The 1,153,433-nt window shown below is 39.1% G+C and overlaps 2 protein-coding genes, 5 long non-coding RNA genes and 4 pseudogenes across 51 annotated transcripts in view, besides 10 other annotated features; 6 read left to right on the top strand and 5 right to left on the bottom strand.

Annotated features, from left to right (window-relative positions):
• FMN2 (formin 2) overlaps positions 1-354,940 on the bottom strand; it is a 383,305-nt gene extending 28,365 nt beyond the window's left edge. The window contains exons 1-17 of one of the 9 annotated variants that reach the window (NM_001305424.2): positions 353,099-354,940; positions 323,478-323,644; positions 268,755-268,902; positions 266,643-266,654; positions 258,561-258,616; positions 238,091-240,024; positions 235,588-235,732; positions 188,791-188,878; positions 151,940-152,001; positions 117,656-117,747; positions 117,355-117,484; positions 116,074-116,220; positions 112,877-112,936; positions 112,594-112,714; positions 90,915-91,007; positions 54,261-54,312; positions 8,613-8,762 (exon numbers count right to left, since the gene is read on the bottom strand). In NM_001305424.2, coding sequence (NP_001292353.1) covers positions 8,613-8,762; positions 54,261-54,312; positions 90,915-91,007; positions 112,594-112,714; positions 112,877-112,936; positions 116,074-116,220; positions 117,355-117,484; positions 117,656-117,747; positions 151,940-152,001; positions 188,791-188,878; positions 235,588-235,732; positions 238,091-240,024; positions 258,561-258,616; positions 266,643-266,654; positions 268,755-268,902; positions 323,478-323,644; positions 353,099-354,713 — 5,072 coding nt within the window. In that variant the 5' untranslated portion in view covers positions 354,714-354,940. Of the gene's footprint in view, positions 1-8,612; positions 8,763-54,260; positions 54,313-90,914; positions 91,008-112,593; positions 112,715-112,876; positions 112,937-116,073; positions 116,221-117,354; positions 117,485-117,655; positions 117,748-151,914; positions 152,002-188,790; positions 188,879-205,650; positions 207,185-212,409; positions 212,573-235,587; positions 235,733-238,090; positions 240,025-258,560; positions 258,617-266,642; positions 266,655-268,754; positions 268,903-281,072; positions 281,320-306,326; positions 307,032-323,477; positions 323,645-353,098 lie in introns of those variants that run through there. The other 8 variants (NM_020066.5, XM_017001841.3, XM_017001840.3 and 5 more) reach the window with 8 other exon arrangements.
• Positions 187,851-189,050: an enhancer, noted in NCBI's record as "CDK7 strongly-dependent group 2 enhancer chr1:240421073-240422272 (GRCh37/hg19 assembly coordinates)". NCBI's record gives its function as "activates an origin of replication core promoter dependent on BRD2, BRD4, P300/CBP, MED14 and CDK7 cofactors, with strong dependence on CDK7, by STARR-seq in HCT116 cells {active_cell/tissue: HCT116}" and the evidence as "EXISTENCE:reporter gene assay evidence [ECO:0000049][PMID:35650434]".
• On the bottom strand, positions 275,293-276,680 carry ADH5P3 (ADH5 pseudogene 3; annotated as a pseudogene).
• PSMD2P1 (proteasome 26S subunit, non-ATPase, 2 pseudogene 1) lies at positions 301,804-304,313 on the top strand (annotated as a pseudogene).
• On the bottom strand, positions 433,563-439,299 carry RPS7P5 (ribosomal protein S7 pseudogene 5; annotated as a pseudogene). Its single transcript, NR_036695.2, has 2 exons — positions 438,986-439,299; positions 433,563-434,201 (listed from the first exon to the last, which is right to left on the bottom strand). The product of NR_036695.2 is annotated as a ribosomal protein S7 pseudogene 5 (transcript).
• Positions 439,300-472,378: 33,079 nt separating this feature from the next.
• Positions 472,379-474,035, bottom strand: LOC128136 (3-hydroxy-3-methylglutaryl-Coenzyme A synthase 1 (soluble) pseudogene; annotated as a pseudogene).
• LOC105373224 (uncharacterized) lies at positions 493,817-532,223 on the top strand. 2 transcript variants are annotated; one of them, XR_949315.4, is made up of 3 exons: positions 493,817-494,358; positions 529,693-529,918; positions 530,993-532,223. It is a non-coding gene; the product is annotated as an uncharacterized LOC105373224 (long non-coding RNA). The 2 variants fall into 2 exon arrangements; XR_001738559.3 differs by lacking the exon at positions 493,817-494,358 and adding an exon at positions 527,868-528,246.
• Positions 531,373-1,060,255, bottom strand: CHRM3 (cholinergic receptor muscarinic 3). 33 transcript variants are annotated; one of them, XM_011544043.3, is made up of 9 exons: positions 1,059,596-1,060,255; positions 954,016-954,114; positions 901,074-901,182; positions 814,537-814,599; positions 768,535-768,637; positions 727,924-728,027; positions 619,742-619,970; positions 619,445-619,571; positions 531,373-539,390 (listed from the first exon to the last, which is right to left on the bottom strand). In XM_011544043.3, exon 9 carries the CDS (start codon positions 539,369-539,371, stop codon positions 537,599-537,601), a length of 1,773 nt encoding a protein of 590 aa, XP_011542345.1. In that variant the 5' UTR covers positions 539,372-539,390; positions 619,445-619,571; positions 619,742-619,970; positions 727,924-728,027; positions 768,535-768,637; positions 814,537-814,599; positions 901,074-901,182; positions 954,016-954,114; positions 1,059,596-1,060,255; the 3' UTR covers positions 531,373-537,598. The 33 variants fall into 33 exon arrangements, 32 of the variants coding, with proteins under 32 accessions (XP_011542345.1, XP_047299071.1, XP_011542346.1 ...); NR_164748.1 differs by lacking the exon at positions 531,373-539,390 and adding an exon at positions 560,225-560,734; XM_047443115.1 differs by lacking the exon at positions 619,742-619,970 and having other exon boundaries at positions 901,070-901,182.
• Positions 546,951-548,804, top strand: CHRM3-AS1 (CHRM3 antisense RNA 1). Its single transcript, NR_046582.1, has 2 exons — positions 546,951-547,059; positions 548,431-548,804. It is a non-coding gene; the product is annotated as a CHRM3 antisense RNA 1 (long non-coding RNA).
• Positions 604,350-606,849, top strand: LOC124904567 (uncharacterized). 2 transcript variants are annotated; one of them, XR_007066971.1, is made up of 3 exons: positions 604,350-604,389; positions 604,980-605,147; positions 605,368-606,849. It is a non-coding gene; the product is annotated as an uncharacterized LOC124904567 (long non-coding RNA). The 2 variants fall into 2 exon arrangements; XR_007066970.1 differs by lacking the exon at positions 604,350-604,389 and having other exon boundaries at positions 604,732-605,147.
• Positions 612,625-613,168: an enhancer, noted in NCBI's record as "NANOG hESC enhancer chr1:239996955-239997498 (GRCh37/hg19 assembly coordinates)". NCBI's record gives its function as "activates a minimal SCP1, AML or CMV promoter by ChIP-STARR-seq in primed H9 embryonic stem cells {active_cell/tissue: H9 hESC(primed)}" and the evidence as "EXISTENCE:reporter gene assay evidence [ECO:0000049][PMID:30033119]".
• Positions 631,925-632,466: an enhancer, noted in NCBI's record as "OCT4-NANOG-H3K27ac hESC enhancer chr1:239977657-239978198 (GRCh37/hg19 assembly coordinates)". NCBI's record gives its function as "activates a minimal SCP1, AML or CMV promoter by ChIP-STARR-seq in naive H9 embryonic stem cells {active_cell/tissue: H9 hESC(naive)}" and the evidence as "EXISTENCE:reporter gene assay evidence [ECO:0000049][PMID:30033119]".
• Positions 635,010-635,510: an enhancer, noted in NCBI's record as "OCT4-NANOG-H3K27ac hESC enhancer chr1:239974613-239975113 (GRCh37/hg19 assembly coordinates)". NCBI's record gives its function as "activates a minimal SCP1, AML or CMV promoter by ChIP-STARR-seq in naive and primed H9 embryonic stem cells {active_cell/tissue: H9 hESC(naive and primed)}" and the evidence as "EXISTENCE:reporter gene assay evidence [ECO:0000049][PMID:30033119]".
• Positions 635,511-636,012: an enhancer, noted in NCBI's record as "OCT4-NANOG-H3K27ac hESC enhancer chr1:239974111-239974612 (GRCh37/hg19 assembly coordinates)". NCBI's record gives its function as "activates a minimal SCP1, AML or CMV promoter by ChIP-STARR-seq in naive and primed H9 embryonic stem cells {active_cell/tissue: H9 hESC(naive and primed)}" and the evidence as "EXISTENCE:reporter gene assay evidence [ECO:0000049][PMID:30033119]".
• Positions 636,013-636,514: an enhancer, noted in NCBI's record as "NANOG-H3K27ac hESC enhancer chr1:239973609-239974110 (GRCh37/hg19 assembly coordinates)". NCBI's record gives its function as "activates a minimal SCP1, AML or CMV promoter by ChIP-STARR-seq in naive H9 embryonic stem cells {active_cell/tissue: H9 hESC(naive)}" and the evidence as "EXISTENCE:reporter gene assay evidence [ECO:0000049][PMID:30033119]".
• Positions 636,515-637,016: an enhancer, noted in NCBI's record as "NANOG-H3K27ac hESC enhancer chr1:239973107-239973608 (GRCh37/hg19 assembly coordinates)". NCBI's record gives its function as "activates a minimal SCP1, AML or CMV promoter by ChIP-STARR-seq in naive H9 embryonic stem cells {active_cell/tissue: H9 hESC(naive)}" and the evidence as "EXISTENCE:reporter gene assay evidence [ECO:0000049][PMID:30033119]".
• CHRM3-AS2 (CHRM3 antisense RNA 2) lies at positions 727,704-739,697 on the top strand. Its single transcript, NR_103776.1, has 3 exons — positions 727,704-727,873; positions 732,559-732,646; positions 739,063-739,697. It is a non-coding gene; the product is annotated as a CHRM3 antisense RNA 2 (long non-coding RNA).
• Positions 740,129-740,658: an enhancer, noted in NCBI's record as "H3K27ac-H3K4me1 hESC enhancer chr1:239869465-239869994 (GRCh37/hg19 assembly coordinates)". NCBI's record gives its function as "activates a minimal SCP1, AML or CMV promoter by ChIP-STARR-seq in primed H9 embryonic stem cells {active_cell/tissue: H9 hESC(primed)}" and the evidence as "EXISTENCE:reporter gene assay evidence [ECO:0000049][PMID:30033119]".
• Positions 813,252-856,143, top strand: LOC105373225 (uncharacterized). 2 transcript variants are annotated; one of them, XR_007066968.1, is made up of 4 exons: positions 813,252-813,337; positions 814,853-814,949; positions 815,381-815,452; positions 856,064-856,143. It is a non-coding gene; the product is annotated as an uncharacterized LOC105373225 (long non-coding RNA). The 2 variants fall into 2 exon arrangements; XR_007066969.1 differs by lacking the exon at positions 856,064-856,143 and adding an exon at positions 855,787-855,866.
• Positions 1,058,532-1,059,032: an enhancer, noted in NCBI's record as "H3K4me1 hESC enhancer chr1:239551091-239551591 (GRCh37/hg19 assembly coordinates)". NCBI's record gives its function as "activates a minimal SCP1, AML or CMV promoter by ChIP-STARR-seq in naive and primed H9 embryonic stem cells {active_cell/tissue: H9 hESC(naive and primed)}" and the evidence as "EXISTENCE:reporter gene assay evidence [ECO:0000049][PMID:30033119]".
• Positions 1,059,033-1,059,533: an enhancer, noted in NCBI's record as "H3K4me1 hESC enhancer chr1:239550590-239551090 (GRCh37/hg19 assembly coordinates)". NCBI's record gives its function as "activates a minimal SCP1, AML or CMV promoter by ChIP-STARR-seq in naive H9 embryonic stem cells {active_cell/tissue: H9 hESC(naive)}" and the evidence as "EXISTENCE:reporter gene assay evidence [ECO:0000049][PMID:30033119]".

The following is a 1,153,433-nucleotide window of genomic DNA, read 5'->3' as shown; positions in this document are numbered from 1 at the left end:
ATGTCATGGTGGGACTGAGCCATGGGGAAGCCTTTGGCTCCTTACGTTTTTGATTATCTTAAAAATCCAGGCTCTAGCAGAAGTCCACGCAAACCTAACAATTTGTTAATTTGATATTATTCAAATTCAACAGGTCTGTACTTCCTCTAGCAAATTATAACCATTTGAAAGTATCCTAAAGAAATTAAAAATTGCCCCTGAAAAAATAACGTCATCTAGCTTGAATAGGATCTTGTTTTCGGCCCACATAAGCCACATGATGTTATTTTTTAAAAGAGTAACTTTAAATATCTTCACTCCAGGAAGTATATTTTGATCCAGGATAGTTCTACTGCAAACTTTGCTATGACATCAAAAAACCCTTTTAGCAAATGCTAAAGGGGAATTAAAAACTGCTCAGATACCTTACAAGTGTCTACACACTCATTAAAAGATGCTACAATGTTCAAATCCTTACCAAACTAAAAACATCTTTGGACAAGCCACGTTCTTAGCTCTTGGTCCGGATTCTCTAGAACTACCTACTGAGAGTTTCTTCAGTTTTTGAATTGAGGATTTTGAAGATTTCCCAAAGTTTTAAAAACACCTCTTGGAACACGGCAAGATAAAGAAGCAAATGCAAAGCCCTTTCCCAGCTAATCTTCACGTTAGGGCTTTCCATTTTTTAAAAAGAACTAAATTTTACAAAGTAAATATCTTAATATCCTGGTTTTCATATCTTTCCTCAGCTCTTTTTCTACAGCATTTTAGAAGAAAGGAGAAATCTGTTTTCTTGTTTTCTTGATCTCTAGCATCCTAGTGAATATTAGCTTTTCAGTATCTGAGCTGACATTTACAATTTTCTGATTCCAAAAACTGGTTCATCCAGGAGCCTGTGAACAGCAAATCTATGTAGATTTTCCTCCAAAATATATCTCAAATTCACCTATTTTCCACAATCTTTACTGCCTTCACCCCAGTCTGCAGAGTCCTAGCTCTCAATTAGGTCACTAAAATAACTTCCTAACTTGCTTTTTACTAGCACTCTCCACTCTCCAATTTACTACCCATTTGGCAGCCAATAATCTTCTCATTACATGTATCATATAAGGTTATTTTCTCTCCAGAAAAAAAAAAAAAACCCTTTGATGGCTTCCTATTGAATGCACAATAAAAGTCAATGTTTACCATGACTTACCAGGGCCTGAATGCTCAGGACTCAGCTTGCTTTATCAAATTCATTGCATGGCCCCCATCTTTCTTGGAAAGTGCTTAATCTTTCCTGCCACATTGCCGTGAACATCCTTACCATCTACCCGGAATGCTCATACAGCACATTACACCCTCCCCACTGTGCCCCTTCATGGGGCTGTTCCCTTGAATTCTTTAGGTGTCCACAGCAATGCTGCCTCTTCAGAAAGGCCTCCTCTGACCAACCTCTCTAAATGAACCTCCTCCCGTTGGATTCTGCAAGATGACTCCCTGTTTATTTTCCTCATAGCACTGATTTCAGCTTGTAACTTAAATATGCGCTTACTTTTTGTTGTCTGTTTCTCTCATGAGAAGAGAAAAGATCCACATGGCCAGGAATGTTGCCTGGCATATAGTAGGGCATACATATCATAAAAAATTGTTGAATGCATTACTTACTGTCTTAATGTGTATGCGTTACTCCAATTCATGAATACAGCTAAATCTTCTCACACCCTCGGCCTCCATTGGCCACTATTTTGACTGTCCTGTTTGTCGACTCTTCTGCCAAACCTTTGGTTACAGAAAGTTGGCACTGAGAAGAGGATTTCTTTATGGGTCATTTTTCTAAAAATTGATGCCTGAATGAAAAGAGTGAATGGTTGGCCAAATTCATTTATCATGCAATGCAAGAATGCTACCTTGCAGTCCAAGAGGCAGTTTCACTTACGTATCCAGCAAGTACGTTATTCCATAAGAGTAAACTTTCCTTATCTCCATTCTTCAGATGTATTTTCAATTTCTTTGAAAATGGTCTCTTCCTTCTTAAACTTACTCCAATAATATCATACATAAATCTGAACATGTAGTTCACTTGAATACAAATCACTTGAATACAAATTACGGAAAAAGAAATGTTAACAAGGCACGAGGGGCTCGCCAATGTAACGCATAACCTTCTAAGGATAAACATTCAAATTATTTTCCTCTAATTACAGGTTTCAGCTGGGCTGAAACAAGACGTGACTGCCACATGCTTGTGCAATTAGAGAAGTAGCTATCCTTTCTCTTGGATCATCAAAGACTACCTGTCTCAAAGTAAAATAAACCAGTAAATTAAGTTAGACAATACTTTAAACATAACCCTTACTAATGTCATGATTTATTAAATTAAAATGTCTCAGGCCAACTAAAAATGAAATAATGATAGGCCACAATACACACTATGAGGCTGGGGGCCCAGTGGCCAGAGCCAGATCTTCTTGCCTAAAAGCCCTTAGCTCTCTGGACTGTCTGTGAAAATCCTACACTTGCTCCACGTTCTAGGTCAAAAGTCCTCTGGGCAGAATTCCTTAGTCCCTGCTCCTGGTTCCTCCCACTGCATGATACACCAACCAGTGCTATACTGCTAGCTCAAAGAAGAGGAGACCTTCATTTAACATACTTGAACGTCTCAGTGTCCAGTACGACTCCATATGGAATGAGTGAATAATCACAGGTAGCTTCACATGGTTATATAGCTGAACACTCATCCTGAAAACTGAGCGCAACTTACAACAGAGAAGTGATGTTGTTCTGGAAGCCTAACCCTCCTTTCCCAGGACCTAGACCATAGCCTCTCAATCAGGGTAAAAAAAAGACACACATTCTTAGTCAATCTGTATCTCTTTCTTTTAATTAATACAGCTCTTGTTATCCTAGCTCCACAGAGCCTCATTAGTGGCTAGGTGACAGTCATGCCAATGCCTTCCTGAAAATAAGAGATGAAGATTGCCTATTTCCTTACCCACTACAACTGTGCTCTGTGAGACCTTAGGGAGATGCTTGGTAGAATAAATGTTAGTCTCCCTTCCCATCTTCTGGTGAATACAGACAAATTGAAAAAAAAATTTTTTTTTTTGAGACTGAGTCTTGCTCTGTCACCCAGGCTGGAGTGCAGTGGCGTGATCTCAGCTCACTGCACCCTACGCCTCCCAGGTTCAAGCAATTCTTCTGCCTCAGCCTCCAGAGTAGCTGGGATTACAGGCATGCACCAACACGCCTGGCTAATTTTTGTATTTTTAGTGGAGACAGGGTTTCACCATGTTGGCCAGGCTGGTCTCGAACTCCTGACCTTGTGATCCACCCACCTTGGCCTCCCAAAGTGCTTGGCCTCCCAAAGTGCTGGCCTCCCAAAGTGCTCATTACAGGTATGAGCCACCATGCCTGGCCTACAAATTGAAATTTTAAAAAATGCATACTTGCACATGTTTTGTGTTGCTCAGTGATGACAAGTCTAGATTGTTTTTTCAAAAAAGGAGGATTTCTTATTAACAATTGTACATGTCTAGTTCCAAGTAGATGAAAAAATAATTTTTCTGATTCGTGACAAGATCACTTGATCTGTGTCTATTGTATCACCTAGTGTAGATATGGAGGGGTAGGTTACATGAACATTTTCAAACAAAAGTTCATCCTTGGACTCACAACCAAGATATTTTGTCTAACCAAGAATGTAACTGAGTCACAATAATACTTTGTGTTTACAGACTATGTTCTTAAGATGGTCAGTGTGCCTTAGCAATGTTATGTCACCTTGTAGGGAGCCATGACCAGGATACCATTTTTATTAAATGATGGAAAAACAGTATAGGCATTCAGAAGGTAGATACTGTGCTATATACTTCAAATACGTTATGTCATTTAGTCTACATGATAACACTGCAAGACTGTATTATCATTTCTCTTTTACAGATTAGGAAACTGACTCTTGAAAACTAATTGATTTTCTACGATTCTGGAGCCAGTAAGTGGCAGAGCTTAAAAATCCAAACACATTGACTAGAAAGACAGAAGCCCTATCCGACACGGATGTGTAGAAATTCACTATTTTGAGAAATATATCAACCAAATCACATGCGTCATCAGGATGAAGCAAGAAAATAGAGTTATTATTATCACTCTGTAATCAGACGCAAATTAGAAATAGTGGCATAAGAAAGATTAATACAGGATTTAAAACCTTAACGATATTTTTCAATCTATATACACCAAACTATTCCAAGGAAAATTCTATCAGAAAAATTTCAAGGACACCATTAACACCATCTTTCAGGTTATTTCTACCATGCTAAGACATTTTGCTAATCACATGGGTGATTTTAAAGGCTTAATAAATTAGGCCAGATTATTGTTTACTTTTTTGGGGAAACTGTTCTTCCTTCAAAAACACTGCTCTGAAGGGAACTGTTGATCATGGTAACACTCTTCTCTTGCTTCAGGATCAGGTTTGTGAACTGCTAAGCTAACCACGGTACCACCAGGGCTGATCCAGAGATGGACACAATTCATTTGGAGTTCCTCCCTGGTATTTTTGCAGATGGATATGGAAACTGCTCTGTCCTCCTGGGTTATGAGAATATAAGCCATGGCAGTGGCTGACAGCTAAGAAACAGCCTAGCTGGGAAGTTAAAGCTAAGCTACAGAGGGGTGGTGGGTTGGGAAGAAAGGGTGAGAGAAAGAAGAGGAAAAAGGAGGAGAAAGAATAGAGAGAGGACATTTGAAAAGACACATGGATCACGGAAGGGACAGGTACAGACACATGTGGCTGACTAACCACACTCACAGCAGGTAGAATTCTGCATTCAGGACTTCCACAAGTAAGTTCCACTCTTGCCCTTCTGAGGTTTGACTGTCTAAACAAATAAAATTTCTCTCTCTCTCTCTGTCTCTCTCTTTTTGCTTTGAGGTATTCAGAGCGGGGTTTTATTACCTACAATGATCAACTCAAGTTATGCAAGAAAACATGTTTATTACTTTACTAGGCTAAGTTCTTATTTCCATGTCTGTTCCAAAGGTAATGATGCAACAAGTCAGCAAATACTTATGGAGACACAAAGAGGGGAAAGGCAGTGTGGCTTGCTGAAAGTGAGAGCTATACCAGATATGAGGACACTAATCCCATATGAGGACCATACCAGATATGAGAGCTATACCATATATGAGGACACTAATCCAGATATGAGGACCAACACCGAGTGGTTAACTAAAAAAAAAAAAAAAAAAGACCAATATGCAAATATCAAAAAATTAATGGTATAAAATAGACGTATTGTTAGGCAGTATAAGATTAGCCATTGAAGAAAATAGGTTGATAGTAAATAGGATAGGAGTACAGAGGTGAGAAACAGGTTGGAGAACAGTATCCCATTTTAAGTATTTGTAATTCCACTTGAGGTTCTACTCACACTGATAGTAACTGTACAAGAAGTTTCACACTCTTAAATGACCACACTGGCATTTCCTATCCATGTCCCAGGGCATTCAAAACATTTTGGAAATACTTTTCCATTTAACTATAGAAAATATAAAGTTTACACCAGGCCAGGTGTGGTGGCTCACGCCTGTAATCCCAGCACATTGGGAGACTCAGGTGGGTGGATCATGAGGTCAAGAGATGGAGACCATCCTGGCCAACATGGTGAAACCCCATCTCTACTAAAAATACAAAAATTAGCCGGGCATGGAGGCGGGCACCTGTAGTCTCAGCTACTCAGGAGGCTGAGGCAGGAGAATCGCTTGAACCTGGGAGGCAGAGGTTGCAGTGAGCCAAGATCGCGCCACCGCACTCCAGTGTGGCGACAGAGTGAGACTATGTCTCAAAAAAAAAAAAAAAAAAAGTTTACACCAAAGCAGGGCATAGGTGTGCATTTGGGCAGTCAGATGTCAGATGGGGCGCCACCCTTAGAAGGGCTCTGTGGTTGCTTTAATGCTTTGCTGTCTTGAAATAATTTTTATACAAGAAATTGTGCATTTTCATTTTTCACTGTTTCCTAAGAAGTACATAGCTGGTCCCTCACTAAGGAAAGGAACAGAGTTGTTCTTCAAACAACTCCAACCAATGGTTTTCCTTTTCAAGCAAACTGGTTATCAATTGCCAAGAGGGTAATAGATTTTGCAAGTCAATGGGCAAAGCAGCGTTCTCATCTGCCACGTGTTCTTCCTTAGCCCTTTATTAAAAGCAAATGATTTAGAAAACTGAGAAGTCTGAAGTCAAGAGCACTTGTAAACTGCCAATTCGCAACACTGCTAACATGAATGTAAGTTCACCAAGTGTGAACCCAAAGCCCATCACATAGTTCTAGGACATGACAAGCACAGGATAAAGAACCAAAAAAAATGGATCTAGCTGATTTTATGAGATACTTAGAGAGTGAAGGAAAGCTCATTCTGGGCATGTCAGATGCACATAATGCCACCAAACAGTGGGTTGTTATTGATAATGTCATCTAGAAACAATTCTATCTCATGGAGCATGTGTTAGATGGGACTCTGAGGAGGCTGTCATGGGGCATGTATTAGATGGGGCTGTGAGGATGCTTAGGGAGCAAAGCATCTGAATTAGTCCATCTCAACATTTTCTCTGAGGAAGCATCTCACCAGCTTATATTCTGGTCTATGCTAGCAGAAGAAAGCGACAGGGAGGGTGTCCAGCATCCTGGCCTGGGACCTCCACGACAGGACCAAGCCATTCTCCGACAGCGATGCACTTGCTTACCTGATGTGCATCGGACCAGCTACTCCAAAGTGACAACGTCATCAGTCCCATCTTGCTGATGTCTAAAATCACACCATCTACACTCCATTGAGGACTCTAATCCTAGACATGATGAAAATAATCGCGCAAGGGGAAACACGACTCTTTTCATTTTGAACCTTAGTGTAAATAAGTTTCAAACCCTTTTCTAGGGGACCAGGTTTAGATTAGAGGTAAAAGGAGGAATGTAGGGACTTAGGGAAGGGCATGAAGGGAAGTTCTGTGTGACGTGCTAAAGTTAAAAAAAGAGTTTCCTCTTTACAATCTTCCAAACTGAGCAAGCCTGTTTTTGGTAAATATCACTTAATATATGACTTAGTCTGAAGGAAAAGAACAGTGATTCGCATACGCTTATTTTTAAGCAATTATCTCTTCTACCCCACCTGCATATAATGTAACTGAAAGCTCTCATATTTTACGTTACTGATGCATTTGGAAGCAGAATAAGCTCATTATCTTTAGCAGGCATGTTTAAAGGGTTTTCCTTCTGTTCAAACCATTTTCTTTTTCCACCTACTATTCACTGAGGATAGTTTCTTCTATGACAGACCTATGGAATCTAAGTAATTATTATAGGAGTAAGCGCAAGTCTGGCATGGTTTACAGGCTCTATAAATGTAACCAATTAATTCATCTAATTTAAGGAGGTATCAAAATTGAATTACAACTGAAAACCAGGTGGACAACCATGGTATCATGTGTAAGCAGACCAAAATGAAGACAATAAGCAGAAAACAGTGGAATTTTGTGAACAAAGTTTCTCAGGATGTAACTCTTTCTTTCTTTCTTTCTTTCTTTTTTTTTTTTGAGACAGCCTTGCTCTGTTGTCCAGGCTGAAGTTCAGTGGCATGATCTCGGCTCACTGCAACCTCCGCCTCCCAGGTTCAAGCGATTCTCCTGCCTCAGTCTCGCAAGTAGCTGGGATTACAGGTGCCCACCACAATGCCCGGCTAATTTTTGTACTTTTAGTACAGACAGGGTTTTGCCAAGTTTGCCAGGCTGGTCTTGAACTCCTGACCTCAAGTGATCTGCCTGCCTTGGCCTCTCAAAGTGCTGGGATTACAGGTGTGAGCCACTGATCCTGGCTCACAGGATGTAAGTTTTCTAAAGATCTAAAGCAAAGTTACTGTTAGTGATGTTAGGAAGTATACTAGTTAGTTTGGCATTATGGCTTGCTTTATAGTATAGATTACGTTTCCCTTTAGTTTCCCACTAGACGCAGCTATTTGGGGATGGCGCCCTGGGAGGGCTAGCCTTCTTCATTACTTAATATGTAATATGCCTCTATGGAATTTCATAATCACAGAGACTTTATTCCATATACTGAAGAGGGGACATTTCCCTTCCTGAAAAGATTTATTTTAGAAGGTATCACATAATTCTACAAGAATCTTGAAAGGTCTTTTAAAAAATTTTGACATCTGTGTTTCTTGGTGATATCTGGATGAACTTTTGATATGAGTGGTAAACTGACAATATCCCATGAATTGAGCAAACTATTCCTTTTACCCTTCTAGCCTTTGCTATCTGTTCTTTGAAGTGCGTGGGTCTGCCATTGCAGCAGGGTTGTTCCAGCCTTCTTACGTGGTCACTTTTACGTGGTTTCCTCATGATAGAAGTTGATTTACCCGACAGTGGTCCTGGCAAGCCAGCACCCTAGTTACTCTCTGTAGCATCCCAGCTTCTGTGCTGACTCTTCTTATTAAAACTCCAAATTTTGCCAAATGTCAGCATCCTCTTCAACTTGCTACCCCGGGTTGAGGGCCATCTAATTTTTTCTTCAGGCTACGAAAATTGGCAACCCAGTGGTGCCACACCTAATAAAACACCAGTTTTAAAATGCCATTGTGCAAATGAAAATACCTACCTCTCTTGTAGAAGAAGTTTGTTCTCTTTCTTCCAGAAGTCTTTAAAGTCAGAGCTGAATTCATGCCAGATACTGAAGAAAGCATTTGGGGACACCTCCTTCTCTCCAAGTTTTGGTTTCATGAAGAAATATGCCGTGGTCTCCAAAAAGCTGTCAAATCATACACACACAAAAGCATAAAAGCCATGATTACTTTCCAATATGGGATATTCTTTCTCTATCCAAATGCTGATTTTATTCATGCACAATTATTATTACCAAGAGGACTCAAGCTCTTCAAGCACCAACAGTAGCTCTCTTATGGTTTAAGGTTAAGAGTTTTGGATACAGACAGCAGCAACTGACGAGAATCCTCCACATACTAATAACTACCCCTTGACCAATTCTATTTCAAAATTAATCACTCTGTGTTGGACATACTCCAGAAATGAACTTGTCATCAAGATGAGACATATTGAAAGTGGCGGGCCTATACTTTCTTTCTAAACCCTAAACAAATGAAATATTAACCATGTGTCCCCAAACTAGTATGTAGTCCATATCTATATTATATTGCTTATACACTATTTGCCTTCCTACATTGTTAGAAGGAATAAAAGCAAGAGTCCCAGCCCGGCGCGGTGGCTCACGCCTGTAATCCCAGCACTTTGGGAGGCCAAGGTGGGTGGATCACGAGGTCAGGAGATCGAGACCATCCTGGCTAACACGGTGAAACCCTGTCTCTACTAAAATTACAAAGAAAAAAAAATTAGCCGGGCATGGTGGTGGGCACCTGTAGTCCCAGCTACTTGGGAGGCTGAGAGGCAGGAGAATGGCATGAACCCAGGAGGCACAGCTTGCAGTGAGCCGAGATTGCACCACTGCACTCCAGCCGGGGCAACAGAGCCAGACTCCGTCTCAAAAAAAAAAAAAAAAAAAGCAAGAGATGCTGACAAAGTCTCCTATCAGAGACTACAGTGCTATCATTGAGTAGAGACCAATATGGCAGCCAGGACTTTGACGGTAGATTGCTCAGGGCCAGTTTTCAGAAGGTGCCACTCAGAGGCTGCTTCATATTACAGCTATATGGAGCTCAGAAGAGTTTCAAAGTGGTTATTTGACAAAGAACATACCACTAGTAAATGGTAGGTTTCTGACTTCACAAAAGTCTTCCAGTCCCATGAGTGATGCCCTGAGAAGAATCCTGACCAATACAGTCGATAACGCGTGGCAAGAGAACTGGTTAGAGAAAGGTCAGAGATGCTGCAAAGGAGTGGCATGCAAATAAGCTTGTCTTTTCTTTCTTTCTCTGGCCTGGGGCCAGCACTATTTCTGCTCCACAAAAACTCAAGTTTGATCTACTCTGAAGTAGAAATATCAAAGGCAACTTGATTTTGCTCAGTGACAAAAGTATATATATACATATATAAACATACATACCCTAACATATACACTTACACATATCTCTGTGTGTATTCAGCTTGCCATAGCTGATTTGAAATGTCTATTATGAAAAACAGTTTGAGCATTAAAATATTGAGTTTTTTTTTTTTTTGAGACGGAGTCTCACACTGTCACCCAGGCTAGAGTGCAACAGCATGGTCTCAGCTCACTGCAACCTCCACTTCCCGGGTACAAGCGATTCTCCTGCCTCAGCCTCCCAAATAGCTGGGATTACAGGTGCCTGCCACCATGCCCGGCTAATTTTTTAAAATACTGAGATCTTTAAGGTGAGTTTGCTCAGGAGATAAAAGAGTCAGAGCATTCACACGTAAAAACAAACATTCACAGCTACTCTTGACTGTGGGTTACCAATGTATGACTAATCTGCTCTGTGTTTAAACTTGCCTATGGCTGTCTCTGAGCAGCAAGATTCCCAGGATATCAGCTTTTTAAGCTCTAGGCAGAGACGACAAGACTGATTTAATCAAATGTGTGGATCTCAGGTATTATGTTTTTCTCCTTAGTTAGCCTACTAGAAAAATGACAGAGTACAGTCAATTAAACCTGAGAAAGAGTCAGGCTGTGAAGTGCATACGCTATGTGAGGATCTGGCTGCCACGGGCTATGGTAATGACGTTAGAATGCACCTGGCGGAATGTGTTGATGGCATCAGAACTGCCCGGAGAGTAGATGGCAGAGAACACACAGAGTCTAAGACATATCTGGGTCATATTTTATTAAAACTGATAACATAAACACATACATGCCTTCTCGGAAAACTGGTCATTTTCCTTATATACCTAAAAAGAATGTATGACCTGTTAGGCTGAAGTTAGGTCTCAAGTCTTTTCTATCCATTTATTCATTTTCATCATTGCTCTGGTCTTTGAACTTCATAAAACTGATTATTTCAGAGCAAGCCCACCTGTTTGGGTAGCCATATGTAAGTCGCAATAGCTAGTTCACCCAGTCAGTTATCTTGCAACATTTTGAAAGTTTTATCACGAGGTAGTATGGTATCAAAAGCAAAGAATGTAAGATTTAGAATGAGAAGACATGGAATATTGAATCCTGCCTCTATGACCAGCTATATGAGCAAACCATTTAACATCATTGTGCCTCAGCTTTTCTACTGTAAAACAGAGATTATCATCAACAGTTGTTCTGAAGTCCAATGGGTAAAAATGAATTGCCAAAGTGTCTGTTGAATGTGTCAACACAAAACAAATGTATTTTATATTACATATGTTATATTACATATGCTATATATTTTATATTGCATATTAAATAAATATAAATATATATTTCCTAAAAGTATTCTCTAAATTATAACTAATTCAATTGGGGCTGATTTATTAACAGATTCTCATGTGATCATGTTCTCTGAAGATTTTTTTTTTTTTAGTTACCAGTAGGCACAAAAGCTTCTGATACTAGTGATAATTATTCTGATTATTCAATAATTTCTTCTTGGCTCTGTTATATAAAGCACATAGATTTAGGCAGTTAATTTAACTTCTGAGCCTCAGTTTTTTTCATCTGTAAGTGGTTGCTTTTCAAGGTTGTCATGAAGATTAAATAAAAGTACCTTGCAAGTTATAAACTGAAGTAGTAATATATGTATTCACTTTATAAGAGGCAAAAATTTTTCAATAAAAATGTTCTTTGCATAAAACTTTATGAACCTGTGAGCCAAATGAGTATCCAACAATTGATTTAAAGTCAAATGTGAACCTTATTATTGGCATGAGTCACAATAAAAAGAAACTTTCGCTGGTAGCTATTTCTTTGGATGTGGCCATGGTGAAAGAATAAGTGTACTTGAGTATGTGACGTAGAGTGTCCAGAAGAATTATCTGAGGATCACGAGTGCTGTCTCAGCTGTACACTAGTACTCCCTGAAAGAAAGTGTAAATACTTTAAAAAAAAAAACAAGCAGCCTGTAATCCCAGCATTTTGGGAGGCTGAGGCAGCGGATCACGAGGTCAGGAGATCGAGACCATCCTGGCTAACATGGTGAAACCCCGTCTCTACTAAAAATACAAAAAAAAAAAAAAAAATTAGCAGGGTGTGGTTGTGGGTGCCTGTAATCCCAGTTACTTGGGAGGCTGAGGCAGGAGAATGGCATGAACCCGGGAGGCGGAGCTTGCAGTGAGCTGAGATAGCGTCACTGCACTCCAGCCTGGGTGACAGAGCGAGACTCCATCTCAAAAAAACAAAAAACAAAAAAAAACAAAAAACAAAAAACAAAACAAAAAAAAACAAGCAAATAACAGGACAATAATTTCTACAGATTATCAAGGTATCTTTTATGCCAGAGGCATTTTTGGTTATGTAATCCTGTCCGGCATTAGGTAGCCCTCAGTGAATTCAAACTTGCATAACACGAAAGAGACCCACTTGGGTGGTGGGTGGGAGGGGTAAATTCCATCTTTTCTGAATTATTTCCTTCTTTTAAATCTGAAATCTGGAGGATCCCAGCCACCATATACCAATACAGGATTCACTACAAAAAGACAGACATCTTACCTAGGACCTTCCTTACTACACAGGCTTTTCTGTGAGACTCCCTCGAAATGACCCTGGCACATGAAGAGGTAGTAGTTAAAAGATGTTCAGTTATTTAAAAAAATGCATGATTATAATAACAGATAACTCCAGATGTCACTGAACAATCAACATCCCTGTGGTCTGGATTCTTAAATGGTCCTTTTTTGAAAAGATCAACACCACACGTCTTTTGTTACAAACATTAGACAGTACAAATATACTTCTCTGCAATGGAATCGAGGTACCTGCAGAGCTCTAAAATGATAGCTACAGAAGCAGGACCATTTCGGAATTTCTCTGAATCCCACACAAAAATGGAAAGAGCAACTAATATTAAAAATCAAAGCTAACAGACCTACAAAGACCTAGGTATCTAACGTCCCCAACGAAACTCAAAATTACAGCTAAGGACAAACTCCTCACGACATAAAACCCACCTGGTAACATCATCTGTATAGGAGGAAGCAGAGGGAAGCAACAGGAAATCTCTCCTAAAAGCAGGAAGAACCCTCAAATTACAAAAAGGTATTCCTGAAAAGGGTCAGGGCTAACCTGAGAACTGTGCTGAAACTGGAAGATGTTTTACACAATTGAATGCATGGAACAGAAGAAAGGATGTATAGTAACTTCTGAAAGGACTGGAAGCAGTCTGAGCTGTATGAACTCTTAGTACTGACCCAAGAGAAAACTCCCTTTTAGGGCTAAGCTCTGCGTTGAGAGAAAATGCTGAGAGTGGAATTCAAATTGTGCAGGAAAAACTCAAGAACAAAGAAAATAGAAAATGCAAGTAAAATGCACTTATCATTGTGCAAAAGAAACAAAAGAGGAAACTCTAGAGCACTAAAGTTAGAAATGTTTTCCTCGCGCATCTATTTCTCCTAACATTTCAGTAAAATTAATTCCAAATAAAAATAAGCAAGATGAAAATACTGCAGTGGAAAAAGCTACGTAAAAACACTAACCATAGCAAAGTTGGCCTGGTTTTATTATCTGAGTAGACTTCCAAGACAAAGAACATAACCAGGGTGTTATTTCATAATTATAAAAGCATCCACATTATCAAGAAGACATAACAATCATAAAGATACGCATCTAATGAAACAGTTTCAAAATTCATGAAGCAAAAATTGCAGGACTAAAAGGAAAAAGAGGAAAAATCATCATCGAATTGGATATTTTAACACCTCTTTCTCAGTAGTCAAGAGAACTAGATTAAAATATCACTAACGACACAGAAGAGTTGAATATTATTATCAAAAACTGACCCAGTTGGCATCTGTAGAACATTATGACCAATGGTAGAATATACACGAGAACATGAAATATTCAACATAGACCATATGCTGAGTCATAAAACAAGTCTCAGTAAATTTCAAACTGAAATTATACAGAGTAAGTTCCCTGAGCACAGTGGTATTAAATTATGAAGGAACAAAAATAATATCTAGGTAACATCCAATTTGGCAATTAAGCAAACCTGTGATAAATAACCCATGGATCAAAAAGAAATCCTAAAAGAAATGAAAAAACATTCCAAACTAAATAAAAATAAAAACAAAAAATATCAAAATATACGGGATACAAATAAAGCAAGTACTTAGAGAGAAATTGAACTTTAAAATGAATGTATTAAAAAGAAATGTGTAAAATCAGTTATTTAGACATCAAACTCAAGAAACTGTAAAGGAGCAAATTAAACCCAACTTAGTAGAAGAATAGAAATAATAAAAAAGAACACAAAACAAAGAAATAAAAACTAAATCTTACAGAAAATCAACTCAGTCAGAAGTTGGTTTATTGAAAAGCTTAATAAAATTGATAAACCCCTACCCAGACTGATGAAGAAAAAAAGAGAGAAAATACAAAATATCAATACTAGGGATGAAAGCAGTCATCTTTATAGATCATACTGGCTTAAAATGATAATGTGATGATGTTGTAAACAATTTTATGCCTGTAGATTTGACACCTTAAGTGAAATAAGCAAATTACTTAAACAACAGAACTTTCTAAAACTGACAAAAGAAACAGAAAATATAAGTACCCCTAAATCTAAGACAATTCAATTATTTTCCATAAATAGAAAATTATTTTTTATAAACTGGTAATCAAATTTATCTCCACACTCCAAATAATTCTGACCCTATTTGTTTCACAAGTGAATTAACAAACATTTGATGAAGAAATAAAGCCAATCTTACACTAACTCATCCAGAAAATAGAAGAGGGTATACTTCCCAACTCATTTTATGAAGCCAGCTTTACCCTGATGTTGATATGGAAAACTAAAAAAGATATTATGAAAGAAAAAAAATAAATGTATAGACAAATATCCCTCATGAGCATAAGCAAAAAAAAAAACCTTAATAAAACATCATCAAATCAAATGCAGCAATTTCTAAAGTGGATAATACATAACAAATTAGGGTTTACCCCCATAATACAATTTGGTGTTAACAGTGAAAGCAATCAGTGTAATTTGCCACATTTATAGAATAAAGAAAAATAAATATAATTTTAGTAAGTATAAAAAACATGGAAAAAAATCAACACCAGTTTATTATTACAAAAAGGAAAAACTCTTTGCAGGCTAATCCTAGAAGTAAACTTACACAATTTGATAAATACTATCTATGAAAAACCTACAGTTAACATACGCAATGGTATTTGATATTTTCTTTTTAGTTCAGAAATAAAACAAGGATGTCTGCTCTTCCCAATTCTATTCAACATTGTACTGAAATCTCTAGCCAGTCAATAGAGGAAAAAATTGGAAAGGAAGAAATAAAACATATATATGTGTGTATATATATGTATATATATATATATATATATAAAACATGGTTGTATACCCAGAAAACACTATGGAGTTTACAAACATAACAAAACCTGTTAGAACCAATAAGTGAATTTACTCAGAACTAAATAAGTGAACTTAATATTGATCCCATAAGATACAAGGTAGATATTTAAAAATCAATTGTATTTTTATACACCCTGGAAAAGACCACTGGGGAAAGACATGTTTTAAAGCAATATAATTTGTATTACTATTATAAAACATCAACTATCTAACAATAAATCAAATAAAAGTGTGAAAACTACAAACATTGTTGAGAGAATTTAAAGAAAGCTGAAATAACTGTAAAGGTATAATATATTCTTGGGCTGAAAGATTCAGTAATGTTAACATCCATTTGCCCCAAATTGTTCTATGGATTCAAGGCAATCCCAATCAAGAGTTTTTTTTTTTTTTAAAGGGACTGATATGCTGATTCTAAAATTTATGTAAAAATGTAAAGCATATGAAATAGCAAAAAAGAAATACATTTTTAAAAAAAAGAACATAGGTGAAGGACTTACATTGTCTGATTTCAAGAGTTATTATAAAGCTACATTAATAGAGTATGGTATTGGTATAAGGACCTGGAAGGAGATTTGCACATACAAGGTCATCTGAATTTTTACAAAAGGTGGCGAGCCAATTCAATGCGGGGGTAGGAAAGTTTTTTTTTTTTTTTTTTAATCAAATGGTGCTAGAACAATGGGGTATCTGTTTGGAAAAAAAATCCTTACTCCAATAAAAAAAAATAAGTATTTAGATGTAGAAGACAGAAACATAAGGCTTCTAAAAGAAAACATTAAAAAAGTCTTTACATCTTTGGGCCAAACAAAATTTATTACATAAGACACAAAAAGGACTAATCAAAAGAGAAAAAAAGTTGATAAATCAGACTTTAGCAAAGTAAAAATTCCTTTCATTTAAATATACCATTATGCCATTTCATACTCATAAGAGTTGGCTTAAATCAAAAAGACTTGATAAAGTCTCACATGTTGGGGAGAATGTAGAACAATTAAAATTTTCACACAGTGCTTTTGAGAGTGTAAAATGGCAAACCACTTTGGAGAAGTGTTTGACAATTCCTTATACATTTATACATATATGTATAAATTTATATATGTATAACATGACTCAGAAAACCTACCCTCGCCTATTAATTCCAAGGGAAATGAAACATGAATACAAACAGACTCATACAAGAATGTTCAGGCCGGGTGCAGTGGCTCACGCCTGTAATCCCAGCACTTTGGGAGGCCGAGGCGGGCGGATCATGAGGTCAGGAGATCCAGACCATCCTGACTAACATGGTGGAATCCCAACTCTACTAAAAAACACAAAACGTTAGCAGGGCACGGTGGTGGGCGCCTGTAGTCCCAGCTACTTGGGAGGCTGAGGCAGGAGAATGGCGTGGACCCGGGAGGCAGAGCTTGCAGTGAGCTGAGATCGCACCACTGCACTCCAGCCTGGGCGGCAGAGCGAGACTCTGCCTCAAAAAAAACAAAAAAAAAACAAAAAAAAACAAAAAAGGAATGTTCACAGCAGCCCTGCTAATAATAACCCCAAATTGGAAACCCAAATGTCCATGAACAGGGGAATGGATACACTGTGATCTATAAATATGATGAAATGCTACTTAACAATAAAAAGGAAGAAGTTGCTGATATATCAATATGAAGTTCCTCTAAAAAAATAAGTGACAAAAGCAGAGCCAAAATTATACACGCCATATGATTCCACTTATAAAAGTCCATGCATACACAAAATTAATCTATGTTGACTAATCAGAACAATGATCACCTCTTCAGAGAAGTGTGAAGTAAATACATTGGGAAACACAACTGTTTTAATATTTTGGTTTAAAAGAAACCACTGAAAGGAACACTTAAGATTTGTGCATTTTTAATGTTTACAAATTACGCCTCAACTAACCAAGAAAGGAGGAAGAAAAACAGAGAGAGAGAGAAAGAGAAGTGGGAAAGAAAGAACAATAAGGAGATGAAAAGACGGAATACAGGAGATTGCAAATGGTTCCTAAACAAACTTATTGAAAGAAAACAGGAGCAAAATAATGGCTCTGCAGACCAATGAGAGAAAGACATGTCTATCAAACAAACATGCCAGGAAGACGACATGTCTACTGAACAGATAAAGACTGTTGCCTAGTGTTTTAAAACAGGCTAAAAGATATTAATAAAATGATAAAGGCTATGAAAACAAAACTCAAAATTTTAAAAACTCAGACATAAGGTACAAGAACTTAGTAAAGAATCTGAAATTTAAAATGATCATCTCACACATGAAAACTGAATTAGAAGTAACACAAGAGTTAATAAGTACAACAGCTAATGTCTTAATGAAAACAGAAATAAAATAAGGAAAAGTTTTTAAATCAAAGAGAAATTTTAAAAAAAGATTTAAGAGAAAGTTGTAAGTATGGAAGACAAGAAATTCCTATATGTGTATTATAAAAGCCTCCTGTACTGAAGACAATCAAGGCAATGGAACAGAAACATCATAACAAAAATGATTCAAAATGTTAGTTTGACAGGAAAGATAAGTTCAAGAGCTCTATTATACAACACAGTAATAATAGTTAACAATATGTTGTATTCTTGTAAATTAATACAGTAGATTTAAAGTGTTCTCACTACAAAAGCTGGTAAGTATGTAAGGTAATGCATATGTTAACTAGCTCAATTTAGCCATTCCACAATGTATTAAAGATCCAGAGCTGCCTGGAGAAATGGCTCAATCCAGGTCTCGAGGAAAAAAACTGTTCAAAATGAACCTGGAGTGTCATATCCAAGAAGATAGCAGAGAAGGTCATGTCAAAAGGACTCAAGGTGAACTTAAAGATGGAACATTTTAGCCAGGTGCAGTGGCTCATGTCTGCAGTTGCAACACTTAAGGATGCCAAGGCAAGAGGATCACTTCAAGCCAGGAGTTTGAGACCAGCCTGAGCAACATAGCAAGACCTCATCTCTACACAAAATACAAAATTTGCCAGGTGTGGTGGTGTGCACCTGCCCAGCTACTTGGGAGGGTGGGGTGGGAGGATTGCTTGAGCCCAGGGGGTTAAGGTTGCAGTAAGCCATGATCTTACCATTGTACTCTCTAGCCTGGGCAACAGAGTGAAACTCTGTATTTAAAAAAAAAAAAAGGCGAAATGTTTTGGAGATCAGTAACAATAATAATTGCAAAAGAGTAAAACACATCAAATATGTTTAATTCTATGAGTTCATTACAACGCTTAAGGAAAAAAGAAGATTTCTTCATTTTTGGTGGAAGGTGCTAGCGACACCGCTCATTATTTTGAAAATTGGTAAACTAAAGGAAAGAATCCTGCATTTCCTGTATAAGAAACACACAATTGAATAACTCTATGCCAAATAAGGAAAAGTTTTTCTTTAAAGAAAAAGTATTTCACGGAATAACTGAGAACAAAATAAAAAGTCACCATTTTACAAATTATAAGGAGTTAAAACATATAGACACTGATTCCCAAAGGCTGGTGACATCACAAAAATGGACAACTGAATATGTCAGGCTTCCTCTTGGTAGAACACACCATACCACCTATAAAGTAATTTTGCCAAAATATTCAAACCTGAAGCTGATCGAGTATCTAGAGCTAACTACCTATCTAAAAGAAATACAAGACAGAGGATCGTGTGAAACTACAACACTGAGATAGAATCAGGAAAATCCATACTGTAGAGAAACTCTATAGAACAAATGATCTCATTTCTTCAACGAATCAATTTTAAGTAGAAAAAAGTGTCATAGGGGCACCTATTGTGAAAATGTAAGAGATATCATCTACTTATAATGGTTGGCGTTTCTCTATATCCTGCTCAAAACAAACTGTAACCAAAATAAAATCAGTTGTGGCCAGGTGCGGTGGCTCATGCCTGTAATCCCAGCACTTTGGGAGGCCGAGGCGGGCAGATCACAAGGTCAGGAGATGGAGACCATCCTGGCTAACACGGTGAAACCCCGTCTCTACTAAAAACACAAAAAATTAGCTGGGCGCGGTGGCGGGCGCCTGTAGTCCAAGCTACTCAGGAGGCTGAGGCAGGAGAATGGCGTGAACCCAGGAGGCGGAGCTTGCAGTGAGCCGAGATAGCACTACTGCACTCCAGCCTGGGAGACAGGCGAGACTCTGTCTCAAAAAAACAAAAACAAAAACAAAAAAAAAACCATATATATATATATATATATAAAATCAGTTGTAACATACATGAACTAATTGAATTTTTGAACAATGACTTGGTATTTGGTGATATTAGGGCCTAATCATTTTTTAGGAGTGAAACTGGTGGTGAATATGCTTTCTTTTAACAAGGGTATCTTGGGCCTGGCACGGTAGCTCACGCTTGCGATCCCAAGCACTTCGGGAGGCCAAGGCGGGTGGATCACCAGAGGTCAGGAGTTCAAGACCAGCCTGGCCAAGATAGTGAAACCCCATCTCTACTAAAAATATAAAAATTAGCCGGGCATGGTGGTGCGCACCTGTAATCCCAGCTACCTGGGAGGCTGAGGCAGGAGGAGAATTGCTTGAACCCGGGAGGCGGAGGATGCAGTGAGCCAAGATCATGCCATTGTACTCCATCCTGGGTGACAGAGCAAGACTGCATCTTAAAAATAAATAAATAAAATAAAAGGGTATCTTTTAGAGAAACATACTAAAATATATATGGATGAAATTATATCTGTTGGGGATTTCCTTCAAAAACAATATGGGAGGAGGCAAGCGGGTAGGGTTATAGAGGAAACCAAATTGACTACAAATTGATAGTTGTTGAAGTTGAGTGATGGATAAAATGGAGGGTCACTGTACTATTCTGTTCACCTTTGCACATATTTTAACTTTTCCATAATAGAGTAATATTTTTAAAAATCACAAGTGCATATACACACAACATTGGTACCACAAAGTAATAGCTATACACATCTTTTAAAATGGCATTCTAGAAATATTTTTAAGAGGGTAGAATATTGCTTTAAAGACTTCTACTGGATATTGTTTTTGACGATGACTTATGTTCCACAGATAATAAAAATAGACAGCTTTGATTTTTTTTACTTGAAAAGAGGCCATACCACAAACCGAGAACTATTTTATATTCTTTTCAACTTCTCATCTGTTTTTAAGGCAATTCTCTGTCTGGGAATTGTGCACATAAAGAATGACTCAAAATTTGGTTTTTATTACAACCAAAAGAGGTGCTAGTAATTATCCTAAAATAGCATTTTCTTGCCACAAGTTATGATCTCTTTGGAGAAGCATATTCTCTGCAAATGAAACACTATTTAAATAGCATACTGTGGTATTACCAATAGTTATTTCCCATCTATGAGCAGGATTTACTCTCGTTCAAGTATTATTTAAAATCTTGAATTAAAGTCCAGTAATTTTAGTGGTGTTTACTCTGTTGTAGTCTTAGAAGAGGGCACTACAGCTTTGCCCTTATTCATCAGGGAGCAGGTAGTAACTATATGCCAGGCACTACTCATGGCAGAGTGAAGACAAAGAAAAGTGTAAGCTCTGGTTGATGACTTTCTTGAAAAACATTCCTAATGGGTCAACAAATCAAAGAGTCAAGGTACAGAACAAAGCCATTCACCACGTTCTCCCTCAGGTTCACGTGCTGGCAGACATTACCATATGCTCTCAATCTTGGATCTCCTTCTCAACAGTTTCTCTGCTTACCAAATATATGCTTCAAGAAGGAGAAACCCTTTCCTGATCAGGGTAAACCCTTTCATGATCCTGTTCAGAAAATGATAAGCACTGTCTCATGTTTATTCTACGACAACCAGAAGCATATCTAAACAACCTAAGAGAGCACCTTTTGATGTGTGGCAGGTAGCTCCGGAAATGATTCTGAGTATAGAAAAAAAGAATGGATCCACAAAAGCAACTGGGGTGGGGGGAGTAAGCTAAAGATGAGCTGACTTTCAGAATCATAAGTGTTTTTACTTTACTTTTGGCTAGCTGATGCCAGAGAGGCTTCCCATTCCAACTAGAGCAGTAATATCCCATCTTTACCTACCGAGTTTTCGCTTCTGTCATTCTGGCCTCACAGAGCATGACGTTTTGATGCCATACTTGTTTTTCATCTGCCTGGAATGCTCTTCACCCAAGTGTCTCACGGCTCTCTCTCTCTCTCTCTCTCTCTCTCTCTCACCTCATTCAAATCCTTGCTTAGTGAGATCCTCATGAGAAGCCAAAGTAAAAGCTGAACACTTGGCCCAACCTTCCACAACAGCCACCCCTGAATATTCCTTCCTTTTCTCTACAGCACTGACCGCCATCAGAAACACAAGATATTTTCTATGTGTGATAACTATGGCTCTCCCTCCACTAGGATTTAACCTCTTTAAGGAATTTTTAGCATTTATGTTCATGGCTTTATTCTCAGGCACCTGAACAATGCTTGGCACACAGGAGTTGTTTGAAGAATGTTTACTTAAAGAATGACTGTCTCCTGAACAAGGGGCCTAGACATTTCTGGAGGCAAATTTTTTGACTACGTATTAGAAGCAGTCTATTAACCTCAAGCCATGTCTTCTGTGGACTTTGAATATGGATAACTAAGATTTAGTTCTGTCTCTAACCCAGAGTGGTGGAGCTTTGTCGACATAACTTTTTTGAGCTTTGTTCCCCATTTATAAAAGAATGACAGTACTTCCTACCCAATCAGACACCTGTGAGCATCCTTATGGGGATGCCAGGTCCACAGTAAGGTCTACGAGTGAAGGTTCTGTTATCAGTGTGGCAGCCAGAAATAAAAGAGCCTTCTTTAGCCATCCTGGTGTATTTGGAGTGTGATAAGACAAGGAATCTATTCTTCATACAGAGAAGTTAAGGAAAGCAATTCCTTTCCCTCATTCCCATATCCCCACATAATTATGAGATAACTCATGGCATTTATATAAATTAAAACTGATGTCAATATGTCTGGTTTCCAAGAGTACAGCAAGCCAGTGCCACAGTGACTTGATCACCCTTACCCATTTCTCCTTACTTATCTATAGAGTCTATCTCACTTGGCTCAGAAGAAAGTCTGCAGTAGCTACTGCCAAGAGAATTTCTCATTTTATTTATATGGAAATAAAAATATAATCTTTTTCCCTGGAATCACATAAAAGATGGACAATCAGAAATTATATCCTTTAGTTTTGACTCTTTCATATGACTCTATTTCATATTTCATGACATGTTGCTCATGTACACCTATGTATGTATACACAGACACAGAGCTTCCTGCCACCTGTTTAACAGACGTATCAGAATCAACAGTTAAGCAAAGAGACATGCTGAAAGAAATAAATTTGTTTAATTCAACCTCCCTTTCCTCCCACCACAAACATACCTGTAGTTATCAGTAAAACTAACATCACGATTCAGATCTGAGTTGTTTTTATGTTCTGTTGGGGTGTCCAAGCTTTGTGTAGACAGGAACAGATCATTTATTAATTTCCTCTCCCTCTATTGTGAATGCCAACCAGCCTTGGGACCAATGTCCTCCCTCCCTATCTCAACTGTCAATGCAGCAGTTCTGGCTATTTTGAGACACTGTGATGTTTATGTTGAAGGGTAGACATGAAGGGACTCGTGAGGTCTTTTCTTATGCACACATCTATGATTGGACTGGCCTTTTGGCGAGTCAGCAATTCAGTTCTGGCCCAATCTAAATACACCCTGGGGGTCTCTGCCTTTCTCTCTGGTTCTTCTGTGATGTTTTCCTCTACTTTCTTCTCCCAATATCATTGTCCTTTGGGAGTACAGCAAAAAAGGCTGAGTACCAAATGAGACTTTACAGGCAGAATGAGAATTGCACATGTATAACTTAATTTAATCCATATAGGCAGAACCAAGATCATAAAGCCTCTCAGTATGACAGACGAGGCCAAGAGAGCATACCAGTTTAAACGAACTGCAAAGGAACATCATCATAAATCTTCCATTGCTTTTGCGTTTTTTATTGTGCAGTGTTGGATTTTGTAATATTATTCTTCAGAACAAACTAAAATCTCAAGAGGAAGATCTATTTTCAGTTAAAGCCTTCCACAAGTAACTTTAATTTTTGGAATCCTAAATCATCGTCTTCATTTCCACCTCCTTCCCCCACCCTCCATAGGAACTTACATAAAGTGTAACAAATTTTATTACTCCAATAAGGAAGAATAAATCCCCTTTCACTTATTATTAAAAAAGCCTTTGAGGGATCCTCCATGTCTTCTAAAAAGCACAAAGATATTTTTATGCCAACACTCAGTTTGTTGCAGGCAATGAAAAAATCAGAGGAATTCAGAATGGTAAGAGGATAAACTGGCATTTCTTTTATCTTGAAATGAAGAACTGTGGTACTTACACCTTCAGGGTAATTGTGACCTCAGAGCAGCCAACTGCTCTTAGAAAAAAAGGTAATTCAACCCAAGAACAAGTATTAGTTCATACAAAAGGTGGAAGAGAAGTTTGAAAATCTAAGTGACACATTTTCAGGTACTGACTGGCCTTGAGGGACAATGTAAGCTGAGACCCATGCTGATCCCAAAGATCAAGTAACTAAGAAAAGTTCCTAAAATTAGGAATCAGACCATTATAGTCAGCGTATATTTGTCTTATATTTATTGCAATAAGACAAAAAAGGAAATAAAAGATATACACATTGGAAAGAAAGAAATACAACTGTCCCTATTTGAAGACTAATACGTCTATGTAGAAAATGCCAAGGAATCTACAAAATAACTCCCGGAGCTAATACACAAATATAGCAAGGTTGCAGGACACAAGTCAATATACAAAACTCAACTGCTTTCCCATATACCAGCACTGAATAATTAAAACTTGAAATAAAAATTATATAACTTACAGTATCACCAAAAAATAAAATACTAAGGTATAAACCTAACAAAATGTGTACAAGATCTATATGAGGAAAACCACAAAACTCAGATGAAAGAAATCAATTTTTGGAAAGAAGAACTAAATAAAGAGATACTCCATGTTCATGAATAGGTAGACTCAGTAGTCAAGACGTCAGTTCTTCCCAACTTGATTTATTGACTCATTTCAATCCCAATCACTTTCCTAATGAGTTATTTTGTAGATATCAACAATTGATTCTAAAATTTATATGGAAAAGCAAAAGATCTGGAATAGCCAACACCATACTGCAAAATGATGTTGGAGGACTGATACTATCTGACTTCAAGAGTTACTATAAAGCTATAGTAATCAAGACAGCATGGTACTGGCAAAAGAACAGACAGACAGATCAATGAAACTGTAGAACAGAGTGCCCAGTAGACTCATAAAAATATAGCCAACTGCAGGAGGAGTAGGTGGCTCTCTCCTCTCTCCCCATGCAGGTCCAGTTCTCACTCTCTGCCTCTTCAAACCAGGAAGCTGGTGCTCAGGAGCCATGACCTGGTGTCTCCTGCCCATCCTGGTCCCAGGTAAATGTGGAAACAGGTATGAGAGCCTGTCCTTGTCCTTGATTTCCCCCACCCCCACCACAGGCCTCACAACACTGCTACCTAAGAAAATGTTCTCCCATCCCCTGCTAGCCTGGTCAGTGGTCATCAAATTGGAAGAGGATCTGACAGGAGTGTAAATATGAGATAAAATGTCTTGGTTGTACCTGCTTGTGGTTTAGATTTGTATTTAAACAAACAAGGAAATAAACTTGAAAATTATTGGTCATAATAAAAAATGAAACAAGAAAAATTAAAATATTTATTGCCAGGCCAAACCCACACCCCCCACAAAACAAATATAGTCAACTATTTTTTGACAAAGGAACAAAGGCAACTCAATGGAGAAAGAATAGTTTTTTCAACAAACGGTGTTGGAAAATTTGATGTCCATTCTAAGAAAAAATGAACATAAACATAGACATCCGATCTCCCATCTTTCACAAAAATAAAACAGACAGACCTAAATTATTGGTCAACAATTTGTAGAATGGTGGCAATAAAAATTAGGTAATTTGAACGTGTTATATTATCTGGAAAAGGGACAAAGATGTTAAATAAATATTGTTAATTTAAAGGTAGACATTAAAATTAAACGAAATGAAATGTATCATTTCCATAGCATCAGATGTGTACCATCTGAAAGGTACACACCTTTCAGATCTTCCACATTTCCAATTGCAGGAAAAAAAAGTTGGCCAAGGGCCTTGGCTGCCATGCTCTGAAACCAATCACTTCATTTGCACGGAGGTCTAGGTTTGTTTCAGGGTAGTGAGTGAGCTGCAAGAATACTGATACAAGTGCAATCCTACAGACACAAGACTCCTCTAAAGGGGACTTTGGCTCAAGGACTCCCCATTGGCTTCGACAAAACTTTCTTATAATTGCACTGCAGTCCAAGACTTTTCTCACCCAGCCTTCCTTCCTTCCCTCTCCTCCATGGAGGTTGGACCTGCATCAGGTCTAACAGCTGTCCCAGCTTCCTCTGGCTCCCTTCCTGTTTTTCCAAATAAATCCAATCTTGGCACTTGCTTTTTGTAGAACCTGAACTAACAGCAGGAGCACAAGTAGTCTGCGAGAACCGGGACTGAGATGGAGTTCTGGGACAGGTTCTCTTACCGGCCCCCTGTCCTGTGTGGGAATGTGGGGCATGGGCAGTCTCTGGCACACGGTGGCTATGTGATTGCTGAAGACATCACTAGAGCTAATCTGATAAAATATCCTGGTGTCCACACCAGCTGTGACGGCATCCACACCAGCACATTTTATCAGGTTAGCTCAGGTGATATCTTTAGTAAAAATGTCCTGGTGTGAACACCATCACACCTTGCAACAAATGGCCCGCCCCCTCAGAAGCTACCAGCTCTTCTCTTGGCTGCAGGACAATAGGACAACAATTAAGGAGACATCCCTGGAAGACCCAGCTAGGGAAGTGCTAGGCCTGAAAAGGGGTAAGAGATCATATATGGAAGGTGATGCAAGAATTAGCTACCATGTAGTGGAGCGATTCAGGAAGAGGCTCTTCTCTTATAGGTCTCTTCTGAGTGATAGCCAATTTAAAGAGGAGTAGGTGTGCTGGGGTTGCCCTGGCAGATGGAAGAGGAAGGAATGTGGAAGCTGAGAGAAGTAGGCACACCAGCATGCATTGTGTGAGTCCAGAAAAACTGAGCAAAGGATTATCCATGGAAGTTCCCAGAGGCCCCACCCAGAGGCCATAAAGAATGCATCAGGAAGAGGGGTATCAGCATCACTGAACAGTGCAGTTGGAGCTCTTCTCTGTAGGAAGAGGTTGCAGAGCTGGGCTCATTAAAATCCACTGGGATGATAGGATCCTAAATAATAGGGTCCAAGTGGTAAAGCTCAATGACCAGAAGCCCGGGTACCACAATTACCATAATAACCAAAAAGCCAAGGGGCAGCCAAGGAGGCCTGACTCTCAGCGGATTGTGGAGATGGTTAGTGGAGCATAGCATCCTTAGGGGCAAATGACAAGTGTGCTGCTCAACCTCTATGACCACAGAAAAGGGCAAGAGTGGGAAAACAGGAGGCTACAGGTGGCTGCTCTATAGAAAATCATGATTCCTTGATCAGTTCCCAGAACTGAGCCAATTTCAGATCCAGGACCCCCTGACCAAAGGAATTGCATCCCTGTGAGGAAGGACCCTGAAACATGGTAGCAAGGATACACTGTAATGTTTCCCCTAGTCCTTCTACAAAGAAACCTGCAGCCATCACTCAGTAGACTGTATAGTGCAAAAGGGAAATACTCAGATGTCTCGAGGGCCACAGGACACAGGGTCTGAGGAGACACTGATTTCCAGAGACCCACAGCTTCCACATGGCCACTTCCATTACTGCGGGAGCTTACACGGTCAGAAGTAATGGAATCCTGGCAAAAGTACAGCTTGTAGTGGTCAATCACCCACTCTGGGTACACAACTGGGATTGATGCCCTCAGGTGTTTGAGGAATAACCCTCACACTTTTTTTTTTGCCCATAAGGACACAGAAAGGTTGAAAGTAAAATTGTGGAGGTGCTATGACAAATGCGAACCAAAAAGAGCTGATATGTACCAATATTAACATAAGGCAAAGTACAAATTTAGGCAAAAAGCATTACCAGAAAAGAGATAGCACTGAAAACAAGATTAGGTTAACCAGGAAGATGAAAAACTCTAGATATGTAGGCATAAAACGAAAGCATTTGAAAATACACAGGGTAAAAATGTCAGAAGTGTAAGGAGTAACTGACATATCTGCCTGTAAGTCTTTTTATTTATATTTATATTTTTTATTTTTTGAGATGGAGTTTTGCTCTTGTTGCCCAGGCTGGAGTGCAGTGGCACGATCTCGGCTCACTGCAACCTCCGCCTCGCGGGATCAAGCAGTTCTCCTGCCTCAGCCTCCCAAGTAGCTGGGATTACAGGCGCCCACCACCATGTCCAGCTAATTTTTTGTATTTTTAGTAGAGACGGGGTTTCATGATGTTGGCCAGGCTGGTCTCGAACTCCTGACCTCAGGTGATCCACCTGCCTCGGCCTCCCAAAGTGCTGGAATTACAGGCGTGAGCCACCATGCACAGCTATAAGTCTTTACTATACACTCTTGGTAACTGACAGAGAGAAGCTGACAAAATCAGGAAAGATACTGAATATTTAAGAGTCAGTTTAAAATAATAAAATAGAACACTACATCCAACACTGGAACACTGTGTATACTTATACACGTTGGCCATCTTTTGGACCATACAGCAAATCTCAAAAAATGCAAAGAATTATTCTTATGCAGACAGTCTTCTTTTATGTAACCTTTATGTAATTAAGAAAGAAATGGAACTTCGAAAATCCCTTAAGTTTGGAAACTTAAAAACACACTACTAAGTTAATAGCAATAAATAAAAATACATCAACAATAGGCTGGGCGTGGTGGCTCACGCCTGTAATCCCTGCACTTTGGGAGGCTGAGGTGAGGGGATCACGAGGTCAGGAGTTCGAGACCAGCCTGGCCAATATGGTGAAATCCCGTCTCTACTAAAAATACAAAAATTAGCCGGGCGTGGTGGTGGGCGCCTGTAGTCCCAGCTACTTGGGAGGCTGAGGCAGAATCACTTGAACCCGGGAGGTGGAGGTTGCAGTGAGCTGAGATTGTGCCACTGCATTCCAGCCTGGGCGACAGAGTGAGACTCCATCTCAAAAAAAAAAAAAAAATCATAATAAATATAAAAGAATTTAAAACAACTATTAAACAAAGTCTATCAGATTGAATATCAAAATAAAAATTCAGATAAAATAAATACTGCTTACAAATGACATGTCTTAATCACTATAGCCCAGAAAAGTAAAAATAAATAGATGGACAATATATGCCAGGAAAATGTGAAAAGAAAGCGTGATGAAGCATTAATCAATAGAGGATTATAAGGTGAAGTGTATTAATGACAATAAAAAAGGACATTGTATAATGATTAAAAAAGAACATTCCATCAGGATGATAAGAACCATATAGAGTATATTGTCTGAAAACGTCATGGAATTGAAAGATGAAACAAACATTCACAATTATAGCAGAAGATTCTACAAATTAGTAATGATGTAGATGTGAAATTTACGATAAATAAATTTTATTTTAAAATATGCTGTATTTCACTTATTTAGCAGGTCATGGATTTTAAAAATAATATTTTATGTACCACTAAGAAAGACAAATAGTCCAATATGAAGAGTCTTAATAGAGGAGTTGCTCCCATATGCAAACCATAAACTGAGATACCAAAGGACTCACGTAAAAGAAAATGAGAAAGAAATTCCCATGCTGAAAGGGACAGTAAGGAAACTTGTTTCAACTCTGGCACTGGGCAAACAGATGACACCAAAAAAAGTTCCCTTGCAAATATGACTCATAAGCCAGACAGAAATCATGCAGGTTTTCCATCTGAATTCACAGTACCAGGCCCTATAAAAACAAAACAAAACAAAACCCTCTCAAGCTAAAGCAGGGAATTTAATTAAAGTAGCTTCACATTGATAGTGTCCTCAGTTGAATGGCACACACAAATCCAAATCCTCTCTGGAAGAAGCTGACTTTAAATCGAGCCCACATCGATTATAAGATGCCATCCACTGTAAGACGTACCCCAGTCTCAGAGATGTTAAAGGGTGAGAAAATATGCGGATGAGAATATATATCATAGAATCACACACAGGGCAAACTGATTCTTCTCAAGGACATACAAATATTTACTAAGACAGGTTCCATACTAGATCCCAAACTAAGTGTAATACAATTTACTGTAAATCAATAGGAAAATAATTACCAGCAAAGCAAACACACAAAACCCATGCATTTGAAACAGACACAACGAATATACACATAAGTAACTCATCAGCTAAAGAGAAAATAACAAAGTTATAACTGAACAACAATAAAATCTATTCTACATTTAAAAACTAGTGGGATATTGTTAAAGTGAACTTAATGGCAAAGCTAGAGCTCTGAGTATATGATTTTAAAAAAAGAAAAATTAAAAATAAATGAACTATTCATACAACGGACAAAGCCAGGAGAGACAGGATGCAGAAATAAGAGAATATTAAAGAGCAGAAATTTGTGAAATAGAAAGCCAATTAAAAAAACAACTTAAAAAAAAAAAGAAGAGAGAGATAATCAACAAATCAAAATTTCTGGTTCTTTCAAAGACCAATAAAATAGAGAAACATCCTAAAAGACTGGCTACAAAATCAGAAAATGAGGCAAGATTAAATAACATAAATATCAACAAGGGACATAAGTACAGATGGAATGAGGAGGAGAAGATTGGCTACAAAGAATGGAAAGGGAGGCTGGGCGCATGGTGGCTCACGCCTGTAATCCCAGCACTTTGGGAGGCTGAGGTGGGAGGATCACTTGAAGCCAGGAGTTTGAGACTAGCCGGGCCAACATGGCGAAACCCCGTCTCTACTAAAAATATAAAAATTAGCCAGTGTCTAATTTTTGGTGGTGGCACGTCTGTAGTCCCAGTTACTTGGGAGGCTGAGGCACGAGAATCGCTTGAACCCAGGAGGTGGAGGTTGCAGTGAGCTAAGATTGCACCACTGCACTGCAGTCTGGGTGACAGAGCAAGACTCCGTCTCAAAAAAAAAAAAAAAAGAGTGGAAAGGGAATGTACAGGCAAGGAATTGCTTTTTGTTTCTTTCTTAAGTCGTTATTTTATGATAATAAAGTAAATGTATTAATGGCTAGAAGGGAGAAGTTGAAATCAGGAGAGAGAAGTATCCAGATGAGATACTGATGGGAGGAGTTACTTCCCCCAGGCTGGTGGTAGAAAAGGAGACTGATGTGTGCAGGAGTAGTTTCACATACAGAAAGAGGAAGGGGCTCTGGTCTGGTGGATTTACTCTGTGAATTTAGGGCTGGGCAGGAAAATTGAGACAGAAAAGCAAAGAGGGAGAATAGAAGCTGAAGGAGGCTGGAGAAGCTGTGAAATGAAAATAACTGGGGGAAAGGTATCTTCCAAAACGAATATATCTAACATTGTTGTATTCTCATCGAAGCTGGCAGTGTTTCCAGGACAGGGATGTATCTTAATAAACTTTGCAGCTCTTATAGCAGCTATCACATCCTTACTCATATGAATCACTCGGTAAATACTTACTGCATTGCACTGCAAACTTCAGGCCTACTTCTAATTAAATGCTTATCATTACTACCTTCTAGGTGTATTATGACTAATGCTTTCCTCAGAAGCTGAGTCTCTAAGATGCTAACAGTATTGTTTTTACACCGAGTGCAGGTGCTGCATAATCTAGATATTACAAGAATCATTATACACATGTGATAGATTACCAACATCAGGTGGAGACTTCAATTTTTTTTTTTTTTATTATACTTAAAGTTCTGGGGTACATGTGCAGAACATGCAGGTTACATAGGTATACATGTGCCATGGTGGTTTGCTGTACCCATCAACCGGTCATCTACATTAGGTATTTCTCCTAATGCTATCCCTCCCCCAGGCCCCCACCCTCTGACAGGTCCTGGTGTGTGATGTTCCCCTCCCTGTGTCCATGAGTTCTCACTGTTCAACTCCCACTTATGAGTGAGGACATGTGGTGTTTGGTTTTCTGTTCTTGTGTTATTTTGCTGAGAATGATGGTTTCCAGCTTCATCCATGTCCCTGCAAAGGACATGAAATCATCCTTTTTATGGCTGCATAGTATTCCGTGGTGTAAATGTGCCACATTTTCTTTATCCAGTCTATCATTGATGGGCATTTGGGTTGGTTCCAAGACTTTGCTATTCAACATATTTTTAAAAAAGTTTTCCAGCCATTTCTTTTCAGAATAGGATGCTTTGTGGTCAATGCTATGTAAGTTCTGCTAAGCTGCATCAATGCTAAGGGTGTTTCTTGGGGAGATGATGGCATTTCTAATGTCAGACATTTATTCTCAAATGCAATTTTCAGAAAGATGTATAAAGTTATCCTAGACAAGCAAGTTCTTCTGATATATGACCTATTTCCCACTTGTCTTAAAAAACAAACTTTACTATTACAGTTGGGTTCCACTTCTAGATATAAAACTCTGCCACCACAGGGTCAAAATAGTAGATTTTTATAAGCTTACAAGTACCATTTGTGTTGTTTTCATCTGTTTACATTTTCACTGATATAATTAAAGGCAACAAAACACATATACTTGTAAATAATACCAGTGTGAATATCTCCTATTTACATGTTGCCATACAGTTTACAAAGTATTTTAACATCTGTTGCTAGTTTTATCCTTAGAAGGTTATTAGATGGTAGGCAGGGCAGAAACACGATAAGAAAAAAGGGACAAATTATTATTTGGCAGAACTGAATAGCAGCAAAACATCCCTACAAATGCCAATATTTTATTAATTATTTTGGCTTTAAAATTTCGTAATTGAATTCCAGGATTGCAGAGCAGACTATTACTCACAAAGCATTCAGCTTTCACGAAGGCCTGAATTCCATTCTCGGCTCTGTGCTACCGCACTCCACAATACTGGTGAAGTCATTTAACAGACGTGAAGTTCTCTCTCTTCATTTCCTCACCTGCAAAATGGGTACTAAGAATGACCCTACCCATTCATCACCAGAACATGGGGAGAGCCAGCTGGCTAAGGCCTCCAAAGCCCTGCAGCCCCTCCTCATCTTAGATATAGATACAAAAGGCACAGACGATCCAACCTTAGCTTCGGTGACATTGACAATCAGAACTATGACAGAACTCCCTTTCTCACGTAGGAGGCACTCACCACAACCAAGTCCACACAAACCTAAATTTCACCCTGGGGTAAATTCAGAGATTGTGAAGCTAAAAAAAGAAAATAATAATCATCACATACTATTTGGCATTTTAAAAATGTTCCTTCAGTGCTTGGATAAATCTCTGTTTCACTAGCCCAACGATATTTGTAAGATATTCCTGGCATGTTGAAAACCGCATAGCATTGCCACACTGAGTGGAATATCTTTCTTATAAGAGTGAGCAAGGAGCCTCACGGCAGTTGTTAAGGCAGAGAACAAGCACTACCATAGAAGTATTTGCAAGCTAATTAGATTCTTTGGCATCCTAACATTTTTGAAGGCACGAATGCAGTTTATAACATAAAGAAAAATTCTTTGGCTTCTAGTCCGAATCTACAGGGCCCATCTCCTATGATGTCCAAACATGAAAAGACAATGTCACCAAGAAGACACCATTGTAAGCTACTGGGGCACTTTGACTGAGTTTCTATGTTCTCTGGTCCAGCCTGACAATGCCCCTCTATTTCTTTAACTGTGTGTACTCATATTCTCTCTCACCCAAAGGAAACAAGCCCTTCTCTCAGTGTAAATGTAAGTCAGGATCTCTATTAGCCTTTCCTAAGCCAATTAAGGCCAACATATCTCAGAGGTCAAGATGCAGAAGCTGAGCTACAACATTTCATGATGAGTTGGTCCACCTACTGGCACTAGCCACTAAAATAATTCTGCCCAGGATGCTCTTCAGTTCTCATGTCACTCCTATGAGCCTTTAACCCACCCTTCCTCACCGATAAGTATATAACTCCTTCCCAAGCCCAACTCCCCTTCTTCTCCTTGCAATGACACCCCCATGGATCGGGTTCCATAAAAACCACCCACTGACTAGCTCTACCAACTTCATTCTGAAGCCCTCTGGATCCTGATTATTTGGTTGGGGTCAAGGACATTTATACCCCTACTTTCCTTCTCTATTATGTTTATTTGCTGCTTTTTTTTTTTTTTTTTTTTTTTTTTTTTGACAGAGTCTCGCTTTGTCGCCCAGGCTGGAGTGCAGTGGCACCATCTCGGCTCACTGCAAGCTCTACCTCCCAGGTTCACACCATTCTCCTACCTCATTCTCCCGAGTAGCTGAGACTACAGGCGCCCACCACTACACCCGGCTAATTTTTTGTATTTTTTAGTAGAGACGGGGTTTCACCGTGTTAGCCAGGATGGTCTCGATCTCCTGACCTCGTGATCCACCCGCCTCGGCCTCCCAAAGCGCTGGGATTTACAGGCATGAGCCACCGCACCAGGCCTACTGTTTCTTAATCAAAGCATGGCTTTCACCAGACACACTCATATCATCCATAATGATCTTCTCCGGAAGCATTGCATTTCCCATCTCCTACCCTCCCAAATTCAGGAATCAAGAAAGGGAGCCTCCCTATGTCTGGTCTTCCAGTGCTGTTCCCAACCACTGTATTCCTATAATTCTGTCACACTTTTTTTTTTAAAGTTTCTGGCATCACTTACACTTTACTCAACTGCTTCACTGCCTCACTGCTGCTAGTTAGCTACATCATCATTTTCTTGTGTTTTGTGACTACAATAATTGTCTACCCTACAAGGCAGATTTTCTCTCCAGTTATGGCCTTCAGTATATCTGGATCTTCATGTGTAGCAACCAAAAGTGGTTTTAAAAAATGGACCACCCGTCTCCCTCTACATTCCATCCAATCTCTCTTCTTCCTTCCCTCTCCAAATATCTAATAAAAGTAGCTTATCCTCAGTTTCCATTTCCTTATTTTCTTCAGTCCGTTGCAATACAGCTCCTGACCCAATTACTCAAAGTGCGTCAAAATTCAAATAAAACAATTTTTGTTAAGGGTGCATATGATCTCCCATTAATATCACAAATTAATATTTTGTCTTTAGGCATACATTGTAATTATTCTTGAGCTTTTCTGCTACCCTTGTTTACCTAGACCTCTGTAATGTAACACTCTCCTATTTCTCCCCTTTTCACTTTGAATTGGCATCCCTCTTCAATTATGTGATCCTTTTCCACTAGCAGCAACTCAAATATGGTATTTCTCATGGCTTCGGTCTTAGGCCGCTGATCATCTGTGGACACCATCTCCTAAGGTGATCACGTGGACTCTCTCTTTCTGCTCCTATCTGTTTATATTGAGGATGTACAAAGTTCAGCCGCCTGCCACATCACTCCTGAGCTTCGGACTTGAACACTGAACCAAATACTCAGCATTTCTACACGGCTGGCTTATTACCCATCTCAAACTTCTCATTTTATCCTCATTTCAATTTTAGAAATGCTATGTTAATCATCCACATCAGAAACCTAAGGATCATTTGTGACCAACCCTAAAACAGAAGGACATGGAACTCCAACCAGAAAAAACTTTCCAGCAGAGTAAACAAAAAGGCACACACCAAGCAATCCCTAAGTTCTATGTTTTCACGCCAACAGAGAGAACATGAAATGCTTCTCAGAGAAAAAAAAAAAACAACAGATCAAACACAAGGAAATGTCAATAAGAATGTAGTTAGACTTTTTTTTTTTTTTTGAGATGGAGTCTCACTCTGTCACCCAGGCTGGAGTACAATGGCACCATCTCTGCTCACTACAACCTCCGCCTCCCAGGTTCAAGCGATTCTCCTGCCTCAGCCTCCTGAGTAGCTGGGATTACAGGCATGTGACAGCATGCCTGGCTCATTTCTGTATTTTTAGTAGAGATGGGGTTTCACCCTGTTGGTCAGGCAGGTCTCGAACTCCTAACCTCGTGATCCGCCTGTCTCAGCCTCCCAAAGTGCTGGGATTATGGGCGTGAAACACCGCGCCCGGCCGAATGTAGTTAGACTTCTTAAAAGCAACCCTGAAGACTAAAAGACAATGAAGTAATTCCTTCAATTATTTAAAGGAAAATAATTTTCAAGTAGGAGTCTATGTCTAGACAAACTATCAAATAAGTGTGAGGGAAGTGTTTTGAGAACTTGCGTGTCTGAAAATTTATATTGTATATCTTCTAGACAACCTTCCTGACTAAAAATTGTAATACAAGAAGAAGTAGGATGGGGACTAAGAAAGAGTAAGATAAAAATTACATCAACCATTATCATAAATTAACAGAAAATGCCTTAATTGATAAATAATGATACATCAGCACAAGTATGTTACTGAAAACCATGGTAGAAAGTATCAGAGAAAACAGCTGAGAAAAATATAAGAGAGGGTAGGGTTGGCTAGGGCAGGAGGCTGCTGCTTTTTGTTATCAGCCTTGTGGTACTAATTGACTTTTGCAACTATGTCTACACTTACAACTTTGAGAGAAATAAAAATGAATAAAAAGGGAAATGAACTGAAGAAGCAATATACATGTGTAAAAACACGACGATAACAATAAGCTCAGAAAAGCAGACAATTTATCACTTAGAAATAAGTAGCAGAAATAGAAACAAATGTTAATATTCTGTGGCTATGATGCTGACAAAAATCCCAATTTCTAAATCCCAAAAAATTTCTCAATATTTTCTTCTAGTTAAAGTTGAAATTTTAACATTTACTTCCTTAATCCTTTTGGAATTTATTTGGTTGATGATCTGAGGAAAAAAATCTAGAAATCTAGATCTTCGTCTAGATTCTGGAAATCCAGAAATCCAGATCTTACTTCTAGCAGAACCTTATAATCCTAAGGCTGAGTTTGCCCCTATGGATTTTAAAAGTTTGCTTCAATTATTGCAAATTGTCTCAATTTTGCAGCTGTCACTGATTTTCAATTTTTCAGATCGTTAGATCCACTCAGAGAGGAATTTCAAACAGAAAAGCTTACCAATAGTGTTTGCTTCTGATCTGGGACTTGAATATATATTTTTGGATGGAATTAAAAATTACAAAAGAAGAAACACTTGTATTTTTCTACATTTAAGATGTTTTTTAAATATCCACTAGCTATAAACCTTCTATTTTTTTTTTTTCAGATTTATGTACTGTTATCTGGGAGACAGTATATTTCATCTTTTACTAACTTTGCTGTACATCTTTTAATTAACTTCACTAAATTTATTTTGCATCAAATGTTCAGCTTATTATACCTTAAGTAAGCTACCAAGTGTTGAATTTTGACATTTTCTTTAAAAACTAGCTTTTTTGGTCAAAAGAGTACTAAAGTGTGTAATTATTTATGGCTACTGATTTTTAAAACATTTTAATATAAAAATTACTTAGATATACATGTCCTCACACTGCTAGTACATTTTGACCCTGAAATACATAATAGGTTATTTTTAAAATGCCATTGTCTGATTCCATGTAATATTTGCTGACTATAGATTTAGTAAACCAATAAAGACAATAAAGATTTATCACTATTTAACATCTTGCTATTTTCCTTATTGTTTGGGCATTATTTAGTCTATTAAAATACTACAATACTACAATACAGGATAATTTATGGAGTCTACACAAATATTACAATGCTGAATAATTGTGCCTGTATATGTTACTGGAAAGGACAGAAAAGACATTTGACCCCACTTACTTACATTGGGAATTCATATCTTGTAATCTATTAAAAAATAATTTCACATTTTCTACAGTATTATTTACAAATAGCACTTTTAACAATACAGAAATGCAAAATGTCTTATGCAAACGTACACCCTAAGTATAGAGGTAGCTTTTAAAATGAAGTTGATACCAGGCACAGTGGCTCACACCTGTAATCCCTGCACTTTGGGAGGCTGAGGTGGGAGGATCCTTTGAAGTCAGGAGTTTGAGACCAGCTTGGCCAACACGGTGAAACCCCATCTCTACTAAAAACACAAAAAAATTAACTGGGCGTGGTGGTGTACGCCTGCGGTCCCAGCTACTTGGTGGCTGAGGCAGGAGAATCGCTTGAACCCAAGAGGCGAGGGTTGCAGGGAGCTGAAATCCCACCACCACACTCCAGCCTGGGCAGCAAAGTGATACTATGTCTCAAAAAAATAAAAAGTAAAAAAATAAGAGAAAAGGAAGTTGAAACTCTACAATCTCATATCTGAGACCACGGCTTAGCCACTTAAATAGGGCACCGGACAAAACAAATATTTCAAATACAGTTGAGAGATTTGGGATGTTATGTTAATTTATGCATGTCTAACCAGGAGCATATGGGATGTGAAAGGGGAAAAGGAAGGCTAAGCTGCACGAGTTTTGAAAACACTCACAACAACAGAAATTAGAAAGCCCTGAATATAGATTTTGAAAATACGCTTGTCAACCTATAAGGCACTGGTGTTTTGTTTTGTTTTGTTTTGCCTAAGACACCACTGGAGAATCTGAGAGGCTTCAGGAGAAACTCAAGAATCTAAGTTTTTTTCGTGTAAACTAATCATAGTTTATTGATTCATAAACTATGAATCAATCAGCACCTCGATTCATAGATTGAATATTAAAAAAATAATTTTATGGTTATTTTAATGCATCCATACTTTAATTTCTCTAAATAAATGACTACAAAGTACCTATATTACCAATATTAAACTATACTTTCAACCATCATTGAATGCTTGAAATAAAAATCAACTTTAAAATGGTAAAGTCTAACTTGCAGTTCAGAAAAAAAACATGGGATATGATACTTTGGATATTCAGCTGCAAAAACCTAGAATAAAACAAGGTGAACAAGTAGCTATCACAATGTCTTTATTATGTCCTCTTTCTAATTTCCTCTTTTTTTCCCGTTTATTGAAATTATTTTCTAATCTCTGTTGTTCTTATTGCCTTTTTCATTCTACCTTTTCTTTCTGGTAGAGTCTTAGACTTAAGAATCTACTTAAGACTTAGAATAAATCAAGAATGTTTGGCCTAGTTGCTCAAATATTTCTTAGACCAATTTTGAAAACTATGTCAAATATCCCTATTCTCTTTAACTTACGTGCAATATCCTCAAATCAGATAATTTTGATCAATTCATCAATTTTTCCCCGAAAAACTCATGATTCATTGCTAACAATGTCAAGACTACAAACAAAAACAACAAAAAAGATTTTGTAAATTATTTTGTAAGAATATATTTTCATACCATTTAAAAATAACCCCTAGTCAACTTTGGGAGCTGTTTTAGTGGGTTAAATAATATACAATAGAGTTTGGCAATTTTCTGGAAGTAGGATGCGAAATCTACATTTATTCATGCTCATCTAGGGTTTCATGTGCCAGTAATACCCTTTCTCTGTCAAAAATCAGTATAGATGCAACTTTCCATGCCACAGTATTACTAGAGGGATTAAAACATATTTTCATTGCAAATATGCTAACATTTCTCCTTAAGAGACTTTGTGACCAGGAATGGGAGTGTGACCTTGGTCTCACCCAAATGGGCTAACATTTGGAGGAGGAGCAGGCAGGAGAGGAACTGTGGAAAACCTTGGACCTTTGAAATAAATTGCTGTTTGAAAGGTAGAAGAATGCACACTCTTTAGGGGAACAAATCTGCATTTATTATATGCTTACTGCATGGTTAGTTATGGTATTAAGTAAAATATCATGTGATCACATTGAATTCTCACAACAAATGAAGGAAGAATTAATTAATCTCCTATAGATCTTGCTATCTCCCTCCTTGACACTCTCTGCAGATGCAGGACTTCAACGGTGCTGGAATCAGTCATTTCCCTTCTCCAACCCCGATTACAACTTTGCAAGAAAAGTGTAGCTGTGGCCGGGCACGGTGGCTCACGCCTGTAATCCTAGCACTCTGGGGGGCCGAGGCGGGCAGATTACCTGACGTTGGGAGTTCGAGAACAGCCTGGCCAACATGGTGAAACCCTGTCTCTACTAAAAATACAAAAAATTAGCCTGGTGCAGTGGCGCGCGCCTGTAATCGCAGCTACTCTGGAGGCTGAGGCAGGAGAATCTCTTGAACCCGGGCAGCGGAGGTTGCGGTAAGCCGAGATCGCACCACTGAACTCCAGCCTGGGCTACAGAGCGAGACTTGGTCTTAAAAAAAAAAAAAAAGTATTGTAGCTGTAATTTCTACAATTCCAAACCCATACCTACATCATCTTTCAAGACAAATGGTAGGGAAATCAGCCAAAACATTTCTTCATGCTACTTTTAAAGTTTACCCACATGTGATGCATGCCGGAGTAGACAACAAAAAATGAGACGACGAACGTTTCTCGAGGTAACGCTCTCACAATGAAAAAACTTCAATTTAAACAAGTTCACTCAATATACTCCAAATTTTCTCTTTTCAGGATGGTTATATCTGTAAGCTTGATTGTTTCACTAGCCCTTCCCATCTCCCCAAAAAGTTAATGTTCCATTTTCCTTCCTTACATTGATTTTAGAAAACTTGTCTCAACTATAGACCGGGCTGGGGGAGCTGGTATCCTTCATGAGCTTATATTACCTATCTAGGAACCAACCACATTCACCCTTTTGAGAATTTGCATTAACACCCATGAAGAAAATTCAAACTAGAGCCATGAGTGGCAGGTCACTACAATAAACATCAGGTAACAATGATATCAAGTAATTATAATATGCTAACTCTAGCCACGCACCGTTCCATTGCCCTCATTTTAGAAACAAGAAAATGGAGATACAGAAGTTTCAATAACTTCCCCAAAGTCAGAAAACTGAAAAAGAAAATAAAAGGGGCTATACCTGGATTTGAATGCCAGCGTTGTTTCTCAGAGCGCGATCTTAACAGAGGCACTAGACGCCGCCATGGGGGAGATTCTGTGCTTGCATCTGACCCATTCCCCCACTCCCGAGGCTGCTTCCCTTCGCTCCCCCCACTCCCGAGGCTGCTTCCCTTCGCTCCCCCCACTCCCGAGGCTGCTTCCCTTCGCTCCCCCCACTCCCGAGGCTGCTTCCCTTCGCTCCCCCGACTCCCGAGGCTGCTTCCCTTCGCTTCCCCCACTCCCGAGGCTGCTTCCCTTCGCTCCCCCGACTCCCGAGGCTGCTTCCCTTCGCTCCCCCCACTCCCGAGGCTGATTCCCTTCGCTCCCCCCACTCCCGAGGCTGATTCCCTTCGCTTCCCCCACTCCCGAGGCTGATTCCCTTCGCTCCCCCCACTCCTGAGGCTGATTCCCTTCGCTTCCCCGACTCCTGACGCTGCTTCCCTTCGCTTCCCCCACTCCTGAGGCTGCTTCCCTTCGCTTCCCCCACTCCTGAGGCTGCTTCCCTTTGCATGGGATTCTGGAGGCCTCTGAGAAATGCCTTTGGGCGTGTAATGTAATTGAATTGATCCTTTGTAACTTGTAGGCAAATGAGCCCTTCTAATGACAATCTTCTAAAGCTGATTTCTGATTTGCCTTATAAAACGTAGATATAAATCACTAACTCATGCTTTCATTCTCCTTAGAAAAAAATTTTTTTCTTCCTCTGAACAATGATTGTAGACTCAATTTATTTAACTATTGAGTTCTGGAATCTCTGCGGTGCTTGAAGCGTATTTTCTCAAGATGGACAATCCTAATGGATCTGGAACATGATACTACAGTTAAACACATTCTTTTTTTTTTTTTTTGAGACGGAGTTTTGCTCTTGTCGCCCAGGCTGGAGTGCAGTGGCGCAACCTCAGCTTACCGCAACATCCGCCTCCCGGGTTCAAGCCCTTCTCCTGCCTCAGCCTCCTGAGTAGCTGGGATTACAGGCATGTGCCACCAAGCCCTGCTAATTTTGTATTTTTAGTAGAGACAGGGTTTCTCCATGTTGGCCAGGCTGGTCTCGAACTCCTGAGCTCAGGTGATCCACCTTCCTTGGCCTCCCAAAGTGCTGGGATTACAGGCGTGAGGCACCGCGCCCGGCCTAAAGACACTTCATAACCTCATTTGCTAGCCCTTATCCTTTCTACTTTCTATTTTTTTAAAAAACAAAACTGTAGACAAAATAGTATATCCTTCCTTTCTGGTATTATCTTCGCCCTCTCCAGCCCTTGCCCTACTTGCATTTCAAGAGCACGGTGATTAGAATCCCCGGCAAACACACAGTGATTTCATTACTCTTCCTTTAGGTTTTAGGGCACAAAAGTTTAAGAGTTCTAACCTCTGTTAACTTGGAGAACATAGCTTCTGGAGACAGTTTAGTCTGTTCTAGGCCAACAAATATTTTTAAATATTGGGGTGGGAAGGATCTCAAGTTTATACAAAGGAAAGCTTCCATTTTTACAACATAACTTTTCCAAAGGGCAGGAATTCTTTGATGTTTCTCTTATAATTATCAACCAAGACTGGAAAAAAACATTAAAATTCTCATAATCAGAAAATCCTGAAATCCTTCTACTTGAAAAGCGCTAACGCTAACAAACAAACTTCAGGAGCGATCTCCACCTCAGATTTTGTATAACTTTCCAAGGCCAGAAAATCTGCAAAGGGTGTCATGGGCTCCCCTACTGTTGAAAGTCAATGGATTTTATAAAAGTTGGATAATGTAGCCACAGAAGAAAATCCATTTGTACAAAGAAAAGTTGCTGTATCTAAAACTTACCACACGGCCCGAAAATAAAAGGCATGAAACAACAGCTTTCCACCTGGGAAGCCTTGCTCTGCTGGGCCTCCAGACAGTAAATCTTCTGCCAGGATTAGAAGTAGTTAACTAAGAAATCCAAATTGGGAAATAACAAACTCTAACTTTGTTCTACATTATCAATATTATTAAGGGAATGATGTCATTGTTTGGGGCTTTTGCAAAGACATTCCATGTCACTTCAGTTTTAATACCAGGCTGGAGCCTGCCTGGTCGGCCAGCCTAAGCCAGATAAACACAGACCTGTAGTCTTTCTATTCATCTCCGGATAGTTACTCAGAAAGATTCTGGAAAATATGCCTATTATGAACTAAACATTTCACTTTTCATTTTATCCATGTGCCAGAAGTCCATTCCTTGGATAAACATTTTACAAACTGACACTCTAAAAGTCACTAAACATGATAAAGTATGTGTGCATCAGTTCAGAACCGATTAAATATTTTCTCTCCTGTGACAAATGAATAGTTACATACTGTATGAAACTAGTGGAACCCACATTCCGCTTTCTTTCTTTCCCCTTTTTTGTCTTTATTTTGCATGAAAGATTAATTTTCCATTTCAACTCATTTGTTATACAATCTTGGCTTTGCTAAAATACCACTTAAGCAATATTACATGCAGAAATAGTATTTATTTTTTAAAATGTGTGATTTAAAGTTCTTCTACAAATATGCGTTCTTCCATTACAATTTCTTGCCTTTTATTACTGGTTGTTTCCAATTGCCTTGCTATTATTTAAGTAGGAGAGGGAATGTAGTGTATTCTCTTTAAGAATATTTTTTAAAAGATCCTATGAGATCCATTGAGTACATTTTTAAACTATACAGTCCAATCTTTATCACATAATAATGTCCAAATAAAGCACATTACTTATTAATTCTCTAAGTTTAATTGTGCTATTTGCTTCCTTATTAAACAAATTCACTATCATCTTACGGTCTCATCAGAAGATTAGTTATATATAATCTTTCTAGATATCTTTAGCTCCTGGAGGAAAAAAAAAGACTTCTATTTTGAAACATGTGGCATGATCTTGGCTTACTGCAACCTCTGCTCCCTGGGTTCAAGCAATTCTCTTGCCTCAACCTCTCGAGTAGCTGGGATTACAGGCGCCTGTCACCACATCAGGCTAATTTTTGTATTTTTAGTAGAGATGAGGTTTTGCCATGTTGTTCAGGCTGGTCTTGAATTCCTGACCTCAGGTGACCTGCCTGCCTCAGCTTCCCAAAGTGCTAGGATCACAAGTGTGAGCCACTGCACCTAGGCATTTTTAAAGTTTTATATAAAAATTTCAATAGCATGTATGTCTTGTAGAAAAATATAAACATCTTAAACTAAATGTTTTAATCTGTAGGAAAAGTCACAAACTTCCTAGAAAACAATTGCTTTAAAATGATAGGAGTAGTTCATACACATTACTTTGTTTGTCATTACTCACAGAGGGTGTACACCTTTCTCACCCTGATTTCCTTTGTCCAGAATGTCACCTTCAACTGACTAACAAGGGTAAGCTATCTAACTGAATAGTTGCAATAGAATTCAAACTTTACATTCAGTCATTTCTACTAGCTTTATTGATGCCAGAATTAAATTAGTGAAATCAATGCAACTGATAGCTGGAACAAACTGTGTTTCTAAAACCTTTTCTTTTTCTACGTCAAAAGTCAATTTCACCTGAAAATATAGTTTTTACCTGTAGAATTTAAAGAAATAGAAGAAAAAAGTCTGAAGAAAAATTTCAAGTTAGCCTTAGTTCATTAAGTAATAAAGCAGATTTTATCATTCCCAGTCTCATTATTTTTTAAATTTAAATATAAAGGAATGGACATTTATTAGACAAATTCAAAATTTCTACATTCTCTGCCTATGAGCTGACATAGACATTAAGTGACTCTGTAGGAAATAAAAACAATCATATTTGGTCTGGTGATACTTTTCCATAATTGAAGAAAGCCGTGTATGCTAATTAAAAATAAAATAGAAGCAGAAGCTGACATAAACACACACAATGGGGATGAAGCCAACCTTAACAATATTCTGCCGAAATCCATCTTGTAATACAATATGATGGCTTGGCTTGCCCAGTGAAATCATCTGAAGATGAGAATATATTCATCTGCTTTGCATTTGCATTTTGGGTATGGTTCAAGACTCATCTGCCCAGCCGCCTTACTTTCCAGGAGAACTGCAGAGTTCAGTTAAACCATTTATTCGAAAGCTATACAGTTTTGCTCATGTGAAAAAGGAGCTCAAAGTTCCACTTTCTAGATTAATAGCAAAAATGCATGAATAAACAGAATTAGCACATTTAAAACTATTATGCTAACAAATGGAATATGAAAAATGATCTGGCTTGATTTAAAAAATATACTCACCATTGTTTGTTTTTAATACTATTTATAGAAGACAATTCTAATTATTTTCTTGATAAAAGTTCAGCTTATCCATTTTAAATGGGCTAAGAGTCAAGATGTTTTAAAAAATGTACTAGAATGTAAAGACAAATGAGTATAATTCCTTTCAAAGCAAGCTGATAATGTGTGTGTGAGGTTTACAAAATGTTTTCACATGAATAAGCCTTCAAGAAAGGCCTCTTAGGAGCCACACTTGAAGAAGCTTTGCAAAGAACAAGGTACTCCATATTCCTACAGCCCTGGAGGATGAAAGAAAGGGTGAGGTTATATTCCTTTTTACATATGACGAAGTGGAGGCCCGGGAACTTGGGGAACTTTCTGTGGTTTACTCACTTGTAATTCTGGAGTGGCAGAGCTAGGCTAAGAGGAAATGTCAGCGTCCTGTCCACCACGCAGCCCTGCCTTCTTTCATGATAACCTTGGTGAGCATATGGAATGCCAAATTGCCTCAAAAGCTCTGGGAAACTTCTCTTTTGGTACAGAAAAGGCTGTTCAGTTATTATATGATCCTTCTTTGATCCTTAAGGCATCTGATAGCCCAACTCAGCTATCACAATTATCTGTAAATAACTCTCAACCATTTTTAAAAATCAAGCACAAAAATTTGTCACCAATTTGTCAGTGGATCTCCTGCCACAGGGTGTAAAGTAAAACTAAATTGTGTCTGGCTGTTACAGCATCACTGAGATAAAAACAGAATCTCACCAGCCAATTCCATGGATTAGGAACCTTTTGATATATTCATAGAAATGAAACTTCCCCGTGTATTTTCTGTCTCAACGTCAAAGGGCTAAATGGAAGGCTGGAAAATGAAGAACAACTTTTTGAGTACCTCCAAATCTTGCCTCCAAAGTGAATTTCATCTGGTTTGTGATAATATGATACATGGAACATGATAAGAATAATCTATAATAAAAATAAAAGGAGAAATGGAAGACAGGAAAAATGTATGCCTAAATTCATACTCCTAGCTCTCCTCTCCCTCTAGGCTTTGCCAAGACAACTGAAATATTTAGAGATAAAATACAGTGAGGATCTGTATATGTGTATGTGCATGTCTATGTTTTTTTTTTTTTTTTTAGATGGGGTGTCACTCTGTCATCCATGCTGGAGTGCAGTGGCTCCATCTCAGCTCACTGAAACCTCTGACCCCCGGGTTCAAGCGATTCTTCTGCCTCAGCCTCCGGAGTAGCTGGGATTACAGGTGCATGCCACCATACCTGGCTAATTTTTTTATATTATTAGTAGAGATGGGATTTCACCATGTTGGCCAGGCTGTTGTTGAACTCCTGACCTCAGGTGATCTGCCTGCCTCGGCCTCCAAAAGTGCTGAGATTAAAGGTGTGAGCCACCGCCCCCGGCCTGTGTATGTATTTTGTTTCAATTGTGTGTGTGTGTGGTGGTCGGGGGGAAGTAAAGAAAGTCTTGGCCAATTCAAGCAAAAGAAGAACTCCATAAAAAACTGAGGCTTTGGGTTCTAAAGAAATTTACATGGGGAGAGAGTACATATGGTGAGCCACTGTTGAGATTGGGGTGGCAGATAAAATATTCAAGGCCTCAAAGCTGGGAAGGAGACCTGGGACTCTAGAATCTGGGTCAAAGTCCACCATTCCCTCAAAGGCCTGAGAGGAGGCAGCCTACCAGCCAGCCGGGCAGGTGGAAGCCCACAGTACACCAGGCAGAAATGTTTCTGCCTGCTTACATACAAGGTCCTAGAAGCAGTTAACTCGGCTGATGCTGGTGTGCTTATTTTGTGGCTATTAGACAGACTATATGAAGGAATATAGGTGATTTTATTTTTTAGCCTGGCTTCCCATGAGTTGCCCCTGGGTTACATATCTTATTGTTCTGCCAGTGGTGGCCAGCGGTTGCGCTGAGTTCCCTGCTGCCAGTGAGGCTTACAGCATATATTCATGGATCCCTACACAGCTTGGGGATTGTTTCCACGTCAGCCTGACCTCCTGATCTGATGCTCATTAGTGGGTGCAGCCTAGTAAGCTTATGCACAGCCTTCCAACCTCTGGGATTGATTATGATCCCAAAAGGATCCTTCTTGGCTATCTTCTTCCCTTGATCTCTCTGTTAAACTTCTGATTGCTTAGCCATTTTGCTTGTTGCTGCTGTATCATGGAGCTGCGAACGCCCTCTCAACTGCTCTCCATCTAGACCTCTATTCTTTCAGACGAAGCTCTTAGGTATGAAATTCTTCATGTTCTGTTCCAAACAAAATCTGCCTTCTCAAGCAGATCTGTAGAGCTCTGGGCAGGACTTCTGTGCACCTGCACAATGGTTAAAGCTAGGATTAGGACAGTGGTCCACTTCTTCCAAAGCAACACTCCTGCTGTGTAAGAAGGAGCTGAGGTGGGGGGCCCCTAGTCTTCATGTATTCTCCCTCCTGGTGTAGAATCTCTGCCCTAAAATCAGCTAGAGTGGAAGCACTGGGGCCCAGCATTCTCGGTTGGCTACACCTGAGCTGGAGCATCTGCCCTTTAAGTAAGGAAGTGTTGAGAAAGGGAGCCCCCTCTTATCTGCATTGTTAGTCTGGAACAGAACGTCTGCAATAAGCTGGAGGTGGTGGAATGAGTAATTCTGGCAGCCTGCTGACTCAGTGAGAAGCCATAACCTCAGCGTAGGAGCTTGGGAGAGTGGAAGCTCCTATCTTCATTACCATAAGTGTCTGGATTAGAGCTCCTGCAGCGGCTCCCATAAGACGTAATAGGACACAACAGGGAGTGATTCGAATGCCTTAGACTCTCACTGTTCTTACCATGATTTAGATTTTCTTGGACAAATGATTCCTCATTTGCTGCAAGTCCATAGAACAATTTCTAGACATGTTAAATAACTGTTTTATATTGTTTTTTCCAGTTTAATGGTTGCTATGAAGATAGTTCATGCTAAAAGTCAGTCTCCCAAGCTCAGGTATTATGGTAAATGGAAGAAAAGGAAATTGTGAAGAGCTCTTATGAAGTTGATACTCGACATACATATTTTACTCATTTAACCTACTTAATCAGTTAAGTAATGAACTGATCACCACATTTATAATGTGGACATTGTTTTTCTTTTTCTCACAGATAAGGACATGGATTCAAAACCTGAGATAAATCCTCGGAGCCATGGTGCCAGCAGTTTGGTGCAGGTACCAAAATACAGAGCTGATTCCAAAATCTATGCTCCATAACCATCCGAGACTGCCCAGGGCTGCAATCCATGGAGACAGCGAGAAACATGACAACAAACAAATACATTGCCCGAGTCTGAAATCTGACTCTGGTTTCTAATTCTACCACTAAACTTTTTATAATTTCTGATTATAAAAATAATGTGAAAATAACATAGCAATTAACATCTATTGATCACTTGGGACTAAGCATCTGCCAGAGATCATTTAATTCTCACCTACAAAGTAGATACTATTTTCCTGGGGTGAAGGGATTGGTCTAAGGTCATAGAGCTATCATGTGTAAGAGGCAAGATAAGATTCAGACTCAAAAGGCCAGAGGATCAGAGTTACACTGCTTTCCTGCACAGAATTACTACTGATTGTTGCCCCGGTTACATAGGACTGCTGAGAAAATGGCACACAGACTTATTTCTTCGGAGAAACGTCAAATGTTTCATATGATTCATTATTCTTATTTTTACTTTTGAATTTTGGGGTTCATTGTTTAATTATAAAAGATGGCTCTTTTACTAACGATTTTGTCATTTGCTAGTAATTTTTTCATGCAACTCACTGAAATTTCTGATTTTATAATTTCAGGCCTTTGACCTCAGCTTTTGCTTTTCACAGAAACTGGAGAATTCTGTTTACTAGTTTGCTAAGACAATATTTTATATCAAGCCAAGAACTACTAAATATGTGATATCTGTTCAGTGAATATAAAAGATGTCGCCGGCCAGGCACGGTGGCTCATCCCTGTAATCCCAGCTCTTTGGGAGGCCAAGGCGGGCAGACCACTTGAGGCCAAGAGTTTGAGACCAGCCTGGCCAACATGGCAAAACCCCATCTATACTAAAAATACAAGAAAAAAAAAGTTAGCTGGGTATGGCAGTGCACGCTTGTAATTCTAGCTACTGGGGAGGCTGAGGAATGAGAATTGTCTGAATCTGGCAGATGGAGGTTGCAGTGAGCTGAGATGGTGCCACTGTCCTCCAGTCTGGGTGACAGAGCAAGATTATGTCTCAAAAAAAAAAAAAAAGATCTTGCCTACTGAATTAATGGCAGAGAACTTCTTTAATACATTTTTTCCTCAAGGCTAATAAGGTTTCTCTTTAGAAATTGTGATAGTTAATTTTATGTGTCAACTTGGCCAGGTCATAGTGCCCATTTTGGGGTCAAACACCAGTCTAGATGGTATTGTGAAAGCAGTTTTTAGGTGTGGTTAACTTTTTTTTTTTTTTTTTTTTTTTTTGAGAAGGAGTCTATGTTGCCTGGGCTGGAGTGCAGCAGTGCGATCTTGGCTCACTGCAACCTCCGCCTCCCAGGTTCAAGCGATTCTCATGCCTCAGCCTTCTGAATAGCTGGGATTACAGGCCCCTACCACCACGCCTGGCTAATTTTTTGTATTTTTAGTAGAGACAGGGTTTTGCCATGTTGGCCAGGCTGGTTGACCAGGCTGGTCTCAAACTCCTGACCTCAAGTAATCTGCCTGTCTCGGCCTCCCAAAGTGCTGGGATTACAGGCATGAGCCACCGTGCCTGGCCTAGGTGTGGTTAACACTTAAATTACTAGGCATTGAAAAAAGTAGATTTCCCTTTAAAACATGCTGGGTTTCCTCCAATCAGTTGAAGACCTTAAGACTCAGCTTCCTGAATATGAAAGAATTCTGTCTCTAGACTGCTTCAGACTCAAGATTGCAATACTACAAGGAACTTAAACAAATCAACAAGCAAAAACAATCCAATTAAAAAATAGGCAGAGGACATAAATAGACACTTCTCAAAAGAAGACATGTAAGTGGCCAACAAACATGGAAAAATGCTCAACATCGCTAATCATCAGAGAAATACAAATCAAAATCACCATGGGATACTATCTCACACCAGTCAGAATGGCAATTATTAAAGTCAAAACGTAACAGATGTTGGCGAGGCTGTGCAGGAAAGGGAATGTTTGTACACTGTTGGTGGGAATGCAAAGTTGTTCAGCCACTGTGGAAAGCAGTTTGGAGATTTCTCAAAGAACTGAAAACAGAACTATAATACCATTTGACTCAGCAATCCCACTACTGGATATACACCCAAAGGAAAATAATGCGTTCTATCAAAAACACACACACTCGTATGTTCATCACAGCACTATTCACAATAGCAAAGACATGGAATCAACCCAGGTGCCCATCAGCAGTGGACTGCATAAAGAAAATGTGGTACACATACATCATGGAATACTATGCAACTATAAAATGAATGAAATCATGTCCTTTGCAGGAACGCAGATGGAGCTGGAGACCATTATCCTAAGAGAATTAACGCAAGAACGGAAAACCAAATACTGCCTATTCTCACTTATAAGTGGGAGCTAAACACTGACCACACATAGACATAAGCATGGGAACAGCAGACACTGGGGCTACTCAACAATGCAGGGGGATCACGGGCTCAAAAACCACCCACTGAGTACTACGCTCAATACCTGGATGACAGAACCATTTAGATTCTAAGCCTCAGTGTCGTGCAATGTACCCATGTAACAAACCTGCACGTGTACCCCTTAATCTAAAAGTTAAAATTTATAAAGAGAAAAAAAAAAAAGATTGCAACATCAACTCCTACCAGAATTGTCAGCTTGCCCTGCTAATTTTAGACTTGCCAATTTTACAATCGCATGAGTCAATTCTCTATCTTTCTTTACACACACACACACACACACACACACACACACACACACACACGAAAACCTCGGAGATATTGTGGGTTTGGTTCCAGACCACTGCAATAAAGTGAATGAATATTGTAATAGAGTTACACGAATTTTCTGGTTTCCTAGTGCATATAAAAGTTATGTTTACATTATACTATAGTCTATTAAGTATGCAACAGAATTACATCTGAAAAACAAAATGCATACTTTATTAGCAAATACTTTATTACTAAAAAGTGTTAACAATTATCTGAGTCTTCAGTGACTTAATATCTTTTTGATGTTGATGACTACTGATTGATTGGAATGGTGGTTGCTGAAGGCTGGGGTGGCTAATAAGACAACAATGAAATCTGCCACATCAATTCAGTCTTTCACAAAAGATTTCTCTGTAGTATATGATGCCATTTGGTAGCACTTTACTCACAGTAGAGCTTCTTTCAAAATTGGAGTAAATCCTCTCAAACCCTGCTGCTGCTTTGTCAACTAAGTTGATGTAGTATTCTAAATTCTTTGTTGTGATTTCAACAACGTTCATAGCATCTTAACCACGAGTAGATTCCACCTCAAGAAACTACTTTCTTTGCTCATTCATAAGAAGCAACTCCTCATCTGTTCAAATTTTATTATGAGATTGGAGCAACTCAGTCACATCTTCAGACTCTACCTCTAATTCTCTTTCTATTTCTACCACATTTGCAGTTACTTTCTCCACTGATGTCTTGGAATCCTCAAAACCATCTGTGAGGGTTACAATTAACTTCTTCCAAACTCCTGTTAACGCTGATATTTTGACCTGCTTCCAGGAATTATGAATGTTATTGATGGCATCTAGAATGGTGAATCCTTTCCAGAAGGTTTCAATTTACTTCACCCAGATCTCTTAAAGGAATCACTACCTATGGCAGCTATAGCCTTACCAAATGTATTTCTTAACTAATAAGACTTGAAAGTCAAAATTACTCCTTGATCCATGAGCTACAAAATGAATGCTGTGTTAGCAGGCATCGAAACGTGATTCTCTTTGTACATCTCCAGCAGAGCTCCTGGGTGACCAAGTGCATGGTCCATGAGATGTGATATTTTGAAGGCAATCTTTTCTTTTTTTCCTGAGCAATGGGTCTCAGCAATGGGTTTAAAATATTCAGTAAGCTATGCTGTAAACAGATGTGCAGGCTTTGTTGTTCCATTTATACAGCACAGGCAGAGGAGATTTGGCATAATTCCTATGGGCCCTAGCATTTTCAGAATGGTGAATGTGCACTGGCTTCAACTGAAAGTTACCAGCTGCATTATCCCCTAACAAGACAGTCATCCTGTTTTCTGAAGCTTCACTTTTTAAAAAATTTATTTATTTACTTATTTTTGAGAATGAGTCTCACTCTGTCACCCAGGCTGGAGTGCAGTGGCGCGATCTCAGCTCGCTGCAACCTCTGCCTCCTGGGTTCAAGCGATTCTCCTGCCTCAGCCTTCTGAGTAGCTGGCATTACAGGCATGCACCACCATGCCTGGCTAATTTTTGTATTTTTAGTAGAGACGGGGTTTCACCGTGTTGGCCAGGCTGGGCTCAAGGTCCTGACCTCAGGTGATTCACCCGTCTTGGGCTCCGAAAGTGCTAGGATTACAGGCTTGAGCCACCACGCCCGACCCTGTTCTCTGAAGCTTTAAAGTCAGGCATTGACTTCTCTCTAGCTATGAAAATCCTAGATGGCATCTTCTTCCAACAGAAGATGTTTCATCTACATTGGAAATATGTTGTTTAGCTACTTCCATGAATTATCTTAGATCTTCTGGATAGCTTGTAGCTTGTCCATCAGCACTTGTTGCTTCACCTTGCACTCTTTTGTTACAGAGGTTTCTTACCTTAAACTTCATGACCCCACTTCTACTGGCCTCAAACTTTTCCTCTCCAGTTTCCTCACCTATTTCAGCCTTCACAGAATTGAATAGAGTTAGGGCCCTGCTCTGGATTAGGCTTTGGTTTAAGGGAATTGAAACAGGCTCAATGGTCCCATAGAACTGATGTTTATGATTTAATTTGAATAAACATAGAAACTGACCCTTCTGGTCTTGAAACTTGAGAAAGTTACATTTGTCTTTTTTGAGTTCCTTTCTCCAGAAACCAACCATCAGGCTTCCAAGACAGTATCAAGGAACTGAAACTCACCAGATCATTGCATCTGGACAATGAGAGGCCAGACCCTTCACCCATTGTGACTGCCTAACCCACCAGCTGCTTGCTGCTGAGTACCTCCTCTTCCTTACCCCTCCCTAATTCCTGTTCTCCCACACATGGTTACATTTCTTCCCTGCTATATAAATCCCTAATTTTAGTTAGTCAGGGAGATGGATTTGAGACTGAGCTCCCATCGCCTCGGCTGCAGCACCCAATTAAAGCCTTCTTCCCTGGCAATACTCATCTCAGTGATTGGCTTTCTGTGTGGCAAGTAGCTGTGCTAAACCAAACCCCTGGCAACAGACTATTGTGTAACAGACTATTGTGGCTGGTTTGATCTTCTATTAAGACCACTTAAACTTTCCCCATAGCAGCAAGAATGCTGTTTTGCTTTCTTATCATTCATGTGTTCATTGAAATAGACTTTTAATTTCCTTCAAGAACTTTTTCTTTGCATTCATAACTTGGCTAACTGTTTGGCACTAGACGTCTAGCTTTGGGCATATCTTGGCTTTGGATATACCTTCCTCATTAAGGTTAACCATTTCTAGCTTTTGTTTTAAAGTGAGAGATGTGTGACTCTTTCTTTCACTTGAATACTTAGAGGCCACTGTTGGGTAATTAATTGGCCTAATTTCAATATTGTTGTGTCTCAGGGAATACGGGGAGGCCTGAGGAGAGGGGAGACGCAAGGGAACAGATGGTTGGTGGAACAGTTAGAACATACAATATTTTTCTATTACGTTTGCCATCTTATATGGGTCAGGTCATGGTGTCCCAGAACAATTACAATAGTAACATAAAAGATCACTGATCACAGATCACCTGTGGTGATAGATAATAAAAATAAAATGTTTGAAATATTACAGGAATTACCAAAATGTAACACAGAGACATGAGGTGTGCACATGCTGTTGGAAACATGGCACCGATAGACTTGCTAGAAGCAGAGTTGCCACAAACCTTCAATTTGTGAAAAAAAAAAAATACACTTATCTGCAAAGCACAGCAAAGAGAAGTGCAATAAAATGAGGTATGCCTGTGTGTGTGTGTTTATATCTGTATCGCCAGTTTGTTCTTTTTTTCTACAGAACCCTGACGTATATAGAGAGATGCGAGAAGAAGAGAAAATGGAGGCAGAAAAGCAGGGAGATTTCTGAGATATTTTCTATGTTTACCCATAATTGCAAGTCTCCATTCTGGAAATGAAGGTGCATCCAAGGGAAGCTCATCGCTTCCTACCTAGACTTCACTTTTGAATATGGAAATCACATAGTTTTTTTTTGATAACCCAAACTCTGAAACAGGTTCTTGCTATCTTCCTTCTTTTGTGTATTTCCATAGTTCTAAATCCCAGGTAAAAGAGAAGATGCTAAGCTATTCACAATAATTTGGTATTTAACAGAATTATATGTTACCCAGAATAACAAAAATAAAATTCAGAAATTCATTGTAGATTTAGAGCACACCATTTTATTAGATTTATTTTTGTTTTATGCTTGAAAATTAAAATTGAACTAAAAATTGGTTCCTTAAGATGAAATACACTTAGCATGTTATAACGCTATTCTGGGAGGAAATAAAGTAATTTCTCACCATTTATGAGTCTCTGTCAGTGAATTTTCCTCTGCCTCTTGGTCAATTTTGGCTGAAAGTGCAAGAAAATAAAAGTACATGAGATAAATGATAAGTTGTTACACTATTTCAAGCAACATCTGCCCTACATAACGTAACTTATTTTAATTATTAATTCTATTGTACTACAACCAGAAGCTTATTTCAAATCTATGGATGTCATAGATACATGATTTAAATGATTCTACTTAATTTTAATTAAGTTGATCTTATTATATTGACACAGACAAGATATATTATCTAATCAAAAATTTCAGATTCTGAAAAAATTTCTTTAACTCAGTCACATTAACCTGAGAAAAGAAAACACTAGTTTCATATTTACATCAGATGTGTCAGTGTTTAAATGCCAACAATTAGTGGAAATAATTCCCTCAAGCAAAGGTGTAAACACGTCAAAAAAAAAAACCCTAAACAGAAATGGTATGTGACATTTCTCAGTTATGTTAAGAATTTTGAACTCATTTCAATAGTTCATATCAGACCACAGGTGAACAGATCATGGTCTGTTCTGAAAAGGGGGAATGTGATAATATACCCATTTACTTGCTATCATTTTTATTTAAAAATAAAGAATTGTGATCTGCTACAAACCCAAAGGTCAAATTTAAGGAGATTAAATCAGTATTTCGAACTGCTTAAAATAACATAAGAACTCCATCACTTAAAGTATGGCTGTGACTTCATTTTTTTTTTTTGACAAGTAAGCATTCTAGGAATTATGTACTACTTCACCTTCACCCATTTCCCCATACCTCCATACATATTAATATATGTTTGACCTGAAAGTTTTGAAGATACTCTTATTTCATGCAATGCTCTCTGATATTTTTAGCCTATCTATCAGATTTTAAAACATTAGTTGGGACCTGCTAAACTGATTTCATGACTCACTAATGGTTTGTGACCCACAGTTTGAAAATCACTGAGTAACAGGACAAAAAAAAAGTAAAATGTAAAAAATAAATCCTGGGACTAGTTAAAGAAGAAGTTGTCTTTTTATTATCATTCCTCTTTGGGTCACATGTGGGGCCATTTGGAGAACTTAGGAGACACAGTGGAGCAGGGCAAATTGATTATAAAAAAAATGGGAACTGTGCATGAAATAAAACCCATGGTCACTCGAGAACTGTCAGTGTCTTTATCACTACTTACAACACAATAGTACGGCTTAGGCTAGTTCATGTTTTACAGCCTCAAGACAGTGTTCTTTCAAAGGTTTGCATGGTATCTGCAAAGTCATAACCCAGTGTCACGTTGCCACTCTTTGCCAGGATTTTCAGGATTTCACAGGGATCATTTCAGGTGGCAGCAGATACTTTTTTCTTTCTTTTCTTTCCCTTTTTGTATGTCAGATTGTTTGTATAAACTTACAGGTCAATTGTTAACTATATTAAAAAAAGAATGAATATCCTATGATTTTACTTTGAAAAGGCTCCAGCACGAACATATTGTTTTATACAAAATCTGCTCTGAGTTGCCTAGCATAAAAGATGATTTGCTTCCAGAAACAATTCTAGGAACACATAAAGTTTGTTTAGGCAAAATAACAAAAGCACTACAATGCATACTATTTTCAGGAAGGTTATTTTTTCAGTTGCCCTCACATATCTTTGCTTTTTCTTTGCAAAGTACAGAGATTCAGGCAGATTAGAAGAAGGAATTTCTAGACTATTTTAGAAGATTAAAGTAAATGATTTATGAAACTTAAAAACACACCACAGTAGAACAAGATGCCAGAGATCTGTATTCGATTCCTGATTTTGCCACTTAAATTAGCTCTGTGACTTTAGGCAGATTCATCTGTTAACATGTACAAAATACTTAGCACGGTGCCTCCAATAATCAGTAGAAACTTAATAGATAAATATCCTTGGAAAATTCTGGACCTGAAGATCTCAAAATTCTTAAAGTGATATCATACATAATGTTTAACTGAGTAAGTCAACTAATAATTATATTCCAATGTTATATTCAATAAAGAAAACACATACAGCTTTTCAAAAAGCATAAGCTCCTAAATTGTGTTTAGTGGAATAAAGTAAGTTTCATTTGTTCATAATGACTTCTTTTGATGTTCACCGAAACAGCTGTTGCTTAGTTGCGTGAGCAAGTTTGGCCGAAACAAAAACTTTAATCCAATTTGGCAGAAGACTGATTCTTATCGAGGGAACAAAATATAAAACCAAAGCTTCTTACCAAACCTAATAGCCATATCACAATCATAAAGACAAACTGGAATAAGAAAAAAATCTCTTAAAATGCTCTATTATACATTATTTTACATAGTTTTGAAGCTAACGGGATTTGGGTATTCAAACTGTAATCAGCTTTGATAAACAGTCAAATGAGAGATCAAAGCAAGAACATTAGAGTACACATTTCAATTCCTGATGTAGAGTCAACAATTCAAAGAACTGAACAGATTTCCTTTGTATACCAATCTCAGGAAAAACTTTCTGAAAAATTGGGGTGCAATTCCATTTTATGGAAAAACAGAGATACCCTTTTTCCAAGATGGTGTTTGCATAAATGCATCATCACTATTTTATTGTCACAATTTTATTTTTTTGAGACAGGGTCTCACTTTGTCACCCAGGCTGCAGTGCAGTGGTACAACGATGGCTCACTGCAAGCTGCAATTCCTCCTGTCATCCTCCTGCTTCAGCCTTCCAAGTAGCTGGGATTACAGGGTATGCCAACACACCTGGCTAAATTTTTCAATCTATTTTTTGTAGAGATGGAGGTCTCGCTATGTTGCCCAGGGTGGTCTCAGACTCCGAGGCTCAAGCAATCCTTCCGTCTCGGTCTCTCAAAGTGTTGAGATTACAGGCATAAGCCACCATGCTTGGCCAACAATTCTTTTAAACATACTTATGGTGTTAACTTAGTGACAACTGCAGGATGTGGTTGCTTTACATAGTGAGGGTGAACCTTCCAAACCAAAATAAAATGTAATTTAATCGGTGAAAATTAAGATATCATTTGGAATAAAACAAATCTGCCATTCATTTATGGAGCAAGCAAGCTAATTACATGCAGTGACCCCAATCAGACCAGCTATGCTTTTCAGTTTGAGAAACAACTTTTATAGGCTGTGTACCACCACTGTTATAAGCACAGACTTTCAAACATGACTTTGCTGAAGGTAACACAGAAAATAAGGTGATTTTCTATTTGCAACAACTTATTGTTATTTATATATATTTATACATGTATTGTTTTCTAGAAGTACAAAAAATATTTTCAGATAATCTCTAATGGCATAAATGGTTTTGCAGAGTTTTGAAAGCCAGTGTAACTTTTAGTAGCAGTTTCTTATGTACAGATAATCAACTATTAATAAACTTCATTTAAATAAAGTATGCCGAGTGAATTGCATACAAGAGATAAAAAAGATTTCAATTTTCTACTACAAGATTAACTTCCCAACTCTTTAGAGTAGACACCTCATTTCTTTTTGACATGATTCAAATGATCAGGATGGCAGATTTCCAGTCATTCATAATCAAGATAATTATAGGGTAGCAAAAGCAGCATTCAAAATAGACAAATAGGCACAAGGCTTGGCTGGTGATCTTCACATTGTCATCAAATCACCGGGCTTTCTGTGCTACTGTCGCCCAGCAATGCTTGACCCCCCCCCTTTTTTTTTTTTTTTGAGATGGAGTTTTGCTCTTGTTGCCCAGGATAGAGTCCAATGGCGAGATCTCGGCTCACTGCAACCTCCGCCTCCCAGGTTCAAGTGATTCTCCTGTCTCAGCCTCCCGAGTAGTTGGGATTACAGGCGCATGCCACAACACCCAGCTAATTTTTGTAGTTTTAGTAGAGATGGGGTTTCATCATATTGGTCAGGCTGGTCTCGAACTCCTGACCTGAGGTGATCCACCTGCCTCAGCCTCCCAAAGACCACTTTTGACAGAAACATTTTTATGACGCCTAATGGACATCACTGGCCAAGGGCATCCCAGATCTCTGAGAGCAATCACCTCTCCTCCACCTCGGACCATAAAAGCTACACTTTTTTGTAAATGCTTATACTTTGCAAGGTCTTTCTCACACTCTGCCTCTCATCTTCAGATCCCACAAGGTCCAGTGTTGGGAGCTAGAACATGAGCTTTAGTCAGGCAAACCTGGGTTTGAATTGTAATGCAGCCACTGAATTGCAGTAGATTTTAATAACTTTGAATAATCGCTTCTTTGATGTAATAACTTTTATTCATCATTAAAGCAGGGTAATAATTTCTTTTTCATTGAGTTGTTTCATGATTTTTTTTTTTTTTTTTTTTTTTTTTTGCTTTGAGCACCACGTTTTTTTCCTAGTCTTTTTTTTTTTTTTTTTTTTGAGATGGGAGTCTTGCTCTGTCGCCCAGGCTGGAGTGCAGTGACCCGCTCTCAGCTCACTGCAAGCTCCACCTCCTGGGTTCACGCCATTCTCCTGCCTCAGCCTCCTGAGTAGCTGGGACTACAGGCACCCGCCACCACGCCTGGCTTAATTTTTTGTATTTTTAGTAGAAACGGGGTTTCACCGTGTTAGCCAGGATGGTCTCGATCTCCTGACCTCGTGATCCACCCGCCTCGGCCTCCCAAAGTGCTGGGATTACAGGCATGAGCCACCGTGCCTGGCCGAGCTGTTTCATGATTTAATAAGATAATGTATAAATCACCTGGTGTCTAGTCATCCTCTTCCTGTCTTTCCTTTATGCCCACATCAGTATTACTACAAAGTAGGATGGAGATGCATTGCTTGCAATATGTGAAAAGTCTTCCATTGTAGGAATCTCACATATTTCCTTGTTAATTTTTCTATACAGAATCCAGATGTTGAATTAAAAATATACTTTGCTAAAATAAGGTTGCCTCTTTACAGCAACAGAGAAATTATGGCCCAAGACCTTTATAAAACCACGGGATTGCTTTAAAATATATTTAATAGATTTTATTTCTACTTAATTTGTGTGTGAAGTTGTTTTAATTGGCATAGAATGGAGAAGTCCAATGCCTACAGGATAAACACAGAGGCTAATAGCTCCTTAGTCCCCTCCCCACTTTTTAAAGACATAGCAGTAAATAAAATTGCTACAAGGGATAAGATAATACTTCATGTGAATTTAGTGAGAACCTGATGAAATCTAAAAGAATGATTTTTAAAAAATGCTTAATCCTCTTCTAAAGCTCACCTTTTTATTCCAAACATACTGTGGGTAATTATTCATAGCTTGGAGTTTGAGATCCACTGCCAAGGAAAATGTTCCGAGATAGAGTCTACTGAAAATAGAAGTAGTAGCGGAGTAGAGTGATAGTAAAATAAAGCAATCAATTCTCTACTGACACTGGAGGAAAGGAACAGGATGATGTAGTTTAAGAAAAAAGGCAACAATGAAAAGTGGTTTATAATGACAATATTCAGAGAATACCAGTAACTCTTATTTGAATAGACCTAAAATTGCAGCTCCTTAGGGAAGTTGATCAATTGCTGCACCTATTATTTTAGCAATGATGTTTCCCCTTTTGCCCACCCCGCAAATCTCAAATGCTAGAGATCTGCAGTTTGAGGCAAAGAAAGCCTGTACTTGGAACCATACAATAAAAGAAACACCAAATGTTTTAGGAGGCAGCCTTTATTTATTTGGTTAATTCTCTTTCCATCTATTTATTCTAGAGTTAAGGGCATAAGATTACCTTTTAGGTCTGATCCTACCAAAGAGACCATCGGCTCAGACAGTCCTGTGCCACTGAACATGAAACTGATTACAAATAGTGATTTAATGGTTCTGTTACAGCATTTTTGCATTTGGTGATATCTTCTCCAACGGCACTAATATATCCGACTCCACATTTCTACCTCCACAAATACTTTCTGGTGGTTGCTGTCCTACTAAGTTACTATTTTGACCCAGTGATTAGTGTCTGTAGTCGCTGTCTGGCTCCAGACTCTTTCGCAATGTGAAATACTTCTGCTGAACTTGTTCCAAATGGCTATGAGTAAGCAAAGACACGAAATGGACGCCCTTTCTGATCTTGAGCTTTCATGAGGGAATACCACATATTCCCAGGTAATTGGAGACAGAGTTGCATTTGAGTAATATCAGATGGAAGGCAACTCAGAACCCTTTCATCTGTTTGTCTAGGCTCTAAATCTTTTTGCTATTTTTCCTTTTTATTTAAAGTGTTAACTAGTTTTTGTTTATAATTAGCTATGAATGTGCATTCCAGTTGCTTTTAAGTGCAGCCAGTATGGGATATTTTTTAGACAGATGCAGTGCCTTTCTTCTGACTCATTTAAAGTTGTCATTTAACTGAAGATATATTGCCTTAGTTTTGAGATTTTTGACACACTCTTCCTTTTGACAATGAACTAAAAGTCAGGTAAATTTAAGTAGTTCATACATGTCACAGTGCATGACTTTCAGAATATCTTTCCTTAGACTGCAAGAGAAATAACTAAGTCCCAATGCATCTTCCTTCTCTATGCTGTGCATGTTCTTAGGACAATAAAACAATGTTGTGGAATACTCCTAGGAGGAAGAAAGAGAGCATTTGAGGCATAAAATGTCAACCTGACTTTTGCAATAATTTACAGCTACCTTTTATTTAATACTGAGGGTTATTTCAACTTTGTACATAAATATATATATATATCATTGTGCCTCTAGAAATATAGGTGTATATAAACATATGGGGGCTAGTTATTAAAAACTCAAGAAACATATACATAATAGAAAATGACACATACTTTAAAAATTCTATATGTGGCTTCCAGCCAAACATAAAATACAGGAAAGCCGTGTGCTATTATCACCCAGCCTGATGTACGTATTGAAGTGGTCCTCAGTGAAATTCCTCTCCAAATCTTCGTTTTAAACCCAAAGTAGAGAAGACATGGGAAAACATAATACGCATCCACGAGCTAGACAGTACAGTAGACAGTACAGTCTAAAGGAGCTGGAACAATTTTCCAACTAGAAAATTGCTAACTCAAACTAAATTTTTATATCAAATCATACCCAAATCTATATATTACTCTACCTACAGGCTAAGCAAATCTCTCCTGGACTTTCACTAATGTAGCATAGAAATAAAGACATGCCTTGGGCCAATTCCTTTCCTTTTTCTTTGCTAAGAGACAACTACCCTATTGAAGAATATAAATGAAGCATACATACTTACTAATACCAGGCTGAACTTAAATAAAAATCCTTCGGATAAAACGAAAACCTCGTTGAGCCTTTAACTAAAAATAAGTAAATACACGCATTAGGGCTGAGCTTTCCATATTGAAAGCAATACCAATTAATTTCAATTTAGGGATTCAAACTATCAAAACACAAAACTGCTGGAAACAAAAATAAGAAAGCCAAAAAAACTTCTGATGTGTTTCTTTTCTTCCTAATCTTACTTGCCAAAACAATGCTTAAAGCCTAGGTCATTCCAATCCTACAGACAAAAGCCACATAATTTAACATTACAATATTTCAGTCAACATTTGAATGTCTAGCTTTGTTGGGGACTCATATGCAGGTAAATATTACATAGTTTTTTCCTTTAAGAAAATGGTAGATGGAGAGAGAGACAAATAATCATACATGTAGATGTTTTAGAGATGTTTAAATGGGAATGTTAATATGGAATGATGTTGATATTACTATTCTAATTCTTTACATATAATAACCCAAGATAATAAAACCCTGTAAGAAAGGGTTTATAATTATTCCCACTTAAAATCAGGAAATTAGCAATTAAAAAACTTGATTTAGATTCCAGAAACACTAAATAAATGAGACAGGATTCCAACTCATGGAGTCTGACTCCAAAGCCTTAACACTGGCAAATTAGTTATGAGTACAGTTAAGTGAAACATCCATTTGCCTATCGAGAGAGAAGTCAATAAGGAAAAGACAAAGGCAATGCAGGGTGAGTTGGGACTAAAATGATGAACAAGTCTTAGTCAAGTAGAAAAAGGAGCAGAGACCGGAGAGGGTAAACAATGAACAGTGGGAAAAAAGACACAGAAGCAAAGGTGCACCATAGTTCGAGATGTCAAGAAGAAAGATAAAGGAGACAAAACTGGAAATACAATGGAAAAGAGCTGGCAAAAATGCTGTGCAGAGGCAGCACCAGCCTCTCATGGTGTGATCATACAACAGGCAAAGCAAAAGAGGCTGAACTGTGTTCATTTTATTTATTTTTGCCTAGAATATATTTCTTTCTTTTAAATATTATTATTTTAGATTCTGGGGTACATATGCAGGTTTGTTACATAGATATATTACATAATGCTGAGGTTTGGGCTTCTATTGAATCCATCACCCAAATAATAAACATGGTACTCAATAGGTAGTTTTTTGACCCTTCCCTCCTCTTCCTCTTCCCACCTTTGGAGACTCCAGGTCTATTGTTTCCATCTTTATGTCCATGTGTAGCCATTATTTAGCTCCCACTTGAAAGTGAGAACATGTAGCATTTAATTTTCACTTTCTGTGTTAATACGCTTAGGATAATAGCCTTCAGCTGCATCCATGTTGCTGTAAAGGACACAATTTTATTCTTTTTATGACTGAGTGGTATTCCATATATATATGGTAGTACACATAGTATAGTAGTATTCCATATATAAAGAATATATATATATATATTTTTTTTCTTTCTCCAGTCATCTGTTGTGATGCTGTTGATGGATACAGGTTGATTCCATGACTTTGCCACTGAGAATAGTGCTGTAATAAACATATGAATGCAGGTGTCTTTCCTACACAATGATTTCTTCTCTTTTGGGTAGATACCAAGCAATGGGGTTGATTGCTGGGTCGAATGGTAGTTCTCCTTTTAGTTCTTTGAGGAATCCCCAAACTGTTTTTTGTAGAGGTTGTACTAATATACCTACCAACAGTATATAACTATTCCCTTTTCTGCACATCCATGTCTACCTCTGCTGTTTTTGGCTTGCTAATAATAGCCATTCTAACTGTTGAAAGATGGTATCCCATTGTGATTTTAATTTGCATTTCACTGATGACTAATAATGTTCAGCAGTTTCTCATAAATTTGTTGACTACTTATATGTCTTCTTTAAGAAATGTCAACTTTTTAATGGGATTGTCTTCTTCTTGTTGAGTTGTTTGAGTTCCTTGTGGATTCTTGATACTAATTCTTTTTCAGGAGCATAATTTGCAAGTATTTTATCCCATTCTATAGGTTGTCTGTTTACTCTGTCAATTATCTCTTCTGCTGTGCAGAAGCGTTTTCATTTAACTAAGTCCCATTTATCTATTTTTTATTCTGTTGCATTTGCTTTTGAGGTCTTTGTCATAAATTCTTTGCCTAGGCCAATGTCCAGAAGAATTTTTCCTAGGTTTTCTTCTAGCATTTTTACAGTTTCAGGTATTACATTTAAGTCTTTAGCCCATTTTGAGTAAAATTTTGTATATGGTGAGAGACTGGGGTCCAGTTCCATTGTTTTACATATGGCTATCCAATTGTCCTAGCACCATTTATTGAATACAGTGTCCTTTACTCATTGTTTATTTCTGTCAGCTTTGTTTAAGATTGGTTGGTTGTACATATGTGGCTTTGTTTCTTGGTGCTCTATTCTGTTCTACTGATCTATTGTGCCTAATTTTGTACCAGTACCATGCAGTTTGGGTTACTATAGTCTTGTGGTACAATTTGAAGCTACAAAACGTGATGCCTGTTTTTTTTTCTTTTTATTTAAGATTACTTGGTTATTCAGGCTCAGTTTTGGCTCCATATGAATTTTAGGATTGTTTTTTCTGTGAAAAATGATGTCGGTAATTTGATAGGAATTGCACTTCTGCAATTTTGTAGATTGCTTTGAACAGTATGGTCATTTTTTTTTTCTTTTTGAGAGGGAGTCTCACTCTGTCACCCAGGCTGGAGTGCAGTGGCACGATCTCGGTTCACTGCAACCCCCGCCTCCTGGGTTCAAGGAATTCTCCTGCCTCGGCCTCCTGAGTAGCTTAGATTACAGGCAGCCACCACCACACCTGGCTAATTTTTGTATTTTTAGTAGAGGTGGGGTTTCACCATGTTGGCCAGGCTGGTCTCGAACTCCTGACCTCAGGTGATCCGCCCTCCTTGACCTCCCAAAGTGCTGGGATTACAGGCCCAGCCGGTATTTTAATGATGTTGATTCTTCTGATCCATGAGTCAGAATGTTTTTTCATTTATTTGTGCCATCTACACAATTTCTTTCATCAGTGTTTTGTAGTTCTCCTTGCAGAGATCTTTTACTTCCTTAGTTAAATATTCCTAGGTGTTTTACTTCTGTGTATATGGCCATTGTAAATGGGACTAAGTTCTTGATTTGGTCTCAGTTTGAATGTTAATCGTGTACAGAAATGATATTTATTTTTATACATTTATTTTGTAACCTGAAACTTTGCTGAAGTCATTTATTAGGTCTAGTTATCTTTTGGAGGGATCTTTAGGGTTTTCTAGGTTTAAAAGATCATGTCATCAGTGAGGAGAGATAATCTGACTTCTTCTTTTCCAATTTGAATGTCTTTAATTTCTTTTTCTTGCTTGATTGCTTTGGCTACAACTTCCAGCACTATGTTGATTAGGAGTGGTGAGAGTAGACATCCTTGTCTTGTTCCAGTTCTCAGGGAAAATGCTTTAATCTTTTCCCCATTCCATATAATGTTGCCTGGGAGTCTGTTGTAAATGGTTCCTATTTTGAGATATGTTCCTTCAATGTCTACTTTGTTGAGGGTTTTTATCATGAAGCAATGTTGGATTTTACTGAATGCCTTTTCTGCAGCTGTTAAGATGATTGGCCAGGCAGGGTGGCTCATGCCAGTAATCCCAACACTTTGGGAGACCCAGGCAGGCAGATCACCTGAGGTCAGGAGTTCAAGACCAGCCTGGAAAACATGGAGAAGTCCCGTATCTACTAAAAATACAAAAATTAGTTGGGCATGGTGGCGTGTTTCTGTAATCCCAGCTACTCAGAAGGCTGAGGCAGGAGAACCGCTTGAACCTGTGAGGCAGGGGCTGCAGTGAGCCAAGACCTCGCCACTGCACTCCAGCCTGGGTGACAGAGCGAGAATCTGTCTAAAAAAAAGAAAAAGGATGATCATATGGTTTTTTAAATCTCTTTGTGTGGTAAATTATTATTTATTGACATGTGTATGTTAAACCATCCTTGCATTCCTAAAATAGAACCCACTTGATGGTGATGTATAATATTATCTTTTTGATGTGCTGTTGGATTTGGTTTGCTAGTATTTTCTTGAGAATTTCTGCATCTATGCTCATCAGAGATATACCCCTGTGTGTTTTGTTTTCTGTTGTTTCTGTTGTTGTGTTCTAGCCTGATTTTGGTACCAGGGTCATACTGTTTTCATGAATGAGTTACAAAGGAACACCTCCTCCTTGATTTTTTTGAATAGTTTTAATATGCTTGGTTCCAACTCTTTGTATATCTGGTAAAATTTGGCTGTTCATCTGTCTGGTTCTGGGCTTATTTTTGTTTAGAGATTTTTTTAAAAAAATTACTGACTCAATTTCATTACTTGTTACTAAGTTTTCTAGTTTGTGGGCATAGAGATGCTCATAATAGTCTCTGATGATTTTTGTATTTCTTTGGTATCAGTTTGTATTGTTACCTTTATCATTTCTGATTGTGCTTATTTTAATCTTTTTTTCCTTGGTTAATCTAGCTAGTGGTCTATTTTGTTTATCGTTTCAAAGAGGTAACTTTTTGTTTTGTTGATCCTTTATCATTTTTTTTGGTCTCAATCTCATTTAGTTCTGCTCTGATCTTTGCCATTTCTTTTTTTTTTTTTTAACTAGTTTTGAGTTTGGTTTGTTCATGCTTTTCTAGCTCCTTGAGATGCAATGTTACATTGTTAATTTGAGATCATTCTGTGTTTTTTATGTAGGCATTTAATGCTATAAACGTTCCTCTTAGCACTGTTTTGCTGCATCCCAGAGGTTTTGGTATTGACCAAGGGAAAAAAGTGGAAATATTTTCCCACTAGTTTAAATTTAACACAATTTATCAGTTCAACAGGATTTAATTATCCAAAATATATATGTACCCAGTAGCAGTTGTATCTAGTTTCATTCATTTCAAAAAACCTTTTGATTTCTACCTTAATTTTGTTGTTTACCCAAAGGTTTTGTAGGAGCAAGTTGTTGAATTTCCACATGCTTGTGTAGTTTTTTGAGAGTTCCTCTTGGTATTGATTTTCAATTTTATTTTACTGTGGTCTGAGAAGACACTTAATATTATTTTCATTTAAAAAATTCATTGAAACTTGCTTTTTGGCTAAGCACATGGTCAATTTTGGAAAATGTTTCATGGACAGATGAGAAAAAATATATGTTCTGTTGATGTGAAGTAGAATATTCTATAAATGTTTTTCCATTTGGTCTAGAGTCCAGTTTAAGCCCAGAGTTCCTTTGTTGATTTTCTGCCTTTATAATCTGACTAATGTTGCCAATGGTGTATTGAAGTGTCCCCAAATTACTCTATTGCTGTCTATCTCTTGTCTTAGGTCCACCAATATGTTTTTTTAAATGAATCTGGGTGCTCTGCTATTGGGTGCATATATATTTTGGATAGTGAAATCCTGTTGACCTGATGAATTGTGTTAAATTTAAACCAGTGGAAAAATATTTCCACTTTTTTTCCTTGGTTAATCTAGCTAGTGGTCTATCTATTTTGTTTATCATTTCAAGAAACCAACGTTTTGTTTTGTTGATCCTTTATCAACTTAATTGAAGTGGAACTTCCACTTAATTGAACTTAATTCCGGACTTAATTGAAAAGAACCAAACTTACCCTCCTGCTGTAATTAACTAGAAAAATGTATTTAATATATGAAACTGTTTTCATATACTGAAAAATAAGCAGTATAGGAGTCTGATCTGTGTAGTGCCCTTCAATCTTCCTAGATTTCTGTCTAAAAGCAATTTTAAAATCATAGATGCTAGAAAGGAGACCCCAAATAAGCCAACCAGTTTTGCTGAGTTGAGGAAATACAGATAGAAGTCTAGGTAGGCTGACATGACTAAAAGATGAGGAACAGAGTTCCAGAGAGGAAATACTTTGCAGAAAAGAAGGATCAAAAATCTGCATTAAGCTTTCTGACTTTTAGCTGGGTATTAAGTGGCACCTGTATACAGTAAAATTATACAAGTACAAGCAAAGAACCACCAAGAAAATATAAGCTTAACAATTCCCAAAGCTTTTACAGGGCCAAAAGATGTTCGATGTCTAAAGAGCCAGAGTGGAGAGCTGTCACTGATCACAAGAGACAGGATGGTCTTGGAGACCTCAGTGGGGTAGGTAAATTATTAGTAAAACCAAATTATCACTGGCATGAAGGATGCCCCAGACTAGCCTAAGCAAAGCTTAAAAACAAGCCTTAAAGGGATCAACTGAGTCACATGTTGTTTAAATTATCTGCCTAAAGAAAGCCAAATATTCTAAAGAAATGCACAAAACCTACACACCCAACAACATAATGTGCATAGTGTCTAGCACTTAATAAGAAAATTACTAGACCAACCAAGTATCAGGAAAGCGCAATCACATTCTTTAAGTCAATAGACACAGACCCAGGAATGACAGGAGATGAACCAGCAAATAAGGATATTAATACGAATGTAGTTTTTTAGTAACCACCCTCAAATATTAAAGAAAAACATGAACATAATGAGAAGAAAATGGATGATATAAACAAAAGAACTCAGTGGAACTTGTAAAGTTAAAAATACAGTATCCGAAATAAAAAGTCCACTGAATGGAAATCACGTAAGATTAGACACTGCAGAGGAAAATAACAATAAACTTTAAGATGTAAAATTTGGATCTATTCCAACTGAAGCACATAAAGGAAAAGATTGAAAGGAGAGCAGAATATTGATGAACTGTGACATTAGTAAACATTCTAGCATAATGTATCATTTTAGTCCCAGAACAAACCGAGAGATGGAGACAGAAAAATCACTGAGGGGATAAGGTTCAAAAGTTTTCCCAATTTGATACACACAATAAACACCTAAATCCAAAAGCCCAATTAACCTCAAGAAAGAGAAAAACACAGCCAGACATGGTGGCTCCCACCTGTAATCCCAGTACTTTGGGAGGCCGAGGTGGGTGGATCACCTGAGGTCAGGAGTTCAAGACCAGCCTGGCCAACATGGTGAAACCCCATCTCTACTAAAAATACAAAAATTAGCTGGGTGTGGTGGTGGGCACCTGTAATCCCAGCTACTTGGGAGGCTGAGGCAGGAGAATCGTTTGTTCTTGGGAGGCGGAGGTTGCAGTGAGCCAAGATCATGCCATTGTACTCTAGCCTGGGCAACAAGAGTGAAACCCTGTCTAAAAAAATAATAATAATAAAAAATAAAAAAAAGAAACAAAAAAGAAAGAGAAAAACACATATACACATATACCAATGCACATCATAATAAAAATCCTATAAACTAGCAATAGAGGTAAAATTTAAAAACAACCAGAGTTTAGATGGGGAAGGAGTGGGGAAACACATTTTATAACAAGTAACAAAAATATAAATTCCCAAGACTTTGTGGTAGGCAGAATAATGGCCCTCTAAAAATGTCCATGTCCCAATCCCCAGCTATGAATATGTTATATTACATGGGAATATAATATAATAAATTATGGGGGAATTAATTTATTAATCCCCAGCTGTAAATATATTACATGGGAATATAATATAATAAATTAAGGGGGAATTAAATTGCATATGGAATTAAGGTTGCTAATCAGCTGACCTTAAGATGAGAAGCTCATCTTGTATTATACCTCGTTGTCCCAGTGCAATCACTGGGTCCTTGTAAGTGAAAGAGAAAGGTAGGAGAGTTAGCGACAGAGTGATACATCACAAGAAAACCTCAACCAGCCATGGCTAGCTTGGAAGATAGCTAGAAGCCATAAACCAAGGAATGTGGGCAGCTTCTAGAGTCTAAAAAAAGGCAAAGAAATGTATCCCCTAGATACTCCAGAAGGAACACAGCACTGCTAATATAATTTTTGTCCATTTTGAGTTTCTGACCTGAAGAAATTACAAATTTATTATTTGTATTGTTTTAAGCTATGAAGTTTGTGGTAATTTGTTACAGCACTAACGGAAAACTAATATAGATTCCTTGTCAGAAACTATGCAAACACAAGACAAAAGAACAATATCTTAACTGCAGAAAGAAAAAAAAAAAACCTGTTAACTGAGAATTCTACATTCTGTAAGAATATCTCTCAAAAATGGGAAATAAATAATTTCAAGAAAGCAATGGCTAAATAAATTTTCCACCTGTAAATCTACATAATGAGAAATGTTAAGGAAGTTATTCAGGTAGAATAAAAATGATACCTAATGAAAAGCTGGATCTATGCAAATGAGTGAAATAAACTGGAAATGCTAATTATGAGGATGAATATAAAATACAATTTTGTCATTTAAAATTTTTTTAAGATAATGACTTAAATGCAAGTAGGAGCAATATATTGTTTTGGTTATAACATATGTAGATGTAAAATATATGACAACAATAGCACAAACAACAGAAGGGAGAATGACAGTATACTGTTGTAGAGTTCTGACATCACCTGTGAAGTTGTGTAATACTATTTGAAGATAGACTGTGATAAATTAAAGGGGCACACCACTAGAGTGACCACTGAAAATATTAAACAAAGATGTATAACATATAAGCCAATGGTGGAAATAAGATGAAATATAGTTGTCCCTCAATATCCATGGGAGACTAGTTCATCTATGGTATCCCACAGATACCAAAATCCATGGATGCTAAAGTCCCTTATATAAAATGATGCAGTATTTGCATATAACCTACACACATCCTCATATATACTTTAAATTATCTCTGTAATAATGTAAATATCATGTAATATAATATAAATACTATGTAAACAGTTGTTATGCTGTATTGTTTGGAGAAGAATGACAAGAAAATAAGTCTATACACATTCTATAGGTACGAACATCCCTTTTTTGTTGAAGTTTTTTGATCTGCAGTTGACTGAATCCACACATGCAGAACCCACAGATATGAAGGGCCGATTATATTAAAAAATACTAATTAATAAGAAAAAAGGGAAAGAAAAAAAGAAGGAAAACAATAGATGAAACAAATAGTAGACAAATATAAAGATCATAAATTAAACTCAACTCTATCATTACTACATTAAATGTAAATGTTCTAAATGTCCCCAATTAAAAGCCAGAGATTGTTTGGCAGGATAAGAAAAATAAGACTCAACTTTATGCTCTCTAGGAAAAGAAATTCACTTAAAATATAAATACACAATTAGGTTTAAAGTAAAAGATAAAAGGGTATATTATGTAAACACTAGCCATAATAAAGCTGAAGTAGCTGTATTAAAAATAGGCAAATCAGACCTCAGAACAAGATATAGTACCAGGAAAAAAGGAGAATCAATACATAATGATAAAGGGATCAATTCAAAAAGAAGATATAACAATTCTACCTATGTTTGCCTCCAAAAAAGTATTATGAACTTCAAAATACATAATGCAAAAACTAAGAAAAATAAAATGAAAGAAAGACAAAATTCCCCAACTGACAAAACAGAAAGAAAAAATAGACAATCAAAAGTTGTAACTAGAGATTACAGCCTTCTTACTAACTGATAAATAAATTAGAAAGAAAATCAGTAAAGACATATTAAACAACACTGTCAAAGCAATGGAGACATTTATACAATACCCTGAAAACCTGACAGGTCACCCTTGCAGCTGGGGAATGAACTGCAGGGAATGGAGGCTGGAGACAGACATATCAATTGAGAAACTATTATGATAATGTGGATAGAAAGTAGAAAGCCATGTGAGAGACAATCTAGAGTTAAGAATGCCTCTGAAGTTTCATGCCGGGAAATGGATGGGAATAGGAAAGTTCAAAAGGGTAAATATTTCATTTGATGGTTAGAGCAACAAATATTCCTAAATGCATTGCTTTATTAATAAAAACACTTCCATGAATTGTATGAGATCCATTAGGTATGCCTTCTAACCATCTTCTGTGTTGCAGCTATAACATCTCATTGCAGGTATACCTGCTTTTATTGTGCTTTGCTTTACTGTGCTTTGTAGGTATTAATTTTTGTTTTATTTTTATTTTTTATTTTTTACATATTGAAGATCGGCAGCAACTGTAGTCGAATGACTATTGGCACCATTTTTACAACATCATGTGCTCACTTTGTGTCATATCACTTTGGTAATTCTCGCCGTATTTCAAACTTTCCCATTATTATCTTGTCTGTTATGGTGATCTGTGATCAGTGATCTTTGATGTATTTATTAAAATTGTTCTGGGGCACCACAAACTATGCCCACATAAGATGGCAAACAATCAATAAATACTGTTCGTGTTCTCACTTCTCCACCAAAAGGCTGTTTATCATCTCTTTTCCTCTTCTCAGCCTCCATATTCCCTGAGACACAACAGTGTCGAAATTAGGCCAATTAATAACCCTACAATGTTGAAATTAGGCCAATTAATAACCATACAGTTAATAACCCTACAATTAAAAACTGTACAGGCCTCTAAGTGCTCAGGTGAAAAAAGAGTTACAAATCAAAAGTCAGAAATAATTAAGCTTAGTGACTTAGGCATGTCCAAAGTGGAGAGAGAATGAAAGCTAGTTCTCTTGCGTGAGACAGACAAGTTGTTAATGCAAAGGAAAAGTTATTAAGGGAAATTTAAAGTGCTACTTCAGTGAAGAAATGAAGGACAAGAAAGCAAAAACAACATTATTGCTGATGGAAAAATTTTTAGTGGTCCGATTAGATCATACTAGCCACAACATTCTCTTAAGCCAATGCCTCATCCAGAGCAAGGCCCTAGTTCTCTTCAATTGTATGAAGACTAAGAGAGGCGAGGAAGCTATAGAAGAAAAGTTTGAAGCCAATAGAGGTCAGTTCATGAAATTTAAAGAAAGAATCTGTCTCCATAGCATAAAAGTGCAAGGTGAAGTACCAAGTGCTGATGGAGAAGCTGCGGCAAGTTATCCAGAAGATCTAGATAAGATAATCGACGAAGGTGGCTACACTACAACAGATTTTCAGTGTAGATAAAACAAGAAGCAGATGCCATCTAGGAGTTTCATAGCTAGAGAGAAGTCAATGCCTGCTTCAAAACTTCAAAGGACAGGCTGAATTTCTTTGTAGGGGCTAATGCAGCTGGTGACTTTCAGTTGAAGTGAGTGCTGATTGATCATTTCAAAAATCCTGCAGCCTATAAGAATTATGCTAAATCTACTATGCCTGTGATCTATAAATGGAAGAACAAAGCCTGGATGACAGCACATCTGCTTACAGCATGGTTTATTGAGTGTTTTAGGCCCACTGCTGAGACCTACTACTCAGAAAAAAAGATTCTTTTCAAAATATTACAGCACATTGACCATGAACCTGGTCACCCAAAAGCTCTGATGGAGATGTTTTTAATACAAGGAGATTCATTTTGCTTTCATGCCTGCTAATACAACATCTATTTAGATCAAGGGGTCATTTTAACTTTGAAGTCTTACTATTTAAGAAATATATTTGGTAAGGCTATAGCTGCTGTAGGTAGTGATTGATTCCTCTGGTGGATCCAAGCAAAATCAATTGAAAACTATCTAAAAGGATTCATCATTCTAGATGCCATTAAGAACATTCTTGACTCATGAGAAGGGTTCAAAATATCAACATTAACAGAAGTTTGGAAGAAGTGAGTTCCAAACCTCACAGATGACTTGCAGGGGCTCAAGTCTTCCGCAGAGGAAAGAACTGAAGAAATGGTGGAAACAGCAAGAAAACTAGAATGAGAAGTGGAGCCTGAGGATGTGACCAAATCGCAGCAAATCGCTCATGATGAAATTTGAACGGATGAGGAGTTGCTTCTTATGAATGACCAAAGGAAGTCATTTCTTGAGATGGAGTCTATTCCTGTTAAAGATGCTGTGAACATTGTTGAAATGACAAGAAAAGATTTAGAAAGTCAAATTTAGTTGATAAAGCAGCAGCAGGGTTTGAGAGGACTGATTCAAATTTTGAAAGAAGTTCTACTGTGGGTAAAATACTACCAAATAGCATCTCATGCTATATAGAAATATTTAGTGAAAGAAGAATCAATTGATTCAGCACACTTCATTTTTGACTTATTTTCAGAAACTGCCACAGCTACCCCAATATTCAGCAACCACCACCCTGACCTGTCAGCGAGCAGCTGTCAACATGGAAGCAAGACCCTCCACCAGAAAAAAGATCACAACTTGCTGAAGGCTAAGATGATTGTTAGCAATTATTTATTTATTTGAGATGGACTCTTGCTCTGTCGCCCAGGCTGGAGTGCAGTGGTGAGATCTCGGCTCACTGCAAACTCCACCTCCTGGGTTCAAGCGATTCTCCTGCCTCAGCCTCCTGAGTAGCTGGGATTACAGGTGTGCACCACCACGCGCGCTACTTTTTGTGTTTTTAGTAGAGGTGAGGTTTCACCGTGTTGGTCAGGCTGGTCTCGTATACCTGACCTCATGATTTGTCCGCCTCAGCCTCCCAGAGTGCTGGGATTACAGGCATGAGCCACGGCGCCCAGCCGATTGTTAGCATTTTTAAATATATTTTAAATTAAGGTATGTACGTAGTTTTTAAATGTATAATGCTACTGCACACTTAATAGAGTACAGTATAGCATAAATGTAACTGTTATATGCACTGGGAACCCCCAAAATGCATGTGACTTGCTTTATTGCTTTACTGTGGTGGTCTGGAACCAATATTGCTTTACTGTGGTGGTCTGTAATATCTCCCAGGGATGCCTGTATACAAGCTTTCAAAACAGCCTTAAAAAAAAAAAAAAAAAGAAATTCTTCCTCCAAAAGTGATTTAGGTTTGGTTTTCCTTTAACATACAATAAATCTCTATAGATTTTATACCTATTTCTTACATATAAACATAGCATATATAATATATACAAAATATATAATATATTCCATCTATAAAAATATAAGCATAAACTTTATGAAGAAAAAAATAAGAAATCATTGGAGGAAAAATACTTGCTACTACTCAATTCTTCCCTATCATATTTCAGAAATCACTAATTACTCATGCTACTCTTTCAAACCCAAGAATTCAGGTAAGACCTAAGATTTATCCTCAAAACACACTTCCATTAAGCCAGTATCAATCTGTCAGATTTGGCACATGATATGAGACCATTTGCCATATGAGTTAGATGACTTTTCTCATAAGTTTTTGTTTTTTGAGATGGAGTCTCTCTCTGTTGCCCAGGCTAGAGTGCAATGACGTGATCTCGGCTTACTGAAACCTCTGCCTCCCAGGTTCAAGCAATTCTTCTACCTCAGCCTCCCAAGTAGCTGTGATTACAGGTGCCTACCACCATGCCCAGCTAATTTTTGTATTTTTAATACAGACGGGGTTTCACCACGTTGACCTGGCTGGTCTCAAACTCCTGACCTCAGGTGATCCACCCGCCTCGGCCTCCCAAAATGCTGGGATTACAGGCATGAGCCACCATGCCCAGCTGACCCTTCTCATAAGTTAACATGGTTTAGCAGTGTTTCACTTAGATTTTATTCATGCACAACAGAGAGCGGTAATTACACCAAAGCCCTCCACTGTGTGACACATCTGTCTCACAAGTGTTGCTTATCTTCAGAGGAGACTTAGGAAACCATAGACAACGTACAACAAACACACTCAACTCTTATTTCCCTAATGATCCAAATGCCCAAGTAACATGTAGTTAGAACATGTGTCAAGCAGAAAATTAATAAACTGGCAGATTTTAGACATTAACCAGAAAATATCATAATTTTAAATGGTGCAATTTAATATGTTATGACGATTTACTTCTGAATCAACACGTTGGTATTTCTTAGGTAACTATACAAATGGACCCTTGGGTTTTATTATACCAGAATTGCTTTAACAAAAAAGGTTTAAAATTTTAAAAGTGCTAGTCTTGAACTCAGTTTCTGGCTGACTTTTCTTCAAAAAAAACTGGAAGATTCACGTCAGTCACTAAAGAATGTAATTGAGGTTCAGCTACAAGAACACAACCATTTATTTGGTCAGGATTCTTCTTCATGGCAGAGCATATCCAAGTACCCAGAACCTAAGGAAGGAAAGCTTAGACTTAACCATGAAAAAATATGCAATTAATTTTGTATTATCTAACATGAAGGGCAAATAAGGTATATTTTAAAAATACATTTCAGGTCAGGCGCAGTGGCTCATGACTGTAATCTCAACACTTTGGGAGGCCAAGGTGGGGGTATCACTTGAGGCCAGGAGTTCAAGACCAGCTTGGCCAATATGGTGAAACCTCGTCTCTACCAAAAAAAAACCAAAAAACAAAAAATAAAAAAAAATCAGCTGGGCATGGTGGCATGTGCCTGTAATCCCAGCTACTCAGGAGGCTGAGGCAGGAGAATTGCCTGAACCCAGGAGGCGGAGGTTGCAGTGAGTTGAGATCCCGCCACTGTATTCCAGCCTGGGCAATAGAGCAAGGACTCCTTCTCCCAAAAATAAATAAACACACATTTTTGATATTTTACATAGTTTAAAATATATTAGCTCTATATTTTAAACATAAATTTTAATGAGTAGTCGCACACTTTAATAATTTATTATACTAACATTATTCAATCTTTTCCAGAAGACTGAAGGTTACTATCAGGTTATTGGTGATTATACGGTAACAGAATGGCGGTGATGAGGAAAAGTGAGACCTGTTAGGAAACGGTCAGCCTAAGGAAAAAAAGTGATAATTTGGGTCTGAGATAGGTTGATGCAATGGGATTAGAGTGGAGTGGACACATGTGAGCAAAGCCACAGGACTTAACAACGATGAGGTAAGGAAAGCAAGGATGGCAAGGGTATGGGAGAAAAGGAGGCATCAAGAATAAGGCTAATACTGCTTTTGACCCAGCAGCTCAACATTTCGGGCTGTACAGTACCAAATGTGAATTGTGAGACATACACACATGTTTTTACCATAATCTTTTGCTTTTGAAAACAATGTTTTAGAAAAAAGGTGGGTAAGTAGAGAAATGAGCAAGTAAGTTTGGGTGCATTTTTATAGTGAAATACTATGAAGTCATTAAGAAGAACGTACTAATGTAAAATTATTTAAATATATTTTCATTGAAAAAAACAAGATAGACTTCTAATTTCAACAAGACTATAGATATCAAAAAGTTTCAGAACAAAGAACACAAAAAAGCTGGGGTAAAGTAATATTGAATGCATGGCTGAGTTGGATAGAAAATAAGGAAAATTCTCTGAGGCCATAAAAACAAACAGGAGCAGGATTCCAAAGAGGTGCAAGCCAGAACTTCCTCAGGACATCGCTAAACCTAGCAACCTAGAACTTTAGTTTTTAAGGCCATATGGGAAATTTTTGAACAGGCCTCAAATCGTCCGACATAACCACAGAGACATCTTAAAAGAAGAAATTGAAAAGAATCACCCCACTAAATCAGGCATTAAGGAAATGCATCCACCTCACCAGTAGCTTTGGGGGAAGGGGAAACTCTCTCACATAGGAATCCCTTACCCATCATGGGCAACCACACTGCATTAGGCCCCAAACGCCCAATGTGTGATCCTAACATGCAAGGCAAGGATTTATTTTAAAATAGTTTGGGTTGGTAGTGCCTCCTGATGATTAGCCAAAACAAACATATGGAGAAACAGAAAAACATAAAAGATCCTGAGGGAAAATTTAGATTAGAAACAAAGAAGCAAAAATTGGACCCGAGTAGAGTTGTCAATGCAACAAGGGAATAGAGAAAGCAGAGGCCTCCAGGCGGCTGAAAGGAATTTACTTTGAACCTAGAATTTTATAATTAGCAAATCTATTGCTAAAAAACAGGCTTGATATAAAGATATGTTCACACAGACAAAAACAGAATTTACAATCCGGAGTTCACACCAAAGCAACTTTTCAAGGGTGTACTTGAGAAAGAAGAAAAATAATCTTAGAAGGCGGCATAATATGAAGGAATAGTGAGCCAAGACAATGGTATTGGTTAAATGTAAACCAAAAATGAATACATAAAATAATAATTCTATATTTTAGGGGTAACAGACAATATAAAATGAAACTAAAACACTGGAAAGGAATGGCATTCAAATGGTAAGATTAGCATTAAAACATGCTAAGAATTTGTTTAGAGGGAAGTAAAAACAGCAACTTTAGACTTTGCTAAATAATTGTGTTAACAGAAAAATATTGCTTGATCTCACTTATATGTGAAATCTCAACTAAAAACAAAACCAAAAAACTTGCATGCCTAGAAACAAAGAGTAGAAAAGGCAGGAGGTGGAGGGAAGTGGGGAGATGGAGGTGAAAGTGTACAAAATCGCAGCTATGTAGCATAAATATGTCCAGAGATCTGTCTATTCAGCAGTACACAGGGTGCGTGCGCGTGCACACACGGTACCTATGTGAAATGATAAAATATGTTAATTTGCTTGACGAATAATTTTACTCTGTGTTTATATATATATATATATAAACATTGTGTTGTACACTTTAAATATACACAATAAAAAGAACTGTGTCAATATATCCAAGATAGGCACTAAAAGAATAAAGATACAGAATATCACTTGAAAAGTAGTAGAGGGGAAAATTAAATGATATGAAAACCTCCAATCAATTTGTGTTAATTTGTTTACAAAGATGGCCAAAATATTTATTTGTATTCCTCTAATTATGCCCCTTTGTGAAATGACATTTCTACTCTTTCTGTCCATATTATACTAAAGGTACAACACAGTGCAAAATGACCAGAAAAAAGGAAGAAAAAAGAAACTACATAGCAAATAAATACATACATACATAAAACTGTCATTATTCGCAGTGATATCGCCAGAGAAATTTTTTAATATCTCAAATTGTTAAATTAATAAGAGGGCTTAACAAGTTTGTAAGATGTAAGCTATTTGAATTTTACATATCTTCAAAATAGAGTAAATGCAGTTTACAAAATACAAACAAAAATGAGGTCTTTAGAAATATTTGTACAAAAACATATGGAAATCTTAATGAAATTTTAAACTTTTTGGGCAGATATTAAAGGAAACATAAATAAACACTAGTCTGTACCATGTTCATAGATAGAAAGCCTTGATATCATAAAGATGTCAGTTCTACCCAGTCTGATCTATAGCCTGTGTAATTGTGTCAGAATCCTAATAGTTTTGTTTTGGTGGAACTTAACAACTTAATTCTTAAATTATATAGCAGAATAAACTACCAAGAGGAGGCATAAATCTAAAGAAGGTAGGAATCTAGCCTTTTCACATTTCAAGACTTATTAGAAGTCTACAGTAAATAGAATAGTAACAGGTTTTGTTATAAGGATAAATAATGGAAATAGGCTAATGGAATAGTATAGAGAAAACCCAAGAAAGCCTCATACATATATGGAAAGTTCCTACATGATAGAAATGGTACAGCATATTAGAGAGAAAACGGCTTATTCCTTACATGGCACTAAACAACTAAAACAGCATTATCCATATGACGTAAAATTAAATGTGATTCCTATTGCAGATCATAGATAAAAATGAATTTCAAATAGACTGAAGGATTAAATGTGAAAGCAAAACTATAAAATTTTCTTGGGAAAATAAAGGACATTATCTTTACCAACTTAGAGAAGGGAAGGATTTCTTTTTTTTTTTTTTTTTTTTTTTTGAGACTGAGTCTCGCTCTGTCACCCAGGCTAGAGTGCAGTGGCGTGATCTCGGCTCACTGCAACCTCTGCCTCCCAGGTTCACGCCATTCTTTTGCCTCAGCCTCCCGAGTAGCTGGGACTACAGGAGCCCACCACCACTCCCGGCTTATTTTTTATATTTTTAGTAGAGATGGGGTTTCACCGTGTTAGCCAGGATGGTCTCGATCTCCTGACCTCGTGATCCACCCACCTTGGCCTCCAAAGTGCTGGGATTACAGGCGTGAGCCACTGCCCCCCGCCGGATTTCTTAAATAAGGCAAAAAAATTATGCACCATCAAGAAAAAGGTTGATAGATATCACTACATAGAAATAAAGAACTTTTAAAATCAATAGTCAGCAAAAGAAAAATGAAAAGACAAGCTCCAAAGTGGGAGCAGGGCTTGGGAAAATTTATCTGACCACATTTTAATGTCCTCAATATATAAAGATGTCCTAATAACTCAATAAGTAAAAGACAAGTCATTAAAAAACAGCCAAAAGACTCACAATGGCATTACAGAGAAAAGGAAACAACTATAAATGTGTGAAAACACATGATTTCTCAAAAATAATCAGGAAAATGCAAGTGAAAACCTCAACGAAATACCACTTTAAAGAGTCAATTGGGTCAAAAACAACTAAAAAAAATAAAATCAAAGAACTCGGTGCTGGTAAGGATTTAACACAATTGGAACTCTGCCGATAGAAGTGCAGATGAGAACTAATCATTTTTAAAAACACTTTGACTTTACCTCCGAGGCAGAAGATTCACTTGTCCCACACCTCAGCAAACCTCCTAGGTTTGCAACACAAAAAGGGAGTATGGATGTGGATCAGGAATTGTGAACACAAATGTTCATATAAGTATTGTCCATAATCAATAAAACAGGGATAGAGGGCCGGGCGCGGTGGCTCACGCCTGTAATCCCAGCTCTTTGGGAGGTCGAGGCGGGCAGATCACCTGAGGTGGGGAGTTTGAGACCAGCCTGACCAACGTGGAGAAACCCCCCCTCTACTAAAAATGCAAAATTAGCCAGGTGTGGTGACTCATGCCTGTAATCCCAGCTACTTGGAAGGCTGAACTTGGAAGGCTGAGGCAGAGGAATCGCTTTAAACAGAGGCGGAGGTTGCGGTGAGCCGAGATCGTGCCATTGTACTCCAACCTGGGCAACAAGAGCGAAACTCCATCTCAAATTTAAAAAAAAAAAAAAGGATAGAATAGGATAGACAATCTGTGCTATTATAGTCCTACAATAGAATAAAAATTAATGAAATAGAACCACATGCAAAAACATGAAAGAATTTCAAAAACCACGTTCAGTGGAGAAAAAACTAAGTTGCAGCAGGGTATGCTTATATTTCCAGTCACACAAAGTTCCTAAAATTGTAAACAATACGTTGGTTATGATTTACATTTTTGGCAAAACTATAAAGAATAAACATCGGAATGATAAATAGAAAATTCAGGATAGTGGTTGTTTCTGAAGGGGACACAGGTATAAGATTGGAGAAAGATAAATGGAAGAGCTGACTGACCGGTATTGATCATGTTCTATTCTGTGAGCTGGGTGTATATGGCTATTGGGATACATCTTTATACCTCATTTAGGTTATAAGATATGCATATAGATCTATAATATAACCTTATTTTTGTTATATAAACTAGCATGTTTCCAGCTGAGGTTTTGCAAGGTAACACTCTGCCTTCTTGTTTCAGCTCTTACACTGTGAAAAGTGCCCTTGTCACCATCTATTTTGTGCCACATTTTCCACATCTTTATGGGATTTTTGGTAATTTCACTGTTTTAAATGGCCCCCAAGCAGAGTGCTCAGTTGTTAGCTAGTGTTCCTATGTGCAAGATGGCTGTGATATACCTTATGGAGAAAATACATGTGTTAAGTAAAGTTCATTAAGGCATGAGTAACAGTGTTGCCAGCCATGAGTTCAACATTAATGAATGAACAATGTATATTATTAGCTAAGGTGTCATTAAACATAAACACACATAAGACAAAGTTATGAGTGAATTAGTTGACAAGAATATGACCACAGGCTTGCAGGCACCTAAACTTGTATTTCCCCATAGAAGAATAGTTCCATATTCACTAATTCAGTGTTCGCAGTGACTCTATAAAACCTAACTATAGAAAATGAGGAGAATTGGCTGTCTCACATAAATAGTGTATGAATAATAAAATGTTTTATTTTTGTGTTCAACATAAAATGAATATAGTACAAAATTTTATGTTGTATGTATGTGTGTATCTAAAACATATACACTTGCATATAGTTATCTCTATATAGAAAATATAAAACAAAGAAATATAAAATATTTCATAATGGAAATGAAAAGGCAAAAGGCAGAAAGACATATAGAGCATGTAACCACTAGTAAAAACTATATAAATACAAATGTGTGTGTGTGTATATATATGTGTGTCTGTGTGTATATATATACACACACATATGTATGTATATATATGCACACGTATGTATGTATGTATATGTGTATATATATGTGTGTCTGTGTGTATATATATACACACACATATGTATGTATATATATGCACACGTATGTATGTATGTATATGTGTATATATCTATATCTATATATGCACATACATGCTTATCCATGCAAATTATCTCTGGAAGGCTAGAAATGAAATACAACATTGGTTAAAGTAGAGAACAGTAATAGTGAGAAGACTTACATTCCATTATGGTCCTGTATTTTATAATAGATACATGCATTATTTAAACATTCCCAGCACTCATTCATAGAGAAATGAAGAATGAGGCCAAGCTTTCTGTCTTAGACAATCACATGGGTGGTAGCACTACTTACAGTGTTAGAGAACACAAGCGGAGCAGAAGAACTGAGATGCTTGTGTTGAATTGACAGTCATTCCTTCATTCATTCATCTGTGAAGTAAATGTTTATTGGGAGTCTGCGACGTACTAGGTGCTGAAGACACAGCATGGAACACATTATGGAGATATTTAGTGTGAGGTGCCAGTGGGAGCATCCGACTGGAAATATGCAGGAGGCGGTGGTTAGGGACTCCCATATGGAATCGATTCCCTGTCACTCCTCAGAGGCTCTTTGATCAAGTCTCATCTACGGTTGTGGAATGAATGATTGTGGCTGCTGGAAATCTAACCCTCAGAGAGAAGTGGTGATATAAACTATTTTTGTTTCCAGAAGAATCACTTCAAATTCATGCTTCTCAAATGTTAAGAGTGGCAAGAAAGGTACCTTTAAAATGGAATCATCATTTGTCACTACAAGAGAGGAAAGAGTTTTGTCCGTCTGGTTCACGGTGTCCGCATGAATGTTGCACTAATACAAAAGCGTATTCATTTTGCAGTCCAGTTATTGGTGACTTTTGAGTTTAATTGATTATCTTACATGGGATTTCATCTGTATTTATGGTTTCTACCACCTGACACCACAAAACGGCCCTATCTGGGTCTCTTACTATATTACAATGATTTTTAAATTAAAATACTGCTCCAGCCTCCTTTAAAAGATCTTGGTTCCAGCCTGACTTTGCCATCTATTGTATTTCAGTCAAGCAATGAGCCCTCTGAGAATTTGTTTCCTCATCGTAAAATGAGGATAATAATGGCTGCTCAGACTGACCTAAAGAGTCACGAAAGTAAAATTGCCTGGAGTATAAATGGCTTTGCTTCATTCTTCAGCACAGCAGAAATAGCATTAAGGTTTAATAATTGTTATCCTATGACCTTTTTTTTCCCACTAGTGCACCAGAAATTTACTGAACCCCCCACTTTCCCCTAAAGCACAATTACCCACACAAAGTGGCAGAGGCAGGGAAGTCTCCCAGGCTTGCTCCTGCAGCCTGAGCCAGCATGACCAGCATGGGGACACCTGAGCCATCAGGCAGGAAGCAGGCTGGGGGGCAGAGGGGACAAAGGGGTTGGGGACAAGGTAGTACAAGGGCAGTGGCTTCTGGCTGGAAGTTCTGAACCCCTAGTATAAAGGGAGGGGAGAAACAGAGTTGGGGACGTGTAGAGCTGGCAGGACCTTGAGAGCTTCACAGGCAGGTGGGGGAGGACATACAGAATGAAAAGAGGGTAAAACCAGCCCTTAGGATGCAGCCTCTGTCCTGGGTCTCAGGGAACATTTGCACATGCATGCACACGCACGCACACGAGACAAGATGCTCCTGCTGCAAGGGGCAGGGTCCCAGAGACCTGCCCTCATTCAAGCTTAAAACTGGGAGGGGCCAAGCAAGGGCTTGGACGAAGTCCCATGATTTACCAGCAGGGCAAGTGTTTTGGTTTTTCTCTCCAAAAGGGAAATTTAAAAATCTACAGAAAATCACACCAAATTCATTAAAATTTAAAAATCTACAACAAATCACACCAAATTCACAATGGTAAAAAGCGGTTTGCTTAAAAGACAATTTGCTTCTTTTTCAACATTAAATGGTCAATGAAGGGAGATTACACCAAAAAATCAAACATACCTGTTTTCATTACTGGAAAAAGTGTCTTTATCATATTTTCAGAAAAACACAGAAGTACAACATGAAACATGCTCACCCTGCATAAAGAATATTCCTTTCTGAGAAAGATATTCTCTTCTACTAGGCTCTTCAGTCTTTGGCACAGTCAACAGCCACTGCTTTCAGCATCTCTTTGTTCTCAAGTATAGCATTACCAATACTACAGACTGTATATTTAAGAGCTGAGGTTTCATCATTCTTTTAATTATAAGCATGTGATTACAGATTTATGCATTTTCATTTTGGTTCTATTCCCCTAGTTCAGCCACAATTTACTATGCTTAAAGAAGAAATGTTTGGGAAAAGCGGGGAGGCGGGTAGAAGTATGAAGAGCAAGGTCAGTGAAAAATCCCATTAGCTATTTTTGATTTATAAAATCATGGTAGGGACTTTATGTAAAAGCATGGAGAGAGCCCCCACTCCTTTTTTTAAAGAAATTGCCATTCATCCAAAAAAACAGTTGAGCTTAAGTTTTAAAATACACACTTATCAAAATGTACCATATGACTAAGGGAGCACTGAAGGCCAACAAAGGAGAACCAGGCTTGTATTTCTCTCCCAGTGACTTCAACATGAGCAGATCCATATATAAAGGTCATCCATTCCACCTAAGGTTCTTTATAGTTCAGCGATAATATGTTTTTTGTGTGTATACTTTGTCCAAACTACAAATTAGATTCAAAAATAAAGAGAGAGAAAAAAGGAAGGAGTGTACTGAGTTCTGAGAGATATATTAGGAAAACATGAGTCCCCAGTGATCACATTTATCTCATCTTTCTATATCCCACATTTTCTGCTATTAAAAAAATAGAAAATTTAACACCAAATTGTAAATAAATGCTGAATGACCATCTGGAGATTAAGAATTAGTTGTCTTCATCTCACATGCACAAAAACAAAACCATCACATATGTTGGTTTTGCGACAGAAAAATCCTATGTCACATATGGTTTCTTGTCACATATGTGACAGAAAATAGAGATAAGCTAAGTTATAGTAACTCTGATTCAAGAGTTCAGTCCAACACGTATGCATCAGTTACAGTTGTCCCGCAATAAGAGCTGTGCACACTAGTTCTTCACTTCTATGTTAAAAGCTCAGAAAATCAGCGTCTGCTTATGCCAATCCCAGAAACATGTTCCGTCCACTGACCCCCACCTTCATATCCACAAGCCTAGCTGTTGTTCAGTCCTCATTTACCCAGTCCATTTGAACATGTGCTGCTATGAGTATTCGCATTTGCCCTTTTCTGAAACTCTTCCCAATTCTGGCTTCCGTAACAAATTCATCTGCCAATTTTCTTCCTATCTACCTGACTACTAACACCTGGTTTTCCTCTGTCCATCCTAAAAATGCTATTCTCCTCCAGAATACTATCCCTGGATCTAATTTTTCTTAACCTCCTAGGTGACCACATCCATGCAAGAATCACCTTGCTTATGATGTCCAATCCTCAATCTCAGATCTCTATGCCAAGTTCAGCTCATATACCCACATGTCCACTGGGCATGCCCACTTGCGTGTTTACATATGGGTAACCATGCCAACCATTCAAATCTTTCCGTCTATGCATATTCTCTATCTCAGTGATTAGTACCCCCACTCACCCAGATACTCAAACCTAAAATCTAGACACCTATCCATCATCTCCTCGTCCATTTGGTTCTGTCTTATTATTATCCCTCACAGCTATTCTGTCTTCAGTACCATCACTGCTATTCTCTCTTCAGCACCATCCCCACTTCCTTAGTCCAAGGCTTTCTCATTTCTTTACCAGCGTACCATAACGATCTTATAAGTGGTCTCCTGCTTCCAAGTCCAATCTGCCTCCACCGATCCCTTGATCACTGGGAAACTGTTGCTCCCCAAGAGCAACTTCTGCTCCCCAAGACTTCTGGATGAAGCCTAAGTCCCTCAGCCAGGAATACACGTTCGGCCTCATCACATGCTACTCCCTCCCACGACGCAACTACCAATTTGCTTGTGTCCATTTCTTCGTGTCGTGTTTTTTTCCTTCTTTAAACTCTTTTATATATATATATATATATATATATATATATATATATATATATACACATATATTTATTTATTATTATTATACTTTAAGTTCTAGGGTACATGTGCACAATGTGCAGGTTTGTTACATATGTATACATGTGCCATGTTGGTGTGCTGCACCCATTAACTTGTCATTTACATAAGGTATATCTCCTAATGCTATCCCTCCCCCCTCTCCCGACCCCACAACAGGCCCTGGTGTGTGATGTTCCCCTTCCTGTGTCCAAGAGTTCTCATTGTTCAATTTCCACCTATGAGTGAGAACATGCAGTGTTTGGTTTTTTGTCCTTGCGATAGTTTGCTGAGAATGATGGTTTCCAGCTTCATCCACGTCCCTACGAAGAACATGAACTCATCCTTTTTTATGGCTGCATAGTATTCCATGGTGTATATGTGCCACATTTTCTTAATCCAGTCTATCATTGTTGGACATTTGGGTTGGTTCCAAGTCTTTACTATTGTGAATAGTGCCGCAATAAACATACGTAAACTCTCTCACCCCCCAATCATTCCTCTAATAATCAAGTATTAACAGTCACTAAAAAGACTTGTCCTCGCCATAGGTGTATATTTAGCACCCTTCTTATGGTTTCACACTCTGTAAGATAGAGTACATCTGAGTGCTGTTGAAGGAATCAAGCCCAGAAGGAAAACGTACAACTGAAGTTGAGAGAGAAGGGGAGGTAACTCTAGGAGTGGATTCCTGGATAAAAATAGAAGTATCAGGTCCAGAGCATGTGGGTAAAGATCTGCCTTTAATGAGAGCAGGGTTTTCCTTCTCTTGCAGTGAAAGATGCACAGAAAATACAGATTCAGATGCTGTTGGTTTGCAGATGTGATGGTGGGTAAGTGTGGGAGCTTCTGTATAATCATGTAACTGTTTCTCATCGAGGTATAAGGTGAGGTTATCATTAGAGTCATCGGTAAATGGAACAGGAAGATTGCAAAGGTTTGAGAAGGGATGATATAAACAAATCTCAGAAATAGAGAAAGCTAAATTTGCAAGGGAAATCTAGTAACATTGTTGAGGAAAAAAACTGAGTTGTCAGTGGGTTTATGAATTTAACGTGATACTAGTCGGTGTCCTTTTAAGGACCTTCCTGCATACAAAAATGATCAGCTGCTCAATATTGTGGTGCAAATATGGAGAAAGCAAAGAGATGAGCTTAACAAGGGTTGCTAGACCTATGCCTGGTGAGCAAGACAGTGTATGCTATACTGTGCATTGTTCTAGGTACAGGGGTACGGCAAGAAGCAAAGCAAAACTGCCTTCTTAATGAAGCTTATACTATTGATGGACAAATAAATGATGCAGTTGCAGACAGTGATAAGTGTTATGAAGAATATAAAGCCAGGTGGCCGTCAGAACAATTTTTGAGTGAGTATATTCTCAATTCTCTCAAGGAGGGTACATATCTAGCACCTTTACAAACAATGAATGCCTTATGACAGTAGGGCTAAATTCTCTAAATCTGCCTATTTTAGGGCAGAGGTGAGAGATGTTCCCAGTGAGGAGGTGTTTAAACATAGACCATGAAATCTTGGCTTCAGTAGAACTAGGAAGATAGGGAGGGAAAATTGAATGGGTTGCAGGGCTAGATGAATTCCGTAAGACTCTTAGAGTGTGGACCACAGACCACACAATAGCTGAATTACAGGGATAAGAGATGTTTCTATTATACAGAGGGAGCTAATGCAATAAAGACATTTGGGCAGTGTTGGGCATAGCTTCTTGAATTGTTCAAGAGATTTTATATTTTGAGGATGAGGCACATTAAAAAAGACCTTGCTTGTATATACAAAAATATAATCATACCCATATAAATGAATCTAAGCACAGAGGCTGATGTAAGAATACTATTATTGATGAAAGCCTAATTATAAGCAAAGATTTGGCATTTATTTGTGCTAAGATGGCATTTTCTTTAGTTTATAATTTTAATTTTAGAATCATGTCCTGATAAACTAGAAGAAACATGGGGGCAAAGGAATTGGCTATCTTCTTAAAAATTTACCTTTATTTTAAATTTTTGAGACAGAGTCTTGCTCTGTTGCCCAGGCTGGAGTGCAGTGGCACAATCTCGGCTCACTGCAACCTCTGCCTCCCGGGTGCAAGTGATTCTCATGCCTCAGTCTCCTGAGTAGCTGGGATTACAGGTGTGCACCACCACACCCGGCTAACTTTTGTATTTTTAGTAGAGATGGGGTTTCAGGCTGGTCTCGAACTCCTGGCCTCATGTGACCTGCGCACCTCAGCCTCCCAAAGTGCCGGGATTATGGGAGTGAGCCACTGGGCCTGGCCTTAAAAATGTATTTTAAGGGAAATAATATGGCTAGGCTTTGTGTCCCCACCCAAATCTCATCTTGAACTGTAATCCCCATAATCCATGTGTCATGGGAGAGACGAGGTGGAGGTAATTGAATCATGGGGGCCATTTCTCCATGCCGTTCTTATGATAGGGAGTGAGTTCTCACGAGATCTAATGGTTTCATAAGGGGCTCTTCCCCCTTCCCTCAGCACTTCTCCTGCCTGCCACCTTGTAAAGAAGATGCCTTGCTTCCCCTTCGCCTTCTGCCATGATTGTAAGTTTCCTGAGGCCTCCCCAGACGTGCTGAAGTGTGAGTCAATTAAAGATCTTTTCTTTATAAATTACCCAGTCTCAGGCAATTCTTTATAGCAGTGTGAAAATGGACTAGAACAGGAAACATATTCGGAACTCCACTGTTTCCCTACATGTTCTTGAAAACAGCTTTGAGAGTGACTATGTTTAAAGTGAGACTTCTATTCTTTCATATTGTTGACACACTTGATCTACATACATTTGATGTACATAGGTTTTTTTCCAAAAAATTTTCTGTTGTTTATGTTGTTTTTATCACCTGTCTTCCAGGTAATGCAGAATGTAAGGTCCATTAAGACGCATACATTTTCTTATTCACTGCTGTAAGTCATACCCAACAGAATAGCTGGGCATACTGAAAGCATTAAAAGAATTTTTAAATGAACAAAGAAACAGAAAACTCGAACAGATGCAAAGAAGAAATAAAAAGGCAACTGAAAGTAGTGGAAGAGGTGCCATGAAGACTCATCATGTTTAACTTAATGGCAAAAAGGTGAAGCATTTCCTACTTCTAAGAATACAGTATATAGGTTAGTATCCTTACAACATTGTTTTCATTTAACATGGAGAAGTATTAAAAAAAAAGTTAATATCTGAGTTTCATAACAAGGAGGTTAAAAGATCTTCCTGGCTGGGCTCGGTGGCCCACGCCTGTAATCCCAGCACTTTGGGAGGCCGAAGAGGCTGGATCACAAGCTCAGGAGTTCAAGACCAGCCTGGCCAACAGAGTGAAAACCCGTCTCTACTAAAAATACAAAAAATTAGCCGGGCGTGGTGGCGGGTGCCTGTAATTGCAGCTACTCGGGAGGCTGAGGCAGGAGAATCACTTGAACCTGGGAGGTGGAGGTTGCAGCCAGCTGAGATCACACCACTGGACATCAGCCCGGTAACAGTGCGAGACTCCGTCTCAAAAAAAAAAAAAAAACCCGTAAGGTTGTTAAAATCTGAAGAGATACTTACTTACACAGTTAGTATGACTGGGCAATCCCGTCTTTCCTACCAGGGAACTACTAGACAAATCCTAAACACCTCTAACTGCCTTTCAAATCATTATAAATGACTACCAGAGATATCATATTCGGCTGATCATCTGTGTTTTGAAAGCACAATTCCTAAATTCCAAATGTGTTGCAAAACATAATTTCACTATTCAGTATGGAAAACACTAGTCTCAATGCCTGGTCTATAAATTGCAGATTCAAAATATTATATAATAAATCACATATAATGTGACCAAGAATAAGAGTGACATTTGTTTATATTTTGGATGTGAAATCCAGCAAATTGCTTGATTGCTTTTTTGAATAAATCCTCCTAGGATTAAGGATTCCTTTCTTCTTATAAGACAAAAATGAATATTCTATGCTTTTACCTATATTATTTCCTGTTACATTTTTAAAAAATGTGCTACATATTCTTGATTCCACAACCCCACTAGATGGAAAAAGCATGATTCACTTTTATTCACTACTAAGAGTGGGATGAGTTTACAATGTTCCCTAATATTTACTACAGGACTAATGATTTCGGTTAAGAATCAATGAGTAGATTTTCCACTCTAAGTTATGAAGACCTCAGAATTTGAAAATGACATTCAACGTGATTTATGAATTTCACCAGAGTTCTGTTTCAATCTTCACAATTATCTTAAATGATTAAATAGTATTTTCCCATCTTAAAAAAGCTGTGCCTAACATTTAATCAAATTGTAGTATGACTAATTCATTGTTAAATCATCATTAATGACACTTGAACAACCTATAACAAAATAAAGTATGGAGCCAATCTTCAGAGTGTTCTTGGCCTCAGTCTCAAGCCATGTCAGCCTCTAGGAGAATTCCTGAAACAGCAAGAACTTTCCCAGAGCATGGCATGATATAAATCTGATCTTTAGAAGAGATGGAACATTCCAAAGTTGAAATATTTTGAGTAGTAAATGCTTTGATATAATTATAAGTTTCAGTGATTTCAAACATCAAGACTTAATAGATGCTTTCTTTTCCTGTTAAATTTTTTTCTTTATTATCTTCTAAAATTTTCCATCCCTGCCTATCTCCTAGAAATGCAGGAAGAGTCCATGAGATAATATTTATAATGTTTTTAAGCTCCCTGGAAGACAGGTGTTGAATATCCAGAGGTATTGGCGTATCCCATTAAAAAAACTGCAAATAATGCTCTGAAGATCCGAACAACATCAATATAGTTTGTTCCCTGGGTACAATGTTTTGACAAGCCAAATAAATACCAGGTTGAAATGAGCTCATCAGTACAATTAAAATGTAAAATAATACTATCTAATTTTCTATCACAAAAAGCACAGAATTGTTAATGTCTTTTAAAAGATGAGCTATTTTAACTAATATCTAGTGTATATACTGTCATGCAAGCAAACAAACATTAATAATGAGCATTATCCACAAATAGCATGTTTATCAAATTGCTAGCCTCTTACAACCCTGTGACTCATAATTCAACTTAATCTGTTTTTCTGTAATGTCAAAATAAGCCCTTTTAAAGCAATATGTATTTTTTAAACAATGCCTTGTAGCTTTTTTTTTTTTTTTTTTTTTTTTTTTTTTTTTTTGCTGAAAGGGGAGAAAAACATAACACATCTCTTTGGAATTTACCTTGAATAATAAATTGTTCCATGTTTTCCTTGAAAGGCTGCATATGCTCTTTTGAGGAGACCTGGTATACTTTCCCTGCTTCAACTTCACAGGCTGAAATTAGACAGAACATTATTTAGAGTGTCACACTGTTAGTGGAGCATTAAGGCAATTTTGAAAACATCTTAGCTAATGTTAGAAAATTCTGTTAACTCCCCTAATCAGCATATGTTCTGCACACATTTTGGAAACATCCAAATACGGACATGAGAAGCCGATGATCAAGGCTTCCTTTTAGAGGGCTGTAAAAAGAAATTATGCAGAATTTATAATCTCAGTTTGATTATTCCCAAACCAATCAGTTGGGCATGTTATATAACCTCTAAATCTCAGTCTCTTCATCTGTAAAATGGGCATGATAGCAGAGCCTGCCTCACTGTGCAGTTATAAGGATCAGATCTGTGAAGAGACGTGAAGTGTTAGAATAATGCCCGGCACAGAGTAAAGCAATATGTAACTATTTTCTATCATCATCACCATCATCATCAGTATCAACTGACTTATAATAAAAGTTTATTCCTAAAGACCAGATTTCTGAAAAATAATAAATAATAACATGGGTGGTAATGTTAGTATAGCATCCAATAATTGTAGAGCATCTATTACATGTCAGATGCATTTTATCCATTATTTAACATAATCCTTAGAATGAAGCCCATAAAGTAGACTTATTACCTCCTTTTATAGCTGAGGAAGTTAAGGCTCAAATAAGGCACTAATTTGCCCAAGAGTCCACAGATAATATGCAGCAAATTCATAACTGAAATCCTGATCTAACACCAAAGTTTATCCTCTTTTCATGCCTGTGGCATCATAAATGTCTTAGGTAGTCTACAGATTCCATTTGGGTTAATATTGAGAAGTACCTCTAAGAAGATTCTGAAGAAATGTCTGCCATTTTGGTAATAGCAAGAAACCGGAGCCAGTAAGGAAGTAATTCAACAATGAAAAGTACATATTTAAACACAAAACTTTGGATAGAACACATCTGATGCAAAAAAAAACAACAACGACAACAACAAAAAAATCCCCAAAACCTCTCACTACAGTTCTTAAGGTAAGGTTGCCATTTCTCCCAGGAGACTTTGTCATTGCATTTCTAATATATTTTCTTTCTTTTATAAAGCTACAGTGTCCTCTTTTTTCCCTTCCAGGTCATTAGTTTATCTAAGCATGGGAATCTAGGAAGGCTGTATTATTAGTGCACATCCTTCCCAGCAAATGTGGATGACTTTGGGCTTAGTAAAATCTAAGATCAGCGTAGGCAGATCCAGGGTTCTCTCTGCCCGTCTGCTTCTCATCCCTCACCTGTGCCCAGGTAGCCTCTTGCAGGCTGGATGCTGGAGAATTTCTAACCTGTATCTATAGCCCATGTATTTCATAGCTCCAGACTCAACATATGAAACTTCCACCAGTACAGAATTCCTCACAGACTTCTCTAAACCTGCCACCTCCCTTATTCTCCCTTCATTGGTGGTGCCACCACCTGACCTACATAACTTGAGCCAAAACAGGAGACTTATTCTCAACCCCCTCTCTTTATTCCAACATCCTGTTGTTTTTGCCTCCATTCTTCAGTTGGCCCTATCCTCTCCATTCCTGTTCTATGCTGGTACAAATGCCTTCATTTTTCCTACTGAGGCTACTGTGAAAACCTCTTACCCTTGGCTTCTCATCTCCAGTCTTCCACAGATCCATGCTCCTCCTCACAGCCTTAAAAAGCCATCCAGAAGAGACCCAACCGCTTAACCTGAAACTGTTCAGTGACCTCTGCCCTCTCAGCTACACCCTGAATACAGGAAGAATTGCAAAGCCTACACCATGATTTGTAGCACTCGCTACAATGTAGACCTTGCCAACTTTTAAACCATCCATCTCCCTCTAGTCCTGATATCTTCTGCAGACTCAATGCAAATGTTAATCTCCAGATGTAACTGCCCCTGAACAGCATTCCCTGACCTCCCCACAGGGCCTGCTTTTCTCCATTCCCTGCCACTTGTCTCCAAGCAGGATGAGGCGTCCTTCTTTGGTGATTCCAGGGCATCTTGTGCATACAGAGTTAAGGCTGTCATGTACTGAGTACTTTTTATGTGCCAGGGAGCACATTAAGCATGTTACCTGTACTGTCCCATTCAATCCTCATAAAACCCTTTGAAGTAGATGATTAATATGCTTACTTTACATCAGCGAAAAATGAACTACAAAGAGATTGCCCACATTTCTATAGTTCACAAGTTGAGGAGGTGGGATTCAATATCAACTACCACACTATATTAAAGTTATTTGTAACTATGTGTCTTCTGCCCCACTAGACTGAGCTACTTGAAAGGAAATCCATCTTATTTCCATTTGTGCCTGACTTAGGCAATAAATTGCTGTTGGATGGGTTAGTTGCTGTATAAATAGTTACTTAAGTGGAAATAACATTCTAGATGTTGGAATCTAGCAGACAGGGTTTAAATTCCAGGTCACCCATCCACTGAATGTGCCTTACGATTTGGGGCTAATTACCTAACATTTTTGGATCTTAGTTGCATTATATGGTAGTGAGTTTAATGAATTCTCTAACGTTAGTGTGATGATCAGCCACTATGAGTGTAAAATGCCTGAAACTGACTTTGTGCTGGCTAAGTACATGCACAAAAAACAGTAGCTATTGCTGCTATTGTTTTTATAAGACCAAGTGGAGTTCAGCCTAAGGAAGTGTAAGATAAAATACAGTAGCTGTTTTCAAAGAGCTGAAGTGTGGTCTCATGAATGACCGGGTGTTGACATTCTCTGTGTTGATCTCAAGGAAGGAGGAAGTTGCATGAGTAGAAGTTAGAGAGAGATGTTAGTTCTACCTAACAGGGATGGCTAGTGTTTACAGAACTCCTACAGTGACGTAACCTGCCTTCTGAGGGGGTGAGCCCTTTGTCACTGGGATTATTCAGAAAGTAGCTGACTGCTTGTCAGAAATGTAGAAAGGGATGGGTCAGATGACAAGACATCCGTAGTCAACTTCCTGTGGGCTGTATCATTTACGACAGCCTCACGTGGCTGGAAATTCTGCTCTTTAACAATGTTTCCAGATGCATATTAAGGATATACTTAAATCATGTCATAAATTTGAGAGTTTCCTAAAACTGTGTAAGGATACTGAATATATGGAAGACAAGTTACATCACTTAAAAGAAATGAGGCCGAGATTTAACAGCCCTTATCATTTCAGTGGGTTATTTCTAGCAACGTCAGGTGACACAGTGTTCCCAAAAGTCTCTGAGCAGTTTGTTTTTTTTAAATTTTTTTTGAGACAAAGTCTTGCTCTGTTGCCCAGCCTGGAGTGCAGTGGCACGATCTTGACTCACTGCAACCTCCATCTCCCGGTTCAAGCGATTCTTGTGCCTTGGCCTCCCGAGTAGCTGGGATTACAGGCGCCTGCCACCACGCCCTGTTAATTTTTGTATTTTTAGTAGAGAGAGGGTTTCATCACATTGGCCAGGGTGTTCTTGAACTCCTGACCTCAGGTGATCCACCTGCTTTGGCCTCCCAAAGTGCTGAGATTACTACCGGCCTCTGAGCAGTTTCTAACGTACACATGACACAGATATCGATCAACTATCTACTGATTCAAGGGACTGCTCTAGGTGCTGAAGACTGCCACGAACAGAACTGACAAAACCCCTGTCCTCAGCGAGCTTGTCTTCTACTACATTACAGTCTTCAAGTAGTGACTTTTCAATCCCAATGAGGAAAGTAAAATCCTATTAGCCTCATGTTTAATAACGTAGGCTAGCAGGGAAAAAAAAATCTAATCTCTCACCTTGACTGATTTGCAAAACCTAAAAGCCAGAGGCAAGGAAGGCTAATATTTTCATTACTGGTCACAATTATTTCATTTTCCATTTTTAAGTTAAAAAGTAGAAGTAATAACTGTCCTTTTATTCATGACATCATACACATCCATGATATCATACACATCCATGATATCATACACATCCATGACATCATACACACCCATGACATCATACAGTGTCTTGGGGTCTAGGATCCTGTATGAACACGCTAACACTAGAAACTTCCAGAATCATCTACTGGGTCTGGTGACTTAAAGGAGGACTTCATTAGCTGGGGAAGTAGAGAAAGATCACAGACTGGCTGTGACAAAGTCTTCTACATGGTGACAACCATCCTCTGGGTCTTCATTTTTACTCTAATGTTGAAACAATAGAACATTCAACAGATAAGAAAATGCATGCTATAATAATTTTCCTTATTTTAAATTAATTTTCACTTAATTTTATCGATGTCCTTGGGCCATTCATATGAACTGTATTTGTAACATCAATGCATGCAAAAACTATTTTTTCTATTTCTTCTACCTTTTCCCCCTAATTTATAGAATTTCCTGTGCACACTGGGAAACATGTAGAATTTCAGCTCTAGAAAAACTGTAAAGTCATTTACTGGCAGCCTCACCTCATCTACAGTCCTCCTTCTAGAAGGTCATGAAACGCACCTGTCCAGTGTCTGGGTGTTTCAAGTCATGTGCATTCTTATTGCTTCTGGGCAGCTTTTTCCTTACTAAGCAGCTCAAAATATTAGAATTCCCAACTGTATACTGAGTAAATATCTCTCTACAGTGCACCCCCTGCGGAATGACATGTCTGGAGGTTGCTTTAAAATATGCTGGATATAGTCACACAAATACTTGTGCCATTACAAAGTAAAAAGATGTTTTTAAAAGTCCACCACTGATAGTTCAGGTATTTAATGAGTCACAGAACAAGTCTGCTTGTTTTGAGGATAGATTTCTTCTCTACTCTCATCTCCTATGAGACAGTCTCCATTTACTCACTTTGCTGTATTACCAGTACTTAGAATAATCTCCCACAGGCAATATGCACTCAACAGTTCTTTGTGGAATGAATAAATAATTTCATTGTATCTTCCTGTCATAGTGAGCTTCTTGTTTATCTGCAAAATGTCTTGCTTATGCACATTTCTCCAACCCTTCCCCATGCTATTCACCCACCAGACATACTCTCACCACTTAATGACCAGTTTTGAACTTCTACTTATCCATTCCCAGAGTCTGGTTCAACTGTTACCTCAAGACAAGAGGGTCAATCTCCCCTCAACTTTGCATCTCCCTTTTCTACAGAACACGTACAAATGATATAGGATAGAATCAAAGCACTGGTTAAACGGATCTGGATGCAAGTCCAGTTCTTCTATTAGCTCTGTAATCTTGGGCTAGCTACTTAAATTATCTCAGCCTCAACTGGAAGTTGAACTTAAAGTGCTAAGCTGGCTGTTAGAAAACTCTTTTAAAAATAAAAAAGCTGTTAATTATATTATTTCATTGAATGTATTTGTTTGTGTATCTTTGTTTCTGATTATAATTTGCATTCCTTGAAGCCAAGGGCTATCCTATTCACCTCTGTGTGTCAAGTGTCTGAAATGCAGAGGAAGTACTAAGACCCTGTATGAAAGAAAGTGCTTTCAATGATGCCCATAATCAAGGCCAAGGCTTTCCTTAATAGGGATATTAAGTCTCCAGTGGTCACTGAGGTAAACCACCAAAACTCACATCCAAATTTCCAAAGCTCAGTGTGATATAAAACCTGTACAGTTATTTCTTGGTAATTGTTGCTTTACTTATTCACTATATTAAGAAGGAAGAGCCTGTTGGATAAATGTAAAAATAGAATGTCACGTTCTAGAGTTTCTACATTCATAACTCTCATATATTTTGTACATACACAATGCCACATATAAATATGCTCAATGTGCTTACATATAAGGAATATATTTAGAAGACTGGACACCATTCTTCTCTTAACTGTAGCACATCAAGTTGCACAACATATCATCTTGGCTATTACTTATCATCCTCAAAATTGGTATGTGACTATGTAAATAAAAAAAAAAAATACCGAACACTACAATCTCACAAACTTGAAGGGTCATTTAGAAACATTATTAAAAACAGAACAAAGATAGAGTTCCTGGAAAACTTGCATTGCAGTCAAATCCAAATATTAAAAAACATTTGTTAGGAGACTGTTGGCATAACCGAGTAATTCCAATCATCTCAACTTTTGTTTAATTTAAAGACTTCTCTGAGTCAAAAAGATTTTATATCATGTTGAAGGGCTAGTATCAGAAAGCATGCATTAGGTTTCCAAATACAAAGAATAACCCAGCCAGAGGAAAGAAAGAAAAATGTCAGACATTCCCACCAGACAATGGGTTCCAATACATCCATGCCATCCACAGAGTGGCACGTTGTGGGGCAAACACCAGTTTATCACTGTCAGATTAAAGCAAGGACATGACATGCCACTCCCTGGAATGAACCATGATCATGAAGAGTCTGGCTATTTTTTTTTTGAGTAGGGAATTGGAATAATTTATACAAGTCTACAAGTTCAATCAATGTTAATCACAGCTTAGAGTTGCTGCTTTTCTGTGAGCTTCCAGAAAGTTTCATTGGCATCTACAAACCAGCCTCAGCAAGTAGGAAGGAAGTCACATAACAGATACAAAGGAAAAGAAATAACTGTAATCAGATCAGAAAGCTTTCTTCTAAAATCCAACTGTTTCCCACGTAAGCCTGGTTTGTACATTATTCTGGGTTCAGTTTTAGGAAACAGACACCATTGTAGCCACTTAAAGCAGATCAATGTAGGCAGCAAGATGCTTGCAAAGTAGGTGTAAGTGCACAGACATTGGGCTCTACACTTGGTCTCCAAAAATGACTCCCAGAACAAAAACTATAAAATCAGCCCACCAGGGGCATGCTATATATGGCACAGTCAGGACCTATGCTGTGTGGTAGGTACCACAGGCTCGACTTTTGGTTTTAGACTCAAACCTTACTTGTTAAGTCTGCACCATCAAATCAGTCATTGCCCTGTGCACCAACTCTGCCTCTCAATATCCACAGAGCTAGTGACCGGACACTGGGAAAATAATTTGAGAAAACCCAGTCACTCCATGTAGTGAGGCAAACAAACAAGCAAAACAAAACAAACAAAAAACATAGAAACAGTAAAAACATTGATGTCTGGCCTCACTACCTTTCACAAGTACTGTATATGTACTGACAAAAGCGAGAGTTAAATTCAGACAAGGGAAGATACAGACACAAGAAATATTTAGGGGGTAAAATTTGCAGAGCTTGGTAATTGAACGGAAGGTCAGTGCTCCTTCATGAAGATGTAAACTTCAGAATCAACTGGGGACTCTTTTCAGAATGTACCTGACAGGGCTCCAACCTAAGTCATTTTGAAAAGTGATCTCTTTCCATCTCACGCCAGTCAGAATGGCTTTTCTTAAAAAGTCAAAAAAAAAAAAAAAATAGGCTGGGCGCGGTGGCTCATGCCTGTAATCCCAGAACTTTGGGAGGCCAAGGTGGGCGGATAACCTGAGGTCAGGAGTTCGAGACCAACCTGGTCAACATGGCGAAACCCTGTATCTACTAAAAATACAAAATATTAGCTGGGCATGGTGGCGGGTGCCTGTAATCCCAGCTATTTGAGAGGCTGAGTCACGAGAATCACTTGAACCCGGGAGGCAGAGGTTGCAGTGAGCCGAGACCATGCCATTGCACTCTAGCCTGGGTGACAGAGTGAGACTCTATCTCCAAAAAAAAAAAAAAAGTAAAAAAAACAACATATACTGGCAAGGCTGTAGAGGAAATGAAATGCTTATACATTGTTGATGAGGATGTAAATTAGTCCAGCCACTGTGGAGAGTAGCTTGAAGACTTCTTAAACAACTAAGAGTTGAACTAGCATTCGATCCAGCAATCCAATTACTGCGTATATATGCCCAAAGGAAAATAAATTGTTCTACCAAAAGAACACATGCATTTGTATGTTCATTGTTGTGCTAGTCAGAATAGCAAAAACATGGAAGCAACCAGGGTGCCTGCCCATCAACAGTGGAATGAATAAAGAAAATATGGTACATATACACCATGGAATACTATGCAGCCATGAAACAGAACAAAATCATGTCCTTTGCAACAACATGGATGCAGCTAGAGGCCATTATCCTAAATGAACTAATGCAGAAACAGAAAACCAAATACCACATGTTCTCACTTACAAGTGGGAGCTAAACATTGGGTATACACAGACATAAAGATGAGCGCGATCAACGCTGGGGTCTATTAGAGTGGGGAGAGACAGAGGGGGAAAGAGCTGAAAAACTACCTGTTGGGTACTATGCTTACTACCTGAGTGAGGGGATCATTCCTACCCCAAACCTTAGCATCTTTGTAACAAAAAGGCACATGTACCCCCGATTCTAAAATAAAAGTTGAAGAAAACCCCAAGATATAAAGTAAAAAAGAAAAGTAATCTCCACGACAAGGCTCATAGAAAGCTCACATGGAGATTCTAATGTGCGTTGATGAGTGCTGTCGGGAGGAGAACAGAGGATTCCGAATGGATATAGAGTCTGGGTGGCTTTGAGATGGAGATGGAGGAAGAAGAGTAGGTTTCAGAGGAATGAAAATGCATTTGGTTTTGAACTCACTAGGTTTCAGATGTCAGTGGAACGTCCAGCTGTAGTTTTCAGGTAGTTACATGATTCTTTGCTAACCCCAACATTTTCACTTTATTCCCCTGGCCGTACGGATGGTATACGCTTTCCACATTTTCCTCAGCATCCTCTTTCTGCATTTAACATCCTTCAACGTGTGTTTAACTTCATTCTCTATGTTAAATTACTGCTATTAAAATAGTAAATGTGGTTTTTGTTTCCCCAACTTCACACAGAAATAGTAGAAGCAGTAACCAAAATTAATGGGTTATGTTTCTCTAAGTACTCAACAGCTTTCTGACACTGGAAATTATTTCTAATTTATTAATTGCTTATACATAATATCTGTTTGAATTGTTGACCATAAAATATGCCAGTTTCTCAGATTGTTTTTCCCAAATAAGTTTTATATTATTAGCACCATCATGCGCAAATATATAAAGTCTTAAACATAGTTTGTTCTTTAAATTTCTTATGTTCTTTAATGATGCTTATTTTTGAATATGCTGTTATATAATTTCTTCATAAAGTATAGGAAAGGCTGAGCAGTCACATATTTTAAATTTGTGGGACTAAATATCAACTCAAATTCAAACATATTCCTGACTGGTTGCCTATTTTTCTTTCCTCTTGTATACGATTATTAAAGAAGTACTACGGAGCATACATAACATGTACGTTACATGTAAAGACTAAATGAATATTCACCTACTACATTTCCAGTTTAAGAAGCAGAACATAGCCAATGCTTTGGAAAAATTCAGTGTGTTTCTCTCTGTCCCTCTCTCAGGCCCAGAGGTAACTACAACCTTTAACTTTGTGTTTCTCATCCCCCGGCTATCCCTAAACAAGTGAAGTTGCCCTCCCTTATCCATGGGTTCGCTTCCTGTGGTTTCAGTTACCAATGGTTAAGCACAGTCGGAAAATATTACCGCATTTTAAGAGGGAGAGAGAGAGAGATACCACATTTGTATAACTTTTGTATACAAATAATATTTGTATACAACATTTGTATAACTGTTATTACAGTATATTGTTATAATTATTTTTATTATTATTATTAATTTCTTACTGAACCTAATTTATAAATTAAGTTTTATCATAGGTATGTATGCATAAGAAAAACATAGTACATATAGAGTTTGGTACTATCCGTGGCTTGAGGCATTCATTGGGGGTCTTACTCCCCACAGATAAGGGGAGACTACTGTACTTGTCTATATATTTGAACTTTAAAAACTGAAATCATACTGTTCATATTTTTCCTACAACTTGCTTTTCCTCAAGCTTGTGTTAATAAGATTTACCCATTTTTAATGCAGGTAAATACAGTTCAATCAGTTTGACAGTTCAACCGATGTCCTTTGAAAGAAGATACCATAATTCACTCAGCTATTATTTTGTTGAAAAATATCTGAGGGTTTTGGTGCTGTTGCTATCAATATGAATGCCATTTTTATTTCACCTGGTCACCTGTGCACTGGAGTATATATCTAGGGGCCAAGTGCTGGGTCAGAGTATAGACATTTTTGACTTAATAAGACAGTGCCATAGCCAGGTGTGGTGGCTCACGCCTGTAATCCCAGCACTTTGGGAGGCCGAGGCAGGTGGATCACTTGAGGCCAGGAGTTCGAGTCCAGCCTGGCCAACACAGCGAAACCCTGTCTCTACTAAAAATACAAAAATTAGCCGGTCATGGTGGTGCATGCTGTAATCAGCACCTGTAATCCCAGCTACTTGGGAGGATAAGACAAGAGAATTGCTTCAACCCAGGAGGCAGAGGTTGCAGTGAGTCGAGATCAGGCCACTGCACTCCAGCCTGGGCGACAGAGCAAGACTCTGTCTCAAAAACAAAAACAACAAAAAAAGATATTGCCAGATGGTTTCTCATGGGATCGAATCAATTTTCATTTCTATCATCAGTGTAAAAGCGTTCTCACCAATCTACATCTTTGCCAATATTTCACATTCTCTGACTTTTAACAGTTTTAAAAAGAATACCAATCACCAGACATACTGACCAAGATGAAATTCTCAGCATGATTTGAAAAGTTATTGACATTTACACTCTCATATTTAACATGTTGTCAGGCACTGCTGCAAATCACTGTTTATGTGGCTATCAGTGAATCTTTGTCAAGGTTCTCCTGTAGGGCAAGTTCATCAGACAGCCTTGCTGAAGAAGAATTATTTTAGCTAAGTATATTCATTTTAGCTGAATCATCTAGAAGAATGAGCAGTTTGCCAATTAAAAATGGAAAAAGAAATGACTCAGTTATGAGAATGAAACATTCTCATGAAAACTATTGTAAATGACTATAATCTCATGGTAAACTTGTATCACATATGTGTAGACCATGTTTTTATGTGATAATTTGTTTATACCAGGTCCCTGAAAGAAACAGAATCTCATGGCTTTGCATTAAACTAAGTTGACTATTGCTTTAAAAGCAAACATTTGTGCAAAGTATGCAAAGTACACACTGTAACACAATCACAGATAATTTATAAAATAAAATGTACTTTAACTCAAAATGACAGGGAAGTAATCACCTTTAATTAGCTGCAGTTTTCACCAGACAGCTGGGTCAGAACAGCAGGCAATCAGTAAAAAGGAGAAAATACAATTTTGTTATTTTTTCTAATATATATAAATGGCATCAAATCTTAGAATTCAACGACTAATGACTTGAATGATTTGAAAAATTTTCTTCTCATTAATTCTCCTGTCCAATGGCAAAATCACCACTGAAAGTAATGTATATTTTGAGACTAATAGTTTAAAAAAGTCAAAGAATACTGAAAAATGTTGATTTAAATAGAGTACACATACATGTTAGTGTGGAGGAAGGAGTGAGGAGAAAGAGAAATACTTGAGGCTTATCAACTTTGGGAAAAAAATCACAAATGAAAATGTTTCTTTCAAAGCTTCTGGAAAGAAATGCAGACATCTCAAACAGCAAAACATCACAGTAACCTACATACTATTGACTTGAAGGAAATCATGGAATGACACAATTTTATTAAGAAGCATTTATACATAGATTACAGAAAATTCTAAACAGTTACTATCTAGAACACTGACTGTCCCTAAAAATAGAAAGATTTGTTTAGCTCTTCCCAGCTCCTCTGTCTCCCTCCTTTGTCAAAATCACAATTGTTTCCAAACTGGTCTCACAAATTCTCCTCTTGCCAGAGCAGTACTTTCAAGACATAAATCATGTCACTCCATTTCCCTGAATAGACTATTTCAATGGCTGGATATTGCATTTAGAGTAAAATGAAAATTCCTTATAAAGTATAGAAGTTTGTTGAGTTTCTATAATCAGAAAACATTTTCTATCATCTCATGGTCACTGTGTTCTAAGAATGCTGGGGCATTGGGACATTTCCTCTACCTGAAATGCCTCTCTCTCTCCTCCTCCATTTCCTTCCAAATACTCCCCGCCGACCCAATCAAACACACACCCCTTGTCCACTCAGAATCTTCCTGCCTGTCTATGTGAGATTGATCTGCTCACTACGTACGTCTATGTCTTTATTGCTTTCTACTTCTCTGTACTCAGCCAGTATTTGAATCATGTCAGATTGCTGCAAATTCCAAGATGCATTAATTTCATCTCATTGAACTTGGTGGCTCATCTATTCAAATTTTCTTGCATAAATTTGTTCACCTGGTAAAGTATTTATATTCATGGCTCAGTTCTCATGGTACTACCTAACTCAAGCCTGTTCTAACCAATTAGATAGAATCAGGCTCACTTTCCACTCTGCTCCCTGCTCCTATTTTATCACGGTTGTTACTATACTTCAGTGCAATTATATCTGTATGTTCGGCTTATCAACCTTCCCTGAAGGGTTCTGCGCAGTGAACCCCAAAAGGAGGCGGTGTTTGTGTTGGGGTTAAAAGGGTGAGCTCTGGATCAGCTTCCTCAGGCCCAGATCCAGCCTCAGCTTGCACTATGTGACTTTTTGTAGAGCATTTACTATCTCTAACTTGCAGTTATGCAATCACTAAAGAGAGGATTAATGATCCTATCTATGGCATAGGGATTAAATGAGCTAATGCATGTAAAACAGTGACACAGAGTAGTCATAGCAAGCTACTTTGAAAGACATATCAGAATTACTGGCTGGGAGGCTTTTTCAAACCACATATGCGCACAGTCTTCACCCTGGTTGTGAATTCCACTGCAATGAGCCCCGTCTCAGGTTTGAATATTTTATATCTGTTAGATATATACCTGATATGAATTGAGAGACTTCTGGGATCAGGAACCAGTAAATAATCAAAGTCCAAATGGTCACAGGATAGGTAACTTTGCTCATGCTCTTTCCCATGCTTGAAATACTATTTTTTTTTTCCTCTTGGGAGAATTTTACAGATCTTTCGAAGTCCAATTTAAATATAATTTTCCAAGTATACCTAATAACTACTACTTCTGTGTTTCCATATAATGAAAAAAAATTGTATACTGTATAGTGGTTATTCATATCATCAACAGTCCTCTTTTTAGTCTATGAGCTATGAGGAAAGAATCTACTTTTTATTTTCTGTTAATTTAATAAACATTTGTTAAATGATTAAGGTATGAGACCACAATGTCTCTAAGATTCTTTACTAATCTAAATTTCATAAATTTTATTATTCTGTTTTACTTTAAGAAACAACTCACCCATAAAATTCATCAGTTTTCCTCTAGAAAGTATTTTTATAACATTTGGTAATATCGAGAACTTGAAAAAATGTTCATTACCTTTGATCCAGTAATTATAAATCTGAATCTATATTATGGAAACAACCAGAGATACAACTTTTAAAAGGGCTATAAATAAGAATGCTCAACATGATATACTTAAGAGCAGTGAAAACTGGGAGGAGTCTAATTTCCTACAAGAATCAAATTACTCACTAAACTACAGCACATTCATGAGACGAATTATGAAACCATCCTAAGCAGTTTTTGAAGTATATGAAATAGTATGGAAAAATGTTTCTGCTATAATTTTCAGTGAGGAAAAACGTAAGATATAAAAGTGAATACAGAATTCCAGTCAAACAGAACTTATAATCAATTTATAGCCTGAGCTTTCCCTCTGTTGAAAACACAGAGCAGTGAACGGTAACATATAAAGAGGAAACTAAGCAGACATAGTATGCTTTTAAAAAATGTAAATATCTCCTTGGACCAGAAATAGTAGAGAAGCCAAAGTTAATAAACAGGGCGGAAGTAGAAGTCATCGAACTATGATCGTGGAGGAATAGATAAAGATCTTGGCTTATGTGAGGACTGGGGATGGGAGAGAACAGACAGGAGGGAAAGGAACCAGTCTCTCTACTGGAAACCCAGAGTGGTAACTGGTCTCCCAAACTCATGCAAAGAGGATGAAAACACCTACAATTCACTGCTTCCTAGGGCTGTAGCCCACATGCAACTCTATGCCTGGGGCAGCAAGAGTAAGTAGCCACAGCTTCCCAGCCCAGACCCCAGCCAAGTCATTCACTAGTGTGGAGACTGGATCTACAATAAACCTAATATGCCCACAGGGCAGGAGCTCTATGCTGCTGCTAGAAGCTTTGATTGTGACTTGGGTACCAAAGGCAGGCCAAGTTAAAGCAATTGAAAAAAAATCAAAAGACAGTGAATGATTTTGGGGGTCAGAAGAAGGGAGTCAGGGAGGGACACATTCACTGATAGAAGGTCTCTATCACAATTCTTCAACTCTGCAGTTGTAACACAAACACAGTCATAGCTAATGTGTATATGATTGGGCGTGGCTGTGTTCCAACTGAATTTTATTTACAAAAGAGGACAGGTTTAGCCCATAGGCCATAATTTCCTGACTTTTTTTTTTTTAAAGACTAGTCAAGTGCAGTAGTGAGAAGGGGGTAAAGAATAGAACGAGCAGTTCAATCTGTAACTGTGAACTTGACACCTTTATAAAAATCATCATTCTAACACCACATAGGAAACTAGTGACTCTGAAGGACAACTTATAAAATCACTGAGTGGAAGATGAATTCATTTCAGATGAAACAACAGCTGAAAAGGACTTTAATATATTTTTACAAATATCAATGACATAAAAGGAAGATAAATATCCAAAACAAGAATAAGAAATTAGAGGGAAAATGAATATGATAAAAACATTAGATATCTTGGAAACAAGAATTATTATGATTTACTGCATTGATAACATAAACATTAGAATTAACAGAGTCAAGAGAGAATGAATGAATTAGAAGATAATGTTGAGGAATGCATGAAGATAATAGCAAAAGGTGGAAGGTGATTTTAAACACATGAAAGAGATGTTAGAGACATGGGGATTAGATTAAGGGGCTAACAGGGATTAGACCAATGTACATCTAAAAGGAGTTTCAGGAAAAAAGAGAAAAGTGAAGTAATACTTGGGCAGACAGTGGCTGAGAAATTTTTCTACACATTAAGGAAGCCATCAGTATTTTAATAGGAAGTTCTAAGTACAGAGCAATACAAAAAATTTTAAAAGAATATATTCATACCATACTTATCCAAGGAAAGCCAAAAATGAATAAGGACAATGAGAAAATTATACAAGTCATCAGAGATAAGACAGCTTATCTACAAAAGAATGAAAATTATTGAAAATAAGAGGTACCAGAAGAAAACAAAAATATCTTCAAAATACTGATGAAAAGTCAGTCAGTCTAGAACTCTATTTCTGGTGAAACTATCATTCCAAAACAAGGGGGAACAATTTTTTTCAGTTTGAGATGGAGTCTCGCTCTGTCATCCAGGCTGGAGTGCAGTGGTACAATCTTCACTCACTGCAAACTCTGCCTTCCAGGTTCAAGCAATTCTCCTGCCTCAGCCTCCCGAGTAGCTGGGATTACAGGCGCCCACCACCATGCCCGGTTCATTTTTATATTTTTAGTAGAGATGGGGTTTCACCATGTTGGTCAGGCTGGTCTTGAACTCCTGACCTCAAGCAATCCACCTGCCTCGGCCTCCCAAAGTGCTGGGATTACAGGTGTGAGCCACTGCACCCGGCCCGGACTAAGAGTTTAACACCCATTCACTCACACTGAAAGAACATCAAATGTGGAGGGGGGAGGAATATAAGATGCAACAATGATAGCACAGTAATTATTTAAATATATTCATAAATGTTATTACCTAATAATTATTAAACAGCAGTAATGTTTTTAAGAAAAATGACAGTACCCAAAGTCTGGAAAAAAACTGAAAAGAAAGTAGAAGGAGTTCAATTGTTAGTTAGAATGTTCTAAAACATTCATCTTATTTAGAAGAATAAATATACTACATAAATTTATAGCATGTTATAAAATTGTATAGTATACAAAATATGTTAGCATTTAGGATTACCCAGTAAATTAACAGGAATACTATGTACATCTTCTTAAATGTTATTGGAGGTGTTAGGAAGAGATATTTAAAAATTTATCAAATAGACAACCAGAAAGAAAATATTAATAGAATATATATGTAAATAAATAAAATTAAATTATCCTAGTATAGACCAGAAACTGAGTGGACAAAAATTGCAAAAATTATGTGCATCATAATCCCAGTTGCATAATTCATGTATGTATGCACATGCAATAAACACCTACCTACCAGATAGAACAAAAGATAAACATTATTTATCATGGAACTGTGGAAATACAAATGTTTTCTTCTCTACATTTTTCAAGGTTGTCTAAAGTTCCTATGCTAAACAGATATTAATTTTAAAATATAACTTAAAAATGGTAAAGATGGTAAATTTTGTATGTATATTTTACCTCAATAAATTTTTTTTAAATTTTTTTTAAAAATCATAAAACAGTAGTGTTCCCTTATCCATGGAGAATACCTTCCTAGATCCCCAGTGGATGCTTGGAGCAGCAGATGGTACTGAAACCTATATATACTATGCTTTTTCCTATATACACATACCTATGCTATAGCTTAATTTATAAACTAGGCACAGTAAGAGATTAAAAAAAAATAATAAAATAGAACAATTATAACAATATACTGTAAAAGTTCTGTGAATATGGTCTCTCTGTCTCAAAACATCTTATCATACTATACTCACCCTTTTTGTGATCTGTTGATCTGATAACCAAGATGGCTCCTAAGTCAGGGGTCCTCAACCCCTGGGCCACAGATGGGTGCTGGTCTGCGGCCTGTTAGGAGCCGGGACACCCAGCAGGAGGTGAGTGGCCAGCAAGCAAGCAAAGCTTCATCTGTATTTATAGCCGCTCCTCATCGCAAGCATTACCGCCTGAGCTCCGCCTCCTGTCAGATCAGCTGCAGCATTAGACTCTCATAGGAGCCAGGACCCTACCGTGAACTGCGCATGTGCAGGATCTCGGTTGAATGCTCCTTAGGAGAATCTAATGTCTGATGATCTGTCACTGTCTCCCATCACCCCCAGATGGGACTCTCTAGTTGCAGAAAAACAAGTTTAGGGCTTCCACTGATTCTTCATTATGATGAGTTGTTTAATTACTTCATTATATATTACAATGTAATTATAATAGAAGTAAAGCGCACAATAAATGTAATGCCCTCGAATCATCCTGAAACCATCCCCCACTGGCTTGTCCACGGAAAAACTGTCTTCCATGAAACTGGTCCCTATTGCCAAAAAGCTGGGGACCACTGTCCTAAGTGATGAACAGGTGGGCAGTATATACAGCATGAATACGCTGAACTAAGTGAGGATCCACGTGCCGGAAGGGATGAAGGTAGACGGCAGGAGGTTTCATCATACCACTCAGAACAGTGCCCAGCATAAAACATATGAATTGTTTATTTTTGAAATTTTCCACTTAATATTTTTGGATCAAGGTTGACTGTGGGTAACTGAAACCAAGGAAAGTAAAACCTTGGATAGGTGGGAAGGACCACTGTAAAATGTTATTTTTAAAAAAGCTTATTTGTTTCCTGTCCTCAAACATAAGGGGAAAAAAGGAAATATCAGAAATGAACAATTTAAATGTAATAGTTACAAACTAGTAGTTGTAAGCCAAAATAAACCCTAAACTAGTTTGAGGGCTGGTTTTTCCTATAAATCTCTGGAAAATGGACATTGCTTCAACTTGAAGGTATAGTTGATGAATTTTAAACTTGTTTTCAACTCAGATATTGAAAAGAGAGAGAGTGTGTGAGTACAGGGAGGAAGAACAGAAAGAAAGAGGATACAGAGAAGAATTTGCATGAGAACATTCTCATCCAGTTCCGGTAACTTAATTACTCAATGCTCCGTGCATGTTGAGTTGATTTAAGTCATGTGGCAAATGCTACAATTCCTATTCAAGAAAGGCACTGGAACAGAGTCATCATTTGGCATGACTACATCAAGAAAAGCTGCTGACAGCCAGAAGAGATCAAAAGCAGATCAGGTTGCTTAACGAACTACAAGTCGCTGAGCTCAGAAAGCCAGGGAAGCACCCTGAGGAAATATGGAAATCTTGGGAGTGAGCAGAGAAACTAAACACAGTGGATGTTATTATAAAATGCTAAAATGAGATTCAGTCGTCTCATTAAAATGTCTGAGCCATAACACATTATTTTTCAGCCTTTCCTTAGAAATAAAAATCAAGTCTCTAAGCAGAAACAGAAGTGCTAGAGCCAGCAGATGAGCTACTATGATTATTGCTTAACTGTCTTTATCAAACTAATCCCACTGCTTATTCTATGTTTACCTTATTATGAATGGCCAAGATTTATTGGATATTTATTGTATGAAAGGTATTGAGATAAATGCTTTCTATACGTTATCCTATTTTCTAAACCTTGTTATAACAACTTGCCTCTGGGAAACAAAATGTGGCCATATGAATCTTCTTAAATGAATTCCCTCACTTGATCACTTAGAAGGAATCATTTTTGTCAGGAGTTCGAGACCAGCCTGGCCAACATGGCAAAACCCTGTCTCTACTAGAAATACAAAAAATTAGCTGGAAGTGGTGGCATGTGCCTGTAATCCCAGCTACTCAGGAGGCTGAGGCAAGAGAATTGCTTGAACCCAGGAGATGGGGAGGCAGAGGCTGCAGTGAGCCGAGATTGTGCCACTGCACTCCAGCCTGGGTGACAGAGCAAGACTGTCTTAAAAAAAAAAAAAAAAAAAAAAAAAGAAAAGGAATAATTTTTAATAGGCTACTTTGATCAAAGTAGACATTATTTCAAAGTAATTGTTCCTAAAATAACATAATCCAATAATTTTCCGTTTGACTCCCATTTAGTCAGATAGACGTACATATCTATTTATATCCCTCTCGTTCCTAAAAAGGACATGAGGCAGATTTCATGCGTTGTTGATACGAAATTCTACATTTGGGTATATCTTTTTTTCCCAGTAACTGAATTTATATTTCAGTCCATAAGATTTCCTTCCTCAAGTCATAAAACATCTTGTTTTTCATGGAAAACCCCAAATTGAGAAAAGCAAAAAAAAAATGAGGTAAATTATGATTTGTCAGTTTTTAATCCTCAGAGTTTGACAGCTTTGTAAATAGCTCTTCAAGCTGATTCCATTTTTTAAGAAGAGTAATATATAATTACATTATTTCATCAACTATAGCATCATTTCTCCAACCTTCCCTGTAAGTTCCTCAAAGGTAAATGCCATTCTTCTGTTACTAACACAGTACACCAGCCTTGCATTTCTCAAAATATGTTTCAGTGACTACAGAACACACCAGAGATTCTGTGAAAAAAGTTCTCTGTAATAAATGGGAAAACAATTGCAACCACCTTTTTTTTTTTTTTTTTTTTTTTTTTTTTGGAGAATACCATGAAGTCCTTTTAACTTTAACTTAACATTCATTTGGTCATGAAACTCCCCATTTCAACAATTCTATCAAATTGTAACAGGCTGTGTTCAGATTGGGGAAAATACTGTGCCAGACAAATGTGATCATTGTTGGCCAAGGGCACAGGTCTGATGATATCTGAAAAATAAGTTCATCTTTCCCTGACATAAAGTGTAAACCTTCAGGGTTAAAATCCTCTCTTTAAACTCTGAGGTACTCAAAAATTGCTAAGATGCTCCTTCAATATCTAATCTTCTGTGCTACCAAATGTAGGCACCTAGCACTTGTAGGTGGCAAATGCAGATGCGGAAATAGTATTCAGAGGCGCTGGCTGCTTGTCTTTTTCTTTCTTTATTTTTACTTATTTATTTATTTATTTTTGAGATGGAGTTTCGCTCTTGTTGCTCAGGCTGGAGTGCAATAGCACAATCTTGGCTCACTGCAACCTCTGCCTCCCAGGTTCAAGTGATTCTCCTGCCTCAGGCTCCCAAGTAGCTGGGATTACAGATATGTGCCACCATGCCTGGCTAATTTTGTATTTTTAGTAGAGATGGGGTTTCTTCATATTGGTCAGGCTGGTCTCGAACTCCTGACCTCAGGTGATCTGCCTGTCTCGGCCTCCCAAAGTGCTGGGATTACAGGTGTGAGCCACCATGCCTGGCCGGCTGCTTGTCCTTTTCAAACCCACTATCTGGTGTTAGCTAGGTCTTTCTTTTTAGCTCCAAGTCTTGCAAGAACTTGCCATTTTCATAATTACATGTATGTTTAATGCCTATAGTAAGAAGTTGTGTATTTATCATAAGAAAATGGGATCACATTCCGAAGTGATGCAACTCCAGAAAGCAAACATAAATCCTGATATCCTGATAATAGGGTCACCCATTCCGCTCCTTTATCAAATCACCTGTAAACTATGAAATCCTACTTTACAAGACTGAACTATTGATTGAAGTGGGAAGTATTTTCCAGATCCCCTAGAAATGCCTCTAGCATTTACACATCATAGTGTGTGTAAATTTCATAAGCAAACCAAGATGCCTGTCATCAGGTTGAAGTATAATACTATAGCATGAGTGGGTTTTTTTGTTGCTTTAAGAATTCATTCTTAGCTTAAAATACACAGTACCACAATATTATACAAATGTAACATAGTTTTATTTATTATTATTGTATGAAAAACAGAGCAAGTCAAGGCAGTCTTTCTTGGCCTCAGTCAATGAGCACCAACTTGTAAGGCTCCAACAGGGTACATGTAATGACAGAATTTCAGCCCTCTTCAACAGCGGTTACTGTAACCTTTGTGGATCCACAGCACCTAGCAACTGTCTGCCATGAACCAGGTCCGTAATAAATGTTGTTGAATACATAAGAACTATAACCACACTACATAATGTCCCTATGCTCACTGAAATCCATTTTAAAACACCTGTAACTAGAATATAACAACTCTATGAATTTGATTACAGATCAGTATCTTTGGATAAACACATCTCAAAATTGGGAGTCTCTTAAAAAGTTCTATCTTTTTGGTTTCTGGACAGGGGTAACCAGGCCTTTTCTTCTCATATAGTAACACAATATCAAATCAAAAGCTCGGGTAAATGTATTTACTTCTCATCTGTATGTAATACAGCAAGAAAGAAGCTGAAATAGACAGCTGAGGTGTTCGCAACTCAATAAGAATATCAAGAAAAGGGGATAGCAGGAATTTTACTTACAAAATAAAAAAATCTGCAAACTATTTGCTTTTTTGTAAATGCTACTTTTAATTTAGAAATTTGAAAAATTTCGGCCTATTATTCTTCAAAATAATTTTATGTAAAGCTTGACTGGTAATAAAACAATATACATGTATGTGGTTTTTAAGTAGAAGATATTTTGTTCCCAGGAAAGTTCATAAGCCAGAAAATCCTGGGCAAGTACACCAAGGGAAAATGGGGAAGGACTATTTATCTTCTATTACAACAATGACATAATTTGTATCCAACCATGACATGACCAATACCAAAATGTTCTTGGTTATAAAATGAAAACAAAATGTAAACTTATTCCTGACAAGACAGATTGTTAATTGAAATAACCAAGATATTACTTAATAACCAAATTTTTGATACACATAACTTTTTAAACAACCAAAGAATAAGAATATAGGCAAAATTGTTCTTTCGCCACACACACACAAATTTAGTTCTATAAAGATAAAAAAGATTACTTTTCTCTAAAAACATTGAAAAGTCTGCCTTCTCTCATTAAAAAAGCATAAACAGAAAACATGAGTTCAGGATTTTAAGTTACCTTTCAAGTCTTTCTTCAGTTTTCTGAGATCTTTTTGAAAATCTTCAAACTTCATCTGTGAGGCCTGAAAAAGGTCCTGGGGTTCTGGCAGTGGAAAGAGGCACTGTTCTTTTCCAGCATCCTAATGAACAAAAAACCCCATCATATTTAAAGAAATTGGTTATCAATATAAAAAAGAATAATAGCAGGTATGTCCAAAACAAAAACAACAACAAAAAGTACTGCCAAATCATCCAACGAATAAAGAATAATGGAATATGACTATATGTAAAAATTGTCTTACCTCATCAAAATTTCGGAGATAATACGAAACAATATATGACAAAAGGCTTCTGCTATTGTCCTAGGCAGAAAGACCAAAGTCAGTGACAATATATTTTTTAACTAATTAAATATAAAGTGTTACCAAAAAAGATTCTAGTGAATTCATGTATATACATGAGAACATTTGGAATGAAATGTGAAATTTTACATTTTGGATTGTCTTGGCCATTGTGTCTAAGGAGTTTGGTGGCTTAAAAGATTTTTCTCCCCAGTGTTCCAATCTTAGCACAGCTATTTAGGGGCAAAGTCTGAACTGTAAATACTTTCCAACTGTTACCCCCCTCAATTAGAAATTTAGCTCATGTCTTGTATATTTTATTATTTTGTGTTTTTATTGTTTTTGTTTGATAATTTTTTATGTTTTAAAACTACTATATTAAAAGAAATAATTTAGCATTGATATATAGCTGGACTAACAGATACCACTCCAACAGTAAGTTTGATTGAGGCTCATTAGCATATAGATTAGGGAAATAAAAAAGCTAAGTATCATTTTAAGTAAAGCGGAGCTTTTAACCATTCCAATACTAAGTAAAGGGGAGCTTTTAACAATTCCAATATTATAATTTGTTATATCAGCAATTGAGATTTGAGGAGTTAACACTCATGTGGTTATAAATAAGACAATGTGGATATTTCTATTTAAAAAAAGGTAAAATTGTTTCATATCTAACACACTTCAAAAATACCTTTTCACCTCCTTTCTGGTTTATTTAGGCGCATTAATTTTTATTTTACTCTTTTTTTGTATTGTTCCAAAGTAGTAGTAGATAATCTGAATTTGAGAGCTCAAGTATATATTTTACTTTAAAAACAAACCCTATGATACAAACTACATTCTCTGGAATGTTTAATATAACCACGATTTTTTCTATATTTGTAAAAAGAGCAAAACCTCTTTATAATCAAGTTTGACATGAGTCAGTAATGTAGCTATTAGAGATATCCCTCATTAGACAGGATTTGCTTGTAAAATGATTTAAGCAACTTGACTTCCTTTCTCTCTCCCAACTTGTAATTCAATGAAACGGTTGGCAGCACCTGAATCAATTAACAAAACTAGGCATGCTGAGAGAAAATTCTAAGTGATCAAAGTAACAGCTCTGTCCATGGAGGTCTATAAATAGTACTAAGGAATAAATATAGTTACATTTGTTTTACAGAGAAAGAACCAATTCAGGAAGACTTTGTATAGCTCTTCTGAGTACAAGTGAAACTATTTTAAAAACGTATTTCTTGATTACATATTTAAATTTTTATTTTAGATTACCTCTTGATTATTTAAATTAATGAAATTTAACCTAACAGAGGATTGAATAAGATATATAAACTGATACCAAAAAAGTCCCACAAATAATCTCTTATTTATATATGATCACTAGAATCTATTTCCAGTTCATTTCTATAATTTAAATATGATATTGATGCTATAGATTTCAATGTTATTTGCAAAAGTTGTTTCACTCCAACAAGCAGTTGCTGAGTATTGAAGAATTACCATAGGTTAAGAAAAGGGCTTTTCTTTCTTTTTTTTTTTGAGAAGGGCTCTCACTGTATTGCCCAGGTTGGCCTTGAAAAGTCCTCCCAAGTAGCTGGGATTACGGGCTCATGCTATTGCACTCGGCTTCAGCATTTTTTTTTTAACAAATGTAATTTATCAGCTCTCTATAGTAGATACTTCTATGAAAATGTGTATCATACACATGAGCATTTGAACAATTATAAAAATAAAAAAATCATATGCTGCTGGTGTACCAAGGAAGGACTATGAATTATTCGATTTTGGAAGAGCAGTGTCCACATTCCATAGATGCTCAATGAAAGAATATTGCATGAATATCTGTATTAATTTGACAACACACACACACGTACACAGAGACACAGTCTCCGACTCCCGATGCTTCATCTTACAATTTTTTGACTTTACAATGGTACAAAAGTGATACGCATTCAGTAGAAACTGTACTGCGAGTACCCATACAACCATTCTGTTTTTCACTTGCAGCACAGTATTCAATAAATTACATGAGATATTCAGCACTTTATTATAAAATAGGCTTTGTGTTAGATGATTTGCCCAACTGTAGGCTGAGGTAAGTGTTCTGAGCATGTTTGAGGCAGGCTAGGCTAAGCTTTGATGTTTACTAGGTTAGATGTATTGAATGACTTTTCACTTATGGTATTTTCAACTTAGGATGGGTTTATCAGGCCATAACTCCATTTTATGTTGAGAAGCATCTGTATATAAAACAATAAACAAATTGTTGGCTGGCAGAAAAGATTTTTAAAAGTCTCTCTCTCCCCCATGAAGGAAATTATTTCATTATCTAGGAAGGACAGTCCTACATATTTTTATTTCTACAAGCCAATTATTAAACTTAATATTTCAAAAACATGTCCAGAATTTCCTTTATCCTACTTTTTTGTGTGATGATTTTTTTATCAGAGAAATGTAACTCTTTTATTTTTTAAGTTTACCGTCTCAGACTTGAGTCTGTGACTCTAACCATCATTCCTAACCTCATATTTCTACTGGCACTCTCACAATTGCTTAGACATTAATTTCAAACAAACACAACTGCAGAAGTAGTACCAAAAAATGATTAGGTCTGCAAGAGAGCTTAGACATCCCCCTACACACCAGTATCAAGGAGAAAATCATATGCAGCAGAGTAGAATCACCTTTTATATTTTGTTTACAAGCCATTTTACTCATCATTGTGTTATTTTCAAAATATGGACCTATTGGCCTTCATTGCTTAACATGACAAAGAAAAAAAGATATACTGTCTAATTCATAGAAAATAATTAGCCTTCAGATTCCAAAAGGATAAATATTAGCAGACATGGGAAAGATATGGTAAAAGAAATTATTGTTTTATATTAAAACAATATAAAAAGTTATTTTGTATTGTTTTTATATTAAAAAGTTGTAATTATACATTAGACATAAGAATGAAAATTATTCACTTTAGGAAACATTAATCACAAAATCACAAATATCTGATGGACATTACTTTTTTCTAGCTCAGAACATAAAGAAGCATTTGACCTAGGAACATAAATATTTTTTACAACTGCTTTACATTCAAACCCATTACTAAACAAAACCTTGACTCCTCAATGTGCTTACGTCCACTCATGCAAAATACTTACACTGCTCTTGACATCTTTCAGTTTTGGAAGAATGTCTAATCCAAAGCCATCTGCCTGTCCTCGAGTCTTATTTCCTCCATTCATGTAGTTGCCAAAGGCAAGAACCAAACCTAGAACCTGCATAACCCCTGGGCCATTTTTTAATGTCTGTAAAACAGAATAACAACAAAAAACAACTTTTATCTTATACCAGGTTTTGTTTGAATCATCGAGTTGATGCCAGCTATTTATATTATATTAGGAGTTTTGGGTCACAACCGAACTTTATCATTCCTAATTATTAGGTATATTTTAAGAGCAGTATCCTGAAAGTTAGTAAAAGTTGCACCACCCACAAACATTCAGGTATGCCTTTGTAAGCTGGGGGATGCTATGTTAGGCCATTTCTGTGATGTAACTGCAAGGAAAACAAGCCTGTGTGAGAACTATTAAGGCTATATGGGAACAAAGGCTATATGATAACTATTAGATAAGGCCAAATGAGAACTATTACAAAATAACATCACTAATATCACTGCCATTGTCTTAATGGTGCCTACGTCTGGAACAATACCAATGTTTGGCATCAGCAGAGGAAACCAAAAAGCAGATTCAGAGATTAATTTCTAAATTTAGGTTTACCCCCAAAGAGCTCACACTCATTTCTTTCAAAACACTGTGTTTAACTTGACTTTGCATGTCACTTCTTCTGAAAATGTGAGCCTTTAAAAACATCTTTTCACTTTTCAAAATGATTTACCGCAACTAGAACAAATGGTATTACTGATATTTGACAAATTGTTTTAAATGTTAACATTGGTCGTTTCTGCCAAGCATTTATTTTTTGTTTTCGGAAGAATATTTGTCTTCTGTTGAGTCATATGGCTGTTCCTAAATTATTTGGCTGGAATAATTATTAACAGTTTGTGGAGAGGTCCTTCCAGATAACGAAAGAAAGTAAAAAAAAAAGCCTTCAAATTACATTCCTTTGGAAGTCTGATGTCTGAGAGGACCGTGAAAACTGAAGATTTTGTTTTGGCAAAAGGAGAGGGCAGAGAAATCTCTGGAGGCCAACATGTATTGGCCACATTCTAGCAATGTGGTCCTGTAGCCCTGGGCGCCCGCCGGAACATTTACTTTGATCTTGAAGGTCAATCATAAAATGTTCCCTTCTGTGGGACTGCGATCCTTCAAATTTGGTGAGTACTTAGAGTAAATAAAAGAATGCTTTTCTGAAATAAGAACATGGCTGAGCACAATTAAATGAGACTCAAGTTCAGCTCTCTTTGGACCAGAACTCACCTCACACAATTTCTGTAGTAATTCCAGTTTGCGACGAATTGAGCAAATGCTTTCTGAAAATGTGGACTGGAACAGGATGCAAAAGACTCGCTCTGAAAAGTTGGGGATTAGTGACAGTTCATAAAGGAACCTAAGGAAATAAAGCCAAGTTAAGAAGAAAAATATAATTCACATAAACAGATGTTTATCCTCATCTCATTCACAACAAGTATGCACTGAAGACACCGCATTTGCATTTTCCAAACAAAACGGGCCCACCCATAGCCTGGACGCCCTCTACGTGGTTATAAGACATGCTTACTGTTCAGGTTTGTCCAGAGACTTGGCATTTTCCTTGTCTTTGGAAGATCGGCCATGCTTTTCTATTTTTTCGAGTTCGTCTGACTGTGCTCTCTAGAAAAACAAAAACCAAATAGTTTTTCAAAGTCTGGCCAACTGAATCCCTTAGATAATAATCTAATTATCTTGATAAATTTGCTGATCTGAATACAGCGAAACGCTATATATTTTCATGTTTCTTAGCATCTGTATATAGTAAAGCTTGACTTAATTCATGAGGCATTTTAAAGTGTAAATATGGCCGGGTGTGGTGGCTCATGCCTGTAATCCCAGCACTTTGGGAGGCCAAGGCGGGCGGATCACCTGAGGTCAGGAGTTTGAGGACTGGCTTGGCCAACATGGTGAAACCCCATCTCTACTAAAAATACAAAAATTAGCGGGGCATGGTGGCAGGTGCCTGTAATCCCAGCTACTTGAGAGGCTGAGGCAGGAGAATCACCTGAACCTGGGAGGAGGAGGTTGCAGTGAGCCTAGATTGCACCACTGAACTCCAGCCTGGGTGACAGAGCAAGACTCTTGTCTCAAATAAATAAATAAATAAATAAATAAATAAATAAATAAATAAATAAAATAAAGTGTAAATATGTTTAATGCAAACCAGATTATCCCCAAATCTTCCAAATAATGTTATTGACCATTAGTGATCTGAGAAATGTTTATTCATTCAAGCATGCTTTAAAACAATAGTTTTCCTTTGTTATTTTGCCTGTCTATAATACTTTCTAGAACACAGGCATTTCATTTTATAAAGTAGTATTTCTTATTCAGAAGTCAAGTTGAATTTGGAAGTAATTTGATACTAAAGGTTTCATAACATTTTTAAAGAAAAAAAGTATTTATTTAACTATGGAAATCATTGTTTATTGATTTTTGTACTTGGGGGAAAATATAATTAAATGATTTAAGTCATGGAACAAAAATAAAAGGTTTTGATCCTTTTGCTGGATTTTCTTTTTCTTTTTTTTTTTTTTTTTTTTTTTTTGAGATGGGGTCTTGCTCCGTCACCCAGGTGGGAGTACAATGGCGCCACATCTGCTCACTACAACCTGCGCCTCCCGGGTTCAAGCCATTCTCCTGCCTCAGCCTCCTAAGTAGCTGGGATTACAGGCACCTGCCACCACGCCTGGCTCATTTTTTGTATTTTTAGTAGAGACAGGGTTTCACCATGTTGGCCAGGCTAATCTTGAACTCCTGACCTCAGGTGATCCACCCATCTCGGCCTCCCAAACTGCTGGGATTACAGGCATGAGCCACTGCGCCTGGCCTGGATTTTCTTTTTGATACAAAAATGACTCCATGCTTATTTTCTTCTTAAGTGTCTTCTGTTACCCTTTATAATCGCAAACTAAAAATTTGTCATTCTAAATGTGTTTCCTTATGAGAGAAGATCCTGTACATTTTAATATTAATATAGGGTAGGAGATTTTATAGACTTCAAGAAGCACAAATCTGTCTTTATTTTATAGAGTATTTGGATTATTTTTATTTGTAGTCCTGTCTTTATTATTTTACAACTCACAAAGGTGTATTAAAAGAGCCAAAATATCACATTTTCTTCATGCATTAAGAATAGACCACTATATTATGATTTCTGAGTCGTCTTCAGAAGTTAATATTCTTTCAATATTATTTTTGTTTAAATAGACGAGCAGCTCAGCCGAGAACTGCTATAGAAGCTACAGCCTGATAAATTTCAAGAGAATTGATAGATACTACCTAAACAAAGCTAGGTTCTGCTTTGTATTTACTGATTGTTTTGAGATGCAGGTTTTCAGTTGATAGGATTAACTAACAAAGACGTGTCTCAAAAGAAGTTTCTTTTAACGAGAGAAGAATTGATGAGAGATCTGCCAGAGAAGCTGATCCTCTGACAGTTTCATAAATTTTGCATTTGGAATGTGATGCGTCAAAAGAATACAAAGAAGTAACGGAGGTACATTTCACTGCAAATATCCCAAGCTACTCAAAAAATTAAAACTCTTCTTCTAGAATTTCAATTGCACAGTAATCTTACTTTTATCTCCAGTTAATTGTGGCTTTGCTCAAGAATTTTACTACTTGAGCAAATACTACTTCATTCGTCAGTTACCTATGAGAGTCAGCCTCATAAATAATATCATAAGACCATGTAAAGCCATATTACAAGACAGACTTTTAAAAATGACAATACCCATCTTTCTGGCAAATGAGAGACTCAGGTAATATTCTAAAAGAACATTAAAGCTAAGAATACAGACAAGGCAAGGGTTGTTTTAAGACACACAAGTCCCCACCAAAGTATAACACATAAAGGTCTCCAATCCCTATAACCTCTTTATTGTCTTAAAGGAAAGAGTTTCTACCAGAGCAGTTGGTTAGTCAACTATCTCCGAGCCTAACCCCTTTCTATACCCAAAACCTCATATAAAAAAAAAAAATCCAGCTTGCTACAGTTTGGTGACATAATTAGGTTTCTTAGTTTGATTTTGTTTAGACACCTTAATATACACTCAATCTAGCTGTTGAATAGACTCAACGTGGGGTTGAATGACCAGAATCCTACTCCATGGACACAGTAAATTTCCCTGGGTCTTAAACAACACAAAAACAAATCAAAAGGCAGCTGTAAGCGCAAAAAGATGGCTAAAGTAAATCAGAGTAATAATTAAAGATACAAGAGAAGGATGAAATTCATCAATGTCTTCAGAACAAAGTGACTTTCTACTAGTACTCTAGAGGCACTCCCCAAACTATTCAGCACATATGAATTACTAATTGCACAGTCCTTTATACCTTGTACTCTATTAGACCATTTCTGCTCACTTCAGAAAGAAATAAAGCTGCCCTGGGCTGACAGTAAACTTTTTGGCAAGTCAAGGGAACTGTCACTTTATCTATGCCCCATAAACTCCTTTCTTGTTATCCACAACTATGGGTACATAGTTTCTCTTTTTCTCTCTGGGGCTTAGTTAACTCCACCTCAGGTAATCTCTGGCCCTCTCACTCTCATATACACATGTGCACAAATATATACATACATGTGTACACACACACGGTCAATTCTTGCTATTTATGGACTGGGCACTGAATCAGCATATACTGAACTATTACTTCTAGAAAAAATATAGGGCTCCTGTGAGCCTCTGGGGTCACAACATTTTCATTGACTCACCAATATGTAACATTGTTTGATGTTTAAAGACATTTAATATATTCTGTTGATTCATTAATACTCAAGGCCAGCAGCACCATAGCTCACGCCTCAACAAAGCTTGTCCAGCACACAGATTTTTCCCCATCAGGTACATCACAGCCGTCTTGTGCTCAGAAACACTAGCCAGCACTTTAACACTGTGCTTGGGGCCCTCTTAGACTCCAAAATCACTAACAAAAGCACAACAGTGCAAAAAACATGGTACTAAATGGACTGCAAAAGGGATGCCTTACTGCACGAGAGCTGAAACAAAAAGGCAGAACATTGCCTTGTTCGATTTCAGTAAGAACATGTATGTGTGTTGGGAGACTCAAATTTTTCACCACTCAGTACATGTCTGCAAATAACTATAAAAGCCCCATGTGTGTCAGTTTTGGAGTTAACTGACACTAGGCAAGTTAGCAAATATAGAATCTGCAAATAATGAAGATCAAATCTGTATGTGTGTGTTTGTATGCATATATACACATGTGCATTTATATGAGAAAGTATACACTCTAATAAGTATACACTCTTTTTTTAACCTATGTTACTTTTGGAGGAATATGGCCAAATGAAGCCTTCCTTATCCTTCTCTTTTTTTTTTTTTTTTTGGAGACAGGGTCTCACCGTGTCACCCAGGCTGAAGTGCAGTGGCGCGATCTCAGCTTACTGCAGCCTTGACCTCTTGGGCTCAATAGGTCCTCCCACCTCAGCCTCTCAAGAAGTTGGGACTACCCTCCAGCTAAGTTTTGTTTTTTTTGTAGAGACGGGGTTTTGCCATGTTGCCCAGGCTGGTCTCAAACTCCTGGGCTCAAGCTGTTTGCCTGCCTCAGCCTAGATATACAGTATGAATCCCCTTCATTTTCCCCCTTCAACCGATTACTTCAAAAACATATCCCTTTTCATTCTACAACCACAGCGATGATTGACATGCACAAAGATGGTAGTGGTACACCTGAATCCATGCATTTTGAAACATTAATCATCTTAAAGAAACACATAAGCCAATCCCTAAAGCTTTTGACGCATCTTAGAATTCCCCTCATAGTTTGTAAACACCCCAACAAATTACAGACATGCAGTGAATATTCATTATTTAAGTAAATACCCCCACAACTATAACGTAGTACAGCTACAGTTTTGTTTTCAATTTTTTTTTTTGATGCAAGGTTTAAAATAGTCATTTGTGGACTAGTCCAAGAGCTAAACCTGTTTTTGTTTTCTTTTTCTCTTTCTTTCTTCCCTCCCTCCCTCCCTCCCTCTCTCTCTCTCTCTCTTTCCTTCTTTCGACAGGGTCTCACTCTGTCACTCTGTTGCCCGGGCTGTAGTGCAGTGATATGATCTCGGCTCACTACAACCTCTGCCTCCCAGGTTTAAGCAATTCTCATGCCTCAGCCACTTAGGTAGCTGGGATTACAGGTGTGTGCCAGCCACCATGCATGCCCAGGTAATTTTTGTAGTTTTAGTAGAGACAGGGCTTCGCCATGTTAGCCAGGCTGGTCTCGATAGCCTCAAGTGATCCGCCTTCCTGGAGCTCCCGAAGTGCTGGGATTACAGGCATGAGCCTCTGCGCCTGGCCTTAAACCATTTCTTGTAGCACAGTTTGTATTTTTTAAAAATCGTTTTCATCAAGTGCCAATTTTCAAATAATGCCCTCTCCTATTCAATCCGACAGTGCTCTGGAAAAGGTAACTTCACCAGAATAGTGTATAAATCAATAGCAAATGAAAAATTACCCAGTTGGAATGTCCAGATGGGGAGATCTCTAAAGTGTTAGGAATGTAAAGCAGGCTTGAAATTGGTGCTTTCAATTCATCAAATAAGTATCACTCGCGGACCACAACTCACTATTATGGTAAGGGGGAAAACAAGGGCTAGCAAATCCCAACTCTTGCCTTCAGGCAGCCCAAACAGGAGGCAGACAAAAGAATAAACTGCCATGAAACAGTGTGACAGGTGTTCCTTTTGTGGTACTAAGTAATGGTAGCATGACAGTGAGGCTTGAGAGAACTTGGAACATTCGGAGAGCTGCGAGGGCAAAAGATACCATTGGGAATCAGCTGTCCTTAAGTCAGACATGAAGAGAACCCTGAGGAGGAAGCTTCAGAGGAAAGACAGAAGTCAGCCAAGGACAGATCCTGGGGGAGGCTCACCTATCAAGAAACAGGCAAGAGGAGGAAGAACAGGAAGGAGGATGAGGAGAAGCCAGCAGAGATGTGAGAGAAGAGGTCAGAGACAGAAAATGTAGGAAAGTAGACATTTTTATCCTCACAAATGGGAACAACAACGGAAGGGAAGAACAAGGACACAGAGGATTTTGATACAGAAAAGAATATTAGAAAGATCTTTCACGTGGATGATCTCAACTTTGTTACTAAATTTGGAAGTGAGGTTACTGCCCATAAATAAGGAAGGTCAGGTTGAAGAGGATGACACAGAGTGAAAAAGGTCAAAGGTCTGGGCCAGGGGCATGGCTCACGCCTGTAATCTCAGCACTTTGGGAGCCCGAGGTGAGCAGATTGCCTGAGTTCTGGAGTTCGATATCAGCCTGGCCAACATGGCGAAACCCTGTCTCTACTAAAAATACAAAAAATTAGCCGGGCGTGGTGGCAGATGCCTGTATTCCCAGCTACTCGGGAGTCTGAGGCACAAGAAATGCTTGGACCTGGGAGGTGCAGGTTGCAGTGAGCCGAGATTGGGCCACTGCACTCCAGCCTGGGTGAGAGAGTGAGAGAGAGTGAGAGTGTGAGAGAGAGAGAGAAAGAAAGAAAAGAAAAGAGAGAGAAAGAGAGAAAGAGAAAGAGAAAGGAAAGGAAAAGGAAGGAAGGAAAGAAAAAGAAAAAAGAAAAGAAAAAGGTCTGAAGAGTCAATGTGTGAGGAATGCAAACAAGGGGAGAGAAGAAAAGGAACTAAAATTCAACAATGATGAACCAGCCACGGAAAATAAAGAGGAGGGGGGTTCTTGGGGATGGCGGAAGATCAGGAAGGGAAATCAAGTTATTATGAAATGAACTTGAGGAACAATGAAGATAAAGAACAGGTTTAGAGAAGTTATGACATAGACAAAAAAATTAACCTCCTAAATATCTTGCAAAGGATAAATGGCAACATGCTTGCCATGGAACACCAAGGGGACCACAGTTCAGCTTCACTCTTTTCCAGGAACGTGTGTGCCAGCCACAAGCCCTCTCTCATGGTGACACGGAACAACAGTGCTTTCCATCCCCCACAGTGCCCTTCCACGTGTGGATTCCTCGGTCTGAAAGGCTCATTACGTATACATGCTCAGTCACTTCATGGGGGAACTGTTTCTTGAGGAAAGACCCTCTTCCAACTACTTTTCCTCTCTAGCATACCGCCACTGTAATTTTATTTATTTTTGTGAATTTTGGGTTTATATCTTCCACACAGAGACTGGAAGTTCTGTGAGGACAGGGACAACACCTGTCTGTTTCTCGTCTCTAAATCCTCTCTCTGTCGTAGCAAAGCCTGAGTGTTGGCACGCCTGGCAAGGAAGAGAGAAATTCCTTTGCGTGGACACTTTCAGCAAGCACTGAATTAGTATAATATCATAGAATCATAAAAATCTCAGGGATGGAAAGAAGCACAGGCCATCAACTATAGCAATTCTCAAGCATTTTAGACCGAAGATTCTTTACTCTCCTAAAAATTATAGAAGATGCCAAGGAGCTTTAGTTTTTGAGGATTACAGAGGGTCCTCAACTTACTATGGTTTGATTTATGATTTTTTTTTAAACCATAGTAAGTTGGGGTGGGAAAAGCAATAGACTTTCAGTAAAAATCATATTTTGAATTTTGACTCAAAATTTTTATATTAGCTTTATATAAAATCGGCTTTTTGTGACATGATTTTGTCCAACTGTAGGCTAAGGGTGGCTAGGGAAAGCTGTGATATTTGATAGATAAGCTAGGTGTATTAAATGCACTGTTTATTAAAGATATTTTCAACTTATAATGGGTTTACTGGGACATAACCCCATCATAAGTTGAGGAGTATCTGTATAGCTACTGATATTTACCATATTAGGTATTAAACCAAGAAGTGTTTCAAATATGTATTCATTCAATCAAAATTATCATAAAAGTCCATTAATGTAAAAATAATTTGATTTTTTTCTTTAAATTAGAGGAGTCGCAATGTTTAACATTTTTGAAGTTCTGTTTATTGTCTGGCTTATAGCTGGAATCTGTATCTGCTTTTGCATTCAATCTAATGTGATTTGCTGCTTTGGATGAAGTATAGGAAAAGAATCTAGCTTCATACAGATAGGTAGTTGGGAAAGTGAGGAATATTTTAATAGCTTTTTCAGATAAGTGTAGATAATCTTTAGTACTACACCAAGTTAGTGAAAACCATATCAATTTACTTTTTGTACTATGTTACATAAAAATTTATTTTCTATCTTGCAATGAGAATGGTCATTTAAAAATTATTGATTCACTGATTTACACAGAGCTCCCAGATTCTGGGATATGTCATTTTGGATTACTAAAAATAAAGTCAATTCTTTAAAAATACCATCTGTAATCCTATCAGAAAAAAGTATTTAAGTATAGGTGAAACTTTCAAGCTTATGCTGGTGGATAAAAGACTTCCAACATTCTAATTTTTGCTTTAGAGCTTAGACTTTATCCTTGGTAACAAATACTCTGAGTGGTTTTCCTTGACGTAACTGGCTTACTTTGTTCAAGAAAATGTCTAGCAAATATCAAGGTATGAATAACCACGGTTTGCAGTCTGGTTTTCAGGTAGAAATGGTGTTCAATGAAAAAAAAAAAACAAGTTCAATTCACAATTTAAATAATCACACAAGTATTTTTCATCAAAATAACGACATACTTTGCCATGCAGTAGACTTTATGTTTACTTCCCACCTCATCACACAGAAGATTCAGACACATATTAAATAGCTGAGTTTTAATAGAATAGATCATTTTTATTGCTCTATCAAAGGAAATGACTTTTTCCCCCTGTGAGAGCATAGTGGTGAAGAATTACAGCAACAACTTAGTTTGGTGTCACTGCCTTGGTTCTTGCTGAGGCACCAGCGTTTTTACCTACCGCTGCTTTTGCTTAATCAGCACAGCTGTTTACACAAGGAGGCAAATACCATCTTAGCGGTATCAGGAAAATAGTTTTGACCTTGCAGATCCCCTCAAAAAGAATGGCAGGAATCCCTGGGCATCCACGGAGCAGACACTGAGAACTAATGTTCGGTAAAACCTTCCTATCTAGCTGATCATTAAATTCTCAACCACCCACCCCCATACTTAAGCACTTTGAGTGACAAAATTCACTGTCGTCCTAAATTGGTCATCACATCTTTAAAGAACAGTGTTCAGAAACACCAAAACTATGGGCTTCTTTATACTAAACAAAACATTTCCTCTACTTTTAGCTATCGGTCCCAGGTCCACTCTCTAGGGTCATTTCAAAATCTCTTTCAGATATGTGAGGAAGCTACAATTTTCCTCATTTGTCTTCTGTGCTAAGTACCTGGTTCTTTGCCATTTACATGGAACAAACACGAGCCATTGTTGAAACAGGCTCATTCTTCCTTATGGCCAAATACATGAGCAAAGTGGCTACACACTTACACATTAATTAATCACATAAAAGAATTTCCAGGTTCCAAACTTTCAACTAACAAACCTTCCCTCTCCCCCAGTCTTTTTCACTTCCATTAGGGAAAGTCCCTTCCAAGATGACATCGTTTCAGTCTACAAGTACTGTCTTTTTGCTCCTTCCTTTCACCCCTTCCCAATCTCACCCTGATCATTTGCAGATCTGTAGCAGAATATTCCTTTCTCAAGATTTACTGTGTTTGCCTATAAATGAAACACACCCCAGTTGCTGCTAACCTGGATGCTTTCACCAGTCACCACCAGCCAGCGCAGATTCAGATTCCTAGATGTCATCGCAGATTTCACCAAATACTTCAACCTCCACCACCCTAGACTCATATACCTTCTGCAACCGAATTGTACTATTTCAACTCCTGGGGAAAAAAATCATTAACGCTATAGGCAGGAAGATGTTTCATTTGCGGGGGAGGGGAAACAGGCGGCTATGATATTGAATTGATACCCATTTCTGCTGAGTTTATGAATGGTGCTAAGCAACTATTTCTCGAATGCTGAAATAGGCTCATTCTTCCTTATGGCCAAATACACGAACAAAGTGGCTCCACACTTATACATTAGTTAATCACATCAAAGAATTTCCAGGTTCTGAACATTCAACTAACAAACCTTCCCTCGCCCAGTCTTTTTCACTTCCATAAGGGAAAGTCCCTTCCAAGACGACATCGTTTCAGTCTACAAGAACTAACTCCCAGAGGACACTAACTTAAATCCCTGAGATGTCTTAGGAATTGTTGTATACCACATCTGTTGTGAAGACTCACGATGCTAAACACTCTTTGAAATTATGCTGTTGGAAATACTAGTTTTGTTTAAGAGCATTCCTTATACTTAATTTCTCACAAAACGTGTGCATTTGTGTGTGTCTAAGACAGACAGACAGAAAGATATCCCCCAAGGAACCAGTGTTCTAAGGGATATAATGTAGAAATATTGGGCTGGCCAAACTTCTACGAGTTCCTTTATTCATTTTCTCTCCAATTTCATAATGTAGCTAAATGCTAAGCCCTTTGCCTCTCTCCACAAACGCCATCACTCCTGATACTTTTATGTTGACTAGGCAACCTTACATCCTAATATTGCTCCCTTTGATTACATTACATCTTCTTCTTGTGAATCTCTTCCCTCCCTCTGCTGAACCCACTCCATCCCCACTGCCAGGTCTTCATCCACTATACCTCACCACACTATATAATAAATACATTTAGCTCTGGTTTCCCTTCTAAGCCTGTATTTTCATTCCACGTCCAGACAGACCATTACTTTCTCAACTTTTTCACCTGCATACTTCAGAAGCATCTTAGATGAAACATATTTCAAAATCAAGTCAGGTTTTCTTCCTCTAAATCTTCAGTGATCCTCATTCCAGTAAACTGGAAAACTCGTCACCCACCCAGAAAGCTGGGGGTTATCCTAAACATCTACTCATATTTCACTTCCACATCCAGTGAATCACTGAGTCTCAGATCCACCTCCACTGCCACCATCCTTGTCCAAACCGCCATCTCTCAACTCAACTATTCTAATATCCTGATTGGTCTCCCCTAAATCATCCCTGACTCTCTCTAACACATGTTCTATGAAGTACTTAATGTGATTGTTTTTAAAAGGTGCAAATCAGAGCATGTATATCCTATTCAAAACTTTTTACTGATTAACAATTATTTTTAGAATAATACCTGGACATAATGGTACAAACAAACATAGGGAAGCAATGAAGGGTGGAAAGAAGGCAGACTGGCCAACGACCTCACAGTATCATTAACAGCATGGTGATGAACTTCCTGAGTTTTCTATTTTCTTCCCATTTATCCCAGAGTGGGTGCTAAAGAAGCTTAGAACCTGGAACCACCAGCAGATACATGGAAAAAAAAAAGAAAAAGAAAAAGAAAAGCCAGTTTCCTTCCTCCAGACAAAGGACTAGGAAAAAAGTGGTCTGCCAGAGCAGAAAACCTTTCTCTTAATACCTGCCCTAGGCCAAACACCAAATGAAAAACTGTCCCATTGAGGTGTTAAGTGAAGAGCTGAACTGTCACTCCAGCGCTATGAAGTGGAGCAAGTGGGTATGAGGCAGTGCTACTTAATACAAGGCCTACTCCAACTTCCCATCAACCTGGTATCTGGGGGCCCAGTGGGCAGCCAAACTTCCACCCAGCAGCAACAAGGAAGAAAGAGGTGATCTGAGGTGGCGCAAATGAGCAACTCAATCTAACTAGAAAGCGGGAAAAAGACATAAACAGACATATCGCCAGAGAGAATACATGGATGACAAGTTAGCACATGAAATGATGTTCAGCCTCATTGACCATTAAGGAAATGCAAATTAAAATCATGATGGACTATCACTACAAATCTATTGTAACAGCTAGAATAAAAATTAGTAACCATACCAGGGATGCAGCAAAATTGGACCTCTCATATATTGCTGCTGAGAATGGAAAATGGTACTACCATTCTGGAAAACAGTTTGTCAGTTTCTTAAAACGTAAATATACACAACTTGTAACACAACAATTGCAGTCCTGGGCATTTATCACACAAAAAAAGAAAACTTAAGTCGACATGCAAAAAATTATGTACATACATGTTCATAACAGTTTTGTGTGTAATACCCAAAAACTCAAAACACCCCAAATGCCTTTCAGTAGGTGAAAGATTAAACAAATGTTAGTATGTTCATACCATGAAATACTACTCAACAATAAAATGAAATGAACTACTGAGGCACTCAACACTTGAGTGGATCTCATGGAAATTATACTGAGTGGAAAAAAGCTAATCTTAAAAGGTTATATACCGTATGATTCCATTTATGTCACATTCTCAAAATGACAAAATTATAGCGATGGAAACAGATTATTAACTACCAGGGGTTAGGGATGGAGAAAGAGATGGTGTAATTACAAGGGGGTAGCACAAGGGATCTTTTGGGTCATGGTTTTGGGTGATGGAATCATTTTACATCTTTCTTTTCTTTTTCTTTTTAGATGGAGTCTCCCCAGGCTGGAGTGCAGTGGCATGATATCGGCTCACTGCAACCTCTGCCTCCTGGGTTCAAGCAATTCTCCTGCCTTAGCCTCCTGAGCAGCTAGGACTACAGGTGCGTGCCACCACACCAAGCTAATTTTTTACTTTTAGTAGAGACAGGGTTTCACCATGTTGGCCAGGATGGTCTCAATCTCTTGACCTTGTGATAGACCTCGTGATCAGCCCGCCTCAGCCTCCCAAAGTACTGGGATTACAGGCATGAGCCACCCACTCGTCCTGTTTTACATCTTGATTGTGCTGATAATTATAGGAATCAACATGTGACACGAGTGCATAGAACTGTACATGCATATGTGTGTACATGATGCCCACACCCAGTAGGAGTGCATGCAAAATTGGTGAAATCTAAAAAAGGTCCACGGATCATACCAATGTAATTTTCCAGGTTTTGATGTTATACTATAGTTTTATAAGATGCTATCATTGGGGAAAACTGGGTATATGGGACACAGTGTACTATTTTTACAAAGTCCTCTGAATCTATAATGAGTCTAAAATAAAAACTTGAAAGAAAAAAAACAAAATGAGCCATTGATCATCCGTTCTATTTTGTCCCCAAATCTGTTCATCATTTTGAACATCCAATCCCAGCTATGGTGATCCAAATACCCAAGAAAGAAGCCTGTGTATGGTCTCCTGTCTCCCACATCCTGTTACCAACATTTCCTGTTGAGTCTTCCCCTGAAAAACATCTTAGAAACAGACTTCTCCCTCTCACTCTCATTGCTACCCCACAGCAACCTGTCCACATCCATCCCTGCCAGTCTCAATCCCTGCCCCTCCTCTGACTCCCATTTCCCTAGGCACTACTTGTCAGCAACACAAAATTCCTCACCTAAAACACATTATAGATTTTTACATCCATGCCTTTGATCATACTGCTCCATCTGCTGGGTCTTTATCTCTTCTCTGCAGCATATTATTGACCAACATTTAAGAACAATCCCAGATACTGCCTCTCTATGAACATCCTTCTACCTCCCCGAAGATCAAGTCCTTGTTGCCTTTTCAGCAACTGCCCCACTCTTTCCAAAGAACTCTATCTAGCACTTAAGAACAATAGGTTTTAATTATTTGGTTTCATGTTTGTCATCCACATTACATCCAAAGCTCTTCAAAGAGGTGAATATAAGATTCATTTTTGTAATACCAACACCTAGAACAGTGCCTGGCACACAGTAGGTTCACTCTAAATATTTATTGGAGGGGAAAAAAGATCTCGTGGTTTGGTTCTCTCATTTTATTTGAGTATGTAAAAACCCTATATATATGTTATGCATGAAATGGCCTTTTGTGTGTTGGACTGGGGACTTCCCAGCACATTTAAGGGAAAATACTTTTGCATTATTAAAGGGCCACTTAAATACATTTTTACACATTCCACATTCAAGAGTTTATGGGTGGTCTATATACTACTTGTTGATCTCGTCTCATCTTGAAAACTAGCTTTTCAAGAGATCTACATTTTATGGTCCACTGACTCACACACTACAGCTCCACAGATCTTTCTTCTCCGGGTTACATTAAATAATTTTCATATTTTAAAATGCCAAGGACTGAGGAGAACTTTCAAAAGAATGATCAAATATACCATAGCAACCTAAAGTTGTATATCCAATGGCTGAACAGCTCCTCAGGGACCTGAAAGTCTTGAACACTTGTATGTTGGCAAATGTGAGAAAACAAGAAATTCAGAGCCAAATACTCATGTAATACCATCTGGAATCACTCAAGTTCCTAAATAAGTTCAGTGAAGAAAAACATGATAGGAGTTCTACATCCTTATTAAGAGAGTTGACTATTTATTCCTTTAATAAATTTATTGCCCAGTTAAATTTCAGTTGTTGCAATCATGGGAAGTAAGAAGGGAAGGTTGATGACCCTATCAAACATAATACATCAAAACCATCAAATGTTTTTACTGTTCATGCATAATTTTAAGTTAGGATCCAGCTTTAGTCATAACCAAGGTTTTTAGCAGGCATGAGAACAATTATGTTTGCTACCATTCAAAAACCTCTACCTTATATGACCACACAGGCCAAACCTGAAAGTCTTATATATAAACTACAATATGCTTAGTCTTAAGTCCATTCCTGTAACATCAGCAGAATAAAGGAATTTGAAGACAGCCTAGTGAACATTTATGGCATCAGGTTGGCAAAATTTACTGGGGTTGCTAGCCAACTGCACCATTTCCCTAATGCTTGCCTGCCATCAAGGAAAATTACTGGAAAATGTTTACTCTATGTGTGTCAGAAGAAACTGTCCTCCCAGAAGAGCTGAATAGTTATTAAAGAGTGAATGCGCAGGAAACACTTTTGTATTCCACTAAGCTAAAAGGCTTGTTAATGTTCTCAAAGAGACAAACGAGGCAGATCACAGAAGAACAGAATTTATGTAAAAACAATGGCTGGTAGAGGCAGACAGGGAACTTACAAACAATTCAACACCACACACAAGGATGTGCAATTCATGTTCTCCTGAGCAAAGACCTCCTGAGAAACCAAAAAAAGTCATAATAAAAGGAGAAGCAAACAAGGGTTTCCATTATCAAACAGGTTTACATTTAGAACTGAAAACATGAGGAAAAATAGCGGCAAGGATCAAAGCTAGGATGAAACGAACATGAAAGTATTCCAAAATTTTTACATTTATTAAGGATTTATTCTCCAGCTATTTTTATAAAGAACTTGAGGAGGACAACAATAACAGTGATCCTTTTGCTTCTCCTCTTTCCTCTCTCTTTTTAAAAAGTAGAAATTTGGACTATTTTTTCATTTCAGGTCAGTACATATTGAAGACAGGCCTGTGATTTAAAATAGGTCAGTAGTTGAACCTAGCATTTCTGAGGGAAATGTGAATCTGGCATAGACGTAATACAGCAACCCTCCCTTTCTCCCTTTCTCTCCTTTCAATTCAAGCAATATTTGCACTCCTTGCTACAGATGGATGCCATATTTCCCCTCCCAAAACACCACAGTCTTTATGATCTACTCCCCCTTTTTTAAGGTTGGTACTTAAAGTGCCTTATGATGTGTTTTCTGTTAAACTACTATTCATAGAATGCTAGCAGTGGAATTCTTATATGATAATTAAAATTGTATGCATATTGTAGCTCCCCAACAAAATTACTTTTTCCTTGCAGAGGACAGTAATAGATACCAGCATCTTCCTTAGTAGCTTTTTATGTACAAAAGCATAATTTGAAAAAAAATGTACACGTTAAATATTTTTCAGGATGTTAACATACACTATTTTTTTTCTGAGACAGAGTCTTGCTCTGTTGCCCAGGCTGAAGTGTGCAGTGGCTCAATCTTGGCTCACTGCAACCTCCACCTCTTGGGTTCAAGCAATTCTCCTGCCTCAGTCTCCTGAGTAGCTGGGACTACAGGCACACATCGCCACGCCCAGCTAATTTTTGTATTTGTATTTCTAGTAGAGACGGGGTTTCACCAGGTTGGCCAGGCTGGTTTCGAACTCCTGACCTCAAGTGATCCACCTGCCTCAGCCTCCCAAAGTGCTGGGATTACAGGTATGAGCCACCGTGCCCGGGCAGTATACACTATTTTATATACATTATTTTAATATTAATTAAATATCTTATATCATATTTTAAGGTACACAGAGCTGTCCAGGAATAAAACCATGCTGCAGTATCTAAGAAAAACTCTACTTCAAATTTACTGTTGACTATTTTGGAAAATCTCATTAATGGTGATAAAACCATTGTTAGATATTGTATTCAAGGTGATTATAAATACCTTAACAAATATGTACTTCCTTATATCTTCTGGTTCAATCACACATAAGCATTCACATACTTAAATACATCATATAATATTATACATTACTGCACTACTTTATATTAAGTGTCAGACATTAGGTGACTTAAGTTATGTATATAGATTTATTATCCATACATTTCTTTTCAGAATAGTGAAAAGGGCGTTATGCATATTTGTTAGAAAAAGGAAGCATCAGTGGTTCCCACTTGGATGGGAGAAAAAGGAAGCATCGGATGGGTAGAATGGAGAACTAATGGCCTGCTCTAACAACACCCATCCAGGACGACTCATCGTTTTGTAGACAGCTCACTTAGTAAAGACCTCCCAAAAGAAAGGGTAAGTGGTAACTGGTCATCTAAAAAGCAAATGTTGCAATAGGAAGTGACATAGCAAATTCCAAGGGATTAATTTCTGTATTGAGCCTTGTACTTCAGAACAAGATGCATGGGTGGGTAAGGAGAAGGAAAAGGTCAGGAACAGGAAGAAGTGCTGGGGAGTTCTAAAAATAATCTCTTAAGTCTTTTGCATTGACATATAAGGAAAACACTAATCTTGATGTGCAAATTGATAAGTGTGGAGGTAAAGTGTGTAGGGCAGCGATCTGATCAGTTCGAGAAGTGCATTTTCCTTGGGCTAACAGATTCTATAATACATTGTTACTCTGCTTTCTGTTACAATGACCAAGAAAGCAATAGTCTTTATTTCAAATGTAAAAGTAAACACTGATAATCAAATGTACTTTGTGGAACATCTGATCACAGAATTACTCTTTCTTCCAAGAAACAATGCCATCATTAAAATCATGATCAAAGCCCTGGTATTTTAAAAGAAATTCTATTTAAGAGAACTTGTCAAGGGTAGCGTTCTAACTGCCATAAACAATTATTTGCATTCATCTGGTAAATGTTTTTTGTAGTGCTTACTATGTGCCAAGGAGATACAATACTAAGGAAAAACAACAGAACTTTCATCAGATCAGAGAGAATGGGAGTAAAGAAAAGTGAATATGCGTACAATGTCTAGGTTTACAAGCATTCTAAAGACAAGGTGCATGTTGCTGTATGAGCCTGAAATGGAAGGATTTGATACAAAGAATTCCTAAGGAAGAAAAGAATGACAACTGAAGATTCAGGAGACTTTTACTAGAAGGAGATGGTAAGTGGAAATCTCCTGCCTGAAGGAACACCTTTTGTCAGTGCTGTTCTAGTGGTAGGATCTGCATGGTTTTGAGAAACTAAAAGGGGGTGGGTGGCTGGAGAGCAGAGGGCTACAAGATGGTAAAGTGGACGGACCATGCAAAACTAAAAACAAATGTGAAGGAGAAGTGCTCAGAGAACCTACCCGCCTACAAAAAGTAAATGGCCATAAATTCCACAATGTGAACATGAAACTGCTCTCTGCTCTACAATGTCAGCCTTTTGGATGTCAACTAATAAAAGAAAAATATCATATTAAAATAAGAGAAAGCCAGCATGGTGATGCATGCCTGTAGTTCCAGCTATTTGAGAGGGTGAGGCAAGAGGATCACTTGAGTTCAGCAGTTCAAGGCTGTAGTGAGCTATGATCACACCACTGCACTCCAGCCTGGCCAAGAGAGCGAGACCTTGTCTCTTAATAAAATAAAGTAAAATAACAGGAACGACATATAAGAACAATCCCGGATCATTTATTTCCACATATTTCCAATGCAGCTGTGTTAATCTTTTAATTTTCATTTTCCAGGAATTTATGCAATATAGTTGGTTTATCCAAAAGAAGCATAACTATCAAAAAATCAGTCAATAATTTTATGATGTGACAGGCAGTGTCACACCTTAGATTAACAAGAAAGAAATATAATTTCTGATTTTTTATTAAGTTTATAGAGTCAATCTGTAAGTGATTCAAGATCCAAAGCTTTTCTTTTTTTTTAATTCTGAAATTCACCTTAAGCACGTTTATGGTTGAAAATGAGCATACTTGCAGGGATTCCATGAACCAACTCAATAAAACAATGAAATTTGAGAGTATGGTTTTAAAACAGCTATGTGGGGAAAGTCAATACTCCTCTCATTTTTGTTTGAAGAAACTGATGATTAAATGTTGCTTAAAACATGAATCAATTAAATTCCTCTAGGAAGTTATGGGAACACAGAACAGTTAATCCAATTCATTTTCACTAATGTAATATGGTATACACTTTTGAGGATGCTGTATCATGTGGCATGCATGATACCCTTCTTCCAGATTCAAGTTTATGGTATGTCAACTACTACCCTAGTAATCTTTAAGCAAAGATTGCTAAAACTATAAAGTATGCCTGTGAAATCCAATCCTGAGAAGTGTAAATTTAGATCTCTAATTCTTTCTACTTTACCTGCTTTTTTTTCTTCCTTCTAATTGGATTAGAACTGTTTAATGACAAAGGGGGTGTTGAATTTTTTCCCTTCCTATCTTTTTTCATGTATTTTTCTTCAGTTGAACTGCTAATAGTATTCATGTCCAGGTTTTGGTCTGGTTGAATACTTAAGATTTTTTGTTTATTTGTTTCTTAAATATGAAAGAAAGAAAAAAATGATTTTCAGAAAAACACAATGCAACTGATAGTTATACATGAATATTTTAACAGACACATTTTTGAATTGAAGTTAGTCATTCAACACACTTAAAAAAATGAGTAATTTTCCTCATCTGCTCCCTCATTCCCCACACCACAGTCTACTGCTTCCTATCCACCTCACAAGCTCACTTTGCCATATAAGGAGTATATTTCAAGATTCAGAAGCAATAGATATAGTTAACCAACTGTAAATATTATATACTGCTTAGGAAAAGATCTTACTCTCTGAACTTAATGACAGTCAATAACCCTAAATAAACTGTAATGATTTTTGTTTTTAAAAACTCACTAGGTTGTACTGCATTTAGTAACTATGTGGTTTCTCTAGGTTTTAATTCCTCAGTAAACAGGAATTGAGTCCTCAGGATTGTGGTTTTTGAAATTAGGGTGTGTTTAGATTTGGAGGCTAACCAAGATTCATTCACATCTAGAAGAGAAAGCTCACTGCCAAACATATGCAATCAGGAGAGAAAAAAAGATTACATTCTAAATAAGGTTTGTATAACAAATACTTCCATCTGTTTCACAGAGATCAAATAGAATTACTTTAAAACAGACCAATGACATTTAAGCATCTGGCAAAAAGAAAGTGTGTTGTATTTATGGGAAAGGATTTAGGTTAGCGATATTTTTTTCTTCAAGGATAAGAAGTGGAATGCCAAATAAGATTATTACCCATATATTTAATTTAAAAATTGAGTTTAAATATGTTTATTTTTTCTAGATAAAATTCACATGTACCCTCAAATGTTATTATTAAACTATTAAGGCAAAATTAAGACTATTCAGCTATCTTTCAAACACTGTGTCAGACCTGAAGTTAATAATTACCATTACACCAACATGATAAAGTTGGAAAGATTTCCAAAGAGGACTCAAGCCAAGTCTAAGCCCGTGCATGTCACTTTTTGTTTCTAGAGACACTTTCATATGAGCATGACACCTACCATATTAAGTCACAAACACACGTGACTGTCATGCCAGATGAGACCATACCTCCTAAAACCTCAACCCTCCCTACCATCTGTGCCAGTTACTGCCTCTCATCCCTCAGTTTGCCTTCTAGAACTGAATCCGAGATAACGGACTGGACTCAGCAGCTCCCGGTCCCCCTTTACAGTGAATATGAGGTTATGCTTTGCCAGTAGGAGGTGATGGAGGGGCACTGCTAGAGGAAGGGGGTCCTCTTCCTGACTCTGGTATGCAGTTTGCCTTTTCTGCAGCACAATTGGTCAGCGGTGTGGGTGTATAATGACATCTGGGGGTGCTCTGCCACACCCCAGCAGCATACCCGGAGTGCAGAGCCCTTTGGCAACCTTGCAGTCCTGACCTAGACTCAGTGACCAGTTTGCCTCCAATGCAGACACCACGCACTGTGCACCTGCACCAGCCAAGGCTTGCCTGTGCCCTGAGGTTTGTTTCCTGGGCCCTCCCTACATAGATACTGTACACTCTGGGCTTCACGTTCACTGTAGCATCCTAACTCCTGCATGCCTGCCCACTAGCTAGAGTTCACCTGCCCCCAGAAGTGTGTTTTCTTGCTTGCCCAGAGACGTGACCAGCTATGGCCCAGGCAAACCAGTGGGCTGCAAACACACCTTCTCCAATGAAATCTGCACCCCAGTCTTAGAGAGGGGACCCCCTTCCAAGCTTATCCGAACTTGGGTATGCTTACTCATCCCTAGGGTGCTGTTAAAGTTATCACTATATTCTTGTACTCTTCCATCATAGGTTAATCATTCATTATAATAAACTCTTCTGCTTATATTAGTCTGTGGTTTATGTCCCAATTGAACCCATACTGTTAGACTTTCTAACACTCATACCCTCACTCTCCACCTTCTGCCTTGAGACTACTAGACCCCTGTGTCTGCATATCAATTATGAAGGAACAGACCACTCAAACCTAACATAACCACAGAATTCTCATTGCCCCATTTTCTACCAAGCTGCTTCCACTTATCAGCTAATGGCAATCCCTTCCTATTGCCCAGGCCAAAAATTGTGGGATCACTCTCAATTTCTTGTTTTCTCTCACAGTCCATACCCAGCCCGCTGGCAAATTCTACTGGCATATTCTTCAAAATAGTTCCAGAATCTGACCACTTCTCAGCAGCTCCACTGTGTACACTGAGGTCCAAGCCACTATCATCTCTTAACTGAGGTCCAAGCCACTATCATCTCTTAACTCTGAAAGGTCTCTGACACTCCACCTTGCTTCTCACAGTCTATTCCTAGTTGTCAGAACTTCTTACAGGGGTGTCCAAGGGACAGAATACAGTCGTGGGTTCTTAGTTTCTGTTTCTGGTTGGGCCAGTAAAGCCCCGTCCTCGTCCCTCTTTTCTGCTTATCACTAGACACGAAACTAAACACCATGGCTTCAGGCTGCTAAAAGCCTGAAACAAAACAAAACAGAATGACAACAACAAAATAAAGCGAGTTGGACAAGCTTTGAAACATGAATCCTCTAGCCAAAACTGTGTGTTAACTTCCCATTTTACTCAGAGAAAAAGTTCAAGTCTTACAAAGTTCTACAAGTCCCTAGAGGGGCTAGTCCCCACCAATTTATCTCTAAGTAACTTCTACAATGTTCCCCTCCCTTGTGCCATTTCAGCTGTGTGGGCTTCCAGCTGTTCCCTGAATATATCAGACTTGCTCACACTTCAGGCATGATATGGTCTCTTAGATTTACACATGGCTTCTCTTCCTCATCTCCCGCAATTCCTAGTTCAAATGTCATCTTTCAAATAACAACCATATTTAAAATTGTACCCACCATCCTGGGCAACATCCTTTCCCTCACATTGACTTTTTTTCTCTTTAACACAGAATATTTTAAAAACTATAATGTACCTAATAGCCACAATAATTAATTAATTAATTAAATACCTAGGAATACCAAGAAGGTGAATGATCTCTATAAGGAGAACTACAAAACACTGCTGAAAGAAATCATAGACGACACAAACAAATGGAAAAGCATTCCATGCTCATGGGTTGGAAGAATATCATTAAAATATCCATACTGCCTGAAGCAATCTACTGATTCAATGCTATTCCTATCAAATTACAAACATCATTTTTCACAGAATTAGGAAAAACTATTCTAAAATTCAAATGAAACAAAAAAGAGCCCCAATAGCCAAGGCAATCCTAAGTAAAAAGAACAAAGCCAGAGGCATCATATTACTGGGCTTCTAACTATACTTCAAGGCTACAGTTACCAAAACAGCATGGTACAAAAATAGACATACAGATCAATGGATCAGAACAGAGATCCTTGAAATAAAGTTGCATACCTACAACCAACTCATCTTTGACAAAGTTAGCAGAAATAAACAATGGAGAAAGGACACCCTGTTCAATCAATGGTGTTGTGAAAACTGGCTAACCATATGCAGAAGAATGAAACCGGACCACTACCTCTTACCACACATAAAAATTAACTCAAGATGCATTAAAAACTTAAAAGTAAGACCTCAAACTATAAAAACTCTGGGAGAAAAGCTAGGAAATACTCTTTTAGACATTGGTCTAGGCAAACATTTATGATGAAACCCTAAAAACAAATGCAACAAAACCAAAAATAGAGAAATGGCACAATTAAACCAAAGAGAGCTTCTGCACAACAGAAGAAACTCTTGACAAGAATAAACAGATAACCAACAGAATGGGAGAAAATATTTGCAAACTATGCATCTGACAAAGGACTAATATCCAGAATCTATAAGGGATTTAAATGAATCAACAAGAAAAAAGGAAACAACCTCATTAAAAAGTGGCAAAGGACAATAAAAGACATTTCTCAAAAGATGATAACAAGCAGCTAAACTTAAGAAAAAGTACTCAGCATGACTAAACACCAGAGAGATACAAATCAAAACCACAATGAGATGCCATCTCACACCAGTGAGAATGGCTATTACTAAAATGTCAAAAAATAACAGGTGTTACAGAGGTTGTGAAGACAAGGAAATGCTTATACACTGTTGGTGGGAATGCAAACTAGTCCAGCCACTGTGGACAGCAGTTTGGAGATTTCCCAATGAACTAAAAATAGAAATACCATTCAATCCAGCAATCCCATTAGTGGGTATATATTCAAAGGAAAATAAATCATTCTACCAAAAAGACACAGGCACTCGTATGTTCATCACAGCACTATTTGCAATAGCAAAGACGTGGAATAAACCTAGATGTCCATCAACAGTGGACTGGATAAAGAAAATGTGGTACATATACCCCACGGAATGCTACAACACCATGAAAAGAATGAAGTCATGTTCTTTGCAGAAACATGGATGCAGCTAGAGACTGTTATTCCATATGCAGAAACATATCACATGTTCTCACTTACAAGTAGGAGTTAAATTTTGGGTTCACATAAAGATGGGAACACTAGAAACTGGGGACTCCAAAAGGAGGGAGGGAGAGGAACAAGGGCTGAAACATGTCCTGTTGGATACTATGTTCAGCTTCTGGGTTATGGGATTAACGGAAGCCCAAACCTCAGCCCCACTCAATATGCCCTTGTAACAAACCTGCACATGTATCCCTTGAATCTAAAATTAAAATGGATTTTAAAAAAAGAAAATAAAAACTATAAGCAGCCGGGTGCGGTGGCTCACGCCTGTAATCCCAGCACTTTGGGAAGCCGAGGTGGGTGGACCATGAGGTCAGGAGTCCGAGACCAGCCTGGCCAACATAGTGAAACACCATCTCTACTAAAAATACAAAAATTAGCTGGGCATGGTGGTACATGCCTGTAATCCCAGCTACTCAGGAGGTTGAGGCAGGAGAATCACTTGAACCCAGGAGGTGGAGGTTGCAGTGAGCCGAGATCACGTCACCGCACTCCAGCCTGGGTGACAGAGCAAGATTTCACCTCAAAAAAAAAAAAAAAACTTACAAGCATATCTAGTCTAGAAAACTGTATGACTAATGACTTTAAAACAATTATGCTGACCTTATAATGGTTTATATCCTATTACAATAATGATGCTACACTACTAAGATGACCTTTTCATGTAATAATTCTTATGACAAGAAGTATAAGTGGAAGAGATACATAAAAGGGATATACATGTAATTATTTGGTAATAAGTAAAATAGTAACTATGTTAAATTAAAAATACACAATAGACACATTCCTTGGCATTATACAATAGCTACGTTTCTGCAAGTCTGGATTTATTTAGACTGCACTATAGTAGCATTTTCCAAACCACGTAATACTATTGTTTTCACTAGATTAATAATTTAATTGAAGGAAGAATATAGTTTAAAATGTCCTCCACTTGGAAACTACCACTTTATTAGGCATACATTATGGCTCTGCACAGTTTTATTTTTAACTTTAACTTATTTGATTAACTTATTTTTAACCTGTTTGATTATGCAACATGTTTTTTACTATAGACTACAAAACAATAGTGTTTCACTGAACCCAGTTTGAAAAACACAATACTGGGAAACGCATGCTTTCAAAAATGAATGAGTTTCTTTCTCAGCAAAACCTAGATTGAATATATCTTGTATTACAGAGAGTAATAAGCTCATTTAAATGTTAAATGAAAAGAAATGATTAAATACAGTTACACAGACTATGTTGTCCAAGATACAAAATTATCCAATGTGCCAAAATAGAGGAAAATCTGACTAAATCTCAAAGGAAAATACAATCAACAGATGCCAACCTCAAGATGACCCAGATGTTCATATTATCAGACAACGTCTTTAGAAAAGCAGCTATTATAACTATGCTCCATGATATGAACAAAAATATATTAAGAATGAATGAAAAAATTAGAAACCCCAGAAAGGATTCTGGGAAGATAGCAGAGTAGAAAGTGCCAGGGATCTATTTCCCCATCTAGACAATTGTACTAGCAGAATCTGTTGGAAACTTTGGGGTCTACTGTTGGTCTTACAACTTCCAAAGAAAGGCTTGGAGCTTAAATTACAGTTAATTTTAGTCAATGTCAGCTCTTAGCAGATCAGCAGCTACCTATCCCCCACTCCCGGCCCTGTGGCAGGCAGCTGTGCACGCGCTTCTGGAGCAACCTGCACACAGCCTGCAGGAGCCAAAGTGAGCCAACCTCCCAATGTCCTCACCTTCCAAATATAAAGGATCTGTGCTCTGATCCCTGATTACTGCTTCTGATCACTCAGGTGCAAACAAAGAAGCAGGAGGCCATTGTTGAGCCTCTGTCCCCCCACTGTAGTTGCCCCTCCTTATCTGGTTGAAGTGACAGCTGGGGGATTAAACGGCCAGAGCCCTCTTTTTTCCATGATTCCTTTTAATCTTTCCCACCTTTTGGGAGCCAGACATTAAAGATTAGGACATTTAAAAGCAACTGTATATATATCGGGAAAATTAGAAAGTGACCACTTGTGCCCAGGGAAAGGTGCAGGCTGAAAAATGCCCTGAGAAGACCTTAAGTTTACACTTCAGGCTTATCCTTGGCACAAAGATAAACTACAAAAATCAAAAAACAACAAATAAAAACAATTAATAAAAACCCAGCAAACCCTTGGGAAGAGGGAGAATGTGATTTCCAGAATTACATTGTTAAATTCAAATGTCCACTTTTCAAAATAAAAAAGAAAGAAAATCACAAGACATACAAAGAAACAAAAGTATGCACCATTCAAAGGATAAAGATAAATCAATACAAATTATCCCTGAAAAAGACCTGATGGCAGAGTAAAGACAAAGGCTTTTTAAATTTTGTTTTAAATATGCTCAAAGAACTAAAGAAAGCAAGCCAAGAAAACAATGTACAGACAAAATGGCAATATTAATAAAGAGATAGAAAACCTGAAAATAAATCAAAAAGAAGGTGAAAAATACAATAACTGAAAAGAACTGAAAAATACAATAACTAACATAAAATAATGCACAAAGAGAATTTAAAGACGGATTTGAGGAAGCAAAAGAATGAATCCATGAACTTGAAGATGGATCAGAAAGTATCAACTCTAAAGAACAGAAAAAGAAAAATGGAAGAAAAGTGAAGACAGCCTCAGGAAGCCGTGAAACACCACCAAGCAGACCAAATATGCATTATGGAAGTCCTAGAAGAAAAAGAGAGAAAGGAACAGAGAGGATATTTTTAAAAAATAATGGCTGAAAACTTGTCCAATTTGATGAAAGATGTGAACATAAACATCCAAGAAGCTTAATGAACTCAAAATGATGTTAATCCAAAGAGCCCTACATCGAGATACATTATAAACAAACTTTTGAAAGACAAAGTCAAAGAGAGAATATTAACACTAGCAAGAAAGAAGTAACTGGTCACACACAAGAAATGCTCAATAAGAATCTCTGCAGATTTCTTGTCACAAATTTGGGAGACCAGAAGGCAGTGGTCTGATATATTCAAAGTACTGAAACAAAATAAAGTTTCAACCAATAATTCTATATCCAGTAAAACTATCCTTTGACTATGAGGGAAAAATTATGACATTCCAGATATACTAAAGCTGGAAAAGTTTATTATCACTCGATCTGTACCACAAGAAATGCTCAAGGGAGTCCTGCAGGATGAAATGACAGGACACTAGACCATAACTCAAAGCTGTATGAAGAAATACAGATGTGAGCACGTCAGCTACTTTAACTATTATAATCAGTCTCTCTCACTTGACGAAGACAAAGCAAATTCTCTTTGTGATCAAGAAAAACCAAGGTCCCCAAAGATCATCTGAGGCAGGAGAGCGCAGCCTCAGGGTACAAAAGGCTCAGTTACTTTCCTGGAATAAGAAGGGAAATATACTTCTTTTTACTTAATTTTCTGATTTTTTTTTTTTAGTCATAGAGACAATAACAAAAACAAATATCTTGCTCTACATAGAAATTATCTTTCTATATTATTGTATAATGGTAATATAACCCTATTTTTATTTTCACTATATTTATATCCATATAGGGCATAAAAATGTATGGGAAAAGTGTCAGCTAACATTTTTATGTGAAAGAAATTAAACTTTAGTAGCTTGAAACTCTAATTATTAATTTTCATAATCTTTTGGCCTAGGTTGATTTGTCTGATAGTTATACTTAGATATCAGGCAAATCTGACTAGACCCAAGTGTTGGACCCATTAATGTGTCTGATGGTTGGAAAACTGGTTTTGAAAGAGTTTCTCTAGAATGTATGACTAAGGGTGTAATTACTGGACTAATTATATTAGATATTGCAAATTGCTTCCCATTGAGATTATACCAAATTATATTAATATAGTATATAATAGTTACTAATTTTTCAAATGCTCTTCAACATTTGATACTGTCAAACTTTTTCACTGGAGATGAAGAAGTATCTTACTGATGTCTTATTTCCATTTTCTTGCTTTCTATTGAGAATACACACTTTTTCTTGTATTTATTGGACATACCAGTTTACTTTTTTTGAGTTGCCTTGTTATCTCTTTTATTCATTTTTCTTTGGACTTGTCCCTTGATAAGTGTAAGAATTTTTCAATATTCTGGGTCCCGATTTTCTGAGGGCCCAGGTATTGCAAATTTCTTTTTCTAGCTTCTGGTTTATCTTTTAAATGTGTGTAGGTGCCTTTTAAAAAACTGAACATAACTATTCAATTTGTAACAAAAATTATCAATGTTAACAAAGATAAGGAGTCTCAAAAAAAGAACTATTAATGAAAATTCTAGGAAAATTATAGCATTAGAAATAAAATGTTTTCATTTGAGAGGTTGAATAAAAGAATAAAGACAGCAAAAGAAAGAATCAGTGAAAGTACACAATATGATGAACAGAAAGAAAAAAATGATGGAAAATCTAATGAACAGAATCTCAGGGACTTGTGAAAAAGTACTCAAGATGTAACATGTATGTCATTAGTAAGCCAGAGAGGAGAGAAACTGGGAGAACAGAGTACAAAAGAATAGTTTCAGGTTGAAGGACGAGAGATGGAAACTGTCAAATGTGGTGAAAAATCACAATTATAATCAGGAAGTCCATCAAACTCAATCAGAATACAAGAAAACCATGCCTACTTATATTACAATAAAACTGATTAAAACCCAATAAAAAGAAAAACCTAAAGGCAGTAGAAGGGGAAAAAAATGACAATTTATGTATTAATACAAAGTAACAATGATGGCAGACTTATCATCAGAGACAAGGTAGATCGGAGGTAATTGGGATATCTTTATTATGCTGAAAGAAAAAAACTGTCAACCCAGACTTCTATATCCAATTTTAAAATGTCCTTCAAAAAAAAGGAAGGTGAGATAAAAAAAATTCTAAGATGAAAGAAAATTAAGAAAATTCATCACTGAAAAGATGTGTTTTCAAAATACACTACAGATACTTCCTTAGGCTAAAGAAAAACGATATAAAATGATACTGGAGGGAAACTTGGTCTTAACAAAGGAAGAGCTTCAGAAATGGGGGAAATGTAGCTAAATATAAAAAAACTATATTTAAATATGTTTAATTATTTAAAAATACAATCACATACAGATGCTACTCACGTCACAACAAAATAAGTTAAATGGAGCAGGAGAGGCAGCAAAAAGCCCTATATGGAGTCAAGGTTTCTATATTTTATATGAAAATTCTATCTAAGTAGAGTATAAAAGGTTAGGAATATACATTGTGATTCCTAGCATAACTGAAAAATATGTGACACAAAGAGGTGAAGCTAAAAAAAAAAAATAGAAATAAAAGTTAAAACAAAACAGCAAAAAATACCATGTAAATAATAAGGTAGGAAAGAAGAATTAGAGGGACAAAAAATGACAGACCTAAATCCAACTATAACAACAATTACAATAAATGTTGACAATCTAAATGCTCCAAGAAAGTAAAGATTATCACAATGAATAAAAAACACAGACCCAAATGCATGCTGTCTATGAGAGATGCAATTCAAACACAGAGACACAGGGAAGTTGAAAGTACACAGATGGAGTTGGAAAAAAAAAAAACATGCACACAGTAAGTATCAAAAGAATAGAATAGCTATTTAAATATCAGTTTAAAAAAACGTCAAGACAAAGAGTATTACTAAACTGAAGAAGAATATTTCATACTGATAAAAAGCAACATCCAAGAGAAAAAACGATTCCAAATATGCATGTGCCTAATATACTACCTAGCACTGATCTTAGCAAACTGCATGACAGTTAGTTAGCTTTCTAGAAATAGTTTTCAATGAAAGAAACAATGAGTAAAAGAAGGTAAGTTATATATGTCTCTTTATTTTGTTTTCATTTCGGTTTGATGGGCATCTGAGCATGCTATAACAAAGGAGAGATAGGAGAAAGAAACTAGTACAAAGTGAGAAGAGCTCTTTGATTGGAACATCAGAGGGGGGTACAAAGATTGTCATAGAATTTTTTAGACAAAGAGAAAACAGTAGTGACAAATGAGGAAACAATGGTAAATACAAATCAGATGGCTTAATGTTCCTATATTTGTAAGTTGGGAATCTAGGAAAATGCATGGAAAAGAAGCTGGCATCACATGTTGCCTAAACGTTCTACCATGCTGAGCTCCCGTTTCAAAGGGTTCATTCATTCAACAGTCATTTAATGGGATTAAATAGCATAGAGATCATATGAAACTTCTATTATAGTTACACTGGGTTCCTAGCCTTCCCTTACCTGATACAGCATGAATGAAAAGAGGTAGTTAGAATCCCAGTCCCCTTAGTAATAGCAACCATATTGGTTTCATGCAGTTGGAACTACAACTTCTGGTATACCCTTGTGTGATTTGGGGTGATAGAGGAGGGATGGAACATGTAAGCACATATTCATGTCACATGGAGATGAAATAGTGGCCTATTTTAATCTAGCTATTACATAGCTGTAAAGTTTGGGGAGAGTCTGCAGGAAGTAGGAAGGCCTCCAGCCAAGGTACACCACAAATGTGCCTTCATACAGCGCGCCACCTTATTCCTACTAGTCTTGCGTAAAAATGCAGTCTATTAGCAACTGAAAACATGGAAAAACTTGTTCCGCTTTGTGCACCAAAAAATAAACTACTACTAGTTCTGTAATCTTAGGTCCATCTTGGGTTCATCGCAGTATGCATTATCTAGTATAAACTGAGAAAAGGAAGCTCAAGCTTCTTTTCAGTCCAGCGGACACTCAAAAGATCTAAGGTAACATGGGAAATGGAAAGAGCTTCCTTAGCAATTCCAGGGGCTCCTGAGGCAATCACGTCTGAAATTACATCAACAAGAAGGAAGCAAATCTACTCAGTTTGCCCTAAAATAGAATGTCACCGTTTGAATTTAAACCATTGTTTGAAAAATTACACATAACGGGATCAGATTATTGCTGGGATAGCAATGGTTAGCTTTATCCATGGTAAAGGTATCACTTCTGAGTCTCTGCAGAAATATTTCTGAAATTACCTTATTTTTAAGAAAGCCAGATTTCCTTTTATACTGATGTTTAAAAAAAGCAGAGCATTTGAAATGTAAATAATGACATTAACCATTTTCATTTCTGTCAATTATAAAATAATACCAAAAGGAAAACATTACTATTCTCAGGTCATTGTTTAAGTAGTAATTATTATGAATATTTTATACAAACCATATTGTTCAATATGGAATATAAAAACTCAGGCCATGTGTGGTGGCTCACGCCTGTAATCCCAGCACTTTGTAAGGTCGAGGCGGGTGGATCACCTGAGGTCAGGAGTTCGAGACCAGCCTAGCCAACATGGCAAAACCCAGTCTCTCCTAAAAATACAAAAATTAGCCCGGTGTGGCGGTGGGTGCCTGTAATCCCAGCTACCCTGGAAGCTGGGGTAGGAGAACTTGAACCTGGGAGGCAGAGGTTGCAGTGGGCCAAGACTGCGCCACTGCACTCCAGCTTGGGTGACAGAGTGAGACTCCACCTCAAAAAAAAAAAATTCAACTAATAAGGAATTTGTAGTTAAGTGAGAAGATAAGACATATGCATACATAAAGATAACATAAAGCAAAAAGTGGAAAATTCCCAGGAAAGGAAGAAAGGAGTACTATAAGATTTCAACAATGTCTTACATAGACAGCAGCGGTCCCCAACCTTTTTGGCACCAGGGACCAGTTTTGTGGAAGACAATTCTTCCACAGACCTGGCATTATGGGGATGGTTTGGTGATGAAATTGTTCTACCTCAGATCATCAGGCATTAGGTTCTCATAAAGAGCAGGCAACCTAGATCCCGTGCATACGCAGTTCACAAAAGGGTTTGTACTCCTAGCTCCTATGATAAGCTAATGCCACCACAGATCCAACAGGAAGTGGAGCTCAGGCAGTAATGCTTGCTCACCAGTGGCTCACCTTCTGCTGTGTGGCCCAGTTCCTAACAGGCCACAGAATGGTACTGGTCCTTGGCCTGAGGGTTGAGGACCCCTGATATACAGGACGTTTAGGGAAGAACTGTTCCAAATACTACTTAACTCTAGGTTCTGGAGCTATTGCTGTGGATAAAACAACTATTTTTGCCTTCCCAAGACTTATTTTTTAATAGATATTAATCAGGAATTTGCATATATGTATTATTGGCATATAAAATACGCACAATGACCTGTTATTGTTCATAACGGATCCTTCAAGTTCCTGTACTGCAGAGGGCTAACCTGGTACTACCTAAACTAATAATTGTGAATCACCCTCTCACAAAATAATTGTTTTCCTGAAACAATGAAAGTCTGAACCTTAAAGTTTGAGAACAGCAGCAATAAAAATTGTAATTAAGTTTAACCAGTGCCAGCTAGTATACTATACGCTGAATGTTTACGCCCCACCCTCAGTTCCATAGGTTGAAACCTTATCCCCAGGATGATGGTATCAAGGTAGGGCCTTTTGGAAGCAATTAGGCCATGAGAGCAGAGCCCTCTTGAATGAGATCAGTGCCCTTGTAGAAGAGACCCCAAGCAGCTCCCTTGTCCCTTCTACCATGTGAGGTTACAGCAAGAACACCGCAGTCTGTGAACCTGGAAGAGGGCCCTCACCAGATCCCAAATCTGCCAGTGCCTTCATCTTGGAAATCTCAGTCTCCAAAACTGGGAGAAATAACACTTCATAAGCCATTTAGGCTATGGTATTCTATTATAGCAGCCCAAACAGACTAAGACACAGTACTTTTTCTACTTTCATGAAGTAAGATAAGATTCTGGGTAGCTATCCAGTTTGTCCTGAGTCATAAATTTATATTTTGTGAAATTACTTTACTTTGAAAGGCTAAACACTCCCAAATAAAATATTCTTTTTTTTTTTTTTTTTTTTTTGAGATGGAGTCTCACTCTGTCACCAGGCTGGAGTGCAGTGATGCAATCTCGGCTCACAGCAACCTCCGCCTCCCAGATTCAAGTAATTCTCCTGCCTTAGCCTCCCGAGTAGCTGGGATTACACGTGCCCGGGCCACCATGCCTGGCTTATGTTTGTATTTTTAGTAGAGACGGGGTTTCACCATGTTGGCCAGGCTGTTCTCGAACTCCCGACCTCGTGATCCTCCCGCCTTGGCCTCCCAAAGTGCTAGGATTACAGGCATGAGCCACCACACCCAGCCCAAATAAAATATTCTAAACCATCATAAAATAAACATTCAATGTTCTGTATTTTCTGGGTATATTTCTACACATAAATACATCAAGTGTAAATAAGACATTCATTCCTAGATACACATACACACATATAGATACACACACACACCATGTATACACCAAATGTATATATGTAATATATATGTGCAAGATAGATAGATACACACACACCAACATCTTAAATCATTATGACCTGCTGAAGAAATTACTTTCCTCTAGTATTTCCTCCTTTCTTCCATATGGCCCTCCTGGTTGGAAGAGGGTTAGTATGAAAGACTCAAGAGAAATGAAAACTCTCTGTACCTCCCAATGGTTATATTTTAAATACCAATTTCATTGGAATGTGAATATACTAAACACACGATTTACTTTTTCCAGTTTTCCCTTTGCATAGTGACAACTGTATAATAAATCACTGAAAGCTTCCCTCTCAATCTTTGTTTCTGACTCAGTTTCACTGAATGCTTATGCTCACCATGCTTAATGGGTACCAATTCTACACTTGGCCCACAGATTCTGTACAATGCACCATGAGACATATTTTGTCTTACATCGGTCTCAATCTCACAGATGAGACCACCATATAACATATGTTAAAAAAAAAAAACCAAACTCAAGAGTGGATGAGCAGGTTGAATACACAGTCCTCAAGGGAGTGATCAAGGAACAGAGTCTGCATCCTGCCCACCACATGGGTCTCCCCAGAGCCAAGAATTATTTGACTTGAGACAGAAAAGTTAAGGACCAACTAAGGCCATGCCCCAAAGAGCAGAGGCTTAAATACCAGGCAGATCAAAGGCAAGAACAGAAATAAAGTAAAAAAAAAAAAAAAAAAAAAAAAGCACTCAAAGATATTAGACCCAAAATAGGACCACACTGAGACTTTACCTTAAATATAATCAAAAGCACTGAAAACAACCTGCTTTATTACTACTTGAATCAATATTATTTAATGTCACATTCTAGCTAAAGACATCTCTCATATCACACTTCCCAATAGCACTGACTATATCGTGCTATGGTTATTCTCCTTCAATACCTTACTCCCTTTCTCTACCACCTTTGTTAAAAAAAAAAAAAAAAAAAGTACTACATAACAAAAGCTAAATGTCCTGCCACCTAGTGAAATAAACTGTAGCAGTATAGAGAAACAGGCAGAATGAACTAAACCCCAGCTATATCACAACACTAGCTATGTGACCCTGAGTAAGTCATCTAACCTCTCTAACTTTCCTCATGTAAAACAGGGGTGATAATAATAGCATTTGATCACAGTTCATCAGAGAAATGCAAATCAAAACCACAGTGAGCTATGACTTCACATCTGTTGGCAAGGCTATTAGGAGAGAGATAACAGGTGTTGGTGAAGATGCGAAGAAAAGGGAACCCTGGCACACTGTCGATGGGAATGTAAATTGGTACAGCCATAATAGAAAGCAGTGTAGGTGTTGCTCAAAATATTAAAGACAGAACTACCATATGATCCAGCAATTCTACTTCTGGGAATACATCCAAAGGAAATGAAAAGTATGTTGAAGAGATATCTGTACTTTCATGTTCACTGCAGCACTACTCATAAGAGACAAGATATAAAACCAACCAGTGTCCATCAACAGATGAATGGATAAAGAAAATGTGGTACATATACACCATGGAATATTATTCACCCATAAAAAAGAAAGCAATCCTGCCATTTGCAACATCATGGATGAACCTGGAGGGCATAATGCTAAGTGAAATAAGCTAGACACAGAAAGACAAATAAGGAATCTAAAAAACTTGAACTCATAGAAACAGAAAGCATAACGGTGGTTGCCCAGGGGTGGGAGGTAGGAAAATAGGGAGATATTGGTCAAAAGGTACAAACTTTCAGTTATAAGATGAATAACTTCTAGAGATCTTATATATAAGTGTGGGTGGTGATGGATGTGTTAATCTGATTGTGGTAATCAATGTGTATATCAACTCAGCATGAATATGTTCAATACATACACCTGGAATGAATGTATTCAATCTTTTTCAGTTACATATTTTAAAATTTTAAGTGTGTGTGAGTGTGTGTGTGTGTGTGTGTGTGTGTGTGTGTGTGTATGAAGTGCACAGAACAATGCTTGGCTCAAGTTAGCCCCCACATCAGTACTATTATTTAAATTTAAAAAAATAATGAATGACCTCATATGCAATATGATTTGATTCACAATTTTTCAAACCATGAGACCACACATTTGTTTGATATGTTCCTAGAAAGTATTGTAACAAACACCTACTTAGGCAAATTCACTACACTCGGATCAAATTTCTTTAGAGGACCTTAAAACAAAGAGCCTATATGTGCACATAGACATGTACTGTGTACATATTATATACTCACACATAAAATTCCTTCTATTACTCACATTCTCATAGAGAGCTTGAAGGGTCTCCAGGTCAACCACAGAATTATCCAAGTTCACAACAGCTGTGGAAAAAAAAGAAGAATATAAATTGCCATAAGCCACCTGTGAAAAGATGTTTGACCATCTCAGGCAGCAGGCTCACGGCTCAGCAGCCAGAGGGAGCAGGGGCTTTAACTTCAATGTTTCCCCTTGCCCCCACTGCAAAGCCTGCACCAGGAATTTCGCTGGGCCAGGTGTCAAGTGTTAAAGCTTTCACTTGCTCCGCAAATACTAAATCCCATGAAAATGGCCCAGGCAAAGGTCAGAGAGAAACTGTGAGGTCTGTTTTTCACAGCCGAACTGAATGAATTTGAAAAATCTGCTTCATACCAGCAAAATAAGCAAATCACTCCAGTGAATGCTACATCCCAGTTTTATATCAATAAATGCTTAAATTCACCAGTATATCTAGGACCTTTGACAAAGGTGAAATTTAATCATTAAACAGATGGACTTAGTATAAAAATGATGGGGGCATTTCCTATTATAATTCCTCAAAATATTATAATCAAAGGATGAATCTTTTATATTGGTAGTGGTATTAGCACAGATCCTACCTTAAAAATCCATCCTTCAAATATATACTACCCATGGTTATACAAGGAAGAAGCAGGATAGATAATAGAAAAATCAGCAATATTTTCTTTACGCATTTGTTGCCTGGGGAAATTTGTATTGTATTTTGGAGTAGGTGTGCTTTATTACTTGCTTTAGGCATAGGTTAATACAAATCATTCTGTGTTTTCTACATGGATATTTGGTAGAAACAAGGTGAATTTGCCTTGATAGAATTTGTGCCAAGTAGCCAGTGAAGCTCTTGGGGAGTTAAAAATTTCCGGGACAAAAATCACCAAGTGAATAATCACAAACTGGATATATTTATTTTGATAAGAGGCATTTTACAATGTCTCTTCTCTCAAAGTTTCACATGAGACATTTTCTAGTTGACTCTGGCAAAATCCCAAGAAAGAATTTAAAAAGACAAGTGGGAAATCGAAGCACAGGATGGATAAGAAATCTAAACAAGGTAATTTAGCATTTGTATTTGGAGCTGGGAAGGGAGCCCAGATTCACCAAAAAATATTGTACCAAGTAGAATATGATACTTCCACCCTAATAATAATCCACTATCTCAATTTCCAAAAAAATTAGGTGTGAAATACATATCTAAGAGTAAGAGTCTCAGACAAATCTTATTCATTAGACCATATAAGGCAAAAATATCGTGAACTTTAATGTTTCAAAGTAGTAAAGGCACAGTCCAAATACCTTTGACTATATTTCAAAAATTAATTAAAAAGGATTAGCTAATAATTTTGCTGTGATAATATGTAAGAAAAGGCACAAAACCCAAGTAAAAACAGTAAATTTATGTATGGAATTATCTTCTTTCAATTTGTGCAGAGTCTAGCTCTTCAAGAATATCTTACAGTGAATCCAAAGGTTTCTGATTTTGGAATTCATCAGCTAGCTAATAATCCAGTAATTCTCTACATGATAAGAAAACTATAAAGGAAATGCAAGGGGTCAACTTGGTGTCAGATTTCATCCCCAGAACAAGGCAAAGAAACACAATAAAATCATTCATGATCAATTCAAAGCTCATAAAGTACACAGTTGTCCTTTGACTTTATCCATCATTTTAAACCATACTATTATACCCACAAGTTTTCCCCACATAAAACTTGTGAATATCCTGAGGTTTCTCATCTTTCTATCTCATGCAATGTCATATACATGAGATCGAAAGAATATTCTTAATAATGAATATCTTAATACATGTTATGTGCTCCTAAACAAGTTCTCAAAGGGTCCTAACCCATGAAATCTCATTTTTTACTCATCCACAGAAAATCTCACTGGAAAGCAGCACTGTTACTGTTTCTCCATATAACTTCCCCCTAGTTGACCTGAGAGAAATTAACACAATTCAAATGGGAACGAGCAGTTTTCAGGGCAAAATCTAATCATGCTTTTGTAGCCAAAAAGAAAGAAAGATTAAATACTGACAGATGAATGGATGCAGTGATAGAAATTCTAGACAGGAAATAAAGGTAAAAGAAGCAATTTGGGAAAGATTACAATTATCGAAGTGCCATACTTCCTCCCCAGTTTAAAAAGCATATGCTAACATTTCAGAAATCAGGACTTAGATCAAAATGTCTATGTTACTAGACGTTTAGTAGCATCTTCCATTTCTCCCTTCCTTAAAATCTGTGATTTGGTCAATGGTACATTTTCAATGGATGGAATTCTAAAATCAAGGAAATAAGCATTCCCAAATGTATTCAACAAATGTGAGGTGTTTCCTATACATCAGGGATTACACTAGTATACTAGAAGTGTTAACAGTTACTTGAGTAATAATGATTTGAAGTTGGAGCTATTTGGGTGGGAATATGCTGAATAGCCCAGCCTTGAAAGTCTGCAGACAACTGGTAATGCACAGAGAAGAGAATACCATGATCAGAGTTCTAGATCATGCTAAGAATGACTGAATGCATTTTTTATTTTTTACTTATTTACTTATGTACTTACCTACTTACTTATTTATGTATTTATTTATTTCGGTGGCAAAAAGATTCAAAGAAAAAACTCCTCAGAAATTTCTTGGTTCCAAGTCCAAAATTTCAGCCTTGTTTCGGAGGAAAGAACCTGAGTATTGAAATTATATCAAGGTGACAGTTCCTCCAAAGGGAATATTATTTTTACAAGATGCTGTTTCCTGATGTGGAACAAACATAGAACATGGAATCGAACTAAACTAAGTTTAAATTTAAATTTTTATTTGCTGCTGCATTACTTCAAGTAAGTTACTTTTTATAAGTTTCAGTTCCTTTATGGGGCAGGGGCAAGGAAATAATGGAAAATATTAGCCAAGTTTTGGTTTGGGGTTTTTGTGGGGCTTAGAGGCAATAACAAGTAAAAGGGTCTGACATGTAGTTGGTTAATGTTACCTCCCCATGCCAACTTTTCACATAAATTCAACTATTAGAACATCCTTCCTGCTCAAGTGAGCCTTGCTATGAAGCCCAAGGTTAAACGAGTTGACTTTTTTTCAATTTGTGTTTTAGCTTCCCCGTGTATCCAAAAAAAAGAAAAACAAAAAATCCATTCCAACTGCATCTACTGAGGGATGGAACCTTTACCTGAATGATAAACCATTAGAGTGAAACAAGAGAGCCTGGTACAGAACTACCTGGGCTTCTTCATTATACTCTGTCTTGTTTATTAGCATTTAAATGATTAAGCAGAAGACTAGATTTCAGATAAATCCAAAATTTAAAAGAATATTCAGTGATAAATGTTTAGTTCAGATTACTTTATTCTCTAATATTCAGCAAGGTGTTAATGTGATTACATTTCAGATTGGAGGTCAGATATCTCACACTCATTTCCTCCTTGCTGCTTTAAGATGCTGAGTAACACCCATCCTTGTCTGCGACTCTTTACAATTCCCACCCCCACCCACCCCCTGCAGGTCTACAATGCAGTTTTAATCACTTTCTCAAAAATATATATAAATCAATTTAACCAGGAAGCATCTGTTCTGTTTTTATGTGAGTGGGTTCAAGGAGAAAGGTGTTGAGAGGAACTATAGACCTTTTTTGCACATTAAAAGATTATTCACTTATTTGTCAAATATGCTACATTTCCAGGATTAAAACAACGGAGATATTTACCACTTCCTTTAAACAACCTACAAATGACCACGTGTTACTAATCACTCCAGCTGGATGTGGTGGCTCACGCCTGTAATTCCAGCACTCTGGGAGGCCAAGGCAGGCGGATCACCTGAGGCCCAGAATTCGAGACCAGCCTGGACAACATGGTGAAATCCTGTCTCTACTAAAAATACAAAAATTAGCCAGGTGTGGTGGTGCATGCCTGTAATCCCAGCTACTCGGGAGGCTAAGGCAGGATAATCACTTGAACCCGGGAGGTAGAGGGCCTAGATCTACCTAGGCCAAGATCTACGTGAGCCAAGATCATGCCTCTGTACTCCAGCCTGGGTGACAGAGCCAGACTCTGTCTCAAAAAAAAAAAAAAACAAAAAAAAAAAACCAAACAAACAGACATCACTCCAGACCAAAATAGACAACAATTCTTGTCTACGATTTTATCAAATGCCAATGTCTAGATAGAGAGTAGAACATAGTAATCTTTCAGGCTTTCATACCAAATGGCTGTGTGTCTTTGATCAAGACACTAAACTTCTCTGAGACTTTATCAAGTGGGATAACTTTCGTTTATAGCATATGCTTATCATGTGGGGAAAATAAGTAATTATATAGTAGAAAAATAATTCAGAAAGGCTTGGAATAATGGGTGTGATTAATTTTAAGGTGTATGTTACCTGTAAACACATTGGTTCAGAAATTAGATTAAAACTAGGTGCTAAATTAAAACTAGGTTCAGGACTAAACATTTGCGTTCAATAGTTAAAAGTTAATTTCACAATAGCTATTCTCATCATGAACTCCTCCGGTACGAACTTGCTCCACCGGTATGAGCTCGCTAAGATCCAATGTCATTGTTGTTAAAGCATGCTGTTAAAAAATGAAAAATGAAATGGCCTGTTTTGGAAGTCCAATCGTCAATTTAACCTAAGATATTTAAAATGTCTCAAAATGTCCAAACAGAAAAAGAAATCTGTTTTCTTTTGATTTTAAGATTTTGATCGATGACTGCATTACATTAAAAAAATAAAAGAATAAAGCAATTCAAAACAACCAAGCATTATAGACTCAACATAAGAAACAGTCCCACTCTTGACTGTGCGCAGGCAGGTGTCTATCCTTGGACACTTGGTCTTTGCTATTAACGTGTTCTCCTCCGTGGCTGCCTTTGTCAGCACCAGAAATGTGGTACATGCTTCTTATTCTAACTTACTACAAATGTTGAATTACCCACAGGCTAGAGAGCAAAGTAATCTATCTGTATGAATGTTTACATGATAAAATGAATCCTGTCTCTATACTTTCAAAGAACTGCACAGAAGGGAAAGGACTTATTTTAAATGTGCCTTAAAAGGAACTCATTTAAAACAAAGCACTTCAACAAAACATTATTAGACAAATTTGTTGATCTTTCACATATTTTGAATAGCCAGATTAAGTAGTTCACTTTATTTGTGTAATCCCTTTTTTTTAGAGAGAGACAGAGTGACAGGGTCTCACTCTGTCACCCATGCTAGGGTGCAGTGGTATGATCATAGCTCACTGCAGCCTCAGACTCCTGGGTTCAAGCAATCTTCTCATCTCAGCCTCTCCATGTGGCGGGGACAACAGGTACATGCCACCATGCCCAGATAATATTTCTATTTTTTTAATTTTTTTGTAGAGAAAAAGGTCTTGCTATGTTGCCCAGGCCGGTCTTGAACTCCTGGCCTCAAGTGATCCTCCCACCTCAGGCTTCCAAAGTGCTGAGATTGCAGGCATGAGCCACGGTGCCCAACCTATTTGTATAATTCAATATGATAGGATTACTCTTGTTGAATGCAACATTTTAAGCTATGGAACAGTGTTAGTACATGCCTTACATTGATATTTTTTAAAATCAGGGATCTGTTGGATGAGACAGGACTGGAGCAGTCTCTCAGGGCTGTGCTTGATGGCCCCTTCCTTTCATAAGCCATGAACACTTATCCCAGCCACTGCAGTCACCTACTTTAATCTTTCCTGTGTGACCTGCTAAACTGGTGGTAAAGATGCCCCAAACTAGAAAATCTCACAGTGTTTATTACCAAGTGTGTTATTCATTTCTGCAGGGCAAGTTACACCAAAGCTTAGGGGCTTACAGAGCACACATGGATTATCTCACACGTTCTGTGGGTCACAAATCCAGGTGCAGCTCAGCTAGGGGCCTTTGCCTCAAGGTCTCCCATAAGACTGCAATCACAGTGTTGGCGGGGGCTACGGTCTCATCTGAAGGCTCTGCAGGAAGATCTGTTTCCAGCCTTACTCACAGGCTGTTGGCAGGATTCAGTTCCTCAGGCTGAGGGCCTCAGCATCTCACTACTGGTTGGCTGGAAGTCTGACTCAGTTTCTTGCCAGATGGGCTTCTTCATAGACAACTCTCAAGGTAGTTGGCTTCCCTTAGAGTGAGACAGAAAGGGCATACGAGACAGGGCCTCCTTCTCTTTGTAACCTTATTTTGGAAGTGACATCCCATCACCCCTGTTCTGTTCTATTCTATTCAGTGTGAGTCGTGAGTGTAGCCCACATATAAGGGCTAGGGAATATCACAGGGCCGTGAGTCTCAGAAGGTGGGGATCTCCAGGGACCATCTGAGGGGCTGCCCATCACAACACATTGCTAACCCATGGCTCTCTGTTCCTTGGACTTCAGCTTCCAACTTGTGTTGCTCTATGGGTCTCTACCTTGTGTTAATTTCATTAATTCGAATGTTTTTATTCTCCTATTAGGCTCTAGGTTGACAAAAGACATGGAGAAGCATCATGATTCAGTGGAAAGAAAAAGTGCACTAGTCAGGAAGGCTGGCTTCTGGTTTAGGCATAACCTATCAAATCAGCTAAACCTCATCATTTCTATAAATAGAGATCATATGAGATACGTTCTGTAGATATACAGAGACGTGTGAGACAATATGGACAGACCCTTCCCTCCATAATTACATGGTCATGCTTCATTCACTGTTGTATCCTTTCTCTATCTAGAAGAACCCAGTACACAAAAGACTTGGAAAAACATCTTTCTCGAATGCTGAAAGGCTAAAACAGGCTGAGGTTAGCAATTCCTGAAAATCAACTCTGCCTTTAATTTTACTGGATAAACTGACCTTTCTTTGAGATCACTCTGATTGTCCTTTCATAAATAACTAACTTCACTCTAGCTGACATCATAGCTCAAAAATACAGAACACAAAGATAATATGTCATGTCACATTGCCACCTGATGGCACTGGAAGGCAGTGGGGCACAGTGACCACACAACTTATTATCTGCATAACCCAGAGAGTCTCAAGTTCCTCATCTGCAGAATGGACCTAATAAGAAGAGGACCTGCCCTACAGAGTTCTTGCAGGAGATTAAATAATAAAAGTCAAATGCAGTGCCACGCACAAAGCAAACACTCAGAAAATGTTGGTTGTTGTGATTATTATTACGGCCCATTTCACATTCCTATAATGGAAAATGTTTTTTTTAATCTCTCTCCAAATCAGTATCTTAGATTGAGAGGTTTCAGATGAACCAGGTTGAAAACATTCTCAGCAAAAAGAAAAATGACAGTTTCAGTTGTACTGATAGTAACATAGAAGACTAAACAAGTAACCAGAGGGAAGCCATTAACACTAATTTGGGTTAAAGTACATGGAAAGAGAAGTAGAGTCAGCAGAAGCTTAAACACAAAATGAGTACAAATCAGCCCATATTTACGGTTCATGCCCTCTTTTCACTGGCAGAGTATAAGGGCTTGAAGAAAGCATCTTTACCCCATTTAAAATACAGAAGCCACAGGAAAAGCTTTGATGAAGTTAGCTTTGCAAGCTGCTGAGAAGCAAAGACCTTTGTTTGAGCAGACACTCATCTTATGTAGCAGAGATCAGAAGCATCCTCTCATTTAAGAGTCAGGTTTGTCATCTTACTCTAGCTACCAGGAAACTACATTTTGTAAGAGATCTCTCTGAGGAACTGCAGGGAGCATGTCATTTCGACTTTAAAATCAGGACGACGAGGACATGTAAGCAGTTAATTTTTGTTTCACTGTATATTTCAGTGAAATAGAAACTTTTACATTTTGGGGATGCGTAATTGAAATGTATCTGACAGTATTTGTTATCTCTTTTGTAAATGTCCTACAAAACATTTTGGGAATCTGGAGTTATACACACTCCCCCATCTAGAAGAGCTGACAGTATAGTGAAGTAGAAAGACACATCGACAAATAACTACACAACAATTACACCACAATAAAAGCACAAGGTAGAGCTTGTGCAAACAGCAGAAAGAACTGCGTTGTCAGGTGTAAAAGATCCTCAAAGTGACAGAGTTTGAAAGTGAACGACTACTAAATAGATGGTCTAAATCTTAATAGCATCACCTAACATTCAGATTGCTTCATTCCATTTGCACTGTGATATGTATTAATACGTACTGCTGGGAAGCATCTCTGATTAAGATGGCACAGGAAGTACACACATTTGATTTTGTTCTCTCCTGAAGTTTCACTAAAGCTATAGTAAAAACATATTTAAAAAAGTAAACCCATAAGGACTGGAAGAAAGAAGATGAGATGACAGCAACAAAATGTGGAAGCCAGCTCTACTCAGTTTCGTAGACCTTAAAATGATAAAACCATAACTTTCACTGAGAAAACTGAGCACCAACCCTGAAGGCCAAGGAACTGGCAACAGGCACTTGTCCAACTGAGGGTAAAGCAAGGAATATCAGAAACAAGGAGCACTGGATGAATGCTGCCAGTCAGTCAGTTACATGCTCATTCTGAAAAAGTCCTTCCCAACTTCATCAGGTTGATTTTCTTGAGAAATTAAATCTAAGTCTCTGGACAAAGACACAGCAATCACAATTGTAGGATAGGTTGCTATGCTGAATACACAGGGACCATGTGGAGTACTGCATGTTGAATACAAAAGCCTCCATACCTCCATTCAGCCCTCCTCCCCCAATTTAGGGTCCAGAACACTGCCAGACAGGCCTTTACACCCCAAGCCAGAAATGGGAAGTCTCCAGGAAATCTCTCCATCCCAGGAAAAAAGACCAAAAGATAAAGACATGGGTGAATACCCGACAAAAAACCCACACCGAAAATGCTACACTGAACTCAAAGTCCAAGAGCCCAACATGAAGACTCAGGGCTTCTCATCACCTTTTAGACTTAAGCAAGAACAGACAGCCAAGGATCAAATCATCTATGGGAAGCCTCTACAAGGGATGTTAGAAACCAGAGCGGGGGAAAAAAAGGAAAAAAAAATAAAGCAGTAAAACTCTTCCAACTCCTACAAAGTGTCGTCAATACTTGTTGTCCCCACCTTCTTCTCTGCCCATCACTTCCTAAACCCACTCATCAAGTCTTTGCTCTGATTACTGAGTCACCAGTGTTTTAGATCTTGTGAAATCCAAATGCACATTTCTCAACCCTTGGCAGCATGTGACACAGTTATAAATTCCTTCCGATACACGTGCTAAACATTTATCCTAGCTTCCAGGATACCACTCTCTCTTCCTCTTCCTCCTACTTCTAATGTTCCCCATTCCTCAGTCTCCCCTGCTGGCTCTTTCTCTCCCTAACCTCTCATTTTTGGAATGTCCTAGGGCTCACTACTGCCACCCTTTCTTACCTCTATCTACACTCACCGCCTTGGTGGTCTCGCCCAGTCTCACGGTGGGCTTGAAATACTCCAGCACTTTCATCTCCAGCTTCCGACCTCCTTCCTGAACTCCTCACTTATAGAACCAACAGCCTTCTCAGCATCACCACTTGGGTGTCTAACAGACAGCACACTCTATACATGTTCTTCTGTCTTACATGACGGAGCCTCCATCTGCTTGGTGTTCAGAGGAACTGTCCTTAATTCCTCCCTTCCCCTCACCTTCCACATCCAACACATCATGAATCGTGTTGGCTTCACATTCCAAACACATCCAGAATATGACTTCACCTCACCACACCCACCCCTACCACCCCATTCTCAGACATTCCCGATTATTGCCTGCAATTCTTGCAACACCCTCCTAATTGAACAAAATGTTTCTTCAAACAAAAAACAGGGTAACAGAAAAACCCAATAGAAGATTTGGGAAATACATGTGAGAATTTCCCAAAAGTAGATCAAAAAGGAAACGAAGAGGAAAAAGCCAAGAAATTTAGACAAATTTAGGAAGGCCAACATCCAAATAACAGGAAAGAAAAGGTTGACCAGTTCCTGAGAGTAGATCCCAGCGAGTTAAGATTAACAAAAACCATAGAATCACGTACTCCCTCTGACCATATGCCTGCCAGATATAAAGCACTTGGTTCACACTCTAGCCCAGCCAGAAGCTGTGTCCCTGGTGATCCTTCTGTTCACAGAACTTACTCACTACATTGCCTATTAGTTTTTACGTTTTTAAGGACCCAGAAAAGGTCCTTAAAAATTTGAGGGACTCTGAAGCTAGAAGACAGATTACAACTTAGAAAGTTTCTCTGCCTTTCTTTTATAATCCTTCATCTAATAGTAGAAATATTTCCCTCTTCTTACCTAGCTAAGTTTGTGTTTGTCTTTAGGTGTTAAAAGACAAAACAATATAAAGTTGAGGAAAAGTTGTGTAGATGGACAAAGAATTCCAAGAGTGGACAGCTGGGGAAGGGAAAGTGCTTTTATAGAAGCTATCATCTGTATTCTAGTGGAATTAAAGAGAAATAAAAACTGAATTCCAATATCTTTGAGTTTATTAGGAAGTAAAATGAAAACACAGGGTCTAGATGAGGGGGAAAATGTCAGTCATTCCTGACTGTTTGTTTCTAACTCAATCCTCCCCCCCAGCTTAAAAGATTGGCTCATATTAGGGAGTGATATGGGCATCTAGTTAGAATATAGTGATGAAGATTATTTGAAATATGAATGAAATCCTGACAATTACCCACATGACAATATGGCCAAAGTGCTAAATACATTTGAATCAGTTAAAAAATTGTTTTCAGCAGTAAGTAAAAGAATATCTGAGTAGATAGAGACTTGAACAAAGCTAAGGTAGGTTGCCATTGATTCAGGGGATAAAATATGTTAGGGCCCAAAATTTTTAAGTGGTCTTCACATGCCTTTTCCTTTTCCTCACTTGGAACAATTGCTGCTACTGTACCAGCCATCACTTTCACATTCCAGGCCAGACGAAGGAGGAAAGAGGAAAGCAACAAGAAGAAATGCACAATGCCGATGGATCATAAATTTTTAGGAGACTTCTACTTACATCTCACTGACCGGATCAGTTTCCTATGGTCACCTGGAAGGAAAGGGAAACTGGAAAGTATGGCTCTAAATGTGGACGAACTGCTGTTTCTAACAAAATAGCAATTTCAAGCTCCAGTCTAAGTAATCTCCAAAACACTCCATAAATACCAAGGCTCATGACTTTCCCTACCTTTGGATTCCACCCTTTAACATTAATAAAAGCCATCTGATACACTCCAGCTACTCCCTCTATTGTATAAAAGTATGTGGTTGGTCGCTCCAAGAAGATTTTTAAGAGCCTAATAGCAGGGATCTTGTCTTAGACATTATTGTATCATGCCAGAGTGTCCTGCATATAGCAGACAACTGAAGAAGTGTGTAATGTGAAAAACAAAAGTCATTGCTGAACCTCCAGGGAAAAGTCATAATAGGTAACCTTAAGAAAGGATGCCACCACTCACACATTTGCCTTATTGGCTCCAGAAATGCACAAAGGCCGAAATGCCTGAGAAAGTGAAAGCCAAATAAATACTGGCATAGGCAAAAATCCCTGCTGCAAATGGTAATACAAGCATGAGCCTCTAAATAGTAATGAGGAGAGGAACTGCAAAGAAAAGAGCAACAGACAGACATTACTAGGGGAAGAAGCCTCCTTTTCCTCCTCTGCATCTATAATCTGTGGTGGATACAAAAGGCTCATTTTTATTTTCAGGGCTGCCTTAATTTTTATTTATTTCAATTACTGTTCTAATTAATCTGCTGAGAAGATGTAAGAAGGAAGAAGAAAAAAAAGAAAAACACAGCTTGGCAGAAATGCCTAGAACTATCATCCCTCAATCTTTATTTGAAACTCAATAAAGCATAGAAACCTTCGGGAGGTGCATGTCACTGTGCAACTGGATGTGAAAGGAGTCAAGAGTCACACCCAGCATTGTTTTCTAAGGAATAGAATGCTGATGCATCAATCTCCAGCTGAAAATCTGCACACCTGGGCAGTTACATTAAAAACTTCCAAAATGTATATTACATAACAAAAATTTTCTAAAGAGGTAGCCAAGCAACTTTTAAATTTGTGTTGGATTTTGCTTGGCTTAGTTACGTGAGCATATCCAACAGCTGATGAAAACTCATATTTCAAAGGAAGGAAGACACTTGCTACCATATTCATCGGAACATTTTACACTCGATGATAAGATGAAAGGAAATACTACTTGCATTCTTTCTGCATCTCACCACTAAGATGCTTGGGCACCTGGAAACCTGGGGCCTTTGAGTATGCACACAAACGTGGGCATCTTGCCAGAAGACGTGCTGCCAGGCATTCTTAACATACACCTGAAACCCTGCACACACGCTCGTGAGTAATATTTCAAGTAATTCTGGATTATCTAAAGACCATGATAAAGGCCAGTTAAATGGCACATATACCAACAGCATTCTTCTTTTGATCCCAAATTTAAATAGTGGCGTTCTATTCCTTGTATTTGTAAGACTTCTAAATTTTATTACTCTCTTCTGATTAAAAGCTCTAGTTTAAACAGTAACATGTTTACTGAGAAGTCTTAACTCACCAATATAATAACTCAAAAGTTGTGGTTTTCTCCAGAATTACATGAGACTTAGACCTTGTGTTTTGGATTTAGATAGACCTGAACTAAAAACAGGGCTCTGTGACTAACCAGCTGTGCATCTCTTGGAGAGACTTGGTAAGCTCTATGAGCTTTGGTTTATTCACATGGGAAATAGACATATCAGTGGTAATGTTATTATCCCCTTAAATGGATATTATAAAGATTAGAGGTAACTCCTCTATTGTGTGGAAAACAGTCCTTGTTATAGCAGGCACTCTAAAATGAAAGGTTCTTCAGTTTTCGGTCAATGTCTAAATAGCACATATACCTTTGTAGATATATTTGCTCTCATAAAGCAAAATATAAATTAGAAAATAAGACTATAAGTTTCGTATTATTGTTTGGACCTTAAAAATAAAAGGACAGTATATTCAAATCACGCATCTATATACAACTGGGCTAATTCCCAATTTCATGAACCAAAGTAAATGAAGATCTGCTTAAAGAATAATGGAAAAATGGGTTATTTTCAAACCAGCAGTCAGTGTATAAATTGCTCTACAGTAAGAAATGCACAAATACAGTACCTTAGAGATATTACCAAAAAATGAGTGATATTGTGTCATTTGTCCTTCCTTTATTGCGTATTTTAAATTTTGCTAATTAAATGGTACGACATTGAAAGGAGACCATTTATTAAAAACTGTAAGACAAAAATGTACTCTCGAGAGACATGCTTTTAAATATCAGAAATTAATGTAATAATTACAAAATATTTTTATTCATCCACAGAGAAGACAGAATATCTTCTGGAAAACATCATTGATTCATTGAACAAATATTCAGAATTCTAATTCTGAGCTAGGTACTCTTGTCCGCCCTGAGGATACAGCATAAACCAGACAGACACGGTTCCTGCCCTAGTAGAGTTTACACCTTGTTATCAAACAGTTAAAATACCATATGTCCTAGGAAGGAAGAAAACTGCATTTTTTATAATATCCTATAATTTAGAAATCACTTTAATTTGTACTATCTTCTCTTTTTGAACAGTTTAGCATGATGGAGCTTTACTGTAAGATACAGACAATAAAATCCCAGAATGCCATAGACTTTGCACTCAGGCTACATAAAGAAAGGCTTTCCTGCAAGAAAAAACTAAATCCCATACACAATCCAACACTGGTACATCTCAAGCATACTTGCTTATACAAGGTTAACGACATAAGTTACTGATTAAGTCGGTAGGCTTCATACACCTATGGGCCTTGTTTATAAGAGCTGTACAAGTTAAATTGTTAGAGAACAAATGCATTTTGTTTGAGTCAGTATGTCGCCGTCTTGTCTAGGCAGGAGGGAAAAAAATGGATACCAAGACTGTGATCCTTTTGGAATAAAATCTTTAAATGCAAACATGATTACCATTGTAGACTGTTTAATCTAGCGATATTGTATTTCATTTCTGTTTTTGGAGAGGTTTGTTGATTTGACCACACTGGGTACGACTCGGCGCTTATCTCAACTGTTTAGATAAGATTTATTTGACTTTGGCAGGTGACAAAATCTAGGGTGTGGAATAAGGGAGGTAGAAAAAAGACGGGTATATTCCCAGATAGTGTTTATTTTAAGCATAGTGTATAGATGAGCAAAGAGTTTCAAACAACGCACTGTACTTTATGTAAAACATCCACTGTCTGTTGAATGTTTTCCGTAAACCAGCACTGCAAAATGTCCTTTATTGGGCATAACAGATTTCACCTTCTTGCTTAGGTAAACATTTATGCTCTTGTAAAAGAGGGCTTAGTGAGTTCCCCTGGAAATAGAACCCTAACTCTGGGATCACATTTTGCCACTGTTTTCTAACACATGCTCTAAAAGGGGCACAGTGATAAACTTTATTTTGAATGTAAGCATATATATTGCTCCATAAGTCCAGAATCTATCAGAAATCTAAAATGTCTTATGCCAAAATAACTTTCATACCAATAAGAATCATCTTTTTTCAGTGTAGTGCTACACAAACATGTCTCACTGAAAGAAACCTAAAACAGAAAAGCTTGAATTATAAACACAATGATTATAATCACAATTTTAAGGGAAAAAATTTTCCTTTTTAAAATAGTTCACCTAAAACTTCATTTAAATATTCAACTTCTTTAGTATATGTAAACATTTATATATTGGCAGACATGCTGAGGTAGGGGGAAGAACTAAGAAGTTTGGTCACTAAAAATTAAAAATTCATAAAAAAAAGAAAACTCAGTTGTGAATTTGTAACATATGACTGAGAAGATCAGAGCTCACATACCAAAATTAGACATGTTAGGGTAATACCTTCCACTGTACTACAGAGATCACCTTAATCAACTTGTATTTCATTACATTTCCAATATGTTTAAAAACATGAAAAATCTAAAACCCACATATTTATCACCCTCCCTTTGGAATAATTTTGTTCCTATTTACATCAACATGTAGTTAATATATGCAAAAATATGATACACTGGTTTTTGTGTATGTTGAGTCATATTTTGTTATTTGTTCAGTTAATGAAGGTTTCTTTTTTCTCTTCTGAAGTATATGTTGATGTGTAAAAATTACTTTAATGTTTCCTTGTCTAGAAGAATGAGGAATTAGTTAAATATGGGGAGGTGTTTCAAATATTAGGATTTATCTGATGTGCTTTTAATTAATAAAAAGTTGCTTCTAAGTAAAATAAATACTTTTCAAATATAAGATAGAAAGGCCTCTGTTCTAATTCCTCCACTCACATTTTTGAGTTCTAATTAAAGTTCCAGAGGTGACTGGTGCCTGGAAAGTGGACTGCTAAGGGAATTTTCCTTCTATTTACTGTGCTGTCCTCACACTTTCCATTCTCTCCAGAGTTCAGTAAGTACCACCTGCTTCTTACAGTGATGTCTTCACAAAGGAGATTATCAGTTTTGCTTTTCCCAACCCCAACCTCTTCCTCCTTCATTGCTTTAAGTATCCAGTGACTTTCAGCATTTCTGCAACTGCAGAAATGAGGTGTCCCACACATTTTGATTTAATTGAGCAAGATGTATCTGTCCTCTTCTCACGGTATCAGAATTTTTTTTTCATTAAAGAAAACCATTTTTATTGTCAGAGCTTCCTAACATCCTTCAATCGCTCGTAATATGTGCAAATAGTAAAAATATAGGATAGGCATCACTGTGTTAAAAAGCTTGCATGGAAACCATTGGTTGGAGGAAGGTTTAACCTACCTCAGGCACCGTGAATTTTCAGCACTGACGTGTCCATCATATAACACTAGTTTCAAGTCTCTTCTCTTCCCCCACTGCCCAACTAGAACAAAATTACAGTTCGAGCTCAGGTTGCTCTATGAATAGTAAATGTCTCTTCAAGATTCCATTCAAATAACTGGACTAAAATTTAGGAACTTTCTCCATAGTCCCACACCTACTGGCTTGACAGGCCAGGAATCTCATTCCATCATTACAAAAATCTGCTATGGTCTTTTCCTTGGCTGCTCCTATACATAAATAATCCCATGAAAACTGAACCAATAAGAAGTAATGCAGACTTCAAATTTCACAACTTATACATATAAAGATACTCTGGTATTTTCATTTGTTTCTTATTTTCAAGATGTGCAAAGTCAATCTAAATGTATCTGTGTAAGGGAAATCGTTGCTAGTGGCTAAAACAGTTTAATAAAGCCCTTAAAAGTTAATCTCAGCTGAAGTTATGATCCTCATTGTTAAAGAAGAAGCAATTTCCTATTAATAAAATTCCTAAGGAATATCAAATCTCCTTCCATTCCTCGTCTCTTCTAGCTGAGGAAAGAGGAGAGTAAGTGGATTTGTCCTCACCTGCCAGGCTACCACAAAGGAAAACTCAACCTCTCCCCCAAATTCCTCTTTGGCACAGAATAAATGAGTTAAAGTCGAGGCTAAAAGTTAACTCCCCAGACTTCATCGTATTTCAACACTTCGAGCCTTTCACTAAGTATTCTGAAATTACTACTCAAGAGTATCACAGATGCTAGAAGAGTCACGTCATGTCTTTGTGACACCCAGACCTTGTGCTATGTGCAGCAGGTGATGGGAATACAGCACTCCAAAGATCGTGACCAAGATAATGACAACTGACCCTACAAATGCTCATTCCAGACACTCTGCAGCAGTGAGGCCAGGAGCCCCAAATGCCTGTTTATATAGTTATGAAATAAACTTTTAAAAGTGGGCACTTAGCAAGAAGCATTAATATATGCACAGTGTAATAGGAATCGGGGTTCATTGGACCACTGATAAGTACATTTGAATTAGAAATAATTCATCTCAAAAGTGTAAAGTATGCATGTTGGTAACTATTCTAAACATTTCAAATATTTCAAAAAACAGTAAAGCCTCTTAGAATTTAAATAAACATTTGAGTTCCATTTTTAACGAACTCAATATTTTTAAGTTTATTGTTTACCAGACATCTAAATATTTCAAAAGCCTTCACTCTGGTAAATAAGGCAATGTTAGAAGATGTAGGTACGGGCCAGGCGCTGTGGCTCACACCTGTAATCCTAGCACTTTGGGAGGCCAAGACGGGCGGATCACTTGAGGTCGGGAGTTCAAAACCAGGCTGGCCAACATGGTGAAACCTCGTCTCTACTAAAAATACAAAAAAATTAGCCGGGCATGGTGGCAGGTGCCTGTAATCCCAGTTACTTGGGAGGCTGAGGCAAGAGAATCACTTGAACCTGGGAGGCAGAGGTTGCAGCAAGCCAAGATTGTGCCACTGCACTCCAGCCTGGGCGACAGAGTGCAACTCTGTCTCAAAAAAAAAAAAAAAAAAAAAAAAAGAAGAAGATGCAGGTACTTAAAGTTGGGTAAGGCATAATCTTCATAAAACACATCCTTCTCCCTCCATTTATTTGAAAAAAAAAAAAAGAAAAGGCAGAAAGGTTCAATATAACTGTATTCAAACATGGCAGTCCTAGAGTCCGGGAGAGTTTAGACCTGCTGGTCTTAAACGGATTGATCATACCAGATTTTAAAATAAAAAATTCTAAGAATTAGAAGAAATATATTTTTCTAATGAAATAATTAATGTCAACTTGGATCCCATCAATAACTCAATCTGTATTCTCTTCCAAATGGCTACTGTGACAAATATTCAATGTTATTATCCAACAATCCACCAAAATGGTAATTGAATTTTCTGTTTACATTTAATTACAGTATTTTACGTTTATTAAATATAATATTTCCAACTTATCTTTACATGAATGTTAGGAAATCAAGAAAGCCGCTATTGTTTATGTTCCTCTGTATGGAAGAAACATTTAACAGGATCAAGGATTAAGTGGCAACAGTGCAAACACAAACACACAGCCTGATTTTAAAACAACTTCCTGATTTAAAACAACTTGGAAATGCAATTTCCCCAGTGAACTAGTGTCAAGTTTGATGAGAAAATGAGGCAACACTGAGCATTCTGTCCCCTTTCCAGGCAGAGCCTCGAAAAATAGAAAATATGCTCAATATAGAATACATCTCTCTTCGTCCTTGCCACTTGATCTGATTCTTACCCATCTAGAAATACTCTACATGCAACATAGTAGATTCAAGCAGTATATAATCTTGAGGATATTTTACAAACTTACATGATTGTGGAAAATTGAGCAGCCTGTGTAGTCTGCACCATGAGGGTCATGGTGGCAAATGGGGTGTCATTTGGAAAAGGATGGAAAACACTGACACACACCCCAATAGATAACTGCATCTTCCACTAACAATATGAATTGTGCATTTTCCTTTTGCTTTGGTGCAACTAAGTGTTCACATGATTATTTCAGATGATTGACTCATCTCAAGTGCATTGTTATCCTCTACTTAACCCCCAAGGTAGGGTCAAAGTGTTCTCATCAGTTTCACCAGGACACATGAAGCTTCTCCTCAAATTATATTGTCCCTCACACTCTTCCCTTACATCCTAACACACATTCTTAACCACGCACCATTATTCATGCCTTCCAGGGTCATATACACCCTTTAATTCCTCTATAATAAAATATCATATGCAAATGACAAGACCTCAACCCTTGTTAAAACCACCTCTTCACCTATTCTAATGCCTGTGTCCTGAACAGCTGAACATTGCAGAGAGAAATGCAAACCACCCTTAAAATCATGGCCACTAACCTCAGGTGGGCCCTTCACTGCTGCCCAGCATTCATACTATACTTCCCTTGCAGAAATGATAGGGATTGCCCAGGCTAGTCTCAAACTTCTCAAGCAATCCTTTGGCCTTAGCCTCCCTAAGTGCTGAGATTATAGGTGTGAGCCACCATATTTGGTTTGATCCCTCTTATACGCTGGATTCTTCCATTCCTTAGAGGTCATTTGCATGGATAACAAACAGGCTATACTTTCTACTTAAGAATACCCTTTCCCATCAAAAAGTGGGCAAAGGATATGAACAGACACTTCTCAAAAGAAGACATGTATGCAGCCAACAGACATAGGGAAAAAAGCTCATCATTACTGGTCATTGGAGAAATGCAAATCAAAACCACAGTGAGACACTATCTCACACCAGTTAGAATGGCGAGCATTAAAAAGTCAGGAAACAACAGATGCTGGAGAGGATGTGGAGAAAAGGAATGCTTTTACACTGTTGGTGAGAGTGTAAATTAGTTCAACCATTGTGGAGGACAGTGTGGCAATTTCTCAAGGACCCAGAACCAGAAATACCATTTGACCCAGCAATCCCATTACTGGGTATATACCCAAAAGATTATAAATCATTCTACTATAAACACACATGCACAGGTATGTTTATTGCAGCACTGTTCACAATAGCAAAGACTTGGAACCAACCCAAATGCCCATCAATGATAGACTAGATAAAAAAAAAATGTGGCACATATACACCATGGAATACTATGCAGCCATAAAAAAGGATGAGTTCATGTCCTTTGCAGGGACATGGATGAAGCTGGAAACCATCATTCTCAGCAAACTACCACAGGAACAGAAAACCAAGCACCACATGTTCTCACTTATAAGTGGGAGCTGAACAATGAGAACACATGGACACAGAGAGGGGAACATCACACACTGGGGCCTGTTTGGGGTTGGGGGGCTAGGGGAGGGATAGCATTAGGAGAAATACCTAATGTAGGTGACGGGTTGATGCATGCAGCAAAACACCATGGCACGTGTATACCTATGTAACAAACCTGCACGTTCTGCACATGTATCCCAGAACTTAAAGTATAATAAAAGACAAAAAAAAAAAAAAACTTAAAAAAAAGAACACCCTTTCTTGACCCCAATTTCCCCTACCAGCTATAGGTATACCACCAGGTTCATGCACTTTGTCTCAGCAAAAAGTCTACACCTGTAGTCTCCAAATCACTGTCTTTCCATTCTCTCTCAAGCAAACAAAGTCTGACCTGGAATTGCTGATCTTCCGCTCCCAAACCTGCTCTTTCTGCAGTTTTCCCTATCTCAGTAAATGCAATGACAACCTTTCATTAACTTAGGCCAATAATCCTAGAGTCCTATCTTTTTCTCACAGTCTACATCACCAAAACCTGTTGCCTCCTCCCTCGAAACATATTAGGAATCTGATATCTCACACGTCTCCACTGCTCCCACTCTGGTCCTGGCCGCCAGCATCTCACATCTGTTGCTGTGATAGTCTCCTCACTGCTCTTCTTGCCTACCTCCCTTCTTCTTGATATTCTGCACTCAGCAGAGCATCCCTTGGAAGACAAATCAGACCAATCGTTCCTCTACCTAAACCCTCTGTTAGTATTTCCTCTTTCTTAGAGTAAAAGCCAAACTTCTTAAAAAGTCAGCAAAGCCCTACATGATCTCCCTCCCCCGCAGACCCCATTGTTTATCCAAATCACGTCTCCAATTCTCTCCCCGCTGAGTGCTCTCTCCAGGCACTCTCACATCGTGCTGATCCTTCAGTCACCCCAGGATCCTTGCAGTTGCCTGGTTGTTTTCCCTCACATGCTCTTTCCTCAGATATTTACAAGGTTCCTTCTGTCATGGCCTTCAGCTATCACCTTCCAATTGGGCTTTCCCTGACTCCTCCCTCTCCTCTCATGATGTGCTCCTTATTTCCACTCTCTCTTTTTTTTTTTTTTTCGTTTCCCCCATGGTACATATTAAAATTGTTTTTCTTCTATGGGAACACAGACATGGATTTTTGTCTCTCTGTCTTTATTTCTGTATCCCACTGCCAGGAGTGGAGCTTGGCAGAGAGTAGGCAAACAGTTAATGTTGAGTGAATGCTGAAGCATTGGAAGAAATCAAGGAAGGAAAGAAAGCAGTAGGAGTGAACGAATTATGGCCTCCCTGATGTTAATGTCAATGCTGGCATCTTTCTTTGTGGAAACAACAGGGACTAGTAAGTACAACAATAAAATCAGTCACTCTCATACACCCTAACATTCATATGAAAGTACTTCACTAAGGCAATCATAGTCTTTCCATGCATTCTCTTTATCTCTCTACTTGGCACAGAAGTTGGCATAGAGAGATCCCCCAACACCTGAGAGTCACCTGAATCACAGAACTCACCTGATTCAGAGTCACCTGAATCACAGAGAGAAGATACAGCAAGTGGTAATAATAGAAGGAATAAAGCAAATTCTCAAGTTATCCATCACATCTTTTTCCTCCCTGTGTGTGTGTCTCTGCCCCCTCTGCCTTTCCCCTCATGCCACTCCCATACACAGAACATGAATGTGTACTCTAGCGAGACAGTACAACACTAAAGCACTGCACACAGCAACCATAGCCTCTAACCAGTAGACTAGCTCTATAGCTAAGAACCACACAGGAAAAAAACAAATCATGCACTGTTTTTCCAGCTTAAGCCACTGATAGAATAAGTAACATTGAGAGTTCTCAGCAAGTACAGCAGAGGTTCAGAGCATGGACCTGGACCCAGAATGCCTGTGTTTAGATCATAGCCCCACCACCTGCTAATTAAGTTTCTTTTACTACTCTATGCCTCAGTTCTTTCATCCTGAAGATGGAGATAAAAACACCTGCCTCATACAGTTGTTGCAAGTCTTTGCATAGTAATGTCTGTAAGTGTTCCCTATTATGATCAGCTATTGTCTATCTTAAATTTGGAACCATAAAAATAGCATTAATCGGAATCTTGCAGACAATCTATTTCAATGTCTTCCTCAATTCAGAAATTCTCTTTACAACTTAATTCATAAGAATTTCATGCTGTTTTTGACAATGATAGAGAACCCTCCTCTTAAGTTCCACCATTTCCTCAAATGAGCCTGCTATTATGCTCTAGTGGCTAAAGCAAGGGAACAATTCTTTCCTTTATAATCTATCGGAGAAGTGACAAAGTTCTTACGGAGATTTGGAAACTGTGCTTTTTCCATTATAGGCCTTTCTATACAACTTATTTTCTTAATCACGTGCATATAATTATCTGATTTAAATTGTTTAATGTAAAAATGTAGTCAGAGGTATTTGGCTGAGAAAATAAAGATCTCGCTGTATTCATGTTTGACCGTGAAAGAAGATGCAAGATAGTCAACAGCACGAAATGTCATTGCTTCAGCCATGCCAAAAGATAACATGTCATCACATGACTTTGATGTTTTAGCTGATGTCTCGGCACACTGAGCTGAGAGGAAGGACTATGATTATATTTGTAGAATATACCTCACAAGAATAGGACACATGCGGCTCCATAAGGGAAAGGTGAAAAGTGTCAATTATTGCATCTTCTCCAGAACTCTCAGAATCCTCACTTCATCCAACTGGATAAAGGTGGCCAGGGAGCATCCTGAGAGTATCCACTTAGGGATGCTGGAGAAGTGCTTGTCAAAACACAAAGAACTTTCAATCAGCCAATTTTGAAATACAAACATAACTCTACTTATGAAAGGGGCTTCCCCTTGCCCCAAAATAACAGTGCCAATCCGACCCCTCTCAAGGATTATGCCAAAGGAATCTTTTTGCAAAAACCACACCTTTTACACAAAGTAGTTCAAGGGTCAAAGTTGATGTGATTAATTATGGGCTCACACTAAGTGCTCTGTGGTCAAACTTGGGCTCTACCTCCATGCATGCTCCATGTGGTCCTGGACAATTCCATTCGCAGTCACCCACTGATCTTAAAGAACAGATGCAACATTATGGGGAGGAAGGCCTTGAGCTGCAGTGGGCTGTCTTCAGGCTCACAGAGTCACCCTCCTAGTGAGGGTCAAGAGGTTGGCCAAAACAAACAAACAAATAAACAAATACATGATTCTCAATTCAGACAGTAAGTACAATGAGGGAAAAGAATAACCATATGCAAAGCTCATGGCTTTGGTACAACCCCAAGTATTGCATTCTTTCTTCCCATAGAAGTATAATCAAAAAGTCCAACTATGGAACAATGTCATTAAAAATATAATCTAAGCTCAACCCAAGTTTTTTGCTGAACTTGTAGTAAAAGACATTATAATTCATTTGACCTTGATCTAATAATTTATGTGTGATTTCAAAAGACATATGAGGTATTTCTTTTTATAAAAAGCTCTAGGTAATGAACTTATATTTTAAATTAAAACAAATTCTCATATTAAATTTCTGAGAGTAGGTTTTTATGAAAGCCTAGTATCTCACATGTACTTTTCTCCACTACAAGGCTACAATTGATGAAAAGGTTACACAGGCTCACTGGAGCCTACTTTCTTCTCAAATTTCTAATTCTCAATGACTTTACATTTCAATGAAAACCATTCACTAAACCTCCCAACAGCATTTAGTACATTTTTAATGTCTCAATAAATATAATAAACAGGTCTTAAAATTCTATATCCCATGTGAGGAAAACACTTTAAAAAAAAAGGTTTAAAAAAATGGGGGCATGAAGCAATTTCTAAGCAAGCCTTATAAGCTTGAGTTTCATTAAAAAAAAAAAAAAATCAGACACTGAAAAGCCTAGTGGGGAAAAACAACATTGCTCACACTGAGCCTAATTTTTGAGACTATTACAAAAATAAACAAATGATGATGAATGAACTTTCTTATGGTAATTAATAGGGAAGCGAAAAAGCCTGTGTCTCCAAGAATGAAGCCAGACTCTATGAAAAGGACCTGGAGTTTGTAATGTACAACTTGTTCCATAGGAAATTTCATAAGAAAACCATGATTCAGTGGCAACCCCAACAGGATAAAAGAAGTGCAAATGTGTAGGCTATCCAAATACATGCAAACAGAGTCACAAAAAAAAAAAAAAAAAAACCATCGTGGAAAGTTCCTAGGGGGGTCAAAGGGTTATTTGCAGATTTTTAAAGAAGTGTTCTTGTGCTTTAATTATTTATTTAACATATCCATCATCTCAAATATTTTAAACCCTCTTGTTTAGCTATTTTGAAATATACAATACATTATTATTAACCATAGTCACCATGCTGTGCAATAGACCAGCAGGACTTATTCCTCCTATCTAAATGAGACTTTGTACCCACTGACCAAGTCTCCCCTTTCCCCATCCATCCTGTCCCCTCAGCCTCTAGTAACCACCACTCTACTTTCTACCTCTATTACTTTGACTTTTTTAGATTCCACATATAAATGTGATCGTAGAGATTTTGTCTCTCTGTCCCTGGCTTATTTCACTTAACATAATGTCTTCTAGGTTTGTCCATGTTGTTACAAATGACAGAATTACCTAGTTTTTTAATTGTATTTCATTGTGTATATATATATTATATATTTTAATGCAATCATCTGTTGATGGACACTTAGGTTGTTTCCATTTCATGGCTCTTGTGAATAATAATACAATTAGCTTTGTGCTGTGGCAGTTATCAAAGCCAATGAGGTGCTGTTGCAGTACTACTGAAGCCAATGAGGTTTATCCGAGGTGTGATTATTGGTAATAATGCTGCAATGAACATAGAAGTATAGACATCTCTTAGACATACTGAAGTCATTCCCTTTGGGTATATACCCAGTAGTGAAATTGCTGGATGATGTGGAAATTCTATTGTTATTTTTTGAGAAATCTTCACACTGTTTTCCACAATGGCTATATTAACTTACATTCCACCAACAGTATGGAAGAGTTCTCTTTTCCCCACATCCTTGGCAAACTCGTTTCATGATAAAAACTCCCAACAAATTGGGTATAGACAGAATGTTTCTTAATATGATAAAGGCCATATATGATAAGCCAAGAGCTAACAGGATACTCAATGGTGAAAAGTTGAAAGCTTTTCTTCTAAGATCAGAAACAAGACAAGGACGCCTACTCTCACCACATCTGTTCAACATAGTACTGGACATCCTAGCCAGAGCAATTAGGCAAGAAAAATAAATAAAAGGCATTCAGATAGAAAAGGATGAAATGAAATTGCCTCTGCTTGCTGATGACATAATCTTGTATATAGAAAATCCTACAGACTCTATCAAAAAACTGTTAGAACTGATAAATTCAATTAAGTTGCAGGATACAAAAGTCGACCTATAAAAATCAGAAGCATTTCTATACACTAACAACAGTCTGAAAAAGAAAAAAGAAAACAGTTCCATTTATAATAGCATCAAAAAATACTTAGGAGAAAATTTAACCAAGGAAATGAAAAATCTGTACACTGAAAACAATAAAACATTGATGAAAAAAATTGAAGACGACATAAATAAATGGAAAGATATGCTGTGTTTATGGATTGGAAGACTCAATATTGTTAAAATGGCCATACTACCTAAAGCAATCTACAGATTCAATGTAATCCCAATCAAAATTCCAGTGTCATTCTTCACAGAAATAGAAAAAATAATCCTAAAATTTATTTGAAACCACAAAAAAAACCAAATAGCCAAAGTAATCTTGATCAAAAAGGACAAAACCAGAGAAATCACACAACCAGATTTGAAAATATATTACAAAGCTATAGTAATCAAAACAGTATGGTGGTGGCATAAAAATAGACACATCGTCCAGTGGAATAGAATGGAGTGTCCAGAAATAAACCCAGCTAACTACAGTCAATTGATTTGCAACAAAGGTGTCAAGAACACAGAATGGGGAAAGGACAGCCTATTTAATAAAAGGTGTTATTAAAACTGTACATCTATATATACACAAAAATGAAAATAGATCCTTATTTCATCCTTCATAAAAGAATAAACTCAAAAGGAATTAAAGACTTAAAACTATAAAACTACTCGAAGAAAACACAGGGGTTAGGAAAGGTTCCATGACATTGGTCAGGGCAATTATTTCTCGGATATGACCCAAAAGCACAGGCAATGAAAGTAGAAAATAGACAAATGGGATGGCATCAAATCAAAATGCTTCTGCACACAAACAAAACAATAGAGTGCAGAGACAACCACAAATTGGGAGAAAATATTTGCAAATCATGCACTGAATAGGGGCTAATATCTAATATATTTATATGTCTAAATATATAACAAACTACTCAATAACAGAAAGGCAAATAACCCTATTGAAAATGGGCAAAGGATCTGAACAGACATTTCTCAGAAGAAGACATACAAATGGCCAACTGATAAATGAAAAAATGCTCTACATCACTAATCAGAGAAATGTAAATTAAAACCAAAATGAGATACTATCTCACACCTGTTAGAATGGCCATCAGCAAAAAAAGATGAAAGTGTTCTTATACTTTATATTCATAGCTAGAAACTAGTTTAACTATCAGGAAAAATAAAATGTCAAAGCAAGAAATAAAAGCATCTGTCTATGTCTCTACTTAGATTCTACTCATGGCCCACACCAATATTCATTTCCCCAACAAAGCTAAACTTCTTCCCCCACTACCTTCACATGCTTTACAGAGCCAACAGTAATTAATATAGAATATGGCTGACTCTCACAGCACAGAGACAATGTTTAAGAAGCCACACAGTTAGGGGAGATTTTAGCCTTTCAAGTTTCCAAAACAAGTTGTCCTCCTTGCAGATAAAACAGTCCAAACATGTAGTCATGCTCAACTTCTAAGAGCTGTTAGATAATTCTCATACTTATCTGTACTCAAAAATCAGAAATGGGTACAGCCCAGTATTAAAAAGCATTTCAGCTAGTTTACTGAAAACTGACGGAAAAATAAAAGCCAAACTACAAAACAATCAAATCTGCCTCAGACATGTTCCCCTTGAACTTAACTCCCATTTCTTCCCTCTTATCTCACTCCCAACTCAATCAGAAGTAACAGTTCCTTTTAGATATATACCCAGTAATGAGATCACTGGGTCTAATGAGAGTTGTGTTTTACGTTTTTTTCAGAAATCCCCACACTGTTCTCCACAGTGGCTGAACTAATTTATACCCCTGCCAACAGTATATAAGTGTTCCCTCTTCTCACAGCCTCGCTAGTATCTGTTGCTCTGACTGGTGTAAAATGGTATCTCATAATGATTTGGATTTGCATTTCTCTGATGATTAGTGGTGTAGAACATTTTTTCGTATGTTTGTTGGCCACTTGTATGTCTTCTTTTGAGAAGTGTGTGTTCACACCTTTTACCCATCTTTAAAAATTAGTCTTTATTAAATGTATGTATAGCTCACATTTACTTCAGTGTTTAATATTATAAGTGTTTGGGGTCTTTATTTAAAAGTGACCAGAAATATGCCATATGAACTTAACTCTTGTTTATATCAATTAGCCTATAGCAAAATTCATTTTGTTATATGTTGTTTTAATTAAAGTTGCAGGTCTCTTTTTTTTTTTTTTTTAAGTTCAGGGGTACAAGTGCAGGTTTGCTACATAGGTAAACTTGTGTCATGAGGGTTTGTTGTGCAGATTATTTCATCACCCAGGTATTAAGCCTAGTACCCATTAGTTATTTTTCCCGATCCTCTCCCTCCTCTCACCCTCCACTCTCTGAAAGACCCCAGTGTGTTTTGTTCTCCTCTATGTGTCCACGTGTTCTCGTCATTAAGCTCCCACTTTTAAGTGAGAACATGCGGTATTTGGTTTTCTTTTCCTGTGTTAGTTTGCTAAGGATAATGGCCTCCAGCTCCATTCATGTCCCTGCAAAGGACATGATCTCATTTTTTTTTATGGCTTCATCTTTTGACCATTTTTTTCATGAGGCTATTTATTTTTTGCTTGTTGAATTGTTTAAGTTTCTTGTATTAGTAGGTGCTGGATAAAAGACCTTTGTGGAATGTATAGTTTGCAAATATTTTCTCCCATCCTGTAGGTTGTCCGTTTACTCTGTGGAGAGTTTCTCGTGCTGTGCAGAAGCTCTTTAGTTTAATTAGGTTCCACTTGTCAATTTTTGTTCCTGCTGCAATTACTTTTGAGGACTTAGTCATAAATTATTTGCCAAAGCCAATATCCCGAATGGTATTTCCTAGGTTTTCTTGTACGACTCTTACAGTTTGAGGTCTTACATTTAACTCTTTAATCCATCTTGAGTTAATTTTTATATGTGATGAAGGTTTTTTGGGGGTCCAGTTTCATTCTTCTACAAATGGTTGGCCATCTAGCACCATTTATTAAATAGGGAGTCCTTTCCCCATTGCTTATTTTTATTGATTTTATTGAAGATTGGATGACTGTAGATGTGTGGCTTTATTTTTGGATTCTCTATTCTTCTCCATAGGTCTATGTGTCTTTTTGTACCAGTACCATGCTGTTTTGGTCTCTGTAATAATAAATTGTTCTACCAAAAAGACACATGCACTCATATGTTCATCACAGCACTATACACAATAGCAAAGATTTAGAATCAACCTAGGTGTGCATCAATGGTGGCCTGGATAAGGAAAACATGGTACATATATACCACGGAACATTACACAGCCAAAAAACAAACAAAATCATGTCCTTTGCAGTAACATGGATGCAGCTGGAGGCTATGTAAGTGAATTAAGGCAGGAACAGAAAAGCAAACACCACATGGAAAAGACCTATGGAAAAGAATAGAGAATCCAAAAATAAAAATAAAGCCACACATCTACCGTCATCCAATCTTCAATAAAAATAAGCAATGGGGAAAGGACTCCCTATTTAATAAATGGTGCTAGGTGGCTACCCATTTGTAGAAGAATGAAACTGGACCCCCCCAAAAACCTTCACCACTAGCTCTAACTTATAACTGGGAGCTAAACATTGGGTACACATGGACATAAAGATGGCAACAATAGACACTGGGGACTCCTAGATGGGGGAGAAAGGGACAAAGATTGAAAAACTAACTATTGAGTACTCTTCTTAGTACCTGGGTGAGAGGATCAATCAAACCCAAAACCTTAGCATCATGCAATATACCCAGATAACAAACCTACACATGTACCCCTGAATCAAAAATAATAGTTGATTTATTAAAAAAAAAAAAAAGGAAGTAACAGATTCTGGATTCTACACCCTCCTTTTGTCCCATGGACAAAGACTTATCACAGAGTCTGTTCAGGGCAATGAAAAAAGGAAAAAAAAAAAAAAACAAACCCCTTTAAGTTATCTCTCTTACTGGTTGCCCTAAGTTTCAAACACCTCCAAAGCCTACAGACATAGGTCATTTCCTAAGAAACACACGAAGGAAACTAACATTGATTAAGTGCTTAATATGGGTGCAGGTGTGTGTACAATCAGAACTCAATAGCCTTTTGAACTAATGAGAAAACTGAGGACTAGAGATATAAAGTAATTTGCCCAGGTTTATTCAGCCAGCCAGTGGCAGAGCTGAGATTCAAATCTGTCTTGGACAGCTTGGGCTGCCATAGCAAAATATGACAAACTGGGGTGCTTAAACAGAAATATATTTTCTCATAATTCTGAAAGCTGGGAAGTCTAAGATCAAGGTGCCAGCTGACTCAGTCACTGGTGAGAACTCTCTTACAATAATAAGCATTTGTGTATTGAAACATATCTAAACCTAGAAAAAGTAATGTGATACACTACAAACTAGCTTGGTGATAGCAATTTTTCAACCCCATTATAATGTTATGGGACCACCATCACATACATGGTCTGTTGTTGACCAAAATGTTGTTATGTGGCATATAAGTGTATTTCATTCTTTGCTTGGTTCAATCAAGAGCAAGGAACTCTGTTAATAATTTTGTTAAAAGAATTTTATCCTCATTTAATTCACAGATGTGAAAAAATTTCATAGTCAATATGCAAACTGCAAAATTTGTATTATATGACACATAATAAATGAAGTCTGATAAATTTATTTTCAACTGTAAAAATGAAACAACTGGTAGCCAAAAGTAGTATGCCTGTTTGCCAGTTTTATTTTTGCATATGTTGCGCATTCTGATTTTATTAGGTAACACATGCTTCATTCAGTAACAAGCTAACACACTGCCCAGAGCAGAGAGCCCTGAGCTAGGACTCAAAAAAATTGGATGCCCATTCTGGCCCTATGGAGATAAAGAACTAGGCAGACTCCATCTATAAACCTGAATTCCCCCTACTATAAAGTGGGAATTAACTCCCCTCTTCTGGACAATTTTACACAACTATCACCAATAATATCAGAGGGAAGGAGGCGGAAGAAGCAAAGTTCAAACCAATAGCTAATTCCATCTCTTCAAATACTAATAAAAAGATATGATTATAAAAGATCTTAGAACAGGTAACCTGTTAAAGAAAACGTGGCACATATACACCATGGAATACTATGCAGCCATAAAAAAGAATAAGTTCATGTCATTTGCAGGGATATAGGTGAAACTGGAAACCATCATTCTCAGCAAACTAACACAGGAACAGACAACTGAACACCACATGTTCTCACTCATAAGTGGGAGTTGAACAATGAGAACATATGGATACAAGGAGGGGAACATCACACACCAAGACCTGTCAGGGGGTAGGGGGCAAAGGGAGGGATAGTATTAGGAGAAACAGCTAATGTAGATGACAGATTGATGGGTGCAACAAACCACCATGGCATGTATATACCTATGTAGCAAATCTGCACATTCTGCACATGTACCCTAGAACTTAAAGTATAATAAAAAAATAAAAATAAATAAACAAATTTAAAAAAGAATATGTATCCTGTATGCCAATACCGGTTCTCTTTTTGGTACCTGCTACATTAGGACAATTTCTTCCCAAACAATTATCAGAATAAGGCTTCTCAGCTTTGGACCCTTTTGAGGGAGGACAATGGCAGACCAAAACAGCAGCAACATGACATGATTCCAATGAGAAGTCATAATTAACACTGAGATCTCACTGGCATTTCTAATTGAAATCTAAGAGCCTGTGCATTGTCCTTGTAAGGTACCCTTAACTATATAATTTAAATAAACTGTTTGGGAAAGCAATCATTAGGCTCAGAAATTAAAACATAAAAATAACTACAATTTTATTGACTGTATCAACTGTACTTCTGATGGAATGCTAGGTAGTTTACATTATTATCTCATTAAATTTTAAGATATATGATTTTCATAAATCATGTTTAAACAGGATAGAAATTTCAGCAAGGAGGTAACATAGCATTTACTGCCAAGGGCCCATAATTCCAGTTAGCTTTAGACAGGACATATATAAAAGACAGGAAGGAATCAGAGCCATTCATACCCTGGGCTGGGTATCCCTGCAGTATATTGAAACGTGTTTCCGTAAGTTTAACGTGTCAGACTACTAAATAGATATTAGGTATTCCTTGTGATGAGATCTGTAATCTATTTTCAAATATTTTTGCAGAGGGAGTGTCTAAGAGACCACACCTCAGGGATGGCTGACCAGCACTACGCAAGAAAGGCCATTCTCCAGAGGCAGTTAACGCAAGCTGCTCAGCTATCTCTATCTAAATCAACAACCGAGGCTTTAATACGCATACTAATGTCTGAAATGGGCTTTCAATGGTGAAATTAAAGTCATTCTGGATGTGTGGATTAGTTGCAATCTCTTAGAGATGCTCCACTCCTACCTCTTCCATAGCTAGAATAAGAGTCTACTGGGGGCTAATAGCTTTGTTCTTTAAGGAGGCTGCCTGAGGCCTAGGACCTAAACAGTACTGGGTGCAGCCACTGGCTGAGTTGACTTTCTAGATGTCTCGTGCAGACTATGAGGGTAGCAGATTCCTACATCTGTGCCAAGCTTATATCTGTCTGAAGCAAACCTTTCAGATAGATCACAGTGAGAGCCCCTATAAAGACAGAGAGGTAAACAACCTCAAGTTTATGAAGCAGGGTTTTCAAACTATTTTGCTTGAGATGGCCAGGAAATACCAGTGTAATATATATCTGTGTGTGGGGGAGGGTTCAGTCTGAAACTTGCTTCAGTTCGATCTGGTAGTAGGGTGACAATACTACTAGCTTATCTGAAAAGTTCTTGGGGATGGGTGAGGTGGCTCACGCCTGTAATCCCAGCACTTTGGGAGGCTGAGGCGGGTGGATCACTTGAGGTCAGGAGTTTGAGACTAGCCTGGCCAACATGGTGAAACCCTGTCTCTACTAAAAACACAAATTAGCTGGGCGTGGTGGCAGGTGGCTGTAATCCCAGCTACTCGGGGGGCTGAGGGATAAGAATTGCTTGAACCTGGGAGGCGGAGATTGTAGTGAGCTGAGATTGCGCCACTGAACTATGCCTGGATGACAGAGTGAGACTCTGTCTCAAAAAAAAAAAAAAAAAAAAGTAAAAGTTTTCACTTTACATTTGTTATCCAGGCAATATTATCAATGACATCCCCTTCTACTCTTAAAGCATCCCAGTTAGTATTTCTATCTAACCGTGACATTGTTGGGGGATAAAGCTGAAGCTTATGGAATTGCAAATTCTTTTGCAGCTACTGTTATCTATGAAAATGGACCTAAGATCTGTGAAGAGCACACTGACCCCTGAAATACAGACCAAACATTGTATAAAATATTTAATCAATTTTCACAGAAGTGAACTACCACTATGAAGCTGTAGGATACTCTTATAATATCAATTTATGGGAATAACAGGCCAAAATTATTTGAAATCAATCCCCCCACTAACAACAACTAAAAATGCTGAGTAAAACATGTTTGTAAAATATCATAAGGACGTCAAAGAGCTGACAAGATATAATTACCATGCTAAACAAAATGAAGAGCGAACTCAGAGAAGTGATCCAGCTCACAAACTGCTTTTGCCCTGAGTGTATTTGCCTATCCTAACAAATGTCAACTTTCTCTTGACAGTTTCACGGTGGGAGGGGCCAAATATCAAAGCCCAGAACCCACTCATCATAGAGATCCTAGACATACCCCACAATGAAATGGGACTCAAAGGACTATACTGGTTGTGCACATGTACCCTAGAACTTAAAGTATAATAATAATTAAAAAAAAGGGCTATACTGGCAGGGGAACCAACCCATTCAGTGGACAAACAGCACTGGCTGAAGGGACCCTCCTACAGCCCCCAGAGTGTGATTCAAGGTGTTCCTAAATCCACAGGGCCCCCAGACCCTAGCACACACACAAAAAGGGTAAATCTTCTCTGGAAGGCACTTTCATCTCAGACTTCAAATTACTATAAACCACAGGGTGAGATTTTTTCAGAGGTATTATAACTGTAGGCCAGTTTGAACATTACCAAATAGCCAGCAGCTCAGGCCTTCATTATAACTTTTATATACTAACACACACACAGGTAATTATTTGGGGATGCCCCCTTATATTTGCCGCATTAATAAACTTAGGAACCTGACCTCTTCTCTCCTCTCTGCCTTTTGAATGTATGTGTTGCTGAGAATGCTCCACATCTATTATTGTGGGAAATAACCTGTATTCAAATAACAGACTGAGCAAGTGGTGCTCAGCAGGACCAGGGTTAGAACTTTGATACCTAGAATCCAAACCTTACACACTAATTACTCTAATGGAGCACTTTGAAATATAAACATTACAAAGTAAATGAAAACCTAGAGTACTGACAGCAAAGAAGGAGAGAAAATGATTCTTGCTGTTTATTACAATATTACATATACTTTGTTTTAGATAAACCAATGCTGGTGGTAAAAAAAAAAAGCACAATCTTGGAGAAGCAGCATGTCTGAATGAAAAAAAAAAAAGTACTGGTTAATGAAGGGGCCTGAGTGCAAGTTCAATCCATTTCATTAATGAGCTGCGTGATACTGAGAGGGTAACTGGACCACTCACAGGTCTTATTTTGCCTATCGATAAAAATGCCACATAGCCAAAGAAAGACTAAGCAAAAAGAACAGATCTGGAAGCATCACATTATCTGACTTCAAACTATACTATAAGGCCATAGTCACCAAAACAGCATGGTACTGGTATAAAAATAGACACACAGAACAATGAAACAGAACAGACAACCCAGAAATAAAGTGAAATACTTACAGCCAACTGATCTTTGACAAAGCAAACAAAAACATAAAGTGAGGAAGGGACACTTTATTCAACAAATGCTGCTGGGATAATTGGCAAGACACTGTAGGAGAATGAAACTGGATCCTCATCTCTCACATTATACAAAAATCAATTCAAGATGGGTCAAGGACTTAAACCTAAGACCTGAAACTATAAAAATTCTAGAAGATAACTTTGGGAAAACCCTTCTAGACATTGGCTTAAGCAAAGACTTCATGACCAAGAACCCAAAGCAAATGCTACGAAAACAAAGATAAATAGCTGGGACTTAATTAAACTAAAGAGCTTCCGCGTGTCAAAAGGAATAGTCAGCAGAGTAAACAGACAACCCACAGAGTGGGAGAAAGTCTTCACAATCTATACATCTGACAGAGGACCAATATCCAGAATCTACAAGGAACACAAACAAATTAGCAAGAAGAAAACAAACAATTCCATCAAAAAGTGGGCTAAGGATATAAATAGACAATTCTCAAAAGAAGATATACAAATGGCCAACAAACATGAAAAAATGCTCAGCATCACTAATGATCAGGGAAATGCAAATCAAAACCACAATGTGATACCACCTTACTCCTGCAAGAATGGCCACATTAAAAAAAAATAAAAAAATAATAGATGTTGGCATGGATGCAGTGAAACGGGAACATTTCTACACTGCTGGTGGGAATGTAAACCAGTACAACCACTATGGAAAACAGTGTGGAGATTCCTTAAATAACTAAAAGTAGAACTGCCATTGGATCCAGCAATCCCACTACTGGATATCTACCCAGAGGAAAAGAAGCCATTGTACGAAAAAGATACTTGTACGTGCATGTTTATAGCAGCACAATTCACAATTGCAAAAATATGGAACCAGCCTAAATGCCCATCAATCAACGAGTAGATAAAGAATTGTGGCATATTCCATATGATGAAATAATACTCAGCTATAAAAAGGAACGAATTAATGGCATTCACAGCAACCTAGATGGAACTGGGGACTATTATTCTAAGTGAAGTAACTCAGGAATGGAAAACCAAACATTGTATGTTCTCACATTCATAAGTGAGAGCTAAGCTATGAGGATGCAAAGGCATAAAAAGTGATACAATGGACTTTGGGGACTTGGTGGAAGGGTGGGAGGGGGTGAGGAATAAAAGACTACAAATTGGGTTCAGTGTATACTGCTTGGGTGATGTGTGCACCAAAATCTCAGATCACCACTAAAGAACTTACTCATGTAACCAAATACCACCTGTTCCCCAAAAACCTATGGAAATAAAAAGTATTTTTTAAAAATGACGCTGGAGGTCTAGATAAATTCTGTGGCCACTTCTATATCCAAAATCAATGATGTTTATGCTTCTGTGGACTTCTCAGTGGAGGCATATCCTGAGAGAAGTCAAGTTTGCTCTAGAGGACACAAGCGATTCACACATGTAAATCCTGTTTGCAGACAATACACCAAGGCAGAATAGGACTTTACCTGCAGGAGGGCACAACCTCTTGCTGCTTTAGACTTGGAAGGCCACCATATTAAAAAAAAAAAAAAAAAAGTGTACAGGGTTTCAAAGGGACTAAAGCAATCACTTCACATCCTAATGGGATAAAGTTTCTGCATGATTCTGTATGACCCTTCAACTACTGCCTTTCATGCCATGTTATTGCTAGCGTTGCATGTTAAAGCAAGCAAATTTTCAATGAACTCTCACTGGCTTTACCACAGACACAGATGTCAGGCGGACTCTTGTTCATAAGGTTCTCATTATCAACTCAACCCGAGTTGAATATTTGACTGAAGGAAAGAACCATATCATTATTTTCAGATTTCATCCTATGACTTAACTGGGCTACATCTGCCAGCTTTAGAAACACCAAGTACTGCCTGGCGCCAGCCTTGGCTTTCTCTTCTATGACTATTACCCCAAATGTTTCAGCTTGAGGAAGTCTCCTCCCCATCAAAACAATTTAATAAAAACTTAAATTGTGATTAAGAGTTACTCATCAATTGACAGGGCATACCAAGCTTGTGCTATTTATGAATTATCCCACACAAGATTTTAAGCCCAACAAATAGAATCCACATTCATAAAGGGGTAAGCTAGAAAGCCAGTTAAATGCTTTTGTGATTATAAGGTCTGTGTTATTCTTGAAACCATATTTCTTTAATAGGTAAACTGGCATTCCATTGGATAATTCAATCTGCTTTAAATCTATTCTTAGGTTCTAGTCAGCTTAAGGGACACTCTGAATTTACACTTCATTACTCTATTCACCTTTGGGCAGTATCTCTCAGCATAAATATCATAGGAGGATATGGCATAAGAATGGCCGTCAATTGTACAGTAGAATCCAAGTATTAAAATATTGACACTAAAGCCATTTATAAAATGTTAAGAACCACTCTAATTCCAAACAGAAAATATTTCTGTTCATATGTTGCAAACCTCACTCCCATGTGAAGGTACAAGGAGACAGGATCCTAGGTGGTGGTCACTAGGTCGCGTGGTCATTAGGTCACAAGGGTAGAATTCTCGTGCGTGGGATCAGTCCCCTTATAAAACAGACACAAGAGAGCTCTCTTTCCTTCTTTCTGCCAATTGAGGATACATGGAGAAGATGGCAGTCTGCAACCTGAAAGACGGCCCTCACCAGAACCGAATATGCTGGCACCCTGATCTCGAACTTTCAGCCTCCTAGAACTGTGAGAAATAAATTTCTCTTATTTATCACCCACCAGTCTGGGGTACTTGGTTATAGTAGCCTGAACTAAGATAATAATGTCACATGATAATTAGACTGTTAGTAAGGTATATAAATAACACCACAGGCAAATTAATAGTAATCCTTCCAGAAACAATCATGGGAGATAGCTTGATCACACTTACGGGATATATACTAACCTCGGTTTACACAGAAACTCTAAGTTTGAAATAACATTACCAACAAACATCATATCCCTCAGCCCAAATTTTAATATTCAGAAGCTAAATTTTCATTTTGACACTTACCATGTTGTATGTCTTTCATATCTAAATGAAGGCTAGACATTAGTATTCCAACTGCTTGTGATCTTTTGTTGCTTAATAACTTGACAACCTGCTCGAGAAAGAAAGTAAAAGGGGAAAATGTTAATTTGAACTCCAATATGCTTACTAGCATTTTAAAAAATCCTAAATGAAGAACAAATTCAGAGAAAAGATCTCACGTCATTACCTAAAGTATTCAAAACAGTGTTTTTTTTAATGTTTGAAGAGAGCTTTTGGGTTTTATATCATAAATCTTCAAAATCCACCATTTTCCCCCATTATTCACCATCAGCCTCAAAGACATGTTTTTTAACCAGTCTTTTGAGAGCCTGATCTGTCAACAAGTAAAATTTCTAATGGTCTAGGAAATTAGTCTGGTCTCTGTAAAATCACAATTACACATATGATCATTTGCAGCCTGAGATTTGAAGTGTTCTTTTTTCTTTCAATGTGGAGCCTTGACACACTGAAACTTCAAACACGTCAGCAAGTGAAGCGCAAAATAAAAGTACACACATAGAGAATCTGCTAGATTAGTTTGGTTGTGTCATGAAAAATTTTTTTAAAAAAGTGCTTTCACTTGGGTCACATAGAAAGCTCACTATTTTACTGGAAGTTCCTCTCATTCTGCATTTGACCCACATTTTGGGGAGAACTTTCCTACTAATTAACAGAGGGATACAAGCATCAAATTAAAAGGGCTGCATCAGCACAATCTCAAGTCTGGATTTCCAGCAAGTCTTAAAGAATCAGGGCACACGATCCCATGCGAAGGGTTCCTAAAACAGAGGTGGGAAGGCTGTTACAGAACAGATAGATATTTTTTGACCATGTTTTCCAGACAACAGCATCACCAGGAAATTCTGCTTATGAAACTTATCCCAGGCCTGATCGTGTGAGGGGCAGCATTTTCTATTTACTCCCAGTGTTTTGTTTTAAATCTGCTTAGAAAAACACTGGAGGAAAAGGAAAGAAAGTGGTTATAGTCAAATTACCAGAAGTGACAGCTGCTCTAACAGCTATTGCATCTTTGTACCCTGTCTTCCCTTATGGTTTAAGTTGGGTCAATCAGGATAGTAATAAAATAATCATACCCAACTGTTACACAAAGTCACAGAGTAAAACAATATTCTTAATAGCAATAATAGCACTCTGGGTGCCCCAGCACGGATGGGGGTGAGGAATAAAACATAACACTTTCAGAAGGACCAACCACGAAAACCACTCTGATCTTTTTTGTTGTCGTTGTTTGTTTGTTTGTTTTGAGATGGAGTCTCACTCTGTCACCCAGGAAGGAGTGCAGTGGCACGATCTCGGCTCACTGCAGCCTCCGCCTCCTGAGTTCAAGTGAGTCTCGTGACTCAGCCTCCTGAGTAGCTGGGATTACAGGTGCATGCCACCATGCCCAGCTATTTTTTTTTTTTTTTTTTGTATTTTTAGTGGAGACCGAGTTTCACCATGTTGGCCAGGAAGGTCTCGAACTCCTGACCTCAGGTGATCCACCCACCTCGGCCTCCCAAAGTGTTGAAATAACAGGCATAAACCACTGCTGCCTGGCCCTGCCCTGATCATTTCTGAAAGCCTCTTGGTAAGGCACGATATCTCCCAAAAGGCGCTGCTTTTGCAAAAGAAAAAGCAACATATACATTTTGATTCTAAATGTTAACTAAACATTTTTCTAAATTCCACCTAGAAAGATGAGGTTAAAACTAGAATATGGGCCTATTAGTACAGCAAAGTATTTCTATCCATAGCATTGTCCTCTTAAGAGCTTAAAAAGTAGGAATTTAATATCAGAGAAGCAGAAGGTGTATACTCTGTCCTGAAAACCAGTTTGTAACCACAAGTCAGTGCAATCCGGGCTGAATCATGCTGCTTGATGAAAATGCTTTTATCAAGGTTTTCTATCATCTTCTGGTTTCTCAATGCAATAGGCATGTTTCAATCCATCTATCATTCGACCTCCCTATAGTATTGACATGTTGATCACACCCTTGTAGTAACTTCTCTTCCAGGGCTCCTAACATTTCTTCTCAGTTCTTTTGAAGATGAATTATTCTGATTTCACCTTAAATATTTGCGTATCCTAGAGTTCTGTTCTCTATATCTTATTTTCGTCGCATTATAACCTATTCTCATCACATTATAACCTATAATTTCTCCTGTAGAGACATACATGTCTGCATCTTCAACTTGGCAGTCTCCTACTTCGTGAAAAGACATCTCTATTTAAATTGTCCCCATAATCTCCATTTGACATGTCTAAAATGACACACATATCAGTTCCACCCCAACACCACCAGCCAGCTTCTTCTCCTTTATGCTATATATTGAGATAAAGGTACCACTATTCTTCATCCACCTACCAATGTTAGGAATCTAGAAACCAGTCAAGACTCCTACCTCCCCTTCACCTGCATACTCTGGTCTGGTATCAAGTCCTGCCAATTACAGCTGCTCTGTATTTGCGGAAACCACCCCTCCTCCTTAACTCTATTTTCAGCATTTAGTTCTATACTTTATCTTACATAGATAAATGCAAAAGATTTCTGATTGATCTCCCAAACTCTAGTCCAGTGGTTCTCAAAGTGTGTTCCTTGGACAAATGGGCACCATCATCACCTGGGAAGTTATCAAAAATCCAAGGAAAAGTTAGAGGGGAGTTTCAAGATGGCTGACTAGAGGCACCTGGTACTCGCCTCCTCCACAAACAAGAACTGAAATAGTGAGTAGATATCACAGGTCAAACAGATCACATAAGAGAGAACATTGGAATTCAAGAAATAAGTGACAGGTAACATGGGAGGCAAAGAAGAAGAGGGAAGTGGGGCAGTCTGCTCAGCCAGGATCGGCTGGGAGCTAGAGAGGTTCTCTAATGTGATTAAGGTTCTCCAGGCTCCCTCATGTGGTAAAGTTAAGTGAGCGACCCCAGCAGCCCACATTTCCACCACAGACTCCTGCAATCGTAGCCATGGGAGAACCCCGCGGCCTGCACAGGCCCTGAGGCTAACATTGGGAGCCACCCGGAGATCAGGCAGCGGCACCCCTCCAGAGGGAGCGCGCACTGAGTTCCACTCACCTGCTGTGTCACAAGCAGTTACAGGAGGGCACTGTTTTGAAATGTCAGCCCCCACCAGACTGCATCCTGGCCTGGGGCCCAATAGCCCCTGCATCTCCACATCCCCGGGGCTCCCCTGATATCCTCCAACCGCAGCCAGGGCCAAAGCACAAGCCTTTGCCAACGACCCTGCTGCCCCTAGCAACAAGGCCTCTGTGCATTTAAGAGCACCCTGAGGATGGGGCACCCCTCTTGCAGCCGCCATATGGAGCCACAGCACAAGCTCCCCCAGTCACCTGTTTACAACTGCTGCCATGGTAACTCCACCCTCCCCAGCAGCAGGGCCTCAGGGCCACCACACAGTCGCTGCCACCCCCATCCAGCTATTCTGCCAGGGGTAGGGGGGACCTGGGGTCCACCCCTATCCTACTTACCACAGCCAGCACCCACACGTACCACCTAGGGGCCAGAGAACAGGACCATTTAACCATGTTAAAACCCATCCCACTCCCCCAGAGCCCAAGACCACCACCCAGAGGCTTGGGAATGGCCCTGCCCCATTCACCACCATTGACACCTGAGCACTCCTTCTGAGGGCCTGAGGACAAACCCACCCAACCTACTGCTAACACCACAGCTAGCACCCACCCACCCACACCATCCACTCACCCATGCCACCTGCAAGCCTTGAGACTGCCCCGCGTGGCCTGTCATAGCCACTGCAACACCAGCGCAAACCACTTGGGAGCCTAAGGCTTGTCTCACCACTACTACTGCGTCCCTCAGCACGATGCCCACTGCCTAGGAGCCTAAGGACCCTCCCAGCCACCCAGCCCACTTCTTCCACTGCTGGCACCCAAGCAAGCCACCTGGAGGTCCAACTGGCCTGACTGAACCTGCTAATATCAGGGCCAGCATACACCACCCTAAGACCAAAGGACAGGCATGCTCAGCCTGCCACTGCCACCTCAAGCACCTGCCAGTGATTGAGGACTGGCCCACCTAGCATCCTCATCACCAGCAAAACTTTACCATGACCTCCACTAACAACCACACCCTAAGCCACTGAGGAAATTACAAGCACTACTGACACTTACAGATGAAAAAAATCATACAGAGACTACACTGCTGTATTCATCCAGAATCAAAGGCAAAATGCTACATCAAACCAACACCACAGATACATCTTCAGGAAAAAGTCCTCCCCTATAAAAGCAAATTCAAAAAAGTTGGAATAAGTGACTGTTATACCAGATGCACAAATATCAATGTAAATAAACAATAAACATAAAACAAAGAGATATTACACCTCCAAATGAACATAATAATTCTCCAGCAACAAATTCCAATGAAAAAGACATTCATGAAGTTCCAGAAAAAGAATTCAAGATAATGATATTAAAGAATCTCAGTGATATACAAGAAAATTCATATAAACAATACAAAGAGATTAGAAAAACAATTTAGGATATGAATGAGAAATTTATCAAAAAGATAGATATCGTAAAAAAGAACCAAACAGAAATTCTGGGATGGAAGACTTCATTGAATAAAATACAAAATACATTTGAAAGCTTCAGCAATAAACTAGATTAAGCAGAAGAAAGAATTTTAGAACTTGAAGACAGGTCTTTTGAAATAACCTAGTCAGATAAAAATAAAGAATAAAGAATAAAAATGAATGAACAGGCCAGGCGTAGTGTCTCACGTCTGTAATCCTAGCACTTTGGGAGGCTGAGGCAGGCAGATAATGAGGTCAGGAGATTGAGATCATCCTGGCCAACATGGTAAAACCCCATCTCTACTTAAAAAAGTAAAATAAAATAAAATACAAAAATTAGCTGGGTGTGGTGGTGCATGCCTGTAATCCCAGCTACTCAGGAGGCTGACGCAGGAGAATCGCTTGAACCAGGGAGTCAGAGGTTGCAATGAGCCAAGATTGCACCACTGCACTCCAGCCTGGTGACAGAGTGAGACTCTGTCTCCAAAAAAAAAAAAAAAAAGTGAACAAGACTACATCACACATGGGACACCATAAAGCAAACAAATATTTGAATTTTCAGTGTCCCAGAAGATGAAGAATAAATGAAAGGGATCAAAAACCTACTTAGTGGAACAATAGCTAAAAAAAATTCCCAAGTCTAGTAAGAGATTTAGACATACAGATACAGGAAGGTCAGAAATCCCCAAATAGATACAATTCAAAAAGGTTTTCTCTGCGGCACATTAGAGTCAAACTGTCAAAAGTGAGAGGCAAAGAACAAATTCTAAAAACAGCAAGAGATAAGCATCTAGTCACTTATAAGAGAACCACCCCCCCCGTCAGAATAACAGCTGATTTCTCAGCAAAAACCTTACTGGCCAGGAGAGAACTGAATGATATATTCAAAGAGCTGAAAAAAAAAAAACTGCCAGCCCAAGATACTCTTCCCAGCAAAGTTACCCTCCATAAATGATGGAGAAATACAGTCTTTCCTAGACAAGCAAAAGTTGAAGGTACTAATCACCAAAAGACTGGGCCTACAATAAAAGCTTATGGTAGTCCTACACCTGCAAGCAAAAGAATGATATCCACCATCATGAAAGCATGCAAAAGTATAAAACCTACTGGTAGAGCAAATGCACAAATAAGGAAGAGGAAGGATCCAAATGTTGCCACTATAGAAAACTACAAAACCACAATGATGAACAATAAGAGAAAAAGAAAGGAAGAAAGGATATACAAAGCAATCAGAAATCAGTTAAGGAGGCCGGAAATAGTGGCTCACACCTGTAATCCTAGCACTTTGGGAGGGTGAGGCAGGTGGATCACCTGAGGTCAGGAGTTTGAGACCAACCTGGCCGAAATGGTGAAATCTCGTCTCTACTAAAAATACAAAAATCAGCCAGGTGAGATGGCGGGCGTCTGTAATCCCAGCTACTTGGAAGGCTGAGGCAGGAGAACTGCTTTAACCCGGGAGGCGGAGGTTGCACTGAGCCGAGATAGCGTCACTGCCCTCCAGCCTAGGCAACAGAGTGAGACTTCGTCTCAAAAATAAATAAATAAAACAAAATAAAATACAGAAATCAATTAAGGAAATGACTTGAATTTGCCCTTACATATCAATAATAACCTTGAATGTAAACAGATTAAACTTTCCGCTTATAAAGAAGATGATAACATGATAAAAGTTTCAATTCAGCAAGAGGATGATTGTACCCAACAACGGAGCACACAGATATATAAAACATATTATTAGATCTAAAGGGAGAGACAGACTCAAATACAATAATAGTAGGAGACATCAACATCACACTCTCAGCAACAGTAGGATCATCTAGACAGAAAATTAACAAAGAAATCTAGGATTTAAACTGAACTTTAGACCAAATGGACCTAACAGACATTTACAGAACATTGCATTCAACAGCTAGAGAACACACATTCTTCTCATCATCACATGGAACATTCTTCAGAGTAGATAATGTGTTAGGACACAAAAATATCAACACATTTTAAATATCGAAATCATATCAAGTATCTTCTCAGATCTCAATGAAATAAAAGTAGAAATCAGCAACAAGAGGAACTTTAGAAACTGCACAAATACATGGAAATTAAACAACCTGCTCCTCAATGACTACTGAGACCAGGAAGAAATTAAGGAAGAAATAAAAAAAATCCTAGAAGCAAATGAAATTGGAAACACAAAACACCAAAACCTATGAGATACAACAAAACTAGTACTAAAAGGAAAGCTTAAAATAATAAACGCCTACATCAAAAAAGTAGAAAGATCTCAAATAAACAATCTAACAGTGTATATCAAGGAACCAGAAAAGCAAGAACAAAATCAGTAGGAAGAAATAAGTAATGAAGATTAGAACAGAACTAAACAAAATAAAGACTAAAAAAACCCACAAAGAATCAACAAAATAAAGTTAGTTTTATGAAAAAATAAACAAAATTGATAAACTGCTAGCTAGACTAACCAAGAAAATGAGAGAAGACCCAAATGAACAAAATCAGAAATTAAAAATGAGACATTACAACTGATACCACAGAAATATAAAAGATCATCAGAGACTATTATGAACAACTATACAATAATATACTGGAAAATCTAGAGGAAATGAATAAATTCCTGGACACATACAATCTACCAAGATTGAATCAGGAAGAAATAGCAAACCTGAACAGACTAACAATGAGTTGTGAGATTGAATCAGTAATAAAAAGTCTCCCAACAAAGAAAAGTCCAGGACCAGATGGTGTCACTGCCAAATTCTACAAAACGTACAAAGAACACTAATTTTCCTCAAACTCTTCCCACCCCCCAAAAAAAATAGAAGAGAAGGGAATGCTCCCTAACTTATTCCACCAGGTCAGCATTACCCTGATACCAAAACCAGACAAGAATACAACAAAAAAGAAAACTACAGGCCAATATCCTGATGAACAGAGATGCAAAAATCCTTAACAAAACACTAACAAGTTAAGTTCAACAGCACATCTAAAGAAAATACCATAATCAAGTGGGATTTATCCCAGGGATGCAAAAATGGTTGTACATATGCAAATCAATAAATGTGATATATCAAATCAAGAGTGAAAAACAAAAGCCATATGATCATCTCAATGGACACAGAAAAAGCATTTGATAAAATTCAACATCCCTTCACGATAAAAATTCTCAATAATCTAGGTATAGTAGGAACATACCTCAACTTAATAAAGGCATATATGGCAAACCCACAGCTAACATCATACTGAATGGGGAAAAGATGAAAGCCTTTCCTCTAATAATTGGAACAAGACAAGGATGCTCACTTTCACCACTCCTACTTAACATAACATAGTGCTAGAATTCCTAGCCAGAGAAATCAGGCAAGAGAAAGAAATAAAAGGATTCCAAACTGAAAGACAGGAAGTCAAACTGTTTCTCTTTACAAATGACATAAGCTTTTATCTAGAAAATATAAGATGCCACCAAAAAACCATTAGTTCTGATGAACTCAGTAAAGTTGCAGTATACAAAATCAACATACAAAAATCACTAGTTCCTACAGAACAATAATGAACTAGCTGAGAAAGAAATGAAGGCAATCCAATCTCAAATAGCTACAAAAAATAAATAACTTAGGAATAAATTTAACCAAGAAGACAGAAGACCTCTGTAAGAAAAACTACAACACATTGATGAAAGAAATTGAAGAGGACAGAAACGAATAGACATTCCATGCTCATGGACAGGAAGAATAAATATTGTTGAAGTGACCCTACTCCCCAAAACAATCTCCAGATCCAGTGCAATCCTTATCAAAACAATGACATTTTTCACAGAAATACAAAAGCAACCGTAAAATTCTTATGGAGCCAAAAACAAACCTGAATAGACAAAGCAATCCGGAGCAAAACGAATAAACAAACAAAGCTGGAGGTATCACACTGCCTGACCTCAAAATATATTACAAGGTTATAGTAATCAAAACTGTATGGTATTGATATAAAAACAAACACATAGACCAATGGAAAAGAATAGAGAACCCAGATATAAATCCACATATTTACAGGCAACTGATTTTCAACAAAGACACCAAGAACATACATGAGGGAAAAGACACCCTCTTCAATAAATTGTGCTGGAAAAATTGGATATCTATATGCAGAACAATGAAACTTGACCCTTATCTCTCACCATATACAAAATCAGTGCAAGACGGATTAACAACTTAAAGGCAAGACTCGAAACTATAAATCTACTAGAAGTAAACAGAGGGAAAATACTTCAGGAAATTGGTCTAGGCAAAGATTTTATGGCTAAGACCTCAAAAGCACAGACAACTAAAACAAAAATAGACAAATGGGACTATTTTGAGCTAAAAAGCTTCTGGACAGCAAAAAAACAATCAACAGAGTAAAGACATTGCCTGTTTAATGGGAGAAAATATTTGTAAACTATTCATTCAACATGGGACTAATATCCATATATGAGGAACTCAAACAACTCAACAGTACATAAAAAAATGAATAAGTAAGTAAATAAATAAATAAATAATTCATCTCCTTTGCCCACTTTTTAAGGAGGATATGAGTAGACATTTCTCAAAAGACAACATACGAATGGCCAACAGGTATATGAAAAAAACTGCTCAACATCACTAACCATCAGGAAAATGCAAATCAAACACAATGAGATATTATCTTACCCAGTTAAAATGACTATTATTTAAAAAAATAGATTCTGGCAAGGATGTGAATAAAAGGGGATTTAAATTAGTACAGTCACTATGGAAAACAATATGGAAATATTTCAAAAAACTAAAAATAGAACTACCATGTGATCCAGCAATCCCACTCCTGGGTATGTACCCAAAGGGAAAATAAATATTAAAAGGATATCTTCACCCTACGTTTACTGCAGTACTGTTCACAATAGCAAAGATATGAAATCAACCTGTGTCCATCAATGGACAAATAAAGAAAAAATATTTTTAAATATATATAACATGTATGTTATATATATATATATATATATATATATCCAATCACATGTATGTACTATAATGTATCCAATAACATGTATGTTATATATATATATATAATCCATAAAACATATACATACATACACAACAGAATATTATCCAGGCATAAAAAAAGAATAAAATCATGTCATTTGCAGCAACACGGATAGAACAGGAGGTTCTAAGTGAGATAAGCCAGGTAAAGAAAGTGAGAAAAGCCTTAAGTGAGATAAGCCAGGTAAAGAAAGACAAGTATTGTACACTCTCACTCATATGTGGGAGTGAAAAATGTTAATCTCATGGAGGTAGAAAGTAGAACAAAAGATATCAGAGGCTGCGTAGGGTGGGTGGTGGAGGGGGAGGTGATGAGGAGAGATTGATTAATGGGTACAAGCATTAGATAGAAGAAATACGTTCTAATGATAGAGGAGGGTGAGCATAGTTAACAACAATGTATTATATATTACAACATAGCTAGAAGAAAGGACTTGAAATGTTCCTAACTCACAGAAATGATATATGCTCAAAATGATGGATACTAAATATCCAGACTTCATCACCACGCATTCTATGCATGTAACATCATAAATATGTATAAATATGATGTATCATAAATATGTATAAATATTATGTATCAATAATAAACATTGAACATGCAAGTTCTCAGGCCTCATCACAAACCTACTAATCAGAACATGAGAGTAGGAACCATCACTCTGAATTTTGAAAGCCTTCCAAGTAATTCCAAAGCCACCCGTTTCATCTCATCCCTTCCTGTCCATTCTCCAAACTGATACCCAAGTACCCTCTCTAAAAATGCTGATATCTGCATGTTGCTTTTTAATCATAGGTTTTAAACCCAATTGGCTCATGTTTAAGGGTTAGTCCTTTAAAAAGTCTTATAGAATCTTTCACATTTCATATATGGAATTTGCTTTTTTTTTTTTTTTGAAATGGAGTTTTGCTCTTGTTGCCCAGGCTGGAGTGCAATGGCACGATCTCAGCTCACTGCAATCTCCGCCTCCCAGGTTCAAGCGATTCTCCTGCCTCAGCCTCCTGAGGAGCTGAGGTTACAGGCATGCGGGACCATGCCCAGCCAATTTTGTATTTACAGCAGAGATGGGGTTTCTCCATGTTGGTCAGGCTGGTCTCAAACTCCCAACCTCAGGTGATCTGCCTGCCTGGGCCTCCCACAGTGATGAGATTACAAGCTTGAGCCACCACTCCCAGCCTGCTTTTTCTATTATAATTCAAACACACTTGATCACAAACTGGATTTTACATTTAAATGCCTAAGATTTTACATAGGAACAATAATCATCTACCACCTTTCAGAAGGCAGACATTCAGAAGAGGACAGATGTCTAAAAGGATGGATTCCACAGTGTCCTTAAGTAACCCAAACTTTGCATTACGAACCACTGCTATGATCTGACCTTTTTTTCCAACACCTTGGAGAAGAAGAACCTAAAGTTAGAACATTCTTAGAATTCAGTGACCACAATACAATGAAGAGGAGAGTACACTCTTCTAAGATGATCTCAGAACTGAGGCAAAACGCAGAAAATGCAGAATTAACACATTTGAAATCTATAAAATTAGAACTTATAATCAGAAAAAAGAATTATCTTGAATCTGCTTTAATGTCACGTCTCTTAATAATTCTCTTAATAAAGTTATCATCTCAGGCTTCCCTAGAAGGCAGGACTGTGTAGAGATTATGAACACGGTCTCTGTAAAATAAAGCAGTATTTCTCAAACTTCATGTGTACTTGAATCATCTGGGATCCTTTAAAATGCAGATTCTGATCCCTAAATCTGGGTGGGACTGAGGTTCTTTGTTTCTAACGAGCTTTCGGGTGATGCCAGTTCTTCTGGTGCACAGATTGTGAGGTTCTCCTACTTGCTTTCTAATGTGTTGGAGAAAAGCTACCCCAACATCCTAAAGCCTCAGTTACCTCCCCTAGAAAAATGATTAAAACAGTATCAAATTCCAAAGACTGCAGTGGATATTCAGTGAGGTACTCTTAGTGGCATGGTTATAGCTGATTGTAGCCTCTAACTCCCAGGCTCAAGTGATCCCTCCCACCTCAGCCTCCTAAGTGGCTGGGATTACAGCCATGTTCCACAGCGCCAGCCTACATCCTACTTTTATCCAGGGATAGCCATATGACTAAGTTACGGACAACAGAATGCGGAGAGCGATAAAAGCGCAGCCTTCAAAAGGCTGGCTGGCCCTCTACTTTTTTTATTTATTTTTATTTTTATTTTTTGAGAGGGAGTCTCGCTCTGTCGCCCAGGCTGGAGTGCAGTGGTGCGATCTCAGCTCACTGCAACCTCCGCCTCCTGGGTTCACGTGATTCTCCTGCCTCAGTCTCCCGAGTAGCTGGGACTACAGGCATCCGCCACCATGCCCGGCTAATTTTTTGTATTTTTAGTAGAGACAGGGTTTCACCATGTTAGCCAGGATGGTCTCGATCCCCTGACCTCGTGATCCGCCCGCCACGGCCTCCCCAAGTGCCTGGATTACAGGCGTAAGCCACTGTGCCTGGCTGGCCCTCTACTTTCTCTATCCTTTTCCTCTCAGGCTGAGGCAGAATTATGGAAGTGAGCCATCATCAGTTATACTATGCCCTGAGGGTGAAGCAACAGAAGGCCTGGGGAATGAATCTCTGGACAACCTGATGGAACACAGGCACTGCACCTCCCTGGGCACTTACCTGCCTAGATTTCTCCATGAGAAAGATAAAATTAACTTTTCATCTTTTACAAGTCACAACAGAGACCACCAAACCAGTATTTTAACTAATACCCCTACTACACATCAGGCATTGTGCTAGGCAGTAGGGTAAATGCACGGAAAACCATAAAAAAACCAGACACTTACCATCCTCTGCCTAATGAGCTCTATTTCACAACCCCTAGAGCTCAGTCAGTGATACCATGATCTCCAGTCATCAGGACGGGAACCTTTGACTAACTTCCTCTGCATTTCTGGTATCCAGCCACACATCAAGTTCCACTGATGCTTCCTTGTCTTTCATTCTTCTCTTTCACTACCACCACCCTGCTGCAAGTTCTCATCACTTCCTCCCAGAGAGTACGGGTAGACTGGGATTCTGCCTCTAGGATCTCAGTCCTGCTCTCAGCCCAGCATTCTGTACTGCCTTCATCCTGTCAGTCCCCTTTTAACAGATATTTAGTGGCCCCTGATAATGTATTTCTCTTCTATTTTCTATTTTCAAAATGACAAACTCTGACTATTCAGTGGACAGGAATGTTCAAGTCTCATTCCACTGTGATGCTTCTCCTGAACATCCCTGTACTTCCCACAGAACTCTTACAGGAGCTGACTTAGGAGCCACTTCTTTACTCTTTTGAGACTATATACTCTCCTACTGCAACATATACATGATAAAGTGATTTGGGGGCAATTTTCACTAAAGTATAATTACCTCTAGACAAACTCTGTGTCATATTGCTTACTGTAGTACTCAGCACAATGATTGATATATTGTAAGCATCCAAAAATGTCCGCTGAATAAGTAAACCTTGTTTAAACTGCTATGCCCAGCTTAGATGTCCCACAATAAACTTGGAAAAATGGTTAGACAACCAACCTTGGCTAGACATCAGAATTACTTAGGTACCTTCTTAAATAAAGGATCCTGCTCAACCTTCTGAAAAGTCAATTTTCTCTAGAGTAGGGCCCTGGAATATGTATGTTTTAAAAAAATACCACAGCTGATGCTGGTGCAGATTTGGGAACCACTGAATACTTCTTTTGAAAAGGAAGTATTTGAATAATGGTTGAACTGTGATTCTACTATTAAATTCAAGAACTGCAAGATAATATCTTCTGTAACTTAGAATCATATCAAGACATAGTAGAAAGTTTATGTGAACTATATTTATTACACAAGTAGCCAAAACCACATTTAAATAATTATTTGATCAGTCAACATGGTGTTTATTGCTAATTCGGAAGTTTAAACATAGTATGCATTTTATATGTGTCACATGGAATATTAGCTAATTAAGATGACATCAAAGAGCTCCACATTAAATATCCAATAGAGATAACTTGAAGTTTCTTGCAATTTCTTACAAGCTAGTAAAATCTTACAATTTCTTATAAGCTAGTAAAATCTCACAATTTTTTACAAGCTAGTAAATAATTTGCACACAGTCTAAATGTAGAGCCACAACAAAAGTTTTAGTTTCCTGATTCCTAGTTAAAAGAGCATATTGCTTTCTTCTGAAATGGCATGTCATGACCTTGCTGAAAAGTGGACATTAAATAAGGGATAAATGGCCAGATCCAATAAGGCAAATCTTTCTCTGAAGAGAAAAAGATAAGATTACTCAACGATAGAGATGAATTAAGGTAAATTTCAAAGCAGAACCTCAGAATGTGAAAACTGTTGTTTCTCAAACGACATTAGAGCACAAGGTGGTATATCCAGAGGTATGCAATGTATTCAAGGAATAAGAGCTATCAAATGCACCCAAGAATACCCTAATGACCAGGAGAATATAAGTAAATATGAAATAGTAAATCCAAAGTGAACAAGAGATGTAAGAATAGAAGGAAAGGCAAAGAGAACAATTCCCAAACTCAAGATTTCCAATGATTTGATCTGTATCAGAGTAGGAGATCCATATTTCAGGACATGTCTTTGCCTAAATTAGCATCCATGTAACTTTGGACAAGCTCCTTGGCCTCAAGATCTAAATTTTCCTACCTGTAGAATACAGTTAATAATCCATATGCAATATTCCCATAACTTGAGATAAACAAATTCGGTAAAGTATAAAATATTTTCAAAGCATAAAATGTCTTGCAAATGCCAGGTGCTAGTGTTTTATTTTGTAATCCAATAACCGGCAGTTATATTTATGATGTTGTAAAATCACTTGAGTTTATTCCAACAAGAGGAACAGCAGAGACAATAGAAGGCGATAAGAAATAAACATCTAAAATTAAGAAGGAGAACAACCCATACATTGGCCAACTCCTGCCCCTTGGGAATTTACAAAGTGTGATTTCTCCAAGAACTCTTTAGACATACTGTTGTTGGCTATCTCATAACCTTGATTTGGATTCAGTTTTCTTACTTTGGAAAGATAAATTCATCTCTAGATTTTTGACCCAATGAGAATCAGGAACCATGAGCCTTTTCTGAACTGTCTGATACTATTTCATGAAAACAGCAGTCATTTTAAATCTTAACTAGTCTACACTCAAAAGTGAAGAATGCTTGCATGAGATTTTGCAGAGCAAGAGGTTATCAGGGTTTTTTGTTTTTTGGTTTTTTTTTTCGGTCTACTCCCGCAACCAAGGAAGACTGCAGTCTTACTTACACTACCGTATTCTCCTACTCAGATTAATGGTAAGCCTCAGGGGAGGGTGGCTGATCTCACAGGCATCCAACAGCATTCCAAGGCACTGCAGACCACAGAAGGCACTGACACTGACCATGCCCACAAGTGGTATCTCCAGACTATCTGGTTGGCACCAGACAATCCTCTTTACTCGGGCAGCCTAGATTCAATCTCAGAAGCAAAGCAGAATTACAGTTTGCTAATTGGTGAGGTGACATTTGACACCTCTCACTGATTAAGAATCTAGAAGCCTGCTTCTGAACTTGGTCCCAGATGTGCCTCTTGGCAGAGGATCAAGCTATAGTGTGGGTGAAAGCGTCTTGCTTTGTTTGTCCTGCCTTTGGGTCTGAGTCAGCCTCAGAAGGAGACTGACAGCTGTGGAATTTGGTAAGGTTACCAAGAAGAGCCTCTTGTGCTCTCCTAGCCTGTCTCTCTCATTTGGTTGTCTTGATGTATATTTTAGACTTCAGTTTGGAGAGCTGTGTCTCCTGGTTGTAACATCATCTGGATGTTGTTCCTCAACTGAGTAGGTTGTTTCAATCTCTCCTGACACCATCTTCTTGGTTCCTGCTTTCATTCTTATTTAGTCTATGATCCTGATACCGGTCTCCTGGTCCCATCCCTCGGGTTGTTCTAACAAACTAGAAGCGAGAATTTCAAATATGTGCAAGTAAGTCTGCAGGACATCTTCCCACCAAGTAAAAACTAGTGTCCATCTGACTTCTCCATTGTTTCTTGATAACAATATCTCCCTCGACTATCTTTTGCCATTCAATATACCATTATAAATCACTGTTAAACCAGAAATCAAGTCAGACATGAAAGATGTGTCATTTTAAAAAGAAGCAAATGCATGTTATATAAAAGCGATTTGGTAAACTCTAAGACATACGTGTTCCAGTTGATTTTAAGAAAGGCACACTAGCCGGGCGCGGTGGCTCACGCCTGTCATCCCAGCACTTTGGGAGGCCGAGGCAGGCGGATCACGAGGTCAGGAGATCGAGACCATCCTGGCTAACACGGTGAAACCCCGTCTCTACTAAAAATACAAAAAATTAGCCGGGCGTGGTGGCGGGCACCTGTAGTCCCAGTTACTCGGGAGGCTGAGGCAGGAGAATGGCGTGAACCCGGGAGGCGGAGCTTGCAGTGAGCCGAGATCGGAGCTTGCAGTGAGGCGAGATCCAGCCTGGGCGACAGAGCGAGACTCCGTCTCAAAAAAAAAAAAAAAAAAAAAAAAAAAAAGCAAGGCACACTAAAATAAAGAAAATGATACCTACCTAGCCTACAAGATTAGCCACACTTATGATCCAACCCAATCAATGGTTAGATTCTTCTCTTAGAATAGAAGCTGTTAAACAAGAGGAGTAGCGCCATAGCCTTTTCTAAATACAGTCAAGTTGAATAGAGTAATTAAATGTCCCAGCAGCGTGACACGCATAAATCACATCTGTAAAAATAATAACTATTATGTATTGAGTCACAGAAATGAATGATGTTCAGTATGAAAAATGGCTGAAAGACCAAAGCCAGAGAGGCAGGCTGGGATTTCCTGTCAGCTAAGTCCGACTCCAAAGTTCACTTGTCCTCTGCTGTAGGCAGTCCCTGAGAGCCATGTGCACACACACCTCTGCCATAACACAACACTAAATACAGCACAGGAATTTGCTAACAAAAAACCAAGGGAACTTCTTAGGCTTTTTGATATTTTTCTTTAAAGGGATAAGTTTAAAAGAATTAGAAACTCAATTTCTTATTTATATTAACTTTTCCTTTCTTAGAAAAAGCTGAAACATTTAGGATGACCTTGACAAAAAAAAAAAAAATACAATTAAAAAAAAAATCCAGAGTTGAAAATACACCAAAGTGATTCCAAACAAACCGATGAAGAAACAAAATGGCATTAGGTATATATTTTATTAAAGTTTTTATTCTAGCAGGTTGCATTTCTAAATTTCACAGTTTGTTTAAAAATATCACAGTAACATGCACTATAATGCTGCAGTATCAGCAGGCTCTTAAAACAAAATGCCTTTCTAATTTAAACCAACTATCCTAAGTCTCCACTCTTTAAAGCAAAAAGAAAATATGCACAGATGTTTAAACTCCTTGAAATTAAAATAACATTACAATCTTTTATTCTTTGAACATATCTTTTTGCCAGTCTAGCCAATTTTGGCATGAAAAACATTTGCAAGATATAATTTGGACCTTTGCTATTTCAAATATCTTGGAAAGGAGAAAACAATGTTTCACCTATCTGGTTGCATACAAGTCTGCTGAGCTATATTTTTCCCTTCAGAATTCCCTCTAAAAATCTGGTTTTAGATATGTATCCTATCTATAATTTTCATATTATGTTTTCAGCACTTAGAATTCAGTTAGAAGCATCAAAGTTTACAATAAAAATTAAAATATAAGAAAACCAATACATTGTGAGTACCATATCTAAATGTTTCATGATATTGCCAAAAATATTTGGATATCAAGTATGTGTCTACAAAATACAGGCATCAGCATCTCACTTTGTACTTCGTTACCTCAATGAGAGATATTAATCATCACAAATAAAAGACGTGATGCAGATAATAAGGTTAATGACAACCACAAAGGAATAAAAGACTCTTATTGAGACCATGTGCATATTTATTATTATGTTGTAGCAAGTATGTATTCAGAGAACATTATTTGGTGCATAATAAAGGGCTTTAGTTTATTCTTCCTTGTAATCACTGCCAAAATCCAGTGAAACAGGTACCACTACGGTCCACATTTTACAGCAGAAGTGGCTGTTCAAGGTCACATATCCATAAAGTGGCAGAGCTAGGAAATGAGCCAGGCAGTCTGGTTCCAGGCTCTACCCCCTTGACCACTATTCCACACTACCCCTCAGCCATATGGAGAGCACACTCCTACCAAGGAATGAGACACACGATGCCTCATTTTCCCCACTATTTCCTTAACGCCCTGTGTTATCAAATATAATTAATATGGGCAGACGGAACATAAAGAGAATAAATTAGTTTTCAAATTGTTAACTAGAAAGCAAACCTTAGACGGTAAGGTCCATCTGAATATTCTGTCTTATGTATTGCTCAATTTCAGGGAAATTATGAAAAACAAATAACAACCAAAATAGTTCCCTTCCTTTGTAGTTATAACAACAACAAAATGCCTATGAGAAATTTAGATGAAAAGTTTGATAGAGAAAATGTTAAATATTCAGAAAACAAATGAATCACTGAGCATATGTTTATTGACTAGAATCACATAATAAACTTTTAATGATTTAGTAAATGGTCATTCGGTATTCAGGCGTTTTGCTTCACTTCCTGCTCTTTGGCCAATGGCATGATGTTTCTTTCTGGCCCTTTTATAGGGACAAGATTTGATTTCTTGCTCCATCCATAGAGTATGCTGGTGCTTTTAGCACTGTGAAGACACAAAGATGAAAACTGGATTTGACCCTATCCTATGGAGGAAGACATGTCCAGCTTCCTTGAAAGTCTACAATCTTTATTCCTAGAAATGACATACTGAATAAGCAAGTGGCTGATTCTTCAAAGACCTCCTAGAGTTTGGAAGTTAAAGAGAGATAAACAGTGGCATGTCAGTGAGTTAATTTATGATGCTCATTTTCAGAGAATAAAAATTTCAACATGTGATTTTAAGCCTTTACAGACCAAATAGTCTTCTTTCTGATGGCATCATTTTCAGAGATCATATATTTAGCATTTTTCCTTTCTTTAACAAATCCATTTGAAGAAATTTATCATATTGTGTCAAACAATTCTATCACATCCTCGTCCAACAATAGCCAAATCATTCATTATTCCTATCCCTGAAGACATCTTCAACTCTATTGTCCCAGAGTCTCAAATTAGCGTTTTGCTGTTCAATAAAAAGTTTTTCTAAAGTGGCCACTATTAAGAAATTTTAGTTTTTAAAATATTGTTATTCTATAGTAAAGTGAACGAAACTCAAGTATAGAGTTCATTTAATTATTGCTTACAAATGCATCATTGTAACTATCACTCAGATCATTGTATAGGACATTATCAGCACTCCTGAAGGCTCCATTTATACCTCCTTCAATACTCCCCCACACAAAAGTCTCCTTCTAACTTCTATCGTCACAGATAACTTCTGCCTGTTCTTGAGCATCATAAATGGAAACACTTTGTTTATAATGGCTTTTGCCTGTAAAATCCATATTGTTGTTGAGTATAACAGATTGCTATTTTTCATTGTTACTATTCCACCGTGTATCTAATATTGATAGATATTTAGAAGGTTTGCAGTTTAGGGTTTTTCAAGTAATGCTACTCCTATGACTACTGGGTCCTAGGGTAAATGTATTTGAACCTGAGTATTTACTATGAAGTAGATTTCCAACGTAATTGTACTTGTTTGTAACTCTAGCAGAGCAACTAATGAAATGAACAAATAAAAACTTCATACTTTCCAATAATTTTCTTAAAAATTTATCTTGTTATGATAAAATTATTAGCTACCTCAGAACAAAATCACAAGATTAAATAAGTCACGCAGGAGCCTATAAACTAGTTAAATATCTTGAAAAGTCATTATATGTGTCAGTGGTTTCTAATACCACATCTACAGATACATACACATGATGAAGAGATACACTGTTAGGTATTCACCAAATAAGTTTTAATGTCTTTACCCAAGATCACTGGCTGAACATTCAGAAGCAGTGGTTATAAGGATACACAATGTTAAACATATTTCAAGTTTTCATAAATATCTCTATTGAATATCTAATAGATAGCTAAATGATGTCATTCTAACTCCTAAATGTTCCTCGAATCAGTCCTTTCTTCTCAATCATCATTACCTTATTTTAACACCATTATCTTCCCCAAAGCACTACAGTCAGCTGCATAAAGGTATTTAGTTAAAAGTAAATTTGAATTTTCGATAAGTATACAAGCATTTGCTGGAAATGACTACAGGTGAATGTTTATTTCTGGGTTGGATTTTTCCAGCTAGTTCATTCTGCTTAATGCCTAGAATCTGTAGACAATGTGTTCATAGAAACAAACACAGCCAGATCAAAACCCTGAGGAAGGAAATCATCTTTTAAAAGACTCATTGAGAAGTCAAATAAAAGCAATTTTAGAATCAGATGCTATTTGGGATTATGAAAGTTTGTTTTCCCAAGCCTAGTGTAATTCTCTTAAATTTAAGGCAGCAAGTAGGCAAAGAAACTCAAGTATCCTCTAGAATTCTGCATGTATAACTCAACTCCAATCTCTCTCAAAGCCCAGTCTTATTCTGCAATTTGCCCCCTACCCTGCCCACCCCTCCCAAGATAAAGTACTAAGCCCAGTGCTTGGCACACAGTTATTCTTCAATAAACAGTAATGGAGTGAATTAATGCCACATGGAGTCTCTGATTATCTTAATGCTCCAATGAAATTCCCTTCTGTCACCACACCATGACTCAATCTGAGAGGAAGACGTGTCCCATTCTGTAAGTGATTCCATCCCAAGATAAAAAGACCAGCTGCGGTATTTAATTAGTCTATTTCGAAAAATCCAGAGAAGGGAAAGATACTGAAAATGCATATCAGTAAACAAAATGCATAACAGCAGTTCTACAGGGTAGGAAACTGATAACGGACAAGACCTTGACACTTAAAATCACATGGTCTGTGCAAAGGGGCAAGCTGGGGTCACCAGCAGCTGGTATGCAGAGCTGAGTCAAGGCTGACTTGAACAACTGTAAGCAGCTCTTAAAAAAAGATCCCTGACTGTTTTCTAAGTTGGTGGCAACTTATCCGACTATACCTGTTAATTATCCGCACAAGAACCATCAACAGGGACAGTCAGCAATCAAACAAACTCTTAGAAAGACAGAACTGTTAGCCCAGTCTTTAAATCATTGTTTTGTTTCATGAGATAAGAGGTAGAAATGTGGCTTAAGAAACTAAGATCCAAATCCTAGCCTACTCCATGACTATTCCCAGCTATGTGAAAAACAACAACAAAAACTCACATCCTTCCTGTCCTTAGCTACCATTAGTGGAAGCAATATTGACTTTGCTGAAGACATAAAGAATAAGTCACTTAACTTTGTAAAGGCACTTCCATAAAAAGTTAAACCCAAAGTAGCAAAAAGGAAAACAAAATCCCTGAAAGAAATCCCTGGAAGAGTTTAATTTTTATATGGCTGATATAGTTTGGATGTTTGTCCCCTCCAAATCTCACACTGAAATGTGATTCTCCACTGTTAAAGGTGAGTCCTAGCGAGAGGTGACTGGGTCATGGGAGAGGATCGCTCATGAATGGCTTTGTGCCCTCCTCATGGGAATGAGTGAGTTATCACTCTATTAGTTCCCACGAGATGTGATTGTTAAAAAGAGGCTGGCACTTCCTCCTCTTTCTCTTGCTTCCTCTCTCACCATGTGACATCCCTGCTCCCCTCTTCACCTTCTGCCGTGAGTAAAACCTTCATGGCAGAAGGTGATGAGGCCTCCTCAGAAGCTGAGCAGATGTGGGTGCCTTGCTTGTGTGGTCTACAGAACCATGAGCCAAATAAACCTCTTTTCTTTGTAAAATACCCAGTCCCAGGTATTTCTTTATAACAGTGCAAAACTAACACAGGGGTCTTTTCAAAAAGTCTAATGATTCTGGAACACATAATCTTTAATGCTGGCGACGAGGAAATACCATGGGGTGTCCCACTGTATTAGGGGCCTGAAGTATGTAGTTAAAGGCATGGCGAGAGTGAGAGTCACTAAAGCTAAAAGCTTCCATTCTGAACAGTATGGATGGTGCTAGGGAGATGAGAAAAAATTCCATTTTCAGGTCACACCTGAAAGGAAATCACCTTTCTACCAATAGAACTGAATGAGTGCAAAGAGCTGAAGTCATGCAAAAAACGCCATAATGATCAGCAGAATCCTAGGCTTCAACTTTCACCGCAGATCATGCATGGAGTAAATTTGCTCAAGCATGAATCACACACCCACCTCCTTTGTGTCTATCTCCAAACGGGTACAAGGTAATTCCACACCAAAAACACTCTCCTGGGGAAGAAGAAACCCTCACACATGATACAATAGACATGAATAACCTAAGATATTAAAAAACTAGAAACTTAAAAAAGAAACATCTGAATGATCAGGAGTGACTAATGAATACATTACCAGACATTCTGGGTGGGATTTTTTTCTGCCAGGCCAACTTTGATATGGGGCAGAGGAAGAAGAGGGGAGATGGCTCCTTATTCTCAAAGGTACTGGTTGACTTCACCAGAAGACAGGAAAAGCTTGAGGTTTATGCCCTTCACTGATGCAAGATTACACAACTAACTAATCTGGGGTCTGGACACAGTGGCTCATGCCTGTAATGCCAGCAACTTGGGAGGCCGAGGTGGGTGGATCACTTGAGCCCAGGATTTTGAAACCAGCCTGGGCAACATAGTGAGAACCCATTTCTAAAAAAAATAATAAAAAATTTTTAATTAGCCAGGCATGGTGTCATGCACCTATAATCCCAGATACTTGGGAGGCTGAGGCAGAAGAATCACCTAAGCCCAGGAGTTTGAAGCTGTCGTGAGCGATGATCACACCACTGCACTCCAGCCTGGAAAACAGAGAGAGACCCTCATCTCTGAAAAAAAAAACAAAAAATTAATTAAATTATTTAAAAATCAAAATCTGATCCAAATAAAAGGAGCGTTTAAAATGAAAAGCAAATGAATATCATAGCAATATTAACTTCACCATAGACTGATATCTTGGCTTAGAAGTCTTTCTATTTAATCGTGCAAAGATGACGTCCATGCACTCTTTCTCAACTTGTATATGAGGATACCCTGGACAGAAAGAAGTCACTCTTGATTTATCGCAATATCTTAGACTTCATCTTTTCCCCCTTTCTCATTTTTGAATTAGAAGCCAAAAAACTAAAGTAGAGGCAGGAAAGAGAATAATTTTAGTTTGTATAAATACCAAATTACTCTTTAGTATGAGTCATGTGTTATAGATTCTTTGAAGAATTTTGCATGCAATACTGGTTGCCATACACAGGATGCTAATTGTAGCTCAACATGGAATACAGAAAAGAATACAGATCCTTGAACAATCTGAAATTGTAAGTGTAGTTAAGAGGGATGTACTCATTCCTCTTACAAACATTAGAAGCTGACATGGCCAGGATTTTTAAAAGTTTATAAGTATATGAAAAAAATATTTTTATATAATTGCTTTGCTAAAACATAACTGGAGAAATAAAGTAAGGAAACTAGCTTGTCATGAAGAGAATAAACCTTAGTTTCCTCAGGGATACAGGGAATACAGGAAGTTATCCTCATCTGACTCAACGTGATTCAACATGGTTTTCTAATTATAGCTAATCTGTGGGGAGGCTGATACACACATTTGTAGTGGGGGGGTTGGTGGTGATGACAGAAAGTTTTTTACACATCTCCTAAAGCAGAAATCATGTGGTTATTGTCCAACATCACAATTATGGCAAGCAAGATATATGTCTCTTTGTGGTGGAAAAGATACAGACATGCAAACTCAGACTGGATTTGGGCTAAAGAGACAAATCAGCATCTTCACATACAATGCTCAGGTGCACTCACCCTTCCAAGGCCTGTTTCCCTTTCTTCTACAATGGGTTTTCCCTTTTCTGGAAGATCTCTACACCCTTGATATCTTCTCCGACAGAAGTTCTGCCCATTGTGTAAAATTTCTTTGGCCCTTCTCACCTTTTTCTCCTCTTTTCAGGGGTCATCGGGAAGAAGGTAAGAATCATGGCGAGGGTAGGGGGGATGAGTGTCACCTGAGGAGGTTGTTAATGCAAAAAAATTCAATAATTTCTTCGAATTTTTTCTGCCTCTTTTTCTTTTCCGCTTTGTCCCCCTAGAAAAACCAGCTGGCACTATGAGCTCAAGGGAAGTCTGACTGGAATAGATGGAAAGGAATGAATTTAAACTCACGGCTGTCTATGAGTTTAAAATACCTTATCAGTTAAAAAGATCCAAGAAATAATGAATTCATGCCCTGCAAAAATTCTATCCTTCCAACATCCCTTTCATCCATCTGAAAGGCTGAATCACATCTGCCTGGGACTTTAAAGTAACTATGAAATATAGACCATCATTGCCAGTGGGTATCGTCAATAGTTGTAAAGAATCCATTTCCAGGGTTTCTGGATCACTAAAATGGGCTATTTTGCTTGTTAAGGAGGGAGGGGGCCAATGTGCAATGTGTGAGTCCGCCTGCCTCTTGCTTCTAGTTCTTTTTATGCGCATACAGAAAGAGGAGGAATATCATAGGCTGGTTTTATCCCTAATGAATTAATGAGGTGGTCCTATTCTTTGTAAGGTCCTACTAATTAATTAATGAAGTGGTCCTATTCTTTGTAAGGTCCTACTAATTAATTAATGAGGTGGTCCTATTCTTTGTAAGATTTATATATTGAGTTTTTCAGAATAAGCAACATCTTTCAAATGTGAATTTTTCTCTTAAACTCAGCATGAGTCTTCAGAACAATAGTATGTCACTTCCTCTAGATGACTTCTGTGGAATTAAATTTAAAACTCAGTAGAATAGTCTTAGCAAGAGAGATGGTTTTACATGCTTTGAGAAAGAAATTTAAAAGGAAGATAGACCCATACACAGTCTTTTTTTTTTTTTTTCTTTTTTGAGATGAAGTCTCGCTCTGTCACCCAGGCTGGAGTGCAGTGGTGCGATCTCGGCTCACTGCAACTTCTGTTCACCTCCAGGGTTTGAGCGATTCTCCTGCCTCAGCCTCCTGAGTAGCTGGGATTACAGGTGCCCGCCACCAAGCCCGGATAATTTTTGTCTTTTTAGTAAAGACGGGGTTTCACCATGTTGGTCAGGCTGGTATTGAACTCCTGAGCTCAGGTGATCCACCTGCCTTGGCCTCCCAAAGTGCTGGGATTACAGGAGTGAGCCACCAAGCCCGGCCATCATACACAGTAGTTTTCTAATAATCTGAATTTATTAAGTGGCTGTTACAGTGAATGAATGAATTTTTTAAAAGCGTGGGCAACAATAAACCACTAGAAATTTACAACAGCTTACATTTTAAAACTACGATGTTGATGTGAGTAAACACACAGAAAAGATAAAATAAATATCTGAGCAAAACAGCAAGGCCACAGTAAGATGAGTAAGAAAAACAGTAAGGATGTGACAGATTCAACAAAGTCCTGGGTGGCCTAGCGGGGAAAAAAAATGTATAGTAGACTATTATAAGGAAGGAATGCCGTGGTTATTAAAACAGGGTACTGAAATCTGTGAAACCATATTAGTAACCTCAAGAATGGCAAACATGACTTATTAAGTTGGATTAAGAAAAAAAGAGGGCAAACTGAAAACAAACAAATTACTGTTTGGTATGAGTCATATGTTATAGATTCTTTCTAGAATTTTGCATGCAATCCTGGTTGCCATACATGAGATGCTAATTGTATCTCAACATGAATACAGAAAAGAGTAGAGATTCTTGAACAATCTAAAATGTTAAGTGTAGTTAAGAGGGATGTATTCTTTCCTGTTAGAAACATCAGAAGCTGACATGGTCTGGATTTGTTAAAGTATACGTGTATGAAAAAGATATTTTTAAGTAGGTTTTCAACTCCATAGTGTTGCATAATTTCAAATTAAGAAAAAGAGGCTGAGTGCAGTGGCTCACGCCTGTAATGCCAGCACTTTGGGAGGCCAATGTGGGTGGATCACGAGGTCAGGAGATCGAGACCATCCTGGCCAACATTGTGAAACCCTGTCTCTACTTAAAAAAAAAAAAAAAAAAAAAGATTAGCTGGGCCTGGTGGTTGGTGTGTGCCTGGTGCCTGTAGTTCCAGCTACTTGGGAGGCTGAGGCAGGAGAATCCCTTGAACCCAGGAGGCGGAGGTTGCAGTGAGCTGAGATCGCATCATTGCACTCCAGCCTGGTGACAGAGCAAGACTCCATCTCAAAAAAAATTAAAAAAGAAAAAGAAAAAGAATGAGCAAATGGAAGAGATTCAACAACATAAATGTTAAGATGCTCATGGTAGAGAATATAAGTAATACTCTTATCTGAAAAAGTGAAGAAAACATATGGAAGATGTTACCAGGAAGGAAACCAAGCAATGAGGATCAATGAATTCAAGAAGTGCCTACAAACGCTTTGGAGAACAGAGGGATTTTTAAAAGGGATAAACTCAGAGGATGATAAGACCGGATAGATGTGACAAGAGGACTTCTTCAAAACCACTATTTCTAGTGCTTGAAGACATTTATTAAATAACATAAACCCAAAGAAGCTTGCCTTACATAAGCTCTTTATGCTGTTTGGGTAGAAAAAATCTCGCAAACTAAATCCAAGTTTGAAAATGCAAAACTACTGAATCAGTTCAAACCTAATTATTATTTCAAGTCACCACTGTACCTACTACAAGCCCCTCACAAATCATGCCAGATTAAACACCTCAGGCCCTCAAATTTCTATGCCTTCAAATCACTATTCAGAAGCTGTGCTTTTCCTCCTAGTTAAATAAATGATTCTAATTTAGCCGATGGTATAATTTGCTTTTAAACTGTGTATTTTACACTAACACCTGTTTCCTTCCTGTTCAACTTTCTGTCACTAAAATATTCAGAATAAACTGAAACCACCTTGCCATTTGATCTTCTTCATCTGCATTTTATAATGATCAGATTTTTTAATACAGTCAAGCTTTGTTCACATTGGTAGAAACATAGCGAAATACATTTTCAATCATTTTAAAAAGAAAAAGCTTTGTTTTGGTCTTATATTTGGCAAGTTTGTATTGTTTTATTTTTTGGAAGGCTTAATGTGGAACGCAAAGAGATGGTCAAATTAGAGAGTTTTTTGTTTTGTTTTCTTGTTTTTGGAATAGCTGTGTGTCTACCTGCTTCGTGTGTGGCAGTATTGAGAAGAAGGCTGGCATTACTGGAATAGGAAAGTTTTTACTTACAACACAACAGCCAAGTCAGTCTGGCATCACTGGGGGAATACTGCAATCTAGCTTTCAAAACAAAACAAGTTACTGTGTCTTTCCTTGCCAGTTCAAAGGATGGAGACCAACTCAAAGCCAATTTCTATGGAGCCTTGTGCCGATCTAGGCCATTGAAGAAAAGCTGATCATTTAAAAAGCACTCAGCTGCAAGTGGATTTCAACTCAGATTCTAGCTTCTAGCATGAAGAACATGCTAGTTTCTTTTGTTGGCACTAGAAAAAAGCAGGCAAAATTCCATCCTAATTATGAAAAGCTTTACTTACAGGGGTAATTAAGTACACAAAATGTTAGTAAAAGGAGCTGCAAGTAAAAACACCAACAACATTATACAGGAGAGTATTAAAAGAGAAAAGGAGTCATTCTGTACTATATTTACAGCTAAGGAAATTTAAAGAGTGACCTATACATGTTTTGTAAAAAGTTTTAATGGCAACATTACAATCCATATAGAAAAATACACAGAACTATACATAAAGATTAACACATGGATCAATTAAAGAAAAGCCTTGCCTACATTCCTACTAATACACACCTCAAAACAAAATTTTTTTATGGCTCTCTGAGAAAAAATAGGAAAAAACAGAAATACTTTAGGTGGCATCAAAGCTTTAGGGGACGTCAGCTCTTCCTGCTCTCATTTTAACTTCATTTACACTATTCTCTTTCTTTTCTATAAGCTATTGGGTTAGTTTTTTTGTTGTTGTTGTTGTTTTTCAGACAGGGTCTGACTCTCTTGCCCAGGCTGGAGTGCAGTGGCTTGATCTCGGCTCACTGCAGCCTTGACCTCCTGGGCTTAAGCGATCCTCCTGCCTCAGCCTCTCAAGCAGCTGGGAGTAGGTGGGGCTACAGGCACATGCCACCATGCCCAACTAATTTTTGTATTTTTTTGTAGAGACGTGGTCTCATTGTGTTTCCCAGGCTGGTCTCAAACTTCTGGGTTCAAGTGATCCTGCCACCTCAGCCTCCCAAAAGGCTGGGATTATAGGCATGAACCACTGCGCCGGCCTCTCTTCTATAAATTTTTGGTTAGCAAGGTTTATACTACAGTTTCTTAAAATGTGTTTACTAAAACTTGATATTTCAAAGATACTTTTCTGCTGGGCACGGTGGCTCATACCTGTAATCCTAGCACTTTGGGAGGCTGAGGTGAGTGGATTACCTGAGGTCAGCAGTTCGAGACCAGCCTGACCAACATGGTGAAACCCTGTCTCTACTAAAATACAAAAATTAGCTGGGCATGGTGGTGCATGCCTGTAATCCCAGCTACCCAGGAGGCTGAGGCAGGAGAATCGCTGGAACCGGGGAGGCAGAGGCTGCAGTGAGCTGAGATCATGCCACTGGCACTCCAGTCTGAGACTCTGTCTCTTAAAAAAATAAAAATAAAAAAAAAGTCAGCTATGGAAGGATAGCACAGACATTTCATTCACTTTTAAACCTGGCGCATCATCACATGAAACAATTCCACAGAACCACCAAACATAGTCATTTTTTATAAACAGTACATTGGTACTATCATAGCAGCATATTAAGTCCTGACTCTTCTAGGGAGGCATCATTAACTGTCACCAATAAATCAATACTTTTTGATCTTCACTCTGTATATGAGCATAAAGGGTAAGGTATGTTGATTACCAAGAGAAGATCAAACATCACAGCACGTGAAAGAAAGAGAGAGGGAGGGAGATGGATAAGGTGAGGAAGAGGGGGAAGAATGGTGGGGTATGGGCTAATTTTAATTTGTGCATTCAAATTTAGGTTCAATAATGCAAATCTCTATTTCCACATAGGTCTGTTCAACGTGTAAGTTAAAAACACAGAAGTCTTTAGATTTTGCTTTCAATCCTCCTTCCTCCATGAAGACTTGATGGAAGAAAGAGTCTTCAAAACTTTTATGAAAATAGGCAATAAAACCAGTTTACTGTCAAATATTAAAACAACAGTGGAGGTAATCTTCATAAACACAGCAAATCTGTCTCTGGGGGATTCTGGTGACTGTGTCCGAAAGTCACCAGAATCCCCCAGAAGGCCAGAAAGGATTTTCCAAAGGGGTTTTAATTATATTCCCAGAGCCCAGACTCCTCAAGAGAAAAATCACAGTCCATATATCTTTAGTCTCTTCATCAAAAGCAAAGAAAAAAGTTATAAATTTCTCCTTCTGAGATTAATGAACTCTTGCCTATAAAACTATATTATGCTTTAAGTTAAAAACAGCTTAAACTTTTGACCATTTATTTTTAGGGAAAAAAAAGTTTATCTTAAGGTTTTTTGAGGTTGAAAAATATATTATTTATCCAGAAAATTATAGTCTGATATCATGATCATTCTATGGGTAACAAGTGCTACCAGCAAAATTATTTACCTTCTCATAAAAAATACTTACTAGCAAATACTTGCATAAATAGGCTAAGACTTGAAATTCTTATTGAAATTCAAATGGCTGCACCTTTTTTCATTTCCACCAGCGGTGTATGAGGGTTCCAGTTTCTCCGCATCCTTATCATGCTAGCTATGGCCTTTCTCTTTGATTATAGCCATCCTTGCACATGTGAGGTGGTGTTGCATTGTGGTTTTGATTTTCATTTCCCTAATGCTAATAGTGTTGAATAGTATCCTTTTATGTGCTTATTTGAGAGTGGTATACTTTTCTGGAGAAATCCCTACTGAAACCTTTTGCCCATTTTTTTTCTTTCTTTTTCTTTTTCTTTTTCTTTTTTTTTTTTTTTTTTTTTTTTTTTTTGAGACAGAGTTTCACTCTTGTTGCCCAGGCTGGAGTGCAATGGCACAGTCTCGGCTCACCACAACCTCTGCCTCCTGGGTTCAAGCGATTCTCCTGCTTCAGACTCCCGAGTAGCTGGGATTATAGGCATGTGCCACCACACCTAGCTAATTTTGTATTTTTAGTAGAGATGGGGTTTCTCCATGTTGGTCAGGCTGGTCTCAAACTCCCGACCTCAGGTGATCCACCCGCCTCGGCCTCCCAAAGTGCTGGGATTACAGGTGTGAGTCACTGCGCTCGGCCTTGCCCATTTTGAAATTAGATTTTTTTAAAATTATTGTTGTTATTGAGTTGTAGGAGTTATTTAGATATTCAGGATGTTAACCACTTATCAGATTTGTGACTTGCAAACATTTCCTCCCATTTTGTGGGTTGGTTGTCTTTTTAAGTTTTTTGATGGTATTGTTTGTAGATTCAAAATTGTTAACTTTGATGTAGAATAATCTATTTTTTCTTTTGTCATATGTGCTTTTAGAGTCATAGATCTAAGAAACCATTGCCTAATCTCATTCTTTTGCATGTGGATATACAGTTGTCCCAACACCATTTGTTGAAAAGACCATTCTTTCACCCTTGAAATGTCTTAGTACCATTGTCAAAAATCAACAGACCATAAATGTAAGAACTGATTTCTGGACTCTCAAATATATTCCATTGACCAATATGTGTATTAGTATGCCAGTACTATATTGTCTTAATTACTATAGTTTTGTAATAACTTTTGAAATCAGGAGGCTTCCAACTTTGTTCTTTTGCTAGATTGTTTTGGCTATTCTGAGATCCTTCATTTTTCACGTGAATTTTTAAATTAGCTTGTCTATTTTGCTAAAAAAAAATGAGTTTGGAGAAATGGTTGGGATGTTGCTAGACACTGTGTTGAATCTGTAGGACAACTTGGCAAGTATCATCATCTTAACAATATCAAGTCTTCCCATCCATAACCATGGCATGTTCCCTTTATTTAGATCCTCCTTAACTTCTTTCAACAATGCTTTCTAGATTCAGTGTAAAATTCTTTTTTAAAATCCATACTTCAGTATCTTATTCTTTTTAATAATACTGCAAAGGGAGTTGTTTTCCTAATTACATTTTCACAATGATAATTGCTAATGTCTAGAAATACAATTAGATTCCTTGTTACGTCTAATAGTTTCTTCTAATGAATTCCTTAGGACTTCTTACATACAAGATCATGTCATCTGCAAAATGTTTTGCTGCTTCCATTCCAATCAGGAGACCATTTATTTCTTTCCCTTGCCTAATTGCCTTGACTAGAACTTCTAGCACATTGCTAAACAGAAGTAACAAGAATGAACATCCTTGTCTTTTTCCTGAAAAACATCCAGTCTTCAATGTGAGCCCTGGGTTTTTCACAGATGCTATCAGGCTGAGGAAGTTCCCTTCTAGTCCCATTTGTGTGTGTGTGTGTATGTGTGTGTGTGTGTGTGTGTGTGTCACTAAAGTGTATACGATTTGGTAACTGCGGATTCTACAGCTATTGAGATGTTCACGGACTTTTGTCTTTTTTCTTTTTTAGAGACAAGGTCTCATTCTACCACCCAGGCAGGAGTACAGTGGCACGATCATAGCTCACTGCAGCCACAAACTATCACTTAAGAGAACTATGTAATTATACTATGTTTTGTGCAGATAAAAAATGTTTACCAGTGCTCCTTGTTTTTGTATATGTGATCTCAAATTACCATATCATTTTCGTTCAACTTGAACTTTCTTTACTGTTTCTTGAAAGCCAGGTCTTTTAGCAACAAATTCTCTCAGTTTTTGTTTATCTGGAAATGTCTGTCTTTTGTCTCCATTTTAGAAAAACTCTCACTGGATGTAAGATGACTGGTTGAACATTTCGCTTTCAGTACTTTGAATGTCATCCTACTGCCTTCTGGTCTTCATTAATTCTGATAAGTCTGCTGTTAGTATTATTGGGGTTCCCTTGTATGAGATGTGTTGTTTTTCTTTCACTGCATTCATACTTTTTAATTGTTAGCTTTCAACAATTTGACTATGATATAGGGGGTGTGGATCTCTTTATGTTTATCTATGAGGAATTCATTGAACTTCTTGGATGTGTGTATTAATGTTTTTCATAAAGTTGAGAAGTTTTCAGCCACATACATTCAATTATTTTTCTGCCCCTTTTCTCTCTCCTCTCCTTTGGATATAGTTCACATACACTGGTCCCTTAGTGGTGTACCCCCATTTTTCTGAGGCTGTCAGTTTTTTTCATTCTTTTCTGTGTATGTTCTTCAGATTGTGCCATCTCTATTGATCTATGTTCAAGTCTGCTGATTATTTTCTTCTGTCACCACTAATCGATCGTTAAATCATCTAGTAATTTTTTCCCATTTTGGTTATTGTACTTTTAACTCTAGAATTATTTTATAATGTCAATCTATTTATTGATATTCCCTACTTGACAGTGTCCCCATACCTTCTTTGATTTCTTACAAATAGTTGCCTGGAGTTCTTTGAAGATATTTTTAATGGGTGCGTTGAGTTCTTTGTTAAGTCTAACATCTGGGTCCTTTTGAATAATGTTTCTGTTGCCTGTTTGTTTTCCTGTGTATAGGCCACTCTTTCCTGTTCTTTACATGACTTGAATTTGTTGTTGAAAACTAGACATTTCACGCATTATATTTTATCAATTCCAGATATTGATTTTTCCCTTCCCTGCCCCAGAGCTTCTTGTGTTTCTGGTTTGCCTATTTATTTACTTGGTTACTTCACTAGGCTCATTCAGTGAAATCTGTTTCTGGCTCAGTGAGCAGCCTGACATTCCTGCACACATTTTTCCTTCACGTTTTTAATCTTTCAGCCTGGCTACCTATGGGTCACCCCTGAATGGGCATGAGCCATTTATCAGTGAAAGATTATTCTTAAGGCCCCTGGGCCCTTAGGGTTTTACCCTTAACCACTGGGGCTGAGGGGTGCCTTGGAGTCTGCTATCACATTCAGGGAATTTACCAATTTTTTCTACCATGTTCATCTGGAAACTAGCCACTGGGCTTTTCCCTCTCCAGTTGCTCCTGTGAGGGTACAGCCTTGGGTATGTACACAGCTTTCAGACTGCCAGAGATGACTGCAATATTATTTTTAAGCCTCGTTTCTTAGGAATTGCCCCTGTGTCAGAATAGCTTATTGTTTGCTCAGTGTTTTAACAGAGGTATTGAAACTGACCCAATAGTCCCATAGACAGATCTTTTTGATGAACATAGAAATTGATCATTTGGTCTTAATGCTTGAAACTTATATTTGTTTTATCTGAGTTCCTTCCTCCAAAAAGCACCTTCAGGCCTCTAAATAAGTATCAAAGAACTAAAACTCACCAGCTCACCACACCAGACCCCTCATTCACCATGATTGACTCCTTGCTGCATGCTAGTTCTTGTTTTCTTACACATTGCTACATTTCTCCCCCACTATATAGACCTCTAATTTTAGTCAGCCAGGGAGATGGATTTGAGACTGAGCTCCCATCTCCTTGGCTGCAGCAAATGATTAAAGCCTTCTTCCTTGGCAATACTTGTCATCTCAGTGATTGGCTTTCTGTGCGGCGAGCAGCACGAACTAGACTGAACCCCTGGTGTTTCAGTAAGAGTATGTTTAAGACTCATGCCAAGACTTAGACTCCCACACAATAATAGTGGGAGATTTTAACACCCCACTGTCAACATTTGACAGATCAACGAGACAGAAAATTAACAAGGATATTCAGAACTTGAAATCTTTGGTCCTATTAGGACCAAGTGGACCTAATAGACATCTACAGAACTCTCCACCCCAAATCAACAGAATATACATTCTTCTCAGCACCACATCGCACTTATTCTAAAATTGAACACATAACTGGAAGTAAAACACTCCTCAGCAAATGCAAAAGAATGGAAATCATAACAAACAGTCTCTCAGACCACAGTACAATCAAATTACAACTCAGGATTAAGAATCTCAGTCAAAGCCACATAACTACATAGAAACTGAACAACCTGCTCCTGAACGACTACTGGGTAAATAACGAAATCAAGCCAGAAATAAATAAGTTCTTTGAAACCAATGAGAACAAAGATACAACGTACCAGAATCTCTGGGACACAGCTAAAGCAGTAATTAAGAGGGAAATTTATAGCACTAAATGTCTACAGGAGAAAGCAGGAAAGATCTAAAATCAACACTCTAACATCAAAATTAAAAGAACTAGAGAAGCAAGAGCCAACAAACCCAAAAGCTAGCAGAAGATAAGAAATAACTAAGATCAGAGCAGAACTGAAGGAGATAGAGACATGGAAAGCCCTTCAAAAAAATCAACGAATCCAGGAGCTGGTGTTTTTTAAAAGATTAACAAAATAGACCACTAGCCAGACTAATAAAGAAGAAAAGAGATAAGAAACAAATAGACACAATAAAAAATGATAAAGGGGATATCACCACTGATCCCACAGAAATACAAACTACCATCAGAGAATACTATAAACACCTCTACCCAAATAAACTAGAAAATCTAGAAGAAATGGATAAATTCTTGGACACATACACCCTCTCAAGTCCAAACAAGGAAGAAGTCATATCCCTGAATAAACCAATAACAAGTTCTGAAAACGAGGCAGTAATTGCTAGCCTACCAACCAAAAAAAGCCCAGGACTAGACAGATTCACAGCCGAATTTTACCAGAGGTACAAAGACCAGCTGGTACCATTCCTTCCGAAACGGTTCCAAACAGTAGAAAAAGAGGGACTCTGCCCTAACTCATTTTGTGAGGCCAGCATCATCCTGATACCAAAACCTGGCAGAGACAAAACAAAACAAAAAAATTTCAGGCCAATATCCCTAATGAACATCGATGCGAAAATCCTCAATAAAATAATGGCAAACCGAATCCAGCAGCAAATCAAAAAGCTTATCCACCATGATCAAATTTGCTTAATCCCTGGGATGCAAGGCTGGTTCAACATACATAAATCAAAAACGTAACCCATCACATAAACAGAACCAGTGCAAAAAACCAGATGATTATCTCAACAGATGCAGAAAAGGCCTTCAATAAAATTCAGCACCGCTTTATGCTAAAAGCTCTCAATAAACTAGGTATTGATGGAATGTATCTCAAAATAATAAAAGCTATTTATGACAAACCCACAGCCAATATCATACTGAATGGGCAGAAGATGGAAGCATTCCTTTTGAAAACTGGCACAAGACAAGGATGCCCTCTCTCACCACTCCTATTCAACACAGTATTAAAAGTTCTGGCCAGGGCAATCAGGCAAAAGAAAGAAATAAAGGGTATTCAAATAGGAAGTCAAATTGTCTCCGTTTGCAGATGACATGATTGTATATTTAGAAAATCCCATCGTCTCAGCCCCAAATCTCCTTAAGCTGATAAGCAACTTCAGCAAAGTCTCAGGATACAAAATCAATGTGCAAAAATCACAAACATTCCTATACACCAATAATAGACAAACAGAGAGCCAAATCATGAGTGAACTCCCATTCACAATTGCTACAAAGAGAATAAAATACCTAGGAATAAAACTTACAAGGGATGTGAAGAACCTCTTCAAGGAGAACTGCAAACCACTGCTCAAGGAAACAAGAGAGGTCACAAACAAATGGAAAAACATTCCATGCTCATGGATAGGAAGAATCAATATTGTGAAAATGGCCATAGTGCACAAAGTAATTTATAGGTTCAATGCTACCCCCATCAAGCTACCATTGACTTCCTTCACAGAATTTAAAAAAAAAACTACTTTAAATTTCATATAGAACCATAAAAGAGCCCATATAGCCAAGTCATCCTAAGCAAAAAGAACAAAGCTGGAAGCATCACACCACCTGACTTCAAACTCTACTACAAGGCTACAGTAACCAAAACAGCATGGTACTGGTACCAAAACAGATATATAGACCAATGGAACAGAGCAGAGGCCTCAGAAATAATGTTACACATCTACAACCATCTGACCTTTGACAAACCTGACAAAAACAAGCAATGGGGAAAGGAGTCCCTATTTAATAAATGGTGTTGGGAAAACTGGCAGCCATATGCAGAAAACTGAAACTGAACCCCTTTCCTTACATCCTATATGAAAATTAACTCAAGATGGATTAAAGACTTAAACACAAGACCTAAAACCTGCCGAGGCAGGTGGGTGACTTGAGGCCAGGAGTTCGAGACCAGCCTGGCCATCATAGTGAAACCCCATCTCTACTAAAAATACAAAAAAAAAAAAAAAATTAGCTGGGTGTGTTGGTGGGCACCTATAATCCCAGCTACTTGGGAAGTTGAGGCAGGAGAATTGCTTGAACCCAGGAGGCAGAGCTTGTAGTGAGCTGAGATTGCGCCACTGCACTCCAACCTGGGTGACAGAGCAAGACTTCATTAAAAAAAAAAAAAAAAAAGTCCCTAGAAGAAAACCTAGGCAATACCATTCAGGACATAGGCATGGGCAAAGTCTTCATGATTAAAACACCAAAAGCAATGGCAACAAAAGCCAAAATTGACAAACGGGATCTAATTAAAGAGCATCTGCACAGCAAAACAAACTATCATCAGAGTGAACAGGCAACCGACAGAATGGGAGAAAATTTTTGCAATCTATCCATCTGACAAAAGGGCTAATATCCAGAATCTACCAGAATCTACAAAGAACTTAAACAAATTTACAAGAAAAAAAACAAACAAACAATCCCATCAAAAAGTGGGCAAAGGATATGAACAGACACTTCTCAAAAGAAGACATTTATGTGGCCAATAAACATATGAAAAAAAGCTCATCATCACTGGTCATTAGAGAAATGCAAATCAAAAACACAATGAGATACCATCTCATGCCAGTCAGAATGGCGATCATTAAAAAGTTGGGAAATAACAGATGCTGGAGAGGATGTGGAGAAATAGGAACACTTTTACACTGTTGGTGGGAGTGTAAATTAGTTCAACCATTGTGGAAGACAGTGTGGTGATTCCTCAAGGATCTAGAACCAGAAATACCATTTGACCCAGCAATCCCATTACTGGGTATATACTCAAAGGATTATAAATCATTCTACTATAAAGACGCATGCACACATATGTTTATTGCAGCACTATTCACAATAGCAAAGACTTGGAACCACCCAAAATGCCCATCAATGATAGGCTGGATAAAGAAAATGTGGCACATATACACCATGGAATACAATGCAGCCATAAAAAAGGATGAGTTCGTGTCCTTTGCAGAGACATGGATGAAGCTGGAAACCATCATTCTCAGCAAACTAACACACAAACAGAAAACCAAATACTGCATGTTCTCACTCATAAGTGAGAGTTGAACAATGAGAACACATGGACACATGGAGCAGAACATCACACACCGGGGCCTGTCGTGGGGTGGGGGGGCTGGAGGAGGGATAGCATTAGGAGAAATACCTCATGTAGATGACGGGTTGATGGGTGCAGCAAACCACCATGGCACGTGTATACCTATGTAACAAACCTGCATGTTCTGCACATGTATCCCAGAACTTAAAGTATAATAAAAGAAAATAAATAAATAAAATGGGATTAATAACACACACACACACACACACACACACACAAACACAGACTCATGCCAGTGAAGCTTCCGCTTGGTTTTGGTGGGTCTGTATGAGGTTAGCGAATGCTTTCCTGGGGACACCACATCTTGCTCTGATTGCTCTTGCTTGGATGGCTGCAGCCTGGCAGGTGTGTATTCACACCCTCCCTACTTCCATCGATGATGGTGATCCTTAAAGGGCCCTTCTCAAAGGTCTCCCGTGGTTCTCCATGCTTGCCTGTTATAAAGCTTCTCTAACAGGAGACTGAAGAAATTAGAAATGCCAGCATCCTGCCTCTCCCAGACCAAAATCATAGCCATAGACATAGTTGTAGAGAAAGACAGAGAACTATGGTCTTCTTGGCCACACATGTCTAGAGTAGAGCAGAGCTGGGGGTGGCTGGTAACAGAGTGGGTTGTGGCTCAACTGTCAGAGACTCTTGCTGTTATGAGTTTTAGGAGATTTTCTTGAATGACTGTTTCTCCGTTTCCTGTGTGCCCTTAGGACAATTTTCAGAGATTTTACACAATTTTTTGTTATAATTCTCACCAGTTAAGTTGTTGTTTTACTGGGGAGAGGATTCACCAAGTTCCTCACTATCTCGAGAAGACTCTCCTCCAGACAGCTTGCTAAAGTAATACTTCAGACAGTTTCAGGTCCCAAAGTAATTTTAAAGATTCATAAATTAACAAAAACTAAAGGTGAAATACTAAACATCTTCCATTTCGTTGTCTGGGCATGGTGGCTCACGCTTCTAATCCCAGCACTTTGGGAAGCGGAGGCAGGAAGATTGCCTGAGCCCAGGAGTACAAGACCAGCATGGGCAACATGGCGACTCCCCGTCCCTACAAAATAAAAATTAAAAAGTTAGCCAGGCTCGGTGGCCCACACCTAGAGTCCCAGCTACGTGGGAGGCTGAGGTGAGAGGATTGCTCGAGCCAGGGAAGTCGAGGCTGCAGTGAGCCATGATCATACCACAGTACTCCAGCCTGGGAGACAGAGTGAGACCCCGTCTCAAAAAAAAATAAATACAAAAAATTTTAAAACCTCCATTTTGCAAATGGTTATGGCTTTAAAAAAGAAACAGTTTATTTTCCATTTATAAAAAGTTTTAAATTAAAGAAACTAAAGACACAAATAAGAACTTTATTATTTTTTTTCTAAATCTTAAACTTATGCCCTCAAATAACAGGAACTCTTTTTCGGTTTAGGTCACACGAAGTTTGGTTGTGAATAATCTGACTAGTGTCATCACCAGCATCCCTTCTGGTAGACAAAAGGTAGGACCTATCATAATTGTGACTATGTAGGTCAAATGACGAATAAAATCCTCCTTTGCCCTGAGATCATCCCAAATCCTGTTGCTGTCCATGGTAAAGAAGGATACATCCTGCTGTTTCATACCGTGACACCAAAATAAGCTTCAGGTCCAATTAATCTAAATTCAGTCCTCACACTTATTTCTAGTATGACAAACCCGAGGCTGGGTAGAAGGATGAGAAGGAAACACATTCAGCTAAGAGAAATGAATATAAATGATCTACATTCACATTCCTAAAACTCCCAGACAGAAGCACGCAAGCCAGGTCTGCTAAATGAGCTGCACGGAAACCTTTGCTTGTGGTGCTATTCTCAAAAATCATCCCTTAATCCTCTCTACATATTTAAACCAAATAAATTCTTCAAGGCCCATTTCAAATCATATCTCCTCCACACAGCCTTTATCCCAAGTCCAGCCTATATACTCTGTTCTACTTCTGACCACCCACAGTTTGCACTATCTTTAGTATATAGCATGGAACCTGAAGGATAATTCAAGTATAGTCACTTGAATTACTCAAAACTGTCTCTCTTGGGTTGTTCCACAATAAATTAGCCCTCCAGAGAACCTCTGTGCCCTTTCTGGTATTTTAGCTCATTTCCTCTGCTGCAGTCCCTGCTGAAATGGATCAACTGTGCTGTCATCGGATCAAAAAAGGGGGCAACAGTGAAAGTGTTCACTGTTTAGTTTTTCCAGTGAAACTAAAGAGGGCTCTCCGCAATAGTGGCTCCACTCTAAATTGGCTGTGCTGAGAAAACACTCTCCCATCATCTGCTCCAGATAGAAATAAAATTTTTTTTTTTTTAGAGATGAGATGGGGTCTCACTATGTTGCCTAGGCTGGAGGGCAGTGGGTATCACAGGCAAAATCACAGCACACTACAGCCCACAACAGCCCACCTTGTAGGTGGGTCTACAGGTACATGCCACTGCGTCTGGCATTCCAAAGAGCACTTATACTCTATTCTATAATCTTTCTTCAATTCCTATGAATTATACACAGAACATTCTAGCCATTAAAAATTAATACCCCTTTCTTGTACATTTAGTCCAACAGAATCTTTTTTTTTTTTTTTTTTTTTTTTTTGAGACAGAGTCTCGCTCTGTCGCCAGGCTGGAGTGCAATGGTGCAATCTTGACTCACTGCAACATCCACCTCCTGGGTTCAAGCAATCCTCCTGCATCAGCCTCCTGAGTATCTGGGACTACAGGCGCATGCCATCACGCCCAGCTAATTTTTGTATTTTTAGTAGAGATGGGGTTTCACCATGTTGGCCAGGATGGTCTCGATCTCTTGACCTTGTGATCCGCCCACCTAGGCCTCCCAAAGTGCTGGGATTACAGGCGTGAGCCACTGCGCCCAGCCCAGAATCTTAATACCGTGGTATATAAATATAAAATCCAAAAGAATTAACTATCTACACTATGATTAAATTGTATGCAATTCCAAAGCACGATTACCTAAATATAATTTCCCTAATATATAATCTAGCAAGGTGAAGGATAATTAGCTTCATTACATTTCCTTTATATTATGCTGGTGTATTCGTGTTTTTTTTTTTATTTTTAGCCATTTACTTAGAAGTATAAAAACAATCTTACTGGCTAAAAGAAAATTTAAAAGCAGAGGTTAATATTATTGCATTCCTTGAATTGATTGGGTATGCTCTACAAATAGTTATAGGAATAGCATCTTCAAAAAAAAAATAAATCTTTCAACATCTTAAACAAATCCAGATTCCACAAAACCTATGCTTGTCTAATTATAGTTTTGAATTTTGATGTGGTTTTCTATGTAAATACATTTTTAAGGCTTGCAATAGGAATGTATTCTATTAAAAGCAGATGTTAAAAGTTACAAAGTACCAAATGTTTATTATGTATCCCCAAAACAAATTTAAATTGTTTTATTATAAGATATTTAGTGTTTCAGACATTATTTTATGTCTTTGGTCAAAAGACAAATATAACTGTCCAAATCAACCAAAACACACCCTTGCCAACTACAACTGGAACAATTAACACCAATACAAAACATGTCTTCTATAACACAAATTATCATTCAGTCTGTCACTCTGCAAGCACTGAAATATCTACTAATTACAATAAAACATAGTTTTCAATCTAAAAATGAATATCTGCAATAAATAAAACTGCAGCAAAGATCAAAGATAAAATATGTAATCTCTTTTTCCTTTTCATAGCAGCCAATAATACAGTGGCAGGCAATACCTGAAGTGTGCCACTCTTGTTCTCCCAGATTCCTCAACATAGTAAGAAGCAGCCTTTTATTGGCAATTACTGCTTCCCGTAAGAACACTTACAGGTATTACGTTATGTACTCCCATATAAGAGCAGCTGAATGATGAATACTTCTTTTCCTGTCGTTATTACACATTTTTATAACTTTTTTTTTTTTTGAGACGGAGTCTCGCTCTGTTGCCCAGGCTGGAGTGTAGTGGCGCGATCTCGGCTCACTGCAACCTCCGCCTCCCGGGTTCAAGCAATTCTCCTGCCTCAGCCTCCTGAGTAGCTGGGATTACAGGCATCCACCACTACTCCCGGCTAATTTTTTTGTATTTTTAGTAGAGACAGGGTTTCACCATGTTGTCAGGCTGGTCTCAAACTCCTGACCTCGAACATTTTTAAAAAGTCTTTTTTAGGGATTAGGTCATCAAGCACAGCGGAAAGACTAAACATGATACCAAATATCTAATCCTTAAAGTTAGTATCTGTAATAAATGTGAATTCTAACAAATCCTTTTATTACCTGCCCTTATAATAAGTAGCACATTTAACTATGTATTTTTTTTCTGATCAGATTTCCAGAGGCTAAAGTCCAACAAATATTTAACTGTCATACTTTTTCTCCCATTCTCTGGGCAAAGAATTTTAATCTGATAGATTACATAGAAGAAACCCACAAAGAGATTCATTGTGTTGCATTAAATGGTTAGACCAATGTCAAGTTATGTACTTTTTAAAAAATATCAGATTCTTCTTTTACACTCTTGCTGACTTCTATGTGCAAATTTACATTCTGGGTATCATGTTCCTTTACAGATCCTTTAAACATGATTAGACATTATTTACCTATGGCTTATTTTACAAAGATGATTCTTTTTTTTACCATGGGATAAATGAAATGTAGCATCATTTCACATTTGGCAAGGTTTAACCACAATGGCTGTCTGCCTCTAACCACTATTTATATGCCACACAAGCAAGTGGCTCTTACTTTTACTGCTTACGGAAGCTTATGTATTTAAATCTCATACCACTCAAACTTTTATTTAACTGTGCAAATGTCATGTTGGTGAAACCACAGTTTATATACTTGTCAAAATCTGCTAAAATATTGGCCAGGCGCAGTGGTTCATGCCTGTAATCCCAGCACTTTGGGAGGCCAAGGTAGACGGATCACCTGAGGTCAGGAGTTTGAGACCAGCCTGATCAACATGGCGAAACCACGTCTCTACTAAAAATACAAAAATTAGCTGGTCACGGTGGCCCGCACCTGTAATCCCAGCTACTTGGGAGGCTGAGGCAGGAGAATCGCTTGAACCCGGGAGGGGGAGGTTGCAGTGAGCCAAGATCATGCCACTGCACACCAACTTGGGCAACAGAGTGAGACTCCATTTAAAAAAAAGAAAGAAAGAAATCTGCTAAAACATGGTAAAGGTTTTAAAAGTGTCTCACATACAATTTTATTTATAACCACAGTCATTTAAATACCAAACATATATGAAAAACCAATACACATTCAAATTCTTTTTTTAAAGTATTTAATTCATTTTTAAAAGTATATATTCTGGTCTCCATATAAAATACTGTACTTACACTCATATAAAATATTCCACATCCATAATTATCACTTAATTAGGAAGAGCAGAGGCTTTGAAGCCAGAAGGCTGGAGTCTGAACCCGAGCTCAGCCCCTTACCAGCTTGGAAACATTGAATTCCGCTATATCTCTGTACCTGAGGTTTCTGTACTATGAACTGAGGCTAACGGTGCCTGTCTCACAGGGGTAGGAGCATTATATGAGCTGATATAAGTGCTAAGAACAGTAACTGGTACATGGTAAATAATGGACACAATATGACTTGTGGTTTCCATGGTTATTATTGCTGTAATAATTACTACTATTACTACTACTACTGCACTTACCAAAATATATTTCCTTATGACATTATTTGATAGAAGATTAACCAAAAACTATGCAACCCTTATTATCAAAATCACTCCCAAGTAAATTCTCTCACTTTCCTGCTAATGAGTGCGGATGAATTTTTTTTTCCCTGAGAGAGGGTCTTAATCTGTCACCCTGGCTGGAGTGCAGTGGTACTCTCACAACTCACTGCAGCCTCAACCTCCCTGGGCTCAGATGATCTTCCCATCTCAGCTTCCCAAGTAGCTGGGATGACAGACATGCACCACTGCACCCAGCTAATTTTTATATTTTTTATAGATTCAGAATTTCCCCATGTTCCCCAGGCTGGTCTCGAAATCCTGGGCTCAAGCCATCCACCTGCCTTGGCCTCCCAAAGTGCTAGGATTACAGGTGTGAGCCACCATACCCAGTGGGTTAAACTTTTTAATCCTTATTTGATCACCAAAGATCCTGAGGTGACTTAGGGTCATTACAAACATTAAAAATCACTGAACTACCCTGGAATTAGGGAGGAGATTGGACTAAACACTTACTGGCTCTAAAGCCTTCCTTAAAATTGGGCAAGTGTGAATGTGTGTGAATGCTAAAGCATGAACATCATAAGAGATCACTTTTTCTTTTTCTTTTTCTTTTTTTTTTTTTTTTGAGATGGAGTCTCACTCTATTGCCCAGGCTGGAGTGCAGTGGTGCGATCTCGGCTCACTGCAACCTCTGCTTCCCGGGTTCACGCCATTCTCCTGCCTCAGCCTCCCGAGTAGCTGAGACTACGGGCACCTGCTGCCACGCCCGGCTAATTTTTTGTATTTTTAGTAGAGACGGGGTTTCTACATGTTAGCCAGGATGGTCTCCATCTCCTGACCTCGTGATCCGCCCGCCTCGGCCTCTGAAAGTGCTGGGATTACAGGCGTGAGCCACCACACCCGGCCAAGATCACTTTTTCTATTTTCCTCTTTATTCCTTAAGAGACGGGGTTCTACATCAGACAATTCTAATGTCAAAGTGTCACACTCATTTGGTTATGAAAAACTATGTCAAACTATATTCTGATAAACTTCTATGTACCTTCTCAGCTAATCTTTTGTGTAATGCTTCAAAGTAAAGAAGGAGAAATGAAGAAATCATCATAGAACAAACTTAAATCCATGCTCCATGAGAAAAGTATAAAATGCTTTGTCTTAAGCTCTTTGGAGAAAAAAGGATTTGGAAATACAAGATATTCTTCATTTCTATCAGTCTGAGCATCCAGAGAAAATAACCCTCTTTCTCCTTATGCCAAACGGCAATGTGCCCAGCTGAGGAATCTTCTATTATCACACTGAAAACGTCTCTGCCATGACGGTAAAAACAGCACAGGCACCTCGTTAAACACCAGTGCATTCAACCACAGTCTTACTTTCAAGGAGAACAGAGATCACAGAAAAATTATTTGGCTATTTTTAAATATTTAAACAAAAACAGAACTTCCAGCTTCCATTGTATATAAGAAGAATTGCTTGAAATACCTCCATAAACATATGCCACGGCATTAAAGGCTATTAATTTTACTGGAAATGAATCATAAGGTACCAAAATGTCTGCACATACAATCAGTGCACATTTCCCATAAAAAGGGGAACAATTTGCATGCATCCTGAAAATACACTTTCCTTAAACAAAATTTTAAATGTCTCAAGTAAATGGAATGGACAGATTTTTCTTCCAAATACAATGAAGTTAAATAAAACTATGTTTCTTCAGCAATCCATCACTTTGTAGTGATTTTTCTCTAACATACATTTAAAAAAATCTTTTGTCCCTCCAAAAACAGATCTGAAGTGCAGAGCTCAGCACCAAGACCCAGGCCAAGGAGTTGCTGAATAGGTTTATCTGGAGTCATGATGGAGACTGTCCCATAAACCCTGTTTGAAGCTGAAGGTCAACAGTAGCGTCACTATCAATAAACACAAATGAGGATATTGGCAAAGTCTCTTACCGACAATTTATGAAATGCCTTAATGACAGAATGAGGAGATTATCTTAAGATGATGATGCTCAACACAGAGGCACTGTTTATATGCTGAGACCCCTTCATGCCAACTAGTTTAATGTGAAGTTTGATGATTTACATGTAAATCATATTTCAGTAAGCTAAAACTTAATACTATGTCAAACAGAGAATGAAATCCTACAGTCTTGGGCAACCTGGGAGACTTCTTCCTTATCTGTATTCCCTTAGCCAAAAAAACAAACAAACAAAAACAAACAAACAAAAAAACACAAAAAAACAAAAGGGGTGCTGGAAGTAAGGAGAGCATGGCTCAATTTTCTGAGTATTTGGTCCCTGGACGAGAGAGGCTCCATGCCACATCTACACGTTTGTCATGTGACAGTTCCGGCTGCCTGACTCTTCTCAATGTAAGCCCCACCCATATTCCTCGCCCAGACAGATTTTACATCTCTGACACAACCCAAAAGAGGAGATACGATGATTCAGCCTCAGTGTACTATATGCAAATATACCAAGGATTTTTTAAATATTTATCTCTGCCAGAGAAAATATGATTTTCCATTACTCCTTTTAACATTGTCACCCTGGACTTACTGATTATTATGAAATGAGTAACCTTCTGGTTTTTAATCACTACTGGACATAGCCACTGATATTTATAAAGTCTTCATCCCTTAGTCAGCTGATTAATTTAATAAATATTTATTGAGTGCCTACAATGTGCCAGGTGCCATCTCATTTACTATGTTACTGACCTGAGGTCACCAGCAACCAGTGATAATGCAACAAGCATTTCTAAAAGAATTCAACTGCATAATGTTTGGGTTTACATTATTCTCAGATTAATAAAATGCCTGGGGTGAGCCTGCTCACCCAGCCAACTACGGGTCACAGGGGTCTAGCTGTCCCATTGAAATCCATCTTCTCCTGGCTGGATTTGGCAATGTCCATCTAATGAAAATTGTCTGCTCTGAAATAAATATCAATGGAAACAACTCCAGGTCATGTGCCTAGCTATTACTTCCAGGTCAGAGGCACAAATTCGAGGAATCACCCCATTAGCTGGAACTCCTATGGGGCTACTGGGCAAGGAGAACACTGGGGATATCAGCCTCATTTTTCCCTCTTTGCTTCCCAAGACTGAGCTGCTTGCCATTCCTTTGCTTCCAAGACCTCTTTCCTGCCACCCTGCAAAAGTTAAGAAATGTAGCCACTCTCCATTTCAGGGTAAAGACGGGCACCATTAGCAATTCTTTCTATCTGGAGTTCATTATCATGAGGTTTTACTCTACTTTCCAAATGACACCCCTGAGAAATTTATAACAATATCCCTTTATGACAAGTCCAATGGATATATCAGTAGAAAAAAATTGCTTGGAAATGTTTTTCTTGAAATGCACCAATCTTTCTTTTTATGACTCAAAAATGTCACAGGTTAGATCAAAGGATCTAACATAAAATAGAGAGGTTAGAAATGGATACAAGATTTCTCTTCCACATTTCAAGTACAGTGTGACTGTTTAACTGGATTCTAATGGCATCCACTTCAGATATAATGCAACAAAATACCAAACACATTATCAGTTACTAAGGATTGGATTTCTTGATTGTTTTCCTTTGCCCACTCTTTCCTTTCTTTCCATCCATAGGAGCACTCAGATGGACATAAATCAAATGAAAATTTATTTCTAGGCAACTAATTCTGGAAAGAAACAATGGCGGATATTTTGGAAATATGTATTATGATGTTACAAATAAAAGTTGGGACATTATCACTGGATGGAGATAATTATGTGTTGTTCTATTTGGGCTAGTCTTACTTAACCACATGTTCTAAAGTTCTAACCCTTGCTGTCTGCCTAAGATCCATGGAGGTTTACACAGCCCAAAAACTATTTCAAAGTTTTCTCTAATGACAGTTCACACTTATGCCAGAAACACTGTCCAATTTCATAAAGCACAAAAATACTCACTTGTTTAGCCTTCGTCTTTGAGATAGTATCAGAGATAGGTTTCTTTCTCTCCTTTACAGCAGTTTTAGAAAATAATTCCTCAAATTCATGACAATCTATGGATGGCTCTTCAATTTTTTCCCAAATAAGTGAAGTACTGGAGTCTCTAAAATTAAGCAAAAGAACAATAAAACAGCCATCAAACTGAACTTACATCACAGCAAGCATAAATAGAAAGGAAGAAGGGGAGGGAGGAAGGCCAGCAGGAGGGAAGGAGGGAAAAAGAAGAGAGATAAGAAGGAAAAAATATTCTTTTTCTTTAAGACCACCATTTGTTTGATCAACTTAATGGGAAAGTTGAAATACCATCCATGAATGAAATTTTTCCCCAGAAATAATTTCCAGGAAGCCTCAGTCATCAGGCCACTGTATAAAAATGTAAAAAGAAAACTTATCTCAGTGTGGGCTAGGGAGGCAAGAAATGTCTGATCTCTCAAAATCCCAACTTGACTTAACAACTTTGCAGATTATTCATGGGTTAAAAAATACATATTTACAGGATGGCATCCTCTCCCTCCTACTGCCTCCCATCACCCCATTGTTATTTGTCTTCTCAGTGACTGCAGATTCGTGTAGTACCACCTAAAAAGGGTAAACACATCTTTTTAAAAAGCAAACCAACAACAAAACACAAGAACTTCCCCTGTCATATCTAGAGAAAATGACTTTGGGGCACAGTTTAAAATGAATCACCCACATACATAAGTGGCGTGGTAACAACACAGAAGATGAACTGAAAAATTAAAAGTCATCAGAATATACAGATTCTTGCCCCCGATATGGTGTAGTGAGTAGAAAAATCCATATAAGAAATGAAAACGAACCTGGCAAATACCCTGTTTCTAAATGCATGCCACATCACACAAAGGAAATTCACACAAAGGAAATTCAAGGAATCATGAAACATTAGAACAAGGAAGCCCCAGTGAGGTTTACAGTGTGCGTTTTTCCCTGCCACCTACACATTCCACAGCCAAGTATCACAGCATTGTCTCAATGACTAGGCAACACGGGCTATAGATGACACATAAATGTATAAAGTACCACCAGAATACCTGGTGGAAAGTATTCTTTTATGATGATCAGTCCCAGCTATGATTGTATGACTTTGTGCTGTGTTGCCAATGAGGGACAGAAGTGCCATGAAATTTTCAAAACTAAATTATTTCACACTTGGGGTATGGATATGTGTATTTTTGTGAAGCATGTTTCTGAAGAAAGCCCACAAGATGGGACTGTAAACCAGGGCTGTGCATTTTATTTATTTATTTATTTACTTACTTACTTATTTTTGAGACGGACTCTCGCTCTGTCGCCCAGGCTGGAGTGCAGTGGCGCGATCTCGGCTCACTGCAAGCTCCGCCTCCCGGGTTCATGCCATTCTCCTGCCTCAGCCTCCCGAGTAGCTGGAACTACCGGCGCCCGCCACCTCGCCCGGCTAATTTTTTGTATTTTTAGTAGAGACGAGGTTTCACCGTGTTAGCCAGGATGGTCTCAATCTCCTGACCTTGTGATCCACCCGCCTCGGCCTCCCAAAGTGCTGGGATGACAGGCGTGAGCCACCGCACCCGGACAGGGCTGTGCATTTTAAAGTGTGCACTAAATCATGCTCCAGAGTCAGTTTACCTAAGAATTTGATTTGCGGCCGTGCCCGGTGGCTCACGCCTGTCATCCCAGCATTTTGGGAAGCCGAGGCGGGCGGATCACGAGGTCAGGAGATGGGAAACCATCCTGGCTAACACGGTGAAACCCCGTCTCTACTGAAAATACAAAAAAAAATTAACCGGGCGTGGTGGCGGGCGCCTGTAGTCCCAGCTACTCGGGAGGCTGAGGCAGGAGAATGGGGTGAACCCGGGAGGCGGAGCTTGCAGTGGGCCGAGGCTGCACCGCTGCACTCCAGCCTGGGTGACAGAGCGAGACTCCGTCCCCCCTCCAAAAAAAAAAAAAAGGATTTAAGAATTTGATTTACATTTTTAAGCTGTTTGTCAGAAATGGAAACTTGAAGTAGTAAAAGCAAAGAGTAGATTCTTACATGGAAAATAATTTCGCTACAAATGTCTCTGCTTACCTGCCCTCATTCATTTTCCAAAGGGCATATAAGCATACTTTCACTGGAATTTAGGCATAAATAAGTAGCAGTCTTACAACTAGATAACAGAGCATGTATTTTAAGAAAAATATATCCCTCAATCTTTAAGAGATATATCAATAACTACATAGATGGGTATACCTACATCTTATACATTGATACGTATATGTATTTATTTTACATCTTTGGTACTTCTGGAGAAAAGCTTAAAGCTTTAAATAGCAAACTGCTGCACTATATATTGATGTAAAAATCTAGACGAGTTTTAGAGTTGTGCTTAAAAATACATTCAACAGTAATTTTCCCGAGTTTGAAGGTAAACACTTCCCTAATACTGACACACACTGTGCAAAGACGAGCTCACTTTCATGTTACCTTTTACTATGTAGTTGAATCCTGGTCCAGTAAAGAGGCTTCATTGGTCGACAAGGCTCTATGGGCTGCTTCCTACTCCCTTTGTCCTGATTCATCCCTAATCCAAACAAGCCACTTGGCAATGGAGGAGGAAGAAATCCACACACCTGTGGGGTTGGTAAAGTGCTACTCCCAACTTGTGGGAGGAGTGGAGGGCCTGATACAGGAAGCAGAGGGGGCGGTGGGATTCCTGTCCCAGGTGGAGGGAGTGGGGGAGCTGGAGCAGGTGGAATCCCCATACCTGGCAAGGGAGGAGGTGGGGGAATCCCAGCACCAGGTAGAGGGGGCGGAGGAGGTATTCCCACTCCAGGTAGAGGGGGCGGAGGAGGTATTCCCACTCCAGGTAGAGGGGGCGGAGGGGGTATGCCCGCTCCGGGTAGAGGGGGAGGTGGGGGTATGCCCGCTCCGGGAAGTGGGGGCGGAGGGGGTATGCCCACTCTGGGTAGAGGGGGTGGAGGAGGTATGCCCGCTCCGGGAAGAGGGGGAGGAGGGGGTATGCCCGCTCCGGGTAGAGGGGGAGGAGGGGGTATGCCCGCTCCGGGTAGAGGGGGCGGAGGAGGTATGCCCACTCCGGGTAGAGGGGGCGGAGGGGGTATGCCCGCTCCGGGTAGAGGGGGAGGTGGGGGTATGCCCGCTCCGGGAAGTGGGGGCGGAGGGGGTATGCCCGCTCCGGGTAGAGGGGGTGGAGGAGGTATGCCCGCTCCGGGAAGAGGGGGAGGAGGGGGTATGCCCGCTCCGGGAAGTGGGGGCGGAGGGGGTATGCCCGCTCCGGGAAGTGGGGGCGGAGGGGGTATGCCCGCTCCGGGTAGAGGGGGTGGAGGAGGTATGCCCGCTCCGGGAAGAGGGGGAGGAGGGGGTATGCCCGCTCCGGGAAGTGGGGGCGGAGGGGGTATGCCCGCTCCGGGAAGTGGGGGAGGAGGGGGTATGCCCGCTCCGGGTAGAGGGGGTGGAGGAGGTATTCCTGCTCCGGGAAGAGGGGGAGGAAGGGGTATGCCTGCCCCGGGAAGAGGGGGCGGAGGGGGTATTGCCGCTCCGGGTAGAGGGGGCGGAGGAGGTATTCCCGCTCCGGGTAGAGGGGGCAGAGGGAGTATGCCTGCTCCGGGTAGAGGCGGCGGAGGAGGTATGCCCGCTCCGGGAAGAGGAGGGGGAGGGGGTGGCAGCATTTCTGTACCCTGCAGAGGAGGAGGTTGGGGAATGGCTGTACTGGGCAGAGTAGGCACTGTCATGCCAGGGAGAGGGGGAGGTGGGGGAGGCACCATGCCCAGGCCAGGCATGGAGCTGGAGGACTCTGTGCAAGGCAGAGGTGGTGGAGATGGGATGTTACAGCTGTTTTTAAAGGCAGAGGAAACAGAGTGTTCGTGGCTGGTTTGAAACTCGGTAGAAATAGAATGGGGCGGCTGTGACCCAGGCTGTCCTTGCCCAGCAGACCACAGAAGGGATGGAGGTGGTGGAGGCTGTGAGATGCTCTGTGTGGGCTGATGGCTGTCGAGCTGGACTGATATTCGCCTTGGAGACACAATCAAAGAAATCTCTGAACAGAACTTTGTCTGAGGTCCACTTTCAGCCCCAGGGGGGCATGGAGGACGCCCTGGCAGCCCATCCACAGGAGGCAGTGTCAGCACCCCGCCCTCTTCCGTGGGGGAAGTCTGTATCGATTTCGCCTCTAAAATCCTATGATGCCGTACTTCCTTTTCTTCTAACCTGAGAGCTTCGAGACAGACATCGCCTGAGGCTGTCACTCCATTCTCAAGCCCTTGATGACCACTGGCCACCTCTGTGTCCAGGGCAGGATACTGCCTCTCTAGTTCAGCTATTTTGGTTCTCAGATCCTCAATAGTCTGTTCCAGCTGCTGAATTACAGTGGCCTGTCCCTCAGACTTCATGTCAACAACTTCCTGAAGGGCGACAAGGACAGACACAGTTAGTTATGAAATAAGGAAAAATGCAAATAGCAAAAAATTAAGCAAAATTATATCTGTTTGTTGTCATACTTCCAGAAGGACTCCTTGACAGAAAGATGGTATTAATATTTCTATGTGTCCCCTGGCTTGCACCCTGAGATTTCAAAGTGGTTAACACACGTGACTTACCACAGAATCTTAAGTCCACATCTGTCTCATTTTCAAATGATACCATTGAGGACAAATAGACCACTGAGAACAGGGAAGAAAGCTCTGAGTGATAAACCAGTTTATTTCTAAGATAGCCTTCTTTCCAGCCTAGGAACACTGGTTTTTAGGATGTTCCCTGAAAACATTTTAAAGGTAATCCCGAATTTTAAAGGTAGTCACTGCTTTTTAAAAGTGATCACTGAATGAGTGTTCAATAATAATATATAAAATATTTTTGATATCCATATGGGCAAGACAAATGCATTATGAGCATGTGCCATACCGCTTATATCATGTTTACTAGAACTTTAATATTTTACCTAGGGTATTTCAGAAAGTGATAACTGACAGTTCTCCACAATTTATAAAGACGGCTGATGGCCAGACATGGTGGTTCACACCTGTAATCCCAGCACTTTGGGAGGCTGAGGTGGGAGGATCACTTGAGATCAGGAGTTCAAGACCAGCCTGAGCAACATAGCAAGACTGCATCTCTCCTAAAAATTAAAAAAATTAGCTGAGCACGGTGGCACACGCCTGTAGTCCCAGCTACTTGGGAGGCTGAGGCGGAAGGACAGCTTGAGCCCTGGAGTTTGAGGTTGCAGCAATCTATGATCACAGGCCACTGCACTGCACTCCCGCCTGGGAAACAGAGTGAGACACTGTCTCAAAAAAAAAAAAAAAAAAAAAAGATGGCTGATAACAACTGGCCAACATATGGGGCACTCTGACATATAAGTGGTGTCTTCCTTTCCTAAAACTCACAATCAACCAGGAACCCTTCAAGAAAAAAAAAACGTTTTGAGTAGAAAGAAGGGCATTGGCCGGGCGTGGTGGCTCATGCCTGTAATCCCAGCACTTTGGGAGGCCGAGGCGGGTGGATCACGAGGTCAGGAGATCGAGGCAATCCTGGCTAACACAGTGAAACCCCGTCTCTACTAAAAATACAAAAAATTAGCCGGGCGTGGTGGCGGGTGCCTGTAGTCCCAGCTACTCAGGAGGCTGAGGCAGGAGAATGGCATGAACCTGGGAGGCGGAGCTTGCAGTGAGCTGAGATTGCGCCACTGCACTCCAGCCTGGGTGACAGAGCGAGACTCCGTCTCAAAAAAAAAAAAAAAAAAAAAAAGGAAAGAGCATTGCCTTCTTAAGGGTAAATTATTTAATATGAATAACAGATGAAAAGAGAGGAAGAAGGAATTGATAGAGAGAAAGGAAGACAAACAAACATAGGAAGACAACTCCCACTTTTGTGGAAACTGCAGTGTCAATCGTACTTTAATTACTGCTCATACAGATGTGGATTTGCTCACTAAAGGCTGGAATAAAAGGGAAAGAGAGGATGAGAGACTTCTTGTGTTGAGAACTATTTCTTCAGTGTTCCAGGGTTTCCTGCAACACTACAGAGTGTTCCAGAGTGTTCCAGATGATCCCCATAGGCCACGGTAAACAGCCATAGGTCCACATGCACACGCTTCTTACCCACCTGGGAGGCTGACACTTATACTCCAGACTTGATTTTTACATATTGTGGAAGAATAATTAACAGGTAATATAAAGATAATATTAAGTATAAAACTAAACTCTTACCCTGCTTGCTAAGGTTAAACTCTGGATCCAAGAAATATCTCCACAAAGTGAAAAGCAAACATCTTCTTTATTAAATCTGAACAGACATCCAACCCATTTGCAGTGGAAAAAATGCAGATGGACAAGACAGAAAGGGTATTTACTACAAATGAGGCATTTTTGGGTGCTATGATAGATGTGATAAAAATCTTTAGGGCACCTTTTTCCCCCCATCTCTATGAAGGAAATGTAAACTTTTTTTTTTGCGACGGAGTTTCGCTCTTGTCGCCCAGGCTGGAGTGCAATAGCGTGATCTGAGCTCACTGCAACCTCTGCCTCGCGGGTTCATGCAATTCTACTGCCTCAGCCTCCTGCGTAGCTGGGGCTACAGGCATGTGCCACCACGCCCGGCTAATTTTTGTATTTTTAGTAAAGACAGGGTTTCAGCACGTTGGCCAGGCTGGCCTCAAACTCCTGACCTCAGGTGATCCACGCACCTCGGCCTCCCAAAGTGCTGGGATTACAGGCGTGAGCCACCGCACATGGTCTAGAAATGTAAACTTAATAGTCCTTCCTTTTTTCCACAACAGAGTCTTGCTACATTGCCCAGGCTGGCCTCGAACTCCTGGGCTTAAGCCACCCTCCCAGCTCAGCAACCCAAGTAGCTAGGACTATAGGCACACACCACTGCACCCTGCTAAATTTAGTAGTCTTAATCCTAACCTCTGTTACTTCTTCCCTGGAAACTATATCTTTTGCTACAACATTTAACTTGCTGAAGGTCAATCATGATGTTTGCTGACAGCTGAAGACAACCAGTAATTTAGAAACACAACCCCTACAAAGGGTTGATTTCCTTAATTTTCTATTGTTAAAAAAAAAAGAAGTAGCCCTTACTATGAAAGGAAACTGAAAAATAATTGACTTTTCAACTAATAAAGGAATGTAACACACTTTCATAGGCAAGATTTTTGAGAATTTATATGTTATTCAGGCATATATACACACACATACACACTCTCCCCTTAAAAGCTCATTATTTTTCACCAACATCTACACAAAAGACTAAAGTATTTGTAATGCACAGTTTGTATTTTGTGTATTTTGTGTTATGTATTTTGTGGGGAAAAACTATATTGCCATGTAGTTTTTAAGTAGCCCATAGTGGGAAAAAAAATAACCTTTTTTTATTATTTAATTTTATTTTAAGTCCTGGGATACATGTGCAGGACATGCAGGTTTGTTCCATAGGTCAACGTGGGCCATGGTGGTTTGCTGCACCCATCAACCCATCACCTAGGTATTATGCCCAGCATGCATTAGCTGCTTATCCTGATGCTCTCCCTCCCCATACTCCTCCTAAAAGGCCCCAGTGTGCCTTGTTCCCCACCTGTGTCTATGTGTTCTCACTGTTCAGCTTCCACTTATAAGTGAGAACATGTGGTGTTTGATTTTCTGTTCCTGTGTTAGTTTGCTGAGGATAACGGCTTCCAGCTCCATCCATGTCGCTGCAAAGGACATGATCGCATTCCTTTTTGTGTCTGCATAGTATTCCATGGTGTATATATCCACATTTTCCTTATCCAGTTTATCATTGATGGGCAACTGGGTTGACTCCACGTCTTTGCTATTATGACTAGTGCTGCAATGAACATATGTGTGAATGTATCTTTGTAACAGAATGATGTATACTCCTTTGGGTACATATCCAGTAATGGGGTTGCTGGGTCAAATGCTATTTCTGTTCCTAGGTCTAGGAATTGCCACACTGTCTTTCACAATGGAACATAACCATTTTTAACATCCTGTATGGCCACTATACATAATTCCATTCTCCAATTGTATGATGATAGTGAGTACAAGAAGAAACCAGAAGCCAAAAAACCAGCACCCAAATTTATCTTAATAAGGAGTACAATTAGTATTTCTGACTGGATTAGTAAAATGCACAGATCATTTTCGTTTTTCCAGCATACTCTTAAAGGTGACCTTTAATCATTAAAAGGTATTTCTTGAGTTATGCTGGTACATAACTAGGGTTTTCTTTTTTCATGAACTATGATTATATAAAAAGGTTAGTTGATAAATAGCATGTAAGAAGTAGATTCTGGAGGAGTTTTCCAAAACTCAGTTTGTAAATGTTATTGCCTATGCCAGCTCTGTTTCATCATAAATTTGAATATAATGAAAATAGCATAAAATTAAAGGATATTATTATATAAACACATACACACACAGAGGAAAAAGTGATTCTGATGAGGCACAGTGGTCATGCCTGTAATCCCAGCACTTTCCGAGGCTGAAGTGGGAGGATCACTTGAAGCCAGGAGTTCGAGACCAGCATGGGCAACATAACAAGACTTCATCTCAACAAAAATGGAAAATAAATAGCCAGGTGTGGTGGTGTGTGCCTGTAGTCCTAGCTACTTGAGAGGCTGAGACTGGAGGAGCACTTGAGCCCAGGAGTCCAGCCTGGGAGACAGAGTGAGACTCTGCCTCTAAAAATATAAAAAACAACAATAGTAATAAAAAGAAAATGATCCTAATAATGGCCTAGCATAGTAACAATTATTACACCTCTTTCTACATGGATTTCTGCCCCACATCACAGGCCAGCTAGTTCCACATGGCACCCAAGTTAGTGGTAACAGAGGTCATAATACTAGTGACTGTGAAGATTCCTGGGATTTTTTTTAACCTTTCTAATTTACATAGCCAGTCAAAAATGTAACTGCATCATTACACATGATACCCAGTACCAGAAAAAGATCTCTTAAGTAGAATCCACTTAAATTTTCTTTTGGTTACCTTGGATTGGCTCTCGCAATCTCCATCCTCCCCTTCCCGTTTACAGAAATACAAAGAAAAACTACATTTGCAGACTCCCTTGCAGCTAGATTCATCCAATTAGATGCAACCACACAAAGATTTAGAAAGTCGAATGAGGTAAGGATCATATTCCCGTGTCTGGACTGCTCTGTTAGCAGTTAAGGTCTGAAAACAAAGCTTCTCTACAACAACATTCAAATGTCCACTCTACAAATTGCAATGGTGGCCTCAAAAGTTTTAACTCCCCTGATAATCCAGTTGTATTTGATTTCTTTGAAAAGTGTCACCTTAGACACAGATGCTTCAAACCTTCCAAACTTCCCATAAAACACCTGATTTTATAGTAAACACTTCTGTTTCATGCACCTAGCATAGTTTCCAGTTCCTGCAAAAGGTCTGACTGATATACCCAGGTACCAATACTTCAGAATAAATTATGAAAAAAAGATTCACTTTTTTTCCATAAAAAAGAAATTAAAAATTAAGTAAGGGTGTCATTTTAATTTAAAACAATTTTTATCATAATGGAAAGATGCACAAATTATTAAAATTAAAATTATTTTCAGTGCTAATTTTTAACAAAAATATATGGTGCCATGATATATGACATCATATCACCTTTTATGAAAAGATGGTCCTTTTTTGTAGTATTTGAGAACCTCATTAATTTCCCCAAAGGCCTCTGACAATCCTAATATGCAAATTCATTTTTTAAATACATCTGTCACATCATCATTCTTACTGTATTAGCTAACTCCACGAGGTGCTCACAAATCAATTACAGTTCATGCAATTCAAGTTCTCCACCATCACCTTCTCTGACTTCAAGAAACCCTCCAACTTCTGCATGATTAACAAGTTCACTTTATGCTGCATTTGTGTCATGTGGTTTAAAACATCCAAAAATCATTGATAAACTGACCCTGCCAAACTAAAGGATGGTGGATAATAACAGATGGTCTGTGTTAAAAGGAGAGGGATTTGGGGTTGGATCTACTTTTATAAATGATCAATTTATTAGTGCGTAACAGAACAATTTCTGTTATGTATTTTATTTATTTTTTAAACAACTTGATAATTGAGGGTACTTAGATAATAAAAAGTTGAGAAAATAAAGAATTGATATACCCCATAAGCTTCAAAGGTTTTCAAATGTAAGATACAATAAGAACCAGAGCTAACAAATGGCAGAGGAAGTAGTGATAAGAGGACAAAATTCCAAATCTGAATCTTTAATAAATATAGCAATGCTAGCCTTGTGGTGCCAGGAAGGTGGAAGAGTCAAAAAATTCATAAAGATGATAACAGACTGCAAAGATGAAAGACTAAAATTTTTATAAACAGAACTTTTTTGTACAGATCATTTTGATAGAAGAGAACATGGAAAAAGAGTTGGGGGCAACAAACTATCTGCTTCTTACATTATTCCCACTGTAGAGAGAACAAAAAACCAACCTGCTAGAATCTTCATTCTCCCTATGACCTATCCTTACCTGCACCCTAAAATCCCGACCGGCCCTGTATTAATGTTACAATCCCCCTTTTCTATTCCACACAAGCAGAGCAACTAAGCGCATCTCAAACCTTAACTGACTAGCCTGTAAAATAAGGCCACCAATCCACTACTACAGAGTAGCCAAATGTATGTAGGATTTGGGGCTCTGAATTTAGCTGAGAGTCTTCAAAGAATCTTATCTGGCCTTCCTTATCCAGGGCTATCAGTCAAGGGCCGGCTGGCTCTCAGAGAGTACCAGTTCAGAAAGTCAGCTGAGATATTTCCTGTAAAGCGCTCTAGAGAAAGCTCCATTGCTTGTCAGAAGTAAGAGCTGATTTCTAATATAGGTTGTTTTCTTTCAGGGATTTATAAAGAAATTTACATGGCAGATATTAGTAATTATCAGGAAAAAGGGCCATTTTCTTGCCATTTAAGCAAACACCCTACTCTCAGGACCCACACAAAGTGGAATGAAGCTCTGGGGGGCCCACCCTCCCACACAGCCTAGATTTAATCTCGAAGAGACTGCCAGGCGCTCTGTTGTCCGTGGAAAGCCCTCCAGTTAGGAGCCTGTTCCTCTGTGTCCAGCGCCTGGAACTTAATCTTGTCTCTTCAGGGTGCAGCTAGATAGAGCCTATCAGATTCTCAAAGGACTTGACAATGAAGAGATACACTTTTCATTATCTTTAGCCTTCTACAGTTTTCAGAAAGACTCTCACTCAGCATTTCCAGTGATTGTGCAACAGTTTACGGAAAGCTAATGGCTTTTCCTATCAAAAAATTTAAATACATTTTGTTGTAAAAAAAGAAAAAGAGAAAAGTAAGCTTGGCAATTTTGTACAGAACCTATATAATGGATGCATCCTTATAAATGGAGGAAGGTTAAATCTATTTTTAGTTCGTCAATACAATAATTAATATGCTTTATAGATTACCAATTTTGAGATTATTTGTACTTTAAAATACTGTTTCAAAACCCTAAATCATAAGTGGTAGAGTCTGCCATCTACGTTGGCTCAATAATTATATACAGTAAGTCAGCCAAAATTCCTCCATTCCTGTATAATCTTATATGTGGGTGGTGATGGTTAGCTCTTATAAATTGTTTGAACACTTGCGTATCACATAATACAAGTTTCCATTAAAAAATAAAATGTTCACCAAAAATATTTTTCCAAACAGAAGATTATCTGATTCCCAGAAAAAGAAAACATTACTGTAACATTAAGGTTACAACTGTCAAAAAAGAAGCCAAGATACACTCAAGTAAAGCTTTTGCTGAAAAGTTAATTTGCTCATCTTTGAAACTTTATTATGTTTATTATGTAAGCAGGATACTTTTAAAGCCTAGAATTTAAAAGCTGCTTATTGGTAAGTTAACGCTGTAATAATTTATTTTATAAATTTTAACATGAGATATATAATTAATTTTCTACCATATTTAGATTTTTCAAATTCTGCTAAATTCTAAAGCAACATTACTGGCAGGTTAGGATACCTCTAGACATCTGTAAAATAGGAATTCTGTTCTTCACAGAAGCATATAAATTCTCTATTTGTCATATTGTTTTTTGTTTGTTTGTTTTTTGAGACGGAGTCTCCCTCTGTCACCCAGGCTGGAGTCCAATGGCACGGTCTCGGCTCATTGCAACCTCTGCCTCCTGGGTTCAAGCGATTCTCCCTCATCAGCCTCCCGAGTAGCTGGGACTACAGGCACAAGCCACCATGCCGGGCTAATTTTTGTATTTTTAGTAGAGATGGGGTTTCACTATGTTGGCCAGGCTGGTCTCAAACTCCTGACATCGTGATACGCCCACCTCGGCCTCCCAAAGTGCTGGGATTACAGGTGTGAGCCACCGCGCCAGGCTGTCATGTTCTAAATTAAGAAACATCCTAGTTTTGGAACAACCAATGGCATTCCAGTTTATAATATGTTAACATCTGCTACACATGATCCCATAGGGAAAGAGATCGAGGTGTTATATAGATATAATTTTGCACAAAACTAAAATACAAGCAATTTTAAGTTTGAAAGGGAAATTTCAAGAAAGAATATTAGAACAGATGGCAAATGGTAAATAACTTGCCTAGGGCTTTTTAAAATAGAACATATTATGGGAAAGAGCCTCACACAGGGAGCTGAGATGGCATCTCTAGAATCCTTAGTATAAAATACATGATGAATTATGGAAATTATAATATTTCTGAACTGGAATGGACATGGCAAATCTCTTTCCATTCCTTCACGGATGACTGAGAAATGTGATATGGAAGGAAGAGGCGTACGTTAGAAATCATACTTGGCTGTATTACTTTTAACATCTCTTTAGAATGGGAGCTGATACGATGGGAAGGTTAAAGTAATGATCTTTAGTGAACAAACACAGTGGAAGCAATAAACATTTAGGGAAAAAAGGGAGATAAACAGCAAAAAGAACCAGCCTTTTTGGTTCCTGCTCACATATTGAGAAGTTTCTTTCTACTTATTTGAGCTAGAGTTGCAGGAGGTACTGGACCATACTTTAAAGCAATCTATCCCTTAATTGTCTCAAGTAATGCAAGGAAGGAAAGCACTATTTTATTCCAGCTTCACTTTCCTTGAATGATCTATGGATGGAAAGTGCAGCTCAGTTTTTTACCTCCTAATCGCCTCCCTTGCATTAACACCCAACTGTTCTCAAATATCTTTTTTTTGGTGTTTGTTTTTTCAAGAAAAATCTTCCTGGCCAGGCACAGTGGCTCACGCCTATAATCCCAGCACTTTGGGAGGCTGAGGTGGGTGGATCACCTGAGGTCAGGAGTTTGAGACCAGCCTGGCCAACATGGTGAAACCCTGTCTCTACTAATAATACAAAAATTAGCCAGGCGTGGTGGTGCATACCTGTAATCCCAGCTACTCTGGAGGCTGAGGCAGAATTGCTTGAACCTGGGAGGTACCCAGGTTCCTTAAAGTGCATCTGAGGGTACAGGAAAAAACCTAACCACAATGCTTTCCCTATTCTCTCACTCAACAATGAAAACAGAGGACTTCTGTGACCTCTATCATCAAAATGTGCAAAGATTTCGTCCCTCCAGCAAGCAATCAATTCTATTATAGACACCAGATGAGTGTCCTCTAATTCAAATCAATTCTAACACTATCTACCTGGAGGTAGCATCAGGTCCCACAGGTTGAGGGCTCAGTCCTCAAAACTGCCCCCACTTCATATGCAAGCCACAGGTCCAGGCCTCTAGGAACTTCTGACCAACTGGCTATAAATCCAGGATCCCTCCACCCCCTCCGCAGGTTCAATGTGTTAGACCAGCCCACAGAACTCAGGGAAACACATAACTTTTGCTGACTTACTAGAAGGGATGTTACAAAGGATGCAGATGAAGAGATGGATGGGGAGAGGCTTGGGAAAAGGGGAGCACCACCCTCCGGGAAAACCATGTGTTCATCAGCTATCTGGAAGCTCTCCAAATCCCATCAATTTTGGGGGTTTTAATGGAGGTTTCATGATGTAGGTGCGATTAACTACATCACTGGGCACTGGTGACCAACTTAACCTTCAGCCCCTCCCAGTTCCCGAGGCTGGGGGGTGGGGCAGAAAGTCCCAACCCTATTACTATGCTTTGGTCTTTCTGTGGACCAGCCCCATCCTGAAGTTACCAGACAACAAACAGTAGCATATAAAAAGACACTTAACCTCTTCGAAGATTCCAAGGATTTTAGGAGTTGTATGCCAGGAGATGGCAATTAAGACCAAATGTATGTTTCATAATATCAAGCATCTTATCCTCCAACAAAATACTCCTTTGCCTGTCCTGTAGTTTACCTAGGCTTGGGAACATCTTTCGATCATTTCTCTAATTCATTGTCTCTTAAGCTCAATGTGCACCAGAATCGCCTAGAGGGTTTGTTAAAACACAGATTATTTGGGAGGTCGAGGCCGGCGGTTCGCCTGAGGTCAGGAGTTTGAGACCAGCCTGGCCAACACAGCAAAATATTGTCTCTACTAAAAATACAAAAACTTAGCTGGGCATGGTGGCAGGTGCCTGTAATCCCAGCTACTAGGGAGGCTGAGGAAGGAGAATTGCTTGAACCTGGGAGGCGGAGGTTGCAGTGAGCCGAGATCATGCCATTGCACTCCAGCCTGGGCAACAAGAGCAAAACTCTGTATCAAAACAAAAACAAACAAACCAAAAAACACACACAGATTGCTGGGCCCCACCTCCACAGTTTCCAGTTCAGTAGGTCTGGGTAGGGCCTGAGAATCTGCATATCTAACCAGCTCCCAGTTGATACTGAAGTCTGCAAACCACACAGCCTAATTTATACCCTAGACATGGTTACCAAACCCATCATTTCAATTCTTGGTTGCCACTTTTCCTGTATCACATCAGCACCTTAGCTGAGAAGTAATGGAATTACTTTGAGAGTTTAATAGCTGGTCCTAACTGGCTCCACTCTCCCTCTTCCTATCATTCTACATTCCCTTGCCAGGTAATTGTTCCTTAAACTGTCTTGCTCATTCCTCAAAAACTCATGGCTCCCGACTACTGAGCATAAAACGTTTTAAATCCTCTATTAGGCTCATAAGACCTTGAATAGTCCATAAAATGTGGAGACTCCATCACTCACTCTGCCTACTGCAAAAGGATATTGTGAGAATGTTGGGTTTTTGTCTTGTTTTGGTTTTTTCAAGACAGGGTCTCATTCTGTTGTACCAGCTGGAGTGCAGTGGCACAATCATAGCTCACTGCAGCCTTGACCTCCTGGGCTCAGGTGATCCTCTTGTCTCAGCCTCCCAAGTAGCTCATGCCACCATGGCCAGCTGTTTTTTTTATTATTATTGGTAGAGACAGGGTCTCCCTATGTTGCCAATGCTAGTCTCAGACTCCTGGGCTCAAGTGATCCTCCCACCTCAGCCTCCCAAAGTGCTAGAATTTCAGGCATGAGCTACCACACCCAGCCTTATTGTGAGAATTTAAAAAGATACAGTCAATTCTTGTTATTCACAGTAGTTTTGTCCTATAAAGTCTTTGTGAACATCAAATTAGTGAATACTGAATATTGCTTCTAGAAAAAATACAGGTTTAGATTCCTGCAAGCCCCTGGTCACATTTTTGTCAACCAATCAATGCATTACCTTTTTTAAATGTGTGTTCCTGCTGAAAGACACTTTATTTAATATATATTGCTGATTTACTATGGCCAACAGCAGCATCACTGAAGCCTGAACAAAGCTTATCTGACATGTGTTTTTGCCACAAGGCACATCACAGCCTTCTTGCACGTAGGAACATTAGACAACACGGCAGCTCTATGCCTGGAGGCAATTTCGAACAGTAAAACCAACAAGAAAAAGCACAAAAACATGAAAAAACAGCCACAAAAACACTCTTATTTACAGAATGAGAGCTGAAAGAAGAAAGCAGAGCTTCACCTCATTCAACATCAGCTGGGAAAGTCCACGTCAAGCAACTCAAATTTCTTGCCACTTGGAGCGTGTTTGTGATTGGCCGTGAAAGCACCATATGAATATGATTTGGGGGCTCCAAATAAATGTTAGCAAGTAGGTGAGTTCGCAAATACATGCAAATCCAAGAATAATGAGGACCACCTATGCAATGAAAGCAACTTTCAAAACCAGAGTATTGCTCAACTATAACAACAATAATGATAAAGAGCTAACATTTTGAGTGCCAGGAACTCCTCCAAAGCATTTTACATAAATATATTTAAAACTCACAAAAAAAAAATGTAGAGATAGGAATTCTTATTATACCCATTTTATAGATGAGAAAACTAAGGCACACAGAGTAAAATGCTATTCTTAAATTCTAACAAAGATTCTCTTCTTGATCAAGCTCTAGCCAGGCTCCTCTGAGCCCTCTTCTCAACTAGGCCTTAGCCTTGGCCTGTAAAGGCTTGAGCAAACATTAACATAGTTTCTACCAACTAAAGGCTGCATCCCAAAGATAATCCTACCGCTCTTTAAATTACTGCCTAAGAAAACTCAAGGCTGCCAAAACAACTTACTGTTTCAGCCTTCACCTGAGGATGGGGCCTCTTTCCTAGTCTCTGGCGGAGGACAGACTCCTAACTTATAACTGCCAGTTAGTAGACACAGCTGGCCTAATCTCATTTACACTAATGAACCCTTGCAGTTTTTCACTTCTGAGTCTCCTGAGCCTCCACTCACCCTTCTCCCTATTCCTTTATTCTCCCTTTAAAATGCTTGGTCACCTCTGTACAAATCAAAGTTGAGTTTAGTTCACGCTGGACTCTTCCCTAGCGCAATAGTTGCCACTGATATAAAATCTGTCCTTACCATTTTAACTAATGTCTGACTTTGTTCATCTTTGACAGTTCCCCAGTTAAAAGTGGAATAACTGGGATTTGTGCCCAGGAAAACTGGTCCAAAGCCCAGATCCTCAACCACTATGGTATGAATATAAGCAAATGTTCTACCACTCCTGAAATGCACCCTAGACTGAGTCTTCTCAAGTCCAGTGTCTAGAACAAAATCAAGTTTAGACAAATTTAGATTAAAAAATAGAAGTAGATTTTTAAAAAGAGGAGTGCAGAAGAAACATGTATAAGACAGATATGAAGGATCCTAAAGATTAAAAAAACAACAACAACAACAAAAAACAAACAAAAACAAAACAAAACAAAAAAACTAGTGTATTTTTTAGGGTTGGAACAAGCCAGCCAATCATACAGGAAATAGTGAGTGATAACGCTGAAGACTGAGGATGGCAAGGGAAAACCCCATGTGTCAAACTCAGGAGTCTGAACATTTTCTCAAATGCTATGAGCAGTCACTGGATGAGTCTAAGCAGATATCAGACATCAGCAAATTTGGATTTTAGAAAGATAACTCTGGAGGCATTGTGGAGGAGAGATTAGAAGGGTTAAGACTGGAAGCAGAGAGACCCATCGGGAGAATACTGCAGTAATCCAGATAAGACTGGGCTCTGGGTTAAGGCACTGTCAGGCTGCAGGCCAAGGAGGCCCGGGAGAAGGAAAGCAAAACCTGGGTCTCCAGGGCAGCTGCCAGCTGAGCTGCCTCTCAGGTCACCTGGACTATTGCGCTTCTCCCTGGCCCCACACCCAGTGCCATGTTCACTTCCAATTTTCTACCTTTACTCTCTTCTCTGATCTGAAATACTCACTCTTCTTCCCTCCATCTATCCAAAAATGACGATTTGATCTAAATTTCACCCTTCCTAAGAAATTGCCCTTAATTGTAGTCTCTCAACAACCTTCACCCTTTTTGTTAAGTTTATCTTGGCAGAATTACATTGCATCTCGCAAATCATTTCATGTACGTGAAAGAGGTATGTTCTTCTAACTGTCTGCTTCTTAATACCCAAGATTTTGTCTTATAATTCTTCGTATTTCCTTCAATATCTACCACAAATACCTTGCACACAGTAGGTCAGCAGATGTTCAATAAAGGACAAGCCTCCTTTATAAGCAGAGAACTTTTATCAGCTCCACGACCCCCATTGGATTAGCTGCTTGGACTGTTTGCCTTTCTCCACAGGCCATTAATAATGTTGCATAGTGCAAACTAGTTTTACACCATCTAAAACTCAATAGAGCAAAGATATTACTTCATTTCACCCCCAAGCCTGACCACCCCAAGGAAAAACAAAAACAATCTGTGACATCCAATTATTTCTTCACATTCTCATCTCAAGTTCTAACTGCTTTCCAGATGTTAGCTGGTTTTCATTCTTAAAACTCATAGAAGAGTTTCTTTTGTGATTATTTCTAAGCTAAAACGTCTATATTTTTCTCTGAGCTCCTTGGAGTTTCTACAGAATAAAAATTATTCCCACACCAAAAAAAAAAAAATCCTTTCTTTCTCTTAACATAGTATGGTGAATACCTTTCAAAATGTTACCTATCTTCAATGTCAGCACTGCCCTAAGGGTATCCTGTCTTCTCTTCCCTTCCTAACCATCTCTCGCTTGCCCCTTCCCAGACTCATTAGGTCAGAGTATTTAGTGGTTAAACTATTTATTGAGGACCTAAGAATGATTAGACACTGAGGAAGACTTCAAGGATGACTAACTCATGGTTTCAGACCCAAGTATCTCTCTCTCTATCTCCTTTAAGACTTGTATTTCTTACTCCGCCTTATTTTAGTTATTTACTTGTCTTGTGGGTTATTGTTTTGTTGGTTTCCAATTACTTTGCAAATTCATATTACCTTTTGCCTTGGAGTTGAGAAAGACCTCATACTCAACAATGTTTCTTTAGAAACTTTCTATATGTCTAAGACATTCTACCCCAATTCAAATGGCTTGTTTTATTAAGTCTCCAGCATTATTTCTTCAGAATCACTTTTACTCCACTTTCTTTTGATCTGACCAATGCTTCTTTTGCTCTTCAAACTTTGTTTCTGAGTAACCAAGACCATCCACAAGGCTACTCCACATTACTCCATCTGTTTCCTTGACTTGTTCCTAAATTATTTCTGAAACTAATGGAACTGAGTGGCCACTGCATAAAGAGTACTATAACAGATACTTTAAGGAGATCCAGTAAAAAAATATTTACTTCTTCAAATAAATTTGCAGTTAGATTGGGCAATGAGGGGACTCGGTAGGGCTGATCAGAGCAAAGCGTTTTTCTGACACTTGAGAATTTATTTGCATATAGATCATACAACATATGGGGGAAGACAGTGCTGATATCGTCTAATTCCTTTTTATTGTCTAGCACTTTGTAATAGATGTGACTATTGATAAATGATAAATATTATAATGTTCAAAGACCTGACTTTCAATTACCTGTTATTTTCAATTCTTACCCAAAGCTAGAGTTTTTAAAAATCAAAATGTTATTCTATTTCCCTTCCAGCTAGTCCATGTATATTAGAAAGATACCAAGAGTTTTAGAAAAATGCTTTGAAACAAAAATTGTATATATAATTTCAAAAGCAAAAAGTTAGAAACTAGGTGGCTACCAGGTGAAGCATGTTACCATACACCAATCTTTAACTTAGAAGCAAATGTTCTTAGATAAAATAATTGACACTAAGCTATTATATACTACAGAGTATAAAAGGCTTTACAGTTTAAATATTTCAAATGGCAAAGATTTTAATAAACAGAATCAAAAGACAGTCGCATTTCAGTTTTATGACATAATTCTTCAGATAGAGCAGATTTTCAGAGCATATTACTTGAAATTAAAATAATCAGTAAGTGAGGTCTCAAGAATGTAATTTTATTTGAAAACCTAATTCCACAGGGTCATCAATAAAAGCATTCAAGGAGTAGCTACAGTCCGTTCTTTTCACTTGAGTGCCAGCTGTATTTGCTTTAAGCATCAGACTCTCTGGCAACACCACAGCCTTCTACTCCTGTGAGTTGAGGAAAGGCTTTATGAGTCATGTGTTTTTTCTAGGGATATCGCACTCTCAGAATTATTAACTACAGAAAGAGTAAAAGTCAAAACTCATTCAATAAATTCCAATGTGCTCAGATTGAGAGAACAGGTGTCTGAACACACATCTGAAGAATAACTTAGAGAGGATGCTTTCCAACTCGGCTGCAAGCCTCTGACTAAGCAGTCCTGGGGATCTCACATTACGACCACAGAAGAACGCAGGCAACGCTGATGGACCAGAAAAATCTCTTAGGTTCATCATTCATACTGAGAAAACTGCCTTCAAACCTCTCATTTCCAGCTGCATTTAGAGATACAGAACTGCCATCTAGTGACTAAGAAGGAAAAAGCAAGGACTTTCCATGAAAAATAATTTTTTTTACATAATAACAAAGCACTAAAGTTAGTAAAATTAACACAACTTAGCACATCAAAGTTCTAGTAAAACTTCAAAATGTATAAGTGAACTAATATACCTATTTGCCTCTATAATGTATCTGGACATCCAACTGATACATGGTAGAGTTTACATATAATAAAATAAATTTAGAATCTCATCTCATTCATCTGACGATTTTGGCATCGGGTGATTACCCATGTAAAAGTATAATTTTTATCATAGTATAAGTATAAAATCAAACAGATCTGTACTCAAATAGCGAGCCTACCCTTTATCAAGTTTGTGATCTGATGCAAGTTATTTTAACTCATATAATCATTTTCTTTAGCAGTTAAATGCGCATTATAATAGTTACTTTAAAGGATTATTGTGAGGATTTCTTAAGGTAATAGAGTAAAAGAACAGGTATACAGTAGGTTGACAATTAATTTGAGTTTTCCCTATCCCCTTTACGGCCAGTTACTTTAGCCTGTCATGAAACATATCCATATCATCTAAGAAAAGAATCAGCCCGTAAAATAAATGTATGACAAAGAGTTAATGATTCCAAAAGTAAGTGATGTCATTGTCGGGTGCTTAAAATCGATTGCTTCCAAATATTGTTCCCTCTCAATTAATTTTCCTGACTTCCAGACACTTCACTGTCAACAAGGATAAGATGTAACATTTATTCAATCTATTTCACCCTTGAGTCTTCAAGTTGTAAAATCAAGTGTTTTTAAATAACCTACTCCATTAGGTTTTCTGCTTATTGCAATATATTTTACCATGGTCCATCGCTCAGGAAAAACACTATAATGTTACACACATGAATATGTATCTTGAAATAGCATAATATAGAAAGCAATGCTGTACATGTTTTATCATTGTTGATATTATCAAATACTTCCTGTTCAGGTTCTCTTTGACATTATCGTATGTAACAATTGATTCATATACGTCCTGAACATAAGAATTTAGAAAAACTTAATGTATCCCTTTAAATCACAATTTAGCCATGCTTTCCACACCAAAAAAAAGGCTTAAAAAGTGAGGGAAGATTTGAGGGTACTATCTTTCTTAATAACTGCTGACTTTACTATTTCTTTTTACCTTTTTATCTTTCTTTCTCTTATTCGCTGTGGGCTAATCATTGCAGATAATTAAGGAACCATCAGTTGAGCCCACCGTGCCTCTCCAAGTGCCACCAAGTTGATGTAGCCCTCTGCTCCCATAACAATAAGCTGGAAAAACTTGCTTTTTCAATGAACTGTCCTTAAGGATAGCTAACCTAGCCGCATTTTTGAAAAGCACCCAGGTGCTGTTTTCAACCAATGTTGTACCCCAATTTCTCCTCCAGGGGGAGCACAACTTTCATGTATAACACAGGGATTCTTTTCTAAAGGGAAGTTACTTTATTTGATGAGTTATCAGAGATCAGCAATAATTTAATTTTACAGAGAAGAACCCTATGTCCCAGGTAATCTAAGCTTGTTGTCATCACACTAATCAGAAATAGATCCGGGTGTAAAACCCAAGTATGTGTCTCCTCATTTTCTCCTAGACCACCAACAGAACAGAACACATCTTTTTACTGTTCATTTCTAATACTAAGTTACTGACAAAAGCATAGTTGGGTGAAAATGTAAATTGGTTTGTAAGCAATGGTTTTATATCCAAAAGAGCAATTGCTATCCACAATTACTATTCCATACACGTTTCCTTTCTTGCAGTTTTTTTTTTTTAATAAGAAATCCATTTTAGCATAGCTTGCATTTTAGCGTAAGAAAAAAAAACCCACAAAATTTGGCTTCTTTGGTAACTGATATGGTTTGGCTCTGTGTCCCCAGCCAAATCTCATCTTGTAGCTCCCATAATTCCCACATGTTGTGGGAGGGACCTGGTGGGAGATGACTGAATCATGGGGGCTGATCTTTCCCATGCTCTTCTCATGATAGTGAATGGGTCTCACGAGATCTAATGGTTTTAAAAATGGGAGTTTCTCTGCACAAGCTCTTTTTTGCCTTCTGCCATCCACATAAGATGTGATTTGCTTCTCCTTGCCTTCCACCATGAACTTGTGAGGCCTCCCCAGCCATGTGGAAGTGTAAGTCCAATAAGCCTCTTTCTTTTGTAAATTGCCCATTCTTGGGTACACCCTTATCAGCAGTGTGAAAACGGACTAATACAGTAACAGAAAAAAAATAGTTTCCTGGAAATTAAACAGATACTAATTAATGTTTCATCCACCAAAGTAATAAGAACCTTATTTGACTTTAGCAAAGCTCTGACAGATTTCTTTTTAAAGATCATAGCCATGGGACTGTTTGAGCAGGCACATCTCGCAGACTTCTCCCTGGAGTGGCCACCGTTTCCTGCTGGAGCCCGCTGTTATTGGGCCCAACTCTTTGGCTGGATATAGAATAAAACAGCTTCTGAAAAGCTTGTACTCAGTTCCATTTCAAGGCTGATTTTGTATGCAAAAAATAAATGGAAGAAAACATCCCCTTCTGCCTGACTGGATTCCACTGCAGGCTTAGGGAAAACAAGGGCATCCTAGCCAGCCGGGCAGATGGAAAGATAAATCGCAGAGTCTGTCACAATCTTAAGACAAATAAGACAGATGGGAATCTGACATCCTAATAAGATCATCTTACCTTCTGGACAGCATCTGAGCGTTTTTGGGGAGTTTCTGAAACAGCAGATTGAGATTCTAGATTGGAAAGGAAGCAGACAGTCAGTATCTTAAAGGACAATTTTCCTATTTCTTCAATCAGAAAATAAAACTTTCACTAAAATATATCATTAACCATAAGTACCAAAAAATATCCAGTCTCTCTTCCAATTATATAACTGGGTTATTAGGATATGACTACTTTTCAATATATATAATACATACAATGAGAATGCTCATGTCATTTTTAAAAATTGGGATATTCCTATGCCCTTCTCTATATATCAACTATCCTTATTTGTCTCGATTGCTAGTTTCTAAATTGTGCCAGAAAGTCCTTCTAAGACTTTCACAGATTATATTATTCACTTAGCTGAAGTCTGTATCACGATAGAAGCCACTTCACCAAGGTTGAAGGATGGGAGCTCAAAAGCCTCATCTAACTGTTGTCAAATTGCCCCTTGATTTCAACAAGAGATAACGAACACTGTCACCAAGAGACACTGAGTAAGAAGGGATTCTGAAGCAGTTTTTCTCTTTTAGTCCTCATGTCATCTGAGATTCTATGAGACTGCAAATTCATCATTCTAAAAAGACCTAAGGCATAACCAAGTCAGGGATTTCTTTTCGTAAGCGAGAGGGCACTTTCTTCTAAGTGAAGCTTGTGTGCAAATTTAAAAATAAAAGGGCCTTTAGGATAAAAATAAAAATGAAAGGGCCTTCAAGGAATTCCTCATGCTCCATGAATCAGAGCCTGAAAAACCACTAATCTCATCCATCCTCTGCACCTTTCAGATGAGAAATTCAAAGCCCATAATGCAAGTGGTTGTTGGCAAGGTGAAGACGAGAGTTTATATCTCCTGACTGTCGCGTTGCACCCCTGACTGGCATGCAGACCAGACCCTGGACACAAGGTACAGCAGTCACTGTTTTTGGTTTTGTTTTTTTCTTTTCTTTTTTTTTTTTTTTTTTTTTTGAGATGGAGTTTCGCTCTTTCACCCAGGCTGGAGTGCAACGGCGCGATCTTGGCTCACTGCAACCTCCGCCTCCTGGGTTCAAGCGATTCTCCTGCCTCAGCCTCCCGAATAGCTGGGATTATAGGCACCCGCCACCACACCCAGCTAATTTTTTTTTTTTTTTTTTGGTACAGACGGGGTTTCACCATGTTGGCCAGGCTGGTCTCGAACTCCTGACCTCGTGATCCGCCCGCCTTGGCCTCCCAAAGTGCTGGGATGACAGGCATGAGCCACCGTGCTCGGCCAGCAGTCACTCTTTATGGTCATTTTGACATTTCCAATTTAGCCACATGGTAGCTGATATATGTGACAATGCTACAGAAAAATAAAAGGCATTTAGTATTTAAACAGCTTAACATACTGTTAAGCTACAATGAAAGTTTTCATTTCACTCAGATGAGAATCTGTCTCCACAGGGACCCACAAGGCCTGGTTTCAACTACTGTTACTCCCTAGCCTCTCTACCCACCTCCATCTGTCCCAACTTGCTCACCAGGCCAGCCACCCTGGCCAGCTTACTTGTCTTGTCACACACCAGTCATGCTTCTTCCATAGGGCCGCCAAAGCCACAGTGGCTACTGCCTCTGCCCAGAGCACTGCACTCACTCTTCTTCCCAAAATCTGCAAGCCCCACTCTGTGGCTGCTTCCTTCGGGGCTTTGCTCAAGCAGCGACCCCACCCACTCCTTGGCACTCAGCACACACTCACCCTTACTTTCTTCGTAACCTGGATCATCACACCATATACTCCATAATGCATTTGGTTGCCTACTTATTTATACCTCTTATTCCACTAGAACATAAACTCTGTGAAAGCAAGAATTTTTGTCAGTTTTTCCTCTTGTTGTGTCCCCCACATCCAAATAGTGCCTGGTACTTAGTAGGTGCTTAAAATATTTGTTGAGTAATTGTAGGAGTGAATGAAAGAATAAATGAAAGATCAAAACAATGATAAGAACATGAAAGTGGGTTCCACCAGGAAAAGTGGGGTATCCTGGGCAGAGAAAGAGAGAGTAAGGATTTTACAAGAGACAATATAGATATTGCCTTGCCTTTAGCTATTTTCTGAATCTCAGCTAGGAGTATATATTTTAAAACAAAACTCACTGAGAATAGCATGATGCAGTCACTTACCAGTAAGTGTCACAGTGGCAATAAACAACTGGCCTTAAAATACAACCATTTTCCCAGATAAATATAGCATATCATTGAGCTAATCAAAAATGGATTCTTTTCTCTTATATTGACAAATCTCTACTCTGAACTTAACACCAGAGTTAGCCAAATTTTAATAAAGATCTTTAACAGCAAAGCTAGTTAACAGTTAATATTAAAGCAAATCCAAACTCCGGAACGCTCTCATTTTCTATTGTTTTTCGTCACTTCCAAATCCTCCCAAACACAATAGACTCAAGACAAGTCTTGGCTTTGTACCAGTGGGGAAAAGTCTCTCTTCCTCTTCTATTTAGATCGTGCCACAAGAGCCTAAAGGCTCTCCTGGTGGTACACAAAGAGTTCTTTACATTAGAAATGCATAAAATGCTTTCTAGCTTTGTTCTATAGTCCTTGACCCGGTAACTGGACCCAAAAAGTAAACTTCTGGGCTCTGATGGTAAAGAACAAGTGCAGTTTATCAGAAAAACGTACTTAGAAAACCACATTAGAAAGATGCATCAGCAAAATATTCTGCACACCTACACCCAAACTTTCAGCTCCTCTCTGTCTAATTCAATGGCTACCTGAACTGAATTCATTCTCCCAATCCCATCCCTTTCATTATAGTTTTTATTTGTTTGAATCTGTGTGTTAAAACACAGAAGAGAAATTTGCAGGTTGAAATGCTGTCTTCAAAATCATAAGCTGGAAAATAGGAGTTCTAGAGGGTCAAGATTTTAACATGAAAGAGATGTACAGAATAACTTCACTGAAAAATAAAGGGAAAATAAATGAGAACCACTGGGAGAGAAGAGAAAAATACATGATAAGGAAAAAGAAAACAATACAGAATAAAAGAAAGAGAAGGAAAAAGGTATAGGAGGGAGAAAGAGAAGGGGAAAGGTGTAGGAGGGAGAAAGAGAAGGGGAAGGTATAGGAGGGAGAAAGAGAAGGGGGAAGGTATAGGAGGGAGAAAGAGAAGGGGGAAGGTATAGGAGGGAGAAAGAGAAGGGGAAGGTATAGGAGGGAGAAAGAGAAGGGGGAAGGTATAGGAGGGAGAAAGAGAAGGGGAAGGTATAGGAGGGAGAAAGAGAAGGGGAAGGTATAGGAGGGAGAAAGAGAAGGGGAAGGTATAGGAGGGAGAAAGTAAAGGGAACATGAAAAATGGCGAAAGTGTCCTTTAGGGAGCGGAGAGAAATTGATGTACCAGTAATGGCTGAAGAGTGGAGTCACTAGATAGGTGAATCTGAGATATCAGCCTAGTTCCAACTTTCATAGAGCTCCCTAAATGAAAGTGATCACTCCCGGAACTCCCGACTCCCACGTTCCCAACACTCTCCTCCTCCCAGGATCCAGGGCACTTTCAGGAATTGCCTTAAACCCAGCTCTAGGACAGACTGATCATCTCCATCGAATATTCATCACTAGAATGGTTATTATTTTCAAAGACTAACCTGGTGAGAGAGCTCTCAAGGGTACATTTAAAATGGCCACCTCCTTCACCCATCCTTAAAATTAAGAAACCAGAATGTTCTTAAAAAAAAAAAAAAAAAAAAAACAGGCCGGGCGCAATGGCTCACATCTGTAATCCCAGCACTTCGGGAGGCCGAGGCGGGCAGATCACAAGGTCAGGCCAATACGGTGAAACCCCGTCTCTACTAAAAATACAAAAATGAGCCGGCCTGGTGGTGGGCACCTGCAGTCCCAGCTACTCGGGAGGCTGACGCAGGAGAATCGCTTGAACCCGGGAGGCGGAGCTTGCAGTGAGCCGAGATCGCGCCACTGCACTCCAGCCTGGGCGACAGAGCAAGTCTCAAAAAAAAAAAAAAAAAAAAAAAAGGTTAAATATTCCATTTTAAAAAGTTACCTCAAAATTCCGAGCATAATCTAAAATTCTGGACTCCCTATGGACTCCAAATGTTTCAGGACTGACCTCTTTACCATCACAAAATAAGCCTTTCACTCACGAAACAAAACATACTTGGATGAGCTGTGTATTTACAGAGAGAAGACAGTAAGACAATGAGCGGGATATGCCTCTCAGCTAAGAATGGAAAATAAACCTCCCTTTAAAATATACATACAAAATATGCCTTCTAAAAATGAATGAAGTAGTCTCTAAACAGACATTTTAAGTTAAAATGCAGCTATATAAAATTATTATATTATAGCTTCTTTAATGGTATATACCAGTTTGATTCAAATCCAGTCAATTTAACTGAAACAGAATTCATTAAACTTCATTTAAATAGCATGACTTATGATTGGCTGCCTAATAAATGCAAGATGTTTTTAATTCTGATATACCATGTCTTTCCACAAATGAAGATGAGGTTAAATACCTGAATTTTCCTAAATGAGGCCAATTCCATGATCTGCTTATTTGATTATTTAATAGTACTGAGGCTCTGCCTCTCATTGTCAACAAAATACAGCCACACCTAGGCTCTAGTTAGCGCAGGAGAAAATCAAGGCCAATTTTATGAAAACTATATGTAGGCATGTGTGTGTGTATATATACATGTATGTATACACATACATGCATGCACATACTATGTAATATATAATATTCAATATATTATCTAATTCAATATATAATATATATTCAATTTATATATATTATATTATATAATCATAACCTAATCATATAATATATATATTATATTATATATTTACATGTTGAAAATATGTAATTATTTTTGGGAGACACAGTCAGTCTATTCCAGTACATTTTATTCCTTGATTAAGTGAGGGGCTCAGAGAGATAGAATACTACCAAGTCTCCCCTGGTCCCTTATAGAATTTCTGCATTATCTCAACCGAACTTATGTTAAAACATTTGAACAAAACACAGAAATGGACCAGGCATGGTGGCTCATGTCTGTAATCCCAGCACTTTGGGAGGCCAAGGTGGGAGGATCACTTAAGCCCAGAGTTCAACACCAGCCTGAGCTACATGACAAAACCTCATATCTACAAAAAATTTTAAAAATTAGCTGGGAGTGGTAGCTCACACCTGTAATCCCAGCACTTTGGGAGGCTGAGGTGGAAGGATCACTTGAGCTCGGGTGACGAAGGCTACAGTGAGCCGGGATCATGCCACCATACACCAGCCTGGGTGACAGAGTTAAACCCTGTCTCAAAAAAAAAAAAAAAGAAAAGAAAAGAAATGAGTTGTATTGACATTGCACGGCACAGAATTTCTTCTCTTAGGAACCATTAGAGACACTTCTTTGGGATATTAGTTGTGCTTCTGTGAGTGACTGTGTTTTCAATCTCATGGACACTGAGGAAGACACTCACATTCCCCTTTCTGCTTTGCACCTGAGGGCTAAATTTCCAATTACCTTTAAAAATGGCAGATCCTTATGAGATACATTTCACTTGGCTGTCTTATCTCAGCTTCATTTTATTGTTCCATCCTAAATTCCTTTTCGTTTGATCTATATTCCTTTATGATCCTTTTGTACATTTTACATATTTATAAGCTGCTCAAATCTTTTTTTGGAACAAAGGTGAATTACAATGTATTCAGCCAGTGCACAACTGCATTTTAAAGGATTTTCACATGAAAATCTTCTGCCATGGTTCTTTGTTTCTTTCTTTTCTTTTATTCCTTGCAGTAGGAAGTCAGCTACCATATTTCTACCAGATCCTCTTCCATATATTTTCTTCTAGGATTTTCTGTGCCTTGATTGCCTTTCTAAAAAGTCAGTTCTCTGTTTCCTCTCAGCCATTCACATTTTCAAAGAAAGGGAAGGGATTTAATTTTCCACAGAGGAAACGACAATGATCAAGTCCCTATTCACATCTACACACCTTGCTCCTGCTCCAGGTTCTCCATGAATTTGAAAACTCAAGTTAATTATTTGATGTTGTTCAAATCTATTGAATGACCTTTGAAACTTGGTATTGAGCCCCTAAATTGGTCCAAGAACTGTTTTAGCCCATACAAAACTCTCCCTCAAATCTTGCATTAATGTGCTAAGTAGATGTTTATTTAGATCTTTTCCAGCAAAAGAATTTCATCATTCACTCAAATATTTAAGTACATACTATGTGCCAGAAAGTCTTGAAATTCTGAAAGCTGATGGGGAAGACATGTATATGTATAAACAGAAAAATTCAATACGTAAAGCATTCAGATGACAGAGAGATGAATAGGATGTCATGGGACTCCAGAAAAGGGTCCATGAGTGGGAAACAGCCATGGATGGGTGGGAGACTGCTGTGTATAGCCAAGGGAAACTGAGGGAGAAGATAAAGAGAAAATGATAAATAGAAAGGGTTTCTTTGTATCAATGTTTTTGCCACCAACTGGTTTGGGTTTTTTATTTGTTTAATGCCACCAACATGGGAAGCACATTACTTCCTTTTTTCCCAGCCAGTCTTATCCTTCAGGGGTGTTCTGCAGACTTCAAAAGGTCAATGTTAACACTTTAGGCCCATCTGTGGAGACAATGCCAACTGCAGAGGGAGCCAGGATGAGAACAAAGGACTGCCAGGAATCTGCAACTCACTGGTGAGAAGAGGCACCAAGACCTCACCATGGCCTCAGCCCTTCCAATTCATACAAAGAAGGGTCAGTTCCTTCACCAATCCATAAAGGAGGAAAACACCATCTTTCACAGAACAGATCGTGAAAAAGTTAAAGTGAGATGCTCCCTATGCAGTTAAAGTGAGATACATGAAAAAGGCAGAAGACAGAGTACCACAAATCTGAACTAGCTGGACATGTGAATTGGGTAACCAATTTTAAGAGCTGGAAAAAAGGCCCAGTGCAGTGGCTCACGCCTGTAATCCCAGCACTTTGGGAGGCCGAGGGGAGTGGATCACCTGAGGTCAGGAGTTCAAGACCAGCTGGGCCAACATGGTGAAACCCCGTTTCTACAAAAATACAAAAATTAGCTGGGCATGATGGTGGGTGCCTGTAATCCCATCCCTTTGGGAGGCTGAGGAGGGAAAATCACTTGAACCCGGGAGACGGTGGTTGCAGTGAGCAGAGATCATGCCATTGCACTCCAGCCTGGGCGACAGAGTGAGACTCCAAAAACAAACAAACAACAACAAAAAATGAGCTGAAAAAAACAACGAACGAAGCACGCAGGAAAAAAAAAAGTCCTCAATTTTCTAAGCTAGACCTGCAAGTCTTTCTTCTTCAGAAAATGTCACTGAACTCTTTCACTTTGAATTAAAATAGAAAGGGGTCACCCGGGCACAGTGGCTCATGCCTGTAATCCCAGCACTTTGGGAGGCAGAGGCGGGCAGATCACTTGAGGTCAGGAATTCGAGAGCAGCTTAGCTAACATGGTGAAACCCTGTCTCTACTAAAAATACAAAAATTAGCTTGGCATGGTGTTGGGCGCATGTAATCCCAGCTACTCCGGAGGCTGAGGCAGGAGAATCACTTGAACTCAGGAGGCGGAGGTTGCAGTGAGCCGAGATGGCGCCATTACACTGTAGCCTGGGTGACAGAGTAAGAATCCATTAAAAAAAAAAAAAAAAAAAAGGGGTCATGTGTTATATACAGTGGATTTAACCAAGATGTCACTACAGAAGAATGTGCACCTATCAGTTAACTACAAATAGATCATTACTATTAATAATTATATTATCAAACTTTGTGATTGATGTAAAACATGAGACTGTAGGCAAAGGTTACCTATGATACTGACATGCCCACTCTTACAACTGACTGATTAGAAGAGAGTGTGGTATGGTTCTGGGAACGAGGCTGTCTCATGGAAGTGTCTCTCCAAATTTACGTCAGGGAGTCACAACAGAAGAAGTTTAGAAAGACCCATTAGATCACTCTGATGAAAAAATGCTATATGACTGCTGGGGTTTATAGATCAACAAGAGAAAAATAAGTCACTAAGTTAAATTACTTCTTACCTCCATCATCCTCTTCAAGAATGCATTTTTAAAAAGGAGACAAGTTATTTCATTAAAAATCACTTGCTCTAGCATTTTGCAAGCTACATCAAATCATGAAGCAAAAACCAGGTGACAAACTTCCTGGTATCAATTCCAACTATCATCTTTTACCAAACTAAAATTCAGGTTATCACATTCAATTAACTTCGAGTCAAGTGCTCCACCAGTATATATACCAGCAACATAAAATGTTTCATAATGTTTTATAAAGTTCCCTAAAATTTAAGAATATCATATAAATGTTTCAGTTAGAAAAGTTGAGAATGATACAGTAGGGAACAGAAAACATGAAAATATCACCCAATCAATGATGCAAAACATGGGATAAAAGGGCTCTCCATGCAACTGATTAATTCAACTATATCTACCCCTAAGTATTTTGTATCAATAAATGTTATCATAAATAGAGTAGTGTAGAAAATGGGATCAATACTTTTAATTGTGTGTTTTCCTTTGAAAACGAAAAGTCCTTTTACTTGCTTGATTTTCAGGTGCTATCATGTTAGAGGTCTCTGATCTCTGAAGATCTTTGCTTAAAGGAAGTCTGCCTTGGCCTTTGAGAAACTGCTCTCTGTAAGTGTTACGATAAACTCAGTAACCTGGAACAACACTTCCTGGAACAACACTTCCTACACCCTCTCTCTCATTTGTTGTTCATTTCAGGGAGTACAGCCCACCTAGTGAATATCAAACAGTGTTTCAAAAGCACTGGACATCTCAAAAGGGAGATTCAAGGTCAAGTGTGGGCCCTCATTTCAGTGCATCAGTGGAAAGAAAAAAGGCGCAAATTCATTCCTCCAGAGACTGGGATGCAAATGGGAGGCAAGTGCAGAACTTTGGGTGGGGGACTGGAATAAAACCTTTTACATTGTTGGTCATTGTCGGTTGAAAGGGACCTCATGAATAAGGCAATGACATGAAACAATGATAATAATTGTAATAAATAATATTAAATACACGGAGCTAGGCACTGCATTCTACATTCTAATGCTTCATATAAATGCCTATAATTCTCATAACAGCCCTACACAGTACATGCTATGCTCATCACCATTTTACAGATGAGAAAACTGAATACAGTTGTTAGGAAATTTGCCTAAGATTACAAAGCTAATAAGTTGGCAGAGCCCAAGCTCCATGCTTTTAAGTTATGCTCTTCTACTATGCATCCAAAATAAGTTTCTAATGACTGTCTTCCTCTCTATGAGCCAATGAGAAAAAAAAAATCAAAATTCTTAACTCTAATATCTATGTTACCATTTAGGAAAATCGGGTGGAGGAGAAATCTATGAATAGCAATGATGTTCTTCTATTTACTCCTCACTCATGCTTCAGAAATCAATATTTATGCCTGGTCAGTCCACCAGGAGGAAGTTGGGAATTTATTACAACAAAATGAAGAAAAGCCCAGGTGCGGTGGCTCATGCCTGTAATTCCAGCACTTTAGGAGACCGAGGTAGGAGAACTGCTTGAGCCCAGGAGTCTGGATCAGCCTAGGCAACAGAGTGAGACTCTGGCTCTACAAAAAAATTAGCTGGACGTGGTGGTGTATGGCTGGAGTCCCAGCTACTTGGTAGGCTCAGTTGGGAGAATCGCTTGAGCCAGGGAAGTTGAGACTGCAGCGAGTCATGCTCCACTGCACTCTAGCCTGGGTGACAGAGAAAGACCTTGTCCAGAAAAAAAAAAAAAAAGAAGAAGAAGAAGAAGGGGGGAAAAAAGGACAAAACAACCATATTCCATAAAGCATTGATTGTTACACAAATATGGTTCTCAGTTCTGTATGACAAATATAAAGTGTTTTCTTAAAACCAGGCTTGGGGTCATCATCCTGCTGAACTCCTCCAAATAAACCTGAGGCTGATCTCACGCTATCTTCCCAGCCAATAACACAAAATAAGACAACAAAAGGAACAAAGAGAGAAAAGACCCCAAAGTAAAAACTTTTTGAAGATTATATCTGAATGCCATGCAATTAAAAATAAAAGATTACTTAAAACTAAGATTTAATAAAACTTCTCTCTCTCTATCTTGCCTCTTCCAGTTATCTCTGAAGACAAAGGAAAGGGTTACCTGTTTCAGCATCCTCGAGCCTGTGTTCCTCATCGGGAGGTTTGGATGGTGGCCCCATGGATGGAACTCGCCTAGGAAACTGCCCTTCTGAATAGTCCAATGAGTGTGTGGGTTGACTAACTGCAGCCCAGGTATAAAGTTGATCTTGCTATATTTAAAAATAAAAAATGTTGAAATGCTATTAATTCAGTTACAAAAAAATAAGCCATGACTAATACATTGCAAAATCATTTCTATGTAAATTACTTATATATGCATACATATATGAAACATTAAAACAGCATTTTTATACTATTCAGTGTAGATTCCTAAGATACACATTTTTTTCACGCAGTCATTTTATCTTTATAACCACATTTGCCTCAACTTCATTTCTATAGTAAAACCTACGCCTCTTTCTTTGGAGGGAGAGATGCTATGTAGCCCTGCAGGGAATTATAAAATCAGATAGTCCAGACAGTCAATCAGAGAACTCCCTGAACTAGCATCTTTAATTCATCTGAATATGATATCCCTTTTAAAATTGTTTATATACTTGTGGGAATGTCAAAGGACAGGCTGTACTTGGGCACCACAGGACAATAATAGCTCCCGTGCCTTCAACCACAAAAGGCCCAGGAAACCGACTTATCTGGGGTCCAGGTTGGAAACTGGGAGAGAAACCATGAAACAGTGAATGAACCTGCTAAGAAAAAAAAAAAAAAAAAGAATTGAATAGGGATCTTCTGGCCAAGAAAGACCTCGCCAGCTACAGACCAACAGAATCTGGACAGAATGAGAAAGCAGCTAGTACTATACCTAGGGCCAGGAGACAAACTACAAATCTCACAGGGAAGCCTGCTCCATGGCCTATAAACACCTTGGAAAACTGCTCATTAGGATTTCAGAATAACAATGTGTTCAACCATTTTAGGATGCATATGCTCAATATATGCATGCCCTATATTTGTGACATTTTTCTTAACTGGTTGTATTTCCCTAATACCTTTGATCCACATCAAGTAAAGCAAAGAGAAGAACAGTATGGTGGAAGTGAAAAACAAAAAACCACTGTAATCACTGGGTCGAGACTACAAAGTAAATGAGTTATCGGATGGATGTTGCTATTTCTGTATTTAACAAATTAAGAAATTCATAAAATAATCTCCAGCATGAACAGGAAGATACAATGTATAGACCAGTTAGTTTAAGCTTTACATTTAGGGACAGTCATTGGTCCTAACTGAGAATTCAGATTCCTGGGGTTAGCCTCAGCGTTGGATCAGAAAGGACCACATTTCAGACCTGGCTAAGCATTTGAGCTACTCATGTATCTTCCAGCTATCCTATCTCGACCAACACCAGAAACTGCGCTATTTAGCATACTGAATATCAGAAATAGTTTTTCATTGGTGAAATTAGTGGCTTTAATTAACATAATGAATGTTAGACAATGAGCTATCATTGGAGAACCTGAAGGAATTCAATGTAAGTAGATTGAGTACAACATCAGAGAACATCCCCACACTTAAAAAGGATAAAACTCAGGCAAGGGATGATGTCAAGGTGTGACAGCCGGAGAGTGCTACCTCCCACCTCTAGTTTAGGAGGATGTCTCTTTGCCTGTTGCCAACAGTCGGTCACAGAATCCTATTCCTTGGTGTTTGTATCACATGGACCTTTCACACAAGGTGAGGTCAAGCACCTACCAGAGTGGCAAGCTGGCCACGCTCTGACTCTCAAGTCAGCTTGGATAGGCTCTTGTGCAAACTAATGTTGTATGTTTAATAAATGTTTACATGTTGGGCAAAACTTCATTTGAGATTTGCTTTCATTAAAACCCAGTAAATTCTTACCCCATATACAAAAATTCAAAATGGAACAAAGACTGAAACATAAGACCTAAAACTACAAAACTCTTAGACGAAAACATACAGGAAAAACTTGGTAACACTGTTTTTGGCAATGAGTTCTTGAATATGACAACAAAAGCACAAGGAACAAAAATTTTTTTAAAAATCAATGAACTGAACTATATCATAATTTAAAACTTCCGTGCATCAAAGGACACAATCAGAGTGAAAAGGCAACCTACAAAATGGGAGGAAGTATTTGCAAATCAACCCTGATAAGGATTTAACATCCTGAATATAGAAAGAACTCCTAACAAGTCAACAACAAAAAGCAAATAACCTGATTTTAAAATGGGCAAAGGACTTGAATAGACATTGTTTCAAAGAAGATACACAAAATAGTCAACAAGCACATGAAAAGATGCTCAATATCACTAATCATTATGGAAACGCAAATCAAAACCACAATGAAATCACCTCACACCCAAGAGAATGGCTATTTAAAAAACAAACAAACAACAACAACAACAAAATAAAGCACCAGCCTGGGCAACATGGCAAAACCTCATCTCTACAAAAATATAAAAATTAGCCAGGTATAGTGGCACACACCTGTAGTCCTAGCTACTTGGGAGGATCACTTGAGCCCCGGAAGTCAAGGCTGCAGTGAGCCATGATCACGCCACTACACTCCAGCTCAGCAAAAGAGCAAGGCCCTATCCAAAACAACAACAACAAGATAGAACATAAGTGCTGGCAAGGATTGGAGAAATTGAAAGCATTGTGTACTATTAGTGATACCGTAAAATGATACTGTTGCTATGGAAAATATATGGCAGTTCCTCAAAAAATTAAAAATAGAATTACTATATGATCCAGCAATTACACTTCTGGATATATATGCCACAGAATTAAAAACAGGATCTCAAAGAAACATCTGTACACCTATGTTCATAACAGCATGTTCACAACAGCCGAAAGGTGGAAGCAACCCAAGTGACCATCCATGAATGAACAGATAAACAAAATGTGATATATATACAAACTGGGAAATTATTTAGCCTTTAAATAGAAGGAAACTCTGATACATGCTACCACATGGATGAACCTGGAGGACATTTGGCTAAATGAAATAAGCCTGCTACAAACAGACGAATACCGTATGATTCTACCCATATGAGGTACATAACATTGTCAAATTCATATTGTCAGAAAGTCAAATGGTGGTTGCCCGGATTGGAGAGATGGGGGATAGGAAGTTGTTGCAATGTAACGGGTACAGACTTTCAGTTTTGCAAGAAGAAAAAATTCTGGAGGTTGATTGCACAACAATGTGAATATACATAACAACACTGAATTGGACACTTAAAATGGTTAAGGTGGTAAATTAATGTTCTGTGTATTTTGCAACAGTTAAAATTTTTTTAATAATTTTTTTAAAAACAGTAAATGCAAGGCTGTTGGGGATAGCTAAGATGCACTTATTCAAGAGCAGCACATGATAAAATTGACAAGTCAGTTCTTAAGAGGTAACATGGATACTGTGATGGCTTAAGAAAACAACTGAACTGTAGCCAGGCATGTGGCTCCCGCCTATAATCCCAGCACTTTGGGAGGCAAAGTCAGGTAAATTGCTTGAGCCCAGGAGCTCAAGACCAGCCTGGGCAACACAGTGAGACCCCACCTCTACAGAATATTTAAAAATTTTTAAAAAATTAGCCAGGGATGGTGGCACACACTTTTATTCCTAGCTACTCAGGAGGCTGAAGTGAAAGGATCACTTGAGCCTGGGAGTTTGAGGCTGTAATGAATGATGACTATGCTTCTGCACTCTAGCCTGGACAACAGAGCAAGACCTTGTCTCAAAAAAACAGAAAGAAAAGAAGTTTCTGAAATGTAATGCCCTCTCCACTCTATCCTTCACCGCCCTCCAGTTAGTGGTAATGATACCTATTTTAGCTACAGTTAGCTACAGTTCTTCTACACAGCCCCAGAAAACAGCCTATCTTAAATCTTTGCAGCCATTGCCCTCCTAATATTTTCCAGAGTAGCAGAACCAAATTGGCCACAACAGCATGCTTCTAAGCCTGAGCTTCGGTTCCTCATGTGTAAAATATGCTATCTATAGCATGCTTAGAAAAATGCTTGGCCTACCAGCTCCTCTGGGAGTTGGTGGAGAGAAGCAGGGCTGGAGTGACTGAGAGGCTCCAGACCTGGCATCATGATCAACCACAAAAAGACTTTTGCCTAGAGAGCCATCATCCTACTAACAGCCTCAGACATAGTTTTTTCCATATAAAAGAGGTAGCACCAACAACCAAGGGGATAAACTATCTCACTGAGTTTCATCATTCACCAAAATACAAAGCATGCTAAAAGCACTCTATAAAACCTCATATAAACAAACAAAAGTATCTGGTCAGTCCCCCTGTCTTTGAACCACACCTCAGAACTGTAATGTATTACTGGGCTGTAACAGTAATCTCAAAGCCTCCCATTCATCACGTAGCTCCACTAGCAGAAAATAAGCAAAACAGATTTCTTCCATGGTTCCTCCGTGTCTGCAGAATCAAATCCCAACTCTTCAACTTAAATATCATTTCAACGTTCCTATATTCCCACCATCTTCCTTCCCAGATTCATTTCTTGTTTCCTAAACCAAGCTTCATGCCACTAGAATGCCTTCTCCAGCTCTACCCACTCAAGGAGTCTAATCAATCATTAAAAAATCTAGTTGAAGTCCCATTTCACCTGAATCAGACCCACCTCTGCTGAAAGGCCACTCCTGAATGGGACAGCTAACTCAGCACACCTGTCACCCCACATTTCAACACTTAATGGTGTACTATCCAAAACAGTGGCTTGTCCCCTAGTCCTGAGTGTATATCATGTTTCCTCAAATTGACTGCAAACGACTTCAGGATGAGAAGGGTGGACACAGGTCTTGTAAATCTCCCCTAGCTCTGGACAGTGCTATGATGACTACATAAAAGCCACTTGAGGCCGGGCGTGGTGGCTCACACCTGTAATCCCAGCACTTTGGGAGGCCAAGCCGGGCAGATCACCTGAGATCAGGAGTTCGAGACCAGCCTGGCCAACATGTTGAAACCCCTTTTCTACTAAAAATACAAAAATTAGCTGAGCGTGGTGGCAGGCGCCTGTAGTCCCAGCTACTCGGAAAGCTGAGGCGGGAGAATTGTTTGAACCTGGGAGGCAGAGGTTGCAGTGAGCCAAGATCAGGCCACTGTGCTCCAGCCTGGACGACAGAGCAAGACTCCATCTAAAAAAAAACAAAAAACAAAAAACAAAAAAAAGGGCCACTGGCTGCCTACTGAATTAACACATTTATCAAGTAAAAATAAATAAAAGAGATGGCTGGTCAATATAGGCAGAGGCTGTAGCTGCTAATCTCATTTTCTTCATTTGTTTACCAAGGAACCAAAAGGAAACTTTGTGGGTATCATATGGAAAAAGGAAGGTATCAGGTTATCTGGTATGTCTAAACCTATTGGTAATTAACTATTTAAAGAAAAAACATGGAATAGATAAAATTCCTAAGATATATTCATTGCTCCCCCCTAAGCAAACCTCATCACCTTTTGGAGCCTCAATATTCTCATCAGTAAATCAGGAAAAATGTGTCCCTTGTCTTTTTGGGGGAGCTTGCATGAGGGAAGAGTAAATGATATGTGAAAAGAACTATGAAAATTACATGGTGATATTCAAATGTAATATGCCATGAATACTATTTGTTTTGAATTTTAAAAATCTATGTTTGATTACAATAGTCACACTTTATTTCTTTAAAAAAATCCTTTTCAGAGGAATTGAAAATCATTATCTCACCTACACATCATCTCTACTTAACCAGCACTAAATCTTTCTGTGCTCTTTGCATGACTATAAGTAGTTGAGCAAACTGAGTTTTCTTGGCATTTGTGCTGTTTGTCAACCAGTTTTGCATTCAATTAACAATTGCCCTGTGATATTTCCTCAACCATCCATAAATGTCTTTTTCTGTGTGTGTGTGTGTGTATGTGTATGTGTAATATTTCACAAATGTGTTATTTTCCCGAATAGGGTATATGAGTTTCTAGCTACCAGTTACCAAATCCTACATTCCCTTGTTTTCTCAGGAATGTCAAGTATAAATAATCAACATACTGTGAGTATTAAGGACAAGGTCAGGATGGATAAGAATTGTTTAACAGAGCAAATCACAGTTTTATTTTTGGGTTAAAGCAGGGATGCATTTTCATGACTCCACTCCACATCCTTAAATTCTTCAGATCTGTTTTGGCTTTTGCGGAATGACATTGTATCTTCCTATTAAAGAAAACAAACTTTCTACCATAGGCATATGAGAAACTTTAAAAACACAACCTAAAAGTGGCGTAAAGTAGGCTACAGGCCTGCTAGCTTAAGAAAGAGAAAAGTTACTTTTAGCAGCTATTTCCCCATCTTTTCACTAGGTTATAAATAACAACACCTAAAATAACTCAGAGCTATAATCCACAAATAATTTATCATAGTGTGTCCACCAGAAAATAACAATGCTCAAAGGTAGGCATTCTAAGAGTGCTTCGCTGAGATTTTTACAGGTAAGATGAGGGTTTGGTTCCCACCTTAAAATATTTCAGATCAACATTTTTTCTGGTTCTTCCATATGCAAGAAAATTTCATTGTCCAATAGTCTGTATTTTTTTTGTAGAAATTACTTTTATTATGTTAAAATATTCCTTAATGAGCTAGCAATTATTTATGTGGAGGAGAGTCCAGTCCATGACTGAATTATCCTTGCCTTGATTACAGAGATTCATGAATGACGCACATCACACCATTCTCTGGAGTAGCTGCTGAAGGTCTAGGAGGCGCTTCTCTCTGCCTGTTAGGCTGCTCCCATCACATCACGACAGGATGGACGCTGGTTTTCTCTTTTGAATTAAATCTTCACAACAGTTCGAATGCTTTTTCCAGAATGCAACAGTTCAAAGGCTTTGTTAATTTCATCAAAAGACAGATTGTGAGTCACAAATTCATCAACTTTTATCTTTTTAGACACATATTCAGATACCAACTTTGGGACACTTTCTACACTCTTTCACCCTCCAAAGGCAGTGCCTTTCCATGTGCGACCTGTTACCAGCTGGAATGGATGAGTGGCAATTTCTTGACCTGAAGCAGCTACTCCAACCACCACACTGACGCCCCAGCCCTGCTGACATGCCTCAAGTGCTGCTCTCACGACCTTGACATTCCTAATACATTCAAAGGAGTAGTCCACTCCTCCATCAGTCCGCTCAATGAGCACTTCCTGGATGGGTTGACTAAAATCCTGACGGTTCATACATTCAGTGGCTCCAAACTCTTTAGCCCTTGGAAATTTATCTTGATGGATGTCCACACCAATGATCCGGGATGCACCAGCCACTTTACCGCCCACGATAACTGTCAATCCAACTCCTCCCAGGCCAAAGACGGCCCAAACAGAGCCAGGCCCCACCTTGACAGTGTTCACAGCAGCACCATAACCAGCTGAAATGCCACAACCTAGAAGGCAGACTTTATCCAAAGGTGCTAAAGAATCTATTTTAGCAACAGAGATATCAGCCACAACTGTGCATTCAGAAAATGTGCTGGTTCCCATGTAATGTAAAATTGTCTTTCCTTTGCAAGTAAATCTGCTGGTACCATCTGGCACTAATCCTTTCCCTTGAGTGACTCTTATATTCTGGCAAGGTTAGTTTTAGGATTTAGACAAAATTTGCATTCTCCACACTGTGGGATGTAAAATGGGATGACAGTTATCACCCGCCTTCAGCTTAGCAACTCCCTCACCAACACTTCCCACAATTCCAGCACCTTCATGTCCCAAGATCACTGGAAAACAACCCTCAGGATCAGCTCTGCTCAGGGTATAGGCATTGGTATGGCAAACTGCAGTGGCAATGATCTTGATTCAAACTTCACGAGCCTTTAGGGGTGCCACCTCTATCTCCTCTACGGAGAGAGGCTTTCCAGCCTCCCAGGCAACTGCAGCCTTGCACTTGATAACCTGGTTCACCATGTCCACGGGTTCTGGTCGGCGCCAGGGATGGACTGTATATTAATGCAGAACCTAGATTATTACTGTCTGAGAGGAACTGTTGCTATTCTCATTCCATGATTGGCTTATCTGTGAGTAGAGACAGAATGTCCATCTGTGTGGGAATTAATCTGAGTTTAAGTTCCTCTCTTAATAAGAAACTATCAGCACTGCCCCAGCTCAATTGTCTATCAAGGCCAGCAGACCCATATTAAAGTAGCAAAATATGGTAACTATATCCCAGATATTCCATAAAGTACTATCTCCCACCTGATGCCACAGTTTGCATGAAGGGGAAAAAAATATTAAAAATAAAAATTGCCTCGAAGTATGCAGCTCACTGATTTCTTTATAACCACTCTAAAATCTGTCCTGGTCAGGTGTGCTGGTGGCTCACGCCTATAATTCCAGCACTTCAGAAGGCCGAGGCAGGAGTATTACTTGAGCCCAGGAGATGGAGACCAGCCAGGACGAGATAGCAAGACTATCTCTACAGAAAAAAAAATTTTACATAAAAAAATTAGCCAAGTGTGGTGGCACACTCCTGTGGTCCCAGCTACTTGAGGCTGAGGCGGAAGGAATGCATGAGCCCGGGGGGAGGTCGAGGCTGCAGTGAGCTGTGATCGCACCACTGTACTCCAGCCTGGGCGACACAGTGAAACCGTCTCAAAAACAAAACAAAACAATATCAAATCAAATCAAATAAAATCTATCCCTAGATTATGTAGATAAATCTATCTCAGGCCAGCAGAGGGCTCTACACCTTGTCCTACTGACCTCAAAAAGAATTGCCTCAACTGAATTGGGCTTGGGTGTGATATCTGAGACAAGACTGCCAAGTCCACAGAAGACTACTGAAAATGCCCATCCCATTACAGAATATCTCGTGTAGGAGGGCTCTGAAGACACATTTATTCCTGATCTTATAATTTCACAGCTCTGTCTAAAGAACTAAATAGTTGGATGGTATTTTGAGTTTGTGTTTGTTTGAGACGGAGATGGAGTCTCTGCATCCCGGGTTCAAGCGATTCTCCTGCCTCAGCCTCCAGATTAGCTGGGACTACAGGCATGTGCCACCACGCCCAGCTAATTTTTGTATTTTTAGTAAAGACGGGGTTTCACCATATCGGCTAGGATGATCTCGATCTCTTGACCTCATGATCCACCTGCCTGGCCCTCTCAAAGTGTTGGGATTACAGGCATGAGCCACCACACCTGGCCATTTGTGTTTTCTTTTTTTTAATCTCAGGGACAATATAAATTGTGTTGATCAGATGTGCTTTTCATTTTTGTTATTTAAAAAAACAGTGAAATTCACATATGGCCCACCTGCCACATGTTTGGAGATTCTGGAATATGTGTTTTTGATTAGTCTCATTCCTGGTTCCACTTCAGTATTGTTTTTTCTTTTCTTTAATCTTTTCACTAAAATAGCACCTTTTTATTTTCTTACTATATCTTTTTTTCCTAATCATTGTAAATACTTTTTGGACTAGGTAGCAATAAACACATTATTACTATTGGGGAAATAACAAAAAGGCCGTATTTATTTAATTACCTAAAGAGATGGGGTCTCATTCTGTGGCCCAGGCTGAAGTGCAGTAGTGTGATCACAGGTCACTGTAGCCTTCAATTCCTGAGTTCAAGCCATCCTCCCACCTCAGCCTCCCAAGTGGCCAGGACTACAGGTGAGTACCATGATGCCTAGCTTTTTTGTTTTTGTTTTTTGGAGAGATGGAGTCTTGCTATGTTGCCCAGGCTGGTCTCAAACTCTTGAGCTCAAGTGATCCTCCACCTCAGCCTCCCAAAATGTTGGTATTCCAGGCGTGAGCCACTGTGCCCAGCTGAGATGTCCATTTATTTTAACTCATTTGAACCATTTATAAGATGACTGACTGGCTGGATAAAAGGTAGATCTACTGACAGTAGCCTGAATTGAACTCACAATATCTGGGTTTGCGTTAATCATTTAATTATTAAAAAATAATAGCACAACCCTATAGAATTGTTTTGAGAGGGGAAGATAAGAAAAACAATAACTAATCAGTATCATAATACCACAGCATCCACTGTGTATATTTTCTAAATTTTATTTTCTTTTGAGACAGAGTCTCACTCTGTCACCCAGGCTAGAGTGCGGTGGCGCAATCTTGGCTCATTCAAAGGATTCTTCTGCCTCAGCTTCCTCAGGAGCTGGGATTACAGGAGTGTGCCACCATGCCTGGCCAATTATTTATAGTAGAGACAGGGTTTCACCATGTTGTCCAGGCTGGTCTCGAACTCCTGACCTCAAGCGATCCACTCGCCTCGGCCTCCCAAAGTGCTGGGATTACAGGTGTGAGCCACCGTGCCCAGCCTATTTTCTAAATTTTCTTTGAATGTTTTATGTAGCTGTAATCATAGTGCACATGGTTTTATAAATAATACAGATTTTTTAAATAATTGCATGATCTTCACACTTATAATTTCTATTTCTGCCACAATCTTCACACAGCACTATAACATAGCCATTAAAACAGCTCTACATGGAACACATAAATGTGATTGCCCAAAGCATCTATGGTTGGCTTTTAAATAAAAGGGCTTATTTAAAAATGGAAATGTAAAATGACAAATGTAAAATGACAAATGTAAAAGAATAATAAGATAACATCAAAAGATTAAACCCCAGGATGAACTGAGATCTCTGACATGTTTACAAATAGGCCAGGCACTATGGCTCCCACCTATAATCCAAGCACTTTGGGAGGACAAAGTGGGAAATTCACTTGAGCCCAGGAGTTTGAGGCTGCAGTGAGCTGTGATCACTGTACTTCAGCCTGGGTGTCAGAGCAAAATTCTGTCCCCCCCACCCAAAATAAAATAAAAATGACAAAGGAGTGTTTTCTTAGCTGTGCTTAAAAGAAGCACTAACATTACTACCAGTGAGATACAAATTGGCACAAATTTTCTACAGAAAAATTTAATATCAAAATAATTTAAAAACCTATCCCTTTTGGTTTTTTTTGTTTTTTGTTATTGTTGTTGTTTGAGATGGAGTCCTGCTCTGCCACCCAGGCTCAAGTGCAATGGCACAATCTTGGCTCACTGCAACTTCTGCCTCCCAAGTTGGTTTGATTCTCCTGCCTCAGCCTCCCAAGTAGCTGGGATTACAGGCATGCACCACCATACCCAGCTAATTTTTGTATTTTTGGTAGAGATTGGGTTTCATCATGTTGGCCAGGCTGGTCTTGAACTCCTGACCTCAGGTTATCCGCCTGCCTCGGCCTCCCAAAGTTCTGGGATTACAGGCGTGAGCCGCTGCGCCCAGTCAACCCATCTGTTTTGAACCACCAATTCCACTCATAGAAGTCTTCTCTAAGGGGAGAATATATCAGTGATATGCAAAAATATTTATGTACTAGAATATATTTATTCCAATGTTACTTGCATTTTTACAAAAGAAAAAAAGTAGAGTTTCCAAAAATAGCAGTAAGAATAAAAAATTTAATTTGTACATATAGTGGGACAATCAAGAGCTATTAAAATCACATCTCATTGAATGCCATGTAAAATCTGTTTATGGTATGTTGCCAAGTGAAAGTATTTGGCTATAAATTTATATTGTAAATATAATACACGAGGCTGGGTGCAGTGGCTCACATCTGTAATGCCAGCACTTTGAGAGGCTGAGGCAGGTGGATCGCCTGAGGTCAGAAGTTGAAGACCAGCCTGGCCAATGTGGTGAAACCCCATCTCTACTATAAATACAAAAATTAGCTGGGCTTGGTGGCTGGCACCTGCAATCTCACTTACTCGGGAGGTTCAAGCAGGAGAATCGCTTGAACCCGGGAGGCAGAGTTTGCAGTGAGCCAAGATCGTGCCATTGCACTCCAGCCTGGGCAACAAGAGCGAAACTCTGTCTCCAAAAAAAAATTAATAATAATAATACATGAGCTAATGGCTACATAACGTATAATTATATAATGAGGTAACGTTTATTTATATATATATATTTTATATTTATATACATATATATAAAAAACATGGAACACATAAATGTGAGTTTATATATATCTTGAAGGGAAGAGGAAAGGGAATATTAAATTAAGAAAAAATTAGCAAGCCAGGATTCAAGGGAGAACACAGACCTAGTGAGCGGAGGTTGGCTCATGGGGGATCCTTTTGCCCCCACCCCTCAACACCCTACAGGATTCCTGTGAGAGTTTGTGGACACATTATCCGGGGAAAGGGACTGGAGGACCCTGACCTCTAAGAGAGACTGGCCCTACCAACACCTCTCACTTGGGGTTAGAATCTAAAATTCCATCACACTAGTAACAAAGATTAACTAGAAGAAGGCAGGTCGAACATTTTCAGGGCTAAAATTCAACTTCAAAGCATCTAAATCTTTGAACATACCTCAAGGTGATCTTGGAATATTAGTGCCCCAGGTCCCCGGCAAAAGCAAACATAAATCCTATCTGGGAAAAGATGAGATCAAACTAAGCATTTGCACAGCATAAAATAAAAAAAAAAAATAGAAAAATGGAGACATAAATAAAAAATAAACAAAAATCAATAGGAAAACAGACAACAGAAAAAGACACACAGGGATCCTAGATTGTTATCAGACTCACATTTTAAAATAGCTATGTTAAATCTCTCCAAGAAGATAAAAGACAAAATAGACTTCAGCAAAGAGTGGTGGCTCATGCCAGTCATGCCAACACTTTTGGGAGGTCGAGTTGGGAGGATTGCTTGAGTCCAGCAGTTTGAGACCAGCCTAGATAACACAGAGAGACCCCGTCCCTACAAAAAATTTTAAAATCTAGCCAGGTGTGGTGTCCATACCTGTAGTCCCAGCTACTTGGGAGGCTGAGGCTAGAGGATCACTTGAGCCCAGGAGGTTGAGGCTGCAGTGAGCTATGATCGCACCACAGCACTTCAGCCTGGGAAACAACATGAGACCCTGATTTAAATTTTTAAACAGAAAGAAAAAATGCCAACAGATAACTAGAAATAATTTTAAAAACTGAGCAATTCTAGAACTGACAAATAGCCAAATTAAAACCTCAACAGATCTACTTAATGGTAGATTAGAAGCAGCTGAATAAAAAATTAGTGCATTCAAAGAAGGATAAAAAGAAACAATCCAGAATGAAGAAATGGAGTCAAAAGGATGGGAAATATTGCAGAAAAAATAAGAGGATAAAAGATACAGTGAAGAACTCTAACTTATGTATAATTGGAGTCCCAGAAAAAAAGATATCATAAAGAGAATAACTTAGAAGCATTATCTATAGAAAGATCATTCCTGAAAACATAAAATGAAAGAAAGTATCAAACTACTACTGATTTCAAAGCCCTATAAATGCTATAAGTGGGTGAATACAGTAAAACTGCTATAAAAAAGCTAAAAATAACATCTTTAAAGCAGCCACAAATAGATGACCTTCAATGAATGAATAAACAGATTATTTTTGTTAAGAAGTTAGTGTCATTGAAAGCTAGAAGATAGTGTAATGATCTTTTTTAAACTGCCTACTAGAATTCTACACCTTGTAAAAATATTTTTCAAGAAGAAAATGAAAGAAACCTATTTTAAGACCAAAAACACTAAAGAATTTGTCACCTAGCAGGCTTGCACTAAAGGAAATACAAAAAGATGCTCTTTAGGCTGAAAGAAAATAATCCCAAACAGATTCCTGAAGATGCAGAAAGAAAGAACAAAGAAAAAAGATTAAATGAATACTAAACATATAAACAGTATTAATGTCCTGTGGAGATAATATAGAAAGAATTAAAATAAAATAACAATGTGTAACTTGGAAGTGAAATTTATTAAGTTAGGGAATCTCAAGGTTGCTTAATTTGTCTGGAAACAGGTCTTAAGGTTGCTTAATTTGTCAGGAAATAGGTGAAAGTACCAAAAAACAAAAAAGGCAAAAATGTATGCAGTTTTAAAAGATAAGCTTAGGTGTAGTGGCTCAGGTCTGTAATCTCAGCACTTTGGGAGGCCAAGGCGGAAAGACTGCTGGAGCCCAGGAGTTCAAGACCAGCCTGGACAAGATAGTAAAATCTTGCCTTTACAAAAAAATTTAGAAATTTAAAAATAAACATAAAAATTATCTTGGGGTGGTGACGCACCCCTGTAGTGTAGTCCTAGCTACTTGAGAGGCTGAGGTGGGAGGATGGCTTAAGCCCAGGAGTTCAAGGCTGCAGTGAGCTATGATTATGCCACCGCACTCCACCATGGGTGACAGAGGGAGACCTTGTCTTAATAATAAAAATAAAAATAATAATAATAAAAGATAGTTGGTAAAATTACAGTTTTTAAAATACCAGAGAGAACAATTAAATAGTAAAGAGTAATTGATAAATCCAAAAGACACAAAAGGAAAAGGACTATAGAACAGATAAGACAAATAGAAAATATACAATAAAATAGTACTTTAAATCCAAGCATTTAAACAATTGTATTAAATGTAAATGGACTTAGTTATACTTCAGTAAAAAACAAAAGACTGTCAAGATAAAAAATGAGCTCCAAACCTACGCTCTTTATTGAAGATACAAATGAAAAGGTATAAAAATGATTAAGATTACTAGAAAGTAAAAAGATATAACATGTAAATTTTAAACTAAAGAAGGCAAGTATAGCTATATTAATAACAGATAATGATTTACAGCAAAAAGCATCATAAGAAACAAAGTGAGAGTCTTCTATTGATAAAAATGTAATTCATAAGGAAAATAAATAATTCTAAATATGCGTGCTTCAAATAACAAGGCTTCAAAGCACACATAGCAAAAATTGGCAGAGCTCTAAGGAAAAACACATGTCCACAAACATAGTAGCAATAACTTTCTCAATAGCTGCTACAATGAAAAGAAAAAGTAAGGATATGGAAGATCTGAACAACATAATCAGCAATTTACCTAATGGACTGAAGCAAAACATTTAACCTAAAACATTCTTTTCAAGCATACACAGCACACTGATGAAAGCTGATCACATCTTCGGTAAATCTCAATAAATGGCAACATACTGAAATGAAGAGTATGTTTTCTCTTAATATAATGAATTAAATTAGAAATCAATAATAAAAGAAGATAAAACAAAGTCTCCATGTTTGGAAATCAAGCAATACAATTCTAAATCACACATTATTGAAAAAGACAACAGAGTCAGCATTTTAAAATATTTTTTAAATGAAGGATAATATAAATATTTGCCATAACTTTAGAGATACAGTTAGTCATGTTTAGAGAGAAATCTGTAGGTTTAAATGCATATATTAAAAAGATAGAAGGTTACAAAAATCAGTATGTTAAATATCCATCTAAAGAATTTAGGAGAGAAAAAGATCCAGCAATTTAGCCCAAAGAAGGGAGAAAGAAGGAAACAGATTTAAGTGTTAATAAATAGCCTCCAAAGAAGTCTTCTGGAAAAGCTAATAATATTAAAAACCTCTGGCAAGTATAATCAAGTATTGATACAAATAACTAATGTCAGAAATAAAAAAGGAAACATAACATTGATCCTACAGGCTTTAAAGTAGTAAGATATTAGAATAACTTTACACCAAAATTTAAAAATATTAGATAAAACATAATTTTTAAGGAAAAAAATGCAATTTACCAAAATCAACATACAAAAAAGAAAATGTGAATCGTTTCATAACTAGCTTTTGCTTTCTTTTTTTGAGACGGAGTCTTGCTCTGTCACCCAGGCTAGAGTGCAGTGGTGCGATCTCGGTTCACAGCAACTTCTGCCTCCCAGGTTCAAGCTATTCTCCTGCCTCAGCCTCCTGAGTAGCTGGGACTACAGGCAACTGCCACCACGCCCGGCTAATTTTTCTATTTTTAGTAGAGATGGGGTTTCACCATATTGGTCAGGCTGGTCTCGAACTCCTGACCCTGTGATCCACCTGCCTCGGCCTCCCAAAGTGCTGGGATTACAGGCATGAGCCACCATGCCCAGCTGCTTTTGCTTTCTTCATAATTTCTTTTGACAATTTTTTGTTTTTTTTTTTTTGAAACAAGGTCTTGCTCTGTCACCCAGGCTTGAGTGCTAGAGTACAATCACAGTTCACTGCAGCCTCAACCTCCTGAGCTCAGGAGATCCTTCCATCTCAGCCCCCTAAAGCGCTGGGATTACATGTGTGAGCCACAACACCCAGCCCATTTACTTTCAATATACTCCAAATTATCAGTCTTTTCCTCTATAGCCAGGGTATTGTCCTGTTTAAGAAGTTTTTGCCTACTCCATAAGCAACAAGATACCTCCCATATTATCTTCCAGAAGGTTTGTTATTTTATCTTTCACATTAACATTTATAATCATCCTAGAAAGTTTTGTATTTGTGAGATGGATATCAACTTTCATTATCTTTTTCATATGATTACCCAGTTGACCCCATCTCATTTATTTAAAAGGCTGTATTAAGCTGCTTTTCAGTGCCACTTTTGTCAGTCATTAACTGTCTATATACATGAGAGTCTGTTAGGTGACTCTGTTCCACTGTGTGTTTCTATGTCCTTGCACAAATACTAGAATGCTTAATTACTGTTGCATTATAATAAGTCTTGATACCTGGAATATTAACTCTTTCCACTTGTATTTTTTTTTTTTTTCAGGTGGAGTCTCCCTCTGTCGCCCAGGCTGGAGTGCAGTGGCACAATGTCGCCTCACTGCACGTTCCGCCTCCCAGGTTCACGCCATTCTCCTGTGTCAGCCTCCTGAGTAGCTGGGACTACAGGCACCCACCACCACGCCTGGCTAATTGTTTTCTATTTTTAGTAGAGACAGGGTTTCACCTTGTTAGCCAGGATGGTCTCTTATCTCCTGACCTCGTATTCCGCCTGCCTCGGCCTCCCACTTTGATTTTTTTAAAGATCATCTTCCTTATTCTAGGCCCTTCCAACATAAAGTTTAGGGGTAGTTTGTCACATCCCACTAAAGCACACAAGCACGCATTCACGCACACCCTTGAGACATTGATTAGAATTGCATCTAATCTATTAGTTTGGAGAGAAATGAAATAAAAAAATTCAAAACCATAAACATGATAAATCTGTTCATATACTTGTCATTTCTGATTTTTCTCAATGAAGTTTATTAGGCTTCTGCATACAGGCCATGCACATGTCTGTTCAGTGTCTTCTTAGATTATTTGATGTTTTTAATACTGTCTTAAATGTATTATTTTTTAAGTATTTTTAAAATTTTTGTTTGCTGATACAGAAATGGCATTGGTTTTACATATTGATTTTGTGTTCAGTAATTATGTAAATTTTATTTCTAATTATTTATCTGTAAATGTATTTGAAATTTTTACATATACAATCACATCATCATAAATAATGGCAGTTTTATTTCTTCTCCAATTTCTTATTTATCTTCTAGACCATATAGGAATAATTGTTCAGTACAAGACAGAGTGGTAATAGTGGCATTGTTTTCTCATTCCCAAACTTAAAAGAACAAACCTTCAATATTTCACCATCTAATGATATTTGCTGTAGATTTCTTATAATTGTCCTTTATCAGGGTAAGCAAGTTTTCTATTTCTAAGTTTCCTAAGAGTTTCTGTCATGAATGGTGATACAGTTTATCAAACACTTTTCTGATAATCTCTAGGGAGAATCATTATATATATACACATTATATACATATATTATATACATTATATATAATGTATATATACATACAATGTATATAATGAAAAATATGTGGCTTTTAAATGTGAAGCTGACCTTACTTTCCTGGAATCAACCTAACCTGGTTTTGATATGTCATTTGGTTTTCAAATATTAAACCAGCCTTGCATTCCTTTATATACATTGCTGGATTAAATTTGCAAATATTTCATTAATAAATATTTACATTTATCAGGGATAGTAGCTATAGTTTTCTAATGACTGTATCTGGTTCTAGTATCAGGGAAATTTTGGCCTCATAAAATAAGCTGGGCAGTGTTCATTCCTCCTCTGTTTTCTGAAAGAGTTTATACTAAGACTGGTTTTATTTCTTCTTTAAATGTTTGGTAGAATTCACCAATGAAACTACCTGAGTCCAGAGGTTTTGTTAACACTCTTATTTTATTAATAACAAAAAAAAAATTCTAAGATGAGGAACAAACTGAAGACCAAAAGAATATGTGTGTATGTGTGTGTGTGTGTGTGTGTGTGTATATATATATATACACAGATATAGATATATATATATACACAAATATATATATATATATATATATATATACACAGATATATATATATATCTCTCCATGTATGCAAATAATTCATATGCTCCAAGAGGGATTGAAAATCTAAGCACTCAAGAGAGAGCAAAAACATTCATACCACCATGACTTGGGCTTTTTAAAATAAACTTTCAAACCCTCTCAGTGAGCATGCATTATTTGTAATTAGAATTAAAAGTAATAAATGGCAGTCAGGGCTGGCTCCCCACAAACAGGTTAGGTTAAATAGAATAGGTTCTCCCCACACTCTGTTCTGAGCTTGTAATGATAGTGTGGACAGGCTTTCCGACATGGCTACAAGTTGGATATGGTCTGTTTCACTTTGAAGATCCTATTAGTTCATTTCACTAGCCTTCCACTTCTCACACAGCAAGAACAAAGTAATACCTGACTCTTAGATGGGTGAGGAACCCCATTTTGAACTCCATAACCAAAAGAGAGAGATGTGACGGCTCAGGTTTGCTGGGAGTGGGGCTACTACTGTCAAATACAGAAGCCACAGAATACAGGAGTTAGAAGAGCAGGGAAAAAATAGAGTGTCAAGCCTACAAAAATGGAGAATATCTCTCAAATTACTAAAGGTCATCTAGAAGACATTAACACGATACCTTTTATTTCTAATGAGGCTAAAGCAGCTCACTTTAAACCCCAGCGTATCAGAGAAAAGACAGACATAAAGATAAGTTTCATAGGGTGGATTTAAAAAAAAAACACAGAAAAAGGCAGTCTTTATAATTTTGTAGCAGTTGGACAAGCAAACCAATTAAAATTTCTTGTTAGTCTTTTACTTTATGGTACCATGAGACTATTCTATCATCAATTAGATAATGCAAATGATGGAAAATCCCAGAATTAAGGGAAACAAAGCAGTCAGGTTGAACGGGAAACAGTTTTTATAATGTTTTATAGCAGTTTTATAACTTTTCTCAAATCTTCTTATTGGTTCCAGATAAAAGACTATATATAAATATTATGTAGAAGGGTAATCATTAAGCTACCAAAGAATAATAAATACAATATGAAACATAAAAACATGGTATTAATTAGCTCAATCTTTAAGAGATGTTACATCTGAATTGAAATATTACATTAGCAATATTCAGCCTGTCATTTTTATCAACTAGAGTCTTTATGAGAGTGTGGACAAAATAGGGGATGCATTAGGGGTTCAGAAGAAAATTATTAATCAGTTCGACACAAAATGCAGGACTGGTGCACTTGGTCAGTAACATACTAACAATAGAAACTAAGTAGTAGCTTGGGAGAGCTTATTGGGAGATGGATCAAATTCAGGCGTGGTGGGGGGGAGATGCAGTTATGTGATTTTTATAAAAGTATTTGACCTATATTTAGAAGCTCATTTCCATTCAACTTGATGTCTGAATTATTGGTTGACCTTGAAGAAAATAAAATTAACTGAAGTCTAAATGACTCTTTCCTAATCATACATTAGAGAGGAAACATATCTAGCCAACCTTGTGGCATTGATAAGAATAAATTATATAACATCAATAATGCTCTGAACATCACCCAGGGAGGTCAGTTGACTTACCCAAGGTCATAGCAAATTCAGAAAAAGACAGAAAGGTTCTCCTACCTCCAGCCAAGCATAGAAGCTTTCCTGTAATACACAAAGCTTATGCTCTGAGGCCTTGAAAACCAGTGGTTTTCTTTTTGGTTTGGTTTTGTTTTTCAAATCCAAGCTGAATCTAACTTGGCATTCCGGCTGGATTAAATATTTAACACATCTTCTAACATTATCCAGCTGCAAGAAAAAAAAATGAGAGAGGTAGGATCTTATGGGGATTAGGGGATGCTCTTAGAATTTAAAAAATTAATTTTAAATCCTGGAAGGCCTCAGCCTTCCAAGTAGCTGGGACTATAGGTGTGTACCACTGTGCCTGGCTGACTTTTTTTTTTTTTTTTTTTTAGTAGAGACAGAGTCTGACTATGTTGCCTCAGCTGGTTTCAAACTCCTAGGCTCAAGTGATTCTCCTGCCTCAGGCTCCTAAAGTGCTAGGATTACAGGAGTGAGCCACCACGTCTGGCCCTTTTCAGTGATATATATTTATAAAAATTCCAAGTTTTAGTCATTTTTTTAAAAAAAGTATCTAATTTTGAAGTGCCAGTCTTGAATAGTTAATCTCCCTGAACCTCAATTTTCCCTCTGTAAAATGGGGATATTATGAGATAATTTTTGCAAATCATAATGCCTGAAATATCAAGTGTTCCATAAATAGTACCAACTACAGTTACTATAGTTAATATTGCTTCTTTCCTTCCTTCATTCCTTCCTTTCCCCCACTTCATTACTTCCTTTTCTCCCCTTCCTTCCTTTATTTCCCTTCTAAATTAAAAAAGAAGTTATTATAATCATTGACTGGTTTCACCTTCAGATAACCCAGACATGGAGGCAACTTTTCTAATACTTCTGAAAAGTGAAAACAAAATCTTTCAGTACAGCTGTGCAGAGCCATAACAGAAGCTATTATTTCTCTCAGTGACTGATATTTCAAGGAAAGCGTTAAACTAATAGCAATGACTAGGAAAGCACGGTTTTAATGAACTCACATACTCCCACAGATTTCTACCACAGACATACACGAAGCTCAGTTCTTGAGTAATTAATTGTGAGCAACTACTTTATACCAGATAAACTAGGATCAACTAAATGTCAGCATGAAACGTTAAAGTTATAAGCCTCTCTACAGCTTCAGAAGGTAGCTATATAAAGTATTAGCTATTAACACAGCACTGTAGAGGAAACAATAATTTGTCATATTAAATAATGTAAGCTGTGCGGTAGACTTTTTAAAGTCAATAGTTAAATGCCTTTTATTGCTAAGAAATAAAGTTTTTTTCTTAACTTTCATTTTCTAGATATCAGCAAGTACAATTAAGAGTAAATCCATTTAAATTGAATAATTCTATTATTCTGTCCACTCTTCCTAAAGCTTTCAAAAGCTTGCTCAAATAGCAACGTAAATCCTCTTTGTTTCTAGATCTTATTTTTCTTTCTTCTTGTCTTTCCTGTATATTATAATTCAGGCGATTAATGAATTGCATCTATTAATCTAACATATCCCACTTCCTCAGTGATTCCTACTAACCTGTAGATGTTCAAATTCCATCTTCTTGGTCAATGCATTCTGCTTGATCCTTTCTGGAGACAGGTCCTGACAAACCTTTTCTACTTTGCATAATTCCGTCCCATCACAAGAGTGGATGCTTTCTCTTACCATCCTAGGGCCAACTAGGATTTCAGCCCACCACCTTAGCCTGCTCTAACTCAGCTGTTGGAGAGAAAAAATCCCTCTTGTGAAGCAAGTGCACAGTCTATTTCAGAGACTAAACCCTGCCCTCACTCCCTTCACAGCGTTACTGGAACCAGTTTCCTGACTCTGCATTACCTCTGTAGCACTTCCTTTGGAAATGTAACAAGAGCAACATGGATGAATTAAAAGGAAATGCCTCTGCCGAGACATCTTAAGAGAAGGCAATCAATAAATTTTAAGTATCCTAAAATAAATTTTCGGAAGTAGTGAATGGTTTGGAGTTTAAACAAATGGATTTTTTTTATCTGCCTCAAACCCAGCTGAACATTTCCCTCTGCATGAGGCTGTTTTCAATGACATACTTCTTGCTGTTGTTGTTGTTGACAGGGTCTTACTCTGTTGCTCAGGCTAGAGTGCAGTGGTGCAATCATAGCACACTTCGGCCTCCTACTCCTGGCTCAAGTGATCCTCCCGCTTCAGCCTTCCTAGTAGCTGGGACTATAGGTATGCACCACTGTGCCTGGCTGACTTTTTGTTGTTGTTGTTGTTGTTTAGTAGAGACAGAGTCTGACTATGTTGCCTCAGGTGGTTTCAAACTCCTAGGCTCAAGGGATTCTCCTGCCTCAGGCTCCTAAAGTGCTAGGATTACAGGAGTGAGCCACCACGTCTGTCCCTTTACGGTGATATATATTTATAAAAATTCCAAGTTTTAGTCATTATTAAAAAAAAAAAAAAGTATCTAATTTTGAAGTGCCAGTCCAGATGGTCAGTTTTTTTTTTAATGATATAGCTAAAGAGTCCTTTTATATACTAACAAATTGTGCATTGCTCATCAAAAATTAAGAGCATGAATTATTAAAAAACATTACTCAATAAAGAATTGCCCATCTAATCTGCAAAACTAGAAACCTTGATCTTTGACAACCTCACACCTTCTAAATCTAGTAAGTCACCAAAATGAATTATTTCCATCTCAGATATGTCTGTAGAATGTGTTTCTTATTCATCTCAATCACTTTGGGCTCTCAAATCTAGTTTAAAAACATTTTGATAGGCCAGGCACAGTGGCTCACATAATCCCAGCACTTTGAGAGGCCAAGGCAGGAGGAACACTTGAGGCCAGGAGTTTGAGACCAACCTGGCAACATAGCTAGACCCTGTCTCTACAAAATATTTAAAAATAGCTAGGCATGGCAGTGCACATCTAATCCCAGCTATTCCAGAGATGGAGGTGGAAGTGGGAGAATCACTCGAGGCTAGGAGTTAGAAGCTACAGTAAGCCATGATTGCACCACTGTACTCCAGCCTGGGCAGCAGAATGAGATTGGTTAAAAAAATAAAAATTAAAACAAGATTTATAGTCTCTTTCATGATTACCACATCCTGGTAGCTAGCTCTCCACTATGCAGAAAATCATCTTCATCGAAAGCAAAGATTAGTGGCCAGGTGTGGTTGCTCACACCTGTAATCCCAGCATTTTGGCAGCCAAGGTGGGTGGATTGCTTGAGCTCAGGAGTTTGAGACTAGCCTGGGCAACATGATGAAACCCTGTCTTTACAAGAAATACAAAAATTAGCAGGGTGTGGTGGTGTGCAACTCTAGTCCTAGCTACTCAGGAGGTCAAGGTCGGGGGGGGGATTGCTTAAGTCTGAAAGGTTGAGGCTGCAGTGAGCCATGATCACAACACTGCACTCCAGCCTGGACGACAGCACAAGGCCCTGTTGAAAAGAAAAGGAGGGGAGGGGAAGGGAGGGGAGGGAAGAAAGAAAGAGGGAGGGAGGGAGGGAAGGAAGGAAGGAAGGAAGGAAGGAAAAAATTAGCATATTCCTTTCTTGCTACTACAAATCTGAGATCTCTGGTTGGTCCAAGGGTAGTGAGTTATTTCAATTGATTTCAATTGATTGTTCAGAATCAGTTACAGATCAAATTCCTTGTTCTACTCTTTCCTTCTTCTCACTACTACACTTGACTAGCCTTTAAAAATGAGTAAATACAAATATTTGAGACCTCTAATGATTCTGAGATGGAATTGGGATTGCGGATGTGCCTATGAAGATGCCCTTAGTAACAGGTATCACCCATCCCTGTCTCCGCCCATCCTTCACAGCCCACCTTGGTTTCTGCCAACTGGAATTGCTCACCATTTCTTCAATGTGTCAGGATCTTTCACAGCCAACCGTATCTCTGAGGCAGAAACCAGGTTTTCCGCCAAGAACAACCTGTCTTTTCCACCTTGAAAACTCCTACTTAACCTTCATGTGCCACTTCAAATGCCACCTTTCTAGAATGGGGCCTTCCTCCACTTACACGGGTGTTTATTGCTTCATCTGTGTTCCCAGAGCACTCTGTACTATCTGTGTCAGCATTGACTGTGTTTGAACTGAGAATTCTCTTTGATGCATTGTCTGTCTGCTCCCTCTCTCCAGTGAGAACGTACGTTCTCCTAAGACACGGACATGAATTATTCTTAACTGGGTAGGCCTTGTAGGTAGTAACACTTTTTTTTTTTTTTTTTTTTTTTTGATGGAATCTCACTTTGTCGCCCAGGCTGGAGTGCAGTGGCCTGATCTCGGCTCACTGCAACCTCCGCCTCCTGGGTTCAAGAGATTCTCCTGCCTCCGGAGTAGCTGTGATTACAGGCATGCACCACCACACCTGGCTGATTTTTGTATTTTCAGTAGAGGCAGGGTTGTGCCATGTTGGCCAGGCTGGTCTCGAACCCCTGAACTCAGGTGATCCACCCTCCTTGGCCTCCCAAATGCTAGGATTACATGTGTGAGCCACAGCGCCCGGCTGGTGTTCACACTTCTTGAACCCCTTACTGCATGTTAGCTTTATCATAATCCAACAAAAAGTTCATGAAATTTAAATGAGGCAACTTCTGGGCTTAAATCATAACTCCATCTTTTTCTAGAAATTTACCTGTGAGAACCTTTAGTCCCTGGCCTATAAAATAGCATCATACAGGCTGGGAGCAGTGGCTCACACTTGTAATCCCAACACTTTGGGAATTCGAGCTGAGAGGATCACTTGAGCCCTGAGTTCAAGGCCAGCCTGGACAACATAGTGAGACCTCGTCTCTACAAAAAAATAAATAAATAAATTTGCCAAGCATGGTGGCATGCACCTGTGGTACCAGCTACTAGAGAGGTTTAGGTGGGAGATCACTTCAGCCCAGGAGGTTAAGGCTGCAGTGAGCTATGATCGTACAACTGCAAGCCTGTCAAAAAAAAAAAAAAAAAAACTGTAAATACAACCAGCTCAATGGGTACTTTTTGAGAACCGAGTGAGATTAAATGAGATGATATAAGAATTTTGCCCGAAAAAGTCCTGCCATGAATATAACAACAAAAATGATGATAAAATGGCTCTAGCATCTACTCAGCCCTCGTTCTATGCTGGGCATTGCCATAGCCCCTTTACAGCCCACGTTGTAAATATCACTAACCCTCCATCTTAACAACTAGGAACCAAGCCCACGGAGGACAAATGAGCCAGCCAGTGCCACACAGCAATCACTCAGCAAAGCCATGACTCAGACCCGCCTGGGGATTCCACCACACTTACTCTATAATGTTCTCTTACATAAGTGCCTGATATTTTATCTGATCCTCACCAAAACTCTTCTATTTTCCTCATCTTACAGATGAAAACACTAAGTCTCAAATAAGTAACTCACCCAAAATCACAGGGCTACAGGGTGAACAACTCAGACTGGGCCTCTGGAAAGTTTAGTGGATTTTATTGCCACTGTTTTGTAGCTGTCTCCAATAATCACTGATGGCTCTGAGTAAGGGAGAAGGAGGTGGTGACTTGCAAAATAGACACTCCACAGGGTTGAAAGGCTGAGAAATGCCAAGACAGTGGCAGGCTTCTCTCTGCATGGATCTGCTTAGTAGAGCAGCAAAGGTTCCAGAAATAGAATTTCATAGATTGGTATTCTAGCATGACATTAGTTTCTCGGGATGTTGTCTCTGCTTAGTCCTAGCTCATCCCAGAAGTAGGCACAGGCAACAGGGCCACTGTGCTGAGGTTCTCCAGCAATTATGGGAACAAGCGTAAGAAGAAGAGAGCGTGGTATGTATGAGTCTACCGCATGATGCTACTGCTAGGACAAATTTGGAAACGGAAACAAAAGGTTAAGCATATGGAACCCACCCCCACATACACACACATCCTCCTCCTGGCTCTATGAGAGCAGAAGATCCAAAGGAAGGAATTAGAGTGGGGTGAATTTCAAAAACTATAGCCTTATAAAAGGAAACCAATTTTGAGTTAAGGGAAGGAATAAAAGGAATGTAAGGCTTTTTCTTTTTTTTTTTTAAATGAGCTCGGAGTATCAAAAGGGTCCAGTGAAGAGCACACAGATTCTAGACAGGGCCTAGAGAAGACAGAGGATCAGGACTGGATTAGACAGAGAGGAGAATTATGTGTATTCTGTAAATGCCAGAGCCCATGGTGGTACCTACCCTCAAGAAGGAATAAGAAAAGGGAATATGAAAAGTGCTGATAGCAGGGTTTAATTTAGAACAGTGACATGCATTAAAAAGTCCATTGGAGGCCGGGCATGGTGGTTCACGCCTGTAATCCCAGCACTTTGGGAGGCCAGCTGAAGCAGGAGGATTGCTTGAGCCCAGGAGTTCGAGAGCAGCCTGGGCAACATGGCAAAACCCCATCTCTATTTAAAGAAAAAAAATTAGATTGGCTAGGTGGTGCACATCTGCAGTCCCAGCTACTAGGGAGGTTAAGGTGGGAGGATCGCTTGAACCTAGGAGTTTGTGGCTGCAGTGAGCTATGATCGCAGCATTGCACTCCAGTCTGGACAACAGAGCAAGACCCTATCTCAAAAAAATAAAATAAAGAAAAAGTCCATTGGCCCCTCTGCTTTGCCACACAGAGAGTTCTGCTCCTTCAGAGGTAGACTTACACTTTTCAGTGATTCAGTCTTAAAATTAGACAGCAAGTCTCAAGCTGAGTGGGGCAACATCTAAATGCCTATCATAAAGATTTTCTTAAGCAAAAAGAAATACTGTACGAAACTGCATTCACAATTTTCTAAGACTCCTGTCTCTCAGAATCCAGACTTCGCCCACACCGGAGCTTACATTTTCTCAAAGGTGTTAGCTGAAGGTGAGGTTTGAACAATTCGCCCCAGGAAAGCGCATACCAAGCAGAAGTAGCACATATATGAAAGCTGCCTGTTGGGTCTCTTTTCACAGAAAGAAAAGCTAAAATAAGGGCTCAGCCTTAAGATCTGTCACCAACCACGGATAGCACAGGAAACAGGCTGGAACTGAGATTAAGATCTGTGACATGCTCTGCTACTTATAGACTAGGGTGACTTGTTGGTGCTTAGAATGGGCACTGACTCACCCATTAGTAGACTATATAGCCATTATGGCTACAGTTATTATTATCATCATTTAAAAATGAGGTAGGCCTTCACGTGCAGTGCTTTGATCTACTGAGCCCAAATATACTTCAATAGAATAAAGTAGAGAATTTGAACAAGTCATTTCTAAAGACCGTGCCCTTAAATCAACATAACAATTGGGACTTAGAAACCAGGATATTTATCCATAATATCCATGTATAGACCCATAGAAGGATGGTTAATTTCTACCATATATTTCTTATTTTCTGAAGCTATGGATATAGGGAAGGTTACTGTGAAAACCTATCATCTCTTTGCCTTTGAACATACCTGTGAAATGCTAACATGTGTGGATGTAGAGCCTGTAATGATTATTCCAAAATACATTTAGGGACTTCTGCATAATAGACACAGCAGTTAAGAGCAGGCATTTCAGAGTTTATCATACCTAGATCTCAATGCTTCTCTACTAATTATTATGGCCAGTCTCTTTATAAAAAATACACCTAACAAAACCTCCAAGGGGTGTTAAAGATCAAATGACATGTGTAAAACCCTCAGCAAAGCTCAAAAAGTGGTGACTATTAGCATTAAACGGGTCACTAGAGGGATTTAGTTTGACTTTTACTGGTGAGGCCACACCGTTGGTAAGAGTTGAGAAACAAAACCAATTTTCATCACCTAGCTCAGTACTCTTTAGCTGGACTTTAGTCTCAAATTATTATTAAATATCAGCTTGACCTTAATTAAAGCCTTGATCTAACAAGGCTGTGAGCAAGATATGCCTTCCCTGTTTTTCTTGGTCTCGCGTTGTAAAAACTTTCCTTGTGTTTACAGACATTGTTTCTTGTTCATAATTAATGAGCACATGGGATGGATGTCTTGTTTCATCAATAATCATTTTCCTTCTGTACACAGAAGAGACTACCCAGTTTCCACCCGCGTGATTTGTTGACTATGTCTGATGGCTGGCTGACCTCAATTTTCATTTGCAGTTCATCGTATCTATAAGCATCCATGATCTTTGTATCTTGATGTAAGCTTCTGTACAAAATTTTTGTTCAAATCCTTAAAAGTGAAAACATATTTCAATAAGGGTTAATCATTTAGCTAAAGGAGCATATAACCTTTAGCAAATACAACTTAATTAAAAATCTGTTTTATCTGAAAAGGAAGTTGTGTTATTTTAACCAATCAAGAGACTTTAATGGAGTAAGTGCTGTATCAGAAGAGGACAAAAAATACTTAATCAACATTAGCATTTATACATATCAGATTGTTTTCTCTAATGTTATTGATACCTTAACTATAACCATATTTGTTTTCACCTGTACTCAGGGGAAAAAAAACACAAATGCTATTTTCTTGAAAAATCTATAAAGCTTTCGCTACTCTCTAATTTCAAAAATTTACCTCAAAGAATTTTTGATTTTAAAATGTAAAGCTATTACAATTAATCTTCCTGTGAATATATTTTGCAGTGGTGAAATTTTAAGACGCCTTCCTGTAACTCCTTATATTTGGAAATGAATACTGTTCTGAGAATTCTTCTGCATAATTTGAAATGACCAGCAGAGGGCAGAGCTAAAAATTTGACACTAGAATCCCTGTGCATGAATGAGAAGAAATTTCCAAAATGAGGCTGAGGAGTTCTATTTTTGACTGAAATTTAGCACCTCGGTTGCTATATTTGCTGAGCTTAGAAACATGCCAAAAAGAAATGTCAACCTTATATTCTCTTCAGTGCAAATGGGGAAAATAAAAATCAACACTGCAATAAAATAATTTAATGCAGTACAAATGCTAGAATTAACCAACAACAAAGAACTGAAATGGATGTGACATGAATAGTACCTTGTTCATTTTATGCACACATATGAGGTGCACCTAAACAACTTACAAATCAAATACTTGGTGATAAAGGCAGATAAAAATATCTGTAAAAATTAATCTGTGAAAAGTAATTTTATCTGTATCTGTATGTGCATTACATAATAACTTCTTAATATAGAATATAAACCTTACAGACAAGATTCTTGCAAAAGTTTTCCAAATTTTTCTAGGGTTGTTTGAAACTTTGATAAGTACAAAAATGGTTACTTTATTGTCCACATTCTGCAGGTTCAATGTTTTACAACCCCTTGTATTTCAAAAGCACATTTCAAAACACATGTTAATATATAAAGGAAGAAAAACCCTGGGGTTTAGGCTTATGAGTACAGTATATATTGAATAAGATTACATTTAATATACGAGTTTTTTATTTATTTATTTATTTTTTTTTGAGACGGAGTCTCGCTCTGTCACCCAGGCTGGAGTGCAGTGGCGCGATCTAGACTCACTGCAAGCTCCGCCTCCCGGGTTCACGCCATTCTCCTGCCTCAGCCTCCTGAGTAGCTGGGACTACAGGCACTCGTCACCATGCCCGGCTAATTTTTTGTATTTTTAGGGGTTTCACCATGTTAGCCAGGATGGTCTCGATCTCCTGACCTCGTGATCCGCCCGCCTCGGCCTCCCAAAGTGCTGGGATTACAGGCGCGAGCCACTGCACCTGGCCAATATACAGAGTTTTTATTCAGCAACATACCTGGGTATGAACATCTGCATTTTACATCTCAAGTTTTTTCAAATAGAGAAAATTAAATAGAGAAAGTTCTTGTAAGAAATAAAAAGTGGTGTTAATTCCACCAAAAATTCTGTTAACCCCAATTGGAGACAAACTCAGTCTCAGTCTCTCTCTCTCCTTCTCTCTCTCCTCTCTTTCTCTCTCTCTTTTTCTTTCTCTCCCTGTCTCTCTCTCTTTCTCTCTCTCTGTCTCTCTCTTTCTGTATCTTTCCTGTCTGTCTCTGTCTCTCTGTCTTTCTCTCTGTCTTTCTCTCTCTCTCTCTGTCTCTGTCTCTCTGTCTTTCTCTCTTTATCTGTCTGTCTCTCTGTTTCTGTCTGTCTCTCTCTCTCTGTCTCTGTCTGTCTCTGTCTCTGTCTATCTCTGTCTCTCTGTCTATCTCTGTTTGTCTCTCTCGGTCTCTGTCTCTCTGTCTCTGTCTCTCTCTCTCTGTCTCTGTCCCTGTCTCTGTCTCTCTCCGTGTGTCTCTCCGTCTCTCTTGGCTGAGCAGTTTCTCAGTTACACACAAGAAGTTAACCAAAGCCATAATGATCAATCCAGGGAAAACGTTTTGTTGACAAGGCTTAGCTCTGGCACAGCATCTCTCATGAGCAGAGCTGTAACTCTTGAGAATTCAAAGGTGAGTGAAAGAACAAAAGACAAGAGCAGCTTCCATGGCGAAGTAGCAACTAATATTCACAGAACACACTTTCTAGAGCAAGACTTTCCCGAATCTGGCTTATCAAAAATTCATATTCCCAGAGCCCAGTCTCAGATCTAGTCAATCAGACTTTCCAGAAGCAGAGCCCAAGAATTTGCATTTTATAAATATTCCCAGGCAGCACAGTAACACAGAATAGCATAAGATGAAGCTGCCGACCTAGCCAGCAGGTAGCTAAGGGAGGTCCCTGTAGGTCATAAATAAGAGCTACAGTATGACCCTAGGGTAAAGCATCTCCAAGTGTAACAAGATTGGACTTGGTTTTTAAAAATCAAGGCCAGGTGCAATGGCTCACACCTGTATTCCTAGCACTTTGGGGGGCCCAGGTGGGAGGATCACTTGAGTGCAGGGATTCCAGGCTGCAGTGAGCTATGATTGTTCCATTGCACTCCAGCCTGGGTGACAGAGAGAAATCCTATCTTTTAAAAAGAAAAAAAAAATCACTCTTTTGTGGAGAAGGAACTAAAGAGAGCAGAGTGGACCCATGGAGACTAATTAGGGGACTACCACTTGAGACCAGCCTCAACACTAAGGCGGCTTAGACCAGAGTGATGGCAACAGAAAGAGAAAAAAGGCCAACAGATTGGCTATGGAGGGTGGAGAAAGGGCACAAGATGTAGAGTCAGCCTTCGTGGGTTGGAATTCCATCTTCTGCCGCTTACAAAACAACTGACTCTGGGCAAATTACCCTAAGTCTCAGTTTTCACATCAGAAAATGGAAGTCAGATTAACTGAGTTATTTAAGTTAAGACCAACTAATTGAAGAGATCATGTTAAGTACTTAGCACAGTGCTTGACCCTCAGTCAGTACTGAATGGCATGGCATGAAGAAACAAGAAAAAAAAGCCCCAATTTTCTATGACTTGCTCCTCCACTCCGGCCAACTAAACTGAAAAAACCAAATAGACTCACTTAGATTCATTAATCTGCATTCACCACGGGGTCTAATTGCCCCGTCTTCCACCTTACCCTGAGGAGAACATCATCCACCATTAGTTCTTTACAGCTTATCTCCAAAATGAGTCTGAAATTCCCATTCTATCAAGATTCCACTTTAAAGAACAGACTCTGTAACAACTGTCAAGTGAAATGGTACAATAATGATACTAGATTGGTGTTCACTTATTTGGGGGCAAGTTCCTAAATAAATTCAAAACAGTCTATAAGGAAAGTGAATGTTTTATTACTAAATAGTAAATCAGGCACTCTACTCTTCACTATATACTATTTTTTAAATTTTTATTATTTATTCATTTATTTATTTATTGAGACAAAGTCTCAGCTCACTGCAACATCCACCTCCTGGGTTCAAGCAATTCTCCCATCTCAGCCTCTCAAGTAACTGGGACTAGAGTTGCATGCCACCACGCCCGGCTAATTTTTTGTATTTTTAGTAGAGATGGGGTTTCACCATGTTGGCCAGCCTGGTCTTGAACTCCTGACCTCAAGTGATCTGCCCGCCTTGGCCTCCCAAAGTGCTGGGATTACAAGTGTGAGCCACTGTGCCTGGCCATACTATTTTTTTTTTTTTTTTTTTTTGAGACAGAGTCTTGCTCTGTCGCCCAGGCTGGAGTGCAGTGGCACAATCTCAGCTCACTGCAACCTCCGCCTCCTGGGTTCAAGCAATTCTCCTGCCTCAGCCTCCCAAGTAACTGGGACTATAGGCACATACCACCAAGTCTGGCTAATTTTTTGTATTTTTTTTTTTTTTTTAGTAGAGACGGGGTTTCTCCATGTTAGCCAGGATGGTCTCGATCTCCTGACCTCGTGATCTGCCCACCTTGGCCTCCCAAAGTACTGGGATTACAGGTGTGATCCACTGATCCACTGAGCCCAGCCATACTATTTTTTTAAATCACTTTGAACGTGGCATATGTAGACCCTATCCTTCAGTTACACAATCTACACCTGGGAAGAAGAGTGATTATATGTACCAACAGATGTCACCCTCAAAGACCAGCTAATTGATGCATGAAGCTCAAAACCTGTCTCCTGAGCACCCCTGTCTGCAGGCTATTGTGTCAAATGTTGTAGCATTCTAACACACATAATGCAAGATTTCTGCCTCGACCCTTGGCCTGGCTTTGGCTGCCATCTATTTTGAATATGAAAATCGCCTCATTGTCCCAGCACCCTCACTCATACCTGTGATTCCAGCACTTTGGGAGGCTGAGGCAGGAGGATCACTTGAGGCCAAGAGTTCAAGACCAGCCTGTGCAACATAGCCAGAACCTGTCTCTACAAAAAATATAAAAATTAGCAGAGTGTGGTGGTACGTGCCTGTGGTCCTCGCTACTCGACAGTCTGAAGCTGCAGTGTCATATAATTGCACCATTGTACTCCAGCCTGGGTCACAGAGCAAGACCCTGTCTCAAAAAAAAAAAAAAAAAAAAAAAAAAAAATAGAAAAAGAAAAAGAAAAATTGCCTCATTGTAGTAAAAACATTAAGTGCATGTCAAATACAATACTAAAGAAAAAGTTTTTCCCCTATAATATATACATATATATATTACTATGTATCCATGAAAATTAAAAAATAAAGGGCAGTGGCAGCGGAGATGGAGGAGGGAGGATGGGACAAGACGCTGGTGCAGTCCCAGCAGCCCCCAGCGGCGGCCCTCAGCGGCATGGATGAGAAGCCAAGCGGCAAGGAGCGGCGGGATGCCGGGGACAAGGACAAAGAACAGGAGCTGTCTGAGGAAGATAAACAGCTTCAAGATGAACTGGAGATGCTTGTGGAATGACTCGGGGAGAAGGACACATCCCTGTATCGACCAGCGCTGGAGGAAATGCGAAGGCAGATTCGTTCTTCTACAACTTCCATGACTTTGGTGACCAAGTCTCTCAAATGTCTGCGTCCACACTATGGCAAACTGAAGGAAATGTATGAGAACATGGCCCCTGGGGAGAATGAGCATTTTGCTGCTGACATCATCTCTGTTTTGGCCATGACCATGAGTGGGGAGTGCGAGTGCCTCAAGTATCGGCTAGTAGGCTCCCAGAAGGAATTGGCATCATGGAGTCATGAGTATATCAGGCACCTGGCAGGAGAAGTGGCTAAGGAGTGGCAGGAGCTGGATGATGCAAAGAAGGTCCAGCAGGAGCCACTGCTCACTCTGGTGAAGGAAATCGTCCCCTACAACATGGTCCACGACGCAGAGCATGAGGCCTGTGACCTTATGGAAATTGAGCAGGTGGACATGCTGGAGAAGGACATTGATGAGAATGCATACACAAAGGTCTGCCTTTATCTCACCAGTTGTGTGAATTATGTGTCTGAGCCTGAGAACTCAGTCCTACTGCGTTGTGCCCTGGGTGTGTTCTGAAAGTTTAGCCGCTTTCCTAAAGCTCTGAGATTGGCACTGATGCGCAATGACATGGAGCTGGTAGAAGACATCTTCACATCCTGCGAGGATGTGGTAGTACAGAAACAGATGGCATTCATGCTAGGCTGGCATGGGGTGTTCCTGGAGCTGAGTGAAGATGTCAAGGAGTATGAGCACCTGACAGAGATCATGTCCAATGTACAGCTCAACAGCAACTTCTTGGCCTTAGCTCGGGAGCTGGACATCATGGAGCCCAAGGTGCCTGATGACATCTACAAAACCCACCTAGAGAACAACAGGTTTGGGGGCAGTGGCTCTCAGGTGGACTCTGCCCGCATGAACCTGGCCTCCTCTTTTGTGAGTGGCTTTGTGAATGCAGCTTTTGTTTAAGACAAGCTGCTAACGATGATGGCAACAAATGGCTTTACAAGAACAAGGACCACGGAATGTTGAGTGCAGCTGCATCTGTTGGGATGCTGCTGCTGTGGGATGTGGATGGTGGCCTCATTCAGATTGAGAAGTAACCTGTACTCCTTTGAGGACTACATTAAGTCAGGAATTCTTCTTGCCTGTGGCATAGTGAACTCTGGGGTCTGGAATGAGTGTGTCCCTGCTCTGGGACTGCTTTCAGACTATGTTCTCCACAACAGCAACACCATGAGACTTGGTTCCATCTTTGGGCTAGGCTTGGCCTACGCTGGCTCAAATCATGAAGATGTCCTAACACTGCTGCTGCCTGTGATGGGAGATTCAAAGTCCAGCATGGAGGTGGCAGGTGTGACAGCTCTAGCCTGTGGAATGATAGCAGTGGGGTCCTGCAATGGAGATGTAACTTCCACTATCCTTCAGACCATCAGGGAGAAGTACTGAGCTCAAGGACTCTTATGCTCGTTGGCTTCCTCTTGGACTGGGTCTCAATCACCTGGGGAAGGGTGAGGCCATCGAGGCAATCCTGGCTGCACTGGAGGTTGCATCAGAGCCATTCCGCAGTTTTGCCAACACACTGGTAGATGTGTGTGCATAGGCAGGCTCTGGGAATGTGCTGAAGGTGCAGCAGCTGCTCCACGTTTGCAGCGAACACTTTGACTCCAAAGAGAAGGAGGAAGACAAAGGCAAGAAGGAAAAGAAGGACAAGGACAAAAAGGAAACCCCTGCTGACATGGGAGCACATCAGGGAGTGGCTGTTCTGGGGATTGCCCTTATTGCTGTGGGGGAGATTGGTGCAGAGACGGCACTATGAACCTTTGGCCACTTGCTGAGATATGGGGAGCCTGCACTCCGGAGGGCTGTACCTTTAGCACTGGCCCTCATCTCTGTTTCAAATCAACATCCTGGATACCCTAAGCAAATTATCTCATGATGCTGATCCAGAAGTTTCCTATAACTCCATTTTTGCCATGGGCATGGTGGGCAGTGGTACCAATAATGCCCGTCTGGCTGCAATGTTGCGCCAGTTAGCTCAATATCATGCCAAGGACCCCAACGACCTCTTCATGGTGCACTTGGCACAGGGCCTGACACATTTAGGGAAGGGTACACTTACCCTCTGCCCCTACCACAGTGACTGGCAGCTTATGAGTCCAGTGGCCATGGCTGGGCTGCTCACCGTGCCTCTCTCTTTCCTGGATGTTCGAAACATTATTCTAGGCAAATCACACTATGTATTGTATGGGCTGGTGGCTGCCATGCGGCCCCGAATGCTGGTTACGTTTGATGAGGAGCTGAGGCCATTGCCAGTGTCTGTCCATGTAGGCCAGGCAGTGGATGTGGTGGGCCAGGCTGGCAAGCCTAAGACCATCACAGGGTTCCAGACACATACAACCCCAGTGTCGTTGGCCCACGGGGAACGGGCAGAATTGGCCACTGAGGAGTTTCTTCCTGTTACCCCCATTCTGGAAAGTTTTGTTATCCTTCGGAAGAACCCCAATTATGATCTCTAAGTGACCACCAGGGGCTCTGAACTGCAGCTGATGTATCAGTGGGCCATGCATCCTGCTGCCAAGGGTGGACACAGCTGCAGACTTCCGGGGGAATTGTTGCCTCCTGCTCTTTTGTTACTGAGTGAGATAAGGTTGTTCAATAAAGACCTTTATCCCCCCCCAAAAAATATAAATAAATAAATAAATAAATATGAAAAGGTTTTCTCCACTTGTCCTATGACCCTGGGACCATGGCTCAGAAGTCTTCTTGTCCATCCATCTTCAGTAAATATAATCAAAATACAATTAATATTTACCAAAACCTGAGGTAACTTTCAGATTCAAAATAGCTCGGTTCATTACAGTCTTTAATCTCAGTTATATTTTGGCTTTGCACTAGCAGCTTTATTTTTTTCAAAGACACCCTCTTTTCATGCTCCTGACTGGGTCAGCAGGAGCCTCAATATAGCCTAACTGGGACCATGAGAAGCTCAATATCAGAAAACACTGATGACAATGAAGCCGCCGTACTCCTACCTACAGGCTTAAATGCAGCACCCTTGTAACTTCAAAGCTACAGGGAGACTCTGATATATTTCTGATCTGCATCCAAAGTGCATTCCATCAGTCTGTGATCAAAACTGTCCTCCTCTCATGTAGCGACTTCAGAATGAATCAGTGTTGCCAAGTTTTTCACACATAGCATCATGGGAACTAAGTCTAAATTACCTTAGAAATTGTGGTTCCAATTCAGATTTGGCTTTGAGCATCTGGTTCCCCCAGGCCGAATGTCCCAACTCAACCACCCAACTTCTGAGGACTTCCCTCAGAAGCACCATGTGAGCCCTGTCCAACGTGCCACATAGACACATTCTCTCCTGTCCTAAGAGTAAATAGTGAAATCCAGTCTCAGCAACTATCCTGTCCCCTTCATTTCATTGCACAAAATGCAAACATAGGAGACACTTAAAATTCTTGTTTTCAAAGTTCTCATTTCACCATGATGTTTAAAGTATATGGCTGGGCGTGGTGGCTCACGCCTGTAATCCCAGCACTTCGGGAGGTCAAGGTGGGCAGATTACCTGAGGTCAGGAGTTCAAGACCATCCTGGCCAACATGGTGAAACCCCATCTCTACTAAAAATATAAAAAAAGTAGCTGTGTGTGGTGGCGGGCACCTGTAATCCCAGCTACTCGGGAGGCTGAGGTAGGAGAATCACTAGAACCGTGGGGGCAGAGTTTGCAGGGGGAGGAGTTTGCAGTGAGCCGAGATCGTGCCATTGCACTCCAAACTGGATGACAGAGTGAGACTCCATCCCAAAAATAAATAAATAAATAAATAAAATACCGTTGCCTGTTATTTTTCATGCAGATTTTTCATGCAGATTACTCATGCTAAGCTTCACTCTTGTCTTAGGCTGTCTTCCATCTTTGAATCCCTAGTATTTTCTTAAAAGTATCCCTGACATCTTTTTCAAAGATCTCTAAAAATGTCCAGGATTCTTCATAACACATTCACCTGACCCAGAAGTCAGGTAATTAGTTTGTTAAAGAAATACTTGTTACCCAACTACATTTAACAAATGTACAGGGCCATTAACTACCAATAGTATGAGGAAAGTTAGACTCTGTTGTAAATGAAAGAAATTTTCCTTTTCTAATAGAAGTCAGTGCAGCATGGGGAAAAAGCAAACTGCCCTGAACAGCAGGAGACTAAGATTCTGGCTCTGTCAAAGCTATTTTGGACAGAAAAGTCACTTCACCTTTTCAGCTCAAATGTCTTCACTTGCCAATTTAAGAGAACTGGGCTATATTAAATACTTGTCTTCTTCAGTTTTGGTGTTTTTATTATTCCCTCATAAAACAGCAAATTAGTCAAGTATGTACACTGTACAGACACATGGCTTGAAATAATTAAAAGAGGAAAATTCTTCCCATATCCTGGGATAGGCTATGTTTGATAGGCAAATCAGGAAATACCTTGAAAACTTCTGCAAAATGGAAGAGACTTCCCACCCACCCCCCACAGAATTTAACCTGGACATGAGCTGTTCTACATATAAAATCCTGTAAATATCATGAAGTAAAATTACAAAGCACAGAAAGAGAAGTCACTCTCAGGAAAACAGCAGGCCCCAGCAGTCATTTTACAGACTATATATCCAAAGGAGGAAACAGTTTTGTGTTCCAACCTGCGTGGATCTGTGTTGTGGCAAGTTAGGGTCAGAGATAGCCAGAAATGCAAAAATGCAGTTGAAGGTTTTGTGTTGGTAATGGAACTTCAAAGCAAGGAAGAAAATGAACGTAATTTTCTTGTGCTTCAGTGTATTCTGCAAAAGGAAAATAAAAACTATCTCACCAGGCTTGTAATGAAGATTAAAACAGTTAATAATTGTAAAGTGCTTAAAACAGAGCCTGGTACATAGAAAGCTTAATGTGTTTTTAAATACTGAAAACAGTTTGTTTGTTTTTTAAAGCACCAGTACAAAAAAAACTGACAATGACCTGCAAACTGGTTACACACTGGAATGGGAACCATGATTAGCAAATCATTCACACCCAGAGGAAGAAAGAAAGTGAGAGTAAGCCAATGCAAGCACTCACCTTCACGCAATCTTAGCCAGCAGACCACTCACCAGGCCACACCCTCCAGCAGCTTACCAACTGAAACCAATTTATCTACCCAATAATACCTGTAGGCATCCTATCCGAACCCCCTCAGCCTCCAGACCTTGAGAATCTTGGCTCCCCTCCTTTCTACCATTCACCCTCTCTGGTCTTCTGACTTTGTAGCCTACTCTTTAAACCACCCCTTTAGGCTGATACCTTCAATTCCCACCCTCACTAACCTTCCGATACATCTACCTGAGCAAAAAGCCCAAGTGCACAGAGCTAATCACACACGTGGACTGACTTCACCTCCCATCTTCCCACCACACCCTACACCCCTCGTCTCCAAACCTCAGCCTGCTGAAATCTGGGCAGCGCTCTCAGCGCTCCACTGGAATTCCTCTCTACTAGGGTATTATCAGTAGCTTTCAGTCTTTATCTTGATTTCTTGGCAACACTGAATATCACTTAACACTCCTTCTTTCTTTTTAAAAAATATCTTGTTTTTTTGTCTTTATCATTCTCTTTGTAGCTTTTTTCCCCTTATTGGGTAAGTATTTATCTATACGTCAGTCTCTTCTTGCTTCCCATTCTACTGGCACTTTCCAGAGCATAATGGCTTCAAGTATCATCTACACACTGAAGAGTCGTCAATCTCTCTTCTCCTAGGCTCTCTCTCCTGACCTCAGATACAAAAAACTAATGGCCTTTTTGTATATATTTAAAGAGGTATCCTCAAATTCAGTAGGATTTTAATTGAACCAATCATCCCCACAACCTGCTCCTCATTGTGAATTTTACACACAGTGTGAATTGCATCACCCTCTATCTACCCTAGTGCTCAGACCAGAAACCTGGACATTCTCCTTGTCTCTGCCCACTCCCTTACCTTTACATGAGCAACCAAATCCCCAAGGCTTCTCACGTCTACCCTCTAAGGCAGCACTTCTTAAAGTGTGGTCCCCGACCGGCATCATTGGCATCACCTGGGAAGTTGTTAGAAATGCAAATGCTCTGATCTCAACTCAGACCAGCTGAATCAGAAACTTGGGGGTGGGGCCAGCAATCTGTGTTGTAACAAGCCCTTCGGGGGATTCTGACTCTTGGAGTTTGAGATTAGTAGGAGTAACAATATTAATCCAAGTATAATTAGAATCTGCCTTTTATTTAATCCCAAATTTCTTTCCCAAATATAAGTAAGATTATTTTATTAATTAACTATTGTGGTATTATGAGAAGAAAATTAAGATGTATGATTTGTTAAAGGAAAAGCTCCAATTCTTGTACTAGTGCAACTCCCTGGATACTTGGAAGTCCTTTAAAAGGGGGAAAAACAAATTGTGTGACCACATGCAATTTTTTTTTGTTTTTTGAGACAGAGTCTCGCTCTGTTGCCCAGGCTGGAGTACAGTGACATAATCTTGGCTCACTGCAACCGCCAGCTCCTTGGTTCAAGCGATTCTCTTGCCTCAGCCTCCCAAGTAGCTGGGACTACAGGCATGCACCACCATGCCTGACTAATGTTTGTATTTTTTTTTTTTAGTAGAGATGAGGTTTCACCAATTTGGCCAGGCTGGTCTTGAACTCCTGACCTTAAGTGATCCGCCCGCCTCAGCCTCCCAAAGTGCTGGGATTACAGCCATGAGCCACCGTGCTCGGCCCACATGTAATACTTTTTAAAAATAAAAGGATTTTCTACTACCTAACTCCTTCATAGTTGAGGGCACTGTTCTCTCCTGGATTGCTGCAACGGTTTCCTCAGGGTCTTCCAGCATCCTAACCACAAACACAGCACACCCCTCAGTCCCTACTCCTCTAACACCCAGAATGCTCTCTCTAAAACACGCGACTGACCACGTCATACTCCTCCACCTAACACCCTCCACCGGCTTCCTACTGCTCCTGAGAATAGGGTTCACTTCTTAAACGTTTCTTCCAGAAGCCTTCACAAATGCCTCTGGGTCCCAGGCAGCATTTCTCTTTTCTTTTTACTTTTTTTTTTTTTTTTTTTTTTGAGATGGAGTCTTGCTCTATCACCCAGGCTGGAGTGCAGTGGTGTGATCTCAGCTCACTGCAACCTCTGCCTCCCGGATTCAAGGGATTCTCCTGCCTCAGCGCACACGACTGCACCCGGCTAATTTTTGTATTTGTAGTAGAGACAAGGTTTCACCATGTTGGCCAGGCTGGTCTCAAACTTCTGACCTCAAGTGATCTGCCCCTTGGCCTCCCAAAGTGTTGGGATTACAGGTGTGAGCTACCGCCCCTGGCCACAGTACCATTTGTTAAGACGCCTCTTCTGTTCCTCCTCCTGTACACTGGGCTCCAGGCTCCGGGCATCCTCGACCACTCAAAACCTGAAAACTCTTCTATCACCCTTTATCAACTACTGTACCACCGTGTCTGTTCACCCAGTAGCCCCTTTCCACAGTAAGCTACACAAGAACAAGAAAAGGCCCTATATTTTTCATAGAAAAATTCCATAAATATTGTGTGACTGGCTGGTGAGCACACATGGTAAGAGACAGAAAGAAAAGCTCAGAGAATAAATTTACTATCTATGTATTACATGAGTATAGAGCAGGGGCTAGCCAACCACAGCCTGCCAGCCAAATATGGCCAGGTGCTCTGTTTTGTAATACAAAGTTTTATTAGGAAACACAGCCGTGCTTATTAGTGGCGTATTGTCCGTGGCTGCTTTTACACCACAACAGTGGACTTGAGTAGTTGTGACAGGCACTGTAAAATATTTACTAAAGCCTAAAATATTTTCTATCTGGCCCTTTACAGAAAAACTTGCCAACCCCTGATCTAGACAATAAAGGTAATAACAGGAGAATAAATCTTCTTTCAGATTTCCAAAGTCCAGTACAAATTGGGAGGACCTAAAAAAAAACAAAAAACAAGAAACAAAAAAACCCTTTAAGCTCCTGAATTAAGTCATGTTTTCTCTGTACAGGGTCCTTCACTTTGCCATAGAGTCCCAATTTTTTTTTTTTTTTTTTTTTTTTTGAGACGGAGTTTCACTCTGTCACCCAGGCTGGAGTGCAGTAGCGCGATCTCGGCTCACTGCAATGTCCGCCTCTTGGGTTCAAGCGATTCTCTTCCCTCAGCCTCCCTAGTAGCTGGGATTAGAGGCACCCACACCACGCCCAGCTAATTTTTGTATTTGTAGTAGAGACAGGGTTTCACCATGTGGGTCAGGCTGATCTCAAACTCCTGACCTTGTGCTCCGCCCACCTTGGCCTCCCAAAGTGCTGGGATTACAGGTGTGAGCCACCGCACCAGGCCAGATTCCCAATTTTATACTCCTCCTGGCTCTTGAGAAAAGGAAAAGGAGGTCAGAAGAAATACAAGTCACATCAATAGAACTAATTAATATTCAGTGCATCTACAGGAGAAAGACAAGAAAAGAAAATCATGACAGAAAAGTCGAGCTGAGTCACCCCTTTTAATAAAAGTCCATCATACAAATTCAAAATGAATTCTGAGTCACCCAACACTGTTTGCCAAATGGGTGATTAAAAAAAAGTACCAGTTGTGAAAGTCAAAATGGATATCTAAAACAGCATAATCCTCTTAAAGGAGGAAAAAACAATCATGAAGAAAGTATGTCATTGTCTTAAAAAGTCTGATTGCCACGAGTGTGTTTTTTAAAAATCTATTTTTCTAAGCTTCAATTAACTTTACTGTTGGGAAGCATTCTAAAATCTATGAAACTACTGACTGGTAGCACTTCCTCTGAGCTCAGAAAACTTCATGATCGGGGGAATAACAATAACTATCATTACTACTTTTGCAACGATGCACTTGAATTGAGCATAACGGGGGAAAAACATCACCCGTTTTGCCCTCTGAAATAAGATACATAAATGGCAACACATATTAGAAATTTATTAAATCACGTACCGGATCAGAAAAATAAAATAATCTCAAAATAGGCTTAAACATAATAATCTCCAACTATGCTTAAAAATACATATGCTTAAACACATATGTATAAAAACTTGGTTACTGATTACTACAAGATCCAGTCATACAAACATTCACTGAGTAGTAACTGGGGACAAATTACTATAAATTGATTAAAAAAAAAAAAACATGACTAGGCATGGTGGCTCATGCCTGTAATCCCAGCACTTTGGGAGGCCGGGGTGGGCAGATCACCTAAGGTCAGGAGTTCAAGGCCCTCTGGCCAACATGGTAAAACCCCATCTCTACTAAAAATACAAAAATTAGCTGTGCATGGTGGCATGTACCTGTAGTCCCAGCTACTCGGAAGGCTGAGACACGAGAATCGCTTGAACCCAGGAGGCGGAGGCTGCAGTGAGCCGAGATCGCACCACTGCACTCCAACTGGGTGACAGAGTGAGACTCTGTCTCAAAAAAAAAAAAAAAAGAAACATGACAAAGTCCTTTCGAAAATGATAGATTCCAGAGAATTAACAATTTTTAAAATATATATTGAAAGCCTTCTACTTCACACTGAACTATCTGACTACAAACAGAGGGGACATAATTTAACTCACTATACAATCAATATTGTGGTAAAGAAAAGTTCCCCATACGAGGCAATTTTTTTCAAACCATATAACAAGTGCATAGCCTTCAAAGAAAGAAATCGAGTAGGAACTTCTGGATACATATCCACTTATTATATTCTTTATGAAATAAATTGACTTCATAAGAAAAAAGTAATATTGGATTGGAAAATATCCCTTACAGAAAACTCAGTAAGCAGATTTCTTCCTATTTATATGTATTGACTGTTCCCATCCATGATTTTACCCCACAAGAAATTATCCAATCAAGAAAATAAAATGAACTCTTTGAAAGAGAAGAGCAATGTTGTGTAGCAAAACAATCTCCAGCCCTCTCTGGTTCCTCCCTGTCTTAGGAATTCTAGATGAAATGGAGGTCCCTATTCTTTGGTGAGGTGCTAGGGAAAGCAAAACGATTCATTCTTCCATGCCACGTTATCTGTCAAGTATGCCAGACACTTGCACACATACACACAGAGAGCTAAATAAGCACAACGCATGTCAATATTCAAGTGCAATACTTCCACAGACTGACCTAGGGAAAGCATGGAGTCACTACGGGATGGTCATGAACATAACACCAAGTGGGCATGACAGATTTCCCTTCACAATTTGCAGTTACCTCCCCGTAGCTTTCCCTACTCTTTCCATTTCCCTTCCACTCCATCCAGAAAGATGTGGGGGCATGAGGGTTGGTGAAGGAATGTGGTAATTATAGCAGTAAAATTAAGTAAAATGGATTGAGAAAGGAGGATGGCAATAAGCCCAGAAGAAGAGATCCAATACAGAGTCAACTCCCAGACTAATAAATTAATTCCAGAACACAGCCAGATCCCATCCCTTCTCCCATCTTCTCCCTCTTCAAGTGTTTTCTTTTTTCTCTCTGTCTCTCTTTATTTGTTGTTTTTGTTTGTTTTTTGGTGGGACAGGGTCTCACTCTATTGCCCAGGTGGAAGTGCAGTGGTGCAATCACAGCTCATTGCAACCTCAACCTCCCAGGCTCAAGTGATCCTCCCACCTCTCCAATAGCTGGGACTACAGGTGTGCACCACCACACCTGGCTAATTTTTTAAATTTTTTGTAAAGACAGAGTCTCCCTATATGGCCCAGGCTGGTCTCATACTCCTGGGCTCAAGCGATCCTCCTGCCTCAGCTTCCCAATCCCAAAGTGCTGGGATTACAGGTGTGAGCCACCACACCCAGTCCAAGTGTTTTCAAGATTATCAAACATAGGCAACCTTTGATCATTCAAGACAATTCACTGAATAGATTCTCCAGTTCCTCCTCACTGCAGTCATCATGGCTTTCCTACAGCTCTCTTCTTTACAAAATCAAGGCATATTTATTAAACAGTTATGCCTGATTCTGTAATAAGAACTTGAAAGGCAATAATATTAAATACCAATCACTAATAATTACCTAGCATTGATGATGTGCTAGACATTGTGCTAAATGCCTAATAAATTAATCTCATTTAATCTTCAAAACAACTCCAGAGATTATTAGACATGAAAAATTTTAATGTGACCTTGGGTAAATGTTTTCACCTCTTAAGTGGGTGGAGAAGATGGGATTAGAATCCAGTCTAGGACTAGAGACCACTCCTAACTACTCTGGGGAGATCTGTCAGGTAAACACAAGGACACAGCATTACATTGTTCAAGGAACCTTCACACAATATTTAATTTGCATTCAGGTGTTACAGGGTAAATAGGCAATTATAATATGTGTAATATATCCTTTGAGAGAGAAAATGCAGACTGAGATGGCTAAAGAAGATGTCTGGGAAGGAATGGCATCTAACTCTGAATAGCATCCTATGAGAAAGAGTGGAGGCTAACTGGGAAATAATAGTGGGGAGCAGAAGTAGAGGTGCCCACAGAGCCCCACAAGTGAGAGAAGACATGGACAATTAGGAAAATCAATAACACTTCAGCGTGGCAAAAGAGTTTGGAAAGGAAAGTGGGTCAGGAGAGGTAGAAGTGGGAAAGTATTGAAAGGCAGAAGGAAGACCATGGAGATCCAAAGAAGCTGGAGTTTATTCTGATAGAGAAACAATTAAAATGACATGGCCAGGTGCGGTGTTTCATGCCTGTAATCCCGTCACTTTGGGAGGCCAAGGCAGTAGGCTCACTTGAGCCCAGGAGATCAAGACCAGCCTTGGCCACATAAGGAGACCCCACCTCTATTAAAAAAATTTTTTTTAATTAGCTGGTCATGGTGGCATTTGCATTTAGTCCCAGCTATTTGGGAGGCTGAGGTGAGAGGAACGGTTGAGCCCAGGAGGTTAAGGCAGGCAGTGAGCTGTGATCACCCAACTGCACACCAGCCTGGATGACAGAGCAAGATGCTGTCTCAAAAAATAAAATAAAACAACATGATCAGACATATATCACTAGATTTCTCAACCTTGGCACTACTGACATTTTGCACATTTTGTAATTCTTTGTTAGGGGAAAGAAGGAGATGTCCTGTGCATTTAGAATGCTTGGCAGTGCCCCAGTCTCTACCCACTAGAAGCTAGTTGCACCCCTCTCCCTACTGTGAGAACCCCAAATGTCTTTGGACATTGTCAAATGTCCTCTGCAGGGCAACATAACCCTGGAATGAGAACCACTAGACAAGGCTGAGGAGACTGGACTGGAAACCAGTAACAGGCAAACCCAAGAAGGTAATGAAAAGGCCAATGTGATCATCCAAGCCAAACGATGACTGAACCTGAAAGGTGATTTTTCCAATCCTCCCTCATACCGCGACCCTCTAATCTAGCCCTCCATGATCATCTAGAGAGTATTCCACGTCCATCCTGAGCGTAACCCACTCCACTTCCAAAGCCCGTATCACCCAGGGGTATCAGCATCTACCCCTCCTCATCACAGACCCTGACAAACCTCCTTGGTATAGCCTTCACATGTCAAGGACTTTACCACATGGTCCTCTCTCTGCTTCTCAAGGTTGACTCTTCTACATTCTATGGGACATTAAGTCCCAGCCAACACCCTGAGCTTCTCAATTCTAATCACAACGAGCCTACCTCTCCACCATGGACTGGTCTTTGGAATGAGTAGAACACCTCCACCTCTGAAGTCTTAAACACCAATATCCTTCCCTCTGGCCACAACCACCAATGAATTCATTCTCTCTATATTCTCACTACATCTAATTATTCTCCACTGTCCTTAAGAACTTTAATCTTTTGATTGGTCAACTTTCTCTTAATTTACGAGATTTATTTGCTCATGATTTTACCATACAACCTATGGTCTATGCCAGCAATATCAGTTCCCTTGCCCTTGAGGTATAGCCTCCATAAAGTCCCAAATAATCACAAATTCTAGATGTCAAAAGAGAATGATCATTCTCTCTGAAATCTGTTCCGTCTTTAGTATTCTAACTCTTTAGTACAGTATCCCAGAAATGTGAACCAGAAACTCAAAGAAATCATCTACTCCACTTCCTCACATCCAATCAAATGGCAAGTCCTGTCGGTTCTAAATCCTAAAGATTCCCTATAGCTGGCTCTTTCCAATCCCACTGCCTCTGTTTCAGTTCAGACACTCTTCTGATCACTCAGATGCTAATTTTAGTTTTCTTCAATCCATTCTCCAATCTGCCACCACAGTGATATTTTACAAATGCCAATCTGTTTATGGCTTAACTACTCAAAATTATTCAAAAGCACCCCCAGGTTGTCTTTGTTTACATCCCTGGTCTCCTTTCTACGCATCATTCTCCCAATTTATACTCCGGAAATACTTAGAAACTGTGCTCACATGCACCCCTGTGCCTTTCTATGTGCTGCCCAGTATACAGACTTTTTTTTTTTCTTTTTGAGACAGAGTCTCGCTCTGCTGCCCAGGCTGGAGTGCAATAGTGCGATCTTGGCTCACTGCAACCTCCGCCTCCTGGGTTCAAGCGATTCTCATGCCTCAGTCTCCTGAGTAGCTGGGATTACAGCCATGTGTCAAGACACCTGGCTAATTTTGTATTTTTAGTAGAGGCGGGGGTTTCACCATGTTGGTCAGGCTAGTCTCGAACTCCTGACCTCAGGTGATCTGCCCACCTCAGCCTCCCAAAGTGCTGGGATTACAGGCGTGTGAGCCACCGCACCCGACCTATAGACTTCTTTCATGGCTGTTCCCCACAGCAAACTCCTACGCATGCCTCAGGTCTTGCCCCAGGTGTTATCTCCTGAGTTATCAAGGAGACCCAGTTAAAAACCTTCCCCTTTGCTCCTTGTACTATAAATATCTCCACTTGGAGCCTAAACACGATTGTGACCCATGGTAACAGGCAAAGGGCATTGAACACTTACTATATGCCTGTAGTGTGCAAAATGCTTTATTCGTATCCATACTTTCCTCTCACTCAGAAACTACTATATTTATTCCTCATTTTACCCAAGAAGAAATAAACTTTCAGAAATCCAGCCATTTACCTAAGCTTGCAGCATAGTTGAGAAATCCTGGACACTTTGACTGTGGAGCCCACTTCAACCACTAAGCTCCAATAATTTACTTCCATGTGTTTATTTCTTTAAAGTGAATCGTAAGCCAGTTCAGGATAGAACCTTTCTTTTCATCTTTGTGTTCCTAATAACAGGGCAGGGGCTTGGGGGACAGGTGTTGTAAGGGAAAGAGGGAGCTGAGAAGTACAAGCGGAAGTCATAATTAAATACGAAGAACCTGACCTAAATTAGAAGAGAAAGAATTTAAGAATTCCATGAAATGGCAAGAATGAGCTGAAAAATAAAAAATATTGAGAATACAGGGGGAAAAGCTATGTTTCTTCACCCAAAAAAGAAAATAAGAGGCAGTCGAAAACTTTGTTGTGCTGGATGGGAGTTCCCTGTATAAGAAAAGGATAAGCCAAATGTAAACTAAACTAAATATGGGATACTTTTGAGCAAGTGATTGTTTACTAAAAACACAGAATTCAGCTGGGCGTGGTGGCTCACGCCTGTAATCCCAGCATTTTGGAAGGCTGAGGCAGGTGGATCTCTTGAGGTCACGAGTAAGAGACCAGCCTGGCCAACACAGTGAAACCCTGTTTCTACTAAAAATACAAAAAATTAGCCGGGCGTGGTAGCATCCACCTGTAATCCCAGCTACTCAGTAGGGTGAGGCAGGAGAATAGCCTGAAACCAGGAGGCAAAGTTTGCAGTGAGCTGAGATTATGCCATTGCCCTCCAGCCTGGGTGACTGAGTGAGACTCTGTCTCAAAATAAATAAATAAATAAATAAAACCACAAAATTCTTTTGAACTTGACCCAGGAAAATCCTTGTTTGAGTGGCCTGGGGGTTGTGATATTGGAATACTGAAAAGGAAGCAAAATCAGAATATATCTGCCTCTGCAGTGCAATATTCACACAGCATCCATATGTCTTTCAACTTATAGATAAACTATTAACCTTAAAAGTATGCCCTAAACATAAAAGTGTATCTGGTAGAAGCTGGGAGGTAAACAGGGCTCAGACTAAATGAAGGCAAAAGTAGAGACACTAATAGTGTAACTATTACACGGTGAGTGGGGTGGCAAGAGATACGATCTGAATTTGATGAAACAATATCAAAAAATCATAAGCATATTATTTAAAATTCAAAGAAGTATTATGAAAGAAAACTCAAAATAGCAATATTAATTATATTAGAAGGAAGAAGGAGAGACAAGGAAGGAGTATAAAGGAGCTAAATCCTCATGCATGACCGCCAGAAGGCAAGAGCAATGTCAATAATGGTGGCTGGGCGTGATGGCTCATGCCTGTAATTCCAGCACTTTGGGAGGCTGAGGGGGTGGATCACTTGAGGTCAGGAGTTCGAGACCAGCTTGGGCAACATGGCCAAACCCCATCTCTACTAAAAATACAAAAATTAGCTGGCCATGGTGGTATGTGCCTATAGTCCCAGCTACTCAGGAGGCTGAGGCAGGAGAATCGCATGAACCTGGGAGGCGGAGGTTGCAGTGAGTTGAGATCACGCCACTGTACTCCAGCCTGGGTGACAGAGACTCCATCTCAAAAAAAAAAAAAAAAAAAGGCATCAGCAGGCATTAACATACAGCAAGTCCACATAGCTTATATAAATTTTGGTAAACAAAATCATCAGCTAAAATAATTGTTAAAGTTGGTCTGAAAAAATTAAGTATCATCTTAATACCATCTTTAAAATAAAAACAACTTTGAAAGTTGATACTGTACACAACGTTTCAAAAATAAATATACAGCAAAAAATATATACGTATATCTATATTCTCTTAGAGCTGAAAGATGTGGCAAGGCTTTTGTTGCTTCTCAGGAAAAGATCTGTGTGGGCTTGACTAAATAGCATTAAAATGTTTTTCCTGCTCTGGAAAAAAAAATGAATTCAAGGCTGGGCTAGGTGGCTCACACCTATAATCCCAGCACTTTGGGAGGCCAAAGCAGGTGGATCACCTGAGGTCAGGAGTTCAAGACCAGGGTGGCCAACATGGTAAAACCTCGTCACTACTAAAAATACAAAAATTAGCTCGGCGTCGTGGTGCCTGCCTATAATCCCAGCTACTTAGGAGGCTGAGGCAGGTGAATCCCTTGAACCCAAGAGGCGGAGGTTGCAGTAAGCCAAGATCGCGCCACTGCACTCCATCCTGGGCAGCATAATGAGATTCTGTCTCAAAAAAGAAAAAAAAATGAATTCAAATGCACATAATAATTTCTGTTTGTCCACTTAAGTCTTCTTTTTGTCTACGGTAACAATGAGTAGAGCATATTTCATTAGTTTTCCGGGACTGGCTGCTGTTGGTTTTGATTAACAGCTTCATCTTTCAACAGGTTCAAGATCTTATTTCTTGGGTTTCTTTTTAACCTGAATTGTTATGTCTTCCTTGTCTTTAATTTTAGCTTCGCTCACATATTCATCCAAACCGATGTCCATTTACATACATATCAAGGAGCTCTTGCCCATCTGGTGAGCAAGGGATCACCACATGTTTAGCAAAATCAGCAGATCTGCCAAACCCAAACAAGTCCAGCAACCAAAAACATGCATCCAAAAATATCCTGCTAGGCAGACATTTAAAGATAAGCTCATGAAGGATTAAGTAGATTTAGAATCACCTACCCCTGCAAAAATGGTTGGGTCAAGTAAACTTGCTTAACTCTTGGTGATGTAAGTAGATCATATAATATATGCCACAGTTAGGATTAAAGAAATCCTAGAAGAGCTTGTTAATGAATAATCAACAATTATGTAAGATAAGTGTGGTTGGCTGGAAAATATGCATATGACCCAAAAAAAGGGATCTCATTTGGAAAAAGGCATGAGAGAAATGACTAGAGTAGGTTCCAAATACACAAAGAAGCCTAGCTTCAGACCACTGAAATATACCATGATCTACAAGTCAACAATATAATCTGCCAAGTAGCAAGCATTAGTATGATCCCTGTTTTCTCTTGCTAGCAGTTCTATCCTTATATCCTCCTCCCAAAATGCAGCTGTCTTCTCTACCTCAGTGAATGGCACAACCATCTACCCAGCTGCTTCAAACCAAGAAGTCATCCTTGATTTCCTTGTGTTCTCTTGTCGCCATGTCTGCCCCACCAGAAGTCCCATCAGCCATACCTCCAGAATCCACCCCAACCTACTAACTGGTCTTCATCTCCCCTGTCACCGTCCTGCCCCAACCTACAGCCACCATCTAGAACTAAACTACTGCCATATCCCACCTGCCTTCCTGCTTCTACTTCTGTGCCTGCCTACACTCAATCATTCAAAGAGCAGGCTGGGGGCCGGGCATGGTGGCTTATGTCTATAATCCCAGCATTTTGGGAGGCCAAGGCAGGAGGACTGCTTGACCCCAGGAGTTCAAGACCAACTTGGGACATCACAGTGAGACCCTGTCTATAACAACAACTTAAAAAATTAGCTGGGCATGGTGGCTCATGCCTATAGTTCCAGCTACTTGGAAGGGTGAGGTGGAAGGATCGCTTGAGCCCAGGAGATCGAGACTGCGGTGAGCCATGATTGTGCTACTGCTCTCCAACCTGGGCAACAGAGCAAGACCCTGTCTCAAAAACAACCACCACCACAACAAGCAAACCAAGACCAGGCCAGGTGATCCACATGAAATATAAGACAAATATGTTCTTCCCCTGCATAAAACCTCCCAAAAGCTCCCATTTAAAAAAAAAAAAAAGCCAGGTATGGTGGCTCATGCCTGTAATCCTAGCACTTTGAGAGGCCGACGTGGCAGATCACTGGAGGTCAGGAGTTCAAGACCAGCCTGGCCAACATGGCGAAACCCTGTCTCTATTAAAAATACAAAAATTAGCTAGAAATTGCTTGAACCCAGGAGGCGGAGGATGCAGTGAGCCAAGATCATGCCTCTGATCTTGCTCCAGCCTAGGCAATAGAGCGAGACTCCGTTTCAAAAAAAAAAAAAAAAGCCATATTCCTTCCACGGCTTTCCAGACCCTGCCTGTGCTGTGGCCTGAGCCCTTGCTGTCCTCATCTCCTGAAGCCCCAGCTTCCTCTGAGTCATGTCTGTGCTCCTCCAAGGCCCTTTGGACTTGCCCTGGGAGCTGCCTGGAATGGCCTTCCCACAGACCTCATCTCACAGGCTCCCCTCTGCGCTCATCCTACCCCCACGCCATTCACTCCATCCTGTTGGTCCTGTGTTCCTTCATATCACTTATTAGAATCTGAGAGCAATTAATTAGCCTATGCATTCTGAAAAAAAATCTGTCTCTCTCCATTTTGAATAGGAAACACATTTCAACAGAACACATTCTCTTGCTCACTAACACATCTCCAGAGCCTAAAACACTGCCTGGCTTCTAGAATGAATATATTTGGTAAAAATCTGTGAATGAATTAACAGCATCCCTCAAAGCCATCTTTGTCTTTTAAAGTTCTTGACATCTTAATCATATTAAAATGTAAGAGAAAATGTGAAGTCTTTTCATACTTTCTATAACACTCGATAAAGCAAAATGTTAGGCCCTAAAATTGTATAAAATAACATAAAACAAAATCAGAAGGGTTGAGTCAAGTAGGCTAATACATAAACTACATCAGTGAAGAGCCCCAAACTGAAGATCTTTATTGCTGTAATTGCATACATAAGTGCAAAGATGAGAACGGAGAGGATAAGGAGGTGGGGGAGAGGAACCCATCAGGGAAGGGAACAAAGTGGGGGGGGGTAGGTAGGAAGGGTACCAGTTATGACATTATTCCCACAGCATGTTCTGTCTCGAAGGGCAACTGACCTCAAGAGGATTGTTAGTTAGAAATGTCCCCAACAGCCATTTTCTGGAAATCAGCAGAGATACTAATTATCGAAAATTTCTCTCCCCATAGATAAGCACATTCTTCCTCATCCCTCATTGACACCCCAGTCCTCAGAACCCCCTGTATCATTATATCGTCGCCCTCTCCAGTTTTCAAGAAACTCCTTGACTGCGCATCCAATGAACGCATAGTTCTGTTACTGAGCTGCTATTTAAGTATAGGGCATAACATTTCATACAAGAGTATCTTTAATTTTCTTCTTTGTTTTATGTTCACTTTGATGGGGGAGTAGAGAGGTCGTACAGAGCCAATGAATAAAGGAAGACAAAATGCAATCACATCAAGTTGAAGGAAAGAAATTCCCAATTCTGAGGAAATGCCTTCACACAACATTAAGGGATTTTATACCTTTGTTGTTTGTTTTTCACGCTCGATGCCACACCCAGCTGCCCTCCAAAATAAGATGATGGGGAAGAGTTACTAGTCTCTAACACAAGGATGGAGTGAGGTGAGTATAAGAAACAACCAGGTTAGTTGATTTTAAAAAAGAGAGAGAGAAAGAAATAGGATTACCCTATTCTTTTCTGTTTATCCAATTCTACATTTATCGACTGGCAAGACTGTTCACTTCTGGGCTTTAAAGGAGGAAAATGCCGTTAACTTGGGAACAGTTTGAATCAAAAAGCAAGTGCTAGACATGGCTAGTGTTTGCCTTTGCCTGCACTATACTAATTATAGTTCCAACTTGCCAAATCAATATATCTTCTAGAACTGAGCTCTATAACATTTAACACACCATCATTCTAGCGTTCTGCCTCTACAATAACACAGACCTGTCATACAAGAGAAGGGAGGAAAACATTTAAGTTATATATTTTTTCCCATAAGAGAAAGAGATCTACCTAGCAGCGATTAGCTGCAATGTCATTTTAAAAAATTGCAGCAGGAAAAATGTAAACAAATCTCAGGAAGGAAACTTCACAAGTCACAGCACAACATGGGGAATTTTCTTTCAAATGGGAAGCATCAAGAATCAAGAAGCTCTCTGAATATTTTATGTGATTTATTTTCTTAATACTAAAGGAAGATTGAGGAAGACTGCAGGCTGTAATGGGTAAAGAAGAGGAAGCAAAGTGAACAGGCAGATATAGACACTTTATTATTTATTATCGTATCTTGACCTCAGCTGGGGCTTTGTCATTGTCTTTAAAGCTCATCATTATTTTATTCCTATATATTGAAGAAGGCTGATAAGAGAGCACTGTTGGCAGCAACAAAACAAAGTAACTAACCCATATGATGAAAAACCACGGCCAGGCGCAGTGGCTCACGCCTGTAATCCCAGCACTTTGGGAGGCCGGGGCGGGTGGATCACGAGGTCAGGAGTTCAAGAACAGCCTGAACAACATGGTGAAACCCCGTCTCTACTAAAAATACAAAAATTAGCCAGGCATAGTGGTGCGCACCTGTAATCCCAGTTACTCAAGAGGCTGAGGCAGGAGAATCGCTTGAACTCGGGAGGTGGAGGTTGCAGTGTGTCAAGATAGTGCCACTGCACTCCAGCCTGGGGAACAGAGTGAGACTACGTCTCAAAAAAAAAAGAAAAATCATTATCCTCAACTAAAAATCCTGGGCTCTGCACAAGTGAGCCAACCTTCAATTTTGTTATGAGAATTTCATCCACGAGAATTCTTACACATCTGGGTTTTAGAGGCGTACTCATCCCAACCAATGCCACACACATACCACATACCTGAGAACGACTGGCAATACTCTGCCTTGACAATGAGAATCCAGCTGTGTTCATATTCATTATGAATTGTGAATATGCCTGGTGAATTACTGTTGTACAGTATTAACTCTCTTGGTGAATGGGAGCTGGGGATGAAGCAGACAATGCTGCTTCACGTCCGTACTTCACACAAACATGAGTTAGGAACGCACAAAATAGCATCGTAGGGCCCATGGAAACCTCCGGCCCACTGGGAAGAATAACTGTGCCCCGTGGAGCTGCTTCTGAAGGAATGCCTACGACCAGCCAAGTCATACATATGGACTTACAGCCACTTTAGAATCATCGCTGATTACAGGGTCTTGAAGAGGTATTTGTACCTCATGTTCATAGCGGCATTATTCACTCATTATGAACCCATATTCATAGCAGCATTACAGCAAAAGGTGGAAACAACCCACATGTCCATTGATGGATGAACGTATAAACAAAATGCAACATATACATACAATGGAATATGATTCAGCCTTAAAAGGGAAGGACATTCTGACACATGCTCCAACATGGATGAATCTCAAGGACATCATGCTAAGTGAAATAAGTCAGCCACAAACAGGACAAATACTGTATAATTCCACTTATATGAGCTACCTAGCATAGTCAGATTCATAGAGACAGAAAGAGAATGGTTGTTGCCAGGGGCTTGGGGAAAGAGGAGGATGGGGAGTTATTGTTTAATGGGTACAGGGTTTATTTTGGATGATAAAAAAGAGTTCTAAAGATGGATGGTGGTGGTGGATGCACAACCACGTCAATGTATTTGATGCCACTAAACGGTACATTTAAAAATGGTTACAGAGGTAAATTTTATGTTGTCTGTATTTTACCACAATTAAAAATAATTTAGAAATCAATTTTTAAAATCATCGTTGATTAAAGCAGGCTAGAGAACTCTTGAGTGACCATCTGTCAAGAAAAGGAGGTTTGGCAAATGTACTTAATACGCTAGTTTTTTTTCTTTCTTTTTTTTTTTTTTTTTGTGTACAAACAGACATACCGAGCTGTTGAGCAGCTAAGGAAAAAAAATGCTTGAATCACATGTTGTTTTTAAATTATAGGGTGACTGGGCAGATACACATCGTAGCTGCTATTTCCACAGCAAATCTGCCTCACGGACAGAAGTGAATTCTCCTACTTACATCAAACGAAGCTGCATTCGTCTGGGCATTCTGATTACACGGTTCCCTGAAGCAATCACTAAAAGGAAGGAGAAGACCCATGGCAATGATCCGGGAGCAAAACTTCTCTGCTTCTTCTGGAGGCCCGTTCTCCTGCTGGCTGAACAGCTTCTCCAACAGCGTTCGCCCTGCAGATGAAACACAGTCATTAAGAGCGAGCACTGCCGATCACCTGGCTCTGAACTCGCCAGGGGACAGCGGCTGGGTAAACACTGCCAGGGAACAACACCGTTTCCAAGGCTACTGACAGCGCAGAAAGGAGCCTCTCAAGCTAGGAGAAAGCTCTGTAGTCTGAGGCCAGAGTTACCACATAAAAAACTGCAGAACTGGTTTGCTCTCTCATCCCCCTAAATACCTCCTGCCTCAAAAGACAACAGGCGAAGTTATGGGCTATACAGCTTCCATCTAAGATTTTTAATTCAGATAGGGTCTTGCTATGTTGCCCAGGCTGGCCTTGAACTCTTGGGCTCAAGCAATCCCCCCACCTAAGCCTCCTGAGTGGCTAGATTTATAGGTGTGAGCCACCACGCCCAGCTCAGATTTTTTTTCTTTAATAGACATGAGGTCTCACTACGTTGCTGAAGCTTACCTCAAACTCCTGGGCTTAAGCCATCCTCCTGCCTCAGCCTCCCAAGTAGCTAGAGCTACTGGCACACACCACCTCACTCAGCTCCCTTTTGGATTTAATTGGTAAATCCAATTTTGGATTTAAATTTGGATCCAAGGCCAGACATGGTGGCTCACACCTGTAATCCCAGCACTTTGGGAGGCTGAGGCAGGTGGATCACCTGAGGTCAGGAGTTCAAGACCAGCCTGGCCAACATGGCAAAACCCCGTCTCTATTAAAAATACAAAAAATAGCCAGGCGTGGTGGCGGGCTCCTTAATCCCAGTTACTTGGGAGGCTGAGGCAAGAGAATTGCTTGAACCTGGGTGGCGGAGCTTGAAGCTGGGTGGCGGAGGTTGCAGTGAGCCGAGATCGCACCACTGCACTCTAGCCTGGGAGACAAGAGCGAAACTCCATCTCAAATAAATAAATAAATAAATAAATAAATAACCAGCCGTGGTGGTGGGTGCCTATAATCCCAGCTACTCAGGAGGCTGAGACAGGAGAATCGCTTGAACCCAGGAGGCAGAGGTTGCAGTGAGCCGCGATCACGCCATTGCACTCCGGCCTGGGCAACAAGAGTGTTGCCTGTCTCAAAAAATAATTCATAAATAAATAAATAAATTAATTAATTAATTTTGGATCCAAAAGGCTAAACCGCTTGAATTTAATTGCAGATGGTTCTCGAAGGAAGCAGTTCGTAACGCATCATGCCGCCATTTAGACTCAGAAATATCAGTGACTGACATTCACAGTGTCCATCATGGCGGGGACAGAGAATGAAGAGACGAAGAGGCAGGCAAAGGCACCAACCCACAAGAAGAGAGCTGGCCAGCAAAATAAAAATAAGTCACCCAGAAAAGGGATAAAAATTCACATTTCTCTCAGATGCTCCTCAGAAATATAACTCTAGCATAGGTCTGAACTTAAGGACTTTTTTTTTTTTTTTTTTTTTTTTTTTTTTTACTATTTCCCTAAAAAAAGGCAAGAGAGGCATAATAAGAAGACACTGGGCCAGGCGCGGTGGCTCACCCCTGTAATCCCAGCACTTTGGGAGGCCGAGGCTGGCGGATCACGAGGTCAGGAGATCAAGACCATCCTGGTTAACACGGTGAAACCCCGTCTCTACTAAAAATACAAAAAACAAAACAAAAAAAATTAGCCAGGCTTGGTGGCCAGCGCCTGTAGTCCCAGCTACTTGGGAGGCTGAGGCAAGAGAATCACTTGAACCCGGGAGACGGAGCTTGCAGTGAGCCGAGATCGCGCCACTGCACTCCAGCCTAGCGACAGAGCAAGACTCCGTCTCAAAAAAAAAAAAATAAAAATAAAAAAAATAAGACACTGGCTGAGGATCCTAGAGGGCCTGGGTCCACCTAGCCCAGGGGTTCTCAATCTTGGCTGAAACTGAGGATCACCTGGGGAGAACAGAATTGCTGGAAGCCGGGCTCAGGCATCAGTTTTCTACTGGTTGTCAGTTGGTTCTAATGTTAGCGAGAGTGCAGAGTCATAGCTATAGGCCTTAATTTTTTCTGACACATTTTTTTTTTTTTGAGATAGACTTTCGCTGTCACCCGCGCAGTGGCGCGGTCTCGGCTCACTGCAACCTCCGCCTCCCGGGTTCAAGCGATTCTCCTGCCTCAGCCTCCCAAGTAGCTGGGACTACAGGCATGCACCACTATGTCCAGCTAATTTTTTTTGTAGCTTTAGTAGAAATGGGGTTTCACCATATTGGTCAGACTGGTCTTGAACTCCTGACCTCAAATGATCTGCCTACCTCAGCCTCCCGAAGTGCTGGGATTACGGGCGTAAAACACCGTGCCTGGCCTAGCTCTTTAACTTTCAAACATTTATGTAGCTTGTTTTGCATTCACAAACTTTCATCAGAGGAAATGGAAAATCTCTAGGGTCCCTTCCAGGGCCACAATTTCTCCTCCTTCTAATTAGCAGATTCTTTCTTCAAATTTAGATCAACTGTTATCCAGAAAAGTCTTCAGTAATCCCCTTCCATGCTCTTTTGGAACCCTTCATAGTTTCTTTGTGTAATTAATTATTTTATCTAATTAGTTATGCAATCATTTGTTTAAAGTTGACCTTCCTCACTGACATATAAACTTGCTGATGGCCAGCATCTACCTTGCAAACTTGGTCACTTGCACATAAAAAGCATCAATAAATATTTTCAGGATTTCTGAATAAATACAATGCTATGATTCTGTGATAGATTCATTCATATCATAGTCAGAACTGGAAATGATTTATCAGTCTATACCATCAAACTTTTTATGTAAAGGGCCAAATAGTAAGTATCTTAGGCTTTATGAGCCACACGTAAGGTCTCTGTCGCATATTTTTCACTGGTTTAATTTTGTTTTGAGCAACTTTGAACATGTAAAAACCATTCTTAGCTCCAGGCTTTGCAAAACCAGGCCAAGTCTATACTTCAGTTACAATAACTACATTTCAAATGTCTAAATGTTCCATTCTACCAGGATACTAGTCATGCAGTTGTTATGCCTCTTTGTATTTCTGTCTATAAAACAAAACTAATCTCAAAAGCTGCCTTTGATATTTCGAGTGACAAAGCAGGACACAAGAGATCTCTCTATTTTCTCCATTTCTTCTGGTCATTAGAGAACATTCTTTGGTCTCCCAGGATTTTTTGGAGGGGAAATAACAAATTTTTCCCCTACAGAACTTCAGTTTGCCTGCATCTAACTGGAACTAAATATCTAGGAAATGGCATCCCTCAATTCTCAAGTGATTAATTATCATAACAGTAGATTGTTGTATTCATGTTACCGAATTACTGAAAATAGCCCTAAGACTAATTCTTTCCTACCGCTCAGATAATGTATATGACAAAAAATAAGGTCAGCAGGATCTTGCATGTGTGTGACTGAAGGTAAATGTGTACGTGCACATCCAGCCAAAAATTATCAAAGGAGTTCCAGAACAGTGTGGAGGAGAGAAAATGATGACCTGCTGGAACTCTACTTCCATGAAAGCATATGCCCCGAAATCCTTAATCAAGGGTCTCTGTACCACAACCCTATCATCACCCTGGGCCTGGTATTTCCGTGTTTAGCGGTAGTGGGGGAAATTATCCTGTGCTTTTAGCAGCATCCTTGGCCATTACTACTGGATGGCGGTGGCACAGCCACCTCGCCCCCAGCTGTAACAGCCCAAAATGTCTCCAGACATTGCCAAGTGTCTCCTGGGGCAGGGGGCAAAAATAACCCCAGGCTGAGAACCCCAGGCCTAACCTCTCTCTAAAGAAACTTCACCTCCTTCTTTAGTGATAACTAGGCTTTCCCTTGAGGATATCCTCGCCCTGCAATCGTCTCAGGTGGAGGCACTTTTTTTTTTTTTTTTGAGATGGAGTCTCGCCCTGTCGCCTAGGCTGGAGTGCAATGGCATGATCTTGGCTCACTGCAACCTCCGCCTCCCAGGTTCAAGCAATTCTCCTGCCTCAGCCTCCTGAGTAGCCGGGATTACAGGCATGCGCCACCACACCCGGCTAATTTTTTGTATCTTTAGTAGAGAGGAGATTTCACCATGTTGGCCAGGCTGGTCTCGAACTCCTGACCTCGTGATCCGCCCACCTCAGCCTCCCAAAGTGCTGGGACTCCAGGTGTGAGCCACCACGCCCGGCCAGGTGGAGGCATTTTAAGTCAAATCCTTCACATCTGAGGCAAAAAACGTGGGTAACATCCTTGTTCCCCATGAACACTTCCAGATGATTTATTCTCCTTCAAAACCATGAGCTTTTCTGAAAATTCCTGCCACTGGCTAGACCCTACTATCCCTCCTCCTTTCTGCCATCCACTAACCTCTAGTTATTCCCTCCCTTCGTCATTCACTAAATAACTCACCTCCTGCCTCACTGCCCCACGTTCCACCTCTGCTCCTATCATTCTTAGTGATTTGGACATCCACATGGAGAGCAAACCATTGCTCAGGAGGATACCTCGCCCGAGACCTTGATCCCCTTGCCTCCAGCTAACATTTTCTCCACCACAAAACAGCCACCCATTCCCATCTCACAGCCTCATATTGGTCACTATCAGGAACCGTACAACCTCCAGAAGATCAATTCCAAAGTTTACTCCAAACTCTCCAGTGGGTTCCCATCACCCTCAGAGTAAAATCAAATCCCTCACTGTGCAGTCCTGATAGGTAAGTTAGCAACAACGAGGAAGGGGGGTCCCAGGTGGGGGAGAACAATTGTTCTGAGTGACTGCTAACCACAAACAACCTGCTTGCACACTATCCTGTTCCCAGACACCTCACTCTGCATGCAGCCCCAGCAGCGTCATTTTATTTGCACAGTGGCCCCACAAGCAGGACCCTATCAAACTTTCCCCCAGCCCCTGTCTCTTGGCAGACAGCCCCTTCTCTGCTGTGCTACCCGTTGCCCTTTGCAACGTACTTACTCTCTAATAAACTTGCATTCTTCACCTCACTACTGTTTCAGTAAATTATTTTATAACCCAAGGCAACAGCCCCAATCAGTCACAACCCCCGCAACACTCACCAGATGCAAGAGCCACCTCCCTACCTCCCACCTCTCACCACTCTTGCCTACTGGCCTTCTCCTCCTCAAACACACTGAGCTCACTCTCACCATGAAGACTTTTGCACTAGAACACTCTTCTTCTGCATACATCAATGACTCCCTCACTCCTTCATCTCATTCAGGTCTCTGGTCAGTGGTCACTTTCACTGAGAGAACTTCCTAATACCCTTTCTGAAGGAGCACACCCCATTACTCTTGTTCCCATTATCCACTTTATTCTTCAGAGAGCTTAGCCCTTGAATTTATGTAAGTCTGTGATCTGTCTCCTACTCCTGGAGCGTAAACTCCATTTCAGCAGTCCCTGCTGTGTGTTTACCACCTTCTACTCAGGACCTCAAGGAGTGGCTGGCAAAGACGGGATAATCAATTAATTTTTCGATCATCAATGAATCTATGTACAAATGCCTGAATGCAGCATCTAACTCCTGAGAACTACCTTCTACTTTTAGGCTCTTACTCTAGAACCCCTTCTACTGCTCCATCCAGCATGCTGACCTTGAATCAGTTGTCCCTACTACTGTTGCACAATCCATCACTCGTGCTGTGTCACTTCCTTCCGCAGCGGCTTAAATTCCATGTTCTATCACTATAATTACATACTTCAAACACTTCAGCTTTCTTATCCCTCTCTCCCTCCACCACGCTTGTCAGGTGAAACCACGACCTGTTTCGGCGCAGCCATCCACTTTCTCTTTGCCTGCACCTGAACAACTGAACATTGTAAAAGAAAGCCACACAGGTGTTGTCTGTCTTGACTTTCAGTGCACAGCTATATACCTCAAGGAGGCCAACACTGCTGTGGGTTCTCATGTAAGCTTCCACTCCAATACAATGTTTAAACAATCTTCTCCCCACCTGACCCGTTCTTCCCAATGATGAGATGATATTGTCAAATGATTTACTGAGACAATGGAAGAATCTGAGACAAATTCCAAATATGCAAAAATGCTCACACTTGTCTTCCTCACAATGGAAAGAGGCCCTGTGACAAACAAGAGCAAGTTCTTTCCCTTGTGTTCTGAGCTGAATTCCTTATTGCGTGCCAAGATCTCACTTCTTTGGCTATCCCTTCTCTCCTGAAACACAAACACCTCCCTCTTTGCTGGACATTCCCAGTATCACACAAACATGCTTTAAAAAAAAAACCGAAAGAACAAATCCTCCCTTGAGCCACATCACTCTCCGCTCCCAGCTACGATTCCATTTCTTGGCTTCCCTTCACATCAAAACTACTAACCGGAATTAACTACGTTTGCTACCTCTCCCTCCTTGCTCAGTCTGCTCTAATTTGATTTCCATGCCCATGATGTGCCAGAAGCTGCTGGGCAGCATGGTATCAATAACTTTTTGTTTCCATTTTTTTTTTTTAAAGATAAGGTCTCCCTCTGTCACCCAGGCCGGAATGCAGTGGCCCTATCATAACTCACTGCAGCCTCAGACTTCTGGACAAAAGCAATCCTCCTGCTTCAACCTCCCAAAGTGCTGGGACTACATGGGTGAGCCACCACACCCAGCCAACATTTCTGTCTTCATCCTACTTAGTTTATCTTTCAGAAAAATTTCACTGTTGATTTACTCCTACTCCTTAAAGCATTTTACTCTCAGCTCATGATATTCCCTTCCCCTATTTTCTCTAACTCGCTAGCCATTTTCTCCCAAGTCCCTTTTAATGGCTTCTCTACCCAACACGGCAATGTCGGAGTGCTTCCTGGCTCACCCCACAGCTTATTCTCTCAACTCTTTCTATATTCTCTCCCATAATCTCGCCCAGTCTCTAAATACCCCATTCTTTGAAACCGGGCAGACCTTTGTGAACGCACTAACAGAGTATGGAAGAAGGGGCCCCATACCTGGACGGAATGCATGGGGCAGTTGGGGCAGCTACGTGAAGCCTCTGAAGACAGAGCGGAGCTCCACAAGACTGCTTTCCTGAGATACAGGTCACAAAGACCCACTGATAACACAGAATGTGAAAAAGAAGCTAGCCAAAACCCACCAAAACCAAGATGGTGATGAAAGCGACCTCTGGTTGTCCTCACTGCTCATTATATGCCAAAGATAATCATTAGCATACTAAAGGAATCGTTAGCATGGACCCGCCAGCGCCAGGACAGTTTACAAATACAATGGCAACCTCAGGAAGTTGCCCTGTATGTTCTTTAAGGGGGAGGGGCCCTCAATTCTGGGAATCTCCTGTCATTTTCCAAAAAAACTCACGAGTAATCCACCCCTTGTTTAGCATATGATCAAGAAATAGCCATAAAAATAGCCAGTCAGAAGCCCTCAGGGCTGCTCCGCCTATGGGGTAGCCACCCTTTTATTCTTTTACTTTCTTAATAAACTTGCTTTCCCTTTGCTCTGTGGTTCCCTCTTGAATTGCTTCCTGAGGGAAGCCAAGAACCCATGTTTTCTCCCAGGCAGAACCCCAGTTTTGGGGTTGGCTCTGTGACAAGACTGTATTGTAATAGCAGGAGGACTGGGGAAAAAGATGAGAATTCAAAGAACCACCAAACCAGCAGGTTTACCAGTTTTGTTCCTCCAGTGTCCCTCAACCTGAACTCAAGGTATCCCAAAACCCAGAAGTGGGCATCAGCACCGACAAGGAAAGCTTTAAGGGGCAATTTGGCAATGTGTGTCAGTGATCTTTAAAAATTCACCCCTTTGACCCAGAAATTCAACTTTATAAAAGCTATTCTAGGTAAATATTCAGAGGTATCCTCAGAGTGATGCATCATGGGAGTATTATGATGACTAAATGAGATAATGCATGTCAAGTATTTATCACAGTTCCTGGTACTATAACAAATAGATTATTAATAGTACCAAAATTCAAAGGAACTAAAATGTCCAACAATACAGACATAAATAAAAAAAGATAGCTTTATACACATGACTGCTAACTATACAGCCATTAAAAGCCATGCTATTACAGAAAGAATAATCACTTAATTGATTTAAACATATTAAATATATTTAAAGAAACCAGAAAAATAAAACATCAGCTATCACTGAAGAATGCTAGGGCACTGATAACAGAATAGGAAATAATGAGGCATTTATGCTGCCTTTCTAGAAAGAACTGTATTTCAGGGTAACAACCATACCTAGTGAATAAAGTCTTCAATACAGAAAAATTCCAGCCAAAATGTGCAAAAGGAATGATAGAATTGGCCGGGCGCGGTGGCTCACGCCTGTAATCCCAGCACTTTGGGAGGCCGAGGTGGGCAGATCACAAGGTCAAGAGATCGAGACCATCCTGGCCAACATGGTGAAACCCCATCTCTACTAAAAATACAAAAATTAGCTGGGCATGGTGGAGCATGCCTGTAGTTCCAGCTGCTCTGGAAGTTGAGGCAGGAGAATCACCTGAACTTGGGAAGCGGAGGTTGCAGTGAGCTGAAATCTCGCCATTGCACTCCAGTCTGGCGACAGAGTGTGAGACTCTGTCTCAAAAAAAAAAAAAAAAAAGAAATGATATAATTAGAAAATCACCATTTTGCAATCCCTAATGAAATAATGGGTTCACTTAAAGAACAGCAAGTGGATGGAAAATCCATTAGAGAAAAGGTCAATTGAAACTCTTGCAAAGAAAGGATCAAGCTGTCAGCCCCAAACCCAGGGATCATTCACAGCTTCAGGACAACTGAGAAAGCCAGACATGGTGGGCCCCTGCTGGGGGTGATCATAAAGTACACAGCATCCCCCATCGAGCTTTCCTGCTGTCCCCCAGCCTCTGGAACAAAAGAAAGGAGAACTCAGCATGAACCAATTCAACTGTCAGATTGCACCTAGCATCCATTCTAGAGTATCAGAGAGTTCTGAGGATGGACTAGTTACCAGGTAATATTGAACAACTTACTCTATTTGCTTTCAATATAAAGAATGACATTGTAGCATACTTTAAAAGTCCATTTTTGAGATACATATTTGATATTAAAATAACATGATGTCTGGAGCTTGTTTTAAATTATTTCACAAAAAAGTAGGTGGCATGGGGTAGAAGTGGAAAAAAAGGGTTGATAAAACTATTATGGCATTGAAAATATTGATGATTACTGAAGCTGAGTAATGGATTCATGGGAATTCATTGTAATTCTCTGAGTGTGTATATTCCACTTTCACAATAAAATATCTTAAATCACACTATTAAAAACATTTACTTACACAGAAATATGTGACACAAAAATCATGTGAAAATTCAAGATCACAAAACTAAACAAAGCATGTTCCTGATTTTGCAAAACCAAGAGATACGAACACAGTTTATTAAAGAGTCAAAATCGCTGTGGTGGGAAGGCAAACAGTTTTTGTTATTTCCAGGACACACACTCCAGCTGGACTATACTGAACTCCTTTTCTGTTCAAGGAATGTAATTTGACCAACCAGGTCAGGGGGAGTGGACAGAGACATGAACTTTTATTTCTCTTCCTGCATTTGATAATTGAGAATTTAATCAGGAGACACTCACCTACTAAATAGGATTAGGATGCCTTGAATCTAAACTAGGGAGAATGGACTGCCCTGAAGCCTTAAACACAACCTTATTTTTTTTTTTTTTTTTTTTTTGAGACGGAGTCTTGCTCTGTCCCCCAGGCTGGAGTGCAGTGTCGTGATCTCGGCTCACTGCGACCTCTGCCTCCCCGGTTCAAGCGATTCTCCTGCCTCCCGAGTAGCTGGGACCATAGGCGTGTGCCACTATGCCTGGCCAATTTTTGTATTTTTAGTAGAGATGGGGTTTCACCATGTTAGCCAGGATGGTCTCGATCTCCTGACCTCAGGCAATCCGCCCACCTCGGCCTCCCAAAGTGCTGGGATTACAGGTGCGCACCACCGTGCCCGGCCACAATCTTACTTCTTAACTGTGCAAACTGGCTGGCTGGGGCCAGGAACCAGAGGCTTCCCGGTTCCCTCTGACACGGGCTTTCACACCCCATGACCACAGTATCCCCCAGTCAAGGTATCCCCCAGTCCCCTCACTCTACTCCTTGGTCAAATCACTGTTCCTAGACAGACATGTCAACCACACCAATAAATGAAAATCATTGGCCCTAGAGTAATTTTAACTTTTTCAAGTGTCCAGCTATTCAAGCCTGCATTTTACTTCATATTTGCTTACGTTTATTTATTCAACCATATTTCCTGAGCTCCTACTCTTTGCAAAACAGCACTAAGTCAATTTGCCAAAAATCTATCTGCTGAATGAACAGCTCACAAAACACTGCCTGTGGGCAGCAGCCATTTCACAGCAGGAGCTGGTGCCAGCTAGAAGGTCAGTCCCTAGGGCCCGGACCACAGGGTCAGCCAGGGAGGCCTTCAGAAGCACACACTGTCCCAGGGTCACTTATCAGGAAAACGCAAGTGCAATCCCCATAAAGGAAGAGTTAGGCTCTGACACTGCCTAGAGAACACACCCCCAGCAGGTGCAGCAACACTGCAAGTGGAGAAAATTCTCAAAAGCTGATAAAATCATCTCTATAGCACAGATTGCTATAAACTTTATAAGTATATAAATGCTAGTTTCTGAGAAATTTATAACTCTATAAAGATAAGGGCAGGAGACGGGCAAAGTTTCTTGGGCTCTTTCTGCTCCCTTTCCTCCCTCCACCCAAATAAAAGACTCAGTGGGAGGGGCCATCTTCCTGTCCTTCAAACCCAGCCTCTAATATCATTTTCTGAACTAGAAAATGCAGGCCTGTCCAGATGCAGTGGCTCACGCCTGTAATCCCAGCACTTTGGGAGGCCGAGGCAGGCAGATCATGAGGTCAAGAGATCGAGACCAACCTGGCCAACAGGGTGAAACCCGGTCTCTACTAAAAATACAAAAATTAGCTGGGTGTGGTGGTGCGTGCCTGTAGTCCCAGCTACTCGGGAGGCTGAGGCAGGAGGCGCACTTGAACCCAGGAGGTGGAGGTTGCAGTGAGCCGAGATCACACCACTGCACTCTAGCTGGTGACAGAGTGAGACTCCGTCTCAAAAAAAAAAAAAAAAGAAAATGCAGGCCTAAGGATGTTAGGTGTCTTGTCAAAGGTCACGTTATCTTTATCTAGGAAAGGCCCATGTCATTGATCACACATATTACATATTATATACCTAATTATGCAGAACTGAAGAAATCTAGAATAGTATAACCATGAAGAATTCTCTCATTCTTTTATAGGATGGAAAGTGTTCCTTATTTTCTGCCTATTCCTTTCCCCTGAAAACACGTGGACTCTGTACCTTGACTTCATGAAGTACACCCATGTGGGGAGGCATGGGATTGCAGCCATAGCTTAAGCAACAGAAGCTACTTCCTGGATCTCAATCCCGATGTCAGAGGCGTTTGAACCAGAGTGACTCCATCTTGAATAGAGGCTGGGTAAAATGAGACCGAGACCTACTGGGATGCATTCCCAGGAGGTTAAGAAATTCTTAGTCACAGGATGAGTAGGAGGTCAGCACAAGATACAGGTCATAAAGACCTTGCTGATAAGGCTGATAAGACAGATTGCAGTAAAGAAGCCGGCTAAAACCCACTAAAACCAAGACGGTGACCAGAGTGACCTCTGGTCATCCTCATGTTACACTCCCACCAGTGCCATGACAGTTTACAGATGCCATGGCAACATCAGGGAGTTCCCCTATATGGTCAAAGAAGGGGAGGCATGGATAATTCACCCCTTGTTTAGCATATCATCAAGAAATAACCATAAAAATGGGCAACCAGCAGCCCTCGGGGCTGCTCTGTCTATGGAGTAGCCTTTCTTTATTCCTTTACTTTCTTAATAAAGTTGCTTTCACTTTACTCTAAGGACTTGCCCTGAATTCTTTCTCGTACAAGATCCAAGAACCCTCTCTTAGGGTCTGGATTGGGACCCCTTTCCGATAACACTGATGCCTCCATTATGCTAGGTATGGCCTTAGACAGGTTACATAACCCCTGGTAATCCTGTTTCCTCATCTAGAAATTGGAAATAATCATCCTCATTACCTCCGAGGATTACTGTGAAAATTAAATGAAACAATTTTTGTAACAGGCTTAACAGTACCCAATAAATGTTACCTGTTATTATTATGATCAAGATATACTTCAAATACTCTCTACTTGTAAATGTGATTAAAAATGTTGGTTCAACTTAAAAGAAGGAAATCATAAGTTGGATCTAAAAGCATTTGAAATAGTACGGTAATAGGCAAGGTAATCACAGATTCAAATATCTTCATCCACCAAGTTTTGGGTTTTTTTCCTTAAATTTAGTAGATTTTAACAACAAGGTAATATTTAAGACACTGCTTGCTAGAATTCCTAGCCTCAATTTTTTTTAAAAAAAAGGGCTTGCATATTTGTTTTACTATATTTATTAAATTCACATCAAAAATAATATTCATTAAATGAGAGTCGGGGACTTATTAATCATTAATGTTCTCCAATTATTGCTGTACTAATCCCCTCACGCTCTTCCCACATATTCTTCCACACTGTAGCTAATCAAAAGTGAAGCTTGTAGAATCAGCTTTGCAGTCATACACTAGCTATAAATACTCCTCTTACCTTGAGAAGCAAAACTCACAAGCCTAGATAAACATGGACACCGCAGTTAGGGGGTAAGTTTTTATTCACCATCAGAACAAATGTTGCAATCCTCTTGCACAATGAAGAAGTAAAATCAACTCTCCTTGCACTAGGGTTTTATTGGGCCTGTGACCATTGACACTATAAAAAGTAAAAAGTATTTTATTTGAACAGGGCTATACAATGTAAAAGGCATTTCTGCATCTACTGTCAGCTCTGTGAAGTAGGCAGAGCAGGATTTATCATCACAACTTCAAAGAAACTGAGGAATGAAAAGGTTCTAGAGTCTGCCCGAAGTCATAAGATTAGAAAGTGGCAGTGCCAAAACTGGAGGCACACTCTGCTCTCCTCATTTTTATTCCAGGGATCTTCTACTTCTGACTCAGCCAGCAACTCTGGGAAAAGCTTCTGACCAACTTTCTGCATTCGGATATAAAAGAAACAGACCATGCGGTCTGTGCCCTGCAGGGGCTAACAACCTACTTACAACAACCAAAGCCCAAGAAGGAACATTTTAAAAGCAGTCTGTGTAGAACACACTGCCTTAATTAAACATCCTTAGTGGAACTGGGAGGTTGGGGAGGAGCAAAGATAAGATATAACCAAGCACTTAGGAGTCCGTCATATCCCAAAGAATGTCCTAGGCCTACTAGAGGAAGACAAGCTGAAGAAAACATGCTCCCTGCCCTTAACTAATAATAATAATAGTAATAATAATACAATAAGATGATGTAGCTGGCATACTCTTGTAGAAGAGATGCAGAGTACAGGCTGGTTGCTAACTGCTGACAACATACCGCAGGGAGAGTCAGTGTCTCAGGATGATGTATTTGCTATAATTGATGTGGAACACATCTTTTAATACCCTTCTCAATATTTCTAGTGTCAAGTAATACGAATGCATCAAATGTGCGTCTCAGTTCACCACAGAGAACAGCCAACTTCTTCAAAACAATATTAAAGACACACTGTAGGCACTTTTTCTTGAAGACTGAGAGGATCTTCCTGCAAGAGTATCTAAATGAAGGGTGTACATAGGTTCAGTGAGTTCAACATAGAGCAGGGAGAGTCTCCCATTTTACTGAGACAAGAAAGTGTCCAAACAGGAATAGAAGCTTTGATGACAGACAGTAGGAGATGCTCTTCTCCCAATACCCTTGATGGTGCATGTAACCTTTCTGGTTTTACTCATTCCAAAGACTAATCATTGTCATGAGGACGATCAAGTGACTCAGTGACAATCCACTTCAGTATGTTCATCTTCAGTATGTTAGAGCCAGAAGAAATCTTAGAGATCATTTCGTTCAAACCACTAATTCCACTGTAAAGAAATCAAGGCCCAAATACTTGAGTCATATGTCTAAGGTTATATACATGAGAGGGCTAAGTGTAAGTTTTGTACTGAGTTTTATGTCCTATGATAGCATTCAATTTTAATCATCTGTTTGAAACTTATATTTTAATAGCCTACAAATATGTCACTGATATTTTTTCCTTGTGTGCATGTGGGTTTTTTGGGTTTTTTGGGGTGTTTTTGAGACAGAGTCTCGCTCTGTTGCCCAGGCTGGAGTGCAATGGCAGGATCTCGGCTCACTGCAACCTCCATCTCCTGGGTTCAAGTGATTCTCCTGCCTCAGCCTCCTGAGTAGCTGGGATTACAGGCTCTCGCCACCACGCCAGGCTAATTTTTGTATTGGTAGTAGAGACAGGGTTTCACCATGTTGGCCAGGCTGATCTTGAACTCCTGACCTCAGATGATCCATCTGCCTCGGCCTCCCAAAGTGCTGGGATTACAGGTGTAAGTCACTGCACCAGGCCCCTTCTGTGCATTTTTTAATGGTAGAAGGATGAACAAGACAGTTGCTGTATTTTAAAAGGTGTCAACACAGGTTTCTGTTTCTTCCAGGCCACTATATCTTATGCAAAATGAGAATTAAAACAGATGTCTTGTCACGTTAAATTTTTCTCTGACCTTATAGCTCAGACATAACTATCTAATAAACTTCCCTGATATCCCATGTTATCTATCAATTGAAATATTAGGAGGAAATAAGGATGTTGACAAGCAAATCTATTATAAGACATTAATGATAATTGCTTAAGTTTATGATGTCACTGAATACAGAGATATCACATATTCTGTATCTCACATACTAACGGCTTATACTTGCCAAATAAGAAAAAAAATAAGGAGGGCCATTTATGATCAAATAGAAATTACCATGTCTAGTTTTAGGTCCAAAATGCTGCAGGTTTTATAGTAAAAAGAAGACTGCTACAAGGATAAATATCTAGGGTTGTCTCAAAGAAAGAAAACAAACGTGAAATCCAATAGCTAGACAAACCATTAAGGAAAACAAGTCACAAAACACACAAGGATGATGAACTCCCTGCCCTCATCTGCAAAGATGACCATGGCTAATAAAGGGATTTGGACCAACATAAAGCAGAGTGAAACTCTACTACCCCTGGAGGAATCAAAATTCACTGAATCCAGGTACACCTTTGATTTAGACACTCTTACAGGAAGATCCTCTTAGTCTTCAAGAACAAGTGCCTACAATGTGTCTTCATAATTGTTTTGAAGAAGTTGACTGTTCTCTGTGGTGAACTGAGGTGCACGTTTGATGCATTTATGTTACTTGACACTAGGGATATTGAGAAGGGTATTAAAAGATGTGTTCCACATCAATTATAGCAAAAACATCATACTGAGAGTATTCAAAAAGTGACTTTGTTATAGAGAGTTCTCGGTACTACATGTCTATTAAAATTTATATAAAGTTCAATTTGACTAGCATCAAGGGATTTTTTTTCCTGGGGAAGAGAGAAAAAGACACTATCCAACTTCAATTTACCAAAGGCTGAAAATGACAAAAATAAATAGAGAAATTTAATCTAATAAATCTAATGAAGTTGAAAAAAGAATATCATAGAACACATATGATGATAACTACCAACCACTTTTCAGGACCTATGACAGGTTATGAATTTCCTGGTATTTTTTTAAAAGGTCATGAAATAAATCAAGATTAAAAGGGAAAAACTATAGAAAGACAAAAGAAAAATGTTTTTTTAATTTAATTGTTGTATCTATTAAGTTAAATCCATAAAAGTGACTCTAATAAATGGCAGCTTCTAAAATCACTTGGTTGAAGAGTTTTAAATAAATATTTAAAGCAGTCTCAAATAAAAGGAATGAGTCACACAGACCACAGCTGCTGCTCTTACTTTTCAAGTCATACATCATTGACTCTCCGAGCTGGAAAGAATATCAGTGGTCAAATTCAGCCTCTCCAGGGCTACGACCACCCCATTTGATCTTCACTCAGTCTCTATTTTAACATCTCCAGTGATGATGAAATTGCTCTTCTCAAGACCACGCATGCCAACACTGGACATTCTGTAAGGGATGGCTTCCCTTATGCTGACTTGAATCATACAAACTGCTATCACATCTAGCTCCTTCATCCTGAACACATTCAGTCTTCTGCTTGAATATAAATCTGAGGTTTCAATTGTGTTCCTACAGTCAATGGAAAGCTACTGGAAAATTTGGAGAGTGGCATTAAAAATCCTCCTGGAAAAGGCCGGGCATGGTGGCTCATGCCTGTAAAACCGGCACTTTGGGAGGCTGAGGCGGGCAGATCACCTTAGGTCAGGAGTTAGAGACCAGCCTGGCCAACATGGTGAAACCTCGTCTCTACTAAAAACACAAAAATTAGCTGGGCGTGGTGGTGGGCGCCTGAAATCCTAGCTACTTGGAAGGCTGAGGCAGGAGAATTGCTTGAACCCAGGAGGCGGAGGTTGCAGTGAGCAAGATCGCGCCATTGCACTCCAGCCTAGCAACAAGAGCAAAAACTCTGTCTCAAAAAAAAAGAAAAAAAAATCCTCCTGGAAAGGAGGGGATGAGTATTTAAAAACATATTTTTGGAGGTATATTTTAACAGGATGTAGAGACTAATTAAATATAAGGAGGAGGAAGAGTGGCATAGCTTGGCTAACTTGCACTTCCAAATTTCTGGCTTAAGAAACTGGGTAAAGAGCTTTGTTAGATGGTATTATCTACCAGGAATCCAATAATACATAAGGGAGCAGGTTGGGTTTGGAGAAAAGATGAGTTCAGTTTGAAACTATTCCCGTATCTATATAAAGATGTTTAAAAGACAATATGAAATTGGCACCTGAAATTCACAAGAGAGATCTGAGCTAGAAATATGATTTATCAACATGCAGGGAAATGTTGGATGTTTCATAGACTACTCAGGGTGGATGTTAACACAGACTACATATGAAGCCTGGGGAGAAAGCATCATTTAATTAGGAAGAGTTATAGGTGGAAGAAGATCATATGAAGGTGTCTAAAAGGCATCCCAAAAGGCAGAAGGCAATCTAAGAAAAAGTATGCAATGGATACTCGGGGATGAATGGTGTTCTGATTGGATAAAATACTATAGAGTTGTTTAAATTATGCTTTTGAAGTATTTTAAATAATTAGTGAGATTTTTATTAATGTTCAATGTAAGACACAACGTACTAAATTAAAACGTTAATAATGTTTCTGGGTTTTAGGAATATGGCTCCCCAAAAAGTGTATGGAAATCCACAAAAACTTACCATATTTAATGCTAAAAGGAAAGCCACAATAATTCCAAAAGAATCTACACAATGTATACTGTTCTATGATTATATTTCAATTATTTGCTGTAAAAAAAAGCACTACCTTTAAAATCTCATATAACTGTAAGCTATAGATTTTACTAAATAAACTTTACATTTAAATAACGTTCATAAAGGAAATCATACAGTATTTATACCTGATAGATACTGAAAACATTTCTTTACCTTAACAATAATCAACTAGAAATAAAACTAAAGTAAGATCCCATTCCCATTAGTAATAAAATATATGAAGCATCAGGAAATAGTTCAGCAAAGGAAACACAAACTCTTTATGGAGAAAAGTCTAAACTCTATTAAAATGAATAAAAGATGATCTGAATAAATGAAGAGATCTTTCACATTCTCAGATAAAATGATATTACAAAAGTGGAAACAGTCCTCAATTTAATCTATGAATTGACTAAAATCTCAATCAAACAACTTCAGGATTTTTTAAGAAACTCAACAACCTATTCTAATTTTATTCTAAATTTATATGGAGGCCGGGTGCAGTGGCTCACACCTGTAACTCCCACACTCTGGGAGGCCGAGGTGAGTGGATCACTTGAGGCCAGGAGTTCAAGACCAGCCTGGCCAATATGGTGAAACCCAATCTCTACCAAAGATACAAAAATTAGCCGGGCATGGTGGTGGGCGCCTGTAATCCCAGCTACTCAGGAGGCTGAGGTAGGAGGATCACTTGAACCCAGGAGGTTGAGGCTGTAGTCAGCCGAGATCACGCCACGGCACTCCAGCCTGGGCGACAGAGTGAGACTCGGTCTCAAAAAAAAAAAAAAAAAAAAAAAAAAGAAGCATAAACTAGGAAAGCATTCTGGAAACTAATCTGACAGTACCTACTCAAATAAAACCTTTTATTTAATGACCTGACAATTCCACTTCCAAATGTATATCCCAGAGAAGTTCTCCCATAGCTCCCTGTATGGAAATATTCATCAGACTGTTTTCTCTGGTGGCCGAGAAGTACAGGAATCTAGATGTTTATCACCATGCTCATGTTTAAATAAAATCTAGGGAATGTGCCCAGAGACACCACATTGAACAGCTCTAGGGGAACATTACTCACACACAATAAAAGGTGAATGGTGACCCTGGTGTTGAACAACCCAGCAGGACTTTCATTCTTAGGAATAGTATATAACAGTGGGAAGCAAAAAACAAGGTGGAAATTCACCCAGAAAAGTTCGTAGATTTTTTTCCAAAGGTGGTTGAGTTTTGTTTTGTTCTTTTTAAGAAACAGAATGAGGTCTGCAACTCAGAGTATTTGTATAAACCAAACATAAACAGAAATACTATATACTTTAGAAAAATGCAGACTAATTCAAAGAGAGCAATAGATAAAAGCAGTTCTGTATGTCTACTAGAGGCTTCGGAATGGGAAGTGAAAATGCAGGGAGTATGATAAGGACAAAACGAGTTTTGCCTGGACTGATGATGCGAGTGTGTCACAGACTGGATTCTCATGAATACAACTACATGGATTCTTTTTTTCTCTGAGGACCAGGAAGAAAAAGTGTTAATAATACCTAAAATTACCAGAGAGAGCATGAGCTATCTGAAAAATGACTGAAGCACTTAGGACGAGGTGAGGAATAGTAGATCCTGAACAATGAGGTGACAAAACTACAGAGATTAAATATTAATACATATTAAAATATATATAATGTCTATTATATATAATATATAGCTTATATATGCTATATAACATAATGTCGGCTGGGCACGGTGGCTCACGCCTGTAATCCCAGCTCTTTGGGAGGCTGAGGCGGGCGGATCACGAGGTCAGGAGATCGAGACCATCCTGGCTAACACGGTGAAACCTCGTCTCTACTAAAAATACAAAAAAGATTAGCCAGGCGAGGTGGCGGGCGCCTGTAGTCCCAGCTACTCGGGAGGCTGAGGCAGGAGAATGGCGTGAACCTGGGAGGCGGAGCTTGCAGTGAGCCGAGATCGCACCACTGCACTCCAGCCTGGGGATAGAGCAAGACTCCGTCACAAAAAAAAATAATAATAATGTCTATATTAATATATTTAATATGTACATAGTAAAGAATTTAAACTCAATAGCCTCAGGGTGATAGGGGACCAATGACATGTTTCTATACCGGAACCCATTCAAGTTTGTATGTTAAGTCATTTACTCTCTTGCTTCATGCAGAATGGAGTGGAGAAACGCAGGTTGTGGACAAAAGAATGTTGAGGAGGCTGTTGATAGGGATTTAAACTAGGAAGGGTAGAGATAATGGAAACAGAAATTGGAAGACATTTTAAAGAGATACTTAGGAAAAGAAAAGAGAAAATGGAAAGATTAACTGGGTGTGAAGTATGAGAAGGATGGAGGAATCCAAGAATATGGCAAAGCTAGACGGCAATGCCTTGTTTGGGAAACCCAGAAGGAGGGTGTTAAGAGGGTGGGTAAAATAGTAAGTATAGTTTTAGACACGGTGAATATCCTAGGCTTGTGATGTCTAAGTGAGATATGTCTGAGGTCCAGAGAAACACAGAAACTGCAGACACAACTCTAGCAGTCTATTGGTAACTGACAAAGACAAAAGCACACATACAAAAGGAAATCAGGGGCTCAACCTTAAGGGCTTAGCCTCAAGCTAAAGCTAAAGCCACATGCCTAGCTTTTATTATCCAAAAGCAGATGATATGAAAATGATCTGTGAATTTAGAGTCAAATGAGTCTCCTTAGAGAAATAATCCAAGTTATTAAAGGCATTGGCCAGGAGCAGTGGCTCATGCCTGAAATCCCAGCATTTTGGGAGGCCGAGACAGGCGGGTCACCTGAGGTCAGGAGTTCGAGATCAACCTGGCCAACATGGTGAAACCCCGTCTCTACAAAAAAATGCAAAAATCGGCCGGGTGTGGTGGCATGTGCCTATAGTCCCAGCTACTCGGGAGGCTGAGGTGAAAGAATCTCTTGAACCTGGGAGGCAGAGGTTGCAGTAAGCCAAGATGGCGCCACTGTATTCCAGCCTGGGTGACAGAGTGAGACCCTGTCTCAAAAAAAAAAAAAAAAAATTAAAGGATCACCTTTTTACTGATATCACGTTGTCAGCCCAGTCAAATGTCTCTCCACTTTCTCCACTTAAATCACTGCAGTTCTTATACAACCCTCTCTGCCTATCCCCAAAATATTGAATCCAACAGAGTCAACATACTTCTGGATTTTTCTAAAAATTGAACAGAGACAGATCAATCCCTATACCCTGAAAGAAACTGCAAGGATACCATCCACACATTTTATATCCCCAAAGCCATTTAACCAAAATAGCACCAAAAGGACAGAAGATATAATTGGCTTATAGAAGAACATTTTGGTTAGCTGCAAAATGTAACACTTCCCACAGAGAGCTCACATAACTTACCCTCTCCAAACAGGCAAGTATTGGTCTATAAGAAAAAGAAGCCAATTATCTACAAGTATATAGGTTAAAAAATGAGTTTCAAAGATTATCCCTATTGTTACCTCATTTCTTTTATTATACTTTTAAAAGATAAACCTTGTATCTCAATAATGAAGAGCATCCTTACAAAACTCTCCACAGAGTATTCAAATGCATTTATTTGGGATCCTGAAATAGTTCTATTCTAGTCCTTAATGGGCTCAAACAAGCTGTACTTGTTTAAGGCCAATGGAACTTTTTTCTTTTTAAAGTAAAAAACCTAGGACCTCTCAACACCTTTTAACCTTCTAGTTTCTAAGAAATTTTTAATATCAATGCACACTTCTAAATGGAATACCACAGACTCATAAAAAGTATTTCAGTAAGCATATTCAATAGTAGGAAAAACTGAAAACATAACAAAAACCAATATATTAAAGTATATTGAAGTAAGAGAATTAATAGTACTGCTTTTATTGAGCAGTTTAAACTATAATGAAAAATTCAAAGCCTACAATCCATCCAAGAACAAGAGATGACTTACATTGCAGATAATGAAACTAAAAGTAATGACTCAGTATATTTTGTGCCAATATTAGAAAGCCTTCATATATTCTAAATCTTCGAGCCATACATTATATAACATAGCTTTCCATTTCATACATTTTCATAACACACGATCAACCATCATACATAATCATTATATCAGTGTTCAAAAACACAAGGCCCTATCGAGACCAGCCTGGGTAACATAGTGAGACCCTGTCTCTCCAAAAAAAAAAAAAAAAAATTAGCCAGGCATAGTGGCTCACGCCTGTGGTCCCAGCTATTCTGGAAGCTGAGGTGCTGAGGTGGGAGGATTGCTTGGGACCAGGAGTTTGAGGCTGCAGTGAGCCATGAGCACACCACTGCGCTCCCGCTTGGGTGGCAGAGCATGACCCTGTCTCAAACACACACACACACAACACAGACACACAGGCACACACACACATACACACACACACACACGGTCCTATTGTCAGATAATGACAGTCTAACCAATGCAAATCTCCTTCAGCATGAATCAAAAATTGATCAAAACTATCAAAGTCAAAACATCACCACTCTCACCATCAATTACTCCGTGGTATAAACGGGTCTTCCGGCATAGGAATTTTCTTCAGCTCTACCAATAAAGGAAAGCTCTAAATACACAGAGCATCCCTATTAGGGAGAAAAGGTACCTGCTGGAATCACCATATCTATAGAACCACAGTGCTGAAATTGACTTGAAGGAAGACGCTTCCCAGCAAGATTGCATTCACTCTTCCAATCTGGGAAGCCAGGGTATTAACAAGAGGCAAGAAATGATTGCCTTGTGCCCTAATAGGAAGCTGGTGGTAAAACGGAAAAGGGAAATAGATTGTTCTCAGCCTGCACTCTTCCCATAGTGCTGACACTAGCTTACTGAAACACATTCTTTCCCCTCCTGCGTACCTAAAACAACCATTTAAATGACACAGAATTTCTTCCTGTATGTGTCCACTCTATCACCAGGTACTACAACAAAGAACCCTTCTGCATGAAGTACAAAAAAAGACTCAACTGAGTAGTGCCTAAGCCTTTTTAAGCATAATTTTGAAACATAATATAGGCTTGATTTTCTCAAGAAAGTATTCCATTCCTCCTGAAAACAATAGGACTGTTTTCAGTCCATTGCAGCTCTAGGGTAACAGATAATAAAGCTTCCAGTGGGTTCCTGGTAGGTTGGAGCCTGACTGGATCACAGAATAGAGGCAGTAATTTTCCTATCCAATCAACACTTCCAAGTACATCTTTACAAAGGAAGAAGACATAAATTCTTCCCTCCTTCTCACCCATAGTGGAGCAGTAGGTATCAAAAGGATAATAAATCTCTAGTGTGGTTAGCATCTTATTATAGCATCCAGAAATAATTGTTACTCATTCTTAGAATTTTGATGTTATGACTACCTTGCTTTACTACCATTCCGAACTGACTGAGGTCATATTTTCCATATATTTTAAGATAAAAAAGCCTTAGAAAGTTTCTACTGTCACTAAAATGATATCTAATAACTATCAAGTCACAGGCAGTACATTTTTGTTTCTTCCTAATGGTTCCTTAATGCTAACTTTTATTAGCATTAGGTTAGTACTTAGAATACAAAACAGGAATGAACAGAGGAATACAATTTTCTCTATTCCCTTTACCTCTTCTTTCATTACAATAACATTTATATTTGGAAGGTCAGTTGCTGTAATGTCATTACTATTTTAACATTAACCTGCAGAAACAAGAATAGCTATTCTTCTATCAACATAAGTTCTATAAAGTATCATTGATTCAATCACACCTCATTGAAAATAATTAATTTTGACTGCCCAGAAAGGTTAGCAATTTTCCAGCTTCAATTCAACTAGTTTTAATTGCCAGTAGGAAGCCTGGATACTCAACTTGTCTATATCACTGCCAAAAATGGTGAATGAGCAAGTATTCATCAAGACCTCAGTACAGTCGGTGCTTTACACATATTGACAGGCACAGAGCAAGGCACGGAAGAGATATCTGTGGACAGATTAGTAGGAGAGGAGATGATGGATGGATGGAATCGGGTGAACAGGCAAGGAGGAAGGAAAGGCAGAGGGTGGCAAGAAAGAAGACCAGAAGAATCCCTAAATCCAAGAAGCATATATAATATGATCTAGACAGTAAAGTACAGAGAAAGTGAGATGACAGCCAGTAAGGTCTGGCTGGAAAAGATACAAAGAGGAAACGGAATTCAATCAGCACTTTTCAAATGCTAAAGCAAAAGAGACGAATCATGTATTCCAAGAGGGTAAAGCTGCAAGACAAAGGCACAAAGTCGGGAAAATGAAATGCATGTTCATAAAACAGTGTAAAGTAGAGCATTTATGAAGGAGACCGTGGGAAGGTAAAGCTGCAAAGTCAGGGGTTTGCAGCCAGATGCTGTGCAGAGCAGAAACACTGAGGGTGTCAGCTACCGCCTCCTCTTCCCACCCCTTCTTTGGAAAGCAGCACCCTCCCCCAAATCTTACAGCCACACCCCATCATATGCTTTTCTTATCCAACCCCCCACCACAGAATATCTGATAAGTGACAAAATGCTTACAATTCCAGAAAAAAAAAAGAAAAAATAATACATAAACAATTTGCAAAAAAAAACAAAACAAAACAAAACTGGGGCTCAACTAGTATCTGGTCAGTTCATATCCTGCTAAGTTTTGTATACAATTTCAGGGTTGTTTTAACAAATTTGGCTCTGATCACTTTGAACAATGACTTTTTTTTTAAGATAATAAATCCAGTCAGGAGAGCAAATAGCCCCAGTTAAGTGCCTCTCATGTACCAGGCAGAATTGTAGGGGCTTTATGTATGCTATTTCATTTCATCTTAATAGTATTAATTTGAAATTATTCTTCTACCTTCATAGATATGAGGAAAAATTACTGGAGACTCACTTAGCTAAACAGCAAAACTAGGATTGCAAATATACCTAGAATAAACGTAGTTAGAATAACTACTGCTACCTTCATCCAACTGTATATTTTCTGTATCTTTTCAGAAGAATCAGAAGGAAAAGCACTAAAAGTACCTGCTCCATTTCAAATACGCATGGCTTATATCCAAACGCCTAAAGCTCTTAAAACTAGGCCCATCCTCAACTCATAAAGCAGTCATTAAAACCCATCCCTGAAGCTACTGGTGCACTTGACTTCAATCCAAACCACAGGCCTAAAGAAACCATGAGAAAGGATGTTTCAGACCCATCTAAAATGATTGAAGATCAGTGTTCTGGTCCCCGCTTACATCGCCAAATTCTTCTCTGATATATGGAACCCAGTAAGGCAGTATTTAGGGGAAAGCATAGCATTCATATAAACCCCTTTCCTTTTATAATAAGACATTTTATACGTATCAGGCAGATTCTGACCTTCATTCGTCAGACATTAACTGGACATCTATACTCTGTCAGGGGCTCTGCTGGAAATCAAACTACTCCTGGCCTTAAAAAAATCCAATGTAGCAATTTACCAAGCCGTATGAGAAAATGTGTACTCCTAGAGTGGGTTCTTCCCTCTACTGATATAAAAATCAAGATAGGCCTCCTAGCACTTGGGGAGGCCAAGGCAGATAGAACACCTGAGGTCAGGAGTTCAAGACCAGCCTGGCCTACATGGTGAAATCCTGTCTCTACTAAAAATACAAAAATTAGCTGGGTGTGGTCATGGGCGCCTATAATCCCAGCTACTCTGGAAGCTGAGGCAGGAGAATTGCTTGAACCCAGTGGGCGGAGGTTGCAGTGAGCCAAGATCACGCCACTTCATTCCAGCCTTGGCGACAAGAGTGAAATCTGTCTCCAAAAAAAAAAAAAAAAAAAAATTCAAGATAACCTTTAGAAAGGCCAAAATCAGAGTTGCACAATCCAAGTTCTAGAGCCTATGCACTTTATTAATTAGCTAGTCCTCCAAAAGCTCAATGATCTACTTGGTTTCATCTTATACATATTAACAACAGATTTGGTTTTCTAAGGACATATCCTGGATGGGCCACTTACTAGCTTAATGCCCTTAGACAAGAAGTTACTTTACTGTCTGAGCCTGGGTTTTTTCATTCGAAAAATGAGGATAAACAGCTACACCTCAAGACTGTTGTTAAGGATTACAGATAGTTATGTAATGCACCAACAGAGTCTGGCACTTAGAAGTACAATAAGTGTAACCAATATCATAATTACAGGAATTGTAAGCCAATTGCAAATTGATCAGAAAAGTCAAATTACAAAAAAATTGAGGGACAGGAGCAAAGAGACTAAAGACAGCTATAGCCGGGCGCGGTGGCTCACGCCTGTAATCCCAGCACTTTGGGCGGCCGAGGCGGGCGGATCACGAGGTCAGGAGATCAAGACCATCCTGGCTAACACGGTGAAACCCCGTCTGTACTAAAAATACAAAAAATTAGCTGGGCATGGTGGTGGGCGCCTGTAGTCCCAGCTACTCAGGAGGCTGAGGCAGGAGAATGGCGTGAACTCAGGAGGCGGAGCTTGCAGTGAGCAGAAGTCGTGCCACTGCACTCCAGCCTGGGCAACAGAGCGAGACTCTGTCTCAAAAAAAAAAAAAAAAGGCAGCTATAACAATAAATAGCTGGCAGCAAGAAAACAATCAAGAAACTACACAGACACAAAAACTCAGAAACTACAGACTGAAGCCAACAGCCCACACACTTCAATAGCTGTTGAGGACATCACTAATGTTTTTATAAGATGTAACAATGATGTGCCTGAAGATGACATTAAGCCCTTTAAAACAGATTAAACTTTTATTCCATGTGTTTAAAAAAAAAGATAAGCACATAATTGACTTGGGAAAGATTCCTATCAAAAGCGATTTAGCATCACAAATTTAACACGTTGGATATCTAAACTTTAATTAACTGCAAAACTCCAGTACCAAGCTTCTGTTATACTTAATATGTAAAGGAACCTCCCGAATTTCAGACGCCATTTTTTCTACTAAACACTGAAAAAGATGTATTTCAAACACATTAATTATGAAATACTTAAATGCAATGGCCTAAGGCATCATCAGTTTCTTAATAGCTAAAACAAGATAAAGTTTGGTCTCCCTCATTGCTAAATGTTTTTAGATCTACCAAAGAGACACAGACATGTGCCATAGAAATCCCTTTTCACTTGTATTTTCTCCCTACATTTGGAAGGCGGTAAAAAGCGAAAAACATCTGTTTCTTCCTGTAATGCTGACAACCCTCATTCTATGGTTTAAAAATAAAAGATGCTTATGGAAGCTTATAGATATAATGATCACCTGCTTCAAAGGCAGCTGGCAATTAATTGATCCAAATACATGCAAAATTAAGGCCAAAAAGAAATTTCCCTAAGGACAATGCCAGTGTTCCCCAAGCCTCTGGTAATTTCCAAGACACCCGTAAAAAAATAGCAGAGGAGAGTAAAGAAGCAAACGTAGTGGCAGATGACATGAAGAGTTGACAGCTGAGACACAAGGGCCTGTGTCAATCTGGATTCATTTGACCACCATAAGAACAGTTTCCATGAGAGCTGCTTAGAGAAAATCTGGTTCACTCTGGCCAACAATCACCCTTCATCCAGCTCAAGGAAGGCCAGATGTTCAACCATTAAAGGAGGACACCTTATTAAAAACAGGAACTGGAAAATCTAATTAAAGAAAGGCCCTAAATCTGATCACATTTTTTATAAACAGTTTTTACTCTCTATATGGCCTTAAAACATTGTATATCCAAACAGAAATAATAATGACATTAGACTTGATTCATTGACTCAGTTTCTATTTCTGGATCTGCCTCTGAATGAATCACAGTGTGACCTTGAGAAAGTTATTTCACCTCTTTCTCTATCTACATTTTCCCACCAGTTACAAAGTTAGGTAAAACCTACTGATCCTCTTTTCCTGAACAATGCTGAGTGAATGACATAAACATACGGAAGCTGCTACACAAAAATATATTTGCTGATTACCAACCAGCTGTATCCAACCATCAAATACAAAATAGGTGATGTCCTTATAAAAACGACTAGCTCTGCAATTTTACTTTGCACAATTTAAAAAACAAATCACCTGGAGAGGTCAACAAAACCCAGGTGGTTCCTATACAGGACTCTTTTAAGAGTCCCAAATTTCAAATTTGGGAATACTTAGCAAATTAAACTAAAATGCAAGTTCCAAGAAGACACTTGTTTTTTTAAAGGAAAACAAACATTCAACCTATTTAGGGTCTTGTGATCTTCCAGGACTCTGTTCAATCCTCCTCTCTCAAGTCCTCTTCCCTCACCCCTTGCCACCAAGCAGATAAGCCACTGCATCCGTGATGTTCCCAGCAGTGATTTGCATGTCTATATCTATACAGATATTTCTGTGCACTGCACTTATGTCATGTCTCCTCCTCACTAGTCAGCGAGCCTTAGAAAGGCAAAATCATGATTTAATGGTCTATGTATCACCTACATCTAGAATACTGCCTAGCACAGTGTGCTACTATTTAGAATACTGCCTAGCACAATGTGGCTGCTCAATGTGTGTGTGTGTGTGTGTGTGTGTATGCACATATATGCTTACAAATGTATATACATATATATATTTGCTAAATGAATGAAATAAATAAATTTCCAAAGTCTTATGCTAGTAGGAATAGCTATCATTAATATTAATGATTGATAATCATTATGGTGAATTATTTTCACTTTTCAAAAACTATATACGTGAATGTCACTTAGATAAAGAGAAAATATGTGATTTCTTACCAACATTAAATTCACAAAAATTAATGCAAAAACTTTCCAATCTTCTTCTATCAAAAGTGATCTTTCTTTTTTATTTGTTTTGCATTTTGTTTTTGTTTTTTTACAATTTATCTAGTGGGTATAAAACTACAAACATTCTTTTTAACAATCTACACAATAAAGAGAAGGTGGAAAAGAAGAAAAATAAGAGTATGTGAAATGAATGGAAGAAGCTACTTTTAAGGGTAAGACCCTATAAGGGCAAAATAAAAGGTGGCCCACAGATGAAAATTAAAATGTGGTCAATAAAAGTAGCTACCCCAATATTACCAGCATTTAGTCAACTAAGAAGTCGCTGTCTGTGCCGAGAAATTTCATCTAAGCAATGTTTTACAGATAATGTATTTATTAAAATAATAGAACATAAGATTTTAAAATTTTCAGATTGCATTTGAAATGTTTAATCCTTCAAATATTTATCATAAACCTATCAGTAGTCATGTAACTTTTCATATTTTTCGATTCATTAAATTCTAACACTCTATTTCATTTAATAATTAAGAATAGAGGTTAGGTAAACATGTTGGGCTCTTAAGGTAAGGCCTTGGGCCCTGTAAGCCTGTAAGCTAGGATAAACTCATTGGACTGCTTGACACTGACCAGAGCAAACATACTCTGGCTGTGCTTTATGCCGCCCTGGGTATGAGTCTATAACATATGCTAGGGAGGGGAGGTACCAGTTGGACTAGACGTGCTTTTGACCTTTCCACCTTCACTGTCTCCAAACTACAGGCTGTTCTGGGCTGGACCATGAAACTGAATGAAAATTATCCCTACTATTCTATTTATTTATTAATTTTCTAATAGCATGTATCGGATTTTCTTGCAGCAGCAAACAGCAGTGAGTGACCGCTTAACTTCACTAAGCAGCGGAACCCAGACTGCTGCAAGATAGAAACTACATATCACATACATACCAAACGTGGACAAATACACACAGCTATGAGAGCGGTCAGAGACTGCCTTTGGATCGTACCGGAATAAATGATTTGTGCCTCCAAAACCGACTCTTGCGAAAGAACCATGAACAATTTTTTTTCTTTTTAATGCTGTGGTGATGAAAAATGAAAGAGAAGAATGATGGTTTAGCTAACGAGACGAAAAAGGAGTTTATCTCCCTGGCGTGACCCGAAACTTTGTGAATAGCAGGTATTTTGGTGAAATGGGCAGAGCAACTTAGGACAGACACAACTAAGTTGTTCCCTTTAAGATCTTGTAAGAACACAGAAAACCAACAAGTATGTCCAAGTCATTTCACCGTGGGGGGTGAGCTCGCTGGGCGGAAAAGGATTCCCTACGGAGAAGAGATGTGCCACTACCAGGTCACCGCCTTCCAGAGCCCAGGGAGGGCGGGTGGCAGGGGAAGGCCCTGACTGACAGGCGACTTGAGACCCGGAGGCCAGCAGCAGGGCGCGCTCACCTGTGAACACGTTCTGGAAGCCATCCGCAGCCGCGGGGGCCCCAGACGCCTTGGCGGCCAGTGCTGGGGACACCCCACCGCCGCTGTCACTCGCCACCCCGCGCTCCAGCAGGTGCGCGGAGCCTCCCACCCGGGGCGTGCGGGCGCCTAGCTCCTCCGTCCAGTCAGCCGAGCGGCTCAGGCCGGCCGCAAGGCCGCCGTCGGCCCGGTGCTTCTTGGCCGGGGCGGCTACGGAGGCCAGGGCAGTTCTGGACCCTCGGCTCAGGGAGGGTTCCGGCCGCCTCTTGATCCTGGGGCTCTGATTAGGGGACTGAGACGGGGAGTGATTGGGCGAGCTGAGCTGCCGGGTGGTGGTCTTGATGTAGCAGGGGGTGATGAGCGGGTAGGGCTTGAAACAGCGCTGGCTAGGCGCGGGGCTGCCGGGCAGGGAAGCGGCCGCGGGGGCGTCAGGTCCTTGCGCCTCCTCCTCCGGCTCTTCCCCCAGCCTCTGCGGGGCGTCCTCTCCCACCTCCGGGGCCCACTCCTCCCCCGGAGAGCCCCGGGGCGCATCCTCAAAAGCATCCTCCTCACCCTCCTCATCCGTGTCCCCAGCCCCTCGCACGGGGGCTCCGGCCGCTTCCTCCCCCGGCCCGGCCTCGGGAAATGGGAAAGCCGTGGAGGAGGGCGAGTCTTTGGCCGCGGGTTGCGCTGCCGGGAGACTGGGCGCCTCGGAGACCGGGAGGCCGCCGGGGGACGGCGGTTGCTGGGGCTCCCGGGGCTCGGCGGCCAGGCTCTCGGGCAGGTCGGAGAGCGCGGACAGCGCCTGCTCGGTGTCCGGACTGCCCGGGGCCTCCCCAGCCCCGCCGCTCGGCCCCAGCAGGAACCGGTCCAGGCCCAGGAAGGCCCCGGGCTGAGGGGAGACGGCAGTGGGGGGCGCTGCAGGCTCCTCGGCGCCCTGGAGCTGCTGCTGCTGCTGCTGTTGCTGGAGCTGGAGCTGGAGCTGCTGCTGCTGCTGCTGCTGCAGGCGGATCGCCTGCTGGATGTCTGAAAGCAAATCCTCTTGCTCCGTAGCCGAATGGAAGCTATAGATGTCCGTGTCCGAGCCCGAGCTGGTCCTTTGTCCATCCTGCGCCCCTGCTGCAGTTTCCACATCCTCGGCGATCGGCCGGCCCCCGACCCTAGCCTCGGCAGGCCCAGGACCCCCTGGACCGGTCACCTCAAAAGGGTCCGCACACTCGGTATCCGACAGGCCGGCCTCGTCCGCCGAGAGGCTGAGGTCTGGAGTCTTGGTGAGCAGGGAGTGAGCGCTGTCCAGCTCCCCGGTCTGCAGGGCCTGGGAATCCAGTACATCTTCGCGGGAGCCGCCGGCGCCTTTCCCCTTGGACAGATTCTTCCTGATCCGCAGGTTGGAAAACACCGAGGCTCTGGAGTCGGACTTGCTCTTCTTCTTGCCCGACTCCCCGCCGCCGCCGCCGCCCCCTCCCCCCTTGCCGTGCTTGCCTAGCGCCTTCTTGCCCCCGCTCCCCTTCTTTGTGGCTTCCACATCCCTGGGCCCCAGCGCATCCTCGGCGCCACCGCCGCCTTCGTGCAAAGCATCACCTGCGCTCCTCTTCAGCTTCCCATCCTGGTTCCCCATGGTGCAATCCCGCTGCTGCGCCGCCGCGCCGCGGGCACTCAGGCCATCCCGGCCCTCCTCGGCCCCAGGTCCGGGCCTAGGGAGTCTCCCGGGAGAGTCAGGCGGCGGCGGGGGGAGCCGCTGGGAGGGGAGGCCGACGCGCGCCCGGCTGGCCCCGCTCGCATCTGCCGCCGCTTTGCATAATGCGCGGCGGCTCCCGTGGCTGCCGTCGCTGCGGCTGCGGCTGCGGCTAGGGGCCGGCGGGGCGCGAACATGCTCAGTGCAGAGCGCGGCGCCCACCAATGGCTGCGCAGAACGCAGCTCGGGCCTGGCTCCCCGCCCGCCGCCGCCGCCCCCTCTGCCCCCGCGCGGCTCCTCGCTGAACCTGGGCGCGAAAAACGTTTCCTCTATCTCGGGGACTTTAATCTCCACCGTGCGAATCGAATGCATTGTCCCCGACCGAAGAGATCGTCAGCTGGAAGATGCACTCTGATCTTCAAAGCTGCTGGACCTGCCAAGAGAAAAGTTAAATAAAAAAGAAGAAATTTTTACACGGAGAAAAACTGAAGCCCAATTCCAGTTTAGAGGTGCCATCGGGTCACAGCCACATACACAACCCCCTGTCTGCCTCTGCATGGCTGTTCAATAAATATTTGTTGAATGAATGGATTGTTCTGTTTCTTGAATAATTGATCATCTAATTGAACACTGTTAATGTGCTTGAGCATATGGTTTAGGAGAGGTTACTACACATGGTGCTGCTTTTATGTTTCACACACAGACCCTGCTTCTCCAGGAGAGGACATTAGCTGTCATTTATAAAATTGGTTTGTGATTTTTTTGTTGTTGTTGACAGAAGGAGAGGTAGGAGAAGTAGAAAATACTGAGATTAGTGTTGATTAAAATGCTAGTCTCCAAATTCTATGTGTTTACCATATAAATTAAACAGCATTTGTATTCAAAAAGGGTGCATATACGATAACTCCCAGGAGGTCAAACTCATCAATATTAAACATGTCACTATTGTGGCTGCCTATAAAAAGGAAAAAGACAGAAAGGAAACACCCTTGGCACAAACACACAAAATCAGATGTTATGCTATAAACTACCACTTTCCCAAGCAAACCCTTCCAGGCAGACTTCGTCCTGTAAAAGTTTCTTAACGTTCTGGCCACAATATGGGGATAAACATTTTTCCTCATTGAATATTTTGTCATTGTTTTCATTATTTATTAAATTTAGTTACCTATTTTTTAAGAATAGTTTTTTTAAAAAAATATGGATATCTAAAGCTTTAAGCAGTAAACTGAGATTAAAGTGGCATTAATAAGTTTTACAAGTATTTAAGTAAAAGTCATTGATAACCACTTTGAAAATATGGAATAGACATCCAACTTATTAATATTTTCAAAATAACCCAGAGGAGGGAGAAAAGCTATATATTATACTGTGCAACTTAAATGTAGCAAGCAAATGTGTAGTCTTCCTTTGCATATTATGAACCAGCCTTTAAAATTCTTTTTTAAAAAAGGTTGGTCTTGTAAGTCTTTGGTTACTAACCTTTTTCAAACTATGTTTTTAAAAATAAATGTAATTTAAGGGCAGTTAGCCAGTTATCCTTAGGTGGCCCTTTCGAGTAAATGCTTTAGAGAAATCAACTTTAATAACTTTGCCAGGGTTATATCCCAGTCTCCAAGCAATTCCGGAGTACATGAAAAGCCTTTGTTTCACCTCTTTCACAAGACTGCTCTCTCCTTTTTTCTAGAATCTAGGCTCCTCAGAGGGCACAATTTGCCTGCAGCTATTAGAATTTTCTGCTTCTTTGAGTGCTGAGGTACTTTGAATCTTGATTTTTGCTCTTTCTTTAGCAGAACGTCTTTGATTCTGAACTACTGATTTCCTTATTGTTTTCTTCTGTGCTATATTCTAGACGTTCAGAAGACAAAAGAAGGGAAAGAAGGAGGGAGGGAAAGAATTGATGATTTTTTTTCACAGTGACAGTTGTGCAGCAGGTCACAGCTGACAAATCTCTATTGCATGCAAAGGCTCATTTGAAATTCACAAGTGTGGGTATCAAATACACATAGGTGCTCTTAACTCAAGGATAATTGAAGCATGAGCTCAGGCTCAGAGAGGCTAAGAGATTTGTCCAAGATCACATAGCAGCAGAAAGAATACTGGAACCTGCAAATTTAGACCACAATTTTTTTATAACATAAAACACTGCATAGTTTACTCTTGGGGGACCGGTAAGGATATCATAAAGGCAAACTACAAAGCTTTGCCAAAGGGTTCTTGTTATTTAATAGCTATTTAGTATTCCTAAGGATGCCTGAAACATGGCCTAACCTTAATTCCATTTGATCAGGTAAGAATATCATATCTGTGGTTGCAAAACTAGATTTAACAGATAATTAGAGATATTACCTCACGCCTGGCCACATCCTGGTAGCAAGACACAGACGAGAAACAGCAAAAGTGACCAGCCTCTATATTGATGTATCTAGAGTAATTCTAGTGTAATTATCAATAAAAGTCTTCAGTGTTAGCATTCCAAAATGGTCACAAAAACTATTTTTATAAAATAAAGTACCACCCATTTTCCCACAAAGGAAATTGGATATGGGCTTTAAAAATTCAATTAGTAAAAGTAGGTTAGAAAACTCTAAACAAATATTGAACTCTAGCTGAGAATATGTATGCTGATGTAGTTGGCTTAAGTGTACTGATTTTGGCAACTTATTCTAAACTGCATCAAAAAATAAGATACTTTAACAGATGCATGGACAGATATGTGATAAAACAAATATAATAAAATGTTAATTATATAATTTACATGGTAGATATATGGGTGTTCACTGGGAGCTGCCTTCAACTTTACTGTATGTTTGAAACTTTCTCTTTTTTTTGAGACGGTCTCATTCTGTCACAGACTGCTGTAATATGATCACAGCTCATGCAGCCTAGAGCTCCTGGGCTCAAGTGATCCTCCCACCTCAGCCTCCTGAATAGCCAGGACTACAGGCATTTACCACCATACCCAGCCAATTTTTCAATTTGTTTTGTGGAGATGAGGTTTCCCTTTGTTGCCCAGGCTGGGCTTAAACTCCTGGGCTCGGGAGATCCTCCTGCCTTTGCCTCCCAAATTGCTAGGATTATAGGCATAAGCTACTACACCTGGACTGTTTGAAACTTTTCATGCTCAAATGTTGAAGAAGAAAGTGGGTTACAAGAATAGATGCGTGGCTGGGCACGGTGGCTCACGCCTGTAATCCCAGCACTTTGGGAGGCCGAGGCGGGCGGATCACAAGGTCAGGAGATCGAGACCATCCTGGCTAACACGGTGAAACCCCGTCTCTACTAAAAATACAAAAAAAAAACTAGCCGGGCGTGGTGGCGGGCGCCTGTAGTCCCAGCTTCTCCGGAGGCTGCGGCAGGAGAATGGCATGAACCATGGAGGCAGAGCTTTCCAGTGAGCCAAGATCATGCCACTGCACTCCAGCCTGGGCGACAGAGCAAGACTCCATCTCAAAAAAAAAAAAAAGAATACATGCATTTCCCAGATTTTTTGAAATTAAATTATGTAATGGTTGATAGCAATTAATAAATACTAAATGGCCAGGCGTGGTGGCTCACACCTGTAATCCCAGCACTTTGGGAGGCCGAAGCGGGCAGATCACAAGGTCAGGAGATCGAGACCATCCTGGCTAACACGGTGAAACCCCGTCTCTACTAAAAGTACAAAAAATTAGCCTCGCGTGGTGGCGGGCACCTGTAGTCCCAGCTACTAGGGAGGCTGAGGCAGGAGAATCGCTTGAACCTGGGAAGCAGAGCTTGCAGTGAGCGGAGATCGCACCACTGTACTCCAACCTGGGTGACAGAGTGAGATTCTGTCTCAAAGAAATAAAAATAAAAAAGATACTAAATGAATCTTCCTCTCCTTCACGATTACCTGTCTGTCAGAATTCCATTTCATTTCCTTTTCTCTCTTCTTCCAGCTCTCTTCCTCCTCATTTACCCTCTTAATTGACTATAAGATACACTGAAATGTTTCTGATACTTGGTGTTTTGCTCTGTTTTGTTAGTTTTTATTTCTGCTTAACCTTGGTGGAATGCTTTAGAATCTCTAATAGAACAATTAGTTTGCATCTTAATTATCCAACTCATCCATTTCTCTAGCAGGTGAATGACACTTTTTTGCCCTAGTGTCAATTACTAATCTTTTGCCCTCCAAAATCCACCTCTCAGTCCTGACTTCACTCCAACACACTCGACTCCTGAACCTACTTCCTAGAGAACACCATGCCTCCAGTCAAATCCAATGTCTCTGCAACTGAACTCATATTTTCTTTCATATCTGTTCTTCTTTTGTTTTTTCTTTGAGTAAGAGCGCTACAATCCCTCCAGTTTCCCAAACCAGTGTTGTTGCTTACTCCTTCCTCTTCCCCAGTCCCTATAATTTACCAGTCACGAAGACTTCTCTATTCTTTTTTCGTAATGTCTCTTAAATGCATTCATGTGTCCCACCCCAAGTGCCACTTCTCTTGCCTCCTTCCCACCCCCACCTCCAACTCTCATCTGCTCCTTCCCATTATCACCAATGCTTCTGGACTGGGGTGATGATTTTGCTCCCCAGGGAACATATGACACTGTCTGGAGACATTTTTGGTTGTCACAGTGGGGTAGGGGGATAATGTTACTGGCATCAAGGATGCTGCTCAACAGCCTCCCCCGACCACCGCGCCCCATAAGCAAGAATGATTCAGCCCATAATATCAGTAATCCCGTGGTGCAGACACTTGCTTTAGCATGAAGACTCTCACAGCTGACAGTCAATAAATGTTTACTGAAGGAGTGAAATAAATAAGAAATTAAAATTACATTTCTCAGTTAACTGAATTAAATCAGGAACTTAAAGGGAGAACCAGTTAACTGAATTAAATCAGGAACTTAAAGGGAGAACCAGTTAACTGAATTAAATCAGGAACTTAAAGGGAGAACCTAATGGAACAAATCAGATTTTAAATAGTCTATCTACAGTACCAAATATCTTAAATAGAGAATTAACTCTTCTCTAACGCACTCTAAGTTCTAAAAACTACACAATCTATATAAATATTTCAATTCCCAACATACTTGGTAACATTATAAAAAGTCCTTGCTCATACCAGAGATTTCCTGGTCACTAGAATGGAATTCCCAGAGCTCATTTTGCAGTGATGATTATGTGTATGACAAACAATTAGTTATATAGCTTTCCATTTGTACCACCATTATTCATTTTATCACCAATGCAGAACTTAAAGTGTTTATACAACAGAGAAAAAGTGAAATATTCCTCTCCCCAAGCAATACAGAATGCACTACAAGTTTGTTTCTACACTGGAAAAAATTTAAAGGTAAAAAATTCTAGGTCACTTAAGTTCCTCCCTGCTACAAATGAAACATAAAAGCCATTGTCTCCTAACCTCTGGAAAACTCACTAGCTTCCTCTGAAAAATTCCCTCTTCATTATATAGGCATACTTTCGCATTCAACGCGTATTAGCCAAAACGTTTATGGATAATTGGCAACCGAGAAACAAAAGAAGACATAAAAATATTTATTTTGTTCTTATGTCACAGAGAAATTCCTATGAAGCTAAAGAATTCTGGTATTGAATTTCTAGACATATATACCCTTTCTAAGTGAAGACATACCATTTCTGCCACTGTGCCCGGCTTTGATTCTCACTTTTTTCTGTGCCCAAATATTTTTCTTATCTATTTTGCTTGCCTTAATCCTTCTCACCTCCTTTTCATTTATTTTTATTTTTATTTTTTGAGATGGAGTCTCACCCTGTCGCCCAGGCTGGAGTGCAGTGGCGTGATCTTGGCTCACTGCAACCTCTGCCTCCCAGATTCAAGCGATTCTCCTGCCCCAGCCTCCCGAGTAGCTGGGATTACAGGCACCCGCCACCACGCCCGGCTAATTTTTGTATTTTTAGTAGAGATGGGATTTTACCACGTTGGTCAGCCTGGTCTCAAACTCCTGACCTCCTCCTGACCTCGTGAGCCGCCTACCTCGGCCTCCCAAAGTGCTGGGATTACAGGCGTGAGCCACCGCGCCCTGCCTTTCACCTCCATTTTTATCATGAATTTCAGCTTCTCCAAGAGGCCTCCTTTAAAGTAGGTTATTTCCCTGTCTTAGAGCATCTGTCTTAACCTTCAAATTCTTGATCACAATTGTAATTATATGTTTGATTATTGACTTGTTCATTGTCTGTCTTGGCTCTTACCCATTACAATGCAAGTTCCCTGAGGGCGGGAAGCAAGTGTGCTTTATCACCACCATCACCTGCTGGCAAAGCGCTTAGAACTCAAATATTCTCAATGAATCACGAACAAAATCAGGAGTAAAACAAATAGGTCAGGCTTCAAGCAATGCTTTTGAAGCCCTCTTTCTATTTTTTTTTTTTTGAGACGGAGTCTCGTTCTGTCACCCAGACTGGAGTGCAGTGGCGCCATCTTGGCTCACTGCAACCTCTGCCTCCCGGGTTCATGCAATTCTCCTGCCTCAGCCTCCCGTGTAGCTGGGATTACAGGCACACACCACCACGCCTGGCTGATTTTTTTTTTTTGTATTTTTAGTAGAGACAGGGTTTCACTATATTGGCCACACTGGTCTCGAACTCCTGACCTCGTGATCCTCCCACCTTGGCCTCCCAAAGTGCTAGGAGCCACCCAGGCGTGAGCCACCGTGCCCGGCCTCTAAGCCCTCTTTCAAGTTATTTTGTTTTGTTTTGTTTTGGAGACGGAGTTTCACTCTGTCACCGAGGCTGGAGTGAAGTGGCATGATCTCGGCTCACTGCAAGCTCTGCCCGCTGGGTTCAAGTGATTCTCCTGCCTCAGCCTCCTGAATAGCTGGGATTATAGGCACCCCCTCCATCACACTTGGCTAGCTTTTGTATTTATTTTTAGTAGAGATGGTATTTCATCATTTTGGCTAGGCTGGTCTCGAACTCCTGACCTCGGGTGATCCACCTGCCTCGGCCTCCCAAAGTGCTGAGATTACAGGTGTGAGCCACTGTGCTTGGCCTCAGGTTCTTTAAATATTGAAGGGAGTTGGCACTTTGTGGGAGTTAAGATAACATATCTTAGAGACTAGCGGGCTGCTTTGTACCAAGGGCTTGAGCTGTACCCACCCACCCACTTCCATCCCTACAGCTGAGATTGATTAGTTGGACGCTCTCTAAGCCATTGTTGCCTGAGGCCCATAAAACTATTGCCTCGATGAAGGCAAGTTAGCCGACCCTGAGCCTTTCTCCCCAGGAATCCCGGAATCAACAACTCTAGGATGTCTAAAGACAGGAAATTTTAAATTGTAAAAAAGACAACCCAATTGCTCAATTGCTCTTTTTATTTTTATTGTCATTTAAAAATCTTATATTTAATTGTTTTTTATCTGCCATAAATGAAGTCCCAGGAGCTTTAGTGGAGCAGAGGAAGAAACAGCTAGAAGATGTTTCCTTGGCTAGGAAGTGCCTGAAAGACTAGATGAGCACTAAAGCACTAAAGAGTTGCAGCAACCTTTCATGTGTTGTCTGAGCAAGGAGAGGCAGACTTCCAAATTAGTTTTCTTATCCTCCCCTCCTAATCTCTGAGTGAAAGATTTAAAGTGTTGTCATAGGTACTGATAAATTAATCCCAGTAAGCAAGTAATACAATCACCTTTCCCTTAGACTCTGGTGACAGATTTTGTTTGTTTGTTTGTTTGTTTGTTTTGAGACGGAGTCTGGCTCTGTCTCCCAGGCTGGAGTGCAGTGGCACGATATTGGCTCCCTGCAACCTCTGCCTCCTGGGTTTTAGCGATTCTCCTGCCTCAGCCTCATGAGTAGCTGGGATTACAGGCGCACACCTCCACACCTAGCTAATTTTTCTATTTTTAGTAGAGACCGGGTTTTGCCATGTTGGCCAGGCTGGTCTCAAACTCTTGACATCTGCCCGCCACAGCTGCCCAAAGCGCTGGGATTATAGGTGTGAGCCAGCCAGCATGGCAGACAGATGTTTCTATACCACTACGAGAAACACTAGCTATGTTATGGATGGTAAAATTGTCTGGCCGGGCATGGGTGGCTCACGCCTGTAAAACCAACACTTTGGGAGGCTGAGTTCGAGACCAGCCATGGCGAAACCCTGTCTTTACTAAAAGTACAAAAATCAGCCTGGAGTAGTGGTGGGCGCCTGTAATCCCAGCTGCTTGGGAGGCTGAGGCAGGAGAATTGCTTGAACCCAAGAGGTGGAGGTTGCAGTGAGCCGAGATCACGCCATTGCACTCCAGCCTAGACGACAGAACGAGACTCCCTCTCAAAAAAAAAAAATTCCCTTCCTAGTGATCACCTTTATACAAATGAAGCTCCAATAAAGATGTGTGAAATCAAATTTCCCACTAGCCTTCTCCTGCTCTTCTGAGGAAAATGAAGCTGATGCAAAGCTCCTCTTTGAAGGTACCGCTTTGCATTGCACAAAAACCCAACAACCAGCCATTTCCTAGTGAAGTCTACATTATCTGAGGGCAGTTCCCTGGAAAGATCTGCAGTGAGAGATGTGAGTTTAAAACTCCCTTTCTGATCAGAACAAGTTTCCCCTAATGCCTGTGCAGAAGTGCAAAGGATGAAGGCATTTGTTTTATAGTGAGCAAGCAAGCCATTGCCCCTAACTGAAACATTTGTATTTTCTACTTCACCTTTTTCTGGCCTTTTTCCATATGGTGATAACTGCATTGGCTCTTACATTCTAAGAGAAAGTGCTGATGCTTAGAATTCAAAGTGTGTGTGTGTGTGTGTGTGTGTGTGTGTGTATATATACTTTTATATGTATATACTTTTATATATATACTTTATATATATGCTTTATATATATACTTTATATATATATACTTTATATATATATACTTTATATATATATACTTTATATATATATACTTTATATATATATACTTTATATATATATACTTTATATGTATATACTTTATATATATATACTTTATATGTATATACTTTATATATATATACTTTATATGTATATATTTTATATATATATACTTTATATGTATATATTTTATATATATATACTTTATATATATATATTTTATATATATATATACTTTATATATATATATATTATATATATATATATATATATATATATATATATATATATATATATACACACTCTTTCTCTCGCTGTCTGAGGTTTCAGTGAGCCGAGATCGTGCCACTTCACTCCAGCCTGGGTGAAAGAGCGAAACTCCATCTCTAAAAACCAGAAGATTTTAGGGAGCAGTGTGATTTAAATCAATATTAAGAGCGTCTTCATCATGCATTAAAATATGCATGGACAAACTAATGTCTATTAGGAAAAATGTGTAGGCCAGTTGTTATTGGTGTTATTCTCAGCTTACTGAAAAATCCATGTATTTGGCCAGCTTTTTGTGGGGAGCCTTTATTTTACTAGTTAAGGCAGAAAAAAAGATTACTGAGCCCAGAATGCTCACCAGAATATGCTTGCCTCTCTTCTGTACATATTTATACCGTCAGAGGCATTTGAACCACAGCAACTCCATCTTGAGTGGGGGCTGGGTAAAATAAGACTGAGACCTACTGGGCTGCATTCCCAGCCAGTTAGGCATTCTAAGTCACAGGATGAGATAGGCTGGCACAAGATACAGGTCATAAAGATCTTGATGCTAAAACAAGTTGCAGTAAAGAAGCTGGCCAAATCCCACCAAACCCAAGATGGCGACAAGAGTGACCTCTGGGCATCCTCACTCCAAACTCCCACCAGCGCCATGGCAACGTCAGGAAGTTGTCCTATGGTCTACAAAGGGAAGATATGAATAATTCCCCCTCTTGTTTAGCATATAATCAGGAAATAACCATAAAAATGTGCAACCTGCAGCCCTCGGTAGTGCTTTGCCTATGGGGTAGCCTTTCTTTATTCCTTTACTTTCTTTACAAACTTGCTTTCACTTTACTCCATGGACTAGCACCAAATTCTTTCTTGCCCGAGAACCCACTTTTGGGGGCTGGATCAGGACCCCTTTCTGGTAACAATACAACAATCAGCTTTTCTCCTTCCCTTCCCATGGTCCTTTCTGTTGTGTAAATTTTTCTTTTTTCTTTTTCTTTTATTTATTTTATTTTTTTGAGGTGGGAGTCTAACTCTGTTACCCAGGCTGGAGTGCAGTGGTGCAATCTCAGCTTGCTGCAACCTCTGCCTTTGAGTAGCTGGGACCACAGTTATGCACCACCACACCTGACTAATTTTTTATATTTTGGTACAGACAGGGTTTTATTACGTTGCCCAGTCTGGCCTCAAACTCCTGAGCTCAAGTGATCTGCCCACCTCAGCCTCCCAAAGTGCTGGGATTACAGGTGTGAGCCACCATGCCCTGCCCTGTTGGAACGTAAATTCTTTATTTTAGTGGTGGCAAGCTCTGTCAAAAGCAAAGACTTAGTTCTGCTAAATCTCTATTAAACTGAATAACTGAAAAAAGTTTTGGAAATTTTTTTCCACAGTGTATTGTTAAATAAGAAATTTTGTGCCTGCATGTGAAAACCTATGGTGCTTTTGTATGTATTTACATATAACTTTCATTTTAAGTGCATCAAAACACATAATACTGTTTTAGAACTCAATAACATAGTTGGGATCAGTCATTGCAGGTTCTAAGTGTTGCTCAAGAAGCTTTGAAAAATCTAAGGCTAAAGTTCCAGGGTCCAAAGCAGTAGTCGTTAGCCGTATGTGGTCATCAAGCAATAGATGAGCTTTAGATGAGCACTAAAGCGTTAAAGAAATAGGGCCAATCCGGCCGGGCTCGGTGGCTCACGCCTGTAATCCCAGCACTTTGGGAGCCCGAGGCAGGCAGATCACCTGAGGTCAGGAGTTCGAGACCAGCCTGGCCAACACGGTGAAACCCCGTCTCTACTAAAATATACAAAAATTAGCCGGGCGTGTTGGCAGGTGACTTAATCCCCGCTACTTGGGAGGCAGAGGCAGGAGAATCATTTGAACCCAGGAGGCAGAGGTTGGTTGTAGTGAGCCGATATCAAGCAATTGCACTCAAACCTGGGGGATAAGAGTGAGACTTCTCTCAAAAAAAAAAAAAAAAAAAAAAAGGGCCAATCTGAATGGAAATGTTGCTGTTAGTGTAAAATATATACCAATCTCAAACACTTAGGACAAAAGCATGTAATGTATCTCAATAATTTTTATCGATTTTTCAAATAAAAATACTTTGCATATTTTGGGTTAAATATAGTATTAAACTTAATTATATTCGTTTCTTTGTCCCTTTTTAAATATGGCTACTAGAAAATCTTGAATTATGCATGAGGTTCATATTATATAGCATTTCTGTTGCAGAGCACTTCTCTAAGGCCAAGGATAGCCTTCCTCAACCTTAATTTCTTATTGATTTTGTCTTTAGAACTCCTCTTGCAACTTCTTGCCACTGGAAAAGGTTATTATGGGTTGAGTCAATTTCAGTGGCCTTCTATAGGTAATCCTGAATATTTTTCACAACTCACTTAAGAGATCCTGAGGGTATGGTAACATACAGTCACAACTGTAAGCAGGAGGATGGCTTGAGCCCAGGAGTTGAGACCAACCTGGGTAACATGGTGAGACCGAGTCTCTACTGGGGGGTGGAGGTGAGGGGAGGGGGGTGGGAGGGGGTTGGGGAATGGGTGGCAAAAGCCTGTGGTCCCAGCTACTCAGGAGGCTGAGGCAGGAGGATCACTTGAGCCTGGGAGGTCAAGGTTGTAGTAAGCTGGGATCAAGCCACTGCACTCCAGCCTAGGCAACAGGGTGAAATCCTGTCTCAAAAACAACAACAAAGCAAAACACCAAACAAACAAAAAAATAGGAAGCCATGTAGTTTATTGATAAGGGCAAATGGTAACATAGTTTTATGCATTAGAATCTATCATCCTACTTTCACACCATCTACAATCCTGGGAAGTCTGTTAATATTTTTATACTTCCATTTATCACCAATTTTCAATATAACAGAATGGAGCATTATATAATATCTTTTAAGAACTATTTGATTCTTGCAATTATTTATGTAGCTAGGGTGTGAGCCAAGCAGTGGTGTGGAATGCGGAAACAGAGGTTAATGGATCACCTTGGGAGCATCTTCACACTGAACAGGTGGGGCTCTTGTTCTCTTCACACTTCCCCTGCCACCATGTTTCTGATAGGTATCCAGCTTCCATTCTTTTTCTGTCCCCCAAAATCACTATAAAAATGTCTATTTAAACCATTTGCTACTTCTTCTCTCATCATTCTACCATAATAAATTAAATCCCCCCCACCTACCTTTTTTTTGAGACAGGGTCTCACTCTGTCACCCAGACTGGAATGCAGTGGCATGATCACAGCTGACTGCAGCTTCTACCTCCTGGGCTCAAGTGACTCTCTCACCTCAGCCTACTTAGTAGCTAGGAGTACAGGTGCAGGCCACCACGCCTGGCTAATTTTTTTGCTTTTTGTAGAGATGAGTATCTCAATATGTTGGCCAGGCTGGTCTTGAACTCATGGCCTCAAGCAATCCTCTTGCCTCAGCCTCACAAAGTGCAGCATGAGCCACTGCTCCCATCTGCCTTTTTTAGTGATACTTTTTAAAAGTAGCTTGGAAGAGTGTAGGGAGAATTGGCCTCAGAGAAAGTGAGTTCAAATCTTGACTTTGCCATTTATTGCCTGAGTGATTTTGAACAAATCACTTAATCTCTGCAAGGTTCAATTTCCTCATCTGTGAAAGAAGTATAATGGCAGTGTATTAGTCCATTTTCATGCTGCTGATAAAGACATACCCAAGACTGGGCAATTTACAAAAGAAAGAAGTTTAAAGGACTTACAGTTCTATGTGGCTGGGGAGGCCTCACAATCATGCTGGAAGGTGAAAGTCACATCTCACATGGTGGCAGACAAGAGAAGAGAACTTGTGCAGGGAAACTCCCCTTTTAAAACCACCAGATCATGTGAGACTTATTCACTGTCACAAGAACAGCAGGGGAAAAATCTGACCCCATGATTCAATTACCTCCCACCGGGTTCCTCTCACAACATGTGGGAATTTAAGATGAGATTTGGGTGGGGAACGCAGCCAAACCATATAATTTTGCCCCTTGCCCCTCCCAAATCTCATATCCTCACATTTCAAAACCAATCATGCCTTCCCAATAGTCCCCCAGGGTCTTAACTCATTTCAGCATTAACTCACAAGTCCACAGTCCAAAGTCTCATCTGAGACAAAGCAAGTCCCTTCTGCCTATGAGCTTATAAAATCAAGAGCAAGTTAGTTACTTTCTAGATACAATGGGGGTACAGGCACTGGGTAAATACAGCCATTCCAAATGGGAGAAATTGGCCAAAACAAAGGGGCTACAGGCCCCAGGTAAGTCCAAAATCCAGCAGGGCAGTCAAATCTTAAAGCTCCAAAATTATCTCCTTTGACTGCATGTCTCACATCCGGGTCATGCTGATGCAAGAGGTGGGTTCCCATGGTCTTGGGCAGCTCCACCCCGTGGCTTTGCAGGGTACAGCCTCCCTCCTGGCTGCTTTCATGGGCTGGCTTTGAGTGTCTGTGACATTTCCAGGCACATGGTGCAAGCTGTCAGTGGATCTACCACGCTGGGGTCTGGAGGACAGTGGCCCTCTTCTCACAGCTCCACTAGGCAGTGCCCCAGTAGGGACTCTGTGTGGGGGCTCCGACCCCACATTTCCCTTCCACACTACCCTAGCAGAGGTTTTCCATGAGGGCCTCGCCCCTGCAGCAAACTTCTGCCTGGTCATCCAGGCATTTCCATACATCCTCTGAAATCTAGGCAGACGTTCTCAAACCCCAATTCTTGACTTCGGTGCACTCGCAGGCTCAACACCACGTGGAAGCTGCCAAGGCTTGGGGCTTGCACCCTCTGAAACCATGGCTCGACCTCTGCATTGGCCCCTTTCAGCCGTGGCTGGAGCAGGGCACCAAGTCCCTAGGCTGCACACAGCACGGGGACCTGGGGCCTGACCCATGAAACCATTTTTCCTTTCCAAGGCCTCCAGGCCTGTGATGGGAGGGGCTGCTATGAAGACCTCTGAAACACCCTGGAAACATTTTCACCATTGTCTTGGGGATAACATTTGACTTCTTGTTACTTATGCAAATTTCTGCAGCCTGCTTGAATTCTCCCCAGAAAATGGGATTTTCTTTTCTACCTCATTGTCAGGCTGTAAATTTTCCAAACTTTTATGCTCTGCTTTCCTTTTAAAACTGAATGCCTTTAACAGCACCCAAGTCGCCTCTTGAATGCTTTGCTGCTTAGAAATTTCTTCTGCCAGATACCCTAAACCATCTCTCTCAAGTTCAAAGTTCCACAAATCTCTAGAGCAAGGCAAAATGCCACCAGTCTCTTTGCTAAAACAGAGTAAAAGTCACCTTTGCTGCGGTTGCTAACAAGTTCCTCATCTCCACCTGAGACCACCTCAGCCTTGATTTCATTGTCCATATCATTATCAGCATTTTAAGCAAAGCCATTCAACAAGTTTCTAGGGAGTTCCAAACTTTCCCACATTTTTCTGTCTTCTTCTGAGCCCTCCAAACTGTTTTTTTTTTCTTTTCTTTTTGAGATACAGTTTCACTCTTATTGCCCAGGCTGGAGTGCAATGGTGCGATCTCAGCTCACCGCAATCTCTGCTTTCCGGGTTCAAGCAATTCTTCTGCCACAGCCTCCTGAGTATCTGGGATTACAGGTATGCACCACCACACCCAGCTAATTTTTGTATTTTTAGTAGAGACAGGGTTTCTCCATGTTGGTCCGGCTGGTCTCGAACTCCTGATCTCAGGTGATCTGCCTGCCTCAGCCTCCCAAAGTGCTGGGATTACAGGCATGAGCCACCATGCCTGGCCTCCAAACTGTTTTAAACTCTGCCTGTCACCCAGTTCCAAAGTCACTTCCACATTTTCAGGTATCTTTTCGGCAGTGCCCCACTCTACTGGTACCAATTTACTGTATTAATCTGTTTTCATGCTGCTGATAAAGATATACCTGAGACTGGGCAATTTACAAAAGAAAGAAGTTTAATGGACTTACATTCCACATGGCTGGGGAGGCCTCACAATCATGGTGGAAGGTGAAAGGCACATCTCACATGGCATCAGACAAGAGAAGAGAATTTGTGCGGGAAACTCCCCTCTGAAACCCTCAGATCTTGTGAGACTTATTCACTATCACACAAGAACAGTATGGGAAAAACCTGCCTCCATGATTAAATTACCTCCCACTGGATCCCCCCAACAACATGTGGGAATTTAAGATGATATTTGAGTGGCAACACAGCCAAACCATATCAGGCAGCTACTTTATAAGATCATTGCAAGGATTTAATTAGACAATGTATGCAAATGACCTCACACATATTAAATGCTCAATAAATGTTAAACAACGGAAATAAGAGCCAGTTATGTAACCGAAATATCTCAAGGCCTCTATAGCCAAAGCACCTGGAAAGACAGAAAGGCAGAATCGTTAATTCATCAAGACTGAGGAAGCTTGCCAGGTGTGAGAAGCTAGACATTCTCAAGCTTTGTTGCTAAGTGTACTGAACTGTCATCTTTTCTACCAAGACCCTCTACTTATGCCATCCTCATATGAGTGCCAAGGAGTAAGTGTTTTTCTGATTGATCCGGGGTTTTCCTGCCTCTACATGCTGATTTCATCCACCACAGCCTTCAAGATGTGGGCTAGGAAACATTGAGCCCAAGCCAGTGTGCCTAGGACTTCTAACCATGAATGGAAGAGGCCTATAGACCTCACCAGAAGCAGATGCCAGCAGCATGCTTTTTGTATAGCCTACAGAACAGTGAGCCAAATAAACCCCTTCTCTTTATAAATTACCAAGCCTTGGCTGGGTGCAGTGGTGCACGCCTGTAATCCCAGCACTTTGGGAGGCCAAGGCCAGTGGATCACTTGAGGTCAGGAATTCTCGACCAGCCTGACTAATATGGTGAAACCCCGTCTGTACTAAATACAAAAAAAATTAGCCAGGTGTGATGGCACATGCCTATAATCTGAGCTACATGGGAGGCTGAGACGGGAAAATCACTTGTACCTGGGAGGTGGAGGTTGCGGTGAGCCGAGATTGGGCCATTGCACTCCAGCCTGGGCAACAAGAGCGAAAGTCCGTCTCAAAATAAATAAATAAATAAAATAAAAATAAATAAATTACTGAGCCTCAGGTATTCCTTTATAGCAACACAAAACAGATTAAGACACCTGATACCCCTGACCAGACTACATCTGGCAGGTTCCTCAGACTACATTTTCTGACCATGATCTAGTGGTAAAAAATCAATAGTTTTAGTGAATGGATAAGCAAAATGTGGACTAGCCATGCAACAGAATACTCTTTATTGATTTAAAAAAAAGTACTGATACATGCTGCCACATAAATAAACCTCAAAGACATTATGGTAAGTTAAGAAGTAGGAAAAAAATACCATATCTTACATGATTTCATTTATATTAAATGACCAGGAAAGGCAAATCTGTAGAGACAGAAAGTAAACTCACGTTGCCTAGGGCTGGGCGCAGGAATGGGGCATGACTTTCATGTGGCGGGAATGGAAATATTCTAAAATGAGATTGTGGTGATGGTTATGTCAGAGGTGTTAGAACCAGAGTGACTCCATCTTTAACAGGGGCTGGGTAAAGTGAGGCTGAGACCTGCCGGGCTGCATTCACAGGAGGGAAGGCATTCTTGGTCACAGGATTAGATAGAAATGTAGCATAAGACACAGGTCACGAAGCCCACTAATAAAACAGGATGCAGTAAAGAAGCCAGCCCAAACCTACCAAAACCAAGATGCCAAAAAACAGTGGTCTCTGGTCATCCTCACTGCTCGTTTTACACTAATTATAATGCATTAGCATGCTAAGAGACATTCCTGCCAGCACCATGACAATTTACAAATGCCACGGCAATGTCTGGAAGCTACCCTATGTGGTCTAAAAGGAAGAGGAACCCTCAGTTCTGGGAAATCCCCTTTCTCAGAAAACTCATGAATATCTGCCACTTGTTTAGCATATGATTGAGAAATAATCACAAAAATGGATAACCAGCAGCCCTTGAGGCTGCTCTGCCTATGGAGTAGCCATTCTTTTATTCCTTTACTTTCTCAATAAATCTGCTTTCGGTTTACTCTGTGGACTCACCCCAAATTATTTCTTGCATGAGTTCCAAGACCCCATTTCCAGTAACAACTGAATTAGAACAGGTGAAGTTATGATATGTAAATTATACCTCCCCAAAATTGTTAATAAAAAAAGTATTTAAAAAATCAATAGTGCTCACTTTGGGCCTGGTTTAGAGGCAGTAATTTCCTAATGAGAAATGGCCTGAACCCTGTTGCTGTTCAGCCTTGGCCTGATGTCCAAATTCAGCTCAGCTCTTGGGTCCAAAAAGAAACCCGAAATGGATTCCAGGGATGACTATTTCAAAGTCATATTGGCCGGGACTGCTTAGGAATGAGCTTGTCTCACTAAACAAGATAAGCAAGGAAAGGGCCTCGCTTCTGAATTTAATTGTCATATTTTATTGACAGGAACTGGTCAGCTGTTGTATACATTACGAATTTCGTATCCTCAGCTCCCCAAAACCTTAATATTTATTTTTAAGAAGGGATGAGCTAAAGAGAATAAAAATGTTTTTCAAAATTGCTAAGCTGCATAATAGACCACAAATGTACTAAGTGCCAGTAGGAGTGGCAGGAACCATCAAACATCTCAGTATCCAGCAAGGAAACTTTTCTTAATTGGTTATTTACCTCTCTTCTTTACTGGTCTGAAATATATACTGGAAAGAAAATAGCGGAGTGGGAAACTAAATCCGAACCCAGTTTTTACTATTTTCTAATTCAGTTTAGAAAATCCATTTTCCAATTCAAAGTGCTGGGATTAACGCCTATAATCCCAGCATTTTGGGAGGCCGAGGCAGGTAGATCACTTGAGGTCAGGAGTCTGAGACCAGCCTGGCCAACATGGTGAAATCTCATCTCTACTAAAAATACAAAAATTAGCCAGGTGTGATAATGTGCACCTGTAATCCCAATTACTTGGGAGGCTGAGCCACAAGAATTCCTTGAACCAGGGAGCTGGAGGCTGCAGTGAGATGAGATCGTGCCACTGCACTCTAGCCTGCGCGACAGAGACTCTGTCTCAAAAAAAGAAAATCATCAGAACTACTTTCTCTATCTCTGGTCTGTCTCTTGCTGCTACTTGTCTCCCTGTATCTGCAACCTCCTGTTTCCTTCTGTTCACTAACCAGCATGTACGTGGCCTGCGATAGCTGAGCAAGGCTGAGTTCTACCTAACTTCACAGTCAAGTACTCAGTCATGTTTGACTCATCCCAACTGTGGACTGTTCTACCAATTTCAAGTGTCCACCCAGACCCAACCTGCTGAGGTCGGGAGAGAAGGAAGACATCGGCCCACAATTGTAGGCGGAATGATGGCCCCTAAAGATGTCTATGTCAGAATCCCTAGAACCTGTAAATAAACATGTTACATGGCAGTGGGGAATGAAGGTTGCAGATGAAATTAAGGTTGCTAATTAGCTGATCTTGAGATGGGGAGAGTGTCCTGGATTATCCAGGTAGGCCCAGTGGAATCACAAAGGTCTTTTAAATGTGAAAGAGGGAGGAAGGAGAGTTGGAGTAAGAAAAACGGGGAGGCAAAAGCCGAGGTCAGAGTGATATGAGGAAAGAGCTGTGAGCCAAGGAATGCATAAAGCCCCTGGAGGCTGGAAAAGGCAGGGAAGCAGATTTTCCCTAAGAGCCTCTAGAAGGAGCACAGCCCTGCTGACATTTGGATTTTAAGACTTCTGACCTCCAGATCTGTGTGATAATGCAGTTGTGTTATTTGAAACCACTAAGTATGTGGTAATTTGTTACAGCATCATTAGAACATGAACGCAGTGTTTTAAAAAATGAATATTCTATTCTAAAATGAGTATATATTTCTTTATTCTTTCTTTCTTTCTTTTTTTTTTTTTGAGACAGAGTCTCACTCTGTTGCCCAGGCTGGAGTGCAGTGGCTTGATCTTGGCTCACGGCAACCTCTGCCTCCTGGGTTCAAGCCATTGTCCTGTCTCAGCCCCCCGAGTAGCTGGGATTACAGGCCTGTGCCAACACATCTGGCTAATTTTTCTGTGTTTAGTAGAGACGGCGTTTCACCATGTTGCCCAGGCTGGTCTCGCAGTCCTGACCTCAGGTGATCCGCCTGCCTTGGCCTCCCAAAGTGCTGGGATTACAGGAGCACCCGGCCATGAATATATATTTCTAATCCACTGAATAGGTTATCTTCAGAACAACTTCAATGTTAGCTCTCAGGCCTTGCTCATTAGCAAATTTTACATCTATAAACACAGGAAAAAGTCTTATTGAGAGACTACTGGAAAAGGTGCTGCTTGTCTTGTTTTCCTGTGCTGGACAAGAGAATCTTGACTGCAATTGTGAATTTGCAGAACAGCTAATCAGACATCTATATAAAATCATACACAAAGTGGTTTGTCAATTTGAGATATTCAAATGACGACAAGGATTGAATTGAAACTGAGTCACTCTAAGGAATCAGAACCTCAACTACTTACTTAACAATGAACTTCTAGAGAATAGATAATAGGTAGGCTTCGTTAAAGTGAAATCACCTTTGCAAAAAATACAACAGTGAGAAAATTATGGCAATGAAAGAGATCTGACCAATCCCCATCTTGTGTTTAATCTCCAAACTGTCTTTAATTAGTCCCAGGCTTGGTCCATGCTAACTTTCGGGAAATTTAGTTTACAGTTTAAATGATAATAGCCCTTCTCCAAAACTAAACTACCTTTGTAGAACTAATGAAAGACCACCAGGTTAGGAGGATGAGAGGAGCCTGAATTCTGCTAAAGTGTAGACAGAAATGATTCTTGCCATTATCCTGGAGGTCACAAGACTTGTAGATTCCCCAATTATTCTACTATTGCAGAACCTAAGGTTGGCCTTTTGAGATGTCTTCAGGTTTTTGCATTTCTGATGACCAATGACTCCACCCATACCACCAACCAGTCCTGTGTCCCTACCTAGAAGCAGATTCAGCAGGCCTGAGGACCATTTTTGCACCTCTGTGATTGTATCCCCAACCAATGAGTAGCACACATTCCCTTGCCTGTTGAACTATCCTTGAAAAGCCCTAGCCTCTGAATTTTGAGGGAAGCTGATTTGCATAATAATAAAATTCCAGTCTCTCTTGAGCCATCTCATGTGTAAGACTCTTTCTCTATTGCAATTCCTCTATCTTCATACATCAGCTGTATCTGGGCAGCAGGCAAGAAGAACTCACTGGGTGGTTCCATTAGTGCCCAATCTTTTACTAAGAGGTTTAGTCTACTCAAATTCTGTTTTTGGTTTTAATGGTGATATTCTATCTCTGCCCTCAGCCTAACTATAATACATCCCCAAATCCACTTGCCTACTTGACATTTCCTATAGGTTGACTTAAAGACATATCAAATCCAACATGTTCAAGATAATCTATCAACTGTGGCCATCCTACCTCCAGCCTCCTGTTCTAATATCCTTTATTCCCCAATTTGTGGGATTATCAATTAGAGAAACAAGAAAATCATTCAAAACGCTTTTTATTTTAAAACAAATTTTTTTAGAGACAAGGTCTCCTTATGTTGCCCAGGCTAGACTCAAACTCCTGGGCTCAAGTGATCCTCCCACTGCAGCCTTCCAGGTAGCTGGGACTACAGGCATGCACCACCATACCCAGCTCGAAAAGCTTTTTTTGTCTTTTTTTTTTTTTGTCATTGTTTTAATTCCTAAACATGTCTTGAATTTGCTCTCTCCTTCCCATTCTCCTTGCCACTGTCACAGCCATAGTTGAGTTCAAAGCCCTCAGCTTCTCTCTCCAGGACCACTGCTAGAGCTCCCTCATTAATCTACCTCAAGGCATGCACAGCTTGAATCCCTTCCAGGCTACAGAAAATAAAATTCTAACATGCAGATCTAACACCTTACTACTCCTCTGTAAGATGACTCCATTACTTTCTGATATGGTTTGGATCTGTGTCCCCACCAACTCTCATGTGGAATTGTAACCCCCAGTGTTGGAGGTGGAGCCTGGTGGGAGATGATTGGATCACGGGGGTGGTTTCTCATGAATGGTTTATTCCCACCCCCTTGGTACTGTCCTCACAATAGTGAGTTTGTTGTTTTGACCAGATCATTTTAAATGACCAGATCTGGCACCTCCGCCTCCCTCTCTCTTCCTCCTGCTCCAGCCACGTGAAGTGCCCACTCCTACTTTGTCTTCCGCCATGATTGTAAATTTCCTGAGGCCTCCCCAGAAGCTGAGAAAGTGCCAACACCGTCCTTCCTGTTCAGCCCTGCACCAATTAAACATATTTTCTTCATAAATTACCCAGTCTCAGGTATTTCTTCGTAGCAATGAAAGAATGAACTAAAACACCCCATCACCTGTTTAGACATAAAGCCCTTAATGATCTAACCCCCAACCCTTTGGTTTCATGCTGGCATTGCACATATGTGACTGCTTTCCCAGCATTTTAGAACACAGCCCAATTTCCATGTGGAAATCAATGTGCTTCTGGGGAAGCTGACTCCACCCCTGCCCAGTATCTGGAGTGGAATATATGACTTAGCACAGAAATACTATTTTAAGAATGGACATGTGACCTTTGCTAATCAAATCAGAATGGACAGGACAATTGCTGGAAATGCTTACATAAATGTTCTGGATGGTGTAGTAAATGGACAAGAGGCCTAGAGTTCCAGACCTCAATTCTCTTTCCAGGAGACAGGCCAACCAAGGACAAATCTTGCCTCTGTGGGGCAAACTTGTTCCCTACCATAAAATCATGAACCTTTTTAAAAATAAAATGGCCGGGCGTGGTGGCTCAAGCCTGTAATTCCAGCACTTTGGGAGGCCGAGGCGGGCGGATCACGAGGTCAGGAGATGGAGACCATCCTGGCTACCACGGTGAAACCCCGTCTCTACTAAAAAATACAAAAAATTAGCCGAGCACGGTGGCGGGCGCCTGTAGTCCCAGCTACTCGGGAGGCTGAGGCAGGAGAATCGCTTGAACCCGGGAGGCGGAGCTTGCAGTGAGCCGAGATTGCACCACTGCACTCCAGCCTGGGCGACAAGAGCAAAAACTCCGTCAAAAAAAAAAAAAAAAAAGAAAAGAAATATATATATATATATTCCAGGCGCAGTGGCACATGCTTCTCATCCCAGTTAAGGCAGGAGGACTGCTTGAGACCAGGAGTTCAAACCCACCCTGTCTAAGGGTTATGACAAGCCCTTACCTCTATTTTTAAAATAATTTTTTTTAAAAAAAGATAGAAGACATAGGAGAAAACTTATATGACCTTGGGTTTAGTCACAAAAAATTTATGACTGTGAGTTTTTAGGTATAACTGCAAAATTACATTCCATGAAAGAAAAAAATTGATGTTATACTTCATTAAAATTAAAAACTTCTCTGTAAAAACATTGTTAGGAAAATCTAAAGACAAGTGACAGACAGCAAGAAAATATTTACCAAACTCATATCTGATAAAGGAGTTGTATCCAAAAATACAAAGGACTCTTAAAATGCAACAATATGAAAATAGCCCAGTTAAAAAATGGGCCAAAAAATCTGGATACCTCACCAAAGAAGATACATGGATGGCAAATAAGCATGTGAAAAAGATGCTTATCATTTGTTTTCAGGAAATCACAAATTAAAATAACAAGGAGGTACCATTACATACCTATTAGAATGGCTAAAATCGAAAACACTGACAACCCCAAATACTGACAAGCATGCGAAGCAACAGGAACTGTCACCCACCGTAGGCGGGAATTCAAATGTGGCACAGCCGTTTTGGAAGCCAGTTTGGCAGTCTCTTACAAAGCTAAGTGTAGTCTCACCATATGATCCAAGGAATCTTATTTATCCAATTGATTTGAAAACAGATATTCACATAAAATTCTGCAAAAGTTTAGAGACAGTAAAATGATCAGTAGTTGCCAGGGGTTCTGGGAATCGGGGGTGTGGCAGATAAACAGGTGGAGCGCAGGGGATTTTTAGGAGAAGTGGAATGTGTTTTATTTTACTATAAGTCAAAATCTATAACCCTACCTTGTAACTTTACATTCTAGTACTAACAAGCTAGTATTCTTCTATGAGCACTTTATTCACTATTCGTGTATCCATTCATTCACTCAATAAATGATTACTGCGTACTCTACAACACATAGGGCACTATTCTGTGCCAAACTCTTCTATATTCTTTGGACACTTCATTCCCTATTGGCATTTCTTATGTGAGTATCTTCTATGACTGAATAGTTCACCATATAATATAATTATTTGTTTACCTCTCTTCTCTATGCTTTTAGAGTTGGAGGCCACCGTTACTAAAATTATCTTGTAAAGTATAATTACCAATCAGAGAAAACCTTGTCCAACACACAGGATTCAAAGAAACACACTTTCAATATCTAATTTGTGTGGGCCTATGAAACATGTAAAATACCAAAGGGTTTTAGTAAGGTTCAGAGATGTTTACATTTAAAAGGTAAACATTAATTTATCTTAAGAGCCAGTCTTGCAAAATCTAATCAAAGGACCAATTTGATAGACTATAGGGATCTCTAAGAGACTCCAGAGTTAGGTGATAAGTGTAACTGAAATCCAGGGACTTGGCCTACCTCTTGAAGCTGTGGAGTCATTGACATGCAACTATAAATGAAGTTGAGAGTTATGGATGATAATGTAGCAGCCCAACCAACTCTCCCATGAACAGAGACAGTAACTTTTTTCTTGCTTTTTTGGGTTCTTGCAACTCTTTCATGCTCATACTCACTCTCTTTCTTTTAATTTAATAGATAATTTTTTGAAGCCATTTTAGGTTAACAGCAATACTGAATACAAAATACAGAGAGTTCCCAATATAACCCCTGGTCCCCCAACCTTCTTTGCTGTCAACATCCTGTACCACAATGGTGAATCAATGAACCTGCCTTGACACGTCGAACTGTCTTGAAGCATCTTTTCAGTTTCAGGACAAATCTAAATGTGTAGGAGAATCAAAGCCATACTATTAATATATCTGTGTTAAGGAATTTGCAAGAATTCCTTTCTTATTTATTCTAACGTGTAACATAAGATGGCCCACTAGATCTTCTATAAATCTAAAATGAGAGGTGGATTAATTGATTTAGACTTGTGATTTTAAGTTAAATCTTCCTGAGTTGGAACATGGATATGAACTTCACTGTAATTATAAGTTCAATGTATTACATTTATAAGAATTATCTAGCACTCAGAGAGGTTTTGTTTATTAGGTCAAAATACTTTTGAAGGAAATGGAATATACTACATTTGTAAATGCAGCTTAAGGTTTAAAGAAATAAAATTTGTAAATGAGGCCAAGACTTAACAATAACAAGCTCTGTGGAAGTGACATTGAACAATGACAATAAGATAAGAATACAATATTATATTACGCACTTAAAAACTTTGGGAAGAACTAGGATTTTGAATTTGTAACTTTAGTAGATTGAACATTAATTTTAAAAAATCTCAGTAGACTTTTTGGTATACACAAAATTGCCTCTGAGGCAAAATAAAACAAAACCCCTTATATTTTATGTCCTCTTTTTCTAGAGTTAATCAACCACACATTTAATCTTTCCAATTTCTTCTAGAATTGTATACATCAATATATGGCTTGGGGTTTTGGGGGACATTTATTTCTTTTTTGCCATACAGTAAAAACCGAGAGTACGGGGACAACCGCTTATCTATATTTGATTTTGTAATGTCTGGAATGGTGCTTTGGCACAAAGTAGGTGCTCAATAAATTCTGACTAAACACAATACGAAGTTTCAGGTAAAAGTGAGATAGCAGAGTGTGACAAAATGCTTCAAATTTACACTTACTCACTATTAAGGTAGCTGGATCAAAGCAAATTGCCTCCCTCTACAGGCATCTTCAAGATGATCTGAAACAAGATTACCATTTCGGTCAAATCTCAAAATGGAAAAATCCAATAATGGTTCATCTCTGTTTCCCATCTGTTCTTGTGTCAGTTCAATTCTGCAGTAGTTGCTGTTGGTCCTTTATGTCCCATCCTGAGTAGCGCTGATGCTTCTGGGTTCATTGACACTTGGTTGTTTCTAGTTCTTCATTTCACACATTAACTGTCCTAGTGAAAAGAACTTGGAAACAAAAAACTTGAGCTCAAAGCCTGATTCCAGCCGGGCACGGGGGTTCACGCCTGTAATCCCAGCACTGTGGGAGGCTAAGGTGGGTGGATCACCTGAGGTCAGGAGTTCAAGACCAGCCTGACCAACATGGTGAAACCCCATCTCTACTAAAAATACAAAATTAGCCAGGCATGTTGGCACATGCCTGTAATCCCAGCTACTCGGGAGGCTGAGGCAGGAGAATCGCTTGACCCCGGGAGGCAGAGGTTGCAGTGAGCCGAGACCCGGCCACTGTACTCCAGCCTGGGCAACAAGAGCGAAACTCCATCAAAAAAAAAAAAAAAAAGCCTGATTCTGTCAAAAGCCAAATAGACTGCACCATGTATGCAGCCCAGGCCAGTGGCTTCCCCTGTAGCAGGACAAGCCACAGACAAAACCCCTCAGACACTGAGTTAAAGAACTAAGGGCTTTATTCAGCCGGGAGCTTTAGCAAGACTCACGTCTCCAACAACCGAGCTCCCCGAGTGAGCAATTCCTGTCCCTTTTAAGGGCTCACAACTCTAAGGGGGTCTGCGTGACAGGGTCGTGATCGATTGAGCAAGCAGAGGGTACGTGACTGGGGGCTGCATGCACCGGTAATCAGAACTGAACAGAACAGGACAGGGATTTTCACAGTGCTTTTCCATACAATGTCTGTAATCTATAGATAACATAACCGATTAGGTCAGGGGTCCATCTTTAACTACCAGGCCCAGGGCGCGTTGCCGGGCTGTCTGCCTGTGGATTTCATTTCTCCCTTTTAGTTTTTACTTCTTCTTTCTTTGGAGGCAGAAATTGGGCATAAGACAATATGAGGTGTGGTCTCCTCCCTTACCCCTTTCTGAATATCCTTTCTCTTGACAGTGATAGGAAAGATATTAGTATCTGCTTTATAGCATTTCTGTGTTTATAAAATGCAATATTCATTTATAAGTTTGGAAAAACTACACAAATGAAAGACATGCTGTATGGCCATAACAGCTATTTCTCTCATTTGTCATGATGGTGCCTTCTAGATTTATTCTACTTCAAGTGTTTGTAGCCCAAAAGGGCTGGCCTCACCTGGGAGCTTGTTAAATATGCAGAATCTCAGGTCTCACCACATCAAACCTACTGAATCAGAGGCTACATTTTAAGAAGGTCTCAGATTATGGTTTGAGAAGCACGTTCTGCATAGAACTGAAGGTATATTAATTTCTTATTGCTGCTGTAAGTCACCACACAACTGTATTACCTTACAGTTCTGGAGGTCAGAAGACCTAAAATCAAGGGGTCAACAAGACTGTGTTCTTTCTTGGGGCTCTAGGGAAGAACTGATTTCCTTACCGTTTGTGTATTCCAAAGGCCACCTGCATTCCTTGCTTGTATCACCTTTCTTCCTTCACTCTGCCCACTGCTTCCATCTTCAGATCTCCTCTAACTCTGAGTTTCCTTTCCATTGTTCTCTAATAAAGACCCTTCTGATTATATCGAGTCTACCTGGACTATCCAAGATAAACTTCCCACCTCAAAATCCTTAAATTTTAAACATTTCTATAAAAGTCCCTTTTGTCATGTGAGGCAACAGGTTCACAGATTCTAGGGGTTAGGATATGGATATCTTTGAAGGTAATTTTTCTGTCTACCACACATACTGTGTGATTAAGCTTAGCTCAATTTCTCAGAAGCGCTTTTCAGAACAGTAGCAGCAGAATGACATGCCCTTATTCATTCATTCTTTCATGCAATCATTGTATTTTTAGAGTGGCAGGGCCTAAATGCTGTCCAACAATTAATCTGTGTTCTCTTTGTCATCACTTTCTTCCATTCTCACCACCCCAAATTCCACCCTCTTCAACTTGCCCACTCCACTATTTCTACTTTTAGTCTCCTACTTGGCCTCCTACTTCACAGAGCAATTACAAACCATCAGACGAGAATGTCCTCAACTTCTTGACATTTTCTCTATTCTCATTTACTTATTCAGCAAATATATATTCAGTGTCAAACTATGGACAAAGCACTGCCCTAGGTTTTCAGATAAAATTGTCATAGGTCTCATGGAGTTGACATTCTACTTGAGAAGAGGTCAAAAGAGAAATAAGGAGGGAAGGAGGGAGGAAGAGAAGGGGAAATATCAGACAGTGAAAAACGCCATGCTGAGAATATGTAATAATGGACTAGGTAGCTATAAAGAGAGTGTGGGCCAGCATGGTGGCTCATGTCTGTAATCCTAGCACTTTGGGAGGCCAAGGCACTTGAGCCCAGGAATTTGAGGAGCCCAGGAGTTCAAGACCAAAATTTATAATTTTTAAAAAATAAAAAAATTAGCTGGTCATGGTGGCATGCACCTGTGGTTCCAACTACATGGGAGGCTGAGGCAGTAGGATCACTTGAGCCCAGGAGGTCAAGGCTGCAATGAGTCGTGTTTGTGTCACTGTACTCCAGCCTAGGTAAGAGAGCAAGACCCTGCCTCAAGAAAATAACCAAAAAAAACAAAAGAAACAACAACAACAAAAAGGGCTCCTGGGAAGGTTCATCAGGAATTATTTTCTTGATCCTAAACTTCCATAGATATTATTTTCTAAAATTAATCTGAGAATATGCTTCAAGGTCAAAATATTCTCCTTTTCTTTCCTACTCCCCTCCCCTCCCACTTTCATAATTGCTCTTTTCTTTCTTTAGAAAAGAAAGCATCATTCTCACCCAACCTAAATCTTAATATGTTGCCTTGCCTTCAGGGTATAACACCTCTGGTGTGCCAAATAAGAGACAATTATAAATATTGGTGGTAGTGTTGGCAATTGTATGTGGAAATAAACAAAGAATACCCAAATAAGAACAAACAGAAGGTATTGATTCAGAGCCTGCCCTGACAAGGGACTCAGCCACCATCACTTCCCTCTGGCAGAGACTCAAAGGTAAGCAGAGGAGTGGGAAAGCTTTATACTGGAAAAAAAAAAAAAAAAAAAAAAAAAAAAAGAAGGCTTCCAGAGTGCTCTGACTGGGGAACTGGGGAGGCTGATGACATGGGGCATCTTACGTGCCTGGTTTCAGGAGCATACAGGGTCCTTCAAAGTTCATGGAAAATGTGTACTATGAAAAAACTATGGATTTCAAAAATTGCTTTCACCAAAATAAACTCATAGTAACTTTTTGTAACATGTCTGAACGGGGGCTGGTTGGACACACTAAGGATAAGGCATCAGTTTGAAAAGAGCCTCTATCAGAGCCACATGAATTCTGCTAAAATTGAAGCAAGAGCAAACATTAAGTGTTGAGTGGGAAAACTGGGAAAAGTGTTGAGTGGGAAAAACTGATGCTTTATGAAAAGTTTACGGGGACAATGCACCAAAGAAATCAGCAGTTTACAAATGGATAACTCATTTTAAGAAGCAAGGAGGCGGCCGGGCGTGGTGGCTCACACCTGTAATCCCAGCGCTTTGGGAGGCTGAGCTGGGTGGATCACAGGGTCAAAAGATCAAGACCAGCCTGGCCAACATGGTGAAACCCCGTCTCTACTAAAAATACAAAAATTAACTGTGTGTGGTGACATGCGCCTGTAGTCCCAGCTACTTGGGAGGCTGAGGCAGGAGAATCCCTTGAACCCGGGAGGCGGAGGTTGCAGCGAGCTGAGATGGTGCCACTGCACTCCAGCCTGGTGACAGAGCGAGACTCCGTCTCAAAAAAAGAAAAAAAAAAGAAGAAGCGAGGAGACAACATCGGAGCTGAAGGCCACAGCAGCAGACCATCCACATCAGTTTGTGAGGAAAGAATTTATCTTGTTCATGCCCTGATGGTTGACATCAGAAAAAAATAGCCAAGACCATGGACATCTCAATTGGTTCAGCTTCACAATTCTGACGGAAAATTAAATTTGAGCAAACTTTTCACTCAACGTTGCCGAAGCCTTTGTGCCCAGATCAGCTGCAGACAAGAACAGAGCTTTCAACTGAAACGTTAAACAAGTGAAATCAAGATCCTAAAGCATCTCCTCAAAGAATTGTAACAGGAGATGAAACACGGCTTTACCGATATGATCCTGAAGACAAGGCACCATCAAAGCAATGGATATCCAGCAGTGGTAGTGACCCAGTCAAAGCAAAAGCAGGGGCTGGGAGTGGTGGCTCACGCCTATAGTCCCAGCTACTAGGAAGGCCAAGGTGGGAAGATTGCTTGAGCCCAGGAGCTAAAGACCAGCCTGGGCAACGTAATGAGACCCTGTCTCTGTTATATAATTTCTTAAAAAATAAAATAAATAAAAAAGCAAAACCAGTCAAGCACAAAGGTCATGGCAACAGTTTTTTGGGATGCTCCAGGCATTTTGCTTATTGACTTCATGGAGGTCCAAAGAATGATAACATCTGCTTATTATAAGCATGTTTTGAGAAAGTTAGCCAAAGCTTTAGCAGAAAAATTCCCAAGAAAGCTTCACCAGAGAGTCCTTCTCCACCATGACGATGCCAATGCTCACTTCTTCTCATCAAACAAGGGCAATTTTGCCACAGTTTCAATGGGAAATCTTTAGACATCCACCTTCCAGTCCTGATTTGGCTCCCTCTGACTTCTTTATGTTTGCTAATTTTAAAAACATATTTAAAGGGCATTCATTCTTCTTCAGTTAATAATGTAACAAAGATTGCATTGATACGGTTAAACTTCTAGGACCCTTAGTTCTTTAGGGATGGACTAAATGGTTGGTATCATCACTTACAAATGTGTCTTAAACTTGATGAAACATACATTGAGAAATACAATTTATATATTTTTTAAATCTTTTATTTCAATTTTCCATGAACTTTCTGAAGTCCTCTTGTGTTTAGCTTTCTCTGGTTGGTCCTGAGTTGGATGGGGTCAAGGAGAGAGGGAATAGGGAGGGAAGCTGGCAGTCATTGACCATTCAACAGCCCTGAATGTTCTGAGTCAATGCTACAGAGGTTGTGGTTTGGTTGACATCCTGGACTGGTTGCTTCAGAGGTTGTGGGTCAGTTGTCATCCAGGGTCTGGCCATTGTCTGTTTGTTTATTCTGTCTCTCATGAAAACTTTTGTCTCTAAGGCTCTGCTCACCTTTAGACGTTCATTTCAGCATAGCACAGTTCCTCTTTCCCCACCTCCAATCCACACCGCCATTAGAAACTCCAAATATACTGACGGATTTATTTACTGTTTTTTTGTTTGTTTGTTTGTTTTTAATGTGCTGTCTACTTCTTCTCGTCTCTGGGGTTGCCATTAAAGCTGTCTGGAAAACTTTTCTGCTCCCCTCCGCCACCCTTGCATTCCGTGCTAAGTTCTACCCAACTTCAGATTGCAGGTTAGAAGTCACTTCATCCAAGAGCTCATCCGGGACCCTTCAAATTTCTCGAATATGCTCTCAGAGCCCCTAACCTTGGCTTCAATGATCACATTTATCACATGTTGTGGCTCAGAAACCAATACCCAACCAATACCCCAAAATATAGCACTTTGACATGTTGAACTGAAGAAGAAGTCTCAAAGTCTATCTGATCTTCCCTGTTCCCCTCTGGCCCCAGGTCTGTCTCTCAGTCCTCTGTCTCTCCCAAAGGATGAGGTTGTTCTCCTTATCCACCTAAAGTCTGGACCTCTCGTCCCTTCCCTGAGTTTTCGTCACTGAACTCATTGCTGGAAGAATGACTGAAGTCTGTCAACACATCTGGACACATTTTCGTCACGAACCATTGTCTGCTCTGCGGGCCCCACAGACAATGTTCCAGACCATTGTATGTGATTCAAGCCCATTAAATTCTCCGAAAAAATCACTTACTACCCCATTAAAATCATCCATACTTCCCCATCTCCCTTTCACCTAAGAAGAAGGGTAAATAAGCATCTATCGCCACTGCATAATGGGGATTTCCCTCTTGTGGCATGCTAATAAATTTGTATACCATTTCTCTCTCTCTGTTTTTTTTTTTTTTTTTTTTTTTTTGAGACAGGGTCTCACTCTATTGCCCAGGCTGGAGTGCAATGGCACAATCACAGTTCACTGTAGCCTTGGCCTCCAGGGCCTGGGTGATCCTCCCACCTCAGCCACTTGAGTAGCTGGGACCACAGGCATGCACCACCATGTCCAGCTAAATTTTTTTTTTTTTTTTTGAGACTGAGTCTCACTCTGTCACCCAGGCTGGAGTGCAGTGGCACGATCTCAGCACACTGCAACCTCTGCTTCCCAGGTTCAAGCAATTCTCCTGCCTTAGCCTCCTGAGTAGCTGGGATTACAGGCACGTGCCACCATGCCCAGCTACTTTTTGTATATTTTGTAAAGACAGGGTTTCGCCATGTTGGTCAGGCTGGTCTCCAACTCCTGACCTCGTGATCCACCTGCCTTGGCCTCCAAAGTGCTGGAATTACAGGCGTGAGCCGCCACACCCAGCCTGCCCAGCTAAATTTTGTAACTTTTTTTTTGTAGAGATGGGGTCTTGCCATGTTGTCCAGGCTGGTATTACAGGCATGAGCCACCACGCCTGGCCTCTCCTATTAATTCGACTTTTGTCAGCTGATTTTCAGTGAACCTTCAGAGGGCAAAAAGGAAGTATTATGGTGGCCTTTACACATATTTCAAAGTGTTTGCCTATTTGCTTGCCTGTCTCTCTCCTCTAGATTTCATACCTCTGAGGATAGGGCAGTGTCTTATTTACTATTATATCTCTAGGACCCCACGCAGTGCCTGGCGCATAGTGGGTATGCCTTAAATGAATTGATATATCTCCCATTTGCATTGTACTAATGGTGAACTGACAAGAAAAGCTAATATATTCTTATGGCCCCTACCTCCAGCAATTCTATATAAGAAGGTAGCAGGAAAACAAATACACAGAGAGAGAAAAGACGATATGGTTGACCCCAAGAAAGTTCAGTGGCCAAAAATCTAAGTGCAATAGAAGTTTAGAGAGAGAGGATGTCCCGCTTGATGGAATGGTTGGAGGAGACTGAATGAGGAGCTTAAACCTCCACATTTTCTCCTCACTACTTTTACAGTTCAGGACAAAAGGCACTTTTTGAGCCCTTGGGCAAGGCAGGGAACAATTTATTTAGTGTCGGTCTTTTCCCAGACTGGGAGCCATCATTCCCAAGAGGAGTTTGGCAGTCTGTCCTCTGACCTTCATTTACAAGGAGTCCAAAGCTTATAATTACTATTGATTGCTGTTATTTTTGCCTTTAGTTTATATCTGATCACAATGAACAAAGACAGATACAGAATTTCAGATTTTGGAAACTGTATAGAAGCCTGCAACAAGTGGATGACAAAGAGGTCCTCCAAAAGCTAGTTTGCTAGTTGCTCTAGTTGAAAAATATATAATAGTGTCTGCTTTCAAAAAGATTTAAAGACATACAATTTCTTTCAAGTCTTTTTTTTTTCTTTTGAGACAGAATCTTGCTCTGTCACCCAGGCTGGAGTGCAGTGGCGCGATCTTTGTTCACTGCAACCTCCGCCTACCAGGTTCGAGTGATTCTCCTGCCTCAGCCTCCCGAGTAGCTGGGACTACAGGCACGGGCCACCACGCCCGGCTAATTTTTGTATTTGTAGTAGAGACGGGGCTTTACCATGTTGGTCAGGCTGGTCTCAAACTCCTGACCTCAGGCGATCCACCCACCTTGGCCTCCCAAAGTGCTGGGATTACAGGCGTGAGCCACCGTGCCTGGACCCTCAAGTCTCATATACCATACAAAGCGAAACAACTGAAGGAGTCTAAGAATCAGGAAGCGTTATGCTTAAACACAGTTTTAAAAAGACTTTCAGAATGTTGACCTGGCACTTTTATAAAAAAGTTCAAATTTCCTGATAGTAGCGCTTACTGTTACTATTTATTTATTTATTTTTGAGACAAAGTCTGGCTCAGGCTGGAGTTCAGTGGAGTGATCAGCAGTCATTCCACCTTGGCCTCTCAAGTAGCTGGGACTACAGGCATGTGCCACCATGCCCAGCTAATTTTTAATGTGTTTGTGTGTGTGTGTGTGTGTGTGTGTGTGTGTGGAGAAGGGGTCTCACTATGATGCCCAGGCTGATCTTAAACTCCTGGGCTCAAGCAATCCTCCTGCCTTGGCCTCCCAAAGCGTTGGAATTACAGGCGTGAGCCACTGCACCCGGCAAGTAGTGCTTATGAAAATACCATAACAAAGATGTAATTTCCCACATGCGAGGAACAATTTTGGTTCTGCTATCACTGTTCCCTTTGACCATCAGGCAAGAGTATGACTCCCGCTCATGTTGGCCTTATTTACTTCAAAGTAAATGTTAGGTGTGTTTATTTAACCTATATTGCTGTGAATTCCCTGACTATTCCTGTTCAAAAAAGGAATTCAGAAAATAATAAGGTTTCAGATGAAATCTTTCAAGGAAGAAAAGAGAATTGCTGTACATGAGCAGAAACAGCTAAGAGTATAGCATGCCGACACAAATAGGAACGCTTACAAGACTAGAAAGCCTTCTGGGGAAATGATTTGGGAGACTGTGGTAAGGAGGTTTATGAATGTTCGTGGGAGGCAGCTCCGAGCATAAAGGTCAATAAAAAACAAGGGATGGAGTTTGGGAGTGGGTGAGGAAGACAAAGAGCGCAGTCAGAAGATGGGCTTGGACAGAGTAGCCGGCGAGCTGCATGTAGGAGGGTAGAGGGTGAGAAATGCACTCAGATGCCAATAGAATCAGCTCTATATGACGCAGGAGATGCCAAGAAAAGAATGCAAATAAGAATGTAGCAAAACATGGGTGAAATTGTTGGAGCAGGTGGTCTCTCGCTAAAGAGGAAGGGGTAGGGGGAAGCAGTGGGAGTGAAGTGGGGAATATGTCACCATACTTACAATGCACAAAAATGAAATGTGTACATTGATTTTGTAAGATCAAGGCTGTGTATTCTTTCTTCTAAGAGACACTGTCACCGAGGCTAGAGTGCAATGTCACAGCTCACTGCAGCCTTGAGCTCTTGGGTTCAAGCAATCTTCCTGCCTCAGCCTCCTGAGTAGGTAGAACTATAGGCACATGCTACCACACCTGGCTAACGATTTGAGTTTTTGTAAAAACAAGTGTCTTGCTTATTGCCCAGGCTGGTCTTGAACTCCTAGCCTCAAGTGATCCCCTGGCCTTGACCTCCCAAAGCGCTGTCATTACGGGCATGAGCCACTGCTTCTTGCCAATGCTAAAGGTGTTTAAGAAGAGCAGTCAATTAATTTATAATGTTGAAGAAATATCACAAAGTTTGCAAATGAGAAGCACAAGGATTATTTTTTAATGCCAGTAATAAGTTGGATGAGATTGAAGGCGTTACTAAAGACTGAAAAACCATATCAAGAGAGAAGAAGAATTGTATACAAATAAATAGAGGAAATATGGTAGCATATGCTATGTAGTAATTTTGGAATATATGAAATATATTAGTTGAACTGAAACGGTTAAAATTATAATTATTTTGCATATCTGTGCAGCACACATTTAGGTTTGACAAATACAACATGGGAATATTAAATATGCTTTGGTATCAAAATACAAAGAAGTCCATTATAGTTAACTAAATATGTCTTGCTAAAAATTATAATGCAAATGAGCGTTCTTCATCGCTTTGACTGCAGGATCGGATATATATATAGATAATTCATATTCAAAATCTCAAATGCAGCCACCTGAGTGGATAAGAAGAGAAGTAAATATTAGTTCTCCTCTCAATTTATTTGCTTATGAAGAACGAGGCTGAAAATATTGAATACATTTTTATTTTTCTACTGTGCTTTTAAAAGGGAGTTAGTTTAAGAGCCTAAGGGGTTGAAAAAAATATATTGACTGGAAACAAATAGAGATATTTTTTCCTGGAAAACGTATGTCATAATTTATAAAACAAGTATTGGGTTTTTTTGTTTGTTTGTTTTACAATGCTGTGAAAGCTTACATTCAGCTGATAGTGTTTAATAAGTGTCGTTTTCAGACGTTATTATAGTGTGCTGATAATCTTGGCAAAATTCATGAGAACTGTTTAAATGAAACAAATGACAGAGATGATTGTGAGTTCTTGAAAACACGTTTTTGGGAGGGAGCTAAGTGTTTAAATCTCTTCAGTGAGCTCTTCTCCTAGCAGCTTGGCAGTTGCTACCTTGGATGTGTTAGAGACAGATGCTGAAGCCAACTCATGGTTAATGACCTTATTCAAGGTCACTGAATAAATCGGTTTCAGTCCTAGGGCTAGACTTCTAACCACAGAGCCATTATGTGCAGCCTGTCTCCTGAGCTGTGTTGCCATTAATTGACCCTTTAAATACGTTGGGTTTTCAAATCTCATTTAAAAATTCAACGTGATGAAACCATAAAAATGGACTCTCCCTCTCTCTCCCTCTCTCTTTCTCTCTCTGTCTCTCTTTCTCTCTCTCTCACACACACACACACACATAATTTATCTACTTTGCAGCATTGTTTAGGGCTGAGTGAAAATCCAGAAGCTTTCAGATCCAGACAAATCCAGCTTATAGAAATGTGTTGTTTGGCCAACAGAATGTACTCACTTTGGTTTTAAATTAGCTGTCAACATTTAGAAATTGGGAGTTTGGTGTAGTTGGCTTCCTGACTTCTTTTTAACAATTTAAAGATCTGGGGACATTGGTTTGTCTTTTCAAATGGTAAAAATCCCCTGCAGCTGGGTAGCACAAACCCTTTTAAACGGGCATAATTCATCACCATCTCCACTTGGGGGCCTCTTCATAATTTACATTAAGTGTCCAGCCTCTGTAGGCATGTGATCTGGGAGGGACCTAATTATTTGACCAGATTAGAAACATTCAATAGTTTCCAGGCCATTTTCCAGGGTATGCCAGTCAAAGCCTTCATAATAGATCTTCAATTTATCTTTCCATCTTACCTTTCTGCATTCCCCACCACCATCTTTCTGTTTCCATTCCTGAATATAAAAGTACACTTGAGTATAAAGTATACTGTCTTTATCTAAGGTACTCACTGTGTCCTAAGTACAATGCATACATGCTGGTATTCCTGATTTTATGTGTACTCCTGGCTTCCCTTGCTTAAAAAGCCTTCCCTATCCCTACACCCCAGGGCAACCTCCTGTGGAATTTACTATCAGCTCTAATATTCCTTCCTAAATGTAGACTTGAAAATTATCTCCCATCTCCATCTTCTCTGGGGTTCCCTACTTTCTTCTCTTTGATCATCTATCACAGCACTTAGCAACTTGCCTTATGGTAATTTGGCTACTTATCCATCCCACACTGTGTTATTTGCAGCTCTGGCCTCAGGATCTGACTTTCCATTTTCTCACTTTCCTACAGGAGCAAAGTTGTGGCCAGGACCATTGACAGTCCAGTAGTTCGTTCTGGGCTTAGGTAGAGGTACCCTGCAGTTAGCTGGGGTGGTCCGAAGAGGCTTTTGCTGAGCAGACTCTTGCTTGAAGATAGAGGTAATTGCTTGAAGGGAATGTATACACCCTTTCTGATTCTTGATCTTCCTTAATGTGGAGATAGGGGATGAAGACAGGAGTATAGTAGAGTTGCTCCGTATAAGACCTGATCACTTTCCAAAAGGGGCAGGACCACCAGGCAGCAAAACTGTATCATCTGTATCATTTTAATTTAAAAAGGAAAGCAGAGTTCTGGTTCAAGAGCCATCAAAACTGCTTCTGGGCAATATCACAATGTGTCGATCATAAGGAGTTACAGGCCCTGCTTGTAGCCTTTGCTGAACCCAAAACCCTAATCAAAATGATGTGTTTTGGTTTCCAGCCAAGTCTTGCCTTTGAATCTTTACTGAAATAGATTAAGGGAAATTGAGATGTCATATAGACAAGGTCCTGGTCAATGAGCTCAGCTATAAATCAAACCAAAGCACTACAGATAGAAGCCAGGTGTATAACCCATATCTCAAAGAAAATCAACCTCCTTCCCTGCACCCCCTCCCAACCTCGAGGAACTTATATGGTCCTTCATATACTGCCCATTTTGGGCACTGTGCCTTGATGTTTCTGTTATCCAAAAGGGGTTCCGATTCAGACCCCAAGGGGTGGTTTTTGAACCTCACGCAAGAAAGAATTCTGGGCGAGTCCACAGAGCAAAGTGAAAGAAAGTTTACTAGGAAAGTAAAGGAATAAAGAATCGCTTCTCCATAGGCAGAGCAGTGGCATGGGCGGCTTGAGTGAATATACTTATAGTTATTTATTGATGATATGCTTATGCTAAACAAGGGTTGGATTATTCATGAGTTTTCCGGGAAAGGGCAGGCAATTCCTGGAACTGAGAGTTCCTCCTCCTTTTAGACCATATAGGGTAACTTCTGGACGTTGCCATGACATTTGTAAATAGTCATGGCACTGGTGGGAGTGTCTTTGAGCATGCTGATGCATTATAATTAGTGTATAATGAGCAATGAGGATGATCAGAGGTCACTTTTATTGCCGTCTTGGCTTTGGTGGGTTTTGGCTGGCTTCTTTACTGTGTCTTGTTTTATCAGCAGGGCTTTTGTGACCTGTATCTTGTGCTGACCTATCTCATCCTGTGACTAAGAATGCCTCTGGGAATGCAGCGCAGGAGGCCTCAGCCTTATTTTCCCCAGCCCCTATTCAAGATGGAGTTGCTCTAGTTCAAACGCCCCTGACGTTTCCATGATTTCACTGTTTCTGAGGAAGCATTCACTGCCAAGTAACACTGCGTGTCGCCCTCAGCTCTTAAGATCTCTTAGTACACAATACTATCTTTAGCTCTTGGAATATTGACCAAATGCAACATTCATTAGAAGGATGTTCCAGATCAGAAACCCAAGTGGTAATTGGATGGTAATTCCAATGGTTAATTGTGATGGTAATTCCATCACACTAAAAGTACAACTGTGTCCTTTCCATTGTAATTAAGATTCATAAGTAACGATCTTCTGAAAGCAGTATATTAGTTTCAGCATATAATTTTAGGATGCTTCCTATAAAAAGTATCTGAGTGTAATCCCAGCTACTCAGGAGGCTGAGGCGGGAGAATCGCTTGAACCTGGGAGGCGGAGGTTGCAGTGAGCCGAGATCATGCCATTGCACTCCAGCCCAGGCAACAAGAGTGAAACTTCATCTCAAAAAAAAAAAAAAAGGATCAGAGTACATTATTGAACGTTATTGAAAGTAGTTAAAACTCACATTTTTAAAAGTGAAGATAAGGCATCCTATGGTTGTTTAAATCAGAAGTGCCATATTGGTATCAGGGACTTGGGTGTATTCTATATTCTAATTTTGCTGTCATTTGACTTGTCCCTTCCTGGTTTCAAGACAGTTGTTACACTTCAGGAATCAGACAAAGACAATGTCTTACAAAACAAAGGTTAATTATATAAGATCTTTTTTTTTTTTTTTTAAACTAGGGAGAAAACCCAATCTAATAAGTCTCCCAGCAATCTCCCACCAGGTCACATGGGCCACAGTTAGATCTCACTCTTAGCACAAACTGGAAGAAGGAATGGAAATAGAATACACAGCATTTTCAGTCCTATACTTAGCCAGAATGGAGGAGGGGATGTCGGAGTGATGCAGGGAAAGGAGGAAATGGCTATTTTGAAGGCAATCAACAATGTCTACCCATCCTCCAAGAACGCAAAGAATCAGCGCAAAGAATAATTGGTCATTCAGTGTCTTTCAATGCACTACCTATGTTCTGAATTTTTTTGGAGCGGGGAGGGGGATGGAGTCTTGCTCTGTGGCCCAGGCTGGAGAGCAGTGGCTTGATCTGGGCTCACTGCAACCTCCGCCTCCTGGATTCAAGTGATTCTCCTGCCTCAGCCTCCCCGCCCAAGTAACTGGGACTACAGGTATGTGCCGCCATGCCTAGCTAATTTTTTTGTGGTGTGTATTTTTAGTAGAGATGGGGTTTCACCATGTTGGCCAAGCTGGTCTCAAACTCCTGACCTCAAGTGATCCACCCGCCTCCACCTCCGTCTCCCATGGTGCTGGGATTACAAGCATGAGACACCACGTCCTGCCCGATGTTTCTAATATTAAAGGCCTTTCACTAACGTCATTTACATTAAGTGCTTGTTTCTTACCTACTCATATTCTGATCTGATTTCTGTCTAACTTTAAACACTAGACACCATACCCTGACTTCAATCTTGCTATTGTCTACTTCTATTTGATGTTTGAACTAATTACTCGAATGTTTCACTCCCAACTCTTTCTCATGGACTTTCAGTTTAGCCTTAGATTTCTGACTTCTGTACTCCAGATTACTTTGATGGGTGACTTAGTTTGCTGGGACCCCACAGTTAGCATTGGCTGCCTGACAAGAGCAGATGGATTTCACATGCCCTCCCATCCCCAACAGTGTCAGCACAGAGCATTTGTACCAAGACACCAGGTGGAAAACACCATGGAAAACTTGGGACCATCCTCTTTTCTGTTTCCACCTGTGATAAGAATTACAAAGATACTATTTAGGGACAAAAGGATTCTAAATATTATAAGAAAAGAAACTTACAATAATAGAAAAGCAGACAATTGTTTCCCTACCCCTACACTTAAAACAACACTTCGGGAGGCTGAGGCGGGTTGGGTCACCTCAGGTCAGGAGTTCGAGACCAGCCTGGCCAACACAGTGAAACCCCGTCTCTACTAAAAATACAAAAATTAGCCGGGAGTGGTGGCACACGCTTGTAGTCCCAGCTACTCAGGAAGCTGAGGAAGGAGAATCGCTTGAACCTGGAAAGCGAAGGTTGCCATTAGCTGAGATCCCACCACTGCACTCCAGCCTGGGAAACAGAGCGAGACTCCATCTCAAGAAAAAACAAACAAACAAACAAAAAAAACCAAGAAGGTTCCACATATTCTGTGACTCCATTTCTATAAAACGTACAGAATAGGGAAATCCACACAGCAGAAAGTAGATGGGTGGTTGCCAGGGTCTGGGAGAGGTTGTGGGGAAATGGGGAGTGACGGCTAATGTGTACAGGTTTATTCTGGGGTGATAAAAATGTTCTAAAATTGGCCGGGTATGGTGACTCATGCCTGTAAGCCTAGCACTTTGGGAGGCTGAGGCAGGTGGATCACCTGAGGTCAGGAGTTGGAGACCAACATGATGAAACCCCGTCTCTACTAAATACAAAAAATTAGCTGAGCGTGGTGGTGCACACCTGTAATCCCAGCTACTTGGGAGGCTGAGGCAGGAGAATCGCTTGAACCCGGGAGGCAGAGGTTGCAGTGAGCCAAGATTGCACCATTGCACTCCAGCCTGGGCAACAAGAGCGAAATTCTGTCTCAAAAAAAAAAAAAAGTTCTAAAATTGGTTGTGGTGGTGGTTGCACAACTTTATGAATATAATAAAAGCTATTGAATTGTACACTTTAAATGGGTGAATTATATAGTATATAAGTTATATCTCGCTAAACCTGTTTTTTTTAAAAAGAACTTAAGATTTTGAAAAGTGTTATTCATTAGATTCCAGTGGTGTGATTGCAGCCTCGTAATCCACTTCACCAGCTTGCAAATGCTTGACACATTACTAAAGAAAAGATGAGGATTTGCCGATACTCTGGTGCTATAGAAGTATTTCTATTCTTCAGTGTTCAAACCAAAAACTGTGAATCCGCTGGATGAGTAGGAAAAGCAGAGGACATAATGTTCTTCAGTTAGACACTGTCTTTTTTTTTTTTTTTTTAAATTGAGACGGAATCTTGCTCTATTGCCCAGGCTGGAGTGCAGTGGTGCCATCTTGGTTCATTGCAACCTCTGCTGCCCGGGTTCATGCGATCCTTGTGTCTCAGCTTCCTGAGTAGCTGTGAGTACAGGTATGCGACAGCATGCCTGGCTAATTTTTTTGTATTATTAGTAGAGATGGAGTTTTGTCATGTTGGCCAGGCTGGTCTGGAACTCCTGACCTCAGGTGATCCTCCCACCTCGGCCTCCCAAAGTGCTGGGATTACAGGTGTGAGTCACTGCACCTGGCCTAGACACTGTCTTTAACAGAAATGTACATGCCACTGTCCCCCAGACTTTGGTCGTTATTGATGTGATTGCTGGAACATAATGCTTCAAATTATCCCTCAATTCCTGGACTAAATCAATGGTTTTACATGATTATCACTGAAACGTAATCCATTAAGTGCTTAATTTACATCATATTAACAATCTCAGTACACTGGGAGTTTCTGGTTTGTGACAGATCAGGAAAAATATCACTTCAACCAATGCCTGTGAAACATTTTTCCTTGAGTGCAAATGAATGTTTCAGTCTAGTTTTTGTATGTGAACATCATGGTAACCAACTTCAGGAAAAAGTTTCTATCCTTTTTTTCTAACAGATAATACTATTTTCAACATATAAAAGGAATGTATTATTTCTAGGGATACTTCAGGTCCCAGCAGCTTCTGAGTCTTCTCAACAATTACACTAGGTAAGTACCCTTGGATATCCACATTTGCAGCTTCAAGTTTTACAGATTAAATCGTTCTGATAGTTTTAATGCTTTGTGCACTAGGATGCAAAGATGCTAATTTTTCACTGCATAGAGTAGCTTCTTTAATTTTTTATGTTCTCTATTACATTATAAGAATTGCATATTATTTATTTATTCTATGCATTGGCCCCATTCTTCTTTTCTTTGCCCGCTCAGGTTTTCTGTTTTGCCTCCTGGTATTCCTTCGGCTGCATTCACCTCAGTTTCCCTTGCTAACTCTCCTTTGCTTAAGGTTACTTTTTTTTTCCTTTTTTTAGACAGTATCTTGCTTTGTTGCCAAGAGTGAAGAGCAGTAGTGCTATCATGGCTTACTGCAGCCTCAAACTCCTGGGCTCAAGCAATCCTCCCATCTCAGCCTCCCAAGTAGCTGGGACTACAGCTACTGATTTTTAAATTTTTTGTAGAGATGGGATCTCTCTATTTTGCCCAGGCTAGTCTCCAACTCCTGCCTTGGCAATCAGGCAATCCTCCTGCCTTGGCCTCCCAAAGTGCTGGGATTACAGGTGTGAGCCACCATGCCCAGCCCACTTAGTTTTAAATACTGCTGTTATATGTCATTTCATCCATAGCTTCTAACTCTGTACACTCTCTATTGAGGAAAGCTGGGCTTTTTGTTTCTGTACATTCTCCATGCCACCTAGCACTGGTAATAACAATATTAATCACAATTCACATTTTTGGAGAACACTGTTGAGTTTCATGAGCCTATATCATTTAATTGCCAGGCTTGTTAGGCAGATATTGTACTGTTATGTATCTTATACAGAATGAAACGGGGTTTAGCAAGAATAAGTAATATCACCAGGATCACATGATTAGCAAGTGTTGGGCCTGGGCAATCAGACTCCAGAGCTTAGACTGAACCACTGCACTGTCTTTTTCCTGATAACCAGGCAATAGGCTTCACTTCTTAGCCTCAAAGATGAATGGAGGCTTGGCATATCAGAATATTTGCATATCCCATTTTTTAAAAATAGAGGCAGGGCGTCGCTGTCACCCAGGCTGGAATGTAGTGGCACAATCATGGCTCACAGCAGCCTCATCCTCCTGGGCTCAAATGATTCTCCCATCTCAGCCCCCCAAGTAGCTGGGACTACAGGTGCGCACCACCACGCCCGGCTGTTTTTTTTTTTTAATTTTTTTAAATTTTTAGTAGAGACAAGGTCTGTCTAAATTCCCCAGGCTGATCTCAAATTCCTGAGCTCAAACGATCCACCCACCTTGGCATCCCAAAGTGCTGGGATTATAGGAGTAAGCCACTGCGCCCAGCCTATACCTCACATTTTCATTTAAATTTGTAATCATTCTAGATCTTGCCATCATAAATTTGAATTATGGACTGCTGATACTTTTCTAGAATATTCAGATATTTAATCTAATTATTCTGAGGACTACTGATTTATAATGTTGAGATATAAAGGTTTGTTATAGTAATTTACATTTAGAATATTTGCAATGGAAAACTGTGTTTGATTACTTCTGGTTCTAAAAAGTATTTTTTATAGGAAGAGGAATTGCCACCAATCTTGTTATAGTTAACTATACTATGACTTCTTTGGTCTTGGTAAAATAAAATCAATTGCAATAAAAGTTATGTGATTTTTTTTGGAGTCTTCATTTTCTATCCTTTTTCTCTTTGCAGATTCTTTTTAGGCATAATAAACAAGTAGTTCTAATAGACCAATTTTAAAGCACAATGCAAAAATTTATTCTTTTAGGAAGTACAGCATACCTTAGAGATATCGAGAGTTCAGTTCCAGGTTCCAGACCACCACAAAAAAGCAAATATTTAGGTAAAGCGAATATCACAATAAAGAGTTACGAATGCTGACACAGAGACACGAAGTGAGCACATGCTGTGGGAAAAATCTCACTGATAGATGTTCGACACAGGGTTGCCACAAATCTGCAATTTGTAAAAACCCATAATATCTGCAACGTGCAATAAAGTGAAGCATGATAAAATGAGGTATGCCTGCAAACCAAATTGTTAGCATTCCCTAAATACATCACCCTCTATTTCTCTGTGTCTTTACCACACACCTAAGTCCTTTTCCTATAGGATCTTACCCCCACCCTATCTCTGGTACCCTCCCTGTGCTTGCTGAATTCCTCCTTATCCTACTTACCTTCTGTGGCTCTCCTAATATCACTTCCTGGGCGACATCTTTCAAGACCCTTGCAGGAGAAGTTAGTGTTTCTCTAATGATTTCATGGCACTTTGTCCAAATCTGTACCAAAGTACTTATTTCATTGTACTACAATTACTTGTTTATATCTTCCTCTGTCATTGTGGACTACTTGAGAGGGGCTATATCTTTTCCACTGTCACAATATCATATGTGCTCAGGAAGTGAGGGAAGCAGTGAGCGAGAAACATCCACATGAAGGGCATTGAAGGGTAATGAGAGGTGATGAGATAGGAAACCTGGGGAAATGCCTAAATTAGCATTTTGCTTTTTGCCATGTACACAGTATTCTACCTGGAGAAAAAGCAGTGAAAGGAGTAAGGTTATGGTTAGCCCAATTAGAATTGAGGAAGAAATTCATATATGGTTTACTATATTTTTTGAATATTCCATGTTGAATGTATTTATATTGCTTTGAAAGATGATTCCTTTCCTTGCTGAAAATATCTCATGTGATATTTTAAATACATTCTGTGTGGACTTTAGGCATACCCTGAGACTCTCCCAAAACCTTTGACATAAAATATATTTTCTATGAAGAAAGTTAGTGAATTGTATGAAAAGTTATCATCCATTGGAATTATTACTGGCAAATGAAATGCTATTCTGCGGTAAAAGATTTTTTTTCATTTCAAAGTATTGTATATTTCACATAATAGACAAATTTTGATAGCAAGATCACATTTTAGAAGGCTGTCATCTTCTAATAATTGTGTTAATACCTGCCATATTGTCTTAGTTTGTTTAAGAGGCTAAAACAGGATACCACAGACTGCGTGGCTTAAACAACAGAAATGTATTTCTCGTAGTCCTGGAGGCTGGGACGTCCAAGTTCAACGTGTCAGCAGATTCAGTGTCTAGTGAGGGTCCACTTCCTGGTTCATAGACAGCCATCTTCTCACTGTGTCTTCACATGGTGGAAGGGGTGAAGAAGCTCTCTGAGGTCTCCTCTACCATAAGGACATTATGTCATTCGTGAGGACTCTACCTTCATGGTCTAATCACCTCCCAAAGGCCCTACTTCCAAATACCATCACACTGGGGATTAGGCTTCCTCGTCTGAATTTTGAAAGACACAAACATTCAGACTCTAGCAGATATTGACGTTATTTATTTCCCCTGGGTTTCTAGATTATCAAAGCCTGATGTATGGTGGGGGGAGTTACTCAGATCATCTCAGTACAGCTTGCCATATTTTTAAATTAAGGAGGTAATTTTAGAACATGGGTGCCTGTAATCCCAGCTACTCTGGAGGCTGAGGCAGGAGAATCGCCTGAACCCGGGAGGCACATGTTGCAGTGAGCCGAGATTGCGCCATTGCACTACAGCCTGGGCAACAAGAGTGAAACTCTGCCTCAAAAAAAAATAATAATAATAAATAAAATAACATATGAAAAACTCTGCTGAGGTAAGAAAAGGTAATGACTTTTCCTTAATTTAAAAATAATCAGCTCTTCATCTCCCCCTTAAGGGGCTGCTTGGAGGGTATTTGTGTTTGGGAAAAATCAGAACTTTCAAACCTTCTTTTAGTGAACCAGAGTTGTGAGAGTAATTACATGAAAGTATGGAGGTAGACATCTTGAGTAAAGGGTTTTGTACCTCTAGCAAGTTTAGGTGAAGTGGGCCTTGAATGAACGTGTGATTTCTAAAGCTTGAGAAGTCATTGATAACATTCTGTAAACAGACTTTGGAGTAGCAGAGCATTATTTTAATAGCTAAAGGTCTATCGCTCCTGCACTCAACGATACAATTCTGAGTGGGCCCGTGTCCTAATATCACAACTACTCTAGGCTATAGAGCAACTTTGAAAGTTCTAGAACTTTTGAACTTTCACATTTGAACCACAGAATGGCTCTCTCTCATTTTTCCCTTACTTTTCTCTGCTGTTTGAATCAGGGGTCAGTCGAGTCTTTCTATAAAGGGCCAGATAGCAAATTAGGCTTTGCGGCCATCTGGTCTCCGTCTAAGCTGCTCAGCCCTACTATTGCAGTGCGAAAGCAGCCATAGACGATATGTAAATGAATGGCATGGCTGTGTGTCACTATCAGTTTCTTTATAAAAACGGGCAGCCATCTTGAAGTCATATAGCTTGCTGACTAGTGGTTTAGAAGAGCTAGAAAGAAATTCTGGGCTGAGGTGTTTCGGGTTTTTATGTTTATTTATTTCACATATATAAACGTGGGCATGGGGAAATCTGTGATCCAGGGAAATGTTCTTTTTCTTCCTCTGGGTGCTGGTTATACAGGAATTTTAACTTTGCTAAACTTCAACAAGCTTACAATGATCATTTGTGCATTTTTGTATATATATGCTATATTTTAATTTAAAAATCTATTTTAAAACGTTTTTTCCAGTTTTTTTCTTTTTCTTTTAAAAAATGTCTTAATAGTGTTCTAGCTTTCTGCTTCCAAACATTTCTAGAGGACCATAACCATATGCAAAGTTCTTTTCTTTTCTTTTTTTTTTTTTTTAGAATTCCATTTAGACATTTTATTCCTTGAAGCATGTAAAAGTACGTAAACACCCCAAAAGGTTATATCAGAAGTCAAAGCATTGTGATCTCTCTGGATGCTTTTCAGACATCGTGGGTGAGCGTTCTGAATCCCCTGTCCCCACTGCCCCGGCCAGCTTTGCCTGGAGAGCTACTGAGATTTTCTACCATCTAGTCTTGGGATGCTGAAGCCTCAAGAGGTTAGGAATGAATGCAATTCTCACCCACCTGGCAATGTTGGTATGCAAGCTTTGGTTGGTATGAGACCACCTCATCCTATTGAAGTTCTTTTCTTGTCTTTCACCATGGAATCATTTACTTGGGAATTGAACAATGAGAACACATGGACACAGGAAGGGGAACATCACACACTGGGGACTGTTGTGGGGTGGGGGGAGAGGGGAGGGATAGCATTAGGAGATATACCTAATGCTAAATGACGAGTTAATGGGTGCAGCACACCAACATGGCACATGTATACATATGTAACAAACCTGCACATTGTGCACATGTACCCTAAAACTTAAAGTATAATAATAATAATAAAATAAAATAAAATAAAAAAAAAGAAGTGACATGCACCTGTACTCCTAGCTGCTTGGGAGGCTTGAGGACTCCTTTAGCAAAGTTCTTTTCTAGACATAGTTTTATTTCAGCTTTGGATAAGCCTGTTTTATTTCTTTGCTTATTTGGACCTGGGCTGAGTTTTGAACTCCCCCACAAAACTTTCCATGTTATCCATGAAAAGACGCATCATACTCCAGAGACCAGCCTTCTTTCTGGCTGTCACATTTCACCAGAAGTTTCACAACTGCCCAAATTCCCACCCACTCTTGGAAAGTCTGTCACATGTTTTACTCTTTTACGACTTCGTGTGAACATGTAAATGCCAAGCCAAGCAAGAACCCTGCTACCCGCCCCTTCTTTCAAGCAAAAAACAAAAACAAAACAAAACAAAACACAGGGTGTGAAAACCCGTGTTCTAGTTTTTGAGGAATTTCAAAGTGGCCAGTGGGATGGAGTATGGAATTTTAGAAGAAAATGACTCATCAGAATTTTATTTCGAGAAGAAGAAAGAAGCTTTTCTCAATGCCCTGCATCAGGCGCAGTCCTGAGATTGTTCACCATTTTTACCTTCTTCAATTTGAGTCCAAGAGCTTTTTAAAAATATACGTCAGCTAGCAGAGCAGATTTTGTGCACTTTTTCCAATTATGCTGTTAATAATTTTAGAATTTGGAATGGAAGATTTTAGTGCTTCCGTTTTAGTCACCTTGAAGAAAACAAAGCAGCGTGTATCAAAATTCTAAGAAGTATGCACATCATTTATTTCCAAAATTAATTCCTAGGAATTCATCCCAGGAAATTAGGGAATTGTTCAAAAATGTATGTGGGGTGATAGCCATCGAAAATTGTTCATGCGATGGCTCACGCTTGTAATCCCAGCACTTTGGGAGCCTGAGGCGGGCAGATCACCTGAGGTCAAGAAGTTTGAGACCATCCTGGCCAACATGGTGAAACTCTGTCTCTACTAAAAATACGAAAATTAGCTGGGTGTGATGGTGGGTGCCTGTAGCCTCAGCTACTCGGGAGGCTGAGGCAGAAGAATTGCTTGAACCCAGGAGGTGGAGAGGCAGAGGTTGCAGTGAGCTGAGATTGTGCCACTGCACTCTAGCCTGGGCGACAGAGTGAGACTCTGTTTCAAAAATAAATAAACAAACAAATAAAAATAAAAAAGATTTCTCAGATATAAATAAGTAAGAAATAACATAAACATCCAATAATTGTGGCTTATTTCAATACATTAGGGCCCATTCTTCTATGGGATGACTGTAGCAGCCACTCATGAGTAGTGCACCTCTATGTCTATTCATGGGGAATATGTGGATGCTGCATTTCCTCTCCAGTCAGGACTCAGATTTCAAGTAACTCCAAACCCAAATCAAAGGGATTTAATCAAAATAGATTCTTTCATGCAAATGAATAGTCAGGGCATAAATTTGGCTTTGCGTAGAGATGAAACGAGGGACTCCAAGAATGTCCAGATTTGCTTTTGCTCTTTCTCTCTTCATCTTGGAGAGATGCTCTTTTCTGTGTTAGTGCCATTCCCAACCTACTCCTTCTATATGGTGATCTGCAGCACATTTGGGCTTTCTCCAAGGCTGTCTCCAACGCCAGAGGGAGAATAGCACCTCCTTTTTAATTGTGTCAGCAAAACCCTTAAGCCTGATTCTCAATGGTTGCAACTTGCGTTTCATTCCTATTTCTGATATGATTATTGTGGCTAGAGGGGTGGGTGAGGCCTGGCTCACATGCCTGGCATGAGCTGAGGGCAAGATCAGGATACCAGTTCACAGGCACTGAATGTAGAGGAGTGATTCCCAACAGGAAAATTGTGATGCTACTACCAAAAGAGAGAAAATGATTGTTTTCCTGTTACATTTATGGAATAATATCAAATTTCAGCATCACTAACCATCACTATGTATAATAGTTGTGGAAAGGTTATACAAAGTAAAATTATTGTTAATACTTATTTGTATAAGCTAATGAAGAAGGAACCATGGGTAGTGACATAGCTTGGATGTTTGTCCTCTCTAAATCTCATGTTGAAATGTGAACCCAAATGTTGGAAGTGAAGCCTCGTGGGAGGTGTTTGGGTCATGGGGGTGGATCCCTCATGAATGGCTTGGTGCCCTCCCTGCAGTCATGAGTTAGTGCATGTGATAGCTGGTTTTTCAAAAAAGCATAGCATCTCTCTTGCTTCCTCTCTCACCATGTGACGAGTCTGTTCCCCTTTCACCTTCCTCTGTGATTGGAAGCTTCCTGAGTTCTTCACCAAAAGCAGATGCTGGCAGTATGCTTTTTGTACAGTCTGCAGAACCTTGAGCCAAAAATAAATCTCTTTTCTTTATACATTTACCCAGCCTCGGATATTCCTTTATAGCAACCCAGAACGAACTAACATGGGTAAAATCTATAGTCCTCATTTCTGAAATGATTAGAAGGTCCTAAATGGTATTTAGTATAATTTCTTACCCACTGCTATATTAGTTAGGAAAAACCAAAAGGTGTGTTAAAGGTGATGTCTTCTATTGTTTATCTAACAAGAGGTCCTGCAGAAGAGGAACGTAATGTTAAATGGGACGCGGTGATGTGGTCTTGGGTTGGGCTTCTTAGAAACAAAGATTGTGTGATTATTCAGAGCGAGCTCTCAGGTGAAAGGTAAGGGGATGAGGAAAGCAGAATAGGGCAAGGAAAGCAATAGGTGATAAAGTGGGTTCAGGAGCTTCAGGCTGATCTCCATGGAGAGCTCTAGAGTGTGGATGGTGTCATGAAATTTTTCTCTCTTGGGCAAGAAGCCAGGCTCCTGCCTTCTATCAGTCAGCCATTGGCTATGGGCTGCAACCTTCCAGCCATTTCTAGGTGAGCCCATAGGATTTTCAGGAGAAGGATGCTGTTGTGAGCTATGAGCAGCTAGCACTCACAACAGCACAGGGATGGTGACTTGGTCTGATAAGGGGGGCCTGTGCTGGTACCAACAGTGTCTAATATTGTTCTGTCCTTTGGACCAGTCCCATCTACTCCCTTCTCATATTCACTTCACTCCATTTCAAGCATAGATTTTCCAGGATTCTGGCTGATGACAATTTCTGGGAATCTTACAAGAGGAGGGAAGAGGGTCCCAATACTGCAACTGACCCCAATCATTTTCTCTCCCTACCACCTGTTCTGCATTCCTCTCACCCTTGTTTGACACTTTCACTGAAGGATGGATTCACTGGCTAGATAAATGGCTGGGCATCAGCAGCGTCTGCTACAGATGTCAGGAAGGATCCAGGCTTTTTCTATCCTTCTATTTCGCCATCATTGGCGTTTTGAATTTCATCTTCATGCTTGTTTCTTCATGAATCCAGGATATTTGCTGCAGCTCCAGACATTAATTTTCCTCACAGGCAGGATTAGAAGATGGGAAGAAACTAGCTTTCCTTTTACTGAGAAGAAAAACAACTTTCAGAAGCCTCCTTTTCATCCACCCTTCAGACTTCCTGAATTTTTCGCGTTAGGATTGGGTCACATGACTGCATCTACCCATAGGAGAGGCAGAGAAGGAAAGACTACATAGGTAGCAAAAGGGAATGTGTCCTAATAGGGAGAAATGGGCTTAAGAAGGTGCTACTTGATTAAGCATCCACTGGTGTCTTCCTCTTTCACTATGCATCATTTGCATACACTTTTTTTCCCATATATCACATTATATGGGAATATAATGTGATATATTATATTTATTTGGAGGATTATATCAATCCTCCAAAATAAATATGCATTTACCCCTGGCCCTAGAGAATAAACCCCCAAATCTCATCCAGTTTCTACATTCAGCTTGAAGCCCTATATCACTGGTGATAAGCAAGTCTGGATTTGGCTTCTTATGTGTGGTGACCTGTAACTAAAAGACCAATTTGTCTGACATGGAAAGAGTTAAGGACATGCCACCCCAAAATATGCAGATTTGGCTTACTGCTTATTTAGAGCTGAAAATACTAGAGAAAAAACACTTGCAGAAAAGGCTGTCAGACTTGCCCCTTCTTGCCTGTTGTAAGCCCTAAAAATTCTTCTGAGAAAGATGCCTTTCCTGTACCAGGATGAGAAAATAACCCTTATCACTAGAGACTGGGAATTGATCTGCAATAGATCTGTACAAATAAACTTCCTAAAATCACCCTTAACTTCCGCTAGCTTTACACCCTCCTTTCCCTTGACTTCCCCACAATTTGCTACCCCTAGCCCAAACTTCTTTGTCACCATTTCACAAATTTATTATTTCTACTAAAAACAAAAGGTAAAAAAGCTTTCTACTCTGGCCATTTCTTAGGAGCTTCACTGTTTTGTGTAAGGCGCCCTGTACATGTAAAGATTAACAACACTTGCGTGCATTTCTCCTGTTAACCTGTCTTAAGGTTATTTAATTCTTAGACCCCATTGAAGATACTAAGGGAGTAAATGAGAATGTATCCTTCTTCCCAACACTGCAAACACACTTAAAATACAGTGAGGGAGAAAATTAGAAATCCACAGTGAAGTTTTGGGGAAAAGGGGAAGTAGAAAACAACTATAGGCCGGGCGCGGTGGCTCACGCCTGTAATCCCAGCACTTTGGGAGGCCGAGGCAGGTGGATCATGAGGTCAGCAGATCGAGACCATCCTGGCTAACAAGGTGAAACCCCGTCTCTACTAAAAAGACAAAAAAATAGCCGGGCGCGGTGGCGGGCGCCTGTAGTCCCAGCTACTCGGGAGGCTGAGGCAGGAGAATGGCGTGAACCCGGGAATCGGAGCTTGCAGTGAGCCGAGATTGCGCCACTGCACTCCAGCCTGGGCGACAGAGCGAGACTCCGTCTCAAAAAAAAAAAAAAAAAAAAAAAAGAAAACAACTATAGCAGTGCCTGCTGAGCCATATTGGAACCTAAGGCCAAAGGGGGAAATAAAAATCAGTAATACGGGCTGGGCGCAGTGGCTCACGCCTGTAATCCCAGCACTTTGGGAGGCTGAGGTGGGCAGATCACTTGAGGTCAGGAGTTCAAGGCCAGCCTGGCCAACATGGTGAAACCCCGTCTCTACTAAAAATACAAAAATTAGCCAGGCGAGTTGGCGGGTGCCTGTAATCCCAGCTACTCGGGAGGCTGAGGCAGGAGAAACGCTTGAACCTGGGAGGTGGAGGTTGTAGTGAGCTGAGATCATGCCATTGCACTCCAGCCTGGGTGACAGAGCGAGACTCCGTCTCAATAAAATAAAATAAAATAAATCAGTAATACGATGCATATATAAAATTTTGATATTCTGTTCATCATAGATTTTTTGCAGTCACTTAGATTTTCTAAATATTGCATTAAAATATTACTTATCTTAATTACCGAGTGTTTTAGCACCTGCTTGAACTTTGTGCCCCAGATGAGTGCCTCATCCACCTCACCTTAGCTCCAGTCCTGCCTATATTAAATACCCTTTGCAATGTAATAGCTTCCCCAATGGGCCAATCTCATTTGTCAATGTTGGTTTCTGCTCTTTAGGAAAATTCTTTCCCATTATTTTCCATGGCCCTTCAGAGACAGACCTGTATTGGTAGGAGGTAATTCACGGTGGATGCAATGCATTTATGATCCCATTCTACTTGGTGTAAGTTCTGAGACTAAAAAGTTGAATAGTCATAAACTAACTGCAGCCAGGCCTCACGTTTTTGTCACAATACAGTTCTCTCAAAAATTTAACGTTTTTCTATTTGTTTCTAATCAATTTCATGTCCTAATTATCATAATCAAAGATTTTGTCTACACACAGTTTTTAAGTCCAATGAGTTTCCTAAGCACTAGTCTTGAGGCTACTCATTCTTCTAGAGTTAAATGGTCTCTGCACTGCAGCAATTTGAAATACTATCCTCTACTTAGGAGATGCTAAGCTTAACTGCATTTTTCTGGCGAGCGTATTCCTTTTATCCTTCCAAGCACGTTTAATGAAGACATTTTCAAAAAGGGGTGAGTCTCAAACTTGTCAATAATATTTGCTATTAAACCCATAACTTCTGTGCTGGTGCTTGTTTAGATGTTGGGTATAGAAGTTGGCTGTTCCAACCCAACAAGATTACAATGATGGGACAACTCAGTTAAATTCATGCAACAGATTACGATGAATATCTCTTTTAGCAAAGCTGCAGTTTCTTTCAGGCCAGGCACCTCCATTTGAACTTTCAACCTCTCTTGTGGGACTTCACTGAAAGACACAGGATCAAGGAACATTTGCCAATATTCTGAGCCTGGAATGTTTGAGTTCTCACTGTCCTGATATACCTCCTTCACTCATTCATTTCTTTATTTTAGGGACTGTCACTAATAACACCTCAATTCCAAGGTCCAAGTTTTTATTAAGCTGTTCTTTAGCTTTGCCTCATGGCTAACTTGGAATTTTGAAAATGACATCAAAGACGCAGGTTTTCTCTGTCCTTCCACACTCTCTCTTCCTTGGTTTATTGGCTTTTTGCCCTCATGACATTGCCTTACAATTGGAAGATGAGCGTGGGAAAACAGTTTTTCTTATATCAGGGGGCAAAAAAAAAAAGACCCCATGAACACAAATTTCCCAACTGAGTCCCCCGTTATTTGTTTGTGGTTGTTTGTTGGCTAAAACTACAAGAGGCTGAGAAAGTATCTGACTAGACAGGAAAGGGATTGCCATGTTTATCTTGACAAATCATGATTGTTGAAGATTTAAACCAGTATCAGTAGAGATCAAACAAACCAACTGACCAACCAACCAAACAAAACAGAGCTGATTTTGTTAACTTGCAAAGCAAAGTAATATATTGCCAGTAAAGAAATTCACTCATTGAAAAAAGTCAGGACTTTTTAAGTAAAAGAAAAGGGGAATTGGTGCTTATGCTAATTAAGCATTGAAAACCAGCACTCTGGATAAGTGGTAATGAGTCCATGAGTAGGCTCACAATTGGTTAAAGCAAGTTCTATTGTTCACTGGTCGGAAAAGAGTGGGTCCTTTTTTAGCTTCAGCTGGTCTGAATCCATCAGGATAAAGCACCATAATAAGTTTTGATACCACCTTGCTAAAGGCTACTGAAAATGGAAATTTACTTTTAAACATAATTCATCCCTGGGTCTGGAGCTATTAGTTAAAAAGAGAAAGGAGGGTTTCTTTTAAAAACAAAGAGAAAGGGGAGGAAGCCGCAGGTTGATACTCCAGCATGAACTTCTCACGCTCCTGTACATCTTGCTGGGTATTCCAAGAACGCAAGACCCTGGCCGTTTTCTACTTGGGCCATTGCTCAGATGTATGTTGGCAGTAAGCAACATTTAGGCGTGAGGCAATGTCTTTTCTCTGGGGCAGAGAGCAGGCTTGCTTACTGGTTGGTTTTGACTTCTGAATGTTAAATCAATCTTGCATTCCTGGTAAGGGAGGAGACCACCCTTCATATTGTCTTATGCCCAATTTCTGCCTCCAAAGAAAGAAGAAGTAAAAATTAAAAGGCAGAAATGGAATCCACAGGCAGACAGCCCAGCACTATACCCTGGGCCTGGTAGTTAAAAAATCAACCCCTGACCTAACTGCTTGTGTTACCTATAGATTTCAGACATCGTATGGAAAAGCATCGTGAAAATCCCTGTCCTGTTCTGTTCCGTTCTGATTACCAGTGCATGCAGCCCCCAGTCACATACCCTCTGCTTGCTCAATCAATCACGACCCTCTCACACAGACCCCCTTAGAGTTGTAAGCCCTTAAAAGGGACAGGAATTGCTCACTCGGGGAGCTTGGTTTTTGGAGACATGAGTCTGCCGATGCTCCCAGCTGAATAAAACCCTTTCCTTCTACAACTTGGTGTCTGAGAGGTTCTTGTCTATGGCTCATCCTGCTACACTGGGATACATCTACCATTGGTCAACATGTATTATCTTTTTAATATATTGTTGAATTTTGTTAGCTACCAAATTATTTAGAAATTTTGTATCTTTGCTCGTGAGTAATATCAATGTAATGCTTGCCTCATAGAATATGTTGGGATGGATTGCTTCTTATTCAATTTTCTGGAAGATTTCGTATAGAATAGGTATTATTCCTTCCAAATATTTGGTAGAATTCTGCAGTGAAGCTACCTGGATGTGAAGTTTCCTTTGTGGAAAGACTTAGAATTACAAATCCAATTTCTTTAGTATATTTATGGCTATTCGTGTTATCACTTTCTTCTGGATGTGCTTTAGTAGTTTGTATTGTTAAAAAAATTAATTAGGAGGCCACTGGGCTGAGATAGCTCCAGCGCCTTGGGTTCTTATGCTAGCAAACTAATCAGAAGCCACCAACTCACTTCTAACTAGAGACTTTCCACTTTAACCATCAAATATTTTCTTTATCTTGCTTCCAAAAACATCTTATAAAAGTTTTCCCCTTGTTCCCTCTCATTAGAGCCCAAAGTGATTTGGTGCTGCCCAATTCATGAATCACTATCTGCTCAAATAAACTCTTCAAAATTTTAATGTGCCTAAGTTTCTTTGTCACAGTATCTTTCAAGAAATTTATCCATTTTCTCTAAATTGTAAAATTTATTGGCATAAAATTGTTAGAGTATTCCCTCCATTATACTTTTAATATTTGCAGAATCTGTAGTGATGTCACCTTTCTCCTGCTTGATATTGGAAATTTGTGACTTCTCTTTCCTTTGCTCATCATTCTGGCTGAAGTTTGATCTCAAAAAACCCAGACTTCAGTTTCATTAACCTTTTTCCCCATTGTTTTTCTACTTTTGAATTCATGGATTTCTACCCTGATATTTACTACAGACAATGGTTTGACATTACAAAAGTTTGAGTGCTATACACATTCAGTAGAAAGCAGTACGATTTTCTCTGGTGGTGCAGGGTAGTAGCGGTGGCAACTCCCAGTCAGCTACATGATCATTTTATCTCCTTTATTGGTTTATTAGCTATAACTCTTTGTCATATTATTAAAGTAGTTGCTTTAGGGTTTTTAGTATACATCTTTAACTTTTTACAGTCCACCTTCAAGTTATATTATAACTCTTCACATATAGTATAAGAACCACCTCCTCAATTCAAGCAATTCTCCTCTCAAGTAGCTGGGATTACAGGTGTGCGCCACCACGCCCAGCTAATTTTTTGTATTTTTAGTAGAGATGGGGTTTCGCCATGTTGGCCAGGGTGGTCTTGAACTCCTGACCTCAAGTGATCCACCTGCCTCGGCCTCCCAAAGTGTTGGGATTATAAGCATGAGCCATTGCTCCCAGCCAGAACATTTTAATAGCATACTTCAACTTTTCCCCTTTCCTCTTTGTTCTATTGTTGACATATGTTAACTGTAGACATGTTATGAATCCCACAACACATTGTTTTCATTTTTTTTACTTCAAATAGTTGATTATTTTTTAAAATGTTTAAATAATAACAAAAAACTTCTATACAATTACCCAGATATTGATCATTTTGATTGTTCTTCATTCCTTTATGTAAATGCACATTTTTATCTGGTATTATTTTCCTTCTGCTTGAGGCAGTTCCTTTATGTTTCTTGCAGGTTATCTGGAACTGTAAAGGCTCTAAAATGTTAGCCAATATTTTAATCTAATAATTTAACCTGCTACAGCTTCTTGGGTGTTTGTGGAAAGCATAAGACTTCTGTACATTGGACAGTTTATTACACACAGTATTAGCAATAGACACAGTATTATCGACATTTTCGTGTTAGTTCCCTAAGCCCTAATTTTCCAAGAGAGACATAAAGAAGGCCAGATGACCCCTATGCATACAGTGGGTTGAACTACAAAAGAGGAGCCCAGAGTTTACGTAATGCAAAATGTTTATAATTGGCAGCAAAAATTCTTGTTATTTTCTCTGAAGAGTGAAATTATCTTTATTACACAGGACAGGAAACATGCCTACCCTTTGCTCAAGAGGGAGATATTATCTCCCAATGCTTCTAAGACTTTACCTTCCAAAATTGTCTGCTATACAAACATTATGAACACCTTAGTCTGGAACAAACAATACTCAGTTCTTCACTTGCAAGACATGGAAATGTGGGAGAACCATGGAAAATTGTCTCCTAATGCAGGTCTGCTGGTGATGAACACTTTTGTATATCTGAAAAATGTTAATTTTATCTTCATTTTTCAATAAATATTTTTGCTGGGTAAAAAATTCTATGTTGACTTTTTTTTTCTTTCAGTACTTACAAGATATTGTCCAACTGGTTTTATAGCTTGCATTGTTTTGGAAGAGGCAGCCACTGTCAACATATGTTTATTATTTTGCATGTGATTCTTTTTTCTCTGATTGGTTTTTAAGATTTTCTCTATCACTAGTTTCCAGAAATTTGATTTTAATGTGTCTTTTTGTAATTTTCTTCATGTACCTTTAAAAAATATATGTAACATAAAATTTCTTTTTTTCTTTTTCTTTTTTTTTTTTTTTGAGACAGAGTCTCACTTTGTTGCCCAGGCATGCAATTGTATGATCTTAACTCACTGCAACCTCCACCTCCAGAGTTCAAGCAATTCTTCTGCCTCAGCCTCCCGAGTAGCTGGGATTGCAAATGTCCATCACCAAGCTTGCCTAATTTTTATATTTTTAGTAGAGATGGAGTTTCACTATGTTGGCCATGCTGGTCTCGAACTCCTGACCTCAGGTGATCCACCCACCTGGGACTCCCAAAGAGCTGGGATTACAGGTGTGAGCCACCATGCCCAGCCCATAAAATTCCATTCTAACCATTTTAAGTGTACCATTCAATGACATTAAGTACATTCACATTGTTGTGCAACTGTCACCACCACCCATTTTCAGAACCTTTTTATCTTTCCAAACTTTCCAAACTCTGTATTCCATTAAACAATAATTTCTTGCTTTCTACTCACCCAGCCACTAATAACCTCTGCTCAACCATCTGTCTTTAGTTTTCGACTATTCTAAATACCTTATATAAGTAGAATCATACTACATTTTCTTTTTGTGACTAGATTATTTCATTTAACATCATATATTCAGCATGTCATCATATGTATCAGAATTTTCTTCCATTTTAAGCCTGAATATTATTCCATTGTATGTATACAGCACCTTTTGTTTATCCATTCACCCACTGATGGACAAGACCTGGGTTGCTTCCACCTTTTGGATATTGTGATTAATGCTGCTATGAACATGGGTTTACAAATAACTGCACAAGTCCCTGCTTTTACCTCTTTAGGTGTATAACCAGAAATGAAATTGTTTGATCATAGCGAAGTCTATATTTAATTTTGTCTGGAACAGTAATGCCATTTTGAACAGCAGCTGTAGCTTTTCCATGTTTCTTTTGCTTGAGGCTTATTGACTTTTTTGTTCATGTGGGTTTACAATTTTTATAAAAAATTTTGGCCATCAAATCTTTAATTTTAAAAAATTTCTCCAGTCTTGGGTAGCTCACATGCACACACTGATCAGTGCTCAACTGAATACACCAGGGGGCTCTGCAAATATGTGGGTTATCTCTTTGTTAATTCTTTCCTGTCTGCCGGGATTCGGTCCTGTGAAATAGTTGTCTTGTTCCCTGCAGGTGGCCGGACACATCTCCTCAACTCTGCAAGATTGCTGGGCCCTACCTGAGTTCTTCCTTCCTTCACCACAGTCTGCAAACTTTCTCCAGGCAGTAAATCAGAGCAATCATAGGGCTTTTCTGTCTCTGAGAGATCACAGCCCCTTGTTGCTTAATGTTCAATGTCTTACAAACTATTGTTTCATATATTTTGTCTTTGTAGTTGTTGAGGCAGGAGAGTAAATCTGGTCCTTGTTAGGTCATCTTGGTTTAAGTGGAAGTGCATCCTAAAAAACTCTTATCCCTAGACATGAAAAGATGACAAAATGACCAATGAGATCACCTGGATTTCATCCATGCTTCTCCAATCTCCCATCTCCCATTAGCTAGCATCTCTATTTTTCCTTGGTACTTAGGATTAACCACTCCAAGTAGAACTACAACGATCTAGCTCATTTCCCTGTAATAAAGTACCATGAAATGACTCAGAGGAAAATTCCATTTCCAAATCAGTAAAAGCATTTTGTATTTGATTTTAAGGATTCCTTCATTGGTATCTAAAACACTCTACAAGCAGTGCTCTGAGTTATAGGAATGAGAAGCAAAACTCTTGAATGTGATTTCATTGCATGTGGTTGTGAAATTTATCTCTTGGGTTTTAGATCCATGTATTCTGACCAAGAAGTACCACTTAATTTTAGACCCATTTGGAGGAATATCATATATTGGTCATTTATTCAAGATATATGCAGCATTATACAGGACATCTCAACTTTGCAAGGTGTTGTTAGTTGATCTTTAACTGAGTCCTCAAATAACTTCTCCAACTTTTCATAAGAGTCTCTGTTCAGGATGATGACATGGTATGTGATAGCTCTAGTGAACCCCTGGGGAGCCCATCTATTACTCAATTTTTCTTGATAGCAATCAGTGTTTCTGGAAAACATAGATGACCTGTGATATTAGTAAATCCATGAATGATAACATGGAGAGAGAGACAAATAAAGATAATCAATCCCAGGATAAGGATATTAAGCAAGAACAAATTGCTCTTCTTTCATTGTGAGTGGAATTCAATACAATAAGCCTCCTACTAGGTAGCTGATATGCTGATATCTGTGCTCATTCTGAGAGTCCTTTCAAATATCTGTTCTCCGAAACTTTTCATCACCAACCTCCAATTTTCTTCTTTCTAGCCAAACCATTAATCAGTCTTCATAAATCTATTCAGACTCATCTCTGAGGCTATATGGATGAGGGGTGTTTTCAAAACTCTGCCCTCTGAAAGAGTTTTTCTTCTATATGTTTGTGGTGGTTTGAATGTTTTTTTCACCTCCAAAACTCACGTTGAAACTTAATCCCTAGTGCAACAGTGTTGGGAGGTGGGACCTAATGGGAGGTGTTTAGATCATGAGGACTCCATTTTAATGAATGAATTAATGCAGCTATAGAAAAAACTTATAGGAGTGGCTTCCCTCTCTTCTGTTCTTCGACAATGTGAAGACACAATATTCCTTCACTCTAGAGAGTAGCAAGGGAACACAATCTTGGAACCAGAGACCTAATCTACTGGCATCTTGATCGTGGACACCTCAGACTCCAGAACTGTGAGGGAATAAATTTTTGTCCTTTATAAATTACCCAGTTTCAGGTATTCTGTTATAATAGCACAAAACAAACTAAGATAATGCTCTATCAGAGAAAATGGAGCTTATGAAATTATAAAGTTATTGCAAACAGTTTTATTCAATTCAAGTCAATTAATCTTTATTGAGTTCCTACTGTATGCATGGAACTTCAGGCTGGTGCATGTATATTTTGTAGGATCTTACTGTATTATTTTCTCCTTAGTATTTTTTAGTAGGGAGCAATGATGAGGGCATAGGTAGTTTGAGAGAGTAGTGAGAGAGTATCAGGAATAGGCATAAGGGATTGTGAGTCACTCGTTCAAAGAACTTGTTTACGACATGAGAATTATCAAATGCCTGGTTTGACATATAACACTTTGACCTGATGATGGATTACCATGGAGTATTCCAAATTTCAAAGCTGTGTGGTATGATAGCACTAGTTTATAATGTGCTCTTTAAGTTGTATGCTCAATTATGGCTTTACAGTTAGATGTTTATTATTCACCAAGGCGTAGTAGAAAGCTAAGAGCCACTTAGTGAAAGGACAATAGCAGAAAAAGGCATACTTTTGCCTTAAACTATGATGCCTTCGCTGTGAATTTTTTTATTTATTTTATTATTATTATTATTATTATTTATCCAGGAATGCCATGGATTCCATTGAGTCTTCTGACCCATTACAGATTCTTTGAGCATGATTGGATATGCTAGATCATAAAGGTCAGGAAGCAAAATGACCAATACTATTTCCTGACTCATCTGGAAAAGATTCTTTTGCCCAGGGTCGTGCTTAAAGCTGGAAGCCTCTCGGAGACATGGGTAAATGATTCATGGCAGTGTACTCAAATGTAGCAAACACTGCCTCCAAAAGCAGAAGGGACTCACTTGGTGTTAGAACTTGCTGTTAGGAGTAGCGGAAGAAATGGAGGGATATCCCGGCAGGTGCCAGGCCACTGGACTCCCTGAAATTTTTCTGAAATATTGTTCCCTGTATTTTCATGGTATTTATCTCCCTCTGGCATATATATATATATATATATGTATATATATATATATATTTTTTTTTTTTTTTTTTTTTTTTTTGAGATAGAGTCTCGCTGTATCGCTTAGGCTGGAGTGCAGTAGAGTGATCTCTGCTCACTGCGACCTCCTTCCCCCTGGGCTCAATCGATTCTTGTGCCTCAGCCTCACTAGTACCTGGGACTACAGACGTGCACCACCACACCCGGCTAATTTTTGTATTTTCTGTAGAGACGGGGTTTCTCCATGTTGGCCAGCCTCGTCTCCATCTCCTGGCCTCAAGTGCTCGGCCCGCCTTGAACTCCCAAAGTGCTGGGATTAGAGGTGTGAGCCACGGTGCCCAACCTGTATTTCAATGATATTTAAAGTAGTTGCTTCTTGCTTTTCAAACCCCGTTTGTATATTACCGGCAATGAAGTAGGAATGCTAATATGGTTCTTGTTTGAAAGTCGGCTCACTCATGTAAGGAAGGAATTGTAGCTTCAATGAAAAGATAAATAATTTCATCAGATACGTGTGGTATGTGTGGGAGCCGGTTTTGAATACACAGAGAAGTTTAGGGGGTGTTTGAAATGCTGAGGTTCTTGGAGTCCTTTGCATATTCCAGTAAGTTCACATTCTTGGAATTATTTTCCTTTTTTTTTTTTTTTAATCCAGATCATATGTTTAACCTAAGTTACCAGGAGGATCTATAAATTCAATTAGGGGCCACCTGGATCTAAATTTGAATTCAATTTTTAATTACCCTGGGGCATAGGAGATACTGTTAGGACCATGATAGAAAAATGCTAAACTTTTGTCTGTCTCAAGAAGAGAATTTAAGGATTTGAGCTCGCTGTTCCCTTTGCTTACACTTATTTAGACAAACTCTAGGCCTTGACTTTTTACCCGTCTTCCTGTTCTTTGGAAAATTCACCATGACACTCTAAAACATTGTCTTTAAAGAGCATACTATTTTAAGTGCCAAAAAATCTCTAATTTGATTTGCTATTTTGCCACCTTGTGTACTGTAAATCTGCAGGGTCTCATGCCTGGTTTTTACTGCCTTCAACCTCCAATTACTTAGATAATAAGTCTCAGAATCCCCACATTCTCCTGAGATGCTATTGCCAACAATCCAGGCCTTATTCACACTTTCTGTATGACTTAAACTCCTCAATTGAAAACAACAAAAAATGACTTTAGATAACTTAGGTGTAAATAAACTTGTCGGAAAGTTACTCTTAGCTTACAAAATTGACAGTGAGGTTGAAGAACCAAGCTTTATAAAAGGGACAAGCAAAAAAGGAAGCTTTAGGCATTAGAACCATCTGGCTATTCCTTCTATGCTATAACGCATAGCCATAGCCACACATTGTGACCATCTGTGGACTCAGCCACCAGAAATCTAATCTAACAACAAACAGCTACTTGGAAGGCTGAGGTAGGAGGGTCACCCAGGCCTCAGGAGAGTGAGGTTGCAGTGAGCCGTGATTGTGCCTTTGCACTCCAGCCTGGAAAACAGAGTGAGACTCAGTCTCAAAAAAAATAAATACATAAAGTTCATGGCTCTTGAACAGCTTTTGCTGATTAGAACCATTGAACTAAAAGTGCAGTATTTAGTATTGTAACTCAGGCAGGTGCTAATATAAGTGGAAAATTTTCCTTACTAAATCACAAAAGGGAAATTTCCTGCTGTTTGCTAACTCTTGGGTTATTTTCTGTTTTAGAAGTTTGGATGATACTGGCAGTGTATTTGGGATATTAAGACTCAAAGGAGCAGGTCTGTGGAATAGCCCAGTTTCAGGATGGCTCCCCTTGTCTCTCTGCTCATCTTGTTCCACGTCAAACAATGAGTGTAAGAGTGGGAGAATCATTCATTGTAGAAAATAGCATGTTAAAAAATATTCATTGTAAATACATAAACATTGTGGTGGTATTTTGGACCATTTGATAGAATAGAAAAATAACTGCATTATGCAAAAATTATTTTTGTAATGAAAATTGTTGAAATAGAATTGATATTTCAAATATAATTTCTTCAAAAGGAATACTTTATATGAAATTTAAAACAGAACTCTAGAAGGGTAAAATATTTGTGAATTATCTATTTTGCCAAAGTGCTTGAATTTTTATTGCTTTTATTATTTATTTTGCTTCAGTTTCTTGCCATTCTCCGAGAGAATTCCAATGACTGGTCATTTTTAGATAGAAGTGGGTTTTAGCTTGTAAGGGCTGGTACACTGATTTTTTTTTGATTGAATAATTAATATACTTGTGGAAATCTCTGCTTAGTTTAGGTAAAACTCTGGTTTTCTTAAAAATTATAAAAGATTTGTAAAACCTAGAGATTCAAGTCATCTGAGCTTTTTTCAATGTTTAAATACAGAATTTAGATGTATTTAATTCCCATGGCCAAAGGGTAGAGTTAGAAAGTGCAATACCTTTATAATTTTTAATATTTACAGTCTATTACTTATATATTAATTACTAATTGATATTAACCACATGCTTTTTAAATATGAAGATAATATTGTGAGACTAATTTTTGTTTATTGTGAATCCTAAATACTGTATCAAGGAATTTTCAGATTTTAAAAATTACATCAGGCTGGGCCTACAGTGTAATCAGTGTTCTCTAGTTGATGTTCCCATTGATATGAAAGGTAGTATATGTTGCATTTATCAGAGCGAACCTCTTTTAGGTTTACTTTAAATTTTATTGTTAAATGCAGAGACAGATTACAGTTCAGCATCTTCCCATCCAGAAGCATGATAAGATTCCTGTTGTGTTCTAGAACTAACTGTTGCACGTAAAATGTTGAGTGAAAATGCAAATAGTTTATAACCTTTTAGGATTTTTGTTTTATGCAGAATTCATCTCTCTAACTTGTATACCTTCTTGATTCCTTTAAAAAATATCTAACACTTAACACAAGTATGAATAGAACTAAACTAGAAACTGAATTAATCACTAATTTAATTCAGGCATTACTAATTAATGTACCTATCAGTCTATTAGGGCTACGGAAGGCACAATACCAGTCCTGATTCTAAGCCACTCTTCATACTAATTGGCAAAGCATGACATATCTGTGGTAGAGAGTGAGAATATAATTCAAATCTAAACAGGTGCTATAGCTATTCAAAATTTAAACTTTGATCAATGGGATCAATATTCATGACATATTATTAAGCAAAAAACACATTTATAGTAGAATTCAATTTTTATTCTGTATATATTATTTATTACAGATAGGACTATATATGTTTTATAGAGAAAGGACATATATAAAGGACATGCAAATATATATAATATACATAAAATATTCACTGAAGTACAGTATCTTTGGAGGTTAGCCAGTAATTAGCACCTTTTCCTAAAGTTATAAGAATAACATGCTCAAGCTTGTTTTCCCAATGTCTAACAGTTTTGGATATTGAAACTCGTGTATCTAGGAAAAATAAATTAATCACCAGCTGTGCAGTGAAGTGTGTGCCCCAATATTTGGTGTTAGCATCCAACATTCATGCTGCACATTGCAGAAATTGGTAGAAATGCCCTTCAGAATGCTCTTGCTACTGAAAATGGGAGAAAGATGAAAGAGGACAGTACAGAATTAAGGGACTATTTACCCAATTTTCAACGTTTAGCTGGAAAGGAACATGGAATAGTCTAAAAGAGTGGGATATATAACTGTAATGAGTTTGTAAGTTATATTGTTGCAAAATGATGAACAGAGTTTTATTGTTTTAGAGGTTTCCTGTTGATCTTTGTTTTTTTTTAAAAAAACCTGACCTCAGTGGATTTCACGGCTGTAGGATGGTGGCCACTGCCACCTACAGACCAGAAGTGTGAAGTGGCGTGGCTCTTTTGCAGTGGAGTCCCTCAGAGACTCGGCATCAAACGTTCTATAAAAAGCAATTTTTCAAGCAAAAGTTGAAAGAATTTCAAATGAAATAGTAAATATTCTAGAGAAATAAAAAATGAATAATCACATTTTCCCCAGAGATCACTCTTTGACAGTATATAGCATATATATTAGAAGATTAACACCTAATTTATATTTTGAGTCAGACATACACATCTGACCACAAGACTGGACCCACCTAATATTTCCTTTATTCACCTCATTTTTTATGAGGTGAATATGTGGAGGGGAGAATTACATTTTGCAACAGAAATTTGCATCCACAATGAAATACACACTCACACAGACACACATATATATGATTGAAGGGACAAGCAGATGGTAGGTAGGTAGGTAGATAGACAAGCAGACAGAATTATAGATATGAAAGGGGGGAATCTATACAGACAAAATGTTTATATAGATTATCTCTTAGTATTAGAATTACAGATTATTTCTGCTACTTTGATTCTTCTTGCTTCATTTTATTTTAAAAATTCTACAATGAAAATATACTCCTTGTGTAGGGATTTTTTTCTAACTTGAAGGCAGAGCTTTGAAAATCAATGCCCGCATAACATAAAGCTTTTAAAGTCTTGCTCCAGGTAGAAAAGAAAATACTAAATCTTCAAATATTCCTGGCATACATTATTTTTTAATTTAAACATACACTTAAAAGCACCCAATTTTATTATTTTTCCAAAAGATTTTAGAAAATTATACACAGTAATGCCTCATTCCATTGACTGTAAGAGTTTCATTTCTCATAGTAACCATGTATACTAAAATTTAATCAGTAACAGATAATCTATTATGTCATGGTATTAAAAGGTTACATAGGTAAAGGTTAATAATCAGATCGTGAATTTTGGCTAAACATCATTCATTCATTTAATAAAAACATATTGAGTACCTACCATGACAATGATACTAGAAATACAAAGGTGAACACATAAATACAAAAACAAATATAACAAAGAAAAAAAACAAAAAAAGTCAACTCAAGATTTCTGGGTAGTTTTGTTGACCATTGTGCATATTTTCTGTGCTTCGCTGAATATCCAACTCTAATTAGTTGTCTCAGAACAGAGCTAAGTAGGACTCCGTCACTTGCCAAGAAACAAACAATGATACTCCAAGATCCACAAGAGTAAAAATCACTGCAAGGTCCCCTCCCTGCCATTTCAGGATTTAAAATATCTGTGAAAAATGGAGGGACTCTTTTTGAGTCATTGATAGAGAAATAACATAGATCCTAAGGTTTCCTTCAACCTCTTCCTGCCCCACCCCTGCCCCTCTGCAGAATTGGTCCTGCCCAGTCTCTGAGCTGGTGAGAATGAAGCCTGGTGTCCACTAGGCCCTTAGCTCTGAAAGCAGGTGTCTGGTTTGGGGTTTGATGCCTAACACTGTTATCCATTGCCCAGGGAGCTGCAGGCCTCTCTATAAACCTATAATCTGTGTCCATGTGGTTGAGTTTCTTGCCTGGTTCCTGGTTTATGTCTGAATCTTGTCTAATCCTAGATTTTCTTGCTCTCTGCTGATGTGGCAGGGGTTTAAACACCAAGCCTGGCTCCTGCTGCTCTTCTCCAGTGGGTTGGACCCTGCCCTCTCTCTCTGGTCTCTGCCTCCTGCAAAACGAACTTTCCTGAAACCGAAAGGAACCCATCCATCATATATGGTCAGTGTCAGAGACTGTGCCCTCAACACTTAAAGTTTCAAGACCTTTGGAAATTGATGTCATTGCTGTCCTGCCCTGGGTGTCACATCCCCCAGGGATTTGGCATTAGGATGACTGCTCCTTACCTGGGGGCAGGCCTATCATCAGGTTGGTTTCCTCCTTTCCAACTTTGTCTATTAGAGGCATATCCCACTTTCCCCACTTAGCCGGTGCCTACAGACTTGCCCTTGAGCTCCCATCTTCTTAGGAACCAGGGTTATTTGCTCTCCATTCACTTTTTCATTCCCATGGCTCCATCTTGTAATTTTGCCCAATGTGCATAATGTATAAAGTTCCATCATGAGACATTCATGAGGGATATATCCTGAGGCCACCTGATGCCCAGCTTGCTTTCCTTCCTTCCTTCCTTCCTTCCTTCCTTCCTTCCTTCCTTCCTTCCTTCCCTCCCTCCTTCCCTCCCTCCCTTCCTTCCCTCCTTCTTTTTTTTTTTTTTTTGACAGAGTCTCGCTTTGTCACCCAGGCTGGAGTGCAGTGGCATGATCTCGGCTCACTGCAAGCTCCGCCTCCTGAGTTCAAACCATTCTCATGCCTCAGCCTCCCAAGTAGCTGGGACTACAGGCACCCGCCACCACGCCTGGCAATTTTCTTTTTTTTTTTTTGTATTTTTAGTAGAGACGGGGTTTCGCCATGTTGGGCAGGTTGGTCTCAATCTCCTGACCTCAGGTGAGCCACCTGCCTCGGCCTCCCAAAGTGCTGGGATTACAGGCGTGAGCCACTGTGCCCGGCCTATGACCAACTTTCAAAGCTACTCTGGTACTTCATAGCAGTGATTATGCACGCAAGAGAAAATAGGAAACAGCAATAGCAACACTGGGTTGAGTGCGGACACAGTGCACTCGGCATGTGGGTCAGTTTCTCAGCTGGCTAAGGAAATCGTGCACACCAACTTGAGAGTCTTCAGATTTCAAAACTGCAAGTAAGCCCTGCAGTATGATTCTCCAAATCCTTTCAAGCAGTTGCAAACCCGCAAATCAATGTTTCTCTGTTTGTATGTTTCACAATGCCTTCCATCTTATATCCAGCATGGGAAAAATGAATTCATTGTCACAAGCGGTTCATTTGCCATGGCTTGAACCCGATGAATGCAACGTGCAGAAGCTGAGATATGCTGTCTTTGTGTTCAGTTCTGGCCCGAGCTTCCCCAAAGCAAAACTCAGCCTTCCTATTGACCATTTATAAAGGTCTCATGGTTAACAATAATTTACATTTTATACATATGAAGTTATCATTAAAGAACCAAAGTGAACTGCATTTGATGTTGTAGAGACAGGTCATTAAGCTGACAGAGGAGGGTTCTGGGAGAACCAACAGCACTGACATCAGCCATCCTTCTCATTCTTAATTTTAAAGGTTTTGAGGAACTTATCATATAATTGGTTTTCATTTATTTTTCTTTTCTTGAGTTTCCATTTTACTTCTAATTTAAGCATGGAGGCTATGTTATTATCAATTTGTAAATGATTTCTTGAATTACATTTAAAATATTAGGTTTTGTAATCTTTCTACTCTCTTTATAGAAGTTTCTGTGTTGGGAACAACCATTTTTTAAAATCTGGTTTCATAAAGAATGTTATAATACTTTTCTTAATATAGGTATAAGTCTAGATATTTTTTGACTTCTAAGCCTTTGTGACATCTGGTAGATAAAGTCACTTAAAAGTTTCTAAGTAAATATCACCTCATTTGATATTTTTCCACATCTGAATACAACACAAGTAACTTTGGTTAGAGACATAGGAAGATAGAAAGAAAGAAAGAAAGAAGCCTGAATTTAATACAAAATATCTTTTATGTTCCTACTTTACATATAATATTATCCAAGTGACTTAGGATAAAACTTTAAGCATTTATTCACTGACTCACTCAGCACCGCTATTGAACCTCTACCATGTACCAGACACCCTGATAGCTGCTAGACAGTGGCCTACACTAGTGAATATATCATGAGAAATGCCTTCTTCCTATAACTTGTAATCAGTGGATTCAAAGAACCCTAAGTTACTATTTACTATGTATATTCATGATGATTATTGCTTTACATGGATTATTATTTAATCTTCAAAACCATTATTATCTGTTTTTTAATTTTTGTAACTTTTAAGTTCAGCGGTACATGTGCAGGATGTGCAGCTTTGTAACATAAGTAAATGTGTGTCATGGGGGTTTGTTACCCAGGTTATTTCATCACCCAGGTATTAAGCCTAATGTCCATTAGTTATTTTTCCTGATCCTCTCTCTCTTCCCACCCTCCACCCTCCGATAGGTCCCAGTGTCTGTTGTTCCCCTCAATGTGTGCATATGTTCTCATCATTTCGTTCCCACTTGCAAGTAAGAACTGGCCATATTTGGTTTTCTGTTCCTGTGTTAGTTTGTTAAGGATAATGGCCTCCAGCTCCATTTGTGTCCCTACAAAGGACATGATCTCATTCTTTTTTTATGGCTGCATAGTATTCCATGTATATGTACCATATTTTCTTTGTCTAGTCTATCATCAATAGGCATTTAGGTTGATTCCATGTCTTTCTTATTGTGAATAAATAGCAAATCATAAACATACATGTCCATATGTCTTTATAATATAATGATTTATATTTCTTTGGGTATATACCCAGGAATGGAATTGCTGGGTCTAATGGTATCTCTGTCTTTAGGACTTCGAGGAGCTGTTACACTGTCTTCCACAATGGTTAAACTCATTTACACTCCAACAGTGCATAAGCATGTCATTTTCTCTACAAGCTAGCCAGTAACTCTTATTTTTTGGCTTTTAAATAATAGTCATTCTGACCAGTATGATATGGTATCTCATTGTGGTTCAGATGTGCATCTCTCTAATGATCATTGATGTTGAGTTTTTTTTATATGACTGTTGGCCATAGGTATGTCTTCTTGAGAAATATCTGTTTATGTCCTTTGCCCACTTTTTAATGGGGTTGTTATTTTTCCTTATAAATTTGTTTAAGTTCCTTATAGATGCTGGATATTAGACCTTTGTCAGATGGGTAGATTGCAAAAATTTTCTCCCATTCTGTAGGTTGTATGTTCACTCTTTTGATAGTTTCTTTTGCTATGCAGAGGCTCTTTAGTTTAATTAGATCCCATTCTTCAATTTTTGCTTCTGTTGCAATTGCTTTTGCAAAGCCATTATTGTCTCTGTTTTATATGGAACCTGAGACAAGAGAGGTATGTAGCATACATGAAATTGCACAGTAAGTGGTGAAAGCAGAATTTGTATCTAGTTGCAGTCTAACTATAATGCTGTTGAGTGAAGAAAATGAGATGATTCCTCCCTTCTGTTTTCTTATTAGCTAAAGAATAAACAAAATAAGGTATATGAAGGTTGGTAGTGGAGGTACTCCCTAAGTTGCCCAGACATTCTCACGGATTAGTGAGTAATAATCGGGATAATGTGGGCAGGGAGGAGGGCAGTATTTGAAGTGGAGATCTATGACGACTCAGTCTCTGGGGACAGTGCTGGATCAACTTGATTCTTCACCTTAAAGAAGACCTTGTCCTCCACAGCATGACTTTCAATTAATTTCTCCTCCCCAGCATTTTGCATTTCAGAACTGAGAAGTGCTTCAGGGAACAAAATTTCTATGGATGCATTAAACATAAGAAAATCAGGCTGTGGGACACTTAGACTGACCATCTGAAGAGCTGTATAAAACCCTGGATTCAAACAGGGAAGGGCCATTTTCTTTCTTTCTTTCTTTCTTTTTTTTTTTTTTTTTTTGAGACTGCATTGTTCTTGAGACTGAGTCTCACTCTGTCACCCAGGTTGGAGTGTAGTGGTCAATCCTGGATCACTGCAACTTCTGCCTCCCAGGTTCAAGCAATTCTCTGGCCTCAGCCTCCCGAGTGGCTGGGATTACAAGCGTGCGCCACCAGGCCTGGCTAATTTTTGTATTTTTAGTAGAGATGGGGTTTCACCATGTTGGCCAGGCTGGTCTCGAACTCCTGGCTTCATGTGATCCACCCTTCTCGACCTCCTAAAAGTGCTGGCATTACAGGCATGAGCCACCGTGCCCAGCTGGGTCATTTTCTTTTTATGTATTTTTTTTTTTTCAGTTGAAAATCTGAGATTGAAAACCAAATTAATGAATGGAGAAATCTCACATGCTTCATGCCAAGAGTCACTCATTACAGAGCAGGGGAAAGCCTTCCTTTAATTGAAATAAACTATCACAAGTGAAAAAGAGTATTGGAGGAGAGTTTATTTATGTATCTCAGGTGAAACCATCACCCACCCTGTGCACCGAGGCTGTCAAGCTTCCTCAGGGGACAGCACTCCATCTGCCTCAAGTGAAGTTAATCTCCTTTCTATCTTTTTAAAACTAAGGTGAGCAGATGTTTCTTTTCAAATCAACATGTCCTTAGTCTTTGACTTACATAGCGAGCCACATACTGCCGAGCATAAACCACTTAACACCAAAAGGAAACTACATATTCTATTAGTTCAATGAAACAAAGTGGAAAATAAGCTAAATGCAGAGCTTTTTATTACCATTAAATAGTTGATCAAAATAAGCAGAGTTAAATAAAAGGGACAAACCTGAGTAAATAAAGTTTTCATTTCTGCCCAGGAATATAAATATATATATAAATATAAGATAGAAGTCATGTTGATTATTCCAGCATTTCCCAACAGATAGTTGAGGAATTTCTTTCCAATATTTTTATTGCACCACCTGGTGGAATATTTTCCATATGATTGATATTTGAGAAGCAAATAAGCGCTGATTTCTCTTCATCTTTTTTGTGTTTTACTTAGAAGGTTGGTTAAATTAGGGAGAATTTCATGTTGCTATTTCTACTCTCTTTTATGAATAACTTGCCTTGCCCTTCAGTTAAGTGTTCGTAGAGAAGACTATCTAAATTATTCACTGTGGAAGTACACATCATCACATGTGATGGGATATTGTTAATCGTTAAACAAGAAGGAGGCTCTGGTGCATGCTACCACATGGATAACCTTGAAAACATTATGCTAAATGAAATAAGCCAGACACAAAAGTGCAAATATTGCATGATTCCACTTATATGAAGTTCCTAGAATAAGAAAATTCATAGATAGAATGTGGCCTGGAGTTTACCAAGAGCTGGATATAGTGGGGGAAAGGGGAGTTAATTGTTAGTGGGCACAGAATTTCACTTTGGGATGATAAAAAGTTCTGAAAAAGATTGTGGTGCTATTTGCATAACAGTGTGATTGCACTGAATGTCGCTGACCCATACACTTAAAAATGGTTGAAATGGTAAATTTTACATTACATTCATTCTATCATAATTTTTTTCCAACTTTTATTTTACTTTCAGGGTGTGTATGTGCAGATTTGTTATGTGGGTAAACTGTGTATTGTGGGGGTTTGGTATACAGATTATTTTGTCACCCAGTTAGTGGGAATAGTACCTGACAGGTAGTTTTTCAAACCTCATTTTCCCTCCACCCTCAAGGTAGGCCTGGGTCTATTGTTCCCTTTTTTGTGTCCATGTGTACTTAATATTTAGCTCTCACTTATAAATGAGAACATGCAGTATTTGGCTTTCTGTTCCTGCATTAATTCACTTAGAATAAAGGCCTCTAGCTCCATCTGTGTTGCTGCAAAGACATAATTTTGTTCCTTTTTATGGCTGTATAGTATTCCATGGTGTATATGTACCACATTTTCTTTATCCAGTCCACCACAATATTTTAAAATTGCCAAATAAAGTACACATGAACATATATATTTTACATACTTAATTCCTAAGTAGCAAATAATTTTGTTAAAATTCTTTCTAAGAAGTTCAAATTCTAAATCTTAACCTCATATATATGTTGAGAGAATCAAAGTAGCTGTGGAAATATTTAAGAAATTAAGAGTAAGAAGGCAGAGAAAAAAATGGTGAACAGGCCATGTGCAGTGGCTCATGCCTGTAATCCCAGCACTTTGGGAGGCTGAGGTGGGCAGATCACGAGGTCAGGAGATCGAGACCATCCTGGCTAACACAGTGAAACACCGTCTCTACTAAAAACACAAAAAATTAGCCAGGTGCGGTGGCGGGCGCCTGTAGTCCCAGCTACTTGGGAAGCTGAGGCAGAAGAATGGCGTGAACCCGGGAGGCGGAGCTTGCAGTGAGCCAAGATAGCACCATTGCACTCCGGCCTGGGCAAAAGAGTGCAACTCCATCTCAAAAAAGAAAAAAAAATGGTGAACACCAGCTCTGTTAATCATACAGCTTTGGACAGTGTGAGGAGACCAATCACTTCAAATTGCCCTCAAAAATATTGGCAGGATAGAGAGTTAGCAGCATTTTGGACTTGTCTGAGAATTAAAATGTCCTTTTAATTTATTTTCCAATTTAAAAAATTTGTGGTAAAACACACATAATGTAAAGTTTACCATCTTAATCATTTTCAAGTGTACAGTTCAGTGGTATTAAATACATTCATAATGTGTCACTATCGCCACCATCCATCTCCTGAACCCTTTTTATCTTGTAAAACTGAAATCCTACACTCATTAAATAATAACTTCCTATTACTCCCTTAACCTTGGCACTTGGCAACAACCATTCTACTTTCTGCCTCTATGATTTTGACTATGCTGAGTACATCATATTAGTGCAATCACATAGTATTTGTCTTTTGTAACTGGCTTATTTCATTTATAAAGTCCTCAAGTTTCATCCATGTTGTAGCATATATCAGAATTTTCATTTTAAAGGCTAAATCATGAAGGAATAGAAAATCTGAATATACCTATAACTTGTAAGTGGAATAAATCAATAATCAAAAATTTTCCAATTAAGAAAAGCCATGGACCTGATAGTTTCACTGGTAAATTCTATCAAATATTTAAAGAACTACCAACAATTTTTACCAAACTTTTCTAAAAACTTGAAGAGAAGGGAACACCTCCTAACTCATCAGAGTCCTGATACCAAAACCAAAGACACTATGAGAAAACAAAACTACAGACCAGTAGCTCTTATGCACATTGATGCAAAAATACTAAAAAAATTACTAACAAACCAAATTCAGCAGCATACTAAAAAGATTATACACTATGGCCAAGTAGAATGAATTCTTGGAAGGCAAGGATGGTTCAACATATGAATATCAATCAATGTAATACATTACATTAACAGAATGAAGGAAAAAACATATAATCATCTCAATGGATGCAGAAAAGGCATTTAACAAAATTCAAAACCGATTCATGGTAATAACACTTAACAAACTACGAATAGAAGGAAATTACCTCAAAATAACAAAAGCCACATATGAAAAAAACCCCAGCAAACATCATATTCAATGGTGAAAGACTAAAAGTTTTTCTCTAGGATTGGGAACAAGACAAGGATGTCCACTTTCACCAATTCTAATGAACATAGTACTAGAAGATATATTCAGAGAACCTAGGCAAGAAAAAAAAGGGGCATTCAAATAAGAAAGGAAGAAGTAAAATTATCTCTGCAGATGACCAGATATTATATTCCTAAAGATTTCACACAGTTGTTAGAACTAATAAATGAATTCAGCAAATAGGATACAAAGTGACAAATAAAAAAATCAGCTGCATTTTATACACTAATAATGAACAATTAAAAAAGGAAATTATGAAAACAATTCCACTTATAATAGCATCAAACATAATAAAATACTTAGGAATTAATTTAACCAAGAAGATGACAGACTAGTATAATGAAAACTATAAAATACTGCTGAAAGAAATTAATGAAGACATGAATAAATGGAACCACATCCCATGTTCACAGATTGGAGGACTTAATATTGTTAACATGTTAATACCACACAAGGTGATCTATAGATCAATGTATTCCCTATAAAAGTTCCAATGACATTGTTTGCAGAAATAAAAAAACCCTCATTTTAAAATTTATATGCAATCTCAAGAGACCTGGAATAGCAAAAACAATCTTGAAAAATAACAAAGCTGGAAGACTGACACTTTCTTATTCCAAAACTTACTGCAAAGCCACAGTAATCAAAACAGTGTTGTACTGTCTTAAAGACAGACATAGAGACCAATAGAATAAACTAGAGAGATCAGAAATAAATCCTCACATACATGGTAAAATCATTTATGACAAGGGTGCCAAGACCATTCTATGGAGAAAGGACAGTCTTTTCAACAAATGGTGGTGGGAAAATTATACATCCATATGCAAAAGAATGAAGCTGAACCCTTACCTAACACCATATTCAAAAATTACCTCAAAATGTAACAAAGACCTAAATGTAAGACATGAAACTAGAAAACTCTTAGACAAAAACATAAGCAAATGATTCAGAACATTGGATTTGGTAGTGATTTTTAAATATGACACTAAAGACACAAGAAATTAAAAAAGACCATAAAAAATTTTTAAAAATGTGCACCAATGGATGACCTTTCGACTTAATTAAAAAATTTGAAAGCACAAGGAATTACTTTTTAATTGCCATGATTTAAAAGTAGACATATTTAAGTTTTAACTTTGCATTTAATTTTATATGATGAAATTTATAGGTACATGAGAGAAGAGAGAAAGTGTTATCTTTTTTGCATAAGAATGTAATTTCAGAAATGTAATGATGCAAATTTTTGAATCCTTATGAGATGTATCTGGATGGGCTAAAGTAGGTGTGGAATGGCTCTCCTGGGAGCTCTGTCACAAAGGAAGTCTCTTGTCGAAAATTCAACTTTTACATTGACAGGGCTCTACTGTTTTGGAACACAATTTGACCATTCTTTAAAATGTTAAGCATACTATTACCATATAACACCTCTGTATTATAATTGCCCTACATCTAAGGGCAATCAAACTGAAAAATTTATTCCAATGAAAGAAAAATAACATTTGGAGGCTTAATGAAAATTTTTTTGGTACTAATGCAAAATCAGACCTAGTACTTCTAGGTGTATAGAATTTAATTGCCCTGGGATATACGACAATTTAACTGCCATGGATATAGGGCAATTATAACACAAGGGTGTTAATTGTTAATTGCCCTATATCTAAGGGCAATTCCACCCTTAGACATACACAAGAAAAATAAAAACAGATGTTCATATCAAAACTTAGACATAAATGTTCAAAGTAGCATTATTTATAATCACCAAAAAGTGAAAATAATGGAAATGTCCATCAACACATGTGTGAATAAATAGAATGTGCCAATATTCATACAATGGAATACTACTCAGAAACAAAAAGGAAGTGCTGATCCATGTTATAATATTGACAAACCTTGAAAACATTATGCCAAGTGAAATAAATCAATCACAAAGACTATACACTGTATAATTCCATTATGGAATATCTCCAGAGAAGGTAAATCTAGAGAGTCAGAAAATAAATTATTGTTTGCCTAGGGCCAGGAGTAAGAGGTTGGGAAGTAACTGATAATAGGTATGAGGATTCTTTTGGGGTTGATAAAAATGTTTCAGAACTGATTGTGGTGTTGGTTGCATAACTGTGAATGCACTAAAGCCAATGAATAGCACAATTTAAACTGGGAATTACATAGAATGTAAATTATATTTCAATAAAGTTGTTAAAATGGGGGATCTGGCATTCTGATTTTTTAAAAAATATCTATTTTGGAGATAATATTTAGTTGTTAGTTGGTGAAATTATACACCTAGATGTACTAGGTCTGCTTTCACTTTAGTAGCAAAAAATAATTTGCATTAAGCCTCCAAATGCTTTTTTTTGTCTTTTATTAGAATAAAGAAGTTAAAAATCTACCTTCTGTAAAATTAAATCCATTAAATTGCTTCAGGAGTCAGAGTTATTTGAAAAAATATTTTTATATTTATAATATAATAAGAGAAGAGGGTCTTGCTATGTTGCGCAGGCTGATCTTGAACTCCTAGGCTCAAGCACTCAGCCTCCCAAAGTGCAGGGAGTTCAGGCATGAGCCATTATGTCTGGCCTGATGCTTATATTTTTGATTGAGGAATAGAAACTTAGTGTTAGGTGAATTAGTGCCTGCAAGGCTTGACAAGACGCAAAGTCAATCTGAAGGCAGCGTGAGCTACCCACCACAAGCTCTTGTGTATCACGTGCCCCTTAGAGAAAAATCCTAAAACTGCTACCAAGAAAACTTACAGATGTACCCCCACCCATGAAATATAATCACAAAAGTTTAATCGTAAATTGCAAGCCAATTTTATTCTTAACTTTATGAGACAAAAGAAACAAACAAACAAACAAACAAAAAAACTTCTATCAGCCCGACCTGGGGCTCTAGGATAGAATTAAGCCCTAATAGATGAAGGCATCTATGGTCTAGAATGGTTCTAGTTTTCTACTATTTTACGGAGAGCCAAGACTCAAATTATTTTCTGCATTTGGTGATGCAGATAACTTTGGTTAAGAAAGGTACTAATTTGTTTGCCTTTTGAGATATGATCCTAATTTTCTGAATACAGCTGTTTTTTCACATGTCATGCAATAAACAGTATTTTCACAGGGCACACAGCTAAAAAAAGAACACAGTCTTCTCAGTTTTAAACCCAAGAATTAGAAACTGTGAAAGGCCACTATTAACTCCATTTTTAAAGAGACTCTAGCAAAATTGGATAATAGCAATTTTCACAATTATCATACAATCCTTTTGGTGATTTGTTGATATCTTTTATTTCTGTTCTTCCAGAAGATCAGATCTTTAGAGCATCATCAGAGAAAAGGTCAAATTCACCAACATGCTCATTTTTCAGAAAAACATATTTGTTTGAGACCATCTTACTTTAAAATTAAGTGTTTAACAAAAACAACACCATTAAGTTACAGCCATATCAGTGTGGTTTTTTTGCTCCATATAATTATTGTTTTGTAAATGAAGTCCTGTCATTAAGCTTTAGTTCCACGGAAACTAATATTCTGGAAGACCTACCTTTTAACAGCACTGGGAACCTCTTCAACGTTCATAAATCTCATACTTGGAGCTGACCAAGAGGAAAGAGAGCCGTAGAAAGCGCCTGGGTTCAGCCATTCTGGCGATGGATAAAGGTCTTCTGAAGTCTCTGCTGGTGTGTGTGTTGGGCAGCAGAGCTGGCTTCCTGCCTCCAATTAACTGGTAAATAATATTACAGTCTGGGCTGTTCTGAGCCCAGCTAAGATGGTTTTAGAGTGCTGTTTCTCAGAGAGGATACAGAAAGCTAATCAGAATTGTCAGCATAATTCCTCCCTGCTTAGTGTCAGGAAAGGAGCCTTGTTTATTTCAAATTACTGTGCTCAATAAATATTATTTTGCCATGGGTCACCAGAAACAAAGGTGAACCTACAACGAGTAGTAAGAAAATCTCAAGACATTGTTAACAGTGTTAAATAAAGTTCAGTTCTTCTAAATTAGATTAATTGAGCACCTACTACTGTATATAAAAAGCACCAGCTTGGAATCTGAAGATAGCAAGAAGAATAAGATAATGTCCATTTTGCAAGATAGGTGAAGGGATTGGTGACATTAGGCAAGACACAACCTTTCTTTGGGCCTTAGCTGCCTCACCTGTGAAAGGTGAGGATTTGACCACTTGCTTTCTAAGGTTCCTTTCAGGTTAGAAAGCATTTTGAAAAGCAAACAAGGCTGGGCATGGTGGCTCACGCTTGTAATCTCAGAACTTTGGGAGGCTGAAGCAGGCAGATCACCTGAGGTCAGGGGTTTGAGGCAAGCCTGGTCAACATGGTGAAACCCCGTCTCTATTAAAAATACAAAAATTAGCTGGGCATGGTAGTGCATGCCTGTAATCCCAGCTATTCCAGAGCCTGAAGCAGGAGAATCACGTGAGCCAAGGTTGTGCCACTGCACCCCAGCCTGGGCAACAAGAGCGAGACTCCGTCTCAAAAAAAAAGAAAAAAAAAGTAAACAACAGAATGTCCTTATTCCAGCCATCCCTAAAAAGCAGAGTTAGCTTTACCTTAAATTCCATATTTTAAGTGATAGTCACACACATAAAAGAGAAGCATCTATATGGTCATATTGTTGAAATGATTCTTTGTTGTTTGTATCAGAATTTTGCAGATTATATTTTTTGCTGCCAACTTTTCTTATTCCACCAAGCAGGATAAGCCACATTTTTTTTTTTTTTTTTACTGTGAATACACTTTATTTAGTCATTTTTGTTTAGAGTTGAAACTCTGGGAATTCAACATTTATATCCTTGCCTGTGAGCTTCATGTAGACACCAGAAAAAGTTTCAACGTTGCGTTCCACATTGTTTTGCTGCGCTTTGTCCAAATGAGCCTTTATGAGACGGCTGCCATCCAGTTTCACGTGGATTCTCTTGCCCACAATTTCACTTGGGAAGACCAAGTCCTCGGGGATTGAGTCATGCATGGCTTTCAGGGTACGGCTCCTGGGATGCTTTTGCTTATTTTTTGTACAGCTTTTTCGGGTTGGCTTAGGCAGAATTCTCCTCTGAGCAATAAAGACAACATGCTTCCCCCAAACTTTTTCTCCAATTCACGTACTAGCCAGACTTGGATTTTCTGGAAAGATTTCAGTTGAGGAAAGGGAACAAAAATTATGATAGCTTTCCCACCACCACCATCTTCAGTTTCCTTGGCTGCTGTAATATTCAGCTCCCTGAACTGAACCTTGAGGTGTGAGTTAATCTCCAGCTCCAGAAGAGCCTGGGAGATACCGGACTTGAACTTGTCTGGCTTCTCGCTCTTGGGCTTCATGATCCTGGTGCTCGACTAAACATGGCCTTCTCCTTGCTGAGTGCCACCTTAGGAAAAGTGAAACCACGTTTTAAAACCAATTTGTCAGGAATTCATAATCATTTTCTAGCTAAGATAGGGTGAGACCCCTTTTCTTCCCTATACATTTTTAGATATCTAAAACCCTGTCCCATGTGGGGATGATGGGGTGTACAGGGGCTACCTTGGTTAGTGTGGGTCCCCCAGAGTTAGCATGCTGGGAAGGTTTGTTACCCGGAGTTGCAGGTGACTGCAGTCAAGGCTGTGCACAGAACCAAGAGCAGATGATGGCAGATTGGCCAGAAAAGGGAGGGCCAATGGGTTACCAAAAGCATTATCAGGCTGGGTGCGGTGGCTCACACCTGTAATCCCAGCACTTTGGGAGGCCGAGGCAGTGGATCACCTGAGGTCAGGAGTTCAAGACCAGCCTGGCCAATATGGTGAAACCCCGTCTCTACTAATAATACAAAAATTAACCGGACATGGTGGCACATGCCTGTAATCCCAACTACTCGGGAGGCTGAGGCAGGAGAGTTACTGGAACCTGGGAGTCGGAGGTTGCAGTGAGCTGAGATCACACCACTGTACTCCAGCCTGGGCGACAGTGCAAGACTCCGTCCCCCCCACCAAAAAAAAGCTCAATATCAGAGGTGTCCCCTGAGACTTAGAGTGAAGTAACACATATTAGGACAATCATGGAGACTAAGTAAACAGAGAAGGCAAAGCAGGAGGCTGATTCTGGAAAATACCTAGGACCAGGTAGGTCCGGGCTGGGAGATGCTGTGGGAATATAATCAGGTCTAAAGGGCTGGCAGGAGAGACAGGTGTGTGAGCTTGGAGGACTGAGACTTGGGGGACAGAAGAATGTGGTGGAGGACCGTGTGTCATCCTTGAACAAAGACAAAGACCACCTGTTCGAGCCTCGAGAGCTTCATTTGGAAGCTGAGGCAGAGTCATTGACCTGACTGTAGTGATGTGGCCTCATGAGTGAACTGGACCCCAGTACCAGTGCTGGCAGTAAAGGAACAAGAAAATGTCCTAAGGCTCCCATCAATGACTCCGGATCTCATGGGTGTTGCTCCTTTGCCCTGCTAGGACCTGAGAGAGCTGATGCCTTGAAGTCATTCAACAAAGGTGTTCTGCTCATGGTTTTTCTCCCTTAGGTGCAGGGCTAGCACTGGCCACCAGGGAGGCTGTGCCCACAGTGCTCTGCTGGAGCAACTGGAGCCAGGGAGGAGCCACCCAGGGGTCATTCTGGCCATTTTCTTGCCACCAACCAGACCTCACTTCCTGTTGTGAGCATTCATCTCCACAGTGTGAGCTGGTCAGATGGAGGAAAGTTGGGACAAGGGGCTTGAGATCCTCTCATTTACTCATTCAGTAACTAGGTCCCAAGCACTTATCTTGTTCCAGGGCTAAGTATGGTCTGGGTCTCTCAGTGAATGAATGACATGGCCCTTGTCCTCCAGGAGCTCACAGTCTGGAGGGGAGGAGGAGGGACGGAATCATTAAAATAGAGGAAAAGTGCGAGCATAATATTGAAATAAAGCACAGTGCTACGAAGGGGAGATGAAGATCACTTCAAGAGTGGGAGGTAGGTCTGAAAAGGCCTCACTGAGGTGAAATTTATACTGAGAAGGATAATTGGGACCGGCCCTGTGAAAGTCCGAGACCAGTGTGCCAGGGGAAGGATCAATGGCCAAAAAGTCCAGGAAAAAGTGAGTTTGGCCAGAGAGGAGGTAGAAAGAGGGCCAGCGTGGCTGGAGAGAGCTTGCAAGTAGAGGAGGGGAGGGAGGCTAAAGGCAGGGGTGGATTCTGGATGGCCCTGCATTAGTAATCTACAGCTGTATGAAAGCATTATCCCAATCTTAGAGGCTTGCAACAAACACGTAGATCTTCCTGTTTCTGGGGCCCAGGAATCCAGCAGGACTTATCTGGGTGCTTCTGCCATGGTATCTCTCAGGAGGCTGGGGCTGTGGTCTCAACTGAGGCTCGAGTGGGGCTGGATCCAATGCTAAGCCCACTCATATAGTTACTGGAAGGATTCAGTTAGGACTGATGGCCTGAGCTCCCCTCTGTCCATTTCCCTCTCTATATCCTAGGACACATGAGCCTCTCCATAGGGCAGCTCATAACACAGCAGCTGATTCCCCAGAGTCAGGGATCTGAGAGAGGGAGAGACAGAGAGAGGACAACACAGAGAAAGAAAAGGAGAACAGAGGAGAGAAAGAGCAAGATACTAGTCATGGACATTTTATAACTGAATCTTGGAAGTGACATCTCATCCCTTCTGCTATATTCTATTGGTTAGAAGTGAGTCACTAAGTCAGTCCATACTCCAGGGGAGGACATGACACAAGGATGTGTACACCAGGAGGTGGGGGAACCTCTTGGAGCCATTGAGGTGGCTCCTACCACATAGGCTGAGACGTGGCACTCGGGTCTGAATGTAAACAAACATTTAACCGTCACAAGCGCTGATGAGGATGACAATATCAGAATTTACTAAATTTCAGCCCTCTAATAGTACACACAGGGAAATGAGGCCAGGAGGAATGGGACATTTCAAAGATCACATGGCAGGAAACCAGGCCTCTTTTTAGTTGTGTTCCATGATAATTCCTACCATCCCTTCATGCATTTCATGTCTAATTTGTCCATTACCTACATGTGATACCAGCCCACAGGTTTCCTAAGTGTTATCTCACACATGCCTGATGACATCCCTAGGGAGTCGATGCCAGGATGATCTCCATTGTGCAGGAGAGGAGGCTCAGGGAGACCCTGAGAGGCACAGTGGCTTTGCCCAGAGTCACATAAGTGGTAAGAAGGAGGAGCTGGGTCTGAACCTACATCTGTCTATTCCAAGGTGGGACCCTGGCTGCACCCAGGCCTTCCACAGGGCCTGTAGGGAGGCAGGGTTAGTGAAATTCTGTACATCTATGGAGGGTCATTGGGTAGGGGGGTGTGCAGACAGTAGCCCACAGGGTCATTTGCAGTCTTCTAATCAGGGAGGGGACTCAGGGAGGGGATGCAGGTAAGGGAACCCCAGGATGTACAGAAGGTGTGGAGAGCATCGTGCTGAGAAATCTGGCTGCAACCTCAACAGTGATGTCCAGCCAGGTCTCAGGGGTCGGGCTGCTCCCCTCCCCACTTCAGAGTAAACATCAACATGACTGACATTCCACGTGCCTTCCAATGACAAAACCTTCCCTCTGCCTTTCAGAGATGCCCAGTCAATGTCCCACTCCCAGGACGTCTTCCTAGACTGCAGTCTACCACATAATTGGGTTGAGTTTATCAATGCTGTGTCCCCTCCCCAGCTTCTGGCAGCTCTGCTCTGTGTGGTCCAGCCCTATCCCCTCCCTACACGCTCACCTGCACCTACCTCCAGGCCTCCTCACCCTCAGACCCTGCCTCAGTGGACTCTGGGTGCTCCAGCTGGGCCAGGAGTAGGTGGACACGGTGCTGCAGGTCCGGGCAGGCATGTTGAGCTGCAGATAGGCCCCAGCACCTCGAGAGGGGGCAACTGTGGGGGCTGATAGAAATCACTGGCGTAATGATCCATCCAGGTGCCCAGCATGGAGGAGATGGTGCAGGGGGAGGCAGGTGAGCAGAACACATACAGGACCAGTCTCTCCTTCCACCCTGCCCTCCAAGGGACATCCCTGGGAAAACCTCTAACTTGGCTCATGCCTAAATTCCTGTGTGCAGCCTATAGGTCTCCTCTTCCCACCGACACTTCTCTTACCCCACCCCCATGGTCTCCATCTGTGATGTCAGCGTGCGTGTGCGTGTGCGTGTGTGTGTATGTGTGGATGCTGAGAGCTAACAGTTCCACAGGGGATGGTCAGGCAGGATGGTGAATCAAGGTCCAGTTGGGACTGTCTTCCTGGGGAAGACACAGGTGGACCCTTTCCCGAGCAGCTGTGCCTACTGTCAATGCTCACACACACGGGGCCCACGTGGGATGCAGACAGGGCAAACACGGGAGACCCCCTGCACAGAACATGCTCAAGGCACCAATGGTTCCTCCAACATCTGTTCCCACCTGTCCTGTCCCCTGCAGCCAGAAAGTGGTATTAGCCTCACTTAACCATATGGAATTGCAGGGAGTGGCTAGTTCCCTAAATGGTAATGTAGGCACTATAACAATTAGAAGTGAACATGGATGTGGGCCAGGAAAAAGCTCCGGATCTTCAGAATTACACAAAGCACCCACACCCCTGCCTCTTGTGTAGAGGAAATAAGTTCCAGAGAAAAAATCGTCTGGTTCAAGTTCACACACAGATTCAATGAAAAGCTGGTATCTTGGTTAGGATTAGTTTTGCCTACACATAGCAGAAAACCCAGAATAACAGCACCACAGAGAAGAGAGAGAAAGAGTTATTTCTTTCTCCAATAAAGGAGCTCTGGAGGTGGGCTCCCTGCTGCTCCTGGATGGCCCCCCAAGGCAGTCAGCCAGCATGAATCTTTCTGCCCCAGCATCTTCATAGCTGGTTTCCATCCTGAAGGCTGTCTCAGGGCCCACGGTGACTGCTTTTCAGAGGGAAAGGAGGAGGAAAGAAGGACAAAGGGGCCGCACAGCTGTGTCAGTTCCACCTAAGCACCCTCCCCAAAGACCCTCTCAGTCCTTCTGCTCACAGCTCATCAGCTTGAACTTTGTCTGGTCCCTCTTAGCTGCAGGAGAAGTTAGGAATAATAGCCTTTTAGTTTGTTTGGCAAATTGTTTTCCTAATAAAACTGAGTCTCTGTTTCGAAGAAAGAGACAAGAATGAAAACCGCGTGTACACGAACAAAGCTCTCTCCCTACCCTAAACTCCAAGCTGAAGGAGGCAGGAGGGATTGACTTCTTTTCGGCTGAATTGGGCATTCCTTCACCTACCACGGCCTCTCTTTTCTTGGTGATTATTCATTCTCGGAGAGGGGACAAAAGCCGTGATTCCAAACTAAGACATTGGAGTGGGAAACCCGCTTTCAGTTCCTCAGCAGAATGATGAGAACCTCTGTGTCGTCTTTCATCTGTCTGCGCATTGGCAGAAGGTCTGAGAAAACCCTCTTTTATATCCTAAATGGAAGAGCGGAGGTGGAGGATTGTGGAGAATTTTGGGCAAGCAGCATGTTCCTAAACCGGGTCACAATTGAAGCTCTGTAAATGAACGAAGTGGAATGCTTTGACCTCACCATGGCCCCCGGAACACCTTGACCTCTATTGTGAGTATTACAGCAAAAACAGTCCACACAAAATACAACTAATAATGGTTGAAAACTCCACATGGTAAAATTTATCACTGACAAAGAACTGATGAAAGAAAAAAATACTTAAAAAACATTTTGACATGTATTATTTGACCCCGGGCACATGAAAAGGTAGAAAGAATGATTCCAAAAAAACTTAAAAAGAGAGAATATATAGTCAGTAAATTATGTGGACAAATGACTTACATAAAACTTAATTGATCCTGATAACAATTTCAGTTTTCTAAAGTATAAAAAATCAAATTTTAGTAAATTAAAAATAAAAGTGAGTAAACGACTTTGGTTTACTTTCTGTATGTTAAAAAATCAGTGAGTTAAAATATCTTACTGAAGTTTGCTGTCAACAAAATTTTAAACTGTTGATAATAATTCTTTTTTTTTTTTTTTTTTTTTGAGATGGAGTTTTGCTCTTGTTGCCCAGGATGGAGTGCAACGGCACGATCTTGGCTCACTGCAACCTCCACCTCCCGGGTTTAAGCAATTCTCCTGCCTCAGCCTCCCGAGTAGCTGGGATTACAGGCATGCGCCACCACGCCCGGCTAATTTTGTATTTTTAGCAGAGACAGGATTTCACCATGTTGGTCAGGCTGGTCTTGAACTCCTGGCCTCAAGTGATCTGCCCACCTTAGCCTCCCCAAGTGCTGGGATTACAGGCATAAGCCACCACACCCGGCCTGTGTTGACAATAATTTTGATTTCAAAGGTTACTGAGCACAGAATAAAAATATTTTGAGGGATCGAATCTCTCTAAGGTAGTGGCAGGGTCAGAATAGCAGAGTCAAATGGAAGGCAGCACTTGCAAGGCCAAATGGACTTTTGTCATTTTAAATGTGACACAGAGATAATAACTATGTAAGTTAATCCCACAATGAAATTTTTAAGCAGGTTTATTAGTGAGATTACGGTAATAGCCAAATAACCGTTCATATTCCAGGGGTGTAACACTGTATTTCACTGCCCCCTGGCTTTGCTGGTTGTGCACTCAGTTTGGGGAGGCAGTTCTCCCTGTGGTCACTGAGGAACCCTGAATTCTTCCACCTGGTGCCTTCACCATCCCTGGGACTTCAACCCCATCTGCATTCAGCAGAAGAAAGAGAAGAAGCATGGAGAAATACCCGTGGGGGGATTTTATGGGCCTGGACTGGCAGTGGCTCCCATAAGTCCCACTCCCCTTCCCTTGGCAAGAACTGGTCACGTGACTACACATAACACAAGGGAGTCTGGGAAATGTGGTACAGCTGTGTGTGCAGAGAAGGGGAGAATGGATTTTGCTGGACAGCTAGAGTTCTCTGCAACTGTGAGTAACTCATTTGGATTAATTGTGTTTCTCATTTTATTTTGTTTTAAGACAGGGTCTTGCTCTATTACCCAGGCCGAAGTATAGTGATGTAATCATGGCTAACTGCAGCCTGGACCTTCCAGGATTAAATGATCTTCCCACCTTAGCCTCCTGAGTAGCTGGGACCACAGGCACGTGCTACCACACCCAGATAATTTCTTAACTTTTTGTAGAGATAGGATTTCACCATGTTGCCCAGGATGGCCCCCAGCTCCTGGGCTCAAGCAATCCCTCCACCAACTCGACCTCCCAGAGTTCTGGGATTACAAGCACGAGCCACCATGCCTGACCAAACGTGATTCTCAAATGTTTGTTGAGTGTCTACTGTATGCTAGGCCCTGAGCTAACAGCTGGACAGAGAGCTGCACCATAGCCTGAGAGAAGCTCCCAGTCTGCAGAAGGAGATCAGACGTGGTATGAAGTGCTTGCTATCCTAAGAAGGATAAAGTGAAAGTGCTAGAAGGCTAGTGAATTATTCCAGCATAGGAAGCTGCCTGAAGATGACAGCAACTGAGCTCCATTTTTGTAGAGAAACTAGATTTGGCTGGTAGAGGGAGACAGCAGGGGGAGCTACAGAAGCATGTAATTTTTTTTTTTCTTTTTTGAGATGGAGTTTTGCTCTTCTTGCCCAGGCTGGAGTGCAATGGCGCTATCTCGGCTCACCGCAACCTCCGCCTCCCGGGTTCAAGTGATTCTCCTGCCTCAGCCTCCCGAGTAGCTGGGATTACAGGCACGGGCCACCACGCCTGGCTAATTTTGTATTTTTAGTAGAGAGGGGGTTTCTTCATGTTGGTCAGGCTGGTCTCGAACCTACCTCAGGTGATCCGCCCGCCTTGGCCTTCCAAAGTGCTGAGATTACAGGCGTGAGCCACCGTGCCTAGCCCAGAAGCATGTAATTTATGTACAAGTTATGGTAAGGAACGCTAGACGGCAATTAAAGTCAGATTTTCAAAAACATTAAATGGCACGAATAAGTGCTCATACTAAGTGCAAAAGTAACTGGGAATACAGGATCTCCCACTGTTTTTGAAAAAAATCTCTATATCTAAATTAGATGAAAGTATACAACTCTTTTGAGTGATAGTTTTCATTTCTCTGAAATGTTTTATTGTTTATAAAATCAGCCGGGCATGGTGGCTCACGCCTATAATCCCAGCTACTCGGGAGGCTGAAGCAGGAGAACAGCTTGAACCCAGGCAGCGAAAGTTGCGGTGAGCTGAGATCGTGCCACTGCACTCCAGTCTGGGCAGCAGAGTGAGGCTCCGTCTCAAAATAAATAAATAAATAAATAAAATCAGAAGGATTCCATCAATATACTTTGATTGGTTTACTATTATCTTTAAACCAGACGTACATAGCTTTGATGTAAACCAGTTATTCTCAACACTGTCCCACCCCTCACCCTGCTAACGCTGTGAGACTGCAACCTTGTCTCCATTTTCTGTCCTAGAATCCGAAGCCTCATTCAACTGCTCAATTAATACTCCCTGAAATGGTGTACTGGGGAGAGACTTATTTTTTCATAACGTGCAATGACAAAACAAAGACTTCCACTAGGAAGCACCCCCAAAGCACTGAATCTTACACAGTTTGTTTGCGATCTAATCAAAATCCTGAGAAGACACCTTTTATTTTTATTTATTTATTAAAAAAAAAAAAAAACAACACACCGCACTTTTAATGTGATCTTTTGGAGACGAAGTTTTGGAGCCCTGCAGCATTCATGCCATTTTCTATATGGCCACCAGAGGGCAGTGTGTGTGCGACTGCTTTTGACGATGATATTGCCCATTTCAATAGTTGTCCAAGCTGGCCTTCTTCAGAATGTGTTCATGACCTTAGGGAATTCCTCTTTCTTTTCTGTTTTTTTGATACAGGGTCTCGCTCTGTCACTCAGGCTGGAGTGCATGGCATGATCATAGCCTACTGTAACCTCAAACTCCTGGGCTCGAGCAACTTTCACCGCCCCCTGCCCTTAGCCTCCCTAGTAGCTAGGACTACAGGTATGCACCACCACACCTAGCTAGCTTTTAAAATTTTTTGGAGAGACAGAGTCTTGCTATGTTGCTCAGGCTGGTCTTGAACTCCTGGCCTCAAGTGATTCTCCAGACTTAGCCTCCCAAAGCACTGGGATTACATACAGGTGTGAGCCACTGCACCTGACTGAGAATGTCTTCAATAAACTTTTTTTTATATCTCTATTATCATTTGGAAGCTAATGAAAATTCCCTATAAGGAACAAATATAAGATAATCCTCTGACTGGAAATGTACCTTGAGACAAAGGCAGCCATGGACAATTGCGTCTAACCCCAGACCTGTGTCCAGATCTGCCGCTCTCTTCTCCATCCATTCATTCTACAAACCTCTGTCTCTACAAAATATCTTTCGACAATTGGACGTAATGTACTAGAGACACTTTCCAATCACAGCAACCCCTTCTTTGTGATATGAATCTTTTGGTAACAGGGGTCTTCCTCATAAGAGAGTAGAATATGAAATAAAGGAAGACCAAATAAAGGAAATTGGCAGGAGGTCTCAGTGGAAGTCTGTCCAGAGGGGAAATCTCATGTTAGCATAGCAAAAATCCATTATACATTGTCTGCTATCTCCAACGCAGTGAGTTTCCACTTTCCCTCTAAAAGTTTGCTAAAATCCTTTATATTCTAAGAACATCACGTTATAATAACAAAAGTAGTCATAACAATTTTAAGAAAAAGACAAAATTACTACTTTAATCACCAGATGCTCCAGCTTCTACAGTTCATCCCTCAGTATTCTATCATAATCATTGGTCAGCCTCACAAGATATTAATTTGAGAGGAGTAATTCTACACCTTGGTTCTGACCATATACCAGAGTTTCTTAGCCCAGTACCTGGCCAAGGAGAGGTGCCTTAGAATACCCAGCAAATGAACTTGGGACACAAGATCTGACAGGTTGGAGAAGAGCATTTGACATTGGGACTCTCATTTAAAACAGCTCAGATATGAGGTCACCATAAACATACTACTTGATAACCTGACAGGCTCTTTAAACCTGATTGTCCTTCCACAGCAACCCCCAGCTTGGACCTACCTGGCCCCAGGTATTTCCCAGAATCACCCCCTGCTTTGACTTCTCTTGCTTACTTTGGTCTCCCTTGTGTCCTACTGGGTGGTTCTTCACTCTACGTCTCCGAGGACACCTCTGACACCCTTGGATACCCTAATGAATCTCCCATTTCTGGCCGACCTGCCATCACCTGCAGCTGGTTCTACACTTGACTTTGATTGCAGTATCATCCACACTCCGGTTAGAAGACACTCCCAGCATGCCGAGCCCAGGAGCCCACAGGAGCCAAAGAAGGCCCCCTCCCAATCTATTCCAACATCCGCATTAGGGATAGGGGATTCAAATGTCTACAGATACGTTGGGAAGAAAAGGGTCTCATGCCATCTTACTTAGAAAATGATTCCCTATTTCCGATAAGTTACTACACAATTGTGTGATTTATTTGTTCTCCTTCATGCAATAAGAGAACTTGGTATAAACAAAAAAAGTTCGATGTCCTAATACAATTAAAGAATATCTTAACAATGTGAATATTTCTTTCCTATTTCTTTTCTTTCTTTTGTTTATGATCTTATTAAAAAATGGGAATGTGATACCCTGTCTCTACTAAAAATACAACAAAATTAGCCGGGCGTGGTGGCGAGCGCCTGCAGTCCCAGCTACTCGGGAGGCTGAGGCAGGAGAATGGCGTGAATCCGGGAGGCAGAGCTCGCAGTGAGCCGAAATCGTGCCACTGCACTCCAGCCTGGGCGACAGAGCAAAACTCCGTCTCAAAAAAATACGGGACTTAAAGTAAAGCTATATCTGCTTTCTAGGGATGGCTAGAATGGGAACGTTCTGTTACTTGTTTGTTTGCCTTTACAAATATTTTTAGTTCAGTAGGAACCATAGAATTCAGTGGGTCACATCCTTGCATTTTGCAGGTGAGGCAGCTAAGGCCCAGAGAGAGGGTGTGTCTTCCCTAATGCTCATGGTCACCAATTCCTCCACCTACCTGCAGAAAATAAATAGGATCTTATTACACCCAGTATCTCCAGATTCTAGGCCAGTGCGTTTAAATAGTAGGCATCCAGTAAATCAAGTTAATTGAATTATAACTTAACTCGGAGGACTTGCCTTCCCCGCCCTGTCTGCCCCTGAGTGCCTGGTGCTGGCTTTGACCCTAACTAGATATTAAACAGGAGGAGTGGTATGGGGTAAAGTTTGGAACAACACGTTTTCCTTTAGTGTATAAAAATTCTATGATTTCCAAATGTATGAAAACGTTGATTGAAACAACTTCTCTCCCTGAGATCAAAGCTATCTCTCCCTCCCTCTCTCTCTCTCTCTCTCTCTCTCTCTATCTATCTATCTATCTATGTGTTGCATTGTTTTATTTATGTATCTTCTCAGCCCTTTTGCGTAAGGGATGGGGAAGAGCTGTTTGTGATGAGAAAAGAATAACTGCATTGAGTTAATTCTATGACTCATGTTTTTCACACTTTTACACATATCTGGAATTGACAATATCTTAAAACACTGGTGTCTCCATGGAGTCGTGGTGCGGTTATCATTGCCTGAGAATATGTGTCTTTGGTTGTTATTACTGCGGACCTGTCTGGATGATGGCAACCACTTAATGTCTGAGTCAACAAATTATGGACACAATTGCAGAAAGAAGTCAATGTTCTGGTTGTCTGAAATTATCTTTGACATCTGATAAAATCAAGACAGGCCCAGTAGTAAAACTTGCAGACTTAGTATATAATCCAAGAAGAAAACTCCAGCAACTAAACTGTGGCACGCTTTTAAGAGCGGCTGCATTCCCAGGGTTCTGTAGAACATTGAGTATTTAGAAAACCCAAAAGGACACCACTGACTGTGAAAAGATGGACACTGAATACCAAAAAGGTTTGAAAATACCTAAGCCTTTTATTTTGCTTGTATTTTCTCCTTTACACATTCATAAGAGGGATATATATTTTAAAATCCATGTGTAAAGACTCCAAAAGCTCTGTGTATACACTAAATGTGTAACGATTTTGATGACTAAAAAGCATTAGGTTCTGTAAACCTAAAACTGTTGTAATATAGTTTTTTTTTTAAAAAGAAACATTGGGTAATAGTACAATTGAATAAATGTTTCTTTTTTAGTGATACATAAAGCAATGTTCTTACAGTTGATGATGACTCAGACGCAATGAAATATGGGCATTTCATGCCTGATTCTGAGTCATTTTGCTACTACAGTCAATAGACAATAAGTTCCCCCAAACAAGTGATAGCAATAGCAACTTTTTTGTTTTTATTTTTTATTTTTTGAGACGGAGTCTCGCTCTGTTGACCAGGCTGGAGTGCAGTGGGAGGATCTCAGCTCACTGCAAGCTCCGCCTCCTGGGTTCAAGTGATTCTCCTGCTTCAGCCTCCTGAGTAGCTAAGACTGCAAGTGTGCACCACCACACCTGGCTAATTTTTGCATTTTTAGTAGAGATGGAGTTTCAGCATGTTGGCCAGGCTGGTCTCAAACTGCTGACCTCAGGTGATCCGCCTGCCTCGGCCTCCCAAAGTGCTGGGATTACAGGCATGAGCCACCACACCCAGCCTGATAGCAACTTTTAAAGTTTAATTTTGTTAATGGTTTTAGGGAAAAAAAAATCTGACTCCTCACTTATTTTTGCACCAAATGAAAAAAGTCATAATAAAAGGAAAACTACGAAGTTATAAACTGTTCTGTGACCCAGTAATAAGTATGTGTCTGTGTTTAATGACTTTCCATACTCAGAAGTCACATTGCGTATTTGTTTACCATAAAGAAAGCAGATCTTGGCTGGGTGCGGTGGCTCACACCTGTAATCCCAGCAGTTTGGGAGGCCGACGTGGGTGGACCACCCGAGGTCAGGAGTTCGAGGCCAGCCTGACCAACATGGTGAAACCCCGTCTCTACTAAAAATACAAAAATTAGCTGGGCGTGGTGGTGCATGCCTGTAGTCCCAGCTACTCGGGAGACTGAGGCAGGAGAATCACTTGATCTGGGAGGCGGAGGTTGTGGTGGGCTGAGATGGCGCCATTGCACTCCAGCCTGGGCAACAAGAGCAAAATCCATAAAAAAACAAAAAACAAACAAACAAAAAAAACCAAGAAGGCCGAAGATCTCATGGGCTCATGGGTCCCTGGGTTGAATTCTGAAAATTTACCTAGTTTAGTGAGAGAAAAGGTATCTTGACATGATTCACTTGCCTTTTAACATACTTCGGGGGCAAATGAAGAGTAGCTTTGATAATTCCAGTTTTCTAAATCTAAAATGTGTTCTCCATAGATATGACTTTACCAAGATGAGGGTATTTCTGTTTGTCTGCATAGGCTTGATCTGCAATTTATAATGGCATCTACATTCACAATATTAATATAATTTTTCATCAGAATCAGAAGAGTGTGACTTTTGTGATAATGTAAAATGATAAAAACCTGCATGTCTGAAGTTGTACTTGGAGATCTCTTTTGCAGTGTCACCAGAGTATCTGGTTTGATGCTGTGTATTTCACCATTACTCAGCATGCGGGTGACTGCTGGCTGCTCTGCTCATCAAGTATGCTTTCTTTTCAAACAGCCTTTGGGAAACTGACAAGTGATGACATATGCTTATATTTATCTTTAGATCCACAATTTAGTGATTGTTATTTGTAAAAGACCCTTTTCATGGTCATCCATTCAGCAAATATTTATTGTGTAGTCACTGCAAGCCATGCACTACGTTACAATTACCTTACAAACAACATAGCTAACTAAATCAATATTTATATTAGAGTTAAAGATATCAAGCCTTAGAAAAAGCTAATTTAGTTATCATAAGAGAAGCTGTGACCAATATGTTTGACATCTGTACATACAGATAAAATATTGTTGCCCACACCAGGGTGATGTGATAAGTGGTCAAATTCCCATTAATTCAAAATTCTTATCCAATAGTTTCCTAGATTGCCTAAAACGTTCCCCTTTAGTCTCATTTTTTTGGTAATTTTTGGCCAGGTTTTCTAACCAGCAGTTTATGGAAATCTATGTTCCACAATCCTAGAGAATTCATCACTAGATCTGCAATATGAGAAATATTAAAGGGAATTTTTCAAAGTGAAGATTTTTTTAATTAATAGTTGAGGGTGCAGAAATGTAGGAAGGAATGAAGAGGAGCACAAAATTTTGTATATACTATGTATACGTATACACACTGAATTAACATCTACTTTTAAAAAATAACAATTATAATAATAGCTAGCAGGGTGGAAACATGTAGAGGTAAAACATGGAAATAATTGTGAAAAGGGAAGTAGGATGACAAACGGAGTCAATGAGTGAAGATTCCGGATCGCTTCTCGAAGCTACACTAGAAGTGGGACTTTTGTTTAAGCGACAGTATTAAGTCAAGGATAAATACTGAATCTGTAGGGCAACCACCAATCAAATTAAAATAATTATATATATCTATGTACACATTATGGACATGAATGAATAAATGTTTATTTATACACATAACTAAAAGAGTGAAAAGTGGAATTCTAAAACAAACAAACCAACCCAAAAGAGAGGAAGCAAATCTCAAGTGTCATGTCATTACCAAACAATAATTATATGATTATTAGAGAGAGCTGACATATTATAAAGGGTAACAGAGGAGAAAATGGAATGATTTAAAATTATCTGGAGAACAGGCGCGGTCACGGCGGAACGCTGACATCAGCCTCCTGCGGCCCGGGCGGCTGCACCCCGCGAATCCCCAGCCGGAGCAGCTGCGGGGCGCCGTGCGGGTGGCGGAGCGGCCGCCCCGCGCGTGGAGGAGCGTGGCCAGCGCAGCCGGGATTCGGAGCAGGGCCGCAACCTCGCGGTCCTTGCCCGCGGCGACCGTGACATCCGCGTAGACTCGCCCTTTAACACCCGCGACGCCCCGGGGACCGGCCCGGGTCGGCGGTGGCCGCGGGGCTGTGAGGGCGGCGACGAGGTTCCGCAGGTCGGCGAGTCGCAAGGCCGCCAGGGGGCCGCGTGTCGGTCCGTCCCTCCCGCTTGGGGCCGCCACCAGCCCGTTCCCTGTTCCGCTCCCCGCCCGGCACCCTCCGGAGCCCTGGTCCCGGAGCCAGGGGCCCTTTTCCTTCTCCCGTCCCCGCCCGGTCCCCGACGGGGCGCGCGGGAGGAATTGCCTGAGCAGGACGCCCCCTGCGTAGGTGGGTGGGTGGGAGCGGGGCCCGGGGCCGCCAGTCCTGGGGGGCGATCGCGGGTGTCGCGGGGAGGGTGTGGCCGGGCTCGGCGCGGGCCGGGAGGGAGGTGGTCGTTGGGCGTCTGACACCGCCCGCCCCCCCACCGCCCGGGTTTAAATGTCTTGCTCCCTCGGAGCCTCCCCAGTCCCTGCGCGCCCGCGGGACCCCCACTCTGGAGCCACCTCCTTCCCAGAAGACGCCGCCAAATTAGAGGGCGCGAGCCCGGGAAGGAGCCACTCGCCCCTCCCCTTTCTGTGGGCGGCTCCAGATGCCCCTCTGAAGGCCCAGGTGGTGACCGGAGCCACCTGAGTGTCCTCAGCAAGGGGGTTCAGGCCTTCATGCAGGGGGAGAACTGCGGTGAGCAGTTCTGGATTTCTGCTCTCGGCCCCGCACCACCCAGCAGCATTTTGTTCTCGTTTTCAGATATATTTGTGTGTCTCTTGATTTTCTGTTACTCTCCGTAAAGGGGAAACCAAGTTGCCACAAATTGTAAAGACTGAAATCATACTATGTTCTCTGCTAAAAGTGGACTCCTACTAGAAATCAGTAACAGAAAGAGAAATAGAAAATTCATAATGTTTGGAAATGAAGCACCATACTTCTACATGATCCATGTGTTAAAGAAGACATCACAGTAAAATGTAGATAATAATTCTAACTGAATGGTAATGAAAATACAGTATAGTAATACTAGTGGGATGTTGCTTACAAGGAACATTATTGCTTCAAATGCCTATGCTGGAAGAAGTGATGAAAATCACTTAACAAAGCTTCTGTGGCAAGAAACTAGAAAGGAATAGCAAATTAAACAGAAGAAAGTAGAAGCAGCTAGATAACAAAGAACAGAAATCAATTATAAGAAAGCAAATGTACTATATGAAAAATTAACAAAGGTAAAAGTTGGTACTTGGAAAAACTAGTAAGATGATTTTTTGTAAACAAACAAAAACCTGGCACATAAAAAAAGATTAAATATGGGTAGGGATGATAATGATCAGGGAAGTCCAGGAGCATGAAACTGCCCAGAGAATCAGCATAGACAACGGTACGTGGTTAAGCAGCTCAACAGTGACTTGTCCTGCATTTTATTGATTCTCTTGGCTTTTCCCTCATGCAGACGATGGCTGTCACATCTCCAGACTTTACTTCTACTGACACTATTTGTAGTGACACCCCGGTGTCAGCAACTTGTTCCTGCCACCCTGGATGCTTCCAAAAGCCAGACTCCTGTGCATCAGCCTTTGGCAGCAAAGTGCAGAGCGTCCTTGCTTAAGTAGCTTGCTTCTGATTTGAAATCTTCTGAGCATGGATCTGATTGGTGGAACTTACACTCCAGCTGCAATTCCTGTGTTCTTGAGTTCTCTTTCACTTAAGTTACTCTGTTAGCAGCTCATCACCTCTTGCCAATTAGTAACTCATCTTGTTAAATTGTTCCTATTCAAATTATGGGTGTGTTTCTGATTCCTGGCTAGATCCTGACTGACACACTTTCTCAGCAAGATTAGCACGTGTCTGATTTTGAACTGGACAGTCAGTCTTGGATTTGACATTCTGTCTGGTATAAGCTAGGCAGAACTATAAATGCTATTTTTAATTTATGTAAAATTTTTATTAAAATAGTCATATGCTCAGAAGTTATGCAACTGAATGTAAAATGTGTATATTTATGTATCATATACACATATTTATGTATCATACTTTTTATAATTTTGTCTATGCATTTTTATCAAATGTATTATTTTGAACTCATTCTGTAATCCTATTTCTACCTATGTTTCCAAATTTTACAAATGGGCACATTTTCTCTTTTATGGCACTCTAATCCCTTTTTCCAGCCAAGAGCATTAGTGTATTGGTTTAAGCTTCAAGATTTCAAGTTATATCGCCTCAAGTAAATCCTTCCTCTGCAGCTGTTTGAAATTTGTCAAGTAATAGCACTTTCCAGAACAAAACCAGACACAAAAGAAAACACATTCTATATGCCATTTATTTGAAGTCCAATAACAGGCAGAAGTCATTAGATGTTCTGGGGATTAAGGGAGTGATGGTTTTTATGTCAACTTGATTAGGCTCTAGTCTCAGCTGATTATTCGAACACTGTGCTGCCATGAAGGTATTCCGTAGATGTGATTAACATCTACAGTTCACTTCAGATAAATGAGATTATCCTCTATAATCTGGCTGGGCCATTCCAATCAGTTGAAAGGCTTTAAAAAGAATTGAAGTTTCCCTGACGAAGAAGAAATCTCCTCTCTGGATTGTGGGTCAGCTCCTACCCAGACTTCCAGCCTGACCTCCTGTGGCCTGCCCTGTGGATTTCAGACTTGCCCAGGAACCCTCACAACTGCTTGCTGTATATGTATCTTACTAGTTCTGTGTCGGAGGAAGAGCTTGACTGATACAGGTGGGAAAGTGAAGAGGCACAAGGGAAATTTCTTGAGTGACAGAAATGTTCTATAACTTCTTCCAGCAGAGGCTACCAAGATTATATAACAGGCTGGGTGCTGTTGCAGGCTCATGTCTGTAATCCCAGCACTTTGGGACGCCAAGGCAGGAGGATCGCTTGAACCCATTAATTGGAGACCAGCCTAGGCAACATGGTGAAACCCTGTTCTACAAAAAATACAAAAATTAGCCAGGCATGGTGGCAGGCGCCTGTAGTCCCACCTACTTGGGAGGCGGGATGATCACTTGAGCCTGGTAGTTTGAGGCTGCAGTGAACTGTGAACCATGACTGCACCACTGCAATCCAGCTGGGACAACAAAGCAAGACCCTATCTCAAAAAAAAAAAAAAAAAAAAAGGGAAAGATTGTAAAACAATTTCAGGATTTAGTTTCATCATCTGTATTAGAACAAAAAACCTCCCTACCACTAATCATACATAAACATTAATTTGATATGAACCATAGACCTAAATATGAAAGTTACATTATAAAGTTTTTAGGAGGAGAATTTAGAGAATATCCTGTCTGCAATATAGAAAACTAGACACATGATTTAAATAGACCTTCCACAAAGGGAAGTATGCAGATGGCCATTCCACAGGGACACAGTACTCATTATAATGAATCACGAGAGAAACAAATGGAGACCACAATAAAGTGCCAACACACAATACTGAACAGGGCTAAAATTAAAAATACAAACACGACCAAGTGTCAGTGAGGATGCAAAGCAAGACCACTCATGTTGCTAGTGAGAGGGTAAAATGGCATAATCACTTTGGCAGTTTCTTATAAAAGTAAACATGTTCCTGACCTATAATTCAGCAATTCCAGCTCTCAGCATTTACCCAGGAGAAACAAAACACATGTCTGCAAAGAGACCTTTATCAGAATGTTCACCACCATTTTATTCACAGCTGCTCCAAATTGGTAACAGCACACACATCCATCAACACGAACATGTAGTATATTTGTCCAGTAGAATACTCCTCAGCAATGAAAGACAAACCATGGATAAAGCGACAGAATTAATGAATTTGAAAAGCATCGTGTTCTGCAGAAGAAGACACTAAAGAGCACATAAGGTGTGATTTCCCTTCCACCACTGGATTGTCTTTGTCTTTGTCAGGAAATAGTTCATGGATAAGTGTGGATCTACTTCAGGATTCTATTCTGTTACTTTGATCTATATGTCTGTTGTTATGTCAATACCACGCTGTCTCGATTGCTATAGTTTTCTAGTAAGTCCTGAAAGTAATGTGATCCTCTAAGCATGTCCATCTAAAGATTATTTTGACTGTTCTGTTTCTTTCGTTGATACATTTTTAATTACTGTAAGTTTTGTCAGGTTTTATTTAGATTCTAAAATTAATCACTGAAGTTGTAATTGATATTTATAATAAGTAATTTATATATCTTTAGTTTCTAGCATGGTAGTAGGCATAAATTAAATGTTGATTTCCCTATCTTTTTTTTTCTACTCTTCCCTTCCCCAAAATCTTAGACTTGCACAGGAAACAAACAGCCTTTCCTTTCATGGGTTACATTGAGTTATAATTTAACTTTGAGAAAAGAAGGGAACTAAAATGAGCAGTAGAGAGAATTTCACTATAAATTTTCAGTTTCCCAGTAGTCATTTTAAAAATCTTATGACTATAGGATTCCATAATTCATATAAGCAATTTCTTATTTGGCCAACTTTGTAACCAAATTTACAGCAGATGCTCACGTCCCTTTGCCTTCTCAAACATGCTAGCTAACTCCAAATGCCATGGGGGAATTAAAGTCCTAGACCTGGCTGAGCACCGAGGCCACCTGGAGATTGTTTTACCATCTGTCAGGCTTCACTTCAGACCTCTGTATCTGTGGTTTTTTGTTTTTTGTTTTTGAGATGGAGTTTTGCTCTTGTAGCACAGGCTGGAGTGCAGTGGCACAATCTTGGCTAGCTGCAACCTCCGCCTCCCGGAATCAAGCGATTCTCCTGCCTCAGCCTCCCGAGCAGCTGGGATTACAGGCACCACCACCCCAGGCTAATTTTTTGTATTTTTAGTAGAGACAGGGTTTCGCCATGTTGGGCAGGCTGGTCTCAAACTCCTGACCTCAGGTGATCTGCCCCCCACAGCCTCCCAAAGTGCTGGGATTACAGGCGTGAGCCACCATGCCTGGCCCTGTATCTCTATTTTTTAAGGACCTTAGTAATCTAGGTACATTCAGACTTTGAGGAACCAGAGCCTGGAATTGCCTGGCCTTAAACACTCAGCTCATGGGACATTGAGGAGAAGCTGGCAGTGCCCAGTAGAGCACACTAACAAGTCCCATAAAGGAAAGAAAGGCTTTGAAGATCCTTACTCCTGAATGGTGTCCCACCTGCCCTTAAGTTAGCTTTGAAAATAGGGATGCAATGTGCCGAATCGACCTCACCCCACAGTAGCTTTCTGAAGCTGGCATAAATATCAGAAAAAGGGCTGCTTTCCTGCCCTGCCACTTCCCCTGGCTCCCCAGCAGCTCCTCTGTCACTCTTTCCATCTGCAGACGCCCCAGGAGGCAATCAGCACAACAGCCTTGCCCCGTCCTTCAATCCTCCTTGGATTTGCTCCTGTTATTCCTTCTCCCTGAAATCCCCACCTCCCCACTCCATCACCGCCTGTCAGATCATTTCCTTGAATACCCAATTTAAATGGTATTTCCTCACTAAGCCATTGTGACTGTCTAGGTCTGGATTTTCCAGCCGTGTTCGGACTCCATGCATTCGGTTCCACTGTCACACTTTGAGGAAAGCCCATGTGCGCTGAAGTTTTGGTTTTCACACTGTTTGCTGCTCTCAGCGTCTTCACCTGGAGTTCATAATTCCCTCCTCCATGCACTCTGGCACTTTGGCTATGTCTCTGTGTTGGTGATAATTCCGGGCCTCTGTTCCAGCATCTGGGTGGCCCTCTGGCTCTGAAGCTGTCTTGAAGACAGGTATTGATTTTTATTCCCTGCATGTTCTCCTGGCATTCACCCCAGAGAAGAGGAGTGTGATATTATTCCACAAATAACTTCAGCCTCCAAAACTGCTAGTGCCCTCACTGTTTCACTTTACATTCAGCCATGTGGAGAAATCTAAGTAGGAATTGTTTTTATAGTGGTACACTCTAATGTTAGTATTTGCTGTGGGTTGAATTGCATCCCCACTACTCATTTGTTGAAGTCCTAACCCCCAGTACTTCAGAAAGTGACCTTATTTGGAGATAGGGTTGATGCAGATGCAGATGTAAAGATTAGGTTAGGATGTGATCATAATGGGGTAGAGAGAGCAGGGTGGGCTCTTAATCCAATATAAGCTGTGTCTTTACAAAAGAAGAAATTTGGACACAGAGACACAAAAAGGGAGAACTCCGTGTGGACGGGAAGGCAGAGATTCAAAGGATGCAGCTACAAGCCCAGGAATGCCAAAGATTGCCAGGAAACCCCCAGATGCTGGGAGAGAGGCATGGAGTGGCATCTCCCTCACAGCCCCCAGAAGGAACCAACACTGCAGACAGCTTGATCTCAGCCTTCTGTCCTCCCGACTGGGAGACAATAAATTTCTGGTTTTCAAGCCATCCAGTTTGTGGTACTTTGTTCTGGAAGCCCCAACAAACTAACAATGGACTCGATCAATGGACACCCTTGCACCTTCACTATCTACAGCTATAGACCTTTAGTATTGTAATCTGGAATCTCTAAGAATAATTCATGTGTTCTTTAGCTTGTCCTTCTTAGGGAGATAAGTAAATTCACAACTTAGTTCTTTCTTTTTTCTTCTTTCTTTCATTTTTTAAAACCAGTAAGGTTAATCAACTATAGATTGTTCTCCTTTTATGTCTTACCAAAGTTTTTGTGCCTGATAAACATTTACTTATCCTTCAAGACCAAGTATTTGAATTAAAATTCAGTGTGGCTACACATATCAGAGGCTTTAAAATAAGAATGATTTACACACAGAAAAGTTTGTCTCTCTCTCATATATAAGTCTGAATGTAAGTAATCCATGAAATCCTTGTAACCCGGGTTCTTTCTACCCTACTGATCTGTCATCACTAGGGCACTCATTCTCATGATTCAGTATGGCAACCATTGCTCCAGCCATCACATCTGCATTTCAAAGAGCATAATGTAGAGAATAACCAAGAAGAAAAGGGCACATTATATGAAGCATCTATCTTTTTTTCTTTTTTCTTTTTTTGAGATGGAGTCTCGCTCTGTTGCCCAGGCTGGAGTGCAGTGGTGCGATCTCGGCTCACTGCAACCTCCACCTCCCAGGTTCAAACGATTCTCCTGCCTCAGGCTCCTGAGTAGCTGGGACTACAGCCATGTGCCACCACGCCCAGCTAATTTTTTTGTATTCTTAGTAGTGACAGGGTTTCTTGTGCCACACGCCCAGCTAATTTTTTTGTATTCTTAGTAGAGACGGGGTTTCACCAAGTTGGCCAGGATAGTCTCGATCTCTTGACCTCATGATTGGCCAATCTTGGCCTCCCATAGTGCTGGGATTACAGGCTTGAGCCACGGCGCCTGGCCGAAGCATCTACCTTTTAAGGAAGGATCCCAGTCGCTACCACATGATGCTTCTGCTTATATCCTAGAATTAGCCACTTGGCTAGAATGTTATCACACGATCATACCCATGACACACAATGAAGGCTGGGAAATGTCATGCCATGTTTGTTCTGAGCCATCATCCTCCCAAATAAAATCAGACATTTTACTAATGTGGAAGAAGACAGTGGTGAGTGGGAGAAAACAACTTATCTCAGCCACATCTAGTTAAGATTTAATCTTGGGAAATAATTTATTTTATAAATTATTGATATTAGTGATATTCTGTATTAAGCAGCCCAACATCTGTATTAGTTACTTGAATGCTAGTTACTAAAACCAGGAGATCCACAAATTTCAGTGTCCTAATGTAATAGATACTTACTGCTGATTCACATGATAATCCAAGTGTAAATTTTTTCTTGACAGGCAGTTTTCTTCCTCAGTGTAATTCAGAGACAAAAGTTTCTTCCATTTCAGCCAACAGACAGGGGAAGAGTACATGGAACAGGCCACATTTCAAAGTCACAACCTAGAAGCAAACATATCACTTCCACTCACATCTCATTCGCTAGAACTCATCAGTCATCGGGCCACACCCAATGCAAGATGTCCAGGAAGAAGAGGAAAATAATTTATCTAAACAAGGAGCTATGCCTGCCACAATATTTATCTCTCCTGGAGGAAATGGTAGCATCCATGGGTCACCTGCTCATATAGCAATGTTGCTTGGGCCTTAACCCAGAAAGCAGCACCTTCACCTCTCTATGAGAACTGGAAGTATGCTGAAATCAAAAATAGTAGTGGGAAATTGGATGCTTGAAGAAAAATGTGAAAATTTATCTAAAAATGAACCACTTGCAATCATAAAAATAAATTATCCTGCTAGGATGGGAGAGGGACAGGATATTGACATTCTTTGATGTTTTCTTTGAGTATGAAAACTTCACTAGCCATTGATGTAATGAGTTGTTTTTATTTTTTCCTTTTAAGGGATTTGTCCATTTTATTTAAACTTCAAAATTTATTGACATAAAATTATAGAGAAGAGCAGTAGAGACTGGGGTAACTAGGATTTATGTTCAGAAGTGGGTGTACACCTTCTGCCAGGCCAGTAGTGTAGGGAGTTGAGACCATCTAGTCAGTAGTTGGGCTGTATTCAAATTCCTCCAGGGTGGGCTAGTTACTGTGACCTCCTGCTTAGTGTGGAGCCTGTGGTGCTGGCAGGTTTTCCTGTGTCACTTCTTCATTCTCAGCAGCTGGTTTCATGGGCAGGGGTCTCGTGCCATGCTCAGGGCCCTCCCGCAGCAGCGGTGTAACTGATGGATTATTTCTGTTGAGATATCCTACAAAGAGTCACAGCTCCTGTTGCCTTCTCCATCTGATTACATTTGTGGAAATCTACTGCTCATCTCCATAACCCATCTGGCTTTTAAGGTATCCAAAGAAGCAAGGAAAATGAGCAACAGTGGGAATTGCTAACCTGCCTGTCTCGAGGGTTTGATGACACTGCTCACCTCTCCTGTCTCCTCCATGGTTGACGTGTTGCCTTTGGTTTACTCTCAGGGATGGGGTAGTTCCAGGAACCTTTACTTGGGCCTTTCTTCCCTAGTAAGAAAAATTCCTGGGTTCAGGAAACCAGTGTGCAGATTCCGCCAGTGGCTAAAAATTCCTATCCCACTAGTTGATAAATACATCCTTTCTGGAACTGAGGAGTAACCACAGGCAGAGGCCATGGTCCCACTGAACAATCTTAACCTTGGGCCAAGGCAGCTTCTATCCCCAGACTTCCAAAGCCCTTGCTGGGCCACACAGCTTTTCTGATGTTGGGGATTCAAAATCTGCTCCAAACATGTAGACGAAATTCTCCAGAAAATGCATGTAGGTATCTCCCTTCTTCCAAAGTGTGGTCACAGCAGTAATTGCCTTTGATTTTGGGGACATTTGGGGAAGCTGAGGGAAAAGATACATGATACATACCTGAGACGACATTGCTGCCTTGAAGGGCTCCAATCTCTCCCTCAGTCTAGGAGCTCAGAGTCAGGTCATTACTGGCTTATGTCTCATAACTATGCTAGAGACAATGGATCCCGCTGCCCATCAATTTCATTTCTAAGGACCCCTGATCAATTACCCCTCACCATGTATCCCTGTGGGTCATTCTCTAATTCCCATCCTGCCCACAAGGCATACTGGTGACTGCATGCACCTTGTCTCTGATGCCTGAGCCATCTGACCCTGTCACTCTTCACTGTCCCCTACCGTCATTGGCAGCAATAGAGGATGGCCAAGCACAGATCTCTTTGAGGATGCTGGTGCCTCCTCTGCCTTTGCCAATGCACTTTTTAAACTCTTTGATGAAGTGAGTGAGCTCTGCTTTCTCCCAGCAGGCAAGATTAGGGATGGCTGAGCAGACTGCACATCATAGCTCCATCCCACCATGCCTGTCCTTATGCATTCTGACTCCTTCCTCCCTCCCTCAGCAGTATGGCAAGGACATTCGAGCATTCTGACCTCATTATCTGGAAGCCATCATAGGGCCCAGAGTACCAACACCACTAGCAGGTGGTCTATCCAATACTTTAAACCCAAATCCATAGTGGGCTCTCTCATGTCAATGAATTCAGTCCAATCAAGACCTTTATTTTGCTCCTTGGTCCACCGCCTTGGACCCACTCCCACTCCTGCTGCCCAGGCTTTTGCCAGCATGGACCTGCAAGGTCCCATAAGCTTTCAGCGTATAGTCATCTCCTCCAGGGCAGTCCTGGCAACGCTCTCTCCTGGCTAATGACCTATCTTTAGATCTCCCTTTTATTATGGGTTCCTAACTGTACAGTGAAGCAAGGTCAAGCAATTTTTTCACTGTACAGACCACCTCCTCCCCAGTCAAAAGGTGAATGTGAAGGACCAAATAGAAGTTATCTGTACATCAAGCTAACAATGGATTTTTACAAATAAATGAGAAAAATCTTTTGGGGGCAATGTATACGTGTATATTACCCTAATCGCAGTGATGGTTTTATGGATATATACATGTGCCCAGATTTGTGAAATTGTAATCTTTATTTGGCTGATGTGCATTGTAATATATCAATTATACTTCAAAAAGCTGTAAGGAAATTTACAGACTAACTTACCCAGGAAACTGAGCACAGTGTCCTTATCAATATGAAATATTAAGTAAACAATTTGTATTCCATAAAATATTACAAAGTCATAATGAGGAATTCTGGTAGGCTAAAAGAATTACATATAAAAGTGTATTAAGATTCTTGTAATACAGAAGGGATAATTTAATTTTTTTCTTGACATTCTTAAACTCCAAAATACTATCAGAGTGAAAAAAATTAAAGTCAAATGTAAAAATATCAAGAAAGGCAGAAGGTGCTTGAAATCAACAATGAGAAGACATAGTAAGTGAAAGGCCACCAGAGGGCAGTGCAGGACTGCTTAGGACAACGACATTGTTTTCCCCATTTTTTTTTTTATTAAAATTTTATTTGACAACGATTAGCAACTCAAATTGTAATTAAAATATCATTTGCTACATATTTAGGCAAACACCCAGAAACCCACTTTATATTCTATTAGTATACTAATTAATTGTGACACTATTCTTAAAAAAGAACAGAAAATAATGAACTCATTGCAAATATAATACTAATAATTTTAACTCCTTAGTTCTCACATTGTATCATTTCAATACTTCTATAAGCTAGCATTCAGAACAAGTTTTATTGTTTTAGAGAATTTTTAAAGAAATATTTACTTGCTGTTATTATTTGATATAATTTGGAAAATAATGTAAATTCCCTATAAGAAACAAATATAATTATCCCCTAACTGGAAGATGTATCTCCTTACACATGCAGACATATAAGATTAGTAATAAATGAATGAATGAGTGAAGTTGTATATTAATCAAACAAGCTATAAAAACCTTAAATGATGAAACAACTAAATGTAAGAGCTAAAACTAAAGGTCTTAGAAAAAAAATATAGGGGCAAATGTTTATGACCTTGGATTTGGATTAGTTTCTTAACATGTCATACAAAACACTAGCAGTAAAAGAAAAAAAACAGATAAATTGGGCATCATCAAAATTAAAAACTTTTGTATATCAAAGGACACTGTCAAGAGAGTGAAAAGACCACTCACAGAATTGCAGGAAATATTGGCAAGTGATGAATTTGATAAGAATCTTGTACCCAGAAAATATAAAGAACTCTTCCAGTTTAAGTACAGAAACCTTAACAATTGAACCAAAAATGGGCAATGGACTTGAACAGACATTTCTCCAAAGAAGATATACAAATGGTAAGCAAGCACATGAAAGGTGATCTACATTAGATGTTAGGGAGATGAAAAGGAAACCAACAATGAGATACCACTCCACACCCACTGGGATGGCTATAATTAAACAGTAAGAACAAAACATAAAATAGCAACTGTTGATATCCGTGGCCATCCCCACACCTGACGCTCACTGAAATATAAATGCAGGAGACAGAGTGAGACTTGAATACTACCAAAATTGCTTTTTAGCAGTGCTCCATAAGGGAGTTCCAAAACAAAGGAGTCTAAATAAAATGCAGGAGATGAAACCAAAACCTAAAGAGAAAACTTCAGAATTTCTGGAAAGGATTTTTAAAATGTATAGGCAATACACTGATGTAGATCCAGAGGCCCCTGAGAACTTAAAAATGGTAAATATAAGCTATATTAGCCAAAGCACTCTGGATATTCAGAAGAAACTACAGAAAACAGAGGAGACCCTGGGGATGCTGATGTTTCAACTGGTTGACATTGTCCTTAAGATTTTCAGTGGCAGAATCAAGTCCAGAAAGTGAAACAATAAGCTGCCTTGCTGGCGGTGGCACTGACCCAGGAACTGACCCATGGTCCACAAGTAGGAAGACCTTGATTAAACATAGGCAGCCTCCCATCCCAGAATCCAAACCATATAAGACACCCCGCAATGGGACCCCACTAATATGCCTACTGTAAACAAGAGGGAGGGCCATGGGAAAATAGAATGCCTCAACCAAAATAAGACTCTTGAAGAAGATAGGCATCAGGCAGTGCACCAAATGCCTGAGATCACCAACAGGGATGAGGAATGACGAAGCCTGGGCACTTGACTTTACTGATCCTGTTAAGATTTTCCACATCCGGCCAGGCGTGGTGGCTCATGCCTGTAATCCCAGCACTTTGAGAGACTGAGGCTGGCAAATCACCTGAGGTCAGGAGTTCAAGACCAGCCTGCCCAACATGGTGAAACCCCATCTCTACAAAAATACAAAAATTAGCCAGGCATGGTGGTGAGCACCTGTAATTGCTACTTGGGAGGCTAAGGCAGGAGAATCACTTAAACCCAGGAGGCAGAGGTTGCAGTGAGCCGAGATCGTGCCATTGCGCTCCAGTCTGGGCGACAGAGTGACACTCTGTCTCAAAAAAAAAAAAAAAAAAAAATGATTTTCCACTTGCAACCCCAGGTGACCAAGATGACAGGAAATCATCTTTTGGATTTTCTGGTTGATACTGGGGCTACCTATTCAGTTCATAATATTAGATTTTTCTAGTTAACTGAAAACAATGCTAATAACTAAGATCCCTGGAGAAACCTTGAAAAAGCCATTTCTCTAAACTTTAGATCACCAAATGGGCAAATCACACCTAAAACATGGTTTTTAAAATATTTGCTTGAGTGCCCTGTGTCACTGCTAGGATGGGACTTACTAACCAAGCTGAATGCTAGTGACTTTTGCGCCTGGATGGAGGTACATTAAAGTGCCACCAGACAAGCATGAGCCCTCCAGGTGGTGCTACTTCAAGTCAAGGAACCCCCAGTAGAGGTCCCTGAAGACATCTTATAAGACTGGATATATGGGTGGGTCGGATGGTGGGATGGGCACACAGAACAACATCTATGCATGTTAAACTTCTTTCTGGGTCAAGAGTTACAAACTTGAGACAGTATCTACTGAAGGAAAGTTCCAGATTTTCTTCCTTCCTTCCTTCCTTCCTCCCTCCCTCCCTTCCTTCTTTCCTCTCTTTCTTCCTTTTTGCCTTTCTTTCTCTCTCTTTCTCTCTTTATCTCTCTCTCTCTTTCTCTCTCTCTCCTTCTTTCTTTCATTCTTTCTCTCTCTCTCTCTCTCTCTTTCTTTCTTTCTTTCTTTCTTTCTTCTTCTTTCTTTCAATATGGGGTCTCACTATTTTTCCTCAGCCGTTGAAGAAACATAGTGGCTGGTCTGAAACTCCTGGCCTCAAGAGATCCTCCTGCCTCAGCCTCCCAAAGTGCTAAAATTATAGGTGTGAGCCACCCCACCCAGCCTCGCTTTTCTTAACTGCCTTTTTGAATGGGAACTCATCCGCCCATGCTGGTCTCCATATAATACCCCAATTTTGTTAGCACAAAGGCAGGCACACAAGACTATTGACTTACACGGGACTTAACAGCCATTAATTAGATTGTAGAAGATATCCTCCTGCTGATGCTTAACACTTATGCTTTACTTACTATTCTCTCTAGAGACTTTAGCTGGTTTACTGTTGTGGACCTTAAGGATGCATTTTTTTTTGCACATCTCTAAGCTCCAACTCTCAGGGCATTTTGCTTTTGCATGGGAAGATTTTGAGACTAGGGTCAAACAACATGGTTGGACTGTACTCTCTCAAAGTTTTAAGAATTCTTCTACCACTTCTGATGAAATCTTACCCAGAGATATAAGGATCTCCAATTAAAAGAAGGGTCACATCCTAGTTGCCAGCAAGGGTAAGGAAGACTCAGGACAGAATACAATTTGGAATGTAAATTTTCTAGCTGAAGAGGGCTACTAAAGTCTGCAAGAAAAAGGCCCAGATTTCCCCAGAATTCTGTTAAATACTTAAAATTTGAACTGTCACAAAGGTAGAGGAGTTTATACCTTGATCCAAAAGAGGCACTGGTGAGAGTAGCAGTACCTCCTACCAGGAAACAATTGCATGGATTCCTAGGTATGACAGCGTTTTGCCATATCTGTATCCCCAATTTTGAACTGATAGCCAAGCCCCTTCAGGAAGATTTTTAAAGGAAGAGACAATGAGCCTCTCAGTTTGACTCACGAATGCCATAAGCCCTTCCAAGTTATTGAATAAAAATGACAGACTCATTGTTCGTGCTCTAGGTCTTTCAGACATTAGAATGCCTTTTGACCTGTTTGTCAATTAAAGACAAGAGATTAATTTTGAGACATTAACTCCAAATCCAGGTAATATGAGAAGATCCAATGCCTGTTTATCAAAGCAACTGGACATAAGGGCTGAGGGATGACCCATATGCCTGATGGTGATAGCAGCCACCTAGGATTTACTGCAAGAAGCAGAAAAGGTCATCTTGGATCAACCCACTGCTGTACATGCTCCCCACTGTGTACTTCCTCTATTAGAACATAAAGGAGGATATTGACTTACTTTTGGGAGGCTAGGAAAGGACCAAGCCTTACTAGACACTCAATCAGGACATGCGCTAATAATAAAAGGGGTACAACCCAGAGGCTCTGGACTCACAGAAGACAGGTAAATTGAATGTACTTTGCTGAGAGCCACCAGGAATTTCAGGGATTTTGTTGGTATTTATGGACATTTTCACTGGATGGATGGAAGTCTTTCCCCATTAGTTGGAAAAGTCTTCTGAGATTGTAACTGCTCTATTAAAAGAAATAGAGCAGTTGGGCTACCCATGTCTACACAAAGAGACAGTAGAAGAGCCTTTATAACAAAAATAACTCAAGAAGTCTGTGGTGCGTAGACATTCACTGGAAATTATATGCTTCTTGGCAACCACAATCTACTGGCAAGACAGAAAAGATGAATCATACTTTTAAAAAGACTGCAGCTAAAATTCGTCAGGAGACTAATTTACCTTGGGATGAGGTCTCACCCATTGCTCTGCTTCAGATGAGAGTGGCCCCTTGAAGCAAGCTCTAATTGAGCCCCTCTGAACTGTTATATAGAAGACCTGTCCTATGCTCAAAGGATGGACTGGGGGACCTGGAGGGAAGCTGAACTAAAGAATTAGATGCTGTCAGGTGTGTTCAATCATTGGAAGTCTCTCTCACTGCTATACATGAGTTCACTTCTAGCAGGTTAATGTTGCCCACAGATGTTCCTCTGTACCACCTCTGTCCTGGAGACTGGGTTTTATTAAAGTCCTAGAAGAATGAACATCTGGAAGATCAGCTTTGTCCTTGTTGGACCAGGCCTTATGAGGCGCTAATAGTGACCTGTTCTTCAGTCAAATTGAAAGGAGTCAAGCTGTGAATCCATCATACCCAAGTTAAGCTGATCCTAGAATAGTCATTGGACTCATGGCACCTTGTATGCAGAAACACCTCCAGGAATGGAAACCACATGGTAGAACACCGTAGCCAAGATCATCCAAACCTCAGTTGGCAGTAGGCAGTACACACCAGATACTGACTCCTCTAAATGGACCAATAAACCTGGTCCGACTTCACACTGGTGTTTAAGAGACCACCCACCTAAACATAAGCAATGAACTGCTTTCAGGTTCTTGCTTTACTTCTTGGCTTACTTGCTTGCCTTCTAATTCTCCACCTACTCATGACTTACTGTGTATTGCCTGATTGCTTTCTCTGCAAACAGTGCTAACAGATCTTTCCTTAAGTCACCAAACATGATTGCTTTCTTTCTTTTTTTTTTTTGTTGTTGTTGTTGCACCTTCTCATTGATCATAATCTCCAGGGCCCTCTCTGGCTGTTTCAGGCCCCTAGGGTGGAGTCTTCTCTGTGTCCACTCCCACCTCAGCCAGTGCTTGCCCCTGTTGGTAGCATGAGGCTGCTGCCCCTCATGGAAGGAGATGGAGTAGAGGGCCTGTTGACCAGCTCCCTGTAGATCTCCTGCCTCGAGTTCAGTAAAGGCAGTGCCTGCCTGGTAGCCAGTAGAAAGCACTGGAGCTTTGCCTGGCCATTGTTGGACTGGTTCTGCTCCCTGACTGCACACATAACCTTGTGTCACAGATGTCCACCTTGGGAGGAGAGGAGATGGAAGTCTGAGGGCCCAGGATTGACATGGGGGCAGATAGGAGCCTCTCCAGCACTCCCTGCCATCCCTCATATGAGGAAGAACATGAAAAGGACCACCAGGGTTACAATCACCACCAACATGCTCTTGCCAGAGCGGGCCTTCCCCTCAGGTTCCCTTTCCCCCACACTCAGGCAGAGGGTTTGGGTCTGTCCAAGTGGGCTCACAGGCATGGCCTGGATTGGACTGGCTTGCTTTGGTCCACCCTGGGCTACCTTTGACCTCCTGACAAGTGGCCAGAGGAGCTCTTAGAAAATCTTCTTTTATAGCCTAAATGGGTGGGCAGAGGTGGAAGATTGTGGAGACTTTTGAGCAAAAGGCATGTTCCTAAACAGGGACAGAATTGAACCTCTGTAAATGAAAGAAGTAGAATGCTTTCACCTCACCATATTGTCCCCAGGGATACTTTGACCTCCATAGTGAATATTACTGGAGGTCAAAATAAAACTGGTAGTCGTGAAAGTTGCACATGGTAAAAATTACCATTGACAAAAAATTGGTGGGAGATAAATACTTTTAAAAATATTTGATATGCATTATTTGACCAAAAGTGCTTAACAAGATAGAAATAATAACACCTTGGGACAACTTAAAAGGCAGAATCTATAGTCAGCAAATCATGATGTGTAAGAGAAGTCAAGTTATTTATATAAAACATAATTGATCTTCATACAGACATTTTCAGTAAATTCCAAATAAACTGAATCAAAAAATTGTAATGAACAAATTATAACTGGTTTACTGTGCTGTATTAGTCCATTTTCACACTGCTGATAAAGACATACACAAGACTGGGCAATTTACAAAAGAAAGAGGTTTAATGGACTCATAGTTGCACATGGCTGGGGAGGCCTCACAATCATGGTGGAAGGCAAAGAAGAGCAAGTTACATCTTACATGGATGGAGGCAGGCAAAGAAAGAGCTTGTGCAATAAAACTTCTTTTTATGAAACCATCAGGTCTCATGAGACTTATTCACTTTCACAAGAACCGCACGAGAAAGACCTGCCCCCATGATTCAATTACCTCCCACCGGGTTCCTCCCACAACACATGGGAATTCAAGATGAGATTTTGGTGGGGACACAGCCAAACCATATCGTTCCATCCCCGGCCCCTCGCAAATATCATGTCCTCACATTTCAAAACCAATCGTGACTTCCCAATAGTCCCCAAAGTCTTAACTCATTTCAGCATTAATTCAAAAGTCCACAGTCCAAAGTCTCATCTGAGACAAGACAAGTCCTTTCTGCCTATGGGTCTGTAAAATCAAAAGCAAGTTAGTTACTTCCTAGATACAATGGGTGTATAGGTATTGGGTAAATACAGCCATTCCAAATCGGAGAAATTGGCCAAAACAAAGGGGCTACAGGCCCCCTGCAAGTCTGAAATCCAGTGGGGCAGTCAAATCTTAAAGTTCCAAAAAAATGATCTCCTTTGACTCCATGTCTCACATCCAGGTTATGCTGATGCAAGAGGTGGTTCCCATGGTCTTGAGCAGCTCTGCCCCTGTGGCTTTGCAGGGTACAGCCTCCCTCCCAGCTGCTTTCATGGGCTGGCATTGAGTGTCTATGGCTTTTCCAGGTGCATGGTGCAAGCTATCAGTGGATCTACTATTCTGGGGCTGGAGGACAGTGGCCTTCTTTTCACAGCTCCACTAGGCAGTGCCCCAGTAGGGACTCTGTGTGGGGGCTCCAAACCCATATTTCCCTTCTGCACTGCCCTAGCAGAGGTTCTCTATGAGGACCCTGCCCCTGTGGCAAACTTCTTCCTAGAGATCCAGGCATTTCCATATATCCTCTGAAATCTAGGCGGAGGTTCCCAAACCTCAATTCTTCCTTCTGTGCGCTGGAAGCTCAACATCACGTGGAAGCTGCCAAGACTTGGCACTTGCACCTTCTAGAGCCACAGCCCGATTTATACCTTGGACCCTTTTAGCTATGGCTAGAGCAGCTGGATGCAGAGCACCAAGTCCCTAGGCTGCACACAACAGGGGGACCCTGGGGCCTGCCTACAAAACCATTTTATCCTCCCAAGCCTCTGGGCCTGTGATGGAAGGGTCTGCTGCCAAGGTCTGTGACATGCCCTGGAGACGTTTACCCCATTGTCTTGGTGATTAACATTCAACTCCTCATTACTTATGCAAATTCCTGCAGCCTGCTTGAATTTCTCCTCAGAAAATGAGCTTTTCTTTTCTATCATATTGTGAGGCTGCAAATTTTCCAAAATTTTATGCTCTATTTTCCTTTTAAAACTGAATGCCTTAAACAGCACCCAAGTCACCTCTTGAATGCTTTGCTGCTTAGAAATTTCTTCTGCCAGATACCCTAAACCATCTCTCTCAAGTTCAAAGTTCCACAAATCTCTAGGGTGGGGGAAAAATGCTGCCAGTCTCTTTGCTAAAACATAACAAGAGTAACCTTTGCTCCAGTTCCCAACAAGTTCCTCATCTCCATCTGAGACCACCTCAGCCTAGATTTCATTGTCCATATCATTATCAGCATTTTGGGCAAAGCCATTTAATAAGGCTCTAGGGAGTTCCAAACTTTCCCACATTTTCCTGCCTTCTTCTGAGCCCTCCAAACTGTTCCAACCTCTGTCCGTTACCCAGTTCCAAAGTCACTTCCACATTTTTGGGTATCTTTTCAGCAGTGCACCACTCTACTGATACTGATTACGGTATTAGTCTGTTTTCACGATGCTGGTAAAGACATACATGAGAATGGGCAATTTACAAAAGAAAGAGGTTTGATGGACTTACAGTTCCACATGGCTGGGGAGGCCTCACAATCATGGTGCAATGCAAGGAAGAGCAAGTCACATCTTTCGTGGATGGCGGTAGGCAAAGAGAGAGCTTGTGCAAGGGAACTCCACCTTATAATACCATCAGATCTCATGAGACTTATTCACTGTCACAAGAACAGCATGGGAAAGACCTGCCCCCATGATCCAATTACCTCCTACCAGGTCCCTCCCATAACACATGGGAATTTAAGATGAGATTTGGGTGGGGACACAGGAAACCATATCATGTGCTATATTTAAAAAGTATTAAATAATTAAAAGTACTATTGAAGTTTACTCTCAAAGTTGCTCCTCAACTTTTAAAATATTGGTATAATTCTGACGTCAACGTTTATGAAGCAGAGATTTAAAATATTATGAGGGACGGAAGTTCTATGAGGTAAAGTGGCTGGGTCAGAATAGCAGGGTCAATGGAAGGGCAGCATTGGCAAGGTCTGACTGACTTCTGTCATTTTAAATGTGACACAGAGATGACTATGTAAGTTATCCTGTGATCGAATTTGTAAGCAGCTGTATTAATGAGGTTACATTGAATAAACAATTTCAGTGGCATAACACTGTATTTTGCACCCCCCTGGCATGGCTAGATGGGTGCCCAGGTTGGAGAGGCAGCTTTCCTCCCTGTGGTCATCCAGGAACCCAGAGTGTTTCCTTCTTGTGCCTTCACCATTCCTGTGAATGGTGATCATGCAAATTGGGTCATTCTTGTCATACCCAGCTAAAACAGAGTCCAGAGACCAGGGGGAAAAAGCACTCGGGGAATATAACATTGTTTTGAGAATGTAATTCTCGGCAAGCCCAGCTGCTGAAACTGCCTGCTGTAACCTGAAACCAGTTTTCTATTAGTTTCTACAATGACCTGCCAGGAAGCTAAGACTAGTTTTACCCACCATCACCACTCACCAATTAGAGGATGCCAATTCCCTAAAATTTTACTTATGCCAATGACCTTATTTTCAAAACAAAACATAACATAGCTCTTTTTATAAAACCTCCAACCTTCTCTTTGTTCTTGGACATTCTGAAGAGCACTTGGACTATGTGTATTCCCTGAACTGCAATTTGTGCTTTCCCAAATAAAACATTTAAATTTACCCATTCACCAATATATTTTATTTTGACTTTGATATCTGGGGCCTCATCCCTACTTGCATGCATCAGCAGAAGAAGAAAGAGCACGAAGAAATGTCCACAGGAGGATTTTATGGGCCTGGACTGGCAGTGGCTCACATCGATCCCACTCCTCTTCCATTGGCAAGAACTGGCCATGTGACCACGCATAACACAAGAGAGCCTGGGAAATGTAGTCCAACTGTGTGTGCGGAGAAGGGGAGAATGGATTTTGATGGACGACTAGAGTTCTCTGCAACAGTAAACAACGTGTTTGGATTTATTGTGTTTCTCCAATTTTTATGGAGTGTCTGCTGTATTCTGAGCACTGTGCTAAGAGCTGGACAGAGAGCTAATTTAGCAGCACCTTGCGCTAGAAGAAGCTCTCAGTATATAAAGGGAGATAAGACATGGTATGGAGTGCCTGCTATCCTAAGAGACAGAAGGATAAAGTGAAAGTCCTAGAAGTCCCATGAATTATTCTAGAAGGGGAAGCTGCCTGCAGAAGATGGTGATTGAGGTCCACTTTTAGAAATAAAGCAGATTTGGTTGGTGGAGGGAGACAGCAGCAGAAGCTATGGAAGCATGTAATTTGTGTACAAGATGTATTAAGGAACACTATGCAGCAATTAAATCAGATTTTCAAAAACAATTGAATAGCATGGATTAGGGCTCATATCAAGTGAGAAAAGTAACTGGGGATGTAAGTTGATCCCATGTTTGGAAAAACTGTGTGTCTAAGATTAGATGAAAGTATACAGACATGTTGGGTAATAGTTCTTAAATTTTATAAAATATACTGTTTAAGTAATCAGAAGGATTCCATCAATGGGCTTTGGTTTGATATACTATTTTCTGTAAGCCAGATATACATAGTTGTGATGTTGGCCAGTCATTCTCAACATTTCCTAACACTGCTGCCCCTTTTCCCCGACCCCCTACCCTGCTATGAGACGGTGACCTGGTCTCTATTTTCTGCCCTGGAATCTATGTGCTCAATAAATACTCCCTGAAATACCACACTTGGAAAGAGACCTCCTTTTTACAATGTGAAATGAAGAAACAATGACTTCCTCTCGAAGTTATCTTCCAAACATTGATTCTTACAAAATTGGGATATGATCTAACTGCAAGCCCATAGCAATGTCTAAATTTGAATGTTGTCTTTTGCTGACGCCAAATGCAGAGCCCTGCAGCATTTGTCATGCAGGGCTCTCATGTGACCACCAGAGGGCAGTGCATGACTGCTATGACATTGTTTACTTCAAAATGTTTGCAAGTGAGCCTTCTTGAGAAAATAAATGTTTTATAAACTTCGAGAATTTGTTTTTTTCTTTAAAATAAGGAATTATTTCTTTAACAGCAAATAAAGTTTAGAAAATTTAGTTCTGTACCTTAGTTCAAACTATCTGTATTTTACAGTCTATAAGGCTCATTGTCAGCACCACAAAGCTGTGTAACCAATCTTCTTACCCATCCTGTGTGACAGGTTTTGTTTGTTCTTTTTTAAAGGTAAAAGTCTAAGAAAATGCTTCATAAATCCTACTTTCAGACCTTGAAGTGGAATACTTCTAGTTACACTATGTAAAAACTTGGGTTGTACCTTGTTATTTTCATTGAACAGATAGCAAAAGAAAAAAAAAGGAGAAAGTAAAAATGAAAAGAACTGTTCTACATCCTGAATTTAGGCTGTCAGTCTATATATTGAATTTATAACACTGAAGCATCAGAAGCAACCTAATAATGTCCTGCTCCGTCCTTCCTTTCCATTTATAATTTTTAAAAAGGCAACCAAAAAAATGTTTCATTCATTCTTCAAAATAAGTTGCAAAGAAGGATCGCAACAGTGAATGTCCTCATTCACACTTCCAATAACATCTCAATGTTGCTCACCATAATCTGCCATGAACCGATTCAGGAGCCACCCAGAGCTTTATTCACGGCTTCCGAATGTACCATGTTTCCTATACCAGAAGCCTGCCCAATGTCAGCGTCTCTCTGTTCAGAGGCCATAACAACTTTTGTCACGGCTGGCCTGGATTTAAAGCAACATTCCAGATTCCAGAACTAGTTTTATTGTCTCAGCTGTTTTCTTCCTCTTCAGGATTTATCAATTTTAGAAAAAAGGGTGTATATTTGTCTTGCCTCTTTCTTTCTTTCTTTCTTTCTTTCTTTCTTTCTTTCTTTCTTTCTTTCTTTCTTTCTTTCTTTCTCTTGCCTCTTTCTTTCTTTGTCTCACCTCTTTCTCTTTCTTTCTTTCTTTCTTTCCTTCCTTCCTTCCTTCCCTCCCTCCCGTTCTTCCTTCCCTCTCTCTTTCTTTCCCTCTTTTCCTTCCTTCCTTCTTTCTTTCTTTCCTTTCTTTCTTCTTTCTTTCTCCTTTCTTTCTTTCTTTCTTTCTTTTCTTTCTCTTGCCTCTTTCTTTCTTTGTCTTGCCTCTTTCTCTTTCTTTCTTTCTTTCCTTCCTTCCTTCCCTCCCTCCCTCCCTTCCTTCCCTCTCTCGTTCTTTCCCTCTTTTCCTTCCTTCCTTTCTTTCTTTCCTCTTACTTTCTTTCTTTCTTTCCTTCCTTCCTTCCTTCCTTCCCTCCCTCCCTCCCTCCCTTCCTTCCTTCCCTCTCTCTTTCTTTCCCTCTTTCCCTCTTTTCCTTCCTTCCTTCTTTCTTTCTTTCTTTCTTTCTTTCTTTCTTTCTTTCTTTCCTTCCTTCCTTCCTTCCTTCCTTCCTTCCTTCCTTCCTTCCTTCCTTCCTTTCTTTCTATCTTTCTTTCTTTCTTTCTTTCTTTCTTTCTTTCTTTCTTTCTTTCCTCTTTCCTCTTTCTTTCTTCCTTCCTTCCTTCCGTCCTTCCTTCCTTCCTTCCTTCCTTCCTTCTTTCTTTGCTCACTACAACCTCTGCCTCCTGGGCTCAAGAGGTCTTCCCACCTCAGCCTCCCGAGTAGCTGGGACCACAAGCACATGCCACCCATCGGCTAATTTTTGTATTTTTAGTAGAGACAGGGTTTCGCCATGTTGCCCAGGCTGGTCTCAAGTTCCTGGGCCCAGGCAATCCGCCCGCCTCGGCCTCTCAAAGTGCTGTGATTACAGGCATGAGCCAGAGCACCTGGCCTTGTCTTGCCGTTGTCAAAGAATCTGTGCATATCACATTTTAAGACCACATTTCCCAAGCTAGAACTTTCAGTAAGCTTGTTGTTCAAAGTACAAAATTCTTATCTGTTTTAAAAAAATTTAATTGAAGATTAGTACCTCTGCTTTCCTCTGACAGAAGGACAGGATTCATTATACCATGGTTGAAAACTAAACTTCATGTATACGAATGGCTAGAGAGGTCTGAAGTTTTATAGAGCCCTTAACATCACTCAAGCGCACTTGGCATTGGCCAGACCACAGTGGGAAACATGTCAGCAAATTGAGGAAAAGAGACTTTCCCAAGTACACGATGGTCATCCAGGCTCCATGTCACTCACATAAAAATCTGAGCAACATGTAATCCCATCCCCACCCTCACACCAAAGCCTTGCACCTCACAGAATATCTTAATGTTCCCCATTACTAATGACAGCTGCTCCCGTTTCTGCTGCTGTGGCAGGGAGTCTTGGCACTGTCTTAGCAGGGCTTGGAATATGATCAGTTACTGTGTTTGAATGCACAAGTCTGACTCCTTCATCCCAAGTGTCATTATTTGGAGAAGGACACGGAGTGTAACTTCTTCTGTGCTTTTCACCCACCATAGCTAAGTACCATGTTTCTTCAAAGAGTGAATCTCTTGGGCCCCGGGGAACAGAGTTGACCAAGTGATGGGTGTCCTCTCTGAGCTTCATGTTTTCAACAAAGACATCTGGTACCACACAAGTTCTTGAGCTACACCTTGATTTAAGATCCCATAAGCTTGCTGTTATTTTATCAACAGCAGACCATGGTGTGGCATCTGGTGGAACTTTAAGAGAGTACAGGGTGGCGGCTGAACCAGAACCGTACGAGAACACTCCAGTCTCTTCCCTGATCATTGCTGAGGTGAGTACTGCGCTGGGACAGTTGCGGGGAACCATATACTGACGATGTGTACGTATTTCCATTTTCACTGGATACAGCAAAGATGCCTTTGTTTTCTGATGGGAGAGTTCGGAACTATCCTTCATAAATGCCATCTCCACATCTGTATCAAAATAGATGTCTTCTAATTTAACATTCCCAAAGGCTTCCAGGACATTCTAAACACTATTTTTATCTCTGTTCTGATCATTAAGGAAGTCATTCCGCAACATCCGAGCTAGAGATAAACTCACCAGTTTACAATATGGTGAGTGAAGGATCAAGAAGCCAAAATTATTCAAGGTAAAATCTTTATCATTTCCGTCTTTCTGCCACTGGGCACGGATCGTTTTGCAGTCGACAGAATAGCAGTGATCTAATGCACTGAAGCAGCACTGTGTGGAGGGTTTTCCATCTACTATAGGACATTCAGAGAGCATATCAGGCTCATAAAAGCCATAGGCACGTTGCATATGTGTCCCACGAAGCCCTCGTTCAAAAATTAAAGTTGCATTTGGCTCAATTAGCAGAGCTACTGCTCTGACTCTACCTGTCAGTCTAACTTTTCCTGTGGGATATACAGCAATATCTCCTACAAACTCCAGGGCAAACTGTCCATCCCAGGAGCTGGACTCAATCCAGTTAACAGCACTGAAGACAGCAGCTGGGGCTCCATAGCATGCATGAGTTGTGTCGGTTCCTTCTATATCTATATCCCCAGACTCCTCAAACAGCTGCATCAAATTAGTCTTCACTGACTTTGATTTGTCCTTGATTGTCTCTGTTCCAACTTCCAGTCGGCCAGTGCAATCGTAGGAAAGATTTTTTCTCTCCATAAGATTCTGAACCACAGGCATGCAAAGAGAGTTGATCTCTTCTCCATGTGTGCAGGAGCCCATCTTGGCCTGGCCCAAGCCAATGGTATACTTTCCAGCATCTATATCAACATACTTTTCCAACTTTGAAAATATTTCCTTGGCATGCCTCAGGTCTGATATCCATTCACCGTGTCCAATCCCAGGCTAGTCTTGGACCTCCTGACTTCGTGTTCGGTTTGGTGCCGGAACTGGATCTGGTGGCTCTGTTGCCACCTCTGCTGCCCTCCCAGCACCGCTCAGTTGCACGCCCTGCAAGCCCAGGCCATGGGCCCAATCCTAGAGAATTTGTAAAGAAATATTTATTTGCTTTTATTTTTCAATTTAAATGGGAAGCCAGTGAAAATTCCACACAAGAAACAAATATAAGACAATCCAGTTACTGGGAGATACACCTTGTGATGCGTGCAAACTTGTAAAATTATTTGTCCATCCTCAGGATTTGCATCCAGATTCATCTCTCCTTCCTCCATCTATAAACATCTGTCTATATAAAATATCTTTTGACGATTAGATGTAATGCACTAAAGATATCTGGTAATCATGTTACTTCTTTGTGATAGGAATCTTTTGGTAGCAAGTGATCTGCTTATGGGATGGTGAGAATATAATGGAAACAAGGGAGGACAGAATACAGGCGATCAGCAGGAGGTCTCAGCCACAAGTGTGAGAAAGTGGACATCTCATGGTTAGCATAGCCAAAGTCTAGTATACATTGTCTGCTATCCCCAAAGAACTCAGTGTCTGTGTGCGAACTTTGCAAAAATCCTTCCTTCTTTCCTTCCTACCTTCCTTCCTTCCTCCCTCCTTTTCTCTTTCTTTCTTTCTTTCTTTCTTTCTTTCTTTCTTTCTTTCTTTCTTTCTTTCTTTCTTTCTTTCTTTCTTCTTTCCTTCCTTCTTTCTTTCCTTCTTTCCTACCTTCCTTCCTTCCTCCTTCCCTCCCTCCTTTTCTTTCTTTCTTTGTTTTTCTTTCTTTTCTTTCTTTCCTTCCTTCCTTCTTCCTTTCTTTTCTTCCTTTCTTCCTTTCCTTTCCTTTCCTTCTCTCTTTCTCTCTTTCTTTCCTTTCTTTCTTGACAGAGTCTCACTCTGTTGCCCAGGCTGGAGTGCAGTGGCACGATCCCAGCTCACTGCAACCTCTGCCTTGTGGGTTCAAGTGATTCTCCTGCCTCAGCCTCCCGAGTAGCTTGTATTACAAGCATGTGCCACCATGCCAGGCTAATTTTTGCATTTTTAGTAGAGACGGGGTTTTACCATGTTGGCCAGGCTGGTCGTGAACTCTTAACCTCAGGTGATCCACCTGCCTCAGCCTCCCCAAAAATCCTTTATTTCTTAAAAGAGGATCAGATCAGAGTAATGACCAGTGGTTATAATAATTTTGAGGGAGAGATTAGGTTTTATTACAATAACCTGGTAGCTGTGCTTTCTACCATACTTGCTATAATCCTTAGCCCCCTGCACAGGACAGTGGGCGACCTGAAAGCAGAGTCTACACCTTGGTCCCGACTATGTCGCAGATTTTTAGCCCAGCACCTGGCCGAGCAGAGGTGCCATGTACAGCTGAATGAAGGCACTTTGGTTGCAACATCTGACAAAAATACTACGGTATTTGAAATTAGGACTTTCCTAGACAGCCCAGATATGAAGTCATCATAAACACGCATCTTGACAACCTACCAGATCCTTTAATCCCGACTGCCTTCCCACTGCAACCACCAGCCTGGACCTACTTGGTCCCAGGTATTTCCCAGAATCACGCTCTTGTTTTGCCTTCTCTGCTTACATTGGCCTCCTTCATTGGCCTACTCTGTGTTACTTCACTCTGGGTCTTGGGGGTCACCTCTGACCTCCCTTGGATCTCCCTTTTCTGGATCTCCCTTCTCTGGGGAGCCCATTGGATCTCCCTTCTCTGGCTCCCCTGCCATCCTCTTGTTTCTGGTTCTGCACTTGACTTGGATTGCAGCATTATCCCAACTCCAGTTGGAAGACGCCCCCAGCATGCTGACTCTGGGAGCCCTCACTAGCCAAAGCTACCCCCTCACCTCACCTCTTCTGGCATCCCCTCTTGGCATGGGAGTTCAGATGTCTACAAATGTGTAAGTAAGAAAAGTGGTTTCATGCCTTCTTACTAGAAAATAATTCCCAACTTCTGAAAAATTAGTAGAAAATTGTGGGTTTATTTGTCTTGCTTCTTGGAATAAGAAAACTTGATGACATAAAATAGAGACTGCAATATTCTGATACCGGTAACAAAGAGTAATTTAAATACTGCGGCCAGATATATTCCCTTCTTTTATGCTCATGACACTGTCATTTAAAAACATGGATCTTAAGGTAAAATTTACTCTGCTATCTAAGGATTTCTAGAATAAGAAAGTTTTTTGCTTTTTTGTAAAAATTCCTTTTAACACAAATGGAACTTTAGAAATTAACTACTCACATTGTTGCTTTTCATAAATGAGGCAGCCAGAACCCAGAGAAATGGTGTGTCTTGCCCAGTGTCACCAATCTCTGCCTTGAGAGAGTGGACAGGGTCTTACTCCACTTACTATCTCCAGATTCCAGGCCCGTGCTTTTAAAATAGTAGGAGCTCAAAAAATCTAAACAGAACTGAACCATATTGAGCAATTTGATACTGTCTTGAGATTTTCTTACTACTGGTTGTAGGTTCACCTTTGTTTCTGGTAAATCATGTTAAAATAACATTTCTTGAGCAGAGTAACTTGAAATAAACAAGCCTCCTTTTCTGACACTGAGCAGGGAGGATTATGCTGACAATTCTGACTACCTTTCTATATCCTCTCTGAGAAGCAGCACTCTAAAACCATCTGATTTGGGCTCAGAGCAGCCCAGATTGTAATATTATTTGCCAGTTAATTGGGGGCAGGAAGCCAGCTCTGCTGCCCCCCACACACACCAGCAGAGACTTCAGAAGACCTTCAACCACTGCAGGAATGGCTCTGATGGTCTCTGAGGCTCTCTTTCCTCTTGGTCAGCTCCAGGTATGAGATTTATACACGTTGGAGAGGTTCATGTTGCTGTTAGAAGGTAGGTCTTTCAGAATATTAGATTTTGTGGAACTAAAGTTTAACAACAGGATTTTACTTATAAAACAATAACTATGTGAATGCATAAAGCTTGGTGTGGCTATAAATCAGTGGTGTTTTATTCATTAAACAATTTATTTAATGATAAGATGGCCTAAATATATATTTTTCAGAGAAGTGAGCATGCCTGGTGATTTACAATGCACAGAAAGACCTGATCTTCTGGAAAAGGAACAGAAATAAATTATGTCAATATATCATGAAATGCAGAATTGCAGAATTCTAAAACTGCTCTTATCTACTTTTGCTGCAGTAACTGAAAAAATCATGGAGTTAATATGGATCTTTCACAATTTTTTGACAAATAAAAATTGTATATATTTAATATGTGAAGTCTGATGCTTTGATATATATATAGTGAAATGATTATCATAATTAAGCTGATTAACATATCCATCGCCTTATATAGTTACTTGGTGTGTGTGTGTGTGTGTGCGTGCGTGTGTGTGTGTTAACATTTAACATTATTACTCTCTCAGCAAATGTGAAGTACTATTAAGCATAGTTACCATAACTATACAGTATTAGTATTATTAAGTATAGTTACTGTACTGTGTATTTGATCCCCAAAACTTATTCATCTTACACTTGAAAGTTTTTACCCTTTGGCTAAATCCCCCAATTTCCCATTCCTCAGCCCCTCGCAACCTCCCTTCTACTCTCTGTTTCTTTGAGTTCAACGTCTTTGGATTCCATGTATCAGTGAGAGTATGCAGTATTTGTCTTTCTGGTCTTATTTAATTTAGCATAATGTCTTTTATGTTCATCCACGCTGCCACAAATAGCTGGATTTCCTTTTTTTAATAAGACTGAATAACATTATGTATATATCTCATCAATGGTATAGCATGTGTCAGTACCTCATTACTTTTTAAATGCTGAATAATATTTCATTTATAGATATACTACGTTTGTTTATTTGTTCATCGGTAGGTAGATATTTGGATTGATTCTGGGGTTTTTGGCTATCATGAATAATACCTCTTTGAACATCTATGTAAAAGTTTTGACATATACGTTAGCTTTTATTTCTTTTGGGTATTTCTAGGGGTAGAATTGCCAGCATCAGCCCACCCAGATGCATCCCATAAGGATTCCATATTTTATGCCTTTGCCAATCTTGAAGTCACGCTTTCTCGCGCGAAAAGAAAAGGTGACACTTTCTCTCCTCCTTTACACTTTCACACTCTTCCTATAAAATTAAAAGCCAAGTTAAAACTTAAATATGTCTATTTTTTAAGTCATGGCAATCAGCAAGTGATCCCATGGAATTTCAACTTTTTAAGTTAAATGAAAAGGTAATCTTTTTAATTGAAAGCAAAGCCAAATGGTTGCTGAATATCTATCCTGTGGTGGAGTTATTGAGGACATGTCAGTGATAGGTCTCCTCAGGCTGCCCACAGTTCTGTCTGGCAATCAGAGCTGGCCTTCACTATTTCTTTCCCAGCTATCTTATTCTTAATGTCTGAAGGGTTTCCAGAGCTACTTTGATCTATTTTTTGGACATACATTTTTTGGACAAAAAGATTTCACATTTAAGCTTTTTATAAAGAAATTTAATAATATGATTTCCTATCTAGTGAGCAAATAAATAATGTTATGTTGATTTGTACTTATTTGGGCCATTTAAAAATTGTGATAAAAGATAATAACATTAAATTTACCATATTAACTATTTGAAGTATACAACTCAGTGATAGTAAGTCTATTCACATTATTCATTTCCAGAAATTTGTTATTGTACCAAACCAAAACTTTGTGTCCATTAAACAATAACTCCGCAATCCTCCTAACTCTCATCCCATAGGAATCTCTATCAACTCTCTGTTTCTGACGGTGCCTATTCTAGGTTCCTCATACATGTGGAATCGTACAATATTTGTACATTTCTGCCTGGCTGATTACATTTAGCATAATGTTGTCAAAGTTCATCCATATAGTAGATCTCATTTCTTTTAAAGGATGAGTGGTATCCCATTGTATGTGTTGATGTTTACTTGTAGAATAAGTAATTTATATATTTTTTCCATGAACAACTAACTGAAAGGCAAAGCAAACTACTGATAAAAGAGACTAGAACTGGCTACAAATGGAATCCTGGCAACGTTATTTAACTATTCCCTAATTTAACCAATTTTCTAAGTAAAACAATGAAAAGATGAGTAGGAGTTGCTGCTTTTTGGTGTCTCACACGCTAATCATATAGACAATATGTCCACAGAGAGCACAGTAAAACAATTAGAACAAATTCCTAATTGCCTGTTAAGAAATGCTGGAATATTCAACATGAATTCTATCCTATGACCTGGGTGTACATAGAAACTTTGTTTATTCAGGTTTGCCTCTTGTTTAACTCAGCATATTATGATGAATTATTATTGTTATTATATTTTAAAGTAAGATGGAGTCTTGCTCTGTCACCCAGGCTGGAGTGCAGTGGCACGATCTTGGCTCACTGCAACTTCTGCCTCCCAGGTTCAAGCAATTCTCCCACCTCAGCCTCCTGAGTAGCTAGGATTACAGCTGCCCACCACCATGCATGGCTAATTTTTGTATTTTTAGTAGCGACGGGGTTTCGCTATGTTGGCCAGGCTGGTCTTGAACTCCTGACCTCAGGTGATCCGCCTGCCTCGGCCTCCTAAAGTGCTGGGATTATAGGCATGAGCCATCACACCTTGCCCTGATGAATTATTTTAATGGCCCTAGAAAGCCCTGCATTTAGTTAATTTTCCATCTTGCTTTATTGATCTGAATAGAGCATGCAATTTTTGTGTGTGTTGGGCAGTTTGTGTTCTGATGCTCATGGGATGCCACAGAAGTCGAGGACCAAGGATATTTTCTTGTAAAAACCAACATTTGCCCACTTTAGAAAACCAGAGAAACAAAAAAACGGAGATTTACTTTCCTCCAGGGAGATGCTGTTTTGTCTCCTGAAGAAGCTTGGTAAGCCTCAGTGTAGGATGTAGGTGATGGTTTCACATGAGGCATGTTTTAAAAATCCTCTCTGATACTCTTTTTTATGTCTGGTGGCCAATCTCAATCAAAGGAAGGCTTTCCCCTGCTTTGTGATGAGTGACTCTTGGCATGAAGCAAGTTAGGTTCCTCCACTCAGCGATGTGGTTTCAGTCTCAGACTTTCAATGGAAACAAAAAGGAAGGAAGGAAGGAAGAAGGGAAGGAAAGTTTAGATATATAAAGACCAATAATCAGATTGTGAATTTTGACTCACCATATTTATTCATTTAATAAAAAATTATTGAGTACCTACGATGACAATGCAATCAGCAGAGTGGACACTAGAAATACAAAGGTGAACCAGATAAATCTCTGGCCCCATGGAGCCAGACAGTCAGGAGCAGAGCTGGTCAGTGACAGAGCAGTTGTCCTGCTGGGACCTTAGTGCTGTGCTAGGGAAGGTTCCTGGTGCTCTAGGATGAGGTAGGGATAGAAGGTCAGAGAAGACCTAGACATCAACTAACTGCATTACATTATTTCCTTTAAGTGTTCAAGACTTCAGCAATTCACAGGTTCAAATTCAATCATGGATCAGGAGTTGTAATAAAGATTTCTCATGTCATTCTGGCACCTGGCAACTCATTGTTTATTCAATCAGAGATTATCAGAATAAAAATCAAGATTGTGTCATTAAACAAAGGAATGAGTTAAATAGTAAGTTTATGATATTAATTTACTAATTTGTTTTACAGATTGTAAGTTTACTAATAATGCAATGTTTCGTTAGGTGCTTATAGCAACATTACTTAGAAAAATCACAATGGCTGAAAACTCACTGGGAATCTGAGCTGTACTTCTGTAATCAACAGATATATATTGGGTGCTTACTAAGAGCCAAGCAGTGTACAAGGCTTGGGGACACAGAAAACAACATCTCTAGAGTTCTCCACTTTCTGTCTATCAGTGCTCACTCTCTAACCCCCATCAGCCCACATTAAGTAGGAGGCATTTAATGATGGTGAATGGACTTTGATCTCAGGTAGGTGAGATCTGTTACATTAACCATGATTTTTTAAGTCCTTCTCCCCTTTTAAAACTTCTTATCCAGCTGATTTCCTGGGATCCTATTTTTTCTGGGTTTGGAAATAGGTCTTCTAATGATCACATGTCTCCCAGCTTGAATTTGCAGCCATACTAGTCAGGGACCATATTCAGCATATCCCCTGATCAGCTGGACATAGGCATCAACTTGCTGACACGAGCACCGACTGCTCAGTCCTGGGCACTGACCCATCGGGATGGTAGCCAGGCCGCCCTCAGTCCTCTAAGGGTGGGATTCATCACCACCAGGTCTCCGGCTTTCACTCCGGTCTGTTAATTCCATCCACTGATGGATGCAGATGTCAGATCCCTGGTACCTCCTTGGGCCTTTGCTTCCTGCTTGGCTGTCCTGATGTTGCTGAGCCCAGGACCCTTCCTCCAGATCTGTCTACTTGGGCTCATGTTACTTCATTCTTTTCATGGCCTGTTCTGGTAGCCTTGGATTCCAGAATCTTTCCCCTAGGCTTTTACTCCAGAATGTGATTTTTCCATCATTAGCCCTTGTTAACCCAAAAACTATCTGTAACAAATCCTTCTGGTTGACCTAGAATCAGAGAAAAATAAGTCAACTCAGCAAGGTAACAAAACAAAAGGTGAAATGAAGAAATCCGAACTCTAATGCAGGTAAGAGTGAGCCCAATGCTGTTGCTTTAAAGAATGGGGTGCACGGCCTTTCCATGTCCCAGGCAGCTGTCTCTGCTACTGTCCATCTGCCCTGCCTCCCACTGATACACACTTACTCATTGTTCTAACATACATAAGTTTGTCCCAGTCCAAGCCAGAGGTAGACAGTAAAAACAGACAACTGCTTAATCTGGGGAGTTATCTTTCTAGAAGACTCAAATACACCTGCTTTTAATTCTAGCTTAGCTATTCACTCACCAGCTTTACAGTCCTTGTGAACTTACTTACCCTCTGAGTCTCAGTGTTCTCATCTGTCAAATAGAGTTATGATATCCATGTATTCAAAAAAAATGCCTGACATATAGTAGGTGTGCAAAGAATAGGGGCTATTTTATTAAATTATTCAAAAGTATTTTTATTAAAGAAAGCCTCTTGGAGACATGACGCCCTAACAGAAAAAAATGAACCTAGGGTCAGGAGGAGGCATGGGGTATTTGAACAACATTTCATTCCAACCACAAAGCCGCTCTGCCTTCATGTTGTTACCTTGTCATTCTAAACTCTGTGCACACACAAACACAGGCACATTAGTTAACACGGTAAATATAAAAAATAAATGAAATTTTAAAACACACAAAAAGCAACTCAAAATTCCTGAACAGATCTGCTAATCATTGTGGATATTCTCTGCTCTCTGTTGAGTAGCCAGCTCTAATTAGTCGGCCCTGTACAGAGCTAGACAGGCCTCAGTCACTTGCCAAGAAACAAACAGTGATGCCCCAAGATCCACAGGTGTAAAGTCACTACAAGGTGCCCTTCTACCACATTAGGATGTAAAATATCTGTGAAAAATTGAGTCACTGGGAGAGTGAGAAATAACATAGAGGCCTGTACATGCTGAAGCTTCCTTCGATCTCTGCCTGCCCCACCCCTGCCCTGCTGCAGGCTTGGTCCTGCCTGGTCCCTGAGCTGCTAAGAATGAAGCCAGGTGTCCACTAGGCCCTTAGCTCTGAGAGCGGGTGTCTGGTTTGGGTTTGATGCCTAAGGCTGCTATCCATTGTCCAGGGAGCTGCAGGCCCCTCTGTAAATCTGTGATCTCCGTCCAGATGGTTGAGTTTCCTGCCTGGTTCCTGGTTTACATCGAAATCTCATCTAAGCCTAGACTTCCTTGCTCTCTGCTGATTTGACAGGGGTCTAAGCACCGAGCCTGGCTCCTGCTGCTCTTCTCCGGTGGGCTGGATCCTGCCTCTCCCTCTCTCTCTCTCTCTCTCTCTCTCTCTGGTCTCTGTCTCCTGTGAAATGAACTTTCCTGGAACCAAAAGGAACTCATCCATCATATATGGTCAGTGTCACAGAGACTGTGGCCTCAACACTTAAACTTCCAAGACCCTTTGAAACTGATGCCGTCGCTGTCCTGCCCTGGGTGTCACATCCCCAGGGCTTTGACATTAGGATGACTGCTCCTTAGCTGGGGGCAGGCCTATCATCAGGTTGGTTTCCTCATTTCCAACCCTGACTATTACAGGCTCACTCTACATTCCCTGCTCAGCAGGTGCCTGCAGACTTGCCCTTGAGTCCCATCCTCCTTAGGGACTAGGATCACTTTCTCTCCATTCATGTTCTTATTCCCATGGGTTCATTTTATAAAAATTTTATCCAATATGTGTGATGTACAAAGCTCCGTCTTGGAATTCCTGAGAGATACATCCTAACATCATCTCGATCCCCAACTTTCCAAAACCACGGTGACACTTCACAGGAGTGGCTGTGTGCAGAGGAGAAGACAGGAAGCAGCAAGAGCAGCCCTGGGCTGGGTGCAGACGCTCGGCACGGGAGTGGGTTCCTCAGCTGGCCGTGTGCATCTTGTACCATGCACACCATCCTGAGTCTTCACAGTAAAACTGTGCAACAGAAACCTGCAATAAGGCTCTCTGATTTTTTTCAGACCATTACAAAAACCTTAAACCCACATATCTCTCATTTTTACATTTCATATTTGCTTTCTGTTTCACACCCAGGATACAAAAGCGAATTCATTTTCACCAGTTCATTGTCATGACTTGGGCGCGATGAATGAAATGTTTAGCAGCTGTGATACGTTCGCTGTCTTTGTGTTCAGTTCTAGCCTGAGTTTCCCCAAAGCAAAAGCTATCTTTACTATTGAGCATTTATACAGGCCTCATGGTTGACAAGAATTTATATTCTTTACACATGAAGGTATCCTTAAAGAACCAAAGTGAACTACATCTCATATCACGGAGACAGTGTCATCAAGCTGACAGAGGAGGCTTCTGGGAGAACCAACAATGCTGACATCAGCCAGTCTCATTCTTATTTCTAGGAGTTTTGAGGAGCTTATCATACCAGCGGTTTTTGTTTTTCCCCTTTCCTGAATTTTTATTTTACTTCTAATTCGGCACTGAGGCTATAATTTTATCATTTGGGGCATGATTTCCTCGAATAACATTTAAAAGATGCAGGTTTCTACTCTTCCTCCTTTCTTAGTAGAAGTTTCCATATTCAAAGCAGTCATTTTTTAATCATTTTAATTATCTAATCATCCACATCATAGTAAAGTTCTTAATATAGAAATTGATCTGGATAATTTTTGACTTCTAAGCCTTTTTACTTTTGATAATTAGTTATTTTAAAAGTTTCCTGCTAAATATCAGTCTTTAGATATTTTTGAATCTGAACACCAAGTGACTTTGGTCAGAGATACAGAGAGGAAAAAGACTGAATTTAATGGAAAATATCTTTTATGTACCTACTATGAGCATGGTATTGTGCTAAGTGACTTGGGATACAAAAGGAATTCACTCGCTCTCTCATTGAGCGTATCTATTGAGCCACGACTACCTGCCATAAGCACCTGATGTGTTGTGCCAGGCACCTGCTAGGTGCTGGTCTATGCTGGGAAATGTACCATGGATGATACTATCTCTAGAGCTTACAATAAACTTGATTAAAAGGAAATGAAGTTGCTAAATACCTGATAAATGTACATGATGTGACTAGTGTTCTACATGGATTATTGTTTAATCCTCAAAGCCATTATTACCTGTATCTTTTCTGGGAACCTGAGACAAGAGAGGCTGGTAACATACATGAGATTGCACTGTAAGTGATGAAATCAAGACTTAAATCCAGTCCTTCTAACTCCAGCACTGTTAAGTGGTGAAACCAAGACTTAAATCCAGACCCTCTAACTCCAGTGCTATTGGGTAGAGAAGACGGGACAATTCCTCTCTTCCATTTACTTATTATATAAAGAAAAATTGAAGTAAGAAATAAAAAAGTCAATAGGAAATGTATTTCCTGAGCTGTCTAGACATTCCCATGGATGAGTGTGTACTAACTGGGATAATGCGGGCAAGGAGATGGGGCAGTATTTGAAACAGACATATACTGTGTTCAAGTACAGTGGTTCTAACCACCTAAAGTTGTTAAAGGGCCATTAACTTTGAGTGACTCAATACACTGGATCCCCAGCAGACCTAACCAAAGTCTCTGTCCTGGCCAGTGAACAGTGAGACTTGTATCAGCTAATCTCACACAGACACTTCAAGAACGTTTCTGGGAATCGAAAGGTCTAGTACATGTTGAGATATCCTCTCAGTTTCTTCCCCTTTATGAAAATGTGGGGAAGTTATTTGAAGACTCAATTAAAAGTCAAACACATCTTGTATGGTTGAGATTTGTCCTGCATGATGCTGCATATCTCTTAGACAAGTGATCGCTATGTGGCATTACTACACATAGGTCTAATACAAAGAGGTACCTCTTGGTTAGAAGACAAGGGTCTAAAAACCAAAAGATACCTCTCACTCTCACGTATAATAACCTAATATTTAAGAATTTTACTTCTCCTTCCTGTAACTCTGAGCTTTGCTTGTAGGAGTGTTTTAGGTACAAATAAAGGAATGCTTAAAGCCGGATGCAAAAGTAATTCTCTTGCATTGGAAATTGAATCCGCCTCCTAATCATTTCACGGTATTCATTACACCGAAACAGCTGAATTGTTGTGGTGCTACTTGAAGTGGTTAATACTAACTACAAGGGAAAACAGAAAAGCTACATAATGGGTATAGGAACAGTATGGATAAAATTCAGATGATCCCAATGGAGATTTTTAAAATTTCATATTTTCATTTTTTTTTCATAAGAGTATGTCAGGATACATACACTTCAATATGCAACTAAGATGGACTAAAATGGATCCGATTTACTTTCCTGCCTAAAATAACTAAAAAACAAAATGTATAAAACATGCAAAATATATGAAGCAGCTGTTTGCTAGACAATGAACATTAAGCAACAAGGGACAGTGATCCTTCAAAGACAAGAAATAAACAGAAAAGCCAGATGGTTGCCCCGATTTACTACTAGGGAAAGTTTACAGACTGTGGTGCAGAAAAGGGAACTCGGGCAGTGCCCAGAATCTTGCAGAGTTGAGAAGATGAATCTGGGAACCTGCAGAGGACAAGGCAGTTATATCTTCCAGGACAGAGCTGTGCCAGAGAGGAGAAGATTGACAGAGAGAGAGCCCAGATGTCTGCAGAGAAATCCCTAGTATTTTCAGAGCAGTTCTGCATGTGATGAAACTACTCAAGTGTGGAGAAATAATCACCAAAAAGAATTAGAGGGAATTATCCTCAGAGCTCATACAGGGCTGGAAATAGTGCCTGTTCCCAAAGGCAAAAGTGAAAAACATTATAATTCATAGAGCATCTGCTAGAGGACTGAGAAGGGTGCTGTCTCCAGGGTGGGAAACATTAACAACTCTAGATTGAAAAACTGTTTTGATCCCACCAAACGCAATAAAAAGTAAGACCCAAAAGGATCAAACTGAAATTAATTACATCCCAGAGCAAAACTGAAGAACATTTCTAGCAATACAAAAATATCCAGCACACAAGAAGATAAAAATCCGTTATTTTCTTCCAATAAAAACTTACTAGGAAGGAGGAAGGAAGGAAGGAAGGAAGAGAGAGAGAAAGAGAGAGAGAGAGAAAGGCAGGAGGAGAAAGGGAGGGGAAGGAAGGATGAAGGAAGGAAAAAATGAAGGAAGGAGGGCAGATAGGAAGGAAAGAAGATACAACTCATATTAAAGAAAAAAATCCCTGAATGGAAATTGACCCATAATTAACAAAGATGATAAGATTAGCAAACAAGTAACTTAAAACAGAATTATATCCCAATTCATTATGCTCACTGTACTAGAGGAAATATACTAGTGAAAACACTGACCAAGTCACATTTAGAGGATATAAGAAAGAGAGAAAATAAACTTCTAGAGATTAAAAATACAAGGTATGAAATGAAAAACACACTGGATGAGATGAATGCAGATTTTATATTGCAAAAGAAAATATTTGTAAATTTTAAGACAGGGCAATAGAAATAATCCAACGTGGATAGAAAACATGAAGAAAAGAGTTTTATTAAACAAAAAGTGCATCAGTGAGCCTTAGGACAACTTCAAGGGTCTTATTGTAGCTGCAATTAGAGTCCCTGAAGGAGATGGTAAAGATAGAGTTAAAATAATTTAAAATTTGAGGGCCACAATTAATTCTTTCTTTCTGCTTGCTTTCTTTCTTTCTTTCTTTCTTTCTTTCTTTCTTTCTTTCTTTCTTTCTTTCTTTCTTTCTTTCTTTCTCTTTTTCTTTCTTTCTTTCTTTCTTTCTTTCTTTCTTTCTTTCTTTCTCTTTTTCTTTCTTTGTTTCTTTGTTTGTTTCTTTCTTTCTTTTCTTTCTCTCTCTCTCTCTTTTTTTTTTTTTTCTGAGACAAGGTCTCACTTTGTTACTGGGGTTGGAGTGTAGTGACACAATCATGGCTCACCACATCCTTAACCACCCAGGCTCAGACAATCCTCCCACCTCAGCCTCCGAAGTAGCTGGGATCACAGGGACACACCACCACTCCCAGCTATTATTTGTATTTTTTGTAGAGACGGGATCTCCCCTACTCCCCAGGAAGGTCTCGAACTCCTGGGCTCAAGCAATCTGCCTGCCTCGGCCTCCCAAAGGATGGGATTACATGAGTGAGACACTACATCCAGCCTCGAAATTTTCTACATGTCGAAAATGACAAAACAGGAAAACTCAATGCACAAGAAACCGTAAGCACAAGAAGCTTCAGGAAACGACACCAAAGCACACCAATTACATTTCTGAAAACTGGAGATAGAAGAAAATCTGAAAACTGACCAGATAAAAGATTTTCACAAATAAAAAGACAAGAATGACCATTGATCTCTATTAAAACTAACAAGTAAGATTTTGGGTAAGTAAGATGGGTTAGATCAGGTAACAGTTAAAGAAGACATAATCACCAAGGAAATTCATGGAAACTCCGAAGAGGTTTCCATGAGAACCATGTAAGTATCCCAGGATTAAAGAGACCTTCAGAAAAATTACCAAGGCTTCAGAAGATTTTTGCCAAAATGCTATAATTTGGTTAGAAAATTTGTGGCACAAATACCCAGTCAACACTGGATTCATTGTTTGTTGGTTTTGGGAGACAGTGCATAGTTACTACTATAATTATACTTTGTTAAATATGAGATTCACTTATATTTCACAATTAAATTTTTTTTTCAAAATGAATTGTCAAGCATGTTTTTTCTCCATAACTTCTTTGAAGAACTGGCCTCTAATTAATAAAGTAGCTGACTCCTGGTTCCCATTATCCATGCTAACCACCCCCTTTTGTGTCTGTCTCCCACAGAATCCAGGAGCTCCATGTAGGCAGAGAGCATATTGGGTCTCTGGTGGGAGGCAGAGCCCCCTCCCCCACAGAAGCTGAATATGAAGGATACCAGGGCTGGTGGCTGGTGCAGGGGTAGAGGCGTGGGTCATTGCTGGAGGAGGCTGTGTGGGTTGGTGTTTCTGGCTGTGTCCAGCTCCAAATCTGCCGGCCTGATACTCTGGCTGTCCTGAAGCTTTCACGAGCACCTCATGTGCTTTGAGATTTTCTCTCCTGCTCACACAAGCTGGAGTGGTGCTGCTATTAAAGCTGAGAACGTCATCTGTCTCCTACACATTCACGGCGGTCACTATAACTCGCTGACCTCCCCTTACAAGTGCTTTCCTGAGTGAGAGGAAGGAGCTCCGTGCTTGGAGGGAGACCAAACAGGCAGGGTGGCCAGACCTGCCCCCTATTCTCTCCTGGATGGCAGCGCCTGGCTGCTTTGCTCAGAAGCTGAGTTATGGAGCAGGAGGGGCTCAGCAGGGCTTTCTGGGCTCCCCGGTTCATTCCAGGTGCCCTGGTGGTCTCCACTGCTGGCTTGTCTACCTCCCTTTGTTCCCTCAGGGCTCAGCCCCAGGATCTCTGCAGCCCCCACTTTCCTCAGCAAGCATCCACCCTGATAAAGAGACTCACGTCTTGGAAACTGCAGCCAACACCTTGAAAACGTGTCACATTTATATTTTTGATCCAGAATGTTCACTTCTAGGGTACCATCTTAAAAAAAATGGAGATTTATGGATGCAGGTGTTCCCTTCAATGAGAGTGAAAAATGAAAAATGGCCCAATGTCCAACAGCAGAAGGTGCTGAGTAAGATGTGACACAGGGCCACTGAAAATGCACAAGGGCTAGAGGATGTCTGGGCAGTGTCCACCTGTGGGGACAGCAGATCACAGAGGAGCTGAGGGCTTGAAGTTTCCCCACCCAGCCCTCAGGGCACATGGGCTACACACGGAGGGCCAGGACAGGAGGAGGAGCATCTCATGGGGAGGGCACTGTGTCTGGGTGAAGGGACTAGATCTTTTATTTTATTTTTCATTAATTTTGAATTCCTTCTTTTACTATTAATATATTACATATTTTTGGCTTTGTAATAAAATGCCTATAAAAATTAAAACTAGGAAATATACATCAATTATTTAATAGGTGAGTGTTAAATGGATAGTATTTAATATGATGTGATCTTTTTATAATTGTAAAGATAAGATGAACATTCTAAAATATTTAAGTTTTACTTAAAGGAGAAAATAAAATATTTTCAATGTCCCACCACCAAATCTGATCATCAGGTGGTTTGGCCACATCTCTCAGGCTCTGTCTCTCTCATTGTCTCTCTCCTTCCCTGTCAGTCTGTCTCACTGCCTCACATGCACATTCATTTACACATCTGCGTGCCTGCATGTTTACATGGTATATATTTATTTTTTTAACAATAAGATCCTCAATGCAGACTGACCGTCAATGTACTTTTTCACATCAATTTCCTTGAAGTCTTTCCAATGTGGGCCCATAGAGACCCACCATACCCACCTCAGCAGCTGCTTGGTATTCCCTGGTTCACACGGACCCAATTTTCTTCACCCATCCTCTCTATGTGGATGTTAATGATGTTTCCAATTCCTTGTTATTTCAACCAGTGCTGTGATGAATAGTCTTAAAAACAAATCTTGAAACATGGTGCACCAGTGTCTACCGGATGAAGTCCCAGGGTTATCACTGCTAGGTAAAGAGACAGTGGTTTAGAGCTTTGATAGATGCTGCCAGCTCAAGAGAGGCATATCCATAAACAATTCTCCCAGGGGATCTGCCGGGGCCTCTGCTTCCCACATTCTCACCACTGCTGGTTGTCACCCGACATATAAACCTGCCAGTCTGGTGGAGACAAATGACAGCTCAGTAATGTGTTCAGGAGAAGAGGTCATCTCCTCCACTCCAGGGGGATGGCATTTGAGCTGTGCCTACAAACAAGGGCGGTGCAGGGGGCCGGCTGTCAGCCGAGGGGCTCCTGGAGGTGGCAATGATAGGATCCTGTGGCATTTTCTTATTCCCTTGCTGCCAGCTCATGCAGAGAGGGCAGACTGGGCCCTTGGCAGAATATCTCTGTGTGTGAATGTGTGTGTTTCTGTGGAGTTTTGTTTACTATATACATATGTATATGATGTTCATCTGTTTATAATTATAAAAATAATGTGAACATTATAAAATATTTAAGTATCACTTAGAGAAGAAAATAAAATATTTTCAATGTCCTACCACCAAATCTGACCATATTAAATGGTTTGGCCACATCTCTCAGCCTCTGTCTCTCTCATTGTCTCTTTCTCTGCCAGTCTGTCTCACTGTCTCACATTCACATTCATTTACATAAATGTGTGCATGCATGTTGACATGATATGTTATTTATCTTTTAAATGAGATCCTCCATGCAGACGATCAATGTGCTTCTTCACATACATAACATGTTTATATATGTGTGTGTGTATGTATATACATATATAAATGTAACTATACTATATATGTGCATATATGCACAGGTAGTGTTTGTGTCCCTCTTTCTGCATGAGGCTCCCTGTACTGGTGGTTCTCACCCACAATTCCTTCGAGCACTGCAGATGAGCTGCGGGATGGCCTGAGACCCCGCTGAGTGCAGACCCCCGGGCTGGTGTGCTGATGCAGGTATCACCACGGAACCCTGGAGTGAGGGCCGCTTTCCTTCTTGGTCAGTCCCTGCCATGCGAGTCTGGAGGAAGTAGGTTTACTCTGCCACAGGTGGGGCACAGCGGGTAATTGGAAACCTCGGGGAGCACTTCTGAATATTGCACCCAGCGGGGTTGGCTAAAGAGAGAGGTCATGGGAGCCTTTTTATCCAGGCTCGCGGGTGAAGTGTCAGGGTTCTGCTGCCCCAGCCATTACTGGGATAAGAATGGGGGCCGGGAGTGCTCAGAGCTGGAATTCCACTGCCCATCTGTGCCATGCCATATATCTGGCAGCTGAAGGCAACAACCTGCCTTGTGCCAGGGTGGACGGTAATGGGTTAAAAGGCAAAAGCCAGAGGAAACTTGCAGTATCAGGGGGTCGCCCATTCAAGTCCTGTCCACTCTCCACCATTCTGAGCTTCAGAGAACAGAGGAGAAGGGGGTCTTTTTGACTGGCGTAAATGTATACGTCCCCAGCCTTTCCTGGAAGTCCTGAGAGCCGCTCTAAAGCCCACACTGCTGAGTCCCTGGGGCTAGACACCTGGCACAAGGACGCGGGCGGGGGCGGGGGGGCGGCTCGCGGCAGCTTCCAGGCTAGCGCACGCGCAGTTAGCGTTCCTGGATCCTGGCCCCTGCACGACCCTGGCCCATGGTTGAAGCAGGTCCCTAGAGAGCTCTCATTTAAAAAGCTGCTGCATTCGTCCTGCTCAGGTGTTAAAAAGGGAGATTTTTCTGACGGAGAGGTTTCTGTGAAGAGGCCACGGCACTAAGGTTTATCAGATTTGTATGTATAACTGACCAAAAGGAAAATTGAAGCTCAGATACCATCACAGTTCAGCCCAACTGGCGATGGACAAAGGCCCTCTGAAGTCTGCTGGTGCGTGGACTGAGAAGAAGAGCAGACTTCCTGCCTTCAATTAATTGGCAAATAATAGCACATTCTGGGTTGCTTCCTTTCTCTGGAACTTAGTCCTGTCTGCATGAGAGAGAAAAGGGTGGATGCTCTGTACGATTCTAAAGATCTGGGGCTTTCACTTGGCCCATGTCCATGTCTACTTCTAATTGTCCCCATGCCTCAGTTTCTCTTAGGTAAACTACCCCCCGGCTCAAACCCATGTACCTAAGTGAGGCTGACACACTTCCTGGCTACAGGAGACAGAGTCTACGTGAGATCAGATATTGGAGGAACCACTGGTGACTTTCCCATGTGCTGTGCAGGGGAGCTTCAGGGATGCACTGTCTGCAGCCCACACTGGCCCAGTGGGCGTGCCCACCATGAACATGAGGCCCAGTGGCCCTGCGCTTGGTCCACCTGTGTCCTTCCCAGGAAAAGAGTCTGTGTGGGCCCTGAAGCCCCTCTCTGCCTCACCCTGTCAGGGTGAAGGGAATAACACTGTCCATGCTAAGCTCCTATCTACACAGTTCCAGTCCACCCGCCATTGGACATTTGGGAACCTGAGTCCCAGAGACAAGCAGAGACTGGTGAGGGTATAGGACGTGGGCATGTCCAGAAAATAATGGATTCCCACCTCCTAGGCCAGGGCTCAACCATCTCACATGGGGTTCCCTAAGAGACTGGGGACCCCTCCCTAGCCTTCCTATGTGGGCCCTGTACCTCTTAGCAACCCCATGGGTATGCACCCACATGCTTGATGATCACAGCGCTGAAGTAAGAGGAAAAGTGGACCCTGGGGAGGTAACAAGGGAAAAGTAAGAAAAGGCTGGAGGCATCTCTGCACTCTTCTAGCACCATGACCAGGACCATGGCCTGGGAAGGAAAGAGATGCCAGGATGCTGGCCTGGGGGAGCTGTAAGGTACCCGGGGGTCTGCCTGGTCTGAGACCATCTCACAGCAGTCAGAAGCAGATGGTACTTGGGGTTCTATGTCCACCATACTGGGCACCTTCAACTGAGACAAGACCTCCTAGGGTGAGGAGGGCTACAGGCAAGAGGGCCTCAGTTTACCTCCTTACATATTGTGATGCTATGGGTTGGTCACCCCAAGGTGACACTTTAGAAAGTGTCTATGGCTCCAGGTTCCCTGTAGATGACTTACTGAACTCCGTGGTCCTTGGAAAATGCTTTCTACTTCCTCAGAGTCTTTTGCAGCAGAGTGAATCAGAGAGAGACTGGAGGACTGAGATGTGGGGTAAGGAAGAACATGGCAGAGCACTGAACTACTCATCTTGAATAAGGCAAAGACCATCTGTTAGAGCCTTCAGTCCTCACTGGAAATGAACCCATAGTCACTGCCCTGGCTGTGGTGAAGTGGCCTCATGAGTGAACTGGACCCCAGAGCTATTGCTGGCAATAGGGGGACAAGGAAAGTTTGCGGGGTCCCTCTCAATGCCCTGGATCCTACAGCTCCTGCTCCTTTGTTCCCTGAAACCAGGGAGAGCTGATGCCTTGAAGTCATTCAAACAAAGGTGTGTTGGTTGGTGATTTTTTTCCCTTGGGTGCAGTGCTAGCACCCACCACCAGGGAGGCTGGGTCCACTGTGCTTTGCTGGAGCAACTGGCGACAGGGAGGAGCCACCCAGGGGTCAGTTGGAGCACCCAGGGCCCACTGAAGCAGAGCCGGTGTGTGAGGAGGCCTGGGGGTGGGTTCATGTGAGCCCGTGGGGAGGGGACAGGGCTGGACTGCACAGAGCAGAGCTGCCAGAAGCTGAGGAGCGGACGCAGCAATGAGAAACTCAGCCCAATCATGTGGCCGACTGCAGTCTGGAAGACTTCCTGGGTGTGGAGTTTCTCTGAGTTTCTCAGAAAGGCAGAGGGAAGATTTTTGTCAGTAGAAGGCACATGGAAAGTCAGTCATGTTAGTGATCTTTCCTCCTCTGGCAGCTCCAGAGCCAGCTCCAGTTCAAGCTCAAAAGCCACCTTCAGAGTGTGTGTCAGGGCTAGGTCCACCACCAGCTCCAGCTGCAGCCTTAACCAGCCGCTCTAGGGAAATCTGCAGAGCTGGAAGCAAGAGCAGCAACCACCGTAGCACCAGCTCCCGAGCTCCTTTGCAAGCTCCATCAACAGCTCCAGCTCCAGGGCTAAGGCAGTCCCAGCAAGAGCACCAGATCCAGCCATGCAGCCACTGCAGGCTCTGGCCCCAACTCCAGCTCCAGAGCCCAAGCCAGTTCCAGCTCCAGGTCTTGAGACAACAACAGAACCTGCTGCTGTTTTGTTATAACCATCCTGGTGAGTGTGGAGTGGTATCTCATTGCTGGTTTGATGTTCATTTCCCTGATATCTAAGGTTGCTCATCATCTTTCATGTGCTTATTCACCGATTGAATATTTTCTCTGGAGAAATGTCTATGCAAGTCCTTTGCCCGTTAGTAGTTGGATTGGTTGCGTTTCTGTCCTTGAACTGTAAAAGTTCATTATATTTTCTGGGTACAAAATCTTTATCAGATTTTTCACTTACCAATATTTCCTGACAGTCTTGAGTTGTCTTTATACTCCCTTAAGAGTGTGTTTTGATGCTCAAAAGTTTTTAATTTTGTTGACATACAATTCATCTGTTTTATTTTTTTTTACTGCTAGCGTTTTCAGTGACATGTTTAAGAAGCTCTTGCCAAATTCAAGGTCATAAAGATTTGCTCCTATATTTCCTTCTAAGACTTTGAGTTTTACTTATTAATTTAGTTGTTTCATTTGTTTGCAGTTAAACTTTTACATCTTGATGGATTAAAGTCCAACTTGACTCATTCTTTCTTGCATAATTTTACATATCTGAATGTGTAAAAAGATATACTTTCCAGTTAGTGGATAACCTTCTATTTGTTTCCTGTAGGAAATTTTTATTATTTTTCAAATTATATGAAAGAATAATAGCAAATAAATATTTATTTAGACATTCTGTAAGATGATAAAACGTGTTTTCAATGCTAGCTTGTGGAAATGTTGAGGTGGGGCACTCATTGTCCTAAGCAGTCCTGCACTGCCCTCTGGTGGCCTTTCATTTATGTCTTATCATTGACTTCCAAGGACCTTCTGCCTTTCACAAGGCAGATATTGACATTTTTGCATTTGACTTTGTTTCACTTAGATAACATATTAAATTTGGAGTTTAAAAATGTTTTATATTCTTTAGAAATAAAAATAAAAGTAGAAATGGCTTCAATAAATTAAACTCTAGCTTCGTAATACACTGTTACATATAATCGTATGTAACATGTATTCATACACATGAGCGGTGTGAATCATAATACACCGTTACATATAATTATTCTAGCCTTCCAGAATTCCTCATTATGACTCCATAATACGTTTTGCAATATGAATGGTTTATTTATATTTTATGTTGATCAGTATAAAGTGCTCAAATTCCCAGGTGTGTTAGTATTTAAATTTCTTTAAGGGTTTTTGAAGTATAATCAATTTCACAAAGAACCAATCAATTTAAAATGTACAATTCCATGAGTCTTGAAATATATTCCACAAAACCATCACTGCCATTAAAGAAGTGTACATGTATCCATTACCTCTAAAAGATTGTTCTGATTTCTGTTTAAAAATCCATTGTTAGCTTGATGTACAGATAACTTCCGTTTGTCCCCTCAGATTCACTCTTCACTTAGGGTGGAGGTCATCTGTGCAATGAAGGAACTGCTTGATCTTGCTTCACTGTACAGTTGGGAACCCGTAAGAAAAGACAGATCTAAAGATAGATGTTAAAATAGCCAGGATAGAGTGTTGCCAGGACTGCCCTGGAGGAGACGACTATACGCTGAAAGCTTATGGGACCTTGCAGGTCCATGCTGGCAAAAGCCTGGGCAGCAGGAGTGGGAGTCGGTCCAAGGCGGTGGACCAAGGAGCAAAATAAAGGTCTTGATTGGACTGAATTCATTGACATGAGAGTGCTCTCTATGGATTTGGGTTCCAAGTGTTGGGTTGACCACCTGCTAGTGGTGTTGATATTCTGGCCTTATCATGGCCTCCAGATAATGAGGTCAGAATGCTAAAATGTCCTTGCCACACTGCCGAGGGAGGGAGGAAGGAGTTGGAATGCATAAGGACAGGCATGGTGGGATGGAGCTATGATGTGCAGTCTGCTCAGCCATCCCTAATCTTGCCTGCTGGGAGAAGCAGAGCTCACACTTTTCATCACAGCATTGGCAAGGGAGGCGCCAGCGTCTTTGAAGAGCCCTGTGCATGGCTGTCCTTTACACAGTATGCCACACAGTATGCCACGGGGGCAGGATGGGAATTAGAGAGTGTGACCCACAAGGATACGTGGTGTGGGGTAATTGATCAGGTGTCCTTACAAATGAAACTGATGGATGGCCTACCAAGAAAACAATTCTAGATATGATTGTTGCTACAGTGAGGATTCACTGTCTCTAAACTAGTTATGAAACATAAGCCAGCAATGGCCCGACTCTGAGCTCCTATGCTGAGGAAGAGATTGGAGCCCTTCAAGGAATGGCCCTGCAATGGAGTCTCAGATATGTGCCATGTATCTTTTCCATCAGCTTCCCCAAATGGCCCCAAAGTCAAAGGCAATTACTGCTGTGACCACACTCTGGAAGAAGGGAAACATCTACATGCGTTTTCTGGAGAATTTTGTCTATATGTTCTGAGCATATTTTGAATCCCCAACATCAGAAATGCTGTGTGGCCCATCAGTTGAAGCAGGGGCTTTGGAGGTCTGGGGACAGGAGCTGCCTTGGCCGCAGGTTAAGCTTGTCCAGTGGAACCATGGCCTCCTCCTGTGGTTACTCTCCAGTTCCAGAATGGATAATGGGAATAGGTAGATTTAGCAACTGGTAGAATCTCCACATTTTTTTTTCTGATCCCAAAAATTTTGCTTATTAAGAAAGGAAGGCCCAAGTAGAGGTCCCTAGAACTACACCTTCCTGAGAGGAAACTGAACGCAGCACATCATCCATGGAGGAGACCGAGGGGTGAGCAGTGTCATCAACCCCTTGAGAAATGCAAGTTGGTAATGCCCACTGTTCCTTATTTTCCTTGCCTCTCTGGCTACTGGAAAAGCCAAGTGGTGACTGGGCATGGTGCCTCATGCCTGTAATCACGGCACTTTGGGAGGCTGAGGCAGGCGGATCTCGAGGTCAAGAGTTCAAGAACACCCTGGCCAACATGGTGAAACCCCATCTCTACTAAAAATACAAAAATTAGCCAGGCATGGTGGCGGGCACCTGTAATCCCAGCTACTCGGGAGGTTGAGGCAGGAGAATCGCTTGAATCTGGGAGGCAGAGGTTGCAGTGAGCCGAGGTCGCGCCACTGCACTCCAGCCTGGGCAAGAAAGCAAGACTCCATCTCGGAAAAAAAAAAGCCAAGTGGGTCATGGAGATGGACAGTGAATTTCCACAGACGTAATCAGATGGAGACGGGAACGGGAGCTGTGACTGTTTGTAGGATACCTCGACAGGAGCGATACTTCAGTTACAGTGTCTCGCAGAGGAGCAGGCCCGGGCAGGCTGCTGTTGGGGGAGGGACTGAGAATGGCATGAGACTCCCTGCCTGTTTAAAGGGCAAATTCCTTTAAAGGAAAACAAAAACCAAAAAAGACTATACTACATCAATGGCTAGTGTTTTTTTAAATATGTATATACTGATAGAATTGACCCTCAAAAAGTTCAATCTTTTCTCCTTCTCTCCTTTTAGCAAGATAATTTATTGTATTTTTGTAAGTGCAAGTGGCTCATTTTTAGAGTAACCTTAACAATGTCCTTCAGGAGCCCAAATATCCCACTACTATCATTTTTTTCCTTTAATTTTTTTATTGACACATGATAATTATACATATTTATGGGGAATGCTATATTTTGATACATGCAAACAATGTGTAATAAACAAATCAGGGTAATTAGGATATTCAAAACCTCAAATTTTGGGGCCAGACGCGGTGGCTCACACCTGTAATCCCAGCACTTTGGGAGGCCGAGGCTGGCGGATCACCTCAGGTCAGGAGTTCGAGACCAGCCTGACCAATATGGTGAAACAAAAAATTAGCCAGGCATGGTGGCAGATGACTGTAATCCCAGCTACTCCGGAGGCTGAGGCAGGAGAATCGCTTGAACCCGGGAGGCAGAGGTTTCAGTGTGCTGAGATCATGCCACTGCATCCAGCCTGGGCAACAGAGTGAGACTCTGTCTCAAAATAAATTTAAAAAAAACAAAAAAACCCAAAAAACCCAAAACCTGAAGTTTTGTGATTTCTTCTTCCTTTTTTTTTTATTTTTATTTTTATTTTTATTTAAGCTCAGGGGCACATGTGCCGGTTTGTTACACAGGTAAATTTGTGTCACGGGGGTTGGTTGGACAGATTATTTAATCACCCAGGTACTAAGCCTAGTACCCATTAGTTATTTTTCCTGACCCTCTTCCTTCTCCCACCTGCCACCCTCTGATAGGCCTCAGTTTGTGTTGTTCCCCTCTATGTGTCCATGTGTTCTAATCATTTAGTTCCTGCTTATAAGTGAGAATGTGTGGTGTTTGGTTTTCTGTTCCTGTGTTAGTTTGCTAAGGATAATGGCCTCCAGCTCCATCCATGTCCCTGCAAAGAACATGATCTCGTTCTTTTTTATGGATGCATCCACTACTATCCTTTATTTCCAGTTTTTATAGAGAGGTGAAGATGTTGCTTTTTGAGTTGAGGCTTAAGTGAGATTGCTCTGTGAGCTGATGAGTCATCTGTGCTAATGTTTCCTCCAAGAGAGGCAAATATTGTGGCAGATATAGCTCACTGTTCAGAAGAATTATTTTTCTCTTCTTCCTAAATACCTTGCATTGAATGTGGCCAGGTGACTGCGTTCTAGTCAATGGGATATGAGTAGAAATGATGTGTTGAACTTGGGTTGTGATTTTGAGATGTGGTCATGCCTGCTTTTGCTCTCTTCTTCCTCAGTCTGCTGGCTGAATTCTGATATAATTTAAAAAGTCCGTCCCTGAATCACATGTAGAGAAAAACTGCCTGTCAACCAGAAAAATCTACTTGGGCTGTTATGTGAATGAGTAATAAACTTATTATTATTCACTGTCCTATTGTATTATGACACTGAAATATTGCTTTTGTGGTTAGCATTAATGTAATTAATAGAAATGTCTGGGTGGGTTATATAGAATATCATTAATATCAATGACTTACATAAAATAAACGGTTTTGCTGGATAAACCTTTTGAGCTCCATATGTGTGCCAAGCACCTAAGACAATTAGTGTTTATTCACTCTCCACTGTCGTCTTCCGTGCTAGTAAAATGTCTGATTTTATGTGGGAACACACTGAGAATAAAGTTGACAAGTGGCCTCCATTGTGTGTCATGGGTGTGGCCATGTGACTAAATTATGACCAAGTGGAAATTCTAATCATTAGGACATAATCAGAAGTATCATGTGGTAGATAATGAAATCTTTCCTTAAAAGATAGACACTTTGTGCAGTGTGCCCTTTTCATTTTAGTTCTTTCTCCAGTCTACTCTCTGGAATGCAGGTGTGATGGCTGGAAGGCTGGCTGCTATCCTTAATCATGCAGATGAGTGCCCCTAAGGAGGATGGGGTGGTGGGCTAGAAGGAACTCAGGCAACAATGATTTCATGGATGACCTGTGTTGAGACTTATACATGAGGGAGAAATAGAGAGTGATTTAATTGTAAATCGCTCTTATTTTGGGCTCTGCATTATGTGTAGTCACACTCAATTTTAAATCAAATACGTAGTATTAAGGGTTAAGTAAATGTGTACCAGGCTCAAACATTTTGAAAGGACAGCATAAGAAGACACTATATTTGCATAAGTCTATTTGCTAAAAAAAAATTGTCATCTCCTAAAAAGTGCGGCCTAAAGAACAAGAGAATCATTCTTAGAGATTCAAGAAGTATACTACTAAAGGTCTATAGCTGTAAATGTGAAGGTGCAAGAGTCTTCACTGAATAAGTCCCTTGTAAATTTGCTGAGGCTTCCAGAAGAAAGTACCACAAACTGGATGGTTTGAAAGCCAGAGATTTATTGTTACCCAGTCTGGAGGACAGAAGGCTGAGATCAAGCTGTCTGCAATGTTGGTTCCTTCTGGGGGCTGTGAGGGAGAAGCCACTCCATGCCTCTCTCCCAGCATCTGGGGGTTTCCTGGCAATCTCTGGTGTTCCTGGGCTTGTAGATGCATCACCTGAATCTCTGCCTTCCTGTCCACATGGAGTTCTCCCATTTTGTGTCTCTGTGTCCAAATTTCTTCTTTTGTAAAGACACAACTTATATTGGATTAAGAGCCCACCCTGCTCTCTCTACCCCATTATGATCACATCCTCACCTAACTCAATTACGTCTGCATCTGCATCAACCCTATCTCCAAATAAGGTCACTTTCTGAAGTACTGGGGGTTAGGACTTCCGCAAATGAATGGTGGGGATGCAATTCAACCCACAGCAAGTACTAACATTAGAGTGGACCACTATAAAAACAATTCCTACTTAGATTTCTCCACATGGCTGAATGTAAAGTGAAACAGTGAGGGCACTAGCAGTTTTGGAGGTTGAAGTTATTTGTGGAATAATATCACACTCCTCTTCTCTGGGGTGAATGCCAGGAGAACGTGCAGGGAATAAAAATCAATACCTGTCTTCAAGACAGCTTCAGAGCCAGATGGCCACCCAGATGCTGGAACAGAGGCCCGGAATTATCACCAACACAGAGACATAGCCAAAGTGCCAGAGTGCATGGAGGAGGGAATTATGAACTCCAGGTGAAGACGCTGAGAGCAGCAAACAGTGTGAAAACCAAAACTTCAGCGCACATGGGCTTTCCTCAAAGTGTGACAGTGGAACCGAATGCATGGAGTCCGAACACGGCTGGAAAATCCAGACCTAGACAGTCACAATGGCTTAGTGAGGAAATACCATTTAAATCAGGTATTCAAGGAAATGATCTGACAGGTGGTGATGGAGTGGGGAGGTAGAGATTTCAGGGAGGAGGAATAACAGGAGCAAATCCAAGGAGGATTGAAAGACAGGGCAAGGCTGTTGTGCTGATTGCCTCCTGAGGTGTCTGCAGATGGAAAGAGTGACAGAGGAGCTGTTGGGGAGCCAGGGGAAGTGGCAGGGCAGGAAAGCAGCCCTTTTTCTGATATTTATGCCAGCTTCAGAAAGCTGCTCTGGGGTGAGGTCGATTCGGCACATTGCATCCCTATTTTCAAAGCTAACTTAAGGGCAGGTGGGACACCATTCAGGAGTAAGGATCTTCAAAGCCTTTCTTTCCTTTATGGGACTTGTTGGTGTGCTCTACTGGGCACTGCCAGCTTCTCCTCAATGTTGCATGAACTGAGTGTTTAAGGCCAGGCAATTCCGGGCTCTGGTTCCTCAAACTGGCTCCACAGCGATTTCTCAAGGTGCTTAAATATACTGATATAGAGGTCTGAAGTAAAGCCTGACAGATGTGTGAAACAATCTCTAGGTGAGCTTGGTGTTCAGCCAGCTCTGGGACCCTAATTTCCTCATGGCATTTGGAGTTAGCTAGCACATTTCAGAAGGCAAAGTGGTGTGAGAGCCTGTTGTAAATCTGGTTACAAAGTTGGCCAAATAAGAAACTGTTGATCTGAATTATGGGATCCTGTAGTCATAAAGTTTTTTAAATGACTAGTGGGAAAATAGTGAAAATTTATAGTGAAATTCTCTCTACTGTATATTTTACTTGTTTTTCCTTCTTCTCTAGGACGTAAATAGAACACAGTGAAATCCACAAAAAGAAAGGCTATTTTGTCTTTTGTAAAGTCTTAGGTTTTCAGAAAGGGAAGTAAATTGGTACCAGTAGAGTGGGGTATAGCTATTAAGATACCTGAAAATGCGGAAGTGACTTTGGAACTAGCTAACAGGCAGAAGTTGAAACAGTTTGGAGGCTCAGAAGAAGACAGGAAAGTGTGGGAAAGTTTGGAATTTCCTAGAGACCTGTTGAATGGTTTTGGCCAAAATGCTGATAGTGATATTGACAATGAAGTCAGGCTGAGGTGGTCTCAGATGGAGATGAGGAACTTATCGGGAACTGGAGTAAAGGTGACTTTTGCTATGCTTTAGCAAAGACACTGGTGGCATTTTGCCCCTGCCCTAGAGATTTGTGGAACTTTGAACTTGAGAAAGATGATTTAGGGTATCTGGCAGGAGAAATTTCCAAGCAGCAAAGCATTCAAGAAGTGTCTTGGGTGCTCTTAAAAGCATTGTTTTATTCATTCAGCAATATATGGTTTGGAATTGGAACTTATGTTTAAAAGGAAAGCAGGGCATAAAAGTTTGGAAAATTTGCAGCCTGACAATGTGATAGTAAAGAAAACTCCTTTTTCTGAATTGACATTCAAGCCAGCTGTAGAAATTTGCATAAATAACAAGGAGCTGAATGTTATTGCTCAAGACAATGGGAAAAATGTCTTCAGGCCATGTCAGAGGTCTTCACGGCAGCCCCTCCCATCACAGGCCCAGAGGCCTATGAGAAAAAAATGGTTTTGTGGTCTGGGCCCAGGGCCTTGCTGCTTTGTACAGTCTAGGGACTTGATGCCCTGCATCCCAGCTATGGCTACAGGGGGTCCAATTTACAGCTCAGGCCATTCCTTCAGAGGGTGCAAGCCCCAAGCCTTGGTGGCTTACACATATTGTTAGGCCTTTCGGTGCACAGAAGTCAAGAACTGAGGTTTGGGAATCGTTGCCTAGACTTCAGAGGATGTATATAAATGCCTGGATGTCCAGGCAGAGGTGTGCGGCAGGGGTGGAGCCCTCATGGATAACCTCTGCTAGGGCAGTGCAGAAAGGAAATGTGCAGTGGGAGCCCCCACACAGAGTCCCCACTGGGGCACTGCCTTGTGGAGCTGTGAGAAGAGGGCCACCATCCTCCAGATGCCAGAATGGTAGATGGAAAAAAACGCAGATTCAATGTCAACCCATGAAAACAGCCAGGAGTGGGGCTCTACCTGGCAAAGCCACAGGGGTGGAGTGGCCCAAGACCATGGGAATCCACCTCTTGCATCAGCATGACCTGGATGTGAGACTTGGAGTCAAAGGAGACAATTTTGGAACTTTAAGTTTTAATGATTACCCTATTGGATTTTAGACTGGCATGGGGCCTGTAGCCCCCTCATTTTGGCCAATTTCTCCCACTCAGATTGGGTGTATTTACCCCATACTTGTACCCTCACTGTATCTAGGAAGTAGATTCAAGTAGATTGCTTTTGATTTTACAGGACCTATTGGATTTTGGACTGGCTTGGGGCCTGTAGCCCCCTCATTTTTGCCAATTTCTCCCACTTGGATGGGTGTATTTACCCTATGCCTGTAGCCCCACTGTATCTAGGAAGTAGATCCAAGTAGATTGCTTTTGATTTTACAGGCTCCAAGAAAGGGACTTGCCTTGTCTCAGATGAGACTTTGTACTTGGACTTTTGAGTTAATGCCGGAATAAGTTAAGACTTTAGGGGGACTGTTGGAAGTGCATGATTATGTTTTGAAATGTGAGGACATGAGATTTGGGAGAGGCCAGGGGCAGAATGATATAATACGGCTGTGTCCCCACCCAAATCTCATTTTGAATTGTAGTTCCCATAATCCCCACATGTTCTGGGAATGACCTGGTGGGAGGTAATTGAGTCACCAGAGCAGTTACCCCCTGCTGCTGTTCTCATGACACTTAGTGGGTTCTTATGAGATCTGATGGTTTTATAAAGGGCTTTTCCCCCTTTTGCTCAGCACTTCTCCTTCCTGCTGCCTTGTGAAGAAGGACGTATTTGCTTTTCCTTCCACCGTGACTGTAAGTTTCCTGAGGTTCCCCCTCCCATCCGCCATGCTGAAGTGTGAGTTAATTAAACCTCTTTCCTTTATAAATTTCCCAGTCTTGGGTATATCTTTATTAGCAGCATGAAAAAGGAACTAATACAGAAAGGAAACAGGAAAAGAAAGAGGGATGGGAATCAACATTTATCTTAATGAGGTAATTTAAAATTTGAGGATTTATTTATTTATTTATTATAAAACAGTAAATTATAAGCTGGACATGGTAGCTCATGCCTGTAATTCCAGCTAACCAGGAGGCTGAGGAGGGAGGATTGCTTGAGGCCTGTACTTCTAAACCAGCCTGAGTAAGATGGCAAGACTGTCTCTACAAAAAATAAAAAATAAAAACTTAGCCTGGGCCAGGTGCTATGGCTCATGCCTGTAATCCCAGCACTTTGGGAGGCCAAGACGGGAGGGCTGCTTGAGTCCAGGAATTCAAGACCAGCCTGGGCAACACAGTAAGACTCTGTCTCTAAAAAACCCCAACTTAACCTGGCATGGTGGCACAGCCTTTATTCCTAGCTACTCAGGAGGCTAAGGCAGGAGGATTTCTTGAGCCCAGGGGGTCAAGGCTGCAGTGAGCTGTGATTGCACCACTGCACTCTACCCTGGATAATGGAGTGAGACCTCATCTCTTAAACAAAACAAAAAAAATAGTAATTAAAATGTTGAGTTTAATTAAAAGGTGACCAAAGCTTAGAGTACTAAAAATGCATTGCTGAAAAACGTAGAATAGCCAAAATGTTCTTAAAGAACATGGTTGAAAGATCGCCATCACTTGTTTTCTAGTAACTAAGACTTGCTAGAAAACTGTAGCAATCAAAACAGTGTGGTATTGACATAAAAATATACATATAGATCAAAGTAACAGAATAGAGTCCAGAAATAGATCTACTTATACACCAACCATTTCTTGACAAAGATATGAAGACAATTCAATGGTGAGAGGAGAATCATAATTTATGTGCTCTTTTGTGTCTTTTTCTGTATAACCTGGTGCTTTTGAGATTTGTTGATTTTATTGCATTTATCAGTATTTGTCCTTAATTGCTGAGTAGTGTGCTATCATACAAATGTTCCACATTTATATGATTGGCTGTTCTCCTCTTGATGGATGTTTGAGCTGTTTCTTAATGGGAGCTGTTATAAATAAGTCAGTTATGAATATTCTGGTACAAAACTCTCTTTGTAAACATGTTTTATTTCTCTCAGGTAAATACTGAGAGCTGGAATTGTTGGATTGTAGGGCAAGTATATGTTTACTTTTATAGGAAACTGCCAAAGTGATGGAATCATTTTACCCTTTCACAACCAATACACGAGATTTCTTCTCATTTCCCAAACTCACTGATGTTGGTGTAGTTAGTATTTAATTTTTCAGCCATTCCAATTTGTTTATTGGTCACTTATTATGATTTTTTGTTTCTGTTCCATGGTGAGCAGATATATGCAAATCTACCCCCAGTTTGAGGAAGTTGAGAGGCTGAAGTAAGAAGCTGACAAATCCAGTTCTCAGAAAGAACATTTAATAGGCACTTATGAATAGAAATCATGTCTGTGTCTCGGTTGGTGGTGAGACAAGATGGTGGATGCCTGTGCCATTTCCCTTGCATTATTCCATTCTCATGCTGCTGTACGGACATACCCTAGACTGGGTAATTTACAAAGTAAAGAGGTTTAATGGGCTCACAGTTCCACATGGTTGGGGAGGCCTCACAATCATCCTGGAAGGCAAAGGAAGAACAAAGTCACATCTTACATGGCGGCAGGCAAAAGAACATGTGCAGAGGAACTGCCTTTTATAAAACCACCGGATCTCATGAGACTTATTCACTATCACAAGAACAGGATGGGAAAAACCTTCCCCCATGATTCAATTACCTCCCACTGGGTCCCTCCCATGACACATGGGAATTATGGAAGCTAAAATTCAAGATAAGATTTGGATGGGGACACAGCCAAACCATATCAACACCCAAGACCCAGGGCTTACATACCATAGGGAAAGAGTATATGTGATTCAGAAGTGATGTGCAGGACAACTGAAGTATGATAATATCAAGGTTGTTTTGACATAAGGGTAGGATTTACATTAAGTATGGGTAAGTATGTGCACTTACACAAGGAACAATAGGTAAACTAGAAATCTCGGAGGCCTTCCAGGAACAGGGGTTAATCAGAAGCCAACATGGCAGATTAGCATCCAAGATGGAGTTGCTTTAGCCTCCACAGTTTCCCTAATGACTAATCATGTTGAGCACTGTGTCCCTGTTACTGACCTTTTGTATATTTTCCTTTGTGAAAGGTCTGACATGATAGTTTTGATATTCATCAATTTTGTTGTATTTATCAGGATAGGATATATGGCCTATCCTTTTATTGCTGGGTAGTAGTCTATTGTACAGATATACCACAATTATATATATTTTCTTTATGGCTGGTTTTGTCCTGGAAAGTACTATATTTGAAAAGTTCAAACTGCTACAGAGAAAGGATTTATTTGAGGCAATGTGATTTGAAATCCTGGAGTTTAATATGCTATGCTACTTATCAGGAGAAAGAGAATAGAGTGCAATAAAGGAGAAAGAGTGTTTTGGAAGCATAGGTAAGAAACAGAATTACAAGATGAGTTCAAAATATGTATAATACATTTGATAAAAATGTGTAGCCCAAACTATAAAAATTATGGCTTGTGAAATATATGACATATTTTACATTCAGTTGCAGAACTTCTATCCATGTGACTCACTATTTTAATTAAAAATTTATGTAAATTTATAAAATAGCATTTATAGTTCTGTCTCATTTAGATCCAACAGAAATGTCACATCCCAGACTGTCCAGTTCAAAAATCAGACATCTGCTAATCCTGATAAGAAAGTGTATCAGTTAGGATTTAGCCAGGAATCAAAACCACCAGTAATTTGGGAATAGGGATAATTTAATATGATGAGTTATTAACTGGCAAGAGGTGATTAGCTGCTAGCAGAGTAACTTAAGTGAAACAGAACTCAAGAATACAGGAGTGCAGCTGGAGTGTAAGTTCCACCAATCAGACCCATGTTCAGAGGATTTCAAATCAGAAGCAGGCTACTTAAGCAAGGAGGCTCTGCATTTTGCTGCCAAAAGCTGATGCATAGGTGTCTGGCTTTTGGAAGCATCCAGGGTGGCAGGAACAAGTTGCTGACACAGGAGTGGAACCTCGAATAGTGTCAGTAGAAGTAAAGTCTGCAGATGTGGCAGCCATCGTTTGCATGAGGGAAAGGCCAAGAGAATCAATAAAATGCAGGACAAGTCACTGTTGAGCTGCTTAACTACGTGCTGTTGTCTATTTATGCTCACTCTCTGGGCAGCTTCATGTTCCAGTCTTCTCTGATCTCTATTGTCATCCCTGCCCATGCTTAATCTTTTTTTATGTGTCAGGGTTTTTTTTTTTTTTTTCATCATCTTATTAGTTTTTCAAAGTACCAGCTTTTAGCTGTTGATTTGCATATAGTACATTTGCTTTCTTTTAATTGATGTCTTTTCTTTATTATCCAGTTACTTCTACTTTCTTTTGTTTAATTTGCTATTCTTTTTCTAGCTTCTTGTGATAAAAGCATAGTTAAGTGATTTTCAACGTTTCTTCTTTTCTAATATAAGCATTTGACGCTGTAACTTTTCCTCTAAGCTACATTCCACAAGTATTAGTATATTTTATTGTTATTACCATTCAGTTCAAAATATTTTAAAAATTTTACTATGTTCTTGTCTTTGACCCATGGGTCATGGAGAAGTATGTTGCTTCATTTTCAAACATTAGGAATTTTCTATTTTTCTTTGTGTTACTAATTCCCAGTTTAACGAAGACTGTGGTCAGAGAACTCAGTCAATTTGATTTAAGTCTTTTTTTTTTTTGAGACGGAGTCTTGCTCTGTCGCCTGGGCTGGAGGGCAGTGTGCAATCTTGGCTCACTGCAACCTCCGCCTCCCAGGTTCAAGCGATTCTCCTGCCTCAGCCTTCTGAGTAGCTGGGATGAAAGGCATGCGCCACCACACCCGGCTAATTTTTTTTTTTTTTAATTTTTAGTAGAGATGGGGTTTCACCATGTTGGTCAGGCTGGTCTCAAACTCCTGACCTTGTGATCCGCCCACCTTGGCCTTCCGAAGTGCTGGGATTACAGGCGTGAGCCATCACGCCCGGCCAATTTAAGTCTTTTGAAATTTGTTGTGACTTGCTTTGTCATCCAGAAGATGGCCTATTTTGGTAAATGCTATTACAGATTTGCAATGGAAAAGAATATGTACTCTTCAGTCAGGTAGAGTGTTTCCTATATTAGGCCAACTTGATTAATCATCTTCTAGTCTTTCACATCCATACTGATTTTGCCTACTTGTTCTGGTAGGGACTTAGAGACATGTGTTAAAATCTCCAACTACGTTTGTGAATTTGTTTATTTCTTCCTTTACTTAGAAGCTATGTTATTATGTGCATATACATTTAGGATTTCTATATTATTGTTGAACTGACCCTTTTAATTGTAAAATGTTCTTCCTTATGTCTAATAATAATTCTTCACTTGAAATCTACTTTGTCTTATAGTAACATAGCTACACTTGTTTGACTTAAACACAACTCTGCAAAATCCTAGCCTATTCCTCAATTATTCATATAGCTTTCTTTTGGTTTGTGTTTGCAAGGTATTTATTTTTCCATTCATTTATTTTCAAACTTTCTTTGTCCATCTGTATATGCTACTTATAAACAACATACAGCTGAATTTTGTCTTTCATTTCAGTCTGACAATGTTAACTTTTAATTTGCTTTTGATTAGCCTGTTTACATTTAATGTAATTTTTAATAGTTGTGTTTATGGCCACCCACTTGCTATTTTATTTTATTTCACCATTCTGCTCTTTGTTCCTCTTTCTTCCATTCTTCTTGTCTTTTGGATTATCTTATTTCATTTTTTATTCTATTAGCTTTTGAATTATATCTGTATCTCTCCATTAATAATACGAACTGTTATTTGTTTGGTGTACCCTTGGGATTTGGTTCCTTTCTTATTTTCTTTTGGATGATGTTTTTATGATTCCTCTACTCCCCTCTACTAGCTTTTTCGCACATCAATATAGTTATAGCTATTTCCATAAATGTGTACATAGATGCATAAATATATATATGTATACGTGCTTGTGAATTTGTTTTTTATCTTTCTTTACTTCGAAGCTACGTTATTATGTGCATAAAAATTTGGGATTTCTGTATTATTGTTGAACTGACCTTTTTAATTATAAAATGTTCCTCTTTATGTCTAGTAATAATTCTTCACTTGAAATCTATTTTGTCTTATAGTAACATAACTACACAGCTTTCTTGTATAGTGAAAGAACAAAGTATATTTATAATATACTTTAACAATTTACGTTAAAATAAAATATAAGGTATTTTATTTTAATTGGTGGTTACTACAGTGATTCAATATTTACCCTTGACCTAACATAGCATAGCTTAACTTAGTCCTTGTACCACTTCTAAACATCCAAAAATCTTAAAACTCATTAAATCCAGATTTCACCCTTCTCTCTTTTTTACTATTATTGTCATATAGTAAAAATTTTACTATATGACACATTGTTATCTCCATTAGATATTATTGTAATTGTTATTTTTAAAACGTCAATGTTAAATCATAATGTATATATTTGTTTACTTATTTATTTTTTCTATCTTTATTTCTCCCTGCAGCTCTTCAGCTAGAATTTTCATCAGTCTGAAATATTCTCCTTAGTATTTCTTGTAGTGCAGATCTAGTGAAGAATTCTCCAGGATTTGTAGGCAACAGTGTTTCATGACCTACTGGTTAGAAAACCTTGCCTAAGAAAAAAAGAATGAGACTAAGATGAACATTTTAGCCAATCTAGGAAATTATTGGATAGATATTTTGAGTTAGATGAGAATTTCATTTTATTTACCTAAATTTTATTCATATGTTAAATATATTGGTCACAGCATGTCTTCATAACTAAATTAGCATTTTTCTCTAAGATTTGAGAACTTCAACCCTAATATGGATGTATTTAGCTGCCTTTGTTATGGCATCTTAACATAAGTGTGCATGGCTTGCTGTGAATACTCAATAAATATTCACTGAAAGAATGAACATGAAAAGAGGTTTTTACAAATAAAAATCATTAAATTAATTGACCTAAAGATAAATATAAGCATATGGGCCGGGCGCAGTGACTGATGCCTGTAATCCCAGCACTTTGGGAGGCCGAGGTGGGTGGATCACAAGGTCAGGAGATCGAGACCATCCTGGCTAACACAGTGAAACCGTGTCTCTACTAAAAATACAAAACATCAGCCGGGCGTGGTGGTGGGTGCCTGTAGTCCCAGCTACTCAGGAGGCTGAGGCAGGAGAATGGTGTGAACCCAGGAGGTGGAGCTTGCAGTGAGCCGAGATGGCGCCACTGCCCTCCAGCCTGGGCGACAAAGTGAGACTCCGTCTCAAAAAAAAAAAAAAAAAAAAAAAAAGCACATGTTATCACTTGTCAGTTTCCCAAAGGCTATTTGAAAAGGAAGCGTCCCTGATGAGCAGAGCAGCCAGCAGTCACCCAAGCCACATGTTGAGTAACAGTGAAACACACAGCAACAAACCAGATATTCTGGTGACACTGCAAAACAGATAGCCAAGGACAACCTCAGACTTGCAGATTTTCCTCTTTCTGTATTATCACACAAGTCACACTATATTCTATTAGATTTTGATGCAGAATTATGTCAATATTACCTAATTAGAAGCCACTATAAATTGCAAATCAAATCCTATCCTGATGGAAATGAGTATATTTCTACTAAATGATCACATAAATAACATCATACATTTAAATCTGTGAGGAACAAATTTTATATTTAGAAAATTGGTGATTATCAAAGATAACCTTCCTTTATACCTGAATTACATTGAAAGGCAATTGAATCATGTTAAGATACATTTCCTTTCAGTAATCCAGGTAAATTCTCAAAACTAAACCTAGGGTAACATCAGATATGTTAAACATAAATACGTGATGTGATTTCATAGTATGGACATACATCAAACACAAAAGTGCGCTCATCACAGAATGGTTTGTTAACTTCAGGTAGCTTTTCTTTTATTAAGATAGTTTGGCCTGAAATCTTCACACTTTGAGAGGCTGAGACAGGAGGGTTGCTTGAGCCCAGGAGTTTGAGACAGGCCTGGGCAACATGGTGAAACCCTGTCTCTACTAAAAACACAAAAATTAGCTGGGCATGGTGGTGTGGACCTGTAATCCCAGCTACTCAGAAGGCTGAGGCAGGAGAATCGCTTGATCTTGGGAGGCAGAAGTTGCAGTGAGCTGAGATTGTGCCATTGCACTCTAGCCTGGGTGACAGAGCGAGATTGCGTCTAAGAAAAAAAAAAAAAAGTTTGGTTTTACATTTGGTGCAAAAGTAGGTAAGGAGTCAGAAGTTTTTGTTTCATTGAAAACATTAACCTAAAATAAAACTTTAAAAATTACTATCTCTTGTTTGAGAAATTGTTTATTAATTTTAGTAGCAAAATAACTCAAAATTGAGCATGAAATACCCTATTTCATCGAATCTCAGTCATCATCAATTTTAAGAACATTATTTTATGTATCGTTAAGAAAGAAGCACTTTTTCAATTCTACTATTACCAATACTTCTTTTTTTTTTTTTAAAAAAAGAGACTTTAACAACCATTTTAGGTTTACAGAACTCAATGCCTTTTCGTCATTAAAATCATGTCGTGCATTTATTGACAGAGGTCTCGGAGGTTTTAGACATGGATTTTAAAATATGTATCTCTCTTATGCATATGTAAAAGAGAAAATATAAACAAAATAAAAATTTGAAGATATTTTCAAACGTTTTTGGTATTCAGTGTCCATCTTTTCACAATTACTAACATCCATATTTTAGTTTCCTCTACACCCCGTGTTATGGAGAACCTTGGTGATGCCTCAGCTCTTAAAAGCCCTGGGAGGCTGAGGCGGGCAGACAGCTAGCTCAGGAGATCGAGACCATCTTAGCTAACATGGTGAAACCCTGTCTCTACTAAAAAAAAAAAAACAACAACAAAAAAACACTTAGCCGGGCGTGGTGGCGGGCGCCTGCAGTCCCAGCTACTCGGGAGGCTGAAGCAGGAGAATGGCGTGAACCCGGGAGGTGGAGCTTGCAGTGAGCCGAGATGGCGCCACTGCACTCCAGCCTGGGCGACAAGAGCGAGACTCCATCTCAAAAAAAAAAAAAAAAAAAAAAAAAAAAAAAGCATGCTCTGCTCTAGGTGCTGGTATTTTCGTCTCAGCTTGTATTCCTTCTGCAAGTTTTTTAGAAATCAGTTTCATAGGCTTGTGCTTTGAAGTACAATACCTATCCCTTCTGGGGAGCGTAGGAGAGTGAATGATGCATTACTACTTTCGGAAGGCAGAATAATGCCCTCCTAGTGCCGTTAGAAGGAACACGGTCCTGACAACAGCTTGATTTGAGCCCAGTGAGTCCCATATTGGGTCCTTCAGAATTGTAAGTCCCAAAATGGGGTCCTTCAGAACTGTGACCCCATTGTGACCTTCAGAATTGTAAGTGAATACATTTATGTTGTGTTCAGCCACTAAATTTGTGGGAATATGGTATAACAGCAATAATAACTAATACACCATTCATGTCTTATTATAAATTAACTTAGTAGATACTTTGTTCCAGGGCAGTACTTACCTGGAACAAGAAGGACTCTGGGGAAAAAGAACCCCATGCCAAAAAAGGGAACACCACTTATTTCGCATTTTTTCCTTGTCTAGAAAGGACCACACATAACTACCAGATTAAATGAAACAAAAGAAACCACAGTCAGCCTGAAAACAAAGCAACACCAACAACAAAAACAGGGGCTCATTTCCAATAAGACAGGAGCAGCCTCTTTCCTTAGACTGAGGGTTCAGTGCTGAGCCTCATTTGAATGAATTCCTCTTGGTATATGCACCCTTTTCATTCCATTGTCCTTTTCTTTTCTTTGCTCTTCTCTTTTCTTTTCTTTTCCTTCCTTCCTGCCTGCCTCCCTCCCTCCCCTCCTCCCTTCTTTCTTTCTTTCCTTCCTTCCTTTCTTTCTTTCTTTCTTTCTTTCTTTCTTTCTTTCTTTCTTTCTTTCTTTCTTTCTTTCTTTCTTTCTTTTTCTTCTTTCTTCTTTCTTCTTTTTTTTTTCTGAGACAGAGTCTTGCTCTGACATCCAGGCTATAGCGCAGTGGTGCAGTCTTGGCTCACTGCAGCCTCCATCTCCTGTGTTCAAGCGATTCTCCTGCCTCAGCCTCTCGAGCAGCTAGGACTACAGACACGTGCCACCACACCCGGCTAATTTTTGTATTTTTAGTAGAGACGGGGTTTCACCATGTTGGCCAGGCTGGTCTCAAACTCTTGGCCTCAAGTGATCCGCCTGTCTTAGTCTCCCAAAGTGCTGGGATTACAAGTGTGAACCGCCGCACCTGGCCCCATTGTCATTTTCAAGGTCTCCAAAGTATTATCTTTCTTTTGTAATGACAAAATACATTTCAAATGGCTGGATTTATTTATTTGTTTTTTTGGAAAGAAGAGAAAAATATGTGATTCACACATATTCTTTTGCATTACAAGGAAGTCTGGGAATGGTAATACAATGACAATGAATACTTTCAAGAAAAAGTCTTGGTTAGAGTGGGGAATGTGTTTGATAATCCACATGAGCAAGTCCTGGGAAGTTTAATCAGGACAAATTTCTGGATTCTACTGCCTGAGGTTTTAGGACTGCTAGTAGAAGGGAGGGAGTTGTTTTTGGAGTGACGATTTATGGATCATAAAAAGAAAATGTGGTCCATGAAGCATGTACAGAGATCATTCTTGGTTTTGGTGTTGAACTAGCTTTCAGCTAGAATCACTCTTTGGTAGGAGAAAAAACAACCGTTTGGAAGCTGATTGGATAGCTTAAAGTTTGAAGGATGAAAGGAAAAAGACAATCACATCAAAATTTAGAAGCTTAAAAATTGTAGCTAAAAAAAAAATAGTGAACAAAGTCGTGTTTCTATGGCTGACATAGAAAAAATAAATATTTATACATACATACACACATGCATGAACAGGCGTTAATATATGACAGCAGTTCGCTATATGAACATTTCACAGATCTAAATACAAATACATTCCAAAGTAAAATATTGAAATAACATATACTAAAGACCTGAACATGTATGTAGTTCATTCAAAAATTCACATCATTAATGAATATGTGATATTAAATATCCCTTAAGCTTTCATTGAAATGAGCTTTTAATTATTTCTAGAGCTCTAGAAATAGTACAAAATATTAGAAGTCATAATGTGTTCTGCAAAGAGAGGCTTTGATTCAGAGAATGGAGAGAATTATTCATTTTGTTGGCTAGTATGAGGGTCAGGAGTTTGTATTAAATTTCTGCTTGAAGAATTATTGACCATATAATAGATAGGAGGCTACATAGATTGAAAGAATAATTCAAATCAATTAAAATGTGGAAGTATGAAGATAGGCTGTTGCATTTTTAAATATTTAACAAATATAAGAACCTACCAAGTGTCAAAGTGTTTTTCTAGGCTCTGTATGTACCCTGGCATCGGGAGGGACAGAAAAAAGACATAAACACTCTGTTTCCATGGAGCTTACCTTCTACAGAGGGCAGATAGGCCATAAACATATTTGAAAACATACGAAGAGTTAATACGTGCTGTGAAGAAAAATAAAGTAGGGTGCTTAGGTTGAGAATAGAATAGGAATGTGGTATTTTGGATAGGAGGACCAGAGAAGGCTGTTTTGAGTAGTTTACATGTGAGCAGAGCATAAATGACATATGACATAGAACAGCCATGTGGATTGCTGGGAGAGGCATATATTCTAGGTGGAAATCCAGTAAGCCTAAGGCATGTGGCTGTAGCCAGCTTCACTTGTACCTGAAGTAACGCCTCTAAGCTCTTCGTCTCCCATTGGTGGCAACTAGAGAATTTTGGGTGACAGAGTCACCCAGAAACTCATCCTAAGTCTGTTCCCCGTTTCTCCTGTTGCTTGGCAGGAAACTCTGGACTCAAGAACCTTTCCCCTGTGCTTTCTATCCTTTAAACCGTCTCTTGAATAAGAAGAAGACAGGGATATATAACCAACCTCTGAAGTATTGCCTCAAGTATGAACAGAAGCATGTGGGGCACCTGGGGTAGTAAGAAGTCTGGAGACCTTCCCTTTATTCTGAGTGGACTTAATTCTATATTTTGTTTCACCGTTTAAAATAATCAATAGCATAAGAATATAACTAGAGAGCTTTCAGAAAGTGCCGCGCCTCCCAGGGGAATACTCGAACACTCAGCCGTCAGTGTGAGCCTGGACATGCACCTGGAGCCGAGGGCATCTGAGCTAGAAGAGGTGACTCTTTCTTGTGGGGGAAAGGGGGTTTCCCTCTCTGTAGTTACCTTTACTCTGTAAAGTAGCAAAAGTCTCTATCAGGCAGGAAACAGCAACTTAAAAGCTGGAGTTTTAAATCAGGAAATAGCAAAGGAACAACACAACAACAACAACAACAAAAATAGTTGGCTACAAGTTGAAAAAAATGGGACTGGGGACAGATGTCAGGAAAACGTGGCTCTCATGCCCTGCTGTGAAGCCTCCACAATGGGAAAACTGCCCCTGTAAACTTTATAACATTAAATCAGAAAAACATGGAGGGTTTTTTTTTTTAAATTTTAACAAAAATAAAAAAAATAGAAGCTTGCAACACATTCAACATTAATCATTAAGTCAGCTTGTTCTCTGACCTGCTTTCTGATAATTACGTAATGTCTATAGCCTCAAAACAATGTAGACCCTGTTACAAGATTATAATTCCCCTTAACTCTCTATAGATAACAACTTAACCATTATAAAATGTTAAGTTTTCCCTTTGAGATATTCAAGTCCTGCATTCTAATAAAATTACTGACTCACCTGGTCTGAAAGACTCTACTAATGCCAGCAGATCTAAAAAACTCTACTGACATCAGCTGGTCTGAAGGATCCCACAAGAAGCTGACTCACCAAAGAATGCACTTTCCACATCATGAAGGTTTCATGCCTCTTACCCCAACCAATTAATGACCCCAATTCTCTAGTCCTTCATCCTCCATAATCCCCTTAAAAGCCCCAACCCCAGCTGGGCGCTGTGGCTCACACCTGTAATCCCAGGACTTTGGGAGGCCGAGGCGGGCGGATCACAAGATCAAGAGTTCAAGACCAGCCTGGCCAATATGGTGAAAACCCGTCTCTACTAAAAATATAAAAATTAGCTGGGCGTGGTGGTGGGCGCCTGTATTCCTAGACACTTGGGAGGCTGAGGCAGGAGATTCGCTTGAACCTGGGAGGCAGAGGTTGCAGTGAGCCAAGATCGCGCCACTGCGCTCCAGCCTGGGCTACGGAGCGAGACTGTCTCAAAAAGAAAAAAAAAAAAAAGCCCCAGCCCCAAACTCTTCAGAGACATGTACTTGCGAATCTCTTCCCATCTCGTCGCTCAGCGCCCTGTGATAATTAAACTCTTTCTCTGCGACATTCCTGCTGTCTGTGTAACTAGTATATTACTACACAGCAGACATACAAGCCTGTTGGTCCTATAACACATTATGGTGATCTAGCCAGGAGTCCCTTGTGGGCATTTGCACATGGCTCGGTGCTACCATGTCATTGGGACGGACCTGGAGTCGAGTCCAAGTGGCTGCTCAGTTTCGTTGAACTAGGGTGCTGTCTCCTGTGCCTTGTCTGTTGATGGGGCAGTGTCAATCCTGGTGCATAAATTGCCTTCAGCAAAGTAACAATTACTCGTTTTGAAGACATCTTTGGTAAATTTTCTCTATGCAACTGGCACCCTTTTTCCTTTCTCCTGATTTTTTGGCCTCTTCAGAGGTCTCGTGGCCTCTTCGGGGGTTTGTGTCTTCTTTGGGAGTCTTGCAGCCTCTTTGGAGGTCTTGTTGACCATCCCTAATAATAGGAAGGGTCTTGTTTGAGAGGATTCTCCTATACTGGAAAAAAAATAAAGGGCACTGCTTGGGAGAAATACTCTTAATTTTTAAAATTTAAAACTTTATTTTGGAAGGCCTTTTGTTTGTCTTTGTCTTGTTATGTACGTTTATATTTGTGAAAAATATCCCTAAAGGAATTGCTAGTGAAAGCTCAGCAGGCCTCACTTAGGGTGGCCGTCCACTTTTCCACCTTGCCCAGAGACCACCTGCTGAACTCCTGGGCACAGGTCATTCCTTTCCACTTTGATCCCTGGATCAAAGGTGCCGGGGCCCGCAGAGGCAAGGTTGAATCTTTCCACGTCAGATCTGGGCACTGAGCAGAGTGACTAGCATCTGTGTTTTTGTCGTGTGAGTCCTCTCAGCCAGAATGGGAAATGTTGGTTAGGTTCCTCCAGGCAGCCCCATTAGGCTGCATCTTGAGAATTGGGAAAACAAGAGGTGTCCTCTTTAGATCAGTACAATGAGTAATTTATCCACTAAGGGCAGAAAAACTGCAAAAACTCTGGGAAAGTTAAAAGGCACGCCATGTTTTCTAGGACTCCAGCTGGTTACATACATGGCCTGCTATTGTGCACATTTTAAACTGATGGGCAAATGACAGTGAGGAAAATCCAGAACTCAAAAGGTTGATTTGCAGCTATAGGATTAAAAACTCTTTGTGAATCTTTCTCTTTATTTTCTTTTCTGCCTACTTCTAATCTGCTATTATTAAGCTACTGGTTTTGAGATAAAACTCTCTGTTCGTGGTACTACTAACTCAAAGTTACTTGGGGATTTTGTTTTTCTTATACAGTTCTGCCAGTACTAGCTGAAATGTAAACATTAAAACTCATTTAAAACTGGGAGTGGAGGGGAAAGGATAAAAATGTTTTTTTCCCGTAAAAACTTCTTTGGTTCACAGCCTTCATTGGACTACCTACCAAGGCACACAAAGTTTAGCCATGTGGACAGGCTCCCAATTTTGTCCAAAATAATTCAGATTCAGCCATCTTTTATAAACTGGTGAGTTTGTATTACCATCTCATGGCTAGAATTCCGAAGTAAAAGCTGTAAAATCCTTGTTTATATGTGTGTGTGTTTAGATAAATTTACTTATATAAACATATATTGTGTTATATATTAAGTCTACACGATACCAACTTGGCTTATAAATAATAAAACACTCATAAATTAAGTACATAACTCCAAATATCTTTCAAGTTAATGTGATTTAAATAAATCTTTAATTTAAAAACTGGCTTTAAAATTATAAATAAAATTAAAATTAAATATCTTCAAAATTATCAGCATACATTTGTGTCTGGGTTTATTGGCTAAATGGTTTTATATTTGTCTTTGCTAAATGTATTATGGTGTCAGGGTTTGGCATGAAGCATACAAAGCTATAAACCCAGCCAAAAACAAAATAATCTTTATTTGTATATATTTTTGATAAATAGGGCCAATTTGATGTTGTTGGTTTAATGAAAACAGCTAAACCTTCTGAGTTATTGGCAAAAGTATCCATATGTTTACTCTAAGTTTCTACTTAGGTAAACACCTGATATTCAGAGGCTATAAAAATGGTTAACAGAGGAATAATTTTAAATGATGACTATCTTTGTCTAATATCTCAGTTTTCATAAGTAATCTAGTTAAACTGTTAAAAAAAATAAATTAATATAAATGAGACAAATGCTTATGGGTAAACTTTTGTATAATTGAAATCTTAAAATTATCTTAAATAACCATTATTTCCAACTAAGAAAGGGTTATGATATTAAAAAAAAATGTTTCTAAAAATTGTGGAGTGGTTCTCATCCATAAAGTATGAATGTCTGGCAGACAATTCAAAATTTCTTGCTTCCTTGGTTTTCACTAAAATTTAAGGTTACTAAGAATAAAGATTCTAGTTAATATGTAATTCTGTATATAAAGTGTACCAAAAATATGTTCTTATTAAAAAAAGAATAATTTTGTCTAATTCAGAAATTATCTAAAGGTTGATTTAAATTATAGACCTGGAAAGTTATTCACAAAACAAGGTTAAAGAAAACCCAGGAAGTAGGAGAGAGAAATATTTTAAAGGTTATGACTATAAAAATAGTTTTAATAAATGAAAAAATTTAGTATGGTAAATTTTTGTCCTAAAATAAAATTATTAGTTATTTAAAAAAGAACTTGGTTTAGGACAAAGCAAAAATTTAAGAATGTCATTGATGGTCTATGAAAGTAATAATAAGGTTCATAAAAGACAATTTATTAGAAAAAAGTTTATGTCTGGGTGCAGTGGCTCATGCCCGCAATCCCAGCACTTTGGGAGGCCAAGGCAGGTGGATGGCTTGAGCTCAGGAGTTCCAGACCAGCCTGGGCAACACGGCAAAAACCCATCTCTACAAAAAGTGGAAAAATTAGTCAGGTTTGCTGGTGCACGTGCCTACAGTCCCAGCTACTCAGGAAACTGAGGTGGGAAGATCACTTGAGCCTGGGAGGTCAAGGCTGCAGTGGGCCTTGTTCAGGCCACTGCATTCCATCCTGGGCAACAAAGTCAGACCCTGTCTTAGTTAGTTACAATTTTATAAAATAATTTATAATAATTTTTCTAAAATTTAGCTCCCTATATTTAAATAAGATTTTCTTAAGATATTAATTCGCTCTTAAATTATAAGAGGTTCTCATTTTTAATTTTATAACCTTTTTTTTTTAAAAAGTCCCTCAAATTTATATCTCAGAAGTTCCACTTCTGCTGTGCCTTGGTGCTACCAGCTTTTTCACCCTTTGAGAAAGCCTGAGATAAGAACTCTTTCAACTTTTTTGTCAGCACCTATAACCTTGGCCTCCATTTCTAACTTTACTGTGATAGCCTGACACTGAAATGTTTATCTTAAAGGTCTGAAAAAGCAATGTTTTCTTCCAGTGCAACCTGGCTGTATACTCTTGGCTTTTCTTGATAAGTCTAAATTGTTCCGTGTAACAAGAAAACTTCCCATGCTGTTACTAAGAGTCATGTCTAAATAGTTTCTAGTTTCTCGTTTCCTTCATAATATAGTTTATATTCATAATCCTGGACACATGCTTCCTGCATCTGATTAATTCAAGAACCTTTTTCATCAGGTTTGACTTTCAGGTTATCTAAATGGGCTTCCCATAAGGAAAAGTAATCACACAGCAGGAGGTTTTTCTTTGCCTTTTTAATAACTGGCCTAAGAAACAGAGATTTTTACATTTTGCCAAGATAATTTCTATGTCGTTGTTAGAATTTTAATTACTTAAAAACACTAGGATTTAAAAGGATTAAATTTTTTACATACATATAACCTTCGGTATTTTCTTTAAGGTCTTTTACTTCTCAATCTTAGTTAAATAAATAACTATTACTTTACAGTGACCTCTGTCTGATTCTGTTTTGAGCCTTTTAACGTCTTTGATAAACATCTTCAAAATCAAATACTAAATTAAGTCTCTGACTTATTGCTGGGGCTTATCAAAGCTATAAAAATTAATCACTGCAAAGTTGTAAAATCTTTTTACAGCTTCCAGTCAGACCATGAACTGCAGTATCACCACTTCTAGCCTGACAATTACACTAAAAGAAAAATCAGCTAATGGACTCCCTCCAGCCCCTTTGAAAACGTTCTTTATTTCAGGTGCTATTAACTAATCCTTGATAATAGCACCTTATTAAGTGACAGGGCTTTGACTCCTGGGTACACGTATCTCATCTAAAAAAGGCATCAAATCTTGCTGAATCTTAAACATTGATACCTGTATGTGACATCAAACTCAAGTTAACCAAAGCCTCATCTTCAGACCCAGAAAAAGGTTCTAGTCAAAATGAATTGCTTTCGTGAGACATGAGGCCAGAATTTAAAACTATTCAATTTCTAGGCTCAGGGACTACCGTGAAAGAAGTGGGCACACAAAATTCCAAGGGCCAGTTTTGAGGGATAAAATTAGTTCAGATCCTCCAAATCCAGGATGGGCACATGAATGCCTAAATAGCCGACAAGTTGAGAAACTTTGCCTCTCTAAACTCCTTAACTCAAAAGGGTTTAACAAAATGCTTATGTCTCGTATAAATAATTGCTATCTCAGTATCTAAGACCAGGATTCAATTCTGTAAGCTTATCTTTGGCTTTTGGCTCTCAGCTGTTATGCTGCTCAAAAGTTTCTTAAGGGTTAATGAGTGTCTGCCCACCTCCATTGCCATCTGGCCTAGAACATTTAATTGGCAGTAAGTCTTTCGGCTCTAAGTCCTTTGGCCATAGGAGTCCCACTGACAACAATACGGGACAAAATAAAAGTTTGACCATCAATGCCGCCTCTGGCATATCTTAACCAAAAAGGGGAAACGTAAAATCCTAAGCACCCCCGTACTGACCGAACAGACTCACTTGTGGCCAAGAGGACCCCAGAAAAACCTTAAAACTTAGTTCCTGGCCATGAAGAGATGAGAGATCAGACGTGTCTCATAATACACCCTTCCTTTTTGAGTGTAGACACAACTCACCAGCATTACTATTAAAATAGAAATCACAATGAGACATGCAACGTGCTAGCAGCCCTTGCTCTCAGTGCCTCCTAGGCCTCTGCCCGGTGTCCACTCTGGCTGTGCTTGAGGAGCCCTTCAGCCTGCTACTGCACTGTGGGAGCCCTTCTCTGGGCTGGCCGAGGCCGCAGCCAGCTCCCTCTGCTTGTAGGGAGGTGTAGAGGGAGAGGTGTGGGCCGGAACCGGAGCTGTGCAGGGCGCTTGCGGGCAGCACGAGTTCCAGGTGGTCGCCGGCTTGGTGGGCCCTGCACTCGGAGCGGCCAGCCAGCACTGCTGGCCTTGGACAGTGAGGGGCTTAGCACCCGGGCCAAGAGCTGCGGAGGGTGCACTGGGTCCCCCAGCACTGCCGACCTGCCAGTGCCGTGCTTTAATTCTCGCCAGGCCTCAGCTCAGCCGCCTCCCCAGGGGGCAGGGCTTGGGACCTGCAGCTCGCCATGCCTGAGCTCCCCCGCCCGCCATGGGCTCCCGCTTGACCCGAGCCTCCCTGACGGGCACTGCCCCCTGCTCCGTGGTGCCTGGTCCCATCGACCGCCCAAGGGCTGAGGAGTAAGGGCACGTGGGGCGGGACTGGTAGGCAGCTCCCCTAGCTCCCCGTGCAGGATCCACTAGGTTAAGTCAGCTGGGCTTCTGAGTCTGGTGGGGACTTGGAGAACTTTTATGTCTAGCTAAAGGTGTGTAAATGCACCAATCAGCACCCTGTGTCTAGCTCAAGGTTTGTAAACGCACCAATCAGTGCTCTGTGTCCAGCTCAAGGTTTGTAAATGCACCAATCAGTGCTCTGTGTCTAGCTAATCTAGTGGGGACTTGGAGAACTTTTGTGTCTAGCTAAAGAATTGTAAATGCACCAGTCAGTGCTCTGTGTCTAGCTTAAGGTTTGCAAACACACCAGTCAGCACCCTGTCAAAATGGACCAATCAGCTCTCTGAAAAATGGGCCAATCAGCTCTCTGTAAAATGGACCAATCAGCAGGATGTGGGTGGGGTCAGATAAGGGAATAAAAGCAGGCTGCATGAGCCATCAGCGGCAACCTGGTGGGTACCGTTGCATGCTGTGGAGGCTTTGTTCTTTTGTTCTTCAAGATAAATCTTGCTGCTGCTGACTCTTTGGGTCTGTGTCGTCTTTAAGAGGTGTAACACTCACCATGAAGGTCTGCAGCTTCACTTCTGAAGCTGATGAGACCAGGAACCCACCAGAAGGAAGAAACTCCGGACACATCTGAAGGAACAAACTCTGGACACACCATCTTTAAGAACTGTAACACTCACCCGGAGCGGGGAGTCTGTGGCTTCATTCTTGAAGTCAGTGAGACCAAGAACCCACAGATTCTGGACACAACAAGACTGACAGAACAGACTCTGTGACAATAAAATGTCACTAGTACCCCTAAAGTTTTCAGTCTACTTTACAAGGACTTTAAAAATGTGGGCTCATAATTCTGACAATAGGACTTATAATGATCTTACAGTCCAGTATATAATTAAATACACGCCATGCTAAGACAGCGTGCAGGAGCGCTAATGTGTTCATGCTGTGCCCCTGAAGTGTCCAACTGGGCAGCCATACGTGCTTGCAGATTACTGCCAGGCAGTTTTATTCCTCAAATCCTGACTCTTACCGCAACTGTGCCCCTTGCCGGCAGGAAAAAGCTAGAGTGGTTTTCACCCAATTCACACTGTATTAGTTCTCACCTCAGGGTTGGGGTTTGATTAAGCCCAAGGTGGGCTAAAACCACTCCACTTTACAAAATTACTCAGCACATACAACATCAATCATTAAGTCAGTTGTATGACCTGCTTTGTCATAATTATTTAATGTCTGTTGCCTCAAAATCATGTAGACCCTGTTACAAGATTATAATTCCCCACAACTTAACCATTATAAAACATTAAATTTTCCCTTTGAGGTAATTCTTCAAGTCCTGCATACTAATAAAACTACTGACTCAGCTGATCTGAAAAATCCCGCTGATACCAGCTGATCTCAAGCACCCTACTGACTTCAGCTGGTCCAAACACCCACCCCCCAAGAAGCTGACTCACTAAAGAATGCAGTTTCCATGTGCTGACAGTTTCATCTCCCTCACCCCCACGAATCAACGACCCCAATTCTCCAGCCACTCACCTTCCATAATCCCCTTAAAAACTGCAGCCTAAAACTCTTTGAAAAACTGGATCTGAAAATCTACCCCTATCTCCTTGCCCAACGCTCTGCAGTAATTAAACTTTCTCTGCTACACCACTGCTGTCTGCATAATTGGCCTATTACTACACAGCAGACATACCTGTTTATCCTACAACAATAATACAATAAGTCTTCACTCAATGTTGTCAACAGTTTCTTGGAAACTGCAACTTTAAGTGAAATAATGACTCACAAAACCACTTTTACCATAGGCTAACTGATGTAAATGAGAGTTAAGTTACTGTGGCATTTTTCTGGTCACAAAACCATCACCATGCTTATAAATAAAAACCAAAACACTTTTACTGTTGAGCATTGAAATAAATGTAGGCTATGCATACATTTAAGAAAGATTAATAAGAACAAGTAAGATAATTACTTACTTGTGTATTCCAGTTCGGGATGGCGGGTGGGTGGAACCTGTCCTGGCTGCTCAGGGTACACTGAGACCATGTAGATACACCAATTCCAGGTGAGTTATGAAGCTTAGGTATGGGCACAGCTTTTGGATGTGAGAGGAAACCAGAGGACCTCGAGAAAACCCACATAAACATGGGGAGAACACACACACTCAACACAGTGGCCCTGGCCAAGAATCATTTCTTTTCTTCGTGAATGCTATAATGAAACAGTGTTAAACAAAATGACATTATTCAAGGACCTGCTATATAAGTTGAGAACACCTATGCCCAGGTGAGGGCTAGAGCCAGACAATGGTGGCCTGGTGAGTATATTTGAATAGAGCAATGTTTCTAGGGGTGCAGAGGCAGACATCCTTTGATAGAAGCCCAAGAGAGGTTTTAGAATTTCCGAAAACCATTTTTCTCTTTCTGGTGCCTGGCTGTTACTCTGGAAAAGACTTCATTTACTAATACTGATTTGTTAAAAATCTGCCTAGAAGATCTGAAGTTAAGATTTTGGACTCTTTATTCTTTTTGGATCAACCCTTTCCTTGAAGGCAGTTGTATTAGTCAGGGTTCTCTAGAGGGACAGAACTAATAGGAGATATATATATATATATATATATATATATATATATATCCTATAGGTTCTGTCATATGGCTGATAGGATATATATATCCTATAGGATATATATATATATCTATATATATATATAAAAAACTCATATATATATACACACATATATATATGTGTGTATATATATATATATATATGAGTTTTAAGCATTAACTCACATGATCACAGCGTCCCACAATAGGCCATCTGCAAGCTGAGCAGCAAGGAGCTTGTCCGAGTCCCAAAACTGAAGAACTAGGAGTTTGATGTTTGAGGGCAGGAAGCATCTAGCACTGGAGAAAGATGTAGTCTGGGAGGCTAGGCCAGTCACACCTTTTCACGTTTTTCTGCCTGAAAAGGGTGGATTGCCTTCCCCAGCCCACTGACTCAAATGTTAGTTTCCTTTGGCAACACCCTCACAGACATACCCAGGAAACTTTGCATCCTTCAAACCAATCAAGTTGACACTCAGTATTAACCACCAGAGCAGTATTTGTCACAACCTACAGTTTCGTGGACAGGGTTTGGTCAGGACTGGGGAGGAATGGTGATGGTGATAGAGAAAGCAATGGACTGAAAGACACAAGGAACATAGCAACCTCTTACCCTCTCAAGAGCTTAGCCTCCGACATGAGTGTGATGCCACTGTCTATTTAAAATACTGTTGACTCTAATAATGTCATCAGTGGTCTTGTGTATTGCTGTGCACTCTCATCTTCAGCATAGCTGGATACACACTTATTTTCCCTCAACCTCTTTTTCTTCACATGCTCCTGCTTTTTGATTGTCTTCCACTTTTAGGTTGATTGTGCTTTGAGGCAGCCACAGCACCTCCTAACACTTGAGATTAGCCCGAGGCTGAGTAAGAAACTGTGTTCAAGCCACTTGTTGGCTTATTAGAAGATGAACTGGATGTTGCTGTAGTCTTTCGCTGGCAGCTTACAGTGCAGGCAGTGAGGTGTATGGAGCATATCATTAGGGCCAGGTTGAGGTGTGAGCTGGAACTCCAGAAAGACAGGGAGAGCCTTGTTGGGGTCACTAATTCCTTCCTGCCTTAGTGATGCTCTAGACATGCATTTTGAGGAATAGTGGAGGTCATCAGGGAGGATTAAAGTGGGAAATAAGTGATGAAAAGGAGAAATGACAGTTATCATATAGTCTGAGATCTGTCATATGGTTGGAGTTTATTATTCTGCATTCTACACAAGTTCTCTCTTTTTTTGGCTCATGTACACTCAAAAGAATCTTCAAAAGTTATATACCCCTTGCATATTTGTAGTTTGTTCTCTAAACAATTTTCTCATAAGTTTAATAGTTCAAATGATGTAATTTCCCACTTTTGCCAGATTATCTCTGTTTTTAAAATTTTTTTAATCAAAACCTTATAGTGTAGATTTTATCATTCACCTTTTGGAAAATGTAAGCCATATAATCCAATTGGCAAAGCCAGTCCTCATGGTCAAACTGATCAGCTAAATTACATTTGCTTTATGTTGAAAAAATATCTGAACTAATTTTCCAGTTCAAAGACATGTGTTTTTATCATGGCCGCTTCACCTTTGAATTCTAATTCATAAATGGACTGATGGATGGATGAATGGATAAATGAATGGATGGATGAATGAATAGATGATTAAGATAGATAAATAGATGAATGAATGAAAGATGGATGGACGGATGGATAGATGGATGGATGAATGGATGATGGATGGATGGGGTGGATGGATGGTTGGGTGGATGAATGGCTGATGGATGGATGGGTGGATGGATGGATGGATGGGTGCATGGATGGGTGGATGGATGATGGATAGATGGATGGAAGCTTAGCATAAGTTGGTTCTCTAGATGAAATAAGGCACTGCCCTCTTCAGTATTTCTTAAGGACTCTCTATTTGCTCTTCTGCCACAGGACATTCTCTTAGGAACCATGTATTTTGAAACTGTCCTTTTGTTTGATGTCCAGATTTTTTTTGCATGTAGGAATAAGATTCAGGCTGGCTGAGAGACATGTGGTGTAAAATGGAAAGGCAGGTGTAAAGAAGATGTTCTTTTCAAGCAGGTCAACCTGAGACTGAGTACCTATGGCAGTTGAGGATCTTGAAAGCGACCCTTAAACTGACAATATTCTAGTACTTCCTGGAAACTCCTCATGTATTTCACACCACCCCAGCTTGAAAAGCAGTGTCCTAGAAGAGAAGATGAGAACTGGTGGATAAAATGAAGCTATCTAAACACAAAGTGGCCTGCTTAATTTATTATGTAGATTTTTTTTTGTCATTGCAGTTATTTACAAAGAATCCTGGAGGCCAGTTGTCAAGGATGCTGTAGGAGGGCCCCCTGCATTGAATATAAATTTGATTGGAGAATATTTAAAAGTTCCCTTCCAACTCAAAAATCTATGATATTCTAGAAAGGGTGGCACAATCTATGATGTGCATTGAGTGGATCTTAATATTATTTTAGAATCCTGACAGTATAAAATGACCTCATTATCTCTTAATAAATGGTTTTTATTTTCTCTTTAATGGTCTTTATCTCTCTGTTTTTACACATTGGTTCCATCTTCTGAAGTCACCTACTGTGCTGCCACTTAGCTAACAGGAGCTGTAATCTGCTTCATAGTACACAAATTGATTTTTTTTCTTTTTTTTTTTTACTTCAGAAACATGAAGGTCTTAAAGTGTATTAGAAAGTACATACGGGCTGGGTGCAGTGGTTCACGCCTGTAATATCAGCACTTTGGGAGGCCGAGGTGGGTGGATCACTTGAAGTTAGGAGTTAGAGACCAGCCTGGCCAACATGGTGAGACCCCGTCTCTACTAAAAATACAAAAATAAATTAGCGAGGCATGGTGGCACGTGCCTGTAATCCAGCTACTCTGGTGACTGAGGCAGGAGAATCACTTGAACCCAGGAAGCAGAGGTTGCAGTGAACAGAGGCCATGGCACTGCACTCCAGCCTGGGCAGCAGAGAAAGTGAGTAAAAAAACCAAAAGAAAAAAGAAAGTACATATGAAGGTGACACTTAATTCTGGGTTAAGGGACACGTTAGGGAGTTGGGGTACTGTGCACAGGTTGAAATGAGCAGAGAGAAAGCCTGGACTATTAACTCAGTTTTCCCATCTTGGCAAGGAAAGTTTGTATTAGACGTGTACTGTTTGTTTCTCTTACAATCAAAAAGGGAGTAGAATTCTGGCAAGTTTTCTATCTGGGTTTCTGTGATAGTTCTGCCCTAGCAGGTCTGAACTGGAAGCTGGTGGGGGCGTGGATTGGTGGAGTAAGGAGGGAGGTGTGCAGGGAGCCATCTTTTATCGTATCATTTCCTGAGGCCCCACAACGACTTCCTCTACTTCCAACACCTAAAGATAATGGCACTGGTTCCACAGCAAGTGTGGGAATGATTTTACACAATAGTATCTGGGAAAATATTTACTTCTGGCCCACTGGCAAAGGATTGGCCTTTTTATATTGTTCTGAAGTTAACTTCAGAGGAGGTCCTTCCCTGAAAAGTCACAGCTGAAGGAACTCACTGCAGACGGTGGTTAGTATTGGTTTTCATTTGTTGTCTTTGTTAGTTTTGTTCTTCTACATTTTGGTCTGAACCGCTGTTGATTGTTTCCATTTCAAGCTAACCCAGGCAGCACAATAGTGTAGTCAATAACTTCTAACATTATCCATCCTGCAGGTGGAACTGGTTATAGCAGACAGGTTTTTAAAGGCACTTTGTTTTGTGGAAGACAGAATAGGGGAGTTGTCACACTTAGAGATCTGTTTTTATCAGTGGGTCAAAAATTTAATAAGCTAGAATATTATCAAAATTCCATTTGCCCTATCAAACTAAATGTCAAAGAATCATCCCTCTGATATGAATATACCACATTCCACTTTCTACCTGATTTGTAGCTTCTAAGTGGCTGTTTGTATCAGAAGACAAATCACAAATTTGTCATCTCTATGAATTAATTGCTTGAAGGAGAATGGTTTGATTCAGAAAGGTAAGTTAGTTAAGATAAGGAGCGTTTAGTAAGTGTCATGACAAAAACATTGGCTGAGATTAAGCCAAATAGATACACAGCCTACATGGATATTAAAAATAGTTTCCCTTAAAAAGAAAAATAAAGGACTTCTGAAAAATCGAAGTCCCATTTTTTAATGGGAAAGAACAATTGGTAATATGAATTAGGGAAAAAGTCTGATAGATGCATGCATTATAGACAGGATATTATGATGACAGACATGTCACTGAGTGAATCCAGAACATTAATAGTGGATTTTCATGTAAATATCCTAGCCCACTGCACTGTCTAGAACGAAGAGAAACTCTATAAAGAGAAGCATGATGCAATCTTTTTTTTTTTTAAAGAATTACAAAGGAACACTAAGGTAGCGATCAAAAGGTTTTAAAAACTGATGCAAGCATCATTTTTTGGGGTCAATCTTTGCTTACATGCTGATGAGCCCATCATGTTTTGGGTGTTACCAGGGGTTCAGAGCTCACGTGTGGTCTTCAGGTGCATCTTACTCATCTTTGGTCTACTGAGGTTTGCATGCTCAGCATATGGGAATCACAAGACACCCTCTGGGTCCTAATAAAAATATCCAGCCCGATGAAAGCACCTGGATTATTTTTCCTGGGGTCTGAAGGCAGTTTTTTCCTCCTGCAGAGATTTCTGATTTCTCAGATATTTCCCAATAGCGAATTGGCAAATGATTGGTGTCAAAATAGGCAGAATAAAAACTTGGGGGTTGGAGATGTGAGTTGAAATGTCAGGAACATCTCTCACTGGCAGCCTTGCCTTCGACAACTCTCTTTCCCTTTTGTTGCAAGATTGAGTTAGTAATTCTACTCTTATAAACCACGGCTAAAATACTCTCTTCAGAAACACTGCTAAAGACAGCGAGCGTCTCTGTAATTCAAGGCTCTCATTCCAACGTGATTCTCATCATTATCCTCCATATAACTGAAATGAAAACCAATCTTTTACAGACTGTTCCTATGAAGGATCCTTCTGCCTTTTCATAACCTGTGTGCTGTTGTTTAATTCTCATGGAGAATGACAAGTTCCACTAAAATATGCACATGGCATCTCCAAGAAACAGAAGCAAGAATTAAAGTGAAGGGGTGGTAGGCAAAAAAGGCCAAGAATGACCATGATTAGACCAAGGAACTTCCACTTCCAAGCCGTAGCTGGCTGCATCCTCTTCATGACTCTGTAAGTGCACTGGACCACAGGTCGTCTTTTCAAAAAAGTTCTCTCTCTCTATACTCTTCCAAGTCTTTTTAGGTGAGATTCAATTTCAACGAAAGATCATTTATGCTTATTGCTTAAGTTAAGTTAATTTTTAATGCTTTTAAAAAGATGCTGGATAGTTAAAAAATATATCTGACTCCTGTGACAGAAACATTTATTTCAAGGGTGAAATATCTCAGTTCAAATAAAATAATAATTGCAGAAAATATTTAAATCAATTTATTGGTCGTATTTTGTAAAATTTCTTCTCCATGTAACCATTTGGATAAGGAAGCGGCAAAGCTCCCCCAAAAGCTATCTATCAACTCCCAACAAAGTACTTTTCAGTTAAAAGTCAACTCATACTTAGTGGGTATTTCCAACATTGACATATTCTTATGGTTTATGAATCTTCCATAATTTTAGCCAATGTTTCTTTCCGTAGTCAAGATTTCATATTGCATAAATGTGTGCAGCAAATTAAGGAAGACTTTAACACAATAGAAAACTTTTCTTCTTAAATCTCATATGAGTTTTATGTAAAAATGTCTACTATGATAGAGTAGTGAGAAAAGCAGTTCCTTTTCTGGCCACCTACATTGACCTAAATGGTAAGTGTAATAGCATGAAATAGCAAAACAGAGACGGAGAGGGGATGCCCAATGTTTCAGTGAGCACAGGTTCAAATTGTAAACTGAGGATGAAGACATGAAGATGTAATGACTGGCAGAAAAAGTTGTGAGGGAGAGAAAAAAATATATATATGTGTATATACTATCTCTCTCTCTCTCTCCATATGTAGCTGTATTTATAGCTAGCTCTCTCTCTCTCTCTCTCTCTCACATTCCTCCTTGTTCTTTCTTGCACTAAAGACCAAAGAGGCAATGGTTGGTTTCTATGGGTCAGCTTAAGAAGCAGTAAAAGAATCATGAAGTGACCAGGCATGCCATTCAAAAAAATGTCATTTCTCGCCCAGAGTAACTTCTTTGTACCTTCACTTCCAGCAATTTTAAAGTCAGTGTAATAAAATATGAAGCTTGTTTTTCTTTTTTCCAGTGGGAAAATATTTTCTGTGGAGTCTAAAAGAAACAAAAATACACCTGAAAAGAAAAAAAGGTAAGCATTCCTTACAAAAGAGAAAATTTCCCTTCCATGTTATGTGTCTACAGACAAATATTTTTCTTCACATGCACTTTTGGAGTAAGGACTATATGCGTAGCTATAGTTTACACCTGTATATACTCAGGAAGTATTTGGATTATGATGGTATGATGATAGTTGTTAAAGAAAGTTCTTTTGCATGTGAAAAAGAAAGGGAAGACAAGGCAAACAGCAGTCTGTTCAGCATTATCCTTTCAATGAATTCTACCCTTTTATACAATAAAAAGCTGTGGCTGTATTATAGGCCCTGGGTTAAATAAAAGCAAACCACACTCTTTGTTCAATAATAGTTTTATTTACTTATTTCACTGTTAACTTGGGGATAATATTCACCACAAAGTTGCAGGCATCATTTTATAGTACAGACTACAGACGATTGACTTTTTCAAGATTAAAAATGAACATGGTTTGTGACACACCTGAAATGCCTACTGAGGAAGTGCTGGCCACGAGGTAATAAAAAAAGGTAAAATTCAGTGCCTTTGGCAAAGATGTGGACACTGTTTTAGATGCGAGTATGATACATGCCCTTTGCTTACAAAGCAAATATACACCCATCTGTTTTTGGACTGCGGTTTCTCTATCCACCAGAGAGCATCTTTAAATGATTCACAGACATTTCCCTGAGAGCTTCCTGCCAAGAGAAATCAGCATGCTGATTCACCATCGTGGAAGCCCATTTTTATGTAATTATTCCTCAAGCCTGCACCAAACTTGGTAACAGTTCCTATATTTAAAAGAAAGAAGGGCTTTGCCCAAACTGTGGCCATCACATAGCTCTAAGCAGACGCCCAGAGGAAGTTTGAAGTGTTACATGTAGGAGGCTGGAAATGCCCATGTACTGGATGAGGAATGGCTAGAAGGGAGATCATGTGTTTGATTGCTTGCAGAACAGGATAAAGGATTGTCTCCTAATAACTTTCCACGCCAAGCAAAACTACATGCAAGGATTTTTAAGCCAAACTACAGATCTTCACTTGCACAGAAAACTATGTTTATGAACTCTCCAGGCCCTCCAGATACTTCTTTTACTAAGGCAAGTAACCGAGAAGCCTGTTCCAAAAGAATTATCCCTTCCATGAATTCTACTGTTTTATACAATAAAAAGTTTGTCTTTGTTGACCAATCCAGTAAAGTTTCTGAGTTCTAGGGATAAAAAACAGAGTTAATTTTCTTTTTCCTCTTTGGACTCTAAATTATTTGTTCACAACTTCAAATCTATTTAAAATATTTCTCCTTATTGCTCAGTGATATTTTATTAGATAAGCATCATGTTTGTGAACACTTTCCACTTCCCAGCCAAATAACTCCTGACTACAGTAGCAGCATGGGACATTGATGTGCACAGAATGTTGATAATATTTGTTATATTAATAAGGAGGTTATTAGATATTCAACATTTATTGAATATATGCAATTTGCCAGATTCTGTGTGAGCCACAGGATACAGAGTGATGAATAAGACCCAATTACTATCATCAAGGAACTCACAGAATACAGGATAAAAAGAGTTTTGAGTTTTGTATGTGAACTGCAGAACTGCTAAGCATTTTGGACTCCAAGAAAGAACAATAGTAAGCTTTTAGATTCTGGGGATAATCTTTTTAGCTGAAGCTAGGGTTGCCGGATTATAATTTGGGTGCGGGAAGTTTTACTAATGCTTCTTTGCAGTGGAGAGTATGGCCCCTTTATCTTTTAAATAGAATGCAACTGAGATGTGAGCCCCTTTGATTCTCTAGATGATTTTTTGGGGTGGTCTCAGCCCAGACCAGAGTGGTAGGGTCAGAACTTTGTGTGAGTCTCTGTGGTTCTACCAGAACAAACATAGGCCTGATATTCTAGCAACGCATTTGGATGACTTCCATATATCCAAATACACTATCCGTCTCTGCGCGAAGCTGTGAACGTGATGTGTGCCTAATAATACTAACACTTGCTCATTTCTGAGCCGTACAACAAAACACTGTGCAGTTACAAACTTACGTGGGGTATAGTCATTTTATGAACTAGATCTTCTTTTCTCATTTTTATTTTCTTATCATGAGCCTCCCTTCCCAGACATTAACACTAAAGCCAGAAAAGGAAAATGGAATTCTCCAGTTCTAAAGAACATTGGGTTACCATTCTAGAAACCTTTCTCAGGTCTGCAATGTTGACTCACACATTAATGCTGGGAGAGGCTGAAGATTTAGAGTCATCAGAACAGGAGAAGAGAGTGTAACTTAAGCGTGTAGAAAGGAAGCAGTAAACTTGTCCTTGAACCTATTAAGGGCTAGAGTTGATACTGTCTAAATAAGTTTGTTGCACGTGGTATTGGAGCAAAATATTCTTTCAGAGGAGGTGCTAGAAGTAGGGTTCTTTAGGTTAAAAAAAAATAACTTTGGAGTGTTGTAATCTATACAGTTTCAGTTCTGTTATGAGAAATGCTATTGCAAAACCAAAGCAAACACCTGCTACCTAGAAACTCTATTTTGTGAGTTTGCCCGACCTCAGGTGCTGGGTTGGAGTGGTATTTGAAACCATACTACTCCGGGTTTGCCAACAAATTTCAAAGCTTCCTTGGTTACCTTCCAAATTTCAAGATTTTGTGGTGTTGAAATAGAGTAAGTAAATAACTTTACAGAATATAAAATCTGAAATTTTCAAACATTCACCCAATATACCATTTTACTTTCGTCATGGTAGCTGCTGACCTCAGTTTTGACCGATTTGGCATCAGAAGGCAAATTAGAGAAGCTTCGGTGTTGTTGCTTAGTTTGAGCAATGAGGATAAAACCCAGAAAGTTTAGGTTAAGTGACAAGCATTCCTAAGGACATGTAACTAAGCAGTGACCAAACTGGTCCAGAAACTTCAGGTTCCTCATCCTAAATTCATTGCTTCTTTGACTATACTGCACTATTTTCACTCGTCCTCTGAAGCTGCCAGGGGAAGATTGTGCAATTTCCTGGAATATGTCCCCATCCTTGAATCATCTCTACTCAGATAGGTACAGGACACCCTGACTGATCCCTGGAATCCTTCTCTGTGCCACTCTGGTATTAGACTTCTCCGCTGTGACAGAGCCTTGGCATCCTTCTTTCCTCCCTGAGTCAGAGCTGAAACAGCCAACTGTGCATCAGAGCTCTGTGCTCCAGCTTCTCTCTCGATACATGAAGGGGCTTCCAGCGCTCTGCAGAGCAATGAGCCCTGCACGAGGGCAACGTAGGAAGCCTGACAGAGAAAACTGATATGCCTTCTAGATCTTTAGCCACAGCAGGGTCTAACGCTTAGGCTTCTTGTTTGTTTTCATTCCGTCAGAGTCTACAACTATTGTACACTAAAGGGTAAAGAGAAATGAAAAATATGTAGAGAGTCAAGGCTGGGCTTAAGAGGCAAAGGGTGACTAGGAGAATAGGGAGGACTAGCATAGAGGCCACAGGGAGCTGATGGGCAAAGGAGAGCAGAGCCGAGGGATCTAGGGGACCAGAGAGAGCTCACTTCTCCTAACCATCTGGCAATGCCTGGAGAATGGAGATTGAGTGTGTGTGTGTGTGCTTGTGAGAGAGAGAGAAGGAAGAAGAGGGAGAAAGAGAGAGAGAGAGGCAGAGAGAGAGAGAGAGATTCTCCATGTGTAGTTTATTTTAGGTTTGATCATTTTCTTCTTTCAAGCAAAGTGGCTAATCTTGAAATGTCTGCAAACCTCATGCATATGGCATGAAATAATTCGATTCCCAATTTGGGATGAAGACATTTTGATCTTAGGTAAGTGCTGAATATCTCCTGTAATGACAAGCCCTTTGAGAAATGCACGTGTAACTAAGGTCCAATTATAAATACTCACTACATCTTCAATTATGCTTTTAAATTATTCATATTCAAAAGAACCTATTTTGCTTGTTTTCTTTCTCTGAAAGTGACCCAAGAAATGGACATACCTTTCTATAAAATCAGTAGATAGTATTTAAATGCAGCTTTCATCCATAAGAGGCTTAAAAACAATTCTATAATAAAACCAGTAAAACAAAAAAGGGAGACCTAGAGTCTTGGATTTGTTCCTTTTCTGCTATTATTAGCATCACAAAAGGACAAGGATAAGGAGATAATCATGTTTAAGGAGATTGGAAGTGACTCTCAAAGTTCTGTTAAATTTCAGGGTTTCTCCTTTTCTCAAATTTAATTCTATTTCTTTTTTTTTTTTAATAAAAGAAACAGCCCTTTTGGGAGGGAGGCAAGATAGGAGTTTCCAAAAGGATGGGAAGTGCTGAAGTACTGGGACACTTGAATAAGCTTTCACATATTTATTAGTGCCAGGCCAACTTGAGAAATAAAATATAGATGCAATTGCTTACTAGATGTTTCACAGGTGGATAATATGACATTCTGTAGTTTGCTGTGTACATATTAGAAAATCGTCTGTTTCTTTCTTGTTCTTTGGTTGAATGTGGGCCCAAAAAAATCATTCTTACAATTATGCTGATTGTTTTTTTTTTTCCCTGTGTAAAATGATTTCAGACACAATGGTGGAGCTTTGTTCAGTTCCCATCAGATTTAACTAAAGAGTGGTTTTAAACATTTACGTTGAAGTGACCGTTGACTTTTTATTACCTAGAAAGAGTTAGGTGCTTGGTGATGCCAACAGGATGACATGTTTCTTCTTCTTAGCCACAGGAAAGCTCCAATATACTCTATTCATTGCTCAAGTGGACCTTAAAGAATCACTTTGAAAGGACACCATGGCTGACGACTGAAGAGTCATATTTATCAACATTAAATAAACACTTGGTGTAGTATCCATAAATATTTCTGCATATAAACATAACACGAAATTAAATAGTTCAGATACACAGACACCACTGAGTACACTTCTACTGTTGTCAAAGTCGTCTGTAAACACCACCTCACACTGAATACAAAAGCAGCTTCTACCCAGCTCTGGGTTCACAACACGAATGCCCTGTACAAAGGGAAGATATCTCCGCGGCCCTCCCACCTCCCTCCCCTCCCTCTCCCCAAACAGCCCCGGCAACAGGAAAAGAAACCCCAACAGCTACAGCAGCAACAACAACGACAATGATGGCAGCACCCCATCCCCTCCCCAAATGAAACAGTTAACATTTTGGTCAATTCAAGGGAGAATGCAAAAAAACAATTTTTTTTTTTTCCCAAAAGGTAAGGAAATCAATTTGAAGCATTACTTTTCAGAGTGTAATTCTTTCTTCAGAGGACATGTAACTTCCTAAAACCTCACCTATTCCTGGGTGAAGGTTACACAATGAACACCAGAAAGCACTGGCCACAGCTGATTAACAAAGGTGCAAGCCCTATTTTCTTTGAGAAGGTGCCATTCAGCAAGAATCAAACACAATGTTCTCCTTCATTCTCTCTTACCATGTTTTTTTTTTTGCTTTGCCATATATATATATATACACATATATATATATTGCTGTGTATGACATTCAAACGTGACACTATTATTGAGTTTCAAGCAGTTTAGATAGCAGAAATTTTGTTCTGAAACATTCAGATTTAGATGATTAAATTCAAACGTGTGGATGTGGTTCATTCTTTGAGCTCAGAGGGGCCCCGATTTAGCTCTGTTGAGACATCAACAAAGGAGGTTGCTTAACACCAAGTCTGGCGAAGCCACGGCGCTCAGCTGACTCACGAGCCTGTCCGCTCTGCACAGACCTGCTGGGAAGGCCTGGCTGCTCTCTGTGGAAAACAGCCCTGGTTTCAAAAACATTACACTGGGCTTATTTCACGTTAATGTTGCATTAGGATCCTAGAGAACTTCAGTTACCAAAGTACTGAAAGCGTATGTTGCAGGAATAATTTGCCAGTTCAGTGTTTCCCATGATATTATATACACTATGTGTGTGCGTGCAGAACTCACACATATATATATACTTAAGTATTTTTATTTGTACGAAACTTGAACTGCACAAAACAGTACTTTGCAAGAATCAAGAATCAAGTCCACAAATAGAGTTTAACAACACACCAAAGAAAAGACAGGAAGCTCTATTGGGACAAGAAGATTCAGCTTTGCAACGTATGAAATAATTTTGGAACCACAGATTCGTAAGCCTGCAGTGTTCCACTTGGGGTCTGGATTCCCACTTTTGGGATCCTTGGGAAGAATGTGGGAACTGGGTCAGCTATGCTCATCTGAGATTCCAAAGCTAATGGGAATTAAAGGACCCAGGCAAATCACTTTGGGTATATAATTGCCGTCAAGCAATATTTTTCTCCTCTTTAAGAAAAAAACACGTAAAGTCTATTTCAGAATAAATTTCTTTATATTCAGTAGTATGTTTTTTTTTTCTTTTTGCTGAATTGGTATTGACTTTTTCTATTAAAATGGGTTTATTCAATGGATCAGTAAACAGGCAGCTTCTTTCACATCTGGGTGATAAAACCATTTTTATCATCACCAGAAGTCACCCCGCCCTCGCCTTCCTCCTCCTAAGGTCTGTGGGTTGATGTGTGCGTTTTGTCACTGCTATTGATACAACCTCATTCTACAAGGCCTGCTCGGGTGCGCGCTTGTGAAAAATGACCGACTGTCTCTGCTGGTACTGCTGCTTGCGCCTCTTTTTTTTGTCACACTGGCACAGCAGCAGCATCTTGAAAGTGGTTCTGAATGTTTTGTTGCACAGAGCATAGCACACGGGGTTCACGGTGCTGTTGATGTAGCACAGCCAGTAGCCCAGATTCCAAAAGGTTTTGGGTATGCAGCTGTCACAAAAGGTGTTCACCAGAACCATGATGTTGTATGGGGTCCAAGTGATGATGAAGGCAAGCAAGATCGCACTGAGGGTCTGGGCCGCTTTCTTCTCCTTGACCAGGGACATCCTTTTCCGCTTAGTGATCTGACTTCTGGTCTTCAGAGCAAACCTCTTGGCCAGAGTGGCTTCCTTGAAGGACAGAGGTAGAGTGGCCGTGCTCTTACCCACTGAGGAGTTGACGTCAGAAGTCTTAGCTGTGTCCACGGCTGACTCTAGCTGGATGGGAAGCTTGGAGAAGCTTTTTGGAAAACTGCCTCCATCGTCCACGCTCTTCTGGGCCTGCAGCTTGTCGGCTTTCCTCTCCAAGTCCACCATCCCCAGCTCCTCCTCAGGCACCTGCAGGTTGTCCGATGAGGGTAACTTGGTGGAGTTGAGGATGGTGCTGTGACCCGGAAGCTTGAGCACGATGGAGTAGATGGCTCTCGTCTCGGAGCCAATGTCCTCCTCGTCGGAGGAGGCGGAGTTCTCCAGGGAGGCAGCAGCATCATTGTTGTTCCAACTGTCACTGCTGCTGTGGTCTTGGTCCATCTGCTCGGAGCTGGGTTTCCAGCTCTTGGTTGTGAACCAGAAGTGGCAGCGGCCATACTTCCTCCTGTTGGAGCGTTTCATGCTTTGCTGTTGAAGTTCGTAACTGCTGCAGCTTCGAGAACTGCCCGTGGGGTGGACAAAGTTTTCTGTCTCTGCCTCTGTCCCAGAGGCTTGCAGGCCAGCAAGCTCTTTGGTACGCTTTTCAGTTTCCTTATAGATCCTCCAGTATAAAATAGTCATAATGGTGACAGGCATATAAAAAGCAGCGATGGCTGTGCCAAAAGTAATGGTGGGCTCACTGAGGAACTGAATGAAGCACTCTCCCGGAGGCACAGTTCTCTTTCCAACAAAGTATTGCCAGAACAAGATGGCAGGAGCCCAAAGGACAAAGGAGATGACCCAAGCCAGACCGATCATCACACCGGCTCTCTTTGTTGTTCGTTTGGCTCGGTACGTGAGCGGCCTCGTGATGGAAAAGTATCTGTCAAAGCTGATGACCAGAAGATTCATAACAGAGGCATTGCTGGCTACGTAGTCAATGGCAAGCCAGAGGTCACAGGCCAAGTTCCCTAAGGCCCATCGATTCATGATGATGTAGGTCGTAAACAGATTCATTGAAATGACCCCGATAATCAGATCGGCACAGGCCAGGCTTAAGAGGAAGTAGTTGTTGACCGTCTTCAGCTGCTTGTTGACCTTAAATGACACAATTACCAGGATGTTGCCGATGATGGTCACCAAGGCCAGGATGCCCGTTAAGAAAGCGATGAAGACCACTTGCCAGACGGTATGACCTCCCAGAGGGTCATCGGTGGTACCGTCTGGAGAGGAGAAATTGCCAGCTGCTCGAGAAACATTGTAGCTGCCGAAATGAGTGACGGTTCCCGGGGGCAGCCCTGCATCGGAGGGGCTGTGTATCCAGGAGGAGCTGATGTTTGGAAACAAAGGCGAGGTTGTACTGTTATTGTGCAAGGTCATTGTGACTCTCTGACATAGTCTGGGGGAAAGAGAGAAGAGACAGAGTTAGAAAAATTTCTGCCTTTATTTGTTTGTTCTTTGCATTACATACGTTAAAAGACATGGAAGGCCTATTACAGGGTGCTGAATCTCTATGAAGCCAAACATCAAGTTCATTCTCTTATTTTAAATAAGTGGAGTCTAGGGCAGACAGACATCGATTTGTTTGAGATAGTATTATATAATTGGTGGCATGCACTGAACATTGTGCTTTTTTCCCACATTTTTCTCATTTCTAAATATATTCCATGTAATTCTGTTACTAGACAAAATCGCCCTTACTTCTCTTATTTTGTAAAGGTGAAAAATATCAGACATTTCTATTACAATTATCCAAACAGCTTTATCTTCATGCTAAATTGATAACTTGACTTGATTTGCATTTTATCTATCTGGGCATTTACCCATCTGAGGCTTCAGAAATACGCAACTTTAAGGTGATACCAGCCATTTAAGTCTTACTAAAATGAGCAATGCCAACCTGGAGAAGGGATAAAACCAATGTAAATCAATTCACACTATATTGCCTCTTTGAGACAGGATCAAAAAAGTAAGACATCCGTTCCTTGTAAGGACTGGTAACACGACTATCTCCTGGAAAGCTATCTTCTACTTGATAACATGCAGATGAACTTTTAGCAGAACGTTTTGAATGGACCAAACCAGCTTTAAATATTTCTAGTATTTAGATATTTTAGATCCAAGCATGAAAATGTATTTTAGCGTGTCACACATATGTGAACAAATGGACACACCCACACACATTTGCATATAAAAACTGCAAAACTGCAACTAGTGCTTTCACACACTTGTTGCCAGAGTATATGAACAACTAAGAAGCATTACAATTAAGGTGCCACAGTTAGACCTCCTTGGTGTCACTGTTGGCCTCGGTTGTGACCTGTACCATTCTCTCAGAGCCTCCAGGGCTGTACTTCTGGGACACCACTGGCTCAGGAATTCACACACCGCCAGCCACCGTACACTAGATAAGCAAATCATTCCTCAATCAGTGTCATTCTATGAGTTCAAAGTTTGATCATCCCAGCAAAAATCTATTGTGTACCCTGCTACTACATTTATGCTCTTGGTTAAAAAAAATCTTCAACAATAAACTCTTACAGATAAACATACATATGCAAGTGCATTGCAAGAGTCCTGAATCAAGCCTTAAGGTATTGAATGCCAGAGTTTTCTCAGAGTGTCTCTCAAAGCAGTAGTCAGATTCACACAGAGACTTCTGGAAAGGCTTTCTGGCATAGCAGGAAGACTATGGGGTCAAAAGGCCTAGGTTCAAATCTGTTTGACTACTTACTGGAGGTGAGAACTTAGATATTTAACTTCTTTGAGTCCAAGTTTTCTCATTGAAAAATGGGAATGATAATTTTCTGTATAACAGAATCAATTGTTGATCAATTCTTTCCAGAATTCAATAAGTGGCCAAAGAAGCTTCGTTTCTCATCAAAATGTTTTAACATATATAAAGTACTTAGAACAGGAGCTGATACAGTAAATGCTATATGAGTATCTGTGATTATTATCTTATTCTTTTTATTGAACAATGAGCTCTCTTTGCTTTGGCTGCCAGGATGCTCAGAGCTAAATTTAGTGCAATAATAAATGTTAGTAGAAATTATTTATTGGACATTTACTGTGTGGTACGTGTTGTGCAAATGCATCATATGCATTATCTTATTTATTATATTATATTTTTTGAGACAGAGTCTTGCCCAGACTGGAGTGCAGGGGTGTGATCTTGGCTCACTGCAGCCTCTGCCTCCCAGGTTCAAGTGATTCTCATGCTTCAGCCTCCTGAGTAGCTGTGATTACAGACATGTGTCACCTTGCCTGGCTAATTTTTGTATTTTTAGTAGAGATGGGGTTTCACCATGTTGACCAGGCTAGTCTCAAAACCCCGGCATCTAGTTATCTGCTCATCTTGGCCTCCAAAAGTGCTGGGATTATAGGCATGAGCTACCATGCCCAGTGTATTATCTCATTTAATCCTTAAATAACCTCACTTTACAGAAAGGAAGACACATTTAAATAATCTGTGCAGGGAATTTAGCTAACAAGGTGATGTCTGGGAGGACCTAAAGAGTTCCATCCAGACAATCTGAACCCACAGCCTCCATGTGTAACTGTGAGGCTGTGCTGCCTCTCCACCAGCTCCTTCCAGGTGTCCTATACAACTAGCACCTCCTAGCTGGTTAAAAATCATCACACGCCTCCTTAAGGTGGAATTGATGTGCATGTTAAAATTAATGAGATACTCTTTATCACCTGAAACAATGGCAAAGATGCAAACGATTTGATACATTCAGCATTCACAGTAGTATGACAAAAATAATCAATTTTCATGGTCTTGGGGTTGCAGTATAAATTGGTCATTTGAAAGACAATTTTGCAGTTTGTCAAAAATGCCAAAATCCATGATCTCAGGAGCTGTCTGACTCTATGTATACACATAATACCTATAATGTTAGACATAAATACACTCACATATGCACATATAAATACATGTACACATGTTCACCTTAGTACTCTTTGAAATAATACAAAATTTGAAATAGTCTAAATATTCTAATATAAAACTCAATTACAGAGAGGAATAACACAAAATATTCTGTATAATCTAATATTATTTTCCCATAGCTGAAATATCTGACATTGCACTGATTTTCAATTATAGGAAATTGACAAGACTATTCTCTTTTACTTTTTTTAAATATTTGGGTTTTATTAGGTGTCAACTTACACTTAACTCTCATTCTCCCTCACTGAGTGATGTCTGGGTTTGGGAAGTGTTACACACTGTTTGTAGCCCACAATTACATTCAGGATTTCTTCCAAGATGCATGTACAGAAGATCTGTCTGCTGCTCTCCCCCCATCCAGATACCAGTTTACTGCAGTTCTAAAGGTGTTTGCCTTGTTATCTCTCCATTGCACCTGTGACTATGTATATTCACAAGGACAGATGTGCCTTTAATCAGGTCAACACCCTGTCTCTGAGGTTAATAACTACTATTACTATTGGTCTACTGGGGAGTCTGGGGTGCCTCTTAAATGCTCTCGGCCCCATACGCCGATAAGTGGCATTTGGTCCTCTTTAGATTATCATCTTTATTCATCCAGTTTGGTTTTCCAGCACCGGGCCTGTGTTTATTTCTCATGTACTCTGAAGGGCCTTTCTCTTTCTGAAATCTCCTTCACTCCTGAGATTCCTGAACACAGCAGCTACGTTTCCTCATTTCTACTATCTAGGTCTCTGCTTTCATGTCCCATGGGAGGTAATCATGTCCTGTAGCCCCATTTTCAGGACTTATGCCATGCTGGTTTTATTATAAATAATGTAATGCCCAATCATCCCGATGCTATATTCATATTTGTGCTGATGATACTTCTTTCTTCTTTCATCTTTGTTGGTTAAAGCCATGCAGTGGGTATCTACTATTTGTCTTTCTTTCAGCTGTCTTTTTGGAAATAGCCTGTCACCCACAGTATGTAGTTTGGGACAGGCATCAATCAGATGGTCCTCGCTCCTCTACCACAACAATGAACATGAAGAAGACCCAGGCAGGAGGGTTGATTTGGAGATTTGATGTGGATGTTGGAATGAGACAGTGATTCTCTTATATTTGGAATTACTAGGTGCTGATCACCCTATTTGCCACCACATGGGAAATCTAGAGTAAGCAAACATAGAGGAAAGGCATGAAGGAAGGAGAGAGATGGGAGGGAGTATGGGAAACAGAGACAGCATGATGATGATGTCCTTTGAAACCTGAATTTAGCCACTCCTGAGGTGAACACCACCTCCTTGACCTTGCCTTTCCTTTGTTGCCTGGGCTACCAGAGATACTTTCTGTCACCTGCAACTAAAAGGTGTTCTGTCTTTGTCAATATCAGCACAAGCTCATTTAACCACTGCTAGCTTTAGATTATGGTGACTGGTGCTGTGGAATTCAGGGATTCCACAGCCTCTGCATTTCATAAACTCACCCCCAGGTAAGAGATGGAATACAAATAAAAGATTTTTAAAAACACAAAGTTATTTAGGCAATATCAAATTACTCTCTGTGGATAATCACATTATGTTTGTATACATTCAACAGCAATTTAATTTGCTCAGTTGACCTATATTGTTGAAGAATATAAGTAAAAATTTTCGAAATTAGCCTAAGGTCAGTTGTTTTCTTTTAGTTCATTTCATCCTGTGAATCTGAAGAGCCCCCCCAAATGAATAGTATTCTAGTCCAATTATGCTTTGTTTGAATACAGAAAATGAAAGAAGCCAGAATTGAGGAAAGTCAGCTATAGGTGAGTTTAGCTCTCTATATTAGGTTAATTAAATACCTGTTTATCTTTGACCTGTACTCTTTGTCATATCTACCATTGGCCATCATTCTTCTTACACTTTGACATTCATTCAATATCTAATACGTTTCTGAAATTCTCAGAGATGTGCTTTTCCTTATTTAAAAATGTTCCAGTCCTTTTCTGTCATGCAATAGATGTGCAGTATGAGATGAGCAAAAATTTTAAAGGTAGACAAGAACCATTAGAGGGAAATGACTTATAGGCATTTGCTTACCCATGTGATACAACATCCAAAGGACAAGAGTTAATAAGTTAACGAGTTAATAGTCAATAACCATGGCAGTCCTAATGCTACCCTTGGGTTTCCTTCTAAGAACCTCAGATATTAAAGCAACGAGAAAAGAAGGGAATGTGGTATATGAACATAACTTTGAGGAAAATAAAGCCTTTTGAATGGGAAGCAGAAATTTTAAGCAAAGCACACTACTAAAACCCACTGTGACTTCTAGCTACGAAGACAGAAATGTTTAGGAAGTCGTGGGTACTCATTTGGGGTTCTGATGTGATGAGATACATTAATACCACTCTATTAATAAAGATGATGTTCTCATCGTCATTAATTTTTTTTATTAGAAAGCAATAGAGCAGAGTTGAAAAGCTGTGGTCTTTCTTTGGAGTTTTGCTGATTTGGGTCTGAGTTCTGGGTTGGCCCAGGAGATGTATAAACTTACCAAATTACTTGACTATTTTGAGACGACCTTTCTTCATCTATAAAACTAGAATACTATCGCCTGATCTGTAGATTATGGAGAAGATAAGAAGCATTGTGGTGTTGTAGGCTAATACTCTGAAGTATTAACGGGGATCTTGCCTCCCTTCTCCCAATGCTAACTTTTTGTGTTCTCAGGGTTGTGTTGTTACTTTAGAAACACAGGGAGAAAGAAACCAGTGTTTCCTCATTTTTTGCTTTTTAAAGTAGATTTTAAATACTCTGGTAGAGAGAAGGGATTTAAAGATAAGGGCTTTGAAACTGCAAACACTTGGTCTTCTGAGCATCAATGCATGGTATACTGACCTACACACTAGGAAAATAAGAAAAATCTCCCCTTGCCACATCCAGAGTGAATAAATTGATAATAAGTACTACAAAAAGGTGATTTGGAAGTATTAATTAAAACTGAAAAGGCATGTACACCATGAACTAGCAATCCAACTGCTAGGTATCTACCCTCTAGAAATTATTGCATTCGTATGTACACAAGGAGACACGCCCAAGGCTATTAACTGAAGCATTTATTTTTATGACAAAAATGAGGAAAATCTATAAGACCATTCGTTTTGAAATGAATTCAAAAATGAGGTCATTCATAAAAGGGAATACTATGCAGCAGATAAAAGCAATCAACTAGATATATATTAACTTAGAACCATCTAAAAATACTTTGTTAAGTAAGAAAGGCAAGTTGTGGGATGACAAATACAACACGATAAAATTTAGTTTACAATAAAACACAGCAATAGTATACTAAAGATTGTACATGCCTGTATACTAAAGGTTGTATACAGACATATAGACAGATACCACCTTTAGTATATTAATATAATTAAAATTGTCATAGAAGGATAGAAAGATTTACATGCAAATCATATATTAGCAGTGGTATTTTGGAGGAGGAAGATAAAATTAGGATTGAGGGTGATGGACAAAGAAGACTTCAGCTCAATCTGTAATGTCCCGAATGAGGAAAAAAAAAAAAATCCCAAAGTTTCCGAAGCCAGAAGGAAGTGAAGAAGAGAGTTAAAAGGGGGCAGATATTGGTGATGGTTGCCAAGGAGGGCTTGGAATCTTGCCTTACACTCTGCTGTTGCTTTTAAATGCGGAGAAGGTTGGAGGAAAAAGAGGTCGCATCTGATAATATTGATCAGACTCAAAGAAGATGCGTGCCTCATGCCCTCCTGTCTGGTGCCCAGAGGTGGCAGCTGCTCAGAGGTCACTAGGTCACCATGGCAGAAGCACCGATGACCTGAATGCCTGTGGTAATGAATTCTTCCTTAGTCTTGCCTAAGACGTAAACTCAGCTGGGCGAACACCTTGATTTCAGTGTTGAGACCCTGAACAGGGAACCTTGTTGTAAGCTGCTAAGTTTGTGGTGATTTGCTATGCAGAATGGGGCCACAACAGGCAGCTTCGAGGCAAGTTATACAAAAATGAAATGACTGATCTTGCTCGCCTGAATACGATGGATTAAAAATATTATACACACTTTACATGTAAATGAGCAATGTATTGTCTCACACATAAGAAATCCTAGTTCTACTTGGGTTGTGGATTTTCTCCCCTCATTGCTGTAGGGGCCTTTCTTGCCTTCGTCCCTCCAAGGGAATATTCAGCACCTGCCATACCTCTTCTGAGCACACTGTCTTTTCTCGACAGCCCAGGTGAGGTACATTCCTGGTGCTCCCCAATCTATTCATATCAAGGCTGTACCCAGCTTTATCAAGGAAGACAATGTCCCTATAGGGCCAGGAAACAAGATCCCTCCCACCTTCTTTCAGACATTTTCTATGAACTTCTCCGAGGCCTTGGGGCCACGGCCTCATTAAAAGGACTGTTCTCTGGAGGCTCAGCAACGGAGGTCCTATCGGTACCCAGGATGACAACAGGAGAAAGTGATCAGCCGGTCATAAGGATTTCAAAAAAAAAAAAAAAAAAGAATATCTAAAAGTACTTATTAGAAATGAGAGTCACCAAATGTTTTACTTCAGGTATATCTATTATTTCATAGGTAATATGTAACTTCCTGAGAATCAAGACTGTAGGTCAGACCCAAATGAAGCAGTGATAACCCCGGGCTAAGAGCCCTCAGTTTACGGTGATTTTCTGAGTAGAAGGTATCATTCCTATGTTTAATATTCCTTCCTCATCCTGACTCAACAGCTATTCCATAGCATTAGGATATTTTGAGTCAAGGAAGTTCACAGTCTACACTCATTGAATTGAATGATATTGGTGAGGGGACCTACAGGAAGTCTTTCCTTGTAATGCTCAGGAATAAACAGGTGGTGGGAACAGAGATCCTTGTCAGCCCAGTGACCTTCGCACTTTATAAGTAATCCCAGGCAAGAGTTCTAGGAATGCAGCCTGCATGAGGGCTCAGGGCATGGTCAGATAGGGGCAGACCAGGGGCAGGTGCCTGGCTCCTCTCTGGGGTCAGAGCAGGCTCCCTCCCTGCCAGGTTGTGGGTGCAACATTCAGGGAATGGTTACTGAAGTGTTCCAGGCACCAGAGCTCAGGCAAGAAGTGGAAAACTGCGCAAGATCCTGCACGTGGGTACCATCAGTGCCTTTGTGGGGAAGTTACATCTGTGTGTATGTATATATACTTAGTATATATATACGATATACTTAGTGTACTTATATCGTGTATATATACTATGTACTTAGTATACTTACTTATATACAATGTACATATACTTAGTGTATATATACATTGCATGTTGAACTTACTATATATATACACACACACTACACACACACACTAATTGGTCCGCTAATTGGCTGTTGCATTTTGAACTTGGTATGTGTGTATATATACATGTGTGTGAGTATATATACACACATATATACGTATGTATATACATATCATATACATACATGTGTATAGATATGTGTGTATATATGTATATGTGTGTATATGTATATGTGTTTATATATGTATATATGTATTTATGTATATATACACACACACTAAATTCAATAGATATATATGCGTGTGTGTATATACACACACACACACACACACACACACACACACTGAGTTCAAAATGCAAGAGCCAATTAGTGGGCCAATATGAGAATTAAAAAAGAAAAAAATGTACAGCAAATTGAATAGGACGTATCAGAATGCATACCACATAATGACAATCAATATCACTTCATTAAATTTTTGCTCGACATACACACACGTATAAAATTATGTCTATAGTCATGATGTACGTACAATGTATTTTGTGTTGAATAATGTTGGAAAGCCACTGCAGTGGATATTTTGACATCTTTTATTAATATTTAAAAGAAGAGGGTGAAACAAAAAATGTGAAAAAAGACAAAAAAGTTTGACAGTACTGAATTTAGGAGAAATTGAAGGTTAGTTCTAGGAAATTTGCCTTCTTCCCCCTAGTTATGGCAAAAAATAACTTTTCTGGGGTTATAAGTCTGTGAAATATATAGGTAAATTTAAAAAATTTAAAAATGTGTAAATATCCAGTGTGAAATACATGTGAGATTGCTTACAGAAACGGACAAGGCCAATATACATGTGAGGCTTCTGGTTATAATGAATTCCAAGGAGATAAACTCATTTCATGTCCTCTGAGCCAACCGGGCAGTACCTACTTGGGAAAAATGTTTGAGGGCTCTCGATTTTTAAACCTGCTGAACCAATTAAAAGCGTATAAATTTTTCTAGAAGTCTAAATTAATTCTACGTCTATAATAATAATTATTTTTTTAAGTGATGATATGGGAAAAACCCAAAATATCTTTGCAACATACAGCCGTGCGTTTTTTCTCAGACCAACTATTTAGTGCCTCTTCCCTATTTGTAATCCAGTCTGCGTCATTTTTCAGGGCTTGTTTTGGGTCTCTGACTGCCTTCTTTGCTTAGAGTGTCTCTGTTTTCTGTCATAATTCACTATAGCATTCAACGGCTAAAATGACTTTTAAAACTACCTGGTGAATGGCAATACCACATCAAACCACTAGGTGGCAAAGCAGACTCGGAGAACGACCTCTCTGCCAGCAGGCGCTGAAGCAGCTACCCGTTCCCCATGCTGGTGACCAGGAACTTCAGCTTAGCTCAGTCATGCAGTTCGCGGAGGATATCAAACAGAGTCAACAAAGCTTTGCAATCAAACGTGTCTTTAAAGGGAATCCAACTTGTGAACCTGGCTCTTGATATTCATTTGAAGCTGCAAGGGGGAAAAGATGTTACCTAATATGGAGCAATGGCTCTTATTGTGAACAAAACATCTCTGAACACCAAAACCGGAATAAAATTCTATTTAAAAAGGGGAATTTTTTTTTTAGAAAGTTGATTTATCTTGCTGCCTCCTCCCTCGGTTGCCACTTTTCATGGGTTTTTACTTGATTTGATAAATATGGACCTTGACAACAACAATGCAGGGTGCTTGGAAAAGGATTTGCATCAGGACCTCTTACGTGTAGCAGTAGCTGCTGAAATAACAGTTTTTCCTCAAAAACAAAAACCTAGATTCGACTGATGTTTCCTTGCATTAGCACTCGCAAGTCTAAAACCTTTTGTCATTAGAATATCTAAAGAAATGGCACGAAGTGAAAAGCAGGCGGGAGAGGTTCTTGTTAAATATTAGTATGACCCCTTCACCCAGAAAGGGCAGACTCCTTGTTGCTGAAGTTACTCTTTTCTGAGAGAAACAGGGAAAGAGTGCAGCTGGATTCTGTTCCACTGCAAACAGATTTGCTGATTACTGTTCAACATTTTAAAGAGGTATTTATTATTATGTGTTTTTAATACTGTGCCTTTATAGTGGAGGATAAAGAACAGTGCTTTTAAAATACCAGCTGATCTAATATAACTGTGGAAGTTATTCTGATGAAAAATCTAGTGAAAACAGTCATTTGGACTAAATATTTCTAATATGTCAGTTTAGGTACTGAAAGGACACCTGGTGAAGAAAATTCCTTTGGCTTAATATTTATGCTTTCATGATTAAGTTAGACTCGTGATCGCTTTTTTTTTCCAGGTCCATATTTATCAGAGTATTTATTTTTATATCTGGACATGTTCCACACATCTGATTTCCCTTCAGACTTCAGCCTATTTGCACGCCCCAACTCATGCACGCAGATAGAACTGTATATTTGCAAAGAGAGTAGAAGCAATGTGGGAGGCGCGCATTAAACGCCTAACAACCTGCCATAGCATGCAGGGCCAGGAAGTACACCCGATTCTGCCACGTGGGCACATTGCCTAGGCACTCTGATCCTACATCCTCATCTACAAAATGAGGATTATAATACTTGAGGATGAAATAGAATCTGTATAAAGCACCCAGTATAGCCTGACTGGCCCACAGCAGTTTCTCAAAAATGGTAAAATCAATTCCATAATTTTTCTATGGCTGGTTGACTTTACAGCAAGGTCTTTTTCATGCCTAACAAGAGCTAACATTTGTTGAGTATAAAGCAGTGGTTTTCAACCCAGGGTGACTCTGCCCTAGGGGATATTGGGCAATGTCTGGAGCCACTTTTCTTGTCACAACCTGGGGAAAATGTGCTACTGACATATAGTAGGCAGACGCTATCAATGCTGATAAACATCCTACAATGCACAGGACAGCTCCCCACAAAGAATTAAGGCTGCTAAGATGTTGATAGTGCCGAAGCTGAGAAACCCTGCTCTAAAGGGAGATCATACAGACCCAGAAAAATGTAGAGTTGTGTTTCTCAGGAAAACCAGGAAAATGTCCTGATACTAATTAATGAGGCAAACTCCACATCTCTTCAAGAATCAGGTCCCACTTCTCTGGAAATCACATTCTTCACCCACCCAGCAAAAAAGGAATCTCATATTCACGTGTTCAACTCTTCAATCATTATTTCACACAGTAAATGTGTTTGAGTACTGCCTACAAGGCTTAGACTGGGGATGTGGTTCTTGTTCTGGAAAACCACTTGTTGGCAATGCCATGAACTAAACAAAATAATTGCAGTGGAAGGAGCAGTATAGATGATTAGCTTTGCTTGAGTTGATGTGGTGGTAGCAAAGATAAGGACATTTTGTGAGTCTTGAGGAATAAGACTCCAAGCTGCCATGTAGTCAAGAGAGGACACAGCATTCCAAACAGAGGGAAGAGCCTATGTCCCCGATGCACTCTGCACATATTCCTGTTACCTCACAGAGCACTTCACTGTGTCTCTCCCAGGACGGCACAGACCCCGGAGGGACACTTTCATCTTCACCTACTCAAGTTTGTGCCTTGAGAGTTAGCATAAATGTCTTTCCCAGAGCAGACCTAGAACGATTGCCTCTACTCTGTTTTAATTGAGATGAATAGTTACATTTTGTTGTTGTTTTTTAACCTCGAGGTTCAGGGGTACATGGGCAGGTTTGTTACATAGGTAAATTATGTGTTGTGGGGGTTTGGTTTACAGATTATTTTGTCACTCATGTAATGAGCATAGTACCCAACAGGAGATTTTCAATCCTTTCCCTCCACCCACCCTCCACACTCATGTATGGCCCTGGTATATGTTGTTCCCTTCTTTGTGTCTATGTGTACTCAATGCTCAGCTCCCACTTATAAGTGAGAACACGCCGTGTTTGGTTTTCTGTTCTTGCATTACTTTGCTTAGGATAATGGCTTTCAGCTTCATCCATGTTGCTGCAAAGGACATGATCTCATTTTTTATGGCTGCATAGTATTCCACAGTGTATGTGTACTACATTTAAAAAAAATCCAATCTATTGATGAGGGGCATTTAGGTTGATTGATTCCATGTCTTTGCTATTGTGAACAGTGCTGTAATAAACATATGCATGTATGTGTCTATAGGGTAGAACAATTTGTAATAGTTACCCTTTGGATGGGAGAACCAGTAACAGAAGGGCTCGAGAAAGCAAGATCTGTGAAAAGGCAGGAATGGAGGTTGTGTCCGATGAGCAGTAACTTGGAAGGATGGAGAGCAGAGGACTGGAGACTGCAGAGGCAGCTGGAAGGAGGGCTGAGAAACAAATTCGGGCTTTCTCCCAAACTCTCCCAGTGGCACTCGGGAGGGATGGACCCAAGAAACGAAAGAATTCAGTGGAATCCATCTTTCAGCATAGAAAGGAAGTACAGCCAGGAGAAGGGGCATCCCTACATACGTGGGCAGTTGTCGTGGAACTGCTTCAACCTCTACTGCTGCAGAGAAAAAGAGGTGAGTTCTCCGTAAACACATCATCTCTTCAAATGTCCATCTGGTCATGGACACAATCCAGCTAGATTTTTCTGAGGAAAAGGAGCATCACATAATACAGAAATTGTTTTGTAATTGTTCTTTGCTGCCCTCGAATTTATCTTCCAGGGCAGTGAATGCTTGCCATATACTGAAGGCACCAGAGGGTCTTGCAAGGTGCTAGACAGCCTGAATTTGTGTCCTGGCTCCTCACTTATGAGCCGTGAGACTTCAGGTTAGTTATTACATCTCTGGGATCCTCTGTGCAACACCAGAAAATGAAGACTAGTAATACTGTATGGTTAAGTGATTCAATGAAACAGGAGGTAAAGCCTCTGATACAGTTGTTGGTGGGTTAAGCTTTATAAATGGAAGACTTCTCGGTCGGGCGCGGTGGCTCATGCCTGTAATACCACCACTTTGGGAGGTCAGGGTGGGCTGATCACTTGAGCGCATGAGTTCGAGACCAGCCTGGATAACATGGTGAAACCCCGTCTCTACTAAAAACAAAAAAATTAGCCAGGTATGGTGGCACACACCTGTAATGCCAGCTACTTGGCAGGCTGAGGCACGAGAATCGCTTGAACCTGGGAGGCAGAGGTTGCAGTGAGCTGAGATCGTGCTACTGCACTCCAACCTGAATGACAGAGTGAGACTCCATCTCAAAAAATAAAAATAAATAAATAAATAAAATAAAATAAATGGGAATCTTCTCTCCTGCTTCCTGCACACACTCACGGCTGAGGTCCCTGGGCATGCCGGCAAGGCGGCCACCACAAGGCATCCACTTGCGCCTGTGCCATTCCCTGTTTAAATATTTGAAATATCCCTTGTTGAATATATACGTTTTTATTTTACTATTAGGTTGTTCATCCCTTGAAGACAATATCAAAAGCTTTTTTCCTTTTCCTTCCTTTATTGAGTTTCCAAATCTGTCTTAGACTCTCCAACTGTGATGAAAATAAAGTGGTTCCTTAGTAGATAAAATGTTTAGTGGATCCATATTTGATGCCTATGGCTTTATTAGTCATCAGTTTTTCTTAGAAAAGCAAATCTGGCCAGAAAAAGACAGTCATTGTGATTCCTCTCAACAAGATGAGAGCAAAAGACCCTTAAAAACAAAGTGAATTCTACTGACGAAGAAGAAGGAGAAGTGGAGGAGGTGAAGAAAGAGATAAGATACAAAGCGGAAAAACCTCACCAATAGGAAAAACTGGGTAAGATACCGAGCAAAGAATTTTATACATGGCTAAGGGATTAAAAACTATTGTGAGATGAATAGGAAATTATGGAAATGAGAAAAAAACCCTACAATTTTATTTTGATTTCGATTGTTTTTTCAGGGACATGTTTTCTAAATTCTTTTTTTTTTTTTTTTTTTATGATTTCAAAGACAAACATCATGAGAACCTCAGGGCATTGCAGATTTTGACCCTACCCTTTCCTCTGCTACTGCTACAGCTGCCAATCACTTCTGTCCTTCAAGGAACCTCTGTGCTTTTCTAAGTGAAATGCATGTAGTGACTCATTTCATCCACACAATAGCCATACGAGGTGGGGACTGTTATGATTTCCACTTTAAGGGTGAAGAAATGGATGTACCAAGGAGTTGAAGACTTGTCCCAAGTCACACGGCTAACTGTAAACACAGATGCAGGATGCCACACACACAGGCTGGCTCTCAGGTCTATTTCCTAATCTCTGCCCTAGTAAGCAGATCTTCCATGAACAAGCAAAATTTTAAAACAATACCTAAGCTTATAAAGCAGAAACTCAGTCCTCTTGCCCTTGCCTCTCTCATTCCCATGCCCTAGAGGTAATCACTGGTAGCAGTTTACTAAGTAAATATTTGTTAGATGAATGGTTATGTTCTTCCAAAATGTGTTCTTTTGCAAAATGACATATGCATATTTTTAAACACTCACTGTGTGCCAGGCACTGCTCGCTGTGTGTATACATATTAATTCATTTAATCCTCACCAGGATCCTGTGAATTAAGAGACTATTATTTAGTCACCAGATGAGAAAATGAAGACACAGAAAGGTTCTGAGACTGGGCCAGTGTCACACAGCTCCTAGGAAGCCAGAGTTAAGACTTAAACCAAAGCCGTCTGATCCAAGATTTTACACCCAACCCTCCAATGTGTATTATGTGCTCTAGCTTGCTTTTTATTTTCATTAAACAATATATTGTGGACATCTTTCCTATTCAGTGCAAATAAATCTATATGTCACACACACTTTAAAAATAACCCCAAAACATAAAGAGACACTGTCCAGGATTCAGATGTTGGCACATTATGTCCTTGGCTAAAATAGGATTTCCAGGACAGGAAGGTGCATGAGACACTGTGTTTGCTGAAGACTCTTTTAAGTGAAATGTTGCAGAGCTCAGCATCAGTGAGGCCAATACAAATCTAAGATACTCTGAAAAAAAATAGCTAGTTTCTAGATTCATTTTTCCCCACTAGATCTATTATAATTTTCATAAAAAATTAAAGCTGCATGTCTCATTTTACCAGTGTCAAAGGAGCTAGTCATCAACCATCTGTCCCACATCATAAAACTGTGTAAAATCAAATAATTAATAAATATGCAAGGATTGCAATGAAGTTTAAGATGGATCAGGAGCTAAGGAAACAATTTTATTAAAACAATAAACTCCAAGGTCATGTTCAGATTTTGATTAAATCATAAAATGTAAATTAAATTCTTTAAACTTGGTACGCAAGAATAAAAGATGATTATTTCAATGAAAGTACCACCTATCTGTGAAAATGAAACAAGTACAGAAACTGCAAGAATCAAAATAAAATAATAATAAAATGTCTACTTTGGCACAGCCTATATAATTAAATATTGGAAAACAATGATCTCTTGTTTTGAATTTCCTGAAACCAAATGGAAACTAAAGCTCATGTCACTATTAATTCTGGCTCTACGGGATTAAAAACAACAGGCCAAAGGAATAAAGTTGAACCAGTCACACAAAACAGTGTGAATCCTTATTCTAAAACATGAGAGGAATATGACTGAAAAAACTAAATACCAAAAGTGTGTGTAAGCTAATAAAATTCTAAGCCTCTTACTTGACTGAACAGACCATCTCTTGGTCAAAGGGACCCTAGGGTGACCTTGAACACCGAGTTCTCGGCTGTGATGGGATAGATCAGACACACCTTGCTATACCCCCACCCTTAATAACTAGGATGAAGCTTTCTTCCCTTAAGGCTGACCAGAAACCAGCCCTTTCAAACTCCACTCTGATATCAACCAACCCCTGATGCTACCCCTCCTTCTTTGCCTGATAAGAGACCATCTGCCATGGAGTGGCTCTGGCCAGCCTATGGAGAATGTGCAGTGAGGGTTTTCGTGTCCTCTGCTTCACCCTTTGACAGTCAGAGGGCTGGAAACTCAACCTTCGGGTCATGCTAATGCTGCCATTTTTTGTACATGGGACCCAGGAAGGGGCATGAAGCTCAATTGTGCATGCATACATTTCTCCATTCCTAAATATTAATGATGCTTCCCATAGCTTATTAAATATGTATATTAGGCCACCCTACTCAGCAAAATTCCTGTTCCCTTTGTGTCTGTTTCTGCTTCTGACGGGAAGTTATGCTTCTTAGCCTGTCAGAATGGCCATCCTCAAGGTGCAACTCTTTATGGGAAATAAAGCTCTCCTTTCCAAACTCATGAACCTCGTCATTTTTCAGTTGGCATGTGAAAGCAATGCAAATGGAAAGATTTATTCAGAGGGAAAAAAAGAAATCATACTGAAATTTATTAATAAAAACAAAAATTAAGTGCAGGTTGAATGCTGAGGTTAGGTGTCTGGAATTATTTTTAGAAAACCCCATTGAATTGCACCTCCTCTGGGCGATAGAACTCTGGCTGCCTGGGGTGTGCATGAGGATCTCAGCATAGAAGGTCCCTTGCCCTGATAAGTTCAGATGTGTCATCTTTCCCCACCCACCTCTAGGCTTCCTGAGGACAAGAAAGGGGCACATATGCATATACAGGCAGTAAGTAGACAATTTAGAACCATGTACACCTGATTGCAAACTGTCCGCGTACACCTAGGTCACCAGTGCAGATGACTTCATCCTGTAAGGCTTGTCTTTCCCTTTGCTGGGATCTTATATGAAGGGTACATAATTCAGTGGCTGAGATGTAATGAAGTCCCTATCTGTGGTAAATATTATCAGTTGGATCTTACTGATGATAACATGCATCAAACACTTTATAGAATTACTATGTTGCAAAGGAATGGCCAAGCTTCTCCAAAGGAATTCTTTTTTGCAATTGCCAACTCCCAGATTCAAATGATTTAAAAATCTTTATGATGCTAGTGGAAGATTCAACATGTCTTATTGTGTTAATATTTGAAGTTGCACTGCACCATGTTGTACATAGCATATACAACATGCTATGAATGTTGCTGAATTGTGATATTTCAGGATGCACAATATGACCCAAAGTGTAAGTGACCCTATAATAATTGGTACTGCCCACCATATTTTGAGCACTTACTGTGGGTCCCTCAATATATGGCATATATATTCATTAGATTAAATCCTTATAATAATTCAGTAATTCAGACATTATTCTCAATATTGTATGTATGAGGACACTGATGCTCAGAGGGATTAAGAGGAAACTTGCTTGAGGAACATTTGACTAGTTAAGTAGCAGTACTAGGAAATGGACTGTGTATGCCAAACTCTAAAACTAAAACACACTCTCCATTTTTCTTTTTTTTTTTTTGAGATAGAGTCTCACTCTTGTTGCCCAGGCTGGAGTGCAATGGCATGATTTCGGCTCACCACAACCTCTGCCTCCTCTCCGCAACCTCACCTCCTGCAGCCTCACCGCAACCTCGGCCTCCCAGGTTCAAGCGATTCTCCTGCCTCAGCCTCCCGAGTAGCTGAAATTACAGGCATGCCCCACCAGGCCTGGCTAATCTTATACTTTTGGTAGAGACGGGGTTTCTCCATGTTGGTCAGGCTGGTCTCAAACTCCCGACCTCTCCTTGGCCTCCCAAAGTGCTGGGATTACAGGCGTGAGCCACCATGCCTGACTCTCCATTTGTTTAACTTACACTACTGTGGGGTCCTCTTGTGACTGGCATTAACCATGTGATTATTGTTATGTTCATACATTTCCAGTTCTACATTCAACACAGATTTGATTCCTCTTTACTCTGTGACAGATATACCAGAAACTGCCAAGACTAAAGGCCCTTTTGAAATGTACACTATACTCCTTGAGCCAAGCATTATCTTTCTCTCTCACCACCATCATTATGCCTGATGCTCTCTGGGAAGACTGTCATTTAAAATTGGTTAAATTTCTGATTGAGCTCATAAGCACAGCCTCAGCCCATCCCAGCCCAGGTGTGGCAGCCCAGGACTGACTGGCTGAAACATCATCTCTCCTGAACCACTGATAAAGTGAATGTGATACAGGAGGTAGAAAGAAATTATTTAGGCAGATAGTGTAAAAGAGTCCTTGGCAGAGCTTCCCTTTCAACAAAAAGCGGCCCAAGAAATCATTTTTTTTCTAATAAAAAGCAGCCTGAAAAATCGAGCTGCAAACATAGATAAGCAAGCTGGAAGCTTGTACAGGGGAACGCCGGCAGCTGTGCCAATAGAAAAGGGCTACCTAGGGGCCAGGCATGTCCAACACGGAGGCTCCATCTTCCCTGTTTGTGTTATCATGTGTACAGCAGAGGGATGGACAACATGGCACAGGTCAGGCAGAAAACCTACTTGCATAATAAAAGATTAGAGGGGGGGCTACCAGAAATTGACCCCTATGCAAATAGTGCACCTAGTCCTAGCCAGTTTTTCGTGCCCTAAGCAAATGGTACACCTGATCCAACCAATCTTCCGTGCTCTATGTAAATCAGACAACACCTCCTCACCAGGCATCTATAAACCCCCCTGCATTCCACTGTGGATCCGGTGATCCATTCCTCCAGGACCCCTCTCTCCAGCAGAGAGCTATTCTGTTTCTTACGCCTGTTAAACTTCCACTCTTTACTTCACTCTTTGTGTGTCTGCGTCCTTGACTTCCCTGGCCATGAGACAGTGAACCTTGGTTATCACCCCAGACAATGAGGCTGCTTCAGATGGACTGGAGTATAATTACCAGCCCACTATGGAGATGACAACGTACTTGGTTGTCCTCCGTTGCTGGCTTAGCTTGGTTACTCAGTCTGCATAAACCATGGGTAAGAGCCAAAAACAGAGGTGGACTGAGTCCTTTGAGTGGGTTTTACATGATAGAAGAAGTAGCGTTAAGATCCCTGCATTCCTTCCCTTAACACTGGCCAATTAGCAAACCTGGGTTTGGGACACTACTGATGAAACTTAATTGTTCAGGGAGGTTGATTAACATATTACTTGGTTTCTCCCCATGAAGGCATCGGGCAATTGCATCAGAATTGATGCAATGCTACATGATCCCACCTAATTCAGTCTATTTTTCATTGCCACTTTTTTTTTTTTTTTTTGAGACAGGGTCTCACTCTCTGGCCCAGGTTGGAGTGCAGTAGTGCGATCATGGCTCACTGCAACCTCAACCTCCTGGGCTGGGCCCAAGCAATCCTCCTGCCTCAGCCTCCTGAGTAGCTAGGACTACAGGTGTGTACCACCATGCCTGGCTAACCATAAAAATGTTTTTTGAGTGACAGGGTCTTGCTATGTTGCCCTTCTTCTTTTTTCTTTTTTCCTTTTTTTTTTGAGACAGAGTCTCTCGCTCAGGCTGGAGTGTGGAATGCAGTGGTGCAATCATGGCTCACTGCAGCCTCAACCTCCTCAGGCTCAGGTGACTCTCCTACCTCAGCCTCCCGGGTAGCTGGATCTACAGGTGTGCACCACCATGCCTGGCTACTTTTTTGCATTCTTTTTTTGTAGAGATGGGGTTTTGCCATGTTACTCAGGGTGGTCTTGAACTCCTGGGCTCAAGCAATCCTCCTGCCTTGGCGTCCCAAATTCATTGCCATTCTTACTGATATATGACTGTTGGTGTCAGAATGCATTTATCTCCAGAGATAAACACCACAATAACCATCAAGACCACGACTTAAACAAGCAACTCAACTATGCAACAAGGCTATGAAAGTAAAGGCCTTTTATAAGATTTGTATTTCAATATATTACAAATCAGGGACAGATACAAGCTTTGTGGAAACTGAAGCTTATACATTTTGCTGTGTTTCCTTTAACAAAATAAATACAAAATTATGAATATAAAACACCATTGCTCCACTATCCCTCGGGGGTCCCTTGAAGTTTCAGCTTTATTAGCTTCAGAATACATTTTCTGATTTCAATAAAAATATAGATGATCTGGGTATAGCTGAGAAACCGACACTTTAAAAAACTTGTATACTGAATGACTAACTAAAGATAGGCATATTCATATACTTAGAAGTAATGAAATGCTCTTCAAAAACATCTCAACAGATGCGAATAAAATGCTGGAAGTTCTGATGCTATGAAAAAGGAAATTCAACTTGCCCAGGTGTAACTTATTCCAACAAATCAAGTTTCTGAAGGTTTAATTAGCTTTCAAAGCTGTCTGAAGGCCTGGCACCATGGCTCACGCCTGTAATCCCAGCACTTTGGGAGGCTGAGGTGGGGGTGGCTAGGTCAGGCTGGGGGAAATCACTTGAGGTTAGGAGTTTGAAACCAGCCTGGCCAACATGGTGAAACCCCGTCTCTACTAGAAATACAAAAATTATCCATGCATGGTGGCGGGTGCCTATAATCCCACCTACTCAGGAGGGTGAGGCAGGAGAATCGCTTGAACCCAGGAGGTGGAGGTTGCAGTGAGCTGAGCTTGCCCCACTGCACTCCAGCCTGAGTGACAGAGTGAGACTCTGTATACCCCCGCCAAAAAAAAAAGCTTTTTGAGCACTCATGAGTTCCCATGACACACCATGAAATTATCACATTCAAAAAAGGAGAAAAGAAGAAGAAAGTGGATTCTCTCTGCTGGCAAGCTGGTATCAGCGCACACCCTATAAAGTAAAGGAGCCCAGCTGGAAACACGAGGAACATGAATGAATGCTGAGTCACACAAGCAGTTGTTTAAGGAAGACAAAGAGACAAATCAGGACAAATAAACATCATGGGAGGGTGGTGGAGGACAGAAACATTAATTTTTGTAAGAATGATAAAGAATAACAAAGAAAAGGTCGCTTTGATAAAATCACATATCAAAGGAACATTTATGGAGGGTTGTTCTCCAAGTATCTGGCAAAACGTGGTTCACAGAGAAACCCGGTAATGCTCTTTGGAACCGGGCTGGAACACAGCATACGTTGTGACAAATGGTACCATATCCAGCTGCAGGCAGGTGTCTACCACAGTTCCTGAAGGAATGTTAGATTTAGCTAACTTAAAATTCTTAATTAGAGATCTGGAAATGAATGTTAATGAAATTTTTACATGATATTAGATTTGCAGCTATTGTAAGCACAAGCAAACATATGGAAATCGATGGACTTGCCTACAATTATATGATTTATTTAAGGAAAACCTCTGACCAGATGTTACGCTCTCCATGGCCACTGAAAATAGAAGACACACAGAGGGATTAAGTTTAAACTGATTCCAGGAAATATTTAAATAAGATATGATAATAAGACAGAAGAGCTGGCCCTGAGAAAATGTTGCCATGGGAACGTCTATTTTTTTCTTCCCTGTGATATTTTAAATTAGAATCCATATCCGTCAGGGTTGGAAACCCTCAGTGCACATAACCCAAAGCAGTATCACTGGTCTTTGGCACCTCCTCCTCCCAAGGGGACTCTTCCTTGGTCGGTCATCCATGACTCAAGGTTTGCTTTTGTGCGCCTACAATTGCAGCCCAATACTTTCCTCTGTTGTTTCATCAAGGTTTGGGTACGAGAGAAAATGAGGTTCGACGCTCAGTTTCTGTCTCAACAACCATCCGGATTCATTCTTTTCTTCTCTACTTTCTCAAAAATATCACCACCATGTGCCTTTCACTGGCTGGAAGTTAAAAGCACATTTATAAGAAATTAGGAGAGCAGCTTATGTGGTATTAAATGTTTTAACAGAATGTGGTTGATCATTTAGACTAAAGACATAGCTACACCAACACTTAGAAATAGCTCCCAGCGTATTTTCATTACCCTTGCCCTCAACAAGCCAGTGAGGCATCAGAGAAAGGTTAATTCCCAAGTGACACATCAGACAAGGAGAATGACCTAGGATAAATATTTTCACCCAGTGCCCTGGGATCATTACCTATTCAGTTTAGTGTCACCTTCCGCTTATTAGAATGACCTAGTGGAGACTTGAAGGTTCCTTTAAGGATGGGACCTTGAAGGGGAAGGTCAGCGCAGGTGTTGAATTTAGGGAGGATTAATGGCTTGGTCGCTGTATATGGGAAGCACTGAGCAGGTGTGCCTGTGATCACAACACAATGAATGCGTCGCTGAAGTACACTTGCAGAAAGTCATTGTTTGGCAACAAAGTTATTACCCAATAAACTTACCTACAGGCAAAAAATATACTGAGGGCTTTAGCACAGAAACATGTTGTGATATTGCTCTCGGTACAAGAAGGAGCCCAAATATCTGTCAAAAAGCCGACTCACTTAATTAGATCACTATATACTTGACTCATCAATTTTCCAGACCAGTTGTCATCCAAGTGTGGTCCCTGGAACCCCAGCATCAAGCAGCAGCAACTGGTTACTTGTTAGACCTGCCCATTTTTGGACCGTACTCCGGACCTCCTGTCACTAAAACTCAGAGGGTGAGGCCCAGAAATCTATGTTTTAACAGGCCTTCCTTCCAGGTGATTCAGATGCACGCTAAAGTTTGAGAATGACAGTCCTAGAGGACTATCACATGTTTTCCATATCATCTGCTTGCAGAATCAAGAGACAATCATAGACTGGGTAGTTTGGAGGTAGTTCAGGTCAAGGATATCAATTATTTTTTATTCCTTTTAAGGCACCTGCTTGTTAAAATTTCTCCAATGAGCTCTAGAAAGTCTTTCCAAGCATTCCTCCTGGCCACCTTCCCAACTCCAATTCTTAGCAGTCCCAGATTCTAAACAGGCAGTCAGATTGTTGTAAGGTCTTTGCTGGTGAGAAGGGAGTCAAGGCCAGCGGCATGACTCATGTCGTCCATCTGTAAGGCATCCATTGGTGGGAGTGAACCATATTATGCTTGTTTTTTTACCAGCCACTTAACAAGAATTCGCTGTTTATCTTTCTTATGAATTCAGTCTCCTAAGGTTTTGAGGGATATTTTAAAAACTTTACGACTTTTTTAAATGAAGAGTAATATTTAACATCTACTAGTAAGCACCATACAACTGCTGAGTTTACCTGCCTGTATAGGCATGCACAGTTCAGTGAGAATAACTAAAAGATAAAAAGAAATTTCAAGATGTCTGTGGCGAGCCATTTTTCCTACCCTTTCCCACCCATGTTTATACAGCAGAGGTGAACCAAATCAGTCTCAAAAAAGCTTCGTTAAGGAGACTTTTAAGAAGTAGTTAGTGCAATCTTCAAGCATCAGTGTATTCATTTCCTGTATTTTCCATAATGAATGACCACAATCTGAATGGTTTAAAACAATAGAAATGGATTCTCTCACAGTTCTCCTGGCCAGAAGTCCAAAATCAAGGTGTTTCCAGGGCCACACTCCCTCCAGAGGCTCTAGGAGAGAATCCTTTCCTTGTCCCTTCCAGTTTCTAGTGGCTCTGGGCATTCCTTGACTTATAACTACATCAATTCAATCTCTGCCTCCATGGTTACACTGCCTACTTGTCTTCTCTCTTCTCTGTATGTCTTGTATGAGGACACCTGTTATTGGATTTCGGGCCCACATGAATAATCCAGGATGATCTCTTCCTCTCAAGCTCCTTAACTTAATTACATCTGCAAAGACTCTTTTTCCAAATTAGGTAACATTCACAGGTTCTGAGATTAGAATGTGGTCGTATCTTTTTGGGTGACCATCATTCAACCCACTATAGTCAGCATAACATAAAACATGCAAGTTTGGCTATTCTCTTGAGATCAGAACTGTTATCATCAAACTACAGCTGATGTGTGTGGGTGTTTGTTGGGGTTCTCTTTTCATACGATAAATATATTCCCTTTGGAACTCTAGGTCAGTGTGTTTTTTATTTGCATTAGAAAAATTTTAAGAGGAGAGATGCTCTTTCAAAAATACTTCAAAAGAAGATCAAGAGATTAGAGTAGGGGATAAATATAGACATAGATGTAAGAAGTGCTGCAGTAGACAGGAGACATTTTGTTCTTAGTTCCTTTACTTATGTTTATATTTCGTTTATTTATTCAGATGTTCAACAAATAAGAATTGACTGTGTGTGTATTTGTTCAAAGTAATGGTGGAACACAAACCAAGAACTAGACTTAGTGGGTTCAAAAACACATACTACTTTTGTGCCCCAAGGCTCAAACTAAGGCTCAATTTCTCTGCCTCAGTTTCCTCATCTATAAAACACAGAGTAATAAGAGTACCTAAGTGTGGGGTTGTAGGGAGGATCAAATAAATTTAGTAAGCAGTTAGAATGCTCAGCACATAGAGAGCAAGCAGTGTTTGCTAAATAAGTAATATAAACATGCCAGCCTCTGTGCTAGCTTTTAGGATGAACAAAATAAATGGAAGAGTGCATTACACTAGAAAAAGCTTCAAAAAGCATGGATGGACCTAACTGAAGTGCTGCAAATGAAATGAATGAGGGGCATAGTTGGAGATGAAGGGTGTGTAACTGGGAGGCCCTATCTTAGATAATGTGGGGAAGAGATGCCTCTAATGAGGCGGCATTTAACCTGAACACTAAAGAATAAATAAGTGATGGAGGAACATCACGGCTGAGAGATGTTGTTTCTTGATAAATCAGGTTGTTTTACCGTTTACGATGATGAGTCAAGGGTCAGGGTCATTTATCCCACTGAGTGAGTGATTAAATGTTGTTGTGTGTGTTTCAATAGAATCTAGACAAGAGGGGGTGGAAATAGGCAGAAAATTCTCCTGAACTATAAAGAAATATCCCATGCAGAGGAAAACACTTAGATATGTATTTCTTAACCTACTGGAGCAAGAGGATCCTCAAATCATCTTGAAGAGATGCCTTTCTCTGCGAAGAGCCGCCCCTGGGCTGATGAGTCTCCAGGAGTATAAATCACCCTCAATGTCAATTTCACTTCTTCATAGGTTTATTGAACACCCACTGCGTGCTGGGCAGCCAGTGTGCCCTGCCTTAGGGGCTGCAGAGACTCTGCTTTCTAGCAGCTCAGGGCCTGTGACAAAACACTAGGTCACGTGGCCTTGTAGTAGCACACACATATGATATTCTAAAGATATGTCCATTGCAGATTATAATAATTTAGTATAGATTAGTTTTTCCTTCAATTTTAGTATAGATTAGATTTCCCTTCTTAATGCATCCATGCCAGTTAGCAATTGTGCCATTCACATCTTTTCCTAAATCTCCATGAAGAGTGATGTCAAAAACCTTAGGCAACTTCCTGCATCTCTCTGTTATCTCTCTGTACCTAAGTGGTAAAACGGAGGTTGATAACAGCACCTATCTCATAGGATTGTGCGGGGATTAAAAGACGTTAAAAGTATTCAGAATACATTAAAATACATATATTTTGAACAGTGTCTAGTACATGGGAAGGACTCAATATGAGTTAAATGAATATTGCTATTATTATTAGTATCACTAGGAAACCTCTTAAATCAAAACAAAATAAAAGCAAATAAAACTAACAATCACCTGCACGCCAGAGAGGCACCACTACGAATTAGCATATGATTTAGGGCAAGTGGTTGTTCTCTTTAGGCCTCAGTTTTCCTCACGGTTAAAATGAGTACATTGGGCTGGGGCGGTGGCTCACACCTGTAATCCCAGCACTTTGGGAGGCTGAGGCAGGCAGACCACCTGAGTTCAGGAGTTCGAGACCAGCCTGGCCAACAAGGCGAAACCCCATCTCTACTAAAAAAATACAAAAATTAGCGGGGCATGGTGGCGGGTGCCTGTAATCCCAGCTACTCAGGAGGCTGAGGCAGGAGAATTGCTTGAACCCGGGAGGAGGAGGTTGCAGTGAGCCAAGATGGCACCACTGCACTCCAGCCTGGGCGACAAGAGCGAGACTCCATCTCAAAAAAAACAAAAAAGAATACATTGAAGGTAATGAGTTGTCCTCCAGTTGTAAATCTGTAGAACTCTATATATCTAAATACCTCAGTGCTTATGTTGATCTGGGACTTATCAAAATGGTCCTGTTTGTCCCTGTTTGCAGGGAAAGAACCACAAAAGGGTAGAAATTAAAGGGGCTGGGGGCTTTGCTGACAAGGTTTTCTTCCTTTGGTGAAACTCAAGCTCAAAGAACTTACTTTAAATAGTTATTCAAAGGGCATAGGAAGCAGATGGCTGAGTGTGGGTTCCAAGTCCCTGGCTTGGGAAAGAACCCTGGTACAATTAAGGTAAAATCTGGAGATTCGGATGTTTTTCCGATTGATTTATGACATAGGAAGCTTTGATGAAAATCTGATTGAGAGAAGTGGTGAGGTAATCAATGATTACCTGAATGATAACCCAGGTACATGTGTGGATGGAGCCCCAATCAACTCGCCATTTTGTTTTCTTCTTTCCCAATTTATTTCATTTTTTTTTCCTTTCCCTTTCTTTTCCCCTCACCCACTTTCTCTTGTGAGGCCAGCTGGTGGCAGCTCACGCAACAGGCACTAACTCCTTTCTGGTTCAGGGATTGTATTCTTTTTTTTTTTTTTTTTTTTTTTTGAGACGGAGTCTCACTCTGTCGCCCAGGCTGGAGTGCAGGGGCGGGATCTCGGCTCACTGCAAGCTCCGCCTCCCGGGTTCACGCCATTCTCCTGCCTCAGCCTCCCGAGAAGCTGGGACTACAGGCGCCCACCACCACGCCCGGCTAATTTTTTGTATTTTTTGTAGAGACGGGGTTTCACCGTGTTAGCCAGGATGGTCTCGATCTCCTGACCTCGTGATCCGCCCACCTCGGTCTCCCAAAGTGCTGGGATGACAGGCGTGAGCCACCGCGCCCGGCCCAGGGGTTGTATTCTTTTACTTAGCACTTGCCTGCTGTCTTTATTACTATCTTGCCCCCAGCCTCCTCAGCTGAAAACCAAGATTGCTGCTGTTTCTTCTTCTAAACTTGAAACCGAAGGCTAACCTGATTAGGCCTGCCAAACGTAAATGGCCTCGCTTGCTTTTAGTTGCTTGCTTCTAGTTGATTTTAAAACCTACATGGCTGGCTGGGCACGGTGGCTCACAGCTATAATTGCAGCACTTTGAGAGGCTGAGGTGGGAGGATCACTTGTAGGCCAGGAGTTTGAGACCAGCCTGAGCAACAAAGCAAGACCCCTGTCTCTACAATAAAAATAAAAATAATTAGCTAGGCATGGTGGTGTGCACCTATAGTCCGAGCTACTCAGGAGGCTGAGGAGGATGACTTTGGCCCAGGAGTTAGCGGCCTCAGTGAATTATCTTCATGCTGCTGCATGCCAGCCTGGGCAACATAGTGAGACTCTGTCTCTAAAACAAAACCAAACAAACCTCCACATAGCTAAAGTTGCATGGCCAAATAATATATAACTAAACTTCACAAGCTTCTATATAGATAATATCTCTGATTATAGGTTATCATGGTAATGGCCGCTTAAGTTGTATTTTCAGGAACTTGGGGTCAGCTCTCATCCAGGTCAAGCCAGCTGAGACCAGCGACCCTCCAACTGGGACTGTGTGACTGCTCCATGGATGACCTTTGGGTATCACAGGGCCAAAACCCCATCATCAGATCATGCTAATAATTCCATTTTGTAAACATGAGTCCTATGAAGAGCCACAAGGCTTGACTACACTTGCTCAGATCACCAGTTCCCACACTTTCCTTACCCCCTTCTCTATGCCTCGGATTGCCTTGTTCTTTTATCCCATGAATGTCCCTCAACCCTGTCTTTGGAGAGTTGGGTTTGGGATCTCTTCTCCTGTCTTCTTGCTTTGCTGCCTCGTGAATAAACCCTTTCTTTGCTGCAAACCTCATCACAGTGATTGGCATACTGTGTGACAGGCAGAACAAGCCTGGCTGGGTAACAAACTCACTGGAATATCATATACATTAATAGCAACAAACAGATGTTTGAAATTATCATTATAGTTTCATGGTCCTCAGAAAGAGATTTAACCTTAACTATGTCCAGTGTCATTGTAGCTGGGGAGGGAGAGACTTCTATTGCAGCAGAGCAACCAGCTGTGTGTGACCGTGGAGGGACCATGTGGTTGACTGGCTTTGTTCTGGATCAGCAAGTACTTCTCTAAGGGGACTGGAGAGACAAGAAGGAAGAGGGCATTTCTCTCTCCTCTCTTGCTTTCATTGCTGCCGGATTCTGCACACTGGGCGCTGCCAGGCTGTGGCTGCTCACGCCTGTGGGGAAAACAGTGCCCTGTGTCTGGTCCAGCCAGTTCACCCGGGAGCCTGATGTTCAATTTGATGATTCATGGCTTCCTTGCCTGGGGAATTTTCAGATTGAAAGAAAGACACCTGACAGATTTATGGATGTTTTAATAAACACAGGCAAGGCAAAGTTGGCTTCTGAGCTAACACATGGATATAAATACCAGACTGATAAAACCTGGAAAGCACAGGCCGTTCTAATGATCCGCAGAGGCTGCTTTGGCTGTGCTGTTTCAGGTGGTGCTTCGCAGGGTGGGCCAGCAGCAGCAGAATCTCCTGGGAGCCTCACAGAAATGCACAAGCTGGGTGCGTTGGCTCACACCCGTAATCCCAGCACTTTGGGAAACTGGGGTGAGAGGACTGTTTGAGCCCAGGAGTTTGAGGCTGCAGTGAACTATGATCAGGCCATTGCACTCCAGCCTGGGCAACACAGTGAGACCCTGTCTTAAGAAAAAAATGGAAATGCACATTCTTGGGCCCCATCCTAGACCTGCTGACTTGGAAATTCTGGGGGTGATACCCAGCAATCAGTGCTTAGACCAGTTCTCCAGGCAATCCTGAGGCAAACTTAAATTTGAAAACCCCTGACGTAAAGGAGTTTGGATTCATTCTCTCTGTTGTACCTCTGCACTTGCCACTGTAGACCTGTAAAGTCCTGTCTTACCCTCCATGGCCACCTGGTCAACCCCAGCGAGATGCTGCTGGAGCCCTTCCTCCTCAGGCTGAATTAGGGGTGTCCCATCTAGGCAGTTACAGAGTGACCAGCATGTACCCTCACGTGGCAATGAGTAAACTGACCTGTATTTTAACTATCTGATTCTCACCTCCCTTAACACCTGTAATCATCTGAGGGCAGAAGCCTGGTCTTAATCATCCCCTTTGCCCTCATGTCCGACAAGCTACCTGGCCCAGAGTCAGTGCATGGATATATAGGGCATATATATGGTATATATGGTGAGGGAGAAAGAAGAGAGATTTCATTAAAAAAAAAAAATTTAAAATACTGAGAAGATAGTCATTACTGTATATAGCCGGGATCTCCAAGATGCAGGCCACAGACATGTACCAGTCTGTGGCCTGTTAGGAACTGGGCCACACACTAGGAGATGAGTATGGGCCAGCAAGCGAAGCCTCATCGGTATTTACAGCTGCTCCCCATTACTCTCATGACTGCCTGAGCTCTGCCTCTTGTCAGATCAGCAGCAGCATTGGATTTTCATAGGAGCACAAACCCTATTGTGAACTGCATTTGCGAAGGATCTAGCTTGTGTGCTCCTTATAAGAATCTAATGCCTAATGATCTGTCACTGTCTTGCATCACCCCCAGATGGGACCATCTAGTGGCAGGAAAATAAGCCCAGGGCTCCCACTGCTTCTACATTATGGTGAATTGTATAATTATTTCATTATATATTATAATGTAATAATAATAGAAATAAACACTTTGGGAGGCCGAAGCGGGTGGATTACAAGGTCAGGAGATCGAGACCATCCTGGCTAACATGGTGAAACCCTGTCTCTACTAAAAATACAAAAAATTAGCCGGGTGTGGTGGCACGCACCTGTAGTCCCAGCTACTCGGGAGGCTGAGGCAGGAGAATGGCATGAACCTGGGAGGCAGAGCTTGCAGTGAGCTGAGATCGCACCACTGCACTCCAGCCTGGGCGATAGAGCGAGACTCTGTCTCATTAAAAAAAAAAAAAAAGAAAGAAATAAAGTGCACAATAAATGTAATGCACTTGAATCATCCAGAAACCACCCCCTCCTCTCCTCCCCATCACAGAAAAATTGTCGTCCACAAAACTGGTCCCTGGTGCCAAAAGGGGACTGCTGGATATGGCATTATCTGTAGAAAGAAAAAAAAAATCTGAATATTTCCCCTCATGAGAAGAAGCATGAAGCAGCCCATTGACACCTGGGTTTGAATTCTTTCACAGAGCTGTACGGCCTTAAGAAATTCAATTCACCTTTCTTAGCCTCAGTCTCTGCATCTATAAAATGGAGATATTACTTTCTGCAGCAGTTTTGAAAGTTATAAATAATATATAGCAGTATCTGGCATGTAACAGGTGTTAACTAAAAGGAAACTGACATTATTATTCACCAGTTAGGGTTTATTCACCACGTAGTTGAAAGCCATTCATTTTATTCTCTCCTTTCTTTTTTTTTTTATTTTTATAGAAATGGGGTCTTGCTATGTTGACCAGGCAGGCCTTGAACTTCTGGCCTCAAGTGATCCACCTGCCTCAGCCTCCCTATTAGCTGGGACTACAGGCATGTGCCACTGCCATTTTATGCTTTTAAAAAATAAAACTGTGGCTCCCCTGAAGCCCCTAACTTCCTATAGAATTTTAAAGAAAAATGCCTTGATATTTCAAAATAAAAAAACTTTCAATTAGTTTCCAAAGGGATGATTCACTAGAATTTAAATTACCTATGAGTACCTTTTATAGATTAAAATTGCAAGCAAACAGGATGACTCTGTGTGTGTATGTCTGGGTTTCAGAAAAAGAGAGAGATGGGGCATTTTTAACCTAAATTTGCTTATTTTCTGTAAGTCTTTTCTAACTCAGAGATTTTTCCAGACATTTTGCACTTGCTGTCTCTGTTGAAGATACCAACTATGATTCATAGAAGGTGAAAACAAAATGACATTTATGTCTTTTCCTGAGAGTTGTTCAATAAGTAGATGACTTCTTGCAAATGTGCCTGCTTTGATGAAACCCCAAGCTAAGCAAATAAGAGTAAGGGTCATGAAGTGAGTGCTGAGTAAACACTAGGGAACTGATTGTCAGCCTAACCCAAAGAGAGAGACATATATATAGCATACCCCAAAGGCCGAGTAACCTCAATTGGCTTCCTACTTTCTGCTGTTTATTCCTGCCCTTCTGAGGCATGTGATTGACCAGAACAGGACAGATGGCATCCTCTGTCCCAGGAATGCATATCTGGGACTGAACGGCAGTCAGTGCATCCCATGGTGGAGGCTGGTCTCATGCACAGTGGAGATGTATATCTATGAATGTCATCTTCCACTCACCATTTATATAGAGACATAGAGAGAGTTGGTTTGCAGAGGAAACTGAGGCACAGCTGAAGACACAGAACTGCTAGGATCCTAATGGCTTTCCACGTTCCAGTTAGGGCCTTCCATAAGCCTGGCTCTCTTCTTGCCCTCGGATTGCCTGAGATACCTCGCTATCATGTCACCAATCCGCCCTTTTGCTTACACTACCTCCAGCTGGTTTCCAAAACTGATATAAGCCATAGCAATGTTGTGTTAACAATAAATGCATACCAATAATTTAATATTCAGAAACAAGATCAATATGAAGGGAGTGGACTATGTCTGTGTATAATTAATTGTTCAGTTATATAAGAAGATGTCTTAAAATGAAGCTGGCTATTCAAATAATTCCTATAGAATGGGCTAATACTACTAAGATCTGAACGAGAGATTAAACTGGACCAACGAGCTGAACATATTTGCCACTTTCGGGTTTTGAATGAGAAACAAAAGTGAGTTCTTTAGCACGTCACCAGTGGGAAAGGTATGGCAATCAGCTTTTTTGATGCTCTCACCTCCACAATTCAAGGATTGAGGTGTAGTCTATTATAAGGGATGCTATTTCCTTCTCCTACAACATTTCATAAAACTACCTTTAAGGGGGGAAGCTGGAGTGGCAATAAGTGCTCTGATCTGGGAATGGGGGAGCAATTCAATGTAAATTGCTGCCTTTTAATTCATTTGATATTGCCTTGGAAGAAATGATAGGAGAGACCACAGGAAACATTATGCAGAAAAACAATAACTCTCACTTAATTTTGACCAGTTGCTACTCATTACCCCAACATGCTAAATCGAACACCAGTATTGAAGACCAACAATGTGGGGCAAAATGAATGCAAAGCGACCATGGCTACATGATACTGTCTTGAGATACGTAAATCGTTGTCAATACAAGACCCAGTTCAGTTAGGTCTCCATTGTGACATGATTCCATGGAGCAGGGTTGGCCTTGGAGCAAATCTGGCTATGCCTTATTTTGTGCAGCCTGTGAGCTGAGAATGGTTTTTGTGTAGAAATATAAAGACGATTGAGAATAAAACCAGAAGAATAACATTTTGTGACACATGTTAAGCACATAAAATTCAAATTTCCATATCCATACACATAAAGTTTACTGGGACACAATAAACTTTGTTTATGTGTTGTCTGTGGTTGTCTTTGTACTACAACAGAGTCGAATAGTCCCAACAGAGACCTTGCGATGGCAAAGCCTAAAATATTTGCTCTCAGGCCCTTAACAGAAGAACAGTTGCCACCTCTCTGCCATAGAATCTTAGCTCTCTGTGTAACCCCCATCTGCTCTCAAGCCTCATGGGTCCTGAAGGACAGAATTCATGTCTGTTGTATTAGTGCTGTTTCTGTAACAGGCAACACAAAGCTTTAAATAAAGCTGGCGTTAATATACATTTGTCAAATGACTGAATCATCAACAACTACCTTTTGGGCATTTTGCTAGTCACACAGATACAAAGATACATTGGGTTGGTGCAAAAGTAATTGCGTTTTTTGCCATTTAAAAGTAATGGCGGCTGGGTGCGGTGGCTCATGACTGTAATCCCAGCACTTTGGGAGGCTGAGGTGGGCGGATCACCTGAGGCTGAGAGTTCGAGACCAGCCTGACCAAAATGGAGAAACCCCGTCTCTACTAAAAAATACAAAATTAGCCCGGCGTGGTCGTGCATGCCTGTCATCCCAGCCACTCGGGAGGCTGAGGCGGGACAGTCTCTTGAACCTGGGAGGTGGAGGTTGCAGCGAGCCGAGATCACGCCATTGCACTCCAGCCTGGGCAACAAGAGCAAGTCTCCATCGCAAAATAAAAAAAAAAAAAGTAATGCCAAAAACCCCAATTACTTTTGCACCAACCTGGTAACAGACTGACATTGCCCTTAGGTTTAAATTTAACTAAGACCATTGAATGTGTGTGTGTGCTCTAAATGGATACATGTACATATACGGCTTTCCTTCATTATCATCAGGGATCGGATCCACAACCCCTGCAGATACCAAAATCCTCAAATACTCACTCAAGTCCCACAGTTGGCCCCATGGAACCTGTGATTATGAAAAGTTGGTCCTTTGTTTACACAGGTTTCACATCCCTCAAATACTGGATTTTCCATTTGCGTTTGGCTGAAAAAAATCTGCATATTAAGTGGACTTGCACAGTTCAAACCTGTGTTGTTCGAGGGTCAACTGTGTATATATATATATATATATATATATATATATATATATATATACTGTGTATATAGATATATATAGGTCTTGCTATATATATATTAGAATATATATATATTCTAAAACTAAACTAAAGCTGCAAGGAAGTTATGCAAAGGAAGCCCATACATAGTAAAGTTCAAACTGAGTTCAAATGGACTGAGTTCAAAACCATTCCATCTGAGTGCTGGTACCTTTGGCAGGCCACTTGTCCTCCTGAGCCTCAGTTTCCTCAGCTACAAAGTGGGGATAAACCCTACTCTTCAGGTTCCTATAAGGATAACAAAGGATGATGTATGTAAAATTTCTAGTCCAAGGCTAAGCACACGAAATCCATGAAATCCATGACAGTCCTCATGAGTGAAGAGTTCAGTGGATGCTGTGGAGAGAAACTCCGATGAGAGGAGCAGGTAGGCAGAGTTAGGAGGAGAGGGGGGACTTCAGCTGGGCTGGTAAGAACCAGTTCTTGGATCCCAAAGCAAAAGCAAGTATCAGGAGGTGCTCAAGATATGCAGAGGAAAACGAGGCAAGTATGGCAGCAGGGAGGATTCCTGCAGGGGGAACCATGAGAAGGACCAGAGAGGCAGAGAAACGCAAACCAGGCAGTGTCTGGTTTCAGAGTTTTGACTGTCACCTGAAAATAACAAGAGATCTGCTAAAGGTTTTTCAACAGACAGTGATAGGTGCAAAGTAGCATGTAGAAGCAGAAAACCAAACACTGCATGTTCTCACTTGTAAATGGGAGTTGAACAATGAGAACACATGGACATAGGGAGGGGAACATCACACACTGGGGCCTGTCAGGGGGTGGGTGGCTAGGGGAGGGATAGCATTAGGAGAAATACCTAATGTAGATGATGGGTTGATGGGTGCAGCAAACCATCATGGCATGTGTATAAAAACTTGCACGTTCTCCACATGTACCCCAGAACTTAAAGTATAATAAAAATAAATAAAAAAAAAGAGAAAGTTTCCCTTTGCATTATCATGTTCCCTGTGTGGGAATTCAGGAAGCAAAGGTAGGGTTTATTCCCACTTTGTAGCTGAGGAAACTGAGGCTCAGGAGGACAAGTGACCTGCCAAAGGTACCAGCACTTATATGGAATGGTTATGAACTCAGTCTGTTTGAATACCCTGGATGTGTTCAGATAGACACAGTACATGATAAATGCCCTGGGTGTGTTCAGATAGACACACTACATCCCAACTGTACACACTGGCACAGTCATGATTTGCAAAATGACTTGGGGATCCCATGAATAGCTGTGCTTCCCTAGCAATTTCTGTATTGGGGTCATTTCAAAAGTACACTCGAGAGACAACTTCTTCTGGTCCTGGATTCTGCATGCAATTTAGGAAGAAAAAAAAAATACAAACTGGAGGGCTGTTCTGCCAAACTTTTCAGCTGAACAAGAGAAACTCAGACTAAAACACTGTTTTTTTGTGCAGGTGGCTTTATGCTCTGAGGGATTGAGAGCCTGCTGATTTTTGAGGTCTGTTCATGACATCTATCACAGCATGTATATTACTTGAAAAAACATATCCATAATGCTAAAAATACTCTGCAGTCTCACTTGACTGCAGGCTGTCAGAATGTTACATTCGGATTTTTCTACTTCCTGCTGATATTTGGACATTTTCATAAGTATAATGTTTACCCTTATTTTGTTTTTCCCTATAAAAGTAGACTGCAGATGAATAAGGCTTAAGGAAGCCTGCCTCAGGGAAGGATTTGTGTTGTATCCTGTCATTTCTCAGATGTTCTGGATAGATAATTTTGCTCAGTTGCTCTTCTGTGGTGCTGATTTCGGGTTGGGGCCGTCCCACACAAGGTGGGTGTTTAGTTCTCTTTGGGAGGAGTCCTACTTTTCAGGATAGCTACTCCTCTTTCTGGTCTAGACCAGGTCCACAGGTCTGTTGGGTATAATTGCTGCTACGATTGGTCACAGAAGGTCTGAGCTGAAAGATAGCTCTGGGATATTAAAGTTCATCACCTCATTTTATAGAGATGAAAACTAAGGCCTTTCGGGTTTCAGTCTAAAACTAAAAAGGTAGCAATGTGACCAAGGTGAGATCTTCTGACTTACAAAGAATTTATATTTTGCTCACACCACACTGCCATCTTTCTAAACACACAAGTCTTGCCTTGGCCTTGTGTTTAACAAACAGCTCCAAGTCAGAGAGGGCTGGTGACACAGGCCTCACCTACCTTTCACCTGCAGATCCCCAAGAGACCAGTGGCTAGTGTGGGGTGAGGTGTGTTAGCTTTCTTACAAAGTTTATTCGAACAATGACGGGCCAATTATTTTTCATTTCTATTTCCAGAATTCAATCAACACAACTGTCTAAATTACTGAGAAGTAGAGAGGCTGTGTGTAAATTGGGCATGTTTGTGGTGGAAGAACTTTTTTCATTCTTGAACCCCAGCTAAAAATTTCAGTGCGCCTCTCGTATTTGGCTACTCTTTGGGAATGTCAGCTTTTCCTTACGAGGAAAGGAGAAACTATCCCAGGTTAAGAGATTTTTATCAGGTCTAAGGCAGTAATCATTAGCACTCCAAAATCCTTTTTAGGTTGGGTAGCTCAGGGAACCATATCATGTAAACTGCATGTACCTATACAAAATATGACGACAGAGACATATTGCAAATGAACTAACAAAAAAACAGAGGGAAGAAGAAACAGGTCACTCATCATGTGTTATGACTGACGTTTACTATGGTACTTATTTCCATTGAAACTGTACATAAGACATAGAAAATAATATGGCAGCCAGGGGTGGTGGCTCATGCCTGTAATCCCAGCACTTTGGGAGGCTGAGGCGGGCAGATGACAACGTCAAGAGATCGAGATCATCCTGGCCAACACAGTGAAACCTCGTCTCTACTAAAAATACAAAAATTAGCTGGGCATGCTGGCGCATGCCTGTAGTCCCAGCTACTCAGGAGGCTGAGGCAGCAGAATCACTTGAACCCAGGAAGCAGAGGTTGCAGTGAGCCGAAATCGCACCACTCTATTCCAGCCTCGCAACAGAGCGAGACTCCATCTCAAAAAATAATATAATAATAATATGGCAATCCTATACCCTATACCCTATACACAGGATATAGTGCATCCTGCCATCTTGCAACCTAAGAAATCCTCTTTCTAGATAACATTATATATTTAAATACATTCTAGTATGAGCCCAACTGTCTACTTTTCTTGAACGTCTTCTGTCGCTAGTTTGGAGTGATTCCACAACCCTAACTCACAGAGCCCGCAGGGAACACGTCTCAAAGCGAGGACACTGTTGGGATGGGTCAGGAAGAGCAGCACGTCCCCGCCAGTCTGGGTGACGCCAGGAGAAGTAAAGCACAAAATCGCCTCTGTAGTTTATCGTTTTTTTAATCCCTGCTAGTTTGAAGTGAATCTGGCTTTCAGGTATGCCTTAGGCGAAAACTAATGAATGTCATTTGAGTCAAAAAGAGGATAAACACACCCAGCACCTGTGATCACTCACCTATTTAATACACCAGTGAGAATGTTTGAAAAGCATGATCTCCTTAGAGCACTTCTGTTTTTGACAGATTTTAATATGAAGGAAGGTGGCTAACGAGAGCCTCAGCTATTCCATGAATACAAGCATAACCTCAGAGTGAATGCCCAGCACGGAACATAGAGGAGGTACTTTTGTTTCCTTCACAGAACACCAGGTGAAGTTTTGGGGGAAAATACCCAAAGAACAAAGGAATGAACAATAAAACCAACCCACAAAGCTCTGAACTGCTCACCTGTGAGACTGAGCCACCTTGTCAGCAGATCCATTTGATGTCTGGATTGCTGGCCTGTCTAGCGCTCCCGGGAAGGGGTGGGTTGAATGTCTGGCATGTCGCTAACACTCAACAAACATTAATCCTTATCGTATGACTTAATTGAAGGCCTGCACAGGAAACTAACAGACAAGGTTTCATCTGTCCTCGCTGCCTGGAAGGGTTATTTCTACTTATCTGGACAACTGTTACCCACCTGGGGAGATGGACAGGCTGGCTCAGCGCTTGCCTTCTGCCTCTCTTAACTTCCCTGTGTGACCCTACAGAGATGTGACTTGCTCTGTTTCCTTGTCAGCATTGCATAAAATGCCTATTCTTTCCCTCTTTAGATAATAAACTCCTTGTGTGCAGAGACTGTGCCATTTACACACTAGGAACCTTCCCAGGGGCACCTCAAAGAATGTGCCTTAACCTTATTTAGCTTCAAGGACCCAGGAATGACTCATAAGAATTGCAGAACGGTCCCCAAACATAAAGGACATAATACAGTAGAAACAACAAACACAAAATGACCTGTTTGGGAGAGAAGACAGTGTACCCCAAACCACATATCAATGAGTTGAAAGTAACTCCAAATGATCACTCCCTTTGTAGATTCTTCTTTCCCCAGTGCCTGAAACCCCTGCCACTCTATGCCACTCTATCAGTCAAATGAATACTCCATCGATAAGTATTTACCAAACACCCACGAAGAACCAGGCATAAAAAGAAATTTAGACGCAGCTTCTCCCTACAGGAGTTCACATTTTGGGCAAATAAAGACATATGCACATAAAAAGATAATACTTAATCAGGGGCAATTAATACAGTAATAAGTACACATTATAAGCTCTGGGGGGGTCAGAGGAAGAAAGGAAGTCTTGGGGATCCATGGCTGAGGGCTGGGGATGTGCTCATTCCAGAGGGTGTGATCTGTGACTCCAGGCTGGGCCACGCCACAGGGGACTTTGACTCCTGTGGCTGATTCTGTAGCCCAGGCAGAGACCACTTTAAGGCTTACCTCCACCAGGGAAGCTGTAGGCCACAGGGTGAACAAATTCAATGTCCACCTAATTGCCTGACTACTATGTTCCAAGCTTACAAGGCTGTTCTTTGACTATGGGTTCTTTTCAGATGGAGAGATTAAAGCTGGAAGTGGGAAACCATTCTTGGATTGTTCTCAGGGCTTTGACTTGCCTTCCTTCATCATTTTAGGGCTCAAGTGGATCCTAATTCTTGACTCTGTCTTCCTCCAAGAACTCCTGATGCCTTCAGTTTGTACCATATGGTTCCTTTTAGTGCACGCTGCTGGGTGTCCTGCCCAGGTGCGCTCCCCACCTTCACCTGCTGTTTTGGGGCTGGGAACTCACAGCTGCTCCCCTAGGTCCCTGTTTCAGCGTGGGGCAAACTCTGGCATGCAGTTTGGGGTGCAGGGTTTCTAGGCGTCAGGCAGAAAGCTAGGCTGCAGCCAACCTTCATCTTACTCAGCTCCTAAGAGTACACTCCCAGTATTCACTGGTACAGGAATCCCCACCCCAGGCTCTCCTTGTAAGGACCTTGACCTTGAGGCTTAAAAAGCTATTTCACAGCTGTATTTATTTCACGTGAAGCAGACTATTATCCATATTTTATCAATCTTGAAACCGGGGCTCAAAGACATGAAAGTTACATGGTCAGTTAATGAAAGCAGTGCCTACTACAAGCCAAGGCTCCGTTCTCATTCTCAGAATTCATCATTCTTTCATTAATTCATGTGCTTCTCAGGCAGGTTTGAGATTGGACTGAAGGATCAGGGTCCTTTCGCTGATTTATGGCTGAATGTAGTGGGAGAGAAGCACTGTGTCTTCTTTATTCAGCTGGGCAGGACGGGAGCTGAAGGGGGATGTGACTACCTAGCATGGCTTGAGAACAGATTTGAGAACTCCCTAGCCAGGGCTGGCGGATGGGCTTGAAGCTCTGGGTGAGAGAAACAGCTTAAAGTTTATAGTAGTGGTCTTTGCCTGGGGCTACTTATTTTGAGATATCTGTATCTGTCTCAGTCATCATCAAAGGTCAGGAGAGCCACTTAGAGACTGAGAGAAGGGAAAAAAGAGAGGGAGAAAGAAGGAATGAGAACCACGGGAAAAGGACCTCTGTGTGGTCCCTGGGTGGCAGTCCAGCTACACCATGTGAACGAGTAAATGTGCTATTTAGTGACAGCTGTAAAATCAACATGCCCAGTGGAGATTTGTACTAGAGTACCCTGATGCAGCATTGTCACCGAAGGTCACGAGAGGCCACTCACGGCATCACGCCGCAGGAGTTCCCTTCTGTTCTCTGAAAGCACCCAAGGGTGTTGCTGAGCATTAATGTCTCACCCACACAATAGTACCTTCCTGTGAATGACTTCAGAGTTTCGCCTTTCTTTCTTTACAGTGTGTGCGATTCAAGGAGGGAGCAATAATTAAGTGTTTGGTGCTGGGTGCCACGGGCACACTTGCAGTGGGCTTTGGTCCCGTTTTATGCTCCTCCTTGGCTTGCCTGTGACTGGCTAAACACAGGACAAATGAGGGCAGGCTCCTCCGAAGCGTATGTGAAACAACACTGATACTGATCATCAGGAGAAATCTGGTGCCTGTCACTTCCGGGGACTGGGGTTGTTGCCAGTTACATACTCAGTCCAAGGCTGCCTTTGGAGGGGAGATGGAAGGTAAACTAGGAGGCGCTGTGTTGTCTCTGGGCCCCAACAGAAATGGTTATAGCCAGAGCTATAAGAATACCTTGTATTTTTCTAGGTACGATGTTAAGTTCCGCCATCTCATCATATACCTGGACACGACTTTTTTTTTTTTTTGAGACAGAGTCTCACTCTGTCACCCAGGCTGGAATGCGGTGGTGTGATCTCAGCTCACTGCAACCTCTGCTTCCTGGGTTCAAACAATTATCCTGCCTCAGCCTCCCAAGTAGCTGGGATTACAGGTGTGTGCCACCATGCCTGGCTAATTTTTGTATTTTTAGTAGACAGGGTTTCACCATGTTGGCCAGGCTGGTCTCGAATTCCTGACCTCAAATGATCTGCCCGCCGCGGCTTCCCAAAGTGCTGGGATTACAGGCGTGAGCCACCGGGCCCAGCCCATACATGACTTTCGAAGTCACTTAGAAAATGCCCTATTCCTAGTGGGCACACTCCTATATCTTACAATCTGATTCAGTTTTCAAATAAGCAGAACAATATCATATACCCACAGAACACTGGTTTTGTATGTACAAGCTTCGCCGTCCTCAGCACAATCTTCATTTAAAATCAACACTCCCTATAAGGGAAAATAATTTATATTCTATTTAATTATTTTATAATTCTACTTGGTTTTGAGAAATGTCTCTCCAGATTATGGATGTCTGCTTGAGGCTTTAGGGTTTGAGCTCTGGCCTAAAGAAGATGGCTGTCTGGGCAAACATTCCTTCCCCAAGCTTGGCTCTGAAGTGCAGCTGGCAACCCGGTGCCCCTGAAGAGTCAGACAGATGCAGGTTGGAGTGTGGTTCTACCACGCACTAGCCTGGCTGTTAAGACCTTTGAAACAGTGGTTTTCATGGATAAATATCCATTCTGCCATGTGAATTGTGCATCGTGGTATCTATTTTATCAGATGGTTGTTGGGATCTAATGGCATGAGTATGCAACATCCCAAGTCAGAGTTTAGTAATCCCAGGTGCATAATAAATGGTATTTACTACTTTTATAGGCAATTTTAAAAAGAAGAGCTAGTATTTTATTCCTCCTATGCCCAGTCCAGTGAATTTCCTTGCACACAGTGATTCATAACATTGGCTGAATGAATAAAGGAATACATGAAAATATTTCTTTCTCCTTAAAGCATTTTCACATTCATTACCTAATATAACAACCAATATAAAGATGTGACAGTAATATCGCCTGCCTTCATGCGCTGTTGTATTTCTTTCTTCTGAATCCTTGATCTCCTGTTGATTTCCATGGCTACAATCCTAGTTTACAAAGGTATTTAAAAACAGAGCCGAATGTTCTTTAAGAGCATGGGCTCTACAGCTGTGTGTCTGGTGAATCTAGGATCCACCTCTTACTGGCTGTAGTTTTGGGCAAGCTTTTTTTTTTTTGTTTTTGAGACAGGGTCTTGCTCTGTCGCCCAGGCTGGAGTGCAGTGGGGGGATCTCGGCTCACTGCAAGCTCCGATCTCAGCTCACTGCAAGCTCCGCCTCCCGGGTTCACGCCATTCTCCTGCCTCAGCCTCCCGAGTAGCTGGGACTACAGGTGCCCGCCACCACGCCCGGCTAATTTTTTGTATTTTTAGTAGAGACGGGGTTTCACCGTGTTAGCCAGGATGGTCTGGATCTCCTGATCTTGTGATCCGCCCGCCCCGGCCTCCCAAAGTGCTGAGATTGCAGGCGTGAGCCACCGTGCCCGGCCTGGGCAAGCTTTTTAATCACTCCAAGCCTCGCGTTTTCCCATCCGTAAAATAGGGACAATAGTAAAAGCCCCCATCATACAGCTGTTGCCAGGATTAAATCAGGTCCTCCATGGAACACCCTGAAAATAGACCCTTGTGGGAGGCAAGTGCTCTTTCCCTGCCTGCACCCGCACCCCTCCCTACTCTGTCCTGGGCACTTCTCTGAGCACAGAGGCTGCAAGGACAACCAGACCAACTCTCTGTATTCAAGGAGCTAACATGTGGTACCTTTTCCTTTACATTTATTCTTCCCATAAGTAACAGGATAGGCTCTGAGTAGAGCAGTTTTGATCATGTCACTTCTTAAAACGCAGCTCCCTCAAGCCTGGTCCAAATGTCCTGTGAAATGCTGTCCCAATATTGCTACCCTTGATTCTTGGTCTGCTCTCTTTCTGATCAGACTTGAGTTCCTGTTGACCCCTGAACATCCCCTCCTCCACTTTTTCAGCTCTGCCATGTGCTCTGGTGTTCCCACCTCTTGGAATAGTGCCATTGTCCCTCTCTGCTTCTGACAGGGCCCCTCTTGCTAACTGGACTGGATCAGCCACTGAATTTCAAATTCCTGCCATATTCCCTGTCCTCCTTTGTTTCCTCCTCCTTTCCTGAATTTACATATTATTTATAGATTTACTGAAAATGTAACACATTCTTATGGTTCAAAATTCAAAAGCTAGACATAAAAATGTTTGTCTGACATCCTTATACCCTGGATGCCCCACAGACAACCAATGTCTTAAGATTCCTTTTATGCATATACATGTTGATGTATCCCATGGTCTTCTTTATACACAGATGGAGTGTGCTGTACACAAACAGGAGTATCCTATACATGTAGTTCTCCATCTTGCTTTTCTCCCATAACAATATATCACAGAGGAGATTCCATGTTCCTTTACAAGGAGATTCCTCCTTCTCTTTGGACTGCATTACATGCCGTGGTGTGAATGGACTATAATTTAGTCAATGGGCAGTTATTTAAGTGGGTTCCATTTTCTACTATTACATACAATGCCGCGAGGTACAGCCTTCATTCTGTACACATGTAATGCTCATAACTCGATGGAGGGAGGGTGTGTGCATTTATAAGTGTGATAGATGTTGTCACCTTCTCCACCCTAGAAGACATATAAATTTTCACTCCCAGCAGCCTCATGTGACAGCATCAGGTTCTTCTCTCTTGACAACATTAATGTGTCACCATGCCTGTTAGTCTTCTCCTAACTCAATAGGTAAAAAGTGATATCTCAAAATAGTTTAATTTACACACGATTCTATAGGTAGAGAATCAAAGGAAAAATCTTCCATTTTTCTAGATTCTTGTCTGGTTGGTTGCAGCACCTTCAGAAAAATTTTAGTAATAATGAGGATAGTAGTTGTCCCTGTCTTATTCCCGATTTAATGAAAAGGTTTCTAGTCACTCCCCTTTAGGCCCGATGCTAGTTTGAGGGTTAAAATGTTAAATTTCTATACATACATATATATGTATATATGTATATGTGTGTGTGTGTGCGTGTGTGTGTGTGTGTGTGTGTGTGTATTTTCTGTTTTGAGACGGAGTTTCGCTCTTGTTGCCCAGGCTGGAGTGCAATGGCACGATCTCGGCTCACCGCAACCTCCGCCTCCCAGATTCAAGCGATTCTCCTGCCTCAGCCTCCCTAGTAGCTTGGATTACAGGCGTGTGCCACCACGCCTGGCTAATTTTTGTATTTTTAATAGAGACGGGGTTTCTCCATGTTGGTTGGGCTGGTCTCAAACTCTCGACCTCGGGTGATCTGCCCGCCTCAGCCTCCCAAAGTGCTGGGATTACAGGCATGAGCCACCATGCCCGGCCTATACATATACCTTTCAGAGTTTTTTTGGTGGGGGGGCAGGGTCTCGCTATGTTGCCTCCTGGACTAGCCTCTTTCCTCGGCCTCCTAAGTAGCTGGGATGACAGGCATGTGCCATCTCACCCAACTGAGTTTTTTTTTTTTTTTCTTAAATCAAGAACGGACTGAATTTTATCAAATACTTTTCAGCACCTATGGAGAAGATCATATTATTTTTCTTCTAAGGTCTTTTAGTACATTGAATTTTATTAATAAGTTTCACATTGGCAAACCATCCTTACATTCCTGGAATAACCTCTACTTAGTTGTGGTGTGTTTCCTTCTAATGTGCTGTTGCATCGTGTCTGTTACTGTTATACTTAGGATTGGTCAATTCCTTTTTAAAAACCAAAGAGTTTGGTAGTTTTCTTTCTTAGGTGAGTTTTATAACATTGTATGTTTGCTTTGTTAAAGAATTATGCCACTGTCTACTCCCCTTCCCTCCCTTTCTTCTTTGTTTCTTTCTCTTCCCCCCACCTTCTTTCTTTTTCTGCACCTGGAGCAATTTTAACAGCACTGGGATTATCCATTCAGAAAAGATTTGGTAGAATTCCTCTTGGGAATCTTCTAAGCCTGGTGCCTCTCATGGCCTGACCCTGAGGAACCAGCCCTGATGGCCTTTCTATCTGTTACCCTGGTGTCTGCTGATTAGATAGGATTCCTTCCATGGGATGACCATTGAGGGGCTGGACTAAGGTAAGGTTCTGGCCAGTAAGGCAGCTCATATGGCAAAGTGACACAGAACCTTATGTGCTCTCTTGGGCATTGTGAGTCTGAGCTGCCCACACCGATGGAGCAGAGAGAAAGTGGCCCTGGCTATTCAGGGCACCCTAAGGTGACGGCTGCGTCACTGTTGGTACAGAGTCCTTGGAAACTCTGGAACTGCTGCCATTACCAGAATAAAAACAAACCATTGTCCCATCCTTTGAAGGCGGTTGCTACCTTTATGGTAGCAAGGCCTAAGTTTATATTCAGGGTGTCTCTTTCTTGCAACTTAAGAACCTAAATAATAAGAGGCAATATGAGTTACCCATTAGGAATAGAGAGCTTGGAGCTAAACAGGCCTGGGTTTGAGTTTTGGCTCCGTCCTTTATCAGCCTCCTGCTGCTCACAACTAGACTAGAAACTCCTTATGGGCAAAAACTCCTCCTGATATCCTCAGGCTTAAACCACATTTATTTAAGGAAACAGATTCTGTAATCTGACATCCACATTAATGATACAAAGGTTAGAGTGAAAATTGTCTGTATATCTTTCATCTCAAGCTTCCCTTTTAGAATGACAAGGCCAAAAATAAATTAGAAAACTACTGTAATTGTTTCTCTAAAGTGTTCTTTGATTTCACCGAAGTACAAGCTTTGACCAGTATAGATCAAATGGAGATGTACAGACCAAATGAAAAGGAGTTTCTGTAAATATAGGCTGTATTTTAGGTGATTCAGAGCCTATGATCTCCTTGTTTTGCTTTCTGCTTTATGAAGCAGACTGGGAGTCTTAGTCATATTTATTTTCAAACATGTTACTAAATAATAGGTACTTAAAGAAATCAAATCAATAACTATCAAAACAGTACATTTAATTATTTGCTTACATGTTCAAACACACTCTACCTGAAAATCTTGACCTCTAAGTGCTATTTTTAATTTCAATCTTTTTTTTTCATGTTCTACTGCCCTTTGTGACTTGGCAAAGAAGAAATTTAAAATAATGTAATGTCATTGGAATTGTCATGTAATGACTTCTAAGGTGTAGTTTTGACTGCACTGATTACTTTGAACATAAACCTCTACTTAGGAGTGTTTTTCTTTGTTTTAATCTGTAAATGAAGTCAAAGGATGATGATTGTTCAAGAAGTTAAGCTGCAGGGATGCTTCAATTTTCTGACATAGCTTCCTTTCCAATAAACTAGACTTCCTTCTAACAGGGAAACAGACTAGTGTAATAGTGGTGTTTTCTACAAGTCTGTGTAATCATTGAGAAACGTAGTAAACTTCCTCTTGTGTTTGCAGAATAGAAAATACAAAAACCATGAGGGAATTACATAGACTTCAGAAGGTTTTGCAACCTCTTCCCTAATTTTGCAGCCTTAGTTAAAACAAGCAAACCCTTTTATATTGAGAGGCTGTAGTCTGAAGCATATCATGACATTCCCCTAATTTTTGGAAACCAGAGGTAGAAGCTGTTCTTTTGTGTTTTTTTGGTGGCTCTAGTACAAACTGCACAGACAGCCTCAGAAGACAGGTTGCTTTGGGAAAATTTCATTTTTCATCTGCAAATTTGTTTATCTCTTCAAAAACCATTGTTTTCTTTCTATTAAATGGTATTTAGTCAGTTTTCTTATTATTTGATAAGCTTAATCAATTACTAAAATTGCTTGAACTAAGAAAGCCTAGAACTAAAACAAAATGGAACCCTGGATTAGAAGATACTGATCTAAATTTATCAGGGAAATTTCCAAAGGCCTTAGAGATAGCCTTTCACCTCTTGGAAACTCAGTGAAGTACTCTACGAAAAAATAACGAACGAGTCTGTGTGATCTTAAACACATCACACAACTTCTCTTGCCCCAACCTTGCCCAACTTGGTCCCATGGACAATTATTACATGGCTCTGTGTGACCCTGCATGAGTTGACTCTCGCTACCTCTCCAGTCTCCTCTGGAACCTTTCTCTGCACCATTCTTGCATTCTAATGCCTCAATCATCTTTCAGTCCCTAATGCTGGTCATGTTTCTTTTTTACCATATCGTCTGCTTGTACTATTTCCTCTCCCTGGAATGTTCTTTTTGTCCATTTTTGCTAGTTAATACACAATTATCCTTCATATCTCAACTCCATCATCACTTCTTAGAAAAACCTTTCCTGATCCCCCATCTGGGTCAATGTCCCATTATAAGCTCTCATATCACCAAAACACTTGCCTTCACAGAAGTTTCTCAAATTGTGATTTTTATGTTTATTTATGTGATTATTAGACTAATATTTCTCTTTTCCTTTATAAGCTTCATAGCTTGTTTTTGCACAACATCAAATCCCTAGGGTCTAACAGGATGCCTGGCTCAGAGAATACACTCAATAGAATATAATTGAATGTTAATAATAGAGGTTACTGATAGAAAGAAAAACAAGTCTCTAATTTTGAGTCCTAGTTCCTCCTGCTAAGTGACTTGTAAGGTATTGGAGATTACATTTCTTTGGTCTTTAATTTTTTTACCCTCTAAATACAAATAATAAGAATAGTCCTCAAAGTTATTGTAAGAAAAAAATAGATATAATGACTACAACTGATAGGGATTAAAGGGTATTTAAAATGCTTCAGATTTTTTGATGAACTAAACTACTGGTATATTTGGCACTAAGAATTTCAGCTACACAGACTGATTTATCAATTCTACCCTATCACTTGCTACAGGTTGAGCATCCCTAATCTGAAATGCTCCAAAATCTGACATTTTTGGAGTGTTGACATGACACGACACCACAAGGGGAAAATTTGACACATAAGTACTTAACACAAACTCTGCCTCATGCAGAAAATTATTTAAAACACTGCATGAAATTACATTCAGGCTATGTGTATAAGGTGTGTCTGCAACATAAATTTCATGTGTACACTTGGGTCACACCCCTAAGATATCTCCTGATGTATGTGCAAATGTTCCAAAATCCTAAAAAGTCTGAAACCTGAAACTCTTCTGGTCCCAGGCATTTCAGGGAAAAGATACTCAGCCTGTACATGTATATTTAGAAATAATTAATAGATAAGCATATCTATAATAATTTTAATTTTAAAATGCATGTATGCTTTTATACCATGTTTGCTGTTAAATGCAGAAATGTGGGTATTCATACATTTAGTAATAATGTTTTTGTATAGTACTTTTATAGCTTACAGTGAATTTTCATAAAGATTATTATGGTTTCATTTTATAAATGCAATATCAGACTTGTTTATGTAATTAAGTGAATTGCCTAAGGTCACAGACCTAGTAAATGAAGAGCTGACATTGGAATAGAGATGCTCTGATTTGAGTTTAGTGTTCAGCTCCAACTCCCTGAGAAATTCTAATCATCTGCCAATTTTTTAGGCTGCTTTCTTTTCTGTGTGGCTGCATACAATTTAGAGAATGGGTGCTTCCTTTCAACCAGCCGACTGTCGGGTTCTCTGGGCTACACACTGCAGTCTGCATTGTTGGAGGCTTGGTTTCAGAGTATTCCTGAAGGTCTTTTAGAGTTCACCTGGGGACATGCTTGTTCTCTTTGGTTTACTGTTTGCAAAGTACTGGTCCACATGCTTTACGTATAATAATACTATACTTATTTTGAGATTAAATGACTATATATATATATATATATATATATATATATAAAACACTTAGAACTTATATATAATTTAGAACAATGCCTGATATACGGCATGCACTACATAAATACAACTTATTTTTCAATAAATCTTTATTTAAAAAACAGTATGGCTGGGAGTGGTGGCTCACGCCTGTAATCCTAGCAATTTGGGAGGCTGAGGCAGGCGGATCACTTGAGGTCAGGAGTTTGAAACCAGCTTGGCCATCATGGTGAAACCCCATCTCTACTAAAAATACTAAAAATTAGCTGAGCATCGTAGTGCATGCCTGTAATCCCAGCTACCTGGGAGGCTGAGGCTTGAACCCGGGAGGCGGAGTTTGCAGTGAGCAGAAATTGTGCCACTGCACTCCAGCCTGGGCAACAGAGTGAGACTCCACCTCAAAAAAAAAAACAAAAAAAAAAAACAACAACAACAACAACAAAAAAAACAGGCCAACAAATCCATAAAAAGATGCTCAACTTCATTTGTTATTAGGAAAATGGAAGTCAAAAACCACAGTGAGATACCACTTTATGGCCAACAGGTTGGCCAAAATAAAAACCAAATAGAAACAAACAAAAAAGAACATAACAAGTATTAGTGAGGATGTGAAAAAACAAACTCTCATACACCGCTGGGAGAATGTAAAATGTTACAGCCATCTTAGAAAACAGTCCATAAATTATTTTAATGGTTAAACGTAGAATTACCACATGACCCAGTAATTCCATTACTAGGTATATGCCCAGAAGAAATGAAAACATATGTCTACCTGAAACTTGTACATAAATGTTCATAGCAGCCTTATTTATAATGGCCAAAAGGTGGAAGCAACTCAAATTTCCATCAACTGATGAATGGATAAAAATGTGGTATTTGCATCCAATGGATGATTAGGCAGCCATAAAATGGAACACGTGGTACAAGGTGGATGGATCTCAAAAACGTTCTGCTAAGCAAAAGAAGCTAGACACCAATGGTCACATACTATACAATTCTATTTATATAAAATATCCACTATATGCAAATCCATAGACACAGAAAACAGACTGGTAGCTGCTGGGGGAGGGGCTCTAGGAACAAATGGGGAGTCACTGCTTAATGGATGCAGGGCTTCCTCTAGGGTGATGAGAATGCTGTGAAACTAGAAAGAGATGACAGGTACCAACACTGAATGAATTAAATGCCACTGAATTGTGTACACTTTAAAATGATTCGTGACTAATTTTACGTTATATAAATTCTACCTTAAAAAACCAAACAAACGCAAAAAACCCAAATTGTAAGAGGCAAGTACAATTATTCTCTTTTTTTTTTTTTTTCCAAATGAAAATACTATGGCACATAAAGGTTAAGACACTTGCTTCAGGTTTCACAGGTAGTTAGAGGAAAAACCAAAACAGGAATCTAGATAGTCTGATTTCAGGTAGTCAGACTCCAACTACGATACTTACATTCCTCATGTTATTCTTTTCTGCTGTTCTTTGATTTGATTCAAGTGACAATAAAAGCTAAAACCGAGCTCTAAAGGGGGAAGGGTGGAGAAGGAAAGGGATGACTCAACATATACTTAGAGTGAATGCATTCATGTGTATGATTAAAGAACAATGTCACTTGGTTCTGCAATATTGTGAAATCGCAGCAAGGATGCCAGCGTGGGAGAGCTATTGAAAACTGGTCAATGGATTTAATTGTTGAAGTGTTCTTCCTTTCTAATTAGTGCATCATTAAGTGAATTAAGTGAAGTCATCTTGCTCTTTGGTAACCAATGAGAATTATGATGAGACACAGTAGGAACCACATACACATTTATAGCCATGTTATTAAAGTATGAACTATTTTAATTAATAATATATATCAATAATATATGTCAATTAATTCCCCCTTTTTCTGAGGGATCACATAAGATAATGTTCGGGGCAACTTCAAATAATGTTATAACAGAACATAAGATGTCTAAGATTTCAGACAGGTGGCAATAGTGGCAAAACATGATTAAAGACCTATGGTAATTGCACAAACACTTTGTTGGCTAACAAATTATTTTAACCTTTGTGCATAACTAAACTAGAAAGGCTGGCTTTCATTTATTATGATTATCCACCTCCCTTCCAGGTCTCTTTCTGGACCTAGCTGAGGTGAAACAAAGACACCGAGTGATATATCAAATTACTCTAAGAGAGCCTCTGGCATCGCTAAATAATCAGAATAATTTAACAACCATTTCAACAAAAACAAATGGCACACAGTAGTTCAGTTTCCAGGGATTCGTTTGGAATTATAAGATAAACTTTAAAAAGATGTTTTATTCCTAACTTGATTTTTACTTCACACACACACAAACACAGACACACCTCACACAAAGTGATTATTTCATATTTTTTTCATCCTTCAAAGCAATAAAACTTATCTTTAGGGAACAGATTAATATTTAACTTATTCGTGGTAGTATCATAATAAACTAACTTGGGAAAGGCTCCTTAGTTTTAGATAGTAAATATGAGAGATTCTGGTTCCAAATGGAAGTGTCAAAAATATTTCTATTCTGGCTCTTTCCCTATGGGGCATGTGTTGAGACATTATCATTTCCCTTATAAATATTGAGATCGGTGGCTGAAAGTTATGTGTCTATGTTTTTTGCTTTAGCAACTTTCTGTATACCTAAAAGTTGCCACTCACTCATTTCTACCCTCCTGGTTTTTATCTCAGTTTCAAGGCCATCAAACAGCCTCCTAAGCAATCATTCAAGTTTTAAAGAGACTCTTGAATGCTGCTTGTTTTCAGGAAGCTTTCTCCAGTCAAGTTTCTGCTCAAAGAATACAAGTATTCACTGGCCATCTCTTCTTTTAATTTAGCAGGTGATTAATTACTATTAATGTGCTACAGAGAATATTGTTCATTTGAGGGCTTGCTTACAATTTTCTGTTGAGATGAGTTTTACCTACCTTCTTTGCAAAATCCCACTCAAGTAAATGTTAGCTCTTCTAAGAAGCCTTCATGCACTATCCTAGCTAGTGATGCCCCTCTCTAACTCCTTTCCATTTCCTCCCTCCTCTTCTCTCTGTTTACCTCCTTCATGCCATAAATGTTTATCAAGAATCATTTACGTGTCAGACATTGTGCTGGGCACTTTCTCAACTCACCCTCCCTTTCATGGTCTGTAATCATCCATGGCTTTTAATTGTCTTCCTGGTAGCGATCTCATACCATCTGTATTAGTCCATTCTCACATTGTAATAAAGAACTACCCAAGACTGGGTAATTTATAGAGAAAAGAGGTTTAATTGGTTCACAATTCTGCAGGCTGCACGGGAAGCATGGTTGGAAAGGCCTCAGGAAACTTAAAATCATGGAGAAAGACGAAAGGGAAGCAAACACATATTCACATGGCCAGCAGGAGAGAGAGAGAGCATGAAAAGGGAAGTGCTACCCACTTTTAAACAATCAGATTTCGTGAGAACTCACTCATGAGACAGCACTAGGGGGACGGCGCTAAACCATTAGAAACCACCCCCGTGATCCAATCACCTCCCACTAGGCCCCACCTCCAACACTCAGGATCACAATTCAACATGAGATTTGGGTGGGGACACAAAGCCAAACCTTATCACCTTCTATACTACACAGCTATGAGCGAGTTGGGTTCGAGAACTCTTACTGATTCATGGTTGTACAAATAAGTTGGTGTGGTGGAGGGAAAGGGATAGAGATGTGAACATAGAGATAGGACAGTTAGCACCAGGCTCAAGGAAGCAGTGGATGAAGCCAAAGAGGTAATGGAGAATGTTAGATTTTTGCAGGGACAAGTACAACTAGACCAGAATTTTAAATAGCTTACAAAATTTAAGATCACCTGGAACGATCCCTCCTGAGAAACTGCTAAGAAACACAAAAACATAAAAATTTGTTACATTGATATGCCTGCTAAAGTATTTAGGTGAAAGCATATAGATGTCTACAACCAAGTTTGAAATGCATCAAATAAATATGATGGATTTTTAGATGGACAGAGGGACAGATATGTGGTATTATAAGATTATCACAATGTAAATTATTGACTCTAAAAGGTGGGTTTATAGATGTTGATTGTAACATTCTTCCAACTTTTCATTATGTATGAAAATGCTTATAATCAATGTTGAGGAAAAATGCTAGTCATAATGTAAAAAGAGCAATAAAAATGTTGTTCCCTTATTTTACCCACTGATCAATCTATAAGCAGACTCTGACCTGTCAATACATTCTGGGTATGTGTGTGTGTGTTTGTGTGTATGAGTGAAAAAAAAAGTCTGTTAGTAAAATCCCCTAATGCTGACTAGGTTCAAATGACATATTTATGTATCAGATTAAAATGCATTCATCTCAGTTGTAGTTTGCCTTGTCTATACATAGCAAAGGAAATTCTTGTCTAATTGAGAGAAAGTGGATTTGGAAATTGCAATTCATCTAAAGTTTAAATGAAAATATGTGTCAACACTGAGTTAGGTAAATTCTGAATGGATTTCACAATGAAGCCATTTCTCAAAAAGAGTCAACTAGAAACCTGAAACCCTCTCTATAATTTTTTGCTCAAAAGCTAAGAAATGCTTTTGGGAATGCATGATGACTTTGTGATTATCCTGACCATTACAAAGCCATTGTTGGAAGGCCATGATTTATTACAGGGACACTCATCATTTCTGTTGAAGTCAGCATTATTAAGTAACGGCTAGCAAGGTGGAATATGGTAAAGAGTGTCGGAAACACTTAATGCATGTAGATCAATAAAACCTATTTCAATTTGCAAAGTCAAGAGTGAAGGGCATTGCCAGAAACAACTGCATAATAAGGCTGTTAAATCACTGCAAACTTTATGAATGAAGTGACATCTGATACACAGTGAAAGAAAGACATGACAAAAACTAGGAAATGGCTTTTACTCTTGAGTCTGAGCAATGCAATTTTTAAAACGAAGCAATTAACTTTAAAATGCCTTCCACTTATCTGAATTCTTTTGAATTTTTTCAGTATTAAGCTTTAAAAGAATGATGGAAACATGCTAGCTCTGAAAGTACATTTTCCATATTTTCACATAGGAAGATATTTCTGAAATTCCTAATAGCCATAGCAATTTAGAATGAACAGATTGGTAAAACTTTTGTAAGTGTATTTCTTCTCTGGAAATAATAGTGACAGACAGCCCATGTTTCATGCTGGATGTGATTTTGTAGGCATGAAAGACAAGACATTTAGAACTCTTTATCCTCTTCACAGGCTCTGTTTTCTGGGTAGCATTTATTATTTGTTTATCATACCAATGCTAGTGATTAGTATTTCTTCTTCCTTTTATATACTCTTTTCTCACTTGTAGTTTCAGGAGAAAAACACTTAGGATGCTGTGTTTTCTTGTTCCTAGTCATTTCTTTGGCAAGAAGACCATGAATAAGACTCAGAAGGATTGTTTTTTGTTGTTGTTGTTTTTGTTGTTCACTGTACATCACCAGTGGACAGAATAGTCTCTGGCACAAAGGAGCTCAATAGGTATTTTATGAATGAATGACTAAATGGATAAATGAATATTACAAGTAAATCTGGAAGCATCCATTTTCAGAGGGACTAAAGAATAAAATCATATTCCAAGCATGATCATTGTTTCTGATGTAATCCTTGATGGTCTCTTCGTTTATATTGCCTATGGCAGCCTACATTTTATTTTAAGTTTCAAAATTCTAAAGAACAATGAATTTACTGAAATAGGTATTTTTTAAGATTTTATACTGTGACTCATATCTTAAATAGAATATCACATGTATCCTCCATAAAAGCTATGATGTAGGTAAAATCTTTAAAATGAAAACACAGAGCAATTCCTAACTTCTCCACCAATGTGGGACAACATCTAAGCTTTAAGTAAATTACATAGCATCCTCTTCCTTCTTGTTTTTTCAAATCTTTCTTTTGAGATTTAGTTCTAGGATTTTATACTACGAAAAGGATAGAAACAAAGGTAAATAAGATTGGTTCAAAAATTATTTTTTATGGCTTAGAGGCAAGATGGAATTTCTTCCATTATCCCTTCTCCTTTTAACTTAATCTAATTTGAGAAATATTGATTTTGTGCTGAATTTTTGCATAGAGGAGAGGAAGAGGAACACACAGGTGAATCAGGCATGCTTCCTGAAGATACAGTTTGTCATCTATACAACAGAATACACTAACTGATTAATTTTTTTGTACAAATAAACAGAAGAGGTAAAAGAGTATTTATTTTTTTCTTCTTTTAAATTCAAAAACAGTTAAATTCTACTTAAAAAGGCAATGTCTTATAATATTGGAACTTAGAGAGTTTTATTAAATGTATAAGAAAAAATAATATTTTCATTTAGCAACAAAAAAACTGGTACTATGCTTGGCTAGAAATTGCATTTTCCAAATCACTGACAACTGTTGGCATTGAAAAAAAGAAAAGAAAAAAACAAGACTATTTCAAGATGTTGGATTTACTTTACAAAATTGGGCAGAGTTCAGATTTTAAAAAATACATTTACAACAGAATTTGACATTAAGTTTACTCTAATAAAACTCGAAATTCTAACTCTTCACATATTTAAAAACTACTTCTCCAAATATTCATTTGGTCATGGGGAGAATACTGAAATAAAATATATATTTATAAATAAAATCTCATAGGATAAGACCAACACTTTATTGAGAGGTTAATTTTTAGTGATAGTTTCCCTCTACTAAGAGAAAGAAAGAAAATAAACATCATTAAATTTAAAAAGTTGAAAAAGAACAACGATGAAAACCTTAAGGAATAGAAAGAAAAAACCCATAAGGGTAAAATAAATTCATTTGAACACAGAAAAACAAACGCCAAGTATAATAGTCCAAACTTTCATGACAGAATGTATTAACTTTTTATAAGAGAGATTTAGAGAAAACAAAGACGTAAACAAAAGTTACCATGTAACACCTGTCAATACATAAATTAGAATGTTCACAATGACAGATGAATTTCCCATAATAATACTATTAAGTGTAAACTTCTTTCATTTAAAATTAATCTCATGAAAATATTTTGTCATGACCTATGTGCCATGTGCCATGAACTACGTCAGCACTATGTGCTGAATAATTCTAGGGTGTCTGAAGACTAACGTTAAAATATGGGCAACTGGAAAGATTTAGGTTGGCTGTTCATAATCCAAGACTGTATGAGCACATTTTTCACTCACACATTATTTCCTGAAGAATTTATTAGCATTATGGGTCTGAACATTGAGTCAAGAGCCCCGAATTCTAGTCTTGGCTACTATGACTTTATAGTCTTTGTTACAAATGAAAATCCCCCTCTCTGGGAGGGCATTGTATTGCTTGTATCTGAAATTTGGTTCAAAGAATATAAATGAGGACTTGGATAAAATGCCTGATTATTACACATGCACAAGCATGTCATCGTCATCATGACCATTATATTGAAAGGAACTTTAAAGGTTTCCAGAGGGGCACACAGCTTAAAGTTACAATGACTAGACCAAGCTCACATTGTAGTTACAGGCAGTGCCTAATACACTGCTTTTTCAAATTTGTCAGACTGTTTCTTTTTCTACCTTATGAAACAAACATAGATTTTTCATTTTTCTTTTAAATCCTTTCCCAAAATATTTTCCAGGATTTCTGGAATTGACCAGGGAAACATTACCTTTACACCCCTTCAACAAATTCAGTGTAAATACAAATAGAAGAGAGTTTATTGGAGTTGAATTGGACCTGCTGTCTCATGTTTCTGCTGATAAGTTAAAGGACAGTAAGGATGATAATGAAGAAGATGATCAGCACTTCTCAAACATCACGATGCCCACAAATCACCCAGGAATTTTGTTAAAATAACAGACTGACTCAGTGGGCCAGGGTTGGGACTTGAGAGTCTTCACCTCTAATAAGCTCCTGGGCGATGATGCTGGCAGCTTTGAGAAGCCCAGTTCTACGAGATGATAGGAAAGCCTTTCATTTAGAAACTGCTTTTTTATAAAGTGTCATCTCTAAAGGTAAGAAAACTATACCTTTTTAATGCTAGCTTTATGGAAAAGAAGCAAATAGTCAAATAGGCAAGCAGATGGCTGCAACACTTTCTATAAACTAAGTTCTAGGCCACTGCTGAGAACAGCACATGCTGCTTCCATAAGTATATTACAATGATTCTGGGTCCCCAAGAAGGTGTCAGATGTTGCTATTTATTTCCCATTTGAAAAGGGCTGTGGGTGTTTAATACATTTCAGGAAGATTTTTAATCAAATGTGGTCAAATTTGGGATCCTTAAAGACCTCAATTTCATTTGTCAGACAATTGCATTATATGCAACAGCTTCTTCTCAAAGTGAGGGTGATAAACACTGGGCTGAAGTCCCTCTTTTTAGGGTTTTGCCTGCTCCTGCCAAATAATATTGGAAGATAAAATAAAATGCTTTACTTATATTTGCAATAACATAGCAAAGACACATGGTTCTCCCTGAATAAAAAGAAATTATCTTTTCTTATAACTTTTAGGATCTTTCAGAGTGATGGAAATTCTAGTTCAAATAACTAATTGTTTTTTAAAGAAGAATTTAAAAAACACCAGATTGCTTTCTTCAGATTTTCTTTAATTTCTGAGACCAATGATTAAATCTGCTACATTACCCTGACTTCAAAATGAAGCATAATTTTTCATTTTTGCAACTCATTTTCTCTGCCTCACTGGAAAGTAGTCAAAGTGAGTTTTCCTCATCAGTATTATTTTTCCTAAGCTAGGTTAGCTCTGATTTTCTCATTTTTTCTGTAGCTTCACTGTCCTTTGGGCCTGAATCTTGGGGTTCACAGCAGATATAAAAATGGTACCTGTGTCAGGGATGTCTGATATCCCATAATTGGAAACCTACTTGTATTAGTTTTCCTCATGCTGTGAATAAAGACATACCCAAGACTGGGTAACTTATAAAGGAAAGAGGTTTAATTGATTCACAGTTCTGTATGGCTGGGAAGGCCTCAGGAAACTTACAGTCATGGCGGAAGAAGAAAACACGTCCTTCTTCACATGGCAGCAGCAAGGAGAAGTGCCAAGCAAAAGGGGGATGATCCCCTTATAAAACCATCAGATCACACGAGAACTCACTCACTGTCATGAGAACAGCATGAGGGGACCCACTCCCATGATCTAACTACCTCCCAGGAGGTCCCTCCCGAAACACGTGGGGATTACGATTCAAGATGAGATTTGGGTGGGGAGACAGAGCCAGATTATATCACTACTCTTCATAGATGACTGGTGATAACAGATTTCTTAACAAATGAGATGACATTTTTGAAAAGAGCATACAGTTGACCTTTGAATGACACGGGTTTGACTGCCTGGGTCTATATGTAGATTTCTTTCAATGAAAATTACACCGAGTGTGCCTGCCTCTCCTGCCTCCACTTCCACCTCCTCCACAGACACCTCTGTTATCCCTGAGACAGCAGGATCAGCCCCACCTCTCTTCCTTCTCCTCTTCAGCCACTCAGTGTGAAAACAATGAGGATGAAGATCTTTATGATAATTCACTTCCACTTAATAAATAGTAAACATATTTTCTCTTCTTAATGGTTTTCTTAATAACATTTTATTTTTTCTAGCTTACTTTGTTGTAAGAATACAGTATATAATACATATAACAAAATATGTGTTAATATAACAAACAAAATATGTGTCAATCCATTGTTTATGTTACTGGTAGGCTTCCTGTCAACAGTAAACTACTGGCAGTTATATGCAGATTTTTGACTGTGAAGAGGATCAGTGCTCCTAATCCTTATGTTGCTCAAGGGTCAGCTGTATATTTATTTTCCCAGGAATTTAAACATATTTAAATTAAAAGGATGTTCCATGTATAACAAAGGGAGCAGATACCTTTCAATAAGACAACCTGGGTTTGCCAGGTGAGGATACCCGTTTTATCTGTTACTAATAGTAACAAGAATAGTTCACATTTACAGTTAACTAGTTAAATAGTTAACACTTATTAGGCACTTGCTAAAAGCATTCTGTCTTAATTTTTGCAAATACCTTATGAGGCAGGTACCATTATTATCTCATTTTAAAGGCCCGGAAACTGAGGGAATAAGAGGTGAAGCAATTTGCCTAACGTCACACAGCTAGCAAAGGAGCGTCTATGGTCAAATCAAGATCACCCTGCTTCAAAAACTTGTACCTTTTGCTACTAGCTTAGACTATGAGAAAAGTGTCAAAATATTTGATAGGTTCTTTTTGTCTTTTGCAGCAAAACACGTTTGTGTCTTTTGATACAAATGTTATATTTTTATTATATTTTATGTATCATCTGAATGTTATTGTCTTGTGTCTCCTGACAATGTTTCTAGTATTCAAAGAGATGAAGTCAACAACCTTTATATGCAGACAGTATTTGAAGTTTGTTTTAGGACTCAAGTCCAGGCGTGTGCTGCACCTATAATGGGAAACGTCTGTAGATGAAAGAATGTGGCTGTTGGTCTTATCTCAGTGCTACAATGATACTTGAATCATCACCAGTAATAGAGACTACTGGGACAGTGAAGTAAATATGCAAAATCAGAATGGTATTCAGTGTCTTCCTCCATTGATGTGTTGGCTTTGCTAAAAACAGCCCAGATTTTGCCTGAATTGTAAACTAAGCAAATATAACTAGAGTATACATAGGGAACAGATGTTGATTTTTAAAAGACCATTTATCCATCATCACTTTTTTATATAATCAGCTGAAACTAGCATTCAATCTCTTTTCTTAAAATTGTTGAAAGTTCCATAAATTGTTAAAAATCCATAAGGACTAACACTCAAAGATTGCAAGGTGAAATTCAGTAATATCTATTTAAACTCTATACTGTAGCTATAGTTTGCTGGAATTATTTGTAGATGATCAAATTATTTTTTAATCCTATAGGACCAAGAATGTTCAAAACTGTATTCATGTATGTGCTGTGGAAACACCATGACACGTTTATACCATAGTTAGTTTAATGAGTCAAGTTGCATTTTATCTATTCTTGATAATAAATATGACATCCTGTGTTTTGTCATACATGAACAGATAATATTGAAAGTCTCTTCCAGAAATGAGTTCAAATAGGTATAAAGACTTCTGAATAAATGAACAGTCTCTTTTCATATTAGAGAAATACACCATAGGGATGCAGAAACTAAGAAAAGCATGTACCTGCTGCTTCCTAGGTGTGAACATCAAGCAAGTTATTTAACCTGTCTGTGCCTCAATTTCCATTTGAAAAATGGGGATAAAATATGAGGATAAAGTGATATAAATGTATATATATATACAACATATATAGATCACTTCACAATACTAAGCAGTCGGTGAATTGTAACAGTTTTCTAAAAATTTTTGGGGATCATTAAAATCATATAAAATCAACTGCAGTTTTCCTAACTGGATGTTTGGAAAGTATCAATAAGTAAAGTATATTGTAATTTGTTGTGGGTTAGAACCTATCAGAACAAAAGACTGAGCCAAATAGGAGATAATTTTGAGGTCAACACATTTCCAGAATAATTTTGAATGGCATAAAAATTTTCTCACAACTCCTCCCTCTCATTTTGTAAAGCATTTGGGTAGTGATTTTCTCCTTAGCTGAGTCAGAGCTAATTTTATTATTGAATGGTATGAAAATTCTCTGAATTTGGACAATGTCTCCTTAGCCATGGATGAATGGATATATCTATTATAATTAGGCAAATGTATGCATGAAAGCCTTAAAAGGGTATTTTTAATATGGAGATGAAGACTGTGTTAAATGGTGGTTTTGTCTCACATACTTCAATGGATCAGCTTCTTGCTACCATGAATCCACACAGTTATTCTTTTCTCTCCCCTCCCCTCCCCTCCCCTCCTCTCTTCTCTTCTCTTTTCTTTTTTCTTTTTGAGACAGGTTCTTGCTCTGTTGCCGAGGCTGGAGTGCAGTGGTGAGATCACAGCTCACTGCAGCCTCAACATCCCGGGCTCAAGCAATCCTCTCACCTCAGCCTCTAGAGTAGCTGGGACTACAGGCATGCACCACCAACACCTGGCTAGTTTTTGTATGTGTTTGTGTCTGTGTGTGTGTATATGTGTGTGTGTGTATATGTATGTGTGTGTGTAGAGATGAGGTCTCACTATGTTGCCCAGGCTGGCCTGGAACTCATGGGATCAAGTGATCCTCCCACCCACTTTGGCGTCCCAAAGTGCTGGGAGTACAGGTGTGAGCCTCTGCACCTGGTGGTTATTTTTCCTTGACTTATTTTTCCCTGACTTATTTTTCCCATGTGGTTCAACCTTACATCCTATCCCTTCCGCCTTTTTTAAATTATGGCTTTAAGAAATTAATACTAGAAAAAAACAAACTAAGGCCATTGTAAATAATAATTAAATGTATCGACATCAAATATAAATGTTTATGTATTATTTTGAAGATCTATTTTAGTGATTTCTAAGATATGGCATAGATTCTTATGGCCTATAAAATATCCATTCTCCCTTTCTCTCTGAAATAAACAGATCCTCTATTTTCAGCTGTGCACGTAACCACGTAGTGGAAAGGTAGCATTTCCTATCTTTCTGGCAGTCAGGAATGAGAAATAAAAGGAAGTGTTGAATCTACTTCTGGAAAGTCTCCTTTAAAAGAAAAGTGACACAACACCCTCACTTTCGTCTTATTTTTGGAATACAGATGTGATGGGTGGAGCTCCAGCAGCCATATTAGATGATAACAATGTGGATCAAATTCTATGGTGGACAGAGTAGAACACCAGAAGGAGCTTTGGGTCCTTACATGGAGATGGCATATCAGCTTAGCCTGCTTCTAAACCTTTTTACGTGTAAGAGAGAGAAATCCCTATTACTGAAGCTTAGTATTCTGTCTCCTGCAACTGAATTTAATCCTAATCAATAAATAAGATCATTTATATAGAGTACTCATCTTACAAGATGTTCTATCAAAACTGGACTTCTTTTAAGCATTACTCTATGCCGCTTATCTTTCCTGGGAATTCACCATTTATAGTCACATAGTAACGTAATAAAAACTCACAGAAGTACTGTAGCAAAGGAAAATGTTTGGTTTCATTGAGTCACTGTTTCCCAAACTTACATGATCACAGGTTTAAAAAAATTGTGGGTATAACATTTCTTAATATCCTTGGGTATTCCTTCCTCACAATTCACTTCGGGAAACGCTGATTTATATTGGCTGTTCCTCTGAATTAGCATTTACCATGAATTCTCCATATCACTCTGCCATTTGCTCCTTTGCTGTTGGGGAAATGTCTCAGTTTTTTCTCATAACCTGGCAAAGGTGGAAGTACTACTGTATTTTTTATTGGCTTATCCATTGGTGCATTAGACCGAGAATCCTTTCTGTGATATTGAGGCAATTAGTTTGATTGAATTTCGATAAAGTCTGTTGGATTTTTTCAAACTTGTAACAACAAATTAGTAGATGCCTACTAGGAGTAATAATTTTCCCTTTATGACTAGATATATGTTCAAGTCTCAAACAGCCAGTAACTATAGTAGTCCCAAGAATGTAATTTTTGTTATAGGCCTTTCAAGAGAAAGCGTTTTCTGGAAGTTACTTTAAAAATGACATTGATGCTACCATCTATGTCGGAAAGAAAATTCACACGGAAACAAAGCACAAATTTATGGTATCCACAAAAGCCCTGGCCCAGAAAATGTCTATTAAATCATAGCTTTTTAGAAAAAAAAAAAAGTTGTAAGTTTCACTTAAAAATCACTGACCTGAGATAAGCCTATGGAGATACATTTTCTTCTTCAACAGTTGAAGCTTTGTTAGTGCGCACTTAACAAATTTTCCCACCTATCCTTCTATTGACAAATTACTCTATACCAAACTTTTATTTTATAAAATCAATACTAACTTCAGGTCTAATTCTATAAAGGCAATTCTTAAGAGTGATACTTTGGAAAAACAAAAATAATGTGTAGTTAAAAAGAGTAAGCAAGAACTCATCTGAAAGTGAATGGCTGGCCATGATACATAAACATTAATGGTGAAGCCATGAAAACAGGCCAGAGGCTGTAATTCGGTATGCAAGACCTAATCTGTTAGTTGTTTTGTTGTTCTTTAGATTTACTAAGTTGTTTCAAATGTCTCTTTAAGAAATGTTTTCAGAAATAAAATTATGACTTTTTCATTTCAGGAACTCAAGTAAGCATAAACAAATATTCTCAAAGCTGGCACAAATGGTGGGTCCAAGCTCACGGAACTACATGAGAGCTGGGCGGGTGACACGCCACAGCAATGCTGACATGTATAAGCAATATCTAAGAGAACTGGGCATGGTGGAGCCTTCTGGAGACACAAGACTTTCAACCTGTGGATTCAGGCCCAGCAGGACTAGGTTGGACTTTTCAAGAAAAACTTGTAAATATCTTCATTTAAAAATATTGACAAGTAATTATCAAAAAACCCAAACCCAAACCCAAACCAAAACAAAAATAAAAACCTAGCAGAGTAAAAATCAAATGAAAACAAAACAATGTCAGTGAGTTGAGATCCTAATTTGGCTCATGAGCTGCTGTTTTGCTACCTCTTATTTATATAAAGTCCCTGAACACCTCAGAAAGGAAGCATTTCCTCAGTTTTCTAGTTTCTCCTTGTTAACTGGCTCTTTCATATGCATTGTGTAACTTTTTTACATTGTTACTAAGTAGAGTGTAATGGAAAATTTACTGTGATTTGATTACAATCTCTTATCTGCAAATATGCCATTCAGCCCATCTGTGACCTCTGCCATCTTGAAAATAGACTAGTCCTGTCAAGGCAGATGAAATACTGCTTCCATCTGGCAGTTGGAAAAAAAATTAAGACATCTTTTTATAAGCCCTCTTTCCTTAGTTCACACTGCATTCCATGTACAAAGTTCTGGCCGTCTTCTCCTCCACCCCTCTACTTCTTCTGTCCACAGTTATCAAAATGAATATCAGTGTTTGGGTTGGGAGCCTGGGCTTTAAAGCCAGGTGCATAAGGGGTGACTAACTGCTATGCCACTTACTCACCAATAATTCAGGGTAAGATACTTAGTCTTTCTGCATCTCAGTATCCCTATCCATAAAGCTGTCTTGATAATAATAGTCTACTTATTGGAAGAAATGTTTATTAAATAGAATAACAACAAATCATAGTTTGTTCTATCATAAACCCTAGGTAAAGATTAGCAACGGCCACCCATTTTACCAGCATATAGCTCTAACGCTCGGGAAATTCTTCCTGAATTTGAGTTAAAATGTCATCTATTGGTCCCAGTGCTACTTCTTAGGGCCTAATCCACCAAATTTATTCTTAAATGTAGCCTCTGAGTGAACAGGTATAGTTTGATCCATGTGGAGATGGGGTGTGCTATCACCTCCTTTATTCTAGATACTGTATTTCTTTCCTTGTAGTTTGGAATCACATCTTCTGTAACAAATAAGCGCATTGCATTAATGACTCATATTGAGTTCACCAAAAATATCAAATCCCTAAACCTTGATTTTTTACATTCACATATAGAACCTCCCATTTATACCTCCCAAGCCTCAGTCTAAACAGACATATATGGTGGGTGGTGGGGTGAAGGTGGGGAGATGTTGATCAAAGGATACAAAATTTCTGTTAGGAGGAATACGTTCAAGAGAACTATAGGAAGCATGGTGACTATGTTGAATAACAATTTAGTGTGTGCTTGAAAATTGCTAAGAGAGAAAATTTTAAGTGTTCTTATCACAAAGAAATAATAAGTGAGGTAATGCATATGCTAATCAGCTTGATTTAGCCATTTCACAATGTATACATATTTCAAAACAAAACAAACTGTATATATAACGTGTGTGTATGCATATGTGTATGTGTGTCTATATATAGACACGTATGTATGTATCTAATTATATAGAGTATATATCTCTATGTGTATATATATATACACACACACATACACACATATACACAGTTTCAGAGAATACTTGGCAAACAATCTCCTCTAAATAGAAATTACCTGTCCAGGATCTATTGAAAGAGAAACTAAAACTAGCAATTTTAGCTCCTGCCTTTTAAAATTTTACCTGCTTCTTCCTCTTTCTGGGGGGAAGAACATGCTACTTCTATGTCAGCAATTAAAGTCTTTTTTAGCTGGTAACGTGGAAGTGTCATCTCAATCCTTCATTTTCTATTAGAGTAATGAAAATTTTAGAATAGAACACACTTTCTCTTTTGTTGTTAACTAAATATTTTGCTAGATTTCTTCCTCTGCCTACATGAGACCATTTGCTGAACCATGCCTCCAGCTAATCTGCTATATTAAAGCAAATGATAAGTCCTAAGAGGAATGCCAAAAAAAAAAAAAAAAAAAAAAAGGAAAGCGAGTGAGATAAAAAGAGAGAGAGAATGCAACTGAGTTTATAATCTAAGAGATTAGGTTAAAAATCCAGAAATAATTATATAAATAATCATAACATAGGCCAGCATGGGTCCCTGGGAGCTACAAAAGCACTGTTAAAAATGATTAGAGGAGGTGAATACCACATTCTACACTTGTGCTAGGATTTGAAGAATGGGCAGATGTTTGGTAAATGAAGGTGAGGAGTGTGATAATGAGTATATAGGCAGGAGGATTAATACAAGCAAAGCCACTAAGTCACCAAAGGATGGCCCTTGTTTGAGCGAAGTAAATTTATATTACCTGGATAGTAAAGAGTAAAAAGCCCTAAAAGGCAATAAAGGCAAGTTGGGACAAGAAAGCCACATAAGGGGCTTTGTCCTTATTAAGTGTGTGGTGGGATCTGATCCACTGAAGTTTATAGGAGAGAAGAGCAAGATGATCACAGCAAAGCTCTAGGCTATGATGTGAAGAATGGTCAAGACAATGGGGCAGGGTCCTGGAAGCAGAAATACCATGTAGGACCCTGGTGATCTAGGCACAGGAATGCTGAAGATCTGAATCCCGGATGGTGACCATGGGAATGGAAGCCTAGGTTCTTGAGATACAGTCACATCATTTTAACATTTTTTCAAATCTGCTTTTATCCTTTGTGTTTAAAATGTGTGTACCTGTGTGTGCGTGCATGCATGTGTGTGTATGTTGGGGTGACCTAGATGATCCTTCTAACTTGGAGATTTTATGATGACACTTGAATACCTGATATATCAAGTGATCAGAATTTGGGGCAAAATAGATGCGTATATGGTTCTCTTCTAATGTGTTTATCAGTCCTTCCTTTTCTTTTCCACTTTAGGTCTCCCCATCCATCATCATTAAGAAAGAAGGGCTGCTGGGCACGGTGGCTCACTCCTGTAATCCCAACACTTTGGGAGGCCAAGGCAGGCGGATCACCTGATGTCAGGAGTTCGAGACTAACCTGGCCATCATGGTGAAACCCCGTCTCTACTAAAAATACAAAAATTAGCCAGGCATGATGGCGGGCACCTATAATCCTAGCTACTCAGGAGGCTGAGGCAGGAGAATCACTTGAACCGGGAGGCGGAGTCCGAGAGGTGGAGTTAGCAGTGAGCTGAGATCTCATCACTGCACTCCAGGCTGGGTGACACAGCGGGACTCTGTCCCCCCAACCCCCTCAAAAAAAAAAAAAAAAAGAAGTACATGTGGACATGGAATTTAAAAGTGAAATTTTATAATTCCATGATATGAAATTACCATAGGACTTGATAGATGACATGCATTCAATTTCTAGTTTTGTTATAAGTTGTATGATGAGAAATATATCTTTCAATACCTCTGAACCTCATTCATGAAACAAGGAGCAGCCCATTTCAGTATCATGCGGAGCAGATTTTCAAATTATTCAGGCCTGAGATTTTGATATAGGCGTCCCCCCTACACCAGCCTAGAACCTCTTGGAATGAATGAATTCTAAGTTTCTTTCCAGATGTAAAGTTGTATTATATAATTTAATTTTGCACAACTTCTCTCCAAGTCACTTCCTCATTCTACCCTGTTTAGTTCCAGTTTTCAGCCACTAGAGATAGAGGCAACTTCCTGGGACTTTTGAAACTATCATTTGGAGCCATCTTCCCATTGGAAAGTAAAAGAAGAAACAAGTTATGCTAATGCCTTGAAAGCTGCTCTTCAAGAGTCACATATTACTCCTGACCCCAGGTGGGAAATGAGGTAAGTCTAGTCAGCTCCTGAGGCCTTGGCCAGCTAAATCTTGGAACCCAATTTCTACCTTAACTGTCAATGGATTTAGGATTCCAGTCCATTGCCCTTCAGTTTTGCAACCATATGGGACTTCTTTTCATGGCAGAAAAACAATTTGGGGTCTGTGGGCTTAATGAAAAATAGCAAGTCAACAGGTAATAGAGTTTTACTCTCTATTTTTCCTCCTTAGAGACAGCTGAAAGTTGCGAATCTGCACACAATGAAACTCTACAGTCAATCCCACTGGATCATTGGTAACGAACGTAATTCTGCTTTACCAAAATTCAACATGCCCCACCAAATCCCACATCCCTTTTAAATTCATCTCCAGAGCATACTAGCTCACAGTGCCTTCTGAAACTTCTAACAAATTGTCACCTCCTCTAACACATACCATATTGCTATTATTCAAGGAAAGACTGATATCAAGAGAAAAATCCAAGTTAAATGTGCAAAGCCTCCATCAAATTTGAAGTCATTCTCAACTTTTATGGACCAGTGAAAAGCAACAAAACATGTTCTCCCTTAATCTTTGCTCATTACTAAACAAGACACCTCAGGTCAATTTTACAGCAGAGAGTCAGGGTGCCATGGAACACAGTGTGGGTGGATGGCCTCTGAGCAATCTGCTTTGGTAGCTGGGTCTTTGTAAATGGCCTAAAATTATGACACTTCCTCAGTGTTTGTTGCTGCCCACACGTGCACCATGAATCAAGGAACAATCACTTCACATGCCAGAGTGCTGGCAATGAATATTAATCACAAAGAAATGGAACAAACAGTGACGGTACTCAATTTTCCGAATACCATTCTACAAACTGAAGCCATCCTAGAAATTCTGGAGAGAAAACACCATGGTAACCCTTTTTCTTATGTTAACTGACAATATTCAAGTTATTGAAAGAATATATAAATGCAAAAAATGAGATATCTATTGCCCTAAAGATTTCATTTGATTTGGCTTTTAAAATGAGATCTTTAAAGCATTTTCTCTTTATCTCAGAATAAAGGCCAGTTTTGTTCAGTAACAGTTCTAAATTGAACATCCTGCCATCCATCAATGGTGTGTACTACAGCTGCCTATGCTTTTTCCTCCAGGGCAGTAGACAGCATTTTGACACTAATGGTCATTTTCTTGCTCACAGAATTGAATTTTTTTGTGTATTATCTGTCACTTCCTTCCAAATATCAGTTTATTAGGAGTTAAACTGGAATTGCAGAACAAGATTGCTTCTTTGGGCATTATTAAGAATACAAAATCAATGCCGTGTGAAGTATTTGAGTGCTGCAGGCCACTGATGAGCTTTTAAATGAGTTATGGGGCATAGAAATCAGGTTAATGGGGTTAACGCTCTAATTTACACAGTGTCCCAAGGTAACTGACTTCTTAATATATTTAATGAGATGTAAAAAAAAGTCCACCACCAAAGCAAACTTATATGTTTCTAAATGCACACATAATGTACAGGTAAATTTACAGACAACTTTCTGGATGGATAGATCCAAAATTGATAAATGCAGTTAGCTCTGGGGAAGAGTGAGATTGAGTGCTGGTCAACAGAGATGTCAGTTCCATGTTTGTTATTTACAGTTTCTAGAGTAAAAGTGTATGCGTGCATTATCATTTAAATGAAAAATAATTAATTAATAAAAAATTGTATTAACAACTCAACAACTGAGGCCTGGGCTGGATGCAGCCTGCACCAGGCAATGGTGTTCTTTCTTGCCTGCTGGGAGAAGAGCCTAGCCTATGTCTACCTTCCTTTCTTCCTTTCTTTCCTTCACTTCTACTCCAGCTCTCAGTGCTTTATGCAAAAGTACTTCTCCCTTCCCCGCTCCCCCCCCGCCCCGCCACTGAATGTAATAGTAAATGTCCCAGACATTCATGGTACTGGTTGGTCTCTTTGTATGTCACTCTCCCCTTTCTTCTTTCTGTATAAAGGGGGAATATGAATAAGTGGACTCTTGACCTTGAATATTTTAAAACATTTAAACCACGAGGAAGATAAATGGTACTGTTGCTCCTAAGCATCATATTCTGACATGGAATCTTTAACCACAAACATTTGTCTCTGACCCAATCACTCTTTTCTGCCAAAACATGTTCCATGGATTCCCATAATCTAGAATTAAGTTGAAGCTCTCTTGCCTGGTACTGTATGACTCGAAGTTACTATTCCTACCTATATCCCATACTTTCATTTACAGACCCCATAGTGCATTCCAAAAGCCCAACAGAGATCTGTCCCAGTAAAACTTAAAAGACGTGGTTGATCAGTATGCAGAACCACTGGAGTGAATTCTATGTCCTAACTGCATGCACTCCGTAACAACACACTATTGAATCATCTCAATTATCTTCAATGATGATATAGATCGAGAGGCAGTGAAAGTAGCTTTGAATTACAAGCTACAAGACCTATCCAAGTTTCAGTCCTAGCATGATTTGGGGCAAATTCATTAGCCCTGATATTCTTATTTGCCACAGGGAAAATAATATCTACCTTGTCTATCTTATGGAGTCATTTGGAGGAAAAAGTATTTTGAAAGGGCCCTGAAGGGCCAATCGAATGGAAGAAGATATGTATTTTGGATTTTGTGTATTTGAGGATGAGTATGATGCTCTCTTCTTTTTACCTGTCTTCATAGAAAACCTATCCCCATCCATGCTTTAATTTTCTAGATGATATGATGCTTTGTTTAACATCATCCTTAATCCATTTTAAATTTTCTTGATTCTTCCCTGAGTATATAAAAGCATATTTATCTGTATTTTTCAGAAGTATCAATTTCCCAGAGAAACACTTTAAATTTCTGCAGTAAGAGCTTTCTCTTCCTTACCTATTCTAATGTTCTACACATCAAAGGGTCCATAACATTTTACAGGACTTGTTGGTAGTACAATGAGAACTATGTGCGGAGGACCCTGCCATATCATGGGAAATTCCCCAGGTCTGAAGGGAGAAGATGCCAAGTCTACTTTATCACTAACCAGCTTTGTGACCAGATCACAAATCACCTAACCTTCTTGAGCATGGGTCTCATTGCCTATACAATAAGATAAACTTTGTAGGCTTGTGGTAAGGAACATGAGATCATTTGCACACAAAATATGGCATGGCAATTTTAATGCATTTTACAAATGCTAAGAGGAGGAATGAGAGAAGGAATGTGTTTGCCATGTGTTGTTTGACAATTACAGCCACCAAGACACCTATATATTGTAGAGTTGTCCAAAACTGCATGAAAACAGATGGTGTTTGTGGTGTAGGATGGCATCTTTAACCACAAACATTTGTCTCTGATCAAATCACTCCTTTCTGCCCAAACACCTTCCATAGAGTCCCATAATCTACAATTAAGTTGGAGCTCTGTTGCCTGGTATTGGGTGACTCAAAGTTACTATTCCAACTTACATCCCATATTTTCACTGATAGACCCCTTTCTTCAGTCCAAATAAACTGCTTCCCATTAATCATATAGTCCCTGGAATTTCTTCTGGCACTATTTATCCACCACTTAGAATGTTATCTCCCATTTTTACATGTCCTGGCCTTTAAGATTCAATTCATATATAATTTCCCTCACGATCTTTCTCTGAGCCTTATATTTTGAAGTACTCTCTCTCTTCGTTAAAATTCCATAAAGTGTTTTTATTTTACTATTTTTGCCTTTTAGTATTGTTATCTATGCACATGATTTATCTTCCTAACTACAATGTAAACTTTTGAGGGTAGAACTCTAGCTGTTTCAGCTTCATAGCAGGTACAGCTTGGCCTACTATGCTGCACCGAATAAAAACTCAATGAATGGGTAAAGAATGAATGGATGAGAGAAACTATACTCAGTGGTTAAGATAGGAGAATATCAAACTCTAACTCTCTTCAGGAGATTGGTGATTGGAGATAAACAGGTAAAGTCAGCCATATATAAAATTCTGAAGGAGAAATGTCTCATAATGATTTATAATTATGTAGTTAAGTACTTAAGCACAAAGATATTTTGCTGGAATTCAAGTTCACTACTATTAGGCTGTGCTTACTGCTGTGCTTCACCTTAAGTTCTGTAGAGTCTAACTTAAAACATATATAACATATTGTAATGATTAAGTTTCTGGAATTGATGGGTTGCAAAATGTCTGTCAGGGTTTGCAGCTTACAAAGGACAGCAGAGTTGAGAGAGGGAAGAGGTGAGGACTTGTACCTGATCCCTGCTTCAGAGTCCTTCCTAGCTGAAAGGTAATCGGTAATGTCAGGAACAAAAAGATCTGGAGACAAGAAGTTGGATTCGATGATTTCTACAGCTTCATTCTCATTTTGCGATTCTAGGTGCTTGGATATTTCTCTGGCACTCTTGATCTATCATTAAGGATGTGTCAGATGTATCACTTTATTGGCTCTAAACAGACTCTTCAAAGGGCAAGCATGGAAATGAAAGAAAAGTAAGACGTGGTCTCCCTGCCTCACACATCGTGAGAAACAACAGATTTCTGTCATGGTTTAGCTAGCCTGTGACTGATCCATGGAGCACACAACCAAAATGTTGCATTTTTTTCTGCTTACAACCCTGTTTATCATGCATTACTGATCATAGGAAAGGATGCTGACACTGTATGGTCCAAAGAGTCCTCATACTTGCCTCTCCCCTTCACCCATCTTTTTTTTTTTTTTTTAAGACAGAGTCTTGCTCTGTTGCCAGGCTGGAGTGCAGTGGTGCTATCTCGGCTCGCTGCAACTTCCACCTCCTGGGTTCAAGTGATTCTCCTGCCTCAGCCTCCCAAGTAGCTGGGATTACAGGCATGTGCCATCAAGCCCAGTTAATTTTTGTATTTTTAGTGGAGACAAGGTTTCACCATGTTGTCCAGATGGTCTCGATCTCTTGATCTTGTGATCCATCAGCCTCGGCCTCCCAAAGTGCCGAGATTACAGACGTGAGCCACCACGCCAGGCCCCCTCCACCTATCTTATATGTGACAAAACTTTCCTTTTGTTACTGATTACTGCACACATTGATAGTGGTCTAGGAGTCCTAAGAGGGTCTGCTCTCAGGTGAAAAGGAGGTTCAAGGTTTTTGTACGGGGATGGTAGAATGAACTTGGCTTCCGCATTTCTAGCAGAGCATAGTGTTATTAAAGGACAGGAGGGCTCCTGCTGCAGCTCCACAACCAAGAAAAATACTGGAATTGAAATAACATAATCACAGAGTTTCTTATATTTTTATCAATTGAAATACATTTATATTCTGCCTGTTAAAAAAAAACAAAAACAGAAAATGATTTGATATGGCTCCATTCAGCAAACATGGTGACAGGCTCGGATGCTTGATTATGTAACAGAATGGAGAAAAACACACCTCCTCTCAAGCTACACCCTTTCTCGATCTGAGGATAAGACTTTGTTTTTGAAGTAGCTGTGGGAGACAGGACTAAAACAACTAGCATTTCCTGCTGTTCTCTGAAATGTTCCTGTTTTTCACTGGTGGACTGCTGGCTGGGGAACTGGTCACTAATCTTTGTCAGTATGAAGGCAGTATGCCCCTCAGTTGAAACAAGAGGTCACACCAGGTGATTGGCTGGAATCTGCAGCCAGCTGCATCCCCACAGAACGCCATCCGTGCTGCACACACATAGCATGGATCTTTTTCCTCTCTACGAATGTATCTCCATCGTCTCAAAAGAAGCGGCAAGGACATGATGCAAAGTTGGCAATTTGGATCCTTGACACTTATTAGCTTGACATTGAGTCTCCCATGCCTACTTCCATTCAATTTGTTAAAACCTGAAATGCAGTAATTTAGGTCCATGTTCGTTCATCCTTCTGAATCAGCAGGCTTCTAAATTTTTAACTGTGTCCTATGGAAATAAATACATTTTTCTTTGCGACCCAGTGCACACACATACACGGAGAAATAATTTTCATGTGATACTACCTCACTCCATGGGAGGTACTCGGATGTCTTCTATTCTAAACTATTCGAAATAAATACAAATGTTCTTCCTAACGCACTAAGTTGATTTCATGACTTGAAATTTGAAAACCATTGTTTAAAACTCTAAAGGCTTTGACGGTCGAAAACCAAGCCTTATCAGTCTCTATCTCTTAGCGTGTCTTTGCACATAGAAGAAAGTCAAGAAATGTTGTTAAATAAATAATTATTTTCTAAGTGAAAAAAAAAACCTCTTTGACAGCATTGCCCAAACAATCTTTTTCCTCCCCAATTTGCGTTGCACTTGTGCAGAGAACGTAGTGGGCACTCATCAGTTGCTTGTGGAAGGACTACAAAAATCTATAAAAGATTCATGCTTAATGTCCTCATTGAAGGAAGGAATAAGAAAAGGGGAAAGAAAGGAAGAAAGGCAGAGCCAGCTCTGTTCATCTTCAAACAAAAGGTATAAAATCATGCTGGCACGGAGGATCCGGAAAGACTGAAGATCTGCCCAGTTTCCTGTTGGCCAGCGAGACCTCCATGTGATTTATTATTTAATTGTTGCTAGACAAAACACTGCTAAAGGGGGAAACATGTTTAAATCACAATGGCAATTTAAGGTAGAACATGACTTGTCCCTTGACTTACAGCCCCATTACCTGAATCTTCAGTAAACTGATCCTCTAAAATCTCCAAGTAATGAAAATGAACTAATTCGCCTATAACCAAAGCTCACCCATATTTCCATTTGCTTTTCCTGTACCGCTGACTTTAGACATATGACTGAGCATATGTGTTAAACTTCAGCCTCAATATATTTATGTAAAAAACATTTTCCTAAGAAAATATATTCAAGGTGTACCCAGTGAATATCATTGAGAACTTTGTTACATTGAGTGTGGTACTAGATCGTGGGGTAGAAAAAAGTGAAATCTGAACAATTTTCAACCTAGTTGGTGGAGGCAGCCGTATACACAGTAAGCCATGCTACTGTATTTCAAGTGTTGTGCTCTAGGTCTGAGCGAGGAGGCATGAATACTCAGAAAGACAGCTACACTTTCTGCCTTCAGGGGAGGTGATGAGCAGGTCTTTGAAGACTGAGTGGGATTCACCTAAAGTAGAAGGATAAAGAGCATTTGGATTAGTGGGGACTGTATGAACTTGGCTGTCAGGAGCAGGTAAGTGTAGAATGCTTTCGGGATTGCTTAGTGGCTGGGTATTTCTATTGCCTAAAGGTCTATGGTGCAGGGAGAGAGAGAATAAGTAAGTCCCCTATTAAGTTTGGGAAGCTGAGGCAGGAGAATCGTTTGAACCTGGAAGGCAGAGGCCACAGTGAGCCGAGATTGTGCCATCGCACTCCAGCCTGGGGGACAGGGTGAGACTCCGTCTCAAAAAAAAAAAAAAAAAAAAGGCATTAAGTTGAGAAGAAACGTGGGTATTATGGTAGAGAGTTGAGTATTTATTGAACATTTAAACATGTACTACTTTGCTTTTTCTCTAATTGTTGAGTGTGCAAATTTTGTCCTCCCCAGTGTGTGTGTGTGTGTGTGTGTGTGTGTGTGTGTGTGTGTGATGTGGAATTATACAGCCAGAAGGGGACTGAGGTTATTCAGCACCAAGCCACTAATTTTATACATGAAGAAACAGAAGCATAAGTCATTTAGTTAAAAGGGTCTTTTCCCGGGGATTGGAGAGAACTCAGCTATGTATCTGTTTGCATACAGATAGAAAGTAATCTTCCTGCTGCTGTTGTATAGACTGGCTCTTTGTCAAGAAGAAAAACAGCTCATTGTTTATTTAAATTGAGCAGGAAGGAAGTGCAGGAACAGGTGGGTGTACCCGATAATCTCACTATTCAGGACATCAGGACACAAAGGAGTGTGGTATAAAGGTAGCTTTGATTTGAACACTTTCCAAGGGAGCTGAGCTCCAGAAGCTCCAGAAGGACTTGGTAATGAGGCAGTTTTATGCTGAAAGTAATCCCAAGCCAGAGCCTTCAGACTCCACCAGGGAATCTGTTACACTCAGTTATCAAGAGCATGCATGGAAGGTTGTCCCCTCCTCGGGGATGTATTAATAAAAAAGTTATCCTCAGCCAGCGTGCAGGAATTCCTCGGCTTGGTCACAACGAGGTTTTGGGGAGAGGCCAAAATCCCATGAATACCCCTGGGTCTGAAAGTATTAGCCTCCTTTGTTGAGTCCTGGTTTTGACCTCCACTGGGATGTAGTGAGAAGGCCAAAGGATAAGATGTGACCCAGGAAGTTGCTCCTCTGAAAGGCACCACCTGGAGGAGTTGGAGAAACTCCTCCTCTCCCCTGGTTCTTCTCTTGGTTTCCATGGACACCAAGCCTGAGTCTAGACTATATTCATCCTAGTCATAGGACAAAGCCAGGGTTTCTTGGCATGAGCAGTCAAGGAGCTTGCTTGGAAAGATCCTATCCCAAGCGGGGAAAGAGTTGAAGTATATAAACTTGATGCAAGGAAAAAGCTTCACTTCTAAAGGGAGGGACCAAGTCACCTTAACCTCTGGTCCACGCCTGGCCCATACTTACAACAAGGGAGGTGGACCTCAAATTCAAGTCAGTACTGAACTGCAGCTTCATTAAAATGTCTGTGGGGACTGAGATACAAGGCTTTGTAGCTTATGAAATCTGCACAATGGGTCCAGAGATGGTTTTGTCAGAGGTGTTTGAACCAGAGAGACCCCATCTTGAATGAGGGCTGGGAAAAATGAGGCTGGGACCTGCTGGGCTGTGTTCCCAGAAACTTAGGCATTCCTAGTCTCTTGATGTTTACGGTAAAGGGAACAGATTGATGACGTTAACTAAACAGACCCAGACTCAGGAGCGTCCTGATATCCCAATATCTTGAGAACAGAAGCATTCCTAATTTTGCTTTAAAGATAATAATATCGATACGTGCAAAATATAGTAATTAAGAAAATGAATCCTTTATCACAAACCCATGTAGCAGAGCATATGTCCCCATGATCTTTTTTAATCCTGTATATAAACAAGTATTGGATCTAGGATGAACGTGTTCTTCCTCTTACTCTCGGAAATGCGTTACTCTGTCTATGGAGCAGCTGTTCTTTCACCATTTTACTTTCTTACTAAATTTACTTTTGCTTTGCACTGCGGACTTGCCCTGAATTCTTCCTTGCACGAGATCCAAGAGCCCTCTTTTAAGGTCTGGATCAGGACCCCTTCCCGGTAACAGTTTGTCTACTGCTAAGGAAGGCTACGAGGGCTTCTTAGCATGGTCAAGTAAGGAATGACTACAGTGGAGGCTGCTTCCCTTTCTAAGAATGAAGACGAATACTAGGGATTTTGCTAAGAAAAAGTCATTCAAAGTTGAACAATTTGCCATGGAAATACAGATGTGCTTAATGGCAGCACCAGACTCCAGTTTGCTTTCTGCACACTGTGGCAGTTGTTTTTTTTTCTCAGCTTGACAAAATTATAAAGGAAGAACAAAAATGTGACAAAAGGTAACTGGCTGGCCACGAACCCATGAAAAAGCATGACTTCCTCCAGAAATCAAGGTGCCACCCGTACAATGGAGGGACAGTGCAGGCTCACATGCAGCTGCTTCCTCTCAAGTGATTTTACCGTAAAACATTCAGTGACAGCTTCTGTCCTCGACCACAAGCAGGCAGAGTTAATTATTTTCTTCATTTCTATAAAGGTCACAAGCCAAAAAATGAGCATGACAACTGAGGCAAAAGTGTGATGGTCTTTCAGTAAATACACAGATAAAGCACATCACATAAAGCATGGTAATGGCTGTTTGCCTTTGGGGAAGGATGCTTCTAGGAGGAAAATAATAATTTCTAACTGCTTAAAAGCCTTACTGCCTAATTCCTGATAAAACACTCAGATATTGGCTTTAATCTATATAACACCTGATTTCATGGCCAGGACACTTAGCCAATGGTATTCCAGGATGCTATTGGCCAAAGATCCTCCCCTCCCACATGGCACTTATATGTCTGGGTCAAGCACCCCCGGGCCTCACATGTGCAACTGAACTTCTGACTTAATTTCCAGAGGACAGATATTTGCCAGGCTATGCTTGAAATGATAAACTATCTCTTTGTTTAAGATTCTCAACAGTTCCATCAGTCTGTTTGATATTCTTTCTATAACCACAGACAAAATTAGAGGATGAGTTCTTATTTTTCTGCTTATGTCTGTTAAAATGGCCAGAATACTTACCATGATAGGGTCTGAAACAGAAATGTATTAAACAAGTCAAAGAAAAACGGTTCCTTCCAGTATTGTGACACTGTGTTGCCTTAATCGATCAAGAGGGCATTGGTAAGGCACTTGGCAGAGAGGGCTTTGAGGAAGGCCTACCAGTTGGCTGCTCTCCTGTTTTGTCCAGGCCCGAGGGGAGTGACCACCAGGAGCTTCCTTTGATGTTCCTACATCAAAGGATTATAGATGGAATTAAGGTCTTAGAAACCATCTTGTTCAATATCTTCCATTTAGAGTTAAGAAAATGGAGAGAGGAAATGACCGAGTCAGCGTCTCCTGACTGGTGAGGGTGCATTCGGGTCAGCCCTGTGTCCTGACTCGCTGGGCTGTGCTCTTTCTTCTAAGCAATGCTGCTTTTACCTCTTGGAGACATGTGACAGAGCAGTCAATAATAACGAAATGTTACATGGCACTGCCCCTTCTTAAATGTACTTTTAAAATACAAAGTCCATATTAAAAAAAAAAATCCCAAATACAAACAAAGCGAATTTTGAAAATCTCATGGAATGAATAGGGGAACTTTCCACCTCCTCAGCCCATTGGTACTAAGTGTTCTGAAATTAGGACTGAGGAACCACCAATCAAAAATATGGTTGTTTCAGGGGGGTGAGAGTCTGTAGGGTGGTCCTGCAGAGGTTGGGTGTAGGAGCCTAGCGGTGTCCACAGCTCAGGGACATCATTGGTCTTCTTTGCTCACAGGGAAAATGTCACCATTAATGGTCTTATTTTCTTGTAAGCAACTTTGGTTTTATTTTTTGACATGGAGTCTCCCTCTATTGCCCAGGCTGGAGTGCAGTGGCACAATATTGGCTCACTGCAACCTCCGCCTCCTGGGTTCAAGCAATTCTCCTGCCTTAGCCTCCCAAGTAGCTGGGACTACAGGCACGCGCCACCACACCTGGCTAGTTTTTTTGTATTTTTAATAGAGACGGGGTTTCACCATATTGTCCAGGCTGGTCTCGAACTCCTGAGCTCGTGATCCGCCCGCCTCGGCCTCCCAAAGTGCTGGGATTACAGGCGTGAGCCACTGTGCCAAGCAGTAAGCAACTCTTATCCATGTGTGTTCCACAGACATTTCATTTCTGAATCCTGAAGGCATCATGTTAAATTTCACATACACCGCTTTAAGTCACACATATTTTGACTGAGGGTGGAGAGGTAAAGAATGTAATATTAATATATTTTCTAGCATTTTGCATGTATTATCTCTTTTAGTCCTAACAGCAACCTCAAGAAGTACATATTTTAATCTTTATTTGACAGATGTATGAATATAAGCTCAGAAAGAATTTCCACAAATACTTAGGCCCACTAAATGAGCAGGGCAGGATGAACTGAGTTCTTTCAGATTTGAAAATCCATGATGTTTTAAAAAGGCATATTTCACAAACAGTCCATCCTAAATGACAGTTCCAAGGCCCAGGTATCATTTTGCTATTAAATTCCTTGAAATAATCGCAGAGATTTCAAATATCAAGTATTTTTCAAATTCTTCAAAAATAGAGGCAGGTACAGTATTTGAGTAGAGACAAAAATAGTAATTATAAGGGGCTCTTATTTGGTGTTTCTATGTGTCAGGCAATGTTCTAAGTGCTTATTGGACATTAAGTCATTTGATTACCCTAGCAATTCTGAGGCTCTGAGGGAAGTACTACTGTTATTCCCATTTTAGAGATAGGGAAATTGAGCACAGAGAGGGTGAGTAATTTTCCCAAGGTCACACAGTAAGTGGCAGAGCTGGGTTTCACATCGAGGCAGTCTGCCTCTGAGACCCTGCTTTAACCACTCTGCTGTGCCATCTGTCCTAGCCTTCCCCAACCTGAAGACCACATGAGTCAAACAATTTTTAGTAAAACTGTTATAAGATGAAACACAAAAGATTGATATATTGAAATTTATCTGAAAATACATGCTTTTTTGGTATAGAAAGTAAAATACAGTAACAGATAGCAGGTGTTTTATAACTAAAGTTGCTGGAATAATCCTTGATCTCAATGGAAACCAAGCCAATCAACATAAAAAATTTAAAATTTCTTTTCTTTTTCAAAAAAAAAAATCATTCAGTCCTTGCAGTCAATTGAACTAATGCCTTCCCAGTCCCAGGGGGCTGTACCAACTGGGAAAATCTTTGACCAAACTGACACCAATACTATAGCTTTTGGTAGGAGAGGCACAGACTTGCAAAGCTAGCGGTTTTTCTTACTTTATAATTGAGGAAACCGAAGCTCAGAAGGGCCAAAATTCCCACTGTTGGAATTAGACTTAGAACTGCCAGTTCTACTCATACCTACAGTTAAACAATCCACTTCGCCACAGAGATTCATTAACTTCACTCTGCTTTAATCACAGAGATGGAAAGAAATTAAAACAAAGCAAAACAATAACAGCAACAACAAAAGCAACGTCAAGGACATTTCAAGAAAGCAAGTGTCTGCACACCTGCTGCAGCAGGTCACATATAGTCACAGATCTAGCCCTCATAGTGTGCATCCCATGCATCAGCAGGTCCCTTTGGCTCTACTTTAAATTTGCCCCAAATCTTAGTCCAAGCCATGACCATTTCCTGAAAGTCTCTGAAGTGATTTCCTTTGTTCATCTTAGATCTCCTCCCATCCGCTATCCGCACAGCAGGCAGAGTGACACTTCCAAAACCTAACTCAGATCACATCATTCCTTAGCACAGGGTCCCTCTGATATCCTCCATTTTCTTAGAGCAAAATCTGCATTGATATTCTAGCTCCCAGGTGCCTTCCCGACCTTCTCTCATACCCCTCTCCCCTTGCCCACTGTTCTCTGTCCGTTCTGCATCTATGCTGTTCCGGGAATACTCCAAATGTGCTCCCACCTCAGGCTTTTGCACCTCCTCGTTTGTCTTCATTGACCTGGTCCCTTCCCAGAGAGCACCCTCACTTCAATCAGTTCTTTGCTTAAATGTTATTATATTAGACTGTCCTTCCCTGAATACGCTATAGAAGCCATCTTATTCATGCTCTACCCTTTGTAATAATTTTTCTTCATGCCAGTTATGGTCCCACAACATTGTGTGTGTATAAGTGTGTGTATATATACACCTGTGTGTGTATCTATGTATGTGTACCTATATAGGTGCATATATATATGTGTATATATCTGTATGTATGTATACACACGTGTATATTTATGTGCATGTGTCTATGTGTGTATTTATGAATGTATCTATGTGTATGTATATCTATGTGTGTGTAACTATGTGTGTCTATGTATGTATGTATGTGTCTATATCTATGTGTGAATATCCGTATGTGTATATATGTGTATCTCTGTGTCACCATGTGTGTATTTGTGTGCGTGTATTTCTTTTTCCTAACAGAAACAGAATCTCAAAGGGAGCAGTAGCTGTGTTTACTTCACCATTGCCTCCCTTGTATCTAGAACGTAGTAGGTGTTTAATAAATATGTGTTGAATGAGGAATGAATAATTTATGATAACAGATATCTGAAACACAAAGTTAAATTGTCTCCTAGGTGTTAGAAAAAAGAATGTAAAGAATTACATGCTGCACTTTATAATGATTTTTTAATTTAAAATACATTAAAGGTATTCTAGTTTTTCACACTTAGACACTGTAAAAATATTTGCAGTTCAATGTGACTTACTGCCTCGAATGAATTAATGAGCAGGGAAGGTTTTATTGTTAGGTGGCAACTATGTTGAATTTTTTTTTGTGGGTTAAATTTGTATTTATAAGATTTTTAAATTATCTGTGCATAGTAAAATATATGATGTTTATTAGGTTTATACAATCACTTAGCAAAAATAATATGAGTAATAGGTAATTTTTAGTGAAACGTGCTATTTCTAGGTACTAGTCTAAACCTTTTACCCACCCTATGTCATTTAATCTTCAAGAAGCCTGTGCAGTAGGTAGGAACTATCATTACCTTCAACATATAAATGAGGAAACAAAGACACACAGAGTTAAAATATCCTAATTGAGGTCACGTAACTAATCAACAGTGGCCAGAATACAAAAAGGCAATTTGTCCATTCTTCTATTCAGTCATCCATTTTTTAATTAAAAAAATGCCTTCTGTGTACTTACAATCTACCAGGAACTGAGTTATGTAACAAGGATGCAAAACAGTGACATAATCTCTACGGTCATGATGATCCCGGCATAGGACAGAGGAGTGGACCAGATGTCAGGCTGCCCAAGAGACCAGCTCCACCTGGGAAGACAGAAACCAGGCAAGGAGTCAGTTCCTTCTCCCACTTTGGATTCCTGTTTTTAATGGTGGAGTCATTAAGCATCATAGAATGATCCAATGTCTCTGTTTTCCCTCCCTAGAGTCTTCAACTGAAGTCATAAAAGAAAGGGACTATTTCAGTAGCAAGTTACCTAAGTGTTAATGTTTGGTTCTGTGGGTGGCCTTGAATTTGTAACTTTGCAGCGTGCCACTCTTGCTTCATTTCATCCAGGTTTTTCTTGACATCTGAAGAGGCAGTATCTCTAGGGAGTATATTTTTGTATTTCTCCATATGTTGCTTTTTGTCTCCTCACATATATTGCCAATAAGACTTGTGAGTTCCACCACAGGCCAGCTCTGCAACTTATGTTTAGTGTTGGCCTGGAAAGAAATATTATTATTTTTATTGGTTCATGTCTTTTCCTCTATTGTAGAAATGATCTTTTCTTGCATTTTCCCTCAGCAGATTGAGGCATTTTCTTCCATCTTATTTTATCCATATTTTGTACATTGCTTATAGGTTTTTCTCATTCAGGATCGTGTTTGCTTCTACCCTTTATCAAAAATCTATTTAACAAAGTGCCCTCCTCCCATATTAACTCTGTAGCTTTTCTATTGGTTACTTTTCCCGATACTTTTCATTTCTTCATTCCTGTAGATTAAGGTAATTTTTTTGCATATTTGCTTCTTTGCCACAGTCCTCTCCTGAAAATCTAGGCTACACTGACCTTGGTTTCCTCCAGAACATGGCTGCCACATAATACTGAAACCAGAGATGCACTGATGCTGAAGAACATTCTCTTTTCTCTCTCTCTGTCTTAGGTAGTCACTTTGCAGTCATACTCAAGTATGCCTATCGAGCATATTTACTCATCCGATGTTTCCTGTGTTTACAGAACAAATGGCAACAGGAACTATAAGATCGCAAAATGCAGCATCTCTTAATTTCCTTACAACCAAATGGGGAGCGAGGGTGGTGGGGATGAGCATATGTGATTTTAAAAAAGATTTTTAAAAAATTGTAGTAAAATACATGTAACATAAAATTTACCATGTTAACCATTAGGTGTAAAATTCAGTGGCATTAAGAATATTCACAATGATATATATCCTTCCCTAGAATGTTTTTCATCTTGCGAAACTGAAACTCTTTATCCACTAAACAATAACTCTGCATTTTCCCTCTTCCCAGTTCCCAGAAACCAGCATTCTATTGTTGGAGTCCCCAGGAACTCTATGTTCCTCACGTAAATGGTATCATATAGTATTTGTCATTTTGTGACTGGCTTATTTCACTCAGCATAATGTTCTCAAGGTTCATCTATGTTGTTGCACCTATCAGAATTTCCTTGCTGGACAGGTGCAGTGTTTCACACCTGTAATCCCAGCACTTTGGGAGGCTGAAGCAAGAGGATCACTTGAGCCCAGGAGTTCAAGGCTGCAGTGAGCTATGATCGCACCACTGCACTCCATCCTGGGAAAAAGAGCAAGACCCTGTCTCCAAATAAAAAAAAATAAAAAGAATTTCCTTCCTTTTTAAGACTGAATGATATTCCATTGTATGTGTATATTACATTTTATTTACCTATTCATCCATCAATGGACACCTAGGTTGCTTCCGTCTTTTGGGTATTGTGAATAATGCTGCTATGAATGTAGGTATACAAATACCTGTTCATATCATGAGTAATTCTAAAGCTCAAAGTCACAGAATGACAATAACATACATACACCACGAGAACTTACAGTCATATATAAGTGCTGAGTGTACTGTGGGAATCACTGAAGTCAAGTGAGAACTTTATAGAAGATGGAATTGTTGAGCGGCACTTTCAAGGTAGCAAGAGAGAAGATTTGAAGGCAAAGAGAGAGGGAGGGCACTTGGCATATGTGTATTGTGCATATAATCATCATAAAAGTTGAGAAATACATGGTGTAGAGGGCGGAGCAGGCATGGGGTGTTCTTTAGGCTAGAATAGATAGTACTGGCCTGAATAGATGAGGAGAATGCTAGTGAATTGATATAAAATACGAATGACCATGATTTTAAAGTTTTCACAGAGCAATCACTACAATGAAGCAACTGTGAATTTCTCAGAATTAAAAAGGCATCCGCTGGACTGTATGTCCCATAAGGACAGGCCTGAAGAAATTGCTTGGCCCACCACTGTAACCCAGTGCTGATCACAGCACGTGCACTGGCAGGTGCGCAGTAAATGTATGTTAAATACATGAATGAATGCATGAACTGCTAAGGATGATTGCCACTGATGAAGATGGGCTAAAGTTGAGAAGGCTGAAGTTGCAGGTTTTATTTGAAGGAATCAGGCCTTATTGGAATAGCTGAAAGAAATAACAAAGTTATTGGATCTGAAATACTTTAAGGAGGCAGAATCTTTCAGGCAGAGCCACTAGATCTCCTTGGTTAGGATTTTGTTTATAACTGTTGTCAATACCTGTGTTGGTTTGTCCCATGTTACTATAACTTTTTATAACTGGTGAGTATTTCAATAGATGTTAATTGTTTTCCACTCTACCCTGGATGTGTTCTTAACAGCTAACTCTGTTTTACAAGGCTGACTTTTGGTCAGTATTTTCTTGTTAAGATAATCATAATTCTAAGGACAAAGGAACACAAACGTGATCCTAATTTATAGATATGCGAATTGTTTTAGACTGCTTTTCCCCCTTACAGGGAGCAAGAATCAATATATTCATTAATTATCTTTTGCTTATCTGTAGATAAGAGGTTTTTATCATTTTCACCTAACTTTGTGATTATATGCCAGCCATAAATGAAATTCTATTGGCATTGCACAAGTATCGAACATTGGGACTGGGTTGTCTTATACATTAAGCAAGGGAAAAAGTCTACATTTGCACATTGAAACACCTCGATTGAAGGCACCGAGTCCACCTTGTGCAATCTTTGGTCCTAAATGGAAGAGGATCCATGTACTTGCTGACGGTTGTTCTCTGCCGTAGCTCACACCATGGCATCTCTGGTGATAAAATTGCAAAGCTTCTCTATGCTACATTCAAGATATAAAACAAGTGGTTATATTTTAGAGTAGAGAACAAAGATGTGTGATACGATGGCACAAGGAGCTGGAGTGAAATGCGGCCTCACCAACGAGACAGAGGGCACCGCCGGCAGCCTGGCATTCTGTGCCCGTAGCAGATGGTCACGCACATGCTCCCGAGTCACAGCCACAGGCACACGGGGAACCCTGCAGGCTCCTTTCGACAGTTATTATTCGAGAGCTGTTTTCTTTAGGTGTTTGTGAAAGGTCAGCGTCTGATCTAATTCCGCCCACAATTACACAGTTATAGTTTCCTTGACTGCATTTGTCACTCTTTTAGCATCATCTGACATTCTATCTGCTTGCCAGTTTTCTTGCTAATTCCTTTTGGAAAACTATTTTTTCCCCAAGTTTGTCATTTTACTTAAAAAAGACACCACAAAAGGGTCTTCTGTTCTATTGAGTTGTTCGCTTTTTTGGCCTTTCCTATTGGAAAAATCTCACATAAACCACTTCCTGATGAGAAAAATCATTTATTTAATCCTTAGCCTATGTTTATAATTGCTTCTGAAGGATGATTTCAGTGCATTAATAAGTGATTAAATTAAAAATATTTTAGAGAGTCGACAGTAATATATCCTTCTCACGGTACTGACTTGAGGCTGAGAGGGCGGGGATCAGGCATGAAGGCATTATGGTCCCAATGCTGAATGAACGAAATGCATAGAAAACCAGCATAAGCCGGGCTGGGTCCCAGGCATCTCACAGGTGGCCTCCCTGGACCAAGGCTGGGGGAATTGATCATAATTGGCTTGTCAACTGTCTGGGGCACATTAGATACCATCCTGCTCAAGGCACCAGGCTTCACTAGATGGTACCTGGAGGTCTCTCCTCTATGATTCTATGAGGCTATTGGTTTTAATATTCCCAGTTGAATATGATTATGTCATTGACTCTGAGCCTAGTTTCCTGAGGGATATTACCTTATTTGCCTCTTTCATTGAGCTTTCTTGATGATCAGATAAGATGGTGTAGGAAATAGTAATTTAAAATGTATAAAATGCTGCACAAATGTTAGAGCTTATTAGGTTATGTGCGAGGATAAATCGCTCACTTTGGCATAAATCTGTGATAAACTGTCTACCATTGGTTTGTAAAATTTCAGCCTTGAACTCCTGGGTACCTGGCGAACCATTATTTCTATTAACGTCTTTCTTTCTTTCTTTGAAGACCAGGGTTTTAGTCTATTTCTTTGCCACTTTGTAACTGTGGGGAAATTACAAGTGCTGGATTTGGGTCTCAACACATATCTTTTATGTTTCCTCCTATAACATTTTACTCTAAGTACCTATATTACTTGGGTAATGATGCAAACGTTGCAAATTGCCTAAGCTCCACAAAGGCACAACTTAATGAAAATCCCCTTTCCATGTCTCATTATTCAGCAATGATGTTAGTGTCCATAACACAAATTTAACTTTTATTAATTATATTCTTTGCTTTGCATGTTAGAGTCAACATGGGATTAAATAAAAGGAATTTCTGTGCTTACTGGGATTATGATAATTTATTTAAATATAACTAGAAACTTACTTCCTGGATTGAGATCTGGGGCTCAGTCTACATTTTTAAATCGGTGTCTGTAATTTTTCAAGTTGTAAAAGTTATTTGAAGTAGTATTGATTTGGTTTATGTAGAATAAGGATTCTTTAATATGCTCACATTTCATGCTAGATAAATCATTATAATCACCGCACATCCACCTTTGGATGTTCTGGTTAAACAAATAACACCATCCCTAGAAAGTAGAAAAGCTCTCTTGCAATTTGTAGTACTCGGTTTAGCTATCTTTAAGTTATTTCTCCATCCTTGTTTTAGAAACACAACCCAAGTTATAAGACACTCCAGGAATCTCAGCATCAGAACCAAGTTACGGGTACCATTTGTTGGTTACAAAAGGGCAAGAGTTGCCAATTACTATTTAATTGTGTTGGTTGTGGGGCCATACTTTCGAAAGATATAATTTAGTGAATTAGATTTCTATGCAGAAATATTTCTGTTAATGCTCATCTATTAGCTTCTGTACTAGTCTGTTCTCACACTGCTATAAAGAAATACCCGAGACTGGGTAATTCATAAAGGAAAGAGGTTTAATTGACTCAGTTCCACATGGCTGGGGAGGCCTCAGGAAACTTACAATCATGGTGGAAGGCAAAGGAGAAGCAGGCACCTTCCTCACAGGGTGGCAGGACGTAGTGAGTGCAGGCAGGGGAAATGCTGGACAGTTATTAAACCATCAGATCTTGTGAGACTCACTCACTATCACGAGGATGGCATGGAGGAAACTGACCCCATGATCCAGTTACCTCCACCTGGTCCTGCCCTTGATGTGTGGGGATTATGCGGATTACAATTCAAGATGAGATTTGGGTGGGGACACAGCCAAACCATATCAGTTTCCAAGTGTTCCAAGTACAGTTTTAGAAAACTGTATTCTGATTCTGGAATTTAGAAATTCTGTTCCAGCTAAATTTAAACTTCAATAAAGTAGTTTCAAATGTGATCACTTTCTATCCCAAAAGGGATTGTGTGTTGACGTGCATGGTGAGGGTTCATTTCTCATCCTAGTGGCTGGGAGACTGGTGCCCCTGGGGCCCCTGCCACTTGGTTCCTATTTCCCAGCCAGCACTGAGTGGTGTATGTCCCACTGGAAAGAGGGGCAATCAGAATGTACATCAGAGAATTTCTGGGAATATCCTGATAGTGGATGTGTGACTAGAGAGTCACTTAAAGACCAGCATTGATGTCAAAGTAAAGAAAGCAAGGTGGTTTTGCCCTGCCTTGTAGGACACAGCTCACACCTACCCCATATGCTGAAGTATGTTAACTGAGGCACAGATTACAAATGCCATTTTTATGTCAGATAAAACAGAGATCAATGTGTATATGTCTCATTAGAGACTCAATAGCTTCATCGAAAGTGTTGGTCAGCTTTATCCTGGATGTTGGAAACACCATAGAGTTAACAGGCCTTTTGAATTTTAAAAAACAACCATACCACAAATAATTTCTTCTAGCTTTGGGATGGCCACTGAACCCATGAAGTCAGAACATGTAGTTCTTTTTGTTGTGGATGGCGCATCACAAGAGGATAATAAACCCACATAAATCATGCAAGATTATACCTTTCCTAGTTTGCCCTCTTTTTGTCAGTGTAAGAGAAAGATAAGCAAGGAGAGAAGAAAAAGAAATTTCACTCAATGCCCATATTGTGTGAGCCCCTAGTGAACAATATATAAATTTAAATACTAACATTTTTTAAAATTTATTTTTCATTGATACATAATAGATTTGCAATTTGGGGGGTATATGTGGTAATCTGATACATTCATATAATGGTTCCTTTCTGGATAGTACTAATAAAATTATTTCAAGAAATGCATAGTTTTTTCTGGAATGCAGAACAGCAAGGGCACAACTTTTGGTCACCTGTTTTGTTGTCTTGAAGACCAACATGGCATCTTCCTGTTGCTGGGGCGCACAAACCAGTACCCCAAAATATGGCACTTTGTACATGCTGTACTGAAAAAAAAGCCTCAAAGTCTCTCTAATCACCTTTCTCCCCCCATCAACATCTCTCCCGAAGCATAGGATGAGATTGTTCTCTGAACTTCCCGTATTTGCCTAAAATCCGGACCTATCATAGAAGAAAACAATAACCTCTGGTCCTTTTTCCAAGTTTTCATCAACTGAACAGATATCGCAGGAGGGAAGACGAAAGTCTGCCAACATATCGGGATAGACTTTTTGTCACACACCATCATCTGCTCTGTGGCCCCAACAGACTTTGCCCCAGACAACTGTCTGTTCCTCAAGCCCATTAAATTCCCCTAAAAATCATTTACTAACCGCCTAGAATCACCCACACTTCCTACCTCCCTTTCCCTAAGAAGTAGTATGTATAAGCGTCTGTGCACCACTGGGATACTGGGTAATTGTTCTGTGATTCTCCCTGTGTGCACAGTAGGAATAAATGTATAAAGACTTTTTTCCCATTAATGTGCCTTATTGTGAGCTGATTTTTCAGCGAACCTTCTGAGGGTAAAGGGGAAGTGGTCTATCGTTGTTTTGGGCTTGAGGGTTCGGAAACAGGTTGTGTGAATTACCCTGGAGCTCTCACCGACATGGTAAACACAGGGTGTGACCTCACCCACCTTCTCACTGCCCAGTGAGCACAGGTTCGGCCACTAGTCTCCAGGCATCCGGTTGGACAGGCTGTGTCTAGAAATCATGGTCAGGGAATGAGTGGGGCAATGCTGTGGGGAGGGAAGTACGGAATTCCATGGCAATCACATTGTCTCTTCTTCCGTGAAAACCAGAAGATGACTGGCAGGAAGAAAAGCTCTTAGACACCTCTCGTCTGCTCTGTGCTTCAAGCCTCACTACAAATAACACATTCACAAAAGGATCTCATTTTGATTTAGCAGGTCTGCATATGTCTAAGCTCATGGTGATTGTGCCTTACTGATATTTTTACCATACGAGCTTCTTTAATGAACATTTCAACACAGAAAATACTTCTCACAGCCATCTCATGTTATTACCTGATCTTTCCATTAATCTTTCCTACAGGCTTTTATATATTTATTGAACTTTTTGATCAAATTTCCCCGATTGCTTAAATATGTATGTAGCTCAATGAACTATTTTGCTTAACGCAGACAGGCAGTAATAGGAAATTGAGGTCAGATACAGGCTGAGCTAGAAGCAACTGTGGACTCATACTTTTCTTCCTCTGAAGGAGCAACAGGACCCAAAATGATAGCTGATCGGAAGAAACAGTGGAAACCTCAGAATGTGTAAAGTGTTGATCTAAGCCCTTCAAGTGCATGAATGAATTTCCACCTGCCTGTCCAGAGATCTCCTGCAGGGGGACCTAAGAGACCTATCTGTGACTGTGGGGTCTGTGCCTACTAGCCTCGTTTATTTGGGGTGACATCGACTGGAAGGAGAGCAGGTTAGGGGTGCAACAAGGTAGAGCTTTTAAGGAGCGCAAATCTATCTGCTTGGCCAGGGACTCCAGTCAGGTAGTCGCCTGGCTGAGTGGCAGAAAGTTGAGAGGATAACTGGCTCATGTTAAACAAAGTTTATGGGAAGCCATTGTTTTAGACTGAGCTCCTGCACTAGGCCCCAGCAGACCAGGCCAAAGCAGAGTGGAGCCACTTGTGTTCAGTATCACATAATCAAACTGAACTTGGAAATGGGTCACTCTTCCAAACAACAGGAGCTTCACAGCAACCAATCGGAAGGGGCCCAGTTTACCTGAGCATGCATCATAAGGAAGTCCACTTAGCTTTAACCCTGTTAGGAGGGTAACTCTGAAATGTCCAATCTGCTTTGTGTTCTCTGTTTCTGCCTTCTTCAGCCCTTTCCTGCCCATAAAGCCAACTCCGTCTGCTCAGCTCAGCAGAACATCCATTCTATTTCATAGCATGAGGTGTTGCCTAATTCTAGAATTGCAAATAAAAGCCAATTAGATCTTGAAATTAAGCTTGTCATAAATTTGGACACAGGGAAGCAGGCATCAATAGCACAGGCCATGCTCTCCGGAGTACAAACTCCAGAAATGAGAGGCTGGCCCTGTGTGAGAAGCAGGGCTACGGTGCTCTTAGTCCATGGACTGCACTGAGAGCAGGACTCCAAGATGAGGCAGACGCATCCATATGCTTTAAAGACTGGACACCAAGGAGCTTCCAGGGAGTGGAGGAAGCTCAGAAAGGGTGAGGGCAAATGTCACTGTGCCCCTATGATGTATATTATGGACTGAATTGTGTTTTTTAAAATTCATAGTTTGAAGACCTAATCCCTCATGTGGCCAAATTTGGAGACAGGGCCTTTAGGGAGATAATTAAGGTTAAATGAAGTCCCAAGGTTGGGGTCCTAATCCAGTAGGATGGGTGTTTTTGTAAAAGAAGGAAGGTAAATCAGAGTTCTCTTTTTGTGGGTACAGAGAGGAAAACTCATGTGAAGACCCAGTGATAAGGCGGCCATCTACAATCCAGGAAGAGAGCCCTCACCAGATATCAACTCTGCCTGCACCTTGATGTTGGATTTCCAGCTTCCAGAACTGTGAGATAGAAATGTCCTTCGTTTAAGCCGCCCAGGCTGTGGTGTTTTGTTGTGACAACCCAAACAGATTAAGAAAATGTGCCAAATACCAGGCATACTATTAGCTCGTCTAATTCTCAAAGCCTGTGGGTAAGGCAGGCTTTATTATCGCCATTTCATAGATGTAGAAACAGGCTCAGGAAAGGAAAGTCATTTCTCTAAAGTCGCGTGGCTAGTAAGTGGCACCTGACATGTGAACAAGGGGTGGGCTGAGAGGGTGAGAGGGTGGTGGACAGTAACATTGTAGCTGCTTAATGGGACGGAATCACAGTTCCCTGAGTGTGCCAAGGAAGATTTCTTTCTAAAAGTCTGAGCTTAGAGATCTGTGCGAGTGTGTGTGTGTGTAGAGGGAGCACTGTGAGTTTTCGAGGGAGGAGATGGGGGTCTTGCATGTGTGTCCTTGTGCATTTTGGGTGGACAAACTAGATGAGAACAGGTGGGTGGGGGTGGAGGCTAAAGGCAGAGGAAGCCAAAGACAGTGCCTCCAGTAGCCCGTGGGAAGCTTCCTCATGCCTTTGAGATATTGCAGGAGGTCCCAGAGCTCTGGCCCATGGTGATCTCAGTGGTACTGGATTCTGTCTTAAAGATTTGGGCAGTTCTGGGGGTGACACAATTAGGGAATATGACTCACATCAAACTGACCATGAAATACCAGTTGAGAAAGGAAAAGTAAGAAGAGAAAGATAGTTTTGCAAATGAGTCAAGGTTACATAGATGGAAGGAAGAGCTAGCCTGGATTTAAACAGATCTTCATGGTTTCACAGTGAACTTCAAAATTACTCTTTTAGTCTCCAGAGCTCCAGGACAGCCTCAGAGCCTTCAGGGTCTGGTCTTGCTTTCCCCACAGGGCAATGGTATAAGAGGTGGATATTCCTGTCTCCGTGGAGAGAAGACAGGCATAGTAAACCCTTAGGAGGCACTGTCTGTGTCCATATATTATGCAAAGCTTTTGGCATACATCAGCTCACAGTGCCTCACATGTGCTAATATCATCCCTAGTTTATTGATAAAGACTGAGGCAGCTGGGCGTGGTGGCTCACGCCTGTAATCCCAGCACTTTGGGAGGCCGAGGTGGGGGAGTCAGGAGTTGGATACCAGCCTGGTCAACATGGTGAAACCCTGTCTCTACTAAAAATATAAAAAAATTAGCTGGGCATAATGGTGGGCACATGTAATCCCAGCTACTCAGGAGGCTGAGGCAGGAGAATTGCTTGAACCCGGGAGGTGGAGGTTGCAGTGAGCTGAGATCGTGCCACTGCACACCAGCCTGGCAACAGAGTGAGACTCCCTCTCAAAAAAAAAAAAAAAAAGACTGAGGCACAGACAGGCTGGATATTATTTCTGCAGTTTCTTCAGTCACACAGGCAGAATAGGGCTTAGTCAGGCTTTGAGCCCAGGCAGTCTACTAGATTATGCTGCCCAGTGGCTTCCTGAAGAAATCCACCTTGCTTGGTACTTCCTGGACCAGGAGAAGGGCAAGCAGGCCTGGGGAGCAACATTCTGAGCTTGTTATCTGGAGGTCTGGGATTGATTCCCTCCCTCTTCTGCCTGTGCCTCAGTTTGCCTTGCTTTAAACAGTGTCATGCAATATAGATCTTACATATAGATGCTCTGTGGGGATTAGTGAGGGAATGCTCAGAAGTTATTAATAAAGCTTCTCAGCAAAACAGGATTACGTAGATTTAAAAAAAGGAACAAAAAAAGGAGCAACACCGGTGGAGTAGTGAAGCAAGACTGTATTAGGAAAGACCACGTCTTTGAAGAAAGGCAAACACATTCCCTTGGCCTGAATCAGCCTCATGGGAGGGGCAGCAGCAGCCATCAATCGCAAAGCACCGCCTTCTCTGCATTCTGGATGCTTCTCTGCAGCTCAGAAGCTCTGCCAGCTACTAGGCCACCTAGATGGCAGCAAACTGGTGGGTGGGTGAATCCTCTGGATATGTGACAATTGGGAGGAGGGTGTGAGGGCAATAAGCTGGCATGGAAGTCTGTTCTTTTTTCCCCCCCAGAATGAGAAAGTTTTAGCAAAAGAAAAAAAAAAGACAAACCAGACTGAAATGTATTGATATCTGATGAACTACACTGACCCAGAAATACTATCTAATTTGTTATTGAGACAGAAGCACCATATTGATTTTGCTGAAGTGCTGTCACTGCGCATCATTCATCTGGAGAAGAGTTAATTAAGAGTGCAGTTTAAAGATGCATAAAACCTGGACCTAAGATGTAGCCTCAGACCGAGGCACCATGTGCTCCAAGATCAAATACAGGTCCCAATATGAGAACGCCTTCAGCCTCCTCCCAAAGTCAATTTACCTCTGCTCATTGTTCAGCTATCATTTTGTTTTGCATTTGAGTTGGTTACCAGTAGGCTGAATTAGACCTACCCTGTGGTAAATGTGCTGGCATTTTCTTTATGCTTTAGTCTATAAGCTTATTGTTTTCAAATTTTCAAATTACTTTTTTGCAAGATGTAAGCTTTCAGAACCACTGTACTATATGCTTGGTTTAAATTACTGTAACTCCCAAAACAAGCATAATGTCATTCACATGAAAATAGGGGTTTATATATTGCTTATGAAATCAGAGAAAAAGGCAGGAGGGGACTTTAAAAGTTTTGGACAAGCCTTTTAATTTTACAAATAACAAAACTTGATTAAAAATGCAAGAGAAAAACTCCACAAGACAAAAGGATGAGAGTTTAAATGCCCGGATTAAAGTCACACATTTCCTCCGGTCGGTGAGTCATGAGAATGGGTACATTTTGATATGTCCTGACAGTACAGAGGAAGGCATAGATAAATCAGCACAGCTACTTTCAATTTTACTGATAAATCCCTCTCAACTGGCTTCAGTCTTAAAATTTACTTTTTCTCTACTATCCAATAACATGACACAGTGCTAAACTGCATCAAAAAAGATCAATGGGTACTTTGCCAGAGAAAAGAAAAGGAAAAGCAAACAGCGGGCCGGGCATGGTGGCTCATGCCTGTAATCCCAGAACTTTGGGAGGCCGAGGCAGGTGAATCTCTTGCAGTCAGGAGTTCCAGACCAGCCTGGCAAACACGATGAAACCCCATCTCTACTAAAAATATAAAAATTAGCCAGGCATGGTGGCGTGTGCCTGTAATCCCAGCTACGTGTCTGGGCAGGAGAATCGCTTGAAGGGAGGCAAGAGGTTGCCGTGAGCCGAGACTGCATCACTGCCCTCTAGTCTGGGCGACAGAGAAAGACTGTGTCTCAAAAAAGAAAACAAATAAATAAAAAAATAGAAAAGAAAAGCAAACGGCAGAGTAACAGGAAAAATCACTGACCTGACCGTGAGTCACCCTCAGCAGCCACTTGCTGGGCTGAAACACAAGCTATCATTTATAGGACTTCTGTGTGTGGACCATCTTTCTCACTAGTGCATAGTCACTAATCACTTGTCTCAACTCAGGGAAGACTTAATCAGCATTAAAGGCAATCTCATTGGCATCTTGAATGATAAAGGTGCAGGCAGGTACGCATGACAGTTACCACAGAGGAAAGAAAACAGGTGCATTTCCTCCCGTGGTGAGGGCTGGGAGGCAGAGGGAGCTCTGGACATCTCTGAAATGCATGTTACATTCATCTCCAGCCCCAGGCAGCTTTGATGTGACTCATGACCATTTCTCTTACGTGTGACTAAGAGTAAAAGCTGCCAACACTGTAAGGAGAGGAGGCTGGATTTGCTGAGAAATGCACCAAACACACTCCACAGTGCCCTTCTTAAAAATCAAACATCTCCCACGAGCAAAACCTAGGTAATGCGCATGAATTTAAAATACTGAGAGAGAGAAACAAAGAGAGGGAGAACCCACACTAAAGTTCTCACTTTAAAATTAACAATTTGACTTCTCGTCCAGGGACACCTAAAATGATTATTATCCCTTGTTTAAATTTAGACTTAAATAGCCAAAAATTCCTAAATTGGCCTTCTGAGACTGTTTCTGCATTAGTTTATGTATTTATTTATTTATTTATTTTTCCTTAAAGCGAGTAATGACTTTCACAGGATTATTGTGACATCTGGGTGCAAATAAAAGGAAAGGGCTTCATCAATAGGAAGGCAGTCTACAACTGTGAGTTTTTTTTTTTTTTTTTTGAGACGGAGTCTCGCTCTGTCGCCCAGGCTGGAGTGCAGTGGCGGGATCTCGGCTCACTGCAAGCTCCGCCTCCCGGGTTCACGCCATTCTCCTGCCTCAGCCTCCCGAGTAGCTGGGACTACAGGCGCCCGCCACTACGCCCGGCTAATTTTTTGTATTTTTAGTAGAGACGGGGTTTCACCGTGTTAGCCAGGATGGTCTCGATCTCCTGACCTCGTGATCCGCCCGCCTCGGCCTCCCAAAGTGCTGGGATTACAGGCGTGAGCCACCGCGCCCGGCCAACTGTGAGTTTGATGGTTTCTGTTACTTCACTTTCTTGGGACTTCCTGAAGTCTTCTCTCTATTTTGGAGAAGACTAGGGGAGTAGAAGATATATATTTGCTGAGGCAGCTGAGAAAGATGAATGTTTGCAAAAATTAATAGTATAAAGAAACAAGTGTTTTTGGTCACAGAAGTGTTAGAAATGCCACTTTGTCATTAGTCTAATGACTTATGGACTTAGCCAGTTAGTCCAAATTATTTTTTTCTCTCTTTAAGTTTTATTTCTTAGAACCATTAATATACTGACTTGCATCTACGAATCTCTGAAGAGAGAATACAGTAAGTACCTTTTACTAAATTTATTTATTTATTTTTTTGAGACGGAGTCTCACTCTGTTGCCCAGGCTGGAGTGCGGTGGCACAATGTCGGCTCACTGCAACCTCTGCCTCCCGGGTTCAAGCGATTCTCCTGCCTCAGCCTCCCAAGTAGCTGGGATTACAGGCACCCGCCACCACGTCAGGGTAATTTTTGTATTTTTAGTAGAGATGAGGTTTCACCGTATTGGCCAGGCTGGTCTCAAACTCCTGATCTTGTGATCTGCCTGCCTTGGCCTCCCAAAGTGCTGGGATTACAGGCATGAGCCACTGTGGCTGGCCACAAAATGTATTTTTTAAAGGAAGTTTCATGGAACCAGCTTTCTGCAAGAGACCGTTCAGGAAATGGTGCAGTGATGAAAAGGGTGCACATTTTGGAGGGAGAGGCATTGGAGGGCAGACTCCAACTTTGCTATTTCCCACCTATGTGACCTTGGACATTTAACCCCTCTGAGCCTTGTGCCTCATCAGTAGATTAAAATACTTTGTACTTTCAGGTCATTGGATTGGAAATTGAGTAATGTGCTTGGCACAGGGCTGGCACAGGTAGGCACCCAGCCCATGGTGGCTAGATCACTGTTTAATTTTGCATGATAAATGGATAGTTTGCTCATTAGAAGCATATGTTTGAAAATAAATTTTTGTTTTGCCACTGTAGAAAAACACAATTAGTGTAAGTCAGCCTTACACAGACCTTTATACAAAATCACTTTAAATAAAATCTTTGAAAATTAAACCATCCAACTTTGTATTTAATTATGCAAAAACCCTCTAATCTCCTTTGTTTATCTCTCATTTTACGTAACACCTTGAGTTGTTCTACTCAGTGGATAGGGTTCTCTTTCTTACCTAAAGGCATTTACCTAATGCCACCACTGCTCAAATGATGTTAGGTACCTTACTCAGCACACACTAAATCCCATATAAAAATGATCAAATTGGCCAGCCACAGTGATTCATGCCTGTAATCCCATTACTTTGGGAGGCCAAGGCCAGAGGATCACTTGAGCTGGGGAGTATGAGACAAGCCTGGGCAACATGGCAAAACCCCATCTCTACAAAAAATACAAAAATTAGCTGGGCATGGTGGCACACACCTGTGGTCCCAGCTACTCGGGAGGCTGAGGTGGGAGAATCACTTGAGCCCGGGAGGAGGAGGGTGTAATGAGCTGAGATAGTGCAACTGCACTCCAGCCTGGGTGACAAAGGGAGATTCTGTCTCACAAACCAAAAAACCTAGCACATATCAGCCTCTTGATAGACTTTTTTATTAAACAAATGAATAAACTCATAAATCGATATGAATTAAACACTGACTTATGCCTTCTGCCTTTTTCCATGTTGCTTACTTGCAAAATCTATCCATTAGTTTGGTTGCGTCCTCATAATCAGGTATCTTCTGCTGCTACAAATTGTCTATTTTTTTTTAAAGGCTTTAAAACATCCTCAAACTGTGCTGCTTAAAGTAATATTGAAACAGCTCCTTCTCCTCCTAGAAATTTCCCCTAGAGAAACTTTTAACATTAGGTGGCCTGATAGCCACATAAAATATGCAAAGCATGAGTCAATATGCAGGTCCCATTCCGGTGTATCTTTTTCTAATTTCTAAAGGTTAGGCAGCCAATGAAACCAGCACATGCAAGAGAGAGAGACTTTGCTTTATAAGAATGCTTTACCTCATTCTATTCTGGTGAATTGTACTAGGAAAAGCAAAGTATCAAAAGTGTCAGATGCTGTCAAAGGAGTCTGTGAATAGCTTTGTTAGGCTGGAGCAGAGGAGGCTGACAGCAGATCAGGGGAGAATCTGTGGTGAGGGAAGGGCTGGGCTGCAACAGCTGAGGCTGATGTGAAGGGCTTTAGGGCACAGCAAGGAGCCTTCGGTGCAGGAGTGACAAGATCAAAGTGTCTGGCAAGGAAGCTAATTTTCACAGCGGTCTTGGATGGCCTGCATGGGAGACAATGGGTCTTGCGGTTAGCATGTCAGCACGCTTTCTGGCGCCAATTGTGCTGCCACATCATAAGAGCTAAAATAAATCTAATGGCAGACTACCTAGGAAACACAAAACGCATGAACCTCATTGTGTGGGTCTGCTCTCCAGTCACAGCACATCCTCTGGGATACCTTGAAATGCTATTGGGATTTTGAGTCAGGACGGCTTCTATCAATAAAACAAAACAGTTCAAATTCATAAACTGTTCGAATTCAAAAACACTTTAAAAGGAAGGACACTTTTAATTCACACATATATGTTTAATTTGACTATGAATAGGCAAGATATGAAGGTGGTTCTGTGCTTTTAGAGACAAAACTTATGGCGATTCCAAGGATTTCTTTGGAAGCCGTAGCTCAGTTAGAACCTGTACAAACAGGGATAGGTACTTGGTAATGAAATTTATTCTTACAGATGGCGATTTTCAGAAATGTTACCAGGGCACAACACAGGATGTGAATGGTCAAATGAGGACAACTACTGCTCTTGGCCTCAAAGGGTTGATAAACAGGTAGCAGTGTTTAATCACAACTAAATAGTTCAACCTCATGGGTTAGCTCTCACTAACAAGTGATCAAGGTGCCTTTGGCCTTGGCCAAGGACATGCCGATAATAATTATAATTACTCTGAATTTAACATTTGTCACTCGGCCCTCAATGGTGGCTACTGGAAAATGCAACTTCCAGTAAATCTCAGGCAAATAACATTTGGGATAAGTGACATGGGTTGAAATTCTTGAATCCTAAACACATCATTTGGAAATCCTCCCCCTTCTCAGTCCTCCAGGCTTGTTCCCCTCAATGATCTTGAGAAGCATTTTCTTTGATCTCACAGCAGGAAGTAACACTCCCCTTGCTGGCCTGGCTATCCTCATCCCTGAGAAGACAAGCAGCGTGGTCCCCTCCGCCCTGGGGAAACTACAGGCTGTGACTTCAGCCCCCTTATGTCTGTGGCTCTTTCTGCAACGGAGCTTCAATGGGAAGACAAAGCATGCCCTCAAGTCCCCCCGCATTCCTTGAATCTCCTGGGGAATCCGAAGCAGCAAGGATCCCTTTTTGGTGAGGATTACCTCACAGCTGGCATTTCATCACGGCCCTAGGGAATGCAAAAGGATGCGTGGAAGAAGAGTCATTATATGCTGGCAGCTGCAACACACAGATCAGCTTCTGTCCCCCAAGCTTGTGGCTTGGCACACGCAGATCAACACTACAATAATGGTGGCTGCATTCCATACGCGGCCTCCTTTGAGTGCAATGAATCTTAAGGCAGATGCAGAATCTTACCCGTCTCAAGATAAAGATCTGCAATAGCTATAACACCTCCTCCTTAGTCGAGCAGACACTACCTGCTACCTTCATCTTTACTGAATCCCTCTACCAGCCCAGGTGCAGAAGAGTGTGGCTTTCTTATCTTTTCATAAGGCCCAAACATCTCAGTGGAAAGGACAAAAGGAGACTTTGGTGAAGCAAATTGGAAAACAACTACAGTAGGCCAGGCATGGTGGCTCACGCCTGTAATCCTGGCACTTTGGGAGGCCGAGGCAAGAGGATAGCTTGAGTCCAGGCTTTCGAGACCAGCCTGGGCAACATAGGGAGACCCTGTCTGTACAAAAAAAATTAAAAATTAGTCAGGTGGTGTGACGTGCACCTGTAGTCCCAGCTACTTGGGTGGCTGAAGTGGGAGGATCACTTGAGCCTGGGAAGTTGAGGCTGTAGTGAGCTGTGATCATGTCACTGCACTCCAGCCTGGGCCACAGAGCTAGACCCCATCTCAAGAAAACAAACAAACAAAAAACAATAAAAAAACAGTAAGTGGACCTCGGACTCATTCCTAGGAAGGGGACACAGTGAGGGAAGATGGAAAGAAAAAAATGAGGAAGTGGGCGAACAGACATTGGGTTCACTGCTGGAATCTTATGGGTTCAGAAGTTGACCTTCTAAGGCCTTTGGATTAAAAATAGACTTCAGAGGCCGGGTGCGGTGGCTCACGCCTGTAATCCCAGCACTTTGGGAGGCCGAGGCGGGCGGATCACGTGGTCAGGAGATCGAGACCATCCTGGCTAACATGGTGAAACCCCTTCTCTACTAAAAATACAAAAAAACTAGCCGGGTGTGGTGGCGGGTGCCTGTAGTCCCAGCTACTCGGGAGGCTGAGGCAGGAGAATGGTGTGAACCCGGGAGGCGGAGCTTGCAGTGAGCCGAGATTGCGCCAATGCACTCCAGCCTGGGTGACAGAGCAAGACTCTGTCTCAAAAAAAAAAAAAAAAAATGGACTTCAGAGTCAAAGACCCAGACTTTGACAGGGTGAGGGAAATATCAACTCACCAACTTCTTCATTTCTTCCTTTTGTAAAAAGTAACATGCAGTGCTTAAGTGGGAACTTGACAAGACTTTACAAGTAGGAAAAAGCAGTATTCTAAATAGGCCTTTTCAATAACTGCTTGTCCACTGCACCAATACAAGCAGTCGTTTCTGATGGGTTTTCTAAGAGAGTGCTGATTTAATTCTCACAAACAGTGTATTTCTAGGAAATGCAAGTATTGGGGCAGTTCTTTGGAGGGCTATCACAGAAAGTACAGGAAAAGCCTGAGATTATGAATAAAATCAGTGGTTCACTCGCATTTCCTTCATGATCCACTTCTAGTTATAGGAAGCGGTAGGGCTTATCACGAAGAATTGGTCCAATCGATATGGCAAAAACTATCGCTAGGCATTTTAGGTGGCAAATAAGAGACTCTCATCTTTATTCCGTTAGATTTGATCTCGTACTACAGCTGGGAAAGATCACTCGCACAGGAGTGAAAACAGTTCACACAGCAGGTAATTAAGGCAGGATGAAGCTGTCCCCTTACCCACAGTGTCATTCTAGGGCAAACTCTGTCTCCCTTTGTTCGTATGTCCAACATGAATCTCCACCTTCTCTGTTGCAGATTAATCCTGTCCATAAAATGACCTAGCATTTTATTGAGTGGTATCAGAGCTGTACTGATTTACTCTGCCTGAAGGTCACATACGAGGATAAACAAAAAAAAGTATTGCAATTCCTTTCTGCACATCTGACTTCAGCTACGACTTGTCACAGGGAGCTGGAGAGCTTTCTCTAGGGCTGTCTTCCTCGAACTCCCATGGAATTTGAACTCCCATCAAAACACTGGGACTTTGGGGCTAGTCAGATATGGGGTCAAAACAACCAGTTTTTCAAAAAATAAAAAGGCAGACGATTACCGATAAAGAATTCCAAGGAATTTTGGAATATGTTTCTTTAAAAAACTTCATGTTTTATATAACTAATGAATATTCATTGCAGAACAGCTTGAAACAGAGGGAAGAAAAGAATAATGAGATAATCATAATGACTTATGATGCAGCCACCAAGCAGCAAATTCTTTTATCACTCTGGAATATCCCAGCATTTTGGGATATGTGTGCGTGTGTGTGTGTATGTGTGTGTGTGTGTGTGTGTGTGTGTGCGCAAAGCAAAAACACTCAATTACATGTACTCTCAGTTTCTTACAGCAAATCTGCTTCTCTTCTATATACTAAAAGGTATAAATGAGATTTTTAATGTGATTAAGTTGATGAGCTAAAATTTAACAGAGCATGTAAAGATCAAAGATGAAGTGAGGAAAGCCAGAAACATTTCACTTAAATATCTGAATGCAATGCATGATTACTAAGCCAAAGAAAAACTATTTATCTGGCCTGAGAATGTTATTTAAATCCCAGGCTCATTCATGCTAAACAGAGGCAACATTTTCCATTCACTTCTCCAAGGCTTCTCTTCTGGTGGAAGTAACCCCTCCTTTCATTCCCCCTGTAGCATTCCTATTTATGGGCTTAATGCCCACAATTGAGAAGGATAAGTTTAGAAGGTGTTCATTGCCAAAATGATGATATTTAAATGGTAGGTCAATTTTAAACAAGGTGACTTTTTCAGGTTGTGCCAATCTGTAAACATTATTCTTGCCATAGTACTATAAATGAAAATCCAATAATAAAAAGGCCAGAAGAAGAATTATTTAGAATGATGTATTAAGGAGTTGGAGCTACTTTTCTTTCTCTAATGAAGTAAAAAGAAACTGCATTTTAAAGTTTAAAAAGTCACATAATCTTCCACCTAAATAGGACTTTTATTTCTTTTATGTTCTTATTGTGTTCACAATCAAAACCTGCAGAAGAAAATATTTGTCAAATCATCACATTTTGCTTTTGGATGCAATCATCTAATACCAACCCCAAATAAAGAAATTATATTAATGGAAATTTTCATTATTATCACCATCAAAACTCATGTGGAGCCAGGAACAAGTAGAATATTCTCTGGCTTGGGTGCAGCCTATGGAATGACGGCAGGTACTACTCTCAAAACAGAATGTACGCTTCTTTGGAATTCTTCTGTGAACAGTTTATTAATTTTACGCCTTGAAAGGTAATGGAAGTACACCTAGTATTGCCAGATACTCTATCTCTTCTTCCAGCATTTCTCCTTATTGGCCAGCATTGCCTATTCTGAACAACTAAAAGAAATTAAAAAGTTAAAATGTACCTCTTTTTTAGAAAGCAGAGATAGCATGCAGGTATGTGTATGTTTTCTACAATATCTACAATATGTGCGTTTCTCAAAGCGAACACAGTAACTTTCGTCTCCAAGAGGAAGCCCTGCCTGTATGGCTCATCCCCACACTCCCAGCCACGTGACTTGCAACTATGCAGGCCTAATGCATCTGGCCTACTAATTCACTTACTGCTCTCCATTTAATTCCTGCAGTCAATCCTATTTTTTCCTAAGCACACCCATCTGCTCCCAATAGATTCAACAATTACAATCTCTGGATGTCCACAGGGGTGTGTGTGTGTGTGTGTGTGTGTGTAACTCCATCCTGGATGTCCACAGGTGTGTGTGTGTTGTGTAACTCCATCCTGGATGTCCACAGGTGTGTGTGTGTGTGTGTTGTGTAACTCCATCCCATTGGATACTGCAGGTCTGCTTAACACCTGGAAGTGCAAGTGGCTTCACAAGCAAATGAGGCCAAAGCAATTTTAAGCAGACAGTCGGGAGACTGGAAGATCAGACATTCTGAGGTTTTTCAGTTGTTGTTCAAAGCTGGGAAAAAGGTGCCACTGAATTAGAGGCTGGCAGCTGAGGGCTAATTACGACATCTCAGAACTTCTCTCAGGGATTTTCAGCCAGGAGTGGAGTCAGGGTTTGAAGTGGACCTATGCCAAAGGTGTCTGAGCCGGCTGGGTTCCCCCACAGACTAGGGAATCAAAAGCTTTCAAAATGCAGAATCAAGCTCCAAGAGAGATTCCTGTTTTGTTTTGTTTCGTTTTTAACGTGGTAATGAAATTGCAACTATCAAGATGCCAGGAAGAAACCGTGAAAGCAAACCTCTTTAGAACTAACCAAGAAGGGAAATCAAGTGCTTTTATGTTAGTACAGTTAATAATAATAAAAATAATGAGGCCAATAATAATCTTTGCAGAGTGTTTTATACTTCGTAAAACATTTTAAAGTACACTGGTTCATTTAGCTCTTACAATAATATTCTGATATATATGGCAATATATTTTTATTACTCAAAAAATGTAACTAAGGAGAATATACCTATGTGTGAGTATATATAGATGTGTATACACACACACACACACACACACACATTCACCCCACCTGCCTCCTATCAAGGCCCTAGACTTCAGGAAAGGTCAGCTGGAGCAGAGGCTTTAAAAAAGCATGAAGGAGGCAGTTCTTCTCACTTTGTTTTCTCTCCTAGCTACTTCTATTGTCCCCTCTTCCCCTCTTCTCTTAATCCTCCACTTGTCTATGTATAATACCTAAGTTATAAGCTTCTTCAGATAAATTCTCAATAGGTACTTGCTGATAGACCTGCAGTCAAAGGTATTTATCTGTTCAGTGGATATGGGTAAGTGAAGGGTCCCGAGTGAAATGGCGAACTTAGCTCCAGGCCTATGAGTTATAGTTCATGATTAAGCAAAACATATCCCTCTTAGGTAACACCAGAGGTCATGTCATCTGCGCTGGACTAGCAGGTCTGCCAGTGATTCACGGTCTGAATGAACCTCACTGAGTTTCATCCATGAAAAGGGCATGACACCATCCTCCCATTTGCAGGGATTAAATGAGATGCCAAGTGTGAAATAGGTATCCCAGTGTGTCATGAAACATAGCAATCTTCAACACAGGGTAACTATTACTCTTGTCATTATGACTTGTTTTAGGTCCAGAAGGGAAATTATGTAAGAGTTAAGGAAACGGGCAGAGGATAGTTTCAGAATGTGGAAGAACAGGAGATGGAAATGAGTTAATGATCTTTGAGAAGAATTAGCAGAGACTAAATAGTAGAAATAGTAATACCAGGAAGTGATAAAAGCGAACATTTTAAAGAGAAGAAAAGAGCTGGCACAAGACACAGCCGGACAGAGACAGATTAAGGGGAAAATATATGAGTGCAAAATGACACAGAAAACAGTCAATGCGAGAGGCGAGGGAAGATTTTGAAGAATCATAATTCTATCTTCTGCTGCCTCCTCGGCATCGATTAGGAAGAAGGCGCTGCATTTAGCTCGAACCGAGTTGCAGGATTTGGGGATGAACTTGCACGTGCCCCATGGAGGGATGTGACTGCACAGGAAAGATTCTATGGAGTTCAAAGTCATCATCGGCTCCTTTCCTTTTGAAACCCAACTGCAAAAACAAACTCTCTTAAAAACAAATGGCAGTTCTGATCCAAGTGAAGACGTCACTGGCAACAGTAATAAGTGGTAGGCAGGACCTCCGCCTACACAGAGCGGAAACAATGTAGCTCAAATGCCCTAACTTAAAAAATTTCCCAAGAGAAAATGTCAAACAAAACCCTGCCACAGTTCTCTACCACAGAAAGAGCAACTTCCACATTGCAGTCCACTATGAATAATAATAAAAAAAAAACACAATGAATGACCTTTGAGGATACAATGGGATGAACTGAAGGAAAGAAGTCAATTTCTCCTCATGATCATGGTATCTCATTCTTCACTCCTGCGTTTTATTCAGCTTCTATTCATAATATGCTCCCACCTTCCAGTGCTTTTGCTCTTGGAAATATCTCAAAAGACTGTCGATTTTGTAAAGCCACATTCCATGGATTTTCACAGTAAAATCATAAACCTGTCATCACTAAGGAGAGATAAAAGCTCCCTGAGAAGGGACATGCTGCCTCTCTCCTGTTGCCACAATGCCTTCTGCTGCTGGAGGCTATAAATCCTCCAAGAGTCAGAGTTTAAGTGGTAAATTGATTTGTTTGGCAATTCTTGCAAGTCTTAGAAAGGCAGGAAACCAGTCTGTCTGCTCTCATACCCAGGGCTACCTCCGCAGAGTTAAATTCAGACAAACGTGCTATCACGACTTACTGCAGTTACCGGGATCTCCAATAGGTGGTTCTGAGAGGGTGGGTGGGTGACCCACTATTCTGCTTCACTTGGTGGAACCCCGCTCTGCTTGGCAATGTGGTATATACTCTTAGCTTGCCTGCATCATTTGACTTGATCACCCTGATCACCTACCCCCTGCCTTCCACACTTGATTTTAGTAGCTGACTATAAAATTCACATGAAGGGGAAAAGGTGATCTTCAAGAACGTCATCTATGATTAAACTTGACATGATCAGATCTTCGAACATCAGTGAGGATGGCTGAAGGCACCTCATGAAATTCAAGGCTCCACGTATCAGCTCTGTCTCATAAAAGGGAAAATATTCCCTAGGACTCTTGCCTAACATACTGATATAATATACTTTCCTGGGAAATACACATATTTAAAAAACAATTTTGTAAGCCAATTCATGGTTTTGAAAAGAGTGTGATAGTGGAGCTACTTGCCCTGCATTTTTAAAGTAATTATTCTTTTCCTTTTCCCCACAATAGCCAAGGAAGTAAATACTATGAAGACACGTACTTAAATTTACCTGTAGAATGTGCTCTAAGGAAAGTGGTCTCCGAATGTATTGCCTGGAGTTAGGCTTTTGTGTTGTAATAACAGACTATCAAAATAGCCTGGCACAATGGAGTCTTGCCCTACTCCAAACTAGAAAGGAGATAAGACACGCGAATGTTTCCTAACCTCCTTGTTCATTAAGAAAATAGAGCCTTCACCATGTTACCCCCAAAAAAGGGTTTGAGAGTATTTTATATTGTGATGTAAGGAATGCACTGTGTTACCCATTACAGGGATATTTGTATTTTAAAACAATGAAAGAATATGGCAAAGTTTAGCATGGACCACAGATTGCATATAGTGGATTTTAGGCTTTACTAGAAGAGAGATTTTTCTGTGAGGCAGCTTCCTTGCACCTCAAAGTCAAATCTCAAATTAAGATTTAGAAATAACTACATCCAGCTAGGAGAGGTGGCTCATGCCTATAATCCCAGCACTTTGGGAGGCTGAAGCAAGCAGATCACTTGAGCCCAGGAGTTTGAGACCAGCCTGGGTAACATGGTGAAACCCCATCTCTACAAAAAACACAAAAATTAGCTGGGCGTGGTGGTGCACACCTGTAGTCCCAGCTACACGGGAGGCTGAGGTGGGAGGATCACCTAAGCCCAGGGAGGTTGAGGCTGCACTGAGCCTTGATCATGCTACTGCACTCCAGCCTGGGCAACAGAGTAAGACCCTGTCTCGAAAACAAAAACAAAACTAAATAACTACACCTGCTATTTACATGTAAAGTGGGTCCTATGACCCCCTGCTTCTTTTCCTCCCAAATGTGATATACTGTTTTACTGCTGCTGTTGGACAACAGAGGGCACTGAGAAGCCTTTTGATGGGATCATTCGCAAAGCACTCACAGGGGTAGTGGTGTTTTGAACAGCCTTACTCTGATGTTTTCAGCTCCTGCTGTATTTCTTGGTTAATGAACTATGTTAAACTTTAGCATATTCTCAACCATCGACATGAAATAACATACAAAGTGATAATCCTGTGTGGTTCAGATAATATTTTTTTCTATGGCACATGCTTAATTGTTTGTTATTAGCTTGAAGGAGAGAGAGAGATAAAATTCAAGGTTTTTGCATACCCTGGGATCTACCAATGATATCAGTCATGTCAGCTTACATCATTTCAAAGCTGCTTGGCTTCATCCAAACTTGAACTTGTACAAAGTTTCACTTAGTAGAAACAATCCAGAATTTCTCATTTTTGGAAATGTCAGGGATTCATTATAGTGAATAGAAGAGAACTAAGTTTGTTTTTATAGAACAGAGCTATAATGCATAAGAGAAATTGGCCTGCCACTGGGACTGTCGCTAATCCTGAAGCTGCTCTTGGTCACTGGGTATGTCCGTAGGCAGTAGGCATGTCTGTCCTTGTCCCAGGATGAGCTCAGTGCATATCTGGCATCACAAACATGAAAGTAATGGTATCATATGTGTGGGGAAATGCTACAAAAGCTTCTAGAAAGTTCTAGAAGCTTCTGGAAAGCTTCTTGAAAGTTGGGTCAAAATGCACAGAAGTAGAGAATTCATTCTTCATAACTCTCCTGATGCTATCCTTTTAAAATTCTTTTTATGTAAGGAATGAAACACATTAACTATTCACCTAGTAATGCAATTTGTAACAGCTGATTATAGATATCATTTTCCTTTAATTCTGATGGCTGCTTGGCAGGAAAAGTACATATTTGTGAGAAAGTATTGATTTTCTATGAGCCTAGAACCATGGCTTAGTTACTAAACAGAAAACACAGCTAATCTGCTTATTGTTATCATGAAAGAAACAATAAAGGAATCACTGTCCAGATTCCTATGAGGCACACTTCTGTAATTTTTAAAGACACTCTTTGGAAACACCAGGGGCTGCCCAATTGCATCAACCTGCTTTATCTCAGCTACTTTATGGAAAACAGTGCCATCTTGTAGACCAAGTCCTGGACAGGAGAGAGACAGTGGTCCTAGCCCTGGCTGTACCTACTTCAGGAAGCCCTAAATCACTGTAGCTGATGGCAGGGACTTTAATGTCAGAGAGGTGTGTATTTGGGGGTAAACTACGCCACTGCTCTAAGCCTCAATTTCCTCAAATCCAAAATTGGATCAACAATAGTATGAACTTCAGAAAACTCTCATGAATAGTCAGTGTAATAGTGTGTGCATTTCGCACCATGCCTGGCTTATAGTAACAGTCCAATAAATGTTAGTGGTTGTCATCAGTACTACAATCAGGCTAACTACCTAATTAAGCCTCCCTGGCACCCCGTTTCCTCATTAGGACTAGATTAGTGCTTTTGAAACTTTTCCTCTAAATTATCCCTAAGAGAAAATAAGAAATGCATCCTCTGGAGGCCAGCTGGAAGTGTAACTTGAAAGGGGAAACCTCAACTGGAAAAAAAAAATCCCTTACATTTTTCTTACATTTCTTACTTTTTTATAGTTTATATTTTTCTCACATTTTTTAATCAAATGTATTCTGCCTCATAATAAATCTTTGTTTAAATATTTTAAAAAATATAGTTTGATCTTCCACCATATTTGATGCTGTAGGAAAATGAACTATGATCATCTCACGGCTCTGGAACCCCAGCCCACCCACAGTGATAGGCAGACCCTGCAGGAGGTGCACTCCACCAGATCCCTGTTACACAAAGTGTGGTCTGAGGGCCAGCATGCTGGCATCTCCTTGGACTTGGACGTTGTAAGAATTGCAGAATCTCAGACTTCACTCTGACCAACAGGCTCAGAACTGTTCTGGGTGATTGAATCACCCAGGAGGTTCACATGCTTGTTTAAGTTGAGAATCATTGAACTAGATGATTTCCAACAAACTTCTGGTGCTAACCTGCTTTGATTAAATAAAGTGGGGAAATCAGCAGACACTTAACTGAGCAGCTAATGGGAGCCTGGCACTGTGCTATTTAATGTGAGGAACAAAGAGATGATGACGATATCTTAACTTCTCTTGGGAGTTTTCTAGCTGGGAACAAGAAGGCAGCAGTGACCTGGCTCCATGGAACCAGAACCAGTCATTGGCCCCACTGGAATTTTGCTGAGCTATTCTTACTAGGATTGTCCATCCTTAAGGAGAAGCGAACACAAAGAAGACTAATGATCTCAACCTGGGGAGCTTAAAACAGTGAAGATAATTCTCCTTTCTTATAACCCCTTCCCCACACACCTGCCTATTTCCAGACCTATTAACAAATTATTCACTGTTCTCATCTATCATTTTTACATTCACACACTATCATTAGTGTATGGAAAAGCAAAAATGGAAAACAAACAAAAAAAGCTACCTGATATGAAGAAGAAATAATGAAATAATGTATTTTAATAGAATAATAACAAACAGTGTCCCTAAGGCAACTCTTAGGGTGCATAATCAGTTGAGTCTGTGGATTGCAGACACCTGTTTACAGTCTAAGCTTCCAACGTGCTCTCATTTGACCCTGTTACTCATAATTCATGGGTTCATTGAGAGCGGCAAGGGAATAAATGCTTTTCAGTATTTTATAGAGCCCTCCTTTTCTCCCCCTGAGACAGGGCTGTGTGAAGCAGTTACAGTTTGATGTTGGGCAGAGTGACATTTTTTGCCTAAAGACAACGGAATCTGCACTGTTATGAAAAATTGTCATGGCACAAAAAGCAATAAAGTCAGTGGCAGCCTAATATGCCTGTTTCTCCTGCTGTCTACAGTAGAGCTGTGTCACTAAAAGTGACAATAGTGGCAAAGTGTGACCTGTGGACATGGGTACATTGATGGAGAGGAAGATGAGGCTACAACCAGTAGGTTCCCTGGGAGGGTAGGTGGAGGGATTCCATGAGCGGGCTTCCTGGTTCCTCTGAATCTCAGTGCCTGGAGCGAAAACAGCGTGTTCGATCCTGCCCCTGAGAAGTGAAGACTCTCAACTCTGGTAATGCTCCTTGAAGGCATTTATGATGCATTGGTCCTTTTCCTGCCCATCATCATGAACATTTTCCATACTAGCCACCTGTCTTTCCCACAGGCTCTGTCTCAAACTCATTCAATCCAGTGCACTCCACTCCTCATCACTTAAGTTGCTCTCTCTAAGTCTACCCATGACCTGTTAAGTTCCCGGTCCATTGGCCTTCTGGAAGGTCTTCTGCTAAGACTTTACTCCAATATTTGAAACAATTTTCTCTTTTTAACATTCTCTCTTCCATTGGTACCTCATTATTTTGCTGGTGTTCAGCATATCTGGTCTTCTCTTCTGTGTTTCCTTTAATGGACTGACCCTTCACCCTGTCTGTGAAACACAGCTACTTCCCGAGGTCCAGTTCCTGCCTCCTGCTAGCTACACTTTCATCTTTAGACACTCATCCACTCTAACAGCTTCAAACAACGCTTCGCTGCAAATGCCTCCAAAATACACTTATGAAAATCTCAGTTTTCCCCTAGGATCAAATAATACATGTCCCACAGCTTGACTGGTCTTTGCATATGATTGACAGTATTTCTACTTACCAGCACCTAATTTTAAGATTAGCCATCTCCCAAGCTGAGTGCCAGTCTTATTAACATCAGGAAGTCTTTGATGGCCTGCAAGCCTAGAAGAACTTTTCTTTCTCCCTGTGTCAGTGAAGAGTCACAAAGTAATCCGTGTCCTTTGGTATTTCACAGAGCCATTTTTCTCCCCAAGACAGTACAGTGTTGAGAAGTTTGATGATGTGCAGAGTGACTTTTCTACCTTGCATTATTTCCACCTTGCATATCTGCAAGGTCATTTAGCACATATTTGTTGAGTGTCTACTGTGTGGTCATTCAGCACATATTTATTGAGTGTCTGCTGTGTGCATGGGGCTGTTCTATGTGCTAGGAATAGAGGGATCAACAAAAAAGGGGTTGCCATCAAGGAGCTTATATTCTGGAATGGGAGGAAGACCTGGCATATACAATTGAACCTTGAACAATGCAGGGATTAGGGGTGCCAACCCTGCCCCTTCCATCAATCGAAAACCCACATATAACTTTTGACTCCCCCAAAACGTAACTATGAATAGCCTACTGTTCACTGGAAGTCACAATGGTAACAAACAGCTGATTAACAGAGATTTTGCATATTTTATATATGTTATATACTATATTCTTACAATAAAGAATACAGCAGGAGGGAGAGGAAGAAACAAGGGTGACTCCCAAGTTTTAAGCCTGAGCAACTGGGAAAAAGGAGGTGTGAAAGATGAAAGGTTTGGGCTGTGAGAATGTGGAATTTGGTTTTGACATTTTTTTTTGTAGAGATAGGGTCTTGTTCTGTCACAAATGCTGGAGTTCAGTGGTGCAATCACAGCTCACTGCAGCTTTGAACTCCTGGGCTCAAGTGATCATCCCGCTTCAGTCTCCCGAGTAGCTGCGACTACAGGCACAAGTCACTAGGCCCAGCTAATTTGTTAATTTTTTTGTAGAGACAGGGCCTCACTATGTTGGCCACGCTGACCTCTAACTCCCGGGCTCAGGTGATCCTCCCGCCTCAGCCTCCTGAGTAACTGGGACCATAGGTGCAAGCCACCACACATGGCTTGGACTTTTTAAGTTTGAGGCGAGTACAGTATTAGACATCCAGGTGAAGAATCAAGGAAGCAATTTGTTAAATATGCCCTGGTTACCTCACTCTTAGATGACAACTGCACTGAAAATACAGCTTTTAAAATGCTTTGGAACAAAAGGAAATAGACCCGATGGGGAACGAACGAGGCAGATCACACAAACTACTGCTGCTCTTTTGTACGCTACACACTGAGAAACAGTCATCAAACACATAAAGTCATTTCTATTATATAATCAAATTATTCCTTCAAGTGGGCCTAGCCACTTTCATATTTTTAAACCAATACCTTGGAGCATTTCAGACCTTTTGTCTTACTCTTTTTTTTTTTTTAAAGAATGAGTATCCCTTTTATTTTATTTTTAAAGTATTATAGAGATTTTCATTTTATTTTAGAGTCAGGGGTACATGTGCAGGTTTGCTACCTGGATATATTGCGTGATGCTGAGTTTTGGGCTTCTATGGAACTCATTGCCCAAACAGTGAACATATACCCAGTAGGTAATGTTTTAGCCCTTGCCCCCTCCTTTCCTCCCAATTTTTGGAATCCTCAGTGTCTATTGTTCTCATCTTTATGTCCATGAGTACACAATGTTTAGCTCCCACTTATAAGTGAGAACATGCGGTATTTGATTCTGTGTTTCTGCATTAATTCACTTAGGATAATGGCCTCCAGCTGCATCCATGTTGCTGCAAAGCACACAATTTCATTCTTTTTCATTACTGTGTATTGTCCTACTCTTGATGCAAAACATATCAGTGTAGTGTAAGGTGAAAGGCAATAGTCATAGAGTTGATGAATTCACTTTATTTTGTCTACAAACAGTAGTGGATAAAGTGTCCTGTAGTGAGTGGAATAGTAGATACTGGAGACTCCAAAGGGTGGGAGAGTGGGAGGGGGGTGAGGAATGAAAAGCTACCCACTGGGTACAATGTACACTATTTGGGTGAGGGACACACTAAAAGCCCAGACTTCACCACCATGCAATATATCCATGTAACAAAAATGCACTTGTACCCCCTAAATCTGTTTTTTTAAAAAGGTCTTGCAGTGTGACTTGGTGGATGCCAAGAAGGAGTTCTGGGAACTGGCCTTTCCTACAACAGAGAGAATGCCTCCGAGACGCTGATCAGCCAAATGCTCTGACCACGGCCATGTGCATTAAGTATACACCCACGAGAGCCTAAGCATATACTTAATTGCACCAAAATGTCCATGAAGCCTACCCAACTGATTTTCAGTTCCCATTCATTATTTATGAGACAGGTGATAAGTTACACTGAAACGATGCCAATGATAGTTGGCATATAACTATGATAAGACCTTTGGTGGTATACGTTCCTCTTGTGTGATTTCAATTTCTTAAAATATGCTGTGATTTTTTTCTGTCCCCATTGATTTACAGATAAAAATCTTTGTTTTCCACTTCTTTTTTCTCTGTGACTGCCCTCCATTACACTTCATCATTATTCTATTTTCTTTCTTGAGCTCTAATGGAAAAGACGGGAGTACCATGACAGAAGGAAAATATAAAAACTCCAGTACCTACATAGAAGTGCAACCTTGGATGCTCTTCTAGGAAGACAAGACCCCATCTAGGTATGTATTTAATATATATTTGTTCACAGAAGTCATAGTAATGTCGTAGAATAAACTATAATAGCAACAGGAGTTTCAGCATTTTGTATTTATTTGATGAACTTAAAAAAATGCTCAGCCAAAAGACTCCAAGAAAAGTGTTCCCCAAGCCAGAATGTAAATGTCACTGAACACAGTCAATATAAAAATATCAGCATAAAGTCCCCTTACACCCTTATCCTTGTGGAAATGATAGTTTATTTATACTAAGCTCAGACTAAGATGAATTGGTCAGGTCCAGTGTGCTGCCAGCTAGGTAAAATGAACAAAATTTCAATTTTATTTCAAAACATGATCTCTCCAAATCTGGAAAAAACAATCCACTATTTATGTGAACACAAGGATGATCAACTTCCAGTAAAAATTATGAATCTTTTCAATGCTTTCCTAATTTTGAGGTGACAGTACATCCATTAAGAATTACATTATCATAGATCAATAAAGTTCTTTATAGGAAGATGGAAACAAATATAGAAATGGAGAAAAGGTTTCATCTTTATTCTGAAATGGGGAGTTGTTCTTGTCTGTCTTTAACGGACATGTATTTGGACAGTTTACAAGGACTGAAAGAGAGCCAACTTCCACACAGTGGAGGAAATCTGCTTCACAAAAGATAATCAGAAAACTTCCTCAGAGACACTGAGGTGCTAACCCCTGGCATAAGGGGTTGAAATGGGTAATTAATTGTCCAAGTCACTCTCAATGCAATTGCTGAGCAAAACTTAAGAGTTACGTTAGTCAGAGGCTTACATTTTCTTGGAAGATCTTGAGAAAAACAAACTTTAAGGATCGTCAATTAAAATATCCTTTAAATCCACCTTGGTTAGTAAAATTACTTACATATCATCAATAAAAATATCCATCATCCCCCACCTACTTCTTATGTCAGTTCATTTTCAAAATGTCACTTGGCAAATCATTCAAAGGAGTTTAGGTAAGTTAACACCAGAGAAGCTATTTTCTTTCAGTTAAAAAAAATACATTGTTTTTCACATAAAAAGTAAAATATTTATTAAGGATAATTCTGTCCTCTTAAGAATAACCAATACTACAATATCATAAAGATTGGTTAGTTCACCAGTGTGAGCTAATTAATGGATTAATGATCTATTCTCACGTGTGGATCATGGTGTAAGTATTTTTGGAAATTATCCAATATCAGATATTTACAGAGATACGATATCAAACTAAATACTGTTAAGTGACCAACATAATGGCTATTCTGCTTTTTAAAAGACTATTAAATTTATTGATAGGATCGGAAACATCTTGAAAATAAGTAACAGAACAGAGAAATGGTTGGATGGAGATATATCAATGTAAAATAAATTACTTAATATCTGAAGTGGTTTCATGTGTTATAAAACTTGTAAATTAATAAACAGAAACACTACTGCTTGTTAAGAAGATGGTAATTAAAAGCGTGGAGTTAGATCTGAAATAAGCCACCGAATTTGTATAGCTCAATTCCCACATTTTAGTGGTGAGAAAATAAAAACACAGAGAGATTATGTAGAAAGTACCCAACTGACAGAAGCTAAAACAAAATGCAGGACGCATGTAACAGTTTCCTGGTTACCATTCATCTTGCTCTAATGGCTGAAATCTTGAATGTTACTGAATCATCCATTTGAGTTATACAATGATATACAGTAAATCATCTAACCCAAATAATAGGTCACCTCAGGGAAAAAAGACAAAAAAAAAAAAAAAACAACAAACGAATTAATAAGTGGGAGAGGCAAAGCAAAAGGTAACTCTAACTAAGGTGTTTGTTAAACTTGTGAAGGTTTTTTCTGTAACCACGTGCATGTCATCATTAGAAAAAACCACATCTCATTTATTTCACTGTGATCTCTGTACTGTCTCCAGACATGTTAGAGCTACTAGCTGATATATCATTTATTTTATTTAATCTCTATACTCTCTACTCAAAATTATTTTCTGTGAAGAAAATAAAAACTCTCAGATCTAAACTATTTAAAGTGGGTAATTTAGGCTGGGCACCATGGCTTATACCTGTAATCCCAACCCTTTGGGAGGCGAAGGCAGGTGATTGCTTGAGTAAGAGACCAGCCTGGGCAACAGGGCAACACCCTGTCTATACAAAATATGCAAACATTAGCTGGGTGTGGTGGGGTGAACCTGTTAGTCCCAGCTATTTGGGAGGCTGAGGTAGGAGGAAAATTTGAGCCCAGGAGGTTGAGGCTGCAGTGAGCCGAGATCGCACCATTGCACTCCAGCCTGGGTTGACAGAGTGAGATCTTATCACCAAAAAAAAAAAAAAAAAAAAAAAAATACACATTTCATTTCTGACAAGTTCATGTTTGCCTATTTCTAACAGAATAAGTTGTGATAAAGTCAGAATTTCCTAAATGCCTCAGAAAACTGAGAAAATTGACAATATCCCACCATTCACAGTGGTCTGCTTAATCCTAGCAGGTGAAATGTTTTCATGCTTAAAAGCTCAAGAGGAAAAGAAGAAAAGAGCATCTACAGCAATTCCATTCTATGACTCCTCATCTGATATATTTAATTCTTCTCTGCCTGAGCAGTTACAAAAAAATTAGAACATTATTAGAAATCACTTTTCTCAAATTTGTGGTCTTATTGTTTATCATCAGTTTTTAAAAAGTCCCTAATGCTGACAGGCTCCCTCTCACTCTTTTCTAGAAGTGTGGTAACTGGATAAAGAATCAAAGCATGGTTCCCTTCAAAGGTAGGCCCACTGGTCTTGCTGAGACCCTCCCTGACAACTTAACCCAGGAATGACAACATGGTTATTGTGATTTTATTTCATCATGCTCCCAGCAGCACACTAAATTGTCACTCTTGGAAGAAAAGGTAAAACTACATTAAATGAAAAATCCTGAAGTATTCCCTGGAGAATGATGAAATCAGTGTTACAATACAACACCTTTTAGAATGGCTACTCATTTTAAAAGGCCAAACCAAAAGACAGCAGTGATTTACTGATGTTCAATAATTCGTATCTTTCTAACACTGGGAAAAGTCCAAGTGTGTGACAAATACTGAGAAATGCTTAAAGTACACTGTAGTGTCACTGGAAAAATAACTGAGGCAAAGTCAAACTCTCCATCTAGCATCAAAGGACTGCCAGGAAGTTTAGGATTTGGCTTCCTATTGATACTTGTGTTATAAAAGATGATCATTTTCTATTTCACAGCATCTGTAACTAGGCCACAAACAAAGGCGAAGGTCTTGCCATAAAATGCAAATCACACATGTGTCACTCAGGCATGTCGTAATTTATTGAAGACAACATAATTTGATGAACAAACCTCAAGCCTGGGGTCCAGGGCTTAAATTTTAAGCTTGATTCTGTGGTCCATTATTTCAATGATCTTGGCAAGAACCAGGTACTCTGAACTTTACCAATTTAAAAATTCATTCAAGTCCTAAGGTCCTATAACTTTATTTGAACACATTTTACTTTTAACAAACTTCTATAAATGAGAAGAACAAAGAATTTGGAAGTCATCCTCTATATAGGTTTTTGAAGATGGGAAAGAACTCTCAAAATGATTTCATCTATTTGTCTACATTAAAATGCATGTTCATATTGAAAGTTGCTCAGGGTTTGTTTTGACTTGGATCTATGTGAGAGCAAGTGACTTTTTTTCTCTGTCAACCCCAAGACCTCACCCAGAGCCTGGCAAACCAGCTCTCTTTGACTAAGGGATGAACAGTAATTCTGTACCTTAAATGCTTCTGATGATCAGACTGCAAGCTGTCAGTCTGAGAGATCACAGAGATTTCAGAGATCTGTGAGATCTTCATGTCTTGTCCATCACTGCTCCCTGGTGTCTGGTGCAATGACAGGCATATAATAAGTACTCAACAACCATCAACAAAAAGCAGAGTTCTTCTCCCTCCATGATCCTGGCAGTGAAAGTCAGAAAGGAAGAAAGGGCAAAGGAAGGAAGAGGACTAGCCTTGATGCCCCAGTGGCCAAGGTGCTCAGAGAGAGCCTGGAAGACACCCAGAGCTTGGACCACAGCAGCAATGAGACACACTGCAGGGTAATGAGGAAACCAATTCCGCAGCTTGACCTGTCCAAATGCGTCTCCTTCTCAATGAACTCTTCTCTGTCTTCTTCTTTTCTAAACCAGTATTTGAAGCAGGATTGATAAGACTGAATACGTATATTTACAGACACATGCACCCACTATTGTAGGTCTTGTATCTGCCAATCTACCCACTGTGTTTCTGGTAGCCACATGCCCCCATTGCTGTCTCATGTTCACAGCTGAATCCATAGACTTTCAAGCCCATCTCTTTATACAACTCGTTGAGGATCTGCTTCCTCCTTTCTTACCCATCTCAGTGTCTGTGCCTATGTGCCTAATGAAATATCACCAACCCTTTTCTTTCTTTTCTTTTCTTTTTTCTCAAGCTCTCTGAGCTGGCAGAGATTATACTGAGCCCTCTGATTGGTTTGTGATCTCCCAAGGCAAAGCCAGTCTTAGGATGGCAGGGAAAATGTATCCTTGCCTCACACATCAGAAAATAAAACTGATTAGAAAAACAGAAATGCCTGTAGTAACATTTCTACAGCCACTAAAGAGGTAGCCACAATCCTACCAACTCACTCTTCCCAAGTCTCCCTGCTTAGCAGATCCTTTCATGGTATTACTGAAATTGCTCAACATGCCCCTTTTAAAGAAATGTTTACTGGCTGGGCATGGTGGTTCACGCCTGTAGTCCCAGGACTTTGGGAGGCCAAGAAGGTTGGATTGCTTGAAGCCAGGAGTTCGAGACAAGGCTGGCCAACATGGTGAAACCCTGTCTCTACTAAAAATACAAAAATCAGTTGGATGTGGTGGTGCATGCCTGTAATCCCAGCTACTCAGGTGCCTGAGGCAGGAGAATTGCTTGAACCTGGGAGGCAGAGGTTGCAGTGAGCCGAGACTGCATCACAGCACTCCAGCATGGGCAACAGTGAGAGACCCTGTCTCAAAAATAAATGAATAAACAAAAATAAAGAAAAGCTGTGGGACATGCTAGTTTTGTGTGTTTTTTTTTTTTTTTCTCCAGGAGCGACTCCTACAGATATTTTCCTATTTTTTGGTGATATTTTACCAGAAAAAAACAAAAAACAAAATAAAATCTCTCTTGTTTTTCTGTGAATAAATTTTATCATGCTTTTTCATTTTAACAGTACTTTTCACAAACTTATACATGTTTTACATTATGGAGTAGATGAGACTTTATCCTGCCATTGACTCTGATGTCCACAAAGCTATATTTTGAGGCCCAAGCACAGTCCTTGCTCTATCACATTTGTGCTCCAGGAAGTTAATGAGGTTTAGGAACTAATATTCTGTAAAAGAGGTCAGGGAGCTTTTCTTCAAATTTTAGATCTGCTAACAGCTTTGTGATTCTCTGCCTAGGTTTCCACAATTGCCAGGCTAGACAGGGGAAACTGATTGTAGTGGTCTGTTCTTATGTGGCTAATAAAGACATACCCAAGACTGGGTAATTTATAAAGAAAAGAGGTTTAATTGACTCACAGTTCTACATGGCTGGGGAGGCCTCACAATCATGGTGGAAGGTGAGTGAGGAGCAAAGTCATGTCTTACATGGTGGCAGGCAAGAGAGCTTGTGCAGGGGAACTCCCCTTTATAAAACCATCAGATCTCATGAGATTTATTCACTACCATGAAAACAGTTTGGGGGAAACTTCCCCCATGATTAAATTATTTCCACCTGGTCCTACTCTTGACGTGTGGGTATTACTACAATTCAAGGTGAGAATTTGGTGGCGACACAGCCAAACCCTATCATTCTTACCCTGGTCCCTCCCAAATCTCATGTCCTCACATTTTAAAACCAATCATGCCTTTCCAACTGTGCCCCTAAATCTTAGCTCATTTCTGCATTAACCCGAAAGTCCACAGTCCAAAGTCTCATGTGAGACAAGACAAGTTCCTTCTGCCTATGAGCCCGTAAAATCAAAAGCAAGTTAGTTACTTCCTAGATCCAATGGGTACGGGCATTGAGTAAATACACCTAGGGTACAGGTATTGAGTAAATACACGGGTTACAAATGGTAGAAATTCGCCAAACGGGGGCTACAGGCCCCATGCAAGTCTGAAATCCAGTGGGGTAGTCAAATCTTAAAGCTCCAAAATGATCTCCTTTCACTCCATGTCTCACATCCAGGTCTCTGATCTTAACTATTCTTCAAAAGACTAATGAGGAATCTGCAAAACTGAGCTAACTCCACACTTATCCAGTGTGGCTGGGAAAGCGGTTGCTAAAGTTTGGATGTTTGTCTTTCCAACCCTCATGTTGAAATTTGATCCCCAGTGTTGGAGGTGGGGCCTAATGGGAGGTGGTTGGGTCATAGGGGTGGACCCCTCATGAATACATTATTGCCCTACCTGAAGTTGGGGATGGTGAGTAAGTTCGCTCTTAGTTCCTGAGGGAGCTGGTTGCTAACAGGAGCCTGGCACCTCCCCACTCTCTCTCTTGCTTCCTCTCTTTCCATGTGATCTCTGCACATGCCAGCTCCCCTTCACCTTCCTCCATGAGTGGAAGCAGCCTGAGGCCCTCATCAGAAGCAGATGTTGGTGCCACACTTCTTGTATAGCCTGCAGAACTGTGAGCCAAATATGCCTTTCTTCTTTATACATTACCCAGTCTCAGGCACGCCTTTATAGCAATGCAAAATGCACTGAGACAGTGGTGTTCTGCTTAATGATGGTAGAAGTATATTCCTGTTTCATATTGCTTATTTATTGTTCAGAGACTGCTTAATCTTCGCCAAATTAATTTTTCTTCCTCCAGAGTATACAACTAGATGACATTTTCCAGTCTCCTTTGTAATTAGGCATAATTTGAGCACTGGCCAGTGAGACATGACAGACGTAATATGCATCACTTCAAACCTGGTCTAGTACCCTCCAATGACCACATCTCACATGCTCTTTTCTCTTCTGAATGGGTGCAACGAAGACACCTTTAGTGTGACCTTGGAGACCACATTTGAACATGGTGAAGCCAAAGGATGGAATGGTCCTCAAATCACTCAGAGAAAAGACGCCTGACCAGGAAGACCCCAAGTGGACTCTTACACAAGCGAAATATAAGATAATGCTGTTTTAATCCACTGGGATTTTAGAGTTTGTAAGTTATATAATAGTTAGAATTACTATAACTAATACACATTAAATATCCTTTCAAAGAATTAAAATGGCATAAAATATACTTTACAATTGAATGAAAATTTCATTTTTTGTAGATTTAAAGTATATTACAGTCTTTCGCTCAGGGTTATCACTTGTTTGTTTTGTTTGTTTATTTTGTTTTTGAGACAGATTCTCACTCTGTCGCCCAGGCTGGAGTGCAGTGGTGCCATCTCAGCTCACTGCAACCTCTGCCTCCCAGGTTCAAGCAATTCTCCTACCTCAGCCTCCCGAGTAGCTAGGATTACAGGTGTCTACCACCACGCCTGGCTAATTTTTGCATTTTTAGTAGAGATGGGGTTTCACCATGTTGCTCAGTCTGGTCTGGAACTCCCGACCTCAAGGAATCCACCTGCCTCAGCCTCTCAAAGTGCTGGGATTACAAGTGTCAGCCACTGTGCCTGGCCTCAGGGTTATCATTTGAAACATGAATTGCCTTTAAAGGACTGTTAACGTAGGCCTTAGAAGACACTGGAAGGAAACCTGGCTATCATATGAAATGGTATGAAAATCTAAATACAACATGCAAAAAAAATCTAATTGCTGAAGGTTGGTGGTTGTCTGCTTTCTCAATATTAAAATATTTGCTCTACATGAGATTCAGGGGAAGAAAAACAAAACTATTTTTTCGTTTTGTCTTGTGGTATTATTTTGAGTTGGGGGGTCTCACTCTACCAGGCAGGCTGGAGTGCAGTAGTGTGATCATGACTCACTAGAGCCTCAAACTCCTGGGCTCAAGTGATCCTCCCTCTTCAGACTCCCAAGTAGCTAGTACTACAGATGCATGCCACCATGCCCAAATAATTAAAAAAAAATTGTTGTAGAGAGGAATCTCTTTATGTTGCCCAGGCTAGTCTTTTCCGAGCCTCAAACAATCCTCCTGCCTTGGCCTCCCAAAGTGCTGAGACTACAGGTGTGAGCCACTGCACTTGGCCTGCTTAACCATTTAACCTTAGAATTACAGTGAAATAACAATTACAGTGAAATAACAACTGTAAGAATTACAGTGTACTTTAAATATATATGTAATCTTTTTACATTTAATTCCCAAATATGAATTGAGATAAATAAAATTAACTTTACATATTAGAAAATTGCAGGCAAGCTATGTTAAGACACTTGCCTAAGATCGGACAACTTGTAAATGACAGGGCTGTAATTTAAACTTAGTTGTGGTGATTCTCACGCTTATTCTCATTAACAGAGGAGTGTGAGGTAGCTGTTCCCGCTTCCCCTCAGCATGGGCCAGCACGATCACATTGCAATCTGGGTCTGCCTGTTTCACTTTACTGAACTATCCTAATGTCGCAAGGACCTTTGAATTGCCGAGTCTCATGATACTTTTTCTATCCTCATTTTACCTCTCTCAAGAATCCAGGTTATTGATCTTTCCTGCCACTGGGAGTTCTTGTTTCGGCTTCTAAGACCTGATGTCTTGGCTTCTTCCCTCCAGGCTGGCTTCTTTCAAGCTTCTACACGGCTTCTGCTTCATCCTTACTGCCAAGGCTTCATCCTCTGCCCTGGGGGCTCCTCAGTCCATATGCAGGTGGCTTTAACCAAACTCCCTGAATCCAGAGCTAACCTCAAGGAGAAACTGTTTCTTTCATATCAGACATCTTCTGAGTTCCAGACATGGCTCTTCAGCCACCAGGTGGATACCATGATGAGATGACTCTGGCATTGCAGACTTCAGAAATCTAAAATTAAACTTACCATCTTTCCTTTCCAACTTGGCCTTCCTGCATCCTGTCTGAGTTGGTATCATTCACCTATTTATGAAAACCAAAATTATGGGCAAGAGCTTAGATTTGAATTTTTTTCTCATGCACCACCTGGTTTATTATAATCACCCACTGATTAGTCTTCCTGACTCTTGTCTGGCCCCTCTGACAAATGTTTCTATGTGGAAGCCAGAGTGGTCTTCCTAATATATAAATTTATCATTGAGTTTGCTTGCACAATGTCCTTCAGTGGCTCCCTGTAACCTCAAACTTTGGTTTTCGCTACAGGATTTTCCATGACCTGGTATTTCTCACCAAACTTCCCTCCTTCACTCTCTGTTCACTTGGTCCTTACCCTGACTTCCACTATGCACATGATTCCCCAAAGCCGGGTGACACTACGGCGTCATCTCATTTGCTGTGCATATGACACCTTCAGCAGCATGCCTCGCTGTGGAAGGCCCGCCTGCCCTCGGCACCCTGCGGTGTGAGATGCGGCATTCCTCTGAGCCCAGTGACCTCTGAGCACCTCTCTGTTATAACAATGATCACAAGGCTCTGTCCCTGCCTGAGCTGCTTAGGTAAGGCTCATCTCAGACTAGTACAGAAGCCGTTTAGAAGCTAAACAGATTTACGAGCTGTACCACCAGACTCCTCTCCTACTGCTAATTAGCTGTGTGACCCCTGGGCAAATGACTTACCCTCTCTCGGTCTCAGCTTCCTTATCTATAAGATGGGAATCATAACAATATCTATCTCATAGTAATGTTGTGAGGGTTAAATGAGGAAATACACATGGAATGTTTAGAATGGTGCCTGGCACACAGCACATTGTAAGTATAGGTAATTATTATTATTTGCTTTTGCCTCACAGTAATCTAGCATGGTGGATACAAAATATTAATAAAATGAATTATACAAAGCTGAGAGGGGGAGTGCTGTTTGTTTTAAAAATAAAATTAAATCAGACTGCATCTTGACTAAAGTAATATCCAGTCCTTCTGAAATTAAATGGATATCAGGATAACTATAGGATAATGCTACTGTAGAGGAAATAGAAATAAAAAATAGGTTAAAAGTGAAGCTGAGGAACCCTTCAAAGTATACTATACTCAAACAAATAACTTGAGATAATATGTTTAAAATATTAGACTGATCAATATTGTGTAAGCACTTGAACCTATTTCCTAAGGCCAGTTATACCCATATGTACTACACATATACACACACAGAGGACAGAATTTTAAACACATATAAAATTTTACATAAAGAAAATAATTCTGGTCCCTTCCTTAGGAAAGGCTCCTAAATATCCAAGCAGGAAGAATTTGCAAACTAAACCCTTCCATGAAGATTAAAACAAAAACCAAAGTCTATTAGTGGCAGCTGCTTCCATCAGTCAGTTTAGCTCCCATTTTTTTTTTCCACGAAGAAACTAACCCTTGTCAATCCCAGCTGATACCTGTGAATAGAGAAGAAGTTGTCCAAGGCAAAACTAAGCTGAGAAATCTATAAAGCACTGATAGAAATAATAAAAAACTAGATAGACATTAAAATAAAGAAAGAAATTCTGCACTGAAGTAAGAAAGATAAGTGGGGAAAACATGGAGAGGAAGACTGACGAGGGCAGAGAAGTCAATGAGACTGTAGCAGAAGCAAACAAGCTATCTATGTGGTCTTCACGCATGCAGACAGAAAGCGAAGGGTTTACACAATTTATTTTTCTATTTCTAAATCCTCAAATGTTCATCACAACTAAATTCCAAAACCCATTTAAAAGAATGCAGCCTTCATAACTCACAATGTAACTTCAAGAAGTCACATAACCGGGTTTAATAATGTTTTCCATCTCCATGAATTTCAGCTGATCTATACAAATACTCCTCAATGAAATCACAGAGAGTTTATCTACAATCACGGCCTGAGGATGCTGGACCTGAACTGCTTGGCTTTTATAGGGGAGCAATTGCACTGCAGTGGTTGGAAGGCTTCCCTCTGCCTTCCTGGTCCTATTTATGCCAAGACCCTCAAATCGTGCAGAAGGAGCTGCGAGCCTTGCTGAGAGGTTGCAAAGCTGGCACATGGATAGTGGAAATATTGCCAAGTCAGCAAACTGGCAGATGGCAAATTGGAAAAAAAGCAAGAGAACTGAGAAGACAATGAACATTCTAGACAACTATAGGATAAAATGTGGATTGTTTTTAATTAACAATTTGGTATGCAAATCTTGTAAGAAATGAAAGAACTAAAAAGCCTAAACTAAAATCACTGAAAAATAGAGCTGGAAAGACATTAGAAATCACTTAGTTCCCTCAGTCCTCCAAATGTGTCAAGGGAGGAGAAAGACTTAGAGAGGCTCAAGTGATTTCCATTAGCCTTGTTGCTAATAAGTTAATTCAGTCACTAAAAATATAAAGAAACAAAAACAAACAAAAAACCATTAGGAATAAAAAGGAAAAGCGTTAGAAAAAGAATAAATAAAGGTAAAATCAAAACTTCTATTTTTGTATTTTTAAGTAATCTAACATATAACATTTTGTTCAAAATGTTAATTGTAACGACGTATTAATAATTACAGCTAATGTATAAGTCAAATAAATGACAGCAATGATATAGGGGACAGGAGGGAGGAATTTGGAATACTTTGCTATTCTAAGGTACTTATATCACCACAAAGTGGTATAGTGTTAATTGAACGTGGACCTGAGTTAGCTGTAAATGTATTGCACACTTTAAGGCGACCACTAAAAAATAAAAATAGAAAAGGAGTAAAACTGATATACTAAGAAAGGAGAGAAAATGAAATCACATAGAATGTTCAATTAAAATGACTGAAAGTAGAAAAAGGAAAAATAAAAATAAGAACAATGAACTTGGGCAACACATAGAAAACAACAGCTAATGCTAATCAAAAGAAACCAGGTGTAGTCATATTAATTTCAGACAGAGTAGACCTCAGAGCAAGAAAAGTTATCAGGGAAAAAAGAGGAGCATTGCACAATGATAAAAAGGGATCAATTCCCAAGAAGGCCTAACGATGAAACTTTACAAGAAAGCATCTAAGTAAGTGAAGCAAAAACTTATAGAACTGATGAATCTTGGAATACTAGGCAGACATCAAAAAGAACGAAATCATGTCCTTTGCAGCAACATGGATGTAGCTGGAGGCCATTATCCTCGGTGAATTAATGCAGGAACAGAATACCAAATACTGCACGTTCTCACTTATAAGAGGGAACTAAACATTGACTACATCTGGACATAAGAAGGGAACAATAGTCACTGGGGACTACCACAGTGGGTAGAGTGGAAGTGGGGAAAGGGTGGAAAAACTACCTATCAAGTACCGTCCTCACACTCTGGTGACAGGATTATTTGTACCCCAAACCTCAGCATCATGCAACTTATTCATGTGACAAACCTGCACATATACCCCCGAACCTAAAATAAAAGTTGAAAGAAAAATTAACAAATCTATCTTATCTTGCAATTCTTAAATGTCATTCACATGTATCTAAATTTGAGTCTGTTTTTATTAATCTTGTTCAGTTCTCAGCTGTTCATTTCAGACTTTAGACTCATGCATTTGATTGTTTGACTATTTACTCACTTCTCTCTGTTCTTTTAGGGAGTAACCTGGAATCCCTTCAAGATGGCTATTATTATCTTGCATGTTTTATATAAATCCTGCATATACTCTTATTCATTTATTTCTGTGAAATTTACCTTTCTTAGTCTTCTATTAATAGCTTACTATCTTCAGCTGTGTCCATTCTATTTTCAACATAGATACACATACATAATAATATGTATTTTCCCATATATTAAGACTATTGAATATGTTTTTATAACTTAGAAATTTTCCAAAATATTGTTTCTTATCTCTCTAAGCATAACTATAATTATTATATTAAATTATATTTTTTATCCTCCATTAAAAAAGAAACAGGTGAATCCAATATTATAGCTGGAGACTTTGACATCTACTTATGAGAAATAGACCCAGCAGACAGAAAATCAGAAAGGACATAGTTGAGCTCAAAAATACCATAGGTATAATGAACATCTGTAGACTATTTCAGACAAAAGTATTAGAGTATACATTCTTCTCAAGTTTATATGAAGCATTCACCAAAATAGACCACATTCTGGGCCATAAAACACACTTTAACAAATTAAAAAAACTAGAAATCAAACAACGTCTGCTTTAAGACTACAATGAAACTAAATTAAAAAACAATAACTATAGCTGAAAAGTCCCCAAAACAGAAAGTAAACAACTCCCTTCTAAATAATATATGTGTCAAAGAAGAAATCGCAAAAAGAAATTTGGAATATTTTGAACTAACTGCAAATGGTACACAATTTTATCAAAACTTGTGTGGTGCAGCAAAACTAGTGCTGAAGGGGAAATTTATCGCATTGAGTGTATATATTAGGAAAGAAAGATCTTAAAATCCATAATCTAAGTTTCCACCTTAGAAAAGTAGAAAAGGAGCAAATCAATTCCAAAGTAAGCAGATAGAAAAGAAATAATAATAAATGGAGCAGAAATCAATGAAACCGATTTCTACAAAGAGAAAATCAGTAGAGAATATCAACTAAACTGAAAACTAGTTCTTTGAAAAGATCAGTAAAACCAATAAGTCTCTAGCCAGGCCAACTAAGAAAAAAAGTAAGAATTCAAATTACTAAATCATAATCGAGAGAGGAGACATCACTGCAGATAACATGGACTTTACAAGGATGATAAAGGAACATTATGAACACATGTTGCCCACAAATTTGATAATCTAGATGGCAGGAATTAATTTCTTGAAAGCTACAAGCTGCCAAAAACTTAGACAAGAAGCAACAGTTGATCAAAATAGGCCTATATCCATTAGAGAAATTAAATAAATAATTAATTCACTTTCCAAAATGGAAACACTAGTCCCAGATGGGTTCACTGGTAAATGCTACCAAATATTTAAAGAAAAATTACACCAATTCTCTATGATCACTTTCAGCAGATAGAAGCAGATAAAATACTAATACACTCTATGAGGCTAACATTATCCTAATACCAAAACTAGACAAATACATTACAGGAAAAGAAAACTATAGACCAGTATTGCTTAAGAACATAGATGCAAAAGTCCTCAACAAAATATTAGCAAACCAAATCCAACAATACATAAAAGGAATATACAATACGACCAAGTGAAATTTATCCCAAATATGCAAGGCTGGTTCAACATTTGAAAATTCATTAATGTAATCCATAATATCAATATGGTAAGATGAAAAACAACTTGATTATATCAATAAATGCAGAAATAGGATTTGACAAAACCCAACACGTATTCATGATAAAAGTCCCAGTAAACAAAGAAGAGAGGGAAATATCCTTAATTTTTAAGGAATATCTACAAAAATTTCACAACTAATATCATACTTAATAATGAGAAACTAGTAGCTTTCCCACTAATATCATGTACAAGGCAAGGATGTCCCCGCTCACCACTGCTTTTCAACATGACACTGGAAGTTCCAGCTAATGCAATAACACAAGAAAAGGGAATGCTAAGAATTTAGATTAGGAAGGAAGAAATAAAACTGTATTGGCATGATCATCTATGTAGGAAATCCAAAAGAACCCATAAAAAATCCCCAAAACAAAAATAGAAGAACAAACCCTCTTGCCCAAACTCCTAAAACTAATAAGCAATTGTAGCAATGTTGCAGAATGCAGTTCACAACAGTCCATTGCTTTCCTGTACTAGCAATGAACAGGTGGAATTTGAAATTAAAAACACATATTAATGTTAATTTCCCCCAAATAGGTATAAATCTATCACAATAGTGTAAGATTGACATGAGGAAAACTCTGAAACTCTGAAACTATAAAAGCTGTCAAAGAAGAACTAAATAAATGGAGAGATGTTTCATGCTCATGGATAGGAAGACTCCATATTGTCCAGATGTCAGTTACTCCTCATTTGATTTCTAGATTCAATACAATCCCAATCAAAATCCCAGAAAGTTATTTTGTGTATATGGGCAAAATGATTTTAAAGTTTACATGGAGAGGCAAAAGATCCAGAATAATCAATACAATATTAAAGGACAACAAAGTCAGAGGCCTGATACCATCTTACTTCAAGACCTGTTAAAAGATAATCAAGACAGTGTTCTATTGGTGAAAGGACAGACAGATTAATAAAACAAAATAGAGAGCCCAGAAATAGGCCCACATGAATATAGTGAACCGATCTTTCACAATGGTGCAAAGGCAATACAACAGACTACAGATAGCTTTTCCACAACTGGAACGACTCGACATCTATACACACACACACACACACACACAAATAAATGTAGACACAGACCTTACACCCTTCACAAAACATTAACTCAAAATGAATCACATATCTAAATGTAAAATATAAAATTATAAAACTTCTAGAACGTAACGAAGGAGAAAATCTAGGTGGCCTTGGGTTTGGTGATGACTTTTTTGATACAACACCAAAGTAACCATTCATGAAAGAAATAATTGATAAGCGGGACTTCATTAAAATGTCTTCTCTGTGAGAGACACTGTCATGAGAATGAGAAGAAAAGTCACAGACTGGAAGAAAATATTTGCAAAACACATAAAGAACTGTTCTCCAAAATATACAAAGAATGCTTACAACTCAACAATAAGAAAACCAACCACCTGATTAAAAAATGGTCAAAGCCTGAACAGACTCTTCACCAAAGAGGATATACAGTTGGCAAAGAAACATAGGAAAACATGCTCAACATATTTTCTTAGAGAAATGCAAAGTAAAACAACAGGATACCACTACACACCTATTAGAATAGCAAAAATCCAGAACACTGAGAACACCAAATGTTGGTGAGGATATGGAGCAGTAGGAACTTTAATTTATTGCCAACAGGAACGCAAAATGGCACTGATGCTTTGGAATACTGTTTAGCAGTTTCTTACGAAACTAAACATATTCTAACTATACAATCTGGCAATCACATTACTTGGTATTTATTCAAAGGAGCTGAAAACTTATGTCCACACAAAAGCCTACACATGAATATTTATAGCAACTTTATTCATAATTGCTAAAACTTGAAAGCAACCAAGATGTCCTCCAGTAGGTGAATGAATAAATAAACTGCAGTACAATGGAATATTATTCAAAGCTACAAAGACAGACACTATCAAGACATGAACTGACATGAAGGCACTTTAAATGCATGTTACTAAGGGAAAAAAGGCAATGTGAAAAGGCTACATACTACATGATTACAAGTATATGACACTTTGGAAAAGGCAAATATATGGAGACAGTAAAAAGATCAGTGGCTGCCAGAGGTTAGGGTGCAGGGAGGAATGAATAAGTAGAGCACAGAGGATTTTTAGGTGACACTATTCTTTTTTTCTTTTTTTGAGACAGTGTCTTGCTCTGTTGCCAAGTCTGGAGTACAGTGACACAATCTCAGCTTACTGCAACCTTCACCTCCCAGGTTCAAGCAATTCTTGTGGCTCAGCCACCCAAGTAGCTGGGATGACAGGCTTGTGCCACCATGCCTGGCTAATTTTTTGTATTTTTAGTAGAGACGCGGTTTTGCCATGCTGGCCAGGCTGGTCTCAAACTCCCGGCCTCAAGTGATCCACCTGCCTCGGCCTCCCGAAGTGTTGGGATTAAAGGCATGAGCCAACACACTTGGCCTAGGTGAAACTATTCTGTATGATACTATAATGGTGGATACATGATTCTGTAATTGTGAATATACTTGTCTGAACCCATAGAATATACAACACCAAGAGTGAAACCTCAGGTAAACCAGGGTCTTTGGTGATGATGTGTCAATGTTGATGCATCTCTTGTCACAATTACACACCCTGGTGGGGGATGCTGAAAACAGGGGAGGCTGTGCATGTGTTGGGGCAGGGGGTGTATGGGAATTCTCTGTGCTTTCTTCTCCATTTTGCTATGAACTTAAGACTTCTCTAAAACGTGTAGTCTATGAAAAAACAAAGAAACAAACAAACAAATAAATAAAAAACACCAAATCCCACAAGTGAAGTTTCATCAGGAAAGGAATATAAAATATTATAAATATTAAGATGGAAATATTAAGCAAATAGTAAGATGGGAAAACTGTCCACTTATCCTTCTGACAAGTGGCAGGAAAATATTGTTAAACCATCTTTTTTGAAGGAAGAATAATGGAAATGGAAACAATCACATAGCACCTTCTTGAAACTATAAGTGTGTCTCTTTTAAGGATAGGACTTTATACGGTCATTGCAAATGTTTACAATTGGAGAAGGAAAAGTTGGACAAAAAAGGCCAAAATGAATAGGACCTGGCATCCCCTGTAATCGTGGCTCCAAAGAGAGGAATTACAGGATTGTGTGTGGGTAATGTCCAAGTCATTTCTGAATCAAATCCAAATCCCCTAGCTGCTATCGAGAAAACACTATGCGAACCAACGGGTTCACAATCATCCACCTCACAGAAAAGGATATGCAGTCTTTGTGACTGCCCTAAGAGAATCCTATAATGTTGCTGGAGAAGGGCCAGAGAAAGGCAATGGGAATGATCCAGGTCAGGAGGGACTGTTAAATTTGTATAAATTCTTGTCTGCCAAGATAAATGTTGGGGAGGTGGCTGGTGGAAGTCTATAACATCAAAAGGGCACAGATAGGATAAACACGGAACTTACAGCCAGATGCTGTTAAAACCAGGATATGGGGAGAGGGTGGTAGATGTGATGACTTGGAGATTTCAGAAGTAAATTTAAGACGTATAACAGTAATATTTAATCCAATATAGAGTAAACATTGGTCACTTATTACCTCAATAGTTGGAAATGGTTGAAAATAGAAAGAACTCCAAAAGATGGTTTGCATAATTTGAAGTTGAATCATTCAGTTTTTATGTTTTGAGACTATATTCTTTTGAGTTTAGGGATGTGGTATTGCTTGATGTGCTGCTGTCAAACTTAATACTGGGGCAGATGGTCAAAGGTCAACCTAGCACTGTTTCTTTTCTTTTTAAAAAAATTTCAATAGTTTTGGGGGTACAGGTGGTTTTTGGTTACATGGATAAGTTCTTTAGTGGTGATTTCTGAGATTTTAGTGCATCCTTCACCCAAGCAGTGTAAACTGTACCCAATATGTAGTCTTTTATCTCTCCTTCCCTCCCAACCTTTCCCCGGACCTCCCTGAGTCCCCATAGTCCATTATATCACTCTTATCCAGCGCTGTGTTTCTTATATTCCCCTGAAGAAAAGAAACTGGCCAAAGGCATTTTATCTAGGTCTCAGGAAATACAACCCTGTAACTATTTGAAGGATTCACATTTTTGGCTAATATCCTAAGCAGAACCTAGAATAGGTTTTAAACCTTTTCACAACTCTCTATGAATGTTCATTTCTTCGCTTTTTTCTGCCCTTAATTTGCATCTGAATATCATAAATCATTGGTCAGCCTATAGGCTGACAAAGAATATGCTCAAAGAACAGAAGAAAGCTGTGCTTTTTCACCTTTGTGCATTATCTGCACCCCCCACCTCAAATTCCTTAAATAGAAACTTTGTTCCTGGCTCAAATGTGAGACTTAATGTTTATTTACCTAGATGTGATAGATTTAACATTTTATCTTCCTGAAGTTTCCATTGCCATTCAGTCAATTAGTACCACCCCAAATAGCACAGCTTCCAGAACAAATTTTTATAGAATAATGTTAGTTTTCATTTTTATAGTTATTAAGCTTATTAAACATCACCTCATTAAATTATTAAGCAATCTATGTTTTCAATCACAGTTCCTTGAGAACCTCCCTCAAACGTTGTTCCAAAATCAAAATGAACTAACCTACAGCAGTGTTTTGCCTGACTAGTCTCTTCTATCACAGATGATCATGTCGATTTGGCTTGACTTTCTTTTAGTGGATTCTTGTTTATTCCTAGAGATGTCTTCCACTTTCTTATGGCTCACAACCATCTGTTTAATAACCTTTCCCAGAATACAACCTTTTCTAGAATAGCACAGAGTGTTACATAGAACAGACAGTCAAAATCTTCGGTTGAAAGGATTATTGTGTTAGCTCATGGATAAAGGATATACTATTGATATGGTTTGCCTGTGTCCCCACCCAAATCTCATCTTGAACTGCAGTTCCCATAATCCCCATGTGTCATGGAAGGGACCTGGTAGGAGGTAACTCAATCATGGGGATGGTTACCTCCATGCTGTTCTCATGATAGTGAGTGAGTTCTTACAAGACCTGATGGTTTCATGAGGGGCTTTTCCCCTACTTTGCTCTGTACTTCTCCTTGCTGCTGCCATGTGACGAAGGACATGTTTGCTTCCCCTTCCGCCATGACTGTAAGTTTCCTGAGGCCTCCCCAGCCCTGTGGAACTGTGAGTCAATTAAACCTCTTTCCTTTATAAATTACCCAGTCTCAGGTATGTCTTTATTAGCAGCATGAGAATGGACTAATACAAGTATATTATATTCCACTATATGGTGAGTACCTTGGCATGGCCCTCATTTAGCGAATTTTTTCCCATGGACGGATTCCTTCTTTTCTTTTCATCTCTTTGTTCTTCTTCCCTTCCTTACATCAATTTTTTGAAAGGTTCACTATCTGCCAGGGGATAAGGAAAATATGGGGTGTGGCATCTAGTTCTGAGCAGCCACATTAAGAAAGAGGAGAATATACTGAACAGTCCTTCATATTATTATTCTATGTAATCACTGGGACCATTTAAAAACTTTTAAGATACACTTACATAATTAATGCTTACTATGTGTTACACATTGTCTTAAGGATTTTGCAATCATTAACTCATGTAATCCTTATGACAACCTTATAAGGCACTTATTGTATTATTATCCCCATATACAGATGAGAAAACTGAGGCACAAAGCTGGTAACATGGAGGCTGTATTCAAATCCAAGGAGTCTGGCTCCAGAGTCTGTGCTTTTTTAGCCACTGTATTATGCATCTATGAGAGTAATAGGAGAAATGTTCACAGAGACCAAATCATTATTTGATGTCCCTTTGAACAGAGAAGACAACACAAAGAAAGCAAAGAGATAAATAGAAAAGAAGAAACAAAAGCTGAGATGCATAAAAGCCATCAAATTTATTTTATTCTAAAATATGTAAGACTTCAGGTCTAGAAATATCTATAAGGGTTAAAAGCCCCTTTCAAGATGCCACAATGTTACACTATAATCAAATCAATCTTTCCCAGAAATTCTCCTTACAGCTGAATTTCATTCAGCACAGGTGAGAACCTGTACAGAAACTTTCTTTTATGCTCTTTTTGTCACCACTAGCAGCAGTTCCAAGCCTTCAGCTCCTTCTCTTCAAATCCTGGCCTATGACAGTCTGTTTCGCCTCTCGATTTCTCCCTGATCATATGATGACTGGTGCAATATGCCACATTCTAGTGTGTCTCATAACATGATGCTATTCCACGATTTCCTCTTTTACAATACCTTGTGCTTTCTTCCACCAGGCCGCCTAAAATGGAATCTTGATCAAACTCCCTGCGGGCATTGCCATAGTTATACACACATCCAGAGAAAACAGCAACTGCTACTTGGCACTGAGATTTTGGAAGTTCTTAGAGTACAAATTAAAGCTGAATTGTACTTTCCGTTTAAAGAGACCCTAGGAGTATGTCTCTATTCATATAACAAAAGAAAATATGTGTTTTAAACTTTTTCACAGCAGAATTGTTTTAGAAAAGGCTTTGAAAACTGAAGAATTCCTCCCATCTGGGTAGAATCTTGAACATTTTTCACAGACAATCTTGTACCTCTTAAAAAGCTAAATGTATTAAATATAAAAAAAGAACTTTGAGTTTCCCAAATGCTTTTCAGACAGTCAACAATAAGTATAACTTATTATTAACATGAATGTCAAAGATAAAATTATTGCTTGATTTTTCAGTAATTCTTAAAACTAATCTGATTTTTTAAAATAAACTTACCAAAAGAGGTAAAACAAACTTTTTTTTTTAGCCATGATCCCAAGTTAGATAAGACAGACTATCAGAACATGGAAAAATATCAAATAGCACTTAGTGCAAAGTTTTAATTCAGTAGAGTCTCTAGAAAGACTGAATTCATATAAAGACTATATAGTAGTTCTTTTTCTTTTTTTCACATCCTTTTTCTCTATAGAGTTTGATTCACTCTCCTATGGCAAGGAGATTTCCAAAACTATTGCATACTAAAGTTTAAATAAGCTTCCCTCACATTTTTCCCCTTCCCTCAAATTTTTCCCTCTCTACATTCCAGAGTAGCTGTTAGAAAACATCTGATGGTAATAAACAATGTCCTTTCCTCTGTGAAGGGAAACACTTCCTGGTCTTTTTTGTTAGTAGAAATATCTGACAAGACAGGAATCAGATAATTATTGTTTCTAAATTGAGGGACTTCCCCCATATCCTTCTGTGAACCAGTGCAACCCCAGGTTTTGGAGAAAGCTGCCAGAAGGAAAGGATGGCTAACATTATTCTGAAACATGATGCAATCTCTCAGACTCATTATTTTATTTAATGAAATGTGTGTCATTGTTGATGAGCAAAAAATTTTATTTGATGGAAACTATGCCATCCAAAGACTTCAGCCTCAAAAGAAATTTCATTCTGCACTGATTTAAATTGAATTTTCTTTTTCTACCTCCTGATTATAAAAATCTTTCTTTTCCCCACATTGAAAGACTAATTGGCTTTCATGACTAAGCAAGCACAGGAACTCCTATTGTTCTGAGTACCCACCCCATCCCTCTCTAAATAAGCACATTGGCTAGGTATTCCTACTACGACTATTAAAATACATTAAAAGTACCCAATTTATATCTAACTCACCCAGCCACAGCTGTAAAAAGAGCAGTGACACCAGTGGAATGGAATAGAGACCGAAACTCAAGGACAAAGATGAATCAAGCAAGTTCAATCCCTGCATACAGACCAATTAGGAAGAGTCCTGGTATTACTGGCATGTTGATCACGGGACACATAAATGCTAGGATTTAGGTTAGGTTACCTTGGTTTAGTCCTCCCAATAAACCCATGAGACACGTGGTATTTTCTCATATATTACAGACAGAACAAAAAGTCCAGAGAATCTAAGTAATTATCTCAGGTAGTACCTATAGCTGGTCAACAGCAGAACACAGTAGAATCTTCCTGTCTAACTATTTCTCTAGTATCTCTAAATCTAATTACCTGCCAATCTGATAATGGCTAAGGAGTATTGGAGCAGGTAGTCTTTCCTCACCAAAGATTCATTCTCCTTCCTTCTTCCATTCTAACGAAACCCCTATGCATTGAGGTAACATGCAGATTCCTTTAATTACAGGAGTTATTCTCATCCTCCCAAGTCTAGGGATTGAAGCATGATTGATTACAACTAGCCATCTTCATCTTATTTCCCTTGACTAGTGATTGATAGCTAAAGGGCCAAGTGTGAGGGGCCAATGGAAGGTAGGACTGCTAGTGAGGACTTCCTTTTCAGAATTATAAGACAAAGAAAAGAAAGTCTTTTGCTCCTTTACTTTCATTCCTGCCTGGAATGTGGCTGTGATTTCTGGTAGTGCAGTAGACACCTTGCAACTGTTATACAAAGCAATGAGAATGGGAATGAAACCCAACATAGTAAGAAATAGCAAAAGTAAAGATGGAAAGAGGCTGTTCTCTTAATGCCAGGGTTAAGTAGTTAATTCAATAGCAGCAACTACCTTCTTCCAGACCTCTTCATATTTGAGATAAGTAAACAGTTACTTAAGTCATTAATAATAGGGTATTTTATTAATTGCAGCTGATAAATATAGCTATAAAGTCAACTTAGACTAGAATGTGCTATTCGATGAACAATGTAAAAAGCTTTGGTTTGTGTTGGTTACTTAGAAGATGCTGAGAATACCTACAACCTTTCGGTGGTACAGCAGACCCAAGTATGCACTCCCCTCTTACAGATCATTAGTGAGTAACCCTTTCCTAGATCAGGACATTTAAAAATTGTTGACATATGAGTGTATGTTGTAGACTTTCCCAAACATTTTAAATTTCAGTGTCAAAATCTCCCTATCATATCACTAAGAATCTCAAAACATCTCAAAAAAGTCTTCCTCTGTATAGATTGAATGAGTGTTTACCAGGTGCTAGGCTCTGTGCTGAGTGTGGGGATTCAGAAATGACAAAACAACATCCTTGCTTGAAGACACTTAGTCTGACAGTGGAGATGAAAAATAGAAACACGTATGCATTAAAATAAAATGTTGGAAGCAACTTCTGCCTTTAGGGGACAGGAAAGACATGAGAGAGGAGGGATATCTGGCTGCGGCAGTGAGGTATGGGTAAGAGCTTGTTGGAAGGAAAAGCAGGGCAAAAGCTATTCAGAGAAACAAGGGGTAATTGTATAGAGAGGGAGTCACAGAAAGGCATCATGTACAGTGGGGTAGGAGAATTTGCAAAAAAGGACTGGAAGATAGGAAATGAGACCAGAGCAGACTGTAAACTGCTGTAAATGCTCTGACAAACTGCTTAGAGCTTAGCCTGTAGACAACGTAGAACAATAGAAGGCCTTTAAACAGCAGAGAATAGGGTCGGATCTGGGGAGATGATTCATTACTTCAACGTTTTTCTGTAAGATAACTATAATACACAATCATGTAAAAATTTAAATAACAAGGAAGTATAGGCTGGGCATGGTGGCTCATGCCTGTAATCCCAGCACTTTGGAAGGCCGAGGTGGCCGGATCACCTGAGGTCAGGAGTTCGAGACCAGCCTGGGCAACATGGTGAAACCTCATCTCTACGAAAATACAAAAAATTATCCGGTTGTGGCGGTGCATGCCTGTGATCCTAGCTACTCGGGAGGCTGAGGCAAGAGAATCGCTTGAACCCGGGAGGCAGAGGTTACAATGAGCTGAGATTGCGCCATTGCACTTCAGCCCGGGTGACAGAGTGAACCTCCGTCTCAAAGAAAAAAAAAGAAAAGTATATACATAGAAATGGAAAGTTTCTTTCTTTGTCTTCATACCCACCCCTCTCAGGGGAAGATGCTAATAACAATTGTTGTATATTCCTCTGGACTTTTCAATTTTACGCACACTGTATCACCTATTTTATCTTTCTTTTGTTTCTCTTTGTATGTCTCTATCTCCTCTCTGTCTCTGTATCTATCTTTTTAACCAAGATAGAACCACAAAGAAATAGAGGATATTTTTGTAGTTTACTGTTTGACCTAAGAATATACTGTGGATATCCTTTCCTGTCCACACATACAGATTGACCACACTGCTTTTCATATCTGCATATTTATCTAAAACAGGGCTTTGAAACCTATGGGCCTGTAGGCCAAATGTGGCATGCTGTCTGGAAGACAGCCACACCCATTTGTGTGTGTATTATCTCTGGCTGCTTTCTTGATATAAGGGCAAAGTTGAGTAATTATGACAGAGGCTGCATGGCCCTCAAAGCTTGATATATTATAATACTATCTGCCCCTATACAGAAAATGTTTGCCGACCCTTGGTCTACATTATGTACACACTAGAATGAATTTCATCATTTCTGCCTTGACGTCCACTTAGGTCACACAGTTATTTTGTCACAAATAAGGCTGCAACGAATAACCTGATACATCTTTGTGCTCAGAAGCGAGTGTTTCTGTAGGAGAGTTTGCTAGAAGTGGAGGTGCTGTATGAACAGATTTCCATTCTTTTTTCTTTTTTGGCGGGAATCCAGGTGGCAGTGTGGAGAGGAGTCTGGAGCAAGGAGTCTCAGGGAATGAGATCAATTAGGAGGCTATTCCAATAATCCAGGGCAGAGAGGAGGCAAGCCCAAAGGTGCAAACGGAAGGAGGCTAGAACTGAAGAGATATTTGCGAGGAATTATTGAGAATGATAATTGGATGAAATGAAGAAGGGAGAGGGCGGCTAACATGCTTCTGAGATTAAAAGTTTGGGTAACTTATTCACTGAAAATAAAAAATCAGCATCATCTGAAATGTGAAACTAATAAAGGATGTTTTACTTGAATGTCACCTTTTTTTTTTTTTGAGATGGAGTCTGGCTGTGTTGCCCAGGCTGGAGTGCAGTAGGATGATCTTGGCTCACTGCAACCTCTGCCTCCCAGGTTAAAGCAATTCCCCTGCCTCAGCCTCCATAGTAGCTGGGATTACAGGCACCCACCACCAGGCCCAGCTAATTTTTGTATTTTTAGTAGAAACAGGGTTTTACCATTTTTGATCAGGCTGGTCTCAAACTCCTGACCTCAAGTGATCTGCTCGTTTCAGGCTCCCAAAGTGCTGAGATTACAGGTGTGAGCCTGTATCTTAAGACAAATTGATATAAAACTCACTTGGGTACTTTCATTTTGAGATAAGCAGGCATGATTATGAACAAAGGCTTGTGGTTCCTTATATCACCAATGATAATTATTTTAAGTCTAATAGTTCCCTCTGCAGCTGTCATCACTCAGGTCCCTCTACTTTCTTGGGCATGGAAAACCTTTCCTGGTCATTCAAGCAGTCATCTTCCGCTCAGTCCTTTCCTTCATTCCCCATAACTGCAGACTACGTGGCTAAGGCAAAGATCCTTGAACCCTTAAAATCGTGATTATTGAAATTTTTATCCAGGCTCTTAGCTTTCTTCTGAAGCACATCTTCATAGGAGGGCATATATTTCCTGTCTATATCCTCAAATCCCAAGTTAAACCAATTTTCACATTTCACTAAGATTATGTCTTTCACTTGACCATTTTTTTGTTGTTGTTGCCAAAAAATAAATTTACCATACTACAGGCATTACTGATTAAACTGAGATGAGGAAAGGGCCACAAAGCCAAATGAATCTGCAAACACATACACTGTCTAGGCCCACCCACTGATCTTGGAGCCCATTCAGATCTAGGCCTCCACAAACCTACGTCCCGTGAATTTTAGGAGCAACAACACATGCTTGAAATGAAAGCTAATAAATCTGAAAATACCATAGGTCGGCTGTACTCTCCAAGCACTGTGGAATTTTCCACAGTCAGTGTTCAACGTATTTTGATATAGAGCTTTTGTGAGTATGAAACCAGAGTGCTCCAGAATCTAAAAAGTACTTGAAAATGAGGTAAGATCATTACGTTTGGCTTTTTTGGTTAGTTTTTGTAATTTTTAAGTGGGAGGTGCCCCAGTAACAGACTTTAGCTAAAAAGAATGTGATGTATGGCCCTAAAAGAAACAGGTGAGCCCAACGCAAATAATTTTTTTTTTTTTTGAGACAGAGTCTAGCTCTGTTGCCCAGGCTGGAGTGCAGTGGTGCAATCTCTGCTCACTGCAACCTCTGCCTCCTGGGCTCAAGCAATTCTCGTGCCTCAACCTCCCATATAGCTGGGACTACAGGCACCTGCCACCAAGCCTGGCTAATTTTTGTATTTGTAGTAGAGATGGGTTTCGCTATGTTGGTCAGGCTGGCCCTGAACTCCTCACTTCAGGTGATCTACCCGCCTTGGCCTCCCAAAGTGTTGGGCTTACAGGCGCCACACAAATAATTCTAAACCTACAGGAGGAAAATGGATGCATTTACTGAGTGATCTGGAAGGAGAAGAGCTACAGCGACAAAGTCAATGGCAAAATGTCACGACTCTTTTGGGAACACAGTGCTTATACAACTGTTCTACATGCTGAATAGATCAGTCATCTCATTACCAAAATTCACATTTTAAAGGAAAGAACATCTTGGGGCTCTCTGTCTATGAAATCCTGCAACTTTGATACTAAAGTTCTTAGCTCTGAGGCCAAGTCTTACAGGGTTGACATAACAATAACATCAATGCCTTTGCCTGAGACCTTTGAGATCATATCCAGGGAAATGCAGAGTAGGACAGATGAAAGCCTCACCAGGCCGGTGGCGGGCACAGCAGTCCTTCCCTACTTATCCATTGCCTACCTGTTCACCCCATCCTGGGAGGGAAAGGCAAGTGTCAATATCCCTGCCACTTTCCCTATAGAACAATTGAATGAAAGAAGAAATTCCTGGCATAGATGTGCAAAATCATGCAGAACATATTCTGAAGAAAAAAAAAGTCGCTTAGGTCAGGCACAGTGGCTCATGCCTATAAACCCAGCATTTGGGGAGGCCGAGGTGGGTGGATCACTTGAGGTCAGGTGTTGGAGACCAGCCTGGGCAACGTGGTGAAAATCTGTCTTTACTAAAAATACAAAAATTAGTTGGGCATGGTGGCGCGTGCCTGTAATCCCAGCTACTCAGGAGGCTGGGGCAGGAGAATTGCTGGAACCCAGGAGGTGGAGGTTGCAGTGAGCTGAGATCATGCCATTGCACTCCAGCCTGGGTGACTGAGAGAGACTCCATCTCAAAAAAAAAAAAAAATTATCATTTAACTCTGGCTCCTAGTGAGAAGTAAGGCAAAGAAGAGACTTCTGATATGGGAGAAGGTTACATCTGGAAAACATTCTCAGCCCTCTACATCTCTCCATGAGCAATCACCACAGCGTCTAAGGATTTTAATAAAGGAACTATCAGATGAAGGAAAAAAGGAGAATTCCAAATCACTACCAAATGTTTAGAAGCCACAATTCTTTTATTCTTTACAGCATGTTTATTTCAACCTGCATTTAGCATTTATTTAATTTTCACCATGTTTATTTTCACCATGTTGGGCTTTCTGGAAGGCATAAGTGCTGCGTCATTCATTTTTGTATCACATTTTCATCCATCCCTTCCCAACTCCAGTATGAACCTGGCATATATTAGGTACATGAACAGCTACGTAATTTTACCCTATCCTGACTACTGCCTTTATTCTAGTGTTTTCCCCCCAAAAATCTGATCTTTAAATAGTTAGATTGATGGAGTTCAATGCTTCTGAAGTGAACGCTAATCCTAAGATATGCTTTAGGAGAAAGAATTTACGTTACCAAATAGATCTGAAAAATTGGGCATACTCTATTCTCTTTTTGGAAAATCACAGTGCATATTAGCAAATTAAAGCCTCTGAGATGACTTGCAATGAAGAGATCATTTCAAGCCTGTTTTGCTCAGTCTTTCCTATTATGTTGAATAGGAGCATTTTATTGTTGTTGTTGTTTTAATCGTATCTATTGACATACTCTGGAATTATTGTTCTTTAGAACATTGCTATTCAAACTGTGACCTATGGACCAGTAGCATTGAAATCACCCGGGGCTTGTTATAAATGCAGGCTCTCACGTCCCACTCCAGCCCACGTGAACCAGGGCCGGCTCTTAAACAAGATACCCAGGTGATTCACACACACATCACTGCAGAAAAAAACCTGAGGAAACTCAGGTGTAATGGAAAAGGATTTAGCTTGGAAAACCAGGTAGATCCATCTGATTCCATCAGTTACAAATTATGTGATCTTCTGCAAGAAAATCGGTATCTTGCACGATCATTGTGAAGATTAAATAAAATAATATACCTAAATCACCTGGCACATAATAAATACTAAGTAAACTACAATTTATATTAGGATCATTATTCATGCTCTACATATACTTCACTTATTATATAATTATAGTCATTGATTTTAATTGACCAGCAGAATTGATTTGTTAACCATATTGATTCTAGGAAGTTAGTATAATTAATGTGTGCTACAATCAAAGGAGAATATCATAACCCCCAAAGTCCCCTTTTGCTTCCTCTTTCAAGAAGCTGTTTTTATTATAGGAAATCTATACTTACAGAGGAATAGGAAGATGTTTTATACAAGTCCAAGATGTTTGTCTTTGAATTGCATCCCCTCCTTTCCTCTGGAGCAAAAAAATGGAGGACTCAGAATTGGAATTTCTCATGCCTGAAAGTTTATATTTCTAAGGACCACACATTTTATGTCATTAATACCCTAATATTTAATTAACAATTTAACTTTAATTTATCTTAGGCATGTATAAACAGTATCCATTTACTTAAAAAAAATCACGCCAGCCTGGTTTTCATGTTCCATGTGACAAAGATTTTCTGAACTTTTATCAGGAAAAAAAGTACAAAATTCAATTGGGGAAGAGGTGAAACTAATTGAGAAAAAATATAATTAGCAAGCAAATATCCTTTCTGTCTACATTTACTATTTTTGCCAGATTATTTAATATATATATGGTGAGGCCAAGCATGGTGGTTCATGCCTGTAATCCCAGCACTTTGGGAGGCTGAGGCGGGTGGATCGACTGAGGTCAGGAGTTCGAGACCAGCCTGGCCAAAATGGCGAAACCCTGTCTCTACTAAAAATACAAAAATTAGCCAGGCATGGTGGCGTGTGCCTGTATTCCCAGCTACTCAGGAGGCTGAGACAGGAGAATCATTAGAACCCACGAGATGAAGGTGGCAGTGAGCCCAGATCGCACCACTGCACTCCAGCCTGGGTGACAGAGCAAGATTCTGTCTCAAAGAAAAATTATATCTATATCTATATCTATATCTATATCTATATCTATATCTATATATCTATATCCATATCTATCATCTATATCTATCTATATTTATGTCTATCTATAGACAGATATCCTGTGAACTTCGTTTGTATTTTGTATCCACAAAAGCTTTGAATGGCCAGATAACATCTAATTTATTCCTTTTTGGGGGGCTTTTATTTTAAGTTCAGGGATATAAGTGCAGGTTTGTTACATAGGTTAACTTGTGTCATGGGGGTTTGTTGTATAGATTATTTCATCATGCAGGTATTAAGCCTGATATCTATTAGTTGTTTTTCTTGATCCTCTCCTTGTATTTATTTACTATAAATATATTTATTCAGCTTAAAGGACTCTTGTTATCTATCTTAGATTCCAACAAGTCTTGGTGACAATGCACTGTGATGCATGGACTGCTTTTCTTCTTGTTTTCCCTCCATTTTATTCTCCCCACATGGCATCATATCCATGTATGGTAATCCTACATTTGATAATAAGCCCTCGGGGCTTCAGTTATTTAGACATGCCATTTCTTCTTTCTTATCTCTCCCAGATCTGGCACTTATTTTTATTAAGAAAATACTCATGCATGGCCGGGCGCGGTGTCTCATGCCTGTAATCCCAGCACTTTGGGAGACCAAGGCGGGTGGATCACCTGATGTCAGGAGTTCAGGACCAGCCTGGCCAACATGGTGAAACACTCTACTAAAAAATACAAAAATTAGCCTGGTGTGGTGGTGTGCACCTGTAATCCCAGCTACTCGGGAGGCTGAGACCGGAGAATTGCTTGAACCCAGAAGGTGGAGGTTGCAGTGAGCCAAGATTACACCATTGCACTCCAGCCTGGGCAACAAGAGCGAAACTCCATCTCAAAAAAAAAAAAAAAGATAAAAAAGAAAATACTCATTCATTTTATTAAACTTAGTTCATTGCCAATTTGATTTTTCCCCCCAGTTTGGCCACATGAATGCTTGCTGAATATACTGACTGCTTGAGGCCCTTTTTAACGTATCCATACATTCTTACATCAAATACAGCAGTTAAAAGAAAGAAGTTGGGCTCTTTCCCTACAAAGCCATTTTTTGTGTGTAAGGAAATAAGTAGGTTTCGATTTTTAATACCAATCTGAAACCAGCAACATCAAGAAATTCAACCAGTTGGATTTTCGTCCTAAAAATGTGTATTCAGTTGATTTCTGTCAAATGTCACAGACTGTCAAAATAAAGTCTGCATAGGTTTCTTGTCTGTTGCTATAAACAATTAGCATCACAAATGTCATAACTAGAAAATAATAAAGCATTAACCGGGCCTGACCCTGAACAGGACTTACTTCCCTAGTGGTGAGTGCGTAAGTAGCAGGCAAGGCACCAGGACCAATGGCCAAGGACCCCAGCGTTTGCTATGAGGCAATGGAGCATCAGGGAGGACAGAGATAGATCCCTAGGTTGCCTGAACGAAGAGATCTGCAAAGTAGTTTGCTGCTTCTGTCATGCAAGATCAACCCTTACTGCAAAAAGACTGGGTGGCCCAACTGTGGCACCCCTAGTGCCATCTCAAACAATCTGGTTAAGGCACCCTGTGACCGGTCCCATCACCTCATCTCTAAAATTAGGAATTACTAATAACCCCTGAGGCTCCTTTCATTTTCACACTGTTGTAAGTCTGTGATTCCAGATGGCCCAAGGAATTTTCTTTTCTGGAATATTCTGAAATGTAGATGATGGAAAAAGGCAAAGCCTTTCTAGAATCATGGTATTTCACCTCAGTGGAGGCCAGTCAACTGCGTGACTAAATTCCTTCACAGGATCACACTTGTTCACCAACAAAAGGCAATTTCTGGCTCACTGAACAGTACTCTCTTGAATAGTAACTATGTGGAAGATGTCTTCACCTGTTCAGAATTTGTCAAGCCCAGAGATAAATCTCATGAGACGTGGCTAGAGAATAGCCTCTTCTTGCCAAAATGATTTATTGAGTTAATGTAGCTGAATTTATCAGCTCATTTTCCCATAGTTGGAGATTTGCCTGTTAACATAATTGTTTTCTGTTATGGACAACAGCAGCAGGCATCTGTAGGCACACTGGGAAAGGAGATAAAGTGATTCAGAGAAGTGGGATTTGTACAGCAGCTATTTAAAACCTCTTTGGGTTTCCTCAAACCCCTATTCCACTTCACCCCCTTGCCCATACCCAAGTCTCATGCCCAATACACACACTCAGAGCAGCTGATCTGCCCCATAGTATTCACTGAGACAGCAGAACAATTCGGATGGGAACTTGCTCAATATGCACTCACCATGCAGCTTCTATGCTAATTCTTTCCTCTTTTCCTTCTGTTCTGATGGAAGAGAAGACCCTTCCTCATGCCAAGGATAATTCTTCGAACTAGTGTCAATATTCCCCTTTTTGGCCAAATTTTCAACATCCACTTCCAAGGACCCTGTTTGTCAACTTAGAATTCTTAAAGAGATATACAGATCAACATAAGATAACCACATTAATGAAGGTGGCACAGTAGGACAAATTACTAACTCTGGCACAATGGGGTAAAAGTTGGAAGTATCATCAGCTTATCATATTAATGTCCACTTTAGCCCCTGAGGATTTTTTTTTTTTTTTGGAGATAGGATCTCACTCTGTCGCTGGAGGGCAGTGGTGCAATCATAGCTCACTGCAACCTCAAACTGCTGGGCTCAAGCCATCCTCCCACCTCAGCTCCTGAGCAGCTGGGACTACAGGCATGTCCACACCATGCCTGACTAATTTTTTTTTAAGAGATGGGGGTCTTGCTATGTTGCCCAGGCTTGTGTCAAACTCCTGGCCTCAAGTGATCCTCCTTCTTAGGCCTCCCAAAGTTCTGGGATTACAGGGATGAGTCACCATGTCCAGCCAGCCCCCAAGGACTTAATGAGATAAAAGCTCCACCGAGAGAAAAGGTCTTAAATTGTTTGTCTTTTATATTCCCAGTGCCCGAATGTGAAAAATAATTAATGAGTCCTTTTTTCTTGAATATTGAAATGATTCATGGGAGTTCATGGCAGCACTTTTTCGGGGGTGGGGGCAGATCTCCAGATTACAGACAATAATATTTACTGCCTCCCATTTCATAGCACTTTGATGCTTTCAAAGTACTTTGGCCTATATTCATGCATTTGGGATTACTATTTGTTCTACATAGTATTGTAGAGCGCTCTATATTTAAGTGATGTTGTTAATTAACTACCTGACTTGAAAGAAAGTTCCTTTCTCTGGGACTACTCAATTTTATCATCTGTGCAATGGAAATAGTATTTCACAGAATAGCTATGAAGTTTAAATGATATTATATATTCATGAGACATTGAAAAGTCAAAGGAGCTATTTGCATGCTAGGTATTCTTTGCATGCCTTAAAAGCAGTTAGTAAAGCATGCATTGAAAATCTAGTGAATGTTAATAACCATTTGCCATGTTTTTCATTTATGAACTCCCAATACCAAGGCTTTTGTTTCAATTTAAGGCAATGGTTGTTCTTTTTGGTTTGAATGTTTTCTTTGTTAAAACATGACAGTTTTCTGTATATGCACCTTGTTCTTCCAGAAAAACAAAAAAAGCAAAAGGGAAAAAGGGAATAAGATTTCCTCATGGGTTCCATTTGCAGCATTTTAATAGCGTTCTTCTTAAAACCCTATATATTCTGGTGCTCTTAAAATAAAAATGGACCTCAAAAATGCCACAGAATTTTATAATAGTTTTACAATTATGACTATAAAAGGACAATTATACTCTGCCATTCTTACACAGCATCTTATAACAACAGGAAATTTCATTTTCAACTCATTTTTAACTTGTGATTCACTGTGGCTCCTACAGTCTTATTTGAATCCAGCCATTTTTATGATGACATGTGGCTTAGTTTCCTTTTAAAATTAAATACCTTGTAGTTTCATTTAATTTTACTTGCTTTCTTTGTGATCATCCTACTTGTCAAGGACATAATTAGCTCTAATCTTATATTTTGAGATTATGATTCCTTTTGGATTTTGGTATCATCTACAAATTTAATGAACATTCTTATTATTTCCTCATTCTTGCCACTGGTAAAATTATACAGAAAACTACAGGGGAGAAAGCAGAGTGAAAGCAAATATAGGCAGATGTATTTATCTGCAATGTTAAACACAGGCCCAATGATCACACATTAATTAATGTGAACATGTTATAAATACCCTTGGAGCACTTAATCTATTCATTAAACTGACCTTTATTAAGGATCATTTATGTACCACACACTTTGTTCTATGCAACCGGGGATTTCAAAAAGTATGTGTCATAAAATCTTCTCTCAAGAAATTCATGATTTATTGAGAAGCAACTTGTAAACCTCTTAACATAGAACACAGATGTTATATAATGATGCTAGAGAAAGTAAAAAACCGCAAAACTGCAGATGAAGTCACAATCAATTCTCTCGGGAAGAAGAGGGATTCACAAACTTTGGTTAGGGATGTGATTATTGAACTAGTATTAAAGGAGATGAAAAGGGTAAGCTAGATTTCTGCTCTGGTCATGATAGAGTTAAAAGAACTGGATTTACCCTATTGCCTCAACTACAAAACTGGATAAAATAGCTGAAACAATGGTTTTCAGACCCTGGGCAACAGGCAATGCATGACAGTGATCTCCAAGAAAAGGGAACCAAGCAAAGTGAACCCGAGGATCATTCCAGTCTACTCCCGGGAGAGAGCTTCCAGGCTGCAGTGCAGGGAAGGGACGTTCAAACAGAGCTCAGGTTCTTGCTGAATTGGAGAGACTGAATTGGGAATTCCAGGAGGCTAAGGGGGCTAGAGTCAGCAGGGCAGACTACCAAAGACAAGAAAGTGGCAAAGCGAGGAAATTCCAGACATCTGTCCGGTGCAACTGATCAATGTGAGCGTGTGAGAAATCCACCTGCGTCCAGGGACAGGACCACTGGGAAGAAGCTGCAGGAGCAATCTGCAGAGCACCCAGGCCAGATGCAGTTCACATTTCCACCAGCCAGAGTGAAAAGGCCCCCTAGCGCATGAGGCATCTGGCCGAGCACTCCGAAGCATATTGCCTCAGTGGTAGTGCCAGAGTAGGCACTTTTTGGTTCCTCCTAACACAGTTAAAAAGCAGGCCTAGAAAAGACTGAACTGTTTCCAATTTGGATGCATCCCCAAACAACGATAAAACATTTTAGGGGAATACAGAAAGTCTACGACCCAGTGATGTCCCCAGCAACTCAAAATATCTGGTATCAAATAAAAGAATCCTTAGACATGTAAACAAAGCAGAAACATGCAACACATAAAGAGAAAAAGAATCAATCAGTACAAATCAGACATGACATAGACGATATCATTTGTAGATGAGGGCATTAAAAGAGCTTATACACACACACAATCTCTCTCTATGTTGAAGAAGGTAAAGCACAAACATGATAAGGAAAATCATATAAGGCATAAAAAGAACCACATCAAACGTCGAGAGATAAAATATGCAATGTCTGAAATAAAATACACACTATCTTGGATTAATAGCATATTTTGAAACTGCTGAAGAAAAGATTAATAGGGATATATAGAGATATTAAACATCGCAAAGAAACCAGGGAGAAAAAAGACCAGAAAGAAATGAAAAAGCATTAAAAAAAAGTGAGCAGTGGGACAATATCAGATTGCTAAATAAAAAGATAATTGGAATCTCAGACATATTAGTGGTTTGGGCGAGGGGAGAGGAAAACAGATAAGATATCTGAAGACAAACAAACATCTGAAAAATCTCCAAATCTGATGGAAACGACAAGCGCATAGATTCAAGAAGCTTGGCAAATGCCAAGCACAAGAAACATGAGGAAAACGACACCAAGGACCATCATCATGAAACTGCTTAAAGCCAGGGATAAAAATACAATCTTCAAAGCGGTCAGAGAAAAAATGCAAATTATGAACAGAGGCATCAAGGTAACAATAACAGCCGAATTCTGGTCAGAGACAATGCAAACCACACATGAGCAGAGCGGCCCCTTTAAAGAACTCAAAGGAAAGAAAAAGTGAATCGACCTGGAGCTCAGAGCCAGATAAAATATCTTGAAAATATGAAAGTAAAAAAAAGAGAAGAGGAGCTCATGAGGGGAGAGGGACTAGTGTAAGGAAAGGTGTGTAGGTGGGAAAAGGCCCAGTGTGTTCAGCAATAGATAAGAAAAGAAGACCACGCAAAAAGGTAGACGAACAGGCAAGGTTGGTCATCAGGTGAAAAGACAGGTTAGTGGACGATCAAAGAGGCTCTTGACTGCCGTGCTACAATAAACTACATATTTTTTTTTCAGGCAAAGTAAGGATTTCAGAGATGATTTTTAACATGGGATGATATAATGCACAGTATTTTAGAAATATTGTTCTAAATCAAGAGTGGAGAACCCACTGCGGAGACAAATTCTCGAGAGAAAAATAATTATAAAATTACTTTAAAGAAAAGTATTGGCCGGGCACGGTGGCTCACGCCTGTAATCCTAGCACTTTGGGGGGCCGAGGTGGGCGGATCACGAGGTCAGGAGATCGAGACCATCCTGGCTAACACGGTGAAACCCCGTTTCTACTGAAAAAAAAAAAAAAATACAAAAAATTAGCCGGGTGTGGTGGCGGGTGCCTGTAGTCCCAGCTACTCGGGAGGCTGAGGCAGGAGAATGGTGTGAACCCGGGAGGCAGAGCTTGCAGTGAGTCTAGATCGCGCCACTGCACTCCAGCCTAGGCGATGGAGCGAGACTCCATCTCAAAAAAAATAAATAAATAAAAATAACAAAAATAAAGAAAAGTATTTGATACATCAAAAGACATGACATCTTGGAAGTGGATTCCAGATGATTCAGCGAAGCTTCTCTAGGTGCTGTAAAAAATAATGACCTTACTCCTTAATTAAATAAGCACTCAAAATTTTATTCCAGTAGAGAGAAAGCAGGGGCTGGAACTTGTTTGCTTGGTCCCTTTCTGGCCGTGTAAAAATGGGCAAAACTTGGCATGACCACATCTGTTTTTTAATTTCAAAATCTCTTAATTTTACAGTTCATTTCAAAACAAATTTTAAAAAGCAAATGACTATTTTTGCTTTTTTTATACACAGACTTAAGAACAAATTTGGATTTCTAAAAAGACATACTGCTGTTTTATTGGAGTGATAAGGCTGGATAATACTGCAGTTTAATTCTCCAGCCTCTTTTGTTTTGTGGTTATATGGCCAAGATTTATTTGGCCAAAAAGGCTGTGATTTCCTTTGCTGCGGCTTTTAAAAGTTTAGGGTACTTATATTCATCCTCACTTCCATTTTGATAAATTAATATAAAATAAAATCCTAGGTAAAATTTAACAGATAATACAGTAGCTTTTTTTTTTTTCAAAATAATGTGTTTCCTATTGAGATAAAATTCAGCCAAAGGTGTGTATATACATATATATTCAAATATGAGTTTCATCTCTGCTAAAGCATGCAGACATTCAGGATAAGCCTCTCTCTAAAAAAAAAAAAAACAAAAAAAAAAAACAAAAAAAAAAACCCATAAAGCTCAGGGGGGAAAATGCTCAAGTTCTGATTGGTTTTCATGCCTGCTTTTTTGCTTTAGGTATGGAGCCATTTAATAAACCTGAATGCTTGACTTCCAACACTGTGGAAATATCTACAAATTTAAACATCAAGTACCTGATTATAAGACAACCTATACTGCTGATTCTCTTACTTCTTACAAAAGAAGCCTTAGGCTTCACATTTCCTGGCAGGAGGCCTCAGACAACCAGATGCATGAGGATTAGAAATCGCACCCCTGTCTCACTTACATTTCTGTGACAGTCCAAGCTCTACTACATGAATATCTATGAGACCAACTTGCGCGCTTCTGAAATTCATCAATAGCTGCAATAATTTACCAAAAAACACAGTAGACTCTGTCAACAAAGAGTTTTTCTAAGGGGGAAAAATATCTTAGAACTATAAAATAAAAAATAACCTTTCCTTTGAAAAATTGCTTTTAATAGTCCAGGCGATTTGAAGCAGAACTGCTTTTGATAAACAAGCCAATTTTTTTAAAACTGTGAGCATTCAAGCATTTAATAATTTCAGTTAGCTCAAAAATTATAAAGCATGAAGAAAACTCCCAAAATGTTGGATACATTTGGAATCATTTACACCTATGCTATTAATATCTTCATATTCCAATAAGCAATTGCCAACCATTTTCATGTAAATGTGCTGCTGCTTGTACAATATCATTACAATGATTACATAGCACCTTGTTTGTTGGGGTGGGGAAGGGATACACGTAGCCTAACATTCACTGACTCATTCAACTTGCACTAATGAAGACCTGCTACATGCAAGCACCAAGTAAGATGCTGTGGGAAATACGAAGATGAACAAAAATACATCTTCTGCCCACCACTTAGTACACAGGTATTTAAAATACTAGATGTAAAAGGCTCTATCCTAACTAATATTTTGAGACATTTATTTAAAGTTTCAGGAGCTATAATTCTTTGAAAGTATCTTATTACATCAAGACAAGCTTTTCCCTACCCTCAGCCTCAATGGGCAGTTTTAGGTATCCATGCTAAGTGCAGGAGAGTTGTATAAGGTATTTAGTGTTATAAACCAATATCTGTTGTTGTTATACAGCAAACACCAAGATCTAGCATTGTTTTCTTTGGCAGTGCTGGGAATTACTTAATTATATGAAATAACCACACATAGGGTGTTTCCAATTGACTGACTGTGTCTAACCTAGAGTGACTCAGGAAGAGTGACTTGTCTTTAAACATCTTCATACCACCAGGATTACGTGCTTAAGCCACTGCTGCTTCATTAAGATACCTACTTTCTTTTGTCTCTTTCAGGAGATGGGCAAACAGAATGCATTAACATTCAACGTTCATTTACCAAATGTTTATTGAGCATTAAAGTGAGGAAGGCACAGGATTAAACTGGATGGCTTTTATTGAACTTCTACTTCACATAGCCACTGGCAAGTACATAAAAAATATACGATTCAGACATTCTTAATGAGGATGTCTTTTCTTTTTTTTTTTTTTCTGAGACGGAGTCTCACTCTGTGACCCAGGCTGGCGTGCAGTGGCGCGATCTCGGCTCACTGCAAGCTCCACCTCCCGGGTTCACGCCATTCTCCTGCCTCAGCCTCCCGAGTACCTGGGACTACAGGGGCTCGCCACCACGCCTGGCTAATTTTTTGTATTTTTAGTAGAGACGGGGTTTCACCATGTTAGCCAGGATGGTCTCGATCTCCTGACCTCGTGATGTGCCCAGCACTGGGCCTCCTAAAGTGCTGGGATTACAGGCGTGAGAGGATGTCTTTTCTACAGTTCCTTCAAAATAGGTTGTATATACGGAATGGAGATGTAATACACATTCATTAATAAAACAGGATAAGAAATGTAAACAGTTGATCTTTCAGTATCTCACTCCTTGAATTAACAACTAAATGAAGTTTGGGATAAATATTAATTTGAAACTATTTCACGGATGAAGGATATAAATTGTAATAACAGTTTTTTAAAAACCTTTCATACATTTGTCTTGAAATTCTCAAAGTCCTTTACAAATCATATTCACAATGTCATGTGAGAGAAAAATGGTAATTTTATTGTCAAGTGAAAAATTTGAGGCTACAGCAGGATACGTGGTCTATTTTAAATTCCACTAAATAGAGTATGGATAAAACTCTTCAGTGATCACGAGTCACTTGTCTAATGCTTAAAAACTCAAACAATTGCATACACCTCAGAATTCCCTGATAAATTAAATAAAAACAGTCTAAAATATACCTCTGTGCAAAATTATTATGCAAAGCATTATGCAAAATTATGTGAAAATATTATATTAAACATCTCAGAAATGAATAATATGAGAAGAGGCAGCACTGAGAAAAGTGAACAGTTTACCTATGCTGTCAACTCTGGGCATCAAAATTTAGTTATAGAACTCGATGGTTCTATAATCAAAACTTCACATAGAAAACAGGTCAGCCATTACTCTCCACCAGTTTTTGCACTTATAGCACGTGCTTCATTCTTTTGGAGAACCTTCATTGTTTATCATTATTTCAGCAATGACTATATTTTTCCTCCTTATTAGACATTGGGTATTAGAATTATAGTGGTCCAGCACACACAAACATTTTAGGGCTATGCATGTTATGTTATCAACATCTATTAACATCTCCCTGAAATAAATTGGTAGGTAGAATTCTAATCCACAAATAAGAATACAATTATATTAACCTAAGGGTTAATAAAGAGATAATGATCTGTTATGCAAGCTTTAGTTATTATGGAACAGATATGTTTCATTTTGGTAGCATTGAGTTTCAGTCAAATTCTTAAGTCCTCTTTATTCATCATAGTACAGACTGACTAGGAGAAGCTCCCTTCATCACTGTAATGAGTGTTGAGAAGTCAATGAACCAGCCTGACTCTGTACGTTATAGTGAGATTGAGTCATTATGGATCCAAATGCACATGAGAAAATCAAGTGAATTATTAGGCTGGTGCAAATGTAATTGCGGGCTTTGCCATAATACATACAGTACCAAGAAATCTGTAGGTCAGAATGACATCTATCATTTGCTGGGGAAGCTTAGGAAACTAGAGAATTTGTTGTTTTTTGCTTTGAAAAGTTCTCACTTTCAAAGGTGGATTTCTGGAATGAGTTCTACATACAACTGCCTCATCTATATAGTTTTATTAGGGAATACGATATTCTAAAAAAAGTGATTTTTTTCTTTGTATTCCCTGTAGCAAGATGCTGTGGGGAATATGAAGATGAACAAAATACATCTTCTAAGACAACCATAGCTTAGTCTTATAATTAACACTACTTTCCAACATTCCCAAATTTGAGAGGAAGCTTGTAAAATGTGCTGCAAACCACTCTGGCTTGCTCCAGTATGGTTATGGTGATCACCAGTGACTACAAGATCCCAGCAAGAGCTGGGAACCAACAGTGCTTCAGAAACTACCCATTGTGCTGGCTTCTCTGAACACAACCACCTGGTCTCCGACCCTCCTGGCTTGGAAGCTTCTTAATTATTTTTAAATTAATGTTTCATACCCTTTTTCTGTACCCTTTCCTTGCTAGGTTATAGGCAGTCTCCTTTTGTGGTCAATCTGAACTAAATAAATCTCTGGCTGTTCATTTTCTGTTGTGAGCTAGAAAAGCAGATAACCAAGTTTCTTAGAATTGTATGTCAATTAGGAATAAATGGACTTTGAGGATAGTCTGAAGGTTTTCCATTATCGGCATAAAAATCAGGAACTTTATTGCTTTTACTATGCCCTAGATATTTGAGGTTTACAGTTAACTCACTTCCTGATAAGTGAGGTTTTATTGTGTTATTTAAATGAAACTCAATGATTTACAGAACTCAGCTGGGGGCTGCCTGACATACTGAAGGTAAATAAAACCTTTCAGAATGTTGATCACAACATCCCTGATGGTTTTGGACAGAATCCTTTTAAAAAACAGGAGGGTGGAGTCCTCTGGAATCTTTAACCTGGGTAATAGAAGCATTGGTAAGGGTATGGTTTGGATTCAGTTTTAAGAGAACAAAGAAAGGATAAACCTCATTAGAATTAAAAAGGATTCTACCTCAGTAAAATAGGAAAGCTCTTGTAAGCTTTGATGAAACAGGAAAGTCCCTTAATCCAATGCCTAATTCTTTTAAGACAAGATAGGATAGCCTTGGGTCAGTATTTTTTAAATTAATTAATGATCTTAACATGAGAATTAGATTGCTCATTTTTTTTCCCACAATAAGACAAATTATGGAAGAAAATCTTCCATCCTACCCTGTGCCTCCTTTAGCCTCTAGAGGACTAGACCGTAACTCATGAATTTGAAATTTTTTCTTCCTTGCTGTTGGTTAGGTAGGGGTAACCCAAGGGTCACAGCTCCACTATAAACACAGCACTAGTCCCCACAGATTCTGGTAGGGTTCTTTGGGTCCTGAGCCCCATAGTGTGAGTGGACTGCCTTTTCATATGCCCTCTAAAGCAGGACCTTCAGAACACTGACAGGGAGTAAAATGACTTGATATCTCCCAGACCTTCCCAATGTGGAACTGAAGACATTCTGCATAGAAGAATCCTCTGCATGACTGAGCTGTCTTGTTTACTGTAGAGTATCCAGGAATCTTGGCCTCTGCCCAGTGTCCCCAGTCATTGGGAGAACCAAAAATATTCTGATAACTTTGCAAATGCCTCCTGGAAGGATGGTACTGCCTTCAGTGAACTACCATTTTAGAAGATCTGCCTAAATGTCTATGGAAACAACCACCACCACCACCCAACAAAAACATGCAGGTTAAAATAAAGCTAGCACTGATAACAAATCTCATTAAATGATTGGTGGGTCAACATGCAAATGATGTTTAGGTTCCAGATTATTTGTTCATGTGGAACACAAATATTTATACTTTATAATTGTGGTCATAAGATACATTTCCTCTGACCCAGATACTGCAATTGAAACACGTTTGCATATAAGTCTCTGTTAAATAGTCTGCACATACTTAAAAGCTGGTGATTGTATCTGCCTTAAAGTATAAGCTCCCTTAGGGCAGGATCCTTGTTCCTCTTGCTTGTAACTATAATCACAATGCTAAGCACAATGTTTGGCATAAGTAAATATTAAAAAACAACTAAATGAATGAACATAGCAAAGCCTCTAACCTACCATCCGAGACTTCTACAATCAAACGGAAATGAGCTCTGTCACACATGATTGACGATGTTGGAAGAATCAACAGAATATACTGTTTACTTGTATTGAATTACTTTTCTTACTCTGTAGAAAAATATCTTTAAAAAATTCTCTTAGGAAATATCCACTGTTGTCTGTGTATCAACTATGGTCATTTGCTAAATAACAGCTTCCCAATATACTGCTTGCTGATATAACCCAGGATTCAGCCAAGGCCACTCTCATGCTAAGACTTCTGCATTCGGTCAGTCAACAAAATATGACTTACTATCTGATATGGTTTGGCTCTCTGTCTCCACCCAAATCTCATGTTGAATTGTAATTCCCAATGTTGGGGAAGGGACCTGGTGGGAGGTGATTGAATCATGGGGGTGGATTTCTCCCTTCCTGTTCTTGTAATAGTGAGTAAGTTCTCATGAGATCTGATGCTCATAAAGTGTGTGGCGATTCCCCCTTATCACTCTCTCTTTCTCATGCTGGCCATGTGAATACATACCGGCTTCCCCTTCACCTTCTGCCATGATTGTAAGTTTCCTGAGGCCTTTCAGCAATGCTTCCTGTAGAGCCTGTGGAACTGTGAGTCAATTAAGCCTCTTTTCTTCATAAATTACCAAGTCTTGGGTAGTTCTTTATAGCAGTGTGAGAATGGACTTATACATTATTAATATTAGGTATCCCTCTAGATCATGGGGTTGTACCCTTCTGAACAACATAGACATAATTCTTGCCTTCAGAAAGTTATAATGACCTATCTATACGTTTGACCTGAAGTCATTCTAAGTACTTATCTCTTTGATAGGGATTTTTGTGCTCGCTATAATAGATTTCAGAAAGCATATGAATTATTTTAATCTCATGCATAGTAGTTTATGTCTTTGCAGTCTTGCCCTCTACCTGAGGCAGATTACCCAAATAGTTCTTTCAAACAAATATTGTGCTTCCCCAGAGAGAAATTTAAAAAAATTGCCTATCTTCTTCTATGTAAGTATCAATAAAAATGATATATATCTTGAAGCTTCACATTTTCTTTATCAAGGTATGAAAGGTTAACCCTTTAAACCCTGACCCTAATTCTTCTTTCCTGTTTGACTTCTGATGTTTGAACCCTATTATAGTTTAAGCCTAGTGAAAAAAAGGTCAAAAATAAAATTATTATCACATTTCAGAGTAATTTCAGAATTTTCCATATTAGAAAAATTAGCTTTATTAAACTATTCTATCTGTTTTTTAAATGTTTGAATGAATAAATATGACAGTCGTTTGTCACAACCTGACAACATTATTCACATTTGCAAATGAAAAACAAAAGGTAAATCCACATGGTACTTATCCTCTATTTTTGTATCCTATAATTTTTCAATTGGGGAAGATATTTATTCAAGGTGGTATTTTGCTAACAAGCTAATATTATGTAATTCTATAACATTGAGAACTGGAAACCATATTGCAAGCTATTTATTTCCACTCACTAATTTAATAAGAGAAAAAAATCAAAACTAGAAACTATAGTTGGCTCATATACTCAAAAAGCAGGCAATTTCCTTACAACCTGTGTGTGCTCTGGCAATCTCTCTTAGAGGACTCAAGAAAAAAATCCTTCTCTTCTCTGACAGAAATAGAACAATGGCTGGACATATGGCTGCCTAACTACAGTCTTTTTCCCAGCATCCCTTGCAATTATGAATAGCTCTCTGACGATGTTTTCCCTAGTGCAATCAGGTCAGGAGTGGACCTGATGGGCGCTGCTTCCATGTCTGACCACAAATCCCCCACATTTGCTCCTCCATATTCTTTTGCCTTTTGCATATGCTGCAATGATACTAATTAGAGTGACATTGAAAATGACCCCAAGAAGATGAACTCACTGTCCTGGAACACTTGTTGAAGAGCATTAAGCAAACAATACATAAACTTATGCATTCCTTGAGCCACAGAACTACAAAGGAGCTTTTGTTGGGGCAACTTCACAGCTTCACATTCCCTATCCCGTATGTAGTCCTGATGAGCTCTTCAGCAGTCTTATTCCATTTTGTGTCTTCTCACATGCCTTTAAAATAATGTTAATATTATTATAGTTTCTATTTTTTAAATGCTTAGTTTGTATTATACCCAATATTATGCACTTTACCTGAATCATTTATTCACCACGAATCTTATCAGGTAGATCCTATTGTTGTTCTTGTTTTGTAGATGAGAAAATTGAGGCTCCTTGAATAACTTGGTGGATCTGAGATGAGAATCCCCATCTGTCTGACTGAGTGCCTATGCTCTTTGTTCTAAACTGATCATTTTTTGTTTCTCTGGAGTTTCACTAGCTACTTACATAAATTAGCAGTTAGCCTAGAGGTCCAGTATCTAAAAAATCATAAGTAAAAGCATCTTAATAAAAAGCATCCCAATAATATAAATTTTATTTAGGTGCCCAATGGGCATTTGTTCTTATCAGTATAAGTCAGTTGGAGAAGACTGATGTAAATTAGAGATTTACTTTGCAAAAACTAAATTATAGAAATGTCCTGGGTGGTTGCCACCTATCTCAGAAATTTTGCTCGTATTTTCCCCTAGAATAACAAAAAGGATGCATATAGAAATCAACAATGAATAGCGCTTCAATGAATATCCTTGAAGGGGTAATCAAGTTATTTCATATATCTTCATATTAGCAGAAATCCCAAAGAAGTCCTTTTCTCCTTTTTTTTTTTTTTTTTGAGATGAAGTTTCACTCTTGTCATCCAGGCTGGAGTGTAGTGGCGCGATGTCGGCTCACTGCAACCTCTGCCTCCCGGGTTCAAGCAATTCTCCTGCCTCAGCCTCCTGAGTAGCTGGAATTACAGGCACTCGCCAACACACCTGGCTAACTTATTTTTTATTTTTTATTTTTAGTAGAGACGGAGTTTCACCATGTTGGCTAGACTGGTCTCAAACTCTGGAGCTCAGGTGATCCACCCACCTTGGCCTCCCAAAGTGCTGGGATTACAGGCATGAGCCACCTCACCTGGACTCCTTTTCTCCTTTCTTAAGGATACAATGAAAGGATACATCAGGAGATAACTGGTGTTAAAAGAAAAACTTTAGACAAATTAAATTGAACAAAGTTTAATTGAGCAAAGAATGATTTGCAAATTGGGCAGCCCTACCAACCAGAAAACATAGAGACTATGATGCTACATTGTAAGAGAGAATTTATGGACAGAAAAAGGAAAGTGAGGCACAGAAAATGGAAGTGAGGTTCAGAAACAGCTGGACTGGTTACAGTTTAGCATCTGCCTTATTTGAACAAGATTGAACAGTTGGCCGCCTTTGATTGGCTGAAACTCTGTGATTAACGCAAGACTAGGTTACAATCTGTTTACACATCCTGTTAGGTTACAGTTCACTATAATCTAAGTGGAGAAACCTGTAGGCCAAACTTCAAATACGTGAGGAGGCAGCTTTAGGCTAAACTTAACATTGGTGAGAAGAACAAGTCCTCAGATGAAAATGGTATTCGGAGAGTTGCTTGAATGATGGAAGCAACACAAGCTGTCAAAGAGACTTCTAAATAAATTGCAAAACTACATTTGATTACAATAATATGTATCACTGGAGACAGCCTAGAGCATTCATTCACCATAGGTCCTGAATGTTTTTTTCCATTTTATTATTTTAGCCTTTCATGTACTTTCTTCCAAGTGCTTTTACATCTCTCCATTCATCATTTTTCCATTTTTTCCTTCTGCACACATTTACTAAATCATCTGCCAGCCGGCCCATCCAGTACATGGAAAGCTCTACTGCTGAGTTACAAGTGCAATGATGAAAGTATGTACAGATCAAAGTAGCATGAAAGGGGGTGTTCAGAAGAGAGTGGTAAGAAAAGGTGTGTCTGAATGGGTGATTCTTACAATATGACGAAGTAATAGCACAAGTATGTTACCAATTAATGAACATTCAATCTTTGAATAATTATTCCTTAAACAACAGCCATGAGGCTTTTTAAACTTTTAACTGAGATTCAAAGCCGTGGTATTATTATTGTATAATATTCACACAGCTTCTTATAACTCAAGTGTTTTCTCACCATTTGGCCAGGAAACTTCTTCAATACCTTAAATGAAGTATTTTGAGGTCAGAATACCCTACTTAAATTTTAATGTCTTTTACAAGAGAAACTCTTATTTAACAAATACGAAAATTCTGGTTAGTGATTAAACTGCCCTTGCACAAACTGACTTCCAGCACCCTGAATCTCAAATGCTCAGAAAATATACAAAGCTACCCTTCACACTTCATTTTTTTTGAGATGGAGTCTTGCTCTGTCACCCAGGCTGGAGTGAAGTGGCATGATCTCTGCTCACTACAGCCTCCATCTCTGGGGTTCAAGTGATTTTCCTGCCTCAGCCTCCTGTGCAGCTGTGATTACAGGCACGTGCTACCACACCTAGCTAATTTTTGTATTTTTAGTAGAGACAGGTTTCACCATGTTGGCCAGGCTGGTCTTGAACTCCTGACGTCAGGTGATCCACCCACCTTGGCCTCCCAAAGTGCTGGGATTACAGGCATGAGCCACTCGTGCCCAACCTACCCTCCAAGCTTCTTGCAAGAGCACTTCAGAGTTTAAGTGGTAAGGACAGCACTTCTGCTCTCCCACCGTAGGGCTTATCTGAAATATTATACCCAAGCATAGTGGCCCGAACAAAGTCAGTCTCCCCTCTCCCCAAAGAAAAAGAAAACAAAAGATCTCATTTACAATCATTACTTCAAAGTTGTCAAGGGTTAAAAGGTAAAGTTTGACCACCTATAACGATTTGTCTTTCTTTGACGAATAGTGCCTAACCTAAATTTTACTAAAAGAGAAGGCAAAAATGAGAGGAGAAAAATAAATATGTATCTGGCCTTCTGAACTAGTGAGAAAAACAGTCTGTGGTCCTGGTGACCGTACGGCTCAGACCCCAGGTTTTCCCTACCTGCACCATAATGAGAAGCCGTCTTTCCTGAGCATTTCAGTACTGATACTCACGCAGCACCCATTTGCAAAGAACTGCCAGTACAGGGCTGGTGTGCCCCAGAAATCATTTTCCTTCAGTAAAGCTAGCCAGTTAATACGAAGGTCAAGTTATCTTGCTCTGCATAAATCTAGAGAAGGGCTAACATAAAATACAAGGCCCACCAGAATTTGCATAAAACTTCTTTGTGTTCTGTAAATTATTCCTTGTTAAATGAAGTTGGTATTTAAGGGTTAACTATGTTTATCAAGTGAATTAAATCCATCCAGTTTGGACTAATCACATATTCCCTGGCCATTCTTTCCTTCCTTCCTAACATTGAGGTAACAAGAAAGCAAGATATACACAAATTGATTCTGGTTAATAACTTCGTAGTTTAAATTTTTCTGACCTAGAAATCAGCTTCTGCACAGAATTTATGACTCAGCTGTCCAGACACTTCATTAACTAAAACACACTGCATATTTAAAAATTCTATGGAATGAAAGAGTCAAGGACAGATGGGTATTAGGATTTATCCTTTTCCAGAATAATGGCTCAGGAAATGTGCACCATGGAGTGGCAGTAATGGGAAATTGATCAGTCTGAGAGTTAAAAAAGAAGTGTCAATAAGATTCTGACTGCATCGTAAGAGAGAAGTGATGTTTGCAAAACCAAAAGGAAACAAAAAATGAGGAATGTGAATCCCATAATGAGAATTAATGATAAAAAGCAGTTATTTAACGATATACAATACATCTTCAATTAGTGCAGATAACGGGTGTGTATACACTTTCTTCTTAAGTGGTGGTTTAAAATAATGCAAACGTTGGCAATCCAGTACAATTTTGGAAGACAGTGATATCTATAGGGTGTCTGTTCAAATTGTAAGGGCTTTTCCTTACTCCTATTTTCACAGTGTTCCTTTAAATATCAGTGTTTATTTTTTGAGACAGAGTCTCACCTGTCGTCCAGGCTGGAGTCGTGGCACGATTTCGGCTCACTGCAACTTCTGCCTCTGGGGTTCAAGCAATTCTTGTGCCTTGGCCTCCCAAGTAGCTGGGATTACAGGCACGTGACACCATGCCCAGCTAATTTTTTTTCTGTATTTTTAGTAGAGATGGGGTTTCTCCATGTTGGCCAGGCTGGTTTTGAACTCTTGGCCTCAAGTGATTGGTCCGCCTTGGTCTTCCAAAATGCTGGTATTGCAGGCATGAGCCACAGCACCCGGCCTAAGCATCTATGTTTCTAATAGATTATAAGCATTATTTTACTTATAAAATAGTTTGAAAACATGTTACTAATACTTTCAAAATGCAGAGCAAGCCACACATTCTCAAAGCAAGAATTCTGTGCTCTATTTTTTCTCAAATTGCTTTCCATGCTTGACCGAAGGGTAGGGATTTGATAGGGAAAGAGGGGCAAGAACAGGCTTAATGGGGAAATAATGTGAGCAGCTGCTGCATTAGTAAAATCTCTCATTCCCAGATTCCTAATTACAACTCCCAGCAAAGCTTTTACAACATGCAAACCTCCTAGGATCCTGAATGGAAGTTCTCTGCATCTTGAAACTGCTCTTTGAGTAATTCTGATGAACATCTTTAGTTGGACTTACTACAAACTTGAACTGAATTTATGATCCAAAGTCAGGAATTTCTGTTTATTTTGTTTACCATTCCCTAATCAGCTCTCAGATCAATGCCTGGCAGATAGTGGGTGCTCAATAAATATTTATGTAATGAATCATATTTATTGAGTCCATTGATAAGAAAATAATACTAGAAATCAGTTTACTTATATGTGGGAAAAATAAAATAATTTATATTTTTACATGATATAAAAGCTAACTTTGATTTTTCTTGTAATTTCTTTAATTATTCATCAAACTTCGACAAATATCTCGTTAATGGATTGAAATAGAGTAACAGGCCAGGTGTGGTGGCTCATGCTGGTAATTCCAGCACTCTGGGAAGCTGAGGCGGGCGGATCACGAGGTCAAGAGATCAAGACCATCCTGGCCAACATGGTGAAACCCCGTCTCTACTAAAAATACAAAAATTAGCTGGGGTTGGTGGCACGCACCTGTAGTCCCAGCTACTCGGGAGGCTGAGGCAGGAGAATCACTTGAACCCGGGAGGCAGAGGTTGCAGTGAGCCAAGATCATGCCACTGCACTCCAGCCTGGGTGACAGAGCGAAACTCTGTCTCAAAAAAAAAAGAAAGAAAGAAAGAAATAGAGTAATAAAGGCAAATATCTGGTAAGGCTTTTAAGTCTGAGAAGGCAAACAGACAAAAGAAATCCCTTTATTTAAATATATTTTTTGATCCTTCAAACTTATACCTACATCCTGACCAGGGATGAGACAGAAAGAGAGTTGACATTTGTTAATGAGATAAATAAATCTTTATAATAGTATTTTAAACTTTCTATGAGATACAATATTCATATAACCCTTCAACCTGTCTATGTATATTTTGCTTTACACACATATCAAGTATATCTTCTCATAAGTTAAGCAGAGGTAAAATGGAAATAACAATCACTTTGGAGAATATTTGATTGTTCTTAGTCACATTATTTACTCTCTGAGCTTCAGTTTTTTCACTTGTCACATTACACCTGTATCACAGAGTTTTAAAAATTAAATGAAAACTCATGTGAAAGTGCCTGGCACAGAACAAATGCGCAAGAAATATGGCTTTACACTCAGTATCTATTAACACCAAGAATTAACTCATGTTTTAATTACGAAGAGTTACCTTCAACAAACATTAAGGTATACAGATGCCTGGCACCTACCGCTTGTATTTGGGCAGAATGCTCCATTGGTTTTCCACAATGAAATGCTAACATTTGATTAGCATTATGTAGGTAATGTCATTGCAGGATAGAAAACTCAAGGGCATTTCTGAATTGACACTATCTTTCTTTTTCATATGTTAAATCAAAATGGGATTTAATCTAGTTCCTTTACGAATTAAATGAAATGATTAATTACAGTGACACCTGAGGGTCCAGCCCTGTGTAAAAGATATGAATATTTACAATGCACTCACCTTTAGAAGTGGACTATAATTTTAGAAGGAAAGTTGTCAAGATAAGAAACTCCTTCAAGACAAAGTTGTTAGCCATATCATATTATGCTCTATTAAAAATTATAAGAAAAAGTAACAGCTGCATAAATGTCTTCTTTTGAGAAGTGTCTAATGTTACTTTTACTTCTAATTTTTGATAGAGCATAATATGATATGGCTAACATCTTTGCCTTGAAGAACTCTCTTATCTTGAAAACTTTCCTTCTAAAATTATAATCTACTTCTAAAGGGTGGTGGGGGCGGGTAGGAGACGGACAGCATTAGGAGAAATACCTAATGTAGATGACAGGTTGATGGGTGCAGCAAGCCATCATGGCATGTGTATACTTATGGAACAAACCTGCACGCTCTGCACATGTACCCCAGAACTTAAAGTATAATAATAAAAAAAGAAAAAGTAACATTAAACAAAGGCCACTATTGGTCCCTTTGGAAATTTTTTTTTTTTGACAGGAAAAGGTGCATACAACCTTTCCATAGCTTTTGACTTGCATACCGCGTGACCATCACTTTCAACTTTCAACAGGTAGGTACACGTCTACCTGTGTACCTCCTCAACATCTCCCCATGGATATTCAACTTTGTTGAAAGTTATTATGTATATGACTTAAGTTTTTTATCTTCTTCAATTTAACCTTCACGATGCTGCCAGTTATTTTTCTAAATGATGCATCTGATCATGTCACTTTCCTTCTTAAAAACCTTCAATGTCTCCCATGTGGTTGCAGAACAAATATTAAATTCCTTAGCATGTCACAGAAAGACGTTAGCAATCTGGCTCTCCAGTCTGTTTCTCTGACCTCATCACCACTTCCTCCCACTCCCTTTCTTGCCTCTCCATGTCATGTCCTGAAATGCCACATCTGACTCCTCCCTGTCCCCTTATCATTCCAAACCACCCCTTGCTCCATGTCCTTGCACTAAGCCAGTCCCTTCGCCTGCACTGTCTTCCTCCTCAATTTCTGCTTCTTGACCTTCTCATGCAAGGCTCAGGATCCCACCCCAATGGATCATCTCTTCATGGACAACTCCCCAAAAGTCTGTTATTCTCTTCCCTCTCTGAGCTGCTGCAGCTTTAAACACTCAGTAGGGACCAATGACTTCCATGGGTATTTACCAGCCCAGATGTCTTCCAGGCATCATTACTGACTCTTACATCTACCTATGTGCCTCCTCAACATCTCCCCGTGGATATTCAATGAGCACGTAAAATGAAAATCTCTAAAATATACCTTTCCCTCCCAACCTGTCCTCTCGTCTTCCCAGTCTCAGTGAACATCCCCTAGCTTGCTGCCCTGCCCGGCTGACCTGAGTGCTTTTTGGGAACAAGCCGTTCACATGCCTGTCTCAGGGCATGTGCACCTGCTGGTCCCTTACCTGAAAGGTCCCTCCCCCATAGCCACCGGCCGCTCCCTCAACTTCTCCAGGTTGTTGCTCAACCATCACCTCTCAGTGACGCTTTCCCTGAAATTCCTACCTAAAATTGCAATCTGCTATTCCCCCATCACCACCCCATTCCACACACTTTCCCTTTTTGTATTTTTCCCCTAGAATATTTATCACCTACTTGTACACTACATATTTTACTTCTTTTTGTATCCATTCCCCTGACTAGAATGTGACCTGAATAATGTCAGGAACTACATCACTTTTGTTCATCTCTGAAACCTAAGGGCCTAAGAAACTAAAATATTAATAGTTCCTAAGACACACGGTGGTTCAATGAATACATGTTGAATGAAGTAGTTATTAATTTTGCCATTAAAATGGAAGTCACTGGCTGGACACAGTGGCTCATACCTATAATCCCAATGCTTTGGGAGGCCTAGGTGGAAGGATTTCTTGAGACCAAGAGTTTGAGACCAGTCTGAGCAACATAGCAAGACCCTGTCTCTACCAAAAAAAAAAAAAAACTTAAAAAAAAAATTAGCCGGGCATGGTGGTGTGCACCTGTAGTCCGTCCTAGCTGTTTGGAAGACTGAAGTGGGAGGATCACTTGAGCAGGAGTTCAAGGCTGCAGTGAGCTATGATCGCACTGCTGCACTCTAGTCTGGGTGACAGAATGAGACCCTGCCTCAAAAAAAAAAAAAAAAAAAAAAGAAAAAAAAAAGAAAAAGAAAAAGAAAAAGAAGATCACTGAGGCAAGGAGAAACTGAGTTATTAGTTTTGACCAGCTTGAAAAAGGAGTGAAACCTAGTGGTTGATGGTTTGGTTTGGATCTGGGCTGTAATTCACACATACTGGATCTGTGACCCCAGACATATGGCACAAGCTCCTCTCCCTTGGTTTGCTCGTATGTGAAGTGGAAGAACTGAAATACTCATCTGGAAGGTTGGGTGGGATGTATGTGTAAAGTGCCCGCAAGACTCCTGGCACATGTTAAGTGCTCAATCCATGTCAGCTGCTACTATTATTAGAACTAGCTCCCAGGACTCTCATGCTCAGGCCACCTCCATTAACACTGAGCCACCTGTATCTATTGTTCTACTATTAAGGAGCATGAATTGAGCACTGTGTGAGACATTGGGAATTAAAATTCAAATAAGACATGTCCCTTGTCTGAGAGAGTACATATTAGACAATGGAGAAGACCAACAAGTAAAGTGATGAACTGAAAAATATCTAAAATACAATAAAAAGTAATGATGAATGGCATTCATTGGCCCCTTGTTGCTAATGTCAAAAATAATCTGTTTCCTTTGAAAACTCATTTCAATTTTGGGTTTAAGTTATAAATAAAATGAGTAGTAAAATAAAGGTATCCTCATTGCCTAAACAATTATCAGAGTTAATATTTAAATAGAAGACTTCTTTTTTTTCCCCTGAGTAGTTTTACTTTGGGCTCCGAGTCACTGCTTCATTAAATATTATGAGCCACTGAACATATTCTGACATGATTCCCCTGACAATAAATTATAAACCTGGTAGCTGTCCAAAAAGACCTATCTTCAGTAGATGAAGATTAGATGGCGACAGATGTCAGTAAGTATAAGTAAAATGGAAAACAGAAATATTTTTGTGGTTTCATTTCAGCTATCACGAGGTCATGGTTTCTGAGTGAATCTTGTTAGAGATTTTTAAATGACACCAGGCTCTTGTTTTCCCAGTTTTCAGACTTGCAACATGCAATTGTTATTTCTCTTATTTGCATCTTTACTACTAATTAAATGAATTCCACAGAACTTAGGATGGTTGTGATAAATTAAACATGTTCCCAACTTGTTTGCTGCTCTTCCTGTTACGCAAGCCTGTTTCCTCACCCCTTGAGTGGGGCTGGCGGTGTGACTTGCCTTGACCTACAGTAGGATGGGAAGAGCATGACATTTGTGACTTCAGAGGACTGCTGCCTCCACTCTCTCCATCTTGGACTGGTAAGACCATCATAAGAAACCCAACTGTTTTGCTGGATTGGCCATATAGAGGAGAATGTAAACACCCGCAGAGAGTCCTGCTAGCCACCCTACTTGTGAATGAAACAATCTTAGGCCATCTGGCTCCGGTTGAACCTCCAAGTGACTGTGCTCATAGGAGTGACTCCAGGCCAGACCAGCAGAAGACCTACTTAGCTGAGACTATCCCAAACTGAAGAAATACGAGCAATGGTTACTGCTTTAAGTCACTACATTTTGGTGTGGTTTGTTTTATAGTAATAGATAACTGAGATAGCAGCTCTTCAAATAATTTATGTAGTCAATGACAAAAATATTTTCTAACATAAATATGTCCTTTTATTATAAAATTGACTTTGTATCAAGTTTATCCAAAGCTATAGGAACAGAGAAGGAAAAAAAAAAACGTATGCATGCTGCAGAGATAAGGCAAGAATTGTAACATTGCTTTTCCTGCAGTGTGAAAAGGCTTTGGTCACCACAAAGGGGACTGAGAGGACAGTAACGGGAGGAAGAGAATCAAGAGATGAGTAGAAGCTGGAACTATACGATGCATGGGGCTGACTTTACCTCTTGCAGACAATGTTTGATGGATAGGTAGAAATGAGGTTGATGGACAAAATAAAATCAGATTCATTTTTAAAAGAATATCTTACTTTCTTTTAATCCACCGCAGCTCTCATAAACTCTGTCCTTGTGAAGCTAAATATAGCTTCTGATTATGTTTACATATAAATATAAGACGTGGGTTTTTTTGCATATAAGTGCATGGTACATATGTGTGTAGTGTGGGTGCATGTTATAAAAAAAACAAAAGGCTTTAGCTGATTGAATTCAACCAACATTTGACTGACTTCAGTGGTGGAAATCCTTTCATTTATTTGTTCAAAGTCACATGCCTTATGAAAAGTATATGAGGGTTGATGGGGTTTAGGACAGTCTACCCTAACATATGGCACCTTGGCATCTGAGAACATAGCAGAAGCAGAAAGTCACTCTCTGACCTTCTCCTGCCCTGTTCCCCTGAAGCAGGCCATCAAAACCTAGAAAGGATGCCCTAACCTTCCTTGAAGAAGGTCATAAGACCCTCATGTGAGAAATGTCCACCCTATACCTGGAAGTATTCAGGAACGCCAGGAATATCCCTATCTTTGAAGACACAGGGACACAGAGAAGAATCTGAACAAACAGGCTTTGCTAAGTTCTCCCAAGTTTATTACTATTAGATTATGCTTTTTTTGTCCTCTAACCATATTTCTCCATGAGTATCTTCACCAGATCAAAACATAAAAATATCTAAGTTTACCTGCTGCTTTGAATCTCCTCTTCTGAAGGTTCCCATGTCATATAAAATTTATATGAAATAAATACATATGCTTTTCTCCTGTTAATTTTTGTTATGGGAACCTTAGCCATGAACCTAACAATGGGAAAGATAGCTCTTTCCCCTCTGAGACTTACAGAACACAGACAAAGAGTTAGGAAGACTAGTATATGAATACATAAGGAAAAAATACCAGGGAATGATGAGATTAAGCTAAGAGAATCATTCAAAAAATACCATTGATACATTTATTTAATATCTAAATTTAACCTTCACCCTCACCTCAGTGCATGTTTATAAAAACACCCTCCAACAGTGTAAAAGCATTCTTATTTCTCCACAGCCTCACCAGCATTTGTTTTTTCCTGACTTTTTAATAATCGCCCTTCTAACTGGTGTGAAATGGTATCTCATTATGGTTTTGATTTGCATTTCGCTAATGACCAGTGATAATGAGCTTTTTTCATGTTTATTGGCCACATAAATGTCTTCTTTGAACACATGGACACAGGGAGGGGAGCATCACACACTTGGGCCTGTCAGGGGGTGAGGGGCAAGGGGAGGGAGAGCATTAGGACAAATACCTAATGCATGCAGGGCTTAAAACCTAGATGATGGGTTGATCGGTGCAGCAAACCACCATGGCACATGTATACCTATGTAACAAGCCTGCACGTTCTGCACATGTATCCCAGAACTTAAAGAAAAAAAAAAACCACCCTCAATGTCAACTTTCTTGGTAGTCAGTGGTACCTCAGAGCAAGCTAGAACATCTTGTCAAAATTTCAGATTTCCAGCTTTGAAAATCTGTAAACAATAGTGAGAAAAAAAAAAGAAACAATTTTTCTTCCAAATTTTATGCAAAGCACTTCACGGTATTATTTTGAAGCAATTTCCAGTTGTTGTATTAAAAGACAATAGTTTTCTTAACTTCAGTTTTAACTGTAAAATTCTTGGACTAGAGTATATCCTATTCCGTTGTATTATTTCTGCCCAATAGGAAGTGGAAGGTTGTATGACAGGAAGTGGAAGGTTGTATGACAGGAAGTGACCTTGCAAGAGATACCCAAATATCTCACAGCAGGGTAACTCTTCTCTACTACACTATCCCCTCATGCTCCACCCCTTTTGGAATCTATTCCTTCTCTATCACTCTTCTGACTCCAAAGCTAGCATATGCATTCCATTAATGCCCAGAGAGAGATGAAGCCCCATACAAACACACATCTCCCTGGACACCTCTCCTGTGCAAAGCATCTCATGTTCGTGTCTTAAGCACTAGGACAAAGAACAAAGTCAACTGGCCTCCAGATGTGAAGGGCCCATCAGCCAGCAGAGTGCAAGAACAATCCAAATGTATCAATATCTTTAGAAAACATTAGATTGCTAAAGAAAACAGACACTAAGTCTTTTGATATCATTTTCATTATTTTCCCTGAGATGACTGGGACATGCCCCATTTTTCTAGTTTAGTTTTTAAAACTAGCAAAACATTAAAAAAAAAATCCTCCAGCATGTGACTGAGGCTATCTGAGCATATAATACGATGCTGAACTCTTCAGAATAATACAATGTCCCAGCCTTATTAGCATTATAGCTGAGTTAGCCAGTTCCAAGAGTGGGTGGGAAACCTCAGTATTCACCATCTTCATTCAGTGTGGACTCTAAAATATTCTACGCACAAGGGGAGTTTCTTGCCTGAAAATGAATGTGATTTAGCTCACCTGACTAAAGTTTCAACAGCTATGCAATGTTATGGTGAAAGATTGCTGCAGTTGGCTTTGATTGGTACTGTTTTGGAAAAGAAATACTTTTGGATTTTTTTCTTTTGTGAAAAGGGCAATACAAGTGTAAGTCCTGAGCTCCTATTAATAGCCCCGGCAAGCACAGCAGCAAAACTCAGTGCATGCCCGTTTTCAAGTGCTTCTGAAATGACAGGAGCTTTCAAACAGAACTGGGCAATGCATTTTTCCAATGCCAATGCATGCTGGTGCTGCTGTGCCCTGTCAAATACATAATATTGAAAAGCCCAACTGGGCACCTATTTGCTACAATGTTCTTGGCTGTTCTCCACCCATCATGTCCCAAGATAGAATCTGCTCAGAACAGCAACTCTGTTCTTAGGTGCTTCCTGTAGTGAGCATTAACAAAACGATTGAAATCTATGGAAACAGGTAGGGACGATGTAAGGGGAGGCAGGTGCAAAAATCTTCCAGGAGCAACCTCAGAAGAGATATTGCATGCACTGTGCCTTAGCAGTGACCAAGGCTTCTACCTCAAAAACAAACCTTAAATGAAAGCTGTCTTTTCCAGGACCATGCATGGAGAGGAATAGATACAGGACTCTCTGAATAATATCTGCTATTTACACAGTGCTTTTCTAAGTGAACAGAATACACTCTACAAGCCCTCTTGAGGGAGCAGAAAAAGTGTTCAAATGGTTAATTTTAAGTTTCTGTTCCCAGTGCACAAGATCTGGGAAAAGAAAGTCATGGGTCTGTATAGACTGGGCTTTTGTCCCTCTCTCATTTCATTCCTCATGTTCAATCATTTATTTGACATGTTTCTAATATCAAATTTACAACATGCATCTACTCAAGAGGACAGTCACACTTTCCTAGGGAAGCACTGTTTTCTGACTGCCCTGAAATTAATGTGTTCTATTCTCCCATTTGTACATGCTTCCTGGACTCCCAAACCCCCCCTGAGCCTGGCCTTGGGATAATAATCCCCATTTGGCTGGCTGGAACCACCTGATGACCCGACTGTTAAGCTCCAGTACTGACTGCAAGCCAGGGCTCTCCCGACAGGGCACTGGTGCTGAAGAGCTGAGCAATGTAGCTTCTCTCAAATTCTCTACAGAGGTGCATCCTACAATTATAGATGACTTCAGAGAAGGAATGAAGGGCATGGGGTTATCAGGGAGGAGGACTGGGTGAGAGAAGGAACCAAAAGCTTGTTACCAAAATGCAGATACAAGGTACCATTAGAGAAAATTTAGTCATATTGATGTTTCACTGCAAACCTGCCATAGTGGAGGAATTGTGAACTCAAACCCCATATTCGTTTTTAAAGTTGTTCTCTTAATTCTTGCTGCTAATGAAACAATTAGATAAATTAAAGAAGCTTCATCCACAAGTAATTATTTCAGTTTTTTGTTGTTGTTGTTGTTGTTATTTTTGTCATTCTCATTCCCAGGTTGGTATTATAAGGAAGAAACAAAAGTAGTCAATCATATTTTCTGCCAGTGGTTTCTGGGCATTTTTTGTTTGTTTGTTTTTTAATTGCCCGTATGTGTTCTGAAAGATCAGCTTGCTTCAGTTGTTGACTCTCTGAGATCTAATCAGATATCTTAACAGATAACTTTGTAATTCATAAGTATTGTCTCCTAGGCAGGATGTCTTACGAAGAGTTTTCTGGGTCACCTACTCCTTGAAACAAATAAAAACAACACAGAGAGCAGCATAACATTACAAACAATGCCATCCCAACTCTGGAAAACATTGCTCTACCCTAGGTCAACTCTCAGTGCCCTAAGCAGCCAAGAACCAGTGATACAAATGTGCAAGAAGAAAGTGGTTATAATTTAAGGTTGAGGAGCAGAGGATGTTGTAAAAGCAAGTGAGGTCAAAGTTAAGAGTCAGGGCTTTAGTTTTGAACTATGTGCTTAGGACTTTGCTGAATGGCATTTGAAACATCTGAACACCTCTAAACGGGGTTAGTTGTGTGTTTATTTTTTCTGAATTTAAATGATTTGTGGCAACCATCCCAACATTATCGCACTTTCTATGACTGAGGATAGATTTAGTGGTTAGTTTTAAGTTCCATTATTTGCTCAGATTTTCTCTGGAAAATTTATTTTGTCAAAACAGATCATTGCAAAGTGGCTTTACTCACTACTCATGGTGATAAAGGGCAATAATTGCATTGTAAAAGTTATTTGGTCATTTTATTAAAATGTGGGATGAAAATTCTTCTAATAAATATGCCCTGATGACCAATGGTTTTAAGTAGATTTAGGCACATCATTGTAATTATTTATACTTTAGTGTAATATATTAGAGAAGTAATATGAATGAAGAAAATGTTGATATTAAGTCACATGTATACTTACTTAGCCAGAGTTCATTTTGGGGATAGAAAAGTCCCTTAAATGAACCAATAACAATAAACTATTTTAAAATACTTCTGCAGTAGCAGTAATTCTATACAAATATAAATGTGTTATATAAGTATATTCATACATTTTCAGCAAGACTGAACTTTCATGCAAAACTAAGAGTAGAGAATCGATTTCTATGATTACCCAATGGAATATTTTAAGTGAATATTTTAAGTTGCAGCCATTTTTATAGGCAAATTCTTTACAAGTTACTTAATTACACTTTATTATATATGAGAAAACAAAACATTAACAACACAATGCTGCCAGTGCAATGCCAGAAAGGTAAATTGTATTGGCATAGCTGGTTATGGAACTAACATTAGCAAGGTCAGCAATTTATCTTGGAAGAATTTCAGAAGCAAAATCCTGAGATGGAGTTTCAAACGTAGGCTATAAAGCAAAATCTGTAGCACTGTATATTAATCTGAGAGTCATTAGGTTCAACATCCGATAATACATCCTGAAATCAACCCTTCATTTCCACACCAATGCCCCTATGTATAATGCATGTGAAGATGGTATCATTTATTTTAAGGAAGTATTAAAGTAGACATGAAGGTAAATAATGATGTATCAAGTTTTAAATTATGTTGTTTTTATTATATTATTATTATTATTATTTGGTTATTGATTGTGGCTTTAACTACACCTTGTTTTTTAGCTAATAATAACAAACTATTTGTCCTCAAAGAGGCTGCTTTAAGTAAGGGATGGCAGGGACAATTCAAATCCTGGTTCTATTCGTCTGGCTCATAGGCTTTGGGGCAGCTTATTTACTTACTGCCAGATCCTTAAATGACATATCTGCCTGCAATAATGAATAATATCTTCCTCATGGGACTTTTGTGAAGATTAAAGGTGTTAATATTTATAAAGCACTTTAGTTACATGTGCACATAGGGAAAGTGGAGTAGTCGATACTAGCTGCTATTATTCAGAGGGGAATATAATAACATTAGGGTGGGTTTAGTTCTCCTTACCCTTCAGACTTAAATCTTATGGAGGGTTGGGGATAGGCATTGAAGTTGGGGATCAAGTTGTCATTAATTTATTTTCCATAGTGTCTGCAGAAGGATTCCTTATTGATGAAGGGAGTGGCCAGAAAACATCATGGCACATCCACGTATCCCCAAGGAAACCCTCCTGTATGGTCTCAGCTGCTAAATTACTTTAGCATAGCTGCTTTTCTGATGTGTTTGTGTTGTTGTAAATTGTATAATAATGTAAATTTATCAGCATTTTTCGGAGCAGGGAAGATTTTTCTCCAGGTGGCACATTGTCAAGGACAAAAGAAGAAAACTAATTGAACCAAAATCAACCCTCAAGAGGCAATGATCAAATAACATACTACAGATGGTCAGCAAAAGAAATGGAGCAGCAACTTATACCTCTAGCCAAAAATAGTGCTTCGTTTATTATTTGTTGTTTTTATTCATCAGTTTTATTTGATTCAAAATTAATGAATCCATGTTTGGGAAAAAAAGTTTGACAGTGGCCTGTTTTGAGAAAAACATTCAAAACGATTTCAGGATTTAAAATTTGGCTTACCATTTTAAAAGAATAAATAATAAAAGCAGGAAAAAAAATTGCCTCTCATTTAGTACTTGTCAGCTACATGAAACATCTGCAGTTGCAGCAGATAGACAGTAGCAGAGGCAAGTGCTGAACACGACTATCTGGCAGTACAGGAAATGGACACAGGCAATGTGCTCTGAATACCCTATTTATGCATCAAGCAAATCAGCATAATCTATAATGTGGGGATAGAAACTATTTGACTTTTGCTTTGAAAGAAGACACATGCAGGACTACTAGGGTAATACTTCAGTCACACTGATCTCCATGAGGCTGGCATTAGAGATGTTAACCTCAGGTTACATTGATTTTATGATAAAGTTTTCTCTTTCTGACTCTGAGCAGAATATTGTCTATTTTCTCCTCACAAAAATCGGCAAATCAAAAGTATGATCATTCTTTTCCTGTTCTAACATAACCACCCTTTTGGAGCAAATGCAAATGCCCTATATTTCAAATGAATACATGCTATGGAATAGGAAGACTTTTGAAAAATTTAAATAATGGAAAATTTCCAACATACACAAATGTAGAGACATAACGAATTCCATCACCCAGTTTCAATAATCGTCAACATATGGCAATCTTATTTCATCTAAGTTCCCACCTACTTCTCTCCATCTTGGGTTGTTTTGAAGCAAATCCCAGATATCTCATCATTTTGCCTGCATACTCATCAGTATATGTTGGTAAAAGACACTTAAAAGAATGTATAATCACTATACCAGTATCCCAACTTAAAAAATAAGAAAAATTCTCAATGCGCACTTATAACATGTATCTGATTATATAATAAATGTTATCATCAGTTATTCACTGGACTTCTTCAAAAAGGATAACATTTCCTTCTTCAATTACTTGGTACAGCCTGAAGTACAGCTTGCAAAGGAAAAGCAGAAAAAAAATGCTTGATTCTTTTATTTGACAGTTTTCAGAATGTTGGGTTGTGCTCTGCCCCTAGCATTCTGTAAAAGTTACCAATTTTCTTGTATTATTATTATAAATCCATGGAATTTTAACACACTTAATATGTTTCAATTAATTGTGAATATTCTTTCTGATTTTCGAAATGTGCCACTGGTCACTAGTGAAAGTCCTTTCAAGTTGGCTCTGAGTCCTTTCGACATGACCTCAGCAGTCTCTGGATTCTTAAGTATCTGGTGCAACAAGATACTCTACACTCATCCTGAACATTTCCTGCCCCAGACCTGGAGTCTGTCATCTCTCCAAGAAGAATTATTTCCCTTAAGTGGTAAATTACTGTTAAAAAGCTACATGTGAATGCTTGAAGTAAGTGCTCATTGCTATTAGGTTGGTTGCCTGTTATGAATGAAAGTTTTGCTTTCTGTAGCTAGAGATGGAGGTAATAGTCACATCATGGATAAAAATAACTGACCATTGACTAGCACCCTCCACATTGCGTAAAAGTGTGGAAAGTCTTCAGGGTGTAGTAGTTTCTGTCCTTTAAAAAATTCTTAAGTAAAAATAAAATGTGGATTCACAACATCTAGAATCAAGTTTAATATGTTACATTAAGAAGCATAAAAGATGATATATTTTATATTAAATTAAATAAGGTACATAAAAGGTTCAAGCAATGTCTGATTGACAACAGATGCTAAATAGGTGCTTAATAAGTGGTTACTTCCTTTTCTTTTTCTTTTCCCCACATAAGAAAAATGTAGTGAAGCCATACATTAAGCAACAGCTGAGCTTACTTTAATTCAAAATTAAATTCCCTATTTAATCTTCATCCTTTAATTTTATCTCAAAATATTTTTTCTCTCAAATGAATATAAACTTTCTTACAGAAGATGCTTTGTAATGAAACTAAAATACCTCTATATGCATCTCCAGAGCCTGATAGCAAAATAAACACTTACTAATAGCCTCTAGTTTGTGACTACCTAACTTGAGAATAACTAAATAAGTATAGTAATGAAATATTTCTCAGATGCTTACTAGATGTCAGGTATATATCTACAGATAACCACTTGCCCCTTATTAATGGAACTTTTTGCTCAATTATCTCCCTTCGTTCATAAGTCTTTGAGACAACGGGGGAAATCTCTGGTATCTTCATTTTGAATTTTCTCTGCGTCCTTCTTCCCCCTCTTTCAACTATGCGTACTTTGGGGGAGCTCTCCAGATGCTGGAGCCACACCCAGTCTCCACTTTGGCTCATGGCTGGTTGAGGTAGTTGGTGGATCCATTTGGGATTAGAGGGCATACAGAGGTTAATAACTCCAACAGGTGGAGAGCTCAGGGAACATTTAGTCAACCTGATTAAATGACCAAGAAACAGAAGACAAAAGGATAATGTGCCGTAACATCTTTACTGAATAAAATGGCATTTAGGCAATGGAGACGTCTGGAGGGAAAATAGCACTTCTAAGAATCTAAGTAATGTTAAAATAGTTGATCCATTTTTGGGTAAAGTTAATCCAATTAAACAAACAAAATGAGATATTAGGTATACTTATCTAAATGAGATATTAGATATACTTATCTAAATGAGATATTAGGTATACTTATCTAAGTGATATTAGATATACTTATCTAAATGAGATATTAGGTATACTTATCTAAGTGAGATATTAGGTATACTTATCTAAGTGAGATATTAGGTATCTTATCTAAGTGAGATATTAGGTATACTTATCTAAGTGAGATATTAGGTATACTTATCTAAGTGAGATATTAGGTATACTTATCTAAATGAGATATTAGGTATACTTATCTAAGTGAGATATTAGGTATACTTATCTAAGTGAGATATTAGGTATACTTATCTAAGTGAGATATTAGGTATACTTATCTAAGTGAGATATTAGGTATACTTATCTAAGTGAGATATTAGGTATACTTATCTAAATGAGATATTAGGTATACTTATCTAAGTGAGATATTAGGTATACTTATCTAAGTGAGATATTAGGTATACTTATCTAAGTGAGATATTAGGTATACTTATCTAAGTGAGATATTAGGTATACTTATCTAAGTGAGATATTAGGTATACTTATCTAAGTGAGATATTAGGTATACTTATCTAAGTGAGATATTAGGTATACTTATCTAAGTGAGATATTAGGTATACTTATCTAAGTGAGATATTAGGTATACTTATCTAAGTGAGATATTAGGTATACTTATCTAAATGAGATATTAGGTATACTTATCTAAGTGAGATATTAGGTATACTTATCTAAGTGAGATGTTAGGCATACTTATCTAAATGAGATATTAGGTATACTTATCTAAATGTTATGTGTTTTAGAGACTTCATTTGAATCATTGAACTTCATCAGTGTATGGATAGGAGGCAGACCAAGTGCAAATCTGTGGAGTAAATCCCTCAAGCTGTGTCCCATAGGTATGGGGCTGGGCATTTTTAGACCCAGAGATTTTTCTGAGTTAGAACTAAAATGGAAAGGTTGCTAAATAATTGTGTTTGGACCTAATTGTTTACATTTACTCTCTGTAATTCAGAACCAGAATTCCCATAATGTAGCTTAATATGTATTTAAAAATATAAAATGCAAGCACATATGGTTAATTAGTGGTTAATTTTTTAGCTTTGGACTAACATTTCTCTGCCAAACCCTGGAGGCAACAGTAAAGATTTTTTCTGTTTTTGAGGAAACAATCTTAATGGCTATATATAGATCATAAATGGTTGGCAAAAGATGCATTTCAATCTAAACCAAAATTAAAATGTTTTAAATTATCTAACTGCTGCCAGATATTCAAAAGGGGAAGATTTGTACTAGAAAGTGTTCACAGTTTCCATATACATTCACACTCACTCCACTCTACCCTCCCTTCTCTACTGTTCTCTCTCCCCCTGCTCTCTCCCTCTTCCTTTCTCTTGTTCTTGCTCACATGAAAAAAATGCATACAAATTATCACAATACTAACGGCATATAAGAATAGTGACAGAGCTGGTCACTGAATTCTTCAGTTATGAACAGATCATCAACTGGAATCTTCCTTAATCTTCACCTTAAATAAGACAGCGTGTATTAGAACAGCCAATATCACTTGCAATATAATTCTTCTTCCTCTATTCATCTCTTTGATGTAGATATCCTCAGGCCGGCTATGTTCTCCTCCTCTACCCACTGTCTGAGTGCTCTCAGTCAGACTCATGGATTCCACTGACATCCATATAGTGATGACTCCTGGATCTCTATTTTTAGCCTCTGCGTTTTTCTTACCTAACAGAAGTGCACATTCAACTGTCTACTGGCTATCTGCACGTGACAGTCCACAGCCTTTAAAGCTCCAAAATGTTACAGTAAATGTATCAACACCCTTCTTCCCCAATTGTCTTCTTTTTTAACTCTCTCATTCAAAGAATGGCACCACTATCTTCCAACCACCTAAGTAAAAAACTTAAAGTTGTATTTTTTCTTATTCTCCTTCATCCTTTGCATTCAGTTGGCTACCAAGTCCTATAAATTCAACCTCCTTAACACTGCTGGAATCCATTTCTTCATTTTCCTCCCTGATGTTACTGCTTTAGTACAGTGTTCATCAGTGCTCTCTCAGATCATTGCAGTAGAGTCCTAAATTATCTCTCTCTCTCTCTGCCTTCTTTCCCAATGTCCCCATGAACCTCTCTGCTTCTGCTAGAGTTATCTTTCTAAAGTAATTACCTTTCAAAATTTCTAAAATAGAAATCTTTCCATTGTACCCCCACTGTCAGGACCCTGTGAAAATTGTGCTGCTCTTCATCTCCACTCCAGACTCAGCGTCCATGGTTCACTCATGCAACCTAAACTTGCAGCTCCTAGAACATGGCTTGTTCTCTTATCATCAGTTTCTCTGTACAGACTGTTCCCTCTACAAGAATGCCCACTCTCTCCTTATCAGCCTAACATGTACTTGAACTTCCAGATTCAGATAAACTTTGAGGCTCTGATAGAATATTTCCCTTAAGAAGCCTTCCTTCTCCCACTTCTGTGAGTTAGAAACCCTGCCTCTGTATTCCCATAGCCTGCTACAGACCTCCACGACATCACATGAAAGGTAGGAGCTGCATTGCTTGTTCTACCTCCTCTATTAAACTGTGGGGATGGAGTCTGTGTCTTTGACACTGCATTCCCCATATCTAAAACTCTAGTTCTCAAAATTTTTGCTCTGAAGTTCTCTTTACTCTGTTAAAATTATTAAGTATACCAAAGCAGTTTTGTTTATGGGGATATATATCTATAACATATTAAAAGTTAAAATTGAGGATAAAAAACAATTTTAAAATAAAAAACCAACTATACAGTTTTTAAATTTACATATTTTTGTTGAAAACTGGCTATATTTTCTAACTTAAACATTTATTGATAGGAGTGGTATTGCCTTACATCTTTGTAAATCACATTAAAGCCTGGCTTAATAAAAGATGGCTAGATTCTTGTGTCTTTGTTTCCAAGTTCAAAGATAGTTGTTTTGGTTGATACAAATGAAGAAAATTCAGATACACAGTTAGAAAGAGAGGAGTATTTTAGTATTGTTTTCAGATAATTGTGGATATTTTACTTTAAAAATACACCCAAACTCGAAAGTAGTAGTTTGTTAAATATGTGATGCAAGGTGGAATCTAAAACCATTTCTATAAAGTTTTCACACTATGTTATATTACAGCCTGTTGTATTTTGAATGAATCTTTTACCAATGCATGATTTGTAACATCACGCATTTTTAAGGCATTTGTTCACTGAGTTATACAGATCATCCAAATTTTGTCACTTTCATTATATCTAATACAAAAAAGTCACATTAATTAATCTCACCATCAATCTCACCAGAAAACTCTGTAACTATTATGAAGTTGTCCAGCTCATTGTGGTGGGCACAATTTTTCCACAGTTCAAATTTTGCTTGAAAGCTCAAAATTTTATCACTGACAACAAGTAATGTCAACTGTTTTCCTTGTAGTGACAGCTCACTTGATTCATTTTTGAGAAAATGTCTGCAAAATATCCAAGTCTGAATAACCAGAGTTCATCTATTAGTCCTTTCAAGTACAAATGACGTTCCCTGAAAGAAGTACGCAGTTCAGCTTCCATCTGAAACAAGGCCACTGGGATTTTTTTTCCCTTCATCACAACCATTATGCTTCAGTATGAAACAGACATTTATGTGTACATCACACTGTGCACACAGAATATTAAAAAAATGTTCACTCAACGATGAAGATTTAACAAAATTATTATTATTTTTTACTGCTCCATCCCAACATTTTAAAGTAAAACCTGTGTGATGAGCAAGGGGTAGTGAATAACATAATGGCTAATACAGTTTTGTGTCCCTGCCTTGGTTTGTACTTAAGGACCAGCAGTTTTACTTACAACTGCTTTTACACCAGCAATGCAAATGTCAACACAGTGAGTTCTTATGAGTATTAGTATTGTAATAAAGTTCATGTCATTCTCAGTGTTCTCATCTCATGCACTCCCTGAAAGGGTCTGGAAAACACACAGCTTGGCAACACACTACACTTAGAGAACTGCTGATCAAGGCAATGCTTTAAACACGATGGGCACTCAAGACATTTTGAATGAAGGATTGAATGAATGAATCCACATTGGCTTAATCTATAGTAATAATAAAAGTGCTTGTGATGATTCAAAGGGCGTATATGTGAGTGTGTGTGTGTGCACACAATGGAGACTCTTTGACAAAAAGGTTTAGTAGATCCTTGAGTAGAAGTTAGAATGAAAAGCAGAGACCTTGTGACAAAAATTCCATTCTGGTTTAAGAATGAATTAATGTTATTCCATTAACTCCACCACCTTCAGCTACATGAGAAGATCATAACGTTTTTGCTGATTTTTATAGAGACTTGTCAATTGTTATTGTTAATATTTTGAAGAGCAATTTATCCATATAATACTTAACTGAACTACCATTGTGAACTTACAATATATAGGCAAACAAAGATTCAAAGATTTGAAAGACTCACTTGACCAAACTAAGTAGGAATATTGATGGATGGACATGGTGTCTTCTAGACGATTCCTCTCCTAATCACTGTACCTACATTACTTCCTTTATCAGAGAGTTGGTTACAGAATAGGCATGTTTTCATCTTATACAAAGCAGGTATTTTTGCCCGAACTCCTAAGGTCTCATTCTGTTATATCCTAATCTCATTCAAAGGGGATATAACCATGAAAACTAACGTTAAATTCAGCTTCTGTCAGTGGGAATGTTGTGAAGTAAGTGTTTGTTAAGAGTGAAGCATATTTGCTCCACTTCCAGAAAACCCTTAACAACAATGGGCAAAAAGGTAGTTGATTCTACAATCCTACCAACATTGTGTGAAAAGGAATAGATTATGTAAACTAGCAAACCTTTAACAACAATGGGCAAAAAGGTAGTTTACAATCCTACCAGCATTGTGTGAAAAGGAGTTGATTATGTAAATTAGCTTGATTGGGGTGTCCCATCTTTAAGAAAAGTATTTATTTTCTAGTAGTCTTACAGCACGACAAGTGTAATCTTGGAAAAGCTCAACAAGGAAACTTCAAGGGCAGCAAGAATTTCAGAAAAAAAATAGTGAGTAAGGATAGTTGGTGTCATGTGCTTAAGGTGTCCTTGTCCCAGGATTGTCTAATTGTGCAGGTACCAGCTAAACAGATGTGGGGTGATTAACCATCCACTCCAAGGAACACATGTGGGAAGGTATCCGTCAGTGGAGCAGGTTTGCAAATACACGACACACGAGACTCGCCACTGGCCTTAATGAAGCCTGCATCATTCGGTGCTGAAAGCAAAAGGTGAGGTCTTTTTTTTTTTACCCTCTCTGACTTCTGTAATGCTTCTCTCATGTTCTCTTTAAAAAAGTCATTTTGACCCTTGCTGATCTGTGGAGGCAGAATGCCCAATTAAATTACTTTCATTATAAAAGCACATACAGCCAAATACTTTTTATAGCACACGATTTCAAATTCATAATAAGCATGAAGGAAAAGTAGCACAAAAGCTTTTTAAAATTATATAGAGACTTTTAAACAATTGGTGCTACCAAAAAAGGTCAGAGAGAGTGCCTCACTGTGGAAGGTCCAATTGGCCAAGAAATTATGAAACTGACATTTTAAAATAAGAATACATTTTAATATTCATTCTTTTGGGGTCAGGTGCAGGCTACTCAGAATAACAATTCTGTCCAAATAGAAAATGAAAACCTTCCAGGAATAATTACCTTCAAAGCAGACTATAGCTCTCCATTTAAGAACTGCATTGAAACATGACAGTAACTTACATTTACTGGGTAGGGACTATGTGTCAAGCACATTGTTAGTGCTTTATTTTGATTTTTTTTGATCTTCACAATAACTGTATGGGATAAGTACTATTATTATCACTATAATACACATGAGAAAATTGTGGCTTAGAGCTTAAATGATTTTTGTAAATTTTTGGAGACAGTGAGTGGTGGACCCAGTAACCAAACTAAAAGTTACTAAGTCTAGAAGCTAGTTCTATTGTTAATGGTAGCTTTCCAGAACATTTACGATTTTAAGTTGTATAATTATTAATTTAGGCAAAGAGTATTCAATAAGTACTGCTATCAGGTACTGCTAGATGCTGGGATTGCAATAATGAAATTGTTCTTATTTATTAACAAACACACAGTCTCATCAACACACCATTTCTTGAAGCTGGTTCAATAAGACATTTATTGTCATGTCTAATTTCACAGAAGAAAAGCTAAGCCAGCGGTTGTTAAGGATTTTACATTCAGCAGAAAACAGAATTATTGCCCATTGATTTCAGTCAAGTGTTCTGTACACTAGATATCACCATGCATCTTATAGAGAATCAGACAAGTAATTGCTGAAGCCATTAAAGTCAGTTCTGAGCTCCACAAAACCTGATACAACTACCTGATAACCTCTTTAGGTATAGGAACTACTTTAATATGTTATGCTTAAACCCAGCCACGAGGCAAATGAACATCAGGTTTTTTCAAAGGTAAATCAAGATTAGTCACAATGTAAGAAAATATGGCGGAAAAAAAACTAAATGATCAATAAATAGAATCTAGTTTTGTAACATATGGCACATTAACCTCATAAAATATTATCCATCTACTATTATTTGATTCAAAAGTTCGGTACACATAGGAGTATTATTTTAATGCATGCGTAAAACCTACACAGACTCACAATGCACCAAAATTACATGTTAATGTAACAGCATCTAGACACAAAATAATTAGAATAGCACATGATCTACAATGTGCTAGAACAAAGGTCAATACGCTTTTCAGAAAAGGGCCTTGGCGGTTCCAAAGGCATTGTTGGAATTACTCAGCTCTGCTGTTGTAGTGCACAAGCAGTCATAGACAACATGTAAATGAACGTGCATGGCTGTGTTCCAATACAAATTCTCTTATAAAAACAGGGAATGGGCCAGATTTCACCTGAGGGTTGTGATTTTTCTGATCTCTGTGCTATAATATACAAGTATGGGGCAGTTTAAAGACATTTACACTGGTGTTTTTGTAATATTTTATAATACTGCTTAATAAATTTTAAGAAAAGTCTGTACATCTGCATAATCAAGTTATACATTTGCTCACTTGAATTCAAGCCATTATTTTTACCCAGTCTAAATTATTTTTACCCAAAGCTACCCAAGAAGGTAGCTTTACCTTTTTGAAATAGTTTGCAAATTCCAGACAGACGTCAGGGCAAAGAGTCTTTATAAAGCGTTTAGCTAGACAGCAAAGCTTTCATTACTGTTGGTTAAACAATCCAAAATCCATGACCCGGCCACCAATCAATCAACACGCATTTACAGATTGATGACAAAGTATTCTGCCCTGTTCTAAGCACACTTGTCAGACAGTCTCTCTCCTGTCAAGCAGTTTAAAATCTAATAAATGAGGCAATTATGTTATCTTTATTTATTCAGTGAGACATTTTGGCATAGAAACATCAGGCATGTCCAGCAACTAGAAACAAAAAGTATATCCTGCTGCATACGGTGGAATTACTCTAGTAGATAAAAATATCTTTTCATCGATTTTCAGGAGAAATATATTCAATTTTAATTTGTATATGCAGGCTTTTTACCTGATCTGTTTACTCATTGATAACATAGTATTTTGGGAAAAAATGGTCAGTAATTCACCAATTACAGGTATTTATGTTTCCCAAGCTTCAATTTAACCCTTCTAATGGTAGAAAAAGGACATAATCATTTCATAAAGTATGCTAGCGTTATACTACCAAAACAAAGAAAAATACACTGCCATTATCCTCCAGACAAGAATAAAGCTTACTAAATACTTTTCTAAGTCTAAAATAGGTTGTTGGAGAAGGAAGCAGCAGCTAGATCAAAGATAACACCATCCTAAGGTGCTTAGTCTGTATTGCTAAGTAATAGGAAGAGCAACACAGCTGAGAGTGCACACAGGCATAGCAGAGGGGAATAGTAACAAGATTAAATATAACAATAAGTAACTGGGCTGGGCATGGTGGGGTGGGTCATGACTGTAATTTCAGCACCTTGTGAGGCTGAGGCAGGAGGACCGCTTGAACTGGGAAGTTCAAGACCATATTTAGATGGTAAAACCATAAGGCCTTGGTAGTTGATTAGATGTGGGGGCCAGGGAAGAAAGAGCTGGCAATTAGAATTTCTAGCTTCAATAATTTGGTAAAACATTGGAATATGACACACAGAGACATCAATGGATCACGGGGAGGAAGATGAAGGAGCTCTCTTTCAGGTATATTTGGAATATCTATGTGAAAATAAATGCCCAACTAAAGAATCCTTACCCTAAACATTATCTTATTCTCACATTAGCATTTATTGAGTGTGCTGTATGTATCAGACACTGTGCTAAGCACTTCACCTCTATAATCCCACTGAATCCTCCCAACAGCCCTACTGATATATGCATTTTACACCTAAGGGAAATAGAGTGAGGTTAAGTAAACTTCCAATGCACAAACAATTAAATGGCAAAGCCTGGATTTATTAACTCATAATTCTAAAACTGACTCTTAGCCACTACCATATATGGTGATAAAAAGAAAAAGAAAACAGCTTAATCTGAAGAATACTACAAAGATATTATCACTTTGCCAATATCAGCCCCACAGGTATACTGTTTTGGGCTTTGCCATGAGTCTGCTCAATAAACAACCTAATACAGAGAATTAGACTTACTTCATTTCATTAAGAGCTCAAGAGGCACTTCTGTAAATCTGGGAGGTTTATAAGGGCCAGGATGCGTCCATGCCCTCCTAAGTCAACATTCTTACCAAGTCGACATTGGTCCAGCATCTACAACATGACCAAAAAAGGCAAGGCTTCTGACTTTGGGCCAATATTGACTTGGATGGAAAAAAAAAAGGCAGGTTTGTGGGTTTTTAAGCATATTTGAGAATACCAGAGGCTGTACAGCTTGGCTTCAGTGAATGTCAGCTCAGGGCCAAAATATACCCATTCACAAAATGAAGTTTGTTTCCCTACTTTTTGTGGTGAAAGCCCCTGGAGTTTTGGCAGGCTTCTCAATCTGGCACTCAGTTGAACTGCTGCAGACAGGATGCAAACTTCTACTGGCCTATACTATGAGGCCTCATCTTTAAGTTCTAGAATCCCAAGAGGCTAAATGGTGAGAAGAGGAGGGCCTTAAAACGTATTAGCCCTGGGCCAGTCATGTTGACCCACAGCAACTCCTACTCTAATTCTACACACATCTCATACAATTTGCCCCAAATGATGGGGATTATATTTAATCACCTTATATCCTGCAAATGATCAGTGTGGTGAGACAGAACATATGAAGTACTAAGCAGTGTCTGGCATACAGGAATTTTTCGATATATGGCAGCAATTATTACAGATATTTGTAGTAGTACATTTTAGTAATAGCCATATGGGAGCTTAATAAACATTTGTCTCAGTATTGAATTTGGCAACCCTTATTGACCCATTATTTATTTTGAAAGACAAAGTTGAAACAGTCCAAAATAAGGCAAAATATAATTTGATTCATGTGATCTCTATTAAGATAATATACATTGTTAACCTTTCAAAGAAAAATATTGACAAAACATTGACATTTAAAAATTAAAGCTATAATTAATTATACTTTAGAATGCATTTATTTTTTTCCTTATTTTATCCTTAGAATACCTATAGAAATTACTTAGGCACTGTTTTATCCTTATTGAACAGAATTGTTTCATGTATTTAGCATTTCTGGCAAGTAATTGAGTGCTAGTGCCTGGTGTATAGCTAAATAAATGGACATAGTTACCTCTTATTAATGAAAGCCAGTTTAGATATTATTGACATTCCAACTCAACAGTATTTCTCACCTTACAGAGGTGAAATGAGAGATAGAAAGCAGAGGATACTGAGAAAATTCAAAAGTCTCTATTGGCTCCAAGTGCTAATCTAGGTACAATATATGCATCAACATGGAATTTTTGTACTTTGAGGAAAACGAATTAGTACAGTGATGACATAATCAACCAATTCTAGTTGATTTTTATTTCTCTTTTGATTTTTTATATTCCCTAGTTGATACATGTTCATATTTACCCTGGAATGTGTTAACAATGAAAAAAATAAGTTATAAGAAATATGAGATTCAATAAGGTACAATCATGTTTATGAATGTTCTTAACCATAAATGCATAGCTTGTCCAGGCCAGAAACAATTCAGTTTCTGAATTCAATGCCACTCTTGAATATGTTAACTCAGTTCTAAATGAAATGCATTATTTGTACAAAGTTCTACTTAATATTTAACATAATGAAGATTGTCAATTCCAATACATTTGCACTGCAGAAAATGCATTTGTATTGCTCAGAGTGCTTAATGAGTAATAATGCAATGAAGAAAAACCAAGACTAAGAGATGTGAACTAAAAACCAAAGTCACAACTCCTATAGGCAATGATATTAAGACTAGAACTTAAGTCTTAAGATTTTGTTATTTGTGTCCTTTTACTGTTAAATTGCAAGAGGAAAGTCTTTTTAAGGTAGCAAAAATAATATTTGTGGGGAGGAGACAGCAATAATATCTGTTCATGCAACTAACTAGGTATATGTGAGTGGGTAGGCACATAAGGCCAATGGGCACTGGGAAACATGTCTGTCAGGTTCTTTCTGTTTTGTTAGCTATTGAGTCAACCTGACTGAAACAAAGATGCATTTCACAAGAGTGAAAATTGGTTTCAGTCAATCCCTTTAGCATTTTCCAGGTGACTACATTTTTATAAATCGCCTGACAAAATCAAGCAGTTACATTGCTTCACAGACTTTGGCTGGAACATTAAAGGAACTGAATGATTTATGGAGGAGAAGATCAAATAGGTTGTGTTGTATCTAAATGCCTGTCCCATGAACCAAAAGCTGAATGTGAATTGGCAAATTAATGATTTTTCATTTTCTTCTAGGATTTCATGGTTTGGAATGCCTTGTGTTGAAGGGACACATTTCACCCCTTTTAAAAGTGCATCTTAAAAAAAAGTCACTGTCCTGCAAATCTCCCACATCAGCTCTGATTTCCCTCGCTCACCTGCTGCAATATTTATTTTTTCATGCCACACCATTACATTGCTTTGTTTTGTTTGTATTTTTCTCCAATTGTTTCATGAGTGCCTATGATACACACGAGTGCATATAATCTGAATCAGATTATATAGTAAAGACTTCTTTTGTACTTCTCATACTGTAGAAAGATAATACCTATTGGCTATTCCATGATGAATTTTCTGTGTAGGAATTAATTCAATACATGTTCTTCATTTGTACTGACAATATGTAAAGGACATTTTTGAGTCCTTTTCAATCCTTTAGGAGGGCAGCTCTTCTGTACTTCATTAAAATACAAACTCTTACTTTGATTTACTTTCAGCTCTAAACCTTGTTCTCCCTGTTAATGAAATGCATTTGTATCATGCATGAGATACATACTTCTTATTATGATTTAGAACCTTCCAAAACATTAATGTTGCTCAATAGAATTGCCATACCTAAGATTTAATACCATGCCTATCATTTTCTTGTTTCTCATTCTCTCCATCCTGAAGTACCGGGATTCTCATATAAGTAACTTTGCCTGAGCTTGGGTAAAAGTTGACTCCTAATGTAAGGTGAACTGGAGAAGAACATTTCTTTCACCTCTTTCCCTGATCTTATCTTTTTTATTCAGCATTCCCTCTAAAGAGAATTTCACTCACAGAATTAGAGAGAGACTCTGTACTCTTTTATCGTATCACTTTTAGAAACTAAAACCCATTGGATTTTTTGAGAATTAGGAATCATTATACTGTGCAGAGTTTGGGCTTTTTGACACATTTCCATTCCTTCAATTGAGCACTCCTTTTATTGGATCACTGGAATAAAATCATGATTATTAAACATGTCACAATATACAATTCTCATTTTATAATAATTTATGAAGACCTTGCTTAAATATATGTTCTCAAATCAATTTAAGTTGAGCACATATTAAGCAAAAATAAATTTAAAAATGCATCTTGCCTCTCAACAAAATATTTCCTTGCCTGAGTTGTTCAAACTCCTGCAGATAAAGCATATTTAAATAAAGATAAGGGGCTATCACTTGCTCTTATTTTCATTATATTCAGGAGATGACCACTTTGATTATAAGTAAGAAGACTTAAAAATACTCATGATTTCCAACATGAATTACAGCACTTAAGACTTTGTCTTCTCGTTAAATCATGCTTATTCGTGCATTTTATATAAAAACTCTGGAGAATAACTTAACAGGAAATCTAAAATAAGAAAAAGAAACACTGAAATTCCCCAAATCTCTATAGATAAAACCCTTTAAGGCTTAGGATTAAGCATTTGAAAATATCAGGAGCATTTAAAATATGTTCATGCTTAGCTTTCTGTTCACTTGCTATCTGCAACATGAAAAGTCTGGCGTTGAGTGGCACGAGAGCATTACTGTTTCATTTTGATAATCCAAGTTTAATTTTAATACATCTTTTAATTTTACTTTAATTTAGGTTTTTTTGGGGTTTCAGAGGCAGAGCACTACTTTGTTTCTGACTAAATGACAAAAATCATTAACTGCCAGTGACTATATGAACATGATGTGAACAATATATGCAAAGAAACTAGGGCAAAGTTTTTTGTTTTAGAAAAACATATACTTATATTCTATATATTCTGAATGATCCTCATATAAACAACACAACATACAATATCTCAAAATGTTACTACAACACGGCTCATTACTTTGCAGGTTGCAAACGCAGCGTGTAAATCCTTTCCTCTCAACCATAGTAAGTAAAGACACAGATACAACACGGTTTGCAAGTCTTAGCTCTGCTCTGTAAACTTACTGCTATCATAGGTCTTCTGCATAAGTATTTTTAGTGCCCAGTTCCTAGTTCAGTGCTTAAAAATCCTGCCGATCCCTGGGTTGGAACAAAGCTTTCGGAAGCAATTAACTGCTTTTGCCATCCCAGGTGCCAAACACACACACAATGTCCTTTTATTTGTGGAAATACACACAGATCTATTCTGCATGTGCTCAGAGCTCAACACAAATATCACCCCTTTCCCACAGGCAGCAGGAAGGATGTGGTTTGAAGGACATAGTTGCTTCATCTGAATGTTCAGTTGTTCAAAAGATCTCTTGTTGCTACGCTGAGTTGCGGCTCTACTACCTACGTTTAAGAAGATATAACCAGGCCGTGCCCAAAATCCCACTTTTATCTATTTAAACAGGCATTCAAGTAGATCGTGCAATTCTTTGCCCCTTACCTTCAGTGGACACATGCTGAAAATGTGTTCATAATCAAAAGACATTCCCCAGAGCTGATGACCCAGTAATTCCTTACGTATACAGGTCAGCTGCAACAATACCGTACTAAAATCGCCAGATGAAATGGTCAGAATTACCCGGTGGCTTGATAAAATCAGCTTACTTTGAGTCTAATCCAAGGATAAATATACAGAAAGCTCCAAGCAGTGGAAACTGTAATCACCTTAGAACTGCCCCCTGAAACTGTAATACTGCCAGGAAAACAAATATTTGCTGAATTATAGGGTGCTATATTGGTTTTACCTGAATGCAATTAAGGGCTAAATAACTACAAGCTACTGTTTAAAGTGGACAGGTATAACCAAGAGCAGGGGACTAATTCTGCCAACACCACTAACACCAGTCCCCAAAAACCCTAACGATACACTCAGAACAAGCAAACCAGTAGATCTGATTACCAATTTCACATATCCTGCATTCTTGGAGCTCACCCATTTCATCATTTCCGGACACTCAGACTCTAACTAGGAACACCTAACTCATAGCCCTGTATTTTGCTAAGTTTTTCCTCTACTCTTGAGTCCTCCTTTAATCTATAGAGTGTTATTCTACACTGGACCTCTCTCTTATTTTTTGGAGTCTAGCATCTTGCATCTTCCTGGAGCCCCAACTAAACTCATAACTTCTAAGCTTCTAAGAAATATGTAAGTTTTTCAACTCTGTACATTAAGTCTTTTTGTGACCTTAAACTTACCTTAGAAAAAGATGTACTGTTAGTTACCAACTGCTTCTTCAGCCTTGCGTATAATGCCTGTTCCTCTTTATGACTCCCCTTCAAACTTACTAGCTCATGAGGATCTGTAATTTAAGAAAAGAGCTTTGGCAACAGGGTAGTTAAATTGCTACTAGTGGTTACTTCTGAATGACTTCAAGTTGATTCTTTCCTTGTGTTTTCTTCAATCACTTCTTATTTTTACTAATCAGTGTCACTATGTGTGAGCTATGACACTCCTTAGAACTATGCAAGTAGGCTTCAAAAAAAAAAGAATGGAAATTTGATGAAAATGTTTTACTGCTAACACTCAGCTAGAAATACCACCTCTGAAAAAGTGTACAAAACTCCATGTACCAGGTGGAATATTACTCCTGACCCAGAGTATTATATAAACATCTGTATTTTCTTCCCCAATTAGAAACAAATAGCTCTTGATGAAATGTCTGTGCCCTGGTCCTTCAGAAGTCAGTATCTGACTCTAAGATGCCAGGAAAATTTCACCTTGTGTCATGTTTCACGCTGAGGAGTTTGTATAGCGCTAGTGTAAACCTTGGTCTCTAAGACACATTCCATGGTGAATTTATTTCAAATTCCAAACTGAGTTTATTCCATTTCACTCACTTAAAATTCCAGTTGTGATTGGAAAATATACACTTCATTTACCTTCTGCGCAGTGTTCAATGAACCGCTTGTCATGTTTCACCCTAGTAGGTTGCATTTCAATCCTGAGTGTGTCTGTGTAGCAGCTGATTAAAGCTTTGCTATTATTTGTAAGGGATGTTATAACATGCACTGTCATCTTTCTTGGCATTTTTTGAAACGGTAACATGAGGATTCTGGCAAAATAATATGGTAGTTGCTACTCTTTCCTTACACCTATACCATTTACTTGTCAGTAAACAAAATCATGTTTTCAATGAAGTAGACAAATAGAAAACTCAGCTTCCCTATCCTGTTGTATCTTGTGCCACTCTCTATAAACTGACATGGCATAAAATGACATAGCTTGATAAACTGCTGGAGTCAAACACAGATTACTGCCATTTAGCTAGAGCAGGACACGTCACTTGAGGACACGGCCCCAAGGAATGTCAGTTCTAGAGGAGGAAGGATAGAACCGAAATGAGGGATCTGGTTCTTTGTTGTGTGTGGCTGAATTTCCCGGACATTGTTTAAGGCAGAAATGACAGGTAGCATAAAAGAGCAAACCTTACCTTAAGAAAGCAGATTATATAAGCACCCCCCTTGAATCCCAAATTCCTGCCACACTAGGACTTTACCACATAGGTTATTGCTCAGATCTGATGAAATGTTAACTCCAATCCGTAACCAACTGATAACAACCAAAAACCACATTAGTCATTATTTACTAAGATAACAACGATAAAAATCATGTGTGTGTGTGTGTGTGCGTGTGTGTCTTTCCTTGAGTTCTGTATCAGGATTTTATAATGCTGAGAGAGTTGTCTATTAAGAAACATGTTTCAACTTTATTCCAAAGAAATGGTCCCCACTACTCTCTGTGAAACTGTTAATGTCCAGCATGGCTCTTGTTATCAACAGGATCTATTCTATGCTTTCCTGGTACCAGCATAATTAAGTCAACAAAACTGGTTGCTTTCAAAGCCAATAACTATTCAAGGCTACTTCCTCTGCAAGGGCACAGTTTTAATACACCCATAAGCCTTATTCAGGATCTCAATCTTTTGCAGTTGAAAAATGAATCCAAGAACACCGTTAGAGAAGCTCACAATTCAACTCAGATCTTACATTTGAACTTTTTCTTTTTTGGAAAATGTACTCATGGTAACTTTATTCATGCAAAAAAAAAAACTGGAAGTGATTGAGAACATTTGTTTTTCTGGCATTGAGGACATTTCAATTATTGTCCCTTAATATGTCATCTCATAACTATTATCTGGAACAAGTATTCTTCAAATATGCCATATGGATGGTTAAAATCAAAACAAACTATTAATAACAAATCTAAACAAAGCCAAACAACCAAATACACATACAAATAAACCAAATGAACCCTCCTGTACATTCTCATTTTGTCAGAGAGCTACATCCCCGCTCCCCTTGAGCTACGTTTGGGCCCCTCCCTTCTTCTAGCAAGGTTTTTTAAAGTTTAGGTTCTTCTTTCCTTTCCCTTCTTCTCCCTTCTCCTCTTCCTCTTCTTTTTTTAATTCTATTTTAGGACCCACTGGTTAGCTTTCCTTATTACCAAATTAAAAATATTATTTATTCACTCTCTTGCAAAAAAAGGCTCTTTTGAGAGTCACACTGTTTAGCTGTAAACATCATTTCTCCCTGTGAATGGCTGGAGTCCCAGTGAAGCCTTCTACATTTAACAAAGGCTTTGGTACATGGCTTAAAGTCTTAATATCCAACCCAAGATCCTGGATGACGTCAATGCCCTTTTCGATTATCAACCAGCACCTGCTTTATAGCTCCCTATTATTCACTACAATAGTCTTTTTGAACCTCCACTCTGCTTCAGCCAGTCACAATCATGGAGACCCCAAACTTGGCCACCTCTATACTTGTTCACTCTGTGAAGTTATTCTCTAAACAGCGCCAACCAACTTTTCAACTCTACCGACTTTGTATTTCCACTCCATCAGTTCTACAACCTCATTCATATCTCAAATCCCCTAAAAGTATCACTTTCTTTACTTCTAAAAGCTCCCTTTGGCTCTACTTTCTTCTCTCTTTAACCTAGACATCATAGCCTATCACTTCAAACATCCTCCTGTTAGTACCCACTTCTCGTTTGAATTCTTGTCGTCCCTCCACATTTTCCTCCAGAATTTCAACCCAAGATCAATGCAATTATTTTATGTCTGTTTTCATACACCTGGGTTGCTACATTCTGGTTAACTTCATGTGACTCTGCAGAATGGTACTGGTACAAAGCCCTGGTCTTCAACATCACTAGGACTTCAACACTGTCCAAATTTCCTTCCACATCTCCTTTTCTTTCAAGCTTTAACTGTTTCTTCCAATCCAACAGTATGTACAAACTGCCACTTCCTCACTCTCAGCAAAGCCCTCCTGTCCTAATTTACAGGTAAAATAGCCTGTGAAGTGAGAATTAACTCAATGTCCTTTCCTCCCTATGAACTGATTCCAGCCTAACTCTTTGCCACCCAACTCATTAGAAGAGATATCTTTTCTCTTATCCAAAACTAATCTTCCCACTTTTACTCTGGATCCTACCTTCCTCCCTCTTTATCTGTTTTATTAGCAATCCCACTTCTCACACAAACCTTCAACCTCTCCCATCCCATTGGTTTCTATGTGGTGGTGCACTGGAGCTGATAGCTAATTGTAGGTATCTTCTCAAATCTGCATTCAATAAGGTATTCTGAATGCCTTCTGCATTCTTCCATGATAGTTTTACTCCAGCCATGGTGACGGTATTTACGCCATGGTCATCTGTAATAGCTACAAATTAGAGCTTTTATTTCTCCTCTGGAGGCCTGGTTTATCAGAACACCACTGCACACACGCCTTCTCAAAACAAAACAAATAAAATCATTGACAAAAATTCTGGTGCATAGCCTATTTCCTCTTCTAGTTATAGTGCCCTCTGTCCTTTTATGTTCTAACTACTTAAAATATGTAGTGTGTACCCAATCATTTGCTCTTAACCAATTTAAATATGCCTTTAATTCTTAACAGTTCTTCATTGAAGTTGATATTTCCAAGGTAATCAGTAACTCATAGTTGATAAACCTAATGGGTCCTTCTCAGTTTTTACTCACTTAATCTGTGGTATTTGATATTGTTAGCCACTCCCATCTTATAATTCACTCTTTCTCTGGCTTCAGGACATCATCATTCCCTGAATTCCCCCTTACCTCCATGGTCTTTTCTTTTCTGGGTTCTTTTCATTTGTCTACCTTTTAGCAAGTTTTTCCACAGTACTCTTTCTCAGCTTAAACTATTGGCAAAATCTTCATCCCATGCAATGCCATGTCTCTCTCACATCTCTCTCACATGCTGTAGTTACCACTGTACAACTGTCCACTTAGGTCATTCAAGACATCAGGCATCTAAAATCCCCAAACTCATCAAATTTTGCCTCCTTCCTTGTCACCTCACCTACTCTGGTTCTCCTGCCCCTCAGTCTATTCTTCACAACTGAGCTGAGCTAATATTTTCTAGGCACAATTCTGATTGTATCACCCCTGGCTTAAAACACTTGAATTTCTTCCCTACCTCTTCAGCTACTTCTGCAGCCTCATTTTCCACTAGGCTTTCCCTTCCTGCTGTGTTATGTGTTTGTGCAAATTCTGTCCTTTCTGTCTCCTCCCCGTCCTGTGCCTGTGCACCCTTCTACCGCAGGGCCTTGGCACAAGCTGTCTTCTGCCTCTGCTCATCCCTCCTCACCCAAGTAACTCTGATTTACCTTTCGGGTCTCAGCTTAACTGGACCTTCCAAGAAGAAACGTCCCCTGAGCATTCTTGATGAGCTCACATCTCACTATCAGGTGCTCTCAGAGCACTCTCCACTGCCACCTTTTATCTGAAGCATTGTGAGTTAGGTGCAGTATCAGAAGAGCAGCTTTTTGTTTATAAAATTGCTAACACCTGTTTCTCTCTTTAGATGACGAGCTCCATGAGGGCCAAGGCTCTCCATTCTTGTTCACCACTGCACACTCAGGAGCTCATGGCATGCTGGCTGTGCTAGTTCTGTGAGTATTTATTGAATTAATGAATGAAGATCCTGGAAATTTCCAGAAGTTCTTCAGATGGGAAAACTAATAGAAGGCTGGGTTTCCCGCAGGCAAGCAAAAAGCAGTTTTAAGTCTAAGAACTAAGGCCTTGAGAGACATCTTCTAATTTTGTAAGCATTGCTGGTTAGGCATACACAGATGAATTACCCAAATGATATGAAAGAAATCTGCCGTATTAACATCATGTCTGGTTTAAAGAACAGGGCTTAAAACCTTAAAGAGGTACATACATTTCTCTGGGCTTATGTTTTGTCCCTCGTCCATAAAACAATTTAATGGAACACCGTTTTTTATACTTAAATAAGGTGATCACACAATTTATCATCCAGACTAAGGCATGTTTGTTAGTGAAAGAGAGTAATCATAATTGTGCCTCAGCAACAGAGGTAAACTGCAGAGGTCTCCAGCAAACTGGGACAAGTGGTCACCCCAGCTGTGGCTGACATAACAGTATGATATAGGGAAATGCAAAATTCTCTGTCCATGGAGATCTGTGATGGGAGCTATAGAATAACTAAGCCCAACATAGAGGGATGCTTCTCATCAATGTGATGTTGGTGTTTGTGCAAATTGTAGAAGAAGCAATGCATCTTCAATAATGCAGTAAACAGAATAAGATTACAGTTGCATTCAGCATTTTACATTTTATTTGGAGCTTGTTCTGTTTATTATTTTATTTTGTTCCCCTCAACATACCTATTTTAATTCCTCAAAAAGCCTTTGATGAGCAATGGGCCAGGCACAATTGTGATGGAAAGGAAGAACAAGATATCAACCATCCCTAGAGAATCGACAGTATAATTACAGAGCAAATAGTGTCATCCATAATTACAGATTAAGGAATGGACACCCAGAACTCAGAAATGACTTGGTTAAGGGTGTGTAGATAATAAACAGTATAACTGGAACTGCAATTCAGATCTCTGACTTCCAATTCGGAATTCACTTTATTTTGCTCAGCTGCCTCCCACTTAATGTACTTAATGTACTTTATGCTCTTGTCTTCTACCGCACAGAAATGCCCATGAAGTACGTTGACACAGTCTTTGCAGAAGCAGATTGTGCCCGGGCTTAGCGGGCAGTGTTTGTGTTGCCCGTGTGGACTTCCTTTTTAGGCGCTGGCTTCTGGCCCTGTGTCAGGGATTGGAAGGGGATTTAAAAGGCCAAGCACATCTCTGATTAACTTGTCGCTGTATCATACCTATGTTTAAATCCTGGGTAAATTAAAAGGACAAAAATATGTCTTTTTACTTCATGATCAAATTCCACTGCAGAGGAGTAATGAAATAGTCCAGATATGGTCAGGGGATAACCCTGGGGATAACAGACCATCTCTACTCCATAAAATGTGGGTATTTGTCCATGATGAAACATTGGACCTTTTCATTAAAGAGAAACACTATTTATTAGTGCTTTGGGGTTTACAAAATACAGTCTTTACCGAATAGATTTATTACTGTTCTCAGATTTCTAAGGGAAACAGCTTTTAAGATTGCAATGCAAGTATTCGAGGAAATGCGGCATTATGCTTAAATTCTTTTAAATGCTAGCAACAGGCACTGGTTAAAAGGTAAAGTATTTTCAATAGTCAGAGATACCCCAGCTTACAGAGACTTCTGTTCTTTCATTCATTCCAACTACATACTTCTGCTAGCATAAGATCCTGATGATAAAATTGAAAGGTGAATTTTGTCATTTTCAACTTTCAAAAAAAATTTCACTTATTTTACAGAAATATTTCCTAAGTAAGAAATGACTTTCAAATAATCTTTTTTCTTTTTCTGACCTGAAGAGAATTCTGTAAAGGACAAAAGCAAAATCAAAATAGCTCACAAACCAACGAAGTCATTCCAATCACAACCAAGGATAACTAAAATAGAAGACTCCTAAAGTTACCTGAAATTGATCGGGGACCAAGATAACTGGGACAATTATAGTGAATAAAATTATTTTTTAAACATCTATAAAATTATTGATCCTATGCTCATGACAAAGATGGATACAATGTATAATTGAGATTAAAAATAACCTTCTCTTTTTGGGTAGTCTGACAGTTTATCTTAAAGGGAGGGTTTTCTTTGTTGGAAATATTTCTGAATGGGCTTACTAGAGGCAAAGGCTGAGATCAAAAGGCATCTAAGCCTGGGGGGATGGGCTCTGGGGAGCCCTGGTATGGATCTAGCTATAGCTAAAGGGGAATGGGGCTGGATGTGGAGTTTGAGAACAGCTTGGGCAATAGAGTGAGACTTCATCTCTACATTTTATTGTTTGTCTTAAAGTTAGCAGAGTATGGTGGTGCGTGCCTGCAGTCCTAGCTACTCTAGAGGCTGAAGCAAGAGGATCCCTTGAGCCCAGGATTTTGAGGCTGCAGTAAGCTGTGTCTCACCCCTGTTCTTTAGTCTGGGCAACAGAGTGAGACCCTGTCACTAAAAAAAAAAAAAAGCAGAGAGAGAGTGAGAGAGCGGGAAATGGGGATGTGAGGATGGAGAGAGACGGAGGGAGTGGGGCAGTGGACTAAAGGTTTGGTGGAAGGAGATCTATTGTTTTGTGATCCTCTCCTCAGGACCCCTCAAGTCCTCTGGAACTTGATGAACTTATTAATGATTTATAAATAACAATAATTTATTATTTCTTACTATTTAATATTAATATCGTATATTATTATTTAATGATTACTGATTTATTAAATCTTTGGGCTGATGGATGGAATGGGGGGTCTGGGTGGCCAAGCATTATTGAACCACATGGAAAGAGGAGTGCAGACACTGGGGACTGAGCAGGAGTAAACTCTGAGTAATGTTCAAGACTTTTGGGGAGCACCCGGGACTCAAAGGATGCAAAGTTGGATGGGGGTCAGTAAAGTTTATCCAGTCTCAGAGGAGCAAGAAAACTCCAATTTGTTATTGGGGTTACAGACACAATCCATGCATGACCCCAAAACCTTACGGTGTAGTGGAAGAAGCAGATGGGCAAACAACACACAAGGGATGTGTATTTATCTAAGGAATCTCATCTGTGCCACTGCAGCTGCATCTGTACAATGTCCAGGGCCCAGAGGAAGGCCTCACTTATGCTACCTGGAAACTCAGGGCGGTATTGTGGGGAGGTGGCATTTTTGCTGGGTCTTGCAGAATGAGTGAGAGTTGTCAAATAGTTTTGAAAACTCAGAACAGTATTATTTCAATTTCCTAAAAAGAAGCCAAACGAAGCTGGGAAAGAAGGAGACAGGCTTTCTTGGTGGGAGGTATAGCATGAATGAAGTTAGGAACACGGCAGGTTGTTTGCGGTGTGGTGAGAGGTACCAGGGTACATGGTTGAGGAGTGGTCAACCTTCACTCTAAAGCCATATTTATTAAGGCCTTAAAGCCTATACTTATTTTCTTTATGCTTAGAAACAAGCAACTTGTCAAGAATTGAGATATAAGAAAAAAATATTAATTTACTTTATCTAAACTTGGCATTCAATATAGTTACTAAATTCTCTGTCTGATACCTGGTTAAATGACTAAATAATAGTCAGTAAATGATTCTAATTTAAGCTTAACTGAAGCTTGTATCTAAAGTGAACCACAGGTCCCCTCCTCATCTCCTCATACCCTCCTGCTCATATGTCACATACCCAAACCCATAGCATATCTATCTCCACAGTTTTAATGATCTTAATCATTTACAATGTTATTTCTCATCATTTAGGTTGTCAGGTGTTCTTTGCATTATCAGCCTGCCTATAGATATGGAATTAATAAGATTATACAAAATATTTGCCCAACTTAGATCAGAGAATTTTGCAATTTCCTGATCAACTGCAAGATTGATCTTCCACAATATGGATGTAGTTATATACATACAAACACATATATATGGGTATAGTTACATATATAGAGAGTATCTATATGCATACAGTTATATATATATATTCAATAATATGGATATAGTTATACATATAACACTTAGATGCAGATAATGAAAAGACTGTTATTTGTTTTTAATTGGCTATTTAATTGTTTGATTCACAATGTTTGTTTCTGGAATTCCATGACAAGTCCAATAACATTAACTAGCTTTCAAGGTCGATGTCAGCAAAATGAAATTGCCATTAGAAGCATCACAATCAGTGTCCTTCCTCATTTGGCATAGGTGGAGGAGGACTGCAGAGTTACCTTTAGTAATATCTCATGATACAATGATGCTTCATGTCAAATAGCAATTAATATCATTTTAACTTAAATAATGTGGATATTATTTTACATTTTGATATTAATTTTTTTAAAACACTTGAGGTTTAAAGAAAAGATAAAACAAGGTAGCTTTGTCAAGAATGAGAATTTAGATCTTCACTGGTTAATCTCTTTAATTTCAAATTTAGCTACTTAAGTGGAACGTCCCAACTTAAAATAAATGTCTAGAAATTGCCTCATAGGTTAAAGAACTCTCAAAAACCTGTCCCTGACAATGGTATTTCCAAAAGCAGCTAGTGACAACAGGTTAAAGGGATTTATAGCCCCCTTTTAGCAGCTTAATGTCTATACAAAGGAATTCATTCATTCACTTCTTTTTTTCTCAACACGTATGGAACCCCTGCCACACAGGCAGCACTGTCCTAGCTGGAAACATGAGTAGATAAAGTCACTGATTCAAAGGAACTTTATTCTACTGGTGGGCACAAAATGGCAGCTAAATTTATAAGGTAACATTGGCTGCTTTACGGAAAAAAACAAAGCAGGGTAGGTGGGTACAATGAGTGATTGTCAAGAGTATGACTATTTTAGACACGGCGGTCGGTAAAATCCGCCTCAAGGTGGAGGCATTAGAACCAAGACCTCTGCTCACCAGCAGGCAGTCTGAAAAAGTATTAGACAAAATAACCCAGAAAACAAAGACTTGGGGTGGCAAACAAGCTTCAAGTGCTCAAGAAACTGTAAGAAATGTTGATGTGACTGGCCTGAGTTTCAGTCTGAAAACTTTGGGTGCTAAATAGTGAACATAGTTGCAGAAAAATAGAAAGTAAAAGAAAGCATTGTACGTTTAAACATATGCAAATAAATAGGTAGAAACAGATAGAAAACAGTATGTTTTAGGGAGTATAATTTTGGGGTAACATATCTTTTATTATTTTTCCTAACTGGGGAGGGGGTGGAAGACTATATTGCCAACAAAATGAAAGCTTTTACCCCCTAAACATGTCAAACAATTCAGCAGCTGATAATTACATTTATTGGAGTTAAAAAATAAAGTGGGATCTTAAGGAGAATTAGTTTATTTGAATCATGGTGACTGAGAGTGAAAAGAGAAAAAGACAAATGTGAAACTTCTGTTTCATCCACTAAGGAGTCAGCAGAAAGTACCACGGAACCTACAGACCTCAAACACCAAAAAAAAAAAAAAAAAAAAAAAAAAAGAAAATTTAAACCAGAAGAAACAAAGAGCCAGGAATAGAACAGTAACTTTGGCAAAAATTGGCCCTTTCTGGATGGGGCTTATATTTTTAGGTGGTTAAGCCCACAAATAAACACACAAAATTATGGGATGAACATTTGTGAATGGTGCTGCGGAGAAAAATAAAGGAGATGCGGGGTTTAGAGAGTCCCAGGGGTGGAGGTGCTGAGATGTTCTTTTACGTAGGATAGTTAGGAAATCCACCCCAGTAAGAGAGGCTGGGAAGCCACTGGAGGGTGTTGAGTAGAGAGTGAATTTTGGAATACGACTCCAGCTACTGTGCAAAAGACAGGTTGAAGGGGTCAGTGCTAAAGCAGGGAGGGCAATTGGAAGTCTCCTGCAATCATCTGAGTAAGAGCTAATCCAAGCTTGGACCAGCATAAACAGTGAGAATTTGTGAAATTCTAGATACAGCTGATGAGCACTGATGAATGAATCCAACTGGGAGCATGAAAGAAGAGCCAGATTCAAGGATGGCTCCAAGGTTTTGGCCTGAACCACCACAAGCTTGTTGCTATCATTTAGCAAGAGGCAGGGGAAGATCACATACACATGGTTTAGTCTGAAACATAAAGTGTTATTACACACCCTCAATTATCCTTCAGGCCACGTCTTCTCCCATGTTGCAGAATTAGCACATTCACTTACTGCCATTTCCTGCCTATGAGGAGTTAAATGGTATTTTTTTCTTCAAGAAATATTCCACAGTAGTTGTTTAACATGTTAGAGACAGATTGAAGAAAGAGTTAAAATAGTATTCATAAATGAATTTAATCTGTATCATAGTCTGAAAGATTGTTTCAAGGCCAAGGCCCAATACTCTTCTATATTAAATTATCTCAAGGTATGTTTATTTTCAATCCATGCTTAAGTTTAGCTACAGAGTCAGGGATAAAGTAGGATAAGTGAAGGTATTTAATTATTGTTTTCTTTTCCAGATCCTCAACAGAATAATTGCTGACAAACTCTCTTGCCCAGAAAATGTCTACTGGAATTATGGAGTACAAAAAAACTACAAAAGCAATGAAAAAAAGAAGGATGTTTTATTTACATCCTATTTCAAAACCATTGCTTTCTTGCTATTGTATGTCTCTGCAGGCCCAATATCGCGCATCTTCATAAGAAGTTTAGAATTGTTCCTTATGTTTCCTTCTAACAAACACTGGTATATTCACATGAAAGTGTATATTTTATTCACTTCCAAAACAGTTAGCTCATAATTCAGAACATTGAGGTTTGCAAAATGACTGAAGGAAACTTTACCTAAACAATAGTTGCCAGTTCTGCTGAGAATTATCACGGGCCCACAACGGCTGTGTGTTTTTCCATACAGATATTCTAATTTTTTTATTATGCAGCTAATTTTTTTTTAGACTCGCGAATAAAATAGCAAGTCAGTCTGTGCATAAGCATATGTTTAAATCTACCAGGAGAAATGTCTGGAATCTTTTTGGTTATTAAAATTAAAATTCAGGATAATGAAAGGCATATGCAACTTATTATATTCTTTATATAACTTATTTCATCTAATCCTCCAAATAGCTATATAACATATTTATCCCCACCTTACATAGATGTTAACCAAAGTCTGTAAGGTTCGTTCATTTGTCCACAGTTACCCAGAAAATTGTTTGTGGAGCTCAGTACAAGGCTGACTGCCAGACTCCAAAGTCTATGTTCCTTCTACTACCATACATTGCCTTTGTTTTTCTTTTATAAAAGTTGAAAAAATATCATTCTGCTTTTCCTACTTTTCCGAAAACTATTTATGATGATAAATCCAGTTTTTTGTAAGTAGCTCTTTAGCATTTCAATGCATGTAGCATCAGGCATGTGCATTTGTGCATGCCTGTGAATGCCTCTGCATGTGTGTACATGCATACGTGTGTGGGGGTGCATGCCTGTGCATGCCTCTGCGTGTGTGTGTGAGTACATGCACATGGGTGTGGGGGTGCATGCCTGTGCATGCCTCCATGTGTATGTGTACATGCACACGTGTGTGTGGGTGCATGCCTCCGTGTGTGTACATGCAAGTGTGTGTGGGTGCATGTCTGTGTGTGTGTGTGTGTGTGTGTGTGTGTACATGGACACATGTGTGGGGGTGCATGCCTGTGCATGCCTTTGTGTGTGTGTATGTACATACACACCTGTGTGGGGGAGTAAGAGGGGGCAGTGCCGAGAGGGAGCAAAATTTTTTTCTAGGTGTTAAGTTTCAAGAAGTTGGTGAAATGGAGACAGCCAATCCAACCCAGGAGACAGTGTTTGAAAACAGGGCTTCAGCTACTTGCATGATGTGGATTGGGGAAATGGTCTGTCCTCCTAGCCATGGGATGTCCCTGCTGTGTTCAGGAATCTTTCCATCTCTTGGATTTTAAAGGAAAGTATCCTTTCTGTCAGTAAAGTTTTCCTTCAATCCCATAAATAAATCATTTACAAATAATCTTCTAAATATTTAGAATGTAATAATAACATAATTATAAATTATATTAATAATGTATGTTTATTACATTTTATTGCATATTCACTATATATAATATATGTTAGTTTGTATTTATTATAATTTAGTTGTATATCATGAATTATTTATAATTCACATATAACTATAATATATAAATATAACATAAAATAAATTTAATAATTTATAAAAAACAATTTAAAATAATCTAAATAAATGATAATCATTCTCTTTGACATCCAAGCTCCTTATCAGACTTACAACATTTAATTCTTACTTCTCTTTTATTTTTAATCTCATCTACCTTTATCATTTGTATTACAACTTTGCATCTCAGTTGTATATAAAAGCTTACTTAGTATTCCAAGGTAATTTTATCACCTTGTACACACTGGCCATGGAGCTCCATTGCCTAGAATAATGTCTCTATTCTTTATGTTGAACATCAAGGCTACTTGATATATATATATATCGTGAATCTATCTGCCAGCCTAAACGTCATTTTCTCTTCTTTATATCCTCATACAGGTTAATTTTTCCTTCCCTATAAAGATAGGGCCTTTATAGAGGTAATCGCCTTAAAATGAGGCTATTAGAGTGGCCTTAATCCAACATCACTAGAGTTCTTAGAAGAAGGGGACATTTGGACACAGAGACATGGGGAGAACGCCATATGAAGACGAAGGCAGAGATTCATCTACAAACCAAGGAACTACAAAGACTGCCAGCAGCCCCCAGAAGCCAGGCGGCAGACATGGAACAGATTCTCCCTCACAGCTGTCAGGAGGAGCCAACCCTGCCTCCAGAATTGTGAAGCACTAAGTTTCTGTTGTTTAGGCCTTCCAGTCTCTGCTACTTTATTGCAACAACTCTAGCAAATTAATGCACAAATGGCAGAATGGTATTTTTCAACTTTTATGAGAAAAGTAAAGGCAGTTATAGTAGAAGAGAGCATCATGAGTCGACTGTGCTCAGATAGGGCTATTTGCTTTTCCCCAACTATGCTCCATACTTTTTTCTTTTCATATGTTTTTTTTGAGTCGGGGTCTTGCTCTGCTGCCCAGGTTGGAGTGCAGTGTCATGATCATAGCTCACTGTAACCTCGACCTTCTGAGCTTGAGTGATCCTCCTGTCTCAGCCTCCCAAGTAGCTGAGACTGCAGGTGCATGCCAACACAGCTGGCTATTTATTTGTTTTTATTTTATTGTAGAGACAGGGTCTCATTGTGTTGCCCAGGCTGGCCTCAAACTTCTGGCCTTAAGTCATCCTCCTGTCTTGGCCTCCCAAAGTGCTGGGACTATGGGTGTGAACCCATCGCACCCAGACATTTTGTACTTCTTTAATTTGGAGTGTCTTTCCTTTCCATGCATGCCTATAGAATTTATGATTATCATTTAGCCCAAAGAAGACTTTCGCATAAATTCTGCCGTAACCCTTGTTGGAATAAATGTATTCCTCTAAGCTCCCTCTAGCTCTATTTGTATCTTTATTATAAATATTAATATATCTTTCCTTGCATTGCTGTTACATGTATGCACATCTTATCTTCTGGCAATAAATAAGCCTCGTCCCTTGGGGGAAGGGCTAACCTTTCCTCCTTCTGGTATTGCTCAGGATGCTGACCACAGCACCCTGCACAGAGAAGAGGTTTAATATTTATTTTATTACTTAAATTGCATAAGAGGGATCTACCTACTTGTGAAAAAGGTTGCTGTGACCTGTGTTCCTTCTTCTGTGACAAGAAACTAAAATGTACATATATTCTCTTCTTGATGTTCTTTCGAGTTTTATCTCCTTCCTAGATCTGGTTCACCAGATTTCCTCCCCTCCTTTTTTTTCATCAATACAAAACTTCAAGTCGCAGTCTTGCCAATAATTCTTCTTTGACTAATTTATGAGTTAAATAAAGAAAAAATTCCTCACACACATATCATGTCCAAGGTCAGCTCAACATTGCTTTATTCCACACCTCTCAATGGGTGTATGATGCGGGCCCACTTTAACACTGTATCAGTGGTTGATTCCTACGTGCAGATCTTTCTGCTCTTTTTGCCTGAATTATCTTCAATGTTCTTTGTGCAAAAATCACAGCCAGTATAGTCTATTTCCAAAAGAGCTGTAAAGAGGCATTTCAGAAACTTCCCTAAACAATATTTCTTTAAAATGCACCAAGCTGGATAAAGCCGCTTTGTGACCTGCATAAAAACTCCAACGGATAAATGTGTATTACCTTCCCAAAGAACTACTTCTCCAAAGTTATTCCAGCTCTTTCCAGTTGAAATGTCAAACTTGACATAAAAATGAGATGTTCTTGCATCAATTAATAAACAAATAAATCTGTGTTTCCCATTGCCCTTTTCATTCAGTGCGTTTAATGATTTGGTTGAAGTTACTGGTTACCTGTCTGTTTCCTCCATTATATTTTATTCCTCAGGAATAGAATCTACATTCTATTTGCCTTTATGTCTCCAAAACCCGACACAGAGTGGGTGTTCAAGTAACTTTACTGATATCAGTAATTTGCATAGGTAAACAATTCTGAATAGAGTGAATCAAACACAAACTTCAAGTAGATTCAGCAATTCTTACAGGATGGCATTATCACTTTAATGATATTTCTCAATTTGTGTTACAATTTGATTAAACAATTTTTACCCTAAAGCTTTGAGAACAGGTTTTCTGACAATTGTATAATTTGATTTTAATGCTTATGTCAGAGGGCATATGTCTTGGGGAAAGGATAAAAGAAAATAACAGATTGCTAGGTGACAGTCATCAACTGTTTGCCTTCATGAATTTCTTGATTTGTATGGTAGTCATTTCCCACGCTTCTCCTCAAAACAAAATAAAATCAGAATAATAACATTAATCTTTTATGTTTTCCTTTACTTGGCAACTCCCAAATGTGACGGAACCTGGAATTGACTCACATTTTGCTTTTTTGTCCACAGACACAGCAATAGTGAAAGCTGAATCATTCAGCTCAGAGGATTTTAGTGTGTGAGGACATGCAATCTCCAGACAACTTAGGAACTTCCTCTGTTACCTGAGGAACAAGAAATTGATGTGAACTTGTAAGATAATTGAGCAAAAAAGAATTTCCCAGGAGAATAGAAGTATGGCTTATCAATGTTCCTCTCTTTTTAGAACATCAAGCCCACTGCCATAAAGCCTAAAGTTGGGGGGCCTAATCAATATATTTCTGGGGTGGTGATACTACTTTGAATTAATTTTAACAATATCTGACATGGGAGAGTGGAATAGCAGTCTGTGGGATTTGTGAAGCACTTAAAAATATTATCAATTTGCACATGGTATCTATTATAGATTATAGATGTTGCTAAAATAAATATACTATGAATCAGGACACACAAAGAAAGTTACCTGTAACAGGCTACTTTCTTTGAATGGGAATTCAGGTCTGCACAGAAATATATAACTAAGTGAATTAAATTTGTTTCTTAAAATCGTATTACCTGGTGGCACATGCCTATAATCCTAGCTACTCAGGAAGCTGAGGCATGAGACTCACTTGAACCCAGGAGGCAGAGGCTGCAGTGAGCTGAGATCGCGCCACTGCGCTCACTCCAGCCTGGGCAACAGAGTGAGACTCTGTCTGAAGAAAAAGAAAAAAGCAAAGTGAGAGGTGAATTTTCTTTTTGTAAATGGTAGACATTAAGTTAATATGCCAGACAGAAACTTTCTGCAAGCTATTATAATACTAAAGTTTTTATTTGGGAAGGGAAGAAGACAATGCTTACCTTCCTAGACTTACAAGTGAAATGAACATTTGTGAAAGTTAGCTCAGAGTAGCACCCAGAGGGAGATTACTTAGCAAACAGAAGAAGTTGTGTACAGTGTTTGCAAAACCAGAACTTACAGCAGCATCCTCCCTTGATATAAATGCCAGAACTGAATCCAAAACACCCATGTTTTGGGGGCAAGTAGGCAGCTCTTCAGAAATACTGTTAGAATAACTGGGTATAGGTTAATTACCCCAAAATGTTATCCTCAACTTGAAATTCCAAGATCAGTGACGAATTTAAGTACTACCTTCCTTTAAAAGGTAAATAAGTCAACCAAAGAGCAGCAACATTCACCAAGCATCAACCATCTGTTTAATGCTATTTGAGGAAAAACGGTTTCTACCAAAGCATTGAATGAAATTGCTTCTCCTCGAGGAAACTTCCCTGCAGCCCAGAAGAAGAAGCTTGACATGACTAGAACTATAAAGTGATAATATTAATAGAAAAATTATTATCTAGACATTAGGAGTTGACTTAGAGTGATTAACATAAACAAAAGCAAATAAATTACATGGAGAAAAGAGGTTGAAATCTGGCCTTTAAAGAGTAGATAAGATTTGGATAGTTGATAAGGAGAGTGAGGAATATTCCAGATGGAAGGAATAGCATGAGCGAGGAATGGGGTGAGAAGGAGCAAACATACCTACGGCGATCGGAGTCCAGGCTGCATAGAACAATGGGTGGGTTAGGAAGGAATGAGATGACTGAGGCCATGCACTCTACACAGAGGGATCTGCATTTCTAACTGGAGTCTATTAAAAGATCAGGAGCAGAAGAGACGTGATGAATGTGATATTTTAGGAAAATGATCAGGCAATGTTATGCAGGATGGATGAGAACGTGAGAGGTAAGAGCCAGATAGCTGAGCTAGGTAATTACTGGCACAACTCTAGGCCTAATTTGATGAGGGACAGCTGTCAATCATGACAACAAGGAGGAGAACTTGACAGTCATTTTAAGGACAGATCTTGCACACCTTGGTGACAATTCTTGGTGAATGAGGAAAGATTCAAAGAAGAGAAAGAAGCATGGAGGACCCAGTGGGAAACGGAAAGGTTTTCAGCGCCATGCCTCTGGGCACCCCTCTGTCTGGTCTTGCTCATTAGTTTATCAGTACATGCTAGAGAGAGAAGGCTGTCTGAAGACCACACAATCCCGTGAAGAACTGGTAGAACGAGGACCAAAAAGTCCTCAAAATTCTGCCTAGTTGAACTGACTTTAGGAAGATGATGGTCAGTGGTACTATGTGCAGAGTTCTATGCTTAGGTTCAAAAAATTAACTGCACAAGTAAAAGAGTGGAGAACTTTAGTCAACTGGATTGCCAATCAGTCAGAAAATGTCTTAGGAACTTTAGTTATTATTAAGAAGACAACTGAAGGGTAAATAAAAGTAAAGGGTAGAAACAGCTGATAAAAGCGTCACACAGGTTTTAATCATTAGTGGAATATAGTTAGGATAAGGGAGATGGTAGCTCTTTTCCTCCAGGCTGTTCACATCATATCTACAGTACGGGTCCAGTCAAGGGAGCTGCCCTTTCAAATGAGATCAGGCACATTCAGGGTGGTATGATAGACAGGAGCTGCCCTTTCACACACAAATTACAAACTGGAACACTTCCCAAAGCCGCTAGGTAACTTAGATAAGGAAACACTTCTTAAGTAAGAAAACAGGAGGAGTGTGCCAAACTAAAGAAATAACGTCCCACACATCTTTCTTAATTTTCCTCCCAAACACTCAAGGACCAAAAACGAGTCTGCGGGCTACAGGTGCATGACTGTCTCTAATAGGAATATGCCCATTAAGATGCCAGTGGGACTTAAAGGCATATGCTGCAGGGGACAGGGGATGAACTGAGAATGTTTACCTAGGAAAAGGCTTGTTTGATAGCGCTTTTCAAAGTTCTGAGGGGTTATCAAGTGAAAGTGGAATTAGATTTGTTCTTCATGATCCTGTCAGAGGGCAGTACCAGCATTAATGCATAGAAGTTTCAGAGTTTGGGACTTGCTTTTTAGGGCAATTTTCCAATGGTCAAAGATGAATATCTGTAAATTAGACTGACTTGTGAAATAGTGAGCTCCTTGTCACTGAACGTACTCATGCTGACATTAAATGGATACCTGCTGAAGATGTTATAGACGGAATGGCATATATTAGATGGGATGTGAGGTTGATAGCCCCAAGATCCTTTTGAAAGCTGAGATTCTAACATTATATCACACCCAGTTCTCAGGAATGGCGGAATAAAAGGGAACACTGGTACCTCGATAGAAAGGTATACAAGTTGATGAGCAAAGAGTCCAGTAGTTGTTACTTAGTATTTCTTTTATGAGGATCTGTTTATCAGATATCACCTTTCTTCCATGAAAAAAAATTAATTAAATATCTGAAGGCATAGGAATTCAGGTTTCTTTTTTCCTTCCAGAGTGATGGAAAATGAATCCTGCTGAATAGAATGAAAATTAAGACTAGAAAAAAAGTAAAGACAACAGAAAATAAACCTAATTTTCTTCCCTATTTTCTTAAGGGTGTTATCAAATATAGTTCGGATAGTCTAACTAATAATTTAGAGAGTTTTGGTCACAGTTTCAGGTTCAATGCTGTTAGGTTTCAGAGATATGTTTTCCTTATTCTTTTGGGTATGCAATTTGTTATAACCAATTTGTAAACATTTAGTCAGTGTTTCCATGTTTCATCAAATAATTCCACTTCTGAGAATTTATACAAAGGAAGTAATGTGGAATACACAAAAATACTTTATGTATGAAGACATACATCCTAATTTTATTGTTATGAACAATCAGAAATAATTAAACAACACATGATATAGCCACTTGTCTTAGTCTGCTCAAGCTACAGATCGGGTGACTTAAGCAAGAGAAATTTATCTCTCATGGCTCGAGTCTGGGAAGTCCAAGATCAAGATGCTAGACCATTCAATTCCTGGTGAGGGTTCTCGTCACTTGGCAAATACAGCTGCCTTCTCAACACATTTTCACATGACCTCTTCTTTGTGCAAGTGTGAAGGAAAAGACAAAGAGAGATAGCTATCTCTTCTTATAAGGGCTCTAATCCCTTATAAGAGGGCATTGAACCAAGGCACTAATCCTATTGGACCTCATCTAAGGGTAATCACCTCCCCAAACTCCCCTCTCCAAATACCATCACACTGGGAGTTACGCTTCAACATATGTGTTTTGGAGGAATACAACTCAGTCCATAATACTACTCAAAAATGAGTTTTGCAAAACTATGTAGTAAAACAGAACATACTTTTAATACATGAAATAAGAATACAGAAACAACACATGCAATATTATTAAAATCATGGTGAGAAAAACTTAGAAAAAAAAACTCTTCAAAGAAAAATGCCAATATGTTAACTGTGGTTGACTCAGTATGACAAACTATGAAGGTCTCATTTTTTTCTTCTTTTTAAAACTCTTTACTTTCCAGGTTTTAATAAAAATGTATATACAGTTTTAGAATTATGCTGAAAGAAGTAAGTGTGTGAGAACATACCTGCATGTCAACTCATCAAGAAGAACTGATTCAGAGACTATTCTATTACTTTTGAAGTGCAAGTGGGTCTGTGAGGCAAGAAGGACACAGACAATGCAGATCCTGGTCATGTGGAGGGATGGCACCTGTATACCTTGGTCAGAGCTCAGAGGACACATGGTTGGCCCTCAGTAAGCGTTTATTAAACTCAATGTTTCTGCAGTAAGACAGCAGCTGGATACTCTGGGTGACCATGGGAAAATCAGCCTTTGATATTTGGAAGAATTGACTTTTGCCAAAAGTGTATATGCTTGATTGGAAGTATGTTATTAATACATTTATTGTATCTGAAATGCTATGCACTGCTGATCAATTTAATAGTCTTACGGTGTTAAGTATTTTACTTCCAGAAAATGAGAAATGTAATTGATTCACTTTCACTCTTTGTAGATGAAGTGTTTGAGTAGAATTCTAGAATGTCAAGATATCAGATATGCATGTTCCTGCCTTTTGAGAGGTCCACAATTGTAAATCAAATTCCTGCAGCATCTAAAGAATAAATCTGCTTTAAACTTGTAAGCTCCTTTCCTATATGCTATTCAAGTACTCTAATATTTCCTTGTAGACTAATGACTTAGAAATAATGACCTTTGAGAAGGAAATAGGAGAGTGATTTCTCAAGATTTGAAATAATCTAGTCTTAATTATGTAGTAATGTCAAGTATAGACATCACAGCATTCATAATACCTGTCACGGTACACAGTTTTACAAAATAATAATTACCTTTTAATGCCTGTTTTTAGAAAACGAATTTAACAAACTTGGCTTGTCAGTTCTTTCTCAGAATCTCTTTTTAAAAATTGCTCCTGTGTATGAATAATTCTTCATTCTGTCTGCATAAAGCCAGAGACATGAAATTTAGTCACCTTTCCACCCTTACTTTTCTATGCTGCCAGCTCTCTCTCATCATCTACCAGGACAGTGGTTTTTGATGCCACAAGTATGAAGAAAATGATTCAGGGAATTGTTTTCTTTCCTATTTTACTTTTATTTTTTGAAGAAAGAACTGGAAGGTGGTTTCTATGTGTACCTCTAGACCTCTCTACAAACCACTCTGGAGACAATCCTGCCAGCAAAGTGGCCAAATACTATGGGAGGCAATGGGGAAACCACTGTAACTCTACCCTAAGCAAGGCCACAGGTTTTAGCTCTTCGGCCTTTGGAGTAGTGGAGCAATTCTCAGTTCTTTTTAAAACTACTGTAGTTTTAAATGTCTGTTGCCTCCCTCTCTCTTATGTGTCTTGAATTCTTCCTCCTTTGCTGGATGTCGGTTCTTAGGGACTGGTTTCTCTGCACTCAAACCCATCTCCTTTCTATCCTTGCCATCTATGAGCCTTGATTTTCCCTGATATCATTTTTTGCTCAAATGCTTCTCCTTCTGAAACATGCTAAATGGTGATTTTATTTGGGTAGTTTACTGTATGACATTGTATTAGTCAGTGACTGGGCAATTTACAAAAGAAAGAGGTTTAATTGGACTTCCACGTAGTTGGGGAAGCCTCACAATCATGGTGGAAGGCAAGGAGGAGCAAGTCACGTGGCATGGATAGCAGCAGGAAAAGAGAGAGCTTGTGCGGGGAAACTTGCCTTTATAAAACCATCAGATCTCACGAGACTCATTCACTATCATGAGAACAGCATGGGAAAGACCTGCCCCCATGATTCAATTACCTCCCACCAGGTCCCTCCCACAACACGTGGGAATTCAAGATGAGATTTGGGTGGGGACACAGCCAAACCATATCAGACATGTTGCCATATTGATATTACTTGCATATTTACTTTACTTCATGTTTACAAGAAATCTGGGAGATTTTGAGGGGCCAGTGACTAAAATAATCATCCTTAGTTCCCTGTGCTTACTATAGTTATTCCCTGAAACACAATAAAGACTTAAGCTTGTGTTATAAGCTTTGGTGATAAAAAACCAACCTTGGGCTACCAAAAATTTTTAAAGTACTATTAATGAACAGTTTTTTTCCCTTACAGTGGTCATAATTAGAGGGAACGAAAAGGATTTTATTTAGATGACTGCTGGTTTTTGTTTTTGTCCTGAGGCTTCTCTGTATATTCTGAGCTTTTATAGCAAACGTGTATTATTCAGTTAATAGAAAAACTAAATGTCATCAAGATGAAAATAAAAGACATTTTTGACACATAATTCATATTACTCTGAGTCTGCACAAATGCCAGCTACATAAATGTGCCAGTATGCTACTGAATCTGTGTACTTTAAAGGAGATAATATTAATTATTTATTTAATGCTGGCTACCTGTCAGGCTCATCTGTAGGTGCTTTCCATGTATTTTATTGTTCAAACTGTACTTTGGCCCTGGGAAGTGGGTGTTTTCATAGGTCTCATTTTAAAGATGAGGAAGTTGAAACTCACACAGTTTAAGGATCTTACCCTAAGTCATCAAGCATGTAAAAATGACAGGTGAGTGATGAACCCTAGGAGAAAGGCACCAGTGTCCACGCTTCAGCCAAGACATCTACACTGTCACTCAGATGACAGCGCAAATTTTTATAGTACTTTACAGTTTACAAAAGGCAGCACTTTTTATAGCACATGATAGTTTACAAAAGATAGCACTTTTTGCCTTGATATAAGATTTCTTGGCAAGTCACGGAACAGGTATAAGATTTTTGATATAAGATATCCTGACAAGCCATAGGACAGCTATCACTATTTCCATCTTAATGATGCAGAAACTGGAGTTTAGGGAGGTTAAATGTCCCACCCAAGGCCAGGCATTTAGCAAACAACAAAGTTAAGACCAGAAATCATGTCTTACGACTTCAAGCCCTGGCTTACATGTTCTCTGTATTGTAATTAACAGTTATAGGAGAGAATATGTCAGTACATACATGAAAAGGTGATGTTTAACACAGAGATAATGCTACTATATATAACAATGCGTATACAGGTAATCCATTCACTAAAACAAAGGGGAAAAATCAAGATAAATACTTTTGAAGTACTTAGTGCACATGAATTGTGCAAATTTTTGAGCGTATTCCCCAAACAAGTAAAGTTAAATAACTGTGTAAGTCTAGTTCAAAATCTCATTATAGAATAGCAAACCAGCAATATTTCAAAACTAATGAAAATTTTTTTTTCTGGCTCTTAAAAACAATTGTTTAAATGAGTTTCCTTTCCTTTTCCTTTCCTCTAATTATGAGTACTCTGAGGGAAAAATCAGTTTATATAAATATAATAATATTTTTAAAAATCCTTATAGCATAACTTTGCATTTTTATCACTGAAGCTCATAAACTGAACTTGAGCTTTTATTGTTTCCCAGGGAATGACTATAGCTGAACACAGACAAATAAGGAGGATGGTTTTAATCACTGGCCCCTCAAGATCTCCCAGATTTCTTGTGAAAGTGAAGCAAAATAAATATGCAAGTAATATCAATGTGCCAACATATCTAAGCAGTAAGCTAAATTTTCCTAAATAACAATCTACAAAATAAAATTTTAATTTGTTAGTACTGTGTATATAGTAAGAAACTATACAAAATATTAAAAAATAAGATGGTATTTTCTGTATAAAAATTGTATGGCCGGGCACAGTGGCTCACACCTGTAATCCCAGCACTTTGGGAGGCGGAGGCGGGTGGATCACGAGGTCAGGAGACAGACACCATCCTGGCCAACATGGTGAAACCCCGTCTCTACTAAAAATACAAAAACTTAGCTGGGTGTGGTGGCATGCGCCTGTAGTCCCAGCTACTCAGGAGGCTGAGGCAGAAGAATCTCTTGAACCCGGGAGGCAGAGGTTGCAGCGAGCTGAGATGGCGCCACTGCATTCCAGCTGGGCAACAGAGCGAGACTCCGTCTCAAAAAAATAAAATTGTATACAGAAAAGAGTAAAACATTTCAATAATCAGTTCCATCTTTCCTTGCATCATTTCTATGGTTCATTTTTTGGTCTGCAGCATAGACACCAATGAAAAATAAATACACGACTCTACAAGGTTAAAAAAAAGACTGATAAAAATAAAAGTGTAGCCTGTATTAAAACAACCTGTACATATTATTAATATTTTAAAATAAAAGATACTGATTTTTGTTTATATTGAAAATGCAGATTAAGATTAGTGTGATAATTTTAGGATATTGTTTATCTTAAAATACAAAGGATGACTCCATTTTTATTCAATTCAATTTTCATATGCCCACCAATGGGCAAGGAAATGGAACATTTTAATCCCTTTGATTTTTAAGCTCTGATCCTTAAGGTAAAAATGAAATACAATATTTTTAAATCAGAAGAAGGGAAATCATCTCTACTGTTATACACCAAACAGCCAAAAAATATTAATTCACCATGATGCAAGAGTGAATTCACATTTCATAAGCACTTTCTGCCAAATAATGTCTAAGACCTTTCCTTATTTTTTGGAACGTTAAGCCTTGTTTTAAAGATTCAGAACTTAGAGGGTTCATTTGCCCAAGGCCACTGTGTGGAAGCAGAGGCATAATCATATGCCTGAAATGGATGAGCTCCCTAGAACCTGTGACAAATTATTTGTGTTTTCACAGTGAGGCAGAGAAGGATCTTGCATTCATTGTTGACTTCATGCCTCAAGATACTGTGAAATTGTCTTCATTACAATCATAAGTTTTTAGGTTTGTATCGATCATCTAATTCTTTATGAATAAAACAAGTTCGAGAGGTGGAAGAGCTCAATTATTTTTGACATATGTAAATATGCTCTAACTAGGTTATATATTTTGGAGTGCTTATTTTTGTCTTTAATTCTCTTAAGCTCCATAGATATCTAACGGTCTGAAGCCTGCATATCATACAAACAGCATAATGCTCACGGCACCCCAATACACAGTATCTAATAGATGAATTATTGCTATATGAAAAGGGATTGGAAATCATCTTTCTGAAATATGGCTTTCTGTCATTCATATATTAGCCAGAGGCTAACATATCTTTTATTCATATTGGAAAAATAAGCCCTATCAGGTATGAAATTGAAGGAAACCCTACACATTTATCTCCTAATCTAATATCACCAAAGCATTAAATGAATCCAAATTAAAGGATATTCCTGCATTTCACTTGCATGGCATATCCAAAGTGTCTTTTCACTCTAATAAGACACGGTCAAACTATGGGCTGACCTCAGCCTTTCCTACCACCCTCACCTTGCCCCCACTATCTTGGGTTTTCCCACTTCTCACCTCTACAGAGACAATTACAAGGAAAGGCTATCCAATTTCTAAGGTTTCTTCTAATTAAACCAATTCAAAAATAATATAATTATGACAGTCAAGAAGCAAACTTGCCTCTAAATATTAGTCCGCTTGGGCTGCCATAACAAAATGCCACTGGATGCCTTAAACAACAGACATTTATTTTTCAGAGTTCTAGAGGCTGGGAAGTTCAAGACCAAGATTTCAGCCAATTTGGTTTCTGGTTAGGGCTCTCTTCCTTGGCTTGCAGAATGCCACCTTCTCATATGGTCTTTGCATGAGAAGAGAGAGAGAGAGAGATCCTACCCTTATGGCCTCATTTATGCTTTATTACCTCCTAAAACCCATATCTCCAAATACAGTTGCATTGGGGGTTGGGGCTTTAATGCAGAAATTTGGGGAGTTTCAAAATTCAGACCATGATACTCTGAAGAGTCTAAGAATTACTAGAACTTCATGAACAAAAAGGGGATGGAGAGAGTCTACTTTGAACTGTGTAGCCATGATTTTGTAGAGAGCCAAAGGTAACAATTACCATACTTCTCCTTCAAAGCAGTGTGAAGGAAATATGCAGGAAGCACAGGCGTGCATGAACACAGAGCAGGGATACAAACACTGCACGTGATCTGGTTTCTTACTCCTAAATGCACTTAAGATGTACACTTACAAAGTACATGAACAAAATTCATAGAAACTGTTGGAAAAATTAAAGAATCAACGTAAGGTCAGAATGTACTGAAGCCAAAACAAACAGATGAAAAAATCTGTCTTCTCTTTAGCCAGGTCCTTTGAACAATTAAATGCTACAATTTTCTTTAAGTCTCACTCCTGCAATTTCCCAAGTTTCACCATGGAGAAACTGTTCCCTTACTCCAGTGTAAAGCCTTTACATTGGTGGTTGCTGTCTGTTTTTTTCCTTACAGGAAGAACAAACGGTATCAGCATCTTCTCTCAAGTAGCTCTTCCTGAGTTCAAAGATCATTGAATTTCCTATTGGCAAGCACTTCAGTTTTCATAACTTTTCCTGCCTTTTGTTAGGTTATTAATTTTTGTGATTATCCTGCAAACCCTCTTCAAATTGTCCATGTTCCTCTTGAGTAATGGAACCAATTTACTCATTAGAGTCTAATCAGGTTTGAGTATAACAGCAGGATTACCTTGTGGTCCTTTCATGTTATTTTTGAAAATAGATGACAATATTTCAAAACAGTGAGACACACAGTCCCTTCTTTAACCTCAGCTGCTATTTCTTACTCAAGGAGAGTTCATTTAAAAAAATAACTAACCACAGATTTTTAATTATTGTTGATACAGAAATCTCTCTGAGCAGATTTAAACTCCAATGTGTTGATTCTTGGACCTTAGTTCATGTAAACTTTATAGATACTCTGCCCCATCAAAAAGCCTGGTCCATCCATATACAAAGTTCATAGGAAGATGAGGTGTATCATCATGAACAAGGCCAGGTCCTTCAAAAAACACATGCCTAAATGTATCTCCCAGCCTGACTGATACCAGCCTGTTACTATTTATCTGGAAGATATTACTGTTTTGCTCAAGATGCCTAAGAGCAAGACCCTTTCTTAGATATGGAGGAAGGAAACCGGAGTAGATTTCTGGAAAGGAGTCTCGAGGAAACTGATGTAAGACACTGGTGACATTTAAAATCGCTAATTCATTTTGAGATCATCCCCTGGGGTCTCTTGCCCCAGGATCCTTATCAAAACACTAAAATAAGTACTCTTTGATTTCATGACTTCACAGTTGATCTTTCCAGACATTTAGTCTTTAGGGGGGATTCTCAAATGGTGTGTCCTTTGGAGCTTGTAAGCCTTGAGTCTAAAGCAGACATCCTATTTCACATCAAAATATGGAGACAGACATTTAATTCACTATTTATGTATATATCTAAATTAGGAGACATTAGCACGACTGAGGAAAAAAAGGTTAATAACACATAAAACATTTAGAGTTCATTTAAATTTATGAGTGGCTGTTTTCTCCGTAGGAACAATATATAACATTTAAAACTGATGAATAACTATATGATAAGATCTCCAGATAGGCGTGAGGGCCACAGCTTCATATAATTCTAATCTGTCTTCAGGTAACAGCTTGATAGTTACTCTCGCAAGTTGACATTTTGTTTAAACTGAATACATAGACTATATTATCGATGTGTCTTGGCTAAATGATGAAAAGCTTGTAGCTTCTGACCTTTAAAATATTTTCTTTCTTTTTTTTTTGTAGGAATCAGGAAAATGTTCTAACAACATGTTGAGTGAGGTAAAATTCTTTGAGCAAACACCAAGGCAGAACCATAATATTTGTAAAAATTACTCTCACAACCCAACCATTGCAAGTTCTTCACTGCACTTACCAGTATCTCTTTTTATATGTCTGAAGGGATCCTGCAAGTTTCAAATAAAAGCCAGCTGCTTCCTGAAAATCTTAAATTTGCCCTTGAAGCCCATCACTGCCCAGCTCTCACTCTGTGACCATGGGGGTCTGGTGACCTGAATGGGACTGCTCCTGGATTCCCCCAGCAGCAGGAAGAGCTCAGCTCATGACGCCTCCCATTAGAGTCCAGCAAAATTTCCTGAGTGATATAAGGTCTTTGCTTCCCTTGGTCCAGCCTAGAGACCAATAGCTAATGGTTACAGCTAACCAAAGGTATCTGCTGTTCTGCTACCCGCAGCTGGGGTCCAAACATCAACATCACTTCAACCTCAAATCCTTTGCCATTGCTCATTAACCCACTGGATCCTGTCTCCTCAGATCACTATATATACATTTAGGTACTTTGTTACAAGCAGATGAATCAGAAATATATATATATATAAAATTTTTCAGCCACTACATATCACACAAACATCCTGAATTTCTTGGAATACTAACAAAAACAACCATATGCAGCTCTTTTAAATGATGATCTTTTCCCAAGCAGAGAAGAAAATTATTGTGAATTTCCATATAAGGGGTAAATTTTGACAAATATAGTCCTATTTTTAAGTAATTTTTTTTTCTTAAGATGAGAAAGTAATTTGTGTTAAATATGCTCAATTTATGTTAATGTAGCCCCTTTTCTTGGTGATTATTTTGCCTAGCTGGGATTCATTTAGAAATTTCAGGGCCGGGTGCAGTGGCTTACACCTGTAATCCCAGCACTTTGGGAGGCTATGGCGGGCTGATCATGAGGTCAGGAGATCGAGACCATCCTGGCCAACGTGGTGAAACCCGTCTCTACTAAAAAACTAAAATTAAATTTAAAAATTAGCTGGGCGTGGTGGTGCACGCCTGTAGCCCCAGCTACTCGGGATACTGAGGCAGGAGAATTGCTTGAACCTGGGAGGCGGAGGTTGCAGTGAGTCGAGATCCCGTCACTCCAGCCTGGTGACAGAGAGACTCTGTCTCTAAAATAAAATAAAATAAATGAAAAGAAATTTCAAGTATTATATCTCCAAAAACTTGCTCTCATACAAAGTTGGAGAAATAAATTGAAATGTGAATCCATGAAATTCTGGATGGTATGGCAGAAGGAGAATGTATTGCCTTTGAAGAAAAGGAGAACTCCACCCAACAACTCTCTCTGTCTCTCTCTCTCTCTCTCTCTGTGTCTCTCTCTCTGTCTCTCTCTCTCTGTTTTAGTGTCAAGTGATCCTTTAAGCGTGTTCTGGGATGTTATGGGCTCAGAAGCATGGGCAGTCCTAGAGTTCTTACCTCCTCTCACTCCATGTGATCTCCCTGGGCAATCTTGCCTCTTCCCAGGCTTTGAATTGGCATAAAATAACATGGTATATTCCCAAATCTCCCCTAATTGGACAGCTGCTGACTGAAATCCGTACCCTGGACACGGAATATCTACATGTGTATCCTAGTACTTTACACCTTCCTCTACCAGAATATAACCTCCACAAAGGCACAGGCTTTTCCGTTTTATTTGCTGTGTTAGCATCAATGCCTAAAAGAATGTTTGGCACAGAATATGCAGTCAATAGATATCCCGCTGTTAGGATCTCTGAGAAAGAGAAAGCAAACTCTCTGAAGACGTAGTGCAAAGTTGTGGAAGTAAACGAAATCCCTCCTCCAACATAAGTTGAATACATTTGAGGCATAACTGTATGTTTTCTAATGTGCAGCAATATTAAAAATCTATTTCACAAACGCTGCTATTTTGTAATCCTTTTAACTCTTATTAAAAAATACTTTAGAGAAATTTATATTTTTATTCATTTTTTCATTCCTTTATGTAAGCAACATTTAGCCTAAATTTGAATGTCAGTCTTTCTGCGTGCACAAAGGAAGTACTCAAAGCTAAGGCAACATTGGTTCCTTATCCTCCTGCATCTTACATTTTTGACATTTCAATATAGAATCCTTCTCTGAAAAAAAAGTAAACTGAGAAAAATCTCATCCTATATTTTTCAACAAAAAAGATTAGTGATTATTAACATTAAAACAAATCACATTTTTACTCTAATTGTTATTGAAAACTCCCATAGAAAGGGTTAGAGAATTTGTAAATAAATGTAGTAGTATTGTATTAGAAAGAAGGTAGTATACTTTAATTACCATCTTTAATTTTTGAATCTTTGAATAGCAATCTTTAATTATGACTTAATCAATGGTGAATTTATCATAATACTGCAAGCCAAAGTCATATACACTTTCATTGTATATGAAAAGCAAGGAAATAAATAAGATTGCAGGGCAAGTTTAACTATCCTAAGAATACAAAATGACTTAAAATAATTTAGAAATGTATATTATATATACATATATAAATATATAATATATAAAAATAAAATATATAAATATATATATTATATAATATATATTATATTGAATAATGTATTATATATAATATTGTATATTATATTGAATAGTGTATTATATATTATATTGAATAATGTATTATATATAATATTATATATTATATTGAATAATGTATTATATATAATATTATATATTATATTGCATAACATATAATATTATATATTATACCGAGTAATATATTATATATATTATGTATTATACTGAGTAATATATTATGTATAATATATTATATTATATGGAGTAATATATAATATCATATAATATATGTTATATAAATAAATGGGAATATATGTAAATATTATATATTGTATTAAACATATATAATATATATTATAGTATATTGAATAATATATAATATATAATATAATATATTTATAAATATGATATGTAAATATATTTATATATATTTATATACATATTTATATTTATATATTTAAAACCCAAAACAATGCTTTCAAATTAACGGGAATATATATGCACACACACACAAACACACACAAATATCTATACGTACATATATATAAAATACCCACATATACATATATATGTGTATATATGTATTATATATTATTTAATAATAGATTATATAATACATATATGTGCATGTGTTTTATATATAATACATGTGTATGTGTATGTGTATATTATATATATGTATTTTTTTCCTTCTGCAAATAGATCAGTGAAAAACCTTGCAATATATTAAAAGAAAAAGTAACAAAGTATCAAAACTCCCAATTTTTTTCAGGCTGGCAACTACCTTAAGAGCAGTTTTGTGTATTAATGTGAAGCATCAGTATTCATGACACATTTAAGAGCAGTCGTATTTGATGGTGGTAAGAACATACATCCATGCATCACTTAGCGACATTAACATGTTCTAAGAAATGTGTCATTAGGTAATTTCATTATTGTGTGGACATCATAGAGGGTACTCACACAAACCTAGATGGCATAGTTTACTACATACCTAGGTTATATGGGATAGCCCATTGCTCCTAGGCTACAAACCTATGCAACATATTACTATACTGAGTATTGTAGGCAATTGTAACACAATGGTATTTGTGCTATCTAAACATATCTGAACATAGAAACAGTAGTTATTATGTTATGGGAGCACTGTTCTATTGTGGTCTGCCTTTGACTGAAGCATCATTATGCAGCACGTGGCTATGTGTGTAAACTCTAATGAATATTTTCTTAACTGTCCCTGGTTAAAACATGTCACATTTATATTAATAAAGGCATGTTTTTATGACCTCATAATGTACATATGGCAAATTTGTTAAATTTGTTCAATGTTAAAGAGTTTGAAACTTAAAAAGAATGGAATTAACTATGCAGTAAGTTAATGATTAATTTTAGTATTTCTAAGTACTATCAATATGATCTAATTCACTCAGAAAGACCATGATGCTCTGATAAATAACGACGGATTAGCAATACTACATGATATTGCCCTGGAATATTATCACTTATAAAGCATGCTAATGAATAATCTCTGAACCACCACCAGAGTTACAAAAGTGGCAGGGGCTGCCATTAAAATGAGTTATTAACAAATAAACTAAAGTGATAAATCAAATATAAAACTTGTACAAATATTCTTAGTAAAAATGGATCAATTATTCTTGGACATCAAAGGACATAGCTACCATTTTATTATTTTTCCAAGCATATTATTATTTTATTATTATTAAAATATAGTATCAATAAAATAATAATGTAATAGATAATCTTACATATATTAAGACAATCAATACATATTGAATGAATGGATAACATTTGATATTAAGTAATAGCTATTTTTCTTAAGAGAGCATCATATATTTTAAAGCACTTATGTTAATAATATGAAGTAAATTGAATGCCATTCCCTGTTATTAAAGCTATTAAAATCTTAGAAAGCAGGTATATTACATTTTTCTCTATTTGAACTTTCTTCCAACAGGTGAATGGGGCAGTCAGTAGCAGTTCAAGTTAATGAAACTCTCTGCTGATCTTTCTGAATGCTCCAGAATGTGGAGCAAATTAGTTGATTGCATAATTTCCCTAGCTGTAAAATGATGATAAATCAAGAAATTCATGGATCCGTTAAAATTCAACCAGAAAGCATTTATTCAGTGACCACTTTGCACTGCCATTAGGGACAAAGTACTATGATGAATATGGTGAGGATTCCAGTCCTCAAGGAACTCACAGTCTGAGGAGTAGCAATAAATGAAATTGATAAAGTATAGTGCAGAGTGGTGAATTCTGCGTAAATATGAAGGAAGGGCTCTGGGGAAAGACATGGAGAACTTTTAACTCTGCCCAGGGAAGGGTGAGCAGAAGGAGGGATAGGCATCACTGAACAGGTGACACTGGATCTGAGTCTTGAAGGTGAACACCAATTTCCCAGGAAAGAGGGCTCTGTGTAGTCCAGGCAGGATGAGCAGCACATGCAAGTATACTGTTTAGATAATTCCCAGAAAATCATAAAATACTGGAGCAGTGGAACATATGATTCACAGAAGGGAACAGCTTCAGATGAGCTCCCATAGAAACTCTGCTGTTTTATGATAAGTTTATAGAACAAAGCGCCTATAGGCACCATGGAATCAAGAGTTTTTAAGGTAGTGAGTAACAGAAGTCCATTTTTTTAAAATTATAGATTACTCTGGAATCAGTGCAGAGGAGAAATTAATGTGAGACAAAACTGATGGTAGAAAGATCATGAAGGAGACTATTAAAGAGCATATTAGAGTCATTCAGTTGAGATGAGAAGGCAACCAGTGGCAGGAGGCGTGATGGGGAGTCAACGACAGAACACAGTTTTTTTGTTTGTTTGTTTTTGTTTTTGTCTTTGTTTGTTTTGAGATGGAGTCTTGCTCTGTTGCCCATCATTCAGTTGAGATGAGAAGGCAACAATGGCAGGAGGCAGTGACAGGGAGTCAATGACAGAACACAGTTTTTTTTGTTTGTTTTTTGTTCTTATTTTTTGTTTGTTTGTTTGTTTTGAGATGGAGTCTTGCTCTGTTGCCCAGGCTGGCATGCAATGGCACGATCTCAGCTCACTGCAACCTCCGCCTCCTGGGTTTAAGCAATTCTCCTGCCTCAGCCTCCCGTGTAGCTGGGACTATGAGCACACACCACCATACCCAGCTAATTTTGTATTTTTAGTACAGATGGGGTTTCACTATGTTGGCCAGGCTGGTCTCGAATTCCTGACCTCAGGTGATCTGCTCACCTCAGCCTCCCAAGGGACTGGGATTACAGATGTGAGCCACTGCACCTGGTCCAGAACACAGTTTTGAGAGGTACCACAACCCAATGCACGAGAGGAGCAGGAACTTCTCATTATTGCTTTGTTTGTACTATAATGTTTGGAGAAGTGCATGGCAGAATACAAACGACTATGGGTTACAACCCCCTTCTTGTAAGAAAACCAATGAATTGCCACTAATAGTGAACTGGGGAGATAATATGATATTTAAGAAGTACTTGCTTTGTGGTGGATACTCATTTATTCCTCACAAAACTCCCGGGAAGAATATATGACTATTTTTACTTTTACAGATGAAGAAACTGAAGCTCAGAGAATTTAAATACCTTTCCTCAAATTATAGAGCCACCCAGGTCCCGGCTGGAGTTCTGTGGCTGGGAGAACAGAAACAGTTGCAGAGTAAGACAAAGCCATAACATGTGTCATGAATCGTGATATTCATTAAAGCCGAAATGCCCTGTGAAATCAGAGAAGGTAGGCAGAGGTTAAAGAACAGGGAATTCCAGTGACATGGTGAGTGGGCCTAGAGCAAGAGAGGATACAGAAGAAGATGCAAGGGAGAGGTTTTTCTGCTGATTTTATTTTTGTTTCTGTTTTGTTTACTTTTAAATACATGTCCTCACACAGGTGCTTTTGGTTCACCTACAAACACCCCCTATTCTTATCTTTTCCCCTCCAATCTCCAATCTCACTCTCTCCATCCACTGTCCCAGAAAATTCTCATCCTCTCTCCATATGCCATCCTCTCTTTTCTTTTCCTTCTCTTCTCTTTTCTTTCTCTTTCTCTTTCTTTCTTTCTTTCTTTCTCTTTCTTTCTCTCTTTCCTTTCCTTTCCTTTCTTCTTTCCTCTCTCTCTCTCTCTCTCCTTCCTTCCTTCCTTTTTTTCTTTCTTTTTTCTTTTTTTTGAGACGGAATCTCGCTCTGTTGCCCAGGCTGTAGTGCAGTGGCATGATCTCAGCTCACTGCAACCTCTGCTTCTCAGGTTCTAGCGCCAACATGCCCGGCTAATTTTTTTGCATTTTTTAGTAGAGATGGGGTTTCACCATGTTGCCCAGCCTGGTCTCGAACTCCTGACCTCAAGTGATCCGCACTCCTCGGCCTCCCAAAGTCCTGAGATTACAGGCGTGAGCCACTGTGCCCAGCCCATACACCTTCCTTTCTTATTTGCATTTGTAAACTTTCAGGGATTACCCAGTATCATCCTTAAGGCAATCCCTGAGACATTTGGGTCTGGATAATTCTTTGTTGTGGGGGACTGTCCTGTGCATGCCAGAAAGTCTGCATCAATACCTGTTAGGGGACTCACCCAGGGACTGGGCCATAGCAGTGCCCTGTAACAGCAAATTAGTCAAGCAGATTAAAGGGGAAACAACTTACTTAATTGTTCTGTGGTGGCAGGCATGAATTCTACCACTGAACCACCCATGGTTTTATTCTGGTAAAAAATTGGTTTGTTTAAAAAATCTTCTCCCACACGGGAATATGGGTTAGGAATCCTAAATACATGAATTACTTATTCCCTGAGGCACAGTATGTTGTTATACTGGAGAATGTAATTTAACTTCAAAGTGAAATTTCACAATTGCTGAGAAAAATAATTTGACATGTGAAAAGCTTATATTATTGCTAAGATCATCCTATTGCTTTGGACCATCTTTTTTTTTTCTAAAATGCAAAAGTGAAGCAATATATAGCATATCATCTTTAACTGGGTTTAAGCTTTGCCAAGAAAAGTCAGAGATTTCATAGAAAAATAGAGGCAAGAGAATGATCCAAATGCTTCTTAGAAAGTTTACTTAGGTAATATATTACCTGACTGGATGACTTCAGAAGCTATTCAGCTGTTCACAAGTAGAGCTGTTTCTATACCAGACTAGAGTTTGCAGAGATGCTGTCGAATTTTATCTCTTAATGTTTGTCCACATGACTCTAGCAAAGTTGTTAAAGATAAGAGGCCTCGATTAGGAATCTTTAGACCTAGCACATCTCCTTAATATGGCAGAAAAAAGTAAAAAAGACTTTAAAGATGAAAATAATGGTGAAAAGAAAAGGTTTGGGCAGTTATGCCTGAATAAAATCTAGATGAGCTGCTAATAAAAGTATTAGCTATTTTGGCCCTTTGACTTTGTCCAAATCCTTTAAAAACGATGTCTCTCTCTCTCTGCTTCAGCAGAGCACACCAGATATAGTCTTCTAATCTGATGAATTACCATTTTTATTGCTCATTACTTCATGTATCTAGTTCATTGGTTAAGTCACTTCCTAGATTTGGTATAATTTCATCTGCTTGTGTTTAAAATAAAAATGCATTGGATGTGAATTATTCATTTACTCATTCCACAAATATTTACCTAAGTCTAATATGGCCTAAGCATTGAGGATGTTGGGAGAATACATCTTTTGTTCCAAAATAATCACACCCAAAAGTCAATACGTTGGTCAACGTGTACAAAGTAACACTTAAAAAGGGGGAATGAGTCTTGATGTTCTATAACACAGTAGGGTGACTGTGGTTAACAATACTGTATTGTCTATTTCAAAGTAGCTAGAAGAGAGGATGTTGAATGTTCTTACTGCAAATAAATGAGGTGACATGATATGCTAAATAGCCTAATTAAATTTTTATACAATGTACACATGTATCCAAACATCACACTTTACCCCCATAAATATGTACAATTATTACGTGTCAATTAAAAACAAAAAGTCAATGAAAGGTGCCAGAGAAATAACAGATACAAAAAAATTTTGCTAAACAGTAAGTAGACATTAACAAACATATATTTTTGAAGCATTTGTTGTATTAACATAAAATAATACAAACCTTAACAATCAACTCAAAATTACCAAGTGTCCATGTTGTATCTGCCATATAATAAACAGAGGGCATATTTATATTTTACGTCAGTTTTTTTTTTAATGAATCCTAACCAATAGCATGTCAGTTTTACGGAAACTCTCTGATTAAAGGGAGTTAATAGCAAATAAAACAAATAGTAGAAAATTCAAGATGAAGTAAGCTTAATCCAAGGTTAATTTCAGATACTATTAATTTCTCTCCCAGTAGCTCTTCCATGTAGTGGCAAAATGATGGATTTTTCAGAGATTTTAATTTGCCTTTATTCTGAACCCAGACATTCAAGAATATAAGGAATTTAGAAGAAAAAAATGGTGCTTTACATTAGTTGAAAAGCTCTGCCTGTACTAATGTACAACTCTAACATATAAGGGATATCGCTGCCTGAATCCTTTCAAAGAAATTCCTAAAATGGCTTGAAAGGAATCTGTGACCTCATTACAGCTCTATTCACGAAGGAGAAGAATTGTACACGAGGCCAGTCCATCTTGATCCCAAAAGGAAACACAAAGACATCTCATTAATAAACACTGTTCCTTAATGTGCCTCTAGAGATGCTCAGTGTGTGTATGTTTGTGTGTCTCTGTATTTTGGCCCCCATTTTTATTCCAAAATAAATATTTAAGAGGAAGCTTAAAAGATCAGCTGTTTTTTTAAACACAGAACAGCCCTGCACGGGCATATTATTTGGATAAATTAGATCTGCAAACACACTTTAGCTTTGCTGATGAAAATAATTTAGAATAAAGAAGGTAACCATGCCTCACATGTTGATTCAACACCTTATAACATCTTTCTTTTTTTTTGAGACCAGTTATTGCTCCCAGGCTGGAGTGCAGTGGCATGATCATAGCTCGCTGTCATCTTAAACTCCTGGGCTCCAGCCATCCTCCCACCTCAGCCTCCCAAGTATTTAGGACTACAGGTGTGCACCACCACACCAGGCTAATTTTTAAATTTCTTTTATGTAGAGACAGGATGTCACTACGTTCAGCTCAGGCCGGTCTCGACTCCTGGTCTCAACTGAATCTCCCACCTTGGCCTCCCAAAGTGCTGGGATTACAGGCATGAGCCACTGTACCCAGACTAATTTATAACATCTTTATTGGTCTCAGTTACTTGAATGTCATATACATGTTTTTAGCTACGTTTTTAAACACAGAGGCTTGATCTTTTTTATAGTCTTTCACTGATCATTTTTACACTGATGGTGTAAACACTGATGGTTTCATGTTGAAGACAGGATAAAATAGTGATTGTGCCATGCACCAGGGATGTGGGCACAGACCCAAATTTCCACTTAGCTTCAATGTGGTTTGAATTTATGAAGGTCTTTATAAATCCCAATTAAAATACCTGCAAAGGTAACTTTTCTGAAGAAAACTTTCTTATGACACCTTATCTTCTTCCCTTCCCATGGGAAATGTAACCATGGGCATAAGAGTCTACAGTAAAGATTTCAGTGGCTAAAACAATGGTGATATGGTTTGGCTGTGTCCCCACCCAAAACCCAATTTGAATCATATCTCCCAGAATTCCCACGTGTTGCGGGAGGGACCCAGGGGGAGGTAATGGAATCATGGAGACTGGTCATTCCTGTGCTATTCTTGTGATAGTGAATAAGTCTCATGAGATCTGATGTGTTTATCAAGGGTTTCTGCTTTTGCTTCCTCCTCATTTTTCTCTGGCTGCTGCCATGTAAGAAGTGCCTTTCACCTCCCGCCATGATTTGAGGCCTCCCCAGCCATGTGGAACTGTAAGTCCAATTAAACCCCTTTTTCTTCCCAGTCTTGGATACGTCTTAATCAGTAGCATGAAAACAAACTAATACAAATGGTTTATAAGGTCACTTAGGAGAAAAAAAAAAGTCTCCTCCGCAGTTCAAATAAAATGTTATTCATTAGTGGGAAGGAAGGTCATCTACATGTCTGAGCAGAAGGAGAAAAGACCTCAGCCACAAGCACTCCAACCACACACACACACACACACATGCACACACCAAATTCTGTTATTCTGCCTAAAAATTCACCCATATCAAATTTTGTTGGCTGAATCATACAACTTAGGAAGGAGAGACATTTAACACACTTTGGTAGCTGTGACATAAAATTAATCTTATCGTAGTGTCACTACCAAATTACAACATCCCTTTGATCCTATGTAAGGTGCAATCAGGACCCTGATTGGGTGGCAATCTGTTGGATAGGTAAACAATGTCTGTCATTTCTATACTTGTGAATTACTTTTGGCCTAAGGATCACTATGGGTCACTTCTGGGAGGAGAAGACCAAGCAGAAGGTACTGCTACAGCTTTTGTAGTCTTCTTCCATTTGCTCCTAAAATTTAATGCTTCAATGACTCAATCCTTCAACAAAGACTGAAGTCAGATTCTTCATTCAACCTAGTATAAATGATCACCCTAAATTATTATTATTATTACTATTATTATTGAAGATGGTGAAGCAGGAGTCAACCAGATATTTTCTATAAAGACAATTACTCTGGCTATTGGATGAAGCACGGATTGAACAGGACAAGAATAGAAATAAGATGATTTAGGGACATCAGAGAAGAGTGGTGAGATGAGGAAGTGATGTATGTGACTTGGACTTGGGAGATGTTTTTACACAAAGAGAAGGGAAGGTATTAGGGCAGTGGCTGCACAATGGAATAATTTGAGGAACTTTAAAAAATTCTGAAGCCCGCGGTCCACCCTGAGAGGTGTTGATTTAATCTTCTGCGGTGAAGCCGGAGAACCAGTATCTCTTCACAGTGAAGGTTGAGACCTATGGGCTCAGAGCGGACTGTGAAGGACTGGATGGGTTAGACGCAGAAATTAAGAGGAAGAATTTCTGACCATTTACAGAGAAAGAGAAGACTGGGAATCCAGATTTTTATGTGAACTGTCCTGATTTTTTGATTTGGCAATTTCTTAGTTATCATGCATACAAATTTGTGTAGGCCCAAAATAAATAATAAAATAAACGAACTAAGGTGGATCTGACAAGCAGATGACCAGTTGCAATTTCTGCCTTAAATCAGGGACATTAATCTCTAATCATGGATTTCAGACTCTCACAGAATGTAAAAGTAGAACTCTTTGGAAAACCTTAGAAACACATCTGTTAATTACTTCATACATCTCTAAGAATAAACGTGACCTGGTACATTTGGGACATTGCAATTAGAGGTGAATTTATCTACTCTCTCTCACTCTCCCTCCCTCCTGTTCAGATTTAAATAATAACGCACTTCCCAAGGAAGTACAGAAACCTTCCCAAGGCCATTGTTAAGTAGTAGAGTTAGGTCTTGAGCTCACACCTGATTAATTATCCTCTGTGCTACTTCCCAATTTCCCAAACTTCATTTTCAACATACTTCTGATGGGGGCAGGGGAGGAGGCAGAGGCAGGTGAGTTGTTATGTAGTTTTCCTGTTGAAAATAGAATTTATGGGGCACTTTTCCAAATATTTATAAGTATTTCAACAAGCCTGCTATATTTTTAATAATATTTTAAAAAGTTGCATACAAGTAAGCAATCAATCTTGTAATAAAGTATCCCTTAGTCATTGCATACTATATATACAAACACACACATGCATATATTATGTAATAGGTGTCGTGACATACCTATGTCTATATCTATCTATCTATCTATCTATCTATCTATCCATCTATCTACCTATCTATGTTACATACTCACAAACAGTGCTCATCCAAGTAAGTCTGAATTAGACAGAAGCTACAGGCTGACATATTTATATATAGTGAGAATCTACTTTCAGAATATCCTTCAAGAGAATTCATTAAACATTAATATTATCAAACAGCATATTTTTTGTTTTTATGTAATATTTATGTTGGCATACATGAAGGGAATAACTGTCACAAAATCTTAGTGTTTGAGTAGTCAATTAATTGATCTAATTCTATTAATTAATTCACATATGTAGTCATTTTTATCCTGTGAGTTGTTACACAGTTTTCTCTAAGCCTGGACTAATTTGGGGAGGGGAAAGAAGTCGATGTTTTTCTGTAAGAATTTTGGACTACAGATACTACACTTATAACATACCAGAGTATCAGTCATATTTCATCATTTGATTTCCATAGATTTCTGGATAATTCTTATTATTTTCAGAACCATATAAGTGTATACTTTCTCCTCTCTCTTTGAATGGCTATATTCTTAATTTGAGCTTATCATATAACCAAGATAATGAAGTAGTCTTCAGGAGTTGTGGATGCCAAAATATAAACACATGCTTCTAAGTAGAAAAGACAGTCATCGCTGACACATGAATTTAATTGTTCAGAGCAGATTCCATTCTTAGCAATCCACAGGAATGAATATACATCCATAGTTATGATTCAAAAATGTCAGTAATCATGTACTGGAGATTTACATACCTGTTCCAGGTAGGAGCATCAAACCAATACAATGTGTCCAGAATTGTGCTGTATGTTGAACTTTCCTTCTAGAAAGAGACCAGGTGCCACGCCACAGCAAAACCTAAAAATGAAACAGGGAAGGGGTAAGTTTAAAATAAGATAAAAGAACAACAAGTAGTACACTCAGATCACTGAATTGTGAGATGGAATATTAATTACATGATAGATTTCAAAAATGGAGATTTATCCCAGCATTTCCAAATATACTTCATCAAGAAATTATTTTATTCTATGACACCTGTTAGTATCCCGCTGAGGGCGCGATCCACAGCAGTTACTGGGGAAACAATGAGATGCTGTAACCTCCTGTTCAACACAAATGCCTCAGCTTATGGTTTCTGTCATATGGTCACCTGCCCTCAGAAACTTCCAATAATTGGCAGTATTTTATAAGCTTCCCCCAAAAATATGTACACATAACATACAGACATTTATATTATTAGGTTGATATAAAGCTGCTATGGTTTTGTATAGAATGACTGTCCTTTTCAAAACTCATACTGAAATGTAATTGCCAGTGTCACAGTAGTAAGAGGTGGGACCTTTAAGAGGTGATTAAGCTATGAGGGCTGTGACCTCATGGGTGGGAGAATGCTGTACAAAACGTTGACTGTGTCTCCCTTCTCCCTCTTTTCCTCTTTTGCTTTTCTGCCTTCTGCCATGTGAAGACACAGCATTCTGCTTTGTGGTGACTCAGCAAGAAGGCCAGATACCGGTGCCTTGATCTTAGACTTCCCAGCCCCCAAAATTGCAAGGCAATAAATGTCTGTTGATTGTGAATTACCCAGTCTGTGGTATTTTGTTATAGCAGCACAAAAAAAGACGCAACTAGGTATGAGTTCCCCCTAATGTTTTATGGCAAATAATTTAAGAATCACCCACTTTACCGATTCAACTTATTTCATGGCAACAAGTATTTGACATTCACTCATCATTTTGATCAATATTTACTAAGCAAATAATATGAAGCAGGTATTGGGTTAAAATATTAAGTAGAGGCTTGGTCTTGTTCTCAAAAAGCCAAGTCTAATGAGGGAAAGAGGCCAAGTTAGATGTAGATCACCCCCATTCAGGATGTGGAAAGCTAAATCATTGCCAGTTCAAGGAGCAGAGAGTTAGGTAAGAGGGTGACATCACAGAGCAGGGGGTCTTTAACCTGAGTCTTGTATGCAGTGTAGGAGAGTGATGGGCAGACAAAAGGAAATGGGATGGGGAGGGAGGAGAAAGAGATCTAGCCGTCATGCTCCCATGCAGGAGGCTGTGAAGGGGAATGGCATGTTCTGAAAGCTGCCCCAGTGGGGGCTCAGAACAACAGGAGGAAAATCAAACTTATGCACACGATGTGGCAGAACATCCTTTTATAGATTTAAATGACTGCAAATCAGATTAACTGTACAAATGAAAGCATACACCCCAAGAATTTTCAGAATTTGAAACTCGTCCCGAAATCATTTGCACACATTATCTCATTCTGGTTTCACAATCTCCCTACAGGTTGGGCAGTGTAAGTTCACCCCTACCATGTGCTAGGGGAACTGAGGTTAAGGAGCTTGCCCAATACCACAGGGTGATTTGTGCAGCCTTGGAGTAGTGGCTAAAACTGGGGCCAGTCCCCCTTACAACACAAGGAGAGCTGTGATGCCAGGGTTCTTGAAGAAGTTAAGTGTGGCACAATGATGAATGTGGTATGACCATGATATACACTATTTCTTGACAGTGAATGCTTTGCTGTTACATGCTGCAGAGTGGGCTCTGGGCAGAAATGGACTGTTTCCAATCTCACCCTTCCTGTTTCCAATATCATAAATGCAAGCATGGGGCAGACACACTCAACTATGATCAGGTCCACATTTTTTCACCTTGTGAGTTTCAATAATAGACTTCTCTGTAATACACATGGCAGGCATGGCAGGCTACTTTGTACTGTCCAGCAACTACAGAAAAACTGGTCATTCTGTCTGAATCCAGCTGTGTATGATCCTCAAATTTCCCCTGCAGACTTAATTGTTATCTATGAGCTTCTCTCAAGCCTTGTGATGTCCACCTCTGAAATCCTTAGTACTTTAGTAACTTTGCTGGTGCAGCGTCTGGGGCAAGGGTCTTTGATGCTGACAAGAAGTTAGAACTGTCTTGTCTATTCAGGTAGAAAAAGAAGCTAGCACTCATTTGTAACAGGCGAAAACAGGGATAGTGGGCATGGATATGCGGGGAAAGCAGGCTTAAAAATGCAAAAAGGAAGAAACCTTCTCTCTGACACTTAATGAGAGAAGGCTCATGTAAAATAATATCTAAAGGAGCCTCTGGGATTCTCCAGAGTTGTGAAATACAGTTGCTGAAGCTGGGAAGATTGCAGAGGAATTTTTTACCTTCCTTTTCCCTCCCTCCCATGTTTTCTTTTAAACTCCTAAAGTGGAACTGCTTAGAATATTTCCTACACAGCTCAATATCTTATCATGAAGGTGAGAGACTAGAAAATCTTTTGGCAGCCCCCAAACTGCCTCACCCTCATGAAAGAGGATAGAATTTGATATTTTTAATGCTTTTCCAATTGAAAAACTGTATGCTTGTTACAGGCTTTCTGATACCTTATAACATATTAGAAATTACTTTTGGCTTTAAAGAAGAGTGATTGCTTTCAAAGACAGTTTCTGCTACAAATTCCCTCAAGATAAAAACCAATTTCCAGACAACAATGAGCAATAATGCCTAGAAAACAGACACTGGGTATGAGACAGACAAAATCCAAATGGCAGTACCATTCCAAAATGTAACTTCTAGCAATGGTCTTGTCTTGCAATTCTTGACAAACTACACTTGTTATCACAAGAATTAAGCTTGTTGTTCTTGGGTAGGATGCAACAAATAGAAGATTAAACTGAAGTATTATCTGAAACCAAGACAAAGAAGCAGAAAAACAAGTCAAAAAGTCTCTGAGAAACCTAATGGGCACAAGCTTGGATAAGATTTTTAAAAGAGAAATTGGACTGTACGAAGCATTCAAAAATGAGCAATTTATGAAAATGTATTTATTCTGAATGTACTTCCCATTTGGTTGGGTGAACACAAGAAAACTCACAGGGTGAACAGAAGTGACCTCAGTGATTTGCAATCTAATTAAGCACTTGCTATTGAGAGATCAGGTTTCTAGAGAACATTGATAATTGACCCCTATTAACATAAATTCTGGCATGAGAAAATGGAGTCTAGAAAACCTTGTATCAAAAGAACTCGAATGGATAATCCATGCAAGAAGAAGTCAGGAGTGGGAGGGAAGGTAGATAAAATTAGAGAAGCAGAGACAGCGAGGAGGAGTAATAATTTCCTGTATGGCCACGAACACACCAGGTATTGATTAATTCACCAAATCGTTTCAACAGTCTTGTAAAGGAGACACCATTGTTGCCAATTTACCATTGAAAAAATTATTTTTGTGAGAGGCTCATCCACTTAGCATACAACAGGAAATGGCCTGAGTTGGGATTTGAATTGCTTGTCTGATACTTAAGTGATTTTTCTTTCTTTTTTTTTTTTTTTTTTGAGATGGAGTCTCAGTCTGTCGCTCAGGCTGGAGTGCAGTGGCGCAATCTTGGCTCACTGCAAGCTCTGCCTCCTAGGTTCACACCATTCTCCTGCCTCAGCCTTCAGAGTAGCTGGGACTACAGGCGCCCGCCACCAAGCCCAGCTAATTTTTTTGTATTTTCAGTAGAGATGGGGTTTCACCGTGTTAGCCAGGATGGTCTCGATCTCATGACCTCGTGATCCCCCCGCCTGGGCCTCCCAAAGTGCTGAGATTACAGGCATGAGCCACCGCGCCCAGCCAGTGATTTTGCTAATTAAGCCACACTAATGGTCAAATGGTAAGTACAATGTACATTAACTGCAAGTATAATGAACAAAAAATGAAGATGACATTTGCAAAAAGAACTAATAAATTTATATTTTCTAGTGGTCCTATAAATATGTACAGCCCATCAAATCACCAGTCTGACCCATACCTATATTAAGAGTCCTTAAATATATTCATATCTGTGGACCTAGTAATCCCACTCACAAATTATTCCACGGAAATAATTTAAAGTCAAAAAAATGGCGTTCCTAGGAAAATGATCACCGTAACATTACAGGTTGAGTGTTCTTTATCTGAAATGCTTGGGATCAGAAGTGTTTCAGGTTTCTGATTTTTTCAGATTTTGGAATATTTGTACTTGTTGGGCATTCCTAACCGAAAAATCCAAAAATGTGAAATGCTCCAGGTAGCATTTCCTTCGAGTGTCATGTTGGTGCTCAAAAAGTTTTGGATTTTGGAGTGTTTTAGATTTTGGAGTGTTTTAGATTTGGAGTGTTTTAGATTAGGGTTGCTGATCTGTATTTATAATAGTGAATAATAGAAACTATTTGTGTATCGAACAGGAAAGCATTTAAGAAAATGTAGGTATAGAAATTGCATGGTGCATTAAGTAGCCATAAGTGATAAATAGGTAGCAACAAGGAAAATGATAACAAAAGCAGAATATAAAATTATATGCTCTGATGATAAATAGATACTATATATATGTTAATGAAAACTAAAAGGATGCTCAGAAAAAAAAGAAATTAGTTGTTCTAGGGCAGAGTAATTATAAATACATTAAAATCATAATCTCATTCTTATAATGTACTATTAAATTATACCCATTAAAATATACGTTGAATGAAAATATAGACACAGAAATAAAAAGCAAACATAGCTGATATATGTGTTTGCATGGTTAAATAGTTTCCAGCATATACAATATTATTTTGTTACTTTATTAACTATTTGATATTGGAGGAGGGGTGAAGGAGAGACACTTAGAGAGTATGATGAAAATCAATTTCTTATAATAACAAGAGTTAATGGGAAAAAAGATTACAATAATAGGAAGATTTGTTGACAGAATTGCTATTGCATATGACTTTAAACGCGTGATCAGCAATCTTCCACTCTGCATTGCACATTTCACCTTCTCACCTTCCCTCCATCCCATTCCTACCCCATTCTCTGGACAAGGACGGAGCTAAAGAAAAGAACTGAGCTGCAGAATTCTCCCACTCCTTCATTCTCTGCTTGAAGGCATCAGGCCATGGCCCAGACACGTTCTCCAGCTCCGGGAAGCCATTCTGTCTTCTGCTGGGCAGGAAGAACGTGCATTTGAAGAAACCGAAGCTAATTTGGGGGTGCTGCTTCTGTCTCATGTAGGAAGAATGGTAAACCAGAAGATGTTCATCATGAGTCTCACATGGTGCCCTAATCACATCTCTCTAGTCTTGGGCTCACTGATAGTTTTAGGCAGTACATTCTAACATCTGGTGCTTCAAAAAATCTCGTGTCTTTTAGACATGATAGGAAGGTGGGGAAACTGCACTACCCACCTCCTGGGTTAACAGTTCTTAGAAAACACAGGCACTCCCTAAGTTTATAAATCTTACAAACCATTTGAAATTCACAAACCCTTGCCCCTCCCCCTGCATTATGCTTATACTTGCATGTATTAAAAAGAAACACAAAGTTAAATGTAATTCAGGCACCGTTTGATCTCCTTTGGATAAGTTAGCCTCTTAACCTTCCTTTCCCATTCTTTCTCCCCTACCCCTTTCTGTGTGTGTGTGTGTGTGTGTGTGTGTGTGTAGTGGGAAGAAAGAGACATGGTTTAAATGAACTCAGGAACAGAAGAAAGAGTCTGTGTCTCCAGAATTTGATTATCTTCTCTGATCTATGGCATGTGGCTCCTTATCCATCTGGGTGCTCCTAGCCCTGCTGACATTGACAGTGAGGTTTATCACTTGCATGCATGCCATTTGCATTTTCTTGACCTAGTAAGCTTGGGTCGACATCTCTGTTCTTGGTCTCATCTTGTCTCCTGCTGACAAGGAGGCCTTTTCTGAAGCCTTTTCTGAGGTCTTGTCTCCTGCTGACAAAAGGAAGCCTTTTCTGAGGTCTGCTCACAGAGCCCTAGAGTGCTGCAGCCCCCAGGACAGAGCCGCCTTCATCCATATGATGGCATCCCGTCCTCATTGCCAAGTCCTCTAGCTATCTTGGGGTCCCACCTACGTCACACTGGAAAGTAACTTGTAAGGCTTTCCTCTGACTGACAGGCTGAACTTCCAAGTTCACTAAAACATCAATAGAGGGCTACATGTGAAATGGATCCCTGTCTTGTGCATAACTCATCTTTACCAACATGCCTTTCATTCTCTGGGATAAAATTCCAGGTGGAAAAGCTGGGAGGCATGATTCAGACTGCTTTGTCTCCTCCCTTTCACTGTCATTCTTGTTTTGCAGAATTCACCAAATTCAGCAAGGAAGCATGATTTTCCTTTTCTTTCTTGGTGACATATTCTCCTACCACCAGAGACTGAGGCTAGATGTAATCAGTTGAAGAATTCTCTTCCATACATTCTGACTTGAGTTTTCCAGGCTTGGCCCTTGATAAACTAAAAAAAGAATTTAGAAATTATTTCTCAAAAACTACTCTGGATTTCCAATTATATCCAAGGCAGAGTAACAGGATGAAATGTAACCTACACCCCACCTCACCTCCTCAAAAAAAAAAAAGTAAAATAAAATAACTGTTTTCAATAATGGGACAACAGGCAGTGCATAACTGTGGTAAATGTGAGAAGGAAAAGCTGCATCTGGGCCTTTTTTTTCTTTTTGACATGATCTTGCTCTGTCACCCAGGCTGGAGTGCACTGGAGTGATCCTGGCTTGCTGCAGGCTTCACCTCCTAGGCTGAAGGGGGTCCTCCAACCTCAGCCTCCCCAGTAGCTGGGACTATAGAGTGCACCACCATGTCCAGCTAATTAATACAAAATGTAGAGATGGGGTCTTCCTCTGTGGACCAAGCTGGTCTCAAACTCTGGACTCAAGTGATCCTCTCTGTACGGTCTCCCAAGGTGTTGGGATTACAGGGTGAGCCACTGCGCCCAGCCTGGGCTTTTTATTTTGAAGAAATTTCTGGAAAATGGGTAGAGACAAGAGAACCCACAGTGAGTTTGGTTGCCTCACTGAGTTGAAGAAATGGTTGATTAGAATTTGAGGAGTCTAGTAATCCTATGAAAAAGATGCTAAACAAAATTAGTGATTAGGAAAATGCAGATGAAAGCCACAATAAGATACTATCCCATACCGTAAGAATGGCAAAATTAGAACAACATAATACATCTATGTTGGCAGAGACGGGAAGCAACTATAACTCTCATACACTGCTGATGGGAATGTAATGTGGTACAACTACTTTAGAAAACACACAATGGAAAATTTATTATGTAGCTAAACACATATTTAATATATACTGCTGAGCAATTATACTCCTACTTATTCACCAAAGAGAAGTGAAAAATACAAGTCTACTCAGAAACTTGCATATGAAGTTCACAGAAACTATCCACAGTCACCCCAAACTGGGAAAGAAAAAACTCAATTATCCCACTTTGGGAAACTGAGGTGGGGGGGGTAGATCACCTGAGGTTGGGAGTTCGAGACCAGCCTGATCAACATGGTGAAACCTCATCTCTACTAAAAATACAAAAATTAGCTGGGTGTGGTGGAGCACGCCTGTAATCCCAGCTGCTTGGGAAGCTGAGGCAGGAGAATCTCTTGAATCTGGGAGGCTCTTGAATCTGGGAGGCAGAGGTTGCAGTGAGCCGAGATTATGTCACTGCACTCCAGCCTGGGCGACAGAGTGAGACTCTATCTCCATAAAAACAAAAACCAAAAAACAATTATCCATCAGATGGGCTGGAGAAGCAAAATGTGATACTGTCATGCAATGGAATCTTAAAGATGCAATACAAAGTGATGAACTACTGATGTTCACAATATATGTAAATTTCAAAAACACACTGTGCAAAAGAAGTCAGACACAGAAATATTTTACCTATGATTTTATTTTTATAAAGCTCTAGAAAAAAGAAATAGAGACTATGGGCCAGAAAGCAGAAAAGCATTTTTCCTGGGGCTTGGGGTGGGGGTGGCATGTGTTTACAGCAACTAGGAAGAGGTATAAGAGAACTTGGCGTGATGGTGAAAATATGTTAGGGCTTGATTTAGTGGTAGCAACATGGTAGATAAACTTCTCTAATCTCATCCAAATATACACTAAAGATGAGCGCTTGTTATTGCACATGTATTATGCCTTAATATAGTTGATTAAAACAAAACCTTAACTGGCTTCTTATTATTTTATAATATCAGACTGATCTCTTAAAATCTCGTATTTCAAGAGTCATCTTTAATATTGAATATTAATTTAGTACATGCAGAGATATTTTTGTCTTGTGTTTGTTTCTAAAATAATCCAGCATTTGTGGGAAAGGAGGGCCATGTAAAAGAAACGAGTTGGCCATGGCCATATATTGCTAATTATTGAAGCTGCAAGATGGGTATAGTGGGTTGATTATAGTATTCTCTCTGCTTTTGAATATGCTTGTAACTTTCTATTCAAAACCTTTTTTAATACAGTGGATTGCATTTTAAATGACAATATTATAATTAGTATATTAGAATGAGGTGTCTGGTATAACCCCTTCCACGTTATTATCCCCTGGTCATGTATAAAGTCTTTCTGGGTCTTTCTAACTTTTCTGTCATTCTAGAATTTTTTTCCCCTTTTATCTTTTAGTCAACAGTCCCTTTCAGCTTAGAATCAACTTGGGTGACACGTGTAGGTCAAGACCTGAAAAATTTGAGGAAAATTAGTTAAATCTGAGTCTGGTTCTTTATATTAAACAATAATGATATTTAGTGCTCTTAACCATTTCATCGAGCAAAGTATTAAGAAAACAAAACAGTAATGCCAGGCCTGCAGAAATAAATCCCTTTTTAAGGAAAAAATAAAACAACAACGTGTAGAGAAATGCCACTTTGTTAACTGGGTGAATAACAACTTGTCCTTACAAGTTGTCTGAAACAGAACAAAGAAGTCAAATTCACATAACAAAGACAAAGAAAGGAGCGTATAAAAAGTTTAAAAGGGAAAGAATATTGGACTTAATTATTTTTACCCTACCTTTCCCTTTTAAGGCATTAGAAATCTCGCCTAACTTCGGGGAACGCTGGCTCCAAGCTAAGAGTCATGTGAGTAGGGTTTGTGTCCAGGAGTGCACAGCCTATTCCAGCCCCGGCACCAAGGATCAACAGGCTCCACACCATGCTGACAGTGCCTCAGGGAATTTTCGGGGAGATGGAAGCTCAGGATGAAGTCGCTCAGAAAAGAAATTGATTAAGGACGCAGAAAGAAGATAGTGTTCAACTATGCAGGCAGGGATGCCCTTTAAAGAAATTAATGTCCCTTTCAGTTTCTTAGTGCGGTGTAAAGTGGAATATGGCATTTCTCCTAATCCTATTATCTCTAGAACTACTGGTTTGTTCTCTGAATAAGACCCCAAACTGTCTTTCTAATGAGCAAGACTGGACAAGAAAACACATCCTAATCACCAACAAACATAAGCTTCTGCAGTCACACTCTGATGTGATAAATTAGAATTCTGCTCTACAGAAGCCAACACAGTATGGATGAGTTGAGAGTTATTTTTAATGTTAACCTAGAATGGTAAAGCATCAGAATGTTTGAGCCTAAGCTGTACAGAGGCAATACAAAATTCTATTACTGTAGAATTCTAATTTTCCTTTAGACACAATTCTTTTACATTTTAACTATATCTTCCTGTACTTTATCCCAAGAGCAATGCAGAGTTATTAAAATGCTTTGAGTGGAAGACTGAAGTGATAGAGATGGTCTTTATGTAAAAGGTATCTGGAAGCAATGCTCAGACTAAACATTAAAGGAAAAGAGGTTCGAGAAGTGGGGGACACATCACATTTTAAAAGTGTATTTGGGCCAGACACGGTGGCTCACACCTGTAATCCCAGCACTTTGGGATGCTGAGGTGGGCAGATCACTTCAGGTCAGGAATTCGAGACCAAGCTGGCTAACATGGTGAAAACCCATCTCTACTAAAAATATTACAGGTGGTAGTTCAAGCCTGTAATCCCAGCTACTCAGGAGGCTGAGGCATGAGAATTGCTTGGGCCTCGGAGGCAGAGGTTGCAGTCAGCCAAGATCACGCCACTGCACTCCAGCCTGGGCAACAGAGCAAGACTCTGTCTCAAAAAAAAAAAAAAAAAAAAAAAAAAAGAAAGGGGAAAAAAAAGAAAAGAAAAAGTGTATTTGACCTTAAGTGATAAAAAAAAGAGAACACTTTTAAGTAGTAGTGAATTCTTAATAAAATTAGGTAGCATGGAGTCTGCACCAATTCCAAAAAGCAATGTAAAACAAAACACTTATTACATATTGCTTTTAAGTTGTAGGAGAAAAATGGGTTTGTACTAGAGTTACAAATGTACAAGAGCACAGATGGATGATTCTGTTCCTATCAGGTATGGGAAGACAATAAAAGACATGACAGAGAAAGGTGATTTGTGTTGGATTCTGAAGAGCTGGGTAGAGTTTTGACAGGAAAACTTTCAAGATAAGGGGGTTTGTACACACAGAAAAACATCCGAAAGCCTGTAGCACAGAACATATTTAGACAGCTTGACCAGGGCATGTGCACTTACAGGAGGTAGCACGTGACAAGGGAAAGGATGAAGAGGTGCTTCTCTGAGAACTTAATTCTCCCCCTTGAGCTTCAGTTTCTTCGTGGAGTCTAAATTTTCCTATCTTGGACACACAATTAACATCTGCCCAAAAGTGGTGACCCTCAGTCCACAGCTGAGAGTGTTGAGGCAGGGTGATCATGAAAAGCCGTCCTGATAGGATGTAGGGGAGAAAAGGCCTTGTAATGGTGCATATGAGATGTCTGCATGAGTCTCCGCACATGACAGTGGACTTGGATGCTGAGGTCTGCATGGGATATGCGGGACATTGGACCAGACGTCTCACCTGACTGGACAGAGAAGAGAACTTATTTTTATAAGGCAAGGGAACAGTAATGCCTTGGAGATTAAAAGAAAAAGGAATGTGTCTGTGCTGGGTGTATGTGTGTATGGATTTTAGGAAAGACTGTAGTAAATAAATCTGTGTTGTAGAGATGCTGAATAAGCTGTGAAGGTGGCTTGCTCAGCTGCCAATATAAGCAATTCGTGATACAAAGAAATTAAGCCATGGAGAGATCATTAAAAATGAAAATATAAAGATGATCTACCTGCACAACAGCTAACAGAGTGATTTGAGAAGAGATGCAGATTAAGAAGAAAAGAGTGTCACGCAGCCATAAAAAAGAACAAATCGTGTCGTTTGCTGCAACATGGATGCAGCTGGAGGCCATTATTCTAAGTGAATTAACAAAAGAACAGAAACCCAAATACTGCATGTTCTCCCTGTAAGTGGGAGCTAAACATTGTGTACTCATGGACATAAAGATGACAACAGTAAACACTGGGCCTACTAGAGCTGGGAGGAGGGGGAAATGTTGAGAAACTAATTGTTGGACACTATGCTCACTTCCTGGGTAACGGGATCAGTCATACCCCAAACCTCAGCCTCCCACAGTATAACCAGGTAACAAACCTGATATGTACCCCCGAATCTAAAATAAAAGTTGATATTGTAAAAGAGAGAGAGAGTGTCTAATGGGAGGGGCAGAGAGCTCAGACTCAGGAAATGTTATCTATTTCAGGAGGCAGGTGGTGGAAAAGAAAAATCCAGCCACAAACCCAGGAAATAACAGGAGAAAGTGGAAGAACACATAATTGTGAGATATTATTGATGGCACTGTCCAGAAATAAGTAACAGGCCGGGCTCGGTGACTCACGCCTGTAATCCGAGCACTTTGGGAGGCCAAGGTGGGCAGATCACCTGAGGTCAGAAGTTCGAGACTAGCCTGGCCAACATGGTGAAACCCCAGCCCTACTAAAAAAAAAAATTGCTGGGTGTGGTGGCAGGCACCCGTAGTCCCAGCTATTCAGGAGGCTGAGTCAGGAGAATAGCTTGAACCTGGGAGATGGAGGTTACAGTGAGCCAAGATCAAGCCACTGCACTCCAGCCTGGGTGACAGAGCGAGACTCCATCCCCCCCGCCAAAAAAAAAAAAAGTCAGGCAACAACAGACGCTGGAGAGGATGTGGAGAAATAGGAATGCTTTTACACTGTTAGTGGGAGTGTAAATTAGTTCAACCATTGTGGAAGACAGTGTGGTGATTCCTCAAGGATCTAGAACCAGGCTTACCATTTGACCCAGCAATCCCATTGCTGGGTTATATACCCAAAGGATTATAAATCATTCTACTATAAAGACACATGCACATGTATGTTTATTGCAGCACTATTTACAATAGCAAAGACTTGGAACCAACCCAAATTCCCATCATTGATAGATTGGATAAAGAAAATGTGGCACATATACACCGTGTAATACTATGCAACCATAAAAAAGGATGAATTCATATCCTTTGCAGGGACATGGATGAAGCTGGAAACCATAATTCTCAGCAAACTAACAGAACAGAAAACGAAACACCGCAAGTTCCCACTCATAAGTAGGAGTTCAACAATGAGAACACGTGGACACAGGGAGGGGAACATCACACACTGGGGCCAGTCGGGGGGCAAGGGGCTAGTGGAGAGACAGCATTAGGAGAAATACCTAATGTAGATGATGGGTTGATGGGTGCAGCAAACCACCATGGCACGTGTATACCTATGTAACAAACCTGCAAGTTCTGCACGTGTACGCCAGAACTTAAAATATAATAATAAAAAAGAAACATTCCAAAAAAACCAAAAGGTAACAATTGCCTCAAATTCTATGTTTTCAGTTAGAAAAATCAGGAAAAAAATAGCTTCCATTAAAAAGGAGAAGGGTTCACTGATAACCTTTAAGACCAATGGTTCAAGGTAATTAGAGGATAGGTGCAAAGTGGCAACAAATTCAAGATGAGAGGGACCAAGGTGGAAGTGCAGACGATGCTGAGGAGCCTAGCAGCTCAGGGAAAGCAGAAAAATGGCCGCTGATTACAGGAAGCGGCACTGGGCATACAGCAGGCGCTCAACGTCTTTTTGAATGAGTTAAAGAAGACAGGGAGGTAAGGTCTAGAAAAAGTCTTTTTTTTTTTTTTTTTTTCAGAGAAAAACAAACTTTTAACGTTGGAAATGCCAGCATAAGAAATCAGGCTAAAAGGACAAGAGAGAGAGGATGGAGAAAAGTGAATATAGTCGTGGAAGGGACCATTTTTTTCCAGAGACCGATGGTGTGATGGGAGAATGAGCACACAGAGACAGATCTGCTGCAGGGGCCTGGGGTGCAGATGTGTGGGTTCTAGTTTCCTCAGAACAGCAGGTGACAGGTTCTCTAGGAGAACATTGGTTTGAAGGGACAGGAAGGGAGAGGGAGATTTGGCAAAGCCGCTATCAAGAGTAGACCGAACCGTGGTGAAAAGTAGACAAGAAGTACACTGAGAAGCCAGGAAGACCCACACTGAGAACGGGCCTTGCCTAGAAGGCACTGGATTTCTCCACTACGGATGTGCAACATTGAAACATGGAAGAGAAAGGCTTCAAAGAGGGTAACATGAGATCATAGGGGAGGACAGAAGAAGGGAGAGGGGCTAGAGTCCCAGAGAGGGTGCTACCCAGGGAGGGAGACTGGACAACTCCCAGGTATGGCCGCAGGGGACTCACAGTCTTCGTATGAGACTAAGAGGAAGGAAGGGGCCTAGGGCTCACCAGGAGAGATTCTCAAGATGAGGGGTAAGAGAAAAAACAATAAAGTTTCCAAACCATACAGGTCATTTTTCCAAAAGGGCAATGGCAACCGTTTTCTCCATCTTGCAGAATAAAAAAAATGAAAAGTTTTGGAAAGTATTTTAGAGGTATGTAGGAAGCCCTGTCACTTTCATTCAAGAGCACAAAGAACCATGCCACACACAAGCAGGACTTTTAACAATGCCTTTGACACTGTTGGATCATTGAATTGGTGATAAATTAAAAATGGAATAAAAGCCATTTTCCTTCCCAAGCTATGCACATGCACTCATAGAGCTGGATTTAACAGGATGACTTACGTGAAGATAACGCTTTATGCTCAAAAGGACTATGTAAATATTTGTAGGCAAAGAGGATTCTTGGATGAATGAATAGTCATCTACTGCTTTCTGATGTCCTAAAAATATTTTTAAAACAAAGACTAAAATAGAATTTTGGTAGCTTTTAATTCTTCACGAAAACCAGAAGGAAGACCCAGAGGATAAATTTGAGTATCCCATTTGGGAAACTTGGTTTCCTGATGAAGAAAAAAATGTTAATTTTTTTCTTTAAGTGTTACACATATTTTAGAAAATTGTTTTGATATTTAAATGGATCACTTACCAACCAACATTTCATCCTACTGGTTCCCTAGCTATGTGAAATCATCAGAAATTTCCTGAGATTTCTTTAAAGGGACAGCTTTCTGGGTACCACTCCAGTGATTCTAATTCAGGAGGCCTGAGGTAAGGCCCAGGAATATGTATTTTTAAAGTGTCTAAAGGAATAGTGAAAATGGTAAGCGCATTCTACAATTAACGAAGTGCAAAATGCATGTATTTAGATTTCCATTGTATAAAATTTACGAGGACATTGGCACTGTTCAACTCCAGTCTCAGATTTAAGCCTAACTTATTTTATTTGGAAACCTAATATATAAAGCTTCAGTTTTAGTTATTGTGCTTTAAAAATACAAACAGGCCTAAAAATAAGTGGGCAGTACACTACAAATTAATTTACTAGTGTGTATTCTTCCTTTCTCTTAGGACTCCATCCCATCGACTCTGAGGGCACCGGCATGGGACCAGATTTCCTTCCGTTGGTTGTCACAGGAAACATTCAGCTTTCCCTCTCCAGGGGATGTGGCACAATCGAAAGACATATGGCTGTGTTTAATGGGAATTGCAGAAACTCAGGAATTTAACAAACTGTTCACAAAATCCAGGGTGTAAACTCTTTTGAGTTACCTGAGAAGACAAAAGCTCTTAAGTTAGCTGAGGTAAAAGCTAAAGCTCTGCTAGTGATCTGCTGGAAAAGGAGGGGGGTGCAGGCAGAGACATGCAAAGCAGGTGAGAGTGGAGAGCAGCAGGCAGCAGAGTGGGCAGAACAGAGGCACCTCCTCAGCCCTAACATCAGAGCTGCCCGGCACCGGGACAGCCCCGACTGACTGAGACCTTCTGCTTCCCAAACACAGCAATACATGTGAGAGATTTAAAAAACAGAAGAAAAAGAAGAAGAAAAGAAGAAGAGGAAGAGAAAGAAGAAGGAGAAGGACAAGGAAGGAAGGAAGAGAGGAGAAGGAAGAGGAGAAAGGAGAAGGAAGAAGAAGAGGAGAAGAAGAAGAAGAAGAAGAAGAAGAAGAAGAAGAAGAGGAGGAGGAAGAGGAGAAAGAGGAGAAAGGAGAAGGAGAAGGAAGAGGAAGAAGAAGAGGAGGAGGAAGAGGAAGTGGAGGAGGAGGGAAGAAAGAAGAAGAGGACAAAGGAGAAGGAAGAAGTAGAGGAGGAGGAGGAGGAGCGAAAAACAAACAAAAACAATATCACCAAATAAACACTCCTATATTTATTAATATCCATTGCAGAAAACTATTAACTTGGGTCTGTCAAGTTACTAGATACTTGTACTCTCTGGATACCTGTCCTGAGTAAGGCTGGGGGACAATGGTGGGCCAGGTTATTTTAAGAATTTCCTACATATTAGGCTTGATATTGCTTTGCGGCTATAATTCAATTGTGCTGTTCTCAACAGAAAAATTAAGTTTCTCCCAATATTTTATCAAAATTTGAATAGGGTGCTACCATACCAAATCAGAAATACCGATAAATGAATGCCTTGACAAAATGCATGTTGTCATCCACATCGTTTGGGTTAATTTTATTTCCCAAGGTTAAAGGTTTTCATAAAGTCTCCTACTACAATCATGTACAGTCATTTCAAAATCAGACATGTCAATCACACTTCATACCTACTAGGACTCTTCCTGCTTATGGGAGGCAGGTTTACAATCATTACTAGAACTCTATGCAGTGTTTTCAATCAGCTGAGAAATAAGAAGTGTATTTGCAACAATCTCTAAAACGACAGCTTTCAAACTTTTTTTTAACCTCTTATCCACAGTAAGATACACACACACACACACACACACACACACACACACACACATCTAAAACTGAAACAGATATTTCCTTAAACAGTTTTTATCCTCACAATGCATGATGTGCTTAGATACATTCTATTCTATTCTGTTTTTTTTAATTAATAGGCTTTATTATTTATTTATTATTTATGGTAGTTTTAGGTTTGCAGAAAAGTAGAACAGAAACTACAGAGAGTTCCTATAAACTATCTTTCCTTTCCCCCTTCTCACACACAGTTTCCTTTGTTATTAATACCTTGCATTAATGTAGCATATTTGTTATAACAAGTGAACCAATATTGATATATTACTACCAGCTAAAATCTATAGTTTAAATTAGGGTTCACTCTCCGTGTTGTACATTCTGTGGATTTTGACAAATCTATAATGATGTATCCACCATTATAGTATTATACAAAATAGTTTCACCGCCTTAAAAATACCGCATGCTCCAACCTGTTCATCCCTCCCTCTACGCTAACTCTTGGCAACCAGTCATCATTTTACTGTCCCCACAGTTTTGCCTTTTCCAGAATATCATATTGTCAGAATTGTCCAGTACATAACCTTTTAAGCCTGGCTCCTTTTACTTAGTAATATCCATTTAAGGGTCCTCCATGTCTTTACACAACATGACAGCTCATTCTTTTTATTGCTAAATATTCCATTGCATAGGTGTGCCACTGTTTATTATTTCATTCTATTTCATTAAAAAACTGGATGTGAACACAGTAAACTGACTTTAGAACCTAAAACTCATTAATCAGCCATATCCATAATTTGAAAGATACTACCTAAAATATGTTGTTAAGTGCTTGCTAAGACTACAAAGGAGCAGACAGCTTGGTCTCTACCTTAGAAGTTTATAATGTTATTGAGAGGAGCAGCCTATGTATGTGACATTTAGTAACAAAAGGGTAATCACAATACAAATGTTAACATCAAAATAAAAGTAGAAGACATTTAAAAATAGGAGTTCTTTAGTTCTGTTGAGCATTAAGAAGACTTGGTAGGTGCTGGGATATAACTGTGTACAAGCAGTACCTTTCTGTCACTTACTGATCAGGAGACCTGGGCATGTTATTATTTTTAAATGCCTCAGTTTCCCTGTTTGTAAAAGTGATATAACAGTAATATCTATCTCACTGGGTAATCATGAGAAGTAAATGAAATAATGCACACATAGAGCTTGGAAGAGTATGTGACATATAAGAAGTCTTCAACAAATATTAATCTATTATTATTATTTTGGAGACAGAGTCTCTCTCTGTCACCCAGGCTGGAGTGTGGTGGCACGATCTTGACTCACTGCAACCTCCACCTCCCAGGTTCAAGCAATTGTACCTCAGCCTTCAGAATAGGTGGAATTACAAGCATGCGCCATCACACTGGGTAATTGTTTTGTATTTTTAGTAGAGACTGGGTTTTGCCATGTTGGCCAGGCTGGTCTCCAACTCCTGGCCTCAAGTGATCCCCCTGTCTCAGCCTCCCAAAGTACAGGGATTACACGCATGAGCCACTGTGCCTGGCCATGTTAATCTATTATTATCATTACTATTAACCACTCTATCCATCTTTCATACTTGTCTGGAATATAGTAAGTGTTCAATAAGATTTTTTTTAATATATATAGACTAAGGACTGCAATTTTCTTAGACTTATACGGTCTGTGGAAGCTTGTCAGAAGAGCTAGACAATGAGCCTTGAAGAAATGTAAGTGATTTGGTAAGTGTAGGGAAGAAGAAAGTTGTAAGAAGCTGAGGAGATCGTATAATACAAGGCTGAAAAGTAGAAAAGTAAAAGTAACATTTGGAGGACAGTAATCAATTTGATTAAAAAAGAGAGTTAGGGCCAGGTGTAATGGCTAATGCCTGTAATCCCAGTACTTTGGGAGGCCGAGGTAGAAGGATCACTTGAGGCCAGGAGTTGGAGACCAACCTGGTCAAATTAGTGAGAACCCCATCTCTACAAAAAACAATACAAAACAAAACAAAAACCATTAGCCAGTGCAAGCATGATGGCATGTGCCTGTAGCACCAGCTACTTGGGAGGCTGATGCAGGAGGATCATTTGAGCCCAGGATTTGGACGCTGCAGTGAGCTATAACGATACCACTGCACTCCAGCCTGGACAACAGAGTGAGACCCTGTCTCTAATAAGTAAAGAAGAATAAGACAGTTAGAAATTAAGAAAGAGAAACTTACAAAGATCACTGATGGTCTTTGCAAATGATAGATATTTGGACTTCCTCTTTCAATGAGTATGAGAGGACAAACTCCATTACTGAAATAAAGAGAATAAAGTCCTAATGCCCTCAGGTATCCACTGTAGGTAATGAGCTAACTTCTCCTCTATACATGTTGGAATGGTACCAGTTATGCACTATCCTTTGGAGAGTTGGGGAGATACACTTAAATAACTTTCTGTGGTTCAGTTGAAGAAATCTGAAGGGGAATGTTTATTGTCCATTATGGTAGGCACTTGCCAAGTGTGACTATTTCCAATTTAAATTAAAGACAAAGAATTAAAATTTCTCTTCTTCAAGTGCCACTAGTCGCATTTCAAGTGCTCAATAACCTCAAATACTTGGTGGCTACTTGGACAGACTTGTGCTTTTACTAGTACAGACAGAGAATATTTCCTTCATCATGGAAAGTTCTCTTGAGAGAAGGGGGCCTAGAGACTAGGGATGCATCTGTGAAGGGGAGGAATGGGACAGTGGCTGGAGGAGAGACACAGAGTGAAGGGAAGTGGAGTTTACCCATATAAATCCATAGGGATCTGCCAGTCCTTCCTCCAGACAAGAGGGAGACACTGCTGTTACTGGGAATCTTGGGAACAAGTGAGATGGCAAGATCCCAACCAAAAGAAGATAACAGCAGAGAAGTGGCTAACTTAGAGAGGAAGAGAAAAATTTCTTTCTCCCCAGAGACACAGGGAGCAGAGAACACGTATAGAAAGAGAACATAAAGCAGAAGTTGTTGGAACTCATACCTGTTAACCTTGAGCAAAAGGAAAAACAACCACTGAGAATGAAGAAGTTAAACTGTTTTCACAATGTGAACATGGAATGGATTTATTAAAAATCAAACCAGGGCCAGGCAAGTGGCTCGCACCTATAATCCCAGCACTTTGGGAGGCCAAGGTGGATGGATCACTTGAGGTCAAGAGTTCGAGACCAGCCTGGCTAACACGGTGACACCCGTCTCTACTAAAAATACAAAAAATAGCCAGGTGTGGTGGCACACACCTGTAGTTCCAGCTACTCAGGAGGCTGAGGTGGGAGAATCGCTTGAACCCGGGAGGTGGAGGTTGCAGTGAGCCAAGATCGCACCACTGCACTCCAGCCTGAGTAACAAAGTGAGACTCTGTCTCAAAAAAAAAAAAAGTCAATAAAATTATCTTGAAGAAGCTATGAGAGGATGTTCTTGAAGGTATATAGTTGCTTTTCATGACTCTTCAGCTTTTAGGTGCTAAAAATCTTTGATAATGTGCATAGTCCTTAATCAATCAGTCAGTTATTATTGATTGGGTCCCAATATACCAGATGTTCTGGGCAACCATATAATCAAGATGTAAAGTCTGCACTTACAGAAAGCACAATGAGAACAATATAACCAACTGCTAAGTTACAGCATGCAATTGAAAAATGTTATCTTGCATTAGGCATGGCAACTCCCTGGCCTCATGTTGCAAATCTTGGCTCTTCGGCCTCTTGCAGGTATCACAAATCAATCTTGACATTCTTTCTAGTTGAGTCCAAAGAAGCCTCAGGATATTTTCCATCACAAACCCACTATTCAACCTACTAGTTATTATGAGAAATACAACTATTTTTAAATTTGGTACACATCAGAATTGTATTGTCAGTCAAACAGAGGAAGCCCATTTTAAAGCTACAGATTTGTTTTATGATAGTAAACTCGCTTTATTGTTTGAAGCCCAAAGAGTCAATCAGTCACTCAGATTAAAAGACTAGATCTCAATAGCCAGTCTCATATTTATTAGATACTTAACTCTCAGTCTCAGGAACTTTTCTTTCTTTGAGAGATAGAACCATTAAAAGAGCAAATTATGAAATTTCAAATTAAAATTAACAAGAAAGGCACAGACTGGACCACTTAAAAATAGTCCCCCAAAAGTATATTCCATTGTTCTCACTTTTTTTTTCAGAAATCCTACAACAATGTAGCTGTCAGAGTAAAACAAATTAAAACTTGCAATTGTAATGTCTCTCCAAACAATCGTGAAGAATGATGTAGTTATACTAATTACATAAGAGATAAATGAAGCCCACAAAGTAAGTGAGGGCATTGGAAACAGATGATGTTATTAATGTAATTTTGCTAAGTCATAAAGGGCACCTATAAATGTGAACATTTTTCTCAGGTTCAAAGATTTTCCTCTCCATACTTCAAATCACAGGATCAAAATGTGTATTCAAGTGGTTTTGCCATGAGATTTAATGCCTAAGATATTTCCGATGGAGGGAAAAATGTCAGAATATAAAAAGGCAATTAAAAAAGAAAGCTTTGCAAATGCCTGTTCTTGTAGCAACCTTGTGGAAGAGTTCATATTAGTTGCTGACTTTTCTGTGTTGAGTCATCAAAGCGCATAACTGCTGAACCTTCTTTGTTAGCTCAACTTCATAATGCCAGGCTCTGCAGGGGAAAAATTTTGGCAGAGTACTTAGTTGTTCTTTGGCCTCTCTCAGTTTTTGTTCTTTGGTCTCTCTCAGTTTCAGGTAAATTACCTGGAACATTCCAAACTGAGTGAAATAGTATTAAGAATATTGTTTTCATTTTCCTCAACAAGGTTACTTAAAACTGGACAATTTTACAATGGCAGTAATGTAGAGAGAGCATTAGGACATTTTGGGTATTCCAGCTCCTCTTCACATTCCACTGCAAAACAGGAGTCTCCAAAATAATTTTGTACAATGTAATGTTAGCATATAAAATGTTACTGGATTTGAAATGGTATGCACATATACAAATATACATGTGTGTGCAAATGTACCTGTTGGCTTTTCTTGTGAAGAACCCTATTTAAATTCTAAGACTAGTTCCTTGTACCAGTATAGCATTATAACATCCTTTCTTTTTCTTAAAAATGTTGACAGCAAAGATTAGTTGCTCTTTTTAATGACCCTTATTTTCAAAGCCAAAGGTTCATACTTCTATGTCAGTTTTCTAAACTATTTTGAAGTCCAAATTTTTGAGAACCATTGGTATAGAAGAAAAGAACTCTTTTATATGCACAATCACCAACATATTTCAAGGAATATATCTTTTGGAAATAAAACAAAGAAACTATAAAAACAAAGTATGATTACACTGGTTGGAAAATCATGTTTTATAATAATATATTTGTTAACTCGTATAAGTAATATTTTCATTACCAAGAATGTAAAAACATTAAAAAATCATTTAACTCACCTATAACCTCAATACCAAAATTTTATTTTTTATTGTATTTTATTTTATTTTTTAAGATAGGGTCTCGCTCTGTTGCACAGGTTGCAGTGCAGTGGTGTGATCATGACTCACTGCAGTGTCCACTTTCTGGGCTCAAGTGATCCTCCCACCTTAGCCTTCCAAGTAGCTGGGATTATAGATGCATATCACCACACCAGCTACTTTTTTTTTCTTTTTTCTTTTTTCTTTTTTTTTTAGCAGAGATGATGTCTTGCCATGTTGCCCAGGCTGCTCTCAAACTCCTGAGCTCAAGTGATTTTCCCCTTCAGCCTCCCAAAGTGTTGGGATTGCAGGCATGAGCTATCATACCTAACCCTTTTTTTAAAAAAAAATATTTTATTAAACAATTTTAGATTTGGTGGGGGGTACACGTACAAGTTTATTACACGAGTATCTTGTGTGATGTCGAGGTTTAGGTGTCTAATGATCCTGTTAACCAAATAATGAACATGGTACCCCAGAGGTAATTTTTCAACCCTTTCCCCCCCTTCCTTCCCTCTCCCATTTGGGGATCTCCAGTGTTTATCCTTTCCTTCTTTGTGCCCATTTGTACCCAATGTTACCTCCCACTTATAAGTGAGAACATACAGTAACTCAGTTTCTATTTCTGCATTAATTCACTTAGGATAATAGCAACATCTATGTTGCCACAAAGGACATGATTTTGTCCTTTTTTGTGGCTGCATTGTATTCCATGGTGTATAAAAGTACCACGTTTTATTTATCTAATCCATCATTGATGGAAATCTGGATTAGTTCCACATCTTTGCTATTGCCAACACCAACATTTTTATGTCTGTTCTTTTTCTTTGCATTTTCTTAATATTTATTTTTACAAAAAGGGCAATGGATGTCAAAGCAATTGCTTATTTTACATTACTTTGGAAGCCTTTAGAAAGACTGCCCATACAGGGGAGGTGTTTCAAGATTACACTGATATTATACTGATTGTCCAGGATAATGAACTAACTTTAGAGATGAAAAGTCAGATGGACAGTAAGGTCTTAGGGAAAGTGAGATGAAAGCACCCAATCCTTGGCTTAAAAAATTATACTAAGAGAAAGAGCTGGCCCAGAGCCATGTGCATAAGGTTATCCAAAATATGTTTAATTTGGGGCTCTATGAAAATATCTTGAAACTAGGGACCTCAAATAGATTGTGTTAGAAAGGCAGGGATAGATGAAAGTAAGATTATCTCCCATTCGACAGATGCAAAAATCTGACTCTGCCAACAGTCCAGGAGGTCAAAGAAGAGACTAAAGTTTTTGATGCAGCCTTGAGTTCTATTGTTGGGTCTTGCAAATTTCTGTAAGAAATGAGAAACAGTTTGACTTGACTTTGCTTGGCCTTTTGGCCTGCAAAAATACTAAGACAGGATGACATTTCAGCTACAAATTTTGCAGCTGTGTAATCACTGGGGTCTGGGAGACCTTACTATACTTGGTTCAGCATTTGAATTCCTTTTAAGACCAAGACAATAGAACTTATAATTAGCAAACTACCACAAGTCTCAGAGTATGACACATGAATAGAACTCTTCCTTTTCCTCTTTCGCTGCACGAGAACATAAAAATAGAACAAGTAACTAGTATATTTGTACTTCTCACCACTTTAATAAAAAACATATCTAAAGATGGAACTTGGTAAGAACAACGTCCAGTAGCAGATGAATTATTTTTATTTTCTTATAATATTGTGGCTTATTGTTGACATGAAAAAGTCAGTGTGAATCTATTAGAAAGGGACTTGTCCCAAATTGTTGTCCTTTCCTTTACATTTCCAGTATTGCAAATCCAGCTTGGGGTCTTATTATTTTTCCTAAGCCACTGAAATATCTCCTCTGATTTAGTCTCTCCACTTATTCTCACTTTGTTCCAACTCATTCATGGACGCCAGATATATGTTCCAATATTACAGCCCTGATAATGTCCATTCCCAATTCAGAAACAGTATGTGGGCTGGACGTGGTGGCTCATGCCTGTAATCCCAGCACTTTGGGAGGCCAAGGAGGGCGGATTACCTGAGGTCAGGATTTCGAGACTTTCCCGGCCCACATGGTAAAACCCCGTCTCCACTAAAAATACAAAAATTAGCCAGGATGGGTGGTGTGTGCCTGTAGTCCCAGCTACTCGGGAGGCTGAGGCAGAAGAATCACTTGAACCCAGGAGGCGAAGTTTGCAGTGAGCTGAGATCGCACTGCTGCACTCTAGCCTGGGTGACAGAGTGAGACTCCGTCTCAAAAGCAAAACAAAACAGTATGTGACTATTCATCATAGGAAAAGTAAGAATTGAACCGTCAAGGTCCCTCAAAATTGAATCCCTCCTTATCTTTATAACCTATTCTTCCCTCCAATCCTGTGCAACTGAGTTTCCAAAGAAGCTTCTTGGCTGGGTACAGTGGCTCGCACCTGTAATCCCAGGATTTACGAGGCCTAAGCAAGAGGATTGCTTAAACCCAGGAATTTGAGACCATCCTGAGTAACGTAGTGAGACCCCCATCTCTCCAAAAGGTATTCTTTCCAAAAATTAGCCAGGCGTGGTGGCTCACATCTGTGGTCCCAGCTACTCAAGAGGCTGACATGGGAGGACTGTTCGAGCCTGGGAAGTTGAGGCTGCAGAGAGCTGTGATCGTGCCACTGCACTCCAGCCTAGGCAACAGAGCAAGACTTTGCATTGTAAAAATTTTAAAAAATTAAAAAAGAAGCTTCTTTACCCTTTCTTCATGTGCTTCAAGCTTTGCTGCCTCTGTTCTTTTCTGTTTGTTTGTTTGTTTTGTTTTTCTCCTCTCTTGCTATTTCCTCCAAAAAGATTGCAACTCTCTCCCAAGATTCTGTTTATCCCCCAGGGCCAACCATAAAAGTCTTGACTCTGAAGCCCTGCGGACACATGACCAGAGGCAATCACTCCTTTCTCTGATCCTCCATAGAAATTCTCCTCTATGCCTACTTGTCTGATTTTTATCTTGCTCTTTAAGTGGATGTGTCTTATTTTCTGCTACTGGATAAGGTAAACGGCAGAATGCTAAACGAGCCCTTGTAAGTTCAGACCGTTTTTGAAAAACAGACTTTCTGGTATCTACATGCACAGGCTTCTGTATCTGAAGAGACGACCACCTTCCCCTCCTTCCCATCTGCAACCAGCTTGGCTCTTTGACAAAGATTCCATCCTTGACCAAACTTCAGTCAGGCCCTTCTGAAGCTACTTCCCACCAGGCCCCTACCTTGGTACTTCCGTTTCCGTCTCTGCATCACTCGGTTGTAAAAAGATTCCTGCTAAGTCGGTTTATTCAGAATTCCCAACCCTCAGTATCTTATCCCCTTCTGTGTCTGATCAAACTCCTCACTCCTCATCATCTCCCAGATGACATCTGCTCACCCTGGACTGCCTGCAGCTAGAATCCCGAAAGAAGATCTGTTTCCTAGGAATCCCCCTTACTCGTGATGCCTCCTCTTAGGAATTTTCCATCTACTGACTCCAGGCGGCTCCTTGGCTATACATCCCCACTTGTCCATGTTGTGTTTGGAATTGATCCCAGTTCTATACTGAGGTCTCTTTCTCCCTATTGTAATAGTTCCTCAATAAAACCTGATTTTTCCACATTAACTATGGTCTGGCTCTGGTTTTTCATTAACACTGTCCAAGGGCCAGGGGATGGCCCTATCAGTCATTTAGACCATATATTATTATAAATGATATATATCAACACTTCATGTTATCAGTCTCTTATATTGAGATGATTCTACTTGTGAGATCTGCCATCTTAACTTCTACAAAATAGTTCTTAACAATGAACATAATACTGTCTTATGGACCACTTTGTTTGGTTTTCACGACTTTATGAGATAGGCTGATGTTGCAACCCCACACTATGAAGGAAGAAAATAAGGCTCAAAGAGGTTAAGGGACTTATCCATAGTAATATAAGTAGAAGTAACATTTAGCAGTGGAGGAAACTCAGAAAGATTATTACACCTATTTGCAAGTCCGTGCCTGCAGTTAAATCTTTTTTTTTTCCTGTCATAGTGAGCATATGGTTGAGAAAATAGAGAAAAAAGGAAGATCACACCAACAACGCTTCTTCCTCACTACTTTCTTCTGCTCTTGCTCAGCAGAGAAAAAAATAGTAAAAAACAGGTAAAATTATTGAACAGTTACTAACAGGTAGGCACTACATAAACACTTTATATGTAACTATCTTATTTATCTCTCATAGTAGTATTTATGAGGTACCTATGATTATATCACACAGGTGAGGAAACAAGATTAGAAAATTAGCTTGCTCAAGGTGGAATGGGGATTTGAACCAAGATCTATGTGCTTTAAGGCCCACATTTCTAACCTCAATGACAGTGCTTCTCAAATTTTAATGTGCCCATGAGTCACTGAAAGAACTTATTAGTTGCAGATTCAGACTCAGTAGGGCTAGGGAGTTGCAGGACACAGAGGACCAGAGAGCTCAGTATGGGTGAATACAGGAGGATATTTATTTTAAGGTATACACCGGCTCAGTGGATTCACATTCAAAAAGCTGAGCCTTGAACAAAGACAGAGTGGGGCTTCTATAAGCAGGCTTACAAAAGCAAAACAAAGGCAGTTAATCATATAGTGCATAACTTGTGGCCTTGCATAGCTGGTGGCCTTGTAGCTGCATCAAAAAAAAAAAAAAAAACAAAAACTGGCGAAATACAGACATTTGTAAAACACAGCCATACTTAAGAGGCCAGGGAAAGGAGTATCAGTGAAGGAATTTGTCTTTCTCTCTTTTTTTTCCCCTCAACCTTGCTTTGCAGGGGTGTGGGGGGGTGCTGTCTGGAGCCCATTCCCTTGGCCTTGGCTTTTTGGACAGCATTATCTTTTAACTGTCCTTGAAGTGAGCTGCTAAGCAGAGGAAAACTTGTCTCTTTTTCTTTTTAACCCTTACTACAAGGGTAGGGTCTAAGATTCTGCATTTCCAACAAGCTTCTAGGTGATGCTGCTGCTGCTGATCCTTAGACCACACTTTGAGTACCAACTTCTCTACACTCCCCTCAGAAAGTGCTGGAGGTAGGCATGCAACTCACTGGAGTTCAACTCTAGGGGCTGGCCTGGGGAAGGGGAAGAAGTGAGGACAGAGGAACCTGCACACTGTCTTAGCCAAGTCTACTATTCCATCTTCTCTGAACACCCCACCAGCATTCTCTGTGCGAGGCTTTATTGCCTCCAGCTTTAAATCATGCCTTCCTTGTTCTCTAACAAGAAGCACAAACATTTTGAAGCAGAAACAACATTGTTTTGGGTAATATTTAAAGACGTGTCTTAGAAGAAACCCTCCTTTATTCTAAGACACAATCCTATCTCCACCTACATTACTTGCCTTTCACAATGCCTTGCCTTAATTCTTTGATTTGACACATCAGCTCATATAAGATATTCTCTAATTATATCTAGCTTCCCATCATTAAGCATCAATTTGTATTAAATTTGTTTATAAAGAAACTAATAGAATATGTTAGCTATTTTTTTCTAAGATAGGGATCTCCAACGTAAGTTACACAAGCTGCAAATATGGGTTTGATTCATTCATTCATCCATTATTGTTCAACATCTACTATGTTCCAGGCACTGAGCTAGGTTTGCTGTCATGAGCCTTATGATTCCATTCAGAAATCAAAACACATGATATTATGCATATATGTATACTTACAAATTTACATATATTTACATATATTAATGTGCACATATTTTATGCATAAATTTACACATATTTACATATATTAATGTGTGATACTACAAAACACCGTATTTTATATAATTGAATACATTTAGCTTACTTAGTTTTAACCTTTGTGCACTAATTCAGATGCTATGATATAATCCAGTAATTAATGTTGCTTCTCAATACAAAATCTCATTACGTTTAGTTAGCCTCTGCAGATATTTGCTCTTGTATGTTCCCATGCACACACAAAATCTTCCCTCACTTTTAGTGAAGTGAAAATGAATCCATTTTTATTAAATTTATCATCTCAAATGAAATGCTTGTCCTGGGCCACATTGTTGGGCTTTAATTGGCTTCCTTGTCTTACAAATTAAGTTTAAGACTTTGTCTCCAAATCACACATCACTTTCTCTCTCCCAATCTTCCTTAGAAAGTTACCAATTTCTGTGGCTGCAGAGTGAAGCCATTCCTCATGCTCACTCACACTTCTTTTTTCCCCTTTACTCTGTTTACTGTGTGTTAGGAGCTTGACATGCAATTTATTTTTATTCTCACAATAATCATGTCTAACAAAGTGTATCACTGTCTCCATTTTGCAGAGAGAAACTAAGGCTTAGAGCAGTGAAATACTAACTGCTAACCTTGGCAGGCCATGACATATATGTAGCAGGTATTATACTATGAAATTTACAGTATCGTCATTCATTGTTCACCCTGCCTATAAGAAGAATCATTTAATCATCTCCATGTTACAGAAGAAGTGTGGAGGCAGGAAGGGCTTAGTGCTTAACCCAAACTTACACATCAGTTACTGACAGAGCTGAGAGCCAACTCCAGAGCCTGGGCTCTTGCACAGGACACCTCCCAGTTCACCTGATGAGAGTCCCACAGCTGGAAGGAAGGTAGCAGGACCAGGACACCGAGGGCTGTCTGAGATCAAAGACCCTGAGCTCAGTAACTGTGCACATGGCTTCTTTCTTTAGAACCATCCTTCTAAATCCAAAGGATCCAAAGGATGGCTTTAAATATTTAACTTATTTTAATTGGATGGAACACAGTGCCCTGCTGCCTAGTACCTTGTAGTTAGGAAAAGGAAATAATAATCTGAGGACTGCCTCCTTTTCTGATTATCCTTATCTCTTCACCCACCAGCATCTGTGCCCATGAACTCTGCCTCTGTCCCTGCACCTACCCAGGGAAAACCCACCCCACTATCCTTCTCTCGCACTCAAGATCTCTACTCCTGCAGTAGTCCTCTTTCTCACCCATCCTCAGTTTATCCTTCCTTCCTGGGTTACCTCCACCATCTCACAAACAGGCTTTGATATCTCCTAGCTTACAAAAGCCCTCACATGGTCCCAGGTCCTGCCTCTTCCATTGTTCCACAGCCACTATCATACAATGTTTCTGCTCCCTTTTAAAACTGAGCTTACTTATGAGGTCATCTGTATCAACTGCCTCGAATTCCTGAATTCCAATTCTGCTTTTTAGCTCATTTCAAATCAGACTTACGTCTTTTCTATTGCCTTAGGTCCATCTGGGTAGTTAAAATACCATAAACTAAATAGCTTATAAACAACAGAAATGTATCGCTCATGATTCTGGAGACTGGGAAGTCCACGATCAAGGCACAAGCATATTTGGTGTCTGGTGAGGACTCGCTTTCTGCTTCATAGATGGTGCCTTTCACTGAGTACTCACATGATGAAACGGGCAAATAAGCTCTCTTGGGCCTCTTTAATGGGGACACTAATCCCTTGTAACCTCCCAAAGGCCCTATCTTCTCACACTACCACCTTGGGGATTAGGATTTTAACATATGAATTTAGGGGAACAGAAACATTCAGACAATAGCACCTATGGCTGCAAACATTTCTATAATAAACACTGTATTACTCTTATAATCAAAATATATACAATGTGTATATATAATACACTATTATATGTGACACTGTATATACACACATATAGATGGGTGTGTATGTATACCATAACCCAAAAATACTGTGACTCAATAAGACTATGGATATATGTCAATGCTACTAATGTTACGATCTATAATTCCTACACATCACTGATTCATGTGTCAGTCATGTCCATTCTTCATTCTTGAGACCGAACATCTCAATCTGTTTGAATCTGCTTCCAGAAGATTTTATACATATAAAAATTTATCATCAAGTCAGCATGAGCTCTTCTGACTTACTGGTGACCCTGTGACAGTCCCTTCCACTGCCTCAGTTCTTTCCATGCTCATCCACTGTGAACAATCTATCAATTGGCTTCCATTCCTTCCCCACATCATTGTTTGAAACAAAGCTTAGCTTATCCTTGAAATCACCATATTCCCTTTTGCTCGCTCCTCTCCAGAATTCCCCCTCATCCACTACCCAGACACACATAGAGGGGTGGGGCTGGCTCACCTCCACTGACAGCCATTTCTAGATGAACAATTAGTGCATCCAACTGCTTATTCTCTTGTGTTGTCCACACTCTCTTGTTATACTTCCTCTCAAAACCACCTACAGATCAACAGTGCATCCTCTACCATGAAGGAGCTGCCTTTATCTGAGAGGCAGATAAAGATGTGTGCACAATGGCAATGTAGGGTGAAAAACCTCAAGTCAGTGGCTCTCCAGGAGCACAGAGAGAAAAATAAACTTAGACTTGGGGAAAAGGGAGCAAGAAGAGACATCCCACACACACTCTGAAGCATCAGTGAAAACTATTAAAGGTAAGTCATGATTAACAACAGGAAGAGACACTCATGAGCTTGGGGGTGGATAGGGCAGAGCGGCCCCCTAGAGAATCTTTCTTTCAGGGTAGAGGGTAGAGTAGAAGTTAGGAAATAATGAGAAATGCAACTTGAGAATTAAGCAAAAATTAAATAACATACTGAGGAAACTAGTTTCATTTTCTCTTTTTAAGTCAATGGGGACTCTGATTATTTCAAACAGTGAAATAGATAATATTTACTTAGGGCTTACATTGTGCCAGTTACTATTTCCACAATACTACTGTGAGGTAGGTGCTATTATTTTTTTTCCATTTTGTAGATAAGAAAACTGAGAGACATAGAAGCCAAGCAATTTTGAGCCAGCTAGGAAGTGGCTTAATTTGAATTATGATTACATTTTCATTTCAGAATGATAAAGGGATGTTTCTCATTTTTGAATTGCACCTGTATGACATACAGGAGACTAGGGTAGAGATATGGAAAAGTGGGGAGAAGCAGAGGACCTCAGTTTTGCTATTCTGGTTTTGGAAGTATAGGATGAAAACCCATGTGGAGCTGTCCAGCTGGAGATATAGATGTGGACTAGGGGAAAATGTCTAAGCGGAGGCACAGATTTGAGTCATTGGACTGAAGGTCAAGTTAAGTAAAAAGGAAAAAAATTCTGAACCAAACTTTGGGAGGTGGGCAAGGAAGGAAATCATCACTTTGCAGTAGATAAAAGAAGAAAAGCAAAACAAGAAAAAGAAGAAAAGAAGAAGAGAGAGGAAAAAAGAGAAAGAGGCTGATGAGATGAAAGAGGAGATTCAAGAAAAGAGAGGTTCCTTCGAATCCACGAAAATAGAGAATTTCAAAAGGTCAATAGTAACAAAATTTACAGAGGAGTAAGAAAGTTAAAGACCAAAGATTCTTGAGGGCTTATCAACTAGAAGGTCTTTACTCATTCTGGCAACCACAGTTGGAGTGATGTGGTGAAACTGCAGTGGGTTGAGGAGGTGAAGAGAAGATGAAGGAATTGAATTGGATAAATGGGGTCACGGATGGTGAGAGGAAGAGAAGGTAGGTGAGACTGAAATCAATGGAGAGCCTAAGAGGAGGTGTTTGTGTTTTCTTTATAAATCAAACATTTAAATATGAAAGACAAATAATCAAAAGAATTAAAAAGTGTGAAGACACAGGAAAGGGCAAATATAAAACTGATGTACAAAGGGATAAGATCCACATTTCTTTGTGGTGTCTTCTGAGTCTATCCTTTCCTCACTCCCATTCGTAGTTTTCCTTGTTTAGTCCTTCATCTCTTCTTACCCCAGAAAAGCGACCTATCTATGCATTTCCCCACCTTCAGTCAATTTCCACATATTGTTGCCCAGTTAATTTTCCTTAATGTTATTCTTCTACTCAAGCTTTTTCAGTGTTATTCTGCTACTTTTAGGGTAAAATCAAAGTTCCTTAAGTTATACAAAGTCATTCTCATTCTGGCCTTGTCTGCCTTTCCTCATCCTCATAACCCACACACCCACATCCACACACGTCACAACTCTGAAGCTATCACTTGCATTCAAATTCCTACCCATGATCCCTTGCAGTGCCCTCTTTCTGCCTATATAAATCCTGCCCTTTCTCAAGTCTCATATTATATAACCTTCTTATAGAAGGGTATCTCTATGTCCCTGAAGCCACATATTACCTTTTATTCTACCTTAGCATGTCAATTAACATGTCACTTTCATGAACATTTTCCAACAGTGCGTATATGTGCCTATTACTGTGAAAAGCATCCAAACGTGCTAACAATATAGACCATGACAACTTGGTTACATAACTTATATCCAGCATCATACTTAACAGCCATAGCATTTTAAAAAATACGTGTATAGCTTGTCATTAAAACTGGATTGCAAGCTCTTCTTTCATACACATAGGCTGTGTATTAAAGCATCAGAACAGATCAGCTAAATGGTCTGTCTCGAGAACATATAACAGGAATTGAATAGCTATTCTGCTGAAAGGACATGTCAAAATTGGATAGGGTTTGCAGTCTCAGAATACTAAGAAACTGTGTAAATTGAATTTTATTTTTTCTGTGAGACTCTAGATTGTGAGTATTGCACATGCATTGCTTTTTCTTTTGATCAAATTGTAAGTTCTTTTTTTCAAGGCATTCTTCTATGTGCTTTGAATTTATTTCTCTTTACACTTGGCATGTATTGTGCATGTTGTTTAGTACAAATGTTATGCTTTAATTTTCAAGTCTGTTTCCAAAACTTTTTCACTGTAAGCCCAAGAACTCTCTCATTTCTCTTGAATGTAACTTAATTTCTCCATGTTATGGAACTATGTTAAAAACTCTCTTTTAGTTAAAAAGTACCACCTACAAACTTTGAAGCTGTATTTTTTATGAAAGTAACCACCTCTATTATTTCACCTGATTACTCCTGGTTCTCTATGGCCGTTCTTTTGTTACATTTTTTTGTAGTCATTCCATTAGATTTAGTTTATTTTTGATGTCCATATTTTGATACTATTTTTGTTTTTGATATAAACACTATTCTATAATACATTTTGATACCTTAACCTATCCTAGCTTTTCTGCGTTGTGTTTGTTTTGTGTATGACATCACATAGGTATTTGTTTCTCAAATGTTTCTTTTATTTAAAAGTAACATCTATTATTTTGTTTCATTTTTTGTTCCTGATTTGGATTTTCTTTTCTTTTAGTCCACATGTTCCTTTGATAATTTAAGCATGGCTTCTTTAAAATGCATCGTTTTCATTTGGGCCATCTGAAAAGGTGAATATTGGTTTTTAATCTGTGATCATATAATGTACTACAATATCACTAGAGGACTATTGCATTTACTATCTCCATTGAATGTGCCATTTCGAACCTAACTATAAGGCTTCCTACATATTGTCCCACAGTGCCCTGGTGTTCAAGAGAGAAGCCAGTACCCTCAGACTACAGTGTCTGGCAGGGCTTGGGCAGGGGCCCTAGTCCTCAGAGGCAGCCATAGCTGAGCGCATCTGGTGCAGTGCCTAAGGTCTAGTCCAGCTGCAAATACGATGGGGACACTTGGCTCCTGCTGCTCTTCCATGATACTCTAAGCACGGCTGAGGGCGGCTCTGCCATCCAGATATCAAGTTCAGTGCCCAGCCATAGACTGCTCTGCCCATCACAGACAAGGGGCTGTGAGCTGATGGAGGAAGTAGCAGTACAGGTTGAACACCAGGGAGCATGGTGTTCAATAGAGAGGAGTGAGAGGTGGGAAGTCCAGGCTGGGAATTCCTGCTGAAGAAAGCTGTCTCAAGTAGGCCCACTTATCTGTCTTCACGTCAGGCCAATACTTCTGTCCAGTCCCCAGGCCATGGGACCCTGCTGGGCCCTGTGTATCACAGTCTTGTTACTCAAGTGCAGTCAGCTTCATCAACGTGCAGCTTCATCTGAAAGCTTGTCAGAAATACAAAAGCTCAGCCCTTCTGAATCACCATCTGTATTTTAATGGTGATTGTATGCACATGAGTGTTTGAAAAGCACAGTGTCAAAGAGTCCACTCCGGCTTTCTTCTCATCTCTCTCATCACAACCCTCTCCAAGGGACAGGCTGATAAGAATTTTGGTTGCTTCTAGACCAAGTTTCACATAACCAAGTCCCTGGAATTCTCTGCCCTAAAGCTCACAGTCCACCCCCATTTAAGGCATAGAATGATCTTTCACTGATGCATTCCCATTGTGCACCTGGAACTCAAATACATTTGTGATCAAGGGATAGGCATGACGACGTGGGGAGAAGTTGTTTGGACTTTCAGGCTAAGAGTCCACATGTAGGCTCTGAGGCTGAGGACCCTGGGGGAACAGGACAGAGCCAGGGGTGGGAAGACGGGTGGGTGGGAAATGGGTGTAGACCTAGGGCCTTCAATTGCACTTTTGTCCCTAGTCACTTAGTCTATTATCGACTTGTTCTTACAAAGCATCAAGGGTTGAATCTGCTTCTGTCCATTTGCAGCTGATATGCTCTTTTAGTGATTTCAAGCTATGTGCAGGGTGAGGGCTGTAAAAACATTTATGCCTTCTAAGAATTTTTCAGATACTTGATACTAAAAGGTTAGGATGGGTTCCAAAATCATTTGCCTTACCCCAAGAAGTTTCAACATCACATTTGTCAATGAAAGAAAGTAATAGCTGTTAGAATCTTTAAACATAATTTCAATTACAAGAAACTTCTGAATGGCTATAAAATAGGTTTTTACATTTTCTATCATCTACTTGTTCTTATAAAGCATCACACAGATAGTGACTATCAACACTTTGATGAGAAGATGGCCGAATAGGAACAGCTCCAGTCTACAGCTCCCAGTGTGAGCGACGCAGAAGACAGGTGATTTCTGCATTTCCACCTGAGGTCCCGGGTTCATCTCACTAGGGAGTGCCAGACAGTGGGCGCAGGACAGTGGGTGCAGCGCACCGTGCATGAGCCAAAGCAGGTTGAGGCATTGCCTCACTTGGGAAGCGCAAGGAGTCAGGGAGTTCCCTTTTCTAGTCAAAGAAAGGGGTGACAGACGGCATCTGGAAAATCGGGTCACTCCCACCCGAATACTGCACTTTTCCGACGGGTTTAAAAAAGGGCACAGCAGGAGATTATATCCCGCACCTGGCTCGGAGGGTCCTACGCCCACGGAGTCTCGCTGATTACTAGCACAGCAGTCTGAGATCAAACTGCAAGGCGGCAGCGCGGCTGGGGGAGGGGCGCCCACCATTGCCCAGGCTTGCTTAGGTAAACAAAGCAGCTGGGAAGCTCGAACTGGGTGGAGCCCACCACAGCTCAAGGAGGCCTGCCTGCCTCTGTAGGCTCCACCTCTGGGGGCAGGGCACAGACAAATAAAAAGATAGCAGTAACCACTGCAGACTTAAATGTCCCTGTCTGACAGCTTTGAAGAGAGCAGTGGTTCTCCCAGCATGCAGCTGGAGATCTGAGAATGGGCAGACTGCCTCCTCCAGTGGGTCCCTGACCCTTGACCCCCAAGCAGCCTAACTGGGAGGCACCCCCCAGTAGGGGCAGACTGACACCTCACACTGCCAGGTACTCCTCTGAGACAAAACTTCCAGAGGAACGATCAGACAGCAGGATTCGCGGATCACGAACATCCACTGTTCTGCAGACACTGCTGCTGATACCCAGGCAAACAGGGTCTGGAGTGGACCTCTAGCAAACTCCAACAGACCTGCAGCTGAGGGTCCTGTCTGTTAGAAAGAAAACTAAAAAACAGAAAGGACATCCACACCAAAAACCCATCTGTACATCACCATCATCAAAGACCAAAAGTAGATAAAACCACAAAGATGGGGAAAAAACAGAGCAGAAAAACTGGAAACTCTAAAAACAGAGCGCCTCTCCTCCTCCAAAGGAACGCAGCTCCTCACCAGCAATGGAACAAAGCTGGATGGAGAATGACTTTGACGAGTTGAGAGAAGAAGGCTTCAGATGATCAAAGTACTCCGAGCTACAGGAGGAAATTCAAACCAAAGGCAAAGAAGTTAAAAACTTTGAAAAAAATTTAGAAGAATGTATAACTAGAATAACCAATACAGAGAAGTGCTTAAAGGAGCTGATGGAGCTGAAAGCCAAGGCTCGAGAACTATGTGAAGAATGCAGAAGCCTCAGGAGCCGATGCGATCAACTGGAAGAAGAGGTATCAGTGATGGAAGATGAAATGAATGAAATGAAGCGAGAAGGGAAGTTTAGATAAAAAAGAATATAAAGAAACGAACAAAGCCTCCAAGAAATATGGGACTATGTCAAAAGACCAAATCTACATCTGATTGGTGTACCTGAAAGTGACGGGGAGAATGGAACCAAGTTGGAAAACACTCTGCCGGATATTATCCAGGAGAACTTCCCCAATCTAGCAAGGCAGGCCAACATTCAAATTCAGGAAATACAGAGAATGCCACAAAGATACTCCTCGAGAAGAGCAACTCCAAGACACATAATTGTCAGATTCACCAAAGTTGAAATGAAGGAAAAAATGTTAAGGGCAGCCAGAGAGAAAGGTCGGGTTACCCACAAAGGGAAGCCCATCAGACTAACAGAGGGTCTCTCGGCAGAAACTCTACAAGCCAGAAGAGAGTGGGGGCCAATATTCAACATTCTTAAAGAAAAGAATTTTCAACCCAGAATTTCATATCCAGCCAAACTAAGCTTCATAAGTGGAGGAGAAATAAAATTCTTTACAGACAAGCAAATGCTGAGAGATTTTGTCACCACCAGGCCTGCCCTAAAAGAGCTCCTGAAGGAAGCACTAAACACGGAAAGGAACAACCGGTACCAGCCACTGCAAAATCACGCCAAATTGTAAAGACCATCAAGACTAGGAAGAAACTGCATCAACTAACGAGCAAAATAACCAGCTAACATCATAATGACAGGATCAAATTCACACATAACAATATTAACTTTAAATATAAATGGACTAAATGCTCCAATTAAAAGACACAGACTGGCAAATTGGATAAAGAGTCAAGACCCAGCAGTGTGCTGTATTCAGGAAACCCATCTCACGTGCAGAGACACACATAGGCTCAAAATAAAAGGATGGAGGAAGATCTACCAAGCAAATGGAAAACAAAAAAAGGCAGGGGTTGCAATCCTAGCCTCTGATAAAACAGACTTTAAACCAACAAAGATCAAAAGAGACAAAGAAGGCCATTACATAATGGTAAAGGGATCAATTCAACAAGAAGAGCTAACTATCCTAAATATATATGCACCCAATACAGGAGCACCCAGATTCATAAAGCAAGTCCTGAGTGACCTACAAAGAGACTTAGACTCCCACACAATAATAATGGGAGACTTTAACACCCCACTGTCAACATTAGACAGATCAATGAGACAGAAAGTTAACAAGGATATCCAGGAATTGAACTCAGCTCTGCACCAAGCGGACCTAATAGACATCTACAGAACTCTCCACCCCAAATCAACAGAATATACATTTTTTTCAGCACCGCACCACACCGATTCCAAAATTGACCACATAGTTGGAAGTAAAGCACTCCTCAGCAAATGTAAAAGAACAGAAATTATAACAAACTGTCTCTCAGACCACAGTGCAATCAAACTAGAAGTCAGGATTAAGAAACTCACGCAAAACCGCTCACCTACATTAAACTGAACAACCTGCTCCTGAATGACTACTGGGTACATAACGAAATGAAGGCAGAAATAAAGATGTTCTTTGAAACCAATGAGAACAAAGACACAACATACCAGAATCTCTGGGACACATTCAAAGCAGTGTGTAGAGGGAAATTTATAGCACTAAATGCCCACAAGAGAAAGCAGGAAAGATCCAAAATTGACACCCTAACATCACAATTAAAAGAACTAGAAAAGCAAGAGCAAACACATTCAAAAGCTAGCAGAAGGCAAGAAATAACTAAAATCAGAGCAGAACTGAAGGAAATAGAGACACAAAAAGCCCTTCAAAAAATTAATGAATCCAGGAGCTGGTTTTTTGAAAGGATCAACAAAATTGATAGACTGCTAGCAAGACTAATAAAGAAAAAAAGAGAGAAGGATCAAATAGACACAATAAAAAATGATAAAGGGGATATCACCACTGATCCCACAGAAATACAAACTACCATCAGAGAATACTACAAACACCTCTACACAAATAAACTAGAAAATCTACAAGAAATGGATAAATTCCTCGACACATACACCCTCCCAAGACTAAACCACGAAGAAGTTGAATCTCTGAATAGACCAATAACAGGATCTGAAATTGTGGCAATAATCAATAGCTTACCAACCAAAAAGAGTCCAGGACCAGATGGATTCACAGCCGAATTCTACTAGAGGTAAAAGGAGGAACTGGTACCATTCCTTCTGAAACTATTCCAATCAATAGAAAAAGAGAGAATCCTCCCTAACTCATTTTATGATGCCAGCATCATCCTGATACCAAAGCCGGGCAGAGACACTACCAAAAAAGAGAATTTTAGACCAATATCCTTGATGAACATTGATGCAAAAATCCTCAATAAAATACTGGCAAACCGAATCCAGCAGCACATCAAAAAGCTTATCCACCATGATCAAGTGGGCTTCATCCCTGGGATGCAAGGCTGGTTCAATATATGCAAATCAATCAAGGTAATCCAGCATATAAACAGAAACCAAAGACAAAAACCACATGATTATCTCAATAGATGCAGAAAAGGCCTTTGACAAAATTCAACAACCCTTCATGCTACAAAATCTCAATAAATTAGGTATTGATGGGACATATCTCAAAATAATAAGAGCTATCTATGACAAACCCACAGCCAATATCATACTGAATGGGCAAAAACTGGAAGCATTCCCTTTGAAAACTGGCACAAGACAGGGATGCCCTCTCTCACCACTCCTATTCAACATAGTGTTGGAAGTTCTGGCCAGGGCAATTAGGCAGGAGAAGGAAATAAAGGGTATTCAATTAGGAGAAGAGGAAGTCAAATTGTCCCTGTTTGCAGACAACATGATTGTATATCTAGAAAACCCCATTGTCTCAGCCCAAAATCTCCTTAAGCTGATAAGCAACTTCAGCAAAGTCTCAGGATACAAAATCAATGTACAAAAATCACAAGCATTCTTATACACCAATAACAGACAAACAGAGAGCCAAATCATGAGTGAACTCCTATTCACAATTGATTCAAAGACAATAAAATACCAAGAATCCAACTTACTAGGGATGTGAAGGACCTCTTCAAGAAGAACTACAAACCACTGCTCAATGAAATAAAAGAGGATACAAAGAAATGGAAGAACATTCCATGCTCATGGGTAGGAAGAATCAATATCGTAAAAATGGCCATACTGTCCAAGGTAATTTATAGATTCAATGCCATCCCTATCAAGCTACCAATGACTTTCTTCACAGAATTGGAAAAAACTACTTTAAAGTTCATATGGAACCAAAATAGAGCCTACATCACCAAGTCAATCCTAAGCCAAAAGAACAAAGCTGGAGGCATCATACTACCTGACTTCAAACTATACTACAAGGCTACAGTAACCAAAACAGCATGGTACTGGTACCAAAACAGAGATATAGATCAATGGAACAGAACAGAGCCCTCAGAAATAATGCCGCATATCTACAACTATCTGATCTTTGACAAACCTGAGAAAAACAAGCAATGGGGAAAGGATTCCCTATTTAATAAATGGTGCTGGGAAAACTGGCTAGCCATATGTAGAAAGCTGAAACTGGATCCCTTCCTTATACCTTATATGAAAATTAATTCAAGATGGATTAAAGACTTAAATGTTAGACCTAAAACCATAAAAACCCTAGAAGAAAACCTAGGCATTACCATTCAGGACATAGACATGGGCAAGGACTTCATGTCTAAAACACCAAAAGCAATGGCAACAAAAGCCAAAATTGACAAATGGGATCTAATTAAACTAACGAGCTTCTGCACAGCAAAAGAAACTACCATCAGAGTGAACCAGCAACCTACAAAATGGGAGAAAATTTTCGCAACCTACTCATCTGACAAAGGGCTAATATCCAGAATCTACAGTGAACTCAAACCAATTTACAAGAAAAAACCAAACAACCCCATCAAAAAGTGGGCGAAGGACATGAACAGACACTTCTCAAAAGAAGACATTCATGCAGCCAAAAAACACATGAAAAAATGCTCATCATCACTGGCCATCAGAGAAATGCAAATCAAAACCACAATGAGATAACATCTCACACCAGTTAGAATGGCAATCATTAAAAAGTCAGGAAACAACAGGTGCTGGAGAGGATGTGGAGAAACAGGAACAATTTTACACTGCTGGTGGGACTGTAAACTAGTTCAACCATTGTGGAAGTCAGTGTGGCGATTCCTCAGGGATGTAGAACTAGAAATACCATTTGACCCAGCCATCCCATTACTGGGTATATACCCAAAGGACTATAAATCATGCTGCTATAAAGACACATGCACACGTATGTTTATTGCGGCACTATTCACAATAGCAAAGACTTGGAACCAACCCAAATGTCCAACAATGATAGACTGGATTAAGAAAATGTGGCACATATACACCATGGAATACTATGCAGCCATAAAAAATGGTGAGTTCATGTCCTTTGTAGGGACATGGATGAAATTGGAAATCATCATTCTCAGTAAACTATTGCAAGAACAAAAAACCAAACACTGCACGTTCTCACTCATAGGTGGGAATTGAACAATGAGAACACGTGGACACAGGAAGGGGAACATCACACTCTGGGGACTGTTGTGGGGTGGGGGGAGGGGGGAGGGATAGCATAGGAGATATACCTAATGCTAAATGACGAGTTAATGGGTGCAGCACACCAGCATGGCACATGTATACATATGTAACTAACCACATTGTGCACATGTACCCTAAAACTTAAAGTATAATAATAATAAAATTAAATTAAAAAAAAGAAAATTCACAAAGAAATACAAATTCCCCAAAAAAAAAAAAAAGAAAAATGTGAAGCTCACAGGAGCAGTCAGGTGCTGCTATGATGGGATTTGGCAACCCCACGGTGTTGTGTGGGGTTGACCTTGGGACGAGTGAAGAGCAAAGGCTTTCAGACTCACTACTCTTGGTAATAACAAATGCTGTTAGCAAGTAATAAAAGAGCATTTCACCAAAAAAAAAAAAAAAAAAAAAAAAGACTTTGATGAAAGGAAAACCATACAGTAAATATCAAAAGCCTTAAAAATTTGTGTACCATTTGATCAAGGAATTTCATTTCTGGGACTATATTCTAAGGAAGATATTCAGTGATATGTGTAGAAAGTTATTAACAATGATCTTCATCAATATTAAAATTTTTAACGTGAAATACTGGAAATGATCAGGAATATTTATGTATGCTATAGAATATTATGCACATTTTCTACGCATATAAACATAATGGTGTTTAAAAAGAATATTTAGTGATGTAGTAACATGTTAGAGCAGAAAATAAATTTACAAAACCAAACAAAAGACTTTGATAAGACCATTGATCAAGAATTACAGGTCATCATTTCTGTATACCTGATAATATAAATGTATATATAAATGTATACTTCTCATTAAAATCTTTGAAAAGACTTTATTTGGAAGTTCTATATAAATTCAATACTTACTATTCCTCCCAATACTTTTTATTTTCTCTTCCTTTAATACCGAGGATACAAACTGAACTTCTTTCACAAAATTTCATATAGATACTCCAAAATCCTATCCAATGTGCCATCCAAATATTGCCATTTTATGTGCATAATAAAGTGGAAAAGCATAACAAGTATGTGGCCAGCCACACACACAGCTGATGAAGAAAAGCTGAGGTACCCAAAGCAGGCAGGGTTGGGAGGGATACTACTGCACATTACATGTAGCATGTTTTTGGATCACAAGAATCTACTGCTTCTGACTTTTATTAGACGCACATTCATTAATAAAGTGGGTGCCCTTCCTTTGCACAATTTTAAAAACAGATTTTTCTCCTCAACAGATCAGCTTCCATTTTTTTAACATTTTCCAAACATATAATTATCATCTTCCAAAGACCCAAAAGTGCTGTCAATGTGACAGAAATCAGAATGTAAATATTTTACAAACAGCTGTCAAATCTCAATCGGCAGCAAAGATAAAGCCCCAGAATTGCTGTAATGTAACCACGAGGCTATATCATTTAATTGACAGATAAGACGTTTTTCTAGTTTTCATTTTCCTGTCAGTATTTTTAATACATTAACACCCTGTGCCATTCTGGATAGTCACTGTGACAATTCCCTTGAAGACAGAATAAACTCTGAAATGTGCTAAGGGAAATGCCTGGCACAGTGACTGACTTTTGTTTCACGGGATATTTTTCACAGTCATTGTTATCTGGAATGTTTGTTACTAACATGGATTAAATACTGGCATCAAGGGAATATTATCATGCCCATAAAAACAGGGAAAATTTTGCTCTTTGCAGTTCAATAATTTATTATTTCATTCTTTCGGGCCTTCATTCAACAAACATTTCTCATTGTGCATGCGCCAGGTTTAGCCAATAAATCTATGTAAGATCCAAAGAACGGAGCCCTGTCGCCCAATATTATAGATCAGAAATGCCACTGAGTAAAGATCCCTGAAACAGTCCCACCCAAGGATTTACCACTATTTTCTATTTATACCACTGTCTGTCCTTCTGTTCTTCTTCCTAGATTGTTTCTTCATCTTTTTCTCTGTTTTCTTTTTCTTTTTCTTCCCATCTAAGCAAAAGACACGTTGGGGACATCTATAAGAATTGCTTAATTTCTTTTAAGATATTTAACGTAGGGCATTTTCTGACTCTATATTCATTTACTCAACAAACATTTACTAAGCCTCTTGCAGGGGGCAGGCATCATTATAAGTATGGTGGTTTTGGCAGTGAAGGAAACAGACAAGGCCCTGCCCTCATGGGGCTTAGATGATATTATAATGGGAGATAAACGACAAAATATAAACAGGTGCGACAGAATTCGTCATGTCTTACCTAAGTCCCTTAAGTTACATATGTAAGTATTTTGTCCATAAGTGGTTATTTTCGTATGCCTTAAGAAATAAAACTTCCAGTCTTTAAAGGGAATTAAACCTGGGTGTCCAGGACAGTGGTTATTTAGAGAGCGGTTAGGAGAGGTCTTGGCAGTTGAGATTTGACTGGAAGGGTCAAGTAGTAAACAAGAGCCAGGGGATCAGTGCCAGGCCCCTGAGGGCAAAGAACAAAGAGAAATATTCAATAAATAAAGACAGGGAGGCTTGGAGTGTAGGAAGCAAGAGAGAAAAGTACAAGTAGAAACCAGATCATATCAGATTTATAAGTCATGTTAATGCATTTGGATTTGATTCTAAATGTAGGGGAGGGAGTTGAAGGATTTTGAGAAGGTCTCAAATAGGAGAATAACAAGATCTGATGGAGGTTTCCCAAAGCAGACGCTGGCTGTGACAGAATGTAATTTTGTATGGTAAGAATGAAAGCCATGTTGACTAACATGAAGCTAATGCCATTGTCCAGGCAAGACAAGATGATGACTTGGAGTAGAGTCATAACAAAAGAGACAAGGGATTCAGGATGTATTTGGAAGAAATAGAAGGAAAAGGAAAATAACTGGTCACTCTTAGTTTCAATGGCCAGAAATAAAAACTGTAGCTTTGAATAGATATCAGAGTATTTCCCTGCATTAGCAATGGAGACCCAAGGAGGTAAGCTATTATTTTGTACTAACAGCATATCAGAATAACTTATACCTTCAATTTACAAATAAGCAGCAAAGGTCCAGAGAGGTGAAATGGCTTTTTATAATGCCAAAAATTGCTAGGCTATCCCCTGCATTTCCAGTCTCTTATTTTCCAGCCAAAAGATTTTTCCATTATCCAGCTCCCCCATCCCCCAAGTCAGCTCCGTGCCTTACTCAATGCCTTGTATAACTTTCTTCGGAAAGAAATTTCATTATATGACTTAGTTTTTAACCTGTATTTTTTTTTCTGAACCAAGTCAACAAGAGTGAATTAATGAAGATTGTTAGGCGGAGAATACTTAATTCTATGATTGTTGGGTAAAAGCTGAGTTTTGGTGACCATATTTTGACCATTAGTTCTAAACTTTTATTTCAAAAAAAAAAAGAAAAGAAGATGCTCAGAATTAATATTTCCTTTACCAGCTTTCATAGGCAATTCCAATATAAACTGATTTTCCCAAATCAGATCTGTTTTTCTCTTTTTCTTTTCTGTTCTTTTTTTTCTCTTTTCTTTTCTTCTTTCTTTCCTTTCTTTCTTTCTTTCTTTCTTTCTTTCGTTTGTTCTTGCTTTTGCTCTCTATCTTTATTCCTTTCTCTCTCTCTCTCGTTTCTGTTATACAGGAATAGACTCAGTTCACTTAGTTTTACAAATGCAAAATATAATAGAAAGTCTGTGCTATTGAAGAGTATTGTATTCAAAGGGTTACTGAGCTGACAATGTCCCCTGACTAACTATAAAATGTAATCAGCAATAGCACAGGCTCCTGGAACCAGGCTGTCAGGACCAGCATCGAGGCAGCTGTGTACAGGGATCAGCATCTGACAGGTCCAAGTTCGAATCTCACCTGTGCCACTTACTACCATAGGACAAAGTTCACAGGACAAAGTTCTTAACATCTCAGAGCCTGTTTCCTCATACATAAAATGGAAATAAAAATACTCGACTTAATAGCACTGCTGCAGTGTTTAAGTAAGATAGGGTAATGTGTCCAGCATGATATCCAGATATGAATGTTACTGAATCAGCTAAGTCTACATTTGGCTCTGAGTGTCAGAAAACCTAATAAGCTCTTCTAAATTAGGGACTGTATGTGTCTCATGCAACAAGAAATCTGATGATGGGCTTGCCAGAGCTCAAGCTCATTTTATCTTCCTGCTCCAGTATCCCCAGTTCGGCTTTTGTTGCTGTGATTGCAAGAAGGGGTGGGTGGGGGAGGGGTGTGACTTCCTGATAGAATGATGGGATAAGAACAAAGAAAAACATTCTAAGAGGAATCTCCTCTTGAAAGTCTCTCCCCAGGGACCATGACTGAGAGCTCATTGGCTGTAGCTGGGTCACATGGCCACAGAAAAAAGAGTCTGGGAAGATGAGAATATTTTTTAGCTGGGCACTTTGCTGTCCTTACAACAGCAAGATTTTGTTAGGAACGAAGAGGGTAGTGATAAGGTTTGGCTCTGTGTCCCCACCCAAATATCATCTCGAACCGTAATCTCTATCTGTTGAGGGAGGGGCCTTGTGGGAGGTGATTGGATCATGAAGGTGGTTTCCCCCATGCTGTTATCATGATAGTGAGGGAGTTCTCTTGAGATCTGATGGTTTTAAAAGTGGCAGTTTCCTCCGCACCCTCTCCCCGCTCTCCTGCCGCTATGTAAGTCATGCCTAGCTGGGTGCGGTGGCTCACGCCTGTAATCCCAGCACTCTGGGAGGCTGAGGTGGGCAGATCATGAGGTCAGGAGATCGAGACCATCCTGGCTAACACGGTGAAACCCCATCTCTACTGAAAATACAAAAAATTAGCCAGGCATGGTGGCAGCGCTTGTAGTCCCAGCTACTCGGGAGGCTGAGGCAGGAGAATGGTGTGAACCCGGGAGGCGGAGCTTGCAGTGAGCTGAGATGGCGCCACTGCACTCCAGCCTGGGTGACAGAGCGAGACTCCGTCTCAAAAACAAACAAAAAAGACATGGCTTGCTTCCCCTTCGCCTTCTGTCATGATTATAAGTTTCCTGAGGCCTTCCCGGCCATGTAGAACTGTGAGACAATTAAACTTCTTTTGTTTATAAATTACCCAGTCTCAGGTAGTGTTTTTATAGCTGTATGAGAAGGGACTAATACAGGGGGATTGGATTTAGGGTAAGATGTTAGCAGTGTTTGCTGGATAGATAAAACATTATTAAGGATAACATCTAAGAAAGATTGAGCTTTTCCACAATGTTTCTGTTTATGTTCACAATCATATTTTGTACAGCATTCTGAAGAAGGGCAATCTAAATCCAGGGATAATTCTTAAGCTTCTAAGAATTAGACAAGCTATAAGATCCTATATATGTACTAATAATTCAAACATTTTGCAATATTTCAAAAAATTCCACATTGCTACAGTTAAATACAAATGTGCATTTGAAATAAAGTTAACTTATTTCAAATCTCAATCAACATCCCTTTATTTCTATTTTTAAACTGATGAGAAAATGAACACACTTAGCTTTATTAAGACACAAAAAATTGAGCATGACTAATGGTAACAATTGTACATCATGTTGAAAACACCAACTTATACATTCTTATTCCTTGTTAATCTGTTCTCACAGATTGGGCCATCAATCCCCCTTTTCAAGGAAATAGCTCAACTAGAAAAAGGATCTTACCTTATTGTACCTTAGCTGAAGTTCTGACTGTCATTTATTTGGCCACTAATCAGAACACAAGTGCTAGAAAAGAACAAACAAACAAACAAAAATATGGGATTAACAAATAACCAAGACCCTGGGAAAAAGAACATCAATAGGTTACACAACACGATTAGAGGCAATGGAAAAAAAATTACAGAATTTTTGAGTTGGAAGTGACTTCCCAGATCATGGTGCCTAACCTCATGTACCTGAAGAGGACGGAGAGGGTCAGAGAAGTTAAGGTACCCGTCACTGGAAAAGAAATGTATCTATTGACTTCCTCATTCTACAGCTCCTCACCTCCTGCCTGCCTAAGCTCCAGTTGCAAGGAAGGGAGATAGAGTGAGAAGAATAAAAATAAAGAAGTTGCTCATCTCTTCATTTTGCATGTAAGTGATGATTGCCTTTCTTCTCTTAGCAAATTGGCTAGTATGGTCTATGTTCAACAAGTATTCCATTTGCTACCTTCTCCCAGACACTATTCGAAATATACACATACAGTGATCTTACAATTAGCCCATTCTCATACAGGAAGAAAATGCAATCTTCATGAAAATCCCCTAACTCCACTTCAGACACTGAAGTTCACCTTTTTGAAGTGTACTGAGCCTGACAGCTAGGCCAGAATCTTAGGAAAGTACCTCCATTAGAAGGTTAACCTAGAGAAAGAAAAAGAAGTGCCAGGCTTTGCAGAAGAACAGGGGAACTGTGGCATTGTGAAGGATGTGGCTGAGTTCAGAGGGTCATGAAGGAATGGGAAATGCTTTGGAAGAACTTGAGGATGAGATCTCCTGATAAGGTGTGATTGAATTTTTTAAAGGAGGACCTTGAAGTTTGCACAGCATGGTGACGGTGACACCAAATGAAAAGAGGACTGAGAACAGACTGTAAGGTAAGAAGTAGAAGGATCCTAGAGGTGCATGTGGAGGGATTTTTCTCAGCAAGTGAGAGAGGAGCCTAGTGAAACCTCTGCGAGTGTCATCTGTGACAAGATCAGCACAGAGAAGGAGAGCAAACTTCGAGAGAGTTTTACAGCAATTGGATATGTAATTAACAATTTAAAATAGATTTGTATTTTATATATCTTTTAAAAGTATTAATATGCAAAGGATATGGGGGACAAGAGTAATTGCTCCTTCTTCAGTTTGAGAAGCACATTTATGCTCACAAGCATTGGTCCTCTGCTGCCCTGATATCCCTTCTTCCTCTCTTTAGCGCCTCCCTCTCCCTCTGCTATTGCTTGCCATGTTGGAACTGTCAATCACGGGATCCTCTCCCACTTTCAACAAGGGAGGGCAACTGACCCAAGCAAGGCCTCTCAGACTCCTCCTCTCCCAAGATCTCCTTCCCCACTGCTGCCCTCCCCCGGCCCTCCCTATCTGAGAAGTGTCTTATGGAAGGAAGGGCTGGAGCTATCATTCCATGAAATGCATGCACTTTATACCCTGGGCTGGGAAACTGAGGTTGAGGGTGTAAGTGACCATGGGTCACAACTTGAAATCAGCTCTGTCTGACTCTTTCCACTAACAGCCTTGCCTCTCTTACATAGCAGCACATTCTCAGGAAATAATATCTGTGTACCTAGAACTTCAAGAGTAAACTGAACTATATCAACACTCCCATTCCTACTATAGGAAATGAGGGTAAGTCATCAAACAACACTTCAGTGCAAGGATGTAGTCATTTCTCTCCCTCATCTCTATCTAACAAATAGACATTTTCTACCATTTAGGGCATGCTGATGAGCATACAATTCATCTTTCACTGCTAATATCCCTGTAAAATCTAATGGGTCAAAGGGCAAGTACTCAGTTAACTCCATTTAACCATGTGTCAGTCCTCTCACTGAAACCCACTGTCTTGTGCATAGTAGTTGCTCAGTAAATATTTACAGTAGATTTTATCATTAAAAGTAATAAATGCCCATTATTACAAACGCATTTGCCTAATTTACAATTAGGAGTCCCAACATTGCCTACATGTTGAAATTCAGATCATTTTAAATAAGTAAATACATATTATACAAAATTAAGTAGCACCATTAATGTTAAAACAGACATAAACACAACTGAATTTTATTGAAGTGTCTACTAATATCAATATCTTGTTCACTAAATGAATTGGGAGACAATAAATGAGATTGAACATCTTGAAGTTTCTCTGATTAAATTTCTCTAGTATCAGATTCAGAAAGACATTCATTCTGAAAACAAGCAAAGGAACTGGCTTTCATCCTAGCTGCAGATTCATTCTATTGAAAATTAATTGCATGTAACATTCATTTAGAGATGAGGTTCAAATCTCTAAGTACAGATGACAGTCTTCTCCAAAACCCAGTAAACATGGCTCAAAGGTCACATAATCAAACTAAGATTGGCAATTCCAGAGAATGCTGTCCTAATTATATAGTTAGCCAAATAAAGAAGAAAACAAAACTAGAGACAGAATAATTATGGAAGGCCAGATGAGAGGCTTCTTTCAACAGGTCAACAAAATATTACTCTGATTTATGATGTCCATAAAAAAAGGTAGGATATTTTGCTAACTTTTTAAAGTTGTACTGGCATGCCTTGGAAATATTGTGGTTTTGGTTTCATACCACCACAATAAAGTAAGTCACAAACATTTTTTGGTTTCCCAGTGCACACAAAAGTTATGTTTACACTATATTGTCATCAATTAGATGTGCAATAGCAATATGTCCAAGAAAGCAATGTACATACCTTAATTAAAAATACTAGGAGCCAAGATGGCCGAATAGGAACAGCTCCGGTCTACAGCTCCCAGCGTGAGCGACGCAGAAGACGGGTGATTTCTGCATTTCCATCTGAGGTACCGGGTTCATCTCACTAGGGAGTGCTAGACAGTGGGCGCAGGCCAGTGTGTGCGCGCACCGTGCGCGAGCCGAAGCAGGGCGAGGCATTGCCTCACCTGGGAAGCGCAAGGGGTCAGGGAGTTCCCTTTCCGAGTCAAAGAAAGGGGTGACGGAAGCACCTGGAAAATCGGGTCACTCCCACCCGAATATTGCGCTTTTCAGACCAGCTTAAGAAACGGCGCACCACGAGACTATATCCCACACCTGGCTCGGAGGGTCCTACGCCCACGGAGTCTCGCTGATTGCTAGCACAGCAGTCTGAGATCAAACTGCAAGGCGGCAACGAGGCTGGGGGAGGGGCGCCCGCCATTGCCCAGGCTTGCTTAGGTAAACAAAGCAGCCAGGAAGCTCGAACTGGGTGGAGCCCACCACAGCTCAAGGAGGCCTGCCTGCCTCTGTAGGCTCCACCTCTGGGGGCAGGGCACAGACAAACAAAAAGACAGCAGTAACCTCTGCAGACTTAAGTGTCCCTGTCTGACAGCTTTGAAGAGAGCAGTGGTTCTCCCAGCACACAGCTGGAGATCTGAGAACGGGCAGACTGCCTCCTCAAGTGGGTCCCTGACCCCTGACCCCCGAGCAGCCTAACTGGGAGGCACCCCCCAGCAGGGGCACACTGACACCTCACACGGCAGGGTATTCCAACAGACCTGCAGCTGAGGGTCCTGTCTGTTAGAAGGAAAACTAACAAACAGAAAGGACATCCACACCGAAAACCCATCTGTACATCACCATCATCAAAGACCAAAAGTAGATAAAACCACAAAGATGGGGAAAAACAGAACAGAAAAACTGGAAACTCAAAAACACAGAGCGCCTCTCCTCCTCCAAAGGAACGCAGTTCCTCACCAGCAACGGAACAAAGCTGGATGGAGAATGATTTTGACGAGCTGAGAGAAGAAGGCTTCAGACGATCAAATTACTCTGAGCTACGGGAGGACATTCAAACCAAAGGCAAAGAAGTTGAAAACTTTGAAAAAAATTTAGAAGAATGTATAACTAGAATAACCAATACAGAGAAGTGCTTAAAGGAGCTGATGGAGCTGAACACCAAGGCTCGAGAACTACGTGAAGAATGCAGAAGCCTCAGGAGCCGATGCGATCAACTGGAAGAAAGGGTATCAGCAATGGAAGATGAAATGAATGAAATGAAGCGAGAAGGGAAGTTTAGAGAAAAAAGAATAAAAAGAAATGAGCAAAGCCTCCAAGAAATATGGGACTATGTGAAAAGACCACATCTACGTCTGATTGGTGTACCTGAAAGTGATGGGGAGAATGGAACCAAGTTGGAAAACACTCTGCAGGATATTATCCAGGAGAACTTCCCCAATCTAGCAAGGCAGGCCAACGTTCAGATTCAGGAAATACAGAGAACGCCACAAAGATACTCCTCGAGAAGAGCAACTCCAAGACACATAATTGTCAGATTCACCAAAGTTGAAATGAAGGAAAAAATGTTAAGGGCAGCCAGAGAGAATGGTCGGGTTACCCTCAAAGGAAAGCCCATCAGACTAACAGCGGATCTCTCGGCAGAAACCTTACAAGCCAGAAGAGAGTGGGGGCCAATATTCAACGTTCTTAAAGAAAAGAATTTTCAACCCAGAATTTCATATCCAGCCAAACTAAGCTTCATAAGTGAAGGAGAAATAAAATACTTTATAGACAAGCAAATGCTGAGAGATTTTGTCACCACCAGGCCTGCCCTAAAAGAGCTCCTGAAGGAAGCGCTAAACATGGAAAGGAACAACGGGTACCAGCCGCTGCAAAATCATGCCAAAATGTAAAGACCATCGAGACTAGGAAGAAACTGCATCAACTAATGAGCAAAATCACCAGCTAACATCATAATGACAGGATCAAATTCACACATAACAATATTAACTTTAAATATAAATGGACTAAATTCTGCAATTAAAAGACACAGACTGGCAAGTTGGATAAAGAGTCAAGACCCAGCAGTGTGCTGTATTCAGGAAACCCATCTCACGTGCAGAGACACACATAGGCTCAAAATAAAAGGATGGAGGAAGATCTACCAAGCAAATGGAAAACAAAAAAAGGCAGGGGTTGCAATCCTAGTCTCTGATAAAACAGACTTTAAACCAACAAAGATCAAAAGAGACAAAGAAGGACATTACATAATGGTAAAGGGATCAATTCAACAAGAGGAGCTAACTATCCTAAATATTTATGCACCCAATACAGGAGCACCCAGATTCATAAAGCAAGTCCTGAGTGACCTACAAAGAGACTTAGACTCCCACACATTAATAATGGGAGACTTTAACACCCCACTGTCAACATTAGACAGATCAACGAGACAGAAAGTCAACAAGGATACGCAGGAATTGAACTCAGCTCTGCACCAAGCAGACCTAATAGACATCTACAGAACTCTCCACCCCAAATCAACAGAATATACATTTTTTTCAGCACCACACCACACCTATTCCAAAATTGACCACATAGTTGGAAGTAAAGCTCTCCTCAGCAAATGTAAAAGAACAGAAATTATAACAAACTATCTCTCAGACCACAGTGCAATCAAACTAGAACTCAGGATTAAGAATCTCACTCAAAGCTGCTCAACTACATGGAAACTGAACAACCTGCTCCTGAATGACTACTGGGTACATAACGAAATGAAGGCAGAAATAAAGGTGTTCTTTGAAACCAACGAGAACAAAGACACCACATACCAGAATCTCTGGGACGCATTCAAAGCAGTGTGTAGAGGGAAATTTATAGCACTAAATGCCTACAAGAGAAAGCAGGAAAGATCCAAAATTGACACCCTAACATCACAATTAAAAGAACTAGAAAAGCAAGAGCAAACACATTCAAAAGCTAGCAGAAGGCAAGAAATAACTAAAATCAGAGCAGAACTGAAGGAAATAGAGACACAAAAAACCCTTCAAAAAATCAATGAATCCAGGAGCTGGTTTTTTGAAAGGATCAACAAAATTGATAGACCGCTAGCAAGACTAATAAAGAAAAAAAGAGAGAAGAATCAAATAGACACAATAAAAAATGATAAAGGGGATATCACCACCGATCCCACAGAAATACAAACTACCATCAGAGAATACTACAAACACCTCTACGCAAATAAACTAGAAAATCTAGAAGAAATGGATACATTCCTCGACACATACACTCTCCCAAGACTAAACCAGGAAGAAGTTGAATCTCTGAATAGACCAATAACAGGCTCTGAAATTGTGGCAATAATCAATAGTTTACCAACCAAAAAGAGTCCAGGACCAGATGGATTCACAGCCGAATTCTACCAGAGGTACAAGGAGGAACTGGTACCATTCCTTCTGAAACTATTCCAATCAATAGAAAAAGAGGGAATCCTCCCTAACTCATTTTATGAGGCCAGCATCATTCTGATACCAAAGCCGGGCAGAGACACAACCAAAAAAGAGAATTTTAGACCAATATCCTTGATGAACATTGATGCAAAAATCCTCAATAAAATACTGGCAAACCGAATCCAGCAGCACATCAAAAAGCTTATCCACCATGATCAAGTGTGCTTCATCCCTGGGATGCAAGGCTGGTTCAATATACGCAAATCAATAAATGTAATCCAGCATATAAACAGAGCCAAACACAAAAACCACATGATTATCTCAATAGATGCAGAAAAAGCCTTTGACAAAATTCAACAACCCTTCATGCTAAAAACTCTCAATAAATTAGGTATTGATGGGATGTATTTCAAAATAATAAGAGCTATCTATGACAAACCCACAGCCAATATCATACTGAATGGGCAAAAACTGGAAGCATTCCCTTTGAAAACTGGCACAAGACAGGGATGCCCTCTCTCACCGCTACTATTCAACATAGTGTTGGAAGTTCTGGCCAGGGCAATCAGGCAGGAGAAGGAAATAAAGGGTATTCAATTAGGAAAAGAGGAAGTCAAATTGTCCCTGTTTGCAGACGACATGATTGTTTATCTAGAAAACCCCATCGTCTCAGCCCAAAATCTCCTTAAGCTGATAAGCAACTTCAGCAAAGTCTCAGGATACAAAATCAATGTACAAAAATCACAAGCATTCTTATACAACAACAACAGACAAACAGAGAGCCAAATCATGAGTGAACTCCCATTCACAATTGCTTCAAAGAGAATAAAATACCTAGGAATCCAACTTACAAGGGATGTGAAGGACCTCTTCAAGGAGAACTACAAACCACTGCTCAAGGAAATAAAAGAGGACACAAACAAATGGAAGAACATTCCATGCTCATGGGTGGGAAGAATCAATATCGTGAAAATGGCCATACTGCCCAAGGTAATTTACAGATTCAATGCCATCCCCATCAAGCTACCAATGACTTTCTTCACAGAATTGGAAAAAACTACTCTAAAGTTCATATGGAACCAAAAAAGAGCCCGCATCGCCAAGTCAATCCTAAGCCAAAAGAACAAAGCTGGAGGCATCACACTACCTGACTTCAAACTATACTACAAGGCTACAGTAACCAAAACAGCATGGTACTGGTACCAAAACAGAGATATAGATCAATGGAACAGAACAGAGCCCTCAGAAATAATGCCGCATATCTACAACTATCTGATCTTTGACAAACCTGAGAAAAACAAGCAATGGGGAAAGGATTCCCTATTTAATAAATGGTGCTGGGAAAACTGGCTAGCCATATGTAGAAAGCTGAAACTGGATCCCTTCCTTACACCTTATACAAAAATCAATTCAAGATGGATTAAAGATTTAAACGTTAGACCTAAAACCATAAATACCCTAGAAGAAAACCTAGGCATTACCACTCAGGACATAGGTGTGGGCAAGGACTTCATGTCCAAAACACCAAAAGCAATGGCAACAAAAGCCAAAATTGACAAATGGGATCTAATTAAACTCAAGAGCTTCTGCACAGCAAAAGAAACTACCATCAGAGTGAACAGGCAACCTACAACATGGGAGAAAATTTTCGCAACCTACTCATCTGACAAAGGGCTAATATCCAGAATCTACAATGAACTCAAACAAATTTACAAGAAAAAAACAAACAACCCCATCAAAAAGTGGGCGAAGGACATGAACAGACACTTCTCAAAAGAAGACATTTATGCAGCCAAAAAACACATGAAGAAATGCTCATCATCACTGGCCATCAGAGAAATGCAAATCAAAACCACTATGAGATATCATCTCACACCAGTTAGAATGGCAATCATTAAAAAGTCAGGAAACAACAGGTGCTGGAGAGGATGTGGAGAAATAGGAACACTTTTACACTGTTGGTGGGACTGTAAACTAGTTCAACCATTGTGGAAGTCAGTGTGGCGATTCCTCAGGGATGTAGAACTAGAAATACCATTTGACCCAGCCATCCCATTACTGGGTATATACCCAAAGGACTATAAATCATGCTGCTATAAAGACACATGCACACGTATGTTTATTGCGGCACTATTCACAATAGCAAAGACTTGGAACCAACCCAAATGTCCAACAATGATAGACTGGATTAAGAAAATGTGGCACATATACACCATGGAATACTATGCAGCCATAAAAAATGATGAGTTCATGTCCTTTGTAGGGACATGGATGAAATTGGAAACCATCATTCTCAGTAAACTATCGCAAGAACAAAAAACCAAACACCGCATATTCTCACTCATAGGTGGGAATTGAACAATGAGATCACATGGACACAGGAAGGCGAATATCACACTCTGGGGACTGTGGTGGGGTCGGGGGAGGGGGGAGGGATAGCATTGGGAGATATACCTAATGCTAGATGACACGTTAGTGGGTGCAGCGCACCAGCATGGCACATGTATACATATGTAACTAACCTGCACAATGTGCACATGTACCCTAAAACTTAGAGTATAATAAAAAAAAAAAATTAAAAAAAAAAAAACTTATACACCATGGAATACCATGCAGCCATAAAAAATGATGAGTTCATGTCCTTTGTAGGGACATGGATGAAGCTGGAAACCATCATTCTCAGCAAACTATCGCAAGGACAAAAAACCAAACACTGCATGTTCTTACTCATAGGTGGGAACTGAACAATGAGAACACTTGGACACAGGAAGGGGAACATCACACCCCGGGGCCTGTTGTGGGGTTGGGGGAGGGGGGAGGGATAGCATTAGGAGATATACCTAATGTAAATGACGATTTAAGGGTGCAGCACACCAACATGGCACATGTATACATATGTAACAAACCTGCACGTTGTGCACATGTACCCTAAAACTTAAAGTATAATAAAAAAAAACCTTTATTGCTAGAAAATACTAACAATCATCTGAGCCTTTATAGAGTTATAATTTTTTTTTTTTGGTGGAGGGTTTGCCTCAATGTTGATGGGTGCTGACTGATCAGGGTGGTGGTTGCCAAAAGCTGGGGAGGCTGTGGCAATTTTTTCAAATAAGAAACAATGAAGTTTGCTGCAGTGATGGACTCTTTCTTTTGTAAAAGATTTCTCTGTAGCTTGTGATGCTATACATCACATCCTCAAGTTGCATGTGATGCTGTTTGACAGCATTTTGTCCACAGTAGAACTTTTTAAAAATTGGAACCAATCCTCTCAAAGGCTGCTGCAGCTTTACTAAGTTTACGTAATATTCTAAATCTTTTGTGGTCATTTTAACAATATTCACAGTATCTTCACCAAGAGTTAATTCCATCTCAAGAAAACCACTTTCTTTGCTAATCCATAACAAGCAACTCCTCCTCCAAGTTTTATCATGAGATAGCAGCAAATCAGGCCCATCTTCAGGCTCCACTTTAAATTCTAGTTCTCTTGCTGTTTCTACCACAATGGTATTTATTCTTTCTTCATCGAAGTCTTGAACCCCTCAAAATCATCCATGAGGGCTGAAATCTACTTCTTCAAACTCCTGTTAGTGTTGATATTTTTACCTCCTCTCAAGAATCATGAATGTATTTAATAGCATCTAGAATGGTGAATCCTTTCTAGAAGGTTTTCAATTGACATTGCCCAGATCCATCACAAGAATCTATGGCAGCTATAGCTTTATGAAATGTATTTCTTAAAATAGTAAGACTTAAAAGCCAAAATTGCTCCTTGATTCATGGGCTGCAGAATGGATGTTATATTAACAGGCATGAAAACAACATTAATATCCTCCTTGTACACCCAAATGAGAGCTATTGGACGAGTAGATGCATTGTCAGTGAATAGTAATATTTTTAAATGAATCTTTTTCTGAGCAGTAGTTCTCAACAGTAGGCTTAAAATATTCAGTATATCAGGCTGTAAACAGATGCACTGTCATCCAGGCTTTGTTATTCCATTTATAGAGCACAGGCAAAGTAGATTTAACATAATTCTTCAGGGCCCTAGGATTTTTGAAATAATAAATGAATGTTACCTTCAACTTAACTAGTAGCTGCATTAGCTCCTAATAAGGAAGTCAGCCTGTCCTTTGAAACTTTAAAGCCAGGCCTTGACTTCTCTCTAGCTTTGAAAGTCCTAGATGGCATCTTCTTCCAGCAGAAGGCTGGTCGATCTACACTGAAAATCTGATGTTTAGTGTTGCCACCTTCATCAATGATCTGCACTTGCTGCTTCACCTTGTAATTTTATATTATATAGACAGCTTTTGTCCTTAAACCTCATGAACCAACCTCTGCTAGCTTCACATTCTTCTTCTGCAGCTTCCTTTCCTCTCTCAGCCTTCATAGAATTGAAGAGAGTTAAAGCCTTGCTCTAGATGAGGCTATGGATTAAGGGAATCTTGTGGTTGGCTGGATCTTCTAGCCAGGACACTCAAACTTTCTCCTCCATATCAGCAATAAGGCTGTTTTGCCTTCTTATCATTTGTGTGTTCACTGGAGTAGCACTTTTCATTTCCTTCATGAACTTTTCCTTTGCATTCACAACTTGGCTAACTGTTTGGTGTAAGAGGCATCACTTTCAGCCTGTCTCAGCTTTCCACATGGCACCCTCACTCAGCTTCGTTATTTCTAGTTTTTGACTGAGACATGTAACTCTTCCTTTCACTTGAACACTTAGAGGCTGTTGTAAGACTATTAATTGGCCTAATTTCAATATTGTTGTGACTCAGGAAATGGGGTGGAGGGCAAGGAGAGGAAAAGAGATGAAGAAATGGGTGGTTGGTGGAGCAGTCAGAACACATTCATTAATTACATTTATCAATTAAGCTTGCTATTTTATATGGGAGTGGTTTATGGCATCTCAATACAATTACAACAATAACCTCAAAGATCACTGATTCCAGATCACCATGTCATATATAATAATAATTAAAAAGCTTGAAATACTACAAGAATTACCAAAATGTGACACAGACACAAAGTGAGCACTTGGGGTTGGAAAAATGCTGCCAATGGATTTGCTGAAGCAGGGAAGCTACAAATCTTCAATCTGTAAAAATCACAATATCTGTGAAGCACAATGAACTGAAGCACAATAAAATAAAGTATGTCTCTACCCATTTCTTTTACTATTATCCTACCACTCATACGACTATGCATATGCCCTTCTCACGAAACAGTACTATATATTTCTCATCAATGCCTGTGAATCTAACTCTCTCTTTGTAAGAGAGAGTGAATCCACCTCAGCATGGATGTGCCCTATTCTTTTACTATTTATAGAATTATGGTTGCTTCCTTTTTCTTATTATAAACAATATAGCAATAGTAATCCTTTTGTGTGTGTATATAATATATATACATCCATTTTTAGTTCTATATTCCTAAAATTATGATTTATATGTTATAGAGTATTCATAGCTTAAATTTTGGTACATACTGCTAGATTACTTACCAAAACAGTTGTAGCAATTTTGTTTCCTATTTCCTCACCATAACTGGATATTCTCTCTCTCTCCCTCTTTCTCTCTATCTCTATCTCTTATCTATCTACCTACCCATACCTACCTATCTATCTCTATTTCTATCTATATATGTATCTACCTACGTATCTGATTTTTGGAAAGAAAAGTAGTGTTCACAGATGTATCTATTTATTATCTCTTGGGTCTCAAACACAGTCTTGCACCAAAGGCGGACTGAAAACAATCTTTGGCCAAGGTTCTGAGGTTGTGGCATTAAGAGGGAGATAATCCTTGAAAAATGTATTTTGAGAAAACAACAGTAACTATTATTCACAAAGAGAATTTTAAAAGACTCTGTCATATTGAGTAAAAACTACTACACGCTCCATTTAGTAAGTAGCTTTAACATGGAAAAACACATCCAGATCTAAAAGTCAATGCTGTTATTTTTCCCACAAAACTATAATTTTAAAAATGTCTAACTCACCAAATGGTTTCCTGTAATTTTTAAAGTTCAAAAAATATCTATAACAAAAGAAAAGGTCCAGTCCTGAAGCTCCTTGATTTTATAAATAATATCTTTAAAATACTATTCTTTAGCCAGAGATGGCTCCATTTAGATACTTGGAAATATTAATCACCCTTTTCTTCAGGTAACCTTTCAGCAACCCCAGCTCAGGTGACTTATAATTATAGTCCATGAATCTCAGCCTCTCCCTCCACCCCCACCCTGAATCCCACTCGTCTCTCACTCTCTCTTAAATCATAACATGAATGTGAAAGCTAGGGATAAGTAGTTCTTATTTTGGGTCACACCAATGTTACGGAGTTTGACCAAATAATGGTGTTTATGGGGGTTCGAGAAACCAATTTTAAAGGGGAAAAATGTACCTGTAGTTTTGATTCTTATAAAAGATATTCTTTTGGGTGCTTCCGCCACAAACCAGAAAAACAGCTTAAAGGACCACTATGAAATTTACAGTCCAATATCTCTCCATAATTGGGCCATCATTCTCATCAATTACACTTTGGAATTGATTAGAAAATGAAGAATCAGTAACAATATTGGCTCAGTTTAAAAGTCTGCAGGTAGATACATTCTTAAATACTAGAAAGTAGCTATATTTTGTTCTATATGTAGGACCTGCTTCTTTGGAGAATCGGTTTCGTTTTTACTGTTCACTGCAATGGCAGGAAGTCTCCATCCAGGGTCTTCAGCAGTGGCTGAGTGTGGACTTCAGGCAGTCCAGACTCAGGGCCTTGGTCTTTTCATGCACAGCCTGAAGTTAAAAACCAGTAATTTACCTCAGAGGAGTGATAGAATAACTATATGTTATAAAAAAGAGAAAGGAGGTCAGGCGCAGTGGCTCACATCTGTAATCCTAGCACTTTGGGAGGCTGAGGCCAGTGGATCACCCGAGGTCAGGAATTCAAAACCAGTGTGGCCAACATGGCAAAACCCCATCTCTACTAAAAATACAAAAATTAGCTGGGCATGGTGGCAGGCGCCTGTAATTCTAGCTACTTGGGAGGCTGAGGCAAGAGAATTACTTGAGCCCAGGAGGCGGAGGTTGCAGTGAGCCAAGATCCCGCCACTGCACTCCAGCCTGGGCGACAGAGTGAGATTCCATCTCAAAAATAAATAAATAAATAAATAAATCATAAAAAAGAGAGAGGAAATATGACATCTAAATGTCATCTTTACTTTTTTTTTTTTTTTTTTCTGACAGAGTCTCGCTCTGTCTCCCAGGCTGGAGTGCAGGGGCGCGATCTCGGCTCACTGCAAGCTCCGCCTCCCGGGTTCACGCCATTCTCCTGCCTCAGCCTCCCAAGTAGCTGGGACTACAGGTGGCTGCCACCACGCCCAGCTAATTTTTTGTATTTTTAGTAGAGACGGGGTTTCACCGTGTTAGCCAGGATGGTCTCGATCTCCTGACCTCGTGATCCGACCGCCTTGGCCTCCCAAAGTGCTGGGATTACAGGCGTGAGCCACCGCGCCCGGCCATCTTGACTATCTTTTAAGTGATAGGAATGTATATCATTTTTCCACGAAGATTCCTGTTTTCCAAGTTGTGTTTTTGTTTTAAATGGGCATATACTACATTCTAATTAAAAGGTGACTTGAAAACAAACCTCCTAGCAGATGAGGCCTGAGCTTCTCTCCGGACTAGACAGGGCCACCCATGACTGAAGCTGCATCAGCCTCTCTAAGCTTGCATTTCCCATTTGGGCTTCTAGTTTCCTCTGTGCCTTACCACTCTGCTTGTCATTAAAAAAAAAAAAAAAAAAGAAAGAAAAAAAAAGTACTCCTACTCTCTATTCACATGTCTATCTCTTTCACAGCATGGTGGGTAAAGACTGCAAGCCCCAAATGTGCCCTTAAGTTCACATCACTGCCCAGACAGATACACATTAAGACCAGGGAAAATACGTAATAAGTCACACCTGGGGAGTTTTTAACTGTACGCACTTCCCTGGGTGTTCTGCAGCCAAGCAAAACTCCTTAGAAACACAGTTGATAAAAAGAAAAAAGGAAACGTAACAACGGCAGGCAGAGAAGACTGATGAATGCTGCTAAGATACAGGATGAGCAGGATACTTAGCAATACTGCCAGGAAACAATAAAAAAGGGCTTACCAAATGCTATTTAAAGTAGGCACAAAAGGAACCTCCAGGGGCACACCACAGTGGTCATCTTACATACAGACTGTCATCACTTGTGAGCATGTGTGTGTGAAGAAGGCGACAGAAATGAATGTTGGAACTCTACACCACGTACAGTGTGTTGTATGATGATAAAAACTATAGATATTTTAATATCATATTGTAGGTTTAAATTTTTTCCAACATTTTATTGTCTTTATAAATGCAGTGGTGCCATCACAGCTCATTGCAGCCTAGAACCCCTGGACTGAAGTAATCCTCCTCCCTCAGTCTCCTGGGTAGCTGGGACTACAGACATGCGCCACTATGCCTGGCTAATTTTTTACATTTTAAATTTGTTTGTAGAGACGAGGTCTCACCATCTTGCCCAAGCTGGTCTCAAACTCCTGGGCTGAAGCAATTCTCCTCCCTCTGCCTCTCAAAGTGTTGGGATTGTAGGTGTGAGCTCCCACGCCTGGCCAAAAATTCACCCTTGCTGGTACTGTAGAGAGTCACCAGGACTGTCTGGATTTTAACTGATAAGTGACTAAGATGATAGGGTTTAGAGTAGGCAAATTCAAGCAATCACAAGACACTACCTAGACGGTTACAACATTTCCTAGATTCTACTGGATGTCCGAGGGCTCCACAATATTCGAGAAAGAGATATGGTGTTCAAATAAATTTGGAAAGTTCTGGGTTAAATACTATATTACCATTACTGTTATAATGGGATTACTCAGAAATGTCAAAACTGAGATGTGGACTGTGAATTTTCTAAAGGCAGTTATATTCTGATGCTTGCTTTTCTCAATTTTGTTTGACCATGTAGGGGAGCTATGCTAAATGATGCCCTGCACAAACAGTTCAGGATTCTTCTCTATATCAGTACAGAAAGAAACAAAATTATTCTTCAGAATCTAGCTTAGCTAAAAACTGAATGTGCTCTTGAGTCTAGATAAGTATTTGCCCAGATTTCATAGACTCTATACCATCGTAAAAGTAAATGTATCTTTCTAAGAAAGGAATGCTGCACTCTGCATTGCACAACAATGACTAATGGATTTGGAATATTTTTAAAAATCTGATAACATCATTTAGAAACACCTGTCTTCAAATACCACATTTTGAAATGTAGCCATGACATTCTTAGATATACTCTTGAAAATCTAATGAGCTCCTGAAACTGTATGTAGCTAAAATTTCAACCTCTTAAATATTTGGAAAGGTCAGTTTTGATGTGATGAATTATAATTTTGGCAATTCCTGTTGTACAGCTGTTCTCAGGAAATATAATACTGCTGGTACGGCAAACAACATATTTAATTGGATTCCCTCAAGTTTTTCTTGTAAAAAAATCTTTCAGAAAATGATCAAATGTCCTGAGTGAATACAGCTTTTTCCTGCTGGCTTAAGTGATATTTTTGATTAGTAAGTGGTTAATATTTACTGCTGAATAAATGCCTGCCTGGAACCAAGGACACCCTGGCTCTATAGATCAAAGGCACCGAGGAAGGGGTGCCTGAAAAGAAACTCCCAATTAAAAATATGTTTGCAAAGAACAGTTGCATGGTAAAATGTACTCTATGTTATGTTCAGCAAAACACAAACAACCTAGAGATAAGTTGTGTGGACATATCCACAGTCTTATAAACACAAATCTATACACAAAACAATCTTTAAAAAGACATATATTAAATTTAGGTTTAACCACACGAATTTGCTGAGTGAGGAGGTCAACAAGTCTATTAGCAGCAATTTCGTATAGTTCAACTTGCAGATCACAATGTTAATAGTGTTTACAACTTGCGGATTGATAATAATAGTTGTTTATTTGTTTATTTAAGGTTCTTTCATTTATTTTCCAAACTGTTCCTAACTAGCCATCACTGGTTTTAAATAACACTATTTTTTAAACAACGATAGAGGCAAAAGTATGTTGAGAGATTAGGTTGCTTACTGGAGAGGAAGAAGTAGAAGGAAGGCGCTGAGCTCTGATTTCAAAGTCATGTTCAAAAGTTATATAGAAAGTGGAATATCTCACTAGAAGAGTGGCATGTAAGAAAGTACCCTGGCTGAACCAAGTTTTAGGAAGAAACACCCGCCGCATTCAGTGTTAAAGACTGCCCTCCTTTTGGGTCCGAGTCATGGAACAGAAGGGTGACATCAATTACATCCAGGATGAGGCACTATGATAATGGAGATATTGGGGTGACATCAATTACACCTGGGATGAGGCACTATGATGATGGAGATCACTGGATTATTGATGTAGTAACATTCTTCTTTGTCACTTAAGATATTTTCCCTCTATTTGTGAGTATACAGATGAAGTTCCTACAAATATCTATCAAAGTTGTATAGTTGTTTATTGCTTGTGTTTACGGTTGAACAATGAATGCATTCTAATAACCAAAGCTACTGCCTGGTCTTCCTAAAACAGAAGCACTCTGGAGGATTCCTACCATCCCCCAGTCCCCATGCCAGATGACCAAAGGAAGTGTCACTTCTCCCACTTGGTGGGAGCCCCAGGGCTGTACAACGGAAGGAGTTTTTCCCACCCGATTTCTAGCTGATTACATGGAAGTACCTGTGTCTTCTCTAAGAAAAAGCTGCTTGGATCTTAGATCTAAGCGATTCTCAGTTCTTATAAAATAGAGATGCTCACCTTACATAAGTTTTTGAAAGCATGAAATAAAGTAGCATACATAAAGTGTATAGCAAATGTCTGGGACATAGAAAGTGTCCAGGAACCAGAAGTTACTATTTTTATATGACGAGAATGTGCCCAAAGGGTGGCTAGCACTAATATGCTTTTTCAAAGCCTGACCTCCCGCATCCTTTTTCTTCAGGGTATCTGCCCCACCTGCAAGCTCCATACCTGGCTTATTTGAAAGGCTATATGCTTTTTATTTGAGTATAATACCTTTGTATTCCATTTTCCTTTTATAAATTCCAACAATCCTACTGTGTATAAAATAAGCATTACTTTGAAACACATTTCCTGATTTTTTGGCAATTAGACACTCATCTTCTGGGATTGAAAAATACTCTAAATGTATATATATCTGCAATCCATAAAATCATTCCCACCTTTTGTGTAAATTAAAGCACACTGTTGTCCTTAAACCATATATAATATCAGCTATCCTGAAAAAATGTGTTTTGTTGGATAAGGTAAAAGCTAGGTTATTTAATTAGCTAAAAGCAGCAAACATCATTGGAAATCTGAGTTCCAAGGAAAGAATGGAGTTAGGAACTTACGTCCATTTTTCCTGGGCCCAGCATAAACCTATTTGGTAAATAAGCGTGAAAATTCTAACCATTATGTCCATGTCCTCCAAGAAAGACCTGACAACCATTATCCACATCATACACATAATATTAGTAATGAATCCTTAAACTAGGATTCTAATTTAAAATTTCATATTATATGTGCCATCGCCCATTTGGATCTTTGGGTTGTTCTCTTGGTAATACGATGTAACTGATGTTTTTATTTGTTTGGTTCTAAGGGACTGATTTGATTGTAAATATTTTAAAAATAAGCAGCCACTTTCCTACCTTCTGTATTTTTCAGAAGTCACACTCTCTGATTAATTTTTGAGAAACGTAACTAATCACTAACTCACAAAACTTGGTCTCTAGGAAAGCACAGGCAGGATACAGGAATATCTGAATTACCCTGCTCTTTTGTTTTTCTCTTAAATGCGAGCTTGTATCCTTCTAAAATTTGTTATTATTATCATTATTATTAGAGACAGGGTCTCATTCTGTCACCCAGGCTTGAGTGCAGGGATGCAAACATAGCTCACTGTAGCTTCAAACTCCCATGCTCAAGAGATCCTCTAGCCTCAGCCTCTCAAGTAGCTGGGGCTGCAGGTAAACACCACCACACTCAGCTAATTGTTTTATTTATTTTATTTTTTTTGTAGAGAGGGGTATTTCACTATGTTGTTGAGGCTGGTCTCAAACTCTTGGCCTTAAGCAATCCTCCTGCCTTGGCCTCCCAAAGTGCTGGGATTACAAGTGTAAGCCACTGTGCCCAGCCCATCCTTCTTGATCACTGCTGTCAGTACTTTACATCTCTGATTAATGACTGGAGTCATTACTGCGGGTTGAGTGTATGTGAGAGGAAACAGAGACACAGAAGGTGAAAAAGAGAGTAAGTCAGAATGAGACAGATAAATAGAATAAGAAACACACACATGCAGAGGGAAGACTGCCGGGGGAGAGACAAAGACAGGTACACATACACAGATACACAATGACAGATATTTGTTTTACTTCTCCCAAAGCACTTACCCTATGGAGCCTTTGCTTCCACTCCCCTTGTACCTGCAGACCTTTCATCATCTGACATTTAGGCTTCTCCTTTTTGTCTGTGTGTCTGGGATGCCGACTATGAATTCTGCTTCATTATGTGGTACTTGAGATTGGGACAGGTTTCAAATACACACGTTGTGTGAGCATCATTTTTCTATAACTACAAACCCTATATTTAAATATGCATATAGATGTAACATTGTTTTTATTCTTTTCTTTAAAGAAATCACATATTGCAGTTTGCTGCTCTGAAGTTACTTGTTCTGCTCCAAGTCACTAGTCATTTGTTGAAGATAAGCTCTAACAAGGCAGAAACAGCCTTAAGGATGATCAAATGTTTGGCCTTTGCTTGTGCACACCCTACATGCAATCTGTTCTTGGTTTAGCAAAATCTTGGGCTTTGTGAAACATCACATCATCTCTTCACTTCGCTGCTTAGGTCCTCCTAAAAGTGCTGGGAGAGCCATATGGAAAATGATGAGGGGCATCCCAAATCACATCTGCCCCATTTGCCATATAGTTTTCGGCAGCAGTCTCCTAATCTTAGGGCCAACAAAGAAAAATAGCATACACAGTCAGGGTTTACTTAATGCCAGGCAGTTTTCATTAATTACCTCATGAAATTCTTAGAATAACTCCATAGTTAGGGGAGTATTCTTATCATCCTGTAATTGAGAAGGGGAAACTGAAGTCTGAAAAATTTAAGGAGCTTCCTCAAGATGGCCCCATTAGCAAACCAGCAGTGGTAGTGTGTGAACCTGGGCTGTCCAGCTCCAGAGCTGGAGCTCCTGATCAATACGCAGTTCTACGCAGCTGTTTGGTGAGTCCATCCCACCTCACTTCAGAAGGACATACACAGTTGAGAGGAAGCTCCTGTAAGAACTGTGATATGATGCTCAGCATCCTTTTAGGTGCATGTCTGCAGGGAATGGGAAAGAAAGCCTGGAGAAGAAAACTAGCAATTCACTGCTTCTTGGAGTGCAGGAATGCTACCCTGTCCAAGTTGACATTTCTCAGTGCTTTGTGAAAAGTGAGGTTGGCAAGCAGTGAGAACAGGCCGGTGTCTATTTATCTGTGGATTTGATTGCTTTTTTTCTTATCTGTCTGAAGAGGAGGGCATGCAATTCACAGAACAGGGAGAAATATTTTCTGATTTAAGGAAAAGCTTAAATTGTAAAGAACCCTTTGCAAAACTCAGAATGTCCTGAAATCCTTAGTTTATGGAGGTGACAATTCAGTAAACAAAAATGCACATTTCAGCTACATAGCAGTTAATAAAAATACCTAAGAAAAATTAAGCAAAAACTGGTTAAATATATGATATTTGTCTTGTGATATATTAATTAAAATAAAAATTAAAAGTATGGCACATGTCATGTAAGACTCTTCCTTTTAAGAAGATTGGAGCAACAGAAATTGTGATTGCCCCTTTGAAATGATGAAATGCTGAGATCTAACAAAAAAAGGCGTGGTGCTTCCATCTCTGAATATCTTTAAGCAGAGAAAGAAAAGAGATTGCCAGATTCATGGGGAGATGAGAAAGCAGAGAGCTAGATTAAAGGCAGAGCAACCTGAGCTCCCCAGCTCTGTGATCCAGCAGTTATTTTATGAATGAGTCTATGTACATAAACTCATTTACATAAGTTAGAATCATACATACTGTAGTTAGAATTATTAAAATCTATTAAAATTGTGTTATTCACTTCATTTTTTTGTCAGTATCAGAAACTTCTTAATTATAACATTGGTAATATGCTTTTGGTGTCTGAATTGTCATGTTATAGAACTTTGTCCACATCACCATGCAATGATTCCATTGTTCAGCGAAAAATGACTCAAATTAGGTTTTCTATTAGATGCAATAAAACATGTCACTTGCGGCTGGGTGCGGTGGCTCATGCCTGTAATCCCAGCACTTTGGGAGGCCAAGGCGGGCGGATCACGAGGTCAGGAGATCAAGACCATCCTGGCCAACATGGTGAAACCCCATCTCTACTAAAAATAAAAAAGTTAGCCGGGCATGGTGACGCATGCCTGTAATCCCAGCTACTTAGGAGGTGGAGGCGGGAGAATCCCTTGAACCAGGGAGTTGGAGGTTGCAGTGAGCCAAGATCGCGCCACAGCACTCTAGCCTAGCAACAGAGTGAGACTCCGTCTCAAAAAAAAAAAAAAAAAAAAAAAGTCACTTGCAAACCTTGGATTTGGTCAGTGTTTAATAGATTGTCTGTTGACAAAATATTATACTTTTGAAAGTCATGCTATAAAAATGAGCATATCAGAGTGTATCACATTTAATGACTATAATCGAGAAGGACTCAGTTTACAATTTTTAGATGTTTCCAGTAAGATTAACTTTATTTTATTTCATCCCATTATATTCATTTTGGCAGTTTCATTGCTCAGAAAGGGAAATAAAGTTACAGCTCAAATTTATTTATTTATTTGTACAAAGGTTCATTGGAGGAGGAAAATTAAGGCATGATTTATAATTTGTTGCTAAAAAATTCATTACTGTTCAGGGAATTTCTTTTTTTTTATTATTATTTTTGAGACTGAGTCTTGCTCTGTCACCAAGCTGGAGTGCAGTGGCGCGATCTTGGCTCACTGCAACCTCTACCTCCCGGTTCAAGCGATTCTCCTGCCTCAGTCTCCCGAGTAGCTGGGATGACAGGTGTGCACCACCACACCCAGGTCATTTTTGTATTTTTAGTAGAGACGGGGTTTCACCATGTTGGCCAGGATGGCCTCAATCTCTTGACCTCATGATCCGCCCCCCTCAGCCTCCCAAAGTGCTGGGATTACAGGCATGAGCCACAGCGCCTGGCCTAGGGCATTTCTTAAAAGAAAACAGTTGAGTGTTTTACAAAAGCACAGAGGGTGGAGGCTAAAGTTAAGGAGGCTTGATGTGAACTCTACTCTGTCACATACTCATGACCTTGGGAAAGTGTCTTTCCTTGCTGTGCCTCCGTTTTCTCATTTTAAAAAGGGATCACAATACACACAAGCTGATGTGAGGACCAAATGGTTTAACGTAAAAGTGCTGTTCACTTTTAGCTATAATTGTGCCCACATGCAGCTACAATGTTTTGCATGTATATTTCAGATTAGGAGCAGCATTAGAGAGAACCCAATAACCCTGACATGAGAAATGGGACAGTAATGTATTGTTTAAAAAGAAATTATAATCAAATGTGAGACAGGTATTAAAAATAAGATGCATAAATTCTAGTATCACAGCTCATGAAGCATGAATAGTAATACTAGAACTGATTCATATTCTTGATTATTCTTTTAAGATTAATTTTAAAGGATAGTGAAGTTCAATTGGATGAATTTAGGGATAAAAAGGTGATTTAAACCACAAAAGATTGCCTGTTTTATAGTCCTTTTTTTTTTTTTTTTTTTTTGACAGAGTCTTGCTCTGTCGCCCAGGCTGGAGTGCAGTGGCGTGATCTCCACTCACTGCAAGCCCCGCCTCCCAGGTTCACGCCATTCTCCTGCCTCAGCCTCCTGAGTAGCTGGGACTACAGGCACCCGCCACCACACCCGGCTAATTTTTTTGTATTTTTAGTAGAGACGGGGTTTCACCATGTTAGCCAGGATGGTCTTGATCTCCTGACCTCGTGATCCACCCACCTCGGCCTCCCAAAGTGCTGGGATTACAGGCTTGAGCCACTGCGCCCGGCCTATAGTACTTTTAACATATATTTACATGGCCTGTACCTAAATAGATATGAAGAATGATTACACTCTACAAGACAAACAGCCCAGTAGAAATATGGACAAAAGATTTCAACAGCCACTTCAATAAAGAACATATACAGATGCTAACTAAGTATATGAAAAGATGCTCAAGATCATGGGTCATTAGGGAAATGCTAAGTAAAACAAGTACCACTAGACATCCACTAAAATGACCACAATTGAAAATACTGACCATAACAAATATTAGCAAAGATGTAGGGGCAACTGGAATTGTCATCTGCTGCTGAAAATGTAAAATGCTATAACCGTTTTGAAAAAAGAGTTTGGCAGTTTCCTAAAAATTTAAACATATACCTACCATACAACCAGACATTCTACTCCTTGGTATTTGCCTAAGAAATGACAGCCTTTTTCCACACATAGACATGTATGCAGATATTCACAGCAGATTTACTTCAACAACCCAACATTGGAAAAAAGCCAACTGTCTATGGAGGTGACTGGATAAACAAATAGTGGCATATAGGCATAATGGAGTAGTACTAAGCAAGAAAAGGAAATAAACTATTGGCAGACACAAAAGTATACATAAATCTCAAAATAATTTTGCTGAGTGAAAGAAGCCAGATCAAAAAAGAGTACAGTTTTTATCATCCTATTCATTTAAAATTCTTGAAAATGCCAACTAATCTATACTGACAGAAAGCATATCTATGGTTGCCTGGTGATGGGAAATGATGGTGGGAGGTAGAAGGGAGGGATTACAAAGGATTGCAAAGACATGACAATGTATTACAAAGTGTGGAACACACTCATCATCTTGCTTTTGTTGATGATTTTCACATGTGTATACATATGTCAAAACTTCAAATTGTACACTTTAATATGTGCAGTATATAGTATATCAATTATGTCTTAGTAAAGGTTAAAAAAGCCATAAATCAACTCTGTGTTTTGATTTATAGTATTTTCAAAAACCTGCAATGTATGCAAACAGAAAATTAAAAAAAAATGGGGATCTGTACCAAAAATGATTTGAGATTGAATTGTTATATATAATACGTTTAATCTATTTGTGAAGTTAAAATTCTTCCTGGAGCAAACATTCTGTCTAATAGTTTTACATTTAAAACTGTTGTCTTGCTGAAACTTGCCATTTTTTCTCCAGAGTTAAGTAATGGAACCCACAAATGTTGACCTTCGTTCGTGTTCCTGTGCTGCTGGCTCGGCAGCGCCATTGTCATTCTATGGCACTTGCAAGGTGGTGCTCAAAGATACGAAATGTTCTAAGACACAGAATTACCAAGGCTTATTGTTTTGTGGATTTGACAATTGTAGCTATGGCACTTCCTTCTATGTAAAAGTACTCATGTTGCTTATTTTAGGACATACAAAAAAAAAGAGATGAAAATATCTAGGAGGAAATATCCTTGCAAACAAGAATTTTCTCAGAACAGCTCTTTTTAGAAATTCTAATTTATTAAAACCCACAAAAATAAACTTAACAATAAGTATGTGGGGAACATTCTCAAAAGCAAAGCAACCTTTGAACAATGAGGGAGACATATGTGATAAACAGACAAGGACTCAGATGGCAGAATACTTGGGCTGCATCCTACACCTACCATGGCGCTTGTTCAGAAATCTCAGCCAATGAGAAAGGAATTTTATTTATAACTAAATGGTTTCAAAATACAATTAGACATAAACTTTAAAATGTAACTATAACAAAAATTATATTTAACATTGGATATAGTGCAATTTTTTACATTTATTATGATATAGGGTGGAGCCTATACAAATAAAGGTAGTTAGAACCTCATGAAGTATGAAAACAACTTTGCTATTAATAAATACTTGGGCATTGCTTCAAGTGAAAAGACGCCTTCCTTTTAAAATACATAAACTCCTGAGGCAATGAGTAGTTGCCCAGTGAAAGCTTTCTCTAATTCTAAATGCAAACAAATAATGCATACCTATGTCACAATCATAAAACAGAATGCAGAACACAAAATATAAAACATTTTTCAATATTAAGTGAATAGAAGCAAAGAAACAAGCATTGCAATGTTAAAGTATTATAGCCCACTTGCATTAAAAAAAGACTTCAAATAAATCTAAGGCATGTTAGATTTGGGATATTTTTCAGGTGAAATAACAAATTCCAAAATTAATGTGTGATATACACACATAACATAAAATAGAATGGTTGATTTTACTAAGCCTTTTTTTTAGTTTGAGCTTTTCATATTAATAGTATTTTGGTGAGATAAATAATTTACATGTAAAAAAACTCCCATGAGAAAGAAAAGGCCTAGTAAGGGTTTGTTTATTTTTTTTTAACTTGCAAACATTCCAAATTATTGAAGAAACTGACCCTATAATTAATTTCAGTCTCGTAAGCACGTTTTTATTCCCTAGGGACATAAAAACAAGAAATCCAGGCAACCTCCAAACTAAGAAACAGTTGTTGTTTCAACAGGATGCCTATGCATCTGTTAAAAGGGAATTTGACAACTCTTTTTTTTAACATTAAAAAAGAATAACATTTTTTTTGTGCAGTTGCCATATGCTAGGCTTTATTCTAAGCACCTTAAATGTATTAACTCATTTCTCACAACAATCTTATGCAGGTACTACTACTATTCTCCTTCTGTAGATGAGATAAGGTACTGAGTCATTAAGTGAATGCTGCAGGGAAAGAATGGGGTTAGCCTGTGGGAATGCCCACAACAGATGAACTTGTATAAATACTCTTCTGAGGTGGAAATTTTTTTGTTGCTTTAGAAAAACAAAAAACAAACAAAAAAAATCACACGTTTTCACTGAAATGAAATTAAGTGACTTTCACTTAAATAAATTTCACTTAAATGAAACCTCAGCAGTAAGAGGGCATTGAAGGCCACAGGGGTAAGAGTAAGAAGCCAGAACACATCCTTAGAGGAGAAAGGGGACATAGGCCCCCTTTCAGGGCTTAAGTCTTGGGTGCTGCCTGGTTTGTATGTGGTGATAACGTTTTTGGATGGCCTTAGGAGAATTTTGGGTGCACAGAAGAGACCATTTAGAAGTTTCCATTAGAATTTAAAGTTAATTTTCAAGTCATTAAAGTTACAAATCAAAAACACAGCTCCCTTAGGCTTTTTATTTAGCCTACACCATCTTACGAATCTGGTAATTTTGACAATCAACTTAGAGTACCAGGACTCAGGACTTTAGGTTTCAGGATCTCTTCGCAGTCTTAAAAATTATTGGGGCAACACAGAGCTATTCTTTATGTAAATTAAACCTACCATATTAGTAATTAAAACTAGAAATCTACGGTCAGGCGCGATGGCTCACGCCTATAATCCCAGCACTTTGGGAGGCCAAGGCGGGCAGATCCCAAGGTCAGGAGATTGAGACCAGCCTGGCCAACATAGTGAAACCTTGTCTCTACTAAAAATACAAAAATAAGCCGAACGTGCTGGTGGGCGCCTGTAGTCCCAGCTACTCGGGAGGCTGAGGCAGGAGAATGGCATGAACCCAGGAGGCGGAGGTAGCAGTGAGCCGAGATTGCGCCACTGCACTCCAGCCTGGGCGACAGAGTGAGATTCTTCCCCCCCCGCACCCTCCCCAAAAAAAAACACACTAGAAATGAATGAAAAACATGTACTTAATTAAGTTAGAAATAATAATTCCATTAATATTAGCATAATTAAACAGTATCTTTTAATGAAAATAACACATATTCTAAGACAAAATTAGTAAAATGTGACATGATTTACATTTTTTGCAAATCTCTTCCATATCTGGCTTAACGAACAAACAGCTGGACTCTCTTCTCTGCTTCCGCACTCTGCGTACTACAATACTGCCCCTCATGAATCCTCTGGTCAAGTACACTGTACACTGAGAGAGTAAGAGCAAACAAGACCAATAGTCTCTTAGCAGTATTATGAAAATAGTTTTGACCATGGTAAACCCTGAAAAGACCCAGAGAACCCCCTTGGAAACTGAACCTAAAGTGACTTTGAATGATGTTTATTACCATTGATATGCATATACCTTTCTAAGTGTTATAAATGCCTGAATGAAAAACCTTCATTACCACTCAAGTAGTTCTCATATAGCTAATAAACTGACCTTATAAATGCCATAAACTTAAGTTATCTTAAATATCTTGATGGAGGACACAGAGATTTTTGCTCAAAATTCCAACTTTAAATGAATGATATGGTTATACATTGTAAACTGGAATTATCAGACTGTAATTCTAATGGGACAAATTCTTTTAAAATTACATCTGTAATTTTCAAACATAAACACATTCTCCTTAAAACAAAAACATTATATTATGATCATGATTCTTTTAAACATTTCTGTACAGTCATGCTTTGCTTAATGATGAGGATCTAGTCTAAGAAATGTGCTATTAGGTGATTTCCTCTTTATGGGAACATTGTAGAATGTATTTATGCAAACCTAGATGGTGTAGCTTACTACACACCTTGGCGATATGGTATAGCCTGTTGCTCCTCGGCTAATCTGTACAGTATGTTACTGTACTGAATACTGTAGGCAGTTGTTACACAATAGTAAGTATTAGTGCATCTAAACATATAAAAGATACAGTAAAAATACCATGTTATAATCTTATGGAACCACTATTACATGCACTGTCCCTCATTGATGGAAATGTCAGTATGTGGCACATAACTGTATTTATAATGTTAGCTCTCTGAAGCTTGGATAGTTTGTGTGGCTCTTCCTAGCAATCAGTGTAACTCAATCCTTACATGACTTCATGAAATATGTAATTCATCTTTACTTCATAAAAATAATATTGAATCAAATTTCTCTATTAAAATTGCAGTTACTAAATGGGGCAGTTTGACAATAAAGAAACCTTCAATGAAAGGAACCCATGAAAGTTGTAGGTTTGCATGGCAAAAACTAATAATAAATAAAAATAAAACAAATGAACCCCAATAAGCATTGATTAAGAAAGTAAAATGGAGAAAACTTACTCTGAAATTAAACAACCAAGAAATAGAGTGAACAATCTTCAAAAAGTATAGAAGTTCTAAAATATCAGTTAGCACGCTTCTTTCCCCCATTGTACCACTTCAGAAGAAAACTATCTGCAATGGCTGCAAATCCCTAGATTAAGGAAACAATGAAAATATCTAAAAGTTCTCAGGTTGGAATGCATCAGATATCATCTGTGTTGAGATCTATTTCTCTTGGATTATTTGCAAGCCACAGAAAATGATGCCAGCCTCTAGAGATCCAGGGTCTGTCCATTACGGAGGGCAGTTGCCACCCAACACACTGAGTAATCAGGGCAAAGAAAGCCAGCAGAGATTCACTTGTCTCTGGACGTAAATCTCAGAGAAGTAAGTATATTGCTAGACATACAGTGGGATACTATAGACAATCTTTCCATTTCTCAATAATTTCAGTCATAAACTAAAAGAGGTGAGAATGTGCTCAAGAATTTATCTAGCCCAGGAAGCATAAGAGAGGGAGATAAAATTAGTGAAATGATTGAATATTACGGCAATACTCTAAGTTGTATTTAGAGAGCTTTTTTTTTTTCAGATTGTCAGTTAAAAAAAAAACCTAGTTTCCCAGATGTGCTAAGAATTTTCTAATCCATTTAAAGTTTTATTACATTTCCAACTTAATAAATGTTACTCTTAAAGTGTAAGTAATCACCACCTTTAACTTAAGGAACACAAAAAACACAGACATGAGTATGTTTAATCCAGCATCTGCATCTCAAAGAACAACAAAGAAGAAGATGTTTAATTCAAAGAAAAATGATTTACACAAGGAAACTTTTTTAATGTATTTTAATTTGTAAATACACATTTTATGAATCCCCTTCATTTTTACTAATATATTACTGAGCATTTCATGTTTCTTATCTAACTTCATCTTTAACTGCATGTCTGAAAACTGATAATAGTAGTAAAGAAAACAAAATAGAACTTGGACCATAATTTGCTATCTTCAAATATTAGGAGTAGGAAATGACTAAGCTACATAAAATTAATTATAGTAATAATCTTTACCACAAACAGAACTTAATGCAAGACTAATTTTTATTGTAAAACTTATCATACCTGTAAACTGTCCATAATGTGTGTGCATTTATTAACACCCACGCACTCATGACTCAGCTTAGAAATACCTTGGAAGTACCCTGTGAGCGAATCATATAAGGTTAGTTTTCATGAAATATCTAATATTTCCTCTGGTAAAGCAAAGGGTTGGTTTTTAGATCCAGGTAGAAAAAGCAAAAAGAAAGATAGAAGCCCCTGGCTATAAAACCATGAGACCTCGACCTCATTGGCTTTGTCTATACATTCTTACTTAGTTTGAGAGCAACCTTCCTTCCAAATGCTAACTGAACACCATCCCCAGGTGAGAACAAGTAGATGAGGAGTCCCTAATTAGCATGCACTTACTTTATCCAAGGCCACAGAATCCGTGACCTTGCCTATCACTGAATGGTATTGGTGATAGCACCTGTTCAGAAAAACTTAGATATTTTTTAAATAGTAGCTTTATTGTTTATTCTTGCTTTATCTACCTATTCCAAAAAGCTAACTTGTCTATGTTCTCACCTTTAATTGTAAGGACTCTACAAAAAAATTTGAGATGAAAAATAAAAAATATGATACTTACAAAAAACAAAACCTATTATCCTATTGTGATAAGGAACTGACACATACTCAACATGGATGAACCTTGAGACAATCTGCTAAGTGAAAATGAGCTGGTCACTAAAATACAAATATTGTATATTCCACTTATATGAAGTATCTAGAGCAGTTGAACTCTTAGAAACAGAAAGTGGAATGGTGGTTGCCAGAGGCTGGGGGAAGGAGGAATTGGGGAAATGAGTTTAATGGGTACAGAGTACCAGTTTTGCCACATTAAAAAGGTCTGGAGACTGGTTGCACAACAACAGTGTACTTAGTAACATTACTGAACAACAGTGTACTTAATAACATTACTGCTATACAACAACAATGTACTTAATAACATTACTGAACTGTACACTTGTACACTTAGAAATTGTTAATATGGAAAATATTATGTTATCTGTTTTTACCATAATTAAAAAAATTTTAAAGAATTCTCTATATTATAAATATAAATTTGAAAAAGCAAAGTTTATAAACACACATGCAACATTTCTGATAATTCAATGCCAGATGAACATTCCTTACACTATTACTGCAAATAATGCTACACAAAAAACTTTTGTGTAGATGCTTAGTAAAGTGTTTCTAACCCTACATAGGAACAACTTCCAACAGGCTTTGTAAATAATTACTTGCACATTGAACTTAATGAAACAAACATGTATTAGGTGCCTACTATCTGTTTGTTATTTAAAATGCTACATTTTATTAACAGTTATTTCAGTTTTTTGAGTTTAAGATGGACTTTAAAGGGCAGATAGTTAATTTATTTTCCCCTACCAAAATGCATCACTAATGAAAATCTCATGTGAATTCAACATTTCACTCTCCCAGTTATTTCCTTGTCTTACCAAAATTCATAATCTTAAATGGATACTTCATCTATAACAATACCTAAAATTGTCCATGTTTCTTGCTAGAATGAATTTTTATTACTCGGGAGGCTGAGGCGGAAGACGGGCGTGAACCTGGGAGGCAGAGCTTGCAGTGAGCCAAGATCGTGCCCCTGCACTCCAGCCTGGGAGACAGAGCGAAACTGTGTCTCAAAAAACAAAATTATATATATATATATATATATATATATATACACACACACACACACACACATGTATATATGTATGTGTACATATGTGTGCATATATGTATATATATGTGTATATATGTGTATATATAGATATAATTTTAAAGTCAGAAGTGGCTCCTCTTAGTAAAAATATGATTAAAAAAACAGGATCAATTTATTGACATTATGGGCACTTATAAAGTCAAGGTATCGTGAGATGAAAGACGGAGGCAGTATCGAAGCTTTAAACTGAAGACTATTGTGGCGGAAAACAGTTATTGCACCACTAGGAACAAAGGGATATTTTTCAAATTTATATAAAAAGCACAGAAACAGAAAACAATGAAAAGGACAAAAGGGTCTAAATAACAACTATAAGAGCAGCCACAGAAGCAGAGCAAGAGCCACCATTTATCCGTTTGTTGAGCACTTATTATATTGGATATTTTATTTATCTCTTGTATTTAATCATCACAAAAAGTTTGTCAGAGTATTTCCTACCATTTTAAAAAATATGAAGACTAAAGGTTCAGAGTGGTTAATTTGTTCATTGCTACACTGTTGGTACCCATAAGCCTTTTTTTTTTCTAATGGGTCTTAAGACTATAAAACTCTAATAGGCCCACATTTTCTCTAAAACACATTTCCTTTATCTGACTCTAACCTCATTCCCATTTATTTCCCATTTTATGTCTCAATAAGCTCTGCCAGATTTTCATGCATATTGACATTTCCTTTAAGAAAATACAGCTTAAAAACCACTTCCATCACAGTGGATGAGTTAGGTCAAAAAAATTATTTGCTTGTTTTATGGATCAGGAAACAACCCAACATTGCCATTACTCACATCACCATCACTCACATTCTGTGCCTCTTTCAAACCTCCCATCCATCACCAAACAGCACAGATCTCAACAAAGTAACTGGAGAAGACACAAGATTTGAGAATGGAACTGGCTGAAATGAAGGTTCTAGCATGAGATTTACTCCCTTAGGATAATTAATACATTTCCTGAAATGTGAGGATCCACTTAAGAAGTTATATAATCCTCTCCACTGGATTCCTACAAATAATATTTCAAATGAGGGAGATGATTCCTGACTTCTATCATTAAGCTTTAAAATTACTCCCCCTGCCCCACATACTTTTAATCAAGGGGTTTAAAAATCTCAAATGGACTTTGTTGCACTATATGGAGAAAACACATTATCATTTAAGCTATGCTCAGAGACTGATGTTAAATAACAGACAGTGAATAGAGAGAAATGAGGAATGAATGAAAGAAAGAATGCATGCAATGTGAAAGTAAAGAGGAAGGAAGGAAGGAAGGAAGGAAAGAAAAGGAAGGAAGGAAAAGAAGAAAAAGGAAGGAAGGAAAGAAGGAGGGAGGGAGGGAAGGAGGGAGGGAAGAAGGAAGGAGGAAGGAAGGGGAGGAAAGGGAGAAGAAAGGAAGGAAGGGAGAGAGGGAAGGAGGGAGATAAATACTTCTTTGATATATTTATAGGTTGTTGCACATGTGAGTCAATTCCTATTTCTCAAGCTTCAATAAAGTAGCCCATCATTTTACCCTTCTTTTCTTTAAGTTAAAACATGACTTAGTTTCAACTTAATATATTCTGAGAAGAAAAGCCACTCATTGGGAACAAAAGATGTCTTTCTTGTTTCCATTCCTCTTCCAGGATATTAGCCTACCTGACACAATCTGGAAAAATGCCTATCAATTCACATGCACTGGGAGAGGTGCATAAGCAGGCGAAATGGAGTATGGCTGAAGTTTCACTCAAGCAGAAGAGCCCACATAGGGGTCAGCCTCCCAGGGCACCATACAGGATGAAAGAGGGCAGAGAATGCATTGGGATGGCCCCCCAAGACTAACCACCAACATGACTACTGACATGGTCACAGTAGAGATGATGTGGGTCTGAACAAAGGGAGTGGAGATGAGGATGGAGAGGAAGGAGCAGACACTGGAGATTTTTTGAGAGTTGAAATAAACACAACTCAGATGTGAACTGGATGTGAAGAAGATGGGAGCATTCACAGTTGACTGAGATTTTTGGTTTTGGTGATGGGTGGCACTGCTTTTAATCAGAAGAAGGAATATACAGCAAAATGCAGGTTGAGGGAGAAATCAGTTCTTACATGTGCATTTTATGTGTGAGAGTTGGTGGCACAGTCAAGTGGGTCTATATAGATGATCCCTGACTTAGGATGATCCAACACAATTTTTTTGACTAGGATAGTGTGAAAGTGATACGTATTCAGTAGAAACCATACTCTGAGTACCCATACAACCATTCTGTTTTTCACTTTCAGTATGGTATTCAATAAATTACATGAGATATTCAACACTATTATAAAATAGGTTTTGTGTTAGATGACTTTGCCCAACTGCAGGCTAATTTAAGTGTTCTGGGCGTGTTTAAGGTAGGCTAGGCTAAGCTATGATATTTGGTAGGCTAGATGTATTAAATGCATTTTTGACTTATCATATTTTCCTTGTACAATGGGTTTTTCAGGACATAGCCCCATGGAAAGCTGGGTAGCATCTGTACCCTAAGTTATGAAACACAAGTCTTGCACTCCTTCAGTGGGAAGTATGGGTGGGAGATGAAGTTTGGGTATAATCAGTAAATGGATAGAAGTTAAAGCCAAGGGAAAAATGGGAAACCCTTAAATACAGTGTCAGAAAAAAAAAAAAAAAACAGTAAACAGAGGATTTAGTAGTAACCCTGCAGAACATTAATATTTGAGGATCCAAGAATAGAAGAAAAGCCACCAGGAGCTTGCAAAAAAGACTGACAATGGATAAGAAGCCATAGAAACTATGAGGGAGAGCGTTGTCACTGTGGAAGAGTGTCACTGTGGAAGACAATTCAACAAGAGGATGGAGAAGTGTCCTGTGGATTTCATGATGAAACAGTCATTGTTTTATTGGGTGATGAAGGGAGAATCTCTGTTGCAGTTGGCAGAGCAGAAAATAAGAGACAAAGAAGTCGAGAAGGCAAAAGTCCTTTATCCTCTTACGTTTCCTAGTGATGGAAAGGAATGGAATGGAGCAGTGTCTACAACGGAAGATGGGATTAAGGGAGGGATCTCTTTAAAGCAGGAGAGAAATAAGATCCCAGGAAAGATATTATAGGAAGGAGCAGCCAGGAAGAGATTAGGGGAGGGCCAAAACATGAGTGAGTGGTACATAAATGTTTAGGGGCTGAGTGGGAAGCGTCCATGCGTGGTGGCCTCTGTGCAAGTTTGATGGCAGCATGGGTTTGGGGTGGGGGTGGGAGAGAACACAGTCTACACTCCCACTTATTTTGACCTCACAGCCCATATTCCCAAATTTGGAAAAAGCATTCTCCATTTTGAAAAAGAATAAGAAAAGGGGAAAAGGTAAGGAGTACTTCGGTATTTCAGAGCAGTTTGGACATATTCAAATTTTAAGAGCCAAATGAAAGTTTAAAGAAACCTGAAACCTTTGTTGCTGCTTCTCCAAACAAGTCAGGGGGTACTGTCCCTGCTCTGAGCTATCTGGGACTCGTTTTCAAACCATATTTGTGTCTTATTCTTAGTTGGGAACTTTTAATCAAGCAACCTCTAAAGTTTCAGGCTTGGATAAAGCAAGTTCAGTTTAACATGACTTCAATCAAAATACAATTATAAAGGCATTTATATTAAGACCAAGTTGCAAGCTCAGGCTTAGAATCAAGGTCTCCTGAGCCCAAGTCCAGCAGCCTTTTCATTATACCAATTTTATAAGACTATAAATGTAATGAGTACGATTTCATCTCAGGGAACATTCTAGATGCAAGGGAGCCAAGGAATAACACGCTTCTTGTTTGCTGTGAATCAACAAAGATCCAGATTTAAGCCCCTCTGCTGGACTGGCAGCGAAATCTAAACAATAATAATAATAGGAGAACAATAACAACCTCAATAGTAACTGAGGCCTTTCTAAGATCCTGGGGTCTTACAAAGCACTAGAGGAGGGAGAGCCTCACCTGCCCTGGTAGTCGTTTGTGAGCTGTGCGTCCTAGTGTGTGCCCCTGGCCTTCAGGACCCCTGGCCCTGGGCTGTGTTTTCTATGTGCCATGTTTAAGGCCCAGGAATTAATTTTATGATGCAGAAGTGAATGTCTAAGTCAAGTCTCGCTAGAACTTCCTCTGAACTCTTGCCTTGTCCCCAGACAATGCCACTGAACTGCACGAGACCCCTGTTCTCAGAGAGAAAGAAAGATTTGTCAAAGCTCTCCTTTCCCCTAAAAAAAAAAAAAAAAAACTCTGACAGTTTTTTTTTTTGACCACCTCAGGAATACCCAGTAAAAAAATCCCATCAACAAGTTTAGGCTTTTACAGAAGATGAGAAATGCTGCTGGCTGGAAAATAAAAACTTTTTAAAAACAAAATAGAGTTAAGAATTACTAAAGCATATTTGTATTTTAAATATTTACAGCATTTTTGTATTTTAAATATTTTTTATTTAGTTTTTTATCATTAAAGTGAGGTAAAAGGGAAAGTTGAAAGAGTAAACACAAGTTAGTATTGTAATGATATGACCAGATTTTAAGAAGAGACAAAAGAACAAATAAAAGGATATAATTAGAAACAATTCATGAGGAGAAAGCTAACTGCAGTCATCACATATAAAAAAATCTACAAGATCAGAAACTTTGGAAACCAGTTTTTACTGTGATATGGCTTAATAACTTGGACAAGACCTTTCAACATCTGCTACAGGTTAGCTACTGATGGTTATGCTGTCATGTATATCATTTTAGCATTCAGAAATAAATTTCCTTGTGTATAGGGCCATTGAAAACAAAAATAAAGGTGCAGTTTTTATAACACGAAAAATGAAAAGGCTTGAATTCTTAGAGAAAAGAGAACATATCCTATACCTTCTTTTTTCTCCGGTGCCCAGTTCATAGGAAATGTCTAAAAATGAATGCCGCTGATGATAATAAAATGGCAGAATATTATAAAAAGAGGAATATTCCCAAAAACATAAGTTGAAGTGAATTGTAACAGAGTTTTCACCCATATAGGCTTTTGGTTTATTTACATAATTGTGTTTATTTTATTTTAGTTTTTATTTTGACTTCTGCTTAAACTAAGAGCTATTCAGAAAATCACAAAAAGAGTTATTTTCTTAGTGAAAAGGTTCTCATTTTCAGACTTCTGCTTTCCTCTCTTCTGCTTCCACAGACACACACAGAAAAACCCAACAACTTTGCTTTGTGTGTCCTGAATCTTCTTAAAAATTTTTGGTCACTTGTACAGCATTTAAAAGATTATATATATGTGCAGATACTTAAAGAAAAAGCCACTTTTCTGCCCCCTTATCCATTAAATACTAACCTATTTTAAAATCACCTGGGCCTCAGAGATGACATCTGTTTGTTCAGAATGTGTTTCACATTCTAGACACTGAAATATACATTGCTACAAGAAAGCATCCTTTTCAAAGCATAATGATTGAAACTAGAGTCCATTCTCTGATTTAAAACTAATCAATTAATTTATTAATTAAAATTAAAATTCATCAGGTATATACTTATCTTTGAAATATATTTTGATCCATCGAAAAGAAATGGCATAGTTATCTTGCTATTTTTAAAACCTGTCCTATTCTTCAAATAGTAAAACAATGATTTGTTCTTTTTGCTGAGAATTTTTTAAATAATAGAGGCACCTCTTTGGTTCTCCTCTTAGGACTCTGCTCCTCATACAAGCTGCTGAAGGTCTCCCCTTTTGTACTTGCAGCTCTCCTTCCACTTAAAAAAAAATTAAATAAAACTTTTAGGGACATATGGCTTTTCTTCCACCTCCATGTTTCAAATTTACTTCAAAACACCTACACAGAGTTGGAGGTTTCTAAAGTGTCAACAGCTGAAATGTCCCAGGAGCTGTAAATGCCTTTCATGTAAAGAGTCAGAGATGGAAAATTACTAGTTTTAAAGAATGAAAAAGCAGGCAGCCTTAGAGAGGTTATCTCAACATTGATTTATTTCTATGAGACCTCAAATGTTTTAATAAAAGAGAAATGGAACAAATGTTAGGTATAAAATTGCTCAAACTTTAACTTTTATAAATACATCCAGGTAAAACACTTAAAAGTGGATTTTGTTTTGCTTTGATTAAAAATGAGAAGCGTGAAATTACACTGATTCTTAGTCTAAAGACATTATATGTTTTAGGCAAGGTTCTGTCTTCTAAAAATAACAACATATAGTAAAAAGGATTGGTATAACAGTATTCAGAATTATGGGACTATCTGTAAAATTAAAGAAATAAATACTAAAATAAAAAAATGGAGCTATATTTTGGCACTGATGTTTAAATTAGAATATATTCCCCTGGTATACAATCCAAATTTCACCAACACTGGAGCAAATGTACCATTTTAGAGTGAAATGGTTTAAATAAGTCAGACTTGTTTGTCTAAAGAAAATTCTAATCTCTTCCACCCAAATGAATGAATACTGAATATTGTCCCAAGATTACTTACAAATCTCACAGGCTTGGCAAATTGGATAATTGAAAGAGAAGTTAGAAAATGCTATTATAACACAAAGAAAGTAAGCAAACATCTTGGAAATACATCATTTCCAAATACTTAAATAAATCCAAGGATTTTGTGCTTTATAAAAATAAAGCATAGATAAATAACTTAAAAAATAGAGATCTAGTTGAATATGTCAATATCTTAAGTCATGGAAAATATTTTGCAGACACACTCTTCTTTCAGTTACTCAAAATAATACTACAGTCATCCCTTGGTATCTGCAGGAGATGGGTTCCAGGACCACCTGAGGATACTGAAACCTGGGGATGCTCAAGTCCGTGATATAAAATGGTATAATATTTGCATATAACCTATGCACATCTTCCTGTTTACTTTAAATAATCTCCAGATTAACTACAATACCTAATGCAGTGTAAATTCTATTTACACAGTTGTTTTGCTGTATTGTTTAGGGAATAAAAGTCCATACTTGTTCAGTACAGACACAATCGTTTTGTTGTTTGTTTGTTTGTTTTTCTTTTTGAGACAGAGTTTCACTCTTGTTGCCCAGGCTGGAGTGCAATGGCACAATCTTGGCTCACCATAACCTCCACCTGCCGGGTTCAAGCGATTCTCCTGCCTCAGCCTCCCAAGTATCTGGGATTACAGGAATGTGCCACCACGCCCGGCTAATTTTGTATTTTTAGTAGAGATGAGGTTTCTCCATGTTGGTCAGGCTGGTCTCAAACTCCTGACCTCAGGTGATCCTCCCGCCTCAGCCTCCCAAAGTGCTGGGATTATAGGCATGAGCCACTGTGCCTAGGCCTGATACAATTTTTTTCCAAAGATTTTTGACATCCATGAATGCAGAACCCAGGGGTATGAAGGGCCTACTATATTACCTTTCTTAAAAGACTTTCTTTTCACCATATATTCCATAAGTTTTCTGCATGCCATTTGAATTTTAGCTATTAAAAATGAAATAGTGAGAGATCAAACTGTGAAGTGGCCCAAAATGTATCTGAAATTGCACTTTCTCAAAACACCTCAAAAGTTTGAGATGGTGAAGACAGTCTTACAGCAGACTTTAAATTAAAATGAGCCTTTTCACCAATGACAACTTGATTCTGTGACAACAAATTCACAGGTTTTAGACTAGAACCTATATACTAGTGCAACAATACCACAGCTACATTCATAATAATGATATTGTCGTATGGATACAAACAATGCTTCTCATAAACACAAACAGCTTGCAAAATGTATTCTTTGCCAGTGCATCTTGTGATACACACCACATTTAGAAAATTCAACCTATTTGGGGAAAAGCTTTGTTGCTGCCACTTTTAGCTTCCTAACAAAAGTCAACAAACTGCCAAGTAGTACAATCGTGCTTATCAAATTTGTCTGGCTTTAAAAATGCAGCTTTGTTCTCTTACTGATAAATCAAACAAGTCAATATGAAGTACTTCACTTTTGATTTCCAAATGTTAAAACTAATAATGCTAAATTGTGTCATAACACAGAATACAGAAATAATTTCTACCTAACAAAATAATTTAGACATTAAAAGGGAGAAAAAAGGATACCTGCTTATATTTTTTACAAGACTTTCTGATGTATTACATGCTTGATGATAATTATTAATACAGCTTAAAAGAGAGTAAAAGATGTTAATGATATGGAAAATGCCTAAGAGCACAATTAAAGAGGTTATATAGCACAGTAAATGATGAACTTGCTTATCGGTGGATTTGAACATCAGGGTTTAATTACTATTCTAAAGATTTATTTACAACTTAATGGCAATTGATTTTGAGTAAGGGTTATAGGTGCTAAGAATTGCTCTTGAACAAGCTTGTAATCAGATGTGGTAATATGTCAGGCATGCTAATGACTTCTGCTCTCCCTGAGCCAGAATGAAGATCTCTATCAGTGGATATTTTGTTTAACCTGGTAGTTCACGTAGAGCCTGACACTGTATCCTCAAGTTGAGAATTGCTACCGTATTGAACTACTCTTAGTTCTAATATTCATCGTCATAGTTCATCTCTGTGGTGTGAACTAAATATTGAATGACAACAGCCTAGTAAACAGATCACAGCATTGATCTCAGACAAATGAAATAAAATATTTGAGTTTTTTTTTTTTAAAAAGAAATGGTCTAACGTAAGAAATAAATCAAGTGAATCCAATTATTACTTTGGTCCAATGCTCCAAATGATCATGGAAACTAAAGAAGAAATCAGGGCCTCAGGCATCACACTGAAGATCAGTTAATAAACAAAAACAAAAACAAAATGGAACACCACCATAAAAGCTGACAGTGTCTGATGAGGAAAAAAATGGCAGGGCTACTCTAGGTAAAGAATAAAATTTTGGTTTTTAAGGTCAATCATGGTATATTCCATCATGCTTAAAAAAGTATAAGGTCAATCAGTGAGCAAACAGATACTAATCAGATAATCCCATAAACATAAACAGAGGGGTAAAGTATATAAGGAATGAATGACCTAATTGATTTTATCAGCAAAGCTTCTCTGGGGAATACTTCTATTTGAGTTGCAACTGGGCTAGACATGGGCTGCAGCAGGGTGGAAGATGGGGAGTTGAGGAAGGTGTAAAGGATGATAGGTGAGTTTCTGGCTTGTGCAACAGGGTAGGTGATGGAGCCTACAGTGCATCGGGGGAGGAGCGGATCTGGGGTGGAGTGGGAGATCATGAGTCCAACAAAAAAGAACAAGTGTGAAACCACAGAGAGCAATGACTGATTAAGCACAAAACGATGCAATGGACCCAACAGAATGAGAACATGGACCTACACAAAATCTTGTACATGAATGCTAATAGCCACGTTATTCAAAATAGTCCCAAAGTGGAAACAACCCAAATGCCCACCAACTGATGAATGGATAAATGAAATGTGGTATATTATGTGGTATTTCATTTACCACACAAATGAAATGTGGTATATCACATTATTTGGTGATATAAAAAAATGAAGTACTGATATATGCTACAACAGGAATGAACCTTGAAAATACTATACTAAGTGAAAGAAGCCACTCACAAAAGACCATGAAATGAAATGGTCTTATGGAATATTATTCCACTTATTATGACATTTCAAAAATAGGGATATCTATAGAGTCAGAAAATTAGTGGTGGCTTAAGGCTGGGGAGGTGGGGAGAATGACATGGCTATTAACAGGCATGTGTTTTCTTTTTTAGGGTAATGGAGATGTACCAAAATTAATTGCGATAGTTACATTAAACACCACTAAATTGTACATTTTAAATGGAAAAAATATCATAAGGTCACAAGTTTTCAGACTAGATATATGTTAGAGGGACAAAGCAAAAACCTCTTCACTGCAATGAAGATTTCTGAGAGTAAAGTTCAATTTTAAATATAGTTATGCCATTACAATGTCTAGGACACTAGACTATGGATGGATGTCATGTAACATGGACTCTATCTATTTTTAATGAAGACATGGTGAGAAGGCCTAATTCAAATGAATAAGCTCCTCTTACAGAAAGCAATCTACCTCGCCAGAGAGAAAATAAAAGACTGGAATTCTGGAAACACAGAACCATTTGTTCTGCCAGCTCAGAGCTCTAGTTTAGGGATCTAGGGCTTAAGAGTGACCAACAGTAAAAGGCCCTGCCAATCAAGGCCTCTGAACTTTTATTTCCTGGGCCTAAGCCAACCAAATGTCTCCCATGTTACTTATTACTTTCCCTCCTGAGGACATAGAAATGACACCCTTCTTCCTTATAAAAATAAACAAAATGCTATCACTTTGCAGGACATAAAATTTGTAGCAGGCTTCAGCTACTTCGATAAAACTTCACAACTGTGTTACTGTACTGCGTTCTCAGACACAAGGCCCAATAACATACTTGTTTGGGACTCAGTTATTCTGAACTTTCAGCTGACAGCCCATCCATTTACTTCAGTGGCTATTAAAATGCCATTTCCGAATCTTAGTTCAGAGTAATCTTGTTTCTTTTTTTTTTTTTCATCTCCAAGAAAAGACGGCACGCATGGTGAATTTTGCTATAGTCTTGATTTTGAAGTAAATAGAAATAACACTTCCTAAGCAGTCCGCTGCAGTCATTGCTTTAGCACGTTAAGATGGTGTGACCAAATTCTGTCACCTTAGCTGTGAACTGAACATAAGAGACAAAAGCGCAGGTGATTCCAGCTATAGGCAAGACAATGAAGTATGTACATCCTGTCTCTGTGCCAGGAAATGTCAGAAAAGCAGGGACAAAGGTGAAGGAGATGTAAAGAAAACCAGAGTTTTCCATGTGGGTGGAGGCTAGATTACCAACACTAGTAATGGAAGCGTGTGTCACAGGAGAGAAGCTTGACCCAAGGAAGGAAGGGAGACCAGCGCAATTTTATAGAGGCGGAATTGTCACCAACTACAATGAGGAAGGTGCACAGCCGCTGGTCAAAACTGAGGATCAGGAGAAGGCCAGGGCTAGCCTAGAGATAAATATTTGAATGTCTTCTTCATAAGCAGCTTTCCATAACTTTCAATGTAACACACAGAACCTATTATGTTTCCCATGTGTTCTCACCAGCGCCCAGCATAATGAGCATTAACACTTACTGTGATGGGGAGACTGTTTCCATGAATGCCAACTGAGATCTAGAAGACTGTGTTAGGTTTTTAACAGCCATATCCTACAATGGGATTATATTTGAGTTTGTAACCACCTAAAATCCTCAGACCTTCTTTTTTTTTCCCATGAAAATGAGTGAGTCTCTTGTCTTTTATCTGTATGATAACATTTTAAATTTAAATATAGGGTTTTATGTTTATTCCTGTTATATTTAATCTCTTTGGTTTTGATCCAGCAATTCAGCCTGCCAAAAATTCAGATTGCTAAATAAGGGATACCAATCAGATGTTTTCTATCTTCCCTGGAGAAACTAAGGAACTTCAAGTTTAAAATGCCTCATGAAGAATTGGGATAAAATATAAAGAATTTCCTGAAGAAAGGGTAAGAGAAGCTAGAAGAGGGATAGGGGAAATTTTTAATCTCTAATTTTTTTAATTATAAAGACTTTTTAAAAAATTATAAAAGTTCATCTTATCAAAAACGGTTACAACAATCTTCTTAGGGATATACCCACATTCAGGAGAACTGGCTATATTTCCTTTGGTTCCCAAATGTACTTGTTTCATATCTGTAAGATGTATTATCCTTCTTTGTGTATTTGTCCTCTCCTTCTGTTAGACTATAAAGTCTCTAAGGACATGAATCATATCTTATTGGTCTTCATATACCCAGAGATATAATGGGCATTTAACATATTTTTAATGGTTGATTTAAATCACTGAATAAATTGAAGGGAAAGTATGAGGGAAAGAAATTCAATCATTTCATCAACAAACATTCAGCACTTACTCCACACCAGGAGTAGCTAGGGATTCCCAGAGCAAATCCACCATCCTGGCCTCCTGAGGGATGATGAGAAGAAAGGAGACAGACTAGATGATCTATGAAGGTGACCTTGAATCTTGTGGATCCATCACAGCCACGATTTTAGGTCCAAGACCATCTACATTCAAACATTATAATACACTTCAGAGAGAAATATAAATAAAGGAAGATTTTTAAAATTAATGATGCTAAAACTGTGGGTTTTTAAATAAAAAATAAAAGCACTTACATTTATCACTAAGGCATTTTATGGCATTTAAATACACATAATCTTGTTTCTAAAATCATGCATCTATTGTGGACTTACAAGTTCTTCAGATGCATAGTCAGACATATGTGTATATATAACTATATACATAAAAAAACTATATATATAAAACTATCAACAGCCTCCTACCTGTGTAGACATCTTTTTGCCAAAGATAATTTAAGGTGCTAATTGCAAGCACTGTTCATGAAAAAGAAATTCACATATTAGTGCATGGAAATTACATAAAACTATATATATATATATATATATATATATATATAGTTTTTTATATATATGCATGGAAATTACATAAATATATATAGGTGCTAATTGCAAGCACTGTTCATGAAAAAATTTCACATATTAATGCATGGAAATTACATAAAACTATATATATAGTTTTATACATATGCATGAAAATTACATAAAACTATATATATATGAAACTATGTATACACATAGTTTTATGTAATTTCCATGCACTAATATGTGATTTTTTCATGAACAGTGCTTGTAATTAGCATCTTAAATTATCTTTGGCAGAAAGATGTCTACACAGGTAGGAAGCTATTTTCACTCAGTTGAGAGATGTAGTAGATATTAAATTTGGTTCCTTATTGTAATCAGTATATTAACTATTCACGAGAATTAATACTTTTCCAGTTCTCATTTAAAATAATGTTTCAGACTGGGCACAGTGGCTCACGCCTGTAATCCCAGCAATTTGGGAGGCTGAGGAGGGCGGATCACTTGAGGTCAGGAGCTGGAGACCAGCTTGGCCAACATGGTGAAACCCTGTCTCTACTAAAAATACAAAAATCAGCCAGGCATGACGGCACGTGCCTGTAATCCCAGCTACTTGGGAGGCTGAGGCAGGAGAACTGCTTGCACCGGGGAAGCAGAAGTCGCAGTGAGCCAGGATTGCACCATGGCACTCCAGCTTGGGGGACAGAGCGAGACTCCGTCTAAAAAAAAAAAAGATGCTTCATAACTCACTAAGATGAACAGTTTTGCTTTCTTATAACACCTGCAGGTCCAAGGTAAATTTAACAAGTGATTTTCTTTTCTATAAAGTGGTCTGGACATTTGAGAAATATATACATGTATTTCTATTCATTCCACTGTTCTACATATTCAAAGTCTATGCAAATTTTGTAGATGGTAGCACTCCACAGAAACACAAGTTGTACCTGTTATTAGCAGCATTTTCCAGACCTTGTGCATCTGGTCTAGTGGCATTTTGGTTCTTTTGTCACAGGACAAAAGCAGGACGCTGGGGCATAAGACAGTTAAAAATATGTTTTGAAGGGCCTCACTGATCTTTCATTTTCTTTTAATATTCAAAATCATCTTTTGTTCACAGGAGGAAGATGATTGTGTACTGAATGATTGCAATAGAACATCTGAAAATGTAAAATGAAAAGGATAACTGAACTTTTCTATGAAGAGCTTGATTATGGCCATACATTGAATTAATGAGCATTCAGTGAGTCCACAGTTCTTTGTTGAGGGTCTCCTGCATGCCATACACTGTGCTACGTCCTGGGGCTCCATAAATTCTTTGTTAACAAAATAAAAATACCCCCATACAGAGAAGCACTTTCAGATACATTACCTCATCTCTAACAGAACACACAGTCAACAGAACCATGCGGAGGCTGATCAATATTCTAAACAATAGTTTCATAAATACTGTCCCTAGACTCGTCTACTCACTGGGAGCTGCAGGGGTTGGTATTCTAGCTAGCAAATGAAACAATCTGCATACATGCTTAAATCAAGTTTGTTTAAAATTAGAAAATGGCATAATGTATTCAAAAGTTTTTATGCAGTATTTGCATGGAATTTAAAATATGCTACATGCTTTGAATTAGGAGAGCAGAGCGATGTGTAGCTCATCTATTGGTCTGATCGAATGTTTAAAAATCAAATTTTAGAGAGCTCTGTACTTAAATAACTGTAAAAGAAAATAAAATCAGAATGCATAAGTTTGTTTACTGGTCTAATAAAAGTATAATTAGCATATGTGAGAAAACCAGATTGGTTAAATAAGATCTGTAAAATTTAAGTAAATATGAAGCTCCTTTTGTTGCTTAGCAAATGAGAAAGTTTATTTAGGTTCAAGTCTGAGGAAATGTTTCTCTTGGCCAGACTACACTTTTGTAATGGTGACTATAATTCCTGAATGCAGCCCTGGAAAAATGACTTCGTTGCTTAGGAGTTAAGAAAACTTGAGAAAGTTAGAAGTATGGGACAGAGATAGGTAGATACTCTGAAACATTAAATAAAGATTATTAAGTGTCTACCGGTAATTTGATCAGTTTTGCCAACTGCACTATATTTCATTGTACAGTTGGCTTAAAATTGCCCCTCATACTGCATTGGCAACCCTCTGCTTCCTGATGTTCTTGCCTCAGCTTATAAATGAAGAAAATTTTCAATGAGAAAAAAGTTCTTTCTGGTGTCTTTGGCAGGGGAAGGCAAAGCGGGAGGGGAGGACTCTCTATCTAGCTTATATCTCTCTTGCTACCATATTTTTCATCAAAAGGAAAGAAGCTGACGTAAATGACTGGTAAGAGGCTGGCCTGTATGTGGCTTTGTTATTACCACAGGAAGGAGGGCTGAGTTGGTCCCTTCAATGGGAAGTGAGCAGCATGCTACTGTCTCTCTGTGGCAAGTACGTGGATCTGCAAGAAGCCACCAGAACCTACCTCACTGCTCTGTACAGCACGTGGAGGTGAGGCCAGGGGCCTGCTTGCCAGAGGGTGGTCAGAAAGGTCACCACGCGCTGATTTCTGATCATCCTGTGACAGAATGTGTGAGGTAGCGCTGAAGTCAACTCTTTCCCGGCTCAGGGAAGAGGACATGGCTCCAGCTTCTCTACAAGCATGGGAAGGAATAGGCTTGAGGAGTTAGTAGGAGCCCAGATTTCTCAACCAGCCATGTTTTCAAATCCAGCTTTATCCAAAAGACCTGTATTTTGGGAGATGCCAATATCCATCAATAATACAGTTAAAGCTTCAACTTTCCCTTTTTTCTCTTGGTCTCTACCAGACAGAATCTAGAAAGAAGAGGCAAAAAGTTGGCAATCCAAACTTTTAGTATCAATCCTAGAACTGGGTGTAGCTCAGGAAACATCACATAAAGTGCAGGAAATAATTATAACTCACTGAAAGAAATTTAGAGTCTTATAGCACTTTTTTTTGCCTGAGTGTCAAAATTATAATTTCCCCACAAACAAGGAGAAAGCATGCAACATATCTGCTTTATAACATCCCAGAATATAAAATAAAAAGAACTGAAATATTTCTAAAAGAACAGCTGAGTACTTTAAAAATAAATTAATGGTAGATATAAGCATAAGATCCTTGAAATGTTGAAGAATGGGAAGGGGATTATTTTCTGGCCTTTAGTTTGGGTTCCAAGAGTTATCTAAAATTTTATTTTTGTCTGTGTTTTGATTCATGAGTATTCAAAGCCCTGACATTTTCTTTGAGAAACTTCCATGCTGCAAAAAAATAGGCTGCAGTCCAAGCTCACCTCCACAATTTTCACATAAAGACCTTTACAGCTTATACAGGCCACAGTTATGTATTAATAAGCTTTGGTGTAATTCCAGAGCTAACATCCACAAAAATACAGCAGCAAAAAATAAATAAAAAATAAAAATAAACAAAAAACAAAAAACACCTATATAATTTTCAGTCAGTTCTGACTCAGCTTAGCCTCAGATATTGTTTTATAAAAAAATCTAAACATGTTTGGCACATTAATTCACAGATGTCAGAGGTTACTGGGCCTGTCTGCCTCCCACGGGAGGGCAGGGAGTGGACAGAAATTACTCTTTCAGAGACACAGCATGGAAGAGTAGAAAGTGGATGGATTTCCAATACCTTAAACCAAGATCTGCATTATGATTTATTAGTTGAGTTCTCCTAGGCAAAATTATGTTACTCAACTGGAGCAAAGTATTCTCATCTCTAAAATGGGAATGATAAATAAAACTGACATTGCAGGGGAATCTTTTTTAGTTGAAGCAAAATGCTTGGGAAATAATTAGTGCATATTCATCTATTTGTTTTTCTTTCTCACTGCATGCTCTGCAAAATTCTGTATAAGATGGCTGACTATATTTTACAAACCAAGTTAACCCTGCTTTGGCCATTTAAAATTCATATTTTATCTCTCTGCTTAAAGTATAGGATGTATTGAAATACAAATGTCCATTGACTTTTACAATATTCAGTCTGAGAAGGAGAGTAGTAGTATACCTGCCAAGCATTTATTCCCATCTCAAACTGTGATGGTTAGTTGCAGCTACACTGGACCATTCAGCTGGGCATTCACTCTCAGGTACTGCTATGGAGAGAAAGGCTGACGGTTGCCCTTTATGACAACATGATTAAAGGGGAGGTGTTTCTTCCACACATCTCTAATCCATGAAAGGGTACAGGATGTTCTGCTCCATTCATGCATCACATCTTCACTTCCTTTAGTAATCTTAGTAATTTCCTTTAATCTTAGATACAACTGCTCAAAATCTTTGCCTACCAACCTCAGCTTAAACATATCTCAACTCACACCTACTGGGGACACACTTCTCTCCTAACCAGCTGGGTGACTCCCATGAAGGCACTGAACACCTAGCTCATAAGAAAACTTATAATCACAAGAGAAAGGAAGGACAACCAGTCATTATTCAAATAGAATTTCCAGATTATTATCCTTTTAGCATCAAAAGCTCCTCAACTGTATTTGCACGTGAATATGTGCCTAAAAGTATATATATACACATATATGTATATGTATACATGTGTATATATGTATATACGTATGTGTGTATACATATATATATATATATATATATTTAATTGTTGCTCACCTGAAGAATGGTTGCCTCTTCCAGTTGCAAATCATGAAATTATTTGAATCACTCTAACCAGAAGCTAGTTTAGAAGCTTACAAAATTAATTGTATCTTAGGATTATGATACTGATATCTCAGTGAACATGAATTTGAGTTCTTAATGAGCTTTGTAAGCAGGAAGAACTACAGTTTATGTGTGCTCACCAACACAATGTCCATATAACCAACAGACGCTTTTCCAACTGGCTTTGGAAGGAAATTAGAAGAGACAGATTCTGAGTTAAGTGGGGAAGATGGTCACCACACTTGGCACTTTGTGGGGGCTAAATCTGGACTCTAATGAAAATCCCTTGAATCCCAAGCCACCCAAGACTCGAATCCTCTACCCAGCATTTTATGCACTTTCATTAGCTCCTAAAGAATTCATCTGTTATGTCATAGCATTCTTCAGTCTATTTAATGTTTATTCTTATCTTACCTCTCTTCTTTTCTTACATATGTTCTTCAATACACTACTTAAAATATTTGAATTTAGTTTAACAAAGCTATAAAATAATCCTCATTTTTAAAAAGCCCAAGAGTTTATGGATGCTAATCAGTTGTATCTTTGTTTTCTATCTCAGCCGCTCAAAATAATTATTCTAGGCAAAGCATAGTGGCAGTGACTCACACCTGTAATCCCAGCACTTTGGGAGGCTGAGGCGGGCAGATCACTTGAGATCAGGTGTTCGAGACCAGCCTGGCCAGCATGGCAAAACCCTGTCTCTACCAAAAATACAAAAATTAGCCAGGCATGGTGGCACACACCTGTAATCCCAGCTACTCGGGAGGCTGAGTCAGGAGAATCACTTGAACCCAGGAGGCGGAGGTTGCAGTGAGCCAAGATCGCACCACTGCACTCTAGCCTGTCTCAGAAGACTTTGTCAAAAAAAAAAAAAAAAAAAAGAAGAAGAAGAATGACTAATTCGAATCCAACATGAGAAAAATACAACCATGTTCTGATTTTGTGGTGCAGAACAAAGTCTGGGAGGAGGTGAAGGACTCCTGCGTTCCCCCAGCTGACAAGGGGCAAAGCAGGTATTTTCTATTCCTCAACGCCTAATCTAATGGAATCATGAGGTTTAAGTTTGTGGTGTGTTCACTGGCCAGCAGGGTAGGATAAAACTCATAATTTAAAGCATTTTTTTTCTCTAAATAGTCACAAGAGTTTTGCAAAACTTCCCAAGCTAGAGTAAATAAAAATGAATGATTAGTAACTATTCTGACAATAAAAATGTGCTGGGTGATAAAAAATAAAACAAAGTCCTTTTATGGTGATTACGCTGATGACTTTCTGCTGTCATGAAGCCAAATGGACTAAATTAAATAAATCTTATATTTCTGTTCAGAAAAGTGGGTGTGGGGAAGGAGAAAAGGGAGAGAAAAGCAAGTCAGAACTAGTAAATTTACATTCAAAGCAGTTCTTATCTAAGTAACTAACCAGCAAGAATAAATTCTTAGACTAAGTATCTCTATACTAAATTGACCTGCATGACCATAGCTCTCTGTGTCGACGTCCCGTCTTCCCAACTACATTGTCTAAAACTTTGAAGACATGGATTGTGCCTTATAGCTCTCACGTCTAGCACATTGCCAGGCATAGCAGAGACATTTCCTATTTCTTGAATGAATGCATTATTTCTTGTGTCTAGTATTTAATAAGCTCATAACAAATATTTTTGAGACTGGTGATATATTTGACCATTTCCACATTTCATACACTCAATGAATCATTTGTAATTAAGTTGTCTACAAGTACATATGCATGTTTAATACAAAATACACAAATAGTATTAACATACTGCCTTCCCGTATGGTTCACTCATACATGTGACCTGCCCACACAGCCCACACAGAATTTCGCTCTTTCAAGGAAAACAGATACTAAACTATCAACTGCTCTAAAGCATGGTGAGGGAACTTCACATGGTCCATGGTGAGGAAAGCTCCACTGATTGGGTGACAAGGAAGATGGTGGCTGGCATTGAAGGCACAGGTATGAGTGAGCACTCACATCCAAGTAATTGAGAGGAGCACAGACTGGCTGGAGAGCAACAGGGAAGAGGCAGAGTAGCTTCTATGACTCTGGAGAGCTCACTGAGGACCAGATCAGAGAGTGTCTCATAAATCAAATTAAAGTCTGTGGATTTTATCCTAATGAAAGACACTGGAGAGTTCTGAGCAAACTCACGGCTCGATCCCATGTGATTTTGGAAATTTCACGCTAGTCACTGTGTGAAGAATGCCTTCTGTAGGGGAGTGACATAGTTAAGTGGCCAGTTATTACGCTGTTTTAGTAACCCAGGAAAGAGAAGATGATGCCATGGATGAGGATGGTATTGAAGAGATCAACTTAAGAGGATGGGAGGAAACACCGTGTTCAGTTTGGGACGTGTTGTGTTGGAGATGCCTGCAACACACAAAAGATGATGTGCAATGAGATGTTGGATGTCCTGTATGGAGCAGAGGAGGGATGTGCTAATCAGGGAAATCATGGAAGACCCATGAGCATAGGGGCTGCCAACTGAAGCCACCCTGTGCATGGCCTCTCAGGGAAATTGGGTCTTGTGAAGTGTAACCCCTGAGTGCACAGTTTTCCTACAGGAAGAAAACTGAGTTAGCGATAAAATAACTCTCAAAAGGAAAGTACCACAAGTATATTGATTTTATATAAAGAAGATTCTTTTTTACATGAGATGATAATATAGGTCAAAAATAATTATTTTTAGCAGACAAAGTAAGCCTGCTACTTTTCTAAGCCTACAGAGCACTCCAAATCCTCTTTAAAGTTCTTGTGTTAACATGAGTGCAAGTGAAAACTTCATAAAAGCTAGTAGGTGGCCATAATTTGTATTACCCAATAGGATCCCAAGTTCATAGTACATAGAGCATAGTTTTACATAGCACATAATTTAGCTTCATTGTGCTCTTTCACAAGAAATTAAAAGTTGTAGTTATTTTAAATTGCATGTATTTGCAGAGTACTTAGGTTAAAAAATCCTGCAAATGTTGGATATTTACATGTATTCTTTCATGTTATTGTCACAACATCATGGCAGAGATGAAAAATGCTACAAATAATGATACCATAAATAATTGGCAAAATTTGCTCTGCTCCATATTACAGTTGAAAGTAAAGTTTTTAAACTCCTAACTTCTATTCAGAAAAGCAAAGTGGTAAGACACACAGGCTTTAGACTCAGGCAGCTTAGGTTCAAATCTTGTGTTTTCCACTTATTTGCTAAGTGATACTGTAACTTCATCTTCTAAGACTCATATTCATCATTTATAAAATAGGGATACTACCTACTTTTAGGATGATTGTAAGCATTAAATAAGAAAATGTTATTAAGATATTAGCATAGTGTTGGCTGCCAATAAACCATTCTAAACAGAGTTAATCAAGGTAAATGATATTCAATTAATAATCCAGAATTAATCATGTCAGTACCCAAAAGGTGACCAGCACAAGGAGTTTGGCTTTGTGGGTCCTTCATAATAGATGTCTTCCAATGCAAACTTTGTAAGTATTTTATACATACATCCCCCCCACCCACCCACACACACACGCAACTCAGCAGCAATCTGAGAATGAAAAAGCAATGATGTTAAACAGGCCCGTATTTGAATCCTAACTTTGTCACCTAATAGCTGTGAGACTGTAAACAAGATCTAAGTTTTAATTTCCCCATCTGAAAAAGGAGAGCAATATCTATTCTCTTTAAAACATAGGGATACTTAGAAGTTTAAAGAAAATAACTTTTCTATAATCTATAGATAAATCTATAATAAGTCCTCGACATATGGCTTTTCCTTCTCCTTTATATTATTACTATTTCTATTCAAGAAACAAAGCCATGTGCATAAGAGTACAGGGTCCACGATGGTACCGTATGCTGCATGTTCTCCCTTCCTACCAAGAAATCCTAAATTAAAATGAACATCAAGGGCTGTGGTGAGAGGATTTTTTTAAAAGTGACAAAATGCAACTTTGCAGTATCCTGAGGTTTATGTCAAGAGCCATCTCCCTGGGTCACTGCCAAATGTTGTGAGTAGGACCCAAACTGCATTCATTTGGGTAGTCAGACACCCAAGAGGTAAAGAATGCCCTGCCAAAGGTGGAGAAATCTGTGGATGTGAAAAACCAATCCTAAGGAGCACTTTTGCAGAAAATTTCTGCATGTAAAAATCACACAAGGCTTCATAATTTCTTAACCTATATATAATGTATTTATATATATATATTTACATATATACACACACTGTATATATATATGCACTTGTGTGTGTGTGTGTGTGTGTGTGTGTGTATATATATATATATAAAATTGGGCAAAGTAGCCTGAGTGGCACATCTAAAATCACATACAAATGAGAGCAAGCACTGGTGAATATTCTGAGATTCTGACGATAGGTCTGGAGCTCAGATTGTACTATTAGTTTTGGTAAATCCTAGAGGACCACAAATCAATCACTTGACAGTTCTTTCTTCTGTTGGGTGAGGATAACAGTGACTTTCCAGCAAGGCATAAACAGTTGCTAAACTCTTTGCCAAAATACAAGATTATATAAATAGTTGAAATGTGTGAATAGCAGAGAAGAGTTTTAGTTTCCTTCTTTGTTAGATAATAGCATACTCACAATTTGATTGAAAGAGAAGAAAATGTGGAAACTGACAATAATAGTTGAATATGGTCAATTTTTGATGTGTGTGTGTGTGTGTGTGTGTGTGTGTGTGTGTGTGTGTGTGTGTGTGACAGTGTGTATTTTCCAGGTAGTACAGACTGGTTACAAAAGACTTGGGAAAATATGGGGGCAAGAGGGAAAGTACTGTCATCTTTGTATTCACAAATTCTCTTAATGATAGAAGAAGGGTAGGTAAGTAATAGACAATATGGATGCACAAGGTACTTATCAGTTAATTCATAAAGTTCTAAGATCTGGACAGAAGATGTAGACAAATGGCACATAAATGAGGGCAGCTAAGGAAGAGGCAGTCTGGCATAGTGGTTAAGAACACTGGAGCCAGGGAACCTGAGTTCATATCTCAACTCACACATCTGTGAGCTGCAGGACCCTGGGAAAATCACTTAAGTTTGCTGTGCCTCGAGTTCTTCCCCTGTAAAATGGTGACAATTATACTTACCTCATGGTGTCTTTGTGAAGTACCTGCCTTATAGTGTGTATGTGAAGATGAATGAATAATCAGTTAATATGGACGTATAAATTACCTAAAGCAATGCCTGCCATACAGTGAGTACTATGTAAGTGTCAACTATTATTAAGGATTGGTAACATTTTAAAAAGTCCAAAATACAAAATACATTGAGGTGCACAACAATTATTGAAGGCAAAAAAATTTATTTTAGGAATAAGAAACCCCACATGTGAAAATGGCTAAGGTGAACCCTAAGCCCTAATTATGTGAATGCAGGGATTATTCAAGGGCTACTCTAAGTGAATTCCAGTATCCTGACCTCAGGTCAATTGCCTTTATAGGTACTCAAAGAATCCACAAGTGATAGTCCTTAGATAAGGCTGGTGACCTTCGAAATAAAATATACAAGAGTTCCTATAATTCTGAAAAAATGACACATGCTGTTACAGTTTTCTAAAAGCAATGCCATTTCCAAATGTTGACATTAATATGTTTAATATTCCAGAAATTATTCTGTAATAGATTAGCACAGTGATGGACTTCATGAAGAAAGACTGGGGAATCCCTAAGAACCAGTGTGTGTTTAATGAAATCAGCATGTGTCAAACTAACTTTATTATTTCCTTTGGTAGAGCTAGTAGATTGGTAACCAAAGGAAATATGGAATATAAGAAAACCAGGGGCAAAGAAGGCATTTAACAAGGTCTATTATGACATCTTTCATTCACTCACTTCATCATTCACTCAACGAATATTTAGTAAGTGTTAAAACTATGCCAGAATAGAGTCTAATTCCTTTATTTGAGATAAGTGGTGAAACATTCATGCTAATAATTAATTCTAGTAATGGAACAGTGAGATACTTACATTGTAAAGTTAATAGGATCTACTTAATAGAAAGTGAATGAGGAAGTCTTGGGTTGCTACAAGTTTCTGAACTTGGGCAATGGTGCAGATGAATGGTTCTTAATGGTCCAGCAATAGGTGCTGGGCTGGCTGCTTAAGAAGCACTCGGGGAACTCACTACAATTGTGCATCCTGAGTGGGAGACCTGGAGATTCTGGGTTGGGGACCGGGTGGAGTCCCAGTGATCTTTTAGTGTAAAATGCTCTTCAGGTGATTTTGACATTCGTTCAAGCATGGGAAATGCTGAAAAAGATAGCAATTAATGGAGGACATACTTTGGGATAAGAAGATTAAATTTTTTAAATCAGACACATCATGATCTATACACTCGGGCAAGTTAGGTCATCTTCAAAATAGTCACATAAGAGGTTATACACTAAAATGCCAAAGACTATCATTTGATTAAAACATGATAAAGTGCCTCTTTGGGAATTTATTTCAGATTCTCCAGGGTGAGCTTTCAGATATTGACCATAATAGTAAATTTTGACCTGTAGATTTTTGGGAAAAATTCAGTTATTCAGAGCTAACTAAGACAAATAAGATGACAATTTTTCTGAACAAAGTGGTATCACTGAAATATATGTAGTATATCTCTGTAAAACTCAGTAAATAGTGTGGTGAATGTAAAAATATGAAATGTATAAAATACAAAAATGTGCCAAAGGTTTCTTGAACAATTAACTGCAAAGCCACAAGACACAGATTCATGAACATATTTAATATAACTGCACACACAGATGGAGTTATAAATTATCAAAACTGACTGACTGACCTAACTGACCTTCTATAGAGACAATGGTCTGTGTGATATGACTCTGGGGCTCTCATAAACCTACACCTTATTAAAGTCCTGTTTCCTTGGTCCATTATAGGCACTGAAAATCAAACCATTAGTTTTCCATTCTTGAGGCTTACAGCATTGACCATTACAAAAATGCACACATTCTTGGGAAGAATGACCTAATAAGCCTTCTCAAATATTAATGTCTTCCCATTAATACGTCTGTCATTTCCTTCATAAATAGAGTTTTGCTGGAAGTGTAATGATTCTCTTGGGGGATCCGTATGCTTGCCATGGGCACTTTAGAGGATGCCAGTGACAAGGAAAGTGAAGATGTTACAAACAGGACCTGCCTCCTTCAAGATAATGCATGGTCTGAACATATTTGAAATGGCAACCAATACATAAATCTGATAGGAAATACAATTTGGAAAAATGTTTAGGATGTCATATTCAAATGTGACTAATTTTATGCAGGATTCTATAATGGAACAGGTACCAATGCGAAATGATTAAGTAATTTGTACTCTGCAGCCACCATTATTGTGAAACCCAAATACCTGTTAACAGTGTTAAGAATTGCTATGAGCAATCATTCTGCTCCTGCGAGGCAGAAGAGGGGACAGTGCATGGTAGTGAAACATTTGTTATTTGGCCTCCACACACAAGAAGACTGTGTATCAATCCCGACCACACTTTATATATTTACTTCATTCTTGTCTCAGATATGAGAACTTCAGTCATTACGTATTTTCAATGAACATCTTATTGTCCCTGAACATCTTATTTTCCCTTATTGTTTTTCAAAATGAATTTGAACAATTACAAAAATATTTTTTATTTAAAAAAATTAAAAGGATATGTGTCATAACATAACCTTATCAGTGAATAAACATCAAAAAAAGGAAATAAAGAAGGAAGGAAAAGAAAAACGAAGGAAAGGAAGGAAAAGGCTGGGAGAGTGGGATAATGGGGAAGAGAAAGAAAATAGTAGACAACACAAGTAGAGAAAAAATCTAGTCAGAAATCTATTAGAAGCTTCTGGATTCTAGTCCTTTTACAAATTCTGGGGAAGCAATCAGAAACAGATAAAGTTTATAATACTCCACTTTCAACCTAAAGACTTCAAATGGTCTAGAAAATTCTGAAGTGTTTGTTACAATTTATTTTTTCTTTTTGAAAATATTTTTATATGGAGAAGTAAGTAGGCTAGCTTTAAAGCTGAAATTGTTATGTGTTTAACCTTTACCGGGAAGGGTCGTGCTTGCAGGTAGCACAGTGTGTGCTTTTCAGAGAACTGTTGGTTTCTTTACTCTGATGAAACACCTATAGTCTGCGGTAGCTGTGCAGAAATGGTGATTTTCTTTTTTTTTTTTTTAGATAGGGTCTTGCTCTGTTGCTCAGCCTGCAGCGCAGTGGCACAATCGTAGGTCACTGCACTGCAGCCCCAAACTCCAGGTCTCACATGATCCTCCTGCCTCAGCTTCCCAAGTAGCTAGGACTATAGGCACATGCCACCATGCCTGGCTGATTTGTTTGTTTGTTGTGTGTGTGTGTGTGTGTGTGTGTGTGCGTGTGTGTGTGTGTGTGTAGAGATGATGTTTTGCTGTTTCCCTGATGGGTCTTGAACTCCTTGCCTCAAGCAATACTCCTGCCTTGGCCTCCCAAAGCACTGAGATTATAGGCATGAGCCACCGTGCCTGGCCAGAAATGTTGAAATTTCATATTCACTCATGAGCCAAACTGTTCAATAGTTAATACTCTCATTCCCAATTTTCAGTAAGAATCATGCTAATGCTCTCTTGTCACTTTTTGAACAATCTCAAGTACATTCTATAACCACTATAATTTCACGTGTAAGTGCCATTAACTTACGATCCCTGGGGATGGGGGTGGGTAGGGAGTAGAGGGTTTAGGAAGTCTTACAGCTTTTATTGGTTCTAGCCTCACAGGATGACTGGATAAACAAAATGTGGTATCCATATACAATGGACGTTATTCAACCTTAAAAACGAGAAATATTGTGACATATGACACAACATGGATGAAGCTTGAGGACATTATGTGATGTGAAATAAGCAAGCTGCAAAAGGCCAAATACTACAGGACTCCATTACCTAGAGTAGTCAAATTCATGACTTGGTAGTCAAATGTATAGAAACAGCAAGTAGAATAGTGGTCAGTCACCAGGGGTAGGGGAGGTAGGGAAATGGAGAGTTATTGTTTAATGGGTACAGAGTTTCATTTCTACAAGATGAAAAGTTTTAGATATTGTTTGCATGCAATGTGAAATGTATGTAACACTATCAAGCTAGCTGTACACTTAAAAGTGATTAAAATGGTAAATTTTGTTTTACGTGTTTTTTTTTTACCATTATATATAACCCTGTGTGTGTATATATATCTCTATATATACACACCTGTAGGAGTGCAAACATGTTCTCCAGCCCCTGTTCAGGCCTGACTGATGACTTCCCATGACCGTCACTGACTAGAGCTGTCTGTGCTGCCCTGGACACCTTCCTGGGCCCTTCAAGGTCTACTCTGGCTCAAATACTGCATAGCTTTCCCAGCCTCTAGAATGGAGTCGTATTTTAGCACAGAACCCAAAAAAACTGGCTCAACCTAGGAGAAAACATGAACCCCTATTAATTCAGAGACACAGTAAGCCAAACAAATACTGTGGTTGTTGCATTAGAAATCTTGTAAGATATTAACAATAAAAGAATATGAATTATTTGGGTTGTCCCTGAGCTTTATTAGGACTTGAAGTTTCACTCTCTTCATTCACAACAGACTAATGGCTTTAGTCAGCCGGAGGTATAAGAAACACCCTCAACAACCCTTTAGGCTGCTCAACTGAAAGAGGAATCACTCCCACTTCCTGTCCTATCTTACTCAGAGATTTTCACCTTTTTTTATGTGAAGGTGCTAATACGTAGAGGTTCTTATTTAAATGGCATTTTTACAAAAAGAGAAACTTACCTACACAAATAATATACCAGCTGGAAAAAACAAAACAAGACTTGAGTCTATTTAATTTAAATCCTCTAATCCTTATCATAGGATGTATGAGATTTAAAGTTTCTCTACCAACATATTTATTTTTACATCAGAATCAGGACATAGATTCTACCACTATAAAATCAGCATTAGTAATTCTTGAAATGGTGCCGTCTATTCTGTTGGCAACATTAGAGCCAAATCATTGATTAAGATTGTTACCTCCATTCAAAATAAAATAAAATAAAAGATTGTTACCTCCATTCAACAAATAATTTTGAATGCCTAATATATGCCACAGGGTATTCTAGGTTAGAAGAAGAAGAAAATAAGAAGAGGAGGAGGAAGAGGAGGAAGAAAGAAAGAAGAGGAAGAAAAAAGATGAAAAAGAAGGAGAAAGAGGAGGAGGAGCAGCATGAGGGAAAAGAAAGAAGAAGAAGGAAATTATTTCCCTCATTGAACATAATATATGGTGGAGGGAATAAAATAATCAACAATAAATCCAGTAAAAAGTAACTTATAAAGAATGCCTCAAACTGATAAGTGATAAGGCAAAAAAGAATAATTTGATTATGCCAAGAATGCCTGGATGCAGGAGGAAGGAAGGAGGACAGGCTGCTCTGTTAAGTAGGGTAGTCTAGGTAGGCCTGGCAAAGGGGTGAGATTCCATCAAAGACATGAAGGTAGTAAGGGAGCTGGCCAGTGCATAACCGAGAAGAGTGCTCCAGGCCCAGCGCTGGACAAAGGGCCCCAGGGTGGAATCTGGTGTGGCCCAAATGAGGACCAGCAAGAATAATAGCACAGCTGGAGATAAGTGAAGACAGAAAGAAGGAGAGGAGGGCAGCTGGGAAATGAACATCCAAACCATGCTGGGCCTCTGGACCTGTACCTACTCTGGCTTTTTCTCTGAGTGAAATGGGGAACAATGCAGGGATCTGAGTATAGGGGTATCACTCTCTGGCTGAGCTTTTACAAGGATCATTTTGGCAGCTCAGCTGAGAATAAACTCAAATGGGGTAAGAAACACAGACAAATATCTCTTCCCTTAACCAAAAACTATCTGTGTACAAAGAAAAGACTAACCCTCAATTGCCAGGGTAAGTCTGCTTGCATTGCTTTTAGATGAGATGATTTCAGGGTCATCCTTGTACAGGGCAAAGAGCATTAGATCAGGAGACAAGAGACCAGATCCAGCCTCTACCACTAAAACTAACTAAATAGAGAAATTACTAAATAGATCAAGAAATAACTTTCTAAGGTATGATGGGGGACCTAGTGTGGAAGACAAGGTCCAGATGATAAAGCTAAGGAAAAAGAGTGATATGAAAACTACTGGTTCAGGAATGCAAAATTTAAAAGAACATGATTAATATATGCATAATTATACTATATATACACACAAAATGCTTGCTTTTTGTGAAATTGTTTAAAAGAGAACAATACAGTGAAGAGATCTGCCCTGGGACCTGGGACGAGCTAAAGATCTTGGCTGGAGTACCTATTAGCAGGCAGAACTAGAGGGATAAGAGGATGGTCTATGGAAATCTACACTGCATACATTGCATAGTTCTATGAGACTATGCATATTAAGGATCATTTGATTTCAATATAGGCTATGCACACTAAATAGAACTTTTTTCTTATTCTAATAACTCTCATGTAAAATTAAAAGACTTTAGTAACTGGTTTGGAAAGAATATGGCTTAGGGAAGAGAATTTCCCATGACATTCCAGGGAACCAGGGTCAAGGCTTTGGCCCTGGGACATATCAATGTTAAACTAATTAAAGTAACTTTCTACCGATAAACTTTTCTTGATTACATTTTAAGGTGATATTACTCAGCATCCTCATCTCTTTGATTTTCTTCACGCAGAAGGAACTCAGTAAAACTGCTGGGATATCAAACTGGTATAGCACTGAAAAGGTAGAAGCAAGGATTAGAGGAGAAAAAGGGAAAGTGACAGCCAAAGTTGCAAAAAAGTTGGCACTAAATGGTAGGGGGAAAAAAAGAATGCGAGGAACTAGGCAGCCTCGTGGCGATGGGAAGGAGTGCGGCATGGAAGAGAAGGTATGAAAGGTGTCCGTACTATGTGTACACCTAAGTACTAGGGTAGGGCCAAACCCTCCAAATGCCCAAGAACCCCTGGAAGCTTAGGGATGAATAGGATATTCAACGAAGTGAAGATGAGGTGAGAACATTTAGAGAAGAAACAGAATATTGGAAAGAAAGCTAAATTCTAAGCGGGATATAAACAATCACAGACAAAGGAAGACTACATGTAAAGTATAAAAGTTCTCTCTTTGCTCTGAAGTGCTTTGTGGAATCCTTAATAACATGATTGCATTTTTCTCTGAAATAAAAATAATCGCTTTAAATGAAATATGTTTCATATGCATCCCATATCACATCCATTAAGAGCTGACATTTAGTGTCACTATTACTTAACTATTTTGACTAGGAGAGTATTATTATGTTCAAATAAACTATAAAACCCTGTTATCCTTGGGAACAAGGTTACAATATGGCAAATACCTAATGAGAACAGAAATCATCATTTAAATGAACTAGTTTCAAAGAGCAATGGGGACAAACATTTATGAGTTTGCTGATTGCTAATGATTATTAGTTGTGATGGACATTAGCCGGAAAAGATGTATATCATCATGATGCAAATTTATACAGAACTAGGAAATCTCATTCAACATGACCTTCATTAATATCACAATTCTAACAAAAAATTTACTAACATACAGTCTAGAAATGATGACTCAAGCTTCTCAGTTTCAGTCAGAAAATTAGTAATATCTGTTACCCACTTCAGTGTCTGGAAGAAGAGGACTGAAATTGTGAAATCTTTTGAATTGGAATCTCATCTCCGTTTTATCAACGGGGTCCAAGGATTCTTCAGCAGTCACTGGGGCTGTCCTGGGCCTCAATGTCATCATGGGTAGAGGAATATCTCCTTCTCGTGCCTGCATCTGGATTCCCCTGCATATATGGAAGCCCTAGATTTTAACTTGCACAAGCTTTTGGTGGTAAAATGGCTAAAAAATACAGCTTTAGATTAAACCCAAGCTAAAATGGGGAGTACTGTAACTTTCCAATAGGATGCTTGTAAAGCTTATTTAGACATTATCTGTGAATTATTTAGCATAGCGTCTGGCATATGGTAGTTTTATAATTAAATGGTAGTTGATATGACATACTGGCTGAGCCAGGGCTTGGGAAAAGAAGTCAAAGAAGTCAGTCCTACTGCAAAAGCACTGACCAGTATCAAGAGGTTGAACTCTAGGGGGAAAAAAGAAAAGAAAATGCCCACACATCTATTTACATTTATGAGTTAGCACAAAAATTACTTGTAAGAGAAAAGGAGATGGAGCTCTGGCCCCTTTCATTTGGAGTTGGACATAGTGGAGACTTCTCTGATGTGCTGGGACTATGCTGACTGGGCACACGAGAGTGTAATGACGTGCAGGAGACGGAGATCACTGTGAGAATAAAAGATGGACCAATGCAGTGTTTGACAATGCACAGTGCTGTAAGGGCCACAGGGAATGTTACTCCCAGAAAAAGGGACAGCTGGTGGTGACTCTGTCCTGATCCAACCATCTTAAAACAGGTCAGTGTCCCTAATGGGTCCCAGAGGTATAAGGGAGGATATATGCATCTCCAAGACTGCTCTACACTAAACAATCTGGGCTCCAAAGAGCTCTGCAATTTCACAGCTGTGCACCTCAGTGTGGATTTGAATTCATTTGAAGTGCTGGACAGTCAGCGTGTCTTTTCAATCTGGAAACTCCTATCTTCTAGTTCTGGGAAATATTTTTTGCACTGTTTCCTTGCTAAAATACTTCCCAGAAACTTTCTCTGCACTAACTTGGGTGTTCTTATTTATAGGCCAGGCCCTAACAAGCTGGTTGGAAGGTGTAGTGGGAAGGTGATGCTTGTCCACTTTTGCATTACAAGGTGATCTTGGGCCTGGTCACCTTTTTAACTGGCAGCCACTTAATCTCCATTATTATGATGTCATTTCTCTGGGTAGATTCGGGTTATCCAGATAAAGTTCCCCCAGCCTCACTATTGCCGCCAGCTTTTGTCATCTGGCAGGGAAGGCAGCTGGGCACAGGAGTCTCAAAGTTCACTCTGCAGACTTACATGTAAGCCTGTGTTTAATCCAGCACCTGTTCCTCTTCCCATTTCCCCAGAGTTATTGCTATCTTCTAGTATCAGTGAAGATGGAGTTTGTGTTTACTTCTCGCTGTTTTTGTTTGCCAGTGATTTTCTAGATGGGAGGGGAATGGAAATATTTTTACTCCATCTCAAAGCTAGTCATTCAGATCATCTAGTAAAGGTGCTCCATGAACTACGGTGACCTCTCAGTCACTTACTTCTTTTGGGAGTTTAACATTAAACTCCCTCACATTTTTGAGCAGACTATATAATTTAAGGGACCATCCTGTACCATTTCATCGTTTTGATTTGTAAAGCACTCTCGGCTGTCAGTTATTTGAAACAATGGCCGTAATCAATGCTCAGCTGCAAGCAAATAAAACCAATCTGCAAGCATTAGTATAGATTTGAGTACACCAACAAACTGGCCATTCATAAACTACTAGGGCAGTTGATGTTAGTAACAAACATGAGAAAATAACAGAAAGAGATTTTCCATATCTATCACAGCTCTACTACTTCCACCAGGGAGAGCAAGGGCTCCTGACCATTTCATTTTAGAAGCATCACTGTATTCGTTGGTTATCACGCTGCTATAAAGAAATACCCGAGACTGGGTAATTTACAAAGGAATGAGGTTTAACTGACTCACAGTTCCACATGGCTGGGGAGACCTCAGGAAACTTACAGTCATGGCAGTAGATGAAGGGGAAACAAGCACTTTCTTCACAAGGTGGCAGGAAGGACAGAAAAGCCCAGGGGAAACTGCCATTTATAAAACCATCAGATCTCATGATAATTCACTCACTGTCACAAGAACAGCATGGGGGAACTGCCCCCATGATCCAATCACCTCCTACCAGGACCCTCCCTCGACATACAGGGATTATGGGAATTACAATTTGAGATGAGATTTGGGTGGGGACAAAGAGCCAAACCATATCAATCACCCTGAACTTTCTTTTGTTGTTGTTGTTGCTGTTTTTTAAAAAAACATAAATATCCCTTTTGATTTCCTCAGAAGGGAATGGGTAGCCTACTTGAGAATCATCTTCAGAATTCAGTTATATCAATGAAATACCACAGTGGGATAAATCATATATATCTACAGACATCATCTTAAAATTCAAATCTTTTGTGCCTAAAGTCTGGGATGCCCTCTGTGCACCTTCATTCCAGACATTTATGACCAGACTCCCCCACTGCAAGGAGACACTTGACCCAGTCCAGCTTTGCCATCCAATTCAGAATTTCAGTATCAGGAAACTTACTTCACTACTGACATAAACCAACATTTTATTACTTCAGCTTTACTTATTATAAGGGTGATGTTTTGCTTTGTTATTTTTCAATTACTTTTTCTTATTTCATATTACATTCAGAGCTTATAGTGGAAGGAAGAATGGATATCTTAAACTCCAAAAGATATGATCACTTTCCAAGGAATTCTGCAAATTGACTGACACAACGAACTTACTGAAAATACATAAATGTATTTCCTACTAATTTGTGTTATCGCAGTATTTAAATTTTTCTCAGTTTGCCATAATTATGAAAGTTTTTATGATTGGTTTTCTTAGCAGCCATCTGAGTCATTATATGATGAGTTGATGGGGCCTGATTTGTGAAGTAAGTCACTCAAAGTCAAAAAAGATCATTAGAAGACTTGTATCTTTAGAGATCTTGAAAGCTTTATCTGTCATTGTACATACTAAACACCATTTACCATTTTTAAAAACAATCTTTTGAGGTATGTACTTTTACATCCATATCTTAGAGAGAGCAAACAGAATTAAAGAACTTTCTTATTGTCATATAGCTAACATGGGGAAGGAATATTATATTTACATGTGCATGTATACACTTATCACATAAATATTTAAATATTAGGGATAATGTGATTGTAAAAGTATTAAAGCAATGGATTCCACTTTTCCTCCTTTAATTCTGTCCCAACACTACCTTTCTCTTTCTTCTAAGGGCAGAAAGTGGGAAAAAAATAACAACAAACTAGAAAACTTGATTATGTTTAGAAAGAGATATTGAGAGGTAGGCATTATATATAAAGGATTTGCTGAATTCCAGTTGTTGTCATCTGCTTTATCAAGAGTTAATTAAGCAGGTGGGTCACAGCCCAGAGTTCTCTCAGTGAGTAGAGACCTTGTCCCTGTTCTTCCTTGGGGATTATTTATCATGCTTGCATCCAGAGGCAGTACAGGATCTAGGAAAAGCTGCCCTTTTGTGGGTCCTGGAGAATGGATGATGGAAGAAGAGGGGAGGCTGAGGAAAAAGAGCAGAGGAGGCTGAGGAAAAAGAGCAGAGGAGGCTGAGGGTAAGGGGATATATGTCTAATTTTTTCTTCTATTCACATTGTCCCTGGGATGGGAAGGTAGGGTGAAGCAGAGGGAATCACTAAAGCAAAGCTGGGTGTATCAGTCTGTTTTCACACTGCTGATCACGGCATACCCGAGACTGGGTAATTTATAAAGAAAAAGAAGTTTAATAGACTCATAGTTCCACGTGGCTGGGAAGGCCTCACAGTCATGGTGGAAGGTGAAAGGCATGTCTTCCATGGTGGCAGACAAAAGAATGAGAGGCAAGCGAAAAGGGTCTCCCCTTATAAAACAATCAGATCTCGTGAAACTTACTCACTAAGACAAGAATAGTATGGGGGAAACCACTCCCATGATTCAATTATTTCCCACCAGGTCCCTCCCGTAACAGGTGGGAATTATAACAGCTACAATTCAAGATGAGATTTGAATGGGGACACAGCCAAACCATATTACTGGGCCTTTGCCCTCCTTCTCCACTCAGGACTCTAGAAAGAGGCTACCCACACCAGCCTGGAGGATAGCCACCATATGAAACTGAACCTGGCTGTCCAGGAGGCTGAGTGGGGGTTGCTCTGCAGCCGGCACTTCCTGGACCTCCCTCAGTTGCTGTGAGGTGGAAACAGGCTCTGAAGTGTCTGACAGGCTGCCAGGAGACTAGCCAGAGGAGGCCTTCAGAGAAGAGCCTAGTAGGAGCCAAATGGGACAAAGTGCAGACCTTATTGGGGCCTAGAGAGAACCCACCAGCAGGAACCAGAGAGGTGGAGGCAGCCAGAGAAAGCCACCAAACAAGCTCCAACCATGCCCAAACAGAGCAGTCTCTATGTTACTACAAAGCCAGGTCTCAGTCTTCAACACAAACCAGCCAAGTGCAGGGAAATGGGGAAAGGCAGCATCCTGGAGCCCAAAGGAAACAGCCAGAAGGCCCTCTTGCCCAATAATGTGCTCTCCATGCTTCAGGACATAATGGAAGCCACACACTCACCTTCACACACCGATATATAATTTTGACCTGTGGGGGTAGAAGGTGGTTTCAGACCAATCCTTTCCCCAGAGAATGAGGAGTACCTGAGGCACTGTTTTAATTATTGCTTCAAGATAAATTCTATAAGTTGTTACCTAAAACCAGTAGGTTACAGTCAAAATAAATGTGTTTTTTTACCCTGCATATCTACCGTATTGTTGTATTGAGAAAAAAATGCATCTATCATTCTGGGAAGTAATGTATCAGCATATTGAGAAAGAAAATGTTAACTGCATCACATAGGATGTTATCAAGTTGTTTTCTGAAATTAGAAATCAGGTGCCCAAGGAGAGCTTACCAGTGTTTGGATTTGTGCTTTTTTTTTTTTTCAGATGAGGTCTTACTGTGTTGCCCAGACTGGACTTGAACCCCTGGGCTCAAGTGATCCTCCCACCTCAGCCTCCATAGCTGGGACATTCAGGTGCATGCCACCGCACCAGCTTACCAGTTTTAATGAGGTTCTAGATAGGTTAATAGATAGGTTAAACAGCCCATAACAGTAATTCTTAAACATTTTCAATAGGGTAATTGCAATTTTGTTTATGGTTTGGAAAGAGCAATCATAAAATTGTATTAAGTTCTTGAGATAATTATAAAATCTATGATTGCTCCATTCAATCCTTCAAACACAATGATGGTTTTCTTAGAATAAGCAATTCTGGTCATTATGAAATAAAGATCCAGATCCAAATAATTTAACTCTAATTTGGTAAATTTCTGCAAAGAATCTATGAATTTATCATTTTGAATACACTGGCACCCAGACACATCATATTAATATGTATTTGTGATCAGTGAAAGGAATTGTATTTGTAACCAGGAGAAAGCCAACTTTGTCTGCATCAGCTCCGCGTGGTAGTGCTGGAGGGCCTAAACCTCAACACTGAACTAGAAACATTTCCCCATGAAAGTTGAGTCAAAGAATATGCCTCAAAATTCCCTCCAAACTTATATGTGTAGAATTCTTCACATTTCTTAGAGAATTAATGACCCAAAGCATTTGACAGCAATATAAGATAAAAATTAAATAATTAACCCGGGTCTCAATGATTCTTGAAAGGAAATAAACATACACAGAAGAGCTTGAATCAAAAGGAACTAAAACTAGACATCTAGGAAAGCTGAACAACTCTGATACAAAAGATATAATGTGTTTTAATAACAACATTTTCCCTTTCCATTAGCAGGTATAATTGCTGCCACTTAAGGAACTAATATGCCTTTGCTACCTCCTATTACCATGATAAATTGCCAGTGGAATGCATTCCAAAGTGAGTAATGTCTTGCTGGACATTGGTAATTCACTTAAACTGGTTAACGTAATAACAGATACAATGACATAATCTCCGGATTCACATTAATATCTATAGCTTGGTCTGCTCTTGCAGACATGCTGCTGAATCAAAATTAAGGATGCTTGGAGGCCGGGCGTGATGGCTCACGCCTGTAATCCCAGCACGCTAGGAGAGAGGGCGGGAGAATTGCTTAAGCCTAGGAGTTTGAAACCAGCCTGGGCAGTATAGCAAGCCCTGTCTATACTTAAAAAAAAAAATACAGCCAGGCATCGTGGCACATGCCTGTAGTCCCAACTACTCTGGAGGCTGAGGTAGGAGGACCACTTGAGCCCAGAAGCTCAAGGCTGCAGTGAGCCATGATCACACGACTGCACTCCAGATTGGGCAACTGAGTGGGAGACCTGTCTCAAAAAAAAAAAAAAAAAAAAAGAAAAAAGATGCTTTCAGTGAAAATCATTTTGCTCATGTTTCTCATGTGGTGTTTTAACATATATTAACATATATCATTTTCTCTATTGGAAGTGATATAAAACAAGACCAGATCAGAGGTGTTATTTTATTTTCTTAATTACTTCACCATGTTAACAAATTGCCTGAAGGTGAAGAAAATTATAACCAGAAACAAAACAAAGAGAATTATTCATCTAATTGTGAAACTTTTAAAAAGACTAAATGCAACTATTCTAAACTGCTTCCAATATAGATCACAAGGACAATTTAAGTAAAATATGTCAATAAATCTTAAAAAATAAATTCCTAATAAAAGAAATCTATTTTTGCCGAAACATTTAAAAATTAATTCCTACGTTTAATTAGCACAGAACAACACAGTTTCATAGTATGACTTCAATAATTGAGACCAGATGCAGCATCTGGGGTAAAGAGCCATTATTTTCACCCAAAATACCTTCCCTCCTGAACTATTACAGTCACAGCAACTTTGATTATATTTAACTCTAGTTAGCACCTACATTCCAATATAGTCCTCATACTGCAGTAGATTTAAAGCTACTTGAGAATCGGATACTATATGTTGCAGCAAGTAGTAGGATGAATCATGGTCCTAATTATTAGGGCCCATCCAGGATCCTAATCCCTAGAATCTATAAATGTTAACCTTATTTGGAAAAAGGGTCTTTGCAGATGTAATTAACTAAGGATCTTGAGGTGGGGAGATTATCCCGAATTATCCAAGTGGTCCCTGATGGTCATCACGTGTATCCTCATAAGAGGGAGATCTGACCCCGCCCCATAGGGGAGAAGGCAATATTGAATATGGAAGCGGAGACTGGAGTGACACAGTCAGGAGCTAAGGAGCGCCACAACCACCAGAAGCGGGAAGAGGCAAGGAAAGGATTCTCCCCTGGAGCCTCCGGGGACAGCACAGCCCTGTTAAAAGCTTGATTTTGGCCTCTGTCCTCCATATCTGTTAGAATAAATTTCTGCCATTCTAAGCCACCAAGTTTGTGGTCTTTTGTTAGAGTTGCAATAGGAAATAAGTACATGGCATTTTATTATTTTTTCCCTCCAAACTTCAAGTGCAATTTAGGATCAAGGAGAATCTTATCTGAATAGTGTATACCCTTAAAAGTGTTTTCACATACTTTTTCCTAGCTGTGTCTCCTTAATGACTGTGGGGTAAGAAAAAGGCAAAAATTCCAATGAAAAATACAATTTGTTACCTAAAAACTATAGTTGGTTGCAGTGGTTAAGATATATGGTTCTATTAATAACCACGAGACAGGAAAATAGTTTTAAACCCTTAGGTAGTATTTTGAATGGAATAATTAGTTTCTCTGTACCCAGAAAAATAGAAATGTTTTTCTTTGTGATACTTAATAAAGAGATTACATTTAAATATATTGGGATAATTAAAATACAAAAGATAATCCTCACGCAGGTAATTAACTCCATTAAAATATTCTTCCAGGCTCCCTCTAGATATAATTTTAAATTGCGTGATTTAAGCATGCTTACTTTTTCCATTCCAGTTCTCTTATCTTTTGGATATCTTATCTCTTATTTGCATCAGTTCCTCTATTTCCTTATTTGGAAGAATTAAATGCAGTTTTACAAAATGTAATATATGTTCTACTTTACATTAGGTTTATTATTTTCTCAATGCTTAGATAAAAATTTTCATCACTCTGTAAAACTAAGTTTTGAATTCAATACCGTACATGTTTTATGAATGACATAAACAGAAATTTGTTTCCTCTTATCTTTATTCAAAATTCTTCATTCTACCAAAACTTCTAAGTAACCAAAGTTAGAAATACACACATTGTCTCATTAAAGAATCTCGGAAACATCAAAATCTTGAGCTTCTAAAAATTATTTTTTGCTATTAAATTTTTACAGAAATCTGTTACAGGAAAGGCAGCATGCTTTTGAACCATTTCCTGTCCTTATTCCAGTGTTCATGAAAAAGAGGAACTCTTTAGACAAACCAGCTGCTGGATTTCCTAGAATAGTAAATTACTCCAAAACTCTTATTTCATGTGATCCTGCCACACTTTTTTTTCCCAGCAGGATTTCCTCATTTTTCACAACTATTTGTTTCTACTCTAAATTAGCTTCCTACAAATAGCCTCTCGTCAGATGAGTACTTACCTCTGCAGAGTAACCATAAATAAAGAGACCCCTTGGTTCATTACATCCACATCTCTTTAACTAAATTCACAAAGCACAACTTTTCCATTGAAATTTTGTCTCCTTCTCTTGAAACAAATCGCTGCTGTAGTACAAACAAAAAAAATCTAGATTCTGTGAACCTATTTGGAATTCTTCATGATTATTGAAAAATCTTTTAGATTTAAAAATAGCAACAATGAAAATATCATATATTTGGAGAACCAGTAGAAAGGTAACTCAAGCCTCTTTTACATTTTTTTTAAGCTTTAGCCATTCTTACTGTCCCCAAATATTGGTCATTTTAGGGACATTCTGATAAATCACTATTACATTAGCTATCTGAGATGCTTTAAGCAATTTTATGCCCACTCTGAGCTGACCTTGTCTTCCTGACTTGGGGTAAACCATTTCTGTGATGATCTCCTTATTCTTAGAAACAAACAAATTTTGATTATATAAACTAAGAGAAAAAAATGTGCACCTGGATGTATCTCTTGGTCTCTTTCCTTGTTGCCCTACACCAACTTCAGAATAAAGAAAACATTGTTCTTCTTGAGAAGGCAGTGAAACCTCTGAAGCTGTAAACATTTCTAGAGGATAATATAAATCCCATCTGTGTGAATTATAATAATGATTATATTAATGGCATAAATAAAAGGTTTGTTGAAACTTCCAACAGCAGTGTACTGTTTCTTTGCCTATATACGTGATGAATTTCAGTTTATTCCATTTCGCTACCTGTAACATTTTTCTTTACATGGTGAAAAACATAAGTCCTGTCTAAAATGAATAACACCTTTTTTTTTTTTTTTTTTTTGGAGACAGAGTTTCACTCTTTTGCCCAGGCTGGAGTGCAGTGGCGCGACCTCGGCTCACTGTAACCTCCACCTTCCAGTTTCAAGTGATTCTCCTGCCTCAGCCTCCCCAGTAGCTGGGATTACTGGCGTCAGCCACCACGCCCAGCTAATTTTTGTATTTTTAGTAGAGATGGGGTTTCACTATGTTGACAAGGCTGGTGTTGAACTCCTGACCTCATGATCTACCTGCCTTAGCCTCCCAAAGCGCTGGGATTATGGGCGTGAGCCACCAAGCCTGACCCAACGCTTTAAAAATAATAATAATAATAATCATCATCATCATCATCTAAATAGAACACTACTATCCAGGAAATACATGAAAACTTTACCATTAAGTCTCAGGAAGTTTGAATGATAGAAATGATAGAGACAATCCTTTTATTTTTATGGTGAAGTGTTAACAGTTTGGGCTTTGGCATCCACCAGCCACGAGTTTAGATTTCAGTTCTATAACTTATTAGCTCCACGATGCATAACCTTTCAGAAGCCAGCTCTTTATCTGAAAAAAGGGGGATATCTCTTATCCATTTTGTAAAGTTGTTATGAGGGATCACGTGACTTGAAATGTGCGAATACTGAAGTGTAAACACAGATAACTGGGTATTGTCTCTAACACATGCCTCCCTTCCCCTTCCCCTTTGTTTCAGAAGTCATCAGGTACACATGGCCTGCACGGACTGATCAGAAATGATTGTGGTTGCTGTCGAGAAAGATGTCTTAAATTTCAAAATGTTTTAGCCTCATTAGTAGATGCCAACATGACAATTAAAACAATTGTCAAACATTGTATCCTGAACCGTCAAAACAAAATTTACGTATGCAAGGTTGGCCAGCAGGTGCAGCAACCTTGGCCCTCCCGTACAATGGACGACGGGAAAGAAAATTGGTATCTTGGAAGGATGGAGATGGTAAATTATAAGGCAAAAACCTAAAAATTTTTCTTCACCAAGAAATTCTGTTTACACCATTTATACTAGTAAATCTTCAAGGATATATTTTTTCATTTAGTAAATATTTAGTGTCTACTATGTGATAAGGACATTTCTAGGTTCTGAGAAGAAAGTGAACAAGAGTCCAGGTATTTTCTCTACTTTTCATAGAGTTTACATGCTAATGAGGAAATATATGATAAACAATTATTAATTATCAGTAATATTATCTATTAATAGATGGTATTAATATTAACAATCTTTTGATTATCTGTTATAGATATTGATAGTATCTATTAATAGATACTATTACTATTATCTATTCTTAATATATAATATTCTTTATGAAGAGAAGAAAATGTAAAGCTCTGTTTAAGAACGATGAGGGTGCTCATTTCATAGTCAATAGGCAGGAAGCTGCTAAGAGGAGATGGAACTTCCAGTGAATCTTGAATAAAAAACAGGAGGCAACCATAATCTGAGAAAATAGCATCTCAGCCCACGAGGACCAGGAGAAGGTAGTCTGGTAGATTACATATGTAGTGAAAGAGGAAGGTGAGACGAGATGAAGGGGAACTTCTGGGCAATGGCCATACAGGGCTCCGCAAGCCACAAATGAGAGTATAGATTTTATTAAGGTATTTTGAAAGCCCCTGTAGGATTTTAAGCAAAGGAGTGTTATGTTACGTTAATGTCATGTGACATTAACTGAATTTCTTGTCTTGGACAATCACATCATGACTCTGCAGATAACTGATTAAGGACAGCACAAGAGTGGTCCTGCGGAAAACAGGTGAAAGGTTACTACCTACACTGGTCCAGGCAAGTTGAGATGAACCAGATGGTGCCTGCAGAGTCACAAAGAAGGAGGCAGATGTGGGATGTGTTCTGAGACTGATTCAATAAAACCGACTAAGGAACTGAATGTGGGGAATGAAGAAAGGAGGAAAATAACACCTATGCTTTTGCCTAGATCTGGGGAAGGAGTGAAGCCTGGGAAAGGGAGATGAGACAGATGGGGGAGAAACAAGTTTGGGGGAGGTGTGGGAAAACCTAGAGTTCTGTTTTGGACATGTTAATTTAGAGCCACTTGTTAGGCATTCAAGTAAAGATGTCATCCTTGTTGTGTGGAACCTGAATTTTAGGGGTCACGGATGGAGCTGACATATGGGGAAAATGGACCCAGACACAGTCAAAGATTTACATGCCAGGATATATATATACACACACACATATATATATATACACACATATATATTTAAAGTTGCAATACAGAATGAATGAAAAGAAACTAAATATGGGATAAATAAATTTTGGTACATTCATACGATACAATGTTACGTATCCTTGGAAGTATATTTTAGAATAATACTTAGAGAAATGTAAAAATGGGAATGTATTGTTATACTATGAAGAGGTATGAGGAATGTGATCACACATTTGTGCAAATATATAAATTACCTAAGTCTAAAGTATAAAAATATTTGTAAGAATTACTTTGGAGTTTTTCAGTGGTGAGATTATAGGTGTTTTGTATTGTTTTTGCATTTTTTGTATTTTTAAGATTACAACATATGGAAAAATTAATGACCATAAAAAGAAATATCATTAAAAAACATCAGCGTATGAGTTGCAATAAAACAGCTGAAGACACTAAAGAAAGATGTAGCAAAAATACTTTAACAATATTTCACTTAATTTCCTAACATTATTGTAAAGTTACTGAGAATCTGAAAGTATTGATATATTTTCTAATTAATTTGCCTAAATAGTGGTATTTAAAAATACTTATCAAACACAAATTTCTCAATACTTTTTCCTGTGTTTTACACACATATATTTTTTGCCCCAGATAATTTTGCACACAAAATGCCATACTTCATCATTTGTATATTTTATTATGAATAAGTGGTATGTAGTTAGTCCATCTATCACTCTGAATTTTATTTGAAAAATTGCAATGTGACATCTACTGCGGTCAATGCCAAAATAAATGGACAATAGCCATACAATGTATTGTTTCACCTTAAAGGTTAATTTTGATAACACCTTGGAAATGATCAATTGTGCAAGAATTGGGTCCTGCGATAACAAGAAGGGTAAGATCCTGGACAGGGCATTAATTCCATAACTCCAGTGGTATAGTGTTATGTAGATGTGGAGTTATACAATTAACGCACTATGTATCCTTAACAAGTTGTAGGTTGTCACCATCATCTAATAACATGTAACAATTTAATCAATTCAGGTACAAGAAATATTGGCCAGCTTCTCGCAACTAACAATAATGTCTTAGTTTTGAGGTTAAAGCCATCATCAGGCTCTCTCTTGAAATTCGTCCTAACTTTCCCTGAAATCTTATGAGGCATATTTGATATTTTAAAAATTAGCCCCTCCGAATTTGGGTTTAAAGTTTGATGTAGTGGTTGAACTGTCAGTTGTTGGCATTCGATTAAATATTCTTGACTGAAATGAAGCAATTAGGGAAAATGTGTTTTATATGGTCAAGGTTAAGCTGAAATGAGAGATTCAATTTTAAACACAAGGATTTAAGTACTCAAGGGCATGTCAGAACATACTTTTAGGAAGTACACTGTAGAGATTCTCAGATTGGACAAATAAACTGATGAACCCAAGAAATATGATCCTGACTCAGGCTCACAGCATCAACTGGTTACCAATAGCTCCTATAGACTGTGAATAATAGAGACAGCCTGCTTTGCTAGTATGACCTTTTCACAGTTTATAAGACTCATAGACTTACAGAAAGGAAGTGAAAGGGAAAGTGATAAGAGATGGCTGTTGTGCAAAACATTTGTGTTATACTTATTACAAGTCTAGCAAAAGCTTATGTCAGTGGTTAAGGAAGTGCATATTGGTGGAAAAGGACTGGCAGATACCCTAGATGTTTTTGGGCACAAAAATTCACTTAGTCCATATTTATGGAGTATCCTCCAGGTGCCCTTCCTGTGAAAGCTTCTATCTAGGGTAACAAAGGAAAATCAGCAATACATATGCAAGAGGAGCTCAGAGACCAGTTAGGGAAAGGAGAATAAACATAAAGTAGATGATTTCAGTTTTATTTGCTAAATACTTAGTAAATAAAGCAAGAAGTTGACTCAGGTGACTCATAATTCTTACATAAGGCAAAAACTTTTGACCTGTATATTAAAGGATGAGTAGACAGTTTCCAGGTAGAGAGGGAAAGGCATTCTAGGAAAAGAGAACATGGGCCAGCCCAGTCACACAAAAGAGCTTAGAACGTTTGACTGTGGAGGATGCTGCCCAAGTTCCGGCTGTCAGTTGTTGGCATTCAATTAAATATTCTTGAATGAAAGTAAGCAATTAGGGAAAATGTGTTCTATATGGTCAAGGTTAAGCTGAAATGCGAGATTCAATTTTAAACACAAGGTGTATGTTAGGTGAATACAAGAGTGTCGCTGGATATGAGTTTGGAGAATTTCTTGAAATCAGACATTGGAAAGTTTTTTTATTCCCATTCAGAATGTGTCTGGACTTTTTGCAATCTATCCATCTGACAAAAGTCTAATATCCAGAATCTACAAGGAACTTAAGCAAACTTACAAAAAGCAATCCCATTAAAAAGTGGACAAAGGACATGAACAGACACTTCTCAAAAGAAGACATACATGCAGCCAACAACCATATGAAAAAAACACATCACTGATCATTAGAGAAATGCAAATCAAAACCACAATGAGATACCATTCTATGCCAGTCAGAATGACAATTATTAAAAAGTCAAGAAACAAGAGATGCTTGTGAGGTTGCAGAGAAATAGGAATGCTTTTGCACTGTTGGTAGGAGTGTAAAGTAGTTAAACCATTGTGGAAGACATCTGGTGATTCCTCAGAGATTAAGAACTGGAAATATCATTTGACTCAGCAATCCCATCAGTGGGTATATAACCCAAAGCAATATAAATCATTCTATTATAAAGATACATGCACATGTAGGTTCTTTGCAGCACTATTCACAATAGCAAAGACATGGAATCAACCCAAGTACTCATCAATGATAGACTGGATAAAGAAAATGTGGTACATATGCACCATGGAATACTATGCAGCCCTAACAAACAACAAATCATGTCCTTTGCAGGGACATGATGAAGCTGGAAGCCATTATCCTCAGCAAACTAATTCAGGAACAGAAAACCAAACACCATGTGTTCTCACTTATAAGTGGGAGCTGAACAATGAGAACACGTGGACACAGGGAGGGGAACAACACACACTGGGTCCTGTTGGGGGACGGTGGAGCGGTGGGGGAGAACAATAGAGAAAAGTGCTAATGCATGCCAGGATTAATACCTAGGTGATTGGTTGACAGGTGCAGCAAAGCACCATGCCACGCATTTACCCATGTAACACAAACCTGCACATCCTGCACATGTACCCTGAAACTTATAAAATAAAATAAGTGTCTGGATTTTAATCTTGAGGCAAAGGGAGAGACATTTACACAGAGAATAAAATACTCAGAGGTGTGTTAGAGTAGTCTCCAATGCCAAGGGGAATGATTACCAGAAGGGAGTAATGATGGTCAGAGAGACCATTAAAATATTTATTGCCATAGTTGAAGTAGAAAACCTCAGAGCCACATAGTAGTCATGGCAAGGCAAAGAAGACAGTTTTAAAGGAGGTTTGAATCACACTGACAGAGAACTCAGATGTAAAGATTAGTTTTATTCAGCAGCCAGCTGAGCACAGAAGTAGAGGTGTCAGGAGCAATGCAATCACGTTGCCTTGATCAACTTCACAGGCAAACAGATTCAGAGCAAAAGAAGATAGCTCTCTGGCCTACTTAAGTAGGCTTTTACACTTCTCAGCAGAGCCCTGGAGGGTCTCTTAGCCCCATGCATGAATGAAAGAATGAAATTAAAGTCCAAGATCCAGTTACTATTTAAAATTTTTAAAAAAATTTTATTTATTTATTCTAAGCTTGTAACTAATGTCCCCAAAAATAAATACGTAGAAGCATCATTCAATTCAATTCAACTCCATTTAACGAACACGCATTTGCTTTCTTCTATGTATGCTGCTTTGTGTGACTCTCCTAGGGAGAGTTAATAATAAAGCTGAAATGAACTAACAATTGGAACTCTTTATAAATAGTGGTTTCTTTTTGTCATACATTTTTACCATTTCTGTCTTGCAACTTATTTTATGTGCCTCCTCTGTGTGGAAGCTGTGGATGTATTCCTAACTTGAGGAGGCCCCTGTCATTACAATAATCTGTCTAATGTACTTTAACAGGCTTAGTATTAGAAGTATCGGAATTGAACTGGAGCTTTAATTACTCTATTTTTAGTGTGCTACATTTTGCAGGTTGTTAGTACTTTGGGTAGAAACCCAACAATTCTTGTCAACAATTTTCACTTTGGCAAACATCTTTTTATATTTGCTTTCCATGTGAAGTAGTGGAAAAAAAGGGCAACTTAATCTTGAGACACTACTTGTGTTTCTCTACCTCAACACTGTGTTGTCCCATTGTCAAAAAAACCATGAGACGATATCATTTGACTACATTATTTTTTGAATCTATATATTTTTTAAAAAAGCTAAAATGAGACATAAATTGTCAGGAATGACTCCAAAAATATTCTGTGGCTCACGTGTGTATTAAGCATTGATTTTTACATCAATGGCAAGAAAATTGAATAATCTTGATTTGGGAAAGCCACCAAAATCATGTATTCAGAGAACCTAACAGTAAAAAGTTTTCAAACATGAATCTGTGCTTCATGGAAAGAAAAGAAAATATTTTTAAAGGTACATGCGTAGTTAATGTTTCTCATTTCCTCCAGCAAGAATTGACTACTTTGTCTATCATTGCAACGTAGTAAACAGAGTTTGATACCTATTTACTGGCTGAGCTTAATAAAGAGATCACTATATTGCCTCCAAAGATCACTAAAAATGATTGATTTACTTTCTAGTTCGAAAACCATCTCAGCACGGTGCATGACTGACAGTTTTTCCAATTTTTGAACTGTTCCTTTTGATGCAGGACAGGTGAGCTCCACCTTGGTGCTTAGCACATGAGGGTTTTTGGCTTCACCCAGGAAAGAATTCAAGGGCAAGCTGGTGGTAGGGTAGAGGAAAACAGTTTTGTTGAAGAGGCAGCATTACAGCTTTGTGACTGCTCCTGCAGAGTAGGGCTACCCCATAAGCATAGAGTAGCAGTTCAGGGCAGTTCTTTAATCATATTTATACCTACTTTTAATTGCATGCAGATTAAGGGGCAGTTAATGCACAAATTCCTAGGAAATGGGTAGTAACTTCTGGGTTGCCAGTCATTGCCATGGAAAGAGGCAGTAACCATTGCCGTGGCAACGGTAAACTGACACAGCACACTGCTGGCGTGCCTTATGGAAAGCTGCTTCTGCCCCATTCCTGTTTTAGCAAGTCCTCATTGTTCTGGTGTCTGAGCCCTGCCTCTGAAGCAGAGTCCCACCTTCTACCTCATTTTGTCACAAGGTCTCAAGTGCACATCCCATATTATTTCTAATACGGTAATGTTTATGAATCAATGACTGTAGTTCCACAACCAAACTTCCATGTGATTAAATAATAAAAGCTGAACACTTCCATGTGACTCCATGTTTCAGCACAGAGAAGACTTAAACTTTAATCAAAGAACCAAAAAACTGGGAGTTGCTTTTCTTCCTTTGGTGAAAGGGCAACAATTTTTTCCCCTTTAGGTCTCAGAGTGCTCACATTTTTCTGGCCCCCATCATCCCTCATAACCACTCTTCAGTGCAATCTGATGATGTACAAAATAATCTTGAGGATTTTTCCTTTAGATTCTACAACACCTACAAATATTTTAGAATGATTTAAAAAGTGATTAGAAATACATAAACCAGGGCTGGGAGCGGTGGCTTACGCCTGTAATCCCAGCACCTTGGGAGGCCAAGGTGGGAGGATCATAAGGTCAGGAGTTTGAGACCAGCCTGGCCAATATGGTGAAACCCCGTCTCTAATAAAAATACAAAAATTAGCTGGGCATGGTGGCACGTGCCTGTAGTCCCAACTACTCGGGAGGCTGAGGCAGGAGAATTGCTTGAACATGGTAGGTGGAGGTTGCAGTAAGCCAAGATTGCACCACTGCACTCCAGCCTGGGCAACAGAGTGAGACTCCATCTAAAAAAAAAAAAAAAAAAAGAAAGAAATACATGAACCAATTTAAAATTACAATAGGTATTTTATCAAAAACTTAATTTTTAGTAATGATCAAAATATGATGTTTTAGTGAGTAAAAATGTCAAATTTTGTAATCTCAAACTATGCTTTAGAAAAGTTGAATGCAATTTTGCTATAAAAAAGGAGCTGCTTTCATTTAAAATAAATTTATTACTTTTTTTGTATACATATATTTAATGATCACTCTTTTTCTGCATGCCTGCGTGCGTGCACACACATACACACACACACACACACATTCTATGCCTTTCCACACATCCTGCCCCTACCCACCTCTAACAGCTACCTAGAAATGTAAATTCTGTAAGGACAGGCACTTTGTCTATAGTTTGTAGTCCCAGGGCCTGCTATACCATAGGAGGTCACTAAATATTTGCTGAATGAATAAATAGAATACTCGAATTCTCTGGCTTCAAATATTTAAACTAAACTCATCTACAACATGACTTTCTTTTCAGATAATTTAATGTTTGAATTTCAAATGACTTCACAACATCATAATTATCTTCTTTATTAAAAAATAGATGTTATCCCAGTACTTTGGGAGGCAAAGGTGGGAGGATCACTTGAGGCCAGGCATTCGAGACCAGACTGGCCAACATGGTGAAACCTGTCTTTACTACAAATAAAAAAATTAGCCAGGTGTAGTGGCACATGCCTGTAATCCCAGCTCTTTAAGGGGCTGAGGAACGAGAGTTCACTTAAACCTGAAAGGCTGAGGTTGTACTGAACCGAGATCATGCCACTGCACTCTAGCCTGGGCGACAGAGTGAGACTCTGCTTCAAAAAACAGATGTGGAAACCACTACTTCAAAAGTAGCTCCCTTTCCTAGGCTTGTTTGCCCCTACATTTAAATTTTCCTTGTTGGGATAAATAACATAGTTGAGGGGATATCTAAAGGGACAATAGAACACCGGTAATTATATCTCCATCATAGAAGCAAAATATGAGATAAATCAGCAAAATTATTTTCAACTAATTAAACTGAAAAGAGATAGTTCATGTGAAAGCATTTTGATGGGAGCGGGATGGGATAGAAAAGACACTTGTTGAGACCAAGAATCCTAGTCCCCACTGTAGGGAATCAATCAATTATAGGACATGTCCATTGATTTCACGGCATTTACATCAATCATTCAAGTGAAAGAAACAAGACATAAGAAAACATGTTAAATGATATTATTTGATTTTTATGAACAAAATTTTCAATCTTAAAAATGGGTAATGCATTCTCCTGAAAGTCTCCTGCTTGTATCCTAACTGAGAATGTGTCTCCAAATAGATATAGATTCTCATTTGTATGCACATTGGTTCCCACGGAAGCATAGTAGGGGAAATCTTTAATTATGAGTTTAGAAGCTATTTACTCTCCAGAATATTAAATTAGCAAGGGTTAACCTGAAGCATATTTTCCAAATTAATTTTATTTTCAAAAATAAAATTAGTTCTCTATTTCCCCACATGAAAATATTATATGCCTCCATATTTATGTGTCTGTCCTATAGTGGTGAGGCTGACTTCCTTACAAAGTCTTTGGAAATCATTCTTACAAATTTAGGTCATACACATATGTCAATCAGTAGTGTACACAGAACAGTATACGTCTCCTCGTTTGTAAATGGAAGATGATAATGGAGTCCTTGCAGACTTGCGACGATTGAGAGACAACGTGGCTAGGAACTCCCTCCAGTTACTAGCTGAGGGTATGGTGGCCATTATTGTTATGATCAAATTTCAACATAAAACTGGAAGTCTTTTCGTTAAAAAGAAAGTTAGAAAATAGTAATCCAGAAATGTTCATCTTCGAATGCATAAAATGGAGACTCATAAAGGTATCAGGAAACAAGCAGGTATTTTGTCAGGTATTAGCTTTTGAAACAATAAAAAATATTTCTTCCAGGTAGGGTGTGGTGGCTCACACCTGCAATCCCAAAACCTTGGGATGCCAAGAAGGGAGGATCTCTTGAGCCCAAGAAATGGGGACCAGCCGGGGCAATTAAGTGAAACCCCGTCTCTACAAAAATAATTAATAATAATAATAATAATAATAATAATAATAATATTAGTCAGGTGTGGAGCATGAGCCTGTAGTCCCAGCTATTTGGGAGACTGGGGTGAAAAGATCACTTGTGCCCAAAAGGTTGAGGCTGCAGTGAGCTTATCGTTTATATATATATATATAAAATATATATTTTATGTAAAGTATGATATATATCATCTATACATATATAAAATATGATACATATCATCTATACATATATATGATACATACCATCTATACATATATAAAATATGATACATATCTATACATATATATGATACATATCATCTATACATATATAAAATATGATACATATCATCTATATATATGATACATATCTATACATATATAAAATATGATACATATCATCTATACATATATATGATACATATCATCTATACATATATATGATACATATCATCTATACATATATAATATACGATACATATCATCTATACACATCAGAAATAGATGACATATATCATAATATAATAAATATATATCATATATTAAATACATATATATTGAAAGAAATAGCCATATTTCATTCAATAGTAATTATTATTGCTGTATTACCATAGTTACTTGAGCATATCAAAGCTTTAATAATGTGATAATACCTACATTATTCCATTATATTTCTGGTTACACAACCGGATGAATACTCTTGATATGGTATATATGATTCATTCAAACATTACCCCTTTTTGACTGATGGATGTTAATCTACAATAGCTTATGTGCTGAAAACTGGAGTAACCTATCACCTATTTTCTTCTCTTAAAAATTGTCTTTATTAGCTTAATGCTTTACAGTTACCTATCTACAGCCATCTGTGAAATCTGAGTGGCTTGACATAATTTGTGCTACTTATAACTCTATCTCATTAGCCCATGTTTGACTTCACTGTATACAATTGGTCTACAGCAAGCAACAAAGATGGGCGTCATGTGTTAAAACACTGTTTTAGTGGACTTAATGATCTTTCATGTTACAATTGTATGATAAAATTTCAGTTAAAATCACACAATTCAAGAAGAAACATTTAAATCAAACAAGTTTAAGTCCTCCTCTGAGTGATGTATAGCTACTCATTTATTGACACAGAGGCCTTTTTTTTTTTTGGTTCAGTTATTTTTTGCTCTATTTTTAAACAAATAGCTTAAATCTACAATAATAATAACATAGGCCAGGTGCAGTGGCTCACTCCTGTAATCCCAGCACTTTGGGAGGTTGAGGTGGGTGGATTACCTGAGGTTGGGAGTTCGAGACCAGCCTGACCAACATGGAGAAACCCCGTCTCTACCAAAAATACAAAATTAGCCAGGCGTGGTGGTGCATGGCTGTAATCCCAGCTACTTGGGAGGCTGAGGCAGGAGAATCACTTGAACCCGGGAGGTGGAGGTTGCAGTAAGCCGAGATCACGCCATTGCACTCTGGCCTGGGCAACAGGAGTGAAACCGAAACTCCCTCTCTCAAAAAAAAAAAAAAAAAAAAAAAAAAAGAATGGTAACACTTATATGCATTTTCCACCTTTCCCAAATGACTAATGTTAGGGGACTTCCTTGGTCATATGAAGTATATATATAAATTATATAGCATGTACGTGCTTTATATTTATGTAAATATGCTTTAATATGTATACTTTAAAAAACAGTGATGAATTCAAGCCTGGAATGTTGAACAAAAGCAATCAAAAGAAATAAAATAGTTATTATAATAAAAGAAAACCTTAAGAACTATTTAAAATATTTTTCTTACTAACTCATAGCAATGCAGTCATTCCACCTTCAGTTAACATGAGGTCAGAAAATTTCTCATCATTGTTGAAATGCTGTTCTAAAAATCAAATTTTCTAGCCCACCTAGGGACACAATCAATCAATCAATAGAGCTTAATGATAAATTAAGAAGGTAGTTAGTAGAGTCAGATACACATTTTCAAAACTCCTGTTATCTTTTGCTAAAAATACTTAAAATGATATAAACATCACGGTAAGTTAAAATTTGCCACTTTTCATTTTTTTCTGGTCATACTTTTTACAGATTTATATTAATAACAATTTTAAGAAAACATCCATATTGAAAGACATTTCATAGAAATCTCTGTAACATGCCAAATGTAATTATTTATTGTGCAATCTAAGGATAAAATGTATCATTAATCATTTGAATCATTAATTTTATCAGTAACTATTGGTTGAGTTCTGGACCCAGGAAAAACAAGAATGAACAAGACAGGAACTGCCCTCAACCAGCTAACACCATAGTGAGGTAGTTGGTACATCAACAAAGCATTGCAAAAGAAGTAAGCATGATTTATAATATAGGCATGCACACAGTACAGAAGAGCAGAAAAAGAAACAGTGAATTTTAAGGGGAAGATCAAGGAAGTTTTCACAGATGACCGTGCCTGTAAACTGAGTTTGGAAGGAAGAACATGAGTTTGATTAACGGACAGTACATCTAAGCACAAGGAAGCTCCTGGGATCATGGCACGCAGGTAAGGCTTGCTGCTGCTAGGTGGGGCTTGGTCAGCAAGGAGGCAGAGGAGATTGGCAGCCAACATGTGAGAGAGGGTCACATAAACCTCTCTGGGAAATTCACAGCTCATTGATTCCACTTCCAGTCACCATTGAGCAGGCTCTCTTCTTAAAGGACTCACCTTCTGCTTGGCCCACAATACAGCCTACTTGAATACACTTCCATTCCTAGGCTTATACTCTTCCCTTTACCATGTTATATGTAAAGTTAGGGGCTATTCTCAGAATCGCACTGTAGTAAAGATTTCATCTATTTCGTGTCTCCAAATTACATTAGACTTCAGGTCTGAATATCCCATGTCTGATCCATGATCTGGCCCTGTGGTACTGAATGAAATGCGTCATTCTGCTTTAGTTTTTAGAGATTCTCATTTAAGTAGTATCAGATAGATATTGGACTTAATCAGTCTCCTTCAGAAGGAGACTCCATTTTTTTTTTTTTTTTTTAGATGGAGTCTCTCACTGTTGCCTAGGCTGGAGTGCAGTGGTGCGATCTCAACTTGCTGCAACCTCCACCCCACAGGCTCCAGTGATTCTCATGCCTCAGCCTCCCGGGCAGCTGGGATTACAGGTGTGTGCCACCACACCTGGCTATTTTTTTTTTTTTTTTTGTATTTTTAGTAGAGATGGGTTTTCACCATGTTGGCCAGGCAGGTCTCAAACTTCTGACCTCAAGTGATCTGACCATCTCAGCCTCCCAAAGTGCTGGGATTATAGGCCACTGCATCCAGCCAGAAGGAGACTTCTAAAGACATACATAATTTAATTTGTGATGTTAAGGTAAACATCACAAATATATATAATGACCATAAAACCACAAAGATAAGTAGAAATCCACAAAAATCTGTCTGTTTAGTAGGTGATATGGTTTGGCTGTGTCCCCACCAAAATCTCATCTTAAATTCCCACATGTTGTGGGAGGGACCTGGTGGGAGGTAATTGAATCATTGGGGCAGGTTTTTCCCATGCTGTTCTCATGGTAGTGAATAAGTCTCAAGAGATCTAATGGATCTATAAGGGGGAGTTCCCCTGCACAAGCTCTCTCTGTGCCTGCTGCCATCCATGTAAAATGTGACTTGCTCCTCCTTGCTTTCCACCATGATTGTGAGGCCTCCCCAGCCACATAGAACCGTAAGTTCATTAAACCTCTTTATTTTGTAAATTGCCCAGTCTCAGGTATGTCTTTATCAGCAGCATGAAAATGGACTAATAATACAGTAGGGCCAGCATTCCAACCGCATAACCTTGCTTTTTTCCTTTTATTACATTCTAAATCCTAATACGAGACTTCATAATGTGCATCTTGGCTGCATTGAAGGGCTAGAAGTATGGCATGCTGCAGGCCCTGGGAGGGCAGGACAGCATCACATCAGTGCCATGGGCATCTCTCACCCAGGCCCTCACAAAGGGACAGCAACACAGCAACCAGGCCTGTACCCATGTCCATAGCATGTAGATTCTTACCAAGAAATGCACCCTCAAAGCCTTTATGCCCAAAAGCTTCCCCCATAACCACTACTGTCCTCATCAGGGGAAAAATCTATAAAGGCTGAAGAAGCTATTGCAAAAATAAACAAGAAGAAGAATAAATGGGTGTGTGCAAAGCAGTCAAAGATAACATTTTAATCTGAATTATAAGCAAGTCAGATAAGTCAGATTAAATTTATATGTGAAAGACTTTCTGCATACAGAGATGGACAGAGTTGGACAAACCAAACGCTGTCATTGTTTTAGATGGTTTATAAGGAAGAAGTGAGGGAATAAGACTTGGCTTTCTGGTCTGAGTGATACATGTCAGCCCAGCAACTGGCTCAACTAGAGAGATGGACATAAAACATGGGCTCATGCTCTTGACTCTAAATATTGCCCCAAGTTATCAGTACTTTCCACCTTGGGAACAAATTATGACTCATTTGGAAAATGTCACCCACTAAAACCACTGAATTTTGTCCAGTGTAAGCTCAAAGGACAATATCTTAAGTTGATTCATAATAAAAACAAGCGTACGTCTGATATAGAACTCATGATTATGAAAGTGAAAGTTCAAGCCCTTACTCCCCATCACTTTGTGAAACATTTTCTACATTTATACCTCCTTTCTTTTTTGCTCTCTTTCTCTCCTGAAAAAAAAAAGTCATTTTAAACATGGTGACAGTCCAAAATTCAAAATAAATTAAACATTCATTTGATATTCCTTGATCGGCCTAATAAACCACTTTTTTTTGTCATTTCAGTATTCCATACTCAAGCTATGTTTGCATTTTGTTGTTTAAGTATTTGTTAATCATTTTTGAAATTCTGAATCTAACAAAATAAATCAATAATTGAGCACATTTATGAAAGTCCTTTAAATATAACACGTGGCAAGGACATTTTCAAATTCAGAAGTTCTCTCATTTACATTATTTTAAAATCATACTATACAATGATTTGTGATTATATCTTTACAATGCCTGACAAAGGGGATAGCTGCCATTCCTTGTGTGGATGCTGTGTTAAGCCATCTGAACAAAGGCAGTATGGACTATATCATAATCATTTCCCTTTTATTTCTCAGAAACTGAGGTTTTTGAAAACTTCACAATTAATAAATGACTTTGAACCCAGGGCTTTCTGATTCTAAAATCTGTGCTCATCAGGATAATCCCACACTCCCCAGGGAACTGACTGATAACTTAGTAAGTGTCACACTGCTCCCAAACACTCGTCCATATTAACTCATGTAATCCATACAACAAGCCTATGCAATCAGATAGATCTCTTTTTATTAGTCTCATTCTACAAATGTGCAAACTAAAGCACAGAGAAATTAAATGACTTGTCCAACTTTGCAAAACTACAAAATGGTGGAACTGGGTTGCAACCTCAGGCAGTCTGACTATAGATCCTGCATACTTCAGCACTATGCTACAATATTAGCCAGTGAATATGTTACCTGTTATTAAGATTTTCGTTCCATTTATATGCAAAAATTTTATTCATGTAACAGACCACTGCCCTCCTAGTGAAAATCATATCTAATTTCCGGAATTAGAATTTGCAAACCAGTTTCATTGCATAAGCCTGGTTATATAACTTGTTTAAATTTAGTGGAAAAGTCTTTCTCAATATTACTGAATGTATTTGTTAAGATTACATTTTCAGTTGTTCATTTTAAACAAGCTAGCTGTATTCTCCTAGCTAAAGAGAATGGTCATAGAAGATGTTAAAATGATTTCAGTTAACAGATGTATTAAATACTATATTTAAATAATATTTACAATCTCACCAAATTCCTACATTGTTTCCTTAGTATCTTGAAACTAAAGTACACATAAGAAGTATCTAATATATCTTTCTCCTTCATGTGTAAAAACCTAATAGACAAAATCTAATAAGAGTAAACACGATGGAGAGAAGCAGCAGCAGAAATTCCTTATGGTTGGTGGGGATTGGTGTGTGCATGGGTGTGTGAGAAACATGTGTTTCCTCATATATCATTTAAACATAATTTTCTCAAATATACCAAAAATTAATTTGGGTCATAAATTAAAATTAATGAGGATTTTATCATTTATCTCTTAGGCAAGTAGCATATAAAATAGTAGACTGCATTAATTAATTGGAAGAGACAATTATGGTCACAACTTTTTCCAGCTCTCTACTTGTGCTGTTAGTTGACCACAGACAACACCATTTATTTTTACAGAGTTTGAGAGTTAGCTAATAATTTCACATCCGTTACCTCTGTTGACCTTCAAAGGAAATCTTATGAACTAGGTAAAGCAGAAACGATTCCTTTCACTTTTCAAATGAAGAAACTGAGGCCTAGAGATTAGGGGACTAGTATGAGGATAAATGCTGGAGCTGAAATGAAATTAACATCTTCTGACTGAGTTTAATTTTCTTTCCACAACACCGTAAATATCATACACCAACTGTTAATATGGTGCATCTGTGAGTGGAAGCACATCAAATACCCTGTATAATAAAATTAAACTGTTGCAAAGCATAAACTCGGTAAAAAGTTTAAGCTTACATTGGCACCAGATCTATATGATATTGACCAGAAGACATCGAAACTGTCCAGTGACGTTTCTTAATTCAGTTAAAAAAGAGGGAAGATGCTATACTTCTAAATTCTGCCTATATAGGTATACATAATTACCACATTTATATACTTATACCTAATAGATACAGCTCAGCATGCCTCTTCATTTTACAATTGGTTGATACAGAAATAGACTAGATCTAGCCATATTTCATACCGGCGACACTAATACATGTGTTTTACACATTTTTCATTATAAAAGTAGGTACTCTGGTGAAAATCTCAACATATAACTGTGTACATGATATTAATTAAAAAAATACCTACTAGTGAAGAGACTTGGTTCTGTACATCATGATGGGGATGGATACAGTTCATTCAATCCACAGTCCTCTGAGTGACTCATAACCAAAATATGTGCCATTACTGTTCATATCTAAACAGACACAAAAAGATGAAAAAATCGGTCAGTAAGGATGATCTCATATGATTTGCATAAGATTGTCTTTCTAATCTGTAGCATAATAATAATAATAAAAAGATGTTTGACAAGCAACCCAACAGAAAGACCTTAACCTACATACCTCTATTGTTGCTGTTTTTATTTCATTAGCTTTAAGAATATAAATGGTTTTTGGTTACACGGGTGAATTTTATAGTGGTGAAGTCTAGGATTTTAGTACACCTATCACCCAAGTAGCGTACATTGTACCCAATATGTAGTTTTTATCCCTCACCCTCCTCCCACACTCTGAATCTCTAATGTCCATTATTATCACTCGGATGCCTTTGTGTACCCATAGCCTAGCTCCTATTTATAAGTGAGAACATGTAATACCTCCGTTTTGCACACAATGTGAAGTATAGCCACACGGACATACTACACAGTCAGTAAATATGTCTGACTCAGAAGTAAATTTACTAGTAACTCAATGTAACATTACTAGAAAGCCATATGCTTATCAATAAGAAAACCAAACTTATCCCGTGATGTGAATTTTTTATGGCCTATGTTTTGATCATTACCTTATGTATGCATATGAATTTCCATTTAGTCTTCACCACAAATCTGCAATGTAGTCATCTCGCTTTACAGATTTAAAGACTCAGGGGAGTAAGGCAAATGGCCCAAGACTCTGCCCTCTATAGAACGTGCTGCTTTACCATATCACGTGGACCATGCAAAACAGACACTTCTTCCAATGATTAGTTGTGCTCTACGTGTCCTACAATGTGACCAACAGATATTGAGTTGATATATAAAGATACATCTCATTGGTTCTCTGTCTCCCATATAGTTCTCTAAAATGCAAGCATGGTATTCTACTCGTCTTTGTATGTCAAGATAGATATAAAGTGAGATCTCGCTTTGAAATATAGTGCCTGGCACATACAAATACGTGATGAGTAAATGAATGAATGAACAGCAACAACAAAAGTAGGCATTGGCATCTATTTTTTGCCTTAATTCACACTTTTGTTTTGTCAATCCTTTAATTTACTTGCCAAAGTTATCTTTCTGTTTGCAATACAATCTCAAGAAGAAAAAGAATAATCTGAAATATCATTTGAATGAAGTTCAAATATATTCATTCCAAAAATTACACACTAGTTAGCAGTCAGTTTAATTCATTTAGAGATCGAATTCTATTTCTCAAAAATAGAAAAAGGTTAAATAATAAAGATATTTTCCAGAAAGAAAAAAATCCACGTTTTACCTATAGATTAAGTATTGGCTTCCTAACGGGACTTCCATCTACGCACCTTCCTAGATCACAGGGGGAAGGATGGCACGAATAGAGGAGAAAACTGAAGTCAAAGTCTATAGGCAGAAACTGCATGATTACTAGGAGCTAGGAAAAGCTGCTCTGGATTGGAGATGCTACAAAAAAACAGCCAGCTTGGAGACTCTAGTGGTCAGATCCCAATTTACTCTGCAGAAAAAGCAGCATCACAGCAATCTTTCCAGAGCAGGAGTGGGCAAACTCCAACCCTGCTGCCAGTTTTTGTGTAGCCTGTGAGCTAAGAATGGTTTTTACATTTTTAAATGTTTGGAACAAACTAAAAGACTTGTGCGAATTATTTGAAATTCAAATATCAGAGTCTATAAATAAAGTTTTATTGGAACACAGCCACAGCCATTCATTTACATATCGTCTCTGGCTGCTTTCATGTTACCATGGCAGAGTTGAGTAGTTGTAACAGAAACAGTATGACCCACAAAGCCTGAAATATATCCTATCTGACCCCTTATAAAAATCGGTTGCTGGGCAGGGCGCGGTGGCTCGCACCTGTAATCCCAGCACTTTGGGAGGCCGAGGTGGGCGGATCATGAGATCAGGAGATCGAGACCATCCTGGCTAACATGGTGAAACCCCGTCTCTACCAAAAATACAAAAAAATTAGCCGGGCGTGGTGGTGGGCGCCTGTAGTCCCAGATACTTGGGAGGCTGAGGCAGGAGAATGGCGTGAACCCGGGAGGTGGAGCTTGCAGTGAGCTGAGATCGCACCACTGCACTCCAGCCTGGGTGACTGAGTGAGACTCCATCACAAAAAAAAAAAATAAAATAAATCGGTTGCTGATTTCTGGTCTAGAAAATTGTTCATGCTTGATTTGGAGGAGATTATATGACAGGAAGAGGGGTGCTTTAGGGCAGATTGGAAGCAGAGGTTGGGAACCCCTGGCCTTACAGAAGATCATGAGCCTCAGGGGCAATGCAATAACCATCTTGAGTAGGGCAGGGTATTTCTTTGGGGACAGCAGGATTTTCCCTGTAGGAGGCACAAGCAATGAGTTCAGACTCAGCCACACTTCATGTCGGGCCCACAAGCTGAGGCAATGAGGATGGATGGAGAAAGATGGCCACCGGGATAGTGTCATTCTGCAATGTGCCAGGATGGCATTCTCTTCAAGGGAATATCCAGGGCTCTGTCTCCCTCCCTAAAGGTGCCATTCTTCAGAATGACAGATAACTGAGACAACCAGTCTTCCTGCTGAAGGCCTAAGAAAGGTGATGATAACAACAAACAGAAGAACTCTAAAAAAGTTAAAAGATCCTCCATTCGCCCCCATTTAAGGGCAAAGAGTGGACCACAGCAAAGATGCATAAATGGTAAAAATGTAAAACGAAGAAAGCATGAAGGTTATAGAGAAGAATCTGCTACATACATAATAGGACTCCCATGGAGAGGTGGCATTTACTTTTGAAAAATATCAAAGGAAGTTAAAATACATTTTGTAAAATGTCTATTTTTGAGACAACAGAGAACAAAATCCCAAAGATTTATCTTCAAGCAGAGAAGTTAATTAAGCCCAAATAAATAAGAAGGCCGCTAAGTGGTTGCCCATTTCATTGCATCTTAGAGGTGAAGAGAAGGTGAGTTTTGAGCTGGAAGACTTGGCTCTAAACACCAACTCTGATATATTCTTGCTACATGACCTTGGACAGCTGGCCTCATATTCAACAGCCTCACTTGCATCACCTCTAAAATAGAGTTTTTCTGAGAGTTGTAAGACAAAATATGAACAAAATGTCTAGAATACTGCCTGTCGCATGGGAGGTACGCAAGATTTACTAACTGCCCAGCTTGCTTTCTCTCCATCCTCTTCTAATACTAATCTCCAACCAAAATTATTACAGCTGTAGGAAATGGTTGCCAGATATTCAGTTCTCTCCTACGCTCCATACTTGACTTTGCTCCTCCTGTTTTCTCTGAGTAGATAACATCTTCTAATTTGGGGTGCCTCTCTATTTATCTGGTAAACTGCTATTCATTTGAAAAAATAATAACTCAAAAGCTAATTCTTACCAATCCCTAGTTCCTCAGGTACAAATATACTGCCATAACATTTTGAACATAATGTATATAATATAATAATATTGTATTATTATCTGTTTGCGTATCTGTCTTTCCCAGGAGGTTATATCTTGGTCATTCTGTCTGATATAGTATAATATCAAGATGATTAATTATAATCTCCGGGGGAAGACAGACATGGTTTTTTAAAAAATGCCCACACATACATATTTCTGCCTATCTACCGGCCTACTCTGCCTATCTACTGCCTATACTCCACTAGGCTCTTCGGATTCCTGTTGAATAGAGGAATTTCCTTCACAGGAGTTACAATCTGGAGTGATTTGCAGACAGCTAGGTGTGCAGCAGGTTCTAATATTTGTTGAGAGAAAGAAATGAAGAATGAACAAGTAAAGGAAGAATGACAGAAAGGCAATCTTGGTGAGGATTTGGTATATAAAAAATTGGCTGGGCATGGTGGCTCATGCCTGTAATCCCAACACTTCGGGAGGCCAAGGCAGGTGGATTGCTTGAGTCCAGGAGGTCAAGACCACCCTGGGCAACAGGGTGAAACCCCGTCTCTACAAAAACATAGAAAAATTAGCCTGGCGCAGTGGCACACGCCTGTAGTCCCAGCTACTTGGGAGGCTGAGGTGGAAGGATCACCTGAGCCTGGGAGGTGGAGGTTGTGGTGAGAGGTAATCACGCCACTGCACTCCAGCCTGGGTGACGGAGTGACACCCTATCTCAAAAAATAAATAAATAAAAAATAAAAATAAAAAATGAACATAGCATATTGCAGGTGGCATTGACAATTTAGTTATCTTGGAGATCCATCTTGAAATATGCACAAAATAAAATAAATCTCCTCATTTTATGGATGTAAGTCAACTTTAGGCAGCTCCCAGTAACGACATTCCCTCATTTCTTGAGCACCTACTATATGTGAGGCTCAGTGGGAGGTACAACCTCTAAGTCAGCTATTACTTATATGTGTTCAAAGGAAGATATTGAAGATGAAGAAAAAAATAGAGAATTTTTTTCTTGACTAAAGTCACACAGATATTAGTACAGTTAAGTCCTCACTTAATGTTGTTGATAGGTTCTTGCTCACCTGAGTACCTGGAGAAAACCCACACAGACATGGGGAGTTTGTGCAAACTCCACACAGACATTGGCCCCAACTAAGAATTTTTTTTCCATCAATATTATAATTATAAGAAAATAAAGTTGAATAAAACAAAATTATTCAAGGACCTGTTGTACACCGAGTTCTTAAATCTATGCATTTCCACGTAACAAATCAAGATTCTTCATTACTTTGTTAAATGATGCTTTTAACATAGCATTTATTGTGTGAGCAGTTAATAAATGGTAGCTGTTGTTACTACTGTTATTAACACCATAACACAACATCAGGGAAACAGTTTAACATTATGGAATGTTAAATTGCTATACTTATATAATACTTTATTATAATAAGAAATATGGAAGTTATACTGATATAAGGAAATGTATGCAAAATACAGAATATAAAATGGCATGTATTAGTTAACTAAAATTACAGGCAATATTGTGTATGGTAAATTAGTAAAAATTAGAAGTTAGTATGCTGAAAATAATAAGACCGTGTGTTTGTAGGTAACTTATTTGAAGTTCCTCAATTTCTTTGAGAGCACGAAAATTTCCTTGAATTCAAATTTATGTTAAAACAAACATAATGTGTAATTTCTAAAAGTGGTGCTACTATCCCAGACTTTCTCCACATTTGAAATCTAATTTCTTCTGGTGCAAGATAATAAATTACTGTTGTTTTAGTAAGAGCTGTTTGTTTATCTATTTATTTTACTATTGGGAATGGAAACAGAGGCAGATTTTTTTAAAGGATTACTGAAGTGAAGTTTTCTCTGAAATGGAGTCATTTAAACCACTTACTTCACTTAAAATAGACACAGCTTACCTTAACACTTCCCGATTAGCATAAGCAATCTACACATTATGATGCCGACTTCTGTAGTAAAGGCTAAATTATGTTAACATTTTGTTAAGATAAAGTAGTCAACACATGCTGAGAAGAAATTTATTTCTTATACAGTTATGCCTCACTTAACAATGAGGACACATTCTGAGAAAGGCATCATTAGGTGACTTCCTTGTTGTGCAAACGTCATAGAGTGCACTCACAAAAACCTAGATGGCATAGCCTGGTACACACCTAGGCTCTATCATAAACCCTATTGCACCTAGGCTTTCTATACAGCACATTACTGTACTGAATACTGTGGGCGGCTGTAACACAATAGGAAACATCTGTGTATGTAAACATCTAAACATAGAAAAGGTGAAGTAAAAATATGGCATTTGGCCAGCGCAGTGGCTCATGACTGTAATCCCAGCATTTTGGGAGGCTCAGGCAGGTGGATCGCTTGAATCCAGGAATTTGAGACCTGCTTGGGCAACATGGCAAAACCCCATCTCTACTAAAAAAATGCCAAAATTAGCCGGGCATGGTCCCACCTACTCAGGAGGCTGAGGTAGGAGGATCACCTGAGCCTTGGGAGGTTGAGGCTGCAGTGAGCCAAGATGGGGCCCCTGCACTCCAGCCTAGACAATAGAGTGAGATCTTGTCTCAAAACAGAAACAAAAACAAACCCCAAAATAGTAGTATAATCTTAGAAGACTACTCTTGTATAAGTGGTCCATCGTTGACCAAAACATCATTTCACAGTGCATGACTGTACAGAAATATGAGAAAGAAAGAGAAATTTTAGCAGAACCATAATAGCAATAGTGACAAAAGTAATTGCTGCAAAAGGGTAAGAATATTTGATAAGAGTGACGGCTGAGACTCAAAATCGTCTTTGTGCTCTGAGGGCTGTGGAAGGCTAACCCCACTGGGGGACATCCAGCTCACAGCTCATCTGGGCTTCAGACTTTCATCTTAGGGGAGTTCTAACCAGTGTCACTAACTGCTGAAGCAACTGACATTCTCTTATTCTCATTGAATTACAAGAGAACAAAGGCCAAAAAAATTGAAAGAATTCTGTGTAATCAAAGCATCTTTTAACAAAGAAGGTACAGAAAAATGACCTTGAACCTGATCATCAGGGAATCTGAAGCAGCTTCTTGGGCATGAGTGGGTGGCTTTTCTTCCCCACAGCAGTTATGTCCAGAGTTTTACATCTGACAAAGCCATGTCTTAAGCACACCAAGGGTTGGGTGGGCCTGGGGCAAATGGTGATATTCTGGATAAAAATGCACATTGTAGCTCAGTTTTCTTTAATTGAAAGGGTTATACGAAGAGTCTTTTTTCTCTCTTTGTTAAAATCCTAAAGTTATATTTCATTAGAAATAACTATTTTAGGGCACTTATTTGATAGCCACAGTGGTAAGGAAGGAATTAATAAATCAAAGGGAAAGACAGCCTTGAGGAAAAGGCTCAGGCATAACAAAAGTAGGAGGTGGATTCCTAAGCTTGTTTCAAATTGCTACTGGGTAGGTTTATATGTGTGTTTACATTTGTAATGAGGCAACTGTCATTTCATGTTTATATTTATTGGCTATTAAACTTTAAAGACCAGTTGTACTGAAAATTAACTCCTATATTTATTCCACATGTGCTATGCTGATGTTCCAATGACTTTTTTAATGAAGTTTAAGTAAGGACAGTTAAATGAACTAGACAAAAATCAGTAGATTTTTAAAATATATAATTTACAAAACAGAGACAGCAGCTTCAAAACCTATTTAAATTAAGTCTACTTCCAACATGATCTAATTGGGTTGAAACAGCCCTTTGGCAGGCAGGGGATAAAGAGTCCTCTCAAGAATCAGAGCTGTCACAATAGAGCAGAAGTGGTCAAGCTGTTTGATAGAGGGGTGAGGTGGAGTTTAGCTAATGCAGAGAGGAGGTCAAAAGTTAGGGCAAACGGCCAACAGAGAGAAACTGAAAAGCAGTTTCTATTGGCATCTTCCTGAGGGAAAAAGAAAGGAAAGGAAAATAATACATTTCAGAGAGACTCTCATCACACTTTATAATTGCATGGAAGATGAGAACTATGTAAATTAAAGGAAGGGATACTTGGCAAACCTTCCCAAAAGGCTAAGCTGCAATCTCATTATTTTAGCCATTACATGCTCCTGCATTTCTCTTTCTTCTTTTTCTTTCTTCTGCTACTTCCCCTCTTCCTTTCCTTCTTCCTTTTTTCTCTTCTGCCCCTTCAACCTTTTCAGCTGGAGCAATATCATAATTAACACTGCTCACGTGGCTACCCACATGCCAAGCGCTTATGACTCATTTACACGCATATTTTCTTTTAACACTCTTGCAGCATTGTTAATAGTATCCATATTTCATAGACCTTGAGGCTCATATAGACTGAGTTTCAAAGCCAAATTAGCCAATGAGTGGGCAAAGATGGAAATCAAATCTTAATCTATCTGATTCTTTAATTAATAAAAGAATGATTTTCAGGAGTGAAACTATAAATTGCAGAACTCAGTGTAACCACAGACCCTTTGCAAAAAAGAAATTAGGATGAGGATCGATGAACTTTGGGAACTAAGTGACCATAAGAGCAAAATTCTGTATTGGAGAGCTATTCAACTAAACATTCTTAAAATAAAAGCAATCAAATAAGTATTTAGGGAACAAACGGAATTCAATTCTGAACCTTACTGGTAGGAGGGGTCTTTATTAGGGACTGATATAGAGTTTGGAGGTCCCTCCAAATCTCATGTTGAGATGGAATCCCCAGCGTTGCAGGTGGGGCCTGGTGGGAGAAGTTTGGTTCATGGGGGCGGATCCCTCATGGCTTGGTGAGGTCCTCGATAGTAATCTGGCTGTTTAAAGTAAGTGACACCTCCCTTTGTTCCCACCACGTAAAGTGCCTGCTCCTGCTTAGCCTTTCACCATGAGAAAAATCTCCCTGACGCTTCCCCAGAAGTCAAGCAGATGCCAGTGCTATCCTTCCTGTACAGCCTGCAGAACCGGGAGCCAATTAAGCCTCTTTTCTTAATAAATTACCCTGTCTCAGGTATTTCTGTATAGCAATGCAAGAACTGCCTAACACAGGACGATGTACCATTTAACTCACATGTAAAAAGAGAAAGAAGAACAATTGACACTCGTCCAGGAGACGTCTAGACTGGAGGATCAGTTAAAGGGGTATTTTTTTTTAAGAAACTGCAGAGAAATTGGCAATCAGTCTAAGAATACCTCAGGCATTTAAAACATGCTGAAGACTCAAAGATAGAGACCAAAAAAGTGACACTTAAAAGTCAACTTTGAAGCCAAGGAAAGAAAAGAAAAAGAAATTTAATTATCATTTTAAAACCTAATAGAATCCATTCTGGAATGTGAAGCTTTCTATCAGTATACATCAACAGTTGCAAAATATACATTTAGATTGAAATGAAAATTATTCCCTTACAACCTCTTCTAAGCCGTCCACTAGGATGCATAATAACTCTCAAGTACTCAAAAGTCAGTGTATAACTGATTCTAAAATCTGAAAAGACCTTGGTTTTCCTGGAAATACAGTAAGAAGGCAGGCAGCCAAAAGAACATAGAAAACATTACGACCAGGGTTTTCTTGTTTTACATTTACCAGCCCAGGTACTTAGATGGCTATCTTCACTAGTCTTTGGATATTTTCCTAGTTTTGTATTAAAGGGAAATGATTTGTGACTCAGAAATCATATAATTACCTTGAGTGGATGATGGTTTACTAATATCTTGGTTATGCACGTGTCTGTGTCTATGGTATGTTTTGGAATTACAATATTTACACATTTTAAAAATTGTCCTTAGTCTTTGGAATTGATAATACTTCCTTTAATGTCAAGACAGAGTTAAAGACAACTGCAGTAAGCAATCAAGGATGACTACGATTATGTTCTCATCTCCATAGAGATTGTTTGCAACAGGAGGAGGATGACTGTAGCCAAGAGAGTACTTGTAACCGTGTCTTCCAGCTAGGATTTCTAAGTAAATTATAGAATGGAGGGTATTCAAGTCACATGCTCCTCAAGACACTGTCCATTTGGGGGAACTGAAAAACCAAAGCTGAGGTTAGAATTTAAGGTAAGCAATCAAACCTAAGCAAACCTGAAACCATGAAGATAAGCCACATAAATTCAATGTTGTCACTGCTTCCTTGACTCTGAATTCAGATGGAATTTGGGGCAACATCTTTAAGACGCCTCCCTAGACTAGGAGCTAGCAATACAATGAAGGGGCTTAAATAGTACCCTTTCACACCCTCAGCTGGCTTGCAGTTAAAAAGACATGCACATTGTTCATCTAATTATGCTTATGATATCTAACCTGCCTCAGCCTCATTAGCCATTCCAGACCGGGCTGCCTTCAAGGTATGGTTCAGAATCAAACTGCAACACCCTGTACCCGACAGCTCAGGTCAATGGCCTCTTTAGCAGCCCTTATCTTTGCTCCGGACTAACCTGTGGCTGTGCCCATTAACAGCCACTGACCTCCATGATGTTGTCTCCTTGATCCTAGGGAAACAAGCTTCAGAAGTTTCAAGAGCAGTTTCAGGTCAGAAATGTGCAAAGAGAGATCCCCAAACAGAAATAAATATATGGATAAGGGAAAAACAAAGTCTTCCCCATGGAATAAATTTCTTAGGCCTAACCAAAACTCAAGAGCAACACAAAAGCCTGAATAATTTACTAACAAGACTGTAAGAGTATTTTCATAGGGCAGAACCCACACTCGATGTAGGTATGGGGTGCCAAAAACACAGGGCCCAAAGGAACAAAGGGAAATAGAAAGGACTGAAAACATACTAGATAGGAAATAAAGGCATCTTAAGTAAGACTTGGTGATTGGCGCTCCACTCAAAATTCTAGCTAAACTTGGTAATATGGCAGGAATATAGTGAATTCTCCCTTTGGAGAGAGAAGACAACATACATGGAGAGGTTTTTGCGTTAGGTATGAGATGTACATAATACCAATATTAACCTTTTATTAGAGGAATTCTCCAAGTGAGTTTAAGTCCACAGTACGTGGATTCTGGGCCAGTGTGGGCCACTGGCACGGTTGATTGGTACCCTGGTGAATCCCCAAGTTTTTCTTTGTCCATCCCCCTTCCTTCAGCAAACACTGTGTGCTGAATTAATTCCACTTCTGAGGTTCTGATCAAAGTACACTTATTTGGTGGAAGAAAGCTGTAGGAGCAGCCCAGGCTGCAAATACTAAAAGATCCATCTAAAATGTAAGCTGCCTGAGGGCAGGGACTCTTTCTCACTACTATATGTCCAGCACCTAGCACAGTGCCTGGCATGTAGTAGACTATTTTTGAATGGATTAGCAGTCTTATAAAAAATATAGCATCTTCAAAATAAGTCTTTACTCAAGCTTAGCAGCTACCACCAGTGGTACCGAACCTTTCATTTAATGATAACCTTACTAAAATCAAAGTTAAATTATCATTTTTATTATTTACAACTATTTATTGATGGTCTTATGTGAACCAAGTAAAATACTAAATGTTCCATGTATGAATCTTATGATTTAATCTTCATAATAACCTTTAAAATGTACATTAGCTTCATTTTACAGATAAGAAAATTGATGATTCAAACTTAGGTTGGATTTGGCCAAATTTCCATCACTTTGCACCATGCAACAACTTGTCTTTGTTTTCTGTTTCAGAGAATCCTTTTAAAATCAGAAGTAATTTTTAGATTTAATAATTTTTGAAAACAGAAATAAGGTAAATGTCTGGAAGTAAGATGTGGCTAACTTTGGCATCAGTACAGAGTTACATGACATTAACTTAGCCAGCGATCCATATCCCAGTTCATCAAATGGAATTAGTACCACCAGCTCAGCAAATTAAATACAGGTAATATTCTGTGAATACGCTTTGAAAATTAAATATGTATATGTGCAAATCAGTATGCACGTTCTCCTAAAATTTTCTTTTTTGAGACAGAGTCTCGCTTTGTCACCCAGGCTGAAGTGCAGTGGCATGATCTCAGCTCACTGCAACTTCTGCCTCCCGGGTTCAAGCAATTCTTGTGCCTGTTTCCCAAGTAACTGGCATTACAGGCATCTGCCACCAGGCCTGGCTAATTTTTGTATTTTTAGTAGAGATGGCATTTGGACATGTTGGCCAGGCTGGTCTCGAACTCCTGACCTCAAGCGATCTGCCTGCCTTGGCCTCCCAAAGTGCTGGGATTATAGGCATAAGCCACTGCACCCAGCCCTAAAACGAGCATTTTCATTTCAACACTCATGGTGAAGAAAAGAAGCAGAGAGCCTCCCCATAACTAGCAAGAGCTGCTAAGCCAGCCTCAGAATCAACAGGGCAGGAGAGGTGTGGTAGGGTTTGGCTGTGTCCTCACCCAAATCTCATCTTGAATTGTAGCTCTCATAATCCCCACATGTCATGGGAAGGACCCAGTGGGAGGTAATGAATCATGGGGCTGATTACTCTCCTGCTGTTCTCGTGATGGTGAGTGAGTTCTTACAAGATCTGATGGTTTTTAAGGGTTTTTTTGTTTTTTTTTTTTTTTTTTTGAGACAGAGTTTGGCTCTTGTTGCCCAGGCTGGAGTGCAATGGTCCAATCTCGGCTCACTGAAGCCTCTGCCTCCTGGGTTCCAGCAATTCTCCTGCCTCAGCCTCCTGAGTAGGTGGGATTACAGACACCTGCCACCATGCACAGGTAATTTTTTTTTTTTTAGTAGAGACGGGGTTTCACTCTCCAAGCTGGTCTCAAACTCCTGACCTTAGATGATCCACCCATCTCGGCCTCCCAAAGCGCTGGGATAATAGGCTGAGCCACTGCACCCAGCCTATAAGGGGCTTTTCCCACTTTGTTCCACACTTCTCCTTCCTGCCGCCCTGTGAAGAAGGTGCCTTTCTTCTCCTTCACCTTCTGCCATGATTGTAAGTTTCCTGAGGCCTCCCCAGCCATGTGGAACTGTGAGTCAATTAAACCTCTTTTCTTTATAAATTACCCACTCTCGGGTATTTCTTCATAGCAGTGTAAGGACGGACTGACACAAGCTGGCAGCCAGATTAGCTTCATTGCTGGCATAGTGTTTTACAATCATGGGAAGTTTAGCTTAGTAATGGGGGTCCTGTTCTGTATTTTTAAAAAATCGTATTCACATACAAATTTATGAAAAGAAGGGACAGAATGTTTTTCTGTTCTAAAAAAAAAGACAAAAACTTGAGGTTATTTGACCTTTTCTCATCGAAAGGGAAATGAAAGTGCTTCATAATATATTATTTCCAGAAGAGCGCTATAGAGAATTAAAGGATGCTTTAAAATTATTTAATTGAAGGTTTTCATTATGGGATCATTTTGCAAAAAATAGAAAAAAAACTTTTTATTGCAACTAATGAATTAGTGAAAAGCACTTAAAGACATAGATAATATTTTAGCTGAATCTGCTTTAATCTTTTGTGTTCTCATTTCCTTAGAGGTGATTATGCATAGATTTATAGGAGAGATTATATTAAACTTCACCAGAGGGTATTCTTCTTAATCATCTTTTTTCAATATTCTTAATTACTATCATACTTAATCTAGTTTTCATTACATTTTTCTATTTTTCAGGATCTTAATGTTAAACTTTATCAAGTAGAGTGGAACTCCTACATATCTTTTTTTTTTTTTTTTGAGAGGCAGTCTTGCTCTGTCACCAGGCAGAGTGCAGTGGCGTGACCTCGACTCACTGCAACCTCTGCCTCCCGGGTTCACGCCATTCTCCTGCCTCAGCCTCCGGAGTAGCTGGGACTACAGGCACACACCACCATGTCCGGCTAATTTTTGTACTTTAGTAGAGAGGGGGTTTCACCACGTTGGCCAGGATGGTCTCGATCTGTTGACCTCGTGATCCACCCACCTCGGCCTCCTGAAGTGCTGGGATTACAGGCGTGAGCCACTGCGCCTGGCCAACTCCTACATATTTTATAAGAAATATACTCCACCAGCCGGGCGCGGTGGCTCACGCCTGTAATCCCAGCACTTTGGGAGGCCGAGGTGGGCGGATCATGAGGTCAGGAGATTGAGACCACCCTGGCTAACATGGTGAAACCCTGTCTCTACTACAAATACAAATAATTAGCCGGGCGTGGTGGCAGCGCCTGTAGTCCCAGCTACTCGGGAGGCTGAGGCAGGAGAATGGTGTGAACCCGGGAGGCGGAGCTTGCAGTGAGCCGAGATCGCGCTACTGCACTCCAGCCTGGGAGACAGGGCAAGACTCCGTCTCAAAAAAAAAAAAAAAAAAAAAGAAAGAAGGAAAAGAAAAAAGAAATATACTCCACCTTAAATATCCATTCTAGGCCAGGCACGGCGGCTCGAGCCTGTAATCCCAGCACATTGGGAGGCCCAAGCGCGGAGATCACGAGGTCAGGAGATTGAGACCAACCTGGCTAACACAGTGAAACCCCGTCTCTATTAAAAATACAAAAAATTAGCCGGGTGTGGTGGCGGGTGCCTGTGGTCCCAGCTACTCGGGAGGCTGAGACAGGAGAATTGCATGAACCCAGCAGGTGGAGGTTACAGTGAGCCAAGATCAAGCCACTGCACTCCAGCCTGGGCGACAGAGCGAGACTCTGCCTCCAAAAAAAAAAAAAAAAAAAAAAAAAAAAAAAAAAAAATCCATTCTAGAGAGATTAGTTTTTATACGACAAAGCACATAGCATACATGATTTTTGTTTACCTAGTTTATGATATCTTGAAACACTTAATTCATAACTCCTTTTTAAGTAAATGTACCAGAAAACGTTACTTTCCAACATTTTATGTGTATTGACGTGATCAAACTATAAAATTTATGCTTAATGCCGAAATACAATCATTGGTGCTCATAAAACTATTTTTAAAAGTTTCTAATTCTGATATTCTCAGGGTCTTGCATATGCTAAGTAAAATTCCTGGCCATATTTTAAGAGTTTATCTTTAGACTCTCAATTATGTTCTATTGATCTATGTATCCATCTTTATGCTAATATCACACTGCCTTGATTACTGTAGCTTTATATTAATTTCTAAAATCAGGAAGTGCATGTCCTCTAACTTGGTTCTTCTTTTTCAAAGTTTTTATTATCATTATTGTTATTATTATTATTATGGGTCATATGAATTCCCATATAAATTTTTGGGTCAGCTTGTCAATTTCTGCAAAAAAATCCTAATAACAATCTCTAATAAACATTTTAATTTTTCTATCTTGTTTTCTCTGTCTTTTATCTTTCAGCAGTTTGATCATGATGTGTTTGGACATGGATCTCTTTATGTTTCTCTGACTTGCAGTTCGTTGAGCTTCTTGAATATGTAGATTGATATGTTTCACAAAAATTGGGATGTTTTGGCCATTATTTCTGCAAATATTTGTTTTCTGCCTTTTCTGCCTTTTTCTTTTGGAACTCTCATACATTGATATGCTTGATGTTGTTTAGACCACAGTCCCTGAGGGTCTATTAATTTTTCTTTTTTTTTGTTGTTTTTCACGGATAATTGCTATTCATCAATCTTCAAGGTCACTGGGTCTTTCTTCTGCCATCTCAAGACTGCTTTTGTGCTCCTCTCTAAGTTTTCATTTTGTTATTTTACATAATTTCTGCCTCTTTACGGATATTCTCCATTTGGTGAAGGATCACGCACATACTTTATTCTTCAATCATAGTATCCTTTAGTTCTTAGGCCATACTTACTATAGCTCCACTGAAATCCACTGACGTTTGTATACCTAGTTTCATACCTGGAACCCTGCACTGACAGTTTCTATTGAATGCTTCTTTTTCATTAGTATGAGTCACACTCTGGAAGTCTCCATTTTCTTAGTATTTTTCATTATTAATTCAATTTTTACAGACACACTGCTTGGAGCAGCTTGTCTTTTAAATGTCAACATAAATTTTAATGGATCGAGCAATATAGTTAAAAATATATCATATTAGTTTCAGTTCGTTTGTTGGGATAGAAAGCTGAATTTGAGGAGCTGAGAAATATGTAGCTGACTCAATGGTGCAATTAATTAATTTGATCTATATTTGAAGAAAAGTACTAACAAAAGTAACAAAAAAAATAATTTGGGCCGGGCACGGTGGCTCACGCCTGTAATCCCAGCACTTTGGGAGGCCGAGGCGGGCAGATCACAAGGTCAGGAGATCAAGACCATCCTGGCTAACACGGTGAAACCCCATCTCTACTAAAAATACAAAAAGAAAAAATTAGCTGGGCATGGTGGCGGGCACCTGCAGTCCCAGCTACTCGGGAGGCTGAGGCAGGATAATGGCGTGAACCTGGGAGGCGGAGCTTGCAGTGAGCCGAGATCGCGCCACTGCACTCCAGCCTGGGCGACAGAGCGAGACTCTGTCTCAAAAAAAAATAATAATAATAATAATAAATTGTGGAGTTGAAGAGTTCTCGTCAAATAAAGTTTGTCTAGTAAACTTGTTTTTAATAGATGAAAAGGGTTGAGAATAGCACCTCAAGCAGGCACTGAACCTGCATAGAGTAACGTCTGAAGATAATGGCTATTAGGTTAATGCAAAGATTAATGACGAATGGACAGAGACAGAAAAATATACAATTAGCCAAGTAAAGTAATAATAACAGATAATTAACAAGGCTTTTGTTGTTGTTATTGTTGTTGTTTGTTTGTTTTTTTTTTTTTTTTTTTTTTGAGACGGAGTCTCTCTGTCACCCAGGCTAGAGTGCAGCAACACGATCTTGGCTCACTGCAACCTCCGCCTCCTGGGTTCAAGTGATTCTCTTGCCTCAGCCTCCCGAGTGGCTGGGATTACAGGCACATGCCACCATGTCCAGCTAATTTTTGTATTTTTGGTAGAGACAGGCATTCACCATGTTGGTCAGGCTGGTCTCAAACTCCTGACCTCAAGTGGTCTGCCTTGCCTCAGCCTCCCAAAGTGCTGGGATTACAGGCGTGAGCCACCATGCCCGGCCAAAAAGGCATCTTATAATGTATCAGTTATTTAGCTTTCAAAATGAAATTAATTTGAAATTGGAACTTCATATATTCCCTTTCAGATGATCACTTCAAAGCATCTGGTACTCCATAAACTTAAGACGTGCTATGGTGTGATGTATCACCTCCAAAAACAAAACAAGACTCACATGCATTTCTTTGGTAAAGATTTTTTAAATCTAATTTTTTTTCTTGAAAGGCAACCATTTCAGAACCACTCCATTAAGTACTAAATAAAAACATCTGTGGATTATGAAGGAAATGGGAGGAAACAGAGGATCTAACAGGTATAGATGGCTCCTTTAAGCCTGAATGAGAAGAATATCCACATTGTTTTCGGGGGTTATTCTGGAAAAAAATATTTTATTTAGACTGTCTCTATCCTAAATTCTTTTTTGTTGTTGTTGCTGTTTTTAGACCAACTCTCACTCTGTTGCCCAGGCTGGAGTACAGTGGTGTGATCTCGGCTCACTGCAACTTCCGCCTCCCAGGTTCAAGCGATTCTCATGCCTCAGCCTACCGAGTAGCTGGGACTACAGGCATGTGCCACCATGCCCAGCTAACTTATGTATTTTTAGTAGAGACGGGGTTTCACCATGTTGGCAGGGCTGGTATCAAACTCCTAAACTCAGGTGATCCACCTGCCTTGGCCTCCCAAAGTGCTGGGATTACAGGCATGAACCACTGAGCCCAGCCTGCCCAAATTAAATTAATGCCCTTTTATTTCCATCTCTAACCTCTGCTGCTCCAGGATCTGCAGGTTCTATTTGTAACAAAGATTACCAGGTACGCTGTTCAGTCATGCTTTGGAATGTACTGTAGTTGGATTACTGAAATTTACAGAAGAGCACCTTATTTATTGTCACCATCATGCCCTGCACTTTCAAACAGATGGTCAGCCAAGGGGCCAGTGCAGGACAGAAAGGATCCATGGAAAGCATTTATCCTCTTGTCAGAAGAGACATGTCAGCAAGATTTGCCAAGTCTCTTGCTGATCAACACTTCAGGTACTCCTTGCACAACAGCAGGAATTGGTGCTGCAGGGTACTAATAGGAAAAAATCTAAAGACTTGTCATATCTCATCACACAAAGAGGTCTGTCTATGAGCTCGCAGACATGGACTACTGTGACTTGCCATCATCTCTGCATAAGAAACTACTGATATGCAAGTGTTTTACTCCCTTTAAATGCAACCTTTCGTTTACTAAAACTTACTAAATAATGATAGTTGCTGACACTAATGCCCTTTGAGGGTCCTCATTTTAGAGATGGAGTTGTTAAGTAAGCCCACACGTTTCCATTCTGTGCTGAGAACTTTGCAAAACATGGAAAAATAAAATGCATGTCATCATGTCCACTTTCATAGAAAGCAGTTGTGAAAAGAAAAAAAAAATCAAAAGTTGTAGTACAAGGGGATGGTAATGAAATACAGTTAATAGCTTTTAAAATGCTTATTATATAACATAGATTTAAATATCTTACATTCATTATCTCTAATTCTCATAAGCCTCTGAGATAAGTTCTTTGATTATCTTTATTTTTGTAGATGAGGAAACTGAGGCTTACAGAGCTTAAACCGTTGAAAGTTATTAGCTGGTAAGTGATGAACACTGTGATCAAGGTATTTACCAAGCACCGTAAGAACACAGAGAAAAGCACAATTGACTGATGTGGGGGCTCAGAGCTTCACATAGAACTGTTTGACATTTGAACTAAATTGAAAATTATGAGTGGGAGCTCACCTTGAAGGAGAGAGCAAAAATCTCAGACCTGAGAAACAGCACATGGCAAGTCATGCAGTTGTCACAGATCCAGGAACAATCAGTTGGTCAGCAGTGCTTGAGGAAAGGTAGGTAAAAATGGCAGTGAGTGGGAACAAAGGGGATATAAATGGAGGTCAGGAATAGACTTTGTAAGGGCCTCAATTATTTTTTTTTTAAGAAATCTAGTTTTCATAAAACATGGTCAACAGCTCAGGCTCTGGGAATTAAGCAATGCTAGGTTTAAATCCTCCAGCTCTGTCATTTCTTGAACCTTGGCCAATAAACATTATTCAATCTACTGTTTCTTCATCTGAAAAACTGGGGATAAATACAGTAACTGTTTTGTAGGTTGTTAAAATTAAAGGAGACAGCATTTGTAAAAGACTTATGGCTTTCTTGTTTTTGTTGTTTTTGTTTTGTTTTTTGAGACAGGGCTGTCGCACAGGCTGGAATCCAGTGGCGTGATCATGGCTCACTATAGCTCTGACCTCCTCCCAGCTCAAGCAATCCTCCCACCTCAGCCTCCTGTATAGCTGGGACCACAGGCATGCACCACTATGCCTGGCTAATTTTTTAAATATCTTTATAGAGACAGGGTCTCCCTATATTGCTCAGACTGGCCTTAAACTTCTGGGCTCAAGAGATCCTCCTACCTAGTAGTCCCAAATGTTCAGATTACAGGGGTGAGCCACTGCACCCAGCCATGACTTATGTTATAAGGATGGAAAAAGGTTGCAATGAAAGTTAATTATTCTCGTCATTATTAATGTGGTTACTGATATGGGTGAGGCAGACATGGTTTGAAGCTGAAGGAAAATAAGATGTAAGAAAGAAAATGTCTGATAAATGAAAAAGAGCTCTTTTTCGCTAATCCAGAAATTAGTCTTATGCAATACACCATCAACATAAAGTGCATTCATTTGCACTTAATAGAAGCAAAAGAATCACAGCAGCAGTGTGCTTGCTGAGGCCAGATGTCTTCCTGGCTAAAGCTAAGGGAAGACAAACCCACACAGGGGCTTCTAGCAAATACTGACACCCAGGCCAGCATTGGTATTCACAGAGGTCAAATCCAGTAGGCGAGTGTGTCCAAGTAGCTGGTAAAAACACTGGGATGAAGTGGAATTGCTGTGTCTCTTAATTCACGTAAAAATATCAGTTGTTCATTGACAGTAAAACCTCATCAGGATTTGGATGTTCAGAAAGTAAGATTTCACTCTACAGGGAAACAGATCAGAAAAAGCATACAAGTAGGAGATGAGGTACTTATCAGGCTAATTACAGGGTAGTTTAGATCAGGAGACCTTTTTCATGGACTGTTTCAATGCAGAAAGACTGTGACAGGCAAGGACATAGGCAATGAGAGAAGATTCAGGGCCAGGGAAGGGTTTGTTTGAGGGCACTAGATGGGAGGAAGGCTGACAACACAGCTTAATTCCGATTGCCCCATATAATAAAGTTAAGCCTACTGTTTTCCTTCCAATCTCCCATCACACCCAGCTGAGACTCCATGATCAATTGAGATGAGTCATTCCCAAACCTGGATGGCTGATAGAAGCATTTGAGAAGCTTTAAAATGTACTGATGCCTGAGTTCCACTCCCAGGACTCTGATTTAACTGGAATTGGGGTGTCCTGGGCATCAGGGTTTCTTAAAGTTCTTGAATTGACAGCAACATGCAGGTGAGGTGGAGAACCACTGGGGAAGCAACAGGCTGTGGAAAGCATTTACATCTTTTGCCTACATGCCCTTGTTCCAAATAACAATAAAAAAGAAAACTGTCCTGTGGAAAAAATGCATCACTGCAAAAGCAGTTGGAGAGTTGCAAATTAAATCTATTTTTAAGCATTAAAATAAAAAAATTAAGCTGTTATATAAAATGGTGAGTGGGTGGGAGAATGTAACATGTATGCATATATTGTCAGTTCATTCATTTATTTTCTCTAAAGAACAATCTGGGAATATGTTATAATTTGTATTGTTCAACTTCTGCTGAACTTTGGGATCAGATCCTAAGTAAATAGCCTAATCTGTATATAGGGGTTCATACTATGTATGATTTACAGTTAAAATAATTTTAAAAAAAAGAAACAAAAAGAAAACCAAAATATTTAAAAATACAATAACTGATAGTCAAATCAGGATACAGCAACATGATGTCATGTGCTAGGGAAGTAAATATCACGTGGATTTTTTCTTTTTTGGGGACAGCATCTCTCTCTGTCACCAGGGCTGGAGAGCAGTGGTGGGATCACTGGCCCACTGTGGCCTCAGCCTCCTAGACTCCAGCAGTTCACCCACCTCAGCCTTTTGAGTATCTGAGAGCAAATTTTACAAATATTTGTAGAGACAGGTTTTCCCTATGTTGCCCAGGCTGGTCTCCAACTCCTGGGCTCAAGCAATCCTCCCTCCTTGGCCTCTCAAAGAGCTGAGATTACAGGTGTGAACCACTGTGCCCTGCCATGGATCATCTTAATACATGAAAATTTGTATAACAAAAATGAGGCGAAACACACGATAATATAATCCGGTTAGTACATTGTAAAGGATATTTTAACAGATTGGAATGCTTGAATTTATTCTTTTACTTTTAAAAAATTACTTTATTAATACTTTACAAAAATGAAGAATTTTTAAAAATTCTTAATTTATCCAAGTATTAAAATAGAATATAATTAGATATCTTTAAACATAAAAGATTTAAGAAAAATTCAAAGAGCCGTGGCAGGATGGAACCTTTCTTGAAAAGGTTCTGACCTAAGCCAGGCAACTGTGCAGCACGGTAAAAAAGCTGCAGCTCAAAGAATTCACTTAGCTTTTATCATTTTATTTCTTCAAACTTTTTGAGTTTGTTTAATTTTATTTTTATTGTTAAGGTAGTACATGGCTTACTCTGGTTAATATTTAAATATGAAAAAGGATCTGGTTTTCATGCTCAGGTTATAAATTCAGTTGGTAGAATTCTCTAATTCTATAGAACAATGAAACCTCTACAATACCAATTTTCTTAATTACATTTATCCAATTTTAGTTGCATATGTAGTTAACTAACCCCGAGAGCGGTCATGGCGACAAATAATTGAATGCTTTGTCCGTATTTCCAAAAAAAAAATAAACTACCACTCTGTAGAATATAGAACAATTTTGCTGGGATGATAGCTAACATATTACAAAGTGGAGAACAGGTTACCTAAATAAAATGTCAAGTTGCTGGAAAGAACAATGACAAGGAACTGTCTTCTTGAGGAGATAAAAATATATGCTGTCAGTACAATTTGTACTTATTTGGAAAACCACACAAGGCCTATTTCTCAAAAAACTAAAAAGGCAAATAACATGAGAAACTCATATGTGTGCATATATATATATATATTCTTTGAATCTGTAAAGATCTAGAATTAACAGCAGGTGAGGTTATGGGGTTTTCAAAAGTGTTACAAAGGTGGGATGCAGGTTTAGTGTTTTTGGTAGGTTTAATACTTTAAAGCTGAGAAATGTGGTATTAAATTTTACAAGACGACCATAATTCAGCATCCCTTGCCTGTCAGTTTCATCCTGTAGCTCCCACTTTCTAATGAACTTCATTTAATGTGCTGTGTGTGATTTCCCAACAGAAATATTCCATTCATTAATTTATTATTTAATTTATTCAATTTCTTGAGCTGACAACTCCTTTTCTGATTGTAACCTCTGTACTACACAAAAATGTAAACAAAAACGTTTTACTTGATGCCATCATACTGTTTTATCCCATTAATTTTGTTTGTATATCTTATCACGTCAGCTATGCTTTCGGCCCTCCTGACACGTATGTTCCAACAAACATACAATAGTTGCTTATTGTTAATTGGATGCCCCTAGGGTACACTTTTTGTTCCTGGTTCTGTTGTGAAAATGAAAATAGACTAAAATCAGAATTTCAGAATTAATATGACAACAAGAGAGGGTCATCCAATGAGAATTTTCAAGAAACAACGTAAAACATTTTTACACACTGGGGACAATGGATTCAGATTTCATTTTTATATCTTAAACCACATCTGTCACTGATTATTTCCATTCATCGGCTTTTCTGTAATTTTTAAATGTTATTTTCACTTGTAAAAAATCACTGCTGAGAAATTATTTTCCTATTGCAGCTTGCATGTAGGATAGTGGTCTGTGAACCAGTCGTCTTGTTTAGACTTAGGTTACTTAATTTATAAAATATATAAATACTAGGTATCAAGATTTTTGAGATAATTTAGTGAGGTAGAATGGTAATTTCTAACTTGACACGTTGAAAATTATCATGTCTTGTATATTGTGAGTGGTCAAAAATGACCATACATATATAAATATAATACGTATACATTCTATGTGCATGTGTATATAGCATATATTATCTACATATGTAGATACAAAAATCAGCTCGATTTTTGTCATTTTCTTCTTTTTTTCACTACTGTTTCTCAGGTGGATTAGACAGGTGGGAAGAATCCACACCACCCCACAAACAGGGGCTAAATTCTATGCTCCCCTTAGGTAGGATGCCTGATCTTAGGAGGATAAGGCTGGAGGAGATGCAGCCTGTCTCAGCAGAGTCTCCCTGGGCTCATGGTTCATAATGGACATGAGTAGTAATACTATACACTAAAGAAAGGATTTTGCCAGCTCTGAAAAGTTCAAAATTTTGCTACACCACTACATTTTCTGCGTATGACCTTTCTAGAGAGACACAAATGATGGATGAACTCTCGTACAGGAATGTTTACAAACATTAAGAGTTCTGTTTTCTTAAACCAACCCCAGCATTTGTAAGGCCACATAGTTCTTGGAAGGAGAAAGTGGACTCGAAGTCTAAACGCATCTGCCTGAACAACATCTCTACCTCCTCATTGTCAGCAGCCCAGAAAGCCCATTTCTCCACATGCACAAAAGCAGAATATGCAGAGAACATACATGTCCAACCAAAGCCAGTGTCTGCTACCTATTATTGCATATAATAATCACACCAAAAGGTGGTAGCTTAAAATAATAATAACCATTTCTTATCCTTCATGGTTTTGTTTGGACAGGACTTAGGAAGAGTTTGGCTGAGTAGGTCTCATTTAAGGTCTTTCATGCAGTTGTAGTCACATGTTGGCTAGACCCGGACGATCTACTAAGGGATTGGGTGGGACTCTGGCCCCAGCTTCCAAGAGGCTCACTCACATGGCTGGCAAGTTGGTGACGGCTGGTGGCCAACGGCCACAACTTGTCTCCATGTGACCCTCTCACTCTCCAGGGTTTCTTCAAGATCCTCATGACATGGTATCTACAACTCCCTAATTACAAGCAATTCAAGAAAGCAAGAAGGATGGCACAAAGGCTTTTGTGACATGGTTTGGAAATTGCACACCACTGTTTATGGGATGAGGAAGTTACAACAGTCTGCCTACATTCAACAGATGAGAACACACACCCATCTTTTGATAGGGGTGTTTCTTCATCACCCTGTAAGAAGAGCACTATGGCAAAAAAGAAAAGAAAAGAAAAGAAAACAATATTCAGTCATCACTCAGTATCCTTGGGGCATTGGTTCCAGGAGCCCCTTGAATGCCAACATCCTTGGATGCTCATGTCCCTTATATGAAATGTCATAGAATTTGCATATACCCTATGCATATTCTCCCATGTATCTTAAATCATCTCTAGATTACTTGTAATATCTAGTACAATGTAACGGCCATTTAAATAGTTGTCAGACTGCACTGGTTTTTGAATTTGTGCTATTATTTATTGTTGTACGTTATTTTGTTGCGGTTTTTTTTAGTATACTAAATCTGAGATTGGTTTAATCTGTGGGTATGGAAGGCTGGCTGTACCTCCCTCTCCTATGTGCACAACCCACATCCAATTATGCAATGAAATTTCATGCCTGTCTATAAAACCAGTGCATCAAGAAGTCTTTTGACAACTTAGCATAATTCACGTAGTATTGTATTTCAGCATCAGGAATCACTTGAAATATTTAGTGAAAAACAAAAAATTGCATATTTATATTCATTGTAATGATAGAAAACCAATATTATCATGTCACCACTTGAGAATTCCAGAGAATTTGTGAAGCAGAGATTTTCAGTGAATAATTCTGGAAGGAAGCTGCCTTCCAGGAGAATGAAGAAGGTCTATTGTCCTCTCGTATCCTCAAAGATTCACTGTCTTCCCAAAGTCTCTGATTTCACTGGAACCATAACTCTAAAGGTCTAAAATAGCTCCTCTTGCATGGAAATAGGGCAATATTAGCCTGGGAATGACCATCTGTCCACCACTGGAGAGCCTGAAACTGGTCTATATATTGGCAACTGCAAAGGAGCATCTTTAGCCTTTGGCTAATAGTTGAAGTCTAGGTTTGCTGCAGTAATTGGAAGTAAATATAATAGAATTCTGGATGCTGCCACAGAAATGTGGGAGGACCATAATCTAATTCATTTTAATATAAATCTGAATAATAAAATATATTCTAAAAGATTTCCTTTGTATGTCTATTTTTACACACACTGCCAATCCTGATTCCTTCAAGTTCATATTGGGTCAAACTCCATTTTTTTTTCTGTGCTCTATAATTATGTAACTCCAAAGAGAGAGGATTTTTATCAGGATATATTGGAAACCCTTCATAAGTTTGTACTAACAGTATGTTATGTATGTACAAAATGCCTTAAATTGAAGTTGCTTTTGAAAGTCAACAAATGCCTCAGCAAATACATCAAAGCTTCCCTAAAACAGGGTCAATATCAAATCTTCCTAAGGGAGCTTACTGCTGTAAGAGCTGGAAGGGTCTGGTTAGAATGCTATTTTAGTCACTGGTTTGACTTAAATTATGACACACCTGCTATACCTGTTTGTATTGGGCTGTTCCTGCATTGCAATAAAGAACTACCTGAGACTGGAAATTTACAAAGAAAAGAGGTTTAATTGGCTCATGGTTTTGCAGGATGTACAAGAAGCATAACACAGACGTCTGCTTCAGGGGAGGCCTCATGAAGCACTCAGTCATGGTGGAGGGTGAAGCCAGAGAGAAGGTGTCTCAAATGGAGGGATTGGGAGCAAGAGAGAGCAAGCGGGGTGCCACACCGTTCAACAGCCAGGTCTCATAAGAACTCACTATCACCAGGACAGCACCAAGGAGATGGTGCCAAACGATTCATGAGAAATCCGCCCCCACGATCCGATCATCTCCCACCAGGCCCCACCTCCAACTTTGAGGATTGCAATTCAACACGAGATTTAGGTGAGGACACATATTCAAACTATATCACTGTTAAATACTGGAGTACTTATGACATCAACCATTCTCATCCCCACATACTCCTGATTTCAACTTAAATGTCTGTATGTATTTCTTGGGTATAAGAATACTAATATATTATGAGGGTTAAACAAAATAATTCTTCCTCAGCAATGACTGAGTACATTTTGAGTTAAACATTTGGTATTTGGTATATGAGACAATACATTTCGAGCCTTAGGAGACAGAAAAGTGAAAGAGTAAGAACTAGTTGTTTACGCTTTGGGAGGCCGAGGCGAGCAGATCACGAGGTCAGGAGATCGAGACCATCCGGGCTAACACGGGGAAACCCCGTCTCTACTAAAAATACAAAAAATTAGCGGGGTGTGGTGGCGGGTGCCTGTGGTCCCAGCTACTAGGGAGGCTGAGGCAGGAGAATGGCGTGAACCCGGGAGGCGGAGCTTGCAGTGAGCCAAGATCGTGCCACTGCACTCTAGCCTGGGTGACTGAGCGAGACTCTGTCTCAAAAAAAAAAAAAAAAAAAAAAAAGAACTAGTTTTTAACCACGTGAAAATGGCAAGGTAAGTTGTAATGGCAAGGAAACAGAATAATTCTCTTATGGATAAAATATTTGAGAAGTCAAAAATAAATTTGATTAATATTGAATATTCTCTGTGTTAAAAATATGTCTACTAACAATTCATTTCAAGATAGATCTTCTTTTGATGATAAAAAAGAGAATACTTGTGCCTGCCTTAACCCAGTTAAAGAACTGATTAGCTTATGAATCACTAACAATTGATGTGTCAATCATAGAAAACCAGATTTCTATTATCAAATAAGAAATTACAACAAATTTTGCAAGTTAATCTTGGTATGTCTTCAAACATACAGAAGAGGCTATATTTGGTACGTCTCATAAAGGATGCTTGATTTCAACTACAATATGTAATCTTAGAATTTTAGTTTAAATTTAGAATTTTAGTTTAGTTTCCTAGAGGAGCATCTGTATAAATTTTTATTTATCTAGAAGATTGTACATAACATGCTACATTTTTATATTATTTACATTGAAGGAATTACATTCAAATTATCTCCAAATTATACCCTTAAACTAAATTTATGTAAACAGATGTCAATTTCAGTAGCTAATCCTGAGTACAGAGGAATAAAAATACACCAATTTTACTATAAATTATTAGATAGCAGTAATCCAAAAAGTCAGAAAGGTAAAGCTGAAAAAAATAGAGACTTTTACTTTGTAAATAGGTGTCTGGAAAGAGGAAGTGAAATGCTATTTTCCCTTTGATCCTGTCAACAAATGATTTGCAAAATTTAAATAAAAATGCCAACTTACACAAAAATATATGTATAAAACTTTTCGAAGGTAAATTTGTACAATGCAAATACATTAGTTCACTAGTCTGTGGACTAAGTCTTTGTATTAAATATAGACTGGGCTAAATTCAGGAGGAGAAGGGATGGGATTGGGCAGACTGCTGATGCCTTGGTAGCCTGGCCACCATGCCTCTGTCTTTCAGACAAGGAGATTTCACGTGCAACTACCGCCCACAAACTTTCCCTTAATAAATACTGATGTATAGATTTTCCTATCATGACCTGAAATTGTCTTAATTATAGTACTAGGTTAATTTCTATCAGGATATTGGCAATAGCTTCTGGCTTTTTTCTCCCAAACTGTGGAGTGTGAAAAATTTCAAGCCTATAGAAAAATTGAAGGGGTCTTAACCCAGGTTGACAAATTGTCTACCTTTGGTCATATTTGTTTTCTCCATCCCCCACTGAGAGCATCTTGTGGGATATGTCCTTGGACTTTAGTTTGAGAGACACTGAAACCAATAAATGAGCCTCCTACTTATAATATGCATACAGTTTAACTGTGAAGTTGAGAATGATTTGAGGAGAGGTGGCAGCGGGGTTAAGTGAAGGCTGGATTTCAGTTCAAACTCACATTCATTTGATTCTCTTATGAAGAGGTGAAAGGCTTCCATTACATTTACTATTCTCCTGCATATATTTAATGAGCTGATTACTTTTGCTTCTTACAGATAGTCTACAAAATGTATTTGAGTAACTTAGTCTTTCCTCGTGCTCTTTAAAAAGCAATTAAATTAAAACGTGTGGAAATGGTTTGTGGTTGTTGTTGTTGTTGTCGTTGTTTTTTCAGATGGAGTCTCACTCTGTTGCCCAGGCTGGAGTGAAGTGGAGTGATTTTGGCTCACTGCAACCTCCGCCTCCCAGGTTCAAACGATTCTTCTGCCTCAGCCTCCTGAGTAGCTGGGACTACAGGCACGTGCCACCACGTCCGGCTAATTTTTGTATTTTTAGTAGACACGGGGTTTCACCATATTTGCCAGGCTGGTCTCAAACTCCTGACCTCATGATCTGCCCACCTCAGCCTCTCAAAGTGCTGGGAAGAAACTGTCTTTATCTCATCACAGGCATTGATTATTTATTCCCGGTTCACCATACTGAATTTTAAAGTAGAATATATAAGACAAAGGCAATCAAAATCTTGCTTCCTAAAATGAGTCTTTCAAAAAATGCTCATTTCTAAAGATAAAAGTAGTGCCTGGGTGTGGGGAAAGGATTCAGATTTCAGATGTTAAAAATTTGTAACTCCATGACTCTTCTAGAATGTCTGAAAGATACTTTTGACCTGGCTACCATCAATAATGACTGGTAATTGAAAACCTCATGTATTATATATGCTTCACTAAATTCCGGATCAACTGTATTAGCCATATTACGTTGATGATAAATTCATGTTGCTAATGTGTTTATGGTCTAAATGAAAAACATAGGAATGGCAAGTGATGTAAAATAAATGGGAAAGTGAGGTTTGAGAAGTCGGGCAGCTTGAACTTTTGCTTTGTCACATATCTGCTGTGTGAATTTGGGCAAGCTGTTTAACCTCTCTGTACCTCCGCTTTCACATTTATAAATTGAGGGAAATAAATAATCCTAACCCAAGTGTCAAGGTTTGATTGGGATACTATAATCAGTGATAAGACACAGCTAGCACTTTCCAAGAACTTATTATAAGCCAAAATTTACATACATTGTCTCCTTTAATCCAGTGGCCTCCAAACTTTTGGGCACCAGGGATCGATTTCATGGAAGACAATTTTTCTATGGACCGGGCAGGAGGATGGTGGTTTCAGGATGATTCAAGTACATTACATTTATTGTGTACTTTATTTCTATTATTATTGTATTATAACATAGAAGGAAAAAATTATACAACTCATCATGGTGTAGAATCAGTGGGAGCCCTGACCCTGTTTTCCTGCAACTAGATTGTCACATCTTAGGGTGATGGGAGAGACAGTGACAGATCACCAGTCATTAGATTCACATAAGGAGTGTGCAACCTAGATCCTTTGCACGTGCAGTTCACAATAGGGTTTGTGCTTCTATGAGAATCTAATGCCACCGTTGATCTGACAGGAGGCAGAGCTCAGGCAGTAAAGCGAGCAACAGGGAGCAGCTATAAATACAGACGTTTCGCTCGCTGGACTGCCACTCACCTCCCGCTGTGCGGCCTGGTTCCTAATAGGCCATAGCAGACCAGTACCTATCTGTGGCCCAGGGTTAGGGGGCCCTGCATTAATCTTCCCAGAAGTCCTGCAAGATTCATGCACTGCTTTTCCTCATTTCAGCGTAAAGGAACTGAAGCTTCAAGAGGCTGTGAACGCCTGCTATCTCATACAGCTAGTAGAAAACAATCTGGGTTTAACCATACTCTTTGATATAAGAGTATTAAAATATTTGATATGTGAATAGGAACTCAAAAAATACCCAAAGGCAGATGAAATGTCATTAATATTTACTAAGTCTATCTCATGTGCTAAACACCTTCACATGCACTGTCTACTCTAATTCTCATAGCAGCTTTTTGCGAGTATCGTGATGCCCATTTTACAGAGAAGCGGAAGGTCAGAGCTTTAAAATGATTTTTTCAAGGTTTCAGAAACTCTTTGCAAATTTCTTAACATACAGCTCTTTTCCTTTATTTAATGTGTTTGCATAATTGCTTACGATGTTCTCCCCTCCTGGGAATAGTACCCCTCTGTTCATACTATAAATTCTTTCAAATCTTAGCTAATGAAGAAAAAAAATTACACTAGCAGGACTAGCCTACAAATGGTTGTTGCAAGTAAGCACAAAAAAAAAGCTCAGCTTTCTGGCAATCTAGATGAGAGAGAGCGAGAAAGAGACAGAGAGAGAGAAAGAGAAAGAGAAAGCAGTCATTAGTTATCTAAGCTCTTGATAGTAAAAGATAGATTACCAGGGGTATAATATCCTACAATCCCATTCAACAACGAAGCCAGAAGTCAGCAGAGTCTTAATTTCATAGCTCATGCTCCTAAGAAGTTCAGAGACTTTTTACTGAGCTTTTGTCTTAATAAACATAAAATATAGTACATTTTAGGCATCTAACTTTTAACTAAGGGTAGTTTATTTTTATCTATTGTGAAGTAAATAAATCACAATCATTTGGTATCATTTTGGCCAAATGATGGCAGAGTTTGGCATACTCCATCACATTTTATTCATTTAAGATGCAAATTTCTGCCTGCTGAAAAACAGGATGCAAGGAGTTAAATGCATTGTCACTTCTCATTTCTCACAATAATTGTTTGTGTGGAATGCATTTGAAGCCATGTGGCAAGCTTTTGGAAAAATAAATAAGTTAAAGTCCTCAGAAATAATTCCCTCTTTGTTTATGGCAGAAAAATTAGTTTGCAACAGACACAGCTCTTCTTGAAGTATAAATATTGTGAAATTCTCTAAGGTTAGATAATATATATTCCCCTAACAGTGTCCTTACCCCAGAATTAAAAAAAAAAAAAACAAAAAAAACATGTGAACAATTGCAATTTACCCTAGATGCCTTATTAAGGTTACACAGATATGAGATATTTTCTGGTTGACTAATATAATTTTTAAAATTTACGTAATGCTTTTTTTAAGGTAAATATAACATTTATAAGCCACATGCAGTCCCCATGCATTTTTAGACAAAAATTTTATTTTATTAGGCATTTTTAAGAACTTTAGATTTGAATATTCAGTTTATTTCTAGAGAAATATATATACTAACCAAACAGGCCACATGTTAAATATTAAAAATATGATCTGTGAGAAAACATATTGAGAGAAAAAAATCAGAATATTTTGATGTACAATTTAGCACTCTACTTATATTTCTGTTATTTCTACAAAAATATACGACATATGTGCTGACAAAAATGTGTGAGTTATCAAATATTCAATGGGCTAATTTCATCTTCATTTATGGAAGTGACATTTGGGTATAGAGAGGATTACATGATGCATTGAGAGAGTCCTTCAAATTTCAAAATTTTACTTCTACCATGGTATCATTCCAAATAAAGTATCTCTTGTCTGCAAGTTTTCTCCTAGATCAAGTTCGGCAGCCAGGAGTCAGAATGAGAGGACTGAGATAAGGGAGGCATGTAAAACACACTTAAATTATCTACCTGGAAACTCCACAAACCCAGTAAACTTGAAAAAGAAGCTTGATGACAAATTTCTTCACCACTAAGTTCAGAAACAAGACAAGGATTTACCCTCCTACTACTCTTTTTCAACATGGTACTGGAAACCCTCATTAATGCAGGTAGACAAAAAGTGAAATAAAAGGCATACAGATTGATAAGCGAGAAATAAAACTTAATTTTTGTGTAGATGGCATGACTTTCTATGTAGAAAATCCAGTAGAATCAACACAAAACTTCTGGAATTTTAGCAAGGTTTCAGGATATAAGATTAATATATAAAAGTCAGTTGCTTACCTATAAACCAGCAATGAACAAGGAAAAATTAAAATTTAAAACACAATACCATTTATATTAGCACTCTACAAAATGACAGACTTAGAAATAAGACTTAAAAAAATGTACGAGATCTACACAAGGGTAACTTCAAAACTCCAATGAAAGAAATCAAAGAACTATAAATGGAGAGACATTCCATGGTCCTAGATAGGAAGACTCAATATTGTGAAGATGTCAGTTCTTCTCAACTTGGTCTATTGATTCAATGCAATGCCAATCAGAATCCCAGCAAGATATTTTATAATACTGGCAAACTTGATTCTATAATTTATACAGAGAGGCAAAAGACCCAGAATAGCCGACTGGATGTTGAAGAAGAACAAACCTGGAGGACTGGCATTACCCAACTTCAAAGCTTACTGTAAAACTACTCTAATCAAGACAGAGCGGTGTTGGTGAAAAACTAGATAAATTGATCAAAAGAACAGAAAAAAGAGCCCTAAAAGAAGCACTGAATAACTAAGTATAGCAACTGATCTTTGACAAAGGAACAAATGCAATACTATGGAACAAAGATATCGCTTCAACAAATGGTGCTGGGACAACCAGACATCCACATGCAAAAAAGAAAAAAAAATCTAGACACAGATCTTAAAACATTTATAAAATTTTATCCAAAATGGATCATAGATCTAACTATAAAATATAAAACTATGTAACTCCTAAAAGATAACAACGGAGAAACTCTAGATGACCTTGGATATGGCAATTGCTTTTTAGATAAAACACCAAAGACGTGATCCATAAAAGAAATAATTGACAAGTTGAACTTCATTAAAATTAAAAGCTTCTGCTTTGTTGAAGATATTGTCAAGAGAAAGAGAATACAAGCCACAGACTGGGAGAAAATATTTGCAAAACATGTATCGGATAAAGGTATATTCATCCAAAATATACAGATAACACTTAAAATTCAACTATAAGAAAATAAATAACCCAATTAAAACATGGGCCAAATCCTTGACTGATTGCTCACCAAGAAGACACACAGATGGCAAGTAAGCCTGTAAACATAAACATCATATGTCACTAAGAAATTCCAAGTTAAAACAACAATGAGATAAACACCTACCAGAATGGCCAAAATTCAAAGCACTGACAAAAGATATTATTTTGAAAAACAAAGACAAAATTTTAAAAGGCAGATTTATGCTAATTTAATCAAGGCCCCCCAAATAAGATCAGATTAAGACAGAAAATGTTTAATAGTGTGCCCTTATTGCTGTCTTCTACTATGTTTCACACTACCCATAAAAACATCTAAAATATATATTGTTGGAAAATCTGTTGGTATTGGCCTAATACCAATACCGACTTGCAAAATCTGGAATTTTGTTGTCAGAATATGACCCACGATGTAAAATCTCTCTTAATAAAACATCTATCAATGCTGAGGAAACAGGGAGTAGTGCATGAGAACATATATCTCTCAAATGCATGCCTGGCTTGCTTTAGCACAAAGGGAGACAAACCACCAGCCCCAAGAATGATGGGAGAGCTTATGACCAAGCAGGCCCAAAACCCACAGATAACCTGGGCCATCGGCCACTCTGATCATTCAACAGTCTTGATTCTAACAGTTTTTTTTTTTCAAGAAAGAGGGTAACCCTTAAAACTACACAAAATATGAATTTGGAATTAAAGCCTCTACATAAAGCTAGTTTTCTTAGAGGGTTATACCTTCAAGAAAACAAAGCAGTGGGAAAAGAATGTTCACAGTAAAGGAACAGAAAGAAGAAATAAAGAGTGAGAGAAAGCAGGAGAGGGAGGAGGAAGAAAAAGAAGGGTGGGAGGAAGAAGAAAGGGTACAAGGAAGGAAGGAATGAAGTAAAAAAGCAAACTGACTATAAGTTTCCAACAAGAATAAATGTTCCAAGTGCTCCTAACAACACTGAAGTTCTTGGCAAACAGTGGTAGAGTCATCAAAGGAGAAGGAGATGGGGGTCAGAGAAAGGATCTGGAGGCCCAGGTCTCGGCTGCTTCACAGGCCCTACTTGTAGCCACCTTCCTAGGAGATCCCTTAAATAAACTAGGCATTCACTGGGTAAAATTTGTTTAACTGAATTTAAATGCTTGAGCTATCCTCAGAGCTCAGATGGTTCCCCCATTTCTCTGACCACTCTCCTCTGACTGCTAGCCCTGAACTCGACCTGCAGCTTGAAAACCAGGACTTGACAGTCCAATTTTTACATTACAGTCTGGCTATCCAAGAGTGAACTGTGGTTTTCACCAAAAACATGCCCCTGTTGGACTGCCTGTTTCCTGGGTTCCTGTTTCTCTCTTAACCCATCCTAGTGCCCGTCCACCCAGGCAATCCTTCAACTCTAGGCTGTTGCCTTCCATCTGGTTGCCATGCCAACAGCTTAGTCTAAACCCTCATCTAGAACAACAACCCTCATCCTCCCCATTCAGCCTCATCTCTCCAATCCACACTCATCATAATCAATTAATGTTCCTACCAGATTCCTCTTTTTAAACAAGTGAATTTTAAATGTACTTGGAATAAAATTCAAAGTGCTCATTCATTATAATTTCTATCACCTTACAAAAAGCTTATTTGCTTTCCGGATCTATTCATTTGACAATGGTAGGATTTTATCTTCTGCACTTTTCATCTCAATTTCCCGTGAAACATGTTTCCTTTCTATCAAGAAGTAAATCTGAAAATAAGTATTAATCTGTACTTTGTACGATTAAACTTAATTAAAATAAATGTTTAATTTGTTATATTTCTGGCAAAACGTCCCCAAACCTTTCTCTTTATATAATTTTGTCCCACTCCCAAACAAGTGAGCCTAATTTATTTTTTAAATTCCTCATAGTTGAAATCATTTCACAAACTAAAGACAAAAATGGAAGAGACATATCTAATCTTTTCAAAAATTACTTTTTAAGGAGAAAAATAACCACAGAAATCACATTTGATACTTTTGTTTTTCAATCCTTTAAAAACTTAATCTCACCAGAGGGAAAAGGAACATTTACTTTCAGTTACATAGTAACAAAGCTGCAACAGCGAATTATAAATCTCAGCTTTATAATGCTTTAGTTTTAAATAGGACTACAAGATGACAACTACAAGAAAACTGGAAACAATAACCAGTACTGCATAGCTACAGATGACTTATTTACTCTACATGTTAATTTTCAAATTATTGGTAGTATTAGAAAGTAATTTCCATGGCTCTAGCTGGTCTTCACAGTTGTTAATAAAATAAGACGACATGCAATCAATTCGATTAATACTTCTCCCCAATTCCTTGACTTAACGTACATGAATCAGAACAAAAGAACACATGAGGCTGCTCAGCAGTGAAGGCTTTTCAATTCTTTGCCTGTGGTACTTTTCTTTAACCCTTGGATAGCTCCTTCTACTTCCCTTATAGAGGTGTTTCTCTCTTCAATATTCTATTTCTGTCGTTGCTGTAGTCTCATTTTGTTCTTTTAGACTATTCTATCTTGCCCTTAATGTTTCATGATCTATTCTGCATTTATTAGGAGGTTTTCAATTGCAGGTAGGACAAAACCATATTCAGACTAGCTGAAATTATTTCACATTATAAGAATCTGGGCCGGCCGCGGTGGTTGATGCCTGTAATCCCAGCACTTTGGGAGGCTGAGGCAGGCGGATCAGCTGAGGTCGGGAGTTCAAGACTAGCCTGACCAACATGAAGAAACCACATCTCCACTAAAAATACAAAATTAGCTGGGCATGGTGGCTCACATCTGTAATCCCAGTTAGTTGGGAGGCTGAGGCAGGAGAATCACTTGAACTGGGGAGGCTGAGGTTGTGGTAACCCAAGATGGCACCACTGCACTCCAACCTGGGCAACAAGAGCGAAACTCTGCCTCAAAAAAAAAAAAAAATCTGAGGGGTTAGTATCTGCTCCAGGTACATTCCAATCCAATGATGCCACTAAAGATAGAGGTTCTCCCCATCTGCTAGTTGTGCCATTAGCCTCTCTGTGATGGTCACAAGACGGCTACAGCATTTTCATGTCCCCACCCCAAGAGGAAAAAGAGGAGACAGTGTCTTCCTAATTCTCCTTCTACTGAACAAGAAAACACTGTAGAAGATACCAGTTGATTCTGGCTTATGTCTCATAGGCCTGGACTACCACACATACTCTTTTCTAAACCAACATTTGGTAGAGAAAATGGGGTATGATGTTTGGCTTAAACTAACAATTTGGAAGTAGGATAGATACTGGAGAATCAATCTTAAATGTCAACTACAGCTTCTTTTATATCTCAGGAATTATTACACAAAGGTAAGGTAAATAGCTTTTACTTCTCAAAACTTTGTTTGTTTGTTTGTTTGTGACGGAGTCTTATGCTGCCCAGGCTGGAGTGCAGTGGCATGATCTCGGCCCACTGTAACCTCCGTCCCCCAGGTTCAAGCGATTCTCCTGCCTCAGCCTCCCAAGTAGCTGGCATTACAGGCACATGTCACCACGCCTGGTTAATTTTGGTATTTTTTAATAGAGACGGGGTTTCGCCATGTTGGCCAGGCTGGTCTCGAACTCCTGACCTCAGGTGATCTGCCCACTTCGGCCTCCCAAAGTGCTGGGATTACAGGCGTGAGCCAACACACCTGGCCCTTAAAACTTGTTAATTGTTGACTAAGAAAATAAAACCCAGCATACACGATATCTAAGCAAAATTAATGCTTAAAAAGACACCTATTATTTTATGTACTGAATATAGTCCCAAACATTGAAAAACATTTACTATTATTCTATAGGCATTATAATATCATAAATAATGTTTGGAAGACCTTGCCTTCTTAAAAACTGTTCCTATCTGCTACATAGCTATAGTATCAACATTTCTATGTTAATACACGGTTTCACATGATTCCAGAAGTTTGTGAGCTTCTTGGCTGGGGTTATCACACAGAAATCAACTCCAGCTCTACCTTGAGGGAAACATTTGCAAGTATTTTATATACAGATTATCCTGGAGTCACATGCATGGATGCCATTGGATAGAAATTCTGGGTTAATTTCCTCTTTATATAAACAGAAATAGCATATTATTGGTTATTCTCATTGATAGCATTTATTTAAATAATTGTAAGACTATAAGAAGATCAGTAATTACTCACTAGTTTAAAAAAAACACCTGTTCTTGCTGTAACATATCCCAGAAGGGAGGGTAACAAGAATAAATACTTCTCAATAAATAAAATTAACTAAATATATTCACTCTTCCCCTGCACATTTTCACTGGATGGTTTAGCTAAATCAAGAAAGTAAAATACTAGCTCTTGATTCTGAAGACCTTGTGGTTTGAGGTAAAGTGACAAATTCCTTATCACTGTAATACCTGGCTAAGATAGTCAATAAATGTCTGTTAGGATGGAGGCATTTTACATAGGATGAGGCACAGACCTAGTCTTTTTGCTGTGTATCCAGTATATTTATTTGGAACAGTTGTTTCTAAATAAATTCCTGCTTCTTCTAGTCTTCCCTACTGCTTACAATTTGTGCAAAGTTATTTTATTTTTTTCCAAGTTATCATCTCACAATACACAGCTGAATCATAAGCTTAAAGAATACGTAAAGAGACGAAAAACTGAAATTGAAAGACTGAGTAACATATCCCATTTAACAACATAACTAGTCAGAGATAGATCTAGGATTAGAACAGAGCTAATTTGATATTTGATTCATGACTCACGTAATCAATAATTATATGTTGAACACCCACCATGTCAAAAGCACTTCGCTAATAAGCTCTAGGGCTGATTTCGTAAGAACGTACTCACTGGAATTATAAATAGGAGTTTATTGGTGATTATGCTTGAAGTAGAATAATAAGTGTAGAAGCTAGACTTGCATGAGTTGAGGAAGAGATTAAAGACCAAAGACATATAGTCACTGTTTAATTTAAACCATAGAAAAGAATATTACAAGTATTAAATTGCAAATAACAAAACCAAAAATAATTAAAGCATGACCAGAATAGATCTAGTGATGTAGTTCAATGAAAAACACAAAGAATTCCTTTATGGTCAAATTTGGCACTTAAACATATTATTTACATTTTAATGAGAACTTCTGACATTCATGATAATTTACCCAAATTCTGGAAAATACTGAAATACAGAGCTCAAGGTCCCATATTTCACTGTACAGAACCACCTAGCTTCATAATTGTTCTCCTATATTCAGTTAGTAACTATTCTTAAATGGAAAATGCATAGCCTCACCTCTTTTTTCTCTGAAGAATAACTTTGGAGAGCCAATTTAATTGTTTTCTTTGGGAAATTAATTTGAATATAATTACTAGTCATTTCCAAAGACTCCAAAATTTAAAGGAGAAGCTTGTCTGGTGTCACCTTCCCTGTGAACTCTTCCTCCGTCTTCCCAGTCAGAATTAATATTTTCTGCCTCAGGCTCCATAGCTCTGTGCTTGAAATAATTACTGAATTCTGCCTTGTATTCTAATCAGTCCTATACCACAGAGATTTTCTCCAATTGTGACTTCAATTATTTAAATCTCTGATTTTCTCATAAGCACAAAGCTCACATTTTCAGAAATTTCTTTATAAATTATAGGGATACCCTCTGGCATCCTAAGCCCCCCAAGTCCAAAGCAGATTTTAACTTTTTAACTCAACAGCCTATTCTTTTAACAGTCCAGCAAGCACAGCTCTGCTTGATATACAAAAATAAATGAGACCAGTTTCCTAAATTCCATGAGTTTTAGTCTATTCACATAAACAGGGCCATAAACATATCAATGAAAATATAACACAGTAGGTACATAACCCATATGAAGGTGATATCTTTATGTTTTCATCATCTTCACTGTTATTATCAAGAATATAATCATCATCATTGTATTAGTCCATTTTCATGCTGCTGCTAAGGACATAACTGAGATGAGGCAATTTACAAAAGAAAGAAGTTTATTGGACTTACAGTTCCACGTGGGTGGGGATGGAGGACTCACAATCATGGTAGAAGGTGGAGGCATGTCTCACATGGTGGCAGACAAGAGAAGAGAGCTTGTTCAGGGAAACTCCTGTTTTTATATAACCATCAGATCTCATGAGACTTGTTCACTATCACGAGAACAGCATGGGAAAGACCTGCCCCCAGTGATTCAATTACCTCCCACTGTGTCCCTCCCTCCCACAACACATGGGAATTCAAGATGAGATTTGGGTAGGGGCATAGCCAAACCATATCATTCCACACCTGGCCCTTCACAAATCACATTTCGAAACCAATCATGCCTTCTGAACAGTCCCCCAAAGTCTTAACTCATTTCATCATTAACTCAAAAGTCCACAGTCCAATGTCCCATCAAAAACAACGCAAGTCCCTTCTGCTTATGAGACTGTAAAATCAAAAGGAAGTTAGTTACTTCCTAGAAACAATGGGGACACAGGCATTGGGTAAATACAACCATTCCAAATGGGAGAAATTGGCCAAAACAAAGGGGGTACAGGCCCCAAGCAAGTCCAAAATCAAACAGGGCAGTCTAATCTTAAAACTCCAAAATGACCTCCTTTGACACCATGTCTCACATCTGGGTCATGCTGATGCAAGAGGTGGGTTCCCATGGTCTTGGGCAGCTCTGTCCCTGTGGCTTTGCAAGGTACAGCCCCCTCCTGGCTGCTTTCATGGGCTGGCATTGAGTGTCTGTGGCTTTTGTAGGTGCTTGGGGCAAGTTGTCTGTAGTTCTACCACTCTGGGTTCTGGAGGACGATGGCCCCCTTCTCACAGCTCCACTAGGCAGTGCCCCAGTAGGGACTCTGTGTGGGGGCTCTGACCCCATATTTCACTTCTGCACTGCCCTAGCAGAAGTTGTCCATGAGGGCACCACCCCTGCAGTAAACTTCTGCCTGGGCATCCAGGCATTTCCATACATTCTCTGAACCCTAGGCAGAAGTTCCCAAACCTCCATTATTGACTTCCATGCACACACAGGCTCAACACCACGTGGAAGCTGTCAAGACTTAGGGCTTCTACCCTCTAAAATAACAGCCTGAGCTGTATCTTGGCTCTTTTAGCCATGGCTGGAGTGGCTAGAACACAGGATACCAAGTCCCTAGGCTGCACAGAGCAGGCCCGGCCCATGAAACCATCTTTTCCTCCTATGTCTCTGGGCTTGTGATGGGAGGGCCTGCTGTAAAGACCTCTGACAAGCCCTGGAGACATTTTCCCCATTGTCTTGAGGATTAACATTCAACTCCTCATTACTTATGCAAATTTCTGGAGCTGGCTTGAATTTCTCCTCAGAAAATGAGATTTTTTTTCTATCTCATTGCCAGGCTGCAGATTTTCCAAACTTTTATGCTCTGTTTCTTTTATAAAACTGAATGCCTTTAACAGCACCCAAGTCACCTCTTGAATTCTTTGCTGCTTAGAAATGTCTTCCACCAGATACCTTACATACCTCTCAGGTTCAAAGTTCCACAAATCTCTAGGATGGGGAAAAATGCCACCAATCTCTTTGCCAAAACATAACAAGAGTCACCTTTGCTCTAGTTGCTAAGAAGTTCCTCATCTCCATCTGAGACCAACTCAGCCTGGAACTTACTGTCTTATACTGCTATCAGCATTTTGGGCAAAGCCATTCAACAAGTCTCTAGGAAGTTCCAAACTTTCCCACAATTTCCTGTCTTCTTCTGAGCCCTCCAAACTCTTACAACATCTGCCTGTTACCCAGTTCCAAAGTAACTTCCATATTTTTGAGTATCTACAACAGTGCCCCACTCTACTGGTACCAATTTACTGTATTGGTCCATTTTGATGCAGTTGATAAAGACACATCCGAGACTGGGCCATTTACAAAAGAAAAAGGTTTATTGGACTTACAGTTCCAAGTTGGTGGGGAAAGAATCACAATCATGGCAGAAGGTGAAAGGCATGTCTCACATGGCAGCAGACAAGAGAAGAGAGCTTGTGCAGGGAAACTTCTGTTTTTATGTAACCATCAGATCTGATGAGACTTACTCACTATCACAAGAACAGCATGGGAAAGACCTGCCCCAGTGATTCAATTACCTCCTGCCAGGTCCCCCTCACAACATGTGGGAATTCAAGATGAGATTTGGGTGGGGACAAAGCCAAACCATATCAATCATCATCATCATCATCATCATCATCATCATCATCATCATCATCATCCCAGGAAACAGTTACTGAACAATATGCCTCAAGCATTCCTCTACACCTTAATTCCACTCAGTTCTCACAGCTCTAAGAGGCAAGAACTTATATGAGCCCTAATTTTAAAGCTGAAGAAACAAAGGCAAAGAAATCAGTAATTTTCTCAAAATACAGAGCTGATAAAGAGTTTTTAGTTCTTATTAAACTGTTATTTTTTCCATAAGTTATTGAGGTACAGGTGGTATTTGGTTACATGAGTAAGTTCTTTAGTGGTGATTTCTGAGATTTTGGTGTACCCATCACCCAAACAGTATACACTGCACCATATTTGTAGTCTTTTATCCCTTGCCCCCTTCCCACCCTTCCCCCCAAGTCCCCAAAGTCCATTGTATCATTCTTATGCCTTTGCATCCTCATAGCTTAGCTCCTACATATGAGTGAGAATATATGATGTTTGGTTTTCCATTCCTGAGTTACTTCACTTAGAATAATAGTCTCCAATCTCATCCAGGTCACCACAAATGCTATTAATTCATTCCTTTTTATGGCTGAGTAGTATTGCAACATATAAATATACCATAATTTCTTTATACACTCATTGATTGATGGGCATTTGGGTTGGTCCCACAATTTTGCAGTTGCAAATTGTGCTGCTATAAACATGTGTGCAAGTATCTCTTTCATATTATGACTTCTTTTTCTCTGGATAGTTACCCACTAGTGGGATTGCTGGATCAAATGAGAGTTCTACTTGTAGTTCTTTAAGGAATCTCCACACTATTTTCCATAGTGGTTGTACTAGTTTACATTCCCACCAGCAGTGTAGAAGTGTTCCCTGTTCACCACATCCATGCCAACATCTACTGTTTTTTGATTTTTTGATTATGGCCATTCTTGCAGGAGTAAGGTGGTATCATATTGTGGTTTTGATTTTCAGTTCCTTGATCTTAGTGATGTTGAGTATTTTTTCATGTTTGTTGGTCATCTGTATATCTTGTTTTGAGAATTGCCTATGCATGTCCTCAGCCCCCTTTTTTATGGGATTGTTTGTTTTTTTGTTTTTCTCTTACTGATTTGTTTGAGTTTGTTGTAGATTCTGGATATTAGTCCTTTGTCAGATGTATAGATTACAAAGATTTTCTCCCACACTGTGGATTGTCTGTTTACTCTGCTGACAAAGCTTTTGCTGTGCAAAAGCTCTTTAGTTTAAGTCCCAAATATTTTTTGTTTTTATTGAATTTGCTTTTGGGTTCTTGGCCATAAAATCCTTGCCTAAGCCAATGTCTAGAAGGATTTTTCTAATGTTATCTTCTAGAACTTTTATAGTTTCAGGTATTAGATTTAAGTACTTAATCCATTTTGAGTTGATTTTTTATAAGGCCAGAGATGAGGATCCAGTTTCATTCTCCTACATGTGGCTAGCCAATTATCCCAGCAGCATTTGTTGAAAAGGGTGTCCTTTCCCCCAATTTAAGTTTTTGTTTGCTTTGTCAAAGATCAGTTGGCTGTAAGTGTTTGGGTTCATTTCTGGGTTCTCTATTCTGTTCCTTTGGTCTATGTGCCTATTTTTATACCAGTACGATGCTGTTTTGTTGACTATGGCCTTATAGTATAGTTGGAAATCAGGTAGTGTGATGTCTCCAGATTTGTTCTTTTTGCTTAGTATTGCTTTGGCTATGCAGGCCTTTTGTTTTGTTTTGTTTCATATTATTTTTAGAATTTTTTTTTCTAATTCTGTGAAGAATGATGGTGGTATTTTGATGGGGATTGCATTGAACTTGTAGACTGCTTTTGGCAGTATGGTTGCTTTCACAATATTGATTCCAGCCATCCATAAGCATGGAATGTGTTTCCATTTGTGTCATCTATGATTTCTTTCAGCAGTGTTTTGTAGTTTTCCTTGTAGAGGTCTTTCACCTCCTTGGTTAGGTATATTCCTAAGTATTTTATTTTATTTTTTGCAGCTTTTGTAAAAGGGGTTGAGTTCTTGATTTGACTTTCTGCTTGGTCGCTGTTGATGTATAGAAGAGCTACTGATTTGTGTACATTAATCTTGTATTCAGAAACTTTGCCAAGTTCTTTTATCCGTTCTAGGATCTTTCTGGAGGAGTCTTTAGGGTTTTCAAGGTAAATGATCATATCTTCAACAAACAGTGACAGTTTGACTTCCTCTTTACCATTTTGGATGCCCTTTATTTCTTTCTTGTGTCTGATTGCTCTGGCTAGGACTTTCAGTACTATGTTGAAGAGGAGTGGTGAGAGTGGGCATCCCTGTCTTGTTCCAGTTTTCAGAGGGAATGCTTTCAACTTTTTCCCATTCAGTATTATGTTGGCTGTGGGTTTGTCATAGATGGCTTTTATTACATTGAGGTATATCCCTTGTATGCTGATTTTGCTGAGAGTTTTAATCATAAAGGGAAGCTGGATTTTGTCAAATGCTTTTTCTGCAACTATTGAGATGATCATGTGATTTTTGTTTTTAATTCTGTTTATGTGGTGTATCACAGTTATTGACTTGTGTATGTTAAACCCACTTGATCATGGTGGATTATCTTTTAGATATGCTATTGGATTTGGTTAGCTAGTATTTTGTTAAGGATTTTAGCATCTACATTCATCAAGGTTATCGGTCTGTAGTTTTCTTTTTTGGTTATGTCCTTTCTTGGTTTTGGTATTAGGGTGATACTGGCTTCACAGAATGAATTAGCGAGGGTTCCTTCTTTCTCTGCCTTGTGGAATAGTATCAAAAGGATTGGTACCAATTCTTCTTTGAATGTGTGGGAGAATTCTGCAGTGAATCCATCTGGTCCTGGACTTTTTTTTTGTTGCTAATTTTTAAATTACCATTTCAATCTCACTGCTTGTTATTGGTCTGTTCAGAGTATCTAATTCTTCCTGAATTAAGCTAGGAGGGCTGTATTTTTCCAGGAATTTATCCATCTCCTCTAGGTTTTCTGGTTTATGTGCGTAAAGGTGTTCATAGTAGCCTTGATTGATGCTTTGTATTTCTGTGGTGTCGGTTGTAATATTTCCTGTTTCATTTCTTAACAAAGTTATTTTGATTTTCCCTCTTGTTTTCTTGGTTAATCTTGATAATTGTCTATCAATTTTATTTATCTTTTCAAAGAATCAGCATTTTGTTTCACGTATCTTTTGTATTTTTCTTGTTTGCTTGTTTCAATTTCATTTAGTTCTGCTCTGATCTTGGTTGTTTCCTTTCTTCTGCTGGGTTTGGGTTTGGTTTGTTCTTGTTTCTATAGTTACCTGAGATGTGTCCTTAGAATGTCAGTTCATGCTCTGTCAGTCTTTCTGAAGTAAGCATTGAGGGCTGTGAACTTTCCTCTTAGCACCGCCTTTGCTGTATCCCAGAGGTTTTGATAGGTTGTGTCATTACTGTCGTTCAGTTCAAAGAATTTTTTTTTTGAGACAGAGTCTTGCTCTGTCGCCCAGGCTGGAGTGCAGCAGCGCGATCTCAGCTCACTGCAAGCTCCACCTCCTGGGTTCACACCATTCTGCCTCAGCCTCCTGACTAGCTGGGACTACAGGCACCCACCACCACACCCAGCTAATTTTTTTTGTATTTTTTAGTAGAGACAGGGTTTCACTGTGTTAGCCAGAATGGTCTTGGTCTCCTGACCTCGTGATCTGCCCACCTCAGCCTCCCAAAGTGCTGAGATTACAGGCATGAGCCACCACGCCCAGCCCACTTGAAAGAATTTTTTAATTTCCATCTTGATTTTGGTTTTGACCCAATGCTCATTCAGAAGCAGGTTAATTTCCATATATTTGCATTGTTTTGAAAGTTCCTTTTGGAGTTGATTTCCAGTTTTATTCCACTGTGGTCTGAGAGAATGCTTGATATAATTTCAATTTTCTTAGATTTATTGAGGCTAGTTTTATAGCCTATCATATGGTCTATCTTTAGGAAAGTTCCATGTGCTGTTGAACAGAATGTGTATTCTGCAGTCGTTGGATAAAATGTTCTGTATGTATCTGTTAAGTCCATTTGTTCAAGCTATAGTTTAAATCCATTGTTTCTTTGTTGACTTTCTGTCTTAATGACCTGTCTAGGGCTGTCAGTGGAGTATTGAAGTCCCCCACTATTACTGTGTTGCTGTGTATTTCATTTCTTAAGTCTATTAGTAATTGTTTTATAAATTTGAGAGCTCCAGTGTTAGGTGCACATATGTTTAGGATGGTGATATTTGCCTGTTGCACAAGGTCTTTTACCATTATATAATGTACCTCTTTGTCTCTTTTAACTGCTGTTACTTTAACATTTGTTTTGTCTGAAATAAGAATAGCTACCCCTGCCCGCTTTTCGTGTCCATTTGCATGAAATGCCTTTTGCACCCTTTTACTTTAAGTTTCTGTTAGTCCTTATGTGTTAGGTGAATCTCCTAAAGGCAGCAGATGGTTGGTGAGTTCTTGTCCATTCTGTGTTTCTGTATCTTTTAAGTGAAGCATTTAGGCCACTTACATTCAAGGTTAGTACTGAAATGTGATGTACTGTTGCATTCGTCATGCTTTTTGTTGTCTGTGTACTTTGTTGTTGTTGTTGTTGTTTGTGTTTTTTTTTCTTTTTAACATGTATTTTTGTTTTATAAGTTCTGTGTCATTTATGCTTTTTTTTCGGGATTTAATTACTTTATTTTTTTTTAATTATACTTTAAGTTTTAGGGTACATGTGCACAACATGCAGGTTTGTTACATATGTATACATGTGCCATGTTGGTGTGTTGCACCCATTAACTCATCATTTAACATTAGGTATATCTCCAAATGCTATCCCTCCCCCATCCCCCCACCCCATAACAGGCCCTGGTATGTGATGTTCCCTTTCCTGTGTCCAAGTCTTCTCATTGTTCAATTCCCACCTATGAGTGAGAACATGCGGTGTTTGGTTTTTTGTCCTTGCGGTAGTTTGCTGAGAATGATGGTTTCCAACTTCATCCACGTCCCTGCAAAGGACATGAACTCATCCTTTTTATGTCTGCATAGTATTCCATGGTGTATATGTGCCACATTTTCTTAATCCAATCTATCATTCTTGGACATTTGTGTTGGTTCCAAGTCTTCGCTATTGTGAATAGTGCTGCAATAAACATATGTGTTGCAGAAAAGGCCTTTGACAAAATTCAACAACCCTTCATGCTAAAAACTCTCAATAAATTAGGTATTGATGGGATGTATCTCAAAATAATAAAAGCTATCTATGACAAACCCACAGCCATTTATGCTTTAAAGAGGTTCCATTTTGATATGTTTCCAGGATTTGTTTCAAGATTTAGAGCTCCTTTTAGCAGTTCTTGTAGTGGTGGCTTGACAGTCACAAATTCTCTCAGCACTGGTTTGTCTGAAAAAGACTGTATCTTTCCTTCCTATATGATGATTAGTTTTGCTGGATAGAAAATTCTTGGCTGATAATTGTTTTGTTTGAGGAGGCTGAAGATAGGGCCCCAATCCCTTCTAGCTTGTAGGGTTTCTGCTGATAAATCTGCTGTTAATCTGATAGGTTTTCCTTTATTTTCCTTTATAGGTTACCTGGTGCTTCTGTTTCACAGCTCTTAACATACTTTCCTTCGTCTTAACTTTGGATAACCTGATGACAATGTGCCTAAGTGAAGATCCTTTTGCGGATTTCTACCTCCTGATGGTCGTGTTGGTGGCACCGAGTTCAAGAAGAGCACATGGGATGAGAAACATTGTTGAATCTCTCTTTAGAAAATATAATCTTTTACTGAGTCTTGAACAATCAAGTGCCAGTCAACCTTTCCAAGTTTAACTCCAACCTCCAAGCTATTTAAAACTACTTCTTGTAATCTTGCTTATCTCAACAGTCTTTTCTTTGCCTAACATACAGTAAGTGTTCAATATGTGCTTACTGAATTAATAAGGTCATAAACAGCTCCTCCCTCTGCCTGAAATATCTTTTTACACCTATTTTCAAATACTATCCCCTGTGAAAGCCCAGTTCTGACCCTCCTGTTGGAAATATTCTCCCAGGCTGAATAACATTCCTTTCTCTGTACCTCCTTAAAGGCATGAAATAGCACCGAATGATCTCCTAAATCCAGAAGCCAAATCCCTTCTAAATCATGAAATCGTCAGAAGTAACCTATCAAGTTGAAGAAATTCACCCTTTATTTCTAGTAACTTACCAATACGCACTTCTACCTTTCAAAACTGAAAGATACCAGCCTTGAATGAAATTCAATTCAAACAGTTCTCAAGCATCTTCCACATTGCTCAACACTAACAAGATTATAAAAATTAAGGTTCCTGACTGCAAGAGTCTTTAATTTACTAGGAAAGGAGGACCTACATATAAGGAAGCACGCTAAATAAAAAGGAAGCATGCTAAATAAAACAGTTATAGCATACTATAAAGGAGGTGAAGATCAAACAAAGTAGGTCAGATGTATAACCGCATAGTAACTTGCAAATGCCCAGAATCTAGTACTCATTTATTAAAGTTTTATTAGCTAACTGTTCCGTAAAAGAATAAGGGAGAAATGATACATTTTAAACAAAAGTCTTAAAAATTAATTTACACACAAAAGTATATCAGGCTTTGCCAGACACCTACATTCCAGTTCATGATAGTAAGGTAATGTCCATTACAGCACTGATGAACAATTTATTAATCAGTAAGAGAGAGAGTTTTCTGCTAAGCTCTCAGAAAGTCTATACTTAATGGTTTATGTTTCCCTATTTTGCTTATTAATAAAGCAAAGTTGTGGTCTTCTGTAGATCCAACTGCCCTTGAGAACGCTTAGATTACACACACACGAAAAGATGTAGGATTCATTATCCAGAAATTTAATTTTATTGAAATCAAATTTACTTTTTATGAAATAAACCATTTTTTGCAAGTTATTTTTGCAATTACTAGGTTACTTTAAAAATAAATACAGTGATCATAAAACCCAAGAGTGCATGTGAGTAACACTCATATTCAATATGGTAGGTATTTTAAAACCTCTCAATCATAGACATCTTTACAAATTGAATTATTATTCACAGTAACAACTTGCAAGATTTTGTCTTAGTTCCACCAGGAAAATGCCTTGATATGTACTTATATATGATAAACAAAAAGTTGAATAAAGCAAATATATAATTCCTAAAATTGGTAATGCTCAATATCTGTCTTTGACTGTCAGTTCCCGCTACTAGGACCTCAGTGTGGCTCCATTTGCAGCTCTAGGGCTGATATTCAGTTGTCATACATGGGTCTAGCCATAGCAACTGGTAAATTATTGTTAGTAAGTTACTGTTATTATTATTTTAAGGGTTTATATTGGTTAATAAATAGCTGTTGATTTGCTCAGGTTTCATAATTGTTCTCTTGCTGCCCAGGTGCCCTGGTTCATATGCTGAGACACTGTATAACTTTCCCCCTGGAGATCTAATGAGTGACATGGCAGATCCCTGCCCCCTAGCCATGTCCACTCCGATTTGTTGCTGCCTGTACTGTCTTAATTGTTTTAAATAATTTTCACATCACCCATACTCAGTTTCTCCTTCTGATCTTCTCAAATTATTGGCAATGGCCTCATTCCTTACCAGGTTTCACCACTGTTAGTCTTCCCTGGCTTTATACTTCATTTTACCTCTCTTTTATCACCTCTGTGAAATAGAGAGGAGGCAGGAAAGAAACGAAAGCATAAAAAGTGAGTACAGATCTCTCAACCTTTCGTTATTCTTTCAAGAGAGTAACTTGCAGATAAGGAAAGGAAGACCTTGGAACAGATAGTATGATCTACTTCTACTTCATCCAAGTAACGTACTGGGGAAACAGATTGCTTATGAGCCAGCAAAAGAGTGAGAACATGAAAGAAGCACAAAGAGAGACATGAAACCAACATCCTCAGTGTGGTATGGGGCTCAGTGACCCCCAATCTCTGGTGCTGTGCTGCCCCGTCACCCTCTGCCATTATTACTCTTCATGAAAAACTGCTTACTAATGTACTTAATTGACTTACTTTTTCTTTCCAAAGCCAATTAAGCTTGAATGAATATTAATCAATCTTTTTACAGTCTCTGAAGAGCACTGAATAAAATGAAGAGTAATTTCAAAATCAGGATGTGGGGTGCCTAACCCAAATGATAAAAAGAAAGGCCATGCTAATCCTTACCATCCACCAGCAACGATCTTCCAAAAATGCTGTCCCTCTTTGGCATTCCTTAAAATAACATGTCTCTCTAAATTTACTTTCCAGAAACATAGTTCTGGTTACTATTTTCAATAGATCCTACTTGGGAATATCAATGCAACTGTATTTTCTGGGTCTGTCTAGTTAATTTACCATGCATCCAACCTAAAATACTTCTTACTATAAGCATAAGAGGTCTAGTTTAGCGTCTGTGTATGCATATACACATAGGAGGACTGGCTGGGAAAGTGAGATTTCCAAAGGCAATTGTTGAGGTAGGGAAATGCATTTGGTAGCAGCTCTCCTCAGCAGAGAACATCATACATGCAACCAAAGAGGACCCTAACTGCAGAAAGTTAAAAACAACAAAATTCTTTTTAAAAACCTTCAGACTGTATACATATGGTATATACATTAAATTTGTATAAAGTTATGTTCAAAATATATCATCCATGTTGGAGAAGTACAAGATATCAGTACAAGAAATTGCCTAAGATTAGTTCCTGGTATAATCTGGAGATGAATGAGACAAAGGTTGTCATTGGAGATACAACCGTATAATATATATAATTATACACACACACACACACACACACACACACACACACTAGAATTACTAGCATACACTAGATATTTCCTGTATAAATAGGTAGATGATAGATATTATATCAGTTATTGTACAATTATCTTCTTCAGTCTTTAAAATAATCTGCAAGATAGATATTATATATATTTAACAAATGAGGAAACTTGGGATTACAGAGATTAAATAAACTCATAAAACTGGCAAGTATAGGAGTGGAATTTTACAGAGGCGATTGGTTTAGCCTCTCCAAATCTTGATTTTTTGCATGTAAAATGGGGTTCATAATATCCATCCAGTGGCCAGTTCCTGCCAGACTATACTCAGATGATACCATTATGCCATGTTCATCTGGTTTGCCCCCTCAATCATTTCTGCATCTATATGTTCAAGAAAAAAAGAAATAAATAGAGAGACGTCAGCCAATAAGGAGTCGTAAAAGTATTATTTTAGATAAACCAATGAAAGAGACTGACTGTCCTCAGGTTTCAACATAGCACAGACTTAAGCTTTAGATACCAGGAACAGAGAAGTTGCTACAGAATTCCTGGTCCCTCTGGCCTCCCAATGATAGTAGGTATGCTTTCTACCCCTTTGCCCCTGTAATTCTAGTTACTTTATAGGCTGCTAAAAGTAGGGAGAAGGAAATATGAAATGAATTCTAGAAAAGAGTACGCTTGCCTTTGAATAGAAGAAAGAAAATCAAGATGGGGTGTGCAGGAATGAACAATAACAGTAATAATAACTAATATATATTGAGTGCTTACTAAACGCTGGAAACTTTATAGGGATTTGATGATTTCTTCCTCACAATAGCAATTGTTATTACCATCCCCATTCTATAAGGGGAAAGCCAAGCTGACTGTTTTAAGTAACTAGGGTGAGATCTCACAGCTGGTGAGGAGCAGGACCCTGTTCAAAGAGAGGAAGGCTGGCTCTCAAATGTGAACTACCTGTGCTTAAGCCACACCCAATCTCCATTCCACTGTAACTTCAGAGAGCATAAATCCCACTGCAGTATAGGTCTGAAGAAGTAAACAGAAGCATTTTAGGGCTTAAACTGAGAGAGTGGCTCAAAGAAGAGGTAGCTGAATTTGCACTTGAAGGAGTGGAGAGAAGGACTGTAGGCTAAAAGGAAAGCTAATTAGAGGGAAGATAGATAAAGCAAGAGGTCCACATGCCAGCCTGCTCTTTTGACATTGGCTTTTTGCCTAACAGTTGGTGCTTTAATGTGGGGAAGACCCAAATGCCTACATGGATTTCAATGACCTCAATTCTAAGGATATTGGTGTGACCCTCCTTTTTGTGGGTTTCACAACTGATGGAAACAATTACAATATTCGAAGCAACCAAACACTTGAACCCTGTACTCAATATGTGAATTTTGAAAAGTTGTAAGCATAGAGTTCAAGAATTTCATTATCCATTGGAATAAAAGCTGGGATATGAGGAAGGGACTGTCTTAGTACAGTCAGAAATGTACAACAGAGTGCTGAAAAATGTTAAAGAATTCTTCAATACAAGGATGACTGGAAAGGAAGACCCAAAGGAACCAGGTCAAATATATCATTTTTTTCTTATGGAAGAATGATTCTCCAGAGGGAGAAAGAGATGAAGTATATACACCATGGAATACTATGCAGCCATAAAAAGGAATGAGGTCATGTCCTTTTCAGGGACATGGATGAAGCTGGAAGCCATTATCCTCAGCAAACTAATGCAGGAACAGAAAACCAAACATACACGTTCTCACTTGTAAGTGGGAGCTGAACAATGAGAATACATGGACACAGGGAGGGGAACATCACACACTGGGGCCTATCAGGGAAGGCTGGGTTGGGGAGAGCATTAGGGAAAAGAACTAATGCATGCTGGGCTTAATACCTAGATGATGGGTTGATAGGTGCAGCAAACCACCAGGGCATATATTCAACTATGCAATAGACCTGCACATCTTGCACATGTATTCTGGAACATAAAAAATAAACAAAAAATAAAAGCAAGCCATGTGTAAAAAAAAAGTCTGAACTATATACACATTTTTGCTAAGTTGTTTAGGTTTAGGTGTTTTTTTATGTACGTATCTTCACACATATATTCAATATTAAGTTGTCTACTGAAGTGCACATAGTACGGATTTGAGGTAGGAGATTGGTAGGACTTGTTTTTTGGTCACAACCCTGCTGACCAAAACAGGATTTGGTCCCTAGGCAATGAAGTGAAGAAATCAAATTGGCAGGAACCAGCAGACGGCAATGAAAGCCATCCCTAGCTGCTCTCATTGCTCTTTAGCATAAAACATTCCCACTAGCATCATGGCAGTTTACAAATACCATAGCAACAACCAGGAAGTTATCACCCCATTCCACAGCCATGACCCAGAAGTTGCCACTTCTTTCCTAGAAAGTTCTAAATAATGCATCCCTCAATTTGAATTAACCTGCCTTTGAATTTACATGTAATTAAAAATGAATATAAGTAAGTATAAATACAGTTGCCAAGAGCCCATACATTACCAAATCTGGGCACATTGCCTGTGAGTTAGCCCTGTTCTGCAAGGAGTAGTAATGTTCAATAAAAGATTGCTGTCTCATATTACTGGCTCACCCTTGAATTCTTTCCTGGTGAATTCTTTCCTGTGTAAAGCCAAGAACCCTCCTGGGCTAAGCCCCAATTTTGAGACCTGCCTTTCCTGCATCAGGTTCAACTGGGCAGAAGTATAGTTTTACCATTTGTATATAGTTTGTATTTAAGAACTATTGGGCATTAATAAAAAGCAGTGCTTTGACAAGCTGCCTTCAACTGAGCATCAGTAATGCCTAGGGTCTGAATTCTCATTCTTCCTTATAGGTAGTTCCAAGTAGGGGATTTTAATTTTCTGCTCAGTCAGAGCCTACTAATTAAACACAAAACTCTTGCTTTTATCAGCCTTACTGCTTTTGATATCCCTATTGTGTGCTTGGCAGCCTATGCAATATATTTTAATACTATTATTTTTAAAAAGTTTTCAAGAAACAATATAAATAAATGTTCATCTCATAAATATGCGATAAGAACATCTTCCCACAATTAATTTAGCAAAAATATTTTTAGTAAAGGATGTATAATTTTTTAGAAAAATTCATCTGATAGAGTTTTGATAAAAAGTGGCAATCTGCCAAGTGAAGCCTGGTCTATTGTGTCTAGTTTAGCAACAAAACACACAGTTCTTCTAATAGGAACCTAGGATCCTCCAGATAGATCCTGGAGACCTGCCTGAGAACAGTTATTGGTCAACCTGTGTGAATCTACATGAAAGGTACTAATATATCAGCAATGAATAACTTCACCAATTGTATATTTCTAGTATTTCATCATATTAAAAGAAACAATTCCTGAGAGCATTTTGCTTTTAATATTAGTTTTTTCCTTGCAAAAATCTTTCCCTTACTGGAAAAATACTAAATCTGTGGCCTAACTTCAGTTCAGCTACAGTCTTAAGCTGTGCAAGTTTATTGATGTTTTTGAATCTCAGTTACTTCACCTGTAAATGGAGGAACTTGCAATGCTAAGCTGTCAGGATTATTACATTTCTTAAGCAGTATAATATTGAAGTGTTAGTCTTCTCAGATGAATTTTGGACAAATGAAGAGTAAGACAAAAGAATCAGCCTATGAAAGCCTTGATCACTCTGAGTACTGATGAAAATTGGCCTGGAGAATGGGTAGACGGAGATCGATTTCACTTACCTTGTAGCAGGCAGCAATGGACTGGGTAGGTTCCCTCTGCCAGGGCAATGGTTTACACCTAAGTTCAGATCCTGGCCCAAAGCAGCAAAGTCCTTCTTTCTGCAGACAGAGAAAAAAGACGGTCCCTCAGCAGAGCATGCAAGGTTATTCTGCTCACATTTCTTATCAGCTGAGTTCGTCCTCAGCTGAGTGTGTGGGAAGAGTGAGAGAGTACAGTAAGGCCAGGAATGTTGGGATAAAAGTGTCTCCCAGGAAATCAGGAATAGGGAAAAAACATTTTCCTCTGTTTCCCGCCATATCCACTAGGAGGAAGGAGGACCAGTGTTTAGATGAGTGGGTAAGTCCTATTTAGATAAAGCACACTTTTGCATGGAAGCTAAAATGTTTCCTTTGCCATGAAGGCTCTCTGCGAGCAATGAAGCATAGGTATAATAAAGATACTTCAAAGGTACCAGAAGTTGAGTTTAATATCTTACAAAATCTACCTACTATGGGAAGAAAGGGGTCATAACAGAGAATGTGGGAAAAGTTTTCAAAGGAGAAGAGCAAGAAGTTAATGAGGAAAGACAGAGCTCTCTAGGTAGGTAGGTAGGTAGGTATCTGCTGACTTTTTGGAAGTAAAGAGCAATATTGCTGGATGGCTAGAAACATATACTTAGCCAGGGCTCAAGTTCTTGTTCTGTACTTACTAGCTATGTGTGTGTGCTTCCACAAGTTATTTGACATCTTGATATCCTTGAGAGTTAGTTTCCCCATGGCCAAAATGGATCATTACACATTTTACGTCATACAGCCAACTTGTGAATTAAATAAATTAATACACATCATACACTGGGATTAGTGTCTGGCCCACAGGAGTGTGTGAGTGTTAACTAATATTTGATGTTGTACTTGCTTCACAACAACTACTCTGAGCTCCCCTGCACGTGGCTTTCAAAACAACCCAGAAGGGTTTAGAAGGCAAAGAGTAAGATTGAGTTTAAAAAGCAATAGAAACAGCACTGTTGATTGGAATGTAAATTATTACAGCCACTGCAAAAAACAGCATGGAGTTTTCTCAAAAAAACTAAAAATAGAACTACCATATGATCCAGCAATCCCACTATGGGCCACATATCCAGAGGAAATGAAGTCAGTATGTCCGAGAGACATCTGCCCTCCTATGCTTATTGTGGCACTATTCACAATAGCCAAGACATAGAATCCACGTAATTGTCTAACAGTGCGTGAAGGGCTACAGAAAATGTGGTATATATAATGGAATACTATCTAGCCATGAAAAGGAATAAAATTCTGTCATTCATGGCAACATGGAGCTTGGAGAAGATTATGTTAAGTAAAATAAGCCAAGCACAGAGACATAAACACCACATGCTGTCATTCATATGTGGGAGCAAATAAAGTTAATCTCTTAGACCTATAGAATAGAACAGTGGTTACTGAAGGCTGGGAGGGGTAGTGGGTGGGAAGATAGCCAGAGGTTGGTTAATAGATATAAAAGTGCAGCTAGATAGGAAGAATAAGTTCTAGTGTTCTACAGCACTATAGGATGACTATAATAAAACAATTTATTGTATATTTTTACATAGCTAGAAGAGCAGATCTGGAATGTTCTCAACACAAAGACATGATAATGTCTGATGTGATGGAAATGCTAATGTGGACGGATGGATGTGGGCATTACACATTGTATAAATGTATGGAAATATCACACTGTATCCCACTAATATGTATAATTATGATGTGTGAATTAAAAACAATAATAATGGGTCAGGAGCCACAGCTCATGCCTGTAATCCCAGCACCTTGGGAGGCCAAGGGGAAAAATCACTTGAGCCCAGGAGTTTGAGACCAGCCTGGGCAACATGGCACAACCCCGTGTCAACAAAAAATATAATAATTAGCCCAGAATGGTGGTGCACATCTGTAGTCCCAGCTACCTGGGAGGCTGAAGTGGAAGTCAGCCCCGGAAGAATGAGGCTGCAGTGAGCTGTGATGGCACCACTGCACTCCAGCCTAGGTGACAGAGTAAGACCCTGTCTCAAATAAATATAAAATAAATAAATAATAAATACAAAATTAACTGAGCTTGGTGGTACATGCCTGGGGTCCCAGCTACCCAGGTAGCTGAGGCCAAAGGATTGCTTGAGGCCAGTAGTTCCAGACTGCAATGAGCTATGATTGCGCTACTGACTGGGAGACAGAGTAAGACCCCATCTCAAAAGATAAATAGTAATAATAATAATACTAATAAAAGAAACAGAACGTATTCAATTCAAGAGATATTTACTAATCATTAGGTCTTGTGCTTGATACTGCAAGTGTAACAGTCCTTATTTCTGAGAAGCCTCTACTTCTAACAGAGACAGACCAGTGAACAGACCATTACAGAGAAGGAGGATCTCAAGGTCTCTTCCACTGAGACTTGACCTTTGTTTGCTCCTTTCACTTATTTCATAAATAAATTTAGAAACATTGTAACATGACTAGATCTTTCAGCCAAAGAACACTCTTCAGCAGTGCTTAACATATACACAACTGCCACATGTACATAAGACATTCATTTACTCCTGAAGTCACACAAATGAAAACCAGAACTGCCAACTTTGAAGTCAAAACCAATCAGGAATCAATGAAGCAGCAAAAGAAATACTACTTTTAGCTAACATTATTGAGCACTTACTATGTACTCGTACTAAATAGTATGCAACATTTGTTTATGTCCTTAAGCCTCCAAACTACCCTACGATACAATTATTTTCATATTTGCAGAGAGACTAGATAACTTGCTGAAGTTCCCACAGTGAGTAGGGGAAGAGCCAGGACCTGAATCCAGGTAGTCTATTGTTAACATCTGCTCTCTTTAGCACTACCCTCTACTGCATGGGAAGAGGTGAGAACAGATTATTTTTTCCTCCTTCTTCCCATGAGAACTGTCCATATGCCTATCCAGAAACAAAGCCAGAACAATCCACCACCACTTAACAACAAAACATTTTCATAAGTTCTGGATACATGTATCAGAACATGAATACATTGTACACTAGTTCCTCGAATTTAAGAAAATGGAACAATAAAGTAAATGGCCTAATTGCAAGTTATTTTTGGTAACAATGGCCATATATGTCCCCAAGATATTCTTAAAGCCCCCCAAAATAGCAAAAAACATAAAGTATCACTAACTAATCATCTATGACTGATATAAATAGATGATCAGCTCACTGAAGGCAAAAGCTATCCTGTTCCTCTACCTAACTCATGCCTTCCACAAGATAGGTATTGAAACCTTGTTGAAAATGTGTAAAGGGTTAGATGACATTCATTACAGCTCTGTAAGTGATACCAAGAATGAGAAACGAAGTTGTTCCTAACTGACCCCCAATTTTTTTTTTTTTGAGACAGAGTCTCGCTCTGTTGCCCAGGCTGGAGTGCAATGGCGCGATCTCAGCTCACTTGTAACCTCTGCCTCCCAGGTTCAAGCGATTCTCCTGCCTCAGCCTCCTGAGTAGCTGGGATTACAGGCATGTGTCCCCACGCCCGGCTAATTTTTATATTTTTAGTAGCGACAGGGTTTCACCATGTTGGTCAGGCTGGTTTCGAACTCCTAACCTCATGATCTGCCTGCCTTGGCCTCCCAAACTGCTGGGATTACAGGCGTGAGCCACCACGCCTGGCCCCCAAATTTTTTCTTACACAAAAAGAAAGACTTGCAATTTTTATCCTGCCTTTCTCTAGCTGCAGAAGATCGAGGAGAAGTTTGAAAATCCTTATTTGTAACCAGATTTTTATTACAAAAGTAGCATATAAATATAGCTGAAAATATATGGACAGATATAAATTTCAAACCTTCCCAAACGTTCTCCTAACCTATTTTCTAGAAGTAACTACTGACATTAGTTTCTCAACAATTCTTATGCAATTTTATGCATACAAAATGCCTAACAATTTATACAGGGGAAATTGTAACTTAAGTACAGTATATGCTGTACTTTCTTCCCTTTACATTGTGAAGATGTCTTATACCTGTATCAACATCTACAAAACCATCTAATTCCCTTTTTTTTTTTTTTTTTTTTTTTTTTTTTTTTTTTTTGAGAAGGAGTCTCGCTCTGTCATCCAGGCTGGAGTGCAGTGGCGGGATCTCGGCTCACTGCAAGCTCTGCTTTCCAGGTTCACACCATTCTCCTGCCTCAGCCTCTCAAGTAGCTGGGACTACAGGCGCCTGCCACCACACACAGCTAATTTTTTGCATTTTTAGTAGAGATGGAGTTTCACTTTGTTAGCCAGGATGGTCTCGATTTCCTGACCTGATGATCTGCCCACCTCGGCTTCCCAAAGTGCTGGGATTACAGGCCTGTGCCACCCGCGCCTGGCCCATCTAATTCCTTTTTAATTGCTTTAATTCCACAATAGAGATTTACTATAATTCAGTTGGTCCTCTATTAATGAACATTCTGGTTGTGTCCACTGTAATAATACTTTCTGTACCTCTGCTAATACATAAGTAGGAAATCATTCCAGGAGGGGAGTTTGACTTTTAGGAGGAGTTAACGGTTATGTACATTTCATAAATACTTTTAAGCATGTATGTATGTTGGTAGATTCTTTGTGTGGCATCTTGCATGTTAGTATGTTGGTAGGCAATTAGCCAAATGCCTACCCATGAGTTTGCACCAATTTACACTCTCACAAAGAGACTATGAGAGGACCCATTTACCAACACCCTTAGTATACTGGGCATTAACAAACTTGTTTATCTTTGCAAATCAGTGTGTCTTATTTTAATATTCACGTCTTTATTGAGTCATGTGATTGAGTTTTACATGATTACTGACTATTCCTTTAAATGTGAACTGTTTATTGCCTAATTTTCTATTGGGTAGTTTGTATTTATCTTTCTTTTAAGGATATTTTTCTTTTTTTTGTCTTTGTGTTTTGTTTTTTTTTTTTGCAAATATTACCCAAGCATATTTTTGTCATTTGACTTTGTATTTGTAGTAGCACAGCTTTTTTTCTATAAAAAGCAATACAATTTTTCCCTTAGACATGAAGATTTATACATTTGATATGATTGAAAAAAATGATACTATCTTGGATTCATTTTCTTATTATCCTTGTAAGCACTTCAACATTTTATTGTTATCTTGATTGGAATTGCAATGTAGTCATAAAGAATTGACATTTTCACAATACCAAATCTCCCTATCTAAAAACTTGCCATTGTATTGCCAAAGATTCAGCTATTTTTTTAATCTCACAGTGAAGTCTGAAGTGTTTGGTTTTTTTACATGTTTCTGACTGAACTTCTCCTAGGTATTGTATACTTTTTGTTGCTATTGTACATGGAGGCTTTTCTCCCAAAATCTAAGTGTTAATTTCCTGTGTACCTTAAAACTACTAAATTCTGAACAACAATTTTTTTAAGTAGACCATGCACTAAATTCTACTCGGTTTTTCATTTATTTTCAAGGGGTTTTCTGGTTTACTGAAGACTATATTATCTGAAAATAATGATAATATTATACTGAATTTGAAAAACGAATAATATTTTTATTAGGGGTTTCAATGTACCTATCATGCACAAAAATCCTAAAAATAGCTTTGTCTTGTCTCACTTTAATGTCTTAAACAAGGGACTTCTCCTCCATCTATTACTGACTTCACAAAATTCTACCTATTTTGGCTATACTTTTCTATATCGAGTTTCATATGCAAGTGGAAGAAAGAATAGCATAAATATAACAAGAATTTAATATGTTCTGCATCAGCTTTTATTGCTTCTCTCAATAAGTTCTATCTAGAAATTGGAATTGCAATAAATGTCAAAATCTAGGAAATTCAGTGACATAGAGCAAATGGTTCTTCATATTTTCATTTAATCAATATTACTGAATGCGAGGATATAAAGATGAATAACATTTGGCCCCATCCAGGAAATTGTCACCTTTAAGAAGGTAACCTTCCCATTACCGTACGCAGCAGTAGAGGGCAGTGCCACAGGTAATCAGAAACAAAGTTTCTGGTGATGGTGATGAGGAAGCATCAGAGAGCAGAAAGTTCAGGAACACAGAGGTAGGGGAAGATATTCTAAATCAGGGGTTGGTAAACTACAGCTTATTAGCCACCTGTTTTGTAAATAAAGTTTTATTAGAACACAATCACACTCTTTCATTTACCTGGTTTGGCTACTTTCACATTACAACCACAGAGGTGAGTAGTTGCAAGAGAGGTCATATGGCCTGCAGAACCTAAAATATTTACTATTTGGTTCTTCAAATAAAGTTTGCCAATTCTGGTTCTAAATTGTGTCATGATCAAGTTCCCACAGACAGAAAAGAACTCAACATTTTCTATTGTTCTTGTGTGTATGGGCAGGCATCAGGGGATGATGGCTGAAAGTAAAAGGGACTGACACTGGATGGGGTTTGTGGCGGTACAAGTTGAGAGCTAAGAAAGAATGATCCCCTTGTCCCCAGAAGGCACTATGATAAATGAAGACCAAGCAAAGCACAGACCACAGCCAGAGTAAATCCTTGAACACTAGGCTAAACAGTTTAGGTTGCATCTGATAGCAAGAGAGATTTATAGATATTGCTAGAGGGCATGATCAATATAGAAACTGAGAATGACAAATCTGATATTCAAGCATTTGGAAAGAGAAACAGCAGGATGGGAACCTGTGTGTGGGGACGTGGCTTACAGTTTTGTTTCCCAAGCACTTTGTAAGGTGTCTAGCCTACAGTGAGCACACCAAATTTCTCTCCTGCAATGAGTAAAAACAGCAGAGCTATTGCATTAGTTCAGGAGTAAGTTAATGAGAGTACCCCTAGGTAAGTGCTTGGTGGAGACAGAAAGGGAAAACTAATTTTGAGACAATTATAAAGAAACAATACAGACCGTACCTACCAATACTAAAGAATTTGAAAATAACATTGCAAGGAGTATGGCAGATCACCGACTGACAGAAAACATTAGGTGGAAGAGCAATCTTCTAGTGTTGACAGGGTACTCAGTTTAGCATTGTGGAGGTCAAGTTCTAGGAGAGAGCAAAAGGGCTCACTGAAAATTTACATCACGCAGTGGCAAATACAGAGCTAGAGAGGGTTCAAGGCAAAAATCTAAGTGAGGAAATCTCACAGGTGACATAACATGTTTTGGGGAGGCAATCTTTAAGATCAGGAGATTTCAAGTGAAAACCTTTTGCCTTCTTTCTCTTAAAATAATAGGGAGCCAGGTGTGGTGGCTCATGCCTGTAATCCCACCACTTTGAAAGGCCAAGGAGGAACGCTTAAGGCCCGGAGTTCAAGACTAGCCTGGGCAATATAGTGAGACCCTCATCTCTACAAACATTTAAAAAATTAGCCAGGTGGTGGCATGTGCCTGTAGCCCCAGCTACTTGGGAGGATTGCTTGAGCCCAGAAAGCTGAGGCTGCAGTGAGTCATGATTGCACCACTGTACTCCAACCTGGGTAACAGAGAAAGACCCTGTCTCAATAATAATAATAATAAGATTTTGCCAGTATTATACCCTGTTCATGTGTGATGCTGACAATCATGAGCTGAGTAGGGTCTCCCCTTTGGGATGGCTGGATTCCCAGTGTGCCACAGCCCCCACCGTCCCCTCATGCCTTCCCAACACTGAAGCCAAGTGTCATTTGCAATTTATCATTGAGCTGGAATTTACATTTTTCCTTAGTAGAGAAATAGTTTCTGTTCCCTCATCAAGTTCATAATAAATAAGAGAAATGTTCAGCAAAAATCAACTTAACTTCAAGATCTCCATAAATATAGGGATATCCTGTCTTCCTCCATCCAACAAATTTAGACTGGTGAAAGTATAGGCTCATAAAAATGTATGAACTGGAGTTTACTTATAATATTTCCTGTTATATGAGAAGGTTTTATGTTATAGAGGCCTTTTTTATAAGATCCCTTTCAACTTTCCCCTTGCTTCCTCAGAGCACAGCTGCCCAAGGATAGAAGATGTACACGGTGTGTACTCTGTGCCACTGGCTCTGACATATGTCAGTGTGGGATGTGAGTGCCCCTACACAATGCCCACCACTGTCCTGTTCCCATGTTTCACTTTATTTTTCAAAAATAATTTTTAGGGACAAGATTTGCTCTGTTGCCCAGACTGGAGTGCAGTGGTGCCATCATACCTCACTGCAACCTCAAACTCCAGGGCTCAAGTGATCCTCCCACCTTAACCTCCTGAGTAGCTGGGACAACAGTCACACACCACCACACCTAGCTGTTTCTTCCATTCTAATAACAGTGTTCTACACTGTTGGAGTTATATCCTGGTGATGTGGTTTGGATATTTTTCCCTCCAAATCTCATGTTCCAATGTAATTTCCAATGTTGGAGGTGGGGCCTGGTGGGAGGTACCTTATCCTGAGGGCAGTACCCTCATGAATGGCTTATCACCGTCCCCTTGGTGATGAGTAAATTCTCATTCAGTTAGTTCATGGAATACCTGGTTGTTTAAAAGAGTATGGCACCTCCTCTCTCTCTTGCTCCTGCTGTCACCAAGTGGTATGCCTGCTCTCGCTTCACCTTCCATCATGACTGTGAGCTTTCTCAGGCCCTCACCAGAAGCTGAGCAGATGGTGGTGCCATGCTTGTACAGCCTGCAGAACCGTGAACGATTAAACCTCTTTTCTTTATAAATTACTCAGTCTCAGGTATTCAATTATAGAAACACAAGAAAGAACGAATACATCCAGAAACATTTTAAAATAAAGATCTTTTGGAGATCTTGAGGAAAAATTTCAAAGCTGAAAAGACTACACACTTACTTCGTTAATAGCATTATGTTTTTCAACAAAGTCCATTGTGGTTAAATTACTGTTTTCCTTCCTGTACAAAATAAGCTTCCAAGAGAAAGGTAGCCAAATTCATAACTGTGCTAGAAGGAGACAACAATATCCTAGTTGTGTAAAATCCACACTTGCTGCAATATCAAATTGTCATTTTAGCCTATTTAAGGATACTCAGAAACAGGAGCGGTTTGCCAACAACCTGGTTAAGTAGATGGGGAAGAGTCATAATTTGTCTCTACTTTATTAACACCACTTTCTGTTTACTTAGACTCTGTCTCTGAGGTGCTCAAATAATTTTTCAGACAGTATCCAATTAATCTCTAGCTACGTAGGTGGCAGCATTTCAGATTAAATTATCTCTCAGTCACTTCCTCATTAAAAAAGAAAAAAAGATGTCAAGCATATGACAAAGCATCTTGTCAAAATGATTTCACAGTTGAAAAAGCCTTGCAGAAGAAGGGCAAACTACTTCTAGTTGCTCCTGCAAACCCTCTCTTTGGAGGGACAACCATCTTAGGCTCCTTGAGCTCAACCTTATAGGGAAGTCCAATAGTGAAGAGCCTCTTCCAGGACCGTACACAGGAAATGGAGAACCAAAACTGGGAATCCAAGAACAGCATGATTAGCTAATTTTACAGAAGCTACAGAAGAGCTGTTTGGAATTCCAATGAGAGCTTATGACAATGAGAGCTTCTTAACAGTCTTCTACTGGGACAACACTTCTGAACCTCATCTTAGTAAATCTTTAATATCTTCCTGTACAATGAAGGTTAGAATAATTAGAATGTAGAAAATGTAGAAAGAATGTGAAGTAATTTTTTCAAACACTTTATCAAGACTGTTAATTAGGCTATTTTAAACTAGTGTCCTCAAATTATCCCTTTTCCCCTTCATATTTATTTCAGATGGTGATGAACCCAAACCAAAAAGCAACTCTAAAGAGATCCATTTGATTCAAATAGTGTCTTTTACAAACTCGATTGTGAAATCAGAAGCGAATAGCACGGTGGCTTTCTAGTGCAGGAGGAGGGAGAGCAAAATGCTTTAGAAGTATAAGAATACAGTAAAATATTAAAGGCATATCAAAATTTCCGAGGCATTTAGTTTCATATAAACAAAGATGAAATACCATAAATTCTTATCATATTATTCATTCAATCATTTGACAAATATTTACTGACAGTCTACTAATTTCTAGCCACTAAGCTAGGTACCGGCCATAATGGATAAATATGAAAGATATGATACAAAACCATATGAAATTTACAGTCTAAGAAAGAACATAGACAAACCAGCCATTGCAATTCAGTGTAATGAGAGAATTCTACGGTTGAGAGCTAGGTAGGAGTAACCTAGGTATGGGAAGTCAGAGAAGGCTCCCTGGAGGCAGTGGTATATTAATAATCTGAGATACTAAGAGTGACTAGGGGTTAGGCCCGTGAACTGACAGTGAGGAGAAGAGTAGTGATGTGAGAGGTATTCTAGGCGTTAAGGTTATCTTGTTTTTGCTGATGAAAGAAACTATAGCTCAACCAGAATATTTGGCTTTCCAAACACAGTCCTGTGACTTTGCAGAGTAGAAGCTTGAAAACTCTTTTGGTTTCCAGTCTTGTGGGTGCTTTTCTCCCCTAAAGAGCCACAGTGTTTCCCATCACAGTCGCATGTCCACGTGGACAGAAGTTTCAAAAAAAAGTCATGCAGAAAAGAGACATGATATATTCAACAGAAGTGTGTGAAAATGCTTGTTCTAAGAGTAAGCAGAGTGGCTCATAAAAGCATGTGGGTGTCTCTGGGCTGTTACTGTCATACCCGAGGCAGGGGCAGAAGTGCCAGCAGAGGAGAGAAAGGAAAAAACTAAGAAGTTGAGCAAGAACATAGGTGAGGTGTCTGGGAGAATATAAAAGAAGAGAAAATGAAAAAAATAAGCCTTTGTAATAGAAAAAAGAATTGTCTTCGAAACATGCTTCCAAAAAAATATAAATAAAAAAGAAGAAGAACTTCTTGCTGGATTAATCTTCCTAAAGCTATGAAGCTATGTTATGTTTGAAGTTCACCTTGTTCAAAAGTTATCAATCACTTCCCTCCACTCCACAGTACAGCACCACTTACTTTACCAGTTCATTATTTCCCCCAAAAGATTCTATTACTCCAACACATAGCTGTACTTTTCTCCCTCTCCATCTCTGTGGGTACCATTCTTGCTGCCTATAGTGATATACCTTGTATCCCAGCCCCTAGAATAGCACTCATCCAGTAATTAGCTGTTCAAATATCATCTCCCACACTACATGTTATTCTAAGCCATCCTACTTACTTCTGTGTTTGTCTCTTTTACCAATAGTTCAATGAAATTTTGCTCTTCAACATGACCAACGTCCTTTTAATTGAAAGTTCAACAAATATTAGTGCCTACCTATCAGGGAATTGTGCAAGTTCAAAGAAAAGAAAAACATAAAATATGACCTCTATCCCAATAAGTTCATATTGTAAATCCTCAAATTTTGTGCAATAAATCAGCAAAAGTATTTTTTATTTAAAAACTTGGATATTTTTACATTGAAAAAAGCCCTAGTATGTGGAAAAGTGCAAACAGTGCTAACGGAAAGTGAAGTAAAAAAAATAAATAAAGTGCAGTAAAAAATCCCTAACTCACAAATTCTAAAATACGTCTTCCGAAATTTAAAATCTATTAGTAGTCTATACATAGTTAAGAGATATTCTTTATGTGTGTATATCTGTTTATGTCTGTGCATAAAAGCATACATATATGTACATATGCATGTGGAAACATATAGGTTCCTATACTCAACCTGATTTTTTCCATTCAAAATTATATGTCATGAATATTGTTCCAGGTCATCACACTTACATGTATGTACCCCATTCTATTTAACAGCTGCCAAATTCCATTAAATGGAAACACTGTAATTTGTTAAAGTTTCCTATACATAAAATCGTTATTTTCTGTCTTCTGTTCATGTAAATAATGTTAAAATCTTATTTATGCATTTTAGTATACAAGGGAGCAAGAGCTAAAATCCTCACTCTGCAAGTTAGTGGCTGTAGAATATTGCCAAGTTACTTCACTCATCTGAGCCTTGGTTTGTTATAATATTTAGGCTATTGGCCAGGCGCAGTGGCTCACGCCTGTAATCCCAGCACTTTGGGAGGCCGAGGCGGGCAGATCACAAGGTCAGGAGATCGAGACCATCCTGGCTAACACGGTAAAACTCTGTCTCTACTAAAAAAGTACAAAAAATTAGCCAGGTGTGCTGGTGGGCACCTGTAGTCCCCGCTACTCAGGAGGCTGAAGCAGGAGAACGGCATGAACCTGGGAGGCAGAGCTTGCAGTGAGCCAAGATCGTGCCACTGCACTCCAGCCTGGGTGACAGAGCTAGACTCCGTCTCAACAAAAAAAAAAAAAAAAAAAAAAAAAAAATTGGGCTATCGTAGGATTACCTGAGTTAAAATGAATAAAGTTACATTTCGCATTACCTGCCACACAGGAGGTGCTCCAAAAATGGTATCTCTTATTTTTCCAGGACTTCATTAAGTATTACATAAGATACTGTTCATGTGCTATGAATCTCACAGTACACCATTATATACAATCTTTGCACAGGGCTTAAAAGATAGATAAATAAACACATATGTGTATTTCACAAAAAAAGTTCTTTGTTTTTACCTACATAATTACCCTTATTGTTGGTCATTTTTTTTCTCCATGTAGGAGCTTTTCATCTGGTGTAATTTTCTTTCAGCATAAATCACTTTCTTCAGTATTTCATCTTAGTGCAAGTTGGCTGTTGACAAATTATTTTAGCTTTTGTCTGCCTTAATATCTTATTTAATACTCATTTTTTCTAGATGTAGAATTCTAGGTTAACATACCATCTTGGAATGCATAATTATGATTCAGTCAACTACAGATTGCATATATGATGATGGTCCCATAAGATTATAATGGAGCTGAAAATATCTTATTGTCTAGTGACACCATAGCCTTTGTAACATCATAGCACAATTACTTTATTTTTAAAATAAATTTAGTGTAGCCTATGTAGACAATGTTTATAATGTCTACAGTAGTGTACAGTAATGTCCTAAGCCTTCACATTCATTCACCACCCACTCACTGACTCACCTAGAGCAACTTGCAGTCCTGCAAGCTTGATTCACTGTTAGTGTACTTTAGACATGTGCTATTTTTTATATTTTCTACTATATTTTTTACTTTGACTTTTCTATGTTGAGATACACAGATACTTACCATTGTGTTACAATTGCTTACAGCATTCAGCACAGTAACATGCTGCACAGGTTTGTAGCCTAGGAGCAATAGGCTATAACACATAGCCTAGGTTTATACTGGGCTATACCATCTTGGCTTGTGTAAGTGCACTCTATGCTGTTCACCTAATAATAAAATCGCCTAAGAACACATTTCTCAGAACTTATCGCCACTGTTGAGAAAAATACTTTTCCCATGTATTATTTCTCAGCACTTTGAAAATGTGGTTCCAATGTCTTTTGGCTTCCATTGGGTCTGATGTAAAGTTAGCCGTCCTTCTTATCTTTGTTCGCCTACTAATGATGTGTGCCTTTCATTTTCTGGCTGCTTTTAAGATTTTCTTCTCATCTTTGGTTATAGCATTTCGACTATAACGCATACAGTGTGGTTTTCTTTGTATTTAGACTGCTTAGGGTTTCCTGAAGTTATTAGATCTGTAGATTGCTGTCTCTCTGTTTTTCTGTGTGTGTGTGTGTGTGTGTGTGTGTGTGTGTGTGTGTGGTTTTTTGAAATGGAGTTTCACTCTGTCACCCAGGCTGCAGAGCAGAGGCACAATCTTGGCTCCCTACAACTTCCACCTCCTGGGTTCAAACAATTCTCCTGCAAAAGCCTCCCAAGTAGCTGAGATAACAGGTGCCAGCCAACACACCTGGCTAATTTTTGTATTTTTTCATAGAGACAGGGTTTCCCCATGTTCGTCAGGCTGAACTCAAATGCCTAGGCTCAAGTGATCTACCCGCCTCAGCCTCCCAAAGTGTTGGGATTACATTCATGAGCCAGCATGCCTGGCCTGCTGTCTCTTTTTAATTTGTGAAAAACCATAGGCCATCAGTTATTCAAATATTCTTCTTCCTCATTCTGTCTCTCCTAAGGAAATTCTAATTACACTAATTGAGACTGTTTGATACTGTCACCCAGTTCCCAGGCATTCAATTCCATTTTTATACTCTATTTCCTACTTGCATTTTAGCTTAAACAATTTCCATTCACCTATCTTAAAATTCACTCATTCATTCTTCTCATTCATCCATCCATTCCACTATTAAATTTATGGACTGAATTTTCCATATCTTACATCATATTTTTGAGTCTAATATTTACACTGGATTCTTCTTATAGCTTCTGCTGCTCTGCTGAAATGTCACACATGTGTTGATTCACATTGTCTACCTTTTCTGCTACATTTCTTGGAATATTTATTATAGTTATTTAAATTTTTTTTAATCTAATAATACTGGCATCTGTACTATATCCAGGTTTGTGTCTATTGACTGTTTCCTTTTTAGATGATCAAAGTCATTGCTGCTTCAACATTTTGTTAGTGTCTATTTTATGCTGAACACTGTGTTCAAAGAAGAGTTGGGACTGAAAGTAACAACATATTCTCCCAGAAATGAGTACACTCCTTCTTTTGTCAGGCTGCCAGTGTGGGGATGAGTTCATCTTACCTAAATTTGAGCTCTATTTGGGCTTTTTACATCCCTGATTCAGTTAACCACTGAGGGTGAAATCAGGACTTTCCTTTCATCAGAACTTGGGAACTTAGCACCAGCAAGACTCCAGATATTTCTTTTGGCTGAAGCCCACTCAACTGGTTTCCACATTGTGGGAGATCTTTAATTGCTTTATAAACTTGCTATGAGCTCTTAAAGTCACTGGAAAATTCAAGTTCTCTCCAGCCCTACTCCTGGATTATCACACCCTAGGTGCACCTTCTCAGTACTACCCCAGCTTCAATCAGCCTCGCTGTGCAGCTGACCTCAAGGGAATGTCTCTCAGTTTTAAGCAGTTACTTTAAAGCCTTAAGCAGTTACTACTTGTATTTGGTAACTTCCAGAGTACTTCCAAGGGGTTGTACTCAGCTCTCCTGCTCCTCTGCAGCCTTTGGACTCTTCTGCTTTGCACTCAGTGAAGACCTAAAGTTTTCTAAAGGAATTTTGCTCAGCTTCCTCAGATATGTCTCAGATTTTCACCCATGCCCTCGGCCTCATACTGGAAAAGGTTCTGTACCATCAGTGAAGGCCCACTGGAAAAAGTCAATGGGTGGATGCAGACTGATTGTGAAGGTGGGGATCTTCAGGATTCTAAGCCAGTACATGAGCTGTCATGTAGATATTTAAAGTTGATTAAAAGTTGGCTCATTTCTTCTTACCCCTTCAATGTCAGATTCATTTCTCTTGCTGCTTCTCTGAGATCAAAAGCAGCCCAGGGACTCTTAATACATTTCTAGATTTCAGTTCATGTAAGTGTCTTTGCTTTGCCAGGTCTTGAATGGATTTTAAAACCAAGAAGACTTTTCTCGTTGTTAGAAAAACCTTCTTCTTCTATAATTTTCTAAATCTTAACCTAAATTGGAAGTTCCCTAGGCATTTCTCTACATGCTCTCTTTATACTAACTTTGTAGTCCTCAAGATGCTACAGAATTATTGCTAGCCTTGCCTCAATTTTAGAATTGAAAACTCAGGCAAAGAAAGATCAAATATCTTGCTCACTTCATACAGCTAAAAAGTGGTTGAGTCACATATTTAACCTAAGAAGCACTAATTTAATTCACTATTATTCTGTTCGCTTTAATCATATTTTAAGTAATAATGAATTTGGTGGACTTTCATGAAATCATTATGCTACTTTAGCTCAGCAATTTTGCACATGCTGATCCAAAAGCCCAGAATACCCTTCCCTGGACATTTTGTGGGTCTAACTTCCATTTGACTTCCAATATTGTCCTTGTAGTGACCTTGTGTGTCCTCTAATCCCTTGAAAATTATTTTATTTTCCCTGTGTTTCCTGACTTTTGGATTACTCTGAAGTGTATTTTTATTATTTTGTCACCTAACAATGGGATTATTTATTTCAGTTTAAAGGTACTTCTCTGGAAAATATACGTGGAGGTTGAAGAAAACATTGAGCATATTATTTGAAAATGTCATCAACATGCTTTTAAAAAGTAACTTTTAGATAGAGGCTATTTTAATTGGGTTGAAATGATATGTCATCCTTTTTCTCAACATTGCAGATAACCTATATGTAGCAATTTTTATTCACAATTATATCCACATCTATATCTAAATCTTCACTGACACATTTCAAAAGGGAGAGCTCTTTCTCAGGGGATTTTTGCACAGATTTCTGCAATTTGACAACGATGTGAACATAATCAAGTCATTCAGTTTGTTACTAAGAAGGTTTTACAGTGTGAGAAACCAGCAATTTTTTTTTTTTTTTTTTGGATGGAGTCTTGCTCTGTCACCCAGGTTGGAGTGTAATGGCACAATCTTGGCTCACTGCAACCTCCAACTCCTGGTTCAAGCAATTCTCCTGCCTCAGCCCCCCAAGTAGCTGGGATTACAGGCGCCCACCAACATGCCCGGCTAATTTTTGTATCTTTAGTAGAGACGGGGTTTCGCCACGTTGGCAAGACTGGTTTCGAACTCCTGAACTCAGGTGATCTGCCTGCCTCGGCCTCCCAAAGTGCTGGGATTACAGGCATGAGCCACCGTGCCCGGCCAGACCAGCAATTTTATCCACTCATGATGCAGGCCCATGTGGCAGTATAACCATTCATAAGAGTCAAATAATTTCCACTGATAGTTTATTAGGATACAAAAAAAAAACTAACTAGAAAGAAGTAACTGTGCTTTAAGAATCCAAAGAAATTATGTTCATTTTTCTCTCTGCTTTCAGTATAATACCTTATACTAGAAGGTCATTTTTAAAGGAAGACTATTCATGATTGGGGGAGACCAAATGAATGATTTTCTCACAATTCTCAACCACAGAATTACAAATCCACACCATCCACTCCATGGCATTATTTTCAATATTGAAGCTAATAAATTTCCACTATATGTTGAAAAACATACGGACAATCCAAACACTCAGAACTTGTTACTAATAACATAAATAATTTTAATATTATTTTTAGAAGTTTTAGATTTACTGAAAAATTGAGAAGATAATGCAGGTTTCCATATCCCTCTACCAGTTTTCCCTATTATTAGCATGTTACATTAGTATTTGTTGTAATCAATGAGTTAATGTTGGTACATTGTTATTAACTAAAGCCCAATGTTTATTCAGATTTCTTTAGTTTTAAATTCATGCCTTTTTCTATTCTAAGATCCCATCCAGGATACTACATTAGATTTACTTGTCATATATCCCTAGGTCCTCTTGGTTATTTTTGATGACCTCAAAAGTTTTGAGCAGTATTAGTCAGGTAATTTCTTAGACTCCTCTCTCACTACTCATGATTGGAATTTGTCTGAAGTTTTTCTGATTATTAGACTGGGGTTATGGATTTTGAGGATGACAATCCTATAGGTAAAATGTCCTCTTCATCACACCATATCAGGGTACATTCTGAACATAATATAATACTGTTGATGTCAATATAAATATTAATTTTGAACATTATTGTTTTACTAATATAGCTCTTATTTTCTTCAAGTCACATTCTTACTTGAAACTATCCTTCACACATACAACATGGATGGTTTGTTCTTCATTATCCCTTAACCAGACAATACACAATTTTGTCAACTTAATTTTACTTAGGAATTAAATTATTCCATTTTCCTAATTGTTTTTTGTTCTTCACAGACCTTCCTCTTAATTGTATATATATGTCTGGTACTTTGGTCCCCCCAAACAACTAGACATAAAAACATAATTTAATCTTATTCTTGTGAGTAGGAAATATCAAACTAGTTCTGCTTGTGGCCAAAATTTAGAATAGTACTAAGTATTGCAAACTTATTTAGCTGTCTCATTTATTTTTGTTTGATGTAAACACAGTCTACTATTAACAACATATCAGTTCATGATTTTAAAAAAAGTGAATATTTACTCTTCAGTAAAAATCATTTCAGATAATTTTTGGAAGGGTAGTTAGTTTGTTTGTTTTAAATAGGTTCTTTGTATGCAGTAGCCCACCTTCTGCAACAAAATCCACTTATAAGCTGATAGTTGGCATTGTTTCGTTTCACTACACTAAATTAGTTTGAATCAAGTTATTTATTTCCTTTGTCAATAATTACATTACTTCTCAAAGCTGTCTTAATTTTTTGATTATTTGTCTCATTATATTTCCATAATACATCATTCTACAATTAGTATGTATTGAGCATAACTAGACACCAGTCACTATTCCACATGCTGGTGGCATGGTGACAAGAGTGAGAAAAACAAGTTAGCAAACACACAAACATATACACACATATACCCGCATCTACACCAATAATCAAAATATATAGATATACATGATGTATGTGTTACTATAGTACATGCTGATACTCCTTAAAGTGTGTTTCTAATAATTTACTTGTAACAGAGTTATGGAAGTAAAAACAATACTAACTTACAAGTTATGAGGCAAAAGAACTACCAAATTAATTTCCAGAATATTTTTACCAATTTGCAGTTACAATGAAGTTTATGAGAAATATATTTCAACGTAAGTTTGCTAGTTATTTTTTTAAATGCTTTTCTAATTTTATAAGTAAAAGTAACATCTCAGTGCTTTAGTTACTCTTTTTAAACAAGATTGAATATCTTTATATGGTTGATTTTAATTTTATTTTTTCTTTTATACTCTGAAATGTCATTATATATGATAATGCTATGTATATAATATTTAAAAATCCATGCTCAACACTCAGCCCTTCAAATATTAGCACTTTTTCTTGTTTCAGTTATTTTCAAATAAAACAATACAGATTCCACTGAAACCTTCCCTAATACCATTTCTTTCTCAGTTGCTCTCCTCAGAGTAAACACTATCCTAAATTTTATATTTACCTTTCTCAGGCATTTTTTTTTTTGAAATTTACTACAACTCTGTGTATACAGAAATAATACGCATTACTTACATATGCCTTAACAGTGCAGAACTGGTATAATAACGTATTGTGTCTCTGAAAATTCCTCTTTATTTACTTTATTTACTTATTTTTACTAAATGCTTTTGGGAGATACATTTATCCAAGTTGGTGTCACAGCGAACAGGATTCCACAGTAATAAGGCGCCACAGTTTACCTATCTTCTTTTCCAGTGTCATTTGAGTTGTTTCTGGCTTTCATTATTATAAAATTATTATAATGTTGCCATTAAAATATCAATATCAAGGAGTAAAACTGCTTTACTGTACATTGCTAAACTACCCTCCAAATTAGTTACACAAAATTACTTACTCACCAACATTTCCTGAGGGCTCTGCTGCATTACATTCTTGTAGCCATTTGAATGAACTATCACTTATATGAAATGCCTATTCTTTTCTTTCCAATTTTCTCTTGGGATGTCTTTCTCTGGGAAGCTTCAATCTATTCTAAATGCCAATCTAGTTTGGTTATATGTGTTACAGATAAATTTCCCCAGTCTCTGACTTGCTTTTTACTTTCGCAAGTCCTTTTTTTTTTTTTTTTTTCAAATATGCTTACGTTTATTAAGTTAAATGGATCAGTATTTTCTTCTTATGGTGTATTTCTTCCTTTCCCTGAGTTCATAAAGATTTTCTCCTATATTACTTTCATATTTTAAAAGTTAGTATTTAATAGACTTGGGATTCATAGTTAAGTTGGTTTGAGGAAATGGACTAATTTTATTCATTGTGTTTATACATAGCCAGTTTTTTTCCAGCACCATTTAAAAAAACTGTTCTTTTTAAATGCTAATTTGTCACACATCAAGATTTCTTTTTTATCTGAGACTATTACTGATCTTTCTTTGTTATTTCATTGGTTTACTGTATATAACTCAGTACCAATACCATCATGCCTTAATAACTATAGTTTTCTTAATTTTAATTTTAAGTTCTGGGGTACACGTGCAGGATATGCAGGTCTGTTACAAAGATAAACATGTGCCATGGTGGTGTGCTGCACCTATCAGCCCATCACCTAGGTACTAAGTCCAGCATGCATTAGCTATTTTTCTTACTGCTCTCCCCCTCCTCCATCCCACCCCCAACAGGCCCTAGTGGGTGTTGTCCCCCTCCCTGTGTCTATGTGTTCTCATTGTTCAGCTCCCACTTATAAGTGAGAACATGTGGTGTTTGGTTTTCTGTTCCTGCATTAGTTTGCTGAGGACAATGGCTTCTAGCTCCATTCATGTCCCTGCAAAGTTGTTATCTGTAAAAGCAAGTTGTTACCTGCTCTTTAAAAAATTTTGTCTAGTCTTGGCAGTTAAGTTTGCCACATCGGAACAGAATTGCTCTTTTGATGACATTGCTTTTTGCTAACAATGAACATGGCACATCACTCTATTAATTATTTTCAGGAGCTTCCAGCAATGAGGGCTTCCTCTAGAGTGTGGCTACAGGAAGGAAAGAGGAATCACCGAATGTACAATATTAGGTCACCGCAAACACCAAATCTATAAGAAAAATGAAATCATTATATAACTAAATTAAGATACATGATAGAAAACTTCTCAGTACCTATACTTGAGGACAAGAAAGGGACAATCAGGGCTATCTACAAGACGGGATGGGCCAGAAATGAAGCTATTAGAAGAATAATAGAGATATGTAACAAGCTATCTTCCCTGTTCTTTGAGGCTAATAAGCTTGCAATCACTTGTGTCCTATCTGCCTATGAAGTAATACTGGACATCACATAATAAATGCATGGAATGCCAGGAAGTTTTCTGCTGAATATTTGGTTACTCTCAGAGTATTGGAGTCTCCTTCATACAGGCAAGCAACAAAACAAAACAAAATAACAACAACAAAAAAAAAATTGGCGAGTCCAGCACGTGGATAATAACCTGTGTGTGATTTCTCAGGCCTCCCCGCAGTCAATCACACAGGCTTTGCTGGGCAGGCCGCACAGGGAAGCTGCTTCCTGGCTCCAGGTTTGGTGCACAGCCCATGACACACTGTCTCTGATGGGAACTGAAGTCAAGACCTCAGACCTCACTGCACAGCCGTGCTCTCAAAATGGGTGTATTCCTAGGCCCAGAGCCTTCATTCCTAGGTCTCTTCCTCTGAGGCCTTGGGCAGAGATCCTCTTCAGGTGGCTCTGCTGAGACCTCCTCAGTGGGAGAGGAGAGAAGGGGGAAATCTTGAAGATGCTTTCCCCTACTCTCACTCACTACCCAGTATTTTCCCACTCCTAGCCCCTCTTCCTGATCCTGCCTCTGACCTCAGGGTCCATAAAAGTGCCAGTCTTTCGTTCAGGCTCTCTGAGCCATAAGACAACCCCAAGTATGTATGGATCTACCTGTCAACTGTGCGTCATTCCATGGGGAACAATGGACCAGGGGGAGTCAGCGTTTCTCAGGTTTTAACTTCTTGCTTCTACTAGTAACATATAATGTATAATGTAATTAACGTCTTTACTCTGTCAATTGCAGCTTGTAGTTTTGATTTGCTGCTCAACACCTGGCAGCTCAGCTCTCTCCTCTAGCTCAGTTAAGTTCCAGGCACCACTTTTTGATACAAAAAGAAAAAGGCCAGCAACAGTGAAATGTTTAACTAAAATTTACTATCATAAACACTTATTTTGAAATTCTTCAAAAGAAAATTAGTGATTCATTATCTCAATTAACACAGAGAATTTATGAACATTTCTTAGAACTATTTAAGAGATTAGAAAGATACACAGTTTTTGTATATGCAACAGGAAATCTTGTTTCTATAAATGATCTATTTGATACTAGGCTGGAAACTCAGCCCCTTTTCCACTGGAAACTATTTTATTTCACCAGAAATTTTGCAGGAAGTGAATGTAATGAAAAAATTAAAGCCTCTTTATAATTCTTGAACTGAATCCATTCACTTTTTTAGCCAAGTCATCTGTAAACCAGAGCCTGAAGCAAGGATTTAAAAAAAAATACTGACACTTTATTGGGAAGGTGCAATTTGAGGGTGGTGACAGTGAGGAAAAAAGAAAATGAGGCAAAATAAAAACACAAAACAATGCCATGTAATGTGATGTGATGTACTAGCTTCCACTCCACAATGACCTGGGAAGAAACAATGCAGTTGGCTAGACAGATGTGGCCAGTAGGCACTGAGGCTTTCCCAGAAAGACTGCAAGAGGAAATCATACTATGGAACAGTCCGAGGAAGAAGGCAGGGGAAATTGTTTAACTGGTTCCCTCCTGTTTCCAGTTGGTTAAGGTTCACACCACAGTGTGTAAACACCTCCACAATTCTGGGTTGCTTCCCTGGGCCCTTTGATGGTCACTCCACAACCCAGATCCAAGGCCCACACGGTAACATTTTCTGTAAAAGAGTGGGGGGGTGTGAATTTTTCTACTAGGGCCGCCATAGCAAATTACCACAAACTGGGTGGCTTAAAACAACAGAAATGTATCCTTTCCCAGCACTGGTGGCCAGAGGTCCAAAATTAAAGAGTGGGCAGTAGTGGTTTCTTCTGGAGTTCTCAGGGAGAGTTGGTTCTACATTCTCTGAGCTTTTGGTGGCTGCCAGCAACACTTAGTGTTCCTTGGCTCCCAGCAGCATCACTATAGGCTTCCATCTTCACATCACCTTCTCCTCTGTGTTCTCCTCTGGGTCTCAAATCTTCCTCTCCTTTCTTTTATAATAACACTGTCTTTGGATTTAAGGTCCCATCCTAAATCCAGGATGATCTCATCTCAACATCTTTAATTCCATCTACAAAACCCCTACTTCCAAATAAGGTCACATTCACTACAGGGCGAATGGCACAGACAAGGCTCAGTGGGTAGGATGTGAACGTGACACAAACTTAAGCCTTCACCTGAGACTCCAGCCAGTTTATTAAGGGGCTAGGCAGTAAGTCAGGGAAATGCATGGTGGTTTTGAAAAGGAGGCTGTCCAAGGAATCTGACAAAGTGCTCAAGACTGTCAGAGTGCGGTGGCTCATGCCTGTAATCCCAGCACTTTGAGAGGCCAAGGCGGGCGAATCACCTGAGGTCAGGAACTTGGGACCACCCTGGCCAACATGGTGAAACCACCTCTCTACTAAAAGTACAAAAATTAGCTGGGCGTGATGGTGGGTGCCTGTAATCCCAGCTACTCCGGAGGCTGAGGCAGGAGAATTGCTTGAACTCGGGAGGCAGAGGTTGCAGTGAGCCGAGACTGTGCCATTGCATTCCAGCCTGGGCAGCAGAGAGAGACTCCATCTTCATTAAAAAATAAAAATAAAAAAATTTTTTAAAAAAGTGCTCAAGGCTGGTGTCTAAAACATAACCCTCACAACTAACTACCAGCTTGAAGATTTTCATGTGGTAGTAATGATTGTAAAAATAAAGTTTGTTCCTCAAACGTGCATTTGTTAAAAAACCTTCTACGTGCCAGGTACTGAGGATACCAAGATGATTCAGAGACAGACCTTTGGGAGCTCACAGTCCAACCAGCACAGAGAAACATTTAAAATTGAATGGGTTTAATAAATTTCACATACAACGTATGGGAGGAGGGGACAGAGACACACAGGTATGATCAATTCTGGGTGGAGACAGGAAAGTGCGAAGCACTGTAACAGAGATTGTATCATCTGACCCTCTACAATAACCCTATAAAATAAACTAATTTCAGGGGAGTAGATCCGAGACCCAGGTTGAATAAATAATCTAGACTTCCTTGTTGGATAGACATGAATTATAGACTAGAACTCGGGCATTTTGACATCTAGTATAATTTATATTCTTCTTCACTTGCCTTTTATATGAATTAATGACTTTTGGTCTTCCCTTATAAATTTTGGTGTCTATAAAATTCAGCATAATTTTTCCTTTTGTAGAAACATATTAGTCTGTTGGTATTATTTATTAATAATGATCTGCTAATGGATTTATTGACCTTTTGTAGCTTTGTCTCCTGTTTTATTTGAACTTCTAGACATATCTTTCCCAATTTGGCTAGGAGAGTGGACTTACGGAGCCACATAGCCGATGCTGGAGTTCAGGGTCACGCTGAATGCTTGCAATGGTTTTAGTACATAAAAAGATATAAAGTCATTACAAATGAATCATTTAAAGCATATTATGACATTAAATTTGAAGAGAAAATCATAGGACTAATATCTAATTTTCACTGTTTTAAATTTCAATATGTCAAATGCTAAACAGTAAAATGGTATTGCTCTAAATACTTGAGTGCACCATCTAAAGCATAGAATTTAAAGACCTGACTGCTGTTTCTAGAAGTTAACAAAATTCCTCCTAAAATAGCAAATTTCATTCATATAGGATTGGCAACCATCACCTTCATTTTGCCAAAAACATAATGCCAAACATTAACTTCAGCAAATTTAATTTTCCAAGGAAGAAAAATTATACTTTAAAATAAGTACATACTGAGTCATTACTCATAGAAAACATATATTTACCATTATCATGGTAGAAACATATTCCAAGAGTAAAGGCAGATGAGGACATCTCTTTATTTTTTCAAAAGTCAGAAGCTTCTGATAAACCTTAGTAATCATCTTATAGCTTGATATATCTTATTTCTATTATCAATTTAAAAAATGGCATTTTTCAGAAGTGCCAGTGAGAGTCTATTGAGCATTTCTCAATGACTGACCCAAAATGGATGTTTTGAACCCTGGGACAACAGCAGTGAGTCAGAATATGGAGAAGCAGAGATTTATATATGCCTTTCACAAGGAAATCAAAGCCTATTCCATTACTAAGACTAAGTTTTGGAGCTTTTTAAAGAATAAAGTGTAAGGGCCATGTGCTTTTAGCATATTTCCATCTGTTTTAGCACTCAGAGCTCTTTAACACCCTCAGACTCTGAGAAGACAAATGATTACATTTTGTCATCTTTTCCTCTTGGAATAACGTTGGGGGGGGGTAGGGAAAATTGGTGGAGAAAATGATGAATTCTATTTTAAGGATGACACTCGGGAAATACAGAAAATAAAAGTGATCCAACCCTCTAAGCAAGAGAAAAGCATGACATTCATCATAACTCACTTTATCCCAAGATTCAAATTATCCCATCAAAAATGTATGTGCAATTCAGTGACAGCACTATAGCTGTGCACTTTAAAATAAAGCCAATAGGTAAGCTTATAGAATATGTCCACTACCACAGCAATCATATACCCCATTTTTTAAATATCTGTGTATCACTTGCTTAAGAACTCGAGGCGGCCGGGCACGGTGGCTCACACCTGTGATTCCAGCACTTTGGGAGGCCGAGGCAGGCGGATCACGAGGTGAGGAGTTCGAGACCAGCCTGACCAACACGGTGAAACCCAGTCTCTACTAAAAATACAAAAATTAGCCTGGCGTGGTGGCATGTGCCTGTAATCCCAGCTACTCGGGAGGCTGAGGTAGGAGAATCGCTTGAACCCAGGAGGCAGAGGTTGCAGTCAACTGAGATCGCACCAGTGCACTCCAGCCTGGGTGACAGAGCGAGAATCTGTCTCAAAAAAAAAGAACTAGAGGCATTTACACCAAGCGACCTCTACTCATTCAGTCATGATTGAAGCCTCTTCATCACAGATAATTTAAAACAAATATAATTTTTAAAGGAAAAACAAGCACTCAATTTCAATACATGGTTTGTTTGAAGTCCCTAGGGATGGAATTCTTATAGTGAGGGGTCACTGTCTTAACTGCTAAGTGTACGATATTGAAGAAAAAATACAAAATAACCAGAGAAAAATTTAGTATATTTAATAACCTGTTTAAAGCGGACAGCAAAATATTTCCTTATTATTTGAAAAAAATGTATTACTCTTACTCCAGGATGATAGTACCTTTAAGAGTGAATAGGAAAGGCACAACGGCAGGAGTCCAAAAACCTGAACTTTATTCACACTTCTGCACTTCATCATGTAGATGACTATGGAAGATTGACTGAAACCTTTTAGCTAGTTTCTTCATTTGTGTAATACTGATAGTACCATAAGTATTATAGGATTTTTATGTACCCAAATAAGTTTAATAGATATGTAATCTATAATTTAAAATACTAAATGCGGCTAGATACGGTGGCTCATGCCTGTAATCCCAACACTTTGGTGGGCTGAGGCAGGAGGATTGCTAGAGGCCCAGAGTTTGAGACCAGCCTGGACAACATAGCAAGACTCCATTTCTATAAAATTATTATAATATTATAATACATAATAATTGAAAATTAAGAATACTTCTTTTCAGAAATACAGTTGATCCTTAAATAATGTGGGAGTTAGGGGTGGTAACCCCTGCACATATAAATTTTAATTTTTAAATTAAATCTACATATAACTTTTGAGTCCCCCAAAACTTAACTATTGTTTATTGTTAACCAGAAGCCTTATTGATATCATAAACCATTGACTATCATATATTTTGTTTGTTATATGTACTATATACTGTATTCTTACAGTAAGTTAAGATAGAGAAAAAAATGTTACTAAGGAAATCATAAGAAAAAGTACAGACATTTTCTATTGATTAAATTGAAATGGGCCAGGCGTGGTAGCTCACACCTGTAATCCCAGCACTTTGGGAAGCCGAGGCAGGTGGATCACCTGAGGTCAGGAGTTCAAGGCCACCCTGGCCAACATGGTGAAACCTCATCTCTACTAAAAATACAAAAAATTAGCCAGGCGTGGTGGCGGGCGCCTGTAATCCCAGCTACTCAAGAGGCTGAGGCAGGAGAATTACTTGAACCTGGGAGGTGGAGGCTGCAGTGAGCGGAGATCACGCCATTGCTCTCCAGCCTGGGTGACAAAGAGAGACTCTGTCTCAGGAAAAAAATAAATAAATAAATAAAAGGAAATGGATCATCATAAACGTTTTCATCCTTGAAGTATTCCTGTTGAGTAGGCCGAGGAGGAAGAGGAAGAGGAGCAGTTGGTCTTGCTGTCTTCGGATAGCAGGGGTGAAAGAGGTGGAAGAGGTAGACAGGGAAGCAGGGGAGATGTAACTTTTACATACTTGGTACTACGTTTACTGAAAAAAAATTCTCACGTAAGTGAACCCACGCAGTTCAAACCCACGTTGTTCAAGGGTCGACTGGAGGCTTTAGCACTCAGACTCAAAAGTTCGGAATTATATGATAAGGAATTACCTGAACCTAAATCATGTGACCACGAAGATACGAAAGTGGAGAAAGTGACCCCTCACCTTACCCAGTTCCTAGTTTGGCCATGGAAGAGAAGGCAAACCCGACGTCAGTGATGGCAAACAAAGGCAAGACCCCAACACAGAGAAACTAAAGAGCAAACCACTGCCAACACCACATCCAATCTTTCTAAACTGACTGCGTGGCTGTGTCAAAAACTGCTCTGCCTATGGAGGAATATTTCAACTCTTCACCCTATCATTCAAGACTCTTTAGTCCTATTTCATCCTTATAATTTTAGTTTGAATTTTTCTTTACACATATCCTATGTTGTAGCCAAAAAGATTAACTTAACAGATTATAAATATCTCATGCCATTTCCAGATTTTTGCTTTTCTTTGCTATCTCATAAGCCCAGAAAGTTCTCCTTGTTACCTCACTTACCCCCAGAGAGCACAGAGAATAAGCTCTCTGTGAACTGAGAGATGGAAACCTTGTACATCAGCTGGACTGGCCTATCCATGCGTGTTTAATAGATTTGCTCACTGTCTAAATAAAGCTTAGAAAACATCATATCTCCATTTTATATTTTAATCTTATTATTAGACATTTACACAGAAAATTTTGTAGACCCCTAAAAAATTGAATTAGATTTTTGAAAAATAAATCAAATGGGAGGCACAGATTTTGAATTCTCCATGGAGAGACTTTGGCTCATCTCTCTTTTATTTATCCATTCTGCATATTTCAGGGACTTACAAGGCTACACTAGATATTAATTACACCTCTTCTTTTAGGAAGCACAGGGAACATCTCAAACGAAAACATAAATAAGAGACAGGAATCATGACAGTCCTTTCTTTAATAAAAGAGAACAGGACCACCTCAGGGTAGTCAGACTTTTTATGGGGTGGCTTGGCACGTCAAGAATGAGAGCTCCAGGAGAAAGAAGGCAGAAACTGCATGTCACATGAGGCCCAGGACTGGAAATTGGTCCAGTATCCTTCCTGCTCTATCTCAGAACATTCCAGAGCCTGCCCATATGCAAGGGTAGGGGACACCAACATCACCTCTTCATGGGAAGAATGTCAAATAATTTGTGCCTTCAATCCATCACACCTAGAAGTAAACACCAAACTTCAAGTATGCTTATATGGCAGCAGAGTAAGGTTGTTTATGACTTTGGGGACGAAACAGAGGGCGTTCCAGGCAAGAGAGCAATGTCCCCATGGAAATGGAGGCTAGAACGAATTCCCAGTCGCGGGAAGTAAGGTTCACCATAGGAGGTAGAAAAGCCAGACAGAAACAGAGAATGAATGCTGATGAGAAGTGGCAAAATAAGATATACATATGTTCTTAGATTCTATTTGTAAGGGCAGACAGGTGACAGCTGAACTTTTTTTTTTTTTTTTTTTGAGACAGGGTCTCACTCTGTCACACAGGCTGGAGTGCAGTGGCACGATCTTGGTTCACTGCAACTGCTGCTTCCTGGGTTCAAGTGATTCTCATACCTCAGCCTCCCAAGTAGCTGGGACTACAGTTGTGCATCACCACACCTGGCTAATTTTTTTGGTATTTTTTGTAGAGATGGGATTTCACCATGTTGGCCAGGCTAGTCTTGAACTCCCGACCTCAAGTGATCCGCCCACCTTGGCCTCCCAAAGTGCTGAGATTACAGGCGTGAGCCACCATGCCTGGCCGAGAACTGAACTTTTATTTACTGAGTCACTGTGGAAGTAATATTTAAGAAAGACCAATACTGCATGATTTTATTTATATGAGGTATCTAAGATCCTGAAATTCATAGAATAAAATTGTAGAATGGTGGTTGCCAGGAGCTGGCGGGGAGAAAAAATGGGGAGGGACAATCAATGAGCATGAGGTTTCAGTTAAGCAAGATGCATAAGTTGCAGACATCTGCCATATCACATCTTACCTATAGTCAACAATGATGTATTAGAAAAAATGTATTAGAAATGAATTAAAAATGTATTAGAAGAAAAAGAGAAAGAATAAAGATAGGAAAAATACCTAAATGTTAACAGTTAATAATTATGGGGATTATGAGTTCTATTTCCTTTCTTCACATAGTCCTGTATTTTCACAATTTCCTTTGAAAATGTATCAATTGAATAATTAGAAAAAATAAAATGTCATTAAAAAGAAATAAAAAAGATCAAGACAGCAGTGACAGGTTAAAACTAAGACATCTTAGATTCCAAAAGCTCATCCAGGGGGCTTTGAGTCCAGCACAGAATTAGAGTGAGACGGCAGAGGTGCACAGTTCCTGGGGGAAAAGGGCAAAAGAATGAGCAAGGAGGGATAAGGAGAATGAGGATGCAATATTGTCAGGAAAGTCATTCAGGGCATACCCTTTCAGACTCACCAAGAAAATGCATGAAAATTAGATTACATCTAGCAAAAAATTCTGACCTTGGTTTGAAAATAATGCCTCATACAATTCCAATATTAATATACTCACTGGTTATTTATTCATGTATTCACTCTATCTGTATCTATAATATGCCAAACTCTGTGCTAGCTGCTTACTATTATTCATCTCATCCTCAAAACCATTATAAGGAGGTGTGACTATTCCTCACTTTGTTATCTGTGTTGTTCAATCGATTAGTTAGTTATACACAGTCTGGTTTAATATAAAAATGTAGCCATGCATTTTAGCTACATAAAGTAAACTGCCTTTTCTAGAAATTAGGGCTTATAAATTCTTCCCCCTCATATATTTGCTGACTGGTGATCAGAGAATTAATTCTGTCCAGTTGAACTAGGAGTTATATAACAACAAATGTCCGAAATTGATTCTCTAAAATGTCTGCACTAACAGTGTAAGTGTACTTCCCACTATGGAATTTTAAAACTGTGTGCTAATATAATGTGAAGCATCAAGGAAAAAGCTGCAGAAACAGTTGTTAAGTAAACTTGAGCTAGGACGCTAAAATCTCACAAAATTACCTGTAGCTTCAAACATGCTGTATGTACAAAAAGTAAATCTAAGACTTTATTTTACAAATTCTAAAGTTATCTCTTTTATAGTATTTGTAGGTAATTTGATATTAATCATCATTTTGATAACCTAATCTACCAGAAAAGTTAACTTCTAGTCAAATTATTTTTACACGTACCCTGCAGGCAGCTGTAAAAGTGTGAAGGTACAAATTGAAATTCTGTTTTTTACATCCCTGGGATGCATTATATTATAAAAACAAAACAGAAAAGTATTTATGTTCTGGCAGAAGAACAACAATATGAAAAATTTTTTTTTCCTTTTGAGCATTAAGATTCAGAATCATGACTTTTGAAACATACTATCAACTTTGGATAACAAAAACTGGTTCTCGTGGATATGACTAACCTGGTATAACCCAGGGACATTTTCTACTTGCTCCCAAATTTATATAATGAAAAGGAAAATACTTCTGTTCAAATAAAACTGCTTGTGGAATAATAAAATGAATGTATCCTCAGTTTTCAAATTTAGTAAATATCTCCAAATCACCGAAATTCTCACTTTAAGCAAACTCAGCACTTAGACATTTTATGTTTCAGAGAAAAAGATAAAAAATTACAATTATGTAACATTTAAATGAATGCAGGAAACAGAAACTCAGCCCATGAGTAAATTAAAGATAATTTTTTAGAAATAGTATTTATATCCAGCTGAGAGAAGCGGTATTACCCAAGGGTGGAGAGGCCAGAGGACAGGGCCATTGGACGGTCATTTTTTCCTGTCACTTCATTTATTTGCTTTTGAAAGTGGGAGAGAATTGAGAATGCTGAGGGGAAAGAGAGCTAGTCAGAAGGGAGATGATGAAGGAAAGGAGGGCAGAATGTAACCAACCAACATGTCCCCAGAGGAGACAGGAGGAGATGGAATATGCTGACGTCCTGATGTCCACGTTCCTCGGTGGTGAGGAACAGGTAGAAAAATGGGGATAGAAGATGACATTAGAAATCTCCAGGGAGAAAGGGCCCATGTTTGCATTTGCTGGGTCAAATTACATTGCAAATCAACCAGAGAGACCACCAGGGAGCTCATCCTGTCAAGAGAATGATAATTTTTTTTTCTTTGCGTATATGGAGGCACGCACATAAGCACATTAAGATTTGCTTGTACAGAATCTGTGTTAAACATACACATAACAGAAGGAAGATACACGTAAAGGAGCCATAAAGGAAAGTAGAAAGAAAGCCAGTCACCAGTTGTCCCACAATGTAATTTGAATAAATAAATAAATAGAATCAGCTTTTGCAAATTTTGTCATCTTTAAATTATTTCCCCCTGAGCTAGCTTGAGATTCAAACACCCCATCTTCTATGTATATTGACCAAAAACTGCAGCAGTTGATATCTACTCTCAGAAGGATTCATATATGATTTCTAAGTTATAATGCCTTCATTATACTATAAAGGGGAAAAAGCGCATTTAATTTTAAATATAATCTTGATCAGAACCTATAACCCATATAAATCTCTCCTTATTCATTGGCACATGATATCTAGACTTGAAGCATTTGTCAGAAAATATAGCCTTGAACTTTCTTCTCCAAATCCACTAAATCTCATTCTTGAATCAAGCCAAAATAATGAGCTGCATACATGGACCCCGTCATGTTGGCTCTTAGAAGAACTGCTTTGTTGTATTTTTCTTGAATATTAGGCTATAGATCCCAATGGAGGCCATTTTAAGAAAGTCCAGTGAATTTCACTTTTGTGTTTGCTGTATTGCAGATGATACTCATTACTTCACACAATGTCTCTTTATGAGGAACTATGGAAGTTTCTCTCTGAAGCATAGGAATCACTATACATTTGTCTAAGAATCTTTCCTAACCTGAAGAACACTACATTTTATTTTGTATTTTCATTTTTTTGTGTTGATCACTGAAAGACTATAATTTCATTTGTTTCCCACCACTTCTAAGTATACATGAAAATTGATAGTGTTAACTCATTGTTAGCTTCTGCTAATTTTTATATCATTATTTCCCTTATCTACTTTAATCTTACCGTGTTGTACTTTATGTCATTTTGAAAATCACCTTAAATTATCTTTGGAAGAAGGTGTGTAGATTTTTTTAATTGACAGGAATTATAGTGGGTTAAGGAATAATGTCTTCCTTAGATACAAGGATGAATAATATAGAAAGAGGAGAATTGCTCAAAGCAATAATAAAGGAGAAAAAAAATATAAATGCAACCTTGGATTAAAAACAACCTACTAGTTTCACTGGATACCAATCATTCTGGGATGGAGTTTGGTAGCAAATTTATCTCCTAATAGAGAAGGTGTCATTAGCATTCTTCTTAATACCCTGGAACTTCTTAGCAGCAAGCATCAATCCTTAAATTATGATGGGGGAAAAAAAATAGGAGTGGAAGCCCATACTCAAGAAAGGGCAGAGAAGTACAAAAGGTCCACTCTTTACACTCTGGTCCCTTTTATGTTTGGCCTTTCCATTCTTCCCCAATACATACTCCTTACACTTTCTTACAAGCTAATGGATAAATGTCCAGCGCGTCTCCTGTTCCAGGCACATTTCCTCTTCAGAACCTGTTCTGGAGCCGGACTATGATTGTTTCAATCTCAGTTTGACCATTTATTAGCCATGTAACTTTGTGCAAGTTACACAACCATTCTGTGTCTTGATTTCTCCCTTGGTACCTTCCTCAGAGGGCTGTTTGCAGAGTCAAATTAGTATGGGTAAAGCCCCTGAATAGGGCCTAACACAGAGTTAATGCGTGATCATTATTTATTAAATAAAAATGAATACTTCAAATGTTGACAACTTTTAGGAGACAGCTAGCTAATCTCAAAATCCCATCTGTTAATGCATTTACATTACTTCTTCAGGGTATGTGGACATTACTTTTAATAAGAATCGTTTGGAGAAAATGTCAAAAGCTCTCTCACCACTAAGATTTGCTTTATGGCACTGGTAGACAAAACTATCAACTGTGTTAAAATAATTCTAGGTTAGAGAAGAAGAACCTCAGAGAACTACCCATCCTGTCACTCCAAAAAAGGTTCTCTAAATATGAAAATAAAACCATATCTATTAATGAATGTTGCTTTCATTTAAGTATAATTATCAATCTTAATTGAAGATGTATAGCATTCAGTGGAACTCACTTTTATACTTATAACCATTCTTCTTACAAACTAGTGCTTAAAGCAAGTTAAGGATTCTAAGGATGATATTAATATGGAAAGCAAATGAAATGTAAATAATAATAATATACATTCCTTTGAAGACTCCTTTAGACAGGGTAGAAGGAAATTTAAGAGGGTTAAATAGGTCCTTACAGTTACTTTTAAATCCAATGTATTTTCAGCCATATTTTGTTAAAATATAAGTAGAAAATGTAGCAAAACGAATATAAATGATTTTTACATGTTTTTTTTCTTGGCTTTAATTATGACTGTTATTTGAAAATAGGTACTTGATTTTTCATTTAGATTTAGGGACAAAAAGGACTCCAGATTCAAGATGATGGTTAAACTTCATGCTACTTCTTTGGAAATATCTTTCTAGCCACTGGTCTGTGTTACAAAATCCCCTGTCCACCTCTTCCTGTGTCACAGGAAATCCAGAAACCTTGACCACTTGTGGGAGAAGAGCAGTTAATGGTGGAGAATGAGCCCTAACTACAGTGAACATAATTCTTTTAAAAAGACCCCTACAGCTTTGTTCAATACAATGTGCCATTTCATTATAATGAGAGTAAGTAAGACCTGTACATCTAAGGTGCAAGTAGCCGGAAGAGTTCCACCCTGATGGGGGGGGGTCTCCCATTTCTTCTTTCTGCATTCAGATGAGCAGCAAAGTACAGAGTTCTATTTCAGAGTTTTGAGTCTGGATCATTATGCCCATAACAATACCAAGTCAATTTCCTTAATGTTTCTGATGAGGATCTTATGCAGTGAAAACTAATGCAGGTTAAAAAGAAGTATCTTTCAAATCAAAGATTTATGAAGTTTGAAGGTTCCTTCAAAATGCATTCAAGAATCAAATGCTTTGGGTTATAAAGCTTGTACACTGATGATACCTTATGGAATTTAGGCATAATATGCCCTATTATTATAATTATTATGCTTTACTTTATATATCTTCATTCCTACATTAGTTTTAAATATACTCAGCATTTAAATTTATCAGCTTAGTACTAAGATAGTAGGGACTTCCATTTTGGTATAAGCAATATATTTCTTTTTATCTGCAATCTGCTCTATTTCTTAGTTGAAACCACACCAATACAGCCCTGATCACACATTTAGCTCTGCTTCCTAGACACCCACCACTTCCCGAAACACAGCAGCCAGTCATCTTAAAAATATGGGCTTTTGTATCCAGTGGCTTCAGTATGCCTGGAAACACAGTCACATCTGTTCATTAGGAAGTAGATAGTTAATAGATAAAAGTTTATGGTTACCTCTGTCACTTTAAAAACGAGGCCCTTTTCTCGGTTTCATTTTTCTTGATAACGTTTGCCACCACCTAACATACCATACATTCTACTCTTTTCTTATGTACTCTCCCGTATTATGTATTCTTTTCCTTTCTTTTCCCAAGTATAATGTAAGCTTCTTGATAACACTTTTTTTTTTCTTCAGCTACAATTCTTCAGCTATCACTGTGGCCTGTGGCACGTACTTTCCTGAACAACACAAGTACGGCATAACTGAGACTGAATTGAAGCCCACAAATTTCTACCTTCCCATAAGAAACAACTTCCTTCATGGACAGAAACAAGTGATGAAACCATTTCACAAGTTACTTGGTTTGGATCCACATCATAAACCATATTTGAGTCCATCCTTTAAATTAGTTTATAATCTCCTTCTTAAACCACTTTAATTTTTCTCATATCCTTCAAAAGCATTATCAAGCAGTTAATAATTTTATGAAACAAAAGTAACAAATGTATCACTTCTTGATTCTGAAACTGAGCACCTCTGAAGCATGAGTGTGTTGGCCTCAGTCTAGACAGGTAACTTGCTTGCTTTTATCCACTCAAAAGCCCTCAACGTTTATTTTTGTCCCTGGGGAATATGAAAGCTTAGTGCACACTATGGAACTATGGCTTTGCTTGCAAATAGACAAAACCTCAAATTTAAAATCCAAAGCACTAGACAAGAAAGTACCAAACTTGATGCTTTATAGGGCTCTGATCTCATTTATACTATACATATTAAATTGAAGGACATAGTTGGAGCTCTCAAAATAAAGCCTGCCAACACAAATAGAAGACACGTATATAACAATCTGTTTTTTTTCTGGAGTGTAAACTGTATAGATAACACAAGGACACTAAAAAACTACAATCCCAATAAAAACTGCTAATATCTTAGGTTGCTTAGCATATGTCAAGCATCATATTGAGAGGTTTATATGTGTTCTTTCATTAAATCCTCACTTTCAGCCCTTGACTCTATTATTATTCCCAGTTTACAGTTGCGAAAATGGAGGCTTAAAAAGTTAAGTAACCTGCCTATGGCCATACAAAGAAAGGGGCCAATAGGGACCTGAGTGTAGATTCCAATGGTTTCACTGGTTTGACCTGAGAAAGGATGATGCAAACGTCAAAGATGCATCTGGCTGAGGATTTCCGGGGAATGACAGCAACAAGCTGTTTCATCTATGGCTTTCCCTCAGAACTGGAATGCCTGAGGCTTAAGACACCTGACCACAAAGTGGACATGTACATCTTCAAGTACATAGTAAAGATGTTAGAGGTAGATAAGCTGTCAAGTGCAGCTCCTGTGGAAGAAAGGTATGTTTAGTTTTTATACTTGGGTCAGTACAGTGGCCACAGTGGTTTCTGCTCAGAGCTCTCTTCACTAGAACATGCTCTGGGGAAGGGCAATTGCCTGACAGCCTCAAGCTGTTGTACTTTTTGATCCAGTGTGGCATTCATGCCAGGCCACACTCTCTTCCACAGCCCCAGTTCCAAATGTTGCACCCTGGATACCCTCATCCAGGGATCAAGGATGGCAGGGTACCCCAATTGGGCCATTCATGTACACTACTTTGGCATGGAAACTTCCCGTGACATTGTAAGAAACACATACGGTCACGCATCACTTAAGGACCAGGATACGTTCCGAGAAATGCCTCCTTAGATGATTCTGTCATTACGCCGACATCGTAGAGTGGATGTACACAAGCCTAGACGGTGTAGCCTACTACACACTGAGGCTATATGGTATACAACCTATTGCTCCTAGGCTATTAACCTGTACAGCATGTTACTGCCCTGAATAATGTAGGTAACTGTAACACAATGGTAAGTACTTGTGTATCTAAACATAGAAAAGGTACACTAAAAGTTCCTTATAAAAGATAAAAAACGGTTTACCTGCATAGGGCATTTACCTCGAACGCAGCTTGCAGGATTGGAAGTTGCTCTGGGTGAGTTAGTCATGAAACCAGCCCGACTCTCACAGACAGTTGTTTTTGAATAATCATAGAAATTGACCCTTCTGCTGGTAAGGCTTAAAATTTATATTTGTTTTATCAAGGAAAGGACCTTCAGGCCTCTCAAAAAAAGTATCAAAGAACTGAAACTCACCAGGATCACGGCATCAGATGCCTCCTTGCCCCTCCCTAGTTCCTGTTTTCTTACACACTGTTAGGCACTGCCCCCAACTCCCCACTATATAAACCCCTAGTCTTAGGGAAACAGATTTGAGGCTGACCTCCCATTTCCTCGTCTACAGCACCCGATTAAAGCCTTCTTCCTTGTCAATGCTTGTCATCCCAGTGACTGGTGTTTTGGTAACAGTGAGTGAGTGGTGAGTGGATGTGAAGGCCTGGGACATTACAGTATCCTGGAGACTTTATAAACACTTTACACTTAGGCTACACTACATTTATTTAAAATTTTTTTCTTCTTTCAGTAATAAAATTAACCTTAGCTTATTGTAACATTTTTACTTTATAAATTTTTTAAAAACTTTTTGACTCAAACGTAATATCACTTAGCTTAAACACAAACACATGATACAACTGCACAAAAATATTTGGTTTCTTTATACCCTTATACTATAAGCTTTTTTCTATCTGTAAACATTTTTTTAACTTTTTAAACATTTTTGTTAAAAACTAAGACAGAAACACACACCGTAACTTAGGTCTACAAAGGTTCAATGTCATCAATATCACCGTCTTCCCCTCTACATCTTGTTTCACTGGAAGGCCTTCAGGGGCAGTGAACATGCATGGAACTGTCATCTCTTATGATAATGATGCCTTCTTCTGGAACACCCCTTGAGGGACCTGCCTGAGGCTGTTTTACAATTAACTTAAAAAAAAAAAAGTAGAAGGCTGGGCACTGTGGCTCAGGTCTGTAATCCCAGCACTTTGGGAGGCTGAGGCGGGTAGATCACCTGAGGTTGGGAGTTCAAGACCAGCCTGACCAACAGGGAGAAACCCCGTGTCTACTAAAAATACAAAATTAACCAGGCGTGGTAGCGTATGCTTGTAATCTCAGCTACTTGGGAGGCTGAGACAGGAAAATTGCTTGAACCCGGGTGGCAGAGGCTGCGCTGAGCCGAGATCACGCCATTGTGCTCCGTCTCAAAAATATAAATAAATAAATAAAAAATAAGTAGAAAATCCACACTCTAAAATAACAATTAAAAACATATAGTATAGTAAATACATAAGTCAGTAATGTAATAATATATCACCATTACCAAGTATTATGTACTATACATAATTCTATGTGCTATACTTCTATACAACTGGTAGCATAGTAGGTTCGTTTACACCAACCCGTACACATGCACGGGTAGTGAGCTGCTGCTACCACATCACTAGGTGATAGGAATTTTTCAGCTCTGTTATAATCCTACGGGACCACTATAGTTATCTCAGTCTGCAGTTAAGGAAAACAACACTATATGGTATATAATTGTATTTGGTCTCTCCTGTTCCTTGCAAACAGCTCCTACAACTTTTGAAATCTCCAAAGCACTGTGTCTTTTTGTATGCTGAGATGACTGATGGCTTTAGGGTCAGGGAGCCTTAGCACTGGCCTTGTTGCCAGGGTGCCCCAGTGTGTGATTAGAAGATTGGAACTTTTAGCCCCACCTCCTAACCTGGAAAGGCGAGAAGTGCTGAACATCGAGTTGATCACCAATGGCCAATGGTTGAATCACTCACATCTAAATAATGAAGCCTCCATAAAAAAAAAAGAAAAAAAAAAGGACAGGGCTCAGAGAGCTTCCAGGTGCCGGGAAGGTGGCTCGCCTGGAGAGGGCCTGGAAACTCCTCACCCCTTCCTCCACAATTTGTTCTGTGCATCTCTTTCATCTGGCTGTTCATCTGTTTCCTTTTAACAAATGGGTAAGCATAAGCAAAGCACTTCCAGGAGTCCAATGAGCCAATCTAGCAAATAATTTACCTCAAAGAGCAGGTCATGGGAACCCCCAATTTATAGTTATCAGAAGCTCCAGAAGCTCAGACTTGCTATTGTCATTGGAAGTGGGGGAGAGTCTTGTGAGAGTAAGCCCTTCATCTGTGGGATCTGCCACTAGCTCGAGGTGGACAGTGTCAGAATTGAGTTGAATTGTAGGGCCCCCAGTCAGCATCCTCTGGAGAACTGCTTGGTGCTTGGGGGAAACTCCCTACACATTTGAGAGTGTTGAGTGTTGAGGGTACAGTAGGATAAAACTGTTAGTTTATTTTTTCCTACTATTATACACTTCCCATCAACCTGGCTAAGACTTTCTCCTAACTGTGCTGCGGTCTGAGGCTCTCCCATCCTTCATTGCTTCCCCTCTCCCTTCACTGGGGAGCCACCTGTGTTGTGGTTTTGAGGCCTTCCCCACCTACTCTCACTCCCCTCCCCTTTATCCTTCACAGACATCTGCCGCCATCCCAGTGAATTTGTTGTACCTCTAAATCCACCTTGGGATCTGCTGCTCAACAGACATATTTGCTCATGAAAATAACACTTTTAGAGTATTTGCAGTATCTAAGATGGTCTAATAGAATACAAAATTAATGCCTAGTAGAATGCATAATATATACCTACGTGCATCCTTCTTTTTTTAATAGCTAAACTTGTTCATTCATTTTGGAATATATCCATGTTAATTGTATGGAAATACAAAGAGGCAGCATCTTGTTTCTAATAAGACAAGAATGTGTTTGCACAACTGTACAAAGGTGTAGTCATGTATTTAAAATGACAGCATAGATGTTTTCATAGACATTGGTATCCATTTAGATGAAACCATATTAAAGAAATCAATCAATTTCTAAAAAGAGGTATTTTAGCTTAGCTTTTGCTACAACACATGAGATAGCAACAAATCCATTTCCATTTGTTATTTGGAATTAGCTATTATTTTGCATAGATAAACATTGTAAGGTAGGAATAAAAGATGACTACTTTAAAGTTTTACTCTTTCTTTTGTCCTGGAAGTAAAACTGAAATATAATGGAGAGGTCAAATTATCATCACGACAGCATATTGAGCTTGAAGTCTGAAGGGCTTCTGAGCTGAAGTGTCTAGTCTCTCCTAGTCTCTCGTGTCATCCCCCAGCATATAATTAGAAGCAAGCCTGGGCCGGGCGCGGTGGCTCGCGCCTGTAATCCCAGCACTTTGGGAGGCTGAGGCGGGCGGATCACGAGGTCAGGAGATCCAGACCATCCTGGCTAACACAGTGAAACCCCATCTCTACTAAAAATACAAAAAATTAGCCGGGCATGGTGGTGCGTGCCTGTAGTCCCAGCTACTCGGGAGGCTGAGGCAGGAGAATGGCGTGAACCCGGGAGGAGGAGCTTGCAGTGAGCCCAGATCACGCCACTGCACTCCAGCCTGGGTGACAGAGTAAGACTCCGTCTCAAAAAAAATAATAAGAAAATAAAATAAATAAGTAAAAGAAGCAAGCCTAAATACAGAAAGAGTATGTTTTATCTTTTTAACTTTCACTGCTTTCTGAAATAGGAATGAGTTTCTTTTTAAATATAACTGTCAGATATTAATGTAGAGTTCTGTTACAATTTATACTCCCTTTGGGTAACGAATTTGACACATTCATTAATTCTTTGTTTGCAGACATCAAGCAACAGATTCTGATGGGTCTTACATTATCACACTAAGCTTACACCTTGGTGAAATCTATTGGTTACAGTGAAAATTGATATTGGAAGTATTAGAACATACTTAGAATCCTGCTCGATGGTTATTCAGGGAGAGATTTTAAAAACTGGCAATCACCTTTAAAGTCTGGACTTAATGAAGCAATTAATTTCTAGAATTCCTGCGGTCTTTTTCTCATACAGTCTCAACCTCCTGAAGCTGTCACCAGCCACTTATTGCTGTAGATATTCATGGTTGGGTAATAAGAGTAACTGTTAGTTGCTTAATAATAAATAATATTTTTATAGACACAAATTAGAATTAACTTCTACATGGGGCAGGTGATTTTTGTTACATGAGTAGGAACTCAAGCCAAAGTTAAAAATCATTCAGTCAGTAAGTATTCACAATTCTTTTAACATGAGAATAGCTTTTTCCGTCATGTGGCCTAAATGAGGTTGATATATAAAGTACTTGAATTATAACAATAGGATATCAGTATCTATTACATAGTTACAAGAAAGGAATAAAAACCATTTTTAAAGGATGCACCTAATATTTTATGGATAGTATATTTAAGCAGCAATGTTGCATAATGTAAGAATAAATATAGATACAGCATAGTCTGTTTAAAGTGCATATTTTTTATTTAAAAATATATTGCATTTTAATCAAATAGTAACTACTTAAAAATATAATGAAATAGGTTTTCTAAAATAGAGTATTCCATTTTAAAAGGCAGTAGAATTTAAAACAAGATCACATCTTTTATGTATATGTATGTACATTTTTAATTACTTTACTCATATATTTTGCATTCAATAATATTTCCGTGTTAAAATGTGTTTATAAATTTCTTCCCATCCTTTTGCTGGGTGTTTCCCTACTGGTTATTAAGTTAAATATATTTAAAATATCTTATTAAAGTTTGAAATCTGTATTCAGTTGAAAATCTGATTAAAAAAATATGTTCCAGACTGTTTCAAGTGCTCTACATGTGTGAATATGTCCAATCTGTACGGCATGGGTGGAGTGAGCACTGCTATTACCCCGGTACACCAGTGGGGAAACTGAGGCACAAGAGCTGAAGTGGCCCCTCCATGGCAAACCAGATTCTGAGTCCACACTCTGAGCTCCTGAGCCTGTGCTCTCAACACCCTGAGATGTCAGCTCTCCATATTCTTGACCTGATCCATCTCTTCTTGCCTAAATACTAATTCTTGGCAATAACGCTTGGTATTGTCTGATAAAATTTAAAAGTTTAATTCCACAGAATTATAAAAGATAAGCTCTTTTAATTTACTTCAAATTTAGACTACTATAGTGTGGTTGGTTCACTGGGCATTTATTATTATTTTATTTCTTTCTTTTGTTTTTAGGGACAGCCTGGCATCCAGTGGCATGATCATAGCCCACTGCAGCCTCCAACCCCCGGGCTCAAGCAATCCTCCCATCTCAGCTTCCTGAGTTGCTAGGACTACAGATGCATGCCACCACACCTGGCTAAGATTTTAACATTATTTGTAGAGACAGGGGTCTCGCTGTGTTGCCCAGGCTGGAGTGCAATGGCATGATCATAGCTCGTGTCAGCCTTAAACTCCTGGGCTCAAGTGATTCTTCTGTCATGGCCTCCCAAAGTGCTGGCATTACAGGTGTAAGCCACCATGCCTGGCCTTCACTAGGCATTCATTGGGCCTATAACAGACGATGCTCAAATTTAAAACTGATACAGCTCCTTGAACACTGATTTTATGTATTGTGATTTTATGTATTGTTATGTATGTGTGATGAGTCCTGCCCTTGCATGAAAAGCCACAGTGAAAATGGCCATTACTGCCTAGAGCTGGCAGAAGTGCAAAATGATGCAATTTCTCTAGGGGCCCATTTGGCAATATATTTCAAAAGTATAAAAAATGTACGTACCCAGGAATTCTTCTAGGAATTTGTCCTGCACAAATAGTATTAGATCCGGACAAGAATAATTTATAAGAATGTTTTCATGCTTTGCTTATAATATTTTAAGCAGCCCCAATGGCCAAAAAAAAGAGGAGCTATTAATTATGCTATACATCTGGGATGAACTACTATGAAGATCTGAAAATCATGCTTTATAAGAATAAAGATATGAACAAATGGACATGATTTAATGTTAAAAGAGAATATAAAAGTATACAAATAAATTCCTAAGTTGGTTTTTTTGTTACTATTGTTTGTTCTTTGGAGGGGAAATATGAATTTGCAGAAAATAAAACTGGAAAGAAATATGGCAAAATGCTAATGATATTTATCCCTGATTCAAGCAGTTACGATTGATATTTACTTTTACCTTTGTATTTGTGTATTTTTCCACAAGGTACTTAAGTTTCATTTACAATCAATAATATTTTTTAAACAAAAGATAACTAAAAATGCTTTGGAGGAAAACTTCAGAAGGAATGTTTGAAATGAGCATAGAAGGGTAACAAGACTCTCACGGGGAGGAGGAAGGGCAAAACATGTAATCGACAAAGGCAACAACGTGCAAAACGTGTTCTTGACAAAGGCAACTATGTGCAGAAACAGCCATGAGATGCTTAAGGCAGTGGTGTCTACTTCCTATATTGTTAGCTGGTCCAGGGCACCCAGACAATTCTAAATTAAGACAACATAATTTGAAAGCCGGAACTCAACCCCCAGTAATTCACGTTGCTGAAGTGATCACCTTCCTAACACGCAGGGACTTGAATTTAGGTCTTCTTCCAAACCTATGTCTCTTTCCACTCCACTTTGTTACACTGCCTCTATGATACAATTTTATACACACCCACAACATGCATACACACACACGCACACACACACACACACACACCAGAATGTGACAATTCATCCTAAATAGAAAGCTGAGAAAATTAGGTCTCAGCTTTAAGTACAGTAAATACTGTAATTAACTATTATCTTAGTAGTATCTATTCTACTTAATACAAGAGAATTTGGAACCATCTGCAAATTTCACCCTCTACCAGTTTTACTTTCGGTCCAAATCAAAGTTGCTATCTAGATCAACTAGTGGAATAGAGTATAAAAAATCATTTTCTAAATAGTACCCACCCTTCCATTTTTAAAGTCTCCTACAAGCTCATACAATGACCTTCATAGTCACCTCCCTTGCAAGTTTAATGTGTGTTGGATTGTATTGTTCCAGTCTTTATATAGTAATTTTCTTTTGTTCTTTTTCGAAATGATCAGCTAAAACCCACTTTCCTTTAAAAAGACTTGCTTGATTATTGCATTACTAAATACCTACATTGAGTTAAATATGCTAAAATTATAGTAATAATGTCTTTGGGGTTTCACCAGATAAAGTAAATTGAGCTGTCATAAGTCCCCTTAATTTATTTGCACAGCAGAATTGTAAATGCAGCAGAAAACAGCTTACTGTAATGTAAACAGAGTTTTCCATGTTCTGCTCACAGGACAAGTTTATTTAATGTAATATATTACACTCACCCATCATTGCTACCTTTCAGTTTATACTTTTATGGTAACAAACGGTTACAATAAACAGAGACGTTGTGTTAAAATCAAATAGAGGCTAGGTATTCATTCTGTAGTTGAAAAAAATCTGATATTCCACAACTTCATACTTTTTGATACTAAAGATTTTCAGACCACGGTATTCTAAAACTAGAAAAGTCCTCAAATCCTAATGTTGATGTTTGAAGAGTTTTGGTCTAAAGTTTCTGTATCTAGCTCATTGTCTAGTCTCTGTTTTCATGCTGCACCTGATTTTAAGATTGAAAACAAAACAAAACAAACAAACAAACAAAAAATACTAATGGGTGCTTTATAGTAATGATTATTATCAATAGTTCCACCCCTTTTAAATTGCCTTGTAACTACAGCCTACAGCAATATTTTAGTCATGAGGAGAGAAATCTGTTATTATATCATTTTAAATGTTTATAAGAAACTATTTCAGTTTTTAGACAACTTGGGGAACCTTTTCTCATATGAGATAAAATAGAGCTCTATTACAAACTTGATAGAGTGTTCATGTTTTAAAATATCAATTTTCTTTCCCCAAACCTCATAATAAATATTACATGTCATTCCTCAATAACTTCGCACAATAATTCATTAAATCTGAAAAATTATTGAATGGAATCTATTCTAGACTCCAACCTAATATATTAATAATTTAATATGCACATGCTACTTTATATATAATCATTTTAAAGTTAATAATTTGACTAATCAGTGACTAAAACTCCTCCAATCTAGAAAGTGAATTTTATATTGCATCTCCCTTACAGAACCTACAGTGGATATCCTGATGGAGGAAGATTTAGAAAAGAAACATTTATTCAGCATATATTATGTTGCTTACTATTAATGTTGCCATTGTTATCATGTTATCACTATGTGCTAGGCCTTTTCCTGTGTTGTCCCATTTAATCCCCTCAAATCATTTTATAAGCTATGGTCTTCAGTTTAATCATGAGAACAATGAGGCTGAAAGAGGTTGAATAATTTGCCCAACATTATGTCACCGTGAAATGGTAGAACCCAGACTGGAATCCATGTCTGTCTGACCTGAAGTGCATGTTTTGTTGAGGACAAAGTGCTGGATTGGGTTTATTCTCAGCAACGTGGCTGGGATGGATCTAACATTGAATGATGACATATCAAACCCAGACAAAAAACAAGAAGATATTAAAAGGGATGTGGATGCTGAGAAAAATATCCTAATTTATAATGTCAACTTCAATGATGCCTTCTCAATAAATTCAATAAATGTTTTTGTTTGTTTGTTTGTTTGTTTTTTTGAGACAGAATTTCGCTCTTTTCGCCCAGGCTGGAGTGCAGTGGTGCAATCTCAGCTCACCGCAACTTCTGCCTCCCGGGTTCTAGTGATTCTCCTGCCTCAGATTCCAGAGTAGCTGGGATTACAGGCATGTGCCACCACGCCCGGCTAAGTTTTTTGTATTTTTAGTAGAGATGGGGTTTCTCCATGTTGGTCAGGCTGGTCACGAACAATAAATGTATTCTAATTTTATGGCTCTCCTTACCTACTTGAACCAAAAGCTTCTGGTCTGCTAGGTATTTTTGTTTGTTTTCTTGGTACCCAAGTGCTTTTGAAGAAAATAAAACATGCAATTTATTTTCTTCCAGAACTTTCCCTCCTGCCATTCTCTCTCTCTCCCCACATTCTTGAGATATTGTACCAAAATATACATAGAAACTAACTTGTAAAGGTGACTTTACTTAATCCTCTCTTCCTCCGTTTTTTTTCTTATGAAGTTTCTTATGATGTTTTTCTAAAATAATATGTTTAATATTGAGCTGTCATGAACCCCTGTTTTGTTATCTCTAAAAGAAAAATATACTTCCAGCCCTATCTTACAAATTACTGTGAAAAAAACCAAGATGAAATACTTTGGTGAATATTTGAAAATGCTACTCAAAGTTGAGTTGGTGATGAAATTGATTGCACGTACACATGCTCATGAATTAGATTCCAGTTAAATAATATTTGCAAAGTACTGACAAACCAAAAGAAACAAAAATTGCTTAGAGCCCTGTTACTCAAAGATAGCCATTAACAACAACAAAATCCTTTTATTCTGAATATCATTATTTTAACTATTTTAAATACATAGTTTTTGGATCCTGCTTTATTTCTTTAATGATATTTTGTGAGTAATTTCCATGCTCCTAAACAAACATTACTAACATCCTTCTAAATGTTCCCTTAGAACCACTGTTTACCTAACCACTCCCCACTTCTAAATGGATACTTTGATTGCACCAACTTTCCACCACTTCAAATAGTGCTGAAATAAAAATGCACATTGCCTTTATCATACTTAATATTATTTCAGTAGTACAGGCCCTCAAATGTAGACTTTCACATTGCCAAGTTGTTTTTTCAACAGATTGCACCATTTATATTCTTGTTGATCATGCATGAGCCAACCCATTTCACTGGAAATCGACAGTCACTGAAAATATAAAAAATCTGTCTTATTTGCCAAGTGAAAAGGTAGCTCATGATGGATTTAATTTGCATTTCTAAGTTGTAGTGTTTTTGTTTTCCTTTAGACATTTTCATTACTATTTAGTAAATGATCACATACATTGATCACTAATCTATGAGGTGCTTACTGATTTCTTAGCAGATTAAATGACAGCATTATCTACTAAAAACTTTAGTATATGTTTCCTATAGTTTGCTATAAATCATACTTACAGCTTATTTGGCTCCTAATTTGATTTCTTATTCAGTTTGAGAATTGTAAATACTAATGCATTCAACTCTGTTTGTCTTTGTTATTTCTTCTGTCTTGAAGGTTTAGAAAGTGCACACTGGCCAGGCATGGTGGCTCACGCCTGTAATTGCAACACTTTGGGAGGCCAAGGCGGGCGGATCACGAGGTCAGGAGATCAAGACCATCCTGGCCAACATGGTGAAACCCCATCTCTACTAAAAATACAAAAATTAGCCGGGTGTGGTGGTGCACACCTGTAGTTCCAGCTACTCAGAGGCTGAGGCAGGAGAATTGCTTGAACCCGGGAGGCAGAGGCTGCAGTGAGCCGAGATTGCGTGACTGCACTGCAGCCTGGGTGACAGAGCGAGACTCTGTCTCAAAAAAAAAAAAAGTGCACACCATTCAAGATGTCATAATTCATTCAATCTCTTCTTAAATGGGTCAGTACCCTCTGAGTTGGCAGCTTTGCCTCCATTTCCCATTATACTATACTTCATGGCAAATTCTATGTCTTTTATCTCTGGATTCACCCCTGCTGAGTAGATAGCATTCATATTAACTGGCTCAATGGATGGATGATGATAGTAATAATAAGAGCTAATACTATTTCACTTCTTATTAAGCACTATTCTTGAAACAGGGCTCTAACCACTTTTATAAACATTAGTTTCTTGGTGAATTAAATTTTCTATCGTTAACCACATTCCTACAACAATCCTGGAAAGAGAAATCCACCTTCTAAAGTCTCCTTTTCTAATGAAGGAGCATTGGAAGATAATTGTCAAACTTCTACCTCCACACCACATCTTAGACAGTGGCTACACAGTCCACCCGCAACAGAGGCATGTACAAAGTGCTATGAAACATTAATGCCGTCCTGTTTCCATTCCAGCTCCTACTGTGAATCCATTTTCTCACCCCAAGCCCAGATGCCTGAGTCCTGAAACTTCTCTGCCACACGGCTGATCACTCTCTGTTAAGTTCCATATATATTTTCCCTTCATCATTAGAAAGAAAATCATGAGGGTGCTAAGAAGGTAAGTGGGAAAATACTCAGGTAACACCTGGCTCCTGGTATGAGCTCAATCACTCCTAGCCATTCTCATCAACATCATTATTAGACCAGCTAGCATTGCCCATGTATTCATTCTTTCTCCTCTGCCAAGTTAGACACAATTTGGAAGACAACAAAGTATTCCACATGTGCATGGTTCAAATTCCTCAAGTTTCACATATTCTTCAACATTACAATTGGATTATCATTCATTAAGATAATTCCTCCCACACCAATAACCTCATTGTTGCCAAATCCAGTGGCCCACTGCACACAAGGAAACCATCATCTACCACCTGTTGATCTGCTGATCCTCCTCTCTTCTTGTCTTTACTGCCAGAGACCTCAGTGACATCTTTGCTCTTTCTTTTACTATCTCCGCCCCTATGGGTAAATAATCAACAAATCCAACCTCTCTATTTTAGGGAGACACTCTTCCTTTTCTAATCCCACCTCTTAGTTCATCCCATTCTTCTGGGCCACTAAGAAACATACAATATTCTCTGGTCTTTTTAATTTTTTTGTCTTCATCTCGTATATTTTGTATCTGTTTGTTAGTTATTAGATTGGTGCAAAAGTAATCGCGGTGTTTGCCATTACTTTCAATTACTTTTGCACTGACCTAATATAATTCTGATTGTATCATCTAGTGGATTTCCACATTCCCCTCCCCAGGTTCCCTTCCAGTCTTATACCTTCCTTTGAATTCATCATACTTGACTTCTCTCCTTGACAAAGTCCTATTCACCCCTCAGGTCCCAGCTCACCAGGCAGGGCCTCAAATGGTCTCTCTTATTCCCTCCAGCACAAATTAATTGCTTCCTCTTTAATAAATCCCTAGTATTGTATATACTCCTCCATTCAAAACATTCTTTTTATTACAGTTGTGTATGAAATGTCTGCTTCTCCTACTATATTGTAAAATGTGTTGTTTATCTTTGTGTGACCTATGGTAACTCAGTAGAATATGTGTGTTCTTTAACACTTTAAGATCTTATTGTACAAGAGGAAGCAACTTAAAATATATGGAGACAGTTAAAATAGAATAGGATGGACTTTTGTATTTTGTCTGGTGCAGACTAATTCCGTGACTCCTGAACAAAGACCCACAGCCAGCCTCGGGCGTTTTCCTCATGACTAAGGCAGGGTCCTTAAAACGAAGCTGAGAGATTCTTGAAAGGCCCAGAGATGGCACACAACATGCTGAGCCTGGTGCCTGACTCCCAGTACTCAAAAATTGTGACTGCAATTACTAAGAGCAGACACCTCACAGCCTACTTTTTTGGTAAGCATTAAGACAATAAATATAGATGGATTTTGAAAACTATAAAATCTGAAACACATATTTCACACAAAAGAGCCAAAGTAAAATAATTGGGTGAAGGAAGACTCCAATGTGGATTTCAATTCTCTTCTACTGTTTCTCCAATTTTCTCTGATGAGTGAAGTTTCACTCAACTAATTTTGGATATATCTACCCTTCAAGGAGTTAAAATATTATACTGACTAATGCTAAAATGAAGAAAAGTATTTCTCTTAAGATTTTCTTCTCCTAAGCGTTTATATTATACCGACTAATGCTAAAAGAAGAAAAGTATTTCCCTTAAGATTTTCTTTTCCTAAGCGTTTCTTCAGATTCTTCATTAAAGTAAGCACTTTCCAACAAAATAGTCTGGATTTATTATTTCCAGCTTTCCATGTCACAGGCACCTTAAACAGCCGGAAAAATCTTATCCTAGCAGCAGTTTTTCTTCACAGACACTTTGATGTGATCTCTGCAGTTTCAACTTCATTTGTGCTTACATAAATGGAGGTTACTGGAAGTTTTTTTTTCTAGATTTGATGTTCTCATAATTATTTATTTAGAGAAATTGATATCAATTTTGCATTCGTGACATTACAAAGAGAAGCTTCCCTTCGCAAACAGTAGGAAACTTGAATAGGAAATTCTCATTTTAATACCATATCAGGAGACTCTATGACGAAAGACAAATTATACAATCATCAGATTATTCCTCAAACACACAACTGCCCATAAATGACTTTCATCCTCTGTGAACACCAAAAACTGTAATCACACATGAGCAAAGACAAATATTGTAAATTCACTTCAAATATTTTTATGTGAGAACAATTACCTCAGACTTTTGTAATTCACTATTAAATGAAATAAAATAAGCTTTGTTATCTCACTATAAATTAAATACATAAAACCATCAAGCAGTAATAAATACATGGCACAGCCAAATAAAAACGTTAAGGATAGGTGGCTCTATTAAATTAAAATTGGTATTTTATCCTTATTTGTCAGTCCATTTATTAAGACGTCAGACTTGATTAAACTACAGTCATTGTTCCTTCTACCCCATAACACAAGGGCTCGCGCACAGGAACAACTAATGTATCCACTGCCAGACAGAGAAATTCACTCCACACGGAGAATTCACCAGAAAAGACGCTACTTGAGCTCCTAGTGTGAAATGAGCATTTTGTTTCTCCTCTTGTATCTGTTGACTGTGTGAAAATGCTTGAGTATCTGCCACTTCTGGGTCCCTTGTAAACTCAAAATAAGACCTGGGTCATCAGATTAATCAACTTTTAAAAATTCCCTGCTTATATTTTTCTCTTCTCCAGTCAGAACAAAATAGTGAAAATACGCACTCTCAGAACAACCTCAAAGAGTCTGATCCAAATTCCCCACTTACGCTTGAAATTCCCATGGGCAGGATAAAGAAATATCACTGCTTCTGGCCTCACACACTGGCTTCCAGAGACAGTTCACATCTTTCACCCTGAAAATTTTTAAACTCTTAAAGAAAAAAAAAAAAGGGTTTTCTCTACCTATGCATGCATCAAGAACTAACATGTATTTTGGCCGGGTGCAGCGGCTCACGCCTGTAATCCTAACATTTTGGGAGGCTGAGACGGGTGGATTGCCTGAGCTCAGGGGTTCAAGACCAGCCTGGCCAACCTGGTAAAACCCCATCTCTACTAAAATACAAAAAATCAGCTGGGCGTGGTGACAGGTGCCTGTAATCCCAGCTACTCAGGAGGCTGAGGCACAAGAATTGCTTGAACCCAGGAAGCAGAGGCTGCAGTGAGCCGAGAATTAAAACTATCTCAAAAAAAAAAACCTAACGTATATTTAAACTGTCTTTAATGACAAACAATATTAGACAACCTCCTGACGCTGAACCCTGCTGTGGAACTGAAGCATTTGAGAAGAGATACATATTATGTACATTTTGAAAATTAGTATGTGGTCTATCTCCTTTCTAGGTATAAATGAAAATCAAATAATACTGAATGCTTAAAACATAAATCATGTATTTGGAATTTTATTTTAATGTCTCTTAAACATATATTTGCTATCAAAGACTTTTAAATACTTCACATCTGTGCTTGGAAAAGTGAGGCAATAGTTCAGCTGATAAGAAGTGTATGGATTCTTACACACACAAACAGCTTTATAACAAATTGGTCACAGCAGGTTTGAAGCAGAATTTTGTTTCACTTATAATTAGTAGCTACAACTATAAAAAATTGGCAAAAGCCTTTCCCAGTCTCCTCCAAGGGCTTATTTGAAAGAATCTTCAGTGCCTTATTTTATCACAGGTCAGAAATGAGTTAACATTTACATTGTCTATGTCCATGGACCTTTCCAAAATGTGCTAACAGTTGGTTTTGTCCACCCCTCTCCTACATATGAACAAAGTCAGTCTCTTGGTTTGCAGACAGATATGTGAACTATAGATCTGTTAATTCCTACACCCTAAATTTGCAGATGCAATTCTTTTCAAATGTAGACAAATATTGGAATTTCTGTATGAGAAATGAAGCAATGGAAATGTCACCTCACCCTCTGACCTTTTATAGGGACAAAAGATATTAAAACATCTTAGTAGATACTGATGAAAGGTACAATAGTCTAAGACCTTACTTAGAATGGCACAGAAAAGCATGCAAACGAGCTCCAATTTAGGTAATGACTGTGTTATTGTTTGCCTTTTTCTTTTGTCTCACTTTTGGTTAACTTAACCAGAAACCAGCAGTTCTAATAACTTTTCCAATTATAAGCGTGCCTTCCCATTTTTTCCACTTCAGATCTATTCATCAGCAAATAATGATGCGTACCTTAAATCATAGCCAATAGTTTTAGAATTTTACAATCCCTCCATTAGTTAATAATCACTATGAGGAGACTCCATTTTTAGCTTATTTTTCCATTTCTGCCCTCAATCTGCTGGTTTATGAATTTAACTGTCAACACTAAGAGCACTAAGTAATCAAAAGACTGTCAAAATGATACACCACCCAGAGTAATGTCTGCCTTACAAACAAAGTGTAAATGTCAATTCAGTCATTCCAGGAAGACCAAACTGTTTATGGAGTTTAACTATGGAGACATTTAGGCTAATATTGCAGGTTTCCAAACAAAGATTAAGAATGTATTTAATAAGGTTCAATTCTGGGGTTGTACTATTTTAGCTCTATTACAAAGGATACATTTGTTAATTGGCTGAAGAACAACAGAGCACTCAGACCTGTTCTCTGACAAAAATAATTCATTTGATAAATGTCGAGTAATGCTTTGACTAAGAGAGACCAAAGAAAACATCACTTTAATGATAAATATACTTTATAGTCCTCCAACTTCCAAATTGGAACAACTTAACACCTGAATGTAGAGTTGGCCCTGCCCTTAATTCTACCATTTCTCCTATATGAGATACATGCATATTGTCTAAGACCAGCAGCCTAGTTTCCTACCTGCATTTTCTGGTCTCTTGTCTATTTTAATTAAAAAATAATAAATATTTTTAGCAGCAGGGTCTTACTAAGTTGCCCAAGCTGGTCTTGAACTCCTGGGCTCAGGTGCTCCATCGGCCTCAGCCACCCAAAGGGCTGGGATTATAGGCATGAGCCACTGCACCTGGCCTCTTGACTTCTTTTCTCACATTTTGTGTGTGTGTGTGACTCATTTTCAAGAACCACCTTCTACAGTTTGGCTTATATGTAAATTTATCAGGCTCAGGTCTCTAAATTAATGTCCCTATAGAGAGGCTTTTTTTTTTTTTTTTTGAGACAGAGTCTCACTCTGTCACCCAGACTAGAGTACAGTGGCACTATTTCAGCTCACTGCAACCTCCAAATCCCAGGTTCAAGTGACTCTCCTGCCTCAGCTTCCTGAGTAGCTGGGATTATAGGCGCACACCACCATGGCTGGCTAATTTTTATATTTTTAGTAGAGACAGGGTTTCACCATGTTGGTCAGGCTAGTCTCGAACTCCTAACCTCGTGATCCGCCTGCCTCAGCCTCCCAAAGTGCTGGGATTACAGGCATGAGCCACTGCTCCCGGCCATATAGAGAGGTTTTTACACTTCCTGATATCGACCATCTTCTTTGCACACCAATTATTTCCTAAAATCTAAAAACATGGTGCCAAGCCCTAATAAAAGGCATGATGATAACCTATTGCTCCCCACCTTACCCTCTCTGTGTTCCAGACATGGCCAGTCTTCACCACTCAGGTACAAAGACCCCAGGCATAATGATATGCAATGACCATAATAGATCATGATCAACCAACAAGTCTTAAACTTAATGGAGCTTTAATAACTGGTATCTTGATCTTAAAGATCAGTTTTTTGTAGTAGATTGGTTGATTGCTTTCTCCATTATTCCAAGAAAAACTAACAATTTATCAGGATTTATCCAATAAATGCTTTCTCACCCTTCTTTGACCCTATTTCAATTCTCCTCTCATTGTTCTTATCTAGTTCCACGTGTCCATTGTCCTGGTATTGTCCACTAGCAGTCCAAAGCCCTGACTCCAGCCCCTCATTGTTACTGTCCGCAGGAAATATCACGAATTCCAATATTACTTATTTCCCCCCAATTGCATTCACATTTTCCCATGAGTAACTAAATATAAAAGCTATGATATGATAGTGTTATTACTATAATTGTCAGCAGAGCGATTCAGATTTAGGTGTCAGGAGATGGTTACTATCTTGACATGACCACCTGGGATATTCCAGGGGTTCTAATCGGATACAAACCTAAGGACCATGTTTCAAAGTATTTTTACTGACCAATATTCAAAGACCTTCAGAGGAATCTCTGGCCAACCCAAAGCACAGTGTGCCTTTTCAGTTTCTGCCACTAACTGATCTGAGCCTGCAGATTTTCACACTAAGTATGCCAAGAGAAGATGCTGCTGCAACTATTTAAGAAATTGGATATGAAGCTAGGCCCAACTTACACAACTGCTCAGGAGGGGAATTATTATGTTCATGAAGGAAACCAGTTTGCACTGTGCCTTGATTCCACATTAAATATTATTTGTTTCTAGAGTCCCTGAGATACCTTGATTTAGTTTTCTATTTTTTAATGACTGGTGCACATTTGGGCAACTTTTTGCTTGTGTTATATGAGAATTACAAAATAGGTTTCAGCAGCACATCACTACTGAAAAATAGTATATACTGAAAAAGAATTACCTTCTTTTTAGATGCACACTTATCAGAAAGCCTCGATGTTCTTTACAAGGGATTCACACCTTCATAAAGGTAAGCATTAGCTCCTGTAACAGATAGAGCTCTTAAATCTTTTTGTAGTCCATGAAAGCCTCCCAAATCTCAAAAATAATCGCACAATAGCCCTGCCAAACTCACAGTAACCATGGTATTCACTATGCTCCATATCATGAGGATAATCTACAAGAAGGAGATCATACGATAAGCTGTGGTGTATCAAAGTAAAATATAGAAGTGAACGCCACCAGGGTCAGCACACCAAGATAAAGCAGAGAGATGTCAGTGGGCATATGCCCACATCCTATTTAATGTTTTACCAAGTCAAAGCAGAATCTTGCTCTTTATTAGTTTATAAAGTGTAACCCCACTTTCAGCTGGATGTGGGCTTCAAATCAAACACTGGGCTAGCTTTACTTGAGTGTGTGTGTGTATGAAAAAAAATCAAGATTTCTAGATAAGATGTACGTTTTACATCCCAGTACTACAGCTATACTTTTATAGAGTAAATCTTTCTTAACTATTAAGAAAAAAAATTCTATAGTGGAAATAAATGTAAATGTACTTAAAATATAATAAAATGTAAGATAATTTAGGTGAGAATATTAGCATGTTTCATTATACTTTAAAATGTCATATGGTTATGGCTGAAAGAGAAATAACAGTGAAGAAGTCATTGCTGAGCTTTAGAGTCTGTGGTTCCATCTGCTGCTTCCTTTCCATGTGACCTTCACCATGTGATCCCTCCATTCCCTACAACCATTACCCTGGTGAAGATCATACTCACCCACTGAGCAAAGTGTTAGGAACATAATAGGGCCTTAGAAATCTGCAACAATCATGCAAAAGTGTTTCTCATTTTTGTCTTAAATCCAGTTTAGACAGTTTGGCCTTTTAGTACCACCTAGGAAATCCTATCAGTGGTCTCTAGTTTCCGATTTCAGACTCAGATCTCCTGAGTTGTTCTGGTGAACCTTTTGGCCTCTCATCTCTATTTTGCCAACTTTCCTCTGCCTCCACTTCAATGGTGTGCACAGGCCCAATAAGAGGGTGTGATGCATGCTTGTAATCCCAGTTACTCAGGAGGCTGAGATAGGAGAATCGCTTGAACTCGGGAGGCAGAGATTGCAGTGAGCCGAGATCGTGCCATTGCACTTCAGCCTGGGTGACAGAGAGAGACTCCGTCTCAAAAAAAATAAAAATAAAAATAAAAAGAAAGGCTTTCCATGTCACCACAATTCTGAGTTCACTCATCACACCAGGGGAGCAGATTGTGTCCCAGAGAACAGAGAGTGGCAGAATTTTAGAGTTCTGGAAGAAACAACAGTGGCATCAAGAAATAGTTCAGTGGGGCCAGGTGTGGTGGCTCATGCCTATAATCCCAACACTTTGGGAGGCTTAGACAGGAGTTTGAAACCAACCTGAGCAATGTAGCAAGACCCTGTCTCTACAAAAAATTTAAAAAGCAAGATATAATGGCATGTCTGTGTAATCCTAGCTACTTGGGAGGCTGAGGCAGGAGGACTGCTCGAGCCCAGCAGGTGGAGGATGCAGTGAGCTGTGATCATCCTGCCACTGCACTCAGGCTGGGGAGTGTGACCCTCCCTGTCTTAAAAGGAATAAACAAAAACAAAAGAACTAGTTTAGTGGGAAAAAAAAGTTTAAAAATTTTCATTACCCACTAGATTATAAACAGTGTAGCGTCATTTTTTTTAAGAGTTCCTGTGTGAGATATGGTGAGATACAGTGTGGTCTGGTGAGCCATTCATGTGTTGGCCTGGAGTTAGTAATCCCACGAGAGATCACCTCACTGGAGGTGTCCTTAATGATAAGGTAAAACAGAAAATAGATAGGCAAAAGCACCAGTCCCCATGAAGACGGAGTAACAGCATCCGTTAAATCAGGTTTTTAGGGAAGGGTGCTGGGGAAAAGAACAAGTAGAAAGATAAAACCCCACATGGCAACTAAAATGAATATCTTTGCCCTAGAAAAGTAGCTGTCAATTACTTAGAGGTCTTGGAATCTAATGCATTTGAGGGAAGGAAATTACAAGAAGCACCATACAGAAAAAGTAACTGAGCATGATTAATGAATGTGAGAAAAATTCATAAAGCTTTTCCTCTTTCAATCAAAATAAGGATGGGTGACTATCCCTTGGCTGTTCCTGAATGGTTGGTGAGACAGATGAACAAGCAGAGCCGGCGATTCAAAGGGACACATAAAACTATGTTATCTCCAGACTGCACACAGCACCGTGCTGCCCACAAGAAAATCCCTTGGGGGTAGGGGCAGCCAGACCACTCATCTCCTAATGGTCCAGTGAGAGCAGCAGGACATAGAGCTCTGTCCACTGTGAGGAGAACAGCATCAGCCCTGCAGCCTCTGCTCTGCGACACTCAGGACCAACGGGATCCCAGGGCCTCCAAATTCCAAATCGCTTGCATCCCTCAGATGCGGGAGCTCAGAAGTGACTTGACTAGCCCAAAGTGGTACCTTTTTAATTAATATGTTTACAATCTGCTGGAAGACTTCAGGGAAAGCCTCCATAACCAACCTTACTGTCTTCTATAATGCTAAACCATACAACTAAAAGGTTTGCCTCTCCCTCTTACGCACCCATGAGCATACACATGCACACACACATATTCACATCCACATATTCATTTTAAAGATACTTGTCTCACACGATCATTATTCACATTGTCTTCCACGACTATTTTCAAAAAATACCCTATATATCCACTTTGTCAGCTTTCCACTTCCCCACTTTAATGGTGAGCACAGCCCCCAAAGAAACGTTTTCCATGCCACCTCAACCCCTGAGTTTGCCAGTACCATCGGGGGAGCAGCCTGTGGCCCAGAGCAGAGAAATGTGATCCTCCTAACATTGCCTTATAGATAAATATTTTGCCCAATAGTGCAAAATATCACCTATGGAAATGTCAAAAAGAAAAAAGAATGGTGTAAAATTATTTTCAGGAAAATCAAAGGTTCAAATTCTTATAAATAATATGTATTAACACGGTGGAATTTGTTGCCACTAGGATACTCTTTCAGTAAAGCACAGAAAACACTGCGCACACTTTTTTTTAAGTATGGACACTTACCAAAAAGAAACATAAAACTTCCAAATGTCTAGCCTACATCAGATATTGATTTGAAGGCAAAACTGCAAGCCCAGGCATTTATTTACTTCTTTATTCAGTATTTCCTTGGGATTTCATCAAGTACAAATCCCCCGGCAGTAGTGAGAGAAGATTTTTTCTTCTTTTTTTTTTTTTTTTTAAATTTTATGAGAGAGAGTCTCGCTCTGTCGCCCAGGCTGGAGTGCAGTGGTGCAATCTCGGCTCACTGCAACCTCTGCCTCCCGGGTTCACGCCATTCTCCTGCCTCAGCCTCCCGAGTAGCTGGACTACAGGCACCCGCCACCACACCCGGCTGATTTTTGTATTTTTAGTAGAGACGGGGTTTCATGATATTGGCCAGGCTGGTCTCAAACTCCTGACCTCGTGATCCGCCCGCCTTGGCCTCCCGAAGTGCTGGGATTACAGGCGTGAGCCATCGCTCCCAGCTGTGGGAGAACTTTCTATTGCACTCTTAAAAGCATTAAGCATTACTAAGTAGTTTCTTTAATTTCCGAAAAGTTACATAACTTCATATGATTTTCTTTACTGCTACATTTTACTAAACATTTATTAATAGAAAGGAACTGGGAACAATACTGAAATCCACTGGGAGCTGAGTCCTATAATGAAGGCATGAAGCAATTAGCAGCATGACAAGGAATACAAAAACCTCGGGAAGCGATCTCGAGGAGGTCCACTTCCGTTTCCATAAGCTGATAATTTGGAAATTTCAAATTCCCAACCAGAATACCAATGATTGTTTCCTTTCAAAGTATTACAATTCCACATTTTCATCTCAATCCCTCCCTCCTATTTTCTTTTCTTCTTCTCTTTCTCTCCTTCTCCCTCTCTATCTCTCTCTCTTTCAACACCAAGCAATTATGCTAGCATATAAATTCATGCATGCAGAAATTTTTGTCTGTTTTGCTCATTGATGTATATTGAAAGCACTTAGTGTCTAGTACATAGTAGGTACTCAATAAATATTTATTGACTTGAACTGAATATGCCCATTACTGGGAGAGTGGTAAATAAGACACAGTTCCTGCGCTCAAGGTAGCCACTACCCATATAAAGAAACCAACACGGTTATCATATAAACAGACGTGGTAAATTATAGGAGGCACGCACACAGTGTTCTTGGAATACTGTAGGGCAGCACAGCAACACTGCTATTATATAGATAGAGAGAGAGTCTTGGGAAATATCCCAGAGAAGATGATGTTTATCTTGAGTTATGAAAGAGTTGTAGGAATTAGCTAAACAAAGGAGGCAAGAAAGGGCCTTCCAGGTAGAGGAAACAGGACATGTAAAGACATGGAGTCTGAGATCACAACACGTTGCCTGCAGAACTAGAGAGAGACTTGTTCAGAAACAAGAGTACAGAAGTTATCAGGCATAAGGGCAAAAGTGTAACTGAGGGAAACCTTCCAAGAATTTCCAACAAGGCAGTAATCTGATGAGACTGTGATCCTTAAAATAGAGCTTTGAGATGGGAATTGGAAGGAGTGGAAAAGACTGGAGGACTGATGCTTGATTAAGAATTAATTGCATGTGTTGAACCACTATGGACAACAGCCTGAAGATTCCTTAAAGAACCAAAAGTAGAACCAGCATTTGATCCAGCAATCCCACTACTGAGTATCTACCCAGAGGAAAATATGTCACTATATGAAAAAGATACCTGGACATGCATGTTTATAGCAGCAAAATCCACAATTGCAAAAGTATGGAACCAGCCCAAATGCCCATGGATCAACGAGTGGATAAAGAAATTGTGGTATATATGTATATACGATGGAATACTACTCAGTCATAGGAAGGAACAAATTAACGGCATTCGCAGCAACCTGAACGGAACTGGAGACTACTATTCTAAGTGAAGTAACTCAGGAATGGAAAACCAAACATCATATGTCTTCGTTCATAAGTAGGAGCTAAGCTATGAGGATGCAAAGGCATAAGAATGATACAATGGACTTTGGGAACTTGGGGGAAGGGTGGGAGGGGGTGAGGGCTAAAAGACTACAAATTGGGTTCAGTGTATACTGCTTGGGTGATGGGTGCACCAAAATCTCACAAATCACCACTAAAGAGCTTACTCATGTAACCAAACACCACCTGTTCCCCAAAAACCTATGCAAATAAAAAAAGAAAATTGCATATGTTGAGTCAAGAAATGAGTCGAGCCTAAACTAACACAATAGAGATGCTATAGAAGAAAAGAGATTTAGGAGACAGTCGTGGCATGGCTGAATTAGAAGGAGGTGCTTAGAGCAAAATATGGGGAGTTAGGCTCCATGGGAGTTTTCCAGATTGAACAACTGAGAATCTCCGAGTTCCATTCACTGAGACCACAGATAAACAATAGCATTCTTTAGATTCTTAGTATAAAAATCTAGTATCTAATGTGAGACTATAAACCTATTCTTAGAATAGGATAAGATTCTTTAAAAATATGTAGGTTGTGGTATTTGGGGAGCAGTCAGTTTGGGTCATGAGTTTGAGTTTGGGATTCAGGGTGCCTGATGGAAACATGGATAGGAGGAGAAAGCTAGAAATAAAGGTAAAGATTTGAAAACACAGCGCTGAGCTGGATGAAGACAATGTGAAGTGATAGCTAAAGTTGTAGGGGAAAAAGTCAAGACTGGAAATGTGTTATCTCAGAGAGTAAAAATAGGACAGAACACAATAAATAGTTGTTGAATTAATTAGAGGAACAAGAATACCATCCTGGGAAGCCCAATATTCAAAAATAAAAGAACCCGTGAAAATGGCTTAGAAAGCAATATTTGCAAATTATTTCACAGGCCAATATGATCCTTAGATAGAAAATGGATTTGACTGGATTTGACAGTTTCTGTTTCCATTTTGAAGTACCAATAAAACCTCAATCTTCTCCTTAAATTAGTTTACTAAATGATACCATAATTGATTTTCATACGTTCCTTTATCTTGCTGATTATCACATCACATTTTCATATAATGAATGTCAAAGCTAAGTTTTCAAAGTAAACAAAGTAAATATCCTAGCACAGCACTTACAAATGAGATATCCTGGGGTCAGTGTAAGCCCAAATTAGCAAAAGCAACTCTGCTCATCATCTACATATAAAGCATTTTCCCCATTCACTCTTCACGTAACAGCAAAGCACACTGGTATCTAATTAAGTAAGATTAGACACAAATGAAACCCAGATGACTGAAGAGGAGACTCAATATGTTTCAATATCAATATAAAATATGAATTACTTTCCAAATCTATCATGACAGATCAGCAGGAGCACAGGCCTGCTGATTTAATGCCCCTGAGAAGTTACCAACAAAAAACATGCTGTTTCTAGGAATTATTTTTAAATGTTTATAAAATGACTATGTAGGCAATCACCAAATAGACCACTTCCACATGAGATTGTGAACATCTCACCTGTCTTCTTCCTCTTCCTTATCCAGATCCCCTTGACAGTCACCATCCACAAATGACAAACCATCTTAAACACTGACATACTCCTATCTACAAACCATTTTGGCGTGATCCATCGAGACTTCACGACTACCCTCATAGCCACATCCTTCCGGGATGAGAAGATGGAAAGAGTGTGTGGAAGGAGGAACAAAGAGTGTGTGGAATGAGGAACACCTGGGAGCCTGGTTCCTACTCTATACTCACAGCAGGGGATTACTGGGGTTGTACAACTTATTACATCTATGATTTTAGTGCTCTGGCAGATTTAAGTAGAAGATTCCTTGAGTCTCGAGGGGAAGTATCCGGATACAGTAACGTGGAAATAACATTAGTTTAGGATTCGAGTCTAGAGGTTTGTTTAGTTAATTAGTATTTCAAATTTTCTAAGGATTAAGGTACCCTTTTCAGCTTAATTTCTTCAAAGGGAACCAAGCACTGTTTGCTACCTCTTTGTATCTTTCATAGCACTTAATAAGCACTAAATGAATGAAATGAATCTTTGCACACTCAAAATGTTAACTATCTTCGACTGTGAAATACACAGCATCGGAAAGGTGGGGATCTCAGGGAACTTAAATTAAAGCTCTTGTCTTCAAAAAGCTGTGTCTGAGCTTGAACACTGGGTTTATTTTTGTTCCAACTTAAGTCCACATATAATAGCTTTTAGAGAAAAAATTTATTTCCTTGTTAGGAAAAAGGCAATTGTGTCATGTAGAACCACTGAACCTTGTTAATTTCATTATTTGCCTTGTGTAGTTATATCCTCAGGCATTTTAATTGCTATTTTATAGCCTTTAAAAATCTTTTTCCTGCAAATGAAAAACAATTAAGCAGACTTGAACATCTGTGGAGGATTACTAGAACAAAAAATCTACTATATAGTTAACATGAGTCACATAAATTTATTTTAGGGGGACAATAAACAAGGTTGCATAGATTAAATAAATTAATTTTACTCCTAATGTACACGAGCATTTGACTGGCATAATAGGTACCTATAAATATTTCATAAACAAGCGAATACATGAATTTTATTTTACTTCTCAATATGAAGGATTTTGAATGTCCTTTCCACTCATTCACAGTGAAGAGTTTGGTTCCACAGTATAATGTATGGATGGGGCACAGAGATTAGTTTAAAAGAAACTCCAATATTGATTAAAAGTAATAGATATTATGATTTTAAATAGTACATCAGTATGTTGAAAATGTGTTTATATTATTCATTTAATATCGAAAGCAACTAGGATTTCCTTAGACATTGTTCTGTTTTCATGCTTTGAAAACTCCTTTCTCAAAATTCACCTATTATAGAAAAATCAATGTACCAGGCAACATTCCAAAGCAAAAAGAAATGCCAAAAAAAAAAAGCAAAAAGCTAAACTCTAATCAGACTCTTGATATATATGGGGAGTAGATATCTTGATGTGTGCATACATATGTGTGTGTATGTGTGTGTGTGTATATATATATATATCTAGTATGTGTGCACACATCTTAATATCTTGAAGAGGAAAAAATCTTGTGATTTTAGGTATGAAAACTGCTTTTTAAAATTGGGTCTACCAAGTTTACTGTTTAGCCAGTTATCTCTATCAGTGTTCTTCCTAAATTAAGCTGAACATGGTTTTCCTATAATCACATTGGCCAATGAATGAAAAAACATCTAGTGGTCACACAAAAACCATACCTATTAACTTGTAAATGTTGTACCTATTTTACACAGATGCATATCGGTGATTTGCAAGAGTTTTTAAAACTGTATCTGTTTTGGGCATCTATTTAGTTAATCTGGAATCAAAGTGTGAACATTTTAAAAAAATGTGTAAAGTTCGATATTTCACCTATTTTTATACAGTGCAAAAATATTTAAAAGATTGTCTGGGGGCTGGGTGTGGTGGCTCACACCTGTAATCCCAGCACTTTGGGAGGCTGAGGAGGGCGGATCACGAGGTCAGGAGTTCAAGACCATCCTGGCCAAGATGGTGAAACCCCGTCTCTACTAAAAATACAAAAAATTAGCCAGGTGTGGTGGTGGGCGCCTGTAGTCCCAGCTACTCAGGAGGCTGAGGCAGAGAATTGCCTGAACCCAGGAGGTGGAGGTTGCAGTGAGCTGAGATTGTGCCACTGCACTCTAGCCTGGGCAATAGAACAAGACATCTCAAAAAAAAAAAAAAAGATTGTCTGGGTGTTTATTTACTGAGTCAAATGGTTTTTACACACTTTGGGCATTTATTTCCTTTAATTTCAATCCAAACTTTAATAAATTTAACAAGCATAAAGACGGCAGAACCCATGTGTAGGAAGTTTAAGAAAACTTAAATGAATTACTAATGAGATGTTAGAGGAGGAGAAAAAAAAAAAAAAACTCCCTACGAGAAGATGGACAAAATATACTAACAGAAGGGAGAAAATAATTAAATGTAAAGAGAAGCAAAATGCAATCAGACTAACCAAATAAAAATACCCGACATGAAAAATCAACACATTGTCATCAGTGTAAGGGAGCAAAGCACTGAAAATATGTGCCTCACACATGAGCTCTGCAATGGAACATGCTGAAGAAAATGCTATGAAACACATTCAATAAGCACTGATTAACAGCAATTACATCCCGGTTTTATAGCATATGTTACACAAGGTATGACTACTAGATCACAGCTAGCCTTTTTGATCTTGTTTGAAGTACAGAATTATAGTAAATCACGATTAGATTGAAATAAATCACAGATAATGACTTAACAATCATGTATTATCACCTTACTTGCTAGATTCAATTCAGTTCAATCAGTATTTGTCATCTTAAACTTTGTACTCAGGGATAATGGATTTCAAGTCACTTTGTTCATTTTCTTCTCAGCCAGAGCTACCACTATATTCATTTGACAGGCGGAAAAATAAAAATTACTAGATTTTCACAGGCAAAAGAGTTGTTAGACATGCAAAAAGCTAAAGAAAATGCAAGTGTATTTACTCAAAAGCAAGTTTAAGAATTTGTAATATCAAATGTACTTAAATTGCATCAAGATTCATCATAATGCTTTTGTTCTTCAACCTAGTAATTTGATTTCAAGAAAGCCAGAAATTTCCCAAGGAAATAACTCAAAACTCAGTGGGGAAAAATTCTGGGTACAATGCCCTCATGTGTATATTTCTAAAAGTGAAAAACATGAATCCACATAAATACTCAGAAACAGCTAAGAAGATCACCTTGCATCTTCTGCACAGGCTCTTATTCAGCCACTAAAAATGATTAGAAAGTAATATGGAGAACGCTTATGCTAAAAAGCTGACAAGGAAACACTATATAAAATTATACAGACAATATATTTTTAAAATACACATAAATATTTAAAGTCTGCAAAATAAGTGTATCAATGTGATAAATAGAGTTATGCTGGCATATTATAAATTTTGCTGTAGTTGTTTGGTTAATGAAGTTGTATTTTGTATGGGAAAAAACAAACTAAAACAGGGAAAATATTTTACTAATCTTTTGGTAAGGTGTCAAACAGTACACGATGAAAAAATTTTCTCTGTCAAGTATTCTTATGACTAAATGTTACTGCATCTTTTAAAAATTCCGTTTTATTCAACAAACATGTATGGAATGTGTGCTATGTAATGTTCCCTGTGCTATATGCATTTCATTCATACTCCATAGGGTTGTTCCCCTGACATTTCCTATTAAATACAAAGACTGCATCTTTGTCCTGTAAAGTATCTCCTAGGCTATGATTCCTGACTCCTTGTCAATTCACAGCCAGGCCATATTTTGCACTCTGAAATATCTACTCAACTGCACCAGACCAAGACCACTGTTGCTAATCCTTTATGTAAAATAATCCACCACTGTATCTGAAATGGAGAATACCAAACTCTTGCTCTTGCATCTGCTACTGTCAGACCCTAAGGGAGCTGCAGAAAGGAGCAGGCTACTTCTTTAACCATTGTCACTGCCTCCCTTCCTTGGATAATGTCATGGTGGCTTGAAGTTGACAATGACCTGTCTCTTCTCTTTCGAGCACGTGCTTGTAGAATCAGGGTCAAAGATGGAACAGGAGGTACAGGCAGTGAGAAGGAGTCTACTATATAGGACGGCAAACTTTCTACCCCTATCTTCCTGTTAGATGCAAAAACAATGACACCGAGGTTTGCAAACTCGTTCCTGTGGCTTCTGTCAATTTCATAACCTCATGTGTGCAAATAATAGTCAGCCAGGACTATAAATGGCTACTTTGCTGGGAATTCTTTGGACTCTTATTATTGTACTTTGATCCTGCATATGTGACAATGTTTCCTCTTACTTAGAACACTGCCTTTTCTTTCAGCAAAACCACTCCCTCATCTAATCCTTTTGGGTGTCACTTCTCAGGATCCTCCATCTGCTTGTCTCTTAAATGTGGGTGCTTCTTGAGGTTCCATCTTGTCTCAGTCTCCTCTGATCATCATCTCATTGGTTATTTTCCACTTGCCATGCCAAGGTCACTATTCCACCATCCACCCTTCTTGACCCTGCCCTGGGCCCCAGGAGGATGACCTCTATGAAGCCTCCAGGTGTTTCCTTGCCCTTTGGCTTCATGATGGATTTGGCCAACTGGGGGAAGAAAATAAGATGGTGGCAAGAGAGGGAGGTCAGCATGTATATTCCCCAGGCTCCTTCCCTGCTAGGCTCTGGGTTGGCAGTGGCTAAGTTCCTCTACTGAGGCTAAGGTCCCACGGCCAACCCTCTCCTACCACCACACTCACAGATTTAGCTCCTGCATCTCTACGTTGTAAATGCTCCTTCCGTTCAACCCTCCAGGCCTAGGAGAGGTCATGGCTGTCTGTGGTTGCTAGTCCTGGTGTGTTTCATCATCTCAGTTGGTTTTCTGAATCCTGCCCACAACCTTTATATATAGTCTTGTCATCAAATTCTCCTTAATTATCCCATTTGAGTGTGACATCTGCTTCCTGCTGGGATCCTGACTAACACTCCCTCTTATTCTCACTCAGCTTTAATTACTACCACAGGAAAATGACTTTAAATCACTATCACCCAATCTTTTTCCAATTTTCACACACGTATTGCAAACTGCCTGCTAAAGATTCCAAAATAACTTCAAATTAACATGTCTCAAATGGAGCCCACCTCCTTCACTCACCTCTGCCTGCTCCACCCACCCCTCCCTTCAACCCATTTCTCAGCCTGTATTTAGAGAACAGACAACCATCCACCCACCTGCACATTCTAGAAAATTGCCAATTATCTCCAATTCCTCTCTTTCACCTGTTCTCAAATAAGCTTGTTTTACTTCCTACATAATTCTTAAATGTGTTTCCCCCTCTCCATTAATATGGCCTGTACTTCAGTTCAGAATCCATGCTCATTATGTTGTATAGGAATTTCTGTTGTTGTCTCTCACTAACTAGATTGTGTCCAATTTGAGAAAAGAAACTATTGCCTGATATATGAACCAGTAAGTGTGTTGGTTGAATGAGTGCCTGAATGAATGAAGCCCAAAATGAAGATGAGAATAACAGAATTCCACTTTTTTTCATAGGTCTAACAAATAGCTCTCTGTCACTTCAACCTGCACACACATATGCTCACACACTCATGTTTAAGAATACATTGAACCCACTCATCTTAATTTTGTTTTGGTTTGGTTTGGATTTTTTCTTTCTTTTTTTTTTTTTTTTTGCGGGGTGAGTTCGAAGCAATGGCGTGCTAGAAAGTCATTCATGACTGGCTTCCCAGAGGAAAACGTCAAAGCCTTGATTTGTAGCATTTGCCAATTTCCATGGTGAAAAATACTCCCAACATTGCCAATTTCAAGCTACTAAAGTAAATCATTGAGTTAGGAGCTAGAAAAAGCTGTGAATCGCCACACTGACTTCCACAATGGTTGAACTAGTTTACAGTCCCACGAACAGTGTAAAAGTGTTCCTATTTCTCCACATCCTCTCCAGCACCTGTTGTTTCCTGACTTACCGGGCCTGTTGTGGGGTGGGGGGAGGGGGGAGGGGGGAGGGGGGAGGGATAGCATTAGGAGATATACCTAATGTTAAATGACGAGTTAATGGGTGCAGCACACCAACATGGCACGTGTATACATATGTAACTAACCTGCACGTTGTGCACATGTACCCTAAAATTTAAGCACAATAAAAAATAAAAATAAAAAAATAGCCTTACTGGAAAAAAAAGATGTGAACAACTGGCTCTCCTGAGCTGGTATGAGCTGGCTTCAGCAGAACACTGAACGGCTTTTATAAGAGACCCATATGTCACAGGGAAGGTTAGGTTAACTAAATTACCAGAGATTTCTGAAACGACACAATGACAAGGAATGGAGCGTTTTACAATTCTACATGAAAAATAAATCATTTATCAAAACTAGTAATAATAAAGAAATCCAGGGGCATCATCAGAACCTGATGATCATTTAGAGATAATTTAATTCTGTTTTGTGAAGTTTCCTGCCTGTGTATTCTTTAATTTAGTTTCGCTCAGTGAAACAATCGTTTACCACGTGCCTTTATTTTGTGGGTCTCTGGTTAAGTGAGGAACCAAGTGTCAAAAGGAAGTTGTTGATTTAACACCTACAGATGAAGTCAAATAACTTAATGCATGAGTGTTGTGCCGTTTCAAATGGGGAAAGGATGAGTGAAGGCTGCTTATGCATAACTGGGAAGACCAGTGAAGGGCTCTTGGAAGAAGTTTTTTTTTTTACTTTGGTAAGAAAAGCTAGGATAAATTAAGACAGAAGAAAGGAAAATTGAGATTTGCAGGAGTACTTGATATAAAGCTTGGCACATAGTAGGACCTCAGTAAATACCGAGTGAATGAATGAGTGATTCAATGAATAAATGATTGAGTGAGTAAATGAATTAAAGGGAAAACGCAGGTAAAGGAAGAGATGTCAATGAGCATAGGTATTGGGTTTGATCTATGTGGCCCAACAGACTGAGTCCTGCACTGCTTAACCCCAATATTTCCTATTCAATGTTAATTCTTATCACTGCTAAATCACTTGTAGTGAAGTTGTCATTTTTTGTGTGAACCACTGTGTCCATCTTCTCTGTTTCTGTCACTACACTTGCATCCAAGCTTCTATCATCTCTCAACTGCATGGTTGCAGAAGCCTGTCAATCACTCCGCCAGAATCCACTCTGGCTGTGCCCCCATGCATTACCCACTCTGCACCCAGCATGAGCTTTGCAAAATGCCAATGGGAACATTTGATGATTGCTGAACCCCTACACCAGTCTTTAGGACTTAGGGTTGCTCAATGGTTTGGATTATTCTTACAAGAAAGTCAGCACTCCTGGATGTGGCTTAAAGAGCCCTACATGATCTGACCCCTACTTGCTTCTTCAGCCTAACATCCCAGCACTGTACCCCTCCATCCCCACAGCCTTCTTTTAGGCCATTGAGTGGAGTCTGTACACACTACTTCTTTTCACAGAAATGCTCTCCACTAATTTCACATATATTCTGTCTTCTGTGACCAAGTCAGACTGTCTCAGAGCACCATAGCCCTCTCTTTTGTAGAATTTATCAGTTACAAATGTGTATTTACTGTTATATTTGATGAAAGTTGATTTCTCCCACTAGTTTGTAAGTCCCAGAGGAAGAAGCTACATCTGCTTTTACTCAAGTGTTTGGCACATTCAAGTGTTTGTTGAATGAATGAACAAAATGTCATGTCCATTTCAGTTTCCACAAGGTTGTTCCCATTCCTGAGGTGACCTCACACCCTCCCACCCCCACCACAAATGCAGATCTAATATTAATTTCCAAGCCTAGCTCAAAACCCATTATTTAATTCAATAAATATTCATTAATGAATGATTATGTTCTAGACCCTGTGTTTGGGACAAGGATTACACGGCCACATAGAATCTTAGCAGCTCCCTGAGGAATGCCTGTTCTACCCAGGAGGATACACCACTCATTGCCGTGTCGTATGTTAGGAGCACTAACAGATGTGTGGCCGAAATCTATGGAAGCACATTGCGCAACTAAAAGAATAGCCTCTGGATATTCAATAAAGCTCCACAAAGAAAGAGGCATTTGGCTTGACTTTTTTTTTTCTTTTTTTTTTTTTTTTTGAGACAGAGTCTCGCTCTGTTGCCCAGGCTGGAGTGCAGTGGCGCAATCTCGGCTCACTGCAAGCTCCACCTCCTGGGTTCACGCCATTCTCCTGCCTCAGCCTCCCGAGTAGCTGGGACTACAAGTGCCCGCCACCATGCCTGGCTAATTTTTTGTATTTCAAGTAGAGATGGGGTTTCACCGTGTTAGCCAGGATGGTCTCGATCTCCTGACCTCGTGATCCACCCGCCTCGGCCCCACAAAGTGCTGGGTTGGCTTGCTTTTTCAAAGACTTTCTTCTTTAATGTTTTCCTATTTCTTAGAAAAAATATGATAATAATATGTATTTCTTTAAAAAACCTACTATTTACTGGGCTTCTACTCTGTACCAGTCACTCTGATTGAGGCTTTTTATAAATTACTAATTTAATCCTACCTTAGAATCTTTTCTGACTCCTAAATTTTAGTAACATGGTTTTGCAATAAAATTCCACTCAAATATATAATGCATGGTTGTTATTTAAATTGTTTCATTTAATGTCCTGGTTTCCCAAAATACTGCTCCAAAGCTGCAGTCTGATATTGTATATTTTCTGCATTCCCGCCTCCATCCTCCTCCATAGTGCTGTGCTAGACACAGTAAGTGGTTAATAGACACCTTTGGATAAATGGAATCCAGGTGGCCTTTGAGTGTATGTGGTAAAGAGTTTTTATTACAGTCCAAGAGTTCCACAAATAAGTTATCATGCATCACAAAAAGTTTCACTTCTTAATTGCATATGATTTTCTTTTAAATGCAAAAATATGAGGATCATCATTGCACACCTGCTGTACATATTTTTTAATGCATGTTCTAAAAGAGATCAAGAAAAAATGCGGAAGAAGATAAAATTTCTTTGGAATTTCAATCTTTTCCTGAGATTCCCTAGGTACAGGCACTGTGCACATGCTTCTGACATGCTGTAGTTCATTGAGTCCTGGCTACAGCCCTGTGACAGTGATATCTCCAACTGACAGATAAGAAGGAAAAGATCAAAGAAATTTCATGAAACTTGGACCAGATCAAATAAAACTGGCACTCAGAACTTAGGATCTTTGAAGCCCGCCCTCTCCTATCATTCTTTTATTTCCTTCCCTGCAAAACTATCTCCCCAGTGACTTGTTCTATCCGACCATTGCTCTCATGTGTTAATGGGTTTTCTTCTTGTCAAAGTGTATTTTCATAAACAAGTTATGATCTTTATAAAAACTGTTTTTTGTTTTTGTTTTTGTTTTTTTTAAGATAGAGTCTCACTCTTGTCACCCAGGCTGGAGTGCAGTGGTGCCATCTCTGCTCACTGAAACCTCTGCCTCCTGGGTTCAAGTGATTCTCCTGCCTCAGCCTCCTGAGTAGCTGGGACTACAGGCACACGCCACCATGCCTGGCTAATTTTTTGTATTTTTAGTAGAGATGGGGTTTAACTGTGTTAGCCAGGGTGGTCTCTATCTCCTGACCTCATGATCCGCCTGCCTCAGCCTCCCAAAGTGCTGGGATTACAGGCATGAGCCACCGCGCTTGGACAACTTTGTCTTCTTAATTGCATAAGATTGTCTTTTAAACATGAAAATGGGAGGTTCAACATAATAAAACTGCAATTCATATTTTCCCAATGTTTGTTCTGAGGAAACAAGGTAAACTAGAAAAAAAGACAAAAAATAAAAGGAAGGATTATTTATTGATGTCCCAGAAACTCCCTAAATATATAAACTAGGTAAGCTACTTTCAGGATTTAATGACCTAAGACATTAAGTTACTGCACAAAATAAAACTCTCAACCCTCAGCTAAAGTCTGCAACAGAAAAAATGTAGCCTATGCTCAAATATTGGAATCTCAAGGCTTCTTTATGGTAGTATTATTGAAATTACTGCCTGTTATTGCATGAAGTAAAAGCATTCGGTAAAATATAAAAGAAAGATAAACTTTCCCTTTTTCTTGCCATAATAGGTAAGCTGTCTCTTGCATCATTTATTATCTCTCAGCTAACAGGTCCCATGGCCCTCATTTTCCTGTAATGTTATCTGTGTTATAGCTTTATGGTGACATCATCTAAAGAGCATAATTGCATCTGAGAGCCTTACAATTATTGAATTTTGCACATTCTACAGTGTAAAATAAATTACAACCTGCATTCTTAACAAGTGAAAAGAAAAGAATTAAGCATATTATTTAGCCTAGTAAAAAAAAAAATCTGGCATCAGTATGGTGTGGTTTGGCAACGAGGAGTAAAGACTGTAAAACTAGCCTAATATAGAGAAATAGAGAGATGAGGAATACAGTAGAGATGAAGCATTCCACAGCGTAAGCTTCACCCTGATGGTTGGAATATCTGAGTAAAAGGTTAAGAACACCTGATTTCCTAAACCATGTAATAAAGGTCAATTTAAGAATGATAGATCAGTTAATATCTTTAGAGAGCAAAGAAGTTATTTTTAAAAACAGTAAGCCACACATACACAACATATATAAATCAGCACATAAATATAGTTTTAAAAACAAACATCAGGTGCAGGGCATTTTAAAGGGGGATTTAATGTTTAAGTGTAATTATGTGATAAATATTTATTAACAAAAAACACAGTAAACCTTATAAAAACAAAGCCACATTCATACTTCCAAGTCATCTTACTCTAATGGAAAGGTCAGTGCCTCTATATAAAGAGCTGAAAGCACTGTGGCATTTCATACAAGGGAATCAAAAAATAAAATGGGTATATGAGGCCACTACTTATCAATAATGATGCCATGTTTCCAAGATACCTGCTTACTCAACTTGAAAGTTAAAAAGTGCTAAAATCAGAAAGAATTTTTTAACAAGCATTGTGAACATACGGCAGAACTGTGTCATTTTATGACAAACCAATGTATGGTATGCCTTTTAAATGCACAATAAATATCTGTTGAATAATGAAAGAAAGGTTGGGTCAACCCTTAAAAAATATTAAATTTGGATATATCATTGTTTATTTCCTCTTTTTAAAATAATACGTGTACTTAGTAAACCATCTATTTTAAAGGTCTTATGCAATCTTTATAGCCTCTTTTTGCCTTTTTCTCCCTCAAAAACAAAATTTCTTAAGGAGAATCACTTGTAAGAGATTTGATAAGTTATGAAATGACCAGCACACCTACAGGTTAAATGTGAGACGGAATAATTTACATCACAGTGCTGTGGTTTCATTGTTTTAATATTATGGTATATTTATAGAAGTTTCATTTTCTTTTCTTTCCTTAAAAATAAAAATATACTGAGGTAAAAGATACATTTAAACTTCTAACCATCAGCATAAAACTTATTAAAACAGAATAACTGGGAAAGCAGGCATAGTTCTCCCAAAGGATTTATACTGAAATCAATACCTATCTATCATAAAAGATAGAGGGTATTTTTAATAATCTTACCCAGAATGAGCAAAAACTGGAGAAACCCCCTACTCTTTCTTATTATGAAATACATATTTAGGTCAAAATATAATGTTCCTTAATTAGAGACTATTGACACTCTTAAGTTTGCAAAAACTCAAGGAACATCTAGCTCAGTGGTTCTCACCCCTGCTGTGAATCAGGACCTCCTTGTGGAACTTTCCAAATCTACTGAATCCAAATTTCCTAGGTGGAATCAGGGAATCCGACTTTCTCAGACACTCTGCAAGGGGTATGAGAACTCCAGCGATAAGTCTATTCATTCAGCGTACGCTCTCTGGTGCCTACAACTCTGTGCTCACTACCATGCGGCTGAGAGAGCAAGGATGAAGAAAACATGAAATCCTTGTAAATAAGGAGGAGAAACAGTTGAGTACAATAAAGCAGGTGAGTGTGAAGACAGAAGTAAGTAAAGAGAGTGCTTTGGGTGATGAAAAGCGACCACTAAACCAGATGGGGTTCAATGAGAGAGCTCAAGTCTCCAAAAAGAGAAGCCTTCTTACTCTACTCCTCAAACTACAGGCCCAGCTTCTAAACAGGCCTGAGCTAGGGAAGGAAGACCTTGTCTTAAACCATCGTTATGCGGGCTAATTAGCCTAATTACTAAATAGAGTCTGTTTGTATGATAGGAAGACCAGACAGTCAGCGGACTGCCGAATTTTCAGACAGGGGCAGGGAAACGATCAGTCTCATTGAAATAACATAAAGGGACAATGAGAGAAAGGTGTAAATAAAATTGTTTTATATTGGCACCACACAGTTGTGCTTGTTCAGTTTGATGGTTCCCTCGAGAAGCTCTTATAAGCCCATGAAGAATGGTGAAATGTACAGGGAAAAGGCTGAAGGTATTTTCATTTTGATCTTTATGTATGATACATTGTTTCGCATTCATGTCCTGACAGGTACTTGTGGGCATTGTTACCATTTCATTTTACTGAATGCTGGAATATATAGACAAATGGACCACAGAATTCCCAAGTCTGAGAGCTTTGCTCATACACGGTCTGAGCCCTCTTTTATCTATTATCCCTAAAAATAACAGGAAGATGAACTAAAGCACCTTATATGTTCTTCCCTTGTGACTTCCTGACATCAAATCTTAGATCCAATTGTACATATTGTCACAAACCAAAAGAAAAATCCAAATGTCAAGACAAGTTATATCTACACATGATTAAAGATAAGAAAACTGTAACACATTCACTGTGACTCTTCCAAAAAGGTTAATCTGTTTAAAAAAAAAAAAAAAAAGGCTGGGTCGGCCTGTTAGTAATAAAACGACTATAATAAATAGACTGTACTTATAAAAACCCTCTTGATAGCTGGACATCTAAAGTCAGATCAAGTCAAATCAGCAAATTTCATTGAGACAATAGCATGAATGATAGAAAAAAAAGGAATAGATGTTTCTGCCTTCACAAAGAAACATATATGGAGATAAGCAATACGAGAACCCTTAGACTAGAATGTGGCTATTAGTATTGCCTTTGACTTCCTTCCCTCCTACTTTAACCCTATGTTTCAGACGAACTGGGATCTGTCCCTTTCCTTACTCCCAAATGTGTTCTACCAGGGCGTCTCAGCACATCCTCATCTAGAAACAGGGATATCTGAAATCCTCCAGGTCTTTAAATGTCTATTTCAAATGACACACTCATGCTTACTCCACACTAGATTTTGTCTTTCCTCAAAGTGGGCCCTCATCCTGTTCAAAGAATGAGGTCACCAAGAATGGCTTGCCATCTGCTGCTGCATTAGTGTCCTGTGAAGCAGAGATGAGGGAACCAACCATTCAAATGACTGATTATCCTGGGCACTGTTTCCCTTCCCTGGAGTTATACTTTGTCCCACTGCAATATCAATAGCAACAGAAATTTTTTCCAAGAAACACTTTGAGGGCAAAGAGAATGCATTGAAATGTTTAGTTCCTTTGATTTTCTAAGAAGCAAACAGACTTTAAAGAACTGTGTTGTGTTGTTAATAATTAAAATCTTTTAAATGTTTGCTAGAAGTGAAAAAGAAAACTATTAAAAAAATTTCTCCCCAAAACATGAATATTGATAGACTTAAAATTACAAAATGCTTCTAAGATATAGGTTATAGTCCAAGAAATGGGAAACTTTGCATGCACAGTATCACATACACATACCACATACACAGATGTTGGTCCCTTAATGTAGAAACTGAAAAATGACTGTTTTCTAGATAGATCTGAACCTCAGAAATCTTTGGTTTGCCCATGCAATATTTTTTAAAGATACACACACACACACACACACAAAGCAACATCTAAGCACTGCTAAAAGTTATGTTAAAAACTTGATCTTGATTTTAAGCAGCTCTTAAAAACACAGATGAGCTGCCAGCAGAATGTCAGCATTCTTTCTGGTATTTTTAAGACAGGCTCAGTTTTAGCAGTGCTGGGTCTTCAGAAGGCCACATGCTATCTGACTGTAGTCCTCTCCCAGGGGGCTCATCTGCACATCTGCCTGGCCCGCTGCCCTGCTACTGCGGCAAGTGAATGTAGCATTTTTGCTTCAGCTTCTAAATGTATATACATTTTAGCAAACATTTACGAAACATGGAGTTAAAAGACCCGGCACTACAGTCTAAGCGATCTGAAACTTAGCTTTCTTATCAAGACATAGCAACCTATCACACAGTTTTTAATTCAGAAGCAAATGTTTAGTGACGGTAAATAAGAAATTCCATTGACAAGGAAAAAAATCTGTTAGAACTGATTATCTGCTGTCAAATAGTCACAAAAAGTTTCATAACCTGGATTATTTTTTCTTTCGTTGCTTGCATTTGTCCAGGGCTAAAGATTTGCTGCTTTTCAAATTGTCTTTAGTTAAGAGGGAAACCTATGTAACTCAGAATTAATTTCTTGTTAATTTCTAAAATTTTAAATTAAGAATACTTGAAAGAGATGTCTTTAAATAGTTAAGAATAATCTGAACACCTAATCATACTCTAAATCCGTATACATATGTAGGTGCAAAATTAAGAGAAAAAGCAAAAAAAAAAAAAAAAACAAATTAATCTTACCTATTTTCTCAATCTGACATATTGGCTTTAAAACATAATTTATGGTGACTGTCTAGGAAAATAAACATTTCACCACACACTTATGATTTATTGTTCATAACGAAGTTAACCGTTCCTCAGCTTCTATGACAATCTACTGAAACTAAAGATGTAATTCTGTCCTGCAGATCTGGTGATTCAGAAGGGCATGTAGAAATAACTCTTTAGACAACCAAATGGAACAAGCTCAGAATTTACCCAGAAGTGCAGACCACTTGTTCTAAAATATACTGTAGTATATTCTTATGCTACCATGAAGTCTATGAATTTCATTTCATAAAATTTTTCTCCATTCACACATTTTTCCTTTTGAAAACAGCATGTGTGAGCAACGCATATTCACAGCTGAAATTGTTTTCTTCACATCTTAGAAGGATGATGAAAAGTTCACATGCATCTTCCTTCACTCAACTCAGAAGCAGATGGTAAGGCTGACTGCAAAATCACCTACTCAGTCTGTTGTTCAGTGGCCTCTGATACCAGGGGATGCTGTCATTTTTCAGGCCTTTTTTTCCATCCTACAAATGGATCCCAAAACTCTCAAGACATTATAGTTCATCCCCTTGTTAAATACTCAGTCCATGAAACTGACAGGCCATCTTTGCTATCATGTTCCTCCCTACTGTTTTTCCCACTTCCATCCTCACCAACTATGGTGTTACCTGTTACCTTGGTAGTTTATCTTCCTTTTCTATCCATCCTCATACTTATTGAGAGGGTTGAGGTAGCTTACTGGCTGGCAGGCATCTGGGCTTCCAAATTATATGTCTTTCTAATCTACTGGAGAGAAGAAACATATATAAACCCTTCCAGAAAGTCTCCTAGCCTTCCAGTCATAGAATATGTGGAGCATATTCCTTGTTAAACCTGACACTTCTTTAACTTAAACCTTTTCCTCTTGACATAAACATTAGTGGTTCTTGAAATCATTTTCTGAAAAGAAAGAAAATATTAATTGGCAGCAAAAAGAAGAAAACAATTCACAATTGCTACTGATACCTGTCATTAATCCAGACCAGTATGTTTTCATTGGAAAGAAGATAAAAGTATATTTCATTCTTGTTCATAATACTGAATATTATTCTTCCAAACCGTAATACTCAAGAGAAAACGGATAAAATATCTGTCAGAAGTTGTACTCTTTACCACCGAGAGTAGTATTATTGTTCTGTAGAGAAAAATCTCTCTTTCAATCAAGGGCGGGTTTGAAATCCTTTACTGCATATGCCCGTGGTTAGTTCCTGTATCGATAGTATATGGTCATTTGTTTGAATCTAAACGTTAGGAGAAAATCAGTGATCAAACCTGATAAAAAGTAGTCCAAAAAACAAAACTTTTATTTAATAAAAATCAACCTATGACCACTGGAAAATCTTATGAAGCATGGTCTCTAAGATTTTATTTCTTTAAAATAGATTTTGAAATCCAGATCAAATTTGGCTTCCCCACGATACTTAATTCTGTTTCTGAAGAGCCTCTTTTATTTCTCTGAACAGTGAATAATCAAAGAAGGTAGGCCCCATAGCAGCGTCCTGCTACCATGTGTATATTCAGGGTCTGCTTTTCTTCCTTAATTTTTACCGAGTAAGAAAATCTATGGCAAACATTAAAATTAAGCACTTCTGCCTGTCATATTTTATACCAACAATGCATTATTTACATAAGACCACTAAATCAGCATCCAAGTTGCATAGAGAACATTATCCTCAGTGCCTAGATGATACTACTTGGATGAATGAAGTGACATATGATTAGAATTGTGTTAGAAGACTACACTGAAAAATGTTTTTCTCCTCTCCAGTTCTTATTTAAACAGCCACATATCCTTCTTGCTCTAGCTTCATTTGCTAATTAAAATTTATTATCTTGGTTGAGCCACAGCAATATACTAATGAACAAACAAATACACCTTTAGCTATGTTAAATTTTTCCCTATCTGAATGTGAGTTTCTTCTTTGTTTACAACTTTATATTTTCCTCAAGTTCCCTTTATTTTCCTATTTTCATATTTTATTCTGGACTTAATTTATCTTAATTTAATGAGTTCTTATATAACAGAGAAGAAGGAATATTTATTTATTTATTTTCAGACAGATTCTTGCTCTGTCGGCCAGGCTGGAGCACAGTGGCACAGTCTCAGCTCACTGCAACCTCCGTCCCCTGGGCTCAAGCAATTCTCCTGCCTCAGCCTCCCGAGTAGCTGAGATTACAGGCACGTGCCACCATGCCTGGCTAATTTTTGCATTTTTAGTAGAGACGGAGTTTCACCATGTTGGCCAGGCTGGTCTCAAACTCCTGACCTCAGGTGATCCTCCTGCCTTGGCCTCCCAAAGTGCTGGCATGAGCCACCGCACCAGGTTGGAATATTTTTAAGTATCATGTATAAAAAAACTTAGACTTTTTTTGCTTTGTATTTTGTCTATGTGATTTGTTTGTTACTTTACTCCAGAAACTGAAACCAGAGTGAGAATCAGACATGCATTTGTTTGAAAGCTGCTTTGGACAAATTATTTAACCTGTTTGCAGTTCATTATATTCAGCTATTAAACATTATACTCATCTATGAAACTCATACATTAAATATTAACTCCTTAATATTATTTTAGGATTAAATGAAATATTACAAGAGAAGTACTTAGAATACACAGAGTAAGCAAACAAAAATTTTTGTAAATGCTAATATTGGTATTTTTACCAATAAATTATTCTGTATCAAAGAGTCAAACTGTGGTTTTTCACAAACTAGAATCTCACTACTCACCACGTGTTCCTTAAGGCCAGAAGCTCCTAAGAAACTGACCAGCACGCTTTGCATAAAATGCATATTCAATTTCTACACTCTCCATTGAATCGATCCTCCTTAATCTCAGCTGAATTTAATGGAAGGCAGTATATGAAATCTGGCATGCTGCCTATGCTAGACTAGCTTTTCAAAGTGTACATTACCCGATTGAAAATATTTTGTTCTGTTCCAGCTTTTCTACTACCTGCTTTGAGACAAACACAAGTGAGAGGCTGATATTTGTTTAATGTCACACAGCGCAGACAAATTGAAAAGGCTGGAGGATGGTTTGTTCCAAATAATATCAAACTGCTGTAAACATGTGCCTTAGGTAGACACAACCTAAATGAATATTCAAAATTACTTAGGTTTATTGAAACCAAACTGAGGAAGAGATTAACAACTTTTTTTTAAGTAGGCCATTTGTGTCACTCAGTGTAGAATTATTCTTTTCATTTATGTCAAAGACAAGCAGTTACCTGTTATCAAAGCATATGTGTTCAATACCAAATTAATTGTGAATAGAAAGATAGCAAAGGAGCAGATGAAACAAAAAAGCAGAACACTTACAAGGCACGCCAGAGCCCCAACATTCAGACACAAACACATTTAGATTTTTAGCTGGAGAGACGGCACCTGCTTCTACTGGCAATACAGAAATTGCTCATAAAACCACCACGGAAGCTTTACAAACGACAAGGGCCTAGCGAAGTCTAAAACTCAAATTCTTTCCATCAGGAACCCTGGTTTCTCTTCAACAAACACCTCATGCTTGGGTTTGTGTTATTTCGATATCTTACAAATGATTTAAAATTATATCATCAATCTGATTTTTAAAACCAAAGCGAACATTTACAATCACAATGAAAAACAAACTGACATTTAGCTGTTTGTTTAAAAAAACGTGCACATATGTGCACACCGCAGAACTACACTGCAGAACTATGCTAACTTTCTCCACACCGCAGAACTATGCTAACTTTTCAAAAACATCTAAATCCATCTGATCTTGAGCCTTTCCATTTAATTAATTAACTAAATAATCCAGATAAGTGAGTTCTTCGTTTCCACATAGCCACTCATTATTTTGTGTCCCATAGTTTTGTCCAAAATAACATTGATTGTAGCTCACAAAATGTAGAACCCTACTAAAAGGTGGCCAGGTGTGGTGGCTCACGCCTGTAATCCCAGCAATTTAGGAGGCTGAGGGGGTCAGAACACTTGATGTCAGGAGTTCAAGACCAGCCTGGCCAACATGGAGAAACCTCATCTCTACAAAAATACAAAATTAGCCGGGTGGAATGGCGGGTGCCTGTAATCCCAGCTACGTGGGAGGCTGAGGCAGGAGAATCTCATGAATCCGGGAGGCAGAGGTTGCAGCGAGCTAAGATCCCACCACTGCACTCCAGCCTGGGCGACAGAGTGAGACTCGGTCTCAATAAATAAATAAATAAATAAATGGCACCAATACATGATTTGAATCCAGATTATGATTCACTTCCCACCTTCATGGAAAAGGAGCTTGCCTTGTTGGGCCAAAGGGTGGAAGGTGTGAACAGCAGTGGAAACCAGTAAGGCTTGGTTAGACTTAAAGGGAGCATCCTTCTCTCTTTGAGCTGATATCTGCTCTGATTTATCTTTTTTTTTTCATTTTTGTTTTTGTTTTTTGACATGGAGTCTCGCTCTGTCACCAGGCTGGAATGGAGTGACGGGATCTCGGCTCACTGTAACCTCCACCTCCCGGGTTCAAGCAATTCTCTTGCCTCAGCCTCCCGAGTAGCTGGGATTATAGATGTGCGCCACCATGCCCAGCTAATTTTTGTATTTTTAGTAGAGACGGGTTTCACCATGTTGGCCAGGCTGGTCTCCATCTCTTGACCTCGTAATCTGCCCGCCTCGACCTCCCAAAGTCTGATTTATCTTGAAATAAGTCTGTGTTCTGGTGGACCATTAATAATAATCTAATAATTATGATTATATAATTACCAATGAAGCTCTTAACATGTTCTACAGCAATCTCTTATTCTACTCATTTATCCTATAAAACCATTCCTACGAGACAAGATAAGAAAAATATTCACAGCAAAAAAAGCAGGATATACTGCAGCAGTGAGACTGTTTTGGGAGTGCTTGCTATGTTCTGAGTTATTTGTGCACACATATACTCATTTCATCTTCCTGATAACCAGCAGAGGCACGTACCTGAACAATTGTTCTTACTCCACAAATAATGAGACTGAGGAACTCTGGAGAAAAGGGACAATGGTGGCGGGGGGATGAGTAGAGTGAAGGAAACCCCAAGACTATCGCTATACGGCAGGCCTGGAGAGGAACAGTGCTGACTGGAGGAACCAGTGCTGACTGGAACAGAAGGATAGATGACTCCTGGAGGAAAAGAGGGAGGGAGGGAGGAAGGAAGGAAGAAGAAAGGAAGGGAGGAAAGAAGGGTGAGAAAGTGAGAGAGGAAGGAAGAGAGAAAATGAAGGAGAACGACAAAAAAAAAAGAAAAAGAAAGGGGAGAAAAAGAGTGGGAAGGAGGGAGGGAGGACCTGAGACAAGTAAGTATTAATTCAATAAAACCAAAAAATAATACAAAAAGATAATATCATAGTTCACTAAGTAATTCAGCAGTAATATACAGTCAAAACATATTAATATTAAATATTAATATAACCAAAATTTTTATATGATTATCTTGGAAGTATAAAGAAAGAGATTTATAAGAGGGCTAAAATTTTCTAGAGTAGGAAATAACTTCTAAAAGCCAAAAAGCAAAACACAGTAGTCTATGCCTGCTATTTAGAAATATGAAAGTAAATAACAGAAAAAACAGCCTAAGAATCTGAATGTGGTTGCCTCTCAGGAGTAGAAATTGGGGATCGTGCACTGAGGACTGCTATTATTTTATCACAAGCCTTGAGAATTACGTTACTTTCCAAATGACATAAAATTAATATTAAATGTAAAAAATAACAATTAGAGTCCAATCCCAGCTTTTTTTTTTTTTTTTTTTTTTTTTTTTTTGAGACAGAGGCTCTGTCGCCCAGGCTGGACTGCAATGGGGCGATCTTGGCTCACTGCAACCTCTGCCTCCCGGGTTCAAGCGATTGTCCTGCCTCAGCCTCCTGAGTAGCTGGGATTGTATGTGCATGCCACCAGGCCCAGCTAATTTTTGTATTTTTAGTAAAGATGGGGTTTCACCATGTTGGCCAGGCTGGTCTTGAACTCCTGACCTCATGATCCACCCACCTCGGCCTCCCAAAGTGCTGGGATTACAGGCATGAGCCACCACGCCCGGTCCACAACTTATTTCTTATTTGTTTTTCTTTCGTGTAGGTCTGCCAGTTAGAAACTGTATCTAACTTACTTATGTTTGCTGCCCAAATAAGCTACATGTTAAGTAAAACAAAACATTTTAAAAGTGAAAGGCACAATGCTTTAAGAGCACAGATCCAGGCCACCTAACCCAGACAGGAGGCCAAGCAAAATCCTGACATGTTGCAGGCCCCACAAGTCATTTTTGAATCTCTAAAAGTGAAGTCACCTGCCACTGTTTCTGTCCCATAGGAGAGTTCAATACATTTTATTTCTTCCCTTTCCTTCCTTCTTCAAACCTAATGATTGTGTGAGCCAACACTAAAGCATTACAAAAGCTTAAAAACTCGTTAGTGACACAGGAATGCAACAACTGTGTAAATCATATTTAAAAACAAAATAGAGTGAACATATCTAGGCAGTGCTTTGTCTCAACCATACTTCAGTGGTGAAAAGAGGCAGGTTTCCCAGTTGGAACAAAGCACATTTAAGGACGCCCACAGCAGTGAGGCTGAAAAAAACAGTGAGAAGCTGGAAGATAAATGAAATCGTGCTCAGAATTTCTTATTTTGCCTCAGAAAAATATATTGATCTTTTCAACCGCTTGGAAACTAAGCATGAAGGGGCAGTGTGGTAGAAGTCTTAATGGAAATCCTTTAGAGAAAGCGGATGAGTCAATGCAGGAGCTAGGTCCAGAGGGGTCAGCGGATCTTAACAGAAAGATGGTGCTGGAGGAAGGGGGTGTAGAAGGGACACTGCATGCCAAAGGCACGGGGCAGAACCCCTCCAGAGAGGAATCCATACGGGAGGTAAAAGACTATGAGATGTGACAGACCGTGAGATCACTGCTGTCTCGCCGTGGCCAGAACACCCTGACACCAGGATGTGTCTTCTGCCCTGGGAAATGACTGATGTGTGCATTTTACAGAGATGGTATCAGCCCTCTAGGCCTTGAAAATGGGTTCTTAGAGGGTGAAAAACATTTTGGATTTTGCAATGGTTTCTGACTCTCTAGGCGGCCACATTCTAAAAAAGACACACAGTATCTAAAGTATATATATAAAGTATATGTATGGTATTAAAATTTCATGAGGCGGAAAGCTGCTTAGGAGAAGAAGGCCCCTTAGTGGGGTAATAATGAGAAAAATCCCATTGAGAAACACTGGATTGAAGGAAAACTTAAGAGGAAAAATTATGGTTGGAGAACTGTGGACTGTAAATTGATAAAAATTTAGAAGAATCTCTCAGTTCTGGGAGCATGAGAGCACTACATGACTGAAAACCATTTTAAAAATTGGTAGCAGACATCTCAATACCATACACTAAAATGCTTCTTAAAATGATAGTAAAGAAAGAACACTAGATAACTTTAAATCGAGACTGCTCTAGTATCCAGAGCATAGATTTTGTTTTAAGAAATTCTGTATTCACTGAATTCCTGGTTACCAAGCCCAAGCATTCTGCTATCTTTTTTTTGTTTGTTTTTGTTGAGACGGAGTCTCGCTCTGTCACCCAGGCTGGAGTGCAGTGGCGCGATCTAGGCTCACTGCAACCTCCGCCTCCCAGTTCAAGTGATTCTTCTGCCTCAGCCTCGAGAGTAGCTGGGACTACAGGCGCCCGCAACCACGCCCGGGTAATTTTTTGTATTTTTAGTAGAGACGGGGTTTCACCATGTTAGCCAGGAAGGTCTCGATCTCCTGACCTCGTGATCCGCCCACCTCGGCCTCCCAAAGTGCACATTCCGCTATCTTTTAGAGATCAGTAACTAAAGCTCATGACAAGCCCAAATTTTACTTCATCACAAACTTCCATGTGGTCCTAGTAAAATAGCCCCAAAAATTTTTTAAATATCTGCTTAAAAGTCACACCCATGTAAGCATTGTTTTCTGATTCTATTCAGAGCCCAAAGGTTTTCACATAGACACGTGAGATGGGGAAAATTCAAGCAAACTGAGATCCCGCGCCCTGTCCAAATAGTTCATAAACTTGCAGGTGCAACAAGGATTAGGTGGTCCTAGATTGCAAAGAAACAATGTCTCCAGTGAGTATCTTCTACACAACCAACTTCAGAATACAATTTACAGTATTAGGGATATTGATCTTCTCACCATTATGCCCACATCAGCATCCTGAAAACCAGATTACGTATTGTATCATAATATGTTTAAAGCTACTTCTCAACAGCAATAAAAATTAGCTGGTCTTCTTAAGTCCCAGCAAGCCCCAAGCTCCAAGAGGATAACTCCAGGGCAACATCCTGGCCTTGGCAGCTGCTCAATAAATATCTGATGAATGAAAAAATAAAAGAAAATAAAAGAATACAGTATCTTCAAGCATGTTTAACAATATTTGAAGACTTAGATTTTAATGTGAAAAATCTGACAGAATATAATATTTAGTTATGTTAAAGTGCTTCAGAATAACTGAAAAACTAGAAATCATATTCTGGAGACCAGCCGAGTAATGTAAAAAGTGAAGTGTCTTGTGGCACATCAAGAGCATTCTGGAGGCCGGGCATAGTAGGTCACGCCTATAAACCTAGCATTTTGGGAGGCTGCAGCGGGAGGACTGCTTGAGTCCAGGAGTTTAGGACCAGCCTGGGTAACACAGTGAGACCCCATGTCTGAAAAAAAAAAAAAATCTAGCCAGCCACGCTGTTGTGCACCTGTAGTCCCAACTACTTGGGAGTCTGAGCGGTCAGGCTGCACTGAGCCGTGATTGTGCCACTTTACTCCAGCCTGGGCAGCAGATTGAGACCCCATCTATTAAAGAAATAATTTTTTAAAAGAGCATCCTGGGCCAACATAGTCTTGATTGCTGTATTAGTCCGTTCTCACGCTGCTATAAGGACATACCCAAGACTGGGTAATTTATAAAGGAGAGAGTTTTTTTTTTTTTTTTTTTTTTTGACGGAGTCTCTCTCTGTTGCCCAGGCTGGAGTGCAGTGGCGCCATCTTGGCTCACTGCAAGCTCCGCCTCCCGGGTTCACGCTATTCTCCTGCCTCAGCCTTCCCAGCAGCTGGGACTAAAGGCGCCCGCCACCATGCCCGGCTAATTCTTTTGTATTTTTTTAGTAGAGACGGGGTTTCACCGTGTTAGCTAGGATGGTCTCGATCTCCAAGGAGAGAGGTTTAATTGACTCACAATTCCAAAGGGTTGAGGAGGCCTCAGGAAACTTACAATTATGGCATAAGGGGATTGCAAATACGTCTGTCCTCACACGGCAGCAGCAAGGAGACGTGCAGAATGAAGTCGGGGAAAGCCGCTTAAAAAACCATCAGATCTCGTGAGAACTCACTCACTATTACGAGAACAGCATGGAGGTAACCACCCCCATGAGTCAGTTACCTCCCACCAGGTCCCTCTCACCACACATGGGGATTATGGGAAATATAGTTCAAGATGAGATTTGAGTGGAGACACAGGCAAACCATATCAATTGCCTATCACATTTTACATAGTGGTACCTTGTAGGTACTCAGTTGCAGATTTCCTAAGGTATGCTTTAGAATTCCAAATTCAGAAAAGCCCTTCTCCATCTTCCTCTTCCACTTTATGGTCATAAGGAATTTCTTTACTTCCTTTTTAATGTATATGCTCATAATTAAGTCAATGAGCATTTACATTAATTTTTTTTAATTAGAAACTAACAAGTTGGTTCTCTCTCATCTACTTCTAATAGAAAAATAACATTAATGGAAACAAAGCTGGGCATATTCATGGAAATCTGATCGAATGTGCTAATTTAGTTCATTGTTCTTCAGGTGTACCACGCTATAATTTATTGTGAGTGACAGCATTAATGGTGATTTCAATATAAATATGCAAAAGAAAAAGCCCTGGAGGGAAATAATATAAGGGTGGGTTTGTCAGTTTTCCTTTCTGCAATAAGAAAAATAAAAGTGGGATTGAGCATTCATTCTGCTAGCATATATTAAGAGCCCACCCTCCTGAGACAGATAGCGTTCTAGAAACTGGAAATTTAGCGCTCTCTCTCTCTCTCTCTCTCTCTATATATATATATTTATAGTCATTGGTCTCATAGAGCTCATATTGTAGTGGGCGTTAACAGACAGTGAGTGAAAAAATAAATATATATTTTGTCAGGCAGTGACAGATGCTATGAAGAAAAGGACAGCAGATTCAGAAGATGGTGAATGATGAAAGTGACGCATGCCACTTAGAGGAAGTGATCACAAAACGCAGCCTGATCGGATGGCATTTGAGGACAGCTCTAACAGAAGTGAAAAAGCAAGCTATATAGACTTCTGGAAAAAGATCATTTCAAACAGATATAATAGTAAGTGTAAAGGCTCTGAGGCAGAAAGTTCTTGATAGAGACAACAACAAAAAAAGAAAACAGCAGGAAGTTTTTCACTTGTAAGGTTAGTTTTGCCTGGATCTTCTTCTCTATTTAGACCTTACTGGTCCTTTAAAGTATCTCTCAAGTGAAATCCCTTAAAAGAAGAAATGCCTGGTATCTCTCCAAAAAGATTTGGCTTCTTCACCCTCTGATTCCCAAGAACAACTTGGCTCAGACAACTCTATTTTACAAGTTAACATATTTGTAGATTATAAACACACATCTAGGGTCAAGACTTTGCTACACAATTTTTTTATCCCCTCCTGAACCTAGCTGCCTTATAATGATCTTGGCCAAGCTACCTTGGAAGTCAATAAAAGCATCTGTAATTGAGAGAGGCTTTGCAGAAATGTAAAGGGTCAGTGGGCATTACTTCTTTATAGCTTAGTCTGGTTTGGACTTGGAAAACATACAATATGGCACCCTGACCCTGAGTCTTCCAAAAGACTTACTGAGTTAGTTATTTCTTTGCTGGAATGAGGATGGGCTACTCAGTAGTGGGGTTTGGGCCAGCTTTCGCTTCAGTAATGGCGATGTTAATGGTGATGTTAATCTTGTTCTGTGCATGTGACTTGTTGGATTTAACTTTGGTTCATAGTTCATTTTCTTTGGACTCCTATAGCTGATGGTGGATCAAGGGAAGGAGTCAGGCTGAGAGTATCAAATTTCTTTGTTTCTTCTGTCATCACTGGAAAATAAAGCGTTTGTTTCTCGCATATTTGAAAAAACTGCATACTTCCTGGAGCCACCAGGGCATTCATCTCTATCTCATTTTGCAAAGCCTATTTGAACTTTTTCACATAAACAGAACACTAGTCAAAATACCAAGGGAGTCTCTGTTAATTTACAAAATACATGTGACCTTCAAAAGAACTTCAGCCAGGCACGGTGGCTCACGCCTGTAATCCCAGCACTTTGGGAGGCCTAGGCGAGTAGATCATGAGGTCAGGAGTTCGAGATCAGCCTGGCCAACATGGTGAAACCCCTTCTCAACTAAAAATACAAAAATTAGCCAGACATGGTGGCAGGTGCCTGTAGTCCCAGCTACTCGGGAGGCTGAGGCAGGAGAATCACTTCAACCCGGGAGGCGGAGGTTGCAGTGATTGCAGTGAGCTGAGATCGCGGCACTACACTCCAGCCTGATGATAGAGTGATACTCCGTCTCAAAAGAAAAAAAAAATCCGTCTTGCCCTCTATAAATAGAGCAGATAGCCAAATTGAAAACCAAATGCCAAGGAGTAAAAGAATGGTCATATTTAAAACATACAGTCCACGGAACATAACAGCAACTTCTGTCACTCATATGAAAGTAACAACATTTTTTTTTCACATCAAGAGGTGCATTTTGAACCTTTAAAAACTTGACCCGCTCATTGGACACACAAATGCAGTTGTCTGCCATCTACTGGCAAAAATCAGTATTGGTAGTTTAATTTTTCTAAAAGAACAATTTTTTTTTTTAAAGAAAAATGTAATTGAAGCCCCAGCTTTAAGAGGTGGGGAAACAGTGAAGCCTAGAGAAGACCTCAAGTCTAATTGGCCAAACTGTCCTACTACACCCATCTATTCTAATCTTGACACCGAGTAGAATCAGGCTTGTTTAGAAATTCCCTTACAAGTACTGGTCCAGCTCCTGTGGATTTTCACAAAGACGTAAACCCACAAAGGCAGCGTCTTGTCCTGCTTATTCATCTTTTCATCCCCAGCACTTAGAACCCTGCCTGACACAATTCAGGAACTTAAAAAAACGTAACTAGCAAGTAAACTACCAGTGGAATGGTTGGAAATAGAAGAGATTGTGTGTGGGTCACCTGGCTCGAGGGTTTTGCTACCACAGGAATTTCTAAACTTCTGACAAACAGAGTGATTATTAATTTTGTTTTCTTAACCTAATGTACTACTTTACATTAAATTCATGAAAAAGTATTAGTTGTATGATTTTTGAAATTTACTTATTTATAGAAGACCTTTATAAAATGTCCCCTAACGGATGGGCAAAACCAACTCTGTCCATTTTTTAGACTGTTCACGAAAATAAAACTATTTTGCACTTAGACAGCAGTTCTAGACTATGTTGTCTTTGCTTTTTTGACATCCTGCTGTTTATATAAATAATATACATGATTACTTGCTCAGAAATGTAACCCCTAAACATAGCATTATACCCATGCAAAAATATGGTCTGTTTTTGATAGTCAGCTCCCTGATAGAACTCAAGAGAAAAACAAAAAAAGTTAAGAACTGCGTATATTTGAGATAACACTTTCTGTTTTTATAGTACCCTGTGAACATTGTTAACCATATTTTCCATATATATATATATATATATATATATATATATATATATTTAGATATAGCATGATACATTTAATGGAAGCGGTTTCAACTTAATTTTCCAGCGGACATCTGAGTTCTTGCTCTATTGTGTTTATATTTCAGTGGGAAAGAGCACTCCACCCTTTGCAAAGCCTGAGAAACATCTCAAGTTGAATACGACTCATCTTACCAGAGAGAATGACCTGAGATAATGTACTCCTTGCCAATCCATGCTATTAATCTAACTCAGAAAAAAATAAATGTTCCTTTCTTTCTTTCTTTTTCTTTCTTTCTTTCTTTCTTTCTTTCTTTCTTTCTTTCTTTCTTTCTTTCTTTCTTTTTCTTTCTTTCTTTCTTTCTTTCTTTCTTTCTTTCTTTCTTTCTTTCTTTCTTTCTTTCTCTTTCTCTTTCTTTCTTCCTTCCTTCCTTCCTTTCTTTCTTCTCTCTCCTTTCTTTTTTTTTGAGACAGAGTCTCGCTCTGTCACCCAGGCTGGAGTGCAGTGGTGCGATCTCGGCTCACTGCAAGCTCTGCCTCCTGGGTTCACGCCATTCTCCTGCCTCAGCCTCCCGAGTAGCTGGGACTACAGGTGCCCACCACCACGCCTGGCTAATTTTTTTGTATTTTTGGTAGAGACGGGGTTTCACTGTGTTAGCCAGGATGGTCTCGATCTCGTGATTCGCCCACCTTGGCCTCCCAAAGTGCTGGGATTACAGGCGTGAGCCACCGAGCCAGGTATCTCTCTCTCTCTCTCTCTCTCTCTCTCTCTCTCTCTCCCCCTCCCTCTCCCTCCCTCCCTCCCTCTCTCTCTCCCCCTCCTTCCTTCTGAAATGTTGGATCTTAAAATTTAGCAAGCAGAAGTACTATCTAAGGTACAGTGTTTAGAATGCAGATTGACAGACCCTGTCCCCATTTTTATTCAGCTGGTCTGCTTTCAATCCCCAAGGTTGAATCTTTAGCAGACATCCCATATGATTATGATGTATACGATCCTGGGCCACACATGATCACCCCTCCAAGTCCCTGTGATTGAAAGCTTTCCAAGTGGTTACAAAAACCTTCAAGAGAGCTTGCTACTTGTGGCATCTGATGATCAACCAATAATGACTACTGGCCACTAGAAATTAGCTGGTGAAAGGAACCATAATTTCCAGGAGATCCAAAAGACTACCCCTCTCAAAATGTGAGGGTCACCAGTGTAACCATTGTATCTACAAAAACAATGCTCCAGGCAAGGGAAGTTCTGAATCTCAGTCAGAGAAATTCTAGTATGTTCTGCATATAAGTCATCAGGAACTGCTTACTGTTCACTAATGGATAAACTATTTTGTCATCATCAAGGTACATTGAAGACTGCTAAAACTCATGTTTCTTTTTCTCCTCCAAAGGGAACAGTAACAAGGAACTCAGTCAACAACAAATACTTAATGAAAGTCTATTATGTGCCAAGCAGGCCCTTGGGATAGATCAGTGAATAAAACATAAAAATCTCTGCCTGCACAGGTACCTAAAGCATCATTCCATTTAGTGAGTTTCTACAAGGTGTAAAGTCTACGAGGCGTATGGAGAAATAAATAATTGGTGGCTTCTGATGAGAAGCTCAAAATCTAAAGGACAAGGAGAGTTATTTACATAATTTATTTAAAGGCAGATAAGTATGGTAAATGTTATAATAGATGTGAGAATAACATACTAAAGGAGCATGGGGATTGAAAAAGATGTACAGTCAGCCCTCTGTATCTGTGGGTTCCACATCCGTAAATTTAACTAATCTCGCATCAAAAATATTCCAGAAAAAAAAATCCACAAAGTTCCAAAAAGCAAAACTTGAATTTGCCTCATGCTCAGTACTATGTTGAATCCACTCAAATGAAGTGATGCGTAGGCACTGCATTAGGTATTATAAGTAATCTAGAGATGATTTAAATTTCATGGGAGGATATGCATAGGTTATATGTAAATACTGTGCTGTTTTATACAAGAGACTTGAGCATCCTGTGATTTTGGTATCCACTAGAGGTCCTGGAGCCAATACCCGTTGGATACTGAGGGACGACCATATTTTCCTGAGGACTTCAGGCCTAATATTTTTAGGACAGCTACAGCCAAGCTAGGGAGAATAAATTTGGAAGTGTGGTTTCCACAGAAACCTAGAGGAAGGACAATGGAGTCACATCCAAAGAACCACAAGCAGGCTGATGTGGCTACAGTGACATGACAGAGCGGGGAAAGGGAGATGGAATCAAAAGTTACGTAGAGGTAAAATTGTAGGTCTTGTTACAGAACCGTAAAATCCAAAAGAGACTGAAAGCAGGGAACAAGTTAGAGGCTATTGGAGCCTTGTAAGGGGGAGATGATGGGAAAGACCTGGATCAAGGAGGTAGTAGTGAGAACAGGTGGCAAGTAATTAATGTGGTGCAGTTTAGGAAAATTCAATAGGACTTATAAGCTGCACGTAAAGAGGGAAGTTATCTTTGCAAACATTCAGAAGGATTCAAGTCTGAATCCTTGCTTCTCCTTGGAACACTGTGATGAAATCAATGCATATAGGAAAAGTAGGAAGAGTGGAATATTTTGGAGAAAGGTGATGGGTTCCAATCTCCAAATCATACATTAGAGGTGCCTGATGGATATTCTTTGTAGAAATGTCTAAAAGAGGGCCAGAAATGAATATGTAGCACTTGGGAGGGGGTTTGACACTTGAGATCTGTTTCTACTAATACTTGATGCCATAAATGCCGTAAATGCCGCTGCAAACAACAAGAGTGAATAAAGAGGCCAGGTCATCTCCAGGCAGTGACTTAGCAGGAGTCTACATAGAAACTTAGACATGGAGTCAGAAGATCCAGGCTTAGAGTTTTGCAGCTTTGGGTGTGGCATTCAACCTTTTCAGATTCCAGGATCCTCAAATATAAAATAAGAGGCCTCCATTAGATAATCTTAAAAATCCCCTCAAAGTCTGCCGGGCATGGTATCTCACACCTGTAATCCCAGCAATTTGGGAGGCCAAGGAGGGTGGATCGCCTGAGGTCAAGAGATCGAGACCATCCTGGCCAACATGGTGAAACCCCGACTCTACTAAAAATACAAAAAAATTAGCTGGGTGTGGTGGTGTGTGCCTGTAGTCCGGGCTACTCAGGAGGCTGAGGCAGGAGAATCGCTTAAATCCGGAAGGCGGAGGTTGCAGTGAGCCGAGATTGCACCACTGCACTCCAGCCTGGCAACAGAGACTCCATCTCAAAAAAGAAAAAAAAAAGGAAAAAAGAGAGAGAAGAATTTTGGGATCAGGAGAAGACAAAATACAGAATGGTAACTTGAAAAGTTGCAAGGGTAAGAAAAAGTGTACTTTAAGGAAAGTCAAGTCAAACGTTCCATAGTTAGAGGAAAATATCTTACAGAGAAGCAGGGTGGAGAGTGCCAGTGTGGGAGGAAGAAGATCTGAGCGTGCAGTAGAAAAGTGTTATGGAGCACAGATTTCTGTTTTTGATGAAGCTGGAGAATGGCCACAGGCTGTCTTACTTGCCACAGCCTTCAGACCCAGGTACCAGTTTCTTTATTCAGCCCGGTTCCATGTTGTGGCCTGACCCTTGATAATCAGTATTTCATCCGTAGCTTAACACGGTCTAGGCCTGTCCCTAAGACTGTGGGAATGTTTCAGTCCCTCCCAGAATCAACTTTGATTTTCTTTTCAAGCCTAGACCCTTGGGTTGTTCTCTTTTTGCCTGGTTCCTGCTTCTGATGAGAAAGATATGCACGCATTTTATATAAAAGGCAACATGGTACAACCTGGATTCACTGAGCTTCTGCGACATCATCAGCTGTTTAAGCTGAGGAAAGTCCTCAGTATGTTTCAGTTTCCTTTTATGTATATATAAAAAAGATAATAACAATTTCTATTTAAAGAGGGTTGTTGACTGCATGGTACTGGCATAAAAACACACACACACAGACCAATGGAATGGAATAAAGAGCCCAAAAATAAATCTTTGTATTTACGGTCAACTGATCTTCAACAAAGATGCCAAAAACACACAATGAAGAAAGGATACTCTTCAACAAACGCACTTGGGAGAACTGGATATCCACATGCAGAAGAATGAAATTGGATCTTATCTCACACCAAATACAAAAATCATATCAAATTGGATTAAAGACTTAAATTTAAGGCCCAAAACTCTGAAACCACCATAAGAACACACTGGAAAATGTTTAGAACATTAGTCTCGGCAAAGAACTTTTGGGTAAGATCTCAAAATCACAGGCAACAAAAGCAAAAATAGACAAATGGAATTATATCAAGAGAAAACGTTTCTGCATGGCAAAGGAAAAAATAAACAAAGTGAAGAGGCGACCTAAACTATGGGAGAAAATATTTGCAAACTATCCATCTGACAAGGGATTAATAACCAGAACATATAAGGAAGTCAAAAACTCAATAGCAAAAAAGAAAATAATCTGATTAAAAAATAGGCAAAAGATGTGAACAGAGATTTCTCAAAATAAAACTTACAAATGGCCAACAGCTATATAAAAATAAAACTAGCGGCCAAGAGTCATGGCTCACGCCTGTAATCCCCACACTTTGGAAGGCCGAGGTGGGCGGATCACTTAAGGCCAGGAGTTTGAGACCAGCCTGGCCAACATGGCGAAACCCTATCTATCATAATACAAAAATTAGCCAGGCATGGTGGCAGGCACCTGTAATCCCAGCTACTTGGGAGGCTGAGGCAGGAGAATCGCTTGAACCAGAAGACCGAGGTTGCAGTGAGCCAAGATCATGCCATTGCACTCCAGCCTGGGCAACAGAGTGAGACTCTGTCTCAAAAAAGTAAAATAAAATAAAAATAAATAAATAAATAAAACTACCATAGGACCCAGCAATCCCGCTACTGGGTATACATCCAAAGGAATTGAAATCAATATGTCAAAGTGACATCAGCACTCCCATATTCACTCCAGCACTCTTCATAATAGCCAAAATATGGAACCAAACTAAGTGTCTATCAACAGAAGAATGGAGAAAGAAAATGTGGTATATATACACAATAGATACCATTCACGCTTAAAAGAGAAGAAAATTCTTCCTCCGCAACCAAATGATTGGACTTGGAGGACGTTGTGTTAAGTGAGATGAGTCAGGCACAGAAAGACCAATGCCACATCTTCTCATTTACATGCAGAATCCCAAAAAGTGGAACTTATAGATGAAGAGTAGAATGGGAGTTTCCAGCGGGGACAGGGAAGGGGTGATGGTTGGGGAGATGTTGATCAAAAGGTACAAAGTTTCATTTAGGATGAATAAGTTTGAGAGATCTATTGTACAACACAATGATAACTATGGTTAATGATAACTAACACGTGATAACTGCTAAGAGAATAGATCTTATAACATTCTCACAGCAAAAAAAAAAAAAAAAATCAGAGGTCATGGATATATTAATTAGTCTGATGTAATCATTTCACAAAGTACCACGATATCAAAGCATTACACTGTACACCATAAATATATATAATGTTTAATTGTCAACTATACATGAAAAAAGAGGGCTGTTGATTCAATGAGATATTGTCTGAAAATCTGAAGCCTTATAATTCATTATAATTATCAGCAGTCATCATCATCATCACCATCGTTACCTGTTCTTTCTTCAGGATATCTTGCATTGGCTAAAAGTTACTTTCTTTGCCCATGGTGGTTCCTGGGGTCTTCAGGCCTTCAAAGAGACCTTGGTTCCAACATATTACTTTTTCTTTTTTAATCTGCTTTCAAAGTATTCACTTCCTTTCTTTTTCTTTTTTCTTACCTTAATATATGGGCATTTTTTTGTGGGTATAATTTTAGACTATACATTTCCAAGTTATATCCTGCTTGCCTTCCAAAGAGAATCTGAGAATGCTTATATTAAAACTGAAAGGTTAAGAAAAATCCTAAAACAAAAGGGAAGTAATATACAGAAAAACCAAGCAAAACTGTCCACTGTGATTGAATGTTATTTTTAGGTCTAAGTTTCCTAGCAGCCAATGCAAAAATGAAATAAATATGCCTTAATTTTATTATCAGATAATTGCTCTTATTATTCCAAAGGAGGTTCAATTTTCACTTGTATTAAATTCTACAGGAAACACACAATCCATATGGGAGGAGACATATTAACTATACCAATGGACAAAATCTTCAGGGGTTTGATAGAAGATGTAGAAATATTCTTTATATTGGCCAGGCGTGGTGGCTCATGCCTGTAATCCCAGCACTTTTTGGGAGGCCGAGGCGGGCAGATCACTTGAGGTCAGGAGTTCGAGACCAGCCTGACCAACATGGTGAAACCCCGTTTCTACCAAAAATACAAAAATTAGCCAGGCGTGGTGGCACACGCCTGTAATCCCAGCTACTTGGGAGGCTGAGGCAGGAGAATCGCTTGAACCCAGGAGGCAGACGTTGCAGTGGGCCAAGATCATGCCATTGTACTCCAGCCTGGGTGAAAGAACGAAACTCCATCTCAAAAAGAAAAAAATACATTATTTATATAATTTCACTAACCCAGACTGCAAAAGTCTCCTATTGATTCAAAGTTGTAATCTTTTATTGTCTTACATTCTACTTTTAAGTTTCTTCTTCATAAGATACAGTCTCCTTTGCTGCTATCTCTAGGTTCCTCAAACATACTCCTGTCCTCCCTCTACCCAGGAAAATGACCTTCCCGAGTTCCACAACAGAACTATTTCTTAAATGACAAATATGGTATCAGTAACAAACATTCATCATTATGAAGACTTATCTCTCCAAAATTTCAAAGGGAATATTGATGTTTACTTCTAAAAGAATTTTCTTTTCAACAAATGCTTTATTGTGTGCCCCCAGTTACTGGCATTCTAAGACACGGCTCACATAACATTTTCCTTTTGTTTTTCACACTGCTTCTTCCTAAATTGTAGTTTTATTAAATACACTAAAATTTTTGGTATATCTTTTACAACATTTTCTATATATATATAGAAATATATATAGATATATTTTTATAGAATATATATTTATATATTTTATAGAAATATATATATATATATATAAATACATGTATTTTTTGAGACAGAGTCTCGCTCTGTTGCCCGGGCTGGAGTGCAGTGGCACGATCTCCGCTCACTGCAACCTCTGCCTCCCGGGTTCAAGAGATTCTCCTGCCTCAGCCTCCCAAGTAGCTGGGACTACATGCATGTGCCAGCACGCCCGGCTAATTTTTTGTATTTTTAGGAGAGAAGGGGTTTCACTGTGTTAGCCAGGATGGTCTCAATCTCCTGACCTCCTGATCCACCCATCTCGACCTCCCAAAGTGCTGGGATTACAGGCGTGAGCCACCACACCCGGCCACAACATTTTCTATATTTTTATTTCAAATTTATATTCATTAATGGAACAAAAAGTAATATACCTATACATATGTGTGTTAGATGATAGATAAATATGTACACATTCAGAATTCAAAATGAGTCACCTATTCTTTATGGAGCAAAATAATTTGAAAACTTACATTTCAGTATAAAATTGCAATCTGAGAGTTCACGTCATCAAATATGATAATTTTAACTTGTCATCAAAGATAAATGATTACTACTTCACCCGCAGTTCATCACTCAACATTAGCCTAAAGACATAAGTATAGCTTGGAACTTCCGGGGTAGTATTTGTGTCTTACTGTTACAGATCCGAAGTCTAGCACAATCTGAGGAGCAGAGAGAGAAATTGCTGAATAAAGGCATATTTAAGTGATCAGAAATTCAAAGCAAACATATTTCTACATTGCTAGGCCATTTTAAGCAGATTGGTTTTTATGCAGTTAAATCAGTCAATCTTTTGGAATAAGTTGCAGATTTTAAGAAGAGGAGATAGATTTACATTTAAAGTCAAGTTGCAAGAGTCTATTATTATCCCAGTTTTGTATAGAGTAAATGTTAGAATATGTATAGAAAAATATCAGAGGCAATCCTGTCGTGACATCAAACTGTTAACCATAGTTGTCTTTGGGGGCATTGGGTTATGGTGGACTTTTACTTTTGATATATATTTCCATAATGTTTGAATTTTTGTATGACATATATTACTTTTATAAGGAGACAAACAACAAAAACACTATATTTACTCTTTTCGAGACTGGATCTTGTTCTGTTGCCCAGGCTGGAGTGCAGTGGCACCATCACAGCTCACTGCAGCTTTGAACTAATGGGCTCAAGGGATCCTCCTTGCCTCAGCCTCCCATATAGCTGAGACTACAGGCAGGTGCACAATCAAATCCAGCTGATTTTTAATAATTTTTGTAGAGATTTTTTTTGCTAAGTTGCCCAGGTTGGTCTTCAACTTCTGGCCTCAAACCATCCTCCCACCTCAGCCTTCCAAAGTGAGCCACTGTGCCTGTTTACATATTTTATATGCGAATGTGCACACTGAGCATTTATGAAGAAGACTCTGCACTAGATACTTGAAAGCAGTCAAAGACCAACAAAACACAGCATCTTTCAAGGAGTTCACAGTCTGATATTTCAAACAATTTGTGGCACACACACACTAAAACCAAGAGTGAATGTAATCAGGGATAAAAGTGAGATTCTGATAGAGTAACAGAAGATGAATTCGTTTCAAGTGGTCCTTGACAAATTGCTAAAATTTGGATCCCTGATGATGTGGCACAAAGGGCATCCTATGCAGCAAGAGAACGTGGCAGAGGATGAGGATACCTGCAACAGCAAGTACCAGGGTAAAGTGAAGGGTGACCTTGAGACTTGAGACTGAACTCAACATGCAAACCCAAGCCATGAAATAGGGTGAAGCTGATGCGAGACATTTAGTCTTTATTCAACAGGCAATGGAAGGTGATGTCAAAGAAGGTGTTCAAGGGTAGGAGAAAGATGATCACATTTGGTCCTCAATAACAGTAATCTGTGTAAAATGGATCAAAGGCAATAATATGATCAATGAGATCATCTGGGAAGCTCAGAGACTAAGAAAAGATACAAAGCTAAAACATAAAGCCTTTCTTCTCAGTGTGGTCTGAGCACAGAGGAGCAGTATCTGCATCACCTGAAGGCTGGTTAGAAATGCAGATTCTCAGGCCCCAACCCAGCCCTCATGGATCAGAGTCTGCATTTTATCAAGATCCCTATGTGATCTGAATGCACATTTAAGTTGCAGAAATGATGAATTAAGATATTGGTAGCAGGAGGGGAAAGTAGCCAAGAAGGTTGAGATCTTACTTGGTTGAATCATTAGAATTCGGTACCTGGCTAAATGTAGGAGGTGAGGGAAGAGAATAAATCAAGATCACTTGATTTATTCATAACATTTGAGCTGTAGGATGGTCATGCTATTCATAGAAATAGGAACCCCAGGAGGGGAACAGGATGAGGAAGAAGGAGGGGAAGGCTGTGCTATCCAGCAAGCACATGGAAATGCTCCTTACTGAAGCCAAGTGACCCACATGGAAAGGGTATTTGAAATCGTGAAGACAGAGGCAGGTACAAAAGGAGAGGCAACGGAAGAGTATGGGAGTCAACCAGGGAGAAATTGCTGGAAAGCCCTACACTCTGCAGAAAATAGGGGTGGGGAACAGGAAGAAGAGAAAAGAACCAGAGGAGAGAAGAGAGCTAGGTAGGTATAATTCTCTGAAAATTAAGGGAGTTTAAAGGGATTGCTAAGAGATTAACCAGGACAGACAAGGAAGGGCTACCCGTTTTATGACTAAGAGGTTACAGGTGACTTTTGGAGAAGTCATTGCTATAAACCTCATGAAGGTGGATGAGAGGAGTCAAAAGATTTAAAGTCAGAGGGTAATGAGATTAGGGGAGTGTGATTGCTGTTCGGTGAGTGTAATTGAAAAGGTTAAGAAAAATCATGAAAATTTAGAAGTGGCACATAGGACCAGGTTGAAATAACTTTAAACTTCTCAACTTTAAAGATTTTCTTGTGGAAGAAAGATCAGAAGTGTTCTCATCATAATTCTCAGAATTATTAAGAAGGCAAATAAGTACAATGAGAATTAGATTTTTGGCTCAATATAAAGGGGATCTGCATCTCACTGCTCTGTGAAAATGGAATGACCCCCCTGGTGAGTGTTAATTTCTCAAACATACAGACTGCACAGTTTAACACAAGAGAGAGGTCCAAAGCCAAAAGTTGTTCATTAATGACATCTGCAGTGGTCTGAATGGCGGTCCCTCCAAAAGATGTGCCCACCTCCTAATCCCCAGGTTCTGTGATTACCTTATATGACAAAAGATGTGATGTGATGAAGTTAAAGCTCTTGAAAGGAGGAGCTTATCCTAGATTTTCTGGCTGGGACTTCACTGCAATCACACATATCCTTATAAGACAGGCATATACAGGAGGAGACAGTGAAAGAGGTGGAGGAGGCAACGTGACCACAGAAGCAGAGATTGGAATGATATGCTCACAAGTCAAGGAATGCAGATAGCTACCAGGAGCTGAAGGAAGAAAGGAAGGATTCTCCCCTAGGGTCTTTAGAGGAAGTGCAGTCTTGCCAACACCTTGATTTCAGACTTCTGGCTTCCAGAATTGTGAAAGAATAAACTTCTGTTTTAAAACCTAAGAAATTCACGCAACATCTAACATCCCCTTCCAACCCAGATTTGTTTAGTTACACTCACATTGATCATATGCTCTGAAAAGCAGAGCCCTTGACTTACTGTGTATCCAAAACAGAATGTCCATGGTACTTTGCACATTAGATGATACTGATATGAAAGATGTGATAATGGATGTATATACAACACCTATGTAAATGAACATAGGTGGATTAGATATAAAGAGATAGATAATTGATAGGTAGATAGATGGAATGATTGAGTCATTTACTCATTCTACTCAAACATGTATTTATTATATATTTACTTATATACTCTCATGAAGGTAACTTCTTTGGAGAGAATCAAAATAAATACTACCTGGGTTATCCTTGAGCATCAAATTTTATATTAAAAATGGTGAGTGCCACTAGTATTCAGAGTAGAGGGAAGTGATTTGTAGTTGTTTAGTCAGACCGATTTTCAGTTTCTAACATTCAAATGAATCAAGGGATTTAAAATAATTAGTCACAGGGAAAAACAGAATGATAGCTGCGCTCAAGGAAAGCTGGAAGAGTTTGGCTGGTCCTTGCATGATGGAAAGGATCTGGGGTGAGGAGAGAAGAAAGGAGGACTCCATATAAAGAAACATCATGGCCATTCCAGATTCCCATCACCTCTCCCTTCACACAAGCTACTGCATGTGGCATGTGTTATCGGGCATGTGAGAAAGCACAGGAAACACGGCAGGAGGATCATCACGTCTATTTCAAGTATGAGAACTTCTTTTCAATGTAAATCGTTTGAGAGACCTCCCACAACAGAAGTTGTGCTTTTAGACTATTTTGCACTAAGAAAATTGAAAAATCACAAAAAAGACTGTGTTCAATAACATTTTTAAATGACTATGGATATACATTTAAATATAGTCATCAACATATTGTCAATTTGAAGCCAAAAACCCAACAATATTTAATATTTATATGGGATCTTCTTTCTTTCTTTCTTTATTGAAGAGATGGGGGTCTTGCTATGTTGTCTAGGCTGGAGTACAGTGGCTATTCACAGGTGCAATCATAGTACATTATAACCTTGAACTCCTGGCCTCAAGTGATCTTCCTGCCTTAGCCTCCCGAGTACCTGGGACTACAGGTGTATGCCACTATGCTCAGCCAAAATTTATATGGATTGTGAGTCTACAAAATACCACTGGATTAGGTTTCAATGGAAGTGAGAGCTAGCTCGATGGAATGTCAAATGGCTGTGGGCAAGAATTGGCCTGTATGTATTAATAGTTAGCAGTAACCAGGTTTCCCTCCAGTCTGGATCCCATGGGCAATTCTAGTGGGAGAAAATGTACTCCAAAGTGACAAGTCTTAAAAAATGTAGACAAAGGCTGTTAGCAGCTCCTTTTTCCTACAGTTTAGTGACAGAATATTTTTATATGTATCTATGTCTATAGCCATAGCTACCTATGGTAAATTAGAAGGCTTCAGTAGAAGAGCACCAAAACACTTCACAGCCATAAATGCAGGGAAGTACACACTTGGTAGCCCCTCTCTCTGGGAACTCTCTCCAAAACAGGCTGAAAGTATTTCACCTTGGTTTAAACTCACCTGAATTTTATCTGAACAGCAGTAGTCGGCGGATATCCTGCCTGAACCAGGATGTCTACATTAGCACCACTTCCTGTGCTAGAGGTGACAGAAGGTAGACGATGTCATGGCTCAGCTGGCATGCCAAATTTCAAGGGAACAGTGGGGACAGGAAGCAGGCTAGGACTGGGCTAGAACAAATGACCTAATGAAGGATTAATTCTGTAGTGGATAGTCAGCCACTCAAATTACATTGCTTGGGAGAGGTGTGGAGAACTGAGATTTGATCCTGCCAACAATGACAGACAAGGAGAATTTATTTGTCAAGTGGAACCGGGCACTACAAGTCTCAGGCGGAAATGATGCACTGTCAGGAGAGGAGCTGTGCCTTAGGTCCAAGGGTTTGTCACACTGAGATTGAATCAGAGACAGAATAGAAAGAAAGGGGTCTTGCTCCTGGAGAGAAGTTCTTGGCAAGGGCGAGGCTGACTGCCAAGGTCATAGCTAAAATTTTCCCAGGCCAGACATTAAATCCAGTACTGAAAGTGCAAATTGAAAACTCAATAAAATCCTAGTCCTACGAAATGGTAAATATGACAGGAGTTAGAGAAACTGAGGTGAGGGGGGCATGAGAATTGCTAGAGCTCACTAGGGTTAGGACAGACTCTGCACTGGTTGTGGAATCAGAAGGGCCAGGCTCCTGAGTCCCATGCAGAGCAGGCTTGGAAAGGCAAGGTCTCAAAGCCCACAAGGCATCTGCCAGCTACTGTTTATCAAATTGGTTTTTGTTTTTTGTTTTTAATTTTTGGCCACCATTGTTTTTCTCAAAGTGTTCATATTCCGGATGGCTTCAGGATGAACTGGCACAATTGGTGAGAAGCTGGCAGGGGCTCAGAATATTCCTTCTGTTGACTTCCTGTCATCACTACTGGACCCTAGGTCTGTGTCAATGTGGCAAGCTGCAGCTGCAGCCTCAGCAGAGGAAGCTAAGAAGGTGCACGTCAGCCAGAGTCCTTGGCCTTCAGGAGGGGATGAGCGGGAAGTTCCAACAGGTGGGAGAATGCAGATCGCCAGCCTAAAAGAGAGAGCCTGCCAGAGGCTGGGGAATCTGCAAGCTGCCAAAACTTCTGGATAGAAAACAACACACAGAGGCCAAAAACTGAGCCAGAGGGCCACTACATACTGGCGCTCAGTGCTGTCCATCATGGTGTACTGAGGGGGCTCTGGGTTCCAATCAAGCACTGCATTTCAGAGTTTGTTCAAAAAGCACATCCACATGCACTGGATTCTCAAAACCAATCCATGGTATGGACAGGGCAACTACTATGGTCTTCAAGTGTACAGTGGGGAATGAAATGTTTGAGGTCACACAGTTATCACATAAGCCACATTATGGTTTAATATTTTCAATTGCTTCACCAAACCAAAATTACTATTATGATGATGATTATGTAGAGACAGAGTCTCAGACTCTCGTACAGGCTGGAGAGCAGTGGCATGATCCTGACTCACTGCAGTCTCGAACTTCTGCATTCAAGCTATCTTCCCACTGCATCTTCCTTAGTAGCTAGGAATACAGGTGCACGCCACCATGCCTGGCTAAGTTTTTACACTTTTTGTAGAGATGGGGTCTGGCTATGTTGCCTAGGCTGATCTTGATTTCCTTGCCTCATGTAATCCTCCTGCCTTGGCCTCCCAAACTGCTGCCATTACTGGCATGAGCCACTGTGCCCAGACCAAAATTATTTTTATTTCTTGCATTGAAGACAACACTAATGGAGATCTATACTGTCTGGGGCATGCAACTGCTAGGGAAGGTAGCAGGCTAACAGAGCTCTCCAGGTGCTAGTTCACTGATGAAAAGGGAAGCCTTTCATGAGGCAGAGAATTGCTTGAACCTGGGAGGCGGAGGTTGCAGTGAGTCAAGATCATGCCACTGCACTCTAACCTGGGCGACAGAGTGAGACTCCATCTCAAAAAAAAAAAAAAAAAGTGAGGGAAGCCTTTCATACCTGCACACCCTCTCCGTGGAGGGTGGGCAGAGGGAGCAATGCAGTGATGAGTGATTTGAAGAAATACTCTGCTTAGCATTTGATCTGAACAAAGATATATTCCCTAATGGAGAAGATAGGGCCTTTCAGACACCAGAAACTAACTTCTAATTTAACTGATTTTGCCTCCTGTCATATACATTAGATTATCTCTTCATAAAATTAAAACTTTCCATTGATGTTGAAATTTTATTCCAAAGTTCTGAAAGGCTAGTAATTTTTCAGAACAGGGCTTCTGCTGGACTTGCTGAACTTTATAGATGAAAAATATATTGCATCTAGGAAAACACTATATTAAACAATTAAGCATAAAGGCACATTTTATTATGCTGATTAACTTTTAAAAGTAAACGTGGTAGAGGGATTTGATTACAATTTTATTAAGCTCATAGATACCTTTTACAATAGTCTTATGTAAGGAGAATACATTTTAAATTCACAAACATAAAAGACAACATCTCTAGTTACTCACTGATCCTCCAAAATCACACTGTGAGAATAATGCTATTAGTCATCATATGATATAAAATCAGGTTCCATAAGTGAAGGACAGATACACTTCTCTGCATACTGATCAGTCTCCATCTTCATATGATTCACGGTTCATTCATCTCCTATCTAAAGTGCCACTACACCACAGCTGTTCCCAGTATAAACTTCCCGGCACTGCAAACAAGACCCAATTTCTTAATAGTCACACTGGAATCGTCCAGGCCATTTAGCAGTAAGCAACTGAGCTTGCCAATGTTAACAAAGTTATTAGGCAAGAACAATATGTTGGCTGGGAAAATGACAGAGATTTTAACTAAAAATCTGAAAATATGTATTACTTTATAATTTACAAATACATAAGGCAACTTTGCTTTTAACCATATCGTTTAACTTTCTGTCTATTCAATTTACAAGTGTGAATCTAAGAAATTCTATGTCTGCCAATTTCACATTTTTTCCATGCCCTCTTTCAACAGGTTGCCTGCAATTAAAGGCTAAAATATCATTAAAAGAACTTCACATTTTTACATACTCTAATTTATAACAAATTTTCTTTGTTAAGAAATTAAATCATTTGTCTTTATAAGGAAAAAATGAGAAGGTACACTCTAAAGAACTTTTACACATGCCTAAATAATCTTCAGAAGTAAATAATACTTTTGAAGTGACATTTTACTTCCCCCTACCCCAGAATAAAAGTAGGGTACTGAATATTCATCATAGATTTCTCTAAATTTTAAAGCAAACTTTCCTAAATAAGCTTAAATGTAGGTTTAATACAGAACTACTCATTATAACACTTGTTCTTTCTTTAAAACTTGACCAATTCCACATTTGCTCCTTTTCCCAAATTACATTTTTCCCTTACAATAATTTTCCACACAGAAAATTTATAAAGATTTTTCAAAGTCTACTTTTTATCTCATTTTCTTTTTCAACTGTCATGTTCATTCGATTAATGACGCAACGTTATTTAAAAAACAATATTTCGACATTGCTATTTTCGTGCTACATTCGATCTCATAATACCCCCCAACCTAGAGAAACATTCTAAATCCGACCGGCAATGTCATTATTTTTAAATTAGTAATTAAGCGAACGTTATATTTCCATATGGAAACCACTACAAAAATAACGTGCTTTCTAGCCCAACAATAGCTAATTATGTATTAAGCTAATTGAGACAAACCATGTAAACAAAATCTAAAGATAGACTATTCGGCGGTAGAAGCTATGATGTAAACCACATTTCTGTGGCATGTTGGAATGCACACTGAAGAAGCAGGCATGTTCCTTGCACATGTATACTTCGGGATATCAGCTCTTATAACAAGAGGGTGCACTCAACACCTCGTCTATCCCACAATATTTGGAACAGAAATACCTTAGTTTTTTATTAACGTGCTACCACTACAATACGCTTATATGCAGGTATCTGCTCTAGGTTTAGTTTTCCCCTTTCTGAACTATATGTTCATAGTCTCTCTTAAGTAAATACATGGGCATTGTTTTAAACACAGGAAATAATGATGAATGGTTCATGCGATATAACGATCTCACAATATGAAATTATCTGGACTATATAATCACTGCACCCAGTTAAAAATTATTTTTCAAATAGTAACCTACAAAGGTCAAAATGGGGGGAGGGGACAGGTTATCTGTCTTGGAACTCAGAGGGCAAGAGAGAAAGGAAAAGTCTGTGCAAAGCATATGGTGAAATAACCAGTGTTCTTAACCACACATCGCTTTGATAAATACATTTTTGTCCTAAAGAGGGCCGCCCTTTCACATTGCAAACACGGACACTGGCGGGGATCGAGGGGACATATCCTTGCAGCCTTTGGACAGGTTCCAGTAACACTTGCAGACAAATGAAGGTTTGCATTCTTGAAACCTATCCATATGGATGCAGTTCCCAAATCCCTGCTGCCTCTACCACTTCCAAATGCGTGCAAGGAGAGTCGGACACACGCACAAGCATGCAGAACAGGATCTCAATTCCAGCACGCACACCGCGAAGTAGACAAGTGAATTCTGCTGCTGGAGTCAACTGTCCGCCCGCCCCCGCCGTTTAAAAACACGCAAAAATTAACCTCGCTATTAGGAGGCTATGCTGAGGAAGTGTTCCAAAGAGGAGAACCGGTGCAGTCCAGCGGCCGCTGCCTCGCGAGTGCAGACTCTCCCCGGGTCAGTAAAGATGCGCACTAGGCTAGGTACCTTCGCCCAAGTGTTACTCGAAGTGCCAAATTTGCCTTCTCGCCCCCTGAAATGCAATCCGAACTTGCGGCCCCACTGCGAGGTTGGCGGGTGCCAGCTTTAGCCTTCTTAGAAATGACAGGAAACCAAATGGGGAGATGGGAGACAAACGCTCAACACACGAGTGCGCTCACAAACACACCCGGAGCCCAGTAGCTCCTCATGCTCGGGCACTTTGGAGCCTCAGATCCGGCAGTGGCGAAGAGAGAATCGAAGCGAGGGAGAGCGGGGTGGGACGTCCCCGACTCTCTCCCGGCCACCGCTCGCATGATTCCCGTCCCTTTCGGGGCACTTGAGTGCCAGCGGGCGTTCCCCACCCTCAGTCCCAGAACTCCAACTCCGCACCAGATCGCGCTGTCGGAATTCAAGTGCCCCCATCTTCCCCAAATCAACAGCCTCTCTCGTCCCTACCCAGCCCCTTCTTTGGACTCCAAACACAAGACCTCTCCTACCCGCGCCGAAAACTTTTTCCTCCTTTCGCAACGAGATAAGGCAAGAAACCAGGTCAGCCGCTACCGCCACCCGCTCTGCCCAGCGCCTGGGTGGCGGGCGCCGTCCCTACCTGGCAGCTGCGCTCCAGGTGGCTGTCCCACGCCGGTCTCCGCGCCTGCCCGGTGCGCGGGTGGCGTCCGCTCCACCTTCCCTTCGTCTCCTCCGGCTCCGCGTTCAGGGAGCGACTGTCCTTAAGATCGTGCCCCCCTGCCCGGAGCCGCCCTTCAGTTCATCGCCCGTCTTCCCAGAAGCGCTGCTGCGGCCCCGGCGGACTGATGAGGAGCCTGGAGATCCGCGATGGCACCGATGGCCCCGCGGTGTGCGCTCCGGGGTCTGAGAGCGCTCCGCCCGCGGGCAGCTGCGGCCGCGCGTCACATGCCGCCTCCGGGCAGCGGCCGCGGCACCTGCCCAAGCGGCAGCGCTCCCGGCTCGGCAGTGCCGCCCCCGCGCCCTGTGCTCCCCTGCACGCTCCGGCCCTTTCTGTTCACGCCCTTTTCCCTCTGTCTCCCGCCTCACTTTTTCTCTTCTTTCCGTCTCCTTCTTTATCGTGTATTCCCTTTCTCCAAAAGCAGAGAGAAGGCGCTCCAAGGGGGAGGAGAGGTCTTTTCCTCCCCACGAACTCTTCCTCTGCCTGGTGGTGGCGGTCGTGGCTACTGCTGGCCGCTCCTCCTCTCCTTCCTCCTCGCGTTCCTCCTGCTCCTCCTCCTCCCCGGACTGAGAGAGCTGGTGTAATGCACAGGCTGCGTGCTTGAGACCAAAACCTGCCCGGCTTCTGAGCATGCCCAGTTGCCCTGCCGGCGCCTAGCTCCATTCCCGCGTGCCCGCTGGGCTCCGCGTTCTCCGCCTGGCAGGGGGCGAGGAGATCCCAGGGTACTCCTGGGGTGGGTTGGCTGAAAGCGGAACACCAAGCAGGAGAGAGGGGGGCCTCACCCACCCAGCATGGCCTCACCTGTTCCCAAATTGTGCCTCCCGCGGCGCTTCAAAGATAGATTTTGCCGGTCTGTTAGTTTTGTTGTGTTCGCTTTTAAATTGGTTTCCCTGGACTGCTTAGAAGGACTGGAAGGAATTCGATTCCTTGGGCACAACTTATCGATGAGTGAACTTCAGCTCAGTTACAATATACGACTCCATGGCAAACCTTTCTCTAAGGAACAGTCTGATGCATCTACTTTTTGACATTTAGTGAGTCTGTTTCTGCAGAGCAGTGTAATAGAGGACGACTTGACTTTTCCCTCCCTGGACAGTTACACCTTGGGAGAAAATAAGACAAGCATCCATGAAGAAGACACTGACGTGCACGCGCGCGCGCGCGCGCGTACACACACACACACACACACACACACACACACACACACACACACTTTTTTAAATCAGAAAATAAAATGAAAGATATAACATTGCTAGCCAGTCTTTTAAAGCTCAAGAGGAATGAAAATCTAAGAAAGAAAGAAAGAAAGAAAGAAAGAAAGAAAGAAAGAAAGAGAGAGAGACAGAAAAGGTTATTATGTACTACTGCCAGCTAACTATGTAAGGAAAAAGTGGAGAGATACCAAATTTGAAAAGATACCAATGAGGCTGTCCCACGGCACTCTCGAGGTTTTGTTTAAAAAGCACATAAGGAAAGATAACAGAGGAATCTCACAAGAAAGGACAAGCATAACAATGATAACTGAAAAAGAAGAAAAGAAAGAAAAAGGAAGGAAGGAGGAAGATAAAAAGAAGAAAAAAGCAAGAAATTGAAGCATAGTATGAAATGAAATATTTAACAATATTAAAGGCAGCAAATGATTTTAATTCTATTTGGAACAAGAAGATAAATAGGAAAAGATAGAGCTCTTTGAAAAATTAAGTAATTCTAAGAGATTAGAGAAACACCAGTATATGAATTCCTTTCTGAACCTATATTCTTCTCTAGGTAGAACAATCTTTAGGAGAGAAGAGACTAAACTTTGCGTAGAAAAGATTGAGATCATGCTGGGAAAATAGCTAGTGAGAAAGCATGTGGCTACTTAAATTAATTAAAATATCTAGGCTTAGGTAAATTGCATCCAGGATACTAGAATAGTAATAATAATAACAATATTGTAGCCTTTTTATTGGGATACCTCTCAGAAGAAAATATAACAGTTACTTTCAGATACTTCTTTAATCTTTAAAACAATCAAATGAGTATTTTATCCTTGTGTACTAAAGGAGAAAGGAATTTAAAGGAATAATTTAATTGTCCATTATATAGCTAGTAAGAGGAACATGAATTCGGATTTAATATCTTTCCCATTACATAGAATTGTTATTTGCCTGTGGAAACAGGAGTAGCTTTGATAATATTGATCCATAAAGAACAGGCAAGGACCAAAAGAATGGACAAGTAGTGATTATGTAGTTTTCAGAGAAAGACAAAAGTTATTAATTTTTAATGAAAATATTCTGGTATGTATACAATGGTTAAGTTTGAGACTGGCCTCTGGCAATGTTCTGGAGAAGATACTGAAATAAATCATTTGTGACTAGTGAGAAAAGAAAAGGAAGCAACTACAATTTAGTAAAATAAATCATACCAGATTAAATTCATTTCCACTTGTAAATAGTCACTAAACTCATAATACAGTATTTCCTGATTTCAGCTAACCTTCCCATTATCATTATGGACAAGGTAAATGTAGATGGCATGTTTGTATCAAACAAATTACAGTTTAGACAGAGTTGCCTCCAGTTTCTTGGTAAGTGGATTCATGCTGGGCTTGAATAAGGTATTGGTCCTGACCTTGGTGCCCGATCATTCAGCAGATTTATCAAATTATATTTCAGAGGAAAATATAAATGGGATACTTAATAGATCTGAGAATGAACCAAACTGGAGGCAATGCTTATTTACAAGATGCCAAAAATCAGAAACCAAAGAGTATTTACCTTTGGATTTTCATCTAAAATGAAGGAAATCAGCTAGAACTGGAAAATACTTAGAAATCCTGCATTTTAGGTTTGTTTAAAAAAATACACAAGATAAGCAAAGGATTTATGCAGTTATGAAATGAGACTCTGGTTCTGGACAATTAGCTAATAGCACTCACTTGCCTTTCTACCATAAAATAGCTATAAAACCTGGAAAAACTATATCAAACATTTTTTACTTCTGAACCATAACCAACATAGTGCTGCAATTTGGGGTAACTGGAGGCACATGGAATGAGCCCATTCCCATGGATTATTTTTCCTCAGGGGATATTTTTTTCAGCAGAAGTTTTGGGAGGTTGAGAATAAGCAGAGAGCTGCAGTTTCACTGAGCAGAGGGCATATAGCTCAAGAGCTTGGAGCTATATAAAGTAACTAAGGTTTCTGGAGGTAAGCAAGGTGACAGAGAGGTGAGTACCAAGAGGCAGCACCGGAAGTCTGTGTGGCAATTCCTCTCAGTTCGTTAGCTGAATTGCTAGGCTGCATGTGTCCAGAGGCATTATTCTAGAGACCTGACAGATACAGTGCAGTGGCAGAGAGGCTGAAATTTGAGTGGACATTTTAGAGATCACACAATTCTGAGGAGATGTTGGAGTTCGGTTCCAGTCAGAATGGAAAGACTTTGGTGAACACCTCAGGCATTAGGATGAAACCCTTGAAGGATACTCCTTAGATAGAAGGATGATGTCCTAAGAGAAAGAATAAACTGAAATAGATTTGACTGAACGAAGCAAAAACTAGGCTTCTGTAGGGTTAGGGTGATCTACCAATGATTTAACCACCTGCTAGAACACAACTCAAAGTTTATGAGAGGAAGAAAACATAAGCTAAAATTTCTACAAATGCTGCATGCAATCAAAACTTACCAGACATGCAAAGAAGCAGAAAAGAGTACCTGATGGCAAAAAAAGAAAGAAAGAAAGAGAGAAAGAAAGAAAGAAAGAAAGAAAGAAAGAAAGAAAGAAAGAAAGAAAGAAAATACAGTCAATAGAGCTCAAGAAATGACACAGATTTTGGAACTAATAGGCAAGGGCTTTTAAATAACCATGAACTACCGTGGAGATGGGCAAAATGGATTAAAAAACAGAGCATTTCAGCAGGATATTAGGTTTCATAAAAATAATAAAATGAACTTTGTTGAATTGCTAAATCAAGAAGTAATTACATAGGTTTAAAAACCACCTGGATACTACACAAATAAACTGATGGTCTCATATAGAAATCAATAGAAAATATCCAGAGAGAGCAGAAAGAAGAGAGAGAGAGAGAGAGAGAGAGAGAGAGAGAGAGACTAGCAGAAACAACATTTGAAAAAATCATGGTGAAGAACTCGAAAGGTATTGATATGGTTTGGCTTTGTCCACATCGAAATCTCATCTTGTAGCTCCCATAATTCCCACATGTTGTGGGAGGGAGATAATTGAATCATGTAGGTCTTTCCCGTACTGTTCTCATGACAGTGAATAAGTCTCATGAGATCTGATGGTTTTAATAATGGGAATTTCCCTGCACAAGCTCTCTTCTCTTGTCTGTTGCCATGTGAGATGTGCCCTTTACTTTCCACCATGATTGTGAGGCCTCCCCAGCTACGTGGAAGTAAGTCCAATAAACCTCTTTCTTTTGCAAATTGCCCAGTCTCGGGCATGTTTTTATCAGCAGCATGAAAATGAACTAATACAGATATCAACCAAGAAATTCAAGAAGCTCAATGAACCCCAGGCAAAGAAAACCCCATCTAGGCCTATGAGAGTCAAATTGCTGAAAGACGAAAAAGAAAATTTAAAAACAACCAGAGGTTTAAAAAAATCACCTTTGGGGGAACAATATAAATGAACATTGATTTCAGCAGAAATATCATGGAAGGTAGAAGATAATAAATATATTTCAGGTACAGAAAGAAACAAATAAAAACTATCAAACCAGAATTCTGTGTCCATTGAAAAGAATCGAAAAATGAAAAAGATTTAGACTGACAAAAACTGAGAGACTTCATTGTTAGCTGACTATAAACTACAGAATTTACTCAGGGTTATTCTTCAAGCTGAAGGGACATAGTCTCACATTGAATCACAGAAATGTAAGCAAGAATAAACAGCCCCAGAAAGGGTAAATGATTGAGAATTTATAAAAGACTAACTGTTTGACACATAAAGAATAAGAGTATCTTGTGGGGCTTATACTGTTTATTAAAGTCAAATATAGAATAACAGCCTTAAAAGGATAAATATAAGATCCTTGCGTTTGATAATTTAAGGTAACAGTGTTAAGGATGATGTTTTAAGTGTAACCAATGAAAGAATGACATCAAAACGCACAACAAAAAAGGTAATACAGAAAATAAAATTGAATTATAAACCATACCTGACTGAGGTAAAAGAATGCAGGAAAAGAGGAATTAATGAACAAAGAACAGATAGGGCAAAGAGAAAATGATAATAAGATAGTAAATTTAAAACTCAACTGTGTTATTCATTACATTAAATATAAATGGCTGTGTGTGTGTGTGTAAATTAATAAGCTGATTCTGAAATTTTTATGTATATACGAGGAACCAAGATAAAACATTATTGAAGAATAAAATTGGATGTTTAGACTTACTATCAGATTTCCAAACTTATTATAAGGCTACAGAAATCAAGATATTATGGTATTGTCAGAATGAAAGTAAAATAGACCAATGGAAAATAATAGAAAGTCCAGATATAAACCCACACTTTTATTTTAATCTTAGCAGCCATCAAATCAGTCAATAACAGAGGAAACTAATTTATGGTGTTAGAGAGTTACTTGGTTAGAAGAGAGTGAAGAGAGTATTTACAAAAATGGGGAAATAAAAATACATGGGGTGATGGTAATGTTCTATCTTGAGCTAAGTGGTAGTTACTAAAATAAATTGATATGTAAAAATCCATCAAACTGCACACTTAAAATGTGTGTGCATTACTGTGTGTTTATTATACCTCAGATTTTCCAAATTGTATATTGAGTATTAGATACAAAGTACTAGGGCCCAGACATGATGGAGAACTGAAACTTAAGGAACATCAAATTCCTGCTCTCAAGAATGTGGATATCTGGTTTTGCAAAGTTTATTGAACCAAAACTTGGAGTTATTTGTTAGAAAACTTTCTTCCCATTGAGGGACTAAACAGTAAACAGATTACAGGAAGTAATAATGCCTTAGTACTCTATTTTCATTCTTCTGAGTTAACCTACCAGATTTAAGGATAAAGTGATTGATTGAAAAACACTTATTCTTTCATGAATCTCTTTACTTGCTTACTTGAAACCACTCTTTGGACTTTGCTAAATGCCAGATACTAGGTGGTGCTCTAGGGATACTAAGACATCAATCAATAGTTAAAGGATGTAGCTCTCCATAGAAGTCTTAGAAGATGGCCGGGTGCAGTGGCTCACACCTGTAATCCCCACATTTTGGGAGGCTGAGGTGGGTGGATCACCCGAGGTCAGGAGTTCAAGACCAGCCTGGCCAACATGGTAAAACCTCGTCTCTACTAAAAAATACGAAAAATTAGCTGGTTGTGGTGGTGCGTGCTTGTAATCCCAGCTACTCGGGAGGCTGAGGCAGGAGAATCACTTGAATCTGGGAGGCAGAGGTTGCAGTGAGCTGAGATAGTGCCATTGCACTCCAGCCTGGGCAACAGACGGAGACTCTGTCTCCAAAAAAAAAAAAAAAAATCTTAGAGGACAAGAATGGCTCTCTCAAACTTTTGAAGAAAGAATAAATAAATTATGCAGTTCTAGAAGAAGTAATGGGGATATAGGTGCAGCTCATGATGAGGAAGACTTAGCTTAACTTTCATAATGCATCTGTCTGGCCTAAGACGTGGTGAGCTTTTTATGTCTGAAAACATTCCAATATAGAATGATAATAATAATCACTTCTGACCCCCCTTTTTTTTCCTCTCCCTAGACTGTGAAGCAGAAACCCCATATTTTTCTTAGGGAAGTGGCTACGCACTTTGTATTTATATTAACAACTACCTTATCAGGAAATTCATATTGTTGCCCTTTTATGGATGGGGAAACTGGACAAGTGACAGAGCAAAATCCAAACACAGCTGGGGATTTCCCTCTTTTAGATGATGATTTTAAAAGAATGCTGCCAGAGAGATTCTTGCAGTGTTGGAGGACATATATGACCTTTAAGATATTTTCCAGCTCAGAGATGCTATGAATGTATCCTGAGTGCATGGATGGACCTCAGTTTTGCAGATTCTGTAGCTTATACAATTTGGTGGTTTTCTTTAGAAGAAAATAACACATTTATAAATATTAAAATAGGCCCAAGACCTTACAAGGGCATTCATACAAATGAGAGGCTCTGAAGTTTGAGTTTGTTCACTTTCTAGTTAATTATCTCCTGCCTGTTTGTCATAAATGCGTTTAGTAGGGAGCTGCTAATGACAGGTTCCTCCAACAGAGTGTGGAAGAAGGAGATGACAGCTGGCTTCCCCTCTGGGACAGCCTCAGAGCTAGTGGGGAAACTATGTTAGCAGAGTGATGCAGTGACCAAGAAAATAGCACTAGGAGAAAGCTGGTCCATGAGCAGCTGGTGAGAAAAGGGGTGGTAATCATGTATGCCCTTTCCTGTTTTATTTTTTATTGGGTTTCCTTTTGCCTCTCAATTCCTTCTGACAATACAAAATGTTGGTTGGAACATGGAGCACCTGGAAGTCTGGTTCATTTTCTCTCAGTCTCTTGATGTTCTCTCGGGTTCACTGCCTATTGTTCTCAGTTCTACACTTGAGCAATCTCCTCAATAGCTAAAGCTTCCACAATGCAGATTTTGTGATGACAAATTCAGCATCACCCAGCAGAACTTAGGTTTTTTTCTGTCCTCCGTTTCCTGACCTTTTTCTTCTGAGTGCTTTATGTCACCTCGTGAACCATCCTTTCCTTAGTCATCTACCTAGCAGTCCTGATTCTTTTGACTTGTCTCCCTACACCACAATAAATCACTAATTACTATGGATTCAATCCCTAAAATTTGCACAAACTTGCAAATAGATTACGGGTTGAAACTTAGAGATTTCAAACTTGAGAAAAAAGTTTAAATCAAGAAAAATGACCTTTACCTTGAGAGTAGAGGCAATGTCATTTCCAGGAATAATTATAATAATATTGTGTTTAATATTTGTATGTAACATTTGAATACCTTCAATGTTCTTATTTGTGTTATTTTAATCTCTTGATGTTACTAACTCATTTGGTAGGGAAGAAAACATGCTAAAATAGGCATGAGTGTCTTATTAAATGTGACAAGTGAATAGATGGCAGAAGGTGGATTCATATTCAGTTTTCCATCACCCTGGAAATCATGCGGAGATGATTTCTGCTTGCAAATAAAACTAACCCAATGAGGGGAACAGCTGTTCTTAGGTGAAAACAAAACAAACACGCCAAAAACCTTTATTCTCTTTATTATGAATCAAATTTTTCCTCTCAGATAATTGTTTTATTTATTTATTTTTATTATTATTGTTATTATGTCCAGTCTCACTCTGTCGCCTAAGCTGGCATGATCTCCGCCCACTGCAACCTCCGCCTCCCGGGTTCAAGCGATTCTCCTGCCTCAGCCTCCCAAGTAGCTGGGACTACAGGCTGCACCACCATGCCCGGCTAATTTTTCGTATTTTTAGTAGAAACAGGGTTTCATCTTGTTGGCCAGGCTAGTCTCCAACTCCTGACCTCAGGCGATCCGCCTGCCTCGGCCTCCCAAAGTACTGGGATTACAGGCTTGAGCCACTGCGCCTGGCCATTGTTTTATATTATATAAATTTTTAAAACATGTATTGCATTTACTTTGTATTATCTGTGGTACAATTTCAACTCAAGAATTTCCTGCTTACCATCCTACCTAGTTTGTGTGTTCTGGAGAACATGTGCCCACGAACACAAAATAATTTTAACAGTTGCCAAAGGAAGAAATACATAATTTAGAAATTGAATGTACTGATAAAATGCTACATAATTAATTTAAAAAGTTTATATATATTTTCTTGATTATCTGTTGAATTATTAATGCTTGGAATTAAGACTTAATTACATATCATTAACTATGTTGGCTGATGCTCCCAGAGCCATTTACCATGTGGATTGTGCAAAAATGACCTACAGGCTTTCCTAGACAGCGGGAGACTGCATTTTGACCTACAACATAAACTTCTATTACTGTTTCAGTCTCTATTTATATAAAACTTTCTTTTGGTTTTCAGTTTTAGAGTTTTCTTTCCTCCTCATCTTCTTCTTTTCTCTCTCTCTCTTTTTTTATTTTCACTGACAGACATTTTGGGGTTCTGAATTTTCTTTCTCCCTCCCTCCCTCCATCATTCTTATCTTTCTTCCTTTCTTCCTTCCCTTCTTTTCTTTCCTTCCTTTCCTTCTTTTCTTTCCTTCCTTTCCTTCTTCTCTAGTATTCCAAAATTTTATAAATCAATAATCCTCTCCCCAAAAATTTAATAAATACATAGCAACATTTATTAGCACTGTATATCGTCTGGCACGAGCATTTTATTTGCCTAGTGCACTGCCTCCTGCCTCCTTAGTCGGTCATTGGATTAATTCCTCAATTGCATCCGCTCTTCTCTACTTCTACTTCTACATTTTATTTATTTATTTATTACTTATATGATTACTATTAATTTTGGAGACACAGTCTTGCTCTGTCACCCAGGCTAGAGTGCAGTGGCCCAATCTTGGCTCACTGCAGCCTCCATCTCCTGGGTTCAAGCGATTCTCCTGCCTCAGTCTCCTGAGTAGCTGGGATTATAGGCACCCACTACCATACCTGGCTAATTTTTGTATTTTTAGTAGAGATGGGGTTTCACCCTCTTGACCAGGCTGGTCTCGAACTCCTGACCTCAAGTGATCCGCCCATGTTGGCCTCCCAAAGGGTTGGGATTACAGGCGTGAGCCACCGCACCTGGCCCTACTACAATGTTTTAAACCAATGACACTTCTTTCCTGGACTTTAGTGAGAAGATCTACCTTGCTACTCTCCCAAATTCCACACTTCATCCTTTCCGGTACATATAGAATAATATTTTGAAGCCTTTGGTAATGCAACTCTTATCTTTCTATTCCCTGGGAGAAAATAACCTTTAAAACAAATTCCTTAATATGCCCTCTAAATGCCTTCCAAGTTTTAGCCCCTACACATTTATCCGTATTCATCCTAATGCAATCCTCATGTCAACTCCCACTGCCCTCGCTACCTGATAAACCTTCTCTTTCTCTAAGAATTCTTACCAACTCTTCCCCCTCTTAGAATACTCTTGATACTCCTACTCACCTAGCTTGCTATTGTTCGTCCTTGAGGTCTCAGCTTAGAGGTCACTTTCTAGGGGAAGCTCTCTAGATTAGGTTGAGTTTCCTAGATGCCCTATATTATTTCTTTCGAAAAAAAACCTTATGCTCAAATTCTGGTGTTCCCATAGACAGTAGCCCTGTAGGTGCAGGTATGTAATTGCTTTTCTCATTACCATATCTCTACTACTCCAGATTTATTCTTTGTCTAGGTCATCTTGCCTATTCTTAATTTTTAACATTTCCATATGAATTTTGCAAGTAGTTGTTGCTTTTCACAAAAAATCCACTGAGATGTTGATTGGGATCACATTCAGTCTACAGATCAGTTTGGGAATAACAAATATCTTCACATTATTGATTCTTGCAATCCATGAATATAGTTTATCCCTTTGTTAATTTAAATCTTCTTTAATTTCTCAAAAAGGCATTGAGTTCACCTTGATGTAGATTACCTTAATCTAGTCTGGCTTGAGTTGATTTTGAACTCAGTTTTTTCAGTCTTGGGGAGAGTTGTACTGTTTCCAGGTTTTTATTCCTAAGAGGCTCCAACTGAATCTCTGGGGTGGTTGCAAGGGACCCTCTTACTTGGCCTGCCCTGAAACTCAGTTCTGGTTTTTCCATCAAAAAGATTTCTGAAAAGTGACCTCTGTAACCTAATCTTTTACTCCTTGCATTCTACTTGATATTAATCCACTCGGCTCAGGGAAACAAATGTCTCAAAGGGAAAGGTAGAGTGCACCATGTCAATCTTACCTGAATGTGCTTTTCTCTTCTCTGAGATCTTAGTCCCTGAATCCAGGTTGCATTGAGAGCAGTCCAATCTTTGATTTTTTACAAAAAAAAATTTTAGTTGTTCTCCTTTGAATAATTGATTTGATTCCATTAAGGAAGTCAATAGTAGAATTATATGTTTGAAGGCCATATATTCAACAAGTCCAAGACCATGTTAAATTAAAGGTTATAATTGCATAAGAAAGGCTGAAAATGCCTTTGTGACCATACTTGTAAGTGACAATGCTAATGTCTTACCTCCTACTCTTGTTAGGCCCATTTCTTGACTCTTAACCTGAGCTTACTATTCTATTCCTGTATGTGTGCTTTCGGGATTAAATTTACCATATATAAAACAAAGCCTCAATATTAATCTCAAATAAGTTAGAGGCTTTATATCCTACTCATAAAAGAAGATCTAGAAGTATACTAACACCACAGTCATCAGGAAGGCATGTTCCTTCTAGCTTTCTGCTTTGGCATCTGTAATCCTGTAGGTTTCAAGTTCTCCTTAGGGCCTGTAATGCCTGCCATAGTTCCTGTAATCATGTCTGTGTTTGAGGCAAGAAAAAGAAGGACATGGTAAGAAGGAAAGGTAAAAGGGCTTATCTCTAGCCTGGGATGGTTCATGTCAACGTTAAAAGATGCCCCCTTACATCACATTGACAAATCTATTTGCAAAGGAGGCTATGAAATGTAGCCCTTTGCTCAGAATAGAATCGAAGCTTTATAAGTATGAAAGACAGAGAAAATGGATATTGGATGAAAACATTAGCAGTCCTGGAGTGGTGGTGCATGCCTGTAGTCTCAGTCACTATGGAGGCAGAGGTGGGAGGATTGCTTGAGTTCGAGAGTTTGAGTCCAGCCTGGACAACATAGTGATACCCCCCTCTCTCTTAAAAAAAAGCAAACCAACACTGTCTCTGCTATATTTTTTCTTTCTCATTGCTGTTAGGATTAATGTATAACATATTTGGAAACATTACCTTCTAGCTATAAAATAGCCTCTGACACATTTTTTTTTTTTTTGAGATGGAGTTTTGCTCTTGTTGCCCAGGCTGGAGTGCAATGGCACAATCTCAGCTCACTGCAACCTCCACCTCCCGGGTTCAAGTGATTCTCCCTTGGGTTCAGCCTCCCGAGTAGCTGGGATTACAGGTCTGCACCACCACACCTGGCTAATTTTGTATTTTCAGTAGAGACAGGATTTCTCCCTGTTGGTCAGGCTGGTCTCAAACTCCCGATCTCAGGTGATCTGCCCACCTTGGCCTCCCAAAGTGCTTGGATTACAGGCGGGAGCCACTGTGCCCGGCTGCCTCTGACACATAATTTTACTCATCCTTTTGTAATTCTGCTGCAGTCCACATAACTGCTAGTATCACTCTATTTGTAAAATAGATTTATCTCTGTAACTGATTACATTGCTATACACACATAGCTATACTGTCCTAAGTAAGCCTCATCTAAGACTGGGTTAAATTTAGCTGAAAAACATATGGGAATAGTAGGTACTAATAGTTCTTTTTTATCTTCTAAAATGTAGTTATGAAATAAGTTTTATTCATTTACATACTCTCAAAGCTTAGTCAAAACCTCATCCTATAATAAAACATTGAAGTCATTGAAATAGTCATAGTAAACAAGTAAGAATACAAATTGATTGAGAAAGAGTAAAAGAATTTTCAAGACTCCCGGAGTTGTGGAGTTTTTACTGATATTAATGACCTGAATTTTAAGTCATTATTAGCTGATTTTTAGGCCTGTATTCGTGCCTTTTGCCAAGCAAAGGGCATGGCATGCTTTTTAACAAATGTATTATTTTGTAAGCTTACATGGCTACATATATTTTGTCTACTTTAAATGCATGCCAAAATTATACTCCTTTAAACCAAAGATAAAGCAAAGTACCCAAACACATGAAATCAGTCCCTTATCTCTGGACTCCCTGAGCTCAGTTTAAGCATATTGCTTAGAGATTCACAAACTCTGTTGGCATTAGAAGTCACCTAACATCATTCTTTTTTATTGACTTAAGTTTTTTCTTTAACTTCAAGTTTGATATACTTTTAAGTTGTTCTAAAGGAGATTTAGGCATTACGTTTTTACCATTGACTAACTGTTTATTTCTCAGTCTCTCTCTGTGTCTCTCTTTCTCTTTTATTTCCTGTATCCATCCTAAAATTCTATAACCAGCTCAGTTGCCTTTGCATGGTACACCCTACCACAATCTCATTATATTGTCAGTCTCTCCCTAATTATCAGAATGTATTTTATTTCTGATTTGTTTTTAAATTATACTTCAAGTTCTGGGGTACATGTGCAGAACGTGCAGGTTTGTTACATAGGTATAAATGTGCCATGGTGGTTTGCTGCACCCATCAACTCATCATCTACATTAAGCATTTCTCCTAATGCTATCCCTCCCCTAGCCCCCCACCTCCCGGCAGGCCCTAGTGTGTGATGTTCCCCTCTCTGTGTCCGTGTGTTCTCATTGTTCAACTCCCACTTATGAGTGAGAACATGCAGTGTTTGGTTTTCTGTTCTTGTGTTAGTTTGCTGAGAATGAAAAAAAAGTATAAGAAAATAAAATAAAATAAAGTTCATCACTGATCATTAGAGAAATGCAAACCAAAACCACAATAAGTTACCATCTCACACCAGTCAGAATGGCTATTATTTAAAAGTCAAAAAATAACAGATGTGGGAAAGGTTGTGGAAAAAAAGGAAAGCTTATACACTGTTGGTGGAATGTAAATTAGTTCAACCATTGTGGGAGACAGTGTGGCAATTCCTCAAAGACCTAAAAACAGAAATATCATTTGACCCAGCAATCCCATGACCCAAAGGAATATAAATTGTTTTTTCATAAAGACATATGCACACGTATGTTTATTGCAGCACTATTCACAATACCAAAGACTTAGAACCAACCCAAATGTCCATTAATAATAGACTGGATTAAGAAAATGTGGTTCATATACACCATGGAATACTATGCAGCCATAAAAAATAATGACATCCTGTTCTTTGAAGGAACATGGATGGAGCTGGAGGCCATTATCATTAGCAAACTACTGCTGCAACAGAAAACCAAATACCACATATTCTTACTTACAAGTGGGAGCTAAATTATGTGAACATGGATACATAGAGTGGAACAACACACACTGGGGCCTACTCTGGGGTAAAGGGTGGGAGGAAGGAGAGGATTAGGGAAAATAACTAATGAGTATTAGACTTAAAACCTGGGTGATAAAATAATCTGTACCACAAACCCCCATGACACAACTTCACCTGTATAACAAACCTGTACCTGTACCCCTGAACTTAAAATAAAAATTAAAAAAAATTTCCTCCTGGCCTTTTGTAATTCTTCCCTTCTTCTTCTTGTCTGATACCCCCAGGCAACAACTGACTTGTTTTCTATCACGAGAGACTAGTTTTCATTTCTAGAAAATTTATATGAATGGAATTACACAGTATGCAGTCCTTTTTGGTATGGTTTCTTTTATTCAGCATGGTATTTGGGGATTTATCTACAAATACTATAGCATGTGCTTATGGTTAATTTCTTTTTGTAGTACTGAGTAGCATAGTTTGTTTATCTGATTACCTGTTGATGAACATTTGAGTTTGGACTATCATATGTAAAGACTCTATGAATGCTCCTGTATGAATCTTCTTATGGATACATACACATTTATTTATCTGGTCTAATTACCTAAGTACAGAATGACTTGATCATACAAAAAGTGTATGTTAAACTTTTTAAGAAGCTGCCGAAATGTTCCACTTTATATTCCCACCAGCAGTAGATAAGAGTTCTAGTTCCTCCACATCTTCCCCAATACTTATTGTGGTCAGTCATTTTAGTTTTAGCCACTCTAATGAGTGTGCAATAAAATTTGATGGTGGTTTTAATTTGCATTTTGTAATAACTATTGATGTTGAGCATATTTTCATGTGCCTATTTGTCACATACATATATATGACATATATATATATCTCTCTCAGGATTTCTCCCTTCTATCACTGTATCCAGAATATTCTGGGGTAGAATAAAGAAGTCCTGATAGAGAATTCCTTAGAGAAGAAGGGCATGTGGTCAAAGGAATAGACAGTGCAATTGGTTAAATGGAGCTCGCATAATTGTCCTTCACAACCAGAGGAGAGAAGGCAAAGATAAGCGTGGATATAGAAACATAAATGGCCGAGCAGAACTCACACGAAGTAAGCGACATAACATCTCGCTATTCTCATTCCATTCAAGTACTGCCTTTGTTTACTCCCTGGCTCACCTGGGAGAAACTTTGTTGCAGGTTGGAAGAGCTCTCTGCCAGAGAAATTGAGTTACATAGTTTAAGGCATGGTGCTCCTCTAAGACAGATAGTCTTAATGCGTCCACAGGAGGAAACTACAGACTAAAATTTTTTTAGAGAACCAGACAAAAGCAGTTTGGGGACAGTAGACGTAATGATAAGTGGGAATTTGGATAAGTTTTTGGAAGCCTTGCTATTTGTTGAATTCTGTTAATATTTCCTCTATAAAATTCAGTATTGAGTCTCATTCTTCTTCAATGCTTTTGCGGTAAAAATTGGGTTTCTTTTGAATACAAAGATTTTCTAGGACTAATGTTATGCCAAGGTTTAGCTTTACATGCTTATATACACAATTTGTCTTTGGCAGGGTGAATGTGGGAAGAGGTCATGCCTAATGGCTAAGCAGAACTCATACAAAGTCGGGGACAAATATTCACTGATAGTGTAGAGGATTTGTTTGTATAGTGAGTGCACTGAGAACAGTAAAGAATAGGGAGCTTTAGGAAAATCATGAGAGATGAAAGAATTTGAAAAAAGTGAAGTTACATTTTTACAGATTGTTCTGAGGTCTCAGCTAAGTTGTACCACCATAAGATTTTTATTTGTAGCTACCCTAAGCTCCCAGGATCTAGGAGATAAGAAGTTAGACCATGATATTGAATGCTCTGGGCTGTGTGGTATAAGCATGAGACACACACTGGGCAGGAAAGGTGGAAATGCAAAGAAGGTAAGAGTTTTAGAGGTATATTTTGTTGTTATCAGCGTAGTGAAATCTACCACTGAACTTTATCCTTCAACTTGGCTTTGTCAAGGAGTTTCCTGATAAACCCATTCTTTCCATTTTATTTATTTATTTATTTATTTATTTATTTATTTATTTAATGAGACAAGGGTCTTAGTCTGTCGCCCAGGCTGGAATGCAGTGGCATGATCTTGGCTCACTGCAACCTCTGTCTCCTGGGTTCAAGTGATTCTCCCACCTCAGCCTCCCAAGTAGCTGGGACTACAGGCATGTGCCACTATGCACGGCTAATTGTTGTATTTTTTTATTTTTATTTTTATTTTTCGTAGAGATGGGGTTTGGCCATGTTTGCCAGGCTGGTCTTGAACTCCTGACCTCAGGTGATCCACCTGCCTGAGACTCCCAAAGTTCTGGGATAAGTGGTGTGAGCCACCGCACCTGGCCAATTATTTTTATTACTGTTATTGCCAATTATTGGTACATCACTGTTAGTTTATTACGAATGATTGAACAAGTACAACACAGTACATCTGTGCATTGTGCCAGGGATACTAAGATAACCAAGACTGTGCCCTGCGTTGATGGTACTCTCAGCATTTGCACTTTATTTCACAAACTTGTAAGGCCATTCACATCTTCAAAATAGTCTTATCACATCAGTATTTCATAATTAGATAATTCCTAATATTCCTTACAATTAAAATTATTTTGAATGTTATTCCCTGATGTTACATAATACTGTCCTATTGTCTGACTCTTTTGTGGACAATTTCTCCGTTTTATATTTCCTTCACCTCTGTAAAACAAGATATCTATTTTGATGAGAAAATATTTAAATTTATCAGTTCTGGTGCTCTGTAAAATGACAACTGTTTGAAATTCTGTCCTACGTTTCTCATTATTTTTATGGAAGTTAAAGCTTCTTGGTCTTTTTCTATATTTACAGTTGTCTCTTCATTTTAGTAGTTCATTTACTTTTTCCCAATATTATTACAGCCCTGGGATATGAAAGAATTTTTAATTGCTTCATTAAGCCACATCTTTTGTGCTTGTAAAAAAATGGGGCTTCTAGCCAGATATCTTTACCTCTCCAGTCATTTATTAATGGACCAATAAAACATACCCTAAAGTGTCTTCATGTTGTAATAGAAATCATAGCAGACATTTATATAGGGGTTTCTTTCTGTGATAGTCAAAGCATTTGGCAGATTTTTGCTATCAAGCTTACTGAATTTATGGAAAGCAGAGTAGTAATTGATTAAGCAAGGAAAAGAAATGATTTCTGAAATACAAAACTCATAGAGAGTGGTTAAATGAGGAGGAAAAACTTTTTATGTTTTTATCATATTACAAAACAATGGTATCTGCCATACAGGAAAATGTGGGATAGAAACAAAGTTACAAAAATGTGCTCTGAGGAGGGCAGTGGTGGGTTTGTCAAATAAAAGGGAGGAAATGCAAGTTAAAGGAGTCTGTGGGGTAAAAGGAAGTAAAGGAATACAGGGAACAAAATCAATGTTTCTGTTGTGTGTGGTGTTCGCTTTGAACCCTACCCTACATATCATCAAAGATAAGATGCCAGCAGCAAAAAATAATTTCTAGGTTTGTCCAGCTGGTACAGGCTATAATGGGAAACATTAGGAATAATGAAGTCTGAAGATACAAATGCCATAATATCCCCTTTTTTCCAGTTTCACTTGATAGACAATTTTGATACTTATGTTTCACTGGCAAGGATAATGAAATTGACACTGAATTTCACATTTAGACATGGTATAGGAATTCAGATGCACAGAAATTATGCTTCATAATTAACAGGGGAAGTCTACCTTCCAGGTTGAATACATGATATAGGAAGAGTTCAGAGGTGTGGAGGGAAAAGAGAGATTTCTCTTTTACCCTGCAAATAGATGAAAAGCACAAGAATATAGCATAAAATCGAAATCATGCTATTCTTCCTTAAACTTTTTGATGAAATTAGCAAATAATTTCATATAAAATTTTAAAATTAATGTAAGTTGAATTTTATTATTTTTGAGTAGAAAGCAATTTCATGAGCGCTTCTAAGATGAAGGAGAAAGCTTTGGAGAAATCTCATGCTTGTCCTCAGGCAGTTTGAGCTACATAGTCAGCTACCCGTCCACCACAATACCTTAAATACAATTTCATACTCCTTTATCTTAGGAGGAATTTGGTGGATAAGTTTGAGCTTTATTGCCATAAAAGAACAGGTTAAAGTGTCCTAAATGGACTCTGACAGGCAGTCTGGAAGTTATCAAATCGTTGATAAATCTAGTTAGTACTATTTGAAAAGTAAATTATGAGAAAACTGAGAAAATGAACCATTTTATTGCAAGAATGCAGCGTGAGTAACTCTCTCTGTGTAACAGCCTCTAATAAAATGTGTTTAATCACCTGCCGCAAACAGGAATTTCCTTTCAGCATTTCTACAGTCAGAACAAAGGAACTATTTCAGTTTTCCCTTTTAATGCCTTCTCCCATTGCCTGTCCTCAGTACAGCTGAATTGGCAACCTGTTATGTGAAAGGTGGAGCACAAAGTTCCACCTACCACTGGGTCTCCCCTCCCTTTCGTCTAGACACTTCCTCACCCTTGAGGAACAATACAAGTCAGGTGACTGGTGTAGAGAAGGTCGCTTACATTCATGTGTGTTACCTAAGAGGGTTGTATAAGAAGGTGGGAAGAACGCAGGGCTAGCATGGAATTTGTGGGCTTGTCTTTCTTAGTCAATTTCCTGTTAACATGGTTTACTTCGTAATATTCTTTAGAAGCAGATAGAACTTGTTATTCACATATATTAAATGTGTGTATATTTAAAGCTGTGGGCTATTGAGGCATTAGGAACTATCCAAGCAAGGGATAGATTTGGATTGAGTACTGGTCAGAAATTGCTCCAAGCATGGGGAAGCAAGGCAGCAGGTACCCATAAGACTCCCAACTGTGTCCTGTTGACCACCGGGAAACATGTCCAACTGACAGCTTTGTCCAAAGCAGGCCTGCCTCTTTATAATTTCATGGAATAATGAAATCAAAGCCTTGGGATAATCTTTTACATCAACACCTTCATTTTAATAAAGCAAGAAGCTGAGGTTTTAGAGAGAGAAAATGATTTCTATATAGTCTCACTTCTAGGTAGTACAAAACCTGGGACTAAAATATGGATTTTCTGGTTCTCAGTTTTGTGTCCTCCCTTTATGTATCATGGATAAAGTTTTCATCCAAAATACACAGAATCAGTGCCAGCAAGTTAAAAAACACCAGCCATAACTGAAAACTATTTTTCATTTTTTCTAATAAGGAAATGGAAAAGCTGGATGCCTGTAAATTATACTGGGTTGATAGAAACAGATAAATAGTAGAGGCACATCATTTGTTAAGTATCCATCCTATTTTGATTTTCCTAAAGCCAGTGCCCAAGAAGAAGAAATGGGTATAGATCGTTTATTCAGGGGGACATTTTAGGAAGCAGAAGTGAGAGAGGTAGGAAAATGAGAAAAAGAAGGAAGAGGAGTCAGCTATGTGCTCCATGATGCAATTGCTTCTGTGAGGAAGTAGAGGCTCAGTCCCCATGGAGCCTCTGAGGAACTGTACAGAACAGTCCTTAGCATTGTCTCCTTAGAGGACAGGATTGCTGGGGCTTTCCTCAAGACTCCTGACTCTCACTTGTGAAGGATTTATCCTGGGGTATTAATTCCCCTGCCTTTGTGTGTTGAGCTAGCTTGCAGCTCCATGGTCTCCTGTGGCAAGGGAGAAGGCCTTGAACAGCAGACAGGCATTCCTGGTATGGGCACTGGCTATGCACGTGGAATTGCCCACGAGTCGTGTGCTGAAAACAGCTGGGCTTAGGGGAATTTGCACAATGAATAGCAACCATTGGCTATAGCCTAATTCTCAACTATGACAGTTTTATGAGTTCTTTATCAAGTAATAATTCTTATGAAATTGGAATTGAATCTCTTCTAGGGCTCTCTTGAAGAAGATTTGTGGGTTCTTTGTAAACTAGACCATTAGGTATATATATTATTCATTGAGAAGATGTAAAACTCCAGGAAGAAAATGCAACCGATATCAATAAAAATAATGCCTTTGAATAATGTCTTTGAATTCATGTAAACTTTTGACTTTTCTCAAAATTCTTTCTCATATGTTATCTTTTTTTGTTCTCCCATATCTCAAATCTCTCACTATTCTATGAACATGCTTGTCGCCTTTTTTGCTTCCATTCTCTTGTGATATATAATTCCCTCTTTAAATGTCTTTTTTTAAAGTAGACAAATCTTTGAAGATATAGGTGAAATATCAGGTCTTTCATGAAGTCTTCCCTGTTTCACTAGGAAAGCAGAATTAGCGGTTTTCAGCTCTGTTCTAAATTTTTAGGCACCTTTTTTTCCAGGAGACAATACCATTTCTAGATCTTAAATACGCAAATTCAAACAAGATGATATTCATTCTCTACTACTTTGATTAATATTCAGAATAAAATTTAATACCCAGCATGGATATGGCAATATAAAACATGTTGAATACAGTATTGTTATTAATTTGGAATATCTGAAGGGCAATATTTTCTATAATCTTGCTTGTTAAAAAGAATGTCATTGTTAAAATTGAATTTAATGGATTTCTGGTATAAGAAGACAATTTAGCAAAGTTTCTGCCCCCACCAGGAAGCAGAAACACTGATTTCATCTGTTATTAAATTAGGAGTTATCTATAATTCTGAATCTAAATATACAAAGGTGCAAAGATGTATGAATGATAAATTACTTAATAAGTTAGAGAAACTTCAAATACACACACACATGCACACACACACACATACACACATATGTACCTATAAAGGGAGTTATCAGTGAGAAGAAAGCTGTTCTTTAGAATTCATGTAAGGACACTTTAATCTGTTCTCTTATAGAAATTCTTTTGACTTGTGAAGGTGAGGAACCAGGACTATAGGAAGAAGTGTGTTTGGAGATGGGACGTAAGCTTGGGGTAATTGGGAAGTTTACATTAAGAGCAACTAGATGTTCAGGACCACCTCCCCCTCCCCAGAAGTCAGGCATGTAAACTGGATCAAGAATTTGAGGAATCCTTAGATAGAGAAACTGAACCATCCCAGAGAGTAAGCTTGGATCATGCTTAAAAGAGTGAAGTCTACCAGTCAGAACAATCTGCCATTCACACAGAGCTTAAAAGCAAGCTTTAAATATGAACAGATAGCTTAGCATCTTAAAACTTTTGAGAAAAGCCTCTAACATGAAAAGAGAAAAAGCAACCAATGATAAACAGGGAGCTGAGAAGGAGCAGAGGCAATGTTGAAGGCAAAAACAGCTTCGAAGAAACTGCACTTAATATACTCAGAGACATAAGAAGATAGTGGACCCATTAAAGAAGAGCAGAATGCTATGAAGAAGGAATGGATATTAAAGTAAGAGCTATAGGACATGAAAAATACTGTAGCAAAACAATTTTAAACAAAAGCAAGAGTTTTCCTTTCCACAGTCAAGGAAAACTCCTAGAAGGTAGAAGATATAGGCAAACACATGGATTGTAAGAAATAAAGGTATGGCCATTTTAGGAACAATTAAGGCAATGTCCAAATAATAGAGATTCCAGAATGAGAGAAAATAGACACTAGAGAGGAGGAAATCATCAAAGCAATAATACCTATATGGTTTGGCTGTATCCCCACCCAATTCTCATCTCGAACTGTAGTTCCCATAATTACCTCCCACCAGGGATTTGGTGGGAGGTAATTGAATCATGGGAGAAGTTACCTCCATTCTGTTCTTGTGTTAGTGAATGAGTTTTCATGAGATCTGTTGGTTTTATAAGGGGCTTTTCCCCACCTTCACGCTGCAGTTCTCCTTGCTGCCACCATGTGAAGAAGGACGTGTTTGCTTCCCCTTCTGCCATGATTGTAAGTTTCCTGAGGCCTCCCCAGCCATGCTGAACTGTGAATCAATTAATTTTTTCCTTTATAAATAACGAGTCTTGGATATGTCTTTATTAGCAGTGTGGGAATGGACTAATACAGTACAAATGAAAATTCACCAAAATAGGGACATGAGTCTGCAGATTGAAGGGAATCTGTGGGTGTTCAGAATAATGAATTAAACAAAAGACTTAACCAAGTCACATTTTGGGAGGATTCAAAATATTAGATCATGAAAGTTCCAAGAGTTAAAGGACAGGTCTTATGCAAAGGATCACAGCTAAAATGGGCACCAAACTTTTCTGTAACAGCATTTGAAACTAGAACACACCAGATTAATGAATTTAAAATTGTGTGTCCAAGTGTTACAAATTTGGGGGTGTAGCTCAGTGGCAGAGCGTTTGACTGCACAAATGTGAAAAGTTGGTATGAGAGGGGGTTTGCAAACACACACACACACACACACACACACACACACACACACACACACACACAGGGGAAGGTGGGGAGAAAAATACCCTCCTATATCTGTACTCATCTACTCAGTCTTATCTTCAGATGTAGTAGGAGAAGCATCAGAACCTTATCAAAGGCCAATCCTGCATTTGAGGTCTGAATCCCATTCCAATTAGTTTACTCTAGAACCCTTTGTCTACAATGATTCTGTTTCTCTACTGCATCATTTTTCTTCCGCTTTACTGAATAATCCCCCTTAGCACACAGATAAGCTCTAATCAGTCTTAAATTCAAAAAACTTACAGTGTGTCTCCAGCTCTTATTCCCTTTATCTGCCCACAGCAAATCTTCAAAGATCTGCTAAGTTCTATTTTTTTATTTCCAATTTTATTAGCTCCCATTTACTCTTCAATATACTTTAGTTGGACTGGCATTGCTACCACCATCACAAATTGCTCTTATCAAGATTATCAACTATCTCCATATTGCCAGATGCGATGACCAGGTCTCTGTTCACATCTTCCTTGCCTGCTGAACAGTACTTGACATCGTAAACCGCTCTCTGGTCTTTGAAACAAGTTATTTGGTTGACTTCTGCGATACCACCAAGCACTTACTTTCTCGCAATTACTAGGTTCCTCTTTCTTGGTCTATTTCTCCTCCTCTGCATGACTTCCCTATTGAAGAGCTTACTCAGATGTTCAACAGACATCTCAACATATTTCCAAAATAGTACCCTTGTTTCTCCTGCTCTCAAGTACACTCCCATCCCAGTCTTCTCCATCCCATAGAATGGCCCCCAACCATCCATTTACTCATAATGACAACTAAAATCATCCCTGTTTTCTATATCTCAGGTTGCAGTGAGTCGTGATTACACCACTGCACTCCAGCCTGGGTGACGGGAGTGAGGCCCTGTCTTAAAACAGCAACAACAACAAAACAACCAAAAAACGGTAATTCATATTGTAACGCCTCTTTAGAATCTTTTAAATATTTCTCATTCTGCTTAAACCGAGACTTCTGACTATGACATACAAGGCTTTAAGTTAAGCCACATACATAATGTAACATTTTCTAATAAGCACTTTAGAAAAAGTAAAACAAGTGAATTAATAGTAATAATATTTTAATTTAATCCAATGTATCTCTAAATTATCATTACAATACATAATCCATATAAAATTATTAATGAGATATACTGTATACTTTCTTTATACTAGATCTTCAGAATCCAGTCTACATTTGTGTTTGACACCCGGAGTGCACCTCAATTCAGAGTAGCTTGACTTCAGGTGCTCAGTAGCTACATGTGCCCAGTGGATCCTGTATTGGACAGTACAGCTATATGTGGCTTAGGCCTTAATACTTCTCCCACCTCAGCTATCGGTCTCCATATTTTTTATCATACTCTAATCAAACTGACTTTCCTTCTAATCCTCAAGTATGCCAAGCTTATTCCCACCCTAGGTCTTTGCACAATCATTGCCTCTGTATAGATTTCAATTCCCCAGAGCATCTCACGAGTGGCTCCTTCTTATCATTCAGGTATCAGCTCAAATGCAACATGTTTGCAAAGGCCTCACCTTACTCTTCAATGTAAAGTAGCATTCCTTCCCCTAGGACATCTGAGTCCCATTAATCATGTTTGACATTTTCATGGAACTTATGTGTTTCATTTTTACCTGCACCATTATAATGCTATCTTGAGTATGTGGGCTTTATGTAGCTTGTTTGCAGAGCTTAGAATAGTTCCTGGAATATTTGCTGAATGAATGAATGAAATAATAAATGAAAGAATGCAGAGATAGTCATTAAAATGTTAACAGTAGTAATACAAAGAGTAGAATGTATTTCATTGCATTGGAATTTATAAAACACAATAACAATAAAAGGTTTTGTAATAAACTAACAAAAATACTGTGAAAAGACTGTTGTTGGGTTATGTGAACAGTCAACAGTATCAAAAAGATACCCTTGCTGGTGAAGTGAATGCAGTTCCCTCCAAACAAGAGATGTAACTAATTTGTAATATACATTCAATGGAATGTTTTTACGCTTGATCCTGAGCTAACCAAGAGTATAGTTTATCCCAAAGGTTGCAGTGGATGGATATTGCTTATTACTTGACTCTATTCTTCTTGACATTTGGCATGGGACCAAATTATAGCACTCACGTGTGTGTGTGTGTGTGTGTGTGTGTGTGTGGGTTGCATACACAATTTCTTTAGGAGGTATGGTAGAAAGTACTTGAGGTTACAAATAGCCTTTGCTTTAACCCTAACTTTGTACCTGAATATGGTGATATCCAAATGTTTGATTGTTCCAGGCTAATAGTTGTCATTTCCCAATCTGGGAAGATTGGAAGATTCTTGAAAGCATGTATTCTTATTCTGGCAGCCCAGGAATCTGCATTTCTAAAAGTTCATTCCAGGAGACTCTGCTGTCCTTAGTTGTGGAACATTGCCTAAAGTCAATGATCCATTCCCTTTTGCAGTGCAAGTTCTCCTGAGGAGAATACAGTGAACTACTGTGAGCTACTAACCACTTAGAGGATGATATTTTCAGATCTTTTCTAATTGGCAGCTTGCTGAAAGCAGAGTGTAAAGAGAAAACGTTAAAGATTTTTGTAGAATTCAAGAGATGCCTGGAGAAAGAGTCTGTTATAATGGAATTCCTGGAGTGCTAGGGCTCAGGTAGCATTAGAAGACAGGACATGACCAGCCTGCACGAAGATGGAAAGACACTGAAGAGAAGCAGTGCCCACTGCACAATTTTACCAAAACGTGTAATTAAACTGGGAGAAAAAAAAAAAACCTTAGACATAAACACACATTCAAATTCAAAGAAGAATGAAGAAAAATATTAGTAGTTTGGAGCATAGACTTACAGGTAGCACAATCCCTAGACCCCTGATAAAAACTGGTTTTAGAGACTTACATAGCTGAGATGCAAAAAGATGAATTGTTGGGCATGTAACTCCAGCAGCTAACAGTGCTGAGAAATGAAGCTTGAATCAGGGCTCGTAAGGACTCTGAGTCACCTGGCTATTAGCCTAAAGTGGAATCAAGAAACTATTCTGTCTTGTCTTTCCCTCTAAGCTTTAGATTTAGTGAGCCAGTTTACACCTACTGCAGATGAATCATCCTTCTAAATGACCCTGCTAAATCATATGCAGTTAATTATAAAGATTTTAGTGCTATGTTTTGTGCGTGGGTTGCAGAATACCATTGCCAGACCACATCCTCAATAAAACCTTGAACTGCCATCACGCCACGAATAAAAGAGTGAATTCTTCATTCCCCATAGCTTCAGAGGGGGAAAAAAGTGATAGACTCTCATATCAGGATGCAGCTCTGCTCCAGCCCTGCATCTTTCTCTGTACACAGCTAACCCAGACCTCCATGCGGGTCTCTTATGTATTGTTACTTGGATAATTTGTATCTTTGTAGATGAGTGTGTTCATGGAAATAGCATAAATATCCCGTTAAAAGGTAAGTAAATCTAATATCAGCAAAACAGCATTGTATGGGGGGAAATATGGGTCTGTGTGGCCAGATGATTTGAAGAGCAAATTATTATTTTAAGTAACACATTCATTAACCAAGAGAGCCAAGCAAAGGCGTGCAGTGTCTTCAGCATTTGTTCCAGAATAGAAACGATTCTCTTTTTCCATATCATAGGGAATAAATGTTATCAGAGTACAGGCTTTTCAGTATGACATATCTGAAAGTTCTGATTAGCTTTAAAAAAAGTAATATTTGTGTTTAAAAAATAACTGCTGGTCATAAATTACTTTCCAAATCAAGAATTCACATTACATATATCAGATTTGCAATTATTTCAATTTACATTTATCAAAATGTACTACTGCATTAACTTAATGGGGGAAAAAATGCTTTTTATGCTATTTCCTAGGCAGGAAACATTTTAACCTGGCTTAGTGCATGTTTTTTAAAAGCCTTTTTAATGCAAAAATAAGTGTATTTTTTCCCACTTAACTATAGTCTAAAATCTAGAGTTTTAACAGCAATCACAAACATTTCTTAATTATGGGAAGGAAACGTATGAAGTTATAAGCCAATAAAGCCAATTTTAAGATATTTATGTGAAAGAAGCAACATAAAATATATTAAAATTCTAATACTTTACTGGTCATAGAACAGAATGTAAACTGCAGAACTTTTCTCCCAGAATTGCTGAATTTTTAGTGTACCCTCAAATTTATTTTAGTTGAATTTTAAAAATTTACTTATTACATGTTTTGCAGAAAATAGTGCATTTCAATGTGACATGATTTAATAATATATAGGGACAAAGAGAAAAAATCCTCTATCTCATCAACCCTCAAAGGCTACATAATACTCATTTGTTTGATGAAGAATTTGTTTGAACAAACCCCAAAGTGTTAACTAGTTCTCACCCAACTATTAGCCTTTACAATCAATGTTATAATCAAAACTTTTGTTCAGGTATTGTTGACACTTATCTGAGTAGTCCAAAAAGTTTCTACTACTTTCTAGTGCCATTAAGAATAATATTTCTAAATACCATCTTTTCTCCCACTTCTCAATAAACAGGTCAATAAATAAACACATATAAACTTCTGTATTATTATTATTATTTAATTGCTAGTCAAAGTGAATGTTTTCATGTATTTATTATTCATATTTATTAGCTATTAATTTATTAGCTCATTCTTTAGCCTATTTTAAAAAAAATACAAATATATTTTTTGAACTTCAAGTGCATTGAGTTGAGCTAATTATACTCATCATCACGAAAGAACGTAATTATCAGTGATCTCTGAAAAGTCCAATCCTGTTTTGTTCTTTGTTTCTTGTTTATATTTGTTGATACATCCATGTCCCCCCTTCCATCTCTCATCTCCCCCTACACAATTCCCTGTACATTTTAAACTACTTACTGTACAGTTTTTGTTCGCATGTGTTCTTGTACATATGTTGTTCTTTTGCACACACACGTACTTAGCTCACTTAAATGGCTATGTTTAGAACTTATTCTATTTTATAATTTTCTCATTTATCACAATGCTTTGTAAAATATTAATCCATATTGCTTGGTGTATATCTAGTAATTGTTTCTTCTAACGTTTGCAAAATATTACATGCTATTTACTCATCATAATTTCCATTTCTAATATCCCGGGGATGAGCACCCAGATTCACCCTAACAGTCCATTTGTGCAAAAAATATAGTAATCTTTGGTAAATTAAACCCAGGAATGAATGTAATTGCTGTGCTATTGGGTAGACTTACACATTTTTGATTGGGCACAGCTTGATATGTTGCAAAATTTCTTTTATTTTGTGATTTATATATGTGTGTATGTATTATGTAATCAAATCTATCAATTTGTTCATAATTCTTTCTGGCCTTGGCATCACAGTTAGAAAGCCCTCCCAATTCATTAAACATTCATCATTTGCCTATGTGATTTATTTTATTAAATTTATAACTGTCTCAATTTAAAATTTATTTTGCTAAAAAGAGAAGGTGTGGATTTCACGTAATCTTTTTCACGTTTAACCAATGTATCAACTTGATTCATTGAATAAACATTTCTTGCTGCACAGAATTGAAATATTAGATTGGTGTAAAAGCATTACTTTTAAAAGCAATTAAAAGCAATGGCAAAAACCACAATTGATTTTGCACCGACCAAATAAACTCATTTAACTCTGAATTCTATTTAAATCTTCTCTGGACTTGCTATTCACATTTATTAATCATTTTATTCTCATGCATATATAATACTTTTCAATAAACTTAGAGTTATTATATGGTTTATTGTCTAGTTAATCAGGATAAATTTTTCTTAACTAAACTTTAGAAATAGTACCTGTTTCTCTTTTTTTTTTGAGAGGAGATCTCACTCTATCACCCAAGCCGGAGTGCAGTGGCATGATCATAGCTCACTGCAGTCTTGAATTCCTGGGCTCAAGTGATCCTCTTGCCTCAGCCTGCTGATTAGCTAGGGCTATGGACATACATCACCACATCTTGCTAAATTATTTTTAGTTTTTGTAGAGATGGGATATCGCTATGTTGCCCAGGCTGGTCTCAAACTTCCAGCTTCAAGCTATCATATTGCCTCAGCCTCCTAAAGTATTAGGATTACAGGCATGAGCCACTGTACCTGACCCCTGCTTCTTGTTTTAAAAAATGAAAGTACAATATGTAGAAAGAAATACTCTCCACCTCCTCCTCATAATTTCTTACTTCCCATAGCTTACTAATTGTTAACATTTTCATGTCTATACATCAATAATTTTTTTGGTCTCATATGAGCATATCTTTTTTCTGTTTAAGTTCAATTCTAATATACACACAATTCTACCATCTTCACTTTAAAATATATCATGGACATGTTTTAAAATTTTTTATAAATAAGAATTTTATCAGTTATAGTCACACTATGCTTCAGTAGTAGATAATAAATCATTTCCAAATTTCAGTGATTTGGACATAAAAGGTTTACTTCTTGCTCAACTACATGTTTCTTTAGGCTGCCTGGGACTTTGCTCCACATTGTCCTTAGGGCAACAAGCAAGTTACCTCTATGCCAAGGGGAAAGAAAACACAGATAATGCATACGCTCCACGACTTTCACCCAACATAGCAGCTCTCATTTATTGGGCAAAGCAAGATACATGGTTGAATCTGGAGGATATCAGACTAAGTAAAATAAGCCAGGCACAGGAAGACAAATACCACATGGTCTCATTTATATGTGAAATCTAATAAAGTTGAATTTATAAAAGTGGAGAGTAGAACTATGGTTACCAGAGGCTGGGAGTGGGCTGGGGAGGGAGGGGAGGAATGGGATGTTTTGACCAAATAATACAAAGATCTTATGAAGTTTCTGATAGACAGGGGATTGGAGAGTTGTTAATCAAAGGGCACAGAGTTTAAGACAGGGGGAATAAGTTTTGATATTTATTGCACACTACGGGGAATGTAGTCAATAATAACGTGTTATAGATTTCAAGTTAACCAACTAATAACATATTATATATTTTGAATGTCTCATCATGACAAACAATAGGTAAGTGAACAATAGGTGATGGATATGTGAATCAGCTTTATTTAATCATGCCACATTTTATACGTGTGTCAATACACTGCATTGTATCCCATATGTATATACTGCTACAACTTATCAATAAAAAATTAAAACATAAAAACAGAATGCTAAAGATCTAGAAAGAAAGACAATCTTCAAGCTTAAACCAACATTACTGATTACTGTGAAAATTTCAGGACATATATGTAGCCGTAAATAGGTGTGATTGGGAGAGACTAGATGGAACTAGAATCTATAAGAGGAGGTTAAGAAGAAATTCACAACACAGTCAAAGAAATTCTGAGACCTTGAGGCCATGAAAAGCATCCAAGTGAAAGGCAAAGCTACGGAGAGAGTTAAAACCTCAGCCAGGGGCAGTGGCTTAGGCCTGTAATCCCAGCACTTTGGGAGGCCGAGGTGGGCAGATCACTTGAGGTCAGGTGTTCGAGACCAGCCTGGCCAACATGGTGAAACCCCATCTCTACTAAAAATACAAAAATTAGCTGGGCGTGGTGGTGTGCGCCTGTACTCCCAGCTACTTGGGAGGCTGAGGCAAGAGAATCTCTTGAACTCGGGAGGTGGAGTTTGCAGTGAGCCGAGGTCGTAGCACTGCACTCCAGCCTGAACCATAGAGCAAGACTCTGCAGCGAGACTCTGTCTCAAAAAAAAAAAAAAAAAGAAAAAAAAAAAGAAAGAAGAAGAAAAAAAAGAAAGATCCATGGTGGGAGCGGTAGTGGCAAATGATAGGTGGAGCACAGGTGACTGATTTCTAGGGCAGTGAAATGGTTCTGCATGGTGCTGTGACAGTGGATACATGGCATTATACATATGTCAAAACTCATAAAATGTACAACACCAAGAGTGAGCCCTAGGGTCCACTGTGGACTTTAGTTAATAATTATGTGTCAATATAATATATAACGAGCGTGCTACATTACCAAAATATGTTAATAATAGGGGAAACTTTTTTCAGGGAGAGGGTATAAGGTATTTCTGTACTTTCTTTTAATTTGAAACTGTAAACCTAAAAATGCTTTGTAAAAAGTCTATTAATTAAAAAGATAAAAATTAGAAACTGGATAGTTCTAAATTTCTCTAAAAGACAACTTCCTCAAGTTTATGGTGCATTTGCATTTCAATACACTTTTTTATGTTCCTGTAATCCCTCTTTTAGGCTTATGTCTCTTAATTAGAGCTGAGCCAATTAAACCAAATTTATTGGAACGGATAGTAACCAGGAATTCATTTCTATATTGTATTCTTCTGTCATCTTTTCCTATCACAAAGGGAATGAAGTGGTTAACTGATTTGGGGAATTTCTTCTTGATTAGTTCTTCAGAGCGGGTCTATTCAAGGTCCTCTTTGCGATCATTATGCTCTCAAATGAAACGGATTCAAAACCTGTGCAGACACTGAAGACCCAATGTGACTCTAGACCTTTCTCAACTGCTGTAAAGGAGTGACAGTTGGCTGTAAAGAAATTCCATACGTGACACATCAGTCAGAGTTACTGGATATACTAATTTAATGAGATGAGCTTTCAATGAATTAGAGTGTGTGTGTGTGTGTGTGTGTGTGTGCCCTTAAAGGTCTTGATATATTTTTTAAAAGAATAAAAGATAAACTTTCATTGTGACACATTTATGAAGTGTTTATATTATTCTATTTTATTATTTTACAAACACCTCTTGCAGGGATTATTAAATATTGACTCATTGAATTAATCTCTTGATGGCGTCACTCTTCTTACCTGAGCTGAAAGCAGCGGTGGTTCTCCAGCACCACATTTTGTATACAGCTACATCAGGTCCCTGAAATGCCACCTTCTGTCACTCTTCTGTGCTGTCCCATATCCAGCACCTTCTATGTGTAGTATCATTTCTTCTTCACTGCTTAGGACCAGCCTCTTATCCTTCAGGCCGCAGTTAAATGTTAAATTCCTCTGTGTAATTTTCCATAACTCTACAGACATTTATTCTCATGCTCCCATATTGCTTTATAGGTATCTTTATTCTAATGCTTACAATGTCCATGGTTTTATTTCTCTATGATTTTGGGGAGTTTGGGGTCCCTCAAAGCAGAACCTGCATCTTAATCATGTTTGTATCTTCAGTGCCAAACCCTGGGTCATTCCATAAATGCTATCATTGATTGAAATCCAAGTTCCTTTGGGGCTAGAATGAAGGGAGTCCAGGAGACAGAGATTCCTGAACACTTGTTGGTAGGCAATTTACTCCATCCTTAATGGTAGGTGAATGCGAAGGCATTTTACTCTGTCCTTCATCCACCTTCACGCCTTCCTCCAGTAGGAGTGTCACTTTGCTACCTAAGGCTAGAGTCTTATGGCACATTAAAATGATGATGACATGATCCATTCAGATTATTCCTCCCATTGGATGACCTTAGTGATGACACTGTAAAAGTGCTTTATTATGGAAGTGGATTGGAAGCCAACTCTGTCATCTCTCTCCCTTCTTCCTTATACTGTCCAGGTGGTAAGAGTGTCAGCAACCAGCATGAGGCATCACTCTTTCCTTCAAATGGCACCTGGATCCAGTTGAAGAAAATAGTAAAAGGCCAGGTCGGACGCCTAAAACAAAATTGATTGACGCCATCTAAATTGATGTAGCATTATCCATCAGTGTAAACTGAGACCCTTTTCACTGCAAACCTATCTGTGGGAAGAGGGTAGATGTTCCAAGTGCAACCATGAGGACTTGGAGAGGTATAGGCTGCAAACCTGGAAAGAGCACAGTAGACTACATGTTTAATTCACATTTCCCAAAGTTTTGCCCAAGAAACACCTTTATTATAAATACTAAAGGTGTTTTCAAAAATTAAGAGCTTTTGGGAAGAAAGATAAAGGGGTCAGGAATCTTCATTTGTGAAAATATGGCTCCTAGATAATTCTTTTGCCTACATAAGTCTCAAAAGTATTCTTGTCTAGTCTCCCAGCTGGCATTTTTTAAAAGATGTAAATGGCAGTTCTCAGACTGCCTTAAATATTTTTGAGAAAACACATTCTCTCCCCTAGGAGGGTTGAGTTTTTATAACTTTAACCTGTTATGTCCTTCTCACTGATGTCACAGGATTGTTTTTCTTTTCCATCAGTAAACTAGGTCTTTCCTTAGCTTCTTCAGGTTTGGAAACAAAAGTGGTGGTGGAGATTTCCCGAAATCATAGTGGGAAGATGAACTTTTCTTTCTTCTGACTCACTAACATTTGAAAACAAAATTAGTGATTATATTATTTTAGTGATTTTGCAAAATCCTTTGGCAAGCATTTAGATTTTTTTTCCCTGAAGCTATTCATATCAATGACTGCACAGGAAGTGTGGGAAATTGTATATATAAACACTGTATCAGGAGAGTAATCAACCAACATTCTAAATCATCCCAAGACAAGACAGAGCCCATATTTGTATTTCCACTGAACACTGCACAGTGATTGTCATATAATTTATTAGCAGTGGTGTCAGTAGAGTCTGATAAGACAAATATATGTGAGGGGAAGGCTCAGGTACTAATTTATATTGAAAAAAACATTAAGCACACTTTTAGTAATTAAATGGTTCTTGACTTTTTAGACCATTCAACTACAACTACATAAATACCACACACACACACACACACACACACACACACACACATATGTATATATTCTTTTTGGGGCAAATAATCTTTGTTTGAACTCTCAAGGATTAAACTGCAAGGGTATGGAAAATATTCTTTTCCTCTCAATTGGGAATTCTGTAAATCAAAAATCATGTAGAGATCCTGCTCTGAGGGCCAGGGGCTCTACAGCATCATTGGTCTTCATAATCCAATTATAGCAGGTGGTGAATCAGGTAATTCTCCCAGAGCTTTGGAGAGCTCCACAGCTGCAAAAAGATGTAAGGCAAGGGAGGCAAGGAAGTTTGAGCATTGGCTCTATCGCTGTGCAGATAAACACCCTCCTGCATTATTACCATGTCTAATCATTAACGCGCAGGCATAAACTTTCCACTCCTTCACACCTCACTCAGTTCAGGGCTCAGGGAGACCAGAGTTAGCTTTCTCTTTTCCATCTACCAATCTTTGCCTAGGGAATAGCTGTGCTTTATCTCTCAGAACTTTTATTTCTTCCTCTCTATAACTCTTCACAGGCAACAAAACTGCTGAAATCACTTCAAGCTAGAAGGAACAAGGAGAAAAAAAAAGAAAAAACAAGCTAACAAATATTCTTTTAATGTTGCTGCCTCTTCCTGCATTGCCCCGTTTCTTTGCTTTCCTCCCCCACAAAATTACTTATTCTTCTTTTTTTTTTTTAATCAGAGTATCGCTCTGTCGCCCAGGCTGGAGTGCAGTGGCCTGATCTTGGCTCACTGCAAGCTCCACCTCCCGGGTTCACGCCATTCTCCTGCCTCGGCCTCCCGAGTAGCCGGGACTACAGGCACGTGTCACCAAGCCGGCTAATTTTTTGTATTTTTTAGTAGGGACGGAGTTTCACCGTGTTAGCCAGGATGGTCTCGATCTCCTGAACTTGTGATCCGCCCGCCTTGGCCTCCCAAAGTGCTGGGATTACAGGCGTGAGCCACAGCGCCTGGCTGAAATTAATCCTCCTTTCCTATTCTCTTCATCATCTTTTTTTTTGTTTTCTTTTGAGATGGAGTCTCGTTCTTGTTGCCCAGGCTGGAGCGCCTTGGCGCAATCTCAGCTCACTGCAAGCTGTGCCTCCCGGGTTCAAGTGACTCTCCTGCCTCAGCCTCCCAAGCAGCTGGAACAACAGGCAAGCGCCACCACGCCAGGCTAATTTTTGTATTTGTAGTAGAGATGGGGTTTCATCAGGTTGGTGAAGATGGTCTCAATCTCCTGAGCTCATGATGCGCCCACCTCGACCTCCAAAAGTGCTGCGATTACAGGCGTGAGCCACCGTGCCTGGCCCATCTTCTTCTTTTTTAAAAAACAAAACAAAACAAAACATTTTCAATCTTTTTTGTTTACCCCACACTTACTTCTAAAACTTGTCTCCAAGTACCACATCAAATGGTACTTAGACAATGTGTTCTATAGCATTTGGGGTCGATGGTTACAATAATTGCGTCCAATAACTAGTGTTTCTCACCACTCTGGCATTTGTTTGAATCTCTCCTATATTTCCTCTGAGTGTGATCAATGGGATGTCAGCAAATGTAGAGCCAGTAGATACTTTAAAAGGTCTTGCTGAAGCAAGATTGTTCTCTGGTGCATCTCTTGCCACATTTCAAAACAAAACCAACAGCTTCCGCTCGCCTTCTGGAGGTTGACAGAGAACCAGGAGAGGGAAGGGTCAGTCATGCCACCTGCCCCGACAAAGGACATGAGTGAGCAAAGACAATTCTTCTAAGCTGAGCCCAGCCCAAAGTGCCAACTCACGGAATCATGAGCAAATACGCAGCTGTTATTTTAAGGCATTAAGTTTGGAGACAGTTTGTTTCCGAGACTAGGTAACATCATCTCCCTGGAAACATAATTTCCTTAGCTGCCATTTCATGTTATCGCGGGCTCCTGGTTCCTTCTCTTACTCTTTCAATTATCTCTCTGTCTTCTCTCTCGCTTTTTTTTTTATTCCTTTTTAAATGTAGTAAAAAGTAGGACGTATTAACTTTAGTGAGGTTAGGTCACAAAGCAGGAATAAAAAGAACATCAGTACACAGGCAGTTCTCTGGGTACTGCCAACTCCACTAAAAACTGTACATGATTGGCCGGGCGGGGTGGCTCACGCCTGTAATCCCAGCATTTTGGAAGGCAAGGCGGGTGGATCACGAGGTCAGGAGATGGAGACCATCCTGGCTAACACGGTGAAACCCTGTCTCTACTAAAAAATACAAAAAATTAGCCAGGCCTGGTGGTGGGCACCTGTAATCCCAGCTACTCTGGAGGCTGAGGCAGGAGAATCGCTTGAACCCAGGAGGCGGAGGTTGCAGTGAGCCGAGATGGCGCCACTGCACTCCAGCCTGGGTGACAGAGTGAGACTCCGTCTCAAAAAAAAAAAAAAAAAAAAAAAAAAAAAAGTACATGATGGATCTAATAAGGAAACCACTCTTCTTTTGAGTCCTAAGCTTGTAATCAGAATGGTGGTCGTCATTGTTTCCATGCTATTTATAAAACTTAAGACTTTCCTAATGTTTCTTTGGAAGAAATAACAAAGGTTTTAATGTAGCATGTGTATGAACTATTGACACTCTATACTGTAACCAGGAAAAGTGAAAATTTTGGTTTCTGATTTCCCACATCTATTTTGCATCATTTGTTGCTAATGTGTAAATTTTCTGCATAGACAAAGGTTATTTATTTAGCCACAGCGAGTCACTATATAGCACATTTAATTAATCATGCGATTTTCTCTATGGCTATTTATGTACAACAGTAAAAACCAGTGCTTTGTATATTGAATAATGCTTTAGTGTGGACATATACTTGACCAACAGGATATTTAATTAAATGGGAGGTATTTTTCATTCCACTGTGTGATGCCACATTTCTGACTTTAGTAAAATCAGATGACAAAACTAAATAGTTTTCTTGCAGGTAGACCTGCCAATATGTTTTTTCAGATATGCAGTGAAGCTAGACTCCTATTTAATAGTGGAGTCTTCCTGTTGGTTATTCCACTTAGCATTTATTCCTGACATTATTGTATGCGGAGTTTTAGATATGGAAGGGTCACTTTTTGGCTGACCCACATTAAAATAGTCCACAGTCATCATAAAAGTACTAAACAAAGCATGGTAGACTCATACCTTTAGAATTTCCTTTAGATTTTAGATACTGGCAAAACCTTTGAATGATTCCTCTAATAAGCACAAGACAATAAGTATTTATTAAATTATATTAGGTAAGAACATGGTTAGATTCATTTAAAAAGTCATTACTCAATTACTTTTCCTCTAATATCTGCCTGCATGCCAGTTAACAGAAGATGTTTTAGCTAGTATTGCATAAGAGATAGTAAATCCAATAATTAAAAAAATCATTGAAAAGAAATTTTATTTAATTCCCTCTAGATTCTTGTGACATATTTGGAAGATAGTGTTTAGGGCTAGAGGTTTCAATGACGTTTCAATGACTTGCACATGAAATCATTTAGGGTGAGCTAGCTTGAAGTATTTCTCATAAGCAAGAAATAATGAAAATACTACTTAGCATAAAATATAATTTATTTCACCAAATCAGGATTATATGAGTGGTGCTGTGTTTGTTTCTCAGCCCTCTGGAATTCTACCTTCAAATGGTTTTGGTCCTCTTTTTATCTCCAACAGAAACAATCTTTTAAAAAGTAAACAATATAATCCACAAGGCTTTGACCATGGAGGTCTGCGACTATTGATGAATATGTAACTCCTATTTTCACTAAAATTCTTCCTTGTTAGGACTGGTTTCTTTTTTTTTTTTTTTTTTTTTTTTCGTTATTGTAGACTGGCCCCGAATAACTTCATTTCCCCAGAATCATTTTTTGTAGCTATTTTTACTATTTGTTTTCTTTGTCCAATTTCAATAGAAATAGTTGGAAGTGATACTAGAAATGAAGCTTACATTGGCCAATTATGTAATTTTTTATCTCTTTAGATTTGAAATATCTTAGGCCAAGAATACAAACTCGAAAAGATATGGAAACTTTAGTAGAGTTCTTTTTTCTTTTTTTTTTTTTTTTTTTGAGATGGGGTCTCACTCTGTCACTCAGGCTGGAATGCAGTGGTGTCACCTCAACTCACTACAACCTCTGCCTCTGGAATTCAAGTGATCCTGCCACCTCAGCCTCCTAAGTAGCTGGGACCACAGGCATGCGCCACTACACCCGATTAATTCTGTGTATTTTTGGTAGAGATGGGATTTCGCCATGTTGGCCCAGCTGGTCTCGAACTCCTGAGCGCAGGCAATCTGCCTGCTTCTACCTCCTGTACTGCTGGGATTACAGTCATGAGCCACTGCACCTGGCTAGTGGAACTCTAACTTGAGTCTCTGAATTTGTGATGGCCAATATGATATTTTATCAGAAGTGAAGCCTAAATTGAAAACATGATTTCAAGCATTCTACTAAAAATACAAACTTGTTTTATCTAGTTTATTTAAAGTGTATTTTTCCAAGTTATAGAGGAGGTGGTCTATTTATTATGTTAGAAAGTCCACAGAAACAAAACCTGAAGAATGGAGTGTTTACAAAAGTTCTTATAACCATACATTTTGGAATTCTTTTTAAATTAATTTTCTGGTTTTCAGATACTTATGAGAAGCCAAAATGTTTTATGATCCTCACTATGTTACAATACACTCCTGATTACTTCTTCCCCTTCAAAAGTAAATAAAAATAAACACACTCATTTTTAAATGTTCCTTTTAGTCTTAATTTAGAATGCTAGCTTGAAAGTTTTACTGTTGTGAAGGTGAAAAGTAGTTTTCGGGCCTTAGAATGCTGATATTTGGCTGAAGCTACCGATTGCAGCATAAACAGTGACTTTTCTAGAATTTGAACCTGAGTGCCAGGTTTACGTTCTGATTGTATCATGTAGTTGTGTAACATCACTTACCTAATCAGTTTCTTAGCTACTCAATGAGCTGTGACTACCAAACATGTCAATACTACCGTGTATAGATCAGTGCCATAACATGGTAGAGGCTAACTAACACATGATACTGCTATCATTGCTATTTCTGTGTAATGATTTGAGATTAACTTTTGTAAACGATAAACTAGAAATAATAGTTTATCAACAACTTTGGGTTAACATTCTTGTTTCTCGAGGAAGGAACATACAAGTGAAGGACTAGATTGCTGATGTGGCCTGGGTAGGTTTCTACTGGAATGGAAAGAGCAATAATAGTGTTACTTCTCTATTCCATTGAAAAATAGTATTTCCTTGCATGATCACATTAAGGCTGAAGGCTTCAGTAACAGTTACACAAAGTACAGAAAATAATCCAACTTCTGCAAATGAAATCATGCACTACAGAGTATGTGCTGCTTGTTTTGCTTTTCCTTGCTATTTTGGATGGAAAAAAGTATAACTTCAATTATATATTATACTCTTCTCTGTAACAAAGACTAATTTTGTTAATCAGTAGACAAAGTAATGAAAGAAGGCGGACATGAGATTAATTAGAGGGAAAAGAGACTTCTCCTTTAATTCAATTCTCTTATGTAATTAGAGGTATTATGAAAGTTTGTAAGAGAGAAAATCTAAGTCATAGTTCCCACCAAAACACACATCATTTAAACCAGCAATAGTTATGCAGAAATCTAATCATTATTTACCTTACTCTTGGCACTTTCACTCCAAAATCTGCATATATATATTTGATCTATATATGAGGTGACTCTTACAGGTCTTGTTTAGATCACTGCTATGGAACATGTCACCCTTCATGTTTAAGAATGGACAGAATACTTTTTATAAGAAAAGACCTTTGGGTTGATACTTTAGCAATGTGAACGGATTTGAGTCTGTGCAAATGCATCCGTTGTCCAATATTATTCTTAACCAATGATAGAGGTATCAAAATTATTCTAGTTGATCTAAGAGGTCACATTTGCAAAGCACACTCATTGAGCCTCTGCTAACCCAATATGGAGAGATTGAGTAAACCCCAAATGTCTTCAATGTTATTAAAAGGATAATACTAAATGTTCTCCCTGACTCAATTTTTCCACTTCAATTGCTATATTTGATGACTAAAATTTTGCTGGCTATTACACAGCCAACATTCTTTTTTTCTATTAAAGATTTTTTGTATTAACTTTCCTTAAAATCCTCTTGAAACCACACTTAAAGAACACTGACATCTCTCTCAGAGGCTGTTTTAAAAACATCTACAGCCTTATCTTTAGAAAAAAGTCTACGTAAGCCTTTGAGATGTCAGCTCCGTTTTCACAGGGAAAAATTCATGAGATTATTGTGATGTTTTTCTATTTTATTTCAGCATTTGAGTTTTGTTAGTTACAAAAATAGGCTTACACTTTGTGAAGAAGACTTTGACTCTCATAATTTTTTTAATTGTAAATTGTTTTACTATAGGCTGTGAATCTTAGTGCTTTGGTGAATAATTCATCAGCTTTTTTTCTATGTTGTCAATCATATAGTGCCTTTTTTTGAGTGACATTTACTACTGATAGGAGCAGATTTGCCCAGCAAGCCCATTGAAGCTACAAAAAGAAAAATGCCTATTTTGAAATGAATATTGTTTTTGTCGTTTATTTTCCCCTGTTGAATGTGAAATTTTACATCTTTCTTCTTCTCCTCTAATTTATATTGCTCATCAAAAGGTAAAAAATTTGCAGTGCTCTAAAATACAGTCATCATTACCAGTAGTCTCCTTATACTTGCTTCTGTGTCCTACATTTAGGAAGTTATAATAAATTCCCATGCGGAAAGTAGGGGTCCGTTTATTCAAGAATTATTTATTAAATATTATTTAATAATTATTTATTGGATGCCCATAAGCAAAACATCATTTGAATGTGCAGCTAGAAGGGTCCTTAGCGATCTTTTAGTCAAAACCCCTCATTGTTTAGGTGAATATTTTAAGGCCAATGGTTTGAAGTGACTTCTCTAGAACCCTACAAATATCTCTTTGGTTAGAACAAAAGAGGAATAAATGCACAGCAGAGGAAGGGACAGAAAGTGGGAACATTTGACCAATTTTATTTTCTCCCTTTTTTATTGACTCAGCCACCAAGACCTGCAGGGTACTTCCTTCATAATGTTCCCCACCACTCAGCTTTACTACCACCAAACAAATCAACGTGTCTATAAATTAACATTGGTCTATTTCAACGTTTACCGTTGAGGCTCTTTGCCTGATCTTTGATTATTAATCCTAAGGTTCCCCAGCTGTGTGGACATTCATTCCAAGGGGCTGAAGTTATCTCATAGCGGGGGCTTCATATTTTTTCTCGTTTAACTCTACCTAGAATGTCTTCTATATCTTTCTCCTATCTATTTGTAGGAGCTAAATTCAGGCCTCGGTAGCAACCCATCTCTCATTCTTTTAATGTCAGGCAGAATCTACTGTAAATACTTCTTAGGGTTCAGTGAGACTGAATCCAACTGACTTGGTTTCCGAATTTGGCTCTACAACTTCTAGCTATAGCGCTTTAGGCAAACTACATAACCTCTTTGAGCTTGTTTCTTTATCTGGATTACCGCAGTATAAAGATGTATTTTAAAAGGCAGATGTGAGATTCAAACAATAAAATATACTGGAAACACTTAGGACTATCATATCGTAGGCAGACAGAATAAAATTGATCATATCTATTACTACTGTCTTGTATCATTGGTTATCTTTTTCTTTGTATGAATGCATTATCTCCAAACTGGACCCTAAAATTCATAAGGGTTACATAAATTTCTGTATCTCCACTATTTGAAGCTGTGGAATGGGATATAAAAGATCTTCAACTAATATTTGGGATGGAAATAGAATATTGTTTCTAATTTTAGTAGTTTTATATTAAAATTTTTCATTTTTACTATACTTTATTATGAAAAGACTTTCACTCAAGCATAACCTGGTTGGTCAGCTAAAAAATTATTTTATGAATATATTTATTCAGGAAAAAATTTAAGTACATTGTTTTTATTTTGAGATGAATTACAGTTACAATGAATTCTTAGAATTATAATGACTGCATTTTCACTGCAGTTCTGATATGAACTATAGTCTTGGCAACAATCTCTATGGCTTTGGATAACATCACACCAGTATCTTGCCAACCCTATAAAATGTGGATGAGCACAGTTGTGCCTCCTTCTCCCTCACAGGAAAATGTGAGAATTATTAATTCTATGCAAAATGTTTGAGTCTTGAATGCAAAGAGGTCTGAACCCATATTTAAAACACATGGGTTTGAAATTGTGGAATGCCAGAAATGGGCGACATTTGTTCTATTCCTCAACTTGACGGAATTGAATAGTTGCGTTTTTTTTTTTTTTTTAGTCGGAACCTCGCTCTGTCGCCAGGCTGGAGTGCAGTGGCGAGATCTCGGCTCACTGCAACCTCCGCCTCCCCGGTTCAAGCGATTCTCCTGCCTCAGATTCCCCAGTAGCTGAGATTACCGGCATATGCCACCATGCCTGGCTAATTTGTGTATTTTTTGTTCAGTAGAGACGGAGTTTCACCATGTTGGCCAGGATGGTCTCGATCTCCTGACCTCATGATCTGCCCGCCTCAGCCTCCCAAAGTGCTGTGGTTACAGGTGTGAGCCACCGTGCCCGGCCTTGAATAGTTTTTTTAAAACAATTTCATGGTTGGGAATTGATCTATTCCCACTGTTGTGGGACATCTTTTATTATTATTATGTGTTAAACCTAGTCTTAAGAATAAAACTTTGTTTGCAGCTTACTTCATTCTCTTTCACACCCATTTCCCCACATTTCCCATTTGCTTCATAGGTGAGATGCAGGCCTCTGTTCTCTTCTAAATTTGAAAGCAGAAAGTACTAATGTTTATATAGTACAGGAGAAGTGATTCACGAATGTTCTGCTTGCCCCCTCTGTTATTCATGAGTAAGAATGGTCCACTCAGCTGGATACTGATATCGCACCTTCAGTTTTAAACATTTTGTATTTCAAATATTTGGCAAAAACATTTACCTAGTATGTGATATTTTAATAAATTAATTTTAATAAATGAAAGAAACTTATGATCTGTTCATCTTGCAAAATAATTAATCTGCTTCCAAAAATAGCATCAGGTTTTAGGAGGTGGAAAGCAATATAGTATTTTTAATTTTGCCAAATATACAAAAAGAGATTTATATGTAAGATCTCTCTCTCCCTCTCTTTCTCCTCATAATTTACCCTTCAATATAGATATTACATAATTTTAATGATGATAACATAAAACCACATAACAGAGGGATAACGTGCTCATGGTCTTAGATCTTACTAACAAACTTGGCATTTCAATTTAATCTTCTGACAGTAGATTCAATTCCTATACTAGATCATAATTACTAAGATCTTGAAACTGTTTTCTCTTGCTAATCATACATACAGCATTTTTTTGTGAGAATGTTAAACTGTTTTGCCATAATGTAGTCTACAAATAGATTATTACCTCCCTATATCCCCCAAAATGGATATCTAACTTTTTCAAAAACCATTTTAATCATGTGTGGGCATGAAACACTGAACTTGGTGCACGGTAATGGTAACTATCATAAACTATTCTGCAATATATATATTTCACTATAAATATGTTAGTAAACTCTAGGAAACTCTCTTCACTGATAAGCCAATAATAAACTGACCCTAAGTCAGTCAGTTTATTCATAAGTCAGTAGTAATATATCTTTACTCATGAGTTATCTTTATTCATAAGTCAGTGCTCAGTTCAAATTCCCACCACATTCATTTATTTATTTATTTATTTATTTTTATTTTTTGAGATGGAGTCCCACTCTGTCGCCAAGGCTGGAGTGCAGTGTCAAGATCTTGGCTCACTGTCGCCTCTGCCTCCCGGGTTCAAGCGATTCTCTTGCCTCAGCCTCCTAGCAGCTGGGATTACAGGCACATGCCACAATGCCCAGCTAATTTTTTTGTAGTTTTAGTACACACAAGATTTCACCATGTTGGCCAGACTTGTCTTGAACTCGTGACCTTAGGAGATCTACCCTCCTTGGCCTTTCAAAATGCTAGCAGTACAGACGTGAGCCACCGTGCCCAGCCCCAACTGCATTTAGAGGTAAGCTCCTCATCCTTAGTTTTCTAATCTTCCTTTACACGTTTCTTTGGTACATTTTTTCCGGAGTACACTTCACATTATAACTGAAGGCTTAATTTCTCACTTATACTGTGAAATCCTTGAGGATAAAGTCCAGTCTTGCTAGTTTTCCTCTATCAACAGCATTTAATATAGCACTTGGCCCAGAATAGGTGTTCAATGAATGTTTATTCAAATGAATACACAGAGTTTTTCTATTATAGTTTGTTTCTCAGGGAAGTTAAATTTCTTAGAACATTGGTCTGAACTTTGTCTCAGTGCCATTTGTTCCAAAAGAGTCCCATGAGTTACATAAATTATGTTCCTTAATTTAGAAATAATGATGTGGTCATTTCAAGACAGTGAATGGAGAAAGCTGGCCAGCATCGCCGTGTCCCAGGTGTGGTGGCTCAGGCTGAGCCGGGGTCCTGCCTCTCTGCTGTGTTGCTTCCTCTCTCATTGCTCTCCCAAGGGTCAGCATTATGAACAATCTTATGCACACTTTGAGTTTTCACACTTACCTTGTTCTCAATGCTGGCAAATAAAATAGAAAGCAATGTTTTCTGTGGTCACAATTCATTTCCTTTTTCAAACTAAATATATTCATGGGTGACATATCTGAAATGTAGGCTAGTGGATCCTAATATAAAAAATGGATCTCACTTTGGGAGGCCGAAGTGGATGGCTCACGACGTCAGGAGATCGAGACCATCCTGGCTAACATGCTGACACCCCGTCTCTACTAAAAATACAAAAAATTAGCTGGGGGTGGTGGTGCGCGCCTGTAATCCCAGCTACTCCAGAGGCTGAGGCAGGAGAATCGCTTGAACCCTGGAGGCGGAGGTTGCAGTGAGCAGAGATCACACCACTGCACTCCAGCCTGGGCAACAGCGAGACTAGTTTTATACTAAGTCCAAGATGAATACGGAATGAAGGTGTAGAGAAGATAAAAAAGAATCCCTAAACAGAATCTGACACCCAGCTTCTGATTTACAGGAGTGTGTGTACACACAGACGTATAAACACACAACACTTCAGTTTTATTCACCTAATTAAAATTTATCCCAAATATTTTAATTCCATTATTTTATCAGATGAAATGGTATTTTTTCCACAAATAAAATGCATCATATTTGTGCACTTATGAATGTGAAGTTTTGATTTTTATTTTTTCTACCTCTTTATTCACAGCACAGAACAGATGGTCTAGTGTGAAAACATGAATTTACCCAGTGTGTATGATGAGACCAAGGCACCATTAGATTGTCCAGCAAGTCACAAGCTGATACAAATGTGATTTGTGAAATATTGAAGCTGTTGAATCATCTCACACTATTGAGGAGGTTCCTACTACTTATTGCGATACTAGGTTTAAGGTCAGTCTCTAAGAATAAAAGAATTTCAAATGCCTGAGTTGAATTATATATCTCTCCTGCTCCCTATTGGGTCACAAAGCTCGTGATGGTTTATTAATCTGTGAGTATTTTCTGAGTTTCTTTACTACACTCACCAACAAGCTAAAGCTTGGGCTTTAGAGATAGATTGATTTGGAACTTCTTGGCTCTCACATTGTAAATTTGGGTCAATCACTGAATCTCTCAGAATTTTATTGTTTTGACTATAAAATTTGAATAATAATAATAATTTATCTAGTTTTTAAAAGGATTATTGCTAATATATGTGACCCACTCAAGAGGTGATTGACAAATGATAGGTCCAAAAGGCATGAAATTTCTCCCAGGATGCCTTTAGGGTGTTGAAAATATTCCCTCACCCATATGAAACAATTGGCAAACCATACATGATGACATATAGATGAATCCTAAGATGTAAACTCTACACTCTTGTGAGCTATAATTTTGTATGGTATGCTGACCATTCATTGAATAAGAGTTTTGAAAGAGTCAAAGTGAAGACAAGGATGAGTTTGAGATGATTTCTTGGAGGAAGGGGTTTTTAAATAAACAGTATTTTGATAGCTAGGGGGAATTGGGGATAATTTCAGACAGGAGAAAGATACGAGCAAAGCTACAGAAGTAGAAACAAACATGAGGCATTTTCCAAGCATTTAGGGAAATAGCTTTAGAAGTACAGAGAGTAGAAGTAGAAAACGTACTTGACATGGGGGCCAGATTAAAAGGGTATTGAAAATGAGAAAATAAGAATTAATTAAAATGTTGCAAACAAAATGAAGTTAATCAAGTTTTTGGAGGAGCTGAGTACAATAATTGAAACAATATTTAATGAAAATTAAGAAATGTGGGCAACCATATAGTCAAGGAGGGGACCTATGAATGGAAAAAGTAATAATGGAGCCATTGGAAAGCAAAGCCTTAGGAGAAGTAAAAGGAAGCACTTGGTTTTACTTACATTGATTTTTAAAAGCAGTGGAATGGCTACTTGAAAATAGTAAGAAGGATCAGAGACAAAGATTTCAGGGATAACAGTGTTTTACACCTGAAATGTTTTACCTTCAATGTTTTAGATCTGAATGAAAAAAATTGAGTTCCTGGGAAGTTGAGACACAAGCCTGTGAATTGGGTTCAAGAGTCTGTCCCAAATCCCTGTCTGGTATGATTTCCATCAAAACGACATCTTACCAGTGAGAATGAATGAACTCCACAAAGGAAAGGTCATTAAGAGAAGAAAACAGGCTGGGCATGGTGGCTAACACCTGTTATCCCAGCATTTTGTGGGGCCACGGTGGGCGGATCACGAGGTCAGGAGTCCAAGACCAGCCTGACCAACATGGTGAAATCCCATCTCTACTAAAAATACAAAATATTAGCCAGGCATGGTGGCACGTGCCTGTAATCCCAGCTACTCAGGAGGCTGAGGCAGGAGAATCTCTTGAACCCAGGAGGCGGAGCTTGCAGTGAGCTGAGATCACGCCACTGCACTCCAGCCTGGGCGACAGAGCAAGACTCCATCTCAAGAAAAAAAAAAGAGAGAGAGATAGAAGAGAACAGAAGGCCTGAATATTTGGAATGCAACTTTCCAGAGGGAAGAATAAACTAAGTGCACAATGAATATCAAAGGGATGATCAGAGAGACACAGAATTAGTATATTGTAGTTCATGGAAACTGAGGGAGGAAAAAATTCTGTGGAAAAGGGACGATCAACTGCCTTAGGGCTGAAAGGAGAAGAATGACAAGTAGAAGCCACTGAATTTGTCAATGACAAGTGGGAAAGTTTAAGGCCAGTAGTGGGAGCAGGTGCCTGATTGAAAGAGGTTATGAGAGAATAGGAAGGAAATAAAGACACTGAACATTTTTAAAGAGGCTTATAAAAGGACAGTAGAGTGATATTGACTAATTTTTAAATTTCAGAATAAAGTAAGTTTACCCAAGGCAGGAGGATGGCATGAAGCCAGGAGTTTCAGGCCATAGTCAGCTATGAATGCTCCATTCCACTCCAGCCTGGGCTACAGAACAAGACCCTATCTCAATAATAAATAAATAATAATGATTTTAGGCAGACTTGAAGACAGAGAAAAAAAGGAACTAAATCAGTAAGAGAATTCAGATCAGCCAACTGTGGACAGCTGTGGAAAAAGATGTCCTCAAGGAGGAGAAAAGGTGGTCTTAAAAGACATCTAAGTTAGCTTTAGCAAAGTGAAAAGTAATGTATCTCAAGACTGAAGGGAGGGACATGAGGATATGTCTCCTTACACACAGGCAAGTGTTAAGATAAGTGAATGCTGATACAAAACATATTTGCTGTTTTTTTTTTTTGGTTTCTTGGTTTGTTTTGAGTAGAGTAAACATTGAACTCACTAACACAGGATGAGGCCACCAGAAGAGGTGAGTTCTTACTTCAGAAAGAATAGAACGTCTTCAGAATTTGTTGTATGGAGAGCAGAATTAAAGGGTAATTGTATTAGAAATATATTATGAATTAGGAATGTGTTGAGAGAATAACAACACAATGGCTGACCAACACTATCTTAAGACATTTAAATATCTCCCATTATAGGAAGCATAGCAGTAGGTAGCTCCGACATTGGTCCATCACTTCAGTGATACCGAAGCATCAAGTCAGCTTCTATGCCTTTTTCTTGGCTTCTCCCTCATGGTCCTGTTGATGTATCTTCACGGGAACAACAAAAGCTGGAAGGAAGGGGCAATGAAAACAGAAAATTTCCTCATGATGTTTTTTGTCTTTTATCAAAATCTCTCCAAGGCGCGCCATCCCTCCTTACCAACAGCTTTTCCCTTATATCTCAATTGCCCAGAACTAGGTTACAAACCTCAGAATTTAAGATATTTCCATCCAATACACAAATGAAATGGCTAAAATAACAAGAAAGAAGTGAGAAATAATTTTGAGTAGGCAAAGAACTATGTCTGTCACGTGGATTATCAGGCAATGGACCAGTCTACCATCCATGTGCTATTTGTTGAAATAGTGGAGACAAATAAGGTAGTCTGGGGATTAGAAGCAGTCAGCTCATTGTGCATTTGTTAAACCTATTTGAAATAAAAACAAAAATCTTAATGATTCACATAGAGTTGATGGCAGGTATGGGAATTTCTTTGTTTCTTTGTTTTTACAATTTCCCCAGAACAAATTATAGCACCTATTAGGAAGAAGTCCCAGGGACATACTTTTTGAATAAACCAGTGTAGAAATCATAAGCAAAAAGAAATGAAATGAGCTTAGATGAGAACAGCACACAAGAAGAGTGGACAGCAAAGACTGAATAAACTGAAAAAGAATAAAGTCAACATGAATGAAGGTAGAGGCAGGAACAGAAATGGGAGCAAATATGAGATAAGCAAGAACTTTAGAGAGTGTATCTGAAGCCAGTTTGTGCCTGTGCACAGGACCAGTTACAGACATGCCTCAGCTACATCTCTATAAATCATCGATCACCTAAGAAGTAGAATGGAGAAAAACATTGGGACAGGGGGTGTTATGAAAGTTAAGAATTCACATCAGCTGGTGAATAGGTGGCAGGAATTTCTAGGTTACCAGTGAGAGCAATATAGAGTTGCTGATTTGCCAGACCTCCTTTATGAGTGACTGCAAGTCCACTTAGTCCTGTCTGTCTCTGAAGATAGCAGCATTGCTTCTTGGCCAGGGCGGTCTCAGTGAAGGTTCACACTGATCCTGTTGTCACAAAGGCAACCACTGCCCCCAGTAGAATATTGCTGTCCTTTGCTTAATTTCCAAATCGCCGTCAGTTCACGAGCATACAGCATGGAGACCATTGATTGAAGGGGCGTGTAGGGAAGCATCCCATTGAGAATGGACCCAGCAAAACCACTACGAATATATTTGGTAAATATTTATCATTCCTTCTCCAGAAGAACCTGAGACAATCGGCAAGAGCAGAAATATGTGGGGGAAAGGATAATATGAAAACTTTTCAAGAACTCTTAGTTTTAGATCTGAGCTTAAACGTATACCAGGAAACACAATATGCTGCCACTGTCCTCCTTTTGGAGACTAGGTGATAAATGGAGTTTTGGCCAAGTCCAACCTACAGCGGGTTCAATAGGTCCATGAATATACCTTATTGGTCTAGCACTGAATATACTTTCAGTGATAAGATAATTGGCATTTGGCAGTTATCTCATACAGTTCCGTAACCTGTAATGCAAGAGTAAATTTTGTAGGAGAGATCAAGCGGAAGTCTCTGAAACGACCTGATTCCCGGGCAATGCAGTAAAACAGAAGCAATACCACATCCCAGGAGGAATGACAGAGATTGATGCCACCATAAAAGGCTCTATTTTGTAGGGTATCTGGGCAAAGACTGCTGGCCAGAGTCTAAACTACTGGTAGAATGTTTACTGTGACCAGAGGGCACATTAACTCTTTGAAGTAGGAAGGCTTAAATTACTGGAATCTCCATTGACGATAAGGATCCAGCTCTGGGTGTTTGCAAGAGTGTAAGAAGATACAACAGGAAAGGAGGTTTTTCCTGGGGAAGAATAAGAACGTAGAGCACAGTCAGGGTTCTATAATGCCAAGGTCTGGCATGAGGCTATGTTGATTTGAGGCTTATCAGAAGAGGAAATGGAATCACATTAATGAAATGGATTACAGAATTTTGCAATTACAAAATCTTATGTATAGGTGTTGAAATCATTGAAGAAAACAGTAATTTTCATTTGCTTTTTCATCAGATATTTTACTGCAAGTGGCACAAAATTTATCATAAAATGATATAGTACTTGAGGAGAAATACAGTAAAAAGTATTAGAAAGTCCTCCAGCATATCTCAGTGCTATGATTCAATTGTTTTGACCCTCCCATTATTAATCATTTTTATTATGTCATTCCTTTACAAATTTGCTCTTTTTAATATACTACTAGTACATGTTTAAAAACAACAAAAATACAAGTCACAACACAAATCCCTAGTTCAGAAAAAATAACTAGCCCATACGCAACTTTTTTACTATATTATTCTGTTCTTGAGTTTAAGACTGAGTAGCCAGCCAAAATAATAGCACTCAAAAAAATATTTCCCATCCTACTCCATGGAACCTGGGAATGTTATCTTATTTGGAGAAAGAGTCTTTGCAGAAATAATGAAATTAAGCATCCCGGGATGAAGATACCGTGCAAGACTAGGCAGGTGGGCCTTAAATCCAATGACAATTGCCCTAAGAAGAGACACTCAGAAAAAAACAACACACAGGCACATGTGGAGAAGACAATGTGACCACAGAGGCCGAGATGAGTGATGTCCTTGCAAGCCCAGGAGTGCTGACAGCCATCAGAAGCTGGGAGAGGCAAAGCATTTTCTGCCCTAGAGTCTCTGGAGGGAGCACAACCCTGCCACCACTTTTTGTTTGGATTTGTATCCTCCAGAAATGTAAGAGAATACATTTTTATTTATTTATTTATTTAGAGACAGGGTCTTGCTCTGTTCCCCAGGCTGAAGTGCGGCGGCACAATCATGGCTCACTGTAGTCTTGAACTCCTGGGCTCAAGAACTCTTCTCACCTCAGTCTCGAAAGTAGCTGGGACTACAGGTGCATGTCACCAGGCCTGGCTAATTATTTTTTAATTTTTTGTAGTGATGGGGGTTTCGCTTTGTTGTCCAGACTTGTCTCAAACTTATGGCTCTAGATGTAGAAAGAATAGTAGATCGAAATCATGGAATAGATTAAGGACTAGCAAAAATGATCTGATTTCAGAAGAATGAATTTTTTTATTATTATACTTTAAGTTCTGGGATAGATGTGCAGAACATGCAGGTTTGTTACATAGCTATCCACGTGCCATGGTGGTTTACTGTACCAATCTGAGATACCGTCTCACACCAGTTAGAATGGCGATTATTAAAATGTCAGGAAACAATAGATGCTGGAGAGGACGTGGAGAAATAGGAAAGCTTTTACACTGCTGGTGGGAGTGTAAATTAGTTCAACCATTGTGGAAGACAGTGTGGCAATTCCTCAAGGATCTAGAACCAGAACTACCATTTGACCCAGCAATCCCATTACTGGGTATATACCCAAAGGATTATAAATCATTCTACTATGAAGTGTTTATCCTAGACTCAGTTCCAAAGGAGAGGGAACTAAAATTGCTTATTTATTTTTCAAGTGTAAGGCATTTCCTTGTTTTTTTTCAGTTCTTAAAGGAATTTTGTGTAGTATTTAGCATAATTCTTATTTTGTAGGTGTGGAAACTGAGGTTTATAGAGAGCCTTATTAATAAATGTCAGACATAAAATTCAAACCTAAGTCAGTTGGTCTGCCTGTCTGCAAAGCCTGTATTGTCATTCTTCCATATCATTGTCCTAAAGGAGCAATAGATAAACCAGGGAGTGGGTAAAGTCCTGCAAGAGCTTTACACAAACACGGTGTGAGTTTATGAGGATTTTGCTCTAGCGAAGGTGAACTACTGTCATTGTGTGGCTGGAAATTACAGAACTCAGGGCAACTTTAAGATTGGAGGTTAGACTTGGAAATGTCTAGCATCTGCCTTATATATTGGGTGAGCTTCTGGATGCCCATGAGCAACTGTGCTCAACAGCATTAGGGCCTTCCAGAACCATGCTCTGAGGTGCTGAGGCTGTTTCAAGTTTCTTGAGTATGAAAGCCAAATCTGATATAAAGTCTCTACTTAGCATCCTGTCACTTAGCATCCTGTCTCTTAGCCTCTTTCCCGCTCTCTATTGCCGCTTTCTTTTCTTTCTTCTTCCCTTCCCTCTCCTCCTTCTCTACTGTTACATTGCTTAAATAAATCACTAAAATGATTAACATGCATAACAGCATCAATTTTGATCCTGTTTTTTTTAAAAAAACTCTATCTGTATCTTGTGAAATAATCCAGGTAAGAAGAACTTGTTGACAAAGTTTGAACTTTACTCTCTTACCTTCTTAAATGGTCTCAAATTAGATGTGATGAGTTCAGTTACCTTTTAGGGGCTGCCTTTCTTTTAATTACAAACATTTATTGATAATGTCTGAAACGTGATGAATATAAAACCTGCTCAATCTATTTGGCCTTATCATTATCTTGATTATTCTTTAGTGTCACGTACCAAGAATAGACTCATTCATTTGACACCAAAAAGAATTTTATATTTTCAAACTGTAGGGCTGTACTATTTCCTTCACTCATCTAATGGCCAAATGCAAAGTTTCACTTATTGAGCTATGTCAGTCCAAATATAATAGAAATTTAGTGTTTTGCTTCTTCTACTTAACATAATACAGTAATTATAAAATTCAGCCATGTTGTTGTGTGTATTAGTATTAAAAATACTTTATTTGTAATGTACAGGAAAGGTGCAAGACTAGTTCAAAGAATTCCTGTGAACTATTGACCCAGGTTCCCAAATTGTTATATTGGCTTCTCTTTCTTTTTCTGAACCATTAGGAGGTAGTTGTACACTTTATGTCCCTTTACCCCAAATACTTCATGGTATTTCCCCCAAAGAATATTATCTTACAGAGCAACAGTGCAATTATCAGTCAGAAAATCAACACTGATAGTATAGCAACATCTAATGTAGATATCTTAGTAATATTCTATCAGCTGTCCCATTACTGCCATCACTGCCCTTTATGGAAAAAGAAAAGAGTGAGGAGTTTTATTTCAGGATCCAATGCAGGATCAAGTACAGTGTTGTTTAAATTTTCAGTTAGCTTTGGGATCATTTAATCAGGAAGAGTTCCTCAGTCTTACCTTGTCTTTCATAATCTCGACATTTTTGAAAAGTGCAGACAGGCATTGTGTAATGTCCTTCAATTTGTTTGTCTCATATTTCATTATTAGATTCAGGCTATGCATTTTTGGGAATCATTATTCTTTCTATCACACAGGGGTTTAAAGGAACTGAAGAATAGAAGAAATTATATAGAATGTATATATATATTCTTAAAATATGTGATTAACTATATTAAATATAGTATACTGAAATATATGTGTACACACACACACATACAGACAAACACACACAAACATATTCAATCTTATAGTTTTCATGTGTTTAAGCAGAAGGCATAAAGAAACTTATAGGATGATGTGGCCTGGAAAAAAAAGAGTCTATAGGGGAAGTTGTCAGGACTAGTGTTAGAGGAGGGTATAATTTAAAAGTGTGTTTTGAGGAGGATGAATATCAGTTTTAACTGCCAAAATTTTAAAGAAGTACTTGGGGCTCCATGCTAACCCATCTAGTGACCTAATTAAGAGGAAGGGCCAGGTGAAGTCCTTAGTTCCGGTACGTTGACAGATGTAGCAGACAATGCCAAGAGTGGGAAATGGCAATGCACCATGATATGGTTTGGCTGTGTCCCCACCTAAATCTCATCTTGAATTCCCATGTGTTGTGGAAGGGACCCAGTGGGAGGTAACTGAATCACTGGGGCAGGTCTTTCCCATTCTGTTCTCATGACAGTGAGTAAGTCTCATGAGATCTGACGATTTTAAAAACGGGAGTTTTTCTGCACAACTCTCTCTTTGCCTGCTGCCTTCCATGTAGAATGTATTTGCTCCTCCTTGCCATCCACTATGACTGTGAAGCTTCCCCAGCCATCTGCAACTGTGAGTTCTCCATTAATCTTTCCTTTGTAAATTGCCCAGTCTTCGTTATGTCTTTATCAGCAGCGTGAAAACGGACTAATACCCACCACTTCAAAGTGCTAGTCCCAGTTGGTATCTATGATGAAAATGGGGAATCAGCAGAGAAGTACACTTTGTGAGCTGAGAACTGGCATTGAGTGAAGAAGGCAAGGCTTTAGTTGATTAAACATTGAGTTGTTTGTGCCTACATACCAGACTTGGCACAGGGTCACTGTAACTAGACATCATTTGAAGATGAGATGTGCTTAAGTGTATTCACAGGATTAGTCCTTAATTGCTTGAGTTCCAGAATGGGCTATATTTGTAGGCCTTATGGTTTCAGTAGTCATGGTTGTGCAATATGGGGAAGATAATAATTTAATAATTAAATGCATTCAATAATAATCAAACTTTGTCTTTTAGAGAGTGCACTTAAATTTGAATAAAGCTTTATTAGAGAAATAATAAACCTTATTTTTGGAAAAGTTTTAGGTTCACAGCAAAATTAAATAAAAAATACAGAGATATCTCATATATCCCCTGTCCTCGCACAAACACAACCTCCCGCACTATAGACTTCTCACACAAAAGTGGTAAATCTGTCACAATCAATGAACTTATATTTGCACATCATTATGACTCAAAGTCCATAATTTACACTAAGGTTCACTCTTCATGTTGTACATCCTTTGGGTTTTGACCAATGTACAATGACAGATATCTACAATCGTAATATCATGCAGAATAGTTTGCCCAAAACATCTTCTGTACTCCACCTATTCATTTCTCCCTCCACACAAACCTCAGACAAACACTAATCTTTTTTACTGTTTTCATAGTTTTGCCTTTTCCAGAATATCATATAGAATGTTGGAATCCTGCAATATATAGCTTTTTCAGATTGGCTTCTTTCACTTAGTAATATGCATTTAAGTTTCCTTCATGTTTTTTTCCTGGCTTGATATAGTGTTTCTTTTCAGCATTGAAAAATATTCTATTGTGTGGTTGTTTATTTTTCAGCTCACCTACTGAAGGGCTTCATGGTCACTTCCAAATTTTGGCAATAAAGCTGCTGCATACACCCTGTACTGGGATGTTATGTGGATATAAGTTTTCAGCTCGTTTAGGTAAATACCAAGGAGTGTGATTGCTGGATTGCATAGAAAAAGTCCGTTTAGCTTTCTAAGATACTGCCAAACTGTCTGTCAACATAGCTGTAACTATTTGCATTCTCACCAGAAATGGATGAGAGCTCCTGTTGCCCCGCATCCTCACCAGCATTTAGTGTTGTCTGTGTTTTGGATGTTGGCATTCTAATAGGTATGTAGTAGGATCTTATGATCGTTTTGCTTGTCAATTCTCTAATGACATATACTATTAAGTATATTTCCATATGCTTACTTTCCTTCAGTAGATCTCCTTTGATGAGATGTCTGTTTAGGTCTTCTGCCCATTTTTAAATTGGATTGTTGTTTTTTATATTGTTGAATTTTAAGAGTTCCTTGTATATTTTGGATAACAGTTCTTTATCTGATGTGTCTGTATTAGTCCCTTTTTTACATTGATGATAAAGACATATCCGAGACTGGGAAGAAAAAGAGGTTTAATTGGACTTACGGTTCCACATGGCTGGGGAGGGCCTCAGAATCATGTGGGGAGGCAAAGGGTACTTCTTACATGGCGGCAGCAAGAGAAAACGAGGAAGATGCAAAAGCTGAAACGCCTGATAAAACTGTCAGGTCTTGTGAGACTTATTCACTACCACAAGAACAGTATGGGCAGAACTGCCCCCATGATTTAAATAGTCTCCCACTGGGTCCCTCACACAACACGTGGGAATTACGGGAGTACAATTCAAGATGAGATTTGGGTGGGGACACAGAGCCAAACCATATCACTGTCTTTTGCAAATATTTTCTTTTCAGTCGGTTTTGTCTTCTTTTTCTCTTGACAGTGTCGTTCACAGTGCAGAAAATTTTAATTTTAATAAAGTTCAGCTTATCAATTCTTTATTTTTTTTCTAGATTGTACCTTCAGTGTTGTATCTAAAATGCCATCCCATACTCAAGGTCACTTAGGTTTTCTCCTATGTTATCTTTTAGAAGTTTTATAATTTTGCATTTTGTAATTTGGTTTGTGATTCATTTGGAGGTAATGTTTGTAAAGGGTGTAAGATCTGTGTCCAGATTCTTTTTTTTCTTTCTTTTTTTTTTTTTTTTTTGCATTTAAGTGTCCAGTTGTTTGAGCACCATTTGTTGAAAAGATTATCTTTGTTCCATTGTATTGCTTTTAGTCTTTTGTCAAATATCCATTGAATGTATTTATGTGGGCTTATTTCTGGGTTCTTTATTCTATTCTTTTGATCTCTTTGTCTGTTCTTTTGCCAGTAACACACTACCTTGATTACTGTAGCTATCAGCAAGTCTTGAAGTCAAGTAATGTCAGTTCTTCAACTTTGTTTCCCTTCAATATTGAGTTGGCTATGTTGGGTCTTTTGCCTCTTTATATAAACTTTAGCATCAGTTTGTTGATATCCACAAGATAACTTGCTGGGATGCTGATTGGGATTGTGCTGAATGTATACATCAAGTTTGAAAGAACTGACATCTTGACAATATCAGGTCCTTATCAATGATCATGGAATATGTATCTATTTATTTAGTTCTTTGATATCTTTCATCACAATTTTATAGTTTTTATCATATAGATTTTGTATTTATTTTGTCAGATTTATACCTAAGTATTTCATTTTTTGGAGGTGTTAATGTAAATTGTGTTGTGTTTTTAACTTCAAATCCCATTTGTTCATCACTGGGATATAGGGGAATGATTGAATTTTGTATATTAACCTTGTACCCTGCAACCTTGCTGCAAGTGCTTATTGGTACCAGGAGGTTTTTGGTCCACTCTTTTCAGATTTTCTACATGGATGATCTTGTTATCTGTGAACAAAGACACTCTCTTTCTTTCTTCCTGATTCATATACCTTTTTATTTCCTTTTCTTATCTTGTTGCATGTGCTACAGCTCCCAGTATGATGCTGAAAAGCAGTGGCAAGAGGGTGTATCCTTGCCGTGTTCCTAATCTTAGCGAGAAGGCTTTGAATTTCTCACCATTAAGTATGATGTTAGTTGTAGGTTTTGTAGATGTCTTTATTGAGTTGAGAAAATTCCCCTCTATTTTTAGTATGCTGAGAGTTTTTAGCATTAATCAGTGTTAAATTTTGTCAGATGCTTTTTCTGCATCTGTTGATATAATCATGTGATTTTTCTTCTTTAGCCTGTTGAAGTGACAGATTACACTAATTGTATATCCTTGCATAAGTGAAATAAATCTCTCTTACTGGTGGAATATAATTCTTTTTGCACATTGTGAGATTCAATTGTTGTTAGCAGAGAGTGATAGCTTCCAAGCTTCTTATGTGCTGAACCCCAAGCTGGAAGTTTTCAATAAAGCTTTTCATCTATGTGAACTCTTAACAATATTTAATTTGTTATGAAGATTAAATAGGTACTGCATGCATTGCATATGCTTCCAGCCTACATAATAGGCACTCACAAATGAACTATCAATGTTCTTCTTATTAGCTTTCTGTGTCACGTGAAGACTCTTTCCTGCCTTATCTCTTACGATAGCCAACATAAAACACGTTCTAGTCACACCAAGTCCTCTAATGGTCCTCAGGCATGCTGGACATTTTATCATCTCTCTATGTTGGTACGTGCTGTAACTCTCATTGCCTTTCAAACTCTCCTTCATCTTTAAGTCCACATTCATTGTAATTATTTGTTTATTTGCTACTAGACAGGAAGGCCACTCATTGTTGTCGAGGTCTGTGTCTTGGTCATCTTTATATCCCCAGGATCTAAAACCCGTCATTGCTTGGCACCTAGTTGGTGACTGTTTTTATCTAAGTAGTTTACATATACTACATGATAAATGTTATTTGCCATTATATTTCCTTGCTTAGTATTAATGGAATTAATGTATTGGTAAATTAGTTATTTCAAAATAACATTTTAAAAGTGTCTATCAGGTTTCAGTCCCTGTAGATGCAAAAATCATGATTAAAAACCAACTCAATCATACTGTTTATATCCTTAAAGTGTTTATAATTTAGTGGTGTGACTTGGGACAGGAAATTATAATATAATGTGCTAATTACAATAGTAGACATATGGACAAAGTACTCATGAGAGTTCACTGTGGGAGCCCCTAGAAACAGAATGAGGGTTCTGAGAAGATTCCTTGAAGAAATTATTATCAAGTTCTTTCAGGAAAGTAGAAGTCAGGGATTGGATTGGGAAAGTCTAGCAGAATGATGTATCTGAACAACAGCAGTGATGAAATGCCAAGATTGTGAGTGTGTGAAATGTAGGGTGTACTGTTGGAGAAAATGAAATTACAAGTAATGGTAATAAGCATGCACTCTATCCCACCTAGTGACTGAACTGAAAATGCGTAGATTCCTAAGATATAGGACACTGCTGAGATTAAACATACTGAATTCCAAAAATACTAAATTCAAAGAAGACCATATAATGATGTCAGAAGCCCATAATTCAAACCAAATGTGAATGAGGCAAAATTATTTATTTTCTTTTTATTACAGCAGAGATAAAAAGGGGAAATCTAGCTAAGGAAAGAGAGAAGTAGTAGAGAAGAAAATTGAAGAATGTAAGCTTCTTCATCCCTACTGTGGGGGTGTACTCAAAATGTCTTCCCTTAAAGATAGAGCCTCTAAGAGCATTGTCTGGACATTAGAGACATTATTATGAATACAGGAGACTAGAGTTTGGTGATGATTGCTTGGCAGCACTGCAAGTAACTTTAGGCAATTTTGCAGTGTAGATAGCACAGAACTTGAAAAGGGACATAACTTGGTGGGAAGGGCAAGGATATCCCTCAATTTCCCTTAGAGCTGGGTTGGAGTGGTAGAGATCCAAGGTTTCCAAAGGGCCTAAAATGGCCTATGAAAAAATCTGAATGGGTGAGCCACCTTCCCAGGCACCACACAGGGCTACCTATTGCAGTAAGCGGGCTCTATCAGCCAAGACTCTGGATGGAAGCCCCTCTGGAATAAATTTTGAGGGATGTGGCCATACTTCCCTGCCCTAGGGTACAGCTGGGGACCCACAGACATAGCAAGCTTTATATCCTGCGGCCAGTGTTGGGTGCTGCTTGGGCTGAATGAGCCACCTGGACCCTGCCTGCCTCTATGACGGGTCAAAGACAGTAACAACAGAAAACAGAAGGATTGCACCAACCAGATACACAGCATCTCTCCCTTAAGGAGGACAAGCACGTAAACCCACAGCTGCTTTTCCACCTGCAGCCATGGTGGAAAAGGACATAAGAGGCCTGAGGAAGGAGAAGTGAGAACAGGAGGTGAAGACCTTGAGGCAGGGAGGAAGTAAGGCACGGTGGATAGTGACGGAAAGAGTAATACTTGTATTTAGCTGAATCTTTACCCAAAGGAAGCCAAGTTTTAAACTAAAATTGAAAAGAATACCTGGAAATGTCATAATTTTGTTAACCCTTGGCCCTTGAGGACAGCAGGCTTGAGAAAGGAAACCAAATTTATATCAAAACAGAATTTTTTTTCCTTACAGACATTTAATTTTACTGTCTAATTCCTACCTGTTAACAATTACAGTTAGATGGTACTTTAATATTCTAAGCACTTTCCCATGCAACCAGCAAGCTTTCACTCTTGTGACTTGATAAGTAACAATCTATGAATATTATAATCATAGTGCATTGTGTCATTTTAACCTGACAGTAACTGAAATGGGGAAGGATGGCATTAATATTTCTTAATAAGAATAAACAGCTTCGGAAATGTGGTGACTTTTGACACCTAGGCCAGTGATTATTCTAAAGATCTGTCATAATTATCCCCAGATCAAAATTCTTAAGGCTTGGTTCAGGGACCTCCTCCCAACCCCCGCATCAGAAATGCTTGGAATATTTGTTAAAAATATAGATTTTTGGCCCTGAACCTGATCTATGGAATCAAAATATATGGGAGTGAAGCCTAGGGAAACAGCATCTTCACCATGTTCCCAGGGTATTTAATGTTCACTAAAATGTGAGAACTATTGTAGACCACATTGCTTCCCTAGATAATGTATAATCCTGAAACGGCTTTAGAGTTTAGTTGTAAATAAGACTTAGAAGGTATCAAATTCTACTTTTGACCTTTGCCAATGAAGGATCCATTTAGTAACCTTTCCTTTTGCCTCCCAAACAAGCACATGAAAAAATAAAATATTATATCTTGACTGTAAGAGGTTGTGATTAAATCTTTCATATTCTAAAATTCTACAGCTGACACCTTTGATCCATACAGACAGAAGCCAGTCCCTTTAAAGTAGAATATGCCAAATGACTTTTCCTTCACTTCTAGGTAATTAGTTTTCCTATGGGTTATCCTGAGCCTCCTTTTCTCTGTAGCTTCAGACCTGTAAGCCTTCTGAAATTTGGCAATAAATATTTTTGCACTTATTTACTTATTCTATGAGCCATTGCTATTTGCTCAGATGTGTGAGTGTGTTTGACTTTAGCATCATTTCTTTTTTTTTTTTTTTTTTTTTTTTTTTTTTTTTTTTTTTTTTGAGACAGAGTCTCACTCTGTCGCCCCGGGCTGGAGTGCAGTGGCAGGATCTCGGCTCATCACAAGCTCCGCCTCCCAGGTTCACGCCATTCTCCTGCCTCAGCGTCCCGAGTAGCTGGGACTACAGGCATCCACCACCATGCCCAGCTAATATTTTATCTTTAGCAGAGATGCGGTTTCACCATGTTGGTCAGGCTGGTCTTGAACTCCTGACCTCAGGTGATCCGCCCGCCTCAGCCTCCCAAAGTGTGGGGATTACAGGCATGAGCCACCACACCCCGCCAATGCCTCTCATTTTTACCATACATAACTCAAATCTGTGATTATCCCATCCCAGCTACCCCAATTAGGGCTAATCTAATATGACAACTTATCACCAGGACAAAGCGTTGAAAAGGTTGTGGTCATATACCTCTTATCCCTTTCTCCCAGCTCATCATATCTCCTCCCTCTCTCTGAAGTCCACATTCCAATTCCCATTTCAACTCTAAATGCCCCCTGGGTCTGTTTATCCAGTTGTATAACAGGACTTAAAACTTAACATTCTCCAAAATTGAACTCTTACTTGTCCCCAGATTGCCATTCTTCCTAGTATTTCTCACAGTTTTCCCTATCCCGGAGAATGGCTTCACCATTGCCCAGTGGCATAGGCATGAAAACGGAATCCTCTTTTGTTTCAATCTTTTTTTCATCTCCAGAACTTACTCATTGTCAAGACTTTCATCTCTATCTTCAGAATGCATTCTGAATTGACTATTTCTCATCTTTTCATTGCACTGTAGGTCAAGCTACCGTGATCTTTTTTCTTGTAATACTCAAGTATTCTAGCTTTCACTGGTATTTCCTTGCAATTCACACAGTATCCAGAAAAGTGTGCCATTCAAGGTTCCTCTCCAGAGCTTCCTGACACACTCAGGATAAAACACAATCTTTTTACCAAAGCCTAAAGCCCAAAACCCTCTGCCTCTATCTGCAGCCCCTTCCACTGTTGTTCTTTGAAAATTGCCCACTCCCCTCTAACTTGGTTGTCATTCTTGCTCTTCTATAACACCCAAGACTTGGGGCCTTTACATGTGCTCTTCCCCCAGATATTCATTAGGCTGATCCCTAACTTAATTTATATTTATGCCCAAAGGTTATCTCCTTAGGATTTCCTTCATTGGCCACATCCCAAAATGTCTTCTGTCTCATGTAAGCTTCTATTTTCTTACCCTGTGTTATTCTTCCTCTCTGTATACATCACTTCCGTGTATACAATATGTTAACTTTTTATTTGTTCATTTTCTGTTTTCCTGGGACTCTTCTCATCATACTCACCGTTCTATTCCAGTACCTTGAATAGTGCCTAGTCCATAGTAAGTACGCAAATACTGAATGCATTCTTAAATTTTTGAGTGAATGCCAGGTTATCCTTTCTCTTACCATTTACCCTCCAAATTCTAAGAATCCTGTGACTTGGACAATTCACTCTGATGCAGCCCTGTATTACCAGGATTTTAAAAAAACTTTATATGTGAAACTATATATGTGTGTGTGTGTGTGTGTGTGTGTGTGTGTGTGTGTGTTTCTCCTCAAATATATCCAAACTAATTCATTCTTGCTGCCCCTATTTCTAATGTGCACGCACATTTATTACTCCTTCACAATTTGCCATTCATGTCTAACAGTTCTCAACAGCTCTCTCAGATGCCACCAAACGACCTCTTTATTTCTCTCTATTACATATCATGGGTTGTTCCTGTTCCTTCTCAGAGGCAGACCTAAGTTTGTTTTTGTTTTACCAACCTGATATCTATTTACCCTTTTCTTGGTAACTTACCCAGTCTTTTACAGGGGAACCATTTGTTCCCCTTTTCAATCCTGACACTTTAGATAGAGGTGACTTCAGCTGTGAGTAGAAGCCTTGAGTCTGATCAATCAGAAAACCACCAGCTATAATTAAAGTTTTTTGTGATGTACCTTGACCCAACTCAGGCCAATGAGAATCGGGGCTGTGTACTTTCATAAGCACTGGGGAAAAGAAGACATTCCTTTTCACTAGCTCTGGACATGAGAAGATGTGGGCTTGGAGCCACTAGCAGCCATGCTGAAATCACATTGTGTTTGAAAATAAAATCGACATATGGACAAGAACAAAACTGAAAGGCGGAGAGAGACCAGAACCTGATGACACTTACTGATTTCCTGAATGATCACTTACATAACCGAATATATTTTTTCTCTAAGTTAGTTTAAATTGGACTTTCTATCTGTAAAGAATATTTAGCATAGCTCCTTTCCTATTTTAAGACTCACTATCTTCTTCTCATGCAACCATTGGTTTAATCCAATACTAAATCCACTTTACCTTGCTGCCTTCTCAAACTTTACTCTTTCTTTTTTCCTAATTTGTTGGATTATAAGCTTTTATATCTATAGGGAAAATCTGACCTTATTGATCACTGAGAATGTCCTTCTTGGAACATTTTACCTCCCTTCACTTACAAGATAGAAATATCTTACTAAGTTCTCAGTCTGTCTCCCTGACCATCCTCTCCCTATTTTCTGGTTCTTTTACTCCTTCCTTCCTTGGAGTTCATCCACTACTGATGCTACAATTATCATATCTCTTATTTTACTTGTGAACAAAATTCTTAATGTCTAAGCTTGAGTTCATTTTCTTCTAAAGCCTGACTCTGCTGCTGACTTCCACTAATAATTATATGGAACACCTCAAGGATGAAAAGAGGAAAATAAACCAGAAATGTAGAGAGAGATTGGCCAGAGAGAGAAAGAGGATTTGTGTCTTCCAAAATATTTCTATGTCTTGTAGGTCAAGAGAAGTGAGTGCTTCAAGAAGGAAGGGATTCTCAATATTGAACCTTTCAGTCCTTAGGTTCAGAAAATTGGAACTGTTTTTGATTTATTAATGTATCTTCTACTCTCTGTTTCGTTAGTTATACTATCTTAAAAATGTGTTTCTCTCTTCGTCAGCCCATGGAAAGAGTTGGCCAACTGCATTAGCTGAAGGATGGGAAAGCCTGATGAAATAGTGTGAGTTTCAGAAATGCAAGGAGACACATTGCCTAGTGCTAATACAGAATTTCCAAGGGTTCCATCAGAATAGAATATGGAAAAAATTAGAAGGATTCATTTTCCTAGAAAATTGGGATGAGATAATGTGCTAAGAGAAAGAAATTGGGAAAAGACTCCAACATGACTTGAGATATCTGATGAGATTTACCCTTGCATAGCAGTGCCCTGGAGTCTGGTAAGGCACATAAAAACCTTGGCTGGAAAGTAACTACCCAAGATATCATCAAAAGAGTTTGCCAATCTCATAGGGCTACAGAATTGGAAGTAGGTTAGGATCCCGTCAGAGAGACTAGAGTAGCTGGCTGTTTTCTGATCTATTGAAGAAGAAGAAGAGCAAAGATGGACGTATCCCTCACAGCTATTTTAGGGCCAAAAGGAGGAAATGTGACAATGAATGTCTCTAACTATCATAGTACTAATAATAGTCATAGTAATATATTATTGACTTTATTATTTTTTACATTTTGATTTTTCCCATTCTCAACCATCAGATTTATCTTTCCCAAACAGAAATTTGTTAGTGGCTATATATATATATATATATATATATATATATATATATATATATATATATATTTTAACTAATATCTCAGCAGTGATTCCATTATCTTCTGAATAACAAATAGCTTCTTTAGATTGACAGTAAATACCTTCTACAATTAAATCTTGGTTCACCTTTCAGCCTTCTATTAAATCACTTTCCTATGGCTTTGTCAAAATAGGTGGCCTCCCAGTGAGTTATTGTGTCCTGTTGTTTCCCTCGCTTTGCTCATGCTCTTTTTCCAGGATTTCAAATCCTAATGTCACATGCGGAAGTCCTAAACATCTTCCAGCTCAAATATAGCCTGGAGCAGTGCTCTTCACAACCCCAGTTTAGAAGTTATCTTTTCCTTCTCTATACTCAGATTGTACATTATTTGAGGTGTCAGAAAATACAAACATAATCGCTTTTTCATAATAGATTATACATTCATTGAGTTTTGGGACTACCTAACTATACTTTGTGAACTTCAGAGTCCCAGGGTCAGTGTGTCAAATGCAGCAAGTATTCAATAAATATCTGAAGATGAAAAACAAGGACTAAGAAAGGCTATTTTAAAAATATCAACAACAAAAAACAAATGTACCATCTGCTTTAGATTTACGACGTAAAATTCAGCTTCAAGTTTACTTTTGTCAGATTGTCACATGACATTTTTCAATGAAAAAATTAGGAGAAGCAAGAGTAATTTTTATTAATGGTTACAAGAACTTATTAAGTTATCAAAGGGCTTTGGAGAAGCACTGGGCTTTTTATAACATGTGGCATAGGGATGTCCTGTAGAGTAAATAATTGCTATGCTAAGAGAAGTCAATAAATGTGTATAACAGCTGTATCTCAAATTTAAATAATCTTTTTCACAAAGGGAATTATTTTAAGATGTGAAAAAGTTTTTTGCTTGCAGAAATCAGTATCTAAAAAAAGATTATTCTCAAAACACCCTTCCTTTTGTCACTCTTAGAAAAACAAAAAGACAACTTAAAATAAATACAATGTCATCCAACTTCCCCTCCAACATGCATAGCAGTTAAAAAAAAATCTAAGAACAAATGTGTATCTAGCTGGCGCCAAATTGAACCCAATGCAAACCGGAGCGCCTTCATAATAAACACTTTAGAATCATCACACAATAAAATGTTGACACATCCTTCAGTGTAACAAAACTGCTAGGAGCCACTTTCAGTGCCAATTGCAGAGTGTGACTGCACAAGAAAAGTGAGGGAGGGGTGAGAGGCGAGAGGGGGAGAGAGAGAGAGAGAGAAAGAGAGAGAGAGAGAAAGAGAGAAAGAGAGAGAGAAAGACTTTAAGAGGGTCAATAAAAGCTGCCAGTTCAGTGGCATCTAATTTAATGTAATTGCTCTTGTGGTATTGGTAACTGAGCCACAAAATAGTTCACAGAGCCCATTGATTTCTTTCCTGGGATCCATCCTCCTGAAGCTTTTGCATCTCTTGAACAAAAAATTAAAAAAAAGGGAGGACAATTATCAAGACAAACATCTGAACAAATACATGTTATTTATATAGAGCAGGGTGGTTTCTAGAGCTGATCCCTTACCTGAATTGGCATATCAATTATTTGTACCTTTCTGCCTCCTCTTACGTAAACTCAAAGCTGTGCCATGCCTTGCTGATTTACTCTGATAAGGTTCCTCTGCTTAACTTTAACAGCCTTTGGCATGACCTTGGGTAATGCATTCACATAATATTAATATCTGACATCATGTGCATTAACTGGAAATACTAAATTAGAAGACCAAGCCCACAAATACAAATGTATGCATTTTAAAATAAAAGTTAAGGAACATTGCTTATTTAGACTTATCAGTTCAAAAGGAAGAAATAAATCTACATTACGTGACGATATAAGTAATTTGTCATATTTCCAGGTATGCTACAATTTATGATCTATCTACACACTAGAAGCAGACATGATCCTTACAAATCAAAACAAAAAACCCAAATAATGCCAAACCACACTGTTCACCACATATTTCATATTTTCTTTCATAAAAGCAGATCTGTTGCCAGTGTGGTCAGGTAGATTTATTTGACTCATCAAATGTTAGGAAAAAGACTCGGATAAGACCATAAATAATAATTACTACCACCACCAGAACACCCAGTGTAATATTAATTTAGTAATGATAGAGAGAGTCAGAAATTTTACTTGGAAATTTTAACATTATATATCAACATGCTAATTGTATAGACAAGAAAACACAGCTATTGGCAGAGCCTGGACTAATATCCAAATACCAGTTCTCTCTACATCATTATCTTGCTTTGATTTCCATTTTATTTTAATAGAGAAGGCATAGCTCTGGGAATGGAAAGTAGAGTAGTTCATGGGAAGATGCAGTGACGATATACAGCTTGCATTGTGGAGCAAATAAATATATGAGATAAGACGTGAAAGCACAGTACCTCTTATTGTAGGTGTGTAATAAAAGTTTGTTGAATTAATATGATAAATGAATAGATATTAACCTATAATTTGGTCATAACCTTCATAACATAAATGTCCAATATCGCATAGGACAGCCTTTCAGCAGAAACTATTCTACTGTCAGCTTGATTTAAAGCAATACAGATAGAGTCAGGATTTCATGAATGCCCTCATTTCTGAAAATGTAGTTGTTGTTGATTTAGCACAGCATGGACTATTTATATTTAAAAGGTGACTTCTCCCTCCATCGCATTACTAGCAATAGAGAAAGGTTAATGGATGGACTCACAATTAAAGAAAATAAGCATATAAAAATAAAATATTCATTGAGAGTATTTCTTACTGTTCTTAGTTTGTTGGGCGTGATTTTACTAAATGTACATTTTAAGTTATTTAGTGCATAAGGTACTAGGATGCCTTAAATACTACTTTGAACTTAAAATTCCTAACTATTTTGTATTGTGTTATTTAACGAACAACTAAACCTATCGCAAAGGTGTTTTTTTGTTTGTTTGTTTTTTGTTTTTTTTTCTTGAGAGAGAGTCTCGCTGTCACCCAGGATGGAGTGCAGTGGCATGATCTCAGCTCAGTGCAACCTCTGCCTCTCAGGTTCCAGTGATTCCCCTGTCTCAGACTCCCAAGTACCTGGGATTACAAGAGCCCACCAACACGCTGAGCTATTTTTTGTACTTTTTTAGTAGAGGCAGGGTTTCACCATGTTGGCCAGGCAGGTCTCAAACTCCTGACCTCAAGTGACCCACCTGCCTCAGCCTCCTAAAGGGCTGGGATTACAGGAGTGAGCCACCATGACCAGCCTGGGAGGCGCATTTTAGTCCCTAAATATCTCCTATTTGTGAGAATTTCTCATCAGTAAAGTACTCTCATCCCCTTAGCCCCATTTGCTTATTCATCAAGTGACACTGCAGTCAGGCAGGCCTGCTGGCTGGAGCAGTTTGTGCTTCCTAACAAAGTCTCTTTCTGATTTTTTTCCCTGTGTCTGTTTCACCTCCTATTGATAGTGCTGGCCTTAACTATCAATTCCTGTCATTTCTCCACTGAAGTTCTTTACATCACAGCCAGGTCTTGTTGACAAGGTGGGGTCGAGCAAGCATGCAGTTATTTGAGTAATTTAAGTCACCACCATGCTCTGTCTCTATTGCGTGGACAATTGACTTGCTAGGAAGGAATTCAATAGTGAAGAGATGATTAACTTGCAATTAATCAGGCAATTCAAGTCAAAGCAATGTTTTTTGCTTGAATTATCCAGATAATTTCTTCAAATCTATATTTTGTGTTTACTAACTGAAAACTAACCTCGGGAAGCATGGTTTGGGGCTGCCAGCAGCCTGAGGGATCCCAACTCAAACACTCTTCCCTGGAACTCATGATCAGCAGCTCGTTCATTCTATTTTTATAAGATGAATACAGTACATAACTTCACATATAAGGAGCAACTAGATAAAGTGTCTTGTGTAACTATGGAGAAATATGAAGTTGTGTGAGCTTAATAGATCATCATCGTTAAAACTCAGCCACATAACCTCTGTAATTGCCCTTGGCTCGGAGCAGGAGATGAGGGATGATATTGCATCTTCTGCAGAATCAAGTCAACATCAGCCTAATTATAGAATAGACTAAGGACTATTCTTAGTCTATTCTGTAGACTGAGATATTGAGGAGCTAAGGGATGAATAGTCATAGAGAAAGCAAGGTAAGAGAGGAAGTCAAGGCCAGGTTCATGTGGTTCTTTAGGTAAGAAATTTGGACTTTATTCTACATTTGATTGCAGGACTTTGAGTGGGAGAATGACATTAGATATTTTACATTTTAAAAGAATCACTTAGTCTGTGTTTTGATTTCTGGATAGTAGTGGGATAAGAGACAGATCACGGAGACCATTTAAGAGGATACTGCACTCTATGCATTTGACTACAATTGCAGCGAAGTGAAGAATCTATGGATTCACAATTTATCTTGATGGGAAAGCTGATAGAATTTGTGATTATTTGGATTTGGAGTATGAGCAAAACAAAGGACTTAAAAAAGGATTCCAAGGATGTCAGCCTAAATGAACAAGTGAATGGTAGTGCCATTTACTGAGATGAAGAAGACTCAGGGGGCCAAGGTTTTTGGTGTAGAGAAGCAAGAGTTCATTCTCAGACATACTAATTTTGAGGTTTATACTGGTCATCCATGTATGGATGCTAAATGGATAATTAGATGTCTCATTCTGGAGTTCTGGAGAGATTCAAATAGAGAATTAAAGAGAAGGTATCTTTAAAGTGAAGCAAAGATTGTCTCATGGAGATCGTTGTATGGAAGAGAACTGCCTCTTCGTCGATGCCATTTTCAGTTCCTGGATAGCCTTACTTCTTTTTTCTTTACATCCAGAAAAAATTCTAGCTTCATTCTAATAACAAACAAATACCCATCCTTATAACATCTTAATTCTTTGCTCATACAAGAATTACAATTTCCTGCTCAGAACTACTCCTGCCATTTTGGGTTTTACAGTGTTATCTTCCTTATTTTATCTTCTCTACCAAATTATGATTCTGCGTTTCTCGCTTTCCACTTTGTTTCAGATTAGGTTCATATTCACTTCTCACATTAATTTCGTGAGACTCTGACCTGTTCTTTTTTCTGTGCCTATATTCCACTGATTTGCATTTGTACCATATTGGTTTTATACATGATTCAACAAGCAGTTTTGAAGAATTAATATATGGTAAAAATTGTTGTCCTATTGCTTTGTATACGTTCTGATTCTTATTAATATCAATCACAATATCTAGAAAAGTGTCTTATAATAATGGTAACAATAGTAGTAATTCAGACTCACATAATAATAACTAGTGCTTCACTCTTTGCAAAGAATGTTCACATAGACGATATCACTTAAGCCTCTAGATAAGACTATGAGGGATATATTATTGTTCATTCCATTTTATAGACATTTATATTGAGTGTCTATTATGGCACCTGTTCAAGGAAATAAAGAAGATGTAGAGAAGGGTGGAAAAATGACACCTAGTCCCATTGGTTTATAATTTGAAATAATGTTTACATTTAATTAGACAGAAAATAAGAACAGACCAAAGGTACAGTTGTGAAGCAATTGAAGGTTCAGTGACCTGTTTTTTATGAGCAAACACTGTTAAGCATGAGAACCAGAAACAAGATTTCCAACAGTTCCTTACACCACAATTGCAGTTGTTTTTAAGTGTGTGGTAATTATGTTGCCAGTTGTTTTTTTGCTGTTGTTATTTTTTTAAAATAAAAATAAAATTGAGGCTTGGCGGCTCACACCTGTAATCCCAGCACTTTGGGAGGCTGAGGTGGGCGGATCACTTGAGGTCAGGAGTTCGAGACCAGTCTGGCTAACATGGTGAAACCCCATTTCTACTAAAAATACAAAAATTAGACAGAGCGTGGTGGTGAACACTTGTAATCCCAGCTACTCGGGAGACTGAGACAGGAGAATCGCTTGAACCTGGGAGGTGGAGGTTGCAGTGAGCCAAGATAGCGCCACTGCACTCCAGCCTGGGGGAGAAGAACAAGACTTCATCTCAAAATAAATAAATAAGAAATTATGCAGGCAGTGGGATTATACCATTTCAAATCATTTTATGTCAAAACACAGACTCATTTATTAGAAAGGAGAAACATCCCTGCTTTATAAAATTACCGGGATTGTTAAGGAGTAAAGAAAAAATAATAAATTACTCTATGCTTGTCTGTATAAAACATTCCCAAGCAAAATAATGAAAGGGTGCATAAGACTTAGAAACCACAGAGATTTTTTTTTTCCTTCCTCTGTCTATTACAGTAATGAGCACTCTTGTGTGGTTGTTTCCAAGGAAGGTTTAGTTTACTTTGTCAACTCAAAAAATTCCTTCCTCATCATGAGAAATTACATGAAGGAAGGAATGGGCCCCAGTGGATTCCTTCAACATCTGTATTAAGAAATTATTTTTATCATTAGTGTCTTGTGACCAGAAGGCATTTTTGCTTTTGTTCAGAATGAGTTTCTTTAGGGTAACGTATTCGCTCTTTTGAGTTTGACGAGCAACCGTGAAACAAGCTGTGTACATTTAAATAAATCATCTAATTCCTCAGTCCTTAATTGCCCCAGCTATGAAATGAGATAGTTGAATTATGTGATCTCTATTCTTCTAATTTAAAAATTCTATGAGTCTAGGGCATGTATAATAAACTCATAATACAATACCCTGCCTGTCCTGTAACTAAGTGCTCATAACCACTCCTACCATGCAGGAGTCATCATGCGACATGGGGTAAATATCCTAGCCAATAAGTGTCAGCTAGGAATTTAATCCTATTCAAATTGCGGTGTTCTTTTGCAAGGTTCTGTTCTTGTTGGTCATTTGTCCATGAGCAATCTCTTATAGTCTCAAGGATTTAATTACCACATAAGTATTGATTACTCTCAAACATAAAGATACAGCTCATCATTCTCCAGACTGTGTTTGCAGGCTGGTAGTGTTCCACAAGATATTAATAGTAACTTGACCAAAAAATAGTTCCATTGAAAGTAATTTTAGGATTCTGCTTGATTCTCCATTTGGAGATAAACAAAGCTCCCGAAGCATATTAAGTACTTTGAAAAATCTTGCAATACAGAAAGTTTTTTTAAGCCAACGTTTTCAATACTTCTTTGGGAAGTAGGAATAGTCTTCAGTTAACTGTCTTCTCTTGAACCCCATAAATCCTTAATACGCATAGTACATAGAGCTCCTGGTGCTTAGATAAGTCATCTTGAGTTAGGGCCCTTGCCTACTTGCTCATTGCCCAGTGGAAGACTAACTGCTCACGTTTTGTTTCTCGAGCTGCAAATACTTTTTTTTTTCATTTTTATTTTCTGCAGTGAAAAATCTTCACTACATGCCAGAATATCTGCTTGATTAAAATCTGAATGATTGTTCAAGTCAGATCAATAAGAAAAGAGAAGAAAGCATTAGAGTCCACAATTTAGTTTTGCCCACTGAACAAATGCTGCAATTTTTATGATTTTCCCACTGTACTTCAATGGTAGTAAAAACAGATGTTTGGGATGGTTTGAAACGCTTAATTGAATACTTACTGGGGAACCCCCAAAACAACTAACTGTTGAGATGTAAAATATTTCAGATATAATTTATTTATTCATGTTCCTGAAATCACAAAGGCTTGTTTTAGTCCATATAAGGAAGTAAATTGGGTGATATTATTTTATGGAATCCAAGCATGCAAAATAAACTTCCTTATGACTGATGCTGTTAGGGAATAATACATTTTATTGTCAATATTATAACTTTGGTGAATATCGTAATTTTGTGTGTGCAAATATGTATTAGGGATTATTTAGAACTTATTCTAAGCCTTGAGGGACTTCAACTTTACTGCTCACCTGTGAACTGTATTATTAAACAAGGTCATTCTTATCACACGTCAAATTATAGCTTACCTTAGTTAATTGTTAATAGCTCAGACTTGTGGCTTTCAGTGACCAGATTAACAGGTCAGTACTGCATGCAACAGTTATTTAAAGTGAAACTAATTCCTCACTATCTTTATTCTAAGCATTAAACAACTTAGGTTTTATGGGAGAATATCAAATGCATAATTTTAAGTGTCATAAGAATATATTTTTTTCTTATGAAGATAATGCCAGTGATCTTAGAAAGTACGGTTAGATCCAGGAGGCAGAGGTTTCAGTGAGCCGAGATTGCGCCATTGCACTCCAGCCTGGGAGACAGAGAGAGACTCTGTCTCCAAAAAAAAAAAAAGAAAGAAAGTAGGGTTTAGATCTTCAAGCGTTATTCACAGTTAGAACTCCCCACCACTTTCTATGGCTAAAATTATGGTTTAACTCCAAGGTACTATTTTAAAGTGGACAATATGTTATTCTACTATAGTTTCTAGGGTTCCTTAATCTTTTCAGATGTTAGATTTTCTGCAGGGAGAAAGATTTACGAAGACAAATAATATGTTTATGTTGGTTCATAAACAAAAGTGAGACGTTTAAATGTTTTGTTATTATTATTATATTATTTTGTTGTTGTTTTCTTTTTGAGACGGAGTCTCTCTCTGTCCCCCAGGCTGGAGTGCAGTGGCGCAATCTCTGCTCACTGCAAGCTCCGCCTCCCGGGTTCACGCCATTCTCCTGCCTCAGCCTCCCGAGGTTAGCATCAAGGTTAAGTTGGCTAGAAGAAATAATGTACTAGCATCAAGCAAATGGCATCAAGCAAACTAATAGCAACAGGAAAAGAAGTGGAATATATTGTAGCTGTCAAGCAAAAAACAATAGTGGCTACATATTATCATTTCTTGTCTCTCCCCAAATATATGGTTAAAAATTAAAGCTAGTTTAGAAAATAAAATAGGATCTTATAATTTTTAAAATGCTCATAGGAAAATGATTTGTTTTTTTATTCAATATGAATTATGGATTGTACAAAGGCAGAATTTTCCATAACAAATTGTGGAATTTTCTACTAAAAAAATTCATACAATGATCAAATATTTATTTGGTTGTTAAAAAGCAAAACTGAGTAAAGCAAATAATTCGAATATCAGACATCCAAGATAAATTTTTGAATCTTTCTCTTGACTCTACAATAGAAAAATCTGGATCCCAGAGAGATTATGTGACATGGGGGAAATGTCCTAGCAAATAAGTGTCAGCTAGGAGCTTAATCCCATTCAAACCCAAGTACAATACCTAGAATGTTTTCTTTTTTGAGATACTCAATCAAAAAGCATTTATTGAATTTTCACAATGACTAGTACACTGAAGTCTGACTCCAAAAAGATACACAAATAATGAAACCCAGTGGTGTTATTTTTCAAAAATTCAACAAGAAATAATAATTATACAAAAAATTAGAGGAGAGTGGAATGCTTGTCCCATGAGCACTAACACTACTGAAAGTTACTCTGTGTAATTCATGACACATTGACATAAATAATTAGAGCCAGGAGGAATGAAGACAATCATAAATTATCTTGGCAATTATCTAAATTTCTCCTTTTTTTCTCTTGCTCTTTGGGTTAATTTTAAATAAAAATGTTGAAGAATATATTTATACACTAACCCAGAAAAATTCAGTGAGAGACTTTATAAACCTCAACTCCACTTTGCCTTGTGCATCATCACTGTAATGATTTTATGACGATCTCTATTGATATTTAAGAACTGATATTCAAGAATATAGTGCAACATCCTGAAAATTATCCTTTAATCACTGTATTCAGACATAAAGCTAGATGGGATAATATTTATCTTAATGTTATTGACACTGGTCTATAATAAATAAATGTAAAGAAACCCACAAATACCTCTTTCAAAACTTTAGGCTTCAACTAATTACATTAGCTCAAATTGGTAGAACACCAGGAACCTGTGGGTGTTTTCTATCAGGCCACCTTGGATGCCTAACTACTCAAATGCTTTATCCAAGTTGCACTTCTGCAGAAGAAAACCCAAGAACCTCTTGGGATATGGGGGCCAAAATTGGGGTGAAATGTCAAATTTTGCCAAGAATAGTGAACAACCTTCAAGAATGAGGCTTTTTAACAAAAGCTCCTCTCTAAGATCAGTCCCGATAATGAAAACAGAAAATGTATCTCATGAGTGTACATGAGTGTAGAAAATCAACCCTCCAAGGACCTATTTTCCATCAAGCTCTCCCCAGAGTGCGTGCCAGAAAGAAAACTGGAAAGGGAAGCTTTGCAGTTAGGTGTAGAAACAGACAACTCACTAATCAAGCAGGGAGGTACCACAACTTGGCAGGGTGTCACTCAGGTTTGAGACAACTTGAGTCTGTTTGTCATCAGTTTCTTTAGCACTCTAAATTCAAGTGATATAAATATGGAGTGTTTTTATTTTTTCCCTCCAGTGATTGCTTTCCATCAGACTCTCTTGAATCTCTTTCCTGCCCCTGAATGACATGTTGGAAAGACTTTGAAAGCTTTTAGCTCCATGAACAAAATTGAGTGCAGTTGAAAATGGCGCTCTGAAACTTGATTCTAATGTCCTCCCATTTGGAGGAGATGGGCCTCGTCAAGCTTTCTATTCCTAAGAAACTTCCTCTTTGTCCTCCCTCTTCCACCCACATTTCTCCAATGTATTGGGGTTAGGAGAAAAGGAGGAGGAGACAAGCAAGGCTTTATTGAACCCAGCCCTATCAGAGTACTCACCTTGATGGCTGTGCTGTTGCTTCTTGTCCGGCTTACTAACCACTGTCAATTCTTTCTCTGCAGTAAACATCCAAATGCTGGCTCATTTGTGGGGTACTATGCAAAGTTCTTCAAGCTCCTCACTCCCTGGCATATTGCACTTTTCTTTGATGTGAAAGATTCAACTCTAACTTGACTTTTTATTCCAATACTTTCCCATTCTCCATCTTTCGCCTCTTGGAAACCTGCAAGATGGCTGGAGCTTGTCTATTTCTACTGTCAGCCTTCACTCCTGATACACTTGTTACATCTCTGTCCACCAGCTTGTGGGGATACAGATGGCTCCAAGACTGCCTCCTCATCTTATTCTGCTGTCTCTTTTCAGTGCCACATCAGTAAGAGTGATGTCCATAAAGAGAAGTTAGACACCAGGACACCCTTCTGAAAGGCATCTTTAAAATTTATGCGGAATTTTCTTGAAACCACACTTACTTGGCTTCAGAGAGAGAAGCAAGAGCACCTCTCCTTTCTTTTCCTATTTGGAGGGTAAGAAAATGTGTCTTCTCTGAGAAGTCGTAGTAACTTCTCCCCTTCTCTCAATGTCTCAGCTTTCTTTCAAATTGCTTGGATACCAAATTTAACATGGCTTGTTTCTTCCTCCCTAAGTAAGCTCTTAATATATTTAGTGCAGATTTAAGGGAGCTCTCTTTAGAATATGGGGCACTTAGCCAGGCACAGTGTCTCAAGCCAGTAATCCCAGTGCTTTGAGAGGCCAATTCAGGAGGATGACTTGAGGTCAGGGGGTTTGAGACCAGTCTAAGCAACATAGTGAGACACTGTCTCTACAAAAACAAACAAACAAACATAGCAAATAATTAGTGGGGCATGGTGGTGCATACCTGTGGTTCCAGCTACTCAGGAGGCTAAGGTGGGAGGATCGCTGGAGCCCAGGAGGTTGAGCCTGCAGTAAGCCATGATCGCACCACTGGGCTCTAGCCTGGGCAACATAGTGAGACCCTGACTCTAAAAAACAAAAGAACAAAGAAAGAAGTTTTTAATACTTCTTTAGACTATATTTTGTGTAACATAAGCTTTGGTGAATGATTCTTCGTGGTAAGAATTCCTGAGTATCAGGCAAGAAGGATTCATTTAGCATCTCACTGCGTAGAATAAATGTTTGTATTAATCCTACTAACAGTAGAGACTAGAATATCTAGAAAAAGAATGCTTAGCAGTTACAATCTGGTTTAAAGTGGGAAAGGCTTGGAACTTGTCTTGAGGTTGCTTGCAATCCTTAGTACTCTGGTCTTTTGGTATATTTTTGGTGCTAGTAGTGGGAATTGTGATAGAGATTAAGCATTAAAACATTCTCTCACTTTCCTCAAGTGCTTGCTCCAAATACACTCTCGCCTAACCCAAGCCACCCCTCAGCTGCTGGTAGTGCAGTTGGCACCTACAAAGAGACATCACCCCGTGAAATGGGGACAAACTTGCTGCTTCTTGCAAGGTGAGATCAGTTCCACTTTGTGAGTGACAGAGTTCCTGCTGTGCTGACACCGCCAGGGCCAAACAGGCTGCCAAGTCCCAGAATGTTGACAAGGCTGCTGCTGGTGTGGGTGAGACCCTGCACAATTTTTTTTTTTTTTGGTGTGGCTTTTGTTGTCATAAACAAAATTCGTGGGACCGTGTGAGGTATAGTAACTTATCTATTTTGGTTGGGATTTAGAATAATGAGTAACAAAGAGGTATTTATGTATTTATTTATTGTCTGATCCATGCATGAGAATTCTCTGTGATATTCAGGCATTATCATTTCCTGGTTCGGTCTAGAAACTATCTCTTCATGTTCTTCATTGTCAAGTGTACCCTTCCTGGCTAATGTCATGTGTCCATCAAAATAAAAAGGGAGCAACATTGTTATTATTCAAAATGTCATGGCTCTTCAGAACCTGTTCGTATTGAAATAATACAGACATTCTTGCCTTTGCAGTTTCCTGCTGTTCTTTATTTTATTTAATGCTGGTTGCATGGATACTTATAACACTATAAGGTTATTACTGAGCTTTGTTGATGATGACTCCAGATGCAAGTCTTACGCAGGGTATTCAGAATTATGTGAAAGTTGATTTGTTTTCTTGTCATGTTAAATTTACTCTCAGAATGTCATAGTCTAAGCACAGGAAAACATGTGGTTTTGCCTCATCTTCCTTGAAAGCTTAAGGTCACAACCACCGTATTCCTAGCACGGGATCCTACCATGTTGACCCTGTAGTCTTCCCACCAACACAAGTCGACAGGGTAACTGAGGGGCCCATGGGCAAAGCAGAGTTGATCCATTTTCACAGAACTGTCAGCTCCTAACTTGACATGCCTTAAAAATGATCAGAGATACCATAACATTATCATATCCATTGGAGGCAAGAGTGGACGTTGATCAGAATTGCCTGCCCTTTGTTCATGTGGAGCAGTGGTCTCAAAATCCCTTGAAAACAAGAGGCCCACTTGAGAACTGCCTGCTGTATGATGTAAAGCCTACAGGGAGTGAGTTGATAACCCTTGGGGCCACCCATGGCATGGGGAACTTGGAGTAAGGGAAGCCTGTTGCTACTTGTTACTTTGGGATAGACCAGAGGCAGTGATGGATGAGGGAAAGCCGATGAACTGTCTCACAAACATGGCTCAAGCCCAAGTGTGTTCCTTTGTAGCCCATAGCCTTGAATGTCTTCTGCTTTCTCCATGAGTGAAAGTCAATCCAAATTAGTGTGTCAGCACCATTTTGGCAGCATAATCTCAACCAGCTTCTGGAAGAAATACTGCAGCAGCCAGAGGGAGTCATCTATTTACCAAGCTCTTTCTTGAACTGGGTACTGGCCACAGGATCCTGGAATAACCTGAAAGCTGTGAGGACTACAGCTCCTCCTTGGGTCATCTGCTTGACCCTAGTTATGGGGTACGTTAATGGGACAGAGTTGGAGACTGCCCCAAAAGGGATAAATGGGGACCAGGGCCAAGTGGTCCAGGCCTGTGGCACCACACCATGACAATACTTCAGGCCCCAGCTTGTCCTACACACTACAGGGATCTTGGTAAATTTTGAGGAAGGCACCCCAGAGTGGGAGTAAGGACCCCACTTGCCCAGGTCTAAGGGTGGTACTGCCTATGAATGGCATGAATGAGAGGGTGCCAATGTGTCATCTCTCTCAGCAAACATCACCTAGTTACTAACTGGTAGAATGTCATTTAGGACTCAGATCACCCACATTAACCCTGATAAAAGGGACTTTAAAGATCTCTGCCTGTTCTTTCTGAGATTGAATCCAGTGGTATCTCAGCTATTTTTGTACACTGAATCTCTCTCTGGATAGGATCATGGGTGGATTTGATGTTACAGCTTTGCCTTTACTTCCCCTGGGGGTGTCTAGACCAAGCCTGAGGCCTCTGCCCTTCTCTACTCCTCAGAGGCTCTTTTTCTCTTTTCTCTAGTCACTCATATGTAAATGACCCAAATTCTTGGTCTTCCTCTTTTTCTGAAGTGGAGTCTCTAAAGACAGAAGGCTAGAATCCTGACTGTCTAGCCCTCATCACCCGGCTGATTTCTCTTCAAGTTTTTGAGTGAATTGGACAGAGGAGAAACTCTAGGATAAAATTAACCTCATTTTGCTGTCTGGGGCTCTGGCCTCCAATTTTCATGAAATCTACTTAAGGGAATGGAGTAGACTACCTGTGAATCTGAGGAATTTCCACTGTCTGGACTAGAGACAACCTTCTGCTTCCTGCTCCATGTTTTCTCTCCCTGGCCCTCACCCCAGTTCCCACTGGTGTCCTAAGCAGATGAATGGTGTGTATTATGTCAGGCAGGAAGGCATCCTGTATCAGACCCAACAGGCAAAGAAACAGTAGGCATCCAAAAGTACCAATCCAAAGAAGGAAGGAAGGATTACAAAAGAGGCCGACCTGAAAGAGGTGGATCCCCAAAGCAGTGATCCTTAAAGGAACATCTCAAAAGAGACATCCAACTGGGGGTTATTGCTTTTAGTATCTTTTTCATACCTCACCCATGCCAAAGGTGTATGCCCCAGCACCAATGCTGTCTTTGGTTTTGGCCAAAATCAGCAGCCACTGTCTGGCTCAGAGGGGTGAGGACGTGAAGTCAGGTGGAGACTCTTGCGCGCCCTCTAGAGCTGAATGCACGCTTCTAACTTTCAACAGCGTTTTCTTTCCAGAGGCAGGCACCCTGATTAGGGGCCTGAATTCCTGGGTGACACTAAAAAGATGTAAATTATTTTATATTTTCTCAAGATGAGAGCTTTTGTTTGTTTTTTTTTTTATGCTAGAAATGAAGATATAGAAAAGAGAAAAAAATAACAATTTTCCCTAGATTCTTCTCCCACAGGGACTTCAAGTCTGTAACTGGTTGTGAGAAAAAGAATACCAAGATAATACACTATGAAAAGATTTGGGGAAAGGCTAATTTATAGGAAAAAAATTAGAGCACCTGAAATATTAAAATAAATGATGTGACTCATAAGCTAGAACTGTGATTAACAGTATGTTATGTAATATGTTATCAGGACCTGGGGAATAACAAAGTACATTTTATGAAACAACTTTTATGAGAATAAATGTAACTCATCTAGTCTCTTTCTGTTAACAATCTATACTCCCATGTTAATTTTTCAGACATGTATAACTTTACTGAAACTTCTTCCTTGGAACAAAAATACCTTGACAATAGCCAAGAATAACAAAAAGAATGATTTTTGTTCCTTCAAACAAAAATTTGAACTTTACGTGTTATATTCAAGTGATGTAAATATTTCCCCAATTCTCTGAATATTTCATAATACTCAGAGATTTCATACTTTTAGATAGCTCTAGAAAGTGATAAGGAAAACTAATCCTCTCTAAATTTCTGCAGTATAAAAAATAAAATCTGTTATTCAGGCATTGGGACAATAAACATTACATTGCTTAAACAGATCTATGTTGGTTTCAACCAAATATTATGTAAGAGAAGCCTGCTTCTTAGGTATTTTTAGGTATGAGGTTTCTAAAACCAGTTATACATAATGAAAATATGTAGTTTCACAATAATTTAATCGAGTTGTCTTTCAAGCAAAAAAAAAAAACAAGGCAATTTTAAATACAGTAAAGTTATTCCTTCTTGGGGACTTACTAGAGATTTTTGGAAGCAAATTTGCTCCTTGGGATTAGTATTATATTTCTTGCTTTGACATTCTTATTTTATTTTATTTTATTTTATTGATTTTTTGAGACAGAGTTTTGCTCTTGTTGCCCAGGCTGGAGTGCAGTGGTGCAATATCGGCTCACTGCAGCCTCCACCTCCTAGGTTCAAGTGATTCTCCTGCCTCAGCCTCCTGGGTAGCTGGGATTACAGGCGCATACCACCATGCCAGGCTGATTTTTTGTATTTTAAATAGATATGGGTTTTTGCCATGTTGACTAGGCTAGTCTCGATCTCTTGGCCTCAGGTGATCCGCCTGTCTCCGCCTCCCAAAGTGCTAAGATTACAAGCATAAGCCACTGCGCCCGGCCTTTCTTGCTTTGAAATAGTTTGGTGTAGAACTTAGTTTTCCAATGCATGAATATTAATCTGCTCCATGAACAACGAATTCTTTGCCCTGTGTATGATGGCAATTATGCATATTTTGACCAACTATCTACTGTGCACTGTACAGAAAGCACATGGAGGATGTGAAGATTTGCACCCAAAGAAACTTAAGATCTTGGTCAGAAAATATGACCTGATGTAAATATCCATAATGTATGAGGGCTTCCAAGAGTTAAAAATGAAACTCTACAGACTCATAGAACACCGGTTATAAGCATTTTTTGTAAAACCTTTTTTTAAGATAAATCATGAAGCATTTTAGCCAGGGAGAATAGAATGGACAAAAAGATCAAAGGAATGAATAAGCTGTGTTTATAATTTACCATTGCAGAATAACTTCGGCACTGTGAAAAATCCTCCCCTTCTGGCTGGAATTAACTACCCTCAAAAAATGTGCACAAGCAAATTCAAGACAATGAGACTAACAGTAAAATAGACATTCTTCAGGTTTTAGACGTGTCCGGCAAAGCTAGACGCTAAGGTGACTTTTTAAAGCAATTGAACTTTTAAGTCCTTTCTGTTTTATTATAAAAATGAAAATGTGTTCCTAGAATACAAACATGGTTTACTCTAGATAAAAAGAAAAAACATAACCTAGGATGAGGCCATAGATTTAAACATGAGAAAATAGGAGTATTTTTCTTTCAAATAAAATTAAGAAACAACGCAAAGATGTATTTTATTAGAGACTAAATCTTATCTCAAATAAGCATCTTTAAAAGCCAGACATACAAGTTAAAAGCAGCTGGGTTCTTTACTAATGCAGAGGTCTTTGTTCCTTACTGTAAATATATTAATTGCTCATCTGTTTAACTAAGGTCTGCGAGGCTCGTAACACATTAAAGATATTTGCTGCTGTTGATTTGTCCTGAGCTACGGATTTCTGCATACGTAAGAGGCTTTTTGGACTTATACCAGACTATATGTGTATATACTATCATTTTTCCTTAAGTGGTGGTTTTTCAAAATAATGTTTTTCTAAGGTGAGGCATACCTTTGTGATATTTATTTTTCAAGGAAGCAGTACCTTTCAACATAGCCATAGAATTTGGTGGAGGGACTGTTTAATTAAAAAGGCATTATGCTAATTACAGTGCTGGACTCTTTCTAACGTTAAAAAATTTATCTGAATTTTATGGTATGAATCTTTTAAACACTAAGAATATAAATTTAACAGAAATAAACAAAAATGCCCAGCTTGAAGACAGAAAGGACTGTCTTAAAATCTAACTTTTAAAATATATTTTTGAACTACAAATAAAATCAGTTATATAAAATATTTTATTTGTCATTTGGTCTTAAAATTTTTCCTGGGTTAAGCCAAAATTCCCATCAGCTAAGGAGCCTTCTTTTTTTTTCTGTGTACATTTCTAAGTTTTCATACAAGAAGAAGAGACTAAGATAAAGAAAATGTCGTATCAAATAAGAAGGCTGGAGGAAGGAGGATAATTTCATAGTTGAAAAGTTAATGTTTCCAATCATAGTGCAACTCAAGAACCAAGGGCTGAGGATCCTATGATACAGAACACATTCTATTTAAAAACTGGTGGCATTTATCCATTGCTTAGAATCATTGAGGTGGGTTGCATTTCATCTGTTACTTAGCAACTACATAAATTTAGTAAATATCTTATTACCCAGGATCCAAGTAAATGTATTCTGCTTTAGTAGAAATCATTATAATTTTGTTGTCAACAAATATTAATCCTGCAATGCTATTTTTTCTATTGGATTCATAGCAAATAAAATTTAAAATCAATCAGTGGTTTGCTTGAGGGAATATATGTTTTCTACTTGTGAATGTTTGTTTCCAATCTAACCGCTCTCAATAATATTAATATATCATAGTTTTGTCATCTGAGGAAGAAATTCAGTATCAACTTACAATAGTTTTAGATTTGAGCAGATTTTCTTTGAATCTAAGCTCTCCTCCTTAAATAATATGATCTTGGCCAAGTTACTTCCATTTCTGAGCCTTTCCTCTTCTATAGGATTGGTATAATTACACCAAATTCACAGTTTAGAGGTGATAAAATAGTGTTCTGACCAGATGCTTGGCATCTTTCTGTAACTTAAAATCTATCAGTATACCTTCTTTTCTCCATCTGTTGATGTACGATCAAAGCTTTTTATTTGAACAGATGCCCACAGATGGATATCCCTTGGTCTCTCTTGCATAAACCATATTCATAATGCAATGCCAAAGATTTCCATTAAAAATGTTTAATGTTAAATGATAGATTATAAACACTTGTAAAGCAAATTAAGAATTCTTCGATGCGTTTACATTTTTAATTCATATTTTACAGTTATTTGTTCCACACCTAATTCCACAGATGGTTTGGGTGATAGGGGAGAATAGAAGCCACTTGTCTTTACTAAGTTTCTAAGTTTGTAACTTATCTTTATATTGCTATTTTCTTCATACACCTACTTTTAATTCAGGTTTTGATTGTCTAATTAAAGTGTATAATGAATATCAGGAGTAGAAAATATAAACAGATGAGATCAGATGGGTCTGGGCATCAAGTGACTAGGCCCATGTTAGTATTTTTGCAAGGAAAATGGAGAATTCCAGGTGAATCTAAGAGCCAAATCAACAGCATATAAGTTACAAAATTTCTGGCAACCTTAAGCCATCTGCAAATACATGTTTATCAAAGTAAAGCAATAGTTTAGCATTTTATATAATCTAAATGATAAGTTTAGCTTAATTAATGCATGTAAACAAATACTACATCTTCCATTTTTTATCTACTTTCACAGACATTCTGTACTCAGGGTGCAAAGTGGGAGCAGAGCGTCAGCCCCTTTCTGCTCTTCCTTGGGGGCTGGGATAACTAAGAATGACGCTCATGTCTGTAGTATTTTATTTCTAACTGTATGTTGATCTGACTATAGAGTTTGGAGATGGCTAAGTGGGAAGAAAAGAACTGGGAAATGATCCTGGGGACACTTCACTGAGAGTCATGAAGTCTGCATTACAGAGTTTGTACCACAATGACCAGTGTATTTTTACCTATGTATCTATCTAACTATCTATCTACCTATCTCTGATAGTCAGTCTATTTGTCTATCATCTATCTGTCTGTCTATCTATCTATCTATCTATCTATCTATCTATCTATCTATCTGTCTATCTATCTATCATCTATCTATCTATCTGTCTATCCAGTCTATCTACCTACCTACCCATCTATCTCTATCTAATCTATCATAAGATTGAATACACAGTTGAGATTTCTGTTTCATGGATTCTACATGAGCAGTTTGTTTTTACAAAACCATGTAACCATGTACTGCTTATCAACAGCATAGCTGTTCATGTCCTTTGAAAATTCCACATTGAAGCAACATTTATTGAATTACCAGCTTCACAGTGTTTTAAGTTGGAAGAGTCTTTCATTTAAATGTAGCAGACATTCTTTCATTTAAACTATATTTATTTTGAATAGTTCACATTTCACATACTTTGTTATTTTATAGTTAACCACTTTAATGTATGTTTTTTAATATAATTAAATGTATATATAACTATATATAATATAGTTGTAATTAAATCAATATAATTAATATGTATACATTTAATTAATGTACATGAAATTTATGAACCATTAACACTTAAAGTGCTAATCAGGTTAGGCACGGTGGCTCATGCTTATAATCTCAGCATTTTGGGAGGCTGAGGTGGGTGGATCACCTGAAGTCAGGAGTTCAAGACTAGCCTGGCCAGCACAGTGAAATCCCATCTCTACTAAAAATACAAAAATTAGCTGGGCATGATGGCACCCACCTGTAATCCCACCTACTCGGGAGGCTGAGGCGTAAGAATCACTTGATCCTGGGAGGCGAAGGTTGCAGTGAGCCGAGATCGTACCATTGCACTCCAGCCTGGGTAACAGCGTGAAACTCTGTCTCAAAATAATAAATAAATAAATAAATAAATAAATAAATAAATAAATAAGTAGATAAAGCGGTAAACAGTACCCAATAAAAATAAAATTTTCAATTTTATCTGATTTTTTTTCTGACTTCCAATGGCTATAGCTCTGATGATTGTGCTGCTTTTAAGCTTATCCGAAAAACAAGGATTTAAAAGAGTAATAAAGTGCAGCATCTTCATTCTATAATAAATCAGAAAAGGTCACGCTCCTGTGACTCGAATACTATAAACACTTGAAGTATTATAATGTTAACTAGGATAAACCGTAATCACTGTAGTTGGGATTGCGTTTAGCTACAAGTAATAGAAAACCAAATTTAAAAATTCCTTGTACAAAAGATGGATTTATTTATTTATTTTTTTCACATGGCAAGTGGTCCAGAGGGAGGCTGCCCAGGACTGGTGTGGTGGCCCCAAGACCCTCCTTGGAATTTAGTCTTCATTCCGTGTCTTCCACATGTAAATTGTGTGCTTATGCTTGTCACCTCTGATTCACCTCCAGTGTTGCACTGAGTTTCCGGCAGGGAATGGAAAAGGGCAAGGCCACATGTGAGCTGAATCTTGTCCCTTTAAAAGAGATTTCCCAGCAGCCCCACTCAATGCCATTATGTACATAATCTTAGCCAGCAATCAGTCATCTCCAATTGCAAGGGAGCCTGTAAGTTGTAAATCTTTACTGAGCATGTTGTATCCCCAAACAAAGGGAGGGCTCTTTAGGCAGGAGGGAGGAAAGAATGAACACTGGGTAGGCTGATATCCGTGCCTCCCACAACCCACTGAGACCCATGCACTTCTGTCATTGTAGAATTCTCCCAACAATCTGTGTCTTAGTCTGTCTCTGTTGTTATGAAGAAATATCTGAGGCTAGGTATAAAGTATAAAGAAAAGAGGTTTATTTGTTTTTTTGTTATTTTATTTTATTTTATTTATTTTACTTTTTTATTTTTTATTATACTTTAAGTTTTAGGGTACATGTGCACAACGTGCAGGGTAGTTACTTATGTATACATGTGCCATGTTGGTGTGCTGCAACCATTAACTCGTCACTTACATTAGGTATACCTCCTAATGTTATCCCTCCACACTCCCCCCACCCCACAACAGTCCCTGGTGTGTGATGTTCCCCTTCCTGTGTCCATGTGTTCTCATTGTTCAGTTCCCACCTATGAGTGAGGACATGCGGTGTCTGGGTCTTTGTCTTTGCTATAGATTGCTGAGAATGATGGTTTCCAGCTTCATCCAAGTCCCTACAAAGGACGTGAACTCTTCGTTTTCTATGGCTGCATAGTATTCCATGGTGTATATGTGTCACATTTTCTTAATCCAGTCTATCATTGTTGGACATTTGAGTTGGTTCCAAGTCTTTGCTATTGTGAATAGTGCCGCAATAAACATACGTATGCATGTGTCTTTATAGCAGCATGATTTATAATCCTTTGGGTGTACACCCAGTAATGGGATTGCTGGGTCAAATGGTATTTCTAGTTCAAGGTCCCTGCTCACGGTTCTGCAGGCTGTACAAAAAGCATGGTGCTGGCATTTGCTTCTGGGGAGGGCTTCAAACTGCTTCTACTCATAACAGAAGGAAAAGGAGGGCTGGCGTGTGCAGTTATCACACGGCAAGAGTGGAAGGAAGAGAGAGGGGAGGGAAGCATCATGCTCTTTTTAACAACTAGCTCTTGCAGGAAATAATAGAGAAAAACTCACTCCTCACTGCAAGGATCACACCAAGACACTCCTGAGGGATCTCTCTTCATGACCCAAACACACCCCAGCAGGCCCCACCTCCAACAGTGTGGATCCAACTTCAGCATGAGATTTGGAGGGGTCAAGTATCCAAACCATATCAATCTGACAGGTGTCTCTTCATTTCCTCTTCGCATATGTGTATTTGGGGGCTGGAAAATGAGGAAGGGTTAGCAGGGAAGTGTAACATACTCTAAGATGTTTTTCTCAAGTTTGGAGTGGGGCCTGGGAATCCCAAGTTCTGTGCTTGTGAGGAAGAATAGTTTGCTAAGTGACAAAAAGGATGTTATAGTTTAACACAAGCTGTGACACTGAGGAGTGGAGCTGGGAACAGGGGCATCTGCTGCATAGAGCGATGCTCCCAGAGCGATCTAAGAGAAGTAATTTGCAATCTGATTACAGTACAGACAAATCTTGAGAAGCTAGTAAGTCCTTTTTGATACAGGATTTTTAAATGAAAACACATTTTAGTGCTTTGTTCTTTGAGTCTTGCTGGCTGAGTGAATGTTGTTTCTTTAGATGTTACAGTGTAATGTGAACTTTTAATATGTGCGCTTAAAACGTAAAATGTTTATGTAGCTAAGTAGGTATTTTTTGAACCTCATAGTCAGCCATATATGTGAAAAAAATCATATGTATATGCTATGATAAAGAAACTAATTTCACTTAACATGCTATTGCCTTCAATTATCTGTGATATGATTTTTAATGATAAAAAAGTGTATATAATATGATTTATTTTTGTAATAACATCATTTGAAATGGGTCATTTTTTATTTTCAGATGTATCCCAATACTGTGTCTTTCTGGAGTAATGAAACTAAAAGATGCTATTTAACTCCAAATTCGTGTGTTATATTTATGTGTCAATGTATTAAATTTATTTGAAGTTTTGATATATTTGTCCCAGCTTTATAAAACTTCATTAAAAAAAAATGTACCACAGCTTGGATTTTTTTTTTCTAAAACACCACAAACACTGCTCAAAAACAATTTTCCAGCTGGGCACAGTGGTTCACACCTGTAATCCCAGCACTTTGGAAGGCTGAGGCAGGAGGATTACTTGAGCTCAGGAGTTTGAGACCAGCCTGGGCAAGACAGTGAGGCTTCATCTCTCCAAAAAATTAAAAAATTAGCCCTAAGTGGTGGCGCTTATCTGTAGTTCAATCTGCTTTGAAGGCTGAGATGGGAGGATTGTTTGAGCCTGGTAGGTCAAGGTTGCAGTAAGCTGTGTTTATGCAATTGCAATCCAACCTGGGCCACAGAGTGAGACCCTGTCTGAAATTAAAAAAAAAAAAAAAAAAAGAAACAAAATTTTCCATGACTTTAAAAAGTATGTATTCACTGCAGCTGGACGATACGCAAAATGTTTATAACCAAAATTTTTCTTTGTGTGTTTACTGAAATTCAATTTTGTTTCCTCATTTTCCTATTGCAAATAAAAACTTCAAGAAAAATAAATGTTCTGTAGATATAATAGCACAAATTCAGTTATCTTCAGATACTAGGTTGTTTTCTTTGCGTATTGGATTAGTTATAGCCTTATCGTTTATGAAAAGTAAATACAATCGTTTTAAGTAAAAGGGTTTTTTTTATATTTTCAGAGATTTTTATCTTGGTATTCTGATGAAATTGGTGAAAAGAAATTGTGCATATTTTGAAGAGTTTACTTTCATTATCGTATAAAACTGTTTTTTAACAATTTTTCTCACTTTTTTCTTATCAGTGGCCCAGAACAATTGTCTCATTCAGTCTTTCATTTATCTAATATGTCTATTATCTCACTGAAATTGTCCTGAAATTGTCCAAAAATTCTCAGAATACCTACGTTATCCCAGGTTGGTGTTTTTTCATGGTACTACATTATCTGAGTCCTGTCATTTCCTTTTTACCAAAACTTGCCCATCTTATATTCCAACACAACAGATAGTGTGTTATTTCTGCCTGCACTAAAGAGGTTACTAAAGAGTTCAAATAAATTAATGTATCTTAGTGCAAATGTATACAGGAGTCCTCCTGAGACAGTATTATCACCTTCAATTTTCCAACCTGGCTTCTGCCCAACAATAGTGACAAAAGATGTTAATACATGCTCATTTTAAAAAGTGATATGAAAACATTTTTAGAAACAGTGCATGGCAAGTAGTATGCTCTTGCTGTTACCTTTTCTCTAGTCAATTGCTATCTGAACTAATCTGACTAGAGAACACATTCTTTATAGCATTTCTACAAGTGGAGATATTCTCAAATATATACATACATACATACATACGTGTATATACATATACACATAAATACATATATATTTTTAGTTACACTATTTGATTAAGCCAGCATTTCCCTAGTGGCTATAAAGAGGAAAATATATATGTACATACATACATACATATATATACACACACACACACATACGTACATATGTACGTATGTATGTCTGTGTATGTATGTATGTATTTTCCTCTTTATATCCACTAGGGAAATGCTGGCTTAACCAAATAGTGTACATACATACATACATATATATGTATGTATGTGTGTGTGTATATATATGTATGTATGTATATGTATGTACGTATGTATATATTTTCCTCTTTATATCCACTAGGAAAATGCTGGCTGAACCAAGTAGTGTAACTCTAAAAATTGCCACTTGGAACGCACCATTTTGCCCAGAAAAGTAGATGAATGGATCTTTGAGAATGACAAAGGAAGAAACCAGGAGTTGCAATACACACAGGGCAAAGAAGAGACAAAGAAAATAAATGAGAATGTAATTGAGACTCAGGAGAGGAGGCTGTCATATAACAAGTTAATAATCAAGAAAGCATAGTGGAGTGGTCTAAGGTAGTAAATGCTGCACAGACTAAATAAGATTTACCAATGAGTTTTAAGAAGTTAAAGAAGTTAGTAGAGACTAGTGGAAAGAGGAAACATAAATTGATGATAATGGAGCAAGAGGTGACAAATTAGAAGGTATGACTTTAAATAATCTTCCATAAAGTTTGGGTATAAAAGGAAAGAGAGTGAGAGGGAACGCATAGCAGAAGGTAAACTCTTTTTTTTTTTTAAAGTATAAGATTCTAACTTTTCTGAGGGGAATGATCTAAAATAAAAGGTAAAGAACCCTAGGAAGAGAGAGAGAGGTTGAGCAGACAGAAATTGGGAGCCCATCAGGTCTGGAACACAGGTAAGAAAGCGATCCTCTTAGACAAGGAGAGCGATGTCACGGAATCCGAGGCTTCAGGGACAGAACACTGTCTGTGTGTGTGTGTGTGTGTGTGTGTGTGTGTGTGTTTGTGTGTGTGTTGGCGGGGCAGCAGGGGGACTGGAGTGGGGAGGGGAGTAGGAAAGGGAGGCAATTCTCTTAGAGTGGTTGCTATTTTTTTTTTTATGAAACAGAAAAAAAAAGAAATTGTGCTAAGTGTAAGAAAGGTTGTTTTAGAGTAGAAGTCCTAATAATATTAATTATAATTTAAAATGACCATTAAGGACAATAGCCTGACTAATTAGACTAAAAGTCCGAGGTAAACGTCACTTCAGGCTAACGTTTCCTTTCAAATCCTGTCTCAACCAACCATCTTAAATAATCCCTAAGAACATATTTTATTTTATTTATTTATTTATTTATTTATTTATTTATTTATTTATTTATTTATTTTGAGACAGAGTCTCGCTCTGTCATCCAGGCCATCTCAGCTCGCTGCAACCTCTCTCTCCCGGATTCAAGCAGTTCTTCTGTCTCAGGCTCCCAAGTAGCTAGGACTACAGGCACAGGCCACCACGCCTGGCTAATTTTTCTTTTTAAAAAAAATTTTAGTAGAGACAGGGTTTCACCATGTTGGCCAGGCTGGTCATGAACTCTTGATCTCAAGGGATCTGCCTGCCTCGGTCTCCCAAAGTGCCGGGATTACAGACTTGAGCCACTGCGCCCAGCCAAGAATACCTAAGAAAATATTTTAAAAGACAAAATTACAGAGAGAAAAACGCTATGAAAGCCATAGACTATGGCTCATCAGGGCTATTATTTGCTGGATTGAGAAAACAGTTAGTGGTCTATTTAATATTACACTGTTCTATAGTTTAGCAAAACCCACTAAGAAGGGGGTTGAGGAGGCAACTCTATTGACAACCTGTGAATCAATCAATATCTAGCAGCAAAACAGAAATGACATTAGCTCCTTCCAAATAAAATAACTTAATACATAGGTGATGGAAGACCTGACAAGCCAAAGACAGACAATAAAAGGACCCCAAATTTAGCCACAATCTGAAGCCACTGTTACCCGATGACTGCAGGGACAAGTAGAGATAATGTTAACAGGAACTGGGAAGATGGCAAGAGCGGAAAACATCCAGGTGACTTTCTGTTGGCAGTTGTGACATAAAGAAAGGTCCTATCCGGTGAGAACTGACATGACTGAGGAGATGCCAGGAAGGAGAGGGGCAGGGGTGGGAGTGACACTCCATTATTAGGCTTCTCCCCTCCTCAAGCTCTGCTTCCAATGGACTGAACCCATCCCAAAGTCAGAGGATAAGGGAGCATGGAAAATGTTTCCTGAGATGCAGAGTAGACAGGAGACTGGCAGGGAATGTCTGAGAGGAAACAGAGCATATCCTGCAGTGCAAGGTTCACAATGACTAGAAAGATGGGAACCTACTTTAGTAGTAACACCAGGTGCTTATTTCTGGGGTGGCCATATCCAGGTCATCCAGTTGCTCCCCTCAAATTGTTAGATGAAATCCAAACCAGAAACAAATAGGCAGAGTTCCAAACCCTGCAGAATCATGTGATTCTGGAGGTTTCCAAGCCCTAGAGACCACAATTCAGGACTATCAGGAAGCAAAACTTCTCAGAGACCACAACTAGTGACTGTCAGGAGGTCCGTCCCTCAGGTGAATTCCTTTCTTCAACAGCAGGATGGTCATTTCTCATCACTCATCACACTAATGTCTCCATCCTTCCCCTTTAGGGAACTTAAACCTGGCCTCTTCAAAGCTGTTTTTGGCTTTGCTAAAACTTGTACAAATTTATATGATAGGTTGCATTGCCTGTATAACTTTGTACATAATGGAAATAAAGAATGGTTTACACACTCTACTCTGGCTTTCAATGAGCATGAGTTGTCTTTCAATTGCTGTGTTAGCAGAAAACACACTCAATTAATTTTTTCCTTTTGTTTGTTTCCTGCTTTGATTAGTTTTATACCTGACTCCAGACTCTGGGCAGAAGGTTGCTACATGCTGTCTCAAAGGAGATCAAAAGGGAAGATCCATTTCATGCTCACTTGTATATGAGTTACAGTAGCATTCTTGTGTCTAACACCAATGTTCTATGAATTTAAATCTTATATCCTGGTTGTATAGCTGATCACACTGCTGAATCATTAGATCTGTGAGGGCATGTTCTCTGCTCAAGATATGATTGCTGATTGATTGACTAGCAATTTGTGTTAATGCTTAAACAGTGTCTTCAAATTGTAACAATGAGAAACAGCTATATATGGCAATTACAGTGTCCCTCTAGTTACAGAAAAAGCAACAAGTTTGTATATAATAAACCTCTAAAAAATAGAGTGGCTTTTGTCTTAATAATATGAGAGTCTGTACAAACTACAATGAATAGGTACAGATGGACACACCTTCAGTTTTATTCTATTAAAATCCTGAGAAAATGACTTTTGTGAAGTGAGGGGAAATATTTGGAAATGTTCGTGACATAACTTGACTAAAGTAGGGTTACATATAAATGTAAAAATTTTAAAAATGGAAGCATAACAGCAATTATGTCTCCAGTAACATTTAAACAATTTTATTCCTTGAGGACAAAATACAGTCTCTTCTGAAAGAAACTGGTGTATTCTTTTGGACTTGTTTAACAGAGACTTAAATATAAATGTCTTCTCAGCATAGTGGGTAGGTCAAACAGAAAAATAAGATTGAGACAAAGGTCAAGATAGCTGACAGAACCCATCTGAGGGGGTGGATCATTGTTATTTAAAAACGTAAAGAAAGTAGGGCACAGGGAGCTTGAAAAATGAAAATAAAAATTCAGTGCTTATGCTGAAATAAAGAATAGCATAAGCTGTCCAAAACAATTCTTCTTTTCCTAAATCAGACATGAAGACTAGAAAAGAGAATAATTGTACATTACTTTTGTCTTTCATTCATCTTTATTGTCCTTTTTCTCATTTTAACTTTGTCTTCTTTGCCCAGGCTTTCCTTTCCATGTCAATAAATGCTTACTCTGATTTTCATTTATTGTAGAAATGAGGTTAAGTCCAGAGAAATAATTTATGCACTAATTCATTCACTTGTTTTATACCTTTCCAATTTCTACAAATACTTCTTGAGTGCCTTCTATGTATCAAGCACTGTTTTAAGTGCTAGGAAAAGTGTGGTAAGTAAAACAGACAAAAACCCCCGCCCTCTGGAGCTTATGTTCTAGGGAGGAGAGAGAACCAATACATTAATTAAATAACTAAAATATATAATGGGCCACATGGTGATATGTTTTACAGAAAGACATAAAGTAGGAAGGAGGTAAAGGTGGTCAGGGGAGTTTCATCTCCCTAGAGACCATCAGGGAGGGCTGTTCTAGGAAGATAACATTTGAGTCAACATTTGGCAGCAGTGAGATAATGAACCATGCGGATAATTGGGAGTAGAATGTTCTAGGCCAAGCTTGTCCAACCCAAGGTCCATGGGCTGTATGTTTCCCAGGACAGCTTTGAATATGGCCCAACTCAAATCCATAAACTTTCTTAAAACATTACGAGATTTTTTTTGTGATTTTTTTTTCTTTTTAGCTCATCAGCTATCATTAGTGTATTCTGTGTGTGGCCCAAGACATTCTTTTTCTTCCACTGTAGCCCAGGGAAGCCAAAAGATTGGACACCCTTGTATCTAGGCAGAAGGAATAGCAAGTATAAAGGATTTTGCCTGGGATATTTGAACAGCAGTGAGGAAGCTCTAGTGTATCAGAGCGATACACAGAGGAAGAGTAAAGGTAATGAGCTGGAGGTGGGGTGTGAAACCCTGAAAGACCCTAGACTTTTGCAATAGGCTTACCTTTTATCCGAGTGTAATGTGAAGCCATGAGCAGATTTTGAATCACAGGCTCACATGACCTGCCATGTTGAGCACAGGCTGAAGAGAGTGAGGGCATCAGTTAGAAGACAGGTTGAGAAGCCTCTATGACAATCCGGGTAAGAGAGAACGGTGGTTTGGGCCAGGGTGGTGACAGTGGAGTAGGTGTGAGCTCTGCATAGATTCTGAAGACAGGGGTCAGAGAACTTGCTAAGGGACTGGCTATATTACAGGAGACAAATGAACAGAGCTGGAAATGACTCCAGGGATTTTAGCCTGAACAACTGCAGGAATGGAATTACCTTTAATGAAATGTGAAAGCCTGTGCTAGGAGAAGGTTTGAGAGAAGAGAAGACTCAGGGCTCATGTTGGGACAGGCTAGGACTGGGACATGCCAGTGGAAATGGCAAGTAGGCAGATAGATGTCAGAGGCTGGGGTTCAGGGAGATGTGTGTGCTGAAGATAAACATTTGGTGTTTTTAAAAATTTTTATTTTTCTTTCTAGTGAAGGGAGTCTCACTCTTGAAAGGAAAAAAAAAGAAATTTGGGGTCTGTCAGCATGCAAATGGTTTGTAAAGCCACGGAACTGGAAGAGATATTAAAGAAAGATGAGAGTGAATAAAATAGAACATACTTAAAGGACTCTCATACCTCATGCAGGACTCTCATACCCAGCAGCATGAATCCAGCAGGGGAGGTTCACCTGGACCAGAGAGAGGCGGATAAGCAGAGACCAGAGCAGTTGTAGAAAAGTTGAGAGCATGTGATGATGTCATGACAGCTAGCTGGACAGAAAGCGTTTCAAAAAACAAGGAGAATCAATCTTGTCAAATGCTGCTGAGAGTTAGAGTAAGATGAAGACTGAGAAGTCAGCATAGGTTTTACCATAAAAAAGAAATGAGGCTTGAGGGTAATTCACAGTCTAGCTGATTCCAACAGGCAAAGTTTTATGACACGGTTATGGGCAAAGTTCCAAGGTAGCACAAAGGAGGTGGACAGCAATTTGGACAGAGGGCAATGGTGAAAAGAGCAGAGAAATTTTGATACGAACTTGTAAGTGTTGACATGAAAAACTGTTATGATCTAAGGCAAACGTTTGAAAATATTGTGCAATAAGTGGCCAGGAATAAATTATTTTTTTTCTTAGAGAAAGTTAGTCTGGAAAATGTTTCTTTCTTTTAGATTTGTTGGCAGTTCTTTCATGAAACACTGTCTTAAATGTTCCAATATACTTGAAAAGGTGGGTAGTCTGCATAACTGCGGGGTGGTCAAGTAGG

Source organism: Homo sapiens, chromosome 1 (assembly GCF_000001405.40).
Source record: "Homo sapiens chromosome 1, GRCh38.p14 Primary Assembly".
In the NCBI taxonomy this organism is placed as follows: Eukaryota; Metazoa; Chordata; class Mammalia; order Primates; family Hominidae; genus Homo; species Homo sapiens.
Note: the sequence above shows the minus strand (reverse complement) of the source record. Positions and strands in the feature narration are given on the sequence as shown.

What these genes read in the sequence shown, in the direction of transcription:
- CHRM3 (XM_047443115.1), bottom strand. Translation starts at nt 539,371, where the DNA reads ATGACCTTGCACAATAACAGTACAACCTCGCCTTTGTTTCCAAACATC.